Here is a 984,585-nt window from a genome sequence, read left to right as displayed (position 1 = left end):
GCTGACAGATATAAGGCCCTATCATGTCCAAAACAAGTTGCAGTATGGAGACTGATCGCGTTCTCTGTATGGATGTCATATCTCAGAATCTAATGTATTCTTCCATGTAACCGCAAATGAACAATAATTAAGTATTGGGTAAAATCCTAGACTGTTTCGGAGCGGAGGTCCGTTGACCCAACCCAATGCTTCAGTTCATCCCAAAGATAATCAATAGGGTTGGGATCAAGGATCTGTGGAGGCCAGTCAATTTTAGTGACATTCATATCCAAGGGTCGTAATTATGCACAGGCGCACGAGGCTCTAACTGGGCCACCGAAAATTTATCGCAATTTAAGGACTCTAAATAATGAGATTTAAAATTGAAGAATTAAAAGGATAAATAATTAAAACTGAACATAAAACATTATGATTGTTTTCTATTAAATTTCCTATATCAGTATAATAGAGCACAGAATAAGGATGTTGTTGCTTCAACTCAATATCTAAATAGATGATATGCCTTTTTTAAAAAAAAAAAACAAGCATGCAAATACCATTTATTTTAATATATTTTTGTGTTCATGATCTGTTTATGGCATGGCTGCAAAAAGGTAACTTATAATTTCTGTACTTAAAAGAATGAAAAATTATTTACGAAACTCTTTGCATTGAAAATGATATTGTGAATAATTTGACTTATGATGATATTATTAATATATCTGAGAAAGAGAAATCTAGGAAAAAACATCTGTAGTGTCTTTATTTAGCGCTACTTTAACATTTATGTTTGATATGTATTGTCTTTGCTTAGCATAAGTTATTTTTAATAAATTAAATAACATTTTTTTTGTATATATTGATAACTTTTATTTGCCTTTATTCATTATAAAATGGGGGGTTTCGGAGCAATCTAGCAATTAGGGGCCTTTCCCGCATCGTGAAAAGTATATGCATGGCCCTGCATGTCCACAAATCACGGAGTTAGCAGTAACATTATGCCATGGTGTATTGTTTTGCTGAAAGAAACAATGGTTAGTCAGTAGAAACACCACAAAGGGGAAGGCAGTACATTGTCCAGAATGTTCAGATACCTCTCGGAGTTCAATGTTCGTGGCACTATAAACAGAGGTCCGAGGCCAAAACAGAACTCCACATTCAATGTGTCGACCGATGAATGACCGTTGGTGTATATTATTCTTCCTAGCACCCGGCCACCACATTCGGTGAGTGTGTGTCCAATTTGTCAACAATTTGCCAAATAGATAGGCCTGAAACATGGCATCATATCACAACGCCTCTTTCAAAGTTCGTCAGTTCCCTTTTTTCGGCCATTTCACCCTGACACAGTTACACTGTTTTGGGACCATCATATTTCTCCTGACTTACTTTCCAACTTGACTAACTTGTTTGTTTGCTTACATGGGAAAAAGGTTTAAAACAAAGTTTATAAAATTGCTTGGTATCTTTAACGTGAGAACAATTTTGTCCATAAGGCCTAATGCTATGGGTGCAAAATTCATTTTCGACTCCTGGTGATTCTACGAGCATAAGTTCTCCATTTAGATCTTTCCCTTGCCATATCTTTCAGAATTTCCAGTTGTTTCTTTAACTCCATCCACCCATCTAATTTTTGGTCTTCTTTTTCTCCCTTCCATCAACTTTAGCAAGTATCATCATCTTCTCCAGACTGTCTTTGCTCGCATAATATGTCCGAAGAATGATAATTTTTGCTTGATGATAATAGCTTCGAGGAAGCAATCTGGCTTTATTCTGTCTGTCACTGATTTATTGGTTTGCTTTTGCAGTCCATGGTATTCTTAGTAATCGTCTCTAAACCCATATTTCAAATGCATCTATCTTCCTTCTTTCATTCTTTCTCAGGGTCAGTTTTTCACATCCATACAGTACCACAGGGAACCATTGCTTTCGTGATTCTGGGTTTTGTTGTGAGACTGATATCTTTAAAGATCTTGCTTAAATTTGTCATTGCTTTCCTTCTGAGTAATAATATTCTTCTAACTTATTCAGTACAATGCTCACCTTTATCAATTCGAGATCCTAGGAGCACAAAATTGTTAGCTGCTTCAATTTTCTCCCCATCTACTTCAAAATCATCAATGTACACATGTTGCCATAACTCTTGTCCTTTTGAAGTTAAGTTTAAGTCCATATATTACGCTTTCTTCTAGAACTTTCATAATAAGTTCTTCCAAATCTGCTTTGCATTCTGCTGAGGTGGTATCATCTGCACACCTCAAATTATTAATATTTCTTCCACCAATTTTAATTCCAACTGAAGACTCCTCCAGCCCTGCCATTCTGAAAATGTATTCGCTGCAAGTTAAACAGGTACGGAGAAATACATCCTCGTCGCAATCCTTTACCATTTGCGAAATACTCAGTTTCTCCAAGATCTGTTTCAGAACAGTAGCTTCTTGTTCACAATAAAGATTCCTCAGAAGGATAATGAAATGGACTGGTACTCCCATTGTTCTTAACACATTCCACAGATTCACATGATCTACAGAGTCAAAAGCCTTCCTATATAGTCAAGGAAACAAAGGTAGATATTCTTTTGATATTCCTGTGTTCTTTCTATGATCCATCTCGCATTGGAATTCTTATCGCTTGTTCCTCTGCCTTTTCGAAATCCTGCCTGTTCATCTAGCATTTCTTCCTTCATGAATGTTTCCAATCTTCTCTGACTTTTACTTGCAAGAAATCAGTAAAATACTTCAGTAATTTTTGCAATCTCTTGGATCGCCTTTCTTCAATAAAGATATATAAACTGATTTTTCCATTCCCTGGGCCAGGGGTAGGGAACGCTTGGCACTCCAATGACTATTTTCAGGCACGCAACCCATGACTCATCTTAAAAAATAATTAAATAAATAAATACATATCCAACATCTTAACTTAAAGGAACCTGAAGAAGTGATGCAAACAGTAACCAAGTTTGTTAATTAGCACATGCTTTGAATAAAAGACAATTTCAAAATCTATTGTATGAGTGGATTCGGTATACAAAGGACTAATAATATAAAACAATGTTCAGTGCCTCAGTCGAGGTCTGTTGAAAGCCTGGATGAGATTACTATTATTATTATTATTATTATTATTATTATTATTATTATTATTATTATTATTATTATTATTCAAGAGTCAAGAATCTCATTGTGGGAGGACCTTCCTAGGAAACACAAAGTCTATCATACCACTCCTTGAAGTCATTGACCATTCTTGCTCTCACACTATCAGGCATCACATTGCCACTGCATCAGCAATGCATTCCAAGGTTCAACCACCCTTCATGCAAAGAAATCACTCCTTACCCTCTTGCTCACAGCTTCCTTTTGTAACTTCCAAGGATGGTCCCTTGTCACTGATCCTTCCCGGTATCCCACCAAGTGAAAGAACGCCCAAGTATCAACCCTGTAACTGCCTTCCAGCAGTTTAACATTCGCGATCATGTCACCTCTACTTCTATCAACCAAACTCAGCAGTCCACATTCCCTCAGCTGATCCTCATAACTAACATTGCACAGTCCTCCTACTCCTCTGGGTTACCTTCACCTCCTTTGCAATATTCTGATTGAATTTCAGTTCTCTATCAATCATCACCCCCAAATCTCTTGTTTCCCCTACTTCCTCCAGTATAGCTCCTTCAACTGAGTATGCGGCCTCCCATCGATTTATCCAAAATTCAAGACTTTACATTTTGCTGCATTAAACTGAGACTGCCATTCATTTTCCCATCTGTCCAGTTTATTCAAATCCTCTTGAAGGGCTGCGACATCTGCACTATTACTAATAACCCTGCCCAGCTTACCATCATCTGCAAGCAACTGAATATCCTTTTGCAATCCATTGACATAAAAGTTGAACAATACAGGTCCCAGTACTGAGCACAATGGAATCCTACTTGTAACCTTCTGCCTCCTTGATATTGCCCCACCATACACAACTCTCTGATACCTATCAGAGAGTTGTATATGGTGGGGCAATATCAGTCCACTAACACGACATCTAAACCCATGTGCTGCAACTTAAGTATCAGCTTATCATATGGTACCCTATCAAATGCCTTTGCAGAATCCAAAAAAATGACAGTATATGCCTTTCCCTCATCAACTGCTCTTGTCACCTTATTTTTAAAGCAATTATATTATTAAAGCAAGACCGTCCCTTAACCAATCCATGTTGATTCTCACAGATAACATAATGCTCATCGGTGTATATGGTCCCTTACTAATTTCTAAAAGACCTTAACAACTACTGATGACACATAGACTGCCTTATAATTAGACACTTCCTGTCTGCTACCGCCTTTATGCAATAGCTTTATGCACTATCTTACCTGCTTTCCATTCCTTGGGTACCTTTCCCATAGTCAGACTTTCATTGAAAAGCCAAGTCAGTAGAGCTGTCAATTCTTTAGTACATTCTCTCAAAACGCATGGTGAAATACCATCCAGCTCCCCCCCCAGCTTTACTGACATCCAGAGTATTCAGTATTTGGAACACACTCTCCTCTTGCACCTCTGAACCACGAAACTGCCCTATCACTCTAGTATTAAAATTTACTACTCCAGGATTAAATATTCCAATAAAGTGTTCATTGAACAATTCCACTATGTCCTCTACATCAGCCATTTTATTCCCATTATTATCCCACAATCATTTCTCCTCCTATTAGCTACATAGCTGAAAAATTCCCTCGGATTTTCTTTGGATCTTAATGCCAATGCACCTCATCTCGTATTCCAGTTTTGCCTTCCTCACCATACTAGTCACTCTCCTGGCCTGAGTCTTATATTCTTCATGCATCTGCTCTCCACCCCTCTCCTTATATCTCTTCCACAATCTCTTTTTCACCTGTAGTTCCTGTTTGATATTGTTTGTCATCTACTTTTTCCAAATTATGTCCACTTCTTCACTTGAGGAATAGTTTACTATTGCTGCTAACAAAATATTCCTTCACAATTTCCCAAGCACTAATGATATCCCAGCCTTTCAATTCCTCCTTCAATGAAACTTCGCCAAGTTGATGTCTAAAACTATTATAATCCCCTGCCTTATAATTCCACATACGTTCCAGTCTCTTTGATACTGCTACATGTCTATTCATCTTCCAAGTCAAAACCATATGGTCACTCTCTCCAACTGGTGGAAGAGATGTCATTTCAGTTATTATCAGCGCTTCTGATGCTATGATCAAATCCAAAACTCTTGTTACCTCTATTATATTTTGGCTAAGGCATTTGTGCCTCAAGAATTCTAGAAATTCAATTCCGTTATTTCTACAATGATTCTTCCCTTTCCAGCTTATATACCGCTGTGGTTAAAATCTCCAAAAAAAAATGACATAGTTTGGTTTTGTAAACTGATGTTTTTTGCAAATTTTTGCAAAACAATTACACGCAAGACATGTAGAATGCGGATAGGCCCATAGTCTTATATGGGCCTATCTGGCCCATAATAGGCATAATTTCAATCAACTTTCCACAAGGTAGTGCCATTGCATAAGGGCAGTAGCAGACAGGAAGTGTCTAATTATAGGCTAATTTTGTGTCATCAGTAGTTGTTAAGGTCTTTTAGAAATTAGTGAGAGGCCATATACACCGATGAGCAGATGAGGATAATGTTATCTGCGAGAATCAACATGGATTGGTTAAGCGGCGCTCTTGCTTTAATAATATGATTGCTTTTAAAATAAAGTGACAAGAGCAGTTGATGAGGGAAAAGCATATACTGCCATTTTTTCTTTTAGAATGATATTTATCTCTTCTACTCGCAATGTTCCCTATAAGTGATTTGATCGTTTTTTTTTATTTTTATTTTTTTGTGATATAATAAAATATTCTTACCAAACCAGTGCAAAGTTATCATGTTCTGTTGAGATGTCTTTAGAATATCTGAAAAGATTAAGTTCATGGATCTACATGATTTTCAGAATTTTTTTATTTTTTATTTTTGACCACGATTATTCCACTGATGGACGAAGGTTTCACCGAAATTTCTCCATTCCATTTTCTTTTCATCCCTTCTCTAATAGAATAGGCATCTCTTTAATACGATGAGTTTTATTTAGTAGCGCATTTAAGAATCTTATTAGAATGTCTTAGTGGTGTAATAATTAAAACTTCGTATCGTCAAGTTTCCTATTTTCCTTATATTCCTATTTTGAGAGTGTGTTTACGATTCGATATGACCTGCGAGAGTACTACCTTGCAATAATAATAATAATAATAATAATAAACCGTGGTATTCACAGTTCCTTAGGTTCGCAATCTGCCTTTTGTAACAATTTTTTTTTCGAGTAAAAGGTGGTTAGAGTTATATCTCAATAGACAGTATATTATTGTGTGGAAATTGTATAGCATCAGGTCGAATAATTGACGCCACTCGTATTATTGTGTCTAAACAGCACAAGTTTAAAGTCGATTTTTGCGAGAAGGGGTTAAAACCAGAGTTTCGGAAGAAAGAACACACTTGTCTGCTCCATAGATCAACTAACTAGGAAAATGGTCTAGGAAAACAAAAATTACTTCTATAAATTGAATATGGAAAGAAATAATATTCCTTGTTCAATCCATTATCCAAATGTAAGCAAAAAAGTGAAGTATTTTCGCGACTGGGCTATATATATATATATAAAATCAGCTAACGCCTTTTTATTCCCGTATACGGGGAGTAGGCAAGGCCATTTAGCCCTATCTAACTTTTGAAGACTGAGTGGGCAATTCAATCTCCACTGGTACCAATCAGAGATAGATGGCCCAAGGCTATCACTAATTAAGCGGTACTCAGTGAAGAGAGACGGCTCAAATGTGCCGCCATCTCGTGGTCCCTAACCCTAACACAATATATTTAATGTCTGAAATAATGTGGGTTCTACGGTCGATTTTCTTGAGTTTACAGGACGAAAAACCCGAGTTTCCGGGAGGAAAATGCTTGCCCGTGCCAGAGATCAACTAACTCGGGAACCGGTCGAAAAAAGGCTTAGAAAAATTTCCTCTAGTCGCCGACTAGACTCGAAACCAAGTCTTCCTTCGTGCGGCCAAGCGCCGTGGTTGGCAAACGCCACATCCACTGAGCTACACAGTATCAAGCTATTTTAAACCTTGTTCTACTCCATTTCCCAAGTAAGCAAACAGACAAATATAAGTCAAGTTTGCACCTGCATGTAGTGTGAGTCTAACTGACCCAACAGGTAGTGCAAGTCTAGGCAACTCGTGGTAAAGATGGAATAAGCTCTGATCACTATTCTTAAGATTTACCCTTAATGCAAAGCCCATCTCCTTGAGATGTATGATGATATATATATATATATATATATATATATATAGAGAGAGAGAGAGAGAGAGAGAGAGAGAGAGGCTAAGGACTTCACTTCAATTGCCTTAGTATCCCATAATGCGAAGCATATCACCCTTCGGATATGTATAATGCTAGGCATTATGAGAAGGGCCACTACCCAGACCGGTTTCGACTTTTATTGAGGTCTAATCAGTGAGAGCTAGACAGAGAAGAGATACCAAGGTTGAAGTAATGCAGAAGTCATATATTTCTCATATACAAATAGTGATCCAGAAATGGATTGATAATAACAGCATTCTCAATGGTGGCCAGCAAGGTTGGTTAACATGGGATCGTGTTTTAACAATAGATTTATTTTAATAAGTTGACATATTGCCTGTATATTGGGTTGTATACAAGGGAGCAGATGACAATCACTAGCGATGTATTTCAGGGATGCTTTGGGACCATTGTTGTTTAACTTGTATGCAAATGATACTGGTAGAGGTTTAAATAAAATGCTGATAAATGAAGATGTTTTCAGATAATATACCACTACTTTCTTTGTTTCTTTACTGACTCAGTGAGGAGAACAGACCCTCAGCGTCCACAATTCTAGCCCTAAGCGCCGGATCTCTGTTGCCTGGTGTGATCCGGTCTCAGGCGAAGAGTGTGAATGGGGAAATACATCTGTCAAAAGGTAATGCAGGTGTTCTAAGGTGAGCTCAGTGAGGACAGGAGCCTCGCATAGAGCAAAAGCTAAGCACCTCCTTAGTGCAACTGGAAGAATGACGGGTACGTTGCGCCCTTTGATTGGAGAAGTGCCAAGTTCGATTCTCGTAGCGACAAGGAGGCTCTTTATATGGGATTTTTCAATTGAAGATGAGTTAGCCAATCTCATAAGGGTTGAGTAGTTCTCTCTCCCAGAAACTCGGATTTTTCATTCTGCATACAGACAAATTGGCCTGGAGTACACACGCAATTTACAGATAAAGTACTAGTGGTAGGCAGTAGATGGCATGATGTAGATGATGGTAGTGGCAGTTTGCTGTACTTGGTGGATTAAGTGGGGAACACGGAGATTGTAGCTCAGTGGAAGTGACGCTTTCATCCTCTGTGCTTGGTCGTTCGAAGTTAAGTTCAAGTCTAATCACCGACTGGAGGAACTTTTCTAAGCCTATCTTAGGCCAGTTCCTGAGTTAGTCGATCATTGGCATGGGCAAGTGGGTTTTTCATCCGGTAAACTCAAGAAAATCGACCGTAGTACCCACATTATTTCAGACAGTGACATATCTTGTTAGGGACCAAGAGATGGCAGCACTTGTTTGCCAGCCTCTTCATCGGCATCTGCTATAATTAGTGACAGACATGGGCCTGCTATCTCTGATTGGCTACCGGTGGAGATTGAACTGCCTACTCAGTCTCCAAAAGCTAGATCGGATATAAAGGCCTCAGCTACTCCCCATAAGGGAATAAAAGGCATTAAGTGATTTATATTTATAACACGGAGATTTGGAGGATAGGTGCACCCCCTCGATTTGTCTTTGGAGGTGTCATGTAATAATAATAATGAAACTAAAGATGGAGAGAAATAGGAGGAACAGCGGAAATGTGACTTTGAAGGTATCGTCTGAATAAATTGTTTGAGTGGGCCAGAGATCAGTTCATTGTTGGCAGAACCACCGCAGCGCAATTACAACAGAACATTGTGCCCTTCAACTGGAAAAGACATAGGTACGATCATCATTGTGACGAGAGGAACCTTTATATGTTCTTTTTCAAATGATGGCGAGTTAGCCGGCCGATCTCACGCCAGGCAGTAGATTTTATTTTCTCTCAAGGAAATGCAGGTTTTTCATCCTGGTACAGGCAAATCGGCAATGAGAACAAACACACTTTTACAGAGAAAAAATACTGTTGTTGATGATAGTAGTAAGAGATGTATGTAGCAAAATAGAGTGCACTCCTGCAATGAGTCCCTGGACTCCAAAGAGGTGTCACATAATAAAAATGAGAACAGAACAAATTATAATGATTCAAACAGGCAATAAATGAGTACATTACGTGTAGAGGAAATTTTTATTTTCTCTCTTGCTGGCCTGGTAGGCCGAGTGGTTAGTGTATCCACTCGCCATCCAAAAGGCTGCGGGTTCGAATCCCGCCTTGGATGTTTGTGACTGTCTGTGAAAGTACTAGTGGTGGTAGTCGGCAGTAGATGGCGTTGGTGTTAGATGATGAAGGTTGGTGGAGTAGTGATGTAATAATAATAATAATAATAATAAGGCTGTGGTGAGGTCACATATCGATTACTGTGCACAGATCTTGTTCAGCTGATGAGAATATACTGGAAAGGATCCAGAGACTAGAATCACATTAGTCGGATGGTTTTTAGTCTCTGGAATGATGGATAGGAAGAAAATCAAGGAAGTTAAATTTTCAGTCTTATGGATCGGTAGAGGGAGGGGACAAAATGACAGAAATGTATAAATTGGTTAGGGATTATCAGATTAGTGTAGAAGAGATTTTTCATAGGTTATTATCCTAAAACCTCATGGAGTTAAACTCATCTAAGAGGTCCGTTTGTCATACACACACACACACACCTAATCATAAGGCACCTTAAACACATTCAAATTCTCTGCACACACTACCACCACTCTCAGGAAAGGCATTTCAATAATTCATAACTCAGCATTTGCAAAAAAATCTGCTTCTCACTCCCTTGTTTACACCCTCCTTATACACCTTCCAGGGATGACTTCTTGTTCTCCCACCATTTTATGAAAAATCTCTTTAACATTGATCCTATAACAACCCCTTACCAACTTGTACATATCTATCATATAACCCCCTTTCTCCTATCCACTAGACTGTAAATTGCATCTCCTCGACTTTTCCTCATATTCAACATTCCAGAGATCAGAAACTTACTGTCAGTTGCCTCTGGACCCTTTCCAACATCCCTTCATCCTTTTGAAAACCAGGTGATCAAATCCATGCACAGAAGTCCATGTGGCCTAATCAGAGCCTTATACAATGGAACGAGCATCTCTTTACTTCTACAAGTCAGTGTCTTCGGCATCATTTCCAGAATCTGTTGTGTTATCTTCGCAATTTTGGCAATGCATCCTCTAAATTTTAGATCATCATCCACCATCACCCAAAGATCTATTTCCTCCACCTCCAACAATATATCCCCACCAATCATAAATTCTACATCCCATCTTTGTTTCCCAAATTTTAAAATCTTACATTTTGCAACATTGAACTGGCATCCCCACTCCCATGCTAATTCATTCAATCTATTCAAGTCTTCTTATAAGGCCAGAACATCTGCTCTACTCCTCATAGTTTGTCCCAACTTTACATCACCTGAAAACAACTGAATATCTGCATCCATCTTCTTCAATTCATTAACATACAAGTTAAACAGCAAGGGCCTAAAATAGATCCCTGAGGCACATTACTAGTGACCTTCCTCTTCCAGACAGGGATGTCAGCAGATGTCAGGTAGAGGCAGAATAAGAGGTTATGCCTGGAAGCTGTATAAGTAAAATGCAAGCAGAAGAATGAGGAACAGCTTGTTTTGTATGGAAACTGGAATGCCTTGGCTAAAAGTGAGGCGAGTGCAGAAAAATCAAATGGGTTTAAGGCATAGATGAACTATGTGCATGATAGTAGGCCCTCTTATAATTTTTTGACTATTTTTGTTATCTCCTGTAAGACTACCATACTATATGTTGGCATAAAGGAAACTGATATTGAGTACAAGTTTTCAGGGTTACCAATACAAAATGTATGATAGGCTTACCGTTTGTGGATAGGATTCACATGAAAAAAACATTTCTTTAATTGGAATTTGAATTATTACTTATAATTCAAAATTTATATTATATGATCATATTAGGTTAGTTAAGTTTAAATTACAGCTGAAGCAAGCAAGGTGAGTATATTTTCTCTGTTAATCCCCCCTCCCCCCATATCAGCATGAATGTGTTTGTAAACTCCAGCTAGGTTGCCTATTTATTATTATTATTATTAAACAAGACCTCATGGAGTCAAAGACTCATCTAGGAGGTCCTTTTATCTCACACACATCTCATCATACCGGGTCTTAAACACATTCAAACTCCTTGCAGACACCACACTCTCAGGCAAGGCATTCCAATCATTCACAACTCTGCACGAAAAAAACCTGCCTCTCACTCCCCTACTCACACCCTCTTTATACAGTTTCCAGGGATGACCTCTGGTTCTCCCCTGATCTCCCACTATTCGCTGTAGAACTTCTCCACCATTGATCCTATAGCAACCCCTTACCAACTTGTAGGTCTCTATCATATCTCCCCTCTTCCTTCTCTCCACTAGTCTCTGCAAATTACATCTTTTCAATCTTTCCTCATACTCGACATTCCAGAGGTCAGAAACTACCTTAGTCAGTCGCCTTTGGACCCTTTCCAACATCTCTTCATCCTTCTGAAAACCAGGTGACCAAATCTGGGTACAATAGTCCATGTGTGGCCTAATCAAAGCCTTATACAATGGAACAAGAATCTCCCTACTTCTACACGTCAGTGTCCTCCTCATCATTCCCAGAAGTCTTTGTGTTGTCTTCACAATTTTGGCGATGTGACCCCTAAATTTTAGATCCTTATCCACTATCACTCCCAGATCTCTTATTTCCTCTACTTCCAACAATATATTCTTACCAAGCATAAATTCTGCATCCCATCTTTGTTTTCCAAATTTTAAAACCTTACATTTTGCAACATTGAACTCACACCCCCATTTGCTTGCCCAATCACTCAATTTATTCAAGTCTTCTTGCAAGGCCACAACATCTTCACTACTCTTTATGGTTCGTCCCAACTTTGCATCATCTGCAAACAACTGAATATCTCCATCCAAATCTTCGCCAATATCATTAATATACAAGTTAAATAGTAATGGCCCTAAAACAGATCCCTGAGGCACTCCACTAGTGACTTTCCTTTTCCTGGATATTGCACCCCCATACACAACTTGTTGATACCTATCAGATAGCCAGTCTCCAATCCAATGCACTAATCTAATATCCAACCCCATCTGCTCTAGTTTGACTGTCAACTTATCATGAGGCACTCTATCAAAAGCTTTTGCGAAATCCAAGTATATTACTGTGTATCCTTCTCCTCTGTCCAAGGAAGCAGTCACTTTATTGTAATAAGTAAGTAGATTACTAAAACACGACCTCCCTTTAGCAAATCCATGCTGTCCATCAAAGATTATACCATTGTTGTCAACCCAACTCTGGATTCTAGTTCTCACAAGCTTCTCCAACAACTTAACCACAACACCCGACACACAGATAGGCCTATAGTTTGATGCTTGAGTTCGATCACCTCCTTTATGAAGTGGCACAATCTTGCCCTCCTTCCACTCTTTAGGGACTTGACCAAGTGCAAGACTCGTATTAAAAAAATATGTCAAGGCAGGTGTCAACTCTCTGGCACATTCCTTCAGAATACGCGGTGATATATTATCAAGTCCCACAGCCTTATTTACATCTAGTTTACTCAACTCCCCAAACACCTCTTGCTCACTTACAGTCAGTCTCTCCTCCCCATCATCAACAGCTCTTAATCTCTCCATGAAGTCACATTCACAAGATTGAAAGATCTTTATGAACTGCTCATTAAGTATCTCCACCACACATTCTGCAACAGCTGTCTTTATACCATTTCCTCCAATCAATGTCATCCTTCCATAATCATTCTTTCTTTTGCTGGCTACATATCGAAAGAACTCCCTAGGATTCTGTAGGATTAAACTTGAGCTTCCAGGAAGGAAACTTTTACACCTCTGAATGAGTAGACTGGCTAATTCATTTTCAGTTGGAAACCCTAATAAAGGTTCTTCACATCATAAATGAGATCGGAATGCATGCGTTTCCAGCTAGTATCAAGTAACTGTGAAATGTTGAGACTCAGGATGGGCAGGCAGAAGAGAAGGGTGTGTGTGTATGTCACATTAGGAGAAGTAGAAAAGAGGGGTGAATGGAGTAAGTAATGTATTAGATATGTTACAGGTATGCTTGTGAAGTAGATTGATATGTTGTGTGTGCTCTAGGCTAAAAAGGTGAATTCAATAATTTATTAGTAGTTGAGCTAAGAATAAGATAATCTGGGAACTCCTCTAAGAATAAACATAGTACTTTTCAACTAAAATTTTTTCTAACATTTTCAGTTTTTTTTATTTTATTTTAAAGAAGTGTTCTTCATATGACTGACAAGATCTTATCAGCTCAAGGTTTTTATTATCCATTCTTCCAATTCTGCTAAAGAGGCAATGAAAATAATCAAATGCATTTGTGTGTGTGTAAATGCATCATACAACATGCGTATTGAATACCAGGTTTTTCACCTTCTGGTATTCAATATAAAATAATTTTTTTTTTTAAATGTTCATTACTGCACTGGTGTTTGGCATTTTTAATGAATACAAGAAGAGCATATCCTCTTGAGAGCATATGCATCTTTACAGATATGCTGATTTTTTCATTAAATAAATGTTTCTGATAATAATAACTTCTAAATGTTCATAATTATATTGGCCTTTATTAATGTACTGTGTTCAATTTTCAAAGAAAATCATTAGGAAAAAAAACAGAGTTTTTTCGAAATAAAAATCATTTTCTAGAGCAGTTCAAAATCTATAATAATAATAAAGCAGTGAATACTACTATTACTACTTGTAATATTGTGAGGATGATAAAAGTTGAAGTGCCACAAAATCGAGTTATTGCAGCAGGATTCATTTCCCAAGTTATTCATATATAGTTATTATTATTATTATTATTATTATTCAGGCCTCCAAGGAGTCAAAAGACTCATCGAGGGAGGTCCTTCCTAAGACATAAAGTCTGTCAAGACTCATCGAGGGGAGGTCCCCCCCTGAGAAACACAAAGTTTACCATACCACTCTTTAAAGTCACTGACCGTTCTCGCTCCCACCACTCCATCAGGCAATGCATTCCACGGCTCAACCACCCTCCACACAAAGAAACCACTCCTTACCCTCTTGCTCACAGTTTCCTTTCGTAACTTCCAGGGATGGCCTCTTGTCATCACTCCTTCCCGCTGATCAACCAAGCGAAAGAACTCCCCAGTGTCAACCCTGTAACCACCTCTCAACAGTTTAAAAGTCTCAATCATATCACCTCTCCTTCTTCTATCCACCAAACTCTGCAGTCCACATTCTCTCAGCCAATCCTCATAACTATCCTTGTACAGTCCTGAAACCATCTTTGTCATCCGTCTTTGTATCCTTTCCACAGTTAATTTATCCCCTTCAAATCCTGGGGACCAAATCTGAGAACAATAGTCCAAGTGTGTTCTGATCAGAGACTTATACAACGGAATGATAACCCTCTTATCTCTGCAGGTCAGTGTCCTTCTCATAATAGCAGCAATCCTCTGTGTTACCTTCACCACCTTTGCAATATGTCCCCTAAACTTCAGGTTTCTATCAATCATCAACCCCAGATCTCTTGTCTCCCCTACTTCCTCCAGTATAACTCCTCCCATAGAGTATGCAGCATCCCATCGATGTTTCCCAAACCTCAAGACCTTACATTTTGCTGCATTAAACTGACACCCCCATTCATTTGCCCATCTATCTAGCTTATTTAAATCCTCTTGCAGGGCTACCACATCTGCGCTATTACTAATAATCCTTCCCAGCTTCACATCATCCGCAAACAACTGAATATCCCCCTGCAATCCACTGGCTATGTCATTGATATAAAGGTTAAACAATATAGGTCCTAGTACTGAGCCCTGTGGGACCCCACTTGTAACCCTCTGCCTCTTGGAAACTGCTCCACCATACACAACTCTCTGATACCTATCAGACAGCCAATCCTGAATCCAGTTGACCAATCTGACATCCAGACCCATGTGCTGCAACTTAAATATCAGCTTATCATGTGGCACCCTGTCAAATGCCTTCGCCAAGTCTAAGAAAATTGCAGTATATGCCTTTCCCTCATCTAATGCTCTTGTAACTTTATTATAAAAGGCTAGCATATTGCTAAAACAAGAGCGTCCTTTCACAAATCCATGTTGATTCTCACAGATAACATTACCCTCATCTGCCCAATGCTGTACACGGTCCCTCACTACTTTCTCCAAGATCTTAACAACTACTGATGACACACAGACTGGCCTATAATTAGACACTTCCAGTCTGTTACCACCCTTATGCAATGGCACTATCTTACCTTCCTTCCATTCCCTGGGCACCTTTGCCAAAGCCAGACTTTCATTGTAAAGCCACGTTAAAGGCACTGTCAGTTCCCTAGCACATTCTCTCAAAACTCGTGGCGAAATACCATCCAGTCCCACAGCTTTACTGACATCCAGAGTACTCAGTATCTGAAACACACTCTCCTCCTGTACCTCCAGACCTCGTACCAGTCCTATCCCTCTAGCATTAAAACTGACTCCTCTAGGATGAAATACTCCAATAAAGTGTTCATTGAACAATATATTCATTTACATATATTCTCATTATATGCACACATTATTCTTTGTAAAATGGAGTTTAACATTGCACAGAAATAAAGAAGTAAACTGTTGATATTCAAAATGTTAATGACAAGAACTTTTAATGATATTAAAATCTTTTAAATCTGTTAGATATAAAGCTTATTAATTACAGGAAGGAAAGAAATATATTACTATTATTATTATTATTAACATGTGACCTCCATAGACTCATCATAGGAGTTAAACACTATTGCCTACAATACTCATCCAATTGTGCCTTAAACTGATTCAATGTGTCAACATTTACAACACACTCAGTCAATGCATTCCACTCACCAACCACTCTCCATGCAAAGAACCTACTCCTCACTCCTCTGCTCACACCCTTTTTATACAGTTTCCAGCGATGGCCTTCTGTTCTACCCACCTTCCCAAACTATCATAAATCTATTCCATGTCAACCTGATAACAACTCCTGACTTGCTTATATGTCTCAATCATATTCCCTCCCCCTTTCTTTTATTCATGAGGCTCTGCAATTTACATTCTATCAGTCTGTCCTTGTACTCCATATCACAAAGATCACTGATCACCTTTCTGAATCTTTTTTGGACCTTGCTGGCATATCCTTGTCACCATAAAAATGCAGTGAACAAATCTGTGCACAATAATCAGTACGAGGCCTAATGAAGGCCTTATAGAACAGCATCATAACCTGTGCAAGGTATTTGTCACTTTATTATAGTACATAAGTAAGTTAGTGAAACATGATCTCCCCATAACAAACCCATGCTGATAACCACAGAGAATACTGCTGTTATCAACCCATTTCTGTGTCCTACTTCTCACCAATCTATCTTCACTGCAACTAAAGATATATAAATTTGGCCTATAATTTGTATTCACAACTTTATTACCACCTTTATGCAGTGGAACAATTTTATCTTCTTTCCACTCCCTTGAAACCTGTGCTATTATAAGACTTATTAAAAAGACATGCCAATTCCTGGTAACATTACCTTAAGATGCATGGTGATATGTCATCATTCGCATCGCCTTATTGACATCAAGGTTATTTCCTCAAATACCTCTTGCTCACTCACCATTAAGCAATCCTCTTCTATGTCCTCTACACTTAAATTCCTTATGATTCCACCCTGATAATGATAAACACCCTTATAAATTGATCATGAATACCTCAACAAATCTTCTGCAACAGTTAACATTCTATTAGTTTTATTAATTAACATCATCCTACCATGATCATTCTTCCTTCCACTTGCCACATATTTAAAAAACTCTCTAAAGTTTTTCTTTGCCTGATTTGCCAATTTCTTCTCATACTGCACATTTGTTGTCCTTACTAAGGAGCACTCTCTTGGCCAGTTCTTTGTACTCTTAATGCAACTGATTATTCCCATTATTCATCTTGTACTGCTTCCAAAGTACCTTCTTCTCCCAGTTTCATGCTTAAGTGCCCTGATTCTTCTTAATTACACTTACTTCATTCAGCCTTTTGGCCTTCGGAATACATTCACAGATTGATTCTATTATGTATTTCTTCGTCTGTTTGCATGCAGCATTTATTTCTTTACTGTTCAACTCCTTGTTCAATGATACAGTTCCAAGCCATCTTCTAAACTTGTTATAATCACCAACCTTATAATTCCACATATATATCCTTTGCTCACAAAAGTTTGCATATGATTAGCCACTATAAGGTGATTATTTCATCGATCACTTTCACCAAATGGAGGAAAGTGCAAAACCTCACTCACAATTATATCGTCTGATGAAATGAACAAATCTAAAACTGTAAAACCTTTCATGTCTTCCTTTAGATGCTGCCTGAGATTGTTATCTTTCAAGATGCGTGAAATTAATTTTCCTTATTCCCCAAGGCTATATCTTCATTCCAAACTATACCTCCATAATTAAAATCACCAATAATAATTACCCTTTCTTTGTTCACTAAACCAAGTTGTTTGTATATTTCTTCATCACCTCGCTCCACATTTCCTGGCCTATAACAACATCCAACTAAATATGTCATCCTCCTTGTTACACCACACTGCCTCATGACCATTACCATTATTTCCCATTTCATGTCTACCTTAAGTAGACTTAATTCTCCTGCTATCATCAACAGCACTCCCCCTCCCTTCTTGCCCTTTCTATCCTCGCAAAAAATACTGTATCCTTCCATTTCTATTCCCGTTACAACATCATCTTCATTCAACCATGTTTCACTTATTCCAATGATTTTCAAGAGAACAAATTCAATCACTCAAACCATTTCATTCCCCTTAATTCCGATACTTCTGGCATTTGTAAACAAACACAACAGTTCATTTTCAGGTCCTAGCCAGTCCTAGCCATGTGTTGGTTGTGATTTTCCCACCACACCTGCTTAACCTTTACCACCACTTACCACACATATATGCTCAGTCTCAACTTCCCCACCCACACATTCACTGCCACTTTCAAATGCACTTTCCCTATGCCATGTGTGCCTGTCCAACTGGGTTCACCCCACTCTCTGTGTAAAAAATATATATATACTTTCTTCTTCATCACACCATTATATATCTTCTAGAAATGACTTTTGTTCTCCCATATTATTAATATTATATTATTATGCCATGACAGTTCTAAATTCAACATTCAATGTTTGCTTGGATTCTCAGATATTTATATAGGCACTATTACAAATTTGATGCAATTATGTAACTGATTACTCAAGCAATATACAAAGATTTATCCATGCAGAAATATGATTTTTAAAGATGACTGAAATGTATTCTTTTTAGGTGCATTTTTTAAAAAAAATCAATTTTGTAATATGTCTGAAGTTTCATGAGGTTAGAATCTGCTTAGTTATGAGTAAAGTATAATTATTATTATTATTATTATTATTATGGGCGACTCCAGGGAGTCCTTAGACTCATCGAGGGAGGCCCTAAACATCATGTCCACACAACTATTCAACATTCTCACAGTATCTAACATGCTTTGCCTTGAACTCACTCACCATCATAGCACCCACAACAGACTCTGGCAGCTTATTCCACTCATTTACCACTCTAAAAGTAAAGAACCCAGCTCTAACACCCCAGCTAACCACACTCTTGTCCAGCTTCCATAGGTGCCCTAGTTCTCCCACCACCAGTCCTGATCTCAAAAATATCCTCTGAATTAATCCTATTGAAACCCTTCAGCAATTTGAATGTCTCAATCATATCTCCCTTCTTCCATCCATCCACCAATTCCTGCAACCCACAAATCTTCAACCTGTTCTCGTATGGTTCATTCCATAGACCCGCTATCATCTTCGTCACTCGCCTCTGGATCCTCTCCACCTCCTCCCCATCAAGAAGAAACCTAGGTGACCAAATCTCGACACAGTAGTCGAGATAAGGTCTTATCAAAGCTCGGTACAGAGGTACAATAACTTGCTTGTCTCTGCTCGTCAAGGTATTTTTCAACAACCAAGTGAGTTGATGAGCTGATTTAGCTACTTTTGCAATGTGTCCCCCAAAACTTCATCTCCCTTCCCACCAACACTCCCAAGTCCCTGGCCTCACCAATCTCCTGGAGTACAGTTCCACCAATGCAGTATACTGCTGCTAATCAATGCTGGACAACGACTCCTGATATGCTGATCGGTCGGTAATTTGCAACCGTAGTCTTTGATCCTCCTTTATGCAGTGAAACTACTTTCCCCCTCTTTCCACACCTTCAGGACTAAACCAGACCCCGAGATTCAGATTAAACAACATGGTCAAGGGCACTGATAATTCCTTAGCCACTTCACGTAAGACTCATGCCGGTATACCATCCAATCCCACAGATGTATTCACATTAAGGTTCTGTAATAGACTATTCACCTCCACTTCATTCATCACAATTCCCGTATAAACTAATGGTTCCTTTATTTTTTTGATGTCACCACCTGGATAGTGCTTGCTCAGTAACTCCACTATATCGACTGTTTCAGTGACCTCCTTACCATCGTCATTCCTTAAAATCATTTTGCTGTGTACTGTTTTTTTCTTGCTTGCAGCATATTGAAAGAACTGTTTGGGATTCTCTTTCACTTGCATAGCTAGTTTCCTTTCATAATCTGCTTTTGCTTTTTTTTACCACACTCGTTACCCTTCTGGCCTGCACTTTATACCGTTTGTGTGCCTACAGGTCACCCCTTTCTTTAAATTCCCTCCACAGTTGTTTCTTTTTTTGCAGTTCAAGCTTAATGGTGTTATTCATCCATTTAACTCCTACTTGTTGTACTATTCGGACTCTAGGTATACAATCAGCCATAATCTCCTGTAAATGCTCCTTGATCACTTCTCATGCTCTATTGACATCCAGCCATTGCAGTTGTACATGGCATGGCACTGATCCAAGCAATTTCCTAAGCTTGTCATACTTTCCAGCATGGTAATTCCACATATACCCTGTCTTAATCGAAAATTCCACACCTTTAGCCCAATAGGTGGCCACATGGTCATATTCATTACAGTCAAATTCTGAGATGCTATTACCAGGTCAAGCACTCTCACATCCCTAGTATTTTCAATTACATGCTGTCTCAGATAGTTATCCCTTAATAATTGAATAAAATCCATTTCCTTCCTCACATGTGTCCTCTCCTCCTTCCAATCAATGTTACCATAGTTAAAATCCCCATAATAATTACCCTCCTTCCACTCATTTCATCAATTTGTTTATGCCTACTATCTCCACCATCTATTCCATCACCTGGTCTATAGCAACACCCAACTGTATATTTTATTCTGCCAATCTCAATCTCACACCAAATAGCCTCAAATGAGCTCTTTTCACTATCCTGCAATACAACTTCAATTATCCTTTTCATCTTGGCTGCAGTTCATCAGCCATCATCAATAACACCCCCCCCTCCATTTTATTCTCTCTGTCCCTCCTAAACACTATAACCTTCACATTCTATCCTATTAACTATATCATCTTCCGTCAGCCATGTTTCACTAATGCCAATAACCTGTGGCCAGGAAGAGCCAATCAAGGCCAAAAATTCTTCCATCTTGTTCCTAATACTCCTGGCATTAGTATACATGAAATGCAGTGATCCCTTTGTCCCACCCCTATCTTGATGCATTATTCTAAATATCCCATTCCCATTTTTTGTCCTTAGTACTGGCTCAGGTACACTATATACATTCTTACACTCAACTGTCTCACTGATGTCTGCATATCCACTCCTCCCCCTCCTTGGTAGTTCTAGTTTCCCTAGTTCTGCACATCCATTTTCATTTCATTCAGCAACACTTTTTCCAGTCTCCACACACCAAATCCATTGAAATACAGGCCATCCATCTTGTATAAATCATTTCGCCCATCAAACTTATTGCACACAATTATATTATATTATTCCACACAATTATCTGTAGTAGTTTTTAGTATAACATTATATTATACTAAATATATTATACTCCTAAGAAGACTCCACCAGGGAACCGAGGACTTGTTGAAGGAGGGGAGGGAGGGCCTTCTTTCATTCAAAATGCTAAATATCTATCATATCTTTCTTTAAAAATATTTGCAGTAGATGTACTCACACCATCCACTGGAAGCCAATTCCACACTGTATATATACACACACAATGAGAAGAACCAGGATCTAACTTTCTTTTAAGTACACCCTTACTCTGTTTCTGGGGATGACCCCAAGTTTTCTTCACACTTGTGATGAGCTGAAAAATCTCACTTGTGTTTATATTGTAAGATTCTATTTTACCAATTTATGTTTCTATCATATATTCTAGTACTCAAACTTTGAAAATGACATTCCCTAAGTATTATTATTATTATTATGCAAGATCCCATGGAGTCAAAGACTCATCTAGGAGGTCCTTTTATTACACACACAGTGCTTTAAACACACTCAAACTCTCTGCAGACACTACACTCTCAGGCAAGGCATTCCAATCATTCACAACTCTGCATGAAAAAAACCTGCTTCTCAATCCCCTACTCACACCCTTTTTATACAGCTACCAGGGATGACCTCTGGTTCTCATCTGATCTCCACTATTTTCTGTAGAACCTCTCCACCATTGATCCTATAACAACCCCTTAATAACTTGTAGGTCTCTATCATATCTCCTCTCTATCTCCTGTCCACAAGACTCTGCAAGTTGCATCTTGTCAATCTTTCCTCATATTCAACATTCCAGAAGTTAGAAACTACCTTAGTCAGTTGCCTCTGGACCCTCTCCAGCATCTCTTCATCCTTCTGAAAACCAGGTGACCAAATCTAGGCACAATTATCCATGTGTGGCCTAATCAGAGTATTATGCAGTGGAACAAGAATCTCCCTACTTCTACAAGTCAGTGTCCTCTGCATCATTTACAGAAGCTTTTCTATTGTCTTCACAATTTTGGTTATGTGTCCCCTAAATTTCAGATCCTTATCCATTATCACTCCCAGAGATCTCTTATTTCCTCCACTTCCAATAACATATCCTCACTAAGCATAAATTCTGCATCCCATTTTTGTTTTCCAAATTTTAAAACCTTACATTTTGCAACATTGAACTCGCATCCCCATTCCCATGCCCAATCACTCAATTTATTCAAGTCTTCTTGTAAGGCCACAACATCTTCTCTACTCTTCATGGTTCATCCCAACTTTGCATCATCTGCAAACAACTGAATATCTCCATCCAAATCTTCACCAATATCATTAATATACAAGTTAAACAGCAATGGCCCTAAAACAGACCCCTGAGGCAAACACCACTAGTAACTTTCTTTTCCTGGATATCGTTCTCCCATACACAACTTGCTGATACCTATCAGATAGCCTGTCTCCAATCTAATGCACCAATCTAATATCCAACCCCATCTACTCCAGTTTGACTATCAACTTATGCGGTAATCTATCAAAAGCCTTTGCAAAATCTAAGTATATTACTGTGTATCCTTCTTCTCTGTCCATGGAAGCAGTCACCTTATTGTAATAAGTAAGTAGATTACTAAAACATGACCTCCCTTTAGAAATCCATGCTGTCCGTGAAAGGTAATACTTGTCAACCCAATTCTGAATCCTAGTTCTCACAAGCTACTCCAACAACTTAACTACAATATCTGTAGTTAAGTTGTCTCAAGTGTCTCTTCATCTTATCAGAAAGTAGGTGACCAATATGAGCACAATTGGTCAACATGAGGTGTTATCAAAGCTTTCTACAGGAAGAATAACTTCCTTCTTTCTACAAGCATTATCTTCTGTGTTGTCTGATGTGATGACTTAATCACATCAGCTGTATGCTACTCTTTGTTTATCATTACCACCATTTCTCTAGCTTCATATATATAATAAATGGATTAAGTCCAAAACACACATAAACTTGCATTTATCAACAGTGAAATGATATTCATTTGACTGTACAACCATTTTGTCAAGAGCTGCTGCAAGCATTCTTATCTAATTCTTATTCAGTTTGTGCAACAAAAGAGGTAGCAGTGAGATCAATGTCACATACACCAGGTTGATGGCTTTTAACAAAATGGGAACTCATTAGTTGAACAACCTCTTCTGCATCTACAATCCTGACTGCATCTGCATTTAGAAGAGTTATTCTTTCATATTCATTCTTTCTTTTACTTGCAGAATATTGATAGAATTCTTGTGGGTTGTTTTTAGCAAGCTGAGCCAGTTTCTTTTCATATTCAGACTTTGCTTTCCATACAACAGTTGTGACCATTCTAGCCTGCTGCTTATAATATTCATAATTCACATCATCCTTATGCACATGGCATTCCTTACACATCATCCTTTTCTTATGAATCTCTTGCTTAATAAGATTACACATCCATTTGACTCCTATCCTATTTATTCTTCAAACTCTTGGGACACACTCAGATATCACATCATTTAAGCATTGTTTAAATGTTTGCCATGCGCTGTCAATATTCTTCCTATCCATCAACCAATCCCATTCCACTGAACTCAGTATACTCCTCAGTTGATCATAATTTCCTGCTTTGTAGTTCAGCACGTAACCTTTTCTGAATGGAACCTACATAAACTTAGTCACTTCCCAAGTGAGTATCTCATGATCACTGTCACAACTGGAGGCAGAATAGTTATGTCTTTAACTGAAATGCCCTCTGACACTATAATGAAATCTAACACTCTTTGACCTCGAGTTCTTTCTATCACATGCTGCTTGAGGAAGTTGTTGATCTTTGGTAGAATCCCTTATCCGCTCTACCAAAGACCAACCACTTCCCCTAGACCTATCTGGTGTATATCAGGTCCCTTGCAGCTGCAAATTGTCCTACTTTGGCCAAACAGGCAGGACAGCAAATATCAGGATTTTAGAACATAAAGACTACATCCGGTTTCACCAGTATAGCCACTCTGGGCTGGTAGACCATGCCTTAGATACCCACCATAGAATTTGTTGGAAGAAAACTAAAATAATACACCGCAGCAAGTTTAAGTATGAAAGATTATTCAAGGAATCATCAACAGCTCTAAAAAACGTTCCAAACCTCAACAAATTTGGGTGCATGAAACTACCCCAAATTTGGGAGACTTACATTATGAGAACTTCAGCCCAACGGCAAAGACAACAAAATTAGCCTGCCAGAGGGCACTATTAGGACTTTAGGAACAATATTAGTTTCTTGCCTTCTTCCTCATTTGCCTTTGTTAGTGCTGCATACACATACCATATTTTTATGTTCCTGAAGATGGCAACATGATGTTGCCGAAATACAGAAGTTATTCATTAAAGTTGCCTTTAATTAATATCCTTCATATGTGTTAATTCCGTAAGCTAATTACCAGTTATATAAAAACACTAGTTCATAGAGCCCACTCCTTTTGTTCTTCAGAAGAACTTTTACAAAAAGAATTACAGTATATTAATTCCTCCTTCATATCCAATGGCTATAAGAAAAGTCCTTCATAAAAAGAACTTTAAGTAGTCATGCTCCAGCATCCTCTTCAAGTACAGAAGAACCTACACGTATACCCATCCCCCTATGTACAATGGGTTAGTGAACACATAGCTAAGGTGCTAAAACCACTAAATATCTGTGTGGCTTTTTGACCTAATGTCTCCAAAGGACAAGCTCCCACATCTCAGCTATCCAGGTGTCTACCAGATTTCCTGCTCATGTGGATTATCATATTTTGGACAAACAGGAAGATCTGCTCAGGTCCGGTTAGAAGAACACCAGTCGTACATCCAATACCTTAAACCCAAACAGTCTGGAATTGCAGAACCATCAACACCAGACATAGAGTTAAGTGGAACAAGACAAAAGTCATTCACAAAAGTTGGTTCCTAATGGAACGGCTATCCAAAGAAACATGTGAAACATTACTTCACTCCCCTAATCTAAACAGATCCGATGGGTTACGTCTTTCCCCCTTGTGGGAGATAGTACTGTATAAAGCAGCAAATCTTCCTAACATATAATTGTATACACCTACATATATATATATATATATAAAAATTTTTTTTATGATAATTGAATAATTAAATAATTATTATTTAATAATTAAATAACTAAATAATTAAATTTAAATAATTAAAAAAATAAAGAAATAATAATAATAATTAAATAAATTTAGGAAATTTAACCTTAGCTACTTAGGTGGCACTTTGTGAATATAACAATTATTGTTTAATTAGCCTTGTACCTGTACTGATGATGCCTGTGATACTCAGGTGAAAATTCTATGAATAAAGAATAATTGACGTGAGTTAATTCCGTTATTATAATAGTTAGTAATAATAATAATAATTATGCTTTTCATAAAAAAAGTTCTGTAGGTTTCTTCCATCAGCTTTTCCAGCATTATAGGGAACTGGAGAGAGAGAGGAGGAATGACTAAGAGTATGAATAAAGTTCATATAATTCTGATTGATTTAATTTAAAGGTAATATTTGGACAGTGGACATCACATACTTTTTTTTTTAAAAAATAACATTCACTCCCATCTTAAAAACATCCTTTAGTGAAAGTCTTAAAATACAATCACTATACAGTATTATGCCAATGGTGTGCATTTTGATTATGCAATTATGGTATATTTTAAAGTATATGAAATGCTGACTCAAAAAAATTCAGGTTTATTTTAATAAGTCTTTAAGTCAGTATCCTTTTAACTGGAATATCACTTCTGGTTTCAGATCTATGCAAGGCTTCACTAGAAACACGAACTTGTTTGGACTGTTTCTTGCGAATGAAGAAAAACACAACCATGACAAAGATGAAAATACCCATCAAGGCTGCTACAACAATTCCTACAATGGTTGCAGTTGTCATTCCTGTATATATAAAAAAAAAAAAAAGAGAGAGAAAAGAAAAGGGAATAAACCATTACTAGCTAAATTTGAACTCATCTTTGAACTATATTAACACATTTTAACGTTGATCATTATGTGTTTAAGATATATGAATTCTGTTATTCAGATTATTCTATGAAAGTCATTAAAACATCCTTACCTTTCTAGTGAAGCTTACAATAAAATTTAAAAAAACAAACAAAAAAAAAAAGAAAAAGAGAACAAAAGGAAGGTGAGAGAAGGGTGATCAAACTAAAGCATCTTCTTTTAGTAGATTTTAAATTATGTAATTTAAATTATAATGGCTCCAGCTGCTAATTTTCCATGGCTACAAATACAGAAGCTATTACCTAATTGATTATCATTCCAACCCATGATGTTTTAATTTGAAGAATCCTCATTTATGAAATTTTGAAATATTTCAATGACAGACATGCATTACATTTGTAATTATAGCACATACATTAATAAAAGAAAGAGCTAAAAAGCTTCATATTAGTCATATTAAGTCATATTATCAAAATGCTTCATATTAAATGAATATATTTATATCAAAACTGGGAAAACATCCTTTACTTTTAAAAAGACAATAGACTGTTGTATTTATTTAAAAGTAAATAAAAATTTAAATTAAAATAATAAAATAATTTTAAATTTTATTTAAAGTTAAATAACAAAAATTAATACAGCTAGTGCTTATTGGCCAGATTTTGGCTATGTGATGGAGTCAAATTTTTATGTTTGGAGAATGTGCTGTGTGGCTTCCAGAGAGTCTCTGATTTAAATCTGTTTATTATTATTATTATTACTAGCATCTGACCTCCATGAATTCAGAGACTCATCATGGGAGGTAACACATTACTGCACATAATGCTCATCCAACTGTGCTTTTAACTAATTCAATGTGTCTACATTCACAACACACTCAGGCGATGCATTCTGCTCACCGACTGTCCATGCAAAGAACCTACTCCTCACACCCTCCTTATACAGTTTCCAGCAATGGCCTCTTGTTCTATTCCCCCTCTCCCATTTTATAAAAAAATTCTCTTCTATGTCAACCTGATAACAACCCCTAACTAGCTTATGTCTCAATCATATTTCACCCCCCCCCCCTTCTATTCATGAAGCTTTGCAATCTACATTCCCTCAATCTGTCATTATGTTCCACATTCCAAAGACCACTGACAACGTTTGTAAATCTCCTCTAGTCCCTTCCGAACATATTCTCATCACCATGAAACATGGCAACTAAATCTGTGCACAATACTCCACATGAGGACTGTTCAAGGCATCACACAATGGCATCATAACCTCTTTATTTCTACATGTCAAGATCTTCTGCATCATTGCCATTAACGGATGTGACGTCTTCACAATTTTTGTTGTGAGTAGTGTTTGTGGAGCTCCTGAACAGATGTGTCGTTTTGAGTAATAATTGGTGAATTTGCAGAGTATTTACATAGTATTGTTTACTTTTCGTATTTATCACTGGGTGATTTTTGGGTGTTTTCTGAGTATTTTAAATAGTAAATTGATAGATATGATTATCGTGCACATGGCCCCCATAAAGAAGAATACAACAAACATGGCATCCACTTCGCCATCTTTGTCTAAAAATTTTAATTTAAAGGATTTGATTCCGTGTACCGTTTGCGAAATGTATGCATTGAGGAGAGCGGTCGGAGTCTGGTTAAACAACGATAGTGGAGTGAATGTGTGCAGAAAATGTAAAGAATGTGAGGATTTAAAGAGTGTTTCTGGTCGTGAGAGTGATATCGTTGTTGAAAGTGAGAATCTAGAAAATAGTGATATTTGCGAAGTAGTACCAGATAGCTGTGAGGGTGGCGTTGAAAGTGACTATGAAGGTAAACATACAGAACGAATGAATGAATTATTGGAGAATAAAAATGATGAGATTGATGCAATGAGTGAGATAGCTCGGTTACGCGGAGCGATACACAGCATAAAATCGGCAGCTGGATTTGCCCTGTGTATTTGCCCAATGTTTACTATGCTCAGTAAACATTGGCAAAAATGTTTTTGTCAATTAGAATGCAAAAGCAGCGGGTGAAGGAATTGATAGTGGTAGCAGGTACAAATGATTTGAAAGGAGACAAAATGGCTGAGTGAGGATGTGAAGGAAGTGCTTGAGATAGCAAAAGAAACGAGTGAGAGAGTTAGTATGGTGAGTCTTTTTCCACGGTATGACAGTGAAGAGTATAGAAGGTCCACATTGCAAACGACTTTATGCGTGAATTATGCAGAACGAGTGGTGTGGAATTTGTGGAGTGAGTTCGATGGGCGAAAGGATTTATATAAGATGGATGGTTTGCATTTGAATGGATTTGGTGTACAGAGACTTGAAAAAGTGTTGTCGAATGTAGTGGAAGTGGATGTGCAGAATCAGGGAAACTAGAGTTATTAAGGGGGGGAGATATACAGACATTAGGGAGACAGTTGAGTGTATGAATGTGTGTAATATGCCCGAGCGAGTACGAAAGACTACGAATCAGAATGGGATAGTTAGTATAAGGCATCAAAATAGGGATGGGACAAATGAGCTTCTGCAATTCATGTATACTAATGCCAGAGGTATTAGGAACAAGAAGGAAAAATTTTTGGCCTTGGTTGGCACTTCCAGGCCACAGGTTATTGGCATTAGTGAAATATGGCTGACAGAAGATGATATATCTAGTGGGATTGAATGTGAAGGGTATGGTGTGTTCAGGAGTGACAGGGAGAATAAAATGAGGGGTGGAGTAATATTGATGATAGCTGATGAGCTACAGCCAAGGACAATAGAAGTTGAACTGCAGGATAGAGAAAAGAGCACATTTGAGGATATTTGGTGAGATTGAAACTAGCAGAACAAAATATATAGTTGGGTGCTGCTATAGAGCAGGTGATGGAATAGATGGTGGAGAAAGTATGCATAAGCAAATAGAATGAGTGGAAGGAGGGTAATTATTATGGGTGATTTCAACTATAGTAACATTGATTGGAAGGAGAGGACACGTGGGAGGAAGGAATTGGATTTTATGCAATTATTAAGGGATAACTATCTACGACAGCATGTAACGGGAAATACTAGGGGTCAGAGAGTGCTTGACCTAGTAATTGCATCAGATAATTTGGCTGTAACGAATGTGACCACGTTGCCACCAATTGGTGAGAGTGATCATAGGGTCTTGACTTGGGAGGTGGCTAAAGGTGTGGAATTTACAATTAAGACAGGGTACATGTGGAATAATCGGGCTGGTAAGTATGGCAAGCTTAGGAGTTTGATTGGTTCAGTGGCATGGTATGTAAAACTGCAAGGGCTAGATGTTGATAATGCATGGGAGGCGGTTAGGAAGTGTTTGCACGAGGCAATGGCTGACTGTATACCTAGAGTTCGAATAATAAATCAAGTAGGGGTTAAATGGATGAATAACATCATTAAGTTTGAGCTGCAAAAAAGAAACAACTGTGGAGGGAATTTAAGGAGAAAGATGACCAGCAGGTATATGAACGGTATAAAGCACAGGCCAGAAGGGTGACGAGTGTGGTAAGAAAAGCAAAACCGGATTATGAAAGAACATTAGCCATGCAGGCTAAAGAGAATCCCAAACAGTTTTTTCAATATGTTGCAAGTAAAAGAAAAAATGTATATGGCAGAATGATTTTAAAGAATGGCGATGGTAGGGAGCTAACCGAATCAGTTAATATTGTTGAATTCTGAGCGAGCACTTTACAAGAATATATCATCCAGGTGGTGACATTGCAGGAATCAATGAACCAATAGATTATACGGGAATTGTGGTGAATGAAGTGGAAGTGAGTAGTCTATTGCATAACCTCAATGTCAATACATCTGTGGGATTGGATGGTATACCAGCTGATGTCGTACGAGAAGCGGCTAAAGAATTGTGAGTACCCTTGACCATTTTGTTTAATTTGAGTCTCGGGTCTAGGTTAGTCCCGAGGGTGTGGAAAGAAGGGAAAATAGTTCCACTGCATAAAGGAGGTTCCAAGACTACTGTTTTAAATTACAGACCAATTAGCATAACAGGAATCGTTGTCATGGTCTTGGAGAAATTAGTTAAGAGAAAAATACAGGATTGGATAGACGAAAATGGGACACTGTATCAGGGACAACATGGCTTTGTGAAGGGTAGATCGTGCCTCAGTAACTTGCTCACGTATTATAACACAGTGACGGCTGAACTGGATAAGGGTAATGGATTTACAGTGATTCTACTGGACCTTGCTAAGGCCTTTGACAGCATATCATATGGAATTCTAATCAGTAAACTGCAGCATATGGAGATGGATATAGGGTTGGTGAGATGGATAGGAGGGTGGTTGATGGAGAGATATCAGAGAGTGGTTTATTCAAGAGTAGAGTCCAAAAGGCTTGTGACTAGTGGTGTGCCGCAGGGTTCTGTTCTTGGACAACTACTTTTCAATTTGTTCATTAACGATATAGGAAAGGATCTGAGAGGAAGTGTTCACTTGTTTGCCGATGATGCAAAGTTGGGTAGAGCAATAGTGAGTGCAGAGGATATCAAAATTTTGCAACATGATTTGGATAGTTTGGAGGACTAGGCTAAGGAAAATGGATGTCGATTTAATGTGGCAAAGTATAAGGCTATGCATTTTGGGGTGAAAAGATTAGCAGCAGTATATCACATTGGTGGAACCGTACTCCAGGAGATTGATGAGGCCAGGGATTTGGGAGTGTTGGTGGATAGTGCGTTGAAGTTTAGGGGACACATCGCAAAAGTGGCTAAATCAGCTCATCAAATCATTTGTTTGCTGAAAAATACTTTAACAAGCAGAGACAAGCAAGTTATTGTTCCTCTGTATCGAGCGTTGATAAGACCCCATCTAGACTACTGTGCCCAGATATGGGTGCCAGGGTTTCTTCTTGATGGGGAGGAGGTGGAGAGGATCCAGAAGCGAGTGACCAAGATAATAGCAGGTCTATGGAATGAACCTTATGAGAACAGGTTGAAGATTTGTGGGTTGCAGAAATTGGTTGATAGGTGGAAGAGGGGAGATATGATTGAGACATTCAAATTACTGAAGGATTTCTATAAGATTAATTCAGAAGATATTTTTGAGAATAGGACTGGTGGTGGGAGGACTAGGGGGCCATAGATGGAAGCTGGGCAAGAATGTGGTTAGCAACAGTGTTAGAGCTAGGTTTTTTACTTGGAGAGTAGTGAATGAGTGGAATATGCTGCCAGAGTCTGTTGTGGGTGCTATGACTGTGAATGAGTTCAAGGCGAGGTATGATAGATACTGTGTGAATGTCGAATAGTTGTTCTTGACATGATGTCAGGGCCTCCCTCGATGAGTCTGTCGACTCCTTGGATTTGGCCGAAATAATAATAATAACAATAATAATAACTTGTGCAATGTGACCCATGAATATCAGATCCTTTTCCACCATCATTCCTAGATCTTTCATCTCCTCTACTTCCTTTAAAGTTTCCCCACGAAGTGTATACTTTGCACCCCATCGCTGCTTACCAAATCTCAAAACCATACACTTTCAAACACTGAGCTAACAGTTCCACTTACCTGCCCATTCGTGCAATCTATTCAAGTCCTCCTGTATAGCTATAACATCTGCTTGACTCTACATTGGTCTCCCCAGTTTTGCATCATCTGCAAACAGGTGCACATCACTAGTTAAATCCATCCCAATATCATAAACATTAAAATTGAAGCACAATGGCTTCAAGTCTGATCCCTGCGGCACACTACTCGTGACCTTTCTCTTTCAGGATACTGCACCACCACATACAACTTTCTGATACCTATCTGACAACCAGTCACTTATCCAGATCAGAAGTCTATTATCCAGTCCCATCTGTTTAAATTTATTTAAGAGCTTGTCGTGTGACAGTCTATCAAAAGCTTTTGCCAAATCCAAGTACATCACTGTATATGCATCCCCCCTGTGCAAGGTATTTGTCAATTTATTATTGTACATAAGTAAGTTAGTAAAACATGAGTATTTCATCCTGGGGAAGTAGATTTTAATACTAGAGGGATAGGGCAGGTTTCAGGTTTAGAGGTGCAAGAGGAGAGTGTGTTTTAAATACTGAGTACAGGTTATCCCTTGCTTAACACAGGATTTGATTAATGCAGTGAAATTAATTGCAACAATCTCTTTATGTACGCAGCAAGAGTTTTAATGAATGCACCTTTAAATTTACCACGCAAAAACATGAAAGCCTCGAGGAGTGTTTCTTGCCTGAGAGAAAGAAAGTGGTGAGCATTATGTCATTCCCCCCCATTAAGAAATAAGAGTGGATGTATTACCAGCTCCAGTTGTTCTGCTGTATTTAAAAATTATGTTCTTCATAAATTTTTTCATCCAAATTCTCTTAATGATGTGAAGTTTTATTTTTTTCACCAAATATGGCATCATTGTTACAATCCATGGACATGGACGTCATTGCAATTTTAAAAGCCTGTTTTCTTAAAAGACATTCTCAAAGTTAGTAGAAACAACAACGGTAGAAAATGTGATTATGCTCCAAGAATTTTGGAAGAATTTTAACATCCAACACACAATTGAAAACATTCATGACTCGTGGGAGCAAGTGTCTTCCAGCTGCATGAGATCTGTTTGGAAAAACCTTTTGAAAGAATGCGCTAATTACTTAGGTGGTTTTCAAAATCCTATGAACAACGTGGCTGAAGAAATCATTCCAATTGGTGAAGACCTTGGTTTTGATGGTGTTGATGCAGAAGATGTTAAATGATTATTGGATTCAAATTCAAAAGATTTCAGTGACAACGATCTTTTTGAAATTGAACAATGTGTATATGAAGACAATGAACAAATGGAATATGAAGATAAGATTCCAAAGGAGATAACAATCAAAGAACTGGATGGAATATCCAGTTTAGAATCACTTAAACATATTGCAAGTAATGGATATGGATCCAGATGTTAATTGAAGAATGCTTGTTTGCCAAGGCCTAGAGATTCATTTTGCTTGTTATAATTGAATTTATACTGATAAGAAAACGACTCTTGATAACTTTTTTCATAAAAAATTGCAGTAACTAATGTTGGTACAAGCATTTATTAAACATTTACTTTGCGTTCATTTGTTATCTTTCCTAAAAGAGTACCATATAAAACGAATTATTAATACATTAATCAATCATGGACGAATTATAATTTTTACCATTGATTATTATATTTTATTAACGCAATTTTGATATATGCAGTAACATTGAGGGATTAATTAATTGCGTTAATCAAGGGATACCTATACTCTGGATGTTAATAAAGCAGTGGGACTGGGTGGAATTTCACCGCCAGTTTTGAGAGAATGTGCTAAAGAACTGACAGCTCCATCGACCTGGCTTATCAATGAAAGTCTGGTCATGGGAACGGTACCCAAGGAATGGAAGGGGGGGGGTAAGATAGTGCCACTGCATAAGAGCGGTAGTAGACTGGAAATGTCAAATTATACACCAGTTTGTGTTTCATCAACAGTTGTTAAGATCTTGGAGTAGTTTGTAAGGGACTATATACAGTATTGGGCAGATCAGGAGTAATGTTATATGTGAGAGTCAGCATAGATTTGTAAAGGGGAGCTCCTGCTTTAGTAATATTATTGCCTTTTATAATAACATGACAAGAGCAGTTGATGAGGGAAAGGCATATTCTGCCGTTTTTTTTTTTTTTTTTTTGATTTTGCAAAGGCATTTGACAGGGTGCGACATGATAAGCTGATATTCAAGTTGCAGCATGTGGGTTTAGTTGTCGGGTTAGTCAACTGGATTTGGTATTGGCTATCTGATAGGTATCAGAGAGTTGTGTATGGTGGGGCAATATCAAGAAGGCAGAAGGTTAAAAGTGGGGTCCCACAAGGCTCAGTACTGAGACCTGTATTGTTTAACCTTTATATCAATGACATTGTCAATGGATTGCAGGGCATATTCAGCTGTTTGTAGATGATGTGAAGCTAGGAAGGGTTATCAGTAATAGTGCAGATGTGGCAGCCCTGCAAGACAATTTGAATAAACTCGACAAATAGGCAAATGAATGGGGGGGGATCAGTTTAATACAGCAAAATGTAAAGTCTTGAAGTTTGGGATACATCAATGGAAGGCTGCATACTCTGTAGGAGGAGCAGAACTGGAGGTAGTAGGGGAGGCAAGAGATCTGAGGGGTGATGACTGATAGAAACCTGAAATTCAGGGAACATATTGCAAAGGTGGCGAAGGTAACCCAGAGGATTGCTGCAATACTGAGAAGCATTGGTGTACCTTCTTTTTTTTTTCCCCTTTTAAAAGTGACACCTTTTGGCAACTCGTATGGAAAAGAATGTCTTCTGCATCACTTCAACCTGGGTATTTTACATCTGGGTCTGGCTCCCACTGAAGAGACCCTCGACAAAGGTCTCTTCAGTGGGAGCTGAAGAAAAAGGGGAAAAAAAAAGACTAGAAAATTTTCCAAAAATATTTTCTTAATGAAATTTATTATTATTATTATTTCTGTTGTGCCGTGTCTTCTATTTCTATACTACTTACTTATGAATTAGCAGTCGCATAAGGTGGGAATACCCTCTGGCTCTTGGAAATCACAGTCGTTTTGAATGCAAAGCAAACGAAGTAGTGCACGGGCAATACTTTGTTTGCCTGAGCAGGGCCAGAGATCATGGGTATCATGTATTGGCGATCACTGCAGATGCTTAGTCATAGGTCGTATGCAATACGTAGTGTGTATTCTCAAATCGTCTACTCATCCTCCCCCCCCTCCACAAGATTAAGTTATGAGTACTCGGCCCCCTCCAAGATTAAATCCTGAGTGCGCTACTGCTGAGAAGGACACTGAGATGCAAAGATAAAAGAGTTATTGCTCTGTTGTATAAGACCCTGATCAGACCACACTTAGACTACTGTTTTCAAATTTGGTCCCCACGATTTGACGGGGGAAGATTACAAGAAGCAGATTACAAAGATAGTTTCAGGACTGTACAATGTTAGTTATGAGGATAGACTGAGAGAATGCAGAGTTTGGTATATAGATGAAGGAGAGGTGATATGATCGAGACTTTTAAACTGTCGAGTGGCAGTTACAGGGTTGACATTGGGGAGTTTTTCGCTTGGTGAAACATGGGGAGGGAGCAATGACAAGGGGCCATCCCTGGAAGTTGCAAAAGGAAGCTGTGAGTAAGAGGGTGTGGAGTGGTTTCCTTGCATGGAAGGTGGTTGAACCATGGAATACATTGCCTATAGTGGTGGGAACACAAACAGTTAATGAATTTCAAGGAATGGTATGATAGACTTACTGAAATAAAGAGCCAAGAGGCTTCACTTTGGCAATGCAAAATTATACAAATTAAGTGGATATTGAATCCAACATTATTTCAAAGCCGAATATATAGAAACTACAAGAGTTTCATGCTGAATATAGAATCTATAAAAGTTTCGGAGGATCCAAGCATAAGCAACCTTTTAAGAAAGGGGAAACTCATGGCAAAGGTTGAGTAAGTTCTGATCACTTTCCTTAGTATTCTCCATAATGCAAAGCACATCTCCTTGCGGACATGTATGATAATATGCATTATGGGAAGGGGTCACTACCCAGACCGGTTTGACCTTTGTCGAGGGTCTCTTCAGTGGGAGCCAGACCCAGATGTAAAATACCCAGGTTCAAGTGATGCAGAAGACATTCTTTTCCATACGAGTTGCCAAAAGGTGCCACTTTTAAAAGGTACCAAGAAAAAAGTATCTTCTGCATCACTTCAACCTGGGTATTTTACATCTGGGTCTGGCTCCCACTGACGAGACCTCAACAAAAGTCGAAACTGGTCTGGGTAGTGACCTCTTCCCATAATGCATAGCACCATACATGTCTGCAAGGAGATGTGCTTTGCATTATGGAGAATACTAAGGAAAGAGATCAGAAATTACTCCACCTTTGCCATGAGTTTCCCCTGTTCTGAAAGGTTGCTTACGCTTGGATCTGCTGAAACTTTTATCATTTCTATACTCGGCATGAAACTCTTGTAGTTTCTATATATTCAGCTTTGAAATAATGTTGGATTCAATATACACTTAATTTGTATAAGGTATGATAGACTTTATTTTTCCCAGGAGGGGGCCTCCCATGATGAGTCTTTTGACTCCATGGAGGCCTGGATCATAATAATAATAAAAAATACAAAAATAAAAATACAATAAATTAATAGGGGAAAATGTGTGTGGTGGTGGTAGTGGGAAAGGGAATGTAGCTTGCAATTTCTCCCAAATTTTTGGTATGGCTAAACAGTTGTTCTGATTTAATTTGTTCAGCATAATTACTTCTGTATTCTCTTTGAACAACAACTTAAACTTAAAATGATATCAATGTAACAGGCATATATTGGACCTGAGGATATTGCGATCAGTATGCAATCCATACTGTGCCAGCCCAGATTTTTCAAGATTATTGTGGATGATTCAAGACTGCTGTTCCTGAAGTTATTTTTTTGACAGAAAGTCATGAGTGTCCAAAGTAAGAGCTGAGACAATCACACTGAGTAGTAAACATCAAGGAGGAAGAGGGGGAGGGGAATAAGAATGTTAGAACTAAATTGTATCTTTTAACAATCACTGATTCAGAGATTCCCATGATGTATGGAATTAGGACTTGCCATACATGGTTTGGGTTTCTAGGGACAGGCTTATAAATATCACAGATGCATTTAATATTATTTTTGATGACACCATTCTGTAGCATGATGTTTGGTTGGAGTCAAGAGCAGACAAAATGTGCTCTATTAAGTAAAAATTTGATGGCATCCTTTTTTTTTTTTTGAGATGGATGGAAAGCTGAAACTTATATGTAATGACCCATGAAGGTAGATTTCTGAAGAACAGGTTGTAAGTATTCCAGATGGTGTTCTGGAAAGGAGGATGTCCAAGAAGGCTAATTTTCCATCCTCTTTTTTTTTTTTTCTTTTTCCCATAGTGAAGTTGATGCATGTGTGCAGGCTTTTCATTTTGCTAAGGAAGGTAGGTAAAGCTGTTTCAGATTCAGCCAAATGGTGGAAACATCATTCACATAGCATACCTGAAAGGAAAGTTGCAGTTTTGTATTGAGGAGGATAAGGAGGCTTCAAGATGCTTCAACTAGAAACTGGCTAAGGCAGAAGAAAGGGAACTCTCACTAGCAGTATTTTTTTCTACAGCTGAAGTAGCTGGGGCACATGACAAAATCAAGCAGTTATGACTATGTCTGGAGGGAACTTCTGGAATAATAAGTGGAGAGTGTAAGCAAGAGGTAGATTAGTAAATAAGGACTGCAATCTCAAAACTAACCATGATACTGTGATGTGAGCAGGTTGTAAGGATATATTTTTTTTTCAGGAATTCTGATTAATTTTTCATAAACAGTGAGTAGCCTGTATGAGCAAGGTGGCAGGAGCATCAATATAGTTAACTATGAGTCTGAGAGAAATTTCTTCCTTGTTGGTTTTTGGAAGGCCATAGAAACAAGTGGTTCTTCCAAAATGGCTCTTCAATTTGTTGAAAGTGTGCTTGTCTCAGATGATCACTATGTTCAGTAGAGAATTCAGAGAAGTTATTTTTGTATTTTTGTTTACATAGGTTTAAACATATTTATTTTATTTTATTATTTTAGTTTATTTTCATTTACTTGGCATATGTTCTATAGTGTCACTCCAGCACATAGCTCATATCTGTGAAAGGGAATAACAATCCAATGTTAATGTTCTATCTTGTAAATTAGCTTGTGTACTAACAATGGCCTGTTAGATTCAGTCTGAAATATGTGCATTAATAAATTATCATTAGCAATTCTTTTGCCTGTTTGTTTCTAATAATTTTTTGCTATATCCAGGGCCAATTAAATATCGCCCCTGACAGATTATAAGACAAAAATATAAGAAAATCTCCAATTGATATTTTGTTTTTATTACAAGAGCAATATTAATGCAAAACGATTACATAATAATATTAATTAAATGTTTGCTCTACGGGGGTATTGCGCAATAAAACTGTTTATAAGCTTTTCTAAATTTAAATTATAAACTATGTCTGCCTCTATCGATATAGTTGCTAGACCAACCAATCTTTGTTGGGTCATTGCTGTTTGCAAATAATTTTTAATCAGTTTACGCTTGGAAAAACTTCTTTCCACACTTGCAACGCTAACAGGGATTGTTAGCGTAGTGACAGCACCTACCACAAAATGGCTGAATGATGTGAGGCAGGCTGCCTCTATGCTCCACCCTGTCAACGGTACTGGCTATATCCTAAGTGCCTTTAAGAATGCAAAATGACAAGGTGTCATCCATGGACAGTGCAAAAGGAAGAAGTAAGTAAGAGAGTAAGAAATAAGTTTTTTACATGGAGAGTGGGAGGAGCATAGATTGCACTCCCTGAGAGAGCTGGGGACGAGAGTGCAAACAGTGGATGAGTTTAAGGAGCGATATGACAGATGTATAAAATCCAAGTAGAGATAAAGCTTTGATAAGGAAACATCTGGGCTACCATGCACAGATTTGGAAACTTTTCTTTGGAACAGGGAAGTGGTAAAGAGGATATGGAGGGAATCCAAAAGCTAATAAGAGATCACAAATGCTGATGACAGGGCTGTGGAATGCTTCCCCTATGAGGAGAGATTGAAGATTTGTGGGTTACAAAAATTGAGTGTCAGGCAAAGAACATGGGAGATGTGAGAATAACATATAAATTACTCAAGGGGTTTTATAAGATTAATACTGAAGAAAACTTTTTTTTGTTACATGCCAAGTTGGGAAACAAGTGTGTGTGATGGGTAAGTGCTTTGCTCGGAGAGTATTGAATAAGTGGAATTTGTTTCAGAAGCAGTCAAGTGTACTCGGTTAGTGAACAACTTTAAGAAGATATAATATATGCCAGGTAATTTGTGAATAATGGTTAGTATGGGCCTCTTGTAACAAATCATCATACAACATGGGGATGACCATATAATAATAATAATAATAATTGGTATTTTCTCATCCCAGTGATTGATAAAGATTATCAAGAAAAACACAGTGTCCAGAAAAACGGAACAGTACTCCTCATTTTTATGCTGTCAATGTATTTGGGTACCTCAACACCCATTTCCCAAGTCAATGAATTAGTTCAGATGGTGTGATTCTGTGGGCCACTTGTTCTCCCAGACTTAACTCTACTAGCCTTTTTTTTTCTGTGAGAATTTGTTAAACATAAAGTGTATATGTGATACTTTTATTTGCAGATGTTAATGGCCTGTAGACAAATATTGCAGATGAAGTTGCAGGAGTTATACCAGGCATGCTATGTGTTGTCCGGCATTATTTGCAGATCAGTAGGGCCATATGTTACATTACAAAAAGCAGCCACAGAGAACTTTTGTAATTCAGAAAATTACAGTGAAAAGTTTTACATCAAACTTTGTATTTTTTAACACCTTTATGTATTTAATTTTTAAGTAACTTCTATCAACAGATGTGTATTATCTCTTCTTTAGAGGTTGCAGAGACTTTGTAACCACACTATATAAAAGTACACATTATCTTAAATATCGTGTATAGTAAGTAATGAAGAAATGATTCCTAATTAAATTCACAAAGAGTATACTGATAAGAATTTAAAATGCATCATCAATGTAGATATTCATTACCATCTTTAACTTCAAACACAGTAAATGTAGTGAAGTGATTTGATGAACATATGAAGGTTTTTCCAGAAATACCCATTGAGCTTACACCTTCAATAAGCCATTCATTCACAGATTCATCCCAATAATGACACTTGAAAGCTGTATACTTGTTTTTGGTGTAGTCAGATGTTACAGTAAGACCCATTCTGATGCTGTTTAATGCATTATTAACTGAAATGATATCTCCTGAAATGATAAAAAAAATATCATTGTCATAAATCTCAAAAGAAATAATCACAATATTAACAAATACAGTACTGTGTACAATATTGTGTATACATGATGCTTGACAGACAAAAAAAAACTACAAAATAACATAAATTATATCTATTTTGAAACATTACAGTAATAATTAATCTCAGTAATAAATTTATTACTGGAAATAAATAAATACTTGTCAGCCTGGTTGGCTGAGTGGGTAGCATATCTGCTCTCCAGCCAAAGGAGGAAGGGTGCTAGAGTCGCCGGAGAACGTGGTGGGGAATTTGAGCTGTGCTGAAAAAAATTGCTTTTTTAATTGGTGAATAGTGTGACTTCTGTCGAGATTTGTGCTAAGTTGTTTTTCTGTAATACAAGTTAGTTAGCTGTTGTCGCTATATTGTGTATTTTAGTTACCAAGAAGACCGGGTCGGAATTGGATGCATAACGGTGGAAGTGAAGATGAAGATAACATAAGTTTTCATTATTTAGTTTTATCTTATTTATATTTAGTATACTTAAAGGTTTTGTTTGTATTTTGTTTGTACTTTTATTTATATAGTTATACTCCTTATACTTATTTAGCATTTAGTTTTAATAGTTCCTTGACACTATTTTGAATAATGGCAGCAGGGCAGCTAAAATGGCAAATGGCGTATCACCAAGTCCTCCTCCATTTAAGGTCTCCATTTTGTGTGATATAATATGGGATTTTGTAGCATGAGGGACTTGTACAAAATGCATGAGGGGTTAAGTATTTATGACTGTAGATCTGTGTGTGTTTACGGGGCCGGTTTGCCTGGTTGCGGGCAAACCAGCCCCGTTTTGCCCACAAAACTGGCTGAAAAAACCCTGCGGTCCATGCTCAAGACCAGCTAACTTGGCTATGGCTGAGAAAGAGCCTAAAGCTCCTCACGTCGCCGACATGAATCAAACCCAGGACACTCCTTCCCCATGCATATGGTTGCGAAGCATATAGCCACTAGGCTAACCACGCGGACAACAGAAGGATGAGGGAGAGTTATGGGAATGATAGAAGAGGAGAGAATAGGAACAGTAGAAGAGAGGGAATGAGAGAGAGAGAGAGAGAGAGAGAGAGAGAGAGAAAATAGGAACAGTAGAAGAGAGGGAATGAGAGAGAGTTATGTGAATGATAGAAGAGGAGAGAATAGGATAAGAGGAAGAGAGGGAATGAGAGAGAGATATGAGAATGATAGAAGAGAAGAGAATAGGAACAATGGAAAAGAGGAGAGAATGGAAACAGTAGGAAAGAAGGAATGAGAAGAATGCGAGGGGGCACTGGAACCAGGGATAGAGTGATGTCAGGAAGGCAGGGAACACAGAGAGAATATGTTAGAGGAGAGAGAGTGAGGGATGCATGTGAGCAATTGAGGAACAGGGTGGTAAGAGGTGTAATGTATGGGGACTCAATGATCCACGTTGTGCAAGATAGGATGCCTGAGGAGTGTTTGCCTGCAGGAATGATAGAAAGTGTGGCAATTAAGAGGGGTGAATGAGATGACTGTGATGATAGGAACAAATGACTTGAGAGGTAATGTAAATTGGGTAACGAGAGATATGAGAATCTTACTGTGCATGTTGCCTAGGTATGATAGTGACGACCTGAGCAGAAATATTAAATAATATAATAGCTAGAATGCATCAGAAGAGAGAATTAGAATATGTGGATGCTTGGAGAACATCGTTAATCATTAACGATGTAGCCAAAGTGGATGCAGATACAATTAGTTTCTTTGCAATTATTCAAGAAATATACAATTTCTTTTCATTCTCTTGGGCAATCCTTTTAAAGTTCGTAAAAAAATTAACATTGAAACAGCCATCAGAAACATGATGTGAATCCGCCTCTACGATATATCAGTTACAAGAAATTTACGATGCACTTTTTGAAATTTTAAATAATGAAAATTTTAATAAAGAAACTCAGCAAACATTATGTGCTAAAATAAAGGATTACAAATTTATTTGCTCTCTTATAACTGGGCATGATTTACTTAACAGAATAAACCCTGTAAGTAAAATGCTTCAAGACAAAAATATGAACATTACACTTGCTTTAGAATCTATCAAAAACTTAAAAATATTCTTACAAGAGTATCATTCGGATACAAATTTTAAATAAGTTCTAAAACAGCAAAAGAACTAAGTGAAGAAGTGGACGGATAACAAGAATTTAAAACTGATACGGAAGTCCGACAATGAAAGAAGACACACAACAATTGGACTACGAGCATCATGACGAAACACCACAATCGCCAGAAGATAAATTTAGAGTGAATGTGTTTTATACACTTCTAGACATTGCAATGTGTTCGTTAATAGAACGTTTTGAACAACTAAAAACATATGATAATTTCAATTTCTTGTATAGATTACTACAAATTAATAACGAAGATTTACAAAAAAATTGTGACGATTTAGAGATTCTCTTGAAGGACGGTGACAATAAACACATAAATGCAATAGAACTATATGATGAGTTATGTACTTTCCGGGGTATTTTTCGGAAGGATAATTTAAATATTCAAAACCCTTTCGATATTCTTAATTTTATTGTGTCCAATAATTTATCTTTCCCTAACTTTTCAATTGCTTTAAGAATATTATTAACCTTACCTGTTAGTGTAGCGAGCGGTGAACATTCCTTTTCCAAGTTGAAATTGATTAAAGCCTACTTAAGAACGAGTATGTCACAAAAAAGGCTTGTTAGTTTGGCGTTAATAGATATTGAAAACGATATACGTGCGGAATTAGATGTTAAGACCATTATTTCTAATTTTGTGAATATGAAATCAAAAACCCTAAAATTTTAATTAAAAAAAATTCAAGTATATTTATGTAATTTAATTTATTTTCTGTTATTCTATAAAGATGTTATTTTTTTGAATACTTATATTAAATGTTCTAATTATTTCTGAATTCTTTTCTTATTTTCTCATCTATCTTGAGTTTCTTTTATATTCCTAAAAGATAGTTCCACTTATAAAAAAAATTATTAAAAATTTTTTACAAGTTACTAAGAATTTAGTAACTTGTAAAATGCAAGAATTTTTTAAACTTTAGTTCAAATAAATTTTAACTTTAATTAAAATTAATTTTAATTTTGTTAGCGATTCGGGTCGGTGAGAAGACTATTATCCCTGTATTATTATATTCAACAATTAAAGTGAAGTGGCTTTATCAAAATTTGCTTTAACTTTTGAGAATTTTTTGAATATTCGGGTTTTTAACGCTTATCCTGCCTAGTCAACACCCCTGGTTCGTTACATTTAGTGAACCAACATGTGGCTGTTCTGTCAAAATTTATTTAAGAAATTTCAAATAATTTAAATTTTTATTACCGTAAAAGAACCAACACGCCAGATCTGTACAGGGGCGCTTAGATAGACATTGCATGCGGGCGACAAAGACCCTAGCGCTGGCTCTGTTTGTGAAACTACATTCTTGTACAGACATATTGTTTTTAAATTTTCTGTAAATGCTAATGTTGTAACCTTTAGTATGGTACAGTATGACCTTTGTAATTTTTGTGCCAAATAAACTATAAACCAAACCAAACCAAATCAAACCTGTGTATGGCTCAACATAAAAAAAACAAAAAAAACTCTCTCTCTCAAGGGAGATGCTTATGTACAGTTGATATACTTAGCTTACAATTACATTTTAAAAAATCATCTGTTGCATTTTTAGCTAAAAATGTGAAAGGCTGAAATTCTACTGAAATATTACTGTATATAAATTATGTGATATTTAAGTCTCAAATCAGAAAGCAAGTAATGCAAGCTAGTATTATTTGTTCGTCATGAAAACCAAAGAACTGTTCAAGTGTTTGAAAACAGCATAAAAATAATTTCCACAGTATTTTAATGAAAATGAAAAAACTTTAATAAAATATTGTTCCACTTTCTGATCTGAAGAATAAAAGGTTGCATGTATTATTATTATTATGTGACACCTCGAGGGAGTCCAGAGACTCAACGAGGGAGAGCACCTAGTCTGCAACTCCCTGTCTCCACCACTCAATCCACCAACTACAACTAACAGTTGTAGTTGGTGGATCTACATCAATGCTATCTATTGCCCACCACCATTAGTATTTCCAGAAACAATCACAAACATCCACGTCCACAGCGGATTCGAACCGGCAATCTTTTTCATTATCATTATTATTATTTAGGCCTCCACGGAGCCAAAAGACTCATCACGGGAAGTCCTTCCTAGGAAAAACAAAGTATATCAAGACTCATCACAGGAAGTCCTTCCTAGGAAAAACAAAGTATATCAAGACTCATCACGGGAAGTCCTTCCTAGGAAAAACAAAGTATATCAAGACTCATCACGGGAAGTCCTTCCTAAGAAAAACAAAGTATATCAAGACTCATCGTGGGAGATCCCTCCTAGGAAACACAAAATCTATCGTACCACTCCTTAAACTCATTAACCGTTCTCACTCTCACCACTCTATCAGGAAATGCATTCCATGGTTCAACCATCCTCCAGGCAAAGAAACCACTCCTCACCCTCTTGCAAACAGTTTCTTTTCGTAACTTCCAGGGATAGCCTCTTGTCATCGCTCCTTCCCGCTGTTCAACCAAGCGAAAGAACTCCCCAGTATCAACCCTGTAATAACCACCTCCCAACAGTTTAAAAGTCTCAATCATATAACCTCTCCTTCTTCTATCCACCAAACTCTGCAGTCCATATTCCATCAGCAGATCCTTATAACTAACATTGTACACTCCTGAAACCATCTTCGTTATCTGCCTTTGTACTCTTTCCACAGTTAATTTATCTCCTTCAAATCCTGGGGACCAAATCTGAGAACAATAGTCTAAGTGTGGTCTGATCAGGGTCTTATACAAAGGAATGATAATTCTTTCATCTCTGCAGGTTAGCATCCTTCTCCTTATTGCAGCAATCCAATGTGTTACCTTCACCACCTTTGCAATATGTCCCCTGAATTTCAGGTTTCTATCAGTCATCAACCTCAAATCTCTTGTCTTCCCTACCTCCTCTAGTATAGCTCCTCCAATAGAACATGCAGCATCCCATCGATGCGTCCCAAACCCTCAAGACCTTACATTTTGCTGCACTAAACTGAGACCCTCATTCATTTGCCCATCTATCTAGCTTATTCAAATCCTCTTGCAGGGCTACCATATCTGCACTGTCACTGATAACCCTTCCCAGCTTTACATCATCTACAAACAACTGAATATCCCCTTGCAATCCATTGACAATGTCACTGATATAAAGGTTAAACAATATAGGTCCCAGTACTGAGCCCTGTTGGACCCCACTTGTAACCCTCTGCTTCCTTGAAACTGCTCTACTATACACAACTCTGATACCTATCGTACAACCAATCCTGAATCCAGTTGACCAACCTGACATCCCAACCCATGTGCTGCAACTTAAATATCAGCTTATCATGAGGCACCCTGTCAAACACCTTTGCAAAATAAAAAAAAATGGCACTATATGCCTTTTCCTCATCAACTGCTCTTGTCACTTTATTATACAAGGCAATCAACTAAAGCAAGAGTGCCCCTTAACAAAGCCATGTTGCTTCTCACAGATAACATTATCCTCATCTGCCGAATGCTGAATAGAGTCCCTCACTAATTTCTCCAAGACCTTAACAACTTCAAATTCAAATCACCAGATTCATATCCATCTCCATTTACTTTAATTTATGCAACTGAGTTCCATGTGGAAACTTATCAAATAATACTTTTGCAAAGTTTAGCAATATCATTGAGTAGCCATTTCCTTTATCCAACTCCATTATCACTTTATTACAAAAAGTAAACAAATTACTAACACAAGACTTACCCTTCACAAAACCGTGTTGCCCTTACAGAGTATCATATTCCTATCGACCCAGTCCTGAATTCTGTCTTTTCACCAATTTCTCCAATACCTTAGTCCAGTCAGTATCTCAGGAGTACTGATTGGCCTATCATTGCTATTTCTGTCTTGGAGCCTTCTTTATGCAATGGGACTATTTTGCCCTCTTTCCACTCCATTTTCACCTTCCCAATACTGAGGCTTAAATTAAACAGCTTGGTCAGAGGAGTTTATAATTCCCTTGCACATTGTCACAATATGCAGGCCATATAATCTCCATGGTTGTGTTCTTATTCAGGTTCTGCAATATTTTAAGCGCCTCCATTTCTTTAACTCTATTCTCCTATCTATTCTCCTTCCACAGCTATCTCTGGATTAGAGATAGCTGTGGAAGTTTTTCCACTTGGTTATACTATAAATTAAAGATACCAAGAAATTATACACTTGGTTTATTATGGGAGGACTCACTACCCAGACCAGTTTCTACCTTTATTGAGGTCTCATCATAGGGTAGTGATCCTTCCAATAATGCATAGCATTATACATACCTGGAAGGATATGTACTTTGCATTATGGAATACTAAGGCAAGTGATGTGAAGTCATCAGCTTCTATATTGTGAAGACAACACAAAGACTTCTGGGAATGATGAGGAGGACACTAACGTGTAGAAGTAGGGAGATTCTTGTTCCATTGTATAAGGCTTTGATTAGGCCACACATGGACTATTGTGCCCAGATTTGGTCACCTGGTTTTCAGAAGGATGAAGAGATGTTGGAAAGGGTCCAAAGGCGATTGACTAAGGTAGTTTCTGACCTCTGGAATGTCGAGTATGAGGAAAGATTGAAAAGATGTAATTTGCAGAGTCTAGTGGAGAGAAGGAATAGGGGAGATATGATAGAGACCTACAAGTTGGTAAGGGGTTGTTATAGGATCAATGGTGGAGAAGTTCTACAGAGAATAGTGGGAGATCAGGGGAGAACCAGAGGTCATCCCTGGAAACTGTATAAAGAGGGTGTGAGTAGGGGAGTGAGAGGCAGGTTTTTTTCGTGCAGAGTTGTGAATGATTGGAATGCCTTGCCTGAGAGTGTGGTGTCTGCAAGGAGTTTGAATGTGTTTAAGACCTGGTATGATGAGATGTGTGTGAGATAAAAGGACCTCCTAGATGAGTCTTTGACTCCATGAGGTCTTGTTTAATAATAATAATAATAATAATAATAATAATATATACTAGTTTCCCCAGTCCAGAAAATATTTCAGGCACAAGCTTTGTTTGCTTACACTTGGATAAAGGATTAAACTAAGAATATAATTTCTTGGTATCTTTAATTTATAGTCAATATCACATCTGGCATTGCAATGTGACTACCTAGATGGCACCACTGCAAAATGCTCACTCAGTAATTCAACTATTTGGTTTAGTTCTGTTACCTCCTCACCATCCAGCACTTTTTAAAGTTATCCTTGAATAGTCATTCCTCCTTTTACTTGCTATAGTGAAAGAACACTTTAGGATTTCTTTTGGCTTCATCAGCTAGCTTTCTCTCATAATTAATTAGTTTTGGCCTTTCTTACCATAATGTTCACCCTTCTTGCATGTGCCTTATGCTGCTCATGGGCATGCCGATCACTTTTTTTTTTTTAATCCTGCCAAAACCTTTTCTTTATGTACAACTGCTTAATGAAGCTATTCATCCACCTAATCCTTCTGACTCTAGGTATGCATTCAGATATTGCTTTCATCAAACATCTCTTGAGTACCTCCCATGCACCATCAATATCTCTCCCCCTCCAAATTCTTATGCCATGACTCTGCTGAAAGCTGGTTCCTCAGTTTGTCATAATCACCTGCTTTGTAATTCCACATATATCCTTTCTTAACAGAAAATTTTGCATGTCTGGCAATCTCCCAGGTCAAGACTACAGATTTCCAGACATGCAAAAGTGCTCCTGAACCTCGTGTCCCTGTCTCCTCTATTATATGCTGCCTCAAGTAATTATCTCTCAGCAGTTGTATAAATTCCATTTCCTTCTCTGCCTGTGACCATTCCCTCCCCCCCAATCTATGTCCCCATAGTTGAAATTACCTAAAAAACTTGACCTGTACTCACCATGAAAATTTGCAAGTGTATGTTATCTACATTCTCCTGTATACCTCCTGGATTATAGCAGCAACTATTCATGCAGTTAGTCCTATTGGCCTCTATCTCATCAGATAGCCTCAAATGGGGGTTATTACTCAAATGCTTATGGCATTAATATACATAAACTACAATATCCCTTCATCCTACTTCCCTTACACTTTGTGTTATATAGCCTCACCTCACTAAAGTTAAGAACCTGGGTGCTACATTTCGTATCATGATCACTCTCTTCCACTTAATAACCACTAGGTTAGTACTTTTAAACTTTCACTGAACAATACTTTCTTAAGACTCCTGACACACAAATTCCTTTTTAGATGCAAGCCATCCACCTTATATAAATCCTTCCTTCCATCAAACTCACTCCACAAATCCACAAACTTCACAAAATTCCTTTTGCACAATCTGCACACTGACTTATTCTCAAGCACAGTAATCTGTCTCAGCTCGCCTCTATCATACTGCAGCAACAGACTCAAAAGTGTTAATTTCTCACTCTTCTTTTTCACATGCACTAACAACTATTTCATGTCTTCTCACATACCACACCTGCCACCTATTAAATCATTAATATTACCCAAAATAAAAACCACTTTTACCTTAATTCTTTGCATCTGTATAGCATTACTGACATCTTTAATCTTAGTTCTAGTAAAACACAATTGCATCATACTCTCCTCAAAGACTTCTCGTGTCAATGAATTGCCATACAAAATCCAATAATTATTTTCACAATTTCATACTCTGGTTTTTCTCTCCCCCTTTCATTTGTTTCTGTGTCATACCAACTTCCAGGTATTTCTCCAACCACTCAATCTCGCATTTCATTCTGTGAAGAAATCTATGTAAATGAGCTATATTTTCCATTACTATTGGTCATTTTGTTCATTTTCCACTGCATTATTAATACAATCACTCATACCACTTGCAACACTAACTATGCCAATCACATAATCAATCATTTTGTCTTTCAGCTCACTGTAATCAATCTTCTCTTTCTCTCTCTCTCTCTCCACACTTCTGGCATTCACTTACGAAACACTTTTGACAAACGTATTCTCCAGTTTCAGTCTCCTTATGTAAATCTCTTGGTCTGCAAAGATCATACGTGTTGCACGTGCTGCAGCGAACATAATTATGCATGTTAAAATTGTCTATCATTGTTTTGCACATCAACACCAAGACCCACAATACAGTGCACAAAGAAAACAAATATTAATTCTTTACAAAGCAGAACATCAAGCACACTACCCTTACAGTTAGTCAAACAAACACTCATAAATATAATGATGTAAAGAGTTGTTGCTAAATACTTCCAGAAAAGATCTTTCAGCACCAAAATTCACCGCTTGCTCTATCTTCCATCCTCTTATGGTCAATTGATTATATAGAGGTCATTACTTGTTGGAAAGATTATTTTTAGAGTTAGCCATGTCTACAAAGCATTCTCCTAATCTGAACAAGTATTATTATTATTATTATTACGGGTATCTCCATGGAGTCAGTAGACTCATCTCGGGAGACCGAAACTAGCAAAACAATATCTGTAATATCTCTTTTTGAATTCATTTACAGAAGAAGAGCTCACAACTAAGTCAGGCAATGAATTCCACTCATTCACCACCCTCCAGGGAAAAAACCTTGTTCTCACACCCTTGTTGACCACACTCTTGTTTTTCCATCGCTATCACACAGCTGAAACATTTCCCCTGCATCAATCCCATAAAAACCTTTCAGTAATTTAAATGTTTTGATCATATCCCCTCTTCTCTGCCTATCAACCAACCTCTGCAATCCACAAGCTCTCAATCTATCAATGTAGGGAGCATTTTTTACATCACTCACCAACTTAGTCACTCTTCTCTGAACCCTCTCCACAGCCTCCTCATCTCCAAGGAATCCAGGTAATCAGACCTGAGCACAGTAATCCAAATGTGGAAGTATCAACGCTTTATAAAGGGGAATAATAACCTCTTTATCTCTGGATGCCAGTGTGTTCCTCAACATCCAAGTAATCCTATGTGCAATCTTGCACACCTTAGCAATGTGTCCCCTGAACTTCATTTCCCTATCTACCAAAACCCCTAAGTCCATAGCCTCATCAATCTCTTGGAGTACTGTTCCATCAATGTAGTACAAAGCTGGTAATCTTTTAATCCCAAAATGCATGACCTTACACTTTTCCACATTGAACTGACATCCATTACCTTTTGCCCATTCTACCAGTTTATTTAAATCATCCTGCAAACTTTCACCATCAGCTTGATTTTTTATTGCGCTACCCAACTTTGCATCATCAGCAAACAACTGAATATCTCCCTTTAAGCCATTTCCTATATCATTTATATACAAATTAAACAACAATGGCCCAAGCACAGAGCCCTGATGCACACCACTGGTCACCTGCTTCATCCTGGACTCGGCTCCTCCATACACTACCTTCTGGTATCTCTCCCTGAGCCATTCTCCTATCCATATCGCCAATTTAGTATCCATTCCCATCTGCTCCAATTTGCGTAACAGTGTTCCATGGGGTATCCTGTCAAAAGCCTTAGCAAAATCCAGAAGTACCACTGTGTAGCCAGTTCCTTTGTCCAACTTAGATGTCATTTTATTATGAAAAGTTAATAGATTGCTAAGGCAGGATCTACCTTTAACAAAACCATGTTGGCCTCTATAGAGTATCATATCTTTATTCACCCATTCTTGAATTTTGTCTTTAACCACCTTTTCCAATACTTTTACCACTACTCCTCAGATGGTGATTGGTTCTGTAATTAACTACCACAGTTTTAGAGGCACCCTTATGCAAAGGAACCACTCTGCCTAACTTCCACTTCCTAGGGACCATACCAGAGTTCAAACTTAAGTTAAATATCCAAGTAAGAGGGGTTGACAATTCCTTTGCACATTCACGCAACACCCGAGCTGATATTCCATCTAAACCTACAGCAGTGTTTGCATTTAAATTTTGCAATATATTAAATACCTCTGATTTCTTAGCTTCAATTTTCACATTAGTTGTTGCTACAGGTACAGAGATATCCTCACTTGGGTGATAGACTTTTGAAAAGTGATCACTCAGTAACTCGACTATTACATCTGATTTTGTCACCTCAATACCATCAGCACACACTAAAGTTATCCTTCTGAAGTCATTCTTCCTTTTACTTGCCACATAGCAGAAGAACTCTTTGGGATTATCCTTGATCTGATTGGCTAGGTCTTCTCATACTCAGATTTAGCTTTACTTAGATTAACCTTCCTAGCTTGAGCCTTTGTACTGCTCATGCATTTCTCCTTGTACATTCTCCATAACATTTTCTTTTTTTGCGGATCAAGCTTGATACTACTGCTCATCCATCACGCCTGCCTTGTTTGTCTTCCTGACCATGGGGACACAATCCGATATTGCTTTCCTCAGATACCTGCTGATTTTATTCCATGCACTGCTAACATCTTTCCCCTGCAATATGTTCTGCCATGGGATGGCTGCAAGCTCACTCCGAAGCTTATTATAATTGCCTAACTTGTAGTTTCATATATACCCCTTCTTAACAGAAAAATCCACAGATTTTGCAACCTTCCAAGTCAATTCCAAATGATCGCTTTCACCAATTGGAGGTAACGAGGACACCTTACTTATGCATATATCCTCTGAACCAATAACCAGGTCCAACACTCTCACACCACATGTCCCTTCAGTTATGTGCTGTTTCAAGTAATTATCTCGTAGAAGATGTATGAACTCCATTTCCTTTTTGCTACAAGATATTTCCTCCTTCCAATTGATATCACCATAATTAAAATCCCCCGTAATAATCACTAAACTTGTACTCATTGCACTAATTTGCTGATGCATGAATTCAATATCTCCGCCTGTACCCCCTGGCCTATAGCGGCATCCAACTGTATATTTGGTTGCATTGGTCACTATTTCACACCAGACCATTTGTATGGTTGCATTAATTTGCAGAAAAATTTGGGGGATTTTTCTATTGGCACCAATAACTGAATTATAAATAACTACTTCTTGTCTAATTTCCTAATGTCCTGAGATTGTTCTTAGGGATTATTTTATGTTTCAGTATCTGAAATTTCAATTTTATCATTTCACAAAACAAATTAATAGAGTAATACAGCTATGTCTGATGAAGTAAATGGTTTCAAAATTGGAACCATTTTGTTGAACATCTTTCCACTTTGAACATTCCAGCCACCACGTTCTTTTCCTTCTATGCCTGCCTTGTTTTAGAGCAGTTTCCAATATGTAGTATGGACACTGATAGAGGTATGCAAAAATCATTGGTGGAAGGGGGGGAGGTATGTACTTTTCTTAAATTTTAATTACACTTATATATATATCTTTTTCAGCATACTGTCACAGAGAAGTGGTCTACACAATAATTATTCTTTCAATAACTAAAAAAGTCTGAAGGAAGTTTTAAATTAAATGTGTCTCTTGGCACGTATTGAAATGAAACCATATTATCACAGATAAGATCTGTTTCATTTGTGTTTTTCCCTTAGAAAATTAATGTTTTATACTATATTAGTATATATTTTAGTGTTTTTAGCATATTTTATCTTTTATAACATACTTTTGTTAATATATTGCAATATTAAATATAGTTTTAAATGGTACTAAAAAGACACAAGAAATGTCACACTAAGAAGAGCAAGGAAGTTGGGAATAAAAAGGCTTGTAAATAAGAAGGAGGAGGTTATTGAAAACAAATTAACCTCCAGAATAGTGTAAAAATATTTATGTAGCTCCAAAAAAAAAAGTCTAAATTTTTTTATATAAATTTTTCCAAGGTCAAGCCCAGTAAGAATTGTAACTTGTACATAGATGTTGTTTACATGTAAATAATCCCAATGAGAATTGTATATGCTCTCTGCCAAATAAGGGAATATTCTAGAAGGTGTAATATTAAGGCAATACCTTGCCACTAGTAAACAGTATATTTTTAGCTCTTTGTAAAGATGTCAAATTTTGTGTGTGTTCTACATGGAAACACTCAAGGTCAGTGCTAGGTGGACCGACAAAAGCTTCAAATAAATGTCCGCTGCCAGAACGAATAGGATTTAGGGAATGTTGGAGAAAAACAAAGGAAGGGTCAGTCTGAGAAAAGGATCAAGGGATTTCACCGAAATGTTCGGGGGTCACATATCTCCGTGCAAGGATTTGCAAGTGACCGAATAAAAGGCGTTGGTGAAAAGATCGCATCATCGGTTCCAGGAGTTCCTCATCGGTTGTCCAGAGGTCGTGATCGAGAAGTCGCCAATGGTTGTCCATCAGATGTAAGCCGTTGAGGACGCGACTTCAGGAGAAATCATGCCAGTGATCTAAAAGAAAGATGACGAAGAGCCAATCCACCAGGCAAAGCAGATATTTGATGACGAATTGATGAGTCTTCGCCGGGAGCTGTTAACCAAAGGGAAGAAATTGCTCCGTTAGTCCAATGCGCATGCAAGCATTCCACAAGCCGATAATCTTTGTCCGAAGTGCGGCGAGTACAGCGTCCCAGAAGCGTCAGTAAATCTATCGCCACTGTAAAGAGGGAGAGAAAAACCTGACACAGAAGAAAAGGGAACAGAAGTCCAGTTCGAAGCCAAGTGCACAGTAGGTAGCAGCTATAAAGTGAGTTGACCCGTTTGTTCAATTTCTTGAGCTTTTAAGAGAACTTTTATTAGTGGACTGTAAGTTCCACTAATAAATTAAATATGCCTATCTAAATAGGCATATTTAATAGTTGAAGATTATAAAGTAATTAATTGTCAGGAATTTGTGGTTAAATTAGTCATAGTGTAACTGTTTGCTGAATTGGTGCAACTTACCTATAGAATATTCCAAGCATAGAAAGGAAGGAAGGAGCAATTGTGTGTAGAAGATATTGTCTATGTGTTCAATGAATAATAGTTAACAATTAAGTAATAAGTACCACTGCTCAGTATAAATGATTTATGTTATATTAAGAAAATTAGTTAAATATGTGATATGATTTGTGTGAGTAAAATGCAGGAACTTAACTAATTTATTTACGCAGATTTGAATTGAGATGTTTTTTTTTTTCTATTACTGCAAATGCAGTGTAAAGTTGTCTTATGTGAATTAAATTTTGTTGTTTAAATATTAAATAAGTGTCGCCTGATTCTTAATTATTTGATGCACTGTTCCAAAAAAATATTAGAGCCTATTAGCGGGAGCCCAGGAGAAAGGATAGTAAAGGGTAGATAGTAGACCACGACTGCAGATACTAATTAAATTAGGGATATTCTGAGAAAAAATGGAAAACTACTGGACGCATTTTACACTTCTTGTTAATAGAAAACGAACATCAGTGGCACAGCTTTTAATCAAATAAATTTTCTGGTGTTCGAAGAATAAGAAGGCAAGTGTGGAAGGCAGTTTAGCGTAAGGCGATATTAAAGATATACCAAAGAGTGATAAGAAAGAATAGTTAGAAGTACATAACAAAAGTTGCATTAAACATATAAATATATACGAGATTAAAGATAGATACGGAAAGCGAATTAATGTATAAGAAAAAAGAGAGAGATATAAAAGATATATACTGTAATAAGAACCATATATAGCATACATATAGAGAAATTAAAGAGATATATAAATAAATAATACACCCCACTCCCCCACCCCCATATACAATAGCAAAGTTAAAGCAGATTATTAGAGATGTGATATGGGAATTACTGAAAATTGAGTAGTATTTGAATGAATAGGGAGGAAAAGATAATTAAGCAGCAGAGTAAGAAACAGCAAAGCATCAGGTAAGTTAGTAAGTAATGAAAATCAGGTAATGCTGATTGTAAAAAGAAAGATATTGTTTGGTATGGTGTCTCTATAATAAAACATGCTGTTGTGAGTGGGTTATAACTTCAAGGTTTCCCAGAGCAAAAATTAAAAATATAGCACATGCAACTGAAAAACAGAAAAGAAAAGTAAATGAGACTGTAATTGTAGTAGATACTAATGACTTAACTAGCAATAAGTTTAGTATGAGAGAGGATATGAAAGGGTTATTGGAAGAAGTGAGAGTGAAGAGTGAGAAACTGAAATCATAAGTATATTAATAACCTTGATATGACAAAAATTAATTTATTAAGCATAGGCTGTAAAGAAGAAATGGATGCAAATTTTTGGATGTGTGGTGAGTATGAGGAAAGATTAGATTTATATAAGAGGGACAGCCTACTTTTGATGAATTTGGTATCAGGAGTCTTGAAAAGCTAATAACTGGTATGAGATCTAACAAAAGAGAGTCAGTGAAACTAAATTATAATGGGAGGAATGGCGAGAATATAAGTGCAAGAGCGGCAATGTTATGTAACCGTGTTAATGATGGAATGGGCATCATCATGGAAATGATTAAAGGAGACAACGATTTCGACTTGGTGTTTGTCTGGTTCAGGCCCATCAAACATGTGCAAAGATACTAAAGTACTAAAGGAGAACAGAGATCTGCAAGTTGTCCAACTGTATCATACAGACTACAGACAAGAGTATACAAAACAACATGTAGGTAGCTTATTATGTCTGTACACAAATGATAGGAATATTGAAAACAAAGAGGTAGAGTTTGTTGCCTTGATCAATATATTGGGACCTTATACACTATAATAATCGACAGTATGTGGGAAGTATTTAAATGATACTTAAATGATGTGATATCAGAATATGTCCCTAGAGTTCAAAGAATAAATAGGGTAGGAGTCAAATGGATGTGTAATCTTATCAAGAAAGAGATTCCTAAGAAAAGGATAATGTGGAAGGAATACCGTGTGCATAAGGATGATGTCCACTATGAAAGTTTATAAGCAGCAGGAGCCAAAAGAGTTGCAACTGTTGTACGGAAATCTAGGTCTGAGTATGAAAAGAAACTGGCTCTTCAAGCTAAAGATAACCCAAAGAATTCTAGTGATATGCTGCAAATAAAAGAAAGAATGATTATGAAAGAATAACTCAAATGAATGCAAATGGTGTGAGAGAGAGACTGATACAGAAGCGGTTGTTCAACTAATGAGTGTCCATTTTGCTAAATGCTATTAATCTAGTGTATGCAACACTGAGCTCACTGTTACCTCTTTACCGGATGAAGAAACTCAGGTGCATGAAGAGGAGGTGTTACACAAATTGAATAACAATTCAGGACCTTAGGCTGGGATATCAGTATGGGTGCCAAAAGAATAATTTGAGAACAGGGAAGATTCTGCAGGAGTGGAAAGAATACATGGTAATCCCATTGCAGAGGGAGGGGGACAAAGACCGATGTGTCCAAATATCAACTAATCAGTATCTCAGGATTGGTGGTGAAGATTTTCACCACCAATCCTGAGTCATCAACTCATTTCTTCAAGTTCTCATCATGCTTGTTCTGGCAGTCAAGGAGTTCCAAATCTCAGGCACTTCATGTGTCAGGTCTGCAATTGTGCATTCTCCACTGCATTTGGCCTTGGCATGCATCGCACCTCGAAACATCCAGCCGAAGCCAATGCTGCAATAAGAAATGAACATGTCAAAGCACGTTGGACTGCCGAAGAAGAAAAGATCCTCACCACTCATGAGATCGATTTGACAGCTTGAGGGATAAAGAAAATCAATGAGGCTTTATTTAAGGTGTTGCCATTAAGGTCTTTGGATGCCATCAAGTGTCATAGATGGAAAGCCAGTTACAAAGCCTTAGTTCAAGAATTGGCAGCCCATCTGCCACAGGTAGAGACAGGTAATATCTCCGTATCTCCTGTCCCTGCCTCTCCATCTTCCAGCCACCATCTTGCTGTTGAAGAAGACGCTTTGATTCTCAAACTGACATCATCTCTAGTCGATGTCAGTCTGAGTCAAATCCTCCTCTTCCAGAATATAACCATCAAATTCTTAAATCTCTCATCCAGACTCACCTTCTGGGAATGGATATCAGAGATCAGTTAAATGACCACCTGCATGCTGAATTATCTGAATACTTGATGCCTTGTCAACATCAGCCTACGTCTCATTTTACAATGACTGTGTCAAATAGGGAAAAGAGGAAGAGGCCTATGCAGCTATGCAGGCCCTCTATAAAAAGAATAGAGGGCAGTGTGCCAAAACCATCCTTGACAGTGCTTCCCCTCTACCTCTATCAGACTTACATGATGATTTTGTTAGATTCTGGAGTACAGTCTTTTCTGCTCCACTTCCACACTTCCCTGATGATGACCATCCTATGATATTGAGGTCTATTCCTGCCCTTCAAATATACCAACCTGTCTCCATCCAGGAGATCAAAGCAGCTCTTCCATCCAATTTTTCTGCCTCCAGACCTGATGGCTTTCCTGCATCTAGGCTTTGGAAGGCGCCACTGAAGATTCTTCAAGACTTATTGGACATTCTCTTTTCGAGTAAAGTAATACCACCATACCTATGCACTTCAAGAACTATCTTCATTCCAAAGAAAGAAACTTCAAGCTGCGCATCAGACTTCAGGCCTATTACCATCTCCCCTGTGATACTTAGAATCTATCATTAAATCTTAGTTAAACGACTTCAGGAACATATACAGCATGATTATAGATAGAAAGCTTTTGTCCCTTCACACAGCTGTGCCGAGATTATATATCTTCTTTCTTCTCTTCTCTCTGATTCCTGCCACCGCCTTAAGCCTCTATATATGGCGTCGTGGGATAACCAAAAGGCCTTTGATAGTGTCTCCCTTTCTTTCTTATGTTATGGAGTTATACTTAGGAAGCTCCATCACTATCACTACAGGATCCTGCAACGTCTATTCCCACAGAGAGGGGTGTTCACCAGGGTGATCCTCTATCTCCCCTTTTCTTTAACTGCATCACAGATGAGTTTCTTCACTCACTTTCTAGTCATATAGGCGCTTCTTCCTTTAATGCTATGGCCTTTGTTTGCAGATGATCTTATTCTCGTAGCCTCTACTAAGGTAGGCTTGCAGGAACTCCTTGACCGGGCAGTTGACTTTTTCTCTATTCGAGGCCTTTCTATTAATGTAGAGAAGTCCTGCTCTGTAGCTCTTGTCCCCTCTGGTTGTGACAAGAAGCTTAAGGTCAAGACTATAGAGTTTCCCTGCACGGGAGGCTGTAGCATGCTATGACCATCCTGGAAGAGTAGAGATACCAGAAGACCAAAGGGAAGGTCTTCTGTCCCTTCTATCCTAGAAGCTGGGATTGCTTCTTTGAGGAAAGTTCCTCTCAAGCCCCAGCAAAGACTGTTTCTCCTTTTCCACTATCTCCTACCTCGCTTTTACCACAAGTTGGTGCTTGGTAGGACATATATCTCAGTACTGTCCCAAACAGACAGGGCTATCCATTCAGTTGTGAGATCATGGCTCCAACTGCCGCCTGACATCCCTACTGCATATTTCCACGTGAGGGTGAAGGACAGCAGGCTCGGGGTTCCATCACTTGGATGGGTGATCCCACGCCTGCGGCTGTCCAGAATCGCAAAATTAGAACTATCTTCTTCCCCTATCTACAGAGAGGCTTTCTGTAGCCCATTAATACAAGAAGACTTTAGGTGGGCTAAAGGCTAGTCCCATTATCAAGGTACCTTAATTGAGTGAGCACCCGCAGAACATAACAGATGGGCATCTCTGCTGCACTATTCTGTAGATGGTGATCCTTAAAAGAGTCATATCTGGTGCCTCCCCTGGATGACTGGGTAAGGGATGGCACCAGACTTCTCCCTGGGTTCGAGTATATTGACCTTATCAGAACGAGGATCAATGCCCTGCCCACTCAAGCCCGCACAGCTTAATGGGATAGTGATGACTCAAACTATAGGGCTGGCTGCCACTACAGTGAGACATTGTCTCATATAGCCCAGTGTTGTTTCCGCACCCATGGGGCCCGCATGTGGAGGCATGACGCGGTGGTTTCCATTCTGAACAACTGCTTTAAGAACAAAGGCTGGGAGACCATGGTGGAACCACATTATAGGGCCTCCTCGGGTTTACGTAAGCCAGACTTAGTGATTAAAAGAGATAGTGATGTCTGGGTAGTTGATGCCCAGGTGGTGGGAACAGGGCGCCCACTAGCCTATAGCCATATTAATAAGGTAAACTATTATAAGAATAACCAAGATCTAGTTAGTAAGATACGGGAGGAGCATGGGGCAACTCCGAGGTTTACCTGCGCCACCATCTCTTTACATGGCGTATGGAGCACAGATAGTTATAAAGACTTAAAACAGCTTGCGATATAAAAGTTCTTTCCTTGAGGGCCCTACAGGGCACACTAGTGGCATGCCATTGCCACCAGAGAATGACTACAATGATAACTAGAACAGGCATAGGGTAAAACACTTGTAAAGGCTTAGGCCTATATCAAGTCTGGACGAGATGTCTGGACACGACGTAAGGGTAGTACTGCCCATAACCAGTACAAAGATTAATATATATAAAGAAAAAAAATTGCCAGTGGTGTACCATAAGGATCATTCCTCGGTCAACTATTATTCAATCTGTACATTAATTATTATTATTATTATTACACCCTCAGTGGAGTCAGCAGACTCATCTTGGGAGGTTCATTCAACTGACAACGTTTATCATATAGAATCTTAAAATCCTTAACACTCCTTGCATTAACAATACATTCTGGTAAGGCTTTCCATTCACTGACAATTTCCATGTAAAAAATCTACTCCTCACATCCCTCTTAACCACACTTTTACATAACTTCCAGGGATGACCTCTAGTTCTTCCCCCTCTCACCTTCTACTCTTTTTGTAATCCCCTCTGAATTAATCTGATAAAATCCTCTCACTAACTTAAACGTCTCTATCATATCACCCCTCTTCCTCCTATCCACCAAACTCTGCAATCACATTTCTTCAACCTCTCTCCATAGCCACCATTCCAAAACCTGGATATTGTCTTAGTCACTCAGCTCTGTCCTCTCTCTCTCTCTCCAATGTCTCCATAAGACATTGAAAACCAGGTAACCAGATCTGAGCACAATAGTCGAAGTGTAGTCTGACTAGTGCCTTATACAGTGGAACAACCACTTCCTTATCCCTACATGTTAGAGTGCTTCTTATCATAGCAACACTAAGATGTTCATCTTTTGCAACAATAGCAATATGCCCTCTAAACTTCACTCTACTATCAACCATCACTCCGATAGTTCTAATCTCATCCACTTTTTGCTGTAGAACACTATTGATATAGTGCACAGCCTTATATTTCTGCACTCTAAAATACAACACCTTACTTCTGTCTTAGAACTATGCATGTGGAGTGGAACTATTTTGCCTTCTTTCCATTCCTTAGGAAACTTACCCACTTCAAGGCTTTCATTAAATAACCAAGTCAAGGGCATAGCCAACTGTGCACATTCCTTAAGAATATGTGGTGATATGTCATCCATTCCCACAGTCTTATTCGCATCTAACCCAACCAACATCTGATACACCTCAATTTCTTTCACTTAAGATTTTCCTAATACTTGACTCTCCTCTATATATTGCACGGTATCATTTACACCAGTATGATATATGCTGATAACGTGCTCATTCAGTAATTCCACTACATCCTTTTAAGTTATTAGTTCCAAGTTCCAAGTATCCTTAATGACATTGGGAAGGATTTGATAGGCAATATACAACTATTTGTTGATAATACAAAGATAGGTAGGGTAATCAGGAATGCTACTGATATGCAGTACTCGCAGAATGATTTGAATAGGCTGGAACTGTTGACATGAAAGAATGGATGTCAGTTCAATGTTGGTAAATGCAAAATCATGCACTCTGGCACAATTAGATATCTAATGTCATATTATATTTGTGGTATGATGCTAGAAGAATTTGATCAATCTTGGAATGTTAATAGATAGGCATTTAAAGTTCAGGGACCATGTAGCAAAAATTGCAAATACAACTCAAAAGATAACTGCACTGTTGAAACAAACTTTGACATGTAAAGATAAGGATGCCATTTTGCCTCTTTATAAGGCCCTGATAAGACCTCACTTGGACTATTAAGTACAAGTCTGATCTCCTGGTTTCTGTTGTGATTCTGATGCAGTGGAGAGAGAGAGAGAGAGAGAGAGAGTGCAAAGGACAGTGTTAAAAATGATGTCAGGACTGTGGAATACTGATTGAGAATTTGCAGACTGTAGACACTAGCAAACAGGAGAAAGAGGAGAGTGATATGAAACTTGTGAAAGGGTCATACATGATTTTTTTATTTGGATGAAATTTTTTATTTTATGGAGAGTGGGGATAGGACAAGAGGGTATCCTTGGAAGAAGAGAATAAATAGCACTAAGAAAGGGTTGAGATCAGTGGCGGCTTGCAAGAATTTGTGGATGTGGGGCTGCAATGCTACCAACCCAAATTGCACGTAAATCACGTGTTTATCCCCACTAAGTAGCAGTTTGATGCGGTCTGCATTAAATGCAGCTCCTGATTGAGTATACTAGCCTGTACAGCAACTGACTATTGCAAAATACAACTATTGCTACAAAATGAATTATATAAAATACTATCAAGCAGTATTGCATTACAAACAAGAAAATAACGGTTTTTAGATAAATATGTAAAACTTTAAGAACAGTAATAATAAAACAGGAACTTTCATTTTATACTGGAGGAGTTGCAGCCCTGTAGCCCTTATGGATGAGCTGCCACTGGGTGAGATCTAGATTTTTATCTCACAGAGTGGTGCATGATTGGAATGGACTGCCATTTTATGTTGTATGTGGAAGCAGTGTGAATGCATTCAAGAACAAGTATGATAGCTGGAGAGTGTAGATTGTGGCTTCCTGTAATGAGTCCTTGACTCTCTGGAGGTGTCTCTTGATAATAATGTTATCAAGATGTTATCTTAATAATAATGTTAGTTAATAAAACAACTTTTTTATAATTTAGTTTATATGATGATTAATTAAAACTTTATGTATTTGGGTTTTCTAATAACATCCCTCCTCCTATTGGTACCAATAACTGAATTATAAATAACTACTTGTCTAATTTCCTAACGTCTTGAGATTGTTTATAGGATTGTTTATTTTTCTCTCATATATGTTTCAATATCTGAAATTTCAATTTTATCATTTCACAAAAAGAATTAACAGAGTAATATAAGCTATGTCTGATGAAGTAAATGCTTCCAAAATTGGACTACGTCTTTTGCAATTTGAACATTTCAGCTACTAATCTTCTTTTCATCTATGCCTAGCATCATTTTTAGAGCAGAGCTTTCCAATATGTAGTATGCACACCCACAGAGGCATGCAAACATCACTGGGGGGGGGGTATATACTTTTTTTAAATTTTAATTACACTTATATATATATATATATATAGATAGATATAATTTTTGCCATATTGTTACAGATAAGTGGTCTACTGTATAATTGCTTTTACAATAACTAAAAAATCTGAAGAAAGTTTTAAATCAAATGTGTCTTTGGAAGTATTGAATGATTTCTGATAGAGAAACAGTGGCTTGATGGCATGATCATGTTTCAACCACATGATTCAAACTGTTTGCATTAAAAGTTTAAATGTGAATAGTTTGAAGTATGAAGGAAGTAAATTTCAGAATCATTTGTATCGTAAATAGTAATGGTCCTCAGCGATCTTTTCATCACCTGTGCATACATTTATACATGTTTAATTGTTTTTATGTTAGAAGTTGTGATGAATGTACGGGTTATACTTTAGCATTTGGGTTGTTTGATACTAACAAATCTTGAAGCATAGGCTAATAATGTCTCTTTGCATTTCTTAAACACCTTAATATGGATTACTCATTAAAAATGGGATGTTTGAAATGCATAACAGAAAACACTGAAAGAAATGAAAATAATTGGAGTAACCATGAGAGAGAACAAGTTGATAAATCGGGATCAAATTAAAATAATTTATTTATTAAAATGAATTTATTATTATGAAAATTTTAATAATTATAAATACCTTTATAATTATTTGTGTTTGAATCAAATAGTATAACTTCTCCCAAATTGCCTTTGCCTGAGAGGAGGGGAAGGGTACACAGATGTTATTAAATTATTATTATTATTCAGACCTCCATGGAGTCAAAAGACTCATCCCTAGGAAACACAAAGTCTACCATACCACTCCCTGAATGAAAAATAATTAATTCCAGCAGCACCCAGGGTTCTCAGGTGGTCGTCCTCCCAAGTACTAACTGGGCTTAGGTTTGCTTAACTTCAGCAATCAGATGAGAACTGTGCTTTTAAACCAATCTGGCTGCTGACAAAATATGTAATTTTAATAAACATGTCCACATCGAGGCATGTGAGTACTGAAAGTTTGGGAAAGACCGGTTTAGATCTAGATCAAAATTATTTTCATTTTTATAACAGAATTCCTATTATATTTCAAATATATAAGAATCATTTGTGTGATAAGAAGTTAGTTCTGAGTGTTGCTGTTTTTTTTTTTTTTGTTTCTCCCCAAATTTTTGTTTCCACCCAATTTTGTTTCCCATCTTAAATATACTTGAGGTCTATTTAAGGTAGCCATTAGTGTGCCTGCTCAGAAAGAACACTAAAGTTGAAAGTTTTTCCACTTGGTTACTATAAATTAAAGATGCCAAGAAATTATATTCTTGGTTTAATCGTGTAAGCAAACAAAGTTTGCACCTGAAGTATTTTCAGGACAGGGCAAATAGTAAATAGAAGCCAATGACTTCACATCACTTGAATTAGTATCCCATAATACAAAGCACATATCCTTATGGACATGTGTAATGCTATGCATTATGGGAAGGATGGTCACTACCCAGACCGGTTTCAGCCATTAGTGAGGTCTCATCAGTGGGTCTGACTCCCACTGATGAGAAGATATATAAAAGTGGTCCAGTCGTGAAGTGACTTCATGTGCAAACTTTGCTTGCTTACAGTTGGATAAAGGATGAAACCAAGAATATAATTTCTTGGCATCTTTAAAGAAGATGTTTAGTATGTCAGTTTCAGGTCTATGGAATGTCCCATGAGGAGAGACTGAGGAATGTAAGTTGCACAATCTTGTGAATAGAAGAAGGAGACAGGATTTGATTGAGACATAAATTGGTTAGGGATTGTTACCAGATTAATATGGAGAAGATATAGTAGATGTAGAACAAGCAGCCATCCCTGGAAGTTGAATAACAAGAGTGTGAGCAAGGGAGTAAGAAACAGGTTCTTTGCATGGAGAGAGAGAGAGAGAGAGAGAGAGAGAGAGAGAGAGAGATTGCTTAGTGGAATGCACTGTCTGAGACTGTGGTGACTGCAGAAACTGTGAATATGTTTAATATATGGTTTGATGATCTTTCTGCATGAGAGAGCATGGATCTCCAGCGATGAGTCATTGAACTGCATGGAGGTCAGTTGTTAATAATAATAAAAGCAGTTGATGAGGGAATGGCAAATGCCTTTTTTTTTTTTTTTTTTTACAAAGGCATTTGACAGTATGCCACATTATAAGTGTGATCCCACAGGCTCTGTATTGTTTAACCGTTATATCAATGCCATTGTCCATGCATTGCAGAGAAATATTCAGTTGTTTGCAGATTATATGAAGTTGGGAAGATTATCAGTAATAGTGTACATCTGGTGATCCTTCAGAAGTATTTGAATAAGCTGGAGTGATGGAAAAATGAATAGACGTGTCACTTTAATTCAACTAAATGTAGTCTTGAAGTTTGGGATACATTGATGAGAGGCTGCATACTCTGTTGGTGGAAATGTACAGGAGGAAGTGGAGGAGGCAAGCAAGGGTCTTGGGGGAGTAAAGATTGATAGAAACTTTAATTTCAGGGTAAATATTGCAAAAGTGGTGATGGTAGTAAAGAGGATTGCTGCAATACTGAGAAGGATGCTGACCAGCAGAGATAAAAGAGTTGTCATTCTATTGTATAAAGCTCTGATCAGACACTTCTGATCAGGGCTTTATCTTTATTCTGATCAAGACTGTTGTGCTTAGATTTGATTGCCAGGATTTGTAGGGGATAAATTTACCTTGGAAAGAGTATAGAGGCAGATAATAAAAATGATATTAGCACTGTACAATGTTAGTTATGAAAATAAACTGAGGGAATGTGGACTGCAAAGTCTGGAGAGAAGGGGGGGGGGGGAAGAGATGATATGATATGATTTTGACATTTAAACTGTTGAGAGTAGTTACAGGATTGACACTGCGGGAGCTGGCAGAACAAGGAGAAGGAGTGAAGCCAAGGGCTATTCGCTGGAGTTGCAAAAAGAAGTGGTGAGCAAGAGAGTAAGGAGTGGTTTCTTAGTATGGGAGGTGGTTGAGCTGCGGAATGTTTTGCCTGATAGGGTGGTGAGGCATGAGTGGTGAATAAGTTCAAGAAGTGGTATGATAGACACTGTGTGTCTAGGAAGGCCTCCAACAATGAATGCTGCGACTTCATGGAGGTCTTGATTGATGATAATATTATTGTTGGAAAGAAGCTGCATTGTAATTCTTAAAACATGGAAAGAAAGTGACCCCCCCCCTCGAAACAGGCATTCTTTGGTTATGGTATGTAGAAATAGATATGCAGTGTTAACTATCCACAATATATCATATAAAGATAGCATGTAAAGTGGTCGGGTGTAATAGAATAATTAATTTAATATCCAATTATAACATTGGTTATAAATTATAATGAAAAGCAATGGCTTAAAAAATCCATAGCAAGTAAATTTGAGAGATGCCTCCTTGTTTATTAGATATAAATGGTTAGAAAATTATTTCCATCTAAAGTAAATCCTGTATTTATTAATATCTGTATGGGCTTACCTGTATCTGGGTTCCTTAGGGAAATGTCAAAAACAGGTGTTATTCTTTTCATCTCTCTATTTTCAGGGTGAGGATTACTGTCTGGGTATAATGTCATGCACATTACTACAGTCTGTGGTGGAGGATTTTTGATACCTTCTGATAATTTCTGAGATTTACTACAACACCTAATATGATAAAAGAGAATAGCAAAAATTTTCATATTGAAATTATTTATTATTATTATTATTATTACTTGACACTTCCAGGGAGTCCAAAGACTCATCAAGGGAGGGCATCTACTCTACAACTCTATCTCAACCACCCACAATCCACCAACTACAATGAACCACATCTACACCAATGCCATCTACTGCTGACCACTAGTATTTTCACAGACAATCACAAACATCCAAGCCCACAGTGGGATTTGAACCTGCAGCCTTTTGGCTGGAGAGCGGATATGCTAACCACTCGGCCAACCAAGCTGGCATTATTATTCATGAAAATGCTACGTAAAGCTCAGTAAAAGATTTAGGTAGACTTTTAACTTGGAGAGATGAATGGCATTCCCATTTTAAAGTATTGTACCCAGCCTTATACTTTTATTATTATTATTACACCATCAATGGAGTTGGCATGCTCATCATTGGAAGTTCATTCAACTGACAACATATTAATCATACTGAATTTTGATATCCTTAACACTCCATGCACTAACAACATATTCTGGTAATGCATTCCATTCACTCATAATTCTGCATGTGAAAAATCTACTCCTCACATCCCTCTTCACCACACTCTTACATCATTTCCAAGATTCTCCCCTCTTGTCTTGTACTATTTTGATAATTCCCTCAGGATTAATCTGATAAAATCCTATCACTAACTTAAACATCTCTACCATATCATGCCTTTTCCTCCTATCCACCAAATCTGCAATTCTTCAATATCTTGCCATAGACAGCATTCCAGAGTCCTGATATCGTCTTAGTCACTTTTCTCTATACCCTTTCCAATATTTCCACATTACAATGAAAACCTGGTGACCAAAGATGAGCATAACAGTCCAAGTGTGGTCTGACCAATGCTTTATATACATGCACCACCTCCTTATTTATCCCTAAATGTCAGTGTACTTTTTATTAGCAGCAATATAATGTGTAATCTTTTCAACACTTGTGATGTGCCCTCAGAACTTCAGTTCACTGTCTACTCCTAGATCCCAAATTTCATCAACATCCTGAAGTACAGCTACTCAAAGCATAACACCTCACAGCTATTACTATTAAACTATAACCCCATTCCTTTGTCCAATCAAAAGTTTCTGAATGGAATTAACATCAGCAGTGCTACTTATAATTCTCCCTAGCTTTGCATCACTAACAAAGAAGTGAAGATGCCCAGTTTATTCACATGATATATCATTTACAAACAAGTTAAACAGCAGAGCCCTGGGGGATGCCACTGGTTACCCTCCTTTTTTTGAGACACTGCTTCATCATACACAGCTTGCTAGTATCATTCGGAGAGCCAATCACCAACCCTAACCAATACCCTATCTATTCCCATTATCTGCAGCTTGTACACCAACTTATTATGATGGTGTAAGCTGCAGATAATGTGATAATCTATCACAGGGTTTCCCAAAATTTTCCTATGACGGAACATTTCACAAATCCTAAAATTTTAACGGAACACCTTGGTTAGAGTCAAGCATCATTGATCTCATATTCAATGTAAAGTTAAGAGCGCACTATTGCAGCAAAGGGCTGTATTGCATTGCAAAAATGCAACAGCACACACTATAGGCATGCCAGGCCACAACGCATTGCACTGACCTTGCTCGTGACTGCATGTTTCCTAGAATAGATACCTCCATACTTCACTCATGCTTGGAGGTGTCGACAACTGCAGATGGCTGAGTCAAAGCCAGCACATGCTGGCCTTAATAACACAATCCACACGCAAAGTGGCACCTGATTTTCAAACATGTTTGAACTTGTCGCTGCATTTAAAACCATTCCAGGCTCATGTTAATTTTGATAATTTTTCAACGAACACTTATTCACTTTCTGTAGAACGCTGATGTTCGGTGGAACATAGTTTGAGAAACGCTGATCTATGAAATGGTTTTGCAAAGTCTAAGAATATCACTGTATATGATTCTCCTTTATCTAACATGCTCGTCACCTTATCATAAAATGCAAATAAATTACTAAAACAGGACCTACCATTTATAAATCCATGCTAATCATCATAAAGAATACTATGTCCATCAATCCAGTCTTGTATTCTATTTTTAACCAATTCCCTCCAATACCTTGATTACAATTGCAGTTATACAGACTGGTGTACTATTTTGCCTTCTATCTCCTTAGGAATCTTACCCACTGCAAAACTTTCATTACCAAGTCAAGGGCATAGCTGACTGTTGTCCACATTCCTTAATAATACGTGGTGAATTTCATCCACATGGAATTCTAATCAATAAATTACATCACATATGGTGATGTAATTTATATCCATCACCATGATGGATATAAAGTTGCTGAAGTGGATAAGAGGGTGGTTGATGGTGAAAGAGATATCAGAGAGTAGTTTATTCAGGACTAGAGTCCAGAAGAAAGCCTGTGCCCAGTGGCTTGCCACAAGGGTTATGTTCTTGGGCTGCTACTATTTTATTTGTACATTAATGATATAGGAAAGTATGGTAAGGAAGACAAAACTGGAATATGAAAAGATATTGTCCTTGAGATCCAAAGAAAATCCTTGGATTTTCTCAAAAAAATCTTGGATTTTCTGTAATCATTTCTCCTCCAGCAAGAGGAGAAATGATTACAGAAGAATGACATTGTTGGATAAAAATTGGAATGGAGTGACTAATGCAAACCACATAGTAGAATTGTTCAATGAACACATTATTGGGGTATTTCATCATGGAGAAGTAGGTTTTAACACTAGAGGGATAGGGCAGTGTTAAATTGTGAATGAAACTATGTTGTGTAATTAATTTTTTTTCATTCACATTTAACATTGCTTATTATGTATTAATCATGATTTGTATAAAAATTATTTATTATTCCTTAATTTAGGATTACTATTTAAATATTTATTCTAAATTTAACCTACTATTAATTTATTAAGCAATAATATGTGCAGAATTTATAATAGCTAAAATATATATATGATGTAACGAAAAGTATTATTATAATTAATTCTATACGTAATGAAAAAGCTGATTAAGTAGCTTAAATATTCTGTTTATTCTTATTTGTGAAAATTTAACGTTATGTAATCACTCATGTAGTAGTAGAGCATTGTATTACATTAGCGAAATGTTTGCGTTCATTTGTTGTCATGGAGACGCATGAAATAAACAAGCACGAGTCGAATAGAGCGTGACCTTCGGACTGAAAGGAGAGAAAAGATATAATATAAGATTTTTAATTAGAGAGGAGAGAGGGAGTTTTTGTGGAGCGGGAAGGAAGGTAGGATACAAGCAAAGGAAGTGGAAGAAAATTATAAGTTCTCTAGGGCAGAAATTCATGAGAATAGTGTTTAGAAGTGAGCTAAAACATAGTGAATCATATACTTAGCTGTAAGTGAAATCAGCTGTGTTGTAAAGGAAGATTAATGCCGTAACCGGATGAATAAAGAATGGACATTCAATGCAAAAATTCTGATTAGTTCCAGTTAGTCTAGGATTACGTCTTAATTCTATGTTGCCCTGAGAAGAATTATATTCAAATTAACTAGTTTGAGAAAAGTAAACAAGGAAAGATATCAGTGCCTTATTGATGTATATTTTTTTGAGTAGTGAAGCGCAATTAACAATAGTTCAGTTAAATCGTTGGAGAATTTTTATTAATGTGCTCCGCTAACATAAATAAGTTAATTCATAAGTGTGCTCACAATTAATTGATGTATTGAAGATTGTATCTGGTAAGAGTAGTCATACTTGTTTGTTTATTCTAACATTAACATATCTTCGAAGTTCAAAGTCCGAAATAAGATTGCTTGGAATATTGTCTACCTTGATTAGTGCTTCCTGTGAATTTAAACATTAAGTACAGCTGATAGATATGTGGAGACTGATTCAATAAGAAGTTTCGTTTTATTAACTTGAGTTAAGAAAGCTTGTGATTCTGAAGCTGTGAATTGTATGTGAAAGTTTAGAACATTGAATTGGCATGAGTGACTTAGCAAGATGTATTAAGTTGATTGTATTGTTTCATTTTAAAGCAGTATTCTTGTATTTGTTATATATTATCATATATTAAATGTTTTATTTTGTTAAATCTAAATATTGTGTTTGCCTGAATTCCTTTTTATTGCACCGTTCATAAATATTCGAATCTTGCAGGAACCCCAAGTGGAATAGTAAATAATTCGGCCTAAATAAATGAGGAGACTGCTAACTTAATTAAGAATTGATCCTACTATTTTCTATAGACTAATCTAAAAATAGGGTGGCGCAGTATAATTATAAATTTCCCTACTTTTGGATCGGTGATCAATTTGCAATTAGTTGTTATATTGATAAGAGTGACTTGAATCAAGATGGCGGATTTAGAACATAACATGAAAATAGAACGTCACGACAGCAGGTTCGAGGTTTAGAAATGCAAAAAAGAGAGTGTGTTTTAAATACTGAGTACTGTGGATGTCAATACAGCAATGGGACTGGATGGAATTTTGCCATGGGTTTTGAGAGAATGTGCTAAAGAACTGACAGCTCTGTTGATCTGGCTTTTCAATCAAAGTGTGGCCATGGGAAAGGTACCCAAGGAGTGGAAGGAAAGCAATATGCTCATTGCATAAGGGCAGTAGCAGACTGCAGGTGTCTAATTATAGGCCAGTTTGTGTTTCATCAGTAGTTGTTAAGATCTTGGAGAAACAGGTGAGGGATCATTTACAGCCACTGTCAGTGCCAGGTTATTTTGAGCCCTAGGCAAAGTTTACAAGTGCACCTCTTATTTCACAAGTGTGCCCCTTATTTCATAAACTAAAATGTTTCTAATTGACATTAAACAAAATAAAATTGTCTTTCAGGTTAAATTAATAGGATTTTTTTTATTTTCTTTTTTAATTAATTTGAAAATTCTCTGTTATAATTTATTTACAAAAAAAAGTTATAAAATACTGAAATTTAATATTTTAAAATGTTAACGTTTTAAAATATTTATCTTAACTGAATTTTAAATAGCGGTAAATTCAAATAATTTCGGTAAGGAACAATAAAAGAACCAAGAGTTAAATAATAAAATAGTGTGATGTGTGAGGGATAAGGAAAAAGAATCGATACCTAAATCATATATCACTATTTAATTTTGATATTTTAGTAAAGTATGAATAAAGCATAGCTTGAAGTTTTGCGACCCTTCATGGCTTACGCCCTAGGCGGTTGCCTAGTTTACCTAAATGGTAGCACTGGCCCTGTTTTACAGCATTGGGCAGATGAGAGTATTGTTATCTGTGAGAGTCAGCATGGATTTGTTAAGGGGTGCTCTTGTTTTAGCAATATAATATTGCCAGACTGGTTGGCCGAGTGATTAGCGTATCTGCTCTCCAGCAAAAGGATGTGGGTTCGAATCCCACAATGGGGATGGATGTTTGTGATTGTCTGTGAAAATTCTAGAGGTGGCGGTGGTCGGCGGTAGTACCATTGGTGTAGATGAAGGTAGTTGTAGTTGGCGGACTGAGGTGGAAGACGGAGGGTTGTAGAGTAGGTGCCCTCCCTCTATGAATCTTTGAACTGCCTGGAGGTGTCACGTAATAATAATAATAATAATAATAATATAATTGCCTTTTATAATAAAGTGACAAGAGCGGTTGAGAGGGAAAGGCATATTCTGCTTTTTTTTGGATTTTACAAAGGCATTTGACAGGGTACTGCATGATAAGCTGATATTTAAGGTGCAGCACATGGGTGTAGATGTGAGGTTAGTGAACTGGATTTGGGATTGCCAATCTGTTAGATATCAGAGAATTGTGTATGGTGGAGCAGTATCAAGGAGGCAGAAAGTTACAAGTGGAGGTCCACAGTGCTCAGTACTGGGACTTGTATTGTTTAACCTTTATATCAATGGCATTGTCAATGGATTCTAGGGGGATATTCAGTTGTTTGAATATCCCCCTGGACAAATGAATGGGTCAGTTTAATACAGCTAAATGTAGTTAGTTTGGGATACATTAATGGGAGGCTACGTACTCTGTTGGAGGAAGTGGGGAAGGCAAGGAATCCGAGGGTGGTGATTGATAGAAACCTGAAATTCAGGGAACATCTTGCAAAGGTGATGAAGGTAACCCAGGGAATTGCTGCAATACTGATAAGGACGCTGACCTGCAGAGATAAAAGATTTATCATTCCATTGTATAAAGCCCTGATCAAACTACATCTAAACTCAAATTGGTGCCCAAGATTTGAAGGGGATAAATTAACCGTGGAAAGAGTGCAGAGGTGGATAACAAAAATGGTATCAGGGCTGTACAATGTTAGTTATAAAAATAGGCTGAGAGAATGTGGACTACAGAGTTTCTTAGAAGAAGGAGAGGTGATATGATCAAGACTCTTAAACTGTTGAGTTGCAGTTAGGGTTGACACTGGGGAGCTCTTTCATTTAGTGGAACAGGGGGGAGGAATGAGGATAAGGGACAATCTCTGGATTATAAAGGAAGTTGTGTGCAAGAGGGTAAGGAGTGGTTTCTTTGCATGGATATTGGTTGAACTTTGGAATGCATTGCAAGAAAGAGTGGTAAGAGCACAATGGTCAAGGAGTGGTATGATAGACTTTTGTGTTTTTTAAGGTGGGCCTGTCACGATGAGTCCAGTGACCCCATGGAGGCCTGAATCATAATCATAATAATAATACAGAGAGAGAGAGAGAGTAGGGCTGGTAACATGCAATATATACCCTCTTCTTCAGCCAAGTCAACAAAAGTTTTTCTTGGTGTGGCGTGTTTCCACAAAAGGTTACTGGCATTCTGAGCATTGCTACCTTATAGGCAAGCAATATCATCCCTAGCTGGAGAAAATACCAGCTCATAGGCTCCAGGTGCTGAAGACTTTCACAGCTGAGTGAAAAATTACTACTCTACTTACTGGTGGTGTAAAATGGCTGTTACCATTCTTGATCTTAATCATTAGTTTCTGCTGTCACCCTCTCCCCGTTCTTCACACATGCTGTACAAGTGATGGCCTTGTTGAGCATGCTATCCACACCATATATAATTATGCAAGGGAACTAGTACCTATGTCACTTAAGAGTACAGCAACAAAATAGTTTCTGTAGGCCAATCACTGGATAATACACAGGACTAAATCTGTTGGTAATGCTTCAATAGGCTTTCTTATCAGATGACAAATAATTCTGCTGCTGTTTACTCTACCATCTTATATCTGGAAAGTAGGTTCACTCTCAAGGCTGTGTTTGGAGTCTGGGTACACAGGCTACATGCCTCTACTCTACAGATTTTCCCAATATTCAACTACCATGAAATGAAATTAGAATAACAAATTATAGTTACTGTGGTTAAAATAAATTCACAAACGGGATCCACCAGAAATTTTCAGAAAAACTTCAAACTCAACCTCTGAAATCTAATAAGACAAAATTCTGTGTAAAAAAAATTTCCCCACAGACTTTATTAACATCTCTGATCTCAACACTAACTTCAATGATATGTACCACCACTTACAGTCATCCAAATGCAATCTATTGTTCATCATTGAACCTCAATTGGCATCCTTAATGACTACATCTTACCGCTGCTTTCCACATTTTGCTATTCTCTCACAAACATTCAGCATAAATGGAGGACCATCAATTAGTAAGTAATGACCAGTCAGAATTTTGCCATTCTTGTTCCACAGCAGACCTTTTCAATAACCTTATTCCCCTCTGGACACAGACAGTGGAAGGATCTGACCAAGCTCCATCTTGTGGTCTTCCTACTATCCATTGTGATTAAATTGTGGTTTCCTCTCTTGTCATGGTGTGATGTTGTGGATGGCTTCCTATAATCAGATCTGCTGCTTTGCCAAAGCTGGAATATCCTTTTCTTCATTCAAGAAATTTCAGTGTTTAAGTGATTCAAATTTCAAGATAATCCATAACTGATGCATTGGACACTAATCACTTGGCTATTCTTAGGTGGGGTAAAGATAGTCTAGTGAATTTCAGTGCTATCAAAATACAATCTTCTTATTACCTGGAAGAAAGATCATATCTTATTCCTTCTTGATAATGTTCAGATTTAAAGTTGGGATCCGTTTTTTTTTTTTTTTTTTTTTTTTGGACAAACGTTCATATCTACCTTGTCTTGTCAAAAAACATATCACCTTCGTGACCTCCTCAACCTCCAAGGAACTTTGCATTCTTTTTTTGTTCAAAAAACTACCTGTCTTCTGCTCAACTCCTAACACTTTATAACTCTCAAGTCCAACCCCTGGCCCCTCCCTGTGGAGCACCTCTTTGTGGTGAAGGGAACCTCCCCGTGATTGTACTGGCCCTTTTCATTCTCCCTCTTTTTCTTTGCTCTATTTCTCCCGAGTCTTTTTCATTAGCCTTTCTTCAAGACCACCATCACTGGAATCCAACACCTACAGCCATATTTGCTGTGTGGTACAAACTGTGGACATCCAGAAAGGAGGATTCTGATAGTCTTAACTATTTTGGCTTCTGCTTCAGCCAGGATCAATGAGCTAGTGGGCTTGCCTGCAAGAGTCAATGATGCTGCAGTAAGTTTCTCATCACATGGTCCAGAGTCGTGATCCAAGGCTTGCTGTGGTGCTGGTCTAGCATCCGAGGTAGCCCTGGTGTTCCACTTCCAAGTGTAGTCATTGCTTGCTGGTGAGTGGTAATCTATGTGTGGCTCTGTGAGCTCTGGTGCTGAAACAAAAATCCCATTGGCATGAATTTTTCATTCTCAAATGTTTCAGGGGTTCTAACAAAGTCCTGATACCTTAGATACAGCATTTGGTAACAGAAGTAAGAAATAAAAGACATACGATAATAGTATAAATATATCAGTATTTCTGATCATCCATACAACAAGTGAAAAGCCAATAGGGAAAATGTCACCTTTCTTTATTCAAAAGGGTTTTGAAAGACTGGTAGGATCTCCAAAAACTGTTAAGAAATTACATTCTGGTGATACCCTCAGGGAAACATTGTGTCAGTAACATTCTGAGAAAGTACTGAGAACAACATCAATGGGTGAAATAAATCATAGTAACACCTCATAAAACACTCAATTCTCACATATTAGAATGGGACTTCCTAGATGTTCCTGATGAGGAGATATGTTCAAAGCTTAAAGATCAGGGAGTGACAAGTATGAGGCACGTCCTCATACTTGTCACTCCCTGAAATCAGGGGTTGGAACCAGGTGACCATCCCTACATAGGGATGGTCACCTGGTTCCAACCAGGAACATCATCCTTATTTTTGATATACCTAAGCCTCCAATATCTTTAAGAGTAGAGTATCTTAACTATCCTGTTAGAGCATACATCACAAATCTACTAAGATGCTTTAAATATCAGAAATATGGGCATGTCCAAACTGCCTGTTGTGACTCTACCACTTGTGCCTGATGTGGTAGTAAAGAGCATGATAAAATATCTTGCTCTGCAAAAAAAAAAAAAAAAAAAAAAAAAAAAAAAAAAAGCTAAATGTGTCAGCTGTCAGGGAGATCATCCAGATTATTCCCATATGCATATCAGGAGTGAAAAGATGAAAAAGAAATGTAAAAGATTAAAACAGAACAAAATATATCAAGATGCAAAAAGGAATTAGCCACTACCACATCACCTGAGATCCTCAGATGATGTAATAGTGGTAAGTGAGAAGGTAGCATCTAAGAAAATGTCAACAGCAACTCAAACAATCATGTCTATTCTACCATCTAATAATTTCACCATATCTGAACTTTATGACTGCAAGCACTTCTCTGTTGAGTGTATCAATTGCATGACCTATGGTCTTATTCCAGAGACAATTCCAAAAATTTGGTTCCATCTGAACACTTGTCAAAAAATTTATGGCCCCTTAAAGATAAACCACAGACACTCCCACAAAAAAAATGGATACATCAGTATCAACTGAAAGTAAATTAAACTTGTCAACAGACTCTGACACATCAAATGTAGTGAATATTTTACCAAGGGTAGAGCTGGACACTGGCCATCCATACTTCCCCAAAACAACTGATAAATATAAACTTGACAAAAGTAAGTCCTCAATCTCCTGAAACCAGACAAGTCTATAAAGCCGAAACAATAGGAAAATTTTTACAATGGAACTCTCATGGGTTTTGCCAGAATATCGATGGTATCAGGATTTTTCTGTTTCTGTCTACAAGAAGCATGCTTAAGACACAATGAAGACCCTACCTCAAGGAATGACACGTGCAAAAATTGTAAGAAATGAAGATAGATATAGAAAACACCATTTGTTTACCTTAGACCATAATGGATGAGTTACTGCTGATCCCAAAGCTACTGTACACACTTTTTGGAAAAATTTTATGAGAATCTCATCAACAGCTTCATATCCTTCTGAATTTATAATATTGAAAGAGCAAGAGAAACCAAGGCTAATTTTTTCTACCAATGGACTTGAACCATGTTATCAGCCATTTGTTATCTAAAAAAAAGCTCCTTTACTATCTCACCCTAGTGCAATAGCCTGATGACATTTATTATGAAATGATAAAACATCTACCATCATCTTCTATGGATCTCCTTCCTCTTAATATACAACAAAATACTTACAGAGGAAAAGTTTCTGCATTCTTGGCATGCTGTCATTGCTATCCCAAAACCAATAAAGGATCCAATACAAGCAATTAATTAATGACCTATTGCTCTGACCAGTGATCTTTGTAAGATATTAGAGAAAATGGTTAATGCCAGACTCCTCTGGTATTTATAAAACTATGATCTTCTCTCCAATACACAATGTGGCTTTTGTAGACATTGTTCAACTTTAGACCATTTGGTTCATTTAGAAACTTGTATAAGATATGCATTACTGAATCAAGAACATCTGTTTTCAGTTTTCTTTGACATGGAAAAAGATTATCACATGGTCTGGAGATATGGCATATTAAAAGATCTCTATAACCTAGGTCTAAGGGGCCACCTTCCTGTATTTATTAAAAACTTTCTGTCCAGGTGAGTTTTTGAAGTCAGAATGGGAAGTTCGCTATCTTGGCCATATTATCAAGAACAGGTGGTATTTCTGAAGGATCTGTCTTCTTAAGTGTAACACTTTTTGCTATCAAAGTTGACTCACTGCAGACAATGCTTTATACGTCAATGACTTCAAAAACGAATTCAGAAATTAATTCTGGTAACATGAGGGTAACTGAAACACAACTTCAGCAAGCAATCGATCATGTTTCTCTATGGGTTCAGGTTTTCAGTAGAAAAAAGTGTCCATGTACACTTCTGTCAAAAAACACACTCTTCACCCAGATCCAGAATTAAGAGTGGGATGAACTGTTATTTCAGGAGTAACAGAAGCCAATTTCTCGGAACTCATCTTTGAGCAAACTTACATTCCTTGCACATGTTCATCAACTAGGAGAAAAGTGCAGGAGAGCAATGAATCTCCTTCACACTGTATCCTCTACTGAATGGAGTGCAGATTGATCTTCATTGCTTCGTCTTTATCATGTACTTATTAAGTTCCAAGCTGGATTATGGGTCTCAATCCATCATCAGGATATATGGATAGCTACTGGTGCCTTTCATACATTGCCCACTCAAAGTCTGTGTATTGATATTGATAAAAGTATTGATAAATGAATTGTCTCTTTCACTTAGACAATAACAGTTGTCTCTTATTATGTTCTAAAGATAAAGTCTCATCCAGATCATCCTACATTTACTAGTCTATTTTCTCTGTTTTGGGAAGCTCAATATCATACTCATCAGACTGTCATCATCATTTAATAGGCATGTTAGAGACTATGCAAGCTGTTGGTATGAATGTTGACAACAATCTCCATCATCTGTCTACCAGCAATTGTTTAAAGCACACAGAACAGCCTATTCAGATATTTTGCCCATCTATATTGATGGTTCAAGATCAGAGATCTCTGTTGGCTATGCTGCTGTGTTTCCAGACATTACTATCTCCAACCAGATTCCACCTGATTGTAGTAATTATACAGCAGAGTTGCATGCCATTCAGCATACCCTTGTGCATATAAAAATGAAAACTGCTACCCGTGTGTATAATTTATACAGACTCACTGAATTATATACAGACCCTTTGCTAAGTAAAATCCACATTCAGTGCTATAATAAATTTAGTTTAATCCTTTATCCAAGTGTGAGCAAACAAAGTTTGCACCTGAATCTTTGTATGTTATGCAGGAAGAGTGGTGTGGAGTTTGTGGATGTGTGGAGTGCGTTTGATGGGTGAAAGGACTTATACAAGAAGGATGGTTTGCATCTGAATGGATTTGGTGTTCGGAGACTGGAAAAATTGTTGCTGAATGAAGTAAAAGTGGATGTGTAGAATCAGAGAAACTAGAGCTTTTTTTGGGGGGGGGGGACTGTTGAGTGGATATGCAGGCATCAGTGAGGCAGTTGAGTGTAAGAATGTGTATAATATGCCTTAGTTAGTACCAATGGCAACAAACCAGAATGGGATAGTTAGTATAAAGCATCCAGATAGGGGTGGGACTAGAGGGCTTTTGCACTTTATGTCAACTAATGCCAGGAGTATTAGGAACAAGAAGGAGAAATATTTGGCCTTGGTTGGTTCTTCCTGGCCACAGGTTATTGGCATTAGTGAGACATGGCAAACTGAAGTTGATATAGTTAGTGGGATTGAATGTGAAGGGCATAGTGTGTTCAGGAAAGACAGAGAGAAAAGAATAGGGGGGGAGTGTTATTGATGACAGCCGATGAGTTGCAGCCAAATATAACAGAAGTTCAACTGCAGGATAGTGAAAATAGCACATTTGAAGCTATCTCGTATGAGACTGAGGCCAGCAGAACAAAATCTACAGTTGGATGCTGCTATAGACCAGGCAATGGAATAGATGATGGAGACAGCATGCATAGACAAATAGACTCATTGAGTGGAGGACAAGTAATTATTATGGAGGATTTCAACTATAGTAACATTGATTGGAAGGAGGAGAGGACACATGGGAGAAAAGAAATGGATTTTATGCAGTTACTAAGAGATAACTACCTGAGGCAGCATGTAATGGAATATACTAGGGGTTCGAGAGTGTTTGATCTAGTAATTGCATCTGAGAATTTGGCTATAACGAATATGACCATGTTGCCACCAATTGGTGAGAGTGATCATAAGGTCTTGACCTGGTGAGGTGGCTAAATCTGTGAAATTTTCAATTAAGACAGGACATATGTGAAATTACCAGGCTGGTAAGTATGACAAGCTTATGAGATTGCTTGGATCAGTGCCATGGCATGCATGGGATACTTATGATGGCTTATATGGGAATTGAGGTGAATGAAATGGAGGCGAATAGTATATTACAAAACCTTAATGTGAATACATCTGTGGGATTGGATGGTATACCAGCTTGGGTCTTACGTGAAGCGGCTAAAGAATTGTCAGTGCCTTTTGACCATTTTGTTTAATTTGAGTCTTGGGTCTGGGTCTGTCCCGAGGGGGTGGAAAGGGGGGGAAATAGTTCCACTGCATAAAGGAGGTTCCAAGACTGCTGTTGCAAATTACCAACTGATCAGCATATCAAGAGTCGTTCTCAAGGTTTTGGAGAAAGTAGTCAAGAGAAAAATACAGGAATGGATAGATGAAAATGGGATACTTATGATGGGCAGCATGGTTTTGTGAAGGGTAGATCATGCCTCAGTAACTTGCTCATGATTTATAATACAGTGATGGCTGAACTGGATAAGGGTAATGGGTTTAGCCAAGTTCAGCGTGGTACTGCTGAACTTGGCTAAGGCCTTTGACAGGATACCACATGGAATTCTAATCAGTAAACTGCAGCATATGGGGATGGATATAAAGTTGGTGAGATGGATAGGAGGTTGGTTGATGGATAGGAGGTTGGTTGATGGAGAGATATCAGAGAGTAGTTTATTCAGGAGTAGAATCCAAAAGAAGGCCTGTGACTAACGGTATGCTGCAGGGTTCTGTTCTTGGACCGTTGCTATTTAATTTGCTCGGTAATGATATAGGAAAAGATCTGAGAGGAACTGTTCATTTATTTGCCGATGTTGCAAAGTTGAGTAGAGCAATACTGAATACACACGATGTCTAAATTTTGCAGGATGATTTGGGTAGACTGGCAGACTGGAATAAGTAGAATGGATGGATGTCAGTTTAATGTGGAAAAGTGTAAGGTTATGCAATTTGGGGTGAAAAGATTACAGCAGTATACCACATTGGTGGAACTGTACTCTAGGAAATTGATGAAGCCAGAGGATTTGGGTGTGTTGGTGGATAGGGAGTTGAAGTTTAGGGAGCACATATCAAAAGTGGCTAAATCAGCTCATCAGATCACTTGGTTACTGAAGAATACTTTGACAAGCAGAGACAAGCAGGTTATAGTTCCTCTTTATTATTATTATTTGACACCTCCAGGGAGTCCAAGACTCATAGGGAGGGCACCTACTCTACAACTCTCTCTCTCTCCACTCAACTTCATCCACCTACCACATCATCTGCACCAATGCCATCTACTGTCCACCACCACTATTTTCACAGACAATCACAAACATCTATTCCCATGGTGAGATTCAAACCTGCAGCCTTTTGGCTGGAGAGTGGTAACGCTAACCACTAGGACAACCAGGCCAGCATCTTTAATATATACATCCATTACTCAAGTCTGAGCAAACAAAAGTGTGCATGCAAAGTCATCTACCCCAATATACAAATAGCCTAGCTAGGAAGATATTTCAAGTGCAAACGTTTGGTTGCTTACACTTGAGTAAAAGGAGAAAACCAATTTTTCATCAAGTATACTTTAAACTGATACTAATAGAATCCATATTGGCAACAGATAATTAAGCAAGATGCTTTTGTTTAGTGAGTAAGCTTATTATTAACAGATTTTATTATTTTTTTATCATTCTTGAAATGAAATGAGAGCACTAGTATGATCATTTCATAAGGATTTATTTCCCTTTGTGAGAAACACATTAGATTTAGAGTGATTTCCTAATCAATGGATATGCACAGAGAACATAATATTGAGAACAGAGAGAACCCTATTATGACAATGGGACTTTAGTTTCCAGAATTATCTTTCTGATAAGAGATCAGAGGAGGCAATAAATATCTTTAATTTAATATGATAGGTGATAGTAGAGATTTATCTAAATAAATCTCTACTACTGGAATTAGGGAAACAAGATGAAGAAGAAGAGGTTTTTATTTAAGCAGTGTTCCAGAGAACAAATCTCTAAAATAAAAGTAGAGAAGCAGATTGGACAGAAGAGATGTGGTCTCTTCTGGCTTTGGTTAGGGATCAAAAATATGGTGTACTGAACACAACTTGGTTCACATAACTTCACTTAGTATTCTTGGTTTGAAAAAGGTGTACACAAAATATCTTCAATGCTGTGCTGTTTCTCATGGTTGAGAAGTATAAAAATAAATGTCAACCCCCTTTTTTTTTTAAATATATAGTACATAGTTATCTAACAGGAAACCACTAGGAATAACAAACTACACTTCACTTCTTGGCTGTAGATAATCTACTGAATAGTAGAAATAAGCTACTGTGCTTTTGGCATGCTGCCCGACTTTAATTCCAGGGAAATGTTGCATTATTTCTGCTCAATTTATTATTATTATTTGTCACCTCCAAGGAGTACAAAGACTCATCAAGGGAGGGCATCTACTCTACAGCTCTGCTTCCACCACTCACAATCTACCAATCGACAGCAACTACACCAACGCCATCTACCACCTACCACCACCACTGGTATTTCCACAGACAATCACAAACAGCCATGCCCATGGCGGGATTCGAACCCGCAGCCTCTTGACTGGAGAGCAGACATGCTAACCATTCGGCCAGCCAGGTTGGCATTGTTCAGAGATTTAGTCGTTAAAAACGCACGTAGATACCTCATTGCAAACTTCACAGAAAGAATAACATTACTTTTTCTCTCCATGTATGACTAGTTAATGATGTGTGCATCAATGGCAATGTTCACCTTGTGTGATTTACAGTTACACTGTGAATGTCTTGATAACAGTTCATGACTATTTATTTAAAATTAAAATACATAACTTATAAATAATAAATAAATAAATTTATTTAAAAAAATCACTGCTTATTTCTTCATAAATTTTTCCAGGTGTGCAGCACACACCTAGCACACTAAGATTATATGCCCAGCCTACATTGCTCACTTGTGAACCTGTCTCATGGAAAAGCTTGAAGAAGCCTGTGCTGTTACACTTAACATTTCTGCGGCATTTAAGGCTTCTCAGCACATCATCTTATGGTCTACCATCTACCCGTTATAACTGGGTTGCCGGTTTGCTCTCACATTGTTTGCTGCATATAATAATGGATATATTTTCTCTCTCTCTCTCTCTCTCTCTCTCTTCAGATTTCCCTAATAATTCAGACATTCCTCAGGGCTCTGTTACATCACTCATACTCTTGCTCATATAGATTAATGGCCTTCTCTCACTGACTCCAAATCTTTAGCTATAATTTTTCCAGTATTAGCACTCTACATTTCTTGCAGACAACAACCTTGCAGCTCAAACATTCAACATTCTAAGCTTTAAAATCTTTTACAACCTAAATACTGATATCTATACCATCCTTCAATGGAATGATGACAACCTGATGACATTCAATACTTCTAAAACAAAATTTTCTCTTTTTTAACTCACAAAAATACTTAGCACTTCTCTTTCTTTTGATAACACTCAGCATAACAGTCAAGACAACCAGATTTTACTTCTTGGACAGACACTTACCTCTAATCTTCCCTGATGCAAACACCATTTCATAGTGTCTCCAGTATTCAAAGAAAACTGTGCTTCTTTTTTTTCATTCAAGACATTACTTTTTTTTTTTTCATCTGTTCAGCTACTCTGTACAATTTCTAAATCCATCGAACCTTGGCATTATGCTCTCACATTTGGGATGATGCACCAAATACCTCTGAAAATTCTTGATGCTGTCCAACATCCATATGTAGTTCAACTGCTAAACCACTGAACCTGCAAGTGCCATTCATCTTTCATTTCATTGTTTTCTGTTTTCTCTAGACTAGCCTTCCCCATGAAGTATTTCTCCAGAACTGCAACCTCCAGCTCTTTAAAAAGAACATTACCAGATTCTTTTTTTTCCTTACCTACACAGGGTGTCAATTTGCTATAGGTTCTCTAATGTCTTAGATCAGATACAACATAGAAAGAGGAGATTTCACTTCAAGATAGAATAACACTTACCCCCTTTTATCCCAAGTAATCATGATAGATGAGTATGGAGTAATGCAGACTGTTGAGCAAAGGATGTAATAATCTTATACCAACTGTTTTTTTTTCTCTCTCTCTCTCTCTCTTTTTTTTTTAAACAAGTGTATGTGAATCAATAAACTGATTGTAGAGAGGATAAGTGACATCTTCCCTAGTGACTCATAATCAGTATCCTTTGGATAGGAAGAAAATCAATTAAAAATAAAATCACCAATAGCATACTTAGCAGATTAAATTAAACTAATTTTCTACTGATTTATAGCCAAGTCAAGCTTGCTAAAAAGGTATGATGTTAAGATTTTACCACAAACATTTGGCAAATACCTTCAAGAATGGTACAGGATGCTATCTTTGATCAGTACAATTAAGATTTCAATATTTTCTATTAACAATTTTCTTCTCTTGCTTTTGTTAAGACTAATGTAGTGGAAATGTTCCTGCCCAAAACAGTCCTAACTGCATCAATCCATTTATATCTTGGTTTTATTCTGAGTATTTCTTATTTCAAACTAGGTTTTGCTACACTTCCCATTCTGTTTCAGTGATGATAGCACTTTAGGCCCTTTCATGTTTTTTTTTTCTTAGATCTTCAAATTTAATGTACTTATATTATTGATGTCATCTGTTTGCTTCTCTAATTTTCTCCAATAGCATCTCTTGTATCTGCTGAACTGTTTTATTTCTAATTCAACTCTCAGATCAATATATATTAAAACTGATTTGAATACTGTCTTGTATACTAACAGCTTGGTGTTTTGGCTTATATCTCTCTTATTCCATATTAATTTATTCCAATGGGTCCCCCAACCATACCAGCCTTGGTATTTCCAGCTTTAATTTGCTATATTTGTTAAATATGGCAAAAAAAAAAATTAAGCAACAAGAGTGTTACTTGTTTCATAGGATTACTGTGGATTGAGAATGGAGTTAAGTTTCTGTTTTCCTACCTATTTTCACAATTGTAAGTTAAAACTTACTTATTATTTAAAAAAATAACAATAATTTGCATCACTATCTTCTGTTTGTGCACTTCAGCATTTTATTAAAAAAAGACAATTTAATCACAAAAGCCAAATGAGGAAATCTGAAATATCTACCTTTTGAACAAACAAAGAGCAGAATCATCTAACATGTTTACACCAATACCAATGGAAAAATTGAATATTTCAAAAACAAAACTGGTTGTGACATTTGAAATATAAGGACTTTTTTTTTTCCTTTCAGATGAAAAGCATTTGGAGACAAAGATCATTTTGTTCACCAACCTTCTGTTTTGAAGTAGCCATAATACAAAATTAACTTCTTAAACTTAACCAAAGAAAATTAATTGCACACTCCAACACAATCAATACTGTTATTACATTTAAAAACAGTTAGTAAGCAAAGCTAAAAACTGTAAAATATAAAATATTCTGACCTAAAATATTATCAAAGATAAACTGGCTCATAAAATATTTAAGGCATATTAAGATAATTAATTTTTTTTTTTCAAATCTCAATAGAATATATATTCTAATGATTACACATTCCATATTCTTATTTCTTGTAGATGTTCCCTAATTTATGAACTTCCAAAATTTTTAAGATGTAAATAGAATTTTTGTAGCACACACAACCATATCACAATCACTAAATCTGAAACAAAATTTTCACAGAAAAATTAGTAAAGGCATTAAAGAATTAAAATGAAGTTAGAAAGGATGCATTTTCTTTAAGAATGATGAGATGATTTTTTTTTTTAAAAACTGATATGTTCACAATTTAAATGTGTCATGGGAGAGTGGTCAAAAACAGTCTGAAAAATATGATTAATACTTTGCTGCAAAATTCAAAAACTGTACAATATACAGAGGTTCTTTTTGAAACAGTCTTGTGAAACCTCTCAGTCAAATAAATGGCAAATGATGTCACATTTAATAAATAGTCAAAATATACATATGTGATCAAATAATTATGTTTATCCTCTCAGGTATTTACAGAACTTTGTGAAACTTCAACTTTTTATTGAAGGGAGACTTCTTTTTAGAGGTTCTTTTGGTATTTGCAAGATTCCACCAAATGTATTGGTAGTTTTCCACCTTGTGCCATCAGTGCGACTGGCATCAAATTGTCCATCTCCTTGTAAACACTGAATCATTCATTCCAAGACTGTTTAAGCTAACTGTACTATTAGAAAAACATAGGATTTGGCTCCATAGCTTCCTGTAATAATACAGCCTGTGCTGCAATATCAGCTAAACTTGAAGATATACTTGGATTTGGGCTATGAGGCATACTTTTCACCTTGGTAACTGCTTGTGGTATATCTTCCATACTATGATGCCGACTAGATGGTAAACTACTGCACTGATTAGCTGTGGCATTTTCTCTTTCTGAGCTTGTGTATGCTTTTCAATGAGATCACATGCTTTACCAAGAAGCAGGATATTATTTAAAATTTTAGCAGTGCTCGTGAGGCAACATTAGCAGCAGTGTGTAAGAAGTGCTCTGGATTCAGTTAAGTTATTCTTGAAATAATTAATTGTATATGAGTGATTGTTTGAGTAAGAGCTGTTATAAAAGTTGTGCACTACTAGTATTATTACTAGTAGTGCACAACCTCTGAGTGTGTGGGATATTTTGCTTAAACTTGATTACAAATTCCTTGTTTTTGGCCCTTAGAGTAGTAACTGGCAGAGGAAAGATGGCGACAGCTTTGTAAGTGCATGATTTTAACTTAGATCTCAGTCGTTTCGTGAAGTGCAAGGTGTGCTATATGTATTCTTTTGATTACATAGATGGTTTGTGGATGTTTGCGGCTGATGGAAGGAGGGTGTGTGCAAAGTGTGGGCTGAATGAGGAATTGATGAGTGCTAATATGAATTTGATGACAGAAAGTGTTAGTAGCAGGAGTGTCGCAGGAAGAATGAGTGCTTGTTCAAAATAGAAGCATGGTGTTAAAGAAAGGCAAAAAATTGTTAAGAAAGCATTGAAAAAGAAAAAGTGATTTGAAAACTGAAATGGATGGTAAAAAGAACGAAAGCGAGGCAAATGTGGCAAAAGGAAACAAAATTGAGAGAACGAAAGAAACTGGAAATAGTGTGACGAAAGGTTCAAAAGTGTGAAAAATGGAAAGAATGAATGAAAGCGAAAGTTGGACGGATGGATCGAAAGTACAGAAACTCAAAAGGTTGAATGAGTGTAAAAGTGTGATGAGGGAGTCGAGAGTTCGAAAATTAGAAAGACTGAATGATAGAGAGAATACGATGCGAGATTTGAAAGATGAATTGGGCTGGATGAGGCAAGAGATGAAATGGATGTGGAGTGAAATTAAGAAAATTTGGGTGAAAACGATTAAAACAAATCAAGTAGGTATGAAAGAGTTAACAAAAGATGAGTGAGTGGCATTGTATGGTGACTCCATTATTCAAGGTTTGTTGGATGAGAGGATGCACAAGGTATGTTTTCCAGGTGGTAAAATGAGTAGAGTGATTGAGCCATTGGATATGAGGAGGGAGCAAGCAAAGGAGTTGATGATATTAATAGGTATGAATGACTTGACATAGGACAAAGGGCACGTAAGAATGAATATCAGGAGGCTGCTTAGAGACGGATAAAAGAGAATAGTGTGACAGGAAGGGTAGTAAGTGTGTTGCCTAAGTATGATTGTGGTGAGATGAGGTGGAGAGCAAGGATTATGAATGGTATGTTGGCTGAAATGTATGATGAGAGGTGAGTACAATTTGTTAATATGCGGAATGAGTTTGAAGGATGAAGTGAAGTTTATGGGAGTGATGAACTGCATTTGAGTGGTTATGGTGTAAATCATTTGGAGAGACTGCTGTTGGAAGGTAGAGAAGTGAGTACAGAGAATGAATCAGATCTAGTGAGAAGTGATGTGGAAGAGCAGGAGAGTATGACAGGAGAGACTGAAGAGGTGGTTATTAATGAGGAAGTAAGTGGCATACTTCCTCATTAATAACAGTATGGAAAATGAGAGAATGGGTGTGCAAGATGAACAGGGAAATGGGGAAGCTCAAGATGGACAAGGGTACACAGCGTGAGAAAGGTGGCTGCTCCAAGAGGATGTGAGAGCATGTGTAGAGAGAAAAGGAATGGGTTGACCTGGGATCAAGAAGAAACAGTTGGAACTGAAAAGGGTTCTAAAATGAATAAGCAGAAAGGGAAATGGTCACAGTCGAGAATGGAGAGATCACATCGAATGAATGGTATCAGTGGAACTAGCTGTAGATCCAGGAATGAGCTGTTGTGTTTATATACAAATGCTAGAAGTGTAAGAAACAAGGCAGATGAAATGGTTACACTAATTGAGTCTGCTCACCCAAAAATTATTGGAATAAGTGAGACATGGTTAGATGAGGACGACATCCTGACAGGAATAGAGATGGAAGGATATGGTGTGTTTCGTGAGGATAAAAGGGGTAAAAAGGGAGGGGGAGTGCTATTGATGATAGAGAAAGAGAGTTAGGTCCATACAAAGTAGAGATGCAAGAGGGAAATAGTGCCAGTGGTTTTGAGGCACTATGGTGTGAGACAGAGGTAAATGGAATGAAATACTTGGTTGGATGTTGTTATAGACCAGGAAATGTGGATAGTAGTGACTATGAAATGTATAATCAAATTAGCCAAGCAAATAAGAAAAGAGTGATCATTAAGGACGATTTTAATTATGGCAATACAGACTGGAATGATGAGATAGCAACTGGAAGTAAAGAAAACGAGTTTCTTGAGTTTCTGAGGGATAACTACCTCAGACAGTATATAACAGAGGGCACACGAGGATTGGGGGTCTTGGATTTGGTCATCTTATCAGAGGATGTACCATATTTGCTGGCATATAAGACGCACCTCCTTGTTTGAACACATTTTTTAGGAAAAAAATTTTATCACTGAATATTATAATAAATTTACAGTATTTCAATTATAAAGTAATAGGTAGGTCTGCTTTCAACAAATACCTAATCTAACTAGGAAAGAGTACCCACCTTTTAATCTTCTTTGTCAAAACCCAGAAATTCATCTCCAGAGCTAAATGAAGAGACACTTGAAACCTCTTCTAAATCAGAATTTGAGTCCTCATAGGATGGTACAGAGGCAAATTGTCCTCTGTACCATCCAGTGCATTACTAATGCCACACTTCTTAAATGATTTAACCACTGTCTCAGTTTTCACAGCATCCCATGAAGCTTTGACCCACTGACAAACTTGCAAAATGCTAGGTCTCTTCCTTCTTCCTGATGGCATAACCTAAAAATTTGAAGACTGCATCTAGCTGTTCCACTTCTTCATAAATCTCTTAAATGGTTTATTAATACAGACATCTAAAGATTGAAGCTAACTAGTTAGACCTCTTGGAATTACAGCTAAATGAGTTTTCAATTCCTTGAGTTTATTTTTAACATCTAATGTTTTGTGAGAACAAAACTGATCCCAAACTAGCAGCGCAGGCTTCTTCAACACGGTGCCTAGACCAAATTTTACTATCCATAACTTCATTCTTCCTCCATCTATCCAGCCCTTTTGCATGAACATGTACAAACACTCCTTTAAGCAGTTTTTCTTTGGGTAGCGTCTTCCTTTTAAAAATCAATAGTAGCGGCAATTTTATCCCATCAGCATAGCAGGATAAAACAACCGTGGAGTGAGTTTTTTCGTACCCCAAAGTTTTAAAAGTAACATCTTTTGTACCCTTGGAATCTACAGTTTTGTTTGAGGACACATCAAAAGTCAGCAGAACCTCGTCCATGTTTCCTATTTGCGCATGTTCAAAATTTTCTCGTTTCCTTGCGTTAATGACGAATCGATGAAATTCGATAAATTTTTCTTCATATTCAGCTGGCATCTTTTGTGATATTTTTGTTTTAGTCTACCTACATAGCTGGTTTCTCTTCAGGAATCTTGAATACCATGATGTTGATCCATTAAAGTTGGCGATCACTCTGTTAGTGGCTATTGCTTTCGCTTGATGAATAATCAGTTTTGTAGACACTGAAAGTCCCGCTTTTCTGTGGTCTAAAATCCAAGTATTCAGTTCTGCCTCAAGTTCTGGCCATTTTGCAGTTCCGCTTCGTAGGTTATGTTTACTGTGAGTTGCTTTTTTAAAATTCTCTTCCTGATACCACCAAGTTCTTATCATTTTCTCAGTTGGGGGTGGCCCGAAATGCCTCTCTGCAGTCCTGTTTCCATGTTCTTTAGCATACGCAATCACACGTAGCTTGTATGCAATACTGTAGCACTGCCAACGTTTTTCAGCCTTAATTTGCCAAGAAATTTTGAGAAAATTTAAATACAGAAATTTATTGCCATTTACAACAACCGCGACAACATTCGCATCCACTGAATTCTACGTAACTGGAATGCACTCCCACATGGCAAGGAAGCAAGAAAGAAATCATGTAACTCGGAACAGAGAAAATGTCCAGAAATGAAAGTAACAAAAAACTGAGTATCGGCATATAAGACACACCCTGTTTTTCAGACCTATTATCAAAGAAAAAAATTGCGTCTTATATGCCAGCAAATAAGGTAATTATAAATGAGATGTCAAATCATCCACCAATTGGTGAGTGTGACCATGAGGTCATTACCTGGGTGGTTCCCAGCAGTGTGAGGACCCTTTTAATGAAGAGCTCAGGCGACAGTTTGCAGGTGTAGCATGGAATGAGAAGTACAGATGGAAAAGAGATCGATGCAGCTTAGAGGATTTTCAAAAACTATCTAGCAGATGCAATGTCTAAATGTATTCAAGGGTGAGAAGAGGTTAAATAAGGTAGCTGTGAAATGGATGAATAAAGAGATTAAGCATGCAATATAGAGAAAAAGGGCATTATGGAGGCAGAATAAGAGAAGTGGAAATAACCAATTCCATAAGGACTACAAAGACCAGGCAAGGCAGGTGACTTGGTTGGTGAGGGTAGCTAAAGAGAGGTATGAACAGCAGTTAGCTAACGAAGCCAAAAAGAATCCTAATGAGTTCTTTCAATATGTAGCCAGCAAAAGAAAGAATGATCATGGAAAGATGACACTGATTGGAGAAAATGGTATAAAGACAGCTGTTGCAGAAGGTGTGGTGGAGATACTTAATGAGCAGTTCATAAAGGTCTTTAAATCTTGAAAATGTGACTGCATGGGGAGATTGAGAGCAATTGATGATGGGGAAGAGAGACTGATTGTAAGTGAGCAAGAGATGTATGGGGAATTGAGTAAACTAGATGTAAATAAGGCTGTGGGACTTGATAATATATCACCAAGTATTCTGAAGGAATGTGCCAGGGAGTTGACGCTAGCCTTGACATATTTTTTTAATACGAGTCTTGCACTCGGTCAAGTTCCTAAGGAGTGGAAGGAGGGCAAGATTGTGCCACTTCATAAAGGAGGTGATAGAACTCAAGCATCAAACTATAGGGCTATCCGTGTGGCTGGTGTTGTAGTTAGGTTGCTGGAGAAGCTTGTGAGAACTAGGATCCAGAATTGGGTTGACAACAATGATATTATCTTTGATGGGCAGCATGGATTTTCTAAAGGGAGATCATGTTTTAGTAATCTATTTACTTATTACAATAAGGTGGCTGTTTCCATGGACAGAGGAGAAGGATACAAAGTAATATACTTAGATTTTGCAAAGGTTTTTGATAGATTACCGCATGATAAGTTGATAGTCAAACTGGAGTGGATGGGGTTGGATATTAGATTAGTGCATTGGATTGGTGACTGGCTATCTGATAGGTATCAACAAGTTGGTTATGGGATAGCGATATCCAGGAAAAGGAAATTTACTAGTGGTGTGACTCAGGGGTCTGTTTCAGGGCCATTGCTGTTTAACTTGTATATTAATGATATTGGTGAAGATTTGGATGGAGATATTCAATTGTTTGCAGATGATGCAAAGTTGGAACGAACCATGAAAAGTAGCGAGGATGTTGTGGCTTTACAAGAAGACTTTAATAAATTGAGTAATTGGGCACAGGAATGGGGATGTGAGTTCAATGTTGCAAAATGTAAGGTTTTAAAATTTGGAAAACAAAAATGGGATGAAGAATTTATGCTTGGTGAGGATATATATTGTCAGAGGTGGTGGAAATAAAAGATTGGGGGTGATAGTGGATAAGGATCTGAAATTTAGGGGCCACATAGCCAAAATTGTGAAGACAACAAAAAGGCTTCTGGGAATGATGTGGAGGACACTGACTTGTAGAAGTAGGGAGATTCTTCTTCCATTGTATAAGGCTTTGATTAGGCCACACATGGACTATTGTACCCAGATTTGGTCACCTGGTTTTCAGAAGGATGAAGATATGTTGGAGAGGGTAAAGAGGTGACTGACTAAGGTAATTTCTGACCTCTGGAATGTTGAGTATGAGGAAAGAATGAGAAGATGCAACTTGCAGAGTCTGATGGACAGGAGGAGGATGAGGGGAGATATGATAGAGACCTACAAGTTATTAAGGGGTTGTTATAGGATCAATGCTGGAGAGGTTCTACAGAAAATAGTGGGAGATCAGGGGAGAACTAGAGGTCGTCCCTGGAAGCTGTATAAAGAGGGTGTGAGCAGGGGAGTGAGAAGCAGGTTTTTTTCATGCAGAGTTGTGAATGATTGGAATGCCTTGCCTGAGAGTGTGGTGTCTGCAGAGAATGTGAGTGTGTTTAAAGCACCGTATGATGACCTGTGTGTTTGATAAAAGGATCTCCCAAATGAGTCTTTGACTCCATGGAGTCTTGGGTAATAATAATAATAATAATAATAATAATAATAATAATAATAATAATAATAAAACACAAGTATAAAAGAAATAGGAAAAGGATGCTAACGTTTCTTGATGCAGTTATAGAACTACTTATAGACCTGAACACTAATGCTCCTAATGGTAGTGGAATAAATCCCATTCTTCTGGATATTAAATCTGAGTGATCAGAATATGTATTCTTCAGTTTACTGCTGGCAAGTTCATATGCTAAACTCACTGTATAATCTTTGTAAATCTCACAAGAAATTTCATTAAATCTTGTGATAAAGGCATGCTTTACCCAATCAACTTAAACTTCAGCAACCAATACCATTATACAATCAGGCATAAGAACCTAAAAGTGTTCTTCACTCCAGTTATATTCTTTAATTGTTTGAATGATGACAATCAAAAGAAGGACTAGGTAATGGAATCTCTCTCTAACATCACTCTAAGACATTTGGAGTAAGTCGTTCTTTTCAAATTTCTTAAATACCACACTCTTCAATTCCACAAAATTATTTAACATCATAATAATAAGCAGAGCTTTATTTTGAGAATTGGTAGCAACATTCAAAGTAGCAGTTTGGAAAAGGACCAAAACAGAGTGTAAAACTGGTATAAATAGACCACAGATAAAAGAAAGTGAGGTAAGAGACCAATATGCTCTCTCTTTTCCTCTAGTTTCAGTTGCTGTCCAAAATTAGGCATCAAGAATATTTTGTCCAAATGAGGAAAAGAGTTTATCAGCAACTTCTAGCATATTAAAGAAAATATACAGCTTGATTGCAGACTGGCTTTTTACATTGTGATACAGCATTGAAGTGTCAACATATATCATCATAAATCCAACAGTGATAAGAATAATTCCTTTTAAGAGATCACAAATTTCTGCAGGTTGCAGAAGACGAGAATTTGGACCTGTAGGAAGGGAACTAAAAATAGAACTGAACCATCCTCAATGATCTGGTGATCAAAAACCAAAATGATAATGTGAAGCAAAGTGGAAGGAGTGTAAATATGTAAAAATAAGCATCAACACATTGGAAGCATCTATACAAAATAAACTTTTCTAACTCTCTTAGAATTTTCCAGAAGATATAAAACTTTTCTCACCTTTCAGTGTAAAGCTACTCATCATTTTCCAGAGGGTAACCATGACGTAATTCTCCATGAAGATAATCAAAGAGAGAGACACTTTTAGTCATATTTTCTGAATTTTTTTCGAAATTATCTACATCTTTATTCTCGAGATTTTCCAGCTTCACTTCTGCAAGATAACGTTCTCTATTTAATGTGGCTATCACAGCAGCAATCACTTCGTCATCTTTTACAGTTTTCTTTTTGCTTTCCTCGGTAACTATACCTCCTTTCTCAGCTGAAACCCTGCTCTCTTATCGATCCTTGATAAGACCCCCATCTTGACTACTGTGCCCACATCTGGCTGCCAGGGTTTTTCCTTCTTGATGGGGAGTAGGAGGTAGAGAGGATCCAGAGGCAAATTTAAGGAGAACGATGATTAGCAGGCACATGGAAAGTATAAGGCACAGGCTAGAAGGGTAACTAGTGTGGCAAGAAAGGCAAAAGCAGAGTATAAAAAAGATGTTAGCAATGAAGGCTAAAGATAATTCCAAACAATTCTTTCATTATGCTGTAAGTAAAAGAAAGAATGTGCATGGCAGAATGATTTTAAGGAATGACAATGGTAGGGAGGTAACTGAATCAATCAGTTGAAATAGTAGAATTACTAAGTGAACACTTTGCAAGAGTATATCATCCAGATGGTGATATTGATGGAATGAGAGAGCCAAAGGCCTATATGGGAACTGAGGTAAATGAAACGGAGGTGCATAACATATTACAGAACTTAATCCCGAGGGGTGGAGAGAAGGGAAAATAGTTTCATTGCAAAAACATGGCTCTGAGAATGATGTAGCAAATTACTGAGTAATCAGAATATCAGGAGTTGTTATCAAATTGTTCATGAGCAAAATACCGGAATGGGCAGATGGATTACTCATTAATAATAATAATAATAATATAATCAAATCCAGTTTCTTAAGCAGCATTATTGCCTGAGAGCAAAAGACAAAGTGCAAAATAGCAACTGCAAGTTAACCAAGATTTGTTGATGGGGAGGAGAGACTGACTATAAGTGAGAGAGAGGTGTTTGGGGAGTTGAGTAAACTAGATGTAAATAAGGGTGTGGGACTTGATAATATATCACCACGTATTCTGAAGGAAAGTGCCAGAGAGTTGACACCTGCCTTGACATATTTTTTTAATACGAGTCTTGCACTTGGTCAAGTTCCTAAGGAGTGGAAGGAGGGTAAGATTGTGCCACTTCATAAAGGAGATGATCGAACTCAAGCATCAAACTATAGGCCTATCTGTGTGTCAGGTGTTGTGGTTAAGTTGTTGGAGAAGCTTGTGAGAACTAGGATCCAGAGTTGGGTAGACAACAATGGTATAATCTTTGATGGGCAGCATGGATTTTCTAAAGGGAGATCATGTTTTAGTAATCTACTTACTTATTACAATAAACTGACTGCTTCCTTGGACAGAGGAGAAGGATACACAGTAATAAACTTGGATTTCGCAAAAGCTTTTGATAGCATACCTTATGATAAGTTGAGTCAAACTGGAGTGGATGGCGTTGGATATTAGATTAGTGCATTGGATTGGTGACTGGCTATCTGATAGGTATCAACAAGTTGTGTATGGGGGGGGGTGCGATATCCAGGAAAAGGAAAGTCACTAATGGAGTGCCTCAGGGGTCTGTTTTGGGGGCCATTACTGTTTAACTTGTATATTAATGATATTGGCGAGGATTTGGATGGAGATATTCAGTTGTTTGCAGATGATGCCAAGTTGGGACAAACCATAAAGAGTAGTGAAGATGTTGTGGCCTTGCAAGAAGACTTGAATAAATTGAGTGATTAGGCACGAAAATGGGGATGTGAGTTCAATGTTGCAAAATGTAAGGTTTTAAAATTTGGAAAACAAAGATGGGGTGCAGAATTTATGCTTGGTGAGAATATATTGTTGGAGGTAGAGGAAATAAGAGATCTGGGGGTGATAGTGGATAAGGATCTGAAGTTTAGGGGACACATTGCCAAAATTGTGAAGACAATGCAAAGGCTTCTGGGAATGATGTGGAGGACACTGACATGTAGAAGTAGAGAGATTCTGGTTCTGTTGTATAAGGCTTTGATTAGGCCACACATGGACTATTGTTCCCAGATTTGGTCACCGGGTTTTCAGAAGGATGAAGAGATGTTGGAAAGGGTCCAAAGGTGACTGACTAAGGTAGTTTCTGACCTCTGGAATGTTGAGTATGAGAAAAGATTGAGAAGATGTAATTTGCAGAGTCTGGTGGAGAGGAGGAAGAGGGGAGATATGATAGAGACCTACAAATTGGTAAGGGGTTGTTATAAAATCAATGGTGGAGAAGTTCTACAGAGAATAGTGGGAGATCAGGGGAGAACCAGAGGTCATCCCTGGAAACTGTATAAAGAGGGTGCGAGTACGGGGAGTGAGAGGCAGGTTTTTTTCATGCAGAGTTGTGAATGATTGGAATGCCTTGCCTGAGTTTGAATGCCTTGCCTGAGTGGTGTCTGCAAGGAGTTTGAATGTGTTTAAGGTTTAGTATGATGAGATGTGTGTGTGATTAAAGGACCTCTCAGATGAGTTTTTGACTCCATGAGGTCTTGGGGTAATAATAATAATAATAATAAAAAAAAGATTCCATCTTCCAAAATAGGACCCCCCCCCACCCAGAAATTAGTATCAAAAATCATGCTGATTGTACTCTTCAATCACAAAGAGATAATCCACATGGAATTCATTCCAGATGAAAGGATTGTTAAAGATGATTACTCTTTAGAACTAATGAAACATTATTGATGAGAACAAATGTGTACAATCAGATTCAAAATAGATTTGGTTGGTGACAATGCAGCTTGAAATGAAAGATCTGGCTCAGAAGCAGGTTGCAGTACTCAACTGCACTTCTTACTCCCCCTTTTAGCCACACTGTAATTATCCTAGTGGATTGTTGGACCATTGGTAAATTAATGATATTGGGATAACCATAACTGGAGATATTATTATTATTATTATTCAGCACATCCATCGAGTCATAAGACTTATCCTGGAAGGTCCACCCTAGAAAACACAAAGTGTATCATACTATTCCTTGAAATCATTCACCATTTGTGTTCCCACCACCCTATCAGGCAATGCCTTCCATGGTTCAACCATCTGCTATGCAAAGAAACTACTCCTCACCCTGTTACAGATGACTTCCTTTCACAAATTCCAGCAATGGCCCTTTGTTCTCGTGCCTTCTCCATGTTCCACCACACGAATCAAATGTTTTCAATCCTGTAACTACCTCTCAACAGTTAAATGTCTCAATCATATCACCACTTGTTCTTTCATCTACCAAGCTTTGCTGATCACGTTCCCTCAGTCTGTCCTCATAATTAACATTGTACAGTCCTAATATCATTTCTCTTATCTGCCTCTGTACTCATTCCAAGGTTAATTTATCCTCTACACATCCTAGTGAACAAATATATGCACAGTAGTCCAGATGTAATCTAATCAGGGCTTTATACAATGGAATGACAACTCTGTTAGTCAGTATACTTCTCAGTATTGCAGCAATCCTCTGTACTATCATCACCACTTTTGCAATATGTCCCCTGAACTTAAATTTTCTATCAATCTTAATCCTATAGTCTCCAGCCCCTTTCATCTACTCCAGTACAGTTCCTCTCACAGAGTATGCAGCCTCTCACAGATGTATTGTGGGCCTGCTAGGCTGAGTGGCTAGCATATTTGATTGCCAGCTAAAAGGCTGCAGGTTCGAATCCTGCCATGGGCATGGATCTTTGTGATTGTCTGTGAAAATACTAGTGGTGGTGGTGTGGGGGGGGGGGGGGTAGATGGCATAGGTGTAGATAATGATTGTAGTTGGTGAATTGAGTTGTGGAGACAGAGTATAGAGTAGGTGCCCCTCCCTCAATGAGTCTTTGGACTCCCTGGAGGTGTTATATAATAATAATAGTAATATATCAAACTTCAAAATTTTGCATTTAATTAAATTAAAGTGACACCCCCATTAACTTCCCATCTGTCCAGTTTATTCAAACCCTCTTGAAGGGCAGCCATGTCTGAACTGTTAATAATAACACGTCCTAGTTTCACATAATCTGCAAACAACTGAATATCCCTCTGCAATCCATTGACAATTTCATTGATATAAAAAACAGCATGGGTCCCGATACTGAGCAGTGTGGGACCTCGCTTTAACCTTCCTTCCTTGATACCACTTCCATACATATAGCTCTCTGATGTCTATCAGACATCAGAGAGCTGTATGTGAGGTTATTTCCAGGATGAAATAACCAATAAAGTGTTCATTATACAACTTCACTATGTCCTCTGCATCAGTAACTCAATCCCTGCCTTTGTAAAACAATGTCATTCTTCTGTAGTCATTCCTCCTCCTACTGACCACATAACAAAGGAATTCCTTAGGATTTTCTTTGGATCTTAGGGTAAATATCTTCTCAGATTCAAGTGTTGCCTTTCTCACCATTTGTTCATTCATCTACTATCTGCCCTTCTCCTTATATCTCTTCTATAACCTCTTTTGCACTTACAGCTCCTGTTATTAGAAGTTTTTCCACTTGGTTATACTATAAATTAAAGATAGGAAGAAATTATATAAGAGGGTGGCCTGAAAAGTTCTTGGCCTCCTCCTCCTCCTCATCATCATCATCATACGTATTAAGGATTTAGGCCTAGCATGGCCTGTTCCGGCCTTAGAAGTCATCGTTGAATCATTTAAGAGGATGTCCTGGTTTTCTTTTTCCTAATGGCTTGTACTTTAAGGCTTGTTTTGGTAATCTTTCTGTTTTCATTCTTTGAACGTGTTCCATCCATTTATGTTTATATTTTTTAATTTTTTCTATTACTGGTTCTTGGTTTAATTCTTTCATAATAACTTCGTTTCTTTTGTGATCAAATAGGGTATACTTTGCAGTTTTTCTCATAAACTTCATTTCTGCTGTTGTTAATCTTTAATAAATTTAGTTTAATCCATTTATCCAAGTGTGAGCAAACAAAGTTTGCGCCTGAAAGTATCTTCAGGACTAGGGCAAGGTGACACAACACCAGGTCAACTCGTTGCAAAGGTGTAGCAAGCTACCAACACTCCTGTCTCAGTATCTCCCTTAATGCAAAACACATCTCCTTGCGGATATGTCTAATGTTATGCATTAAGGGAAGGGCCACTACCCAGACTAGTTTCGACCTTTATTGAGGTCTCTTCAGTGGGAGCCAGGCCCAAGCTGAGATACTAGGCAGAAGCATTCGCAGGTCATCTCTACCTATAGGAGTTGCCAAATGGTGTGCCACCCTTTTTTTAATAAATTACTCTGGATTTAGAGAAAGATGTTGAAAGTTTATTTTTCACTTGGTTAGAGTATAATAAATTTAGTTTAATCCATTTATCCAAGTGTGAGCAAACAAAGTTTGCGCCTGAAAGTATGTTGGTAGCTTGCTACACCTTTGCAACGAGTTGACCTGGTGTTGTGTCACCTTGCCCTAGTCCTGAAGATACTTTCAGGCGCAAACTTTGTTTGCTCACACTTGGATAAATGGATTAAACTAAATTTATTATACTCTAACCAAGTGAAAAATAAACTTTCAACGTTGTTAATCTTTGTTTGTCTTTTTGTTTTATTGTCCAGATTTCGCTTCCATACATTAAGACCGGTAAAGCTAATGTATTGTATACTTTTAGCCTGGTTTGTTTTTGAACTAGGTTTGATTTAAATATAGAGTTAATTACACCTGTTATTTTTAAATATTTTGCAATTTTTATGTTTATATCTTTTTCATTTTCATATGTGATCATACATCCTAGGTAGTTAAATGAATTCACCTGTTCTAAGATCTTGTTATCTATTACTATTTTAGTTCTTGCCGGATCTTGTCCTTTAAAGGCCATAGTTTTTGATTTTTCCATTGATATTATCATACCATAATCTTTGGATATCTCATTTAGATTTAAAATAGCTTTCTGTAAGTTATCTTCAGAATTTGTAATTATTATTTGGTCGTCTGCAAAGAGGAGAGTGTTTAAGTTAACTGTAGGTGAAAGTTTAATTCCTTGATGTAAATTTTTACTCCATTTTATTATTATTTCATTTCAGTAGATATTAAAAAGAGTTGCTGAGAGGGGACATCCCTGTCGGACACCTTGGTTTATCTCTCTTGTATATGATAGCTCGTGATTTAATCTTATTTGTATTTGATTATTTTCATATATACTTGTGATAGCTTTTAGGATATTATTTGATATTTGTCTTTCTTTTAATATGTTAAATAATATGTTTCTTTTAATATGTTAAATAATATGTTTCTTTTAACTTTGTCAAATGCTTTTTCAAAGTCAATAAATGCAATATGTGTTTCTAAATTATATTCTCTTCTTTTCTCTATTATTAATTTTAGGCAAAAGGCTGGGTCTATACATGATCGTCCTTTTCTAAATCTATTCTGTACCTCTAGAATAAAGTTTTCAGAATATTTCATTAGTTTGTTATTTAAGATTCTGCTATATATTTTGTAACAGGAATTTAGTATACTGATAACTCTATAGTTTTTAGGGTCATCTCTATTACCTTTCTTAAAGATAGGAATCACAATGCCTTTTTCCATTCTATTGTGGGGGATACCAGTTGAGTAAATTTTATTTAAAAATAATAAGAGTCTTTCTTTGAATCTTGTTCCTGCGTATTTATATAGTTCTGAACTTAGCTTATCTTCTCCAGGTGATTTTCCGTTTCTTGTTTCTTTCAGGCTGATTTCTAATTCTTCTTCAGTTATTTCCTTTTCATTTTCGTTAATTGTTTGCCAGTTGTCTTTTTTAAAATATTTGTCTGTCCACAGTTCTGTGTAGTAATTTAGAAATTCTTCTAATTTCAATTCAGTGTTTAATTTTATGTTTTCTTTGGTATCTGCATTTAGGTGTTTCAAAATCTCATATACATAGGTCTTATTTTATATAAATCATGTTCTACATTAGAAACAAATTTATTCCATGATTCTCTATGTCTTTTTCTGACTTCTCTTTTAGCTATGGCTCTTATTCTTTTATATTCTATTTCATCTTCTAATATTTTACTGCTTAACCATTTGTGATAGGCTTCTTTTTTCTTGTTGATTATTTCTTTGATTGTATCATCCCAGATCTTCAGATTTTTCTTTTATTGAATTTTTTGATCTTTCCTAAGCTGTCATTTGCTGCTGCATTTAGTATTGTTCTTATATTAAGCCATTCTATTTCTATTTCTTCATTTTGTTTTATTTTATCTAGATATTGGTTAATTCTTTGTTCATATAGCCATTGTACATTTGTGTCATTCAATAGTCTAGTTTTATAAACAAATGTTTCAATTTTTCTTTCTGTTCTTGTTACTTGTAGCCATTTAGGTGGTAATCTTAATTTTATTTTAACAAGGAAGTGGTCACTGCTTATTTCATATCCTCTGTGAACTCTAACATCTAGTGAAAATTTTGATGTCTTTTCGTTTAATATGAAGTAATCTAATATTGATTTCCATCCTCTTGCTGCCCAAGTATATTTATGTATGTCTTTATGTTTATATAAGGAATTCATTATTTTTAGGTTATTATAAACTACAAACTCAATCAATTTTTTACCATTTCTGTTTAGAGTGTGTTCTCCATGTATTCCTATATTATTATTAATTTTCGTGTTTCCAATTCTTGCATTTAAGTCTCCTGCTAAAATTATGTAATCATTTTTATTTTTTATTATATATGTTTTGTAGCTGATTATAAAAATCAATATTATCCTAATCTCTTCCTTCTTCTGGGGCATATAAACCAATTATTGTTAAATAGCCTCTATCTATTTTTATTCTAAGTTCTTGGCCTAACAATGAAAAAAAAAAAACGAATTTAAAATTTCAAAATTATTTTTATTTTTCAACATCATCTCCCTTAAGACTAATACATTTATTAGTCTTAGACTAATAAATTTGCACATCTTATTAGACTAATAAGATCTGCAAAATACCCCTGTACAGCTGCAATCACCTAATTATAGTTTTACACTTTTCACGATAATTAATAAAGAAAATGCCTTTAGCATCCCAAAACACCGATGATATGACCTTTCCTGCTGATGGAACCGATTTTATCTTCTTTGGGGCTGAACAACAGACTTCTGTCCACTGTTTTGACTTCTGTTTGGATTCTGGTGTGTAATGGTGAATCCAAGCCTCACACACACACACAGTAAAAAACCATGCACAAAATCGGTTTTATTCTTGTTAAAATGCTCCAAGCACTGTTCAGAGATTTTCACGTGAGTGCATTTTTGATTTGCTGTGAGCAAGTGCAGCACCCATCTTACATAAAGCTTTTTCATTTGCAATTCTTCATGCAAAATATATCCTACACATTCCTTTGAAATGCCCATAGTCTCAGCAATTGCATGTCTTTGACTTGCCGGTCATCCAATACTATATTGTGCACTTGATCAATGATTTCTGGTGTTGTTACACTTTTTGGATACTTCACGTGGATCATCTTGAAGGCTGGTACGGCCACGTTTAAACTCAGCAGCCCATTTCTTAATTGTCAAAACAAAGGAGAAGAGTGTTGAAAGTTTATTTTTCACTTGGTTAGACTATAATAAATTTAGTTGAATCCTTTATCCAAGTGTGAGCAAACAAAGTTTGCACCTGAAAGTATCTCCAGGACAGGGGTAAGATGGTAGAAACACCAGGGCAACTCCTTGCAAAGGTGGAGCAAGCTAACATTACTCCTATCTCAGTATCTCCCATAATGCAAAACACATCTCCTTGCAGATATGTCTAATGTTATGCATTAAGGGAAGGGCCACTACCCAGACTAGTTTCGACCTTTATTGAGGTCTCTTCAGTGGGAGCCAGGCCCAAGTGGAGATACCAGGCAGAAGCATTAGCAAGGTCATCTCTACCTACAGGAGTTGCCAAACAGTGTGCCACCTTTTTATTAATTACTCTGGATTTAGAGAAGGATGTTGAAAGTTTATTTTTCACTTGGTTAGACTATAACAAATTTAGTTGAATCCTTTATCCAAGTTTGAGCAAACAAAGTTTGCGCCTGAAAGTATCTCCAGGACAGAGGTAAGGTGGTACAACACGAGGGCAACTCCTTTCAAAGGTGGAGCAAGCTAATACTTTCAGGCACAAACTTTGTTTGCTCACACTTGGATAAAGGATTAAACTAAATTTATTATAGTCTAACCAAGTGAAAAATAAACTTTCAACATCTTTCTCTAAATCCAGAGTAATTTAATAAAAAGGTGGCACACTGTTTGGCAACTCCTATGGGTAGAGATGACCTTGCTAATGCTTCTGGGTGGTATCTCCACTTGGGCCTGGCTTCTACTGAAGAGACCTCAATAAAGGTTGAAACTAGTCTGGGTAGTGGCCCTTCCCTTAATGCATAACATTAGACATATCTGCAAGGAGATGTGTTTTGCATTATGGGAGATACTGAGATAGGAGTGATGTTAGCTTGCTCCACCTTTGCAAGGAGTTGCCCTGGTGTTGTACCATCTTACCCCTGTTCTGGAGATACTTTCAGGCACAAACTTTGTTTGCTCACAGTTGGATAAAGGATTAAACTAAATTTATTAAAGGAGAAGAGTGCCTAAAAACTTTTATGAACTTCGAGTGAATTTCTTTTGGCATTAAACCTTCTTAAACAAAGCATTTTATAACCGCATGATACTCAATTTTATCCATTTCAAGGGTTACTGAGGTCTAGTCAGTGGGAGTCAGAGCCAGAGGTGACATCAAGGTTGAAGTAATGCTAAAGTCATAATGTCTTAAACAAGTAGTCAAAAGGTGTCACACCTTATTATTTAAAATACTCTGGATTAGAGATAGATGTTGGAAGTTTTTCCACTTGGTTATACTATAAATTAAAGATGCCAATAAATTATATACTTGGTTTAATCCTTTACCCAAGTGTAAGAAATATTTTTAGGACTGGGTCTGACTCCCACTGACGAGTCAGACCCAGTAATAAATGATTGAAAGCAATAAAGGTTGAAACCGGTCTATTTAGTGACCCTTCTCATAATGCATAGCATTATACTTAACCATAAGGATATGTGCTTTGCATTATGGGATACTAAGGCAAGTGGTGAAGGTATCAGCTTCTATATACGATTTGCCCAGTCACAAAAATATTTCAGGCACAAACTTTATTTGCTTACACTTGGATAAAGGATTAAACCAAGTATATAATTTCTTGGTATGTTTAATTTAAAGTATAACCAAGTGGAAAAACTTCCAATGTCTATCTCTAATCCAGAGTATTTTAAATAATACGGTGTGACACCTTTTAGCTACTCGCATAAGAAATTATGACTTTGGCATTACTTCAACCTTGGTATCACCTCTTTGATATGGCTCACAGTAACGAGATCTCAATAAAGGTCTCATTATTCGAAACCAGCGTGGGTAGTGACCCTTCTCATAATGCATAACATTATACACATCTGTGTTTTGCATTATGAGATACTAAGGCCAGTAATGTGAAGTCATTGCCTTCTATATATGAGTTGCCCAGTCCTGAAAATATTTCAGGTGCAAACTTTGTGTACTTACACTTGGATAAAGGATTAAACCAAGTATATAATTTCTTGGTATCTTAAATTTATACCTGTTTGATATTGTTTGTCATCTACTTTACACAAAATTGTGTTTACTTTTTCACTTGGAGTATACAACTTGCCATTGTTTGTAATAAATATTTATTCAGCAATTTCCAAGCACTGATATGTCACAATTTCCATTCCTCCTTCATTGGAACTGTTCCCAAGTTGATTTTTATTATTATCATAATTATTATTATTATTATTATTATTAAACAAGACCCCATGGAGTCAGACTCATCTAGGAGGTCCTTTTATCTTACACACACATCTCATCATACCGTGTCTTAAACACATTCAAACTACTTGCAGACACCACGCTCTCAGGCAAGGCATTCCAATCACTCACAACTCTGCACGAAAAAAACCTGCCTCTCACTCCCTTACTCACACCCTCCTTATACAGTTTCCAGGGATGACCTCTGGTTCTCCCCTGATCTCCCACTATTCTCTGTAGAACTTCTCTACCATTGATCCTATAACAACCCCTTACCAACTTGTAGGTCTCTATCATATCTCCCCTCTTCCTTCTCTCCACGAGACTCTGCAAATTACATCTTTTCAATCTTTCCTCATACTCAACATTCCAGAGGTCAGAAACTACCTTAGTCAGTCGCCTTTGGACCCTTTCCAACATCTCTTCATCCTTCTGAAAACCTGGTGACCAAATCTGGGCACAATAGTCCAAGTGTGGCCTAATCAAAGCCTTATACATTGGAACAAGTATCTCCCTACTTCTACATGTCAGTGTCCTCCGCATCATTCCCAGAAGTCTTTGTGTTGTCTTCACAATTTTGGCGATGTATCCCCTAAATTTTAGATCCTTATCCACTATCACCCCCAGATCCCTTATTTCCTCTACTTCCAACAATATATTCTCACCAAGCATAAATTCTGCATCCCATCTTTGTTTTCCAAATTTTAAAACTTTACATTTTGCAACATTGAACTCACATCCCCATTTTCGTGCCTAATCACTCAATTTATTCAAGTCTTCTTGCAAGGCCACAACATCTTCACTACTCTTTATGGTTCGTCCCAACTTTGCATCATCTGCAAACAACTGAATATCTCCATCCAAATCTTCACCAATATCATTAATATATAAGTTAAATAGTAATGGCCCTAAAACAGACCCCTGAGGCACTCCACTAGTGACTTTCCTTTTCCTGGATATTGCACCCCCATACACAACTTGTTGATATCTATCAGATAGCCAGTCTCCAATCCAATGCACTAATCTAATATCCAACCCCATCTGCTCTAGCTTGACTGTCAACTTATCATGAGGTACTCTATCAAAAGCCTTTGCGAAATCCAAGTATATTACTGTGTATCCTTCTCCTCTGTCCAAGGAAGCAGTCACTTTATTGTAATAAGTAAGTAGATTACTAAAACATGACCTCCCTTTAGCAAATCCATGCTGTCCATCAAAGATTATACCATTGTTGTCAACCCAACTCTGGATCCTAGTTCTCACAAGCTTCTCCAACAACTTAACCACAACACCTGACACACAGATAGGCCTATAGTTTGATGCTTGAGTTCGATCACCTCCTTTATGAAGTGGCACAATCTTGCCCTCCTTCCACTCTTTAGGAACTTGACCAAGTGCAAGACTTGTATTAAAAAAATATGTCAAGGCAGGTGTCAACTCTCTGGCACACTCCTTCAGAATACGTGGTGATATATTATCAAGTCCCACAGCCTTATTTACATCTAGTTTACTCAACTCCCCAAACACCTCTTGCTCACTTACAGTCAGTCTCTCCTCCCCATCATCAACTGCTCTTAATCTCTCCATGAAGTCACATTCACAAGATTGAAAGATCTTTATGAATTGCTCATTAAGTATCTCCACAACACATTCTGCAACAGCTGTCTTTATACCATTTCCTCCAATCAATGTCATCCTTCCATAATCATTCTTTCTTTTGCTGGCTACATATCGAAAGAACTCCCTAGGATTCTTTTTGGCTTCATTAGCTAACTGCTGTTCATACCTCTCTTTAGCTACTCTCACCAACCAAGTCACCCTCCTTGCCTGGTCTTTGTAGACCTCATGAAATTGGTTACTTCCACTTCTCTTATGCTGTCTCCACAATGCTTTTTTTTTCTGTATTGCATGCTTAATCTCTTTATTCATCCATCTCACACCTACCTTATTTAACCTTCTCACCCGTGGTATACATTTAGACATTGCATCTACTAAATAGTTTTTGAATATCCCCCAAGCTGCATTGATCTCTTTTCCAGCTAACTCCTCATTCCATGCTACATCTGCAAGCTGTCTCCTGAGCTCTTCATAATCACCCCCCTTGTAGTTCCACATATACCCTTTTTTCACAGGGGTCCTTGCACTGCTGGCAACCACCCAGGTAATCACCTCATGGTCACTTTCACCAATTGGTGGATGATTTGACACCTCATTTATAATTACATCCTCCGATGAGATGACCAAATCCAACACCCTTAATCCTCGTGTGCCCTCTGTTACATACTGCCTGAGGTAGTTATCCCTCAAAAACTCAAGAAACTCATTTTCTTTACTTCCAGTCGGTATCTCTTCAATCCAGTCTATATTGCCATAATTAAAATCACCCATAATGATCACCCTTTTCTTATTTGCTTGGCTTATTTGACTATACATTTCACTATCACCACCATCCACATTACCGGGTCTATAACAACATCCCACCAAGTATTTGATTCTATTCACCTCTATCTCACACCATACTGCCTCAAAACCACTGGCCCTATTTCCCTCTTGCATCTCTACCTTGTATGGACATAACTCTTTCTCTATCATCAATAGCACTCCCCCTCCCTTTTTATCCCTTCTTTCCTCACGAAACACATCATACCTTTCCATCTCTATTCCTGTCAGGATGTCGTCCTCATCTAACCATGTCTCACTTATTCCGACAATCTTTGGGTGCACAGTGCATTTAGTGCAACCATTTCATCCGCCTTGTTTCTTATGCTTCTAGCATTGGTATACAAACACAACAACTCATTTCTGGATCTACAGCTAGTTCCACTGATACCATTCACTCGATGTGCTCTCTCCATGCTGGACTGGGGCCATTTCTCTCTCTGCTTCTTCATTTTAGAACCCTTTGCAACAACATCTGTTTCCTCTTGATCCCTGGTCATCCCATTACTTTCCTGCCTACACATGCTCTCACCTCCTCTTGGAGCATCCACCTTTCTCACGCTGTGTATCCCTGTCCACCCTGGGCCTCCCCGTTTCCCTGCTCCTATTGCACACCCATTCTCTCATTTTCTATACTCATACCACTCACCTCTCCATTCATTTCCACTTCTTCAATCTCTCCTGCTCTTCCACATCACTCCCCTCTCGATCTGATTCATTTTCTCTATTCACTTCTCTACCTTCCAGCAGCAGTCTCTCCAAGCGACTCACACCATAACCACTCAAATGCAGTCCATCGCTCCCATACAGCTCACTTCGTCCCTCAAACTCATTCCACACATTAACAAACTGTACACCCATCTCCTCACACATTTCAGTCAGAATACCATTCATAATCCTTGCTCTCCGCCTCATTTCACCACAATCATACCTAGGCAACACACTGACCACCCTTCCTGTCACACTATTCTCTTTTATCTTTCCAAGCAGTCTCTTGACATTCATTTTGACATGCTCTTTGTTCTCTCTCAAATCATTTGTACCAATTAATACAATTAACTCTTTTGCTCGCTCCCGCCTCATATCCAATGCCTCAATCACTCTACTTATTTTACCGCCTGGAAAACATACCTTGTGCATTTTATCCTCTAGCACACCTTTAATAATGGAGTCGCCATACAACGCCACTCGCTCATCTTTCGTTAACTCTTTCATGCCATCATGATTTATTTTAATAGTTTTGACCTGAATTCTCTTAATTTCATTCCGCATCCATTTCATTTCTTGCCTCATCCAATCTAATTCACTTTCCGAACCTCACGACACATTCTCTCTATCATTAAATCTTTCTAACTTTCTAACTCTCGACCCCCTCTTCTCACATTCCCTCTCATTCATCCTTCTTTGTTTCCGTACTTTCGGACTAACATGCATCCAACTTTCGCTATCATTCTTCTCACTTTTACTGTCATTCATCTTTCTTGTTTCAGTACTTTCGGTCCAACATGCGTCGAACTTTCGCCATCATTTATTCTTTCGATTTTTTTCACTTGCGATTTCTGCATTACGCAAGTTCTACTTTCATTCGTTCTCTCAATTTTGTTTCTTTTCACCTCACTTTCGTCCCTTTTAACATCCGTTACGGTTGTCAAATCGCTCTTTTTCTTTTTTCCTGATTTTTTAACATTTTTTCGCTTCTCTTGCTCACCATCCATTTCTTTCAAACGTGCAATCGCGACACAATCAGTACTAGCACTTTCTGTCATCAATTTCATATTCGCATTCATTAGTTCTTCGTTCAGGTCACACTTCGCACACACCCTTCTTCCATCCGCACTAAACATCCACAAATCATTTATGTAATCGAAGGAATACATATAACAGACCTCACACTTAACGAAACGACTGAAATCTACATTCAAATCATGGAATGACAATGCCGCCGCCATTTTTTTTTTTTTTTTTTCTCTCTGCCGGTTACTAGGTCTAATAATAACTATTTCGTAATTTAGTTTAGACAAGGAAAAAAAACCCACACTAATAATACCGGTAGCGTACAACGTTTACAGCCACTCTTACTCAAACAATTACGCATATATACTTAATTATTCCTAGTAAAAACTTATCTGAATCAGGAGCTCTTCAAAACACGTCCGCAGTACTTGGCCCACTAGCGCCCCTATATAGATGTATAATTTTTTTTTTTTTTTTTTTTCACCAGAGGTCAGGCCAACAATTGTGGTAGCGGTTAGTCAGTGTCTTTAACGAACCAGTATGATTGTAGTATAGCTTGTTTCCTGTGTATATTTGTACGCTCCAGAAGATGACCTTGACATAAAGGTCGAAACGTCGAATTGTAAAATTTTAGTAATAGTAAACTAAAGTTTTTATTTAAACACGGTAGTTGTCTCCATAATTTCCAAAAATGCATTAACAATTACCAAACCTACAACTTATCTAGACCAAACAAAAGAGGAGGTGGCATCGTGGCATTTATCAAAGAAAAATACAGTGTTACTGAAAAATAAAACTCATTTCGAACATGCAGAAACACTAATTTTGGAAATCACAAATAGTGATAAACATAGTATCGAATACACAATAAACATAATATACAAACCCCAGATAATAATCCACTCAGTTTTCTGCATGAGTTAGAAGCATGGCTAAGCAGCAGCATTGAACCCCATACAACACATAGGCTCATCCTAATAGGAGACATTAATATAAATACTCTTGACCATGATTCTTCAACCACTAACACATACCTTGATATACTAAGTCAGTACAACATAAACCCTACCATTAACAAGAGAAGAGATATTCAATAATTCACTAACACAATCATGTATTGATCATATCAACATACGGGCTCCTATCCATACATATACATTATCAGCAATTAACGTCAAAATTGCTGATCACTACTTTGTCTTAAAAACTACCGACCAATACGTTATTGGTCGGTAGTTCTACAGACTAATAGCTACCCTACCAGTCATCTAAAAAATTCTAGAAAAAATAACACACACCAGACTACAGAACTATTTACAGAAGTACAACATCATCTCACAAAACCAATACGACTTTCAGAAAACAAAAAGCACCATCACTTTATTGGAAGACATCGCCGACACAATAAACAAAGCTCTCGACAAAAACAAGTACGCTGTTCTCATACTGCTGGACCTAACCAAAGCATTTGACACACTTGAACATGACATACTACTCACCAAACAATACTCAATAGGTATAAGAGGAACACTGCATACATGGTTCAAGAACTACCTCTCAAAGAAAACATAAATAACAAAAATAGATACGTCACAGTCGGCGTATACAAATAAAACACGGTGTACCTCAAGGTGCCATGTTATCACCCACTGTATTCAACATATACATTAACGATGTTCATAACATATCCATAAGAAGTCAAATATTTCAGTACGCAGATGACACTGCACTACTAGCAATCCACACAGACATCAATACGACTCTCTGCAAAGCACAACAAGACCTAAATGAAATCGCAACATACTTCTACCAAAACGCAGATGTTGATAATACACAACTGAAGAATCATATGCACCGCATCACTATCGATACACTGTCATGCATACCGCTGCATTAACAACAAAAATACCTGCCAATGTTCTGAAATCAAAGCTGTAACACATAAAAAATACCTCAGTCTCTATATAGATTCCCACCTTAAATGGACAAAACATATAAAATACTTACACACATCAAACTTCGGATGATCGCAGCAAAACTCTTCCAAGTTAAAGACATTATTCCATCCAACATAAAAAAACTCCTATATCATGGTACGGTATCTGCGAATCCCTACTCAGATACGGAATAACAGTCTATGCAAACACATCAAACAGCCACCTAACAAAATTAGAAACATTACACAAGAAAATCGTGTCAACAGTGATCTGGACACCTCACACACAACAACAACCAATATCCGACAAACACATGGTGACACAGAATTCTGAGCATTAAAAACCTGAAACACTACATGACATTAACAAGGAATTACTTCAACATCACCTATCAAAACAACAGAGACACACATCATATAACACGACCCACAACAACTCTCTACATCCCTACACCCTTCAACAATTCATACGCTTCTTTTGTGTGATCACATCAGATACCCACGCAACTCAACAACCTACCAAGAAATTTAATACACATAGATAACTACAGAACATTAAAACACGAACTCTGGAAAATATACCAACAAAGTTAATATACCATTAACCACATCACAAATCACCAGTATCCAATGCCTACATTCCATCCATAAACAGTAATAACAACATAAATAGTGAAGGCTAATCCAACTCTCTTCAATAAAAGCTAGCCCAAGCTTCGAAGTAGATTGGATTTATTCACCTCATTCATCTACGTAATCCTCATAATCAAAGACTGCAAATTATGTAACAAAACAGTTAGTATGGTGTATAATAATAATGAAGATACAGATATATATATATATATATATATATATAAAGTATATGAATTTGTATCCAAAGAAAAAAATATTGAAAAGAAATAACATGCCTTAAACTACATACAGTATAATGTACAGAGCATCAAGTGTAATATGCATTAATTGTAAATATGTAAATACTCTGTATGATGAAAATAGAAGAATTGTTATTTTATACATAATGTATAAACATGCAAAAAAAAGTCTGTAATAATCATTTATAATAATCATATGTATGTAATTTATCTGAGACATTATCATATTATTATTATTATTATTATTATTATTATTATTATTATTATTATTATCCATTTATTTAAAAATTCCATGTAATCTTCATTGTTAATATTAGAAGAACAGGTGTTGTAAATATAGATGCAAAAAAGTATTATTATCAAAATTTTAAAAATGCAATGTAGAAAATGAATCACATATGCAGCACTTAGTGCTGAATTCTGTAAAAATTACAAGCTGGAATGTCACTAAAGACGATTATTGTAATTGTGTAAATATTTTAGAAATAAAAAAAAAACAAAAAAATTATTATTATTATTGTCTTTTTTTAATAACACTAATTCTTGTTCAACATAACTTTTTTTTAGTGCATGCACTAAACTGTAAAAGCGTATATGTTTTTTTAATTTCCTTTTGGTATATATGCAGTGATCTTTCAAATGTCTGACCTCAGATAATGAAATGCTCATGAAACTAATCCTTAAATGGTTTAGCATATCACCAGGAACAATTCTTCATAACTTTAAAATCAGTTAACTCAGTCAACTAATCTGCATATCTCAAGGTTTTTGAGAGATAACCACAGTATGATAATTTTATAACAACTAGTTCTTATAAAATTCTTAATCAATTAAATATTTAGTACTATACAAAAAAGAAAATAATTAAGATATTACTCAGTCCTTTACTTTTCTCTTACGCTTTTTCCTAAATGTATACTAGCTTCTACATTTCCAATCAAGGATGACTTGGTCTTGAGAGAGAGACGACGTTGATCAACACATTTATGAAATAAAAAAACAGATGGATGGCCTGGTTTTGCTGCAGCAATTTTTAGTCTGTGACCTACTGGTAATTTAGAGGCTACCAATTTCATTAGAGCTTCACGAGCTTTCCAGACAGATTTAAGAATTTTGGGGTTTGGATCTTCCTTCACTGAGTCAATAGCAGATATAACAGTAAACATATATTTAATCAGGGAAGCATGCAAACATTGCTGAAAAAAAATGACATCAATATTATTGAAAAGGGCATAATATTTATATTATGGATTATAAAAATATGATATATTTATTTTAAAAAATTAAAGGAACTAAGAAGAGTTTATTAGAGAACACTTAGACCCTACATTTCCAAGAATTATTCTCAGAATATGTCCTTCATTCTAGAATTATCTTGTATCATCTAAACTCTTCTATTTTACCATCTATTGTATATTTCTCAAAATTTAATCCATATCCAGTTCATTTCAAAATACAAAAATAATAAATAAATAAAACAAAAGAAATAAAGTATAATGTTGCTTTCATTTTCATACTCTGAAAATGAATCTATCAATACCCTATTTCTTTGCTACACAAATACAAAAACATAAATCAATATTTACCAGTATGAATTCTGCTATCAAAAGATTTTTTTGCTTACATTACCCACTTCAGTATATGCATAAATGAAAGTACTCAAATAAACCAAAACAATAGTCGTAAACATTTCAACAGAATTCATTCTGATTTTGTAGCTCTCTCAGTAACTTCTATTTTATGTCTTCTGTGGACTTTCCCATTAAGCACCAGTTTTATCTCCTGCTCCGCTCTCTCTATGATAGTGCATGTTCATTTCATTCTCTCCGTCTCCTGTACACCAGTAATGATGTAACTTCACTGACCTGCATTTCTACCAACACTTGTGCTAGCAGCAGCTCTCTGTTCCTTTTCTGGCTAAACATCGTTAGAAAGATGTCAATTATTATTAATCATCGAGGGAGAGTATGTCAACAGCATCGAGTGATTGATCCCTTTCCAACTACTAACCGCGCTCAAACTTGCTTAACTTTTTACGAGCCATTAGTAGCAGAGGCTCTACCAATCGACCAACCTTTGCTGGCAATGTCAAGAAATTATATTCTTGGTTTCATCGTTTATCCAAATGTAGGCAAACAAAGTTTGCTAGAAATATGAATTCTGCATTACTTCAACCTTGGTGTCACTTCTGGGTCTGGCTCCCACTGATGAGATCTTAATAAAGGTCAAAACCGGTCTGGGTAGTGGCCCTTCCCATAATGCATAGCATTATACATTTCCATAAGGATGTGTGTGTGTTGCATTATAGATTACTAAGACAAGTGATGTGAAGTCATTAGCCTCTATATAAAGATGCCAAGAATATAATTTCTTGGCATCTTTAATTTATAATATAACCAAGTGAAAAAACTTTTAACATCTATCTCTAATCCAAAGTATTTTTAATAATAAGGTATGATGGCTTTTGGCTACTTATATATGAAAATATGACTTCCACATTACTTCAACCTTGGTATCACACTTCTGGATCTGACTCCCACTGATGAAACTCAGGACCAGATTGTCTAGAAACTTTATTGTGAGGCCTGAGATTTTATTCTTCTCATTCTAGTTATGCTGTTTAATTCTTTCTCTTGCCAGGACACATACCAAGTGAATTTGTAGCAAGCGATACCATCTTCATTCCAAAACCTAACAAAGATCACATCTTAATCAGCAGTAGAAACCTATTTCTCTATCTAATACTGACTATAAGATATTTTTCTGCATTATCAATAAGGCTCAAAGTGAGAATGAGATATATAATTAAAAGTACACAGGTGTATGGAGTTCCAGGATGAGCAGTAGAATTTAATCTGTTTCTGCTACTTGATATCCTCTGCTTAGTTAATACAAAAAAGCAGCCAATGGCAGTGCTATCAGTAGACCTTATTCAAGCATTTGATAATGTTCGACATCCCTTTCTGTTCCACATCCTCCAGAAAATTGGTGTGGGTAAAAAGCTGCTATCCATAATCAAAGGAGCTTATGCCAATTCAACTACCTGCCTGGGTTCCTGTCAAAATTCAAAAAGGAGTCAAGCAAGTTGCCCACTTAGTCCATTGCTCTTTACATTGGTTCTTGAACTTTTCATTTTAGACAAATCATGGACTCTACAACTGTGTTATAAATAACTATTTTAATTTCCCGACATTTCGACACTTCATATTAAGGTCATCATCTGGAGTATATACATATATACAGAGACAAGCTGAATTACATTTCACACAGTATGCTAAAGAGACAATGATTTGATCAATGGTTATTCTACTGGCATAACTTCCAGTGAAAATAAAACAAAAAAAACAAATAAAAATAAATAATTAATTAAAAAAAAACTACATCAAAGCTATATTCTATTTAAGATAACATCAGAGAAACATTCTTTCATATAGATAGTTTTATTACAGTAACAATGATGTCCTAATTTAACATGACAATTTTTATATTAGATTTAAGATCCTAAAATACCTATGGTCCTATTTATAGTTAACTCTTAGGGAGAAAGATTAAGTGGGTAGAAGTTGTGCCTTCTATATTCTTGGGATTTTTAGACCATGATTATTGTTAGGATTAGGGTGGTTGATAAGAATCTCGCAGGCTTCCTTAAATTTATTCACACCATGTTTTGGTGTAATGTAAACAACAGGTGCTTTTCCAGTCAATTCTATGTAAAAGTGTTCAGGGCATGATCAGAAAGACCAGCTTGACCATAGTTATTATATTTAATGTGTTGTTCATATTCCTTTTCTCTGATAGGAATTGTGCATCCTGTTTCCCCTATATAGGATAGATTACAGGTGCAATAAATATGGTATACTCCAGGGTGGGCCAACAGAGGGAGTGGTTCTTTGGATGAGTTGAGTAAGCTCCATTTTGCTGGAGGCTTAAAGTTGTACTTCTGTAGTATTCTGTTTATTTTATCTGATGTCCCTTTAATGTATGGAGTGGTTACAGTTTTATTGTAGTCTAGTTTATCTTTGCTTTTAAGTGAGGTCCTGTAGAAAATTTTGTTGATAGTATTTTGGCTATAACCATTAGGAAAGTACTGATAAACTTAAATTCATCTTTAAGCACTTGTTCATTGGAGAAAATCTTCAAAGCCCAGTTTTTTTGAGTATTAATGACACCTAGTTTTTGTGTTGGGGGGGTGGTAGGAGTTTATTGTATATATTGGCCAGTATGTGTTGGTTTCCGATAAACAGCAAAGGAAAGACTACCAGAAGGAAGATGTGTGACAAGTGTATCTAGAAATGGAAGTGTGTTCTACTTTTCAATCTCAATTGTAAACTGTATGTGTTTGTGTTGCTTGTTTAGGTGGCTGAGGAAAGTGTCTAATATCTGGCGGCCATGGGGCCAGATAGCGAAAAAGTCATCAAAGTATCTAAGCCAGACTTTGGGTTTTAAAGGAGAGGAATCTAGAGCACGTTGCTCAAAACATTCCATGTAAAAGTTAGCAATGGGGGGGGGGGGGTAATGGTGAGCCCATGGCTGTGCCATGGGCTCACCATTGGCCACTTTCCTTTTCTTCTAAAGTGATAGTGCTCAAAACCATAATCTTTCCTGCTCAGTTGTACATAATAATTATCACAGAAGCTGAAAAAAAGCAATTATATAGTAAGTGTGTGCAATTTTTTTTTGGTCCAGCTGATACCAAGACGTCAAAAAGGCATTTCTTCAACTATCAAAGAAGCATGGAGGATTTGAGCTTCAAATCTTAAAATTCTGCTATTTAAGCAATACAGCTTCAAAAATCCATAAAATATTGTAGATCTTCTCCAGTACTACCTGGTTTTTCATCTTCCCCTGTTTAGCGTAAATAATTATAAAAGTCCAAAAGCTGAGATTGTTCCTGAATACTACAACATCATATGCTTAACTCTAAGACTACTACAACATTCTAGCATTGACATTCTTTCCATTAAAAGAAGTAAAATTTGATAAAAAGAAATCTTTAATCTCTTTCGCCGTAAACTTCTGCAGTTGGGTACTGACAACAACACTATGTTTCACAACTTATTGACGTTCCAAGGATACCCTAACAAGAGGGATCTTGCTTGGAGAACTGCATATGGTCACTTTACAGTCAATACTATCAAATGGATGGTACTTCAAAACAATGGAGCATCAGAACATCGGAAATCCAATCTGTGACATCTGTTACCAACTGGAAACAGTAGAACATGCATTCTACAGCAGCCCTTTTGCTTTGCATATTTGGAAGAGATTATGTAATGTGTTGGACATTCCATTACTTACAACAGAACAGGTTCTTTTTTTAGCAATATCCACCACTTGTCAGCAATGGGAAGAGAATTTTGATTTTTATAATTAATAAATTAAAATAACATTTATGGAAGCTTAGTAAGAAACATGGATTTGAAAACTAGCAATACAACATACACATGCTTTACAATATTGTATTGTGAAAATTTTATTGTTCAGTCTTTTGTATTTAGAAAGAAGCATTCTAGGAGAAATCAACTTTTTGGCTTGGTGGTAGACCACCAACATTATGCAATATTCACCGGGGGGGGGGGGTGTCTTATGATCAATCACAGGGATGACTGGAGATCCATCCCAGGCAGAAAAAGCCAACTCAAGGTGGTTAACTCAGATAAGGCTAACCACCTGGGTATTCATTTTTGCGTTTTAGTTTCAATTGGTCTTTTGATTGTTCATCTGCATGAGATTGGTGAAAAACAAAAACTGATAGACTTTGGCTATATAATGATATAAAAGAGCTAAGGACATTTTTCTATTTCTCATATTCTTGTTGAGAGGCTTATACGCTGGTTAAACATGATAACTAATATTTAAGGAATTGACAGCGTATACTAGAAATATAAATTAAATAAACTTTAATATATACTTTCCGATATTTCAGCAAACGTCACGTTGCCATCTTCTTGGGAACTTACTACAAAGACACGTGCTCTGCAAGCCTAGAGTGGCGTGGCTTTCTTCCATCTTATTCTGTGGCGAGTATCCAGAGCGTGGTCTGCAAGCCACTCTACAGCCACTCTGGGCTTGCAGACCACGCTCTGGATACTCGCCACAGTAATACACCGCAGCAAGTTCAAGTATGAAAGACTATTCATGGAATCAGCCTCGGCCCTTAGGAACATGCCAAACCCCAACTGGTTACTTAGAGAAAAACTAGTCCTGTTTTTTTTTTTTTTTTAATTAATTTATTTTTAACAAGCTCCACGGAATTATAAAACTCACTGTGGAGCACATTCTAGCAATCACAGATGTTATCACTAATTTAAAAGCTCTGTGATTATTAGAAGTAAGTATGCATGTTACACAGCTTCCAAGGCAATGATCCTCATTTCTGCACCACATTTCACCCTACCAAATATCTCATCTATATCAATATGATGTATCTCTGCCAATTTGTTTTCTCACTCAACAAAAAGGAATTTTGACTCATTTCAAATAAAATATTATTATATAGTTATTGCCATGGAGTCAGAAGACTCAACATGGAAGATCCACACTAACAATATATACAAAATATTTATCATACTTTTCTTTACTATCATTCACTGTCAGGGTGCTCACAACTACCTGTGGCAATCTAGCAATCTATTCCAGTCATTTGCCAATTCCACACAATTTTCAGGACTGACCCCTAGTTTTCTCCATACAAATTATTATTATTATTATTATCCTAAGACTCCATGGAATCTATGACTCATCTAGGAGGTCCCTTTGTCATACACACAGCCCATCATATCTTACCTTAAACACATTCAAATTCTCTGCACTCAGGCAAGGCATCCAATCATTCACAACTTTCTCATGTAAAAAACCTGCTTCTCGCTGCCATGTTCACATCCTCCTCATACAGCTTCCATGGATGACCTCTTGTTCTTATCTGATCTACCACCATTTTAAGAAAAACCTCTTCAACATGGATCCTATAATCACCCTTTATCAACTTATACATCTCTATAATATCACCCCTCTTCCTCTTATCCACTAGACTCTGTAAATTGCACCTATTCAACCTTTCCTCATTATCAGCATTCCAGAAATCAAACACTACCTTAATCAATTGCCTCTGGACCCTTTCCAACATGTCTTCTTACTTTTGAAAACCAGGTGACCAAATATGTGCACAGTAGCCCATGTGTGATCTAATCAGAGCATTATACAATGGAACAACAATCTTCTTACTTCTACAAGTCAGTGTCCTCTGCATCATTCCCAGAATTCTTAGTGTTGTCCTCACAATTTTAGCAATGTACCCTCTAAATTTTAGATCCTTATCCACCATAACCCCAAGATCTCTAATTTACTCCACTTCAAACAATATATCCCCACCAAGTGTAAATTTTATATCTTATCTTTGTTTCCCAAATTTTAAAACCTTACATTTTGCAATATTGAACTGGCATCCTCACTTATATGACCATTCATTCAATCTATTCAAGTCCTTGTAAGGGCAGAACATCTACTCCACTTTACTCCTCATAGTTTGTCACGACTTTTTTTATCATCTGTAAACAACTGAAGATCCCCATTCAAATCTTCCCCAATATCATTAGCACACAGTTAAACAGATATGTCCTTAAAACAGGCCCTCCAAGGCACACTAGTGACTTTCCTCTTACAGGATATTGCTTCCCCATACACAAGTTGCTGATACCTAACAGATAGCAAATCTCCAATCCAATGCACTAGTCTAATATCCAACCCCATCTGCTCTAGTTTGACTATCAACTTATCATGTGGAAATCTATCAAAAGCTTTTGAAAATCAAAGTATAGTACTGTGTATTCCTCTTCTTTGTCCAATGAAGTCGTCACCTTATTGTAGTAAGTAAGTAGATTACTAAAACATGTCCTCGTTTTAGCAAATCCAGTTCATCAAAGATAATACCACTGTTAGTTGTCAACCCAATTCTGGATCCTGGTTCTCACCAGACTTTCCAACACTTTAACCATGATAAGTGATGCAGAGACAGGCCCATAATATGATGATTGAGGTCTATCACCTCTATTATGAAGTGGCACAATCTTGCCTTCCTTCCACTCTTTGGGAACTTCACCCAGTGCAAGACTCATATTAAACAAATATGTGGTGATATATTATCAAGTTCCATAGACTTATTAACATCTAGTTTGCTGAATTCCCCCATATACCTCTTGTTCACTTGCAGTCAATCTCTCCTTCTCATCATTAACTGCTCTCAATGATGTCACATTCACAAGAATGAAAGACCTTTATGAATTGCTTATTAAATATCAACTATATCCTCTGCAGTAGTTGTTCTTCTACCATTTTATCCAATCAATTTCATCATATTATTATTAACGTTTGACTTCCATGCAGTCAGAGACTCATCGTGGGAGGTACACACTATTGCACACAATACTTATCCAACTGTACTTTAAACTGATTCAATGTGTCTACACCTATAACAGATTCAGGTAATGCATTCCACTCACCAATCACTCTCTGTGCAAAGAACATACTCCTCATTCCTCTGCTCATCACACCCTCCTTATAGAATTTCCAGCAGTTGTGGATCTTCTCTGCATTATTGGGTCGGCATAGAAGGCATTTTTCTATGAAAAATGTCTTCTATGCCGACCCAATATCAACTCCTGACTAGCTTACATGTCTCAATCATATCACACCCTCTACCTCCTATTTACAAGGCTCTGCAACTTACATTCTCTGTCCTCGTACTCCACATTCCAAAGACCACCTTTGTGGATCTTCTCTGGACTCTTTTCAACATATCCTGGTCACTATGAAAACCTGGCGACCAAATCTATGCACAATAATTCATACAAGGCCTGATGAAGGCCTTATACAATGGCATCAAAATCTCTCTATTTCTGTGTCAGGGTCCTCTGCATTATTGCCATTATCCGATGTGACATCTTCACAACTTGTGGAATGTGGCCCCTGAATTTCCGGTACTTGTCCACCATCACTCTTAGATCTCTCATCTACTATACTTCCTATACTCACTCTTAGATCTCTCATCTACTATACTTCTGTTAAAGTTTCTCCACCAAGTGTATACTTTGCACCCTATCGTTGCTAACCAAATCTCAAACCTTACACTTTGCAACTTATCTGTCCATTCATGCAATCTATTTAAGTCCTCTTGTATAGCCATAACTTCCGCTTGGCTATCCCTAGTCCATGATCATTCTTTTTTTTTTTTTTGCTGGCTACATATTGAAAAAACTCCTTAGGATTCTTTCTGACTTCACCTAATATCACCCAGGCAGCATTGATTTCCTCACCAGCCCATTGCTCATTCCATGCTACACCTGCAAGCTGTCTCCCTGAGCTTCTCATAATCACCAGCCTTCCACAGTAGTTCCACACATATCCTTTCCTAACAGAGGACCTCACACTGCTGGCAACCATCCAGGTTATTATTTCATGGTCACTCTCACCAACTAAAGGGTGATTTGACACCTCATTTAGAATAATATCCTCTGATGAGATGATTAAATCCGAGACCCTAATCCTCGTGTGCCCTCTGTTACATACTGCCTGAGGTAGTTGTTAATTTTTATATATTTTTATATATTCCCTCTTTTTTATATATATATAGTATATTAACTATTTACTTAAGTATAAAGAGCTAATAAGCTTCATTTCGGCAATGAAAACATTACTTAAATTAAGGGGATATTAAATCCCACATAGTTTTAAAACCGAATAAGAAACTCAAAGATTGAAATCAGAGAGTTTCTTGCCGAATATAGTAAACTATAAAGTATCGGCGACACTAGAGTTAGCCAATGCAAGTGATCCTAGTACGTAGTACAATACCGGGCAACTCGTTGCAAAGGTGGGGGAAGTTCAGATCGCTATTCTTAGGTATTTTCCATAATGTAAAAACACATTTCCTAGGAAATGTATGCTGTTATTACATTATGGAGGGAGGTCACTACCCAGACCGGTTTCAGCCTTTTTTGAGGCTTCATCAGTGAGATGAAGTATGAGAAGTATCTTCACCATCCTCCATGCAAAAAAACCCACTTCTTATCCTATTACTCACCACCTTGTTATACAACTTTAGGGATGGCCTCTGGTCCTTTTTCTTCCTCTTGTTCTACTGTATAAAATAAATCTCTTCTCTCAGTTGTATTGCCTTCCAACAGTTTAATCATATTATCATTGTTAGATATACTAATACTGCAGAGTCCTGATGCCGTTTTGGTTATCTGTCTCTGTATCCTCCTCTCCAAGGTTAATTAATCCTCTTCAAATCTCAATGACTAGATCTGCATACAGTAATTCAGATATGGCCTAATCATAACTTTATACAATGGAATCACCAATCTTTTATCCCTACTGGTTAAAATTCTTCATATTGCAGCAGTCCTCTGAGTTACTATCACTACCTTAACAACATATGCCATAAACTTCAAATTTTTATCGGCTATCATCCCAAGATCTCTTACCTCATCCATTTTCTCTAGTATAGGTCTATCAACATAGTACACAGCCTCCCATCAGTGAATCCAACATTTCAAGACCTTACATTTAGTTGCATTAAACTAAATCCCCATTCGTTTGCCCATAACTCCAGCTTATTTAAATCCTCCTGAGGGGCTACATTAGCAATGTTAACTCTTCCAAGCATCATATCATTTTGCTAATAAATGAACATACCACTGAACTCAGTGAAAATATCAGAGATATAAAGGTTATAAAGTATAGATCCCAGTACTGACTTCTATAGAACCTGATCTGATCTATAACTTTCTCTTCCTTGATACTTCTTCTCTCAGACATCCAATATACAATCAAATTTACTAACATGCTAACTATATGTGTTGCAACTTATATATATCAACTTATCATGCTATCTAAAGCCTTAAATCTATCAAATGCTTCAAAAATTCAAAAAATGGCAGTATATGCTTTTCCTCATCAACTGTTCTTGTCAATTTATTATAAAAAGCAAGCAAATTATTGAAACAAGGGCACCCTTTTAACAAATCCATGTTGAACTAAACAGATATTACCTTGTCTTCCAATTTTGTATATGATCACTCACTATTAAACTGGTATACAGTTTCATGCCTGCATTCTACCACTACCACTTTTGTGTAATGCCACTATCTTACCTTCCTTCCACTAACTGGGCACTTTTTCCAGTAGCTACTCTCAGTGAAAAGCCAAATCAATGGATTTGTCAGTTCCTCAGCACACTCTCTTAAAAAATTTAAGTGGATCATTCTGTCATTAAAATAACATATAGTTCCGCCACCGATTAGAGATCCTTCGACACGTCTGCGCATGTCAGAAAAAGGAGAATCCATTCTGATATTGTGGGATGAGCTGTTTATTATTACAGGTTGGTAAATTAACTTCTCTTTTATGATTATTGTAGTTAATTATGTTGCATGTATAACAGTTGGAAAATTTTACCTATAAAGCATGTGATTTTGCGTGTTGGCGACCAATTCGTATGTCCTTCATTTCTTTCTCCCCTTCAGCTTGAATCGACTATTCTTGGCAAGACGCCAAGCAGAGACCTACAAACGGTGGGCGAACTATATCATATAATATATAAATTATACTGAATAATACTAATTTAACATTAACCTTCATTTATTTGCTTTTTACCTTTAAACTGTGAGATTTAACTGTTCCTTTTTCGATAGCTGCTAGAGCTTTAAGTTTTATATCATCATTCTCATGTTGTAGAACAGGTTGCAGAGTGCTGTACAGCAGAATCAACTTGGCTGGTGTTAGTAAAGATGCGGCTGTTAACTCAGAAAGTGCACTTGATAGCATGCTATTAATTTCTTCTTCTGTGAAATTTGTAGTAACAGTTGTAAGTATCAAATATAAGGAGAGAGCGAGGAAATTGTCACCTATAAAAAGATGCCCACTTTCATTATTAATACAAAATTGTATACAGCAGACATTATTAAAGCTAACATAACATAACAAGTAATTGAGAGAAAGAGAAGATATCTATATAGGTGAGAAAACTTCAACTTGCAAACATAATGAATTCTTGATTACATACTTGTAAGACGAATTTATTTTTTCCATAACATATATTATTAAATTTTGAATGTATTTCTGAAATAAATTTGAAATGTACAAAAAATACATTTCTTTGACATTTCAAGTTCCTTAGTACTGAACAAGAGTTTTTGCTCTCTTAAGATTTCTGCTTGGTCTCTGAAGAGAACCAACCAGTTCAAACATCTGTCAAGCCAGTAAAACCTTATCAAAATGAACTAATAAAAGGCAAATATATAGATACTTGGGCAGTGCCTATGTCTTTTAAATGGTCTGCACTAAGGCAACTCGTGAATGCCAGGGAGTGTATTCCCATAAGCTTTCTGGTCAATTTATCTTATGAAATTTTCATAGTTTCTACATTCAGGTTTGAAATAATGCTGGATCTGATATCCACTTCTTCTTCTTCTGCAGCTTGTCCTACTTAAATGGGGTCACTGTTAATGATGAGTCTCTTCCATCTCCTCCTGCCTTGGGCTGTCACCACATCCAAGTTCTTCATCCTCAAGTCCTCTTCTACTAGCTCCCTCCATCTCTTCTTTGGCTGCCCACGCTTCCTCCTTTCCTTGCACATCCACCTGCATGACCTTTCTTCCCACACATTCGTCCTCCCACCTCATCACATGACCAAGCCATCTCACCTTGCCTCCTGTATCTTCACTCCTAAGTTCATAACTTTCACTGCTCCCCTCACATAGTCATTTCTCAGACGATCCTTTCTGGTCACACCGCACATCCACCTAAGCATTCTCATCTCTGCTACCTCCATCCTGCTGATGTTATTTTCCCTCAGGGCCACAGTTTGCATAGCATATGTCATAGCTGGCCTCACTACTGTCCTATAGATTTTGCCTTTCAGATTGATCGGCACCCTCTTATCGCATAGCACTCCAGCCATCTCTCTCTCTCTCTCTCCAATTCCTCCAATCCATTTGTATCCTGCATCCCACTTCCTTCTCAACCCCTCCATCTTCTTCTTCTACTGTTGAACCTAAGTATCTAAAGTCCCTAACCTTCCTAACCTATACTTATATAATTTTGCATCTATGTATTTTTACAATAAAAGTTATTGTAAAAGAAATTAAAGAAGAAAGACTTACATTTTTTCACTTTCTCCCCCTCCCCCATTTCTTCATACATTTGTGTGTAGCAGGCCAACTCTCAAATTAATGCATTTACAATGTAATAAGCGTTTTTTTTCCTACTTGGATTCCTAATCCAAATTGTTAAACAATGTTCCTCTGAGACAACAACATTTCCTTTTTACTAATTAACTATTGGATGTACAGAACTTGTGCGGCAAGCATAATCAAATTTGTGTTTGTCTTTTAAAATGGTGAGAATGTAACAACAATGAGTGATTGTGTGATAATGAAGAAAATCAAAAAATAGTGATTGAGCAGTAAGAAAGTTATGAAAGTGCCTCCCTAGTACAATTGGAAGAATGATGGCATGGTGCACCCTTTGACTGGAAAGGCTTAAGTTCGATTCTTATCATGACACGAGGAATTTTTATAATGGATTTTTTTTTAATTGTGAAGGTGAGTTAGTCGATCTCGTATGGAGATAGCAAGGATTTTTCTCCTGGAAACTTGGGTTTTTCCTCCCACATACAGAAAAATTGGCCTTAAGAAACCATGCAATTTACAGACAAAAAATACTAGTGGTGGTGGGGGTGGGCAGTAGATGGCACTGGTGTAGATGATGATGGTAGTAGTGGTTTGCTTTGGTTGGAGGATTAAATGGTGCAAATGGAGACTGGAGCATAGGTGCCCTCCCTTGATGAGTCTTTGGACTCTTTGGAGGTGTCACATAATGATAATAATAATAAAATTGTTCCAACTATTAAAAGGTTTACAAGACAAACCGAAGCAAGTGATTCATACGTTTTTATTATTATTATGATTACTATTATTACCCAAGACCCCATGGCGTCAAAGACTCATCTGGGATGTCCTTTTATCAAACACACAGGTTATAATATGCTTTAAACAAACTCAAATTTTCTGCAGACACCACACTCTCAGGCAAGGCATTCCAATTATTCACAACTCTGCATGAAAAAAACCTGCTTCTCACTCCCCTACTCACACCCTCTTTATACAGTTTCCTCGGATGACCTCTGGTTCTCCGCTGATCTCTCGCAATTTTCTGTAGAACCTCTCCAGCATTGATCCTATAACAACCCATTAATAACTTGTAGTTCTCTATAATATCTCCCCCTCTTCCTCCTGTCTGCCAGACTCTGCAAGTTGCATCTTCTCAATCTTTTCTCATACTCAACATTCCAGAGGTTGGAAACTACCTTTCAGTTGCCTCTGGACCCTTTCCAACATCTCTTCATCAGTCTGAAAACCAGTTGACCAAATCTGGGCACAATGGAGGCAGCATAACAGAAGTGGAAATAACCAATTCCATGAGGACTACAAAGACCAGGCAAGGCAGGTGACTTGGTTGGTGAGGGCAGCTAAAGAGAGGTATGAACAGAAGTTAGAACTAGAATCTCCCTACTTCTACAAGTAAGTGTCCTCCGCATCATTCCCAGATCCCTTTGTGTTGTCTTCACAATTGTGGCTGCATCCCCTAAATTTCAGATCCTTATCCACTATCACCAACAGATCTCTTATTTCCTCCACCTCAGACAATATATCCTCATCAAGCATAAATTCTGCATCCCATTTTTGTTTTCCAAATTTTAAAACCCTACATTTTGCAACATTGAACTCGCATCTCCATTCTCGTGCCCAATCACTCAACTCAATCAAGTCTTCTTGTAAGGCCACAACCTCCTCTCTACTTTTCATGGTTCATCCCAACTTTGCATCATCTGCAAACAACTGAATATCTCCATCCAAATCTTCACTAATAAACAAATTAAACATTATTATACATTGTTTAATAATCATTAATATACAAGTTAAACATTATTATACATTGTTTAATAATCATTAATATACAAGTTAAACATTAATATATATTAATATATCATTAATATACAAGTTTAACAGTAATGGCACTAAAACAGACAACTTGTTGATACCTATCAGATAGCCAGTCTCCAATCCAATGCACCAATCTAATATCCAACCCCATCCACTCCAGTTTGACTATCAACTTATCATGCGGTAATCTATCAAACGCTTTTGCAAAATCTAAGTATATTACTTTGTATCCTTCTCCTCTGTCCATGGAAACAGCCACCTTATTGTAATAAGTAAATAGATTACTAAAACATGACCTCCCTTTAGCAAATCCATGCTGTCCATCAAAGATAATACCATTGTTGTCAACCCAATTCTGGATCCTAGTTCTCACAAGCTTCTCCAACAACCTGACTACAACACCTGCCACACAGATAGGCCTATAGTTTGATGCTTGAGTTCTATCACCTCCTTTATGAAGTAGCCCAATCTTGCCCTCCTTCCACTGCTTAGGAACTTGACCGAGTGCAAGACTCGTATTAAAAAAATATGTCAAGGCTGGTGTCAACTCCCTGGCATATTCCTTCAGAATATGTGGTGATATATTATCAAGTCCCATGGTCTTATTTACATCTAGTTTGCTCAACTCCCTATACACCTCTTGATCACTTACAGTCAGTCTCTCTCTCTCTTCCCGATCAGCAAAGGCTCTCAATCTCTCCACGAAGTCACATTCACAACATTGAAAGACTTTTATGAACTGCTCATTAAGTATCTCGACCACGCCCTCTGCAAGAGCTATCTTTATACCATTTTATCCAATCAATGTCATCCTTCCATAATCATTCTTTCTTTTGCTAGCTACATATCGAAAGAACTCCTTAGGATTCTTTTTGGCTTCATTAGCTTACTGCTGTTCATACCTCTCTTTAGCTACCCTCACAAACCAAGTCACCCGCTTTGCTTGGTCTTTGTAGTCCTCATGGAATTGGTTATTTCCACTTCTCTTATTCTGCCTGTATAATGCCCTTTTTCTCTGTATCACATGCTTAATCTCTTTATTCATCTATTTCACACCTAACTTATTTAACCATCTCACCCTTGGAATACATTTAGACATTGCATCTGCTAGATAGTTTTTGAAAATTCCCCAAGCTGCATTGATCTCTTTTCCAGCTAACTCCTCATTCCATGCTACACCTGCAAGCTGTCTCCTGAGCTCTTCATAATCATCCCCCTTGTCTCACCCTTTTCTTACAGAGGTCCTCACACTGCTGGCAACCACACAAGTAATTATCTCATGGTCACTCTCATCAATTGGTGGGTGATTTGACACTTCATTTATAATTAAATCCTCTGATGAGATGACCAAATCCAAGACCCTCAAATCCTCGTGTGACCTCTGTTACATATTGTCTGAGGTAGTTAAAAAAACTCAAGAAACATATTTTCTTTACTTCCAGTTGCTAATCTCATCATTCCAGTCTATATTGCCATAATTAAAATTGCCCATAATGATCTCTTTTCTTATTTGCTCGGCTAATTTGATTGTACATTTCATAGTCACTACCATCCACATTTCCTGGTCTATAACAACATCCAAACAAGTATTTCATTCTATTCACCTCTATCTCACACCATACTGCCTCAAAATCACTGGCACTATTTCCCTCTTGCATCTCTACTTTGTATGGACATAGCTCTCTTTCTCTATCATCAATAGCACTCTCCCTCCCTTTTTACCCCTTCTATCCTCACGAAACACATCATATCCTTCCATCTCTATTCCTGTCAGGATGTCGTCCTCATCTAACCATGTCTCACTTATTCCAATAATTTTTGAGTGAAGACTCAATTAGTGGAACCATTTCATCTGCCTTGTTTCTTACACTTCTAGCATTTGTATAAAAACACAATAGTTCATTCCTGGATCTACAGCTAGTTCCACTGATAACACTCATTCGATGTGATCTCTCCATGCTCGACTGTGGCCATTTCTCTTTCTGCTTATTCATTTTAGAACCCTTTTCAATTCCAACTGTTTCCTCTTGATCCCAGGTCATCCCATTCCTTTTCTGTCTACACATGCTCCCACATCCTCTTGGAGCATCCACCTTCCTCACACTGTGTACCCCTATCCATCTTGAGCTTCCCCGTTTCCCTGTTCATCTTGCACACCCATTCTCTCATTTTCCATACAAATGCCACTTACTTCCTCATTAATAACCACCTCTTCAGTCTTTCCTGTCATACTCTCCTGCTCTTCCACATCACTTCCCACTTGATCTGATTCATTCTCTGTACTCACTTCTCTACCTTCTAGCAACAGTCTCTCCAAGCGGCTCACATCATAACCACTCAAATGCAGTCCATCGCTCCCATACAGTTCACTTCATCCTTCAAACTAATTCCACACATTAACAAATTGTACTCACCTCTCCTCACACATTTCAGCCAACATACCATTCATAATTCTTGCTCTCTGCCTCATCTCACCGCAATCATACCTAGGCAACATGCTTACAACCCTTGCTGTCACACTATTCTCTTTTATCCATCTAAGCAGCCTCCTGATATCCATTCTGACGTGCTCTTTATCCTCTGTCTGTTTTATTTCGTTTCCCCCTGTAGTTTTGATTCACAGTCTTTTGATCACATATATTATATCGAGTTTAGTCTATTGAAATTATTCTTCCTCCCCACCCCACCCCACCTTTAGCTCTTTCATGATCACCATGTCTCCATCTGTTTTTCATGTTTCAAGAGGGTAATATAAAAGAATGGCATATTTACATGCACACTATTAACTTGTAGAATACTTTCTGCATGAGGGATATTCAATAATACTAAAGATTTTCTATTGCGCATCATAAAATATCAGTGAACTTCATAAACAATGAAAATGTTCATAAACATGGGATTCTGTATTTGTTAGATTAATTTGGGGATACAATTTATTAGTCTGTGCAATACTCTCTCTCTCTCCCCCCCCTCCCCCACACAAAGAGAGAGAGAGAGAGAGAGAGATCAAAGAGAAAAATCAAATGCGATAAGTAAAGAGAGTGCTTTGGATGAAGTAGTGTTTAATAAGGGGCTTGACAGTTTAGATAAGTATTTTCATTTAATAATTGTAGGTTTTGTGTGTATGGTAGTGTTTGTATGTGCATTTGCTTATTTCAGTTTTCTTCCTAAATGTATAAAAGTAGAGCCATGTATACTAAACAGTCACTGAAAGAAGAGTGACTGAGACTGTGGAGCAAGAAAGCAGAAAAGGAACAGTCACTGAAAGCAAGGTGACAGCTGTTTTGTCCATTAATGAATTAAATTTTGGTTTTTGTCATTTTGTAAAATATGCTACATGTATTTTTTGGATTATGTGGATAAGGTGTGAATTTTTAAAGAGAATGGAGGGAGAAGGCATGCAAAGTGTAACTTGGATGCTAAGTTAATGGACAATAATGTACTAGTGAAGGAAGATGATAAAAGTAAGAATGTAACAAGAATGAGTGATCATCTGATAATGAAGAAGATCAAAAAATAGTTAATGTATAGTAAGAAGGTCATGAAAAAGGAGGTGAGCGATCTCATGAAAAATGATCATCAATGGCAGCATGAATGACATAAGTGATACAGGCATAGCAAAAAATGGGATAGAGCAAATGTGATATAATAGCAGTAGATGACACAGTAGAGAGTATTAAACAAAGGAAGAAGCAAAAAACAATGGAACCAAAGAAAAAATGAAGGTAGAATGGTAAGGAAACTAGTATGAAAGATATGAACATGAGTCAGGATATTAAAAAAGAGGCAATGATGAGGAATGAATTGAGGCAGATGGAGAGTGAGATAAGATAATTAGAAAAGGAAGAGGAAAGGCACCATTGATAATAGAGTCAAAGATGAATGTATGCTGGGAAATGGTGGAAAGTAGCATAGTGTATGGGACTCTGTGTGAATGATGTGGTGAAAATGGAGCAAGTGTCAAAGTCATATGAAAACAAGGGTGACTGAGACTATGGAGAGGAAAGTAGGTGCATAAGAGATGACTCCAATGATAGGAACATTTTTTTCTTTCAAGGTTACATGGTGATCAGCATTCATATTTCTGAATTTAGGGACACAAAACACATGTGTTGAAATGATTATTTTACTTATTATTAATAAAATAACAATTTGATGTTTCGACTCCTGTATTGAGGTCATCATCAGAAGGATACATGTGTATAGGGAAAACCAAGCTACATGCTCTTGCACTCTGTACTGGTAAATTAAATCTACGCTATTAATTAATCTTTTTCTTAGCCTGACCTCTTGCGATAATTAAATAAAATAAAATAAAAGTTGAGAAAAATAAAATAAAAATAAAAATAAATAAATAATTAAAATATATATACAGTCATATCCCGACTTATGCTACCTCAACTTACACGAATCCTGAGTTATGTGGTTTCATATATGTATGTATTCCCATCCCACTAGTCATATCTTTCCGGCGCCGGCTGCATTCGTCAGTGTCGCACATGCTGTGAACAAGCACTGACGTGTTTCGCGCGGTCTCCATTCATACACGATTTTTATAGTCTACAAACCTTGCGATTGTTTAATGTTATGTTCTTGATAAAAATTTTATCACATAAAAAATAATAATGTCATCCAAAAGAAGCAAGTCCAATTCTTCTACAGCTAGCAAGAAAAGAAAAACATTGACTTTGGAGACAAAACTCAACATTATTAAGGATTTTTGAAGACGGAATGAAAATTTGTGAGCTAGCAAAGAAGTTTGATCGACAGGAATCCACAGTAAGAACAATCATAAAAGAAAGGTTTACAGATTTTGGAGGACATAGATTCTAACGAGGAACGAATTGTAGGCACAAGGCAAGGAATAAAAAAATCATTAGCTTGCTATGAAGAAATTTTGCATGACAAGAAAAAGACATTATGTCGTCAGACGAATCTATTAGATTTTATGAAACCATTGACATCGAAATGACTTTCTTCTTTTTATGTACGAAAAACTACAATTATGATTATATTTCTTAAAAAATATGGGTATTTTTGTAAACCTTTGGTCCCAATTAACTAATATTTTGTATGTTTGTATGCATAATTATACTCGTGTTACGCGAGTTCGACTTACGCGCTTTTTGTTGGTCTCACCTACTGCGTAACTTCGGGGGTAGGACTGTATATATATATAAAAAAAATTCTAATTAATAAATAAAATAAATAAAAACCTACAATAAAATCTGCTAAAGTGCTCATGTACAAAGATTCTTCTGGATTTGTACAGTTCCGAATGTTATACTATGATTTTCTTCAAGCCTTGTACAGTTCAAATACAGTTCAGTTTATTAATTTTTTTTTTCTCAACTTTTATTTTATTTTATTTAATTATCGCTAGAGGTCAGGCTAAGAAAAAGATTAATTAACAGAGCAGATTTAATTTACCAGTACAGAGTGCAAGAGCATATAGCTTGGTTCCCTATACACATGTATCCTTCTCATGATGACCTCAATACAGGGGTCAAAATGTCAAATTGTTATTTTATTAATAATATGTAAAATAATCATTTCAACATGTGTGTTTTGTGTCCCTAAATTCGGAAACATGATAGGAACATATGATTGTGAGGAAGTGTGAATGAGTTGGTGCAGGATTTGTCAATGTTGCTACAGGCAATGAAGCAGAAGAGTGTGAGCAGGAAATATATGAGTATGATGCCAAGGTATGGCAAAATACTCATAGTAGGGAGTTGAGGAAAAGAATAATGATTATGCATGGAATGATAGGTACAATCAGCAGAAAGAGAGGATTTGAATATGTGGACATATGGGAGAAATTTGAAGGTTGGAAAGATCTGTATGCTGCAAAGGTTTGAATTTCAGTGAGAATGGTAGTATGAAGCTGGATAGATTGTTTGTGATAGGAGAAGAGTGGGCAGCTAGTCAGAGAAATGAAAATTAGACTGTGTAAGCTACCAGGATTGATGTCAGATAAATGATGAGAGAATGCAAGATAACAATGTGGGATGACCATAATGGGAGCAACAGAGTAAGGAACTGTGAGAAGGAAAGGGGAGATGGGATGAGCGACTATGCTTATGCATCAATGCAAGGAATAGCAGTAATAAGGATCGAAGTTTGCGGCTTGAATAAAATTAGTTAGTCCTCGAATCATATGTGTTAACAGAGGATGATGATTAACGGAATATGATAGTTATAGTATTTGAAAAGACAGCATAAAAGAGAAGGTGAGGTATTACTAATGATCACAAAAGAGTTGTGTTTCTCTCCTTGTGGAACTTGAAAATAGTAGCAGTGATAAGGGCTTAGAAGCCATTTGATATGAAGCTGAGAGGAGCAAGAATTTTAGATATTTAGGGAGGAGTTGCTACAGGATAAGAAATATACAGGGAGATTATTCTGAAATATTTAGGCAGACAAAATTAGTGAGTGACAGGGTACCAATGATGATGGGTGATTTTAACTATTATTATTATTATTATTCAGGCCTTCATGGAGTCAAAAGACTCTTCGTGGGAGGTCCTTCCTAAGAACATAAAGTCTGTCAAGACTCATTGAGGGGAGGTCCCCCGCCCCTAAGAAACACAAAGTCTATCATACCACTCCTTAAATTCATTGACCGTTCTCGCTCTCACCACTCCATCAGGCAATGCATTCCATGGCTCAACCACCCTCCACGCAAAGAAACCAGTCCTCACCCTCTTCCTCACATTTTCCTTTCGTAACTTCCAGGGATGGCCCACTGTTCAACCAAGCGAAAGAACTCCCCAGTGTCAATCCTGTAACCACCTCTCAACAGTTTAAACTTCTCAATCATATCACCTCTCCTCCTACTATTCACCAAACTCTGCAGTCCACATTCCCTCAGCTGATCCTCATAACTATCATTGTACAGTCCTGAAACTATCTTTGTTATCCTCCTTTGTACCTTTCCACAGTTAATTTATCCCCTTCAAATCCTGGGGACCAAATCTGAGAACAATAGTCTAAGTGTGGTCTGATCAGAGACGTATACAATGGAATGATAACCCTTATATCACTGCAGGTCAGTGTCCTTCTCATAATTGCAGCAATCCTCTGTGTTACCTTCACCACCTTTTGTCCCCTAAATTTCAGGTTTCTATCAATCATCAACCCCAGATCTCTTGTCCCCCCAACTTACTCCAGTATAACTCCTCCCATAGAGTATGCAGCATCCCATCGATGTTTCCCAAACCTCAAGACCTTACATTTTGCTGCATTAAACTGACACCCCCATTCATTTGCCCATCTATCTAGCTTATTCAAATCCTCTTGCAGGGCTACCACATCTGCACTATTACTAATAATCCTTCCCAGCTTCGCATCATCCGCAAACAACTGAATATCCCCTTGCAATCCACTGGCAATGTCATTGATATGAAGGTTAAACAATACAGGTCCTAGTACTGAGCCCTGTGGGAGCCCACTTGTAACCCTCTGCCTCCTTGAAACTGCTCCACCATACACAACTCTCTGATACCTATCAGACAGCCAATCCTGAATCTAGTTGACCAATCTGACATCCAGACCCATGTGCTCCAACTTACGTATCAGCTTATCATGTGGCACCCTGTCAAATGGCTTCGCTAAGTCTAAGAAAATTGCAGTACATGCCTTTCCCTCATCTAATGTTCTTGTAACTTTATTATAAAAGGCTAGCATATTGCTAAAACAAGAGCACCCTTTCACAAATCCATGTTGACTCTCACAGATAACATTACCCTTATCTGCCTAATGCTGAATATGGTCCCTCACTAATTTCTCCAAGATTTTAACAACTACTGATGACACATAAACTAGCCTATAATTAGACACTTCCAGTCTGTTATCGCTCTTATGCAATGGCACTACCTTACCTTCCTTCCATTATCTTCCTCACCACTCTATCAGGCAATGCATTCCATGGTTCAACCACCCTCCATGCAAAGAAACCACTTCTCACCCTCTTGTTAACAGTTTTCTTTTGTACCTTCCAGGGATGGCCCTTGTCATCACTCCTTCCCAATTTTCAACCAAGCAAAAGAACTCCCCAGTGTCAACCCTGTAACCACCTCTCAACAGTTTAAAAGTCTCAATCATATCACCTCTCCTCCTACTATTCACCAAACTCTGCAGTCCACATTCCCTCAGCCGATACTCATAACTATCATTGTAGAGTCCTGAAACTATCTTTGTTATCCGCTTTGTATCTTTCCACAGTTAATTTATCCCCTTCAAATCCTGGGGACCAAATCTGAGAACAATACCTAAGTGTGGTCTGATCAGAGTCTTATACAATGGAATGATAACTCTTTTATCTCTGCAGGTCAGTGCCCTTCTCATTATATCAGCAATCCTCTGAGTTACCTTCACCACCTTTGAAATATGTCCCCTAAATTTCAGGTTTCTATCAATCATCAACTGCCAGACCTCTTGTCTCCTCTACTTCATGAGAGGTCCCAGTATAGCTCCTCCAATCAAATACGCATCCTCCCATCGATGGATCCCAAACCTCAAAACCTTACATTTTGCTGCATTAAACCGACACTTCCATTAATTTGCCCATCTGTCTAGCTTATTCAAATATTCTTGCAGGGCTACCACATCTGCACTATTACTAATAACCCTTCCCAGCACAAATCCATCATCCGCAAACAACTGAATATCCCCCTGCAATCCACTGACAATGTCATTGATATAAAAGTTAAAAAATATAGGTCCCAGTACTGAGACCTGTGGGACGCCACTTGTAACCCTCTGCCTCCTTGAAATTGCCCCACCATACACAAATCTCTGATACCTATCGGACAGCCAATCCTGAATCCATTTGACCAACCTGACATCCAGACCCATATGCTGGAACTTAAATATCAGCTTATTATGTGGCACCCTGTCAAATGCCTTCACTAAGTCCAAGAAAATGGCAGTATATGCCTTTCCCTCATCTACTGCTCTTGTAACTTTATTATAAAAGGCTAGCATATTACTAAAACAAGGCACCCCTTCACAAATCCATGTTGTCTCTCACAGATAACATTACCCTTATCTGCCTAATGCTGAATATGGTCCCTCACTAATTTCTCCAAGATTTTAACAACTACTGATGACACATAAACTAGCCTATAATTAGACACTTCCAGTCTGTTATCGCTCTTATGCAATGGCACTACCTTACCTTCCTTCCATTCCATGGGCACCTTTCCCGTTGCCAGACTATCATTGAAAAGCCAGGTCAAAGGAGTTGTCAGTTATTTAGCAAATTCTCCCAAAACTCATGGTGAAATACCATCCAGTCACACAGCTTTACTGACATCCAGAGTACTCAGTATTTGGAACACACTCTCCTCCTGCACCTCTAAACCTCGAACCTGCCCTATCCCTCTAGTATTAAAATTTACTCTTCCAGGATGAAATACTCCAATAAATTTTGTTTCAATATTGGCTGGTGTGAGATCACAGTCCCACTTATAGCCTGAAGTGAAAAAGTTCATGTTTGGTCTGTAGAGTAGGGTTTCTGGACTATGTAAAAAATAAATAAAAAATACTGAAATATATATAAAATAAATGATAAGAGAAAAAAATCCTTAGCTCATCCACAGTACAAATGTACAATACGTTTTAAGAAAAACTTTCATGGAAGCTACATTACAGAGAAAAGAAAAAGTCAGTAAATTTGAAGTCCCTAATTGTGAGTGTACTATTATTATTGTTATTATTATCCAGGCCTCCATGGAGTCTAAAGTCTCATCATGTGAGGTCGTTTTTAGGAAGCACAAATTTATCATACCACTCTTTGAACCCATTGACCACCTCCACTCCAACCACTCTCTCAGACAATGCATTCCAAGGTTCAACCACCCTCCACGCAAAGAAACCACTCCTCATCCTCTTGCACACCTCCTCCTTTCGTAACTTCCAGGGATGGCCCCTTGTTATCGCTCCTTCCTGCCGTTCCACCAAGTGAAAGAACTCTCCAATATCTACCCTGTAACTGCCTCTCAACAGTTTAAAAGTTCCAATCATATCATCTCTCCTTCTTCTATTCACCAAACTCTGTAGTCCACAGTCCCTCAGTTGATCCTCATAACTCATATTGTACAGTCCTGAAACCATCTTTGTTATCTGCCTCTGTACCCTTTCCACAGTCAATTTATCCCCTTCAAATCCTGGGGACCAAATCTGTGAACAATAGTCTAAGTGTGGTCTGATCAGGGTGTCATACAACAGAATGATAACACTTTTATCTCAGCAGGTCAGCATCCTTCTCGGTATTGCAGCAATCCTCTGAGTTATCCTCACTACCTTAGCAATATGCTCCCTGAATTTCAGTTTTCTATCAATCATCACCCCCAGATCTCGTCTCCCCTACCTCCTCCAGTACAGCTCCTCCAATCAAGTATGCATCCTCCCATCGATGGATCCCAAACCTCAAGACTTTACATTTTGCTGCATTGAATGGACCCCCATTCATTTGCCCATCTGTCTAGTTTATTCAAATCCTCTTGCAGGGCTGCCACATCTGCACTATTACTGATAACCCTTCCAAGCTTCACATCATCTGCAAACAACTGAATGTCCCCTTGAAATCCATTGACAATATCATTGATATAAAGGTTGAACAATACAGGTCCGAGTACTGAGACCTGTGGAACCCCACTTGTAAATATCTGCTTCCTTGATATTGCCCTACCATACACAATTCTCTGATACCTATCGGAAAGCCAATCCTGAATCCAGTTGACCAATCTAACATTCAGACCCATGTGCTGCAACTTAAATATCAGCTTATCATGTGGCACCCTGTCAAATGCCTTTGCAAAATCCAAAAAAATGGCAGTATATGCCTTTCCCTCATCAACTGCTCTTGTCACTTTATTATAAAAGGCAATCATATTACTAAAGCAAGCGCACTCCTTACCAAATTCATCTTGATTCTCACAGATACGATTACCCTCATCTTCCCAACGCTGTATATAGTCCCTCACTAATTTCTCTAAGACCTTAACAACTACTGATGACACACAAACAGGCCTATAATTAGACGCTTCCAGTCTGCTACTGCCCTTATGCTGCTGCATAAGGGCAGTAGCAGACTGGAAGTGTCTTTCATCCATTCCCTAGGTACCTTTCCCACAGCCAGATTTTTATTGAAAAGCCGTCAACAGCTGTCAGTTCTTTAGCACATTCTCTCAAAACCCATGGTGAAATACCATCCGGTCCAACAGCTTTACTGGTATCCAGAGTACTCAGTATTTGGAACACACTCTCCTCTTGCACCTCTAAATCCTGAACCTGCCCTATCCCTCTAGTATTAAAACCTCCTCCAGAATGAAATACTCCAATAAGGTGCTCATCGAACAACTCCACTATGTCCTCTGCATCAGTCACTCTATTCCCACTTTTTCCCGCAATGTCATTCTTCCACAATTGTTTCTCTGCCTACTAGCCACATAGCTAAAAAATTCCCTAGGATTTTCTTTAGATCTTAGTGCCAATCGCTTCTCATATTCCAGTTTAGCCTTCCTCAACATTCTGGTCACTCTCCTGGCCTGCGTCTTATGTTCTTCATGCATCTGTCCTCCACCCATCTCCTTCTATCTCTTCCATAATTTCTTTTTCAACTGCAGTTCCTGTTTGATATCGTTTGTCATCCACTTTACACCAAATTGTGTCAGCTTTTTCACCCGTTGAATACAAAGCTTATTATTGCTGCTAACAAATATTCTTTCACAATTTTCCAAGCACAAATGATATCCTGGCCTTCCAATTCTGCCCTCCATGGAACTGCCCCTAGTTGATACCTAAATCTATTATAATTTCCCGCCTTATAAGTCCACATAAAAGCGTATTTATTTTGTTATTCCGGGAAATTTCTATACCTTGATTGTTTAAGGTGTTCCACTGTATTAATATTTCATTAATGTAAATACTGAAAAGTGTTGGAGACAGAGGGCATCCCTGTCTTACTCCTTGGTTTATAGATTGTTTTTCAGACAACTTTTCATTTATTTTTATTGCATTATCTTTATATATATTCAATATTGCATGTAGTAAAATATTAGGTATATTTATTCTTTGTAATATATCAAACAGTATATATCTTTTTACTTTGTGAAACGCTTTTTCGTAATCTATAAACAAAAGATGAGTTTCCAAATTAAATTTTACATACAATACATATATAAACACGCATGCACGCACGCACACGCACACACACACACACACAAATATATATAGTGCTTTTTTTGTAAAACAATAGGTGATGGTACTCATCCTTTACTTTACTAGTAGCAAAAATTGAAAATCAAAAGGATATGAAAAGAAAACTAAAAAATATTTACTGATACTTTTACTTCTGAGTATAATAACATTTTTTGGGATAAGAACAGAAAATTTAGTAGATACCAAACAGTTTGTAAAACATAAATTTATTGTACCAGTATATAAAAATAAGTAACATGTATACAATAATTTTTTATAACAATTTATATAGCCAATTAAAAAAAAAAGTTTTGCAGAGCAAATATCTTAACAATAGATGTAATGAGAAATTTCAGAAAATAAGTAAATAAGCTTATTTGCATACCAGGTAAATGTGAAAAAGATTACTGAATATTATAAATTTCTAAATGTACTGCATCTGTATGCATATTGCTGTTCATGAATGTGCCAGTATACCATACCATTTAGTACCATTTCAAAAAAAAAAAAAGCACTGTATAAATATATGATATATATATATATCATTGTTTATTTCTCATTTATATAGCGCAATATATGCATGTGATATCATACATATATATGATGCAAGACTATTAAGGAAACAGACTAGTAATCACCTATGGCTTGATCAACTGAAGGGGAGAGACATTAGTAGTGCATGGCATTTAGTCTGGAATCAGTTGCCTATGGCAAAGTCAACTGTATTGCTAAGGTTAAGAAAACATAAAGTAGGGTTGAAATGGATGAATCATGGAATTATGTAGGAGCTTCTAAGAAAGTGGATGTTATGAAGGAGCTATGCATAGCAGGGTACCCTCTACTACATCACGCGTATAAGGCACAGACTAGGAAGGTGACTAGTGTAGTGAGGAAGGAGACTGGCAGATATAGCTAAACAAATTCTACACCTATGTTGCTAACAGAAGATAGGGTGAATATGATCTTGATACTGACTTTAGATGCTGGAGATAGAACATGGGGCGCATTCACTCACAGAATTTGTAGTGGAAATGTTTAATGAATAATTTGTTAGTGTATTAATATTGATGGTAGTGGACTGCAAGAAATTAATGAGGCTAGGAACTTGCGGATAATGGCTGACAGAGAATTGAAGCTCAGAGGGCATATTGCAAAAGTTGGTTAAAGGGTTGAAAGGATTATTGGATGTTGAAAAACAAGCTCACAAGTAAAGATAGGGAAGTTATTATCTCTCTTTATAAGATTATGATTCGACTACATCTTGACTACTGTGCCCAGATTTGGTCATCTGAATTTCTGAGGGCAAGGTGGCGGTAGAGAAGATTCAGAGACGAGTGACTAAGCTGGTGACATATCTGCGGAATGCTCCCTATGAGAACAGGTTGAAGGTTTGTGGGTTACATAGTTTTGTTGATAAGCAGAAAAGAGGGGAGATAATAGAAACTTAATATATTAAAGGACATTTATAAAATTGATGCACAAAAAATGTTTCAATATATCACAAGTAATACCAGGGGCCTGTGGAGGGGGGAAGAGGAGTTAGAAGATGGATTGAATAACAAATGGAAGGAGGACAATTCAAACAGGAAATGTTTAGAATATCAAGGACCCCTGATGTTAATAAGTGGGACTGGATGAGATATCACTACATGTATTAGGGAAGCATGCAAAAAAGTTGGCAGTGACTTTGACTTGGTTCTAGAATAAGGGTCTGGGAACCAAAACAATTCAAAAGTGGAAAAAAGGAACAATAATGCTATTGCATAAGGGAGAATCTAGCTCAATAGTGTAAAACAATATACCAGTGTGTATATCTGATGTAGTTGCAAAAGTGTTAGAGAAGCTGGTTAGAGACAGAATACAAAGCTGGACTGATGAGAATAGTAATCTTTTGAGAGCAGCATGGGTTTGTTAAGACAAGATCTTTCTTCGATAACTTGGTTACATTTCATAAGAGAGTAACTAGTATATATACTGGACAAAGGAATGTTATACTGTGACTTTTTCTGAAATTTTCTAGTGTTTGATATAGTACCAAATGATAATGTACCATTAAAACTGAGTAGGATGGGGATGGATAGTCAGATGGTAGCTTACAAAAATTAACTAATAGGAGCTAGCAAGTGGTGTATGGGGTGCAATGATCCCCAAAAAGAAAGTAACAAGAGGAGTACGACAGTTTTTTTTTTTTTTTAATTTTAGAACCATTGTTATTTAACTTATATTTCAATGATAAAGTTAAAGGGTTTGAGAGAAGATATTCAGTTATTTACTGATGATGCAAAATTCAAAGCTTGCAACAGAAGACTGGCATAAAGCTATTGCAGGATTTGAATAAGTTGATTAGGTTAGTGCTTTGGGCTGAAAATGGAGATATCATTTTATTGTTGCTAAATATAAAGTCATGCACTTTGGCCAGAGAAGATGGAATCATCATCATAATCATCAACAACCATGGGTCCAGTGCCCGTAGGTGTCCGATGCCATCTTGACATGATTCCTCCACTGCATTCTATTCTGTGCAAGATGACTCAGTCCGTGCATAGAGCCTCCGCACCATTTGACAATGTCATTACCCCATTCTCTGTTTGGTCTTCCTTTTTTGTTCTTTCCTTCAATCATCCCAAACAGCAGCATTTTTTTATTTTCCTCTCATCGTTCATTCTGCATATATGGCCAAAGAGACATAGTTTCCTTTTGATTATTTTCTGGATCAGATTTTCTTTTGGTTGTATTCGTCTGCAGATTTCCTCATTGTTCACTTTCTGGATCCAGCTTATTCTCAAGATCTTTCTATAGCACTTCCTCTCAAATGCTAATATCCTCCTTTCAGATTCTCTCAGGAGTACCAAGGCCTCACATCCATAGAGCATGCTGCTCAAGATATAGGTTTCCACAATGTGCAGGTTAGTTTGCATCTTTATACTCGGCTCTTCCATATTTTGTCCATGGCTTTTAAAATAGTTGTTGCTCTGGCTATTCTAATTTTTATCTCTTTTTTGGGGTCCAAGTCATGCATCATGTGGCATCCAAGATATGTGAAGTGTTCCAGTTGAAATCTGGAAAATGTGGAATAATAAACCTTATTCCAATAGTTCTGTAATTGGAATAAGGTTTATTATATTGGAGGAACTTTGGTGCAAGATGTGTTGAAGGGATGTAGAGATTTATCCTGGTAGATAGAGAAATGGAGTTCAGGAAACAAATCACAAAGTTGTAGATTATCCAGAAAACTGCTGCTATAATGCGAAGAACCTGAGAATTATAGCAGCAGGTATTGTGTAAGGTGATAATTCTACTGTATGGGGCACTAATATGGCTATATTAAAACATCTACACACAGATCTGGCCACCTGGTAATATGAGCAATAAGGAAACATAAGAGAGTGCAGATTCAGGGAATATGGTCTGCAGAGCAGGCAGACAGAAGAAGAAGAAGAGGTGATATGATCAACACATATAAGTTGAGGGGAGGAGTCTATCAGGCACACAGATAAACTGATAAATAAGTTGAGATATATTAGGAGGTGAAAGATAATTTGCTCATGAAAATAATTAGTCATAATTGATTCATTTTTTCTGAATTATTATTTATATAAGTATTTATTTGTTTGTTGTTCGCTTGTAAGGATTATTTCTTGTTCATGTGGTTCTAAACGCTGTTATTTTTTTGTTAAAAGTATGTGATAACATACGTTATGACACTAATGCAGGGTTACCTCTCCAAAAACTCATGCGATCAGTGTGTGAAAATTATTCACTTTGTAGACTGAAAGACTGCAGAAAGAGTGAAACTAGTGAGCATGTTTCAGAAGTGTTTTGAGAGTGAGAAGAAGAAATGTGCAGAGTAAGAAGAATAACAATCGTGATTGTTATTATTCTTACTCTTATGGAGAGTTCTTCACAGAACAAAATGTGAAATACAATGACTAGAGAAACATCTAGCAGGTGGCATGGAAGAGAAGAGAAAGAAGAGGGAGATGAGAGGTGAGAGAGAAAGCAGAGTAAGAAAGAGCAAAAAGAGGGACAAAAAGAATCATATTTTATATAGTGATTCAATGAAAAGAGGAGAGCTGGAGAAGGGTATGATAAAATCAGGTTTCATTAGAGCCAAGATTAAGAACATGAGTGATATTGTAAAGATGCAGAAAGAGAAAATGAAAAATATTATTATTATTATTCAGTACTTCTATGGAGTCACAAGACTTATCGTGGGAAGCCCATCCTAGACAACACAAAGTCTGTTAAAAGTTTTTCCACTTGGTTATATTATAAATTAAAGATAGCAAGAAATTATATACTTGATTAACTTTATCCAAGTGTGAGCAAACAAGCTTGCACCTGAACTATTTTCAGGACTGGGGGAACTCATGGTAAAGGTGGTATAATTTCAAGTCACTTGCCTTAGTATCCCATAATGCAAAGCACATATCCTTGCAGACATGTATAATGCTATGCATTATGAGAAGGGTCACTGCCCAGACTGGTTTCCCTGTTTAAGTGCAGGGTTACCTTTCCAAAAACTCGTGCGATCACTCAGGTCACTCATTGTTCAGTGATCTGAGTGATCATTTAACTCAGCAGTAGCTCTGCTCAGTGACAGGCTCCCCTACCACCAAGTAGAACTGCTCATATTCCAGGAAAAGCATCAGCCAAGGAAGCCCTAATACAGGCCACCCCAACAGATCCAAATCCCTGGATGCTCAAAAGCTCCCTAAGGCAAAAACTCTGCTCCTCTGGAATCAAACTAACAACCATCGACCTTTATTGAGGTCTCATCAGTGGGAGCCAGACCTAGAGGTGATACCAAGGTTGAAGTAATGCAGAAGTCATATTTTTATATACGAGTTGCCAATAGGTGTCACACCTTATTATTAAAATACTCTGGATTAGAGATAGATAGTTGTTGAAAGTTTTTCCACTTGGTTATGCTATAAATTAAAGATACCAAGAAATTATATACTTGATTTAATCCTTTATTCAAGTGTAAGCAAACAAGTTTGTGCCTGAACTATTTTCAGGACTGGGGCAACCCGTGGTAAAGGTGGATACTAAGGCAAGTGATGTGAAGTCACCACCTTTACTACAAGTTGCCCCAGTCCTGAAAATAGTTCAGGTGCAAACTTGTTTGCTTACACTTGGATAAAGGATTAAATCAAGTATATAATTTCTTGGTATCTTTAATTTATAGTATAACCAAGTGGAAAAACTTTCAGTAACTATTTATCTCTAATCCAGAGTATTTTAATAATAAGGTGTGACACCTTTTGGCAACTCGTATATGAAAATATGATTTCTGCATTACTTCAACACTGGTATCACCTCTGGGTCTGGCTCTCACTGTTGAGACCTCAATAAAGGTCAAAACCAGTCTGGACAGTGACCTTACCCATAATGCATAGCAGTGCATTTCATGATTAAACCATCAAACATTTAAAAAAAAAAAAAAAATGAACCACTCCTTACCATCTTGCATACTACTTCCATTCACAAACTCCAGGGATGACCCTTTTCCCATCCCTTTCCTTTGTTCTACCATATGAAAAACTCTACAGTGTCAATCTCGTAACTGTCTCTGAACAGTTTAAATATCTCGGTTATATTACCTTTCCTTTTTCTATCTACCAAACTTTGCTATCCACATGCCCTTAACCTATCCTCATAACCAATATTGTACAATCCTGATATCATTTTCATTATTCACCTCTGTACCCTTTCCGAGGTTAATTTATCCCATTTAAATTCTGATGACAAATCTTACACAATAGTCCAGGTGTTGTCTGATCAAGACTTTGTGCAATGGAATCACAACTCTTCTATCTCCGCTAGCCAACATCCTTCTTAGTATTGAAGCAATCCTCTGGATTACTTTCACCACATTTGCAATACATTCTCTAAACTTCAAGTTTCTATCCATCACCACCCCAAGGTCCCTTTGTCTCCTCCACTTCCTGTGCTACAGTTAAACAGAGTATGCAGCCTTCCACTGATGAATCCCAAACTTCAAGACCTTATATAGTTAAATTAAACAGATATCCCTGTTCATTTACCAATCTGTTCAGTTTATTCAAATCCTACTGAAGGGATACCACATCTGTGTTATTACTAATAGCCCTAACCAACTTCATATCACTGCAAACAACTGAATGTTCCCAAACAGTCCAGTGATAATGTCATTGATATACAAGCTAAACAATGCAAGTCCCAGTACTGAGCACTGTGGAACATCGCTTGTAACCATCTACTTCCTTGATACCACTCTCTCATACACAACTTTCATATCTATTAAATCAATCCCCAATCCAATTCACTTTAATGGCATCTAAAACTATATACCATAACTTAAATATCAGCTTATCATTTGGCACTCTTTCAAATGCTTTTGTTAAAAAAAAAAAAAGGGGAGGGGACAGTATAAGCCTTTTCCTCGTCAATGACTCTTACTACTTTATTATTAAAAGGCAATCAAATTACTAAAACAAGAGCATCTCTTAAAATTCCATGCTGATCCTAACAGATAAACATTACTTTCATCAGCCCAATGCTGTATATGATCTTTTTCCAAAATCTTAACCAATATAGAAGAAAAACAAAATAGTCTACAGTCTGACTTTTCCATTCTACCACCATCTTTATGAAATGGCATGTCAGTTCTTCTCAAAACATGTGGCATAATCCTATCTAGTCCCATTGCTTTAGTGACATCTAGAGTATTTAGTATTTGAAACACACTCTTCTCATGTACTTCTAAACCTTAAACACTCTCCATCTGTCTGGTAACAAATTACATTTTCAGGATGAAATGCCAGCCTGGTTGGCTGAGTGGTTATATCCGCTCTCCAGCCAAAAGGCTTCAGGTTCGAATCCCGATGTGGACATGGATGTTTCTGCTTGTCTGTGGAAATATTGGTGGTGGTAGATGGCGTTGGTGTAGTTGCGGTCAGTTGGCGGATTGAGTGGTTGAGACAGAGCCTGTAGTGCAGGTGCCCTCTCTCAATGAGTCTCTGGACTCCCTGGAGGTGTCAAATAATAATAATAATAATAATAATAATAATAATAAATACTTAAACAAAGTGATCATTAAACAATGTGACTATCTCTTCTGTATCAATGGCGCTATTCCCATTTTTGTCTAACACTGTCACTGTTCCATAATCATTTCTCCTCCTATTGGCCAGATAAAAAAAATTCCTTTGGATCTTCCTTGAATCTCAGAGCCTAATTTATTCTTATATTAAAGTTTTACTTTCTGTACCATGCTAGTCACTTTCCTGACCTTAGTCTTATATTCCTCCTACAACTACTCTACGTCCCCTATCATTATAGAGGTATAATGTCATTATATCTCTTCTTCATCTGCAGTTCAGGTTTGATATGTCTTGTTATCCAATTTACAACAAACTGTGTTCTCTTTTTCACTTGAGGTATACAACTTGTCATTGCTGATAATAAATATTTCTTCATTAGTTCCTATGCACTGATGATATCTCACCCTTTCAACTCCTTCATCCATGGAACTGCCCATAGGTGATTTCTAAGATTATTATAATCACCTGCCTTACAATTCCACATAGATTCCTTTCTCCTAAATATCTCTGAATACCTGAATTATTTACATGAAACAGAAGGCAAAGGTAATATTTATTACCTTTGTCTTGTGTTTTTGTGTAAATAATTCATATAACCATGGCAAAAGTTTCTCTAAAAAAAAAGAACTTCTGAATGTCTGTTCATCTCCCCCCTCTCCTAGTTCAGACTACATGGTCACTCTCTCCAACCATGGATAGGGATGTTAATTCTGTTATGATTAGATCTTCCAATGCCATGACAAAATCCCAAACTCTTGAACCTTATGTTTCTTTCTATTACATGCAGCCTGAGAGTATGTTCCTTGAGAATTCAAAAAATTCCATTCCCTTACTACTACATGCTGCTTCCCCTTCTCAATTTATACTGAGATAGTTAAAATCTCATCAGTTAACATCAGCAATACTCCAGCACTGCGTCTGCCATTCCCATTCTGCTGAAATAAGCTAGATTCTTCTACTTCTATTCCTGTTAGTAAATCATCTTCTGTATCATTACCTTTACCACAACTTCAGTTATACAGACTGACCTATAGTTGGAGACTTCTGTCTTAGAAACATGCTTGTGGAGTGGTACTATTTTGCCTTCTTTCCACTCCTTAGGAACCCTACCCACTGCAAGACCTTCATTAAATAACCAGGTCAAGGGATAACCAACTGTGGTTCACATTCCTTAAGAATATGTGGTGATATATCATCCATTCCCACAGCCTTATTCACATCTAATCCGACCAACATCTGATACACCTCTGTTTTTTCCACTTCCAATTCTCCTAATACTTGCTTCTCTTCAATAAGTTGTACAAAATCATTTATACCAGCATGATATATGCTGATAAAGTGCTCGTTCAATAATTCCACTATATCCCTTGCAGCTGTTAGTCTGCTGCCATGACTATACACAAATGTTAGTCTGCCATAATTATTCTTCCTATTGCTTGCCATGTAGAGGAAAAATTCCTTTGAATTAACCTTGTCCAGCCAATCTCCTCTCATACTTCACCTTTTTTTTTCTTTACCAGGCTCATCACCTTTCTAGCCTGCGAGCATCACCAACTGTCTTATACCTCCTCCAAAACATGTTATTTTCCAGCACAGTTTGCTTGATTTCACTGTTCATCCATTCACTCCCATTCTGTTTACTTGCTTAACCCTCAGTATGCAGTCATACACCGCTTTTGTCAGGTACTGTCTTGCGAGTTTCCATGTATTGTCAACATCTTTTCTGCTCAGCTCATCTAAGTAACGTACTGATGCTAACTGACTTCAGAGCATCCTATAATCACTTGCTATGTACTTCGATATGTAATCATTTTTGGCAGTGACCTTTTCTTGTTTCATCACTTCCCAAACAAGTACCTCATGATCATCATGTTGGAGGCTTAATGGATTTTTTTACAACACTCAGAAAGGATTAAAACACAATCAAAAAAATCTTAATAAATACGGTTGCATTAAGCTTCCTAAGATTTGGGAAACACTTATCACCAGAGGTCCCACCCTACATTCCAGGCCATCTACAATGCCTTTAGAGGGTGCTCCACCTAGTTAGGACTTTAGTGTCACCCACGTGGTTGAGCTTAGTATTGTTTGTTATTTGTGTTTATGTTACATTAGTTTTTTTGTAATCCCTGAAGATGTCTCAGTGACTGAGACAAAATATAGGAAGTATTAAATTCTGTTTTAATCCTTTCTGAGTGTTGTAAAAAATCCATTAACACGTTCGCTGCCAACTACGAGTATACTTGTAGTTGGTAAACCAGCCACACAAGCCAGCTACGAGTATACTCATATGACGCTTATCGCCAGCAACTAGATTACTGTACTGACCTTGAAGAAGTGAAAATGCTTGGCTTGTGGAGCTAGCATCAAAACTGTGTATTCTCATAGATGGTATATGTGCTGCACAAGCCAACTACGAGTATACTCGTATGATGCTTACCGCCGGCAACGAGATTACCGTACTGACCTTGAAGAAGTGAAATTGCTTGCCGTACGGGAACAGACTATGCCGAAGTAGCATGGCAGCAAACGTGTTAAGCCACCAACATGATGTCCTCACAGCACTTAAGCCTCTACACATGGATACCTTATGATCACTCTCACCAACTGGCTGCAGTGTCAACACTTCATTAACAAGTGTTGATAACATGCCAAAAAATTTGCCAAAATATCTCACAATTGGTATTCTCTGCATTCCCTGGCCTATAGCAGCATCCTATCAGATATACTAACCTGTTTATTTCAACTTCACACCATACAGATTCAAAATCTGTGCATGCACCATAAAATTCCACACTTTGCAGACACAATTCCTCCGCAATCATTAACAGCACTCCCCCTCCTCTTTTCACATCTCTATCCTTCTGGAAAATTATATATCCTTCTATTTCTATTCTCGACATCATATCCTCCTCAGACAACCAGTTTCACCTATTCCAATTACTTTTGGGTATACCTTCTCAATCAATGCAACAAACTCAGCTCTCTTGTTTTGAATAATCCTTACATTTGTGTATAAACAACAATTATTGTGTGTTTGAGGCCATTCTACCAGCATCAATATTCTCTATTCTAGCTGCAATACTACACCTCTCTCCTCAGTTTGACCACTCCCATTTCTCTGATCCTGACTGCGATTTCCATTCTTTGATGAAAATCAAAGAATGGAAATTGAATGGAAAAATGATTCAAAAAAAAAAAAAAAAAAAAGAATGGAAAAATGATTCCATCACCTTGTGTTGCTGCAACCACATCTTCAACCTCATATCCATCTTCCTTCTGCTGTACAATCTGTTGATTTGTGCTATCCTTTTTCACAGGTAGACTCTCATCATTTACTACATTAACTTCTTGACTCTGCCTACTCAGAAAACAATAGTGTTTCTAAACACCCAACCAAACCCATTCAAATGTAATCCATCAACTTTAAACCATTCCAACTTCCCTTCAACAAATTGAACCCCCTTTGCCTCACACAACTCAGCCATCTTACTAATCATTATCTCTGCACTCCTTCTCAATTCACTGTTGTCATATCTGGGCAACAACTTTTATGACTTCCCAACAACACTATTCTTCGTTACTTGCTGCAACAGCTTCCGCAAGTCCCTATCAACATTCTTTTTTTTCCCAACTAAGTCATTTGTGGCCATTACTACCACTAATTTTAATACCTGGTGTTTCCTTTTCTGCAATGCATCAGTTATTTGCTTTATTGTTCCACCAGGAAAGCATGTTTTGTGCACTTTATTAGTAATCACACCTCTAATGATCGATTCCTCATACACTGATATACAACTATCCTGTTTCTTTCTTTATAAGATTAACTTCCTCCTTCTTATCATCAGCCAATCACTCCTTTAGCTGTTTAATATTCCCTTCCAGATGTTTCATTTCACTTTTTATTTTCAATAACTCCTGCCGAAGATCTACTATGGTTATGACATTTGCTTCCATTTCTAATCACTCTAATAATCTATCCAGATACTTTTCGCATATGCTAAAGGTTTCTTCTTCTCGTTTACCCAAACAGTCGACAGATCTTTCATGCTTTTCAGTGTATACATACAGCAGTTTTCACAACACATCCACTGCAAAAAATCCAAGGCAAAGCAAGACTTTCATACAGAAGCCTTCCGTGCCGCTGACATACGTTTCTTTATGGACGCCATCTTTAGAAGCTGAAGTAGTACAAAAAACATGTATCAAAACACAATATAAACATACAAAAATTTAAAAAAAAAACACAACTGAAGGACACTTGTATCCAAACTGAAAAAAATGTATCATAATTTGGGACAAAAAGCCACACTATACACCAGGGGTGTTCAACCCGTTGATCGCGGAGCGATTTTTGGTCGATCTCTGGTGTATTCCTCCTTACTTACAAATTTAATTAAAACTGAAAACATAATATTTTATTTATCATTATTTTGTATTATTTTTAATTCGCTTTAAGTGTATTGCTATTGTTTATTTATTTTTCGTTAAAATTGTCAAATCAGTAATTTTCTTATAAGTCCAGTTAAATGAATTAATTTGGATCAGTGGAAGTCAAACAGCGAGCCGAATGAATATAATTATAAGCAAAGTGTAAAAATTCGATTGTAGCTTAAATATTCCAAAGCACGTCACATTGATTTTTACTTAGGTTAAGTCCCATGTTTTTGTAAATAACTCTTTTGAAGCTAACTGTATATACTGCTTTAATAAGAATATGTTAGAGTGTTAAAAACAAAGGCAATATTTTTGTCACCAAAGCTGTACATGGCGGCATTAGAAAGATTGTTATTGAAACTTGTATGCACGAGAAAGGCTTGCAGGCTCTAAGTGTAAACATCTCCGAAGTCAGTCAGAAAGAGTTCAAACAACTTTCTGATGGCAAGCAACTTACAATCAAAAGAAAGCGGAGGAGAACCAAAGGCATGCCGAACTTGAAACGTAAGATGAAAGACTCATACTGATTCTTTAGGAGTTGCCAAACTTCATGCGAGGTCTCAGAGGAGGCCTAATAAAAAGGGACTGAAGCAAGCAGAAGGGAAACGGTTCCAGAATTGCTGTCAGAGAGGAGGCTGCCCAGTTCAGAGTCGCCGTCAGAGAGAGAGAGAGAGAGAGACTGCCCGGATCCACGTTGCTTGAGAGAGGAGCTTCCAGAAAGGGGCTTCTCGGTTCGAGATGTCACTAGAGAGTGTGTTGCGTTTTCATTACAATTTGATGAATCAAACGACTTCACTGATATTGCTCAGTTAATGGTATTTATTCGCATGGTATTTCAACATTATTCAAGCAAAGAACAACTTTTAAAAATTATACCATTATTGGGAAGGACTAGTGGAGAAGACATTTTTTTCGGCATTTGATGAATTTGTGAAACAACACAAACTTCCACTTTTTAGACTTGTGTCTATTATTACCCTCCTGCAATGATAGGTAATAAATTAGGCTTCATTTCATTATGTAAAAATGACGACAACTAACCAGATTTTTTAATGTATCACTGTATTATTCACCAACAAGTACTGTGTAGTAAAAGATTAAACACAAAATATCTTTTGGATATTACATTTAAAATTGTAAATTCTGTTCGAGGAAAAGCCCTGCAATGGTGGTTATTTAAATTACAGACAGATGATGATAGGGAACCTCTGTTGTACAATAATGTTCCCTGGCTCAGCAGAAGTCAATTTTTAGAAAGATTTCTTGTATTAATTAACGATATAAAATTTTTTCTTCATGAAAAAGGAGATATTTATCCACAGTCAAGTGATAAAAGATGGTTGTTACACTTATCATTTTTAGTAGATTTCTGTATGAAATTAAGCAAATTAAATTTAGAGTTACATGGTAGAGATAATTCAGGAGTGGAGTCCAAAAGACGGCCTGTGACTAGTGGGGTGCCGCAGGGTTCTGTTCTTGGACCACTGCTGTTTAATCTGTTCATTAACAATATAGGGAAGGATCTAAGTGGAACAGTTCATTTGTTCGCTGATGATGCAAAGTTGGGGAGAGCGATAGTGAATGCAGAAGATGTCAAAGTCTTGCAAGATGACTTAGATAGATTGGAGTTCTGGGCTAAGGAGAATGGATGTCAATTTAATGTGACAAAATGTAAGGTTATGCATTTTGGGGTGAAAAGATTAGCAGCAGTATACCACATGGGTGGAACTGTACTCCAAGAGATTGATGAGTCCAGGGACTTGGGAGTGTTGGTGGATAGGGAGATGAAATTTAGGGGGCACATTGCGAAAGTAGCTAAATCAGCTCATCAACTCACTTGGTTGTTGAAAAATACCTTAACGAGCAGAGACAAGCAAGTTATTGTACCTCTGTACCGAGCCTTGATAAGACCTCATCTTGACTACTGTGCCCAGATTTGGTCACCTCGGTTACTTCTTGATGGGGAGGAGGTGGAGAGGATCCAGAGGCGAGTGACTAAGATGATAGCAGGTCTATGGAATGAACCATATGAGAACAGATTGAAGATTTGTGGGTTGCAGAAACTGGCTGATAGGCGGAAAAGGGGAGATATGATTGAGACATTCAAATTGCTAAAAGGATTCTATAAGATTAATTCAGAGGATATTTTTGAGATCAGGACTGGTGGTGGGAGAACTAGGGGACACCTATGGAAGCTGGACAAGAGTGTAGTTAGCAGTGGTGTTAGAGATGAGTCTAAGGACTCCCTGGAGTAGCCCGAAAATAATAATAATAATAATAAAAATTGAATTGACATGTTAAGTTCAATACTTTCCAACAATACTTACTTTTATTAAACAAAAATATAAATGACCGTGAATTTAGACAGCTCCCATATATTATTTTTATTATTGTGTGACACTTCCAAGGAGTCCAAAGACTCATCGAGGGACAATGTGCCAACACCATCGAACAATTGGTCCCTTTCTAACTACTAACCTTATTAAAATTTTTTGAACAAAATCAAGAAATGCTTCACTATGATTTAAAAGAATTTATTTCTGAAATAGAATTAGTTTAGGAAGAAATAAATTCAAGATTTAAAGATTTTAATAAAACTGACATGATTGTATCTTTTATCAACAATCCATTTCAAGAAAACTTGAACATAACAGAAATTTCAAATAAAATTAGTGGGCTCTTTGTTATAAACCAAGCTGAAGTAGAACTTGAGATAATAAACATTCAGAATAGTTTATATTTAAAATCAATAAACAATGAAGTCGTTTGGAAATATTCACATGAAAAATTCCCAATATTAACTGATACTTGTCAGAATCTGCTTTTTCAAATATGACTGTCATAAAAAATCAATTAAGAAACCAAATTACAAATGATCATTTGGATGATTGTCTGCGATTGGTCACTTCTTCATATCAACTTGACTATGAAAATATTGCGAGGTCCAAACAATGACAAATTTCACATTAATTTTTTTTTTTTTTAATCAACCAGCATTTCCTGTAACTTGTGAGTTTGTAATCAATCTGTTGTTTTTTCTAACTTTGGTTTTCCAAAATAGAGAAATAAATATTTTATTGCAATATATTTGTTTGTTTTTTTTTGTTGTATTAAAATAATTAAAAGTGATAAATAAATTTTTAAATACACAAATAAAGTTTTTAGTTGTGTATTTTTTTTAGTTGTTTATTTGTGCGTAATCAGATATCAGGTTGGGGGAACGTGATCTATTTAAGACAGCAGATTGCTGAATAACTTATATATAAGAGAGTAGATCGCCGAATAACTTTTTATAGAAAAGTAGCTCGCATAGTAAAAAAAGGTTGAACACCACTGCTATATACTAATTAAACAGAATTTTTTTTAGCACCGCTCAAAAACTACTACTACCACTGAGCAAGTCTGGTACAAGTGAATAAGAAGAGTGAGAAAGTAAAAATTGTGATTCTAGTGCTGCAGTATGATAGAGGCAAGCTGAGAAGAAGAGCTATGACCAAGAATGAGTTAGGTGTGCAGGAAACCTTTATGCAGATGTACATAAACATCACTTATGCAGTGTATATGCAAAGTATTTGGTCATGCGCATCCCCACGTATTTTAAGCAACATTTAAGAATGCCACTGGTTGGTAATCATCAACAGTGTTGATCACACTACGAAAAACAAAGGTGTTTTTCCCATTGTGATACAAATTCTTTCAGAATTTGATAAAGGACTTATTGTGGGTGTCTGGATGGCTGGAGCCACAATTTTGAAAACAGGAGAGCTGACTGGTTTCTCATAAAGTGAGATATACTGGGTATTTAATCAGTGGAAAAATAACTGACATTTGCTTGTCTAAGAGATGTAACTGTAGTCCTAAGACAGTCTGTCAGGAACAAGATTGCCATCATCTGACAAAGCTTGTATGAACAAACTGAACTTCCTATATGCAGCTATTGACTGAATCATTTAATGCAGGCTGTTCCTGACTCATATCTCACCAGACTATGTGCAGGGAAGAGAAGAAATTGGTACTGGTAGTCACATGTCTATCTAATTCAGTGGCTAGCATGTGTATAAAGGTCAATGGTTTATGTTTGAAATGGATTCAGAGTATGACATCATGACAAAGTCATGTTCAGTGAAAGTACAGAAGTTCAGAGCCAGGTAAACTAGAGTACTTAGGAAGAATGCAGATGAGTGTAACTGCAGGAAACTTAGAGCTGAGTGAATGAGTGATCAAATTATGCTGGATCAAATAATATAGGTCTGGAGGTTCTTAACTCAGAAAGTCAACATAAGGTGTAAGAGAGATTGTGGGATGAAGCAGATATTGGAGTTTATGTATACTAATCTCAGAAGTATTTGAAACAAGGGACAGGAATTTTTGGCATTGGTTTGGTCAACTTGGATGAAAGTTATAGACATTAGTAAGACCTGGTTGACAGAGGATGATACAGTCACAGAGATAGAATGCAAGGATTATAGTATTTTCAGAGGACAAATGAAAGAGAGTGGGAGAAAGGGGGTTTCAGTAATGATAGCAGAAGAATTAAAACCAACAAAGTAGGTATACATCACGTAATTCAGAAATCATTCATCAAAATCCAGCTTAGAGCAGCATTATGACATAAGAATTTAGAATCAGAGAGATGTTAGCAGTGGTTGAGTCCTGGATGGGATTTGAACTTGTGTTTTCAACATAGGACATTATGAATACTAACTAGCTAAATGTATAGGTGCACATATTAATAATTAAGAATCATTTCTTGAAGAAGCCAATTTGACTTTGGCAGAACATAAAAATAATAAATAAACCATGTTAGTTGTTATATCATCTACGACGGTGGACTGAAAAGTTCTCGATCTCAACCACAGATGGCAACACTGCCGCAAGATTTTTTTTCTAAGTTGGTACATTTGTCATAAGCATCCATATGAAACTGCACGTCATTCTATCAGGTAGTTTGTTTTATACAGTTGTCGGAAGCAAAAATGTTGTCTGTATCCCTTGAAATGGATAAAATTGAGTATTGTGCGGTTATAAAATATTTTGTAAAAGAAGGTTTAAAGCCAAAAGAAATTCATTCAAAGTTCATAAAAGTTTATGGGCACTCTTCTCCTTTGTTTTCGACAATTAAGAAATGGGCTGCCAAGTTTAAACGTGGTACGTGGCCGTACCAGCCTTGAAGATGATCCACATGAAGGATGTCTAAAAAGTGTAACAACACCAGAAATCATTGATCAAGTGCACAATATGGTATTGGATGACCAGTGAGTCAAAGTGCGTGAAATTGCATTTAATGCAATTAGTATAGGATATATTTTGCACGAAGAATTGCAAATGAAAAAGCTTAGTGCAAGATGGGTGCCGTTTTTGATCTGCTGTGAGCAAGAGCAAAATCTCTGAACAGTGCTTGGAGTGTTTTAACAAGAATAAAACTGATTTTATGTGTCAATGTTTTATGAATGAGACTCGGATACACCATTACACACCAGAATCCAAACAGTAGTCAAAACAGTGGACAGAAGCTGGTCGTTCAGTGCTAAAGAAGACGAAATTGGTATCATCAGCAGGAAAGGTCATGGCATTGGTGTTTTGGAATGCTAAAGGCATTTTGTTTATTAATTATCTTGAAAAGGGTAAAACAATAACTGAGGAATATTATTCTGATCTCTGAACCAGACTACAGGAAAAAATTTGTAAGAAAAGATCCGGTTTGCAGAAGAAAAAAAATCATCTTTCATCAGGACAATGCATCTGCCCACAAAGGTGTTTTGCAATGGGAAAATTAAAGGATCTGCACTATGAATTGTTGGAACATCCACCATATTCCCCAGATTTGGGTCCCTATGACTTCTATCTCTTCCCAAAACTAAAACTCTTCCTCGCTGGTCAGCATTTTTCTTCAAATCAAGAGGTGATTGCTGCTGTAGAGGGGTATTTTGCAGATCTTACTGAGAACCAACCACTACAGGGACGGGATAGTGGCACTGGAGCATCCTGGAATAAATGTATTAGTCTTAAGGGAGATTATGTTGAAAAATAAAAATAATTTTTAAATTATAAATTTGTTTTTTCATTAGGACGAGAACTTTTCAGACCGTCCTCGTATATTTTTTTTATGATATCACCTGCATCTCAGTTTTAAAAATATTAATATAAATTGTTTCACTATTCCTTAAGGGAAATAAATATCTAATTCTTTAGAATATTGTAGACATACCAACATTCTGAGCCCTTTCAGCCATCTCAGTGACTTTTCTTCTGTCTTCTGTGATATTACTGGACTGAGACACCTCAACAATATTGGAGGAAAAATTGTAGCATAAACATAAACTATCACAAACCTAAACCAAAAAGGAATACAAGAAGTAGAATAATGTTTTCTGCATTTTTAAAAAAATTTCATAAATTTTCAACTATAATTAAAAAGATCCCTGCAAACTAATAACTAATCTAACTATTCCACTCTAAATAAAAGTGTATCCACTGTATCCTACCACATGCAAACAATTTTACTGATTCCTTAATTTTTTAGCTAACTAATTTCACTGCATCTACTAGCTAACTTATTTAGTAAACAGTTTGAAAAGCATATGTAAGTTAAAAGTTAGTAAGGGATTTTGTAACTTGAGTGCTTTTTTTTTTTTTAACAGATGAGAGGAGAAACAGTGGGAATGAGGTCAACTTTGAAAGTTGAGTAAATGATGTTCATCAAGTGTATTGAGGGCTAATTTGTTTTCATGAGGTGAGGTGAAATTGATTTTTAAAGGGAGTGACAAATGCAGCAATGTTAGTGAATTTCAGTAAAGGTATAATAACAGTGGTGGCCCGTGAAGCTTTAAGTGGGGGTGCTGCCTATACAAAATAATTTTTAAAAAAATTCTTCTATTAATAAATCCAATTTATATATTAATAAATTGGTTACTGGTTAGGAAAAAAAAATTTTTTTTAAATTTATTTTGTATAGGCAGCACCCCACTTAAAGCTTCACGGGCCGCCACTGTATAATAAACACTGTCCTACTTAGACTGGGCTTCCTGCCATAAATCACTGCACTCGATATTGCATGGCTTATAGTGATATGGCATTTTGGAGTCCATTTCAAGAGATTTGACAACAGTGTATTGCTGGCATGCTAAAACAATGTTGGCTAACCAGAAATAAGGAGCTAGCAGTACTCTGTTCAGGACCTCAATCAAACCACAACAAATCTGATCCCCTGGTTTCTATGGAGATAAATAAACTCTAGACAGAATCTACATAGGAATCTTCAATGTACAAGAGCTTATGAGAGTTCCATAATGAAAGGAAATACAGCAATCCCTAGATTAATGTGTTCTTTAAAACAGGCGCATTAATCGAAAATGCACTAATCGAATATAATAACCTATGGGGAAAAGTATAACTCATTCCTCAAATTTCTTTTTTGACACTTAATTTTTTTATAAATGAATTAGGATATGTCTCAGGGCCTAGTTAAAGAAAACCATGAAGCTGAAAGACAACAAAACATATTCAGAATATAAATTTATTATTCTGCTTCTTAACAAAGAATTCAGCTAACGTAGTTTGGTGGGTATTCTGTTTCTTTTTTTCATACGAGGCAAAAGAGGCAATAGGGTCATACTGACGGTATGACCCTATTGCCTCTTTTGCAAATTTTACTACTTCTCTCTTTATCAAGATAAGCCTCTAAGCATTGCTGTTTAAGAACTTCAGTTGCACGAAAAATATTTCAATTTGTTTCTGTGAAATCTCTTTGGGCCTGTTGGTGAATAAATTTTCTTCATATTCTTTGGGATCTTCCCTCTGTGCATCTAAATTTAGCAGGTAGGAATTTCTCAATTTCTCAGAATGAGATTTAATTGACTTAGATTCATTTGCATAATGTGGAAGAATGTGCTTCCAAATGGCTTGCATATTGCTCAGTCATTTCATTCGACTTTGCGACTTTATAACCAGGCTGAGATTTCTCTGATTTGACCAAAAAAGTCTTGGAAGGCATTCACTTCCAAAAAGGCCAGTTTCATTGACATTAAATATTTATTGGTCAAAATAGCCCCCTTCGTCCACAATTTTCTTCAAAATCTCTGGATAATCTGCGGCCACTTCCTTATCTGCACATGCAGCTTCACCTGTGATTACAACACTATGTAGACTATTTCTCTTTATGAAATGTTCAAACCACCCAGCACTAGCATGAAATTCTTCTTTTCCATCATTGAATCATTGATAGCCCTTTCTTTCAAGGATGCAAAGAGACATAATACTTTTGATTTAATAAGGTCAGTGGATCCATTTTTGGTTACAATCTTCGATCCATGTAGAAAGATGTCTCTAATTCAATGATTATGATACTTTGATTTCGGGTGCATGCATGATGAACTGGAAGTAACCATACCTTTCTCTATGTATTCAGCAGTTTTGCTTAAAATTGCTCTTATAATTGATTCACCCATTTTTGTGTTCTTCTATCTTTGCTCTGGACTCGCCTTGTTCATTTTCTTTATTCTTTCAAGTTTTTCTTCCAAATGAGATTACTTTTCGAATCATTTTCACACTGCCACATTTTTCCTCACTAATTCTTTTACTCATGATGAAAGATTGGGAAAATACTTTAAAATAAAAAAAAAGCAAGGAAAACAATTGCAATGGAGGCATGAGATATGATCATCAAAATGCTATGTAATTAGTAGAACGACATTAATTTAAATGTTAAATTTGGAACATAGTGTAGATGGAAATAATGTAGTATTTCATTAAAAAATAACTTTGTAAAATGTTTTAAATCGGTAGCTAAACTATTTCATCTTGGTGATTGATTTTTTAAAATAGTTAGCCATAAAAAATGTATAGATAGAAAATTTTTAAAATCAGTAACATTTATTTTTGAGATGTATCTAGGTGCACTAATCGAATTTGGGTATAGAAAAAAATTACGCACTAATCGAAAACGCAATAATCGAGGGATTGCTGCATATAACCACAGTGAAAATGATAAACTATTTAATTACTTGAGCCCATGGCACAGCCATGAGCTCACCATTATCCCCCTTTTGCTAACTTTTACATGGAATATTTTGAGCAAAGTGCTCTAGATTCCTCTCCTTTAAAACCCAAAGTCTGGCTTAGATATGTTGACGATTTTTTGCTATCTGATCCCATGGCCACCAGACATTAGACACTTTCCTCAGCCATCTAAACAAACAACAACAACTAATTTGCAGAGTCTAGTGGACAGGAGGAAGAGGGGAGATATGACAGAAACCTACAAGTTGGTAAGGGGTCGTTATAGGATCAATGCTGGAGAAGTTTTACAGAGAATAGTGGGAGATCAGGGGGAGAACCAGAGGTCATCCCTGGAAACTGTATAAAGAGGGTGTGAGTAGGGGAGTGAGAGGCAGGTTTTTTTCGTGCAGAGTTGTGAATGATTGGAATGCCTTGCCTGAGAATGTGGTGACTGCAAAGAGTTTGAATGTGTTTAAAACACGGCATGATGAGCTGTGTGTGTGATAAAAGGACCTCCCAGATGAGCCTTTGACTCCATGAGGTCTTGGGTGGTAATAATAATAATAATAAACACAAAGAATTCACAATTGAGATTGAAAAGCAGAACACAGTTTCATTTCGAGATACACTAGTCACATCTTCCCTCTGGCAGTCTTTCCTTCACTGTTTACCAGAAACCGACACATACTGGCCAATATATACACATAAACTACTACCACCAACCAACAAAAAAAGTAGGGATCATTAATGCACTAAAAAACATGGCTTTGAAGATTTGCTCCAATGAACAAGTACTTATAGATGAATTAAAAGTTATTAGCAATGCCTTCCTAAAAAATAGTTAGAGCCAAAATACTATCAACAAAATTCTGTACAAGACTTCACTTAAAAACAAAGATAAACTAGACTACAATAAAACTGTAGCCATTCCATACATTAAAGGGACATCAGATAAAATAAACATAATACTACAGAAATACAACCATAAAGCCACCTTTAAACCTCCTGCAAAATTAAAGAACTAACTCAGCTCATCCAAGGATCCACTCCCGCTGGCCCACCCTGGAGTATACTGTATTCATTGCACCTGTAATTTGTCCTATTATGGGGAAACAGGATGCACAATTCCTATCAGAAAAAAAAGGAACATAAACGACACATTAAATATAATAACTATGGTCAAGCTGGTCTTTCTAATCATGTCCTGAACACTTTACACAGAATTGAGTGGAAAAGCATCCACTGTTTACATCACACCAAAACATTGTATGAACGTAAATTTAAGGAGGCCTATGAGATTCTTATCAACCACCCTAATCTTAACAATAATGATTATTATTATTATTATTATTTTTATTATTATTATTACGTGACACCTCCAGTGAGTCCAAAGACTCATCGAGAGAGGGCACCTACTCTACAACTCTCCGTCTCCACCACTCAAATCCAACAACAATAATGAACTGCAACTAACATCATCATCATCTACACCAATGCTAACGCAACAATAGAACATGAAAAATCATAACAAGTGAATCAAGATTTTTCAGAAAAGTTCTGTATGCTTATATGAGGAACAATCAAATCAACTTGATAATTAGCTGGTCTGGTTGGCCCAGTGATTAATATATCTGCTTTCCAACCAACAGGCTACAGATTCAAATCTAGCCATGGATGTTCTGCGATGGCTTTCAGTCTGGAGATTTCATTGCCTAATATGATACAGTTTTCCTGCTTACAGGAGACCTGAAATGGCTCAAAAATTCTGTTTGATCTCTAGAACAGAGTTTCTAGGTCATGTAAAAAATAAATACAAAATATATATATATATATAAAGAATAATTAAAATTCTTAGTCCACCTAAAGCATAAAAATCTACCCACCAAGGGTACATTCCAAATGCAGACAGGCAATCAATGTGATATTTACCTCATGATACAGTTTTTGCACCCCCCCCCCCTCAGTAATTTCATGAATGATATTTAAACCCTGAAAACTGCCTTTTAAAGTGAGTAACATCTCATCTAAATAGCTCACCCATGCTTTACAACTTTTTGTGGGTGGGAGTCACATTAAAAAATAAATAAATAAAATTTGAAAATAAAAACTTTTTACCAGGATCTATTATATCCATACAAAGTAAGATGACTTTTGTTAGTTCTTTTTGCACATTTTGCTAAGATATCCTCTTCATATATTTACAAAAAATCATTCTCAAGTGATATATAAAATTTATACTTTTCGAATGATCAGTAATTATTTGGATTTTCCATCCCAAGTCTCTGTTTGGATTATGTACTATATTAGCACACGCACATACATATCGGTTAATTTGTTTTTTTGATTGTTGTTTGTTTTCTTCTGTCATGCATGAGCTTTCATTAGAGCAGATGCATTGATCTTATCAACACATTTGTGCTTTATTTCACACCAACTTTTTCTTCATCCCCTTGCCCTCAATTCACTTGTATTCAACTTGTGCTCGGCACACTCACTCTGCTCACCATCCATCAGGTCCTTTACAATGATTGTAATTAAGATATTTCCAATTTGTAAGGACATAAACATGCTGCACCTCTCGATGTAGTAGGGACAAAAACTTCAATTTCCTGATTATTTTTCAGGATTGTTGTCAAATTCCAATCAGCATCTTGTTCAGCCCAACTTTAACAATCAAGCAGTTCACGTGTCCAACTAAGATCATAAAAGTTGTCCATCTGACCTGTGTACACTGTAACACATACAACACGCTGACTAACCAAACACGATCTGACATGCCTCTCGTAATGCAAATTATAGCAAAGTAGTAGCTGCTTGTCCAGCGCAGTGTAAGAGTTTTGTATCAGTGTGCATCCCAACCCTGTTGCTTGTCAAGGACGTTTTAGAAACTGTCAAAATGATAGTCTAAAAATCCCAAGAATATGGAAGGCACATATTCTACCCACTCAACTTTTCTCTCTAAGAGTTAATTATAAACAGGACTGCAGATAATCCAGAATTTCAATTCTAATATAACAATTGTCATGTTAAATAAGGACATCATTTTTACTGTAACAAAACTATCTATATGAAAGAATGTTTCTCTGATGTTGTCTTAAATAGAATATAGCTTTAATGTAGTTATTTTATTTAATTTAATTTATTTATTGCAATTTTATTTTATTTTTACTAGAGATCAGGCCAGTAAAATAACCATAAATTAAATCAGCGTCTCTTTAGCATACTATGCGAAATATAATTTAGCATGTTTCTGTATATGTATATATATATATGTGTACACTCCAGATGATGACCTTAATATGAAGGTCGAAATGTCAGGAAATTAAAATAATTATTTATAACATGGTTGTATAGTCCATAATTTATGTAAAATGAACCACGAGTGAAGAAGAGGGCGCAATTTGGAGTAAAGTGGATGACAAACAATATTAAACAGGAATTGCATGCGAAAAAGAGGCTATGGAAGAGATATAAGGAGACAGGTGAAGAGATGCATGAGGAATATAAGACACAGGCCAGAAGAGTGACTCGTGTGGTAAGGAAAGCGAAACTGGAATATGAGAGGAGATTGGCCCTAAGATCCAAAGAAAATCCTAGGGAATTTTTTAGCTATGTGGCCAGTAGGAGGAGAAATGACTGTGGAAGAATGATATTGTGGGATAAAAATGGGAATAGAGTGACTGATGCAGAGGACATAGTGGAATTGTTCAATGAACACTTTATTGGAGTATTTCATTCTAGAGGAGTCAGTTTTAATGCTAGAGGGATAGGACTGGTACGAGGTCTGGAGGTACAGGAGGAGAGTGTGTTTCAGATACTGAGTACTCTGGATGTCAGTAAAGCTGTGGGACTGGATGGTATTTCGCCACGAGTTTTGAGAGAATGTGCTAGGGAATTGACAATACCTTTAACGTGGCTTTTCAATGAAAGTCTGGCTTTGGAAAAGGTGCCCAGGGAATGGAAGGAAGGTAAGATAGTGCCATTGCATAAGGGTGGTAACAGACTGGAAGTGTCTAATTATAGGCCAGTCTGTGTGTCATCAGTAGTTGTTAAGATCTTGGAGAAAGTAGTGAGGGACCGTGTACAGCATTGGGCAGATGAGGGTAATGTTATCTGTGAGAATCAACATGGATTTGTGAAAGGACGCTCTTGTTTTAGCAATATGCTAGCCTTTTATAATAAAGTTACAAGAGCATTAGATGAGGGAAAGGCATATACTGCAATTTTCTTAGACTTGGCGAAGGCATTTGACAGGGTGCCACATGATAAGCTGATATTTAAGTTGCAGCACATGGGTCTGGATGTCAGATTGGTCAACTGGATTCAGGATTGGCTGTCTGATAGGTATCAGAGAGTTGTGTATGGTGGAGCAGTTTCCAGGAGGCAGAGGGTTACAAGTGGGGTCCCACAGGGCTCAGTACTAGGACCTATATTGTTTAACCTTTATATCAATGACATAGCCAGTGGATTGCAGGGGGATATTCAGTTGTTTGCGGATGATGCGAAGCTTGGAAGGATTATTAGTAATAGTGCAGATGTGGTAGCCCTGCAAGAGGATTTAAATAAGCTAGATAGATGGGCAAATGAATGGGGGTTTCAGTTTAATGCAGCAAAATGTAAGGTCTTGAGGTTTGGGAAACATCGATGGGATGCTGCATACTCTATGGGAGGAGTTATACTGGAGGAAGTAGGGGAGACAAGAGATCTGGGGTTGATGATTGATAGAAACCTGAAGTTTAGGGGACATATTGCAAAGGTGGTGAAGGTAACACAGAGGATTGCTGCTATTATGAGAAGGACACTGACCTGCAGAGATAAGAGGGTTATCATTCCGTTGTATAAGTCTCTGATCAGACCACACTTGGACTATTGTTCTCAGATTTGGTCCCCAGGATTTGAAGGGGATAAATTAACTGTGGAAAGGATACAAAGACGGATGACAAAGATGGTTTCAGGACTGTACAAGGATAGTTATGAGGATCGGCTGAGAGAATGTGGACTGCAGAGTTTGGTGGATAGAAGAAGGAGAGGTGATATGATTGAGACTTTTAAACTGTTGAGAGGTGGTTACAGGGTTGACACTGGGGAGTTCTTTCGCTTGGTTGATCAGCGGGAAGGAGTGATGACAAAAGGCCATCCTTGGAAGTTACGAAAGGAAACTGTGAGCAAGAGGGTAAGGAGTGGTTTCTTTGTGTGGAGGGTGGTTGAGCCGTGGAATGCATTGCCTGATGGAGTGGTGGGAGCGAGAACAGTCAGTGGGTTTAAGGAGTGGTATGATAAACTTTGTGTTTCTCAGGGGGGGGACCTCCCCTCGATGAGTCTTGACAGACTTTATGTCTTAGAAAGGACCTCCCTCGATGAGTCTTTTGACTCCTTGGAGGCCTGAATAATAATAATAATAATAATAATAATAATAATAATAATAATAATGAATGCTGATCACCATGTAACACTAAAGGAAAGGATTTTTAGTAATCTCCTTACTTATTACAATAAGGTGACAGCTTCCTTGGACAGAGGAGAAGGATACACAGTAATACACTTAGATTTTTCAAAAGCTTTTGATAGACTACTGCATAAGTTGATAGTCAAACTGGAGTAGAAGGGGTTGGATATTAGATTGGTGCATTGGATTGGAGACTGCTATCTGATAGGTATCAACAAGTTGTGTATGGGGGAGCGATATCCAGGAAAAGGAAAGTTACTAGTGGTGTGCCTATATCATTACCACCAGTATGAAAAACATTAAGAAAATGACCATTGAATACATCCACAATAACTTCTTCTTCTTTGGTCACTCTTACGCCATCTCAATAAAGCAGAGTTATCCTCTCATAATCATTCTTTCTCTTGCTAGCTGCATAATGAAAAAACTTCCTAAGATTTTTCTTAGCTCGTTTCACTAGTCTCTTCTCGTAATCTATTACCATTCATATTATGCTATTCACCCTTCTTGCCTGCACTTTATAGATTTCACGTAACTTTTCACTTCTTCCAAGTTTATATTTTCTCTATAATTTTCTCTTCTTCTTCTTCTGAAATTCCTGCTTAATTATCCTAATCATCCATTTAACACCTATTTTTTGTTAATCCTTTTTGATTTAGGTACATTGTCTGTTATTGTCATCATCAAACATTTCTTAACTATCATGCATGCCATATCAATCTCTTTTCCTTCAAATTCCTTTTCCTATATAACCCCTTTGAGTTGTTTTATGAGCTTCCATAATCTCCTGCCTTATAGTTCCACATGTATCCTCTTATTCTGGACACCTTTGCATGCCTGTAAAATACCCATATTAGGACTATATGATCACAACCACCAATTGGTGGTAATGTTGATATGTTCTTTACAATTACATTAATATATTAATTAATTAACAGATATTTCACTGTGTATATCACAAAACATTGTCAGTGCAATAAAACTAACAAAACAATGGAAAAGTAAATGCAACAAATTATTAACAGTGGTGTAACAACAGTTTATATATACTGTATTTACGCGGGTAGTCTGAAAAGTTCTTGATGTTGACCATAGATGGCAACACCATCAGCAAGATTCTTTTTTATAAGTTGGTACATCTGTCATAAGCATCCATGTGAAATTGCAAGTCATTCTATCAAGTAGTTTGCTTTATACAACTGTCTGAAGCAAAACTGTTGTCTGTATCCCTTGAAATGGATAAAATTGAGTATCGGTTATAAAATTCTTTGTAAAAGAAGGTTTAAAGCCAAAAGAAATTCATTCGAAGTTCATAAAAGTTTATGGGCACTCTTCTTCATTTTCGATGTTTAAACGTGGCTGTACCAGCCTTGAAGATGATCCACATGAAGGACAACCAAAATGTGTAACAACACCAGAAATCATTGATCAAGTGCACAATGTGGTATTGGATGACTGGCGAGTTAAAGTGCATAAAATTGCTGAGACTATAGGCATTTCAAAACAATGTGTAGGATATATTTTGCATTTATTTATTTATTTATTCATATGGAGTTTCCTACCTTTTCTCCCCCTTCGCTATTGGGGCGAGTTGAGAACCTCATGCGGAGTTAAGTATTTATGACTGTAGATCCGTGTGTGTTCACGGGGCCAGTTTGCCTGCTTGCGGGATGAAAAACCCCAGATAAACTGGGGGGGAAACCCTGCTGTCCATGCCCAAGACTGGCTAACTTGGCTATGGCTGAGGAAGATCCTTAAACTCCTCACGTCAGCGATGGGAATTGAACCCAGGACACTCCTTCCCCAGACATACGGTTGCGAAGCGCAAAGCCACTAGGCTAACCATGGACATATATTTTGCATGAAGAATTGCAAATGAAAAAGCTTAGTGCAAGATGGGTGCCACACTTGCTCACAGCAGATCAAAAATGTACTAGCATGAAAATCTCTGAACAGTGCTTGGAGTGTTTTAACAAAAATAAAACTGATTTTATGCATCGATTTTTTACTACGGATGAGACTTGGATTCCCATTACACACCAGAATCCAAACAGCAGTCAAAACAGTGGACAGAATCTGGTTTTCACCACCAAAGAAGACAAAGTTGGTTCCATCAGCAGGAAAGGTCATGTCATGGTTGTTTTGGGATGCTAAAGGCATTTTGTTTATTAATTATCTTGAAAAGAGTAAAACAATAACCAAGGAATATTATTCCAATCTTTTAACCAAACTAGACGAAAAAATTCGTAAGAAAAGACATAGTTTGCAGAAGAAAAAAAATCATCTTTCATCAGGACAATGCATCTGCCCACAAAGGTGTTTTGGCCATGGGAAAATTAAGGGATCTGCACTATGAATTGCTGGAACATCCACCCTATTCCCTAGATCTCCAGACAACTGAATCTTCCATTCATGAAGACTGAATTAGTATGGAAGATAGGATCATGCTTTTGCCTCCAAGTGCAAGCATTTGTATATGAGGATGAAGAAATACTGGCTGGATTATAGATGAGGTGAGTATATTATGTCTGTTAACTGCATCTGTTCTCCACCTTATTTGACTACTAAAGGATGCAAATCTTGGTGCCTCCATATGAAACCAGACTACTTTCAGCTGAAAGCCCAGCAGCAATCTCTTCCATCAAAAGCAGGACTCAAACCCAGGTCTTTTCAAATGAAGAAAAAAAATATTGCATTGGTTTTGTCACTTTACTCCTGAAGTTCTGGTATATCAAGGTATAATACTGTGTATGATGCTAGTGTACATACTGTCATTCATCCACAAGGGATTATAGGTTGATGACCATTTGTGGATTCTGATTTTTAGTGGAATTTATGATCATTTGTGGATTGGATTTGTATTAAGAAAAAAAAACAAGTAGGTAAGGATTACACAATAAATCTGGAACATTTGCTAGGAGAAGCTTGAGGAGAAATGATATGGCAGAGACATTAATGGGTGTTTGGTTAGTTGTTGTTTATTGCCAAAAGGATAGCGAAGTAATGTTGTGCCATTACAAAGGTTACAGAGGTATACAAGGAAATAAAAAATAAATAGCTAAATAAGTAAATAACCATGTTATGTATAAGGAAACAAATTTTAAATCACATTATATAAAATTGAATTTATGATCAAATGCATCTGTATAATTAATTCTTTAAAAAGTTAAAAACTTGAGGTAATTTGAGTCTGACAAGATCTGTTTGAGTGCATACGTCTCAGCCAGATTAGTGAAAACTGCATTCTTTTGAATGAAGTGCTAGAACTCTAACCAGAACATGAAATATAGTGACACAAGTGTTACATTGTTCCCACATAGGTGGGTCATCAGCCCACCAAGGTAAGATAGTGTCATTGCATAAGGGCGGTAGCAGACTGGAAGTGCCTAATTATAGGCCGGTTGTGTGTCATCAGTAGTTAAGATCTTGGATAAATTAGTGAGGGCCCGTATACAGCATTGGACAGATGAGGGTAACGTTATTTGTGAGAGTCAACATGGATTTGTGAAGGGGCTCTTGTTTTAGCAATATGCTTGCTGCCTTTTATAATAAAGTTACAAGAGCAGTAGATGAGGGAAATGCATATAATGCCATTTTCTTGGACTTAGCAAAGGCATTTGACAAGGTTCCACATGATAAACTGATATTTAAGTTGCAGCACACGGGTCTGGATGTCAGGTTGGCCAACTGGATTGAGGATTGGCTGTCCGACAGGTATCAGAGAGTTGTGTATGGTTGGGACAGTTTCAAGGAGACAGAGGGTTAAAAGTGGGGTCCCACAGGACTCAGTACTGGGACCTATATTTTTTAACCTTTATATTAATGACATTGTCAGTGGATTGCAGGGGGATATTCAGTTGTTTGTGGATGATGGATTTGTGCTGGGAAGGGTTATTAGTAATAGTGCAGATGTGGTAGCCCTGTAAGAAGATTTGAATAAGCTAGACATATGGGCAAATGATTAGGGGTATGGGTTTAATGCAGCAAAATGTATGGTCTTGGGGTTTGGGACAAATCGATGGGATGCTGCATACTCTATTAGAGGAGCTATACTGGAGGAAGTAGGGGAGACAAGAGATCTTGGGTTGATGATCGATAGAAACCTGAAATTGAGGGGAACATGTTGCAAAGGTGGTGAAGGTAACACAGAGGATTGCTGCAATAATGAGAAGGACGCTGACTTGCAGAGATAAAAGAGTTATCATTCCATTTTATAAGAACCTGATCAGACCATACATAGACTATGGTTCTCAGATTTGGTCCCCAGGATTTGAAGGGGGTAAATTCACTGTGGAAAGGGTACAGAGGTGGATAATAAAGATGGTTTCAGGACTATACAATGCTAGTTATGAGGATCAGCTGATGGAGTATAGATTGCAGAATTTGGTGGATAGAAGAAGCAGAGGTGATATGATTGAGACTTTTAAACTGTTGAGAGGTGGTTACAGGGTTGACACCGGGGAGTTCTTTCACTTGGTTGAACAGCAGGAAGGAGTGATGACAAGGGGCCATCCCGAGAAGTTACGAAAGGAAACTGTGAGCCAGAGGGTGAGGAGTGGGTTCTTTGCATGAAAGGTGGTCAAACCATGGAATGCATTGCTTGATAGAGTGGTGAGAGCGAGAATGGTCAATGAGTTTAAAGAGTGGTATGATAGACTTTGTGTTTCCAAGGAGGGACCTCCCACGATGAGTCTTCATAGACTTTGTGTTTCCTAGGAAGGACCTCCAGCGACGAGTCTTTTGACTCCATGGAGGCGTGAATAATAATAATGTCTTATAGATGGAGATAGACAGACCAAATGGTCCAATGGCAATTGGTGTCAAACCACATGGTGTGTTTGAGAAAACAGTACTGCTCTATATAAATAGCACTGGTCTGGTATTAACCATTTTCTCCAATATCTTAAAAAGATTACTGATTATAGCAGTGAAAGGTCAGTAATTGCTTGCTTGTGTTAGTTTGGAGAAGGCAATGACAAAATGACTTATACCATAAATCCAGAAGCTTCTCCTCAGTTAGTATCTGTTGTAATGTAACAGAATGAGATCAATTGATGTTGGTGAAGATGTTTTATCATCTCATAATGAACATCATCAGGAACATGGTGCTGATGCGAAATTAAAAGTGTTCTTTTAGGTTCCTCCTTAACAAATGACTGTTTTATGGCTGTAGTCCATTCAAAGAAAAGCCACTGTTTCTCTTGTTATGTCAATACCAAAAATTCATGAGGAAAGAAAAAATTTGCTGAGATTCTGGTGAAGCTTTTCCCTAATGTGTTTGGGTTTTGCAACTACAAATCAATTATGTTTCAGGATAGATGAATGGTATGTTATATATCTACTCTTCATTTTCCCAAATTTTATTCCACAGAACTTTTGCAGTGGTTGCATAATTGAAAGAGGAAGCAAACTGGATTGATTATTTTTGATTCAGATGTCCAACATAATGTATTTTTGCAAGAGCATGTTTAAAAGCCATGAGGTATGATGCAGTAAGGTATCTCCAAAATATACCCTGTGCTCTATCTTGATCTTTTATGGCAGCTTGGATTCTAAGGATTCTGCCATTGGTTTGGATATTGTGAATATTGAGATGATATTTTTAGAAATGGAGATCCACAAAATTAACCAGGTGGACTGGAATACATTTTCCACACGAGAGTGTGTTGGAGAGCATGGCTCCTGCAAAGATTTATGCATAGCACAGAGAAATGATTTCCATGTATGTACTCTTCAATATCCTACATGAACAACAGAAGAATGGCAGAAAAGCAGATATCATTAAGGAGAGAGAGAGAGAGAGAGAGGGGGGGGGGGTAGAGAGGGTGTTTTTTGTCAAGCATTTGCAAAAGACGATTATCAGGATGCATTTTATCTTTTGCAAGGTGTACATTTGTCAGGTCTGATATCTCATGCCAAAGGTTATTAAACATGAAACCTGTTTGTTGTTGTTATTATTATTATTATTAACATCAGACCTCCATGGAGTCAAAAGACTCATTGCAGAGATTCATACTCTGTCAGGCAATGCATTCCACTCACCAATCACTCTCCATGAAAAGAACTTGCTTCTCATTCCCCTGCTCACACCTTCCAGGGATGGTCTATTGTTCTCCCCTTCCTTCCTTCTACTCTATGAAAAATCTCTTCCACATTAATCTGGTAACAGCCCCTCGCCATCATATCTATATATACAGGGTGTTCAGGATAAATTTGACATATTTATAATTAATTATATTTTTCCGTAAGTTACATGTATTAACACACACTTCTCTTCATTTAAAAGTTTGGACCCTTCTTCATTCATATACAAGATGTCAGAAAGGATGGATAGCTGGAACCCACCTGAATCATGGAAGAGAATAACTTGTATCATGATGATTCGTGCCCGCCATCAAAATAAGGATATTACGACTGCTGCCCAATGCTCCCTGAATACAGTAAAAACAATCAGGCATGAACTAGAGACTTGCAATGGTGACTACGAGGATGTAGCAAGAAGAAAGATCCCTAGCAGACGATCTGATTGCGTTCGTACAGCAGAATTCCTCGCAAATCTGCAGGAACAGGTGTTGAAGAACCCTGGCATTGGAATTCGGGCTTTGTTCGTGGAGTTGCTAACTGTAGTCAAGCCCTGGATAACAAGGGTAGCCAATGGTAGGCCGTATGTATGGCAGCAGGATTCGGCCCCTTGCCACACCTCTGGGAAAAGTCAAAAATGGTTGTCTGAAAATTTCTACGACTTCACCAGTCCAAATGTTTGGCCTCCAAACTCCCCAGACCTTAACCCCATGGATTATTTTGTATGGGGCGCAGTTGAAAAAGACACCAATCGCACTTCCAGTAATACAAAAGCCCAGTTAATGGATAAAATTAAAACAGTTTTTGCGGCCCTTCCCAGGGAGACTGTAGCATCAGCTTGTTCGAGGTTCCGAAGCAGAATTGAAGCTGTGATCGATGCTAATGGTGGTTATTTTGAGTAAATCTTGTTGATAGTATTGTAATTAACTCTGCCTGTAATGTTTTTTTGTCAATTCATTAAATTTAATAGATACAAAGAAGATTTTCTTTTTCCTTACGAAACTGTCAAATTTATCCCGAACACCCTGTATATATCAGTCATATCCCTTCTTCTATTCACAAGGCTCTGCATGTTGCATTCTCTCAATATGTCCTCATATACCATTCCATATGCGACTTGATCAAGGCTTTATACAAAGGAACCATAATCACTTGCTTGCATATCAAGGTCCTCATCATTGTCATAATCCGCTCCATTGTGATATTTTTACAATTTTAGCAACGTAATCCCTAAACTTCATCTCTGTCCACCATCACTCCCAGATCATTCATGTCTTCCACCTCAAAGTTTCTCTCTGCATCCTAACCTTGCCTACTAAATTTCAATACCTTGCACTTTGCAACATTAAACTAATAGCTCCAATCACTTGCCCATAGTTTATTGATATCCTCCTGCAAAGTCACAATATCTGCAGTAACCAGTTAAGTCTGTTTCAATATCATTTACATACAAGTTAAACAATAATGGCCCCAAGACAGTCCCCCTTCAGTACTCTGCTAGTGACCTTCCTTTTTTGGGATATCACCCTCTCCCCCTACACAACCCATTGATACCGATTTGACAGCCAATTACCTATCAATCAAACTCAATAGTCTATTATCCAATTCCATTCGTTTCAATCTAGTTACCAGTTTATCATGTGGCAAGTTCTCAAAGGCCTTTGAAAAATCCAAGCATACCAGAGTACATGCATTTACTTTATCCAATGAAATTGAATTTATTCATTCCTCCCATTTATAAATTTGAACAATTTTCCCCACTTTTCACTTTTCCGGGATTTGCCCTGTTACAAGACTCATGTTAAACAGATGTACCGAGTGTGTTGTAAATTCCATACAGCATTCTTTCCAAACCAGTTGTGATATACTCTGAAGGCCCACTGTCTTATTAATATCAAGCTCACCTTCTGCTCACTCATCACCTGCCCACTCACCACCACCACCGCCTGCCCAGTATGGTCCAGATCCTGCCATGCTGAAAAACTTGATCCAGCATTGAATGAAAGCTGCCGTTTAATTACAGGATGCCTGAAACCAACACCACTAAAAGACCTGTATACTTTGGCTGGTATTGCACCCCCTTCAATTCAAAGATCTGCATTCTCAGCTGATGAAAGAAGCAGACAAATGAATGATGAACACCACCCACTGTTCGGCCAGACCGCAGTGCCCCAAAGACTAAGATCCCGACATAGCCTCCTGGCAACTGTTGAACCACCTAAAAACCTCCCAGAGACAAGACTTCAACAATGGCTTGCACTGTATCCTGAAAATAATACTGGTATTCCAATAGTCGAATATCTTAGACGTGGTGCCCACTTGGACTGGAATACTTGGAAAAGCCTCAACAGACTGCAAACGACAGGATGCTGCAAACAAAACCTCATCAGATGGGGCTACCTCACTGGCCCAGACAATTGTGAGTGTGGGACAACCCAGTCCATGGAACACTTTCTTGCTTGTCCCCTTCTTTCATCACCTTGCACAAAAGAGGACCTTATATCCTGCACAGAAAGAGCAGTTGATTGTGCAAGATACTGGAGGAACATCTGACCATATCTATTGTATATAAGTTATGTATAGTTTCCTTTTTTCATATTTAATTATTATTACCACTTACTTACTATTGTACTACTTGTGTTTGAATACGAAATAAAAAAAAATAAATAATAACTCACCACCAATTCCTCCTTCCCATACCCTCTACACTATTTATGTGATGTGCTTTGGTTCAAGACTTTCTTATCTTACTTTGTTGTATTAATGTAAATCTGATGATTTTAGTGACCTATTTTATTTATTTATCTCTGAAAGTCAGTCACATATAGGTTCTAAGGGCGGTTCACCTAGGACCTCCCTAAAAAACCTGACTGTTTTTGGAAGACAGCTATTCACTTAATCTCTTAAGCCATTTATTTAACTCCTTTAATAGAATTAAATGGTTATAACCCACATCAAATCCAAATGATAACTGACACCTTCCAACAGCTAAGGATTCTTTAACAGATCACAAGATTCTAATCCCTTATATTTCTGGTATCGCTAAACCTATTCGTAGGATTTTTGAAAAAGTTTCATCTCATTCCTACATATTTTCCTATTAACAAAATTTCTCATCTGTTGCCGTCTACAAAAGATAAACTGTCACCTCTATCTTTAGCTCGTATTTACTAGATCCCTTGTGAATGTAATTTGACATACTTTAGGCAGGAAGGACATTCTGTAGAAAAAAGAATTAATGAACATCAATACAAACTGATGCAATAATAATGTTTGAAACCTCAAAAGTCTGGTCTGATACAGCACAGTAATGATATTAAACAAAGTATCCTTTGGAATGAAGCTTGCCTTCTCCATAGAAATAGTTTTAAATATGGATACCTTTTCAAAGAAAATTGTGAAGCCTTTTTACAATGGCCCAAACTAAATCAAAATTGTTGCCCCCTCCCCCCTCACAAATGTTTGGGAGATTCTCATCTTATGTAAGTATCAAAAATAGTTTTAACATTACTTACTTTAATATTTTAATTAATTTATTTATTTGATAATCATTTCTAGCACACAGTAATCATTTTTAAATTGTAAACCAAATCGACTTTAGAGCCTCTATAGCTCAGTCAGCATAGACGAAGTCCTCTGGTCGGAAAGACTTGGGTTTGATTCCTGTCAGTGATGTGAAGAACCTTTATCTGGTCTCTTTAGACAAAAGGTAAGTTAGCCAGTCTCAATATGGCACTAAGGTTTTTTTTTTTTTTCACTTGGAAACTGGGAGTTTTTCATCCCCAGAACAGGCAAACCAGCCCCGTGAACATACATGGATTACAGTCATGAATACGTCCCAGCCATATGCCAGTCTCGAGCCGAGATAAAATTGGGGAGTTGGGGAAAGCAATGGTGAACTACCCTGTAAAATTCTTACCAGGAATACTTTGTGGGCATTGCCTACAAAGTCACTTACAGTCGGAAATGACTGAAAGGGAAAAACTAGGAACCAACTTTGTGTGTATCTTGTATTCCTGTCCTTGATTTGCTTGTGGTTTCTATATACACTGACCTGACAATATACTGTTATATTCAATTCAAAATAAAGTTTCATTAAAGTTCATTATTGAGGTTATCACATAATTTTGTTGTTCTATAGTTATGTCACAGATACCTTTAAAGATCAGGATTCACCCCTCTCTCACTGACCCTTTCCATTCATTTTCCCATAGCCACTCTGTTGCTGCATTATGTTTTTTGTGTAAGTATTTTCAACAATGTTGCTCTACTCAACTCGGTATGGCAATTCTCTTACTTTCTTAAGCAGCTACTAGTCGACAACCATATAGCATCTACCTCCAAAATTTATTGAATCAAGTTCTCATACTCCTCTGTCATTCCCTACACCTCTGTTCTTTGAAACAGTCTTTACCAGTGATTACAATCCTTAATCAATTCAAGAACATATCAACAAATTCCATTCTTCTCTTTAACACCTTCTTGCCCACACATGGCATCATCATGCTATAGGTCTCAGGACTTCTATACATACATATATAAGTCTCCATGTAAAAAAATCTACTCCTAACATCCCTCTTCATGACATCTTTATACAACTTCTAGGGATGGCCTCTTGTTCTTCCATCTTAATCCACTCTTTTTATAATTTCTTCTGTATTAATCTGATAAAATCCCTTAACTAACTTGAAGGTCTCTATCATATCTCCTCTTTTCCTCCTATCCACCAACCTCTGTAATCCAAAGTCTCTCAAACACTTTTCGCAACCAACACTCCAGAGTCCTGATATCACTTTGGTTATTCATCTTTGGATCCTCTCTAGTGTTTTCACATCACAATGAATACTAGGTAACTAAATCTGAGCACTAAGGTCCATATGTTGTCCGACCAATGCCTTACATAGAGGCACCATTACTTCTTTATCCCTACATGTCAATGTACTTTTTTATCATAGCAGCAATACGATGGGCAGTCTTTGCAACATGTGGTGTGCCCATGAAACTTCAGTCCACTGTTTACAATCACTCCAAGATTCCAAATCTCATCCACTTCCAGAAGCACAGCTCCACCAATACAGTACATGGTCCTATATCTGTGTATCCCAAAGTGTAACACCTTGCATTTATTAATATTATAACTGCAACCCTACTCATTTGTCCAAGCTAAAAAGTATATACACCCAATTCTCCATTTACACGGTAGATCGGTTCCAGAAAAAATCATGTAAATAAAAACCGTGTAAAAAAGAATACAGTGCATATGAAAAAATAGAAGAAAGGTTCCAGATGTGAAAATCTGATATGAACAATAAGTTATTTTCAAACAAAACATTTATATATTTAAGTTGCATCACATGGGTTAGGATGTCAGGTTGGTCAACTGGATTCAGGATTGGCTGTCTGATAGGTATCAGAGAGTTGGTATGGTGGGTCAGTTTCAAGGAGGCAGAGGGTTCAAGTGGGGTCCCACAGGGCTCAGTACTGGGACCAATATTGTTTAACCTTCATATCGATGATATTATCAGTGTATTACAGGGATATTCAGTTGAATATCCCTGTAATACAACTGAATATCAACGATGAATATCAGCAAACAACTGAATATCAACGATGATATTCAGTTGTTTGCTGATGATGTGAACTGGGAAGGGTTATTAGTAATAGTGTAGATGTCGTAGCCCTGCAAGGGGATTTGAATAAACTAGACAGATGGGCGAATGAATGGGGGATCTCATTTTAATACAGCAAAAAGTAAAGTCTTGAAGTTTGGGATACATCAATGGGAAGTTGCATATTCGATTGGAGGAGCTGTTCTGGAGGAAGTAGGGGACACAAGAGATCGGGAGCTGATGATCGATAGAAAACTAAAATTCAGGGAACATGTTGCAAAGGTGGTGAAGGTAACTCAGAGGATTGCTGCAATATTGAGAAGGACCTAACCTGCAGAGATAAAAGAGTTATCATTCCGTTGTATAAGACCCAAATCAGACCATACTTAGACTACTGTTCACAAATTTGGTCCCAAATGTGGTCTCAAATTTGATCAGATTAGTACAGAGGTGGATAACAAAGATGGTTTCAGGACTGTACAATGTTAGTTATGAGGATTGACCAAGGGAATGTGGACTGCAGATTTTGGTGGATAGAATAAGGAGAGGGGAATATGACTGATACTTAAACTGTTGAGAGCTAGTTACAGGGTTGACACTGGGGAATTCTTTCGTTTGGTGGAACAGCAGGAAGGAGTGATGACAAGGGGCCTTCCCTGGAAGCTAAAAAAGGAAGCTGTGAGCAAGAGGGTGAAGAGTGGTTTCTTTGCATGAAGGGTGGTTGAACTGTGGAATGCATCACCTGATAGAGTGGTGAAAGCAAGAACAGTCAATGAGTTCAAGGTGTGGTATGACAGACTTTGTGTTTCTTCAGAAGGACCTCTCATGATGAGTCTTTTGACTGTATGAAGGTCTCAATAATAATAATAATAACAATAATAAAGAAATCCATGCATAATGATTCCTCTCTCTCTCTCTCTCCCTCCCACACACACACACACGTCAGTCCTGCAGCTACTGAAATATATGCTATTTCTATGTCTACTCAAAACCACTCAGAAAAATTTGGAATATTCTAATATTTTGAACGACATAGATAATTATTCTAATTTTGTGAATGTTTTCAAATAACAGTTTTCTTATAATTTATGTTATATTTTTATGTGTTTAAATGGTCATATAATCTACAAAGTATGAATATTTAGATTATGGTAATTCATATTTTTCATTAATGAAAAAACTGAAGACACAACTATTGCTAAGGAGCTCACATCAACGGTTGACAAAAACAAAAAGGAAAGATGGATCTAACCATCCATGAAGTGACTTCACCAAATGTAGCTGGAAAAGCTGGTCACTTCTGAGAAAATTAGGGAGTGCAGAACCGACAACATACAAACCACCAGAGGTAATTCCTGTAGAAATGGCTAATCATTTACTGAAAACCTCCAAGATAAGACCAGCTCTACCAGGAAAATAACTGTGCAATCTTCCATCAGAAAAAATCTGAAGATGGTCTTCGAGTTAACTGAACTTATACAGCCAGTTTCTCTTGAAGAGGTGCAGGAAGCCTTAAAACTCACCAAGAATGGCAAGGCTGCAGCAGTGGTTGGTAACTTCCTCCGACTTTCTAAAACATCTCAGCCAACGAGGTCAAACATGGTTAGCTGCCCTTTTCTCAAATATTATAACAACTGGAAAACTTACAAAACTACAGTGGGAAGCCAAAATAATTGCTGTGTCCAAACCAGGGAAAGATCCAAATAATGTCAAAAATTTATTATTTATCTCCTTGCTGTGCTCCACCTTTAAGCTCTTTGAATGAATTCTCCTTAAGAGAATTTAACCACTCATTGAAAGAGCACCACCCATTAAACAAGCTGGCTTCAGGCCAGGAAGAAGTTGCTGTGACCAGGTCCTGGCCATGACAACACAGATTGAAGCAGGCTTCCAGAAGAAACTTAACTCCGGAGTCACTTTCATCGACCTAATATCAGCTTATGACACAGTCTGAATCAGGGGCCTCCTGCTAAAGTTAAGCAATATCATAAGGTGCAAAACAACTTTCCAGCATTTTGAATCCATTCTCTCCAACAGAAAGATCCGTGTCCATATTGGTGGAAAAAAGAGCAGACCCAGATTTCTCCACAAAGGTCTTCCACAGGGCTCTGTGTTATCCCCTTTACTATTTAACATCTACATGTCTGACTTACCACATACCAGTTCATGCATCCGCTAATGATCTCGCTATCCCACCAGTCTACCTCCTTTGCCAACCCGGGAACAACCTTAAACACAGACCTGAACATTCTGGAGGTGTACTGCAAGCAGTGGTACCTGAAGCCAAACCCAACAAAAACTGTGTCCACAGCATTCCACCTGAACAATGCAGAGGTGAATCGACACGTCAACCCCTCTCTCTCTCTCTTTCTGTGAGAAAATGGTAGAACATGAGCCTCACCCAAAATATCTTGGCATGAGCCTGGACAGAAGCCTAACCTATGAAAGGCACATCACCAACCTGTCCAACAAAGTTAAAACGAGAAATAATATCATTTCAAGGCTTGCTGGAACAACCTGTGGTTATGGTGCTGATGTCTTAAGGTCATCTGCACCAGCCCTTGCATTCTCTGTAGCAGAATACTGTACCCCCTGTCTGGGAAAGAAGTGCACACACTAACATTATAGATACCCAGCTAAATTTGACCATGGGCACAATTAGTGGGACACTGAGAAGCACCCCTCTCCTCTGGCTGCCTGTCCTATCTAACATTGCTCCACCAAATATATAGAAAAGACAAGCCTCGATTAAAGTATTTAATAAAGTAATGAGCAACCCGCTCCTGCCCCTGCACCAGACTCATAAATCCACCTGGTATTTGCCTAAAATCATGAAAAATCCTTTCTGGTCCATGGACGAACTCTCTTCTGCCTTACCATCAACACCTGACATGTGGAGAGAACGCTGGTCCAACAATCTTCCAACAAATGGTTTCCTGGTTGAAGATCCCTGTGCTCTGCAGTATGGTTCTGCCCTTCCTACGAAGATTTGGTCATCTATCAATCCGAACTAACCAGGGCAGATGTGGCTACCTACTGCATAAATGGAAACTATAAGACCACCCTTATTGTGACTGTTCCCCTGTGGCCCAGATGATCACCCATACTGTGAATGACTGGTCAAGGCTCCAATTTCATGGTGGTGGACATCCATGAGGTGACAGATGAGGCCTTGGATTGGCTTTCTGGTCTGGACATTGACCTGTAGCTGCTTTTGCCATAAGAATAAATAAAGAAGTAATTATTTCGATATAATAAATTAGAATTGCAAATCATTCAACACATTTGTTTGATTATTCTAATTTTTGGATTCGGAGGTGTAGTAGATCACCGTGCATGACTGATGTTGTCACTGGAAAGGATTCATATATTTCTGTTTTAAAGATTACTGTAATCTTTATAAGGTGCTGTGCTTGCTTGTATCATTTTTGAGGATAGACCAAAGAGTATTTTAAACACTGCTTCTCTATTAAAGGGGGCAAAGACTTTTTTGAAGTCTATAAAGGTTAAAATGGGTGGTAGGTTTTTATCACATGAACCTTCTATGATTCTTCTGATGCAATGCATCTGTTCTATTGTACGTTGTTTTTTTTTGGAAATCCACCTTTTTTTTTTTTTTTTTTTTTTAAAGTGGTGTTAAGTAAGTTCTCTTCTATTGAGTATCATCCTATTGCATATTTTAATTGTGGTTGATAACAAAGTAATACCTCTGTAGTTATCCATTCTATTAAGATTGCCTTTCTTGGATATAGGGACAATAAGGCTTTATTTCGATTGTTGAGGTATTCTTCTTTATTTATTCTTATGAATAAATAAAGAAGTAATTATTTCGATATAATAAATTAGAATTGCAAATCATTCAACACATTTGTTTGATTATTCTAATTTTTGGATTCGGAGGTGTAGTACATCACCGTGCAGGACTGATGTTGTCACTGGAAAGGATTCATATGTTTCAGTTTTAAAGATTACTGTAATCTTTATAAGGTGCTGTGCTTGATTGTATCATTTTTGAGGATAGACCACAGAGTATTTTAAACACTGCTTCTCTATTAAAGGGGACAAAGACTTTTTTGAAGTCTATAAAGGTTAAAATGGGTGGTAGGTTTTTATCACATGAACCTTCTATGATTCTTCTGATGCAATGCATCTGTTCTATTGTACGTTGTTGTTTTTTTTGGAAATCCAGCTTTTTTTTTTTTTTTTAAAGTGGTGTTAAGTAAGTTCTCTTCTATTGAGTATCATCCTATTGTATATTTTAATTGTGGTTGATAACAAAGTAATACCTCTGTAGTTATCCATTCTATTAAGATTGCCTTTCTTGGATATAGAGACAATAAGGCTTTATTTCGATTGTTGAGGTATTATTCCAGAGTTTAGTGCTTGATTCATTATGGTAAAGAGATTGGAATATGTGTTATGCCCAGCATTTTTGAAAGCATCTTTTCTGATTCCATCAATCCTGATTTTGTTTGTTCTATTGCTGTTTTTAATTCCTTTTCAGTGAAAGGGAATGTTATATATTATATGAAAAGTACTTTATATGTTGAGAAGATGAGATTAGATTTCCATACTTTAATTTGATCACATCTTCTTTACCTTTATTTAACAAGAACTTCCTGGAAGGCTTTGATCTTTTCTTCATAATAACTGTATCAGCAGATGAGGCACAGGTCTGTGTGGTAGTAACTCATATTGTCTCATTTCCCTTCATAATCATTTAAAATCCACATATTAGGTTGGTCCTACTTTGTTTTACCAGTCATGTTAGCCTGCTGGGAATTTACCCAGTGTTTCCGGAAGTGCACCAAGAGAAGGTGTCACTTGGAATTATAAAAACTGTGTATAAGAAAGCAAACTTGATTTGTTCTGATAATAATAATGCCCTCACTGATGAAATTGAACACGTTCATAACACCTTGTTTTTCAATGACTAGAATCCCCACCAAAAATGAAAAAATATTAAAACTGCAAAACCAGACATTCCTTCTCCCCCCCTCTAAAAACATAGACCAAATCTACTGTCATCCCTTTATTATTATATGAGTATCTTCATGAAGTTAAAGAAGCATTGTGGGGAATCCATTTTTCACACACTACCCATTATTCATGTAATACTTCTTATACCTTTCCTTTAACCCATTCAGGGATGAAGCACTCCCAACCACCTCTGACACCCATTCCAACCACTGAGCTGGAGATGTGTCATTTTGAGTATGTGTTTAGATGGGGGGAAAGAAATGGTATTTGCTACTATCAACTGAGAGTAATTTAGTAATCACACTAAATCATCTTGATTTCTCAATGTTTCTATTTCAGTCAGCTTATAAAATAGCAGATGAAGTTAGCTGTCTTGCAGTTTACATTCTACTTCATATTATATTGCTGCATTGACTTGTTCTTTATAAAACACATATTCATAGATGAACTGTACACTTTTGCTTGAATTCTGAATCTTAAAATTTTCTGAACATTTCATTTATATTGCTTGTTCTCATTGAAAAATAATATTGTGTTATGAATAAAGTTTTTCAAATAGTCTGCACCATTTACCTAAGTCCGTAGTTGGTTTCAGTTGTGTTAGCATCTAATTTGTAGTAAGAGTAAGCAGTATACAAAGAAATGTCTATGTGATATGCTGCATTATTTTCTTTACAGCCCACATATCACAATATTAAAGAACCTTGAGGTACAAGAATTATTAATAATAATTTATTATTGCAAATATTTCAGCCTGAAACTAATAGACCATCAGGAAACAAGCATATTCACAAGGTGGAGCACAAACAGTGGAATGTTATTCCCTTCCACAGATATATGCTATGTACTAGAGTGTAACAAAAAAATATTTAAAAAAAAGAAAAGTAAAATAAAATAATAATAAAAGGAAAAAAAAGAGAGAAAAATACATAAATAATTAAGATACAATTAAAATGACCTGAAGGGAAAAAAGGGCAGGGTTGCTACTTGCAATTCATCAGGATGAGACTTTTTGCTAAGGAGAGACTGTCATTCCGATTTTTAAGCTATGACAGTTAGCAGCATAGTAGCACTTCAGCATTCTCTTTGAACAATGACTCAAACTGAAAATAAGGATGTAAGAGGATATTGTGGTCAGCATCCACTCTGTGCTATGGCAGCCCAGATTTTTCAGGCTTATTCTGAGTGATGTAAGAATGGTATTCCTACAGTTGCTTTTTGATGAGGCATGATGTTTGTTCAAAGTAAAAGTGGAGGCAATCATAAACCTGATAATTTTTTTTTATTATCTCAAGACCCCATGGAGTCAAAGATACACACAGCTCACTGTGCCTTAAAAACACTCAAATTCTCTGCAGACACCACACTCTCAGGCAAGGCATTATAATCATTCACAACTCTGCATGCAAAAAACCTGTTTCTCACTCCCCTGTTCACCCACCCCCTCTTATACAGCTTCCAGGGATGACCTCTGATTCTCCCCTAATCTCCCACCATTTTCTGTAAAAACCTCTCCAACACTGATCCTATAACAACCCCCTTAAGAACTTGTAGGTTTCTATCATATTACTTCTCTCCTCCTATCCACTAGACTCTGTAAATTGCATTTGCTCAACCTTTCTCATATTCAACATTCCAGAGATCAGAAACTACAAGTCAGATGCCTCTGGACCCTTTCCAACATCTCTTCATCCTTTTGAAAAGCAGGTGACCAAATCTGTACACAGTAGTCTATTTCTGGCCTAATGAAAGCTCTATACAATGGAACAAGAATTTCCTTACTTCTAAAAGTCAGTGTCCACCATATCGTTCCCAGAATTCTTTGTGTTGTCCTCACAACTTTGGCAATGTGTCCCCTAAATATCAGATCCTTATCCACTATCACTCCAAGATCTCTTTTCTCTACCTCCAACAATATATACCCATCAAACATAAATTCTACATCCCATATTTTGTTTCTAAAATTTTAAAACATTACATTTGCAACACTGAACTCACACTTCCATTCACTCAATTTATTCAAGTCTTCCTGTATGGCCACAACATCTTCTCTACTCTTCATAGTTCATCCCAACTTTGTATCATCTGCAAACAACTGAATATCCCGATCCAAATCTTTGCAAAATATCATTAACATACAGATTGAACAGCAATGGCCCTAAAACAGACCCATAAGGCACACCATTATTGACTTTCCTCTTCTAGGATGTTGCTCCCCCATACACAACTTGTTGACACCTATCACATAGCCAGTCTCCAATCCAATACACTAATCTAATATCCAACCACATCCGCTCTAGTTTGTCTATCAACTAATCATGCGGTAATCTATCAAAAGCCTTTGCAAAAACTAAGTATATTACTGTGTATCCCTCTACCCTGTCCAAGATAGCAGTCACCTTATTGTAATAAGTAGATTATTAAAAGCTGACCTTCCTTTAACAAATCCATGCTGTCCATCAAAGATAATACCATTGTCGTGAACCCAATTCTGGATCCTAATTCTCATCAGCTTCTCCAACAACTTAACCATAACACCTGACAGATAGCCTTATAATTTGGTGCCTGAGTTCTATCACCTCCCTTATGAAGTGGCACAATCCTGCCCTCCTTCCACTCCTTTGGAACTCGACCCAGTGCAAGACTCATATGAAATATGTCAAGGCAGATGTCAACTCCTGGAAGAGCCTGTTTATAACCATGAGAACATTTTGTTAACAGGAAAGAATGTGGAAACTAAATTGCATCTTTTAAGGATCTCTGAAATTGATACAGAGATTCTGCAATCTATGGAATTAGGACTCACCACACAGGATCAGGGTTCCTAGGGACAGACTTGTAAGTGTCACAGATGTGTTTACTCTTCTTGGTGAAGACATTTTATAGAATGATACCTTAATGATAAAAAGTTATTTCTGACCAAAAGAACTATGGGAGAACCAAAAAAAAAAAAATCCTGAGGTGCTCTGATTAGACTTTTACACCAACCAAGGCATCATTCTATTATGGGAGAGATTGACTTTTAAGCTATACTGTCATCAGGTTTCTCTAATACGTTTTTAATGGCACTTGCGACATGGATATACTATATTGCTGATGTTTTAGCCATTTGGCGTGAAGATTGTCTATATAACAGCCTGCACCCACGCATCAACTTAATGTTGAAAAACAAGAACAATAGAAAAGTGGGCATCATCCAATCCTTACTTAACACGTTCGCTGCCAACTACGAGTATACTCGTAGTGGCTAAACCTGCTTCACAAGCCAGCTACGAGTATACTCGTAGGATGCTTACCGCCGGGAACGAGATTATTGTAGTGACCTTGAAGAAGTGAAAATCCTTGGCTTGTGGGGCTAGCATCAACACTGTGTATACTCATAGACCGTATATGCTCTGTACAAGCCAACTACGAGTATACTCGTAGGACGTTTACCTCCGGTAACGAGATTATCGTACTGATCTTGAAGAAGTAAAACTGCTCGGCGTAGGGGAACAGACCATGCCAAAGTAGCGTGGCAGCGAACGTGTTAATAGAACACATTGTGCTCCAATCCTGAGGTGCTCTTATTAGACTTTTACATCAACCAAGGTATCATTCTATGGGAGAGATTGACTTCAATTTGGGTTTATATAGGTCAAATTTATTTGAAACTAAGTAAGAAAATACCGATAAGTTTTGCCAACTTAGCTGTTTGGCTTCTTCAGGGTAAAAATAGATGTAAAACAATGTAAAACTTACAGTCTATCGCAAACCAACAAAATGGTTGGTTTGCGATAGATTGCAAGGCTGATGAGCTCCAACAATTTAGACCAAAACCTATGGTTACTTTTAGACATGATGATAAATAATAGTTTACACAAGGCCTTTTCAATCAACAAACAAAGCCAAATTAAAAAATTTAACGTGCTTTATGAAAAAAGTCTTCAGTCAAAACCTAATCTGCTGGATAACACAGTAATCTTCAATTTCTCCGATCACATTTTAACATAACCAGAAATTAGTTTGCTTAAGAAAGGGTTCAACTTTGCAATTATCCCTAACCAAATTCCTAAAGATGACATCATATGCAACATAGAAAAGGCAGTTTCGTCGTTACTGAAACCCACAGCTAATGATCTCAGACTATAAAGCACTATCATTCTCCTTCTTCAAGAGCTCCAAACAAAAATATCACTCCTCTAGAGAAAAGAGCTATGTTTAGGTTGAAGAAAAATAAAGAAATCATCTTAAAAGCTGATAAAGGGAACTCCACAGTGGTCTTAAACACCAGAGATTACAAAGAAAAGATCACAGACTTACTCTCTGAGCCAGCAAAGGTTGGTCGATTGGTAGGGCCTCTGCTGCTAATAGCTCAGTTAAGTACGTATGAGCACGGTTAGTAGTTGGAAGGGAACCAATTGTTCGATGCTGTTGGCACACACTCTCCCTCGATGAGTCTTTGGACTCCCTGGAGGTGTCTAATAATAATAATAATAATAATAATAATAATAATAATAATAATAATAAAATACATCTACCTACTGTGTTTTAGATTCAGACCCCACAGGAAAAAAGTCATAATGTTACAAACAACTTGTTGTGTAATATGGACAGCTGGCCAACAGACTTAAAACGAAGATTGAAGTCGTTGCATCCACTAACGCTGAGACTATATGGCTCTCCCAAATTTCATAAAAATGCACCCTATAGTTGATGGAATTAATTCTCCTACATACGTATTATTGAAACATCTCACAGGTCTCCTTAAGGCACACATTCATAATTCAGATACCTACATAAAAAACTTATAACATTTCGTTGAAAAATTAAGTAACATCTCGATCTCCAATACAGACCTTCTTGCAAGCCTGGATGTTACATCATTATTTACAAATATTCCAGTAGATGAAGTAATCAGCATTTTGAGAAACCTCTTCCCTCAAGACATTACTTCTCTTTTCCATCATCTAATTATAATCTAATTTCTTCTTATAGAATAAAATGATTTACCAACAATTAACAGGCCTTGCAATGGGCAGCCCTCTTTTACCCCCTTGTGCAGATCCTTTTATGGAGAAACTTGAAAGTGAAATTTTATCTCAACTACACCCTAAACCCACAGTGTGGTCAAGATATGTGGATGACATTTTCATTGTATGGAAAAACACAGAAAAGGATATGTTTGATTTTCTTACCAAGATCAACAACTCCTTCCATCACAAAATTACCATTTCTGGACACTTTAATTAAGAAAGAAATAGATGGACACATCAGCCTTACAGTCTATCGCAAACCAACCAACACAGGTTGATACTTGCACTTCACTTCTTCACACCACATTTCTCAGAAACTAAGCATTATACACATGCTAAAAAATCGAGCCTCTCTCATCACTACAGAAGATAAAGACCTCAAAGATGAACTATCCCTGATATCAAAAAAACTTATAAACAATGGTTACCCAAGAAATTTGATCCACAAGATACTTTTCTATGATCCCCCACAACAACAGCCTGAAGAAATACATTATAATTCCACTATTGTGATTCTGTATACGGGGACAGTTTCCAATAAGATTGCTACACTCCTCAAGTCACATGGAATACGAGTGGCTTTTAAACCTTCAAAGACAATACGCCAATTCTTGAGATCTCCAAAAGACCGTCATTCTTTCTTCAAATATGCCGGAGTCTACAATATTTCCTGTTTGTGCAGATTAAACTATATTGGTCAGACCTCTAGAAGCTTTGAAATCAGAAAAAAGGAACACATAGGAGACATAAACAATAACAGAGAAGACAACTTGGGGTTAGCATTTCATTTCTCAAGGACAAACCATACCATAGAATGGGACAAAAGCTCCATGCCCAACTTAGAGGAAGATTTCCGTCCCGAATCATAAAAGAAGCCATAACAGTGATCCGTTCTAAACATAACTTAAATAGAAACCAAGGATTAATTCTGCCTGATATTTGGAAGACCCTCATAAGATCTTTAAGCATGCCAGAACTGAATCTTGCTGCTAATTACTGAACGTTCCTACATAACAACAAGTGAGATCATACATGCTCTATGCGTGTGATGTACACGTTCTTCTTTTTTTTTTTTTGTAAAAAATACAACTGTATTCAGTTCTTCTTTCATTAATAGTTTTAGTGAACAGTTTTAGCGTTTAAGTTGTTTTACATCTATTTTTACCCTGAAGAAGCCAAACAACTAAGTTGGCAAAACTTGTCAGTATTTTCTTACTTAGTTTCAAATAAATTTGACCTATATAAACCCAAATTGAAGTCAATCTCTCCCATAGAATGATACCTTGGTCTAAATGAGAACACCTCAGGATTGGAGCACAATGTGTTCTATTAAGTAAGGATTGGATGATGCCCACTTTCTGAGATGGATGATGGGTTCTGAATCCTATTAGCTTGTGAAGGTGAATTTATGTTGAACAGAAGTTGTAAGTACTCCAGACAGAGTACACGAAAGGAAAATTTTGAAGTAGGCTAATTTTCCATGTCACAAGTGCCATTAAAAACTTATTAGAGAAACATGATGACAGTATAGCTTAAAATTCAGGGAGCTTTGTCTATTGTGTGAATAAACAAGATGGGGAAGAGGAAAAGATGTCATAGTGAGTTTTTGGCTAAACTAGTATCAGGTTGTGCTAATTTCTTTCACTGCATATAAAGGTGTCTGAGTCCACAGTAAATTACTGCAACGAGAAATCAATTCTGTAAGTGAATTTTCCACTTCTCAAATCAGTATAAAAAATGTTCATTTGTGAACATTTTTTATACTGATTTGATTTTTTATACCAAAGAAAGTAGTGAATAGATTACAAATTTCATTAAAGAAAACTAAAACTATGGCATTCTTAGTAAACACCATTTCAATATTTAGGATGTGATATAACATTTGATGGGGAAGAGGAAAAGATGTCATAGTGAGTTTTTGGCTAAACTAGTATCAGGTTGTGCTAATTTCTTTCACTGCATATAAAGTGTCTGAGTCCACAGTAATTTTATAATCTATGGTTATAAAATAGACAAAAAAAACAAAAGGAGGCAAAACAAGAAGAGAAACAGTTAAAATTTTATAAAGTGGTGGTTATAGCAACAATATTTTATGGTTCAGAAAGTCAGACAGAGGGGGGGGAATGAAAAACAGAATACAAGCAGCCAAAATAAAATATCTCATCAATAATTACAAGAGTGGATATAATACAAAAGAAGATAAATGAATAGATCATTAAATGAATGAAAGCATGCAACTTCTCCCCCCACCCCCCAAAGCACACAAAGGCCTTTTTCATAGCCAGAGAAAATGCATTTCTCAAGATAAATAAATAAAGGTATAGAACGAAACACACAACTGCTGTAGGGGTATATGCAACCCCTAGACCTATTTTGCTGTCCCTAAATCAGTGGCGGCCCGTGAAGTTTTAAGTGGGGGTGCTGCCTATACAAAATTTTAAAAAAATCATTCTTTTTTTCCTAATTAGTAACCAATTTATTAATAAATGAATCTGTAGATTTATTTACTAATAAATTGGTTACTGATTAGGAAAAAAAGAATTTTTTTAAAAATTACTTTGTATAGGCAGCACCCCCACTTAAAACTTTACGGGCTGCCACTGCCCTAAACTCAAGAAAATATGCAAACTGTGTTTTTAGGGTTGAGGTCCAATTTTGTTGGTTTTGACCCTCCCTCAAAACTTTCCACTCCTAGCTACTGCCTTATCTGCTTAGTTGGCTACGACACCCCTGGTGAAACAAGATGTATGATATATAAAAATATGTGTCCATTTCACCAAAAAAACTTAAAAAAAACTTCACTCTAAATTTCTAAAATAAAAAGGGGGGGGGTCTGGAAAGTTTTTTGATAAATAGAACAAAAATTATATTAAAGCAATTGATAAGATCATAAGAAAGAACATATCATACAACCCTTTAAATTTATATTTCATCAAATTGTGATAATTCGTTCTGTTTCTTTTAGGATATATTATTATTATTACACCCTCCATGGAGTCAGCAGGCTCATCGGTGGGAGGTTCATTCAACTGACAACATTTACCATATAGAATCTTATAATCCTTAACACTTCTTGCATTAAACAACACATAACAACACATTCTGGTAATGCATTATATGCACTGACAATTCTCCACGTAAAAAATCTACTAATCACACACCCTTCTCACCACACTTTTACAACTTCCAGGGATGACCTCTGGTTCCTACTCTCTCACCTTCTACTCTCTTAATAATCCCCTCTCAATTAATCTGATAAAATCCTCTCACTAACTTAAATGACTCTAACATATCACCTCTTGTCATCCTATCCACCAAACTCTTAATCCACATTTCTTCAACATCTCTCCATAGCCAGCATTCCAAAGTCCTGACACTTAGTCACTGGCCTCTGAACTTTCTCCAATGTCTCCATATCACATCGAAAATCAGGTGACCAGATCTGAGCACAATAGTCCAAGCGTGGTCTGACCAGAGCTGTATACAGTAGCTGAACCACTTCCCTATCACAACACGTTACAGTACTTCTTAATTTTTTTTTTTCACTTCCAATTCTTCTAATACTTGCCTCTCTTCTATATATTGTATGGCATTATTTACACCAGTATGTACATGCTGTTAAAATGCTCATTCAATAAATCCACTATAACCTTTGCAGCTGTTAATCTGCTGCCATAATTATCCACAAGTGTTAATCTGCAATAATTATTCTTCCACTTGCTTGTCATAGAGTGGAAAATTTCCCTTGAGTTAACCTTGGCCTGACAAGCCCATCTCATCTCATACTGCACCTTTTCTTTCTTTACCATGCTCATTATCTTTCTAGCCTGCACTTTATACTTGTCGTAGGTCTGATCACCACCAACTGCCTTGAGCCTCCTCCATAACATTTTCTTTTCCAGCATAGCTTTCTTAATTTCACTGTTCATCAATTTCACTCCACCTCTATTTACTCACTTAGCAATTGGTATGTAGTCATACATCGCTTTTGTCAGATACTACCTTGTGAGTTTTCATGCATTTTCAACATCTTTTCTGCTCATCTCATCTACCCAATATATATACTGATGCTAACTAAGTCCAGAGCTTCCTATAAGAAGATATCAAATTAACTTTTGTTTTGGTGTTTAACAGAACTTTCCAGACACCCCCCCCCCCCTTGTAGGTAAGGAGTAATGCAAAAATAGAAAAGAAAAAGTTTTTTGAAAAGACTGGAAGTTTTTGAAACCATTCTTTTGAAGAAAAAAAAAATGTCCTAAAGGTAAAGAATATTTATTTTTTATAACTCTACTATATAGACAAAATCTTGATGAAATTAGTTATTCTTATGAATATTAATTCTGTTATTACTGGTTTTTTTAATGGAAAGTTTCATATCATACCTTACGTATTATTCCTGTGTTAAAGAAATTTTAGCATAGGTTGAGAGAACAACATAATAAACAAAATTATAAATATAATAATCTTAGAAATCTATCAGTAGCGCACAGGACACAGTGAAGAAATAATTATCAAGCAATATGCAATGGCAAGTTGCTTACCTTAATTTAAAATGATACTACATTTAGATTTAAAGTGGTTGACTAACAATATCAAACAGGAACTGCAGATGAAATAGAGGTTATGACAAGTACAAAGAGGGAGGTGGAGGAGGGTTGCATGAGGAACATAAGACTAAAGAAAGGATAGTAACTAGTATAGTAAGCAAGACAAAATGTGAATATCAGGAGAGGTTAGCCCAGTGATACAAGGAAAATTCTAAAAACTTTTTCTGTTATGTGGCTAGGATGAAAAAAGGCTATGGAAGAATGACCCAGTTAGATGGAAGTGACATAGAGTGACTAATGCAGATGGAGTTGTTTAATGATCATTTTATGATATTTCATCCTAGAAAAGTAAGTTGTATTACTAGAGGAATGGGGAGGATTCAAGTTTTGGAAGTGCATGAGAAGTGTTTTGAGTACAAATTAACTTGGAAGTCAATATGACAGCCAGAGAGGATTTGGTCATATTTTAAGAGAATGTACTAAAAACCCCACAGCTCTATTTACCAGACTGTACAATGAAAGTCCAGCTATATTATTATTATTATTATTATTATTATTATTATTATTATTAACAATAGAATTCCATGGAGTCTAAAGACTCATCACCAAAGACAAACACTGTTGTACACAAAGACCATCAAGCCATGATTTATCAGTGTATCTGCATTCATCACTATGTCAGACAAAGCATTCCACTGACCCAACTACTTTCATGCAAAGAAATCTACTCCTCATGACCCTGCTCACACCCTCCTTATACAACTTCCAGGTATATCCCCTTGTTCCATCTCCTTTCCCCATTCTATGAAAAATTTCTTTCACATTAATCTGGTGACAACCCTTTACCAACTTAAATTTTCAATCAGATACACTCTCTTCCTCCAATTAAAAAGACTTTGTAAACTGCATTCCCTCAATCTGTGCTCATATCCCACACCCCAAAGACCAGATTAGTGGAACTGCACTAGAGGAATATGTTATTAAGATTTTGGAGAAATTAGTGAGAGATTATATAAAAAATCGCCAAAGAAGGGAGATATCATCTATGAGGATCAGCAATGATATGTTAAGAGGTTTCTTGTTTTAGTAATCTGAACGCCTTTCATAATAAAGTAACAACAGCAGCTGATATATATTACTTTTAAAAAAAAAAAAGTAGAGCGCTATACGATAAGTTGACATTAAAGTTGAAGCATGTGGATTTAGAAAACAGGTCAGTGAATTAGACTGGGTGTCTGAGAGATATCAGAGTTGTGTATAAGGAAGGAAAATCAAGAAAGATGAAGTTCACATGCTGGGTTCTTCTACAGTGAAGACGACTGAGACCCCTGCTGTTTATATTATATTAATGAAACTGGCACTGCATTTTAGAGGGATATTCAGTTTTTTGCAGATGATGTGAAGCTACAGACAGTTATTAGTTTATTATCAGGACTGGTCAGCAAACGAATGGGGATCATCTACAGCCAAAAGGCTGCGGATTCGAATCACCGTGGGCATGGATGTTTGTGATTGTTTGTGAAAAGCTAGTGTTGGTAATGGTGGGCAGATGCCCACCATTACCAACCGTAGATACCCACCATGAGTGGTGGAGACATAGAGTTGTAGAGTAGGTGCCCTCCCTCGATGAGTCTTTAGACTCCTTGGAGGTGTCACGTAATAATAATAATGAAATGAACAAATATCTGAAATTTGTGATCCATCAATGGAAATCTGTATACTATATTGGTGGAATTGCACTAGAAAAGTAGAAAAGGCAACGGATCTTAGGATTATTGTTTGATAGAAATTAGAAGATTAGGGGAAGCAAAGGATGCTGACCAGAAACCAGAAGAGATAAAAGTGTAGTGAATTCACTGTATATAGTCCTGATCAGAAAACAGGCTGGATTACTGTGCTCAGATCTGGTCACTATAATTTGAAGAGAAATTAATCTTGGAGAAGGTACAGAGGTAGCAAAAATGATATCTAGACAGTGTAATGTTCATTATGAGGACAGACTGATGGCATGCAAAATTCAGAGTCTAGTGGATGATCAAGAACTGATATTATTAAGTAATTTAACTCATTGAGATGTAGTTATAGGATTGAAAATGGGAAACTTTCTTATGGTAAAATACAAGGAAGTAACAGAGATATGGGACCATTCTTGAAAGTCATAAATTGAAGTGGGAAGTAAAAGTTCAAGAAGTAGCAGTTTTGAATGGAGGGAAGAGAGTAAAAATGGTGTTTAAGTTTAAGAAATGGTATGATAGATACTTCTCTCTAAGATGAGCCTCCACAATCAGTCTTGTGAATCTTTGGAGGTGTTGAATTATAATAATAATAACAGGCATGATTGTTGCTAATAATAAATGGATTAATTGTGTGCTGGTCAGTAAACATGAACAGTATATTAACAAGTATATAACTCTGCAGTATTCAAACAATATCACAAACATTGTTTGAATCTCAACTATGATGCTTCTCAAACGTGATATTACTACTTTTTTTTACATAATTCTAACTTCCACTTCATATGCAAATTTATATAAAATTTGAAAATATTTATATTTGAATGATGTTTTTTAGTTTCTTCATCTCTATTATTTTTATCATTATAATACAGACACAGAAGGCACTGTGAAGGCAGATGGATGCATGCATGCTGTTATCACTGCTCCCGTTTTTAACATTTAAAGTGATTTTTACTCATGTTTTTAATTTGAAAGTGCTGCTATTTAATTCTACTAGTCACACTGAAGACAGGGACATTTAAATCATCAAACTCAGCTAAGTAATATCCAATTTTTGTGTGCTGAAAGTAATAGAGTAAACTGTTGTCACCAACCCACAAAGATCAAAGGACGCCACCATTTTAAAAGTCACACTACAGTTGCTAAAGGGAAGAAAGTCCAAAGGTCACCGAGACAGCAAAGGTCAAGCACAATGAGCTGTAACAAGTGCAATTAGCCATTAAGCGACGAAGGGGTGGGCCAGATTGTTCTGGATGTGGGAGAAGACAACGCTATCAATGCCCTGGGATCTCAGAAAGCACATGGAAAGCAAAAGGAGCAGCGAAACAGACCGAATGGCACTGCCCACAATGCCATGAGAAAATAAAGAACAAAGAACAGATGCCAAAGAAATGCAACAACACACATCAAAGTCGCTTCCTGATCCTAAAATTACAGACAACTTAGATTCATTCAAACTTATGGTTAAAGATTTGCTAAATACACACATGGAACAAATTAACAAAAAATTCGAGTATGAACATTACATACAGTACAATAACATTAGTTGAAGAAATGTTAGGAACTGTGCGAGAAATAAAGACAAAATTAACGGTAATGATAGAAACACAAGAAACACTCAAGCGCGAAAATGAAGAATTGCGGAAAGAGGTAAACACACTCAAGTGTCAAATGGAGCACATGCCAAAAAGAAAGAAAAAAAGAACTTCAAATCAAGGGAATACCAAAAGAAAAGACAGAAGATTTAAGCAACATAGTGCAACTGATCAGCAGCAAAATTGGCATTCAAGTCGCAACCACAGACATCGCCTCTATTAACCAAGACCCACAAAAAAAACAAAAAGAGACCACCACCAATCATCGCTCGTTTTGCCAGCAGAAGTCTGAAAGACTCCATTCTTGCAGCAAGCAAGAAAACAAGGATGACAACATCGATTCTAACTGACAAGAAACATCATCATCATCATCAAATTCCTGCCATGTACCCTCAAGGGGTGTACAGGATATGACAGCACTACATGAAAAAATTACATCATTACTAACTTCCTATCTACAATTTTCCTCCAAATCAATCTGTTACTTGTCAAGACTCCAACATTATCAGATCTTATATTTCTATCGTCTAAGGCACTTTGTACCGTATCAATCCACCTATATCTTGGTCTTCCTCTGGGTCGTTTTCCTGCTAACCTGGCAGAGAACACTTGTTTTGCTAATCTTTCCTCTCCCATTCTATTTAAGTGACCATACCATCTGAGATTAGCTCTGCTAACTCATTCCTGGATGCTGACAATGTCAAGTTCTTTTCTAATATCCTCATTTTTAATATGATATTGCCATTGATGCCATCAGTTCACGCCTCTAATCTTTCTCAGGACTCTCATATCTGCGGTCTCTAGTCTTTGGTCAAGTGTTTTACTTTTGACCCAGCTCTCAGATCCATAAGTTAAAACTGGTTTGAACACTGTCTTGTATACAGCTAATTTAGTGTTCCGACTAATTTCTCTCTTATTCCATATGAATTTCTTCAATTGACTTCCCACCATACCAGCTTTGCTGATTCTGTTGTCTATTTCTATATTTAATTTACCATCTTCAGTAAAAATTGTGCCTAAGTAGCTGAAATGTTTAACTTGTTCCACAGGTTCCCTGTTCACAACACAGTTGGCATTTTCAACAATTCTGCTATTTTCATTGTCTTTGTCTTTTTATTGCTGATCTTCATACCATATCTATTACAACAGCTATTCAATTTAGTCAAGAATCTTGTAGACTTGTAGCAGATTTATTTAGAAGTATAACATCATCGCATAAAGCAAAGAGCTGACATTAACATCTACAATTTTGATATCAGGTTTAATACCACTTTCCTTCATAATGTGATCCATATAGATAATGAATAACAGAGGGGATAATGTACATCCTTGCCTCACACCAGATTTAACATTAAACCATATTCCTGTACTTCCTTCAATTCTAACTGCTGACTTACAACTCAAATAAAGACTAAGTATTGCTTGATATAATGCCCCATTGACACCATATAACTGTAGCGTATTGAATAGCTTCTCTCTTGGCACCTTGTCATATGCCTTTTCCAAATCGACAAAACTTAAATACGGATCTTTGTTATATTCCCATGCTTTCTCGACTATTTGTCGTAAAGTGAAGATCTGATCGTGACAGCCTCTATTTGGCCTGAATCCAGCTTTTCTTCACCAAGCTTTTCTTCCACAATTCTTCTCAACCGTTTCTCAAGTATACTTGCATAGATCTTGCCAGGAACACTCAGTAGGGAAATACCTCTGTAATTCTCACATTCAGTTTTATTTCCCTTTTTATATATGGGTACTATGAGAGCTCTACTCCCATCATCGGGAATTCGTCCCTCTGTCCAGGCTTTATGAACTATGCAGTGCAGCCACTGTAAGACTTTCATCCCACCATACTTCAGCATTTCTGGTCGAATATCATCTACTCCTGCTGCCTTTCCACATTTCAAGCCTTTGATAGCTTTTTCAACTTCAAGTATGGATATGTATTCTTGACTGCATGCCTGCTCAGTGTTTTTTATCACTGTGTTGTCATCACTGCTTGTTTCATTTAGCAGTTTTTCAAAGTATTTACTCCATACTTCAAGGATATCTTTTTCTCCCATTTTCATGTATTTCACTTATCATCTCTAACTCCTTTTACAGCACTCTTTCCTCCAATCCTAAGCTTCTTCAACAACCTCCAGAATATTTTCCCACCTTCTTGATATTTATTTTCTATATTCTTGCAAAAGTCCTCCCATGACTTTTGTTTAGCTAGTTTTACACACTGTTTAGCTTTCTTACATTTGTCTCTGTATTCTGTAAGAGTAAAAGCTGACTTATTTGCCAGGATCTTTTGATATGCTTTCTTCTTTTCCTTCACTGCCTCTTTAACTTCCTGTGTCCACCAGGGAGTTCTGATTTTTTTATCCTTGCACACAACCTCACCACATGCCTCTCTGGAAGAATCAATCAATGTTTTCTTCAGAGTTTGCCACTGAATCTCCAAGGTTTGATTCCTGTTCTCACACTCTTTCATTTTCTTTTCAATAATCTTTCTGTATTTTAGTCTACAGTTCACATCTGAGAGCTTCTCAACTTTAATTCGCTTTAAAACTTTCTTACATGTTATTCTTTTCAATATGAAATTCAATTTTATCCTGTTCAAGACTAAATAGTGATCACTTCCAATTTCAAATTCTCTGTACACTCTGGTGTCCTGCACCAGAGAAAAAACATCCCTATCAACAATAACATAGTCAATGAGACTTTTCTTATTCCTAGCCTCTTCTCTCCATGTGAATTTGTGCACATTTTTATGTTGGAACATGGTGTTAGTAATAACCAGTCCATGTCCTGAGCAGAAATTCAACAGATATTTGCCATTATTATCAGCTTTGCTCTTTTCTCCAAATTTTCCAAAAATATTTTTGTATGTCTCACAATCATTTCCTACTCTGCTATTTAGATCCCCAACAAGGACCAACTTTTCCATTTTCATTGTGTCAGTTGCTTTTTCTAAAGCCTCAAAAAATTCCTCCACTTCTACCTTAGTAGAACCTTCTGTGGGACCATAGGCACAAATAAGTCTCAATGTCCATTTCCCCATTCTCATATTTGCCCACATTACTCTATTTGAGACTGACTGCCATTCAAGAAGATTAGCCTCATATTTTGTGTTGAATACTATGGCTACTCCTTGATTGTCATTACCTGAATATAACATTTTGTATTTATTGCTCAGAAAGATCTCACCAGTTTTGGTCTTTTTCGTTTGTCACCCCTATTATGTCGATCTGGTACTTATCTAATTCCTCAGCTAGCTCCATTTCTTTGCCATTCAGGCTTCTTACGTTGATAGTACCGATCTTTAACTCTGGTGATGTTGAGTTGGGATTTGTTTTCAGATTTGTTCCAGTAGATGACTTTTCGCTGTTCGCCCTGGTTCCCTGGCGAAAACAACGGGGGCCTTGTTTAACCGGGTGACGCCCCAGCTGGCATGAAATTTTGTCATGTTGTACCATCATTTTTTATTTTGGTTTAACCAATAAGAATACAATTTGGTAGGCTAAATCCCAAATTGCCAGCCCATCCTCGTTCGTTCAGTATCAAAGTAGATACCCAACAGGGTGCACCACGAGAAGGCAAGGATTGGACATTAGGTCAGAAACCCTGGTCGGTTCTCTGCATTCCTTTAAAGGCTATGTGGAGGTCTCCTCTCAGTTATACAGCTTTGACCCTTAAGCACCCCTTAATCAAATACAAATAAGATTAAATCATAAGAGAGATAAACCAAGGAGTCCAACAGGGATGTGCCCTCTCAGCAACTCTTTTTAATATCTACCTACATGAAATAATAATAAAATGGAATAAATCTTTCCATCAAGGTATTAAACTTTCTCCTACTGTGAACTTAAACACTTTGTTTTTTGCCAATGACCAAATAATAATTACAAATTCTGAAGATAACTTACAGAAAGCTATTTTAAATCTAAATGAGATAGCCAAAGATTATGGAATGATAATATCAACAGAAAAATCAAAAACTATGGCCTTTAAAGGACAAGATCCAGTAAGAACCAAAATAGTAATAGATAACAAGATTTTAGAACAGGTGAATTCATTTAACTACCTAGGTTAAATGAATTCACCTGTTCATATATCTGTTTATATCTGGTTTATATCTGTTTCATTTTCATATGATTACATATGAAAATGAAAAACATATAAACCTAAAAATTGCAAAATATTTAAAAATAACAGGTGTAATTTAAATATTTAAACCAAACCTAGTTCAAAAACAAACCAGACTAAAAGTATAAAATACATTAGTCCTACCAGTCTTATTGTATGGAAGTGAAATCTGGACAATAAAACAAAAAGACAAACAAAGATTAATAACAGCTGAAATGAAGTTCATGAGAATAACTGCAAAGTATACTCTATTTGATCACAGAAGAAACAAAGAAATTATGAAAGAATTAAACCAAGCATCAGTAATAGAAAAAATTAAAAAAATATAAACATAAATGGATAGAACACGTTCAAAGAATGAAAACAGAAAGATCACCAAAACAAGCCTTAAACTACAAGCCATTAGGAAAACGAAAACCAGGACATCCTCTTAAAAGATTCAACGATGACTTCTAAGTTGTAGAAAGTATTTTATTTTACCTTGGGTATAATAAATGTTAAAGATACCAAGCTATTTTAATCCTCCTTTTCCCAAGTAAGCAAACAGGCAAGTAAGTCAAGTTTGCACCTGCAAGTATTGCAAGTCTAGGTGATGACCCCACATGTAGTGCAAGTCAAGGCAACTCGTGGTAAAGGTGGATAAGCTCTGATCACTATTCTTAATATTTACCCTTAATGCAAAGCACATCTTCTGGAGGAGATGTATGATGCTATGTATTAAGTGCAAGGGGCCACTACCCAGACCGGTTTTGACCTTTATTGAGGTCTCATCAGTGGGAGCCAGGCTAGAAATACCAAGATTTTAGTAATACAGAGCTTATAAGTATTTCCAGAACAAGTTACCATAAGGTGTTTTAACCTTATTAAATAAAAATCTCATGGTGAGAGATAGATGTAGAAAGTATTTTACCTTGGGTATAATAAATGTTAAAGATACCAAGCTATTTTAAACCTGGTTAAGCTCTGTATTACTAAAATCTTGGTATTTCTAGCCTGGCTCCCACTGATGAGACCTAAATAAAGGCCGAAACCGGTCTGAGTAGTGGCCCCTTGCCTTTAATACATAGCATCATACATCTCCTCCAGAAGATGTGCTTTGCATTAAGGGTAAAAATTAAGAATAGTGATCAGCGCTTATCCACCTTTACCATGAGTTGCCTTGACTTGCACTACGTGTGGGGTCACCTAGACTTGCAATACTTGCAGGCACAAACTTGACTTACTTGCCTGTTTGCTTACTTGGGAAATGGAGTAAAACCAGGTTTAAAATAGCTTGGTATCTTTAACATTTATTATACCCAAAGTAAAATACTTTCTACATCCATCTCTCATCCTGAGATTTTTATTTAATAAGGTTAAAACACCTTATGCTAACTTGTTCAAATAAAATACTTATAAGCTCTGTATTACTAAAATCTTGGTATTTCTAGCCTGGCTCCCATTGATGAGACCTCGATAGAGGTCGTAACTGGCTGGCTTTGAGAGGTTCTGCTTGGGGATAGGTTTTTGCCTGTCTCTGAGTAGGGCCACTGCTGAGATTATGGCTCTGGCTAGTGGTGGGGTGAGCCTGCCACTGGGTAGAGCCAACGCTGAGAAGTTCTTCTCGGTGACGGAGTGAGCCTGTCACTGAGTGGAACAACGCTGAGTTGGACGGTCTTTCGGACACTATGGAGTGGTCTAGGGATTGTCCTAATTTTTAGAGAGGTCTTTACTTAAATACACCTCAATAAAGGTCGAAACCGGTCTGGGTAGTGGCCCCTTGCCTTTAATACATAGCATCATACATCTCCTCCAGAAGATGTGCTTTGCATTAAGCGTAAATATTAAGAATAGTGATCAGAGCTTATCCACCTTTAGCATGAGTTGCCTTGACTTGCACTACGTGCAGGGTCATCTAGACTTGCAATACTTGCAGGTGCAAACTTGACTTACTTGCCTGTTTGCTTAATTGGGAAATGGAGTAAAACCAGGTTTAAAATAGCTCGATGATTTCTAAGGTTGGAACAGGCCACTCTAGGCCTAAATCCTTGATAGGCATGATGATGATTATTATTATTTTTATTACATGACACCGCCAAGGAGTCCAAAGACTAATCGAGGGAAGGCACCTACTCTATAACTCTCTGTCTCCACCACTCGCATCAATGGCATTTAATGCCCACCAGCACTAGTATTTTCACAGACAATCCCAAACATTAGAATCCCGCTGCGGGTTCGAACCCCACAGCTGGATTCGAACCCGCAGCCTTTTCGCTGGAGAGCAGATACACAAACCACTCGGCCAACCAGGCTGGCATCCAGTTATGTATATAAACCTGTACATTTATACATGAACCATTATTAGGAGCACAAATTATAATAATCAAATGCTAACCTATCACATTCCATTCAAAAATACGATTCTTCAATTTACACAATTTCCAAAAATGGCACCCTTACTTATTCTTTCCTCTTAGTTTTTGATGAAAGTCTTCTTCATAGTCATATTCATGGATTTCTTCAGTATTCTTTATAGTCAGTAAGTGCCTCTCCATAATGTATGTTTCAAGTTTTTCAGATTATACTCTTTTGAGTAGCATGAACAACAAGAGAACAGGAACGCAAGAGAGAGAGAGCATCTGAGTGGTCAGGGGAGACAGCATGAGATAGGTTGGTGGTCAACGAGGTAGTGAATGTGTGAGTACACAAATAAGGAATGGGATGAAACAGGATGTATGGTGAGTATTAGAGTGGAAGAGGATTCTGGATTGAGTAATATAAGAGAGGAATGGCTGGAGGAATGCATGCAGAAGTTGAATCTTCCATAGTATGACTGGAAGAATAATGGGACATTGCACCCTTCAACTGGAAAGACCCAAGTTCAATTGTTGTTGTTACAAAAGGAATGTTTATGTGGGCTTTTTTCAGTTGAATATGACTTAGCTGACCTCACATGGAGTAGCAGCATTTTTTCCTTTCAGAAACTTGTTTTTTTTTCATTCTACATAGAGGCAAATAGGCATGATAATACATGCAGTTTACAGACAAAAACATGTCTAGAAAATTCATCTAGAGAAAATTCATTGCATGGAAAATTTGAAATTTTATTTCATCATTCCTATATATGGAAAAATAAATATTTTATGTATAATTTATTATTTTGATAAATAATATTTAGCATTCTGAAATTTTTTATTCTGTATACAGTTATTAATATTTTTTTTACTTGGATACTACAGGCTCTGTAGATGGAATATTAATTTTTACAAAACTGGGATAGGGTGGTTAGGGAGAAAGGACACCATATTTAAGAATATTTAAGGATAATAGTTATTTCCAACTAATATTAATAGTTAACTATTTACATATTCCTATTAACTATTCTGTTAATAGTTAGAATAGTTAGGGAGAAAGGGCACAATATTTAAGAATATTTATTCTTCTAACTGATCACTATTTTTCTGTTCTTAGCATTTAGACATCCATCCAGGTGTGATAAATTTTTTATCTGAACAAATTCAGAAGGTGAGATGTTTGAGTTATTGAATACATGCATATTTTGAAAACCACTGCACTTTTCCTGCAGAGTAAAGACATCTTGTATGCTGCTATCATTTGCGAGCTAGTTTAAGATCATAGGTGCAATTTCGAGTAATTATATTGAAGAAAATGATAATAAAATTACATAAATGCTGTCATAATGATGTAAATCAGTATAAACTAAATTGTCATCTGTGGCTCCAATACTAGTATTTTATAACACTCAGAAATTTTAAATTTTATATTTAGTCTTCTTTACTAAATAATCTATCTATCTATTTCTTCGTGACACGGAAGGGTGTGGACGTGTCCAAGGTCGCTCCTACCTAAAGTTGAATATTGTGCAGTCGAATACTTCGATCAACTTCAAGTTTTATACTTACAAAATTGTAAGCACCTGATCTATCGCGTTATAAAATTTTTTAAATTTGCAAAGCTAGGAAAAGTTATTTAAAATTTTTAAAATCTTCATTGTTCGTTTACTAATTGATACAACGGTATGCCTTCGAGTGCCGGGAAATTGTGATAGCCAATGTTTCCACGGATTCGTCAAAAGCAATGGCCAGTAAAATCCCCAGCATATCATTACCAGCAGCCAATCCACGCCTGAGCTCAGCAGGAATCGGTCCAAGGTCACATGATTCCGAAAATCAAAAGGAAAATACGACAACAACGGCTCCAAAGATAGAAAACACATCAGTCACAGTACCCAGACAACAACGGACAAAGGTCAGCTCTCTCTCTCTCTCTTATGCCAACATAGTAGCTAATACCTCCACACGAATTAATACTGGGATGACGACCACCATGCATGCAAATGTACAGCAAGCCAACCGTGTTTCACGAGATAACGGAATAGTAATTTTAGTAATCGAAAATACCCCACCAGAAAAGTACCTAGAAGCAGTAGTGCAACATGTTCCAGCAAAAAATATAACTCACATTTCAAGAGTTGTCAGAACCATACAAATGTACTTTGACAATGTATCTTGGTCTGAGACATTAATTGAGAAGGGAATAAACATTGGAGCATGCCATGATAATGTCACACCAATCACGCTAGCTCCCACAAAAGTAACAGTGTCAAATATCCCACTGGAAATAAGCAATCAAATGCTTCGTGAATTACTGCAAAATACAGAGCAGCAACAGACAAAATCGGAATGCTACGTGCCTCTACAACTAGGCCCAAATTCGCTCACATCAAGAGCTTTAGAAGACAGGTTCTAATGCACTTTGGCGACAACACAATCGGCACCACACCTAAAATAATCAACACAGATATAGAGGGAGTACCCTACACCTTTTATATAACTGTTGCAGCTCAGTGCATTACTGCCATGAAGAAGACCATGTAAGGAAGTTATGCCCGTATATACCAAAAAATGAGAAATACTACCAAATTTTACAATACTACCAAACCCAGCGGATCAGAGAATCAGAAGCAGCAAACCCCAAAAAACAGAGCATCCCTAACAAACAACAAAAGTCTCATGGAAACAACTCTCAGTCGCACACCGAAGAGACAAAATCAAGTGGTGGCACTAATGAAAACCCAACTTTCAGAAGAACCTCTACCAACATCAATTAAAAGTAATTCTAGAGAAAAGCACACATAAAACAGACAACTAACTAACTCTGATAAAGATAAAAATAATGAAGAGGAGTAAGAAATAAAAACGGAAATACAGCCAAAGACAAACCAGCGCAGCTGCAACAGGGAATCTTTGTCCCCAAACATTCCAGAACCCTCCCAACCTCTAGAGGGGGATGAAGATATCGAGCTTCTTGAGTCCTCAGATGATGAAGAGGAAACTGGAAATGCAGATCTTCCTCACACTGCAGGCAAAGTTACAAATGAGCAGCTCCAGAGCTTTCTTAAAAAAGTTCGAGGCTCTTCACAAAAACTGCTGATAGTATATGACTACACCGCCAACATCAGTGGCCTTATTAGGAAAAAGAGGAAGAAAAACCACCAATCTCAGGAAAAGAATATATTACCTGATCCGTGGGCTTGATTCTTAGCAACAGTGTAACTATCCGTAAAGAAAGTGAGGATTACTGCACCAAGAAAAAAAAAAAAAAAACTAAACCATAAAATAATGAGCACCTCAATAAACCTTCCCTCACTAGACACTAGAGGATGTGCCACATCACAGCGAAACAGGCTGGTCCTGTAGCATATCCTTGCCCACCAACCAGAAATAGTTTTGCTGCAGGAAACTGACCTCCATTGCAACAGCAAAGCTTCAGACAACACTGGAGGAAATGGTCATATACCATGCACCACTGTCCTGCCATACAACTTCATGGATCAGGAGTCAGCAATGGAATTCACCAAAACAGCGACTTAAATTAGAAATAATCTATACCTTTCCTGGGTGTGCAATAAATGCACTCATTACAACTCACACAGGAAAGAAAATACATATTATTAATATATACATGCCACAAAGCAAACAGCTTGCAGTCCAGGTACTAGAGTTCGTCCAAAACCACCTCAACAAGGTCAGTGACCACCTCATACTGGCAGGGGATTTCAACTGCACTCTGGATCCTGCAATGAACAGACAACAATGCCAAGAACATTGACGCTCACTAGCTCAGCTTCTCCAGGATGTAATAAATGACTACGAGCTGACTGACATCATCAGACACTTACACCCACATGAGAAAATATTCTCCTGGAGGGCCAAGGGTGGTCCTACCAGTGTCATATACCAGGCACAACTCAATAGATACTACACATTTATGCACACAATACCCTATGTAAGGAGAGTCACATACCATCCATCTCATGCATCAGACCATTATTCCATCCTTATGAGCATTTGCATTCCTGGACACACCAGACACAAAGGAGGAGCATGCTGGATATTCAATAACAGCCTACTACAGGATACAGAAGATCTCAGAATCTCCAAAAACTATATTGAAACTCTCATCAGAGATATACCTACTTCACAATCAATTTCCGAGTGGTGGTCACTCTTTAAATCCAAAGTTAGGGTATTTACCCAAAAATATAGTCACCAGAGGAATTTGAATAAGCATTCAGTCCTTAAAAATCTACAACAACAACAGCAATTACATCATCCAGAATCTGAGGGATACCAGTCCTTAGAAGTCGCCATATGATCACATCGAGAGCACTCTGCAAGAGGAGCACTAAAAAGAGCATGATGCAAACACATTAACTTCACAGATGCACCCACAAAGTATTTCTTCTCACTGGAAAAGCGCCAACAAGAGCATACACTAAATCTGCTATAATAACAGATAGTGGAAACATCATAGAAAATCATGACGAAATCCTCTTATATACCTTGCAGTACTACAAAAATTTATACCAAGCAAACTCAACATCTATGGTTGACATGAATATAATTCTCTCCGATGTGAAAAGACTCTCACCAGCAATTAGGCGTGACACAGAACTCCCCATCATGCTACACAATTTGACAACTGCCTGCACCTCCTTACCTAAAGATAAATCTCCTGGCATAGATGGGCTCACCACTGAATTTTACAAGTCCTGGGTACAGCTTGGACCTATCCTCTACAGAGTATATGTCGACGTGAATACCAATGGCTTCCCACTCAATATGACAACATCTGTTATTAAACTCATTCCAAAGAAAGGAGACCAGACGAAATTAGGAAACTGAAGACCCATCTCTATCATAAACACCGACTGTAAAATTATATCAAAAGCCAATTGCCAACAAACTTAAACCCGCTCTGAACGAAATAATAAATAGGCATCAGAGCTATTCCATCCCTGGACAATCAATTCAGGAAAACTTACACCACATAAGGGATCTCTTAAGCATAGCCAACAGCAACAATGAAACAATGGGTCTTGTAACACTAGACCATAGGTTCCCAAAGTGCATGGTACCCCCCCCCCCCCAGTGGGCGCTGAAGCCTTCGGGGGGGGGGGGCTATAGTGGGATCAGAAGCATTTGGAGGCGTTCAGGTGGTCTAAGGGTTGGTGGTTCTTTATAGAAGAAATTAATAATATATATTTAAAAATTAATTATTTTTGTGATTTTGCAAGATAATGAATTAAAATTTAAATATTGAATTTTAATTCATCTTATGCCTGTCTTACGTGATCAATTTTTTTTATCAATTTTCTATTTCAATTATTTAATCATTTTAAAATTTAGCATGTCAGATAGAAATAGATGTCAATTTTCTATGTCAATGAGAAAATAGAGCATGTATATACAGGGTGTTCGGGATAAATTTGACATATTTATAATTAATTATATTTTTCCGTAAGTTACATGTATTAACACACACTTCTCTTCATTTAAAAGTTTGGACCCTTCTTCATTCATATACAAGATGTCAGAAAGGATGGATAGCTGGAACCCACCTGAATCATGGAAGAGAATAACTTGTATCATGATGATTCGTGCCCGCCATCAAAATAAGGATATTACGACTGCTGCCCAATGCTCCCTGAATACAGTAAAAACAATCAGGCATGAACTAGAGACTTGCAATGGTGACTACGAGGATGTAGCAAGAAGAAAGATCCCTAGCAGACGATCTGATTGCGTTCGTACAGCAGAATTCCTCGCAAATCTGCAGGAACAGGTGTTGAAGAACCCTGGCATTGGAATTCGGGCTTTGTTCGTGGAGTTGCTAACTGTAGTCAAGCCCTGGATAACAAGGGTAGCCAATGGTAGGCCGTATGTATGGCAGCAGGATTCGGCCCCTTGCCACACCTCTGGGAAAAGTCAAAAATGGTTGTCTGAAAATTTCTACGACTTCACCAGTCCAAATGTTTGGCCTCCAAACTCCCCAGACCTTAACCCCATGGATTATTTTGTATGGGGCGCAGTTGAAAAAGACACCAATCGCACTTCCAGTAATACAAAAGCCCAGTTAATGGATAAAATTAAAACAGTTTTTGCGGCCCTTCCCAGGGAGACTGTAGCATCAGCTTGTTCGAGGTTCTGAAGCAGAATTGAAGCTGTGATCGATGCTAATGGTGGTTATTTTGAGTAAATCTTGTTGATAGTATTGTAATTAACTCTGCCTGTAATGTTTTTTTGTCAATTCATTAAATTTAATAGATACAAAGAAGATTTTCTTTTTCCTTACGAAACTGTCAAATTTATCCCGAACACCCTGTATGTGTGTATAATAGGTCATGTTTACAGTAGCAAATATATTTGTTATATTTCATTTCAAAATATATATAAAATATATAAAACCACTTTACTAATTGATTTGTACAAAATAAACCCAATTTTATATAATTTAATATTACGAGTAAAAATAATAATGGCAAGAAAGAAATAAAATCGTAAATTTTAGTTAGTCTGGTTAGTACTAACTTATATTGCTAACTAGAGGGAAAAACAAAGCAAAAAAATATTATTCTAAACTTATTATACTGTTTTATTTATTTCTTCATTATGTCTGAATATAAGAAGAAATGTCGACAGTACAGTATTGAGTATATGAAATATGGTTTTATTCAGTCTCAAATATTTGAAATATGATTCTATTCAAACTGTAATAATAGGAGGCATTACAAAATTTATGTCTTGCAAAGTGGGTGGTGGCCCAAAAAAGTTTGGCAACCTATGCACTAGACCAAGAAAACTTTGGACCACATCAAACACCTATACCTATTCAGCTGCTTGAAAGCCTTAGGCATTGGCTAATGCATCATTCATTATATCAAGATGTTGTATGTCAAAGCACACTTTTGCATGAAGATACATAACAGACTTACCATAACTGTACCATACAGCAGAGGTATTAAACAAGGCTGTCCACTTTCCGGTCTTCTCTACACAATTGCCATTGAGCCTTTTATCTGTAGATTAAGCATGCTGCTTAGGGCACAATCCATCCCAAATTTTCCTACCAAACCATAATCCTTACAGCATATGCTGACGATGTTACAGTTATAGCCCGCAAAGAAGAGGATTTCCATAACATACAAACAGCATACCAACAATATCAAGCAGCCTCAGAAGCCAAAATAACACACATAAAACCACAGGACTGTGGTGTGGCAAAAGGAAAAACCGAACCGATTCCCCAATGTCTGTTCACTAGTCCACAGAGGGAAACAAATACCTAGGAAACTCGCCCTCTTATGTGGATAAGAACTGGGAAATACTAAATAAACGGTTCAAGCAGGTACTAGGAAAGTGGGCTGCAAAATGAGCCTCTGCCTCCACAAGAGGGAGACAATAATTGTCAACCAAATAGCCACCAGTGTCCTTTGGCATACACTAAAGATTCTCATGCCACCAGTGAAATTCATCAAACAAATAAAGTCAACCATCTATCGATTCATATGGAATAAAACAAACTGGCTTTCCTACTCCAAGCTATGTATTTCTCTCAAAGATGGAGGACAAAACTTGACCTCCATTGACAACAGGATAACAACGTTCCGCACTTGATTTCTCCTTAATGCCCTACAACAGGAAATAGCACACAAATGCACCACTGAATATATTTTCACCTCTGCCACTAGAGGTCTCTCTCTCTCCACAACTTTAACAATGACAATAGCACACATGCCAGTGCATTTAACAAACTTCTACAAAGATGTCCTTCGAAGATGGAAGAAGCTAAACCTCCAGCACACAGTGAAGACAGCATCCCTCTCCTGAAATCCTCAAGGAACCTAACTTCCACAGCAAGATGGTAAGAAACCCAACCACTCAGAAAGAGATTTTCTTTCCTCCATGGAGCTGGCGAGGCGTGAGGATCTTGGGTGACATTCTTTCTCCGAGCCTCACCTGGGGCTTTCCAAAATCGCTCGAAAAAATGGAATACAGGAATCAGACTGAGTAGATACACACTATAAAGGCCGCTTTTCAAGCTACTATGCCTGATAGCATAAAAGAAGATGGGCTTAACCCTTTAAACTCAGAGGATCAGATGCCTATCTTTCTGATAAAAACTAACAATTCATTGGAGAAACTTACACCCAGCAACACCAACAAAATCTACAGCACTCTAATACAACAGTCGAACCAAAGCACTTTATTGGAAAATCCTGCATCATCCCACCAAACACCATTTCAATGGGACCTACTGTATCGCAGATATTCAGTGGAGAATGTGGCACAATGTATTACCCACTCCAACTATATTATGAAAATTTAACTCAGATGTCTTGGATAACTGCCTGTTCTGCTACTGATTAAGAACAGTCTGGCATATCTACTTGGAATGCCCAGTCAACACCCAATTAATCAGTTTGTCTCGGGAAATGGCAGCTCTCACTTGTGGTAGTCTTCATACAGAAGAGAAGTATTTCAATCTTGTCCATGAAGAGGCAAATAATCATTCATTCTGCAATTAACTCTTCATGACTGCTAAAGTGGTAATATATAGCTTCTATCTCAGACATACAAGACCAGAGAGCTCAGCAACTTTACAGAGAGAGGCAGCTGACCAACTCCTTGCAGCCTTCACACAAAAGGTGAGAAGTCGGATCCTACATGAGCATCACCACCATAGGCATAACAACACCTTAGATCTTTTCCACCAAGACTGGAATCCACGGATTCAACTCCTGGCTGAGAAGGAGACTGCATCATAGGCTACTTTCCGCCATAGAAATGACATCATCCCCACCCAAAGAAAGGGGGAAGAAAGATTTTTGTGCTTAACAGTGCGAATATTAATCAGCTGTCACTCTCATGTTCTTCCACATGCATGTCAGATCTTATGTTCTTATACAGTATCATGTCAAAATAACTGTTAATGGCTTTTATTTCAAAAAAAATGTAATTCACTTTATAACTGTTATTTTGATGTAACATACCTCAACAAGAGTATTAGCATGTAACCTATCTGCTGACTGCAGAGAACCAAATACCAGTTAATCCTGTACATAAGATTGTTATGTTTACAATAAAAAAAAATATATATATATCTATCTCAGTCGCAATGCGGAAGGGTGCAGATGTGTCCAAAGTCACTCCTGCATAAAGTTGAATATTGTACTGTCGAATACTACAATCAACTTCAAGTTTTTTACCTGCATAATCATATAAGCACCTGATCTATCGTGTTATAAAATGAGTTTTTTAAATTTAAAAAGCTAGGAAAAGTTATTTAAAATTTTTAAAATCTTCATTATTCGTTTGCTTATTGATACAATGGTATGCTCTAGAGTGCCGGGAAACTGCGATAGCTTACGTTTCCCCGGATTCGCGTAAAATCCCGAGCATATCACCACCAGCAGCGGGTCCATGCCTGAGCTCAGCAGGAATTGGTCCAAGGTCACAGAATTTCGAAAACCAAGTTAAAGATGACAGCCACTGCTCCAGAGAAAGAAAAGATGTCAGTCTCAGCCCCCCCCCCGGACAACAACGGACAAAGATCAGTACTCTCTCTTTCTCTTATGCCAACATTGCAGCTAATACCTTCACATGAATTAATACTGGGAAGACGATCACCGCGTGTGCAAATGTACAGCTAGCCAACCGCGTTTTCCGAGACAATGAAATAGTAATTTTCGCGATAAAAAATACCCCAACTTCAAAAGTTGCCAGAACTATACAAATGTACTTTAAAAATGTATCTTGGTCTGAGACATTAAATGAAAATGGAATAAACATCGGAGTATGCCATGTGAATTTCTCACCAATCGCGCTAGCGAGCACAAAAGCAACAGTATCAAACGTCCGACCGGAAATAAGCCATAAATGCATCGTGGATTACTGTCAAAATACGCAGAGTGACAGATAAAATCCAAACACTATGAGCCTCTACAATTAGGCCTGAATTCGCTCATATCAAGAACTTTAGAAGACAGGCGCTAATGCCCTTGGTGACAACACAATCGGCTGCATACCTAAAATAAATCAACACAGAAATAGAGGTAGTACCCTACACCTTTTATATTACTGTTGCTGCTCAGTGCTTTTACTGCCATGAAGAAGGTCATAAGGAAGTTATGCCCGTATATACCAAAAAACGAGAAACTGGTTAACAATACTACCAAATCTAGTGGATCAGAGAATCAGAAGCAGCAAGCAGCCAACCACAAAAAACAGAAAATCCCTAACAAACGACAAAAGTCTCATGGAAACAACTCTCAGTCGAATACCGAAGAGACAATTTCAAGTGGTGGCACTAATGAAACCCAACTTCCGGAAGAACCTCCACCAACATCAATTAAAAGCAATCTTAGAGAAAAGGAAAGAGAAAACAGACAACTAACTAACTCTGATAAAGATAAAAATAATGAAGTGGAGTAAGAAATAAAAACGGAAAAACAGTCAAAGAAGAACCAGAGCAGCTGTAGGGAATGTTTGCCCCAAAACATTCCAGAACCCCCCACCCAACAGCCAAGTAGAGGGGAGATGAAGACATCGAGCTTCTTGAGCCATCAGTTGATGAAGAGGAAACTGGAAATGCAGGTCTTCCTCACACTGCAGGCCCCTTACAAATGAGCAGATTCAGAGCTTTCTTAAAAAAGTTCGAAGTTCTTCACAAAAACTACTGACAGCATATGACTACACTGCCGATATCAATGGCCTTATCACCCAGCTGGAAGAATTAAGAACCGTTCTGGCAGGAAAAAGAGAAAGAAAAACCATCAATCTCAGGAAAAGAATATATTATCTGATCAACGGGCTTGAATCCCAGTGGCAGTGTAACTATCCATAAAGGAAGTGAGGATTACCGCACAAAAAAAAAAAAAAAAACTAAACCATAAAATAATGAGCACCTCAATAAACCTTCCCTCATTAAACGCTAGAGGGTGTGCCATACCACTGCGAAACAAGCTGGTTCTGCAGCATATCCTTGCCCACCGGCCAGAAATAGTTATGCTGCACGAAACTAACTTCCATCAACAGCAAAGCTTCAGATCAACACTGGAGGAACTGGCCATATACCATGCACCACTGTCCTGCCATACAATTTCCTGGATCAGGAGTCAGCAATGGAATTCACCAAAACAGCACCCTAAAATTAGAAATAATCTATACCTTTCCTGGGTGTGCAATATATGCACTCATTACAACTCACACAGGAAAGAAAATACATATTATTAATATATACATGCCACAAAGCGAACAGCTTGCAATCCAGGTACTAGAGTTTGTCCAAAACCACATCAACAAGGTGAATGACAACCTCATACTGGCAGGGGACTTCAACTGTGCTCTGGATCCTGCAACAGACAGAAAACAATGCCAAGAACATCGACACTCACTAGCTCAGCTTCTCCAGGATGTAATAAATGACTACAAGCTGGACACCTTCAGACACTTGCACACACATGAGAAAGTATTCTCCTGGAGGGCCAAAGGGGGTCCTACCAGTGTCATATACCAGGCACAACTCAATAGATACTACACATTTATGCACACAATACCCTATGTAAGGAGAGTCACATACCATCCATCTCATGCATCAGACCATTATTCCATCCTTATGAGCATTCTCATTCCTGGACACACCAGACACAAAGGAGGAGCATGCTGGATATTCAATAACAGCCTACTACAGGATACAGAAGATCTCAGAATCTCCAAAAACTATATTGAAACTCTCATCAGAGATATACCTACTTCACAATCAATTTCCGAGTGGTGGTCACTCTTTAAATCCAAAGTTAGGGTATTTACCCAAAAATATAGTCACCAGAGGAATTTGAATAAGCATTCAGTCCTTAAAAATCTACAACAACAACAGCAATTACATCATCCAGAATCTGAGGGATACCAGTCCTTAGAAGTCGCCATATGATCACATCGAGAGCACTCTGCAAGAGGAGCACTAAAAAGAGCATGATGCAAACACATTAACTTCACAGATGCACCCACAAAGTATTTCTTCTCACTGGAAAAGTGCCAACAAGAGCATACACTAAATCTGCTATAACAACAGATAGTGAAACATCATAGAAATTCATGACGAACTCCTCTTATATACCTTGCAGTACGACAAAAATTTATACTAAGCAAACTCAACATCTACGGATGCCACGAATATATTTCTCTCCGATGTGAAATGACTCTCACCAGCAACTAGGTGTGACACAGATCTCCCCATCACACTACATGATGTGATAACTGACTGCACCTCCTTACCTAAAGATAAATCTCCTGCCATACATGGGCCCACCACTGAATTTTACAAGTCCTTCTGGGAACAGCTTGGATCTATTCTCTACAGAGTATATGTCGACGTGAATACCAATGACTTCTCACTCAATATGACAACATCTGTTATTAGACTCATTCCAAAGAAAGGAAACAAGATGAAATTAAGAAACTGGAGACCCATCTCTATCAAAAACATCGACTGTAAAATTATATCAAAAGCCATTGCGAACAAACTTAAACCTGTTCTGAACGAAATAATATATAGGCATCAGAACTATTCCATCCCTGGATGATCTATTCATAAAAACCTTCACCTTGTAAGCATAGCCAACAGCAACAATAGGTCTTGTAACACTAGACCAAGAAAAAGCTTTCAACCCCATTGAACACCTATACCTATTGAGCTGCTTGAAAGCCTTCAGCTTTGGTTCAGGCATCATTCATTCAATTAAGATGTTGTATGCTAAAGCACACTTTTCTATGAAAATAAACAACAGACTTACCATAATGGTACCATACAGCAGAAGTATTAAACAAGGCTGTCCACTTTCTGGTCTTCTTTACCCAATTGCCATTGAGTTTTTTTTGTGTAGACTAAGCATGCTGCTTAGGGCATCCCATCCTAAACTTTCCTACCAAATCATAGCCTTAACAGTATATGCTGATGATGTTACAATTATAGCCCGCAAAGAAGAGGATTTTCATAACATACAAACAGCATACTAACAATATCAAGCAGCCTCAGGAGCCGAAGTAAACGCACATAAAAGCACAGGACTGTGGTGTGGGAAATGGAAAAACCGAACCAACTGCCCGATGTCTGGTCACTGGTTCGCAGAGGGAAACAAATACCCAGGTATTTACCTAGGAAACAAGCCCCCCTTATGTGCATAAAAACTGGAAAACATTAAATAAATGGTTCAAGCAGGTACTAGGAAAGTGGGCTGCAAAATGAGCCTCTGCCTCCACAAGAGGGAGACAATAATTGTCAACCAAATAGCCACCAGTGTCCTTTGGCATACACTAAAGATTCTCACGCCACCAGTGAAATTCATCTCAACCATCTATCGATTCATATGGAATAAAACAAACTGGCTTTCCTACTCCAAGCTATGTATTTCTCTCAAAGATGGAGGACAAAACTTGACCTCCATTGACAACAGGATAACAACGTTCCGCACTTGATTTCTCCTTAATGCCCTACAACAGGAAATAGCACACAAATGCACCACTGAATATATTTTCACCTCTGCCACTAGAGGTCTCTCTCTCTCCACAACCTTAAGAATGATAACAGCACACATGCCAGTGCATTTAACAAACTTCTACAAAGATGCCCTTCGAAGATGGAAGAAGCTAAACCTCCAGCACACAGTAAAGACCGCATCTCTCCCTGAAATCCTCAAGAAATCCATCTTCCACAACAAGATGGTAAGAAACCCGACCACTCAGAAAGAGATTTTCTTTCCTCCATGGAGCTGGCGAGGCGTGAGGATCTTGGGTGACATTCTTTCTCTGAGCTTCACCTGGCACTCCAAAATTGATTGAAAACCTGGAATACAGGAATCAGACTGAGCAGATACACACTATAAAGGCCACTTTTCAAGCTGTTATGCCTGATAGCATAAAGGAAGATGGGCTTAATCCTCTAAACTCAGAGGATCAGATGCCTATCTTTCTGATAAAAACTAACAATTCATTGGAGAAACTTACACCCAGCAACACCAACAAAATCTACAGCACTCTAATACAACAGTCGAACCAAAGCACTTTATTGGAAAATCCTGCATCATCCCACCAAACACCATTTCAATGGGACCTACTGTATCGCAGATATTCAGTGGAGAATGTGGCACAATGTATTACCCACTCCAACCTATATTATGAAAATTTAACTCAGATGTCTTGGATAACTGCCTGTTCTGCTACTGATCAGGAACAGTCCGGCATATATACTTGGAATGCCAGGTGAAGCATTCCAAGTATATATTCACCGAATTAATCAGTTTGTCTCGGGAAACGGCAGCTCTCATGGTAGTCTTCATACAGAAGAGGAAAATTTCAATCTCGTCCATGCAGAGTCAAATAATCATTCATTCTGCAATTACCTCTTCATCACTGCTAAAGCGGTAATTATACATGTTCTACCTCATACATACAAGACTGGACAGCTCAGCAGCTTCACAGAGAAAGTCAACTCACCCATTCCTTGCAGCCTTCACACAAAAGGTGAGAAGTCGAATCCTACATGAGCATCACCACCACAGGCAAAACAACATCTTAGATCTTTTCACCAAGACTGGAATCCACGGATTCAACTCCTGGCTGAGAAGGAGACTGCATCATAGGCTACTTTCCACCATAGAAATGACATCATCCCCACCCAAAGAAAGGGGGAAGAAAGATTTTTGTGCTTAACAATGCGAATATTAATCAGCTGTCACTCTCATGTTTTTCCAAATGCATGTCAGATCTTATGTTCTTATACAGTATCATGTCAAAATAACTGTTAATGTCTTTTATTTAAAAAAACAAATGTAATTCATCTTATAACTGATATTTCGATGTAACATACCTCAACAAGAGAATGACCACGTAACCTCTCTGCCTGACTGCAGAGAACCGATTATTCCTGTACATAGGATTATGTTTACAATAAAAAAAAAATATATATATATATATATATACATATATATGGCATAATGAATTTACTCATCTGCGAGACATATTTCTTTAAAAAAAGATTAAATGACTAAAAGCGAGAGATAAAAAGTAAAAAATAATGTTTCTTGATCTTTTCAATGCACTTCCATGCTTAAGATACAACAGTGAAAAAGGCCACATTTCCCTACTATATATCAGCACTGTTTTGCCAAAATTGGCCAAAGTTCTTAAGAAATACAACATCCAGACTTCATTCACTCCTCTTCTGAAACTTCATTCCTCGTTAAGTAGGCCCGAACAAAGACATAACAACAATCCCAGCATTTACCGAATCTGGTACAACTGCGATAAATTTTATTTTAATGTGATGGAAAAATCCATCAAATTACAACTTGAAGAACATAAAAGAGACATCATATACTGCAGAACAGAGCTAGTGCTCTGTCAAACCATGTTCTGAATTCTAACACTCATGAGGAAAACCTTGTTCATCCAGTTTTAGTGGACAAATCTGAAAATATCTTTTGCTGCTATGATGAACTAGAAAGAAGAATTGTGTAATCTAAAGAAATTATCCTTAATCAAATACATCTTAACAACAACCTCGGTTATGATCTCTCAGACTAATCATAATCTAACACTTTAATGTTTAGACTTTTTACGTTAACGCTTTGATGTTCAGACTTTTTTATTCTTTCACAATTTTTTTGGTTGTTGTCTCTTATTGTGCACCTGAAGTCTTCTTGAAGACAAAACTAGTCATGATAACTAAAACAATATTTTTTACTTTTTATCTCTTGGCTTTAAGTCATTTAATATTTTTAATATATATACTGTATATAGATGGATGCTCACAAAGTGAAATATGTAATTAATTACTTCTCTTGTGAGCCATTCAAAAATAAAATGTAATCAGAAATATAATGTCATGAACAACCAACATGATAGCATACCCTCTCCCACCAATGAGCCATGGATTCAAAACTTGAAATAGGCATGGATGTTTTTTTTTAACAATTATTAGGTAAGAGATGAAGTTCTTCATCTGAAAATATTAGCTTTAGAGAAAAAGGTAAAAACTAATATTGCAGCCACAGATAGCAATTTAGCTTATGCTGATTTACATCATCATTATGATGACATCAAAGCCCTTAGAGTAGTAGCCAGCAAAGGAAAGATGAAGGTGGCTTTGTCATTGAAGGATTTTTAACTTAGACTTCAGTCGATTTGTGAAGTACGAAGTGTGCTACATGTACATTTTTGATTATATTGATGAATTGTGGATATTAGGGCAGATGGAAGAAGGGTGTGTGTGAAGTGTGAGCTGATGAAGATTTGACGAGTGCTAATATGTTGATGACAGAAAGTGTTAATAGCGAGAATGCCACGATTAAAATGAGTGCTTGTCTTAAAGAAAAACATGGTGTGAAAGAACAGCGAAAAATTGTTAAAAAATCATTGAAAAAGAAAACGAGTGATTTGAAAATCTTAATGGATGGTAAAAAGGACGAAAGTGAAGTGAATGTGGCGGAAGGCAACAAAATTGACAGAATCAATGAAACCAGAAATAGTGTGTCACAAGGTTCGAAAGCTGGGAAAATTGAAAGAATGAATGACAGCGAAAGTCTGATGCAAGGATTGAAAGTACGAAAACTCGAAAGAACGAATGAGAGCAAAAACGTGAAGCATGGTTAAAGAGTTTGAAAATAAGAAAAATTGAATGACAGAGAGAGAGAATGTGATACAAGATTCAAAAGTTGAGTTGGTTAGGATGAGGGCAAGAGATGAAATGGATGTGGAATGAAGTTAAGAAAATTCAGAAAATGTATGGGAGAGTGAAAATGATTAAAACAAATCAGGTTGGTATAAAAGAGGTAATGAAAGACTAGCAAGTGGAGTTGTATGGCGATTCAATTATTAAAGGTGTGCTGGATGAGAGGATGCACAACACATGTTTTCCAGGTGGTAAAATGAGTAGAGTGATTGAGGCACTGGATATGAGAAGTGAGCGAGCAACAGAATTGATAGTTTTAATAGGTAAAAATGACTTGACTGAGAACAAAGAGCACATCAGAATGGATATCACGAGGTTGCTTAGACAGATAAAAGTGAATAGTGTGATAGGAAAGATAGCAAGCATGTTGCCTGGGTATGACAGTGGTGAGATGAGGAGGAGAGCAAGGATTATGAATGATGTGTTAGCTGAAATGTGTGAGGAGAAAGGAGTACAGTTTTTTAATGTGTGGAATGAGTTTGAAGGACGAAGTGAATTATATAAGAATGATGGACTACATTTGAGTGGTTTAGGTGTGAGTCACTTGGGGAGATTGCTGCTGGAAGGTAGAGAAGTGAGTACAGAGAATGAATCTGATCAAGTGGGAAGTGATGTGGAAGAGCGGGAGAGTAAGACAGGAGACGAGGTGGTTACGAATGAGGAAGTGAGTGGCATAAGTATAGAGAATGAGAGAATGGGTGTGCAAGAGGAACAGGTAAATGGGAAGGCTCATGGTGGACAGGATAACACTGCATGAGAAAGGTGGATACTACAAGAGGATATAAATGCATGTGTAGACACGAAAGGAATGGGATGACCTGGGATCAAGAGGAAATGGTTGGAATTGAAGAGGGTTCTAAAATGAATAAACAGAAAGGGAAATGGCCCCAGTTGAGCATGGAGAGATCACATCGAGTGAGTGGTATCAGTGGAACTAGCTGTAGATCCAGGAATGAGCTGTTGTGTTTACATACAAATGCTAGAAGTGAAAGAAACAAGGCAGATGAAATGGTTTGCATTAATTGGGTCTGCTATTGATTAGTGGTTTTGAGGCAGTATGGTGTGAGATAGAGGTGAATAGAATGAAATACTAGGTTGGATGTTGTTATAGACCTGGTAATGTGGATAGTAGTGACTATGAAATGTATAATCAAATTAGCCAAGCAAAAAAGAAAAGGGTGATCATTATGGACGATTTTAATTACGGCAATATAGACTGGAAGGATGAGATAGCGACTGGAAGTAAAGAAAATGACTTTCTTGAGTCATTTTCTTTGTGAGGGAAACCCACCTCAGAGAGTATGTAAAACAGAGGGCACACGAGGATTGAGGATCTCGGATTTGATCATCTCATCACCAAGCAATTGGTGAGAGTGACCATGAGGTGATTACCTGGATGGTTGCTAGCAGTGTAAGAACCTCTGTAAGAAAAGGGTATATAAAACTACAAGGGGGGGGGGTGATTATGAAGAGCTAATGAGACAGCTTACGGGTGAAGCATGGAAGTAGGAATTAGCTGGAAAAGAGATCGAAGCAGCTTGGGGTGATTTTCAAGAAATGTCTAATAGAAGCAATGTCTAAATGTATTCCATGGGTCAGAAGGTTAAATAAGGTAGGTGTGAAATGGATGAATAGAGAGATAAAGCATGCAATACACAAAAAAGGGCATTATGGAGGCAGCATAAGAGAAGTCGTGATAACCAATTCCATGCGGATTACAAAGACCAGGCAAGGTGGGTGACTTGGTTGGTAAGGGTAGCAAAAGTGAGGGTCTAAGGAGTTCTTTCAATATGTAGCCAGCAAAATAAGAATGATTATGGAAGGATGACATTGACTGGAGAAAATGGTATGAAGACAGCTGTTGCGAAAGATGTAATGGAGATACTTAACGAGCAGTTCATAAAGGTCTTTCAATCTTGTGATTTTGACTTCATGGAGAGATTGAGGACAGTTGATGATGGGGAGGAGACTGACTGTAAGTGACCAAGAGGTGTATGGGGAGTTGAGCACACTAGATAAAATTAGGCTGTGGGAGTTGATAATATATCACCATATATTGTGAAGGAATGTGCCAGGAAGTTGACACCTGTGCTGACATATTTTTTTCATATGAGTCTTGCATTGGGTCAAGTTCCTAAGGAGTGGAAGGAGAGCAAGATTGTGCTTCTTCATAAGGGAGATGATAGAACTCAAGCATCAAATTATAGGCCTATCTATGTGTCAGGTGTTGTTGTTAAGTTGTTGGAGAAGCTTGTAAGAACTAGGATCCAGAATTGGGTTGACAACAATGGTATTTATCATTGATGGATAGCATGGATTTGTTAAAGGAAGGTTATGCTAAAGGGAGGAGAAGGATACACAGTAATATATTTAGATTTTGCAAAGGCTTTTGACAGATTACCGCATAATAAGTTGGATAATCTAATATCCAACCCCATCTTTTCTAGTTTGATTAAACTAGAAAAGATGGGGTTGGATATTAGATTAGTGCATTGGTTTGGAGACTGGCTATCTGATAGGTATCAGCAAGTCATATATGGGGGACACAATATCCAGGAAAAGGAAAGTCACTAGCGGTGTGCCTCAGGGATCTGTTTTAGGGACATTACTGTTTAACATGAATATTAATGATATTGGCAAAGATTTGGAAGGAGATATTCAGTTGTTGTGTGCAGATGATGCAAAGTTGAAATGAACCATGAAGAGTAGAAAAGATGTGATCTTACAAGAAGACTTGAATAAATTGAGTGATTGGGCATGAGAATGGGAATGCAAGTTCAATGTTGCAAAATGTAAGGTTTTAAAATTTGGGAAACAAAGATGGAATGCAGAATTTATGCTTAGTGAGGATGCAGTCGGAGGTGCAGGAAATAAGAAATCTTGGGGTAATAGTGGATAAGGATATGAAATTTAGGGGACACATTGCCAAAATTGTGAAGACAGCACAAAGACTTCTGGGAATGATGCATAGAACACTGATTTGCAGAAGTAGGGCAATTCATATTCTAGTGTTTAATGCTTTGATTAGGCGACACATGGAGTACTGTGCCGAGATTTGGTCACATGGTTTTCAGAAGGATGAATAGATGTTGGAAAGGGGTCTAGAGCCTACTGACTAAGTTAGTTTTTGGCCTCTGGAATGTTGAATATGATTAAAGATTGTGAAGATGCAATTGACAGAGTCTGGTGGATAGGAGGAAGAGTGGAGATATGATAGAGACCTACACGTAGTAAGGGATTGTTATTGTTTTAGGATCAATGTTGGAGAGGTTCTGCAGAATACAGTGGGAGATCAGGGAAGAACCAGAGTTCATCCCCAGAAACTGTATAAGGATAAGGATTTTTTTCCATTCAGAAACTCTGGGTTTTTTTTGCCCCCCCCCCCCCTATAATAGTCAAACCGGCCTAGGAAGACATGCATCTTCAGACACAGGACACACCGGGAGGCAAGGGCTAACCACCTTATCCTTGAGTTATGGTTGCTAAGTCGAAGAATACTTGAAAAGGTATTGGGCGCTTAAATGTCTGTTAGGACCACTGATAGGATGGGATATATATATATATATATATATATATGTGTGTATGTGTGTGTGTGTGTGTGTGTGAGAAAGAATTTTTTTAAAAGAACTGAATGACTAGAACCGAGATTTAAGTAAAAAGATTTTAATATAAAAACACGACTAGTTTCGGCTTGTAACAGCCTTCATCAGGTGACATTATAAAAGAAAGAAAAAAGAAAAACACTAAAACACTGAAGCTTAAATAAACTATGAACATCATAGAGAGTCTCTATGCATAACTGACATTAAATCGTTGTGGTTGTATTAAAAGCTGTTCTTTTGTTTGTTGTATTGTTGGGAAAGTATGTGTTGGTAGCATCTTGTGAACGCCAGTACATGATTACAGCTGAATGACTATCTGGGAGGTTGTAGCTCAAGTTATTATTTAGATGAACAGGATTAAGATTATTTCCCTAGATTCTATGATTTTTCTCTCTAGTTCATCATTGCAATGGAAGATGTTAGTAGATTTTTCCCAGCAGACTTTGTGACTTTGGCTTTCATCATTAGGATTAGCTGAGAAATCGATATGACTTGATAATGCACTGGCTCGCTGTCTCTTGTAAGTAATGTCCCTCATGTGTTCTTCCATATGCAATTCAACAGATTTGTCTGTCTGCCCAAAATAAGGAATATCACAATCACACAATATTTTATATACACCAGGGTATTTGAGATGATGACGACAAGGTTTTGGGTGGATTATTAAGAAATGGATCTTTGGAAGTGGAGTGAACAAGGTTCTGATATCGTATTTTCTTAGAACTTTTGCTAATTTATGTGAGACTGTACTTATGTAAGGAATAGATATATTGCCTTTGAATCTATTTGTTTCTTCTGAACGATGTCTAGGAGGATTAAGAAGGAATCTTTCAATGATTCTCTTGGAATATCCATTAACTTTGAAAGAAGTTTTGAAATGGTTTATTTCTGTAAGAAGTTCATTTGGTAGCAGAAGTTCATTCTGGTCATCCAGAAGAGAACAGGCTCTATGTCGCAAGGTGGAAATTATTCCAAGCTTATGAGGAGGGAAGTGATGGGACTGACTATGCAGATATCTGTTGGTATGTGTGGGCTTTCTATATATCGATATTTTGAGTTTACCAGAAGAGTGGGTCAGTTTGACATCAAGAAAAGGCACGGAATTATCCGTTTCAAACTCGGCAGTAAACTTAATACTATGATGTCGGCTAGTGAGATGTTCGAGGAAAACCATAAGGGAATCATGTCTATGGCTCCAAATAATGAAGACATCATCTACATAGCGTTTCCAAACTTTAGGTGTTAAAATAAAGGAAGAGATAGCCTTGGTTTCAAAATCCTCTAAGTAAATATTTGGGAGTACATGGGATAAAGGATTACCTATAGCCAGTCCATGATTTTGCTGGTATGTAGTATCTTGAAATCTGAAGTAACCGGACTTGATGCAATGTGTAAGCAAGACTAACATTTTTTTGGATAACTTGTCCTTGAGTAATGTTAGGACTTCATCTGTTCGGACATTAGTGAATAAAGAAGTTATGTCCAAGCTAGCCATGATTAAACCTTTTGAGGTATTTGGCAAGATATTTTGAAAGGTTGTATGTCGGAAAATTTATATTTTTATATATATATATATATAAATATATATATATATATATATATATATATATATACGAGGGTTAAATAAGCACCTATGGGCTGCGACCAGTCGTCGAAATGGAAGCGTCCTTGGAACAGCTTTATGCGATTAAATTTTGTGTGCATTTGCAAAAATCGGCATCGGACACTTTTAACATGATACACGAAGCTTTCCACGATGAAGCTTGGTTGTATCACTCTGACCCTACAATGAAATAACAAAGCAGTGAATGGAAGCATCCGTCTTCGCCTTCCCCCAAGAAAGCAAAAACTGTAAAATCGGCTGGTAAAGTTATGACCAATAATGTTTTTTTGACTACGAAGGCATTGCTTACCAACACGCTGTAGAACCCAGGAATACTGTAAACAGCTCATACTATGCGGATGTTTTATAGACAATGGTACAGCATGTCAAAAGGAGGCGTCCATTGCTGAAGAATGGCTTCTTATTGCACCACGATAATGCAAGGCCACATATTGCTGGTTGTGTAGTGGACGCTTTGCAAGAACAACATAGATATCCTACCACACCCTCCATACAGTCCTGATCTCACACTGTGCGATTTCTGGCTGTTTCCTCAGCTCAAGAAACCACTAAGAGGCCACCATTTCGAAAGCAACAAAGCATGTGTAAAAGCTGCGGAGGCGGTTTTGAAAGAACTCTCAAAAAACAGACTTTCACAAGTGTTTAAGAAGTGGACACAATGTTGGGACAAATGTAGCGCGTCTCACGGTAGTTACTTTGAAAAAGACCAGGTAAATGATGACGATTAAAGGTAATCTGTTTTCTGTATAAATATAGTCTTATAACTTATTGAACAGCCTACGTATATGTATATATATACATCTCACACATATAACAGAGCTGGATGGGTGTCTAAATGTGCAGAAAAATAGTGAACGGTTCACAGAATAAATACCCTTAAATATGGTGCCCTTTCTCCCTAAACCACACTATTCCAGTTTTGTAAATATTAATATTCATCAGCAGAACCTGTGGTAAGAAAGCAGAAACAGAAATTAGGAAATTCACCGATCAATAAAATATTGCTTTCACTGTATAAGAATAAAATTCTAATTAAAATCTAAATAAATAATACATAAAAAAAATATATTTTGTGAAATTTATCTTGCACCGTATTTACTTTTCATATACTGGATCAATGCAGTATTATTTCAATTTTCTAGCGAATGACATTTTCAGCGAATTTTTTCTGCAATGAATTTTCCCCATGATGAATTTTCCTCATGATAATTTTCCCCCACGATGAATTGCGAACCAACAAAAATATTATTGCTGGTGGTGGTAGTGAGTGTATAAGGTGTGGATTGATGGTAGTAGTGTCACTGTATGTAGTTGGAGGATTAAACAGTAGGAGATGATGAGATGTGTGTAGTGGAGTAGTGTAGTGTAGAGTGTCCTCCCATGATGAGTCCTTTGATTCCTTGTAGGTGTCATGTAATAATAGTAATAGTAATAATAATAATAATAAGTGGTAACAGTGGAACTTTTAATAAGCCCAGAAATGAACTGCTATTGTATACAAATGTTGAAGTATGAGAAATAAGGAGAATGAAACTGCTGAGGTGGAGAGCTGTAGATGATAAAAAAAAAAAAAAAAGCAGTTGCACCCATGCAAGGGAGAAATAGTGGATGTGGTTTTGAGGCAGACTGATGGAAGATGGAGGTGAATAGAATAAAAAAAATGGATGATATGGAGGGCAGGGATAATGACACACATAACCAAATTAGCCAACAAGCAGATAGGAAAAGGATAATCATCATTATGAGTGAATTTAATTATGGTAATATAGACTGGGATGACAAATTCACATGATGAAAACTGGCTGGAGCGAGTTACCATGAAGTCATTATCTGGGTAGTTGACAACTATTTGAAGACTTCTGTGAGTAAAGGATATATGTGGAACTAAAAGGCTGGTGACTATGAAAACCTAAGGAGACAGCTTGGAGCTATAGTACAAAATGAGAAGTTAAGCAGGAAGGAGATGAATGCTTCTTGGGTGCTATTACAGAAACAATGTTTAAATGTATTCCAAGGGTCAGAAGGTTAAATAAAGGTACTTGCAAAATGGATGAATAAAGAGATTAAGCATGCCATCTGGAGGAAGAAAGCATTATGGAGGTAGCATAATATGAATGGTAATAATCGGCACCATGAAGAGTATAAACAACAGACAGCAACGATGTCCAGGTCGGGAAGAGTAGTAAACATGCAGAATGAATAATAGTTAGTTAATGAAGCCAAAATAAAACCCTAGGGAGTTCTTTTGACATGTAGACAGAAAAAAGAAAGAATGATTTTGGATGGATAAGAGTGGTTTGGTGAAATGGTAAAAGGATAACCACTGCAGAGGATATAGGTGAGATATGAAATGAGCAGTTTAAAGTATTTCATCGTTGTGAATGTGACGTCATGCAGAGTTTGGCCACAGTCAAAAGAGAGGAGTGATTGACTGTGAGTGAGCAGGAGGTATACAGGTAATTGAGTAAACCTGATAATAAGGCTGTGGGACTTGATGTATCACCACAGGTTTTGAAGGAATGTGCCAGGGAAATAACATCTGCCTTGATATATTAACATTTCTGATACTTCAGAAATGTTAATATATCAAAAATTTAGGAGTGTTACATTGGGACAAGTTCCTAAAGGATGGCAGGAGCACAAAACACTGTATTACTTCATAAGGGAGGTGACAAAACTCAAACTTCACATTTTAGGCCAATCTCTGTGTATCAGGTGTTGTAGTTAAAGTGTTGGAGAAGTGAGTAAGGGCACAGACATAGAATTGGATTAACAACAGTGGAATTTTGTGTGATGTGCAGCATTGATTTGCTAAAGGAATATCATGTTTTTGTAATCTCCTTACTTAGGAGTGGGGAAATCATAACCAACAAAAGGCTTGGATAAAACTGGTTACAGACCTAAAAATGAATTACTGTGTTTGTTTACAAATGCCAGAAGTATCAGAAATAAGGGAGGCAAAATGGTTTCATTGATTGAATTTATTCAACCCAAATTCATTGGAATAAGTGAAACATGGTTGAATGAAGATGATATTCTAACAGGAATAGAAATGGAAGGATAAGTATTTTTTGTGAGGATAGAAAGGACAAGAAGAGAGATGGGGGAGTACTGCTGATGATAGCAGGGGGAATTATGTCCACATAAGGTAGATTTAAAAGAGGGAAATAGTGGCAATTGTTGAGGCAGAGAGGTGTAACGTAAAGGTTGACAGGAAGACATATTTAGTTGGATGCTGCTACAAGCCCAGGATTGTGGAACGGAGTTGATGAAGAAATGTATAAACAACTTGGATTAGTGAACAAAGGATGGGTAATTATTATGGGTGATTTTAATTAGATTGGAATGAAGGGATAACATTTGGGAATAAGGAAAATGAATTTCTTGAGTTCTTGAGAGGTAAATATCTCAGGCAGCACATAAAGGAGGGCACACGAGAAACAAGAGTTTTAGATCTGATAATTTCATCAAAGGATGTAATTGTGAGTCAGGTTTCCCATTTTCCTCCAGTTGGTGAAAGTGATCATGAAGTGATCACCTGGGTTGTGGTTAGCCATGTGCAGACTTTTGTGAGGAAAGAGGTATATGTGGAATTATAAGGCTGGTGATTATGACAAGCTTAGGAGACAGCTTGGAGCAATAACAATTGAATGGGGAGTTGACTCATAAGAAAATAAATTCTGCATGGGAAATGACAAAGAAATACATAACAGCATCAATGTGTGAATATCTTCTGAAGGCCAAAAGGCTGAATGAGGTAGGTGTAAAATGGATGAATGAAGAGCTTAAGCATGAAATCTTGAAGAAGAAACCACTTTGGAGACACTACAAGATGAATAATGGCAATAATAAGTTGCATGAAGAGTATAAAGAACAAGCTGGGAGAGAAACTCAGTTAATAAGGAAAACAAAAGTACAGTATGGGCAGAAATTAGCAAATCTTGTGAAGAAAAACTCGAGAGTTTTTTATGGCAAGTAGAAGGAAGAAAGATTGTGATAAGATGAAGTGAATGGATGAAAGGGGTAGAATGGTAACTGCTGCAGAAGACATTGTTCAGGTATACAGTGATAACTTTATAAGGATGTTTCATCCTGATCAGGGTGGAATCATAAGGAACTCAAGTGTACAGTACATAGGAGAGGATGGCTTAACTGTGAGTGAGCAGGAGGTATTTAAGAAATAAATAAACTTCATGTCAATAAGGCGATAGAATTTGCTGACATATTACCACTCATCTTAAGGGAATGTTCTACAGAATTGGCAGTAGCATGTTTCCACAGAATTGGCAGTAGCATGTTTAATAAGTCATGCAACATTACAGGTTACAAGGGAATGGAAGAAGGATCAAATAGTTCCACTGCATAAACGTGGTGATAAGGCTGTGGCTTCAAATTATAGGCCAATCTCTATATCTGGAGTTGTTGTGAAGGTACTGGAGAGAGATTGGTGAGAAGTTGTATACAGAAATCAGTTGATTACAGCAGTATTCTCAGTGGTTATCAGCATGGGTTTGTTAAAGGGAGATCACGTTTCACTAAGTTACTTATTTACTATAAAGCTGACAAATACCTTCGCCAGAGAAGATGCATATACAGTGGTGTACTTGGATTTTGCAAAAGCTTTAGACAGATTGCCACACGTCAAGCTGGTAAATAAACTGAACCAGATGGGATTGGATAACAGACTTCTGACTTGGATCAGTGACTTGCTGTCAGATAGGTATCAGAAAGTTGTATATAGGGGTGCAGTGTCCTTGAAGAGGAAGATCACTAGTGGTGTGCTGCCGGCTTCAGTTTTGGGATCATTGTTGTTTAATTAGTATGTTAATGATATTGGGATTGGTTTACCTAGTGATATGTAGATGTTTGCAGATGACGCAAAACTAGTGACAGCAATGCAGAGACAATCGAATGTTATGGCCTTACAAGAGGACTTGAATAGATTGCATTAATGGAAAGGTAAGTGGAACTGCCAGTTCAATGTAGCAAAGTGTAAGGTTTTGAGATTTGGCAAGTAACTATGGGATGCAAAGTTTCTTTCTTCCTTTTTCTTTTCTAGGAGTGGTGGTGGACAATGACTTGAACTTCAGGGGCCACATTGCACAAGTTGTGAATATGACACATCAGATAATAGTAAAGATGTGGAGGACCTTGACATGCAGAAAAAGGGAGGCTATGATGCCATTGTATATGGCGTTGATGAGGCATCATATGGATTATTGTATACAGATTTGGTCCATGGGTTTTCATGGCAATGAGGATATGTTGGAATGAGTTCAGAGAAGATTCACAAAGGTGGTTAGGGAATGTGAAGTACGAGGACAGATTGAGAGAATGTAAGTTCCAAAGCCTCGTGAACAGGAGGAAGGGGGGGGGGGATGATTGAGACATAAAAGTTAGTCAGGATTTGTTATCAGGTTGACATGGAAGAGATTTTTTATAGCATGTGTGTGGGGTGGGGAGAACAAGATGCCTTTGCTGGAAACTGTATAAGGAGGGTGTGAGGAGAAGGTTGTTTGAATGGAGAGTGGTTGGTGAGCGGAATGCATTGGCTGAGCATGTTGTGAATGCAGACAGATTGAATCAACTTAAAGCATAGATGGATTAGCATTGTGTGCAATAGAGTGTACCTCCCATGATGAGTCTCTGACTCCATGGAGATCAGATTTTTTATTTATTTATTTATTTATTTTTTATTGCCCTTTCAAATATTTACATATGTACAATGATCATCTATTCAGTAAATTATTTTACAAGGTTCAGCATTTTATGCTACATATAATGAGATTTAAATAGTAATGATGATAACAGGTTTTTATATATATATATATATATATATATATATATATATATATATATATAACAATCATAATAATAATTTACAATTATATTGTTCAGAGTTACATAAGTTGTATAATATTACATGTTGTGGTTTACTATTTTTTTTTTTTCAAGTTTGAAAAGGTGTGATTATACAACAGTATTTACACATATGCAATCTAAATATTATGTTTCTTTATTTCCACAAACATATGGTGTAAACTCATGATTTACTTTTAAAATATTTTTTTTTTTTTTTACATTGCATACATTTGTTACAATTATTATATACATTACATTCATTTGTTTTACGTATGATACATTACTTACATTTATTTACATGTGATATTTACATTACGTACATTGGTTTACATATAATACATACATTACATACATTGGTTTTCGTGTGATACGTACATTACATGCATTTGGTTACATATGATACATCTTGGATGAGAACTAATTTCTTTGCTTTCATCCTCGAAGCTTATATGTAAGCTTATCTGAGGATGACACTATTTGGTTATTATGTATTGTTTTTTTTTTTTTTTTTGCTGTGTTGGGAAGCTACGAAATCTATGATTGAGAAATTCGCACGCACGCACGCGCGCGCGTGCACACACACACACACACACACACACACACACACACACACACACACACACACACACACACACACACACACACACACACACACACACACACACACACACACACACACACACACACACACACAATAACTTGGAATGTATTGATGCGGCGCTGAACTGGAAGCCTGAACGAATATATTGTGTTTCATTAAGTTTGTATGGTATATTTTGGGTGCGTGTTTCTTGTTCATAGTATGTCCTTAGTGCTCTTTTCAGGCTATAGTAGTTTGTAAGGTTTCTGTATTCAAAAGATAATTTGTTTAACATGTCTGGGATGTAGAAGTTTTGCGTGGCCTTTCCGTAGTGATTATTGTATTTATATGTGATATAATTAGTAGTCTGAGGCCTTGTTATACGGTATGTATTTCTAACTGTCCTGTAGTTGGCATCGAAATAATGTTTTAGCATGGCTGCATAGTGGCATAAATATTTTCTGTTAGTATTTTGTGTTCTGACATTGCAATGTTTATAAGATCGTGATTTTCTCTTTGTTCCCAAAAGATCAGTTTTGTCATTTTGTACTGTAGCGACATTAATCTATTTAATTTGTAGGGAGCACAGAAAGCATACGTTGTTATAGCGTATCTCAGTATATTTTGGCATAGTGTATTGTATATTAGTGTTTTTAGGCGTATGGGAACTATGTCTTTTAACCTGTAGAGTTTACCACTTATTGTTCGGAGTTTGTTGTGCAGATGGTTTATGTGGCTATTCCAGTTCATATCTGCATCAAAATAAATGCCAAGGTATCGTATTGTTTCAACCTGAGTGATTGTAGCGGTTTTGCTGTTCTGTGTGTTTTTTATGTTGGAAAGTGGATGTTGGATGGTTATATATTTGTTATCAACTGGTTGAGTCAGTGGATTTCTGAATATCATCGATTTTGTCTTTTCTGAGTTTAGGTGTATGGAGTTTTTCGTGAGCCAGCCTATGATCAGATTTATGTCATGTTGCATATTCGTTTGGGCTATGCTTGCGTTATTATGGATGGATATTATTGCTGTATCGTCTGCGTATTGGAATATCTTACCTTTGAGTGGTAACTGATTAATATCGTGCGTGTAAATGTTGAATAGAGTTGGGGAGAGTACTGCTCCCTGTGGCACTCCACAGGTTACTGGTAGCTCTCTGCTTCGGTTTGACCCAATACGTGTGATATGCTTTCTATGTTGGAGGTAGTTTGTAAACCACCTGTGAAGAGGCCCGTCTATTCCTACATGCCTCAGCTTTTCTAACAAGGTTTGATGTGTAAGTGTATCGAATGCTTTGGTTAGATCTATAAAGACTACCATGGCTATTTTGTTTTTGCCTAGGGCGGTATTAATTACGTCTGTAAAGTCTTCCAAGAGAGATGTTGTTCCCTTACTTTTCTGAAAGCCATATTGTGTTTTGGGGATAATATGAAAGGTCTCTGTGTATGCTCTGACTTTCTTCAGTATGATCCGCTCCATAATTTGATTGATAATTGGTAATGTTGCTATGGGTCTGTAATTGCTGATTAAATTTCTTTTTCCTTGTTTGTATACGGGTGTAATTATGGCGGTCTTTAGCACACTTGGTATCTGTCCTGTTTTAAATATTTTATTTATTAGTTTTAGTAGGACAGGACTTAAACTAGTTGCATGTTGCTTTATATCTTTAAGTCTGATACCATCTATTCCTGGGCCTTTGTTTGGTTTGATTTGATATATTGCTGAGAGGAGTTCTGCTTCTTTTATGGTTGGGAACCATAATGTCTGTTTTGATTGCAGTCCAAGTGGAGGGTCTCGTTTTGTGAATGGGGGAATATTTCTGTGAAGTTTTTGGATGGAGTCTGCAAAGTATTGGTTAAAGTCATGTGCTAGTTGTTGGATAGGTTTTGCGTCTTTCATGAAGCTGTGTTTTATGGTTTCGGAGGCGGCGGTGTTGGGAACAAAATCTAGCATCTCATTGATCAGATGCCAGGTTTGTTTCATGTTGTTTTGTATGGAGGAATATTAATATTTAATAATAATAATAATAATAATTACAATAAGGTAATATGTCGATTGGACAGGGGAGATGGATACAAAGTAGTATATTTAGATTTTACAAATGATTTTGATAAATTTCCAAGATAAGTTGATAGTTATACTAAAATAGATGGGATTAGCTATTAGAATAGTGCAATGGATTTCAGATTGGCTCTTTTCAGTATCAGCAAGTTGTTTATGGGAGAGCAACAGAGGCAGACTGGTCCAGTGGGGGCTACCAGGAATATCCATGTTGCAATTGTGCGAATGGGATGAAATATCTGCCATAGGGATTACTGTTTCTTTCTTTATTTATTTTAAACTCATTTAAATGATATTTTTATTTACAAAAGATCATTAATAAAAATGCTTCTGAAATGTGTTGCAAATGTTATGAACCAAGTACAACAGTGTAATTATTACTGATTTTAATTGGTTTAATAAAAAATTGCATATTTTAGTGAATTTTTTTGGGCTGCTTAAGTAACTTCTTGCCTATTGTGGTCAACTGTCTGCCACAGGGGACTGGTGAGAGGAACATCATTAGTAATGTGTGCTTCAAGGGTTTGTTTTATAGTTATTGCTGCTTAACTTGTATGATAATGATAATGGAGACAGTTTGAAGGGAGATATTCAATTCTTTGCACAGTATGAAATGATGGGAAGAGAATGAGGAGTAGAGTATTTATTGTGGCCTTACAGGAGGACTTGAATAGACTGAGTGAAAGGGCACAGAGTAAGATTTTAAAATTTAGAAAACAAAGATGGGGTGCAGAATATACATTGAAAGAGGTGGAGCAAATAAGTGATCTGATGTTAAGGGAGGAGACCTAAAATTTAGAGGGAACATCACTAAAATTGCAAGGATGATATAATGAACTCTGGCAGTGATGCAGAGGACAATGATGTGTAAAAGTAAGGAGAGTATGGCTTCTATGTTCCTTAATTAAGCTGAATATATACTAAAGTGCATAGATTTGGTCACCTGGTTTACAAACAGATGAATTGCCTTTAGTAATTGGACAATTGCTGAATGCAAATGGACATGGTCCAGAGGTAATTGACTAAAGTTCTTCCTGGTTTCTGTGCTGCTGGGTATGAAAAAAAGATTGAGAAAATGCAAACTGCCAATCCAGTGGATAGGAGGAAGAGAGGGAGGGGGGGATATGACATATGACAGTGGTGTTCAACCTTTTTTACTACGTGAGCTACTTTTCTATAAAAAGTTATTTGGTGATCTACTCTCTTATATAGATCACGTTACCCCAACCTGATATTTGATTACGCACAAATAAACAACTAAAAACTTTATCTGTGTATTTAAAAATTTATTTATCACTTTTAATTATTTTAATACAAAAAGATATATATATATGGAATAAAATATTTATTTCTCTATTTTGGAAAACCAATGTTAGAAAAAACAACAGATTGATTACAAACTCACAAGTTACAGGAAATGCTGGTTGATTAAAAAAAAAAAAGTTAATGTGAAATTTGGCATTGTTTGGACCTCGCAATATTTTCATAGTGAATAATATAATAAATTTAGTTTAATCCTTTATCCAAGTGTGAGCAAACAAAGTTTGCGCCTGAAAGTATCTTCAGGACTGGAGTAAGGTGGTAGAACACCAGGGCACTCCTTGCAAAGGTGGAGCAAGCTACCAACACACCTATCTCAGTATCTCCCATAATGCAAAACACATCTCCTTGCATATGTCTAATGTTAATGCATTAAGGGGAGGGCCACAACCGAGACCTTTAGTTCCGACCTTTATTGAGGTCTCTTCAGTGGGAGCCAGGCCCAAGTCGAGATACCAGGCAGAAGCATTAGCAGGTCATCTCTACCTATAGGAGTTGCCAAATGGTGTGCCACCCTTTTTTAATAAATTACTCTGGATTTAGAGAAAGATGTTGAAAGTTTAAGGTCGAAACTAGTCTGGGTTGTGGCCCTTCCCTTAATGCATTAACATTAGACATATGCAAGGAGATGTGTTTTGCATTATGGGAGATACTGAGATAGGAGTGTTGGTATCTTGCTCCACCTTTGCAAGGAGTGCCCTGGTGTTCTACCACCTTACCCCAGTCCTGAAGATACTTTCAGGCGCAAACTTTGTTTGCTCACACTTGGATAAAGGATTAAACTAAATTTATTATACTCTAACCAAGTGAAAAATAAACTTTCAATATCTTTCATAGTCAAGTTGATATGAAGAAGTGGCCAATCGCAGACAATCATCCAAATGATCATTTGTAATTTAGTTTCTTAATTGATTTTTTATGACAGTCATATTTGAAAAAGCTGATTCTGACAAGTATGTTGATCCGAAACACAAGAATTTTTCGCACAATATCAGTTAATATTGGGAATTTTTCATGTGTATATTTCCAAATGACTTTATTGTTTATTGATTTTAAATGTAAACTATTCTGAATGTTTTTTATCTGAAGTTCTACTTCAGCTTGGTTAATATCAAACAGCCCACTAATTTTATTTGAAATTTCTGTGATGTTCAAGTTTTCTTTAAATGGATTATTGATAAAAGATACAATCATTTCAGTTTTATTAAAATCTTTAAATCTTGAATTTATTTCTTCCTAAACTAATTCTATTTCATGAATAAATTCTTTTAAATCATAGCAAAGCATTTCTTGATTTTGTTCAAAAATTTTAATAAATATGAGAGATGTCTAAATTCGCAGTCATTTATATATTTTTTTAATAAAAGTAAGTATTGTTGGAAAGTATTGAACTTAACATGTCAATTAAATTTTTATCTCTACCTTGTAACACTAAATTTAAATTGCTTCATTTCGTACAGAAATCTGCTAAAAATAATAAATGTAACAACCATCTTTTATCACTCAATTGTGGAGAAATATCTCTTTTTTCATCAAGAAAAATTTTTATATCGTTAATTAATACAAGAAATCTTTCTAAAAATTGACTTCTGCTGAGCCACTGAACATTATTGTACAACAGAAGTTCTCTATCATCATCTGCCTGTAATTTAAATAACCACCATTGCAGGGCTTTTCCTCGAACAGAATTTACAATTTTAAATGTAATATCCAAAAGATATTTTGTGTTTAATCTTTTACTACACAGTACTTGTTGGTGAATAATACAGTGATACATTAAAAAATCTGGATAGTTGTCGTCGTTTTTACATAATGAAATGAAGCCTAATTTATTACCTATCATTGCAGGAGGGTAGTAATAGACACAAGTCTAAAAAGCGGAAGTTTGTGTTGTTTCACAAATTCATCAAATGCTGAAAAAAATGTCTTCTCCACTAGTCCTTCCCAATAATGGTATAATTTTTAAAAGTTGTTCTTTGCTTGAATAATCTTGAAATACCATGCAAATAAATACCATTAACTGAGCAATATCAGTGAAATCGTTTGATTCATCAAATTGTAATGAAAATGCAACACACTGGTAAATGTCTGACATTAACCTGGCCTGGAAACTTTTCTCCAGCAATTGGAACTCTTCATTTCGGCAATTTGAAACCTTGTCTGCAGTCTAGAAGTAGTCTCTCTCTAGCGACATCTCGAACCGAGTAGCTTCTTTCTGGAAGCAGGAAACTCCTCTCTCAAGCAATGTGGATCCAGGCAGTCTCTCTGATGGAGACTCTGGACTGGGCAGCCTCCTCTCTGAGAGCAATTCTGGAACTGGGACTCCTTCTGCTTGCTTCAGTCCCTTTTTATTAGGCCTCCTCTGAGACCTCACATGAAGTTTGGTAACCCCCAAAGAATCGGTATGAGTCTTTCATCTTAAGTTTCAAGTTCGACATGCCTTTTGTTCTCCTCCACTTTCTTTTGATTATAAGTTGCTTGCCATCGAAAAGTTGTTTGAACTCTTTCTTACTGACTTCGGAGATGTTTACACTTAGAGCCTGCAAGCCTTTCTCGTGCATACAAGTTTCAATAACAATCTTTCTAATGTCGCCATGTACAGCTTCGGTGACAAAAACATTGCCTTTGTTTTTAACACTCTAACATATTCTTATTAAAGTGGTATATACAGTTTGCTTCAAAAGAGTTATTTACAAAAACATCTAATACAAACTATACCGAGACAAACAAAGTTTCTTTTTTTACAATATTCACATGGGACTTAACCTAAGTAAAAAATCAATGTAATGTGCTTTGGAATATTTAATATTTAAGCTACAATCGTGTTTTTACACTTTGCTTATAATCGTATTCACTCGGCTCACTGTTTGACTTCCACTGATCCAAATTAATTCATTTACCCAGACTTATAAGAAAATTACTGATTTGACAATTTTAACAAAAAATAAATAAACAATAGCAATACACTTAAAGCGAATTAAAAATAATACAAAATAATGATAAATAAAACATTCTGTTTTCAGTTTTAATTAAATTTGTAAGTAAGGAGGAATACACAAGAGATCGACCAAAAATCGCTTTGCGATCGACAGGTCAATCGCAACTGACTGGTTGAACACCCCTGACATATGATATGTTAATGTTGAAGAGGATTATCATAGAATGGCACAAGTATAGAAGAACAAGAGATCATAACTGGAAACTGTAAAAGGAGGATTGAACAGTAGAAGTGAAACAGGTTTTTTGAATGGAGAGTAGTGAATGATTGAATGCATTACCTGAGAGTGTGGCTACTGAAAAGATTGTGAATGTATTTAATGCACAACACAGATCTGTGTGTGACATAGGAACCTCCCATGATGAGTCTTTGACTCCATGTAGAGCTAAAGACAATTTATAAGAATAATAATATTAGCAATAATGATCACTATTATCATGAAGCTCTGATATTATGTTTCTGAATAATCCTCTCCAGCATTTCATCAACATTCAAGTGACTAAATTAGCAAATAATTAACTAGATCATTTTCTTTTTCAACGTAGAATATCTCTGACAATAGCCATAATCAAAATGTTCTAAACAAGTCTAAAGATTAACAATATTGATCTTTATCAAAGAAAAGCATGGCTTACCTGAACACTAAAGGAAAGGCTGTCATTTAAAGATGAAGCAGGACCAATGAAACGAAAGAAACTGGAAATCTGTGGCAGACTGAGTGGAATAATTTGGCTGCCAGAATTTAGAAAAAGTTGGTAAGTCAAAGGTTGGTGACCTGCAGGTACTGAGCAATCACTTACAAATGCTTCAGCCTATTTAATAAAGTCATAATAATAATAACACAAGTAAATAAACACAGTTCCTGGCTTAATTTGTAGCTTTTATATATTTCTTAATTAATATTAATAGAAAATGCCACATCATAGTAGACTATTTCAAATTCTACTTAAAATTATATTTGTAATGCATATAGTAGTCAGAATAACATATGAAATATAAATATGATACTGAGAGAATATCATTACTGTGAAACTTCTAATGTTTTCCATTTAATTCTGAATGAAGAAGGCAACAAACCTTTGTATAATAATTGACTTATCCAGTAATAATATGGATCAGTCAAACAGTCAATTGAAACATGTTATAGAGGGGGGAACAGAGCTTTGAGAGTATTGGATCTGGTAATAGCATCAGAAGATATATCCATAACCAAGGTAAATAAACTCTTCTCCAATTATGAAGTGTGACTATGAAGTCTTCTTCCAGGAAGTTGCTCAACATGTGGAATTCTTTGTCAAGAAAGGGTTTATAGTTATAAACCCTTTCTTGACTGAACTATAAACTGGTAATTATTAGTGACTTAGGAGGCATCTGGGATTGGTACCATGGCTAAAGAAGTGGTCAGGAATTGTTTGAGAGTAGCAGTATCAGACTGCATATCCAATATCAGGACAATAAACCAAGTAGGGATTAAGTAGATTAGTATAGATATAAAGCAAGAGTTACAAAAAAAGAAAACACTGTGGGAGTAATATAAAGAAAATCATGATCACATTACTCATGAACAGTACAAAGTGCAAGCAAGAAAGGTGACTGGTTTGGTAAGAAAGGCCAAATCAGATGAGAGAAAATTAGATAAGCAGGCTAAAGAAAATCCAAAAGATTTTCTCCTAATGCAGCAGTAAGAGGAAAAATGACTATGGTAGAATGACTTTAAACAATACTGATGGAAGGATGGCAAAAGAAATCATTCTGAAAGAGGGTAAGATAGTTCCTTTGCATAAAACTGGCTTCAAGACAGAAGTAGCAAACTACAGACCAATTAATATATCAAAAGTGATTGTTAAAGTATTGGAAAAGTTGGTTAAAGGTAAAAATCAACAGCAGATGAATAATGATATGATTCTCTATATACTAGGCAACACAGCTTTGTAAGTTGTAGGTAATGTCTTAGTAACTTATTCACATTTTATAATAAAGTGGCAGCATCACTGGATAAAGGAATGGTTACTCCATGATACTGCAGGACATTGTCAATGCATTCGACAGAATATCATGTGGAAAATGTTACAAAAGTTGAAGCAAATTGAAATGGATATGTAGCTGGTAACATTGAAATGGGGAGAATGGCAGAAAGACAGACACTGGATAGTATATGGTGGAGTGGAATCTAGTAGAATGAAGAGGATTATAGAGTGGCTCCAGATTCTGTACTAGTGTCACTGCTTTTTATTTGTATATTAATGATATCAGAAAAATTTAAGGGGAAATATTCAGGTATTATTATTAACACTAGACCTCCATGGGGTCAGAAGACTCATTGTGGGAGTCAAACAATGTCAAACTCAAAGCCCATCAAACTGTGCTTTAAACTCATTTGATGTATCTGCATTCACCCAATGTCAGGGAAAGCATTCCACTGACCAAACATCCCCCATGCAAAGAGCCTGCTCCTTAATCCCCAGCTGACACCTTCCTTATGCAACTTAGAGGTTTGTCCCCTTGTTCTATCCCCTTCAAACATTTTATGAAAAATTTCTTCCACATTAACCTGGTAACAACCCTTTACAAACTTAAATATCAATCATATCTCCACACTTCCTCCTATTCACAAGGCTTTGCAAACTGCATTTACTCAATCTGTCCTGATATTACATATCCCCAAGGCCTGTTATGACCTTAGGCAGTCTTCTCTGAACCCTTTCCAACATATCCTCATCATCATGAACAGTGGGGAACCAAATCTATGCACAATAATCCATACAAGGCCCCGATCAAGGCCATATACAAATGGAATCAGAACCACTTTATCTCTATACATTAAGGTTCTCCACATCACTGTCATAATCTGATGTGATGTGTTCACAACTTGTGCAGTATGACCTCTGAACTTCAGATCCTTATCAACCATAACTTCAAGGTCTCTCAATCCTCAACTTCCTCCAAAATTTCACCATCAAGTGTATACTTTGCATCCCACTGTTGTCTACCAAATTACAGAACCTTAAACTGAATTAACAATTCCATACTTCTGCCCATCATACAATCTATCCAAGTCCTGTAAGGCCACAGCATCTGTTTGATTCCTCATCCCTCTCTCAGTTTTGCATCATTTGAAAACAGCTGTATCTCACCGATTAAACCTATCCCAATAGCATTAATATACAAATTAAATAACAATGGTAACAAAACTGACCCTTTTGGCACACCAATAGTCACTTTCCTCTTACGAGATAGTGTCCACCATACACAACTTGCTGATAACTATCTGATAGCTATTCATTCGCCCATTCAACTTACTAGTCTATCATCCAATGCAATCCCCTTCAATTTAGTCAAAAACTTGTGCAATCACTCAAAAGCCTTTGCAAAATCTATATATACAACTGTATAGTCATCTCCCATGTCCAAGCATTCATCATCTGTTAGAGTACACAATCAAGGTTTTAAAACATGACCTTCCTTCTCCCATTCTGACAAGAACAAAGACTACCACTGTTATCATCATGCTGGAGGTTTAATGGAGCATTAACATCACTAAAAAAAAAGGATTAAAAACTAATTTTTATGCTTTCAATATTTTGTCTCCATCACTAAGACATCTTCAGGGAGTACAAATACTTTCAGGAGACAACAACTGGAAGAGGATATTGGCAATGTCGGGTCTGATATTGTTGGCTATATCTAAAACTAAGCAACAGAAGCAGGACAGAGGTAACTGCTTTGGGTCCACCCTCCCACCCACTTGCCAATTTTGAAAAAATTTTGAAAAATGAGCCATAGACTCAGCACCTCTCAAACCTTTTATGAGGGTGGTCTGAAAGGTCCTAAGTACCTAACAATGAAAAAACGAATTTATAATTTCAAAATTATTTTTTATTTTTCAACATAATCTCCCTTAAGACTAATCCCGTCCCTGTAGTGGTTCTCAGTAAGATCTACAAAATACCCCTCTACAGCTGCAATTACCTCTTGATTTGAAGGAAAAACGTCGGCCAGCGAGGAAGAGTTTTAGTTTTGGGAAGAGATAGAAGTCGGAGGAGCCAAATCTGGGGAATAGGGTGGATGTTCCAGCAATTCATAGTGCAGATCCCTTAATTTTCCCATTGCCAAAACACCTTTGTGGGCAGGTGCATTGTCCTGATGAAAGATGATTTTTTTCTTCTGCAAACTGGGTCTTTTTTCGTGAATTTTTTTGTCTAGTCTGGTTAAAAGATCAGAATAATATTCCCCAGAATAATAAAATTTACCCTTTTCAATATAATTAATAAACAAAATGCCTTTAGCATCCCAAAAAACCAATGCCATGATCTTTCCTGCTGATAGAACCGACTTTGTCTTCTTTGGCGCTGAACAACTAGCTTCTGTCCACTGTTTTGACTGTTATTTGGATTCTGGTGTGTAATGGTGAATCCAAGTCTCATTCATAGTAATAAATCGATGCACAAAATCAATTTTATTCTTGTGAAAATGCTCCAAGCACTGTTCAGAGATTTTCATGCAAGTGTGTTTTTGAACTGGTGTGAGCAAGCACGGCACTCATCTTGAGCAAAGTTTTTTCATTTGCAATTCTTCATGCAAAATAAATCCTACACGTTCTTCTGAAAAGCCTATAGTCTCAGCAATTTCCCACATTTTGACTCACCGATCATCCAATACCATATCGTGCACTTGATCAATGATTTCTGCTGTTGTTACACTTTTTGGACATCATTCACATGGATCATCTTCAAGGATGGTACGGCAAAGTTTAAACTCGGCAGCCCATTTCTTAATTATCAAAAACGAAGGAGAATAGTGTCCATAAACTTTTATGAACTTCGAATGAATTTCTTTTGGCGTTAAACCTTCTTTTACAAAGAATTTTATAACCACACTATACTCAATTTTATCCACTTCAAGGGATACAGACAAACATTTGCTTCAGACAGCTGTATAAAACAAACTACAGATAGAATGACTTGCAATTTCACATGGATACTTATAACAGATGTACCAACTTAGAGAAAAAAAATCTTGCCAATAGTGTTGCCATCGTGTTGAGGCCGAGAACTTCTCAGACCACCATCGTATTTGGCTAAGATAAGTAGATTATGTATTCTTTATATGGCATCATATCCCTGACACACAGGATTCCTTCCTCAGTCAAGAATCCAGTTTACGATGGAAAAATAAAATAACAATAGTTTACTGTACCTAGACACCTTAGTAACATGCCCTTGAATGGTACCCTCTCATTCACTGCATATAGAAAACCTACTCACAGAGGCAGACACATTCACAAAAGTTCCCACCACCACCACCCCTCTCAATAATATGGCATCATTAAAACTCTAACTAATAGAGCCTACAATTTTTGTTCCAGCAGAACCTCTCTTTTAACTGAACTCAATCATATACACAACACCTTCCTATCCAATGGCTACAGTGATTACAGAATTTAAAAAATAATCAGTTCCTCCCCCATTCCACAGCCATCGCTTCAGAAGGATTTCAGAAATCCCATCAGAAAAAATAGCCAAGTCTTTAGCTCCCTCCTTTCTCAGTGCATGGAGTTTATAAAGTACCCTGTTCCTGTAATTTGGTTTACTTCAGACTGACAGGTAGATCAGCTACTATCAATTTAGATGAACAAAAATCGTACATCTGCAATCATGACCATGGTCAATCTGGTCTTGCAGACCATGTATTGAATACAACTCACAGGATCCTCTGGAATAAAACTACCATGCTCCACCATAGTAAATTTGAAAAAAAAAAAGACCGTTTTCTGGAATGTGCAGTGGCGCTTAGAAATCAACCTAATTTAAACCAATATGAATGCATAAAATTTCCCAAAATTTGGGAAACAATAATCATCAAAAGCCCCCGTTTACATCCTAGACCACCTACAAATGTTCACAGAGAGCACATCACGTAGATATAGGACTTTAGAGTCACACATGTGTTTCATTAAGCACTGTGTTCTTTTTGTGTGTGTGTTACAAGTGTTATTTCTACTTCCTGAAGATATCTCAGTGACAGATAAAATAATGAAAGCACTAAAATTAGTTTTTAATCCTTTCCTAGTGCTGTTAATACTCCATTAAACCTCTAACATGATGTCCTCCCAGCACTTACGCCTTAGCACACGGATACTACTGTTATCAACCCACTTTTGTATCCTATATCTCACAAACCTCTTCAATACCTTAACTACAAACCAGATATATATAGATCATGCTAGGATTTGATGTCTTAGCCTTATCGTCACCTTTATGAATTGGAACAATTTGGCCTGCCTTCTATTCCTATGGGACTTGTGATATTGTAAAACTCTTGTTAAAAGATAGGCCAAGGCTGATGCTAAATACTTGGAACATTCCTTTAAGGCAAGTTGATATGTCCTCAAGTCAATATTGCCTTATTGACATCTAGTTTAGGTAACTCTTCACATACCTCATACTTGCTGGCCATTCAATCTTCTCTCATTTCATTCTTTACACTTCAGCTTCTGATTTCAGAATGAAGATGATGCACCCTGATAAACTGCTCACTGAACAACTTGATTATGTCCTCTGTAACAGAAACCAATCTCCCACTTTCATCCATTAACAGCCTATTATCATAATCATTCTTCCTTCTACTAGTCACATATTGAAAAAAAAAAAAAAAAAAAAAATCCTGATTTCATCATTTTTCCTTGTACTATACTTTTCCTGTCCTTACCAAGTGACTCACTTTCCTGGTCCGCTCTTTATACTCTTTGTGTAACTGATTATTATTATTATTATTATTACAACATGACACCTCCAGGGAGTCCAAGGACTCAATGTGGGAAGGCACACTACTCTACTTCACTAAATACATCTCATCCTCTACACTACTACTTAATTCTCCAACTATGCTACTACCATCAATGCCATCTATTGCCCATCATCACTACCAACAACAGTATTTTTTGTCTGTAAATTGCATGTGTTCTGAAGGCTGATTTGTCTGTACGCAGGATGAAAAACACAAGTTTCTGGGAGAAACAACCCTGCTACCACCGAATGAGATTGGCTAACTCACCTTCAACTGAAAAAGCCCATATAAGGATTTCCCTTGTCATGACAAGAATCGAACGCAGGTCTTTTCCAATCGAAGAGCGCATTGTTCCGTTGTTCTCCCAATTGCGCTACGGCAGCTTAACTATTACCATTATTCATCATGTGCTGCTTCCATAGTGCCTTCTTCCAGATTTCATGCTTAATCCCCTCATTCATTTTATCAATTTATTTATTTATTCTTATGGCAAAAGCAGCTGCAGGTCAATGTCCAGACCAGAAAGCCAATCCAGGGCGTCATCTGTCACCTCATGGATGTGCTGGAAGCCACCACTATGAAATTGGAGCCTTGAGCAGTCATTCACAACATGAGTGATCATCTGGGCCACAGGGGGAAGCAGTCACAATAAGGGTGGTCTGATAGTCTCCATTTATGCAGTAGGTAGCCACATCTGTGCTGGTTAGTTCTGATCCTGTTGATAGATGGCCAAATCTTCCTAGGAAGGGCAAAACCAGGCTGCAGAGCACAGGGATCTTCAACCAGGAAACCATCTGTTGGAAGATTGTTGGACCAGCTTTCTCTCCATATGTAAGGTGTTGATGGTAAGGCAGCTGAAGAGAGTTCGTCCATGGACCAGAAAGGATTTTTCATGATTTTAGGCAAATACTAGGTGGATTTATGAGTCTGGTACAGGGGCAGGTTGCTCATTACTTTATTAAATACTTTAATCGAGGCTTATCTTCTCTATATATTTGGTGGAGCAATGTTAGATAGGACAGATAGCCAGGGGAGAGGAGGTGCTTCTCAGTGTCCCAGCAATTGTACGCGTGGTAGCGCATAATCAGGACTACAACCCCAGGTTGTTCCAGCAAGCCGTGAAATGATATCATATCTCGTTTTAACTTTGTTTGACAGGTTGGTGATGTGCCTTTTATAGGTTAGGCTTCTGTCCAGGCTCACTCCAAGGTATTTTGGGTGAGGCTCATGTTCTACCATTTTGTCACAGAAAGAGAGGTTGAGGTGTCGATTCGCCTCTGCATTGTTCAGGTGGAATGCTGCAGACACAGTTTTTGTTGGATTTTGTTTCAGGTACCACTGCTTGAGGTACACCTCCAGGATGTTCAGATCTGTGTTCAAGGTTGTTTCCAGGTTGGCAAAGGAGTGGACTGGTGTAGGCGGACGAGATCATCAGTGTATACATATTTGCTTGAGATGGTATGTGGTAAGTGAGACATGTAGATGTTAAATAGTAAAGGGGATAACTTAGAGCCATGTGGAAGACCATTGTGGAGGAATATGGGCATGCTCTTTTTTTCACCAATATAGACCTGGATCTTTCTGTTGGAGAGAATGGATTCAAAAAGCTGGAAAGTTGTTTTGTACCTTATGATATTGCTTAGCTTTAGGAGGAGGCCCTGATCCAGACTGTGTCATAAGTTGATGTTAGGTAGATGAAAGTGACTCTGGATTTAAGTTTTTTCTGAAAGTCTGCTTTAATCTGTGTTTCAGGGCCAGGACCTAGTCACAGCAACTTCTTTCCGGCCTGAAGCCAGCTTGTTGAATTGGTAGTGCTCTTTCGATGAGTGGTGAAATTCTCTTAAGGAGAATTCATTCAAAAAACTTAAAGTGGAGCAAAGCAAGGAGATAAGTCATAGATTTTTGACATTATTTGGATCTTTCCCTGGTTTGGGAACAGCAATTATTTTGACTTCCAACAGCAATTTTGGGAGTTTTCCAGTTGTTATAATATTTGAGAAAATGGCAGCCAGCCATGTTTGACCTCGTTGTGCAGGAAGCATAAGGCTTTCTGCACCTCTTCAAGAGAAACTGGCTGTACAAGTTCAGAAAGCTCGGAGGAAATCTTTAGATTTTTTCTGATAGACGATTGCACAGTTATTTTCCTGGTAGAGCTGGGACTTATCTTGGAGGTTTTCAGTAAACGATTAGCCATTTGATCAGGAGTTATCTCTGTGGTTTGTACGTTGACGGTTCTGCTTCCCCTAATTTTCTCAGAAGTGACCAGTTTTTCTGGCTAGATTTGGTGAAGTTCAAGTTCATGGATGGTTGAGATCCATCCCTCATTCATTGATTTTACACCTACCTTATTCAGCCTTTTGGCCTTCGAAGACATTCACACATTATTGTTGCTATGTATATCTTTGTCAGTTCTCAAGCAGCATTTATTTCCTACTGCTCAACTCCTTATTCCATGCTATAGCTCTAAGCTGTCACCTAAGCCTATTATAATCACCAGCCTTTTACTTCTACACTTATCCTTTTCTCAGAGAAATCTTCATATGGCTAGCCACAACCCACGTGATCACTTCATGATCACTCTCAAGAATTGGAAGGAAGTATGAAACCCCACTCACAATTACATCCTCTCATAAAATGATCAGATCTAAAACTCTCGATCCCTGCATGCCCTCCTTTACATACTGCCTGAGATAGCTGACTCTCAAAAACTCAAGAAATTAGTTTGCTATATTCCCAGATGTTATCTCTTCATTCTAATCCAATCCGGAGAGGCGCTAGCGTCGCCTTAGCATGTGGCGGTCAATTTGAGCTGTGCAGAAGAAAGTGATTTTTAATCGGTGAATAGTCTGTTTTTCCCCCCATTTTTCTACGTTTTTGAGTGCTAAATTGTTTCTCTGAATACGAGTGTAATTCAGTGGTTGTTTTCTGGAAGTTAGTTGCTGTCATGATATAATATATTTTGGTTACCGTTGGAATCGAATGCATAACGGTGGAAGACAAAACGAAGCTAAGTTTTCATTACTGTATTTAGTTATATTTCATTTTATTTAATTATATTTAGTGTACTTAAATGTTTTGTTTTGCTTGTAATTGTTTGTCCTTTTTTTTTTCTTATTTACTTAACAGGATTTATTAATTGAATAATTATTAAAGATTGCGCTACTAGGCATAAGGAATGATGGCGGATTCAGCTGCAGTCGCAAGTTGCGTATCGCCAAGTCCTCTGCCATTTAAGAACTCTATTAGAAGTAATATGTCCGTGCGGTTAGCCTAGTGGCTTTGCGCTTTGCAACCATATGCCTGGGGAAGGAGTGTCCTAGGTTCGATTCCCGTCGAAGACGTGAGGAGCTGAAGGATCTTCCTCAGCCATAGCCAAGTTAGCTGGTCTTGGGCTAGGGCAGTAGGGTTTTTCCACCAGTTTATCTGGTGTTTTTCATCCCGCAAGCAGGCAAACTGGCCCCGTGAACACACAGGGATACAGCCAAGAATACCTTGAGGCATAGGAGTGACCATTCTATCCTCAAATTTCGGTTACGAAATCCAAGCATGCTTGAAAGGTTGTGGGCCTTAAAGGCCTGTTAAAGCCATTGGGATAGATTATAAGTAATATCATAAGGGACTTTGTGGCATGCAGTACTTGCGGCACGTATGCATCTCGGGAATTGGATATGTGGCCTGTGAAAGAGAGCGGAGAGCGTATGTGCGAAAAATGCAGACACTTGGAGGAAATAAGTGCATTAGAAATATCAATATCCGACCTTGTTGCTCCAGGAATGGGGAAATGAATGTAGGAAGACAAGTAGTGTGATAGGAGAGAATGAAAAAAATATATATATGACTGAGAAAATAATAGTTGATAGTGTGGAAAGTGTGGGTGACTGTGAAAGTTTAGGAGATGGTTTTGTTTGGGAGAGTGAATTTAGATTAAGAGTGACTGACCTACAGAGGGAGATATATGAGCTGAAAGAGGAGGTGGAATGTCTTGTGAATGAGAGCACAAGTATGAAAGATAAGATTAGGAGAATGGAAGAGATAAATGCAAGGCGAATCAGAGTAGGGGAGAGAGAAAATTTTGGGAGTGTTAAAAGAGGAGAGAAAGGAAACAGTAGAAGAGAGGGAAGGAGTGAGAGGTATGGGGGTGCTAGTAGAAGAGAGGGAATGAGAGAGAGGTAAGGGAATGCTAGAAGACGAGAGGATGGAAACAGTAGGAGAGACAGAATGAAAGAGGAATATGGAAGTGCTAGAAGTGCAGAAAATGGAAACAGTAGGAGAGAGGGAATGAGAGATGTATGGGAGTGCTAAAAGAGGAGAGAATGGAAACAGTAGGAGAGACAGAATGAGAGAGGGATATGAAAGTGCTAGAAGTGCAGAAAATGGAAACAGTAGGAGAGAGGGAATGAGAGAGATGTATGGGAGTGCTAGAAGAGGAGAGAATAGAAACAGTAGTAGGAGAGAGAGGTATGGGAATGCCAGAAGAGAGAATAGCAGTAGAGGAGAGGGACCTATGGGAATGAAAGAAGAGGAGGGAATGGAAACAATAGGAGAGAGGGAATGGTAAGAGGTATAATGTATGGCGACTCAATGATCTCTGGTGTTCAAGATAGGATGCATGAGGAGTGTTTGCCAGGAGGAACAATAGAAAGGGTGGCTATGGCAATTAAGAGAGGTGAAAGGGTGGATGAAATGATTGTGATGGTAGGAACAAATGACTTGAGTGGTAATGTAAGTCGGGCAGCGAGAGATATGAGATTTTTGCTTGAGGCTGTACGAAAGAAGACAGAGAGGGGAAAAATAGTGTGCGTGTTGCTAGGTATGATAATGACGAACTGAGCAGAAGAGCAATAATATTGAATGACATAATAGCTAGAATGTGTGACAAGAGAGGACTAGTATATCTGGATGCTTGGAGTGTGTTTGAGGAAAGAGAGAAATTGTATGCAAGAGACCGCTTACATTTGAATGAGGAAGGACGTAGGCATCTGGAGAGATAGCTGTTCTGAATGAGTCAGGGTGTCCCAGGGAGGATGATAGCAGGGGTGGCCTCTTGTGGGAATGGATACTTGGGAGAAGGGAGACGACATCAGGTAACGCTGAACCCAGTGGAGTCTAGAGGGGATAATGCTGGGTATAGAAACAATGGCATTTATATGCTTTATACAAATGCCAGGAGTATCCAGAATAAGGGAGAGGAATTGGTGGCACAGATAGCATTATCCTGGCCAAACATTATTGGGATCACTGAGACGTGGTTGACAGAAGAGGATATAATAACAGGAATAGAAGTCGCTGGGTACAGCATTTTTCGGCTGGATAGGAGGGGAAAGCGTGGTGGTAGGGTACTGCTTATGATAAGTGATGATCTATGTCCTCTAAGAGTGGAGGCTTTGGAAGGCAGCGAGACAAATGTTGAAAGCGTATGGTGTGAGGTAGAGGTGGGCAAGACAGGATATTTAGTGGGGTGTTGCTACAGACCCAGGAGCACAGAGGATGGGGACCAGGAGATGTTTAGACAATTAAGTTTGGCAAATGCAAGAAGAATGATGGCAGTATATGCCTTTCCCCTCATCTAATGCTCTTGTAACTTTATCATAAAAGACTAGCATATTGCTAAAACAAGAGTGCCTCACAAATCCATGTTGACTCTGACAGATAACATTACCCTCATCTGCCCAATGCTGTATATGGTCTTCACTACTTTCTCCAAGATCTTACTAACTACTGATGACACACAAACTGGTCTATAATTAGACCCTTCCCGTCTGCTACAGCCCTTATGCAATGGCACTATCTAACCTTCCTTCCATTCCATGGGCACCTTTCCCGCAACCAGCCTTTCATTGAAAAGCCAGGTCAAAGGCACTGTCAGTTCCCTAGCACATTCTCTCAAAACTCGTGGTGAAATACCATCCAGTCCCACAACTTTACTGACATCCAGAGTACTCAGTATCTGAAACACATTCTCCTCCTGTACCTCTAAACCTCGAACATGCCCTATTCCTCTAGCATTAAAACTGACTCCTCTAGGATGAAATACCCCAATAAAGTGTTCATTGAACAATTCCTCTGCATCAGTCACTCTATTCCCATATTTATCCCACAATATCATTCTTCCACAGTCCTTTCTCCTCCTACTGGCCACATATCTAAAAAATTCTCTAGGATTTTCTTTGGATCTTAGAGCTAATCTCCTCTCATATTCCAGTTTCGTCTTCCTTACCATACTAGTCACTCTTCTGGCCTGTGTCTTATACTCTTCATGCATCTTCTCTTCACCTGTCTCCTTATATCTCTTCCACAGACTCTTTTTCACATGCAATTATTCCTGTTTAATATTGTTTGTCATCCACTTTACTCCAAATTGTGTCCTCTTGTTCACTTGTGGTATACAACTTACCATTGCTGCTAACAAATATTCTTTCATAATTTTCCATGCACTAATGATATCCCAGCCTTCCAATTCCTCCCTCCTAGAAACTTCCCCAAGTTGACGTCTTAGACTATTATAATCAACTGCCTTATAATTCCACATACATTCTTGTCTCTTTGATACTCCTGCATGTCTATTCATTTTCCAAGTCAAAACCATATGGTCACTCTCTCCAACTGGTGACAGAGATGTCATCTCAGTTATTATCAACTCTTCTGATGCTATAACCAAATCCAAAACTCTTGAACCTCTTCTTTCCTCTATTACATGTTGCCTAAGACATTTATCTCTCAAGAATTCTAGAAATTCCATTCCCTTATTGCTACATGCATCTTCCTCTCCCCAGTTTGTACCACTGTAGTTAAAATCTCCCATAACAATAATTGTTCTTGCATTTGCCAAACTCAACTGTCTAAACATTTCCTGGTCCCCACCCTCTGTACTGCCGGGTCTGTAGCAACACCCCACTAAATATCCTATCTTGCCCACCTCTATTTCATTTAAGTAAATATCAAAAAGATTTGCTGAGAGGGGACATCCCTGTCGGACCCCTTGATTTATCTCTCTCGTATATGATAGTTCATGATTTAATCTTATTTGTATTTGATTATTTTAATATATAGCTTTTAGGATATTATTTGGTATTTGTCTTTCTTTTAATATGTTAAATAATATGTTTCTTTTAACTTTGTCAAATGCTTTTTCAAAGATAAATGCAATATGTGTTTCTAAGTTGTATTCTCTTCTTTTCTCTATTATTAATTTTAGGCAAAAGGCTGGGTCTATACATGATCGTCCTTTTCTAAATCCATTCTGTGCTTCTAAAATAAAGTTTTCAGAATATTTCATTAGTTTGTTACTTAAGATTCTGCTATATATTTTGTAACAGGAATTTAGTATACTGATACCTCTATAGTTTTTATGGTCATCTCTATTACCTTTTTTAAAGATAGGAATCACAATTGCTTTTTTTCCATTCTATTGGGGGGATACCAGTCAAATAAATTTTATTTAAAAATAATCAGAGTCTTTCTTTGAATCTTGTTCCAGCATATTTATATAGTTCTGAACCTAGCTTATCTTCTCCAGGTGATTTTCCATTTCTTGTTTCTTTCAGGCTGATTTCTAATTCTTCTTTAGTTATTTCCTTTTCATTTTCGTTAATCATTTGCCAGCTGTCTTTTTAAAAATATTTGTCTGTCCACAATTCTGTGTAGTTATTTAGAAATTCTTCTAATTTCAACTCAGTGTTTAATTTTATGTTTCTTTAGTATCTGCATTGAAGTGTTTCAACATCTTATATAGATTGGGTTTTATTTTATATAAATCATGTTCTAAATTAGAAACAAATTTATTCCATGATTCTCTATGTCTTTTTCTGACTTCTCTTTTAGCTATGGCTCTTATTCTTTTATATTCTATTTCATCTTCTAATATTTTACTGCTTAACCATTTGTGATAGGCTTCTTTTTTCTTGTTGATTATTTCTTTGATTGTATCATCCCAGATCGTCAGTTTTTCCTTTCATTGAATTTTTTGGTCTTTCCTAAGCTTTCATTTGCTGCTGCATTTAGTATCATTTTTATATTAAGCCATTCTATTTCTATTTCTTCATTTTGTTTTATTTTATCTAGATATTGGTTAATTCTTTGTTCATATGTTTCATTCAGTAGTCTAATTTCATAAACAAATGTTTCAAATTTTCTGTCTGTTCTTGTTACTTGTAGCCATTTAGGTGGCAATCTTAATTTTATTTTAACAAGGAAGTGGTCACTGCTTATTTCATATCCTCTGTGAACTGTAACATCTAGTGAAAATTTTGATGTCTTTTCATTTAATATAAAATAATCAAATATTGATTTCCATCCTCTTGCTGCCCAAGCATATTTCTGTATGTCTTTATGTTTATAGAAGGAATTCATTATTTTTAGGTTATTATAAACTACAAAGTCAATCAATTTTTTACCATTCCTGTTTAGAGTATGTTTTCCATGTATTCCTATATTATTATTAATTTTCGTGTTTCCAATTCTTGCATTTAAGTCTCCTGCTAAAATTACGCAATCATTTTTATTTATTTTATTATATATGTTTTGTAGGTTGATTATAAAAATCAATATTATCCTGTTCTCTTCCTTTTTCTGCGGCATATAAACCAATTATTGTTAAATAGCCACTATCTATTTTTATTCTAGCTTCTATTGTTCTTTCATTCCATAATTTATAATGTTTTAACTGTTTTGAAAGGGAGTTATGAATCCAAATCATGACTCTTGCTTGTGGTCTCTGTCGACTCCACCGTATATCACATTAAAATTTTTGGTTCTCATAGTTCCTTTTAATTTCTTTTTTTGTTTCAGTGATTACTGCTATTTTAAAATTTCTTTCATTTAATAGTTGATTTAATACTATTTCTTTAAAAGCTATTCCTCTGACACTCCAGTTTGCTATGTATATTATATTTTGTCGTTTCCATTTTTGTTTTACCTTTTTCATTCCAGGGTTGTTTTCCATAGATTCAATCCGATTATCTTTTTCTGTCAGCTTAAAAGTAGAATTATGTTCTCCATGTCCACTTTTTTTTCTTTTCTTTTTAGTTAATAGCTGCTCCTGTTGCACTTTTGCTATGCTTATCAAGCAAGTCAAGGTTGTGATTGGTACAGTCTCTGCTACTAATGGCTCAGCAAAATGCTAAGCAAGTTTTGAGCGCAGTTAGTAGTTGGAACAGGACTGTTTGTTCAATGATGTTGGCACACTCTCCTTCAATGAGTCTTTGGACTCCTTGGAGGTGTCACATAATAATAATAATAATAATAATAAGTCATCTTCCTTGCTTGCTCTTTGTATTACTTATTTGAATGGTTTTGAATTTGAAGGAGTGAGTTGTTTGAAGAAAGTTTCATCGAGAGGTTGGAAGTGCAAATTCAGGAAAACTAGAAATAATAGGGGTGATACAATCAAGCATGTTTAGCCACTCCTGAGCATACTTATGCAACTGTTTATTATGACTCATGCTTGTATACTAGATCTCTTCATTCAAGCATTTTACACCTTCCTTATTTAACTGTCTTCCCATTGCAATACATTATTATTATTATTATATGGGCAACTCCATGGAAACTTTAGACTCATCGAGAAAGGTCGTAAACAATATGCCAAGCAATATCAAACATTTGTGCAATATTTATCATACTTTGCTTTGAAGTTATTCGTAGTCATTGCTCTCATTGGAATAGGTTGCCAGAGTCTCTTGACTCAGGCAACCTATTCCACTCATTCACCAATCTCCAAGCAAAAAATCCAGTCCTCAAACCCCTGTTAACTTCACTGTTGTTCAGTTTCCAAGATGGCCCCTAGTTTTCCCATTGCCAGATCTGTTCTGAAAAATTTCCTCTCTATTAATCTTGTGAAAACCCTTCAGTAATTTGTATGTCTCAATCATATCACTCCTTTTCTGCCTGTCAACCAATTTCTGTAAGCCACAAATCTTTAATCTGTCCTCATAAGGATCATTCCATAGACCTGCTATCATCTGGGTCACTTGCCTCTGGATCCTCTCCACCTCCTCCTCCTCAACTGCAAGAAACAGGTGAATAGATATGCATGGAGTAGTCAAATGGAGTCTTACCAAAGCTCTATAAAGAGGTATAATAACCTGCTCATTAGGATATTCTTCAGTAACCAAGTAATAAGTACAATTCCATCAATGTAGTATACAGCTGGTAATCTTTTTGTGCCAAATTGCATAATCTTACACTCTGTCACATTAAACTGATATCCATTCCCATTTTCCCAGATTGCCAGTCTATCCAAACCATACAGCAAAATTTTAACATCATTTTGTATTAACTATTGCTCTACCCAATTTTGCATTACTGGCAAACAATTGAATAGTTCCTCTCAGATACTTTCCTATATCCTTAACAGAAAAATTAAATAGTAGCGGCCCAAGAACAGAGCCCCAATGAACGCCACTAATCACAGACCTTCTTATGGACTCGACTCCTGAATAAACTACTCGATGAGTACTCTCGATCAACCATCCTCCTATCCACTTCACGAACTTTATATCCATCCACATTGGCTGCAATTAACGATTACAATTCCATGCAGAATCCTGTCACAAGCTTTTGCAAAATCTAACAGATTCACTGTAAAACTTCATCAAATTCAGTTGTAACTGTATTATAAAACATGACCAAGTTATTGGGGCATAACCTACTCTTCACAAAACCAAGTCCCCCCCCACATATAGTATCCCATATCTATCTATCTATCCATTCCTGTATTTTGCTCTTGACCACCTTTTCTAGCAATTGATAATTTGCTACATCAATCTTGGAGCCTCCTTTACACAAAGGAACTCTTTTCTCCTCTTTCATCCTCTTGGTACTAACCCAGAACTGAGACTTAGATTAATGAATGTGATGGAAGGTACTGCCAATTCTCTAGTACCTTCTTCTAAAACTCGAGCTGGTACACCATCTAGTTTCATAGCTGTATTCACATTAAGATTCTGTATTATTATTATTATTATTATTATGAGCAACTACAAGGAGTCCTTAGACTCACCAAGGGAGGCCCTAAACATCATATCAAGAACTATTCGGCATTCACACAGTATCTATCATACTTTGCTTTGAATTAATTCACAGTCATGGTACCCATAACAGACTCTGGCAACTTATTCCACTCATTTACTACTCTCCAAGAAAAAAACCTAATTCTGACACCTTGTTGGCTACACTCTTACTTAGTTTCCATCAATGGACACAAGTAGTTCTCCCACCAACATACGTGTTCTGAAAAATTTCCTCTGTATTAATCTTGTAAAAATCCTTCAGTAATTTGTATGTCTCAATCATATCATCCCTTTTCAGTCTATCAACTAGTTTTTGTAACCCACATATCTTCAAACTGTTCTTGCAAGGTTCATTCCATAGACATGCTATCATCTCATTCACTTGTCCCTGGATCTATTCCACCTCCTTCTCCTCATCACCAAGAAACCCTGGTGCCTAGATCTGTGCACAATAGTCAACATGCCATTTTATCAAAGCTCAATAACCTGCTTGTCTCTGCTCGTCAAAGTATTCTTCAGTAACCAAGTAAGCTGATGAACTACTTTAGCTAGTTTTGATAGTGCCCCTAAACTTCAACACTCCATCCACTAACACTTCCAAGTTTCTGGCTTCGTCAATTTCCTGAAGAACATTTCCACCAATGTGGTATACAGTTGGTAATCTTTTCACCCGAAAATGCATAGCCTTACACTTTGCCAAATTAAACTGACATCCATTCTCCTTTTCCCAGTCAGCCAACCTATTCAAATCATCCTGCAAAATTTTGACATCATGTGTATTCACTATTGTTCTACCCAATTTTGCATCATTGGCAAATAACTGAACAGTTCCTCTCAGATCCTTTCCTATATCATTAATGAACAAATTAAATAGCAGTGGTCCAAGAACAGAACCATGTGGCACACCACTAGTCACAGGCCTACTTTTGTATTCTACTCCAGAATAAACTACAAACTACTCTCTAATATCTCTCCATCAACTACCCTCTTATCCATCCCTAAGTGCTGCAGTTTACTCATTACAATTCCATGTGATATCCTGTCAAAGGCCTTTGCAAATCTAGCAGTATCACAGTAAACCCATTACTCTTATTCAATTCAGCCACCACTGTATTATAAAATGTGAGCAAGTTACTAATGCATGATCTACCATTCACAAAATCATGCTGCCCCCCCCCCCCCCCCATACAGCATTCCATTTCCATTCCTGTATTTTGCTCTTGACCAACTTCTCCAATACTTTGACAATGTCTCCTGATATGCTGTTCAGTCGGTAATTTGCAACAGCAATCATGGATCCTCCTTTATGCAATGGAACTATTTTTTCCTCTTTCCACCCCCTCGGGACTAACCCAGAGTTGAGACTTAGATTAAATAATATGGTCAAGAGACTGAGAATTTCTTTGCCATTTCATGTAACACTCGAGCTAGTATACCATTCAATCCCACAGATCTGTTCACATTAAAGTTCTCTAATATGCTATTCACCTCCACGTCATTTATCTTAATTCCCATATAAGCCATCAGGTAATATCACTGCCTGGATGATACACTCGTGCAAAGTGTTCACTTCATAATTCTACTATTTTGACTGATTCAGTTGCCTTCCTATCATCGGCATTACTTAAAATCATTCTGCCGTATACATTTTTTGATTTGCTTGCAGCATATTGAAAGAACTGTTTGGAATTCTCTTTAGTCTGCTTTGCTATCTTCCTTTCATAATCTGCTTTTGCTTTTTTACCACAATAGTTACCATTCTGGCCTGTGCCTTGTACTATTCATGTGCCTGTAGGTCTCCTTTCTCCTTAAATTCCCTCACCAATTGTTTCTTTTTTTGCAGCTCAAGCTTAATGGTGTTATTCATTCATTTAACTCTCACTTGATTTACTCTCCTGACTCTAGGTATGCAGTCAGCCATTACTGTGCTTCTCTCAAACACTCCTTTACCACTTCCCATGCACTATCAACATCCAGCTCTTGAAGTTTTTCATGCCATGGCACTGATCCAAGCAATCTCTAAGCTTGTCACACTTACCAGTCCCATAATTCCCCATATAACCATGTCTTAAGTGATAACCCCACATATTCCACCTCCCAAGTCAAGACCATATGATCATTCTCACCAATTGGTGGAAATGTAGCCATATTTGTTATAGACAAATTCTCATATGGAATTACTAGTTCGAGCACTCTCAAACCCCCTAGTATATTCCATTACATGCTGTCTCAGGTAATTATCCCTTTCTAACTACATAAAATCCATTTCCTTCCTCCCATGTGTCCTCTCCTCCTTCCAATCAATGTTACTATAGTTGAAATCCCCCATAATAATTGTCTGTCCTCCACTCATTGAGTCTATTTGCCGAAGCATACTATTTCCATCAGCTATTCCATCCCATGGTCTATAGCAGCACCCAACTGCATATTTTGTATTGCTGGTTTCAATCTCACACAGATAGCCTCAAATGTGCTATTTCCACTATCCTGCAGTCAAACTTCTATTCTCTTTGGCTGCAGTTCATTGGCTATCATCAATAACATTCCTCCCACATTCTTTTTTCTCTCTCTCTCTCTGTCTTTCCTGAACACAGTATACCCTTTACATTCTATCCCACTGACTATATCATCTTTGTTAGCCATGTCTCACTAATGCCAATAACCTTTGGCTGGGATGAGCCAACCAAGGCCAAAAATTCTTCCTTCTTGTTCCTAATGCTCCTGGCATTAGTGTATATAAAGTGCAAAAGTCCCCCTAGTCCCATCCCTATCTTGATGCCTTATACTAACTATCCCATTCTGGTTTGTTGCCATTGGTACTAACTCAGGCACATTCTTACACTCAATTGCCTCCCTGATGTCTGCATATCCTCCAAGGAAAAAATTAAATTTTGTTCATGTTTATAAATAATAACAATGCTTACAGCATTATATAAATGCATTACAACATGTTAAAGGTTACAGTTTATGTTTTGACACTGATTGAATAGTTAATAATTGGAATTATTTGATTAACACTTTAGATTACGAAACAAATGCACTGCGATCTGATGCCAATATTCGTTTGCGCTTGTCATTGCACATTATGTCATTAGATATGCTGTTGTCTGGGCAGTGTATCTTATTATTGCATGCCTTATTTCTGTAAGATATGAAATGTTTATTATTGGTGCGTGTGCATGGTGAACTATTTTTTGTAAATCTTATTTTATTTTGTTAAAATAACATATAATTATTTATTTATTATAGATACAAGGCTGAATTATGACGAATGTCACTGTTGAAAATATGAAAAGAATTATATTTTTTCAATTATCGTTTACACGAAACAAATGCACTGCAATCTAACGCCGATATTCGTTTGCGCTTGTCATTGCTATTGATACGAAACTTTTATTAATGGTGTTTGTTCGTGGTGAGGATGAAATATTTTTAATAAAGCAATTTTTTAATGTGTAAATTTATTTATTAATAAATTTGTTACTGATTAGGAAAAAAAGGTTTATATATATATATCTATATATGCAGCACCCCCACTTAAAATTTTCACTGGCTGCCACTGCCACTCACCCTAAAAGCTCTGGTTTCTCTAATTCTGCACATCCACTTTCAGTTCATTCAACAACAATTTTTCCAGTCTCCGAACACAAAATCCATTCAGATGCGAACCATCCTTCTTGTGTAAGTCCTTTTGCCTGTCAAACTCACTGTACACATCCACAAACTCCACACCACTCCTCCTGCATAACCTATGCATTGAGTCATTTGTAATAATGGCCCTCATTCTCAACTCTACTCTGTCATACTGCAGTAACAGACTCATTATCTTAATTCTCTCTCACTCTTTTCTTTTGCTACTTCCAGTAATTCTTTCAAGTCCTCTCTCATGCCATGCTTTTCTCCTTTTAACTAATTTGTTCCAGTCACTAAATCATTTCTTTCACCCTATGCTTTTGGGCTCTAATAGCCTCACTTACATCATTAATTTTCACACCAGGAAAGCACAATTTTGTCAAACTCTCATTGATCACTTTCTACAATTGAATCTCTGTATAACACTCACTCCTTAATTTTTCTTTCACTCCCAATCGTGCCCTCATTTTTCTTATCCTGAGCTTGCTTCTTTTTGTTATTAGCTGATCCACTCAGTAGAGTTATATGCTTTGCACCTCCAGTTCATTTACCTCAGTTTCCATATAAGCCTTTGTCTCTCTTGTTATTGTAAAGTCTACACCTGGATGATATATTTTTGCAAAGTGTTCAGTTAGTAATTCTACTATTTCCCCTGATTCTGTTACCTGTCTGCCATTGGCATTTATTAAAAGCATTCTGCCATAAACATTATTCCTTTTTCTTGCAACATACCAAAAGAACTCGTTGGGATTATCTTTGGCCTGCACTGATAATTTCCTTTCTTATCACAGTGGTTACCCTTCTCTTGTGCTTTGCACTGTTCATGTACCTGCTGGTCACCTTTCTCCTCAAATTCCCTTCACAATTTTTTTTTTTTTGTAGCTCCAGCTTAATGATGGTATTCGTCCATTTAACTCCCACTTGATTTATTCTCCTGACTCTAGGTATGCAGTCTGCTATTACTTTCTTCAAACACTCCTTGACCTTCCAATTCCCTTGAAGTTTCACATGCCAGGGCACTAATCCAAGCAATCTCCTGAGCTTGTCATACTTACCAGCCTTGTAATTCCACATATACCCTCTCTTAACTGAAAATTCCACACATTTGTTCAACTTCTAGGTCAAGACAATATTGACCACTCCCCCTCAACTGGTGGAAATATTGTGATATTGGTTATAGATAAATTTCTGATGCACTTACTAAATTATTATTATTATTATTATTATTATTATTATTATTATTATTATTATTATTATTATTATCATCATCATCATCATCAATCATCTGATACCTCCAGGGTTTCAAGGACTAATTGAAGGAGGCTAGAAACCACCCAAACCAGTTATCATAATTTCCCTTAAATTCATTCACATTAGATGTACTCATTGCCCTTAGGGGGTAGTAGCACTCTGAAACACTAATAGCACATTGCATGCTGCCTCAGCTAATTATTGCTTAGTAACTGCATAAATTACTTAGTAACTTCATTTTCCTCCTCCCAAGTATCTTCTCATCATTCCAATCTGTGTTCCCATAGTTGAAGTCTCTCAGAATAACTACATTCAACATTGGCTCTGCCAGACAGTTCTTGAGTAAAGCCCAAGCTGCACTGATCTCCTTTCTATCTAATTCCTCATTCCATGATATAGCTGCAAACTTTCACTCCTGAGTTTTTCAATAATCACCAGTCTTAATAGTTCCATATATATCCTTTATTCACATAAGTTGTCATCACCTAGGTTACCACTTTAAGGTTACTCTGACTAACTGGAGGAAGATTGGACACTCCACTTATAATAACATGATGAGATGATGAAATTCAAGACCCACAATCCTCATATGTTCTCTGTTACTTACTATATAAAGTATGTTGTTTCTCAAAAATTCAAGAAATTCATTCTCTTTGCCTCTACTCCAATTGCAATCTCTTCATTACAATCTGCATTACAATAATGAAAATCCTCCATATCACTGTTTTCTTAATATGCCAGCTAATCCTCCTGCAGATTTTTTCTCAATGCCTTCTACATTAACAGGACCATAGTAACTCATTGTTAGGTTTAATGGAATAAATAAGCAGAGAGAAACAATTGAACAAAAGTTTCATGGATCCTATATATTATTTCTATCACAGAGACATACTCTTAAAATTGTAAAAGCACTCAAAAACACTTAAAACAATAACTTCAAAAAGTTACAATAAAAACCTTAAGACCTATCAGTGCTGTTAGCTGTCAACAGCACCCATATATTAAATTAAAGATACCAAGAAATTATATACTTGGTTTAATCCTTTATCCAAGTGTAAGCAAACAAAGTTGCACCTGAAGTATTTTCAGTACTGGGACAACTCATATAAAGCTATGCATTATGGGAAGGGTCACTACCCAGACCATTTTTGCCTTTTATTGAGGACTCATCAATGCTGACATTGTTCCATCATGAATTGGTAACATGCTAACAATATTGAATTAAAACAAAAATACAAAGTTTACTTAAAAACTAAATAACTTAGTCAATCATACCCCATATACAACAAAAACTACAATGAATTAAGCTATCATTATTGACCAAATTATGAAATAATGACTTATCTTTCAGCAGTACTAATAACAATAATTCATATAATGTGCCACTTTGTGATGAAGCCCATATCCATACATCCATTTTTGAATTTCACATTTGACTAATTCATGCAATACATTATCCACCACTCTTAGATATTGACTGATCTATAATTTTGATCCTATATCTTAAAGCTCTGAAGTCGTGAAGATTAGTTTGTCACTCTCACATCTGCAGATAATGATGCAGTAGAATCAATCAATGTAAAAGATGTGGAAACAGGGTTGGACAGGGAAAGCTATTTGCAAGTTATGCAAATAGCTTTTTCAACAGAAAAGAATGCTTGACTGCCATTGTGCCATGATGCAATGATCATTGAAATCAGTTTGAATATGCAGATATGCAGATGAAGTGGAGGTACTTAGGATACTGCAGAATCTTAATGCAAATACAGATAGAGTATTACATGGTATATTGGTCTATGCATTATAAAAACATGCAAGAAATGTCTGAGCTCTGCTAAGTTTCCACGGGAAAGAGGACAGAATAATCCAAATGCATAAGGAGGTTTCAAGACAGAGATATCAAAATTATAGAATAATTAATATCATGGAAGGTGGATAAATGTAGCGCAGAAATTTTTATGAATCTTCTCTCTGTAAATAAAATGAATGTCATCTAACTGGGATAAAGAAAATGGTTACATAACCATGCTGCTCACCTTTGCAACAGCCCTGGAACTCTGTTATATATAGTGGAGCAAGTGGATATAGATATGAAGCTTGTGACATACATAAGAAGGTGGTTGATGGACAGATATCATTGTATTATACATATCATTATATCATCATCATAACACTAAATATGGGTATAGACCATATTGGTCTGTTCCAGTCTCATTATCCATTCAATATCCTTTTCTGAGGTCTATCATTATATCTATAATAATATAATGATAGAATGGAATAAAGGAGAACTAAAGTGAATGGCAGCTTTTTGGAGCACTATAAAAATTGTGATGCTAGTATTTAATTCTTACATTAATACGTAATTACGTTACATCAATAGAGAAATGATTTGAGGAGAAATATCCAGTCATTTCCAGATGGTAACATGAAACAGGGGCGAATGCTGGTTTTGAAATTCACGCTTGCTCGTGTTATCATTCAGGGAGTGAGAGGTGTGATTGAAGTCTGATTAGCGGAATAATGAATTAATGACCATTTAAAACTATATATTTAGAAATTTATGTACATTTACTCATACAAATACAATATTTATTTTACAAACGATATTCTCTCTTTTTCAATTTAGCTACTTGAATACAAATTCTACTCTATGGTTCTTCTTTATGAACTCGTCAATAATATCATTATAAAAAGATGGTTGTAACTTAATTTTCCCAAGCAACACGCACACTTGTAAAGGCTGGCTGAAAATCACTGGCTAGAGCTACGTTGACAGCACGTAGCCTGTGTTTAAGCAACAGAGTGAGAGGACGTGAAATGGCTATGCACGCACATGAAATCACAGTGCTGATGCAAGGACCTAGAAGTTTCTACAACCAAGCAAACCAAGGTAGCTTTGACTAGACGAGCAAGCATCAGCCTTCGATACACAACCCAAAGCTCAATTATTGCCACGCAAGCTTAAGACATCTTCTGTCTACAAAAATAAAAGCCTAAATGGAATGCTTATAAATGCATGCATTTATTAACAAATAAATATTATTTCTTTCTCAATTAATGAGCTTGTGCAGCAAGCATGGAGAATTCGCCCCTGACATGAAACTAGAAAGGGCAGCAGTTAATGAAAATCCTGTAGAATGATTTAAATGGATTGATAATATCAACAAAGGATAACAATTGCTAGCTTAACATGACAAAGTGTAAGTGTGGGGCGAGTGATAACATGCTGATAAGGAAGTTAAGTTCAGGTGGCATATTGTTAGTTGAAGAACACAGTGACAAGAAGAGATAAAGATATCATCATTCCTCTTTATATGGCTACAATTGAACTAGGGTATGCAGATTTGGTTGTTGGCAATGAAGAAGAGTTGAAGAAGCCAAAAAATTATATTATCGGTTTCATCCTTTATCCAATAAAGGATGAAAAATATAAAGATAATGCAAAGCACATATCTTTATGGACATGCATAATGTTATGCATTATGGGGAGGGGCCACAACCCAGACTAGTTTCAACCTTCATTGAGGTTTCATTAGTGGGAGCCAAACCTAGAAGTGCTACCAAGGGTGAAGTAATGCAGAAGTCATATTTCCATATACAAGTAGCCAAAAGATAGCCCACTGGGTACACCTCTGTGTCTGGCTCCCACTGATGAGACCTCAATAAAGGTCGAATCTGGTCTGGGTAGTGGCCCTTCCCATAATGCACAGTATTATACATGTCTGTAAGGATATGTGCTTTGCATTTTGGGATGCTAAGGCAATTGATGCGAAGTCATTAGCCTCTACATACAAGCATATACAGGCTTTCACCCATTTGTGAAATGACTTCACACGCAAACTTTGTTTACTTACACGTGGATAAAGGATAAAACCGAGAATAAAATTTCTTGGCATCTTTAATTTATAGCATAACCAAGTGAAGAAATGTTCAACAAGAGTTGAAGAAGGAGTAGTGAGGATTAAGGCAAGTGACTGGGATGATGCCAAGTCAGCAGAATGATGCTCCCTACTTTTATCTAAAGAAATATTTCAATACATGACAAGAAGGGAGAAAACAAGTGCCTACTTCTGGAAGCTATGTAAGAGTGTGTTTAGCAAGAGCATGAAGAGTGGATGTTGTGCTTGCTGAGTGGTGTATGAATGGAATGGCTTGCAAGGTGTGGCATGAGTACTTGGTAAAGAATTAAAGGACAGCTGTAAAACCTGGTTAGAGTAGACTTTTTTGTGATAAGTCTCTGGACTCCATGGTGATGGCTCTATAATAACAACAACAACAACAATAATAATAATGAAAGTTCCTATTAGATGGGTTCTATGAGTTCCAGAACTTTCACTGAAAATTCTGGAACTCATACAACAATGGTACAATGAGTGGACTAAGGGCTAAAACATCCTGCTCTGAAGAATAAATTTGTTTTTTAATTCATCTGAAGTAATAAAAAAATGAAAGCTTAAAGCATACAAAATAAAGTCTCAGACTTCACTGAAGGCATGGCCTTTCATAAGTAAGTTGGTGGTATCACCATTTGCCATTAAAACAGCAATAATGATCCCCACAACCATAGGGAAAACTCAAATCACTAATATTTCAATTGGCAGAAAATTAATAGCATTATATACAGGGGCGGCTCATGCATAGGAACTGTGGAACTGCAGCACCCCCAATTTTTCTTGATATATAAATATATTTATTAATTTATTTATATTTGCTTGTAATATTTAATTTTATCATCAACAATCCTATACAACTCTCTTATTTTCTATAAAAAATAATAAAAATCCATCTTGTAGCACTTAGGAGGGTGAAGGACGCTAGCAGCACTGTGTTTACCACAGTGTCATATTTTTTATGACAATGTTTAACTGTTGTAAACAATGGAGCTGTTTACAACAGTTCTACTGTTGTTTATATGCAGTTTGTGCCAGTAGTAGAGTGTTCGTAGTGCTCTTTGAATATTTGGACATTACAATTAAAGACATAACATTTGTTATAGTTTTTATTTTAGAACATTATTAGGGTTATGATAATGGATTTTATTTTTAAGTAATTTTGAATTATACTAAACTGTATAATTTTATTGATAATCTTCTTCCTCTACAATTTTTACCATAATTTTGATATTTTATCCAAACACGTATACGCTGTACTTACAGTGTGTATGTATATTTCGAAAGTTGCAGCACCCCCACAATTTCAAGCCACGAGCCACCACTGGTTATATAGATTGAATATATAATCATATTCAATTTATAATAGCTTACCCAATTAAGTTCAGTAAATGGAGATACAATAAGATTACACATGGCAACTCCAGGCATGGCAAAAAGTGATAGATTGGCTATTCCACAAGCATTATCATCACAAGCACTTAATCCAATAAGGTATACCCCATATTCTACAAGGAAATCTAAAATAAAATAGTTAAAAAAAAACATACATTAAACTGCAACTTATTCTCTTTCATAAAATAAGAACTCAGATGCATATTAGAGAGCTATGTATTCAGAACTTCTACACAGTTGTCCAGCTTACAAGATATTTTATGTCATAAGACACAAGTTAATTGGGATTATTTTTATGACAGTCTACAAGTTACTGAGAAGTAAGTTTTGAGTAACTGTGGAATGGGTGGAGTCCTTATCTACAACTATCTCTAATACAGAGTGTTTTAATAACATGGTGATACATAATTTTAGCCAACTGCTAATGGGAAGGTCATATTTCAAGCTGTAACACTCACAAATGAACAAAATTGATATCTGAATGTCATCAAAGAGATGGAAAGAGAGCTACTAGGAAACCAAAAAGACAGTGGGAAATGAAGATTAAAGAGATGACTGGAAATCAGTGGCATACAAAAGCTCAAGTTAGGCCTGTATAGAGAGGCCTTCCTCCAGCAGTGGGAGGAACATGGCTGATGATGATGACACCATTTTGCTACTTATATGGGAAAATATATGATTTAATCATATGAACCTTTAAATCATCTAATCATCCATTTGACTTCATATTATTTTATCTTCTCTCTTCTTTACTCAAGGTATACGATCTACCACTGCCATCAACAATTTTTTCTTAAGTATCGCTCAAGCATTACTGATCTTTCTTCCTTCAAATTCTTTCATCCACTATACTGCTCCAAGCTGGTTTTGAAATCTATTATAGTTACTTCTCTATAATTTACCACCACCATGATACTTCTACATACCTATTCATCCTTCAAGTTAGGACTATATCTTCACTCTCACCAACAAGGGCAGGTATGATATCTCAGTCACAATCGGATCTGTCCTCTGATGCTATGACCAAGTCCATAACTCTTGATCTTTGTGTTCCCTCCACCACACATTCTACTTAAGACAATTATTTTACAAAAATTCAGTTCTCTTAGTATATATGCTGCTTACTCTGCCTAGTTTATATTCATATAGTTGAAATCCCCATAATGTTCACTTACTTTGCACTTGGAAAACTAATCTGCGTAAACATTTCTTGCTCATGCAGACACTCATGCCATATACTCTCAAAGCTCTTAATGCCATTTCTGCTCTGATTTTCTACTGTGAGAGGGTGCAATTCATCTCTTACATGAATAATATTCCACCACTCCACATATCTTCCTTATCCTGCTGACACATGCTATACCTTTATATTTCTATCCCTGTCAGAACATCATCTACAATTAACTAATGTTTAATGATACCAATAGTTCTTCAGAAAGACTCAGTCAAACAACACCACACACTCATTTCCTTTATTCCTAATGCTCCTGGCATTTTTATTCAGAAAAACTAATGAAGGAATGAAATAAGCAGGGGAAACAGTGACATGTGTGTAGTGCAGAAGAGGACTTTCCCATCATAATTGTTAGACTCTTGGAGCTGTCCTGTAACAACAGTAATAATTTATGTAGCAATTATTACTCCTTGCACACCCCATTTGGCCGCGATTATAGTACACACCCTCTTATTTCTCAAGCCACTATCTCCACATGAGGCCATCCCTGTTATGTTCCACATCTGCAATTCTAGTTTCCCTGCCATTAACCAACTCACTGGCCATTATGGATCAAATATGCATCCTCATATGCTTCGCATCCATCATATATTTCAAAGTAATAACAAAGTATTACAATTTTAATATGCACTTTGCATCCATGATAAACTTGACATCTATAGACATCTTGGCCGGTAGTGTGGTTAACACATGCTACCTGAAAACTTGGGGTCTCAGGAGACCAAAGCATATCACATAATTGAGCCATTCAATGATCACTTCCATTAACCTGAGGAGGGTAGTGGTTAAGATTTGGTAAAAACTGGTAAGAATACATAGTGCAATATTGGGCAGCTGAGGTAAATATTTATGCGGACCAGCATGGATTTGTTAAGGGATGTTCTTGTTTTAGTAATCTGGTTGCCTTTTATAATAAAGTAACAAGAGAAGTCAATAAAGGTAAGGGGCATACACTGTCTTTTTTCTGGATTTGCAAAGCCATTTGACAGGGTGCAGAAGCAGATAACGAAAATTATATCAGGACTGTACAATGTTGGTTATGAAGCCAGACTGAAGACTTGCAAACTATAGTGTTGTGGACAGAAGACAAAAGGGGAGAGATAAATAAAGACTGGCTTGATTTTGGTTTTAGTGGTGCAAGGACAGCTAAGTCCTTGTACCACTAAAACCATTTTGATAGCACCTCATATTAAGGATACTGCCTTAATATGAGGTGCTATCAAAAAGAAAGCAATCCCACCACTTTAGCCATGCTACAAATACTTCCTGGAATTGTTGAAATGCATCAAACACCACTTGCAATTTATCTTGGTTCTCTTTAACAATGTCGAACCATTGCCACTTCAGCTTCAATTTAATTTTTGTAAAAAAAAAAGAAGTCACAAGGGGGCTAAATCTGGCGAGTAAGGAGGACGTGGGACAACTGTGCCATGCTGTTGGCCACCAAAAACTCTTGCATTTTTAGGGAACTGTGGGAGGGGGTGTTGTAATATTGGAGGAGCCAATTACAGCTTCACCAAGTTCTGGTCTTTTGCGACAAATGTCTACTCTCAACCATTTAAAACATTGCAGTAGTGTTCTGCATCGACTGTCTGACCAGGTGGGACAAATTCTCGGTGCACAATTCCTTAATGTTGAAAAAGACGATGAACACACTCCTCGTCTTATTCCTGACTTGCCTTGCCTTCTTCAGTTCTGGGGAATGTGGACTCTTCCAGTGTGATGATAGCTATTTTGTCTCCAGGTCGTGGCCATAAATCCAAGTCTCATTCCCTGTGATGATTCTTGAGAGATGAAGTTGGGTTTTTTGACAAAGATCTTGTCTGAAGTTCACACAGTGCATCTTCTGGTCAGAAGGTCAAGAGATGGGGAACAAACTTGGCAGCAACGCAATGCATATTCAAATTTCTTGTGATGATCACTTGAGCTGATCCATATGAAAAACCCAACTCTGTCAGCATTATCCTGAATGGTGATGGATCAACCTGCACAGATGATTAGTCAAATTTGTTTGACATTTTTGTGTTGTGCTGGTGGACAGTTGCCCTGGGTTCTCAATGGCCTCCAAGGTGGTTCTGCCATTCTTAAAATGTGAGTGTCACTCAGAAACCTGATTTAATTTTTCATCCATGGCGAAATCACAGAATGGCACAAACAGGTGATAAGAATAATAAATGTTATGAGTTCTGCTGCACGCAGCTCAAGTCCACATGGGAGACTGATTCAACAAAGTCTACACCACTGACACCTGCCGGACTGAGACTGTAACTCAATCTGTCGCAAAAAGAAACCTGCTGAATCCAGCACAGTCTGGTTTCTTTTTGATAGTACCTTGTACGTGTCTTGATGGTACACAAGTTAATAAATAAATATAAGAAATATATAAATTATATATAATAATTTATAATAATAATAATAATAATTAATAAGAAATATATAAGAAATATAAAAAACAATGTAGTGGGAAAGGTTGTCAGTGTGTTGCTGAAATAAAACAACGATGAGTTGAGATGGAGAACTGGATTCATGAATGGTATGCTAGAAGAGCTGTGTGAGAAGAATGGAGTACAATTTGTGGATATATGAACATGTGTTTGAGAGAAGAATGGAAGTACACAGGGTGACGGGCTGCATTTTAATGGCTTTGGAGTGAGTGGTACTGGAGAAAGTGTTGATAAATGGAACTACAGTGAGTACTGCATGAAAGAGATCAAAAGTAAGATATGAAGTGAAAGAGCAGCAGATTGGTACTGAAAAGGCAGAAATGCTTGGCAGTGAAAACAGTAGTAATGAGAGGAACGAAGAGAGAACAGGAATATAAAAGAAACAGGGAAATCGGAGGTGGACAGGAAGACATGCTGTAGGGGGAAGTGATGTTGAAAGTAGCTGTGAATGTGTGTGTGTATGGAGATGGAATATATTGTAATGTGGTGATAAAGGTGATTGGACAAAGGAAGGTGTGGCAGGAAAATGACAACCAACCAGTAGTTTGCGTAGGACTGGTTATAGACTTAAATATGAACTATATTAGAAATAAGGGATGTTGAAACGGTTTTTCAGCAACTGAGTTTATTTGCCCCAAAATCATTGGAACAAGTGAAACATGTTTGAATGAAGATGATATAGTAACAGGAATAGAAATTGAAGGATACAGTATTTTTTGCGATAGCAAGGGCAAGAAGCAAGAAGGAGTGCTGCTGATGATAGCAGTGGAATTAAGTCCACATAAGGTAGACATGAAAGAGGGAAATAGTGGCAGTGGTTATGAGGCGGTGTCGTGTAATGTGGAAGTTGAGAGGAAGACATAATTAAGCTGGATGTTGCTAAAGGCAAGGAAAGGTAGAGGGTGGTGAAGAAATGTATTAACAACCTGGATTAGTGAACAAAGAACAGGTAATTACTATGGGTGATTTTAATTTAAGGAAAATTAATTTCTTGAGTTCTTGAGAAATAACTATCTCAGGCAGCATGTAAAGGAGGGCTTGCAAGGATCGAGAGTTTTAGACCTGATCCTTTCATCAAAGGATGTAATTGTGAGTGGAGTTTCACACTTCCCTCAAGTTCACGAGAGTGATCATGAAGTGATCACATAGGTTGTGGCTAGCCATATGAAGACTTCTATGAGGAAAGGATATATGTGGAGGTACAAGGCTGGTGATTATAACAAGCTTAGGAGACAGCTTGGTGCTGTAGCATGGAATGAGGAGTTGAGCAGTAAGGAAATAAATACTGCTTGAAAACTAACAAAGAAACATACATAACAGCATCAATGTGTGCATGTATTCTGAAGGTCAGAAGGCTGAATAAGGTAGCTGTAAAACTGATGAATCAGGGATTAAGCACGAAATCTGGAAGAAGAAAAAGAAGGCACCATGGAAGCAGCAGAAGATGAATAATGATAATAATCAGTTGCACAAAGAGTATAAAGAGCAGACCAGGACAGCAAAAGTACAGTATAAGGAGATATGATCAAATCAGGAGTTCCCCCCCCAATTCGTGGCTAGTAGAAGGAAGAATTATCATAGTAACATGATGTTAATGGATAAAAATGGTAGAATGGTAACTGCTGTCAAAGACATTGTTGAGGTATTCGATGATCAATTTATAAGGGTGTTTCATTCTGATCAGGGTGGAATCATAAGTGTAGGGGACATAGGAGATGATGGCTTAATTATGAGTGAGCAATAGGTATTTGAGGAAATAAATAACCTTGATATCAGTAATCAGTGATAGGATTTGATGACATATCTTAAGGGAATGTTCCATGAAATTGTTAGCAGTATTGGCATTCTTGTTTTATAAAAGTCTTACAACAGCACAGGTTCCAAGGAAGTGGAAAGATGGTAAAACTGTTCCACTGCATATAGGAGCTGATAAGGCTACAAATTATAGGACAATCTGTATATCTCGAGTTGTGGTGAAGGTTCTGGAGAAATTGGCGAGAAGTGGGATACGGAATTGAGTTAAAACAGCAGTATTCTTTGTGGGTTTGTTAAGGGGAAATCATAATGATGAAATGGTTATTTTTGACCACAAGAACTATAGGAAAGATTGACTTCTATTTGGGTTTATAGGTTCAGATTTATTTTCAAACTAAGTTATACCAACTAGTTTTGCCAACTATAGCTGTTGGGTTCATCAGAGCAAAAGATATATAGATGTAAGACCACTTAAATGCTAAAACTGTTACACTAAAGCTGTAAATGGACCAAATACAATTGCATTTTTACAAAAACAGAACGTGTACATCACACGCATAGAGTGTGTATGATCTCACTTGTTGTTATGTAGGAACGTTCTATAATTTGTAACAAAATTTAATTCTGGCAAGTTTACAGATCTAATGAGGGTCTTCCAGATCTCAGGCAGAATTAATCCTTGGATTCTATTTAGATTTTGTTTTGAACGAATAACTGTTGTGGCTTCTTTTATCATTCGGGAGCAGAAATCCTCCTCTAAGTAGGGCATGGAGCTTTTGTCCCATTCTATGGTAGGGTTTGTCCAATTCTTAAGATCTCCAAAAGACAGTCATCCTTTTTACAAATATGCCAGAGTATACAACATCCCCTGCTCATGTGGCTTGAACCATATTGGCCAGACTTCTAGAAGTTTTGAAATCAGGAAAAAGGAACACATAGGGGACATAAACAATAATAGAGAAGACAAATCAGGGTTAGCCTTTCAAGGACAAACCATACCATAGAATGGGACAAAAGCTCCATGCTCTACTTAGAGGAGGATTTCTGCTCCCGAATGATAAAAGAAGCCACAACAGTTATTCATTCAAAACAAAACCTAAATAGAAACAAGGATTAATTCTGCCTGAGATCTGGAAGACCCTCATTAGATCTTTAAACTTGCCAGAATTAAATTTTGCTACAAATTATTGAACGTTCCTACATAACAAGTGACACCATACACGCTCTATGCATGTGATGTACGTGTTTTGTTTTTGTAAAAATGCAATTGTTATGTAAATACAATCCATTTACAGTTTTAGCATTTACATGGTCTTACATCTATATATCTTTTACCCTGACGAAGCCAACAGCTATAGTTGGCAAAACTAGTTGGTATGACTTAGTTTGAAAATAAATCTGACCTATAAACCCAAATAGAAGTCAATCTTTCCAAGGGGAAATCATGTTTTACTAACTTTCTTATGTACTATAACAAGGTGAAAAATATCTTGGACAGGGGAGATGCATGTATTTGGATTTTGCAAAGGCTTTTGATAGGTTCCCACACGTAAAACTATTAAATAAATTGAACCAAATGGGATTGGATAAAAGACTTCTGAATTGGATCAGTGACTGGCTGTCAGATAGGTATCAGAAAGTTGTGTATGTGGGGTTTGCAGTATCCCGAAAGAGGATGGTCACTAGTGGTGTAACGCAGGGGTCAGTTTAAGGAACACTGTTGATCAATTTGTATATTAATGATAATGGGATGGTTTAACTAGTGATATGCAGCTGTTTGCAAATTATGCAAAATTGGGGAGAGCAATGCAGTTAAGCAGATGTTATGACTTTGCAGGAGGACTTGAATAGATTGCATGAATGGGTAGGTAAGTGGAACTATCAGTTCAATGTTGCAAAGTGTAAGGTTTTGAAATTTGGTAAGCAACGATGGGATGCAAAGCATACACTTGGTGGGAAAACTTTAAAGGAGGTACAGGAAATATGAGATCTGAGACTGGTGGTCAAGGACTTGAAATTCAGGGACCACATTGTACAAGTTATGAATATGTCACATCAGACAATGGCAAAGATGTGGAGGACCCTGACATTCAGAAATAACGCGGTAATGATGCCATTGTATAAAGCCTTGATATAGCCCCATATGAATTATTGTGCACAGATCTGCTTGTTGGGATTTATGGTGATGAGGATATGTTGGAAAGGGTCCAGAGAAGATTCACTGTCAATGGTCTTTGGAATATGGAGTATGAGGAAAGATCAAGAGAACATAAATTGCAAAGCCTCGTGAATAGGAGGAAGGGTGGGGGTGAATATGATTGAGACATATAAGCTAGTCAGGGGTTATCAGGTTGACATGGATGAGATTTTTCATAAAATGGGAGATGTGGGGGTAGAAGAGGCCATCGCTGGAAACAATGTAAGGAGGGTGTGAGAAGAAGAGTTAGGAGTAGATTCTTTGAATGGAGAGTGGTTGGTCAGTGGAATGTATCGTATGAGTGTGTTGTGAATGTAGACACATTGAATCATTTTAAGGGATGGTTGGATGAGTATTGTGTGCAGTACTGTGTACCTCCCATGATGACTCTCTAACTCCATGGAGGTAAAATCTTAATAATAATAATAATAAAATTAATATAAAAATATACATGTGAAAAAGTTATATATACTAAGTTGAAAAAATAAAATTAAATACAGCATGTACATAATTTATATAAAATAATAAAGATTAATGCCATGTAAAAATTTAAAAGTGGAAATAATATTTAATGAACCAAAAAATCTGCCTGATATTAAAGGGATCACGACAGATTATGAATATGACTAGAAAATGTTATGGAGGAGGTACAAGACAGTTGGTGGTGATCAAATCCATGAAGAGTAATAAAGTGCAGGCTAGAAAGGTGACGAGCATGGTAAAGAAAGAAAAGGTGCAGTATGATAGGAGATTGGCTGGTAAGGCCAAGGTTAACCCAAAGGAATTTTTCCACTAAATGGCAAGCAAGAGGAAGAATAATTATGGCAGACTAACATTGGTGGATAGCCATGGCAGCAGACTAAACAGTTGTAAAGGATATAGTAGAATTAATGAACAATCACTTTATCAGTGTATATCATACTGGTATAAATGATGGGGTACAATATATAGAAGAGAAGCAAGTATTAGATGAATTGGAAGTGAAAGAAACAGAGGCATATCAGATGTTGGTTGGGTTAGATGACATATCTAATGTCATCGTAATTCCTTAAGAATATCTAATGTCATCGTAATTCCTTAAGAATACGTGTCATCTTACGATGACACGTATTCTTAAGGAATGTGCACCACAGTAGGTCATGCCCTTTCCCTGGTTATTTAATGAAATTCTTGCAGTGGGTAGAGTTTCTAAGGAGTGGAAAGAAGGCAAAATAGCATCACACCACAAGCATAGTTCTAAGACAGAAGTCTCCAACTATAGGCCAGTCAGTATAACTGCAGTTGTGGTCAAGGTGTTGGAGAGAATGGTAAGGAAGAGAATACAGAATTGGGTTGATGGACATAGTATTCTTTATAATGGTCAGCATGGTTTTGTAAAGGGCAGTCAGTATAACTGCAGTTGTGGTCAAGGTGTTGGAGAGAATGGTAAGGAAGAGAATACAGAATTGGGTTGATGGACATAGTATTCTTTATAATGGTCAGCATGGTTTTGTAAAGGGTAGGTCCGATTTTAGTAATTTATTGCACGAGCTGAAGAGGATGGGAATAGATAGTATATTGGTTAGATGGATCAGAGATTGTCTCTCTGCAGAATACCAGCAGGTTGTGTATCATGGAGCAGTGTCTCAAAAAAGAAGGTTAACCAGTGGCGTGCCCCAAGGTACTGTTCTTGGGCCCTGCTGTTTAACTTGTTTGTAAATGATATATCATGTGGACTGACTGGGGATCTTGAGTTATTTGCTGATGATCCAAAGTTGGGACGAATTATAAGTAGCACTGCTGATGTTAAATCCCTTCAGGAAGATTTGAATAGACTTTTTACTTAGACAAAAGAGTGGTGTTGTAGTTTTAATATCAATAAGTGCAAGGTGCTGCATTTTGGAGTGCATAAATATAATGTTGTGTACTATGTCAATGGTGCTATATGAGGATGGTCTGAAAAGTTCCGGTCTAACAATGAAAAACAAATTTTAATATCAAATTTATTTTTATTTTTCAACATAATCTCCCTTAAGACTAATATATTTATTCCAGCAATGCTCCAAAGCCATTTTCCCATGCCTGTAGTGGTTCTCAGTAACATATGCAAAATACCCCCCTCTACAGCTGTTCATCACCTCTTCATTCGAAGAAAAACACTGACCAATGAGAAAGAATTTTAATTTTGGGAAGAGACGGAAGTCAGCAGGAGCCAAATCTGGGGAATAGGGTGGATGTTCCAACAATTCATAGTGCAGATCCCTTAATTTTCCCATTGCCAAAACACCTTTGTGGGCAGGTGCATTGTCCAGATGAAAGATGATTTTTTTCTTCTGCAAACCCGGTCTTTTCTCACAAATTTTTTTGTCTAGTCTGGTTAGAAGATCGGAATAATATTCTCTGGTTATTGTTTTACCCTTTTCAAGATAATTAATACACAAAATGCATTTAGCATCCCAAAACACCGATGCCATGACCTTTCCTGCTGATGGAACTGACTTTATCTTCTTTGGCGCTGAACAACCAGCTTCTGTCCACTGTTTTGATTGCTTTTTGGATTCTGTTGTGTAATGGTGAATCCAAGTAGCATCCAAAGTAATAAATCGATGCACAAAATCAGTTTTATTCCTGTTAAAATGCTCAAGTACTGTTCAGAGATTTTCATGAGAGTGCGTTTTTGATCTGCTGTGAGCAAGAGTGGCACCCATCTTGCGCAAAGCTTTTTCGTTTGCAATTCTTCATGCAAAATATATCCTACATGTTCTTTTGAAATGCCTGTCTTCTCAGCAATTTCACGCACTTTGACTCGCCAGTCATCCAATATGGTATCGTGCAAATGATCAATGATTTCTGGTGTTGTTAAACTTTTTGGATGTCCTTCATGTGGATCATCTTCAAGGCAAATTATAAATGACATGTCCAATCACCCTCAAATTGGTGAGAGTGACCATGAAGTGATTACCTGGGTGGTTACTAGCAGTGTGAGGACCTCTGTGAGAAAAGGGTATAAGTAGAACTACAACGGTGATGATTATGAAGAGGTCAGGAGACAGCTTGCGGGTGAAGCATGAACTGAGGAGTTAGCTACAAAAGAGATCAATGCAGCTAGGGAGGTATTCAAGAACTATCTAGTAGAAGCAATGTCTAAATGTATTCCAAGGGTCAGAAGATTAAATAAAGTAGGAGTGAAAAGGATGAATGAAGAGATTAAGCATGCAATATAAAAAAAAAAGGCATTATGGAGGCAGCATAAGAGAAGCAGTAATAACCAATTCCATCAGGATGATTACAAAGACCAGGCAAGGAGGGTGATTACTTGGTAAAAGTAGCAAAAGCAAAGTATGAGCAGGAGTTAACTAATGAAGCCAAAAAGAATCCTACAGAGTTCTTTTGCTATGTAGCCATCAAAAAAAAAAAAAAAAGAATGATCATGGAAAGATGACAATGATTGAGAAAATGGTACAAGAGCAACTACTGCTGAAGATATACAGAAGATAACTAACGAGCAGTTCATAAAGGCCTTTCATTTTTGTGAATGTGACTTCATGGAGAGATTAAGAGCAGATGATGATGGGGAGGGGAGACTGACTGTAAGTGAACAAGAGGTGTATGAGGAGTTGAGCAAACTAGACGTAAATAAGGCTGTTGGACTTGATAATATATCACCACGTATCCTGAAGGAATGTGCGAGGGAGTTTATGGTGGCCTTGACATATTTTTTGTCAAGGTTTTTTGTTTGGCAAATTTTTTGTCTGGGTTGAGTTCCTAAGAAGGAGTGGAAGGAAGGCAAGATTGTGCGGCTTCATAAGGAAAGTGATAGAACTCAGGAATCAAATTATAGGCCTATCTGTGTGTCAGGTGTTGTGTTTAAGTTGTTGGAGAAGCTGATGAGAACTAGGATCCAGAAGTGCATTGACAACAATGGTATTATCTTTGATGGACAGCAGGGATTTGCTAAAGGGAGGTCATGCTTTAGTAATCTACTTACTCATTACAATAAGGTGACAGCTTCCTTGGACAGAGAAGAGGAATATACAGTAGTATACTTAGATTTCACAGAGGCTTTTTCTTGATTACCACACTAGAATGTAATAGTCAAACTAGAGTGGGTGGGATTGGATATTTAGATTAATGCATTGGATCAGAGACTGGCTGTCTAATAGGTATCAGCAAGTTGTGTATGGGAGAGCAATATCCAGTAAGAGGAGATTCACTAGTTGTGTACCTCAGGGATCTGTTTTAGGGCCATTTCTGTTTAACTTGTATGTTAATGATATTGGGAAAGATTTGGATGAGGATATTCAGTTGTTTGCTGATGATGCAAAGTTGGGATGAACTATGACGAGTAGAGAAGATGCTGTGACCATACAAGAAGACTTGAATAAATTTGGTGAATGAGCATGGAAATGGCGATGAGAGTTCAATGTTGCAAAATGTAAGGTTTTAAAATTTGGGAAACAAATGGGATGTAGAATTTATGCTTGTGGGGATATATTGTTGGAGGTGGAGGAAATAAGAGATCTTGGGGTAGATAGTAGATAATGATCTGAAATTTAAAGGACACGTTGCCAAAATTGTGAGGACAATACAAACATTTTTGGGAATGATGTGGAGGACACTGACTTGTAGAAGTAAGGAGATTCTTGTTCCATTGTATAGGCTTTGGCTAGGCCACACATATACTTCTTTGCACAGATTTTTTCAGCTGGTTTTCAAAAGGACGAAAACATGTTGGAAAGGGTCCAGAGACGAATTACTAAGGTAGATCTCTGAAATGTCAAATATGAGGAAAGATTGAGAAGATGCAAATTACAGAATCCAGTGGATAGAAGGAAGAAGGGTGAAATGATAGAAACCTACAAGTTAGTAAATGGTTGTTATAGGATTAATGTTGGTAGGTGTTTACAGCCCTCCAGCCATTTGGCTGGAGGGCAGATATGCTAACCACTTGGCCAATCAGGCCAGCATATAAATCCTTATACATATTTGTATATGAAATTTGATATAAGAAATGATTTGACAGGAAATATTCAGTTGTTTACTGATGATGGTGCTAAACTTGGAAGAGCAATGGTAACTAAAGGTGATGTAGAAATCCAGCAGAAAGATTTAAATAAGCATTATAGGGAAAGGTAAATGACTGTAGTTTAATGTGGCCAAGTGTGAGGTGATGTATTATGGGAAAAGATTACAAGCTGTGTTTCATTATTGATGGAAGTGAACTGCATGAAAGTGATGATGCCAGGGACTTGAGGGTGATTGTGGATAGGAAATTGAAGTTTAGAGGGTATATTGAGAAGGCAACCAAAACTGCACATCAGATTATCTGGCTGTTGAAGAACACACTAACAATCAGGGATAGAGAAGTTATTGTTATCCTATACATTGCTTTAATAAAGCCCAATCTTGACTTGTGTTCACAGATGTACACCCAGATTTCATGGGATGATGAAGTGATGGAGAGGATCCAGAGGCAACTGACAAAGCCCTCAGATTGTCAGTCTGTGGACTTAAAAAACTAGCTGATAGGCACAGCCCTCTACCAAACTCCAAATTAGAGGATAACTCTGTAGTATAACAAATAACATAAGTAGCGTCACTTCTTTTTAAAGATCACATATATATAGTGATATAAATGCATAATTTTAAATTAAACAGATGATCTAAGATCATCTGAAAGTTTTATGGTGATGTCATTTATTATTACAGCAAACTGAAATTATAGTAACATTTGATTAACATACTGTACTATATATTTTTGAAATTTGTGACATATAATTTTTTGAATATTTTTAAATAGATTGAGTGAATAACCATGGGAATAGGGATGCCAGTTCAGTGTTGCAAAACGTAAGGTTATAAAATGTGGGAAACAAAGATGGGATGTAAAATGGAAAATGCAGTTTAGACAATGCAAATAATTCTGGGAATGATGCAGAGGATCCTGACTTGTAGAAGTAAGAGGATTCTTGTTCAATTGTATAAGGCTCTGATTAGGCCACACACATAGACTACTGTGCAAAGATTTGGTCATCTGGTTTTCAAAAGGATGAAGAGATGTTGGAAAGAGTACAGAGGCAACTGACTAAGGTAGTTTCTGATCTCTGGAATTCAAATATGAGGAAAGGTTGAGAAGATGCAATTTAAAGAGTTGAAGAGATTATCACACTGGAAGAATTAGATTAGGTAGATAACAATTTTATATAATCAAAGTATATTGTTATACATAAGCAAAATCAGAAGCATTGTATAAAACAGCTGTAAACAGGCTTCTTAAATTGAACAGCAAATGCCAAAAGAAATCAAAATGAATTGACATGCAGTATAGAAGAAGAATTTTACATACCTGGTGACAAAGGTTGATACTGAAAGTGAAACTCACAGAGTTATTATGCAAAGTTTGAGAAAAGAAAATACTGCTTTCAGAAAAGTGAACACTATATGGACTATACTATACATTGAAGCATTCATCCAAGTATATCATAAAACCAAAATAGAAATCTTTAATAACAATATTAATTACAATATTATGTATCTTATCCATATTATTATATAGATAAGATACATGGAAATTGATCAAAAAAGGGCAAAAATAATAGTTTTCAAACAAAATGTTTACATAACCATCATTTTTTTTTTTTTAATTTTGGTTTAACCAATAAGAATACAATTTGGTCAGCTAAATCCCAAATTGTCAGCCCATCCTCGTTCGTTCAATATCCAGGTAGATGCCCAACAGAGTGCACCACGAGAAGCTGAGGATTGGACATTAGGTCAGAAGCCCTGATCGGTTCTCCGCATTCCTTTAAAGGCTATGTGGAGGTCTCCTCTCAGCTTTGACCCTTAATAGGGTAGCAAAACAAGTGTTCTCTGCCAGGTTAGCAGGAAAACGACCCAGAGGAAGACCAAGATATAGGTGGATTGATACAGTACAATGTGCCTTACACGATAGAAATATAAGATCTGATAATGATAATATTGGATTTTTGACAAGTAATAGACTGATTTGGAGGAAAATTGTAGATAGGAAGTTAGTAATGATGTAAATTTTTCATGTAGTACTATCATATCCTGTACACCCCTTGAGGGTACATGTCAGGAATTTGATGATGATGATGATGATGATGTTTGCATAAAACATTAAAAATATTTTGACCCCAACATATAACAAATAATGATTTATATAGACAGATTGGGCAAAAAATATCACAACTGAAATAAAAAAAAAATGCAGATGAAAATGCATTAGTCATGTGGTAAGAATGGGCAGTAGAGAGATTCCAAGAGTAGCTTTGACATTGATTCCAGAAGGAAAAGGGGAAGGTCTAAATTAACTTGGCAGATAATGACAGAAAATGAAAGAAAATAAGCAAGTTAGGAGTGATGGAGAGAAGTACAATTATTAGCACAACAGGTATCTGGAAGAAACAAATCTCAGCGTTTTGTGTCATGGGTAGGGTGACCAATCATCCCAGATTCTAATACATTGTCCTGCATTAGTAACAGTCCTTGAAAGGAGTGCCAGTAACAATCTCAGATTTTTAAAATAGTCCTGTTTTTCAAATGCTAGTGTTTTTATTTTTATTTTTTTCTTATATGATAATTGCAACACTGTTTATATGTTTGTCAGTTCACCAGCATGTGCAGAAAGCAAAGTTCATGATTACAGTGTTTTTCATACAAATATAATTCACCCTTTGAATTAAGTCATGATCACCTATTGGCAGTGATATTATTTTAAGACAAATAGTCTTGCATTGTTAATAGAACAGTTAATCAACTAATCAAAGATTTGATCTTTACTTTGAAGGAAAGAATTTCTTGAGAATTTGTTGAACTAACTGTAACATATTTACACACCAACATTAACTGTTGAACAATTCGCAAATTTCTACACTAGCTATAAATTATAGATACTAAGAAATTATATACTTGGTTTTATCCTTTATCCATGTGTAAGCAAACAAAGTTTGTGCCTGAAGTATTTTCAGGACTGGGGCAACTCATGGTAAAGGTGGTATGACTTTACATTACTTGCCTCAGTATTCCATAATGCAAAGCACATCTCCTTGTGGACATGTATAATAATATGCATTATGGGAAATGTCACTACCCATACTGATTTCCCTGTTTAAGTGAGGGCGGGGGTTACCTCTCCAAAAACTCATGCGATCACTCAGATCACCCAATGAGCGACCTGAGTGATCATTTAACTCAGCAGTGGCTCTTCTCAGTGACAAGCTCCCCTACCACCAAGTAGAACCGTTCATATTCCAGGAAAAGCATCAGCCAAGGAAGCCCTAATACAGGCCACCCCAACAGATCCAAATCCAAATCCTAAGGCAAAAACCTTAAAGGAGCAAAAACTTTGCTCCCCCGGAATCAAACCACTAACCAGTTTCCCTATTTAAGTGCGAGGTTACCTCTCTAAAAACTCGTATAATCACTCAGATCACCTACAATGAGCAACCTGAGTGATCATTTAACTCAGCGGTGGCTCTGCTCAGTGACAGGCTCCCCTAACGCCAAGCAGAATTGCTCATATTCCAGGAAAAGCATTAGCTAAGGAAGCCCTAATACAGGTCACTCCAACGAATCCTAATCCCAGGACATTCAAAAGCTCCCTAAGGCAAAAACCTTAAGGGAGCAAAAACTCTGCTCTCCCCAGAATCAAACCACCAACCAGTTTCAACCTTTATTGAGGTCTCATCAGTGGGAGCCAGACCCAGAGGTGATATCAAGGTTGAAGTAATGCAGAAATCATATTTTCATATATGAGTTGCCAAAAGGTGTCACACCTTATTATTGAAATACTGTACTCTGGATTAGAGATAGGTAGTTGTTGAAAGTTTTCCCCTTGGTTATAGTGTAAATTAAAGATACCAAGAAATTATATACTTGGTTTATTCCTTTATCCAAGTGTAAGCAAACAAAGTTTGCGCCTGAAGTATTTTCAGGAGTGGGGCAACTCGTGGTAAAGGTGATATCACTTCACATCACTTGCCTTAGTATCCCATAATGCAAAGCACATCTCCTTGCTGGATGTCATGTTTGTAAGTATGGACAAGGCAATTTGATGAGCTGAAGCATTTCAAATGGATTAGATTAAAAAGTTCAGTTGAATGAAAAGATGCAGAGGAGGCATCAACATTTGCAAGAAAATATTTTCATGAAAGACAGTTGTTAGACCATAATTCAGTTGATGAAATTTCCTACATTTGAAAAGCTATGTGAATATTTTTATGTCCCAGATTGGCATGAGTAAAAACTGGGGCACAAAGAAAATAATAAGTAAGTAGAAACTTTTTTTTCTGTTTTGATAGTTTATGTATGTGTTTTATGAATTGCACACACGCACACGCACACTACTTTATGTATAGTTTTAAACTCCATTATTCCAGAAAATGATGATCATTTAATAATTTAAAAGTTTTGTAATATATTCTTTAACATTCATAGAGTTATTATTATTACATCACACCTCCAGGGAGTCCACAGACTCATTGAGGGAGGGCATCTATTCTACATCTCTCTCGTCTCCACCACTCAATCCACCAACTACAACTACACCAAATGCCATCTCCCATCCATCATCACTAGTATTTCCAAAGACAATCACAAACATCCATGCCCACAGCAGGATTCGAACTTGCAGCCTTTTGGCTGAAGAGCGGATATACTAACCACTGGGTCAACCAGGTCATTTTCCTTTTTTGAGATGTGTTCTTTTTTCTGTGTGAATCAAGTTTATATATGTTATATGTGTATAGTAGTAAAAACTGAATTATGAATATTTTATAAATTCCAAGGAAGTAAAATGGTAAGATGTGGGAGACATGAATGATTTAACTTTGCTATATATAATGATACACAAAAGAATGGTCATTCACACTGTTTGACCCATTTTCCCTTAATTTCTTATACTTTTGAAATACAGCAAAATCTTAATTATCTAATCTTCAAATTAATGAAACTTCAAATAAGTGATCCTTGAATGGGTAAATGTGCCAACTAACTTATAATACAGCACCAAGAAATTATACATTCAGTTATCCAACCCTTCAGTTATCTGACAATCAAAATGCTTTCTCACTGTGAGTGGGAAAATTGAGGGATTATTGTATAAATAATTTGAAAAGTGATGTTTCTATGATTTTTAAAAAATTTAGCTTTATGGTAAATTTAGCTTTTAGCTTTATTTAGCTTTTATCTTATTTATATATCTTATTATCTTTTTTTTCTTCTTTTATTTGTCTTTTAGCAATATGCTAGCCTTTTATAATAAAGTTACAAGAGCATTAGATGAGGGAAAGGCATATACTGCCATTTTCTTAGACTTAGCGAAAGCATTTGACAGGATGCCACATGATAAGCTGATATTTAAGTTGCAGCACATGGTTCTGGATGTCAGATTGGTCAACTGAATTCAGAATAGGTATCAGAGAATTGTGTATGGCAGGACAGTTTCAAGGAGGCAGAGGGTTACAAGTGGGTCCAACAGGGCTCGGTACTGGGCACCTATATTGTTTAACCTTTATATCAATGACATTGTCAGTGGATTGCAAGGGGATATATTCAGTTGTTTGTGGTTGATGCGAAGCTGATGATGTTGAAAGTTTATTTTTCACTTGGTTAGACTATAATAAATTTAGTTTAATCCTTTATCCAAGTGTGAGCAAACAAAGTTTGCGCCTGAAAGTATCTTCAGGACTGGGGTAAGGTGGTACAACACCGGCAACTCGTTGCAAAGGTGGAGCAAGCTAACATCACTCCTATCTCAGTATCTCCCATGATGCAAAACACATCTCCTTGTGGACATGTATAATGTTATTCATTAAGGAAAGGACCACTACCCAGACTAGTTTCGACCTTTACTGAGGTCTCTTTGGTGGGAGCCAGTCCCAAGTGGAGATACCAAGCAGAAGCATTAGCAAGGTCGTCTCTACCTATGTCACATCTCTACAGATGTGGTAGCCATGCAAGAGGATTTGAATAAGCTAGATAGATGGGCAAATGAATGAGGATATCAGTTTAATGCAGCAAAATGTAAGGTCTTGAGGTATGGGAAACATCGATGGTACACCGCATATTCTACGGGAGAAGTTAAACTGGAGGAAGTAGGAGAGACAAGAGATCAGAGGTTGATGATTGAAAGAAACCTGAAATATAGGGGACATATTGCATAGGTGATGAAGGTAACACAGAGGATTGCTGCAATAATGAGAAGGACACTGACCTACAGAGATAAAAGGGTTATCATTCTGTTGTATAAGTCTCTGATCAGACCACACTGAGATTATTGTTCTCAGATTTGGTCCCCTGGATTTGAAGGGGATAAATTAACTGTGGAAAGGGTACAAAGGCAGATAACAGAGATGGTTTCAGGAGTGTACCATGTTAGTTATGAGGATCGGCTGAGAGAATGTGGACTGCAGAGTTTGGTGGAGAGAAGAAGGAGAGATGATATGATTGAGACTTTTAAACTGTTGAGAGGTGGTTACAAGGTTGACACCGGGGAGTTCTTTCACCTGGTTGAACAGCAGGAAGGAGTGATGACAAGAGGCCATCCCTGGAAGTTATGAAAGGAAACTGTTTGCAAGAGGGTGAGGAGTGGTTTCTTTGCATGGAGGGTGGTTGAACCATGGAATGCATTGCCTGATGGAGTGGTGAGAGCAAGAACGATCAATGAGTTTAAGGAGTGGTATGATAGACTTTGTGTTTCTCGGGGGGGGGGAGGACCTTCCCTCGATGAGTCTTGATAGACTTAAGAAGGACATCCCACAATGTGTCTTTTGACTCCATGGAGGTCTGAATAATAATAATAATAATAATAATAATAATAATAATAATAATAATAATAATAATAATAATAATTTATTTGCTTATTCTCTTCTTCTTCTGACATATTTAAACTGTGAGATTAAGTTCAGTTTTCACAAAAAATTACATCTTACCTTCTTCAAGAGATAAATAAGTATTTCCTTCTACTGTACTATATGAAAAGGACTTGGTGCTATCTGAAAATAGAATAAAATAAATTATTTTATATAATAATTTTCAGAAACACAGCTTCTGAAAAGGAAAATGAACTCTTTATGACACTCGAAGTTTTAAGTTTGTAAAAACTATGAATTAAAGCTGAACAACAACAACAACAACAAATCCATAATTTCCTTTCCTTTCCAATTTTATTATATTATGTAATTAAGGGAATTACAGAAAGCCAGAATATGAAAGTAAACAGTCCTTTTGGATAGCAGATGTTTAATTTTTCAGGCAAAAAAGTATTTAATGCCAGATGGCTGCCTGGATTAATCATCAACAGTTTTTGAATACAAGTTGAAGTTGAATGATTTGTTCATTCCACCATGGTGATGCTTATTGAAAAAGTGCAATGTTTTTTGTGATTTCATGAAATTAAATCAGCAGTAATAGGGAAATGTACTTTTTACTAAGAGTTTCAGAAAGAGGTACCCTCCTTAGTTAGATAAGGAAGCGATACAATGATTTTTAGAGCATAAGTTGTCAGTGCATTGCTAAATACCAGGTAGAGTGCAGAAAGAATGTTTAGTGCATAAGAGTAATGTTGTACCACAAAAACATGAGTGCAAGTGAAGAGTAAGGAATGTTAAAATGAAGCTAGAGATTTGTACGGCATATAAGCCATACAAATTCTAACTTTTGCAGACATATATGATAGTGACAAATGTATCTGAAATATGCTTCATTTGTCAGGTACCACAGCACCTACAACCTGAGAATTTGGGACAGACACCAAACATCCCTGCAGCATTGTTGCAAATATGCATGATAGTCCTAAGGTAGGGTTTTCTGTTACCATATAAAAGAAATAAGGTAGCCGAGAAGAAAACGTTAATTATTCAGAATATGCAACATATTCTCTCTCTCTCTCTCTCTGTCACCCACACACGTACATCCCATATAATATAATACATATTCTGACTGAGGTATTAAGAATATATGGAGCATGTGGAATATATGCTCTATGTTTTTAAATGCCTCCATAAGATGATTTTCTTGAAAAATAATACTCCATTCTAATGGGGTTTAACTGTTCCGGTTCATGTTACTGATATCCTAAGAGGCAGGATAATAAAAAGAGCAGGAAAAATTCCACCATCTACATGGTGAAGTGATGGGACATTACCTTTCTGCTGAGGATATATGAAAAACAGTGCTATATACTTCATCCTACAGTATAAAGATTAGCAGGCTAGACTCTGAATCCAGCTATCCAAGTTCAAGTTTCAGTGGCACACATGAAGTATCCTTTTCAGGACCACACACAGCACTGATGTGCTATAGGTTTTCCAATGTTTCCTGTGTAAGTTAATAAATATATAAGTACTAAACTACAGCAAACCCTATAACAACTTGAGGGCTCAAAGGATAGATGTGTACAGCCACTGAAGTGGAGAAAGTTGTTAATGATTTGGACAATCAATCTGATGTCTGTAGGTGATAGAGTTTATTTTATTATTATTATGTGACACCTCCATGGAGTCTAAAGACTCATCGAGGGAGGGCACCTACTCTCCACCACTCTCTGTCTCCACCCACCACAACGAACTGCAACTACCTTCATCATCTACACCAATGCCATCTACCACCACCACCACCACTAGTATTTTCACAGACAATCGCTGACATCCATGTCGATGGTGAGATTCGAATCCGCAGCCTTTTGGCTGGAGAGTGGATATGGCAACCACTCGGCCAGCCAGGCTGGCATTTTCTTATCAAAAATTTCTTATCAAAAAATTTTTTATCAAAATTTTATTTTCTTATCAAACATTGGTGGTCAAAACTTAAATGTGTGCCGTTATCTGTTATTATTTTTTTCTCTACCTTCCTACATAATGCAGTTTTTCGATATTACATAATACGGAAATATGGAGATGGAGGAAATAAGAGATCTGGGTGTGAATAGTGAAGAAGGATCTGAAATTTAGGGGACATGTAGCGAAAATTGTGAAGACAACACAAAGGCTTCTGGGAATGATGAGGAGGACACTGACTTGTAGAAGTAGGGAGATTCTTGTTCCATTGTATAAGGCTTTGATTAGGCCACACATGGACTATTGTGCTCAGATTTGGTCACCTGGTTTTCAGAAGGATGAAGAGATGTTGGAAAGGGTCCAGAGGCAACTGATTAAGGTAGTTTCTAACCTCTGTATGAGGTTAGAAACTATCTCAATCTTTCCTCATACTTGAGGAAAGATTGAGAAGATGCAACTTGCAGAGTCTTGTGGAAACAGGAGGAAGAGGAGAGAGATATGATAGAGACCTACAAGTTAGTAAGGGGTTGTTATAGGATCAATGCTGGAGAGGTTCTATAGAAAATAGTGGGAGATCAGGGGAGAACCAGAGGTCATCACTGGAAACTGTATAAAGAAGATGTGAGTAGGGGAGTGAGAAGCAGGTTTTTTTTCATGCAGAGTTGTGAATGATTGGAATGCCTTGCCTGAGAGTGTGGTGTCTGCAGAATATTTGAGTGTGTTTAAAGCACAGTATGATGAGCTGTGTGTATGATAAAAGGACCTCCCAGATGAGTCTTTGATTCCATAGGGTCTTGAGTAATAATAATAATAATAATGAAACTGGAAAGTGACCAATAAAAACCCTTTATTTTACATGTCACAATACCAGGAAGTGATTTACCGAGTATTTGTTGGTAACAAAGAATAAAAAGAATCAACTCCCATATGAACCACAGGCTCCAATGCATGAGTATTGGAGAAAATGCAAATGAGTCTGAACACAACAATCAAATCTTACAGACTATGGCAAAATTGAAAGAAAATGCAGTTTTACACAGTCAGGAAAGTGTGTGGTCAAGGTAATTATAGTTATCGTGGACACAGAGTTAATGAATAATCACAAAAAGAGGATAGCACATGTGATCATAATTTTTATGTGAATCTCACTCATGAAAGTAATAAATTCCATAATATAGATCAGTATTAATACCATGAGTAGGATAAGTATATGTACACCCTCTGTCCAAAAAGAAACCGAACATTTCGAAAATAGAAGAAACTAGTGGTGCCACCTGTTGTATCTTTTTTGTTGAAAGCAGCAACTGTCATAAGTGTTGTGTCAACTGTTTATGACATTTGTTTCGTTAGAAGACGAGTTATAGCACCAAGAGTGAAAGTGTGTTTTGACGAACAATCGGAAAAGGAGTTTCAAACAGAGCTGGGATTGACTTTTGTGTTAAAGTTGGTAAAAGTTTTACTGAAATGCATCAAATTCCTCAAAAAGCATACAGTGATGAATGCTTATCCAGTACTAAACTTTATGAGGGGTTTAAGCGATTTCAAAGTGGTGGTGAGACGCTGGAGGACGATGAAGAGCCAGGTCATCCAAAAACTGGACTGAGCGAAGTTAACATCCAGAAAGTGCATGATTTCATCAAAGAAAACCCGAAATCATCCATGAGATTGATTAAAGATGATTTGGGGATTCCAAAATCAACTGTGCACAACATTTTGACTGAGAGTTTGGTCTTCATAAATTGAATTTGTGATTTGTTCCACAAGTTGACTGATGACCATAAAATGTATTGAATTGAACACTGCAAGGACCTCATTAAAACAGCTTGTAAGGACTCAAACTTCCTTGAAACGATCATTATTGGTGACGAAACGATCATTATTGGTGTTTTGAGTATGAGCCTGAAACAAAGTGGCAGAGTGCTGATGGAGACCACCAGAAGAGGGGCATCCAAATAAAAGTCGCTTGGAGAAGTCAAAAGTAAAACAATGCTGATTTGTTTCTACAATTCCAAAGGCATTATCTATAAAGAATTCGTTTTGCCTGGCCAAACGGTCAATGGTGAGTTTTATTTGGAAGTTTTGAAGCAATTGATAGCGAGAATTTGTCGCATACGGCATGAATATCGTGATGCAGGCAGCTGGTCACTTTTGCACGATAATGCACCATTTCATCGTTAGAACATTGTGAGACATTTTTTTGAACAAAATCCAAGTTTTTGTGTTGTATCAGTCACCGTATACACCTGATTTAGCACCCTGTGACTTCCTTCTCTTCCCCGACTTCATTTACTGATGAAAGGAAAGCGATATGACGCCAATGAAAACGTTCAAGTGGCAGTAACCACGACCCTCAACAGTATCCCAAAAAACAATATAAAAACTCATTTAATGAATTAATTGACCTGCCAAATGCTGTATTGAAGCTGAGGGAGATTGAAATAAATAATTTGAATAATTATAATTGGCCTGTGTTTTATTTTCTATCAAAAGTTCAGTTTCTTTTTGGACAGAGGGTATATAATCCAGAATCGAAAACCCCACTCTAGAACAAACATGGAAAATTTTCAAGCCACCTCAGACCTCCAAAAGGCAAGGTAGTGCTTCATCCATCCCAGTGGGTGAAGCACTTCATCTACTGCCTTTCTACTTTCATAAAACATCCAGGTCCATGGTAGGATTTGAATCCACAGTCTGGTGGCTGGGATATGGATATGCTAACACTGCTTGGCACAACCAGGTTGGCAACTGAATATAAACAATGGAATATTTAAAAACAACTGTTAATGATGTGAACCCTAACAATGGTTATCTTTTAAAATGTTCAACGTATGAACCAAGTTCAAACTATAACACCATTAGGAACCTAATATGTGCATGTGTGGGGTGGGGGATTTTAGCTATTTGTAGTTGGAATATCCTGACCTTTAGGAACAGCAATCACATCAGATGAATATAGCAATGATTTGTTTCTCAGCTGAATAGTCTGTTTGACTGAAGTAAAATAACATAATATTCACTGGGCTCAATAAACAGCTAGTAGTGAAGAGACTAAGGGACAAACTTACTCCAACTGAAAAGAACTCATAAAGGTTCTTCATCTCCTGGATGCAATGGAAGCCAGCTCTTTCTATCTAAAAGGTATCATCATTATGCACTGACTAACAAAGGCTGATATCTATTCTCCTACTTCTCTTTCTCAAACTTTGAAGAACACATTACTTCACTTTGAATTCAGATACATAATCCCAAAGGCTACATAGCATACTTTTTGGGTATCCTTTCTTTCACAGTTAAACAGTGAGCACCATTCATTATAATAAATTATGGAGACAAATACTGTATTAGAGTAATAACTTCAATTTAATATAAACCAAAAAATAATCACCACATGATGACCTTGATATGAAGATTGAAACATTTAGAAGAATGAGATTGCCTTAGGACTCTGTGCTAGGGCCATTGCTGTTTAATGTTTATGTTAATGATACCAGGAATGATTTGAGGGAAGAATATTCAGTGGTTTCTTGATCATGCAAAACTGGGGAAGATAATGATTAAAATAATGTGTGTATATCCCCAGAATGATTTCAATAAACTAGCAGGGGCAAAGGATAATTGTTATTAGTTTAATGGAACAAAGCATAAGGCTATACAACATTGGGAGGAAATGATAAAGAGTGTGTATTACATTGATGTGCTGGATTGAAGTAAATTGATGAGGACAGGGATCTCGGGGTGATGGTAGAGAGAGAGAGAGAGAGAGAGAGAGTTGAAGTTCAGAGGGCATACTGCAAAAAGTGGGCAACAAAGCTCAAAGTATTACTTGACAGCCTGTTTGGCCAAGTGGCTATCATATCTGCTCTACAGCCAAAAGGCTGCAGGTTCGAATCCTGCCATGGGCATGGATGTTTGTGATTGTCTGTGAAGATACTAGTAGTGGTGGTAGGCAGTTGATGGCATTGGTGTAGTTGCAGTTCATTATAGTTGGTGCCCTGAGTGGTGGAGACAGAGTTGTAGAGCAGGTTTCCTCCCTCAATGAGTCCTTGGACTCCCTGGAGGTGTCATGTAATAATAATATTAAATCTGAACAAACTGACAGGTGTTGCTTGAGAGACTAAAATGGCAATCTTATGAAGGTGAACGAAAAGTGAATCATGAGCAAGTTTATAATAAAAAACTAAATGTATTCATTGGTTTCTTTCCGTTGGTTATTATTCCATGTAAATTTACTCAGTATACATCGATCGACTGTGAACTTTATTTGGCTGGCCTGGTTGGCCCAGGTAGTTAGCATATCCACACTCCAGTCAAAAGGCTGCAGGTTCAAATCCCGGTGGATTGTGGGTAGTGTAGATAGAGTTGTAGAATAAATGCTCTCCCTCGATTAGTCTTTGGACTCCCTGGAGGTGTCAAGTAATAACAATAAGGATGATGTTAAGAACAAACTGATTAGTAGAGATAAAGAGGTTATTATCAGTCTTCATAAGGTTATGATATGGCTGCAAAATGACTATTCTGCACATACTAGTCATATGGTTTTCTTGAAAATGAGGAGATGGTAGAGAGTATCCAGAAACGAGTAACCAAGATGACAACAACTCTGTGGACTGCTCCTTTTAAGGATAGATACAACGTGTGTAGATTGTGAAGTAGCTGACAGGCAGAAAAAGAGATGACATTGGGATATGAGAGAAAATTATTATTACATAGGTTCTATGAGACTGACATGAAAAAAAAAGTTTCAAAATGTGATGAGCAGGAGGAGAAAAAGGAGGCACCCCTTGAGGTTATGTGTAAGAGTGTGATTAGTAGGGATGTGTGAGGACTAGATTTGAGTGCTCTCTCAGAGTGAATAACTTTAAGGAGAAGCGTTGTGTGAATAACTTTAAGGAGAAGTGTTGTGTGAATAACAGTTAGTGTGGGTCTCCTTTGATGAGTCTCCTGACTCCATTGAGCTGCCTGTAAACCAATAATAACATTCAATCCATTCTAATCAATACACACAAAAATATCAATAGTTTAAGAAAATTAACTAATCTTTTTCTTAAACTTCAAAAGGCCAGCCTGGTTGTCTGAGTGGTTAGCATATCTGCTCTCCAGCCAAAAGGCTGCATGGATGTTTGTGACTGTCTGTGGTGGTGATTAGTGGTAGATGGTGTTGGTGTAGTTGTGATTAGTTATAGTTGGTGGATTTGAGCGGTGGAGACAGAGAGTTATAGAGTAGGTGCCCTCCCTCGACGAGTCGTTAGACTCCTTGGAGGTGTCACGTAATAATAATAATAATAATAATAATAATAAAATATACACATTCCAGGGCAAATCATGAACAATTTGATTCAGTGGAAAATTCCAAAGAGAAACAGAAAAGGGCAGCAAGTGTTCATCTACATCCTGTCCTGTCAGGTGTCTTCTCCCTCCAGGAGATTGACTACCATGTGTCTCCACCATGTCCTATTCTGTGCCTCTCTGCTGCATTCCTCATATGAGGGATAGGTCCAGTCTTCTATATTTTTCATCCACTCCAATCTTTGTCTTCCTCTTTCCCTCAACAGTTCCTCCGAGAAGTATCCTTGTGTAGGCAGTTATATCTGAGAATATGTCCAAAATAGCTGACTTTTCTCTTTTTAATTTCTTTCATCAGGTTTCTGTTTACTTTCCATGATATCCTCATAATTCTTCACAGCATCCACATTTCAAAGGCCTCTAGTGTTTTTCATACTTAGATTGGAGAGTATCCATGTCTCTGCTCTGTATAACAACGTGGACCATATGTAACAGTTGGAGATTCTTAGTCTTGTTTTCAGATTTAATTCTCTAGATGTCAGTAGATTTTTCATATTCTTGAAAGTTGACCTTGCGGTTTCAATCCTTTTTCTAATTTCATCTTCTGTCCTGCCATTCTCTGTGATTGAGTGTCCAGGGTATATGTATGTTTGCACCTGTTCTAATTTATTTCCTTTTATATTGATGCATATTTTTGGTATTTCCTATTCTCTTTAAAAAGACAAAAATCATTATCATGATTTTTGTCTTTTTAAAGTTGAAACTGAGGCCATACTGTTCGCTATACTTTAGGGTTTCATCTATAAGAATTTTAAGGTCATATTTATTTTCAGCTAGAAGAACCGTGTCATCTGCATATCTTAGGTTATTAATATTTCTGCCCTCTACAGTGATTCCTTTGAGGTTACTAATTTTATTAAATATTTCTTCTGTGTACAAGTTAAAGAGAATCAGAGAAAAGACACAGCCTTGTCTCACACCTTTCTGAACTGTTAATTCTTCTGAGGTCTCTCTATTTATTCTCAAAAATGCAGTCTGTTCCCAGTAAAGAATAGTTAATAACCTAATGTCTTTTCCATCCATGCCTATTTTTGAAAGGATTTCAAAAATAGTTGGAGATTTTCAAATGCCTTTTTGTAATCTATGAAGCAGAGATACACATCTTTTTGTTTTTCTAGATATCTTTTTATGATGGTTCTGACGTTGAAAATACCTTCCCTTGTACCTACATTTTCCTTGAAGCCACTTTGTGTATCATTTATTTCTATGTTTATTTTTCTTTTATTACTTTCGAGAATAACATATAGAATAACGTTCTTCTACATAGTCACTCATAAAGACCAATAACAATCCATATCTGTATCTCCAACTGAACCTTATTGCAAATATATTTAATCTTTGTTTAAGCAGAAACAAGTTCATTAAGGTTTATTCTCATAAGCTTTAACTGTCTAGTAATGAATGAGAAGAACATAATGATTTCTGAACATTTCTATGTTAAAAAAAAAGTCCAACATTCTGATAACAGAAATGTATATCCCTAGAAATATCTATGGAATCTATACTAAAGTATACATATATAATATACTATAGTATCTATAAATATGTAAAATTTATCGAGGGGGGGACCCTGTAACCCCTAGAGAGCGTGTCCCCTGGGTGGTGGATAGGGGAGCCCATTATGTGTGTGTGCGCGTGCGTGTGTGTGTGTGGGGGGTGGTCCGAATATACTGAATAAGGACTCGTGGACCAACAGGGCCATAAGGGCAATCATCTTGATTGTAAGGGAAGCGGCACTCCCATGGACTACTAGCTGGATCTATCCTCTCCTTCTTCTACTTTGAGGAAGATCCACTTACTTTAATCTTTCCTATAAGGCCTTATCAGCTAACTCTTCTTATTTTATGACCTTTATGCTATTAGAGTAATCGAGGGCCATGGGGTCTTTTCATTTCTGGCCTTACAACTATGCCCTCTCTATAAACCTCACTATAATTCTTCTATAATCTACTCCTTTCCTCCTTCAATATACACTATTCCTCCTATGGGTTTAAATTTGGAAGAAGGCTAGTTCAGAAGCCTTAAGGTAGCAGTGCTACCACTGAACTATTCCATCATCAGGCTAGTCCCCTGACATGGAGAACATAATTCTACTTGTAAGCTGACAGAAAAAGATATCGGATTGAATCTATGGGAAACGACCCTGGAATGGAAAAGGTAAAACAAAAATGGAAATGACAAAATATAATACACATAGCAAACTGGAATGTAAGAGGAATAGCTTATAAAGAAATAGAATTAAATCAACTATTAAATGAAAGAAATTTTAAAATAGCAGTAATCACTGAAACAAAAAAAAAAAATTAAAAGGAACTATGAGAACCGAAAATTTTAATGAGATATACAGTGGAGTCGACAGAGACCACAAGCAGGAGGCATGATTTCAATTCATAACTCCCTTTCAAAACAGTTAAAACATTATAAATAATGGAATGAAAGAATAATGCAAGCTAGAATAAAAATAGATAGAGGCTATTTAACAATAATTGGTTTATATGTCCCAGAAGAAGGAAGAGAACAGGATAATATTGATTTTTATAATCAGCTACAAAACATATATAATAAAATAAATAAAAATGATTGCGTAATTTTAGCAGGAGACTTAAATGCAAGAATTGGAAACACGAAAATTAATAATAATATAGGAATACATGGAGAACATACTCTAAACAGGAATTGTAAAAAATTGATTGACTTTGTAGTTTATAATAACCTAAAAATAATGAATTCCTTCTATAAACATAACGACATACATAAATATAATTGGGCAGCAAGAGGATGGAAATCGATATTAGATTACTTTATTGAAAGTTTATTTTTCACTTGGTCAGACTATAATAAATTTAGTTTAATCCTTTATCCAAGTGTGTGCAAACAAAGTTTGCACCTGAAAGTATTTTCAGGACTGGGGCAAACTGGTACAACATCGGGTGACTCCTTGCAAAGGTGGAGCAAGCTACCAGCACTACTATCTCAGTATCTTCCACAATGCAAAACACATCTCCTTGTGGATATGTATAATGTTATGCATTAAGGAAAGGGCCACTACCCAGACTAGTTTCAACCTTTATTGAGGTCTCTTCAGTGGGAGCCAGGCCCAAGTGGAGATACCAAGGCATTAGCAAGGTCATCTCCTCCTCTCAGAGTTGCCAAACGGTGTGCCACCTTGGCCTGGCTCCCACTGAAGAGACTTCAATAAAGGTTGAAACTAGTCTGGGTAGTGGCCCTTCCCTTAATGGATAACATTATACATATCCACAAGGAGATGTGTTTTGCATTGTGGGAGATACTGAGATATCTCCACTTGGGCCTGGCTCCCGCTAGAGACCTCAATAAAGGTTGAAACTAGTCTGGGTAGATCTGGGATGATACAATCATAGAAATAATCAAAAAGAAAAAAGAAGCCTATCACAAATGGTTAAGCAGTGAAAGATTAGAAGATGAAATAGAATATAAAAGAATAAGAGCCATAGCTAAAAGAGAAGTCAGAAAAAGACATAGAGAATCATGGAAGAAATTTGTTTGTAATTTAGAACATGATTTATATAAAATAAGATGCAATGTATATAAGATTTTGAAACACTTAAATGTAGATACCAAAGAAAACATAAATTTAAACACCGAATTGAAATTAGATGAATTTCTAAATTACACACAGAATTGTGGACAGACAAATATTTTAAAAAAGACAGCTGGCAAACAATTAACGAAAATGAAAAGGAAATAACTAAAGAAGAACTAGAAATCAGCCTGAAGGAAACAAGAAATGGAAAATTACCCGGGGAAGATAAGCTAGGTTCAGAACTATACAAATACGCAGGAACAAGATTCAAAGAAAGAATCTTATTATTTTTAAATAAAATTTATTCAACTGGTATCCCCCCCCCCCCCACCCTAATAGTATGGAAAAAAGCAATTGTGATTCCTATCTTTAAACAAGGTAATAGAGATGACCCTAAAAACTATAGAGGTATCACTATACTAAATTCCTGTTACAAAATATATAGCAGAATCTTAAATAGCAAACTAATGAAATATTCTGAAAACTTTATTTTTGATGTTATTTTATTTTATTTTATTTTAGAAGGAGAATTCGAAAGGCTGCGGGTTCAAATCCCGCCATGGGCATGGATGTTTGTGAGTGTCTGTGGAAATACTAGTGGTGGTGGTGGTGGTGGTGGTGGTGGTCGGCGGTAGATGGCATTGGTGTAGTTGTGGTCAGTTGGTGGATTGAGTAGTGGAGACAGAGTTGTAGAACAGGTGCCCTCCCTCAATGAGTCCTTGGACTCCCTGGAGGTGTCAAATAATAATAATAATAAGTACAGAATGGATTTAGAAAAGGACAATCATGTATAGACCTGGCCTTTTGACTAAAATTAATAATAGAGAAAAGCAGAGAATACTATTCAGAAACACATATTGCATTTATTGACTTTGAAAAAGCATTTGACAAAGGTAAAAGAAACATATTAAAAGAAAGACAAATACTAAATAATATCATAAAAGCTATCACAAGTATATATGAAAATAATCAAATACAAATAAGATTAAATCACGAGCTATCATATATGAGAGAGATAAACCAATAATAAAATAATAATAAAATAATAATAATAATAATAATATGGTGGAGCCCCTTGCAAGAATGTAAATGATTAGTGGAATACCTCAAGGCTCTGTAATATGTAAGGACCACTATACTGTTCAATTAGAATAATAACATAAGGAAAATTTTAAGCAGAGATATCCAGTTATTTGTTTATGATGCAAAACAAGGAAGGGATAATCATAATGGTTGTTTAATAACACATTTTGCACCTATAGTATTAAAAAAAATGCTTCATTTTATAAAATGGTGATTATAATCAGTGAATCGATCTACTATTATTCAATCCATTCTTCAAGTAACTGACTAAAGGATAATTGGTCAAATACTTTTATCTAATGTTGTGAGTGAAGGTAGTAGTAGATTTGAGATATGCTAAAAAAAAGTGTTTTTAATTAGTGTATAGTGTGGTATTTTATTACAAATTGTGCTGCATTTTTTCTTTTGTTTATATTGTGTTTTGCTCAGGGCTGTCACCAGATTACATTGCGCCCCGAGGCAAACAATTAAATATAGCCCCTGATGGATTATAAGACAAAGATATAAGAAAATCTCCAATTGCTATTTTGTTTTTATTACAAGAGAAACATTAATGCGAAATGATTACATAATAATATTAATTAAACGTTTGCTTTATGGGGATATCACACAATAAAATGTTTATAAGCTCTTCTAACTTTATATTATAAGCTATGTCCTCTTTATCGATATAGTTGCTAGACCAACCAATCTTTCTGGTCATTGCTGTTCACAAATAATTTTTAATCAGTTTAAGCTTGAAAAAACTTCTTTCTGCACTTGCTACACTAACAGGAATTGTTAACATAGTGACAGTGCCTACTGCAATATGGCTGAATGAGCGTCCTTATTAAGCAGCGGCATGATGCAGCCTTAATAAGGACACTCTATACACCCTGTTAATGATACTGATTTGGCTACTTGTTTGTTCGTATTACTTCTGCTTCTGAAAAAGAAATGTACGTCAGTGGCATGGAAAGCTTCTGTATGAAAGACTGGCTCTGCTTGGATTTTTCACAGTGGATGCACTGCAAAAATTTTTATATGTGTGCACCAAAAAATGTGAAGGATTTGTGTTTGGTTAAATGAGAAGAAGGAAAGCATTGACATATGTGAAAAATGTCTTGATAGATTAGAGCAAATTAGAGCCCATAATGCAAAGCACATCTCCTTGCGGACATGTATACTGCTATGCATTAAGGGAAGGGCCACTACCCAGACCGATTTCGACCTTTATTGAGGTCTTGTCAGTGGGAGGCAGACCTATGCGAGATACTGAGACAAGGAGTGATGAGAGCTTAGTCCACCTTTGCTTGGAGTTGCACCACCTTACCTCACTCCTGAAGATATTTTCAGGTGCAAACTTTGTTTGCTTACACTTGGATAAAGGATTAAACTAAATTTATTATAGTCAACCAAGTGCAAAATAAACTTCCAACATCTTTCTCTAAATCCAGAGTAATTCAATAATAAGGTGGTACACCTGATGGCAACTCCTATAGGTAAATATGACTTCTCCTATTACTTCTGCCTTAGTATCTCCACGTTTTGGATCTGCCTCCCACTGACCTCAATAAAGGTCGAAACTGGTCTGGATAGTGGCCCTTCCCTTAATGCATAGCAGTATACATGTCTGCAAGGAGATGTGCTTTAAAACAGCTAAAGATATGTATTAAAATTCTAAGCTGATAAAAATGATGGTAGCTTACTTTGAATATCCCAGATAACAGACTTGATTCTCGTTTTGGATGATACTGTAGCATGGATAACTACTGCAGATCTAGCTGGAACATTATATGCCCCATTAATTTGATTACGTTCTTTTATTATTTTACCTTGTGCTTCTACTGACTGCAATACTACCTGTATAATGTAAATATATATATATATATATATATATATATATATATACATTAGTTAATAAAAAAAACAAAACAAAGATTACAATAGTTTCTCATAAAATAAGTAATATATATTTTATTATTTCCTATTGTTTATTTTATGGTTAGTCACTGGACATTGTTCAATGCTCATGGAAATTAACAAACCTATAAGTGGATAGGGGTAAAGAAACGATGCAAGAATTATGACCAGCTACAGGTGTGATGGTTTTATTAACTAATTTTGATGTTCTTGGTAATTATAAATTTTGTTTTCTGAATATATAAACTTAAATGAAACATCAAACTTATGATTAATTTATTACACACTTTTTCCAAGTATGTAAAAAAAAAAAGGAAACTTTCTACATCCTGCAAAAGTTGTGGTTTTGGAAAAGCATTCGCGCGCACGCGTGCGTGCGTGTGTGTGTGTGTTGAAATCAGTCTGGGTAGTGATTATTTCTATAATACACTATTTATATTTGACCTATATCATTGCTGTCAGTGCTATTCACACTTAATAAAATGAATTTCAAACTTTAAAACTGGTGCAAAACAACAAAAGTCGCCATGCAGATTACTTAAAAATAACTAAAATTATGAATGTCATATACTTAAATGAAAGGAAATATATATATAAGCTTAATTAAAAGTAAACAAAATTACTAAGAGGAAATAAAACAACAGATAAAATACCCTGGAAGAATCCTATATACCGATTTAGGGGAAAGATATATCAGATAGCTGAGACATGTCGGGTTAGAAGCTAGTTTAAGAGATGAAGGATAAGTTGTTTTTAAAAGTAAATTGCAATAATTGATTTAATTTCTGGATTCTGACTCATTAATGTCGAAATCCTTATTTGTGTCTGCCTTTATGACTTTAAATTACTTTATGACACCAATGTGAAAACCAGTTGGTGATATCAGTGTGTGTGGTTTTGTTTAATGTAGCATGTGCAAATGTATTTGCTTCACAGGGTGAAAGATTTGCAAAAAAGAGAGAGAAACTCACAAGCACATATTAAAAAATATTTCGAGAGAGCAATTGCCAGAAGTGTAGGGAAGAGTACAAAGAATGATAGCTATGTGTTGAATGACAAGAGACAAGAAATGCATGTACAAATGTCACTTAGATTACTGTTGTAATTATTATTATTATCCTAAGATCCCATGAAGTCACAGATTCATCTAGGAGGTCCCTTTTGTGATACATACAACTCACCATATCACGCCTTAAGCACATTCAAATTCTCTGCAGATACCATGCTCTCAGGCAATGCATTCCAATCATTCACAACTCTCCATGCAAAAAAATCTGCTTCTTATTATCTTAGTCGCACTCTTCTTATACAGCTTCCAGAGATGACCTCTTGTTCTCCACCAATTTCTCACCCTGTAATGAAAAAGCTCTTCAACATATCAGTGCCAGATTAAGGGGTGGAATGACCGGGTGCCCACCTGGGGCACCAAAACTAAGACCAACACTAGGGTCTTAGAGTCTGCTCTCTTTCCAAAAATAATTACCTGGCAATGGAAGCATTGCTAAACTTTCTTCAGCTTTGAGAAGATGCAAATATTGAAAGAACATTGAGGTTTTCTCTTTAATTTAACTAAAATAGGCAATTTAAATGAATTAAGAAAACGTATGGATTTGTATTCAATTCTTAATGATGAAAATAGTAGTCACATTGACAGGAACAAACTCTTTGAAGAAATTAAATCTCTAAACAGTTCACTTCTGGAAAACATCAGTTTGCCATTAGAAACTTTACAGTTTTTAAAAGCAAGCAATTTGCAGAATATAAATAAATATGTGTGTCACATTAATAATTTTGCTGACAATTCCTATAACAGTAGCAACAGATGAAAGAAGTTTTAGCAAATTAAAACTTATCAAAACATATTTGCAATCGACAATGGGGAGTGAGAGATTAAATTCTTTAGCCTTGTTATGTATTGAAAATGCTGTTGCTCAGAAAATTGACATTAGTGAAAGAATAAAAGCTTTCATAGATTTAAAATCAAGAAAAAAAATCTAAATTATAATTGATTAAATTAAAATTACACTGTAAAATCAATAATTTTTGCTTGTAATAATTTTTATTTGTTTCTTTTTTATACAGCATATCTCCTATCCTATCTTATCCTTCTCATCTGTCTTAGGATAGGTTGAGTCCTTTACTAATGAGAGGTTACTGGCATATTAATGCAGCCAGTTCACCACTCCTCTGCTGCATCCCCTAAGGGCGATATTAATGACTGTAATTTGTGAGTGTTCGCGGGGCCGATTTGCCTGCTTGTGGGATGAAAAACCCCAGATAAACCCCGCTATCTATGCCCAAGACCGGCTAATTTGTCTATGACTGAGGAAGATCCTTAAGCTCCTCACGTCGTTGATGGGAATCGAACCTAGTACACGCCTTCCCCAGGCATATGGTTGCAAAGCACATAGCCACTAGGCTAACCATGCAGACTGCAGTATATCTGAGTAAATAAAAATGATAAGTAGAAATATTGAAGTTATGATATTATTAATAATTTGAAAAAATACTTATACTTACAATTAGAAAGCACTTAAGTATTTAAAAAAAAAACTTAGGGGCATCACACACGGAGTCTGCCTGGGGCACGAATTTATCTTGGTCCATCACTGAGTGTAGGGAAGAGTACAAAAAATGATAGCTATGTGTTGAATGAGAGACAAGAAATGCATCTGCAAATATCAGTGAGATTATTGTTGCAATTATTATTATTATCCTAAGCCTAAGATCCCACGAAGTCACAGATTCATCTAGGAGGTCCTTTTTGTGATACACACAACTCATTATATCATGCCTTAAACAACACATTCAAATTCTCTGCAGACACCATGCTCTCAGGCAATGCATTCCAATCATTCACAACTCTCCATGCAAAAAAATCCGCTTCTCATTATCTTGCTCACACCCTCCTTATACAGCTTCCAGAGATGACCTCTTGTTCTCCACCAATCTCCCACCATTTAATTAAAAACCTCTTCAACAGGAAGAGGTTTTAAACGAACTTTGTTGCATAATCATAGTGAATCTAAAATTCTCTGTTTCTTTGCAATATTAATTCTAAAATCCCTTTGATCAAGCAGCTGATGATGTTCTGAAATGAACATCATTAATCCTATGACAAACCCTTATTAACTTATACGTCTCTCATATTCTCCCTCTTCCTCCTATCCACTAGACTCTGCAAACTGCACTGTCTCAACCTTTCTTCATATTCAACATTCCAGACACAAACGATTTTGGTCAATTGTCTCTGGATCCTCTCCAACAGTTTCATCCCTTTTGAAAACCAGATGGTCAAATCTATGCACAGTAGTTCATATATGGTCTAATCAGAGCCTTATACAATGGAACCAGAATCTTCTTACTGCTACAAGCCAGTGTCCACTAAATCATGACCATTCATTGTGCTATCCTCACAATTTTGAGAATGTGTCCTCTAAATTATAGATCCTTATCACACTATCACACCAAGATCTCTTGTTTCCTCACCTCCAACAATATATAATCACCAAGAGCAAATTCTAAATCAATCTTTGTTTTCCAAAATTTAAAACCTTCTCCTCTGTTCTATACATATCTCCAGTTCTCTTAATTTCACTCCACAACTACCTCATTTTCACCAACTCAGCTTTCAAATCTTGCATCCTTTTCTTGCTATCATTCACTCTCGCTATTTTATCCCCCCCCCCCACATTGTTCACCATCACCCCATTTGCCAAATTACCATTGCAATTTGTTTTTCAACATCATTATTGCCCACTTTATTGTCAACTGAACTTTTTTTACTCACTATCACTTACAACACTACTTTCTCTACTCATATTTAAACTATCTAAACTTTATACTTGTGTATGATGTGTATACTTAAACTTATGTATGATGGAGCAGTGTCTCAAAAAAGGAGTGTGACCCATGGTTCTGTTCTTGGGGCCCTGATGTTTAACTTCTTTGTAAACAATATATCATGTGGACTGACTTGCGATCTTCAGTTGTTTGCTGATGATGTAAAGTTGGGAAGAATTATAACTAGATGTTAATTCCCTTCAGGAAGACTTGAATAGACTTTTTGCATGGACAAAGGAGTGGGGTTATAGTTTTAATATCAATAAGTGAAAGGTGTTGCATTTTGGAGTGCAGAAATATAAGGCTGTTTACTATATCAATGGCTCTGTACTACTGGAAGTGGATGAGATTAGAGATCTGGGAGTGATGTAGTTTAGAGGGCATTTTGTTAGTATTGCAAAGGTTGCACATCGTAGTGCTGCTATGATAAGAAGTATTCTAACATGTAGGGAGAAGAAAGTGGTTGTGCCACTGTATAAAGCACTAGTCAGACCACACTTGGACTAACTATTGAGCTCAGATCTGGTCACCTGGTTTTCAATGTGATGTGAAGACATTGAAGAGGGTCCCGAGTTAAGAGACATTGTCGGGACTTTGGAGTGCTGGCTGTGGAGAGAGGTTGAAGAAATGTGGATTGCAGAGTTTGGTGGACAGGAGGAAAAGAAGTGATATGATAGAGACATTTAAGTTAGTGAGAGGATTTTAGCAGGTTAATCCAGAGAGGATTATAAAAATAGTAGAAGGGAGAAGGGACGAACCAGAGGTCATCTCTAGAAATTATGTAAAAGTGTGGTGAAGAGGGGTGCGAGCAGTAGATTTTTTCAGGGAGAATTATCAGCGAATCGATCACATTATCAGAATGTTTTCTTGATGCATGGAATGTTAAGGATTTTAAGGTTCTATATGATAAATATGTTGTCAGTTGAACGAATCTCCCACGATGAGTCTGCCAACTTCATGGTGGGGGTAGTACTAGTAGATAATAATAATAATAATATTTAAGCAAGCCTCAAGGTCCATGAGAATATTGCATTTCCTACATATCCACATTCTTCATTTCTCTTATTCAGCTTCTCTACATAAGTATCCATGACATCCTCTCTCTCACACACACTATTATCATGACAACATACCATTTTTGAGAAATGTCCGCTGTTTATTTGTCTTCCATGTAGATCTATCAATAATTTGCCTTTCAATGCCATGCTGTATCAGCATGCTAACAAAAACAATGAATTTGTGATAATATCGGATATAATAAATTTAGTTTGATCTTTTATCCAAATATGAACAAACATGGTTTGCGCCTGAAAATATCTTCAGGACTGAATATGGTGTTGTACTACCTTACCGGGGTAGATAGTACAACACTGGGCAACTCGTAGCAAAGGTGGAGCAAGCTATCAACAATCCTATCCCAGTATCTCCCATAATGCAAAACACATCTCCTTGTGGATATGTATAATGTTATGCATTAAGGGATTGGCCACTGCCCAGATTAGTTTCGACCTTTATTGAGGTCTCTTCAGTGGGAGCCAGGCCCAGAGTAGGAGATACCAGACAGAAGTAATAGCGAGGTCCACCGAAGAGACCTCAATAAAGGTCGAAACTAGTCTGGGTAGTGGCCAATCCCTTAATGCATAACATTACACATATCTGCAAGGAGATGTGTTTTACATTATGGCAGATACTGGGATAGGAGTGTTGGTAGCTTGCTCCACCTTTGCTGTGAGTTGCCTGGTGTTGTACTACCTACCCAGGTAAGGTAGTACAACACCATATTCAGTCCTGAAGATATTTTCAAGTGCAAACCATGTTTGCTCACACTTGGATAAAGGATTAAACTAAATTTATTATAGTCTAACCAAGTGAAAAATAAACTTTCAATAATATCGCATAAGAAATTTATTCAAAAACTGCATCTGCATTCCACACTCAAATATATGACAGCAATATTTAATCTAAAATTTAAACAATATCGGCACACATTTAAATATAAGAATTATTTTTATTGCTGCAGCCCCCACAAACACTGATGTTTAACTCATGCCACCTAGCACTGATTTTATCTCATTTCAACACATGAAGGATGTTAATAATGCTGAAGAGATGCAGATAAGGATGGTGAAAGAGATTACTATTTGGCAGATACTAATGCTCCATCTGGTGATAAGTGTGATATGCAAGAAGATATGAAAGAATTGCTGGTGCAAGCAAATAAGAAGACTGAGAAAGTAAAAACCATGAGTCTACTGCCATATTAGGATAGAGGTGCACTGTGACAAAGAAATATGATAACAAATGAGTCTCCGAGCAGTTTATGAATGTGTGTAGTGAGGTTGATGGACAGGTATATTATTTTCTGACTGCAAGAGATACAGTATTTTTAGGGAGGACAGATGGAACAGAATAGGAGAAGGGATTTTTACTAATGATTGCTGATGAACTGAAGCCGAAAAGAGTAGAAGTACATTATAGGAGAAAAATTATGTGATTAAGATAGGGAAACCAGATGTTCCATTTTAAATGGAATGTACCCTTTTTTGGGATAGTGGGATCAGCCACTGATCCCACTGTCCCGAGAAAATGCAAACAGGGTGCCAAATGTCGCATTTTTTAAAAAAATAAATCCCATTTTTTCTTATTTTTTCTCTTTTTCATAAACCCTAACTTAACTGTGCAATTTGTATTGCAAATGAGTAAAGTGTTTACCCTATTTCTAATAGATGCCACTTAAAGAAGGCTTCAGGGGTTCAGATAAGTTTTTTTTTTTGACTAATTAATTGTAAATTGTAAATAAGTGTGTTTATGCATAAGAGGTGTAGTAGAGATTGTGAGCTTGCAGTGTTTATAGTGTGTGGGCTAGTTAATTGTTTTTCACAAAACTGTTAAATTTGGTACACTGATACAAGAAATCATTTCGTAGGTCAATGCAAAACACAAAAGTAGACAGCATAGATTTCTCAAAAATGGTATGGTGCCATGAATAGAACATCTGTGTGATGGAGGGAGATGTCACAGACTATGTAGAGTGGCTGAATAGGAGAAAAGAATGAGTGTCGGTTTGTAGGAAATGTGATATTGTGATGGATCACGAGGCTTCCTTAATATAGCTTAAATAGTTTAAATATGCATAGGGAACAAGGCAGTTGAAGATTGGATGAATGTTCAGAGCGTACGTGGTAATGATAGCACAGAAAAAAGTTCAATCGATAATAACACAGAGAATGTAAAGAATGTGATCATTTTTACAATGTTAAAAAATAGAGTGAAATTAATGATAAAGTGGCAATAATGATGCTGAAAAACAGAGTGCAGTTAAATGTAAGGTGACAAATGGGGTTGATGGTGAACAAGTGTGTGCGTGTGCGCGCGTGCGTGCGTGCGTGCGTGCATGTGTGCGTGGACTAGTGATAAAAATAGAAAGAAAGAATGATAGCAAAAAAAAAGGATGCAAGATTTGAAAGCTGAGTTGGTGCAGATGAGGCAAAAAATTAGGCAGATGCAGAGTGAAATGAAGAGAAGTATCAATATGTATGGAAGAGTAAAGAAAATGAAAACAAATGATGTTGGTATGAAAATGGCAATAAAAGACTCATGAGCATTATATGGCAATTTGATTATTAGAGGTGTGGTAAACAAGAAGATGCACCAAGTTTGTTTTTCCACAAATAAAACAAATAGAGGGATTGAAGCATTGGATATGAGGAGTAAATGAGCGAAGGAGTTGCTAGTGATGGTAGTGGGATGAATGACTTGGCTGGGAACAAGGAGAATGTAAGCTTGGATATCAGCAGATTGTTGAGAAGGATAAAATATAACAGTTTGATAAGAAAGATAGTTAGTGTGCTGCCAAGGTATGCCACTGGCATACCTTGGCAGCACAGGATGAGGCAGACAGCATGACTTATGAATGACATGTTAGCAGAAATGTTTGAAAAGAAAGGAGTGCAGTTTGGTCATGTGTTATAAATTTGATGGAAGAAATGAACTGTATAAGAGTGATGGACTGCATTTGAATGGTTCTGGTGTGAGTTATTTGGAGAGACTGCTACTGGAAGAGAGTAATGAGTGCAAAGAATGAATCTGAGCAAGCAAGAAGCAATGTAAAACAGATGGAGAATAAGGAAGGAGAGATTGAAGTGGTGCTTATGAATGAAGAAGTGGGTAGCATCGGTGTAGAGAATGATAGAACAAGTATGCAAAAAAGGAAAAAAAAGGGAGACTCAGGGTGGACAGGGAAACACAGGGTGAGAAAAGTTGATGCTCCAAGAGGAAGTGAATATTTTTGTAGACAAAAAAGGGAAGAGGGTGACTTAGAATGTAATGCAAACAGTTGGATTTGAAGATGGTTCTGAGACGAGCAAGAAGAAAAAGAAATGGCTTGAGGAAAGTGTGAAGTCGCATCTAATAAGTAATATCAGTGAAAATTGTTATAGATCCTGGAATAAGCTGTTATGTTTGCATACAAATGCTAGAAGTATCAGAAACAAGGGAAATGAAACAGTTGCATTGAATAAGTTCATTCACCCAAAATTGTTGGGATAAGTGAAACAGGGTTGGATGAGGACGACATCTACAAAAAGTGAAAAAATGGAGGTGGAGTGCTTTTTATGAGAGAAAGGAGCTGTTTGAACACAATAGAAATGCAAAGGGGAAAAAGCAACAGTGGTATGAGGGCAGCATGGTGTGAGACAGAGGTGGACATATGAAATACTTACTGAGATGATAATATAGAATTGGTAAAGTGCAGGGTAGTGACCATGAAATGTATAAGCACATTAGTCAAGCAAATAGGAAAAGGATTATCATTATGGGTGATTTTAATTATGGGGATGCCAGTTCAATGTTGCAATATGTTATATTTTAAAATTTGGAAAAAAAAATGATGGGATGTTGAATTTACTGTTGGTGGGGATATATTGTTGGAGGTCAAGGAAACAGATCGAGAGAAACAAAGGGAGCTACATCTGGTATTTATTGATCTGGAGAAAGCATACGATAGAGTGCCAAGGCAAGAAGTCTGGAGGTGTCTGAGGGAGAAGAAGGTGCCGGAGAAATATGTCAGGTTGGTGCAGGAAATGTACAGAAATGTGAAGACAAGTGTTCGGACCTGTTTGGGACAGACAGAAAGTTTTCAAGTAACAGTTGGCTTGCATCAAGGGTCAGCATTAAGTCCGTTTCTGTTTAATATTGTGATGGAGGTGGTAACAGAGGAGGTGAGAGAAGATGCACCTTGGACAATGTTGTATGCAGATGACATCTTGCTGTGTGTAGATTCAAGAGAAGAAGCGGAAACTAAACTGGAAAGATGGAGAAAAGTACTGGAAGAGAGAGGTATGAGACTGAGCAGAAGTAAGACAGAGTATATGTGTTGCGCAGTGGGCGGTGGCCAGGAGTCAGACCTGGAGCTGGAAGGAAATGTCATCAGGAAGGTGAGAGACTTTAGATACTTAGGTTCGACAGTGGAAGAAGATGGAGGAGGTGAGAAGGAAGTGGGATGCAGGATACAAGCAGGTTGGAGGAACTGGAGGGAGATGGCTGGAGTGTTATGTGATAAGAGGGTGCCGATCAATCTGAAAGGCAAAATTTATAGGACAGTAGTGAGGCCAGCTATGACATATGCTATAGAAACTGTGGCCCTGAGGAAAAATAACATTAGCAGGATGGAAGTAGCAGAGATGAGAATGCTTAGGTGGATGTGCGGTGTGACCAGAAAGGATCATCTGAGAAATGACTATGTCAGGGGAACAGTGAAAGTTACGAACTTAGGAGCGAAAATACAGGAGGCAAGGTTGAGATGGTTTGGTCATGTGATGAGGAGGGAGGACGAATATGTGGGAAGAAGGGTCATGCAGATGGATGTGCAAGGAAGGCGGAAGCGTGGGCGGCCAAAGAAGAGATGGAGGGAGCTGGTAGAAGAGGACTTGAAGATGAAGAACTTGGATGTGGTGACAGCCCAAGACAGGAAGGTGTGGAGGAGACACATAAGAAACAGTGACCCCACTTAAGTGGGAGAAGCTGCAGAAGAAGAAGTCAAGGAAACAGATCCTGGGGTGATGGTGGATAAGGATCTAAAACTTAGAGGACATATTGTTGAGGACAACACAACAAATTCTGGGAATGATGTGGAAGACACTGACTTGTAGAAGTAAGGAGATTCTGCTTCCATTATATAAGCTCTGATTTAGGCCACATATGGACTACTGTGCACAATTTGGTCACCTGTTTTTCAAAAGGACGACGAGATGTTGGAGATGGTTCAGAGGCTATTGACCAAAATAGTTTCTGTTCTCGAATGTTGAATATGAAGAAAGTTTGAGACAATGCAATTTGAAGAGTCTAGTGGATAGGAGGAAGACGTGAGACATACACTTTAGTAAGGAGATGTAATAGGATTAATGTTGATGAGGCTTTTCATAAAATGATGGGAGATTGGGGGAGAACAAGAGGTAATCCATAGAAGCTATATAGGGAAGACAGTTTTTGCATAGAGAGATATGAATGATTGGAAAGCATGGTGTCTGAAGAGAATTTAAATGTGTTTAAAGTACAAATGATCTGTGTGTATGACAAAAGGCAACTCCTTGATGAGGCTGTGACTCCATGGAGTCTTGGGATAATAATAATATTGCATTTAGATATGACTGAAATGGCTTTCATGTAGTTTCTATATAGTGGCATTGTGATTACGAGAATTGACAAATGTCGATTCTCGTAATCACAGTGCACATGAGAACTGTCATTACGAGAATTGACATTTGTGTGTAGCATGGCCAATGCAATAGACAAATGTGAGTGAATTCTAGTACTTTCTTTGGTTTTTTTCAATGTATTGATGTGTTGGTGGTGATTATACTCTGTAACATTATTTAAAGGATTTAGTAGCTAATTATAATTTTGCATAAGATGCTGAAACAAAAGTGTAGTTTCACCCTTACATTGAAACAAGAATTCCCTGTCATAGCCGAAAGTTATATTGTTAATAATAAAGTTTTATGCACTGTTTAAAGAGCTGGCTTTTCTGTTGAACATGGCAGTCATTCAAATATTTCAAAGCACACTGTTAAAAAGAAGCACAAAGAAGTAGTTCTGCTTCAAAGGCAACAATAATGTCTTTCATAAGTTAAGTAAGAACGTGAAATTGAAAATCTTGGGAGTAGGATGTTTAGCATGCATATCATGCATAACTTTTTTGCAAACAATACAGATATGTTGCCAATTAATGGGGAATCAATTATTAATGAAGCGATTCAACATTTTCATGTTTTCACTATTAGAGTTGAGTCACTAAAATCCTTCTGTATCTGTGTTGAAGTGGAATACAAGCATGTTTTAGAAAGTGTTAAGACAACAAGGCTTTCCATGCTATCTACTGTGGAATGAATGATCAAAATGATTGATGGTCTCAAGTCATATTTTCTATCACAAAATAAAAAGCCTTAAATTCTTAAGGGATTTTTTTTTATAATAAACAGTCACTTCTCTAGTTCAAGTTCATTCACAGTCAACTTAAAATGTGTAATACATTATCAAAAAGACTGACTGAGAGAACCTTTGTGGCAGTGAAGAGGCACAACGACTGCGTGCCCTAATAGAAATGCTGATTAGAAAGGAGCAACATTTTTTACATCTGCTGTCTCAAAAACCAATTGATAGATGATGATGTTGTCACAGACGTAGAATTTAATTTCTATGACACTTTCCTCAAAACACATGGAAAACTGGACCAATCGTTTTTATTATTATTATGGGTATCTCCATGGAGTCAGTAGACTCATCGTGGGAGACCCAAACTAGCAAAACAATATCTGTCACATCTCTTCTTGAATTCATTTACAGATGAAGAGCTCACAACTAAGTCAGGCAATGAATTCCACTCATTCACCACCCTCCAGGCAAAAAATCTTGTTCTCACATTGTTCTTTAATTTCCAGGGATGACCTCTTGTTCTTCCATCACTATCACACAGCTGAAACATTTCCCCTGCATCACTCCTATAAAAACCTTTCAGTAATTTAAATGTTTTGATCATATCCCCTCTTTTCCATCTATCAACCAACCTCTGCAATCTACAAGCTCTCAATCTATCAATGTAGGGAGCATATTTTACATCACTCACCAACTTAGTCACTCTTCTCTGAACCCTCTCCACAGCCTCCTCATCTCCAAGGAATCCAGGTGACCAGACCTGAGCACAGTAATCCAAATGTGGAAGTATCAACGCTTTATAAAAGGAAATAATAACTTCTTTATCTCTGGAGGTCAGTGTGTTCCTCAACATCCAAGTAATCCTATGTGCAATCTTGCACACCTTAGCAATGTGTCTCCTGAACTTCATCTCCCTATCTACCGAACACCTCTAAGTCCCTAGCCTCATCAATCTCTTGGAGTACTGTTCCATCAATGTAGTACACAGCTGGTAATCTTTTAATCCCAAAATGCATGACTTTACACTTTTCCACATTGAACTGACATCCATTACCTTTTGCCCATTCTACCAGCTTATTTAAATCATCCTGCAAACTTTCAACATCAGCTTGATTTTCTATTGCGCTACCCAACTTTGCATCATCAGCAAACAACTGAATATCTCCCTTTAAGCCATTTCCTATATCATTTATATACAAATTAAACAACAATGGCCCAAGCACAGAGCCCTGTGCTTGGGCCATTGTTGGACTCGGCTCCTCCATACACCACCTTCTGGTATCTCTTCCTGAGCCATTCTCCTATCTATATCACTAATTTAGTATCCATTCCCATCTGCTCCTATTTGTGTAACAGTGTTCCATGGGGTATCCTGTCAAAAGCCTTAGCAAAATCCAGAAGTACCACTGTGTAGCCAGTTCCTTTGTCCAACTCAGATGTCATTCTATTATGAAAAGTTAATAGATTGCTAAGGCAGGATCTACCTTTAACAAAACCATGTTGGCCTCTATAGAGTATCATATTCTGATCCCCCATTCTTGAATTTTGTCTTTAACCAATTTTTCCAATACTTTTACCACTACTCCTGAGATGCTGATTGGTCTGTAATTAACTACCACAGTTTTAGAGCCACCCTTATGCAAAGGAACTATTTTGCCTAACTTCCACTTCCTAGGGACCATACCAGAGTTCAAACTTAAGTTAAATATCCAAGTAAGAGGGTTTGACAATTCCTTTGCACATTCACGCAACACCTGAGCTGATATTCCATCTAAACCTACAGCAGTGCTTGCATTTAAATTTTGCAATATATTAAATACCTCTGATTTCTTAGCTTCAATTTTCACATTAGTTGTTGCTACAGGTACAGATATATTCTCACTTGATAGACTTTTGAAAAGTGATCACTCAGTAACTTGACTATTACATCTGATTTTGTCACCTCAATACCATCAGCACACACTAAAGTTATCCTTCCAAAGTCATTCTTCCTTTTACTTGCCATATAGCGGAAGAACTCTTTGTGATTAATCTTGATTTCATTGGCTAAGGTCTTCTCATACTCAGATTTAGCTTTTCTTACTATGCTGATAACCTAGCTTGAACCTTGTATTGCTCAAGGGTGTACTGATCACATATCTCCTTGTACATTCTACATAACATTTTCTTTTTTTGCAGATCAAGCTTGATACTACTACTCATCCATCTAACGCCTGCCTTGTTTGTATTCTTGACCATGGGGACACAATCTGATATTGCTTTGCTCAGATACCCGCTGATTTTATCTCATGCACTGCTAACATCTTTCCCCTGCAATATGTTCTACCATGGGATGGCTGCAAGCTCACTCCGAAGCTTGTTGTATATGCCTAACCTATAGTTCCGTATATACCCCTTCTTAACAGAAAAATACACAGATTTTGCAACCTCCCAAGTCAATACCACATGATTGCTTTCACCAATTGGAGGTAATGAGGACACCTTACTTATGCATTTATCCTCTGAACCAATAACCAGGTCCAACACTCTCACACCACATGTCCCTTCAGTTATGTGCTGTTTCAAGTAATAATCTCGTAGAAGATGTATGAACCCCATTTCCTTTTTGCTATGAGATATTTCCTCTTTCCAATTGATACCACCATAATTAAAATCCCCCATAATAATCACTAAACCTGCAGTCATTGCACTAATTTGCTGATGCATGAATTCAATATCTCTCCCCTGTACCCTCTGGCCTATAGCAGCATCCAACTGTATATTTGGTTGCATTGGTCACTAGTTCACACCGGACTGCCTCAAATGAACTCTCATTCACATGTCTATCATCTTGATATACTACTTTCTTTGGCTGCAACACATCAGCTATCATCAGCAGTACTCCCCCCCCATTCTATCTTCTCTATCCTCCCTGAAAATACTGTACCCATCACATTCAATTCCAGTGACCACATCTTCTGCTGACAGCCAAGTTTCACTAATGCCTACAACTTTTGGTGAGATTGCACTGACTAATGCCAAAAATTCTTCTCTCTTATTTCGAATGCTTCTTGCATTGGTATACAAAAATTGCAGATTCCCTCTAGCTCTTGTACCAGTTACTGATATACAAGTTACTAATTTCAGTAGTCCCATGCCGATTTTTATCCCCTCTCTTCTGCAATTTATTCTGCGAATAAAGATCAATAAATATACAATCACTGCTACTAAAGTTTCTCTCTTTTACACTCAACCTTTTCAATATTAGTTTCCCAGCCCAATTATTATTATTATTATTATTATTATTATTCAGGCCTCCATGGAGTCAAAAGACTCTCGTGGGAGGTCCTTCCTAAGAAACAAAGTCTATCAAGACTCATCGAGGGGAGGCCCCCCCCCCCAAGAAACAGAAAGTCTATCATACCACTCCTTGAACTCATTGACCGTTCTTGCTCTCACCACTCCATCAGGCAATGCATTCCATGGTTCAACCAGCCTCCATGCAAAGAAACCACTCCTCACCCTCTTTCTCACAGTTTCCTTTCGTAACTCTTGTCATCACTCCGTTCCCGCTTTTCAACCAAGTGAAAAAACTTCCCAGCATCAACCCTCAACAGTTTAAAAGTCTCAATCATATCCCCTCTCCTTCTTCTATCAACCAAACTGTGCAATCCACATTCCCTCAGCCGATCCTCATAACTATCATTGTACAGTCCTGAAACCATCTTTGTTATCCGCCTTTGTATCCTTTCCACAGTTAATTTATCCCCTTCAAATCCTGGGGACCAAATCTGAGAACAATAGTCCAAGTGTGGTCTGATCAGGGTCTTATACAACAGAATGATAACTGTTTTATCTCTGCAGGTCAGTGTCCATCTCATTATTGCAGCAATCCTCTGTGTTACCTTCGCCAGCTTTGCAATATGTCCCCTAAATTTCAGGTTTCTATCAATCATCAACCCCAGATCTCTTGTCTCCCTTACTTCCTCCAGTATAACTCCTCCCATAGAGTATGTTCAGAAAACAGTAACTTCTTCAATCGCTTATGTTCTTGCATGTTCAGATGCAGCCCATCTCTAGCATACAACTGTCTTTTTCCTTCAAACACACTCCAGACATCAACAAATTCAGACCTCTTTTTTTGCACATCCTTGCAATCATATCATTAGTTATCATCGATCATCTACTTAACTCGTAATTGTCAAAACGAGGCAGCACACACATTATCCTCCCATTGACACTTTTCCTCTTCACGATATCTAACAATGTTCTTAAATTTTTTGTCACCCGATTTATACCACCACTCAGGTCATTTGTACCCACCATAACTATCATCTTGTCTGCATCATGCCCTCTCTTTATTGCTAAAGCCACTCTTTCTATTGTCCTCCCAGTCAAGCACTCCTCAGGCATACCACTCTCCATATCCTTAATCATAGAATCACTAGACCAGAATCACCATATATCTTACCACTCTTAACTTCATTCAAGTCCACACAAGCGTCACTCACTCATTTTCTACGCTATTCAGCATGACTCTCCCAGTTTCATTACACAACGCTCTTTTACTTACCCCCCCCCCCACTCTCATGACATCTCATTTCTTCTAGACCTCTTATGGTTTTATTTTGTTGACTCCCATATTATTTATTACTGCATCATTCACCAAAGACTCACCCATATGTAATCCTGTTCTAGTTACTCTATAGTCCTAGTTTCTCTGTTTAACACATTAAACTCAGTTTTAACTTGTTGAGCACTTCCAATTCCTCATGCAGAAGATGGTCATTTTTCATTTTCATGAACTCCTGCTGAAGTTCTTCCGCTACAGTCACGATGTCAGCTTCCATTCTTAAATGCTCCACCCTATCCCGACACTTCTCACATACATCAACATTTTCGTTCTTCTCATTTATCCAGGCCGACCACAGATCCTTTACGTTCTTTGGCGCATACATGTAGCAGTTTCTGCAATGCATCCATTGCAAAAAATCTAATGCTGAGCCAGCCTTTCGTGTAGAAGTAGAAGTCCTGTGTGCCGTTGACGTACGTTTCTTGTTGGACGGCATCTTTACATGTTGAAGTAGTGAAACAAACAGCAGCGAAAACACAATATATACAACACAGTTCCAAACAATAACACCACTGCAGGACACACTTGTATCTAGCCGATGCACCACTGCAGCACAATTTGAGAAAAAAAGCCACACTATATTTAAATTTAAAAACATGTTTTCTAGCCTAACTAAACACGACCGCCACATTCAACAAGGACACTATAACATGACTCTAAATGGATTTCATTGATATCCCCCTTTATCTTGGTGTTTTGCTCAACAGCATATTCAAAACTTATCCAAAATGGACACGAACATATTAAATGTAATATGTGAAGAACTATTCAATGAAGTAAATCATGTCAGTCTAATATTGATCATTGGAAGAGATATAATGTGATTACTAGCAATGTATGAGCTACCTTATTTAGCCCATTCATTTGGGGGGGTATGAAAATAAGGGGGGGTATGAAAAGCCAAACGGCTATTTTTTTCTGGCGAGGTTGATAAGTTAAGGGGATAAAAATCCCTCATTGTTTTTCAGCCAGTAAGTGAAACTAAGATCGAAAACTACGATCTGTAACGTTTCATGCCGACGAACTGTCAGCGTATCCAAGCGTAAGTGACCACTTGGTAGTGCCACAGCACGGCAACTCGTTGCAAAGGTGGAGCAAGCTCCCTCACTGTTCTTGATATTTTCTCATAATGTAAAACACACAGCTCTTAGGAGATGTAGTACTGTTTTACATTATGAGGAGAGGTCACTACCCAGACCGGTTTCAACCTTTTTCGAGGTCTCATCAGTGAGTAGCTAGACCTGGAATATCAGAGTTTAAGTGAAAAGAACTTACAAATACTACCAAGTGGTCACTTATGCTTGGATACGCCGACAGTTCGTCGGCATGAAACGTTACAGATCGTAGTTTTCGATCTTAGTTTCACTTACTGGCTGAAAAACAATGAGGGATTTTTATCCCCTTAACTTAAGGGGGGGGGTATGTTTGGAATCTGCTAAAGTATTACAATAAGGTGACAAATTCACTGGATAAGGGATAAGAATATGCAGTGGGTACTTCGACTTTTCAAAGGTGTTTGATAGAATGCCACATAACATCATCATCATTATCATGAACCATATGCTCAACGCCCGTTGGTGTCTGATACCTCCTTCATTATCTTCTTCCACCTTTCTTTGTTGAGTGCACAGTGTCGCAGTTTCTGTAAACCCATTCCACACCAGTCCTTTATGTTGTCTATCTTCTCTGTATGGTCTACTTCGTCTGTTTACACCATCCACAATACCAAAAATCTTCCGGTCTTCACTTATTCTGTAGATGAGTCCAAATAACTGCAACTTCCGTTTTATAATCTTCTGCATTAGATTCTTCTCTGGTTGTATCCACTGATAGAGCTCTTCATTTATGATTTTTTCTGTGCCCATCCTATTCTTTCAAATGCCAAAATTTTTTTTCTTGATTCCTTATTACCCATGTTTCAGATCCATACAGCACACTGCTAATGATGCATATTTCCAGTACTCTTAGTTTTGTTTGCAGGCTGATCACTTTACTTTTCCAGATGTTATCCATGGCCTTCAGATTTTTTCTTCCCTTTAAAATCCTGATCTTTATTTCTTTTTTACAGTCCAAATCATGTCATTTTATTTCCCAAATATGTGAATCGTTCTACATTCTCTATATCTATTCCATCCACTTATATCTTTCGTTTCGTGTTCTTCTCAACAAAGACCATTGTCTTTGTTTTTTCTAAGTTCATAACAAGTCCAAATCTCTTCCCTTCCTCATTTAACAGTTTCAATGTTTTTTCTGGTTCTCTTTGGTCTTCTTTAATAATAACAATGTCATTTGTAAATCTCAGATTGTTAATTTTCATCCCATGTACTGATATTCCTTTTGCATCTTCCTTCATTTTATCCATTGCTATCCATTTCTAAATGTGTGATAAAAATGCTTGGTGATATCGGGTTCCCCTGTCTGGTACCTCTGCTTGTTTTAAACCATTTCCTCAAATCATCACCTATTCTAATTGCTGCAACTGCATTCTTATAAACATCTTTTAATACAGCTATTAGTTTTCTGTCAATTGCAAAGGATTCTAGCACTGCTAATGCCATTTTCTCTGTCAAATGCCTTTCTGAAATCAACAAAGCAAGTATATATGTTTTGGATTTTTCTCCTAGCTTTCTCTGCTGTTAACTGCATTGTCAAAATCTGTTGAACTGTAGTCTGTCTTTCCTAAATCCTGCTTGCTCGCCTGCAAGGTATGCTTCCAATTGTGTTCTCAATCTTTCTGTCAATATCATCATCATCACTATACCAAGGTGACTTATCAAAGCAATTGTTCTATAATTTTTAGATTGTAGCTTATTTACTTTCTTGTATAATGTTACCAATATCGATTTCACCCACTCCTCTGGCATTTCCCCTTCTTTGCATACCATATTACATAGTTGGTGCATTCTGTAACCATACTTTAGCCACCATATTTAATCATTTCTTCAGTGATGTTATCATTACGAGGACTCTTGTTGTGCTTTAGCCATCCTATTGCTGTCCTCTTAAAATGTCCATATCATGCTGATTTCCTGGTGGTGATATCTGCTTCAATTCTTCAATCAGTTTCCCAATGCTATCTAAATTTTTCTTCATATTTCTTCACTACAGTATCTTGTCCACTGCTGTACAATTTTATCTTTACTCATCAATACTTTGTGTTTTTCATATTTAATTGTGGTCTGTTTTAGGTGCTACCTTCTATTAATGGTTCTGATCATTTTTTACACCTACCTAGGTTTATGCTCTCCATAGTGCTGTTGTATGTTATTGCACTGGGCTTCTAACCATTTCATCTTATCCATTCTGACTGCTATTTTCACCTCATTACACTTTCTTCAATATCGCTCCTCTATTTGTTCTGATGTATCCCTTCTTATCTTCAATATGCGCTTCTCCTGTACTAACTTCAGCGTTTCTTTTCTAATCCACTTCATCTTGATCTTCTATCACCTTCATTACTCCTTTCACTCTTGGATTCAAATTTTTTTCTTTCTCAACACTTTTAAGTTTCTCTTCTAGCACTGTTCTGTACCTTCTTCCTATTTCTGCTTTATTCTTGCTGTATTTCTTCATTTCTGATAATGGGATTTACATTTTTTTTTAAATTTCAACTTGATGTTTGCAATCACTAAACTATGATTCAAATCTATATTCACTCCTTGAAAAGTTCAACACTGCTGTACTGATGTTATCCATTTTCTTTAATTGTAATCATATTGGTCATGTTCTTGGTTTTCCCATCATTAGATTACAACATCCATTTTCTACACTCCTTTTGCTGGAATCTTTTGTTACAGCTCTTGGTCCACAGCAAATTCTAACATTTTTTCACCTCGTTCATTTTTCTTCACCAAAACCATATTTTACCATGACACTTTCCCAACCATCATTATCTATTCAGACTTCGGCATTCCAATCTCCTTCAATAAATAGCACATCTTGCTTTGGTATTGTTTCTATTGTCTCTGTCAGATCTTCATAAAATAAATCAATATCCTCATCTGTACATCAGATGTGGGTGCATATATCTTGACTATTGATATATTAAATGGTTTTGCTTGAAATCTTGCTACTATGATTCGTTTATTGACTGCTTTGTAGCCTAACAGTGCCTTTCTAGCTTTTTTTTTGTTAAGAAGGAAACCAACTCTTGCTTTGTGCTTGATGTCATGCCCTGGCCATACGACTTTGCATCCATTTATCTCTCCTGATGATGTCCATCACATCTCCGCCACTCCACATATCATGCTGGTAGCTAAATTGAAACAGATAAAATTAGATAACAGACTAGCGAGCTGTATAGCTGACTGGCTGTTGGATAGATTTCAGCAGGTTGTGTATGGAAGAGCGGTTTCCCAAAGGAGGAAAATCACTAGTGGAGTACCACAAGGATCTGTTATGGAACATTATGGTTTAGCTTGTACCATAAGGTTCCCCAAGCTGAGTTGGGGAACCAGCTCAGCTGGAGATATCGAACTGTTTGCCTATGATGTAATGTTGGAAAGAACTATGACAAGTAGAGGAGTTGTGGCCTTACAGGGGATCTGACTGGACTATATGTGAGCAAGTGAGTTATTATCATTATATGTGCATTTCTATGAAGTCCGAACACTCATTGCGGGAGACCCAATCTCTCCACACTTTGACCTATCAGACTTGACTTCTCCTTGAACCCATTAACAGACAAAGCATTCACAACTCTCCAAGCAAAAAATTTAGTCCTCAAAGCCTTAGTAACCACACCTTTATTCAACTTCCAGAGATGACCCCCTTGTACTGGTCCCTCTAGCCAAGTGCTGAAATAATTGGTTGATAGGCTTAGGAGGAGAGATATGATTGAAACATTCAAATTATTGAAGGGGTTCTATAAAATTAATTCAGAAGATATTTTTGAGAACAGGGCTGGTTGTGGGAGGACTAGGTGACATCCATGGAAACTGGGCAAAAGTGTGGTTAGTAAAGGTGTTAGAGCTGGGTTCTTTACTTTTAGAGTAGTGAATGAGTGGAATGCGCTCCCTGAGTCTGTGGTGGATGCTGTGACAGTGAATGAGTTTAAGGCGAGGTATGATAGATACTGTATGAATGTCGAATAGTTGTGATGAATATGATTTGGGGCCTCCCTCGATGAGTCTAATGACTCCCTGGAGTTGCCCGTAATAATAGTAATAATCAAATACATAAATCCTACAAAACCATTAAAGCAGCTTAAATGTTTTATCATATTCATTCTTTTCCTCATATCCACCAACTTTTGTAATCTACCCTCACCATCTTTGTCACAGGGCTCTGAATCATCTCCACCATTTCCTCATCACCTAGAAACCTAGGGGAACAGACCATTAATTGCATACTCTGCATCCCAACCTTACCTACCAAATTTCAGGACCTTGCACTCTGCAGCAATAAACTGATAGCTCCACTCACTTTCCTATTCACATAGTCTATTAAGATCCTCCTGCAAAGCCAAGCATATCTAGTTAAGGTTCAAAAAAGTTATTGATTTATCTTTCTCATATTCAACTAAGAACTGGAATCTATGGCTAAAGTTGTTTAGAAAATTCTTTGTTTGTTGCCAAAAGGACATTACTGACATGTCCACCATTGTAGTAGATAACAATGGGAAAGGAGAGGAATGGAAACTATGATTCTATGTGTGTGTGTGTGATATAGTTTATTCAATTAGTTGAGGATGTGGCCCATATCTGTTCTTAAATGCTATCATTATATTTAAAGAAACTTGCTGGGATTACTGTGTTAATTACAGTAAGAATATCTGAAGGAGATAACTTTCTGCATTATGTAATGATGTAATCATATTATAAGCACTGTTTAGAGGATTTTCAAAGTTTTCAGAATGTCATCTAGGTAAGGATAATATGCCAAAGTAAGAAAGTATATAGTCTGGTGATATGGGGATTTCTTTAAAGTGTTTGAAAAGATTGTCGGAAATTTGTATTCATAAATTTAGTTTTTTAACAATGCTTTAATTAATTCTGACACAAATTTCGTTAATGCATGTGTTGTGGTATATTGATATGAAATAATGAAGAGTATGTATGTATGTATGTATGGTAAAGCCTGTTTTATGTGTCTTTAGTTGTCCAAAAATAGTGGGAATGATTTTTTAAAAGAAACCTTTAACTATTTTATCTTGCTTGTTGAGGGTGATATAAAGGTTTATCAATTTGTTTCATAATATTAGTAGTGGGATTTAAATAATAGTTTTATAGGTATTGGAATCATTAACAAATAAAAACAATTTATATTTTTATTGTAATCAGCTTTGCCAAGGACTGGATGGAAATTCAGCATATGTTTTGAGAGAATGTGCTAAAGAACTGACAGCTCCTTTGACCTGGCTTTTCAATGAAAGTCTGGCAATGGGAAAGGTGCCTGGAAATGGAAGAAAGGTAACATAGTACCATTGCATAAGGGCGGTAGCAAATTGGAAGTTCTAATTACAGTCAGTTTGTGTGTCATCATTAGTTGTTAAGATCTTGGAGAAATTAGTGAGAAATTAGAGACTGTTTACAGCACTGGGCAGATGAGGGTACTGTTATCTATGCAAGTCAACATGGACTTGTGAAGGGGCACTCTTGTTTTAGTAACATGCTAGCCTTTCATAATAAAGTTACAAGAGCAGTAGATGAAGCAAAGACATATACTGCCATTTTTCTTGGATTTAATGAAGGCATTTGACAGGGTGCCACATGATAAGCTGATATTTAAGTTGCAGCACATGGGTATGGATGTCATGTTGGTCAACTGGATTCAGGATTGGCTGTCCTATAGGTATCAGAGAGTTGTGTATGGTGGGGCAGTTTCAAGGAGACAGAGAATTACAAGTGGGGTCCCACAGGTCTCAGTACTGAGAACTATATTCTTTAATCTTTATATCAATGACATTGTCAGTGGATTTCAGAGGATATTCAGTTGTTTGCAGATGATGTGAAGCTGGGAAGGATTATTATTAATAGTGCAGACGTGGTAGCCCTGCAAGTGGATTTGAATAAGCTTCAAATCAGTTTAATGCAACAAAATGTGAGGTCTTGAGGTTTGGGACACATCGGTGGGACACTGGAGGAGGTAGGGAGACAAGAGATCTGGGGTTGATGATTGATAGAAACCTGAAATTCAGGGGATATATTGCAAAGGTGGTGAAGGCAACACACAGATGATTACTGCAAAAAAGAGAAGGACACTGAACTGCACAGATAAAAGAGTTATCATTCCGTTTCATAAGACTGTGATCAGAACACACTTACACTAATGTTCTCAGATTTGGTCTCCAGGATTTGAAGGGGATAAATTAACTGTGTTAAATGGTACAAAGGTGGATAACAAAGATTGTTTCAGGACTGCACAATGTTAGTTATGAGGATCAGCTGAGAGAATGTGGACAGCAGAGTTTGGTGAATAGAAGAACCAGAGGTGATATAACTTTTATTATTATTATTGCTATTATTATTATTATTATTATTATTACTAACCCAAGACCTCATGGAGTCAAAGACTCATCTGGGAGGTCTTTTTATCACACACACAGCTCATCAGACACAACACTCTCAAGCAAGGTATTCTAATCATTTACAACTCTCCATGAAAAAAACCTGCCTCTCACTCCACTACTCACACCCTTTTTATACAGTTTCCAGGAATAACCTCTGGTTCTTCCCTGATCTCCCACTATTTTCTGCAGAACCTCGCCAGCATTAATCCTACAACAATCCCTTAATAACTTGTAGGTCTCTATCATATCTGTCATCTTCCTTCTGTCTGCCATTCTCTGCAAACTACATCTTCTCAATCTTTCATACTCAACATTCCAGAGGTCAGAAACCACCTTAGTCAGTCACCTTTGGACCCTCTACAACATCTCTTCATCCTTCTGAAAACCAGGTGACCAAATCTGGGCACAATAGTCCACGTGTGGCCTAATCAAAGCGTTATACAACGGAACAAGAATCTCCCTACTTCAACATGTCAGTGTCCTCCGCATCATTCCCAGAAGCCTTTGTATTATCACCCCCAGATCTCTTATTTCCTCCACCTACAACAATATATCCTCACCAAGCATAAATTCTGCATCCCATCTTTGTTTTTCAATTTTAAAACCTTATATTTTGCAAAATCGAACTCACATCCCTATTTCCGTGCTCAATCACTCAATTTATTCAAGTCTTCTTGTAAGGCCACAACATCTTCACTACTCTTTATGGTTTGTCCCAACTTTGCATCATCTGCAAACAATTGAATATCTCCATCCAAATCTTCACCAATATCATTAATATACAAGTTAAACAGTAATGGCCCCCAAAACAGACCCCTGAAGCACTACACTAGTGACTTTCCTTTTCCTGGATATTGCTCCCCCATACACAACTTGTTGATACCTATCAGATAGCCAGTCTCCAATCCAATGCACCAATCTAATATCCAATGCCATCTGCTCTAGTTTGACTGTCAACCTATCATCAGGTACTCTATCAAAAGCCTTCGCGAAATCCAAGTATATTACTAAGTGTGCTTCTCCTCTGTCCAAGGAAGCAGTCACTTTATTGTAATAAGTAAGTAGATTACTAAAACATGACTTCCCTTTCGCAAATCCATGCTGTTCATCAAAGATAATACCATTATTGTCAACCCAACTCTGGATCCTAGTTTTCACAAGCTTCTCCAACAACTTAACCACAACACCTGACAGACAGATAGGCCTACAGTTTGATGCTTGAGCTCGATCACCCCCTTTATGAAGTGGCACAATCTTGCCCTCCTTCCACTCCTTAGGAACTTGACCGAGTGCAAGACTCGAATTAAAAAAATATGTCAGGCAGGCATCAACTCCCAGGCACATTCCTTCTGAATATGTGGTGATATATTATCTAGTCCCACAGACTTATTAACATCTAGTTTACTCAACTTCCCATACACCTCTTGCTCACTTACAGTCAGTCTCTCCTCCTCATCATCAACTGCTCTCAATCTCTCCATGAAGTAACATTCACAAGATTGAAATACCGCTATGAACTGCTCATTAAGTATCTCCACCACACATCAACAGCTGTCTTTATACCATTTTCTCCAATCAATGTCATCCTTCGATAATCGTTCTTTCTTTTGCTGGTTACATATCGAAATACTCCTTTGGATTATTTTTGGCTTCATTAGCTAACTGCTGTTCATACCTCTCTTTAGCTACCCTCACCAACCAAGTCACCCTTCTTTGCCTGGTCTTAGTAGACCTCATTGAATTGGTTATTTCCACTGCTGTTATGCTGCCTCCACAATGCCCTTTTTTTCTGTATTGTATGCTTAATCTCTTTATTCATCCATCTCACACCTACCTTATTTAACATTCTCACCCTTGGAATACATTTAGACATTGCATCTACCAGATAGTTTTGGAAAAACCCCCAAACTGCATTGATCTCTTTTTCAGCTAACTCCTCATTCCATGCTACACCTGCGAGCTGTCTCCTGAGCTCCTCATAATCACCCTCTTGCAGTTCTTGCAGTTCCACATAACCCTTTTCTCACAGAGGTCCTCACACTGCTGGCAACCACCCAGGTAATCATCTCATTGTCACTCTCACCAACTGGTGAATTATTTGACACCTCATTTATAATTACAACCTCTGATGAGATGACCAAATCCAAGACACTCAATCCTCGTTTGCCCTCTGTTACTTACTGTTTGAGGTAGTTATTCCTGAAAAACTCAAGAAACCAATTTTCTTTACTTCCAGTTCCTATCTCATCATTCCAGTCTATATTGCCGTAATTAAAATCACCCATTATTATTATTATTATTATTATTCAAGGCTCCATGGAGTCAAAGGACTCATCGAGGGGAAGTCCTCCCCGAAGAAACACAAAGTCTATCATACCACTCCTTGAACTCATTGACCGTTCTCGCTCTCACCACTCCATCAGGCAATGCATTCCATGGTTCAACCACCTTCCATGCAAAGAAACACTCCTCACCCTCCTGCTCAGTTTCCTTTCGTAACTCTTGTCATCACTTCTTTACACTGTTCAACCAAGCAAAAGAACTCTCCAGTGTCAACCCTGTAACCACCTCTCAATAGTTTAAAAGTCTCAATCATATCACCTCTCCTTCTTCTATCCACCAAACTCTGCAGTCCACATTCCCTCAGCCAATCCTCGTAACCAAAATTGTACAGTCCTGAAACCATCTTATCCACCTTTGTACCCTTTCCACAGTTAATTTATCCCCTTCAAATCCTGGGGACCAAATCTGAGAACAATAGTCCAAGTGTGGTCTGATCAGAGACTTATACAACAGAATGATAACTGTTTTATCTCTGCAGGTCAGTATCCTTCTCATTATTGCAGCAATCCTCTGTGTTACCTTCGCCACCTTTGCAATCTTCTTCTTTCACTATGCCTTATCTCATGTTAAACGGGGTCAGCGCACCGATTTTTAACCTTCCTCTTCCAAGTTCTCCGGTCCAGGGCATCCTTCGAACTCCATCCTTTCTCTCTAAGATCCCCTCCACCTGAGCTTGGGCCTGCCTCTTTTTCTCCTTCCCTCCAACTCCATATACTCCACTCGTTTACCAACATACTCCTCACCCTTCCTCTCTACGTGTCCAAACCACCTCAGCCTACTTTCTTGTATCTTCTTGCCAATTTGTCCCACCTTAACCATCCCTCTGATGTAATCATTCCTTATCCTATTCTTCTTTGTCACACCACTCATCCATCTCAACATCCGCATCTCTGCTACCTCCATCTTCCTCTCCTGTGCCTTGGTTATAGGCCACGTCTCTGCACTATGAAGCATCGCCAGCCTCACCACCACCGTCTTATACAGCTTTCCTTTCCTCTTACAACTCACTCTCTTGTCGCACAGGACCCCGCTCATCTTCCTCCAATTCATCCAACCGCATATTATTCGGTGCTGTATTTCCTCATCCAAGTCACCATTCCTCTCGACAACGGACCAAAGGTATTTGAATTTCTTCCCTGAAATTAGCCTTTCACCCTGGAGTCATATGGCCATATCCTTGTCATTCCCCATTGACATATATTCAGTCTTCACCCGGTTAATCTTCATGCCTCTCTCCTCCAATGCCTTTCTCCACTCTTCCAGGGTATTTTCAAGCTTCTCTCGGGATGATTTGCATAGAACAATGTCGTCGGCAAACAGCATGCTCCATGGTGCCTCCTTCTTGACATCCTACATCCATGACCAGGTCAAAGAGGTAGGGGCTCAGAGCTGACCCTTGGTGTAGCCCTACGACAATGGGGAACCATTGCACCACATGATAAACTGATATTTAAGTTGCAGCACGTGGGTCTGAATGTCAGGTTAGTCAACTGGATTGAGGATTGGCTGTCCGATAGGTATCAGAGATTTGTGTATGGTTGGGACAGTTTCAAGGAGGCAGAGGGTTAAAAGTGGGGTTACACAGGGCTCAGTACTGGGACCTGTATTGTTTAACATTTATATCAATGACATTGTCAATGGATTGAAGGGGGATATTCAGTTGTTTGCAGATGATGTGAAGCTTGGAATGGTTATTAGTAATAGTACAGATATGCAATATCAAACAGGAACCTGCAGTTCCTGTTTGATATTGTTTGGGACCTGCAAGAGGATTTGAATAAACTAGACAGAGTGACAAATGAATGGGGTTTTTTCATGCAGCAAAATGTAAAGTCTTGAAGTTTGGGATACATCAATGGGAGGCTGCATTGGCAGAAGTAAGGGAGACAAGAGATCTGGGGGATGATGACTGATAGAAAACTGAAATTCACGGAGCATATTGCAAAGGTGGTGAAGGTAACACAGAGAAATGCTGCAATACTGAGAAGTACTCTGACCCACAGAGATAAAAGAGTTATCATTCCATTGTATAAGACTCTGATCACACCACACTCAGACTGCTGTTCTCAAAGTTGGTGCCCAGGATTTGAAGGGGATAAATTAACTATGGACAAAATACAGAGGCAGATAACAAAGATGGTTTCAGAACTGTACAATGTTAGTTATGACGATCGGCTGAGGGAATGATGACCGCAGAGTTTGGTAGATAGAAGAAGGAGAGGTGATATGATTGAGACTTTTAAACTGTTGAGAGGTAGTTACAGGGTTGATACTGGGGAGTTCTTTCACTTCATGGAACAGCGAGAAGGAGTGATGACAAGGGGCCATCCCTGGAAGTTGCAAAAGGAAGCTGTGAGCAAGAGGGTGAGGAGTGGTTTCTTTGCATGGAGGGTGGGTGAACCATTGAGTGCAATACCTAATAGAGTGGTGATAGCAAGAACAGCCAGTGAGTTCAAGGAATGGTATGATAGACTTTGTGTTTCCTAGGAAGGACCTCCTACAATTAGTCTTTGGACTCTATGGAGGCCTGAATAAAAATAATAACAAAATAATAATTATTATTCTATAATCTTTGGCTCTTTCATTTAAAATGAAAATATCTTTTTTAAGTTATCTTCAGAATTTGTAATTATTATTTGATCATCAGCAAAAAGGAGAGTGTTTAAGTTTACAGTAGGAGAAAGTTTAATCTTTTGATGGGAATTTTTATTCCATTTTATTTCCTTTAAATAATTATTAAAAAATGTTGTTGAAATGGGAAACTGGAAATTACACCAAAGCTACATTCTATTTAAAACATCATCAGAGAACAAATTATTATTATTATTATTTCATGACACCTCCAAGGAGTCCAAAGACACCTCCAAGGAGTCCTATTAAAGGTGTCCTCCCCCTCATTGGGGGAGGACACCTACTCTAGAACTCACCTTCTCCATCATCTACACCAACGCCATCTACTTCTGACCACAACGACCATTAGTATTTTTTATCTGTAAAGTGTGTGTGTCTTATAAAGGGTGATTTGTAAGACAAATCACCCTTTATAAGCATGATGAAAAACCTGAGTTTCTGGGAGAAAAACTCTGCTTTCCCATATGCGAATAGCTAACTCACTTTCCATTGAAAAAAAACATAGAAAGATTCTTCCCATCATCATGAGAATCGAAATTAGGCCTTTTCCAATCAAAGGGCACAAAGTAACATCGTTCTTCCAATTTGCGCTACAGAGGTGCTTATTCATACAGATAGTTTTAACACAGTAAAAGTGGTTGACTAATCCATATATTTATATGAGTTAAGATCCTAGGTTACTTAAAGTATGAATTATAAGTAACTCTTAGACCAAAAGATTATGTGGACAGAATATGTGCCATTCATATTCTTGGGATTTTTAGATCACCATTATTGTTAAGATTAGGGTGGTTGATAAGAATTTCTCAGGCCTCCTTAAACTTGTGCTCATACCATGTTTTGGTGTGTGATGTAAACAACAGATATAATTCCAGTCAAATCTAAGTAATACAATGCTATGTAGAATTGCCTGGAAAGGCACCTAATGTTTACATTACACCAAAACTTGGTATGAGCACAAGTTTAAGGAGACCTGTGAATTTCTTATCAACCACCCTAATCTTAACGATAATGGTGGTCTAAAAATCTCAAGAATATGGATGGCACATATTCTACCTACATAACCTTTTGGTCTAAGAGTTAATTATAATTCACAGTGTAAGAAATCTAGGATCTGAACTCTAATATAATGGTGGCATAATCAATAATACTCGTAAAATTATGGATTATGCCACTGCTTTGCTGTATTAAAACTAACCATATGAATTTGTTCTCTGATGATGTTATAAAAGCTTTGATGTAGTTTTTTTTTTCCCACCACTCAAGGGGCAGGACAGTAGAATAACGGCTGATCAAATTATTGTCACTTTGACATACTGTTTGAAATGTAATATAGTTTGTCTTTGTATATACATATATGTATTTACTCCAGATGATGATCTTAATATGAAGGTCAAAACATCAGGAAATTAAAGTAATTATTCCTAACACAGTTGTAGTCTCCATAATTTGACTGAAATAAAAGTAAGATGTGTTTCTAAATAGTATTCTCTTATTTTCTCTATTATCAATTTTAGGCAAAAGGCTGGGTCTATTACATGATCATCCTTTTTTAAATCATTTTTTTCTTACAAAATAAAGCCTTCGGAATATTTTATTCATTTGTTATTTAAAATTCTACTATATATTTTATAACATGAATTTAAAATACTTATGCTTCTATAGTTTTTCGAGTCATCTCTATTACCTCTTTTAAAAATAGGGATCACAATCACTTTTTTCCATTCTACTGGTTACTTGTTGAATAGATTTATTTAAAAATAATAAATCTTTCTTTAAACCTCGTCAATGTCTTCCTATCCAGGTTCTAGGCCATGTGGTCTGTTCGGGACTCAGTCCATCTTCTTCTTGGTCGTCCCCTATTCCTTGTTACTATAGGATTATATGTTAAGATCTTTTTTTTTTGGTAACCTTTCTCTCTGCATTCTTCCTATATGGTCTAGCCAGTTTTTCCTATATATAATCATTGAGTCTGTTATGATATTAATGTTGAGATTTTTAATTATTTCACTATTTTCTTTTTATCTAATAGAGTAAGTTTTTCTGTTTTCCTAAGGAATTTCATTTCTGCTGCCTGAATTCTCTACATATCTCTTTCTCCGAAGGTCCATTATTCCTTGTTCCTATAGGATTATATGTTAAGATCTTTTTTTTTTGGTAACCTTTCTCACTGCATTCTTCCTATATGGTCTAGCCAGTTTTTCCTATATTTAATCATTGAGTCTGTTATGGTATTAATGTTGAGATTTTTAATTATTTCACTATTTCTTTTTATCTAATAGAGTAAGTTTTTCTGTTTTCCTAAGGAATTTCATTTCTGCTGCCTGAATTCTCTATATCTCTCTTTCTCCGAAGGTCTAAATATCACTTCCATATACTAATGTAGATTTGGCTATTGTTTTATAGACTTTGAGTCTTATGTGTTTCTGTATGTAGTTAGGTTTAAAGGTTCTGTTAATTACTCCAGTGACTTTTCTCAAATGCTTCAATATAATGGATGAAAGCTATGTGTGTGTTTCAATATTGTATTTTTTCTTATTATTATTACCACCCCAAGTCCTCATGGAGTCAAAGACTCATCTGGGAGGTATTTTTATCACACACACAGCTCATCATACCGTGTTTTAAACACATTCAAACTCTTTGCAGACATCACATTCTCAGGCAAGGCATTCCAATCATTCACAACTCTGCACGAAAAAAACCTGCCATTCACTCTCCTACTCACACCCGCTTCATACAGTTTCCAGGAATGACCTCTGGTTCTCCCCTGATCTCCCACTATTCTCTGTAAAACTTCTCCAGCATTGATCCTATAACAACCCCTTACCAACTTGTAGGTCTCAATCACATCTCACCTCTTCCTCCTGTCCACAAGACTCTGTAAATTATATCTTCTCAATCTTTCCACATACTCGACATTCCAGAGGTCAGAAACTACCTTAGTCAGTCGCCTTTGGACCCTTTCCAACATCTCTTCATCCTTCTGAAAACCAGGTGACCAAATCAGAGCACAATAGTCCATGTGTGGCCTAATCAAAGCCTTATACAATGGAACAAGAATCTCCCTACTACTACACGTCAGTGTCCTCCGCATCATTCCCAGAAGCTTTGTGTTGTCTTCACAATTTTGGTAATGTGTCCCCTAAATTTTAGATCCTTATCCACTATCACCCCCAGATCTCTTATGTCCTCTACTTCCAACAATATATTCTCACCAAGCATAAATTCTGCATCCCATCTTTGTTTTCCAAATTTTAAAACCTTAAATTTTGCAACATTCAATACACATTCCCATTTCCGTACCCAATCACTCAATCTATTCAAGTCTTCCTGTAAGGCCACAACATCTTCACTATACTTCATGGTTCGTCCCAAATTTGTATCAACTGCAAACAACTGAATATCTCTATCCAAATCTTCACCAATATCATTAATATACAAGTTAAACAGTAATGGGCCTAAAACAGACCCTTGAGGCACTCCACTAGTGACTTTCCTTTTCCTGGATATTGCTCCCCCATACACAACTTGTTGATACCTATCAGATAGCCAGTCTCCAATCCAATGCCCCAATCTAATATCAAACCCTATCTGCTCTAGTTTGACTGTCAACCTATCATGAGGTACTCTATCAAAAGCCTTTGCGAAATCCAAGTATATTACTGTGTATCCTTTTCCTCTGTCCAAGGAAGCAGTCACTTTATTGTAATAAGTAAGTAGATTATGTAGATTACTAAAAAATGACCTCCCTTTAGCAAATCCATGCTGTCCATCAAAGATAATACCATTGTTTTCAACCCAACTCTAGATCCTAGTTCTCGCAAGCTTCTCCAACAACTTAACCACAACACCAGACACACAGATAGCCCTATAGTTTGATGCTTGAGTTTGATCACTTCCTTTATGAAGTGGCACAATCTTGCCTTCCTTCCACTCTTTAGGAACTTGACTGAGTGCAAGACTGACATTAAAACAATATGTCAAGGCAGGTGTCAACTCCCTGGCACATTCTTTAGCAATACGTGGTGATATATTATCAAGTCCCACAGCCTTATTAACATCTATTTTGCTCAACTCCCCATACACCTCTTGCTCACCTGCAGTGAGTCTCTCCTCCCCATCATCAACTGCTCTCAATCCCATGAAGTCATGAAGTCACATTCACAAGATTGAAAGATCTTTATGAACTGTTCATTAAGTATCTCCACCACACATTCCGTAACAGCTGTCTTTATATTATTTTCACCAATCAATGTCATCCTTCCATATTTATTCTTTCTTTTGCTGGCTACATATCAAAAGAATTCCTTAGGATTCTTTTTGGCTTCATTAGCCAACTGCTGTTCATAACTCTCTTTAGCTACCCTCACTAACCAAGTCACCCTCCTTGCTTGGTCTTTGTAGACCTCATAGAATTAGTTATTTCCACTTCTCTTATGCTGCCTCCACAATGCCCTTTTTCTCTGTATCACATGCTTAATCTCTTTATTCATCCATCTCACACCTACCTTATTTAACCTTCTCACCCTTGGAATACATTTAGACATTGCATCTACTAAACAGTTTATGAAAATCCCCCATGTTGCACTGATCTCTCTTCCGGCTAACTCCTCATTACACGCTACACCCACAAGCTGTCTCCTGAGCTCTTCATAATCACCCCCCCCCCCTTTGTAGTTTCACATACACCGTTTTCTCACAGGGGTCCTTGAACGGCTGGCAACCACCCAGGTAATCACCTCATGGTCACTCTCACCAATTGGTGGATGATTTGACACCTCATTTATAATTACATCCTCTGATGAGATGACCAAATCCAAGACCCTCAATCCTCGTGTGCCCTCTATTACATACTGTCTGAGGTAGTTATCCCTGAAAAACTCAAGAAACTCATTTTCTTTACTTCCAGTTGCTATCTCATCATTCCAGTCTATATTGCCATAATTAAAATCACCCATAATGATCACCACTTTTCTTATTTACTTGGCTAATTTGTTTGTACATTTCATTATCATCACCATCCTCATTACTTGGATTACAACAACATCCCACCAAGTATTTGATTCCATTCCCCTCTATCTCACGCCATACTGCCTCAAAACCACTGGCACTATTTCCCTCTTGCATCTCTACTTTATATGGACATGGAGGCAAATACTGATCTGGGAGGTCCTTTTGTCATACATATAGCTCATCATACCATGCTTTAAACACATTCAGATTCTCTGCAGACACCACACTCTCAAGCAAGGCATTCCAATCATTCACAACTCTGCATGAAAAACATCTTCAACATTGATGCTATAACAATCCCTTACTAACTTGTAGGTCGTTATCACATTACCCCTCTCCCTCATATCCAACACATTCTGCAAATTGCATCTCCTCAACCTTTCCTCATATTTGACATTCCAGAGAACAGAAACTACCTTAGTCAGTCGCCTCTGGACCATTTTAAACATCTCTACGTCCTTTTGAAAAACAGGTGATAAAATCTGTGCAAAGTAGTCCATGTATGTCATAATCAGAGTTTTAAACAATGGAACAAGAATCTCCTTACATCTATAAATTAGTGTCCTCTGCATCATTCCCAAAATTCTTTGCCTTGACCTCACAATTTTTGTAACGTGTCCCTTAAATTTCAGATCCTTATCCACTATCATCCCAAGATCTCTTATTTCCTCCAATTTCAACAATATATCCCCACCAAGTATAAATTCTACATCCCATCTTTGTTTCTCAAATTTTACAACCTTCCATTTTGCAACACTGAACTCACATCCCCATTTCCATGACCATTCACTCAATTTATTCAATTCTGCTTGTAAGGCCACAACATCTTCTCTACTCTTCATAGTTCGTCCCAACTATGCATCATCTGCAAACAACTGAATATCCCCATCCAAATCTTTGCCCATATCATTAACATACAGGGTAAACAGTAATGGTCCTAAAACAGATCCCTGTGGTGCACAACTAATGACTTTCCTCTTCCGGGATATTGCTCCTGTATACACAATTTGCTGATCTCTATCAGATAGCCAGTATCCAATTCAATGCACTAATCTAATATCCATCCCATCTGCTCTAGTTTGACTATTAAATTCTAGTGTAGTAATCAAGAAAAAGTCTTTGCGAAATCTAAGTATACTACTGTGCATCCCTCTCCTCTGTCCAATAAAGCTGTCACCTTATTATAATAAGTAAGCAGATTATTAAAACATGACCTCCCTTTAGCAAATCCATGCTGTCCATTAAAGATAATACCATTGTTGACCTAATTCTGGATCCTAGTTCTCACCAGCTTCTCCAATACTTTAACGGCAACACCTGACACACAGATAAGCCTATAATTTGATGCCTGAGTTCTATCACCTCCCTTAGGAAGTGGCACTATCTTCTCCTCCTTCCACTCCTTTGGAACTCAACCCAGTGCAAGACTCATGTAAAAAAAATATGTAAAGGCAGATGCCACCTCTCTGGCGTGTTCCTTTAGAATACGTGGTGATATATTATCAAGTCCCACAGACATATTTCAACATATTTTAGCATATTTCAACAGGATAGGGAAGATAAATGTGGTGGTGGTGGTGGAGTGTTACTCATAATAAGAGATGAATTGTGTGCTTTCAGTTTGTGAATCTCAATTAAAATAACACTAATGTGTTATTTTCTTGCTCATCACTAAGGTGATGAGTAAGAAATATTAGTAGACAAATTAAGTTGACAAAGTGGAAAGTGAGCAATCGTTATTGGAACTTCAACTATAGTGATATAAACTGGGCAGAGGAAACAGAATGCAGTAATAAGGGAACTGAATTTTCGGATTTCTTGAAGGTCAACTGCCTTAGGCAGCATGTGGTGGAGGGAATACGAGAATCAAGAATTTTGGATTTGATCATGAAATCAGAGGATCCGATTGTAACTAAGAAGACATACTTTTCTCCCACTGGTGAGAATGACCAGTACTATCACTTACTTATACTCCTGTTCACCTCACATCAGGTAGCCGTCCTAGTCTCCTAATCTCTTTCTTCATGCTTCTCAACTCATTTTACATACCTTCTACTTTTGGTACTGCATCTCTTATTCTCTCTCTCTCCAAGCATTATATTATCACTTGACATTCACCCACAATCAACATTGTCCTCCAAATTTGCTACATTTTGTAACATTATATCCATCTCACATCATGCCCAAATTCCACACCCTCGACCAACTTATTTATGTTTTTGCTGGTACTCACTTGTTTCTGATGTATCACTCCTGCAATTAAAATCATTTAAATTCATAACTAAATCACCCACTTTTGCCCATTTTGTACATTTTATGCAGACATACATTCTCCAGTCTCTTTCCTGCCACATTTTTAATTGTTTGGATGTAAAAATCCCACTGGCATGGCTGGCCGAGTGGTTAGCGTATCTGCTCTCCAGCCAAAAGGCTGTGGGTTCGAATCCCGCCATGGGCAAGGATATTTGTGATTGTCTGTGGAAAAATTAGTGGTGGTGGTTGGCCATAGATGGCATTGGTGTAGTAGCAGTCAATTGGTGGATTGAGTGGTGGAGACAGAGTTGTAGAGTAGGCGCCCTCCCTCGATGAGTCTCGGGACTCCCTGGAGGCGTCAAATAATAATAATAATAATAAAAAATGCAATAGCACATATATGAGAATGAAACTTTACTTGCAAAGGACAATTAAAAAAAAGGGGGGAGGGATTAAATATTACCAAGAATTTCAACATAATAAGATAATCTCAGTAGCTCAATTCTGATTAGTTAACATGAATACTAAAACTAAAGTATAAAAAGTATAAAGTAATATCATAACTATTTATTACTTTCCATGTCTGAATGATAATTATCAGATTGCAAATTTATCCAAGTTGGGTAACACACAAATAGCAGGCCACTACTTGGGTAATACATTAATCATATACTATTATTGTTTAGTACTATAGAGTATTTTAAAGTTATGTATTGTTGCATTTACTCCTTTTCCAAGTTCTGAATTCAAGCAAGAAATTTCAAAAATTATACAATCTTCCTTTTACTAAAAATCAATAGAAAGGTTATAAAAATCATTGTTTCTTATCAAAACAAATAAAACAAACCTAAGCAAATTGAATGTACTGTTAATATTATTACAACACCTCCACTACTGGTGTGAACTAACTACCAAATACCAAGAGGGTCAAGGAATTATCCATCATTAAGCTATGCATTTTATCTTTATGACAGATTTTTTTTTTTTCAAAAAAAAACAACAACAATTGTTCAAGTAAAATGCTTAATAACAACAAATATTACATACACAGGAAGCGTTTACCAGTTAAAATTAAAATTTACCAGTTAATCCTAGGAGCTGTGTTTTACATTATGAGAGAATATCAAGAATAGTGAGGGATCTTGCTCCACCTTTGCTTCGAATTGCCTTTGCTGATAGTTCTTCGGCATTGAAACTCATAGATCGTAGTTCTCGATCTTGGGTTTCACTTACTGCCTATATAACAACATAGGATTTTTATCCCTTTAATATCAGTTAAAATTATTATTATTATTATCATTCAGGACCTCCATGGAGTCACAAGACTCATCATGTGAGGCCCATTCTAGACAACAGTCTGTCATACCACTTTTGGAAATCATTAACTCTTCATATTCTCACCACACTATCAAATAATGCATTCCATGATTCAACCACCCTCCATTCAAAGAAACCATACCCCCCCCCCCCTTGCTCACAACTTCCAGGAATAGCCCCTTGTCCTTGCTCCTTACTCATGTTCTACCATTATTATTATTATTATCCAGGCCTCCATGGAGTCAAAAGATTCACTGAGGGGGGGGGGGGTCCTTCCTATGAAACACAAAGTATATCAAGACTCATCGAGGAAAGGTTCCACCCCCCTAAGAATCACAAAGTCTATTGTACCACTCCTTAAACTCATTGATTGTTCTTGCTCTCACCACTCCATCAGGCAATGCATTCCATGTTTCAACTACTCCTCACACTCTTGCTCACGGTTTCCTTTCGTAACTTCCAGGAATGGTCTCTTGTCATCACTCCTTCCCACTGTTCAACCAAGCGAAAAAACTCCCCAGTGTCAACCCTGTAACCACCTTTCAACAGTTTAAAAGTCTCAATCATATCACCTCTCCTTCTTCTATCACCAAACTCTGCAGTCCACATTCCCTCAGCCGATCCTCATAACTAACATTGTACATCTTTGTTATCCACCTTTGTACCCTTTCCACAGTTAATTTATCCTATTTAAATACTGGGGACCAAATCTGAGAACAATAGTCTGAGTGTAGTCTGATCAGAGTCTTATACAACGGAATGATAATCCTTTTATCTCTGCAGGTCAGTGTCCTTCTCATTATTGCAGCAATCCTCTGTGTTACCTTCACCACCTTTGTAACATGTCCCCTAAATTTCAGGTTTCTATCAATCATCAACCCCAGATCGCTTGTCTCCCCTATTTCCTCCAGTATATAAATCCTCCCATAGAGTATGCAGCATCCCACTGATGTTTCCCAAACCTCAAGACCTTACATTTTGCTGCATTAAACTGATACCCCCATTCATTTGCCCATCTATCTATATCTATGAATAAGCTAGATAGCTTATTCAAATCCTCTTGCAGGGCTCCTCAGTGTCAACAGTTTAAATGTTTCAATCATATCAACGCTTCTTCTTATTCTATCTACCAAAGTTTGCAGTCTACATTCCCTCAGTCTATCCTCATAACTAACAATGTATAGTTGTGATATCATTTTTGTTATCTGCCTCTGTACTCTCTCTCCAAGATTAATTTATTGACTTCAAATCCTTGAGACCAAATCTGAGCAGAATAGTCTAAGTGTGGTCTGATCAGAGCTTTACACACTGGAGTCACAACTCTTCTATTGATGTTGTTCATCATTCTTCTCAGTACTGTAGTAATCTTCTGGGTTACCTTCATCACCTTTACGATACGTCCCCTGAAATTCAGGTTTCTATCAATCATCACCACAAGATATCTCATGCCTCTCGCACTTAATCCAGTACAGTTCTTCTAACAGAGTATGCAACATCCCATCAATATATCCCAAACTTCAAACTTCACATTTAGTTGAATTAAAGTGAGACCACATTCATTTGCCCATCTGTCCAGGTTATTCAGATTCTCCTGAAGGGCTATCATATCACTCCTTATCTTGTTCTACTCCTAGGACATCTTTCCCATAAGAACTGCATACCACAAAATCCTGCAGTACGCTATGTAAAATGAGGTTCTTAAATGATGGTGGACGGGGTGATAATGTATTGGTAAACAGAACCGAGGCAGCCACCATTATTGAAACACTGCACAAAGAACACTAACAAACTATAATGAAATATTAAATTAAAGTGCAAATTACAAGCACAAAACATTCAGAGACTCCCCGTAAATTTAAAGCAAAAACCCTAATAAATTATACTTTTTTTCACTGCTATCTTGTAACATATCTGACTGTAACTTCATTCTCTAACAGATTCCACCAGAGGACAATAAAATGAATAAGATTAAATAATATAAATGTAGTACATGTATGACAATTTACAACTTGCAGATGAAGATAAAAAAAAGGAAAGAAATATTTACAAGTAAGATTGAAAATTCAAAACTAGTATCTTAGCTACACTTGGCTTAATTGCATTTTAAATATTTTCACCAATTCTTTATAGTAAAGTACAAGCCATTAGGAAAAAGAAAACCAGGATGTCCTCTAAAACGATTCAATGATGACTTCTAAGGCCGGAACAGAACATGCTAGGCCTAAATAAACTGAAAAAATAAACTGAAAAGGGCCGTTTTTCTAAAGACGTTCTTCAACCACTGAAACCATAAAGCGTCTTTCCCTGACGTTTTAGAGCATATACGACATCCATAGCAGTTACAGTCTTCCTTTCAGCAATCTCAGTGTAGGTAACTGCATCTCTGATGACGTTTTCCAAGAATACTTTTAAGACGCCTCGAGTTTCCTCGTAGATTAGACCCGAAATACGCTTGACACCACCACGATGAGCAAGAGGACAAATAGCAGGTTTCAAAGCAAAATTCAAAAGCTCAGCACTTCAAAACACCTTGAAACTGCTGCCTGAAGAAAACACTAACTAGGCCCTATATTGTTTAACCTTTATATCAATGACATTGCCAGTGGATTGCAAAGGGATATTCAGTTGTTTGCAGATGATGCGAAGCTAGGAAGGACTATTAGTAATAGTGCAGATGTGGTAGCCGTGCAAGAGGATTTAAATAAGCTAGATAGATGGGCAAATGAATGGGGGTTTCAGTTTAATGCAGCAAAATGTAAGGTCTTGAAGTTTGGGAAACATCGATGGGATGCTGCATACTCTATGGGAGGAGTTATACTGGAGGAAGTAGGAGAGACAAGAGATCTGGGGTTGATGCTTGATAGAAACCTGAAGTTTAGGGGACATAGTGCAAAGGTTGTGAGGGTAACACAGAGGATTGCTGCAATTATGAGAAGGACACTGACCTGCAGAGATAAGAGGGTTATCATTCCGTTGTATAAGTCTATGATCAGACCACACTTGGACTATTGTTCTCAGATTTGGTCCCCAGGATTTGAAGAGGATAAATTAACTGTGGAAAGGATACAAAGACGGATGACAAAGATGGTTTCAGGACTGTACAAGCATAGTTATGAGGATCGACTGAGGGAATGTGGACTGCAGAGTTTGGTGGATAGCAGAAGGAGAGGTGATATGATTGTTGAGACTTTTAAACTGTTGAGAGGTGGTTACAGGGTTGACACTGGGGAGTTCTTTCGCTTGGTTGAACAGCGGGAAGGAGTGATGACAACACGCCTGGAAGTTACGAAAGGAAACTGTGAGCAAGAGGGTAAGGAGTGGTTTCTTTGCGTGGAGGGTGGTTGAACCATGGAATGCATTGCCTGATGGAGTGGTGGGAGCGAGAATGGTCAATGAGTTTAAAGAGTGGTATGATAGACTTTGTGTTTCTTAGGGGGGGGGGGCCTCCCATCGATGAGTCTTGACAGACTTTATGTTCTTAGGAAGGACCTCCCACGATGAGTCTTTTGACTCCATGGAGGCCTGAATAATAATAATAATAATAATAATAATAATAATAATAAATCCTTGATATGCATGATGATGATGATGATGATGACCAATTCTTTAATGCCATTTGTACTCATTAATCAACCAGTCCATGAGTAATTTGGAAAACGTCTATCTGCTGTTTCCCATCCTCTCCTCCTTAAAAAAAAAAAAAAAAAAAAAAAAAAAGAAAGGTAGAACACCATTTAGAAGTGTGACAAAATAATAGAAGCTTAACTTACCAAGGGTATACTTCCTTTGACCACTGTGACTTTTGTAGAGGAGACAGTGCTATCCTGGTAATGGCCATTGGCATGAAATACCTGAAGTTCAAATAAAAATTCATGTCCTGCTTGCAAACTGCTTGATTGAATATGTAGAACAGGTTTTTTCTGCTGTTCTCTTGTTATTAGAAGAGAATCCTCAGCATTTTCAGAGAAGTCATAACATGGCTGCAAGTCCTGTAAAACATAAAAGGCTTCTTTATTATGCTAACTAAATACTAAATCACAGTTAATTTAACACAGGATCTATATACTGAAAAATACTTCATGATATCAAATATTGTCTATAAATAACAGTTAAGACTTGTAATAAAGAAAAACTAAGAAAATAACCAACCAATTTCTCCACCTTGATGCCATTCAGCTTCATCACAGTTAATGGTTAATATGAGAGATGCAGTTAAACCTGACTTCTTGTTTATGCTATGATGTCTCTAGAATGTTCTGCTTCATCAATTCAGTTTAATGCAGCAAAATGTAAGGTCTTGAGGTTTGAGAAACATCAATGGGATGCTGCATACTCTATGGGAGGAGTTATACTGGAGGAAGTAGGGAAAACAAGAGATCTGGGGTTGATGATTGATAGAAACCTGAAATTTAGGGGACATATTGCAAAGGTGGTGAAGGTAACACAGAGGATTGCTGCAATTATGAGAAGGACACTGACCTGCAGAAATAAAAGGGTTATCATTCAATTGTATAAGTCTCTGATCAGACCACACTTACACTATTGTTCTCAGATTTGGCCCCCAGGATTTGAAGGGGATAAATTAACTGCGGAAAGGGTACAAAGGCAGATAACAGAGATGGTTTCAGACTGTACAATTTTGGTTATGAGGATCGGCTGAGGTAATGTGGACTGCAGAGTTTGGTGGATAGAAGAAGGAGAGGTGATATGATTGAGACTTTTAAACTGTTGAGAGGTGGTTACAGGGTTGACATTGGGGAGCGCTTTCGCTTGGTTGAACAGCAGGACGGAGTGATGACAAGAGGCCATCCCTGGAAGTTACAAAAGGAAACTGTGAGCAAGAGAGTGAGGAGTGGTTTCTTTGCATGGAGGGTGGTTGAACCATGAAATGTATTGCCTGATGGAGTGGTGAGAGCGAGAACGGTCAATGAGTTTAAGGAGTGGTATGATAGACTTTGTGTTTCTTAGGGGGGGACCTCCCCTCGATGAGTCTTTTGACTCCATGGAGGCCTGAATAATAATAATGATAATAATAATAATAATCAATCTCATAGCTTCCCCACTCTTACTAATTTGTCTTTCAGCTGGAACAGACTTTGATTTTCCCAGCAAAGATTGCTATCTTTTGGAAATCTCAAGAGGTCACATAGGTTTTATAAAGACTTATGACCAACTTTCATACTCAAATCTTTAAGTAATGATAAGATATAAAAAGAAATTCTAGCAAACTATCTGTAATGAAGAGAGAGAGAGAGAGAGAGAGTTTCTGTATTTAAATATGATGTTACTCTGCATACAATGGTATGAGAACAACTTTTTCAGGATAACTATTAAAGATAATATCAGATAGGTATCACAAAGTTGTATATAGGGATGTGCTATCCCATAAGAAAATGGACGCTGTGATCAAATGATGGGAAAACCAAGAACATGATTGATATGATTACGATTAAAAGAAGATGGATACCATCAGTACAGCAGTGTTGAACTTTTCAAGGAGTGGATATAGACTTAGACCATAGTTTAGTGATTGCAAACATCAAGTTGAAATTAAAAAAGAAATATAAACCCCAACATCAGAATAGAAGAGATACAGCAAGAATAAGTGAAGCAGAAATAGGAAGAAGTACAGAACAGTCTTAGAAGAGAAAGTTAAAAGTGTGGAGAAAGAAAAAAACTCATATCTAAGAATGAAAAGAGCAATGAAGGCGATAGAGATGCAGTTGAAGAAACAGGTACCAGAAGAAGTGAAGATCAAGAAGAAATGGATTAGACAAGAAACACTGAAGCTAGTGCAGGAGAAAATAAGGTTGAAAATAAGAAGGAATACATCAAAACAAATAGAGGAGCACTATAGAAAGAAATGTAACAATATAGAACAGTACTATGGAGAACATAAAACAAGGTTGGTATACAAAATGATCAGAACCATTAATAGAAAGTGGCAACCAAAACAGACCACAATTAAAGATGGAAAAGACAAAGTATTGATGAATAAAGAAAAAACTGTACAGCAGTGGGCAAGATACTGTAGTGAGTTATATGAAGAAAAACTAGATTCAGATAGCATTGGGAAACTGACTGAAGAATTGAAGCAGATATCACCACCAAGTAATGAGCATGATATGGACATTTTAAGAGGAGAGGTAGAAAACACAATACGATGGCTAAAACACAACAAGAGTCCTGGTAACGATAACATTACTGGAGAAATGATTAAATATGGTGGTGAAAATATGGTTACAGAAATGCACCAACTATGTAATATGGTATGGAAAGAAGGGAAAATGCCAGAGGAGTGGGTGAAATCAATATTAGTGATATTATACAAGAAAGGAAATAAGCTAGGATGTAAAAATTATAGAACAATTGCTTTGACAAGTTACCTTGGTAAAGTGATGATGATGATATTGACAGAAAGATTGAGAACACAATTGGAAGCATACCTTGTATTTTTTCAGGATTTAGGAAGGATAGAATTTAACAGATTTTGACAATGAAGTTAATAGCAGAGAAAGCTAGGAGAAAAAACAAAAACATATATACAAGCAGCCCTCAGTTTACACCGCAGTTCCATTCCTGAAAAAATGGCCGTAAACTGAATCGGCGTAAAACGAACCCAATTTTAATGGGAGGTATGAAGTTAGGTTCCGCGCAGTCAAAAAAATATGCACATCCAGTATGTGTAACATTATTATATTTAAAGCTTTGATAATACATACATATATATTTGTTAAAATAAAATTATTAATAACGAAAACAAAACAAAATTATATACAAAAAATATGAAACTTCGAAAAGATATTACATATTTTTATGTTGAAGTTCCTGGTTTCGGATCACCTGCATTTTTTTTAAAAAAGGTATCCAGTGTTAACTGCCTAGATTTTCTTTTTCTTTCTTTAAGGAATTCAGTGTAAGGTCGAATAGATGTGATTACATTCCTTTTTACGTTCGCACTCCATTCCCAATCATGGTCCATTTCGCAGAGTTCATCAGTTCAATGTCTCTATGCTTGCTAGGATACGCTGTAAATCAGCCGTTTTCATATCTCTCTGAGGACCTTCTTCGTTTTCTTGCTCCTCCTCTGGATGTTGACTTAATTGTTCGGTTAATTCTTTTAAGTCTTCATTGGAAAGTGGTTTATCATGGCTCTCTAATACTTCTGTCACCTCTTCAGCTGTAATATTGTACAATCCCACCTCTCGCGCAAGCTTGGTAACATCTTCAATAACATTCTCCTCTTGCTCTAATTCCTCAAAGTCATGCATAAATGCTGGAAGAAGTTTTCGCCATACTCCTTTTAAACACTTTGCTGACACATCATTCCAAGCTGCCTCGATGTTGTTAATGATCTTCAAAATATCAAATGACAGCCAATAGTCTTTAATAGTTTTTCCTGAAGTGTCCAAGACTCTTACCATTTCCATAAATGTTATACGGAGGTAATAGGCTTTGAAGATTGATATAATCCCCTGATCCATCAGTTGCAAAAGTGATGTTGTGTTTGGGGGCATGTGAACAACCTTGACATCTAATGGTGTTCTTACTTCAGCAAGCTTTTGAGGATGTCCAGGGGCATTATCCAAGAGAAGCAATACCTTGGCTGGCAAATCATTTTCTTTACAGAAGCAAAGCACGGTAGGACAAAAATAATTTGTCTACCAATCTATAAAAACATCTTGTGTAACCCAAGCTTTCTTGTTCCATTTCCAATAGACTGGCAGCATGGATTTTAGACCCTTGAAGGCACGTGGTGTCTGTGAATGGTACACCAACATTGGTTTAAGCTTCAAAGTTCTGGAGACATATGCACCCAACAAAAGCATGTCTATCTTTTGCAGCTTTAAAACCTGGAGTGGAATGTTCTTCGCAGGAAAGGAAGATGTGTGATGGCAATTTTTTCCAGTAAAGCCCAGGCTCATCAACATTAAAAATTCAGGAGGATAACTTCCTTGTTCTACACAGTCTTGAAATTCTTTAGGAAAAGCAGCCGTTGCCGCAACATCTGCATTTGCTGCCTCACCACATAATTTGACACTGTGGCACTTACTTCGAGACTTAAATCTCATGAAGCAACCTTTGCTTCCTAAAAATGGCAATTTTTTCCAGTAAAGCCAAGGCTCATCAACATTAAAAATTCAGGAGGATAACTTCCTTGTTCTACACTGTCTTGAAATTCTTTAGGAAAAGCAGCCGTTGCCGAAACATCTGCATTTGCTGCCTCACCATATAATTTGACACTGTGGCACTTACTTCGAGACTTAAATCTCATGAAGCAACCTTTGCTTCCTAAAAATGTTTCTTTGCCTCCATCTGTCTTTTTAAGATCCTCAAAAATTGTTTTTGCTTTCTCAGTTATAACAGCCTGCGTCAGAGGAATGTTTTTCTGATTCAAGTCATCCACCCATAATGATAATAATTTTTAAATTTTTTCATGAAGTTTACCCCTGCTATTATTTAGTGCTGCCATTTAGTGCTATCATTTAGTGCTGCCACAGATTGTTGCACAGACTGTTTTATTCTATCTGCATTTTTCATAATTGTTGTAACAGTTGATGGAGGTAAGTTCATACTTCTACAGACATTAGCACGTGTCTGCCCATCTTCCATTTTTCAAATCACCTCCATCTTCTTTTCAAGTGTGATTGATTTCCGAGCCTTCTTAATACCAAGTTCTGATAATTTTTCTGCACTTTTATTATCAGACATGGTATGTAATTACGTACTTTATCAATTTAAATACGGATGTACGTAAAAAAAATTAAATAGAACAATTAGGTAGATTCAACATTAAAACTAGGTTTGATAGATATATGTCGTAGTAGCTTGGTAAACACTCAAACATTAGAGTGCCTGCTAGCGTCGTTTCTCAGTCAACCACACTACAGTAAGAAAGCACAGCAATCGACAACAGGCAATCGGTGTAAATTGAACCAATGTAAACTAAGGGCTGCCTGTACTTGCTTAGTTGATTTTCAGAAAGCATTTAACAGTATTAACCAGAAAGTGACATTAGCAGTTCTGGAATCCTATGGAATTGATAAAAAACTAATAGCTATATTAAAAGATGTTTATCAGAATGCAATTGCAGCAGTTAGAATAGGCAATGATTTGGGGAAATGGTTTAGAAACAAGCAGAGATACCAGACAGGGGAACCCAATATCACTAAGCATTTTCATCACACATTTAGAAAGAGCAATGGACAAACTGAAGTAAGATGCAAAAGGAATATCAGTACATGGAATGAGAACTAACAATCTCAGATTTTCAGATGACATTGTTATTATTGAAGAAGACGAAAGAGAACTACATAAAACACTGAAACTGTTAAATAAGGAAGGGAAGAGATTTGGACTTGTTATGAACTTGAAAAAAACAAAGAGAATGGTATTTGGTGAGAAGAACATGAAACAAAAGATACAAGTGGATGGAATTGATATAGAAAATGTAGAACAATTCACATATTTGGGAAGTAAAACGATGCATGATTTGGACTGTAAAAAAGAAATAAAGATCAGGATTGCAAAGGGAAGAAAAAAATCTGAAGGCCATGGATAACATCTGGAAAAGTAAAGTGATCAGCCTGCAAACAAAAGTAAAAGTACTGGAAACATGCATCTTTAGCGGTGTGCTGTATGGATCTGAAACATGGGTAATAAGGAATCAAGAAAAAGAATTTTGGCATTTGAAAGAACTTGTTACGGGAAGATTCTAAGAATAGGATGGGTACAAAGAAAATCACAAATGAAGGGCTCTATTGGAAGATACAACTAAAAGAGAATCTAATGCAGAAGATTATAAAACAGAGGCTGCAATTATTGGGACATATCTGCAGAATGAGTGAGGACTGGAAGATAAAGACATTTATGTTTGGTATTTTGGATGGTTTAAACAGAAGAGGTAGACCATACAGAGAATGGATAGATGATATAAAGGATTGGTGTGGAATGCCTGTACAGCAACTGCGACACTGTGCAATGGACAAAGGTGGAAGAAGATAGTGAAGGAGGCATCGGCCACCAACGGGCAGTAAGCCCTTGGTTCGTGATGATGATGATGATCCCATAAGAAGAAGGTCACTAGTGGTGTACTGCAGGGATCAGTTTTGGAATGACTGCTGTTAAATGTATATATTAATATTGGGATGGGTTTAACTAGTGATATGCAGATATTCACAGACAATGAAAAATTCAGGAGAGCAATGCAGAGTCAAACAGATGTTGTGGCCATGCAGGAGGACTTGAATAGATTGCATAAATGGGTAGGTAAGTTGAACTTTCAGTTCAATGTTGCAAAGTGTGCGTGCAGTTTTGAAATTTGGTAAGCAACTGTGGGATGCAAAGTACACACTTGGTGGGGAAACTTTAAAGGAGTAAAAGAAAATTAGTGATCTGGGAGTGATGGTGGACAAGGACCTGAAATTCAGAGGTCACACTGCACAAGTTGTGAAGGCATCTCATCAGATAATGGCAATGATGCAGAGGATTCTAACATACAGAAATAAAGAGGTTATGATGGCATTGTATGAGGCCTTGATCAGGCCTCATATGGAGTATTGTGCACAGAACAGGTTGCTGTGTTTTCATGGTGATGAGAATAAGTTGGAAAGGATCCAGAGAAGATTCACAAAGGTTGTCGATAGTTTTTGGAATGTGGAATATGAGGACAGATTGAGAAAATTTAAACTACAAAGTCTCATGAATAGGAGAAATATGAGTGAGACATAAGCTATTCAGGGGTTGACATGGAAGAGATTTTCATGGAATGAGAGTGGAGGTGGGTAGAATAAGAGGCTATCGCTGGAAACTGTATAAAGAGGGTATGAATGGAGCAGTGAGGAGAAGGTCCTTTGCAAGGAGAGTGGTTGATGAGTGGAATGCATTGCCTGAATATGTTGTGAATGTAGACACATTGAATCATTGTAAGGCATGCTGGATGAGCATTGAATGCAATAGTGTTTACCTCCCACAATGAGTCTCTCACTCCATGGAGGTCAAATGTTAAAATTCAATAAATCAATTCTTATTTTCTCTTAGTGTGTTGTTAATACTCTGAAGCACTAATGGATAACAACGTCTGTATGTGCATTAGCCTCTCAATAGGGCATGACGTGTTTTCATGTCCACCAAAATTTGGATGTGAAACATATGATATAGTTAAAGAAACATAGTAAAGAAGTGCAAAACATCAGTTATCTCCATGTTGAGGTGTGATAACCATTTACACTTAGTAGAACCTTTAACTGGATTAACTTGTATTCATAGCCAAGTTTCAGATCTAGTGCAAATGAAAGCCAGAAATGCATAATTCTTAACAGTGTGCAAAATAGCTCTAAATTTTAAAAGGAGATATAAGATAATCTAAGATGTGTACAATATATTTTTATATTTCTAGTCATTTTATCATATACATTACATGATAAAATTTATCATATGATAAATGGATATGATAAATATATAATTTTTATCATATCAATTTATCAATGTACTATCATATAATGTATTATTATGCATGATATGATAGTACATTATCTCATCAGAAATATTGGACACTCCCTTCCAAGAAGCAGATATGCTTATATACATAATATCATGACTGATACAGGTACGAAAGAGAGAATATGATCTTACAATCTTGATAGAAAAACATTAATAGTAGAATCAGTGGTATTAAGAGCCCAGTGACATCTGACTAATGCAACTGATGTGAAGTCATCAGCATCTACATGAGGTTGTTGGAACCTAAAGGTATGCTGAAATTTCGATATAGTAATGGCAGAAATAGCAGGAACAAGAATGGCAAATTTATGGCATTGGTTGGTGCAACCTTGCAAATTAACACCAGATGATGTAGTCACAGGAACAGAATGCGAAGGGTTTAGTATTTTCAGAGAATATAGAGATGTTTTCATATTTTTCATATTTTTCATATTTTTCATTTCATATTTCAGCATTCATATTTAAGAATTTAGGGACACAAAACACATGCTGAAATGATTATTTCACTTTATTTTATTAATAATAAGTAAAATAATCATTCAACAAGTGTGTTTTGTGTCAATAAATTCGTAAATATGAATAGAGAAGATGAGAAGAGGTAAGGGATATGGAGGGAGGTCACTACCCAGACCGGTTTCAGCCTTTTTTGAGGCTTCATCAGTGAGTAGCTAGACCTAATACCGAAGTGTATAGCGAAAAGAACTTATGTACTCTAGCATTCGCAGAGTACATAAGTTCTTTTCGGTCTGGGTAGTGACCTCCCTCCATAATGTAATAACAGCATACATTTCCTAGGAAATGCGTTTTTACATTATGGAAAATACCTAAGAATAGCGATCAGAACTTTACCACCTTTGCAACGAGCTGCCCGGTATTGTACTACGTACTAGGATCACTTGCATTGGCTAACGCTAGTGTCGCTGATACTTTATAGTTTACTATATTCGGCAAGAAACTCTCTGATTCTGATCTTTGAGTTTCTTATTCGGTTTTAAAACTATGCGGGATTTAATATCCCCTTAATTTAAGTAATGTTTTCATTGCCGAAATGAAGCTTATTAGCTCTTTATTCTTAAGTAAGCCTTATTTACATCTGGGTTGCTCAACTCCCCATACACGTCTTGCTCACTTACAGTCAGTCCCTCCTCCCCATCATCATCTGCTGTCAATCTCTCCATGAAGTCGCATTCACAAGATTGAAAGACCTTTATGAACTGCTCATTAAGTATCTCCACCACACCTTCTGCAACAGCTGTCTTTATACCATTTTCTCCAATCAGTACCATCCCTCCATAATCATTCTTTCTTTTGCTGGCTACATTTCGAAAGAACTCCTTAGGATTTTTTTAGCTTAGCTAACTGCTGTTCATACCTCACTTTAGCTACCCTCAACAACCAAGTCACCTGCCTTGCCTGATCTTTGTAGTTCTCATGGATTTGATTATTTCCACTTCTCTTATACTGCCTGCATAATGCCCCTTTTCTCTGTATCGCATCCTTAATCTCTTTATTCATCCATACCTTATTTAACCTTCTAACCCTTGGAATTCATTTAGACATTGCATTTACTAGATAGTTTTTGAAAATCTTCCAAACTGCATTGATCGCTTTTCAAGCTAACTCCTCATTCCATGCTACACCCTCAAGCAGTCTCCTGAGCTCTTCATAATCCCCCCCCCCCCCACACACACACAAACACACTTATAGTTCCACATATACCCTTTTCTTACAGAGGTCTTCAAACTGCTGACAACCACTCAGGTAATCACCTGATGGTCACACTCACCAATGGGAGAGTGATTTGACACCTCATTTATAATCACATCCTCTGATGAGATGACCAAATCTAAGACTTTCAAACCTCATTTGCCCACTGTTACATACTGTCTGAGGTAGTTATCCCTCAAAAACTCAAGAAACTCACATTTTCTTTACTTCCAGTTGCTATCTCATTATTCCAGTCTATATTGCCATAATTAAAATTGCCCATAACGATCACTCTTTTCTTATTTGATACTAATTTGATTATACATTTCATAGTCACTACCATCAACATTACTTGGTCTATAACAACATCGAACCAACTATTTCATTCCATTCACCTCTATCTCACACCATACTGCCTCAAAACCACTGGCCCTATTTCCCTCTTGCATCTCTACCTTGTATGGACATGTCTCTTTCTCTATCATCAATAGCACCCCCCTCTCTCTTTACCCCTTCTATCCTCATGAAACACATCATATCCTTCCATTACTATTCCTGTAAGGATGTCATCCCTTTTTAACCATGTCTCATTTCTTCCAACACTTTTTGGGTGAACAGACTCAATTAGTGCAACCATTTCATCTGCCTTGTTTCTTACACTTCTAGCATTTGTATATAAACACAACAGCTCATTCCTGGATCTATAGCTAGTTCCACAGATACCACTCATTCGATGTGATCTCTCCATGCTCGACTGCGACCATTTCCCTTTCTGCTAATTCATTTTATAATCCTCTTCAATTCCAACTGTTTCTTCTTAATCCCTTGTCATTCCATTCCTTTCCTGTCTACACATGCTCTTACATCCTCTTGGAGCATCAACCTTTCTCATGCTGTGTACCTCCTGTCCACACTGAGCCTCCCCATTTCCTTGTTCATCTTGCACACCCATTCTCTCATTTTCCATACTCATGCCACTCACTTCCTCATTCATAACCACCTCTTCAATCTCTCCTGTCTCACTCTTCCACATCACTTCCCACTTGATCTGATTCATTCTCTGTACTCACTTCTCTACCTTCCAGCAGCAGTCTCTTCAAGTGACTCAACCATAACCACTAAAATGCAGTCCATCTCTCTTATATGTTCACTTTGTCCTTCAAACTGATTCCACACATTAACAAACTACTCCCCTCGCCTCAGACATTTCAGCCAACATATCATTCATAATCTTTGCTCTCTGCCTCATCTCACCACAGTCATAGTTAGGCAACATGCATACTACCCTTCCTGTCACACTAGTCTCTTTTATCCATCTAAGCAGCCTCCTGATATCCATTCTGATGTGCTCTTTGTCCTCTGTCAAGTCATTCGTACCTATTAAAACCATCAACTGCTTTGCTAGCTCCCTCCTCATATCCAATGCCTCAATCACTCTACTCATTTTACCCTGGTAAACATACATCATGCATCCTCTCATCCAGCAGCACACCTTTAATAATGGAGTCGCCATAAAACGCCACTCGCTCGTCTTTCATTAACTCTTTCGTACTTACTTGATTTGTTTTAATCGTTTTCATTAAGAAATTAAGAAATTTAAGAATTTTCTTAATTTCACTTTGCATCCATTTCATCTCTTGCCGCATCCAATCAAATTCAACTTTAGAATCTCACGTCATGTTTGCTCTATCATTCAATCTTTCTCATTTTCGAACTCTCGACCCCCGCTTCATACTTTCACTCGTCACCTTTCGTCACCCTATTTCCAGTTTCTTTTGTTCTCTCAATTTCATTGCCTTCTGCCACATTTGCCTCGCTTTTTACCATCCCTTGAGGTTTTCAAATCCCTCGTTTTCTTTTTCATGATTTTTTAACAATTTTTCGCCTTTCTTTCATGCCTTCCTTCTCTCCTGAATGAGCACTCATTCTTCCCGTGACATTCTCACTACTAACACTTTCTGTCATCAAATTCATATTAGCATCATCAAATCGTCGATTAGCTCACATTTCGCACACACACATCCTCCTTCCTTCCGCCCTGTGTCCACAAATCATCTATGTAATCAAAAGAATACATGTAGCACACCTTCACTTCACGAAACGACTGAAGTCTAAGTTAAAGTCATGCAATGACAAAGCCGCCGCCATCTTTCCTCTGTCGGTTACTACTATAAGGTCTAATAACAACGAATTTGTAATTAAGTTTAGGCAAAATATCCCACACACTAATAATACTAGTAGCGCACAACTTTTATAGCAGTTCTTACTCAAACAATAACTCATATACAAATAATTATTTCAAGAATAACTTATCTGAATCTGGAGCTCTTCTTACACACCGCCACTTCCATTATAATTAGTACAATGAGTTCAGGTAAAGTGATTATTATGGCAGCTTCAACTATGCAGATATAGACTGGAAGGAAGACTGGAAGAATCATCAGGAAGGATATGGAAATTCTACACGTACTGAGAGATAATTCTTTGATGCAACATGCTTATGAGAGACTCGGGTTCTTATAAAAGGTAACCACCTTGGTTACTATCTGTGACCAAGGTAGTCACATGCCCCCCCAATTGGAGAAAGTAACAGTGTTCTTGGCTTGGGAGACTGTGAAATATGAGGAATATTCTATCAAGAAAGGGTATATGTGGAACTGCAAGGCAGGTGATTATGACAAGCTTAGGAGACAGCTTGGAACTATAACATGGAACAAAGAACTGAGAGGTAAGCAAATAAATGCTGCATGAGAACTGACAAAAGAAATACATATCAGCATCAATATGTAATTTATTCCAAAGGCCAGAATGCTGAATAAAGTAGGTGTAAAATAGATGAATGTGGAGTTTAAGCATGAAATCTGGAAAAAGAATGTACTTTTTAGGAACTACAAGATGAATAGCAGTAATAATCAGTTACATGAAGAGTATAAAGAAAAAGTCAGGAGAATGGCTCAGTTAGTAAGGAAAACAAAACTGCAGAAATTAGCAAACCAGGTAAAGAAAAACTCTACAGAGTTTTTGAGATACGTGGCAAGTAGAAAGAAGAATGATCATGGTAAGATGATGTTAATGGATGAAAGTGGTAGAATGGTAACTGCAGCATAAAACATTGTTGAGGTATTCAGTGATCAATTTATAAGGCTGCATCATCATCATGAGGGACTTAAGTGTAGAGGACATAGGAGAGGATAGCTTAATTGTGAGTTAGTAGGAGATATTTGAGGAAATAAATTTGATGTCAATAAGGCATGGTGATTTGATCACATATCACCACGCATCTTAGGTGAATTTTCTATGGAATTGGCAGTAGAATAGGTATACCTGTTTAATAAGTCTTGCAACAGCATATGCTCCAAAAGGGTGGATGGAGGATAAAACTGCTCCACAGCATGAAAGTGGTGATAAGGCTGTAGCTTCAATTATAGGCTAATTTGTATACCTGGAGTTGTGGTGAAGGTACTACTGGAGAGATTGGTGAGAAGTAGGGTACAGAATTTGTTTGATAACAGCAGAATTATCTGCAGTTATCAGCATGGGTTTGTTAAAGGGAGATCATGTTTCACTAACTTAGTTGTGTACTATAACAAGATGACAAATACCTTGGACAGGAGAGTTGCATATACAGTGGTGAACTTGGATTTTGGAAACGCTTTTGATAGGCTTCCACATGACAAGGTGTTAAATACATTGAAATGGATAGTATTAGATAACAGATTTTCTGAGCTGGATCAGTGACAGGCTGTCAGATAGGTATCAGAAAGTTGTATATGGGGGTGCAGTATTCCGAAAGAGGAAGGTGACTAGTGGTGTGCTATTGTCATTTGGGACCAATATTGCTCGACTTGTATTAATGATACTGAGATAGATTTAACTGGAGATAAGAAATGAAGTAGATGCTATGGTCTTACAGCAGGACTCAAATATATTGAATGAATGGGCAGATAAGTGGAACTGTGAACTTATAGTTCACAATTCCATTTGCTTGCTCATTCAAAACTTTACAACAAAAGTGTAAAGTTTTGAAATCTGGTAAGCAACAATGGGATGCAAAATATACACTTGGTGGGAAATTTTTCAAGGAGGTAGAGGAGATTAGATATCTGGCAATGGTGCTGGACAAGGACCTGAAATACAAGAGACACATTAACAAGTTGTGAAGCCATAACATTGGATAAGGCAATGGTGCCTTGATGTGCATAAATAAAGAAGGGATTTTATAATTCTTATTATTTTATTATTATCAACATCTGACCTCCATGTAGTCAGAGACTCATCATGGGAGGTGCACACTATGGCACAAAGATCATACAACCATGCTTTAAATTGATTCAGTGTGTGTTTATATTCACAATACACTCAGGCAAGGCATTCAACTGACCAACTACTCTCCATGCAAACAACCTACTACTACTACTACTCACCCTTCTGCTCAAATCCTCCTTATACAGCAATGGCCTCTTGTTCTACCCCCCCCCCCTCACATTCTACGAAAAAAGCTCTTCCATGTTCACCTGATAACTACCGCTAAGTAGCTTATTTGTCTCAATCGTATTCCCCCCCATCTTTCTCCTATTTACAAGGCTCTGCAAATTATATTCTCTCGATATGTCCTTGTACTCCACATTCCAAAGACGACTAATCACCTTTGTGAATCTTCTCTGGAACCTTTCTAACACGTCCTCATCACACTCAAAACCTGGTGACCAAATTCTGTGCACAATAATCCACATCAGGCTTGATCAAGGCCTTATACAATGGGATCATAACAGCCTCTATTTCTGCATGTCACGGTCCTCTGCATCATTACCATTATTTGATGTGACATTTTCACAATTTGTGCAATGTGGTCCCTGAATTTCAAGACCTTGTCCTTCATCACCCCTAGATCTCATATCTCCTCTACTTCCCTTTAAAGTTTCCCCAACAAGGGTATACTTTGCATCCCATAGTTGTTTACCAAATCTCAAACTTTACACTTTGCAACACTGAACTGATAGTTCCACTTACCTGCCCATTCATGTAATCTATTTAAGTCTTCTTTTAAGGTTATAACATCTGCTTCACTCTGCACTGCTCTCCCCAATTTTGTACCATGTGCAAACAGCTGCATATCACTAGTTAAACCCTTTCCAATAACATTTATATACAAATTGAACAACAATGGTTCCAAAACTGACTCCTGCAGTAAACCAATACTGACTTTTCTCTTTGGGGATTTCTGATACCTATCTGACAGATAGTCACTAATCCAAGTCAAAGTCTATTATCCAATACCAACTGCTTCAATTTATTTACTAGCTTTTCATGTAACAGTCTATCAAAAGCTTTTGCAAAATCCAAGTACATCACTATATATGCATCACCCCTGTCCAAGATATTTGTTACCTTGTTATAGTATATAAGTAAGTTCGTGAATCATGATCTCCCTTTAACAAACCCATGTTGATAACCACAGAGAATGCTGCTGTTATCAACCCAATTCTGTATTCTACCTTTCACCAATCTCTCCAGTACCTTAACAAGTCCAGATAAATAAATTGGCCTATAATTTGAAGCTGCAGCCTTATCACCACCCATATGCAGTGGAACAATTTTATCCTCCTTCTACTCCCTTGGAACATGTGCTGTTGCAAGACTCTTATTAAACAGTCATACCAATGTTACTGCCAATTCCCTGGAACATTCTCTTGAGATGCATAGTGATATGTGATCAAATCCTATCACCTTATTGATATCAAGTTTATTTGTTTCCTCAAATACCTCCTGCTCACTAACAATTAAGCCATCCTCTCCTATGTCCTCTACACTTAAGTTCCTCATGATTTTGCCCTGATCAAGATGGAACACCCTTATAAATTGATCACTGAATACCTAAACAATGTCTTCTGCAGCAATTACGTTCCACCACATTCATCCATTAACATTATCTTACCATGATCATTATTCCTTCTATTTCACACATATCTAAAAAAACTCTCTAGGGTTTGTCTTCACCTAGTTTGCCAATTTGTGCTCATACTTTACTTTTGTTTTCTTTACTATCTGAATCACTTGCCTGGCTTGTTCTTTATATTCTTTATATAACTGATTATTATGATTATTCATCTTGTACTTCTTCCAAAGTATCTTCTTTTTCCAGATTTCATGCTTATACTCCACATTGATCCATTTTACACTTACCTTCTTCAGTCTTTTGGCCTTCAGAGTATATTCACACATTGATGCTGTTATGTATTTCTTGATCAGTTCTCAAGCAGCTTTTTTATTTCCTTACCTCTCACTTCCTTGTTCCATATTATAGCTCCAAGCTGTCTCCTAAGCTTGTCATAATCACCAGCCTTATAATTCCACATATATCCTTTCCTCACAAAAGTTTGCATAATACTAGCTGCAACTCAGGTTATCACCAACTGGATGAACGTGTGAAACCCCTCTCACAATTACATCCTCTGATGAAATGAGATCTAGAACTCTCAATCCTCATGTGCCCTCCTTCACATGCTGCCTGAGATAGTTATCTCTCAACAATTCAAGAAATTACTTTTTCTTATTCCCAAATGCTATCTTTTGATTCCAATCTATTCCACCTAACTAAAATCCCCCATGATAATTACCCTTCCTTTTTTTCACTAATCCAAGGTATTTATACATGTCTTCATTATCACCCTCCACATTCCCAGGCCTATAGCAACATCCAGCTAAACGTGTCTTCCTCTCAGCCTCCACATTACACTACACTGCCACTATTTCTCTTATGACTACCTTATGTGGAATTAATTCCCCTGCTATCATTAGCAGCACTCCCACTCCCTTCTTGTTCTTTCTATCCACGAGAAAAATATCGTCCCCTTCCATTTCCATTCCCACTGCAATATCATTTTCATTCAACCATGTTTCACTAATTCCAATGATTCTGGGGTGAACAAACTCAATCAGTGAAACCATTTCATCCATTTTATTTCTGATACTTCTGGCATTTGTAAACAATCACAGCAGTTCATTTTTAGGTGTGTAACAAGTCCTATCCAAGCCACTTGTTGGATGTGATTTCCCCACCACATGTGCCCAACCACCTTTATCACCACTTACCGCATATATCTGCTCAGCCTCAGCTTCTCCATGCACATCACAATATATTCCATATTCATGAATACATCCACTGCCACTTTCAACATCCACTCTTCCTATGTCATATCTTCCTGTCCACTCAGGCTTCTCCCCTCCCTGTTTCCCTGTTCCTCTTCCATTGCCCTTCTCTCTTCATCCCTCAAACTACTACTGTTTCCACTGCCAGGCACTGGATACCACTCTCCTAATTTTTCTCTTCATCTCTTTCTTCTGATCTCTTGCATGCATCACACACTGTACCTCCCTCTGTCAACGGTTTCTCCAGTACATTCACTCCAAAGCCATTAAAATGCAACCCATCACACCTGTATAATTTCATTCTTCCCTCAAACACATGCCACATATCCACAATCTGTACTCCCTTCTCTTCACACAGATCCACTAGCATATTATCCATCATTATAGCTATCCATTGCAACTCATCATCATCATCATATCTCGACAATACACTGACATTTTCTACTACACTGCTATCTTTCACTCTTATCAATAGCCTCCTGATATTCATCTTCCTTATGTCCACTAAGATCATGTTTCCCCACAATCACGACTAACTCTCTTCTTCATTTCTTTCTCCTGTCCAAAGCCTTAATTATCCTACTGATTCTCCCTCCTGGATAGAAGACCTTATGGGCTCTGTCAGTAACTAGTCCTCTAACTATGGAACTCCACATACTGCTATCCTGGTAAAAGTAGTCACCTCTTTTATTCTTTTTTTCTTTCATTCTATTCTGTTTCACACTTTCATTAGCCCACTAGACATCCAACATCACTCCACATATTCCTTATTTCATTTTTATTTTCAACAACTGTTTCATTAAATCTTGCACAACAATTTCACTCTCTATCATTCCAACAGTCTCGTTACCTCTCGTTCTGCCACACTTCTGGCAGAACGAGAGGTAACTCAACCTTTCTTTCACTCCCTTATCACTAACTTTCACTTCTACTTTCTTGCATTCTTTCACTTCTTTAGTTTCTCTAGCTTTTGTTTCATTTCCATTTCTTTCATGTACACTCTTGTATCTTTTCAGTCAGTTTTGCATTCTTTGCCTCGTAGCCTAATAATATATCGCATTTCCAACAAATCCACATTTTCTCTCATTCAGTCTCTCTCCCTCTCCACAAGCACATCTCTTACACTCTTCCATATATACATATTGCACTCACAACATCCAATCATTTTTGAAAAGTCTATGTCATTAATGCCACTCAATTTTCTCGGCACTCGCCTTGTCGCACCAGTCAATGCTTGCATTGTTGACATTCATGACCACCATTGTGTTATACTTAAAAAAGGCAATTTCAACTAATAAATCACACAGAAATCACCCCAAGCATCACACAGACACACTTTGTTATCAAAAATAAATAGTACAACCCTAACATTCATGAAATATTGTCAGCAATTATTCAAAATAGCACTTATCTTTCCAGAGCTCTTTCTAACACCATGTGTTCTAACACTTGTATATGGTCTTGATCAGGCCTCATATGAACTGTGCACAGATTTGGTCACTAGATGAGGATATGTTAGAAAGGGTTCAGTTAACTTTCACCAAGCAAAACTGGGCTTTGGAATGTAGAGTATGAAGACAGATTAAAAAAATGTAATTTACAAAGCCTTGTGAATAGGAGGAGAAGGGGGATATGACTGCTTCATAAGTTGGTCACTAGTTGTTACCAGGTTAACATGAAAATATTATTCATAGAATAGGAAGCAGGAAACAGAACAATAGGCAACCTAGGAAACTCTATAAAGAGGTAGTGAGCAATGGAGTGAGGAACAGGTTGTTTGCATGGAAAGTAGTTAGTGAGTGGAATGCAATGCTTGAGTGTGTTGAGAATGCAGACTCACTGAATCACTTTAAGATATGGTTGGATGAGCTTCATGTATGATAGTTTGTATTTCCCTCGATGAGTCTGACTCAATGGAGGTCAGATGTTAATAATAATAATAATAATGTTTTGACAACTCATAAACATCCTCTGATGAGATTATTAAATCCAAAACCATTCTCAATTCTTGAGTATTCCCTGTTATGAACTGTGTAATTTTTATTGCTCAAAACCTAAGAAATTCATTCTTTTTTGTCCCTATATGCTATTGCCTTATTCGTGTCCACATTACCATCATTAGAATTAACCACATTGACTATCATTTTCCTATATGCTAGCCCATTTGTCTACACTTTTTCTTGTTGCAATCCATCACATTCCTATGATTATAGAACCATTCAAATAAATATTTCATCATATCTTTGCCCATGATGCTGCCTCAAACTCACTAGCATTATTTCCCCAATGTGTGGGCACACTCCTCTTTCATCATCAACTTCTCCCTCTTTCTTGCCCTTCCTATTCTCATGAAAAGCAACATCATAACACACCATATCTGTTCTCATCAGGATCATATCCTGATGAGAACAGATTATTTCTAATGATTCTTGCATTCATATACTTCTTGCATTCAGAATATGTTATTTCTGCACTTACAGCCAGTCCTACCCTGTAACCTCTCAGATGTGGCTTTTCCACACCTGCCATTGGCTGTCCTTTTCTTCCCAGAATTTCATACAAATTCAGATGCTTACCTCATATCCACAGCTATTCCATTTTACTGTTGCATGCCTACATACATTTATTATGGCTTCCATCATCTGTCCCCTCATGTTGTATTATATTGTTCACCCATGTTTCCCAGTTTCCTTGTCTGTCTTGTGTTCATTCCTATTCTCTCATTCTATCCAGCTTTCCATTTATAAGCTTTTCCACATCACTTCTTACTTCCTTAGGTCTCTTTACTCACCTCTGTTGTCATTATTCCTACTTCCAGCAATAGCCTTTTGTCAATTTAAATATTATAGAAATACTCATATTCAGTACCTGTTTATATATAAAGTGATGGGTGACTATGAAATGTATAATCAAATTAACTTAGTGAATACAAGCTAATTAGTATGGGTGATTTTAACTGTAGGGAAAGAAAGAAGGAGGAAGAAATGAACATGATGGGGGTAAAAAAAAGAATTCAAAGAAAAAAGCAGAACAAAGCATAAGCACATAAAAAATGAATTCACTGCTAACAGACAAACAATATTCAGATAGCATATAACAGAGAATACTTGAAGTCAGATGATATAAGATCAGCTATACTATCAGAGGATGTTTTCATAAATGAAATGCACATTTATATTCAAAGAGATTGCCAGGATTATAGAGGTCTCTCTTAGGAACAGGTATATGGAAATACAAGGCAGGGAGGGAATTAGGTGAAATGTCATGGTACCCATATTTCAAGTGGAATAGCCAGATATTGCAAGGAACAGAAGTTGGTAGTGCATGATTTGAAAGGCGAGGAGTATTCTATGAGGGTGGATGTAAAGGAGTTGTTAGAAGAGGCAAAACTGAAGAGCAAGAAGGTGAAGATTGTAAATCTCCTACCATGCTATGATAGAGTCAAACTCAGGATGAGAGTGTTGGTGGTCAATGAGTCTATATGTAGATTGTGCAGAAGGAATGATGTCAGATTTGTTGATCTGTGATCTGTGTTTAAAGGAAAGAAGGATTTGTACAATGCTGATGGACTGCATATAAATGGTTTTGATGTTAGGTGTCTGGAGAGAGCTTTGTTCACTGAGCATGCTGAAGTACAAATTTAGAAAAACTTAAGAAATTAGGGTAGAAGCAAGTGAGTTTGTCTGAAGGCACCCATGAGGCAAGTGAGTGTTCATTTATGAAAGAATGACCAAGTGTGGAATCTAGTCTCTCAAGCAAAAATTTTGAATAAGATAGTTGATTCAGGAAGTAAAGGTGGGTGGAGGACTAAAGGGATGCTTCAGTTTCTATATACTAATGCCAGATGTATCAGGAACAAAAGGATTGAGTTTTTGGTGGTTAGTGCAACCTCGCCAAAGTTATAGGCATTAGTGAGACTTGGCAACAGCAGATGATGTGGTTACAGAGATTGAGTGTGAAGGGTTTGGTATTTTCAGGGAAGATAGAGATAATAGGATGGGGGAGGAGTACTGCTGATGATAGCAGATGAATTGCAGCCAAAAAGAATAGGAGATAGGTGGAGGGTGGCTATTCATTTGAAACAATCTGGTGTTAAATTAAAGCCAGTAAGAAAAAATATATAGTTGGTTGTTGCTATAGGTTAGGGAGTTCCACAGATGATCTGGAACACGTGCATCATCAAATTAGTACAATGGGTATGGGTCAAGTAATTATTATGGGGAGCTTAAACAATGGAAATATTGAATGGAAGGAAGAAAAATCACATGGCAGGAAGGAAATAGAATTTATACACCCACTATGAGACAATTACTTAAGGCAGCATGTGATGAGGGGACTAGGGGTGGGAAGGTATTGGACCTCATCATAGGATCAGAAGAGCTATCTATAACCTGAAAGTGACTATGCAGTTGACTTGGGAGATTATGATAAGCTTAGGATGAAGCTTAAATCTGTGCCATGGCATAAAACACTGCAGGGTAAGGATGTTAGTAGAGCATGGAATATAGTTAAGGGTCATCTAGAGGAAGCAGTATTAAATTGTATACCTAGGGTAAGGAGGGTTAATCAGGTAGGAGTAAGATGGATGAGTAATATCATTAAGCACAAGCTGCAGAAGAAGAAAATGATGTGCAGGGTATATAAAGAGAAAGGTGATGATCAAACTCATGAACAGTACAAGGCTTAGGCAACAAAGGTGTCCAGCATGGCAAGCAAAGCAAAATCAGATTATGAGAAGAATCTAGTCAAGCAGACCAAAAGAAATCCCAAAGAGTTCTTTCATTTTTGGAATTTCATTTGGAATTTCAGCATCTGAGGAATTAGTAATTGGTGATGTATTGATCTAACTGACTGAATCTCAATATAGCAGGATTACAAAGAAATAGAAAGAAGGCAAGCATAAAAATGGTGTTAAATAAATGCAACAAATTATAGGCCAATCAGTGTTTCTGGAAGTGGATAAGGTCTGAAATCAGAAATGAGAAGACAACATGTTGGTATTTTGAAAAGAATCACGGCTTTGTTAAAGGAAAGCAACACTTTAGTAATTTGTTCTCATTTTACAAAGAAAGTTATGAATGAGTTGGATGTTGTTGTCGTCTGAGTTGGAGCTCAGTTATGTGACAAGAAGTTATATATAGATAGTTACTATAAAACAAAGTGGATAGAAATGGAAAATAAACCATTGGCATAGATAAAAAAAGATGTGTTAACAAGGATCTATAAGATAGTAAGAAGACAGTGATTCTAAGAGCTGTAGTAATATAAATAAAATTTTTATATTTACTGTGTGGCCACATTAAAAGTTTTTAATTGAATTTTGTTGTGTGATAGCTGAGATTTCTGCAGAGTGTTTGATTGAATTTTAGATTGTGTAGGGATTAATTTCAATATTTTTTTTTGTTTTTGTACATTAAACCAAGATGAATATGCAGGAAGCGTGGCATGCTCATGAACTATGAGGCTTTCTTTGAATGTGAGCATTAGCAGGGAAAAGGGGAAACAACAGACCATGAATGTAGGGTAGTTAGATTGTGTAGGGATTAATTTCAATATTTTTTTTTTGTTTGTGTACATTAAATCAAGATGAATATGCAGGAAGCATGGCATGCTCATGAACTATGAGGCTTTCTTTGAATGTGAGCATTAGCAGGGAAAAGGGAAAACAACAGACCATGAATGTAGAGTAGTTATGGAAGTCAGTGAGAATGGTGGCAAGAAAGTAAGTGAAACTGATGGCAAGACAATATGAGACTGATGGTGACAAAGTAAGAAAGAAAGCATGACTGATGTCAAGATAGTCAGCATGAACAGCACCAAGAAAGTGACTCAAGACGTCAACATTTAGTTAGTGAAGATAAGGTAAATATGAATCATATGCAGAGTAAAATGAGAATTGCAGCTATCCATGAAAGAATAATAATTGGCTGTGTGAATGAGATAAGGGATGATTTGAGAGCAGTTCTGTATAGAGAAATAATTATTAGAGATGTGGTGAATGAAAAGGTGTATAAGGTGTATTTTGCTGCAAGCAGAATAAGCTGAGTGATAGACATGTTGGATATGAGGAGAAAGTGAGCAAAACAGTTGGTATTTTGAGTAGAAATCAGGAATTATTTAATTGGGAACTAGGAGAATGTGAGGATGAATAGCAAGAGCTTGTTGAGGAAAGTAAAAGATAACAGTGTGGTAGAAATGGTGGCCAGTGGGTTGTCCAGGTATGAACAGTGATGAGTTAAAATGTCAAGCAAAGATTATGAAAGATTATCGTTATTATTGTTGTTATTATTATTATTACACCCTCCATGGAGTCGGCGGACTCATCGTGGGAGGTTCATTCAATTGACAACATATAGAATCTTAAAATCCTTAACAGTCCTTGCATTAACAACACATTCTGGTAATGCATTCCATTCACTGACAATTCTCTGTAAAAAATCTACTCCTCACACCCCTCTTCACCACACTCTTATATAATTTCCATGGATGACTTCTGGTTTTCCCCCTCTCGCATTCTACTCTTTTTATAATCTCATCTGGATTAATCCAATAAAATCCTCGAATAGCATATATAGCTGAGTTTTCTGAGGAGGAAGGTATGCAGTTTGTGAATACATGTAATAATTTTGAGGGATGAATAGAACTGTACAAGACAGATAGAATAAATGGTTTTGATGTGAGTCAGTTGAATAAGTTGTTGCTGAACGAGAGAGTAATAATTGCTGAGGAAGTAAGTGGTGATATGGAGGATTATGAAAGTATGGTAGAGGCATGTGAGTGGATAAGTGAGCAGAGATACAAGATATAAGTAGCCATTCCAGACACAGATTCAACTGTGTGAGTGGAAAAGAAAGGACTAAGTGGCTGGGGAGAATTGTGAGATCAGCAGTAATAGAGAAGAATGGCCAGGGAGAAGATGAAAAGTCACTTCTGAGAAGTAGTGGTTGCAGAACTTCTTACAGATCTAGAAATGAGCTATATATCTGTTCATTTACACTGAAAGTATCCAAAATAAAGGGAATGAAAGTATTGGTATTGTATCAACAGAGTTAATCTGTTGATACAATACTTTCTCAAAATTCTCAAAATAAGAGAGATATGGACGGATGAAGATGAAAGCCCATCAGGAATTGAGATGGAAGGGTATAATGTTTTTCATGAAGAGAGATTACACCAAACCAAAGTGGGAAATGCAAGGTACAAATAGTGACAGTGGTTTTGAGGCAGGAATGGGGAGTTATATGTGGATATGATGAAATATTTAGTTGGATGTTTTGCTATATACCAAATAATTTGAAAAGAACTGATATGGAAATGTATAGGCAAATTAACCTACCTAATAAGAAAACATTTTGAAAGTTTATTTTTCACTTGGTTAGAGTATAATAAATTTAGTTTAATCCTTTATCCAAGAGTTGCCAAATGGTGTGCCAAAAGGGTGGCACACCATTTGGCAATTCCTATAGGTAGAGATGACCTGCTAATGCTTCAGCCTGGTATCTCCACTTTGGGCCTGGCTCCCACTGAAGAGACCTCAATAAAGGTCGAAACTAGTCTGGGTTGTGGCCCTTCCCTTAATGCATAACATTAGACATATCCGCAAGGAGATGTGTTTTGCATTATGGGAGATACTGAGATATGAGTGTTGATAGCTTGCTCCACCTTTGCAAGGAGTGCCCTGGTGTTGTACCACCTTACCCCAGTCCTGAAGATACTTTCAGGCGCAAACTTTGTTTGCTCACACTTGGATAAAGGATTAAACTAAATTTATTATAGTATAATAAGAAAACAGTTTTTCTTATTAGGCAGGCAGTTTATATTATGGAATGAAAAACATCAGAGAGAGCATGAAGATCAAGTGTGATGGATTTGATATTTCATTAAACAATGTCCTTATAAATGAGTTGTCAAACCTTCCTCCAGATAATGATGATAGTGACAATGAAGTGAACACCACAGTGGTGTCAGCCATATGAATTCTATGAAAAACAAATGGATATATGTGGAACTACAAGGCTGGTGACCATGGAAAACTCAGGAGATGGCTTGCAGTTTATATTATGGAATGAAAAACTAGATGGAAATGGAAAGAATGCTGCTTGGGCCCTACGTAAGCATTATCTAGGAGAAGCAAAGTTGGGATGTATTCCAAGAGTCAGAAAATTACAAGGGAAATGGATACATGACAGAATTAGGCATGCAATCTGGAAGAAGACATTGTGAAGGCAGTTGGGTGCTAATAATTAGATGCATGAGAAGTGCAAACAGCAGGCAAGGAAGGTAACTCAAAAGTAAAGATAGCAAAACTGTAGTATGAGCAGCATTTAGCTAATGAAACCAAAAAATATCCCAGCACTCTCTTTCAATAAGTAACCAACAGAAGACAGAACCTTATGGAAGGATGATACTGGTTGGAGAAAATAGCAGCAATAGCAGTATGAAAGGTATTGATGAGATATTAAATGAGCAATTCATAAAGATATTTCATCCTCATGAATGCGGCATCATGCAGAACTTGAGTACTGAGAGAGAGGAGGCACCGATGGCAGAAGTTATATAAAAAGCTGACTAAGTCTGATGTCAATAAAGCTGTAAGGCTTAATAGCATAGCACTACGTATTTAGAGGGAATTAACAACAGATCTGATAACCCATTTCTTTATCATGAGGTCTTAAAATGGGCCAAATTCAAAAGTGGAAAGATAGTAAAAACTGTTCTTCTTAACAAAGGAGGTGAGAAGACAAAGGCTTCAAATTATACTAATATGTACATCAGGAGTTTTTTAAAGTGTTTGAGAGGTTAGTGAGGACCAAGATTCAGAATTAGATTAACAACAGAATTTGATGGGCAGTATGATTTAGTTGAGGGCAGAATGTGTTTTTAGAAATCTATTGTAACAAAGTGAGAAATATAGTGGACAAGAGAGATGAGATGCATATGAAGTAGTTTATTTATTTATTTATTTTTTTAGGTAATTCACTACAAATAGTTTACATTCAATTAACAGAAGTTTTTTCATTAACACTAAATGTTTCTTCAATATATTTTGCTGTCTATATGGCGGACAGCAGCTTCAGAAAAAGTTATTTTTTTAAAAGACAGTAAAGACTCCAGAAGACTTTATGAACAATCTATCAAAGTAATTGTCTTCTAAGTACAGTATAGAGGAGGCTGGTCAATTTACCGTGATTTGTTTTTGGTAAACAAAATTCCAAAAATCAAGTACCATTAACGACGTGAAGATTTCAAAAATGGCTTGATGTCATGAATGTAACATGTATACATGGTGAAATGTGAGGGATGTGTTTGTGGAGAGATTGAACAGGAGACGACAGAAAGTATGGATTTGTAGAAAGTCCAATATTTTATAAGAATACAAGTGAATGAATGTGAAATAGACTGAAGAAATGAAAGAAACTGAATTGGAATGAACGCTAGTAAGACTGAGGGAGTGAAAGAATGCAAAAATGTAGAAGCAAAACTAACTGATAAGGAAGTGAAACAAAGTATAAATTAGGAAATGGAATTTAGGTGCAGTAAAATGAGAAGAAGCTGGACTACAGGAGTGACAGAGAGTGAAATTGTTGGAATGCAAGATTTGATGAAACATTATTCAAAATGAAAAATGAAATGAGGAAAATGTGAAGTGATATTAGACATTTAGTGGAAACAAATGAAAGTGTGAATACAATGAAAGAAACAAACAAGGGAAAAAAAGGTGACAACTGATTCAATAATGGCAGAGTATGGAAATTCCATTTTTAGAGGATTGCTTAATGAAAGAGTTCATAAGTCTGCAAACCAGGAAGGAAAATGAGCAAGGAATTTCATGCTCTGTATATGATAAGGAAATGAGCAAGAGAATTAGTGTTGGTTGTGGGGACAAATGATTTAAGTGGACATAAGGAGAATGTAAGGACAAATATAAGAAGTTTATTGAAAAAAGGAAAGATACCAGCATATTGGGAAAGTTGTCAGGGTGTCAGTCAGTCTCCACCAGCAGAGAACTTTGAAAATGACATCTTGGAAGAGGAGATGAATAAGGCTATAAAACATCTCAAGAACAACAAGAGTCCTGGAAATGACAACATAATAGGCAAGATTCTAAAATATGGGGGAGAATCATTTGTAAAAGAAATACATAAACTATGCAATGAAATATGGAGATCAGGGTATGCCCCCGAAGAATGGAAACAATCGGTCTTGGTTGTTCTTCGTAAGAAAGGCAGTGCTTTAGAATGCACCAATTACAGAACTATTGCATTATTGAGTCATCTTGGCAAAGTGCTGATGAAAATACTAACAGAATGCCTGAAGGGTCATATGGAGGCACATCTTCCTGATGAGCAAGTTGGATTTTGAAAAGATCGAAGTACAGTGCAACAAATACTTGCACTAAGACTAATAGCAGAGAAAGCTCGAAGAAAGAACAAAACGATATACTGCTGTTTCGTGGACTTCCAAAAAGCATTTGATAATATTGACCAAAATATAATATGGGCTGTCTTGGAATCCTATGGTGTGGACAATAAATTGATCCACCTGCTGAAAGATAAAAACAGCCAAGCACAAGCAAAAATCAGGATAGCAGGTGAGACTGGAGATTGGTTTGCCACTAATCAAGGCACAAGACAAGGGGACCCAATATCACCAATCACCTTCATCATGCATCTGGGAAGAACACTAGATAAGAATAAAGAAGAAGGTGGAGGCATTTCAATAAATGGCGTGAGAATAAACTACCTCTGCTTTGCAGATGACATCGCCCTGATTGAAGAAGATGCAGCAAGGGTGAAACAGATATTGCAAACACTATACACAGAAGGAAAAAGATATGGACTAAATGTCAACTTTGAAAAAACTAAAACAATGATATTTGGACAACAGGAGTTACTGAACAGAGTTACGATAGACAGATTTCAACTGGAAAATGCGTGGAACATATCACATATCTTGGATGCCACATGACGCATGACTTGGACCCCAAAAAAGAGATAAAAATTAGAATAGCCAGAGCAACAACTATTTTAAAAGCCATGGACAAAATATGGAAGAGACCAGCTATAAAGATGCAAACTAAACTGTGCATTGTAGAAACCTGTATCTTCAGCAGCATGCTCTATGGATGTGAGGCCTGAGTACTCCTTAGAGAATCTGAAAGGAGGATATTAGCATTTGAGAGAAAGTGCTACAGAAAGATCTTGAGAATAAGCTGGATCCAGAAAGTGTACAATGAGGAAATCTACAGACGAATACAACCAAAAGAAAACCTGATCCAGAAAATAATCAAAAGGAAACTATGTCTCTTTGGCCATATATGTAGAATGAATGATGAGAGGAAAATAAAAATGTTGCTGTTTGGGATGATTGAAGGAAAGAACAAAAAAGGAAGACCAAACAGAGAATGGGGAGATGACATTTCAAATGGTGCGGAAACTCTATACACAAACTGAGTCATCTTGCACAAAATAGAATGCAATGGAAGAATCATATCAAGATAGCATCAGACACCTACGGGCATTGAATCCATGGTTGTTGATGATGATGATGATGATGTCAGTGTGTTGCCGAGATATGACAATGATGAGTTGAGATGGAGATCCAGAATCGTGAATGGTATGCTAGAAGAGTGTGTGAGAAGAAGAAGTAAGTACAGTTTCTGGATGTATGGCATGTATTTGAGAAAATGAAATTAAAAAGATGTGATGGATTGCATTTGAATGGCTTTGGAGTGAGTGCACTGGAGAAACTGTTGCTAAATAGAAATATAGTGTGTGATGCATGCTAGAGATCAGAAGTATGAGATGAATTGAAAGATCAGGAGAATGGTATTGAAGAGACAGAAGTACTTGAAAATGGAAACGGTAGAAATGTGAAAGATGAAGAGAGAACAAGAATGAAAGAGGAACAGAAAAATGGTGGAGCCCATGTAGACATGAGATAGAAAGAGTGTGGATCTTGAAATGTATGTATGGGGGATGATCAGCATACAAATAAAATAGATGGTGATGTGAATGGGGAAGTTGAGACTGAGCAGATATATGTGGTAAGCAGTAATAAAGGTGATAGGGCAAAGGAAGGTGTGGTGGGGAAATCACAACCAACAACTGGCTTGGATAGGACTGGTTATAGACCTAAAAATCACTAATGTGTTTTTTGCAAATGCTGGAAGTATCAGAAATAAGTGAGATGAAATGGTTTCATCTCCCTTATGTAGTTTATATGCCCAAAAATCTTTTGAATAAGTGAAACATGGATGAAGATGATATTGTTATGGGAATAAAAATGGATGGGTACAGTGATTTTTGTGAGGATAGAAAGGACAAGAAGGGGGGGGAGGGAGAGCAGCTGATAATAGCAGAGAAATTATGCCCATAAAGTAGACATGAAAGAGGAAAATAGTGGCAAAGGTTACAAGGCAGTATGTGTGAGGCTGACGTTCTCAGAAAGACTTATTTAGTTGGATGCTGCTATAGGCCAGTGAATGTGGTAATGAGGAAATGTATAAACAACTTGGGTTAGTGAACAAAGGAAGGGTGATTATCATGGGCAATTTTAATTATGCAGCCATAGATTTAAACGAAGAGATCAAAATTGGGAAGAAGATAAATAAATTGGGTTTCTTCAGACACAACTATCTCAGACAGCATGTAAACGAGGACGCACGAAAATCGAGAGTTTTACATCTTATCATTTCATTAAAGGATGTAATTGTGATTGGCGTTTTGCACTTTCCTCCAGTTGGTGAGAGTGATCAGAAAGTAATTACCTGGGTTGTGGCTAGCCATATGCAAACTTCTGTGATGAAAGGATAAGGCTGGTGATTATGACAAAGTTAGCAGACAGCTTGGAGCTATAGCATGGAATGAGGAGTTGAGAGGTAAGGAAATAAATGCTGCTTGGGAACTGACAAAGAAATACATAACAGCATCAATGGGTAAATGTATTCTGAAAGTCAAAAGGCTGAATAGGTAGGTGTAAAATGAATGAATGAGTATCTTAAGCATGAAATATGGAAGAAGTAGGTACTTGGAGGCAGTACAAGATAAATAATGGTAATAATTAGTTACATAAAGAGTATAAAGAACAATCCAGGGGATTGACTCCGGAAGGACAACAAAAATGCAGTATGAGCAAAGATTAGCAAATCAGGTGAAGAAAAACTTAGAGAGGTTTTTAGATATGTGGCAAGTAGAAGGAAGAATGATGATTATTATTATTATTATTATTATTCAGGCCTCCATGGAGTCAAAAGACTCATCGTGGGAGGTCCTTTCCAAGAAACACAAGGCTATCAAGACTGATTGAGGGAGGTCCCTCCTAGGAAACACAAAGTCTATCAACCACTCCTTAAATGCATTGACCGTTCTCGCTCTCACCACTCCATCAGGCAGTGCATTCTATGGTTCAACCACCCTCCATGCAAAGAAACCACTCCTCACCCTCTTGCTCACAGTTTCCTTTCGTAACTTCCAGGGATGGCTCCTTGTCATCACTCCTTCCCGCTGTTCAAAAGCGAAAGAACTCCCCAGTGTCAACCCTGTAACCACCTCTCAACAGCTTAAAAGTCTCAATCATATCACCTCTCTGGGCCATAGGGGGCTCATTAATAGTGACTTTTGAATAAATGAACAACAATGGTCAATTTTGGGACCATTGTTGTTCAATTTGTATATTAATAACATACAAACTGAACAACATTAATGATTTAACTGGTGATATGCATCTGTTCATAGATGATGCAAAATTGGGAGAGCAATGCAGAGTCAAACAGATGTTATGACCTTGCAGGAGGACTTAAATAGATTGCATATAAATGGGCAGGTAAGTGGAACTATCATTTCAATGTTGCAAAGCGTAAGGTTCTGAAATTTGGCGTTAACAATGCTGGAATACAAAGTATACACTTGGTGAAGAAACTCTGAAGGTGAAAGAGGAGATGAGAGATCTGTGAGTGGTGGTGGATAAGGACCTGAATTTAAGGGGTCAAACTGCACAAGTTGTGAAGACATCATATCAGATAATTATATGCCTAATTATCAGAGATAATAAGATTATGATGTCATTATATAAGGTCTTGATAGATTCACATATGGATTCCTGTGCACAGATTTGGTCACTGGACTTTCATTGTGACATGGATGTGTTATAAAGTCTCCAGAGAAGATTCATAAAGGTGATCAGTGGTCTTTCGAATGTGGAGTATGAAGACAGATTGAAAGAATTTAAATTGGAAAGCCTCATGAATAGGAGGAGTAGTGATATGATTAAAACATATAAGTTAATCAGTGGTTGTTATCAGGTTGACATTGATGAGAATTTTCATAGAATGGGAGTGGGGTAGAACAAGAGACCATCCCTGGAAACTGTACAAGGAAGGGTGTGAGCAGAAGAGTGAGGATTAGGTTGTTTACATGGTGAGTGCAATGCATTGCCTGAGTACATTGTGAATGTAGACACGTTGAATTAGTTTAAAGTATGGTTGGATGAGCTTCATGTGTGACAGTATGTACCTCCCATGAAAGGTCTCTGACTCCATGGATGTCAAATGATGATGATGATGATGATGATAATGATAATGATAATAATAATAACAATAATAATAATAATAAACAACTTCTAATTATAATCCTACAGTGATGTTTTTGTTGATCTCTAGGAATGGTAATATTCCCTACTTCATTACTTCTAATGTGAATTTGATTTTTAGATGGCAGTTATTTTATTCAAGAAATGCACAAAATCTTCAAGGTCTTTTTGGGTATGTCGACAAATAACAATGATATCATTTACATATCTCCACCAAATAAGTGGATTTAAAGGTCAGCTGTTGTATAGCTCCTTCCTCAAATTTTTCCATGTATAAGGTCATCCTTAGAAGTAGTTGTGCCATGGTGTTCAGATAAGTTGTTATTTTTAGTTAATATTAGTTAAAAATAGTTCATTAGTTAATATTCTTAATTTTTGACTGTGTTTTGTAACTCTGATGATTATTATGCAATATTCTCACAACAGCATTTTGTTTATGGCACATATGCATAAGAGAAAAATGGTAGCAAAGACTTCAATTTTGATTATTAATATCTAGGATTTGGTGCGACGTAGTGTGGAATATATTAATTGCTGAATGTGAATGGTTTGTGGTATGAGAACATAGAGAATGTTTCAGAAATGTTTCATGAGCAAGTGCAAGAAATGCATGTTGTGATGACACCGGAAAAATAAAGTGATTGATATTAAAGACGTAAGGCAGGACTGTTTGTCTGATAATGAAGCGGAAGCAATGAATGGCAGTGTATGAAAAATGAATGAGACTTTGAAGGAAGTGGATGATGATGATGGGTCAGTGCAAAGAGAAATAGCATACTTATGCAGACTCATTCACTGGACAAAACATGAGCTCAGACGATTGGAGAAATGAGTAGTGTGTGGTACATCAGGAGGGAGAATGAAAGAAAGAGTAAATGTGGAAAGTATAAAAATGTGAGAAACTGGGAATAAAGAGAAAGTATTCTATGGAGATTCAATGCTAAGGGTGTAATTAATTTGAAAGTGAAGAATGCATTTTTTCCAAGCGTGAAGATAAAGGAGAATAAAAGTCTCCTTTATCTTCACACTTGGAAGTCTCCTTCTGCAGACTAAAAGTCAGGCTTTTAGTCTGCAGAAGGATGAAAGGAAAGAGTTGATAGTTTTGGCAGGCACAAATGATTTTAAGGAAGGAGAGATATGCAATGAGAGAGAATATGAAAAAGTTGTCAAAAGAAGTAAAAACATGAAGAGTAAAAAATAAAGATTGTGAGTCTGCAGCCTCAGTATGAGAGGACGGAACTGAGAAGGGCCATGATTGCTAATGAGCCAATGAGGAGATTGTGTAGGAGAAATGGTGTTTATAGATGTGGAGTGAATTTGTCAGACAAAAGGACCTGTATATGTTTGATGGACTGCATTTTATGGTGCTGAAGTTAGATGTTTGTAGAAAGCATTGTTCAATGAGAGTTTGGAAGTGCAAAATCAGGGTATCTAGAGATATTAGAGAGGAAAGCAAAAAAGTATGTGTCTAGAGTGCAGAACTGAACTGAACTGAACTGAACTGAACTGATCATGCAGTGGAAATTACAAGGCGGCAACACCATATCACCCAAATTATTTACAGCTGCACAAGAGGAAGTCTTTACAAGCCTTGATTGGGAAACAAAAGGAATAAGCATAAATGGAGAAAGGCTGTATCAGCTGAAATTTGCAGATGATGTTGTCTGCGAATTTCAGATGATGCAGATAATCGTGCTTAAAAATAAATAGAGAAAAAACAAAAATAATGATGAATAAATACATAAACCATAGAACTGTCCAAGTTAAAAAACATGAAATAGAACAAGTTACTTCATATGTATATTTGGGCGAGTTGTTATCCTTTGAGGATTGCCAAAGAAAAGAGATTGAACAAAGAATTCACCTTGGAATGGCTTATGGGAAAATGAGAGACATATTCAGAAGTGACATCCTTATGGGTCTAAAAAGGAAAGCTTTCGACCAGTGCATACTTCCTGTCCTAACATATGGAGGAGAAACATGGACTTTAACAGAAGCCCCAAACAAAAAGCTAAGAACAACACAACATCGAATGGAGAAAAGAATGCTAAAAATAACATTAAGAGATAAGAAGACAAATACATGGATAAGATCTCAAACAGGTGTAATGGATATTGTAAAATACATTAAACAGGCTAAGTGGAGATGGGCTAGCCATATTGCCAGATGCAGTGACGGAAGATGGACTAGAAAAACAACAGAGTGGAGAGCAATGGATGGAGCAAGACAAAGAGGAAGACCGAGAAGAAGGTGGAGGGATGAACTGGAACAAATTACAGGAGTGAGATGGATGGGAGAGGCAGAAAACCGAGTGGTCTGGAAAACCATGGGGGAGGCCTTCATCCAGCATTGGACAGAACCAAAAGGTTGAAGAAGACTATACAGAAATAGCCATGTCTGGGATAGATCAGTATGATGAGTGCAGGAATGACTGCAAAGAGTGCTCAGTGCAGTTTCCCAAGTTTTGAATCTGAATAGGTAGGTAATGACATGATGCAATGGTAACTATAGGCCCAAGGGGGGGATGTGGAAATACATGTACACAAATGCTCGAAGTATCACAAATAAAGGAGAGGAGTTTTTGGCACTGGTCAGCTCACTTGGCCAAAAATTACTGGCATCAGTTAGGCCTGGTTGACAGAGAATGATGTAGTTACAGGGATAGAATATAATGGATATCATATTTTATTTTCAGAAGATAGAGGAAGAATAGGGCAGAAGGAGAAGGAGTATTATTAATGATAGCTGAATAACTTTAACAAACAAAAATAGAAGTCAAGGAGGATTGTAGATCTAATAGAAATGGTTTGTTTCAGGAGTATGGTGTCAGATGGAGACAAATAGAACAAAATACATTGTTGGTTGCTGCTATAAACCTGGGAGGACAACTGAAGTTGTTGATGATATGCATCAGAAGATTAGCAAAATAAGTGCAGGCCGAGCACATATCATGGGGTGTATCAACTATGGGACATAAGGGCATATGGCCCCCATAGTTGATATTAGAATTTATACAGTTAGTTAGGGATAATTACCTGAAACAGCATGTAATTGAGGAGACGAAGGGTTTGAGAGTTCTGAATCTAGTAATAGGATCAGAAGATCCATCTCTAACTAGTAGCAACTCAACCGCTGATTAGGGAACGTGACCATGCAAGTCTTATTCTGCTAGGTTGCTCAACATGTTGAATTTTCAGTCAAGAGAGGGTTTATATGGGACTACAAAGCAAGTAATTATGACAATAGTAATGCTATTGCATAAGAAACAATCTCTGACCACTTCCCATTCACTGATGACACTCATTCGTGAATGGGTTGGCAAAATAGTGCAGAGGATTACTTGGATGTTCAAGAACATATTGGCAAGTAAAGGTAGTGAGATTATTATCCGTCTTAATAAGGCTATGATTTGGCTACACATTGACTATTGTGCACAGATTTGGTCACCTGGGTATTCTGGAGATCAAGAAGTGGTGGTGAGGATTCAGAGACAAGTGACCAAGCCAGTGAGAGACTTGTGGAATGCTCCTATGATGATAGATTGAAGGTGTGTGGGTTGCAGAGTTTAGCTAACAGGCAGTCGAGAGAGAATATGATAGAAACTTATCATATTTGGGTCAATCCATAAGATTGACAAAAGAGAAATTTTTTCAATACATGAGTTGTTGGGGGAGAATAAGGATTACCCCTGGAAGTTGTGATTAGTAAGGATGTGTAAATTATGTTCTTTACTTGGAAATTGAGAAATGATTGAAATGGATTACCAGAGATGGTTGTGAGTACACCAATGGTGAATAAGTTTAAGAAGAGGTATGATGGATATTGTGTTAACAATGGTACATGTGGGTCTCCTGCAATGAGTCTTTTCACTAGATGGAGATACTCATGTAAATAATAATAATATTAATAAAGATTGAGGAAATGTAATTACTGTAGTCAAGTGGGTAGTAGTAGTAGTAGGAAGGAGACATGATTGAGACTTACACCTCTGATTCAAAAAATTAGGATAATCAAAGAAAATGTGTTGAATGATTTGCAAATTTTATTTATTGCGCAGAAAATATTTATTATCAAATATGAATTAGCATAATCTAAATCTACGTACTTTGTAAATTAAATAACTATGCAAACACATAAAAAAGTAATATAAATTATAAGAAATTTTGTAAGAAATGTAAGAAATTTTGCAAATTTTATAAGAAATTTGCCGGCCTGGTTGGCCGAGTGGTTAGCGTATCCGCTCTCCAGCCAGAGGCTGAAGGTTTAAATCCCATCATAGGCACGGATGTCTGTGATTGTCTGTGAAAGCACTAGTGGTGGTAGTCGGTGGTAGATGGCATTGGTGTTAGATGATGAAGGTTGGTGGAGTAGAGAAACGAAGAGTTGTAGAGTTGATGCCCTCCCTCAATGAGTCTTTGGACTCCCTGGAGATGTGATACAATAATAATAATAATAAAGAAAACTGTTATTTGAAAACATTCACAAAATTATAATAAATTTTAACATGGTTCAAAATATTAGAATAATGCAAAAATAAATGCACAAAAATTACAGACAAAGGGAAACAACATGATAATTAGTACTTTGCTCCATATCCCTTAGATTTTATGATCGTTTGTAAATGGTTGGCATATTATTTACTAGCAGTTCACAGTCTTTTTTTGTCAAAACATGCCCATATGGTCTGCAGACTAGAAACAAATTCATTTTTGTCTCTTGGGGCAACTTCTTGAAGACGTTTCTTCATAATTCTCCATAAATTCTCAATGAGGTTTAAATCTGGTGAGTTTGCTGACCAAAGATTTACACTGATTTCCCTTTCTTTGAGCGATCTAGTAGTGGTCATGGAAGTGTGACAAGAAGCTGAATCTTGCTAAAAAAGGAAATCACCACAACATTAATCTTCTGATGCGAGTAACATAAAGTACTCAAGAATTTCTTGGTACACTTTGTGATTGATTCTTTCGTACACAATACACAGCTTACCTGGACCCTTTGTGGTCATACAAGTCCATACCATGACAGAGATTACAAATTTCACAATATGTTTCATGCATGCTTTATCAAATACTTCTTGCATAAGATGCCAAACATATATCTCTTGTTAAGAAGAGACACACAAAGCATACTTTCATTGCTAAAAATACTCCCCCCCCCCCCCCCAGTCCTCTTCACCTCACAATAGTCTTTGCTTAAACCATCACACTCTAAGTTGCCTTTTGCTTGGAAGTCATAAGTGGCTTCGTCTTAAGCACATGTGATTTAAAACCCAATTTGTGAAGTCGTCTTAATATTGTAGATTTAGACATATTCACACCTAGTTCATTCCGTCTCCTCTAAAATTACCTTACACTTTGGAAGTGGTTTTTCTTCACAATATTCTTCAATCTCCTCTTCTCTCATCTCTTGATATAGTTATTATCTTTTGACTGCATTTGCAGAGATTATTTTGAAAAATCTTTTTATTACAATACTGTCTCAATACTCTACTCATACTTGCTTGAGAACATTTCAATTTCTTAGGTATTAACCACAGAGTTTGGCCTTTCTTTGTGTAAAAACACCATACAGAAGTTCTTATAGCTGTCAATATGTCACTTGTTTGACCAACATTTAGCAAATTATTAACTGAACTCAATGCGCAAACAATTCCTCACACATGAATCAGTCCCACACCCGCTGAAATATATGCTGTTTCTATGCTCTCCTCAAAACCAATAGGAAAAATTTGGAATATTCTAATATTTTGAACCACATTAAAAATTATTCTAATTTTGTGAATGTTTTCAAATAGTAGTTTTCTTATAATTTATGTTACATTTTTATGTGTTTAAATGGTTATATAATCTACAAAAGATTATGCTAATTCATATTTGGTAATGATTATTTTCTATTCAATGAATTATAATTGCAAATCACTCAACACATTTTCTTTGATTATTTTAATTTTTTGAGGTGTATAAGTTGTTGAGAGGTTCTGGATTAATGTGGAAGAGATTTTTTATAGAATAGGGGAGGAGAATAAGAAACCATCACTGGAAGTTGTATAAGGAGGACGTGGACAATGGAATGAGTAGTTTTATATAAGGAAGATGTGGACAATGGAATGAGTAGTTTTATATATATAAAACTCATCATCATCATCATCAAATTCCTGACATGTACCCTCAAGGGGGTGTACAGGATATGATAGTACTACATGAAAAAAAGTACATCATTACTAACTTCCTATCTACAATTTTCCTCCAAATCAGTCTGTTACTTGTCAAGACTCCAACATTATCAGATCTTATATTTCTATCATCTAAGGCACTTTGTACTGTATCAATCCACCTATATCTTGGTCTTCCTCTGGGTCATTTTGCTGCCAACCTGGCAGAGAACACTTGTTTTGCTAACCTTTCTTCGTCCATTCTGTTTAAGAGACCATACCACCTGAGATTAGCTCTGCTAATGCATTACTGGATGCTGACTATGTCAAGTTCTTTCCTAATATCCTCGTTTTTAATATGATGTTGCCATAGATGCCATCTGTTCACGCCTCTAATCTTTCTCAAGGCTCTCATATCTGCGGTTTCTAGTCTTTGGTAAAGTGTTTTGCTTCTGGCCCAGCTCTCAGATCCATAAGTTCAAACTGGTTTGAACACTGTCTTGTATACACTAATTTAGTGTTCCGACTAATTTCTCTCTTATTCCATATGAATTTATTCAGTTGACTTCCAACCATACCAGCTTTGCTGATTCTGTTGTCTATTTCTATATTGAATTTACCATCTTCACTAAAAATCGTGCCTAAGTAGCTGAAATGTTTTACTTGTTCTACAGGTTCTCCATTCACAACACAGTTGACATTTTCAATGATTTTGCCTATTTTCATTGTCTTTGTCTTTTTATTGCTGACCATCATACCATATCTATTACAACAGTTATTCAATTTAGTCAGAGAATCTTGCAGACTTGTAGCGGATTTATTTAGAAGTATAAGTACTTGCAGTACTTGCGGCATGTATGCATCTCGGGAATTACATATGTGGCTTGTTAAAGAGAGTGGAGAGCGTATGTGCGCAAAATGCAGGCAGTTGGAGGAAATAAGTACATTAGATATATCGATATCCGACTTTGTTGCTCCAGGAATGGGGAATGAATGTAGGAAGACAAGTAGTGTGATAGGAGAGAATGAGAAAATAATAGTTGACAGTGTGGAAGGTGTGAGTGACTGTGAAAGTTTAGGAGATGGTTTTGTTTGGGAGAGTGAATTTAGATTAAGAGTGACTGACTTGCAGAGGGAGATAGATGAGTTGAAAGAGGAGGTGGAATGTCTTGTGAATGAGAGCAGAAGTATGAAAGATAAGATTAGGAGAATGGAAGAGATAAATGCAAGGCGAATCAGAGTAGGAGAGAGAGAGAGAATTTAGGGAGTATGAGTGAGAGTAATGGGGGTGCTAGAAGAGGAGAGAATGGAAACAGTAGAAGAGAGGGAATGAGAGAGAGGTATGGGAATGCTAGCAGACGAGAGGATGGAAACAGTAGGAGAGACGGAATGAGAGAGAGAGATATGGAAGTGCTAGAAGAGGAGAGAATGGAAACGGTAGTAGGAGAGACAGAATGAGAGAGGGATATAGAAGTGCTAGAAGTGGAGAAAATGGAAACAGTAGGAAAGAGGGAATGAGAGAGATGTATAGGAGTGCTAGAAGAGGAGAGAATGGAAACAGTAGAAGAGAGAGGTATGGGAATGAAAGAAGGGGAGAGAATGGAAACAACAGGAGCGAGGGAATGGTAAGAGGTATAATGTATGGCGACTCAATGATCCGTGGTGTTCAAGATAGGATGCGTGAGGAGTGTTTGCCAGGAGGAACAATAGAAAGGGTGGCTATGGCAATTAAGAGAGGTGAAAGGGTGGATGAGATGATTGTGATGGTAGGAACGAATGACTTGAGTGGTAATGTAAGTCGGCAGCGAGAGATATGAGATTTTTGCTTGAGACTGTACGGAAGAAGACAGAGAGAGGAAAAATAGTGTGCGTGTTGCCTAGGTATGATGATGATGAGCTGAGCAGAAGAGCGGTGATATTGAATGGCATAATAGCGAGAATGTGTGACAAGAGAGGACTGGTATACGTGGATGCTTGGAGTGCGTTTGAGGAAAGAGAGGAATTGTATGCGAGACACCATTTACATTTGAATGAGGAAGGACGTAGGCATCTGGAGAGATTGCTGTTCTGAACGTGTCAGTGTGTCCCAGGGAGGATGATAGCAGGAGCGGCCTCTTGTGGGAATGGATACTTGAGAGAAGGGAGACAATGTCAGGTAACACTGAGCCCAGTGGAGTCTAGAAGGGATAATGCTGGGTATAGAAACAATGGCATTTATATGCTTTATACTAATGCCAGGAGTATCCGGAATAAGGGAGAGGAATTGGTGGCGCAGATAGCATCTGCGCCACCAATTCCTACAGCCTGGCCAAAAATTATTGTGATCACTGAGATGTGGTTGACAGAAGGGAATATAACAACAGGAATAGAAGTCCCTGGATATAGCATTTTTCATCAGGATAGGAGGGGAAAGCGTGGTGATGGGGTACTGCTTATGATAAGTGATGACCTATGTTCTCTAAGAGTGGAGAATTTGGAAGGAAGTGAGACAAATGATTTTGAGAGCATATATTGTGAGGTAGATGTAGGCAAGATAGGATATTTAGTGGGGTGTTGCTACAGACCCAGGAGCATGGAGGATGGGGACCAGGAAATGTTTAGACAGCTAAGTTTGGCAAGTGCAAGAAGAATGATTGTTATGGGAGATTTTAACTTCAGTAGTATAAACTGGAGAGAGGAAGATGCATGTAGCAATAGGGGAATGGAATTTCTAGAATTCTTGAGGGACAAATGTCTTAGGCAACATGTAACAGAGGGAACAAGAGGTTCAAAAGTTTTGGATTTGGTTATAGCATCAGAAGAGTTGATAATAACTGAGTTGACGTCTCTCCCACCAGTTGGAGAGAGTGACCGTATGGTGTTGACTTGGAAAATGAATAGACATGCAGGAGTATCAAAGAGACGGGAACTTATGTGGAATTATAAGGCAGGTGATTATAATAGTCTTAGACGTCAACTTCAGGAAGTTTCATGGAGGGAGGAATTGGAAGGCCGGGATATCACTAGTGCGTGGGAAATTGTGAAAGAATATTTGTTATCAGCAATGGTAAGTTGTATACCACGAGCGAAGAAGAAGACGCAATTTGGAGTAAAGTGGATGACAAACAATACTAAACAGGAATTGCATGCGAAAAAGAGGCTATGGAAGAGATATAAGGAGACAGGTGAAGAGATGCATGAGGAATATAAGACACAGGCCACAAGAGTGACTAGTGTGGTAAGGAAAGCGAAACTGTAATATGAAAGGAGATTGGCCCTAAGATCCAAAGAAAATCCTAGGGAATTTTTTAGCTATGTGGCCAGTAGGAGGAGAAATGACTGTGGAAGAATGATATTGTGGGATAAAAATGGGAATAGAGTGACTGATGCAGAGGACATAGTGGAATTGTTCAATGAACACTTTATTGGATTATTTCATCCTAGAGGAGTCAGTTTTAATGCTAGAGGGATAGGACTGGTTCGAGGTCTGGAGGTACAGGAGGAGAGTGTGTTTCAGATACTGAGTACTCTGGATGTCAGTAAAGCTGTGGGACTGGATGGTATTTCACCACGAGTTTTGAGAGAATGTGCTAGGGAATTGACAGTGCCTTTAACGTGGCTTTTCAATGAAAGTCTGGCTTTGGCAAAGGTGCCCAGGGAATGGAAGGAAGGTAAGATAGTGCCATTGCATAAGGGTGGTAATAGACTGGAAGTGTCTAATTATAGGCCAGTCTGTGTGTCATCAGTAGTTGTTAAGATCTTGTAGAAAGTAGTGAGGGACCGTATACAGCATTGGGCAGATGAGGGTAATGTTATCTGTGAGAATCAACATGGATTTGTGAAAGGACGCTCTTGTTTTAGCAATATGCTAGCCTTTTATAATAAAGTTACAAGAACATTAGATGAGGGAAAGGCATATACTGCAATTTTCGTAGACTTGGCGAAGGCATATGACAGGGTGCCACATGATAAGCTGATATTTAAGTTGCAGCACATGGGTCTGGATGTCAGATTGGTCAACTAGATTCAGGATTGGCTGTCTGATAGGTATCAGAGAGTTGTGTATGGTGGAGCAGTTTCCAGCAGGCAGAGGGTTACAAGTGGGGTCCTGTGGGACCCCACTTGTAACCCTCTGCCTCGTGGTTAAACAATATTGGTTAAACAATATTGGTCAGTATTAGGACCAATATTGTTTAACCTTTATATCAATGACATAGCCAGTGGATTGCAGGGGGATATTCAGTTGTTTGCAGATGATTTGAAGCTGGGAAGGATTATTAGTAATAGTGCAGATGTGGAAGCCTGCAAGAGGATTTAAATAAGCTAGATAGATGGGCAAATGAATGGGGTTTTCAGTTTAATGCAGCAAAATGTAAGGTCTTGAAGTTTGGGAAACATCGATGGGATGCTGCATACTCTATGGGAGGAGTTATACTGGAGGAAGTAGGGGAGACACGAGATTTGGGGTTGATGATTGATAGAAACCTGAAGTTTAGGGGACATATTGCAAAGGTGGTGAAGGTAACACAGAGGATTGCTGCTATTATGAGAAGGACACTGACCTGCAGAGATAAGAGGGTTATCATTCCGTTGTATAAGTCTCTGATCAGACCACGCTTGGACTATTGTTATCAGATTTGGTCCCCAGGATTTGAAGGGGATAAATTAACTGTGGAACGGATACAAAGATGGTTTCAGGACTGTACAAGGATAGTTATGAGGATCGGCTGAGAGAATGTGGACTGCAGAGTTTGGTGGATAGAAGAAGGAGAGGTGATATGATTGAGACTTTTAAACTGTTGAGAGGTAGTTACAGGGTTGACACTGGGGAGTTCTTTCGCTTGGTTGAACAGCGGGAAGGAGTGATGACAAGAGGCCATCCCTGGAAGTTACGAAAGGAAACTGTGAGCAAGAGGGTAAGGAGTAGTTTCTTTGTGTGGAGGGTGGTTGAGCCGTGGAATGCATTGCCTGATGGAGTGGTGGGAGCGAGAACGGTCAGTGAGTTTAAAGAGTGGTATGATAGACTTTGTGTTTCTCGGGGGTGGGGACCTCCCATCGATGAGTCATGACAGACTTTATGTCTTAGGAAGGACTTCCCTCGAAGAGTCTTTTGACTCCTTGGAGGCCTGAATAATAATAATAATAATAATAATAATAATAATAATAATAATAACATCATCTGCATAAAGCAAAGAGCTGAAATTAACATCTCCAATTTTGATATCATGTTTAATACCACTTTCATTCATAACGTGATCTATATAGATAATGAATAACAGAGGGGATAACGTACATCCTTGTCTCACACCAGATTTAACATTAAACCATCTTCCTATACTTCCTTCAATTCTAACTGCTGACTTACAACTCAAATAAAGACAACGTATTGTTTGATATAATGCCCCATTGACACTATATAACTGTAGCATATTGAATAGCTTCTCTCTCTCTCTTGGCAGCTTGTCATATGCCTTTTCCAAATCGACAAAATTTAAATACAGATCTTGGTTATATATGCTTTCTCGACTATTTGTCGTAAAGTGAAGATCTGATCGTGACAGCCTCTATTTGGCCTGAATCCAGCTTGTTCTTCACCCAGCTTTTCTTCCACAATTCTTCTCAATCGTTTCTCGAGTATACTTGCATAGATCTTGCCAGGAACACTTAGTAGGAAAATACCTCTGTAATTCTCAGATTCAGTTTTGTTTCCCTTTTTATATATGGGTACTATGAGAGCTCGACTCGAATCATCGGGAATTCATCCCTCTGTCCAGGCCTCTTTAACTATGCAGTGCAGCCACTGTAAGACTTTTATACCTCTATATTTCAACATTTCTGGTTGAATATTAACTTTTAATGGCTTTTTCTACTTCAAGTATGGATATGTATTCCTGACTGCATGCCTGGTCAGTGTTTTTTACCACTGTGCTGTCATCACTGCTTGTTTCGTTTAGCAGTTTTTCAAAGTAATTACTCCATACTTCAAGGATATCTTTTTCTTCCATTTTCATGTCACCTTTATCATCTCTAACTCCTTTTACTGCACTCTTTCCTCCATTCCTAAGCTTCTTCAACAACCTCCAGAATATTTTGCCACCTTCTTGATATTTATTTTCTATATTCTTGCGAAAGTCCTCCCATGACTTTTGTTTAGCTAGTTTTACACAGTGTTTAGCATTCTTGCATTTGTCTCTGTATTCTCTAAGAGCACAATCTGACTTATTTGCCAGGAACTTTTGATATGCTTTCTTCTTTTCCTTCACTGCCTCATTAACTTCCTGTGTCCACCATGGAGTTCTAATTTTTCTATCCTTGCAGACAACTTCACACTTGCCTCTCTAGCTGAATCAATCAGGGCTTTCTTCAAGGCTTGCCACTGAATCTCCAAGGTTTGGTTCCTTTTCTCAAACTCTTCTATTTTTTTTTCAATAAACTTTGTGTATTTTAGTCTACAGTTCACATCTCGGAGCTGGTCAACTTTTATTTGCTTTAAAACTTTCTTAGATGTTATTCTTTTCAATATGAAATTCAATTTTATCCTGCTCAAGACTAAATAGTGATCACTTCCAATTTCAAATTCTCTGTACACTCTGGTGTCCTGCACCAGGGAGAAAACATCACTATCAACAATAACATAGTCAATGAGACTTTTCTTATTCCTAGCGTCTTTTCTCGGTGTTAGTAATAACGTCCATATTTGCCATTATTATTAGCTTTGCTCTTTTCTTCAAATTTTCCCAATATATTTTTGTATGTCTCACAATCATTTCCTACTCTGCTATTTAGATCCCCAACAAGGACCAACTTTTCCTTTTTCATTGTGTCAGTTGCTTTTTCTAAAGCATCAAAAAATTCCTCCTCTTCTACCTTAGTAGAACCTTCTGTGGGACCATAGGCACAAATAAGTCTCATTGTCCAGTTCCCCATTCTCATATTTGCCCACATTACTCTACTTGAGACTGACTGCCATTCAAGAAGATTAGCCTCGTATTTTGTGTTGAATACTATGGCTATTCCTTCTTTTCCTTGATTGTCATTGCCTGAATATAACATTTTGTGTTTATTGCTCAGAAAGATCTCACCAGTTTTTGTCTTTTTGGTTTCAGTCACCCCTATTATATCGGTCTGGTACTTATCTAATTCCTCAGCTAGCTCCATTTCTTTGCCATTCAGGCTTCTTATGTTGATAGTACCGATCTTTAACTCTGGTGATGTTGAGTTGGGGTGTGTTTTCAGATATATATATATATATACATAAAACTATATATATATATGTTAAAGATACCAAGTTATTTTATATATATAAACTTATTTCTAATCCTATTTCCCGAGTAAGTCATGTCTGCAAGTAGTTCAAGTCTGGGCGACTCCGTGCATAGTGCAAGTCTGAGGCAACTCGTGGTAAAGGTGGAATAAGCTCTGATCACTATTTTAGTATTTACCCCTAATGCAAAGCATATGTATGATGCTATGCATTAAAGGCAGGGGTCACTACCCAGAATGGTTTCGACCTTTATTGAGGTCTCATTAGTGGGAGCCAGGCTTAGAAATACCAAGGTTTAAGAAATACAGAGATTATAAATTTTACCAAAACAAGTTGCAGTAAGGTGCTTTGACCTTATTAAATAAAAATCTCAGGATGAGAGATAGATGTAGATAGTTTTTTACCTTGGGTATAATATACATTAAAGATACCAAGCTATTTTATATATATAAACTTGGTTTTAATCTATTTCTCAAGCAAACAGGCAAGTAAGTCAAGTTTGTGCCTGCAAGTAGTGCAAGTGTGGGAGACTCTGCGCATAGTACAAGTCTGAGGCAACTCGTGGTAAACATGGAATAAGCTCAGATCGCTATTCTTAGTATTTACCCCTAATGCAAAGCACATCTCCTTGTGGAGATGTATGATGCTATACATTAAAGGCAGAGGCCACTACCCAGACCAGTTTCGACCTTTATTGAGGTCTCATCAGTGGGAGCCAGGCTTAGAAATACCAAGGTTTAAGTAATACAGAGCTTATAAATTTTACCCAAACAAGTTGCCGTAAGGTGCTTTGACCTTATTAAATAAAAATCTCAGGATGAGTGATAGATGTAGATACTTTTTTTTACCTTGGATATAATATACGTTGAAGATACCAAGCTATTTTATGTATATAAACTTAGTTTTATATATATATATCATATTATATTATATAAATATATTATATTTGTATATATAAACTTGGTAAATACTAAGAACAGTGATCAGAGTTTATTCCACCTTTACCACGAGTTGCCTCAGACTTGCAGGCCAAACTTGATTGACTTGTCTGTTTGCTTACTTGGGAAATAGGATTAAAACCAAGTTTATATATATAAAATAGCTTGATATCTTTAACGTATATTATACCCAAGGTAAAAAAGCTATCTTTTTTTTTTATAATTTCTAAGCTCTGTATTACGTAAACCTTGGTATTTCTAAGCCTGGCTCCCACTGATGAGACCTCAATAAAGGTCGAAACTGGTCTGCCTTTAATGCATAGCATCATACATCTCTGCAAGATGTGGTGTGTATTTGGGATAAATACTAAGAATAGTGATCAGAGCTTATTCCACCTTTACCACAAGTTGCCTCAGACTTGCAGTACGCACGGAGTCGCCCAGACTTGCACTACTTGCAGGCGCAAACTTGACTGACTTGTCTGTTTGCTTACTTGGGAAATAGGATTAAAACCAAGTTTATATATATAAAATAGCTTCGTATCTTTAACATATATTATACCCAAGGTAAAAAAACTATCTACATATATATATATATATATATATATATATATATATATATATATATATATATATATATTAATTAGTTTAAATGACTGATAACGAGAGATAAAGAAGTAACATGGTTTATTTAAAAAGATACTACTAGTTTACCAGTTTCGTTGAATGGATCAACTTCTTCAGGTATCACAAGCAAAGAAATATACATAAAATAACAGAAACTTAAAAACTGCATTAACAGTACTAGTACAAAAGACAGTAGTACATTTTGAAAACAGTAATGCGAGCTTGAGTTCCAAATAAAAGTTGACTATAAAGGTCGAAACCGGTCTGGGTAGTGGCCCCTTGCCTTTAATACAAAACATTATACATCCCCTTCCTGGAGATGTGTTTTGGCATTAAGGGTAAATATTAAGATTAGTGATCGGAGCTTGTTCCACCTTTGCCACGAGTTGCCCTGGTCCTGCACTACCTGTGGGATCAGTTAGACTTGCATCAATTGCAGGCGCAAACTTGACTTTTAGTCTGTTTGCTTACTTGGGAAATGGAGTAAAACCAGGTTTAAAATTACTTGGTATCTTTAACATATTTATACCCAAGGTAAAAATACTTTCTACATATATATATATATATATATATATAGTTTCTGATTGCATCTATATATATATATATATATATAGATGCAATCAGAATGCACTGCCTGAGGATGTGGTGAGTGTAGTGATGGTGAATATGATTAAGCCATCCTATGATGATGATGTGTATGTGTTACAGTGGTATTATCTGTGATGAGTCTTTTGATTAGGAGGTCTGATAATAAGAACTACAGGAATTGATGGAGTACCACATGTTCTTTTTCCATTACTTTTACTAAATGTAAAAATTCTTTCCTTGTCTACCAAGGACAAAAAAAGTAAAATTAGAATCAAAGAAAAATAAATAAATAAATAAAATAAAATAAAATAAAATAAAATAAATACCAGTTCCTACAGGTAAGAGGTGCTAATCTATATTTCCAAAAGACACAAGATATAAAGCCAATTCCAATCTTTAAAAGATCTGAAAATGGTTGATGCATTAAAAAAGAACATTATTAGCTGCATCATAAAGAAGGAAACAACCCATCCCAATGAACATAGACCTAATCACTTCGGAATACAACTGTGATATTATGAACTTGATAACTGCATGGAAACAGCAGATTGACCAAAGGAAATGCTGACAATTCTCCATGACAATATGAGGAGATTGGGAAATACAGACTTCTCCTCCAAGCTTACCTGAGGGATGATACAGATATTTTAACTATTAAATGCAGAAAGTAAATGTATAAAATGTAAAAATGTACAAGCAGTGTAAGCAAACTATATAATGAGATGGTATTATAATATTCGGCAAGCAAGAATTAGCAGTTAAAGAAATAAACCAAAAATCAGAACATGCTGAAAACATATGCATTGAAGTGAATGATTCCAAACAAGAGAAATTAAACTCTATCTATAGCCTACTCAATTTCTTGATGAATGAAATAAGTAGATGCTTCAGGAGCAGGAGCAGAATAACTAATAATAATAACAATGCAGCAGAGCACCAAGATTTACAATCAGCATACAATCTACCACCATCTGTACAGTCATACACAAGGGAACAATAAAACACTCTCACCTCATCTTGTATTAACCACATATATAGGCACATCTGAACTACAGCCATTATGACATACAAACTAATAGACCATTATGTTGCACACTAAACTAGAACCTTGAGAGCATACCATATCAACAAGAGAGCACTATAGCTTCACATATAAAAATATCGTAAATGATGAAATCAGAAAAATTGACCGGATGCAGATGGCAACATCAAACTCTGTCGATACCCCACACACTAACCTTAAACTGACATTTAGTGAAATATATAACAAAACAATAATGAAAATAAAACTACACACTCAAATCAGAGAATCCAACAGATAAGAAAAACCATATTGATAGATATGTGAAGAAAAGATTCTATATAGATATAGCTTGACCTAAAAATAGTAACCACACACAAAAGAAAACAGAATTATCTGACAACTCAGATTAGAAATGCAAAGAGAAACTATTACAGAAATAAACTAACTGTAGTTTATTTCAGAGTAACATAAAGGAAATCTGACATTTGATCAATAAGATGATACACAACCACTGCTTTAGAAACAATAAAATATAGATGTGCATACATGCCCAAATTCCTCAAACAGTTGGCAAATAGCTTGAACTATGACTTTGCAAACTCTGTCTCAGAACTACCAGAAACGAACTCTTTCCACACAAAGCAATATACTCCACTAGGAACACATGCAAGCAAGAGAATGTGGCTACCAACATTAACGAAGGAAGACCTCTTCATTGTAATCCATCAAATTCTAACAAAGGACCAGGTATAGATGGAATCAGGCCCAAAGACATCAAAAGACACTCAACTAGCTTAGGGCTGATTATTCTAAAACTGTTAAATTAAATCTTTGAATCAGCATACATACTTGACACAGTAAAAATTACTTTAATAACTCCCATAAACATGAAAAAAGAAACATGTGGGGGTGATTAACCAAATTATGGAGGGTATCAAACTTTCTGCACATACAGAAAAATTCCACATCATTCTGAAAACAAAGTATAGTTTTCAAAAAGAATAAAAGAATAATTTCACTTCTCCAGAAAGATTTCACTGACCTATAAATGTTGCATTAGATAAAAACAGAATAGTATTATTTTTTTTATTGACCTAAGAAAAGCTAACTAATGTACAAAACCCTACTAGATAAGCCGACACACATTAGAATAATGAACCTATGCTCTTATGATTATTTAAAACATACCTGGAAAGTGAGTACATTAAATACATAGGTTCAACCCACAGTAGAGAGCCACACTAACCTATCAAGCCCCACATGGAGTTGTACTTTCTTCAATTCTGTTTAATGTATACATGTATGACATTAACCAACTCTCATTAAAATGTAAGCTCTTTCAATATGCAAGTGACATGGCTATGGTGTCCATCCATACTGATGCAAACATAGCCTACACTAACATGTAGCACAACATTAACCTAATCATCAGCTGGATAACCGAAACATCATATATAAACTGAAAAAACAAATTGTATGATATTCAAAAACCATTTATGTTTATTTCATTTTTCACATATCTTTATGCAGACTTACTAACTTACATTCCTTTGTTCAGTTTCACATTCACTGATAACTCAGTCTAACAAAATATCACATTTCTACAAATCCATACCTTCTCTCATCTCCTGTTCAGTCTCTCCATAAACACATCTTTCACATTTCAGCAAGCATACATGTTGCATTCATGAAATTGAATGATTTTTGAAAAGTCTATATCATTAACAGCATTTGATCTTCATGGTGCATGGCATCTAGACCTTGTGTATACTGTCATTGTGTTCTGTTCAAGGTAGGATACAAAATTTAATTTAAAAAAAAAAGTCAGTAACAAATCCAATAATCATGCAGGTATACACTAAGCTATCAAATGCATGTAAAATGTGAGCAATATCACCATTACTACACAAAATAGCACTTATCTTTTCTGGAACTCTTTACCAATGACAACTACATAACGTCCCTTTAGTACATAATGGCACAATGCCTTGACAAATCTAATGAACATGTTATGTATGTGTGCACATTATTAGAAATTTTTAATTTGTGAAATTGTGTTTATTATAATTATTATTACATGGAGTCTTAAGACTCATTGGCAGTAGATCCATACTAACAATTATTCACACCATACCAATCTAACTTTTGTTACATTCATTCACTATCATATCACTCATAGCTACCTGTTATTATTAACAAGGAAAATTTAATTGATGTTATTTTTATTTTACCTTAATTTTTTGAATTTATTATTATTATTATTATCATTATTATTATTATTACGGGTATCTCCATGGAGTCAGTAGACTCATCACGGGAGACCCAAACTAGCAAAACAATATCTGTCATATCTCTTCTTGAATTCATTTACAGATGAACAGCTCACAACTAAGTCAGGCAATGAATTCCACTCATTCACCACCCTCCAGGCAAAAAACCTTGTTCTGACACCCTTGTTAACCACACTCTTCTTTAATTTCCAGGGATGACCTCTTGTTCTTCCATCACTATCAGACAGCTGAAACATTTCCCCTGCATCAATCCTATAAAAACCTTTCAGTAATGTAAATGTTTCTATCATATCCCCTCTTCTCTGCCTAACAAATGATAATTTGTTTATCATTTCCAGTATAATTTACACACTTCAATTCTGAATTCATTTGATTGTTCCTTAATGATTTTAAATGCCAGGGTGCTTACTCTAAAGATGCTAACAGTACACAATTACACTAATGGAATATCAGCTTAATAAATTTATATTGTACTGAATTTATATTTAAATCAAGAAAACTACAATAAGGAGCCAATCATTCAAGTTGGTAGAAAGATGTTATAAGAAAGTGTGTGAAATGATGGCATTGGTGTAGGTGATGATAGAAGTGGCAGTTCACTGTAGTTGGTGGATTAAGTGGTGGAGATGGAGAGTTGTAGAGTAGGTGCCCTCCTTCGATGAGTCTCAGGACTCCTTGGGGGTGTCATATAACGATAATAATAATAAATTATTCAGTAAATATGGGGGGGGGGAACCACAGTTTATTGTTGAAAGCTGAGTAAGAAAGCATTAGTAAGAGTGTGCAAAGATTTTTGTTTTTGGTAACAAACAGTAATTGAGTGAGATGTATCCCCTTTGAATCCCTTCATGGGGTGGTGGTGTGTAAACTGAGTGGATCTCCAACAACAGGTTTGAGATTCACTCAGTTTACATGCCATCACAATGTCAATGTCAATATACACTGATAATCCTATTAGGCCATTATACATTAGAAAACATTACTTACACATTAAACATGTTTAAATAATAAGGGCTGTTTATAAATATAAATGTAGGTAGTAATTAGTCTTAGAATTTCTGCATCAACAGAATGAAAAATATAACAGTTGTTATATAAACTTATAAACTACATCTATGGAAAAGAATACTTACCTCATCAGTGCAACGCCACTGGTAAACAATAGGAAGTCTGCCTTTTGTTGAATGTTCACTCTCAAATGTTATCATTCCACTTTCATTTCCTACCATTCTTCTTAAGCCACCTAAAAAAATTCATTTCTAGATTATCAGTGATTATATGCATTATCACAGAAAGACAAGGTATGGTATAGAACTGGTCTTTCTTTGAGTGCACAAAATAAGCTCATTTGTAAAATAAAGAGAAGGTTAGGAATGAATGATAAACAGCTAAAATAGTAATAACAGATTGCTCATAAGAATCAGACAGTAGAGGACAGGTAAGACACATTATAACATGGCTTGACAGAGCAGTTGTTCTGGTTCTTTTATAAGCAATGTCTTGCTGGTGCTCTTCGAGACATAGTAAGATAGATTTCTCTGTCTGCCCATAGTAAGGCTTTCCGCATTCACAAGTCCTGTTTTCAATAAACACAAACAACGAAAGCCACCAACATGAAATAAACTGGACATCAACTTCAAACCTACACATCTGCCATAATGAAGTAGAGCGCTGCATTGTCGAGTCAAAAGAAATCACCTTGGACCCTTTTCACATGAATAACAATCTTAGCTATAATTTGCCTGACTCTTTCAACTCTACTATTAGATACTGGAGATCGCATGATTCCACACACGCACAGGTGTACAACAATAGAACTTTAACTCAGACTGTAGTTCAAGCTCATAATAACTGTAATTTACAATCGAATATTATGGCTTTATAATTGTATAGCTTTAGAGTGTGTCAATGTTAATTTCGTGTCTTTTAATATCTTTCTATGTTCTTATTGCCTGATGAAGTCATTCTTGACGAAACATGTTGCGTTTTTTCCAAATAAATGTCATTGTGTTATAATTCTCGGGTTTTAAGTCAGTTAATTTAGAAAAATGAATATATATAATATATATAAGTTATATAAAAAAAATTTTTTAAAAAACCATCCCACTTCATGGAGTCAAATGACTCATCGCTGGAGGTCCGTACTCTCTCATGACAAAAGATTATCAAGCCATGCCTTGAATCCATCCACAGATTCGAAACTCACCACACTTTCAGGGCAGTGCATTCCACTCATCAATCATTCTCCAGGCAAAGAACCTTTTGATCACTCCCATCTCATACCCTCCTTATATAGCTACCATGGGGTAGCCTCTAATTCTAACCTTATCTTCCTCTACTCTATGAAATATCTTCTCCACATAATCTGGTAACAACCCCTCACCAATTTATATGTTTCAATTATATATCCTCTTCATCTTCTATTCAAAAGGATCTGTAGGGTGCATTCCTTCAATCTCTACTTGTACCTGACTTGACATTAACTTAGTAAACCTTCTCTGAAACTTCTCCAATACATCCCCTCATCCCAACGAAAACCAGGTGACCAAGTCAGTGCACAGTAGTCCATATGTGACCTGATGTCTCAATTGTATCTCCCATAGAAGGGAACCATAACCTTTTTGCTTCTGAATGTCAATGTCATCCTCATTATTGCCATAGTCCATTGGGATGTTTTCTTAAAATTTTAACAATGTGACCCCTAAACTTCAAGTTTCAGTCCACAATCAATCCCAAATCTCTCTGATCTCCTCCAACTCCCCAAATTTCTATATTAATTGTATATGCTGTATAAACACTACCTGTTGTCAGAACATAGAATAGAAATGCAATCTGGCTGTCATACCACAGAAGATGTGATAATCATTAACGATGACGAGAACTCCTAACCAGATTACCTTGCATACACAGCAAAGTTCAGTTACCTATAGCAAAAAACACAGTTACTTGACATTGACTTGGTCTAGAAAGTATTTTACCTTAGGTATAATAAATGTTAAAGATACCAAGCTATTTTAAACCTGGTTTTTACTCCATTTCCCAAGTAAGCAAACAGACAAACAAGTCAGTTTGCATCTGCAAGTGATGCAAGTCTAGCTGACCCTGCACGTAGTGCAAGACTAAGGCAACTCATGGTAAAAGTAGAATAAGCTCCGATCACTAATCTTAATATTTACCCTTAATGCAAAGCACATCTCCTGGAGGAGATGTATGATGCTTTGTATTAAAGGCAAGGGACCACTACCCAGACCAGTTTCGACCTTAATTGAGGGCTCATCAGTGGGAGCCAGGCTAGAAATACCAAGATTTTAGTAATACAGAGCTTATAAGTATTTTACCAGAACAAGTTACCATAAGGTGTTTTAACCTTATTAAATAAAAATCTCAGGAGGAGGATGCCTTTAATACAAAGCATCATACATCTCCTCCAGGAGATGTGCTTTGCATTAAGGGTAAATATTAAGATTAGTGATCGGAGCTTATTCTACTTTTACCATCAGTTGCCTTGGTCTTGCATTACATGCAGGGTCAGCTAGACTTGCATCACTTGCAGGTGCAAACTTGACTTGTTTGTCTGTTTGCTCACTTGGGAAATGGAGTAAAACCAGGTTTAAAATAGCTTGGTATCTTTAACATTCACTTGGTCACTGGAATCTTAGTGATATTAGACTAAATACCTACAAGTTACATTTATTTTGTATAATTCTTTTATCATATAATTATAATTTCAATGCCAGTGCAAAATAAAAGATACTCTCATACGTTCTTCACTTAAATATTGTATTACTTTGAGAGATCAATGTCAATATAAATTTTTTTGCTAATTATCTTAGTAGCCAATACATTTTATTCTCTCAGAACTTGATTCAAGATAATATTTTTGTCAAATAATTATTTTATAAATCAATGAAAATCCACATCTTAAAAAAATAGTCCACATCTGTTCCAAATAAGTTTTCTTTATTTTTTGTTCATAATTTCAGTTTGAATATTATTTCATAGCGATACAAAATTAATAACGGAAAAAAACTCACGTACAAAGATTATTTAATAGTATAATTTTTGCCTGCGTGTCACAGGCATCTTCAGTACATTAAGCTCAAATTAAACAATAACTGACAATTCCAAAAAGCACCACCTAAGTAGCTGGTGTAAGATAACTAAAAAGATCAATAACTTTCCTAAAAATAAAAAAAATTAAATTAAATTAAAAAAATAAAAATAAATAAATAAAAAAATTAAATAAATTAAAATAAAATAAAATCAATACAATAAAAAGTTAGGAAAGATTAGCTGATTTGTAAAGTACTATCTCCCATAAAGGGGATAGACGTAAGCTGTCGGATCTGTTTAAGTTAGGAGAATGAAGTAGAGTTTCACATATTTCTTTATAAAGGTGTTCCAAGAGGAACTGACTTTTGTAAGGAACTCTTGTCTTTCTCCAATGAACTCTGTCTAGTGAAGATGGCATGTTCTGCAAGCCCAGACTTTTCAGGTTTAAAGTATTCAATATAAGATTGGTGCTCTTCTAGCCAAATAGAAGCAGATCTTCCAGTTTGTCCGAAATAAGATAATCCACAAGAGCACGGAATCTGGTAGACACCTGGATGATTAAGATGTGGAAGCTTGTCCTTAGGAGAAGTGAGAAAGGTGGAGATTTTTCTAAATGGTCGAAAGGCAACGAAAATATTCAGTGGTTTTAAAACTTTTGCTATGTTCACTGATGCCTTGTACATAAGGGATAGTAATGCACGTTATTTCTTCTGTGTTTGAAGAGGAAGACATATTAAAACTACTCAAAGTTCTTTTAATGAAGCAATTCTAAAACAGTAGTTTTAAAACCATTGAATATTTTTGTTGCCTTTCGACCGTTTAGAAAAATCTCCACCTTTCTCACTTCTCCTAAGGACAAGCTTCCACATCTTAATCATCCAGGTGTCTACCAGATTCCGTGCTCTTGTGGATTATCTTATTTCGGACAAACGGGAAGATCTGCCTCTATTCGGCTAGAAGAACACCAATCTTATATTGAATACTTTAAACCTGAAAAGTCTGGACTTGCAGAACATGCCATCTTCACTAGACACAGAGTTCACTGGAGAAAGACAAGAGTTCTTCACAAAAGTCAGTTTCTCATGGAACGGCTTTATAAAGAAACGTGAAACTTTACTTCATTTTCCTAACGTAAACAGATCCGATGGTTTACGTCTATCCCCTTTATGGGAGATAGTACTTTACAAATCAGCTAATCTTTCCTAACTTTTTATTGTATTGATTTTTTTTATTTTTTATTATTTTTTTTATTTTTATTTTATTTTTATTTTTTTTTTATTTATTTATTTTTTTTTTTAAATTTAATTTAATTTTTTTTGTTTTTAGGAAAGTTATTGACCTTTTTAGTTATCTTACACCAGCTGCTTAGGTGGCGCTTTTTGGAATTGTCAGTTATTGTTTAATTTGAGCTTAATGTACTGAAGATGCCTGTGACATGCAGGCAAAAATTATACTATTAAATAATCTTTGTACGTGAGTTTTTTCCGTTATTAATTTTGTATCGATATGTCTACTCACGGTATACCTCTTTTAAAACTTAAAAAAAATTATTTCACAGATTGTGTGAAGGCTCAAACTTTTATGATTTCACTTTATAGAAAACTATCCATATACATAAATCTTGAATAATATCACAACATGTATAATCTTTATAATGTAATCTGTGGCACTATATTGCACTTCAATTTCATGGTTTCCATGAATCGCTCATTACAAATTAAAATAAACAGCTCTCTTGAAGTAAACTATATGTACATATTTTTCTGCTAATTTAGATATTTATGTGGCAGTTGTGAAGTAGCGATACTTTCCCTATAGTTGATCGTTCAAAACATCATTAGATACATGTGTCAAAAGTTAAATTTCATTTCCAAAATATTCATAATATAATTAAAATTGTATTTTGCCTTTAATAGCTAACCTTACCCTGCTAAAACTATCACACAGATACAATTATAAATGAACAAATTTCGTATATTTTCTCATTTCTCATTTATATTATTTTCTGACTGGAAAATTAAAAAACAGTGTCCGTACAAAAGCAATGGCAGAATAATTTTTTTTTAATCAATTAGAAAAATGAAAAACAAAACAACAAATTTCTGCTTGCATTTGGCTATTGTCTGGGACTTTTTAGTGTATCTGTTAAAACATGTTCTTACCTCTCATTCTCAATAATCTTCATTAGCGTACAGCCTATTACTTGAGCAGGAAAGAACATTAGCAAGTATATCTATGACACGATTCATTTCTGAGATGGCAAATAGCAGAAACAGTAGCAGTAATATTAGGGGCAAAAAAGAAAAGTTTGGAAGATGCAGAAAAGTTAGAGCCTTCACTGTTCAAATAGCTCTTACTCTACTGATGATGATGAGGGAAGTTTTTCTGGCTCTGAAGATAGCGATTTTTTCTGCAGTTTACGTCTTTATGCAGAAGATCGGTGACAGTCACTGAAAGCGCACCTGCTTGTCCACAGTTTCCATTCAGAGTGTGATGTGGAGACATTGGAAAAGATCCAGAGGTAAGTGACTAATACAATATAAGGACTTTGGAATGCTGGATATGGAAAGAAGTTCAAGAAATGTGGATTGCATGCTTTGATGGATAGGAGAAAAACAGGTGATACGAGAGAGACATTTAAGTTAGTGAGAGGATTTTATCAGATTAATCCAGATGAGACTATGAAAAGAATAGAAGGTGAGAGGGGAAACATCAGAGGCCATTCCTGGAATTTATTTAAGAGTGTGGTGACGAGGGATGTGAGAAGTAGGTTTTTTATATTGAGAATTATCAGTGAATTGGAATGCATTACCAGAATGTATTGTTAATGCCAAGATGTTAAGGATTTTAAGATTCAATATGATAAATATGTTGTCATTTGAATGAATCTCCCACAATGAGTCTGCCAACTTCATGGAGGGTGTAATAATAATAATAATAATAATAATAATAATAAATAATCATGTTGCACTTTCTTTTCAAAACACAAAGGAAAAATAATTCCTCTATATCCTTTACAGCTGTTGGTCTGCTGCCATGACTATCCCCCAATGTTAGTCTGTCATAATTATTTTTCCTCTTGCTTGCCATGTAGTGGAAAAATTCCCTTGAATTAACCCTGGCCTGATCAGCGAATCTCCTCCCATACTGCACCTTTTCTTTCTTTACCATGCTCGTCACCTTCCCGGCCTGCATGTTATACACTTCGTGGATCTGTACCCCCCCCCTCCGTAACATTTTCTTTTCTAGCACAGCTTGCTTGATTTTGCTGTTCATCCATTTCACTCCCATTCTATTTACTCACTTAACCATAGGTATGCAGTCATAGAGTGCTTTTTATCAGATATTGCCTTATGAGTTTCCATGCATTTTCAACATCTTTTCCGCTCAGCTCATTGACCAAACGTACTGATGCTAACTGACTACAGAGCTTCCTATAATCACCTGCTTTATACTTCCACACATATCCATTTTTGGCAGTGACCTTTTCTTGTTTCATCACTTCCCAAACAAGTACCTCATGATCACTCTCACCAGCTGGCAGCAGTGTCAATACTTCATTAACAATTACATCTTGTGAAGTTATCACCAAATCCAAAACTTAAAAGCCTCTAGTTGCTTCAATCACATGTTGCATAAGATACTTATATTATTATTATTAACCAAAGACCTCATGGAGTCAAAGACTCATCTTTTATCACACACACAGCTCATCATACCATGCCTTAAACACACTCAAACTCCTTGCAGACACTACACTCTCAGGCAAGGCATTCCAATCATTTACAACTCTGCACGAAAAAAACCTGCCTCTCCCTCCCCTACTCACACCCTCTTTATACAGTTTCCAGGGATGACCTCTGGTTCTCCCCCGATCTCCAACTGTTTTTCTGTAGATCTTCTCTAGGATTGATCCTATAACAATGCCTTACCAACTTGTAGGTCTCTATCATATCTCCCCTCTTCTTCCTCTCCACCAGACTCTGCAAATTACATCTTCTCAATCTTTCCTCATACTCAACATTCCAGAGGTCAGAAACTACCTTAGTCAGTTGCCTTTGGACCCTTTCCAGCATCTCTTCATCTTTCTGAAAACCAGGTGACCAAATCTGGGCACAATAGTCAATGTGTGGCTTAATCATAGCCTTATACAACGGAACAAGAATCTCTCTCTACTTCTACACGTCAGTGTCCTCCGCATCATTCCCAGAAGCCTTTGTGTTGTCTTCACAATTTTGTCTGTGTGTCCCCTAAATTTCAGATCATTATCCACTATCACCCCCAGATCTCTATAAATGCATAAATTCTACATCCCATCTTTGTGTTCCAAAATTTAAAACCTTATATTTTACAACATTGAACTCATATCCCCATTTCCATGCCCACTCACTCAATTTGTTCAAGTTTTCTTATAAGGTCACAATGTCTTCACTACTCTTCAGGGTTCGTCCCAACTTTGCATCATCTGCAAACAACTGAATATCTCCATCCAAATCTTCGCTAATATCATTAATACACAAGTTAAACAGCAATGGCCGTAAAACAGACCCCTGAGGCACTCCACTAGTAACTTTTCTTTTATTGGATATCGCTCCCCCATACACAACTTGTTGATACCTATCAGATACCCAGTCTCCAATCCAATGCACTAATCTAATATCCAACCCCATCTGCTCTAGCTTGACTATCAACTTACTTTTGCGAAATCCAAGTATATTACTATGTATCCTTCTCCTCTGTCCAAGGAAGCACTCACTTTATTGTAATAAGTAAGTAGATTACAAAAACACGATCTCCCTTTAGCAATTCCATGCTGTCCATCACTGATAATACCATTGTTATCAACCCAACTCTGGATCGTAGTTCTCAAAACTTCTCCAACTTAACCACAACACCTGACACACAGATAGGCCTATAGTGTGATGATTGAGTTTTATCACCTCCTTTATGAAGTGGCACAATCTTGTCCTCCTTTCACTCCTTAGGAAGTTGATGCAGTGCAAGACTCATACGAAAAAATTATGTCAAGGCAGGCTTCAACTCCCTGGCACATTCCTTCAGGATACGTGGTGATATATTATCAAATCCCACAGCCTTATTTACATCTAGTTTGCTGAACTCTCCATTCACTTCTTGCTCACTTACAGTCAGTCTCTCCTCTCCATCATCATCTGCTCTCAATCTCTCCATGAGGTTACATTCACAAAATTGAAAGACCTTTATGAACTGCTCATTAAGTATCTCCACCACACATTCTATAACAGCTGTCTTTATACCATTTTCTCCAATCAATGTCATCCTTCCATAATTATTCTTTCATTTGCTGGATACATATTGAAAGAATTCCTTAGGATTCTTTTTGACTTCATTAGCCAACTGCTGTTCACACCTCTCTTTAGCTACCCTCACCAACGAAGTCATCCTCCTTGCTTGGTCTTTGTAGACCTCATATAATTGGTTATTTCCACTTCTCTTATGCTACCTCCACAATGCCCTTTTTCTCTGTATCGCATGCTTAATCTCTTTATTCATCCATCTCACACCTACCTTATTTAACCTTCTCACCCTTGGAATACATTTAGACATTGCATCTACTAAACAGTTTATGAAAATCCCCCAAGTTGCACTGATCTCTTTTCCGGCTAACTCCACATTCCATGCTACACCTGCAAGCTGTCTCCTGAGCTCTTCATAATCACCCTTTATAGTTCCACATATACACTTTTCTCACAGAGGTCCTCACACTGCTGGCAACCACCCAGGTAATCATCTCATTGTCACTCTCACCAATTGGTGGGTGATTTGACACCTCATTTATAATTACATCCTCTGATGAGATGACCAAATGCAAGACCTTCAATCCTCGTGTGTCTTCTGTTACATACTGTTTGAGGTAGTTATCCCTCAAAAACTCAAGAAATTCATTTTCTTTACTTCCAGTTGCAATCTAATCATTCCAGTCTATATTGCCATAATTAAAATCGCCCATAATGATCACTCTTTTCTTATTTGCTTGGCTAATCTGATTATACATTTCATTATCACCACCATCCAACCAAGTATTTCCTTCCGTTCACCTCTATCTCACACCATACTGCCTCAAAACCACTGGTACTATTTCCCTCTTGCATCTCTACTTTGTATCGACACAACTCTTTCTCTATCATCAATAGTACTCCCCCCCCCCCCTTTTTACTCCATCTATCCTCATGAAACACATCGTACCCTTCCATCTCTATTCCTGTCAGGATGTCATCCCTTTCTAACCATGTCTCATTTATTCCAACACTCTTTGGGTGAACAGACTCAATTAGTTCAACCATTTCATCTGCCTTGTTTCTTATACTTCTAGCATTTGTATACAAACACAACAGCTCATTTCTGGATCTACAGAGAGTTCCACCGATACAACTCACTCGATGTGATCTCTCCATGCTCGACTGGGGCCATTTCCCTTTCTGCTTATTCATTTTAGAACCCTTTTCAATTCCAATTGTTTTCTCTTGATCCCAGGTCATACCATTTCTTTCCTGTCTACACATGCTCTAACCTCCTCTTGGAGCATCCACATTTCTCATGCTGAATACCCCTGTCCACCCCGAGCCTCCCCGTTTCCCTCCTCCTCTTGCACACCCATTCTCTCATTTTCTATAATCATACCACTCGCTTCCCCATTCATAACCACCTCTTCTCAGAAATTCCACAAGCTCACTCTCTTGTTCCCATATACTATCTCTTTCTTCCAGTCTATATTCCTGTAATTAGTCTGCCATCAGGATCACCTTCTTTTTACATGCCCAATTAATTTGCCTAAACATTCTACAGTCAGTATTCTGTGCATTCTCTGGCCTATAACAGCATCCTATCAGATATACTAGCCTGTTTCTTTCAACTTTGCACCACAGAGATTCAAAATCTGTGCATGGACTATCAACTACCACACTTTGCAGTCACAATTCTTCTATAATCTTTAACAATACTTCCCCTCCTCTTTTCAGATCTCTATCCTTCCATAAAATTATATATTCTTCTAATTCTAATATCCTTGCAATTTTAACTCTATAACAATTGTCTGCGCACAATTTTGAAAATAAATTCTCTGAAATATCCGCAGAGTGCATAGGTCGATATCCCACCCAATCATTTTAACAATTATGTAACACATATGCACTTTTTTTAGAGAATTCAAATCCTTTTTTTTCCCAAGATAATTATATCAAATAATTTATAATTTTTTGATAATAAAAGGTGAAATTGCGATTATTATAAATTAAGAAATTATTTTGGCATAAATACTGTATCAGCCTGTAAAAGAATTATCAGTATTTCTCTTGAGGATATCTGGTAATCAACAATTTAAAAAAAAAAGATTGCTGATGTATGTTTCACTATAGCTTGAGGTACTTAAGCGTGACTTCTGGGGAAGCATCCTCTCTTGTCTTTCTCAGTGGCAGTGAGGGTAGTCTAAGCCTTTAATCTTTTCTTCCAACTGAGAGGATTATTATTGAGTATATATCTATGACAGATTATTTAAGAACTAGCAACCAGCAGCAGTAGAAGTAGTAACATTTAGAATTTTTTTAAGAAAAAGAAAAAAATAACATTATTGAACTCTCTTTTTGTGTCATAAATATAAAATGTTTTATATGGTATTTTAAAAAACATTTTAAGAACTAAATGACTGACATTTCTTTTTTTCCTATTACCAACCACCCTGGGAATTCTAGTTTCCCTGCATTGACATACCAACTCGTTTAGAAAATAGCAATCTCTCCAGATGCCTATGTCCCCTCCTCATTCAAATGCAAGTGGTCTCTCAAAAACAGTTCTTTTCTGTCCTCAAATGCCAACCAAACATCCACATATTCCAATCCTCTCTTCTGACACACTCTGGGTTTTATGTTATTCATTATTACTGCTCTTCTGCTCAGCTCGTCACTATCATGCCTGAGCAACACACACAAAATCTTTCCTTTCTGTGTTTTCTTTCATACAACCTCAAGCAAGAATTTCAGATCTCTCGCTACCCGATTTACATTGCCTCTCAAGTCATTCATGCACACCGTCACAATCATCTCATCAACCCTTTCACCCCCACTTAATTGCCATAGCCACACTCTCTATCGTTCCTCCAATCAAACACTCCTCTGGCATTCTATCTTGCACACACCATGGATCATAAAGTCTCCATACATTACAGCTCTTACCACTCTGTTCCTCGATTGCATCCCTCACTCTCTCTCTTCTCTAACTCTTTCACTCTGTCTTCCCCTACTTACCTGCTGTGCTGGCATCACTCCATCCCTGGCTTCAGCACTCCTTCGCATTCTTCTCATTCTCTCTCTCTCTGACTGTTTCCATTCTCTCCTCTTCTATCATTCCCATAACTCTCTCATTCCCTCCCTTCCACTGTTTCTATTCTCTCCTCTTCTATCATTCCCATACCTCTCTCATTCCCTCTCTTCTACTGCTCTTATTCTCTCCTCTTCCATCATTCCCATAACTCTCTGTCTCACTCTTACTCTGATTCGCCTTGCATTCATCTCTTCCATTTGCCTAATCTCATTTTTGATACTTCTCATCTCATTCCAAAGACATTCCACCATCTTTTTCAGCTCATCTATCTCTATCTCTCTCTCTCTCTCTCTACAGGTTAGCCACTCTTACTCATCATTCATTCTCCCAAACATAACCATCTCTGAAAACTTCACAATCGTTCAAGCCTTCACACTCCCCACTCTCATTTTTTCATTCATATTTCATTGCTTGTTATTCTCTCCTATCACACTACTTGTCTCTCAAAAATTTCCCACTCATGACGTAATGAGGTCAGATAACGTAACATCTAACTCGCTGTATTGCTCCCATTGCCTGCATTTTAAGTATATATATACACACTCCATCTTCTCTCACCCACCACATATCCAACTTCTGAGACCCATACATGAGACAAGTCCCTCCACATGCCATAAAATCCTTTATTATACATGGTTTTACAAGGCGAAAATATAGCATAGTGATTCTAAACTTTGAATTATTTCAGCAGACAGCTGAATAGCTGATTTTAGATTGCAAAGAAATACTCCAGAATTAAAAGTACTTGCTTCAATGAATACAACAATATTAATGCCTTATTTCATGTGAACTGACTGGGGAACTTCAGTTGTTTGCTGATGATGTTAATTCTCTTCAGAAAGATTTGAATAGACTTTTTACTTAGACAAAAAAAGTGGGATTATCGTTTTAATATCAATAAGTGCAAGTGTTGCATTTTGGAGTGCAGAAGTATAAGGCTGTGTACTATAACGACTGTGCAATACTAAAGGAAGTAGATGAGATTAGAGATATGGGAGTGACAGACACTAGACTGAAGTTTAGAGGGCATATTGCTAGTGTTGCAAAGGCTGCACATCATAGTGCTGCTATGATAAGAAGTACTCTGACATGTAGGAATAAGGAAGTGGTTGAGCCACTGTATAAAGCACTGGTCAGACCACACTTGGACTATTATGCTCAAATTTGGTCACATGGTTTTCAGCGTAATGTGGAGACAATGGATAGGGTCCAGAGACAAGTGACTAAGACAATATCAGGCCTTTGGACTGCCGACTATGGAGAGAGGTTGAAAAAATGTTGATAACAGGAAGAGAGGTAATATGGTAGAGACATTTAAGTTAGTGAGAGGATTTTATCAGATTAATCCAGTGGGACAAAACAAACACACCACTATGAATGATAGTTGAAGGAATTGACAGCTCTAATCATCACTTAACCAAGAAACTAGCAACCACACTCAAGGAGTTGGCAGGTCATTCCCACTCCTACATAAAAAATACATAACACTTCATCAGCAAAATTAAAAACATCACACAAACAATGAAGTTTATTTATTAGTCAGCTTTGCTGAACTAATAAATAAACCCATATTCTCTAATTTATGCAGCAGTATAAATAAATAAATAATGTGGGATCTAATATCCCCTTAATTTAATTAGTCAGCTTTGAGATAATTGCCATTTTCACTAATGTCCCAATCAATGATACTATTCTTCTCTTGCAGAATATATTTCCACCTGATATCATGGCCCTCTTTGCCAACGTACTCCACTCCGGGTATTTCTCATGGCAAAATAATTTTTGCTACAAAAAGAAAGTATGGCCATTGGCTCACCCCTTTCACCCCAGAATAGCTAAGTTTTACATGCAAGACTTAAAGCAATGAACTCCAGATTTGGCCAGCCTAAAGACCAAAGACTGGCTCAGATATGTTGATGATATTTAGTTGGCCTGGTTGGCTGAGTGGTTAGCATATCTATTCTCCAGCCAAATGGCTGCAGGTTCAAATCCCGCCATGGGCATGGATGTTTGTGATTGTCTGTTGCAGTTCATTGTAGTTGACAGATTGAGTGGGTGCCCTTCCTCAATGAGTCTTTGGACTCCCATGCCCACAATTCCAGCCTATTCAAATCATTCTGCAAGTTACTGCATATTAGCAGAATTCCTGATTTCCTTACCTTACCTATCTTTGATTATCAGCAAATAGCTGTATGGAGCTTGTCAAATCCTTCCATACAATATCCTTAATGTACAGATTGAATAACAGTGGACCAAGCACTGATCCTTTTAGTAAACCACTGACCTTAAATCTTGCACACTCACATCCCCAGTATATCACTTTTTGATATCTGTCTGTCTGTCAACCACCCTCTTTACCACACTAATATTCTATAATCCAAACCCATATTCTCCAATTTATGCAGCAGTCTACCAACATGCTGTATTCTGACAAAAACCTTCACAAAATCGATGAGTATCATGGTATATCCATTCCCCTTGTCTAGTCCAATGATAGCATTGTTATAGAATGTGAGCAAGCTGCTAAAACATGACCTCCCCTTAGTAAACCCATGTTGCTCATTGCAAAATAGAGATTCCTTTCAACCCATTTCTGAATGCGAGCTTTAACCAATTTTTCCAAAATCTTCGCCGCCACTCCTGAGATACTGATTGGTCAATACATCAGTCTTTGCACCACCCTTGTACAATGGAATTACCATACATTCTTTCCATTCCTGCAGAATCTTCACAGTTCTGAGACTCATATTAAACAGCCTGGTCAAAGGAATCGCCAGTTCAGCTGAACACTCTTTTAGCACCTGTGCTGATACCCAATCAGTCCCAATTGCTGAGTTCGTATTCAGTTTGTGCAACAAAGCAGTGAATTCAATAATGCATACACCAGAATGATAGCTTTTAACAAAATGGGCACTCATTAGTTGAGCACCCTCTTATGCATCTGTTACCCTCACGCCATCTGCATTTAGAAGAGTTTTCTTTCAAATTCATTCTTTCTTTTGCTTGCAGCATATCGATAGAATTCTTGTGGGTTGTCTTTAGCATGCAGAGCCACTTTATTTTCATACACAGACTTTACCTTCTGTACAACAGTTGTGACTATTCTAGCCTGTTGCTACAGACATCACATCCTTATGCATACGGTGGTATTCCTCCCATATTATCCTTTTCTTATGAATCTCTTGCTTAATGAGATTACAAATCCTTTTGACTTCTACCCATTTATTCTTCAAAGTCTCGGGACACATTCTGACATTGCATCATTTAAGTAATGATTAAGTGCTTCCCATGCACTGTTGATAATCTTCCCATCCAGCAACCGATCCCATTCCACTGAACTCAGTATACTCCTCAGTTGGTCATAATTTCGTGCTTTGTAGTTGAGCATGTAACTATTCCTGAATTGAACATTCACTTAGTCACTTCTGAAGTGAGTACCACAAGATCACTGTCACCAACTGGAGGCAGAATTGTTAAGCCTTTTTCTGAAATACCCCCTGACACTATAATGAAATCGAACACTCTGATCTTGAGTCCCTTCTGTCACATGCTGTCTGAGGAAGTTGTCCTGCAACAGCTCAATAAATTCATTTTAATTTTTCTCATGAGATCCTACTGCTACCCAATCAAGATTTGGATAATTAAAATCTCTCATTATGATTACTCTTTTTCTGCTTATCTTTTCTATTTGATGATGCATTTCTTCATCACTAGTAACCGATCCATCATGTCTGTAACAACTCACCATAGTGCAATTGATATTGTTAGATTCCACCTCACACCAGATGGCTTCAAACTCACTGCCACATGAAGTACTGTTAGTAATAGTACTAAAATCATAGGTCTAAACTCTAACTGGATTCAAGTCATTTGATATCATTAGCAGCACACACCCAATCCTCTCTATCCTACCTATAAATACTGTACCATTTATACTCGATACAAGTTAGCATGTTTGATTCTGATAGCCAGGTCTCACTAATGCCTACAATCTGAGGTCCCAACATATTGACCAAGGCAACAAACTCTACCCCTTTGTTTCTGATACTAGTAGAATTAGTGTACAGACTTAATATTCTACCTGCATGTTCTTTTGTATACTCTTATTATGCATGACACTGTTGGACAACTTGCAGATCTCTATTCTTCTCTAGTACCTTATACATGCAGACATCTTTGCACATGTTTGATGGAACCAAAGCAATTGAAACAAAGTGAAAATCTTTTCTCCTCGTCAACATTTCTGTGATAAAGCCTATTCCCATCATTATAACAGTTATATAATATTGTTATATAATTTAGTTTCCCCGATTCTTTGTGTTAGGTTTCATATACCAGTTATCTCATATACCACCAATTTTCTTTTGATACCAAACACATCCAGGTTTAGACCGTCTCTGTTATACTTATCAAAACTTCTCACAAACTCACACTACTTATGCAAAATCTTGTATCCTTTACTTCTACACAGCCTATGCATTGAATCATTTGCCATTATAGCCTTTCTTCTTAATTCATTTTTATCATTTAGAGGAAGCATACTGCCGATTTTTACTTTCTTCCTCTACACCAGGTTCTTCAATGCATGGCCCACCGGCCATTTTGAAAAAATAACTTTTGATACTTTAACATAAAATCCTATAAAAATAAATATTAAATAGACCACAGTCACAATAACTTTCATGACATTCTCAAGCCAATAGTTTTCGCACACAAATTCTCCTGGTGGATTAAACAGTGGTAATGGACTTAATCTTTTCCTTTTAGTTACGGTCTTTCCGTAGCAGTGCAACAAATTCTTCATTCTTTCCCACCATAGCAGGGCACCATCAGTTACACTTGGCACTGGTAGATGGCTTCTTCAACCATCTGCCAGCACCAAGCGGTACTTAAGTACTAGTAATAAAGTCGCAGGTAGATGGCTGAAGCAGTAGTTCATTTGAGTGTGCTGTCTAGTGCCTTCCAGATACATCTCGAAGATTCTCGATACTTAGTTATTTTCATATAAATACAAGAGGATCGCATCCACAGTCAGTTGTGAACAGTGTGATATTCGTGTATAAGCGTATGCTGGTTCACTGTGTCAGCCATAGCCTATTGTGGTTTTATATTGCCAGACTTTTTTCATTAGTGTGAGACATATTCAGTGGATGATAACCATTATATAGCCATTATGGATCATTTTTTGGGTTCACCTTCCATCACTATGGTGTCTATGAGTAAAAGCGTAAATCAAGTGATTCTTGTTGGGTTTTTAATGAAAAGAGAACTGATTTGTACTTTTTTTTTGTGCTGATCAACAATAAGCCACTGTGTTTATTTTGTCACGAGTCAGTGTCAGTATCAAAAGAATATAATATAAATCAACACTATGAGTGCATCCAGTTTCCATCACCTTCAAAGGCAGCTTCGTGTGGACAAAGTGAACCATCTCCAAATTGATTTAAAATGTCAGCAGGGTATGTTTAAAAGGCACAGGGAAGAGAGCAAAGCATGCATCAAAGTAAGTTATGTAAGCTGAAAAAAAATTGCTAAAAAATCAAAAGCCTTCTTGGACGGCGAGTTTGTGAAAGAGTGTTTCATTGTTGCTGGGGAAATTCTGTGCCCAAATAATAAGGAAGTGTTTAAAAAAATGAGTTTGCCTGGGGTAACTGTAGCATGGCATGTCGAAGAACATGCCAATGACATTGAAGGAACTTTAAAAACACCGTCGTCTGAATTTACGTCATATTCACTTGTTTTAGATGAGAGCACAGACGTGAAGGATAAGGCACAACTGGCTATCTGTTTGTGGCATTGATCAACAATTCACTGTGACAGAAGAACTGCTAGCGCTCGTACCCATGAAGGGAACGACGAAAGGCACTGATATTCTTGAAGCCGCCAAGAAAATGCTTCAGCATTTCAACCTCAGCTTAACCAACTCGAGGGTGTGGTAACTGATGGTGCCACTGCTAGAACTGGAACTAGAAGGAAAAGATTTCATCCATTACCACTGTTTAATCCACCAGGAGAATTTGTGTACGAAAACTATTGGATTTGAGAACATCATGAAAGTTATTGTGACTGTCGTCAACATTATTAGGGCAAGAGGATTGAATCGTCATCAATTCCAAGAGTTTTTGACAAAAGAGTGCGAAGCAGATAATGGCAATGTGGTTTATCATAATGATGTGTGTTGGTCGAGCAGAGGGAAGGTTCTTAAAAGAGTCTTTGACTTAAGGAGTGAAATACAGCAGTTCATGCAAACCAAGGGGAAGCCAATTGTGGAATTCAATGATCCGAAGTGTATGACAGACTTTGTCTGTGTGACGACATCTTGTTGCATATGAATGACCTAAATATGCGGCTACAATCCAAAGATCAACTGGTGCACACTGTTTGATCACATCAAAGCTTTTGTGACCAAGTTCAAACTTTGGGAGGCACAACTTGCAAAAAAAGACAACTCATTTTCAGCTTCTCGCTGAGTCCAACTGTTTGTCTCTTGATGAATACGCTACAAAATTAACCATGTTGTGAAGTGAGTTCGAAGAGAGATTTAGTGATTTTTGTAACCAACCGTCTTCTTTAGATTTATTTTCAATGCCATTCAGTATCAATGATGCCGAAATGCCAGGCTGCTTGAACTCCAAAACAACTCTTCTTTGAGAGAAAAATTGTTCAATGTGCCCTTGCTTGCATTTTACAAACACTACATTCCTAAGGACGTATTCCCTAATCTTTGCTGGCATGCTTTGAAGATGTGCACTTTGAAGATGTGCACTTTGTTCATACTTATGTGAGCAGTTCTTCTCCAGAATGAAGCATGTGAAGTCCAAGACAAGAACTCAGATTACGGACCAACATCTCGAGAATACTCTGTGCATAGTGACTGCCAACATTGACAAGCTGGTGAAGGAAAAGCATTGCCAAGTTTCCCATTGACATTGAAAAAAATGAATGTTTTCTTCATTAAATTATCTTTTTTCAAGTATTGATTGTATTTACTTATCATGAACCCAAATCCTACCTATGCTCTTAAAGCTGAGTTTGTTTATTTTTATAGGATTTTATGTAAAGTATCAAATGCACAGCATTCCTTGTGAATCTGGAAAGCATTTTACAATTCTAAATACCACAGTATAGCTTAGTGGCTCGCAGGCTTCATTGAAATTTTTAATGCGGCCTGCACTGTCTGAAAGGTTGAAAACTCCTGTTCTACTCTCGCATCTTCCAATTTGCTTCCTTCATATGATTAATTTTCACTCCAGGAAAACTTGAAGTTATAACTCGCTCATCAATAGCATGTTTTGTTATAGAGTCACCATACCAAATAACATCCTCCTTTTTACAAACAGCATCCCTTACCTGATTTCTGTTACTTCTTGACTTACCTGTATCTGTGCTTTGGTGTTTCTTATTTTGCTGCTTATGGCCAAGTGGCTAGTGTATCCACTCTCCAGCCCAAAGGCTGCAGGTTCAAATCCTGTCATAGGCATGGATGTTTGTCATTGTCTGTGAAAATAATAGTGGTGATGGGCTGTAGATCGCATTGGTGTAGTTGATAATGGTTCATTGCAGTTGGTGGATTCTGATTGGTGGAGACAGAGAGTGTAAAGCATGAGTCTTTGGACTCTCTGGAGGTGTCATGTAATAATAATAATAAAACAAACAATAATTACCAATTTTACTATATGGTATGAGATTGAGGCCAGCAAAACAAAATACAGGAAAACCTCGCGTAACGCGATTAATTAATCAATCAATTAATGCAAACTAAGTGAAATCGCATTAAACAAATACAATAAACAATAGGAATAATTATAATTCATCCATCGAGGAAATATACTGATGATTTTCACTTTCTTCCTCTACACTCTAGCCTCTTCCAACAACTCCTTCATGTCATCTCTGTCTCATAATGAACTTATTGCTAGTTAAGTCATCAGTACCTAATGACTTAACTGGTAACTAATCCATCAGTTAGCATAAATTTTTTTAAAAATTACAGTATAAGTTATATGGAACAAAGCTTTGAAGTCTGCCGATAGCTAGGAATAATAGGAATAATTATAATTCATCCATCGAGGAAATATACTGATGATTTTCACTTTCTTCCTCCCTTCTTTAGGGGGCACTTTTGCAATGTGCCCCCTAAACTTCATCTCCCTTCCTGATAGGGAGATGAAGTTTAGGGGGCACATTTCAAAAGTAGCTAAATCAGCTCATCAACTCACTTGGTTGTTGAAAAATACCTTGTCGAGCAGAGACAAGCAAGTTATTGTACCTCTGTACCAAGCCTTGATAAGACCTCATCTCGACTACTGTGCCCAGATTTAGTCACCTCGGTTCCTTCTTGATGGGGAGGAGGTGGAGAGGATCCAGAGGCGAGTGACTAAGACGATAACAGGTCTATGGAATGAACCATATGAGAACAGGTTGAAGATTTGTGGGTTACAGAAACTAGTTGATAGGCGGAGGAGGGGAGATAGGATTGAGACATTCAAATTGCTAAAGGGATTCTATAGGATTAATTCAGAGGATATTTTTGAGATCAGGACTGGTGGTGGGAGAACTAGGGGACACCTATGGAAGCTAGGCAAGAGTGTGGTTAGCAGGGGTGTTAGAGCTGGGTTCTTTACTTTTAGAGTGGTAAATGAGTGGAATAAGCTGCCAGAGTCTGTTGTGGGTGCTATGATGGTGAACGAGTTCAAGGCAAGGTATGATAGATAATGTGAGAATGTAATCGCATAGTTGTGTGGACATGATGTTTAGGGCCTCCCTCGATGAGTCTAAGGACTCCTGGAGTCACCTGAAATAATAATAATGATATTTAATAATAGCTGGCGATCGCTTTATCAAGATTTCAGCAGACTTTGAAGCTTCGTTCCCTATCAGGATCAGCAATAAACAAAATTTCTTTAGCATGCTCAATGTTATTGAAAACGAGCTCAAGTTCTTTTGCAATTGGCTTCTTAGTTGTAACATTCTTTTCTTGTTTGCACTCCTGATCTTCTTCTTCATATGCACAATGTTCTAGTTGAATGAGATCATTCTCGCTTAACTGTTCTAAATGGGAATCAAGCAAGTTTCTCACATCTTCATTATCCAGTTCATTAAATCTAAATTCTTTTCCAATTGTGCTAATTTCTTCAATAATGTTAGATCTTGGATTTTGAGCATGATAAACTAACAGAGGCTTGAGTTCAAAGTTGCCTTCTGCATTGTATCCTAATAAAAGCGTAAGACGATCTTCAGATACTTTGTATTCTGGCTGAGATGCTTCAGTGTTAGCTAGGAAAGTTTTTGTTGGTATACACTTCCAAAAGAGACCAGTTTTGTAGACGTTGAATATTTGCTGATTGTCATAATCACCCTCCTCAATTATCCTTTGCAATTCTTCAGGAAACTTGGCCACAGAATCTCGGTTTCTTGAAATTTCGTTTCTTTTAATGAGGTAAAAATATTAAGAGCTTTAGCCTGAATATTCTCTGTACTAAGAGATATTTTTTTTTGTATCTTATCCTCAATCCGGAGTAATAGAAAATGTTCCATCTCAATCATTAAATGGCTTCTATTTCGGGTGATCAGCATGCTTAAAGAAGCAGTAGCAACTTTTCCTTGTTCTTTGCCCTTATTTAATATAGTCCAAACTCTAGACTTGCTGTATCCCAGGTCTCACACAATCACTGTATTATTAGTGCCACTTTCATGTCTCTAAATGACTTTCAGCTTTTCTGCTCACTGCAGATTTGTGGCAAAAAATTTCACCTAACGTAAAAAAATTGCACTAACTGATTAATCACTTGCTTAAAGTGGGAAATAGCATCATTTCACTCAATCAGGCTAACTGATTATCGCGCATATTGAAATTGCATTAAGTGAGTTTTTCCTGTATACATTTGGATGCTGCTATAGACCAGGGGATGGAAAAGATAATGGAGATAGCATACATTGGCAAACAGACTTGATGAGTGGAGGGCAGGTAATTATTATGGGGATTTCTATGAGAACTATGAGAACATAGATTGAATCTATTATCCCTTCTATCTATTATCCTAATTATCCCTTACCTCCTCAGGTAAGGGATAATTACCTGAGACAGCATGTAATGGAATATACTAGGGCAGGGGTAGGAACTCTCGATATGTGTGCCAAATGTGGCACTGCAACAACTTTTTTCTGGCATGCACCCCAGGGCTAACCTTAAAAGATAATTAAAAAAATAAATACATATCCAATATCTTAATCTAAAGGAACTTCAAGAAGCGGTGCAAATAGTAACCAAGGTTGTTAATTACATTTCTGCATGTGCTTTGAATAAAAGACAATTTCAGAATCTATTGAATCAGGTGGATTTGGTGTACAAAGGACTAATAATGTACAACAATGTATTGGTTTAGCCCAAGCCTCATTTGGAAACTATTTGTTGAATGCCTGGATAAGATTATTATTATTATTACTATTATTACGGGCAACTCCAGGGAGTCATTAGACTCATCGAGGGAGGCCACAAATCATATTCATCACAACTATTTGACATTCATACAGTATCTATCATACCTCGCCTTAAACTCATTCACTGTCACAGCATCCACCACAGACTCAGGGAGCGCATTCCACTCATTCACTACTCTAAAAGTAAAGAACACAGCTCTAACACCTTTACTAACCACACTTTTGCCCAGTTTCCATGGATGTCCCCTAATCCTCCCACAACCAGCCCTGTTCTCAAAAATATCTTCTGAATTAATTTTATAGAAACCCTTCAGTAATTTGAATGTCTCAATCATATCTCCCCTCCTCCGCCTATCAACCAATTTTTGCAACCCACAAATCCTCAACCTGTTCTCATACGGTTCATTCCACAGACCTGCTATCATCTTGGTCACTCGCCTCTGGATCCTCTCCTCCTCCCCATCAAGAAGAAACCTAGGTGACCAAATCTGAGCACAGTAGTCTAGATGGGGTCTCATCAAGGCTCGATACAGAGGAACAATAACCTGCTTGTCTCTGCTTGTCAACGTATTCTTCAACAACCAAGTGATTTGATGAGCTGTTTTGGTCACTTTTGCAATGTGTCCCCTAAATTTCAATTCCTTATCTACCAACACTCCTAAATCTCGTGCCTCATCAATTTCCTGGAGCACGGTTCCACCAATGCAGTAAACTGCCGCCAATCTTTTCACCCCAAAATGCATAACCTTACATTTCGCCACATTAAACTGACATCCATTCTACTTAGCCCAGACCTCCAATCTATCCAAATCATCCTGCAAAATTTTGACGTCATCTGCATTCACTATTGCCCTACCCAACTTCGCATCATCCACAAACAAATGAACTGTTCCTCTCAGATCATTTCCTATATCATTTATGAACAAATTAAACAGCAGTGGTCCAAGAACAGATCCTTGTGGCACACCACTAGTCACAGGCCGTCTTGTGGACTCTACTCCCGAGTAAACCACTCTCTGATATCTCTCCGTCAACCACCCTCCTATCCATCTCACCAACCCTATGTCCATTCCCATATGCTGCAATTTACTGATTAGAATTCCATGTGGAATCCTGTCAAAGGCCTTGGCAAGGTCCAGTAGAATCACCGTAAACCCATTACCCTTATCCAGTTCAGCCGTCACTGTGTTATAATACGTGAGCAAGTTACTGAGGCATGACCTACCCTACACAAAACCATGCTGTCCCCGATACAGTATCCCATTTTCTTCTATCCAATCTTGTATTTTCCTCTTGACTATTTTCTCTAAGACCTTGACAATGATTCCTGATATGCTAATCGGTCGGTAATTCACAACAGCAGTCCTGGAACCACCTTTATGCAGTGGAACTATTTTCCCCTCTTTCCACCCACTCGGGACTAACCCAGACCCGAGACTCAAATTAAACAAAATGGTCAAGGGTACTGACAATTCTTTAGCTGCTTCCTGTACAACACGAGCTGGTATACCATCCAATCCCACAGATGTATTGACATTGAGGTTATGCAATTGACTACTCACCTCCACTTCATTAACCACAATTCCCGTATAATCTACTGGTTTATTCGTTTCTGCAATGTCACCACCTGGATGATATACTTTTGCAAAGTGCTCACTCAGTAACTCAACTATCTCAACTGATTCAGTTACCTCCCTACCATCGGCATTCTTTAAAATCAATCTGCCATGTACATTTTTCCTTTTACTTGCTACATATCTAAAAAACTGTTTAGGATTCTCTTTAGCCTGCATGGCCAATGTTCTTTCGTAATCCTTTTTTGCTTTTCTTACCACACTCGTCACCCTTCTGGCCTGCGCTTTATACCGTTCATGTGCCTGCCGGTCACCCTTCTCCTTAAATTCCCTCCATAGCTGTTTCTTTTTTTGCAACTCAAGCTTAATGGTGTTATTCATCCATTTAACCCCTACTTGATTTATTATTCGGACTCTAGGTATACAGTCAGCCATTGCTTCATGCAAGCACTTCTTAACTACCTCCCATGCACTATCAACTTCTAGTCCTTGCAGTTGTACATGCCATGGCACTGAACCAATCAAACTCCTAAGCTTCTCATACTTTCCAGCCTGATAATTCCACATGTACCCTGTCTTAATTGAAAATTCTACACCTTTAGCCACCTCCCAAGTTAAGACCCTATGATCACTCTCACCGATTGGTGGCAATGTGGTCATATTTGTTACAGCCAAATCCTCAGATGTAATTACTAGGTCAAGCACTCTCTGACCCCTAGTATTTTCCATTACATGCTGTCGCAGATAGTTATCCCTTAATAACCGCATAAAATCCAGTTCCTTCCTCCCGTGTGTCCTCTCCTCACTCCAATCAATGCGACCATAGTTGAAATCTCCCATAATAATCACCCTTCTTCCACCCATTTCTTCTATTTGCTTGTGTATACTGTCACCACCATCTTTTCCATCACCTGGTCTATAGCAGCACCCAATTGTATATTTAGTTCTGCTAGCCACAATCTCACACCAAATGGCCTCAAATGTGCTCTTTTCTCTATCCTGCAATTCAATTTCTATTCTCCTTGGCTGTAGCTCATCAGCTATCATCAACAATACTCCTCCCCCAATTTTATTCTCTCTGTCATTCCTGAACACATTATACCCATCACATTCAATCCCACTAGTTATATCATCTACAGTCAGCCATGTTTCACTAATACCTATAACCTGTGGTCTGGAAGTGCCAACCATGGCCAAAAACTCTTCCTTCTTGTTCCTAATACTCCTAGTATTAGTGTACATGAATTTAAGACCCCCATTAGCCCCAACCCTACCTTGATGCCTTATATTAACTATACCACTCAGATTTGTTGTGCTTATTTGCTCTGGCATATTATATTCATTCTTACATTCAACTGCCTCCATAAGGACTGTATCTCTACTCCCCCCCCCCCAACAAATCTAGTTTCCCTGAATTTGCACATCCACTACATTCAGCAACACTTTCTCAAGTCTTCTTACACCGTAACCATTCAAATGCAAGCCATCCATCTTATATAGATCCTTTCGCCCATCAAACTCACTCCACACATCCACAAATTCCACACCACTCGTCATACATAACCCACGCATAAAGTCATTTGCAATTATAGCCCTCCTTTTAAACATTTCACTGTCATACCGTGGCAAAAGACTAATCATTCTAACTCTCTCTCTCACTCTTTTCTTTTGCTACCTCAAACAATTCATTCAGGTCTTCTATCATTTCCATTTTATCTCCTTTCAAATCATTCGTACCTGCCACAACAATTATTTCTTTCACCCTTTCCTTTTGCTCTCTAGACGCAGTTACGTCCTTTATGGTCGCACCAGGTTGGTACGATTTTGTCAAATCCTCTACTAACACACCTCATACTAACGAATCTCCATACAGCACTCTATCCTTCATTTTGTTCATGTTCACATTCATACGTCTATTTTTCCTGTCATACCTTTTATTATTGGTTGGTTCATTCAGTCTACTATTGTTCATGCACTCTAGCTGCTGTTTTGCTCTTTCTAGCGCACTATTCAACAACGCGATCTCACTCAATGCATCTATCTCATCTTTTTTGTTCTCTGAGAAACCATTTATACTATCATTCACACTTTCTACATTCACACTCTCACAATTTTCATGTACAACCTTGCCGTTTCTTGTCATATCCCTATTTCCTTCATTCTGAAGGTTGACAAAAATATCACACTCACGATCCGAAATACACTTCAATTCCGCATTCTCCCTACATTTTCTACACACATTCAATCCTTTATTATCATCTAACCACACTCCGACCGCACTCCGCAAAGCGTACATTTCACAGCTAGTACACTGACTCATTTCTTTTATGCTGCTGTTCTTTGATAACGATGGCGAACCTTCATTACTGGTCGCCATTTTCCTTCGCACAGGTGCCATACTTATCTGTAACGTGTTTTGTCAAATTATACGTTATAACACACCAAAAATAGTCGCACTAAAATACGCAAGGCAAACAAAACAAAACTACACAATATTAAGTAATTTGTATCGATAACTGAAAATGATACTTATCTTATCTCATCTGGAGCTTGCACGAACACTACACATTACGAATTCATCTAGCGGCGACTTCCCGACATAGATTATGTTATAAAACACTTTAGTACACTAACCATGCTAATAAAGCTCCAATAATATACCAAAATTAAACACTTAAGTCCATTAAATTGAATCCAAAACACCAATAAATCAACAAAAAACACAAATCTCTCAGGAGCTCTCCGATAGCACGTCCGTTCACCAGCTAGCCTCGACACCAAAGAATAAGATAATTCTCTTTTTAGCTAATCAACAAATGTCTTATAAAGAAATGTATGACATCATGTGGGTTTGTAAACTAACGTGTTTTGCAGATTTTTGCAAACATTTAAATGACTTGAACCTTAAATTACATCACTCTGGTAAAATTCTTGATGTTATGTTTGATGACATAAAGGCATTTGAAATGAAACCAGGAGTTTTTAAGAGGATGTAGACAGTGAGAGACTTAGATATTTTCCAAACCTAAAGAAATACATCAATGATCTCCAAAAAGAATGACAAAACAAACTGCCAATGTCTTCAAAAGCTATTTTTAAACTTCATTGTGTTGTCAACTGTTGAGCAATTCTCTCTAAGATTTGTTAAGTTCAGAGAATTAGAAGAGATTGCAAAATTCATTAAGTTTCCCAGACACTATAAAACTGGATGAATTAAACTTGTAAATGTTTTCATGGATAAATATGGATGATTTTGAAATTGATTGATTTTCAAAGTAGCTCAATTTGGAGGCAGAAATCTGTTGACTTGGAAAATACTGAAAAGGAGCGATTAGAGAAGTGAGTAACAGAGAGAAGTGCAGAAAATGAGGTACTAAGGACTTGGAATACTATTCCATTAACTTTATTATTATCATCATTATTATTATTATGTAACACCTCCAGGGAGTCCAAAGATTCATTGAGGGAGGGCCCTACTCTACAACTCTCACCAACTACAACTAACCGCAACTACACTAACACCATCTACCTCCTACCACCCAACACCACCAGCACTAGTACTGCTACAGACAATCAGAAACATCCCACAGCAAATGCCCACAAAAATGCCCACAGCAGGATTCGAACCTGCAGTCTTTTGGCTGGAGAGTAGATATGCTAACCACTCAGCCAACCAGGCCCGCTTTAGAAAGATTATAAACCCTTGCAACAGAATTACTATCCATTTTTGCATCTACATATTCTTGTGAATCATTGTTCTCGGTGATAAACTTCGTTATGTCTTCTCATAAAAGAAGTAGGCCTTACAGATGAAACTAGTTGCACATGTGTATCTCTAAAGGTTACAAAATATAAACCTAATACAAATTATCCATCATCAGTGATGCAGCAGCAGCAGAAGTCTCAATGATGCTAAATAAATAAAACGTCCACTATTTTTGTTTATCTAGTTTTGATTTGATGTTTTCTATTAAAAATAGTAAAGATTAACTTCTGTTTAATAGATTATGTAGGTAAAATAACAGTTTATTTTATCTACTATAATTTTCATGTATCTACTATAATTTTCATGTATTACTCATAAGGGATTAAGAATTACTAAATGAACATCTTTAATTTTATTTTATTTTATCGTGCTTTAGTCAAGTAAAATGATTATGAGATTGTGCACTATAACATATTGGAAACACTTGAAAAAAACTTGTCTGATTGATCTTTATAAAAAAAAAAAAAAAAAAAAAAAATTCAGTATTATTGTTTACTCCTTTGCTGATCTTAAAAATTGGTCTTTAAATTGTGTGCTGTATATGGCAGATAGTAATACACTTAAAGGCAAATAAAAAATATCGACAGTATCAACAGGGAAGAAGGACTTTTAAGTAAAAATTCTGTCACTGATTTTTACATTCATTCAATCTTACATGACTTACAATAATCACTCTTACAATATTCTTTGATTTTATTATTCTAGTGTGATTTTGGATTATTTAAAAAAGGTTCTCCCAATACTTAAAAAAAATACCAATCAATAAGGTGAGTGGTGGCTTCCTTGGACAGAGGAAAGAGATACACAGTAATAAACTAAGCTTTCGCAAAGGCTTTTGATAGATTACCACATGATAAGTTGATAGTCAAACTATAGCAGATGGGGTTGGATATTAGATTAGTGCATTGGATCAGAATGGCTATCTGATAGGTATCAGCAAGTAGTGTATGGGGGGGAAGCAACATCCCAGAAGAGGAAAGTCACTAGTGGTGTACCTCAGCGGTCTGTTCTGGGGGTCATTACTGTTAACTTGTATGTTAATGATACTAACCAAGATTTGGAAGGAGATATTCAGTTGTTTGCAGATGATGCAAAGTTGGGAAGAACTATGAAGAGTAGAGAAGATGTTGTGGCCTTACAAGAAGACTTGAATAAATTGAGTGAATGGACATGGGAATGAGGATCCGAGATCAACGTTGCAAACTGTAAGGTTATAAAAGTTGGGAAACATAGATGGGATAGAGAATTTATGCTTGGTGATATATTGTTGGAGGTGTAGGAAATAAGAGATCTTGGGGTGATAGTGGATAAGGATCTGAAATTTAGAGGACACATTGCCAAAATTGTGAGGACAACACAAAGACTTCTGGGAGTGATGCAGAGGACACTGACTTGTAGAAATAAAGAGATACTGTTTCATTGTATAAGTGCACAGATATGGTCACCTGGTTTTCAAAAGAACGAAGAGATCTTGGAAAACGTCCAGAGGCGACTGACTAAAAGTAGTTTCTGACTTCTGGAATGTCGAATATGAGAAAGGTTGAGAAAATGCAATTTACATCTAGTGGATAGGAGGAAGAGGGAAGATTATAGCATCAATGTTGGAGAGGTTCTACAGAAAAGAGTGGGAGATCAGGGGAGAACTAAAGGTCATCCCTGGAAGAGGGTGTGAGCAGGAGAGTGAGAAGCAGCTTTTTTGCATGCAAAGTTGTGAATGATTGGAATGCCTTGCCTGAGAGTGTGGTGTCTGCAGAGAATTTGAATTTGTTCGAGGTATTGTATGATGAGCTGTGTGTATGATAAAAGGACCTCCTAGATGAGTCTTTGACTCCATGGGGTCTTGAGGTAATAATAATAATAATAATATCTTTCCAAAATTTCAGTTGCCACGTGAGAAAATTTTGCAATAAAGATTTTGCAATTTTGGCACACACACTTTAAAAGGTTGCCCACCCCCTGTACCAGGGGTTTGAAATTGCTCAATCTAGCAACTGCATCTGAGAATTTGTCTATAACGAATATAATCACGTTGCCAACAATTGGTAAGAGTGAACTTTTGGTGGTGACCAAATATGTGGAATTTTCAGTTAAGACGAGGTATATGTGGAATTACAGGACTGATAAGTATGAAAAGCTTAGATGATTGCTTGTATCAGCACCTAGCATGCAAAACTGCACGGGCTGGATGTTGATAGTGAATGGGAAGTGGTTCAGGAAGATAATGGCAGACTGCATATCTAAAGCCAGCAGAGTAAATCAAGTGGGAGTTAAATGCAAAAATATCATCATCACACTGGAGCTGAAAAAAAAAAGAAAATTGTGGAGATAATTTAAGGAGAAAGGTGGCCTGCCGGCACATGAACAGTGCAAACCACAGGCCAGAAGGGTGACTAGTGTGGTGAGAAAGGCAGAAGCAAATTATGTTGCAAGTAAAAGAAAAATACATATAGCAGAATAATTTTAAGGAATGATGATAGGAAGGGAACTGAATCAGTCAAAATAGTAGAATTATTAAGTGAACACTTTGCATGAGTAAATCATCCAAGTGGTGATATTGCACAAATGAAACAGCCAAAGGCTTATATTGAAACTGAGGTATCTGTAATGGAGGTGCATAGCATATTACAGAACCTTAATGTGAATACAGCTGTGGGATTGGATGGTATACCAGTTGGGGTTTTACATCAAGTGGCGAGAGAATGGCCCACAATAGACTCTGGCAACTTCTCAGTCTGTCAACTAGTTTTTGCAACCCACAAATCTTTAAACTGTTCTTGGAAGATTCATTCCATAGACATGCTACCAACTTTTTCACTCACCCCTGGAACTTCTCCACCTTCTCCTCCTCATCATCACCAAGAAATCATGGTGCCAGATCTGTGTGCAGTAGTCAACATGTTATTTTATCAAGGTTCGTTATTGTTCTTCTTTATTGAGGACACAAAAGTTTCCCACTGCTTGTCTCTGCTCGTCAAAGTATTCTTCAGTAACCAAGTGATCTGATGAGCTGCTTTAGCTAGTTTTGCTAGTGCTCCTAAACTTTAACATCCTATCCACTAATACTGCCTAGTCTCTGGCTTCGTCAATTTCCTGAAGAATATTTCCACCAATATGGTATACAGCTGGTAATCTTTTCACCTGAAAATGCATAACCTTACACTTTGCCACATTAAACTGACATCCATTCTCCTTTGCCCAGTCAGCCAATCTATACAAATCATCCTGCCAAATTTTGACATCCTATGTATTAACTATTGCTCTACCCAACTTTGCATCATCAGCAAATAATTGAACAGTTTTTCTCAGATCCTTTCCTATATCGTTAATGAACAAATTAAATAGTAGTGGTCCAAGAACAGAACATTGGGACCTGCCACTACTCACGGGCCATTTTTTTGGACTACAATCCTGAATAAACTACCCTCTGATATCTCTCCATCAACCACCCTCCTATCCATCTCAACAAACCTATATTATTATTATTATTATTATTATTATCCAAGCCTCCATGGCGTCAAAAGACTTATCGTGGGAGGGAGGTCGTTTTTAGGAAACACAAAGTTCATCATACCACTCCTTGAACCCATTTACCGTTCCCGCTCCAACCATTGTCTCAGGCAATGCATTCCAAGTTCAACCACCCTCCATACAAAGAAACCACTCCTCACCCTCTTGCACACAGCTTCCTTTCATAACTTCCAGGGATGGCCTCTTGTCATCGCTCCTTCCCACTGTTCCACCAAGTGAAAGAACTCTCCAATGTCTACCCTGTAACTGACTCACAACAGTTTAAAAGTCTCGATCATATCACCTCTCCTTCTTCTATCTACCAAGCCCTGCAGTCTACATTCCCTCAGTCGATCCTCATAACTCATTTTGTACAGGCCTGAAACCATCTTTGTTATCTGCCTCTGTACAATTTATCCCCTTCAAATCCTGGGGACCAAATCTGAGAACAATAGTCTAAGTGTGGTCTGATCACGGCCTTATACAACGGAATGATAACTCTTTTATCTCTGCAGGTCAGCATCCTTCTCAGTATTGCAGTAATCCTCTGAATTACCCTCACCACCTTTGCAATATGCTCCCTGAATTTCAGTTTTCTATCAATCATCACCCCCAGATCTCTTGTCTCCCTTACGTCCTCCACTCGAGTATGCATCCTCCCATCGATGAATCCCAAATCTCAAGACTTTACATTTTGCTGCATCGAACAGACATCCCCATTCATTTGCCCATCTGTCTAGTTTATTCAAATCCTCTTGCAAGGCTGCCACATCTGCACTATTACTGATAACCTTTCCCAGCTTCACGTCATCTGCAAACTATTGAATGTCCCCTTGCAATCCATTGATAATATCATTGATAAAAAGGTTGAACAATACAGGTCCCAGTACTGATCCATGTGGAACCCCACTTGTACCTTTTGCTTCCTTAATATTGGCCCATCATACACAACTCTCTGATACCTATCAGTCAGCCAATCCTGAATCCATTTGACTAACCTGACATTTAAACCCATTTGCTGCAACTTAAATATCAGCTTATAATGAGGCACCCTGTCGAATGCCTTCGCAAAATCAAAAAAAAAAAAAAAAATGGCAGTATATGCCTTTCAGTTATCAACTGCTCTTGTCACTTTATTATAAAAGGTAATCATATTACTAAAGCAAGAGAGCCCCTTAACAATCCATGTTGATTCTCACAGATAACATTACCCTCATCTACCCAAGCTGTATATATAGTCCCTCACTAACTTCTCCAAGACCTTAACAACTAATGATGACACACAAACAGGCCTATAATTAGACACTTCCTGTCTGCTACCACCCTTATGCAGCAGCACTATCTTACCTTCCTTCCATTCCCTGGGTACCTTTCCCACAGTCAGACTTTTATTGAAAAGCCAGAGGATAAACGGAGCTGTCAGTTCTTTATCACTTTCTCTAAAAACCCGTGGTGAAATACCATCCAGTCCAACAGCTTTACTGGTATCCAGAGGGCTCAGTTTTGGAACACACTCTCCTCTTGCACCTCTAAACCCTGAACTTGCCCTATCCCTCTAGTATTAAAACCTCCTTCAGGATGAAATACTCCAATAAAGTGCTCATTGAACAACTCTAATATGTCCTCTGCATCAGTCACTCCATTCCCATTTTTATCCCGCAATATGTTTCTTCCACAATTGTTTCTCCGCCTACTGGCCATATAGCTAAAAAATCCCCTAGGATTTTCTTTGGATCTTAGTGCCAATCTCTTGTCATATTCCAGTTTTGCCTTCCTCACCATTCTGGTCATTCGCCTGGTCTGCATCTTATATTCTTCATGTATCTGTCCTCCATCCCTCTCCTTATATATCATTCATAATCTCTTTTTTCAACTGCAGTTCCTGTTTGATATCGTTTGTCATCCACTTTACACCAAATTGTGTCTGCTTCTTCACCCGTGGAATACAGCTTGCTATTGCTGCTAACAAATATTCTTTCACAATTTCCCAAGCACTAATGATATGCTGGCCTTCCAGTTCTGCCCTCCATGGAACTGCTCCTAGTTGTTACCTAACAATATTATAATCACTCGCCTTATAATTCCACATACGTACCCTTTTCTTTGATACACCTGCATGTCTGTTCATCTTCCAAGTCAAAACCACATGGTCACTCTCTTCAACTGGTGGGAGAGATGTAATCTCACTTATTATCAGCGCTTCTGATGCTATGACCAAATCCAAAACTCTTGAACCTCTTGTTACCGCTATTACATGCTGCCGAAGACATTTGTCCCTCAAGTATTCCAGAAATTATATCCCCTCCTTACTACTTGCATTTTCCTCTTCCCAGATTATACTGCTGTAGCTAAAATCTCCTGGTCTCCACCCTCTGTGCTTCCTAGTCTATAGCAACACCGCACTAAATACCCTGACTTGGCCACTTCTACCTCGCACCATATGCTTTCAAAACCACCTGTGTCACTGCCTTCCAAAGCCTCCACTCTTAGAGGACATAAGTCATCACTTATAATAAGCAGTACTCCACCACCACGTTTTCCTTTCCTATCCTTCCGAAAAATGATGTACCCTGCCACTTCAATTCTGGTTATTATATCATCCTCCATCAACCACATCTCAGAGATCCCAATAATCTTTGGCCAGGTTGATGCTATCAGCACCACTAATTCATCTCCTTTTTTCGGATACTCCTATATAGAGCATAAAAATGTCACTGCTTCTATACCTATCATTATCCCTTCACGAATCCCCTGGGCTCAATGTTACCTGATGTCGTTCCCCTTCCCCCAAGCACCCATTCTCACAAGAGTCCACCCCTGCTACTATCCATCCCCATGTGCTGCAATTTCCTGATTAGAATTCCATGTGGTATCCTGTCAAAGGCCTTTGCAAATTCCAGCAGTATCACTGCAAACCTATTACAGTGATCCAACTCAGCTGTCACTGTATCATAAAACACAAGGAAGTTACTGAGGCAATAACCACCCTTCACAAAACATGCTGTTCCCCTCCACCATACTTAATCCAATTTCCATCTATCAATTTCTGTATTTTCCCCTTGAACAATTTCTCCAATATTTGACAATGACTCCTGATATGCTGATTGGTCAGTAATTTGCTTCATCATTTAGTCTTGGATCCTCCTTTATGCAATGGAATTATTTCCCCCTCTTTCCACCTCCTCAGGACTAATCAAGAGCTGAGACTCATAGTCAAGTTCACCGAAAATTCCCTGGCTGCTTGTAGTAAAACTCAAGCTGGTATACCATCCAATCTCAGAGTTGTGTTAACATTAAAGTTCTGTAATATGCTTTGCACCTTCATTTCATTTTCCTCGGTTCCCATACATGCTGCAACATCACCCACCACTTGGATGATTTACTCTTGCAAAATGTTCACTTATTAATTCTAATATTTTGACTGATTCAGTTACCTCCCAACACTGGCATTCCTTATAATAATTCTGTCATATACATTTTTTTTTTCTTTTCCTTGCAACATATCAGAAGATCTGTTTGGGATTCTCTTTAGCCCGCATTGCTAACTTCCTTTCATAATCTGCTTTAGCTTTTCTTATCACACTAGTTATCCTTCCAGATCTCTTGTCGCCCCTACCTCCTCCACTACAGCTCCTCCAATCGAGTATGCATCCTCCCATCGATGGATCCCATACCTCAAGACTTTACATTCTGCTGCATCAAACAGACATCCCCATTCATTTGCCCATCTATCTAGCTTGTTCAAATCCTCTTGCAGGGCTACCACATCCGCACTATTACTAATAATCCTTCCCAGCTTCGCATCATCTGCAAACAACTGAATATCCCCTTGCAATCCACTGGCAATGTCATTGACCTATATTGTTTAACTTTTATATCAATGATACTGCCAGTGGATTGCAAGGGGATATTCAGTTGTTTGCAGATGATGCGAAGCTGGGAAGGAATTATTAGTAATAGTGCAGATGTGGTAGCCCTGCAAGAGGATTTGATCTGTGGGACCCCACTTGTATGCTCCACCATACATAACTCTCTGATACCTATCAGACAGCCAATCCTGAATCCAGTTGACCAATCTGACATTCAGACCCATGTGCTGCAACTTAAATATCAGCTTATCATGTGGCACCCTGTCAAATGCCTTCGCTAAGTCTAAGAAAATTGCAGTATATGCCTTTCCTTGATCTAATGTTCTTGTAACTTTATTATAAAAGGCTAGCATATTGCTAAAACAAGATTGCCCCCTTCACAAATCCATGTTGACTCTCACAGATAACATCAATGATTTCTATATTTTCTTAAATTCAGTACTGAAACAGAAAGGTGTAACAAACCTTCTACAAACTAGAATCCTATCTAGGCATATTATTTATTAAAGAAGCATGAAACAGCATATCATTCTATGTTTATAGAAAACCCTTATGCCAGCTCAATCCATCACCTTTGAAAGTCCAGCATTACCACCAAGCCAAAGAATAGAGCTATCCATATCTTAGAAAATGATAAGAAAAAAGATTTAAACCACTTATCTACCTAGAAACCATCTAGAAATTGTCTATATGTGGTTAACTATAATTTACAGTTGGATGATTTACGATTAATGATGCAGTTAGATTTAGCTCACTTTTGTGTAGTGCCATGAAGCTTGTGTCTTGTTCATATATATGTTTTCCCAATGAAGATGACCTCGATATAGCGGCTGAGACATCTAGTGATATTTCTTAATTATAAGTAAAGTATATGCTCTAACATGTGCTTTTGTCTCTATAGTTTTCCACAGTATACAGAAAATTAAACAACTGTACATTTTCAGAAAGTTTACCTTTAATGATGGCTGATAGCACAGGCTTCTCCACTTTTAGATGAAGTACAGACTGTGTCTTATTTTTATAATACCCAATATAAGCTGTAGCTGTGAAAGTCACAATGGTTCCTTCTGGAAATAAAATAATAATAATATTAAGCAAAATTTAAAAAATGCAATTTTAACTTTTACTTTAACTCAAGTGTTTTCCCTATGTGGAAAAATGCTTTGCAATTTTTTTCCCCCATTATTATCTTTTTTGTATATATTTTTCAAAATTTCTTATTTATTTTTACATAGTCCAGAAAAAACCCTGTATAGAGACCAAACACGGAATTTTTTCAAGAAGCCACTTCAGACCTCCGATACACAGGGTGGGATCTCAAATTAGGCAATGATTTTCATCTCCCACAATCACAAACATCTATGCCTGCTGCAGAATTCAAACTCTGGAACCTGAAAATTTCCTGAAACCTGAAAAGTTTGCAGAAAAAATAAAATGGCTAACTTTGAAGCTCAAAAAAATGTCATGTTGGAGACCAAATAAAACTGAACATTTTTATCAGAGATATTTTTGATAGGTTGCAATAAATTAAAATGAGGATAGGTTGAAGATGTGGGGTGCTTCAATTCATAGGTAAAAAAGAGGGAACAATAGAAACTTATAAGATATGAAAGGGGTTTTATAAAAGTGGTGCAAAGAAATGGAGATACTGAAAATGATAATTATCATCACCATTAATGTAAAACTAGTAATAAGCTTATGGAATTAACAACGCATATAAAGTATATTAATTAAAGGCAACTTTAATGAATAACTTCTATATTTCGGCAACATCACGTTGCCATCTTCAGGAACATAAAAATATGGTATGTGCACGCAGGCACTAACAAAAGCAAATGAGGAAGAAAGCAAGAAATTAATATTGCTCTTAAAGCTCTAATGGTGCCCTCTGATGGGCTAATTTGGTTGTCTTAGCAGTTGGGCTGAAGTTCTCATAATGTAAGTCTCCCAAATTTGGGGTAGTTTCATGCACACAAATTTGTTGAGGTTTCGAACGTTTTTTAGAGAAGCTGATGATTCCTTGAATAATCTTTCATACTTAAACTTGCTGCGGTGTATTATTTTAGTTTTCTTCCAACGAATTCTATGATGGGTATCTAAGGCATGGTCTGCCAGCCCAGAGTGGCTGTACTGGTGAAACCAGATGTAGTCTTTGTGTTCTGATATCCTGATATTTGCTGTCCTGCCTGTTTGGCCAAAGTAGGACAATTTGCAGCTGCAAGGGACCTGGTATACACCAGGTAGGTCTAGGGGAAGTGGTTGGTCTTTGGTAGAGGGGATAAGGGATGCCAACTTTTTATATGGTCTGTAACAAGAAGTAAGGTCATATTTTTTGAGGATATTTGTTATTTTCTCTGAGGTGCCTTGGATGTAGGGAATGGTGATAGATTTGGTGTAATCTTTATTGTGCAGGGAGATTGTGGTTTACTGGTTTTTATAATTTTTTTGGATTTTTTGGGGGGTTATTATTATTATTATTATGACCCCAAGACCTCATGGAGTCAAAGACTCACTTGGGAGGTATCACACACACACATCTCATCATACCGTGTCTCAAACACACTCAAACTCTTGCAGACACCACAATCTCAGGCAAGGCATTCCAATCATTCACAACTCTGCAAGAAAAACCCTTGCTCACACCCTCTTTATACAGTTTCCAGGGATGACCTCTGGTTTTCCCCTGATCTTCCACTATTCTCTGTAGAACCTCTCCACCATTGATCTTATAACAACCCCTTACCAACTTGTATGTCTCTCCTATCTCCCCCCTTCCTGCTCTCCACCAGACTCTGCTAATTACATCTTCACAATCTTTCCTCATATTCAACATTCCAGAGGTCAGAAACTACCTTAGTCAGTCGCCTTTGGACCTTTTCCAACATCTCTTCATCCTTCTGAAAACCTGTTTTCCAAATCTGGGCACAATAGTCAATGTGTGGCTTAATCAAAGCCTTATACAATGGAACAAGAATCTCCCTACTTCTACACATCAGTGTCCTCCTTTCCCAGAAGCCTTTGTGTTGTCTTCACAATTTTGGCGATGTGTCCCCTGAATTTTAGATCCTTATCCACTATCACCCCCAGATCTCTTATTTCCTCTACCTCCAACAATATATTCTCACCAAGCATAAATTTTGCATCTCATCTTTGTTTTCCAAATTTTAAAACCTTACATTTTGCAACATTGAACTCACATCCCCATTTGCTTTCCCAATAACTCAATTTATTCAAGTCTTCTTGCAAGGCTACAACCTCACTGCCCTTTATGGTTCGTATCAACTTTGCATCATCTACAAACAACTGAATATCTCCATCCAAATCTTTGCCAATATCAATAATATACAAGTTAAATAGTAATGGCCCTAAAACAGACCCCTGAGGCACTCCACTAGTGACTTTCCTTTTCCTAAATATCGCACCCCCCATACACAACTTGTTGATACCTATCAGAAAGCCCGTCTCCAATCCAATGCACTAATCTAATATTAAACCCCATCTGCTCTAGTTTGACTGTCAACTTATCACGAGGTACTCTATCAAAAGCTTTTGCGAAATCCAAGTATATTACTGTGTATCCTTCTCCTCTGTCCAAGGAAGCAGTCACTTTATTGTAATAAGTGAGTAGATTACTAAAACATGACCTCCCTTTAGCAAATCCATGCTGTTCATCAAAGATTATACCATTGTTGTCAACCCAACTCTGGATCCTAGTTCTCACAAGCTTCTCCAACAACTTAACCACAACACCTGACACACAGATAGGCCTATAGTTTGATGCTTGAGTTCGATCACCTCCTTTATGAAGTGGCACAATCTTGCCCTCTTTCCACTCTTTAGGAACTTGACAAAGTACAAGACTCGTATTAAAAAAATATGTCAAGGCAGGTGTCAACTCTCTGGCACATTCCTTCAGAATACGTGGTGATATATTATCAAATCCCACAGCCTTATTTACGTCTAGTTTACTCAAATCCCCAAACACCTCTTGCTCACTTACAGTCAGTCTCTCCTCCCCATCACCAACTGCTCTGAATCTCTCCATGAAGTCACATTCACAAGATTGAAAGTTCTTTATGAACTGTTCGTTAAGTATCTCTACCACATCTTCTGCAACAGTTGTCTTTATACCATTTTCTCCAATCAGTGTCATCCTTCTATTGGAATGTCCTCCGTGTTCCATGGTCCGCCATCTTGTTGTAATGTTGTTCTTAATAAAATCAATTAATTGCTGGTTGATTACTAATCAAAATATAGGGAGATTTATATTTATACTGTGCCACCCTATACTTAGATTAGTCTAGGTAAAATAGTAGAATCAATCTTCAATTAACTTAGCAGTCTCCTTATTCATACAGGCTGAATTTAATAATTTTCACTTAGGGCTTCCGCAAGGTTCGAACTTTTTATGAACGGTGCAATGAAAAAGAATCAGGCACACACAATATTGAAATCAATAAAACAAAACATTTAATACAAGGTTATATGACAAGTCCATAAATTTAACTCCGAAAATAAGATAATACAATCAACTTGGTTCTTCAAGTCAAAACATTCATATTAAATTAGACTTCAAATCTTCAGACACAAAATTCACAGTTCTCTCAGTTACAAAAATTGTTCATGCTGATCATTACTACAGAATTTCTTGCTAAATAACTTTTCTGGTATCACTCAGTTACACTTTATATTTAACACTTAGCAAGCACTTATAACATTATTAATCGCGGCAGTTATTGCTTCAAGGGGAGTTATTTTCAACTTCTAACTTCGCCGAAATTCAGTGAAACGCCATAGTAAATGTTAGGATATTCGAGACGGAACTATCACTTAAACTTTCACACTGAATTAAAGTAAAATAGGACTGTTCTTACCGGGATTAATCCTTAGCACATCAGATTCAATTTGAGCACATTACAAACTTATATTCACTTATTACTCCGATGGAACACTATTCAAAAGAATTCTTCAAGGAGATAACTAAATTATTATTTATCGCGCTACACAATTCTTGGCAGGCTTACTATAAGGCAGAATAATTATTCCTTGTTTACTACTGTATAACAAGTTGAGCTTTGTATAATCCTTCTTTAAAGCGATATAGGAATACGTAGTAATTCTAAAACTTAGTGGATTTATTCTGAATCTTCTATTAATCTTCCGGTCTTTTAGTTATCCTATTACGGCACTAAATTCCTATTACTGCCACTGCTGACTTCACTCTCAGCTATCTATAAGTTTTCTCCTTGTCTCCGCACACTTCTCAATGCTACTCCTTTGAATTCCCTGGCCTTCAGTCTCCTTGTTTACTTTTTCCTCTCGCTTCTATGCTGTCCTTCTTCCCGCTTCTAACTTGTTCCCTCCGTCTAACTTATTAATTTCTCCTGTCCCAATTATCAAAGACCACACTCTACGCTCGCGCGTTCTATTTTATTTATATCTCCATGGCAACGATCAAAACAGAACGTAAACATAAGCATTAGCATTACATAAGGTTATACTTTTACACTGAGTAATGAAAAATCATAATAAAAATATTATAGTTACTTAATTTGTCTTTCATTTCATTTACAAATAATAATAATAAAATATATGTTACAGTTTATATAAGGCACATAAAGGTTACATACATAGGAATCCCCAAAATATTATTGAAGGAATAAAGTAATAAGATAAATGTTATTTGCTACAGAGTTCTTTCAATAGTATAATATACATTAAATTTATATAATTAAATAATAACTGATAAAATTCAAGGATAATACATAAATAATAATTTTTAAGCAAGGGACTAACAAATAATATTTAAACAAGTCTTGCTTAGTATATGGTAGATTACGTTAAATGTGAATGAAGAATAAAAATATACAAAACAATTTCATTCACAGTTTAACACTTTCATAATCATTCTTAATTTTGCTGGCTATATATAGAAAGAACTCCCTAGGATTCTTTTTGGTTTCGTTAGCTAATTGCTGTTCATACCTCTCTTTAGCTACTCTCACCAACCAAGTCACACTCCTTGCCTGGTCTTTGTAGACCTCATGAAATTGGTTATTTCCACTTCTCTTATGCTGCCTCCACAATGCCCTTTTTTTCTGTATCGCATGCTTAATCTCTTTATTCATCCATCTCACACCTACCTTATTTAATCTTCTCACCCTTGGAATACATTTAGACATTGCATCTACTACATAGTTTTTGAAAATCCCCCAAGCTACATTGATTTCTTTTCCAGCTAACTCCTCATTCCATGCTAAACCTGTAAGCTGTGCCTTGAGCTGTTCATAATCACCTCCCTTGTAGTCCACATATCCTCTTTTCTCACAGGGGTCCTTGCACTGCTGGCAACCACCTCATGGTCACTCTCACCAATTGGTGGATGATTTGGCACCTCATTTATAATTACATTCTCTGATGAGATGACCAAATCCAAGATTCTTAATCCTCGTGTGCGTTCTGTTACATACTGTCTGAGGTAGTTATCCCTCAAAAACTCAAGAAACTCATTTTCTTTACTTCCAGTTGCAATCTCATCATTCCAGTCTACACTGCCATAATTAAAATCGCCCATAATGATCACCCTTTTCTTATTTGCTTGGCTAATTTGACTATACATTTCTCTATCACCACCATCCACATTACCAGGTCTATAACAACATCCCACCAAATATTTGATTTTATTCACCTCTATCTCACACCATACTGCCTCAAAACCACTGGCACTATTTCCCTCTTGCATCTCTACCTTGTATGGACATAATTCTTTCTCTAACATCAATAGCACTCCCCCTCCCTTTTTACCCCTTTTATCCTCACGAAACATATCATACCCTTCCATCTCTATTCCTGTCAGGATGTCGTCTTCATCCAACCATGTCTCACTTATTCCGACAATCTTTGGGTGAACAGACGCAATTAGTGCAGCCATTTCATCTGCCTTGTTCCTTATACTTCTAGCATTGGTATACAAACACAACATCTCATTTCTGGATGTACAGCTAGTTCCACTGATACCACTCACTCGATGTGATCTCTCTATGCTAGACTGGGATCATTTCCCTTTCTGCTTATTCATTTCAGAACCCTTTTAAATTCCAACTGTTTCCTCTTGATCCCTGGTCAACCCATTCCTTTCCTGCCTACACATGCTCTCACCTCCTCTTGGAGCATCCACCTTTCTCACGCTATGTACCCCTGTCCACCCTGTGCCTCCCCCGTTTCCCTGCTCCTCTTGCACACCCATTCTCTCATTTTCTATACTCATACCACTCACTTCCCCATTCATAACCACCTCTTCAATCTCTCTTTCCTGTCTTACTCTCCTGCTCTTCCACATCACTCCCTCTCTCGATCTGATTCATTCTCTCTATTCATTTCTCTACCTTCCAGCAGCAGTTTCTCCAAACGACTCACACCATAACCACTCAAATGCAGTCCATCGCTTCCATACAGCTCACTTCGTCCCTCAAACTCATTCCACACATTAACAAACTGTATTCCCATCTCCTCACACATTTCAGCCAGAATATCATTCATAATCCTTGCTCTCTGCCTCATTTCACCACAGTCATACCTAGGCAACACACTGACTACCATTCCTGTCACACTATTTTCTTTTATCCTTCCAAGCAGCCTCCTGATATACATTCTGACATGCTCTTTGTTCTCTCTCAAATCATTTGTACCAATTAATACTATTAACTCTTTTGCTCGCTCCCGCCTCATATCCAATGCTTCAATCACTCTATTCATTTTACCACCTGGAAAACATACCTTGTGCATTCTATCCTCTAGCACACCTTTAATAATGGAGTCACCATACAAGGCCACTTGCTCATCTTTCGTTAACTCTTTCATGCCATCATGATTTATTTTAATAGAGTTGACCTGAATTCTCTTAATGTCATTCTGCATCCATTTCATTTCTTGCCTCATCCAATCCAATTCAACTTCCAAATCCCACGACACATTCTCTCTATCATTAAATCTTTCGAACTTTCTGACTCTCGGCCCCCTCTTCTCACTTTCACTCTCATTCATCCTTCTTTGTTTCCGTACTTTCGGTCCAACATATATCCAACTTTCACTATCATTCTTCTCAATTTCACTCTCATTTATCTTTCTTTGTTTCCATACTTTCAGTCTAACATGCATCCAACTTTCGCCATCATTCATTCTTTTTTCGCTAGCATTCATTCTTTCGATTTTTTTCACTTTCAATTTCTGCGTCACGCCATTTCTAGTTTCATTAGTTCTCTCAATTTCGTTTCCTTCTGCCACTCTCGCCTCACTTTCGTCCCTTTTAACATCCGGTATGGTTTTCAAATCGCTCTTTTTCTTTTTTACTGATTTTTTTAACATTTTTTTCCTCTCTTTCACACATGAACCCATGTTCCCCGCAACATTCTCGTTACTAACACTTTCTGTCATCAATTTCATATTTGCATTTCATCAGTTCCTCGTTCAGGTCACACTTCACACATACCCTTCTTCCATCCGCACCAAACATCCACAAATCATTTATGTAATTGAAGGAATACATATAACAGACCTCACACTTAATGAAACGACTGAAATCTAAATTAAAATCATGGAATGACAATGCCGCCGCCATTTTTTTTTTTTTTTTCACTGCAGGTTACTAGGTCTAATAATAACAATTTCGTAATTAAGTTTAGGCAAGAAAAATCCCCCACACTAATAATACTGGTAGCGCACAACGTTTACAGCCACTCTTACTCAAACAATTACGCATATATACTTAATTATTCCTAGAATAACTTATCTCAATCAGGAGCTCTTCTCAGACACGTCCACAGCACTTGGCTCCTTTAGCCACTGGCTAAGAAAGTGTTGAGGATATGGTTTAGTCCAGTGGTTAGGGCCTTGTCATCTGAGCAGATTAATTTTGCCCTGTTATATAGTGTTTTTATAACCCCATATTGTTGTGTGTGTGGGGGGGGGGGGATTGCTGGTGAATGTATCTGCCTGTATGGGTGGATTTTGTGTAAACAGAGAAAACCAAAGATCCATCAAGCTGGCAAGTGAATAAAGTGTCTAGGAAGGGGAGGGTATTGTTTTCCTCTTTTTCTGAGGTGAACTGGACTCTGGGGTGTTGGTTGTTTAAGTGTGTTAGGAAGGAGTGGAGTGTATCTGAGCCATGGGGCCAAATAGCGAACACATCATCCACGTATCGAAGCCAAATAGTGGGTTTTTGTGGGGTGGAGTTTAAGGCTTTCTCTTCAAAGGTCTCCATAAAGAAATTGGCCAAGGGTGGGGAAAGTGGTGAACCCATGGATGTCCCCCTCTATCTGTTTGTAGAATTTTCCTTGCCAAACAAAATAGCAAGATTTCGCAAGATTAGCAAGAAAAACGTTCCAAACCTCAACAAATTTGGGTGCATGAAACTACCCCAGATTTGGGAGACTTACATTATGAGAACTTCAGCCCAACAGCCAAGACAACCAAATTAGCCTGCCAGAGGGCACCATTAGGACTTTAGGAACAATATTAGTTTCTTGCTTTCTTCCTCATTTGCTTTTGTTAGTGCCTGCATGCACATACCATATTTTTATGTTCCTGAAGATGGCAACGTGACATTGCCGAAATATAGAAGTTATTCATTAAAGTTGCCTTTAATTAATATACTTTATATGCGTTGTTAATTCCATAAGCTAATTACCAGTTATGTATGACCAACGTATAAGCCTTGCTACTAGAATCATTAATGTAAAAGTAGAACAAAAATATTTTTAAAAATACATTTTTCTATTTTTATATGAGTAACTTAGCTATGCAAGCAATGTAATTTCATATCACTGGGGTTTGCAGAGAACAAATCCAAAAAAAATTTTATAAGCAGTTTAAAGTGCTTATAAAATTTTGCTCTGTTTTAGCCAGTTTTACTTAGTTATGTAATAAAAATGACTGATACTCATCATTTAAATGAAATTTATTTTTTTAAGTACATATTATCATGTAAGTTTTTTAATATCAATTTGTTTTGGACAAGAGGACATACTGTTATTTTCTTGATTACATTATTACTGTGCATAATTTTTAAACCAGACAATGGTTAAAAAACTTCACTGACCATATTATTTTATCACTTTAGTTATCAAAATTCTGTTCTCTCTTGAGATTTAAAGGAATTGAATGGAATTGAATTCTAAGAAATGAAATTAAATTACAGTTTAAATTAGAGTCCTCTGATTAGACATTCAACACGTTCACATAAGGTAGACATGAAAGAGGAAAATAGTGGCAGTGGTTATGAGGCAGTGTGGTGTAATGTGAAGGTTGACAGGAAGACTCATTTAGTTAGATGTTGCTATAGGCCCAGGAATGTGGAGGGTGGTGATGAAGAAAATTATAAACAACTTGGTTTAGTAAACAAAGGAAGGGTAATTATTACGAGTGATTTTAACTATTTCCATATAGATTGGAATGAAGAGATAGCATTTGTGAATAACGAAAATGAATTTCTTGAGTACTCGAGAGGTAACTATCTCAGGCAGCACGTAAAGAAGGGCAGGCGAGGATCAAGAGTTCTAGATCTGATCATTTCATCAGAGTATGTAATTGTGAGTGGCATTTCACACTTGACTCCAGTTCATGAGAGTGATCAAAACAAATAAGGTATGTGTAAAATGAGTGAATGAAGGGCTTAAGCATGAAATCAGGAAAAAGAAGGTACTTTGGAGACAGAACAGGATTAATAATGGGAATAATCAGGTTACATGAAGAGTATAAAGAACAAACCAGGATAGGACTCAGTTAATAAAGAAAACAAAAGTGCAGTATCAGCAGAAATTGGCAAATCAGGTGAAGAAAAACCCTAGAGAGTTTTTTAGATGTGACAAGCAGAAGGAAGATCTATCATGGTAAGATAATGTTAATGGATGAAAATTGTAGAACGGTAACTGTTACAGAAAATGTTGTTGAGGTATTCAGTGATCAATTAATAAGAGTGTTTCATCCTGATCAGGATGAAATCATGAGGAATGTAAGTGTAAAGAACATACTCCAGGATGGCTTATTTGTGAGTGATCAGGATGTATTTAAGGAAATAAATAACCTTGCTGTCAATAAGGCGATAGGATTTGATAACATATCACCACACATCTTTAGGGAATACTCCAGGGATTTGGCAGTAGCATTGGCACACCTGTTTAATAAGACTTAGAACAGCACAGGTTCAAAGGGAGTGGAAAGAAGGTAAAATTATTCTGCAGCATAAAGGTGGTGATAAGGCTCTGGCTTCAAATTAACAGGAGAGCTTGAGTAGATTGCATGAATGGGCAGGTATATGGAACCATCAATTCAATGTTGCAAAGTTTTGAGGTTTTGAGATTTGTTAATCAACGATGTGATGTGATGTAAAATATACATTTGGTGGGGAAACCTCAGAGGAAGTAGAGGAGATGAGAGATCTGGGAATTTGTAGTGTACAAGGACCTGAAATTCAGGGGACCACATTGCACAAGTTGCGAAGACATTACATCAGATAATGGCAATGATGTGGAGGATCGTGACATGCAGAAATAAAGAGGTTATGATGTTATTGTATAAAGTCATGATCAGGCCTCATATGGATTACTGTGCACAGATTTGATCATTTCTCATGGTGACGAAGATATGTTGAAAAGGGTCCAGAGAAGATTTGCAAAGATAGTGGTCTTTGGAATGTGCAATATGAAGAAAGATTGAGAAAATATAAATTGCAAAACCTCTTGAATAGGAGGAAGATAGGGGCATATGATGGAGAGATATAAGATAGTCAGGGACAGGTTGACATGGAACAGATTTTTTCAGAGAATGGAAGAAGGGAATAGAACAAGAGGCTATCACTGGAAACTGTATAAGAATTGTGTCAGCAGAGGAGTGATGCCAGGGTCTTTGCATGGAGAAATTTAGTTTAATCCTTTATCCAAGTGTGAGCAAACAAAGTTTGTGCCTGAAAGTATCTTCAGGACTGGGTTAAGGTGGTATAACACCAGGGCAACTCGTTGCAAAGGTGGAGCAAGATACCAACACTCCTATCTCAGTATCTCCCATAATGCAAAACCCATCTCCTTGCAGATATGTCTAATGTTATGCATTAAGGGAAGGGCCACTACCCAGACTAGTTTCGACCTTTATTGAGGTCTCTTCAGTGGGAGTCAGGGTAGTGTCCCTTCCCTTAATGCATAACATTAGACATATCCGCAAAGAGATAAGTTTTGCATTATGGGAGATACTGAGATAGGAGTGTTAGTAGCTTGTCCCACCTTTGCAGGCGTCGTCCTGGTGTTGCACTCCTTTCCCCAGACCTGAAGGTACTTTCAGGTGCAAACTTTGTTTGCTCACACTTGGATAAAGGATTAAACTAAATTTATTATATTCTAACCAAGTGAAAAATAAACTTTCAATAGCTTAAAAGAAATGTATTTATCTTTTATTATTTATTATTTCTTTTTTGTTATTTTTTATATTTTAATGGAAAAATTCACACATTGGTGTTGGTTAACAAACTTTGCTTCCTGCGTATTTCGGTGCTTAATGAATATTAGTAAATATTGCTTATTCATATGTTTCATTTCAAAGCAGTGATTAATTGTATTTACTTCGAATACTCTCCAGGGAAGCTCCAAATCTTCCTGTCCCTTTCAACACGCATTCATAAAAAGGGACTGTTGATATTGACTTTATATACATATCAAAACTCGTTTTATATTATCACTGTCACCTGAGTAGTTTTCTGTTACCAATAAAAGTTTTGCATATACTTCACACATGAAATAAGGCTTAAACAAGTTCATGTGGGGAGATAGTAACTCGCTTGCAGTGGTAAACAACATACCCTCCCCACTCCCTAACAGCCACTATACTGCAGAGGCAATAAAAACAAGTACTTTTATTATGCCAGTGAATAAGGTATGAGGAGTCTGTGTAATATATTTCTCAACAAATAGTGAAATTAGAGACAACTGGGAAAAAAAACACACTAATTAATGAATCACGTGTCCCCTCATACAGAAACTATGCTGTATAGACTGAAACAAAACCATATGTTGCATGGGCAAACACAGTATCTAACTAAAAACTATTGTTATTAATTGGATGTGTGTGTGAGTTCGATTTCCCAAGGTAGCAATAAAATTCAACCGAACGTGTTAAAATTCGTAAAAGTGTTAAAAGTAAGTAATATATATAATGAATGTTATGCAGTTTCACATATGGAATTCGGTTGAAGAGAGTTAGCATTTCAACTCAATTGTCAGCTATGCGTTTATCTTTCAGTTGCGTGATCTTTTGTTAATACCGCACCAATCATATGCACTTTTAATAACCTGCCTTTGCTGTCTGTTTCACGTTAGGCTTAATTACCGTAAAGGGAGAAAAGTCACAAAAGAGAAAAATGTTCCTGGTCCGGGGATTCCCTTATTCAGGTACCATTCACTAATTTCATGTTATCAGTCTGTGGTGTGCCAGTATCGGTAAGTGGTGATATTATTTGATCTATTCTACATTAAAAAATTTAACCCTGAGATGGATAAGTGGCTGATAAAAAAAAAAAAAAAAATCCCATGAACAATCAGAAGAAGCAGAAACAGACTCAAAAAAAAAGGACAGTATTTCATATTTTACCAGAACAGCCTGCATCGTCTTCAGAGCCAAATGGTAAGAGGCAAAAAATGTAACATATGCATTTCATTTTTGCAATATTTGCTGTATGTTTTTTATTGAATATAAATACAATAAATATTATAATAATATATCTCTCTATTACGATTTTTTTCCGAGGGGAGCCGTGAAATATTTTCATTTTTGCAAAGGGGGCCCTGACATCCAGAAATTTGGGAAGGTTTAGAGGACATATTGCTAGTGTTGCAAAGGCTGCACATTGTAGTGCTGCTATGATAAGAAGTACTCTAACATGCAAGGATAAGGAAGTGGTTGTGCGAGCGTATAAAGTACTGGTCAGACCATACCTGGACTATTGTGCTGATCTGGTCACCTGGTTTTCAGTGTGATATGGAGACATTGGAGAGGGTCCAGAGATGAGTGATAAGACAATATCAGGAGTTTGGAATGCTGGCTATGGAGAGAGGTTGAAGAAATGTGGATTGAAGAGTTTGGTGGATAAGAGGAAATGAGGTGATATGATAGAGTCATTTAAGTTAGTAAGAGGATTTTACCAGATTAATCCAGAGGGGATTATAAAAAGAGTAGAATGCGAGAGGGGAAGAACCAGAGGTCATTCCTGGAAGTTATGTAAAAGTATGGTGAAGAAGAGTGTGAGGAGTAGATTTTTTACATGGAGAATTGTCAGTGAATGGAATGCATTATCAGAATGTGTTGTTAATGTAAGGAGTGTTAAGGACTTTAAGATTCTATATGATAAATATGTTATCAGTTGAATGAACCTCTCAAGATTAGTCTATGGACTCCATTGGGGATGTAATAATAATAATAGTGAAATTTAATAATAATATTATTATTAATAAATTTAATAATAGTGTATCCGGCTTTAAAGTAATGAGGGATTTATTATCCCCTTAACTTAAATAGTGAAATTTGCTAGAAATCGTTAATATCTAAAATTACTAAACGACTTAATCCATATATTATATTTCCACCCCATAACATCATTAAATGATCTTATAGTGCATATTAGTGCTGCAGTTGAATTAAAGGATCATAGGATCATCCAGAAACCTGTTCTAGATACTCTACATTCCAATAATCAAGGAAGTGTTCTCGTATTTAGTTGTGAAAATCATTTACCGCATAAAGACATTCACAAACATCTATGCCAGAGATATATTTTACACCACAGACTAGGAAATAAAGACGTTTAATTCACAAATCAGTTTGGCAATACGAAAATTATGTTATATTATTTGGCCAAGCATAGTCTAACAAAGAGAATAATACATGACATTATTATTATTACATGATACCTCCAAGGAGTCCAAGGACTCATCATGGGAGAATACCCTACTCCACTCTGCTACACAAATCTCACCATCTCCTCTACTACTTAATTCTCCAAATACACACAATGACACTACTACCATCGACACTATCTACTACCCATCACTACCATCAACAACAGTATTTTTAGTCCGTAATTTTTGTGTGTTCTCATAACCGATTTGCCTGTAGGCAGGATTTAAACCCTTGGGATTAAAAACATAACATAGCATAGCAAAACACTTTCTATATAACATTGCATACTCTACTAACTACTATGCATGCTATAAAACATTACATAACAAGTAGTGAAAATTTATGTTAGAGGCTAAATAGAGTGAAACAGCACAGAGAAAATATTAATAATAATATTTAATCCTCCAATGCTTCGTCTCAGTCACAGAGACATCTTGAGGGAGAGGGTATACACTATGTGACTTATAACACACAAAGGTAACACAAAACTAAGTGGAACATGTGGACAAAATCCTGAATAGGTGTTGCTTCCTCTTACACCCTACAAGGTAAACTGAGAACATTTATCGTAAAGCTAATTTTCGAGAGCAACTATTTTATTATAAAAAGTCTTTCACTTCTAAATTTCTTGTGATGGAGCATGGTGGACTTTTTCAAATTGATTCTACAAGCCATATCTGAAGCATGGTCTGCAAGCCCGATTGACCATAATCATGACTGCAGATGTGTTTTTTGTGTTTTTCCACATGGATGTTGGTAAATCTCCCGTCTGTCCATAGCAGGGCAACTTGTAGAAGCAGAGCACTTTATATACTCCAAGCACAGAGAGAGGAGGGAGCTATAGAAGAACATATAAGAGTACCAACATTTCAGCGAAGCTTCAAAGCCATGCAGAGATTGCATTTCTTTAAGACTCTCACTAGTTTTTCTGAAGTACCTCGGACATAAGGGATGATGATGATAAAATTACTAAAATTTTTCTGAAGAGGTTGAGGATTTGGGGAATAATTGATTATTTTTTTATACTGCAGAAACTGTAGCCATTAAATAAAAAGATATGATGTATATGATTGAGTTCTGCTGCAAGAGAGGCCTTATTGGAGCATTAAAACACACCATCAGTGTTTTAATGATACCGTATGGATGAAAGCAGAGATGATTAGAAAGATGTGAATGTATTTGTTTGTGTCAGATGTTTGCTGGGGCTTATCTCATTACAGTTTCACTCCGTTAAGCCTCTAACATGAGATTCTCCAAGCAGCACTTAAACCTTAACACATGGGTAGTGAAAATTCATGTCCTATAATTCTACATCATGAAAACATAAAATGTGAAAAAAGTAACAGATAGATTAAACTTTCTAACCTGGAAGAGTGTATGGCTTTAACTTATAGACTGGTGAATGGATATAATTAAAATCAAATTTAATACGTGGATTATCTGCACTCCACATCATACCAATGGGTTCACTTTTCAATATGCAGTTTGGTAAATTTACTTCAGCAAACAATATTACTCTAAAAAAGAAAAGAATTAACAGTTGTTATTAATAATAATAATAATAATAATATATATATATATATATATATAAACATTATTTCAATTAAATCAATTGCACAATTAGTTTCATCTTCTTAGAAGACTTCTTCAGGTGATCACATGAGAGAAATACCAGCAAACATTGCAATGAAAAAAAATCTATACATTCAAGTGTTAGCATATCAACATTTGAAGCTGTTCTGTGCATCTTTTCATTGTTGGGCGTGACATGCATTTGCAGTCTTGTGAATGCCAAAGTTGGATAGTCTGAGAGATTACAGCTGAGGTCATGTTGAGATATGATGGACTGAGTATGTCTTTAGATTCTGCAATTCTTCTTTCCAGTTTATCATAGCATCAAAAGATATTTTCTGATTTGTCTCATATGACTGGATGAATGATAGAGTTTTCATTCATTAGCATCAGCAGAATTCAGGACATGGTTCGGCTTATATGTTATATGTTATATGTTATATGTATTCCTTCGATTACATAAATGATTTGTGGATGTTTAGTGCGGATGGAAGAAGGGTGTGTGTAAAATGTGACCTGAACGAGGAATTGATGAATGCGAATATGAAGTTGATGACAGAAAGTGCTAGTACCGATTGTGTCGCGAGTGCATGTTTGAAAGAGTAGGATGGCGAGGAAGACAGGTGAAAAAATGTTAAAAAATCAGGAAAAAAGAAAAAGAGCGATTTGACAACTGTAATGGATTTTAAAAGGGACGAAAGTGAGGCGGAAAGAAACGAAATTGAGAGAATGAATGAAAGTAGAAATGGCGTGATGTAGAAATCGCAAGTAAAAAAAATCGAAAGAATGAATGATAGCGAAAAAAGAATGACTGATGGCGAAAGTAGGATGCATGTTGGAATGAAAGTACTGAACCAAAGAAAGATGAATGACAGTAAAAGTGAGAAGAATGATAGCAAAAGTTGGACGCATGTTAGTCTGAAAGTACGGAAACAAAGAAAGATATGTGAGAGTGAAAGTGAGAGGAATGATAGTGAAAGTTGGACGTATGTTGGACCGAAAGTACGGAAACAAAGAAGGATGAATGAGAGTGAAAGTGAGAAGAGGGGGTCGAGAGTTAGAAAGTTAGAAAGATTTAATGATAGAGTGAATGTGTCGCGAGGTTCGGAAGGTGAATTGGATTGGATGAAGCAAGAAATGAAATGGATGCGGAATGAAATTAAGAGAATTCGGGTCAAAACTATTAAAATAAATCATGATGGCATGAAAGAGTTAACAAAAGATGAGCGAGTGGCGTTGTATGGCGACTCCATTATTAAAGGTGTGCTAGAGGATAAAATGCACAAGGTATGTTTTCCAGGCGGTAAAATGAGTAGAGTGATTGAGGCATTGAATATGAGGCGTGAACGAGCAAAAGAGTTAATTGTATTAATTGGTACAAATGATTTGAGAGAGAACAAAGAGCATGTCAAAATGAATGTCAGGAGACTGCTTGGAAAGATAAAGGAGAATAGTGTAACAGGAAGGGTGGTCAGTGTGTTGCCTAGGTATGATTGTGGTGAAATGAGGCAGAGAGCAAGGATTATGAATGATATTCTGGCTGAAATGTGTGTGAGGAGATGGGAGTACAGTTTGTTAATGAGTGAAATGAGTTTGAGGGACGAAGTGAGCTGTATGGGAGCAATGGACTGCATTTGAGTGGTTATGGTGTGAGTCGCTTGGAGAGACTGCTGCTGGAAAGTGGAGAAGTGAATAGAGAGAATGAATCAGATCGAGAGGGGAGTGATGTGGAAGAGCAGCAGAGTAAGACAGGAGAGATTGAAGGAGTGGAAATGAATGGGGAAGTGAGTGGTATGAGTATAGAAAATGATAGAATGGGTGTGCAAGAGGAGCAGGGAAACGGGTAGGCTCAGGGTGGACAGGGATACACAGCGTGAGAAAGGTGGATGCTCCTAGAGGAGGTGAGAGCATGTGTAGGCAGGAAAGGAATGGGATGATCAGGGATCAAAAGGAAACAGATGGAATTGCAAAGGGTTCTAAAATGAAGAAGCAGAAAGGGAAATGGCCCCAGTCCAGCATGGAGAGATCACATCAAGTGAGTGGTATCATTGGAACTAGCTGTAGATCCAGAAATGAGTTGTTGTGTTTGTATACCAATGCTAGAAGTATAAGAAACAAGGCGGATGAAATGGTTGCACTAATTGCGTCTGTGCACCCAGAGATTGTCGGAATAAGTGAGACATGGTTAGATGAGGATGACATCCTGACAGGAATAGAGATGGAAAGGTATGATGTGTTTCGTGAGGATAGAAGGGGGTAAAAAGGGTGGGGAGTACTATTGATGATAGAGAAAGAGTTATGTCCATACAAGGTAGAGATGCAAGAGGGAAATGGGGCCAGTGGTTTTGAGGCAGTATGGTGTGAGATAGAGGTGAATAGAATCAAATACTTGGTGGGATGTTGTTATAGAACTGGTAATGTGGATGGTGGTGATAGTGAAATGTATAGTCAAATAAGCCAAGCAAATAAGAAAAGGATGAACATTATGGGTGATTTTAATTATGGCAATATAGACTGGAATGAAGAGATAGCAACTGGAAGTAAAGAAAATGAGTTTCTTGAGTTTTTGAGGGATAACTACCTCAGACAGTATGTAACAGAGGGCACAAGAGGATTAAGGGTCTTGGATTTGGTCATCTCATCAGAGGATGTAATTATCAATGAGGTATCAAATCATCCACCAATTGGTGAAAGTGACCATGAGGTGATTACTTGGGTGGTTGCCAACAGTGCAAGGACCCCTGTGAAAAAAGGGTATATGTGGAACTACAAGGGGGGTGATTATGAAGAGCTCAGGAGACAGCTTGCAGGTGTAGCATGGAATGAGGAGTTAGCTGGAAAAGAGATCAATGCAGCTTGGGGGATTTTCAAAAAATATTTAGTGGATGCAATGTCTAAATGTATACCACGGGTGAGAAGGTTAAATAAGGTAGGTGTGAGATGGATGAATAAAGAGATTAAGCATGCAATACAGAGAAAAAGGGCATTGTGGAGGCAGCATAAGAGAAGTGGAAGTAACCAATTTCATGAGGTCTACAAAGACCAGGCAAGGAGGGTTGACTTGGTTGGTGAGAGTAGCTAAAGAGAGGTATGAACAGCAGTTAGCTAATGAAGCTAAAAAGAATCCTAGGGAGTTCTTTCGATATGTAGCCAGCAAAAGAAAGAATGATTATGGAAGGATGACATTGATTGGAGGAAATGGTATAAAGACAGCAGAATGTGTGGTGGAGATACTTAATGAGCAGTTCATAAAGATCTTTCAATCTTGTGAATGTGACTTCATGGAGAGATTAAGAGCAGTTGATGATGGGGAGGAGAGACTGACTGTAAGTGAGCAAGAGGTGTTTGGGGAGTTGAGTAAACTAGATGTAAATAAGGCTGTGGGACTTGATAATATATCACCGCGTATTCTGAAGGAATGTGCCAGAGAGTTGACACCTGCCTTGACATATTTTTTTAATACGAGTCTTGCGCTTGGTCAAGTCCCTAAAGAGTGGAAGGAGGGCAAGATTGTGCCACTTCATAAAGGAGGTGATCGAACTCAAGCATCAAACTATAGGCCTATCTGTGTGTCAGGTGTTGTGGTTAAGTTGTTGGAGAAGCTTATGAGAACTAGGATCCAGAGTTGGGTTGACAACAATGGTATAATCTTTGATGGACAGCATGGATTTGCTAAAGGGAGGTCGTGTTTTAGTAATCTACTTACTTATTACAATAAAGTGACTGCTTCCTTGGACAGAGGAGAAGGATACACAGTAATATACTTGGATTTCGCAAAAGCTTTTGATAGAGTACCTCGTGATAAGTTGACAGTCAAACTAGAGCAGATGGGATTGGATATTAGATTAGTGCATTGGATTGGAGACTGGCTATCATAGGTATCAACAAGTTGTGTATGGGGGTGCAATATCCAGGAAAAGGAAAGTCACTAGTGGAGTGCCTCAGGGATCTGTTTTAGGGCCATTACTATTTAACTTGTATATTAATGATATTGGCTAAGATTTGGATGGAGATATTCAGTTGTTTGCAGATGATGCAAAGTTGGGACGAACCATAAAGAGTAGTGAAGATGTTGTGGCCTTGCAAGAAGACTTGAATGAATTGAGTGATTGGGCAAGCAAATGGGGATGTGAGTTCAATGTTGTAAAATGTAAGGTTTTAAAATTTGGAAAACAAAGATGGGATGCAGAATTTATGCTTGGTGAGAATATATTGTTGAAAGTAGAGGAAATAAGAGATCTGGGAGTGATAGTGGATAAGGATCTAAAATTTAGGGGACACATCGCCAAAATTGTGAAGACAACACAAAGACTTCTGGGAATGATGAGGAGGACACACATGTAGAAGTAGGAAGATTCTTGTTCCATTGTATAAGGCTTTGATTAGGCCACACATGGACTGAAGAGATGTTGGAAAGGGTCCAAAGGCGACTGACTAAGGTAGTTTCTGACCTCTGGAATGTCGAGTATGAGGAGAGATTGAAAAGATGTAATTTGCAGAGTCTAGTGGAGAGAAGGAAGAGGGGAGATATGATAGAGACCTACAAGTTGGTAAGGGGTTGTTATAGGATCAATGGTGGAGAAGTTCTACAGAGAATAGTGGGAGATCAGGGGAGAACCAGAGGTCATCCCTGGAAACTGTATAAAGAGGGTGTGAGTAGGGGAGTGAGAGGCAGGTTTTTTTTCATGCAGAGTTGTGAATGATTGGAATGCCTTGCCTGAGAGTGGTCTGCAAGGAGTTTGAATGTGTTTAAGACCCGGTATGATGAGATGTGTGTGAGATAAAAGGACCTCCTAGATGAGTCTTTGACTGCATGAGGTCTTGTTTAATAATAATAATAATAAAATAATAATAGTCATTTAATCTATTTCAAAAATTATTATTATTATTATTAACATTTGATCTCCATTGAGTCAGAGACTCATCATGGGAGGTACTCACTATTGCATACAATGCTCATCCAACTGCGTCTTAAACTGATTCAATGTGTCCACATCCACAACACACTCAGGTAGTGCATTACACTCACCAACCACCCTCAATACAAAGAACTTGCATCTCACTCCTTTGCTCACACCCTCCTTATACAGTTTCCAGCAATGGCCTCTTCGTCTATTCCCCTCTCCCATTCTATGAAAAATCTCTTCCATGTCTACCTAATAACAACCCCTGACCAGATTATATGTCTCAATCATACCCCCCTCCCTCTTCCTCCTATACTCGAGTCTCTCCAACTGACATTCTCTCAATCTGTCCTCATACTCCGCATTACAAAGACCACTGACTACCTTGGTGAATCTTCTCTGGACTCATTTCAACATATCCTCATCACAATGAAAATACCATTAACCAAATATGAGCACAATAATCCATATGAGGCCTGATAACTTCTCTATTTCTGCATGTCAGGGTCCTCCGCATTATTGCCATTATCCGATGTGATGTCTTCACAACTTGTGCAATGTGGCCCCTGAATTTCAGGTACTTGTCCACTATCACTACTAGATCTCTCATCTCCTTTGCTTTTGTTAAAATTTCCTCACCAAGTGTATACTTTGCATCCCATCGTTGCTTACCAAATCTCAAAACCTTGCACTTTGCAACATTGAACTGACAGTTCCACTTACCTGCCCAATCATGCAATCTATTCAAGTCCTCTTGTAAGGCAATAACATCCGCTTGACTTTGCTCTCTCCAGTTTTGCATCATCCGCAAACAGCTGGATGTCACTAGTTAAACCCAACCCAATATCATTAACATACAAACTGAACAACAATGGCCCCAAAACTGACCCCTGCAGCACACCACTGGTGACCTTTCTCTTTTGAGATACTGCACCCCCATATACAACTCTTTCTGATACCTATCTGACAGCCAGTCACTGATCCAACACAGAAGTCTGTTATCCAATCCCATCTGTTTCAATTATATTGCTTTTTTTGAAGAACAGCTTTCGTGCACTTTAAATCACGAGCTTTGGTCAATTTTACACGACATCTCGTGTACCACTGCAAACAAAGAATTTGAAAAAATACGAGGTCAACAGATGAAAAAATTCGAAAAATGAAAAAAGAACTTGACCGTCACACCAAAACTTCCTACCAACACTGTAATCAATCTTTCTTCAGTCACCCTGAAGCCTGAACACACTTTCACATGGCCACAACTTCGCCTTTGCTCCCAGAAAAATACCTAGTGAGGATATTATGATCCAGATCAAATGCGGAATCTGCCATCTTCCAAATCAAATAGCCAACAGTGTAAGACTGGATGAAGCTTGTGTCCTCTCCAAAGCAAGAAGACTAAAAACCAACATATCCAACAATGAATATAAAGCTCTGCAGGAAATGAGGAATAATAAAGAAATAGTTATCACCAAAGTGGATAAGGGAAATGCAACTGTAGTACTTAATCAAAAGGACTACACAGGTAAGCTTAATACTCTTCTATTAGATCGGGCTACTTACCTCCCTATCGAATACAATCTCACCAACTCACAAATCAGAAAACTTCACAGGCTCCTTAACAAAGTCACTTCTTGGCCTGTAGAAGTTACAATCAGATTAAAGTTGTTTAACTCTATTCCCCCCCCCCATATTTATGGACTCCCAAAAATACATAAAGAAAATGTGCCATTACATCCCATAGTGGATGGCATTGATTCCCCCACATACAAATTAGCTAAACATTTGGCCAAAGCGCTTGCACACTATACTGGCAACACACCATCACACATAAAAACTCAGCCCACTTCAAAGCCAGCACAGAAAACCTTACACTCCAACATACTGCCATAATGGTCAGCTTTGACGTCTCCTCCTTATTCACAAATGTCCCACTCAAGGAAACTTTAGAGCTAATCCAAGCTAAATTTTCTCCTTATATCTCAGCCCTATTTCGGTTCACAATGAACTCAGGCTATTTCGTTTGGCAGAGAAAATTCTACAAACAAATAGAGGGGACAGCCATGGGTTCACCACTCTCCCCACCCTTGGCCAATTTCTTTATGGAGACTTTTGAAGAAAAAGCCTTAGCCTCTGCCCCACAAAAACCAATCATGGCTTCGCTACGTAGATGATGTGTTCGCTATTTGGCCACGTGGCTCTGATACACTCCTCTCCTTCATAACACACTTAAACAACCGACACTCCAGAATCAAATTCACCCTGGAAAAAGAGGAAAACAATAGCCTCCCTTTCCTAGACACACTAGTACCCGCCAGCCTGATGGAACCTTGGCTTTCTCAGTTTACAGAAAACCCACCCATACAGGCAGATACATTCACCAACAATCCCTCCCCCCAACAACAATAATATGGAGTGGTGAAAACACTATACAACAGGGCTAAACTAATCCGTTCTAACGACATGGGCCCTAAATACTGAACTAAATCACATCCTCAACACTTTCTCAGTCAATGGCTATCCCCCCCCCAAAAAAAATCCAAAAAATATTGAAACCTACAAACCACAACACCCCCCCTCCACAATAAGGATTACTCTAAATCCATCAATTCATCACTATTTCCTACAGAAAAAATTACCAAAATCTAAAAAATGCATGACTTGACCTCCTGTTATAGACCATACTGAAAATTGGCATCCCTTATCCACTCCACTAAAGACCAACCACTTCCCTTAGACCTACCTGGTGTATACCAGGTCCCTTGCAGCTGTAAACTGTCTTACTTTGGCCAAACAGGCAGGATAGCGAATATCAGAATTTCGGAACACAAGAACTACATCCGTTTTCACAAGTACAGCCATTCTGGTCTTGCAGACCATGCTCTAGATACATGCCACAGAATACGGTGGAAAAAAGCTACAGTAATACTCCATAGCAAATACAAATTAGAAAGACTATTTATGGAATTAGCATCAGCCCTAAGAAACTCTCCAAACCTCAACAAATTTGGTTGTATGAGACTGCCCCAAATTTGGGAGGCTTACATCAGCAGACCTTCAGCCCAATGGCTAAGAACACCTACTTAACCCGCTACGGAGCACCATCAGGACTTTTAGGAGAACAATAGCTTCATCACTTCATTCTCAGTTAGTGTGTTGTAGTGCCTACGTGCATATGCCATTTTTGTAAGTTCCTTTTCAAGATGGCGAAGTGACGTTGCCGAAATATCGGAAATATTTAGTAAAGTGTCATTTAATTTATATTCGTATCTACGTTGTCAATTCCTTAAGTGATTTAATAAAGTAGTTAAAAGTTTATGTACTTACCGGATTTGAATAGTTGTGTTACTTTAAATAATTTTATTGTAGTTTAAAATATTAAGTTGTGTTTTATGAAGAAGACATTCTCTTGTTGCTAACAGAGACAACGTGTCAGCCATTATACCTAGCTTCTTGCTTGCCAGTTTCATGGAATGTGCATGCTCACTGAGAAGTTTGATGTGTGATTGACAGCTGACAAGGAGAGCATTCTGTATCGAAGTAATGGAGAGTAAACAAGGGAGCATTCGGGAGGAAATTAAAACACAGGCAGACAGATTTTTAGATTCAGGAAGAAATTGAGTTTTTTTTATGTGATAGACGGAGGAAAATTAATACCATATTCCGAAAAAGGAATCATGGAACTATGAAGTTTCAAAGTGGAATAAGTACTGATAAATAAAAGAAAATATTGCTTAAATATAAAGAGCTAATAAGCTTCATTTCAGCGATATAAACAATATTTTAAATTAAGGGGATATAAAATCCACATTGTTCCAAAACCGAATAAGAAACTCAAAGATTGGAATCAGAGAGTTTCATGCCGAATATAGTAAATTATAAAGTATCGGCGAACACTAGCGTGAGCCAATGCAAGTGACCCTAGTACATAGTACAATACCAGACAACTCGTTGCAAAGGTGGGGAACGAGTTGTCCGGTATTGTACTATGTACTAGGGTCACTTGCATTGGCTTACGCTAGTGTTCGCCGATACTTTATAGTTTACTATATTCGGCATGAAACTCTCTGATTCCAATCTTTGAGTTTCTTATTCGGTTTTGAAACAATGTGGATTTTATATCCCCTTAATTTAAAATATTGTTTATATCGCCGAAATAAAGCTTATTAGCTCTTTATATTTAAGAAACTTAATGGTTGCACCAATTTGGAAACTCGTATAGCAGAGTATATAAGTTCTTTTCGCTATACACTTTGGTATTATGGTCTAGCTACTCACTGATGAAGCCTCAAAAAAGGCTGAAACCGGTCTGGGTAGTGACCTCCCTCCATAATGTAATAACAACATACATTTCCTAGGAAATGTGGTTTTACATTATGGAAAATACCTAAGAATAGCGATCTGAACTTTCCCCACCTTTGCAACGAGTTGTCCGGTATTGTACTACGTACTAGGGTCACTTGCATTGGTTCACGCTAGTGTTCGCCGATACTTTATAGAAAATATTGCTAAACATGTTTTATAAGGAATATTTGAGGAAACGCCAATTGGAAGATTAGTAGTAGATTCCGAAAAGGGAATCATAGAGCTGTAAGTTTTTTAAAGTGGAAGAGTTAAGACTGTCAATAAGCATTAGTGAATAAAAGAGTTGCTATTTACGTTCTAAAGGAATGTTCAAGAAAACTCTGATTAGGAAGTTTCATCTGTATTAAGGACACCAGATCTAATTATTAATTCTACTAAAAAGAGACAGAATTGAGTTAGGAAGAATTAATGTGTGCTACATGAGTGATGAGAAAGGATCCTATGAAAATGAAGAATAAAGTCATATATCTTCGGAAAAGGACTTTGACAGAGAGAGAAACTGGCTATGACCATTTTGCATTGTGAAAACAAAGTGTTTAGTCTAGTCTTAAGTGTAAATATATATTTTTAAAAGGCCTTGGATCCAATTAATTCGGTAGTTAGTTATAGTTGTTTGAAGTGTATATGTATATATATATATATATATATATATATATATTGTTTTTGTTATTAAATGTGTTTATTTTATATTTTGGTCTTGAGTAAGTGATTTTTGGATTCTGAAAAAAATAGTAAAAAGGTGGTCATTGTACCAATCGGAGGGAACCCTTGTGCAATAAATATACAGGTACACTCGGTAATAAATTTTGTATTATTATTTTGTATTTTGTATTTATTTGTATGATTTTGTATTTTGGTCTTGAGTCAGTGAATTTTGGATTCTGAAAGAAATAGTAAAAAGGAGGTCATTGCACCATCGGAGTGAACCCTTGTGCAATAAATATATAGGTACACTCAATAATAAAAAAAATTGTTGAACAGAGATCATCTCTATATAAAGGATTAAATAATACATAATAATGGAATCTAATTGACAATGGCACAGTCGACAGGATAATGTTAAATAAAATAATCTCTCTTATTTTAATTAACAGTGAGTTAGTTTTCCATGTCCCATTAGTAGCATGCTTAAACCTGAAAAAGTGGAGTGTTTTTTCAGACAGAGTCTGTTTCTGATGCTAGGAAAGAATTCATTTGTTGTGATATTTTTTTTGATATTTTACATTCTTCTTCCCAAGTCTAGGCTTCATTCTTCTGCAAGTGTTTTTTATAGCAGATTTCGAGTACTTTTGGTAACTTGTTTCTAGTCGTTCATTTCTAGCCACTGCTTTAGCCAACTGAGCTGCCCTCTCGTTTCCTGCAACCCCAATATGTGTGATCACCCAGCAGAACTTGATTTTCCATCCCGATAGAGTGAGATTCCAAACCAGATTTCTTTTCTGTTTTATTAATGCTATATGGTTGTTCTGGTTTTTTATGCCGTATAGTGCATCTAATGTCACCGTAAATTGTTGCTGTCTTTTGATTAGAGGTGTTGACTTCTAATTCCTTAAGAAATATCAATGAATGAACTATAGCACGTTGTTCTGCTTGGTTGCTGCAACAGAGAGGATGCAGTCTAGAGCAGCGTTCTTGTATAATGGACTGCCTGTTATATGCAACAAAAGAACAGCCTACATTCCCTCCAATTTTACTCCTGTCAGTGTATATATGGAATTCATCACTTTCAGAGCTTTCCTTCTCCTTAATATTTGTTTTCTTTGCTGGGTGAGGCCACTTACTCTAGTGAAGTGGACGTTCGAAGCAATTTGGATCAACGTTAGAATTTTTGTTATATCTTCCATAAGTGATTTCGTATATTAGAGATAATTCTTGTATTTTTAGGCAGATCAGTGTTAGAGTTGCAATAATGCAAGCTGCCTTGAAAGATATTATCCTGTATCCTTTAATTATATGTATGGCTATAAGGCGTTGAACTGTATTTAGCTTTTGCCTATTTTTCTTTGATTTTAGTGAATGTTTCCAGGCAGGTGCAACATAAGATATTAATGGTAGTATAACTCCCATATATATATTGTTTTCAGTGCTCATTGGCCTAATCCCTACTTAATCCTTGCCGACTTTGCTAGAAGGTTTACAATTTGTAAGCTTTTTTCGGCAACATACAAGATGTGCTTGTTGAAGGTAAATCTTTCATCTATTATTATCCCCTAGGTATTTTAGCTCACTGGCTAATTCGAGAACTTCTCTGTTTAGGAAAACTGTAACAGGTTGTTTTGATTTTTTATGTGTGATGTGAAGCATTTTACTTTCTGTTATTGAATGTAACTTTCTTCTAAGTGCCCCCACTCTGCAATTTTAAAGAGTTCATCGTTGGCCGTTACTTCTAGTTATAAGCCGTTGTGTCCCCGAATCATTATCATCACATCATCAGTGAAAGCTATGATTTTGTTTCAGTAGTGAATGGAAGTCTTAATAGCAAGTCGTACTGGATGTTCCAGAAGCTGAGACCATAGTAGTAGTCTTGAGGGAGCCTCGTTTGACTTTTTTCGTTACAGCTGTGGTTTTTAATATCATGGTTGGTCTTCTGTCTGTAAAATAATTTTTTGTAAGATCGAGTAAGTATTTTGGACATTTTTAAATCTCTTAATTGATTGATTATGGCTGGCCACCATGCAGCATCAAAAGCTCCGTATACGTCAATAGAGATTAGTAGTATGTCTTTTTTTTTTTGCTATATCAAGAAATATCTGCTATATTTGCTATATACCTACTGCATTTACTATATGTCTACTCAAGAAACCTACAATAGGTTTCTTGAGTAGACATAGTGCATTATTCGGTTTATCAGAAGTTTTTCTAGCACCTTATCAGCAACGTTTATGAAACTGATTGGCCTATATTTGCTAATTTACTTGGAAGTTTCTTTTCCTGATTTTATTATGGTTTAATTTTAGAACCTTTCCATTTTAAAGGAAATCGCCTTCTTTTTAGGCATTCGTTGTAAACTGTTGTTATGAATTCGAGGAATTCGACAAACGTTCTCAGTAGTTTATCACTGGTTATTCCGTCCTCTCCAGGAGTTTTACTTGGATCCATTGATCTTAATACTGACTCGATTTCCTTAGTTGTAAATAAGTCATATTAGGAGTATCAATGTCTGTTGGTTTTGTGGATTTCTTTGCCTGTTGATTCGTCATCGGGAATAAACTTGTTGATCAAAATAGCTGCAGTTTCTGCTAAGTTTTTAGTGAAGGTGGCATCTGTTTTCTTGATGGTTGATAATATAGGTATTGATTTATTCTTGTTTACTGCTAGTTTATATATGCAATTCCAAGATTTCGATACGTTTGAAACAGCACAGGATATTCTGTTTTCGCGTTTGTAGTTTTGGACTGATAGCTATATTTGGATTTATAGTAGTTCTGTCTTCTGCTCTCTCTCTTAAATCTTGGTTATTGTATGTCCTTTGATATAGTCATCTGAGTGCATTAACATGTTTCTTTAGGACTGTTAATTCGGCGTTCCACCAAGGTACTAATTTTCTTCCTTCAATGTTTAGCTTCTTGGTTGTTCTGAGTGTTTTGTCGCTGGATTTTTTCAGACCTAATGAAAGCACATAAGCAAGGATGTCTATAACAGCTTTTCTGATGCCCAGATGGTTAGTAAGTACTAATCTCTAGATTAGTAAGTTGTCTCTGGATCCTTTCCAACATCTCTTCATCCTTTTGAAAACCAGGTGACCAAATCTATGCACAGTAGTCCATCTGTGGCCCAATCATAGATCTCTTATTTCCTCCACCTCCGGCAATATATCCCGGCCAAGCATAAATTCTACATCCCAACTTTATATCCCAAATTATAAACTTTACATTTTGCAACACTGAACTCCCATCATCATTCCCATTCAATCAATTTATTCAAAATCTTCTCTACTCTTCATAGTTTGTCCCAACTTTGCATCATCTGCAAACTGAATATCTCCATCCAAACCTTTGCCAATATCATTAACATACAATTTAGACAGTAATGGTCCTAAAACAGACCCCCTGATGTGCAGAACTAGTGACTTTCCTCTTCCAGGATATTGCTCCCCCCATACACAACTTGCTGATACCTATCAGATAGCCAGTCTCAGATCCAATGCACTAATCTAACATGCAACCCCCACCTGCTCTAGTTTGACTATCAACTTATCATGTGGTAATCTATCAAAAGCCTTTGCAAAATCTAAGTATACTACTGTGTATTCATCTCCTCTGTCCTAGGAAGAAGTCACCTTATTGTAATAAGTAAGTAGATTACTAAAACATAACCTCCCATTTAGCAAATCCATACTGTCCATCAAAGATAATGCCATTGTTGTCAACCCAATTCTGGATACTAGTTCTCACAAGCTTCTCCAACAACTTAATTACAAAACCTGACACACAGATAGGCCTATAATTTGATGCTTGAGTTCTATCACCTCCTTCATGAAGTGGCACAATATTGTCCTCCTTCTACTCCTTAGGAACTTGAACCAGTACAAGACTAGTATGAAAAAAATATGTCAAGGCTGGCGTCAACTCCCATTCCTTTAGGATACGTGGTGATATATTACTAAGTCCCACAGCCTTATTTACATCTAGTTTGCTCAACTCCTCATACACATCTTACTCACTTATATTCAGTCTCTCTTCCCCATCATCATCTGTTCTCAATCTCCATAAAGACACATTCATAAGAATTAAACACATTTATGAACTGCTCATTAAGTATCTAGACTATATCTTCTGCAACAGTTGTCGTTATACAATTTTCTCCGATCAATGTCATCCTTCCTTAATCATTCTTTTTTTTTTTCCCCTGGTTATATATTGAAAGAACTCACTACAATTCTTTTTGGCATCATTAGCTAACTGCTGCTCATACTACCTCACATTTTGTACCCTGATCAATCAAGTCACCTGCCTTGCCCAGTCTTTGTAATCCAAATGGTATTGGTTATTATCACTTCTCTTATTCTACCTTCATAATGACCTTTTTCTCTGTATCACATGCTTAACTCTTCATTCATCCATTTCACACCTATCTTATTTAACCTTCTGACCCTTGGAGTACATTTGGTCATTGCTTCTACTAGATAGTTCTTGAATATTCCTCAAACTGCATTGATCACTTTTCCAACAAACTCGTCATTCCATGCTGCACCAGCAATCTGTCTCCTGAGCTCTTCATAATCAGCACCGTTGTAGTTCTACATATACCCTTTTCTCACAGAGGTCCTCGCATTGCTGGAAACCATCCAGGTAATTACTTTATTGTCACTTTCACCAATTGGAGGGTGACTGGACACCTCATTTATAATTACATCCTCTAATGAGATGATCAAATCCACGACCCTCAATCCTCATGTGCCCTCTGTTACATACTGTCTGAGGTAGTTATCCCTCAAAAACTCATTTTCTTTACTTCCAGTTGCTATCTCATCATCCTAATCTATATTGCCATAGTTTAATAATCACCCTTTTCTTCTTTGCTTTGCTAATTTGATTATACTTTTCATAGTAACTATCATCCACATTACCAGGTTTCTTAACAACATCCAGCAAAGTATTGCATTCTATTCACCTCTATCTCATATCATAATGCCTCATAACCACTGGCACTATTTCCCTCTTGCATCTCTACTTCGTATGGACATAAATCTTTCTCTATCATCAACAGCACTACCCCTCCCTTTTTACTCTTTATATCCTCATGAAACACACGACACCCTTCCATCTCTATTCCTGTCAGGATGTCATCCTAATCCAACCATGGCTCACTTATTCTAACAATTTTTGGATGAACAGACTCAATTAATGCCACCATTTCATTTGCCTTGTTTCTTACACTTCTAGTATTTGAATGCAAATATAACAGCTCATTCCTGGATGTATAGCTAGTTTCACTGATACCACTTATTTGATGTGATTTCTCCATGCTCAACTCAAGCCATTTCCCTTTATCATTATTCATCTTAGAACCCACTTCAAATCCTACTGTTATTTTTGATCTCAGATCATCCCCTTCCTTTCCTGGCTACACATGCATTCACATTTTCTTGGAGAATCCACCTTTCTCATGCTGTGTTGCCCTGTCCACCCTGAGGCCCCCCCATTTCCCTGTTCATCTTGCACACCCATTCTCCCACTGAAGAGACCTCAATGGGGGTCGAAACTAGTCTGGGTATCGGCCCTTCCCTTAATGCATAACATTATAATATGTATAATGTCATACATATCCGCAAGGAGATGTGTTTTGCATTATGGGAGATACTGAGATAGGAGTGATGTTAGCTTGTGTCACCATTGCAATGAGTTGTCCGGTGTTGTACCACCTCACCCCAGTCCTGAAGATACTGTCAGGCACAAACTTTGTTTGCTCACACTAGGATAAAGGATTAAACTAAATTTATTATAGTCTAACCAAGTGAAAAATAAACTGTCAATACCAACTCATTTGTTCACTTACTTCTCATATCCAATACCACGATCACTCTACTCATTCTAACTCCAGTAAAACATACTACGTGCATCCTCTTGTACAGCACACCTTTAATAATTGAATCGCCATAAAATGCCACTCACGGGTCTTTTGTTACCTCTTTTATACAAACATAATTTTTTTTCATCATTTTCACCCTGCCATATATATCGCAAATTTTCTTAACTTCATTCCGCATCCATTTCATCTCTTGCCTCATTCTAACCAATTCAACTTTTGGATCTTGCATCATTTTATCACTTTCATTCATTCTTTTGATTTTTTGAACATTCAAACCTTGCATCACACTTTTGTTTTCTTTCATTCTCTCAATTTCATTGCCTTCCACCACAATCGCATCACTTTCATCTTTCTTACCATTGGTTAAGTTTCTCAGATTGCTCGTTCTCTTTTTCAAAACTTTTTAACATTTTTTGGTTGCTCTGTGAAAAAAATGAATTAAGATGAATGGCTATTTGGCAAATGCTTTCATGCATAGTCTGTGTAAAAGCAATTGATGCAAGTTTTTGGATGGGTGGCGTAAGTTAGAGGGAAGACTGGATTTGTATAAAATTTGCGACAGCTGACACCTGAATGCATTTGGTATCAGGAGTCTTTTCCCCAAGTTTCCCCAAGCACCAATTCCCACAAGAGGCCACACCCTACTACCATCCACCCTGGGAATTCCAGTTTCCCTGCATTGACACACTGACTCATTCAGAAAACAGCAATCTTTTCAGATGCCTTCGTCCTTCCTCATTCAAATGCAAGCACTCTAGCATACAGTTCCCCTCTGTCCTCAACCACCCTCCAAGCATTCATGTATTCCAATCCTCTCTTCTCACATATTCTGGCTATTATGCGATTCAGTATTGCTGCTCTTCTACTCAGCTCGTCACTATCATACCTGGGCAACACACATACACACAATCTTTCCTCTCTGCATTTTCTTTTGCACAACTTCGAGCAAGAATCTCAAATCTCTTGCCGCCTGATTTACACTGCCTCTCAAGTCATTTGTGCCCACCATCACAATCATTTCATTCATCCTTTCACCCCTCTTAATTACCATCATCCCTCCAGGCAAACACATGTCTGCCATCCTATTTTGCACACCAGAGATCATCAAGTCTCCATACATCACACCTCTAACCACTCTATTCCTTGATTACTCACCTGCATCTCTCACTCTCTCTCTCCTCTAACCCTTTCTCTCTGTGTTCCCCTACTTACCTCAATCCTTGCATCACTTTGTCCCTGGTTCCAGCACTCCCTTGCATTCTTCTCATTTCCTCTCTCGGACTATTTCCATTCTCTCTTCCTCTATCATTCCCATCTCTCTCTCTTCTACTGTTTCCATTCTCTCCTCTTCTACTGTTACCCTTCTAGCATTCCCATACCTCTCTCTCTTACTGTTTCCATTCTCTCCTCTTCTAGCATTCCCATACCTCTCTCTCATTACCTCTCTCCTACTTTTTCCATTCTCTCCTCTTTTATCATTCCCAAAATTCTCTCCTCTTCTATCATTCCCAAAACTCTCTCTCTCTCCCCTACTCTGATTCGCCGTGCATTTATCTCTTCCATTCTCCTAATCTCATCTTTCATACTTCTCATCTCATTCACAAGACATTCCACCTCCTCTTTCAGCTCATCTATCTCTCTCTCTGCAAGCCAGTCACTCTTAATTGAAATTCATTCTCCCAAACAAAACTATCTCCTAAACTTTCAGTCACTCATGCCTTCCACACTATCGACTATTATTTTCTCATTCATATACAGGGTGTTCGGGATAAATTTGACAGTTTCGTAAGGAAAAAGAAAATCTTCTTTGTATCTATTAAATTTAATGAATTGACAAAAAAACATTACAGGCAGAGTTAATTACAATACTATCAACAAGATTTACTCAAAATAACCACCATTAGCATCGATCACAGCTTCAATTCTGCTTCGGAACCTCGAACAAGCTGATGCTACAGTCTCCCTGGGAAGGGCCGCAAAAACTGTTTTAATTTTATCCATTAACTGGGCTTTTGTATTACTGGAAGTGCGATTGGTGTCTTTTTCAACTGCGCCCCATACAAAATAATCCATGGGGTTAAGGTCTGGGGAGTTTGGAGGCCAAACATTTGGACTGGTGAAGTCGTAGAAATTTTCAGACAACCATTTTTGACTTTTCCCAGAGGTGTGGCAAGGGGCCGAATCCTGCTGCCATACATACGGCCTACCATTGGCTACCCTTGTTATCCAGGGCTTGACTACAGTTAGCAACTCCACGAACAAAGCCCGAATTCCAATGCCAGGGTTCTTCAACACCTGTTCCTGCAGATTTGCGAGGAATTCTGCTGTACGAACGCAATCAGATCGTCTGCTAGGGATCTTTCTTCTTGCTACATCCTCGTAGTCACCATTGCAAGTCTCTAGTTCATGCCTGATTGTTTTTACTGTATTCAGGGAGCATTGGGCAGCAGTCGTAATATCCTTATTTTGATGGCGGGCACGAATCATCATGATACAAGTTATTCTCTTCCATGATTCAGGTGGGTTCCAGCTATCCATCCTTTCTGACATCTTGTATATGAATGAAGAAGGGTCCAAACTTTTAAATGAAGAGAAGTGTGTGTTAATACATGTAACTTACGGAAAAATATAATTAATTATAAATATGTCAAATTTATCCCGAACACCCTGTATATATTTTTCTTCATTCTCTCCTATCACACTACTTGTCTTCCGATATTCATTGCTCATTCCTGGAGCAACTACATCAGTTATCGATATATCTAATTCATTTATTTCCTCCCACTGCCTGCATTTTGCACACATACGCACTCCCCCCAGCCACATATCCAACTCCCGAGATGTATACATGCCGCAAGTACTGCATGCCACAAAGTCCCTTATTATATTACTTATAATAGAGTTCTTAAATGGCAGAGGACTTGGTGACATGCCATTTGCAATTGCAGCTGAATCTGCCATCATTCCTTACTGCCGAGGAACTACTAAAGTAATCGTTAATTATATATAAATGCTATATAAACACTATATTATATATATAATACAGTGTTTATATATATATATAAGCAGCACCGGCGGCTAGTCTTTTTCTTGTGTGTACGAAGGCGTCGAACATTAATTGCACACACAAGAAAAAGACTAGGCGGTGGTGCTGGCAGTGGGAGGAAATAAATGAATTAGATATATTGATAACTGACCTGGTTGCTACAGGAATGGGAAATGAATATCGGAAGACAAGTAGTGTGATAGGAAAGAATGAAGAAAAAAATATGAATGAAGAAAATAATAGTCAATAGTGTGGAAGGTGTGAGTGACTGAAAGTTTCGGAGATGGTTATATATATATAAACAGTGCCGGTGCCTAGTCTTTTTCTTGTGTGTGTGATTAATGTTCGGTGCCTTTCCAAAAAAGTTTTTTTTAAATAAAGTGTGAATAAAACGAACAGGAAATGAAAACCAAATGAAAACTACTTTACAGTGTAATGTTACCTACAGATCAGTCCTGCTAACAATTTTTTTTTACACGGAACTCAACAATTAATCATAAGTTGATTTATGATACATCAAAAAATAGAGAACTATTTAGGTATATTTTCGTAAATTTTAATAAAAAATTACAGTGATATAATCGGGTCTAGGATACAATTTCAGAATTTATTTGTTCGTTCCCAGTAAAATCTGAAGGGGGCCCGAATGGAAGACGATGTAATTCATAATTATATGCACCATTTTATACCATTAGTTGTTCGTCTAAACTATTATCTCATATTTTTTGACATCTTTTAGGCGCCTTTTCTTCTGCGGCACCTGTGTATATTGCACACTTTGCACAAGCCACCAGCCGGCCCTGTATATAAACACTAAATGTATATATACATATATATAAATGCTATATTCATTTATACCAAATAGTGAATAACTTAACTTTTCTTCTGCCGCCAATACTCCTCACTGCTGACCTCGCGTTCTCAGTAACTCAAAAATAACACGATATGTAATAATGAAACGCTAAAGCAGAACCACTAAACAACACTTGTGTTACTGAGAAAAAAATGGGCACAATTCACACTATACACCTTTTATAAAACATTTTTTTTAACAACAGCTCAAATCCACAACCGCGTGCTTCAGTGACCCTAGCGCCCCATATTTTACATTTCTAAAATATATAACAAAGCAATAACAAAAATACGCCCCAAAACCAGGCAAAATCCATGGATAACAGACAGCATATTAACAGACATTCAAAGAAAAGATGTCCTATGGAAACAACTTAAGAGGTCACCAAACAATACCGTTTTACAAGCTGAATACAAAAGAAAACTGAATCTCTTAACAACACAGTTATAGAACTGAAAAAAAAAAAAAAAACATTATAGAAACAAATTAACAACAGCTCAGAATGACAAAGGAAACCTGGCACCTGATCAATGAAATGCTGGACAATACACACAAAATCATTGCCTCAGAAACAATTAAACACAACTTTGCTTGTGAGCCCAAATCCCTCAAACAGTTGGCAAACTTTAATCAGCACTTCCTGGACTCTGTCCAAAAACTGCAAGAAACATCCTCCCCCTCACACAAAGGAATATTCTCCACTAGACCATGAGCAACCCAGTCAAAGTGGTTCCCCACAGTAACAAAAGAATTGTCACTTGCAATCCAACAAATTAACCCTAACAAAGGATCAGGAGTCTGTGCAGTTAGCTGTGTGGTTATGCGCTTCACAACCACACAGCACCTGGGAAAAGAGTGTCTTAGGTTCAATTCCCATCACTGACGTGAGGAGCTTAGGATCCTTCTCAGACATTGCCAAGTTTTCAGAATTGGACTGCAGGGTTTTCCTCCACAGTTTATCTGGGGTTTTTCATCCCACAAGCTGGCAAACCAGCCTTGAGAACTCAACGCTTCTACAGACATAGGATACACCAGGAGGCGTAGGGCGAACCACCTTATCCTTGTGTACAAAATGAATAGAAAACTTTCAACACTGCAAGGTAAAAGAAAGACAAAGGAAGAAGAAAAAAAAGGACAAGAAATAGATGGAATCAGACCAAAAGACATCAAAAATCTCTGAAGCAACCTATGTCCAATTATACTAAAACTGTTAAATAAAATCTTCAAAATGGGTCACATACCTGAAACAATAAAGACTGCATTAATCATTCCCATACATAAACATGGAAAAAGAAACAATATTACTAATTACAGACCATCCCCACATTGTCTGTAATCAACCAAATTATGGAGCACATTGTGTATTGCAAACTCTCCACATACATTGAAAAATTCCAAATCATTCCAAAAACACAATATGGCTTTCAAAAAAATAAAGGAACAGCAACACACCTGGAAGATTGATTTTACAGACCTAATAAACGTGCATTAGATAAAAACAGAATGGTATTAGTCATTTTTATTGACCTAACAAAAGCATTTGATACACTAACGCACAAAACTGTTGAAAGTTTTTCCACTTGGTTATACTATAAATTAAAGATACCAAGAAATTATATACTTGGTTTAATTCTTTATCCAAGTGTAAGCAAACAACTTTGCACCTAAATTATTTTCAGGACTGGGGCAAAACAACATGTACGACGAACACTTATGTGTTCGTCGTACATGTTGTTTATTTTTTTTAACGGTATATATTAGAACACAGAATAATAAGTAAATAATTATTTATTAACTTATTGCTGATATTTCGCTGGTGTTATAACCAGCATCTTCAGAGCACAAAAACACAGTTTGTCACAATAGGCGAGACTATAACAACATGGTGTAATCAACAGACTAGTTAAACAAAATTGTAGCAGCAACACAAAGACTAAAGTCCTGATTTTGGCGCACTCTATATGAAAAAAAAAAGTAGCTATTGTTGCGTTGTGCCCCTTTCTCATAAATTCTTATATCTTTTGATTTCTTTAAAGTCTGGCCAATGTGAGGCACGTGGTATCTCTGAGTCACAAAGGAATAGCCCAAGGGTCGAGCCACAACCTATGCGGCAGATACTTCATTACCAACCTCTCGTTTAGTCCTAAGAAAATTTATTTATTCAAGCTGTGCCACTTAGGACTATTAGATTAATTAGAATGTTAATCAAGAAGTTGGTAAGAAGTGAACAAAGATAACACGAGATATGCAATCATGACCGTGAATTATTTTCTATATATCTCCCGCTCAGATCCGTAACTAATTTTACTAGTGGGGCATCGAATTCCATAAAGAGACCAAATTGGTTAAAGAAGAAATGAACAAAGATAACACGAGATATGCAATCATGACCGTGAATTATTTTCTATATATCTCCCGCTCAGATCCGTAACTAATTTTACTAGTGGGGCATCGAATTCCATAAAGAGACCAAATTGGTTAAAGAAAAACAAGGTTTATTTATCATAATGTACATACTGTTAACAATACAAACTTAGAAAGGATCCATTCAAATTCTAGCTAAGGAATAATTCATACCTAATAACTCTTATACCTTTCATATAAAAACCCCATCAAAATTCAATCTATGTAAGTTATTCTACACATAACACATTTCTTACACTCTAATCTATATCTTTATAATCCCAGACAACTTTTACTCTATAAATAAAATTCTGGTTAAACATTCTTAAATACACACAATATTTCGATTCATACAGTGTCTGTCCTTTCATAATATTCTACAACAAACAAGTCATTTCTCATGCAGTCTCTCTCTTAATTATGTATCTCTGAGTCTCTTTTCATTAAAGTTCTACACAATATTAATTTCTGGACTCTCACACATATCAAATAACAAACTGTCTACTTATCTATACTCTTTTGTTCTTTTCTTTCCGATCGCCAATGTCTGAACGCGATCATCTCTTTGTCTTCCATTATCCCAGCACTTTGGACGTGTACATTCCTCGACTTTCCACGTGGCATAGACTGCTGCAGTATCTCAGGATTAGATTTCCCTGAAAACCCCTCCAATCGCACACCAGCGATCGACCTACACCAAGAGCTCCAAATGACTACTAGGCAAACACAGGACACCAGAGAAAAGAGAGTGGTGGTGGTGGGGGGGGGGGGGGGGGTTCTAACCCTTTTATACTTCCTCCCTAACGGCCATCACCATAACTTGGGCTGTTCACACGGCACGTAGAATATGCCATCATGTGTGCCTGACGTCATACTGTCCGATTTTCTCCTGCCGCTTCTAAGCACATTCCACGAGCACAAGATCACTTGGGACAACCATCTGCTTTGCCCCCCCCGAACGTCGAGTTTACGTTTACCAAGATTATGTTGGTCTGGTTCTCACACATATATTCACAATAAGGGTTAATTCACACTAAAGATAATGACGACCTTAATTGAGTATTTTCAGTATTAAATTATACACATAATTTGTTTAAGTTAAGGGATATTACATCCCATATAGTTTCTCAGCCGAATAAGAAACTCAAAGAGTTTCGTGCCGAATATAGTAAACACTATATATAAAGTTCGGCGATTCCAAGCGTAAGCAAATACCTGGATACTGCAGCAACTGACCCTAAAGGTAGTGCAAGCTGAGGCAACTCGAAGGTGGAGCAAGCTCCGATCACTATTCTTGATATTTACCCATAATGTGAACTTAGCTCCTAGGAGCTGTATTATTGTTCGACATTATGAGAGAAGGTCACTACCCAGACCGGTTTCAACCTTTATTGAGGTCTCATCAGTGAGTAGGCAGATCTAGTTAATATCAAGTTTGTAGCGAACAGAACTTACAACCATTCTACGAGTTTTGCCATGAGGTGTCCTAATAAATTATTAGATATATGAAGAGCCAAAGGCTTCAATTCGGCGACATATAACTTGTTTAAGTTAAGGGATATTACATCCCATATAGTTTCTCAGCCGAATAAGAAACTCAAAGAGTTTCGTGCCGAATATAGTAAACACTATATATAAAGTTCGGCGATTCCAAGCGTAAGCAAATACCTGGATACTGCAGCAACTGACCCTAAAGGTAGTGCAAGCTTAACTTATCCCTTAACTTAATCCCTTAACTTAAACAAGTTATATGTCGCCGAATTGAAGCCTTTGGCTCTTCATATATCTAATAATTTATTAGGACACCTCATGGCAAAACTCGTAGAAAGGTTGTAAGTTCTGTTCGCTACAAACTTGATATTAACTAGGTCTGCCTACTCACTGATGAGACCTCAATAAAGGTTGAAACCGGTCTGGGTAGTGACCTTCTCTCATAATGTCGAACAATAATACAGCTCCTAGGAGCTAAGTTCACATTATGGGTAAATATCAAGAATAGTGATCGGAGCTTGCTCCACCTTTGACACGAGTTGCCTCAGCTTGCACTACCTTTAGGGTCAGTTGCTGCAGTATCCAGGTATTTGCTTACGCTTGGAATCGCCGAACTTTATATATAGTGTTTACTATATTCGGCACGAAACTCTTTGAGTTTCTTATTCGGCTGAGAAACTATATGGGATGTAATATCCCTTAACTTAAACAAGTTATATGTCGCCGAATTGAAGCCTTTGGCTCTTCATATATCTAATAATTTATTAGGACACCTCATGGCAAAACTCATAGAAAGGTTGTAAGTTCTGTTCGCTACAAACTTGATATTAACTAGGTCTGCCTACTCACTGATGAGACCTCAATAAAGGTTGAAACCGGTCTGGGTAGTGACCTTCTCTCATAATGTCGAACAATAATACAGCTCCTAGGAGCTAAGTTCACATTATGGGTAAATATCAAGAATAGTGATCGGAGCTTGCTCCACCTTTGACACGAGTTGCCTCAGCTTGCACTACCTTTAGGGTCAGTTGCTGCAGTATCCAGGTATTTGCTTACGCTTGGAATCGCCGAACTTTATATATAGTGTTTACTATATTCGGCACGAAACTCTTTGAGTTTCTTATTCGGCTGAGAAACTATATGGGATGTAATATCCCTTAACTTAAACAAGTTATATGTCGCCGAATTGAAGCCTTTGGCTCTTCATATATCTAATAATTTATTAGGACACCTCATGGCAAAACTCATAGAAAGGTTGTAAGTTCTGTTCGCTACAAACTTGATATTAACTAGGTCTGCCTACTCACTGATGAGACCTCAATAAAGGTTGAAACCGGTCTGGGTAGTGACCTTCTCTCATAATGTCGAACAATAATACAGCTCCTAGGAGCTAAGTTCACATTATGGGTAAATATCAAGAATAGTGATCGGAGCTTGCTCCACCTTTGACACGAGTTGCCTCAGCTTGCACTACCTTTAGGGTCAGTTGCTGCAGTATCCAGGTATTTGCTTACGCTTGGAATCGCCGAACTTTATATATAGTGTTTACTATATTCGGCACGAAACTCTTTGAGTTTCTTATTCGGCTGAGAAACTATATGGGATGTAATATCCCTTAACTTAAACAAGTTATATGTCGCCGAATTGAAGCCTTTGGCTCTTCATATATCTAATAAAATAATATACACATAATATTTGCACACTTTTTCTACATATTCTTTTCTTTTATACAAATAAACAACATCTCATTACTTTACAATTCTTTCTTTTCTTTTGTTATTAATGTATTCAAACTTACTCATACCTAGATACCAAGCATATTTTAATGTTTTTATTGGGTATTTGCTCTGTTATACAATGATAAGATGAAACTTTAATATTCCAACTTATCAGGGTATAACACTATCACACAAGACTAGGGTCCTATTGAAAAAAAAAACGGTACTAGTTTTTACTTAAGATGACTTGACTGTCTCCCAGATTTTAGGCAAATTTATACAGCCATATTTGTTGAGATTTGGAGTGTGTTTCCGGATTTCTGTTGCCTCTAAGAACAATCTCTCCGACTTGTAAGAGCTTCTGTGCAGTATTTTTCTGTTCTTCCAGTTGATCTAGTGTGCCGGGATATCAAGAGCATGGTCTGCTAGGCCCGACTTGCCATAGTGATAACGCTAGATGTATCTTTTATGTTCACTGATGTGGATGTTCACAGTTATTTCTGTTTGACTGTAGTAGGCTTGATTACATGAGCAGGGTACTTTGTAGACTCCTGGATGTGATAAAGGAGGAATGCTGTCCTTGGGTGAATGGATAAGAGTTACTAATTTGACACACGGTCTGAATATGATGCGTAGTTCATGTTTATTAAGAATTCTAGAAATCTTTTCGGATGTACCTTTAATGTATGGGATGGTGACTGTTTTGTTGTAGTTCTCTCTAGTGGATAGTGGGAGGGATTTCTTAGGAGCGTTTAGTATTTTGTTTATCTTATGGTGGGGATTATGGCCATTGGCCAAGAAGGTGTGGCGTAAGTGAGTCAGTTCATGATAGCTGCATTTTTTTTTTTTTTTTTTTGGAGATAGAGGGTGCCAAAATCACGACTTTAGTCTTTGTGTTGCTGCTACAATTTTGTTTAACTAGTCTGTTGATTACCATGTTGTTTTATAGTCTCGCATATTGTGACAAACTATGTTTTTGTGCTCTGAAGATGCTGGTTATAACACCAGCGAAATATCAGCAATAAGTTAATAAATAATTATTTACTTATTATTCTATGTTCTAATATATACCGTTAAAAAAAAAAATTAACAGCACATATCCTTATTGTATGTATAACGCTATGCTATGCATTATGGGTAGTGACCTTTCCCATAATGCATAGCATTATACATACCCGTGAGGATATGTGCTTTGCATTATGGGATACTAAGGCAAGTGATGTAAAGAAGTCATATCACCTTTACTATGAATTGCCCCAGTCCTGAAAATAATTGAGGCACAAACTTGTTTGCTTACACTTGGATAAAGGTTAAACCAAGTATATAATGTCTTGGTATCTTAAATTTATAACACATAAAACCTTGTTGAACAAGCTAACACATATCGGAATTGGAGGTCGTCTACTCTAGTGGTTCAAAGCATACATCAAAAACAGCATTGAAAATGGCATATATATATAAACCCTGAAAAAACAAAGCTAATAATATTCAAAAACATAGAAAATAAATATCTCACTATCCGACATCCAACCTCTTCCACACAAAGTGCTGATCCTAAAACCACAACCATCACACAGGTGAAAACAACACGTTATCTCGAACTTCACTTCGATGCTGATCAAAGTTGAAGAGCCATACAAATTATTTACAACAAACTCAGGATAATAGCAAGCAAACTATATCGATTAAAAGACAGCTTTGACACACACACAAAAATACTAATCTACAAAGCATTATGTGAAAACATTTTAAGATACACAATTACATCAAACACATTCTGCACAGACTACAAACTTAACAGATTACAATCACTGCAGAATAAAATGGTAAAAATGATATTCTGGGAACAAAGAGAACAGCACACACACTTATATGGGCAGCAAGGATGGAACACAAAATATGTAAGGTGAAACACTTATAACATTGCACAGTCATGCTAAAACATTACTTCAGTCAAACCTACAGAGTAACCAGAACAATGTATCAGATAACAAGATCAGTCAACAAACTACATAACATACAAGTATAATAATCACTACAGAAAAGCCACCCAAAACTTCTACATACCCAACATGATAAACAAACTGCCATTCGACGACAGAAACCTATGGATCTACTGAGAGCTGAAACAGGCACTATACAGATATTATAGCGAAACTGAGAATTAGAGAGAAATTAGTCTCTCTCACACACAAACACAAGACTATAACAAATCCCTCTCAAACACAATTACAAGGACACTAACAAAGCCATATCCAAATCCAATCTGACCTAACCTACCCTTTAGGTAGGTTAGGTTAGATTAGGTTAAGTCTCCACCTTTACCATGAGTTGCCTCAGACTTGCACTACATGCAGGTGCAAACTTGACTTATTTGTCTGTTTGCTTACTTGGGAAAAAAAGGATTAAAACCTAGCTTATAAAATTGCTTGGTATCTTTAACATAGCATACCCAAGTTAAAAAATTTTCTACATCTTACTCTAATCTGGAGATTTTTATTTAATAAGGTCAAAGCATCTTGTTTAGGTAAAATTTATAAGCTCTGCATTACTTCACCCTTGGCATTTTTTTGGTCTGGCTCCCACTGACAAGACCTCAATAAAGGTTCGAAACCGGTCTGGGTAGTGGCCCTTGCCTTTAATGCATAGCATCATACATCTCTGCAAGAGGATGTGCTTTGCATAGGGGAAAATACTAATATTATATAATATTATATATATATATATATATATATATATAATATTATATTAATTATTCATTATTATTATTATTATTACTCAGGCCTCCATGGAGTCAAAAGACTCATCGTGGGAGGTACTCATTGACCGTTCTCACTCTCATACACTCCATCAGGCAATGCATTCAATATATATATATATATATATATATATATATATATATATATATATATATATATATATATATATATATCCATCAGGCAATGCATTCAATATATATATATATATATATATATATATATATATATATATATATATATATATAATATTATATTAATTATTCATTATTATTATTATTATTACTCAGGCCTCCATGGAGTCAAAAGACTCATCGTGGGAGGTTCTCACTCTCATACACTCCATCACTCATACACTCATTGACCGTTCTCACTCTCATACACTCCATCAGGCAATGCATTCCATGGTTCAACCACCCTCCATGCAAAGAAACCGCTCCTCACCCACTTGCTCACAGTTTCCTTTCGTAACTTCCAGGGATGGCCTCTTGTCATCACTCCTTCCTGCTGTTCAACCAAGCATAAGAGCTCCCCAGTGTCAACCCTGTAACCACCTCTCAACAGTTTAAAAGTCTCAATCATATCACTTCTCCTTCTTCTATCCACAAACTCTGCAGTCCACATTCCCTCAGCCAATCCTCATAACTATCATTGTACAGTCCTGAAACCAACTTTGTTTTCCACCTTTATACTCTTTCCGCAGTTAATTTATCCCCTTCAAATCATGGGGAACAAATCTGAGAAAATAGTCCAGGTGCGGTCTGATCAGGGTCTTATACAATGGAATGATAACTGTTTTATCCCTGCAGGTCAGGGTCTTTCTCATTATTGCAGCAATCCTCTGTGTTACCATCACCACCTTTGCAATATGTCCCCTAAATTTCAGGTTTCTATCAATCATCAACCGCAGATCTCTTGTCTCCCCTACTTCCTCCAGTATAACTCCTCCCATAGAGTATGCAGTGTCCCATCGATGTTTCCCAAATCTCAAGATCTTACATTTTGCTGCATTAAACTGAAATCCTCATTCATTTACCCATCTATCTAGCTTATTGAAATTCTCTTGCAGGACTGCTGCATCTGCACTATTACTAATAATCCTTCCCAGCTTCGCATCATCTACAAACAACTGAATATCCCCTTGCAATCCACCGACAATGTCATTGATATAAAGGTTAAACAATATAGGTCCCAGTACTGAGCCCTGTGGACCCTACTTGTAACCCTCTGCTTCCTTGAAATTGCCCCACCACAATTACTCATCATACAAAAAATTCTGTATAATCTTCATTGTTAATATTAGAAGAACATGTGTTGTAAATACATAATATTTACATAATAAATATATAAATATTTATTATGTAAATATTTACATATTTACATAATAAATATTATGTAAATATGTAAATAAAGCAAAAAAGTATTATTAAAATTTTTAATTGAAATCCAATGTGGAAAATGAATCCAATATGCAGCACTTACTGCTGAATTTTGAAAAATTATAAGTTGGAATGTCACTCAAGATGATTATTGTATATGTGTGAATAATTTAGAAATCATTAAAAAAAATTGAATAATAAAAAAATATTATTATTATTATTATCATTATTATACAGGCACCCCCATGGAATCTGAAGGCTCATCGTGGGAGACCCAATCCATCCGTCCATGTAGTCATACCTCTCCCTTAACCCATTAATAGATTAAACACTTACACTTACAAAATGACTGGCAACCCATTCCACTCATTCACAACTCTCTAAGCTAAAAATCAAATGTTTCCCAATGTCATTAACATAAAAGTAAAACAGGAACAGCCCCAAATAAAAACAACTGGAGATATAAAGCTATTGATACCCTACATGCAATTTGATAATACCTATCAGGCAGACAACCTTCAATCCAGCACACTAATCTACTATCCCACCTGACCCATTCCAATTTAGTTACCAGCTAGTTGTGAGGAAATCTATTAAAGGCTTTTAAAAAAATCCATCTAGAATACTATGTATGAATTTCCCTTGTTCAATGTGCTTGTTACTGTATTATAATAAGTAAGCAGACTGCTAAACAGGATCTTCTGATAGCAAACCAGTGTTGTTCATCAAAGCATACTATGCTGCTGTCGTCAATCCAATCCTGAAGCTTTGTTCTCAGAAGGTCTTGATAGCATGGATTAACACTTAAAGTGTTCAGGGAGGTGGTCTGGATGACAACCTCTTTTAACACTTTAGCTGTAACTGCAAACACACAGAATGATCTTTGATTCAAAGCCTTAGTCCTCTCCTTTGGCTTACGAAGCAGAACAATTTTGCCTTCATTCCACTGCTTTCTTTGGAACTTGGCCCAATGTAAGAATCATGTTAAAAAGGAACATGAACACAGAATATTCTTGCAGTGGCATGTCGCAAAGCACTACAGCCTTAACATCAAGTTCAGTCGATTTACACATTCACTCACTCACTATCAGTGCCTTCTCCTCCTTGCTCACTACAGTGAAGTTCTCTTTGACATCGCATTCCCGAATGCAATTGGCATCAACTATATCCTCAGTGTTGTCCTTTCACAATAATTTTTCTTCATTCTTCTGCTGACTATGTATCAAAAGAACACCCTGAGATTTTTTTTTTGTTTTGAGACCTCATTAACTGACTGATGCACTTTTTTTTTTATGTTGCGCCCACCCACAAAAGATTATTTACAAACCTACAGTACATTTTGTACTGTGGATTAGGCAACAATTTTTTTTACTATTTTTATTGATTTTATATATATATATATACTGTATTTTTAATTTATTTTTTATATAGTCTGGAAACTGTATTTCTAAAAACCAAACATTGAACTTTTTCAAGATACTTCAGGCCTCCCATAAGCAGGACAGTGGTTTCATAATGGGCACTGAATTTCATCTCTTACTGTACTGTATGTATACTCTTAATATCCTTACGTGGTGATTCACCTTCCTTTCCTGCTCTTCATACTCCTTATACAACTGATTATTATCTCTCATCTTGAACTGCTACCATAATGCTTTCATTTTGCAAACTGCATGACACATTTTCATTCATCCATTTCACCTATACGTTGTTTAACCTCCTGACTCTTGAAATACATTCAGACATTTACCTAGGCCAGATAGTTCTTCAGTAGAGTGCAAGCAGTGCTGATCTCCTTTCCATACAGTTCTCATTCATTTTGTGATACAGAATCAAGCTGTTCTCCTGAGTTTTTCATAAATACAAACCTTAAATTTCCACATATATCCCTTTCTCACAAAGACCTCATATGGCTATTCACTACCTAAGCAATTCATGTTCACTCTCATTAAATGGAGGAAAATTTGACATCTTGTTTCTAATAACATCCTCTGTTGATGAAATCCAAGAACCATGTACCCTCTGACTAACTCGATTAACTCGTTTTTCTCCATTTTTATGAAAAATGCAAACATGGTCATTTTAAATGTTTGCCAAACGAGAAGTACGCGTCGCACGTGGCTAAAATTTTGCCAGAGGTCATGAAAAAGATGATATATGCCGACACTGGTATGAATGAACAAATTGCGTCACCATCTGTTGGAAATTTACCACACTTTTCAAACAACCCTTGTATTGAAATCGATGAACATGGGTAAATATGGTGATCTTAGCGACTTTTTATCATGAACATATTATCAGTGCAAGATGGATGGGTCATTCTATTGCCTAAGTGGTAAGAACACTAGGGTTCTCTAGCACAACCATATCAAGGGTCTACAGTGAGCATATCATTAACAGACATACCAATACCCAGCAAGCAAGTGGTGGATGACCACATGCCATTGATGACCGGGGTTGGTGTAGATTGTCCAGGATTGTACACACCAACTGCAGGGAAACTGCAGCACAAATCACATCTAGTTTCAATGTCAGAGGTACAAACAATGTCAGCAAGCAAATGGTATGCTGTACCCTGCATACCATGAGCTACAGGAGCATTAATCATGTGCCACTGTTTATAGCTTGTCATCATACATTGTGCCTTGCCTGGTATCAGGACAATCAAAACTGGACTTCTGCAGAGTGGACAAGAGTTGTGTGGTCTGATGAATCATATACAGGGTGTTCGGGATAAATTTGACATATTTATAATTAATTATATTTTTCCGTAAGTTACATGTATTAACACACACTTCTCTTCATTTAAAAGTTTGGACCCTTCTTCATTCATATACAAGATGTCAGAAAGGATGGATAGCTGGAACCCACCTGAATCATGGAAGAGAATAACTTGTATCATGATGATTCGTGCCCGCCATCAAAATAAGGATATTACGACTGCTGCCCAATGCTCCCTGAATACAGTAAAAACAATCAGGCATGAACTAGAGACTTGCAATGGTGACTACGAGGATGTAGCAAGAAGAAAGATCCCTAGCAGACGATCTGATTGCGTTCGTACAGCAGAATTCCTCGCAAATCTGCAGGAACAGGTGTTGAAGAACCCTGGCATTGGAATTCGGGCTTTGTTCGTGGAGTTGCTAACTGTAGTCAAGCCCTGGATAACAAGGGTAGCCAATGGTAGGCCGTATGTATTGCAGCAGGATTCGGCCCCTTGCCACACCTCTGGGAAAAGTCAAAAATGGTTGTCTGAAAATTTCTACGACTTCACCAGTCCAAATGTTTGGCCTCCAAACTCCCCAGACCTTAACCCCATGGATTATTTTGTATGGGGCGCAGTTGAAAAAGACACCAATTGCACTTCCAGTAATACAAAAGCCCAGTTAATGGATAAAATTAAAACAGTTTTTGCGGCCCTTCCCAGGGAGACTGTAGCATCAGCTTGTTCGAGGTTCCGAAGCAGAATTGAAGCTGTGATCGATGCTAATGGTGGTTATTTTGAGTAAATCTTGTTGATAGTATTGTAATTAACTCTGCCTGTAATGTTTTTTTGTCAATTCATTAAATTTAATAGATACAAAGAAGATTTTCTTTTTCCTTACGAAACTGTCAAATTTATCCCGAACACCCTGTACATTCATCCCTCGACTTACGTCCGTTCGAGTTACGTCCTTTCGAAGATATGTCCGTGATCCCATAAGGGAATAAATAATTTTCGGCTATTCTTTCGAACAAGGCGCAAGCAAAACGTAAGGAAAAGCATGCACAGTGGCAACAGCGCTTTCAGCAACAACTTCCCTCGGCAGTCGGCAGGTGTCTTCAACAGTTCCTCTATTGATTTTATGTTTGAGAAATGGGTTATTTGTGTATTTATCGTTTAGTTATTTCACGATATTTTGTGCAACATGTGCCCCTACATGCACAATTAAAAAAATAGTGAAGAATCACAGAAAAACAGGCGAGCAATTGATCTTGAAACGAAGTTGCAAGTTATAAAGCAACATGAAGATGGTAAGCCAGTCAGTGCGATCGCACATGACTTCGGATGGTCTCATTCAGCAGTGACGACCATTTTGAAAAATAAGCATAAAATCGTAGAGGCTGTGAAAGGATCTGCTTCCATTAAATCGACGATAGTGACGAAGCAACGACAAGGTCCTATCGGTGATATGGAAAAGCTACTTGCATCATGGATAGAGGATTGAACCAAAAGAGCATATCCCTTAGCACTGCGACGTAACCGCTAAGGCACTAAGCCTCTTCAGCATGTTGAAGGAGAAAGCAGAATTCGATTATGACTACGAATTCAACGCTTCTTCCGGTTGGTTCATGAGATTCAAGCAGCGTTTTGCACTGCATACTATGAAAATGTATGGGAATCTGCAAGTGCTGAGAAGGCTGCCAAGTAGTTTGTGGGAAAATTGGATAAAATTATTACGGAGGAAAATTATTTGCCACAGCAAATATTTAATATGGACTAGACGTCCTTGTTTCGGAGAAAAATGCCCAAGGCGGACTTTCATCCACAAAAAGCTAAAATCTATACCTAGTTTCAAAGCTCTTAATGTCCGTATTACGATTCTGTTACTGGAATGTGGCTGGATATAAACTGAAACCATTTGTGATATGGCACAGTGAGAATCCACGAATCTTCAAAAACATTAGGAAGCATACTCTCAATTCATTTTCGGAGCAACAAGAAGTCGTGGATGACTCTCAAAAATTGTTTGATGATACCTTAATAAACTGTTATGCGAGTGAAATAAAAAGCTATTGTGTGAAAGAAAATGTAGAATTTAAAATTTTATTAATTCTAAATAATGCACCAGGTCATCCGTCTTATACGTCTTATAGCGGTGATCCTCACCAAGTTCAAGGTCATGTTTCTCCCTCTAAACACTACTTCACTGATCCAATCGATGGATCCGGAAGTTCTTGCAGTGTTTAAGGTCTATTATGGTTAAGCCATTTCTGCTACTGAAGGAAATGACCAGACTCTCATGCAATTCTGGAAAACATTCACTATTTATCATGCTATTAAAAACATTGCTGTGGCTTGGGACGAAGTCACCTCTCAATGTATGAGTGGCATTTGGAAAAAGACATTAAAGAGGTCTGTGCATGATTTTGGAAGTTTGTAATAGTGGGCCTAGCAAACAATCTGAATCTCGAAGTGAATGATGACGACATAATTCAACTCATAGAAAGTTCCCTTGAAGAGTTGACCAACGAAGAATTGGTCGAACTGGAGGAACAACGTGTTGCAAAAGAGAAAGAAAGTGAAAAGGAAGAGGGGGGAAATAGAAACAGGAAGTTAAACAATTTATAGTGAAGGGTCATGCAGAAATGTTCTTTGCAGTTGGCGATGTTCTCAAAATGGCTGAAGACATGGACCCCAATGTTGAAAGCTAATTAATAATAGAAACGAAAGTACATGATTCGTTTGCTTACTATGAACAAATTTATGATAAAAAAGAAGAACAGGAATAAGCAAAGCATTTGGACATTTTCATCAAAAAAAAAAAAAAGGTTATACCAGAAGAGCCACAGCCTGATCGTTCACAGAGGGAAGGAAATGAAGATGTGATTGTGGAGTAAGATTTGGGTGAGTATTTTCCTGTTTTATAGTATAGTAACACACAGTACAGTTTAATAATAAGGTTTAAACATTAAAATGACAGTATACTTATAACAGTTAAGTCTGTTGATTTAATGTATCGACTTACGTCCTGCCGGATGGAACGGAACCTGGACGTAAGTCGCGGGATGACTGTATATAAAGTTCTTTGTTGATTCTTAACCGACCCTGAAGTGTAGGGTTCGTAGCAATGATACGCTATTAGCTTTATGCCTAGAAGTATAATTTGCATATACGGTTTGCTGTACGCGGGATAAAAAAAAAAAAAAAAAAAAGAGAGTTTTTAGGAAGAAGAACCTAGCCACCACCAATAAGACCAGCTAACTTGCCTTCACTTCTTAAGCTCTGATTAAATATAATACTAATAATAACATCTTTCAATCCCCCCCCCTCGTAGCTGGTGATGTTCATCAGAATGTTTCCTGCTTGAAGACGTACTATGCAGATTAGAAGATGTCTTGGTACAATGGTGGAGCAAATTCACAAACATCGATGACATGCATAAAAATGATGTGCAACCACGTCGACTTCATTCACGTGCATGTATGGTGGAACGACGCTTTTCCCATAAGAGTAGTTCAAACCTTATTTTTTTCCAAAATGCACTTGTAATTCGCACTACAAAATATATTACAAGCAGATCGTTGTACGATCCTTTGAACATCTTCATACAATACAATAATTATACATCACGTAATTCCTATCTCATAGATTTCTACCTAATCCTATAATTTGCTACGCTTCTCCACAACCTTAACTACCTCCAGAAAAGTGAACTGGTCTGTAATATAAGATGTTTCCGCTGTGACTCTACACTTTCGCTGTAGTACAATCGAAGCAGGTCTCCTCTTTCCGGACTTTGTGACGCGAGACTGAATTAAAAGCGCATCTAAAAACCCTTATATTCTCTCAAATCAAGTCGTAACTCATTGGTTCAGTCTTCTTATTAACATATCAGTTATTTGATATTACAAACGCCTCCAGTTATTAAACTTTCTCTTGAATTCACCATTTAGAATTCAAAAAACAAAACATAAAACAGGCAATATTATGAAGTTTAAAGAAATTTGAAATGATCAGAACAATCATGAAAAGACGAGTTTGGTAATAACATTCCCATACAGGGACATCACTTCATTATCGCAACAGTTGACTTACCTATTTGTAAAATAGTTTTATATCGCTTCGAAACGTTTTGTTTAATATTTAGAATCGGTCTGCTTGAAATCAAAACTGGAACGAATTCAAATTTAAAAAAAGATCAAAATTTCAATAAATTCCGTCAGCCCAGATCGGAGTTATATATTTACAGATGGGCCAAACAAAACGTTTCGAAGCAATATTAAACTATTTTTTTTAAATCTAACTGGTGCTTATATATTTAATTTAATTAACGAGCAGCGGTAACTACCAGCATCTTCCGACTAGGCAACAATTCAGATAACTGAGAAAGTCATCGAAAGTCATTACTTCCAGGTCGTGCAAATTCAAATTGGCAAATAAAACTTAAATTCATGTCACTTTTTTAAAACATATTCGTAGGAGTACTAATATGAAATATCAGCAATCTCTCAATTTATTTTTTTATTTATTTTATGTTTTGATGCCTTAAAACGATACGATGTTCTTTTTATTTAAAAAAAAAAAACTAATTAGAATATAGAAGAAATGGAAGGTAAGAATTTACAGTTCTCACAAAGGAAGAACATTCTGTCAAAGGTTCAAATATTACCGTAAAAAAACACAAAAACCCTCCATGTAGATGTTGTTTGCTCGTTATTATAGACTGCAATGAAAACCACTCTGCAATTCGCTACAACAGAATGATTCAGCACAAAGCGAAATCATGACTGGAAGGGAAGTTTGTCGAATGAAATTTATTGTAGTCTTCTTTCCAAAAATAACGATGCGACAGAAACTCAAAGCGAAACACGTTTTGTCTGCGATAAAGAAAACACCGAGGAATATGTCATTTCGCACCGAAATTGTGAGATTCCCACACAGAACGCTTTCTGAATGTTAATAAATGCACTCTCGGAATCATTTCATCTCATTCGCCGAAATGATCCCGCTCCCACTTTTCAACTCAGCCCGATCTTCTGTCAGGTCCATACTAGGTCGTACGCTGTAGCCACTGAAGTCGAGACCTCGGCCCTCTAAACCAGTTTCTCCCAGACCACGTGATTACTCGGCGTATTTCTCAGAGACCAAGTTGGATTTCGTCAACCGTAACGACGACTTAAGTGCAGACGTCATGTCTGGAAGTGGCAAGCCGTCGCACATCGTGGGCAACAAGACGAATTCTTCGCAGGCTTATAAAGGTAGCGTACCGATGCAGTCCGATCACCTCGAGACCATCTGTTCTCTGCAGGTCAGTTCACTATACGAAGTACAACCGTCCTCTCATCTAAATTTCACTCACGCGTACGTAACTTGGGAAAATATTTTTATCCACTTTTTTGGACACAATTTCATTGCCGCAGAATCCAAATCTTATGTTCATTAAATAACAGGCAGATTTTTTTCCTTTTGTTAATGTTATGTTTTGTTTAAAAAAAAAAGGTAATTTGACATGTTCCTGTGACACTTTATGAAGGAAGAGTAAAAAAAAAAAAAAAAAAAAAAAAAAAAAAAAAAAAAATCCTGATAGGAAAGTGACATCTTTTAAGAATGATTCCCTTCCTCCCTTCTTTATTTGTATGATTAGTCTAACGTATATTTTTATTATATATATAAAATATTCACTTATATAATGTATAATATCAATATATAATTTTCATTTGTATGAAAATGAAAAAAATATTCCTGCATATTTTAACGACAATGCAGGATTAGTTACATAAATTTATAAGGATGATAGTTATGAGAACCACATCAAAGAACGCAGTTTATTTTGTCTTGTTAAATCCTTCTGTATAGGAAAGGAAAAATTGGAATAGTTAGGTGAGGAGAAAACTTGGAAAGGAAAGAAAGAAAACAAACAAAAACACCCCCATTAATGCACTCATTTCCTTTGGAAATCGTAAAATGTGTCACAAAGAAGATTAATAATAAATAATTAATTATCAAAGGATTATCGAACTTTAATTAGAACCCACTGACGGAGAAGGAAGTGTTAGAGGGGATTCCAAGCGATCGCAGCTGCTGATTCAGACTATACATTTCACTGGTCTTCGAGAGCACCCAGATATTGAAACCCAGCGTGAGGGATAAACAAATAATACCTAAGAACACAAGTGTGAAACATGCTTTAGAGAACTTTTAATAATTAATTTTTATCAAAATTATTATATTTAATTTTACAATACGTTGTTGAGTGCATATATCAATTATCTAATGTCATTTAGTATTGTCGTTTTAAAATATTTAATTTTTATTAAACTTTATCTGCGTATGAGTACCTTCAGTTCAGAAATTCGGAGCCCCCTAAATACAGCATTGTTTATGGTTATTTAATAGTATTTAATAGTATAGAATTTATTTAAAAAAATAAAACGAAATGTTTTAATAACTTTTAAAGCAAATGCAAAATTCAATAAATCAGTGATGTTTACAAATATTTGCTCCCCAAAATTTCGGGAACCGGATGCTTCGCATCGGTTGCACCTCCCCGCCTCCCATCTGGTTGAGTTTTAAGGGAGCCATGGTTCTCTATCTTTTTATGCCGATCTTACCAACAGGAAGGTGCCAGTGTTAAGATGACATCCTGTTGCTTTATAAGGAAACTAATGAGCAAATCGTGTTCTGAAAGAGATTCATTAAGACAGGTTACATATCACCAGTGAACTCGGCTTGGTCATTCCATGAAGAAGAGTTTGTTTTTTAGAAGACGCTTAGATCTTTTGAACAGCAGGAAATTGAACATAAAATTGCACATGACCCTGCAATGGTGAATATAATTAGTTTCAATATCTTATTGCAGAAGCGAAAATTTCACACAATTGTCGTAAATTTTCAAATCAGTTTTGAAATGAGCATTTTTTTTATTCCTAAAGTGTAGTTTCAAACATTTCTGAAAGATTTCAAATCCAAAATTGAAGATGCCCTTCAAAGTACCGCCGAAATATTTATCACTTTTCTGATTTCTCGGTTAATAAAAATATTTTCTTTTGATTTTTCTTCACTGATATGAGACGATTCAAGCTTGAAAATATTTCCATTCTTATCCAGTGTTTTAACTATTTTTTTTTTCATTACAGTTAATTTCATATTTCAAACTATCGAGTACTAATATGCAATTGGTTTGTTTCTTTGATTTCTGAATATTTATGATAGGAATGCTTGGTTTCTTTCTGTGTTCCATTCTCAGAGAGATGAGCAACCTCTTTATGCACATCCATGTTACAAAATTATGAACAGCCAATATAAAACTATTTTCATGCGATTTCTTCATGTGAGCAGCAAAGTCAGATGGCATGAAAGGATATATATTTCCAATATTTGGTAATCAAACACCGGAAGAATCAACGAACAGCTTCCATTTTCAGCTCTTTTATCTTAACAGTTCTCCTCAACATCGTTACAATTAGAAAGGATACCGCTCATCTGAAAGAAAGAAACAAACAAAAACTTCCTGTTTGGATCCTAATTCTGTTTCGGTTTTTGACGAATTTAAATCATGACATGACATTTACCTTCAGAAATATAAACATGTGCCAAATCTGAATCTGATATGGCCTTTGTTTCAGTTTGTTCACTGTCATCTTCATCATCAAAGGATCGGTGGTTTAGGTGTAAGTTAACATTGTAACACATTTTTCCCTTCACATAAATTTATTAAGAAAGTTAGATACACTCTGCTGTGGTTCAGCCATATGATATCGAACACAAGAAGCAGAAGATATTGTAGAACCCATCTTACATGAAATATATTCCTTTAAAAAAAAAAATTCATGGAAACGCTTGAAGATAGTATATTCGGCTGCAAGAACTCCACAAAAACTGTCTCAAACTATTATATTGGCTAAATTGGTAATCTGCAACTTATTGCAAAACATGAAGTTTACATTCGTTCCTAGATTCCAGTTACGTGACTAGTAGATCATGAAGAAAGTCAACAGCTGACATTGACCACGAACGATAACCTGTCTCTTAGTAATGGAATGATGAGTTGGTTGCTTGGCATCCCCAAGTATGTAAAAATAAAAAAGCTGTATTCTATATTCGCATTTCGACTGCTTTTTTTTTATTTCCAAATGTATAGGACATGTTTTCGCAGTAGTTATTAGACAGGGCAGTTCTAAGTATTGTACTAAGTTCTTGTACTAAGTATCCATCTTCCTCATACAATGCAGCTGTCACCTTATTATAATAACTAAAACATGACCTCTCTTTAGCAAATCTGTGCTACCCATCTAAGATAATTCTGCTACTGCAAACCAAATTCTGGATCCTAGTTCTCACTAATCTCTCCAACATTTGAATCATAACACTTTGACACAGAGACTGGTCTATAATTTGATACAAAGTGGCACAATCTTTCCTTTCATCCATTCCTTTGGAACTTGACCCAACATATGACTGAAATTAAACAAATATGCCAAGGTAGATGTCAACTGCCTTGCACATTCCTTCAAAATATGTGGTAATACATCATTAAATCCCACAAATGAGTTAACTCAATTTTACATGTTCCTCTTGTGCAGACACAGTCAGTATCTCTTCTCCTCATCCTTTTCTCTTAAACTCTCCACGATGTCACATTCACAAGGATGGAAGATCTTCATGAACTGCTCATTAAAAATCTCAACTATATCCTATGCAGCAGTTATTCTTGTAACATTTTCTCCGGTCAATACCACCCTAACACACTCGTTCTTTTTTTTTTTTTCTCTGGCTTCATTTTGAAAGAACTCCCATTTTTTTTTCTCTTTTTGATGAATTAGCTAACTGCCTCTCATGTTGCTCTATTGATACCCTTACAATTGAGCCACCCTTCTTGTCTGTTTGTTCTTTGTACTCCTCATGGAACTGATTATTACCACTTATCTTATGTTGCTTGCATAATGCCTTTCTTTCTCTGTATTCCATGCTTAATCTTTTAGTCATCCATTTCACACCTAACTTTTTAACCTTCTGACCCTTAGAATACTTAGAATACATTTAGACATTGCTTATACTAGATAGTTCTTCAATATCACTGAAGCAGCACTGATCTACTTTCCATCTAACTTCTCATCTGACTAGATGATCAAAGACCCCCCCCCCACATGCCCCTTATGCAGGCCATCTGAGGTAGTTATTAAAAGTCTGTCACAAAACAGACTTTTGTGACAATCTGCTAATGACCTCCCTCTTTTGGGATACCACATCTACATACATAACACACTTATATCTATCTGATAGCTATCCAACTCAATATTCTCGTATCCAGTCCTATCCATTTCAATTTAGTTACCAGCTTCTCATGTGGCAATCTAAAAAAGGTCTTTGAAAAAATCAAGTATACCACTGTACATGCACTCCTTTATCCAGTGCATTCATCAACTTGTCATAATGAATAAACAGGCTGTTAAATATGATTTCGCATTAAAAAAATCCATATACTGATTATCTTAAAGTATACTACTATTATCTACCTGGTCTGAATCCTTCAAATGCAAACACACAGACTACCCAGTTCTGATCCTTCAAATGCAAATAGTATTTAGTTTGTAGAGTCTTCATTCTCCCTTGTGAGGTGAATCAACTTTACATCTTTCCACTCCTTTGGGATTTGCCCTTTTGCAACACACGTGTCAGAGGGGGTCAAGGGAGCTGTTAATTCTAAGAAGTATTCCTTCAGGATGTGGTGAATTCCTACTGCCTTATTAACATCATCATCGAATTCCTGCCATATCCTCAATTCCTTAATATCCTGTACTACCCTCAATGGGTGTACAGGATATTAAGATTGAACTATATGAAAAACTTACATCATTACTAACTTCCTATCAACAATTTTCCTCCAAATCAATCTGTTATCAGTCAAGACTCCAAATTATCAGATCTTATATTTCTATCTTCGAAGGCACTTTTTTACTGTATCAATCCACCTATAGATGATCTGGTAATATCTTAGTCTTCCTCTGGGTCTTTTTTCTGCCAACCTGGCAGAGAACACCTGATTTGCTAATCTTTCTTCTCTCATCTTGTTAGCAAAAAAAAAAAAAAAAAAATACATACCATATTTAATATGATATTGCCACTGATGCCATCTGTTCACACCTCTACTCTTTCTCAGGACTCTCATATCTGTGATCTCTAGTCTTTGGTCAAGTGTTTTACCTCTAACCCAGCTCTCAGATTCATAAGTTAAAACTGGCTTGAACACTGTGTTTTATACAGCTAATTTAGTGTGTTAACTAATTTCTCTTTTATTCCACATAAATTTATTCAATTCACTTCCCACCATACCAACTTTGTCGATTCTGTTGTCTATTTCCATACTTATTTTACTCTTCACTAAAACTCATGCCTAAGTAGCTGAAATGTTTTACTTGTTCTACAGGCTCTCCATTCACAATGCAGTTGATATTTCAATGCTTTTGCCTATTTCTGCATCAGTTATTCAATTTAGTCAGGGAATCTTGCAGACTTGTACTGGATTTCTTTAAAAGTACAGCAATCCCTCGATTAATGCGTCCCCGATTAGTGCGTCATTCTTTTTCGATAACCAAATTCGATTAGTAGCCTCTAAAATTTGATTAGTGCACCTATATATATCTTAAAAATAAATGTTACAGATTTAAAAAATTTTTGATCTATACATTTTTTATGGCTAACTATTTTAAAAAATCACTCACCAGGATGAAATAATTTAGTTACCGATTTGAAACATTTTACAAAGTCATTTTTTAATGGCATACTACACTATTTCCATGTACACTGTTCCAAATTTACGGTCAAATTTATGTCATCTGCTTTACATAGCATTTTGCTGATCATATCTTGTACAATTGTTTTCCTTACTTTTTTATTTTAAATTATTTTCTTAACCTTTAATCATGAGTAAAAGAATGAGTAAGCAAAAAATATTATTATTGTTATTATTATTACCCCAAGACCTCATGGAGTCAAAGACTCATCTGGGAGGGCTTTTTATCACACACTCATCTCACCATAGCGTGTCTTAAACAAACTCAAACTCCTTGCAGACACCACACTCTCAGGCGAGGAATTCCAATTATCCACAACTCTGCACGAAAAAACCTGTCTCTCACTCCCCTACTCACACCCTCTTTATACAGTTTCCAGAGATGACCTCTGGTTCTCCCCTGATCTCCCACTATTCTCTGCAGAACTTCTCCACCATTAATCCTAAAACAACCTCTTACCAACTTGTAGGTCTCTCCTATCTCCCCTCTTCTTGCTCTCCACCAGACTCTGCAAATTACATCTCAATCTTTCCTCATACTCGACATTCCAGAGGTCAGAAACTACTTTAGTCAGTTGCCATTGGACCCTTTCCAACATCTCTTCATCCTTCTGAAAACCCGGTGACCAAATCTGGGCGCAACAGTCCATGTGTGGCCTAATCAAAGCCTTATACAATGGAACAAGAATCTCCCTACTTCTACACGTCAGTGTCCTCCGCATCATTCCCAGAAGCCTTTGTGTTGTCTTCGTAATTTTTGCAATGTGTCCCCTAAATATTAGATCCTTATCCACTATCACCCCCAGATTTCTTATTTCCACTATCTCCAACAATATATTCTTACCAAGCATAAATTCTGCATCCCATCTTTGTTTTCCAAATTTTAAAATCTTAAATTTTGCAACATTCCCATTTCCGTGTCCAATCACTCAATTTATTCAAGTCTTCTTGTAAGGTCACAACATCTTCAGTACTCTTTATGGTTCGTCCCAACTTTGCATCATCTGCAAACAACTGAATATCTCCATACATATCTTTGTCAATATCATTAATATACAAGGTAAACAGTAATGGCCCTATCACACCCCCATGTTGTTGATACCTATCTGATAGGTATCGTCAACACAACTTGTTGATACCTATCAGATAGCCAGTCTCGAATCCAATGCACTAATCTAATATCCAACCCCATCTGCTCTAGTTTGACTGGCAACTTATCATGAGGTACTCTATCAAAAGCCTTTGCGAAATCTGTGAAACATGAGAGGAGAAGGATACTGTGTATCCTTCTCCTCTGTCCAAGGAAGCAGTCACTTTATTGTAATAATAAGTAGATTACTAAAACATGACCTCCCTTTAGCAAATCCATGTTGTCCATCAAAGATAATACCATTGTTGTCAACCCAACTCTGGATTCTAGTTCTCACAAGCTTCTCCAACAACTTAACCACAACACCTGATGACACACAGGTTTGATGCTTGAGTTTGATCACCTCCTTTATGAAGTGGCACAATCTTACCCTCCTTCCACTCCTTAGGAACTTGACCAAGTGCAAGACTCGTATTAAGAAAAATATGTCAAGGCAGGTGTCAACTCCGTGGCACATTCCTTCAGAAAACACGGTGATACATTATCAAGTCCCACAGCCTTATTAACATCTAGTTTACTCAACTCCCCATACACCTCTTGCTCACTTAGTCAGTCTCTCCTCCCCATCATCAACTGCTCTCAATCTCTCCATGATGTCACATTCACAAGATTGAAAGATCTTTATGAACTGCTCATTAAGTATTTCCATCACACATTCTGCAACAGCTGTCTTTATACCATTTTCTACAATCAATGTCATCCTTCTATAATTATTCTTTCTTTTGCTGGCTACATATCGAAAGAACTCCCTATGATTCTTTTTGGCTTCATTAGCTAACTGCTGTTCATACCTCTCTTTAGCTACTCTCACCAGCCAAGGTCACCCTCCTTGCCTAATTTTTGTAGACCACATGAAATTGGTTACTTCCACTTCTCTTATGCTGCCTCCACAATGCCCTTTTTCTCTGTATTGCATACGTAATCTCTTTATTCATCCATCACACACCTACCTTATTTAACCTTCTCACCCTTGGAATATATTGGAATAAATAGAAGTGTGAAAATGATTCGAAAAGTAATCTGATTGGAAGAAAAACTTGAAATTATAATGAAAAATGAACAAGGAGAGTCCACTGCAAAGATAGGACAAGAACACAAACATGGGTGAATCAACTGCTGAATACAAAGAGAAAGATAAGACTGCTTCAAGTTCAGGCATGCACTCGAAATCAAAGTATTATAATGATTGAATTAGAGACACTTCTTTTTACATGGATCGAAGATTGTAACCAAAAGCGGATCCCGCTAAACACTGGCTTATTAAATCAAAAGCATTAAACCTCCTTGCAACCTTAAAAGAAAGAGCTATCAATGATGGAAAAGCAAAAGAATTCCATGCTAGTGCTGGGTGATTTGAGCGTTTCAAAAAGAGAAATGGCCTACATAATGTTCTAATCACAGGCGAAGCTGCAAGTGCAGATAAGGAGATATCCAGAGATTTTGAAGGAAATTGTGTAAGAAGGGGACTATTGTGATCAGCAAATATTTTATGTCGATGAAAAAAACCGGCCTTTTTTTGGAATTGAATGCCTTTCAAGACTTCTAGCTAAATCAAGAAATCTCAGCCTGGTTATAAAGTCGAAAAGTCGGATGAAATTACTGCTAGCAATATGTGAGCCGTTTGGAAGCATATTCTTCCACATTGTACAAATGATTTTAGAGGCTTTTCAAATGAATCTAAGTTAATTAAATCTCATTCTGAAAAGTTGAGTAATTCCGACCTGCTAAATTTAGATGCACAGCGAGAAGATCCTGAAAAATGTGAAGAAAATGTAATCACTGATAAGCCCAAAGAGGTTTCATAGAAACAATTTGAAAATAGTTTTCGTACAATCGAAGTTTTTAAGCAGCAATGCTTAGAGACTAGTGAAGAGAGAACCAGTAAAATTTGCAGATGAGGCAATAGGGCCATACCTTCAGTTGTATGAAAAAAAAAGAATCAGAATGCACACCAAACTATGTTAGCTCAATTCTTTGTTAAGAAGCAGAATAATAAATTTATATTCTGAATATGTTTTATTGTCTTTCAACTTCATGGTTTTCCTTTAACTAGGCCCTGAGACATACCTTAATTCTTTTATAAAAAAAATTAAGGGTCAAAAAGGAAATCTGAGGAACGAATTATACTTTTTCCCATAGGTTATTATATTTGATTAGTGTGTTTTCAATTAATGCGCCCGTTTTAAAGAACGCCTTAGGCGCATTAATAGAGGGATTGCTTATAACATCATATGCATAAAGTAAAGAGCTGAGATCAACATCTCCAATTTTGGTATCAGGTTTAATACCACTTTCCTTCATAATGTGATCCATATAGATGATTAATAACAGAGGGGATAATGTACATCCTTGTGTGACACCAAAGTTAACATTAAAAAATCTACCTGTACTTCCTTCAATTCTAACTGCTGACTTACAACTCAAATAAAGACTAAGCATTGCTTGATATAATGCCCCATTGACACCATATAACTGTAGCATTTTGAATAGCTTTCCTCTTGGCACCTTTTCATGTGCCTTTGCAGGTCTACAAAACTTAAATATAGATATCTTTGTTGTATTTCCACGATTTCTCAACTATCTGTTGTGAAGTGAAAATCTATCCTGACACCCTCTATTTGGCCTGAATCCAGCTTGTTCTTCACCAAGCTTCCCTTCCATAATCCTTCTCAACTGTATCTCAAGTATACTTGCATAAATCTTACAGGAACACTCAGTAGGGAAATACCTCTGTAATTCTCACATTCAATTTTATTTCCCTTTTTATATATGGGTACTATGAGCTCTACTCCAATCATCTGAATTCATCCCTCTGTCCAGGCCTTTTGAACTAAGACTTTTCTACCTTCATACATGAGCATTTCTGGTCGAATATCATCTACTCCTCTGCCTTTCTAAATTTCAGGCTTTTGATGACTTTTTCTACTTCAAGTATGTATTCCTGATTGCATGCCTGTTGAGTGTTTTTTTTTTTATCACTGCTTGTTTCATTTAGCAAATTTTCAAAGTAGTTACTCGATACATCAAGGATATCTTTTTCTCCAGTTTTCATGTCACCTTTAATGTCATCACTGTAATTACTTTTACAGCATTATTTTCTCTATTTCTGAGCTTGTTGAACAGCCTCCAGAATATCTGCCACCTTCCTGATAATTATTTTCTATGTTCTTACCAAAGTCTTCCCATGACTTTTGATTAGCTAGTTTTGCACAGTATTTAGCTTTTTTCCATTTGTTTCTGTATTCTTTAAGAGCACAAGTTATCAACTAACATCATCTTCCTGTGGACATTCTTTCTTCTATTTTTTTCAAGGCTTTTTTCAGGATTTTTCATGGCTAATTTATGTTCATACCGTACCTCTGATGTCTTTACCAAATGACTTATCTTCCTGGCCTGCTCACTGTATTCTTCAGGACAGCAAATATTACTAACATCATCTTGCATTGCCTATATAAAGCCTTGTTCTTCCAGATTGCATGTTTAATCCTTTCATTCCATTTTAATCCTTAATCCATTTTACTCCTATCTTATTTAGCCTTTTCACTTTGGAAAACACTTAGACATTGCTAATTTTATAATATCTCTTGATGTATAAGTCTTGCAAAAGAGCAAGTCCTAAATGACTGGAAAGAGGATAAAGTTGATTCACTTCACATTTTTTTTTTGTATTCACCCTTAATCCATTTTACTCCTATCTTATTTAGCCTTTTCACTTTGGAAAACACTTACACATTGCTAATTTTATAATATCTCTTGATGTATAAGTCTTGCAAAAGAGCAAGTCCTAAATGACTGGAAAGAGGATAAAGTTGATTCACTTCACAAAGTGGGATGAAGATTGTGCAAATTATAATTACAACTCCATGTGTCTGCAGCTGTGATTAGTGTTAGAGAGGATGGCAAACAAGGATTCAGAACTGGGTAGATAATAGTATTCTTTATGATAGTCAACATGGATTGCTGCAGGATGAAATTCATTGCCTGATGTGAGATCACTGCTCTGCTTATTGGAAGTCTGAAGTGACTTGAAAAAGTTCCACGTTTAGTCTCTAGAGCAGGATTTCCAAACTCCCTGATGATGTGATGAGTATTTCATCATGTCATCAGGGAGTATACAAAAGAGAAAAAAGAAATTTAATGTTAAATAAAGTAAGAAGGGAATACACAGAGGCAGAGGTTATAGAGTGTTTCCATTCTGACACTCTCCAGCCAATCATGCAATACTGTTATGGGTTTGCGATAATATCACAAGATTGACCTACAGTCCTTTTTTTCTTCTTTTTTTTTTTTTTGTATTCACCCTGATAATATAATGGGATATCACAAAATATTAGTGGGTTATGTTAAATTCCTTATTTCCTTAGATAATCTATTCTGTAGTCCCACTTAACCATGTCTATGAATTACATTAGTATTAACAATTTAATACTTCACAAATATATATCACAAAATCCTTACTCTTCATCAATAGTCACCGACTCCTGGAATAGGGTACTTGCATAAGCTGTTATTATTGGTCCATTATAAGGTTTCTTGATAAGCGTGTGCCTGACTTGAATTCTATCTTGAGAAAATACAGCTGTCAAACTGAATGTATAATTCACATCAGAAACAAGCATGCTACTGTCTGCAGTAAAGAATAAGCTTCCACTCCCTGTTAGAAGAAGAGAATATATTTTTACTCAACTTTATAAAACAGATATTAAAATAGATATTATATTAACAGATATTAGAAGTCATGTGACAGTTAAATAAAGAATTAAGTATATTAAAATTATGGTTTTTGCTGCTTGTTTCATGAACAGTGCAATTGAATGTGTTTGTTTGTTGTTTTGAAAGTCATCTTATGAGTACATTGTATAAAAAGTATTTTTACATGGCAGCATTACAAACAAGAACAATGGCAACTAAGGTGTTCTTGATCCAAGGTGTTCTTTGTGATATGGAAGAATATGATGTTTTTAGTGAGGATAAAAAAGGCAAAACGGGAGGGGAAGTGCAGATGATGATAATAGAGAATTATGTCTGCACAAAGTGGAGATGCAAGTGAGAAATATTGCAGTTGTTTTGACACAGTATTGTGTGAGGTGCAGACTGACAGGAAGCAGTACTTACTCAGGTGCTGCTATATGCCAGGGAAGGACGAGGGTCATAATGAAGAAATGCATAAGCAACTTGGATTAGTGAACAAGGGGAGGATAGTCATTTTGGGTGCTTTTAATTATAGTCATATACATTGGAAGGAAGCAATAGCTTTTGGGTATAAAAAAAATGAATTTCTTCAGTTCATGAGAGACAATTATCTTAGTCAATAAAGGAGGACAGTCAAGGATTTAAGGTCTTAGATCTCATAATTTCATTGAGTGAGGTGTCACATTCACCCCAGTTGGTGAAAGTGACCATGAACCACTTGGGGGGGGGGGGTCCAGCTATACAGAGAATTCTCTGATGAAAGGATATATATATATGATAGCAATCAATGGGAATTTTGAGCCATTTTTCCTGTAGACATGTAATGAGGTCCTGGACTGTTGTAGGGGAGAATCCATTGACCTCACCCGATGCTCCAGTTCATTCCACAGTTGTTCAATAGCATTGAGATCAAAGATGCTCACAAACCACACATTTAAATCAGCAGCATTATGAAATGGTGCAGTCTTGCTGAAAGAGACAATGGTGAGTTCTGTAGAAATGCCACAAAGTAGGAGCATTGTCCAGAATGTTCATATACTTCTCAGAGTTCAATGTTTGTGGTCATAAACAGAGGCCCAAGGCTAAACCAGGAAAAACTGAACCATACCATCAAACCGATACCTCAGAATTTCATAGTTGGGGTTAAGCACTCTAATAAGAGATGTTCACCAGGCATCAGCTGCACCCACACTCATCCATCTGCTCAGTGGAGGGCAAGATTTGTTGCCTATAACACAGTTTCCATGCTTCCATGTCCCACTGTACATGCTCTTTGCAACAATGAATGACGCTGGGTGTTGGGGCTTGCATATGGCAGTCCTACCATGGAAACTCATTTTGAATGTTTTTGTGCAGATTTGTGTTCTAGTCAATGCTCAAAACTGTGCATATTCAACGTGGTTTCATATTATTCTTCATAACTCCGTGGTCATGTCCAGTGAGCGTGGTGGTCGTCCACTGCAGATAGCACTTCCATGACTACCTGCGCTTCCATCTTAGTATGGTATCACTGATTGTTGACATGGGATGGCCCAATTGTCAATAATTTGCTGAACAGATAGTAGACCTCCAACACACATCCCATTATTATGCCTCTTTCAAACTCCATCAGTTCCCACACCTATTTGACCTGCACACATTTGCACTGACTTGGGCACATCATATTCCTCCAATTTATACTTGCTAGAAATGGTCTGCTACATTTTAGTTCTACTACTATTATAATTACATTTATAGTAGAACTATAAACAAGTTAGCATTTCTTGTGTAGCAGTTAAGATTTTGGAGAAATTTGTTAGAGAACTGTATGTATACAGCATTGGGCAGATGACAGTAGTGTAATCTCTGAGGGTCAGCATGGATTTGTTAAGGGGGCACTCTTGTTTTAGTAATCATTCTTTCATAATAAAGTAACAGTAGCAGCTGAAGAGGGAAAGGTATATACTGGCATTTTTTTATTTTATTTTACAGAGCATTTGATGGGGTGCCACATGATAAACTATATTTAAATTATAGAATATGGGTTCTGATATCAGTTTAGTGAATTGGATTAAGGATTAACTGCCTCATAGAAATCAGAGAGTTGTGTACAAAGGAGCTGTATCAAGGAAGTAGAAGGTTATAAGTAAGGATCCTCAGGACTATGTATTGATTCTGTATTTTTTAATCTATCTATCTATCTATATATATACACACACATATATATCAGAAACATTATCAATGGATTACAGGGAGATATTCAGTTGCTTTCAGATGATGTGAAGCTGGGAAGGGTTATTAGTAGTAATGATGATGTGGTCATTGTTTGGGAGGATTTCAATAAGCTATAAAAAGGGAGAAATGAACAGGGATATACATTTAAAGCAATTAAATGTAAGGTTTTAAAGTTTGGTATGTATCAATGGGCAGTTGCACATTCTGTTTGAGGAACTGTACTATAAGAATTGGAGGATAAAAGAGACCTTTGAGTTATGTTTGATAGAAATTTAAAGTTTAGGATACATATCACAAAGGTGGTGAAGGAAGACTGCTGCAATACAGAGAAGGATACTGAACAGCAGAGACAGAAGAGTGGTGATTCCATTGTATAAATCCCTGATTAGACCACATCTGGATTACTGTGATCAGATTTGGTCACCAGGATTTGAAGAGGATTAGCCCTCTCCAAGATTTTAACCCTCACAAAAGTGATTAAAAATAATTACATCAGGACTGTATGATCTTAGTTATGAGGATAGACTGAGGGCATAAAGACAGCAGAGTTTCCCAGACAGAAGAAGAAGAAGAAGAAAGAGGTGATATGATGGAGACATAGCTTCCTCTGCAATATGTAAAAACTCTAAGAGTTTTTACATATGGTAGAGGGAGGTGCAAGGACAAGAAACTATCCCTGGAAGTTATAATTATTTCAATAGTGGATGGTTGTATCGTGGGATGCACCGCCTGATAAGAACACAAAAAGTGAATGAGTTTAAGGAATGGTATGACTGTGTTCTTTAAGATTAGGTTAGGTCTACATAGTGAGTGTCATAATTCTGTGGAAGATATAAATAATAATAATACCGTAATACTCTGCCTTATGACACTTTGCTTTATGATGATCAGCTCATATGACATTCCCATGAATGTCATATGAGCTGATCATCATTAATGCACAGTATTAATGAATTGTTTTTTATGATTCATTACTCCTGCATCTATCTGCATTTAGATGTTTCATTGTGAATTATAAAATGTTTATAAACTCTTTTTTTAATTTTATTGTTGTTAATAATACTAGACAGAATTCAAAGTAAGGGGAACAGTTGCTTTCAGCGAAAAGAAGAAACCTATTACATTTGATGCTGAAATGAAAATGATTAAATTTAGTGATGATGGTGTTTTGAACACTGAGATAGACCACAGCCTAAAATTACCTCAGAACTATTGTTGTTATTACAACTGTTAAAAACAAAGATAAGTTCTTAGTGAGTATGAGTACTAAATTAGTTAATACTGCAGTTATCCATTATCGTGATGATCTTATTGCCAAAATGGCAAAACTTTTAATTGTGGCCTGATGACCAAACTGGCTGTGTGTTCTCTTATTTCAAGCTACTCTGAATAACTTTTTGGTTTGCAACAATTATTCTAAATTTTTCATTTGCATATATGACATAAATAAAAGCTTTATTTATTTGATTTATGATTCCTTAAAAATGTCATGTATCTGCAAGTGAGGAAAAAAAAGGCACTGATTTGCTATATAACAAAATTTGCTGTACAACAGTGATCAGGAATCTACTATTGTTTCTTATGACTGGCCTGCGCTACTTTTAACAATAAAAAAAGGTACTAAGGATGAAGTACAAGATGATTAATGGCAAACGTGAGTTGCATGAAGAGCACAAAGAGCACACCAAGAGTGGTCTATGAACGTAATGTGTTCTATGAACAGGGTAGGCCTGTACTACTAATAGCAATAATATACTACAGATGGAGCACAAGATGAATAACGCTAATCATGAGTTAAACGAAGAGACCAGGAAGGTGAGTAGATAAATTAGCAATTGCAGCAAAGAACATAGTTGAGCTATTCCGCAAACAGTTCATCAGGGTATTTCACAATCTGTAAATAGGATGCGATGACATACTACCAAGTGTCTTATGTTAATGTTCCACGAATTTGGAAATAACCTTAGCATACCTGTCCAATGAGAGTCTTGCAACAACACAGTTCCCAGGGTAGAGGACAGATGGTAAAATTGTTCCATTTTACAAAGGTAATGATTAGATTGTGGCTAGAAAATATAAGCAAATCTGCATATTTGGGGTTGAGTTTGGGGCACTACAGAGATTAGTAAAAGCTAGGATAGAAAAATAGGTTCATAACAGTAGCATTCTCTTGGACTGTCAGAATGAGTTTGTGAAAGAGAAGTAATAGTTTACAAATTTGCTTCTGTGCTATAATAAGGTGACAAATGCATTATACATGGAATATTATTATTATTATTCAGGCCTCCATGGAGTCAAAAGACTCATCGTGGGAGGTCCTTCCTAAGAAACACAAAGTCTATCAAGACTCATAGAGGGGAGGTCCCCCCCCCCCAAGAAACACAAAGTCTATCATACCACTCCTTGAACTCATTGACCGTTCTCGCTCTCACCACTCCATCAGGCAATGCATTCCATGGTTCAACCACCCTCCATGCAAAGAAACCACTCCTCACCCTCTTGCTCACAGTGTCCTTTTGTAACTTCCAGGGATGGCCTCTTGTCATCACTCCTTCCCACTATTCAACCAAGCGAAAGAACTCCCCAGGGTAACCACCTCTCAACAGTTTAAAAATCTCAATCATATCACCTCTCCTTCTTCTATCCACCAAACTCTGCAGTCCACATTCCCTCAGCCAATCCTCATAACTATCATTGTACAGTCCTGAAACCATCTTTGTTATCTGCCTTTGTACCCTTTCCACAGTTAATTTATCCCCTTCAAATCCTGGGGACCAAATCTGAGAACAATAGCCCAAGTGTGGTCTGATCAGGATCTTATATGCATATACAGTGTTATACTCAGATTTTGCAAAGGCTTTTGATAATTATTAATATTAAGAGAGACCTTCAGGGAGTCAGGGACTCATCGAGGGAACCAACACACCACACACGTCAGCTATCATACTTATTCTTGAATTCATTCATACTGCATGCACTCACAACATCCAATGGCAATCGATTCCAAACATGCAACACCCTATGAGAGAAAAATCTAGCCCTCAATCCCTTCTTAGCAGCATTCATTCTCAACTTCCAAGGATGCCCTATTGTCCTTTCTCCCACCCTCCATAAATTGACAACTTCCATCAGTTGAAATACTGTATGACCCTTTCAGAGGTTTGTAAGTTTCAATCATATTACTCCTCTTTCTCCAGCTTACTACACTGCAGCCCACAAATTCACAATCTGTTTTCATGATCAGTATTCCACAATCCTGATATCATTTTTAACACTCTCTCTCTCCTTTGCCCTGTCTTCAACATATCAGAAACAACTTAAACCAGGAGACCAGACCTATGCACAATAGTCCACATGAGATCTTATCAAGGCCTTGCAAAGAGACAAAATGACATCATTATCTTCATGTGAACATTCGTTTCAGCATTGCAATTATCTTTTGAGTTGTAATTACAATCTTTGCTACATGGCCACTGAAATTCAACTTCATATCTTAGTAACCCCAAGATCCTTAGCCTCAACATATTTCTTCTACCATAATCCCACAAATATAATACGACATTCGATATCTACACTGAAGTGAAGATAATCACACTGAAGTGAATGACTTTAAATTTACTGACATACATTTTTCCATGTCCACAATTCCAGCCTATTCAAATCATTCTGCAGGTACTGCATATCAACAGCATTCCTGATCACCCCACCAATCTTTCATCAGCAAATAGCTGTATGACACTTGTCAAATCCTTCCCAATATCATTAATGTACAGATTGAATAACAGTGGACCAAACAGTGATCCTTGTAGAACACCATGGTTACCTGAAATCTCGCAGACACTATCCCCCGTATACCACTTTTTGTTATATGGGCATGGATGTTTGTGATTGTAGGTGAAAATACTACTGTGGTGGCAGTAGGCAGTATATAGCATTGGTGTAGATGATAATGATAGCTGGAAATTGTTGTAGTTGGTGGATTGAGAGGTGGAGAAGGAGAGTTGTAGAGTAGATGCCCTCCCTCGATGAGTCTTTGGAGGTGTCACTCAATAACAATAATAATAATATATCTGTCCATTAGCCATTCCTCATATCCACACTAATATTCTATAATCCAAACCCATATTCTCCAATTCATTGTAGAAATTATGGACTTCACAACTGCGTTAAAAATAACTCTCTTAATATCCCAATGTTTCGATCTTCATATCAAGATCATCATCTGGAGAATATACAAATACACAAGTACAAGCTGAGTTACATTACATACAGTGAGTAAAGAAACAATGAATTTGATCCTAGGTTATTCTACTAGCATGACCTCTAAGTGAAAAAAATAATAATAATAATAATTATTTAGAAATGACATCAAGCTAAATTCTGTTTATGATAACATGAATAAACATTCTTTCTTACAGATAGTTTTGTTTTAGTAAAAATGATGTCCTATTTTTAGCATTACAATTGTTATTTTTCATTTAGGATCCTGGATTTTCTATAGTCCTGTTTATAGTTGCTCTTAGAGAGGAAGGTTCCGTGGGTTGAATATGTGCCTTCCATATGTTTGGGATTTTTAGACCATCATTATTGTTCAGATTGGGATGGTTGATAATAATTTCACATGCTTCCTTAAATTTGCGTTCATACCATGTATTGGTGTGATGTATGCAACTAGTGGTTTTCCAGTCAATTTTATGTAAGGTGTTCAGGGCATGATCAGAAAGGCCATCTTCACCATAATTATTATATTTAATGTGTCATTTATGTTCTTTTTGTCTGATAGGAATTGTTCATTCTGTTTCTGCTATATATGGTATGTTACAAGTGCAATAAATACGGTATACTCCAGGGTGGGCCAGAGGAGGGAGTGGGTCTTTGGATGAGTTGAGTAAGCTTATTAATTTTGCAGAAGGTTGCTGATGTCCCTTTAATGTAAGGAATGATTATAGTTTTATTGTAGTATTTGTTTTTGTTTTTAATTGAGGTCTTGTAGAGAATTTGTTAATAGTGTTTTGGCTGTACTCATGTTTTTGAAAAGTATTACTAATAACTTTAAATTTGTCTTTCAGTGCATGTTCACTGGAGCAGATCTTCAGAGCCCTGTTTTTTAGAGTATTAATGACACCTAGTTTTTGTGTTGGGTGGTGGTAGGAGTTTATGTGTATATATTGGCCAGTATGAGTCAGTTTCTGGAAGACAGTGAAGGAAAGATTGCCAGAAGGAAGATGTGTGACAAGTGTATCTAGGAACGGAAGTGTGCTCTGTTTTTCAATCTCAATTGTGAACTGTATGCGTTTGTGTTGTTTGTTCAGGTGGCTAAGGAATGTCTAGTGTCTGGTGGGCATAATGAAGTGATTATGAAGAGCTCAGGAGACAGCTTGCAGGTGTAGCATGGAATGAGGAGTTAGCTGGAAAAGAGATCAATGCAGCTTGGAGGATTTTCAAAAAATATTTAGTAGATGCAATGTCTGAATGTATACCATGGGTGAGAAGTTTAAATAAGGTAGGTGTGAGATGGATGAATAAAGAGATTAAGCATGCAATACAGAGAAAAAGGGCATTGTGGAGGCAGCATAAGAGAAGTGGAAGTAACCAATTTCATGAGGTCTACAAAGACCAGGCAAGGAGGGTAACTTGGTTGGTGAGAGTAGCTAAAGAGAGGTATGAACAGCAGTTAGCTAATGAAGCTAAAAAGAATCCTAGGGAGTTCTTTCGATATGTAGCCAGCAAAAGAAAGAATGATTATGGAAGGATGACATTGATTGGAGGAAATGGTATAAAGACAGCTGTCGCAGAATGTGTGGTGGAGATACTTAATGAGCAGTTCATAAAGATCTTTCAATCTTGTAATGTGACTTCATGGAGAGATTGAGAGCAGTTGATGATGGGGAGGAGAGACTGACTGTAAGTGAGCAAGAGGTGTTTGGGGAGTTCAGTAAACTAGATGTAAATAAGGCTGTGGGACTTGATAATATATCATCGTGTATTTTGAAGAAATGTGCCAGAGAGTTGACACTTGCATTGACATATTTTTTTAATACGAGTCTTGCACTTGGTCAAGTTCCTAAAGAGTGGAAGGAGAGCAAGATTGTGCCACTTCATAAATCTCTGTGTCAGGTGTTGTGGTTAAGTTGTTGGAGAAGCTTGTGAGAACTAGGATCCAGAGTTTGGTTGACAACAATGGTATAATCTTTGATGGACAGCATGGATTTGCCAAAGGGAGGTCATGTTTTAGTAATCTACTTACTTATAACAATAAAGTGACTGCTTTCTTGGACAGAGGAGAAGGATACACAGTAATATACTTGGATTTCGCAAAAGCTTTTGATAGAGTACCTCATGATAAGTTGCCAGTCAAACTAGAGCAGATGGGGTTGGATATTAGATTAGTGCATTGGATTGGAGACTGGCTATCTGATAGGTATCAACAAGTTGTGTATAGGGGTGCAATATCTAGGAAAAGGAAAGTCACTAGTGGAGTGCTTTTGGGATCTGTTTTAGGGCAATTACTATTTAACTTGTGTATTAATGATATTGGCGAAGATTTGGATGGAGATATTCAGTTGTTTGCAGATGATGCAAAGTTGGGACAAACCATAAAGAGTAGTGAAGATGTTGTGGCCTTGCAAGAAGACTTGAATAAATTGAGTTATTGGGAAAGCAAATGGGGATGTGAGTTCAATGTTGCAAAATGTAAGGGTTTAAAATTTGGAAAACAAAGATGGGATGCAGAATTTATGCTTGGTGAGAATATATTGTTGGAAGTAGAGGAAATAAGAGATCTGGGGGTGATAGTGGATAAGGATCTAAAATTTAGGGGACACATCGCCAAAATTGTGAAGACAACACAAAGACTTCTGGGAATGATGCGGAGGACACTGACGTGTAGAAGTAGGGAGATTCTTGTTCCATTGTATAAGGCTTTGATTAGGCCACACATGGACTATTGTGCCCAGATTTGGTCACCTGGTTTTCAGAAGGATGAAGAGATGTTGGAAAGGGTCCAATGGCGACTGACTAAGTTAGTTTCTGACCTCTGGAATGTCGAGTATGAGTCAAGATTGAAAAGATGTAATTTGCAGAGTCTAGTGGAGAGAAGGAAGAGGGGAGATATGATAGAGACCTACAAGTTGGTAAGGGGTTGTTATAGGATCAATGGTGGAGAAGTTCTACAGAGAATAGTGGGAGATCAGGGGAGAACCAAAGGTCATCCCTGGAAACTGTATAAAGAGGGTGTGAGTAGGGGAGTGAGAGGCAGATTTTTTTCGTGCAGAGTTGTGAGTGATTGGAATTCCTCGCCTGAGAGTGTGGTGTCTGCAAGGAGTTTGAATGTGTTTAAGACGCGGTATGATAAGATGTGTGTGTGAGATAAAAGACCTCTAAGATGAGTCTTTGACTCCATGAGGTCTTGTTTAATAATAATAATAATAATAGTAATAAGACCAGATCATGAAAACATCGTCAACGTATCTAAGCCACACTTTGGGTTTTAAAGGAGAGGAATCTAGAGCATGTTGCTCAAAATGTTTCACATAAAAGTTAGTGATGGGGGGGGGGGGGATAATGGCGAGCCCATGGCTGTGCCTTCTTTTTGTAGGTAGAAAGCATTTTGCCATACAAAATAATCAGAACATAATACATGCACAAAGTGCACCGTGATGTCTGGAGGGAATTTGTTCTGTAAAAGAAGGATTGTGTCATCGATTGGGACATTCGTAAAGAGGGCAGAGATGTCAAAACTGACTAATAAGTCATCTTTTTCCAATGTAATGTCTTTGATGATGTTTATGAAGTGTTGTGTGTTTTTGATATACGAGGGGAGAATGACCTACCAACTCCTTGAGTGTTGCCGCTAATTTCTTGGCTACATGATAATTCAGGCTATCTATCACTTCGACAATTGGCCGGAGTGGTGTGTTTTCTTTGTGAATTTTCGGTAGCCCATAAATTCTTGGGGAATGGGCATAGTGTGGAAATAGTTTTTTGACCGTATCTTCGGGCCATGTGGTAATTGACCTAAGTAGTTCTCTGTTTTTTTTTTATTCTATTGGTTGGGTTGTAGTTAACGAGTTGGTATGTATTATTTTCCAAAACTAGCAGATTCATTTTTTCCAAATAAGTGGTACGGTTTAAAATAACAGTGGCACTTCCTTTATCGGCTCTAGTTATTACGATGTCCATATTTGATTTTAATGATTTCACCGCTGTTAATTTGTTGTTTGTTAATTGCTTGTTATTGTTTAGTTATGATTTAAAACGTTGGCGGTTTCTAAACGTATTTTGTCTGCAATGTTCTTTGGGATGAATCTTAAGCCTTTTTCAATATTACAAATAAATTCAAGTTTGTTAACCGATTTGGGTGCTATGGCAAAATTTAGGCCTTTGTTAAGTAATGATAGTTCATCTTTGTTTAAAGTGTGGTTAGATAGGTTGACTACGTTACTGTTACCTGCAGGCGATTGCCAGAAAGGGTTTATGCCTCCTGTTGTGTCTTGCTTCTGGTTGGTTGTTAATGCCTCTACGCTTTCTTTAAATAAATGTTCAGATTTATAGCAGGATCTATGTAAGAGGCGAGTTTTTGACCAAAGGATGCTGTGGTTAGTTTCAATCCCGTGCTGAGCCAATCCAGATTTTTCAGGCTTGTTGTGATGAATGGAGGACTGCTGTTCTTGGATTCTTTTTTTCAAGAGAGCGTTCAGTTTGTCCAAAATAGGAGAGATCACAGTTGAAGGGAATTTGATAAACTCCAGAAAGAGACATAGTTGAGCATTTGTCTTTAGGAGAAGGAAAATGGGAAGATAATTTGTTAATAGGTGAATGAATACGTAGCTGTTAACTCATATTTCTTCAGAATTCTTGAGATAGGTTCTGAAATCTCGGAGATGTATGGAATTGGAAATGGCTGTTGATTCTGTTGATCTTTTAGTCCATGAAATTTGGAAATTAGGTTTTCTTTCTTCATTTAAAAGATATGGTTCGCCATGTTGTCCATAACCTTTTCCAGGATCATCCAGATATCTGGGTTTAAGTAGTTTGAAAGTTCCAATTTTTCATTTTGTAGCTCGTTTTGAGTAGCGCTTAGTTCTTTCTGGTAGCCTGCATCTGTTCTCTGAGTAGTGCTTTCTCCATGTGGTGGTATATTCGTTGCGCCTTTGTTGAGGTGAATTTTCTCTTCAGTTTGATGCAATTCAGAATTATATCGCTGTCCCTACATCATTTTAAAAAAGCCAGTCGATTGATCAAACTAGAAACATGAATCTTCAACTTACTGTACTGATTGAATCGCTTGTGGGTCGGATCTCTGTGAATTATCATAATCCTTTCTTTTAGTGTTGCGCGGTGATCAGCATTCATTTCAGAAATTATGGACTTCACAACTGCATTAAAAATAACTCTTTTAATATCCAGACGTTTCAATCTTCATATTAAGATCATCATCTGGAGTATATACAAATACACAAGCACAAGCTGAGTTACATTACATACAGTGAGTAAAGAAACAATGAATCTCATCATAGGTTATTTTACTGGCATGACCTCTAGTGAAAAAAAAAAAAAAAAATTATTTAGAAATTACATCAAGCTAAATGCTATTTATGATAACATGAATAAACATTCTTTCTTACAGCCACCTTTAGCCCTTTAACTGCTGATTTTATATTCTACTGACATTGTCCCATGTGCTGAATTAATTTTGCAAAAAATTTATAAATAAAATCAATTAAAATTCTTACAAGTAAGAAGTCCAGACAACATCATACATTCTTGATATACACTTGTTCACTCACAAAAATGGCAATAATAGTGTTTTATAAAATTTTCATAATCTGCAAGGGGTGTCCACTTGAGGGAGTCAATTTTTTTCTGCTTGAGTTAACTCGACAATAGCAGTTAAAGGGTTAAACCTCCTGCAAAATTAAAAAGCTTACTCAACTCATCCAAAGACCCACTCCCTCCTCTGGCCCACCCTGGAGTATACCGTATTTATTGCACTTGTAACATACCATATATAGCAGAAACAGAATGAACAATTCCTATCAGACAAAAAGAACATAAATGACACATTAAATATAATAATTATGGTGAAGATGGCCTTTCTGATCATGCCCTGAACACCTTACATAAAATTGACTGGAAAACCACTAGTTGCATACATCACACCAATACATGGTATGAACGCAAATTTAAGGAAGCATGTGAAATTATTATCAACCATCCCAATCTGAACAATAATGATGGTCTAAAAATCCCAAACATATGGAAGGCACATATTCAACCCACGGAACCTTCCTCTCTAAGAGCAACTATAAACAGGACTATAGAAAATCCAGGATCCTAAATGAAAAATAACAATTGTAATGCTAAAAATAGGACATCATTTTTACTAAAACAAAACTATCTGTAAGAAAGAATGTTTATTCATGTTATCATAAACAGAATTTAGCTTGATGTCATTTCTAAATAATTATTATTATTATTATTTTTTTCACTTAGAGGTCATGCTAGTAGAATAACCTAGGATCAAATTCATTGTTTCTTTACTCACTGTATGTAATGTAACTCAGCTTGTGCTTGTGTATTTGTATATACTCCAGATGATGATCTTAATATGAGGATTGAAATGTAAATGTTGGGATATGAAAATAGTTATTTTTAACACAGTTGTAAAGTCCATAATTTCTAAAATGAATGCTGATCACTGCGCAACACTAAAAGAAAGTACCATATTCTCCAATTTATGCAACAGTCTACCATGCTGTATTCTGTGAAAAGCCTTAGCAAAATCCATAAGTATCATGATGAATTAATTTCCCTTGTCAAGTTCAATGGCAACATTGTTACAGAATGTGAGCAAGTTTGCTAAAACATAACCTTACCTTAGTAAACCCATTCTGTTCATTGCAAAGTAGAGATTCTCTGTGAATACATTTCTGAATGCGAGCCCTAACCAACTTTTCCAAAATCTTAACCACCACTCCTGGGATGCTGATTGGTCAGTAGTTGGATATGTTAATCATTGTGCAATGAGATTACCATGCATTCTTTCCATTACTGCAGAATCTTCTCTGTTCTGACTGAAATTATATAGCCTGGTGAAAGGAATAGCAGTTCAGCTGAACACTCTTTTAGCACTCCTGCTGATATCCCATCAGTTCCTATTGCTGAATTCATATTCAGTTTGTGCAACAGCTCTAATATCTCATTCTCATACACCCGATTTTCTTCATCCAGTGAAAACGTAGCAGTGAGCTCAATGTCCCATACACCAGGTTGATAGCTCTTTAAAAAATGGGAAAGCATTAGTTGAATAAACTAATGCTTTCCCATATGTAACCTCACACCATCTGCACATTTTCTGCATATGTAACCCTCACACCATCTGCATTTAGAATAGTTATTCTTTCATATTCATCCTTTCTTTTACTTGCAGCATATCAACAGAATTCTTGTGGGTTCCACAAGAATTCTGTGGAATTTTTTAGCACTCAGAGCCAGTTTCTTTTCATTCTTAATCTTTGATTTCCATATAACAGTTGTGATTATTCTAGGTTGCTGCTTATAATGTTCATAATGGACGTCATCCTTATGCAAATGGTATTCCTTCCACATCATCCTTTTCTTATGAACCTCTTGTTTAATAAGATTACACATCCATTTGACTCCTACCCTATTTGTTTTTTGAAATCTCGAGACACATTCTGATATTGCATCATTTGAGTATTGTTTAAAGGCTTCCAATCCAGCAATGTCCTCTGACACTATAATCAAATCTAACACTCTTTGACCTTGAGTTCCTTCTGTCACATGCTGCTTGAGGAACGTGTCCCACAACAGCTCAATAAATGCATTTTTATTCTTCTCATGAGATTCTTCTGCAACCCAATCAATATTTGGATAATTAAAGTCCCCCACTATGATTATTTTTTTCCATTTATTTTTTCTATCTGGGGATGCATTTCTTCATTACTAGGAAATCCTATGTCTCACACCAGGTGGCTTTACAATGTCTCACATCAGATGGCTTCAAACTCACTGCCACATGAAATACTGTTAGTAGTAGTACTACAATCATAGGTCTCAACTCTAACTGGATTCAAGTCATCTGATATCATTAGCAGCATGTCCCTTCCTCTCCTATCATCTCTATTCTTCCTAAAAATACTGTACCCTTTACACTTAATACCAATTAGTGACTGGTTCTGATAGCCAGGTCTTACTAATGCCTGCAATCTGTGGTCCCAACATATAGATTTGGTCACCTGGTTTTCAGAAGGATGAAGAGGTGTTGGAAAGGGTCCAAAGGCGACTGACTAGGGTAGTTTCTGACCTCTGGAATGTCGAGTATGAGGAGAGATTGAAAAGATGTAATTTGCAGAGTCTAGTGGAGAGAAGGAAGAGGGGAGATATGATAGAGACCTACAAGTTGGTAAGGGGTTGTTATAGGATCAATGGTGGAGAAGTTCTACAGAGAATAGTGGGAGATCAGGGGAGAACCAGAGGTCATCCCTGGAAACTGTATAAAGAGGGTGTGAGTAGGGGAGTGAGAGGCAGGTTTTTTTCGTGCAGAGTTGTGAATGATTGGAATGCCTTGCCTGAGAGTGTGGTGTCTGCAAGGAGTTTGAATGTGTTTAAGACGCGGTATGATGAGATGTGTGTGGGAAAAAGGACCTCCTAGATGAGTCTTTGACTCCATGAGGTCTTGTTTAATAATAATAATAATAATAATAATAATAATAATAATATTGACTAAGACAACAAACTCTACCCCTTTGTTTCTGATACTCCTAGCATTCATGTACAGATATCATAATCTACTGCATGTTCTTTTGTATACTCTTGTTTGCTGTCTGCATGACACAGTTGGACAACTTGCAGATCATCTCTATTCTTCTCTAGTGTCTTATACATGTAGACATCTTTGCACACGTTTTTTGTGTCTGAACCAGACAAATCCAAATCCGAAATCACTTCTCCTCATAAACATTTCTATGATAAAGCCCATTCTCATCATTAACACAGTTATATAACATCGTCACTCTTACACTCACATTCTCACTTTCCTCTCTCTATAATTTAGTTTTCCTGACTCTCTGTGTTAGGTCTCATACCAGTTATTAGTTTTTCTAGACTCCTGATACCAAATGTATTCAGGTGTAGGCCATCCCTCTTATACAAATCCAGTCTTCCCTCAAAAACTCACTCCACACATCCAAAAACTTGCATCCATTCCTTCTACACAGCCTGCACATCAAATCGTTTGCCATCGCAGCCCTTTTTCTTAATTAATTTTTATCATATCGAGGTAAAATACTGATGATTTTCACTTACTCACACTTCACTCTCTTGCCCTTCTTCCAACAACCCTTTCATGTCATCTCTCATACTGAACTTATTGTAAGTTAGGTCGTTAGTACCTACTACAACTACGATCTCATTTACTTTTCTTTTCTGTTTTTGAATTGCTTCCTTTATATTCTTAATTTTCACTCCAGGAAAACTTGAAGTTATAACTCGCTCATTAATAGCATGTTTTATTATAGAGTCACCATACCAAATAACATCTTTCTTTTTACAAACAATATCACCTACCTGATTTCTGACTTACCTGTTTCCATGCTCCGTTGTTTCTTATTCTGCTGCTTAATTTTCTTTTTCTCCCTATGCTCATTTAAATGCCTCTCAACTTTTTGTGATTCCCATGTCATCTCTCTGATGATCTGCTTTAATTTTGCTATTTTGGAGGTTAATTCATTTTCATTAACCTCCTCCACATCTTCAATAATCTCAATAGTGAGGCTAGCCTTCTTGTTCTCGCCTGCACAAGAAACGTACAAGAAACGTAATGCTCTTCTGAGCATTACGTTTTTTGTCCATTTTAAACTTATACCACTTACTGAAATTTCTTAATAAAAATATGTCACCTACCTGATGTCCGTTACTTTCTGACTTAAATCACTAAAATCTACACAAATACTATAAAACACTAATTTTCTCAGGGAAAAACAGAATAAAACAGACAAAAATCACCAATTTTACATGAGCGCCAAATTCATCGATCAACTACAATGTATCCTCAAACACCAATATAATGACTACCATGCGACAACTTGGTAACTAAATTCAAACAGATGGGACTGGTTAAGAAATTAATCATTTGGATATTGGATTGGTCAGATACATATCAGCAAGTTGTATATGGTGATATGGTATCTTGAAACAGGAACATCACTAGATGGTGTCCACAGTAATCTGTTTTTTAACTTATATATTAATGATACTAGGTTTAATTGGAGATTATTATTATTATTATTAATATTTGACCTCCATGGAGTCGGACACTATTGCACACAATGCTCCTCCGACCGTGCCTTAAAATGATTCAATGTGTCCACATTCACAACACACACACATACATGCAATGCATTCACTCACCAACCACTCTCCATGCAAAGAACCTGCTCCTCACTCCTCTGCTTACACCCTCCTTATATGGTTTCCAGTGATGGCCTCTTGTTCTACCTCCCACTTCTATTCTATGAAAAATTTCTTGCATGTCAACCTGATAACAACCCCTGACTAGCTTATATGTTTCAATCATATCCCCCCCCCTCTTCCTCCTATTCACAAGGTTTTGTGACTGAGTGCAAAAAATGCTAGAAGTGTCAAACGTGGAAGGATGAAATAATGAATATTAATGATGTAAAGAGTGAAACTGAGAGTGATGTAAAGAATATTGGAAGGTAAAGTGAATAATAAGGCAGCAGTGAGGAGAGCAACATTGTGCTTATGCAAAGTACTTTAAGAAAAAAGAAAAAAAAAAGAGCTCAAGTTCATCTGAGAAATATTTGGTATGAGGTGTTTCTCTAACTGGTAATGTTCCTCACCTCCCATACTCCAACACACCACCACCACCAACAGAACATAGTGTTTAACTGTTCTGGAAGATCCTTCAATTCTTATAAATCCTTTCAAATAAGAAGGATAATATTTTCCTTATCATCATCCATGGCTACATGGATGATGAGAACAATGGTATATTTATGTGTGACAAGTGGCTTTTGTTTCCTATTTCTGTTATCAGATGATGCATCTATGGTATTTGCACTTGGCTGCAGCCTTCTGAGGGCCCTAAAAATTTGAGGATGATGGTGTCATATTCAAAGAGATTTCTTGGTTTCATGCAGAGTCCCTACCCATTACAAAGCCACAGATAAATGCAAATTATCATGTAAGCCCACAAGCTGACCGATCTGAGCAAAAATAGACAGTTCTGGCCATCCAGGACTGCCCATTTTGCCAATATCAGAGTAATGCAAAATATCAGGATTCCACTTTCTAGATGTACATGGGTAGCAACAAATGGTAAACATAGTGACAGATGAGACTGGTTCCCAGTGATGGTGGTTTGGAAAATAGGAGAGCAAAAAATACTTATATCTTATCCCATGGCTGTATTTGCATTAAGATTTTGCAATATCCTAAGTACCTCCCATTCATCAATCTCCCCCTCTCACATCAGTCAGTGTCATATCTGGCAATGCAGTGTTTCTACATGGATGATTACCCATTCAGAATGATCACTCAGTAACTTAACTATTTAATTTGCTTTATCTCCCTATAGTCAGCATCATTAAAGTTATCTTTCCATAGTTGTTTTTCCTTTTACTTGCTACACAATGAAAGATCTCTGAGATTTTCTTGGGCATGATTAGCTAACATCATCTCATAATCTGCTTTTAATAGTTCATATTATTCTTTTAGAAAAATCAAGAGAAGAAAATTAACAATTTGTAATTAAATTATTACAAACAAGTGTTTTATTACTTAATAAGAATAATAAATAACAGCTGATTAATAATAAAAGAGCTTACTTCTGAGAAGGCTATCCAGGTCACCTAAAGACTGACCATCACTACGCTCAGCACTCCAAGATAATGAATCAGGATTTCCTTTTGCATATGTGTAGTGTCCAACAATAGAAAATATTCCACACTGTGGTACTATGCTTGGTCCACTAATGGCTAATTTGAAATTTCTTGGAGTTTTCTGTTTATAGCTAACAACATACTGATAAAAATAATTAAGAAATGACAAATGACTTTAAACCATTTCTTATTAATATAAAAAGAAAAAAAATTAAAACAGTCATACAAGTATAAAAATTACTATAGTATATAAAGGCTTTACTAAAAAACTTTGAGATATTACTGTATGAGTCTTTGTTCACATTTTACAAATATAAGAAAGGCATAATTCAATAAATTGTATTTACTGATCACATGTAATTAAACTGTATACAGTTACATCCTAAAGAAATACTAAAATATAAGCTAATTGGAAAGAGAAGGCAAGGTAGACCTCAAAAAAGGACATTGGATGGATAATGAGACTGGAACAGACCAATATGGTCTATACCCGTATTTACTGTTATGATGATGATGATGATAGTTAATGTTTTCTGAATTCTGAAATTTTATCTCTGAGAAAAAAATAAATGGCACAAAATGAATCTAGGAAAGAACCTAGAGAAAAAGAAAGAAGCAATGCTTACCAGTCAGACAGCAACCAGGTTGGCAATTGTGCCAATCTGGTTGACCGAGTAGTAAATGTATCGACAATCCAACCAACAGGATTCACTGCACATTCGCATCCTACTACTGGCATGGATGTTTATTTTTAAGCGGAAGGTGAATTTAATCAATCAATGAGACCACTGCCAAGCTCAGAGGAGGCTTGAAATCGCTTCAAAAAAGTCCAACAGTTTGTCTTTAGAGCAGGGTTTCCTGATTATGCAAAAATTAAAAATAAAAATCCTCAAGCTCATGTTACTAATCTACTGTAGGTTTACAACCTTCTGTTGGTGTGAGTCACATACATAAAATTACAAGAAATACTACAGGTGAGACAGGTGAATCAGTTAGGGATGAATGTTCGACGAGAAGAAAAGTGCGCAAAGATGTCTGCATATATAAGACACTAGAGAAGAACAGAGATCTGCAAGTTGCCCAACTGTGCCATGCAGACTACGGACAACAGTGTAAACATACATAGAGGTAGCTTATTAGGTCTGTACACGATTGCTAGCAGAGTATCAGAAACAAAGGGGTAAAGTTTGTTGACTTGGTCAATATGTTGGGACCACAGATTGTAGGCATTAATGAGATCTGGCTATCAGACATACTAATTGGCATTGAGTGTAAAGGATTCGGTATTTTTAGGAAGGATAGACAGATTATGATAGGAGGACATGCTGCTAATGATATCAAATGACTTGAATCCAGTCAATGTTGAAACCTATGATTGTAATATTGCTAACAGTTTGTTCATGTGGCAGTGAGTTTGAACATCTGGAATTAGGTGAAATCTAACAAGATCAAATACATACGAGGGTGGTCTGAAAAGTTCTCAGCCTCGACCATAGATGGCAACACTATCAGCAATATGTTTTTTTTTCTAAGTTGGTACATCTGTCATAAGCATTTATGTGAAATTACAAGTCATTCTATCAAATACACCTAAACCTCTTTTTATGCAAATTTTTTATGCGAATTCGGAGTTAGGCGAATTGGGATATCAAAAATAATTTTTTTTACGCAATTTTTATTCACTTTTAGGCGACCAAAATAAAGTCTAAGTTAGAAAAAAATCCGTAAATCAAGAAAATTCTGAGAATTTTGTAGAACTGCATTTTCGTTTCAATTAAGAAAATTCTATATTCTTACAAATTTCATTTATTGGGAATTCCCCGAATTACATAACTGACTGTGCATAAAAAAGCAGTTCTTAGCAGTTTGAATTTGATGTTTGAGTAGACAACACAGCTACCGCATTTTTTGCATTTACATTTTTTAAGTCTCTCGGGGGACCCTGTAACCCCTAGAGAGCGAGTCCCTTGGGTGGTGGATAGGGGAGCTCACCATGTGTGTATGTGTGCGCATGCGTGCATGTGTGTGTGTGTGTGTGTGCGTGCATGTGTGTATATATATAGTTGGGTGGTCTGAATATACTGAATAAGGACTCGTGGACCAACAGGGCCATAAGGGGCAATCATTTCCCTTACAATCAATACTGATTGTAAGGGAAGGCACTCCCATGGACCCCTAGCTGGATCTGTCCTCTCCTTCTTCTACTTTGAGGAAGATCCACTTACTTTAATCTTTCCTATAAGGCTTTATCAGCCAATGTTTCTTATTTTTTAACCCTTATGCTATTAGAGTACTCAAGGGCCATGGGGTCTTTTCATTTCTGGCATTACAACTATGTCCTCTCTATAAACCTTGCTATATTTCTTCTATAATCTACTCTTTCCCCTTCAATATACCCTATTCCTCCTATTGGTTTAAATTCGGAAGAAGGCTAGTTCAGAAGCCTTAAGGTAGCAGCCCTACCACTGAACTATTCCATCATCAGGCTAGTTCCCTGATATGGAGAACATAATCCTACTTGTAAGCTGACAGAAAAGATAATCAGATTGAATCTATGGGAAACAACCCGGGAATGGAAAAGGTAAAACAAAAATGGAAATGACAAAATCTAATACACATAGCAAACTGGAATGTAAGAGGAATAGCATATAAAGAAATAGAATTAGACTAATTATTAAATGAAAGAAATTTTAAAATAGCAGTAATCACTGAAACAAAAAAGGAACTATGAGAACTGGAAATTTTCATGTGATATACAGTGGAGTCGACAGAGACCAAAGAGCACAAGCAGGAGTCAAGATTTGGATTCATAACTCCCTTTCAAAACAGTTAAAACATTATAAATTATGGAATGAAAGAATAATACAAGCTAGAATAAAAATAGATACAGGCTATTTAACAATAATTGGTTTATTTATATGTCCCAGAAGAAGGAAGAGAACAGGATAACTGTTGAAAGTTTATTTTTCACTTGGTCAGACTATAATAAATTTAGTTTAATCCTTTATCCAAGTGTATGCAAACAAAGTTTGTCCCTGAAAGTATCTTCAGGACTGGGGTAAAGTGGTACAACACCTCTTTGCAAAGGTGGGGGCAAGCTACCAGCACTCCTATCTCAGTATCACCCATAATGCAAAACACATCTCCTTGCGGATATGTATAATGTTATGCATTAAGGGAAGGGCCACTACCCAGACTAGTTTCGACCTTTATTGAGGTCTCTTCAGTGGGAGCCAGGCCCAAATAGAGATACCAAGCAGAAGCATTAGCAACGTCATCTCCTCCTATAGGAGCTGCCAAATGGTGTGCCACCTTTTTATTAAATTACTCTAGATTTAGAGAAAGATGTTGAAAGTTAATTTTTCACTTGGTCAGACTATAATAAATTTAGTTTAATCCTTTATCCAAGTGTGTGCAAACAAAGTTTGTGCCTGAAAGTATCTTCAGGACTGGGGTAAAGTGGTACAACACCTATAGGAGGAGATGACCTTGCTAATGCTTCTGCTTGGTATCTCCACTTGGGCCTGGCTCCCACCGAAGAGACCTCAATAAAGGTCGAAACTAGTCTGGGTAGTGGCCCTTCCCTTAATGCATAACATTATACATATCTGCAAGGAGATGTGTTTTGCATTATGGGAGATACTGAGATAGGAGTGTTGGTAGCTTGCTACACCTTTGCAAGGAGTTGCCCGGTGTTGTACCACTTTACCCCAGTCCTGAAGATACTTTCAGGCGCAAACTTTGTTTGCACACACTTGGATAAAGGATTAAACTAAATTTATTATAGTCTGACCAAGTGAAAAATAAACTTTCAACATTTTTCTCTAAATCCAGAGTAATTTAATAAAAAGGTGGCACACCGTTTGGCAGCTCCTATAGGAGGAGATGACCTTGCTAATGCTTCTGCTTGGTATCTCCATTTGGGCCTAGCTCCCACTGAAGAGACCTCAATAAAGGTCGAAACTAGTCTGGGTGGCCCTTCCCTTAATGCATTATACATATCCGCAAGGAGATGTGTTTTGCATTATGGGAGATACTGAGATAGGAGTGTTGGTAGCTTGCTACACGTTTGCAAGGAGTTGCCTGGTGCTGTACCACTTTACCCCAGTCCTGAAGATACTTTCAGGTGCAAAATTTGTTTGCACACACTTAGATAAAGGATTAAACTAAATTTATTATAGGATAATATTGATTTTTATAATCAGCTACAAAACTTATGTAATAAAATAAATAAAAATGATTACGTAATTTTAGCAGGAGACTTAAATGCAAGAATTGGAAACACGAAAATTAATAATAATATAAGAATACATGGAGAACATACTCTAAACAGGAATGGTAAAAAATTGATTGACTTTATAGTTTATAATAACCTAAAAATAACGAATTCCTTCTCTAAACATAAAGACATACATAAATATACTCGGGCAGCAAGAGAATGGAAATCAATATTAGATTACTTTACATTAAATGAAAAGACATCAAAATTTTCACTTGATGTTAGAGTTCACAGAGGATTTGAAATAAGCAGTGACCACTTCCTTGTTAAAATAAAATTAAGATTACCACCTAAATGACTACAAGTAACAAGAACAGAAAGAAAAATTGAAACATTTGTTTATAAAACTAGACTATTGAATGGCACAAATGTACAATGGCTATATGAACAAAGAATTAACCAATATCTAGATAAAATAAAACAAAATGAAGAAATAGAAATAGAATGGCTTAATATAAAAATGATTCTAAATGCAGCAGCAAATTAAAGCTTAGGAAAGACCACACAATTCAATAAAAGGAAAAAACTGAAGATCTGGGATGACACAATCAAAGAAATAATCAAAAAGAAAAAAGAAGCCTATCACAAATGGTTAAACAGTAAAAGATTAGAAGATGAAATAGAATATAAAAGAATAAGAGCCATAGCTAAAAGAGAAGTCAGATTGGGTCTTATTTTATTTATATAAAATAAGACCCAATGTATATAAGATTTTGAAACACTTAAATGCAGATACCAAAGAAAACATAAAAGGAAACACTGAATTAAAATTAGAAGAATTTCTGAATTACTACACAGAACTGTGGACAGGCAAATATTTAAAAAAAAGACAACTGGCAAACAATTAATGAAAATGAAAAGGAAATAACTAAAGAAGAATTAGAAATCAGCCTGAAAGAAACAAGAAATGGAAAATCACCTGGAGAAGATAAGCTAGGTTCAGAACTATATTAATACTCAGGAACAAGATTCAAAGAAAGACTCTTATTATTTTTAAATAAAATTTACTCAACTAGTATCCCCCCCAATAGAATGGAAAAAGCAATTGTGATTCCTATCTTTAAAAAAGGTAATACACATGACCCTAAAAACTATAGAGGTATCAGCATAATAAATTCCTGTTACAAAATATATAGCAGAATCTTAAATAGCAAACCAACGATATATTTCGAAAACTTTATTTTAGAAGTACAGAATGGATTTATGAAAAGGATGATTATGTATAGATCCGACCTTTTGCCTAAAAATAATAGAAAAAAGAAGAGAATACAATTTAGAAACACATATTGCATTTATTGACTTTGAAAAATTATTTGACAAAGTTAAAAGAAATATATCATTTAACATATTAAAAGAAAGACAAATACTAAATAATATCCTAAAAGCTATCACAAGTATATATGAAAATAATCAAATACAAATACGATTAAATCACGAGCTATCATATACGAGAGAGATAAACCAAGGGGTCCGACAGAGATGTCCCCTCTCAGCAACTCTTTTTAATATCTACTTAAATGAAATAATAATAAAATGGAATAAAAATTTACATCAAGGAATTAAACGTTCTTCTACAGTAAACTTAAACACTCTCCTCTTTGCCGACGACCAAACAATAACTACAAATTCTGAAGATAATTTACAGAAAGCTATTTTAGATCTAAATGAGATATCCAAAGATTATGGTATGATAATATCAACAGAAAAATCAAAAACTATGGTGTTTAAAGGACAAGATCCAGCAAGAACTAAAATAGTAATAGATAACAAGATCTTAGAACAGGTGAATTCATTTAACTACCTAGGATGTATGATCACATATGAAAATGAAAAAGATATAAACGTAAAAATTGCAAAATATTTAAAAATAACAGGTGTAATTAACTCTATATTTAAACCAAACCTAGTTCAAAAACAAACTAGACTAAAAGTATACAATACATTAGCTCTACCGTCTTAACGTATGGAAGTGAAATCTAGACAATAAAACAAAAAGACAAACGAAGTTTAACAACAGCAGAAATGAAGTTTATGAGAAAAACTGCAAAGTATACCCTATTTGATCACAAAAGAAATGAAGAAATTATGAAAGAATTAAACCAAAAACCGGTAATAGAAAAAAATTAAAAAATATAAACATAAATGGATGGAACATGTTCAAAAAATGAAAACAGAAAGATTACCAAAACAAGCCTTAAAGTATAAGCCATTAGGAAAAAGAAAACCAGGACATCCTCTTAAAAGATTCAATGATGACTTCTAAGGCCAGAACAGGCCATGCTAGGACTAAATCCTTGATACGCACGATGATGATGATGATGATGACATTTTTTAAGTGAAATCAAAATAAAAATCGCATTACAAAATTAATAATTTCACCAAGAAATAATAAATGGTAAGCTATATGTAATTTTCAAACTTTCATTTCATTAACCGAAGATTTTAATCCAGTCCTCACATGATGTTGCAGATAACTAAAAAAAAAAAAAAAAAAGGAAAGCCGTTTTCTTGGATAGAAAAATTCAAATTTCAGATCATCTTTAAACTGGGGAAGGTGCGATGGCTGTGGATAAGCATTTTGGAGTCCGTGAATCAACTGTCAGATCTATAAAGAAAAATGAAGAGGCTATTAGAAAAGCAGTATGTTGTGGTACAAAATCGAGTGCGAAATAATCATCCTACACAAGAGATGTTGTTCTAGAGTTCAGTGCAATGGTATCAGTTCTTGATGGGAAGAATATTGACTGTGCATGGGATGCATTTAAAAAATACTTAAATGATGCAATATCAGAATGTGTCCCAAGAGTTCAAAGAATAAATAGAGTAGGAGTGAAATGAATGTGTAATGTTATCAAGCAAGAGTTTCATAAGAAAAGGATTATGTGGAAGGAATACCATGTGCATGAGGATGGTGTCCATTATGAAAATTATAAGCAGCAGGCCAGAAGAGTCATAACTATTGTATGGAAAACTAATTCTGAGTATGAAAAAAAAAAACTGGCTCTGAGCTAAAGACAACCCAGAAGAATTCTAACGATATGCTGCAAGTAAAAGAAAGAGTGCATATGAAATAATTACCCTACTGAATCCAGATGGTGTATCAACAGGTGTAAGCAACATTCTGTTCACTGCTACCACTTCTGAAGTTACTCAGGTCTATGAAGAGGAGGTATTAGAGCTGTTGCACAGATTGAATAAGGATTCAGCAATAGGGATTGATGGGATATCAGCATGGATGCTAAAAGTGTTCAGTTGAACTGGCTGTTCCTTTGGCCAGGCTATATAATTTGAGTCTCAGAACAGGGAGGATCCTGCAGGAATGGAAAGAATGTATGGTAATCCCATTGCACAAGGGTGGTGCAAAGATCAACATATGCAACTACCGATGAATCAGTATCACAGGAGTGGTGGTGAAGATTTTGGAAAAGTTGGTAAGGGCTTGCATCCAGAAATATATTGACAGAGAATCTCTACTTTGCAATGGACAGAATGGGTTTACTAAGTGAAGTTCATGTTTTAGCAATTTGCTAACATTCTATAATAATGTTACCATTGAACTAGATATGGATACACAATAATACTGTTGGATTTAGCTAAGGCTTTTGACAGAATATAGCATGGAGGGCTGTTGCCTAAATTGGAGAACCTGTGTTTGGATTATAAAATATTAGTGTAGATAAGAAGATGGCTGACTGACAAATATCATTGTCAAATGTAATTGTCTGTGAAAATACTAGTGGTGGTGGTTGGTGGTATATGGCGTTGGTATAGATGATGAAAGTAGTAGGTGGTGTGGTGGAAACGGAGAATTGTGGTGTAGGTGCCCTTCCTCGATGAGTCTTTGGACTCTCTGTAGGTGTAATAATAATAATAATAATCAGTGCTTTTTTTCTGGAAAAAAAGGTGCCAGTACTCACCATGAAGATGTTATTATAGCAACTTCCACACGTCTAACATATCCTCCGATATACTCTCGTCGGCTCTAGATCGCTTCTTGCTTTTGGTATCAACTGCAGAATGACAACCTCAGAGCAGCAATGAGTCCACATATTTGCTAGGGTTGAACTGAATGAGAGGATGTCCTACTATCCTGATGAACATCAGTGCAGAAGTTGTGATGACCAGCAGAGATGAAATAGATGAAGTTACTATAAGATTCATCTGAGAGAAATCCCTTTCACATTCACTGGAAGATATTGCAATTGTGTCCAAAGTGTGCTTTAGAGGAAGTAGTATGTCCAGGACTTTATTTTCCTGAAGATATTCACAGAAACCACAAACTGCTTCTCTTTCATTTAAGTGAAATTTGCATGCTAACTTTTTAATTTCAGTTCACCAAATGTTAGATGCTTCCCAGAATTTTCTGGCCAATACTTGGAATATAAAATCTTAACACATTCAGGCAAATCAGCATCATCTCCTTCAAGCAGACTCTTTCCAAGAGCTTCTTTCAGACTTTTATAGAAAGCACATGAACTTATTGCAGGACTGTGTCTTTCATTTTTGTGGAGTTCAATCGCTTTGAACTTCATGTTCTTCTGACTTTGAAGAGAAATACTGTAGTACGGACCAGGATTTTCAATTCTTTCTTCAAAAAGTTGAACTGTATTCTTTATCTTCCTGTCTGCTTTGTACAAGTCAATATTTCTCTCTTGTAAATCTAGACTTAGTTCACTAAGTTCTTGGAGAGCATCACATATAAGGCCCAAATCAAGAACAAACTTGCATGATGTTATTTTTTTTAAAAGGCCCTCATAAAGAAAGCGATCTGTTTTTCTTCTTCTGCTGTCTTCTTTTGTCTCCAGAAAGTGAGACGAGGGCTTCAAAGTCTTGCCACACTGCAGAAACAGTGCGAAAACTAGATGCAATCCAGCGAGTGCTTAAAATTCTGTAAATTTTAAGAAGTTGAAGTTCTAGAGTCGCTGCACATTCCTGTAGTTCCCTAGCATTCTTAGGTGAAGCATGATAAGTCACATAAAGTTTATCCATGAAAGTGATTCACTCCTGCCACATTGTTCACTGTGTCACTAACAGACAATTCAAGGTGATGGCTAGCACAATGCCAGAAAATAATACTAGGAAACTTCTCTTGCATTAACCTCCTTATACCATTATGCACACCAAACAACACGGCTGCACCATCACAAGTTATAGACAATAAATACTCCTTTAAGTAATCTTCAGATAGTCCTAAACACTCAATAGACTAATTAAAGAGTTTAGAATTCCTCTAGCAGTTACATCTGATAATTAGATCAAATCTAGGAAAAGACTCACAGGAGCCGAAAGTTAGGAAGAACTACACGAACAATAATAACTAATCTTACTGTGTTACTCACAGTTGTCGATTCATCAATAAGTAACAATATTTTGTTCTTGGAGTTCACAATATTGTCTATTAATGTTTTTCTCATTTTATTTATGATATGGCTCACAATGTTAATGCAAGCATTTGCAGAATAAAGAATATATCCCATGTCTAGGCCATTAAGTTCCTGTAAATTTATTTCGTCTTCAAAGTTGTTAAATGATTGATTTCTCCTCACAACTTTGTAAGCCATTCGAAAGCCGTTTGTAAGCAGGGCTATGGTCACACACCGAGTGATAAAATTCCTTGTTTAACTAAAGACATTCACAAATATACATATTCACTGCAGATCTGCATGCAATCTGGTGGCTGGAGAGCAGAAACGACAGTAATTTGGCCAACTAAACAAATATCTGTTTGAGACCTTGTGAGTTTCAAGAAGTCAGTTTTGTTTAAAATACTTGACATTAATTTCATCAATACCATCACAGATGCCTTAGGGACATAATGGAATAAATGAAAAAACATCATTTGGACCATGGAAAGCAGTGGCGCACTCAGGATTTAATCTTGGAGGGGCCGAGCACTCAGGATTTAACCTTTTTTTTTGGGGGGGGGGGCGAGTTGAGTATGTTTTGCGAATACACACTAAACATCGCATATGACCTATAACTGAGCATCTGCAGTGATCGCTAATTCATAAGTAGCACACAACATAAATAAAAAAAATGAATTTTAATTAGGAAAAGATTTTGAGAAATTTTTCTAGTGTTTTTTCCTTTTCTTTGGGGGGTGCCTGGGCCCCTTAACCCCCCATCTGGGTGCGCCACTGATGGAAAGTGATACTGTGCCAAATGATGCCATTTTGTATACATTTAGTACACCAAATCCTAGTCTTCTCTTTCTCTCTTGCTTCTCCTCCTCCTCCCTGTCTTTTCAAAGATTCTATATCTTTCCATTTCTATCTACATATCATCCTCAGTTAACAGTTTCATTTTTTCCAATAATCTTTGGGCACACACCAACCTGATCAACAGCACACTCTCAGAACCCCATTCCTTGCATTGATATAAAAATATACAGCCCACATAAGGCCTCATATCATTACCCCTTATTCTTTGCACTGACTCTTCCCATCACTGTAATAATTACATAGTTCCCAAGATATGATCAATGTTACCTAATTTCAAAAAATCTTGCTATGATATTTGTCAGTCAGCCATCTTCTTATCTACACTAATATTTTATAATCCAAACATGGGTTCTCCAATTTAGGCAACAGCCTTCCATGCTATATTCTGTCAAAAGCCCCTTAGCTAAATCCAACAGTATTATTGTGTATCCATTCCCATTATTTAGTTCAATGGCAACATTATTATAGAATTAGCAAATTGCTAAAACATGAACTTCACTTAGTAAACCCGTTCTGTTCATTGCAAAGAAGTAGAGATTCTGTCGATATATTTCTGGATGCAAGCCCTTACCAACGTTTCCAAAATCTCCACCACCACCACTTTTGTGATATTGATTGTCGGTAGTTGCATATGTTGATCTTTGCACCACTCTTGTGCAATGGGATTACCATACATTCTTTCCATTCCTGCAGGATCCTCCCTGTTCTGAAACTCAAATTATATAGCCTGGTCAAAGGGACAGCCAGAATAGCCCATTGCCAAAACACTTTTGTGGGCAGGCACATCGTCCTGATGAAAGATGATTTTTTTTTTCTGCAAACTGGGTCTTTTCTCACAATTTTTTTCGTCTAGCCTGGTTAAAAGATCAGAATAATATTCCCCAGTTATTATTTTACCCTTTTCAAGATAATTAATAAATAAAATGCCTTTAGTATCCCAAAACACCGATGGCATGACCTTCCCTGCTGTTGGAACCGACTTTGTCTTCTTTGGCATTGAACAACGCCAACTGTCCATGTTTTGCCTGCTGTTTGGATTCTGGTGTGTAATGGTGAATCCAAGTCTCATCCATAGTAATAAACCGATGCACAAACTCAGTTTTATTCTTGTTAAACCGCTCCAATCACTGTTCAGAAATTTTCATGCAAGTGCATTTTTGATCTGCCGTGAGCAAGCGCAGCACCCATCTTGCGCAAAGCTTTTTCATTTGCAATTCTTCATTCAAAATATATCCTACACATTCTTTTGAAATGCCTATAGTCTCAGAAATTTCATGCAATTTGACTAGCCAGTCATCCAATACCATATCATGCACATGATCAATGGTTTCTGGTGTTGTTACATTTTTTGGATGTCCTTCATGTGGATCATCCTCAAGACTGGTACAGCCACGTTTAAACTCGGCAACCCATTTCCTAATTGTTGATAATGAAGGAGAAGAGGGACCTTAAACCTTAATGAACTTTGAATGAATATCTTTTGCCATTAAACCTTCTTTTACAACCGCATGATACTCAATTTTATCCATTTCAAGGGATACAGACAACACTTTTGCTTCAGACAGCTGTATAAACTACTGATAGAATGACTTGCAATTTCACATGGTTGCATATGATAGATGTACCAAATATAAAAAAAAAATTTTTGCCGATAGTGTTGCCATTTATGGTCGAGACTGAGAACTTTCAGACTACCCTCGTACACACTATCGCACACAAAACTCATCCAACACTTTAAACTGATTCAATGTGTATACATTCAAAACACACTCAGGTAATGCATTCCACTTACCATGAAAAGAACCTACTCCTCACACCTTTGCTCACATCCTCCTTATACAACTATCAGGAATAGCCACTTCTTCTATTATCCCTCTCCCATTTTATGAAAAATTCCTTCATTTAACTTGGTAACAACTCCTGACTAACTTATATATTCATAATATTACCTCTACTCCATTCTATTCACAGGTTTTTCAATTTACATTCCTTCAATCTGTCTTCATATTCCACATTCCAAAGACCACTTACCGCATTTGTGAATATTCTCTGGACCCTTTTGAACATATCCTCGTCACAATGAAAACCTGGTGACAAAATCTGAGCACAGTAATTCATATGAGGCCTGATCAATGCCTCATGTGCTGGATGCTGAATTTCAGGTTGTTGTTGCCCACCAAAATTCCGAGATCTCTCATCTCTCTTTCACCTCCTTTAAAGTTTTCTCACAATTGGTATCCTATTGTTCGTTGCCAAATTTCGAAACCTTAAATTTTGCAACAGTGAACTGAAAGTTCCAATTACCTGCCAATTTAAACAATCTGCTTGACTCTGCATTGCTTCTCAAATTTTACATCAACTGCAAACAGTTGCATATCATCAGTAAAAACAACCCCATATTATTAATATACAAACTGAACAATAATGGTGCTATACTGAGGCCATTGTAATATCCCAAAAAAGGAAAGGCCATTGAAGCCTTTCCTTTTTTGGGATATTGCAAACCAGATATACAACTTTCTGACCACCTATCTGACAGCCAGTCTCCAATCCAACTCACTACTCTCTTATGCAGTCCCATTCATTTCAGTTTATTTAAGAACTTGTCGTGTGGAATCATATGTAAAGCTTTTGCAAAATCTAAGCATACCATCCTATAAGCATCTCCCATGTCCAAGATCAAACTATTTCTAGTACTTTCTAGCACAGGGATGGGGATCCTTGGCATGCGAGCCAACGACTTTTTTCTGGCATGCAACCGAGGCCACCTTAAAAATAATTAAATAAATAAATAAATACATATCCAACATCTTCACATGTTCACATACTCACATGTTCTTTATATCCAACCAAGTCATTTGTTCTAACAACCACCACTAACTTGATTGCTCGTCTTCTCTTATCTAATGCATCAATTATCTTGCTAATTTTGCTTCCTGGAAAGCATACCTAATGGAATGTCTCATTTATCAAACCTCTAATAATGGAATCTCCATACATCGCTATTCTCGAGTCATTTGTCACCTCCTTTTCTCTGCTTTCCTTCATTCTAACCTTTTGTACTCATCCATTCTTCTTGTCCTGCTCAACACATTTTTCAAGTCTTACCTCCTGGCAATTACACTTTCTTTCATACATTAGTCAATCATTTGTTATTTCTGCTCATTTTAAATCCAAATTACTACTTTACTATAGAAATAAAATTTACCTTTTTGCCCTCATACTACTTCCAAAACACAATCAATGAAAACAGGCTCCAATGCAACCAAACTCACACACAGTTGAGTACACAGAATTGAATGCACATTTACCAAATGCACACAATGGGATGAATCTCAAATTCCCATGATTTCTAACCACACCTATAACTTCCAGGGAATTTTCTCCCCCCCCCCCCCCCCCACATCCCATGACTTTCAAATTCTTACTTGTATTGATAATGTAAGATTCTCTTACTGACCTGTATGTTTCAAACATATTTCTTCTCCTCTACTCTTTATCTCAAATTTTGAAGATCACATTCCCTCAATCTCTTCTCATGTGCACAATTCCACACCACCATACTGGCTAGCTGCTGCCGGATTTTTTCACATATCTCCACAGAACCTAGGTGACCGTATTTGAGCATAACAGTCTGGGCATGATCTAATCAAATCCTTCTAATGTAGCAGGAAATAGTCCTGATTCCAACAAGTTAGTGTTCCCATTAACATTGCAGATAGCTAATGATTTAACTGCTTGGCAACATGACCTTAACTTCTTTCTCTCTCTCTCCCCTCCCCTCGTCATCACCCACAAGTCTCTAGCTTCTAATCACTTGCAGCAAATTTCCATTGATATAATATCCTACAATCTGCAATAATCTCAATCTAGAATGCATAAAGTTAATTTGATCTGATACTCATTATCATCTATCCACAAAATCAATCTATTCAAATCAGTCTGTAGAATGCTGTATGACTGTACTTTATCATACATCACCATCATCAGCAAATAACTAAATATTGCTATCCAGACCATCCTCAATATGTTTAACCAGGGCCGGCAGAAGCGGTGCATGCGCGCGCCACTACGATGGGGCGCAGCCAACAAACGGTTCTTCTGAACGCCAGGGAACAGTTCATAAGTTAATTTTTAAGAAACAAAATTTTTATCATAAAAAAAAAAAACAATTCTTAGAATGATCAACATTAAAATAAATGAGGCCGTATACACTGAATAAAAATTTTAAAAAATTGTATATTGCCACCTCTTTAATCAGCCAGCTGTTTACAATTTTGCAGCTAGAGCAGGCTAAATGCTTGCCTGCAGAATGGTGTGTCTGCTGCAGTCTATCTAAAGTGAAACGGTGAACAGTTTTTATGCGCAGAAATTTGTTGCTAGTTAACCAGTCATATGGTATGCATCTCAGTAGGCTACTGACAGTAGCGCAGTGTGGACTATTATTTCGTCTCTGTGTCGTGTTGTGTAATAATTTCTTGTGGGTATAAAATAGAAATGGAATCAAAAATTTTAAAAAAAGTTATCCGGTGCACAAAATCATAAGCATCACGCTGCGAAAGAAGCAAATATTAAGAAACAAACTGGGGCTCTAAATAAATTTGTTAAAATATTCTGATGCAGATTGTAACCAACTCGATACATCAGAAATCAGAGATGAAAAACCATGCATGTCATCCAGTTTGCATGAAGGTACTATTACAACTACTGAATATGATAACTGAACATGATTTAAGTGAAAAATAGTTAGGATTTAGTCAACTACAACAAGATTTAGTTGTAGTTGACCACGAAACTAACACATTGTTAGTCTCTGTGAATTTAGAAGATCTAGGTGAATGGGGAAATGTTGATGAAAAATTACGAGTTGTTTTAATTGAAATGGGGCCTGTTCAAAATAAAAATATAATATGTCCCAGAGATACATATGGTCGTAAATTAGGCGACACATATTATAATAGAAAAATGAAAAAACAGGAGCTCATGCCAAGAACATGGCTTGTTTATTCCGAAACTTTAAATTCTGTTTTTGGCTTTTGTTGCAAACCTGTCGCACCTACTGGATCAAAGGAATCACCCACTGAGTCTTGTAGAAGGTTATAACGATTGGAGAAATGTAAGTACAACTTTACATACACATGAGACTAGTATAACTCAAATGAAAAAATTTCTTAAAATGGAAGAAACTTGATAAAAATTTAAAAAAACAAAACTATTGTTCTGTATTTTTAAATTTTAGGATCGAGGGTGCGCTAGTGGGTCAAGCACTACGAACGTGTTTTGAAGAGCTCCTGATTCAGATAAGTTTTACTAGGAATAATTAAGTATATATGCGTAATTGTTTAAGTAAGAGCGGCTGTAAACGTTATACGCTACCGATATTATTAGTGTGGGTTTTTTTTTCTTGCTTAAACTAAATACGAAAACGTTAATATTAGACCTAGTAACCTGCAGAGAAAAAAAAAAATGGCGGCGGCATTGTCATTCCATGATTTTAATTTGGATTTCAGTCGGTTCGTTAAGTGTGAGGTCTGTTTTATGTATTCCTTCGACTACATAAATGATTTGTGGATGTTTAGTGCGGATGGAAGAAGGGTGTGTGCGAAATGTGACCTGAACGAGGAATTGATGAATGCGAATATGAAGTTGATGACAGAAAGTGCTAGTACCGATTGTGTCGTCAGTGCACGTTTGAAAGAGGAGGATGGCGAGGAAGACAGGCGAAAAAATGTTAAAAAATCAGGAAAAAAGAAAAAGAGCGATTTGACAACCGTAACGGATGTTAAAAGGGACGAAAGTGAGGCGGAAAGAAACGAAATTGAGAGAACGAATGAAAGTAGAAATGGCGTGGTGCAGAAATCGCAAGTAAAAAAAATCGAAAGAATGAATGATAGCGAAAAAAGAATGACTGATGGCGAAAGTTGGACGCATGTTGGAACGAAAGTATTGAACCAAAGAAAGATGAATGACAGTAAAACTGAGAAGAATGATAGCGAAAGTTGGACGCATGTTAGGCCGAAAGTACGGAAACAAAGAAAGATATGTGAGAGTGAAAGTGAGAAGAATGATAGTGAAAGTTGGACGTATGTTGGACCGAAAGTACGGAAACAAAGAAGGATGAATGAGAGGGAAAGTGAGAAGAGGGGGTCGAGAGTTAGAAAGTTAGAAAGATTTAATGATAGAGTGAATGTGTCGCGAGGTTCAGAAGGTGAATTGGATTGGATGAAGCAAGAAATGAAATGGATGCGGAATGAAATTAAGAGAATTCAGGTCAAAACTATTAAAATAAATCATGATGGCATGAAAGAGATAACAAAAGATGAGCGAGTGGCTTTGTATGGCGACTCCATTATTAAAGGTGTGCTAGAGGATAAATTGCACAAGGTATGTTTTCCAGGCGGTAAAATGAGTAGAGTGATTGAGGCTTTGAATATGAGGCGGGAACGAGCAAAAGAGTTAATTGTATTAATTGGTACGAATGATTTGAGAGAAAACAAAGAGCATGTCAAAATGAATGTCAGGAGATTGCTTGGAAAGATAAAGGAGAATAGTGTGACAGGAAGGGTGGTCAGTGTGTTGCCTAGGTATGATTGTGGTGAAATGAGGCAGAGAGCAAGGATTATGAATGATATTCTGGCTGAAATGTGTGAGGAGATGGGAGTACAGTTTGTTAATGTGTGGAATGAGTTTGAGGGACGAAGTGAGCTGTATGGGAGCGATGGACTGCATTTGAGTGGTTATGGTGTGAGTCGCTTGGAGAGACTGCTGCTGGAAGGTAGAGAAGTGAATAGAGAGAATGAATCAGATCGAGAGGGGAGTGATGTGGAAGAGCAGCAGAGTAAGACAGGAGAGATTGAAAAAGTGGATATGAATGTGAAAGTGAGTGGTATGAGTATAGAAAATGAGAGAATGGGTGTGCAAGAGGAGCAGGGAAACGGCGAGGCTCAGGGTGGACAGGGATACACAGCGTGAGAAAGGTGGATGCTCCAAGAGGAGTTGAGAGAATGTGTAGGCAGGAAAGTAATGGGATGATCAGGGATCAAAAGGAAACAGATGGAATTGCAAAGGGTTCTAAAATGAAGAAGCAGAAAGGGAAATGGCCCCAGTCCAGCATGGAGAGATGACATCGAGTGAGTGGTATCAGTGGAACTAGCTGTAGATCCAGAAATGAGTTGTTGTGTTTTTATACCAATGCTAGAAGTATAAGAAACAAGGCGGATGAAATGGTTGCACTAATTGAGTCTGTACACCCAGAGATTGTCGGAATAAGTGAGACATGGTTAGATGAGGATGACATCCTGACAGGAATAGAGATGGAAAGGTATGATGTGTTTCGTGAGGATAGAAGGGGTAAAAAGGGAGGGGGAGTGCTATTGATGATAGAGAAAGAGTTATGTCCATACAAGGTAGAGATGCAAGAGGGAAATGGGGCCAGTGGTTTTGAGGCAGTATGGTGTGAGATAGAGGTGAATAGAATCAAATACTTGGTGGGATGTTGTTATAGACCTGGTAATGTGGATGGTGGTGATAGTGAAATGTATAGTCAAATAAGCCAAGCAAATAAGAAAAGGGTGATTATTATGGGTGATTTTAATTATGGCAATATAGACTGGAATGAAGAGATAGCAACTGGAAGTAAAGAAAATGAGTTTCTTGAGTTTTTGAGGGATAACTACCTCAGACAGTATGTAACAGAGGGCACAAGAGGATTAAGGGTCTTGGATTTGGTCATCTCATCGGAGGATGTAATTATCAATGAGGTATCAAATCATCCACCAATTGGTGAAAGTGACCATGAGGTGATTACTTGGGTGGTTGCCAGCAGTGCAAGGACCCCTGTGAAAAAAGGGTATATGTGGAACTACAAGGGGGGTGATTATGAAGAGCTCAGGAGACAGCTTGCAGGTGTAGCATGGAATGAGGAGTTAGCTGGAAAAGAGATCAATGCAGCTTGGGGGATTTTCAAAAAATATTTAGTGGATGCAATGTCTAAATGTATACCAGGGGTGAGAAGGTTAAATAAGTTAGGTGTGAGATGGATGAATAAAGAGATTAAGCATGCAATACAGAGAAAAAGAGCATTGTGGAGGCAGCATAAAAGAAGTGGAAGTAACCAATTTCATGAGTTCTACAAAGACCAGGCAAGGAGAGTGACTTGGTTGGTGAGAGTAGCTAAAGAGAGGTATGAACAGCAGTTAGCTAATGAAGCTAAAAAGAATCCTAGGGAGTTCTTTCGATATGTAGCCAGCAAAAGAAAGAATGATTATGGAAGGATGACATTGATTGGAGGAAATGGTATAAAGACAGCTGTTGCAGAATGTGTGGTGGAGATACTTAATGAGCAGTTCATAAAGATCTTTCAATCTTGTGAATGTGACTTCATGGAGAGATTAAGAGCAGTTGATGATGGGGAGGAGAGACTGACTGTAAGTGAGCAAGAGGTGTTTGGGGAGTTGAGTAAACTAGATGTAAATAAGGCTGTGGGACTTGATAATATATCACCGCGTATTCTGAAGGAATGTGCCAGAGAGTTGACACCTGCCTTGACATATTTTTTTAATACGAGTCTTGCGCTTGGTCAAGTCCCTAAAGAGTGGAAGGAGGGCAAGATTGTGCCACTTCATAAAGGAGGTGATCGAACTCAAGCATCAAACTATAGGCCTATCTGTGTGTCAGGTGTTGTGGTTAAGTTGTTGGAGAAGCTTGTGAGAACTAGGATCCAGAGTTGGGTTGACAACAATGGTATAATCTTTGATGGACAGCATGGATTTGCTAAAGGAAGGTCGTGTTTTAGTAATCTACTTACTTATTACAATAAAGTGACTGCTTCCTTGGACAGAGGAGAAGGATACACAGTAATATACTTGGATTTTGCAAAAGCTTTTGATAGAGTACCTCATGATAAGTTGACAGTCAAACTAGAGCAGATGGGGTTGGATATTAGATTAGTGCACTGGATTGGAGACTGGCTATCTGATAGGTATCAACAAGTTGTGTATGGGGGTGCAATATCCAGGAAATGGAAAGTCACTAGTGGAGTGCCTCAGGGATCTGTTTTAGGGCCATTACTATTTAACTTGTATATTAATGATATTGGTGAAGATTTGGATGGAGATATTCAGTTGTTTGCAGATGATGCAAAGTTGGGACGAATCATAAAGAGTAGTGAAGATATTGTGGCCTTGCAAGAAGACTTGAATAAATTGAGTGATTGGGCAAGCAAATGGGGATGTGAGTTCAATGTTGCAAAATGTAAGGTTTTAAAATTTGGAAAACAAAGATGGGATGCAGAATTTATGCTTGGTGAGAATATATTGTTGGAAGTAGAGGAAATAAGAGATCTGGGAGTGATAGTGGATAAGGATCTAAAATTTAGGGGACACATCGCCAAAATTGTGAAGACAACACAAAGACTTCTGGGAATGATGAGGAGGACACTGACGTGTAGAAGCAGGGAGATTCTTGTTCCATTGTATAAGGCTTTGATTAGGCCACACATGGACTATTGTGCCCAGATTTGGTCACCTGGTTTTCAGAAGGATGAAGAGATGTTGGAAAGGGTCCAAAGGCGACTGACTAAGGTAGTCTCTGACCTCTGGAATGTCGAGTATGAGGAAAGATTGAAAAGATGTAATTTGCAGAGTCTAGTGGAGAGAAGGAAGAGGGGAGATATGATAGAGACCTACAAGTTGGTAAGGGGTTGTTATAGGATCAATGGTGGAGAAGTTCTACAGAGAATAGTGGGAGATCAGGGGAGAACCAGAGGTCATACCTGGAAACTGTATAAAGAGGGTGTGAGTAGGGGAGTGAGAGGCAGGTTTTTTTCGTGCAGAGTTGTGAATGATTGGAATGCCTTGCCTGAGAGTGTGGTGTCTGCAGGGAGTTTGAATGTGTTTAAGACCCGGTATGATGAGATGTGTGTGAGATAAAAGGACCTCCTCGATGAGTCTTTGACTCCATGAGGTCTTGTTTAATAATAATAATAATAATAATAATTTTTTTAATTATTGATTTCCAGACTCAAAGCATGTATGAAATGGAAAAGAAACATTGGACGAATGGTTTAGAATGCTTGATTGAAATTATAAAATTCCTTGGTAGCCGAAATTTAGCTTTTTGTGGATCATCTAATAAATAATATGAAAGAAATAACGACAATTTTTTAAAATTAGTCAAACTGTTTGGGAAGTTTGATCCCGTTAAAGGAAAATCATGTTGAAAGGGCCCTATAACAAAACAATAGAATTCAGTATTTGAGTAAAGACAGTCAAAATTAAATACTGGAAACTTTAAGTAACGCAATCAGGAATATAATTTTATTATCAATTTGCAAATCTAAATATTATTCCATAATTTTAGACTGCACACCTGATGCAAGTAAAACAGAACAAATGACCATTACTATTTGCTTTGTTTCCTGTGACAATGGAATTGCCAAGATCAGGGAAAACGTTTTAGGTTTTGCAGATATATCAGATTCCACAGGACGTGGTTTATGTGCAACAATAATGGAACAACTGGAAAAATGGAACATTCCCATTGAAGACATGCGAGGTTAAGTATGACAATGGGGCAAATATGGGCTTCAAATTTGCTTTTGAACAAAAATCCTCTAACTTTTCACGTGCGATGTGCTGCTCATACACTAAATTTAATCATTAATGATGCAGCCAAAGTGAATGCAGATGCAAATAGTTTCTTTGCAATTATTCAAGAAATATACAATTCTTTTCATTCTCTTACAAACATTGGGCAATCCTTTTAAAGTTCGTAAAAAAAATTAACATTGAAACTGCCATCAGAAACGCGATGGGATAGTAAAATTAATGTAATCCACGCTCTACGATATCACTTAGGAGAAATTTATGATGCACTTTTTGAAATTTTAAATAACGAAAATTTTAATAAAAAAACTCAGCATGAAGCACAAACATTATGTGCTAAAATAAAGGACTACAAATTTATTTGCTCTCTTATAACTTGGTAATTTTATAATTTTATAATTTTATTGTGGCCAATAATTTATCTTTCCCTAACTTTTCAATTGCTTTAAGAATGCTATTAACCTTAACTGTTAGTGTAGCAAGCGGTGAATGTTCCTTTTCCAAGTTGAAATTGATTAAAACCTACTTAAGAACAAGTATGTCACAAAAAAGGCTTGTTAGTTTGGCATTAATAGCTATTGAAAATGATATATGTGCGGAATTAGACGTTACGACCATTATTTCTAATTTTGTGAATATGAAATCCTTAAAAACCTTAAAATTTTAATAAAAAAATTTCAACTATATTTATGTAATTTAATTTATTTTCTGTTATTCTGTAAAGATATTATTTTTTTAATACTTATATTAAATGTTCTAATTATTTCTGAATTCTTTTCTTATTTTCTAATCTATCTTGAGTTTCTTTTAATTTCCTAAAAGATAGTTCCACTTATAAAAATTATTACAAGTTACTAAGAATTTAGTCACTTGTAAAATGCAAGAATTTTTTAAACTTTAGTTCAAATAAATTTTAACTTTAATTAAAATTCATTTTAATTTTGTTAGCGATTCGGTCAGTGAGAAGGCTATAATTCCTAAATCATTATGTTCAACGATTAAAGTGAAGTGGCTTTATCAAAATTTGCTTTAACTTTTGAGAATTTTTTGAATATACGGATTTTTAATGATTATCCTGCCTAGTCAACACTTCCGGTTCGTTACATTTAGCGAACAAATGTGGCTGTTCTGTCAAAATTTATTTAAGAAATTTCAAATAATTTAAATTTTTATTATCGTAAAAGAACTACACACTTCTGGATTGTTACAGGGGCGCTTAGATAGAAATTGCATGCGGGCGTCAAAGGCCCTAGCGCCGGCTTTGTGTTTAACATGCACATTCAACAAAGTGGCTAGAGCACAAAGGTGCTCCAGTCACCCTTCTTCTCTAAAGCCTATCCAACAGCCTATTTTGCATACCCATTCCTTTAAGTTTCTGTAACAACTGCTAATTTGGAAACCTGTCAAATGCCGTGGAAAAATATATTATTGTTGTATATATCAGAAAGTCGGAAAGTGAATTGGATTGGATAAGGCAAGAAATGAAATGGATGGGAATGAAATTAAGAGAATTCAGTTCAAAACTATTAAAATAAATCATGATGGCATGAAAGAGTTAACGAAAGATGAGAGAGTGGCATTGTATGGTGACTCCATTATTAAAGGTGTGCTAGAGGATAAAATGCACAAGGTATGTTTTCCAGGCAGTAAAATGAGTAGAGTGATTGAGGCATTGGATATAAGGCGGGAGCGAGCAAACGAGTTAATATTATTAATTCGTACAAATGATTTGAGAATGAATATCAGGAGGCTGCTTGGAAAGATAAAAGAGAATACTGTGACAAGAAGGGTAGTCAGTATGTTGCCTAGGTATGACTGTGGTGAAATGAGGCAGAGAGCAAGGATTATGAATGATATTCTGGTTGAAATGTGTGAGCAGACAGGAGTAAAGTTTGTTAATGTGGGGAATGAGTTTGAGGGATGAGTGAGCTGTATGGAAGCGATGGACTGCATTTGAGTGGTTATGGTGTGAGTCGCTTGGAGAGACTGCTGCTGGAAGGTACAGAAGTGAATAGAGAGAATGAATCAGATCGAGAGGGGAGTGATGTGGAAGAGCAGCAGAGTAAGACAGGAGAGATTGAAGAAGTGGATATGAATGGGGAAGTGAGTGGTATGAGTATAGAAAATGAGAGAATGGGTGTGCAAGAAAAACAGGAAAACGGGGTGGCTCAAGGTGGACAGGTGTACACAGCGTGGGAAAGGTGGATGCTCCAAGAGGAGGTGAGAGCATGTGTAGGCAGGAAAGAAATGTGATGATCAGGGATCAAGAGGAAACAGATGGAATTGAAAAGGGTTCTAAAATGAAGAAGCAGAAAGGGAAATGGCCCCAGTCCAGCATGGAGAGATCACATATGGGATGACCAGGGATCAAGAGGAAACAGATGGAATTGAAAAGGGTTCTAAAATGAAGAAGCAGAAAGGGAAATGGCCCCAATCCAGCATGGAGAGATCATATCGAGTGAGTGGTATCAGTGGAACTAGCTGTAGATCCAGAAATGAGCTGTTGTGTTTGTATAGCAATGCTAGAAGTATAAGAAACAAGGCGGATGAAATGGTTGCACTAATTGCGTCTGTTCGCCCAAAGATTGTCGGAATAAGTGAGACATGGTTAGACATATAGACTGGAATGAAGAGATAGCAACTGGAAGTAAAGAAAATTAGTTTCTTGAGTTTTTCAGGGATAACTACCTCAGACAGTAAGTAACAAAAGGCAAACGAGGATTGAGGGTCTTGGATTTGGTCATCTCATCAGAGGTTGTAAATATAAATGAGGTGTCAAATAATCCACCAGTGAGAGTGACAATGAGATGATTACCTGAGTGGCTGCCAGCAGTGTGAGAACCTCTGTGAGAAAAGGGTTAAGTGGAACTGCAAGAGGGTGATTATGAAGAGCTCAGGAGACAGCTTGCAGGTGTAGCATGGAATGAGGAGTTAGCTGAAAAAGAGATCAATGCAGTTTGAGGGTTTTTCCTAAACTATCTGGTAGATGCAATGTCTAAATGTATTACAAGGGTGAGAAGGTTAAATAAGGTAGGTGTGAGATGGGTGAATAAAGAGAGATTAAGCATGCAATAAAGAGAAAAAGGGCATTGTGATTGTGGAGGCAGCATAAGAGCAGTGGAAGTAACCAATTTCATGAGGTCTACAAAAACCAGGCAAGGAGGGTGACTTGGTTGGTGAGAGTAGCTAAAGAGAGGTATGAATAGCAATTAGCTAATGAAGCCAAAAAGAATCCTAGGGAGTTCTTTCGATATGTAGCCAGCAAAAGAAAGAATGATAATATAGTGATGATATTGATTGGAGGAAATGGTATAAAGACAGCTGTTGCAGAATGTGTGGTGGAGATACTTAATGAGCAGTTCATAAAGATCTTTCAATCTTGTAATGTGACTTCATGGAGAGATTGAGAGCAGTTGATGATGGGGAGGAGAGATAGACTGTAAGTGAGCAAGAGGTGTTTGGGGAGTTCAGTAAACTAGATGTAAATAAGGCTGTGGGACTTGATAATATATCACCGTGTATTTTGAAGAAATGTGCCAGAGAGTTGACACTTGCATTGACATATTTTTTTAATACGAGTCTTGCACTTGGTCAAGTTCCTAAAGAGTGAAAGGAGAGCAAGATTGTGCCACTTCATAAAGGAGGTGATTGAACTCAAGCATCAAACTATATTCCTATCTCTGTGTCAGGTGTTGTGATTAAGTTGTTGGAGAAGCTTGTGAGAACTAGGATCCAGAGTTTGGTTGACAACAATGGTATAATCTTTGATGGACAGCATGGATTTGCCAAAGGGAGGTCATGTTTTAGTAATCTACTTACTTATTACAATAAAGTGACTGCTTCCTATAATATTCCTATAATATACACAGTAATATACTTGGATTTCGCAAAAGCTTTTGATAGAATACCTCATGATAAGTTGACAGTCTAGAGCAGAGCAGATGGGGTTGGATATTAGATTAGTGCATTGGATTGGAGACTGGCTGTCTGATAGGTATCAACAAGTTGTGTATGGGGGTGCGATATCCAAGAAAAGGAAAGTCACTAGCAGAGTGCCTCGGGGGTCTGTTTTAGGGCCATTACTATTTAATTTGTATATTAATGATATTGGCGAAGTTTTGGATGGAGATATTCAGTTGTTTGCAGATGATGCAAAGTTAGGACGAACCATAAAGAGTAGTGAAGATGTTGTGGCCTTGCAAGAAGACTTGAATAAATTGAGTGATACTGGGCAAGCAAATGTAGATGTGAGTTCAATGTTGCAAAATGTAAGGTTTTAATTAATTATAGTTTCTGGGAAATTCCCATGTTACTCCTCTTAAACACTATTAATATAATTAATGGCTATTGTAGCCTGTTTTTGTTTAGGAGTGTCCCTTATTTTAAAACACTGGCTAACATAACTCAAAAAAGGGGTGTGTATATATATATATATATATAAAAATATATTTTAGGGCATTATGGGCGAGTATAGAAGGCAATTATGGCAGAAGTAAAAAATGTGGAAAAAATTTTGTACATACCTTGTTTTTGGTTTAATGATGCCTTCTAAATCCAAGCTCCTGCTGAAGGTTGTTTATAAACTGGGAGGGGGGGAAGAACATCGGGGTGCACTTTAGACAAGGAAATAAGTTAGGAAACCCAGGTTGCTATTAATAATATATATATAAATATATATATATATATATATATATATATATTATTTTGTTGTGGGGAGGGAGAGGGGGGAAACGAAGGGGAAGGGTAACCTTATGTGGAAACTGGGACAAGGGTTAACGGCGTGTGGACTGTTTCAGTCATCATCGGAACTTTGTAGGAATGACTGCAGGGCTATGTCAAGGCTGCAATTTGCATCTGCCAAATTAGGGCATTCGTTGTCGCTAAATGGCCGGAGGCGTGGCTTAATTTGTAAGTTTTGGAATGTCCAACATTCGGAAATTAGGTAGGGGCAGTGGAAGTTGATAGAATTTTCATTGCATTTTATGGCAATAGTTTTGGATATTCTAAGCATTGTTTCATTGTCTTGTTTGTCTGTGATTATGGCTTTGTCGATTTGGGGGATATGTTTTAATTCAAGGGCGTGAGCTGCAATTTCTGTCTTCCCTGTATTCTGTGTTTTGTTTTTCTTTTTGATGTTGCGATGTTTTTTTTGTGTTCAGATATTCCGGAATGGGAATATTGCAATCCCTGAAGTGCTCTTGTTGTCTAGTCCATAACGACCTAATTGCAGAGCCTGTGTAGGTGACGTCACAGTCTTTTTGACAAGGAAATTTGTAGACTAAGTTGTGGTGTTCGAATATTTCTTTGTGAGTGAGAGATTTAGTAGGCTTTAGGAGAGTTGCTAATTTTTGGTTTGTGGTGAATATTAGCTTATAGTCCGTGTTTCTGAAAATGTATTTGTAAGCTTTGTATGTGTTTTGGATGTATGGTAATTTGATGACCATACATGTCGGGAAGTCTGCTTTTGTTATATTATTGTTAAGACGGGATTTTGCCGTTTAGTTCGCGTAATTTATTAGATGTGTGGGGTAGTTGCGATTTTTAAAATCTGTGTTAAATACTTCAGTTCTGTGTTAAGAAAATTGCTGTTGGTTGAGAATTTGTAAGCATTGATAAATTGTGATAGGATGACTGATTTTTTAACGGAATATGGGTGGTATGAATTGAAATGGAGGTAGTTTCCGACATGTGTGGGTTTGTGGAATATCTTCGTAGCTATTCTGTTATGGTTTCTGATTAATGTCAGATTTAAGAAATTGATGGATTTGTTCTGTTCTGTTTCCATGGTGAATTGTAGTCTGTTGCTAAAATCGTTGAGTGATGCTTGTAAGGCAGAGCTGTGTGAGGGTTTGCCAATGCATAGAATATTGTCTACATATCTGGCCATAGAAGGTGATGCCATGGGGGGGGTGGGGGGTGGAGTAGAAGTGATTCAATGTGTGCCAGGAATAATTCCGCTAATTGTCCACTGATGTTTTGGCCCATTGGGAGACCGAAAATTTGAACATATAAGGAGTTGTTGAATTTAAAGAAGTTGGCGGATATTGCGAGTTTGATCAAACTAATGATGTCATTTGGTGTTAATTTTGTGCGTGTGTGTGTAGGGTGTGGTCCTCAGTGAGTAGTGTGTGTACGATGTCTAATGTTTTGGGAACATCCACATTGGTGTATAATGAAGTTGCATCTAGTGAGGTTAGGATGTCATCCTGGGATGGAGTAATGTTATTTAATTTCCAGAATAGGTCGTATGTATTTTTGATCATACAGACAGACGTTGCTAATAGTGGTTTGATGAGTTTGGCAACAAATTTTGATAAAGGAGCTGTGGTGGCGTTCTTGTAGGAAACTATGGTTCAGATTGGATAACCGTCTTTGTGGGTTTTGATGTTCCCAAACATATAGGGGGTGCGTGTAGTGCGGGGGTTGTGTGTCTCATTGTGGTTTTATCTATTTTGTTTTGACTTTTTAAGGTGTGTAAGGTGCTGTTTATTTGTTTTATGAGGTCAGGGGTAGGATCATTGTGGATTATTTGGTAGGTGTGTTGGCCGTTTAAGACTGCCATCATTTTGTTGTGGTAATCCATTTTGTTGATGATGACAACAGTGTCTCCTTTGTCAGTTTTTGTGATCATGATATCAGTGTTCTTTTTTAAGGATAAAAGGGCACTTTGTAAGTTGAGAGTGATGTTGAGTTTTACTATTATTTTGCTATTTATAATGTTGTTTATTTTTTGGAATATTGTGTCTCTGTTTGGGTCATTTTCAAGTTTCGCTTGGATTTCGATGATGATGTCTTTTTTCGGTATGTATTTAGGGGATATCGCGAAGTTAAGACCTTTGTTTAGGATGATGATCTCGTCGGGTGTGAGGATGTGGTGTGACAGATTTTTGATGGAGTTGTCAAGTGTGGGTCATGAGGCGATTGTGTCAGAAAGATTGGGAACAGTATATGTTATGTATTTTGTGCCTGCTAAGGCATACCATTTTTTTGTGTGTCGAGCTTCAGTTAACAGCGCGTAGTCGTTGATGTGTGTCTGGATACTTTCAGAGAAAACTGCCCAATCTTTAGGTGACATTAAGGTTTTCAGTCTACGTTTTGTGTTGTGGATGTATGAATATGCTTGATTTTTCTTTCTGAATCTGTCATCTATGGCCTGCTTGATGAGTGCATGTCACAGTCTTGATGAGTGCACGCCATGGGCTCATACTTTTAACGAATGTATAACCTTCACAAAAGTAAATTACCAAAAAACCATCCTCACATACACCGCACAAAAAATGCACATAACATTCCTAAAGAACTGCCTACATCACGACGTCACGCCAAACTTTGCTACAGTACGTGGTAACTGCTCCATTTCCGGGAACAAAAAAATTTGCTACTGAGCTTCATGTGCAAGACAAACAAGACAACGAAACAATGCTTAGAATATCTGAAACTATTGCCATAAAATCGATGAAAATTCTATCAACGTCCACTGCCCCTACCTAATTTCCGAATGTTGGACATTCCAAAATTTACAAATTAAGCCACACCTCCGGCCATTTAGCGACAACAAATGCCCTAATTTGGCAGATGCAACTTGCAGCCTTGATATAGCCCTACAGTAATTCCCACAAAGTGCCGACGATGGTCAGATGATGACCGAAACGGTCCACATCCCGTTAACCCTTGTCCCAGTTTCCACTTAAGGTTACCCTTCCCCTTTGTTTCCCCCTCTCCCTCCCCACAACAAAATAATATATATATATATATATATATATATATTTATATATATATTATTAATAGTAACCTGGGTTTCCTAACTTATTTCCTTGTCTAAAGTGCACCCCCATGTTTCCCCCCCCCCCCAGGTTTATTAACAACCTTCAGCAGGAGCTTGGATTTAGAAGGCATCATTAAACCAAAAACAAGGCATGTACAAAATTTTTTCTACATTTTTTATTTCTGCCATAATTGCCTTCTATACTCACCCATAATGCCCTAAAAAAAAATATATATATATATATATATATATATATATATATATATATATATATATATATATATATATATGTGATGATCAGCTTTTACTCGGTTGTTATACATTTGAAAAAAATATAGATTTAATGACTATAAGACCGAGATAACATATAAAGATTTTAATGATAAATACTACTAGTTTCGGTATATAGCAGCCTTCTTCAGGTATTTATAAAGGAAAGGAATACTAATAAACATTGAATTATTTAAACAAACTGGAAATTACAGGTACAAATTGTCTCACATAATCGATACATAAAAACGTTGTATTTTTTCAAGGGCGTGCCATTGTTTGATGCAATTGTGCATGCAGGTTCACGTGAACGCCAATATTGAATAACTGTAGCATGGCTATCTGGGATTTAATTACATCCCAATTCTCACTGGAGGCATGAGGAACCTTTATCTGGTCTCTTTTGACGAAGAGTTAGCCATTCTTATACAGAGATAGGGTTTCTTTCATGGGTTTTTCGTCCCCCCCAGAACAAGCAAACTGACTTCATGAACACACATGGATTATAGTCATGAATATACACCAACCTTTCCCCAACCAGGGAAGGCAATGGTGAACTAACCTGTAAAAAAAATCTCGCCATAAACATTTTGTGGGCAATGCCTACAAAGTCACCTAGGGTCGGAAACCACCAGCACCACCTCACTACAGAGGATCCATGATTAGGATAGATAGCATCCACATCTAGACTAAACCCTACATAATGGAAATCATCTCACCTTCTTTACTCTCATTAGAAATCATGGCAAGGATAATTCCAATTCCCTTGCATGTGCCTTCAGCTCTTGTGCCAATATCAGTCAAATCTCCGATTTCAAATCAAGTTATCACAATATATTTGATTCTTTTAAATTATGAACCACTACTCTTTCATCCACTATCTCCTCACCATTAAGAAACAATAGGTCTGGCCTGGAATACATACCACACTAAAAGTGATCAGTAACAAATATGCTATGTCTAGTGCATGTGCATAGTGCATCCACTACGGTTATTCACTGTGATCAGTCTTCCTTTTGCTTGCCAAATATCAATACAAAAATAAATAAATAAATAAATAAATTATAGGAAATCTCTTGAATTTCCCTTGGACTGTTTGACTAAATTGTCCCACTGTGTGATTTCACCTTTCTCGTCATTTCCCTTCAGGAGAAAAGTGATGACCAGCCTGGTCATCTCTTTACCCTTCTCCTGATATTGGCTCTTGCTTTAATGTTTTCTTTATCCAATTAACTCCCATGTGATTTAACTCTGGGAATTCAGATGGATATAGCTGTCATTAGCATTTTCTTTCTAATGCCAAAGCAATGCTTAAAGTTGCCTTCTCAGTTTGGTATAATCATCCTTGTATAAACAAGGAGTTAATGTAAATCATCAACTCCTTGTTCCATGATATAGCTCAAAGCTGTCTCCTAATCTTGTCAAAATCACCAGCTTTATAATTCCATATATATCCTTTCCTCACAAAAGTCTGCATATCACTAGTCACAACCCAGGTGATCACTTCATGATCACTCTCCCCAACTGCAGGAAAGTGTGAAATCCCACTCATAATTACATCCTATGATGAAATAATCAGATATAAAACTACCAATCCTCATGTCTTTTAGTGCTGCCTGAGATAGTTATTTCTTAAGAACTCGAGAAATTTATTTTCCTTATTCCCAAACGCTCTTCATTCCAACCTACACTGCCATAATTAAAATCACCTATATTAAATGCCTTTTCCTTTGTTCACTAATCCAAGTTGTTTATACATTTCTTCATTACCACCCTCCACATGTCCATGCCTATGGCATTGCCAGATCCAGTTGTAAGTGCGTTACTGGTGGATGAATTGAATGAGAGATAGGTATGGTGTGAATAATGATTAGTTTGCCTCTCATTATGATCTTTGACTGCGTGACGATGCCCCAAAAATTAATAATAATGATAATATAAGTACATATTCCTACTCACCTCAGTATTATTTCTGAAATAGGCATAATTTTGATTATCTTGACGAAGAACTCCTGGCTTAAATGCAACCTGAACGGGATCTAAATTAAAAAAGGTCATGACATTACATAATGAAATGGTTTCATATTAGGAGCACAAGTATTTACAGAAAATACTGTTGCACCAAATACCCCTGCATGGAATTTTAACAAACTACCAAAGTCAATGCCAAACTACATACAAAAGCATCAATTCTATTCTAAAGAAAATTCACTATAACAAACATCTGACCATAACAAACTATTCCTTTGATTCCTCTGATTCTGCTAGTAAGAGCTGGTTAATTGAACACAATAACTAAATTACATTGTAAGGAATCTTGGAATATTCAAGTTTACAGTAGTTTCTAAATTCTGAATATGAAATAAAAAACAAATCCCAAATTTCATTTACCTAGAATTTTTAAAAACTTACTCAATATTGATCAATAAATAAACTTTCCTGGATAATTAAATCTCTGATTAATTTTAAAAAAAAAAAAAAATGGCACGAACAGTGGTTGTTTTTCATTTCAACAGTTTCATTTCATATCAGTGGCATGTGTTTCTAATAGCACTGTGTGAATGATGTATTGTTCATTAGCCTAATGAACTTTTTCTATTAATTCATAGTTTGTTCACTGACATTAGATCCTCTCATTAAAGCTGACAATTCCAATCCCTTTTCATCTTTTTTAGGAGCTTTCAAGCTTATTCTGAATTGAGAATATTTTTCTCTTTTAAAAATGAGCCAGTCTTGTTGGCAAAGTGGTTAGTGTATCTGCTTTACAGCCAAGAGGCTGTGGGTTTGAATCTCGCCATGGTCATCGACGTTTGTGATTGTCTTGTGGAAAGGGCATCTGCAACCCTACCACTTCTTCTAGCAGAAGGCATCACTCCCAAAACCCGTTAAGGCAAGGGAATGACCATAAGGTTTCTAAGGACATCAAATGTGAATTTTTTTTTAAATTTTAAAAATGATGGATAAAAGATTTAAATGAATTTTGCACTACACAGTCTGAAACTAATGAACAATGCGAGCGTGCGTGCATGCATGCACGCGTACACACACACACACACATACACATGCACACTCAAAAATTATCATTCTACTGCACCAAATATGACAAGACTGCATGTTCTCTCAACACATCACAACACAACAAATGTAGCTATATCCGAGGTTTTATTAGAGAGCTGTTGTGACTTGTGTGAAAATCTTCATCCATTAGAGAATACCCAATTCACTTTGCATCATCATCTTCTAGCATGAGGAGGAGTTCTGCTGATACTTCGACAAGGACTATGAGAGCGACTACGAGAATAACGTCTTCATGGTGAAACGGGACCTTGATCTTCTGTTTCCTCCATAACCAATGCCACCACCATACAAACTACAGGTCAATGTCCAGTCTGAAAAGTCAACCCAAGGCCTCAACCGTCACCTTGTGGATGTCCTGTAGGCCACCACCGTGAAATTGGTGCCTTGGGCAGTCGTACACAATATGAGTAATCGTCTGAGCCATGGGAGAACAATCACAATAAGGGTGGTCTAACAGTCCCCATTTATAGTTAAGATAAAAAGCCAAATGGCTAGTTTTCTGGCACCTTAATATATAGAAAATAAGGGGATAAACCTCCTATGTTGTTTTATAGCCAGTAAGCGAAACTAAAGATCTAAACATAAGGGTTTATCCCCTTATTTTCTATATTGATCTTTAGTTTCGCTTACTGGCTATAAAACAACATAGGCGGTTTATCCCCTTAGCCCCCATTTATGTTGTAGGTAGCCACATCTGCCCTGGTTAGTTCTGATCCTGTTGATTGATGACCAAATCTTCCTAGGAAGAGCAAAACCAGGCTGCAGAGCACAGGGATCTTCTACCAGAAAGCCATTTGTTGGGAGATTGTTGGGCCAGTATTCTCTCCAGATGTCAGGTGTTGATGGTAGGGCAGCTGAAGAGAGTTCATTCATGGACCAGAGAGGCTTTCTAGATTTTTGGTGAAGACTAGGTGGATTTATGAGAGTCTGGTGCTGGGGAAGGAGTGGGTTGTTCATTGCTTTATTAAATTCTTTAATTGAGATGTGTCTTTTCCATATGTTTGGTGGAGCAATGTTAGATAAGGCAGGCAGCCAGGAGTGCTTCTCACTGTCCCACTAATTGTGAGCATGGTAGAGTTTAGCTCGGTGTCTATAATGTTAGTGTGTGCACTACTTTCCCAGACAGGGGCACAATATTCTGCTGTAGAGAATGCGAGAGCTAATGAAGATGATCTTAGGACCTGCACCACAACCCTAGGTGGTTCCAGCAGGCTTTGAAATGATATTGTTTCTTGTTTTAATTTTGTTGGACAGGTTGGTGATGTGCCTTTTATAGGTTAGGCTTCTGTCCAGGCTCACTCCAATGTATTTCGGGTGAGGTTCATGTTCTACCATTTTTCCACAGAAAGAAAGGTTGAGGTGTCGATTCGCCTCTGCATTGTTCAGGTGATATACTGTGGACACAGTTTTTGTTGGATTTGGCTTCAAGTACCACTGCTTGAAGTATTCTTCCAGGATGTTCAGGTCTGTGTTCAACGTTGATTCCAGATTGGCAAAGGAGGTAGATTGATGCAGGATTGCTAGGTAATCAGCGTACATATACTTGCTTGAGCTGGTATGTGCTAAGTCGTACACATAGATATTAAAGAGTAAAGGGATTAACACAGAGCGGTGTGGAAGACCGTTGTGAAGGAATCTGAGCCTGCTCTTTTTTCTGCCAATATGGACTCGGATCTTTTTGTTGGAGAGAATTTGAAAGCTGGAAAGGAAACTTTCCAGCTTTCAAAAAGCTGGAAAGTTTTTTTGCACCTTATAATATTTCCTAGCTTTAGGAGGAGGCCCCTTATCCAGACTGTGTAATAAGCTGATGTTAGGTCAATGAAAGTGGCTCCAGATTTAAGTTTCTTTTGGAAGCCTTCTTTAATCTGTGCTGTCAGCGCCAGGACGTGGTCACAGCAACTTCTACTTCTTCTTGGCCTGAAACCAGTTTGTTCAATCTGGAGTGCTCTTTCGATGAGTGGTGAAATTCTTTTAAGGAGAATTCTTTCAAAGAGCTTAAAGGTGGAGCAAAGCAAGAAGATAGGTCCTAGATTTTTCACATTCATTTAAAAATTTGATGGAATTTACAACCGTGTTAAAAAACATTTTTATTATCCCGACGTTTCAATCTTCATATCAAGATCATCATCTGGAGCATAAATAAATATACAAGACAATCTGAGTTACATTATTAACTGTAAGCTAGAGAAACAATGATTTGATCACATGTTATTCTACTGGCATGATAAATTATATGAAGCTATTTATGATGACAGGATTAAACATTCTTTCTTACAGATGGTTTTCTTTCAGAAACAATGATGTCCTATTTTTAGTATTACATTTTGTTTTCCCCACTAGAGGTCATGCCAGTAGAATAACATGTAATCAAATCATTGTTTCTCTAGCTTACAGTTAATAATGTAACTCAGCTTGTCTTGTATATTTATGTATGCTCCGGATGATGATCTTGATATAAAGATCGAAACGTCGGGTTAATAAAAAAGTTTTATCTACTCCTGCAGCTTTACCATTCTTGGTGAGTTTTAAGGCTACCTGTACCTCTTCCCGAGATACTGGGTGTACAAGTTCAGAAAGCTCGGGTCCTGTCTTCAGGATTTGTCTGATGGAAGACTGCACAGCAATTTTCCTGATAGAGCTGGGATGTATCTTGGAGGTTTTCAATAAATGATTAGGCATTTGATCAGGAGTTATCTCTGTTGTTTTGTGTGTTGTTGGTTCTGCTCCACCTAATTTTCTCAGAAGTGACCAACTTTTCTGGCTAGATGTGATGAAATCGAGTTCATGGATGGTTGTGATCCCTCTTTCCTTTCTGTTTTTATCCAAGGTTGCTATGAGCTCCTTAGCAACAGTTGGGTCTTCAGTTTCCTCATATTTGGCTAAAAGTTCCTCAGTTTCTCTACTCCAGCATGGGATATAGTGTTTTCTGTAGCCTCTAGGAATAGAGGTGTTGGCTGTAGTTTTGATTAATTTAACAAATCTAGAATAGCAATTAGGAGTGGGTGGAATTGCTCTAATGGTTTGATAGATTTATTTCTGAAATGCATTCCAGTTGCACCTACGAAGGTTCCATCTAACGATTGGTGTTCCGCTGATGACTGGGATTGATGTGCCTATCTCTATTAATGTAGGACAATGCTGACTATTAGAGAATCTGATGAGGATGGTTCTGGTTGTTGGCAGAGGCTGGTCTTCAGAGTCTTTAGTGAGTATGCACAGATCTGGGTGTAGGTTCTGTTCCATCTGGCTGAGTGGAGAGTGCACTCCTGCTTGGCATTGTAAATCAAATACAGGTTATATGTATCCATCCAGTTAACTAGATTATTACCGTTCCAGTTGTTAGAGGAATAGCCTTACATGGTGTGATGACAGTTAAAGTCACCAACATGGATAGCAGGGTGAGGTGGTAGCCAGTCCATCATCAGGCCAGGATTGCAATGGTGGTTTGGGGATATTATAAATGGTGGTATTTTGAACTTTAATACCTATGGAGTATTCTGTATCAGGTACACATTGGGTTATGTCCTTGAGGCCAGGCCGGATGTAGGTTGCCATGCCATGCTTGAAATGGCAGTTATAAGACACGAGAATTAGGCCTGGGATATTTAGTCTATTGAGGGCTGTGTCAGGCATGTTGGTTTTCTGGAGAGCCAAGACGTCAATTGCTTTGTATCTGGCTATTTTGCCAGATACAAAGCAATTGAGTTGTTGTAAGTGGTCCAGGAGGCTTGATACCTTTGGATGCCTTGTTTGAGACATTAGCTTCATGTTACCTGTGATTCATCTCTGGGACTTCTTTTGTCTGAAGCACGCACCAACAAATCATAAGTCTAAGATTCTAATTAACACTAAAATTCTCTTCAAAGCTAACTGTTTATTACTACTACCATTACCACACCACTGCTACTTCTACTGTCACTACGTGGGCATCATTCAATGGAGTCCAAAAACTCATTACAGATAATGTTCACATCACAGAAGATGTGAACATTATTCACATCTTTTTCTTCTTCTTCTTCTCTTCAAGGATTAGGCAATTGTCTATTCCAGCTTCACTGACCTTTCCATCTTGCTAGTCTTCCTCTCTCTCTCTCTCCCCCCCCCCTCCATTTGGTCTATATCTATCCACTTCTTTTAGTATCCGATATCTTTCCATCCTAGACAGATGTTCTTTCCATTTATCTCTGTTCCTTGATCTTTTCATTTATGTTATAAATGTCTAGCTCTTTTTCTTTTCTTCTAGTTCTTTTCTCATTATTCAAACCAATATTCACATAATATTTATTAAACTTTACTTTGACCTCATTCACTGAAGTAGCACTGATGACCTCTCTGGCAATCCATTCTTCTCAGTGTGATCTTCATGTCTTCACCAAGCACACTTACATAATTTTCAAGAGTATTACTCCCTTCTTGTCATGTATTGAAAACTTTCTTCTACACCAGTCTTATAAAACTATTTAGAGAGCTTTCATATATTTCCATCATATCTCCTCTTTTCTGCCTATTACTTAAGTTTTGTAACCAGTAAAAAAAGTGATTATAGAGAACTATCACATTTGGAATTAGATCAACAAAAAAATCTCATGGAGGCAGAGACCAATTTTTGCTGCCCCTATTATAAAGGTTTCAAGATTTATTTTTTTAAAAGCACACATATTTGGGCCAAAGACAAAATGCATAAGAAATAATGTAACTTTTTTTTTCTATTTCACAAAAATCTAAAAGTACAGATTTAGCAAAAATATACAGACATCTCTTCAAAATTTTACTTTGCAGAATTTCTGCTAACAATGAATCTATGGTTTGATCATAGTGTATTTTAATTTATGTGTGTTTTATACATTTTCATGGTGTGTGTGTGTGTGTGTGTGTGTGTGTGTGTGTGTGTGTGCACGCGCGCGTGTGTTTATAACCAGTAAAAAAAGTGATTATAGAGAACTATACATTTGGAGTCAGATCAACAAAAAATCGTATGGAGGAAGAGACCAATTTTTGCTGATAAGTGATATCAGCAAATGATAAGTGACAACCAGTGTCACTTATCATAAGCATGTTAAGAGTGGAGGCTTTGGAAGGCAGTGACAATAATGATTTTGAAAGCATATCGTGTGAGGTAGAAGTTGGCAACACAGGATATTTAGTGGGGTGTTGTTACAAACCAAGGAGCACAGAGGGTGGAGACCAGGAGATGTTTAGACAGTTGAGCTTGACAAGTGCAAGAAGAATGATTGTTATGGGAGATTTTAACTACAGCAGTATAAATTGGGGAGAGGAAGATGCATGTAACAATACGGAATGAAATTTCTAGAATTCTTGAGGGACCAATGTCTTAGGCAACATGTAATAGAGGGAACAAGAGGTTCAAGAGTTTGGGATTTGATCATAGTATCAGAGGAGTTGATAATAACTGAGATGACATCTCTCCCACCAGTTGGAGAGTGTGACCATGTGGTTTTGACTTGGAAGATGAATAGACATGCAGGAGTATCAAAGAAAAGGGAATGTATGTGGAATTATAAGGCAGGTGATTATAATAGTCTTAGACATCAACTTGGAGAAGTCTCATGGAGGGAGGAATTGGAAGGCTGAGATATCAGTAGCGCTTGGGAAATTATGAAGGAATATTTGTTAGCAGCAATAGTAAACTGTATTCCAAAAGTGAAGAAGAAGACACAATTTAGAGTAAAGTGGATGACAAGCAATATCAAACAGGAACTGCAGGCGAAAAAGAAGCTTTGTGAGAGATATAAGGAGACAGGTGAAGAGCAGATGCATGAAGAATATAAGACACAGGCCAGGAGAGTGACTAGTATGGTAAGGAAGGCAAAACTGGAATATGAGAAGAGATTGGCCCGAAGATCCAAAGAAAATCCTAGGGAATTTTTTAGTTATGTGGCCAGTATGAGGAAAAATGATGGTGGAAGAATGAAATTGTGGGATAAAAATGGAAATAGTGTGACTGATGCAGAGGACATAGTGGAGTTGTTCAATGAACACTTTATTGGAGTATTTCATCCTGGAGAAATAGGTTTTAATACTAGAGGGACAGGGCAGATTCGAGGTTTAGAGGTGCAAGAGGAGAGTGTGTTCCAAATACTGAGTATACTCTGGATGTCATAAAGCTGTGGGACTGTATGTTGTTTCACCATGGGTTTTGAGAGAATGTGCTGAAGAACTGACAGCTCCGTTTACCTGGCTTTTCAATGAAAGTCTGGCTATAGGAAAGGTACCCTGGGAATGGAAGGAAGGAAGGTAAGATAGTGCAATTGCATAAGGGCAGTAGCAGACTGGAAGTGTCTAATCATAGGCCCGTTTGTGTGTCATTAGTAGTTGTTAAGATCTTGAAGAAGTTAGTGAGGGGCCGTATACAGTATTGGGCAGATGATGGTAATGTTATCTGTGAGAGTTAACATGGATTTGTTAAGGGCACTCTTGTTTTAGTAATATGCAATCCTTTTATAATAAAGTTACAAGAGCAGTAGATGAAGGAAAAGCATATACTGCCATTTTCTTGAACTTAGGAAAGGCATTTGACAGGGTGCCACATGATAAGCTGATATTTAAGTTGCAACACATGGGTCTGAATGTAAGATTGGTCATCTGGATTCAGGATTGGCTGCCTGATAGGTATCAGAGAGTTGGGTATGATGAAGCAGTTTCAAGGGGACAGAAGGTTACAAGTGGGGTCCCACATTCAGTACTAGACCTATATTGTTTAACCTTTATATCAATGACATTGTCAGTGGATTGTTGGGGGATATTCAGTTGTTTGAAGATGATGTGAAGCTGGGAAGGCTTATTAGTAATAGTGCAGATGTAATAGCCCTGCAAGAGGATTTGAATAAGCTAGACAGATGGATAAATGAATGGAGGTAATGGTTTAATGCAGCAAAATGTAAGGTCCTGAGGTTTGGGACTTATCGATGGGATGCTGCATACTCTATTGAAGGAGCTGTACTGGAGGAAGTCGTGGACACAAGAGATCTGAGGGTGATGATCGATTGAAAACTAAAATTCAGGGGACATATTGTAAAGGTGGTGTAGGTAACACAGTGGATTGCTGCAATAATGAGAAGGACACTGACCTGCAGAGATAAAACAGTTATCATTCCTTTGTATAAGACACTGATCAGATCACACTTAGACTATCATTCTCAGATTTGGTCAACAGGATTTGAAGGAGATAAATTAACTGTGGAAAGGATACAAAGGCGGATAACAAAGATGGTTTCAGGACTGTACAATGTTAATTATGAGGATAGGCTGAGGGAATGTGGACTGCAGAGTTTCGTGGATAGAAGAAGGAGAGGTGATATGATTGAGACTTTTAAACTATTGAGAGGTGGTTACAGGGTTGACACTGGGGAGTTCTTTTGCTTGGTTGAACAGTGGGAAGGAGTGATGACAAGGGGCCATCCCTGAAAGTTACAGAGGGAAACTGTGAGCAAGATGGTGAGGAGTGGTTTCTTTGCATGGAGGGTAGTTGAACCATGGAATGCATCACCTGATAGAGTGGTGAGAGCGAGAACGGTCAATGTGTTTAATGAGTGGTATGATAGAATGTGTTTCCTAGAAGGGACCTCCCACGATGAGTCTTGATAGACTTCATGTTTCCTAGGAAGGACCTCCCGCGATGAGTCTTTTGACTCCATGGAGGCCTGAATAATAATAATAATAATAATAATAATACAATAAACAAATAACATAAAATTTCTTTATACACTGTACTGTACTAGAATAAATAATTAAACAAGAGCATACAGTGTTTTTTTCCACTGAACAGTAAGATAATCAGCTGGAAACCTACAGACAAAAGTAATTCTTCAAAACTGCTTCTTTATTAATTGGACAATTCATTAGAGGAGATAGGGACGGTTAGCTTATCAACAATAAATTCTTCAAATTCAGGAAGTGCAACAAAGCATTCTAAGGATGGTTCACTAAATGCATACCTTGTGGAAGGTCTGGGCTCATCTACAAGGGATGAAGCAATAGTAGGAGAGAGAGAGAGAGAGAGAGTGTCTTTAAAAATTTGCATATTATGTCAAACTTAGTCTGCACAGCTTGTTATTCTGCAAAAAATTTCTCTGCAACAATCAACTGTAGCTTACATCAATCTGTCTACTTTGGTAAATCTCTTCATGTTTTTGCCTATTTCTTCAAAAAAAATTAACGATGCAAACTTCTGTCAATAAACAAATAACATAACTTGTTCTGATTTTTCCCCTATCTTCTTCTTCTACTTTGCCTGCAAATTTCTGTGTTTCTAGTCCTATAACCTCGTATTCATTTTGAGAGCTCTATTTTTAAAGTTTCCATTCACTGCTCTGCATTATCAACCTCAAAACTCAAACTCTTTAGGTAGTAGTAGTGTTATCTTGTTATCGATCTCCTTTAAGGCACTGGTTTGTTGAATTTAATGTATGAACATATATACCTGTATATGCTGGCCTGGTTGGCTGAGTGGTTAGCGTATTCACTCTCCATTCAAAAGACTGTGGGTTCGAATCCCGCTGTGGGCATGGATGTTTGTGATTGTCTGTGAAAATACTAGTGGTGGTGATGGATGGTAGATGATGTTGGTGCAGATGATCGTGGTAGCTGCAGTTAGTTGTAGATGGTGGATTGAGTGGTGGAGACAGACAATTGAAGAGCAGGTACTCTCCCTCGATGAGTCTTTGGACTCACTGGAGGTGTCACATAATAATAATAATAATAATAATATTTTAAGTAGCTTCTTCCAAACATCATGCATACATTCTAATGTTGCATCACTCCATGCTTTGTATAATGCAAGACATGATATTCCTTCCAAAAGTGTTCAGGGGGTTTTCCCACCTTCAGTAGCAGCAATAGCCTGGGCATAAGTATTTCTGAAATAAATATGCCTTTAAGGCAGCAATGACAACCAGGTCCATGGAATGCAGGAGGGAGGTGGTATTTGGTGAATGTTAATGGAATGGCCATCATAAGTATGAATGATCATAAGTCAAGGACTAACTATACTATCATATCTTGCTATAGCAAGCACCATCAGAGAACTTCTTTATGAAATAAGCTGTTGAGCAGTTCAAGCCTAAATTCCACAGCATTCTTGCTATAGGGCTTTAGGAAATTTAAGAAAATTCTTAAAACAAACTGTAATGATTTTCATTATTGTGAACAACACAAGTAACAGTGATGAGATATACAAATTTTTCATTTGACAACTCAATAACTCAATATCAAAAATAACTCAATTTGACAACTGCTTCTTGTTTATATTCAATAAACTCAAATCATGTGTTTATTGTTTAAACTAAAAGCATCTGTGGATTATTGATGCCTCATGAGATTACTCACTAATTTTTAAAAATGTTTGAAACATTTATTTTCCTGTAAATTTCTACCATGATAACCAAGTTGAAATTTAAAAGTTGATTCCATGCTAGCTTATAACAGGTGAGTGCTCTTTTAATTTTAAAGAAAAATAACATGTACTGATATTTAAAAGAATGATATAAAATGAATGGTTAAAAGAATGCATAAAAAAATCAATTATTATAAGCTATAATAGGTGAATGAGAGAGAATAAAATAAAAGTGAGTAATCCATAAAGGTTTTTATTTTATTTTTTTTGATAAATTCTTGAACTAAATACTGTACACATCAAGAATGAAAGCATTACACAATACCTGGCAAGGGCTTACTTGACACAATCATCAGCTGATTCTTGGTAGCCCATTTACAAGTAACATTTCCCAGTATGCTTAAAGTTTCAGAGGTGAGAAAATCATCACAAGATTGCAGTTTGCATATGTAAACCGGCTCTTTAAAAATAACGTTAACAGAACGCCCTAAAATAAAGCAACAATTTTATAAATTTATTTTTTCATTATAGCATAAAATTATTAAAATCAAAATTGAAATTTGTTATACTAAAACTTAAAAGTGATTTTGATATTGCGAATTTCTCTAATTTAAAAAGTGAAAAATAATATTTGCATATGCCACAGGCCAATAATGAAATACTTGTTATTCTTAAACCACTATGGAGTCATGAGATTCATGTGGGAAATCCTTCCATTCAACCCACTACATCTATCAATCCCAGATCCACTCACACATTACTCCTTATTCACGAATCTACCTCTCATTCCTTTGCTCACACCATTCTTATAATGCCATCACTCACTTTCTTGAACAGAGCTCCTTTCCAGCTTATATTATTATTATACAATAAGTAGCCACTTTATTAGGAACAGCATTTAATAATCAGTGGGATCCCTTTTATGCCTTAAGAACAATCTATATTCTATTCATATTTATGAATTTAGGGACACAAAACACACATGTTGAAATGATTATTTTACTTATTATTAAGAAAATAACACTTGACATTTCGACCCCAGTATTGAAGTCATCATCAGAAAAATACATGTGTATATATGAAGACATGCTACATGCTCTTGCACTCTACAAAGGTAAATTGAATCTACACTGTTAACTGATCTTTTACTTAGCCTGATCTCTAGTGGTAAAAAAAAAATAAAATAAAATAAAAATAAAAAATAAACCCTGCTAAAGGAATCCCATACTAAGCTTTTCATCAGGACTTGTACAGTTCAGGTTGTTACTGAATGTTAAAAAAAAAAAAAAAAAAAAAAAAAAAAAAAAAAACTTCACCAAGTCTTCTTGTATTGTGATTTTTCTTTGGCTTGTTCTAGTTGCTATAATGGTCGTAAATGGGTCCTCCATATTCTTCGAATAGTTAGACCATCGTTTTTGTTCAGATTAGGATTGTGTTTGAGCATTTCACACGCTTCTTTAAATTTCCTCTCGAACCAGGTTTTGGTGCAGTGTAGGAACTTGGTACCTTCCCAATCAATTCTGTAGTATGTCTGGAGTGAGTGGTCTGAAAGGCCGGTTTTTCCTAAATGAAGGTATTTAATGTGTCATTTGTATTCATCTTTCTTAATTGGGATGGTTCACCCTTTTTCCCCTATGTATGGTAAGTTACATGTGCATTGTATTTTATAAACCCCTGGGTGGGCTAGGTGTGGAAGAGGATCTTTGGACGAACTGAGTAGGTGTCTTAATTTTGCCAGGGGTTAAAAGGTGGTTTTGATATTGTATTTGTATGTTGTATTTGATGTTCTATATTCTATGTCACTGATTCAACTAAGTGTCTAAATGTTCCTCTGGGATGTTTGTCGACGCTGTTACAAAGGCATCATGTTTTGTTGAAGGCTGGATGGTGGCATGTTGCTACTGTGAACTTGCTACTCGTTTCACCTCATCCCAGAGATGCTCTATTAGGTTGAGGTCTGGGGACTGAGCTAGCTACTGAAGTAAAGGAAACTCGCTGTCATGTTCTTTTAACCACTCCAACATGCTACGTGCTTTGCGGCATGGTATATGTCAAATGGAAGTACCATTTAACAATGGGTAAACTGCAGGCATGAATAGGTGATTATGATCAGCGGCAATGTTAAGAGTGTGTGACATTCCAGCAGTGTTCAACTGGTATTAAGGGACCTAATGTGTGCCAAAAAAGCCTTCCCAAAACCATTACACTTCTGTCAACAGACTGAGCTGTCTGCTACTTGGTGGGAAGGGTCCATTGCCTTGTTACTGGTGTTGCCAATTTAGTTGTAGATGGTTACTTGTAGATGGTAGTTGTAGATGATAGTTGTAGTTGTAGATCTAGCTCTTTTTTTTCTTCCATAGCTCCAAAAATTTAATCTAGCACCTAGCTCCAAATCTAGCTCCTTCAAAACTAGTTTCAGCACTTTTTAGTTGTTTTTATAACTTACTGTTAAAGAAATTGTTTTAAAAGTTTTCTAGATGTTCGCATTCGATAAGGAATTGTATTGTACATTTGGTGTGAGTATTGTACATGTTTCAAATGCATTATGACATCAGTCAGTCATGTGGCCCAACAGTCTGCCATTTTATCGTTTTAAAGTTCATAGCACTGCTACAAGTTAGACTTTTCACAGTGTTCTGGTTGGTAGTTATGACAGCGAGTGGGAAGTTTTTAAAGACTGATCGTGATTCGTTGCAGTAAAGAATTGTATATCCTTTTTCAAAAATGAGCAAAGAGAAAAATAAAGCTTACAAGCAAAAATTTAGGAGGGAGTGGTTGCAAATGGGAATGTTTAGTAAATGGTTGTGTGAAGTTCCTGGTGATGATACAAAAGGCCACTGTAAGTTTTGCAAATGTGATATAGCTGCTAAATATTGTCAGCTTGTAAAGCATAGTGAAAGTAAGAAACATCTTGCTGCAGTTCCATATAAGGCTGTTCCTATTACAAATATGCTTGTGAAAAAGTCTGATGAGACCGCGAACTTTGAAGGTAGGTTAACATTATTTCTTTGTTGTCACTTATCATTCAACAGTTGTGATCATCTAGTAGATCTTTGCAAAAATATCATCCCAGACAGTCAATTATGCCAAAGATAAAAATGCACCGAACTAAGTGCTCTGCAATTGTAAAGAATATTCTAAGTGAGCATTTTGAAGAAGATCTAATTGCGAACATTGGAGATGAAAATTTCAGCTTGCTAATAGAAGAATCGAATGATATCAGAGTGAATAAGATTTTAGGAATGGCCATCATTTATTATAGCATGAAATTCAACAAAATTATGCATACATTTCTGAGCATGGTGGTTCTAGAAAAGTGTGACGCTAATATGTGACTGCACTGAAAAAGAGCTCTTGACCAAGAAACTAGACATTAAAAATCTCATCGCAATTGGTACAGACGATGCCAGTGTTATGGTTGGTGTCAATAATGGCTAATGACGTTTATGAACAACTGAAGGCATATATTCCCTCTTTAATTTTAATTGGATGTGTATGCTGTTCATTACAACTGGCAATGTCTCACACTTGTGCAGAATCTCTCCCAAGAAAATTAGAAGTTTTAGTTGCCGAAACGTATAAGTGGTTTTCACATTCTTCTTCAACACAAGCAGCATACAAAGAGCTGTATCAAACTATCAACGAAAATGATGCTCCTCTGAAAATTGTAAGCAATTGTGCAACAAGGTGGCTCTCCATTGAACCTGTAGTAGACAGAATTCTCAGTCAGTGGTTGGAATTAAAAACTTACTTCAAAGTCGTGAGTGTGACTGAGAAATGTTACAAAACTCAAATTTTGTGGAAGATGTACAAAGATGTCTTCAAATAATCTCATCTTATCTGCACTCTGTTACATGCAAATTTTGTATTTTTTTTATTTAATTTAATTTTATTTTTTTTAAGTTCAGCAAGATAACAAAATTTTTGCATCTAACAGTGTGCAGATAAGATGAGATTATTTGAAGACCTTTCTCGTTTGATTCACTCTATTGATAATATGTTAGTGTGACCATCATCCACAGTCGATCCTCTAGAGTCAGAGATTGATGACTATTTGGATCCCAGTCCAAATCTTGGTTACAGATTTGAAAGAAAAATTTCAGAGTTGATGATACAAAAGAAAATAATGCAAAATGATGAGCAAAATCTTAGAAGTAGAGCAAGACAGTTTCTTCTTGGTCTCTTCAAACAGCTTAAGCAAAGGTTGCCTGAAAATTTGAATATTTTAAGAATGATGTCTGTTTTTTTTGTTGACAATATCCTAAAACATATGAAAAAACCTGTTACTCCCATCTTAGAAATAATGCTGAAAACAGAAAAAGATGTTGCTGCTGCTGAATACCAGTACAATACTATCCACTTAAATAAATGGACAAATATAGAAAACACTGAGCTATTCTGGACTGAAGTATGAGAATATAGAGATGCGTATAACGTATAAGTGGTTTTCACATTCTTCTTCAACACAAGCAGCATACAAAGAGCTGTATCAAACTATCAACGAAAATGATAGTTTGATACAGCCTGGGAATGAATCCATTTAAAGAGATCGCTCAGTGTGCAATAAATTTATTAATACTGCCAAATTCTAATGCGGAAATTGAATGAATTTTTAGTTCCATGAATATAGTTAAAACTAAATTAAGAAACAAGATGGAATTGCCAATGCTGACAGCTATTTTGTCAGTCAAGTATGGCCTCGGGCATAACAAGTGCTGTACAGACTATCGTTTACCAGCATCTACACTGCGTAATATTGGAACGATGGTCACATATAATAAAGCTGAAAATCTAAGTGAAAACGTGGTTGAATTAAGAGCAGAAGACCACATGAAAGATGTATTTAGCCATTTATATGCAAGTATCACTTCAACTTGAATAAAGTAAATTAACTTTAAAGTATCAGCTACTACTTTTAAAATTTTAGCTTCAAAATTTTATTTTTAACTCCTTTTTAGCTCTTTTATTTTTTAAGATTTAGCTGTTTTTAGTAATTTTCATTTGGCAACACTACTTCTTACCCATATATTCCAGTTCTGCCACCAGCATGGCATAGTACAAATTGAGAATCTTCAAACCAGGTGACATTTTTTTCATCAACTGTCCAGTGTTGTAATCACATGCCTGCTGAAGCACATCTTCTTGTTCGTAGCTGACAGCACTAGAACCCGGGATGGTTGTCTGCTCCTGTGCCATATATGTGACAGTATCTGATAAACTTCGTACTCTGAGATGATGTCCTAATCACCACTGTTGAGCTGTGATTTGACTGGTGGTGACCCTGCTGTCATGTTTCACAATCGGTGTTTCTTCTCTGACTTCATGCATCAGTGAGCTGTGTCCATCAACAGAACTGCCATTGATTTGACACTGTCTGGTTATTATATCACTCCTGGTCAATTCTAAACACGGCTGTGTGTGTGTGAAAAGTCCAAAAGAGTAGATATTTGTGAGATACTGGCACTAGCATGTCTAGTACCAAAAATTACAGTCAAAGTCAGTTAACTCAAGTCCAAACATAAAAAAGAGAACCATCAAATGCCTGTCTACCTGTCTGATTTATATAGCAGACTGCAGTCACACGACTCCACATCATTAGGAATGCTCTGTAACACAATAGGCTCTTAAATTGCATCTTCTCAATCTTTCCTCATACTCGACATTCCAGAGGTCAGAAACTAACTTAGCCAGTCGCCTTTGGACCCTTTCCAACATCTCTTAATCCTTCTGAAATCCCGGTGACCAAATCTGAACACAATAGTCCATGTGTGGCCTAATCAAAGCCTTATACAATGGAACAAGAATCTCCCTACTTCTACACGTCAGTGTCCTCCGCATCATTCACAGAAGCCTTTGTGTTGTCTTCACAATTTGGCTATGTATCCCCTAAATTTCAGATCCTTATCCACTATCACCCCCAGATCTCTTATTTCCTCCACCTCCGACAATATATCCTCATTAAGCATAAATTCTGCATCCCATTTTTGTTTTCCAAATTTTAAAACCTTACATTTTGCAACATTGAACCCATATCCCCTTTCCTGTGCCCAATCACTCAATTTATTCAAGTCTTCTTGTAAGGCCACAATATCTTCTCTACTCTTCATGGTTCGTCCCAACTTTGCATCATCTGCAAATAACTGAATATCTCCATCCAAATCTTCACCAATGATAGAGACAGGTTGTACAGAAAATAGTGGGAGATCAGGGGAGAACCAGAGGTCATCCCTGAAAACTGTATAAAGAGGGTGTGAGTAGGGGAGTGAGAAGCAGGTTTTTTTCATGCAGAGTTGTGAATGATTGGATTGCCTTGCATGAGATTGTGGTATCTGCAGAGAATTTGAGCGTGTTTAAAGCACAGTATGATGAGCTGTGTGTGTGTGATAAAAGGGCCTCCTAGATGAGTCTTTGACTCCATGAGGTCTTGGGTGATGATAATGATGATAATAATAATAATACATTCACACATTGATGCTGTTATGTCAGTTCCCAAGCAGCATTTATTTCCTTACCACTCAACTCCTCATTCCATGCTACAGTTCCAATAATCACCAGCCTTATAATTCCTCATATATTCTTTTCTATTATTTTCTTCAGAAGTCTGCATATGACTAGCCAAAACTCAGGTGATCACTTCACGATCACTCTCACCAACTGGAGGAAAGTGTGAAACCCCACTCACAATTACATCCTCTAATGATATGATCAAATCTAAAACTCTTGATCTTGTGCCCTACTTTACATGCTGTCTGAGATAGTTAACTCTCAAAAACTCAAAAAATTCATTTTTCTTATCCTTAAATGCTACCTGTTTATTCCGATTTATACTACCATAATTGAATTCACCCATAATAATCACCCTTCATTTGTTAACTAACCCAAGTTATTTGCACATTACTTTATCAGCACCCTCCACATTCCCAGGCATATAACAACATCTGCACCTCATAACCATTGCCACTATTTCTCTGTTTCATATCTACCTTACATGGACATAATTCCACTGCTGTCATCAGCAGCACTCTTCTCCCTCCTTCTTGTTCATTCTATCATTGCAAAAAACACAGTACTCCTCCATTTCTATTCCTGCTAGGATATCATCTTCATCCAACCATATTTTACTTATGAATCCGTGAAACCATTTCATCTCCCTTATTTCTGATACTTCTGGCATTTGTAAATAAACACAGCAGTTCGCTTTTAGGTCTATAACCATTCCTACCCAACCCACTTTTTTGTTCCCCACAACACCTCCCCTTGTACAATCACCTTTATCGCTGCTTCTCACCCATATCTGCTCAGTCTCAATTTCCCCATTCACATCCCGATCTATTCCATTTCTATGCTGATCATCCTCATACAATATTCACTACTACTGCCAATATCCATGCTCCATATGCCATGTCTCTCTGTCCATCCAAGCTCACCCTATTTCCCTGTTCTACTTGCATTCCCATTCTTTCTATCTCTCACACTATTATCATTTCCACTGTCAAGCATTTGTGTCTATTCAGTACCACTATCCTGATCTTTCACTTCATCTCTTACTACTGATCGCTTGCTTGCATCACACAATGCACTTCCATCTATCCAGTCTACTTGACAAATCGGAGTTCAAATCAGAGACATTATTCCTTGAAGTGGCACAACTTTTACAAAATCCAATTAAATTTTAATTGGATTTTGTAAAAACAATTTTAAACAGATTTTGATGCACCCTATCTACCCACCAGCAACAACAGGAATCGCCATGAAAAGTGCCACTGTCACCCTCCATGCAAGTGATTGTCCTTGTTATCCAGGTCATTTTAGTTTGTCTTGACTGATCGTGTAGTGTTAAATTGCCTATGATAATGCTAGCTTAAGCTACCAAAATTTCAGCTGTAAATAATTAATTTAAGCTAATAAACTGTTTACTTTTCAGTATCCATGTAGCTTTATGTTCCAGACACTTTGACATGAATAACAGCAACAGGTACAGAAATTTAAACATGGAATTAAAATTGTTGATAGGAAGCCAGTAATATTAATTATTATTACTACTACCACCATAATCATTATTATCACTGCAGGATGGCCATATGAAATTTTTCTCACAATACTTATCATATTGTTTTATATACTCATTTACTGACAAAGCATTTGCAATCACATCTGGTAACACATTCTTAGTTGTTTATCACTCTTGCAGCAAAATATTTCTCTTACTAACCACACTCTCACATAATTTCGAAATATCTCACGAAATATCGAATTCCAATCATTTGCAGTATCAATAATGTACAAAATAAATAGTGCAGGTCAAGTACACAACTGTTACTTACTACTTTTCACTGCCTTCTTCTTGATTCCACCTTATCATTACAGCTGCTAATGTTATCTACGAGAAACCTTTTTTATCAATGTCACCAGATTCATGTCTCTCCATATGCTCAAATTGACATAAATGGTTACTATGCAATACCTTGTCAAATGTCTTGGCAAAGTCCAACAGTATCGCTGGGTAGCTCTTGTCTATCATTTGCTACATTCTTCCTTATGCAAAATAACTATCTTGTCCTCTTTCCAATCACTTATAGTAGAACCAGTACTAAAAGTCAGAGGCAATGATATCTCTCTAGCACTTTCTCATAACACAGAAGATGATATCGAATTCCAATCACAAGGTTACGTTAGTATTGACATTTTATAACATCCTAAATAATTCCAGTCTATCCAGCTTGTATCAGTTGTTATATCAGTCAGTGCATCAGCTTCACCCTCATACATAATCAAGAAGTACTTCAATATTTCTTTTAATATCGTTATCTGCCTATCATATGAATTAATTAAAATTATCCTTCCCAGAGTGCAAGGTTATTGTCAGACATGTTACAAGGTAGCAGAAGAAAAAGATAAGTTTTCATTATTATTAATTAGTGTTTTTACTTTAAATTGCGGGAAATCTAAGCTATATAAAGCATACAGTCTAAGGGTAATTCGCATTTGGGGAATTTGTGCTTAAACCAATATTTCATTATAGGTTGTAGTATTCTTTGTGCTGTGTTTAATAATGGCAGCAGCTGCAGCTCAGTTTGCCAAAGGCTTATCACAAACTCCACCACCATTTAAGGACTACATTTTACACAGCATACTATGGAATTTTGTGAAATGCAGTGCTTCCAGCATGCGTACATCCTGGGTTAGATATGTGGAAGGCGAAAGATCAGGGAGTACATGACTGCAGAAAATGGGAACAACTTTGTGATTTAGAAATTAGTATAATGGACCTTGGTAGAATTACATCAGAAACAGGTGAATGCCGACCAAGAGAGATGAGTATTGTGATCGGTGGCGAGGAAAACAAGTGAAATGTGAATGAAAAAATAAAAGTAGGGAGTGCAGTAGGTTTGAAACAGTGAAGTTTTTGAAGATGGTGGTAATTTGGAGGACGAATGTCAAGAAAGAGTATGTAGCTTCAGATATAGATTTTTTTTTTAAATTTCTTTATTTAACTTGATAAAATATTATTATTATTACGGGCGACTCCAGGGAGTCCTTAGACTCATCGAGAGAGGCCCTAAACATCATGTCCACACAACTATTCAACATTCTCACAGTATCTATCATACCTTGCTTTGAACTCATTCACTGTCATAGCACCCACAACAGACTCTGGCAGCTTATTCCACTCATTTACCACTCTAAAAGTAAAGAACCCAGCTCTAACACCCCTGCTAATCTTCCACAGATGTCCCCTAGTTCTCCCACCACCAGCCCTGATCTCAAAAATATCCTCTGAATTAATCCTATTGAAACCCTTTAGTAATTTGAATGTCTCAATCATATCTCCCCTTTTCCGCCTATCAACCAATTTCTGCAACACACAAATCCTCAACCTGTTCTCATAAGGTTCGTTCCAAAGACCTCCTATCATCTTGGTCGCTAGCCTCTGGATCCTCTCCACCTCCTCCCCATCAAGAAGAAACCTAGGTGACCAAATCTGGGCGCAGTAGACGAGATGAGGTCTTATCAAGGCTCGGTACAGAGGTACAATAACTTGCTTGTCTCTGCTCGTCAAAGTATTTTTCAACAACTAAGTGAGTTGATGAGCTGATTTAGCCACTTGTGCGATGTGCACCCCCAAACTTCATCTCCCTATCCACCAACACTCCCAAGTCCCTGGCCTCATCAATCTCGTGGAGTACAGTTCCACCAATGTGGCATACTGTTGCTAATCTTTTCACCCCAAAATCCATAACCTTACATTTTGTCACATTAAAATGACATCCATTCTCCTTAGCCCAGAATTCCAATCTATCCAAGTCTTCCCGCAAGATTTTGACATCTTCTGCATTCACTATTGCCCTACCTAACTTTGCATCATCAGCGAACAAATGAACTGTTCCTCTTAGATCCTTCCCCATATCGTTAATGAACAAATTGAACAGCAGTGGTCCAAGAACAGAACCCTGAGGCACATCACTAGTCACAGGCCATCTTTTGGACTCTGCTCCTGAATAAACTACTCTCTGATATCTCTCTATCAACCACCCTCCTATCCATCTCACCAACCCTATATCCATTCCCATATGTTGTAGTTTACGGATTAGAATTCCATGTGGTATCCTGTCAAATGCCTTAGCCAGGTCCAGCAGTATCACTGTAAACCCATTACCCTTATCCAGTTCATCCATCACTGTGTTATAATACGTGAGCAAGTTACTGAGGCATAATCTACCCTTCACAAAGCCATGCTGTCCCCTGTACAGTATTTCATTTTCATGAATCCATTCCTGTATTTTTCTCTTGACTACTTTCTCCAAGACCTTGACAACGACTCCTGATATGCTGATCAGTCAGTAATTTGCAACAGTAGTCTTGGATCCTCCTTTATGCAGTGGAACTATTTTCCCCCTCTTTCCACACCTTCAGGACTAAATGAGACCCAAGACTCAGATTAAACAACATGGTCAAGGGCACTAATAATTCTTTAGCTGCTTCACGTAAGACCCGTGCCAGTATACCATCCAATCCCACAGATGTATTCACATTAAGGTTCTGTAATAGACTATTCACCTCCACTTCATTCATCACAATTCCCATATAAACTAATGTTTCCTTCATTTTTTTAATGTCACCACCTGGATGATATAGTCTTGCAAAGTGCTCGCTCAGTAATTCCACCATATCGACTGATTCAGTGACCTCCTTACCATCGTCATTCCTTAAAATCATTCTGCCATGTATAGTTTTTTTTTGCTTGCAGCATATTGAAAGAACTGTTTGGGATTCTCTTTAGCTTGCATAGCTAGTTTCCTTTCATAATCCACTTTTGCCTTTTTTACCACACTTGTTATCCTTCTGGCCTGCGCTTTATAGCATTCGTGTGCCTGCAGGTCACCTTTCACTTTAAATTCCCTCCACATTTGTTTCTTTTTTTCCACCTCAAGCTTAATGGTGTTATTCATCCATTTAACCCCTACTTGTTTTACTATTCGGACCCTAGGTATACAATCAGCCATAACCTCCTGTAAATTCTTGTTGACCACTTCCCATGCTCTATCGACATCCAGCCCTTGCAGTTTTACATTGCTTGGATCAATGCCATGGCAATGATCCAAGCAATCTCCTAAGCTTGTCATACTTGCCAGCACAGTAATTCCATATATACCCTGTCTTAATCAAAAATTCCACACCTTTAGCCACCTCCCAGGTCAAGACCTTATAATTACTCTTACCAATAGGTGGCAACATGGTCATATTTATTACAGTCAAATTCTCAGATGCTATTACCCGGTCAAGCACTCTCAAACCCCTAGTATTTTCACTTACATGCTGTCTCAGATAGTTATCCCTTAATAATTGAATAAAATCCATTTCCTTCCTCACATGTGTCCTCTCCTCCTTCCAATCAATGTTATCATAGTTGAAATCCCCCATAATAATTACCCTCCTTCCACTCATTTCACCAATTTGTTTATGCATACTATCTCCACCATCTATTCCATCATCTGGACTATAGCAGCACCCAACTATATATTTTGTTCTGACAGTCTCAATCTCACACCAAATACAACTTCAATTCTCTTTGGCTGCAGTTCATCAGCTATCATCAATAACACTCCTCCCCCCATTTTATTATCCCTGTCCCTCTTAAACACATCTATCCCATCATCTGGTCTATAGCAGCACCCAACTATATATTTTGTTCTGCCAGTCTCAATCTCACACCAAATAGTCTCAAATGAGCTCTTTTCACTATCCTGCAATACAACTTCAATTCTCCTTGGCTGAAGATCATCAGCCATCATCATCAATAACACTCCTCCCCATTTTATTCTCTCTGTCCCTCCTAAACACACTATAACCTACACATTCTATCCCACTAACTATATCATCTTCTATCAGCAATGTTTCACTAATGCCAATAACCTGTGGCCTGGAAGAGCCAATCAAGGCCAAAAATTCTTCTTTCTTGTTTCTAATACTCCTGGCATTAGTATACATGAAATGTAGAGGTCCCTTTGTCCAACCCCTATCTTCATGCATTATTCTAACTATCCTTGTCCTTAGAACTGGCTCGGGTGCATTATATACATTCTTACACTCAACTGTCTCACTGATGTCTGCATATCCACTCCCCCCCCCCCTCTTGGTAGTTCTAGTTTCCCTGGTTCTGCACATCCATTTTCACTTCATTCAGCAAGTTTTTCCAGTCTCCACACACCAAATCCATTCAAATGTAGGCCATCCATCTGGTATAAATCCTTTCGCCCATCAAACTCATTTCAGACGTCCACAAATTCCACACCACACCATCTGCATAGCCTGCGCATAAAGTCATTTGCGATTATGGCCCTCCTTCTAAACTCCTCCCTGTCATACTGTGGCAACAGACTCACCATCCTAACTCTGTCACTCTTTTCTTTTGCTACCTTTAACAATACTTTAAAGTCCATTCTCATAAAATATTTATCTCGTTTCAATTCATTCGTACCTGCCACAACTATCAATTCTTTCACCCTCTGTTTTTGCGGTCTAATACTCTCACTTATATCCTTATTCGTTAAAATATACATTAGAAGATAGGTAACAAAGGACTATTTACATATTATAAGTATAGAAGTATATAGATTACAGAGAAAGGAAGATTTTCCTTTCGGATATACAATAGAAAGTGCAATATATGAATCAACATATTACAGTTCAGTTTCACTCTTAGTTTTCTTACAGATGAAGTGTATTGCCATCGTCAATCCAGAACAAGGTACCAGTTGGGTTCCACTCCTCTATGAATTTCGGGACAGTTCTTGTTTCTTTGTAGTAATTAAGTTCCAGCGAAAAGCCTGCTTTGTAGTTTCTGACAGAGGGTTTGTGCCGATTCAGTGATGAATGGGTGCTGGTTATTTCTTGTGTTTTAGGTAGAAGCTGTAGATGATGGCCTTAGTGCAGATGAAGAGGAAATTGCATATTCTATGTCTGTTTTCTTCTGTATGGACTAAATTCCAGTAGTCTTCTTGGCTGTGTGTGTGTGGTTACAGATGCTAGAGGCAGTATTCAGGACATAGGTTATCATCGGTTTGTTTGCTGGACAGGTTAAATATGTGTGTTCCAAGGTACCTGAAACTTTGCAGAATAGACACAGATCATTTCTTTGAGCTTAAATTTGTAGAGCTTAGAAGGAGTTGGCAGGATGTTATGCCATTGTCTCCACTGTATGTTGGAACCTGGTTTGGCATACTTCGATTTACATGGAAGATCCCACTGAAAACTGAATGGCATGTGCAGCCTTGTAGATGAGAGGGTTAAGGATTAATATACGAAGGGCAAAGTCAGAGGCACTGACATGAGGAAGTGGTATATTTTCTTGTAGTTGGGGGGGAGAATTGGAAGTGAGGCTTCAGATTGTACAAGATGAAATATCGGCTCTGAGCAGTTTCTAGAAGGAATACGGATTCTCTGAGGTGTAGCGATATCTGGATAGGCTTTTCTAATAGCAGCTTTCATCTGTTGATATTGCTTTTCAGTTTTTGGGTTCTTCATTGGTAGGCTTGTGAATGTTTTCCACTTTAGGGTCTGGGTCAGGAGGTCAGATAGATAGATATAGAGAGAGAGAAATGTGCTGAAAGAAGAAGTGGAATGTATCAGGAACAAGTTGAGAAGCGTGAAAGACAAGATTAGGTGACTAGAAACTGTAAAGTGAATCAAAGTAGGAGTGAGAGTGTTGTGAGAATGATAGAAGAGGAGAGAATAAGAGAATCAACAAAAGAGAGAGAATGTGAGAAAGGCAAGACAATGCTGGAACCAGGAATGGGGATGACAGGCAAGTAGGGGAAAAAAGAAAGAAAGTGGTAGAGGAGAGAGCGAGGGATGCAGGTGAACAAGGAAGAAACAGAGTTGTAAGGGGGGGGGTGAAGTATGGAGACTCAATGATCCGTTGTGTACAAGAAAGAATGAAAGAGGAGGGTTTGACTGGAGGAACTAAAGATAGTGGGACTATGGCAATTAAGCAAGGTGAAAGGGTAGATGAGATGATTGTGATGGTGGTCAGGAACAACTTAAGAGCCAGTGTGAATTAGGTGGCAGGACATCTGAGGTTCATGCTTGAGGTAATACAGAAGAAACCCGAGAGAGAGAGAGAGAGAGAGAGAGAGAGAGAGAAGGTAATGAGTGTGTTGGCCAGGTATGATAATTCACAGCTGTAGAGAAGAGCATCAATAATGAATAGCATAATATCTCTTGAATCCAGAAAGAAACTGTATGTGAGAGACAGCTTGCATCTGAATGAGGAAGGACACTGGCATTTGGAGAGAATGTTGCCCTCTGAACAAGTCAGGAAGAACATAGGCATTTGGAGAGAATGTTGTTCTCTGAACAAGTCAGTGTGTCAATACAGGGAAACAAGTATTATCAAAGTGAATGGTAGCAGGGGTGGCCTTTTGTAGGAAAAGGCTGTTGGGAGAAGGGGGAATACGTCAGATAAGGATGAATCTAGTGGAGTGTGAAGGGGATAATGATAGGTATATAAACAGTGTCAATGCCTTGATACTTTTTATTAATACACCACTGAGTCATTAATAAATTAATTTTATTAATGAATCAGTGGTGTCGATAGCACAGCCTGTCCAAAGACTGTTGGGATCTCTGAGAGGTGATTGATGAAATACTATATACTATCTGGAATAGCAGTAGCAAAGTATAGCAATTTTCAACAGGATAGAAAGGGGAAATGGGATATTGGAGTATTGCTTATGATAAGTGATAACTTATGTTCTCTCAGAGTGGAGAATTTGGAGGGCAATAGCACTAATGAGTTTGAAAACATATGGTGTGAGGTAGCAGCAGGCAGGACAGGATATCTAGTGTGTTCCTATAAGCCAGGAAGCATAAAGGGTAAGGAGCAGGAGATATTTAGGCAGTTGAGTCTGGTGAATGCAAAAAGAATGCAGTTTATGGGAGTTTTAACTAAAGCAGTATAAATTGGGAAGACGAAACTGCATGTAGTAGTAGTAAGGGAATGGAATTTCTGGAATTCATCAGAGACAAATGTTTTAGACAACATGTAGCAGAAGAAACATGAGGGTCAAGACTTTTAGATTTGGTAATAGTATAAGAAGATCAGATTATAACTGAGATCACATCTCTGCCCCCAGCTGGAGAGTGAGAGAGAGAGAGAACGAGCGTGATTGTGTGGCTTTGATGTGGAACATGCATAGACATGCAAGAGTATCAAAGGGAAAGGAATGAATGTGGAATTAAAAGGCAGGTGATTATAATAATCTTAGATATCAATCTGGGGCAGTTCCATGGAGGAAGGAATTGGAAGGGAGAGATATCATAAGTGCTTGGTAACTTGTGAAGGAATATTTATTTATTAGGGGCAACAGTAAGTTGTATACTGTGAGTGAAGAAGAAAACAGAAGAGAATTTGGTGTAAAGTGGATGACAAACAAAATCAAATGGTAACTGTAGGTAAAAAAGTTATTATTATTATGGGTATCTCCATGGAGTCAGTAGACTCATTGCGGAAGACCCAAACTATCAAAACAATATCTATCATATCTCTTCTTGAACTCGTTTACAGACAAAGAACTCACAACTGAGTCAGGCAATGCATTCCACTCAATCACCACCCTCCAGGAGAAAAAACCTCATTCTCACACCCTTGTTAACCACACTTTTTCTTTAATTTCCAGGGATGACCTCTTGTTTTTCCATCACTATCACAAAGCTGAAATATTTCCTGCATAAATCTTATAAAAACCATTTAGTAATTTAAATGTTTCCATCATAACATCATCACAAGCTCTCAGTCAATCAATGTAGGGAGCATTTTTTACAACACTCACTAACTTATTCACTCTCCTCTGAACCCTCTCCACAACCTCCTCATCTCTAAGGAATCCAGGTGACCAGACTTGAGCACAGTAATCCAAATGGGGAAGTATCAATGCCTTAAAAAGGAGAAAAATAACCTCTTCAATAACCAGCTAATCCTATGTGCAATCTTGGACACCTTAGCAATGTGCCCTCTGAACTTCATCTCCCTATCCACCAACATCCCCAAGTCCCTAGCCTCATCAATCTCTTGGAGTACCATTCCATAAATGTGGTAAACAGCTGGTAATCTTTCATTCCCAAAATTCATAACTTTACACTTTTCCACATTGAATTGACATCCATTACCTTTTCCCCATTTTGCCAACTTATTTAAATCATCCTGCAACTTCTCAACATCAGCTTGATTTTTTATTGTGCTACTCAACTTTGCTGATGATGCAAAGTTGAGTAGCACAATAAATATCTCCCTTCCAGCCATTTCCTATATCATTAATGTACAAATTAAACAATAACAGCCTAAGCACAGAGCCCTGAGGCACACCACTGGTCACCTGCCTCATCCTGGACTCTTCTCCTCCATACACTACTTTCTGGTTTTTCTTCATGAGCCATTCTCTTATTTATATTACCAGTTTAGTATCCATCCCCTTCTGCTCTAATTTGCGCAAGAGTATTCCATGGGTATCCTTTCAAAAGCCTTAGCAAAATCCAGCACTATCACTCTGTAACCATTCCCCCTGTCCAACTCAGATGTTATTCTATTATAAAAAGTTAATAAATTGCTAAGCAAGATTGACCTTTAACAAAACCATGTTGGTCCCTATAGAGTATTATATTCTGATCCACTCATTCTTGAATTCTCTCCTTAACCAACTTTTCCAATAGTTTTACCACCACTCAAGAGATAGTGATTGGTCTGTAATTATCTACTGCAGTTTTATATCCACCTTTATGGTTTTAAGGACCATACCAGAGTTCAAACTTAAGTTAAATAACCAAGTAAGAGGCGTTCACAATTCCTTGCACATTCCCGCAACACCCGAGCTGATATTCCATCTAAATCTACATCAGTGTTTGCATTTAAATTCTGCAATATACTAGGTACCTCTGATTTATTAACTTCATTTCTCACATTTTATTCTCACAGTTATTGCTACAGGTACAGAGATATCCTCACTTGGGTGATAGACTTTTGAAAAGTGATCACTCAATAACTCGACTATTACATCTGAATTTGTCACTTCAATACCGTCAGCACCCACTAAGTTTATCCTTCCAAAGTCATTCCTCCTTTAACTTGCCACATAGCAGATTGGGTTTACCCTTGATCTCCTTGGCTAGTCTTCTCATAATCTGATTTAGCTTTTCTTACTATGCTAGTAACCTTCCTAGCTTGAGCCTTATACTGCTCATGAGTGTACCAATCGCCTTTCTCCTTGTAAGTTCTCCATAACATTTTTTTGCAGATCAAGCCTGGTACTACTACTCATCCATCCATCTAACAACTACCTTGTTTGTCTTCCTGACCAATGGAATACATTCTGATATTGCCTTCCTCAGATACACACTGATTTTATCTCATGTACTGCTAACATTCGCCCCCCTCCTGCAATATGTGCTGCCATGGGATGGCTGTAAGCTCACTCTGAAGCTTGTTATAATTACCTAACCTGTAATCCATATATAGCCCTTCTTAAGAGAGAAATCCACAAATTTTGCAACCTCCCAAGTCAACACCATGATCACTCTCACCAATTGGAGGTAATGAAGACACCTTACTTATGCATATGTCCTCTGAACCAATGACCAGGTCCAAAACTCTCACACCACATGTCCCTTCAGTTATGTGCTGTTTCAAGTAATTATCTCTTAGAAGATGTATGAATTCCATTTCCTTTTTGCCACGTGATATTTCCTCCTTCCAATTGATATCACCTAATTAAAATCCACCATAATAATCACTAACCCTGCACTCATTGCACTAATTTGCTGATGCATGAATTCAATATCACCCCCTGTACCCCCTGGCCTATAGCAGCAACCAACTGTATATTTGGTTCTGTTAGTCACTATTTCACACAAGACCGCCTAAAATGAACTATCATTCACATGTCTATCCTCTTGATATACTACTTTCTTTGGCTGCAACTCATCAGCAGTATACCCCTCCCCTCATTCTATCTTCTCTATCCTCCCTGAAAATACTGTACCCATCACATTCAATTCCAGTAACCACATCTTCTGCTGACAGCCAAGTTTCACTAATGCCTACAACGTTTGGTGAGATTGCACTGACTAATGCCAAAAATTCTTCCCTCTTATTTCAAATGCTTCTTTCATCAGTATACAAAAATTGCAGAGTCCCATTAGTTCTTGTACCAGCTTTAGAACTGATATACATGCCACTAATTTCAGTAGTCCCATGCCAATTTTTATCCACTCTATTCTGCAATTTATTCTGTGAATAAGGATCGACAAATATACATTCACTGCATAAGTTTCTCCCTCTTACACTCAACATTTTCAATTTTAGTTTCCCTGCCCAATTACTTCACTTGTTCAGAAAACAATAACTTCTTCAATCGCTTATGACCCTCCATGTTCAGGTGCAAACCGTTTCTTGCATACAGCTGTCTTTTGTCTTCAAACACACTCTAGACATCAACAATTTCCAGACCTTTTTTTTTGAACCTTCTTGCAATCGTATCATTCATTATCGTCACTTGTCTACTTAACTCATAACTGTCAAAAAGGAGGCAGCACACACACATTATCCTCCCTTTGACACTTTTCTTCTTCTTTGCAGGCATACCGCTCTCCATACCCTTAATCATAGAATCACCATACATTGTACCACTCATAAATTCATTGAAATCCAAACAAGCATCTCTCATGGCCTCATTTGCTAGGCCATTCTGCGTGACTCTCCTAGTTTCATTACTTTCCCTCAATTCTCTTTTACTTACTCCCTCACTTTCACGACATCTCATTTCTTCTAGACCTCTTGTTCTTTCATTCTGTTGACTCCCAATCACTCCCGTACTATTTATTACTTCATTGTTCATCAAAGACTCTCCCTTACTTAATCCTGTTCTAGTTACTTCAGCTAAAGTAATCTCCATAGTCCTAATTTCTCTATTCAACACATTTAACTCAGTTTTAATTTCCATAACCTCCTGCCAAAGCTCTTCCGCTAAGGTACTGACGTCTGCTTCCATTACCACTGCCTCCAGTCTATCCCAACACTTCATTCTTCTCATTTAGCCAAACAGTCCACAGATCATTCACATTCTTCGGATCATACATATAGCAGTTTCTGCAATGCATCCACTGCAAAATATCCAAGGCAGAGCCAGACTTTCTCGCATAGATGTCCTCTGAGCAGCTGACATACATCTCTTTTTGGACGCCATCATTAGACGCTGAAGTAGTGCAACAAACAGCAGCGAAAATGCAATATTAGAACAAAGTTTCAACAATAACACAACTGAAGAACACTTGCATCCAACTGAAGCACAACTGCAGCACAATTTGAGACAAAAAGCCACACTATGGGTTTAATTTAAAAACGTTTTTTCTAGCATAGCTCAAGACAACCGCCACGTTCACCAATGAAACTAGCATCACCACGTTATGGGAGAGATATAAGCAGATGGGTGGAGGGAAGATGCATGAAGAATATAAGACTCAGGCCAGGAGAGTATTAGTATGGTAAGGAAGGCAAAACTGGAATATGAGAAGAGATTTGCCCTGTAATTAAAAAAAAAATCCTAAGGAATTCTTTCCTATGTGGCCAGTAATAGGAGAAATTATTGTGGGAAAATGATACTGATAAATAAAAATTGGAACAGAGTGACTGATTCAAAGGACATAGTGAAGTTGTTTAAAGAACAATTTATTAAGTATTTCATTCTGGAGAAGTAGGTTTTAATACTAGAGGGATAGGGCAGGATGAGGTTTAGAAGTGCAAGAAGAGACTGTTTCAAATACTGAGTACTATGGATTCCAATAAAGCCATGGGACTGGATGGGATTTTGCTATAGGTTTTGAGGAAATGTGCTAAAGAACTGACAGCTCCATAAGCAATTTTTCAATAAAAGTCTGGCCATGGGAAAAGTGCCTAAGAAATCGAAGGCAGGTAAGATAGTACCATTGCCTGCACTTCGACAGGGTGTAGCATAGAGGCAGTCTGCCTCAAGGTGCAGCTTAATAAGGGTGCTCATTCAGCTATATTGCGATAGGTGCCTTCGCAAGTGCTGAAAGATGTTTATCCAAGCTTAAACTGATTAAAAATTATTTGTGAACAGCAATGACCCAAGAAAGATTGGTTGGTCTAGCAACTATATCGATAGAGGTGCACATAGCTTATAATCCTGTAGATTATCCCTGTAGAGCAATCATTTAATTAACATAATTATGTAATCGGTTTGCATTAATGTTTCTCTTGTAATAAAAACAAAATAGCAATTGGAGGTTTTCTTATATTTTTGTCTCTTATGATCCATCAGGGTCGATATTTGATTGTTTGCCTCAGGGCACGATCTAATCTGGCAACTGCCCTGACCATTGCATAAGTGGTAAGCAGACTGGAAATGTCAAACTAGAGACCAGTATGTATTTCATCAGTAGTTGTTAAGATTTTGGAGAAATTATTGAGCGATCATTTTACAGCATTGGGCATATGAGAGTAATATCATCTGTGAGAGACAGCATGGACTTGTGAAGGAGTGCTCTGGTTTTAGTAATTGATTGCGTTTTATAATACAGTGACAAAAGCAGTTGATGAAGGAAAAGCATATTCTGACATTTTTTTACTAATGCATTTAAAAGAGTATCACATGATAAGCTGATATTTAAGTTGAAGAACATAGGTTTAGATATCATGTTAGTGAACTGGATTTGGGATTAACTATCTGATAGGTATCATAGAGTTGTGTATGAGTGAGCAGTATCAAAGAAGCAGAAGGTTACGAGTGCAGTCCCACAGGGCTCACTACTGGAACCTGTATAGTTTAACCTTACAATATTAATGAACAGGGGGATATTCAGTTGTTTGCAGATGATGTGAAAGTGGGTAGAGTTATTTGTAATACTACAGATGTGGTAACCCTGCATTTGAATAAACTGGACAGATAGACAAATTATTGGGGATGATGCAGTTTCATTCAGCCAAATGTAATAAAGCTCGAATTTTGGAATACATCGATGAAAGGCTGACAGGAATACATCGATGACAGCTCGAATATTTTGGAATACATCGATGACAGGGCTCACTACTGGAACATGTATAGTTTAACCTTACAATATCAATGAACAGGGGGATATTCAGTTGTTTGCAGATGATGTGAAAGTGGGTAGAGTTATTTGTAATACTACAGATGTGGTAACCCTGCATTTGAATAAACTGGACAGATAGACAAATTATTGGGGATGATGCAGTTTCATTCAACCAAACGAATAAAGCTCGAATTTTGGAATACATTGATGAGAGGCTGCATACTCTTTTGGAGGTACTCTACTGGAGGATGTGAGGGAGACAAGGGATCTTGAAATGATGATTGACAGAAACCTGAAATTCGGGGAATATGTTGCAAAGGTGGCAAAAGTAACCCAGAGGTTAGCTGCAATACTGAGAAGGATGCTGAACTGCAGATACAAAAAGAGTTGTCATTCTGTTATATAAAGCCCTGATCAGACCACACCTTAATTAATGTGTTCAAATTTGGTCCCCAAGATTTGAATGGGATAAACTGACCATGGAAAGACTGCAGATGTGGATAACAAAGATGATATCAGGACTGTACAATGGTAGTTATGAAGATAAGCTGAGTGAATGTGGAATGTAGTTTGGTAGATAAAAGAAGGAAATGTGATATGATTGAAACTTTTAAACTGTTGAGAGGCAGTTACAGGGTTTGACACTGGAGTTCTTTCATTGTGGAAAAGGGGAAAGAATCATGGAAAAGGGACCATCCCTGGAAGTTACATAAGGAAGTTGTGAGAAAGAGGATAAGGGATGGTTTCTTTGCGTGGAGGGTGGTTGAACCATAGAATTTATTGCCCTGATAAGAGTCATGAGAGCATAAACAGTCAATGGGTTCAGGATGTCATACGATACACTTTGTGCTTTCTAGGGAGTGCCTCTCATGATGTATCTGTTGATTCCATGGAGGCTTGAATCATAATCATCATCATCATAATAATAATCATCTTTTTTATTTGCCAAACAATAAAAGAACACTGCAGAATTTTGGTAAGTGAAATCTGAGTGGCTGCATAAATTTCCTCTCCATGTGAAATTCTCTCCTTACTATCTATGTCCTCACAGTTGAAGTCACCATAATAATTACTTAACCTAAACTAACTTGCCAATGTATTACAATTTATATTATTCTCTATGCTGCCCTGAACCTACAGTGGCAGCTGAATATATATTTTGTCCTATTGGTCTCTATCTCTCACCAAATATAACTTCAGATGATCTGCCTTTCGTAATCTGCTTTGCTCATGAATTTATGTTCTTGATGGTTGCAATTCTTTTGTTATCATCAGGAATACCCTATTATGTTTTCTCTCTCTCTCTCTCTCTCTTTCTTTCTTTCTCTCCCCCATTTTCTATATATATATTCCCCCAGAGAATACAATACTCTAATAGTCTATAACGGAAACTAAATCCACCTCCTTGTCTTCTGTCAGCCAAGTATCACTTAACCCTACAATTTTTTTGGTTAACTTAAACAAAACCTCCTTACCCTTTCCCTATATACATGAATCGCAATAAACTCCTTAGTTTTACAAGTTACATTTGCATCTTTTGTTACTCTAATCAAATCAGATCTCAGAAATTGCAGGCCTGGTTGGCCGAGTGGTTAGGATATTTGCTCTCCAGCCAAAAGGCTATGGGTTCGAATCGCACTGTGAGCATGGATTTTTGTGATTGTCTGTGAAAATACTAGTGGTGATGGTGAACAGTAGATGGCATTGGTGTAGATGATGGTAGTTGCGGTTCGCTGTAGTTGGTGAAGTGAATGGTGAAGACAGAGAATTGTAGAGTGGGTGCCCTCTCTCAATGAGTCTTTGGACTCCTGGGAGAAGCTAATAATAATAATAATAATAATAAAATAAATAAATAAAAAATCGAATTCAGAATATTTATAATCTACATTCTCACTCATCCAGCATCCCTGTTTCCTATCTAAAAGCTCTAATAAATTGTTTCAATGAATGACACTTTCTCCATAATATTAACACCAAATCTATTTAAGTGCACGCCATCAGTCATAATAATCTTTTTAAAACTATCAAATTCACTTCAAATCTAAAAACTGCACACTATTTCTCTAGTATAACTTCTGCACTGACTCATTCATAATCATAAGCCCTTCTTCTCATGTCTTTTCTATAACCTCATAGGAACATATGCAAAATTTTGACTCTCTCACTCATCATATATGCTTTTCCAGTGATTCTTTCATACTCTTATTTCATATTCTCTCTTTCTCTCATCCCATACAAATCACCTGTCAAATTATTCACATCTGTCAAAAAACTGGTCTGGTTTTGATATAAACATACATTTTATACAGCAAAACAAAACTATATAAGTACATCCCGTACATCAAGTACAGGATGTACTTACATAGTTTAATTATACTTATATGTACTTAATATGATTAATCATACCATCTTCAGCTGTATAATGTTCAGCAACTGTAGGAGCAGGAGCAAAGAAAATAAAATCAAATGACTTTCCAAGTCTGTGAATGCCATTTAGAGTTGGAGTAATTGTCACCTTTTGTGATGTGGCAGGAAAAGGAATTCCACAAACATGAAGATGACTGGTCTTCATAGAGTGATGTTTGTGTTTCCAGTCTAAGAAAAAGATATGCAATATTTCAATAAATAACAAAAACTGTTAGTTTTTTTTCCCATGTAATACAGTCAAATATTGTTTAGTATAGCAAAGAAATAAGCAGATTTTAAATGAAGTATTAGCTTTTACTTGAATAAAGAATAGTGAGTGCATTATTATTATTATTACAGTGCAGTAGAAATGCCAAATAATGATACTGAAAACCCCCTTAATGTTATCAGTAAGCCCTTAATCTATTATTATTATTATTCGTGACACCTCCAAGGAGTCCGAAGACTCATCACTGGAGGACACCTATTATGCAACTCTCCGTCTCCACCACCACACCGAACCTCTACCACTAATCAACAACATCAGCACCATCTACTGCCCACCACCACAGCTGGTATTTTTTGTCTGTAAATTGCATGTGTTCTTAAAGGCCGATTTGTCTGTATGCGGGATGAAAAACCCGAGTTTCTGGGAGGTAAAACCCTGCTACCTGTGTATGAGATCGGCTAACTCACCTTCGATTGAAAAAGTCCATATAAAGATTCCTCCTGTCATGACGAAAATCGAACTTAGTCCTTTTCCAATCGAAGGGCACAACGGCGTCGTTCTTCCAATTGTGCTACGGAGGCAACTGGTATTAATCTAGTATTTTTTAATACTACATGTAGATGATGGAAAAAAGAAAACAGAATCTCATTGTTGCATATACATATACATATTTAACTAAAATGTTCATTAATTCCTGTTGTATGTTGATATGCTGGGGAGAAAATAATATTTAATAATCAAAACTAGTGTTGGCATCATAACACAAGTGCAGGAAAGTATAAAACTTGATTCACAACATTCACGAATGAACCAGCCAATGCAAACATGCAATAATGCTATGCATTAAGGGAAGGGCCACTACCCAGACCGGTTTTGACCTTTATTGAGGTCTCGTCAGTGGGAGCCAGACCCAGACGTGGTAATACCAAGGTGGAAGCAATGAAGAAGTCACATTTACCTCTACGAGTTACGAAAAGGTGTCTCACCTTATTATTAAATTACTCTGGATTTAGAGGAAGATGTTGGAAGTTTTTTTCCCACTTGGTTAGACTATAATAAATTTAGTTTAATCCTTTATCCAAGTGTAAGCAAACAAAGTGTGTCGCTGAAGTATCTTCAGGACTGAGGCAACTCGTGGTAAAGGTGGGCCAAGCTCTCATCACTTCTTATCTTAGTATCTCCCATAATGCGAAGCACATCACCTTGCAGACATGTATAATGCTACGCATTAAGAGAAGGGCCACTAACCAGACCACGTTTCGACCATTATTGAGGTCTCATGAGTGGTAGTCAGACCCAGTTTAATCCTTTATCCAAGCTTACACTTGGATAAAGGATTAAACTAAATTTATTATAGTCTAACCAAGTGGGAAAAAAAAACTTTCGACATCTTCCTCTAAATCCAGAGTAATTTAATAATAAGGTGAGACACCTTTTGGCAACTCGTATAGGTAAACATGACTTCTCCATTGCTTCCGCCTTGGTATCACCACCTCTGGGTCTGGCTCCCGCTGATGAGACCTCAATAAAGGTCAAAATCTGTCTGGGTAGTACCCTTCCCTTAATGCATAGCATTATACATGTCTGCAAAGAGATGTGCTTTGCATTAGATACTAAGATAAGGAGTGATGACAGCTTGGTCCACCTTTACCACGAGCTGCGTTAGTCCTGAAGACACTTCAGGTGCAAACTTTGTTTGCTTACACTTGGATAAAGGATTAAACTAAATTTATTATAATCTAACCAAGTGGAAAAAAAAACTTTCAATGTCTTCCTCTAAATCCAGACTAATTTAATAATAAAGTGAGACACTTTTGGCAACTCGTATAGGTAAATATGACTTCTCCATTGCTTCCACCTTGGTATTTCACCACCTCTGGTGAAATACCAAGGTCTGGCTGCTATTGATGCTTTTGGATTGCGAGAGGGTTTTTGCATTTGATTTACTAATTTACTTGTTATATTTGTGATTTTGCTTAATAATATTTATTAACGTTGTTATATTGTGTTTGTTTTTTGCTTGTTATTACTAACTACTAACTTGCTGGTAACGCTTTATACCTCTAAGGGATTAGAGTCTCTAGACTCTTAATTTCTTTTTATTCTATTTTCAGAGTGCAGAGTTCAGTAACACGAGTAAGACGATCCCCCCCCCCCCTGGACCTTTGGAGTGGAGATCCCAAGTATGAGGATCCCAGAGTGCTTTTGAAAACACCCAAGGAGCTAATAGGGGTTAATAATATCTACTCCTTCAACCCCTACAGAGGAGGACAATATTTAATTGTAGGCAAGAACGTCGCATCAAGAGATAAACTTTTAGAGGGTTTCCATGTCCAGGGGAAGCAGATAACCCCCACCATGGTAAGTTCACAATTGAGGATAGAACGCTTCCACATGGAGTACTTAGAAGCTGGAGATGACATTCATCCAGACATTCAGCAAATGGAGGAAAGTGAGCAATATTAAAAAGAGTGTCTCCAAACCCTGCTTGGTACTCCAGAGAAGAAACTTTTACTATGGACGTGCAACAACCAGTGCTCAACATCAGCACATCGCGTGTCATGGTAAGTTACCCTGGAGTGCAGAGACAGTGTTTGCGGTGCAGCTCGGTGGAACATCTGGGCATTGATTGCCCCTGAGCAAAGTGTTTCAACTGCGTTGGTGTGGGTTACATTTCCATCCAGTGCCCATACCCCCTGCCGAAAGTGCTTCAGCACGGAACATAAAATAACATCATGTACTCTGCACACATTTGCAGAGCGTGGCAGGGGTGCCTATTGAACCACTTAGCCCACAACCTGCAACAGACACCACAGAATTTCCAGAACTTGCTAACACTAGCAGGGAGAAAACATTTGCCCAGAGAGTCTTCAGTAAAAAAAAGCATCCTGCAGCAACAACAGCAGAAGAAACCGTTTCCCCCCAGCAACAACATCCGCTGAGGAAACAGTATCCCCCTCAGCTACTCCCACTTTACCACCACCAACAACTGAGGGTACAGATGAAGACAAGGTTAGCATTCCACCAGCTACCACCACCTCAACAACATCAGAGGAGGCTTCATCTGTCTATGCTCCCAAGACCTCCCCTGCAGTAGCCAGCATTCCCCTGCACAAGAAATGAAGATGGAGGAGGGAGGCAACAACAACTTCCAACCCCAAAGGAACCGCCTAAGAAAAGGAAGGAGGAGGAGGCTTCTCCAAAAAAAGAAAAAATGCACAGAAGCCACTCTAGGAGAAGCACAGACACAATATCCGAGTCCAAAATGGAGGTGGAAGCCCCTCCCCAACAAAAAGAAAGTGTTAACTCTAAAATAAACAAATACATTGACTTCCAGTTTAATGGATATGACCACAAAACATCTGGCAATAAGATCATGAGCTTCATAACAAAAACTAGTCGACACGAGTTCGAGGTCCTCTCGAGCTCGTGTACAAAACTGGAAGTCAGTTTGCAGGGGGCTGGATATTCCGCCTCTCCTGAACAGATCCAATCCTTAATTCGGCTGCAAATTAAGGACTTAGGCCGAGTATAACATTGTGAAGCCTCATAATGCTGCCATCCCTCTTCTGTGTTGCCTCACTCAACATCAGAAGGCTCCATTCACCATCTAAACAGGAGGTGATGTGGAAACCAATGCTAGCTTTTAAAATCTGGCTCTTGTTCCTGCAAGAAACACACTTTTTCCACTACAGGGATATGCAGGAACTGAGCCAAAAGTACCACTTAACATCGTTCTGAAGCTTCAGCGATAAACACAGTGCTGGGGTAGGGTTACTTATGCTAGCCCCCCCCCCCTTCCTTGGAGCCTTCCATAACATCCAGAGGGATGCAGCAGATGGCGAGAGTTCTCGCCATCGACTGGAAGTACCGGGGCTGTACCACAAGGTTCATCAACATCTACACCCCAGTAGATCCACCATCAAGATCAACATTCTTCCAGACTACTTTATACCTATTTGTATGGCACCCATCATGTCGTCCTGATGGGGGACTTTAACTGCGTGGCGGTCCCAGCCTATGAAGAAATAGGGGGAAGTTCCAACTTAGGCACTACTGGCTACATGCAACTGGAAATTCACCTCAGAAATCTTCAGCTTACAGACATCTGGAGGGCTCACAACCCCTACTGTCAGGATTACACGTGGACAAGCCGAGGAATCAGCACAAGGCTCGACTGCTTCTATCTGTCACCATCCCTTATTTCCAAAGTCGAGGCAATAAGGCATGTTAACATCCGTTCTTCCATCTTGAACCATAAATTAGTTGTGCTCATGCACCAACATCTAGAAACAATAGAAACTGGTCTGGGTCCCTGGAAGTTACCACCAGACTTCCCATCCCTGTTCTCGGCCAAGGTTCATCAACTGTGCTCCATCTGGAGCATTGTTGGCTGGGACTGGGACACATGGGCACAACTTAAAAAAAAACTCCATTGAAGAGCATATGACCAAATGGGGCCAAAAACGTGCCTTCCATCGAAGATCTCAGCTCCATGATCTCTACAAGGAGCGAAGCTGGTTCGTGGCCAGCCAAGGCTTTCCATGTCACAATGTCATCCATGACATTAATATCGACATCGAAATGGAGAGACAGAAACAGGTAAAAGAACATGCAGATCAGACTCCACCCTGTACTCGGAAGACAAGCAATCAGCTGCTTTCTACAACAGGCACTACGTCAATTTTCGACAGGAGCGAACCATCACCACCATCAGTGAAGGCAGGTGACATCCTGACATCCTGAACGCCTTCTGCAGGTACTACAGTCAACTCTATCGAGACAACAGGAGTAATCCTCCCTAGGATTACTCCTGTTGGAACATTGACCCCTTCCCCATGCACATCCAAGCAGGGTTGGATGCACCAATTAGACCGGCCAAAGTAATATCAGCCCTCAAACAATGCCAGACGAAGAAAACGGTGGGGTCAGAAGGACTAGGCAAAGAACTCTATCGTGAAGCCTGGGATTTCATCCTTCCAATTCTCGTGGCACTCTACAACAACTTCCTTAACACCGGAAACATGCCGCGAGAATTCCTGGAATGCTATACCGTCTTCAACCAAAACTCCAACAGGGAACCAGCCAGCATCAAAAATTGGAGACCCATCAGTCTGTCAAACACAGATTACAAGATCCTTGCCCGCGTTCTAATTGACAGACTGAAGATCGGGATGAAGTATGTCATCAAAAGCACACAGGTGTATGGTGTTCAATTGAACACCCTCTTTATACAGTCTCCAAGGATGACCTCTGGTTCTCTCCCTGATCTCCCACTATACTCTGTGGAACTTCTCCACCACTGATCCTATAATAACCCCTTCCCAACTTGTAGGTCTCTATCATATCTTCCCTCTTCCTCCTGTCCACCAGACTCTGCAAATTTCATCTTCTCAATCTTTCCTCATACTCGACATTCCAGAGGTCAGAAACTACCTTCGTCAGTCGCCTTTGGACCCTTTCCAACATCTCTTAATCCTTCTGAAAACCCGGTAACCAAATCTGGGCACATTTGTCCACGTGTGGCCTAATCAAAGCCTTATACAATGGAACAAGAACCTATCTACTTCTACACGTCAGTGTCCACCGCATTATTCCCAGAAGCCTTTGTGTTGTCTTCACAAATTTGGCGATATGTCCCCTAAATTTTAGATCCTTATTCACCATCACCCACAGATCTCTTATTTCCTCTACCTCCAACAATATATTTTCACCAAGTATAAATTCTGCATCCCATCTTTGTTTTCCAAATTTTAAAACCTTGCATTTTGCAACATTGAACTTACATCCCCATTTCCATGCCCAATCACTCAAATTATTCAAGTCTTCTTGCAAGACAACAACATCTTCACTACTCTTTACGGTTCATCCAACTTCGCATCATCTGCAAACAACTGAATATCTCCATGCAAATCTTTACCAATATTATTAAGATACAAGTTAAACAGTAATGGCCCTAAAACAGACCCCTGATACACTCCACTAGTGACTTTCCTTTTCCTGGATATCGCACCTCATACACAACTTGTTGATACCTATCAGATAGCCAGCCTCCAATCCAATGCACTAATCTAATATCCACCCCATCAACTCTAGTTTGACTGTCAACTTATCATGAGATACACTATCAAAAGCCTTTGCGAAATATAAGTATATTACTGTGTATCCTTCTCCTCTGTCTAAGGAAGCAGTCACTTTATTGTAATAAGTAAGTAGATTGCTAAAACATGACCTCCCTTTAGTAAATCCATGCTGTCCATCAAAGATAATACCATTGTTGTCAACCCAACTCTGGATTTTAGTTCTCACAAGCTTCTCCAACAACATAACCACAACACTTGACACACAGATAGGTCTATAGTTTGATGCTTGAGTTTGATCACATCCTTTAGAAGTGGTACAATCTTGCCCTCCTTCCACTCTTTAGGGACTTGACCGAGTGCAAGACTTGTATTAAAAAAATATGTCAAGGCAGGTGTCAACTCTTTGGCACATTCCTTCAGAATACACAGTGATATATTATCAAGTCCCACAGCCTTATTTACATCTAGTTTAGTCAACTTCCCAAACACCTCTTGCTCACTTACAGTCAGTCTCTCCTCCCCATCATCAACTGCTCTTAATCTCTCCATGATGTCACATTCACAAGATTGAAAGATCTTTATGAACTGCTCATTAAGTATCTCCACCACACATCCTGCAACAGCTGTCTTTATACCATTTTCTCCAAATAATGTCATTCTTCCATAATCATTCTTTCTTTTGCTGGCTATATATTGAAAGAACTCCTTAGGAATATTTTTGGCTTCATTTGCTAACTGACGCCCATACCTCTCTTTAGCTACCCTCACCAACCAAGTCACCTGCCTTACCTGGTCTTTGTAGTCCTCATGGAATTGGTTATTCCCAATGCTATTAAGCTGCCTCCATAATGGCCTTTTTCTCGGTATTGCATGCTTAATCTCTTTATTCAACCATTTCACAACTACCTTATTTAACCTTCTCACCCTTGGAATACATTTAGACATGAAGCATCGAATGAGGAGTTAGCTGAAAATCTCCCAAGCTGCATTGATCTCTTTTCCAGCTAACTCCTCATTCGATGCTACACCCGCAAGTTTTTTTCTCAACTCTTCATAATCACCCCCCCCCCTTGTAGTTCCACATATACCCTTTTCTCACAGTTGTCCTCACACTGCTGGCAACCACCCAGGTAATCACCTCATGGTCACTCTCACCAATTGGTGGATGATTTGATACCTCATTTATAATTACATCCTCTGAGGAGATGACCAAATCCAAGACCCTTAATCCTCGTATTCCCTCTGTTACATACTGTCTGAGGTAGTTATCCCTCAAAAACTCAATAAACTCATTTTCTTTACTTCCAGTTGCTATCTCCTATATTCCCATGATTTCTCAAATATCTGTCGTAAAGTGAAAATCTGATCCTGACAGCCTCTATTTGGCCTGAATCCAGCTTGTTCTTCACCAAGCTGCTCTTCCACAATCCTTCTCAACCGTTTCTCAAGTATACTGGCATATATCTTACCAGGAACACTCAGTAATGAAATACCTCTATAATTCTCACATGCAGTTTTATTTCCCTTTTTATATATTGGTACTATGAGAGCTCTATTCCAATCATCTGGAATTCAATCTTCTAACCAAGCTTTCTGAACTATGCAGTGCAGCCACTGTAAGACTTTTATACCTCCATATTTGAGAATTTCTGGTTGAATATCACCTATTCCTGCTGCCTTTTCACATTTCAGGCTTTTGATGGTGGCTTTTTCTACTTCAAGTATGGATATGTATTCCTGGCTGCATGCCTGGTCAGTGTTTTTTTAGCACTGTGCTGTCATCACTGCTTGTTTCATTTAGAAATTTTTCAATGTAATTAACTCCATACTTCAAGGATATCTTTTTCTCCTGTTTCCATGTCACCTTTATCATCGCTAATTCCTTTAACAGCGCTCTTTCCTCCATTTTTCAGCTTCTTCAACAACCTCCAGAATATCTTGCCATCTTCTTGATATTTATTTTCTATGTTCTTGTCAAAGTCCTCCCATGACTTTTATTTAGACAGTTTTACACAGTGTTTAACTTTCTTACATTTGTCTCTGTATTCTCTAAGAACACAACCTGACTTATTTGCCAGGAGCTTTTGATATGCTTTCTTCTTTTCCTTCACGGCTTCTTTAACTTCCTGTGTCCACCATGGAGTTCTGAGTTTTCTATCCTTGCAGGCAACCTCACCACATGACTCTCTGGCTGAATCAATCAGTGTTTTCTTAAGGGCTTGTCACTGAATCTCTAAGGTTTGGTTCCTGTTCTCAAACTCTTTTATTTTTTCTTGAATAATATTTGTGTATTTTAGTCTACAGTTCACATCTGAGAGGTGCTCAACTTTTATTCACTTTAAAACTTTTTTACCTGTTCTTCTTTTCAATATGAAATTCAATTTTATCCAGCTCAAGACTAAATGGTGATCACTTCCAATTTCAAATCCCCTGTACACTCTGGTGTCTTGCACCAGTGGGAACACATCACTGTCAACAATAACATAGTCAATGAAACTTTTCTTATTCATTGCCTCTTCTCTCCATGTGAATTTGTGCACATTTTTATGTTGGAACATGTGTTAGTAATAACCAGTCCATGTCCTGAGCAGAAATCCAACAGGTATTTGCCATTATTATCAGCTTTGCTCTTTTCTCCAAATTTTCCCATAATATTTTTGTATGTCTCACAATCATTTCCTACTCTCTGCTATTTAGATCCCCAACAAGGACCAACTTTTCCTTTTTCATTGTGGCAGTTGCTTTCTCTAAAGCCTCAAAAAATTCCCCCACTTCTACCTTAGTAGAACCTTCTGTGGGACAATAGGCACAAATAAGTCTCATTGTCCAGCTCCCCATTCTTATATTTATGCATATCACTCTACTTGTTTAGCCTCATATTTAGTGAATCTTATGGCTACTCCTTCTTTTCCTTGATTGTCATTACTTGAATATAACATTTTCTATTTATTGCACAGAAAGATCTCACCAGTTTTTGCCTTTTTTGTTTCAGCCACTCCTATTATGTCGATCTGGTACTTATCCAATTCCTCAGCTAGCTCCATTTCTTTGCTATTCAGGCTTCTTATGCTGATAGTACCAATCTTGAACACTGATGATGATGAGTTGGGATGGGTTTTAGGATTTGTTCCAGTATCTGACTTTTTGCTGTTTGCCCTGGTTCCCTGGTAAAAACAACGGGGGCCTTGTTTAACTTATCGACGTCACAGCTGGCATGAAATTTTGTCATGTCGTACCATCATTTGAAATTTTTGTTTAAGCCAATAAGAATACAATTTGATCGGCTAAATCCCAAATTGCCAGCCCATCCTCGTTCGTTCAGTATCCAGGTAGATACCTAGCAGGGTACACCCCGAGAAGGTGAGGACTGGACATTAGGTCAGAAGCCCTGATCGGTTCTCCACATTCCTTTGACGCTATGTAGAGGCCTCCTCTCAGGGGTGAATTCTTTACCTTCGTCAGTTTCACTGTCTTTCGTTTTATTTCTGTTTCTTTCAAGTACACCATCTATCTTTTCAGTCAATTTTGCATTCTTTGTATCGTGGTCAAACAACTGTTTCATTAAATCTTGCATTCTGACGATTTCACTCTCTGTCTCGCTACCTCTCCTTTGGCTGCACTTCACTTTCTTTTCCTCATTCATACTTCCTTTCACTCCCTTATCACTAACTTTCGCTTGTTGCAGTTTTAATATTAATAAGTGTAAGGTGCTGTATTTTGGAATGCAGAAATATAAGGCTCTGTACTGTATCAACAGTGAGGTACTGTAGAAAGTGATAACAAATTGTTGACAGTAGACAGAATTTTAGAGGGCATATTGCAAATGTTGCAAAGACTGTACATTGTAGTGCTGCTGTGATAAGAAGTACTCTAACATATAGGGATAAGGAAGTAGTTGTGCCACTGTAAAGCACTGGTCAGATTTGGATTACTGTGGTCAGATTTGATCACCTGGTTTTCAATGTGATATGGAAACATTGGGCAGGGTCCAGAGATGAGTGACTAAGACAATATCAGAACTTTGAAATGCTAGTTATGGAGAGAGAGGTTGAAGAAATGTGGATTACAGAGTTTAGTGGATAGGATGAAAAGAGGTGATATATTAGAGACATTTACATTAGTGCGAGGATTTTAGCGGATTAATACTGAGGGAATTATAAAAAGAGTAGAAGCCGAGAGAGGGAGAACCAGAGGTCATCCTTGGAAGTTATGTAAGAGTGTGGTGAAGAGAGATATGAATGGAGCGCATTACCAGAATATTATTATTATTACGTGACACCTCCAGGGAGTCCAAGGACTCATCGAGGGAGTGAGCCTATTCTACAACTCTGTCTCCACCACTCAATCCACCAACACCATCTACCATCCACCACTAATATTTCCACTGACAATCGCAAACATGCATGCTCACAGTGGGATTCGAACCCACAGCCTTTTGGCTGGAGAGCGGATACCTTAGCCACTCTGCCAACCAGGCGAAGTTAGTTAATGCAATGAGTGTTAAGGATTTCAAGATTCAGTATGATAAATATGTTGTCAGTTGAATGATCCTCCACACAATGAGTGGGAGGGAGGGCATAATAATAACAATGTCTTTTTTTTTTTTTTTTTTTTTTATTGTTCTTTCAAATATTTACATATGTACAATGATCATCTATTCAGTATATTATTTTACAAGGTTCAGTACTTTGTGCTACATATAATGAGATTTAAATAGTAATGATGATAACAGTTTTTTTTTTATATAGCAATCATAATAATAATTTACACTTATATTGTTCAGAGTTACATAAGTTGTATAATATTACATGTTGTGGTTTACTATTTTTTTTTTTTTCAAGTTTGAAAAGGTGTGATTATACAACAGTTTTTACACATATGCAATCTGAATATTATGTGTCCTTATTTTCACAAACATACGGTGTAAACTCATGATTTACTTTTAAAATAATTTTTTTTTTTTTACATTGCATACATTTGTTACAGTTATTATATACATTACATACATTTGTTACAATTATTATATACATTACATTCATTTGTTTACATATGATACATTACTTACATTTGTTTACATGTGATATTTACATTACGTACATTGGTTTACATATAATACATACATTGGTTTTCTTGTGATACGTACATTACATGCATTTGGTTACATATGATACATCTTGGATGAGAACTAATTTTTTTTTCCTTTCATCCTCGAAGCTTAAATGTAAGCTTATCTGAGGATGACATCAGTTGGTTATTATGTATTGTTTTTTTTTTTTTTTTTGCTGTGTTAGGATGCTACGGAATCTATGATTGAGAAATTCGCCACGCACGCACACACACACAATAAATTGGAATGTACTGATGCGTCGCTGAACTGGAAGCCTGAGCGAATATATTGTGTTTCATTAGGTTTGTATGGCATTTTGGGTGCGTGTTACTTGTTCACCTTAGAGCTGTTTTCAAGCTATTGTAGTTTGTAAGGTTTCTGTATTCAAAAGGTAATTTGTTTATCATGTCTGGGATGCAGAAGTTTCGCGTGGCCTTTCCGTAGTGATTATTGTATTTATATGTGATATAATTAGTAGTCTGAGGTCTTGTTATACGGTATGTATTTCTAACTGTCCTGTAGTTGGCATCAAAATAATGTTTTAGCAAGGCTGCACAGTGACATAAATGTTTTGCTGTCAGTATTTTGTGTTCTGCCATTGCAATGTTTATAAGGTCGTGATTTTCTCTTTGTTCCCAAAAGATCAGTTTTGTCATTTTGTACTGTAGCGACATTACTCTATTTAATTTGTAGGGTGCACAGAAAGCATACGTTGTTATCGCGTATCTTAGTATATTTTGGCATAGTGCTTTGTATATTAGTGTTTTTAGGCGTATGGGAACTATGTCTTTTAATCTGTAGAGTTTGCCACTAATTGTTCGGAGTTTGTTGTGTAGATGTTTTATATGGCTATTCCAGTTCATATCTACATCGAGGTAAATTCCAAGGTATCGTATTGTTTCAACCTGAGTGATTGTAGTGGTTTTGCTTTACTGTGTGTTTTTTGTGTTGGAAAGTGGATGTTGGATGGTTATATATTTGTTATCAACTGGTCGAGTCAGTGGATTTCTGAATATCATTAATTTTGTCTTTTCCGAGTTTAAGTGTATGGAGTTTTTCGTGAGCCAGTCTGTGATCAGATTTATATCATGTTGCATATTTGTTTGGGCTATGCTTGCGTTATTATGGATGGATATTATTGCTGAATCGTCTGCGTACTGGAATATCTTACCTTTGAGTGGTAAATGATTAATATCGTGCGTGTAAATGTTGAATAGAGTTGGGGAGAGTACAGTTCCCTGTGGCACTCCACAGGTTACTGGTAGCTCTCTGCTTCGGTTTGATCCGATACGTGTGATATGTTTTCTATTTTGGAGGTAGTTTGTAAACCACCTGTGAAGAGGCCCGTCTATTCCAACATGCCTCAGCTTTTCTAACAAGGTTTGATGTGTAAGTGTATCGAATGCTTTGGTTAGATCTATAAAGACTACCATGGCTATTTTGTTTTTGTCTAAGGCGGTATTAATTACGTCTGTAAAGTCTTCCAAGAGAGATGTTGTTCCCTTATTTTTCTGAAAACCATATTGTGTTTTGGGGATAATATTAAAGATCTCAGTGTATGCTGTGAGTTTCTTCAGTATGATCCGCTCCATAATTTGATTGATAATTGGTAATGTTGCTATGGGTCTGTAATTGCTGATTAAATTTCTTTTTCCTTGTTTGTATATGGGTGTAATTATGGCGGTCTTTAGCATACTTGGTATCTGTCCTGTTTTAAATATTTTATTTATTAGTTTTAGTAGGATAGGACTTAAACTAGTTGCATGTTGCTTTATATCTTTAGGTCTGATACCATCTATTCCTGGGCCTTTGTTTGGTTTGATTTGATATATTGCTGAGAGGAGTTCTGCTTCTTTTATGGTTGGGAACCACAATGTCTGTTTTGATCGCGGTCCAAGTGGAGGGTCTCGTTTTGTGAATGGGGGAATATTTCTGTGAAGTTCTTGGATAGAGTCTGCAAAGTATTGGTTAAAGTCATGTGCTAGTTGTTGGATAGGTTTTGTGTCTTTCATGAAGCTGTGTTTTATGGTTTCGGAGGCAGTGGTGTTGGGAACAGAATCTAGCATCTCATTAATCAGATGCCAGGTTTGTTTCATGTTGTTTTGTGCGGAGGTTAGTTTGTCTCTGTAGTAGCTTCTTTTTGCATTTCTGATTTGTGTTGTAAGGCGATTCCTTGTTATCTTATATTCAGTTTTTAAAGTTGTGTTATTTGGATATCGCTTTAATTCTTTCCATAAAGCGTCCTTTCTGTGTATTTCTAGGATTAAGTTTTGTGTTATCCAAGGATTTTGTGTTGTTTTTGATCGAATTCGGACTTTCTTTGTAGCTTTCTTATATATTTCCTCCAGTGTGAGTTTAATGTTGTTGTATAAGATATCTGCTGAATCTGATGCCAGGTGTTCCCAGTCTGTTTTTCTTATTTCGTGGTTGACTATTTCTTCGTCTATTATTGTTTTCTGTCGTTTTTCTTCTGTGGGACCTTGCATGGGTATTGTCTTGGTGTGCAGGTTTAGAGCGGTGAAGTAATGGTCTGCTACTTTGCACTTTATGACTGATGCAGTGTAACTTTTTGGTGATGCTCAGATGTTTATATGGTCTAGACAGGAGGCAGTGATAATATTTCCGAATATTTCTTCTCTAGTACACAATGTTATTGTTGGTATTAGATTGTACATGGATAGTGTGTCTAGGTATTGTACAGTGTTGTTCTGGTTTTCATTTGCAATATTTATGTTTATGTCGCCAATTATCATTAGGTGTTCGGTTGAGCATATTTCTTGGCTTGAAAGCCAGCAATTGAGTTCGTGTAAGAATTTTATCATGTTTAGGTTTGGTGGCCTGTAAATAACATTTAGTATTATGGGATGCTGTGTATTCGTGGTATTAATGATTTCGAGGCAAAGGGTTTCAGCATGCTCAAACTGATAGGCCATTTCTTTTGCTATTAATTTTTGTTTCATAAATATTAGTATTCCACCCCTCTTCTTGTTTGGCGGCATGATCTATGTTGTTGGAAGCCTGGAATTTGGAAAGCAGTCCCTTCGTCATTAGTTATGGATACTTCTGTAAGAATCAATATATCAATAATATCAGTGTAATTCCTCAGATAAGCCTGTAATAATAATCAATGTTTTCGGATGCTTCTGATGTTAATATGCAAGATTGAGAGACCTCTTGCTTGTACTGTGTTTTGTTTCCATGCATCAAGAGATTTGAAAGTGCAATTACTGATGTATTCTGGTGTAATTACATCTATCTGATGGTTCACAATCATTTTTGTTGTGTTGAGATCTTCTTATTGAACTAAGTTAGAGTCTTTTGTTTCACTCTGGCAACCTGTCTATATCTTCCGAGCTTTTTATTTGTATAGACTTTGAAGTCTGTGACTTTCTCAAGAATATTTTGCCGTCTTTGATCCATAAAAATTGATACTTTTTTTCTGTTTTTTCCTTTCTTGCTTGGTACAAAAGATTCTGATTGAAAGGTGTTAAATACTCAGATAGAAAGATTGCCGTATTGTCTTGCAATGCATTTAAATCCTTGACTACTGGTTTTTTCAGTCTGCTGGCTTTTATGAGATTGTCTCTTGTAGCCTTGCTTGTCAGACGAACTATTACTGGTGCAGGTCGTGGCGAACCTTGTTTTCTGTTCTTCCTGGGAAACCGATTTATGGTCTGAATATCATTATGCTATAAGGGGATGTCAATTGCATGGCCTAACTTTAGAACTACGTCTCAGAGATTTTCTGTGGATTCGGTTTCTGGAAGACCGTTTATGACAAGGTCTTCATTATGTTGTTGTTGGTTTAAAACTTCGTATTGTTGTTTCAGGGAATTAAATTCTTGACGGAGTTCCGATGTGTCTTTTATCAATTTGTGCTGCCTCTCAGTTAATGCGTTAATGCTGGTTTTAATGTCTTTTACCATTTGTAAGACTTCTTCGACTTTTGAATTATTAAATTTAACAAACTCTTCATATTCGCTAATTTTTTTTGTTATTTCTTTATTCTGTTTATCAAATAGTTCTTGGATAAGATCTACCAAGCTGGCTTTTATATTTTCTAAACCTTTTTCTATTAATAAATTAACGGAACTCAAATTATAAGACTCACCGGTGTTTTGTTGTGTGTGCAGTTCATCGTCCGATTCTGCCTCCGGCATAATCAGTTGCGTCGTGGGTGGTGGTGTTTCTTTGTTCTCTCTACAGTTTAGGCACTTCCATTCTTCTCGTTTGGCATTGGATTTGCGTTGCCAGGTTGTTTCAGAAAGTCCGGAACATGTAAAGTGAAGATTCCTATGGCATTTCCTGCAGGTTATGTAACATCCGTCGGACGGCAATTCCTTCTGACACTTGTTGCACTTCATGACTCTCCTTTCATCCTCTGGACAGCTGCAAAGATGGCAACGTCCTTTGTTCTGTACTCGTTAGCAACCGCAGTGTACGCTTCGATTTTTTTAGCACACTCAGATTTTGGATTCCACTTGGCCGATTTCGATGAATTATAAGTCACTGTCTTCAGTGTGACAAGCAGAGTTTCTTTATGACACTTTTAAATTAAAAACAGGAGTTAGAACCACGTTAAAACTATAAAAACAGGACGAGCAATATGACCATGCAACCGTTCGTAATCCTACACAGCGCCATCTCCAATAATAATAATAATAATAATAATAATAATAATAATAATAATAATTCATATAACACTTCAAAGTAATAAGCAAAATTCCCAAGGGCATACTATCAACAGACGTCGCAAGGTATATACATTTAGTGAACTCATACCGTGTGTAAACCTTTATGTTGTGTTGTAATGAATTACAGTCAGCACTTTCGAATTCAGTTGGCAGTGTATAAAGAAATAGAATGAACATGAGGTTAGCATTTAAACCTGAGACTATACATCGCTGCAGTGACACTGGTGGAGATGACAAAAATAAAGACTTTCATGCAACTTAACCGTTAGTATTATTCATTTTAAATCTATGCACTCCAAAATTTTTAAAATGGAAAAAACATATGGAGAAATTAATAGCATTATTCGAAATTTCCTCTAAAACATGAAAAATTATACTTTTCCTTTTCTCTTCTTAGGTGCATCAATCCAAAGATGGGTTAGTGGTAGCAAGATGTCAGAACATCCTACCCTATGTCTTCCTTTTTATTTCTTCATAGCTCTTAACTCCAGTTATTATTTTATGTTATTATTTTCCTATTATTAGCCATAATAAAATATGCAAAATAATGCTTTTTACCTTTTCCTTTTATGAGACACATTAAAGGATAAGATGCCATTCTGCTTCCTTTAAAATTCAGTGTGACAGTTTTTTGATTGGATGGATCAGTATAAAGTGCAGATGTAGGCTCCAGGAGCTCGTAACTCACTATTTAGAAAAGATAATAGGACATTTGAATATTTTATAAACATTTCTGACATTCAGAATTTAATTTATTTTTAATTTATTTGAATTAACCCTTAACAGATAGTAATTTCAAAAAAATAAGAATATATGGTATACTGTGTAATATCAGAATAAAGTTAGGAAGTAGAATTCAGGAGTATCGCTGTGATAGTTTCAATTCATAAGTTAGTTGAATTAATGTTTAATTACTCAAACAGATCAATTTATGTGTGAAAAATAGTATTTTTGGTATGGTCTCATGGCCACTTTCAGTGCACCACACAGGGAAAAAAACAGTTCAAGTGAATCTACACAGAAAGCCAGGAGGCTTTTCTGCTCAGACCAAATCTTAAACAGAATGATGGCTTTTGATTACTTCAAATCTGAGAATTGTTCTACTGGGCTATTAACATTAATTAAAATATCATCATTCTCTAGGAATTTTTTAGATATGTGGCCAGTAGGAGGAGAAATGACCATAGTGGAATTGTTGAATGAACACTTTAATAAGACTGGAAGGGCTAATGTATTGTATACTTTTAGTCTGGTTTGTTTTTGAAATAGGTTTGGTTTAAATATAGAGTTAATTACACCTGTTATTTTTAAATATTTTGCAATTTTTATGTTTATATCTTTTTCATAGTTAATAATAATAAAAATAATAAAAAATAATAAATAATAAATAATAAAGCTTCCATATACATTGTATTATTTTTCCAATTCATGATGAAATACGGAAAATTAATACACTGAAATTAAATAATTTCAGAATTAATATTATCATAAGGTATGTGTGAAAGTGAAAAATGTAACATATAATGGAATGTAACATATAACATATAATACAATATAAAAAAAATGCAACATGCAACAAACAAAACTTATAAAGTTACTAAATTTTAAATTTTATTAAAATAAAATACAGTCATCCCTCAACTTACATCAGGGCACCATTCCATAAGGCAGGACGTAAGTCGGTTCGGAGTTGAGACATTAAATCAACATAGTTATAGGGGTTAGGAACTTAACAGTAATAAGTATACTGTCATTTTAATGTTTAAACCTTATAAAACTGTACTGTGCATTACTGTCACAATAAAACAGGAGAATAATCACCCAAATCTTCCTCCACAATCACATCTTCATTACCTTCCCTATGTGAAGGACCGGGATGCAGCTCTTCTGGTGAAACTGTTGAGAGATGGTTACAGGGTACTGGGGAGTTCTTTCGCTTGGTTGAACAGCAGGAAGGAGCGATGACAAGAGGCCATCCCTGGAAGTTACGAAAGGAAACTGTGAGCAAGACGGTGAGGAGTGGTTTCTTTGCATGAAGGGTGGTTGAACCATGGAATGCATTGCCTGATGGAGTGGTGAGAGAGCGAGAATGGTCAATGAGTTCAAGGAGTGGTATGATAGACTTTGTGTTTCTTGGGGGGGGGGGGAGACCTCCCCTCGATGAGTCTGGATAGACTTTGTGTTTCTTAGGAAGGACCTCCCACGATGAGTCTTCTGACTCCATGGAGGCCTGAATAATAATAATAATGAAAATGTCCAATATGCTTTGCTTATTCCTCTTCTTCTTTTCATCATAAATTTTTTATGGCAAACAAAAGCATCATGCTTTCCTTTCTACTAATAAATAGTGTTCAACATTGAGGTCCTTGTCTTCAACCATTTTGAGAACATTTCTGCAAGATCTTTCACTGTAAATTGTTTAACTACCTCTCCTTGTTTCTCTTTTTCCTCTTCCTTTTCTCATTCCTCCTCTTCTGCAATATGTTGTTTGTCCAGTTCAACCAATTCTTCGTGTTCAACTCTTCAGGGGCACTTCCTATGAGTTGAACTATGTCATCATCATTCACTTCAAGATTCAGGTTGCTTGCTAGGTCCACTGTTTCTTCACTCAATTTACAAAAATCTTCATTTTTTTTTCAAAACTTTCATGCACAAACCTTTTTAATGTCTTTTTACATATGCCACTCATAGATTGAGAGATCACTTCGTTCCAAACCACAGCAATATTTTTAATACCATGATAAATATTGAATGCTTTCTAGAATTGCATGACTAGTCATTTCCTTCATTAGCAGAAATGGCTTGTGAAAAAGTTCTCCATAGATTATAAATGTTAAACACTACTAGAACACCCTGATCCATTGGTTGGATCAATGAAGTAGTGTTTGGAGGGAGAAACATGACCTTGAACTTGATGAAGATCACCAATATAAGATGGATGACCTGGAGCATTATCTAGAATTAATAAAATTTTAAATTCTACATTTTATTTCAAACAACAGCTTTCCATTTCAGCCATATAATAGTTGATTAAGGCATCCGCAAACAATTTTTGAGTTATCCACGACTTCTTATATCTCTGCTAATGAACTGGAAGAGAGTATGCTTCCTAATGTTTTTGAGGGCTTGTGGATTCTCACTGCGCCATATCACAAATGGTTTCAGTTTATATCCAGCCACATTACCCCCCCCCCCCAAAAAAAAAGAATCGTAATACGGTCTTTAAGAGCTTTGAAACCAGGCATAGATTTTAACTTTTTGTGGATGATTTGTCCGCTCAGGAATTTTTTTCTGAAACAAGGAGGTCTCGTCCATATTAAATATTTGCCGTGGCAAATAATTTTCCTCTGTAATAATTTTATCCAATTTCTCCACAAACTCATTGGCAGCCTTCTCATTGGAACTTGCGGATCCACCATAAATTTTCATATTATGCAGTGCAAAATGCTGCTTGAATCTCATGAACCAATGGGAAGAAGCACTGAATTCGTAGTTGTAATCTGGTCCTGCTTTCTCCTTCGACATGTTGAAGAGACTTAGTGCCTTAGAGGATTTCTTCCTTCAGAACAGACAAACTGGCCAGTGAACACATACAGATCTACAGTCATAAAATACGTACTTTAATTTTCCTCATTAGGAAGACTTAACAGTCCTAAGAGATGGTTGAGGAAAGGGGGAGAACCCCCCATACAAATGAATAAATAAATAAATAAATAAAATGAAATTCTATGAAGAACATCAGAGAATAAGTAGATTTCTGAAATTCATAGAATAAGTAGATTCACAGAATTGGAAGAAATGGAGAGATCAAGAGGCCATCCTTGAAAGTTGTAATGTCAAAAGTGGAAAATACTTAATCCCCATCAACAACATCTCTCTCTCTCTCAACATGCAGGTCACAGCAATACACTTACCATTCTTTACATCTGGGACACCTCAGAAAGAATGGCTAGAGCTTTAAAGAAGTACTGTCTTTGTACAACTTTTAAACCTGATACTGATTGATCCCCACATCCGCTCACCTAACCACTTAACCACTTTCCCACCACTTTCTTAGTTTCAGGTGAACACAATGCTTCTTGCACCTGCAGGCTGGCCTATTATGTACAGAGTACCAATATTCATTGACCAGAACATAAAATAATGCACCAGCAGTAGCAGTTATGTATAGTCAGATCTAACAAAGTGCCATGGATACTATCTACAGAATCAAATGAAATCAAAAACTATTATTATTACTCTTATTTAGGACCTCCATGGAGTCAGATGGAAGGTCATCACCCCAAGGTTCACTGCCTCCTCCACTTCCTGTACTATGGTTCCTGCAATGGAATATGTAGCTTCCCATCTATGGATCCTAAAGTTCAAGACCTTATATGCAGTTGCATTAAACATTTTCTCATCTATCCAGCTTATTGAAATTCTCCCCAAGGGCTATCACATCAACTCTATTACTAATAACCCTTCCCAGATTCACATCACCAAGACACAAAGGCTATCATACCATTACTTAAACTCATTTACTGTTAGTACTCTCGCTATCCAATCTGGTAATGAATTCCAAGGCTGAACCACAATCCATGCAAAAAAAAAAGTAACTCCTCACCCTCTTACTCACTACTTCCTATTTTAACTTCCAGGAGTACAAGGAATGTCCAAAGTACAATGAATGGCCCTTGTACTTTCTCCTTCCTTTGGTTTTACCATACAAAAGAACTCTCTAGTATCAATCCAGTAACTACCTTTCAACAGTTTAAATTAAACAGTTTAATTCTCTCCTTCTTCTATTGACCAAATTCTACAGTCCACATCCTCAGTCTATTCTCATAGCTAACAATGTACAGATCATTTTTTTTATCCACCTTTGTACCATCTACAAGGTTAATTCATCCTCTTCAAATCCTGATGAACAAATCTGAGAACAATAATGCATATATGGTCTGACAGGGTTTCATACAATAGAACTATAACTCTACTATCTCTATTAGTCAGTGTCATTCTCACTATTATTATTATTATTATTATTATTATTATTATTATTACGTGACACCTCCAGGGAGTCCAAAGACATCAAAGTAAGTAGATTACTAAAACATGACCTCCCTATATCAAATCCATGCAGTCCATCAAAGATAATACCATTGTTGTCAACCCAACTCTAGATCCTAGTTCTCACAAGCTTCTCCAAAAACTTAACCACAACACCAGACACACAGATAGGCCTATAGTTTGATGCTTGAGTTTGATCACTTCCTTTATGAAGTGGCACAATCTTGCCCTCCTTCCACTCCTTCAGAACTTGACCGAGTGAAAGACTCGTATTAAAAAAATATGTCAAGGCAGGTGTCAACTCCCTGGCACATTCCTTCAGAATATGTGGTGATATATTATCTAGTCCCACAGTCTTATTAACATCTAGTTTACTCATCTCTCCATACACCTCTTGCTCACTTACAGTCAGTCTTTCCTCGCCATCATCAACTGCTCTCAATCTCTCCATGAAGTCACATTCACAAGATTGAAAGACCGTTATGAACTGCTCATTAAGTATCTCCACCACACATTCTGCAACAGCTGTCTTTATACCATTTTCTCTAATCAATGTCATTCTTCCATAATCATTCTTTCTTTTGCTGGCTAACAACAACAACACCCTTTAAGAAATCCAATCTAACCCTCACAGATAGCATTACTCTCATTTGCACAGTATACAATCTCTCACTAATTTCTCCAAAATATTTTAACAACTATAGAAAAAATACAAACTGACCTATAGTTTAACACTTCCATTCTACCATCACCCTTATGAAATGGAACAATTTTATCTCCCTTCCATTCCTTGGGTGGCTTACCCATAGCCAGATTCTGAATAGTCAAGTCAATGGAGCTATTAGTTCCTCAGCACATTCTCTTAAAAACATGTGGTGAAATCCTATCCAGTCTCAATTGAAATCCAGAGAACTTAGTGTGAGTAACAAACTCTCCTCTTGCACATCCAAACCTTGAACCTTTCCCATCCCTCTAGCAATAGAACCCTTTTCTCCAGGATGAAATACCATAATAAAGTAATCATTAAGCAACTCGAAGTTTGTCATCTGCATCAGTCACTCTTCTCCCATTTTCACCTAACAAAGTCATTCTTTCACAATTATTTCTCCTCCTGGCTAGATAACAAAAGAATTCCTTCAGATTTTTCTTGGATCTCTGGACAAATCTCTTCTCATATTCAAGTTGTGCTTTCCTTACCATGCTAGTCACTTTCCTAGCCTGAGTCTTATATTCCTCATGCAACTACTCTTTACTCTCTCCTTATAATTTTTGCATAGCCTTCATTTCATATGCAGTTCCCATTTAATATCATCAGTAATCAACATTACACCAAATCTTCTTCTATTTTGCACTCAAGGTATACAGTTTGCCATTGTTGCTAATATATATTTCTTCACTAGTTCAGTTCCCATGCACTGGTGATATTGCTCCCTTTCAATTCTTCCAACCATGGAATTTCCCCAAACTGACTTCTAAGATTATTATATCATCTGTCTTATAATTCCAGATAAATTCTTTTCTTCTCAACATCTCCATATGTCATCTCATCTCCCAATTCAAGAACTCATGGTCACTCTCTCTCCAACTGAAGGAAAGGATGAGATTTCAGTTACAATAAGGTCCTCTGCTGCCAGGACCTAATCCAAAACTCTTGATCCTCTTGTTTCTTCTATTACAAGTTGAATGAGGCACTTTTCCCTTAAGAATTCTAAACATTTCCTTACTACATACTGTTCCTCTTCCCAGTTTATACCACTTCAGTTAAAATCTCCCATAATGATCACTCATTTTGCACTTACCAAAATCAACTTTCTAAACATTTCCTGCTACTCTAACTCTGTATTTCCTGGTCTATAGCAAAATATCCCACTAAATATCTTGTTCTGTCCACAACTGCTTCACACCATAAGTGCCATTTCCCTCCAACTCCTCCACTGAGAGGACACAACTCATTACTTACCATAAGCAATACTCTACTATCATGTTTCCCTGCCTATCTTAAAGAAATACACAATACCCTGCTATTTCTATTCATGTCAGTATATTTTCTCATGTCAGCCATCCATCACTACTCTCGATAAACTTTGGATCGGTTGAAGCTATGAGTGCCACTAATTCATCTCCTTTATTTCTGGCATTTGTATAAAGAAACATCAATGAATTGGCAGTAGTTCTATACCTAAATTATTATTCCCTTGACTCCATTTGTCTTTGCATAACAAATGGTGTAAGGAAAATGGCGAAGGAAAATGGTGGCCAGTAATGATGGTTCGCCATCGTTATCAAAGAACAGTAGCATAAAAGAAATGAGTCGGTGTACTAGCTGTGAAATGTACGCTTTGCGGAGTGCGGTCGGAGTGTGGTTAGATGATAATAAAGGATTGAATGTGTGTAGAAAATGTAGGGAGAATGAGGAATTGAAGTGTATTTCGGATCGTGAGTGTGATATTTTTGTCAACCTTCAGAATGAAGGAAATAGGGATATGACAAGAAACGGCAAGGTTGTATATGAAAATTGTGAGAGTGTGAATGTAGAAAGTGTGAATGATAGTATAAATGGTTTCTCAGAGAATAAAAAAGATGAGATAGATGCATTGAGTGAGATTGCGTTGTTGAATAGTGCGATAGAAAGAGCAAAACAGCAGCTAGAGTGCATGAACAAAAGTAGACAGAATGAACCAACCAATAATAAAAGGTATGACAGGAAAAATAGACGTATGAATGTGAACATGAACAAAATGAAGGATAGAGTGCTGTATGGAGACTCATTAGTACGAGGTGTGTTAGTAGAGGATTTGACAAAAATCGTACCAACCTGGTGTGACCATAAAGGACGTAACTGAGTCTATTAGAGAGCAAAAGGAAAGGGTGAAAGAAATGACTGTTGTGGCAGGTACGAATGATTTGAAAGGAGATAAAATAAAAATGATAGAAGACCTGACTGAATTGTTTGAGGCAGCAAAAGAAAAGAGTGAGAGAGTTAGAATGATTAGTCTTTTGCCACGGTATGACAGTGAAATGTTTAAAAGGAGGGCCATAATTGCGAATGACTTTATGCGTGGGTTATGTATGATGAGTGGTGTGGAATTTGTGGATGTGTGGAGTGAGTTTGATGGGCGAAAGGATCTATATAAGATGGATGGCTTGCATTTGAATGGTTACGGTGTAAGAAGACTTGAGAAAGTGTTGCTGAATGTAGTGGATGTGAAAATTCAGGGAAACTAGATTTGTTAAGGGGGGGGGAGTAGATATACAGTCCTTATGGAGGCAGTTGAATGTAAGAATGAATATAATATGCCAGAGCAAATAAGGACAACAAATCTGAGTGGTATAGTTAATATAAGGCATCAAGGTATGGTTGGGGCTAATGGGGGTCTTAAATTCATGTACACTAATACTAGGAGTATTAGGCACAAGAAGGAAGAGTTTTTGGCCATGGTTGGCACTTCCAGACCACAGGTTATAGGTATTAGTGAAACATGGCTGACTGTAGATGATATAACTAGTGGGATTGAATGTGATGGGTATAGTGTGTTCAGGAATGACAGAGAGAATAAAATGGGGGAAGGAGTATTGTTGATGATAGCTGATGAGCTCCAGCCAAGGAGAATAGAAGTTGAATTCCAGGATAGAGAAAAGAGCACATTTGAGGCCATTTGGTGTGAGATCGTGGCTAGCAGAACTAAATATACAATTGGGTTCTGCTATAGACCAGGTGATGGAAAAGATGGTGGTGACAGTATGCACAAGCAAATAGAAGAAATGGGTGGAAGAAGGGTGATTATTATGGGAGATTTCAACTATGGTCACATTGATTGGAGTGAGGAGAGGACACATGGGAGGAAGGAACTGGATTTTATGCGGTTATTAAGGGATAACTATCTGCGACAGCATGTAATGGAAAATACTAGGGGTCAGAGAGTGCTTGACCTAGTAATTACATCTGAGGATTTGGCTGTAACAAATATGACCACATTGCCACCAATCGGTGAGAGTGATCATAGGGTCTTAACTTGGGAGGTGGCTAAAGGTGTAGAATTTTCAATTAAGACAGGGTACATGTGGAATTATCGGGCTGGAAAGTATGACAAGCTTAGGAGTTTGATTGGTTCACTGCCATGGCATGTACAACTGCAAGGACTAGAAGTTGATAGTGCATGGGAGGTAGTTAAGAAGTGCTTGCATGAAGCAATGGCTGACTGTATTCCTAGAGTCCGAATAATAAATCAAGTAGGGGTTAAATGGATGAATAACACCATTAAGCTTGAGCTGCAAAAAAAGAAACAACTATGGAGGGAATTTAAGGAGAAGGGTGACCGGCAGGCACATGAACGGTATAAAGCGCAGGCCAGAAGGGTGACGAGTGTGGTAAGAAAAGCAAAAAAGGATTACGAAAGAACATTGGCCATGCAGGCTAAAGAGAATCCTAAACAGTTTTTTAGATATGTAGCAAGTAAAAGGAAAAATGTACATGGCAGATTGATTTTAAAGAATGCCGATGGTAGGGAGGTAACTGAGTCAGTTGAGATAGTTGAGTTACTGAGTGAGCACTTTGCAAAAGTATATCATCCAGGTGGTGACATTGCAGAAACGAATAAACCAGTAGATTATACGGGAATTGTGGTTAATGAAGTGGAGGTGAGTAGTCTATTGCATAACCTCAATGTCAATACATCTGTGGGACTGGATGGTATACCAGCTCGTGTTGTACGAGAAGCAGCTAAAGAATTGTCAGTACCCTTGACCATTTTGTTTAATTTGAGTCTCGGGTCTGGGTTAGTCCCGAGCGGGTGGAAAGAGGGGAAAATAGTTCCACTGCATAAAGGTGGTTCCAAGACTGCTGTTGTAAATTACCGACCAATTAGCATATCAGGAATCATTGTGAAGGTCTTAGAGAAATTAGTCAAGAAAAGAATACAGGATTGGATAGATGAAAATGGGATATTGTATGGGGGACAACATGGTTTTGTGAAGGGTAGATCATGCCTCAGTAACTTGCTCACGTTTTATAACACAGTGACGGCTGAACTGGATAGGGGTAATGGGTTTACAGTGATACTACTGGAAATTGCCAAGGCCTTTGATAGGATACCACATGGAACCCTAATCAGTAAACCGGAGCAGATGGGTATAGATATAGGGTTGGTGAGATGGATAGGAGGGTGGTTGAAGGAGAGATATCAAAGAGTGGTTTATTCAGGAGTGGAGTCTAAAAGACGTCTTATGACTAGTGGAGTGCCACAGGGCTCTGTTCTTGGACCACTGCTTTTCAATTTGTTCATCAATGATATTGGAAAGGATCTGAGAGGAAGTGTTCACTTGTTTGCTGATGATGCAAAGTTGGGTAGAGCAATTGTGAGTGCACAGGATGTCAAAATTTTACAGGATGATTTGCATAGTTTGGAGGACTGGGCTAGGAAAAATGGATGTGAATTTAATGTGGCAAAGTGTAAGGTTATGCACTTTGGGGTGAAAAGAATAGCAGCAGCATATCGCATTGGTGGAACCATACTCCAGGAGATTGATGAGGCCAGGGATTTGGGAGTGTTGGTGGATAGGGAGTTGAAGTTTAGGGGGCACATTGCAAAAGTAACTAAAACAGCTCACCAAATCACTTGGCGTCTGAAAAATACTTTAACATGCAGAGACGTACAAGTTGTTGTTCCTCTGTATTGAGCCTTGATAGGACCCCATCTGGACTTCTGTGCCCAGCTATGGGCACCAGGGTTTCTTCGTGATGGGGAGGAAGTGGAGAGGGTCCAGAGACGAGTGACCAAGATGATAGCAGGCCTGTGGAATGAACCTTATGAGAATAGGTTGAAGATTTGTGGGTTGCAGAAATTGGACGATACGCGAAGGAGGGGTGATATGATTGAGACATTCAAATTACTGAAGGGTTTTTATAAGATTGATCCAGAAGATATTTTTGAAAATATGACTGGTGGTGGGAGGACTAGGGGCCATGCATGGAAGCTGAGCAAGAGCATGGTTGACAAGGGTGTTAGAGCTAGGTTCTTTACTTGGAGAGTGGTAAATGAGTGGAATAAGCTTCCAGAGTCTGTTGTGGGTGCTACGACCGTGAATGAGCTCAAGGCAAGGTATGATAGATACTGTGTGAATGTTGAATAGTTGTTCTTGACATGATGTTAGGGCCTCCCTCGATGAGTCTGTCGACTCCTTGGAGTTTCCCAGAACAATAATAATAATAATAATAACACCATATGTCCCCCCCATCTTCTGAATCTATCCCGACAAGAAGCTACCCCAGATTTCATCCACCTTGGCAAACTATTTTCCCTACACTAATACTGTTACTTGCCCTGAGAAGAACTTTCTCTCCAGATGTCTACTTCCTTCCCCACTCAAATGTAGTCAGCCTTTCCTGAGTCCTAACATCCTCTTTCATGGTTCTGAACTTATTCTTCATATGTTTCATCTGCTCTCTCAGTGTCTCTCCACTCTCTCTCTCTCTCTAAGCAACCTACTCTCTCATTCAACATTTACTCAACCAATTGTCATCATCCACTAAATCTAATACATTCATTTTAACATGATGCTCATCCCCCTCACCCTTGATTGTGCTACTCATTATAATATTGTTTTGACACACTGCTACTGTAACCATTTAAATCTAAGCTGATTTCATTATTATTATTATCATCACTGTTATTAAATTATTATTATTATTTCACACCTCCAGGAAGTCCAAAAACTCATCAAGGGAGGACTCATCTACAACTCTGTCTCCACCACTCAATCCACCAGCTGACCTCAACTACACCAATGCAATCTACTGCCGACCACCACCACTAGTATTTCCACAGACAATCACAAACATCCATGCCCACAGTCTTTTGGCAGGAGAGTGGTTAGCATATTATTATTTCATTACTGTTATTTATGTCCATGCGGTTAGCCTAGTGGCTGTGCGCTTCGCAACCATATGCCTGGGGAAGGAGTGTCGTAGGTTCAATTCCCGTTGGAGACATGAAGAGCTGAAGGATCTTCCTCAGTCATAGCCAAGTTAGCCAGTCTGGGATTTTTCATCCTGCAAGCAGGCAAACTGGCCTTGAGAACTCAACACGACTGTGGATATAGGATACACCGGGGCGTAGGGCTGACCACCTTATCCTGTGAATGGTTTAAGTCCGATAATTAATAAAACCCTCGACACCACAAGGTAAAAGAGGGAACAGGAAAATGAAATGAGGGATTATTATTTACTTATTTATTTATTTTAATTTGCACCTTCTACTAAACATCATCCTAATTTGAATACATGTGAAATGCAGGAAACTATTTGATTCTCCTCCTGCCAAGAGGAGAATAAAACAGTTCCATACATTTTGTAGAGTTTCACACATCAAAAATATATTTATCGGTATATTTACTAGGACTTTAGGTAGTAAGCCTTATCATCTTCATTTCCTTTGTGGAAATTTAGATCAGTGGTTCTTCACCTTATTTTGCCTGGTGTCCCCTGCTCAGATTTAAACTTACTCAATGAGATAATTATAATAGATTATTAGGGAAATCTAAATTACCATCAACATATTTGAACTAATATTTAATAAAAAATTAATGACTTGATACAAATTAATTTTTACTCAAAAAAGATGTAAACTTACCATATTTAATACGTCAATCATTAATGGCTACCCTGAGCCTGAAGAGATCCTACTTATTTTTTAATATCAGGTTCAATGTCCTACAAACAAAGTCTCAAGTCTCCTCTATCACTTATTTCCATTCTTTTTTGCTGCTTAGCTAACAATTGCAACATAATGCTGAATCCTTTCTCGACAAAGTATGAAGAAGGAAAAGCAATGAGCAGTAATTTTATTTCTTGTCAAAGTTGAGGATACTTGTGCTGCATTGTTTGGCCAGAATCTTTCATGCCCGTGCTGTTAAAATTCTACTTGAGCTTAAAATCACTTTTGAAGTCAATAAATTCTTCACACAAATTTGTATGAACAGATATGGCATCAGAAGGAAATGGATTTATGACCCAATCGAGTATTTTAAGCTCATCAAAGTCTTTGAATCTGATCATCAAGTCTTCTTTCAATGTCAGAAGATAGGAACAATAACAATTCAAACCTGTATCTTGTTGAATGTTAATTTGCTGATAAAAGCATTTATAATTCCCTTTGCTTTAATAAGATTCCTGTTGCTTCCCTGCAATTTGATGTCAACATCATTTAATTTGGTGAAAATATTGGAAAGATATGCAAAGTCAACCTTTTCCTTCTTTAGAACATTACACATGTTCTCATCATATGAATTAAAAAATTCCAAAACAGTATTAGAGATCATTAAAGCATCACAGACAGTTTCTATCTGAGAGCCTTCTAACTTCAGTGTGAAGCAAAAGGCTCTCAAAGTCTTATTCGTTTTCATGGCAAGGTTCCCAAAAAATAGGGGTATTCAATGACTAGATTTTATTTTATTCACTGTTTTAATCACATCATCCAAAGTCTTATGTAGACTACCATTAAGATGTTTTGCAGCTAAGTGCTGTCTATGAAGAATGCAGTGAATTGTAAAGATATTTGGAACTGCTTCTTTTAAATGTGCTATAAATCCACAGCGATGGCCAATCATAGCTGCTGCTCCATCAGTTGCACACACAATAATATTTGTGAGAGGAATATTTTTAGTATTAAAAAAGCCTTTAACAATCGTAAAAATTGTAGAACCTTTTGGGTCAATTTTCAGTTGTTCAGCAAATAGAAAAAACTTTTCAATAATTTCTTCATTAGTATTTAGATAATGCACATAGGCCATTATCAAGGTTTTGTCATGTAAAGTTGTCTCATTGAGTTGAAAAGAAAATTCTATGGATTGTAAATCATCACAGAGTTGTTGTTTTTTTCAATGTCCTTTGCCATTTCTTCAATTCTTGTTGATACTGAACTATTGCAGAGAGGAACTGATGACATCATATTACTTTAACCTAGATCAATCATTATCTAAAAATATGGGTATTCATTTATAACTGGAAAGATGATGTTTTTGCCAATAGTATGTGCCTTCCAACATTTGGCAATTAATTTTGAAAGTTTGTAAGACACAACAAGTCCATTCTCTTGTTAGTTAACTTGTTTTTTAACCAACATTTTAAGTCCAAGACGATTTGTAAATTTAGTCTTTAATCCACAAAAGTACTCCATATCCTTTTTTGCTTTATTTGGATGTTTTTTTTTTTCTTAAATGCTCACTCATTCTTGAAGGCTTCATTCCTTTGTTCGAGAAAATTTTTTCACATATTAAGCATACTGGTAACTGCTCATTATTTATATACAGAATAACTCATTATTTTAAATATTCACTTGAATATTGAAAACACTTTCTTTTTTCACTCATTTTAATGGGCTACAGTGCTACACAATACAATGAAGTGTGCCACATGATACCATGGGCTAGATGTAAATTGCAAACCAGGATTGTCAGATAGGCGTTAGGACAAATAGCAAAGCTCATAAAAGTAGTGGAGTCTGCTAAAAATAGCCCAAATGAATTATTTCAATGTAGAAAATTCAGACCAAAAAGTAGCCCAATTACATAACTTTCAATGTAAAAATTCTAAAAAATAAGTAGCAATAAATTTGAAAACAGTATTGCCAGACATACAATAGTCAACAGTGTTGTCAAACATACAATATAAATAGGGATTCTAAATTAAATATACAGAATTTTTTGCTTTTATTATACTGGTATTGTCTGACTACAGATGTCAGAACTCTGCTGGCACAGTGCCTAAAAGAGTCAATTCATGTTGAAGGAGAGAAAGGAATCAGGCAATGTATGAATTCGTAACCAACACATGAAATCACATGCTTTATATGTAAAACTTTCCAAATGTTGTACAAGCAAAATAGTTACCACTTTAAAAATTAGAATTTTCATAAAAGAAAAAGCTAATTTTACGACGTATAATAATAAATACTCATCCCACAAAATGCACTGATTATCCTATTATTAGAATGGTTGGATGAGGGAGGAGGAGCTACCAAACAGGTTAAGAACCACTGATTCAGATGATGCGTGAACACTAATGTGACATGTTTCATTTCATTATAGTGTCAAAATTTCTCTATAGATTATATATATAGATAGATTTTTTTTTATTGTAAACATAGATAGATAGGCAAACAGACAGTATATGCAATAATTTATATATAGTCTGTACATATGTATACTAGATATACAGACTGCATATCGGGCACTAGTGTCCTTGGTGAATGTGGTGGTCATGTTTAGTTAGGCTAGATAACGTGTTTTTAAATTTAAATATAGTGTGGCTTTTTGTCTCAAATTGTACTGCAGTTGTGAATCGGTTAGATACAAGTGTCCTTCAGTAGTGTTATTGTTTGGAACTGTGTTGTATATATTGTGTTTTCACTGCTGTTTGTTTCACTACTTCAATGTGTGAAGATGGCATCCAACAAGAAACGTACGTCAACGGCACACAGGACTTCTACTTCTACACGAAAGGCTGGCTCAGCATTAGATTTTTTGCAGTGGATGCATTGCGGAAACTGCTACATGTATGTGCCGAAGGATCTGTGGTCGGTCTGGCTAAATGAGAAGAACAAAAATGGTGATGTATGTGAGAAGTGTTGGGATAGGCTGGAGTGTTTAGGAATGGAAGCCGACATCGTGACCGTAGCGGAAGAACCTTGGCGGGAGTTCATGAAAATGAAAAATGACCTTCATCTTCTGCATGAGGAATTGGAAGTGCTCAGTAAGGAGATACTGGAAGTTAAAACTGAGTTTAATGTGTTAAACAGAGAAATTAGGACTATAGAGATTACTTTAGCTGAAGTAACTAGAACAGGATTACGTATGTGTGAGTCTTTGGTGACCGATGCAGTAATAAATAGTATGGGAGTGATTGGGAATCAAGAAAATAAAACCACAAGAGGTCTAGAAGAAACGAGATATCATGAGAGTGGGGGGAGGAGTAAGTAAAAGAGCGTTGAGTAATGAAACTGGGAGAGGCATGCTGAATAGCATAGAAAATTAGTCCATTAGTGATGCTTGTGTAGACTTGAATGAAGTCAAGAGTAGTAAGATATATGGTGATTCTATGATTAAGGATATGGACAGTGGTATGCCTGAGGAGTGCTTGGCTGGTGGGACAATAGAAAGACTGGCTTTAGCAATAAAGAGAGGGCATGATGCAGACAAGATGATAGTTATGGTGGGTACAAATGAAATGAGTGGTGGTATAAATTGGGTGGCAAAAGATATAAGAACATTGTTAGAGATTGCGAAGAAGAAAAGTGCCAATGGGAGGATGGTGTGTGTGTGTGTGTGTGTGTGCTGCCTCGTTTTGACAATTACGAGTTAAGTAGACGAGCAATGATAATGAATGATATGATTGCAAGAATAGTGCAAAAAAAGAGATCTGGAATTTGTTGATGACTGGAGTGTATTTGAAGGAAAAAGACAGTTGTATTAGAAATGGGCTGCATCTGAGCATGGAAGGACATAAGCGATTGAAGAAGTTACTGTTTTCTGAACAAGTTGAAGTAATTGGGCAGGGAAACTGATATTGAAAAGGCTGAGTGTAAGAGAGAGAAACCTTAATAGCGATTGTATATTTATTGATCCTTATTCGCAGAATAAATTGCGGAAGAGAGGGGATAAAAATCCGCATGGGACTACTGAAATTAGTGACTTGTATATCAGTTCTAAAGCCAGTACAAGAACTAGAGGGAATCTGCAATTTTTGTATACCAATGCAAGAAGCATTCAAAATAAGAGAGAAGTTCTAGCATTAGTCAGTGCAATTTCACCAAAAGTTGTAGGCATTAGTGAAACTTGGCTGTCAGCAGAAGATGTGGTCACTGGAATTGAATGTGATGGGTACAGTATTTTCAGGGAGGATAGAGAAGATAGAACAGGGGGAGGAGTACTGTTGATGATAGCTGATGTGTTGCAGCCAAAGAAAGTAGTATATCAAGATGATAGACATGTGAATGAGAGTTCATTTGAGGCGGTCTTGTGTGAAATAGTGACCAATGCAACCAAAGATACAGTTGGATGCTGCTATAGGCCGGGGGGTAAAGGGAGATATATTGAATTCATGCATCAGCAAATTAGTGCAATGAGTGCAGGTTTAGTGATTATTATGAGGGATTTTAATTATGGTGATATCAATTGGAAGGAGGAAATATCTCGTAGCAAAAAGGAAATGGAGTTCATACATCTTCTACGAGATAATTACTTGAAACAGCACATAACTGAAGGGACACATGGTGTGAGAGTGTTGGACATGGTTCAGAGGATATATGCATAAGTAAGGTGTCCTCGTTACCTCCAATTGGTGAAAGCAATCATGTGGTATTGACTTGGGAGGTTTCAAAATCTGCTGATTTTTCTGTTAAGAAGGGGTATATATGGAACTACAGGTTAGGCAATCATAACAAGCTTCGGAGTGAGCTTGCAGCCATCCCATGGCAGAACATATTGCAGGGGAAAGATGTTAGCAGTGCATGGGATAAAATCAGTGGGTATCTGAGGAAAGCAATATCAGATTATGTCCCCGTGGTCAGGAAGATAAACATGGCAGGCGTTAGATGGATGAGCAATAGTATCAAGCTTGATCTGCAATTCTCCTTGTTATGGAGAATGTACAAGGAGAAATGCGATCAGTACACCCATGAGCAGTACAAGGCTCAAGCTAGGAAGGTTACCAGCATAGTAAGAAAAGCTAAATCTGAGTATGAGAAGACCTTAGCCAATGAAATCAAGATTAATCACAAAGAGTTCTTCCGCTATATGGCAAGTAAAAGGAAGAATGACTTTGGAAGGATAACTTTAGTGTGTGCTGATGGTATTGAGGTGACGAAATCAGATGTAATAGTCGAGTTATTGAGTGATCACTTTTCAAAAGTCTATCACCCATGTGGGGATATCTCTGCACCTGTAGCAACAACTAATGTGAAAATTGAAGCTAAGAAATCAGAGGTATTTAATATATTGCAAAATTTAAATGCAAACACTGCTGTAGGTTTAGATGGAATATCAGCTCGGGTGTTGCGTGAACGTGCAAAGGAATTGTCAAACCCTCTTACCTGGATATTTAACTTAAGTTTGAACTCCTGTGTGGTCCCTAGGGAGTGGAAATTAGGCAAAGGTGGTTCCTTTGCATAAGGGTGGTTCTAAAACTGCGGTAGTTAATTACAGACCAATCACCATCTCAGGAGTAGTGATAAAAGTATTGGAAAAGTTGGTTAAAGACAAAATTCAAGAATGGGTGGATCAGGATATGGTACTCTATAGAGGCCAACATGGTTTTGTTAAAGGTAGATCCTTCCTTAGCAATCTATTAACTTTTCATAATAGAATGACATCCGAGTTGGACAAAGGAACTGGCTACACAGTGGTACTTCTGGATTTTGCTAAGGCTTTTGACAGGATACCCCATGGAACACTGTTAAGCAAATTGGAGCAGATTGGAATGGATACTAAATTGGTGATATAGATAGGAGAATAGCTCAGGGAGAGATACCAGAAGGTGGTGTATGGAGAAGCCGAGTCCAGGATGAGACAGGTGATCAGTGTTGTGCCTCAGGGCTCTGTGCTTGGGCCATTGTTGTTTAATTTGCATATAAATGATACAGGAAATGGCTTAAAGGGAGATATTCAGTTGTTTGCTGATGAAGCAAAGTTGGGTAGCGCAATAAAAAATCGAGCTGATGTTGAAAGTTTGCAGGATGATTTAAATAAGCTGGTAGAATGGGCAAAAGGTAATGGATGTCAGTTCAATGTGGAAAAATGTAAAGTCATGCATTTTTGGATTAGAAGATTACCAACTGTGTACTACATTGATGGAACAGTACTCCAAGAGATTGATGAGGCTAGAGACTTATCGGTGTTGGTAGACAGGGAGATGAAGTTCAGGGGACACATTGCTAAGATGTCCAAGATTGCACATAGGATTACTTGGTTGAGGAACACACTGACATCCAGAGATAAAGAGGTTATTATTCCCCTTTATAAAGTGTTGATACATCCACATTTCGATTACTGTGCTCAGGTCTGGTCACTTGAATTCCTTGGAGATGAGGAGGTTGTGGAGTGGTTTCAGAGGAGTGGGATGTAAAAAATGCTCCCTACATTGATAGATTGAGAGCTTGTAGATTGCAGAGGTTGGTTGATAGATGGAGAAGAGGGGATGTGATCAAAACATTTAAATAACTGAAAGGTTTTTATAGGATTGATGCAGGGGAAATGTTTTAGCTGTGTGATAGTGATGGAAGAACAAGAGGTCATCCCTGGAAATTAAAGAAGAGTGTGGTCAACAAGGGTGTGAGAACAAGGTTTTTTGCCTGGAGGGTGGTGAATATGTGGAATTCATTGCCTAACATAGTTGTGAGCTCTTCGTCTGTAAATGAATTCAAGAAGAGATATGACAGATATTGTTTTGCTAGTTTGGGTCTCCTGCGACGGGTCTACTGATTCCATGGACATACCCGTAATAGTAATAATATTATGCTTAGATGAATATAAAACAAGAGGTTACACACAAAATGTCTAATATTTTGAATGCCAAGGTAAAATAAAATTTACACAATATATAAAAGGCACAAACCATTATCTCCGTAGACTATTAAAGTTGTTCCATCAATCTTCTGCACTTCAGTCAGTCCATTTTTTGTAAGACTTATTCCTAAGGAATAATATCCTAGAACAGTTTAGAAAGTATTACTATTACAAAACAGGAATGTTTGGTTTAAAAAGAAAACAAAAAAATAGTTCATGAAAATAGTACAGTGATGTTTAAAAAGAACTTTAATAGTTTATTAATGGATCACATCATATCGTCAGAGAATCTAATTGTGAGTGGGGTGTCACACTTTCCTCCAGTTGGTGAAAGTAATCATGAAGTGATCACTTGGGTTTTGGCTAGCCATATGTATTATTATTATTATTATTATTATTATTATTATTATTATTACCTAAGACCCCATGGAGTCAAAGAGGAGGTCCTCTAGGACCTTGTTCTTCAACCTGTAGCCCGGCAGTGGTCTGCAGAAATTTCCTGGTGATCCGCCAAAAATTTCTTCGTCTGTCAGAAACAATGCTCTAGCCATGTATATCAAATTTTCTAACCTCTAAGCAGCAGCAGATGTCACACTAGCTAAAAATTGTAATTTTATAACATTGGATTTAATAAATAAAATACTATCTACATTGGTTTAAGTTTCTGTCTTAGCCGTCAGATGGTCTGCAAAATATTTCTCCTATTTTCCCCGGTCCGCAGATGTAAAAAGGTTGAAGAATGCTGCTCTAGGAGGTCCTTTTATCAAACACACAGCTCATCATACCATGCTTTAAACACCCTCAAATTATTTGCAGATACCACATTCTCAGGTAAGGCATTACAATCATTCATAACTCTGTGTGAAAAAAACTTGCTTCTCACTCCCCTACTCACACCATCCTTATACAGCTTCCAGGGATGGTTCTCCCCTGATCTCCCACTGTTTTCTGTAGAATCTCTCCAGCCCTTAGCAACCCCCTTAATAACTTGTAGGTCTCTATCATATCTCCCCTCCTCCTGTCCACCAGACTCTGCAAATTGCATCTTCTCAATCTTTCCTCATACTCGACATTCCAGAGGTCAGAATCTACCTTAGCCAGTGGCCTCAGGACCATCTCCAACATCTCTTCATCTTTCTGAAACCCAGGTGACCAAAAACCTCCCCCTGCCTGTGGCAGATGGGCTGCCAATTCTTGAACTAAGGCTATGACACTTGATGACATCCAAAGATCTTAATGGGAACACTTGAAATAAAGCCTCATTGATGTTCTTTATTCCTCACACCATCAACTTGATCTCATGAGTGGTGAGGATCTTTTCTTCTTTGGCAGTCCAATGTGCTTTGATGCACTCGGTTCTTACTGCAGTGTTGGCTTCGGCTGGATGTTTTGAGGTGCGATGCATGCCAAGGTCGACTGTAGTGGAGAATGCACGATTGCAGACCTGACACATGAAGTGTCTGAGGATTTGGAACTCCTTGACCACCAGAACAAGCATGATGAGAATTTGAAGAAATGGGTTGATGACAGTCCTTGCAGAACTTTCTTTTAACTTTCTTCCTGAGGAGGCTGCTGGACAGGTGGCAGGATCACCTCCAAACAAGAAACAGACATCTGGAATCACACTCGACGAGTTTCCTGGCTCCGGCCTATAAGAGTCGGAGCCTTCATCTGATGAGTTATTGCAAGTGAGGAAACTTAACCCTACCAGGGCTGCTAACCCTGGAAGGGAGGAATAGCGTCAGTAAGTCACCCGAAGCCTTAAACCTTGCAGACTCAGACCCCCTGTATACCACTTTTTAATATCTGTCAGTCAGGCATCCTCTTATCCATGCTAATATTATATAATCCAAACTCATTTTCTCCAATTTATGCAACAGTCTACCATGCTGTATTCAGTCAAAAGCCTTAGCAAAATCCAAAAGTATCATGGTGTATCCATTCCCACCTTGTCTAGTTCAATGGTAACATTGTTATAGAATGTGAGCAATTTCCTAAAATATAACCCTCCCATAGTAAACCCATCCATGTTGTTCACTGCAAAATACAGATTCACTGTCAACCCATTTCTGAATGCAAGCCATAACCAATTTTTCCAAAATCATCACCACCACTTCTGAGATACTAATTGGTCGATAGTTTGATACATCGGTCTTTGAACCACCCTTGTGCAATGGAATTACCATACATTCCTTCCAGGAATGGAAGGAATGTATGGCAATTCAGAATCTTTCCTGTTCTGAGACTCATATTAAACAGCCTGATCAAAGGAAGAACCAGTTCATCTGAACACTCTTTTAGCACATGTGCTGATATTCCATTAGTCCCAATTACTGAATTCTTATTCAATTTGTGCAACAACTCTAATATTTCGGCCTCACACACCTGCATTTCTTCATCTAGTGAAGAGGTAACAGTGAGCTCACTGTTGCGGTCACCAGGTTGATAGCTTTTAACAAATTGGGCACTCGTTAACTGAACAACCTCTTCTGCATCTGTAACCCTCATGCCATCTGGATTTAGAAGAGTTATATTTTCATATTCATTCTTTCTCCAACTTGCAGCATATCGATAAAATTCTTGTGGTTTGTCTTTAGCACGCAGAGCCAGTTTCTTTTCATACTCACACTTTTCTTTCCATACAACAGTTGTGACTATTCTAGCCTGCTGCTTATAACGTTCATAACAGATGTCATCCTTATGCAAATGGTATTCCTTCCACATCGTTCTTTTCTTATGAATCTCTTGCTTAATCCTTTAACTGCTGATTTCATATTCTACTGACATTGCCCCATGTGCTGAATTAATTTTGCAAAAAATTTATAAATAAAATCAATTAAAATTCTTACTGAAGTAAGAAGTCCAGACAGCATCATACATTCTTGATATACGCTTGTTCCACAAAAATGACAATAATAGTGTTTTATAAAATTTACATAATCAAGGGGGTGTCCACTTGATTATGCAAATTACACACATTCATTTATGTAGAAATTAATCAAAATATATAAAGAGCACTATTATTTACAACACAGTTATTACTAAGCCTACCAAGTGCCAGGGTAAGAAAATCCTAAAAATTTAGTATGGAATGATATTTTTCAAAACATGGCTGTACACAGAGTCCAATGTCACATTTGGTGCACATATACCGGCTCTCACGATGCTTCTTCTACTCAAGAGTGGTATTGGAACAGATGTAACAAACTTGAGCTGCATTCTTCTTCTCCTCAGTAGAAGGTACAAGAGAAGGGAAATGCCTTTCTTTGAGATGCAGTGGTTGATTGGTTGAGTGGTTGATCTAGGTGATGGACATCCTTTCACCCTCCCTGTTGTTCTGGGGGATATAGTACTTTTGAATTATTTCCCTGATAAGCATGAGTTGGTAGTCTGCTAAGTTTGTGTTTTTTCCAAATTTTACATTATAGAGACAGTGGGAATTTAGAGTATGGTCATATCCAGAAGGTGGAAAAATAGTTTTTTGTAATAACTAGAAAAATGTAAAGTTCTTGAGGGGTGGGGTTTTTCCACTGCTTTAGTCATGAAGATGGTATAGATGGTCTATTATTTGTGGTGAAGGTATGAAACTTGTTTGTTTCGTCAGCTATTGTTGTAATTAGTTCTATAGCAAAAAATTGTTCAAAAATATCTAAACCTGAAGAATCATCAGTGATATTACCTATGATTATTCCTGAATTACTGCTATCAAATTCGTGTACACTTGGAGTAAATGTATCATCATGCCACTTGAGCAATATATCTTCGGTATGCATTCGCTTACGCACGTTCGTATCAAGACTTTTGTCACTATCTTCTTTACTTGTCACAATTCACTTAACTCGGACAATTCTTCTCCCGACTCATTTGTTGTTAACAATTCATGAATTGAATCATCAGTAAGATAAAGTGGATATTTACTGGTAGACATTATATTGTGACATCCCTAAAATCCCCGCAGTCGGTTAATGCATCGTGCTGCATATGATTAGTTGTACCAGTTCAAATTTTTCTCTTTAGATGTCATGCAAGGACAGAAACCCAAGTCAAATAAATTTCAACTGGTTGGCAATAAATGGAAGAACCTACCTGCGAAGTTGGAATATCTTACGACGATTCTTTCCATACTAAAAAATTGTCTGAATATGGGAGGCATGCCAACTGAACACATACAAGCTCAGCAAAGCAGGCGTGTATTTCCGAGCCCATAATAATACATTCTCTCTGTAATCTTATTAAAGGGTTAATAAGATTGGACATCCATTTGACTCTTACTTTATACTAATACTGACCGAAGTTGCCATAAACAACACAGAAACTTATGCATACAACATTAATAATTACCAGACCTACTACTTATGTAGATCAAACAAATGAGGGGATGGCATCGTAGCATTTATCAAAGAAATATGCAGTGTGACTGAAAAACAAACTCAATTCGAATACACAGAAATCACAGCATCAAATACACAATAAACATAATATACAGACCCTCAGATAATAATCCACTCAGCTTGCTGTATGAATTAGAATCATGGCTAAGGCATTGAAACCACATGCAACACAATGGCTCATCCTAATAGGAGACATTAACATAAATACTCTTGAAAATGCTTCTTCAACCACTAACACATACCTTGATATACTAAGCCAGTACAACATAAACTCTACCATAAACTCCCCAACAACAGAAGAAATATTCAGCAATTCACTATCACAATCATGTATTGACCATATCAACATACGGGCTCCCATCCATACATATACATCATCATTAATTAACATAAAAATTGATGATCAGTAGTTTGTCTAAACTCGTTTCATTATGTCACCTCCCCCTTCCTCCAAACACTGCAAAACTTGACAAAACTCAATTGTAATAAAGGGCATTGTCAACAACAACATATTGACTGGAGTTGCCTACTTAAAATAAATGATCCTGTAACTTTATGTGAGAAATTTCAAGTAATGTTCACAGAAATATACAAAAAAGCAACAATGCCTACACAAAGGAGGCGACAAACAGACAATTGATCCATTAATCCATGGATAAATGGCAACATTATAAATAGTATTATATTATTCTTCTTCCTTTCCAGGCTTATAGGCTAAGTGGTCTGTTCCAGACTCAATTCCATCTTTTTAAGGGTCTTCCTCTGCATCAGGTACCTTTTGGGTGGTAATTTAGAATGTATTTAGGTATTCTGCTTCTATTCATTCTCAGTATAGGTTCTTTCCATTTTTCTATATATATATTTGCTATAGGTTGTACCCTATAGCCATTAACTGTTTCATTTAGGGAGGTTGTAATTTCAAGTTTTTTTCTGATTTCGCTGCGTTTCATTTTGTCCATTATTGTGACTCCTTCAGTTCTGCACAGAAATTTCATTTCAGATGATTCAATTCTTCTTTCATCTGCTTTTTTTGTTGTCCATATCTCATTGCCATAAAGTAAGGTAAGTTTAGCTTTTGCATTGTACATTCTTATTCGTGTGTGTTTTTGTACATAACTGGGTTTAAAAATTTTATTTAATAGTGCCCTGTTACTTTTAAAAAGGTTGATATCTTTGGTTCTAAATCAGCTTTAATTTCGTATGACATTGTGCATCCTAAATATCTGAATGTATTGGATTAGCACCTTTGAAGGCCATGACTTTTGTTTTGTCTGTTGATATTTCCATACCATATGTTTTTATCCAATTATTTAGACTGCATAATGATTTTGTAGTTCATCTTTATTGTTTCCAAGAATTATTTGGTCATCAGCAAAAAGAAGAGTAGCTAATCTGGTGTTATGGTTTATCTTGAATCCTCCTTCATTAGTGATCTGCCATTCTTTTATGATTTTATCTATGTATATATTAAATAAAACCGATGAGGGAGGGAAAACCTGACATACTCCTCTATTTATTGGTTTCCAGCTTGATGTTGAATTATTGTACTTCACAGATATTTTATTATCTTGATATATATTATATAAGACTAAAGGGGGTGCTTAAGGGTCAAAGCTATATAACTAAGAGAAGACCTCCACATAGCCTTTAAAGGAATGCGGAGAACCAACCAAAGCTTCTGACCTAATGTCCAATCCTCACCTTCTCGTGGTGCACATGTTGGGTATCTACCAAGATACTGAACAAACAAGGATGAGCTGCCAATTTGGGATTTAGCTGACCAAATTGTATTCTTATTGGCTTAAACCAAAATACAAAATGATGGTACAACATGACAAAATTTCATGCCAGCTGGGGCATCGCCCAGTTAAACAAGGCCCCATTGCTTTCACCAAGGAACCAGGGTGAACAGCGAAAAGTCAGCTACTGGAACAAATCTGAAAACACACCTCAACTCAACATCACCAGAGTTAAAGATCGGTACTATCAACATAAGAAGCCTGAATGGCAAAGAAATGGAGCTAGCTGAGGAATAAGTACCAGATCAACATTATAGGGGTGACTGAAACAAAAAAGACAAAAACTGGTGAGAACTTTCTGAGCAATAGATACAAAATGTTATATTCAGGCAATGAAAATCAAGGAAAAGAAAGAGCAGCCATGGTATTCAACACTAAATACGAGGCTAATCTTCTTGAATGGCAGGCAGTCTCAAGTAGAGTGATGTGGTCAAATATGAGAATGGGGAACAGGACAATGAGACTTATTTGTGCCTATGGTCCCACAGAAGGTTCTACTGAGGTAAAAGTGGAAGAATTTTTTGATGCTTTAGAGAAAGCAACTGACACAATGAAAAAGGAAAAGTTGGTCCTTGTTGGGGATCTAAATAGCAGAGTAGGAAATGATTGTCAGACATACGAAAATATTTCGGGAAAATTTGGAGAAAAGAGCAAAGCTAATAATAATGCCAAATACCTGTTGGATTTCTGCTCAGGACATGGACTGGTTATTACTAACACCATGTTCCAACATAAAAACGTGCACAAATTCACATGGTGAGAAGAGGCAAGGAATAAGAAAAGTCTCATTGACTATGTTATTGCTGATAGTGATGTTTTCTTCCTGGTGCAGCACACCAGAGTGTACAGAGGATTTGAAATTGGAAGTGATCACTATTTAGTCGTGAGCAGGATAAAATTGAATTTCAAATTGAAAAGAATAACATGTAAGAAAGTTTTAAAGCGAATAAAAGGCGAGCAGCTCTCAGATGTGAACTGTAGATTAAAATACACAAAAATTATTGAAGAAAAAATGAAAGAGTTTGAGAACAGGAACCAAACCTTGGAGATTCGGTGGCAAGCCTTGAAGAAAACACTGATTGATTCAGCCAGAGAGTCATGTGGTGAGGTTGTCTGCAAGGACAGAAAAATCAGAACTCCATGGTGGACACAGAAAGTTAAAGAGACAGTGAAGAAAAAGAAGAAAGTATAGCAAAAGTTCCTGGCAAATAAGTCAACTTTTGCTCTTAGAGAATACACAGACAAATGTAAGAAAGCTAAACAAAAGTCATCGGAGGATTTTGGCAAGAACATAGAAAATAAATATCAAGAAGGTGGCAAGATATTCTGGAGATTGTTGAAGCTGAGAAATGGAGGAAAGAGTGCTGTTAAAGGAATTAGAGATGATAAAGGTGACATGAAAATGGGAGAAAAAGATATGCTTGAAGTATGGAGTAATTACTTCGAGAAATTGCTAAATGAAACAAGCAGTGATAGCACAGTGGTAAAAAAAAACACACAATAGGCATACAGTCAGGAATACATATTCATACTTGAAGTAGAAAAAGGCATCAAGGGCCTGAAATGTGGAAAGGCAGCAGGAGTAGATGATATTCAACCAGAAATGCTCAAATATGGAGGTATAAAAACCTGCCAGATCATTTGTATCTGCCAAAATAATCATATCTTTCACTTTATATAAATTAAAGATGCCACATTCTTGGTTTCGTCTTACAGTGGCTGCACTGCATAGTTCAGAAAGCTTGGAACAGAGGATTGAAATTCCAGATGACTGGAGTAGAGCTCTTATAGGACCCATATATAAAAAGGGAAATAAAACTGAATGGAGAATTACAGAGGCATTTCGTTACTGAGTATTCCTGGTAAGATATATGCAAGTATACTTGAGAAACAGTTGAGAAGAATCGTGGAGGAAAAGCTGGGTCAAGCTGGATTCAGGCCAAATAGAGGCTGTCAGGATCAGATCTTCACTTTACGACAAATAGTTGTGAAAGCATGGGAATATAACAAAGATCTATGCTTAAGTTTTGTCGATCTGGAAAAATCATATGACAAGGTGCCTATAGAGAAGCTATTCAATACGCTACAGTTATATGGTGTTAATGGGGCATTATATCAAGCAATACTTAGTTTTTATTTGAGTTGTAAGTCAGCAGTTAGAATTGAAGGAAGTACAAGAAGATGGTTTAATGTTAAATCTGGTGTGAGACAAGGATGTACCTTATCCCCTCTGTTATTCATTATCTATATGGATCATATTATGAAGGAAAGTGGTATTAAACATGATATCAAAATTGGAGATGTTGATGTCAGCTCTTTGCTTTATGCAGACGATGTTATACTTCTAAATAAATCCACTACAGGTCTGCAAGGTTCCATGACTAAATTGAATAACTGTTGTAATAGATATGGTATGAAGGTCAGCAATAAAAGGACAACAACAATGAAAATAGGTAGAATTGTTGAAAACGTCAACTGCGTTGTGAATGGAGAACCTGTGGAACAAATAAAACATTTCAGCTACTTAGGCACGAATTTTACTGTAGATGATAAATTAAATATGGAAATAGAAAAACAGAATCAACAAATCTGGTATGGTAGGAAGTCAATTGAATAAATTCATATGGAATAAAAGAGAAATTAGTCGGAACACTAAATTAGCTGTATACAGGACAGTGTTCAAACCAGTCTTAACTCATGGATCTGAGAGGCGGGTCAGAAATAAAACACTTAACCAAAGACTAGAGACCGCAGATATGAGAGTCCTGAGAAAGATAAGAGACATGAAAACAGATGGCATCAATGGCAATATCATATTAAAAACGAGGATATTAGGAAAGAACTTGACATTGTCAGCATACAGGAATGCATTAGCACAGCTAATCTCATGTGGTATGATCACTTAAATAGAATGGGCGAAGAAAGATTAACAAAACAAGTGTTCTTTGCAAGGTTGACAGGAAAACGACCCAGAAGAAGACCAAGATATAGGTGGATTGATACTGTACAAAGTGCCTTAGATGATAGAAATATAAGATCTGATAATGTTGGAGTCTTGGCAAGTAACAGATTGATTTGGAGGAAAATTCTAGATAGGAAGTTAGTAATGATGTAAATTTTTCATGTAGTACTATCATATCCTGTACATATCCTTGAGGGTGCATGGCAAGATGATGATGATGACTATAAAGAGTTGGTTTGGTATTTCATATTCTACTAGGATTTTCCATAGTTTTTCTCTGATAATTTTATCAAATGCTTTGTAATCTATAAAAGCTATTTGTGTTTCTATGTTCATTTCTCTGTGTTTTTCGATTAGTAATTTTAACGTAAATGCAAAGTTTATGCAAGACCTACCTTTTCTGAATACGTTTTTTCTCGAATCCTTATTCTAAGCTGGTTTGTTACCAAAAAAGTTTGTCTGTTGACTATCTTCATGAGTCTTTTTAGTGGATTAAAATTTCGACTGAAAGGGTTAATATCCATCTGCAGTCTAGCTTGGTGATGGGGCTGCCATCTTGAGGCCTTCCAGCTTGCCTTAAAGTGGTAGGAGGGAATTGTAAAGTGAATACATAGAGACAGAAACATAATGACCCATAGCCCTCGATTACTCTAACAGCATTAGGGTCGTGAGTTACAAGAGATGGCTGAGGAATGCTATATAGGAAAAATTAAAGAGCAAAGGGACCATGGGAAAACCACTTCCCTTGCTATTAAGATGATAGCCCCTGTGACCCTGTTGGTCCATGAGTCCTTATTCAACATATATGGACCTCCCCCACCATATCTGGTGGGCTCCCCTATCCGCCACCCAGGGGACATGCGCTCTCTAGAGGTTACAGGATCTTCCAAGAGAAATATTATTATTGTAAAGGAAAATCTTGAAATTTTCACTCAGTTACACTCATCCACAAATATTATATCAAAACACAAAAAATCAACTAACGAAAAAAAGTTGTACAGCAAAAAAGGCACTACTACTATCAAAAATTTATGGAATATAATGAAAACATAAAGAAAACATGGGCTACACTTAACGAATTACTAACTATAAAAAAGAAGACTTCACCACAAGATTTTATCTCAAAAAGCTTTGGTCAGGATATGAACCAAAAGGAACTAGCAGACCTATGCACTCTTTCACAAACAATATCACACAACTCAAAAAAATAACCTACCAACAATTAACAAAAAATTACCAGCACAAAGTCAACAGCAAACCATATATTTTCCACCAGTAACAAAAGAGGAACTGGAGGAAGAACTCTTTCAGCTAAAAACAAAGACCACTCCAGGAACAGACAAATTAAAAAATTCAAAATTAAAAAATTAAAAAAAATTCAAAAGAAACAATACACAGAACTACAGACCAATAGCTAACCTACCAGTCATCTGCAAAATTCTTGAAAAAATAACACACATTAGACTACAGAACTATTTACAAAAGTACAACATTATCTCTCAAACCCAATACGGCTTCCAGGGAACAAAAAGCACCATAACCTTATTAGAAGATATTGTCGACGCATAAACATAGCTCTCAATAAAAACAAGTTTGCTGTTCCCTATACTTATTGACTTAACTAAAGCTTTTGGTACACTTGAACACATTGGTGCATCCAGGGAGGGGGGCCAAGGGGCCCTGGTTCCCTCAAAAAAGAAAAAGGAAAAAAGACTAGAAAATTTTCCAAAAATCTTTTCCTTGTTAAATTCTTTTTTTTTATTATTTATGTTGTGTCTGTCTTCTATTTCTATGCTACTTATGAATTAGCATTCACATAAGGTAGGAATACCCTCTGACTCTTGGGAATCACGGCCGTTATGAACGCAAGGCGAAAGAAGTAGTGCTCGGGCGATACTTTGTTTGCCCGAGCCGGGCCAGAGATCACTGGTATCATGTATTGGCGATCACTGCAGATGCTCAGTCATAGGTCGTATGCAATGCATTGTGTGTATTCTCGAATCGTCTACTCAACTCGCCACCCCCAAGATTAAATCCTGAGTGCACCACTGCTTGAACATTACATAATATTGACCAAACTGTATTCGTTTCCCATTAAAGGAACACTGCATACTGACTTCACGAACAATCTCTCAAATAAAACGCAAGTAACAAACATAGGCACATATTAAATCCAGGCTACACAGATAAAACATGGAGTCCCACAAGGCACTATATTATCACCTACCCTGTTCATCATATACGTTAACAATGTTCACAACTTGACCACACAAAGTCAAATATATCAATACACAGATGACACCATGCTACTAGCAGTCCACACAGACATCAACAGCGCTCTTTCCAAAGCACAAGATCTAAATGAAATCAACTTACTTCTACCAAAACTGAATTGTAACCAACGCACCAAAACATAGATGTTAATTATACATAATCCGAGAATAATGCACCCCAAATCACTATCACTACACTTTCACACATACCATTGCATTAACAAAAAAAATAACTGCCAATGTACTGAAATCACACTTGTAACACATACAAAATACCTTGGCCTTTACATAGATTGCCACTCCACTGCATATGGACAAAACATAAAAAATACTTACATACTAAACTCCACATCATTGCAGCAAAACTCTTCCAAGTAAAAGACATGATTCCACATAACATAAAAAAAACTCCTATATTACAGTATCTGCAAATTGCTACTCAGGTACGGCATAACAGTTTACACAAACACATCAAACAGCCATTTAGCAAAAATAGAAATATTACACTGGAAAATTATTTCAAGTGATTTGGAGGCCTCACATACAACAGCCAATAACCAAACCCTTTATCCTGAGCATAAAAAATCTGAAACACTACTTAATGTTACTAAGGAATTACTTCAACAACACCTATTGTAACAACAGACACATATCGCATAAAACGACGCACCACAACTCTTTACACACCGAGATCCTTCAACAACTCATATGGTTCTGCAGTGAGATCACATCTCATACCCATGCTACTCAATAACCTACTACAAAATTTAAAACAGAGACAATTACAGAACATTTAAAACACAAACTGTGGAAGCTATAACACAATTAATACAGCACTCACGCCTATTTTCACTTCACAAATCACCAGAATCCAACATCTGCTTTCCACCCATAAAAAATACCAAACATAAATAGGGTATGCTAATCCCACTTTCTTCATAAAAGTTAACCTTAGCTTCGAAGTAGGTGGGATTAGCATGGCTTAATCAAATAATCCTCATTAGCCAATCACTACAATTAACTTCCAAGTCACAATACCTTAACCGATGATAATAATAAGGATGATAATTATTATTATTGTTATTATTTATATTATTCAGGCAGCCATGGAGTCAAAAGACTCATCATTATTATTATTATTATATAACATTCTGTACTAAACTGAAGATATTGTATGCCATTCTCTGAGAGGTAATGAAAAGTGAAAGCAAAGTGATGTACCAAATTGTACACATGGTTAGTACAGAACTGTAAAGTTGTAAAATTGTAAAGGTTCATTGTTCATTATTGCTGTTGATTTTTTTAAATTTAATTATTATTATTAAAAATTAAATGAATGCATTTAGTATTATCTATTGCATGTTAAAAAAGTAATTGTTAATGTGAATTGTGATTAAAAATAAATTGTAAAATTAAAATGTAAATGATAAAATGCAAAAATAGCTGTTTAACTGCTTTAATGTAAAACTGTAACTGTAAATTGTTTTTGTTAGCATTACTATTAATATTAATTATAGTATTACACTGTCCTAATCACAATAATTTTAATAACATGTAACAAAATGTACCCTACACTCAAGTAATTTCTTTGAAAGATAATAAACTGTTAAAAAAAAATTATTTATTTATTTATTTTTTATATGAGCACTCACTCCATGGAGTCAAAAGACTCGTTGCAAGAGACCCATTCTATCCATTAACGCAATACCTGTCATATATCTCCTTAAAGCTATTCACTGTTGGAGTGCTCACAACGACCTCTGGCACTCCATTTTGCTCATTCACCACTCTCCAAGAAAAGAACCTAGTCCACGCAAACTTTAACCACACTCTTAGAAAACTTCAAAGTGTCACCCCTTATTTCCCCCTTACTCAGCATGTATTGAAACATTTCTTCTGTGTCAATCTCATAAAATCTCTTTAGTAACTTATAAGTTTCTATTATATTCCCTCTTCTCTGCCTATGAGCTAAACTCTGCGACACACACACACACAGACTCATCCTCAATCTGTCCTCATATAGAACATTCCACAGATCTGTCACCAGTTTGGTCACTTGTCTCTGTATCCTCTACACCAAGAAACAACCCCAAGAAAAGCAGGTGACCAAATCTGAGCAGAGTAGTCAACATGTGGCCAAATATCATGCTGATATTTGGCCACATTTTGCATCATGGCCTTATAAAGAGAGATTATAACCTCCCAATCTTTACTTATCAATGTCTTCTTCAGCATCCAAGGTTATTAATTCAATTCAAAATTGAATTGATAACTATTGTCCTTTATCCACACTTCCAATTTATTAAAATTATCCTATAACATATCTACATCACATTTAGCAACTATTGCCCTTCCTAGTTTTGCATCATCAGCAAACAACTGAATATGATGTGGAGGAGACACTTACTGTAAGTGAACAAGAGGTATATGAGGAACTGACTAAACTTGATGTTAATAAGGCTATGGGATTTGATAATATATCACAAGTATTATGGAATATGCAAGGAAGTTGACATCTGACTTGACATATTTGTTTAACATGAGTCTTACACTGGGTCAAGTTCTAAAGAAGTGGAAGGATAGCAAGATCGGGTCACTTTGTAAGGGAGGTGACAGAACTCAAGCATCAAATTATATGCCTATATGTGTGTCCGTTGTTGTAGTTAAAGTGTTGGAGATGCTGGTGAGAACTAGGATCCAGAACTTGGTTGACAACAGCAGTATACAGCATAGATTTGCTAAAGAGACGTCATGTTTTATTATTATTGTTATTATTAAGCGAGACCTCCAGGGAGTCAGGGACTCATCAAGGGAGGTGGCTACATTGCACAAGTTGTGAAGACATCACATCAGATAATGGCAATGATTCAGAGGACCCTGATATGCAGAAATAAAGAGGTTATGATGCCATTGTATAAGGCATTGTTCAGGCTTCATGTGAATCATTGTGCGCAGATCTGGTCTCCAGATTTCATAGAGACGAGGATATGTTGGAAAGAGGTTAGAGAAGATTCCCAAAGGCTGTCAGTAGTCTTTAGAATGTGGAGTACGAGGACATATTGAGAGAATGTAAATTGCAATCCTTGTGAATAGAAGGAAGAGGAGGAGAGGGGATATGATTGAGATATATAAGCTAGTCAGGTTGTTATCAGGTTGACATGGAAGAGATTTTTCATAGAGCGAGAGAGAGGGAATAGAACAAGAGGCAGTGCTGGAAACTCCATAAATAAGATGTGAACAGAGGAGTGAGGAGCAGGTTCTTTGCATGCAGAGTGGCAGGTGAGTGGAATACATTGCCTGAGAGTGTTGTGAATGTAGACACATTGAATCAGTTTAAGGCACAGTTGGATAAGCATTGTGTGCAACTGTGTGTACCTCCCATGATGAGTCTCTGACTCCATGGAAGTCAAATGTTAATAACAATAATAATAATGATATGGACATGTCAAGGCTACCCAACCTCGCTCTGTATGCAAGATTAGAAGAAAAAAGGAAAACAGGGAAGATCAAGAACTAAATGTATGACATCAATAAAGGTTAACTCTGAACTACAAACCTATAGACAGCTCACCAGCCACGCAAGAAACCAAGCCTCCTGGAGGTTGTTGTTGTGGAAACATGGAAAATTCAACCCATGCCCGATGGAAGAGAACATTAAATAAGTAAGCATTTCTCTCCTTATAACTAGTATTGTATAGTCCTGATATGATCAATATTATCTGCCTCATTATGCTCTTCAAGGTTAATTTGTTCCTTTCTAATCCTATTAAGCAGATTTAAGCATAATAAACTAAATTTACTCTTATCAGGCCTTTAAGTAGTGGAATCAACCACCTCTGCTGGTCAGCATCCTGCATTATTGATGCAATCATCGAGATTACCTTCACTAACTTTGCAATACATACACTAAAGAACTTTAGCAAATTATAGGCTGATCAGTATCTCCCGAGTGGGGGTTAAGGTATTTGAGAAATTGGTAAAAGACAGAATTCAGGACTGGGCAGATAGGAATTATGATAAAGGTCAACATGGTTTTGTGAAGGGTAGGTCATTACTTAGTAATTTGCTTTACTTTTTTATAATAAAGTGACAATGATTCGGATAAGACAAATGGCTTCACAGTTATACTGCTGGGCTTTGCAAAGGCATTTTACAGGATTTCACACAAAACAATGCATAAGTCGGAGCAAATGGGAATGGATATGAATCTTGATTAGGATTAGAGGACGGCTGATGGACAGATACCAAAGAGTGGTTTATGGAGAAGTTGAGTCCAGGAGAAGGCAGGTGACCAGTGGTGCACCATAGGGCTCTGTGCATGGTTTGCTGTTGTTTAATTTGCACATGAAATGATCCAGGATGATTTGATGGAAAATATTTAGTTGTTTATTGATGTTGCAAAATGAGAAAGAGCAATAGTAAATGAAGGTGATGTAGAGATACTGCATGATGACTTAAACAGATTAGCAGTATGTAGAAAGGTAAATGGCTGTCACTTTAATGTGGCCAAGTAGAGAAGAAAAGATCACAAGCCTGAGTACTATATTGATGGAAATCAACTGCAGGAAACTGATAAGGCCTAGGACTTGGAAATGATTGTGGACAGGGAGGTGAAATTTAAATGGCATATTGTAAAGGTAGCCAAAACAGCACATCAGATTACATGGTTGTTGAAGAACATACTAACAAGCAAGGATAGAAAAGTTAATTTTTTCCATTTATAAGGTTTTAATATGGCAACATCTGGACTACTGCATGAAGAACTGGTCAATCAGATTATGTAGGGATAAAGATATGGTGGTGAGGATACAGAAGTGAGAGAGATTGTGGCAGGCCTATGTAATGCTCCCTATGAGAATAGATTGCTAGGCTTAAAAACTTGCTGACAGAGTTTTGCTTTTTGCAGTACATGGCAGGGAATGAGAGAGAGAGAGAGAATGAGGAGTCACCCATGGAAATTGTGTAGGAATGTGGTTAGAAAGGGTTTTAGGACAATATCTCTTGAAGGCTGGTGAATGAGTGGAATGGGGTGACAGAGGTAGTTGTGAGTGCTTCCTCAGTGAATGTGTTTAAGGAGAGGTATGAAAAGTATTTGTGAATAATGGCTAGTGTATTAATAATGGATCTCCTGCAATGAGAACTATTAACTCCATGCAGATATTTGTAGAATAATAATAATGAACTTCAAATTTCTATCAAACATCACCTAAGATCTCTTGCCTCCTCCAGTATAATTCCATCAATAGAATATGTAACTTTCCATCCATGGATCCCAAATTTCAAGACCTTACATTTAGTTGCATTAAAATGATTTTCATTCATTCACCTGTTGAGCTTATTCAAATCCTTCTGAAGGGTCACAACAGTAATAACTCTTCCCTGCTTTATATCATCTGCAAACAACTGAATATCTTGCTAAAATCCAGTGATAATGCCAACTGACGTAAGGGACAAATGGTAGGAGTCCCAGTGCTGAGACTTGTAGAACATCACTTGTCCTCTTCTATCTCTTGGATGGAATGCCCTTATACACTCCGATACCTGTCAGAAAACCAATCTCTAAACCAATTTTCATTAGCCTGATATTTAAACCTGTATGCTGCAATTTACATATTAGTTTATCACATAACATCCCATCAAATGCTTTTGCTCTCATCAACCACTCATGTTACTTTATTATAAAATGCAATCACATTACTGAAACAAGAATATCAGTCAATAAATCCATGCTAACACAGATAACATTACCTTCGTCTGTCCAGTTTTGGACCTCTCAGTAATTTCTTTAAAATCTTAAGGCATTATCTTACCCTCCTTGGCATCTTTCCTGTAACCAGACTCTTTCATTGAAAAGCTAGGTTACTGGAGCTGCAAGTTCTTTGCCACATTCTCTTAAATTTAATGTGATGAAACCCCATCCAGTCCTACTGACTTATTGACTCCAGAGTACTTGGTTGAAGCAGATTTTGCTCATGCCCTTTAAAGCATTGAACCCTCCATATCTTTACAGTAATAAAATGTACTTTTGCAGGATGAAATGCACTATAAACTGAACATTAAACAACTCCACTAAGTCATCTGCATTGATCACTTGACTCACATTTTCATCTAACAATATCATTCTTCTAAAATCATGTTTCCTCATACTGATATATAACAAAATAATTCCTCAGTATTTTCCTGGTTCATAGGGCTAATCTCTCCTCATATTCCAGTTTTATCTTCCTTACTAGGTTAGTCACTTTCCTGAGCTGAGTCTTATATTTCTCATGCAAAAGCTCTCCATCCATCTCTTTATACTTTTCAATAACCTCTTTTCAACTGCAGTTCCTGTTTTCATTAGTCACCCACTTTATACCAAAATGTGTTATCTTTTTCACTAATAACTTGCTATTGCTGATGAGAGTTATTTCTCCACTATCTCCCATAAACTGGTGATAGTTCACCCTTCCAATTCTTCCGTGCAGGGAATTGCTCCACACTGATTTATAAGATTATTATAATCACCAGTCTTCTAATTCTACAAAAATTCATTTCTCCTTGATACTCTATGCATGTCCATTCATCCTCCATTTCAAGACTACATGGTCACTCTCACCAGCTGAGGGCAAGGATGATATCTCAGTTACAATCAGATCCTCTAATGCTAGCATAAAATCCAAAACTTTTTAAGTTGTGTTTCTTCTGCTGCACAATGCCTATGATTTGTTGCTCAAAAATTCCAGAAAATCAGTTTACTTATTACTGCACTGTTTCTTCTTCTTCTTCAATACCTCTGCCTGTATTTGTTTTATGCAACTTCATCTTAGATGGGCATAATTCCTCTGCTAATGAGGTAGACGTGAACAGGATGGAATATTTTACTGAGTATTGCTATAGATGTAGAAATGGAGGGCAGTTAGAAGGGAATATGTAGGTCAGTTAGCCTGGCAAATATAACAAAACAGTGATCATTATAAGAACTTTAATTATGATAGCATAGATTGAAATAAAGAGCTTCTTGGAGCAAATAGAATGAATTTTTCAAGTTTCTGAGAGACAATCTATATCATGGAATAATGAACTGGATGGAAAGGAGATCAATGGTATGCTGCTTGAGAAGTATTCAGAAACTATCTGGTAGAGGCAATCACTGAATGTATTCCACGGATCAGGAGATTAAATAACGTAGGTACAAATGGATGAATGAAGAGATGAGGTATTCAATTTGGAAGAAGGCACTGGAGGTAGAACAGGATAAATGGTAATAATCAGCTGCATGAGGAGTACCAAATGCAGACAATAAAAGATGACTCGCTTGGTAAGAACAGAAATTCCAGAGAATTTTTTCAATACATTGAAAAACTGATCACAGAAGGATGATATTGGTTGATGAAAATGGAAAATGATAGCCACTGAGGTTATACTTGTAATATTAAAGGAGTAATTCATAAAGGCATTTTTCATCCTTGTGAAGGTGACATCATGCTGAACTAGAGAGTTCAGTGGAAAGGGAGGAATAAGCACTGATGATGAGTGAACAGGATGTATATGAGGAAATTTGATGTTAATAAGCCTGTAGGACTTGATGATAATAATATATATAATTGTGTATTTTCTAGAGAGCAACAATTCTAATATCCTTGTGCAATATGAATCTTACGCTTGGCCAACTTCCAACGGAGTGGATAGAAGGCAATATTTTTCAGCTTCATAAGGGAGATTTAACAATAATAGTAGCTTTCTCTTTGATAGAAAACATGGGTTTGCTATTGTGGGAGATCATTTTTTTAGTAATCTGTTTATATTTTTTTATATCTGACCACACATGAAAGATCACAATACCTATAGCATATCAGCTGTGAGTGAGCAAAAGAACAAAAAGAATGAAGGAATCTGTTTACATTTTTTTGAGTAACTGAAAATTGTATTCTTTGGAGAAGGCAGAGTAGAGGAAGCTGTTCCAAAGAACAGAAGTAGATGGAATGAAAGAAGTGGCAGAGAAGTTGGTTCGGGGAATTTCAAACTAGACTGTGAAAAGAGTGTTGGTTAGCAGTACTCCTTATTCTTATGATTTTGGAGAAAGTAGAAGAATAATAGTGGCTAATTCAGCAGAGCGCTCTCCATGAAAGTATCTGTAAAAGTAGGGCCCAAGTTTTAAATACAATAGGTGGGATACCATCAGAAGCAGATGCCTTGTTTGTATTCAGGTTATACTGTGAAAAGAGTGTTGGTTAGCAGTAGCCTTTATTCTTATGATTTTGGAGAAAGTAGAAGAATAATAGTGGCTAATTCAGCAGAGCACACTCTCCATGAAAGTATCTGTAAAAGTAGGGCCCAAGTTTTAAATACAATAGGTGGGATACCATCAGAAGCAGATGCCTTGTTTATATTCAGATTATTCAGGATTCTTCTAATTTCTTTCTGCAGAAGACTATGGAAGACTCTGACAGAAGGGTGATATGGAAGAACAGTTCTTTGTAGAGGGAGAGAATTTTGTCCACATCATCAGCATAAAAATTTGAAGAAAATAGTAGAGGTTACTACAGTACCATCCAGATGTGAGAGTGGTGGAAACCTCAGTAGAAAAATGTTGTGCCCAATGGCCTTGGCAAGGGATCAGAAGGCTCAACTGCAAATTGGACAGGAGGTGAATTTGCAGCAAGCTGCAGTATAAGCAAAGTGAGCTGCTGGAGTTTTTGTATATTTTCTTTTTGTTTATTTGTATATTTTCTATTCTTTTGTGAGAGAATTTTTTTGATCCACAGTAAAGCAATATTCTTTGAGTTATGATATTATATATGTAGAGAGTAAGAGATAAAAAGAAAATATGCATGCATAAAAGGTGACACACTTGCAAACATACTGCCCACACAGAGGGGTATCCCAGTCTCCTGCCCATATGTAGCCTCGACAGTTCCCCCAGCAATTACATGAACTAGCAAAGTAACTTTGCAGCAGGATTTGATGGTAGTTTATTGGGAAGCCTCCAGATTCATTATTAACTGGTTCAGTCCTGTGCCCTAACAGCCTGCAGAATCATTTTACTACTACACCCTTGAATGGGGAAGGGTCTGGACTCCCTATAATGTAACTGACATCATTCTCACTGCATGTGGGGAAAGGGAGGTGGAAAAGAAACCATAACCCTTGCTCTAGTGATCAAACATGACTGCAGCCACTTCAGATTTCGAATAAGCAAGGTGGTGGTATTTCACTGGGCGATGAAAGTTTGTAGTGGCAATGATCGCCAGAGCCTCGTTTGTGGAAACAGGCTATTCCGAAGGAAAGTGGGGATGACTTGATTACAAGAAGCGATACATTGTGTATCAACCTTTAGTAGCCAAAACTTATTATAACCAAGTGACAAAAGCATTGAAAGAGTGAGAAGCATACACAATGGTATATTTAGATCGTGTAAAGGCAACCTAGTCTTTTTCTTGTGTGTGCGATTAATGTTCGGTGCCTTTCCAAAAAAGTTTGAATAAAGTGTAAATAAAACAAACAGGAAATGAAAAACAAATGAAAACTGCTTTACAGTATAATGTTACCTACGGATTAGTCCTGCTTATACAAATTTTTTTTACACGAAACTCAACAATTAATCATAAGTTGATTTATGATACATCAAAAAATAAAGAAGAACTATTTTAGGTATATTTTTGTAAATTTTAATCAAAAATTACAGTGATATAATCGGGTCTAGGATACAATTTCAGAATTTATTTGTTTGTTCTGGGAAGATCTGAAGGGGCCCGAACGGAAGACGACGTACATTCATAATTATATGAACCATTCGTTGTTCGTTTAAACTCTTATCTCATATTTCTTGACATCTTTTAGGTATATTGCGCACTTCGCACATGCCACCAGCCAGCCCTGTGTGAAGGTATGACTGTATGAAAGATTGCCACATGCTAACTGGTAATTAAACTGGAAAAGAGAGAGTTAAATAGTAGTTAATTCAATGGATTGAAAACTGGCTTTCTGATAGGTATTAGAAAATTTTGTATGGAGAAAGCAATATTTCGGAGTAGGAAAGTCGCATAATGGTGTCCCCAAGGGTATGTTTTGGAATCTTTGCTGTTTAACTTTATGTTAATGATACCTTTACCGATATCATTAACATAACTGAAGAAGATGTGAAGTTGGGAAGAACTATGAGGAATAGAGTAGAAGTTATGGCTCTTTATGAATAGAAGTTATGAATAGAGTGAGTGAATGGATGAGTGTATTGGACTGCCAGTTCAATGTTGTAATTGATAAGCAAAGATGACATGCGGGTTATACAGTTAGTAGGGTTGTCTTAGAGGAGTTGGAGGATAAGAACCTGAAATTTTGTGAACACACTGCTAAAACTGTGAAGACAGCAGAGTAGATTAAGGCAATGATGTGAAAGATATCAATGTGTATAATAAGGATATTATGGTTCCACTAGGTAAGGATTTGATCTGGACACCTATGGTTTACTGTGCATGGATATGTTCACCTAATTTTCAAATGGATGAACGGATATTGAAAAGTGTTCTAGTGATAAGTGACTAAGGTTGCTTCTAGTCAAGAAGCTGGAGTATGAAAAGATTGAGGAAATACAATTTGCAAGGTCTTGTGGATAGGAGGAGGAGAAAGAGGAAGGGTGGATATGATTGAGGACATATGATGCTTGTCTATGAAATTCCCAAACATTTTAAATAAAAAATTTTTCCTGTCTAATTTAGAAATAATTTGGCCTTCATGCCTTGAAATACTTTCCTCCACTTTGTATACGCCGCTGCCAATGTTTCTTCCATCCTTTGAAACATTTCTGGAATGCTCCTTTTGGGATACTGCAGAGTTCCACTAGCAATTTTTTCTTTATTGAGTCAATTCAAAACATCAGCCTTTCAATGTAAATTTCAATTTGGGGAATTAAAAAAGAAATCTGCTTGAGCAAGGTCGGGTAAGTAAACAGGCTGTGGAACAACTGCTGTTTCTTGTTTTGCCAAAAATTGATGGATTAGTAATGATATGTGTGAGGGGGCATTATAATGATTAAGCATCCATCATTTTTTTCCCAAGCATCAGACCCCTTTTTTTTTCTGCTAGCCTCATGATTACATTGACATTACCTCAAGATAATATTCCTTGTTCATTGTCATGCCTTGCGAAAGAAATTCATGGTGAACAATGCTCACAGAATCTAAAAAATCTGTCATCATCACTTTCACATTTGAATGAACTTTTTATTTGGGTCGTGGTGACCCTTTTGACACCCACTGTGATGACTGAGCTTTTGTTTCAGTCATAGCTGTAAACCCATGTCTCATCCCCAGTAATGATACTTTTAAAAAGTTTGCATCCTTGTAAGCTCAAATGAAAAGCTCTTGGTTAACATCAACTCAAATTTGTTTTTGTCGTCAGTTCAAAAGGTGAGGCATAAATTTGGCTGCAATGCAATGTGTGCTAAATTTTGCATAAGAATCTCATGACAGACAGTTTTTAAGCATCCAGCTGAAGAAGTAAGCATTGATGCTTACTTCTTCAGCTACCTCACGAACAGTTAAATGACAGTTCGAATGAATGACTTCATAAATTTTTGCAACATTTTCATCAATTTTTGACGTTGATGATCATCCTGAATAGGGATCATTGTCGACCGAAGTTCGGCCATCTTTGAAATGTTTACACAACTCCTATGTTTGAGTCTAGCCTAAAACTTCATTCCCAAATGCTGTTTCTAACATTTCAAATGTCTCCATGAAAGATCCAATTTGATGCAAAACTTCACACATATTCATTGATCATGAAAATTGCTCATTTTAAACAAAATAAAAAAAAAATTGCCAGATGCACCAAACGTGTGTTGACACAAACAGACGTAGTACAATAACTAAGCAAAATATCACATTGCAGTTTTTGCTAGGGTATTTCCCAATGTTATGCTTGCTGGCATGATAATTCAAAAGTTCAGGAATTTCCCAGACAGACCTCATATATATGTGGTTAAGGAGTTATTACCATGTGGATGAGGTTGCTCACAGAATGGGGAGAGACTCAGGAAAAACAAGAGACCATCCCTAGAAGCTATATAAAGAGGGCAATTGAGGAGTAAGTTTTTTTGCATGGTGAGTGATAGGCAATCATAGCACACTGCCTGAAAGTGTGGTGAGTGCAGAGATGATGAATACATTTGATGCACAATATGATGAGCTATGTGTGTCACAGATAGACCTGCCGTGATGAGTCATTTGACACTCTATGGAGGTCTGATGATAATAATAAAATATTATAACACAACATTACAAAAACTATTTTTGTAAGTTCACTAATTAAGTGTGATTTCAAGATGTAAATATAAAAATAAATATTTTAATAAACTGTGTAATGTGTTTAATGACATTTTTAACATTCTCTATGACATAATTTGGCATTTTTCTTTATGTAAATTAAAAATTGTATTTAATATGCTTACCTACCAGTTGGTAATGTTACTTGACAAGACACGCATGTACTATTAATCAAGTGTGTAACTGCATCTTTCAATTTCTGAATTCCATTTTGTTGCTTTGATTCAACGGTACAATTTACATCTTCTCGTGAGTCGTAAAAGGCTCCAAATATATATATCTTAAAAAGAAATTTAAAAAAGCAAATAAAATTTTAAGAAACAATGAGATACTAATTTCATTTAAAAATAGCAGCTTCATTCCTATTTTAGTTTCTTTAATTTTTTTCCAAGTTACCACTCCACCTATTCATCTATCTAAATAAAATACGGGCAGTGGCACACTTATTCAGAATTAAAAACAAAGGGGATAACAAATCTGCATACAATCTAAATATGGAAAGACATAAGCTGTAATCTTATAATTCTAGAAGAAAACGGAGTCGATGGAAGAACTCACCAAGTATTGTTAGAAAGTATTGTGATATTGCAAAGTCCTTTGCAATATCTCAAACCCAAGTATCTATATATATATATAAAATCTTTCATTACAGAGGCCTGAAACTTAGAATTCAGTGATTTTTTTTTTTTTTTTACTTTTCTTTTTTGTTCCTGGTAATGCATATATATAATGTTTATCCACTGACAAACTTTTCTTTTATTAAAGATATTTTTATTTTTTGTTTAAACCAAATTTACTTCGATGCTCAATGATTTATTCACATGTAAAACTTAAAAATTATAAAACCAAAACATTTATTATTATAAATCAGGTTCCTTGAATATATTTAGAAAAAATGCTGCACTTACACTGCTCAAAGCGGCTCATTCTGCACACTCACCATACGTCATGAAAAGAGTGTTGACCTAACATAATTCCTAACATCACCCTGCTATTACTCAGCTTCCAGGAATTACCCTGAATTCACTTCTTCACTTCTACCCCCCTCCTCCCACACACACACACACATGCGCCTGTCACGAACAGCAAAATTTCACTTGTATCTATACTGTAAGATCTTGTCAACCTTTTATATTTCCATCATATTTCATCTCCTCCATCTATTTCTAAAACTTTGAAGACTACATTGCCTCAATATGTCCCGTATGAACAATTATATAGGCTAGATACCGCATTGGTTAACCACCAATGGATCTTTTTTACACTGTATCCTAATCTCCATAGAATCAAAGTGATCACATTTTCTCTGTGATCACTCCTAACACACTCTCATACAGTCAGAAGACAACCTCTTCAAATACATACATTCTTCTATCCTCAAATGTATTTTTATATTCAATTTTGCCTTCCTTGCACCAGGTCTCCATGCCCCATTCCCTCATCAACTCACTATGCTTGCCTCTCTCCATACAACCTGTTTTTTCCCAACATTCACCTACACAATTCACCATCCATTAGAATATTATTATTATTATTACATAACACCTCCAGGGAGTCCAAAGAATCATCGAGGGAGGGCACCTACTCTACAACTCTCCATCTCCAACAACTGCAACTACCTTCATCATATACACCAACGCCATCTACCACCAACAATCTACTAGTATTTTTTACAGACAATTACAAACATCCATGCTCACGGCAGGATTCGAACCCACAGCCTTTTGGCTGGAGAGCAGATACGCTGACCACTCGGCCAACCAAGCTGGCTACATATCCTTCCACATTTCTTCTTCTTTAGCTGCTTTCCATCCACTGCTGGATACAGGTCTTCCCCTTAACTTTCCAGTTCTTTCTGTCTTTAGCCAGTATCCACCATCTTATGTCAATCCAACCTTTGCAAATCATCCCTGCATCTTGTTCTTTGGAGACCTTTCCTTCTGTTGTTTTGCTTTATATTATTATTATTATCCCAAGACCTCCATGGAGTCACTCATTGCAGGAGGTCCCTTTGTCATACACACAGCTCATCATACCAGCCTTAAATACATTCGAATTCTATGCAGACACCATGTTCTTAGGCAATGCATTCCAATAATTTACAACTCTTCATGCAAAAATCCTTCCCACTTGCTTGTTCGCACCCTCCTTATACAGCTTTCAGGAATAATGTCTGGTTCTCCCCTGATTTCCCACCATTTTCTGTAAAACCTCTCCAACATTAATCCTATAACAACCCCTTACCAAGTTGTATGTCTCTATCATATTGCCCCTCTTCCTCCTATCTACTAGACTCTATAAATTGTATCTTCTCAACCTTTCCTCATATTTAATATTCCAGAGATCAGAAACTGCCTTAGTCAGTCACCTCTGGACCCTTTCCAACATCTCTTCATCCTTTTGAAACCAGGTGACAAAATCTGTGCACAGTAGTCAGTGTGTGGCCTAATCAGAGCCTTATACAATGGAACAAGAATCTCCTTACTTCTACAAGTGAGTGCCCTCTGCATCATTGACAGAATTCATTGTGTATCCTCACAATTCTGGTATGTTATGTGAAGTATTCTTCTCTCCAAGGCTCTTTGGGCTACATGCAATCTGTCTTCCTGTCTTTTTAGTTGTTGCCTATGTCCCTTTCCATAGGTAAACACTGGAATAATGCACTATTAAATAGCTTTCTTTTTAAACCTACAAGTATATCTACTAACAAATAATCTTTATTTTCTAATTTTTTAGGAATGACAATGTAAACTTGATAATGTATAAGATTATCAACAAGAAATAATCTTTAATAACCAAAATGCTACGTTTTGTTGTGTGATTCTTCTGTTCTTCTTTAAAACTAATTGTCTGAAGTAAATAGAGTAATTGATAATTTCAATAAAAGCATCTGCTAATTTTAGTTCAATTTGATCAGAATTTGTCATCAATTTTGTTGTAGTTATGTTAATTTTAAACTTTTCTTTTGCTGCTTTCTATGTCAAGTCAATGTCATTTAGTATTTCCTGAGCTTCTTTATTTTTTGCTAACAGAACCATGTCATCTGCAAAAAAGTAAATTAGGAAGATTTATTCCATTCATGTCAATTCCACAGTTTCCCATGAGACATTATCATTATTATTATTATTATTATATGACACCTCCAAGGAGTCTACGGACTCAATGAAGGAGGACACTCTACTCCACAACTCCCCATCTCCAACACTTAACCACCAACTTCACAGAACACCACTATCATCTACATAGTATGCCATCTGCCTGGCAACAGCAGCAGCATCACCACAACCACTAGTATTTTTTATCTGTATATTATACATGTTCTCCTGACCAGTTTGTCTGTATGCGAGATGAAAAACTTGAGTTTCTGGGATAAAAAAAACCCTGCCACCAACATTCCTAAAGATTTCTTCTAATGTAGCAGGAAACAATGATAGTTTTAATATCCTGCCACACAAAGATCAAATCTAATTACAACTCTTACACATTCTCCTCACTCTACTTGTTCCTCATCTCTGTTATATCTCAATACTAGCATTCATGCATTTCTAATTAACAACTTATGCTGCTACTAAAGCCTGAGATGATGATAGTTAAATTACTAAGCACTTTCCTCGTACTACATTTCATGCACACAGGCAAGCTCCCATTTCTCACAGCTACAATTTTAATTCACAGGCAGCATACATTACACAAGTGTAGCATGATTCAAAATTCTCAGTTATGCTATATGCAATGTAGTCTTCAAATGGTGATAGGCTTGGTGATAATGTGTTAGTAAACCTACCTTTAGCACCACCATAGTAGAAACAAAGACATCATCAAGAAACAACAGACAAAAACTCATCAAAAATAGCTGCATAAATCATATAAAGTCCTAACTGAGTGAAACTAACTTAAAGGTAGAAACTGTATGCATACACAAAATGCTCTACTTGAAATACCAAAATACTTCATCTTCCTTTTTTTCCCTGTGCCTTCCTTCAAACAGCTTCTTCTGACTTGCCTCTTAAATTTGGAAAAGAAAGATGAAAAGAGGGAAAAGACAAATTGAAGCAATTCAGCACTGATGTGATAAAAGAAAATGTTTATAGATTTTTTTTTCCATTTTGTCTTTCAATTTATTGCAGTTAAGCCTATCAACTATCACAGGTAGTGCTATTATTGTTATTATTACATTAACCTCCTTGGAATCAATAGTCTCATCAGAGGAGACCCACTCAATCAGAAACATGTCTATCATATTGAACTTTAAAATTATCCATACTCCATGCATTCACAATTCACAACAATGCATTCCACTCACTCACCTTTCTTTGCCACATCTTTATATCACTTCCAGGGATGGTCTCTTGTTCTTCTCATCTTAACTTCCACTCTTTTTATTATACCTTCTGTAGAATCCCTTAACTAACTTGAAAGTCTCTATCACATTTCCTCTTTCCTCCTATCTATCACCCTAAGTAATTCACATTCTCTCAAATGCTCTTCATAACCAACACTCTAGAATCCAGATATCATTTTATTTGTCTTTGGATCCTTTCTGGTGTTTCCACATCACGATAAAAAGTAGGTGATCAAATCTGAGCAGAATAGTCCATGTGTTTGGCTGACCAATGCCTTATATATAGACACCACCACCTCCTCCTTATTCCTACATGTCAATGTACTTTTTAATTTATTAATTTACTTATTTGTGATAAGTAACATTTTTATTATTATTATTATTATTATTATTATTCATGACACCTCCAAGGAGTCCAAAGACTCATCGGAGGACACCTATATGTACAACTCTCCGTCTCCACTACTACACAGAACTTATACTACCAATCACCCCTACATCAATGCCATCTACTGCCCACAACCACCACCACTAGTATTTTTTGTCTGTAAATTGCGTGTGTTCTGAAGGGCCGATTTGTCTTTATTGCCCAGATAAATTACCATAGTTAAGTGACTTTACTGGCATTTGATATGTTATTATTATATTAAATGAGAATTACCATAGGGTCTGAAGATGTCTTGCAGGATGCTTGTACTAACTGTTAATCACATAAAACTTATCACAATTCTCCTTACACTCATTCACTCACAAATCACTTTCTAATGTCCCTGATAATTCATTCCACTTATTTGCCACTCTTCTTTCAAAAAATCGAGACTAATGTTGAAAAACCAAACCTGATTATTATTATTATTATTATTATTAACATCTGATCCCCACTCATGGCAGGAGACACACACTATTGCACACAATGATCATCCAACCGTGCCTTAATTCAATGATTCAACAACTGTGATACAATGTGTCTACATTCACAACACACTCAGGCAATGCATTCCACTCTCCATGCAAAGGCAAAGAACTTTCTCCTCACTCCTCTGCTCACACCCTCCTTTATAGTTTCCAGTGATAGCCTCTTGATTCTCCGCCCCTTTCCCATTCTATGAAAAATCTCTTCCATGTCAACCTGCTGTTAAAGAAATTTTCATTTCCTGGTCAGTCTTATAAAATCCTCTTAATAACCTATATATTTCTATCACATCTCATGTTTTCCAATTTTTAACAAAACTTTATAATCCATATATCTTTAATCTTTCCTCAAATGGAGCATTCCACAGACTTGTTATCTGCAACATTGTTCCTATGTCACCGATCTTATTTTTTTCATCCTCAAGAAATCCCAGCAATGAAACCTGTATATTGCAGTCAACACTGACTGTATCAAAGTCTTATAAAGAGGGATAATAATCTTCTATATCTACTTGTCAGTGTATATATTTTAATATATAAATCAGCATTTTCCACTGTGAGGTACTCATACCACAAGTAAAACATAAACGGTTATAAGTGGTATGTAGATAAATTACTAAAATTCAGAAGATGCAATTTTTTTTCAAAGCAGTTAAACAGCTGCACAAATTGTAACTAAAAGCCAGCTTCTGCTTTTAGAATGACACATAATACAAATATCCTGATTTTCCCTTTCAATCGTTTTCGACCATAGGTAATTTTGTAGGCATTGCCCACAAAGCATTCCTGGTGAGATTTTTACAGGGTAGTTCACCACTGCTTCCCCCTCCCCCTCCAATTTTATCCGGTCTCAGGACCGGCATATGGCTGGGACGTATTCATGACTGTAATCCATATGTGTTGACGGGGCTGGTTTGCCTGTTCTGGGGGATGAAAAACCTGAGTTTCTGAGTGGAAAAAAAAAAAAAAAAAACCTAACACCATATGAGACCAGCTAACTCACCTGTAGTCTAAAGAGACCAGATAAAAGTTCCTTACATCAGTGATGAGAATTGAACCCAGGTCTTTCCAACCACAGGGCTTTGTCTATACTGACTGAGCTACAGAGGCTCTGATATATAATATAATTATAATAGCTTACTAATGAATAAACTGCTGAAAAGAAAGCAAAAATTTTGCCCAAAAGAAAGAATAAATCTTACTCAAGAGAAAGCAAATCTCACTTGCTTATTTTAAATAAAATATCATGGTTGGGTAAATTAAATATAAAGATAAAAAGATAGTCATCTTTTTATCTTTATATTTAGATAAATCAAAAAGACAGTCATCACCTTGCAAGGAAACTTTATATCCATTTTTCAAGTTCAAGTTCAAGATAAAATAGGTGATTATTAAAAAATTACAGCTATGGCATATAGATGCCATAATCATAGTGAATTTGATTCCTTTTTATCCCTTCATGAGTTAATATTAAACTTTACTCATGAAAGCAATTTGGATGCATAACAGAATATGAAATAACAACTGAAAAGTTGGCAAAACAGTCTCCATAAATACTTCCTTCAGCCAGACACTAGACTTGAGCAGACCAAAATCTCTTCTGTTATTGCTTTCAAGCATTAAAACTGTATTTTCTGAGGAAATTATAACACAGATTAATATATTAACTAAAATAAATTTAATTAATACTTCCAATATTTTGGCAAAATCCAGCTGCCATTATCAGGGAACAAAATATAATTAAGGTATGTGCACACAGTCACTACACTAAATGAAGGTGAAGCTTATCAATGGAGAGTAGGCCTAAAGTCATAAACAGTCCCCTAATGGGCTAAATTGGACATTGTAGGCAGCTGGGCTGAAGTATGGAGAACTGAGAGCTTCCCAAATTATGGGCAGTTTTGTGCAACCACATTTGTTGAGGTTAGGGTAGTTTCTTAAGGCAAAAGTAGATTCAAGGAAAAGTCTCTATTTATTTATTATTTATTTATATTTGTTGCACAGCCAAACAAAATAGCCAGAGTTCATAGTGAACTTAAATAGGGCTGAAATATCAGAAGAAAATTCGGTTTGAATAAAATCTAAAATGTTTTTAAGTGAGATGCTGGTGAACAGAAAGGAGAAATCTAAACTGACTATAATGAGAGTGTGTTGAAGTGTGAGGTTTTCTATTTGGCTTTAAAGTGGGCTGAGTTTTTCATATATGAGAAGTGTTGCCAGTATATTGGGGAAGCATTTTCTAAATATTTGACTAATTTGTATGTGAGTGAATAAATAGTATCTACAATTGGGCATAATGGCACATTCTGTTTATGAATTTTAAGTAGTCCATATATATTCAAGAGGATGTAAAATTATATGGTTTTAATTTATTAGTAACTTCAACAGGCCAGGAGGTGACTGTTTTCAAGGAGTCTGCAAAGTGATCTGATGTGTGTATTGGTAGAGTCATAGTTTAAGGGAAGGTAGGTTGAACAATCTTTTAAGTAAAAAAAAGCAAGTTTTAACGTGTAACTGTTTAAAACTATTGTTGCAATTCCCTTATCAGAATTAGTAATTATTATTTTTCCAGCTTGGTTGGCGAGTAGTTAGCACATCCACTCTCCAGCCACGAGGCTGCAGGTTCGAATCCTGCCTAGGGCATGGTTATTCGATTGTCTTTCACCCTCACATGTACATTCATACTAGTATATATACATTCCCCTAAGCTGGACTGGGTCACCATGGGAGAAGAAATAGATCCGATTCTCCCACAATGGGAGAAGCCTTCATTCTGAAGTGGGTGAAAATACAGGCTGATTATCATCATCATCATCAATTACTATTTTATTATTCATCTTGATTTACAATACTGCTTCATATTCTTTAAAAGAGAGGTTAATTTTTGGCGGTTTGGCTTGAATTAGTACAGCAACATGCAGTTTGATACTGTTGGCAATATGAATAGGTAAGCTGGGCATCCCACATTCAATGTGAATCATAATTTCTTCTGTAGGAATTTTTACAGGTGCAAAAGGGTAGTTATAATCAAGGAATAGTGGACCAACTGATTACGGTTTGATGGTGAAGGAAGATGAGTTTATTACAGAGTTTGCTTGATGTTGTTAAGGCATGACAGCAGAGTTTTTTCAGAAGATTAGCAAATTCTCATACGACTGGACACAACCTAGGTGATCACTTCATGGTCACTCTTGCCAAGTGAGGGAAGATTAGACACTCAAATCTCAATCACATCCTCATGACGATGTGATCAGATAGCTGCCTTAATATAGGTATCTAAGTTAACATATACTTAGAAAAATTAAATGTAGAAACTTGAACTTATGTGAAATTATTTTATTAGCTGCAAACTTTTTGCCTATAGATTTCACAGTCATTCTCAATACATTGATAATGGAACAGAAGATAAAATTACAATTAAAGAATAATTTTTAAAAATTCCACTATAGTGTTAATAGAATATCAAAAGGTCAGTAAAATTTCCAATTATTCATAAAAAATTACAATAATATAATATTCAGGAATTTGCATAAAAATTATGTAATAATATTTCCCATAAAGGGAGATAACCAAATACAATCAGATCTGTTTAAGTTTGGTTGGTGTGAAAAGGTCTCACGACTCTCTTATAAATAAGCATTCTATAAGGACTCTACTTACATGTGAAATTTCGTTTTATTATTATTATTATTATTATCACCCAAGACTCCATGGAGTCAAAGAGTCATCTAGGAGGTCCTTTTATCATACACACAGCTAATCATACCCCCACTATAAACACACTCAAATTCTCTGCAGACACCACTCTCAGGAAGGCATTCCAATCATTCACAACTCTGCATGCAAAAAACCTGCTTCTCACTCCCCTGCTCACACCCTCTTTATACAGTTTCCAGGGATGACCTCTGGTTCTCCCCTGATCTCTCACTGTTTTCTGTAGAACCTCTCCAACACTGATCCTATAACAACCCCTTACTAACTTGTAGGTCTCTATCATATCTCCCCTCTTCCTCCTATTCAGAGGTCAGAAACTACCTTAGCCAGTTGCCTCTGGATCCTTTCCAACATCTCTTCATCCTTTTGAAAACCAGGTAACCAAATCTGGCCACAGTAGTCCATGTGTGGCCTAATCAAAGCCTTATACAATGGAACAAGAATCTTCCTACTTCTACAAGTCAATGTCCTCTGCATCATTCCCAGAAGTCTTTGTGTTGTCTTCACAATTTTGGCAATGTGTCCCCTAAATTTCAGATCCTTATCCACTGTCACCCCAAGATCTTGTATTTTCTCCACCTCCGACAATATATCTTCACCAAGCATAAATTCTGCATCCCATCTTTATTTCCCAAATTTTAAAACCTTAAATTTGCAACATTGAATTTGTATCCCCATTCTTGTGCCCAATCACTCAATTTTCTTCCAAAAAATTAAATTTTTAGTCTAGATAGCATGTTTTGTTAGGTCAGTATTCCAGTTCATGGTACTAGATTTAAGATTTATATTCATCATGGCAGATGGCTGCAGATCTGCCAGACTGTCCAAAGTAAGACAAACCACAGGAGCATGGATCTGACAGACACCTGGAAAGTTGAGTGGAGAAAGCTTGTTTTTAGGTGAAGAAATGAAGGCAGATATCTTCCTGACAGGAAGAAATGATACTACAACATTAAGAGATTTTAGAACTTTAGCTATATGTTTTTGGTTCAGCAATATGCTGGCCTGGTTGGCCGAGTGGTTAGCATGTCCACACTCCAGTCAACAGGCTGCAGGTTCGAATCCTGCCGTAGGCATGAATATTTGTGATTGTCTGTGAAAATATTAGTGGTGTTGGTGGGCAGTAGATGTCGTTGGTGTAGATGATGATTGTAGTTGCAGTTCGTTGTAGTTGGTGAATTGAGTGATGGAGACAGAGTTGTAGAGTAGGTACCTTCCCTCGATGAGTCTTTGGACTCCCTGGAGGTGTCATGTAATAATAATAATATATGTTCTGAAATCCCTAATATAAGGGAGTGGAATCCAAGTGATATCTTTAGGAGATCTAGAGAGTAAAAGATTCATTAAAGCCATTTTTCATGAACACAGGTTTAATATAATTCAATTCTTGTAAAAAGTCTTCAGTGGAACAAATATTATGGACATGATGAAATATTGTTTTAATTAGATGTCAACAAATAGAACATTACCAGAATGTGTTGTTGATGCAAGGAGTGTTAAGTAGCTTAAGATTCAATATGATAAGCATGTTGTCAGTTGAATGAACTTCGAAGTCTGCTGACTCTATGAAGGGTGCAATAATAATAATAATAATAATATAGATCCATTCTAGGATGATGATGAGAAATAATATGGATATAACGATCAGTATGAGTTTCTTTTCTAAAAGCAGAAAACTGTAAACCACCATCTGGTTGATGAAAAATTAAAATTTTTATAACTATTTTTTCCAGTAAAAACCACAAAAAAGGATGTCAAATAGAAACTGTTTATTTCGACTAGTTTCGTCAAATAGTTTGTTTTGCTTCATCAGGAAATAACATGAATAAACTAAAAACTAGAAAGCAAGTAATAATCTTTATTAATCTTATAAAACCACAAACAAATAATCTATGCTTGTGGTTTTATACTTGAAAAAATAGTTCTAAAAATCTCCTATCCCTAAAGAAGCTTATGCATCAAGAAGGATTAAAATATCTACCAAAGCTAGTTGATTGTTTTCTTTTTTTTTCCTTCTTCTAAAATAAACTGCATTCTCAGAAGAGTCATATTTATTTTTGAAACTAATAATGTCAAATCTGATGATGAACCTTTCCATTTTATGTTTATACAAAAATGTAAGGAGTATTCGAAACAAGTGAGCAGAGTTTGTGCCACTGATTGAGATAGTTTACCCAAAAGTAATTGGATTAAGTGAAACTTGGTTGTATGAGGAGGATGTGATATCAGGAATAGAATTAGAAGGATATATAATTTTCTGGAAGGATAGAGATGTGAAAAGTGGAGGAGGAATGCTGTTAAAGATTGCAGAGGAATTGTGTTCGCAAAGTGTGGTAGTTGATAGTGCATGCACAGATTTTGAATCTGTGGGGTGCAAAGTTGAAAGAAACAGGTTAGTATATCTGATAGGATGCTGTTATAGGCCGGGGAATGCAGAGAATGTTTAGACTGACTGAGAAATGTTTAGGCAAATTAGTTGGGCATGTAAAAAGAAGGTGATCCTGATGGGAGACTTTAATTACAGGAATATAGACTGGAAGGAGGAGATAGTGTATGGGAAAAAGGAGAGCAAGTTTGTGGAATTTCTGAGAGATAAGTATCTTAAGCAACTAGAGGCTTTAAAGTTTTGGATTTGGTGATAACTTCACAAGATGTAATTGTTAATGAAGAACTGACACTGCTGCCAGTTGGTGAGAGTGATCATGAGGTATACTTGTTTGGGAAGTGATGAAACAAGAAAAGGTCACTACCAAAAATGGATACATTTGGAAGTATAAAGCAGGTGATTATAGGAAGCTCTGTAGTCAGCATCAGTACGTTGGGTAGATGAGCTGAGCAGAAAAGATGTTGACAATGCACGGGAACTCATAAGGCAGTATCTGACAAAACAATTGCATACCAAGGGTTAAGTGAGTTAATAGAGTGGGAGTGAAATGGATGAACAGCAAAATCAAGCAAGCTGTGCTGGAAAAGAAAATGTTACGGAGGAGGTAAAAGAAAGTTGGTGGTGATCAGATCCATAAAGAGTATAAGGTGCAGGCTAGAAAGGTGATGAGCATGGTAAAGAAAGAAAAGGTGCAGTATGAGAGGAGATTGGCTGGTCAGGCCAGGGGAACTCAAGGGAATTTTTTCACTACATGGCAAGCAAAAGGAAGGATAATTATGACTAACATTGGTGGATAGTCATGGCAGCAGACTAACAGCTGTAAAGGAAATAGTGGAATTATTGAATGAGCACTTTATCAGCGTATATCATACTGGTATAAATTATCCGATACAATATATAGAAGAGAGGTAATTATTAGGAGAACTGGAAGTGAAAGAAACAGAGATGTATCAGATGTTAGTTGGGTTAGATATGAATAAGGCTATAAGGCTGTGGGGGGATGGATGACATATCACCAGGTATTCTTAAGGAATGTGCACCACAGTAGGTTATGCCATTGACTCGGTTATTTAATGAAAGTCTTACATTGGGTAGGGTTCCTAAGGAGTGGAAAGAAGGCAAAATGGTACCACTCCACAAGCATGGTTCTAAGACAGATGTCTGTATAACTGCAGTTGTGGTCAAGGTGTTGGAGAGACTGGTAAGAAATAGAATACAGAATTGGGTTGATGGACATGGCATTCTTTATGATGGTCAGCATGCATTTGTAAAGGGTAGGTCCTGTTTTAGTAATTTACTTGCATTTTATGATAAGGTGACGAGCATGTTAGATAAGGGAGAATCATATACAGTGATATTCTTAGACTTTGCAAAAGTATTTGATAGATTACCACATGATAAGTTGGTGTAAAAGCTGCAGAGGATGGGAATAGACAGTATATTGGTTAGATGAATCAGAGATTGGCTCTCTGAATGATACCAGCAGGATGTGTATGATGAAGCAGTGTCTCTCAAAAAAGAAGGGTAACCAGTGGCATGCCCCGGGGTTATTTTCTTGGCCCCCCTGTGTTTAACTTGCTTGTAAATGATATATCATGTGGACTGATTGTGGATCTTCAGTTATTTGCTGATGATGCAAATAACTAAGGAAATAAGAGATCTGGGGGTGATAGATAAGGATCAGAAATTTAGGGGACACACAGCCAAAATTGTAAAGACAACACAAAGGCGTCTGGGAATGATGCAGAGAACACGTAGAAGTAGGGAGATGCTTGTTCCATTGTATAAGGCTTTGGACACATGGACTATTGTGCCCAGATTTGGTCACTTGGTTTTTAGAAGGATGAAGAGATGTTAAAGATACCAAGCTATTTTAAACCTGGTTTTACTACATTTCCCAAGTAAGCACACAGAATCACAATAAGCAAACACATCATACATCTCCTGGAGGAGATGTATGATGCTTTGTATTAAAGGCAAGGGGGCCACTACCCAGACTGGTTTCGACCTTTATTGAGGTCTCATCAGTGGGAGCCAGGCTAGAAATACCAAGATTTTAGTAATACAGAGCTTATAAGTATTTTACCAAAACAAGTTACCATAAGGTGTTTTAACCTTATTAAATAAAAATCTCAGGAGGAGATATAAATGTAGAAAGTATTTTACCTTGGGTATGATAAATGTTAAAGATACCAAGCTATTTTAAACCTGGTAATACAAAGCATCATACACCTCCTCCAGGAGATGTGCTTTGCATTAAGGGTAAATATTAAGATTAGTGATCAGAGTTATTCTACTTTTACCATGAGTTAGTTGCCTTGGTCTTGAACTACGTGCGGGGTCAGCTTGACTTGCAAAACTTGCAGGCGCAAACTTGACTTGTTTATCTGTTTGCTTACTTGAGAAATGGAGTAATACCAGGTTTAAAATAGCTTGGTATCTTTAACATTTATCATACCCAAGGTAAAATACTTTCTACAGGATGAAGAGATGTTGGACATGGTCCAGAGCCGACTGACTAATGTAGTTTCTAACCTCTGGAATGTCGAGTATGAGGAAAGATCGAGAAGATGCAACTTGTAGAGTCTGGTGGACAGGAGGAGGAGGAGGGGAGATATGATAGAGTCCTACAAGTTATTAAGGGGTTGTTATAGGATCAATGGTGGAGAGGTTCTACAGAAAATAGTGGAGATCAGATGAGAACCAGAGGTCATCCCTGGTAGCTGTATAAAAAGGGTGTGAGTAGGGGATTGAGAAGCAGGTTTTTTTCATGCAGAGTTGCGAATGATTGGAATGCCTTGCCTGAGAGTGTGGTGTCTGTAGAGAAATTGAGTGTGTTTAAAGCATGGTATGATGAACTGTGTGTTTGATAAAAGGCTCTCCTAGATGAGTCTTTGACTCCATGGGGTCTTGGGTAATAATAATAATAATAAGCAAGCTGCAAGTAGAGTTGAAATTCTCCAATAGGAATCTAAAGAAATGCATAGAATGATGTTTAAAAATTCAGTGGATAACAGCTCAGAAATGAAGTTTTGTTTAACAAGGCCAAAGATTTCTTTGGCCTTGTTAACAATGTGCTTTCAATGCTGAAAAACTTCTCTGATTCTGCAGCAGGTAGGATCACCTGTGTTGGTTTACATCTTTTTAGAAATATGATTCTATTAGTGTATTTAGCTTCCTTCACTAAAAGTTTGGTGCATAAATTACATTGCTTAGCTTTTTCTACATATTTTAATTTTTTATCAATCAGATAGTAGTTTACAATTTTCTGTTTTTAGAAAAGAAACTCATACTGATATCATTGTATCATTGGGTGGGACTAATGGGCTTCTGCACTTTATGTATGCTAATGCCAGGAGTATTAGGAACAAGAAGGAGGAATTTTTGGCCTTGGTTGGCTCTTCCTGGCAACAGGTTATTGGCATTAGTGAGACATTTCTGACAGAAGATGATATAGCTTGTGGGATAGAATGTGAAAGGTATAGTGTGTTCAGGAGGGACAGAGAGAAAAGAATTGGGGGTGGAGTGTTACTGATGATAGCTGATGAACTGCAGGATAGTGTAAAGAGCACATTTGAAGCTATTTGGTGTGAGATCAAGACTAGCAGAACAAAATATACAGTTGGGTGCTGCTATAGACCAGGTAATGGAATAAATGATGGAGATAGTATGCATAGGCAAACAGAATCAAGGAGTGGAAGACAGGTAATTATTATGGGGGGATTTCAACTATGGTGACATTGATTGGAAGGAGGAGAGGACACATGGGAGGAAGGAAATGGATTTTATGCAGTTACTAAGGGATAATTCCATCTCTACCTATAGGAATTGGCAATTCCTATAGGTAGAGATGACCTGCTAATGCTTCTGCCTGATATCTTCACTTGGGCCTGGCTCCCACTAAAGAGACCTCAATAAAGGTCGAAACTAGTCTGGGTAGTGGCCCTTCCCTTAATGCATAACATTAGACATATCCGCAAGGAGATGTGTTATGCATTATAGGAGATACTGAGAAAGGAGTGTTGATAGCTTGCTCCACCTTTGCAACGAGTTGCCCTGGTGTTGTACCACCTTAACCCAGTCCTGAAGATACTTTCAGGCGCAAACTTTGTTTGCTCACACTTGGATAAAGGATTAAACTAAATTTATTATACTCTAACCAAGTGAAAATTAAACTTTCATCGACTTATAAAGTATAAGAACATGTAAGAATATATCAATGTTTGTTTCAGTACTGAATTATCCTTTAATTTGTATCTGCAGTCTCTGCTATATGGCTCCTGAACTTGAACCCCCTACTCCAAGATCTGTAGTCTGATCATTTTTTTTTTTTTTTTTTTTGAAGAGAAACAAGCTCATCACATCTAAACAAGATGAATTTTCATCAAGTTTTTGGGTTTGGTTTTTGTTTCAGCTCACAATAATTTTGGTTTTAGTTCACTATTTTGGTTAAGTGCTGCATGTTTTAACTATTTTAGCTGTCTCTACAATGTTTATTAATAGTGTTTTGCATTTTTTAAGAGTGTAAACAAGTTGACATTCATTTGTATGTAGCTATAAAATGGATACATCTCCAAGAAAGTGTTCAAAAATATGTACTCTTTCTCAGGACACATCCATGACTCAAAAACAAATTCCCAATGAGTGTGCTGTTGGTTTGGGTACTGTTAATGCCATTTTAAAGAGGTTTAGGGAGACAGGTACCTTTCCTTGCTATCCAGTTTGTCAAAGCATGAGTAAAAGTAATAATGACAGACTACCAAGATCCCCTTTTCCAGTTGTCCACAGGTTGCGCCATATGGGAAACAACATAGCAGAACATGGAATCCCAGGGGTGGTGGTATGAAGACAGGATAGTAAAAAAAAAAAAAAAAAAAAAAAAGGAGAGAGAGAGAGAGAGACTCAGAAGAAGAAGTAGATCAAAGAATGATGCAGGAAGAAAAACAGAGAGAAAGAGGAAGAATGAAGTGGGCCAGCACCAAACAGGTACCCCAAATGTAGGGCTGTATCTGACTGCACATGAAAGCAGCTGAGTAGTATAAATGAATAAATATTTATTATATTAATGTTTCTCATAAACATTATATTATCGAAATGTGCAATGAATGAATGAATGTTTAGTCAGTGTATTTCAAGGATTTTTTTAGGGGGGGGGTAGTGTTGAATTAAGTTAAGGAAAGAAGTAAAGAGTGTGGCAGTTCAGAAATGCAAAGTGCTTGAAATTTTAAATAAGCCTGATGTTAATAAGACTGTGTGAAGAGATAGGATACTACTATGTACATCAAAAGAGAAACACAAAGAAGGTAACACGAGCTGTAGGTGCTTCTTGTCCTCCAGGAATTTGGCGACAGAACCAGCTCAAGTGCGGTGGAAGAAGGGAAAATAGTGCCACTGCATAAGGGAGAACTGAATTGAATGATGTAGAACCTACAAGCTAGCTTGAGTATGATAAATTGTTATAAAATCATGATAAAATTGTTAGAGAGACTAGAGATTAGTCGTGTAAGAACAGGAATCGTTACAGAGAGAAGTAAGGATTTACTAAGGGTAAGTCTTTTCAATAGCTTACTTAATATTACAATAGGACGACAATTGTGGTGCACAGAGGAAATGCTTACACAAGGATATTTTTTACATTTTTGTGAACCTACTGTTGATATCGAGGAGATGGGGAAGAATAGCCATTTGGTAGCCTACTTGGAGGAATGGTTGGTTGACAGAAGCCAATGAATTCTGTAGAGAGGGTGTGATGAAGAAAAGTGCCAGACCAAGCCCACAGGATTCTGTTTTAGGATGTTGTCATATAATTTATATAATGACAATATAGTTCAAGGTTTGAGAGAACATCTATCCAGGTGATATGGAAAGGTTTTTCAATTGGTTCAACATCATTATTATTATTATTATAATTATTATTCTTATCCCAAGACCCATGGAGTCAAAGACTCATCTAGAAGGTCCTTTTGTCATACATACAGCTCATCATACCATGCCTTAAACACACTAAAATTCTCTGCAGAAACCACACTCTCAAACAAGGCATTTCAATCATTCACAACTCTGAATGCAAAAAACCTGTTTCTCAATTGCTAGTTCAAACCCTCCTTATACAGCTTCCAGGGATGGCCTCTAGTTCTCCCCAGATCTCCCACTGTTTGCTGTAAAACCTCTCCAACACTAATCCTATAACAATCCTCTTAGAACTTGTGGGTCTCTATCATATCACCCCCTTCCTCCTATCCACTAGACTATGTAAATTGCATATTCTCAACCATTCCTCATATTTGACATTCCAAAAATCAGAAACTACCTTAGTAAGTTGCCTCTGGATCCTTTCCGACATCTCTTTGTCCTTTTGAAAACCAGGTGACCAAATCTGTGCACAAAAGAACATGTGTGGCCTAATAAAAGCCTTATACAATGGAACAAGAATCTCCTTACTTCTACAAGTCAGTGTCCTCTGCATGATTCCCAGAATTCTTTGTATTGTCCTCACAATTTCGGCAATGTGTCCCCTAAATTTCAGATCCTTATCCACTATCACCCCAAGATCTCTTATTTCCTCCACCTCCAACAATATATCCCCACCAAGCATAAATTCTACATCCCATCTTTGTTTCCCAAATTTTAAAACCTTATATTTTGCAACATTGATCTCACAATCCCCATTATGTTTGCAACATTACTCATATCCTTGTAAGGCCACAACATCTTATCTACTCTTCATAATTCATCCCAACTTTGCACCATTTGCAAACAACTGAAATATCCTCACCCAAATCTTTGCCAACGTCATTAACGTACAGGTTAAATAGCAATAGCCCTAAAACAAACCCCTGAGGCAAACCACTAGTGACTTTCCTCTTCTTGGATATTGCTCCCCCATACACAAGTTGCTGATACCTATGATAGCCAGCCTCCTATCCAATGCACTAATCTAATATCCAACCCCATCCACTCTAGTTGACTATCAACTTATCATGCGGTAATCTATCAAAAGCCTTTGTGAAATCAAAGTATACTACTGTGTATCTCTCTCTCCTCTGTCCAAGGAAGCCATCACCTTATTGTAATAAGTAAGCAGATTACTAAAACATGACCTCCCTTTAGCAACCTATGCTGTCCATCAAAGATAATTCCATTTTTGTCAACCCAATTCTGGATCCTAGTTCTCACCAGCCTCTCCAAAAACTTGACCAACACCTGACATACATAGACCTATAATCTGAGACTTGAGTTCTATCACCTCCCTTATGAAGCAGCACAATCTTGCTCTCCTTCCACTCCTTTGGAACTCGACCCAATGCAAAACTCATATTAAAAATATATGTTGTAAGAAGTCAATTCCAACATCTATCTCTAATTCAGAGTATTTCAATAATAAACTGTGACACCTTTCCACTACTTGTATATTTGAAACATATAGCTTCATTATTTATAACATTATTTTAGCCTTGGTATATCTTCTGGGTCTGGCTTCCATTAATGAGACCAATAAAGGTTGAAACCGGTCTGTGTAGTGGCCCTTCCCACAATGCATAGCATTACATGTCCAAAAGGAGGGGGGGTGCTTTGCATTATGGGATACTAAGTCAACTGATGGGAAGTCATTAGCCTCTATATAGAAGTAGCCCAGTTGTGAAGATATTTCATGCACAAACTATGTTTGCTTACATGTGGATAAAGGATTAAATCAAGAATATTTCTTGGCATCCTGAATTTATAGCCTAACCAAGTGAAAAAACTTGCAACATCTATCTTAGAAACTTTGTCTGTTAATTCTTGGCTAAGTTTATTATATATTCCAAATATACAGTAGGTTAAAAAGCATCAGTGAAAGTTGCAGCCTTGATGCACACCTCTTCCCATATTGAATGGCTTGCTATACTTGCTACTGATTTCTATTAACATCTCTAAGAAATGAAAAGCATTTTAATTAGGCATACTATTTTCTTATCTATTCCCTATTCTATACTGGTTCAGTATTCTCCACAATGCCTCATGCCACGCTGAATAGAAGACCTTCTGTATATCTATAAAACTGTGACATAGTAGTTTATTATGTTAAATACATTTTTATCCAATGAGATTTATTGTAAACAAGTGATCTATTGCACTCTTGTTTTTATATAATCCTGCTTGGTTCTCTACAAGTATACTTTCTATTTTCCTCTCCATCCTAGAGTAAGATTTTTAGGAAAATTTTGTTGGATCACTTATCTAACTAATAGTTCTACTGTATAATTGCTACAGTTTGTACTATTCCCTTTTTTTTAGGAATAAAAATCAGAACAGAGGTGCACCAATCTCTAGGATATCGTTCATTTTTCTACATATCTTGACAAATTATGAGCAGGGTATCTATGATAGGTTCTCCCTTTGCTTTCAGTAAAGGGAGAACCTATTTAATTCTTCTACTTCTCTTAAAATAGGGAATAAAAACAGTCATTTATTGATGAAGCTAAATTGGGGAGAGCAATTTCAGAAAGCTCTGGTATGATTATTTGTCATAAGAGAATTTGAAGAGGCCAGTGCTTTAGTCAGATTAATGTTACTTTGGCATTATCACTGTCCACACTTTGGGCAGAGATAATGTATGAGATGTACTGTATTGGAAGAACTCCTCAAGTAAGTAAGAGATCTGTGGGATGTTAGTGAATACAAGTAGAGTTCAGGAAGGGGGGGGGGGGGGCAAGTAAAAGAAGTTGTAAAGGTTAAAGAGAACATTGCTGAAGTAATGCAAATAACAGTGACAAGTAGGGATAAGAAGGTGATAATTCAAGGCGCTGATACATTCATCCTAGCTTTGCTGGGCAGATCTGGATACAACAAACTGTGTAGAGTACAGAGACAAATATTAACATCTCAGGGTTTTAGAATGTTGAGTATGAGGACAGGTTAAGGGAATATACAGAGAGTGGAATACAGAAAAGGAAGTGATATCATTAAGATATATAAATTGATGAGGAGCATAGTAGACAGAAGATATAGCAGAAGTACTCCACAGGATAAAAGGAGATTAAAAAAAAAACAGGAAATCAATTTGAAAATTGTATAAGGATCATGTGAGAAAGAAACTGAAAAGCAGATTTTTACATGGTAAGTAGAATGAGCAAAATATGTTGCTAGAATGGATGGTTCATGTATCCGACATGTAGTGAAGATGGTCTCCTGTGAAATGATATTAATAGTATCCTGGGTATTCTTCTGCTATTATTAACTGTGTTGTTTCTCTTTTGTTCTTCCTATCCTCTTGAAAGATTCCATTTTGACTTAAGCCTGAATAACATCCTTAATTCAGCAAGTTCTGCATATGCCAATAATTCTTGGACAAACCAACTTAACTAATTCCACAAATTCTGCACCCTCATGTCAGATACTTCTTGAATTAGTACACAGAAAATAGAGACCATGTGAAGTGCATAAGTTACACAGTATCATTACTCCCTGTGTTGCATCACAAGTCATGAACTTGCCAACATTCTCTTTCCATCTGCATTCTTCCATATACCTTCACTCAAATATTACAGATCCCACAATAAATGGGATGATCATTCTTTCAGTATAGCTGCTAAACTCTCTATGCTACACTTGATAAAAATGATAATCTGTTAAATATAATATGAATTTTAAATAAAATGCTGAAGTAAAATATGCTAAAATTGTAAGCATTGTCTAAAATCAAGTAATAACAGTTGGTTATCTTAATTATCGATTAATTTTTTGAAATATGTTTAACTATAATCAACTGCAATATTATAATAAGTTCTTAAAATAAAACAGCTTGATCAAATTAAGTGAAATCTACTGTACTGCAATGAATTAGTATTATAGAAGACTGTAGTACCTCTGTTTCTGAATTTTCAGGAATAATATAAGGAACAAAATGAGTAATTTTCATGCATGATTTTCCTTCTCCATTACAAACACCACATACATCTGGCTCTCCAGTTCTAAAATAAACATAAAAAATAAACAGCCTGAAAAGTAAAGTACTTAAAAACATATTCTGGACAGTAATATCAAATAATAAGATTTGGTCATGCTTCAAATGCTAAAAAAATGTATAAGTAATCTTGCATGAAATTTGCTTTAATGCAGTTTCACATAATTGTTGATAAAAATACGCAGATGAGTAGAACAGTTCTTCCCTTCTGAAAATGTTTAGAAATGAATTATTTATTAGTGAGACTAATAAATAACACAAAAATATAGAGTTCATAAACTGTCAAAAGAAGTGGTATCAATTTAGTTCCATATTTTAATGAAGTTTAAAGAAACCAAAGAAGATCAAAAATAAAGTACATGAAATTTTAAATCAAAAGATCTATCATTATTATCATCATCACCGGGGCATCTTTGTGAAGTCCGAAATATCACTGTAGGAAGTCCCCAGTAATGGTATCCACACATACCTCCCCTAGAACTCAATCATTGACAAAGCACTCACAAGAGACTCTGCTAATCCATTCCACAAATTCTCTAAACTAATCAAAAATCCTACTCCAGATGTCCCTGCTAACCATACTCCCATCCATGAATGACCAGTAATATCAAATTACTGGTCAAATATGTCCTCGTTCTGCCACCAATCCTATAAAACCCATTTAGTAACTTAAATATATTTCTGTTGTATCCCTTCTTATGTGCATTAATATTAACTGATTTCTGAAACTCAAACTCTTGGTATATCCTTTTAAGCAGCACCCTTACAAGAATATATCTAGTACTGGGCTGGTTAATCTTGTTCACTAAACTCTCAACCCTCCCCACCATTTCCTAATCAGATATTTCGTCATAATCCACATATTGCCATATCAAACCTTCTAAAAGGGAATAATAACTTCCTTATCTCTGCAGCAAAATAGAGGATTAGGGAAATATGGCATGAATTGCAGATGAAAAAGAGTTTATGGAAAACATATAAAGAGAGAGGTGGAGAACAAATGAATGAATATCAGATTCAAGATAAAGAAGGTGACTGGTATATTAGGGAGACATTAGAATAGCAATGCTAGCCTCCTCTCATTAGAATATGAATCCATTGTAATCAAAGGAGAATCACAACAGTTCTTTTCAATATTATTATTGTTATCATTACACCTTCCATGGAGTTGACAGACTCATCATGGGAGGTTTGTTCAACTTACAACATATTTATCATATAGAATCTTAAAATCCATAACACTTCTTGCATTAACATTACATTCTGGTAATGCATTCCATTCACTGACAATTCTCCATGTAAAAAAATCTAATCCTACACCCTTCTTCACCACACTTTTACATAACTTCCACAAATGACCTCTGGATCTTCCCCTCTCACCTTCTACTTTTTTTATAATCCCCTCTGGATTAATCCAATAAAATCCTCTCACTAACTTAAACATCTCTACCACATCACCCCTCTTCCTCCTATCCACCAACCTCTGCAATCCACATTTCTTCAACCTCTCTCCACAGCCAGCATTCCAAACTCCTGATATTGTCTTAGTCACTCATCTCTCGACCCTCTCCAATGTCTCCACATCACAATGAAAACCAGGTGACCAGATCTCAGCACAATAGTCCAAGTGCGGTCTGACCAGTGCCTGATACAAAGGCACAACCACTTTCTTATCCTTGCATGTTAGAGTACTCCTTATCATAGCAGCACTAAGATGTACAATCTTTGCAACACTAGCAATATGCTCTCTAAACTTCAGTCTACTGCCAACCATCACTCCCAAATTTCTAATCTCATCCACCTCCTGCAGTACGGCGCCATCGATATAGTATACAGCCTTATATTTCTGCATTCCAAAATGCAACACTTTGCACTTATTGATAATAAAACTACAAACATGCTCTTTTGTCCAAGTAAAAAGCGTATTCAAATCTTCCCGAAGGGATTCAGCATCAGCAGTGCAACATATAATTCTTCCCAACTTTGCATCATCAGCAAATAACTGAAGATCCACAGTCGGTCCACATGATATATCGTTTACAAACAAGTTAAACAGCAGGGGGAAAGAACAGAACCCTGAGGCATGCCACTGGTTACCCTTCTTTCTTTGAGACACTGCTCCATCATAACACAACCTGCTGATATTGTTAAGAGAGCCAATCACTTATCCATCTAACCAATATACTATTTATTCCCATCCTCTGCAGCTCTTACACCAACTTATCATGTGGTAATCTGCAGTTGGCCACTAGAGGGATTCGTGGTCTGTAGTGTTTGTTGAGAGCTTCTGATAAGATAAGTGTTATTTTAAGTTATCATTGACAATTTTGCTTGAATATTATGTAGTTTGTGTATTACGTACTTGTGTGTTTTTGGTGTTTCAATTATTAATTTGATAAAATATGATAGAAGCGAGTACATGGCTCCCATAAGAAGGAAAATGGCAGCTAATAATAATGGTTCACCATCTTTGTTCAATAACTGTAATATAAAGGTGATTATACAGTGTACTATCTGCAAAATGTATGCTTTGCGGAGAGCGGTTGGAGTATGGTTAGATGATGATAATGAAGTGAATGTGTGTAGAAAATGTAAGGAAAATGAGGAATTAAAGTGTATTTCAGGTCGTGAGTGTGATATTTTTGTAAAATATCAGAATGAAGAAAATAGCGACATGACAAGAAATTGCGAGGTTGTACCAGAGAACTGTGAGGGCGTGAATGTAGAAAGTGTGAATGATGGTATTAATACAGAACAAATTAATGGCTTAACAGATAATATAAAAGATGAGATAGATGAAATGAGTGAGATCGCATTGTTGAGTGGAGCGATACATAGAGCAAAGCGGCAGCTAGAGCGTATGCACAAATGTCTACCGAGTGTACCAGCCAATAATAAAAATTATGATAGGAAAAATAAGAGTATGATTGTGAACGTAAACAAAATGAAGGAGCGAGTGCTATATGGAGATTCATTAGTATGAAGTGTGTCAGTAGAGGATTTGACAAAATCGTACCAACCTGGTGCGACCATCAAGGACGTAAGTGAGTCTATTAGAGAGAAAAGAAAAGGGTGAAAGAAATGATAGTTGTGGCAGGTACGAATGATTTGATAGGAGATAAAATGGAAATGATAGAGGACCCGAATGAATTGTTTGAGGTAGCAAAAGAAAAGAGTGAGAGAGTTAGGATGATTAGTCTTTTGCCACAGTATGACAGTGAAGTGTTCAGAAGGAGGGCCATAATTGCAAATAACTTTATGCGTGGGTTATGCATGACGAGTGCTGTTGGATTTTGTGGACGTGTGGAGTGAGTTAGATGGGTGAAAGGATCTATATAAGATGGATGGTTTGCATTTGAATGGATTCAGTGTAAGGAGACTTGAAAAAGTGTTGTTGAATGAAGTGGATGTGCAGAATCAGGGAAACTAGATTTATTAAGGCGGGGGAGTACACATGCAGACCTTAGGGAGGCAGTTGAGTGTATGAATGAGTATAATATGCCCAAGCGAATAAGGACAACAAATCAGAATGGGATAGTTAGTATAAGGCATCAAGGCAGGGATGGGGCTAATGGGGGTCTGCAATTCATGTACACTAATGCTAGGAGTATTAGGAACAAGAAGGAAGAATTTTTGGCCTTGGCACTTCCAGACCACAGGTTATTGGCATTAGTGAAACATGGCTGACTGTAGATGATATAGCTAGTGGGATTGAATGTGGTGGTTACAGTGTGTTCAGGAATGACAGGGAGAATAAAATGGGGAGAGGAGTATTGTTGATGATAGATGATGAGCTGCAGCCAAGGAGAATAGAAGCTGAACTGCAGGATAGAGAAAAGAGCACATTTGAGGCCATTTGGTGTGAGATTGTGGCTAGCAGAACAAAATATACAATTGGGTGATGCTATAGACCAGGTGATGGAAAAGATGGTGGAGATAGTATGCACCAGCAAATAGAAGAATGAGTGGAAGGAGGGTAATTATTATGGGAGATTTCAACTATGGTAGCATTGATTGGAGTGAGGAGAGAACACACGGGAGGAAGGAATTGGATTTTATGCAGTTATTAAGGGATAACTATCTGCAACAGCATGTAATGGAAAATACTAGGGGTCAGAGAGTGCTTTACCTAGTAACTGCATCTGAGGATTTGGCTGTAACTAATACGACCACATTGCCACCAATTAGTGAGAGTGATCATAGGGTCTTGACTTGGGAGGTGGCTAAAGGTGTGGAATTTACAATTAAGACAGGGTACATGTGGAATTATTGGGCTGGTAAGTATGACAAGCTTAGGAGTTTGATTGGTTCAGTGCCATGGCATGTACAACTGCAAGGGCTAGAAGTTGATAGTGCATTGGAGGCAATTAAGAAGTATGCATGAAGCAATGGTTGACTGTATACCTAGAGTCCGAATAATAAATCAAGTAGGGGTTAAATGGATGAATAACACCATTAAGCTTGAGCTGCAAAAAAAGAAACAACTATGGAGGGAATAAAGAATTGTCAGTACCCTTGACCATTTTGTTTAATTTGAGTCTCGGGTCTGGGTTAATCCCGAGGGGGTGGAAAGAAGGGAAAATAGTTCCACTGCATAAAGGAGTTTCCAAGACTGCTTTTGAAAATTACCGACCGATTAGCATATCAGGAATCTTTGTCAAGGTCTTGGAGAAATTAGTCAAGAAAAGAATACAGGTTTGGATAGATGAAATGGGATATTGTATGGGGGACAACATGATTTTGCGAAGGGTAGATCGTGCCTCAGTAACTTGCTCATGTTTTATAACACAGTGAAGGCTGAACTGGATAAGGGTAATGGGTTTACAGTGATTCTACTCGACCTTGCCAAGGCCTTTGACAGGATACCACATGGAACTCTAATCAGTAAACTGGAGCAGATGGGGATGGATATAGGGTTGGTGAGATGGATAGGAGGGTGGTTGATGGAGAGATAAGATACCAGAGAGTGGTTTATTCAGGAGTTGAGTCCAAAAGACAGCTTGTGACTAGTGGTGTGCCGCAGGGCTCTGTTTTTGGACCACGACTTTTCAATTTGTTCATCAATGATATAGGAAAGGATCTGAGAGGAAGTGTTCACTTGTTTGCTGATGATGCAAAGTTGGGTAGAGCAATTGTGAGTGCACAGGATGTCAAAATTTTGCAGGATGATTTGGATAGTTTGGAGGACTGGGCTAGGAAAAATGGATGTCAATTTAATGTGGCAAAGTGTAAGGTTATGCACTTTGGGGTGAAAAGAATAGCAGCAGTATATCGCATTGGTGGAACCATACTCCAGGAGATTGATGAGGCCAGGGATTTGGGATTGATGGTAGATAGGGAATTGAAGTTTAGGGGGCACATTGCAAAAGTGCTAAATCAGCTCATTAAATCACTTGGCTTCTGAAAAATACTTTAACAAGCAGAGACAAAGAAGTTATTGTTCCTCTGTATCGAGCCTTGATAAGACCCCATCTAGACTACTGTGCCCAGATATGGGTGCCAGGGTTTCTTCTTGATGGGGAGGAGGTGGAGAGGATTCAGAAATGAGTGACCAAGATGATAGTAGGTCTGTGGAACGAACCTTATGAGAACAGGTTGAAGATTTGTGGGTTGCAAAAATTAAGGGGTTATATGATTGAGACATTCAAATTACTGAAGGGTTTCTATAAGATTAATCCAGAAGATATTTTTGAGAATAGGACTGGTGGTGGGAGGACTGGGGGCCATACATGGAAGCTGGGCAAGAATGTGCTTAGCAGGGGTGTTAGAGCTAGGTTTTTACTTGGAGAGTGGTGAATGAGTGGAATAAGCTGACAGAGTCTGTTGTGGGTGCCATGACCATGAACGAGTTCAAGGTGAGGTATGATAGATACTGTGTGAATGTCGAATAGTTGTTCTTGACATGATGTTAGGGTCTCCCTCGATGAGTCTGTCAACTCCTTGGAGTTTCCCAGAATAATAAAAATAATAATAATAATCTATCAAATGCTTTTGCAAAGTCTAAGAATATCACTGTATATGATTCTCCCTTATCTAACACACTCATCACCTTTTCATAAAATGCAAGTAAATTACTAAAACAGGACCTACCCTTTATAAATGCATGCTGACCATCATAAAGAATGCCATGGCCATCAACCCAATTTTTGATTCTATTCCTTACCAATCTCACCACAACTGCATTTTACAGACTAGCCTATAGTTGGAGACTTCTGTCTTAGCCAGTAGACATAGAAATTATTGTGTACAAATGACCCTCTTAGATGGAAATGGAAGTCAAGTGACCTATGACAAATTTTATTTTTTTGATGACAGTTATTTGATTATCACTTTATAGGGTATTTCATTCTGAAAAAGCAAGATTTATTCATTAAAAGAAAGCCTAAAAAGCTTCATGCAGATTTGATTTTTGAAGAGATGAAGAAGGATAAATGTTTAGAATTGCATGAGGAAAAAGTATTTCAAACACTAAGCAATCTAGAAGTCAATAAGATAATGGGACTGGGTGGAGTGAGTTTTGCCATGTATTTTATGAGAACATGCTAAGGAGTTGATAATTTTATTGACTGTCAGTTCAGTGAAAGTCTACTGGAAAATTGACAAACTGGTAAAAAGAGGGTAAGATAATGTCATTGCATTTTTTAATTAGTGTGGGATTCCCCCCCCCCATTCCTTGCCTGTCCCTTAGGATTGGTTAAGCTCTCCTAATGGGAGATGTAGCAGTGTGTGTTCATGGGGACTGGTTTGCCTGTTCTGAGGGATGAAAAACCTGAGTTTCTGGGAGAAAAAACCCTCTATCTCTATATGAGAGTGGCTAACTCACCTTTAATTGAAAATGACCAGATGAAGGTTCCTCACGTCATGAACGGGAATTGAACCAAGGTCTTTCAGACTAAAGGGCTTCGTCTATACTGACTGAGCTATGGAGGCTCTCATGTCATTGCATAAGAGTGATAGTGAATGGAGGCATCAAACTATAGATTAGGGACAGAATATTGGCAATTGAGAGAATGATACATCAGATGTTATGTCTGGAGAGAGTTCTGGATTTGGTAATGCAAGAGAGGAATGGCTGAAGGAAGGCATGGAGAAGTCACATCTAACACATGGTATCAATGGAACTTGTTATAGTATAGACCCAAAAATGAACTCGCTATTGCCCTCTCCGAGTTTTGCATTGCCAGCAAAATAGTTATGACAGACTTTGTGCTTCTTTAGGGCAGATCCTCAATGATGAGTCTTATAACTCCATGGAAGAAATAATAATAATAATGACAGTGTATTTAAATCATTCTGCAGCACCTTGATTAACTATCAGATGAGTTTTAGGCTTATTACTATTACTTAACCCAGTTTTGCATCATTAGCAAATTGAATATTTCTCTATAAATCATTTCCTGTATCATTCACATGCAAACTAAATAGAAACAGCCTGAGTGAGTCACCTGCCTTGTCCTAGACTTCATATGCTTGTATCTCCACACTTGTATCTATATCATCAGCATTATCCCACTATTTTCTCCAATTTGTGTAATAAGAATTCAAGGTTTCTCTAATGAGTCTAAAGAATCCAATCTTTCAGTATAAAATGCAAAATAATACTTAGCAAGATCATTGCAACCCATCCATCCTACTCTTTAAATCCTCTTGAAGTAAACATTAAAATGTTATTTCTACATATCAAAATTTTCCTTCATTTGCCAAAAAGTAAATTCTCCCTTCAAACCATTGATATCATCAAAATATAATTTCCTTTCAAACGATTCATATCATCAAAATATAAATCATATAGAATCAAAGCCTTGTGGCACCCAATTTGCCAGTTTTCTTACTGCTGCTCTATATTCAGTAGTTCACTGATATAGCATTCTCTTTAATCTATTATTCCTTCAAAATCTATTTGATATGCATGATAACTGGTTATGATTTTGGTATTTAAAGTCTGTTTACTGGATGTATTGGTTTATATTTCTATGCTAGATGTTAGAAAATCAAAAAGTTTTGTTACTTCCATTGCTGAGTTCTTTCTCAAGGCATGTATATTCTCCATTGAGAGATCACCACTTTTCTGCAAGGCTCTAGAACAGGATTCTACGAAGAGGAAAGTCATACTGGTTTGACTCAGGGGTTTGTTTTAATAATGAGGTGTGACACCTTTTGGCTACATGTACATGGAATGACTTCTGCACTACTTCAACTTTGGTATCAACTCTGGTTCTGGCTCCAACTGATGATATCTCAATAAAAGTTGAAACCAGTCTGGGTAGTGACTCTTTCCATAATGCATACATTATAAATGTCTATAAGGACATGTATAATCATTAGCCTCTATTTGCAAGTTTCCCAGTCCTGAAAATACTTCAGACACAAATTTTGTTTGCTTACACTTGCATAAAGGATTAAACCAAGAATATAATTTCTTGGTATCTTTAATTTAACCACAAAGTTAATTTAGGGGGGTCAGGCTATTAGGTTTTAAAATGACAGTCTCCTAGATCTTTGGTAATTTAATGCAATCATATTTGTTGAGATTAGTAGAATGCTTCATAGCTGATACTGATTCTAAAAATACTCTCTCAGATCTCTAATAATTTCTAGGTAATAAAAATTTTCCTCCATCTGATCCTATGTGATGGAGTATCCAGAGCATGGCCTGCTTCTCCTACAGATGATCACAGATGTATTTTTTGTGTTCTTCAAGGCAGACATTAATTGATCTGTCAGTCTATTCAAAGTTGGCCAAACTGATGATCTGATAAGGCAATCGACTGCATATGGGATGTTCAAGTGGATGCAGTTGATCTTTAAGAGAACTTATGAAGTCAGCTAACTGAACGAAAAGTTTGAAAGTGGCAAGGGATCACATTTGCAGAGAACTCTTTGGCTATTTTTTCTGATGTACCCTTAATATATGGAATAGGTTTAGAATAGGTTAGCTGTGATTCTTCTGTGTATTGGAAAGATAGGGATGCATGTAGCATTTTATCGATTTTATATGGGTTCTAGCCATTGTCTAAAAAAAATTATATCTAAAAAACTAATTATATCACATATAAATATAATAACCACTATGGAAAGGCCACTCGAAGCTTCTACATCCCAGATATGCTCAATAAATTACCTTTTGAATACAGGAACGTTACAAACTACAACAGCCTGAAAAGGGCCTTAAGGACATACTATGAACGAGGAATATGCACCCTACACACCTTGCATACTTAATGAAACACAACATATTAGTTCAGGCTTTCCAGTTCACTGACACGTCATGGCATTCCAAATTATCGTGTGTGTGTGCATGCATGTACATGTGTGAATGAATTTCGCATCCTACAACTGTGGTGAATATCAGACCTATCAAACATCAGCCTATTTCCGACATAGCAACCAAACCAATAAACAATAACTAACTGATGCTATCCTCAGATAAGCTTAATAAAAAGGATGCAAGTTGAGCCATTACACCTGAACTGGGATCGACATGAAGAAAACAAAAAAAAATCCATTTACTAGAACTACAGCATTTAAATACATTAAAGCAAAAATTGTAAATTTTAAATATGTATAATTTATTGTTATTATATAAATACTGTCAAAAACTTTTAAAACATCATTGTGAAAAAGTGAAATGAATTCCTATTGTTAATACCCACAATTCCTATTGTGGGTATTAACAGAAAAGAAACTGATAATGTAAATTGTAAATCAAAATAAACTGTAAATTGAATAAAAAACTAACCTTTCAGACCCCCTACAATTCACAAACCTGATACCCACCCCTTTCGTTCTATAGTAGACAGCATAGGCAGCACTACCTACAAATTGGCCAAAGATTTATCCAAATCGCTTTTCTCCCTTATAGGTAACTCTCCCTCATCTATTAAAAACTCTCTATACTTTAACACATTAATAGAAAATCTAACTTTGACAGATTCTGATATCATGGGCAGTTTCGATATCACTTCACTCTTCACTAATGTGCCTGTGTCAGAAACCCTTAACCTTTCTCTCCTGACATAATTGAATCAGTCAGAATCAGTATATAGGTATCCCTTGCTTCACGTGCTTTTGCTTAACGTGGGATTTGATTAACGCAGTGAAAGTAATTGTGGCAATTCTTTGATATACGTGGCAAGAGTTTTGATTAATGCACCTTTAAATTTACCAAAATTTTATCAAATATAACATCACTGATACAACTCATGGACATGGCAACTTTCAAAGACTATTTTCTTAAAAAGACATTCTCAAAGGCAGTAGAAACAACAATGGGAGAAAATGCGATTATGCTCCAAGAATTTTTGAAAAATGTTAACATTAAACACGCAGTCGAAAACATTCATGGCTCGTGGGAGTAAGTGTCTTCTAGCTGCATGAGAGCTGTTTGAAAAAACCTTTTGCAGAATGCGCTAATGATTTAGGTGATTTTCAAAATCCTGTGAACAATGTGGTTGAAGAAATCATTGCAGTTGGTGAAGACCTTGGTTTTGATGGTGTTGATGCAAAAGATGTTAAAGAATTATTGGATTCAAATTCAAAAGATTTCAGTGACGACGCTCTTCTTGTAATTGAACAACAACGCACATATGAAGACAACGAAGAAATGGAATGTGAAGATGAGGTTCCAAAGGAGATAACAATCAAAGAAACGGATGGAATATTTTGCAGTTTAGAATCATTTAAGCAGCAAGTAATGGATATGGATCCAGATGTTAATCAAAGAATGCTTGTTTGCCGAGGTCTAGAGTCATTTTGCTTGTTATCGTAGAATTTATGCCGATAAGAAAAAAAAACTGTTCAAATGACTATAACTTTTTTGATAAAGTGCAGTAACTAATGTAAAGTACCATATAAAATGAATTATTAATACAGTAATTGTTCATGGACGAATTGTAATTTTAACCACTGATTATTATATTTGATTAAGCGATTCTGATATAAGCAGTAACATCGAGAGATTAATTAATCATGTTAGTCAAGGACTGTATATGCAGATTTTTCCCTATGAAAAGGAAAAATATACAAACAGCTGAATGGGACTGCTATGGGACCCTTCTTTCCCCCCCAATCTAGCCAACTTCTATATGGAACATTTCGAAAACCAATAGTTTAGCTGAGCTATGTTGATGATGTGTTTGCTGTTTGTTCCCATAGTGAAGATACATTTTTGGCATATCTTAACAGCTAACACCCTAAAATAAACTTCACCATAGAAAAGGAAAGCAACAGTTGTTTCCCCCTTTTTAGATACACTAGTGATGTTCTTAATATATGGGATGGGAATAGTTTGCAGAAAAACCTTCTTTGTTTACAGAAAAACCATTTATACAGGAAGGTATTTATATAAACAATTACACCACTGCTCTTACCAATAGTATGGCATCCTCAAAACACTTACACATAGCCAAGACTATTTTTTCAAATGACACCATCTTTGAAACTCAGCTCAGGAACCTTCAGAATACTTTTTTTTAAGACAATGCCTAGAGCCCATATAAAATGGATAAAATGATACATACACCCCTATCTTTCCAACACACGGAATCACAGCAAACCTATTCCATATATTAAGGGTACATCAGAAAAAATAACCAAAGTTCTCTGCAAATATAGAGGGCGCTTGTGAGTCAAGCGTGGCGGACATGTGTAAGAAGACCTCTGATTGAGATAAGTTATTCTTGGAATAATTAAGTATATATGAGTATTTGTTTGAGTAAGAGCTGCTGTAAAAGTTGTGCACCACTGGTATTATTAGTGTGGGGGATTTTTTTGCCTAAACTAATAATACCAGTAGTGCACAACTACTGGTATTATTCCACTGCCAGTTACTACGAATTCGTAGTAACTGGCAGTGGAAACATGGCAGTGGCTTTGTCATTCCATGACTTTAATTTAAATTTCAGTCATTCCGTTAAGTGTGAGGTGTATTATATATATTCTTTAGATTACATAAATGATTTGTGGATGTTTAGGGTGGATGGAAGGAAGGTGTGTGCGAAGTGTGATCTGAATGAGGAATTTATGAATGCAAATATGAAATTGATGACAGAAAGTGTTCGTAGCGAGAATGTCGCAAGGTAAACGAGTGCACGTTCGAAAGAGAAGGATGGTGAGAAAGGGAGGTGAAAAAACGTTAAAATAAATCAGTAAAAAAAGAAAAAGAGTGATTTGAAAACCGTAATGGATGTTAAAAAGGACGAAAGTGAGTCGAGAGTGGCAGAAAGAAACGAAATCGAGAGAACGAATGAAACTGGAAATGGCATGATGCAGGAATCGAAAGTAAAAAAAATCGAAAGAATGAATGATAGCTAAAGTTGAATGCATATTGGATCAAAAGTATGGAAACAAAGAAGGATGAATGAGAGTGAAAGTGAGAAGAGGGGGATTAGAAAGTTAGAGTTATAGTTCGAGAGTTAGAAAGATTGAATTATTTCAGGTAAAAACTATTAAAACTAATCATGATGGCATGAAAGAGTTAACGAAAGATGAGCGAGTGGCGTTGTATGGTGACTCCATTATTAAAGGTGTGCTGGATGATAGGATGCACAAGGAATGTTTTCCAGGTGGTAAAATGAGTAGAGTGATTGAGGCATTGGATATGAGGTGGGAGCAAGCAAAAGAGTTAATAGTTTTAATAGGTACAAATGATATGACAGAGGACAAAGAGCATGTCAGAATGGATATCAGGAGGCTGCTTAGAAGGATAAAAGAGAATAGTGTGACAGGAAGAGGTAGTCAGCATATTGCCTAGGTATGACTGTGGTGAAATGAGGCAGAGAGCAAGGATTATGAATGATATGTTGGCTGAAATATGTGAGGAGACAGGAGTACAGTTTGTTAATGTGTGGAATGAGTTTGAGGGATGAAGTGAGCTGTATGAGAGCAATGGACTGCATTTGAGTGGTTATGGTGTGAGTCGCTTGGAGAGACTGCTGCTGGAAGGTACAGAAGTGAGTAGAGAGAATGAATCAGATCAAGCAGGAAGTGATGTGGAAGAGCAGGAGAGTAAGACAGGAGAGATTGAAGAGGTGGTTATGAATGGGGAAGTGAGTGGTATGAGTATAGAAAATGAGAGATTGGGTGTGCAAGAGGAGCAGGGAAACGGGAAGGCTCAGGGTGGACAGGGGGTACAAAGCATGAGAAAGGTGGATGCTCCAAGAGGAGGTGAGAGCATATGTAGACAGGAAAGGAATGGGATTACCAGGTATCAGGGGAAAACTGTTGGAATTGAAGTGGGTTCTAAAATGAATAAGCAGAAAGGGAAATGGCTCCAGTCGAGCATGGAGAGATCACATCGAGTGAGTGGAATCAGTGGAACTAGCTGTAGATCCAGAAATGAGCTGTTGTGTTTGTATACAAATGATAGAAGTATAAGAAACAAGGCAGATGAAATGGTTGCACTAATTGCATATGTTCACCCAAAGATTGTCGGAATAAGTGAGACATGGTTGGAAGACGATGACATCCTGATAGGAATAGAAATGGAAGGGTATGATGTGTTTCGTGAAGATAGAAGAGGTAAAAAGGGAGGGGGGGAGTGCTATTGATGATAGAGAAAGAGTTATGTCCATACAGGGTAGAGATTCAGGAGGGAAATAGTGCCAGTGGTTTTGAGGCAGTATGGTGTGAGACAGAGGTGAATGGAATCAAATACTTGATGGAATGTTGTGATAGACCAGGTAATGTGGATGGTGGTGATAATGAAATGTATAATCAAATTGGACAAGCAAATAAGAAAAGGATGATCATTATGGGTGATTTTAATTATGCTAATATAGACTGGAAAGACGAGATAGTTGAAAGTAAAGAAAATTAGTTTCTTGAGTTTTTGATTGATAACAGCCTCAGTCTATAACAAGCTCAGGAGACAGCTTGTGGGTGTAGCATGGAATGAGGAGTTAGCTGGAAAAGAGATCAATGGAGCTTGAGGGATTTTCAAAAACTGTCTAGTAGATGCAATGTCTATATGTATTACAAGGGGGAGAATGTTAAATAAGGTAGGTGTGCAATGGATGAATAAAGAGAATAAGCATACAATACAGAGAAAAAGGGCATTGTGGTGGCAGCATAAGAGAAGTGGGAATAACCAATTCCATGAGAACTACAAAGGCCAGGCAAGGCAGGTGACTTGTTTGGTGAGGGTAGCTAAAGAGAGGTATGGACATCAGTTAGCAAAAGAAGCCAAAAAGATTCCTAAGGAGTCCTTTCGATATGTAGCTAACAAAAGAAAGAATGATTATGGAAGAATGACATTGATTGGAGAAAATGGTATAAAGACAGCTGTTGTAGAATGTGTGGTTGAGATACTTAATGAGCAGTTCATAAAGGTTTTTCAATATTGTGAATGTGACTTCATGGAGAGATTGAGAGCAGTTGATGATGGGGAAGAAAGACTGACTGTAAGTGAACAAGAGGTGTATGGGGAGTTGAGCAAACTAGATGTAAATAAAGCTGTGGGACTTGACAATATATCACCACGTATTCTGAAGGAATGTGCCAGGGAGTTGACACCTGCCGAGACATATTTTTTAAATACGAGTCTTTCACTCAGTCAAGTTCCTATAGCTTTTGATAGAGTACTTCATGATAAGTTGACAGTCAAACTAGAGCAGATGGGGGTTGGATATTAGATTAGTGCATTGGATTGGAGACTGGCTATCTGATAGGTATCAACAAGTTGTGTATGGGGGAGTGATATCCAGGAAAAAGAAAGTCACTAGGCAAGTGCCTCAGTGATCTGTGTTATGACCACTACTGTTTAAATTGTATATTAATGATATTGGTGAAGATTTGGATAGACATATTCAGTTGTTTGCAGATGATGCAAAGTTGGGACGAACCATGAAGAGTAATGAAGATGTTGTGGCCTTACAAGAAGACTTGAATAAATTAAGTGATTGGGCATGAAATGGGGATGTGAGTTCAATGTTGTAAAATGTAAGGTTTTAAAATTTGGAAAACAAAGATGGGGTGTAGAATTTTGCTTGGTGAGGATATATTGTTGGAGGTGGAGGAAATAAGAGATCTGGGGGTGATAGTGGATAAGGATCTAAAATTTAGAGGATACATAGCCAAAATTGTAAAGACAACACAAAGGCTTCTGGGAATAATGCAGAGGACACTGACTTGTAGAAGTAGGGAGATTCTTGTTCCATTGTATACGACTTTGCTTGGGCCACACATGGACTATTGTGCCCAGATTTGGTCACCTGGTTTTCAGAAGGATGAAGAGATGTTGTAAAGGGTCCAAAGGCGACTGACTAAGGCAGTAGTGCACCCAAAGAGGGGGCCAAGGGGGCCCTGGCCCCTCCCAAAAGAAAAAGTTAAAAAACACTAGAAAATTTTCCAAAATACTTTTCCTAATTAAAATTCATTTTTTATTTATGTTGGGTCAGGTCTTCTATTTCTACACTACTTATGAATTAGGGGTCACATAAGGTGAGAGAACCCTATAGCAGTGTTTCTTAACCTATTGTCTGCAACGATGGGACAGGTGGTCCAGAGGCCTAAATTAACCAAATAAATCTATATATTTTAATTATCCAAACAAAACAAATTAAAATTGAATAAGTAAGTAAAAATTATTAAAATAAAATGAAATAAGAATAAAAAAAAATAGTGGCAGAATGTTCATGGAATGAACATTCTGCCACTATTTTAATTTGTAGCGGCAGAATGAGGCAGAATAAAAGAGGGGTGAAGTGAAAAACAATAAGATTTTATTGCTTCCACCTTCCCTTGCTGTTTTGGCAGATCTGAAGTGAACATTTGTTGTCCACATGACCACATTTCAACCAATTGCTTGTTGATTTTTATTGTTGTAGGTTTTCCTCCTTCAACGAAGACTCAATATATCTTCAGAAGTGCTAAGTAATACTTAGACAAAATGTGTTGTGAGTTAACTCCAGTATTTATATTTTTTGGGGGGAAATCGTGTGAAAAGCAAGCTGACAATTGAGTTGAAATGCTAACTCTCTTCAACTGAATTCCAATAATATGTGAAACTGCCATAACAGCATTCACTATATATATATATATATCTTAGTTTTAACACGTTTACAAATTTTAACACTTTCGGTTCAATTTTATTGCTGCCGAGCAAATTCACACAATCTAATTAATAACAATTAATTAGATTGTGTGAATTAACTAAATTAACTAAATTAATTTTAGTTAGATACAGTGTTTTTCGGTGCAAACAGTGTATCTAACTATGGTTTGGCTTCAGTCTATATATACAGCATCGTTTCTGTATGAGGGGACATGTGATTTATTAATTAGTGTCGTTGTTATCCCAATTGTCTCTAATTGCACTATTTGTTGAGAAATATATTAAACAAACTGCTTATACCTTATTCACTGACATAATAAAAGTACTTGTTTTTCTTGCCTCTGCAATATAGTGGCTATTGGTGGGGGGGTGGCATTGTTTACTGCGGGAGCAAGTTACTATCGCCCTGCTCTGAACGTGTTTCAGCTTTTTTCATTTGCGAGGTATATGCGAAACTTTTTCATTTTTTTTTTGAAAAGTAAAATCACGGGTGAGAGTTATATGCGCGGTATTTTAATTATGGATAAGTACAATGGTACCTTCTTTAAATGGAAACATATCTCAGATGACAGTGATAATACAAAATGAGTTTGTAATTAGAACTCGTGTGTAGTTTCTGAAGAGAAAGAGGTCTGTAATGAATTCACAGAAACACAGAATTCCCATCAGTTGGAATGTGATAATATTAATACGCTTAATGAAAGGAAAGATTTGCTGACTTGCTGGACACTCGACAAGTGGATCACATTCAAAGGTAAATAAAATTGGTTAGTTTGTAGGAACATTTTTCTGTTTTGTGACTTTCCTCTCTTTACAGTAATTATGCCTACATTATTGTGTTATTATTCAACAATTGTTTACAGTTTTGAATGTGTATATAAAGTCAATAGTATTCAAAAGGTAAATACAATTGGTTATTTTGTATAGGGCCCCGAAACTTATTAGTTTAGAATTTAATCACTGGAAAAGGGTTTGTGTCCACCTCAAAACTCTGAAACAGAATTTGGAAACATTTTCCGAATAACTTTTTATAAGAAATTTCTGTGATTTCACGATCCATTTCAGGCTTACAGTCATGAGAACGACCTTTCGTTATCGAAAAAAGAGCAGCTAATTGAGCTTTCAAGTGAGTGACACTGGGCTTAAAATGCAATTCCGTGATCGTGGTTTGGCTCGATTCTCGATCTCGCCTTCAGTGAGAAGTGAATTTCCCGAATTATTTGAAGAAGTCAAAAATCGTCATGCAGTTTTCTACAACCTATCTTTGCGAGAAACAATTTGCATCACTCCTTGAAATAAAAAAAAATACAGAATTCGTCTTAGTGTGTGTGTGCCGATCTTCAACTGAAATTGACCGATATTGAGCCAGATATCCAGCAACTCTGCAAGGTTGAGAAGCTCATCCATCTCATTAAAAGTAAATAGTAACATAATTATATCATTTTATTTATTTGTTTAATAAAAATTAAAACTTTGTTTTAATTTTTATCCACAAAATTTAATTTTTTATCTATATATCCAGCCTGGTTGGCCATGTCTCCAGTCAAAAGGCTGCGAGTTAAAATCCCACCGTGGGCATGGATGTTTGTGATTGACTGTGCAAATACTAGTGGTAGTGGTCGGCGGCAGACAGCGTTGGTGTAGATGATGATTGTAGTTGTGGTTGGTGAAGACGGAGTTGTAGAGTAGGTGCCCTTCCTCGATATGTCTTTGGATTACCTGGAGATGTTATGTAATAATAATATCGACAAGCTTCATATGTTCATTGTGCATCACATAGTTTGAATTTGGCACTTGGAAATGCTATATCTGTGACAAATAAGAAATTGCATTGGCATAACTGAAAAGGTACACAATTTCTTCAATACCCCTAAAAGACAGAACGTCCTTGATCTTTATAATATTATAATATTAATATCTTTTAAGATTTATAATATCTTTATTTAGCTTGCAAAAAATATTTGCGTGCACCTTACCATTGTCTAAAATAATGCAAAAATCTGACAGTGACCTCTTATTTGCCCTAAATTTTGTTGATGATGATGTGGCTCAATTAAATACCATTCATGAAACACCAGATTTTTCATTTAAAGATATTTACGATGAAGCATGTATAAAAGCCAATAATTTTAATATTGACATTAAAAAGCCAAGGACTTCATCAAAACAAACATTAAGGTCCAACATTCCAGCCGATTCTGTAGAAGAGAATTTCAGGAGAACTATTTCATTCCATTTATTGACCAAATATTGACTCGACTTCATGAACATTTCACTCGGCACCGCAACATTTTGAAATATATTTTTTTCTCTTCTACCAAATGGAAAAGATGCTCCAACAGCAAGTGCAATTGAAGATTTTCGTCAATTGTGTGAATTTCATGCCGGTGATTTGCCTTATACAAATCCAGCAATTTTGAATGCCGAATTCAAGTTGTGGTATAAGAAATTTGAAAAACCGTTTGCAATAGCTCCATGCAAAAATGCCATTGATGCAGTTTCAAAGTGTGACAAAATGATATATCCTAAAATCTATAACTTATTAAAAATATTTGCAACGCTTCTGGTAACAACATGCATCAGTGAAAGGTCATTTTCTAACTTACACCTTTTAAAAACCTATTTAAGATCTACCATGACACAATCACGATTGAACGGACTGGCTTTGCTATATATATACACAGAGTGAGATTAATGTAACCACAACTGAAATAATTCAAGAGCTTTGTAAAAAGAAAAGAAAACTGGATTTTATTATTTAAATAAATTTTTATAATTACCTAATGAATTTTATTGAATGAATGAAATTTAACGAATTTTAGCTGAACGGATAAAAATATTTTTAATGCAAATTCATTGTATTAAAAATATTTTTATCCGTTCAACTTGTCCCCCCCCCCCCCAGACTAAATCCTGGGTGCGCCACTGGACTAAGGAAGTTTCTGACCTCTGGAATGTTGAGTATGAGGACAGATTGAGAAGATGTAATTTGCAGAGTCTGGTGGAGAGGAAGAAGAGGGGAGATATGATAGAGACCTACAAGTTGGTAAGGGGTTGTTATAAGATCAATGGTGGAGAAGTTCTACAGAGAATAGTGGGAGATGAGGGGAGAACCAGAGGTCATCCCTGGAAACTGTATAAAGAGGGTGTGAGTAGGGGAGTGAGAGGCAGGTTTTTTTTTGTGTAGAGTTGTAAATGATTGGAATACCTTGCCTGAGAGTGTGGTGTCTGCAAGGAGTTTGTGTGTGTGTGTGATAAAAGGACCTCCTAGAGGAGTCTTTGACTCCATGAGGTCTTGGGGTAGTAATAATAATAATAATAATATGATCCCCATGCCACTTTCCAACTTTTCATTCAGTTATCTGACTTTATAAGTTCTCTTAAAGATCAACTGAACATCACTTGAACATCCCTTATCAAATCATCGGTTCGGCCTACTTTGGCAAATGATGATTCTAGATCAATTAATATCTGCCTTGAAGAACACAAAAATTAAATCTGTGATAATCTGTAGGACAAGCAGACCATGCTCTGGATACTCCATCACATAGGATCAGATGGAGGAAAACATTTTTATTATCTAGAAATTATCAGAGATCTGAGAGAGTATTTTTAGAATCAGTATCAGCATGAAGCATTCTCCTAACCTAAGCAAATATGGTTGCGTTAATTTACCAAAGATCTAGGAGACTCATTTTAAAACCTGATAGCCTGACCTCTCTAAATTAACTTTGTGGTTAAATTAAAGATGCCATGAAATTATATTCTTGGTTTAATCCTTTATGCAAGTGTAAGCAAACAAAGTTTGTGTCTGAAGTACTTTCAGGACTGGGCAACTTGCAAACAGAGGTTAATTACTTCACATAATGCAAAGCACATATCCTTTTGGACATGTATAATGCTATGCATTAAAGGAAGGGTCACTACCGAGACAGGTTTCGACCTTTATCAAGGTCTGATCAGTGGGAGCCAGACCCAGAGGTCATACCAAGGTTGAAGTAATGCAGAAGTCAGTTGTTGTCAACCTAATATTAAATTACATGTGTTGAGGCTTAAGTGCTGTGAAGAATTCATGTTAGAGGTTTAATGGAATATTAACAGCACTGAGAAAGGATTAAAAATAATTTTAATACTTCCAATATTTCATCTCCGTCACAGAGACATCTTCAGGGATTACAAAAACTTTTTGTAACAACACACACAAGTGGTGTGCCCTCTATGGGCATTTGCAGTAAGCCTGGGATGTAAAGATGGATCTCTGATAATTAAAGTTTCCCAAATTTTGGGAAGTTTAATGCAACTGTATTTGTTTTAAATTAGGTTGATTCCTGAGTGCATTTTCCTTTGCCATCAACTCTGGTTATTTCTCTTGGAAGAACAAAATCTACAGACAGATAGAGGGAACTGCCATAGGTCCCCCCTCCTCACCCCCTCTTGCCAATTATTACATGGAAAATTTTGAAAAACGAGCCATTGACTCTTCCCCTTTAAAACCTTCTATGTGGCTAAGATATGTAGATGATGTGTTAAAGATACCAAGCAATTTTAAACCTGGTTTTACTCCATTTTTTCCAAGTAAGCAAACAGACAAAATGTCATGTTTGCGCCTGCAATTTATGCAAGACTAGCTGATCCCACAGGTAGTGCAAGACCAAGGCAACTCGTGGTAAAGGTGGGGCAAGCTCTGATCACTAATCTTACTTGGAAAAAATGGAGTAAAACCAGGTTTAAAATTGCTTGGTATCTTTAACATAACTATACCCAAGTTAAAAATACTTCATACATCTATATCTCCTCCTGAGATTTTTATTTAATAAGGTTATAACACCTTATGGTAACTTGTTTTGGTAAAATACTTACAAGCTCTGCATTACTAAATCTTGGTATTTCTAGCCTGGCTCCCACTGATGAGCCCTCAATAAAGGTCGAAACCGGTCTGGGTAGTGGCCCCTTGCCTTTAATACAAAACATCATACATCCCCTTTCTTGGAGATGTGTTTTGGCATTAAGAGTAAATATTAAGATTAGTGATCAGAGCTTGCCCCACCTTTACCACGAGTTGCCTTGGTCTTGCACTACCTGTGGGATCAGCTAGGCTTGCATAAATTGCAGGCGCAAACTTGACATTTTGTCTGTTTGCTTACTTGGAAAAAATGGAATAAAACCAGGTTTAAAATTGCTTGGTATCTTTAACATAACTATACCCAAGTTAAAAATACTTTCTACATGTAGATGATGTGTTCTCTATTTAACCTCATGGCCCAGACACAGACTCCTTCCTCAGTCACCTCAATAATCTACATCCAAGAATCCAGTTTATGCTTCTTGGATGTAGTTTATGATAGTTTATCCTTCCTAGACACCTTAATAACATGCCTTCTTAATGGTAACCTTTCTTTCTCCGAATATAGAAAACCTACTCATACAGACATTATTAAAACTCTGACCACTAGGGCCAACAATCTTTGTTCCAGTAAAACTGCCCTTTCAACCGAACTCAAATACATACACAACACCTTCCTTTCCAATGGCTATAATGACTACAGAATTAAAAAAATAATCAAGTTCTTCCCCATTCCCAGACCATCTCTTCAGAAGGACTGCAGAAATGCCATCATCATTCCTTACATTCATGGTACTTCAGAAAAAATAGCTAGATCATTAAAAAAGTACAATCTCCATGCAGCTTTTAAGCCTCACCGTAAACTTGCTACCCTTATCCGCTCCACTAAAGACCAGCTCCCTCCTCTTTCAGTGCCTGGTGTATATAGAGTACCTTGTTCCTGTAAACTTGCCTATTTCAGACAAACAGGCAGGTCAGCATCCATCCGGTTAGAAGAACACAGTTCTTACATCTGCAAACATGATTATGGTCAGTCTGGCCTTGCAGACCATGTTTTGGATACATTCCACAGGATCTCCTGGAAAAAAGCTACCATGCTCCACCGTAGTAAATTCAAAAAAGAAAGACTATTCTTTGAATCTGCATCTGCACTCAGGAATCAACCTAATTTAAACAAATATGGTTGCATTAAACTTCCCAAAATTTGGGAAACTTTAATTATCAGAGATCCATCTTTACATCCCAGGCTTACTGCAAATGCCCATAGAGGGCGCACCTAGAAAGGACTTTAGTTTCACTTTGTATTGCATTTGTGTGTGTGTTGTTAAAAACGTGTTTGTAATTCCCAAAAATGTCTCTGTGACGGAGACAAAATATTGGAAGTATTAAAATTAGTTTTAATCCTTTCTCAGTGCTGTTAATATTCCATTAAACCTCTAACTAATATTAAACTCTAGTCCAACAATATTTAGAACACATTAATCACATTGCCAGATAACAGAGAGGGCTATAATTTGTAGCCTGTATAATTTGTACCCCCCACTTTGTGAAATGGAATAATTTTACCCTCTTTCCAAGTCCAGAAGAAGTTGGTCTGTTGCGAAACTCATGTAAAACAGGTGTGCCAAGCATGTGTTAATTCTCAGAAACATTCAATCAAGACAGGCAGTGATATGTGTAGCTTTTTCAGAGTTTATAATAAGCACAAAAAACTTAAATAGATAATAAGAAAGATGTTCAAAGCCTGAAAAATCATACCAATAACGTAATTCATTCATGTTAGCTATCATCAGATAAAGACTAGAGGTGACTGTTGGTAAAATTGAAATCCAAGATGTTGAAAGATTTAATGATAGATTTCCATATGTCAACCATGCTGCCTCCACAGTGCCTTCCTTTTCCTGATTTTGTTTTCATGATTAATTCCTTCATTCATCCATTTACTCCTACCTTATTTAGTTCTTTTTCATCTCTGGAATACCCTCTTGCCAACTGGAGGAAGAGAAGACACTCCATTTTCAAACACACCCTCTGATAACAGGGCCAGACCTAAGACTCTCAACCCTAATGTGCCCCTCATTACATACAGTATAAGACAGTTGCTCATACTATTGCTCACTATGCCAATTTGCATATTTCTTTCTTTGTTGCCATTCTCTGGCTAAAGAAACATCTAATTCTTCATTCTATCAAACTCTGTCTAACTTCAAACCAGTGGCAATTTATTAATGAATAAATCTAGAGATTTATTCATTAATAAATTGGTTACTGATTAGGAAAAAAAAAATTTTTTTTAATTATTTTGTATATGCAGCACCCCCATTTAAAGCTTCACAGGCCGCCACTGCTCCATACTGCTTCATAACCAGTGCCACTATTTTCCCATTGAATCATAACTTGTGTGGAAAGGTGACACTAGCACATCAAGACAAAGCCACATGGTTGACATGAGCTGTTAAAAAAAAAGATAAGTATTAGTAATAGGGAAAGATATTATTGTTTTTATTTCATTACCAATACTGATTTTTAAGATGATTTTTGATGATTTTTTGATGATTTTTTTTATGACTGTGTGGTATTTTCTTAGGATTTTATTGTCACAATATTTATTCAATTGTATCAGTCATATTTTACATGGTAACTGTTATTTCGAATATACTGTCACCCAGCCCATCACCATTTAAAGATAAAGATTACATTATTCATAGCATGGTTGATGATATCGAAGTTTGCTATGCATGTAGCATGTACACATCCCGTTCTTTAAAAATGTATCACATGTAGGACAGGAATGTGTATGTGTGCATGAAATGTAGGTCAGTGGGAAGCACTGTGAAACATAAGTCTCTCAATCTCAATAGTCAATTTGTGATTGCCAGTAGTGTTTTGGAGGGTGAAAGACATTCATGTGGATTTTTCTGTGAGTGTGTGTGTGTGAGAGAGAGAGATTGTGTTTTGCGTTTTCCTCCCAATAGTAACCCTACTAGGAGGTAATTTATTCCTACATGCTCCATTGCATTACAATGCTTATATTACATGTAGCTTACAAGTACTGATTAACATTTCTATTTATATTTTTGTATCAATTTTCATATTTACATTTATATTTTTATATATACATATATTAACACTATACAGTATAATTCACATAATATCAGTATTTATGTTAGATCACAAGGACTGGAAGTTGACTTTATTAGCAAATTTAATTAATTCTAGGTAATACTTTTCGATAAGTCTCTGTCTTGACACTGGCCACTTGTCTCCGGAAGTGATAACATGTTGTATTAGGGGCACCTGGATGGAGTCCAATAGCTTACATTCATAAAGTATGTGGTCCACAGTCTGTTGAGGGTGTAAACTGCAAATGCACGATGGTGATTCCAGGATATGGAATCTGTGTAAGTAGTCTTAGTTTTCCGTGTCCAGTTAGTAGCATGGTTAAACCTGGAGAAATGGCATGTTTTTTCAGCCAGAGTCTGCTTCTGATGCTAGGAAAGAATTTTTTTGTTGTTGATCCATTTTTTGATGTTTTCCATTCTTCTTCCCACATGTCTAGGCTTTTCTCATCTGCAAGTTTTTATAGCAGATTTCGAGAATTTCTGGTAACTTGTTTCTAGCCGTTCGTTTCAAGCTGCTTTTTTAGCCAACTGATACGCTCTCTCGTTTTCTGCTATGCCAGTATGTGCTTCACCCAGCAGAACTTGATTTCCCATCCCTCTAGAGTGAGATTTCGAACCAGATTTCTTGTCTGTTCTATCAATCCAATATGGTTGTTCTGGTTTTTTATGCCATCTATAGTGCCTCTACTATCACTATTAATTCTTGCTGTCTTTTGCTGAGAGGTGTTCAGTTCTAATTCCTGGAGATATGTAAGTGACTGAACTATAGCAAGTTGTTCTGCTTGACAGGATGCAATCTAGAGCAGCGTTCTTGTATAATGGACTATTTGTTGTATGCAGTGAAAGAACAACCGACGTTTCTTTCGGTATTGCTTCCATCAGTGTATATTTGGAATTTGTCACTTTCAGAGCTTTCCTTCTCCTTAATATTTGGTTTCTTTACTGGGTGAGGCCACTTACTGTAATGAAGCAGACGTTCGTACAATTTGGATCAATGTTGTAACTTTCAATATATCTTCGGAAAGTGACTTCATATATAAGAGATAATTCTCGTATTTTCAGATAGATCATTGTTAGAGCTGCAATAACGCAAGCTGCCTCAAAAGATATTGTCCAGTATCCTTTAATTAGGCATTGAACTCTGTTCAGTTTTGTTGGTTTATCTTTGATTTTAGTGTATGTTTCCAGGCAGGTGCAGCATAAGATACCAGTGGTAGTATAGCACCAGTATATATCATTTTCAGTGCTCGTTGGCCTAATCCCCACTAAATCCTTGTCGACTTAGCTAGGAGGTTTACTATTTGTAAGCTTTTTTCGGCAACATATGAGATGTGCTTATTGAAGGTGAATTTTTCATGTATTGTAGCTCACTGGCTACCTTGAGAACATCTCCATTTAGGAAGACTGTTACAGTCTGTTTTGATTTTTTTGTGAGATGTGGAGCACTTTAGACTTGGTACTACTGAAGGTCACTTTCTTCTCAAGTGCCCACTCCGCAATTTTAAAGAGTTCTTCGTTGGCATTTACTTCTAACCGTAAGCCGTCGGATCCCCGAATCATTATCATCACATCATCGGTGAAGGCTATGTTTTCAGTAGTTATGTTTTTGTTTAGCTATACTTTTGTTTCAGTAGTGACAGGAAGTCTTAAAAGCGAGTCGTACTGGATGTTCCAGAAACCTGGCCCACAGCAGGAACCTTGCAGACAGCCTCGTTGACTTTTTCCGTTGCAGTTGTCGTTTTTAGTGTCATAGTTGCTCTTCTGTCTGAAAAATAATTTTTTGTAAGGTAGAGTAAGTTTTTAGTAGGGCATTTTAAATCTATTAATTGATTGATTATGGCTGGCCACCATGCAGCATCGAAGGCTCCTTGTACATCAAGTGAGATCAGCAGTATGTCTTTTTTTTTGCTGTAGATTGTGTTCTGCGAACTCTTTTACCTCCATAATTGCGTCTACTGTGCTGGACTGAGGTCTGAATGTGTATTGATTGCTGCTTAATAAGTTTCTTGAGTAGACGTAGTGCATTATTCGGTTTATTAGAAGTTTTTCTAGTACCTTACCAGCAACGTTTATGAGGCTGATTGGTCTGTATTTGTTAATTTCGTTGGATATTTCTTTTCCTGGTGTGATTATAGGTATGATTTTTGTGAGTTTCCATATTGAAGGAAATTGCCCTCTTTTTAGGCATTTGTTGTAAACTGTTATGAATTCTTCGGGGAATTCGAGAAATGCTGTTAAGAGTATGTCGCTGCTTATTCCGTCTTCTCCAGGAGTTTTCTTTGGATCCATTGTTCTTAATATTTACTCGATTTCATTAGTTGCAAAGGAGTCGTCGTCAGGTAAGTCTATATTTGTTTCCATTCTTTGTAAGTTTTGTGGATTTCGTCATCTGTTGATTCATCGTCATCTGGAATAAACTTCTCTATCATAATAGCTGCAGTTTCTGCTAAGATTTTAGTGTAGTGCCATCTGTTGTTGTCTTGTTCTTGCTTACTACTAATTTATATATGCAATTCCAAGGATTCGATACGTTTGAAACCGTATAAAATTTTTTCCATGATTCTGTTTTTGCGTTTGTAATTTTGGACTATTTTTGGGCTGTATTTGGATTTATAGTAGTTCTGTCTTCTGCTCTCTCTTAAATCTTGGTTATTGTATGTTCTTTGGTATAGTCGTCTGAGTGCGTACTCAGACGACAAGCTAACAGTCCTAAGAAACCTTGACAGGTTTTTTTAGGACTGTTAGCTTGTCGTTCCACCACGGTACTGAGTTTCTTCCATCGATGTTTAGCTTCTTGGATGTTCTGAGTGTTTGATCACTGGATTTTTTCAGACCTCGTGAAAGTTCAGAAGCTATCAAAAATGTATCAAGGTATATATCGGTTTGTGCTGATGTCCAGATGGCTAAGTTTTTGTCTAAGCTGAGCTGTTTTTTGCTGTTTGCATTAAAGTGATGTTCTGAGATTAAGCGTGAAAATTCTCTTTTTAATGCTTTTATAAATTTCTCTAGATTGGGTTTATTGGTGAAGTATTTGATGTTAATGCGGTGGTTTCTGTTGTCTATTCTGTTTAAATTTTTGTTACTCATGATGAAACGTATTATGCGATGGTCAGAACAGCTTTCCTCTTCTTGGTATTTCCATTCAGAAACGCAGGATAAAATAGAGTTTTCTGCCATTGTTAGATTGACGAAGCTGCTTCCTCTGGTATTTTCGAATGATGGAGTGTTACAGTCGTCGTTTAGTATGTAAGGAATTTGATGCTATGAACTCTTCCAAATTTTTTCCTCTATTGTTTGTGTTTTCGTTAAACCGTAATACCGAATGTGCATTGCTATCTATTTCTAGAATTAGGCTGTGGTTGATGGTAAAATCCACGATGTTGCCTGTTTTTTCTAGGTCGTATTTTATGTCAGCATGATAGTTTAGATACATACTTGCAGCAAAAGTTTTAATTCCTCTGTATGTAATTTCGATAAGTATCGAGTCCTCGTTGCTATGCTGAGAAATTAATATTGCCTCGAATTCACGGTTCATCACTAGTATTGCAGCTCTCTTTCTTTCTGATCCCTTTGAAAATATTTTATAAGTACTTGGACAGCCACATATTTTGTTGTTGATGTTGTAGGGTTCTTGTATTAATGCTATTCAAATATTTTTATATTTATGAGTTTTGTTAAGTTATTTACAACCTTTATAGAGCATTGAAGATTTATTTGAAGGCATGCCAGGAAAGTAGTGATGTTTCTGCTAGCTTTGTTATTGCTTTCCATAATCTGTGTTTTGAATTTTGAGCTCTCTGTAGTAGTTTTTGCTTAGTGCCATGTGTTTGCAGTCGCCTTTGGTTTTGGCATGCTTGTTGTGATTTTGGCAATTTATGCAGTTCATCGCGGACTTATTTCGTGGGCACTCGCTGAACTTATGTTCTCTAGAACAGAATGGACAGGTGGTTTTTCCCCTGCAGTCTCATGTATGATGGTAAAATTTATTGCAGTTAAAGTATCTCAGAACGCTTACATAGTCTGCACAATGGTAAATTCTCCATAGGATTTTGACATCGGTTTTCAGTAGTTTGGTCCTCACCATTGGATTGACTTCTATAATCAAGTTTCTTTTGTTAATTTTTTTATTGGTCATGATAAATTTCCATCATCTTTGTGTCGCTGATGAAGAGTTCTTCGTTCTGCATGCGGATTGAGTCTGTTGCATTGTTCGTATCTATTTCACTGGGAATATCATATATTATCAGCCTTGGAAGATGTTTCTTACTGGGATTTGCTATTAATGTGTCTTTGCATTCCTTAGATATTTCGTTATGTAACAAGTCTATATCGGTCTTCTCTTTGGATTCAATTAACACTCCTTTATTAATACTTTTCATTTGCATGATTCCGATTTTTATTTTTCTTGGATCTATTTTTTCTTTTATAACATTTTTGGTTTCTTCGCTGTTTAGTTGAGCTATTGGTTTGACTATTAATTTATTTAATAGTTATTTAATTATTTATTAATTTATTTAATAATTAATTAATTGCTTTTAGCGTTGTTTTTAACTACTTGCGAGTACAGCTGAGTAGGCTGAGCTAAGTTAGGCAGTCCCTGGTTGTTTGTAGTAGTCTGTTGTTCTATCGATACTTTAGTTCCATTTTTCATTTTATTAAATACCTTTGTTAGTTTGCTCACTGCTGTTAATATGTCCTTTTTTTAAATCATTTCTTAGATTGCCGCTTACTTCGGCAACATTATGCAGCAAATCTAGTGCTTTTTCGAACTCTAATTCATCCCATGCTGCCATCTTAATGTTACTTAAAGTTGTGTGAGTTATTGCTTTCCTTTTGAACTGCTACGCTTTCTAAGATACAAAGTTTAAGAAAGTGTACTTACAGTTTTTCTGCTTGTTCCTAGAAGTGATGCTTCCATTGAATTAGGCTTCAGAGGGTTGTTTCTTGTGTCCTTTGCACCTCCCGGCGGCAGCAGTTGGGGGGGGGGGGAGGTACCTGTTAGCCCTTGCTGTAGCAGCTAATCCTATTATGACCGGTTTGGGATAGCTGAACAATAGTCTGACCACAGCAGTATTCAGTTCAAAAGATGGAATAAAATTTCAGTCATATGCACTTAGAGTAAATTTTACTCTAGGAAACTATAGAGTATTAATTAAATTAAGGGGATATTAGATCCCACATTGTTTTAAAACCGAATAAGAAACTCAAAGATTGGAATCAGACAGTTTCATGCCGAATATAGTATAAAAAACTATAAAAGTATCGGCAAATACTAGAACGTAGTATTTGCAAAGGTGGGGAAAGTTCTGATCACTATTCTTTGGTATTTACCACAATGTAAAAACACATTTCCTAGGAAATGTATGTAACTACCCAGACTGGTTTTAGCCTTTTTTGAGGCTTCATCAGTGAATAGCTAGACCAAATTATTAATACCAAAGGGTATAGCGAAAAGAACTTATATACTCTGCTATACAAGTTGTCCAAAAAGGTGCACCCATTAAGTTACTTAAATATAAAGAGCCAACAGGCTTCATTAATGAAGCCTGTTGGCTCTTTATATTTAAGTAACTATAGAGTAAATTATTCACTGTTAGATAGAGCACTGTACAAGCTATCAGTTGATACTAGATACTTCCAGTTATTCTGTTCGATACCTCACAAAATCAAGGTAAAAGCAGGAGCTATTTCAGGCACGACCGTTCTGTCTGTGTGTGTGTATGTGTGTGTGTGTAAATGTCAATTGAAAGCACAATATGTGAAGATAGAAAGAGAACTGATGAAAAAGAAGATGGAATTGAGGAGGATGAATGAAGATATTAGGAAGCTGGAGGTTGGCTACTGCGAGAAGAATAAGAGTAGGTGAGAGAGAAGGGTGTCATAGGGCAAGAGAGAGAGAGAGAGAAAGAGGCGAGAGAGAAGTGTGTCAGAGGGCAAGAGAGAGAGAGAGAGAGGGAGGGAGGAAGATGAGAGAAAGGGAGAGCCAAGAGAAGAGAGGAAATTGCTAAAATTCAAGAGAGTGTGAAAGTAAGGGATAGAGAGATATGAGAGGGAGGAGGGAAAGTGGGAGAAAAAAGAGAGAGAGAGAGAGAGAAGATTGAAGAGAGAAGATTGGAAGCATTAAGTCAAGGATGCCAGTGAGAGAAGAATGAATGACTCTGTTCGAAGTGTCATGTATAGATTCAATAGTTCGGAATTGTCAGAGCAAAGTGCCAGAGGAATGCTTGCCTGACAGAATGATAGAGAGTGTGGCAATGGCAGTGAAGAGGAGTGAAAGCATGGAGGAGATGATAGTATTGGTTGGTACAAATGACTGGAGAGGTAAAGTGAATTGTGTAGCATGAGATTTGAGGTCAATGTTAGAGACAGTGCAGCAGAAATGTGTCTGGGGAAAGATATTAAGAGTGTTACCACAGTATGATAATGGAGAGTGAGGGGAAAAACAGTGATAACAAATGAGATGATAGCGAGAACAGAAGTGAGGAGAATAGAACTGAGGATAAAAGACAGCTACATGCAAGAGATGAAATTACATTTGAATGCAGAAGAGTGCAGGCATTTGGAGAGACTGTTGTTTTTTGGGCAACTGAATGTGTCAGGGCAGGGAACCTAGAAATGCATGGGTGGAACATAGCGGGGATGGTCTCATGTAGGGATAGTGGCGTGAGAAATAAGAGGTTGTACACTATATTACAGAGCCAAGTGAAGTATCAGGGGAGTGAGTAATAATGACTATAAGAATACTGGCAATCCACTGTTTTTTCTGTATGCAAATGATAGGAGCATCAGGTACAAAGGGAATGTGTTTCTAGCATTGATTGACTCAGTCTCTCCAATATTCTAGCTATAGTGACTTGTACTGTTCACAATGAAACTTTGTGAACTGAGAAAGATATTCTAACAGAGGATAGAAATCAAAAGTTAAAGCATATTTCGGCAGCACAGAGAAGGTAAATGTTGTGGTAAGGTGTTACTGATGATAAGAGAATCACATTGGAAATAACATTAATGCTTTTGAGAGTATATCTTGTAATATACAGATGTTTATAAGACAATATATTTAGTGGGATGTTTCTATTGACCAGGGAATACAGATGGTGAGCAGGAAATGTTTAGACAAATTAGTTTGGCAAGGGCAAAAGGAATGATCACTATAGGAAACTTCAACTATAGATATAAACTAGGCAGAGGAGACAGTATGCAATAATAAGAGAATTTTTTGATTTTGTGAGGGACAACTGCATTAGGCAGTATGTCATGAAGGGAACTTGAGGATCAAGAGTTTGGGATTTGGCTAAAGCATCCAAGGATCTGATTGTGACTGGGATGCCATACTTGCCTCCAGCTGATGTGAGTGACCATGTGGTCCTCAGTTGGAAGATGAATAAGCATGTGGAGATATCAATGCAGAAGGAATTTATGTGGAATTAAAAGGGAGACAACCATCAGACTTAGAAACCAGCTTGAAGCAGTATGATTGATGAAAAATATGAAGGGAGTCAATAGTGCAAAGGAGATGGTTAAGAAAAAATTGCTGACAGTAATGGAAGATTGCATACCGCGAGTGAATAAGATAAAGCAATTTGGAGTCAAATGGATGATAAGAGAAATTGTAGATAAACAAGACATTATGGAAACTTATAAAGAGAGAGTAAAGAACAGTTACATGAGGGAGTATAAGGCTCAGGCTAGAAAAGTGACTTGTATTGTAAGGAGAGGAAAATTAGAATGTAAGGGGAGACTCACATTGCAATCCAAATAGTTTTTTTTTTCTATGTGGCAAGCAGGAAAAAAAATGATAGTGGATGGATTGCCTTTGTTGGATGGAGATGGATGACCATTGTGGATGAAATATTAAAGCTATTTAATGATCACTTTATTAAAGTATTAAGTCCTGGTACAGTACGCTTTATTCCTAGAGCGCTAAGACGTAGTGGAGTGTTCAAGTGAATGGAGAGGATGTATTGCAAATACTGAGTATGCTAAATGTCAGTAAGACAAGGGAACTACAAGGAATCTTGCCACATTTTAAGAGAATGTGCTATGAAACTGACCTTGCCATTAACTTGACTGTTATTATTATTATTATTAAACAAGACCTCATGGAGTCAAAGACTCATCTAGGAGGTCCTTTTATCTCACACACATCTCATCATACCGGGTCTTAAACACATTCAAACTCCTTGCAGACACCACACTCTCAGGCAAGGCATTCCAATCATTCACAACTCTGCACGAAAAAACCTGCCTCTCACTCCCCTACTCACACCCTCTTTATACAGTTTCCAGGTATGACCTCTGGTTCTCCCCTGATCTCCCACTATTCTCTGTAGAACTTCTCCACCATTGATCCTATAACAACCCTTTACCAACTTGTAGGTCTCTATCATATCTCCCCTCTTCCTTCTCTCCACTAGACTCTGCAAATTACATCTTTTCAATCTTTCCTCATACTCGACATTCCAGAGGTCAGAAACTACCTTAGTCAGTCGCCTTCGGAGCCTTTCCAACATCTCTTCATCCTTCTGAAAACCAGGTGGCCAAATCTGGGCACAATAGTCCATGTGTGGCCTAATCAAAGCCTTATACAATGGAACAAGAATCTCCCTACTTCTACACGTCAGTGTCCTCCTCATCATTCCCAGAAGTCTTTGTGTTGTCTTCACAATTTTGGCGATGTGTCCCCTAAATTTTAGATCCTTATCCACTATCACTCCCAGATCTCTTATTTCCTCTACTTCCAACAATATATTCTCACCAAGCATAAATTGTGATAACCCTCTTTGTTTTCCAAATTTTAAACGCTTACATTTTGCAACATTGAACTCGCATCCCCATTTGCTTGCCCAATCACTCAATTTATTCAAGTCTTCTTGCAAGGCCACAACATCTTCACTACTCTTTATGGTTCGTCCCAACTTTGCATCATCTGCAAACAACTGAATATCTCCATTCAAATCTTCGCCAATATCATTAATATACAAGTTAAATAGTAATGGCCCTAAAACAGATCCCTGAGGCACTCCAATAGTGACTTTCCTTTTCCTGGATATTGCACCCCCATACACAACTTGTTGATACCTATCAGATAGCCAGTCTCCAATCCAATGTACCAATCTAATATCCAAACCCATCTGCTCCAGTTTGACTGTCAACTTATCATGAGGTACTCTATCAAAAGCTTTTGCAAAATCCAAGTATATTACTGTGTATCCTTCTCCTCTGTCCAAGGAAGCAGTCACTTTATTGTAATAAGTAAGAAGATTACTAAAACACGACCTCCCTTTAGCAAATCCATGCTGTCCATCAAAGATTATACCATTGTTGTCAACCCAACTCTGGATCCTAGTTCTCACAAGCTTCTCCAACAACTTAACCACAACACCTGACACACAGATAGGTCTATAGTTTGATGCTTGAGTTCGATCACCTCCTTTATGAAGTGGCACAATCTTGCCCTCCTTCCACTCTTTAGGGACTTGACCAAGTGCAAGACTCGTATTAAAAAAATACGTCAAGGCAGGTGTCAACTCTCTGGCACATTCCTTCAGAATACGCGGTGATATATTATCAAGTCCCACAGCCTTATTTACATCTAGTTTACTCAACTCCCCAAACACCTCTTGCTCACTTACAGTCAGTCTCTCATCCCCATCATCAACTGCTCTTAATCTCTCCATGAAGTCACATTCACAAGATTGAAAGATCTTTATGAACTGCTCATTAAGTATCTCCACCACACATTCTGCAACAGCTGTCTTTATACCATTTCCTCCAATCAATGTCATCCTTCCATAATCATTCTTTCTTTTGCTGGCTACATATCGAAAGAACTCCCTAGGATTCTTTTTAGCTTCATTAGCTAACTGCTGTTCATACCTCTCTTTAGCTACTCTCACCAACCAAGTCACTCTCCTTGCCTGGTCTTTGTAGAACTCATGAAATTGGTTACTTCCACTTCTCTTATGCTGCCTCCACAATGCGCTTTTTCTCTGTATTGCATGCTTAATCTCTTTATTCATCCATCTCACACCTAACTTATTTAACCTTCTCACCCGTGGTATACATTTAGACATTGCATCCACTAAATATTTTTTGAAAATCCCCCAAGCTGCATTGATCTCTTTTCCTGCTAACTCCTCATTCCATGCTACACCTGCAAGCTGTCTCCTGAGCTCTTCATAATTACCCCCCTTGTAGTTCCACATATACCCTTTTTTCACAGGGGTACTTGCACTGCTGGCAACCACCCAAGTAATCACCTCATGGTCACTTTCACCAATTGGTGGATGATTTGATACCTCATTGATAATTACATCCTCCGATGAGATGACCAAATCCAAGACCCTTAATCCTCTTGTGCCCTCTGTTACATACTGTCTGAGGTAGTTATCCCTCAAAAACTCAAGAAACTCATTTTCTTTACTTCCAGTTGCTATCTCTTCATTCCAGTCTTTATTGCCATAATTAAAATCACCCATAATGATCACCCTTTTCTTATTTGCTTGGCTTATTTGACTATACATTTCACTATCACCACCATCCACATTACCAGGTCTATAACAACATCCCACCAAGTATTTGATTCTATTCACCTCTATCTCACACCATACTGCCTCAAAACCACTGGCCCCATTTCCCTCTTGCATCTCTACCTTGTATTGACATAACTCTTTCTCTATCATCAATAGCACTCCCCCTCCCTTTTTACCCCTTCTATCCTCACGAAACACATCATACCTTTCCATCTCTATTCCTGTCAGGATGTCATCCTCATCTAACCATGTCTCACTTATTCCGACAATCTCTGGGTGCACAGACGCAATTAGTGCAACCATTTCATCTGCCTTGTTTCTTAAACTTCTAGCATTGGTATACAAACACAACAACTCATTTCTGGATCTACAGCTCGTTCCACTGATACCACTCACTCGATGTGATCTCTCCATGCTGGACTGGGGCCATTTCCCTTTCTGCTTCTTCATTTTAGAACCCTTTGCAATTCCATCTGTTTCCTTTTGATCCCTGATCATCCCATTACCTTCCTGCCTACACATTCTCTCACCTCCTCTTGGAGCATCCACCTTTCTCACGCTGTGTATCCCTGTCCACCCTGAGCCTACCCGTTTCCCTGCTCCTCTTGCACACCCAATCTCTCATTTTCTATACTCATACCACTCACTTCCACATTCATTTCCACTCCTTCAATCTCTCCTGTCTTACTCTCCTGCTCTTCCACATCACTCCCCTCTCAATCTGATTCATTCTCTTTATTCACTTCTCTACCTTCCAGCAGCAGTCTCTCCAAGCGACTCACACCATAACCACTCAAATGCAGTCCATCGCTCCCATACAGCTCACTTCGTCCCTCAAACTCATTCCACACATTAACAAACTGTACTCCCATCTCCTCACACATTTCAGCCAGAATATCATTCATAATCCTTGCTCTCCGCCTCATTTCACCACAATTATACCTAGGCAACACACTGACCACCCTTCCTGTCACACTATTCTCCTTTATCTTTCCAAGCAGTCTCCTGACATTCATTTTGACATGCACTTTGTTCTCTCTCAAATCATTCGTACCAATTAATACAATTAACTCTTTTGCTCGTTCCCGCCTCATATTCAATGCCTCAATCACTCTACTCATTTTACCGCCTGGAAAACATATCTTGTGCATTTTATCCTCTAGCACACCTTTAATAATGGAGTCGCCATACAACGCCACTCGCTCATCTTTTGTTATCTCTTTCATGCCATCATGATTTATTTTAATAGTTTTGACCTGAATTCTCTTAATTTCATTCCGCATCCATTTCATTTCTTGCTTCATCCAATCCAATTCACCTTCTGAACCTCGCGACACATTCACTCTATCATTAAATCTTTCTAACTTTCTAACTCTCGACCCCCTTTTCTCACTTTCCCTCTCATTCAACCTTCTTTGTTTCCGTACTTTCGGTCTAACATACGTCCAACTTTCACTATCATTCCTCTGACTTTCACTCTCACATATCTTTCTTTGTTTCTGTACTTTCGGACTAACATGCGTCCAACTTTCGCTATCATTCTTCTCACTTTTACTGTCATTCATCTTTCTTTGGTTCAGTACTTTCGTTCCAACATGCGTCCAACTTTCGCCATCAGTCATTCTTTTTTCACTATCATTCATTCTTTCGATTTTTTTTACTTGCGATTTCTGCACCATGCCATTTCTACTTTCATTCGTTCTCTCAATTTCGTTTCTTTCTGCCTCACTTTCGTCCCTTTTAACATCCGTTACGGTTGTCAAATCGCTCTTTTTCTTTTTTCCTGATTTTTTAACATTTTTTCGCCTGTCTTTCTCGCCATCCTCTTTCAAACGTGCACTCGCGACACAATCTGTACTAGCACCTTCATATTCGCATTCATCAATTCCTCGTTCAGGTCACATTTCGCACACACCCTTCTTCCATCCGCACTAAACATCCACAAATCATTTATGTAGTCGAAGGAATACATATAACAGACCTCACACTTAACGAACCGACTGAAATCCAAATTAAAATCATGGAATGACAATGCCGCCGCCATTTTTTTTTTTTTTTTCTCTGCAGGTTACTAGGTCTAATATTAACGTTTTCGTATTTAGTTTAAGCAAGAAAAAAAAAAACCCACACTAATAATATCGGTAGTGTACAATGTTTACAGCCGCTCTTACTTAAACAATTACGCATATATACTTAATTATTCCTAGTAAAACTTATCTGAATCAGGAGCTCTTCAAAACACGTTCGTAGCGCTTGACCCACTAGAATGTGAACATATTATCATTATTATTACGTGACCCCTCCAGGGAGTCCAAAGACTCATCGAGGGAGGGCACCTACTCTACAACTTACTACTTTCCACCAACTACAATGAACCACAACTACCAACCACCATCTACACCAACACCATCTACCGCCCACCACCATTAGTATTTTCACAGATTATCACAAACATCCACGCCCACGGCGGGATTCGAACCCGCAACCTTTTGGCTGGAGAGCAGGTACGCTAACCACTCGGCCAACCAATGAGACAAGTTCCTGGAGGATGGAATGAGGGTAAGACAGTTGCTTTGCATAAAGGTGGTGGCAGAATAGAGATATCAAAGTACTGACCTGTTTATATTTCTTCTGTAGTTGCAAAGAGTTGGGGGAAATTGGCAAGAACTCATATACAGAATTCGGCAGATGAGTGCAATATTATTTATACAGGCCAGCATGGATTTCTTTAAGGTCTCTCTTGTTTTAGTAATGCAGTTACCTGTTAAAAAGAGCAATGGATGAGGGTAAGGCATATACTACTTTTTTTTTTTTTCGATTTTCAAAGGCATCAGACAGGGTGCTGCATGAGAAGTTGTTTTTGTTTTAAGTTCCAACATATGCATTTGGATATCAGGTCAGTGGAATGGACTGGTAACTGGCTTTCGGGTGGATATCAGAGAGTTGTATATGTGGAAGCAGTGCTAGAGAGTATGAAGGTTACAAATGGATACTGTCACAAGCTACATGGAGATGTTTAGTTAATTTCAGATGATGAGAAGCTTGGGAAGGGTTATTAGTGATAGTGCTGATAAAACATAAAACTATTCTTCAAAACTATTCAAAAGGATATGAATAAGCTGGAAAGGTAGGCAAATTAACGAAGATTTCAGTTTAATGCAACTAAATGTAACGTTATATAAATCGAGTGAATATTAAATCCAGTGAATATTATTTCAAAGTCAAATGCAGAAACTATAAAAGTTTCATATGAAATCTGACCAGAGAGCTTACTGGAATACACCTGCCAGCATTTACAAGTTGTCCTAGTGCAGACCTTATAGGATACATGATCGCTGCCCAAGCGTCCATATATTTGCCTTCTATTGGTCCATATTGATAAGGTTTCACTAGCCTCACAGCAGTTTTGAACTGGCTGGTTCTCCTCAGAGACCAGGTAAAAACCTTAAGAGAGCAAAAACTCTCAATCAGCACTAAGAAACTAGAAGTGCCAGAGAGCTATATTTTTTGTAAGCCAACTCTCAGTTGGTGCATAAAGTATTTATTAAAATAAAGAGCCAAAAGGCTTCATTTCGGCAATGCAAAATTATATAAATCAAGTGGATACTGTCCAATACTGAAGCCACTAAAATTTTTTTTTAAATAGCCAAAATAATCTATGATGCCAAACCTTTGGACTTGAATATCCCATCATCAGAATTGAAAGCTCTTAACTCCTTAAAACGAAATAAAAACATAGTCATCACCAGAGCCAACAAGAGAAATACCACTGTTGTCTTAGATACCAATTCATATGACCATAAAACGAATTCATTACTTTGAGATCAAAATACATACACCCAACTTGATCGTGATCCTACAAAACGGCAGCTCAAGAAACTCAACAAGTTACAGGATGCAACCACTTCTTTAGATCAAGAAACCTTAAAAATACTCAGAACATACCATGCTAAGCCTCCTAGAATGGTTTACCTAAACTTCACAAGAACAACATTCCACTCAGACCCATTGTGAATTCTATTAGCAGCCTGACATACAAATTATCAACATTTTTGTCTAACCTTCCCATCCTCTCATGGGCCACTCTGCCTCATCAATTAAAAATTCCACAGAGTTTCACACAAAAATAAAAGACATTCAGTTGTCAGAAACAGACATGCTAATTAGCTTCGACATTGTCTCCCTATTCACTAATATTCCCCACAAAGAAACAATAGACTTGTTAATTCAATAATTTCCATCCGATATTGTGGAATTATTCAAATTTGGATACTTTACATAGAAAGAAAAAATTGACAACCAAGAGGAAGGAATAGCAATGGGCTCTCCCTTATCACCAAACTTAGCCAACCTTTTTCTGGAACACCTTGAAGAAAAAATTTTTGCTTTTGAACCTAAACCAAAAATTTGACTACGATATGTTGATGACGTTTTTGCCATCTGGAGTCATTCTGAACAAGAACTATACCTGTTTCTTGATAAAATCAACATTCTTCATCCTCGCATCAAATTCACACTAGAAAAAGAATCTTCACAAAATATCTCCTTTCTGAATTTACACATCCAACGAAAAGAAGATGGTTCCATCTCCACCTCTGTCTATTGTAAGCCAATAATTTTCAGGTTGTTACATTCACAATTCATGTGCTCATCATCCATCTCAAATATATGGCATCATTAAATCATTAGTAGCCAGAGCACACAGATTTTGCTCCTCCAACAAATCTTTAAACCAAGAATTGGAAATCATTAAAAATACAGCCATATTAAATGGATACAAACCAAAAACAACTCGAAAAATCATCAGTCACTTCCCCACACATCAACCTGGACAAGAACAAGTCCATAGGATTCCCATACTGTATGTCAAAGGCATCTCCAAACATCTGTCAAATATTATGAAGAAATACAAACTTGCTGCTACCTACAAACCAATCAACCAGATGTATAATTTGTTACGTTCTCCTAAAGACAAACTCTCACCTTTGATGCTACCTGGCATTTACGAAGTTCCATGTTCCTGTAAGATGTCTTACTATGGACAAACAGGAAGATCTATTAGATCTTCCTATTTGTCTCTGAATATCATCTCTGAATATCAAGACCATATCTGTCTTAACAAACTGCACAAATCTGGCATTGCACATGGAGTTGAAAACCCAAACCATAGCATCAAATGGAAAAACACCAAACTTCTACATAGATCCTTATATAAACATGAGCATTTATATAAAGAAAGTGCTGAAGCCTTGTCTCACAGAACCAACTTAAACCATAATGACGTTCTTACTATCCCTAAAGTCTGGGAAATTGTCATCCTTAATTGTGTAAAATAAATTTATGAATGTTAATTTTTTAAATTTAATCTAATTTATTTTTTATCAGATATATTAATTTAATTTAATTCTATAACACGCCACTGCATGCATAATGGGATTCCATTGTAAGCATGCACAATAACTGTATGTTAATCCTAGTATTGTTTGAAATAATAGTATTGATGAAGTCCTAAGATACTTAGAACGAAATATTTACTTATTAAAATTAATTTAATTACTGTGGTTATGTGTGTATGTTTACTTAGTTAAAATATTACTTAGATGCCAACTACAGGACAGAGAAAAATACTTGTATAAACAGCTATAGAAATGGAGGGAAATACAATACTTCCAAACAAGAGAAAAGGAGAAAAGAGAAGCGATGTACAGTTAATGAGAACAAAGAAATTATACATTCTTGAATAAAAAACTGAAAAAGTACAGTGCACATGATGAGTTTGAAGTTATCTGATACAATGTTGAGAAACAGAATAGAATGTTGCTAAAGCCTGGAAATTTAGAGGACAATGATCAAGATATATTTCAAACAAACTGACTGGGCAATTAAATCAGTGGGAGATTTTAATTATAGAATATGGGCTAAAATAGATATAAGCAAATCATGTTTCAATCATTTCTACAAAATATTTACCTTAGGCAGCATGAGAATGGAGTAAAATGAGGTTTTAAATCTAGATTTCATTACAGCTTCAGAGGATGTAGGTGTAAATTAAATATCGATGCTAATGAACAAATGAACAGCCTTACAAATTCTATATACAATCTTGACTGAATAAAAATTCTGTCATTATACATCCTATGTCCAAAAAAAAACTGAACTTTTCGAAAATAGAAGAAACTAGTGGCAGCACCTGTTGTATATTTTTGATGTCGAAAGCGGCAACCTTCATTAGTGTTGTGTTAACTGTTTACGACATTTGTTTCATTAGAAGCCGAGGTATAGTGCCAAGAGGGACAGTGTCTTTTGATGAACGGTCGGAAAATGAGTTTCAAACAGAGAGCTGCAATTGACTTTTGTGTTAAACTTGGTAAAAGTTTTACCGAAACTCATCAAATGCTTCAAAAAGCATACAGTGATGAATTGCTTATCCCATACTCAAGTTTACGAGTGGTTTAAGCAATTTCAAAGTGGTTGTGAGACGCTTGAGGATGACGAAATGCCAGGCCGTCCAAAAACTGGATTGAGCGAAGATAACATCCAAAAAGTGTGTGATTTCATCAAAAAAACCCGAAATCATCCATGAGATTGATAGAAGATGAATTGGAAATTATTCCAAAATCAACTGTGCACAACATTTTGACAGAGAGTCTGGGCCTTCGTAAATTGAATTCGCGATATGTTCCCCATAAGTGGACTGACAACCAAAAAATGTATCGAATTGAACATTGCAAGGACTTCATTAAAACCACTTGTAAGGACTCAAACTTCTTGAAATGATCATTACTGGTGAAGAAACGTGGTATTTTGAGTATGAGCCGCGAAACAAAGCCTCAGAGTGCTGAGTGGAGACCACCAGAAGAGTGTCATCCGAAAAAAAGTCGCTTGGAGAAGTCAAAAGTAAAGACAATGCTGATTTGTTTCTATGATTCCAAGGGTATTATTATCCACAAAGAATTTATTCTGCCTGGCCAAATGGTTAATGGTGAGTTTTATCTCGAAGTTTTGAAGCGAGTGATAGTGAGAATCGTCCCGTACAGCATGAATATCATGAAGACTGACTGTTCATCAAAACACACTGTCACTCTTGGCACTATAACTCTGCTTCTAATGAAACAAATGTCATAAACAGTTGACACAACACTAATGAAGGTTGCCGCGCTCGACAACAAAAAGATACAACAGGTGACGCCACTAGTTTCTTCTATTTTTGAAAAGTTCGGGTTCTTTTTGAACGGAGGGTGTATTATTATGACATATTATTATTATTAATATCTGATCTCCAAGGAGTCAGCAACTCATCATGGGTGGTATAGACCAGTGCTTCCCAAACTGTGGGCCGCGGCCCCCTTGGGGGCCGTAGGTTTTGTTGAGGGGGGCCGTGAAATAATGAAAACAAATTTAAAATGTTTTAAGACTAAGTAGATTTTTTTTATTTTAAAAGAAACGTATTTAACTTTTATTATTTCTTTTTTGTTATTTTTTATATTTTAATGGAAAAATTCTCACATTGGTTCACAAACTTTGCTTCCTGCGTATTTCGGCACTTAATGAATATTAGTAAATATTGTTTATTCATATGTTTCATTTCAAAGCAGTGGTTAATTGTATTTACTTCGAATGCTCTCCAGGGAAGCTCCAAACCTTCCTGTCCCTTTCATCACGTGTCCGTAATCAAGGACTGTTGATATTGACTTTATATACATATCAAAACTCATTTTATATTATCACTGTCATCCGAGCTAGTTTTCTGTTACCAATAAAAGTTTCGCATATACTTCACATATGAAAAAAAGCTTAAACAAGTTCATGTGGAGAGATAGTAACTTGCTTGCATTGGTAAACAACACCCCTCCCTAATAGCCACTATACTGCAGAGGCAATAAAAACAAGTACTTTTATTATGCCAGTGAATAAGGTATGAGGAGTCTGTGTAATATATTTCTCAACAAATAGTGCAATTAGAGACAACTGGGATAAAAACACACTAATTAATGAATCACATGTCCCGTCATACAAAAACTATGCTGTATAGACTGAAACAAAACCATATGTTTAATGGGCAAAACACAGCATCTAACTAAAAACTATTGTTATTAATTAGATGTATGTGAGTTCGGTTTCCCAAGGCAGCAGTAAAATTCAACCGAACGTGTTAAAATTCGTAAAAGTGTTAAGACTAAGTAATATATATATATATAATGAATGTTATGGCAGTTTCACATATGGAATTCGGTTGAAGAGAGTTAGCATTTCAACTCAATTGTCAGCTATGCTTTTATCTTTCGGTTTTTTGTTAATACCGCACCAATCATATGCATGTTTTAATAACCTGCCTTTGCTGTCTGTTTCGCGTTAGGCTTAATTACTGTAAAGGGAGAAAAGTCAATAAAGAGAAAAATGTTCCTGGTCAAGGGATTCCCTTATTCAGGTAATATTCACTAATTTCATGTTATCAGTCTGTGGTGTGCCAGTATCGGTAAGTGGTGATATTATTTGATCTATTCTACATTAAAAAATTTAACCCTGAGATGGATAAGTGGCTCATAAAAAATTTAAAAAAATTCCCGCGAACAATCAGAAGCATAAACAGAAAAAAAAAGGACAGTATTTCATATTTTACCAGAACAGCCCGCATCGTCTTCAGAACCAAACGTAAGAGGCAAAAAACGTAATATTTGCACTTGATTTTTTCAATATTTGCTGTGTATGTTTTGTATCGAATATAAATACAATAAATATTATAATAATATATCTCTCTATTACGATTTTTTTTCGAGGGGGGCCATGAAATATTTTAATTTTTGCTAAGGGGCCCTGACATCCAGAAGTTTGGGAAGCAATGGTATAGACTATCACATAAAATGCTCATCCAACTTTTCCTTAAACTGATTTAATGTGTCTACATTCAAAACACATTCAAGCAATTTATTTATTTATTCTTATGGCAAAAGCAACTACAGGTCAATATCCAGACAAGAAAGCCAATCCAGAGCCTCATCTATCACCTCGTGGATGTCCTGGAGGCCACCACCATGCAATAGGCACCGTTCACAATATGAGTGATCGTCTCGGCCACAGGGGAACAGTCACAATAAGCATGGTCTAATAGTCTCCATTTATGCAGTAGGTAGCCACACTTGCCCTTGTTTGTTCTGATCCTGTTGACAGATGACCAAATCTTCCTAGGAAGAGCAAAACCAGGCTGTGGATCACAGGGATCTTCAAACAGGAAACCATTTGTTGAAAGATTGTTGGACCATTGTTCTCTCCACACGTCAAGTGTTGATGGTAAGGCAGCTGAAGAGAGTTTGTCCATGGACCAGGAAGGGTTTAGTGATTTTAGGCGAATACTACTTGGATTTATGAGAGTCTGGGGCAGGAGTGGGTTGCTCATTACTTTATTAAATACTTTAATCGAGGCATGTCTTCTCCGTATATTTGGCGGAACAATGTTAGATAGGACAGGCAACCAGGGGAGAGGGGTGCCTCTCGGTGTCCCACTAATTGTGTGCATGATAGAGTTTAGCTGAGTGTCTATAATGTTAGTGTGTGCACTTCTTTCCCAGACAGGGGCACAGTATTCTGCTCAGAGAATATGAAGGCTAGTGCAAACAACCTTAAGACATCAGCACCATAACTTCAGGTTGTTCAAGCAAGCCGTCAAATGATATTATTTCTTGTTTTAACTTTGTTGGACAAGTTGGTGATGTGCCTTTTATAGGTTAGGTTTCTGTCCAGGCTCACTCCAAGGTATTTCAGGTGAGGTTCATGTTCTACCATTTTGTCACAGAAAGAGGTTGAGGTGTCAATTTGCCTCTGCATTGTTCAGGTGGAATGCTCTGGAAGGAGTGTTCTTCAGGTAAAGAAGAACTGCTTGAAGTTCTTGAAGGCTGTTTCCAGGTTGGCAAAGGAGGTGGACTGGTGTAGGATAGCGAGATGATCAGTGTATACATATTTGCGTGAGCTGGTATGTGGTAAGTCAGACATGTAGATGTTAAATAGTAAAATAGATAACACAGAGCCCTGTGGAAGACCATTGTGGAGGAATCTGACCTGCTCTTTTTTCCACCAATATGGACCTGGATCTTTCTGTTGGAGAGAATGGATTCAAAAATCTGGAAAGTTGTTTTGCACCTTATGATATTGCTTAGCTTTAGGAGGAGGCCCCTGATCCAGACTGTGTCATAAGATGAGGTTAGGTCGATGAAAGTGACTCTGGATTTAAGTTTCTTCTGGAAGTCTGCTTCAATCTGTGTTGTCAAGCCAGGACCTGGTCACAGCAACTTCTTCCTGGCCTGAAGCCAGCTTGTCCAATCGGGAGTGCTCTTTCAATGAGTGAAATTCTCTTAAGGAGAATTCGTTCAAAGAAATTTAAAGGTGGAGCAAGGCAAGGAGATAGGTCGTAGATTTTGACATTATTTGGATCTTTTCCTGGTTTGGGCACAGCAATTATTTTGGCTTCCTGCCAGAGTTTTCCAGTTGTTATAATATTTGAGAAAATGGTGGCCAACCATGTTTGACCTCGTTGGCCGAGATGTTTTAGAAACCCAGGGAGGATACCATCGACTCCAGCAGCCTTGCCATTCTTGGTGAGTTTTAAGGCTTCCTGCACCTCTTCAAGAGAAACTGGCTGTACAAGTTCAGGAAGCTTTGAAGGCCATCTTCAGATTTTTTCTGATGGAAGACGGCACAGTTATTTTCCTGGTAGAGCTGGGACTTATCTTGGAGGTTTTCGGTAAATGATTAGCCATTTGATCAGGAGTTATCTCTGATGGTTTGTATGTTGTCGGTTCTGCCCCCCCTTCTCCCAATTTTCTCAGAAGTGACCAGCTTTACTGGCTAAATTTGGAGAAGTCAAGGTCATGGATGGTTGAGATCCATTTTTCCTTTCTGTTTTTGTCAAGTATTGCTATGAGCTCCTTAGCAATAGTTGGACCTTCAGATTTTTCCTATTTGGTTAAAAGTTCCTCGGTATCCCTACTCCAGCATGGGATGTATTGTTTTCTGTAGCCTCTAGTAACAGAGGCTTTGGTTGCAGTTTTGATTAGTTTAGCAAATCTGGGATAGCGATTAGGGGGTGGGTTTCATTACTGTAATGATTTTCTCGATTTGCTTTTCAAATACATTCCAGTTGAATCTGTGAAGTTTCCATCTAACAATTGGCATTCCACTGATGATTGGGATTGATGTACCTGTCTCTATTAGTGTAGGACAATGCTGGCTGTTAGGGAATCTGTTGAGAATGGTTCTGGTTGTTGGCAAAGGGTAGTCTTCAGAGTCTTTAGAGACTATCACAGATCGGGGGGGTGTAGGCCAAGCAAGAATGCACTCTTCAATCAAATACAGGTTATATATATATATATATATCCATCCATTTAACTAGATTATCATCATCCTGGTTGTTAGAGGAATAGCCCCACATGGTGTGATGAGATGAAGTCACCAACATAGATAGCAGGTTAAGGTGGCAGCCAGTCCATCTAGTCAGGCCAGGATTGCAATGATGGTTTGTAGACGTTGTAGATGGTGGTATTTTGAATGTATCGGGTTACATCCTTGAGACCAGGCTGGATGTAGGTTGCCAGGCCATGCTTGGGATGGCAGTTATAAGACACAAGAATTAAGCCTGGGATCTTTAGTCAATTGAGAGATGTGTCAGGCACATGGATTTCCTAGAGAGCAGGATATCAATCATTTTGTCTTTGGCAATTTTTCAGATGACTTCGGCTTTGGATTTAGATAATCCTTCTATGTTTAAGGAACAAATCATGAAAGAGGGTTTTGTTTATGGGAGACTGTAACTTATTTTTTGAAGCTTGCCCTCCCAAACAAGCAATGCAACATTATCAACCTGATAACAACCTCTGGTTGGATTATATGACTCAATCATATCCCCCTCTTTCACCTATTTATGAAGCTTCGCGATTTATAATTTCTCAATCTGTCCTGGTACTCCACATTCCAAAGACCATCGACCACCTTTGTGAAGCTTCTCAAGGCCCTATACAATAGCATCATCATAGCCTCTTTATTTCTACATGTCAGGGTCCTCTGCATCATAGCCATTATCTGATTTGATGTCTTTACAATTTATGCAATGTGGCCCCTGAATTTCAGGTACTTGTTCACCATCATTCCTAGATCTATCATTTCCTCTACCTCCTATAAAGTTTCCCCACCAAGGGTATAATTTGCATCCCATTGTTGCTTATCAAATCTCAAAACCTTATACTCAGCAACATTGAACTGATAGTTCCACTTACCTACCCATTCGTGTGATCTATTCAAGTCCTCCTGCAAGGCTATAACATCTGCTTGACTCTGCATTGCTATCTCCAATTTTGCATTACCTGCAAACAGCTGTATATCATTAGTTAAACCAATTCCAATATCATTAATATACAAATTGAACACCCAAAACGGAGCATTGCATTACATCACTAGTGACCTTCTGCTTTTGGGATACTGCACCCCTATATACAACATTCTGATACCTATCTGAAAACCAGTCACTGATCCAACTCAGATATCTATTATCCAATCCCATCTGTTTCAATTTATTTAATAGTTTATTATGTGGGAGCAGGACTGGTGAATAGTATTTTTCTTGTGTGTGCGCTTAATGTTCGATGCCTATCCAAAAAAGTTTTTTTTTTAATAAAGTGTGAATAAAATGAACAGGAAGTGAAAAACAAATGAAAAAAACCGCTTTACAATATAATGTTACCTATGGATTAGTCCTGCTTATACAAATTTTTTCAAGTTATATAAATTTTCAAAATAATATAAAATAGTAATGTAAAGTTAAGAGATATATTCAAATATTCTTTACATTAATTTTGCTAAAAGGGACTTGTCTGGCTTTCATTTTAGCAAAATCCTGTCGCAGTACATCAATGCTGATAGACTGAGCAATATTATTTTCTATTGAAATTAGTGGCAAACCATTTAATTTTTCTTGACTCATGCTTGATCGCAGGTAGTTCTTTATTAATTGTAATTTAGAAAATGTTCTATCTCCCTTAGCAACTGAAACGGACAAAGTCAATTGTATTCTCAATGCAATCAGTGAATTTGCATAGAGTTCTTCAAGGTTGTTGTTATAAATCCACTTCAAAACCATTTCTGGTGTACTGTTTTCTTCAATTTTTCTAGATAATAATTTCAGCTCTATTTTCAGTTCTTCTACTTCAGTGTCCTTATTTTCTTTGTCACTTAATGCTTTTTCTAATGAACTACATTTTTCTTCCAATTGTTGGTCTTCCATGTTATCACATTCTGTAATGTTGTACAAAAATTCAAAGGGCTCCAAAACGCTACTAAATTAATCAAAACACTCCTTCATTGAAGTAATTGCTGTTGTGAACAAAATGTCAAAAAATTTGGTTTTGAATTTCCTTTTCGCATCAATGGGCTCCAGGGTATCTGGTTCCTGGTCAAAGAATTTCTTTCTATTTCAGATCCGATTATCTAACTCAGGACTAAAATCATCTGTTAAATCTGCATCTATTGCGATGCATTTTGCTTGGGAAATATAATTCTCGAAGGAATCTTCAGAGTTATGGGAAATGAGAAATTCAGTTGTCCTTTCAACGCAGTTGCTGCTGATTTAACATTCATGCTTTGTGATTGTAACAACTTGCTTGCACAATTGATTTCTGTAAGTACGTCGTGCCAGATCATTAATCCACAAATGAATTCAAAACTATCTAATTTTGATGCAATTGATTCTGCTGTTATATGTGTAAGTGAATCTTTTTCCAATTGAATGACTTTTTTTAACACAGAATAAATACCTTTCAATCTGGTCTTCAAAGCACCAACGGCATTAACATGGCTTTCTCATCTAATATGGCTTAACAATTTCACATGGACTGAAAAATATGGCAATGCTTTGTCGATCCTGAGAAAAACTTGTAAATTATTTGAATGGTTGAAAAAAAATTAACAATTTCAATAGCTTCATTTATTGCATCAACAACGACTAAATTTAAGGAATGGCAGACACATGGAATGAAAAAGGCTCTTGGATTGATATTTGCAATTTGAGACTGCACACCGTTTCTTTTACCTCACATGTTGGCTCCATTGTCGTAGCCTTGACCACGAAGATTCATAATAGATAAATTTACTTTGTTTCAAAGAATTAAAAATTTCTACAAATCTTTTTTAGCATAGTTACATAGGTATATTTCTTCTAAAGCAAGTGAAATATCTTACCTTTATGTCTTTTATACAAAACAATATTTCTTTTATACCAACAATTGTTCAATATAACTTGTTGGAAATGTTACAGAATACTAGCCTACTTAGTTCTCTCAGGAAGATTCAACGAAAATAGATAAGAGAATTTTACAAGAATGTTTTGCATTGGACTCGAGAGTTCACCGATTATTTTGTGTCACTGACACTGCCCTAACAGCCCACTAATGTAACAGGCTCGAATGAGTTATCAGTAGTAAGCCGACTTTTAGGGCCGGACCACATGCATCCGATTTGATTAAAATTCGGATACTAGACAATATGATGGATTGATGTTTGACAAAATTCACCATTATATTGTGTTTTATGAACGTGGATGTTTGGCAAAATTCAAAATTGGTTTTTTCGATTCTGTATTTTGCCAAACATCCATCCATCATATTGTTTTATCAATGCAACTCTATAGGCGACAGCACATGGAGGCTGTTTTTTTGTCTAGTATCCAGATTTTAATCGGATCAGATGCATGTGGAACAGCCCTTACATGGAACTCAACAATTAATCATAAGTTGATTTATGATACATCAAAAAATAAAGAACTATTTAAGGTATATTTTCATAAATTTTAATCAAAAATTACAATGATATATCGAGTCCAAGATACAATTTCAGAATTTATATGTTCGTTTCCGGAAAGATCTGAACAGGCCTGAATGGAAGACAACGTACATTCATAATTATATGTGCCATTCTGTACCATTCATTGTTCGTTTAAACTCTTATCTCATATTTTTTTGACATCTTTTAGGTGCCTTTTCTTCTGCAGTGCCTGTGTATATCGCATACTTCACACATAGCACAGCTGGGCCTGTGTGGGAGCCTATCAAAAGCTTTTGCAAAATCCAAGTACACCACTGTATATGCATTTCATCTTTCCAAGGTATTTGTCTGTCAACTTGTTATAGTACATAAGTTAATAAAACATGATCTCCCCTTAACAAACCCATGCTGATAACCACAGAGAATACTGCTGTTATCAACTCATTTCTGTATCCTACTGCTAGCCAATATCTCTCTCTCTCTCTCTCTCTCTCTCTCTCTCTCTCTCTCTAGTATCTTCATCACAACTTCAGATATACAAATTGACCTATAATTTAAAGCCACAGCCTTGTGGCTTTAAATTAAAATATCATCACCTTTATACAGTGGAACAATTTTAACCTCCTTCCATGTCCTTTGTAACCTGTGCTGTGATAAGACTCTTAATAAACACATTCTAAAACTCCAGATCTAAAACTCTCGATCCTTGCATCCTCTCCTTTGCATGCTGCTTGTTATGCCATCAAATCCTATCACCTTATTGACCTCAAGGTTATTTATTTCCTCAAATACCTCCTGCTCACTCACAATTAGGTCATCCTCTCCTATGTCCTCTCCACTTACGTTCCTCATGATTCCATCCTGATCAGGTTGAAACACCTCATAAATTGATCATCGAATATCTCACAAATTTCTTCTGCAGCAGTTAACTTCTACCATTTTCATCTATTATCATTTTACCATGATTATTCTTCCTTCTACTTGCCATTCATTTATAAGTAGCTCACTCTCCTGCCGTGCTCTTTATACTCTTCACATAACTGATTATTACCATTATATTCATCTTGTACTGCCTCCAAAGTACCTTCTTCTTCTTCTGGATTTCACACTTAAGCTCCTCATTCAACCATTTTACATCTACATTATTCAGCCTGTTGGAATGCATTCACACGTTGATGCCGTTATGAATTTCTTTGTCAGTTCCCAAGCAACATTTATTTCCTTTGCTCAACTCCTTGTTCCATGCTATAACTCCAAGCTGTCTCCTAAGCTTGTAATAACCGCAAGCCTTATAATTCCACATATATCTTTTCCTCACAAAAAGTCTGCATATGGCTAGCCACAGCCCAGGTCATCACTTCATGATCACTCTCACTAACTGGAGGAAAGTGTAAAACCCCACTCATATTCACATCCTCTGATGTAATGATCAAATCTAAAACTCTCGATCCTCACATGCCCTCCTTTACTTGCTGCCTGAGATAGTTATCTCTCCAGAACTCGAGAACTTCATTTTCCTTATTCCTGCTATTTCTTCATTCCAATCTATAATGCTATAATTTAAAATCACCTATAATAATTACTATTCCTTTGTTCATTAATCCAAGTTGTTTATACATTTCTTCATCACCACCCTCAACATTTCTGGGCCTATATAGCACCTAAATATATCTTCCTGTCAACCTCCACTTTACAGCACACTGCCTCATAACCATTGCCACTATTTCCCTCTTTCATGTATACCTTATGTGGACTTAATTCGCCTGCTATCATCCGCAGCACCCTCCCCTCCCTTCTTCTCCTTTCTATCCTTATGAAAAATACTGTATCCTTCCATTTCTATTTGAGTTAGAATATCATCTTTATTCAACTGCATTCAATGATTTTATTGGGAAGCATGGGGGTGTATGGGGGAGCAACATTCCAGAAGAGGAAAGTCACTATTGGTGTACCTCAGGGGTCAGTTTTAGGGTCATTACTGTTTAACTTGTATGTTAATGATATTGACGAAGATTTGAATGGAGATATTCAGTTGTTTGCAGATGATGCAAAGTTGGGAAGAACTATGAAGAGTAGAGAAGATTATTATTATTATTATTATTAAACTTATGAATATTAAATAAAATGAATCAGATAGGATTGGATAACAGACTTCTGAGTTGGATCAGCGACTGGTTGTCAGATAGGTATCAGATTTGGTACCTAATTGAGATTTGGTAAGCAACGATGGAATGTAAAGTATACACTTGGTAAGGAAACTTTAATGGAAGTAAAGGAGATGATTACTTGTCCACCATCTAGGAGTGATGGTGGATAAGTACCTGAAATTCAGGGGCCACATTGCACAAGTTGTGAACAGGGGCACGCCGGCCATATGTGCAATGTGTGCGATGCACATAGGCGCCAGGATAGTAAAGGTACCAAAGAAGAGGAAATACTTTAAAAAAAAACTTTTTAAAGTGATTTTTTTATTGGAAGGGGAGATAGGGGGTGCCAACTAAAGTTTTGCACACAGGCACCGGACACTACTGGCACACCCTTGGTTGTGAAAACATCACATCGGATAATGGCAATAATGCAGAGACCCTGACATGCAGAAATAGAAAGGTTATGATGATTCCATTGTATAAGGCCTCGATCAGGTCTCATATGGATTATTGTGCTCAGATTTGGTCACCGGGTTTTCATTGTGATGAGGATATGTTGAAAAGGGTCCAGAGAAGATTCACCAAGGTAGTCAGTGGTCTTTGGAATGTGGAGTATGAGGACAGATTGAGAGAATGTAAGTTGCAGAGCCTCGTGAATAGGAGGAAGAGGAGGGATATGATTGAGACATACAAGCTAGTCAGGGATTGTTATCAGGTCGACATGGAAGAAATTTTTCATAGAATGGGAGAAGTGAGTAGAACAAGGGGCCATCACTGGAAACTGTATAAGGAGGGTGTGAACAGAAGAGTAGGTTCTTTGCATGGAGGGTGGTTGGTGAATGGAATGCATTGCCTGAGTGTGTTGTGGGGAGACACATTGAATCAGTTTAAGGCACGGTTGAATGAGCACTTTGTGCAATAGTGTGTGTTGGATGAGCATTGTGCAATAGTGTGGCCTTCCAAGATGAGTCTCTGACTCCAATGAGGTCAAATGTTAATAATAATAATAATGATGATAATGATTTTGGAGTGAATAAACTCAATCAGTGAAACCATTTCTTCTCCCTTATTTCTGATACGTCTGGCATTTATAGACAAACAGAATAATTTATTTTTAGGTATATAACCTGTCCTATCCAAGTCACCCTGTTGATTGTAATTTCTCCACCACACCTGCCTTATCACCACTTACCACACATATCTGCTCAGTCTCAACTTTCATCCCACATTGCAATATACTCCATCTTCATACACACACATTCACTGCCACTTTCAACATCCACTCTCCCTATGCCATATCTCCCTGTCCATCCAGGCTCCTCGTCCCATTTCCCTTTTCCACTTGCATTACCATTCTGTCTTCATCTCTCACACTACTACTGTTTCTACTGCTGGCTGGTTCAACTTTTGGTGCAGATATTGAAGCCTTATATCTATCAGCTTTGGCCTTGGTTTATTCAACTATGGAGTACTGCTCCCAGTATAGTATGCTCATGCTTTATAGAGATCTCCACTTGGAAACTTGCCAAGAATAGTCGATTCATGCTGAAGAGAAGAAAAAAATGAAGGACGCACGAAGTGGTTGCCAACACGCGAAATCATGTGCTTTATAGATAAAATTTTCCAACTGTTATACAAGCAACATAGTTAACTACAATGATCATAAAACAGAAGTTAATTTTCTGACATGTAATAATAAACAACTCATCCCACAATATGGATTGATTACCCAATTATCGGTACAGATTCTCCTTTTTGTGACATGTGCAGAAGTGTCGCAGGGTCTCTAATCTGTGGGCAAACTATATGGCTCAACACTGTTCATACTTCTAAGGTGGACATCCAACTTAATCAAACAATGAGAATAATAACAGGAACTATAATATCTACACCAAATTATTTGCTCCCTGTCATCTGTAACATCACAACTCCTAACTGACGCAAAAAAACAGCTCTTGCTAAATTATGGTCAAATTTAACCAACAATGTTAACCTACCTAACCATGAAGACATACAAAATCTCCCCCCCCACACACACACACAAGGAGACTGAAATCAAGAAATCCTATTTGGAGAACAGCAAAGGAAATAATAGGTGAATCTTTCAACTTGACTAATAGATGGAAAGACAAATGGCTCCAACACTATAATAATCCCAGATTAGCTATATCAGTCACTACATCTAAACTACCTGGATTTCGACTACCACGTGATCTTTGGACAATCTTAAACCATATTAGAACTGGTCATGGCATATGTAAACACTATCTACATAAATGGAAATGAACCGATGCTCCTGCTTGTGACTGTAGTTATCACTTTCAAACTACTGACCATATTTTACTGGACTTCCCAATACATGCTCTTGAGGGCACTATACAAGATATACATAATGTTACAATGGAAGCAATAAACTGGTTTGAAAAATTTAAAATTGCTTTGTAAAACTTTCTTTTATGTGGCTCTTAGTTGTCACACATCTGTTATATTGGTGTGTTATGTCATCATTGTAATTTACTGTCGTACATTATATAATAATAATAAATAAATACCACTCTCCTGATTTTTCACTTCATCTCTTGTTTCTGATTTCTTGCATGCATCACACACACTATACTTCCACTCAGAGATGCATGAGGACTATAAAGAGCAGGAAAAAAAGAGGATGACTTGCATCTCTGAGTGGAAAGTGGCAAGTAAAAGAAAGAATGATGATGATGGGAGATAATGCTATAATTACATATTGTTCATTGTTCCTTGATAATAGCAGTTTGACTTAGCCAAAATATTGGAAATATTTCCAGAGTTAGTCAATCTCTGGAATGGGCAAGTAGATGTTTTCTCCTGGAATCTCAGGTTTTTCATACTATGAACTTAAGAAAATCAATCATAGAACCCACACTATTTAAGACAAGAACATTCGACTGCAAAAACAGAGGGTGAAAGAGATGATAATCGTGGCAGGAACGAATGATTTGAAAGAGGACAAAATGGAAATGATAGAGGATGTGAGGGAGTTGTTTGAGGTAGCAAAAGAGAAGAGTGAGAGAGTTAGGATGGTGAGTATCTTACCGCGGTATGACAGCGAAGTGCTTAGAAGGAGGGCCAAAATTGCCAATGACTTTATGTGTGGGTTATGCATGGAGAGTGGTGTGGAATTTGTGGATGTGTGGAAAGAGTTCGATGGGCGAAAGGACTTATATAAGATGGATGGGTTACATTTGAATGGAGTTGGTGTACGGAGACTTGAAAGAGTGTTGATGAATGATGTGGAAGTGGATGTACAGACTCAGGGAAACTAGATTTATTAAGAGGGGGGGAGTAGATATGCAGACTTTAGGGGGGGCAGTTAAGTGTATGAATGAGTATATTATGCCCGGGCGAGTACAACGGACAACAAATCAGAATGGGATAGTTAGTATAAGGCATCAAAGTAGGGATGGGACAAATGGGCTTCTGCGATTCATGTACACTAATGCCAGGAGTATTAGGAACAAGAAGGAAGAGTTTTTGGCCATGGTTGGCACTTCCAGGCCACAGGTTGTCGGTATTAGTGAAACATGGCTGACAGAAGATGCTAAAGCTAGTGGGATTGAATGCGACGGGTATAGCGTGTTCAGGAGTGACAGGGTGAATAAAAAGGGGGGAGGAGTGTTATTGATGATAGCTGATGAGCTTCAGCCAAGGAGTATAGAAGTTGAACTGCAGGATGGGGAAAAAAGCACATTTGAGGCTGTTTGGTGTGAGATAGAATCTAGCAGAAAAAAATATACAATTGGGTGCTGCTATAGGCCAGGTGATGGAGTGGACGGTGGGGATAGTATGCATAAGCAAATAGAAGAAATGAGTGGAAGGAGGGTAATTATTATGGGTGATTTCAATTATGGTAACATTGACTGGAAAGAGGAGAGGGCAAATGGGAGGAAGTTATTGGATTTTATGCAGTTATTAAGGGACAACTATCTACGGCAACATGTATTGGAAAATACCAGGGGGCAAAGAGTGCTGGACCTAGTAATTGCAACTGAGAATGTAGCTGTAACGAACATGACCATGTTGCCACCAATTGGTGAGAGTGACCATAAGGTCATGACTTGGGAGGTGGCTAAAGGAGTCGAATTTACAATTAAGACAGGGTACATGTGGAATTACCGGGCTGCTAAGTATGACAAGCTTAGGTGTGTGCTTGGCTCAATGCCATGGCATGTAAAACTGCAAGGGCTGGATGTTGATAGTGCATGGGAGGTGGTTAAGAACTGTTTGCAGGAGGCAATGGTTGACTGTATACCAAGAGTCCGAATAATAAATCAGGTAGGGGTTAAATGGATGAATAACACTATTAAGCTTGAGCTGCAAAAAAAGAAACAATTGTGGAGGGAATTTAAGGAGAAGGGTGATCATCAGGTGCATGAACAGTATAAAGCTCAAGCCAGGATGGTAACAAGGGTGGTAAGAAAAGCAAAAGCAGATTACGAAAGGAAATTGGCCATGCAGGCTAAAGAGAATCCCAAACAGTTTTTTCAATATGTTGCAAGTAAAAGGAAAAATGCTCATGGTAGAATGATCTTAAAAAATGCTGAGGGTAGGGAGGTAACCGAATCAGTCGATGTTGTGGAATTACTGAGCGAGCACTTTGCAAGAGTATATCATCCAGGTGGTGAATTTGCGGAAATGGAAGAACCAACAGCTTATACTGGAATTGTGATGAATGAAGTAGAGGTAACTAGTCTATTACAGAACCTCAATGTCAATACATCTGTGGGATTGGATGGTATACCAGCTCGTGTCGTACGTGAAGCGGCCAAAGAATTGTCAGTGCCCTTGACCATTTTGTTTAATTTGAGCCTCAGGACTGGGTCAGTCCCAAGGGGGTGGAAAGAGGGGAAAATAGTTCCACTGCACAAAGGTGGTTCCAAGGCTGCTGTTGAAAATTACCGGCCAATCAGCATAACAGGAATCATTATCAAGGTCTTAGAGAAAATAGTCAAGAGGAAAATACAAGATTGGATAGAAGAAAATGGGATACTGTATCGGGGACAGCATGGTTTTGTGAAGGGTAGGTCATGCCTCAGTAACTTGCTCACATAATATAACACAGTGACGGCTGAACTGGATAAGGGTAATGGGTTTACAGTGATTCTACTGGACCTTGCTAAGGCCTTTGACAGAATACCACATGGAATTCTAATCAGTAAATTGCAGCATATGGGAATGGACATAGGGTTGGTGAGATGGATAGGAGGGTGGTTGACGGAGAGATATCAGAGAGTGGTTTACTCAGGAGTAGAGTCCATAAGACGGCCTGTGACTAGTGGTGTACCACAAGGATCTGTTCTTGGACCACTGCTGTTTAATTTGTTCATAAATGATATAGGAAAGGATCTGAGAGGAACAGTTCAATTGTTTGCAGATGATGCGAAGTTGGGTAGGGCAATAGTGAATGCAGATGATGTCAAAATTTTGCAGGATGATTTGGATAGATTGGAGGTCTGGGCTAGGGATAATGGATGTCAATTTAATGTGGCAAAATGTAAGGTTATGCATTTTGGTGTGAAAAGATTGGAGGCAGTTTACTGCATTGGTGGAACCGTGCTCCAGGAAATTGATGAGGCACGAAATTTAGGAGTGTTGGTGGATAAGGAATTGAAATTTAGGGGACACATTGCAAAAGTGGCCAAATCAGCTCATCAAATCACTTGGTTGCTGAAGAATATGTTGACAAGCAGAGACAAGCAGGTTATTGTTCCTCTGTATCGAGCCTTGATAAGACCTCATCTCGACTACTGTGCCCAGATTTGGTCACCTAGGTTACTTCTTGATGTGGAGGAGGTGAAGAGGATCCAGAGGCGAGTGACCAAGATGATAGCAGGTCTGTGGAATGAACCGTATGAGAACAGGTTGAGGATTTGTGGGTTGCAAAAATTGGTTGATAGGCGGAGGAGGGGAGATATGATTGAGACATTCAAATTACTGAAGGGTTTCTATAAAATTAATTCAGAAGATATTTTTGAGAACAGGGCTGGTTGTGGGAGGACTAGGGGACATCCATGGAAACTGGGCAAAAGTGTGGTTAGTAAAGGTGTTAGAGCTGGGTTCTTTACTTTTAGAGTAGTGAATGAGTGGAATGCGCTCTCTGAGTCTGTGGTGGATGCTGTGACAGTGAATGAGTTTAAGGCGAGGTATGATAGATACTGTATGAATGTCGAATAGTTGTGATGAAAATGATTTGGGGCCTCCCTCGATGAGTCTAATGACTCCCCGGAGTTGCCCGTAATAATAATAATAATAATAATATCCTGTTAAGAGAAGGTACCAAGAAATGGCGGCACTTGTTTGACAGAGTGTTCATCAGTTGCCGCTTATAATTAGTGATAGTCTTGGGGTTCCAAAAAGGCTCCAAAAGTTACAAAGGGTTAAAAAATAGGCCTCACCTACTCACTATACTGGAATAAAAGGCATTAGCTGATTAATTAAAAGTCATTCTAATTAATATGCAATTGTACGTTGTAACTTCATTAAGTAATATAATAATTATGAACAACCAACATATAAGCCTTACTACCAGAATTATGGAAGAACAAGGTTAGCAGATGAAAATGGAAGACTGAAACCCTTAAGTGGATATAGTTGGAAAATTCAATGAGCAATCAATCAATGTTTCATTCCTCATGGAGAGCATATGTGTAGAGCAGAGTTCCCAACCTTTTTGTTTCCTAGAGCACATTATAAAATACCGATAGGGTGACGGGCACCATCTATTTTTTCAAGCAAATTTTTTGAATTCATTTGTTAAATGAATACATAAAGTTTACATTATAATCAAATGTTTTATTACTTAAAAAGTTTACATTATATAAAAATTTAAATATATATATGTAAGTTAGTGTGATCTTTGGCATTGCATTGCATTTCATTGGCCAGTGCTTCATAATTAGGAGAATATGATGATAGTCCAGTTCTTAAACTGGAATGAACAACTTCGAATGCGCATTGTATGTGTTTAATACTCGTCATGCGTCATTAACTTTACATTGCTACTTTACATTGTATGTGTTTAATACTCGTCATGCGTCATGAACGCATGCATCATATAGCATGCCATGAATTGTTGTGTGATTATTTCAAACTATACGGCACATGGTTGAACAGCAGCGGGCACAAACATTGGTTGACGAGCGCCATGGTGCCCGTGGGCATAGGGTTGGAAACCCCTGGTGTGGAGAGTATGATGATGGAGGAACCCAATGGTGAGTGAATAGGCATTATATGAGGAATTAAATAAACATAATGCTAATAAGGTCATAGGAATTAATGAAATATTATGTCTTAAGGGAATATTCCAGTGGTATGAATAAAACTTACTGCTGAAGAGTATGGTGAATGCAGAAACAGGGAATGATTTTAATAGCAGTTTCATAAGTCCATGAGTATCTTGACTTCATGAAGTTCTAATGTTAGTAATAATAATAAAGCCATCTAGTGAGCATGACTAGGTTCTCTTGCCTCAGGAGCACCCAGTCAACCATAGAGTGCCCCCTTGGTTTTCCAATGTAAGGTAATTTCAAGCATTCACATTTATTTATGTCAGAATATAGGCAGAGAGATTCAAGGAAGAATTTTTTTGAACTTAAATTTACTTCAGTGAAATAAGGTGGTGTTTTTCCAGTGGATTCTGGACAGGTATCAAAACCATAGGAAACAAACCCTGAATAGATGGCTTCGGTGGTGGTAAACAAGAAGAAACTAGCTAATAAGAATGATCATGATGTGTTGATTAAGGAGATGAATCAAGTCATGTTATAGTTTTTGTCAAAAAAAGGGACATAGGCAGAACTATAAGCTGAGTGATTATGGAGTACTCGATCACTGACTGACCTCAATATAGAGGGTTGATGAGCCAAGAGGGAATGAGGTTACTAAAACATGAAAAAAATACTCCTGATCTGCTGAAGCACACATCAGATAAATCTTCAACTTCAAATGTAAAATAGTAGTACTGATGGACTGTGATGATGGAAAAGTTGTAATTGAAAATAACTTAGTGGAATTATTTAATAAGTACTGTCCTCTGCTAGTGTATTTCATGGAAAGTAAACAATACTATGCAAATTTCCCAGAACGGATGAACACTAAAGGGATAGAAGTGAATGAACTAGGTGTAGTGACATTGAGCAGACTAGATATTAATATAATCTACTCAGTGTGTATGTGTGTGTGTGTGTGTGTGTGTAACTTTGAGCTCAGCAAGATCTGTAATCTCACATGCAAAAGATTGCAGAACCAACTACAGCACATTTGTGTCACATATAGGGAAGGTTTAAAGGAGAAGCAACTTATTTTTTTCATAAAAAGCTGGAGTCTGTAGTTGTGGGAACAAAACATGAAGAATGTCCTAGAGAATAGAAGCTGGGTGGAAAGCAGAAGAAATAAAAGGTTGGTGGGTTCAGTTCAACCATAAAAGGATATTGTTCAGATATCGTTAATGTCTGAACAAGCAAAGTGGAAAGTGAAGGAAAAATTAGTAATGCCAATTTAGTGGGCATTACTAATTTAAGGCAATGCCTATACAAAAGACATAAAGCTGAAACAGACTGACTGTGAGATAGTGGTTGAAGCAAGTCAGTGAGAGTGGAATCACGGATCAGTCTAAGCATTTACTCTGGAAAGCCTCAAGAATTTTTGGAAAGTTTTTTGGTGCCACTCTGAACAAAGAATACCATACTAAGGTTGGGTGGATTTGGAATTTTTAAATAGTTAATAGATTAATGAAAGGAAAAGGATATCATGTTTTTTAGAGGCTGAGGAAGCCACAAATACAATATGTTTATGCTAGTAAAGCAAGTGTGTACTTGCATGTGTCAGTACAAAAAGAGAGGTATAATCCAGTCTGGAGAGCTGTGTATCAAAGCTAAGAGAAAATAAATTCTGATCTTTCTTTTTTGTAAGTAAAAATGACAGGATTAGTAGTACTTTAGTAGTACTGAAGGTGACTAGGTTATGCTTGCCTTAATGAAAAATGGCATGAAGGTCTAAGTTTAAGGCACTCCACACATGATGCATAGAGATTCTCTAGGATGATTTAAACTGGAAACAATTATCCTTTGCCCATAATTTAAATCATCCTTTATTCTAAACTAAAAAGAGTTTAATGATAAATTTAGTTTAATCCTCTATCCAAGTGTAAGCAAACAAAGTTGGCCCCTGAAAATATCTTCAGGAATGAGGTAAGGTGGTACATCCCTTGCAACTTGTAGCAAAAGTGGACTAAGCTCTTATCACTCCTTGTCTCAGTATCTATCATAATGTAAAGTAGTACATCTCCTTGCGGACATGTATACTGCTATGCATTAAGGGAAGGGCCACTACCCAAACCGGTTTTGACCTTTATTGAGGTCTTATCAGTGGGAGGCAGACCCAGAGAGGTGATACTCAGGCAGAAGCAATTGAGAGGTCATATTTACCTATATGAGTTGCCAACCGGTGTACCACCTTATCATTAAATTACTCTGGATTTAGAGAAAGATGTTGGAAGTTTATTTTGCACTTGGTAAGACTATGATAAATTTAGTTTAAACCTTTATCCAAGTGTAAGCAAACAAAGTTTGTGCCTGAAAATATCTTCAGGACTGAGGTAAGGTGGGACATCCCTTGGCAACTCGTAGCAAAGGTGGACCAAGCTCTCATCACTCCTTGTCTCAGTATCTCCCATAATGCAAAGCACATTCTAAAAAGAGTTTAGAGTCATCGTTGTATATTTCTCCTTAATTTATTTTATATATCCCTGATTCATAAATTAAATAGTGAATGAATGAATGAAGAGACTTAGTATGCAAGCTGTAAAAAATAAACACTTTATGAATGCAACACAGGATAAAGATAAAATGAGTGCATGAGGGGTACAAAAAGCAGGCCAGGACAATGGCTCAGTTCATAAGGAGAGCAAACATGCAATATGAGCAGAAATTGGCCAATCAGGTGAAGAAAAAACCTAGAGAGTTCTTTCAATATATAGTAAGTAGGACTGAGAATGATTGAGAAGGAGATAATTATTATTACTGTAACACTTTCAAAGAGTCCAAGACCTCATTGCGAGAGGACACTCTGTTCTAATACACTACATACATCTCACCATCTCTCCTGCTATTTAATATTCCAATTACCCACAATGACACACCGTGTCAGAACAATAAAATTTCACTGATGATTAGACAATGTTACGTAACTGTACACTGGACAGTGTAATGAGCACAGCCTTGATCAAACTGGAAAATGTTACATGCGAAAGGGATACCTGAGTCTCTGCTCAATTGTTTTCAGTAGTATGGTGGAAAGCTATTTAAATCTTACTTAGTTTGTGTCACATGTAATGGTGCAGCTGCCATGATGGGCTCTAAAAGTGGTGTTACCAAACTAATGAAAAAAATAATAATAATAAAAATCCCTTAATGAATTATGTAGCATTGCTGTTGGGAGTTTATCCACTTGGTTATATTATAAATTAAAGATACCAAGAAATTATATATTTGGTTTAAACCTTCATCCAAGTGTAAGTAAACAAAGTTTGCTCCTTAAGTATTTTCAGGACTGGGGCAACTCGTATACAGAAGCTAATGACTTCACATCACTTGCATTAGTATCCCATAATGCAATGCACATATCCTTGCTGACATGTATACTGCTATGCATTGTGGGAAGGGTCACTACCCAGACCGGTTCCGACCTTTATTGTGGTCTCATCAGTGGGAACCAGACCAGAGGTGATACCAAGCTTCAAGTAATGCAGAAATCATAATTTCATAAGCAAGTAGCCAAAAGGTATCACACCTTATTATTAAAATACTCTGGATTAGAGATACTTGTTGGAAGTTTTTCCACTTGGTTATAATATAAATTAAAAAACTTATTAAACTAAAATACTTCCAACAACTATCTCTAATCCAGAGTATCTTAATAATAAGGTGTGACACCTTTTGGCTACTTGTATATGAAATTATGACCTTTGAATTACTTCAACCTTGGTATCACCTCTGGGTCTAGCTCCCACTGATGAGGCCTCAATAAAGGTCGAAACTGCTCTGGGTAGTGACCCTTCCCACAATGCATAGCATTAAACATGTCAGCAAGGATATGTGGCTTGCATTATGGGATACTAAAGCAAGTGATGTGAAGTCATTAGCTTCTATATACGAGTTGCCCAAGTCCTGAAAATACTTCAGGCGCAAACTTTGTTTACTTACACTTGGATCAAGGATTAAATCAAGTATATAATTTCTTGGTATCTTTATTTTATGTAGCATTGCACAAATCACTCATTACAAGTTAGTGATAATGTGAAATTCATTGCAGGTATTGATAGATATATGAAGAATCATGTAAACTTGATATTAATAAGAATAGAATTAAAAGTTATACAGAGAATTTGAAACAGGAGGTGATCACCATTTAGTGTTGAGCAGAATAAAATAGAACTTCATACTGAAAAGAAGGGTGCATAAGAAAGTTTTGAAATGAATCAAAGTTGAATAGATATTAGATGTGAACTGCAGACTCAAATACACAAACATTATTCAAAAAAAAAACTTAAAAAGAGTTTGAAAACAAGAACCAAACCTTGGAGATTCAGTGGCAAACTCAAAAGACTTTGATTGATTCATACAGAGAGGCATGTGGTGAGGTTGTGTGCAAGGATAGAAAAATTAGAACTTCATGGTGGACTGAGAATGTTAAAGAGGCAGTCAAGGAAGAGAAGAAGGCACACCGAAAGTTCCTGGCAAGCAAGTCAGCTTGTACTATTATGGAATACAGAGTAAAACATAAGAAAAGCATTGTGTAAAATTAGCTAAACAAAAGTCATGAAAAGACTTTGGTAAGAACATAGAAAATAAATATTGGAAAGGTCATAAAATATTCTGGAGGCTACTGAAAAAAAAAAAGCTCAGAAATGGAGGAAAGAGTGCTGTAAAAGGAATTAGATGTGATAAAGGGGATATGAAAACTCAGGATGAAGATATCCTAGATGTATGGAGTAATTACTTTGAAAGATTAAGATCACTAAATGAAACAAACAGTGAACAGAATGGTGGTAGAAAACACTCAACAAGAATGCCATCTGGAATATATACCTGTACTTGAAGAATAAAAAAGCTATCACAAACCTGAAATGTGGAAAGGCAGCTGGAGTATATGATATTTGACCAGAAATGCTAAAACATGGAGGTATAAAAGTTTTACAGTTGCTACACTGCATAATTCCGAAAGCCTATTCAGAGGGTCAATTCCAGGATTATTGAAGTAGAGCACTCATAGTAGCCAACTATATATGAAAGGGAATAAAGCTGAACGTGAGAATTACAAAGGAATTTCTCTACTGAGTTTTCATGGTAAGATTTATGCAAGTATTCTTGAAAAACAGCTAAGAAAAATTGCAAAGGGAAGCTTGGAGAAGAACAAGCTGAGTTCAAGCCAACTAGAGGTTGTCTAGATCAGATTATCACTTTAAGACAAATAGTTGAGAAATCATGGGAATATAATATTGATCCATACTTGGTAAGTTTTGTAGATCTGGAAAAGGCATATGTCAAAGAGCCAAGAGGAAAGCTTTTCAAAAAAAGCTCCAGTTATATGCTGGAAATGGGACATTATATCAAACAATACATAGTGGCTATTTGAGTTGTAAATCAGCAGTTAGAATTGAAGGAGGTACAGAAAGATGGTTTGATGTTAAGTCAAGTTGAATGTCAAGAGAAGGGTGTATATTATCTCTACTGTTATTCATCATCTATATGGATCATATTATAAAGGAAAGGGGTATTAAACCTGATATCAAAATAGGATATATTACTCTCAACTCTTTACTTTATGCAGATGAAGTTATAGATGAAGTCCTAAATAAATCCAGGACAAGTCTGCAGGATTCCCTGACCAAATTGAATCACTGTTTTAATAAATTTTGTGTGAAAACCAGCAATAAAAAGATAGTGAAAATAGGCAGACACATAAAATCTCAGATCAATTTTAACTTATTGATCTGAGAGCTGGGTTAGAAACAAAACTCTTCATCAAAGACTAGAGATCAGAGATATGAGAGTTCTAAGAAAGATTAGGGAACTGAACAGATGACATCAATGGCAGTATCATATTAAAATGAGGATAATAGGAAAGAACTGGACATTGTTAGCATTCAGGAACGTGTTAGCAGAGCTATTCTCAGGTGATATGAGGATATTATGGCCACTTAAACAGAATGGGAAAGGAAAGATTAGCAAAAGAAATGTTCTCTGTTAGGATGGCAGAAAAAAGACCCAGAGGAAGACCAAGATGTAGGTGGATTGATACAATAAAAAGTGCCTTAGAAGAAAGAAATATAAGATCTGATGATATTTGAATGTTGGCAGATAACAGGCTAATTTGGAGGAAAATGTTGATAGTAAATAAATAATGATGTAACTTTTCATGTAGTACTATCATAACATGCTGTACCCCCCCCCCCCCCGAGGGTATATGTCAGGAATTTGATGATGGTGATATTAACAGCGCTACACATTATAGGCTGATTCTGTGTCTGGAGTGGTGGCTACAGTGTTAGAGAGAGAGAGTGGCGAGTGCTAAGATTCAAAAGTGGGTTGATAATAGCAATATTTTCTTTGATGGTCAGCATTAGCTTCTTAAAGGGATGTTTTAGCAATCTGCTTCTGTACTGTAACAAGGTGACAAATTCATTGGATAAAGGAGATGCATATACAAAGTCATACATGGATTTTGTGAATTCCCATGATAGACTTCCACAACACAAACTGGTAAATAAAGTGAAATGAATGGAGTTGGATAACAGATCAGTGAGTTCGTTCAATTTGCAGGTTGTATATGGGGGAGTGGTATCCCCAAATAGAATGGTCACTAGTGTTGTGTCACAGGGGATCTGTTTGATATCATTACTGTTTAAGTTATATGTTAATGATGTTGAGACTACACATCATAGGCCGAACTTTCTGTCTGGAGTTGTGCTTAAAGAAATGGTTGATATTGCATAACTGGAGATATGTAAATGTGTTCACAGATGATGCAAAGTTGGGGGAAAACTATGAGTAGAGCAGATATTGTGGCCCTACAGGACGAAATGAAAAGATTGTGTGAGTAGGCAAGTGATGGAACTATTCTTTTACTATTGCAAAGTGCAAGGTCTTGAAATTTGATAGGCAAGTGTGGGATTCAGAGTGTACAGTTAATGGGGAAATTCTGAAGGAGGCAGAGGAGATAAGAGATCTGGGAGGGGTAATGGTGGATAGAGACTCAAAATATAGTGATTACACTGCTAAACTGGAAGGACATCATTATGGATTATGGCAATGATGAAAAGGAGTTTAACATGTAGAAGCAAAGATGTTACGGTTCTCTTATATAAGGCCTTCATCAGAATACATATTAGAATATTATGAGCAGATCTGGTCACCTGGTTTTTAAGAGAAGGAGGATATCTTAGAGCGAGAGAGAAAGTCCAGAAAAGTCAGTTGAGTCTTTGGAATCTGGGATATGAAGACATCAAGGAAATGCAATTTGCAAAGCCTTGGGAATAAAACATGGATATAGGATATGACTAAAAGATGTAAAGTGGTGAGAGGTTATTAATAGATTAATCTAGAGATTTTTCATAGAGTAGATGGAGAAAAAGGAGAAGAGGTCAAGCCCTGCAAGCAGTCCAGTGGGAATTAGTTAGTCCATTCTTTGCATGGAGAATAACTGGTGACTGGACTTCAGTGTGATGAATATGGGAAATGTGGATGGGTTAAAGCCATGGTTTGATGATCTTTTTGTATTCGAATGTTGACCTCTGGCAATTGGTCTTGGACTCCTTGGAAACCTTATGTTAATAATAATATAGTACTCTGAAGTGTGTTAGCCACTCTTTCTCTCTCTCTCTCTTCTGTATCTCCAAAATTCAGAAGTATCATCATCATGTAACCATTTCCTTTATTACAGATAATGAACAAATTACTAAGATTCTACTCTTAACAAAACCACATTGACCCTATTGAGTATAGTGATCCTGTCCACCAATTCCTGAATTCTGCCTTTATTCAACTTTATCAATACCTTAATTACCACTTCTGAGATGTGGATAAGTTTATAGCTCACAACTCTGTATTGGAACTCATTTAGGCTATGGAACTATTTTTCCTCTTTCCATCTCCTAAGTCCTGACCAGAGCTGATACTTATTAATCAGAGGTACTGTCAATTCCACTGCACTATCTTACAAAACATGGACCACAATTTCATTAAATCCCAATGGAAATATTCACATTAAAATTCTGCATTATCCTATGTACCTCCAATTCATCTAATTTTATTGACAAGCTATAAGAAATTTATTTAATCCTTTATCCAAGATACTAAGGTGGAAGTAATGGAGAAGTCATATTTACCAATACGAGTTGCTAAAAGGTGTCTCACCTTATTATTAAGTTACTCTGGATTTAGGGAAAGATGTTGGAAGTTTTTTCCCATTTGGTTAGACTATAATAAATTTAGTTTATTAAATTTAGTTTCAGTCCTGAAGATATTTCAGGTGCAAACTTTGTTTGCTTACACTAGGATGAAGGATTAAACTAAATTTATTATAGTCTAACTAAGTGGAAAAAAACTTCCAACATCTTTCTCTAAATTCAGAATAAGATGAGTCACCTTTTGGCAATTGGTATAGGTAAATATGACACTCCATTTATCACCACCTCTGGGTCTGGCTCCCAGTGATGAGACCGGTCTGGGTACTGACCTTAATGCATAGAATTATACATGTCCACAAGGAGATGTGTTTTGCATTATGGGAGATACTAAGACAAGGAGTGATGAGAACTTGGTCCACCTTTACCACGAGTTGTCTCAGTCCTGAAGATACTTTAGGCACACACACTTTGTTTGCATACACTTGGATAAAGGATTAAATTAAATTTATTATAATCTAACCAAGTGAGAAAAAACTTCCAACATCTTTATTCTCAAGCAGTATCTGTCACATATGGCACTATAACATCTCCACCTGGATGGTACATTATCATAAAATTATCCTTCCGTAAGTGAACTATTTTATCTGCTTCTGTCACCTCTCCACCATCAGCATTTATGCTTCCATAGTTGTTCTTTTAAGTATCACAAGTGAAGAAACATTTTCTGGGATTTGGATATGTTTGATGGTTGTTGTGTTGTCTGTTTCAATGAAGGCTGAGAACGTGTCTTGTCTGAAGCTACTTGCAATATTTTGAAATTTTGTCTTGAACTAGCTTGTTGTTAAATCATGATTTAGAGAGTAGGCAGCAATTCAAAATGAATTAATAATCAAGACCTTCATTCCAGCAAAACTAGCATAAATTAACTGTTTAGATCAGGAGAGTAGATGCACAGTCTAACCTTATGAAAGGAAGAGCAGAATCCCTGTAAATCATCTCATATTATGTTGTTGATGCAACAATATTGGTAATGGCTAAGAGATAACGATGAATAAAGGAGATGTTTTCAATTACAAATTAGATATATATCTAGATTTGGTTAAGGTACTGTAAAGGAATTAGGATTAGAATATAAAATACGGCTGATAAATATAGGACTGCTTATATGGTTAGTGTGGGTGTTTAGATGTTGGAATTGCTTTAGTACTCTACTTGCATTTTATGTAATGAATGTGTTACATAAGAAATACTCAGATATGGAAATATTTTTAGACTTCATGAAGGAATCTGATAGAAGCTCAGCCACTGGGGTGGGCAAGTTAGCCCATCTCGGTGCCAGTCCCAAGCCCGGATAAATGGGGAGGGTTGGCGTCAGGAAGGGCATTCGACCATAAAAAACATGCCAAAACCAGTGATGAAATGTCGAATAATGGAGAAAGGACAACGGCCAGGGCGTCCCCTGTAAGCGATGCACAGTTCTGTCACCCAAGGACTGTGAGAAGTGGGCTTGGGCTACGGAACCAAGGATGCGTTCGGCTAAAGAAGCGAGTCCAACAGAAAGAGAGAGTGTGTAAAATAAGAATCAGGTCGCTGAATGTGGGTACAATGAATGAGAAGAGTAGGGAGATAGCAGGCATGATAAGAAGAAGGAAGCTGAAGATCTTGTGCATGCAGGAGACAAGGTGGAAGGACAATAAAGCAAAGGAGCTGGTGGAAGGATATAAACTGTTTTACAGCGGGGTGAATGAGAATGGAAGAAACGGAGTTGGAATCATCATCGACAAGGAGCTGAAGGGTAGAGTCTGTGAGGTGTGCCAGAAGAACAATTGGATTATGAGTGTTAAGCTTGAGATTGATGGAAGCATGGCTGTGATAGTGTGTGGCTACGCTCCACAAGTAGGTTGTGATGAGGAGGAGAAAGAGGCATTCTGGAGAGAACTAGACCAGGTAGTAATGGGAATCCCTGACAGTGAGAGAGAGTGATCATCAGAGCAGACCTGATTGGGCATGTAGGTAGGTGACGAAGTGGTGAAGAAAGGGTGCACGGGGGTTGAAGTAGTGGTGAAAGAAATGAAGAAGGTAAAAGAATCATAGAGCATGTTGTGGTCTTCGACCTGGCTATAGCTAACACGTGGTTTAAGAAGAGAGTTGGACACCTGATAACTTATAAGAGCGGGGACAGAATGAGTCAGATTGACTATATTATATGCAGAAGGAAACATATGAAGGATGTGAAAAAACTGTAAAGTGATTAACAGAGAAAGTGTAGTGGCACAGCACAGGTTAGTTGTGGAAGACTGTGATATAAAAGGGGAAAAGAGGAATAGACGGAAGTGGCAGAAAGATAGGAAAATAAAGTGGTGGAAATTGGAAGAGGAAGGCCCAAGGAATAAGTTTAAAGAAAAGGTATTGAAAGAAATGAAGTTACCAGAGGATGTGGAAGAATGGTGGGACGTTAATAGTCAGAATATTAGAAAAATTGGAGAAGAGGTGCTTGGTATAACATCAGGAAAGGGTCCATCTGAGGATAAGCAGGCATGGTGGTGGAATGAGGAGGTGCAGTTGGAGATCAAGGAAAAGAAAGAGGCAAAGAAAAAATGGGAAATGACTGGAACTAGAGCTGACAAGTAGGCATATAGATTAGTGAAGAAAAATGCAAAGAGAGCTGTGGCAAGGGTGAAAGAGAGGGCAGTTGATGAGGTTTATGAAGAACTGGAGAGAAACGGTGGTGAAGCTCAGTTGTTGAGAATAGCGAAAGCTAGAGATAAGGCCTCAAATGACAATCAGTCAAGCAGATAAAGGACAGCACAGGAGTAGTACTACAAGAGGAGGACAAAATCAAAGGAAGATGGGAAGAATATTTTCGTAATCTACTAAATGAGGAGAATCCAAGAGAGAGGTGTGAGGATGGAGAGGCAAACGAGGGATTGGTGCAGGACATAAGCAGAGAGGAAGTGTATTGGGCACTGAGAAAAACGAAGAATGGAAAGGCTGTGGGGCGGACCAGATACCTGGAGAAGTATGGAGAAGCTTGGGCAGCAAGGGCATAGACATGTTATGGGATCTGATGAGGAAAATAGCCCAACAGGAAAAGATACCAGAGGAATGAAGGAAAAGCATTCTCAACCCAATCTACAATGGAAAAGGAGATGTTCAAGATTGTGGCAATTACAGAGGGATCAAATTGATGTCACACACGTTGAAGAAAGAGTAATTGAAGGAAGGATACGGCGGGAAACAAAAATTGGTGAGGAGCAGTTTGGATTTATTCCAGGAAGAGGAACAATGGATGCAATATTTGCGCTAAGGCGATTGATGGAGAAATATAGGGAGATGCAGGCAGAACTACATATGGTGTTTATAGGCCTGGAAAAGGCATACGATAGAGTGACCACACAGGAGGTATGGAGGTGTATGAGAAAGAATGGGGGTGACAGAAAAGTACGTGAGGTTGGTGAACATGTATGAGGGAGCAAAAACTCAGTTCAGGTCTAGTGTTGGCATGACAGAGGGGTTCCCCATTGTTGTAGGGCTCCATCAGGGATCAGCTCTGAGCCCTACCTCTTTAATCTGGCCATGGATGTACTAGTGGAAAACATTAAGGCACCATATGTGAGTCATGAGGGAGTCACGAGGATATGATCATATGACTCCAGGGTGAAAGGCTAACTTCAGGGAAGAAATTCAAGTACCTCGGGCCAGTCATCGAGAGGAATGGTGACCCGGATGAGGAAATACAGCACCGAATAACATGCAGCTGGATGAACTGGAGGAAGATGAGTGGGGTCCTGTGCGACAAGAGAGTATGTTGTAAGATGAAAGGAAAGCTGTATAAGATGGTGGTAAGGCTGGCGATGCTCCAATGCGCGGAGACGTGGCCTATAACAAAGGCACAGGAGAGGAAGATGGAAGTGGAGGAGATGCAGATGTTGAGATGGATGAGTGGTGTAACAAAGAACGACAGGATAAGGAATGACTGCATCAAGGTGGGGCCGATCGGTAAGAAGGTACAAGAAAGCAAGCTGAGGTGGTTCGGTCATATAGAAAGAAGGAGTGAGGAGTATGTTGGTAAACGAGTGGAGCATATGGAGGTGGAGGGAAGGAGGAAAAGCGGCAGGTCCAAACTCAGATGGAGGGATAAGGTGGCAGAGGATCTTAGGGAGAAAGGATGGAGTCAGGACGATGCCCTGGACCGGAGAATCTGGAAGAAGATTAAAGATGGGAACGCCGACCCCGTTTAATACGGGATAAGGCATAGCGAAAGAAGAAGAAGGAATCTGATAGACATCCACATGGCAATTTGAGGGAGATAAAACAGATAACAGATTTCCAAGATAAACAGGAATTTAGCTGCTAGAAAGATATAAGTAGGACATGGTGAAAAATTTCCCAGTGAACTCTATTCCTCTCCCCACCTTTCTATACATAACAGTTGAGCAGTATTGGTTCTCTGTGAACCAATACTGCTCAACTTATTTCTTAATATTAACACATGTGCATTAACCACCCTAATGGCTACAACATGTCAATGAAAACACAGATGTAAAGTAACAGTCAGAAACCAGTGAAACAACATGGATGCAGATCATCACACAATTGAGTACATTTCATCCACATGGCAAGTTAAATGGCTAATAGGGTGTGATCAGTTTGTTACTGATTAGGAAAATCTGGGAAGAGTTATAAGGAAGGATACTGATGTTAATTATTATTATTTTATTATTATTAACACTTGATCTCCATGGAATCAAAGACTCGTCATGGGAGGTACACACTATTGCATACAATGTTCATCCAACTGTGCCTTAAACAGATTTAATGTGTCTACATCCACAACACACCCAGGCAATGCATTCCAATCACCAACCACCCTACATGCAAAGAACCTACTCCTCACTCCTCTGTTCACACCCTCCTTATACAGTTTCCAGCAATGGCCTTATAAGTTTCCATTGTTCTACTTCCCTCTCCCATTCTATGAAAAATCTCTTCCATGTCTACCCGATAACAACCGCTGACCAGCTTATATGTCTCAATCATATCCCCTCTCATCCTCCTATTAACAAGGCTCTGCAACTTACATTCTCTCAATCTGTCCTCGTACTTCACATGCCAAAGACCACTGACTACCTTTGTAAATCTTCTCTGGATCCTTTCCAACATATCCTCATCGCCATGAAAACCCAGCAACCAAATCTGTGCACAATAATCCATGAGGCCTGATCAAGGCCTTATACAATGGAATCATAGCCTCTCTATTTCTCCATGTCAGGGTCCTCTGCATCATTGCCATTATTCAATGTGATGTCTTCCCAACTTGTGCAATGTGGCCCCTGAATTTCAGGTACTTGTCCACCATCATTCCTAGATCTCTCATCTCCTCTACTTCCATTAAAGTTTCCCTGCCAAGTGTATACTTTGCATCCCATCGTTGCTTACCAAATCTCAAAACCTTACACTTGGCAAAATTGAACTGTCAGTTCCACTTACCTGCCTATTCATGCAATCTATTCAAGTCCTCTTGTAAGGCATTAACAGCTTGACTATGCATTGCTCTCCCCAGTTTTGCATCATCTGCAAACAGCTAGATATCACTAGTTAAACCGAACCGAATATCATTACCATACAAACTGAACAACAATGGCAACAAAACTGACCCCTGCAGCACACTGCCGGTGACCTTTCTGTAAGCTTTTCAAAAATATTTAAAGAGATTTTTGGCTTGGTCAGATGAATAAAAATCCATTTTAATGATAATTGCTTTAATGTGAATACTGTCTACAGTTGATTGTAAACATATCATACATTTAAATACTTGGGGTAGGCTAAGACTTCGATAACTGGATTCCCCTTCTCTAGAGACTAAACACCATAGTTTCATCCTGTTACTTCATGCCTCCAATAAAAATAGCTCTGGTCTCACACTGGGAAATGATATTCATCTGTCATCTAAAGATATTCGCAAACATTCATTCCTACCATGGAGTTGAAATACACAGCCTGTTGGATGGAAAGCAGGTACACTATCTACTTGCCAACAAGGCTAGCTCCAACTTGCAAGGTGATGCACTGTGGAGTGCAAAGGTATAAAGCAATGCACTATACTGGTGAAACAAAATCTATGATCCAGGGGCAATGATCAAAAGAGATATGTAGTTCAAGGGCATGCAACAATGAAGACTACACCACAAATTATATGTTTATGTTTATGATATGGAGGAGTTTATATCCTGTAAATTTAAAGATAAGGTTGTATGATGTACAACCACCTCCTTATAAGGATCATACCACATCTGATCATTGTGCACAAATTTAATCACCTGGTTTCTGTTGCAAAACTGAATTACAAAGGGAGTTTCAGAGTTAAGATGTGGAAATTTTTTCAAGACTCTGGAATATAGGTTATAGGGAGAAGTGAATGAAATGTAAATGCAGAGTTTAAAGGATGGGCAAAGTAGTAGTGATATGATAGTCTCTTTTAAGTTAGTGATAAGACCTGAACTGATTAATGCAAATAGAATTATAAATGGGGGGGGGGGAACAAGAGTCCATCCCTAATCTCTGCAGGCAGTATAAGAGTGCAGATATGTGCTTACAGATATGTTGCTGATAGAGTAGAACTTCACAATGGGTCTGCTAACTCTGTTAACACTATGGAGGTTTGTTAATAATAAAACTATCAACTGATAATTGCATACATCTTGTTAAGAACAGAAATAAACCCTTAACATCTAATTAGGTGCTATCAAGATTACGATAAAGAATAAAAAAAACTCTGTAATAGATAAATTAAATATGATTTAAAGGATCACTGCTAACCTATATATAGCAGAATATAAATGTTTTGTTTTTTAAAGAATAAAAATAAAGCATACCCATTACACGGACATGGAATATTATGACTTTTACAATTACCACAGAAATCAAGTTCTTCAGTTTCTGAAATATTAGTGGGACCTCCAACACATTTTCCGCATTTTCCTATTTTTGCCATTTCAGCTTCTTTACCTAGCAATATAAACATAAATCCAGTTTATATCCTGTAACTTTTAAATACTAGAATGAAAGACTTTCACTTTCACAACCATCATTTAATGTTACTGCATTGATATTTATTTCTTGGTATTGTTGCTTTATATGAATGCAATGGTATTTCCATTAATAAATTTTAATGAGATGCAAACAAGTATAAAAAATGTATACATACATAATCCACCAAAAAATGTATACACACTTCAACAAAAGAAAAACCTGTTTAAACATTGTAATACTAAATTTATACAGACATCAAGGGAAGAACACAAGTTACCTTTGACTTCTACAATTACACAAAGTGCTCAAAGTGGTTACCATTAGCATCCAGACACTTATTCTTCTGGCAAACTACTGCTTGGGCAGCATTGGCCAAAGTGTCCAGTGGGACTGCAGTGCATGCCATTTCAATTTCTTTCTGAAGGGCCACCAGTGTAGCTGGTTTTCTAAGATACACTACATCCTTTAGAGTCCCCCATAGGTAAACGTCCAAGGGTGTTAAATCAGGAGAACATGGGGGTAACTCAACTGCACCTCTTCATCCTATCTGTTGTCCCTGTAAACTCTCATTGAGGTAAGCTCTCGTCTCGGTGGTAGTGTGATGGTGCACCATCTTGTTGGAAGAGAAACTGATCATTCCCATAAAGTGCATGAATGGCAGGTAAAATGGATGTGCACAGCATGTCTAGGTACACTTGACCAGCAACAGTACCTTCAAAGAAGAATGGTCCTATTAAACCCCTAGATGATAATCCACACCAGACATTGAGTCCCAGTAAATTGACTACCTTGTCCACATGAATGCCCAGATTTTCTTGAGCCCAGTAAACACAATTATGCCAATTCACTGTTTCATTAAACTTAAGGAAGGAGGTATCGGAAGGTCAGGATATCATTAGTGCATGGGAAATTATGAAAGAATATTTGTTAGCAGCAATGGTATGTTGCATACCACGAGTGAACAAGAGGACACAATTTGGAGTAAAGTGGATGACAAACAATATTAAACAGGAATTGCATGTGAAAAAGAGGCTGTGGAAGAGATATAAGGAGACAGGAGAAGAGAAGATGCATGAAGAGTATAAGACACAGGCCAGAAGAGTGACTAGTATGGTAAGGAAGACGAAACTGGAATATGAGAGGAGATTAGCCCTAAGATCCAAAGAAAATCCTAGGGAATTTTTTAGATATGTGGCCAGTAGGAGGAGAAATGACTGTGGAAGAATGATACTGTGGGATAAAAATAGGAATAGAGTGACTGATGAAGCAGACATAGTAGAATTGTTCAATGAACACTTTATTGGAGTATTTCATCCTGGAGGAGTCAGTTTTAATACCAGCGGGATAAGACAAGTTCAAGGTTTAGAGGTACAGGAGGAGAGTATGTTTCAAATACTGAGTACTCTGGATGTCAGTAAAGCTGTGGGATTGGATGGTATTTCACCCGAATTTTGAGAGAATGTGCTAGGGAACTGACAGTGCCTTTGACCTAGCTTTTCAATGAAAGTCTGGCTGCTGGAAAGGTGCCCATGGAATGGAAAGAAGGTAAGATAGTGCCATTGCATAAGGGCGGTAGTGGCATCTCTTGGGAGATGCAAGAGAAGGGAAAACGGAATTCATTGATAAGAGGAATGCTTGAGGAGAATGTGATGAAATATTTTCTTAGTGCCAAAATTAAGAACGTTAGTGATGGTGTAAGGATGCAGAGAGTGAAGATAAAAGAGATTTTTATTTTGGCTGGTAGAAATGATACAGTAGGTGACAAGTGTGATATATGGAGGGATATGAAAGAGTTGCCACTATATGCAATAAAGAAGAGTGAGAAAGTAAAAGTTGTGATCTGTTGCAACAATATGACATAGTGAGTTGAGATGGAGAGCCATGATCTCAAATGAATCAATGTACAGATTGTGCAGTAGAAAAGGCATGGAGTTTCTAGACGTGTGAAGTGAGTTTGATGACAGAAAGAATTTATATAAGGTAGATGACTTGCATCTCAATAGATCTGGAGACAAGAGTCTAGAGAAAGTGTTATTCAGTGGAGTTCGGAAGTGAGAAACTATTATTTTTAGGAATGCTGGTGAGCATGGGTCTAGGCAAACTAGAGATTAGTAAGTGGAAGGATGATCTCATGATTTTAAATGCAACACCCCGGGTTCTTAACTTTAGCAGGAAGATGTAAGGGAGGTTGCGGAATAAAAAAAAGTACAGCTAATTCTTTTTTTACACGGCCATTTTTACACGATTTCGAAATAATACAGTTTAGAAAACAAAAGCAATTCTATTTTTACACAGTATATTTTGATTCAACAAAATTCAGATGGCACTTATTTTATTTTTAAAATTTCTGTTTGAATTCAGTTCTGTTAAAAAAAAAAGGGTATTTCCATTATAATTATCATTTCCTAGAACAGTACATATGTACTTAAACTTGAAGTTTACGCCTGCAATTTTCAAATTGCAAGCATAAACTTCTGTGGCTAATTGGTTCAAAAGACATATTTCGGTGATTACACCACATTTTTTTGTTATTCAGTTCTATAAAACACTGAAATAATAGTTCACGACAAGTTTCGTAAATTGTAGGATTTACATCTTCAGGGGTAAATAGTATAACTTAAAGTTTAAACAAGATTTACGAAACTTGGTGGGAACTATTATTTCAGTGTTTTATAGAACTGAATAATAAAAAAATGTGGTGTAATCACCGAAATATGTCTTTTGAACAAAAAAATTAATTTTGTAATTACGATTCCTAGAAGTTAAGCCGACAGATGATCTACTATATTCACTTGCTGTTGGTTCCTGGAAGCAGAAGAGTGCTATGTTGATTCCTCAAAGTATAGTTCATCCATTACAGGAGGCCTGACTACATAAAGCTGCTTTGAAGGAGTTAAGCTGTTTGCTAGACAATCATTTCTTGTTTACAATTTGAAATGTTTAAAACCATTACTCATTAATCGATCCCTAAGACCACAGGCAATGAAAAGTGTGGGTTTTAACACTTTACCAGTGCACCTGAAGGCAAACAAAAAAAGTTGGGTTACAAAAGAAATTCTTAATCAATGGTTCTATCAATGTTTTGTTCCAGAAGTTAAATGCTATTTGATGGAAAAAAATCTGGACTTTAAAGTTTTATTGATTATAGACAATGCACCTAGCCATCCTGTTTTAGAACATCCAAATGTGGAATTTTGTTTTCTGCTACCTAATAACATCCTTAATACAACCACTAAACTAGAGTGTGATAGCTATCTTCAAAACTTATTACATAAGAAGAAAATTCCAATACATTTTGGATAAACAAGATAAGGATAGTTTACTGACAGTTATTGATGTGTGGAAGAAATTTTCTATTTTCGATTGCATCAAACTTGCTAAGTTGGCATTATCAGAATTGAAACCATCAACTTTAAATGCATGCTGGAAAGCTATTGGCCAGAATGTGTGAATAAGAAAAGCCCTGTGTGTGTGTGTGTGTGTGTGTGTGTGCGTGTGTGTGTGTGCGCGTGCGTGCGTGCGTGCGTGCGTGGGGGGGGGGTATTATCAGGGCTGGATTAACCATTAAGCAAAATAAGGACATGCTTAGGGCATCATGCAAAGGGGGGGTCACCACAGAATTTCTGCTTTAGTTAGATGATGAATTTAATTTAAATTAACTTTTAATTAGTTTTTATCTTTTCTTACTGTTATCTACTTTGTTGCAATAAATAAAGATGTGTAGAAGGCCTAATAAAACTCTTACCATGTGCATGACGGTTCGTTTACACTGTATTATCGCTCACGACACTTTCTAGCACTACCATTGCGTCACATGAGGTAATTTTTTATAATTAACATAACCATTTTATATTTTATAATAAATTTAGTTTAATCCTTTATCCAAGTGTGAGCAAACAAAGTTTGCGCCTGAAAATATCTTCAGGACTGAATATGGTGTTGTACTACCTTATCGGTGTAAGGTAGGTGTTGCACTGCCTTACCTCAGTAAGGCAGTGCAACAGTGGACAACTCGTAGCAAAGGTGGACCAAGCCAACAACACTCCTATCCCAGAATCTGGCATAATGCAAAACACATCTCCTTGTGGATATGTATAATGTTATGCATTAAGAGATTGGCCACTACCCAGACTAGTTTCGACCTTTATTGAGGTCTCTTCAGTGGGAGCCAGGCCCAGAGGTGGAGATACCAGGCAGAAGCAATAGCGAGGTCATCTTTACCCATAGGAGTTCCCAAAAGGTGTGCCACCTTTTTTATTAAATTACTCTGGATTTAGAGAAAGATGGTGAAAGTTTATTTTTCACCTGGTTAGACTATAATAAATTTAGTTTAATCCTTTATCCAAGTGTGAGCAAACAAAGTTTGTGCCTGAAAATATCTTCAGGACTGAATATGGTGTTGTACTATCTTACCGGGTAAGGCAGTATGAGTTGCCCGGTTTGGTAGTACAACATCATATTCAGTCCTGAAGATATTTTCAGGCACAAACTTTGTTTGCTCACACTTGGATAAAGGATTAAACTTAATTTATTATAGTCTAACCAGGTGAAAAATAAACTTTCAACATTTTATTTTTTATTTTCCTGTCTGTTTTAGGTCTTTTTTTTAATAAACTATGTCTTATAAAAGGCTCCAGAAGCAAATATAAAACAAATCATGGGGTTGTCTCAGAAACGCGCCTCTGGTAAAAGGCCTAGCTGTCGCAGAAGTGTGACTCTGGTAAAATAAGAGTTAATTAAAGCACAAAAGCACAGGATTCAGTTCTAAGCCAAAAATTAAATTGTTCATATGATTTTGCCTGTGATATGTGTAACTGTGTTGATTGCCACCTAATATTCAACAAAATAATCTTTTTATTTCTGTATTTAACAGGTCACAAGAACCAAGATGAAACATGTTCAGTTAAGTGGTGCACAAAAGCGAAAACTATCAAAAAAGAAACAAGAAGAGACTTTGGAATTAGATTCCAAAACTGCAAAGCTAACTGATTTCTTCACACAAGTTCCACAACATTATATACCAATTCCTGATCAGAGCTAATCTCTGTCATCAGAAGTGGACACAAATACCACTTTGATCACTTCAAAATCAAAATATGATGATGTTGGAATCATCAAGGTGTCACAAGCAGGTTCATCTAGCACATGTCTCACTACTGACCTCACTTTTGTCTGTAAATTCTCTTGATATCTCTACTGCAAATGTTGATGCAAGTTGCTTTAAAAAACATTCTGAGTTTGAAATAATTGCTGAAAATGAAAGTTTAGTGGGCCGTGGTGATGGTGGTGAAATGATTCAGCCTGCAAAAGATGAAGTAAATATAGCAAAAGGTTGTGGCTTGATTTCTCTGCTGATGATGTGGCTTATTTCTCTGCAGATGATGTGGCTTGTTGGACTGCTTGTGGACCCAGTGACTGTCAACACCACAATAGGCCATTTGACAAGTCTTACAACATTTCAGTAGTGGCAAACCAGTAAGATACTGTTCGCAGAAACTTTTTGTTGGGACAAAAGCCAATGGTGAGGAATACAAGAGAGAGAGGTTATTGTATTCACCATCAACAGGATCAGTTTATTGTTTTGTTTGTAACTGTTTGCTCCTAAAAATTTCTCACATTTTGTTACAAGAGAAGGGTTCAGTGACTGACAAAATACTATTGTAATTGATCAACATGAAAAAAGCACTACTCACCGAGTTAAATATGCTAACATACTTAACTCGCAGACAAGGTGTTGGGCTGGGACAACAGTTGGAAAAACAAATTCAGGAAGAGTGTAATTACTGGGAACATGTCCTGAGTGTCATAGCTGTTATTCTTACGTTAACTGAATGTGGCTTGGCTTTTCGAGGAACAGAAGAAAGATTTGGATCATTGAAAAATGGGAACTTTTTAGGGCTGCTTGAGTTAAGTCAATTTGATTCATTTTTAGCAGGTTACATTGTGAAATATGGAAATTTCACAATGTAACACTAATTTCTCAGCTGAGCTTCAGCAGTTTCATTCATGTGTGCCATAAGTTCAGTGCAACAAAAAATGTAAAAACAAGATTCAGTCATGTTGAACTTTATAAAATAATTGTAGAAGACAATATTGAGTGTGCCTTTCCAAATGTAGAGATTGCCTTTCGTATATTTTTAACATTAGTGGTCACAAATTGCTCAGCTGAGCGTTCATTTTCTCAGTTGAAGTATATTAAAAATCCCATCAGAACAACTATGCAACAAGGCAGGTTGAATGCCTTATCTCTACTAAGTATAGAAGCAGATGTGTTACGTAAGATTAATTTTGAGGATCTGAACAAAGCCTTTGCAATTAAAAAATGTAGGAGAAAACTTTTTAAATCTAAATAAAGTTGAAGTATACAAAAATAAACATTATTTTCCATCTTACTATAAGTTTTGTTTCATTTTGAAAAATAAAAATTTATTTTATGGTTTATTATTGTTTATATTTTGAATTGCATATATGTGGGGCATCAAAACCTTTTAAGTGCTTAGGGCCTCCATGAGTCTTAATCCGGAATAAGTATGTGGAATTATAAAGTGGGTGATTATCTGACTGTCTTAGGTATCAACTAGGGGAAGTTTCATGGAGGGCAGAATTGGAAGGCCAGGATATCATTAGTGCTTGGGAAATTGTAACAGAATATTTGTTAGCAGCAATAGTAAGCTGTATTCCACGGGTGAAGAAGCGGACACAATTTGGTGTAAAGTGGATGACAAACAATATCAAACAGGAACTGCATTTGAAAAAGAGATTATGGAAGATATATAAGCAGGGCTGCATTTATACTTTTGGAGGCCCGAGGCACAACATCGTTATGAGGCCCTCAAAAATAAGTATTTTTTTAGTTTATTGAAAATAAAAGTCAACATTTCCATAATATCTCATTTTAATAACACAAAACAACATTGGTATACATATATTTGTATTTTAAAAAAAGTATAAAAATAAATCAGTTCAAATTTCAATAAAAAAATTAATAACTAAAAGTTTTTTTTTCTGGCTTTGGTTTCAGCAAATATATCTATAATGTCATCATAATTGATTGAGTCCATTACATCTGATTCAATGCATAATAACAACAGGTCACTTGTTTTATTTTGGTGCAAGTCGCTTCTTAAATAATTTTTTATTCGTTCAACACTGAAAATGAGCGTTCAGCACTTGCATTTGAAATAGGAATCGTCAAAAATATTTTTTAAATTGTTTCTACGTTTGGAAAAGTAGACTTTAACCAATCATTTATAAATTTGTACATATTTTTAATTGAAGAATTTTCTTCCTTTATAATTATTAAAAATTGCTTAACTTCATCAGTAAATTTTTCCAGATCAATATCAGTCCCATAAGTTTGTAAAATTTTATCAATACTAGTCTTGTACTTGTCTTAATCTATATCTTCCTTCAAAAAAATGTCAAATATATCTAATATGTCGAAATAGCTTTTTGTTCTTTCATTAATTTCCAAAATTAGCTTATCACAAATGACATTAAACGTGTTCACAGCGAAATTTTCTTTCCCATGTAATATAATCTCATTGTTAGATTGTGAAACTTCGTCGCTCATTTTTTTTTGTTTTTTAACTCTTTCCTTTTCATCTTTAAATTTTGTCTCATCTATTAATAAATTCGCTTCTCATTTACAGCAGCAAAACTATTCTTATATCTAAAATAAAACCAACTAAAGAGTGTAACAAATTATTAGCTAAAAACAAATCCATATCGGAATCTTGTAGAGATTTACTAGTAGCATTTATTCGTTGTAAAATTTTGTCCCACATAACTGTTAAAATTGCTGTTTCTGGTGTCAAAATGTTCAGCCAATGATGAGCTCTCTAATTTAGAAATAGGTTTTTCATGAGGAGAAACAGATAGTTCAAGTAGTGCATCTTTAATTTGTTTATATCCACGTTTCAAAGCCAATATAACGTCAGCTCTTGCGAACCACCTCGTTTCACTTAGTCTTTTAACTGTTAAAGTTTTTTTTTTCTAAATGTTTAAGGAGTATACTCCATCTTGTTGAAGATGAAAAGTAATTACATACATTTTGAATAAAACAAAAATATTGCACTGCTTCTGCATAAGATTCCACAGCATGGTTGTCAATTAAATTTAAGGAATGACTATAGCACGGTATATAATGTGCAGAGGGACTACGTTTTTTCAGCCCAGCTTGTAAATCTGTATAGATACCTTTCATATTGGCAGTGTTATCATAGCTTTGCCCTCTGCACATTTTTATATCCAAAGATAATTCTTCTAATTTTTTTAATACTACCTCTTCTAAATATAAGGAATTATGTTGTGTAATTCTGATGAACCCAATAAATGTTTCTCTAATGTCAGAATTTGGGGCAACATATCTAAATATCATAGCTAGTTAGTCATTATGGGCAATGTCTGGAGTTAAATTGCGTATTATTGCAAAATAAGCAGCTTCCTTAATTTCTGATATTAATATTTCTCTTGTTTTTTTTAGCTATTAATGCTATGAATTCATCACAAGTATGGTAAGAAAGATAATTTGATCTGCCAGAACCACAGTTGGCATACATTTTCATGTGATGTTTTAAAAAATCATCAAATTCACTTATATAATGTAAACATGATAAATAATTTCTGCAAGAATCAGAAAAAATATCATTTGTATTTCCTCTAAATGCTAGCCCTAGTTTACTCAGTAACTTAATGGTAGCTATTATTCTTTTTAAAAACCTCTCTCCATAATTTTCTTCAGATTGTATTTGTTTAATCAATTCAGAATCAATTCGACTATCTACAGAATTTGATTTTCTTGATTTGCTGAGCATATACAAGCACATCGTTCGTATATGCTCAGCAGAATGCTCGTGATTACATAAGGTTCGTGTTATATTTCCCAAGTCATTAAATCCCTTCATTAAGCTATTATTTGACTTAAAAAAACAATTTACAAACAAAGCAGTAAATTGCTCTGCTGGTTTCTGAAAAAATTAGCCACTCTCGTTTCTCCTTTGTTCCATTCACCTTTTTACAGTAAAAAGGTAATATATTTACATTTCTGACATATATTCTATTGCGTTCTGTATATTCTTTTTTTAAATTTTCGATTTTACCAACATTCTGGGGCATATTTATTAACATATGCTAAACTAAACTGTTCATTAATAGTAAGTGGCCACACTGCTATATCGGTAGGATAAGAGATAGCTTGCTTGCTGGTAAGTACAGACTCCGATTGAAAATTTTCTTCAGAATCCTCTTGATTTGTTTCGTTTACTTCTTTCTCTCCTTCTATATTTTCCACATCATTTTGATGTTCTTCATTTTCACTTTCATCTCCTCCTGATAATGATACCAATGTTTCGTTTTCATTCCCAGAACTGTGAAGTATAAACTTCAGTTCTACGAAAGTCTTCATTTTCAGAACACAAGAAAGACAAAATTGCCTCCTTTTGACTATTTAGCTGTTTTTCATTTTCTCTAAGTCGTTTTCTTTTACTAGCTCCAGATTCAAATTTTCTTGGCATCATTATGTGTATTAATCTATCAAAAGCGAAATAAATATTTATTAAATCCAAAATAAACATATAAATAAAATAGACAATTACAATAAAAGCTTAAAAAATACAAAAATAGAAACAGTAGTATCTTGGTTTTGTTAACACGTTCGCTGCCAACTACGAGTATACTCGTAGTACATAAACCTGCTTCACAAGCCAGCTACGAGTATACTCGTATGACGCTTACCTCCGGGAACGAGATTATTGTAGTGACCTTGAAGAAGTGAAAATGCTTGGCTTGTGGGGCTAGCATCAAAACTGTGTATTCTCATAGACCGTACAAGCTCTGTACAAGCCAACTACGAGTATACTCGTAGGACGCTTACCTCCGGTAACGAGATTATCGTACTGACCTTGAAGAAGAGAAACTGCCCGGCGTAGGGGAACAGACCATGCCAAAGTAGCGTGGCAGCGAACGTGTTAAAATAAATGAGTAACAGTAAAATAAGAATAATAATTAATTGAATAATATAATCTTACCGACTGCGACAACTACTTTAACCATATAATTAGGTATATACACTTGTACAGTATACTGTACTGCTTTACAAGTACTAGCCAAATAACAGTAACTAAACTATCAGTTTAATTACCGTTTTTTTGGAATTTCCTTTACTGTTCTACGATATTTGACCCTTTTTGGTGCGCAATTTATTTATTGTGTCTCTTCCCAAAAATATAAATGAATTTCACATGTATACAATTAATATTAATATTAAAAAAATCTTGGTAATATTAAACTAGCAACCTTGTAAGTCATTTTATATAAATAAATGACTAACTTATATCGATGGATTATAAATTGAGGCATTGAATATGAGGCGGGAACGAGCAAAAGAGTTAATTGTATTAATTGGTACGAATGATTTGAGAGAGAACAAAGAGCATGTCAAAATGAATGTCAGGAGACTGCTTGGAAAGATAAAGGAGAATAGTGTGACAGGAAGGGTGGTCAGTGTGTTGCCTAGGTATGATTGTGGTGAAATGAGGCGGAGAGCAAGGATTATGAATGATATTCTGGCTGAAATGTGTGAGGAGATGGGAGTACAGTTTGTTAATGTGTGGAATGAGTTTGAGGGATGAAGTGAGCTGTATGGGAGCGATGGACTGCATTTGAGTGGTTATGGTGTGAGTCGCTTGGAGAGACTGCTGCTGGAAGGTAGAGAAGTGAATAGAGAGAATGAATCAGATCGAGAGGGGAGTGATGTGGAAGAGCAGGAGAGTAAGACAGGAGAGATTGAAGGAGTGGAAATGAATGTGGAAGTGAGTGGTATGAGTATAGATAATGAGAGAATGGGTGTGCAAGAGGAGCAGGGAAACGGGGAGGCTCAGGGTGGACAGGGATACACAGCGTGAGAAAGGTGGATGCTCTAAGAGGAGGTGAGAGAATGTGTGGGCAGGAAAGTAATGGGATGATCAGGGATCAAAAGGAAACAGATGGAATTGCAAAGGGTTCTAAAATGAAGAAGCAGAAAGGGAAATGGCCCCAGTCCAGCATGGAGAGATCACATCGAGTGAGTGGTATCAGTGGAACTAGCTGTAGATCCAGAAATGAGTTGTTGTGTTTGTATACCAATGCTAGAAGTATAAGAAACAAGGCGGATGAAATGGTTGCACTAATTGCGTCTGTGCACCCAGAGATTGTCGGAATAAGTGAGACATGGTTAGATGAGGATGACATCCTGACAGGAATAGAGATGGAAAGGTATGATGTGTTTCGTGAGGATAGAAGGGGTAAAAAGGGAGGGGGAGTGCTATTGATGATAGAGAAAGAGTTATGTCCATACAAGGTAGAGATGCAAGGGGGAAATGGGGCCAGTGATTTTGAGGCAGTATGGTGTGAGATAGAGATGAATAGAATCAAATACTTGGTGGGATGTTGTTATAGACCTGGTAATGTGGATGGTGGTGATAGTGAAATGTATGGTCAAATAAGCCAAGCAAATAAGAAAAGGGTGATCATTATGGGTGATTTTAATTATGGCAATATAGACTGGAATGAAGAGATAGCAACTGGAAGTAAAGAAAATGAGTTTCTTGAGTTTTTGAGGGATAACTACCTCAGACAGTATGTAACAGAGGGCACAAGAGGATTAAGGGTCTTGGATTTGGTCATCTCATCGGAGGATGTAATTATCAATGAGGTATCAAATCATCCACCAATTGGTGAAAGTGACCATGAGGTGATTACTTGGGTGGTTGCCAGCAGTGCAAGGACCCCTGTGAAAAAAGGGTATATGTGGAACTACAAGGGGGGTGATTATGAAGAGCTCAGGAGACAGCTTGCAGGTGTAGCATGGAATGAGGAGTTAGCTGGAAAAGAGATCAATGCAGCTTGGGGGATTTTCAAAAAATATTTAGTGGATGCAATGTCTAAATGTATACCACAGGTGAGAAGGTTAAATAAGTTAGGTGTGAGATGGATGAATAAAGAGATTAAGCATGCAATACAGAGAAAAAGGGCATTGTGGAGGCAGCATAAGAGAAGTGGAAGTAACCAATTTCATGAGTTCTACAAAGACCAGGCAAGGAGAGTGACTTGGTTGGTGAGAGTAGCTAAAGAGAGGTATGAACAGCAGTTAGCTAATGAAGCTAAAAAGAATCCTAGGGAGTTTTTTCGATATGTAGCCAGCAAAAGAAAGAATGATTATGGAAGGATGACATTGATTGGAGGAAATGGTATAAAGACAGCTGTTGCAGAATGTGTGGTGGAGATACTTAATGAGCAGTTCATAAAGATCTTTCAATCTTGTGAATGTGACTTCATGGAGAGATTAAGAGCAGTTGATGATGGGGAGGAGAGACTGACTGTAAGTGAGCAAGAGGTGTTTCGGGAGTTGAGTAAACTAGATGTAAATAAGGCTGTGGGACTTGATAATATATCACCGCGTATTCTGAAGGAATGTGCCAGAGAGTTGACACCTGCCTTGACATATTTTTTTAATACGAGTCTTGCACTTGGTCAAGTCCCTAAAGAGTGGAAGGAGGGCAAGATTGTGCCACTTCATAAAGGAGGTGATCGAACTCAAGCATCAAACTATAGGCCTATCTGTGTGTCAGGTGTTGTGGTTAAGTTGTTGGAGAAGCTTGTGAGAACTAGGATCCAGAGTTGGGTTGACAACAATGGTATAATCTTTGATGGACAGCATGGATTTGCTAAAGGGAGGTCGTGTTTTAGTAATCTACTTACTTATTACAATAAAGTGACTGCTTCCTTGGACAGAGGAGAAGGATACACAGTAATATACTTGGATTTCGCAAAAGCTTTTGATAGAGTACCTCATGATAAGTTGACAGTCAAACTAGAGCAGATGGGGTTGGATATTAGATTAGTGCATTGGATTGGAGACTGGCTATCTGATAGGTATCAACAAGTTGTGTATGGGGGTGCAATATCCAGGAAAAGGAAAGTCACTAGTGGAGTGCCTCAGGGATCTGTTTTAGGGCCATTACTATTTAACTTGTATATTAATGATATTGGCGAAGATTTGGATGGAGATATTCAGTTGTTTGCAGATGATGCAAAGTTGGGACGAACCATAAAGAGTAGTGAAGATGTTGTGGCCTTGCAAGAAGACTTGAATAAATTGAGTGATTGGGCAAGCAAATGGGGATGTGAGTTCAATGTTGCAAAATGTAAGGTTTTAAAATTTGGAAAACAAAGATGGGATGCAGAATTTATGCTTGGTGAGAATATATTGTTGGAAGTAGAGGAAATAAGAGATCTGGGAGTGATAGTGGATAAGGATCTAAAATTTAGGGGTCAAATCGCCAAAATTGTGAAGACAACACAAAGACTTCTGAGAATGATGAGGAGGACACTGACGTCTAGAAGTAGGGAGATTCTTGTTCCATTGTATAAGGCTTTGATTAGGCCACACATGGACTATTGTGCCCAGATTTGGTCACCTGGTTTTCAGAAGGATGAGGAGATGTTGGAAAGGGTCCAAAGGCGACTGACTAAGGTAGTTTCTGACCTCTGGAATGTCGAGTATGAGGAAAGATTGAAAAGATGTAATTTGCAGAGACTAGTGGAGAGAAGGAAGAGGGGAGATATGATAGAGACCTACAAGTTGGTAAGGGGTTGCTATAGGATCAATGGTGGAGAAGTTCTACAGCGAATAGTGGGAGATCAGGGGAGAACCAGAGGTCATCCCTGGAAACTGTATAAAGAGGGTGTGAGTAGGGGAGTGAGAGGCAGGTTTTTTTCGTGCAGAGTTGTGAATGATTGGAATGCCTTGCCTGAGAGTGTGGTGTCTGCAAGGAGTTTGAATGTGTTTAAGACCCGGTATGATGAGATGTGTGTGAGATAAAAGGACCTCCTAGATGAGTCTTTGACTCCATGAGGTCTTGTTTAATAATAATAATAATAATAATAAATAATTATGCAACTTCTATGATACTTTATATTTAATATTAAATTTTCTAAATAGTTTAAAATCTTTTAATGTAATTCTAAATATATATATTATTTACACTTTTAAATATTCCATGTAATTGAATCATAATTAATTTAAAGAAAGATGTAATTAAAATCTTTCTGTGAAAGATTTCAATTGCAGTGTTGATTACTGATTTTAAGAACATTGATTTTGTTTCACAAGCTTCGTTGACAAGCATCACAGTTGCTACAAAAATTCTGAATACCGAAAAAATATTAAAAGGTATGGTAATAATTTAGTACAGCGATAAAAGTTTTTTTTGTTTTTTTTAAAAAAATTAAGCTTGCTAATCAAGGTAAAAATTGGAACTTCATGAACGGTAAAGTTCAGATATTCTCACTAAAAATGAAAATTTTGAATTTACGGTAATAAAAATTATAGCAATAATCATCATATTTATGGAATTACAACATTTATTTATTACAAGATTTATTCAACTCCAGCTTTGATTTTTTTAAGTTGCAGTAATAAGCATAATAATCCAGCTTTTAGTTAAAACATAGAGGCAATAAATAGTAATGATAACTTGCTATGGTCGCTAACATCCACTTTTTTACTCGACATTTTACCCTAAAATGACTAAAATCTTAATGCACAAAAAAAAATTAACTGAAAAATCAATTTAATTTATAAATAATAATAAACTTCAAATTCAAATGCTCTATTTATGTGATATGGAAACTGCTCTTACCCAACTAATTAATACAAATAACAGCAGCACACAAAAAACCCCTGTTGTCTCAAACATGTTTCAAAATGATCGCAAAAACTTTCTTTAACTCAAAAACTTATTTACTCTGTTTACAATTTCCACTTATTAAACTTCTAGTATACTTGCAAAGAGGTTAGCTAACTCTCTATTAAGTTATTAAGGCAGAAAGTTATTCTCCCAAGGTGAAAAGAAAAACTTCCAAGCAAAGGCGCTTTGGGTAATTTGTCTCGCCTTTTCTCCTCTGCTTGGTCTCGTCAAAAATGCCTGGACGACTGCCTCCTTTTTCTGCCGCCTCCACTAACTCGAATTGCCGGCAACGGTCAACCATGATTCCTCTCTGGCCTGGAAGCTTTTCTCCGGCGATTGGAACATCTCCTTTTGGCAACTTGAAGACTGGAACCAGGAAGTTCCTCTCTGGCAATGTCTGGAAACAGGAAACCCTCTCTCTCTGGCAACTTCTGGATCCGGGAAGCCCTATATGCTTGGCTCTGTCCCCTTTTATTATCCTTCTCTGAGACCTCACACGAAGTTTGTAACCCCCGAAGAATTCGGCATGATTCTTTCATCTTAAATTTCAAGTTCGTCCTGCTCTTTGTTCTGTGCCTTCTTTTGATTGTAAGTTGCTGACCATCGGAAAGTTGTTTGAACCTTTCTGACTGACTTCAGAGGCGTTTGCGTGCAGAGCTTGTAAGCCTTTCTCATACACACAAAATTTAATAAACAACCTTTCTAATTCCGCCATGTAGATCTATTACATACAGCTCCGGCGAAAAACATTAATTTGTCACTCTAATTAATTTAACACTCTAACATATTCTTATTAAAGAAGTAGATACAGTTAATTTTCAAAGGGCTATTTACAAAAATATCTAATACAAAATATACAGAGACAAACAAGGTTATATTTTACAACATTCTTATGGGACTTGACCTAAGTAAAAAATTGGTGTAATGTGTTTTGGAATATTTAAGCTACAATCGAGTTTTTACAATATTGATAAAAACAATAGTCTAAAAGTCCAGTGAAAACCACCTGTGACAAAATGAAACTAGTTTATTTATTTTAAAACACAAAAATACAAATTTATGAAGTATATCTTTATAGAGTTCATAATTAAAAGGACTCTAATAATAATAATAATAATAATAATAATAATAATAATAATAATAATAATAGATTTCTAATGTGTCTCATCTTGTTTTGGTATTATCACAATTATCAAGTTATTCTAAAGCATTATGAATTTTGCTATTTTATCATTATGCCGCTAATATTTCTTCAAATGCGACACTTTTTACAACAAAACTGGCTAAGTTATGTTGAATATATCTGTTCGCACATATACTCAAAATCCCGTTGATCTAATAAAAAGGAAGAATGCTGATGAAACTTCATCAGCATTCTATCTGTTAAAATGCAATTACTTTCCCTCCCCTGCCTAATGGATTATTGTAGTTATGTGCACTGTATTTCTTGGACTGACCATTTTTTGCTGCACAATTTACTTATTGTGTCTCTTCCCAAATAAAAACAAATTTCACATGTGCGAAAATAAATAATCAAAATGTTTGTTTGCATTGGAAATATTATGTCAAATATTTATATTTTTTAAATAACATTTATTGAAATAAATATGACATTTTGCTTCCTTTCCTTGCAAAATAAGATTATATGGGTTGCACATTTCAATTTTAGGAACGATTTTTTTATTTTTTTATATGAACAACAAATGATGTTAAACTGCATTACTCGGGGTTTCCGATTGGGTCTTTTTAATTTATATCCAATGGTATTTTATCAGAGATTCTACAGCTTTGTCTTTTGCTTAAAACTGCAACAGTACAATTACTTTGGAAAAACAATGAATTCAAACGAAAAGAAAGTGCACACATGTTATCTAGCAGTATTTTGTATGTGTGTGTGTGTGTGTAATAAATAATAAATTTAGTTTAATCCTTTATCCAAGTGTGAGCAAACAAAGTTTGCACCTGAAAGTATCTTCAGGACTGGGTTAAGGTGGTACAACACCAGGACAACTCGTTGCAAAGGTGGAGCAAGCTACCAACATTCCTATCTCAGTATCTCCTATAATGCAAAACACATCTCCTTGCGGATATGTCTAATGTTATGCATTAAGGGAAGGGCCACAACCCAGACTAGTTTCGACCTTTATTGAGGTAGAATGGGAGTTCATGCCTTTCATCACTGGTCTCTTTAGATTTAAAAAAGTTGTGCTGAGAGTCAGCTTGATAGTGAGAGAGGAGAAGGAAGATGGAGTGGATAGTAATAGATAGTTAAAAGAGGCCTCAGTCGATCTACTTGGCCTGACTTAAATGCCAGCACCAAGCAGATCTCCGACATTATCTCCCTCCATCCGCCCTCCTCCGCGTTCTCCGGCCAGCCACCTCTTCAGATGTCTGGCCAATGAAAGAAGTGAAAAAACAAATGCAGGAAGACATACATAAACAGAAACAACAAAGGAGCTAGAACACGCATAAACAGAATAACAAAAGTCGGTGAATTAACAGAAAACTACTGCAAGAACGGGGGAAGAGCCTGGCCCGAGTGATGCAGCCCGCAAGGAGCTGCACCGCCTCGCTGTAAGCCTTCGCCGCTCGGGTTCTCAGGTCTGCCCCCTCCTATATGGATTAAGCGTGAACATACAGAAACAGAACCAAAAAACGTAGAAGGGGCTTTTTTTTTCCCCTCTCTGGCAGATCGATACTAGGAGTCGACTGACTTGTTAGGCGAGGCTTAAATCCTCCTGCTGTCTATTGTTGTGAGTTTTAATGATGAGATCTGCTAATTTGTCTCCACGGACGTGGTTTAGCATGTAGAGGCCTCTGTGCAGTGCTAGTCCCACGTCGTCCTCTGCATCGATAAGACCAATGATCTTTTCAGGAGTGATTTCATCTATATTATCGACAAACGTGTCGTTCCATTCTGCACTGACGACTCTTGGCCCGTTTTGTCCTGTGAGCATCAGTTGAATGTCTCCGAATGTTTCTATTGCTTTTCATAGTCTCGCCTCCTCCTCAGGGAAATCTTTTAAGAGATGCAATATAGGTGCATTGGCCTTTGCGTGAGGGAACTTTGTGGGTTCTGAAGTTGACTTTATTTTTCCAGCTTCAGCTGGTTTTGGTTTTTTTATATTTACTTCTCCAGGGCTGGCTGGCCTCTTTTGTGTGCTTTCTGCATTGTTGATTTTCATATCTACTGCCTCCGTGTCCTCGTCTATTGTGACTGCAGTGATAGTTCCTTTTTCTTGGTGCTGCTGGTTATTTTCGGTTGCTACATTTGTGGTGGCGGTTTGTTCGGTGGCTGGTTCTTTCTGCCTTTTGTCTTTCCTGGTTGTAGGTTTCTCTATTGGTGTATTCGGCAGTGTTTCAGACGTGGCAGCATGATTCTTTCTTGTTGTTCCCTCATGCGCGGCCTTCAGGGTAGGGAACTCATTCGGTTCTGCGCTAATGACATTTTTGGCTGTTGCTTCCGTGTTGGGCATAATACTGCCTCCCAATTTTTTGGCCAGGTTTCTGTCCGGACAGGTGTCCACCTTATGGCCGTTAGTGCCGCATTTTAGGCATGCTGACTGGCACTGTGCTACTGTATGGCCCGCTGTTAGGCAGTTCTTGCATATTAACTTCGGGCACTGGGCTCCTAGATGAGTGAGGGCGCCGCATCTAAAGCATTGCCTCATTACTCCCGGGTAACTCACTATTACCCTGGCCAATCCTATCTTGACGAAATTCGGAATTTCTGCCTTCATCATGATGGAAAAGGTGACTTCACCAGATTTCCATTGTGGGATCTCAGCGTCCATGCCAATTTCGATATCCCGAACAGCTCCACATTTCGAGAATACTTAAGTTATGATGTCATTGTCTTCTTCTAAGTATTCAAGCAGAAAACAATCTATTCTTACTCTTTTGACAAAGCTTCCTACCAAAAAAGGTTGAAAAATTTTTGCCTCGCACTCGACTCCTTTCAGAAGTTTTTCTCTAGTTGCAGCGTCTTTGCATACAACTTGAAACCTTCCCCCCCCCCCATAAGGGGTGAAACCGGAAATATTGTCTGCCCCGACGCAGCCCTCGCAAACGTCTTCTGGTGAATACCAGTATCTATTTCGAACCCGAGGGTTCTTACCCTCGGTAAAACCGAAGACATTATTTAACGAAAGAAAGGAAGAAGACTTTCCAAGGATAGTCTATTCCTATAAAATAGCGGAATGCCGTGTATAGGCCTAAAAAAAACCACAAAAAGAACAAAGGAATCTTACCAAGGCAGGACTTCAATCGGAGCTCTCTTTTCGGTTCTCCTAAACTGTTGCTGGAATCCGCTGGAACAGGTTTGAAGCAGGACTGGAACATGGAGCTTTCTCTCAGGGCCGCTGAAAAAAGGTCTCTTCAGTGGGAGCCATGCCCAAGTGGAGATATCAGGCAGAAGCATTAGCAGGTCATCTCTGCCTATAGGAATTGCCAATTGGTGTGCCACCCTTTTTTAATAATTTACTCTGGATTTAGAGAAAGGTGTTGAAAGTTTATTTTTCACTTGGTTAGAGTATAATAAATTTAGTATAATCCTTTATCCAAGTGTTAGCAAACAAAGTTTGCGCCTGAAAGTATCTTCAGGACTGGGTTAAGGTGGTACAACACCAGGGCAACTCATTGCAAAGGTGGAGCACCTTTTTGTACCTCCTTAACCCAGTCCTGAAGATACTTTCAGGCGCAAACTTTGTTTGCTCACACTTGGATAAAGGATTAAACTAAATTTATTATACTCTAACCAAGTGAAAAATAAACTTTCAACATCTTTTTGTAAATCCAGAGTAAATTATTAAAAAAGGGTGGCACACCAATTGGCAATTCCTACAGGTAGAGATGACCTGCTAATGCTTCTGCCTGATATCTCCACTTGGGCCTGGCTCCCACTGAAGAGACCTCAATAAAGGTCAAAACTAGTCTGGGTTGTGGCTCTTCCCTTAATGCATAACATTAGACATATCTGCAAGGAGATGTGTTTTGTATTATAGGAGATACTAAGATAGGAATGTTGGTGGCTTGCTCCACCTTTGCAACAAGTTGCCCTGGTGTTGTACCACCTTAACCCAGTCCTGAAGATACTTTCAGGCGCAAACTTTGTTTGCTCACGCTTGGATAAAGGATTAAACTAAATTTATTATACACTAACCAAGTGAAAAATAAACTTTCAACAGGTGTGTGTGTGTGTGGTGATAATTTTGGGAGGGGAGGAGTTAGCCATTAAAGGCGAATTAATTCTGTTATGAAAATTTTGGAAATAAAATTTCATTTTCCCTACACGTTTCTAAAGATAAACTGTAGGGAAAATATCGCTACTTCAAAACTGCCATATAATATCGAAATTAGCCGAAAATATGTACATAACAGTTGACTTCATAACTGCCATATATTTTGATTTGTAGTGAGTGATTAGGGGGGAAACCAAGAAAGTTGAAATGCAAAAACCTACAGATTACGTTATAAAAATTATGCATTACATGATATGATTCAAGATTTACGTATGATACCTAACCTTTGAACTAAGATTATGAATAAAATAGGAAATTCAATTTGGAACAGATGGAGGCTGTATTCATTTCTAGATTTGGATTTTCATGAATTTATAAAATAATTGTTTGACAAAAATAATTATCTTCACTCAAGTTCTTGGAGAATTTTAAAATGTATTGTGATTAAAATAATTTGCAAAAAAATTGATAGTGATCTTCCAAAATGATACAATATGAAGTGAAGAAAGTATGAAAGGATTTCTTATTTTACGCTGGCATTAAAATTTATAATTATATGATAAAAACAAGCAGCAAAATGAATATAACTCATAGGTATTTAGTCTGATATAACTTAGATTCCGGTTACCGAGCAAACGGCAAGTACACTGCATTTCTTGCTGTAGGCAACAGAACGTTGCTACTACATACGCCAGGTAATGCAGTTAAGTGTTCTTTTCAGCGTGAAGGATTATTGCACCTTCTAATGGACATGACAGTCAAACTACGCTTCTTATCCATGTTCTTTCAGCAGGTGGCCAGAATATTATCCAGGTTTGCTGGACGTATATACACGTCCAGCAAAGAAATGGTACGCTTACATACATGAATTTTATGGAATACAGAGTTCCTGTAAGTTTTATATTCTAAGGAAAGAACAATGTATTTCAAATGGAAGTGGGAAGCCTCACAAATTTTTCAGCAGCCTCTAGTTTTTATATTATGAATTTAATATTTAAAAATAAGTATTTTATTTTGCAACTATAACTACGCTGTTTTTTTATTGTTCTTTGTGAGGAGTAAGGTTTTAAAATGAGTCCCCCCCCCCCAGAGAGTGAGGCCCCATCTTGCACCTCATGCACCTAATGGTAAATGCAGCCCTGTATATAAGGAGAGGGGTGGAGGACAGCTACATGAAGAATATAAGATGCAGGCCAGGAGAGTGACCAGAATGGCGAGGAAAGCAAAACTGGAATATGAGAAGAGATTGGCAGTAAGATCCAAAGAAAATCCTAGGGAATTTTTTAGCTATCTGGCCAGTAGGCAGAGAAACGATTGTGGAAGAATGATACTGCGGAATAAAAATGGGAATAGAGTGACTGATGCAGAGGACATAGTGGAGTTGTTCAATGAGCATTTTATTGGAGTATTTCATCCTGGAGGAGGTTTTAATATTAGAGGGATAGGGCAGGTTCAGGATTTAGAGGAACAAGAGGAGAGTGTGTTCCAAATACTGAGTACTCTGGATACCAGTAAAACTGTTGGACTGGATGGTATTTCACCATGGGTTTTGAGAGAATGTGCTCCAATGACCTAGCTTTTCAATAAAAGTCTGGCTGTGGGAAAGGTATCCAGGGAATGGAAGGAAGGTAAGATAGTGCTGCTGCATAAGGGCGGTAATAGACTGGAAGTGTCTAATTATAGGCCTGTTTGTGTCATCAGTAGTTGTTAAGGTCTTGGAGAAATTAGTGAGGGACTATATACAGCGTTGGGCAGGTGAGGGTAATGTTATCTGTGAGGATCAACATGGATTTGTTAATAATAACTGAATAACTAAAGCGCTCTTGCTTTAGTAATACGATTGCCTTTTATAATAAAGTGACAAGAGCAGTTGATGAGGGAAAGGCATATACTGACATTTTTTTGGATTTTGCAAAGGCGTTTGACAGGATGCCACATGATAAGCTGATATTTAAGTTGCAGATCATGGGTTCAAATGTCAGGTTAGTCAAATGGATTCAGGATTGTCTGACTGATAGGTATCAGAGAGTTGTGTATGGTGGGGCAATATCAAGGAAGCAGAAGGTTACGAGTGGGGTTCCACAGGGACCAGTACTAGGACCTGTATTGTTCAACCTTTATATCAATGATATTGTCAATGGATTTCAAGGGGACATTCAGTTGTTTGTGGATGATGTGAAGCTGGGAAGGGTTATCAGTAATAGTGCACATGGCAGCCCTGCAAGAGGATTTGAATAAACTAGACAGATGGACAAATGAATGGGGATGTCTGTTCAATGCAGCAAAATGTAAAGTCGTGAGGTTTGGGATCCATCAATGGGAGGATGCATACTCGATTGGAGGAGCAATAGTGGAGGAGGTAGGGGAGACAAGAGATCTGGGGGTGATGATTGATAGAAAACTGAAATTCAGGGTGCATATTGCAAAGGTAGTGAGGGTAATTCAGAGGATTACTGCAATACTGAGAAGGATGCTGACCTGCAGAGATAAAAGAGTTATCATTCTTTTGTATAAGGCTCTGATCAGACCTTATACCACTTAGACTATTGTTCTCAGATTTGGTCCACAGGATTTGAAGGGGATAAATTGACTGTGGAAATTGTACAGAGGCAGATAACAAAGATGGTTTCAGGCCTGTACAAAATGAGTTATGAGGATCGACTGAGGGAATGTAGACTGCAGGGTTTGGTAGATAGAAGAAGGAGAGGTGATATGATCGAGACTTTTAAACTGTTGTGAGTCAGTTACAGGGTAGACATTGGAGAGTTCTTTCACTTGGTGGAACGGCGGGAAGGAGCGATGACAAGGGGCCATCCCTGGAAGTTACGAAAGAAGGCTGTGTGCAAGATGGTGAGGAGTGGTTTCTTTGTGTGGAGGGTGGTTGAACATTGGAATGCATTGCCTGAAAAAAGTGGTTGGAGCATAAACGGTGAATGGGATCAAGGAGTGGTATGATAAACTTTGTGTTTCCTAAAAACGACCTCCCATGATGAGTCTTTTGACTCCATGGAGGCCTGGATAATAATAACAATAATAATAATAATAACTGAATATTATTAGATTAGCACATGCAGTTGGCAGAGAAGGATTTGATGATTTTTTGTCTGCAGATATTAAAGAATTGATGGCTGTTACTGATGATGAAATAATAGAAGCTGTTCTTGAGAATCTCGATGAAAAAGAAAAAAAGTGATGATGATAATGATGAAGGGATTCCACTCACTATAGGATTAAATAAAGAAGGGCTTCAAATGGATAGTAAATTACAAAGTCATTTTCTTACACATGATCCAAATACTGAACGAGCTGAACAGTTTAAATAAATATGAACTGAAGTCATGTATGGTGTGATATGAAGAATTATACAACGTTCTGGTCAAAGCAGGATGTCAATGATTAATTACAGAATTTGTGGAAATTAATTACCACTATTAATTGCAGAGTTCAGAATTATTGGAAATTAGTGCTAATATAGTTTCTTTTACTGAAGAAAATGCTTTGGCATTGCAGTATGAACAGGACAGCCAAAGTGTTTCAAGTGATGGAATTGATTTAATTCCAGTCTCACACAAAAGAAAGTGGTTACTGTCAGAAAGCGGTAGTGAATAAAATTTAACTAATAATCATATACACAGGTGTATTCGGGCCTTTTTGAATTTCTGTTTTATTAGTGAAATACTATTTCTTTAAGAAAGATACATATGTGGCCGGCAAAGGTTAGTCGATTGGTAGAGCCTCTGCTACTAATGGTTCAGTTAAGTAAGTTTGAGCGCGGTTAGTAGTTGGAAGGGGTCCAATCGTATGATGCTGTTGGCACACTCTCCCTCGATGAGTCTTTGGACTCCCTGGAGGTGTCAAATAATAATAATAATCATAATAATAATATACTTAATAAGTATTTAAAATAAAAAATATTCCATTAAAATTAAATAGAGTTTTATTCAATGATTTTCATATGTTTTGAAATATGCACCATATTCTTTTTTACACGGTTTTCATTTACACATTTTTTTCTGGAACCAAACTACCATGTAAATGGACAATTGGGTATATTACAATTTATGCATGCTAATACCAGAAGTGTTCAGAATAAGGACAAGGAGTTTTTGGAATTAGCTTAACTTTACCAAAAGTGATAGCCATTACTGAGACTTGGCTGACTGAGGATGATATAGCATCTTCAGAGAGAACAGAAGAAACAGGATGGGGAATGTGTTTTCCTAATGACAGCAAATGAAATGAAACCAAAAAAAGTAGAAATACATCAGGAGGACAGGGATGCAGAACGTATAGGGAGAATGTAGATAACATACACTGGCAAATTAGAATGTGAGTGCAGGTTAAGTAATTATTATGTAATTTCAATTAGTGGGACATAGATGGGAGGAGGAATGGTCACAGGAAGGGAAGGAAATGGAATTTATACAGCTGCTGAGAGATAATTACCTGAGATAAAATGTAATGGAGGAAGCATGAGATTGGAGAGTACTGAATCTGATCATATCATCAAAAAACCTAACATTAACCAATCTAGCTATGCTGCCTCCAGGTTGGGGAAAATGATCATGTAATCTTGATCTGGGAAATTGCCAGACATGCAGAATTTTCTGTTAAGAAGGGATACATGTTAAATTAACCCCTTAAATTAAGTGCTGAGAATGTATTATTATGGGCTATATACACACCTGCTTTGCTGAGCCTGTATGTGTACGGTGTTGATGTGCCTCTCATATTCAGACAATTTTTTAATATGGAAAGAATCGTCGTATGATATTCAAACTTCACAAGTAGGTTCCTTCATCTATTACCAACCAATTAAAGTTTATTTGACTTGGATTTCTGTCCTTGTATGACATCTAAAGAGAAAAATTTGAACTGGTGCAACTAATCATATGCAGCATGATGCATAAACCACATGACTGCAGGGATTTCTGGTAGACACCATATAAATATCCGCATTATCTTACTGATGATCAAATTGATGAATTGTTAACAACGAATGAGTTGGGAGAAGAATTGTCTGAGTTAAGTGAATTGTGTACTTCAGGTGAAGAAGATCCTGGTGATGTAAGTGTTATAAGCGAGCAAGATAGTGACAAAAGTCTCGATACGAATGTGCGTAAACGAATGCATACCGAAGATGTATTGTTCAAGTGGCATGATGATGCATTTACTCCAAGTGTACATGAATTTGATAGCAGTAATTCAGGAATAATCACAGGTAATATCGCTGATGATTCTTCAGGTTTAGATATTTTTGAACAATTTTTTACCATAGAACTAATGACAACAATAGCTGATGAAACAAACAAGTTTCATACCTTCACCACAAATAATAGCCCATCTACACCATCTTCATGACTAAAGCAGTGGAAAAACACCATCCCCTCAAGAACTTTACATTTTTCTAGCTATTACAAAAAAATATTTTTCCACCTTCTGGATATGACCATACTCTAAATTCCCACTGTCTCTATAATGTAAAATTTGGAAAAAACACAAACTTAGCAGATACCAACTCATGCTTATCAGGGAAATAATTCAAAAGTATCATATCCCCAGAACAACAGGGAGGTTGAAAGGACATCCACTGCATCTCAAAGAAAGGCATTTACTTTCTCTTGTACCTTCTACTGAGAAAAAGAAGAATGCAGCTCGAGTTTATTATGCCTGTTCCAATACCACTCTTGAGCAGCAGAAGCGTCATGAGAGTCGATATATGTGCACCAAATGTGATGTTGGACTCTGTATACAGCCCTGTTTTGAAAAATATCATTCCATGCCAAATTTTTAGGATTTTCATACCCTGGCACTTGGTAGGCTTAGTAATAACTGTGTTGTAAATAATAGTGCTCTTTATATATTTTGATTAATTTCTACATAAATTAATGTGTGTAATTTGCATAATCAAGTGGACACCCTTTGATTATGCAAATTTTATAAAACACTATTACTGCCATTTTTGTGAGTGAACAAGTGTATATCAAGAATGTAAGATGCTGTCTGGACTTCTTACTTCAGTAAGAATTTTAATTGATTTTATTTATAAATTTTTTGCAAAATTAATTTAGCACATATGACAATGTTAGTAGAATATAAAATCAGCAGTTAAAGGGTTAAAAATCAGGTAATTATGACAAGCTGAAGAGTAAGGTTTCAGCAGTGGCATGGCATAAGAATTTAGAGTGGAGAGATATTGGTCATGTATGGGAGGTGGTCACAGTGTGTTTGAAGAAAGCAGTATCAGACTATATACACATAGTTAGAAGGATAAATCAGATAGGAGTCAAAGGGATGAATGACATTATTAAGTATAAGTTGCAGATAAGAAAAATTGTGGAGGGAATATAAAATAAAAGATAATTATCATGTCCATCAGCAATACAAGATAGGCAAGAAGGATGACCTGTATGGTAAGGAAAGCCAAAGCTAATTATGATAGAAATCTAGGCTGATGAGGGCAAAAGAAATTCTAAACAGTTCATTCACTATGCACCAAATAAAAGGAGAAATGACCAATGACCATAGAAGTATGACTCTTAAAAGTGCTGATGGTGAGGAGGTAACAGAACTAAACCAAACAGTTGAATCACTGAGTGAGCATTTTGCAAGGATGTGCCATCTAGGTGGTAACACTGTAATTAAAGAATTGAGGTGCTCTAAGAATATTGCAAAACCTGAATACAAACAGGGTTCTTAGATGGCATACTGGCCTGTGTATGATTAGAATGTGCAAGAGAATTATCAACTTCTCTGACCAAGCTAATTAATTTAAGCCTCAGTACTTAGTAAGGTGCCAGTGGTGAGGAAAAAGGGCAAAATAGTCATGAATTAAGGAGGCTCAGAGACAAATGTAGCAAGTCATATGCCAATCATCACTCCAGAGTGGATGTTAAGGTATTGGCGAAATTGGTAAAATACAGAATTCGGGACAAGGTGGAGAGGAATATGAAACTTTATAAGGGACAACTTGATTTTGTCCCTTATAAAGTTTTTGACAACCTGATAACCAGAAATGGTTATGCAGTGATACTGCTGGACTTTGCAAAGACATTTGATGGGATTTCACATAGAACTGTTTATATAAATTGGAGCAAATGGAAATGGATATGAATCTGGTGATTTGGATTACAGGGTGGCTGATGGACAGATCTCAAAGAGTAGTTTATGGAGGAGTTGAGTCCAGGAGAAGGCAGATGACTAATGCTGTTCTTTTTTGTTTAGTTTGTAAATAAATGATATAGGAAATGATTTGAGATCCTGCAGGATAACTTAAATAGACTAGCAGTATGGGCAAAGATAAATAGTTATTACTAGTTTAATGTGGCCAAATGACATGTGATACACTTTGGGAAGAAGAGACCACAGGATGTGTGATATACTGATGGAAGTGAACTGTAGGAAACTAATGAGGCCAGGGACTTGGAGATAACTGCAGACAGGGGGGGTTGAAGATTAGAAAGCATATTACAAAGTTACCAAATCAGCACAACAGATTATGTGGTTTGAAGAACACACTAACAAGCATTTTTGTACAGAAGTTATTATTCCTCTTCATAAGTTATAATAAATTTAGTTTAATCCTTTATCCAAGTGTAAGCAAACAAAGTTTGCGCCTGCATGGTAAAGGTGGACCACGCTCTCATCACTCCTTGTCTTGGTATCTCCCATAATGCAAAGCACATCTCTTTGCAGACATGTATAATGCTATGCATTAAGGGAAGGGCCAGCACCCAGACAGGTTTCGACCTTTACTGAGGTCTCGTCAGTTGGAGCCAGACCAAGAGGTGGTGATACCAAAGTGGAAGCAATGGAGAAGTCATATTTACCTATATGAGTTGCCAAAAGGTGTCTCACCTTATTATTAAATTACTCTAAAACACTACTCTAAAAAAAAAAAAAACTTCTATCATGCCCTTTATAAGGTTTTGATAAGACCACTTCCGGACTACTGTGTGAAGATCTGGTCACCTGGATTCCATGGTGGATGAAGAGAAGAAGTGGTGGAAGGATCCAGAGGCAAAGACTGTCACTTAGTGATGACAGCATATTGCTATCCTCACAATTTTAACAATGTGTCCTCTAAATTTAAGATCATTATCCACCATCACTCCCCAGATCTCTTTTTTATCTTCACTTCCTTCAACGTGGGAAGTGATCAAAGAGCATTTACAGGAGGTTATGGCTGATTGTATACCTAAGGTCCGAATAGTGAAACAAGGAGGGGTTAAATGGATGAATAACACCATTAAGCTTGAGCTGCAAAAAAAGAAACAACTATGGAGGGAATTTAAAGAAAGGGGTGACCTGCAGGCACACGAACGGTATAAAGTACAGGCCAGAAGGGTAACGAGTGTGGTAAAAAAAGCAAAAGCCAATTATGAAAGGAAACTAGCTATGCAAGCAAAAGAGAATCCCAAACAGTTCTTTCAATATGCTGCAAGCAAGAAAAAAACTGTACATGGCAAAATGATTTTAAGGAATGACGATGGTAAAGAGTTCACTGAACCAGTCGATATAGTGGAGTTACTGAGCGCGCACTTTGCAAAAGTATATCATCCAGGTGGTGACGTTGAAAAAATGAAGGAACCATTAGTTTATATGGGAATTGTGATGAATGAAGTGGAGGTGAATAGTCTATTACAGAACCTTAATGTGAATACATCTGTGGGATTGGATGGTATACCGGCACGGGTCTTGCATGAAGCGGCTAATGAATTATCAGTGCCCTTGACCATGTTGTTTAATCTGAGTCTCAGGTCTGGCTTAGTCCCGAAGGCGTGGAAAGAGGGGAAAATAGTTTCACTGCATAAAGGAGGATCCAAGACTATGGTTGCAAATTACCGACCGATCAGCATATCAGGAGTCTTTGTCAAGGTCTTGGAGAAAGTAGTCAAGGGAAAAATACAGGAATGGATTGATGAAAATGAGATACTATACAGAGGACAGCATGGCTTTGTGAAGGGTAGATCATGCCTCAGTAACTTGCTCAAGTTTTATAACAAGGTGACGGCTGAACTGGATAAGGGAAATAGGTTTACAGTGATACTGCTGGACCTGGCAAAGGCATTTGACAGGATACCACATGGAATTCTAATCCGTAAACTACAACATATGGGAATGGATATAGGGTTGGTGAGATGGATAGCTGGGTGGTTGATGGAGAGATATCAAAGAGTAGTTTATTCAGGAGTAGAGTCCAAAAAACGGCCTGTAACTAGCCACAGGTTTCTGTTGTTGTGCCACAGGTTTCTGTTCTTGGACCACTGCTGTTTAATCTGTTCATTAACGATATAGGGAAGGGTCTAAGTGGGACAGTTCATTTGTTCGCTGATGATGCAAAGTTGGGTAGGGCGATAGTGAATGCAGAAGATGTCAAAGTCTTGCAAGATGACTTAGATAGATTGGAGTTCTGGACTAAGGAGAATGGATGTCAATTTAATGTGACAAAATGTAAGGTTATGCATTTCGGAGTGAAAAGATTAGCAGCAGTATACCACATTGGCGGAACTGTACTCCAAGAGATTGATGAGGCCAGGGACTTGGGAGTGTTGGTGGATAGGGAGATGAAGTTTAGGGGGCACATTGCGAAAGTAGCTAAATCAGCTCATCAACTCACTTGGTTGTTGAAAAATACCTTGACGAGCAGAGAAAAACAAGTTATTGTACCTCTGTACCAAGCCCTGATAAGACCTCATCTCGACTACTGTGCCCAGATTTGGTCACCTCGGTTCCTTCTTGATGGGGAGGAGGTTGAGAGGATCCAGAGGCGAGTGACTAAGATGATAGCAGGTCTATGGAATGAACCATATGAGAACAGGTTGAAGATTTGTGGGTTGCAGAAACTAGTTGATAGGCGGAAAAGGGGAGACATGATTGAGACATTCAAATTGCTAAAAGGATTCTATAGGATTAATTCAGATGATATTTTTGAGATCAGGACTGGTGGTGGGAGAACTAGGGGACACCCATGGAAGCTGGGCAAGAGCGTGGTTAGCAGGGGTGTTAGAGCTGGGTTCTTTACTTTTAGAGTGGTAAATGAGTGGAATAAGCTGCCAGAGTCTGTTGTAGGTGCTATGACAGTGAGCGAGTTCAAGGCAAGGTATGATAGATACTGTGAGAATGTTGAACAGCTGCGTGAACATGATGTTTAGGGCCTCCCTCGATGAGTCTAAGGACTCCTGGAGTAGCCCGTGGTAGTACTAATAATAATATATCCCCACCAAGTGTATACTCTACATCAGTGGTGGCGAACCTTTTTATGTGCGCATGCCAAAAGTTTACAAACTAAGTTGCTGTCATGCCGGCACGTGCCAAAAATTTACAAATCAAGTTGCTGACGTGCCGGGAAGTTTTTAGTAGGGGAAAAATTGATAGAAAATTAATTAATTTATAATATTATATAATATTGTACAAATTATTCAGTTGATTTTAATGATGTTGATTTGAAAAAAAAAGAAAAGAAAAGAAAGAAAGAAAGAAAACGGTAGTGAGAAAAATATTTATGCATTGTAACTCACCATAGAAGTTAGCAGAGCAAGGGAAGCAGCAGAAGGATGTCAACTTTTCACAGAAATGCTTACCGTATTTACTCGATTATAACATGACCTCGCATATAACTTGCATACCTGATTTTACTTTACAAAAAAAGACATGAAAAAGTTTTACATATTACCTCACACACGAAAAATGTTTAAACATATTCATGTCGAGGAGATAGTAACTCGCATTCCGAGGTAACAACATGCCCTCCCCAACAGCCATTATACTGCAGATTTATACTTTGTATTCCTGAATAAGGTACAAAGGCTTTTGCAGTCTATGTAACATATTTCTCAACAAATAGTGTGATTCATAAGTTAGAGCAGTTTTTATTCCAGCTGTCTCTAATTGCACTATTATTATTATTATTATTATTATTATTTCGGGCAACTCCAAGGAGTCGACAGACTCATCGAGGGAGGCGCTACCATCATGTTAAGAACAACTGTTCGACATTCACACAGCATCTATCATACCTCGCCTTGAACTCATTCACAGTCCTAGCACCCACAAGAGACTCTGGCAGCTTATTCACTCATTCACCACTCTCCAAGTAAAAAACCTAGCTCTAACACCCTTGCTAACCACATTCTTGCCCAGCTTCCATGTATGGCCATTAGTCATCCCACCACCAGTCCTATTCTCAAAAATATCTTCTGAATTAATCTTATAGAAACCCTTCAGTAATTTGAATGTCTCAATCATATCACCCCTTTTCCGCCTATCAACCAATTTTTGTAACCCACAAATCTTCAACCTGTTCTCATAAGGTTCATTCCATAGACCTGCTATCATCTAGGTCACCTCTGGATCATCTCCACCTCCTCCCCATCAAGAAGAAACCTTGGCGCCCATATCTGGGCACAGTAATCTAGATGGGGTCTTATCAAGGCTCGATACAGAGGAACAATAACTTGTTTGTCTCTGCTTGTTAAAGTATTTTACAGCAACCAAGTGATTTGATGAGAGCTGATTTTGCCACTTTTGCAATGTGCCCCCCCCCCCCCTAAACTTCAACTTCCTATCCACCAACACTCCCAAATCCCTGGCCTCATCAATTTTCTGGAGTACGGTTCCACCAATGTGATATACTGCTGCTAATCTTTTCACCCCAAAATGCATAACCTTACACTTTGCCATATTAAATCGACATCCATTTTCCTTAGCCCAGTCCTCCAAACCATCCAAATCATCTTCCAAAATTTTGACATCCCATGCACCTCACTATTGCTCTACCCAACTTTGCATCATCAGCAAACAAGTGAACACTTCCTCTCAGATCCTTTCCTATATCGTTAATGAACAAATTGAAAAGTAGTGGTCCAAGAACAGAACCCTGCAGCACACCAACAGTCACAAGCCGTCTTTTGGACTCAACTCCTGAATAAACTACTCTCTGATAACTCTCCATCAACCAGCCGCCTCTCCATCTCACCAACCCTATATCCATCCCCATATGCTGCAGTTTACTGATTAGAATTCCATGTGGTATCCTGTCAAAGGCCTTAGCAAGATCCAGTAGAATCGCTGTAAACCCATTACCCTTATCCAGTGTTATCCTGTGTTATAAAACATGAGCAAGTTACTGAGGCATGATCTACCCTTCACAAAAACATGTTGTCCCCCATACACTATCCCATTTCATCTATCCAATCCTGTATTTTTTTCTTGACTAATTTCTCCAAGACCTTGACAACGATTCCTGATATGCTAATCGGGTGGTAATTTACAACAGCAGTCTTGAAACCTCCTTTATGCAGTGGAACTATTTTCCCCTCTTTCCACCCTCTCGGGACTAACCCAGACCCGAGACTAAAATTAAACAAAATGGTTAAGGGCACTGACAATTCGCTTCACGAACGACATGAGCTGGTATACCATCCAATCCCACAGATGTATTGACATTGAGGTTTGGTAATAGACTACTCACCTCCACTTCATTCACCACAATTCCCGTACAATCTATTGGTTAATTCATTCCAGCAATGTCACCACCTGGATGATATATTCTTGCAAAGTGCTCGCACAGTAATTCAACTAAATCAACTGATTCGGTTACCTCCCTACCATCGGCATTCTTTAAAATTATTATGCCATATACATTTTTTCTTTTACTTGCAACATATTCGAAAAACTGTTTGGAATTCTCTTTAGCTTGCATGGCTAATGTTCTTTTATAATCTGTTTTTGCTTTTGTTACCACACTCGTTATCCTTCTGACCTCCGCTTTATACCATTCAAGTGCCTGCTGGTCACCTTTCTCCTTAAATTCCCTCCATAGTTGTTTCTTTTTTTGCAGCTCAAGCTTAATGGTGTTATTCATCCATTTAACCCCTACTTCATTTATTATTTGGACTCTAGGTATACAGTCAGCCATTGCTTCATGCAAACACTTCCTAACTGCCTTCCATGCACTATCAACATCTAGCCCTTGTAGTTATACATGCCATGGCACTGCTCCAATCAAACTCCTAAGCTTGTCATACTTACCAGTCCGATAATTCCACATGTACCCTGTCTTAATTGTAAATTCCACACCTTTAGCCACCTCCCAAGTCAAGATCCTATGATCACTCTCACCAATTGGTGGCAACGTGATCATATGCAATTACTAGGTCAAGCACTCTCTGACCCCTAGTATTTTCCATTACATGCTGTCTCAGATAGTTATCCCTTAATAATCGCATAAAATCCAATTCCTTCCTCCCATGTGTCCTCTCCTCCTTCCAATCAATGTTACCATAGTTGAAATTACCCATAATAATTATCCTCCTTCCACTCATTTCTTCTATTTTCTTATGCATACTATCTCCACCATGTATTCAATCACCTGGTCTATAGCAGCATCCAACTGTATATTTTGTTCTGCTAGTTTCAATCTCACACCAAATAGCCTCAAATGTGCTCTTTTCTCTATCCTGCAGTTCCACTTCTATTCTCCGTGGCTGTAGCTCATCAGCTATCATCAATAACACTCCCCCCCCATTTTATTCTCCCTGTCACTCCTGAACACACCATACCCCTCACATTCAATCCCACTAGCTATATCATCTTCTGTCAGCCATATTTCACTAATGCCAATAACCTGTGGCCAGGAAGTGCCAACCAAGGCCAAAAATTCTTTCTTTTTGTTCCTAATACTTCTGGCATTAGTATACATGAATTGCAGAAGCCCATTTGTCCCCTCCTTATTTTGATGCCTTATATAACTATCCCATTCTGATTCGTAGTCTTTCATACTCGCTCGGGCATATTACACACATTCATACACTCAACTGTCTCCCTAAAGTCTGCATATATACTCCCCCCCCCTTAATAACTCTAGGTTTCCCTGATTCTGCACATCCACTTCCACTACATTCGACAACGCCTTTTCAAGTCTCTGTACACCAAATCCATTCAAATGTAAACCATCCATCTTATATAAATCCTTTCGCCCATCGAACTCACTCCACACATCCACAAATTCCACACCACTCATCCTGCGTAATTCACACATAAAGTCATTTGCAATTATGGCCCTCATTTTATACTCTTCACTATCATACCGCAGCAAGAGACTCATCATCCTCTCTCTCTCACGCTTCTCTTTTGCTCTCTCAAGCAATTCATTCACATCCTCACTCACAGCCATTTTGTCACCTTTCAAATCATTTGTACCTGCTACCACTATCAATTCTTTCACCCGCCAGATTATTGTTCCTTCCCATTTTCAATTTTGTCCCTTAAACTCAAGCAAAACGATATGTTGCTCTTAAACACAGTATCTAACTGTGTTTTTTTTTTTTTCTAAAATGCCCATTTTGTCCTTTATTTTGTGAATTGAAATAGTAAATTGAATATTGATGCCAACATATTTAAAGATTCAATTCATACATTTTATCAAACCTGCATTAATTATTTAAATAACTGGGATAGCTGTTTCGTGGAAATGGAAGTATTTGAATGGGTCCTACTAAGGGAAATCCCTCTGGGGGCGAAGATCGAGGAAAGTGTTTTGTTCACTTCCAGTCACTGAAACTTAAACATAAATTAAGGTGAACTATTTCATGAAGTTTCATGTATTAAAAGTTAAGTCACCAGTGAAAAGATTGAAGAATGGCAACAAAATGACGAGTCCTTCCGACTTAGATGGGTTGAAATTTTTAAATATTTTGCAGATAAACAGGTATCTTTTAAAAACATTTTAAAAATCATTGAATTTTGCTTATGTCTCCCTGGATCTGATACCCCCACTGAACGAGTATTACATTAGTGAAGAATATGTGAACCAGTGAAAAAACCCAATTAGAAATCGAAACATTGAAAGCACTTATTTATACCAAGTGGAACTTTGACATGAATTGTATAAGTTTTATGAATTTTTAAAACATGAACCTGATTTATTGAAAAAAGTTCATTCTTGTGAAAAGTATCAAAATTAAGTAATAATATGATTGTTTAAAATGCCATGTATATGCTTATATTTTACAATAAACGTTATAAAGCTTTTTAGTTTTAGTGGAACAAATAAACGCAATCGTTTTTTTTTTTATTTATTATGAAACAATTTCTGATTTGTCCTTTATTTTCTCCAAAAATATATGGTCACTTACATATAATGCATATGTGAGTAATGAGAAGTTCCGTCGGAACGATCACCAACACCCCGTCATGAATGTGTTAAAACTAAGAAATATATAGTGAACGTTGTTATGACAGTTTCAGATGTCATGGAATTCGGTTGAAGAGAATTAGCATTTAAACTCATCAATTGTTGGTTGTCTTTGGGTCGCGCAATCTTTTGTTAATACTGCACCAATCATATGTGCACGTCTTCATAGCTCTTCTCTCGTGTAAAACAAAATTTAACTTGTACGTATTGTAATAATTTAAAAAAAATTGAATTTATAAGTGTATAAAAGGATATCACCTGTAAATCGTTGACGTGCCAGCAAAATTCTAGGACGTGACACCTCTGGCACGTGTGCCATAGGTTCGCCATCTATGCTCTACATGCAATCTTTGTTTTCAAAATTTAAAACCTTACACTTTTAACACCAAACTGTAACCCCCCCCCACACACACACACTTCTGTGCCCATTCACTCAGTCTATTCAAGTCATCTTGTAAAGCCACAACATCTACTCCACTTTTCATAGTCCTTCCCAACTGTGCACCATTTGCAATCAATTGAATATTCTCATTCATACCTTCCCCAATATAATTAACACATAGTTTAAACAGCAATGCCCCTCAAACAGGCTTTTAATATATACCACTAGTGACTCTCCTCTTCTGGGAAATTGCTCTTGCAACTTACAGATACTTATCAGACACCCAATCTCTAATCCTATGCACTAATTTAATATTCAACTCCGTCTATTCTAGTTTAACTGTCAACTTATCATGTGGCAATTTATCAAAGGTCTTTATAAAATCTAAGTATACTACAACATATCCATCTTCCTTGAAAATGCACCTGTCAACTTATTGTAATAAGAAAGATTACTAAAACATGACCTTCCTTAGCAAATCCATGATGCCCATCAAAAAGGATACCCTGTTGCCAACCCAATTCTGGATTATGGTTTTCAGTAACCTCTGAAATACAATTAACCACAACACCTGACACATAGACTGGCCTATAATTTGAAGCTTAAGTTCTGTCACCTCCCTTATGAAACAGTACAATCTTACCTTCCTTCCTTCCTTCTACTTCTTTGGAACATGAGGCAATGTAAGAGTCATATTAAATAAATATGTGAAGGCAGATGTCAACTATCTGGCACATTCCCTCTAAACACATGATGATATATCATCAAGTCCAACATTCTTATTAACATCAAGTTTACTCAATTACCCATATGTATCTTTTGTTCACTCAGTCACTCTCTCCTCCTCTCCTTTATTTTTTCCTAGGATTTTTTTTTTTGGTTCATTAGCTAACTGCTGCTCATACTGAACTTTCACTACCCTTAAAAACTGGGTCACATTCCTTGCCTTTTCTTTGTACACCTCATGGAATTGATTATTACCACTCATCTTTGTTGCCTCCATAATGCCTTCTTCCTCTGCATGCTTAAACTCTTCATTTATCCATTTCACAACTACCTTATTTAACTTCTGATCCTCAGAATATATTTACACATTGCTTCTACTTCTCTTCATTCCCTGTTACAGCTTACAGCTGCAAGCTGTCCCCTGATCCTTTTATAATCACCAACCTTGTAGTTTAACATATATCCTTTCCTCACAGAAGTTCTCACATGGCTGACAATCACCCAGGTAATCACTTCATGGTCACTCTCACAAACTGGATAGGGATTTGTTACCTCATTTATAATGACATCCTTTGATGATATCATATCTGATGGTGATCATATCCAAGATCTATGCATTCAATCCTTGCATGCCTTCTGTTATATACTACCTGAGGTATTTGCCTCTCAAAAACTCAAGAAATTCATTTTCTTTACTTCCAGTTATCACATCATTCCAATCTATATGGCCATCATTAAAATCACCCATAACAATAACCCTTTTCTTATTTACTTGGCTAATTTGCTTATACATTTCATAGTCACCACCTCCACATCACCTGATCTATAGCAACATCAAAACTAAGTATTTCATTCTGTTTACCTCTGTTTCACACCACAGCTTCTAAACTATTGTCACTATTTCCCCCATCTACCCTGACTCCTCCCCCAATTTCTGTGTCTGTCTTATCCACTTGTCATCTCATTCTCTACACCTCTGCTGCCCACTTCAATCCCACCTTCCTTACTCTTCTGCTCTTCCACATTGTTTCTTATTTGCTCAGATCCTTTTCTGCACACTCATTACTCTCCCTTCCAGCAGCAGCAGCCTCTCCAGATGGCTCACACCAAAACCATTCAAATAGAGTCCAACACAGTTTGTCCTTTAAACTCAATCCACATGTTAACAAACTGCACTCCTTTCCCTTGACACATTTCTGCTAACATATCATTCACATTCCTGGCTCTCTACCACCACAACTCATCACTATCATACCTGGGCAACACACTGACAATTTTTCCTATCACAGTATTATCTTTTATTCTTCTCAATAACCTCCTGATATCCAGGCTTACATTCTCCATGTTTCCAATCAAGTCATTTGTTCCTACTGCCACTACACACACTTTTGCTTGCTTACTACTCATATCCAATGCCTCAATTACTCTATTCATTCTACTTCCCAGAAAATAAATCTTACATCTTCTTGTACACCACACCTCTAATAATCAAATTCCTGTAGAATGCCACTTGCATCTCTTTCATTACCTCTTTCATTTAGACAGTATTCATTTTAATCTTCTTAATTCTTCCATAGATATCTACAGTTCTCTTAATTTTACCTTCATCTTTTCCCTCATCTTTCCCAACCTGGCTTTCAATCTGGCATCATTTTTTCACTATCATTCACTCTTGCTATCATACCATCAGTCACACATGCATTTTTTGCCATAAGCTCTGCATCTTCCCATTAATTGCTCTGTTTTTCACTCATTCTCGAACTTTCTTGCCATCAGTGGCACTATTTTCTTTGCCATTAATTTCACACACTTTCTTAATATTTGCATAATCTTCTTCAACATCCATTTCATTTATGATGCCATGTTCACTACTTTGATTCAAACAAGCCTCATGGTCCATCAGCATATCATGCTTCCTGCATTTGCTCCTTTCTCATATTTGACCTCTCCACATAAGCATCTGCAATATCTCTCCATGCATATATGTTACTCACACTACCATACCATTTTGAAAAAATCGATGCCATTCACATTATTTGTCTCTTATGCTAACCTACACAACGATCTCCCTCTCACTGCCATTTTGTTATGGCCACTCCCCAAAAACGTACTGCAACTAATACTGAGGAAATCAACTATATTTTGACTGGACTTGAATCAGATTATAATATTTGGATTCAAAGGAAAGTAAACGAAGTTCAGATAATGATTCTTATGCAATAAATTATTTGAAAGTGTTAATAATTTTGACAGCAATGTTACAAAAGTTGCCAACAGCATTGTTGCCACTAACCATATGCTTGTCAACAAAAATTGGTAATGATAATGTTACCAATAACCATGCAATTTTCTACAAGTCAGATGATAGCGATTCACTGTGCTCTAGTAATGAAAGTCAAGGTGAAGTTTCTCAACCAAAAAACAAGAACATAACGACTGACTAAACTTGGAAAAAAATAGAGAACAAGATGCTGATTTTCGATGCAAGTAAATACCGCATCAGTGATTTGTAAAAAATACTTTTACAAGTACTTTTTACAAATACTTGTAAAAAATAATGCAACTGAGACTAATGATTATCATGATTTTGCCATGAAAACACAGATGTAAAAGAAAAATCCAAAATAGAGAAATGGGACACAATATTTCAATAAATGTATTTGTTTCTTAATTTGACGATATTGATGGCAGATGAAGGGAAAAAAAAAAACAGAATGAAACATTAATGGTCAACCATCTCATTACTGTTAATGGAAATATTTGGTAAAATTATGCAAATCGATCAATTTCAACTACGTTTGAAACTGCTGCATTTTTGTGATAACAATAAACAGCCTAAGAAAGAGAGATTATGCATGCTAAAAAGTGTTAATGATCATTTGAATAAATAAATAAATAAACTGCATTAGTGTTTTACCAATTTAAAAACCTTTGTATGAATGGAAGAAAGGCAGTTTGGAAGAAAGCCAGGTTTTAAGAGTCCCTTCCTTCCAAGAATTGTATTTATTTTATTCCATCATTACTTATTTTAGAATTTTGTTCCATCATTTTGAAATAAGTGTTTGTCCTTTGTGACAGTAAGACAAGTTATATATTAGACATTATTATTTATACTGGTTCTGTGATAAAAGTTGTAAAATATGGCTTTGGTGTATATGGTAATGCCATAATAATACTATTGGAGCTATATTTAGATAAAGAAAGTTATTATTTATTTGTTGATAACTGTGAACAAACATTTGGCTAAGGAAAAACAGGACAAATTGAAAATATTATGCCTTAATTTCATGGAAAACTGCAAAATTGTGAATATTAGTCAATGATCTGTGACACATCTGCTCTTTCATAATTGCACTGCTTTTTTGTAAAAAGCATGACAAACGTGATGTGCATATGTTGACTTCATTTTAAGGATATTATGGTCAATACAAATAACAGTAACAAAGACTGGACAAAAAAATTGTAAAATCTGTTTGTATGGCATCAGATTATAATGCAAATATCAGATCTTGTAGATAAAAGTGACATGCAAATGAGTTTCTCAGAAACTGAGAAAATCAGAGGAGTGGTATAAAAAACTTTTCTTTCAACTGTCTGACACATCTGTAATACACGAATACAACCTGTTTACAAAGGGTTTCAAGAAATTCACAAGCTAATTGAAAAGTATAGCAAACCCAGGAAGAGCCATCAATAAGTGAAAGAAGTTATAGCCCCTGATTCATTGCATTTAACTGAAAGACATATTGTTACTTGAAGGTTTATTTTTCACTTGGTTAGACTATAATAAATTTAGTTTAATCCTTTATCCAAGTGTGAGCAAATAAAGTTTGTGCCTGAAAATATCTTCAGGACTGAGGTAAGGTAGTACAACACCGGGAAACTCGCAGCAAGGTGGATCAAGCTCTCAACTCCTTGTCTCAGTATCTCCCATAATGCACAGCACATCTCCTTGCAGACATGTATACTGCTATGCATTAGGGGGGGGGGCACTATCCATACCGGTTGCGACCTTTATTGAGGTCTCATCAGTGGGAGCCAGACCCAGAGCAGAGATACTAAGGCAGAAGCAATAGGAGAGGTCATCCTTACCTATAGGAGTAGCCAAAAGGTGTGCCACCTTATTATTAAATTACTATGGATTTAGAAAAACATGTTGAAAGTTTATTTTTCACTTGGTCAGACTATAATAAATTTAGTTTAATCCTTTATCCAAGTGTGAGCAAACAAAGTTTGCACCTGAAAGTATCTTCAGGACTGAGGTAAGGTAGTACAACACTGGGAAACTCACAACAAAGGTGGATCAAGCGCTCAACTCCTTGTCTCAGTATCTCCCATAATGTCTGGTGTTGCACTACCTTACCTCAGTCCTGAAGATATTTTCAGGTGCAAACTTTGTTAGCTCACACTTGGATAAAGGATTAAACTAAATTTAACATATTGTTACTTATTGCCTGTATGTAGTACATACAGCTAATAAGTAACAGAGAAATGGTCATCATGAATAAGTCTTTGGCAACTCTGAGGGAGCCAGCAGAATAATAATAATAATGCAGTCATTCAAATGAGAGGAAGCTGCAGAGAACAAAGGAAGTTTATTATAGTGATTGCTAACTGCATTTCCTAATGAAAATTTGCCTAGGCTTTTCAGGAGTTTGTTATACTAAGTTCATTATGATGGTGCTTGCAAGAAAAGGAGCAGCCTGTACTGATAATAAACCTAAATTAGAGATGCAGCAAAAATGCCACTTAGAATGCAAAAAGGCTGCAGGTTCGAATCCCACCATGGACATGGATATTTGTGATTGTGAAAATACCAGTGGTCATGGTGGTCAGTAGATGGTGTTGGTATAGATGATGTTTGCCATAGTTGGTGGATTGAGTATCAGAGGCAGAGAGTTGTGGAGTGGGTCCCTTCCTCAATGAGTCTTTGGACTCCCTGGAAGTGTCACATAATAATAATAATAATAATAATAAACATTAAAGTAACTGTTATGAGTGTATCCATATGTGTGTGTATATGTGTGTGTGCACAACACATGCATGCATGCACACGCACACACGCACACACACACACACACACACACACACACACACACACATATATATATATATATATATATATATATATATATATATATATATATATATATATATATTTTTTTTTATTTTTCTAGATTAACTGACTTAAACCCGAGAATTATAACACAATGACATTTATTTGAAAAAACGCAACATGTTTCGTCAAGAATGACTTCTTCAGGCGATAAGAACATAGAAAGATAATAAAAGACACTTAAATTAACATTGACACACTCTAAAGCTATACAATTATAAAGCCATAATATTCGACTGTAAATTACAGTTATTATGAGCTTGAACTACAGTCCGAGTTAAAGTTCTATTGTTGTACACCTGTGCGTGTGTGGAATCACGCGATCTCCAGTATCTAATAGTAGAGTTGAAAGAGTCTGCCAAATTATAGCTAAGATTATTATTCAAATGAAAAGGGTCTAAGGTGATTTCCCTTGACTCGACAATGCGGTGCTCTATTTCATCATGGCTGATGTGTAGGTTTGAAGTCAACGTCCAATTTATTTCATGTTGGTGGCCTTCATTGTTCGTGTTTATTGAAAGCAGGACATGGCCCGACAGAGCATTTGCTCTGGTTCTCTTGTAAGCAATGTCTCTCTGATGCTCTTCGAGACGTAGTAAGATAGATTTCTCTGTCTGCTCATAGTAAGGCTTTCCGCATTCACAAGTGACCTTGTATACACCTGGGAATTGTAGAAGGTTGTGAGGTTGTTTATAGTTGTTGAAGCGTGATATTATTTTTGGCAGAGTCGAGAAGCACGTTTTTATGTTAAACTTCTTTAAAATTCTGCTCAGCTTTTTGGATAGTGTGCTGATATATGGCAAGACGATATGACCTTTGGAGTCGTCCTGTGTCTCTACGTTGTTACGTTGACGGCGGGATAATTTGTTGTGAATACTTTTTATAGAGACACAGGACGACTCCAAAGGTCATATCGTCTTGCCATATATCAGCACACTATCCAAAAAGCTGAGCAGAATTTTAAAGAAGTTTAACATAAAAACGTGCTTCTCGACTCTGCCAAAAATAATATCACGCTTCAACAACTATAAACAACCTCACAACCTTCTACAATTCCCAGGTGTATACAAGGTCACTTGTGAATGCGGAAAGCCTTACTATGGGCAGACAGAGAAATCTATCTTACTACGTCTCGAAGAGCATCAGAGAGACATTGCTTATAAGAGAACCAGAGCAAATGCTCTGTCGGGCCATGTCCTGCTTTCAATAAACACGAACAACGAAGGCCACCAACATGAAATAAATTGGACGTTGACTTCAAACCTACACATCAGCCATGATGAAATAGAGCACCGCATTGTCGAGTCAAGGGAAATCACCTTAGACCCTTTTCATTTGAATAATAATCTTAGCTATAATTTGGCAGACTCTTTCAACTCTACTATTAGATACTGGAGATCGCGTGATTCCACACATGCACAGGTGTACAACAATAGAACTTTAACTCGGACTGTAGTTCAAGCTCATAATAACTGTAATTTACAGTCGAATATTATGGCTTTATAATTGTATAGCTTTAGAGTGTGCCAATGTTAATTTAAGTGTCTTTTATTATCTTTCTATGTTCTTATTGCCTGAAGAAGTCATTCTTGACGAAACATGTTGCGTTTTTTCAAATAAATGTCATTGTGTTATAATTCTCGGGTTTAAGTCAGTTAATTTAGAAAAATGAACGTATCCCAACCCCGAGTTAATAGTACGTTTCATGTATATATATGTATATATATATATACATATATATACATGTCGCACACATTCAACTCATGCCAACGGTAGCAAGTGGTCACCTATTCAAATATGACTGTTAGTATTCTACTTTTTATTAAGCTGGAAAGTTAGCACGCGGTCACCTATTCAAATATGACTGTTACTATTCTACTTTTTATTAAGCTGGAAAGTCCATGTTTTTTTACCTTGTTATTTTTATATCTTATGTTTTTTATTTCTCACCTGAAGAAGTTGGAGCACCGAAACTAGTCGTGATGTATTAAAGGTTTTTGTTATACTTTCTCGGGTTCTAGTCAGTTAAATTTATTTTTATAAATATATATATATATATATATATAAGATTTCACCTACTAGGAAGAAAGCATTTATTTGTACAATCTTGAAATGGTGAAGTTACTCCATTATATCGGCATATTTTACAAGTATCAAGAGCATAGGGTTTTCCAGCAACATTACAAATTCCTTGACAATTTCTTTGCCGTTCACCAACACTCAAATATTTTTCTTCCTTTCCTGCATTTCCACCTATAGGAGAGATAAAATACCAGTCCAATTTAAATAGTGTTTTCAGATGTCTTACTTTAGATCTAAAAATAATGTTTCTGAAATAAGAAACAAAATGGTAATAAATCATGATATAGTTTAATAAGAAACTTTCTCACATCACTGGCAACAATTAAACCTCAGTTTCTGTAAAATTATATACGACAAAAAAAAGAAAAAGAAAAAAAAAGCATAGTAGTTCTGTTATAATGGAATATTCTTTGTTTGAAGGTTGAGTGTTGGTCAACTTTATTCTTAAGGCTTATAGCAATTTACCACTTAGTTAAACAAATAACTATAACAAATTTAGTTTAATCCTTTATCCAAGTGTAAGCAAACAAAGTTTGCCCCTGAAGTATCTTCAGGACTTAGGTAACTCATGATAAAGGTGGACCAAGCTCTCATCACTCCTTCTCTCAGTATCTCCCATAATGCAAAGCACATCTCCTTACAGACATGTATAATGCTATGCATTAATGGAAGGGCCACTACCCAGAAAAAACTTCCAATAAACAAATAACTGCACCTCCATAGCACAAATACCTTCTAGCTGGAAAGACCCAGGTATGAATCCAGTCCAGGATGCACTTTTTCAATTAAAAGTGCATCCTGGGCTTTTTCAATTAAAAGTGAGTCAGGTGGTCTCATACAAAACCTATCAAACAGAAATTCAGGTTTTTCATTCCACAACTCAGGCAAACCAACCAAGAAAACACACAATTTATGCACAAAAATATAACTTTTGGCAAAAGACTAATCACCTTGTCATAAAATTATAGTTACAAAAGCCAAGAATACTTAGCAGCATTAGAGCCTCTAAGCACCAGGAATTTTTTTTTTATTGCTGAAATTAACAACCTATTCATTTCTTTTTTTGCAGGTAACTTCTACATCATCCATAAAAGGGAAAGATGATGTTTTCATCCCAAATAATGAATTTTGGTCCTTACTAACCTTTCCAACACTTTAACTCAACTCCAGACACACAGATTAGCCTTATCATCTCTCATAAGAAGTGCAATTTTAACCTCTTTTCACTCCTTTAGAACTTGGCCCAAAGTAAGACTCATGTTACACAAGTAAGTCAAAGCTGTTGTTAATTCCCCAGAATATTCTCACCAAACACAAGAGGATATGTCTGAATGAGTTTCATTCAGATACATATTTTTATGTTATTAGGTGAATTATATATTACTTAGTCTTAAAAAAAAAAAAAAAGAATTGGAAAGAAATAGGGTTAATGAAACATATATCCCCCCCCTTCAGTTTATAGTAATGTAATGTAATAATTTCTTTCAATACTGTGTCGAAGTTTAATTTAGTGTTATAATTAAATTCACTTATCTTTTTCTCCACAAAGAGAAATAAAGAACTAATGTTAAGTAATTTACTTTAGTATATTACTTAACATTAACGACAGTAAACAAAATACTGTTGTTAAAACAGATTGTAACCTAGATTATGTTGTAATATATTGTTAACTTCGGCAGCATTTCATAATGGAGATAAAGACAAACATGTGGACTAAAAAATATACACAGTTCAAGTACTGCACTTTCAACCAATACCAGTGAATGCTAGCACATGCATGCACAGAGAAGAGAGTAGCGAGAGAAAGAAACATGGATAAGCAATGTGTGATTACAAAGTAGCTATAGTTGAAGGGAGAAAAAATTATAAGAATGTATTTGGAGAGCTATAGAATTATCATAAAGTGGTTATTTCTTTCAATTGGTGTGTGACCACCAGAAGATAATTTAGAACAATGCCTTTTGTTATGGCTGGGTAACATGAGATTACAGATAGCCATTTTGAGAGAAGAAAGGATTATAGGAACATATCTGGAGAGTAATGGATTTATCTGAAACTATTCATTTCTTTCAAATGATCTATGATCACTAGAAGATAATCTATAAGAAGGCTTCGAATATAGTTTTTGTTATAAGGAATAACAGCAGCTCAAATTTGGAGAAGGCAAGTTCTGGCATGAGGTATGTTTACTGTTTGTTTATATAACCCTGCATTTGTTCCTGTCAACAGATGAAATGAAAAAAGAACATTTTAACTCTAGCAGAAAGTTGTGTTTTTCTTCTAAACAGTTGAAAGTTTTTTTCACTTGGTTATATTATAAATTAAAGATACCAAAAAATTATATTCTTGGTTTCATCCTTTATCCAGGTGTAAGCAAACAAAGTTTGCACATGAAGTAACTTCATGACAGGGCAACTTGCATAAAGGCTAATGACTTCACATCAATTGCTTTAGTATCCCACAATGCAAAGTACATATCGTTACGGACATGTATAATGCTATGCATTAGAGGATGGGCCACTGTCCAGACTGGTTTCACTAAATAAGTGAAGGGAAGTCTCCAAAAACTCAGGCGATTCCCCAGATCACTCTAAACTCAGCGACCCAAAGGATCATTTTACTCAGCAGTGGCTCTACCCAATGGCAGGCTCACCCAAACCACCAAGAAGAGGCATAATCTCAGTGGTGGCCTCACTCAGAGACTGGCAAAAACTAGCCCACAAACAGAACCACTCATATCTAATGCAGCAATCACTTCTGCACAAAAGCACATCAGTGGGATAAAGACTCAGAAATGATACCAAGATTGAAGCAATGCAGAAGTCATATTTCCATACACAAGTAGCCAAAAGGTGACACATCTTATTATTAAAGTACTTAGGATTAGAAAGAGAGAGATGGTGAAAGTTTCTTCACTTGGTTATATTATAAATTAAAGATACCAAGAAATTATATTCTTGGTTTCATCCTTTATCCAAGTGTATGCAAACAAAGTTTGCATATGAAGTAACTTCATGACAGGGCAACTCATTCATAGAGTTCAATGACTTCACATCAATTGCTTTAGTGTGAATGTGTCAATGACTGATGAGAGTCTAGATATAGAAGAAATAGAGGTGCTTAGTATATTATAGAACCTTAATGCTAACACTGCCATAGGGTTAGATGGTATTATCAGCCCACGTGTTAAGAGAATGTGAAGAGAATTAGCACCTCATCTAACCAGGCTGTTTAGTTTAACCCTCAATTCTGGTAAAGTTCCAATAGAGTGAAAAGAGGGGAAAATAATTCCTCTGCATAAGGGAGGCTCCAAGACAGAAGTAGCAAATTATAGGCCAATCAGTATATCTGCGTGGTGGTTAAGGTTTGGAGAAACAGATAAAAATTAGAATTCAGGACTGGATGGACAGCAATATGATAATTTATAAAGGGCAACATGTCTTGCCCTTTACAGGTCTTGCCTTAGTAACTTACTTACTTTTTATCATAAAGATATGGTAGAGTTGGATGAAGGAAATCCTTACTCAGTGATACCGCTAGACTTTGCAAAAGCATTTGACAGGATTCCACACGGAACTCTGTTGCATAAATTGGAGTATATGGGTATGGATCTGAAACTGGTGATTTGGATTAGAGGGCGACTGATGGAGAGATATCAAAGAGCGGTTTATGGAGGAGCTGGGTCCAGGAGAAGCCAGGTGATGTGGTGTATCTCAGGGCTCTGGTCCTCTGTTGTTTAATTTGTACATTAATGATATTCAAAATAATTTGAAAGGAAATATCCCCTTGTTTGTTGATGATGCAAAATTGGGAAGAGTAATTGTCAATTCCAATTATGTAGATATCTCGCAGGATAGGCTGGCAATATGAGCTAAGGTAAATGGCTGTCAGTTTAACATGGCAAAGTGTAAAGTGATGCACTTCGGGGGATGAGATCACATGCTATTTACTATATTAATGTAACTGAACTGCAAGAAGTTGACGAGGCAAGAAATTTGGGAGTTATTGTGGACAAAGAACTTAAGTTTAGAAGGCATATTGCAAAGGTTGCCAAAACATCACATCAAATTTCATGGTTGTTGAAGAACACACTAACAAGCAGGGATAAGGAAGTGATTGTTGCACTTTATAAAACATTAATAAGACTCCATTTGGACTATTGCACATAGACTTAGTCAGATGGATTTCTTGGTGATGAAGGAATGGTGGAGAGGGTCCAGAGGCGAGTTACAAAGATCGTTTCAGGTCTATGGAATGCTTTCAACGAGGAAAGATTGAAGGTCTGTGGGCTCCAAGGAGGTATGATAGAGACATATAAATTATTAAAGGGTTTTATAGGATTGATACAGATGACTTTTTTTCTGAACAGTGCAGGAAAGGAGAGAACAAGGGGTAATCCCTGGAGATTGTGTAATAGTGTGGTTAACAAGGGTGTTAGCCCTAGATTTTTTGCTTGAAAGGTGGTGAATGTGTAGAATGTGTTGCCAGAAGAGATTGTGTATGAATTTAAGGAGAAGTATGATAGGTATTGTGTGAATAATGGTTAGTGTGTCAATGTAGGGTTTCCCACGATGGGGTCTTCTGACTTCATGGAGACACCATAATAATAATAATATCACTTGATAAGACTGTGATCAGATCACACCTGAACTATATAGCGTGCAAACATGACCACTGACTTTCCAATGAGTTGAGGAAACCCAGGAAGAAGAGAGAGAGAGAGTAACTTTTTTTTAGTCATCCAAAAGCAGGTAACTAAGACAATATTAGAACTTTGAAAGGTTCATTATCAGAAAGCAATGAAGGAATGTAAATTAGATTTACAGACAGGCAGAAAAAAGACAATGAAATTTAAGTTTCTCAGGAGATTCTGCAGGATTAACCTCCATACTGGCGAACCTATATATACGTCCAGCAAAACGTGGATATGATTCATACTAACTATGGAAAGAACATTGATAAGAAGTGCAATTCGGCCATCGTGTTCATTACAAGTTGTAATAATCCTTCACACTAAGCAAAACCCTTAAGCAGATTATATTGCAATATTACTATTATTATTATAAGATCCTATGGAGAAATGGACATATCTTGGAGGTCCCATTTGTCACACATGCAGCTCGTCATACCATGCCTTACATTCAAATTCTCAGCAAACACACTACTCCCAGACAATGCATTGCATTGCATTGAATGCATTGCAATCATTCACGACTCTCCATGCAAAAAGCTCTGCATCTCACTCCCCTGCTTGCATCCTCCTTATACAATTTACAGGGATGAACTCTTCTTCTCCCCATAATCTCTCACTTTAATGCAAACGCTCTTTAATACTAATCTAATAACAACCCCTGACCTACTATTACATCTCAATCATATCACCCCTCTTCCTCCTATCCACTACACTCTGCAAATTGCGTCATCTCAACCTTTCTTCATTTTCAACATTCCAGAGATCAGAAATTTTTACGAGGTGACTGACTGGTCTGTCAATTACCTCAGCAAAAAAAAAAGCCTCAGGACCTCTCCAACATCTCTTCATCCTTCAGAAAATCAGGTGATCAAATCTGTGCACAGTAGAGCTACTCAGAGCCTAATGCAATGGAACCAGAATCCACTCACTGATACAAATCAGTGTCCTCATCATTCCCAAAATTCATTATGTTGTCCTCACAATTTTGGCAATAAGTCATTTAAATTTCAGATCCATATCCATCATCACTTCAAAATCTCTTATTTCCTCCACCTTCAGAAATATATCCCCACAAGCGTAAATTCTACATCCCATTTTTGTTTTCCAAATTTTAAAACCTTACATTTCACAGCCCTGAACTGGTATTCCCACACCAGAGCACATTCATTCAGCTATTCAAGAAGTCTATTCTTCTTGTAAGGACACAACATCTTCTCTATTCATCATAGATTGTCCCAGCTTTGCATCATTTGCAAACAACTGAAGATCCCCATTCAAATCATTCAAATCTTCCTCAATATCATTAACACACATATTAAACAGCAATGGTCCTAAAACACACCCCTGAGACACACCACTAGTGACTTTCCTCTTCAGAGATATTGCTCCCCCATACACAACTTGTCAATACCTATCAGACAGCCAATCTCCAATCCAATACAGTAGTATAATATTCAACCTATCCACTCCAGTCTGACTATCAGCTTATGCAGCAGTAATCTATAAAAAGTCTGTGAAAAGCCTAAGTAGACTACTGCGTACCATCTCCCAAGTCAAAGGTTACTGTTGCATTATTGCATTAATAAGTATATATTAATAAGTAATAAATATTAATATCACATTAATAAGTAAGTAATTACTAAAACATGACCTCCCTTTAGCAAATGCATACTGTCAATAAAAAGATAATAATTATTGTCAAAAAAATTCTGGATCATCTCTCTTCTCACCAGTCTCTCCAACACTGTAAGCACAACACCTGACAAAAGGATTGGCCTATAGTTTGATGTCTGAATTCTGTCACCTCCTTTATGAAGTAGTACAATCTTGAATATACCCTCACCAAGCATATATTCTGCATCCCATCTTTGTTTTCCAAATTTTAAAACCTTACATTTTGCAACATTGAACTCACATCCCATTTTCCGTCCCAATCACTCAATTTATTCAAGTCTTCTTCTAAGGCCACAACATCTTCACTACTCTTCATGGTTTGTCCCAACTTTGCATCATCTGCAAACACATATCTCCATCCAAATCTTCACCAATATCATTAATATACAAGTTAAACAGTAATGCCCTAAAACAGATACCCTGAGGCACTCCACTAGTGACTTTCCTTTTCCTGGATATCGCTCCACCATACACAACTTGTTGATACCTATCAGATAGCCAGTCTCAAATCCAATGCACTAATCTATATTCAACCAGATCTGCTCTAGTTTGACTATCAACTTATCATGTGGTAACTATCAAAAGCCTTTGCAAAATCTAAGTATATTACTGTGTATCCTTCTTCTCTGCCCATGGAAGCAGTGACCTTATTGCAATAAGTAAATAGATTACTAAAACATGATCTCCCTTTAGCAAATCCATGCTGTTCATCAAAGATAATACCATTTTTGTCACCCCAACTCTGGATCCTAGTTCTCACAAGCTTCTCCAACAACTTAACCACAACAACTGGCAAACAGATAGTTTGTGCTATAGTTTGATGTTTGAGTTCGATCACCTCCTTTATGAAGTGGCACAATCTTGCCCTCCTTCCACTCCTTAGGAACTTGACATGGTGCCTGTGTGCATCGCACACATTGCCCATATGTGCAATGTGTGCGATGCACACAGGCGCCAAAGATTTGGTATGATATTTTAAATGAAGTGAATTTTGTCAGCAAAATACTGCAGTCTTCATCTATGATCTCTAACTTGCTTTAGATGCATTGAATGATCTAAATCAATTTTTAAATGATTATAGGTCTGATGAAACTTTCAAAGAAATTGTAGAAAACTCAAAATTAATTGCAGCAAAATTTGATGCAGAATCTGTATTTTGTAAAAGTAGACTACTGAGGTGACGTAAACTGACAACACAATTTGATTACGAACATGAAAATGAAAATATAGTAGACCCTGAAAATTTAGAGTAATTTTTTTTCTCTGCATAATAGATCAAACATTACAATCTTTGCAGGAAAAATTTACTTTATTAAAAGAACATATGAATTCATTTCAGTTTTTGTATTTGTTAAGTATTTCACAAAATAAAGAATATTTATTATTATTATTACCCCAAGACCTCATGGAGTCAAAGACTCATGTCTTAAACACACTCAAACTCCTTGCAGGCACCACACTCTCAGGCAAGGCATTCCAATCATTCACAACTCTGCACGAAAAAAGCCTGCCTCTCACTCCCCTACTCACACCCTCTTTATACAGTTTCCAGGGATGACCTCTGGTTCTCCCCTGATCTCCCACTATTCTCTGTAGAACTTCTCCACCATTGATCCTATAACAACCCCTTACCAACTTGTAGGTCTCTATCATATCTCCCCTCTTCCTCCTGTCCACCAGACTCTGAAAATTACATCTTCTCAATCTTTCCTCATACTCGACATTCCAGAGGTCAGAAACTACCTTAGTCAGTCATCACCTTTGGACCCTTTCCAACATCTCTTCATCCTTCTGAAAACCCGGTGACCAAATCTGGGCACAATAGTCCATGTGTGGCTTAATCAAAGCCTTATACAACGGAACAAGAATCTCCCTACTTCTACACGTCAGTGTCCTCCGCATCATTCCAAGAAGTCTTTGTGTTGTCTTCACAATTTTGGCTATGTGTCCCCTAAATTTTAGATCCTTATCCACTATTACCCCCAGATCTCTTATTTCCTCTACCTCCAACAATATATTCTCACCAAGCATAAATTCTGCATCCCATCTTTGTTTTCCAAATTTTAAAACCTTACATTTTGCAACATTGAACTCACATCCCCATTTCCGTGCTCAATCACTCAATGTATTCAAGTCCTTGTATCTTGTTGTAAAAAGTTATGACAAAAATTAACACATGAAAATCATTCAGACATTGACACAGATGATTTATGGGAAGAAATTTTACACTGTCAACTATTTATTTCTAATTTTAAAAACATACCGTATTTTCCGGTGTATAAGACGCTCCTATGTATAAGATGCACCCAAGAAATTTAATACAATTTTCTGGAAAAAACCTAAAACCTAACACAAAATATCTCAACACATCAACTCAATACTGATAAACATCGGTAACTGATTACTCAGATAAGATATAATGAAACTTGAATAGGGACTCCCCGTTCTTAGCCAATGATGCGCTAGAAGTCACGTGAAGGTCACGCATCGATTTTATTGCACCATTAACCGCCTAAAGATCTTGGAACATAAAAGGGGAGTGAGTATGACTTTGAAAAGAGGAAACAATCTTCACCTTCATTATATAAGACACACCCCATTTTTAAGATGAATTTTTAAGGTAAAAATGTGCATCTTATACACCAGAAAATACCGGTATATATATCAGATAATTCAGTATAATTATTCAAATGACTTAATCATAGTTTATCCAAACTTTACAATTGCTCTTCAAATTCTTTTGTCATTACAGGTATCTGTAGCATCTGCGGAACAGTCCTTTTCTAAACTTAAAATTATTAAAAACTACTTGCGCTCCACAATGGTACAAGACAGACTTTCAAATCTTGCCATTATATCTATAGAGTCAGAGATTTTAGATCAACTTGATATACATGATATTATTCAAGAATTTTAATTAAATAAAAACTAGAAAAGTTCAATTCACAAAGTGATTTTTCTTTCTGTTTAAATATTTATTTAACTATTTCTTTACCCAATAATGTTTAATATGTTCCTATTTTATATACTTGTAAGTTACTATTATTTATTTATTTACTTTATTTTTTTCCAAATTATTTTTGTTTTTTGTACCCTTCTTGTATGTTTATTGTTTTTTATACTTCTTTTTTTGTAATTTCTGCTTTTTGTTCAATAAACTTATAATTAATATATGTCATATTTCATTTTTACTCACTGATACGTTTTTATAAAGTGATTTTTTATTGGGGGAGAGGATATAGGGTCGCCAACCAAAGTTTTGCACACAGGCGCTGGACACTACTGGCACATTCCTAAACTTGACCAAGTGTAAGACTCGTATTAAAAAATAAATATGTCAAGGCAAATGTCAACTCCCTGGCACATTCCTTCAGAATACGTGGTGATATATTATCAAGTCCAACAGCCTTATTAACATCTAGTTTGCTCAACTCCCCAAAAACCTCTTGCTCACTTAAAGTCCGTCTCTCCTCCCCATCATCAACTGCTCTCTATCTCTCCATGAAGTCACATTCACAAGATTAAAAGATCTTTATGAACTGCTCATTAAGTGTCTCCACCACATATTCTGCAACAGCTGTCTTTATACCATTTTCTCCAATTAATGTCATCCTTCCATAAACATTCTTTCTTTTGCTGGCTACATATCGAAAGAATTCCTTAGGATTCTATTTGGCTTCATTAGCTAACTGCTGTTTATACCTCTCTTTAGCTACCCTCACCAACCAAGTCACCCTCCTTGCTTGGTGTTTGTAGACTTCATGGAATTGGTTATTTCCACTTCTCTTATGCTGCCTCCACAATGCCCTTTTTCCCTATATTGCATGCTTAATCTCTTTATTCAACCATCTTATACCTATCTTATTTAACCTTCTCACCCTTGGAATACATTTAGACATTGCATCTACTAGACAGTTTTTGAAAATCCCACAAGCTGCACTGATCTCTTTTCCAGCTAACTCCTCATTCCATGCTACACCCGCAAGCTGTCTACTGAGTTCTTCATTATCACCCCCCTTATAGTTTCACATATACCCTTTTCTCACAGAGGTCCTCACACTGCTAGCAACCACCCAGGTAATCACCTCAATCCAAGACACAAACTTTGTAACTCTTCTTTATGCCCTTTCCATAGCTTCTTTATCCCCTTGGAATCTGGAGACTAAATTTGCATACAATAATCCAGGGGATGGTCTTATCAAAGCCTTATAAAGAGGCAAAATCACTTAATTATTCTTACATTTCAAGGTTTGCCTCAAAATCACAATTATTCTCTGGGTCGTACTTGCAAGTTTTGTTATATGACCTTTGAACACCAATATGCCAAGATCCCTTGCGTCCTCAGTTTCTTGTAGCATAACCCTACTAATATAATATGTCGCTGGAAATCTCATCATGTCAAAGTGCATAAATTACACTTACTAATATTAAACTGATTGCTATTTTTATTTGTCAAAATTTCCAGCCTATTCAAATCATTTTGTAAGTGCTGAATATCAGTAACATCTCTGATTGCATTGCCTATTTTCACATCATCGGCAAACAACTGCTAATCTTATGTTAGCCCTGCCTGATGTTTAATTTATAGATTGAATAATAATGGCTCAAGGACTAAACCCTGAGTTACACCATTGGTCACCCTAAATCTGGCAGATTCACACTCACTGTATACCACTTTTTCATATTTGTCAGTCAACCATACCCTGATCCAATCAAGAGTTTGAGTTTATATTTCAATCCCATATTCTGCAGTTTATTATTATTATTATTCAGGCCTCTATGGAGTCAAAAGACTCATCGCAGGAGGTCCTTCCTAAGAAACACAGAGTCTATCAAGACTCATCGAGAGGTCCTTCCTAGTAAACACAAGTCTATCAAGACTCAACGTGGAAAGTCCCTACCAGGAAACACAAAGTCTATCACACCACTCCTTAAACTCATTGACCGTTTTCCCTCTCACCACTCTATCAGGCAATGCATTCCATGGTTCAACCGCCCTCCACTCCTCACATGCTTGCTCACAGTTTCCTTCGAATTTCTAGGGATGGCCCCTTGTCATCACTCCTTCCCGCTGTTCGACCAAGCGAAAGAACTCCCCAGTGTCAACCCTGTAACCACCTCTCAACAGTTTAAAAGTCTCAATCATATCACCTCTCCTTCTTCTATTCACCAAACTCTGCAGTCCACATTCCCTCAGCTGATCCTCATAATTAACATTGTACAGTCCTGAAACTATCTTTGTTATCTGCCTTTGTACCCTTTCCACAGTTAATTTATCCCCTTCAAATCCTGGGGACCAAATCTGAGAACAATAATCTAAGTGTGGTCTGATCAGGGTCTTATACAACAGAATGATAACTCTTATGTTTTAATAAGGGAATAGCATGTGCAGACATATAAATACAAAATTAATAAAGGAAAAACTCATGTAAAAAGATTATTTAATAGTATAATTTTTGCCTGCATGTCACAGGCATCTTCAGTACATTTTAAGCTAAAATTAAACAATAACTGACAATTCCAAAACGCACCAACTAAGTAGCTAATGTAACATAACTAAAAAGGTCAATAAATTTCTTAACTTAAAAAAAAAAAAAATTATACTGTATTATACAATAAAAAGTTAGGAAAGATTAGTTGATTTATAAAGTACTATAAATCAACTAATCTTTGGGAGATAGACATAAACAATGGTTTATGTCTATCTCCCATAAAGGGGGGGATAGACATAAACCATCGGATCTGTTTAAGTTAGGAGAGTATAGTAAAGTTTCATATGTTTCTTTAAAAATAAGTTGTATCAACAAATTGAAGGAACAGCAATGGGCAATCCTCTTTCTTCTGCTGTCACCAATTTTGAACAACGCATCTTTGACAACATTACTTCCAGACCTACTCGTTGGTTCAGATATGTCAATGACATTTTTGCTATATGGAATGGCTCTTCTAATGAACTTCAACAGTTTCTCTCTAAGTTAAATGCACTTCATCCAAGAATCCAGTTTACCCTAGAAGTAGAATCAAATTAGCAGTTAGCCTTTTTAGATGTTTTAATTCTTTGCCAACCAGATGGTAACCTACATTTCTCAGTCTATAGAAAGAAGACTCATACAGCCATTATATCCATGCTGAATCTCATCACCATTCCAGTCAAAAGGCAGGAACTATTAAAACACTGGTTCATCAGACCCACTCCCATTCCTATCCCTTTTCTTCTTCAGACGATCTATTACAGAAAGAACTGCAATATACAGGGTGTTTCAAAAAGAATGACCCGATTTCAAATAATTATATTTAATAATCTGGTCATTGTCTTTGAAACACCCTCTATTATTTCTTCCTTTCTATCTAATGAATATAAGAATTCCTTCATCAAAAGAGCTTTGAGTATTTTTGATATGTCTTCCTCTTCAAATACAGAAAAAATAACGTGCATTCCTATCCCTTATGTACAAGGCATTAGTGAACATATAGCAAAAGTTTTAAAACCACTGAATATTTTTGTTGCCTTTTGACCATTCAGAAAATTCTCCACCTTTCTCACTAAAGACAAGCTTACATATCTTAATTATCCAGGTGTCTACCAGATTCCTTGCTCTTGTGGATTATCTTATTTCGGACAAACAGGAAGATTTGCCTCTATTCGGCTAGAAGAATACCAGTCTTATATTCAATACCTTGAACCTAAACAGTCTGGACTTGCAGAACCTGCCATCATCACGAGATATAGAGTTCATTGGAAAAAGACAAGATTCCTTTACAAAAGTCGGTTCCTCATGGAACAGCATTATAAAGAGACATGTGAAACTTTACATCACACTCTCCTAACTCAAACAGATCCAATGGTTTACATCTATCCCCTTTCTTAAAATGTACTGAAGATGCCTGTGACACGCAGGCAAAAATTATACTATTAAATAATCTATTTACATGAGTTTTTCTGTTATTAATTTTGTATATATAACTCTTATATCTCTGCAGGTCAGTGTCCTTCTCATTATTGCAGCAATCCTTGAGCATGTAGCATCCCATCGATGTGTCCCAAACCTCAAGACCTGACATTTCGCTGCATTAAACTGACACCCACAGTCATTAGCCCATCTGCCTAGCTTATTGAAATCCTCTTGTAGAGCTACCACATCTGCACTATTACTAATAGCCCTACCCAACTTCACATCATCTGCAAACAACTGAATGTCCCTCTGCAATCCACTGGCAATTTCATTGATATAAAGGTTAAACAATGATACCTATTGGACAGCCAATCCTGAATCCAGTTGACCAACCTGGCATCCAAACCCATGTGCTGCAACTTAAATATCAGTTTATCATGTGGCACCCTGTCAAATGCCTTCACTAAGTCTAAGAAAATTGCAGTATATGCCTTTCCCTCATCTAATGTTCTTGTAACTTTATTATAAAAGGCTAGCATATTGCTAAAACAAGAGCGCCCCTGAACAAATCCATGTTGATTCTCACAGATAACATTACCCTCATCTGCCCAATGCTGTATATGGTCCCTCACTAATTTCTCCAAGATCTTAACTACTGATGACACACAAACTGGCCTATAATTGCATAAGGGCATTTCCAGCATGCTACTGCCCTTATGCAATGGGCAGTATCTTACAGTACTATCTTACCTTCCTTGGGCAGTACTATCTTACCTTCCTTCCATCCCCTGGGCACTTTTCCTGTAGCTAGACTTTCATTGAAAAGCCAAAGGAACTGTCAGTTCTTTAGCACATTCTCTCAAAACTTGTGGTGAGATACCATCCAGTCCCACAGCTTTACTGACATCCAGAGTATTCAGTATTTGGAACATATTCTCCTCCTGCACCTCTAAACCTCGAACCTGCCCTATCCCTCTAGTATTAAAATTTTCTCTTCCAGGATGAAATACTCCAATAAAGTGTTCATTGAACAATTCCACTATGTCCTCTGGATCAGTCACACTATTCCAATTTTTATCCCACAATGTCATTCTTCCACAATCAATTCTCCTCCTACTGGCCACATAGCTAAAAAATTCCTTAGGATTTTCTTTGGATCTTAGGGTCAATCTCTTCTCATATTCCAGTTTCACCTTCCTTACATACTAGTCACTCTCCTGGACTGTGTCTTATATTCTTCATCCATCTGCTCTTCACTTGTCTCCTTATATCTCTTCCATAGCTTCTTCACATGTAGTTCTTGTTTAATATTGTTTGTCATCCACTTTACTCCAAATTGTGTCCTCTTCTTCACATCTCTAAATACAGTTTATTTTTTGATGGAATACAGTTTACTATTTTATGATGGAATACAGTTTACTATTGCTGCTAATAAATATTCCTTCACAATTTCCCAATCGCTAATGATATCCCAGTCTTCCAATTCCTCCCTCCGTGTAACTTCCCCAAGTTGATGTCTAAGACTATTATAATCACCTGCCTTATAATAATGGTGGGAGAGATATCATCTTAGTTATTATCAACTCTTCTGATGCTATGACCAACTCCAAAACTCTTGAACCTCTTGTTCCCTCTATTACATGTTGCCTAAGACCGTTTTCCTTCTAGAATTCTAGAAATTCCATTCCCTTATTGCTATATGCATCTTCCTTTCCCCAATTTATACTGCTGTAGTTAAAATCAGGACAAACAGGAGCGATCCCAGATGACTGGAGAACTGGAAAGATCATCCCAATATACAAGAAGGGAGACAAAAGAGACTGCAGAAATTACAGACCAATCAATTTACTCCCTCACACCTATAAAATATTCATAAGAATTATACAAAATAGATTAAAAAACACTTATGAAGAAATGATAGGCATAGAACAAGCTGGTTTCTGAGGAAACTATTCAACAATAGACCAAATTTTCACATTGCACCAACTAGCAGAGCTCAGTTGGGAAGACCATAAAGAACTATATTGTTGTTTTGTGGACTTTAAACAAGTCCACAAAACAACAATTTTGATAGCATCAACAGACAAATCCTTAAAATTCTACTAGAAAAAGCAATAGACAAATATATAATACAGTTTCTGATAAAATATTACTCTAAGACAAATGCAATAATTAAAAAGGACACACTCACAACAGAACCCATAGAGATCCAAAAAGGAGTAATGCAAGGATGCCCATTATCCCCATGCCTATTCAACATATATCTAGAAGAAGCTGTAAAGAAGGCAATAGACAATGAGCATGGAATCAATGTCAATGGTTTAAACATAAATAATATCAAATATGCCGATGATCTCATCCTTCTTGCAAGAACCCCAAATGAACTACAAAAGTTGATCATCTTTCTTCTTCTTTCACTATGCATTATTCTCGCTTCCTATGCAGGGTCCGCGTGTTACTTAGAACTACAAAAGTTGATAAACAAGCTAAACGAAACCTGTAAAACATATGACATGACAATATATATACAAAAGACAAAAGTGATGAAAATAGGGAGGAATGGAACTACCATTTCAGCCACCCTAAACAGAGAACAAATAGAACAAGTGGCAACTTCATATACCTTGGATCAAAACTAACAGAAACAATAGATGAACTCAAAACAATCAAACACAGAATAGCAATAGGATGGACCACCATGGGAAAATTACAGAAAATCTGGAAAACAAACAAGATATCTAAGCAAGCCAAAATCAAATTATATAAAGCAATAATTATACCAACAGTCATCTATGGAGCAAAAGCGTGGCCAGTTAAGAAAAGAAAAGAGAAAAAACTGCTGGCATTTGAAATGAAATGCTTAAGAAAAATAAATAGAACAAGTTGGATAGAAAAGAAAACAAACATCACAGTCAGACAAGAACTATCGTATAAAAAGACAATAATAGAAAAAATTACAAAACAACAACTGAGATGGTTTGGCCACACTATACACATGGATGCAGACAGACTTCCTAATGTCCTAATCAATACTTTTCCAACTGAAAAAAGAAGACCCGGAAGACCAAGAATTACCTGGCTGAAATGAATAAAGAACATCTCGGGATGCAGAACATATAAGGAACTTTTTCGAACAGCAAGGAATAGAGAAGACTGGAAGATCCTGCTCAAGAGAAGACTCAACCCGTCTTAGACGGAGGAGAAGAAGAAGAAGAAGAGTTAAAATCTCCCATGACAATCATTCTTCTTGCACTTGCCAAGCTCAACTGTCCAAACATCTCCTGGTCCCTACCCTCTGTGCTCCTTGGTTTGTAGCAACACCCCATTAAATATTCTGTCTTGCCCACTTTTCTACCTCACACCATATGCTTTCAAAATCATTATTGTCACTGCCTTTCAAAGCCTCCACTCTTAGAGGACATAAGTCGTCACTGATCATAAGCAGTACTCCACCACCACGCTTTGCCTTCTTATCCTGCAGAAAAATGCTGTACCATGCTACTTCTATTCCTGTTATTATATCCTCTTCTGTCAACCACGTCTCTGTGATCCCAATAATCTTTGGCCAGGCTGATGCTATCAGTGCCACCAATTCCTCTCTCCTTTATTCCAGATACTCCAGGCATTAGTGTAAAGCATAAAAATGCCACTGTTTCTAAATCCAACATTATCCTCTCTAGTCTCCACTGGGCTCAGCATTACCTGATGTCGTCCCCCTTCTCTCAAGTACCCATTCCCACAAGAGGCCACCCCTGCTACCATCCACCCTGGGCATTCTAGTTTCCCTGCATTGACACACCGACTCATTCAGAACAGCAATCTCTCCAGATGCCTACATCCTTTCTCATTCAAATGCAAGCAGTCTCTCACATACAAAATCTTTCTGTCCTCAAACACCCTCCAAGCATCCACATATTCCAATCCTCTCTTCTGACACATTCTAGAGATTATGTTATTCAATATTTCTGCTCTTCTGCTCAGCTCGTCACAATCATACCTAGGCAAGACGCACACTATCTTTCCTCTCTGCGTCTTCTTTCATACAACCTCAAGCAAGAATCTCATATCTCTCACTGCCCAATTTACATTACTTACCTCTCAAGTCATTTGTTCCTACCATCACAATCATCTCATACACCCTTTCACCCCTCTTAATTACCATAGCCACACTTTCTATCGTTCCTCCAGGCAAACACTGCAACAGCCCTTCTGGTGGTATCCTATCAGATGCCTTAGAAAAATCCAATATTATCTAGTGTATTCATTCCCTTTATCCAATTTTGCTATAACAATGTTACAAAATATGAACAAATTGCTAAAACATGACCTTTAGTGAACCCATGCTGCTCCTTGCAAGAGTATAGCTTGTTTGTCCACCCATTTCTGTATGCAAGTTCTTACCAATTTCTCTAACATCTTCACTACCATACCAGAGATACTGATAAGTCAGTAGTTTGACACATCAGTTTTTGCACCACCTTTGTAGAATGGAACTATCATACATTCCTTCCATTCCTGTTGTATCATTCTTGAGCTGAGGCTCAAGTTATACAAACATGTGAAAGGCCTAGCCAATTCAGATGAACATTCCTTTAGCAAATGGGCTGATATTCCATCTGTCCCTGTAGACAAATTCTTATCCAAGTTATGCACCTGGTTGATATATCTTAACAAAGTGAGCACTCATTAACTGAACAATCTCATTAGCTTCCGACACTCGAGTACTATCTGCATTCAATAAAGTTATTCTTTCACATTCATTCTTTCTTTTGCTTGCAGATAAAATTCTTTTGGGTTGCCTTCAGCTTGCATGGCCAATTTCTTTTCATACTCCGATTTAGTTTTCCTAGCTAAATCGGAGTATGAAACCACCTAACCTATACTTATAATTAGATATATAGTCTATTTGGTCTTGCTCTAGAACTTTCTCCTTTCCCCTCCCCATACATACTCGAGACATGCAAATCGAAAGCAAATTTTTCAACCCCTTTGCCACATACATAACAATGTTTGAAGACATTCATATTTTTATCATGTTTGCATACCATAGCTGAACTTTCACAGACGTTTATCCTATTCTTCCCATTTTACATCTCATGTGTAATAACATGATGATATGGTCAAATCCAACAACCTCCCATTCATAGCTGCTTTCAGTCGCCTATAGCAAAAAACGTAGTTCTTGACGTTGCTCAGTAGCTCCAATCTTAGTTATATTAGTCTAAATACCGACATTATATTTATTTTTTCCATTTCTTTTATTTTATAAATACAGTTTTTGCCATTTAATGCCAGTGTAAAATAAGAGCTCTTTTCTTACTTTCTTCACTTAAATATTTTATTACCTTCGAAAACCAATGTCATTATAATGCTAGCCTGGTTGGCCAAGTGGTTAGCATATCTGCTCTCCACCCAAAAGACTGCAGGTTCGAATCCCACCGTGGGCATGGATGTTTGTGATTGTCTGTGAAAATATTACTGGTTGTGGTGGTGGTGGGCAGTAGATGACACTGGTGTAGATGATGCGGTTCTCTGTAGTGGAGACGTAGCTTTCCAGAGTAAGTGACTTCCCTTGATGAGTCTGGGACTCCTTGGAGGTGTCAAGTAATAATAATATTAAATTTTTTGGCTAACAGTTGACAATAAATTGATATTCTCTAAGAACTTGATTCAAGGTAATTATTTTTGTCAAACAATTATTTTATAAATTAATAAAAATTAAAAAAAAAAATATATATATATATATATCTGTTCCACAAGTTTTCTTTATTTTTTATTCATAATCATAGTTCGAACATCACTTCAGACGATGCATGAATGTTCGCACTTTTACGATTTTGCTTTATAAAGAAGTATACATAAACCTTGAATCATATCACATAATCTTTATAACATAATGGTGGTGAAGAAGGCAAAGAGAGAGCTGTGTTTGTCAAATCACGGTGAAAAGATAAGTTTAAAATTTAAAACTGTGTGTGGCATTAGCGATAATTAGTTTTTAAAATATTGTTGTATGACACCTCTGATCGGTAAATAAGAAAGACAAATGCAAGTGGTATGGATTTTTCTAAATGGTAAGATTCTGTAAATAAGGTATGTATGAATGCGGAGAAATTACAAACATTTAATTTGGAGATGAAAAATAGGAGTGTTGAGAGAGTTTGGGTGTGTAAGAAGTGCAGCATACTTATGGATTATGAGATATTACTGAATGTAAGTGATAGCGAGCAAATTGTGAATGTAGCTATGGAAGTAAGTGGAGTTACTGACCGGTATAGCTGAGTGCTTGAGCAGTAGCAGTAAAACAGTAGGAGAAAGTGGCGATGAGTTAGCAATGTTGATTGGAAACACAGCATGCGTAGATGGTGGCGAGTTAGCTGCAGTAAGCAGTAAAAGAGTCGGCAACAAGTTAGCAGTGGTGAGAGGTAAGACAATGGATGTTCAAGAAAGCAAAAATACGATTTGTGTAAAGCAAAAATTATGTAGAGCACTAAAAATTATGAAGAGTACTGAAAAACTTATTGAAGATATGAACGTGGAGTTGGTAAAGATGAGGCAAGAGATTTAACCTATGAGGAATGAACTGAGGAAAAAGAATTATGGATTTGCATGGGTATGTGAGGAAGAATGGTAAGAAAAATTTGAATGATTTGAGAGTGGCAATGTACGGAGATTCAATGATAAGAGGTGTGGTGAATGAAAAGGTACACAAGGTCTGTTTTCTGGTAGGTAGAATGAACAGGGTGGTTGAAGCATTGGATAACAGCAATACACGAGCAAAAGAGTTGGTGGCTCTTTTAAAAGGGAGGGATGTCAAGAGGCTGTTAAGAAGAGTAAAAGATTGCAGTGTGGTGGTAGGTAAAGTAGTTAGTGTTTTGCCCTGGTATGATAATGATGAGTTGAGAAGGCAAGCAAAGATATTAAATGGTATGCTAGTACGGTTGTGTCAAGAGAAAGGAGTTCGTTTGGTGAATGTATGGGATGAGTTTGAGGGGTGGATAGAGCTGTATAAAAGAGAGGGGCTACATCTGAATGGATTTCGTGTGAGTGAGTTGGAAAACACTGTTCCTACAAGTGAGAATGACTAAAGTGAATATAAGACCTGACAAAGCAAGTGATACTGTGGAAGAGCAGGAGAGTAAGGCAGACAAGTTTTTGAACGGAGAGGTGAGTGGCATAAGTGAAGAGAATAAGAGAGAGAAGGAACACAGAATGGACAGGGAAAAGGGGGAAGTCAGGGTGAGGATGGAGAGAGTGCACTAAAAGCATAGATGATGGTTTCAGGAGTAGATGTGCGAGTCCACAAGAAAGGATTAAGACAGTCAAGAATGTGGGAGGTGATATTTTGGTCTGGGAAGGGATAATATCAGTGATGATAGACAAGGGAGAGTGTAGAAAAAAATGTATCCAAGAACTGAGGTTAGTGGGACTTTTTATAGAAACATAAATGAGCTAGTATATATGTTCACAAATACTAGAAGTACTCGAAACAAGGGGAATGAAACTGTAGCATTGATAGAGTTCATTCACCAAAAAAATTGTTGGTAAGTGATACATGTTTGAACGTCGATGACATTCTGACAGGAGCAGTTATTGATGATGGCAGAGGAGTTGTGCCCATCCAGGTTTGAGATGCCAAGAGGAAATACTGACAATGGTTTTGAAGCAGTATGGTATCAAGTGGAGGTGGACAGGATGAAATGTTTGGTAGGGTGTTGCTATAGACCTGGTAATGTGGAAAGCAGGGAGAAGGAAATGTTTAGACAAATTGGTCTGGCTAATAAGAGAAGGATGATCATTATGAGCAATTTCAATTATAGTAATGTAGACTGAAATGAAGAGACAGCATCAGGAACCAAAGAGAATGAATTTCTTGAGTTTTTAAGGGATAATAACCTTAAGCAATACATAACAGAGGCCACACGTGGATCGAAGGTCGTGGATTTGATTATCTCATCAAACGATATAGTTGAAAATGAAGTGCCACATCATCTTCCAGTTGGTGAAAGTGACTATGAAGTGATCACTTGGGTGGTGGCCAGGAATTTTGTGAAAAAGAGTTACATCTGGAACTATAAGGTTGGTGATTATGGCAAACTCAGGAGACAGCTTTCAGTGATATCATGGAATAAGGAATTGTGTGAGAAGGAAATCAATGCTGCTTGGACTCTACTCAGGAATTACCTGGCAGATGCAATGGCTGAATGTATTCCAAAGGTCAGGAGATAAAATAACGTAAGTGTAAAATGGACGACTGAAAAGGTGAAGTGTACAATCTGGAAGAAAAAGGAATTGTGGAGGTGGCACATGATGAGAAGATATAATCAGTTACATGAGGAGTACAATGAGCAAGTAAGAAAAGTGACACAGTAAGAGTAGCAAAAGTGTGGTATGAGCAGCAGTTAGCAAATAACACTAAAAGAAATCCTAGGGAGTTTTTTTGATATGTGGCCAGTAGAAGGAAAAATGATTATGGGTGGATGAGGGTGGTCAGTGATAATGAGAGAATAATAAACACTGAGGAGAATACACTAGCAACGTTAAGTGAGCAGTTCATTAAAGTATTCCATCCTTGTGATTGTGACATAATGCAGAACTTGAGAGCAGTGAGAATGGAGGAGGTGGAACCACTGATGGTGAGTGAGCAAGAGGTTATCAGGAACTGAACAAACTTAATGTCAACAAGGCCATGGGACTTGATGATATATCACTGCATGTCTTGAAGGAATGTTCCATAGAGTTAACAACAGGTGTAACATACATTTTCAACACGAGTCTTAGGTTACCTCAGTTCCCAAAGGAATGGAAAGATGCCAAAATTCTTTTACTTCATAAAGGGGATGATAACATTAAGGCTTTAATAGGCCAATCTGCTTGTCTGGAGATTTGGTCAAGCTGTTGGAGAAGCTAGTGGGACACAGGAATTAAGAACTAGGTGGACAACAATAGAAATCTCTTTAATGGACTGCATGGGTTTGCTAAAGGATGATTGTATGTTAGCAATCTGCTTAGTTATTATAACAAGGCGACAAATACATCAGACAGGGGGGGGGATGCACATAGATTTTGCAAAGACTTTCAATAGATTGCCACATGACAAACTAGTAGTTAAATTAAAACAGATGGGGCTTGATAACCCCATCTGTTCCAATTGCATTGGATTGGAGATTGGCTGTCTGATAGGTATCAACAGGTTGTGTATGGGGGGGGGAGTGATATCACAGAAGAGGAAAGTCACTAGTAGTGTGCCTCCAGGGGTATGTTTTGTAGCCATTGTTGGTAATTTGTATGTAAATGACACTGGAAAGGGCTTAAATTGTAATATACAGATGTTCGCAGATGATACAAACATCTGGAGAATTATGAGAAGTAGAGCAGATGTAGCTTTACTAAAGGACATAAACAAACTGAGACTCTGAATGGAGAAGTGTGTGTGGGGATGTCAGTTGAATGTTGCAAAGTGTAACGTTTTAAAATTTGGTAAGCAAAGATGGGATGCAGAGTATAGGATTGGTGGGGATATATTGAAGGAGGTTGAGGAGAAGAAGGATTTGGGTATTGGGTGGATAGAGACTTGAAATTTCAAGGACATTTTGCTAAAACTGTGAGGACAACACAGCAGATTATGGGAATGATGTAGAGAACACTGACATGTAGAAGTGAGGATGTAGATTCCATTGTATAAGGCTTTAATTAGGCTGCTTATGATATGACTACTGCACAGATTTGGTTGCCTGATTTTCAAAAGATGATGAGTTGTTGGAAAGAGTTTAGAGACAACTGACTAAGTCTGTTTCTGGTCTCTGGAATGTGGAGTATGAGGCCATATTGAGAGAAAGCAAACTGCAGAACCTAGTGGATAGAAGGATGAGGGGAGACGTGATCGAGACATATAATTTGGTAAAGGATTATTACCAGATTAACATGGATGAGATATTTCAGAGACTATTTGGAGAGAGAGAGAGAGAGAGAGAGAGGGCAGAACGAGAGGATATCCGTGGAAGCTGAATAAGGTGTGTGTGAGGAGTAGATTTTTTGATTGGAGAGTGGTGGGTGATTGGAATGCATTGCCTGAGAGTGTGATCAGCACAGGGACTGTGAATGCATTAAGTCGAGGTATGATGAGCCATGCATGCGAGAGTGGGCCTCCAGAAATGAGTCTCTTGAATCCATGGAGTACTGTTTATAATAATAATAATAATAATCTGCAATTCTATGCGCTTCAACTTCCTTAGTTTTCCAAATTGCTCATTACAAATTGAAATGAATGGTTATGAAGTAAATTGTTATGTACACATTTTCTGCTAGTTTAGATACTATGTGGTAGTTTTAAAGAAGAAATACTTTTGCTATAGTTTATCATTCAAAATATGTATATATGCATGAATCAAAAGTAAAATTTCATTTCCAATTTTTTTTTTCATAACAAAATTAAAATTCTATTTTTCCTTTGATGGCTAAACTCCTTCTCCCCCCTCCAAATAATATCACAAACATTTTTTTGAAATGTGCCTATTATAAGACTGTTTTTAATAAATAAGAATGCAGTCTGCCAATAGTGAAACATTGTATTTTAAATTTTTATAACACGGCTCCATAATGTAGAGAGTATAGACGAAGCCCTTTGGTCAGAAAAACCTGGGTTCAAATCCTGTCAGTGACATTAGGAACCTTTATCAGGTCTCTTTCGATGAAAGGTGAGTTAGCCCATCTCATACAGAGGTAGGGGTTTTTCTACCTGGAAAATTGGGTTTTTTTTGTTCGCCAGAACAGGCAAACCAGCACGTGAAAACATGCAGCTACAAATATAGGACACACCGGAAGGCATAGGGCTAACCACCTTATCCTTGATACAGTGACAGTTAAGTAAATAGAAAATCCTCGACACCACAAGGTAAAAGATAAGGGAAGGAATAATAATAATAAGAAGGAATTTGTGTGTGTGTGCACGCGCGTGCGTGTGTGTGTGTTGCCAAAGATGAGAAATTTTCAAAGTAGCATTAAGAATTTCTACTACAAAATAGCAAAGTAAAAAAATAAAATTCTCTATAAAATTGAAGAAAAATTATTTGTTTTTTAATGGCAGAAAATAGCATTAACCTTCATATCTAACTTTCATTACATAAAGATGACTTTTTAACTATGGACAATAAAAGAAAATCTATTTGTAAAAATTTAGCTCATTGCTATTCCCTAAAGAACTGAATACTGTGACCCACAAAAAAAAAAAAAAAAAAAAAAAAAGTAATGGTTGCAATAATAAAGTGTAAAGGAACAGTATGGATATAAATAGTATAGATAGTATGGATATATTATTATTATTATTATTATTATTATTATTATTATTCCGGGCAACTCCAGGGAGTCTACAGACTCATCGAAGGAGGCCCTAACATCATGTCAAGAACAACTATTCGACATTCACACAGTATCTATCCTACCTTGCCTTGAGCTCATTCATGGTTGTAGCACCCACAACAGACTCTGGCAGCTTATTCCACTCATTCACCACTCTCCTAGCTCTAACACCCCTGCTAACCACATTCTTGCCCAGCTTCCATGTATGGCTCCTAGTCCTCCCACCACCAGTCCTATTCTCAAAAATATCTTCTGGATTAATCTTATAGAAACCCTTCAGTAATTTGAATGTCTCAATCATATCACCCCTTCTCTGCCTATCAACCAATTTTTGCAACCCACAAATCTTCAAACTGTTCTCATAAGGTTCATTCCACAGACCTGCTATCATCTTGGTCATTCGTCTCTAGATCCTCTCCACCTCCTCCCCATCAAGAAGAAACCCTGGTGAAACCATCTAGACTACTGTGCCCATATCTGGGCACAGTAGTCTAGATGGGGTCTTATCAAGGCTCGATACAGAGGAACAATAACTTGTTTGTCTCAGCTTGTTAAAGTATTTTTCAGAAGCCAAGTGATTTGATGAGCTGATTTAGTCACTTTTGCAATGTGCCCCCTAAACTTCAATTCGAAATTACTTCCATATAAATAATATGGAAGGAACGTAAAATTGTTTCCCTGCATAAAGGTGGTGATAACGTAGTAGCTTCAAATTATAAGCCAATTTGTATATCTAGAGTTGGGGTGAAGGTACTAGAGAAATTGGTGTCAAGTAGGATACAGAAATGGGTTGATAAGAGCAGTATTCTCTGTGGTTTATCAGCATGGGTTTGTTAAAGAGAGATCATGTTTTATTAACTTACTTATGTATTTTAACAAGGTGACAAATACCTTGGATGGGTGATGCATATACAGTGGTGTAATTGAATTTTGCAAAAATCCAAGTACACCACTGTATGTGCATCTGTATATGCAGTTTTTGCAAAAACATTTGATAGACTGCTACATGACAAGCTGTTAAATAAATTGAAAGAAATGGGAATGGATAACAGACTTTTGACCTGGATCAGTGACTGGCTGTCAGATAAGTATCAGAAAGTTGTATATGGGGGTGCAGTATCCTGAAAGGGGAGGATCACTAGTGGTGTACTGCAGGGATCAGTTTTGGGACCACTATTGTTCAATTTGTATGTTAATGATATTGGGATGAGTTTAACTAATGATATGCAGCTGTTTGCAGATGATGCAAAATTGGGGAGAGCAATGCAGAGTCCAGTAGATGTTATGACCATATAAGAGGACTTGAATAGATTGCATGAATGGGCAGGTAAGTGGAAATATATCAGTTCAATGTTTCGAAGTGTAAGGTTTTGAGATTTGGTAAGCAACGATGGGTAGTGAGGTATATACTTGGTGGAGAAACTTTAAATGAAGTAGAGGAGATGAGAGATCTAGAGGTGATGGTGGACAAGGACCTGAAATTCAGTGGCCACACCGCACAAGTTGTGAAGACATCACATCAGATAATGGCAATGATGTGGAGGACCTGACATGCTATTATCTGATGTGATGTCTTATATACCATTGTATAAGGCACAGTAATCCACATGAGGCCACAGACCTCATGTGGATTACTGTGCACAGATTTGGTCACTGAGCTGTCATGGTATTGAGTATATGTCGGAAAGGGTCCACAGAAGATTCACAAAAGTGGTTAGTGGTCTTTGGAATGTGGAGTACAAGGACAGATTGAGAGAATGTAAGTTGCAAAGCCTCGTGAATAGGAGGAAGAGGGGTGGGAGGATATGATTGAGACATATAAGCTAATCAGGGGTTGTTATCAGGTTGACATGAAAGAGATTTTTCACATGTAAAGCTGGAAACTGCATAAAGTGGGTATGAGCAGGTTCTTTGCATGGAGAATGATTGGTGAGTGGAATGCATTGCCTGAGCGTGTTGTAAATGTAGACACATTGAATCAGTTTAACGCACAGTTGGATGAGCATTGTGTGCAATAGTGTGTACCTCCCACAGTGACTCTCTGACTCCATGGAGATCAGATATTAATAATAATAATTATTATAATAACAGATAAGAGAATAATTATATAATTTCATTTCTCAGTCTGTAAAATGAAGTTGAATATCGGATTCTGAAATGTGAAGTACATACTGAGAAAAGTATTAAATATGAAATTAGAAAGAAGTCAATATTTATAATTCAGTTATTGTGAGCAGCATGGTGATGGGGAAGAGGTTGTGATTTGGAATACTTCAAAACGAATGTAAAATTTAAAGTAATGTCTCAGATCATTTCACTGTATATTTTTGGATATTTTGTAATTTGTCTTTTTTTGTAAATTTGTATATTTCACTGTACACTAAGGTTTACTGGTGTTAGATTTGTTGATATCTTCAGAGGATGTGGTTGTGAATGAGGTATCAACACTGTCCACTCTTGGTTAAAGTGGTTATGAAGTATTGGAAGGTAGTCAAACAGTAAAAAGTAATCAAAAAAAAGTCTAAATGTGTAACTACAAGGTAGGTGATTATCAGACACTCCATAATTAACTAGCATCGATACACTGGGTTGATGAATTTTGCACAGGAAATGATAAGGTATGTAACACAAACACTGATCACTACATACCAAGAGAGTTAAGCGAATAAGTAGAGTAAAACTGAGATGGATGCATAGAAATCAAGCAAGAAGTATTACAAAACAAGTTCTTATGGAATTAGTACAAGACAGTCCACAATGAACAGATGCATAAAGAATATAAATTACAAGCCAGAAAAGTTACAAGAATGGTTAAAAAAGAAAAAGTAGACTATGAGAGGAGACTGGCCAGTCAGGTCAAATCTAATCCAAGGGAATTTTTCTGCTATGCAGCAAGTAAGAGGAAAAAGGATAATGGTGGGTTGATCCTGGTGGAACATTATGGTAGCAGAGTAACCATAGTAAATGATATAGTGGAATTATTCAACAAACACTTCATTGATGTATATCATAATTGTGTGAATGATGCTGTGCAACATGCAGAAGGGAGGTAAGATTTAGGAGAATTCTTGCCTCAGAGGTGTATGAAGTGTTGCTCGGATTACATGTTAATAAGGCTGTGCGAATTGATGACATATCAGCAGGTATTTATTATTATTATTATTATATGGGTACCTCCATGCAGTCCAAAGACGCACAGTGGGAGACCCAATCTATCCACACAATCTATCATACCTTTCCTTGAACCCATTAACAGACAATGCATTCACAACTGACTATGGCTACCCATTCCACTCATTCACAACTCTCCAAGCAAAAAATATGGTCCTCACACCACTAATAACCACACCTTTATTCAACTTCTAGGGATGATCCTCTTGTTCTGGTCCCTCTAGACAAGTGCTGAAACATTTTCCCTACATCTATCCTATAAAGCCCTTTAAGCAACTTAAATGTTTCAATCATATGTCCTTTTTTTTCTCCTATCAACCAACTTCTGCAATCCACATACCCTCAATCTATCCTCATAGGGAACATTCCATAGGAAATGATAACTTCCTCATCCCCAAGAAACCCAAGGGACCAGAATTGAGCACAGTAATCCAGATGTGGATGAATCAAAGCCTCATAAAGAGGAATAAAAACTTCCTTATCTCTACTTGTTAACATGTTCTTCAATACAAAAGTAATCTTATGGACTACATTAGTAACTTTAGCAGTACGTCCTCTAAACTTTAACTCTGTCTACCACCACCATCTCTGAATCTCTAGCTTCACCTATTTCCTGGAGTACAGTGTCATCAATGTGATCCACAGCTTGTAATCTATTTATCCCAAAATGCATAACTTTACATTTCTCGACATTAAACTGACACTCATTATCTTTTTTTCATACTGACAGCCTACTTAAATCATCCTGCAAGCTCTCCACATCTCCTTGATTAACTATTACTCTACCTAATTTTGCATCATCAGGAAACAACAGAATATTTCCTTTCAGGTTATTTCCTATATGATATATGTAAAAATTAAACAGTAACTATCCCACCTTGCGGTACACCGCTAGTCACTTTTTGCCTTGATTCTGCCCCTCCATATACCACTTTTTGATATCTGTACAGCAGCCACTTTCTCATCTGCTTAATCAGTGTCATATCCGTAACCCAATTCTTCTCATTTGTGTAACAGAATTCCATGTGGTATTCTGTTAAATGGCTTTGCAAAATTACCATGTAGCCATTTCCTTTATCCAACTCTATTGTAAAAAGTTAGTAAATTACTAAGGCATGATCAACCCTTCTCAGAGTCATGCTGATTTTCATACAGTATCATATTTTTATCTAACTATTCTTGAATTCTCTTTTATACCAATTTTTCTACTACTTTTACCATCATGCCCGAGAGTGTGATTGGTCTATAATTTGCCAGTGCAGTCTTAGAACTTCCCTTACGCAAAGGAATTATTTTGACCTCTTTCCACCCCCTGGCAACTCTACTAGAGCTAAGACTTAAATTAAAGAGCCAATCAAAGGCACTGGCAGCTCCCTTGCACATTCTTGCAAAATCCAAGCTGATATCCTACCTTATCTCACAGCTCTATTCACATTGGGATTCTGCAATATCATAAGAACTTCCAATTCATCCACCTCTGTTCCCACATTAGTGTCTGTCACATATGCTAAAGTAGTAACCTCACTAGGATGATATACCCTTGCAAAGTGGTCACTATGAAACTCAACTATTTTATTCAGTTCTGTGGCCTCTTCATCATCATTAATCATTAGGGTTAATCTTCCATAGTCATTCTTCCTTCTACTTGCCACATAATGAAAGAACCCTTTGGAATTTGTTTTGGCTTGCTTGGCTAGATTATTCTCATAGTCTGATTTTGCCTTCCTTGCCATGCTGGTCACCTTCCTTGTCTGAGCCTTTGTAGTGTTCATGAGTTTGCTAGTCACCTTTCTCTTTATATACCCTCTACAGCATTTTCTTCTTCTGAAGCTCATGCTTAATGATATTACTCATCCATCTTGCTCCTACCTGATTAACCCTCCTTACCCTAGGTATAGAATTTAATATTGTTTCCTCTAGATGGTCCTTATTTATATCCTATGCACTACTAAAATCTTTACCCTGCAGTGTTTTATGCCATGGTACAGATTTAAGCTTCTTCCTAAGCATGTCATAATCACCTGCCTTGTAATTCCACAAATACCCCTCTTGACATGAGGAATATTTTACAATCTCCCAAGTCAAGACCACATGGTCACTTTCACCAATTGGAGGCAATGTTGTCACCTTGGTTATGGATAGCTCCTTCTGATTCTATGACCATGTCCAATACTCTCCCACCCTTAGTCCCTTCCATTACATGCTGCCTAAAGTAATTATCTCTTAGCAGGTATATAAATTCTATTTCCTTCCTGCCATGTGATCTTTCTTCCTTACAGTTTATATCTCCATAGTCGAAGTCCCCCGATAGTAATCACTTGACCTATACTCTCATTGTACTAATTTGGCCATGCATGTCTTCCAGATCATTTGCGGAATTCCCTGGCCTATAGCAGCAACCAACCATATATTTTGTCTTACTGGTCTTAATCTCACGCCAGATTGCTTCAAATGAACAGCCATGCTCCATCCTGTTTTCTATTCTTTTTGGCTGTAATTCATCAGCAGTATTCCTCCCCCATCCTATCTTCTCTAAAAATACTAAACCATTTACATTATATTCATTCCTGTAACTATATATGAATATAGTTACAGGAATGAATATGAATGATAGTTCATTTGAAGAGGTCTGGTGTGAAATAGTGACCAACACAATCAAATATACAGTTGGTTGCTGCTACAGGCCAAGGGGATATAGGGGATGATATTGAATTCATGCATCAGCAAATTAGTGCAATGAGTGCAGGGTTAGTGATTATTATAGGGGATTTTAATTATGGTGATATCAATTGGAAGAAGAAAATATCACATGGCAAAAAGGAAATGGAATTGATACATCCTCTAAGAGATAATTACTTGAAACAGCACATAACTGAAGGGACAACTGGGGTGAGAGTTTTGGACCTGGTCATTGGTTCAGAGGACATATGCATAAGTAAGGTGTCCTCTTTACCTCCAATTGGTGAAAGCGATCATGTGGTATTGACTTGGGAGGTTGCAAAATTTGTGGATTTCTCTCTTAAGAAGGGGTATATATGGAACTACAGGTTAGGCAATTATAACAAGCTTCAGAATGAGCTTACAGTCGCCCCATGGCAGAACATATTGCAGGGGAAAGATGTTAGCAGTACATGGGATAAAATCAGCAGGTATCTGAGGAAGGCAATATCAGAATGTATCCCTATGGTCAGGAAGACAAACAAGGTAGGCATTAGATGGAGTAGTAGTATTAAGCTTGATCTGCAAAAAAAAAAGAAAATGTTATGGAGAATTTACAAGGAGAAAGGGAATCAGTACACCCATGAGCAGTACAAGGCTCAAGCTAGCTAAGAAGGTTACCAGCATAGTAAGAAAAGCAAAATCAGATTATGAGAATACCTTAGCCAAGGAGGTCAAGGATAATCCCAAAGAGTTCTTCCGCTATGTGGCAAGTAAAAGGAAGAATAACTTTAGTGGGCACTGATGGTATTGAGGTGACCAATTCAGATGTAATAGTAGAGTTACTGAGTGAACACTTTTCAAAAGTCTATCACCCAAGTGAGGATATCTCTGTACCTGTAGCAATAGATAATGTGAATATTGAAGTTAATAAATCAGAGGTACTTAGTATATCACAAAATTTAAATGCAAACACTGCTGTAGGTTTGGATGGAATATCACCTCGGGTGTTGTGTGAATGTGCAAATAAATTGTCAGTGCCTCATACTTGGTTATTTAACTTACGTTTGAACTCTGGTGTGGTCCCTAGGGAGTGGAAGGAAGGCAAAGTAGTTCCTTTGCATAAAGGTTGCTCTAAAACTGCAGTAGATATTACAGACCAATCACCATCTTGGAAGTAGTGGTAAAAGTATTGGAAAAGTTGGTTAAAGACAAAATTCAAGAATGGGTGGATCAGGATATGCTACTCTATAGGGACCAACATGGTTTGTTAAAGGTCAATCCTGCCTTAGCAATTTATTAACATTTTATAATAGAATGATATCTGAGTTGGACAAAGGAAATGGCTACACAGTGGCACTTCTGGATTTTGCTAAGGCTTTTGACAGGATACCCCTTGGAATATTGTTGTGCAAATTGGAGCAGCTGGGGGATGGATACTAAACTGGTGATACGGATAAGAGAATGGCTCAGGGAGAGATACCAGAAAGTGGTGTATGGAGGAGAAGAGTCCAGGATGAGACAGGTGACCAGCGGTGTGCCTCAGGGCTCTGTGCTTGGGCCCTTATTGTTTGATTTGTACATAAATGATATAGGAAATGGCTTCAAGGGGGATATTCAGTTGTTTGCTGATGATGCAAAGTTGGGTAGCGCAATAAAAATCATGCTGATGATTGAGAGTTTGCAGGATGATTCAAATAAGCTGGCAAAATGGGGAAAAGGTAATGGATGTCAGTTCAATGCGAAAAAATGAAAAGTCATGCATTTTGGGATTAAAAGATTACCAGCTGTGTACTACATTGATGGAAAGGTACTCCAAGAGATTAATGAGACTAGGGACTTGGGGGGTGTTGGTGGATAGGGAAATGAAGTTCAGGGGACACATTGTAAGGTGTCCAAGATTGCATATAGGATTACTTGGTTACTGAGGAACACACTAACATTCAGAGATAAAGAGGTTATTATTCCCCTTTATAAGGTGTTGACTTCCACATTTGGATTACTGTGCTGAAGTCTGGTTACCTGGATTCCTTAGAAATGAGGAGGTCGTAGAGAGGGTTCAGAGGAGAGTGACGTAAAATATGCTCCCTACATTGACAGATTGAGAGCTTGTGGATTGCAGAGGTTGGTTGATAGGTGGAGAAGAGGGGATATGATAGAAACATTTAAATTACTAAAAGGTTTTTATAAGATTGATGCAGGGGAAATGCTTCAGCTGTGTGATAGTGATGGAAGAACAAAAGGTCATCCCTGGAAATTAAGGAAAAGTGTGGTTAACAAGTGTGTGAGAAAGAGGTTTTTCGCCTGGAGGGTGGTGAATGAGTGGAATGAATTGCTTGACTCAGTTGTGAGTTCTTTGTCTGTAAATGAATTCAAGAAGAGATATAATAGATACTGTTTTGATAGTTTGGGTCTCCCACGATGAGTCTACTGACTCCATGGAGACACCCGTAATAATAAAAAAATAATAATAATAATAAAAATAATAATAATAATATATCATCTGCTGTTAGCCAAGTCTCACTAATGTCTAGAACTTTTGCCAAGGTTGCACTTACCAATGGCAAAAATTTCTCCCTCTTGTTCCTGATACTTCTAGCATTAGTACATAGAAACTGCAGCATTCCTTTTGTCTCCCCCCCCCCTCCACACCTTTACTTTCTGAGTTGACTACCCTATTCAATATTTTTGCTTGAGAGACTGGATTCCTCACTTGGTCATTCTTACACGCAATTACTTCATGGGTGCCTTCAACAAACTCCACCAAATTGCTTAATTTTCCCTGAATTTGTGCTTCAGTATTCTCAGTGAACAAAGCACTCTCCAGACACCTAACACCAAAACCATTTATATGCAGTCCATGAGCATTGTACAAAACCTTCTTTCCATCAAACACAGACCACAGACCCACAAATTCCACATCATTCCTTTTGCACAATCTACATATAGACTCATTGGCTATCAACACCCTCCTCCTCCTCTCCACAAGTATGATTTGAGAACAGAAGTTTCCAATTATAGACCAGTCTATATATCTGAAGTTGTGATGAAAATGTTGGAAAAATTGGTTAGAAATAGGATACAGGATTGGGTTGATCGACATAAGATTCTCTATAATGGTCAGCATGAATTTGTGAAGAGCAGGTCTTGTATTAGCAATTTGTTTATGTTTTATGATAAGATGACGAATGTGTTCGATAAGGGAGAATCATATTAGTGATATTCTTGGACTATGCAAAAGAATTTGATAAATTACCACATGATAAGTTGATGTATAAGCTGCAGAGGATAGAGATAGATAGTATATTGGTTAGATAGATCAGAGATTGGCTCTCTGAATGATACCTGCATGTTGTGTATGATGGAGCCGTCGCTCAGAAAAGGAAGGTGACTAGTGGCCTGCCTCAGGGATCTGTTTTTGGGATCCTACCGTTTAACTTATTTGTTAATGGTATTTCATGTGGGTTGACTTGGGATCTTCAAATGTTTGCTGATGATGCAAAGTTAGATAGAATTATGAGGAGTAGTGCTGATTAATTCTCTAGAAGAAGATTTGAATAGACTTTTATCTTGGACAAATGAGTGAGGTTAAAACTTTAATATTAATAAATGCAAGGTGTCACAATTTGGGATACAGAGATATAAGGCTATGTATTGTATTGGTGAAGCTGTACTTCAGGAAGTGGATGAGATTGAAGTGATGATAGACAGTGGACTGAAGTTCCAAGGACACATCGCATGTGTTGCAAAGACTGCAGATCATATTATTATTATTATTATTATTATTATTATTATTATTATTCGTGACACCTCCAAGGAGTCCGAAGACTCATCGCAGGAGGACACCCACAACTGTCTCAACTACTACACCGAACCTATACTACGAATCAACGCCATCTACTGCCCACCTCCACCACTACCACAACTAGTATTTTTTGTCTGTAAATTGCGTGTGTTCTGAAGGGCCGATTTGTCTGTATGCGGGATGAAAAACCCAAGTTTCCAGGAGAAAAAACCCTGCTACCTCCGTATGAAAAAAAAAATTCCTTACTGCCGAGTAGCATAATCTTTAATAATTATTCAATTAATAAATTCCATCAAATAAATAAGAAAAAAAGTACAAACAATTACAAGCAAAAAAACATTTAAGTACACTAAATATAATTAAATAAAATGAAATAACTAAATACAGTAATGAAAACTTAGCTTCGTTTTGTCTTCCACCATTATGCATTCATTGCTGCTATGATCAAGTGCACTGATGTGTACTATGAATTATTGTGTTCATATTTGGTCACCTAGTTTTCAATGTGATGTGAAAACACTAGAGAGGGCCCAAAAATGAATAATCAAAGTGATATCAGGACTCTGGAGTGTTGGTTATGAAGAGGGTTTGAGAGAATGTGAATTACAAAGGTTGGTGGATAGCAGGAAAAGGGGAGATATGATAAAGACTTTCGAGTTAGTTAAGGGATTCTATCAGATTAATACAGTAGAAATTATAAAAAAAGAGTGGATGTTAAAATTAGACGAACTAGAGGTTATCCCTGGAAGTTGCATAAAGATGTGGTGAAGAAGGGTGTGAGAAGTAGATTTTTTATGTGAAGAGTTGTTAATAAGTAGAATGCATTGCCTGAATATGTTGTGAATGTAGGTGGTGTAAATAACTTCAAAACTCATTATTATAGACATGTTTTTCATTAGTAGTATTTCAATTTCATTTGAAATACTACTAAATATAAATTTGTGATATCTTAAAAATTAGCCTCTAAATAAGAATGCCATGCAATTTAACATAATTTCTTGTTCATAAAAGCAGAAAGAGTTACTGGCAAACAACAAAGTATATTCATTAGTGGTATTTCGATTTCATTTGAAATACTACTAAATATAAATTTGTGATATCTTAAAAATTAGCCTCTAAATAAGAATGCCATGCAATTTAACATAATTTCTTGTTCATAAAAGCAGAAAGAGTTACTGGCAAAAAAAAAAGTATATCTGAATCTGTAAGCATAATGATATAACATTTTCATAAATCCAAACAGTGGAAGAAAAAAAAAAGTAATATGGAAACCATATTTAATTCAATAAATGTTGCTTCTTTTTTTTTGAGGGGGGGGGGATATTTAAAACACAAGTTGTTTAATTTTTTAACAGTATATATTAGAACACAGAAACTAAGTAAATAATTAATTTATTAACTTATTGCTGATATTGCTACTGTTATAATCTCAACAAATATGGCTGTATTAATAATGAAGGGGATACAAATCCTTTGATGTTTATCTGCCAGTAAGCGAAACTCTAAGAACTAGGACTAAGATTTATGAGTTTCATACACGCAATTTACAGACAAAACATACTAGCTGTGGTAGTGGTGGAGATGGGCGGTAGATGCCGTTGATTCGTAGTAGTGGTTCAGTGTAGTGGTTGAGACAGTTGTAGGTGTCCTCCCGTGATGAGTCTTCGGACTCCTTGGAGGTGTCAGGAATAATAATAAAAAAAAAAATACCGAAAAAAAAAATTTTTTTGGTATGAAAATCATAGATCTTAGTCCTAGTTCTTAGAGTTTCGCTTACTGACAGATAAACATCAAAGGATTTGTAGAAAAATACCCTTTTGGCTTTTATTCTATGTTATGGCTGTATTAACTTGCCTAAGAAAAAACTAGTTTTATTTTTTTCAGATAGAGGGCGCCAAAAATCAGGACTCTAGTCTTTGTGTTGCTGCTACAATTTTGTTTAACTAGTCCGTTGATTACACCATGTTGTTATAGTCTTGTGTATTGTGACAAACTGTGTTTTTGTGTTCTGAAGATGCTGGTTATAACACCAGCGAAATATCAGCAATAAGTTAATAAATTAATTGTTTACTTAGTTTCTGTGTTCTAATATATACCATTAAAAAATTAAACAACATGTTCGACAAACACATAAGTCTGTCCACACATTTAAAACACAAGCTTTGGAAAGCAATGTGAAAATAATTTCTGCAATATTTTCATTAGAAAATCTTCCAAAGTGTTGTTTACTAAAATAAAAAGCCAAAAGGCTTCACTTCGGTGATACAAAATTATCTAAATTAAGTGGATATTAAATCCAACATCATTTCAAAGCCGAATACAGAAACTATAAAAGTTTTGTGCGGAGATTGACCAGAGAGCTAACGGGAATACACCGTCGCCATACTACGAGTTACCCTCGCTGAACCTAATAGGAAATCACGACTGCTAAAAGTGCCCGTATATTGCCTTCTATTGGTTCATTATAAGGTTGCAATAGTCTGACAGCTGTTTCAAACTCATTGGTCTTCATCAGAGACTAGGCAGAAACCTAGAACAAAAACTCTCTGTGCTAAGGAACTCGAAGCATTGGAGAAGTGTATTTTCCATAAGCAAACTTTCAGTCAGTGCATAAAGTATTTACTAAAATAAAGAGCCAAAAGGCTTCACTTCGGCAAAGCAAAATTATCTAAATTAAGTGGATATTAAATCCAACATTATTTCAAAGCCGAATACAGAAACTATAAAAGTTTCATCCAGAAACTATAAAAGTTTCGTGCGGAGATTGACCAGATAGCTAACAGGAACACACCATCACCATACTATGAGTTATCCTCGCCGAACCTAATATTCTAAAATATATACACATTTACACAAGAATATTATTTAATTTGCCAAATATTTCAGTCTGAATGTTACAGACAATCTTCAGTGGCTACATAGGAATAGTTTTAAAAAAACAAGGTGGAATACGAACAACTGATGCATTCACAAATAGAACGAGCCGTACAATGTCATATCGCTAAGTATTAAAAGAGTAAACATTTTTTATCAGAGTCATGATTAAATTAAAGATATTAATTCAGAACGTTTGAACATTCTGAATTAATTTGAATGTTTTCTAAATTTGAATGTTTATTTAAAGAAAGTGTGGAGGCCTTACTTCAACGTATCAAAAATTTGGGAAAGTTTAATCAGGATAACACATTATTATTATATTTATTTATTTTTATTTATTTTTAATTTCCTATATTAGTCTAATGTTATTTAAGATTATTACATAAATTTCTGAATTAATGTCTTTAATTTAATCATGAATCTGATAAAAAATGTTTACTCTTTTAATACGTAGCGATATGACATCATGCAGCTCGTTCTATTTGTGAATGATCAATTGTTCATATTCCACCTTGTTTTTTAAAACTATTCCTATGTAGCCCTGATGATGGTCTGTAATATTCAGACTGAAATATTTCGCAAATTAAATAATATTCTTGTGTAAACGTGTATATATTTTATAATCCTAATGTATATTATAATCAAGTATCTTTAAAGAATCGAACCTAATATTCGGCATTGAAATGATGTTGGATTTAATATCCACTTAATTTAGATAATTTTGCATTGCCAAAGTGAAGCCTTTTGGCTCTTTGTTTTAGTAAATACTTTATGCACCAACCAAGAGTTCGCTTATGGAAAATACATCTCTCCAACACTTCGAGTTCCTTAGCACAGAGAGTTTTTGCTCTCTAGGTTTCTGCCTAGTCTCTGATGAAAACTAATGAGTTTGAAACAGCTGTCAACTAATGAAACCTTATAATGAACCAATAAAAGGCAATATACAGGAGCTTTTAGCAGCTGTGCTTTCCTATTAGGTTCGGCGAGGGTAACCCATAGTATGGTGATGGAGTGTTCCCGTTAGCTCTCCGGTCAATCTCTGCACGAAACTTTTATAGTTTCTGTATTCGGCTTTGAAATGATGTTCGATTTAATATCCACTTAATTTAGATAATCTTCCAAAGTGAATATATATCTTGAAAACAACCAACAACCTTGAAATTTCTACAGAGAGGAAATTACAAGTAACACAGTTCACCCTTCTAAGTCAAGAGATCATAAAGGTTGCAATTGTGCTACAGTTAATTTCCTGTCATTCTTATAATTATTTCAGATGATCCGTTGGTAAAAGTTGCATGAAAATAATAATGTACACTAACTATTCAGAAAACAAAGAAAGAATGTGATAAATTCACTCAATATAAAAGAAAATACTCCATATTTTTCTTCTTTTTATTATTGTTATTTTTTGTAGCAAAAAGAAGAAATCACTGCACATTTGAAAATTAGATTTACTGCTAGTTTAGATTGGCAGTTTTGAATTAGTTATATATTTACTACTATTTTATACTAAAATGTATGAGCATGTTCCCCAAGTGATTTATGTTTGTAACAATCGTCTTGTAAATGATTTTGAAAATAAATTATCTGAAATAGTTGCTGTTAAACAGGTGGTTAACCCCCCCCCTCACCCCCCAAAAAGTTGAACAATTATGTAATGCACATTCATCTTTGTTTTTTAATTGAAATCCTTCTTTTTTTTAATATAACTATATCAAATAATTTATAATTTTTCAAAAATAAAAGTGAAACTGTGATTATTATAAATTAAGCAATTATTTTTACATAAATATTGTATCAGCCTATAAAAGAAATATCAGTATTTCTCAAATTAAGTGGATATTGAATCAAAAATTATTTCATAGCCGAATATAGAGACTATAAAAGTTTCAGCAGATACAAGCGTACGCCAACCTTTCATGACGGGCAACTCATAGTAAAGGTGGAGCAAGCTTCAATCACTGTCCTTAGTATTTTCCCATAATGTAAAACATATCTCCTAGAAGATGTATGATGTCATACATTATGGGGGAGAGGTCACTACCCAGACCAGTTTCAACCTTTTTTGAGGTCTCTTCAGTGGGAGCTAGACCAAGAATATTCAGGATGAAGTGATACAGAACTTGTACTTTATGATACGAGTTGCTAAAAAAGGTATCATATTACAAAAGGCACCAAAAATTACTGAAAAAGAGAGCCAAAAGGCTTCACGTCGGCAATGCAAAATTATTCAAATTAAGTGGATATTAAATCCAACATTATTTCATAGCTGAATACAGGAACTACAAGAGTTTCAGAGAAACTACAAGAGTTTCATGCTGAATATAGAGACTATAAAAGTTTTGGACTATATCCACTTTTAGATTCGATCCACTTAATTTGAATAATTTTGCATTGCCGAAGTGAAACCTTTTGGCTCTCTTTTTCAGTAATCAGTATTTTTGTTTAGGTTGTCTGCTAATCAACAACTGAAAACGAAATGAAACATCTTGATTATTCCTGATCAGGAAATATCCTGATCAAAAAAAATCATGCTCTTATCCTGATGGATGAATGGTAAACAAGACAGACCTATTGCCATTAGTCTTCTACTCCAATTCTTGTTACAACCAAGACAAATCTTCCCCAGCTACTCTAATAAACACCCTCAGTATGCCTGTTGTCTTTCAACAGAAGGACATCAGAAAAATATTTAATAATACTTAATACCCAGAAGGTATGTTATGCTCCAGAATTAATATTCATCCAGTGTAGCCTTTTCAAGATGTCCTGCTCATATGACATCTATTGCAACAGCATGAAAGTAAGTTTTAAACCAGCATGTTTTATTTAAAAAAAAGAAGATAAGTCAGCCATCAAAAATTGTTCCATTGCTCTCACCTCAGTATTCTTGACAGTGATGGAGAGGGTCATCAATAGCCAGCTTCTTTATTACCTGGCGACACATGAGTTAATTAGTGAGTGATCACCAATATGGACTCCACCATTCTCATTCTACAGCAGATCTCTTCCTTAACCTTACCCATTTTTCGATACAGGATATGGAAAGATTTGGAGAATCTCGTGTGGGTGCCCATTTTCAAAACATTTCATTGAGTTTGGCTGCTGATTAATTTTGACGGTATATATTAGAACACAGAATGATAAGTAAATAATTATTTATTGACTTATTGCTGATATTTTGCAGGTGTTATAACCAGCATCTTCAGAGCACAAAACACAGTTTGTCGCAGTAAGCGAGACTACAACAACATGGTGTAACAGTGGGACTAGTTTGAACAATTGTAGCAACAACACAAAGACTAAAGTCCTAATTAGGTGCCCTCTATGTTGAAAAAAAAAACATAGAGAGAAAGCAGGTACTGGTTATGTCTTAAGATGACTGTCTCCCAAATCTTAGGCAAATTTATACAGCCATATTTGTTGAGATTCGGAGTATGTTTCAAGGCTTCTGTTGCTTCTAAGAACAATCTCCCAGACTTGTAAAAGCTTCTGTGCAGTACTTTCGTTTCCTCCAGTTGATCCTGTGTGCAGGGGTATCCAAAGCATGGTCTGCCAGGCCCGACTTGCCATAGCGATAGTGCCGGATGTATTTCTTATGTTCACTGATGCGGATGTCCACAGTTCTTCCTGTTTGACCATAGTAGGGTACTTTGTAGACTCCTGGATGTGATAAAGGAGAGATGCTGTCCTTGGGTGAACAAATGAGAGTTGCTAATTTGACACACGGTCTGAATACAGTGCATAGCTGATGTTTATTGAGAACTCTAGATACCTTTTCGGATGTGCTTTTAATGTATGGGATGGTGATTGTTTTGTTGTAGTTTTCTGTGGTGAATAGTGGGAGGGGTGGTTTCTTGGAAGTATTTAGTATTTGTCTATCTTGTGTGGATTATAACCATTGGCTAAGAAGGTGTGGTGTAAGTGAGCCAGTTCAGCAACTCAAGAGCATTGTCAATGGAACAGATTGCTCTCACTTGATAGGTTAGAGTTTTTAGGATACCATACTGTTGAGAAAGGTGATGGTGTGATTGTTTGTGTAAATATCTCCTTGCATATGTGGGTTTTCTAAATACTGAGAATGATAAGGAACCATCTGGAAGACATGTGATTAGTGTATCCAGGAAGGGCAGACAGTTATCAGCTTCCAGTTCTATTGTAAAGTAGATTTTTGGGTGTTGGCTATTTAAATGCGCTAAGAATGTATCCAATGTGCCTGGGCCATGTGGCCAAATAGCAAGCATATCATCAATATGGCGTAGACAGAGCTTTGGTTTGAAAGTGGTTGTATTGATAGCTAGTTTTTCCAGGTGTTCTATGTAGAAGTTGGCTGGGGGGGAGGGGCGGAAGCCCATAACTATCCCATCTAATTGTTTGTATATTTTCCCTTTCCATGTGAAATATTCTGCATGTATTGTGAATTTAAATAGTTCAAATATATCGGGGAGAAAGTGTGACTTTAGCAGATCAAATGTTTCAATTAGTGGTACATTTGTGAATAGTGAGGTAATATCAAAACTTACCATTATGTCTGAACTGTTTAAGGTATGGTGTTATAAAATACTTTTTAGGTGGGCAGAATTTTTGACAAAGGAGGGAGAATTGTTTGTGAGAGTGGCTAGTAGCTTAGCTAAATGTCTAGCCAGTTTGTATGTGGGTCTATCCACAATAGGGTGTAACGGTGTACCTTGTTTGTGAATTTTTGGTGCTCCACATATCCTGGGTGTTTTAACGTGGAAGGGTTGAGTTTATTTACTGTTAAGCAGGGAAGTGACTTTTTTTTTCAGTAATTTATGCACCTTATTCTTTTGTGTGTGTTGGTGGGATTGCGATCTATAATTTTGTATGTTGATTGGTCTTGTAGAAGTGTGTTTGCATTTTGTTTTAAATGCAAACACACTTCTACAAGTGTGTTTCAACATATTCTGTTGCATTCATCACCACGGTTGCATTCCCTTTGTCTGCTTTTGTTATGATAATGTGGTTATTATTATGTAGCTCTTTTAGAGCAATGATTTCCTTATGTGGGGTATTATTTTTGGAAGGCTTAGACTGGATGTTGGCCACATCTAAACATATGTTATTGCCTATTGCTGAAGGCAGGTCATATATTCCCCATTCGACGGACACCTTTATTTTGGCTTTTGGAACTTGTCTGGGTTGAGTTTGGCATCACAACCTTTCTTTCAAAGCTACCATTTTCTCTCTCCTACCAATTGAATGAACTTCCAGCCTCCTCTATGGGCATTCACTTCACATCATGGTGGATGGTTTCTGCCTATCTCATTTTTCCATCAATGCCAAAGTACCCAAAAGGCTCCGTGCTTTCGTTAGCATTCTTTCTCTTATATATATCAATGATATTCTCTCATTAACATCCAATTCCATTCATAGCTTTGCTAATGGCAATAGGGATTCAATATTCTCTATGGCAAAAGCCTTAAACACCAGTCATCTAGCCATTCTCAAGTTGAGTCAGAATAATATGGCAAATTTTAATGCAACCAAAACACAATCCTGCCTTATTTTCTCAGAAGAACAATCACCTCACTTTCACTCACTTTTGACAACTCACCACTCAAGATCAGTTTGATCAGAATGACATTTAGTTTACCCTAGCATAAACACATCACATCTATAGTTTCTTCACTTCAAAAAAAAAAAGTGTGATAACATTTTTTTCCCTAAACACCATTTCTTTTCTACCAAACTCCTAATGCTTTATAAATCTCAAATCTGCACAATCACAGAATATTACTCTCACATTTGGGAGCACCCAAATAAAATCTTCATAATTCATATCTAAATAAAAGGGCTATATACTAAACACATGACCATTCTTCTCCTCCATTCACTTTTTCATAGGTATATCAATAGGTGCTGCCACACTAAACTAGATGCTACTATTCTTATTAACAACAGACCTCCAAGAAATCAAAATGATTCATCATGAGAGATACATTATGTCAAACGGAGATCTCACTGAACTATATTTTAAACTCATTCATTATGTTCATTTTCACCACAAATGTCAGGCAATGCATTACACTCACCAGCCACTCTCCATGCAAAGAACCTGCTACTCACTCTCTTATACAATTTGCTACAGATGGCATCTTGTTCTGCCCTCTCCCCATTGTATGAAAAATTTCTTCCCCATTAACAGCCCCTTACCAACTTCAATGTCTCAATCTTATCCCCTCTCCTCCTCCTATTCACGAGGCTTTGCAAACCGCATTCCCACAAATCTGTCTGTCATCACGTCCCACTAGCCTGTGGAATGTGGGATGTGATGACAGACATAATCCACCTTAGTGAATTCTTTCTGACCCTTTTTTATATATATCCTCCTCTTTATCATCATCATAATAACCAGGTGACCACCTGTGCACACTAACCCATATGAGGCTTGACTAAGGCCTTATCAAATGGAGCCATAATCTCCTTATTTCTGCAGGTTAAGGTCCTCTACGTCATTGCCATAATCTGATATGATGACTTCACAACTTGTGCAATGTGATCTCTGAATTTCAGATCTTTGTCCATCACCACTTCAAGATCTCTTGTCTCCTCATCCTCCTTAAAAATTTCCCCATCATGTATTTGTTTTGCATTCTATTGTTGCCTAAAAATTTTCAGAACCTCACACTTTGCAATAATGAACTGATAGTTCCACTCACTTTCCCACACATACAATCTATTCAAATCCTCCTGTTAGATCACAACACCTTAACTAATCATTGCTCTTCCTAATTTGCATAATCTGCAAACAGCTGCACATCACCAGTTAAACTTGCCCCAATATTATTAGATCATACAGGTTAAACAACAATGGCACCCAGGAATACCATGCCTCCATGTATCGAGCCTTGATAAGACCCCATCTAGACTACTGTGCCCAGATATGGGTGCCAGAGTTTCTTCTTGATGGGGAGGAGGTGGAGAGGATCCAGAGACGAGTGACCAAGATGATAGCAGGACTATGGAATGAACCTTATGAGAATAGGTTAAAGATTTGTGGGCTGCAGAAATTGGTTGATAGGTGGAAAAGGGGTGATATGATTGAGACATTCAAATTACTGAAGGGTTTCTATAAGATTAATTCAGAAGATATTTTTGAGAATAGGAATGGTAGTGGGAGGACTAGGGGCCATCCATGTAAGCTTGGTAAGAGTGTGGTTAGTAAGGGTGTTAGAGCTAGGTTTTTTACTTGGAGAGTGGTAAATGAGTGGAATAAGTTGCCAGTGTCTGTTGTGGGTCATGACTGTAAATGAGTTCAAGGTGAAGTATGATAGATACTGTGTGAATGTTGAATAGTTGTTGTTGACATGATGTTGGGCCTCCCTCGATGAGTCCGAGGACTCTTTGGAGCTGCCCGTAATAATAATAATAATAAACAACTTCCTGATACCTGTCTGATAGCAGTCACCATATCCATCTCACTAATATAACAAATTTATTAAATTTGTTTAATAACAAATTTAACAAATGCCTGCTGAAAATTACAGAGAATACTGCTGTTGTCAACCCACTTTTGTATACTGCCAACTTCTCCATCAATTTAACTACAACTCCAGATATACAGACTGGCCTATAATTTGCAGCTTCATCCTTATCACCATCTATGTAGAGTGGAAACATTTTACTTCCTTCCACTTCTTTGGGACTTGTGCTGTTGAAAGATTTGTTAATTAACTTCCTGGAACATTCCCTTATGACGCATGGTGATATACCATCAAGTTCACCAGCCTTATCGACATCAGGATTCTCAAGACATCAAACCTTATATACCTCTTGCTAGTTCACAAGCAAGCTCCCATTTCCTCTACTTTGGAGCTCTCGTGATTTCACATGGATGAGTATGAAATACCCTGATGAACTACAGGCTGAACAGCTTGACTATGTTCTCTGCAGCAGTTACCAATCTACCATTTTCAGCAATTATATTTCCAAACTGATTCTTCCTTCAAATTGCAGAATATCAAAACTATGATTTTTGATTTTTTTTTTCTTGGCCTGATTGGCCAATTTCTGATCATACAGAATTTTGACTGTTCTTATAAATTGAATCACCTTCCTGTCCTGCTCTTCATAATTTTTGTGCAGCTGAATATTACCATTATTGATCACATTCTTCTACAACAATCCCATCTTGCAGATTTCATGTTTAATTCCTTTATTCAACAATTTGATATTTACTATATTCTGCATGTTGACCTTTGGAATATATTCACACAGTGATGTTGTTAAATATCTCTTGATTAGTCACAAGCAGCATTTATCACCTTCCTGCTTAACTCCTCATTCCATTCTATAGCTCCAACCTGATAACCTGATAACCTGATATGGCTTGATGGATTACAGTCCCTTGGACTTCGATCCCTTAATCGGTATGGAATAGTCTTGTATTAAGTGTTAGCGAGCACCTGGCTCACCCTATTTAGGGTTGTACGGAGGTACCAGAATCGATAAGCAAAGCAGCTTTCGGGCGCTTATGTTTCCACCTATCGTGTTCGTCATAATTAGATGACTCTTGAATGAGTTGATTTGGATGAACAGCTGCTTTGGCAAAATAAGCAGCAGCACTGTTATGGAGGAAAGTGGGAATATCTGGAATATCGGCATCTCGATGTAAGAGAGTATTTCTTACAAACCACGGAGCGTTGAAGATCATACGGAGGCACTTGTTTTGTATAACTTGTAGCTTTTTGATGTTAGTGGCGGAAGTGTGACTCCAGGCCGGCGATCCGTAAGTTAACGATGGTCTGATAATTGTTTTGTAGATCTGTAGTTTGTTATCAGTACTGACTTGGCTTCTTCTATTGAGCAGAGAATAGAGTTGTACTATTGCAGAGTTTGCTTTTTTGCATGCATAAACTATGTGGGAGTTAAAGTTTAAACGGTTATCAAGTTGAATGCCTAGATATTTGGTGCTAGATCTCCATGGGATGGCTGTGTTAAAAAGTTTAACTTCTCCAACATGAGATGCTTGTCTTCTTGTGAAAAGAATGGCAGTGCTTTTATCGGCATTTACAGATATTCTCCATTTTTTGAACCAGTCTTCTAAATTTGTTGCTGCAGTTTGTAATCGCTGAGTAGCTATATTAGGCCTGAGAGATCTGCTGAGAATAGCCATATCATCCGCATAACTAGCTATAGTGGTTAGTGATGTGCTAGGAACATCAGAAACAAAGATGTTAAAAAGAAGCGGTGAGAGCAGCGAACCTTGAGGTACACCAGCAGTGATTTTTTTCAGTGAGGATCTAATTCCACGCAACTTAACCTGAATTTTACGGTCCTGTAGAAAGGAGTTAATAATTTTGGTAAGATAAAGAGGGATGTTGGCTGCAATTAATTTGTAGATGAGACCTTTGTGCCATACAGTATCGAAAGCTTTTGCAACATCAAGAAAGATAGCTCCTGTGTGCTGTTTCCAGTTAAAGCCTGTAGTGATGAACTCAGTCAGTCTGTGAATTTGCTGTGTAGTGCTATGTCCAGTACGGAAGCCAAATTGTTCTTTCGGAATTATGTGAATTTTATTCACCTCCTCATTAAGTCGGTTGAGAATGACTCTTTCTGCTATTTTTCCTAGGCATGATAGAAGACTGATGGGTCTATAGCTCTGTGGCATCTGAGGCGCTTTACCAGGCTTGAGAATAAGGAAAATATCGGCTTGTTTCCATCTTGAGGGGAAATAATGAATTCTCAGAATTGCATTGATAATCGCTACTAAATGCATGACAGCTTTGTGTGGGAGGGCTTTAATTGTTTTGTTGGTAATTTCGTCCAGGCCAGGGGCTTTTTTGTTTTTAAGCTTCCTAATAATTGAATAGACCTCTTTAGGTGAGGTGGGGCAGATATTTTCACAGCTACAAGATCGCCGAAGTACAGAACGTACCCTACGATGTATCTTTTCTATGAAGACTAGATCCGCGTGTGTATAATTAGGACGGCACTGAAGTTGTAGGGCGTGAACGAGAGCTTGTGCTTTTTCTTTATCTCTGTAAACAAGGCCTCTTTCTCCGTGAATGGGCTGGATGTTAGAGCGATCTGTACGGAGAGCTTTAGTCACCTTCCACAGAGAATTATCTTCAGTTTTGAGAGAACAGAGTTTTCTTTCCCATTGCTGGTTTCTGTGATCTTTTAAAGCGTAACGGACTAGGTTGGACGCTCTGTTTAGTTCTCGACGGTCTTGCGGAGATAGCGTGTTGTGATAGCGGCGTCTGAGCCTGTTTTTGTTCCTTATCAGAGCAAGGATTTCTGCAGGAAGTAGGTTGACTTGAGCTGGGGTAGAAGTAGAGCAAGCTGCGGATAAGCCAGCCTGTATTTTAGATTCAAGATTGTTGACTGCCGCGTCAATTTCTTCACGGGTGGAAATAGTCGGTACTGAGTCTATGATAGTGTTCATTTTAGTCTTGAATTTTGCAAAGTTTGTGTGGGAATGGCTGGGAATGAGCTCAGGCTCCTCCCCTAAACTTAAGAGTACTGGATTGTGATCTGAGCTTAGCTCGTCAATCACTTGAAGTCGGAAATGATGAGAAATATTGTTAAAAATAGCAATATCTAAAACATCAGGTCTGCCGATCGCTCCGTAGTGTGTTGGCTCAATCGGGCCTGCAATAACGATATTTCTCTTCAAGGAAAAGTTATAGAGGATCATTCCGTTGTTATTAAAGCTTTTGCTGTTCCATAAAGGATGCTTGGAATTGAGGTCTCCAGCTACAATTACTGCTTCATTTGTATCTAGTAGCTGAGAGAGATCAGAGGGGAGTAGAGGTTTGCCAGGGGGTTGTATACAGAAAAAATCTTTAAGCTGCCTGCATTGTTGGTAAGAATTTCTATGCCCGTCTCCTCGAGGTTAGATGTATTAATCTTCTTAGTCTCATTATAGCGAATGTTTCTTCTGACAAAGATGGCAGTGCCTCCACCTCTGGCATTAAGTCTGTCATTTCTAAGTAACGAGTAGTTTCTGAGTTTGGGATTATCGCAGGGACGTAGGTGTGTTTCGTTAATGAGGAGAATATCAATTTGTAAATGATCTGTAAGCTCCTGTAATTCCAAAATTTTGCTGTTGAGACCGTTTGCGTTCCAGAATATTATCTGCATAGAATTTGATGTTAAAGCCGGATTAGTCATTAATCATGGAGAAGATGACTTGAGTATTCCGAAGGAATTTGTTGGTGTCGGCCTGGCTTGGATTTGTTTTGCTGAAGGCCATTAGCATCTCCCCAAGTGAGGCAGCGAGTATTGCTGAAGAATTTGGACTGCTAGTTGTAGGGAGTACCTTAGTGTTACTCGAGGAAACCACAGAAGCATAGGATTTGTCTGGTGTAACTTTCCGCCCTTGGAATTCAGGCACGGATCTCCCAATATTTTTCTGAGTGGGCTGAGTTAATTCCTGTCTAGGCTTTTGAAGGTTGGATGGGTGGAGAGTGCAACCCCTGTAGTTTGCAGGGTGTGGGCCACTGCAGTTCGCACATTTAGCAGGTGTGGTCTTTGGCTTGACGCAAGTGTGCGAGGGATGGTTGCCACCGCACTTCACACATTTGTAGTCTGCTCTGCATAGCATTTGCGCATGCCCAAATTTTTGGCAGCGATGGCATTGACCAGCCGATGCCTTTCTTCGTAGTGGTTCGGTCTTGATGACCAAGTTGCAGACTATTTTAAGATCGTAAATTTCCCTCTGGTCTTTACTGATCTCTACTAAGACCAGAGGCATGGGACGCTTGTCTGCACGATACATTCGCGAAATCTTGACTGGCTCCAAGCCTTGTAATCTGAGGTCAGTAGCTATTTCGTCTGTTGTTATGTCTTCTACCAATCCTCTGATCACTACCTTGAGGTTCTTTTCACTCTTAAGTTGGTAAGTATGGTATGGAAATTTATGATCGTCCATAAGTCTGGTTAACTGGCGGTAGTCCGTTGTTCCTTCAGGCTGTATACGTACTCCGTCATCTGTGTTTTTGGCTGACGAGAACTTGATGTTGCTTTTCTTCATCGTCTCTGCAAGCAACAACCACTTTTCTTTAGATCGCAGTACTACTGGTGGGATCCTCTCTTTGGGCTGTATTGGTATAGTTGTCTCAGTGCTTGCACTAGATTGTGCTGATGTGTCCATTTGAGAGACAATTTCTTGTTCTGCAGCAAGAGACTCTTTCTTCCTCTTCTTTCTGCTGACTTCTTGGTAATCATTATCGTCTGTGTCAGTTGTAGCGGAGGAAATGATGCTGTCATGTGTAGGGCGAGGAGAAGGTTCGGAGGTTCGAGGGTCTTCATTCTCGACCTCCATAATCTGGTGAATTTCTACCTTTCCTGGCCATTTTGTGTGCAAGATGTTGCCAATTTGCCGAAAGATAGCGAGAAGTTCTTTGAAGGAGAGATCTTCATATGGTGAATCCATAATGTAGACTTGAAGTGGGGGAAAGGACCTGCCTTGTCCCTTCAACCACCGAGTGTTGTACTGGGCGAGGAACAGGAGAGAACCTGGAAAATATTTTTGAAGTTGAAAGGAAAAAGTCTTACCTGCTCTGATGTTCGAGCACGCTGGTGGCGCATCAAATAATCACTATTTAATTTCAGTGTTGAAATAACTCTGAATTAAACATTATTATTATTATTATTATTATTATTATTATTAAACAAGACCTCATGGAGTCAAAGACTCATCTAGGAGGTCCTTTTATCTCACACACATCTCATCATACCGGGTCTTAAACACATTCAAACTCCTTGCAGACACCACACTCTCAGGCAAGGCATTCCAATCATTCACAACTCTGCACGAAAAAAACCTGCCTCTCACTCCCCTACTCACACCCTCTTTATACAGTTTCCAGGGATGACCTCTGGTTCTCCCCTGATCTCCCACTATTCGCTGTAGAACTTCTCCACCATTGATCCTATAGCAACCCCTTACCAACTTGTAGGTCTCTATCATATCTCCCCTCTTCCTTCTCTCCACTAGTCTCTGCAAATTACATCTTTTCAATCTTTCCTCATACTCGACATTCCAGAGGTCAGAAACTACCTTAGTCAGTCGCCTTTGGACCCTTTCCAACATCTCCTCATCCTTCTGAAAACCAGGTGACCAAATCTGGGCACAATAGTCCATGTGTGGCCTAATCAAAGCCTTATACAATGGAACAAGAATCTCCCTACTTCTACACGTCAGTGTCCTCCTCATCATTCCCAGAAGTCTTTGTGTTGTCTTCACAATTTTGGAGATGTGACCCCTAAATTTTAGATCCTTATCCACTATCACTCCCAGATCTCTTATTTCCTCTACTTCCAACAATATATTCTTACCAAGCATAAATTCTGCATCCCATCTTTGTTTTCCAAATTTTAAAACCTTACATTTTGCAACATTGAACTCACACCCCCATTTGCTTGCCCAATCACTCAATTTATTCAAGTCTTCTTGCAAGGCCACAACATCTTCACTACTCTTTATGGTTCTTCCCAACTTTGCATCATCTGCAAACAACTGAATATCTCCATCCAAATCTTCGCCAATATCATTAATATACAAGTTAAATAGTAATGGCCCTAAAACAGATCCCTGAGGCACTCCACTAGTGACTTTCCTTTTCCTGGATATTGCACCCCCATACACAACTTGTTGATACCTATCAGATAGCCAGTCTCCAATCCAATGCACTAATCTAATATCCAACCCCATCTGCTCTAGTTTGACTGTCAACTTATCATGAGGCACTCTATCAAAAGCTTTTGCGAAATCCAAGTATATTACTGTGTATCCTTCTCCTCTGTCCAAGGAAGCAGTCACTTTATTGTAATAAGTAAGTAGATTACTAAAACACGACCTCCCTTTAGCAAATCCATGCTGTCCATCAAAGATTATACCATTGTTGTCAACCCAACTCTGGATTCTAGCTCTCACAAGCTTCTCCAACAACTTAACCACAACACCCGACACACAGATAGGCCTATAGTTTGATGCTTGAGTTCGATCACCTCCTTTATGAAGTGGCACAATCTTGCCCTCCTTCCACTCTTTAGGGACTTGACCAAGTGCAAGACTCGTATTAAAAAAATATGTCAAGGCAGGTGTCAACTCTCTGGCACATTCCTTCAGAATACGCGGTGATATATTATCAAGTCCCACAGCCTTATTTACATCTAGTTTACTCAACTCCCCAAACACCTCTTGCTCACTTACAGTCAGTCTCTCCTCCCCATCATCAACTGCTCTTAATCTCTCCATGAAGTCACATTCACAAGATTGAAAGATCTTTATGAACTGCTCATTAAGTATCTCCACCACACATTCTGCAACAGCTGTCTTTATACCATTTCCTCCAATCAATGTCATCCTTCCATAATCATTCTTTCTTTTGCTGGCTACATATCGAAAGAACTCCCTAGGATTCTTTTTAGCTTCATTAGCTAACTGCTGTTCATACCTCTCTTTAGCTACTCTCACCAACCAAGTCACTCTCCTTGCCTGGTCTTTGTAGAACTCATGAAATTGGTTACTTCCACTTCTCTTATGCTGCCTCCACAATGCCCTTTTTCTCTGTATTGCATGCTTAATCTCTTTATTCATCCATCTCACACCTAACTTATTTAACCTTCTCACCCGTGGTATACATTTAGACATTGCATCCACTAAATATTTTTTGAAAATCCCCCAAGCTGCATTGATCTCTTTTCCAGCTAACTCCTCATTCCATGCTACACCTGCAAGCTGTCTCCTGAGCTCTTCATAATCACCCCCCTTGTAGTTCCACATATACCCTTTTTTCACAGGGGTCCTTGCACTGCTGGCAACCACCCAAGTAATCACCTCATGGTCACTTTCACCAATTGGTGGATGATTTGATACCTCATTGATAATTACATCCTCCGATGAGATGACCAAATCCAAGACCCTTAATCCTCTTGTGCCCTCTGTTACATACTGTCTGAGGTAGTTATCCCTCAAAAACTCAAGAAACTCATTTTCTTTACTTCCAGTTGCTATCTCTTCATTCCAGTCTATATTGCCATAATTAAAATCACCCATAATGATCACCCTTTTCTTATTTGCTTGGCTTATTTGACTATGCATTTCACTATCACCACCATCCACATTACCAGGTCTATAACAACATCCCACCAAGTATTTGATTCTATTCACCTCTATCTCACACCATAAAAAACATTAAAAACAATTAAAAACAAAACTTAACTTCACGCTGTACTACTACAAGGAGCGCTGATAAACACGTCTGAACTCACTGAAAAACAACAACAACATTTGTCCTATAGCTCCAAGCTGTCTTCTATGCTTTTTATAATCATCAGAATTGTAGTTTCACTTATATATTTTCCTTGTAGCATGGCTGGACACCACCCAAGTGATTAACTCATGGACACTCTCATCTGCTGTGGGTAAATGTGACACTCCACTCAAAATCACATCCTCTGATATAATAATCAAATCTAAGACTTGACTCACATGAACTCCTTTACATACTGTCTGAGGTAGTTATCCCTCAAAAACTCAAGAAACTCATTTTCTTTACTTCCAGTTGCTATCTCTTCATTCCAGTCTATGGATACTCTGCAAGACAGATGCATACTCTGCAAGACAGACATCTCTCAAGGAATCATTTTCCTTATTCCCAGATGCTCTCTCTCTCTCTTCATTCCAATTAATATTACCATAATTAAAATCACCCTTTCCTTGTTCACTAACTCAGGTTGATTATATATTTCTTCATTAACCACCATCCACAGTCCCTAGCTGACAGCAACATCCAACTAAAAATCTCTTCTTGTCAACTTCACACCATACTGCCTCAAACTCATTGCTGAATTTTTCTGATCAACTCGTTCTTCAATTCTTGAATCTTAGCAATTGCACTCACTGTTGCTCCTGAAGTGTCACATCTTGTAGTTATTCCTTTCTTTCACTTCCACACTCTTGCTCACTTTCATTTCCTTATTCATACTTTCTTTTATTTCCACATTCTTGTTACTTTTGTTTTGTGATTGAGATAGTCTTTTGCACACACACAATTTTGTTAGCTTTCATTCCATCAGTCTGTTTCAAATTCATTTATAAGTCATAGCCCAACAAAATATTCCATTTTCAACAAACCTGCATCTTCTCTAATCTCCTGTTCAGTCTCTCTCTCTCTCTCTAGAAACAATTTCTCTATTCTTCCACTTCCCTCTAATAATGTACAAAAATGAGCAACTTCTGGTTAACATCCATATACCATTTGGATTCCATGTGAACTCTTTGAATTCACATGGTTTGAATTCCAAACCATGTGAACTCTTCAACAAACAGATTAAAATATTCCTTTATTCTCTCTAATTACTTGCACACTGCCATATGTGTGGGTGATATAAAAAAAATTATAATCAAAAATATCATTTATGCTTTTGGAAATATTTCTTTCATAATCAACATGAGAATGCATTGACATTTTAAAATACAATATAATCTTACCCAAGCACAATCCAGTGCATTCATCTCTATAGGCAACTCCTCCACATACATCATCACAGTCCATCACTGCTGTACCATCACAGTTGCCTTTACAATCTTCTCCAAAATTCTCTGGAAGCATAGTTTGCCCTCCAACACAATAACCACATTTATTTCTTGTTGCATTTGGGAATCCCAGCTTTTCACACTCTAAAAAAAAAATAATAATAAATAAGTAAAAAATATGTGAGGTATTTTTGTTATCACACATCACACAACAATTGATCAAATTCTATTAATGATAGAATTTGATCAATATTTTACTTTTTATATAAAACTGGCCAATATTGTATGTATTTCAGTGAAACTGTATTTGTGATGGCCAAGATGAATGGTTAGTGCTTGTTGAGGTTCTTAGTAGATTGGTCATAACTGTTGTGTAATTTGCCTTTCATAAATGAAAGCAAAAGGTAGTTGAGCAAGAACCACAAGAACCACATGAAAATCAAATGTAGTTAGTTGAAAATATTTTTCAAAGATGATCCACTGTTATGCCTGTAGTATGTATGCCAATTCAACATTCAAATAAAATTCAAAAATGCCAATTCTCTTGCAATTTCACATAGTGCATGAGTTGACATGCCATCCAGTTCCACTGCTGTGTTCTCATCGATATTTTTCTATATGCTGAATACCTCCTGTTCATCTACCTTAATTTTGGTGAAAGAAACAGCAGCAAATGCAAAATCTCTATCTGAATGATACACCTTTGCAAAAATGATCACTCAGCAACCCAACTATTTCTTTTGACGCTGTCTGTAACCTTCATACTTTCAAACAATCCCTGACCACTTCCTATGCACGAATGACCTTCTGTTCTTTAGCTTCTCAAGCCATTACACTGCTCCAAGATGCTTCCTAAGTGTGTCATAGAACCTCCGTAGCTCATCTCCCAGAATAAGCAAATCAGTCCTGTGAACACACGCTTAAGATCCAGCATTATGCCTGATTCATCAGCTATGCTAGTTCTGAGCCCAGATAAAATTAGAGAGGATTGAGATGGTGCCATACCTCCCTGTAAAAGGGGCTCACAGCCGTTGTATCATCATACAAAATAAAAAAAGTGTGTCATAATTACCAGCTTTATATTTCAACATAAAACTTTTCTTTACAGAGAATTCCACATTTAGAAACATCCCAGAACAAGACTGCATGGTCACTCTCTCCCAACTGGAGGCAGAGCATCCACTTGGTTATGGATATATCTTCTGATGCTATGATCACATTTAGCGTTCTCAAACGCTGGTCCTTTCTATAACATGTTGTTTCAGGTAATTATTCCTTAGTAACTATATAAATACCACTTCATCTTGCCATGCCCACATTCCTCCCCCCAATCTATGTCCCAATAATTGAAATATTCTATAATAATTGCTCACCTGCACTCGTTGTACTAAAATGCTGAACATGGTATCTTCATTGTCCTGTGGATCCCCTCTGGTCTATAGCAGCAACCAACAATATATTTTGTCCTGTTAGCCTATATCTCACACCAGAAAGATTAACATCAGCCATCTCTCTCAGACCTAAAATCCTTTATAACTTCTTTGTTGGTTGCAGTTCTTCAGCTATTATCAGCAATACCCCTCATCCTCTCCCATTTTCTCTATTCGCCATGAAAATACAATACCCTTTATTTAAAATTTTAAAAAAGGGTATTGTGATGACATGATAATATGACATAGAATTTAGCTGATGTAATTTATAATTTTTTTTTCACTAGAGGTCATGCCAGTAGAATAACATGTGATCAAATCATTGTTTCTCTAGCTTACAGTTAATAATGTAACTCAGCTTGTCTTGTATATTTATATATGCTCCAGATGATGATCTTGATATGAACATCGAAATGTTGGGATAATAAAAAAAGTTTTTTAACACGGTTGTAAATTCATAAAATTTTTAAATGAATGCTGATCGCCATGTAACACTAAAAGAAAAGAATACAATACCCTTTACATTCTATCAATTTTCCATCAACCAAGTTTTACTAATGCCTATAATTTTTGGCCAAGTCAAACTGACCAATGTCAAAAAACTCCTCTCCCACTTATTTCTAATTCATTTTGGCATTCATGAACATGCATTTCAACATCCCTTTGGACTCAGAATGTAATGTCATTACAAACTTATTCAAATATGAAACATGGGTAATTGCATTCAGTAGTCCATAATAATTTCTGTACAGATACTCATTTATTCCAGGGTGGGCAGTAGACATGTTTGATTGTACCCTGTCCAATATTCTCCCATTTCGCTGGTTTTGCACTTCCAAACTTTCACTAACAACACTTTCTCAAAACATCTAACTTGACAACCATTCAAATATAGTACATCAGGCATGTATGTCCTTCTGTCCATGAAATTCACTCCATACATCTATAAACTGCGCATCATTTCCCATCCTATTTCACAAGCCAAACCTTGGTTTATCTTGTAAGACCCTGATCAGACCACACTTGGACTACTGTTCTCAGATTTGGTCCCTAGGATTTGAAGGGGATAAATTAACTGTGGAAAGGGTACAAAGGCAGATAACAAAGATGGTTTCAGGACTGTATAATGATAGTTATGAGGATGGGCTGAGGGAATGCGGACTGCAGAGTTTGGTGGATAGAAGAAGGAGAGGCGATATGACTGAGACTTTTAAACTGTTGAGAGGTGGTTACAGGGTTGACACTGGGGAGTTCTTATGCTTGGTTGAATAGCGGGAAGGAGTGGTGACAAGAGGCCATCCCTGGAAGTTATGAAAGGAAACTGTGAGCAAGAGGGTGAGGAGTGGTTTCTTTGGATGGAGGGTGGTTGAACCATGGAATACATTGCCTGATGGAGTGGTGAGAGCAAGAACAGTCAATGAGTTCAAGGAGTGGAATGATAGACTTTGTATTTCTTAGGGGGGGGGGCCCTGCCCTCGATGAGTCTTGATAGACTTTGTGTTTCTTAAGAAGGACCTCCCACGATGAGTCTTTTGACTCCATGGAGGCCTGAATAATAATAATAATAAGTTCACCAAATGAAGAAGATGGAGGTCAAATGTTTTTGCACCTTAGTTTCCAATGTATGAACGTATCTGTTTGATGTGGTAAGTGTTCTGTTTTAATTTAAGAAACTAATATTTAAAATTGCAAATTATAGTTCACATATCTTTTTCCTTTTTCCATTCCATTCCCAGGACCCTCCATAGCTCAGTCAGTATAGACGAAGCCCTTTGGTTGGAAGGACCTGGGTTTGATTCCCGTCAGTGATGTGAGGAACCTTTATCTGGTCTCTTTTGACTAAAGATGAATTAGCCAGTCTCATATAGAGGAAGGGGTTTTTTCACCCGAAACTCAGGTTTTTCTTCCCCCAGAACAGGCAAACTGGCCCCAGGAACACACATGGATTACAGTCATGAATATGTCCCAGCCATATGCTGGTCCTGAGCCCTGACTCAGGACCAGCATATGGCTATAAAGTCACCGATGGTCAGAAATGACTGAAAGGGAAAACCAGGAATTCCTTTCCCTTCCCCCCCCCTTTTTTTTTACACCACTGCTATTTCAAATAGAGCCTCTGTAGGCTCTGTTTGAAATAAGGGCCAGTTGAAGTGCCATTTGCACTCCAAGGTACTTGGCCACTCAAAGAAAGACCTAGGTTCAATTCTAGTTACCGACTATAGGAACATTTTCTAAGCCTTTCTTCGACTGGTTTCAGAGTTAGTCTATTTCTGGCATGGGAAAATGGGTCTTTTCTCCCAGAAAGTAGGGTTTTTTTCATGTCGTAAACTCACAAAAATTGACCATAGAATCAACACTCTCTCAGACAATAAATATATAGTGTTAGAATTAGTGACCACGAAATGGCAGCACTTGTCAGCCATCCCTCTTCACCAGCTGCCAAATATAATTATTGATAGTGTTGGGCCAGCTGTCTCTGATTGGCTTCCCATGGAAATTGAACTCCCTCCTCAGTCTCCAAAAGTTAGATAGGGGCTAAAGGCCTTGCCTACTCCCTATAACAGAATTAAAGGCATTAGCAGATTTTTTTTTGTTGCATTTCAAATTTGTTTCAAAGAGAGTGCTGAAGTGCAACTATGCTGTGTTCCTTGACTTAAAATTTCAAACAGTCTTATCCTTATTTCTAATAAGTACAATTTTCATTGTTATTGTTGTTGATCTTATGACTACGCTAAACTACATTATTACATGGCTCATATCCTTTTAAACCCCATTGTCATTATTCTACCGTGTTGAATTGTCTGCTCACTAACAATGATCTGTTATATTCAGACTGAAATATTTTATTTAATAAACTGTTAATAAACTCTTGGTTATATGCATTTTATTATTTGTTTCATAATGTCATAAATGCCATTAAATACTTACTCCAAACAAGTGTTATTCAACCACAACATCCTTACCTGATATAATTTCTGTAGAGAGACTTAATGCAGTATTTATGAATGTCTGTGTCTGTGTACACAGAATAAAGGCAAAGGAAATCCAGGCACATATAAAATAGACATTGTCCTTTTGCATTTTTTGAGGGCTCTACTGTGTGATGTAATAACAGCTGATCCTTAAGTCATAATGCTCGAGGTAGCAGAATTTTAACTTTTCAATCCAAACAGTATGTAGTAAATTCCTACAAACATTACAAACTTGTTAGTAATGCAAACAACAAAAATTAATTTAAACACACACATACACGCACGCACGCATGCGCACACGCACACACACACACAATATATATACATACATACATATATATACGTCTCATTTGCTGTATTCAATGTATATAGCAAATGAAAAATACACAAAAAAATTTCAAAACAGGTTCAATGTCATGAGTGCAACATATATTATGAATTGAATCATGAATGGTATGCAAGAGGAGCTGAGTGAGGAGAAAGGAGTACAGTTTATGGAAGTATGGCATGTGTTTTAGAGAAGAATGAAATTATACCTGGGGAAAAATTTTTGGGAGAGGACGCTAGAGTCGCTGAAGAATGTGGAGGTGGATTTGAGCTGTGCTTAAAAAAGTGTTTTTACTCAGTGTATAGCGTGACTTCTGTCGCGAATTGTGCAACATTGTTTTCATTAATACAAGTGTCCTTCAGTGGTGCAGCTTTTGGAGTTTAGTTGTTGTTCATATTGTGTTATTTTGGGGTCACTGAGAAGGTGGGGGTAGAGTCTGATGCATCTGTGGTGGAAGAGAAGAAGAAGATAAGTTTTTATTTAGTAATTCAGTATAGTTATTTATAGTTTATACTTATAGTATTGCATAAGTAAATTACCTTGAGTAGAACGTATAACATAGTAACTATAGTAGAGCGTTTAGTATTTAGTGGTAGTAGTTCCTTGGCACTATCTGAATGATGGTGGTAGCTGCAGCTCCAATTACAAATGGCATATCACCAAGTCCTCCCCCATTTAAGGACTATATTTTGAATAACATACTACAGGATTTGGTGGCATGCAGTGCTTGTGGTATATATATGTCCTGCCAGTTGAATATGTGGTGGGTGAGAGAAAAGGAAGTACATAAATGCGCAAAAGGTAGGAAATGGGAAAAACTTGGTGAGTTAGAGATTACTATAACTGACCTCATTGCATCAGGGGTGGGAAAATCTCAACCAAGAGAGAGACGAGTAGTGTGATAGAGGGTGAGAATAACAAGCACGATATAAATGAAAATATAAGAGTGGGGAGTGTGGAAAGTTTGAATAATTGTGAAGTATTCAGAGATGGTCTTAATTGAGAGGATGAATGGCAAGCAAGAGTGGCTAACTTGCAGAAAGAGAGAGAGAGAGAGAGAGATGAGCTGAAAGAGGACACGGAATGTCTCAGGAATAAGATGAGAAGTGTGAAAGATGAGATTAGGCGAATGGAAGAGATGAATGCAAGGCAAATCAGAGTAGGAATAAGAGAGAGTTATGGGAATGATAGAAGCAGAGGAGAGAATAGAAACAGTAGAAGAGAGAGAGAGACGGGAATAATCGAAGAGGAGAGAATAGAAACAGTTGGAGAGAGAGAATGATAAGAATACAAGTGAGTGCTGGAACCAGGGATAGAGTGATGCCAGGACAGCAGGTAAGTAGGGAACACACACACACAGAGAGAGAGAGAGAGAGAGAGAGAGAGAGAGAGATGCAGGTGAGCAATCAACGAATAGAGAGGTAGGAGGTGTGATGTATGGAGACGTGATGATCTGTGTGCAAGACAGGATGCCAGAGGAGTGTTTGCCTGGAGGAATGATAGAAAGTACGGCCATGGTAATTAAGAAGGGTGAAAGGGTGGATGAGATGATTGTGATGGAGGGCATGAATGACTTGAGAGGTAGTGTAAATAGGGTGGCAAGAGATCTGAGATTCATGCTTGAGGTTGTACAAAAGAAAATGCAGACAGGAAAGAGAGTGTGTGTGTTGCCCAGGTATGATAATCACAAGTTGAGCAGCAGAGCACTAATAATGAATAGCATAATAGCCAGAATGTGTCAGAAGCGAGGATTCGAATATGTGGATGCTTGGAGGGCATTTGAGGATAGAAAGGAACTGTATGCAAGAGACCACTTGCATTTGAATGAGGAAGGATATAGGCATTGGGAGAGATTGCTGTTTTCAGAACGAGTCGGTGTGTCAATGCATGGAAACTAGAATTCCCAGGGTGGATGGTAGCAAGGAGTGGATTCTTGTGGGAATAGGACAACATCAGGTAATACTGACTCCAGTGGAGTCTGAAGGGAATAATAATAAGTATTGAAACAGTGACATTTTTAAGCTTTATATTAATGCCAGGAGTATCCAGAATAAAGGAGATGAATTGGTAGCGCTGATAGCATCAGCCTGGCCAAAGATTATTAGGATCTCTGAGATGTGGTTGATGGAAGATAATATAATAATAAGAACAGAAGTAGCTGGGAACAGCATTTTTTGTTAGGATAGGAAGAGAAAACGCAGTGGTGGAGTGCTTATGGTAAGTGATGACTTATGTCCTCTAAGAGGAGGCTTTGGAAAGTAGTGACACTAATTGTTTCGAAAGCATATGTTGTAGAGGTGGGCAAGACAGGAGATTTAGTGGGGTGTTGCCACAAGCCAAGGAATACAGAGGATGGGGAGCAGGAGATGCTTAGGTAGTTGAGCTTGGCAAGTGCAAGAAGAATGATTGTGATGGAGGATTTTACTACAGCAGTAAAAGTTGGGAAGAGGAAAATGCATGTAGTAATAAGGGAATGGAATTTCTAGAATTCTTCAGGGACAAATGTCTTAGGCAACATGTAATAGAGGGAACAAGAGGTTCGAGAGTTTTGGATTTGGTCATAGCATCAGAAGAGCTGATAATAAGTGAGATGACATCTCTCCCAGCAGTTGCAGAGAGTGACCATGTGGCTTTGACTTGGAAGATGAATAGACATGCAGATGTATCAAAGAAAACGGAACGTATGTAGAATTATAAGGTGGGTTATTACAACAGTCTTAGATATCAACTTGGGTGATATCTAAGACTATTATATATATGACTATTATTGGGGTCTTAGATATCAATTCCATGGAGGGTGGAATTTGAAGGCCGGGATATCATTAGTGCTTGGAAATTTGTGAAGGAATATTTGTTACCAGCAATAGTAAGTCTAAATCAGAGGTGGGGCACCCCTCGCCTGCGGGCAAACTTTCGCCAGCGAATCTATTTCAATTCGCCACTCTGCTGATGTAATCGTATGTACATGTAAATAAAATTTTATAATAATTTAAATTTATTATAATTAAATTTATTTAAATTTAAATAATTAAATATACAAAGCCAAAAATAACTATATTACATATAATATGATCGTCATGCATCTGGTAAGATATACGTAGGCTGTTCAATAAGTTATAAGACTATATTTATACAGAAAACAGATTACCTTTAATCGTCATCATTTACATGGTCTTTTTCGAAGTAACTACCGTGAGACGTGCTGCATTTGTCCCAACGTTGCGTCCACTTCTTAAACACATGTGAAAGTCCGTTTTTTGAGAGTTCTTTCAAAACCATCTCCGCAGCTTTTACACATGCTTTGTTGCTTTCGAAATGGCGGTGTCTCTTAGTGGTTTCTTGAGCTGAGGAAACAGCCAGAAATCGCACGGTGCGAGGTCAGGACTGTATGGAGGGTATGGTAGGATATCTATGTTGTTCTTCTGCAAAACATCCACTACACAATCAGCAATATGTGGCCTTGCATTATCGTCGTGCAATAAGAAGCCATTCTTCAGCAATGGATGCTTCCTTTTGACGTGCTGTACCATTGTCCGTAAAACATCTGCATAGTATGAGCCGTTTACAGTATTCCCGGGTTCTACAGCATGTTGGTAAACAATGCCTTCGTAGTCAAAAAACATTATAGTCATAACTTTACCAGCCGATTTTACAGTTTTTGCTTTCTTGGGGGTAGGCAAAGATGGATGCTTCCATTCACTGCTTTGTTGTTTCACTGTAGGGTCATAGTAATACAACCAAGCTTCATCTGCAATAATGATGCGTTTTAAGAAGTTGTCGTCTTCTTGTTCCAGTCTTTCTTTCCATTCTGTGCACACATCCACTCGATGCTGCATTTGCTCCGGTGTCAAGAGTTTGGGAATCCATCGGGTGCAAACATATTTCAGTCCCAAATGTTCAGCCATGATTGAGTGAACACTTCTCACAGAAATATTCAGGACAACATGCAGCTGGCATACTGTAATTCTGCAATCCTCCTTGATGATAATCGCTGCTGTCTTGATCATTGTCTCTGTGATGAACGTTGGAAGTCTTCCCTCACGTTCAAGATCTTCCACATTTTGCCTTCCTTCCTAAAAAGTTTTATGCCAGCAAAAAACACTAGCCCTTGACATTGCTTCATCGTGGAAAGCTTCACGTATCATGTTAAATGTGTCCGATGCCGATTTTTGCAAAGAACACAAAATTTAATCACATAACGCTGTTCCACGGGCACTTCCATTTCAACGACTAGTCACGGCTCATAGGTGTGCCGAAACAGGCTTGCGTCATTTAGTCACGTGACACTCTAGCACATCAGCCCGTATACGCCATCTATCAACCCCTTTTGTTAATACAGACAGCAACATTTCTTTATTCCACAGAAATTAATATTGTGATGAGTGGTTTCGCGACAGTAAAATTAGTCTTATTACTTACTGAACAGCCCTCGTATATCAAAAAAATACATACACTATATATGAGTTAAAATTTGCCAGTCGCCCGTGGAAGTTTTTAAATTAGCAATTTTCGCCCTTGATACTAAAAAGGTTTCACACCCCTGCTCTAAATTAACAATAGAATGGAAAAAGCAATTAATATCTTTAAAAAAAGGCAGTAGAGATGACCGTAAAAACTATAGAAGTAAAAGAATACTGAATTCCTTGTTACAAAATATATTGCAGAATTTTAAATAACAAACTAATAAAATATTCTGAAAACTTTATTTTAGAAGTAAAATAAAGGGTGAAAATACAGAATGGATTTAGAAAAGGAAAATCATGTATAGACCCGGCCTTTTGCCTAAAATGAATCATAGAGAAAAGAAGAGAATACAATTTAGAAACACATATTACATTTGTTGAATTTCAAAAAGCATTTGACAAAGTTAAAAGAAGCATTTTATTCAACATATATAAAGAAAGATAAATACCAAATAATATCCTGAAAGCTATTATTATTATTATTATTATTATTATTATTATTATTATTATTACTCAAGACCACATGGAGTCAAAGACTCATCTACAAGGTCCTTTTACTAAACACACAGCTCATCATATCGTGCCTTAAACACACTCAAATTCAATGCAGATACCACACTCTCAGGCAAGGCATTCCAATCATTCACAACTCAGCATGAAAAAAACCTGCTTCTCATTCCACTACTCACACCTGCCTTATACAGCGTCCAGGGATGACCTCTGGTTCTCCCCTGATCTCCCACTATTTTCTGTAGCTCCTCTCCAGCATTGATCCTACTACAACACCTTATCAATTTGAAAGTCTCTATCATATCTCCCCTCTTCCTCCTGTCCACCAGACTCTGAAAATTACATCTTCTCAATCTTTCCTCATACTCGACATTCCACAGATCAGAAACTATCTTAGTCAATCCCCTCTGGACCCTCTCCAATATCTCTTCATCCTTCTGAAAGCCAGGTGACCAAATCTGGGCACAATAATCCATGTGTGACCTAATCAAAGCTTTATACAATGGAATGAGAATCTCCCTAATTCTACAAGTCAGTGTCCTCTGCATCATTCCCCAAAGCCTTTGTTTTGGCTTCATAATTTTGGCTATGTGTCCCCTAAATTTCAGATCTCTTATTTCCTCCACTTCCAACAATATATCCTCACCAAGCATAAATTCTGCATCCCATCTTTGTTTTCCAAATTTTAAAACCTTACATTTTGCAACATTGAACTCACATCCCCATTTGCTTGCCCAATCACTCAATTTATTCAAGTCTTCTTGTAATGCCACAACATCTTCACTACTCTTCATGGTTCATCCCAACTTTGCATCATCTGCAAACAACTGAATATCTCCATCCAAATCTTCACCAATATCATTAATATACAAGTTAAACAGCAATGGCCCTAAAACAGACTGCTCAGCCACACCACTAGTAACTTGACTTTTCCTGGATATCACTCTCCCATACACAACTTGTTGATACCTATCAGATAGCCAGTCTCCAATCCAATGCACCAATGTAATATCCAATCACATCCACTCCAGTTTGACTATCAAACTTATCGTGCGGTAATCTATCAAAAGCCTTTGCAAAATCTAAGTATATTACTTTGTATCCTTCTCCTATGTCCATGGAAGCATTCACCTTATTGTAATAAGTAAGTAGATTACTAAAATATGACCTCCCTTTAGCAAATCGATGTTGCCCATCAAAGATAATACCATTGTGGTTAACCCAATTCTGGATCCTGGTTCTCACAAGCTTCTCTAACAACTTAACTACAACACCTGACACACAGATAGGCCCATAGTTTGATGCTTGAGTTCTATCACCTCCTTTATGAAGTGGTACAATCTTGCCCACCTTCCACTCCTTAGGAACTTGACCAAGTGCAAGACTTGTATTAAAAAAAATATGTCAAGGCAGGTGTCAACTCCCTGGCACATTCCTTCAGAATATGTGGTGATATATTATCAAGTCCCACAGCTTATTTACATCTAGTTTGCTGAACTCCACAAAACCTTTTGCTCACTTACAGTCAGTCTCTTCCCCATCATCGACTGCTCTCAATCTCTCCATAAAGTCACATTCACAAGATTGAAAGGCCTTTATGAACTGCTCATTACGTATCTCCACTACACCTTCTGCAACTTCTGATTTATACTATCTTCTTCAATCAATGTCATCCTTCCATAATCATTCTTTCTTTTGCTGGCGCTATGTATCGAAAGAATTCCTTAGGATTCTTTTATGCTTCATTAGCTAACTGCTGTTCATACCTCTCTTTAGCTATCCTCACCAACCAAATCACCTGCCTTGCCTGGTCTTTGTAGTCCTCGTGGAATTGGTTATTTCCACTTCTCTTATGCTGCCTCCACAATGCCCTTTTTCTCTGTATCGCATGCTTAATCTCTTTATTCATCCATTTTACACCTACCTTATTTAATCTTCTCACCCTTGGAATACATTTAGACATTGCATCTACTAGATATTTTTTGAAAATCCCCCAAGTTGCATTGATCTCTTTACCAGCTAACTCCTCATTCCATGTCACACCTGCAAGCTGTCTCCTGAGCTCTTCGTAATTGCCCCCCCCCCATTATAGTTCCGCATACACATTTTTCTTACAGAGGTCCTCACACTGCTAGCAAGCTGTCACAAGTATATATGAAAATAATCAAATACAACTAAGATTAAATCATGAGCTATCTTATATGAGAGAGATAAACCAAAGAACTCACAGGGATGTCCCCGCCTCTCAGTAACTCTTTTTAATATTTACCTAAATGAAATAATAATAAAATGGAATAAAAATTTCCATCAAGGTATTAAACTTTCTCCTACTGTGAACTTAAACAATCTCCATTATTTCTGATGACCAAATAATAATTACAAATTCTGAAGATAACTTACAGAAAACTATTTTAAATCTAAATTAGATAGCCAAAGATTATAGAATGATAATATCAAAAGAAAAATCAAAAACTATGATTTTTAAAGGACAAGATCCAGTAAGAACTAAAATAGTAATTGATAACAAGATTTTAGATCAGGTGAAATGATTTAACTACCTAGGTTGTATGAATACATATGAAAATGAAAAAGATATAAACCTAAAAACTGCAAAATATTTAAAAATAACAGATGTAATTAACTCTATATTTAAACCAAACCTAGTTCAAAAACAAACCAGACTAAAAGTAAACAATACATTAACTATACCCAGTGATGTATCTAGAGCTTTTGCCACCCGGGGCGGTCCCTGAGTTTGCTGCCCCTCTCAATACACCAAAAATACTACAAAAAGTCAAACCGACATATAGGGAAATAAATTAAAACACTATGTTTAAAGTTTAAAGTAAAACTTTAACTTCAACATTCTAAAATGTTATTTTTCTTGCTTTTCTGTTAGCAAAATCGTCTATGACAATGTAGAAGTCAATTTCATAATAATGTAGGTAATTCTTAATCTATTTTATTTAGAAAAACTCCTCTCACAACTAGCAACACTTATTATTATTTGTTGTTTTAAGGATACTTGCGACATAAGACTGAATGATATAATCACGTAATCACAAGAAAGATATTTATTTAACCAAATATTTCGGTCTGGAAATAGCAGACCATCGTCGGTGGTATTACAAGAACAGTTTAAAAAATATACAAGCTAGAATACTAACAATAGATCGTTGAAATTAGAACATGCCGCGTGATGTTATATCACTAAGTATGAAACGAAATATTTTGAAGTAGAAACATGATTGAATTTGCTATTAAAAAAAAAAAAAAAAAAAAAAAAAAAAAAAAAAAAAAAAAAATTAATGGGTAATCTTGATTAGGCTTTCCCAGATTTTTGATATAGATATGCAGTCATTACGATTCAGGTTGGGATGATGGAGCAAGGCCTCCACGCTTTCCTTGAACAAACGTTCGAACCTATAACGGGATCTATGTAAGAGGCGCGTTTTGGACCAAAGGATGCTGTGGTCAGTTTCAATCCCGTGTTGAGCCAAACCAGACTTTTCAGGTTTATTGTGAAGAATGGATGATTGATGTTCTTGGATTCTTTTTTCAAGAGAACGTCCAGTCTGTCCAAAGTAAGAGAGATCACAGTTGCAAGGAATTTGATAAACTCCAGGAAGAGATAAAGTTGAGCGTTTGTCTTTAGGAGAAGGAAATTGAGAAGACAATTTGTTAATAGGAGAATACGTAGCTGTTAAATCATATTTCTTCAAAATTCTTGCGATAGGTTCTGAAATACCGGAGATATAAGGAATAGGTACTCGACGTATTGAATCTTTGTTGTTTTGTGGAGGATTATAAGATGTAAGAAGACGTTGAATACTTTTTTCAGAAAAGCCATTGAGTTTCATGTGTTGCTGGATAGTAGAAAGTTCTTTCTGTAGATAATCTACAGAAAGAATTATCTACAGAAAGAACTTTCTACTATCCAGCAACACATGAAACTCAATGGCTTTTCTGAAAAAAGTATTCAACGTCTTCTTACATCTTATAATCCTCCACAAAACAACAAAGATTCAATACGTCGAGTACCTATTCCTTATATCTCCGGTATTTCAGAACCTATCGCAAGAATTTTGAAGAAATATGATTTAACAGCTACGTATTCTCCTATTAACAAATTGTCTTCTCAATTTCCTTCTCCTAAAGACAAACGCTCAACTTTATCTCTTCCTGGAGTTTATCAAATTCCTTGCAACTGTGATCTCTCTTACTTTGGACAGACTGGACGTTCTCTTGAAAAAAGAATCCAAGAACATCAATCATCCATTCTTCACAATAAACCTGAAAAGTCTGGTTTGGCTCAACACGGGATTGAAACTGACCACAGCATCCTTTGGTCCAAAACGCGCCTCTTACATAGATCCCGTTATAGGTTCGAACGTTTGTTCAAGGAAAGCGTGGAGGCCTTGCTCCATCATCCCAACCTGAATCGTAATGACTGCATATCTATATCAAAAATCTGGGAAAGCCTAATCAAGATTACCCATTAATTTTTTTTTTTTTTTTTTTTTTTTTTTTTTTTTTTTTTTTAATAGCAAATTCAATCATGTTTCTACTTCAAAATATTTCGTTTCATACTTAGTGATATAACATCACGCGGCATGTTCTAATTTCAACGATCTATTGTTAGTATTCTAGCTTGTATATTTTTTAAACTGTTCTTGTAATACCACCGACGATGGTCTGCTATTTCCAGACCGAAATATTTGGTTAAATAAATATCTTTCTTGTGATTACGTGATTATATCATTCACTTATTATTATTATTACCACCCCAAGACCTCATGGAGTCAAAGACTCACCTGGGAGGTCTTTTTATCACACACACAAAGCTCATAATACCGTGTTTTAAACATTCAAACTCTTTGCAGACACCACATTCTCAGGCAAGGTATTCCAATCATTCATAACTCTGCAGAAAAAAACTTGCCTCTCACTCCCCTACTCACACTATCTTTATACAATGTCCAGGAATGACTTCTGGTTCTCCCTTGATCTCCCACTATCCTCTGAAAAACTTCTCCAGCATTGATCCTATAACAACCCCTTACCAACTTGTAGGTCTCTATCAAATCTCCCCTATTCCTCCTGTCCACCAGACTGAAAATTACATCTCAATCTTTCCTCATACTCGACATTCCAGAGGTCAGAAACTACCTTAGTCAGTCACCTTTGGACCCTTTCCAACATCTCTTCATCCTTCTGAAAACCCGGTGACCAAATCTGGTCACAATAGTCCATGTGTGGCTTAATCAAAGCCTTATACAACGGAACAAGAATCTCCCTACTTCTGCACGTCAGTGTCCTCGGCATCATTCCCAGAAGCCTTTGTATTGTCTTCACAATTTTGGCAACGTGTCCCCTAAATTTTAGATCCTTATCTACTATCACCTCCAGATCTCTTATTTCCTCTACCTCTAACAATATATTCTCACCAAGCATAATCTTCCTGTAAGGCCACACCATCTTCACTACACTTCATGGTTCGTCCCAACTTTGCATCATCTGCAAACAACTGAATATCTCCATCCAAATCTTCACCTATATCATTAATATACAAGTTAAACAGCAATGGCTCTAAAACAGACCCCTGAGGCACTCCACTAGTGAATTTCCTTTTCCTGGAAATCACTCCCGAATACACAACTTGTTGATACCTATCAGATAGCCAGTCTCCAATCTGATGCACCAATCTAATATCCAACCCCATCTGTTCTAGTTTGACTGTCAACCTATCATGAGGTACTCTATCAAAAGCCTTTGTGAAATCCAAGTATATTACTGTGTATCCTTTTCCTCTGCCAAGGAAGCAGTCACTTTATTGTAATAAGTAAGTAGATTACTAACATATGACCTTCCTTTAGCAAATCCATGCTGTCCATCAAAGATAATACCATTGTTATCAACCCAACTCTGGATCCTAGTTCTCACAAGCTTCTCCAACGACTTAACCACAACACCTGACATGCAGATAGTGAGTCAGGTGTTGATGCTTGAGTTTGATGCTTGAGTTCGATCACCTCCTTTATGAAGGGGCACAATCTTGCCCTCCTTCCACTCCTTAGGAACGTGACCGATTGCAAGACTAATATTAAAAAAATATGTCAAGGCAGATGTCAACTCCCTGGCACATTCCTTCAGAATACTTCGTGATATATTATCAAGCCCTCAGCCTTATTAACATCTAGTTTACTCAACTCCCCATACACCTCTTGCTCGCTTACAGTCAGTCTCTCCTCCCCATCATCAACTGCTCTCAATCCCTCCATGAATTCACATTCACAAGATTGAAAGATCTTTACGAAGTGCTCATTAAGTATCTTCATCACACATTCTGCATCAGCTGTCTTTATACCATTTTCTCCCATCAATGTTATCTTTCCATAATTATTCTTTCTTTTGCTGGCTACATATCGAAAGAACTCCTTAGGATTATTTTTGGCTTCATTAGCCAACTGCTGTTCATACCTCTCTTTAGCTACCCTCACCAACCAAGTCACCCTCCTTGCTTGGTCTTTGTAGACCTCATGGAATTGGTTATTTCCACTTCTCTTATGCTGCTTCCACAATGTCCTTTTTCTCTGTATCACATGCTTAATCTCTTTATTCATACATCTCACACCCACCTTATTTAACCTTCTCACCCTTGGAATACATTTAGACATTGCATCTACTAAACAGTTTTTGATCCCCCAAGCTGCATTGATCTCTTTTCCAGCTAACTCCTCATTCCATGCTACACCCACAAGCTGTCTCCTGAGCTCTTCATAATCACCCCCCCCCCTTGTAGTTCCACATATATCCTTTTCTCACAGAGGTCCTCACACTGCTGGCACTACCACCCAGGTAATCACCTCATGGTCACTCTCACCAATTGGTGGATGATTTGACACCTCATTTACAATTACTTCCTCTGATGAGATGACCAAATTCAAGAACCTCAATCCTTGTGTGCCCACTGTTACATACTTTCTGAGGTAGTTATCCTTCAAAAACTCAAGAAACTCATTTTCTTTACTTCCAGTTGCTATCTCATCATTCCAGTCTATATTGCAATAATTAAAATCACCCATAATGATCACCCTTTTCTTATTTACCTTGCCTAATTTGATTGTACATTTCATTATCACCACCATCCACATTACCTGGTCTATAACAACATCCCACCATGTATTTGATTCCATCCACTTCTATCTCACACCCATACTGCCCCAAAACCACTGGCACTATTTCCCTCTTGAATCTGCACTTTATATGGCCATAACTCTTTCTCTATCATCAATAGCACTCCCCCTCCCTTTTTAGCCCCCTCTATCCTCATGAAATACATCATACCGTTCCATCTCTATTCCTGTCAGGATGTCATCCTCTTCCAATCATGTCTCACTTATTCCGACAATCTTTGGGTGAACAGACGCAAGTAGTGCAACCATTCATCTGCCTTGTTTCTTACACTTCTAGCATTTGCGTACAAACAGAACAGCTCATTTCTGGATCTACAGCTAGTTCACTTAAAGGAATTGTGAGGAAAATTTGCAGTAGTATTACAATATTTGGAAATGAGTTCTCGAAACTGTATTTTAGAATTAACTGCAAAAGTCCAAAAAAGTTCAAAGTGCCGCTCAGGGTGGACCGTCCCCTCTGCACCCCCCTCCCATTAGATACGCCACTGCCTAGTAGGACCAATTGATTCTGAGTATCAAGACTATTTTATTTAGGAGAAGCCTGACAGATCACGAGGTTTGGTGTGAAAGTTCATAAACTAAAGGGATACTCACCTGTGACTGGTGACTTTTTTTTTTCTTGGTGCAGGAGAGGAGACCTCATTGCTGAGGTCATTGTTAATCTTAAGGGTTGAGAAAGGAGAAATGAAAAGAGTGAAAGAAAAAGAAGATACAAAAAGAAGATAATGGTATTTCACTACTGGTTTTGAGAGAATGTGCTAAAGAACAGACAGCTCCATTAACCTGACCTCCATTGAGAGTCAACACGGATTTGTTAAGTGGCATTCTTGCTTTAGTAATACAATTGCCTTTTATAATCAAGCTGTATTGGAGGAAGTAGAAAGACAAGAGGGGGGGGGGGGTTATTGATAGAAAACTGAAATTCAGGGAACATATTGCAAAGGGAATGTAAACCCAGAAGATTGCTGCAATACTGAGAAGGATTCTGACCTTCTGAGATAAAAGAGTTATCGTTCCATTGTATTTGAAAGGGATAAATTAACTGTGGAAAGTGTACAGAGGTGGATAACAAAGATGGTTTCAGGACTGTACAATGTTAGTTATGAGGATAGGCTGAGGGAATGTGGACTGCAGAGTTTGGTAGATAGAAGAAGGAGAGGTGATATGATTGAGACTTTTAAATTGTTGAGAGGTAGTTACAGGGTTGACACTGGAGTTCTTTCGCTTGGTGGAACAGCGGGAAAGAGTGATGAGAAGGGGGTCATCCTTGGAAGTTATAAAGGAAGCTGTGAAAGGGTGCAGAGTGCTTTCTTTGCATGGAGGATGGTTGAACCGTGGAATGCATTGCCTGATAGAGTGGTTGGAGTGGGGATGGTTAATGGGTTCAAGGAGTGGTATGATAGACTTTGGTTTTCCTAAAAATGACTCCCACGATGAGTCTTTTGACTCCATGGAGGCCTGGATAATAATAATAATAATAATGTCATGAGTGTGATATGTATGCATAGCAGAGTGTAAGAGATGTGTTTGTGGAGAGAGAGAGAGAGAGAGAGAGAGAGAGAGAGAGAGAGAGAGAGAATGAGAGGCAGAGAGAAAGTATGGAATTGTAGGAAGTGCAATATATTATTAGACCACGAGACAATGAATGCAAAACAAACTGAAAAGATAGAAGATGGGGTGGATGAAAAAACGGAAATGAAACAAAAGGTACCAAAACTCAGAGTGAAAAGAATGCAAGAATGTGGAAGAGAAAGAAAGTATGAATGAGGAAACAGAAGTAAGTTGCAAGACTGTGGGAGTGGCAGAGAGTGAAACTATCAGAATGCAAGATTTGATGAAATAGTTATTGAAAATGAAAAATGAAACAAGGAATATGTGGAGTGATGTTAAACATTTAGTTTAAACTAATGAAAGGGTGCAGAGAATAGAATGAAAGAAAAAAGGATAAAAGAGGTGACGAGTGATTCCAGGATAGCAATATATGGAGATTCCATAGTTAGATGATGATGAGGGTGGTCTGAAAAGTTATCGGCCTCGACCACAGATAACAACACTATTAGCAAGAGATTTTTTTTTTATAAGTTGGTACATCTTTCGTAAGCAGCCATGCGAAATTGCAAGTCATTCTTTCAAGTAGTTTATTTTATACAGCTGTCTGAAGCAAAAGTGTTGTCTGTATCCCTTGAAATGGATAAAACTGAGTATCGTGCAGTTATAAAATTCTTTGTAAAAGAAGGTTTAACAGCAAAAGAAATTCATTCAAAATTCATACAATTTTACCAGCACTCGTCTCCTTCAATTCTGACAATTAAGAAATGGGCTGCCATGTTTAAACGTGGCCGTACCAGCCTTGAAGAAGATCCACGTGAAGCACCTCCAAAAAGTGTAACAACACCAGGAATCATTGATCAAGTGCACAATATGGTATTGGATGACCGGCGAATCAAAGTGCATGAAATTAATGAGACTATAGGCATTTCAAAAGAACGTGTAGGATATATTTTGCATGAAGAATTGAAAATAAAAAAGGTTTGTGTAAGATGGGTGTGCTTGCTCACAGCAGATCAAAAATGCACTTGCATGAAAATCTCTGAACAGTACTTGGAGCATTTTAACAAGAATAAAACTGATATTGTGCATCAATTTATTACTATGGATGAGACTTGGATTCACCATTACACAGCAGAATCCAAACAGCAGTCAAAACAGTGGACAGAAGCTGGTTGTTCAGTACCAAAGAAGACAAAGTCAGTTCCATCAGCAGGAAAGGTCATGGCATCGGTGTTTTGGGATGCTAAAGGCATTTTTTTTATTAATTATCTTGAAAAGGGTAAAACAATAGCCGGGGAATATTATTCTGATCTTTTAACCAGACTAGACAAAACAATTCATGAGAAAAGACCTGGTTTGCAGAAGAAAAAAATCATCTTTCATCAGGACAATGCACCCTCCCACAAATGTGTTCTGGCAACGGGAAAATTAGGGGATCTGCTATGAATTGTTGGAATATCCACCCTATTCCCCAGATTTGGCTCCTATCTCTTCCCAAAACTAAAACGCTTCCTCGCTGGTCAGCATTTTTCTTTGAATCAAGAGGTAATTGCAGCTGTAGAGGGGTATGCAGATCTTACTGAGAACCACTACAGTGATGGGATAATGGTGCTAGAACATCGCTGGAATAATTGTATTAGTCTTAAGGGAGATTATGTTGAAAAATAAAAATAATTTTGAAATTATAAATTCGTGTTTTCATTGTTAGGCCGAGAACTTTTCAGACCACCCTCATAGTTAATGAGAGAGTCCATAAGGTCTGCTGTCCAGAAGGGAGAATAAGTAGGATAATTCAGGCATTGGACATGAGGAAGAAATGAGCAAGAGAGTTAAGGGGAGAATGCCGGTCTTGAAATTCACGCTTGCTCTTGTTATCATTCAGGGAGTGAGAGGTGTGATTGAAATCTGATTATTGGAATAATGAATTACAGGTAACCCTCGTATAATGCGGATGTTAGGTTCCATAGAAATGCCGCATTATATAAAGCGCGTTATTCGAGACTCAGATCACATACAAAAAGTAGGGTTTTGTTCTGAAATGGATTTTTGTTTTTATTATTATATAAATTATATAACGACAATGACATATCTAACAAAAATATATTTTTATTTAATTCAGGTAATTCATGTAAGTTAAGAAAATATATAAACTATGACACAAATACATAGTATAAAATTATAAAAAGTACAAATTGTAATTAAGCTTCATTGCATGTAATGCATAAATTTTTTAGGCAAAATAAAATAAAGTGCATATTTTAATCTTTCATAGCACGAGGATTTGAGAATCGGTTAATAACATTAGTTTTGACATCTAATCACCTGATGCATTACTACAAAACAGTAAAGTAATTCTGTCTTTGGAAACTTTGAATCCAGGAGTGATCTTTCATTTTTTGAAATATAGGTGCGTTTTGGAATTTTTTCCCAATATAACCCGGATTCATCAGCATTGAACACCTGGTCTGCATTATAAATGTTTATAAACTTTGAGAGTTTTTTGTTTACTAAGATTTCCATCCAAAGGAATTTTCTTTTGAGTGCATCTTCATTCCAAATCATTAGAGATTTCTTCATTTTTCTCTTAGAAAAGTGCGTACACAAGCAACGAGCTTTGCACTTACTGTTGACCCAGTAATAAACTTTCTCGGATTTTATGTTCATTGTGTTTGATTGTTTGAATTGTTAATTCATTTAAATTCAAAGTCCTTACAACAACTGGTTTTTCTCCATTTTTCAACCAACCTATGATTTTAATTTTTTTTTCTTTGAGAGAAATTTTCTTTTCAATATTAATTTTTTCCCTTTCACTGCAATTTGTGGCCATTATTCTATAAAAATTATTTTTTTTACATAAAAAAGCATTACATATTAATTATGCATGTAACTCACCAGAAAATAAAGTGCTCAGCTTGAGATAACACACTTATGATTTTTAATGCGCTTTCCTGGCAGAAAACGAAGACATAAATTTAACGAAGATAAAATTTGATTTATTTGATTTGATTAGTCATGCGGTGAAAAATATATGAAAAGTTAAAGGGTTACTACAATTTCTAGACTGTGTTTTTGTCAAAACTGCATTGTATAAGAACGGCATTGAACAAGGGTTACTACAATTTTTACACCGCGTTATATTGAAACTGCGTTGTATAAGTACCGCATTATACGAAGATTACTTGTACTGACCATTTAAAACTATATAGAAATATATAGACCATTGAGAAATTTATGTACATTTAATCATACAAATACAACATTTATTTTACAAATGATATTCTATATTTTTCAATTTAGCTACTTGAATACAAATTCTACTCTACGGTTCTTCTTTATGAACTGGTCAATAACATCGTCATAAAAAGTTGGTTGTAACTTAATTTTCCCAAGCAATACGCACATTTGTAAAAGCTGCTGAAGCTCACTGGCTAGAGCAACGTTGACTGCATATGGCCTGTGGTTTAAGCAACAGAGTGAGACAACGTAAAATGGCTATGCGCATACATGAAATCACAGTGCTGCTGCAAGGACCTGTAAGCTCCTAGAACCGAGCAAGCCAAGGTAGCTTTGACTAGACGAGCAAGCATCAGTTTTGATACACAATGCAAAGCTCAATTATTGCCACACAAGCTTAAGACATCTTCTGTCTACAAAAATAAAAGCCTAAATGGAATGCTTATAAATGCATGCATTTATTAACAAATAAATATTACTTTTTTCTCAATTAACGAGCTTGTGCAGCAAGCATAGCGCATGGAGAGATTGATGGTGATTGTGGGGACAAATGATCCAAGTGGACATAAGGAACATGTGAGGGCAAATATCAGGTGGTTATTGAGAAGAGTGAGACAATAGTGAAGTGGGAAACATTGTCAGCGTGTTTCCTAGGTATGACAACGATCAGTTGTGACAGAGAGCCAAAATCATCAATGTATGCTACTGGTGCTGTATGAGGAGAAGGGAATACAGTTTGTGAATGCATGGCATGTATTTGAGGGAAAAATTAAATTATACAGGTATGATGGGTTTCATCTGAATGGCTTTGGAGTGATTGCACTGGAAAAAAAAGTGTTGCTGGATGAAAGCACAGTGTCTGTAGTTTGTGATACATGCAAGAGATGAGGTGAAAAATCAGGAGAATGGTAGTGATGAAACAGAAGTGCTTGGCAGTGAAAACAGTAGTGTAAAAGATGAAGAGAGAGAACAGGAATGCAAGAGGGACAGAGAAACAAGGGAAGTCAGGGTGGACAGGAGAAATGGTATGGAGAGTGGATGTTGAAAGAGGCAGTGAATGTGCGTATGAAGATGGAGTATATTGCAAAGTAGATGGGGAAGTTGAGACACAGCAGATATATATGGTAAGTTGCGATAAAGGTGATTTGGGCAAGTGTGGGGGAGAAATCACAACCAATGAGTGGCTTGGATAGGACTGGTTATAGATCTAAAAATGAACTGCTGTAGTTGTTTAAAAATTCCAGAAGGATCAGAAATAAGTGAGATGAAACTGTTACATTGATTGAGTTTATGAAATATGGTTGAACGAAGATGATATTCTTTAACAGGAAGAAAAATGGAATAAAGGACAAGAAGGAAGGTGCATGCTGATCATAGCAGGGAAATTATGTCCACATAAGGTAGACATGAAAAAGGGAAATAGTGGCACTGGTTATGAGGCTGTATGGTGTAACATGGAGGTTGACTGGAAGACATGTTTAGTTGGATGTTGCTATAGACCTGGAAATGTGTAGGATGGTGATGAAGAAATGTATAAACAAGTTGGATTAGTGAACAAAAGAAGAGCAATTACTATCAGTGATTTTAATTATGGTGGTATAGATTTCAATGAAGCTGTGAAACTTGGTCTCTAACAAAAAGCACTGGCAATTAAACTAGCAACAACTCAAAGAAAAATGGAGAGATTGATGCTAGGCATCACATTAAAAGACAAGAAGCAAAACACCTGGATAAGAAGGCAGACCATATCACTGACATCATTCTTCACCACAAAAGACTAAAATGGAAATGGGCTGGACATCTACCCAAAAGAGAAGATGAGCAATGGACCACTATACTAACAAACTGGATTCCAGAAGAAGGAAAACGAGGCCAAGGATGTCCTAAAAGAAAGTGGAGTGATGAATTGTCAAATTTTGTTGGGGAAAATTGGTCAACCATTGCCAAGAACAGAAAAAGGTGGAAAGAACTGGAGGAGGCCTTCATCCAACAGTGGACAGAAAATGGCTGAAAAGAAAGAAAGAAAGATTGGGAATAAGGAAAATGAATTTCTTGAGTTCTTGAGAGATAACTATCTCAGGAAGCACACCAGGAATCGAAAGCTTTAGATCTCTTCATTTCATCAAGGATGTAATTGTGAGAGGGGTTTCACACTTTACTCCAGTTGGTGAGAGTGATCATGAAGTGATCACTGGGGTTGTGGCTAGCAATATGCACACTTTTAGGAGGATAGGATATATGTGGAATTATAAGGCCAGTGGTTATGACAAACATAGGTGACAGCTTGGAGCTTTAGCATGGAACGAAGAGTTCCACTGCATAAAGGTGATGATAAGGCTGTAGCTTCAAATTATAGGCCAATCTGTATATCTGGAGTTGTGGTGACGGTACTGGAGAGAGAGAGAGGGATTGATGAGAAGTACGATAAAGAAATGAATTGATAACAGTGATATTCTTTGTGATTTATTACCGTAGGGTTTATTAAAGAGTGTTCATGCTTTACTAATTCACTCATGTACTTTAACAAGGTGACAAATGCCTTGGATGGGAGATGCATATACAGTGGTGTACTTGGATTTTGCAAAAGCATTTGGTAGACTGCCACATGACAAGCTGCTAAATAAAGTGAAACAGATGGGATTGGATAACAGACTTCTGACTTGGATCAGTGTCTGGCTGTCAGATATATATATCAGAAAGTTGTAAATGGGGATGCGGTAGAGGAAGGTGTATCACATGGGTCAGTTTTGGGACCACTGTTGTTCAGTTTGTATGTTAATGATATTAGGATGGGTTTAACTAGTGATATACAGCTATTTGCAGATGATGCAAAATTGGAGAAAGCAATGCAATGCAGACTCAAGTGGCTGTTATGGCTTTACTTGAACAAACTGCATGAATGGGCTGGTAAGTGGAACTGTTCAATGTTACAAAGTGTAAGGTTTGAGATTTGGTAAGCAACGATGAGTTGTAAGGTATACACTTGGTGGGGAAACTTTAAATGAAGTAGAGGAGATGAGAGATCTAGGAGTGATGGTGTATAAAATGGTGGAAGTGAAATTCAGGGGCCACACTGCACAAGTTGTGAAAACATCACATCAGATAATGGCAATGATCTGAAGGATCCTAACATGCAGAAATAGAGAGGTTATGATGCCATTGTATCAATCCTTGATCAGGCCTCATATAGATAATTGTGCACAGATTTGGTTGCCAGGCTTTTGATGTTGAGGATATGTTGGAAAGGGTCCACAGAAGATCACAAAGGTGATCAGTGGTTTTTAGAATGTGGAGTAAAAGGATAGATTGAGAGAATGTAAGTTGCAAAGCCTCGTGGATAGGAGGAGGGGGGGGGACATGATTGAGACATATAAGCTAGTCAGGAGTTGTTATCAGGTTGACATGAAAGAGATTTTTCATAGAACGGGAGAGCGGGGGATTGATCATTCCACTGACCAACCACTCTATGCATGGAGAGTGGTTGGTCAGTGGAATGCTTTGCCTGTCATTGTGGTGAATGTAGATACATTGAATGAATTCAAAGCACAGTTTGATGGGCTTTTTGTGTAACTGTGTTTGCTTCCCACAATGATTCTTCAGACTCCATGGAGGTCTGGCATTAATAATAATAATAATAATAATAATCATAATCAGATAGTAATGTCAACTAAAAGCAAACAAACAAAAAACCAGTTTACTTCTATTTTTTTATCCATTTGTAGTTTTTTTATTTTTTACTTCTGTTCAAACTTTTCTGAATTTAGTAGGACCATAATGAAATTGCATGTTAGTTTCAGAATCTCTCTCTCTCTTTCTCCACAACTCTTTCTATCATAAGAAAAGAAAGGCATTTGCTAATTATTTAATAATATGATTTAATAATGTCAGCAAAGGATGTCAAGTTTGTTATCTAATTCTAAAAAATAATAATTTTTTAAAAAAGCAAAACCTGCTGCAATTGAGATGAGCTGCTTAATGATTGGGGGGGGGGGGGGTTGAATTTCAAGATTTACGAAATGAAACTCATCTCAAGAGGAGTGTTTTTCAATTTCAAATTAAAGTCCTCTGTATATAACTAATGAAATATCACTTTTGGCTATTTAAAATGACAAATATTGCCTAAAAGCTAAAATAACTAGAATTTTTACCTTAATATATCCTTCCTAGGCTGTCCTCGTGTTTATTATTATTAAGCCAATAATCCTATGCTGGGCTTTGATTTAGTTGCTTCAGTGCATTGAGCTTCCAATAACAGGGGTGATTCTGAGCAAATGCTAGGGATATTTATCAAGTACATCTAAATTATAAAAAAAGCACTAATTGACAAAAATTATATTTTTAAACAACTTACAAATGTATTTTAAGTTTTGTTTATTTCAATTTTTATTATTTTTATTATTTATTTTATTTTATTTATTTATTTTATTTTATTTATTTATTTTATTTTATATTTTATTTTTTTTGCCACAAGCAACAGAAAACTTAGCACAATCCAAGTCTGGCTTTCATGATGATGGGATTTATTCATGAGTGCATAACCTAAAAAGTAAATTATAAAGTTATTCCCTGTCATGCATGAAAAGCAGTGATCAAACATTTTGAAGACACCTTAAATAAACACAATTCAAATTAAATTTAAGATAACTTTAAAAAAAAAAAAAAAGTGACTTTAGACCGTATTATCATCACTTCTCATGCAGAGTCAAAGACTCGTCATGATAACTCAAACTATCACTGTTCACATAACTGCCTATCACACCTCCTTGAACTCACTCACCACAATTTGTGATCTCTTCATTGAAAAGTGCTCAACTTTATGTATGACTACCTTAAACTAGCAGTCATTTACCCTTGCTCAAACTGCAAGTCTATTTAAGTTGTCTGTAGGATCATTACATGATCTTCATTGACTATCACTCTAGCTTTGCAGCAAACAACTGAATATTTTCCCTTGACTCACTTTCTACATCATTCATGTAAAAAATAAACAGCAGAGGTCCAAGTACTGAGTCTGCGAGTAAACAATTAGTCCATCGCTTTCTCCGAGACTCAACTCTCCCATAGATCAATTTCTGATATCTGTTCATTAGCCATCCTCTTATTGAAATCACAGCTTCATATCCCACACCATTTGCTCCAATTTATGCGGCAGAGATCCATGTAGTATCCTGTCAAATACTTTGCAAAGTCCAGCAGTATCACTATGTAGCCATTTCCTGTATCTAACTCAACTGTCACTTGATTATAAAAAGTAAGCAAGTTACTAAAGCAAGGTTATACTTTGCAAAACTATGTTGTCCCATATAAAGTATCATATTCCAGCCAACCAATCTCCTGTGTCCCTACAATTCCTCTAACTCTATTTATCCTCCTAACCTGGAAATATAGGCTGATACTGCTTTTTTCAAACACTCCTTTGACCATATACCATGCAATGCTAATATCTCTCTCCTGCAAATTCTTATGTCATGACACTCTCAAAGCTAACTGCTCACAATTATATATTTGGTTTAATCCATTATCCTATCATCAACTTCTCTGGATTAGAGATAGTTGATGGAAGTTTTTTCACTTGGCTATGCTACCAAAACTTCCATCAACTATCTCTAATCCACAGAATTTTAATAATAAGGTGTTGACACCTTTTGGCAACTGGTATATGCTTAATACTAATGCCAGGAGTATCCGGAATAAAGGAGAGGAATTGGTGGTGCAGATAGCATCAGCTTGGCCAAAAATTATTGGGATCACTGAGACATGGTTGACAGAAGAGGATATAATAACAGGAATAGAATTTGCTGGGTACAGCATTTTTCGGCAGGATAGGAGGGGAAAGTGTGGTGGTGGTGGTGGTAGGGTACTGCTTAAGATAAGTGACGACCTATGTCCTCTAAGAGTGGAGGCTTTGGAAGGCAGTGACCCGAATGGTTTTGAGAGCATATGGTGTGAGGCAGAGGTGGGCAAGACAGGATATTTAGTGGGGTGTTGCTACAGACCCAGGAGCACAGAGGATGGGGACCAGGAGATGTTTAGCAGTTAAGTTTGGCAAGTGCAAGAAGAATGATTGTTATAGGAGATTTTAACTACAGTAGTATGAATTGGAGAGAGGCAGATGCATGTAGCAATATGGGAATGGAATTTCTAGAATTCTTGAGGGACAAATGTCTTAGGCAACATGTAACAGAGGGAACAAGAGGTTCAAGAGTTTTGGATTTGGTTATAGCATCAGAAGAGTTGATAATAACTGAGATGACATCTCTCCCACCAGGAGATATGGAGATATGGTTTTGACTAGGAAAATGAATAGACATGCAGGAGTATCAAAGATATGGGAACTTATGTGGAATTATAAAGCAGGTGATTATAACAGTCTTAGACGTCAACTTCGGGAAGTTTCATGGAGGGAGGAATTGGAAGGCTGGGATATCATTACTATGTGGGAAATTGTGAAAGAATATTTGTTAGCAGCAATGGTGTGGCCAGTAAGAGGAGAAATGACTGTGGGATAGAAATGATATTGTGGGATAAAAATGGGAATAGAGTGACTGATGCAGAGGACATAGTAAAATTGTTCAATGAACACTTTATTGGAGTATTTCATCCTAGAGGAGTCAGTTTTAATGCTAGAGGGATAGGGCAGGTTTGAGGTTTAGAGGTACAGGAGGAGAATGTGTTTCAGATACTGAGTACTCTGGATGTCAGTAAAGCTTTGAGAATGGATGGTATTTCACCACGAGTTTTGAGAGAACGTGCTAGGGAACTGACAGTGCCTTTAACCTGGCTTTTCAATGAAAGTCTGGCTGTGGGAAAGGTGCCTAGGGAATGAAGGAAGGTAAGATAGTGCTATTGCATAAGGGTGGGAACAGACTGGAAGTGTCTAATTATGGATCAGTTCGTGTGTCATCAGTAGTTGATGACACACAAACTGACTTAACTTTCTCCAAGTTAAGATCTTGGAGAAAGTAATGAGGGACCGTACACAGCATTGGGCAGATGAGGATAATGTTATCTGTGAGAGTCAACATGGATTTGTGAAAGGGCACTCTTGTGATAGCAATATGCTAGCCTTTTATAATAAAGTTACAAGAACATTAGCTGAGGGAAAGGCATATACTGCAATTTTCTTAGACTTAGCAAAGGCATTTGACAGGGTGCCACATGATAAGCTGATATTTAAGTTGCAGCACATGGGTCTGGATGTCAGATTGGTCAACTGGATTGAGGATTGGCTGTCTGATAGGTATCAGAGAGTTGTGTATGGTGGAGCAGTTTTCAGGAGGCAGAGGGTTACAAGTGGGGTCCCATAGGGCTCAGTACTAGGACCTATATTGTTTAACCTTTATATCAATGACATTGTCTGTGGATTGCAAGGGGATATTCAGTTGTTTGCAGATGATGCGAAGCTGGGAAGGATTATTAGTAATAGTGTAGATGTGGTAGCCCTGCAAGAGGATTTGAATAAGCTAGATAGATGGACAAATGAATGGGGGGTGTCAGTTTAATGCAGCAAAATGTAAGGTCTTGAGGTTTGGTAAACATCAATGGGATGCTGCATACTCTATGGGAGGAGTTATACTGGAGGAAGTAGGGGAGACAAGAGATCTGGGGGTGATGATTGATAGAAACCTGAAATTTATGGGACATATTGCAAAGGTGGCGAAGGTAACACAGAGGATTGCTGCAATTATGAGAAGGACACTGACCTGCAGAGATAAAACATTTATCATTCCATTGTATAAGTCTCTGATCAGACCACACTTAGACTATTGTTCTCAGATTTGGTCCCCAGGATTTGAAGGGGATAAATTAACTGTGGAAAGGGTACAGAGACCGATGACAAAGATGGTTTTAGAACTGTACAATTTTGGTTATGAGGATCAGCTGAGGGAATGTGGACTGCAGAGTTTGGTGGATAGAAGAAGGAGAGGTGATATGACTGAGACTTTTAAACTGTTGAGAGGTGGTTACAGGGTTGACATTGGGGAGTTCTTTCATTTGGTTGAATAGCGGGAAGGAGTGATGACAAGAGGCCATCCCTGGAAGTTACGAAAGGAAACTGTGAGCAAGAGGGTGAGGAGTGGTTTCTTTGCATGGAGGGTGGTTGAACCGTGGAATGCATTGCCTGATGGAGTGGTGAGAGCGAGAACTGTCAATGAGTTTAAGGAGTGGTATGATAGATTTTGTGTTTCTTGGGGGGGAGACCTCCCCTCGATGAGTCTTGACAGACTTTATGTTCTTAGGAAGGACCTCCCACGATGAGTCTTTTGACTCCATGGAGGTCTGAATAATAATAATAATAATAATAATAATAATAATATGACTTCTGCATTACTTCCACCTCAGTATCACCACCTCTGGGTGTGGCTCCCACTGACGAGACATCAATAAAGGTTGAAACCGGTCTGGGTAGTGACCCTTTCCATAATGCATAGCATTATACATACCCATAAAGATATGGAGGAAGTAGGGGAGACAAGAGATCTGGGGATATGTGCTTTGCATTATGGGATACCAAGGCAAGTGATCAGAACTTATACCACCTTTACCACGAGTTGCCACAGTCCTGAAAATACTTCAGACGCAAACTTTGTTTGTTTACACTTGATAAAGGATTAAACCAAATATATAATTGGCAGCATAGCCACGTGAAAAAACTTCCATCAACTATCTCTAATCCAGAAAATTTTAATAATAAAGTGTTGACACCTTTTGGCAACTGGTATATATGGTGATATGACTTCTGCATTACTTCCACCTTTGTATCACCACCTAGTAGTGGTCACTTTCCTTGAGGTAGTTAGCAAAATAGGAAAGAGTGGTCTCTTTTCTATTTTGTGAAGAAGTGGTCCCTTTCCTTGAGGTATGAGAGGCTCTGCTTGGGGTAGGTTTTTCCTGTCTCTGAGTGGGGCCACTGCTGAGATTACAGCTCTGTCTGGTGGTGGGGTAAGCCTGCCACTGGGTAGAGCCAACGTGAGAAGTTCTTGGTGGCAGGGTGAACCTGTCACTGAGTGGAACAATGCTTATTTGGACTATTCTTTGGTCACTCATGGGGAGTGGTCTGGGGGATCGCCTAAGTTTTAGAGAGGTCATTACTTAAACGGCACCTCAATAAACGTTGAAACCGGTGTGGGTAGTGACCCTTTCCATAATGCATAGCATTATACATACCCATAAGGATAAGTGCTTTGCATTATGGGATACTAAGGCAAGTGATCAGAGCTTATACCACCTTTACCACGAGTTTCCCCAGTCCTGAAAATACTTCAGGTGCAAACTTTGTTTGCTTACACTGGATAAAGGATTAAACCAAATATATAATTGGTAGCATAGCCAAGTGAAAAAACTTCTATCAGCCAACTGCTCAGTTTATTGTAAACACCTGCTTTGAAATTCCACATATACTCTTCTTAAGAGAAAATTCTAGATGTTTGGCAATCTTCAAGGAACACGACTACATAATCACTTTCTCCAAGCAGAGACAGTGTGGCTAGATTGATTGCTGCTAAGTTTTCTGATGCTATGAACAAATCCAGAAATCTTGAACCTCATGTTTCCTCCATTACATATTGTTCTCATGCATTTATCTCTTAGCAGCTGTATAAATTCCATCCTTCACTCCTTGTTAGCATTCATCCTTCCAATCTATATTTCATAGTTCAAGACATCATAATGATTACTAAACCTAAAATCATTGTGCTAATTTGCCAATGTATGTCATCAACACTCTCCCATATGTCCCATGGCCTATAGCTCCAGCCAACAACATTTCATCTTGTTGACCTCTATCTCACATCAGTTAGCCTTAAATGGATTAGCTTCTCCATCCTTATCTCCATGATGTACTTCCAGTCTTTTTTTGGCTGCTTCAGTTCTGCTATCATTAGCAAAACCCATACACTCATTTTGTTCTCTCTCTTCTCTCTGAAAATAATATTCTTCTTTCATTCTCTTCCTATATCATCCTCTGTCAATCAAGTCTCTTTAATGCCAATAAGCAAAACATTGCTCACTCAATTTGTAAATGCAATCTAAACAGCCCTGCATGCCCATATTCCGGAAAGTTTTCTCATATTTTTCTCACTGATATTGTTCAAGTTAAAACCACAACCCAAAATAACAAGCAAGACCTTACTATATTCTCAGTTAAAAACTTCATGTAATAACAATTATTTCAAACCTGGAATAATAATATGCTGTGTGGCATGCCTAGGATAAGATAGCACCATTGTATAAGAATGGTGGTAGACTTGAAAGTGTCAAATTATAGGCTACTTTGTGTTTCATCAGTAGTTGTGAAGATTTTGGAGAAATTAGTGAGGACCAATATACAGCACTCAGCAGATGAGGATAATGTTATCTGTGAGGTCAACATGGATTTGTTAAGGTAATATGATTGTCTTTTATAATAATGTGACAAGAGCAGCTGATGAGGAAAAGGCATATTCTGCCTTTTTTTTTTTTTTTTGGTTTCTGCAAAGGCATTTGACAGGGTACCACATGATAAGCTGATATTTAAATTGCAAAACATGGGTCTAGATGTCTAGATGTCAGGTGAGTCAACTGGATTCAGGATTGGCTATCAGACAGTTGTGTATAGTGAGGCAATATCAAGGTGGCAGAAGGTTAAAAGTAGGGTTCCACAGGTTCCACAAGGCAAAGTAGTGGAACCAGTATTGTTTAACCTTTATATCAATCGCATTGTCAGTGGACTGCAGGGGGATATTCAGTTGTTTGCAGATGATGTGAAACTAGGAAGAGTTATTAGTAAAGTGCAAATGTGGCAGCCCTGCAAGAGAATTTGAATAAACTGGACAAATGGACAAATGAATGAGGGGGGGGGGGAGTCTCAGTTTAATGCAGCAATATATGAAGTCTTGGAGTTTGGGATACATTGATGGGAGGCTGCATACATACTCTGTTGGAGGAGCTGTACTGGAGGAAGCAGAGGAGGCAAGAGATCTGGGGATGATGATTGATAGAAACCTGAATTTCAGGGAACATATTGCAAAGGTGGTGAAGGTAACCCAGAGGACTGCTGCAATACTGAGAAGGTCGCTGACCTGTAGAGATAAAAGAGCTGTCATCCCATTGCATAAAGCCCTGATCAGAACACACTTGGACTATTGCTCTCAGATTTGGCCCCAGGATTTGAAGGGGATAAATTAACTGTGGAAAGGGTACAGAGGCAGATAACAAAGATGATTTCAGGAATATGTTAGTTCTGAGGGAATATGGACTGCAGAGTTTGGTAGATAGAAGGAGAGGTGATGTGATTGAGACTTTTAAACTGTTGAGAGATAGTTACAGAGTTGACACTGAGGAGTGGTGTTGTGTGTTGTTTGGAGTTGTTTCACTTGGTGGAACAAGGGGAAGGAGTGAGGACAAAGGGCCATCCCTGGAAGTTACAAAAGGAACTGTGAGCATGAGGTTCAGGAGTGGTTTCTTTGCATGGAGGGTGGCTGAACCATGGAATGCATTGCCTGATAGAGTTGTGAGAGCATGAGCAGTCAATGAGTTCAAGGAGTAGTATGACAGTCTTGTGTTTTCTAGGAAAGACCTTGGTTCAATTCCCATCAGTAACATGAGGAACCTTTATCTGGTCTTCTTTCGACTAAAGGTGAGTCCAGTCTTATATGGGACGTGGATGGTTTTTTCTCCCTGTACCTCGGGTTTTTCATCCCTCAGAACAAGCAAACTGGCTCATGAACACACATGGCTACAGTCATAAAATATTCTATGGCAAGGAAGGCAACAGGAAACCACCATGCTCATAAACATCTTCCTAGTATGGTAATGAACAGCTACCCCTACCAGCTATATGGCTGAGGGAATAGGATAGGATAGGATATTAACTCAGAAGTGGCATCCTCTCGAGCTTTAAACCAAACAGCAGTTTTGCTTAAAGAGAAGGAAAAGTAGGATATGCATCCTATTCATGAAGTGTTGTAAACCTATCATCCATCAGTACCAGGGCAAAGAATTTTATATGTAAATCCTGCTGTAGAGGTCAGATGAGACTTTCAAATTGTCTGGTTTCCAATTTTGGAGGCTGGCCATACATAAGGTAATGAAGTGATGAAAATCTGCTAGGATAAAAGTACAAATTGACTTAAGACCCTAAGATGACCTTAAGACACTTAAGATGGCCATGCAATAAAAATAATTATAGCATTCTCCTAGTGTCTCGGGAACTTAGAAGCCAGTTTTAATTAAGTCTTGTAAACCTACAAGTTTCACTTGCTTGCTTTTTCAGTTAAGCTAGCAATGGTTATGAGGCAGTGTGGTGTGAGGTAGAGGTTATTTAGAAGACATATTTAGTTGGATGTTGCTATAGGCCATGGAATGTAGGGGTGGTAATGAAAAAATTCATAAACAACTTTGGTTGATGAACAAAGGAAGGGTATTGATTGGAATGAAGAGATAGCATTTGGGAATAAGAAAAATGAATTTCTTGAGTTCTTGAGAGGCACCTATCTCAGGTGGCATTCTTTTAAAGGAAAGCACGTGAGGATCAGGAGTTTTAAATCTGATCATTTCATCATAGGATGTTGTGAGTGGGGTTCAGTGGCGCACTCAGGATTTAATCTTGGAGGGGGCCGAGCACTCAGGATTGAACTTGGGAGGGGGGAGTTGAGTAGACGATTTGTGAATACACACTATGGCATCGCATACGACCTATGACTGAGCATTTGCAGTGATCGCTAATTCATAAGTAGTATAGAAATAGAAGACATGACACAACATAAATAAAAAAAATAAATTTTAATTAGGAAAAGATTTTTGGAAAATTTTCTAAAGTTTTTTCCTTTTTGGGGGGGTGCCTGGGCCCCTTGCCCCCCCCTCCCCTCTGGGTGCGCCACTGGTGGGGTTTCACACTTTCCTCCAGTTGGTGAGAGTGATCATGATGTGATCACCTGGGTTGTGGCCAGCCATATGCATACTTCTTTGAGAAAAGGATATATGTGGAACTATAAGGCTGGTGATTATATCAAGCTTAGACAGCTTGAAGCTATAGTATGGAATGAGGAGTTGAGTGGCAAGGAAATAAATACTGCTTGGGAACTGACAGCGAAATACATAACAGAATCAATGTGTGAATGTATTAATGCAGCCAGTTTGCCACTCCTCTGCTGCATCCCCTAAGAGAAATATTCATGACTGTGAACACACACACTGATGTGTGTGTGTTCACAGGCCTGCTTGCAGTCTGAAAAATACCAGATGAACTGGGGGGGGGAACCCTGCTGTCCACACTGTTGGTGTGCGACGGTGGTATAGTGGTTAGCATAGTTGCCTTCCAAGCAGTTGAACTGGGTTCGATTCCTGGCCGTCGCAATGAAATTTTCTGCCGGTGATGTGAACTATTGTCTATGAAGCGCCTCCTGGTGGAGGTGTTGAATATGAAGACAGATTCTTCAAAGTTCCTAAGGTTCAGTGCCGGCCTGGTTGGCCGAGTGGTTAGCATATCCACTCTCCAGCCAAAAGGCTGCATGTACGAATCCTGGCGTGGGCATGGATGTCTGTGATTGTCTGTGGAAATGGTGGTGTTGGGCAGTAGATGGCATTGGTGTAGTCTCTGAACTCCCTGAAGATGTCATGTAATAATAATAATAATAATAATGTATTCTAAAGGTCAAAAGGCTGAATAAGGTAAGTGTAAAATGGATGAATGTGGAGCTTAAGCATGAAATCTGAAAAAAAAAGAAAGTACTTTGGAGGCAGTACAAGATGAATAATGGTAATAATCCTATCCTATCCTACTAGGATAGGTTGATCCCCCCCCCTAATGAAGGGGTCTTCTTCTTCTTCTCTCTTCCAGCCTCTATGTGGATGATGATGAGGCCGAGCCTTATCTTGAAGGGTTAATACCGTATTAATGCAGCCAGTTCGCCACTCCTCTTCTGCATCCCCTAAGGGAAATATTCATGACTGTATCAGTGTGTGTTCACGGGCCTGCTTGCAGGATGAAAAATACCAGATAAACTGGGGGGGGGGGGGGGGAACCTGCTGTCTAGGCCCAAGACCAGCTAACTTGGCTATGGCTGAAGAACATCCTTAAGCTCTTCACGTCGTTGACAGGAATCAAACCTAGGACACTTCTTCCCCAGGCATATGGTTGTGAAGAGCATAGCCACTAGGATAACTGCACAGACTGGTAATAATCAGTTAGATAAAAAGTATAAAGAACAAACCAAAAGAGTGACTTAGTAAACACAACATAAGTGTAGAATGGGCAAAAATTAGCTAATCAGGTGAAGATAAAACCTAGAGAGTTTTTTAGATATATGGCAAGTAGAATGAAGAATGAAGGAAGAAGAATTTGTAGGAAGTGTGATATATTATTAAATCACGAGGCAATAAATGTGAAGCACACTGAAAAGATAAAAGATGGCATCAATGAAAGAAATAGAAAAGAAATTAAAGCTAGTGAAACTGATGGAATGAAAGAATGCAGAAACAAAAGTTAGCAAAAGCAAAAATGCAAAAGCAAGATTGTAGAAGACAGACAGAGTAAAAGTGTTGAACAAAAGAATGGTATGACTGACGTGAAGAATGAAAAGTTGACTGCAATGAGGGAGATAGCTCGGTTGCACAAAGTGGTACATAGGGTGAAGCATGAGCTGGAGTGGATGCAAAATGTCTGGTGACTGGATCATCTCATAACAGAAAAAAAGAAAGAAATGCGAGATAAGAAAAATGAGGGCTTGACCAAGAGTGAAAGAAAAATCAAGGAGCGAGTGTTGTATGGTGATTCACTAATAAAAGTTGTGATCGATAAGAGTTTGACAAAATCGTGCTTTCCTTGTGTGAAAATTAATGATGTTAGTGATGCTATTAGAGCACAAAAGGGTAGAGTGAAAGAAATAATCGTAGTGGCTGGAAAATGATTTAAAAAGAGAAAAGTATGGTATGAGAGAGGATATGAAAGAATTGCTGGAAGTAGCAAAAGAAAAGAGTGTGAGATTTAAGATAGTGAGTCTGTTGCCAAGGTGTGACAGAGTAGAGCTGAGAAGGAGGGCTAAAATAGTAAATGACTCAATGAGTAGGTTATTCAGGAGGAGTGGTGTAGGGTATGTGGATGTGTGGAGTGAGTTCGATGGGCAGAAGGACATATACAAGAAGGGTGGTTTGCATCTGAATGGATTTGGTGTTCAGAGACTGTTGTTGAATGAAGTAAAAGTGGGTGTGCAGAATCAGGGAAACTAGAGCTTTTAAGGGGAGGGGTAAGCTGTTGAGTAGATATGTAGACATCAGTAAGGCAGTTGAGTGTACGAATGTGTATAATATGCCTAAGTTAGTACCATTGGTAACAAACCAGAATGGGATAGTTAGTATAAAGCATTAGGATAGTGGTGGGCCTAAGAGCTTTTTGTACTTTATATACACTAATACCAGGAGCATTCGGAACAAACAGGAGGAATTTTTGGAATTGGTTGGCTCATCCTGGCCAAAGGTTATTGGCATTAGTGAGATGTGGCTAACATGATATGGTTAATGGGATAGAATGTGAAGAGTATAGTGTGTTCAGGGAGGATAGAGAAAAAACAATGGAGGGAGGAGTGTTATTGATGAATGCCAATGAACTGAAACCAAAGAGAGCAGAGGTTCATCAGAATGTATCATACATTCAGCACAACAAATCCGATAATTCTGGATTGGCTCAGCACAGAATAGAGACATTGATGTTGAAAGTTTATTTTCCACTTGGTTAGAGTATAATAAATTTAGTTTAATCCTTTATCCAAGTGTGAGCAAACAAAGTTTGCGCCTGAAAGTATCTTCAGGACTGGGTTAAGGTGGTACACACCAGGGCAACTCGTTGCAAAGGTGGAGCAAGCTACCAACACTCCTATCCTAGTATCTCCTATAATGCAAAACACATCTCCTTGCGGATATGGCTATTGTTATGTATTAAGGGAAGGGCCACTACCCAGACCGGTTTCGACCTTTATTGAGGTCTCTTCAGTGGGAGCCAGGCCCAAGTCGAGATATCAGGCAGAAGCATTTGCAGGTCATCTCCACCTATAGGAATAGCCAATTGGTGTGCCACCCTTTTTTAATAAATTACTCTGGATTTAGAGAAAGATGTTGAAAGTTTATTTTCCACTTGGTTAGAGTATAATAAATTTAGTTTAATCCTTTATCCAAGTGTGAGCAAACAAAGTTTGCGCCTGAAAGTATCTTCAGGACTGGGTTAAGGTGGTACACACCAGGGCAACTCCGCAAGGAGATGTGTTTTGCATTATAGGAGATACTAGGATAGGAGTGTTGGTAGCTTGCTCCACCTTTGCAACGAGTTGCCCTGGTGTGTACCACCTTAACCCAGTCCTGAAGATACTTTCAGGCGCAAACTTTGTTTGCTCACACTTGGATAAAGGATTAAACTAAATTTATTATACTCTAACCAAGTGGAAAATAAACTTTCAACATCTTTCTCTAAATCCAGAGTAATTTATTAAAAAAGGGTGGCACACCAATTGGCTATTCCTATAGGTGGAGATGACCTGCAAATGCTTCTGCCTGATATTAAAAAAGGGTGGCACACCAATTGGCTATTCCTATAGGTGGAGATGACCTGCAAATGCTTCTGCCTGATATCTCGACTTGGGCCTGGCTCCCACTGAAGAGACCTCAATAAAGGTCGAAACCGGTCTGGGTAGTGGCCCTTCCCTTAATGCATAACAATAGCCATATCTGCAAGGAGATGTGTTTTGCATTATAGGAGATACTAGGATAGGAGTGTTGGTATCTTGCTCCACCTTTGCAACGAGTTGCCCTGGTGTGTACCACCTTAACCCAGTCCTGAAGATACTTTCAGGCGCAAACTTTGTTTGCTCACACTTGGATAAAGGATTAAACTAAATTTATTATAGAATAGAGACAAGCCATAACATCCTCTGGTCCAAGCTCGCCTACTACACAAATGTCACTATAAATTTGAATGTATATTTAAAGAAAGTGCCGAGGCCTTACTTCAACGCCATAACTTGAATCGAAATGACTGTATATCTTTATCAAAAATATGGGAAAGTTTAATCAGGATAACACATTAATATTTATATAATTCTTTTTTTTTTAATTAAGACTTTAATTCTTACATTAGTCTAATGTTATTTATGAATTAAGATTATTATATGAATTTGTGAACGAATATCTTTAATTTAACCATTACTCTGATAAAAAATGTTTTGCTCTCTTTAATACTTAGCGATATAGCATCACGCTGCTCGTTCTACTTTTGAATGATCAATTGTTGGTGTTCCACCTTGCTAAAAAAACTGTTCCTATATAACCACTGAAGATAGTCTGTTATTTTCAAACCGAAATATTTGGCAAATTAGAATATAATATTCTTGCGTAAATGTGTCTATATATTATAAAATAATTTTAACTTATGAATCTGAGAGATGGGTTAGAACAAAGAACAAAGACTAGAGACCGCAGATATGAAAGTCCTGAGAAAGATTAGGGATGTGAACAGATGGCAATATCATATTAAAAACGAGGATATTATAGATAAGTCTTTGACTCTATGGGGTCTTGAGTGATAATAATAATAATAATAATAATAATAATAATAATAATAATAATAGGATAGAATTTGATATTGTCAGCATCCAAGAATGCATTAGCAGAGCTAACCTCAGGTGGTATGGTAACTTAAATAGAATGGGAGAAGAAAAATTAGCAAAACAAGTGTTTGCCAGGTTCGCAGGAAAAAGAAGACCCAGAGGAAGACCCCAAGATATAGGTATAAGCAGATTGATACAGTACAAAGTGCCTTAGAAGATAGAAATATAAGATCTGATAATGTTGGAATCTTAACAGGTAACAGATTGATTTGGAAGAAAATTGTATATAGAAATTTAGTAATGATGTAAATTTTTCATGTAGTACTTCATATCCTGTACATCCTTTGAGGATACATGTCAGGAATTTGATGATGATGATGATGATGATGATTTGGATTGGGAGACTTGGCAAAGGAGAATGGATGTCATTTTAATGTGGTAAAGTGTAAGGTTATGCATTCTGGGGTGAAAGGATTATCAGCTGTATACAACATTGGTGCAACTGTACTCCAGGAAATTGACAAAGCCAGAAACTTGGTACTGTTAGTGAATAGTGAGTTAAAGTTTGGGGGGGGGGGGGGGAACACAGCAAAGTGACTAAAGCAGCTCATCAGATCACTTGATTACTGAAGAATACTTTGAAGAGCAGAGAAACAAGCAGGTCATTGTTCCTCTTTATCAAGCCTTGATAAGACCCCATTTTGACTACTGTGCACAGATTTCTTGTTAATGAGGAGAGGAGGGTGGGGGGAGGATCCAGAAGCAAGTGACCAAGATGGTAGTAGGTCTATGGAATGAACCTTATGAGAACAAGTTGAAGATTTGGAGGTTGCAGAAACTGGTTGATAGGCAAAAAAGGGGTGAAATGATTGACACATACAAATTTCTGAGGGGTTATTACAAGATTAATTCAGAGGAAATTTTTCAGAATGTGTTGGTGAGAGAACTAGGGGCCATCCATGGAAACTGAGTAAGAATGTAGTTAGCAAAGGTGTTAGAACTAGATGTTTTGCTTGGAGAGAAGTGCATGAGTAGAAGAGATTGCTAGAGAGAGTCTGTTGTGGATGCCATGACTGTGGATGAGTTCAAAGCAAAATATGATAGATACTGCGCAAATGTTGGATAGTTCTTGACATGATGTTTAGGGATTCCGTGAATGTGTTTAAGGACTCCTTCGAGTTGCCAGTAATAATAATAATAATTATTATTTTTTTTAAACATTTTATTGTCTCAGATAAATTACATACATAGATACAACAATAGTTTTATATACACGTATATATATATACAGGGTGTTCGGGATAAATTTGACAGTTTCGTAAGGGAAAAGAAAATCTTCTGTGTATCTATTAAATTTAATGAATTGACAAAAAACATTACAGGCAGAGTTAATTACAATACTATCAACAAGATTTACTCTAAATAACCACCATTAGCATCGATCACAGCTTCAAATCTGCTTCGGAACCTCGAACAAGCTGATGCTACAGTCTCCCTGGGAAGGGCCGCAAAAACTGTTTTAATTTTATCCATTAACTGGGCTTTTGTATTACTGGAAGTGCGATTGGTGTCTTTTTTAACTGCGCCCCATACAAAATAATCCATGGGGTTAAGGTCTGGGGAGTTTGGAGGCCAAACATTTGGACTGGTGAAGTCGTAGAAATATTCAGACAACCATTTTTGACTTTTCCCAGAGGTGTGGCAAGGGGCCGAATCCTGCTGCCATACATACGGCCTACCATTGCCTACCGTTGTTATCCAGGGCTTGACTACAGTTAGCAACTCCAGGAACAAAGCCAGAAATCCAATGCCAGGGTTCTTCAACACCTGTTCCTGCAGATTTGCGAGGAATTCTGCTGTACGAACGCAATCAGATCGTCTGCTAGGGATCTTTCTTCTTGCTACATCCTCGTAGTCACCATTGCAAGTTTCTAGTTCATGCAAGATTGTTTTTACTGTATTCAGGGAGCATTGGGCAGCAGTCGTAATATCCTTATTTTGATGGCGGGCACGAATCTTCATGATACAAGTTATTCTCTTCCATGATTCAGGTGGGTTCCAGCTATCCATCCTTTCTGACATCTTGTATGTGAATGAAGAAGGGTCCAAAGTTTTAAATGAAGAGAAGTGTGTGTTAATACATGTAACTTAAGGAAAAATATAATTAATTATAAATATATCAAATTTATCCCGAACACCCTGTATATACATAATATTTATAATACATTACAATTGTGAATAACACTGGTGAGTTATTAATATTTTTAAATTATAATAATTTTTTTTTAAATAAATAATATTTTGGTTCACTGCTAAAATATTTACACATACATATATACAATAGTTATCTTGAGTATAATAGTAATATTTTTTTTCTTTTTTTTTTTTTTTAAAATAAAAAAAAAAAATTATTATGTCTCAGTATAAGTTACATACAATAATAATATTTACAGTAATTACTATAAGGATTATACAGAATTTTTGATTTTAGAATATACGTAATAATAATAATAATAATAATAATAAAAAAAATAATAATAATGATAATAATTTATTTATTTTATTCATTCATTTATTATTATCATTTTTTTTTATGTCTCAGATGAATTGCATACATTGTTGCTGTAGTAATTATATATATATATAATATTTATAACGCATTACAAGTGTGTATAACAGATTCTTGCAAGTTAGTTAATTAGCTAGCAAATTTAAGTTAGTTAGCAAATTTTCTTCCTCGAAGCTTAGCAGAGCTTATCTGAGGAAGATAATAGATGACAGAGGGTGGTGGTTTCATGGTTGTGTTCCTATACTGGTCACAAGCCAGGTGTTGATTTTACTGTTTGTTGGTACGTGCTTGAAAGACTTCGACTGCTATTACAGTTCAACTTTTTTTTTTTTTTTTAATTTATTTATTTATTTTTTTGTGCAAATAGGGTTGGATTTAGACGTGGTGTGTTTGTTTCTTTGTGTTCTTGTAGTGATAGTTTTTGAGAGGGGGTGGGTGGGTTGTCATAGGGTTGTGTGTGTGTGTGTGCATGTGTGGTGGGGGAGAGAGAGAGACAGGAATTGCTCTAATTTTCATTCTCGCTATAATATTTATATAGTGCCTGTTTCAGCTCTCTATATGTTCCTAGGTTTCTGTTGTCAAACGACAGTTTGTTTATCATGTCAGGTATGTAGAAGTTTTGGGTGGCTTTGCCGTGGTGATTGTTGTACTTATATGTTATGTAGTTTGTTGACTTTGGTCTTGTTATTTGATATGTTGTTCTGGTTACTCTATATGTTGGGCTGTAGTAGTGTTTTAACATGACTGTGTAGTGGCGTAAGTGTTTCACCTTAAATATTTTGTGTTTTGTCCGTGCTTCCTGCATAAGAGTGGGTTGTTCCCAGAATATCAGTTTTATCATTTTATCTTGCAACCATTGTAGCCTGTTAAGTCTGTAGTCTGCGCAGAATGTGTATGATGTGATTGCATATCTTAAAATGTTTTCACATAATGCTTAATAGATTAGTATTTTTATGTGGGTTGGGGCAATGTCTTTTAATCTGTATAGTTTGCTTGCTATTATCCTAAGCTTGGTATGTAGGTAGTTTGTATGGCTATTCCAACTTTGATCAGCATCGAAGTGAAGTCCAAGATAGCGTGTTGTTTTCACCTGTGTGATGGTTGTGATTTTAGGTTCTGCACTTTGTGTATAGGAGGATGAATGTTTGATAGTGAGATGTTTAGTTTCTATGGGCAGGGTTTGGGGGTTTTTGAATATCATTAGCTTTGTTTTTCCAGGGTTTATATATATGCCGTTTTCGGTTAACCAGTTAGTGATTTGATTGATGTCGTGTTGCATATTTTTGTAAGCGATATTTGTATTGTTGTGAATGGATACTATGGCCGTGTCGTCTGCATACTGGAAGATTTTACTTTTTAGGGGGAGTTGGCTTATGTCATGTGTGTATATGTTAAATAGAATGGGAGATAGGACAGCTCCTTGCAGTACTCCACAGGTTCTCTTTGCTGTGTGCTGATCCTATACGTGTGATGTGCTTTCTGTTTTTCGTGTATGCTTTAAACTGGAGCAGACGACCTCCAATTCCGATATGGGTAAGTTTCGTTAACAAGGTTTTATGTGTTAGTGTGTCAAATGCTTTTGTTAGGTCAATGAAGACCACTAATGTTATTCTGTTTTTATCCAATGCAGCGTTTATTAGATCTGTGAAATCTTCCAGGAGTGTTGCTGTTCCTTTATTTTTTTGAAAGCCATATTGTGTTTTGGGTATGATTAGAAATTTTTCAACGTACGTGGAGAGTTTCTGATGTACAATGCGCTCCATGATTTGGTTGATTACAGGCAGCGTGGCGATAGGTCTGTAATTACTTATTATGTTTCTTTTTCCCTGTTTGTGTATGGGTGTGATTAATGCAGTCTTCAGTGTTTCAGGTATGTGTCCCGTTTTGAAGATTTTATTTAACAGTTTTTGTATAACTGGAAGTTGGTCGGTTGAGTGTTTCTTGATGTCTTTTGGTCTGATTCCGTCTATCCCCAGTCCTTTGTTTGGATTAATTTGTTGAATTGCCAGTGATAGTTCTTCTTTTGTTACTGTGGGGAAACACATCGACTGGGTTGCTCGTGGACCTAGTGGAGAATGTTCGTTTATGTGAGGAAAGGTTTTTTCTTGTAGCTTTTGGACAGAGTTCACGAAGTGCTGATTAAAGTTGTTTGCCAACTGTTTGAGGGATTTGGGGTCGCAGGCAAAGCTGTGTTTTATTGTTTCTGAGGCAGTGGTTCTGTGTATATTGTCAAGCATTTCATTAATCAGGTGCCAGGTTTCCTTTATGTCATTCTGCGCTGTTGTTAATTTGTTGCTGTAATAGTTTCTTTTTGCCGTTCTAATCTGGGTTGTTAGGAGATTCCGTTTTCTTTTGTATTCAGCTTTTAAAGCGATATTGTTTGGCGACTTCTTAAGTTGTTTCCATAGGGCATCTTTTCTTTGTATGTCTGTTAGTATGTTGTCTGTTATCCATGGATTTTGTTTCGTTTGGGGGCGTATTTTTATTTTTGTTAATGCTTTGTTATATATTTTGTTAATGCTTTGTTATATATTTTGTTAAATGCAAGTTTAAGATTATTATATACAGCTTCAGCAGAGTCTAGAGATGCTATCTGTATCCAGTCTGTTTTTCTGATTTCATCGTTCACTATTGCTTCGTTTACAATGCTATGATACTGTTTTGTAGTCTCAGTGATTTTTATGGGTTCTGGTTCAGTGTGTAACTGCAATGCTGTGAAATAATGGTCTGCTAGTTTACATGTTATGACGGCTGCTGTGTGGCTGTTTGGAGGGGCCCTTATATTTATATGATCAATGCAGGTTGAGGTTGTTGTAATAATAATAATAATAAGATGATATTAATTGATGAAAATCTGAGAATGGTAATTGCTGCAGAAGACATTGTTGAGGTATTCAGTGATCAATTTATAATGGTGTTTCATCCTCATCAGGGAGAAATCATGAGAAACTTAAATGGAGAGGACATAGAAGAGGATGGATTACTTGTGAATGAGCAGGAGATATTTGATGAAATAAATAAGCTTGATGTCTATAAGGTGATAATATGTGATGACATATCACAACACATCTTAAGGGCATGTGCCAGGGAATTGGCAGTAGCATTGGCATTCCTGTTTAATAAGAGTCTTACAACAGAACAGATTCCAAAGCAGTGGAAAGAAGATGAAATTGTTCCACAGCATAAAGGTGATATCAGGCTGCAACTTTAAATTTTAGGCCAATCTGTGTATCTGGAGTTGTGGTGAAAGTACTAGAGAGATTGGTGAGAAGTGGGACACAGAAATGGGTTGATAACAGCAGTATTCTCTGTGGTTGTCAGCATGGATTTGTAAAACAGAGATCATGTTTTACTAATTTACTTATGTACTATAACAAGATGACAAATCTCTTGGAGAAGGGAGATGCCTATACAGTGGTGTACTTAGATTTTGCAAAAGCTTTTGATAGACTTCCACACATTAAGCTGTTAAATAAACTGAAACAGGTTGAAATGGATAACAGACTTCTGAATTGGATCAGTGACTGGATGTCAGATAGGTATCAGAAAATTGTATATGGGGGTATAGTATCCCGAAAGAGGAAGGTCACTAATGGTGTGCTGCAAGAGTCAGTTTTGAGGCCATTGACCAATTCTTCGTTGGTCAACTTTTCAGAGGCACTTTCTATCAGGTGAATTATGCAATCATCATTCACTTCAAGATTCAGATTGTTTGCTGGTCCAATTATTTCTTCACTCAATTTACGAAGGTCTTCATTTTTTTCAAAACTTCCAAAATCATGCACAAACCTTTTTAATGTCTTTATCCATATGCTACTCATATATTGAGAGATCACTTTGTTCCAAACTACAGCAATATTTTTAATAGCATGATAAATATTGAATGCCTTCCAGAATTGCATGAGAGTCTGATTATTTCCTTCAGTGGCAGAAATGGCTTGAGAAAAAGTTCCACATAGATAATAAGCCTTAAACATTGCAAGAATTCCTTGATCCATCGATTGGATCAATGAAGTGTGTTTGGGGAGGGAAACATGACCTTGAACTCGATGAAGATCACCAACATAAGACAGATGACCTAGAGCATTATCTAGAATTAATAAAATTTTAAATTCTACATTCTCTTTCACACAATATCTTTCCATTTCACTCACATAACAGTTGATTAAGGCATTCACAAACAATTTTTGAGTCATCCACAATCTTATTGCTCCGATAATGAACTGGAAGAGTATGCTTCCTAATGTTTTTTGAAGGCTTGGGGATTCTCACTGTGCCATATCACAAATGGTTTCAGTTTATATCCAGCCACATTACCCCCTAACAGAATTGTAATACGGTCTTGAAGAGCTTTGAAACTAGGCATAGATTTTAGATTTTTGTGGATGAATGTCCACTCGGGCATTTTTTCCCAAAACAGGAAGGTCTCATCCATATTAAATATTTGCTGTGGCAAATAATTTTCCTCTGTAATAATTTTATCCAATTTCTCCACAAACTCCTTGGCAGCCTTCTCATCGGCACTTGGAGATTCACCATACATTTTCGCATTATGCAGTGCAAAATGCTGCTCAAATCTCATGAACCAACCAGAAGAAGCATTGTATTCGTAATTGTAATCGGGCCCAGCTTTCCTCCTTCAACATGTTGAAGAGACTTAGTGCCTTAGCAGTTATGGTCATAGTGCTAAGAGGTATGTGCTTTTGGTTCAGGTCCTCTATCCAGGATGCAAGTAGCTCTTCCATATCACCGATAGGATCTTGTCGTCGCTTCGTCACTATCATCGATTTAATGGAAGCATATCCTTTCACAACCACTATAATTTTATACTTATTTTTCAAAATGGTTGTCACTGTGGAATGAGACCTTCCAAAGTCATGTGCGATCACATTGATGGGCTTACCAGCTTCATGTTGGTTTATAACTTGCAACTTTGTTTCAAGATCAACTGGTTGCCTCTTTTTCTGTGATTCTTGACTAGGTTTTTTGATTGGGCGTGTAGGACCATGATGCACAAAATATCATGTAATATTTAACGATAAATATACAAATAACTTATTTCTCAAACACAAAATCAACAGAGGAACTGTTGAAGACATGTGCCGACAGATGAGGGAGGTTGCCTCTGAATGAGCTGTTGCCACTGCATGATGCATTGTTGCTACATAGAAATCTTTTTACTTTACGCTCGCTTGCGTCTTGTTCAAAAGTATAGCCAAAAATGTTTATTCTCTTATGGGATCACGGATGTATCTTTGAATGGATGTAACTCAAATGGACATAAATCAAGGGATGACTGTATATGCAACGAACAGCAGTGGCTACACTGCTTATTTTCCTCACATCTCCACTCACTACTTTGCTCCTCCATACAATAATTAATGTTACTGAATATCGAATATTGAATTGAATATTGAAAATTGAATTCCATGTGGGGTACTAAGGAGCCATTATATCATCCGAAGGCCAGTTAGCAAGTCTCTTATGGGTGTAGAAGGTTTTTTTCCTTCCCACCAACGTGAAATTTTTATTCCAAAAAATAGACATACTGAATGGAAAATACAAGAAGTTAACAGACATAGATATTGGCCTCATGGCATCAGTTGCCTCAGATGTAATTTTGATCAACCCTCCATAACATACTTTTAGCTGCATGGCAGATAGTTATGCTATTACCCCTGATTCCTCATATGCTTAAATGTATATATATATATTTTTTTTTTTTGAGCCAGATTCAGTCAAATACCATTGACTGAATCTGAATACAGTCAAATACACAGTCTGCCCATTTTTCCTTTTCTGAATTCATTTTTTTTACTTTATTAAAATATGGAGTAAATCCACTATTAGATAACATGAGAAGACAAGTCTTTCCATTCCCTCACCAACAGTAACCAATTCCTAATTGATGCTCTACTAATTTCGCTCATCATCTCAAATATAACTTCTGAACTTCAACCCTGTGCAAATCATAATTCTTTCCATGCATTTTGTTTCCTGTCATAGATGTGAATTAATTAGTAAGATCAAATCTTTGACAATTATCAGCATGCTCTGTTTAACCTGGAATTCCATATAATTCCAGGAAGCATCAAACACTAATCATTTCTTCCATATTATGCCAAATGAGACCATATATGTTGTTGAAGTATGCCTCTGTAGTATACTCGAAACCAGCTGAGCTATGGAGTAACACTTTTTAAAAAGATCTGGGTTTGAATCCCTTCTAGGATATGAAGGAATTTATTAATGAAAGAAGTTATTAAAACGTGCATATGATTGGTGCGGTATTAACAAAAGATCGCGTAACCGAAAGATAAAAACATAGCTGACAATTGAGTTGAAATGCTAACTCTCTTCAACCGAATTCCATATGTGAAACTGCCATAACATTCATTATATATATATATATATTACTTAGTCTTAACACTTTTACGAATTTTAACACGTTCGGTTGAATTTTATTGCTGCCTTGGGAAATCGAACTCACACACATCTAATTAATAACATTAGTTTTTAGTTATATACTGTGTTTGCCCATGTAACATATGGTTTTGTTTCAGTCTATACAGCATAATTTCTGTATGAGGGGACACGTGATTCATTAATTAGTATGTTTTTATCCCAGTTGTCTCTAATTGCACTATTTGTTGAGAAATATATTACACAGACTACTCATACCTTATTCACTGGCATAATAAAAGTACTTGTTTTTATTGCCTCTGCAGTATAGTGGCTGTTAGGGAGGGTGTGTTGTTTACCACTGCAAGCGAGTTACTATCTCTGCACATGAACTTGTTTAAGCTTTTTTTTCATGTGTGAAGTATATGCGAAACTTTTATTGGTAACAGAAAACTAGCTCGGATGACAGTGATAATATAAAACGAGTTTTGATATGTATATAAAGTCAATATCAACAGTCCCTGATTACGAATGCGTGATGAAAGGGACAGGAAGATTTGGAGCTTCCATGGAGAGCATTCGAAGTAAATACAATTAACCACTGCTTTGAAATGAAACATACGAATGTGTGAATTTTTCCATTAAAATATAAAAAATAACAAAAAAGAAATAATAAATAATAAAATTTAAATACGTTTCTTTTAAAATAAAAAAAATCTACTTAGTCTTAAAACATTTTAAATTTGTTTTCATTATTTCACGGCCCCCTCAACAAAACCTACGGCCCCCAAGGGAGCTGTGGCCCACAGTTTGGGAAGCGCTGCTATATACGGTCCCTCACTAATTTCTCCAAGATCTTAACTACTGCTGACACTCAAACTGGCCTATAATTAGGCACTTCCAGTCTGCTACTGCACTTATGCAAGGCACTGTCTTACCTTCCTTCCATTTCCTGGGTACCATTCCCGCAGCCAGACTTTCATTGAAAAGCCAGGTCAAAGGCTTTTCCTCCATTTATGTGCAGTGTATGTATGTATGTCATTCATGTAAATTTAATCAGAGAAGGAGAAAATGGCTCATGTGTGTCTGATAAAGTTGCTTGTGTTGCCTGCCTACTCCTGTTTATTGATTTCTTCAGAAGCAGTTATTGAAGCAATTAATTTATTTACATCAATTCCTACTGCTGTTAGTTTTCGATTTAGCTATACTGTTATCAAAAATCTTAGTTAAGCCCATAAGGGTGGGTATTACGTACTTTCTCTTGTCAAGAGAGTTATCTGCAAATTTGTCAAGTTAAACAGTTATTCTTTTACTTTCCTCGAAACAGTATGCTTGAGGTTTATTATTTGATTCTTTTGAAGGTCGTATTGAAGCCTGTTATTTAAGATCCCTTTCATTTTTTTCCAGAGTACAGAGAGTGGGAATGAGATGGTAGGTGTTCATGTCGTTCTTGCTTCCACCTTTATAAATTAAAGTAATGATAGTTTTTTAATGATAATAATAAAACCATTACATTTCATATATTTCTTAGTTATCACATACACACGTGAGCATACAAAGACATCATGAATAGCAAAAAACAAAAATATCCTTTGACAGGAAACCACATGAAATTCTGTTCTGTAAATTGCAGCACACAGGGATGGATATGGAGTTGTGAGGTGGATAACAGAGTGATTGATGGAGAGATATCAGAGAGATGGTGATTCACGAGTAGAATCCAAAAGAAGGCCTGTGACTAGTGGCATGCTACAGAGTTCTGTTCTTGGACTGCTGCTGTTTATTTTGTACATTAACGATATAGTAAAGGATCTGAAAGGAACTGTTCAGTCATTTGCCGATGATGCAAAGTTGGGTAGAGCAATAGTTAATACAGATCATGTCTTTATTAACATGTCATTTGTTGGTGTCAATAAGTGACGTAATTTGTTAGTTGTAAATAAATGACATCGTTTTGAATGGAAAAGGGAGATATATTAGTGGATAAGGAATCGTGTTGTGCTTGTTGGGACACTTCTGACTAGATCAAGATAAGATAAGGAATCGTGTCATGGATCTGTGTTGTTTTCAGATGTAGATAAGCGACGTCATTTGTTGTTGTCAATAAGTGACATAATTTGTTAGTTGTAAATAAGTGACGTTTATGTTTTGAATGGAAAAGGGAGATATAATAGTGGATAAGGAATCGTGACGTGCATGTGTTGTTATCAGATAAATATAAGTGATGTAATTTGTTGTTGTCAATAAGTGACGTAATTTGTTAGTTATAAATAAGTGATGTTTATGTTTTGAATGGAAAAGGGAGATATATTAGTGGATAAGGAATCACGCCGTGATTGGTGGGACACTTCTGACCAGATCAAGATAAGATAAGGAATCGTGACGTGCATGTGTTGTTATCAGATGAATATAAGTGATGTAATTTGTTAGTTGTAAATAAGTGGTGTAATTGTTAGTTGTAAATAAGTGACATTATTGTTTTGAATGGAAAAGGAAGATATTAGTGGATAAGCATTCGTGTCATGATCAGTGGGTTACTATGAACCAAATAGGGGTAGGGTGAACGGAGAAGAGATGTGGATGTCCTGGATGTGTGTTGTTATGAGTTGTTATGGTATGTCATAATACCATACACAAACCATTTACTTATGCTAGATAAATGGATACTTAGATAAATAGATAGTGATAAGATAAAGTTTAGAATTTTGCTGGAGGCCCTCCTCTGTCAGAGAATCACGTGGTATGTTTGGTTCATTTATAGCATGGTGTGTGATGTTTAGAGATAAGGAATCGTGACGTTTTATGTTCGGAAATTTCTGGGGAACATGTCTCTGTGATATGACATGGTGCTTTGGTTTGCCTATGGAATTGTGGGCGATGTTTTTGAGATAAGATATCTTGGAATTTTCCTAGGGTGACACACATCCGTCATTGTCATCATGTTTTGTCTTTGGTTGTCTATAGATGGCTGTACTAATTTTCCAATACATTTTGAGGTATTTCTTTCCCGTTAAAGGGTGGGAATTCTGAGATTGAGAGTCGTGATGGTGGCAGTGATTAGGCTTTTCTGAATAATTTAATTATATGCTGTGTCCCTCAAACACACACAAATTAGACATGAAAAGTCGCTAATGTATCCATGTTGATACTCTAATATGTACCCTATGATTATTCTTATGAAAAAAAAACTATTCAGTATTAGAATTACGCTTACCGAAACATATGAGCAGTGATTATTGAAATTACAATTATCAATTGTTATGTTTAATTTTAAAAAAAAATAATAACTTACATTTCTTTCCAGAATGGGAACATCTTGGTACCATCTAGGTTTTCTGAATATTCCAAATTGTTGATTTTTAACATATATTCACAGCACAAAAACACACAAAACATAGGAGTTGAGAGATATTTCTGTAAATAACCAGAAAAGCTAGTTGACTATTTAATTTAGATTACTATCTGATTGGTTCTCTGTATTAATTCTTTCCCACAGTTGCTCATGCTATGTTTTCCCAAGCTTGGTGGGAAAGTCTGTGTAGCGATTTGTTTAGGGTAAGTGTTATTTCCAGTTTTGAATTCTGATTGCTGTTAGAGTATGGAATTCTGAAAAGTGAAATGATTTTTTTTTTCAAATTGATTGGTTATTTTCTCTATTTTACTTTTAAAATTCAGTTTAACTACATATTCTAACAGAATAACTGAGCAAAATTGATAAATAAATAAAATGTATGTGAATTTATTTTCCAACACTGTAGATCTCTCATTAAGTCTTATCTTAAAGATATCTCTCTTATGTGGTCGCCAAATTGTTGTATGTAAGTGAAAAATTGTGTGTTTAGGTTGGAACGTTTTGTTCTCATGGGAAATTATTGCTGTTAGTAAATTAATGCTTACATTTATTTTTTTAAAACCATTATGACTTAATTTTACCTTCGATTCCTTGTGCTCATAACCTATGTCTGTAACTGGAATTTATTTATTTTTATTTATTTTTTTCTTTAGGATTGGTAATTTTAAGTAACGGATATAAGACAAACAATGTCTTGAACTCTTCGCAGTGTTTTTGTTTAGAAACTTCTTTTGCCACCACAACAAATAAATAGCTATTTCTTATTATTTCAAATGAATATTAGCTCTGTAATATATACTTTGTTAATTTCTATGTTACCTCTTATTTGACTGTAATATTATTGACAAATTGTATTTACTGACTCTAACACACAGAAATTAAATAAATTGAAAAAGACAGTATTTTTTTTCTTATTCTTCTGATTTAACATTTGCGCTGATGTTCATAGTGTATGATTTTCCACTCGTGCTTACGTGTAATTCATGTGTTTTTTCTCCATGTGACATTCAAAACAAGTTGAACTATGGTTTTTACATAGTTCAACTATGTAAAACTCATTTCCTTTATTCCCAATTGACCGTTGTCCTCTTAGCCCGACATTTATTTAACAGTAGGGATATTTATATATATATATTAACACATTATTATATTAGATATTCTTTCCAATAAAAATAAATAATTATTTATTCTTATTTCAAATGAAACTTAGCTCAGAAAGAAAGAAAGTAAGAAAGAAAAATTGTAAAGAAAAAAAAGTTTTACCCTCAAATAAATATTTATGATCACTGCAAACAAGAAATTCATTAGCTTTTCAAAGTTTTGAAATTCATGCACATATTGTTTTCATCATTTGGTATCATTTAAATGAAGATCGGTTCTAGCTATTAAGTTCGTTAATGTTTTTTGATTTTTCTCTTCCAATGGCGAGTATTTTTTGATATATGCATGTTGATTCACTTGTTATCTGCATGCTACGATACCTTTTTATTTTTTTTGTCACTTTGTGAAATATTCTCCACTAAAATTGTGTCTATTCATTTAATACCCATTTCCTTTTGTTTCCACGTGTTGACAGTTTCACTGAGTGAATTTTCCAAAAAAAAAAAAAAAAAAAGTCTCTGGTTAGTTTGTGACATGAAATTTCACAAGGGAAAAAAAATTTTATGGTCTTACTTAAATTTGTATAACACATCAATGATACCCAATTTGTTCATTTAAATTTACACATTTTATTTGAATAAAATATTACTTACAAATTGTATTTACTGAATCTAACATACAGAAAATAAACAGAGTGAAAAATACAATCTATTTTTTTATTCCTTAATCTTCTTATTGTTAAATTTGCACTGTTGTTCAAAGGTTCTTCCCATGCTTGTGGAATTGCCATCATGTGGTTTTTGACAATGCGACTCTCATCTGAAAGTTAATTTTCATTTGGTGATCGTTGGGTATTTATTACTGTAGTAAAATTAAGGGTTGCATATTTATTTTTTTGAAACCAATACATATATTTCTGACATTATTAAAAGCACAGAATCTTTCCTTATGTTTCCAAAAGCATTTAAAAGTACACATTATGTTTTCACGTTTTGGGCATCCAATTTTGTTTAAATCAAGAACAGGCCTCCCTATTAAACTCGTTAATGTTTTTGATTTTTCTCTTCCTTTGGCGAGTAATATTTGATATTTGCATGTTAATTCTATCATCCAATTTCTTAGTTTGTCCAGAGATAGTGAACCAATTTCCCACTTTAGCTGATGGTTATATTTTATTAATCAAGAATTCTGTTTTTTATCTCTTTCAGGTAATTCTTTCCAACTACAAGGTGATTTTGTCGATGAATATCTTACAATAATTCCATCAGAAATACAAATTTCTTTAGGAAATAAATTGGAAGGTCTTATTAAAAAGAAATTGACAATCAATTATTCCAATGATAACTGAAAAAATTTGTATTTTTCACCCACTGTCAATTTTTCATCTTTGTTTTCCTTCATTCTCCTTCTTTTTAGATTCTTCATACGGCACCACAAATAAATAATTATTTATTATTATTATTTCACTGATTATTAGCTCTGATCTTATATTTTATGTTAACTTTCTGTTACAAATTCTTAACAATTAGAGCTTTTCACAAAGAAACTTTCAAAGAATTTTGTGGCTCACCCATTATTTTTACATTACCAAACATAAAACAGAAGCTTTAGTGGATGAATAATTACCTTAAGTCTAAAGTCACTCGACTCTATGTTTTTTTCCTATAGTACTGTTTACCCTTACTATTCCCTACCATGACCGTTCCTTCAAAAATGAACCTTTTGTGCAGATGACTCAACGACATGTTTTCGCATGCTGTTGGATATACTGTTGGTGTGTTTTTATCTTACTTTGTGTGGGGGAAGGTAAAATTTGTATATGTGTTATCTGGAGAGTACAAACATTTTTTCTATACCAATCTTTGGGTTAATTATCTGCTGTCTCTCTGTAAAACCAAATTCTAACAATTCGGATTTTCGATTATGTGAACAAATTGTTTTCAGATAACTTAAACAATGTCAATAGGTAGCATTAGACAATTTCTAAAACAATCAATTACATGGATATCAGTTTTCAACACTTTTTCCCCCTGTTCCTGGCATTAATTTCACAGTAGTGATTTTTTTAAATAATTAAACAGAATTGCATTAAGGTATAAAGTTGTGGATTTAAATATCAATTTCCAATCAGAATAACTGAGTAAAAAATTCACTATGAAAAACACAACAACAAAAGCACACATCTTTGTTCATTTAAGTTTACAAATGCATATTTTATTTTGCTGAAATGTTATTTACAAGTATATTCACTGAGAAAAATTCGAAACATGTAATTACCGAAAAATATTTCACAATATTTAGTTTACACTCTTAACATTTTCCAAAGAGTTCAATGAATAAAATTTTTGTTTCTCACTGTTTCTTGTTACATTACATCAAAATAGCTGGTCATGCAAAAGAATTTTTAAATCAGATACCATGGTAAGCACAACTCCCAAAATAATGAATCTTTATCGAATTAGATAAAATCTTGATTTTAATTTTACCATTAATGAATTTAAAAGATTAGCGATAATTTTCCCCATGATATGAATAACTGGTAATTCAGTTTCCAAAAATAGTAAATGATTATCGATGTCGTACATTTTTGGTGAAAATCTCTCAGCTTCTTCACAACTAATAGAAAAAACTTAACTTCCATCAGCTCCTGTATCAAGTATTAGTTCCCCATCTTGGCATTTCATAATATAACACTCACCGAGGTCCATTTCATAGTCAACTCTTCTTTGCAAGTAGCCGAGGATATCAGACCACTTCCTGCGTAACTTTTCCCAAGTGGTCCTGGATAAATACGTCACAATGTACGTGTCTTCTAAAATAATAATAATTGGTTTCCATTCTTTTACAGCTAGGTGAAGAGTTTTGTCTCGTGCTATTTTCCTGAAGAATGAAATTTTTTTGACTTCTGTGGCTCACCCATTATTTTACTTTACTTTCCTGGATACAAAACACCACAACACAATACGATAGCTGCACTGGATGAACAAATTGTTGTAACTGCAAAGACACTTGACTCGTTTGTTTTTCCTTATAGAACCGTTTACCTAAACCTTAACCCTGGCCATTCCATCCAAAATGAAACTTTCACGCAGATGATTCACGGACATGTTTCTACATGCTGTTGGATATTATGTCGATGTGAGATTATCTTACTTTGAGACATCATAGGGCAAATCTTATCTCTGTGGCTCGAAGGGTATTCTATATTATTTGTCCTTATTATGTATTTATTATATATTTTGTCCTTATTAAGTATTTTATCCCCAAAAAGTGTTTTTGATGTTAGACCATGTGACTATTTCTCTCACTCATATGTCCGAAATTGTTGGGATGGGGGAACAAATACCAAAAATAACCCCCACCCGACCCCTTAATCCCATCATCCCCTATTCTCCCCTTCTCCTCCAGAAGATGTCTGCACAGGCTAGTGGAGATGAGTGAGCTCATCATTTGCAGATATCTTTTAGTGATGTCACCTCCAACTGATACTGATAACTTTGGAGGTCAATAAAACCCCTCCAACTGATACTGATAAATGCATAGCAGAAAAAAAGAAAGAAACGCTTCCCTGCAATGCACATCCACCACCCCACACTCTAACCCCTCACCCTCTCTCCTCCAGAAAATGTCTGCTCAGCCTAGTGGATATGAGCGAGCTCCTCGTTTGTTGATATCTTTTAGTGATGTCACTTCCAACTGATACTGATAATTTTCGAGAGAAAAAAAAGCATTTTTTTTTCTCCAAAAATATATCAAAAAATACTCGCCATTGGAAGAGAAAAATCAAAAAACATTAACGAATGGCTTAATAGCCAGACCCGTTCTTCATTTAAATGATACCAAATGATGAAAACAATATGTGCATGAATTTCAAAACTTTGAAAAAGCTGATGAGTTTCTTGTTTGCAGTGATCATAAATATTTATTTGAGGGTAAAATTTTTTTTTTCTTTACAATTTTTCTTTATTTCTTTCTTTCTATGTAAAAACTATGTAAAAACCATAGTTCAACTTGTTTTGATGTCACATGGAGAAAAAACACATGAATTACATGTAAGCACCAGTGAAAAATCGTACACAATGAACATCAGAGCAAATGTTAAATCAGAAGAATAAGAAAAAAAAATACAGTCTTTTTCAATTTATTTAATTTCTGTGTGTTAGATTCAGTAAATACAATTTGTCAATATTACAGTCAAATAAGAGGTAACATAGAAATTAACAAAGTATATATTACAGAGCTAATATTCATTTGAAATAATAAGAAATAACTATTTATTTGTTGTGCTGGCAAAAGAAGTTTCTAAACGAAAACACTGTGGAGAGTTCAAAACATTCTTTAAAAATCAACAATTTGGAATATTCAGAAAACCTAGATAGTACCAAGATAGTACCAAGATGTTCCCATTCTGGAAAGAAATGTAAGTTATTATTTTTTTTTAACTTAAACATAACAATTGATAATTGTAATTTCAATAATCACTGCTCGTATGTTTTGGTAAGCATAATTCTAATACTGAATAGTTTTTTTTTCATAAGAATAATCATACGGTACATATTAGAGTATCAACATGGATACATTAGCGACTTTTCGTGTCTAATTTGTGTGTGTGTTTGAGGGACACCAGCATATAATTAAATTATTCAGAAAAGCCTAATCACTGCCACCATCACGACTCTCACTCTCAGAATTCCCACCCTTTAACAGGAAAGAAATACCTCAAAATGTATTGGAAAATTAGTACAGCCATCTATAGACAACCAAAGACAAAACATGACGACAATGACGGATGTGTGTCACCCTGGGAAAATTCCAAGATATCTTATCTCAAAAGCATCGCCCACAATTCCATAGGCAAACCAAAACACCATGTCATATCACAGAGAGACATGTTCCCCAGAAATTTCCGAGCACAAAACGTCACGATTCCTTATCTCTAAACATCCCACATAATGCTATAAATGAACCAAACACACCACGTGATGTCCCTAACAGATGAGGGCCCCCAGCGTATTCCAAACTTTATCTTATCACTATCCATCACCCATAATACCATACACAAACCATTTACTTATCTAGCATAAGTAAATGGTTTGTGTATGGTATTATGACATATCATAACAACACACATCCAGGACACCCACATCTCTTCTCCTTTCACCCTACCCCTATTTGGTTCATAGTAACTCACTGATCACGACACGAATGCTTATCCACTAATATCTTCCTTTTCCATTCAAAACAATAATGTTACTTATTTACAACTAACAATTATGCCACTTATTTACAACTAACAAATTACATCACTTATATTCATCTGATAACAACACATGCACATCACGATTCCTTATCTTATCTTGATCTGGTCAGAAGTGTCCCACCAATCACGACGCGATTCCTTATCGACTAATATATCTCCCTTTTCCATTCAAAACATAAACGTCACTTATTGACAACAACAAATGACATCACTTATCTACATCTGAAAACAACACATACCCACGACACGATTCTTTATCTTATCTTGATCTGGTCACTAGTGCCCCACCAATCACAACACGAATCCTTATCTCAACGATCACCCATAATTCCATACGCGAACCAAAACACGATTCCTTATGTTATCTTGATCTTGATCTAGTCACTAGTGCCTACCCTACTACTTGTAACCTTTAACTTCTTGTATTACATTTATATAATGTTGAAAGCATTGTTATTATTTATAACCATAACCAAACAAAATTTAAATTTTTCATTTTTTCCTTGGGGGTGCTGCAGTGGCGCAGTGCTTATGTACGGGCCGCCACTGCATAAGACACACCTTTTTACACAGAAAAAGCGATTTAAAATTGGGGTGCGTCTTATAGTCCGGAGGTAACATTAAAATACGAATCTTTACACTGTACCGAAGCTGTTAGCGAAGTTCAATTACTGTCGCAATATGTTAATAAAATTAGTAAGTGCGCAACTGAAGGTTAGTTATCCTAATTTATCTCACTGCATATGGGTGAATCACCGATTTAGAGCGTCAATAGTCATTAATGTGTAAACATATGTGCTTTTGTACGGTTCATTTGAATTATTTTTTATAAGTCGTTAAAATTTTTATCTTAAAATTAGAAAAACTGAGTGTAAAACAAAAAAGACTTGCATATAACGTGAGTTATAAATTAAATGTGATAAATTATGCAAAACAAATGGAAAAACAGAGCAGCAGAAAGACATTTTGGTCCACCACCAAGAAAAAATGGTTCGTGAGTGGAGAAAACAAGAGGAACAATTAAAACTGCTATGTAAACACAAGAAAACATCCCGTTCGCACCTAGAAAAATGGCCAGAATTAGAAGTACAAATGAAAAATTGGGTAACAAATCATCGAAATATTGGAATATCTGTTTCTATGAAAATTATAATTTTTGAAGCGAAACAATGCTAATGGAATCAAAAATTCCATTAGCAACTGCTAATGGAATTTTACCATTAGCGGATCACCATCTTTGTGCTTTAAATTTATGAAAAGACACGGGTTAGGCATGCGTACAAAAACCACTCTAGCCCAAAAAATGCCAGTTGACTATGAAGCTAAAATTATAGAATTCCATAAATTTGTCATATCAGCGAGAAAGAAATTTAACTTTGAGCTTAATCAAATTGCGAACGTGGATGAAGTGCCTCTAACTTTTGATGTTCCTTAAAATCGGACAGTAGATTCAAAAGGCACCAAATTAATAGTGAGTTGGTGCCTGTTGAATGGTCACGAAAAAACTCACTACACTGTAGTTTTAGCTTGTTGCGCGGACGGAACAAAACTAACATCCCCCCCATGTTAATCTTCAAGAGAAAAACGTTACCGAGATATGAAATTCCTCCTGGCATTATTATCCACTTTCCAGATAAAGGCTGGATGGACGAAACAGGAATGACATTATGGATACAAAATATATGGGCAAAACGTCCAGGTGCGTTGTTTAAAAAGCCTGCGATGTTAGTGTGGGATCAATTCAGAATGCATAAAACAAAATCAACTAAGAAGCTTCTAAAAGAAATGAATACAGAATTAGCTGTCATTCCTGGAGGCCTTACAAGTCAATTACAACCCTTGGATGGATCTATTAATAAACCATTCAAAACTTTTATGCGGAAAGAGTAGAACAAATGGATGGTAAAGCCAAATCACGATGTTCCGGCAACATGAAGTATGAAACAGCCAACAATTTCAGAAGTATGTACCTGGGTGAAAAATTTATGGGAAGCTGTGAAAGAAGAGACGATTATAAAGTCGTTTAAGAAATGCGGGATAAGTAATATGATGGATGACGAAGTTTTTGAAGGGAGTGACAACAATAGTTCAGACGAAAGTAATACGAACGGTGACATTAACGAGACGAGTGATAGTACCGAGAGTGAAGATGAACTGAATATTGTTAATACAAATGATTGTAACAATAAATAAAAATTAAGTAAGAATTTGTAAATATCTTTATATAATAAAATATTTTTTTTCTAAAAATCATCTCATAAATTTGGGGTGCGTCTTATCGTCCGAAAAATGCGGTAATTGCAACATGGCAGATTAAAATAGATACGTAGTGGATTGCAATAATTAACTTATATCTTATTTATTAATGGAATATGCCGAATTTGACCGTTAATAGTGAATATAGAAACTTGGCAAGTTGAGGAAAAAAGTACTTGTTTTCCCAAAATATTTCATTATATTTATATAATAAATATATAATAAAATATTATATATATAATTAATATATAATATTATAATATATTATATAATAATATTATATATATATATATATAATTATATATAATACCTAAATGTTTTTCGATTGTTTTGTCAGTTGCCGCCATGCCATATGACATCACTTGTTCTGTCTCTCCGACTGTTTCAGTCATACAGAATTCAGAAACGCGCTAATTAATTATATGTGTAGACCTAAGGGTTTTATTTTTTATCGAGAATTTTTATGATACTGAATGATTTCAACGTTTGCATGAAATGGCAGAAAAGAATTTTTTTTTTTTTTTCATAAAAGCAACTCAGGACACGCTATAAGTATTCGAACCGAAAAAACCGATTAAAATAATTTTTCGGTTCCAATTAATGAAATTCGTCTGGCGAGTTCAGCTCAGAATAGAAAGAAAGAGGTGCGAGAAAGGGGAGAGTAATGTACAGTGATTCTGTTATAAGAAGTGTGCTTAACGAAAGAATAACGAAATCCTGATTCGCGGGTGCGAAGATTAACAATGTTTGCGAGGCCATTTAGAATGCAGAAGACCACGGTGAAAGAGTCGATTGTTTTCGCTTGATTGGCTTTGTGTGTTTTGGAAAGATTTGAAAGGAGAGAGATAAGTATGCATGAGGGAGAACATGAATGATGAAAGAGAGATAAGATAAGATAGTGAAACCTGGATGTGTGAAGTGACTTCAACAGACGAGACAGGACTTATACAAAGCAAACGGTTTGCATTTGAATGGATTTGGTGTTCGAAGTCTGGAAAAAAGTGCTGCTGAATGATGTAAGATTGGAGGGACAAAATCTGGGAAACTAGAGCTATGGGGGGGGGGGACTGTGAAGTGACCCCACGGTACTAATAAAACAACTTATTGTGAGAATGTGCAAATTACTGCTGGTAATAAACCAGAATGGAACAGTTAGTATAAAATGTACGGATAACGCGCGTGGGAATGAGGGACTATTGGCTTTACGTTGGAGCACCCAGGAAAGGGGCCAAGGGGCCCTGGCCCCCTCCAAAAGAAAAAGGGGGGAAAATAGAAAAATTTCCAAAAATCTTTTCCTAATTAAAATTCTTTTTTTTTAATTTATGTTGTGTCGTTCGCCTTGCGTTCACAGCGGCCAGGATTCCCGAGAGCTATAGGGTATTCCCACCTTATGTGACCGTTAATTCATAAGTAGCATAGAAATAGAAGACATGACACAGCATAAATTTAAAATCGTCAATTCAACTCGTCCCCCTCTCCCCCAAGATTAAATCTTACGTGTTCGGCCCCCTCCAAGATTAAATCCTGAGTGCGCCACTGGCGCTTTATGTACACTAATGCGATGAACATTTGGAACAAATGGAAGAAGTTATTGGCATTAGTTATTCTGCTTGGCCAAAGGTTATTGGCATAAGTGAGACATTGCTGACAGAAGATGATATAGTTAATGGAATAGAATGTGAAGGGTATAGTGTATTCAGGGAGAATAGAGAGAAAAGAATAGGGGGAAGTGGAATTGATGATAGCTGATGAACTGCAACAAAAGAAAGTAGAAGTTCAACTGGAGGTCAGTGAAAATCTGCATCTGAGGCCATCCAAAGTGAGATAGAAGCCAACAAAACAAAATTTACAATTGGTTGCTGCTACAGACCAGAGGTTGTGAAGAAAGTGAAATTCGGGTGGTATGGTTCGGCAAATAAGCTTAATGCGTGGAAGGCGAGTAATTATTATGGGGCGGGACTTCAATTATGGGAACACACGTTGAATTTATGCTGTTACTAAGAAATGATTACCTGAGGCAGCATATAATGGAATATACTAGGAGTTTGAGAGTGCTATATCTAGATTGATAATAACCAAGTTTTTAACTCGTATGCAATTGTTTATTTATACTAGATGCATTTCCTCTACATGTTTCGCTGTCTATATGACTAACAGCATCATCGGGAGGTTATTTAACATAAATAAAACACGGCAAAAATAAATAAATAAATAAATAAATAATAAATAAATAAACGTTTTCCAACAGCAGTTAATATCTATAGTTGAAAAGACTAGAATGATAGTCTAATCATGAGTATCTTCAGGCATGTTACGTGCAGTCTTTCCACTGTTGTGTAAACTGCATGTGATGGCTGGCATAGGAAAGGCCTTTAATTTTACACATGCTAATTTAACGATTCCCAGATATCCTGGAAGATCATTCTTTGATTTCTATTTAGTGTGTCTTGTGTGCGAATGACATCAGAGGATTCCTTGAACAACGTGCCCTACGAGTCCGCATTTTTCTACCCGTTTGTTTTCAACGTCGCCTACATGTTCTTTGTTGCGGATTTCGAAATTTCTCCCAGTCTGACCTAGTATATCTTTCAAGAAGAGTACGGAATCTTGTGTACTACCTGGATGTTTATAAAGTGAAACGTAGAAAGTTTCGTGAGGTGTTGACTGGTTTGAATGCCGTTCTGATGTTGGCTGCCTTTAATATTTCCGCTGTTTTTCTTGATACACTGCCAACCTATGGAACAGATTATACTAGAAGAAACTATAAAAGACTATTATAAAAGACAAGATCAGAATTATTCCCAACTGAACAAAATGAATATCATCTACGTTGTACTCTGGCTAATTCATTATCCCCCGATCAATGGAATGTCATAGACAGCATACATTCGAAGATCTCAAGAATAGACAAAGATTGCAAACATAAATTGTCAGAAAAATTCATGCATTTACACAACAGAGTTCGCAAAAACAGAAGAACCTTTCGGAATCCTAATAAATGTGTATTAAATTTTTCAAACTATAATCTTTCTAATATAAAAACTTCAGTTTTGAACAAAGACTTTAATCATCCCATCACTCCATGACATATACCTGTGTTGAAAAAGCTACTAAATTTCGGTTATCGCATGAAGAGGCATTATCCACAAGGTTACTTAGTGCATCAGTTCTATTAAACAATCGCACGCCAAGAAATAATTGTACAGCTTTAGAGAAAGAAGCTTTGAGAAGTTTACGTAATAATGATGAAATCGTTATACTACAGGCAGATAAAAGGAATTGAACAGTCGTGTTAAATAGTGCCGACTATGACATCAAGATTCACTCAATGTTATCGGACTCTTCCACATATTCGGAAATGGATTATGATACGACTTGGTCGTCACACTTACAAAAGAATGATCTAATCTCCAGTACTTTTGAATTTACAAAAAACACTTTAAAACAATCAAAATCCAGACACCCGATCCCTCCGAGATTATATGGCGTGCCCAAGTTCACAAGGTAGATATCCCTAAACGTCCAACATCTGATGGAAGAAGTTCTGCGGATATCACACGTATCTTTCGACATTGCCTAAAATCTTCATTCTTCACACGGAAAGAAAATTTTACTACCAAATGTATGATCTTGCAATACGCTCACCTCTATTGCCTCCGATCGCACGCCAACTTACACATGATAAAAATTGAAGAATCAGCTACAGAACAGGCAACTTTAAAACCATGTATGGTGGAGATGTGTGGATGACATATTTATCGTCTGGAAACACCCAAAAGACCTAGAAGATTTTTTTATATTTTCTGAATAATCGACATCGGAAAATAAAATTCACACTAGAAGTAAAAAGAACGGAAAAATTACCATTCCTAGACATCCTTGTCAACAAAAACATCGCGGGAGGATTATCATTAGAAGTCTATCTGAAAGAAACCCACACAGGCAGGTACTTACAAGCATGCTCTTTCCATTAATCAACAAAAATTAAATATAATCAAAAACTTGAAAAATAGAGCTTTAAACATGCTTAAAAAATTATGATATCAAACGAAAACAAGAACTTCAAATCCTATTTCAGCGGTTCCTCCAAAATGGATACTCAAAAAAAAAAAAAAAAAAAGATACTAAAGAAGCTTCTATTTTCTGACGAACCACTCCGTGATAACACACACAAAGGCACGGTATCTGTTCCATATGTTGGAAATGCATCAAGAAAAATAGCCAAAATATTAAAGGCACTCAACATAAGCATGTCATTCAAACCAGTCAACACCTTACGAAGCTTTCTATGCATCCCTAAAGACAAAGTTCCATTTTATAAATATCCGGGAGTATACAATATTCCGTATATCTTTCAAGAAGAGATACTCGGTCAGACTGGGAGAAATTTCGAAATCCGCAACAAAGAACATGTAGGCGACGTTGAAAACAAACGGGTAGAAAAATGCGGACTCGCATGCGGGCACATACTCAAAGAACATCACACGGTAAATTAGCTACACTTAGAAAAGAATTACTTCGACACGTTGTTGAAGAAATCCTCTGATGCCATTCGCACACTAAACAGAAATCAAGGAATGATCTTCCACGATATCTGGGAATCATTATTTAGCATGTGTAAAATTAAAGACCTTTCCTATGCTAGCCATCACATCACAATAATGAAGATACTGCACGTAACATGCCTGAACTATAGATATTAATTGCTGTTGTAAAACGTTTATTTATTTATTTATTTTTTGCCGTGTTTTATTTATGTTAAGTAACTTCCCGATGATGCTGTTAGTTATACTTAAAATAATTTTTTTCTTTTATCAAGCCGGGACATTTTGGAGAGTTTGCTCAAAACAGAAAGTAACGCCTTCTACGCTAAGTAATTATTATTATTATCTGAGACCTCCAGGGAGTCAAGGACTCATCGAAGGAGACTCTCTATCATATCACCCCTCTTTTTCCTGTTAACCAGAGTCTGTAATCCACATACTCGCAATCTGTCCTCATAATCTAAATCCCATAATCCGGATATAATCTTTGTAACTCTTCTTTGCACCCCTTCCACAGCTTCTTTATCCCCTTGGAACCCCGGAGACCAAATCTGCGCACAGTAATCCAAGTGTGGTCTTATCAAAGCCTTATAAAGAGGCAAAATTACTTCCTTATTCTTACAATGTCAAGGTTCGCTTCAGCATAGAAATTATCCTCTGAATTGTATTTATGATTCAAAAGGCTAAATAACGGAGTGGTTAACAAAAAACAACATTTCGTAGTAATAATTTTTAATTACTCTTAACTGAACATAACTTATTATTAAAAAGTTATTAATATTTATTTATCACTAGCGTGAACTTTCTTTAAAAATTCTTTGTTATTTTTAATCGCGTCGAAAAATTCACTACAATTTAGTTCACTATTAAGTTTGCAGCGCAATACAGCTTTTACTGTTGATTCAGCCATTCTACCTCTTTCTTCAGCCCATATGTTATTCATTATTGAGAATATCCTTTCAACAGGTGAAGATGTGCCTGGAAGGCTGAAAATGTATTCTATAATTTGGACAAGATTGGGCAATGAAATGTTCTTTTCTTTGAAATAACTGAATAGTTGTATCCATTTTTCTTCGCAACTTGTATTTTTCAAAATGTCATATAGTTTGCGACTTCATCAAACAGTTCATCCATGTTTATTGCATTATTTGCAAGAGTTTCATTAATTTTTTCGCCTGAAGCTTCATTTCCGACCAAGTTAATTCAATGTTGTTTATCCAAGTAAAAGATTCTGTTCCACCAGAACTGTTTTCCCAAAGCTCAATGTAAGAAAGACATCCGTCATAAAATTTTGTAAACTCTTGTAGTATTGTATTAATATTAATACTTCCATTATTTTCCAGTATTCTAAAAAGATTTTTTGCTTCTTGAGGTATCAATTTATTATCACGCCTTTCCTCAAGATTTGTTTTTTATTTTCTAAATTCAATGACAATATCTGTTGCACTCGCTTTTGTACTTTCCATAATCAAGATTTGTTAAACAATTTGAGTTGCCTGTGCACAAACCACAAATACATTTCACCACAATCATTATCAAAGAACTGTTTTATTATCACCGGACAGTGTTATTGTGAAATAAAATATGATTTCAGTCCCTCATAGATTTCAAGTATTCTGTCAATAGCTGGAAGTAGTGAAAGAAAACGAGTGTTGCCATGTTGAAGAACCTTTTTATACTCTACACCTACAAATTCACAGAACACTTTTAGTTGAGTGACTCGAACCGTATAAATGTGGAAATATTTATAAATTTTGACTACTAAAGCTTCTATTTCAATAGGTAGAACATCAATTGCAGTTTGAAGACAGTTGTGAACGATGTGAGCACCGCAACCAATGCCCACAATATTGCTTCCTAATTCCTTCTTCATTCGACTGTAAATATTTTCTCCTCTCCGTTTTACACCCCCAAAATTGGCATTGCAGTTATCTCCACAAAATCCAATATTTTTTTTTTGTTATATTATGAGTTTTCATAACTGACATTAAATGGTTTGTCAGTATTTCTGCAGTTTCACCGGGAACTGTTTGAAAGTCTAAAAGTTTAACTTTTACGCCACAATCTGGTGCAAAATACCGCACAACACATGGCACAGTTTAATGTCTTTCCTGTTGGAAGAATCAATTGATATTGTCACAAAATTTGTTTTGTTTAAATCTTCACAAAGTTGCTGAAACAACAGTGGCTCAACCACATTAACAATGACAGCTTCACATTTTGTTCTACCCAGTCTACCCAGTCTTTGATACCAAAGCTTTCTGAAACAAAGTTTCAGAAAGCTTTGGTATCAATTTAGATGAACAATTGGCAGACTTAAAGCTGAGATTGTGAATAGCAACATGAAATGCAAAAGTTGCTTCTTTAGCAGCTATTAAAAATTCTTTGTCACTTGGATCGGCACCTTTAAAATATGACAATATCTTTGAGGAAGTTCCTGCCGCTGCTAGACTAGCCTTATGTTTCGCACGTCAAGTGTTTTTTTATGTCCGAACACCCACCAGGAGCCACAGAAAATTCTGAAGAGCACTGTTCACATTTCATTTTGTCAATATGACCACAAACTTTTTTCAAAAACAGATACTCCTTTTTTAATTCATCCGTAAACACACTGTTTCTTTTTGGTATTTGGGGGTTAAATTAATTTAATGAAGTAAAAAAATCACAAACAACACGCCGAAAAGAAACACCGACTCGCAATCTAAACTCGACTAAGATTGCGCATGCTCAACAATGACTTGCGACGCAGCGCACAGGCCAGAGTCAAAGTGGGGTATTCGTGCTGCTTAATCGCCATTTTCCCAGGCTGCACTCTTTGTACTGCGTGTGTATTCTGTACTTTTAAATTTTTACCAAATAACCGGGAAAAAATGACAAACTGGCCGGGACGACACCTTCAAACCGGGAAGTCCCGGTCAAACCGGGACGTATGGTAAGCCTACTGTTAGTCATATTAGACAGCGAAACATGTAGAGGAAATACATCTAGTATAAATAAACAATTGCATACGAATTAAAAACCAGGTTATTCAAGCAAATCTGCTCGTAGTGAATCGCAAAAAGTGCTAAATCTAGTAACTGCATCAGAGGATTTGTCTGTAACCAAGGTGATGCATTGCATTGCATTGCCACCAAATAGTGATAGTGTTCACGTGGTCTTTACTTGGGAAGTGGCAACATGCGTGGAACTTTCACGCATGTTTCATGATAAGAAGAGGCATATGTGGAATTATAGGACTGGTAAGTGTGACAAAACTCAGCAGATTCTTGGGGCAGTGGCATGGTCATGGGAAACTACCAGGGTTGGATGATGATGATGATAGAGAATGGGAGGTGGTAAAGGAATGTTTGAGGGAAGTAACAAAACTATCTAGAGTCAGGAGGAAAAAGTGGGAGTTAAATGAATGAATAGCATTAAGGAGGACCTAAAAAATGTAGAGGGATTTCAAAGAGAAAAGTGACCAGCAAGCACACATGGGAAGTACAAAGCACGGGCCAGAAGGGTGGTCAGTATCGTAAGAAAAGCAAAATCAGAGTATGGAATTAGTAGCACAGGCCAAAGGTAACTCCAAAGAGTTCTTTCAATATGTGGCAAGTAAAAGAAAGAATCATTACGGAAGAATAATTTGGAAGAATGCCGATGGTAGGGATCTCACTGAAGCAGACCAAACATTTGAATTACTAAGTGAAAACTTTGAAAAAGTTATATCATCTAGGTGGAGATATTGAAGTAACAAAAAAGAGAAGAGCTTATAAGGAAATACAGGTAGATGAACTGGAGGTGCATAGAATATCAAAGAACCCTGATGTGGATACATCTATGGGATTAGACAGTATACCAGCTCGAGTGCGATGACAAACAATTGGCAGTGCCTTTGACCACATTGTTTAACATAAGTTTCAGCTCTGGGTTGGTCTGAAGATAGTGGAAAATAGTTCCACTGCATGAGCGAAACTTCAAGACTGATGAAGCAGCAAATAAATTACCAATCAGCATATCAGGAGTGGTGGTGGTCAAGAGAGATAGTAAACAGTAGCTTATTCGAGAGTAGGCTAGTAGAAAACCTAACTAGTGGTGTGTGCCACAAGGCTCTGTACTTGGGACACTACTATCTAATTTGTATATTAATGATATGAAATGATCTGAGGGGAAATATTCAGTTGTCTGCTGATGATGCAAAAACGGTAGAGGAATAGTCAATAAAGCTGATATTAGAATTTTGCAGGATGGTTTAAAGAGACTGGAACTATGGGACAAAAGAGAACAGATATCAGTCTAATGTGGCAAAGTGTAAGTTTATGCATTTTGGGGTGAAAAGATTCCCAGCTGCGTACCACAATGATGAAACTGTACTCCAGGAAAGAAGAACTGTCGGCAGCGAACAAGATAATTATTCTGTCCTCTAAGCATATCTAATGACAATAAACTAAAATCACTTGCCGTATAAAAGAAAAGCTAAAAGAATAGCACTAGACGCCGTACATTTCTCTCTCTTTTCCTATAAATAGTCATCGAGATAATCGATAGAAAAGAAGCGTAATTTCCTTCTTTCCGCTAGAACATTTACAAATTTAACAAAAACGCCATTATGAAACAAAGAATTGTTTTCTTGAAATTAGTATTGGGATAATCTTCATATGTAATAGATCTTAAAAGAGGTCTCTGTGTCTTTGATTATTTACCAGAACAACAGCAAATAAGACAACGGGGGGTCGTAGATTCCTTCTCCCCCTCTACGATGGTAACTATTCTTTAATTCGAATCCTTTGTTGCGAATCCTAATACCTGAATTCGAATTCCGCTTAAGACGCAAGGAACGTTTCAAATGAGGTGAGTTAACGGGCTTCATATCTCATACGACAGTTTTTCAAACTCTCATGATGATACCCGGCCCCCAAGCCTTTCTTATTGGCATAATCATAACAAATAATGTAATAGCAATATCCTTTCGTATGGAACTGCAGAAGTGCTCACCTATAAAAGAAGTATCTAGAAGAAATTCCGTATAGAATTACAAAAGTGAGGAGAAAAACACATTGGCATTATCAGAAATACTTCTATTTTCCTTCAAGAAATTATTAATTTATAAAGCAGAGGTTTTGAATTCTTAGAAATCATATTTGAAATCCAGGAAAGCTTTTTATGGCAATCAATTTGAGAAACAGGCCGTCACTATGTTGGCATATTTCTAACAGCAGCAGAATATTAATATTTTCCTGTGAACCGTATGTGTGAAGAAACGTTCCGATGAAAATATTGTCTCATAACGTTAGCAGTAACCATGGTAGCACCACACCACTCCTTTTATGTATTACAGAGAAATCTGGGGGCAATGACACGGCAGCTGTCCGACGTACAATCTTTTTCCATATTTACTCGCTACAGAAATTAGAAGACGTGATATTACAAAAGTTAAAAAATTGAAGCAGCGGTCACAATACAGGCTGGTATAACAAATTAATGCTTTTGTTTGTAAATACATGAACACGTTACTGAGTGAAGTCCTTAGTAATATCAGTTTTGTTTACAGTAGAATAAAAAGCAGGCTTGAGATGATGTGCATTTTCGTTATACTATTTCGTTATTATAATTATAATTTCGATATTATAATTTCGTTATATTCAAAATGTGTCGCATTTTATCTTGTTTGTCATAAGTAAAACAGCAAACTGATCAGAAAAACAGCATTTGGGGGGGGGGGGTAATGTTGTCTGCCCTTATCATTTAAGATAATCGCTAAGATAAACAAAATCTTTTAAATATACGAAAGTGAGAATCTTTCTGAGGTGTGACCTTACCGACGTTGTCCTTAGGGAGGTTTGTGAATGAAAATATTATTTAATGATATTACTATTTTCAAACTGTGTGCTCCAAAAATACCGAGAGAGATATTCTGAATATTTAATAAAATAAGTCATTTAATATTCTAAGGGTTTCAAATTATAATTTGAAATCGAAAATAGAAATAGATATACTAAAAAATGCTAGCATCCTTCCCCCTAACTGATTGTGATATAATATCACTTATGGTATCTGAGATGCTAATTTTTGATCGATAGTATTTCTTAATATGACATTCTCGGAAATGTGCAACATGATTACAACATTCACCTAATTCAAATTCACTACCCTACGCAAGCCTTGCTTAACGGATTAATAGCAGGACGATCTATTTTCGGCTGCAAGTACAATAATGGTAACGGAGGGTAGATATCACAAAAATCATCTAGCATACAAGAAATTATGTCTCTTAGTAGACAACCGAAGTGGGTTCACATGGACAATTTTTCATTGTTCTACATTACAAGAAACTCACAATACTAATAGTTCACCTAAGGAACAGTAACTCTTTTTTTTTTTTTTAAACCACGAGCGCAAAATTTAACAGATATTAGCAAAAATAATGTGATTTTATCAACGATGAATTTTTCATTATTTCGTAATATTTCGTTAGTGATTTTCAAAGTTCGACACACATTGTGATGACGACGCTACATGACACTACTTTCTTATTGGTAATAAGCAATGGAGGGAACGGTACGATATACTGACACCACTATTTAATGTGACATAACGGATGCGGCGCAGTTAGAAATTTGTAATATTTTCACGTTTGCTTAAAATTCATATAAATTTAGTTATCTGATGATTTTTGCATTTTTCATTACGGCCTGGATGGCCGAATGGTTAACGTAGCCGCTCTTCAGCCAAAAGGCTGCGGGTTCGAGACCCACTGAGCATGGATGTTTGTGATTGTCTGTGAAAATATCAGTGGTGGAGGACATTAGATGGTGTAGATGATGCGGTTCGTTGTAGTGGGTGAATTGAGTGTTGTAGAATAGATGGCCTCCTTCAATGAGTCTGTGGACTCCTATGAGGTGTCACATAATAATATTTGCTGTAACTATTTGCATTATTTTAGATTACTTACTTGTAATCTAAAAGACGGTTAGATGTGTGTGTAGCGGAGTGGAGTGCCCTCCTCTGATGAGTACTTGAAAATGTTATGTAGTAGTAATAATAATATTAACACGTTTTCAGGCCAAGTTGTGACTCAAGCAGCACTCTATTTTAGTAGTACAATAAATCTTACTTTCGTTTGCGACTAGGCAGTATGATATTCATTTGGGATGTTTCTAATACACTAAATGCTAATTTTTCGCTTTGTTTTGTTTGGACATCTGTGCACTTCTGTAGAGGAAGATGTTTTTCGCTACATAGTCAATTCATTCTGGTACTGAACTACCAATATATGTATCACATAAACAAACAGAAAGCACTTGACAAATTCTCGTATTCAGCCTCCAGGTCAAATATACCACGAGACAATGTGCCCTTAAAGGCATATTCCGGTAATTGGACCACATTTTTTATTAAGCTAAAAGCACAATAAAGAAATAAAACCCGACAAGTTTCGTAAGTCGTTTGACTTACATCTTCAGGGATAAAAGGTAACTTAAAGTTTAAAACAACAAAAAAAGAAAAATTATTCAAAAATAGTTCATACTATACAGTTGTAGCCGTCAGACTGTTCATAAAATTAAAAAATGAGAATGCAGATTCAAAGCAGTGCTAAGTTTAAACAAGGCTGGATGATGCCACGTTCTGTTGTTCACGTTCATAATGTTCGAGGTGTGACAGGTATATTTTTGATCAAAGCTGACCAAACTTGGTGTAGAATTAAGCCTTGGTTTTTATTGCATTGTGTTGGAATTCTAAGCATGTTTGCAGATTCTTTAAATTTCCTTATGTAACAGTTTTTTTCTATGTAAGACATGTTTGTTTTCTGCCAGAGTACATTGTGACCGGTGAAAGTGGTATGGAAAGCTAGACCTGATTTGTGTTCTCGTCTATTTTACACATTCTTTTGGTGTTCGTTCATGGTTATTTCCATGAACGAACGGTGATAGCGTTTTTGAAATCTTGTTTCTGTGAGATGCTTGTAGGAGGTGTGTGGAGGATTTTTTTGATAGTCTTGGGTTCATAACCATTTTTTTTTTGAGGATCTGTGTTAAATATTCCAATTCTTAATTTCTCTGTTTTTCTGTGCTAGAAATATTATACGCTCTGTCCCTCAGGGTTTTTATTAGACCTATTTTTTGCGAAGGGTGGTGGTGTGGGGCCGCATTAAGAAATATTCCTGTGTTAGTGGGTTTTCTATATATTGAGAAAGAAAGTTTATTATATTTTTCATTGACTTCTAATAGGATGTCGAGAAAAGGAAATTTTCTAAGATCTTCATGTTCTAAAGTAAATTTTATATTATGTAAATTATTCAGGTAATCTTTGAAAGCAATGAGTTCATCTGTTGTTCCTGGCCATATGATGTAAATATCGTCTAAATAGCGTAGCCACATCTTTGATTTTTTATGATAATTGATTAAAGCATTATTTTCAAAATTTTCCATAAATAGGTTAGCTAAAGCCGTAGAGAGGGAAGAGCACATAGCCAATCCTTCTTTTTGTTCCCGAAATTTGTCTTGATACATGAAAAAAAGTATTATTTATATAATGTTTATAAAGATCTACGATGTCCGGAGGAAATAGGTCTTCAAAGTGATTCACAGTTTCGTTTCTTGGAACATTTGTAAAAAGGCTGATAACATCCAAACTTGCTAAGATGTCTGAAAGTCTAATGTAAATATATTTTACCTTCTGAATAAAATGTACACTGTTCTTGATGAAAGATGTTTTTCCTGTGTGAGGTAAAATCACATTGGTGAGATCTTTTGCTAAATTAGAGGTCGGAGAGTCTCTTCCATCCACTATCGGTCTTAAGGGAATACCTATCTTATGTATTTTTGGTACACCATAAATTCTTGGAACTAATGGGTGTTTTGATTGTAGAGTTTTTAAGTTCCTCAGTCCAATTAGGCATCTTTTTAATTAGATCATTGGTTTTATTGTGAGCACGCCATGTGGGATCTCTGTCTAAAAGTCTATAGGTATTAGAATCTTCAAGAAAAGTTTTCATTTTATTTTATAATCTTCAGATTTCAAAACTACTCTTGCATTCCCTTTATCTGCTTCTTTTATAACGATAATGTTGTCTGATTTTAGTTCTTTGAGGGATGTGTATTCCGTGTAAGGAAGATTCCTTTGAGGTAATTTCTTTGCAAAAGTAATGCTGTGCTCTGTATGCGGATGAGATCTGATGTGTCACCAGGTGCATTTCTTATTCCTTTTTCTATTTGAGCGATTATATCAATTTTTGGTAGGAAACGTGGCGTTAAGGTAAAGTTGAAACCTTTCAGGAGTAGATGTTTTTCGGTTCTTGATAGGACTTCATAAACATTGTATAAATAATACTTTTTTCATGTATCAAGACAACTTTTGGGAACAAAAAGAAGGATTGGCTATGGGCTCTTCCCTCTCTCCGGCTTTAGCTAACCTATTTATGGAAAATTTTGAAAATAATGCTTTAATCAATTTTCATAAAAAAACCAAAACTTTGGCTACGCTATGTAGACGATATTTTCATCATATGGCCAGGAACAACAGATGAACTCATTGCTTTCAAAGATTACCTGAATAATTTACGTAAGAATATAAAATTTACTTTAGAACATGAAGATCTTAGAAAACTTCCTTTTCTTGACATCCTATTAGAAGTCAATGAAAAATATAATAAACTTTCTTTCTCAATACATAGAAAATCCACGAACACAGGAATATTTCTTAATTCGGCCGCACACCATCACCCTTCGCAAAAAATAGGTCTAATAAAAACCCTGAGGGACAGAGCTTATAATATTTCTAGCACAGAAAAAGAGAGAAATTAAGAATTAGAATATTTAACACAGATCCTCAAAAAAAAAAAAAATGGTTATGAACCCAAGACTATCAAAAAAATCCTCCACACACCTCCTACAAGCATCTCACAGAAACAAGATTTCAAAAACGCTATCACGCTTACATATATCAAGAATGTTACACACAAGATGGCTAAATTGCTAAACAAACATAACATCCAAGTAGCCTTTCTGCCGCTGGAAAAAATTTCAAGATTTCTATGTCCCCCGAAACCTCCAAATCATCCTTTAAAAAAGCCAGGTGTTTATAAAATGTATTGTCCTTGCGGCATCTGCCACGTAGGACAGACAAGAAGATCTGGGGAAATAACTATGAACGAACACCAAAAGAATGTGTAAAATAGAAGAGAACACAAATCAGGTCTAGCTTTCCATACCACTTTCACCGGCCACAATGTACTCTGGCAGAAAACAAACATGTCTTACATAGAAAAAAACTGTTACATAAGGAAATTTAAAGAATCTGCAACATGTTTAGAATTCCAACACAATGCAATAAAAACCAAGGCTTAATTCTACACCAAGTTTGGTCAGCTTTGATCAAAAATATACCTGTCACACCTCGGACATTATGAACGTGAACAACAGAACGTGGCATCATCCAGCATTGTTTAAACTTAGCACTGCTTTGAATCTGCATTCTCATTTTTTAATTTTATGAACAGTCAGATAGCTACAACCTGTATAGAATGAACTATTTTTGAATAATTTCTCTTTTTTGTTGTTTTAAACTTTAAGTTACCGCTGAAGATGTAAGTCAAACGACTTACCAAACTTGTCGGGTTTTATTTCTTTATTGTGCTTTTAGCTTAATTAAAAAATGTGGTCCAATTACCGAAATATGCCTTATGAACAGAAACCTCCACTTACAATGTGCCCCTTGCCCTCTCGAAATTGATAAAAAAATCATTTACTAGGTTTTATCCGACTTTCGCTGATGTTCTGTTTATCTAGCAAGTAATACAAAAGATGTCTTGAACCGTAAAGTTCAAAATGAAAAGATTACTAGTTTGTGTTCACCTTCCACATCTAAAGAAATCAAAAACGAGTGAGAAAATGAGGGAAGAGTTTACTATAGAGACTGTATAAAAGACTGCTTTTATATCTGATAGCGCAGGGTCCAGCAATAAGGAATGACAGAGAAATATGACTGATCAGATTGTTCTGCTGATTAAAAATAAATAAAAATAAATGACTTCACTGCGATGTATAACAGTCTAAATTATCGAAATAAGAGACTTGGGTGTGCATTATGTAAACGAACTGGAATTCTTGCAACGGAGAAGCAGATTGGTATGACGATGTCCAAGGAATGTGCAAAGAATGAATTTGCCTCTTTTGGCGATAGCTGACAGTGACGGTTACTATATTTAAGAAAGAAAATACGAAGATGAGGGATAACTTTACTACAGATAACTGGAAACAATCAAACGTGTTATTGGCTTAATGTTTATTGAAAGAAAAAAAAATCGTTTCTTGAAAGGGGAAAAAAAATAACAGACTTAAGGAATTAGTCTATAATATTCTTGATAGATCCTCCTATCAGAAAGATTCGTTATTTGAACAGGAAAGGATCGCAAGTCAGTATTATGCATTTTGATTCCTATAACTTTTTTAGTGCAATCATGTATTTGGTTCTTAGATTTCACAGAAAGATTTGTACGATGAGGGAAATTTTTCGAGTGGCTTTTTCCGAATAGATTTTGTGACAATTTATACCTGTGCTGAACGAAAAGTTTAAAGAGACCTCTCTGTGTTTAAAACGCTGAGTGAGCTGAATGTTTGAAGAAAGGACTAATTGATGATAGATCAGTTAGTCCTTTAGATAGATATCTCCGAACACAGATATTAATCTGCAGAAAAATCAAATTCTAATTTAAAAGATTTTAATTATCTGTGAGGCATTCAACTTAATGAAATTAATGACGTTTACTAATTGCATATTTGTGCGACCACTACTGTGTACTTCGAAAGAGACTCAGATTCACTACGTGTAATATCTTCATATCACCGACATACAAACCGTGGTAACGTGCTGGCAGTGAATTCTGTTTGTCGTAGATTTAGAAAAACACGGCTAAGGGCAGTGGCCAAACTACGAGTGTTCTTTCTCCTCTCCATCCCATTCAATGAGCTTTAGTTGAGCCCACAAGTGATTTCATTAAGTTTTTACGTTACAGTAATTCCACCACTGCTCTTCCTAAAATTTACTAGCGCTTAAATTCATATAGGCAATTTTTTCTAAATTTTCACATGACACTCTTTTTTAGAGGTGAACTATGGACTGAACTGGAATGAGACTGATCACAACTGGATATGAATCCCGTGAAGTGGAGGATTGTTCAGCAGGGACTTACGCACACGAAACAATAACAACAACAACAAAAAAGTATTTTCGTTCTTGAACCGAATGCGATAAGCAGGACTGCTCGGAGATCAAAGTTGTAAGACAACCAGAGAGAGAAATCTAATTTGCTTTCAACAAAAACAAATCACGGAATCTAATGGTGGTATCCACCACTTAACGTAAACTGCTCTGTAAGAAATGTGATGTCAATATGATCGAATGTCGTATCTAAAGAAACCTTTCAAATAACAAAAACAAATATATGCACGACACAGTGATTGTGTGTGGGGGGAGTATAATAGTTCCATGAAGCAATTCCTGAGGAGAAATTCGTTAGCGCTAGAAGTATTTATGGCTAAGCACAAAAGAGTAATATGCTGCCAGTCATGCGCATGCAACCAAGTATACATGAATACAATGATATGTACGTTGGTTCATGTCATGGCAACGAGGTCGCACACACATACCGTATAAGTCGACAGAGGTTTCCAATACATTGTATTGGAAACCTCTGTCTGTATATCAATCATTGGGAAAGCAGTACTAGCGCATCAGTGGCAGCGAATCCAACAATCAATCTAATTGGGTTAGCAAAATTTCGATCAATTTTGTGAATACTCATACGTCCAAGGGCCACAGTCCAGGTTTAAGATATGTGCTGTGAATGAGATGCATGGTTCCCGCAAGTGAAATAATAATTATTAATTAAGAAATAATTTTGGCATTTAAGCCAGTGCGAGGTGCTTTATGCCACCCTTCAATAGAGAAGTTTGTTCTACCGGCAGCACTTTCACAGCTGCTCTTTAACTATTTTCCGTAAAAAACAGTAAAAGTTAGCGGTATGGATGAATGAAAATGGTTAGCGATTTAGAAATACATCTACAAAAATGGAGAGCTAATCGTAACCTAACCCAAATACTCTTTGCTTTTTATGTAATTCCAATACGTCTTAGAATCGCATGAGAACCGTCTTCAAGACCCACAGCATTACTGTATAGACGAGGCTTTAAAAATTTTGGACTGGCTCACCGTCATGCAATATCTCAATAGTCAAGAGCTACCTGTATGGAGTTCCACGATAAATTAATCGAACGTGGATCCAATGAATTTGTAAGCTTGTTAGTTGTGGAGAATTTTTATTCTGTGTAACTATCAATATTGAAGCAATTTATTAACTTTTCGGTGGGAGATGAATTTCATTGTCGAGGGCATTCACACCGCGTATATATATATATATATATATATATATATATATATATACATACATATATATATATATATATATATATATACATACATATATATATATATATATATATATATATATATATACATACATATATATATATATATATATATATATATATATATATATATATATATATATATATATATATATATACATACATACATATATATATATATATATATATATATATATATATATATATATATATATATATATATATATATATATATATATACACAAATAAAATTAAAAATAATAATAAAAAAACTTAACACGCAACGCACAGTGCTAATGGACTGTACTTGTAAAACACAAACTACTTATACAGTATATTGTGTTTATCAGTCTCAAGGCATACAGGGGGGAGGGAGCTCAAACATTTTACAGTGATGAATGAATATTATTTACTTATTACTGATCATCAAGGCTCGACAGATACACTCACCCTTGGCGAGTAGCAGCAGACTGGAAAATTCCATTTAATAAAAGAAATATTTTTAAGAAAACACAGATGGCACCATTAATCGCATTTAATGGGAAATACATTAATGAATGAGAGAATCTTGGACAAGTATATTTTTTTCGTAATTTGTCGATCCCTTCTGATCATGATAATTTTCACATTTCAGTTCTAACACTTATACCTTGAATCACTCATTTTTGAAAAAAGTAAAGCAATTTCTTCTGTGTCATTATAAATTAATGTCGAGCGTTTATAAAAACATTAAAAATCATTACAACTCTCAACAAAATACCATAAGGACTGCACACGCATTCACTACATTAGTGAATTCAGAATGGTTCCAAAACAATGGCGCACGGATAGGACCAGTGATGATGTCGTGTGGAAAAAAAAAAAAAAACTGAGAAAACAGTCGAACTAAGAAGACAGTGACGTCAAATGTCGGCAGCTGAGAAAACAGTCGAAAAACATTTGTCACATTATACTATAAATCAGTATAAGGACTTTATATATTTGGGAAAATAAAGAAAATTCTGCAATAATTCTTTCTCAACTTTCCAATTGCCTGCATATTCCATCACTGAGTACGAAATAAATGTTAATTACTGCTGTTGTCCGCTGTGCATCAATGTTAGTTACCGTGTCACATTTAGTTAACTGGTTACATCGAGCACTTTTTTTTTTTTTTTTTTTGTCGTATTCTCTTAAAACAAATCACGGATAATCGACAAAACGAGCGTTGGTATTGACTAAGTTTCCCAACCCAGGCAATAAGTAATGTAAAAAAAAAAATAATAATAATAATAATAATAACAAATAAAAAAACGACTTACATTTATGTCGTAAATATTTTTGTATTGTTTACCCCATGTAATAGAATCGGAGGAATTACACAAAATATCGCCAAAATTCTTTTCTTTTTTTTCTTTTTTTTTTACTGGTCAATCAAAAATTTTCACTCGGCACGGAGGAGCGCATTTTTTTTTAAGCCCTCTGCATATTGGTAATTACTCATCATATTTTTACTTAAATTAATGCAACGTATCTTGAACTGCACTGATCATCAGTTGGTATCTTACGAAAATACCAGTCTGGCTATTTTTAATGCCTTTAAATTAGCAAGAATGACTATAATGAAAAAGTCGATTCCATTGAAAGTAACAAAGCATCATCATCGTCATCAAAAAGGTATTATATTTTTTTAAATGCCAAAAAATCATACGTTATTCTTGATCTCAATGAAAATATACTCAACTCTCCCCTTTTGTGCCAAATTTCATTTCATATTTCAGATCGGAATCGAATCAAATGGCATCGATTACCTAAAATATAATCTTCTCTGGTTTCGTTTCTCCTGTTAATCTGAGCCAGTAAGAAAGAAGCTTTGTAAATAGTTAAATTCATGTAAAACGAGTGTAATTTCATGTGAGCTCGATCTGATTTGCAATTGTCCAAAAGCCTTAAGATTGGGAAATTTCCTGTGTCGCCTTTTCCCTGCTCAAAATGAGAGGAAGCCAGGCTCCACATTTTGTTTCAGCGCCCATCTGGTGCATTTCTGTATTCTGCAACACCTCAAAAGACGAAAAGCGGTGGTCCTAATCCTAACCTAGTATTTACTGCTGTATCTACTTTGTGTACGTGTGGGCTTTTCAGTCGATTTTTCTGACTTATAAGATTAAAAACACAAGGGATGAGTAAAACTACTTACTGTGCGACCACAGATGCGAGACCCTTCGACGCTTTTGTGCATGGCAGAAGAAGGCGAATCCATTCCGATAATAGGATAATCAATGCGTTTCGTTAAATGAGTGTTTACCATTATACGTCGGAAAATTAGCTTTTCTTTTATGCAAATACTGGTGTTTAAAGTGGTAACTATTTTGCTTGTACAACAGTTGGAAAATTTTAGGTATAAAGCACGTGATTTCGCGTGTCAGTAACGAATTCGTACATCGCCTTATTTCTTTCTCCTCTTCAACACAAATTGACTCTTCTTGGCAAAGTGCCAGCCGAGGGTGTTGCATCTGTGGTCGGACAGTACCTGTACAAAATTTCGACAACTCTGGAAGAGAATGAAAAAATGCCCAGAAAATGCTTTCCTACAGTCAGTTAATGTAATAGAACTGGTAAGTCTTTCTTTTTCTAAGCCTTCCCAAGTTAGTCGACCTCTGGCACGGGTAAGTAGAGCTTTTCCTGAAAACTGGATTTTTACTCCCGCAACGCAAGAAAATCAACATTAGAACTCACGCTATTTGAGACAGTACAGTGCTGGGAACCCGATACGGCAGTGTCTGCTGTACTGTTCTCCAGGGATAGTCTTGGGTGAGCTATCTCTGATTGACTAAGAGTGGAGAGTGACTTCTTCTGCACTCTCCAAATATTATACAGGGTATAAAAAGCCTCGCCTACTCTCGTTGGGGAATATAACGTGTTAGCGGATTTAAGTACTCTACTATATAACTTCTATAGATCGAATGATGCTAAAGCAATTAAAGTCAGAAATGACTACCAATCTGAAATCCTTCCTACCTTCCAACTTATCTGAGCTTTTCCTTGTCAAAATCCTTCAACTAAACCCTTGATGCAGCCTTGCTAACAACAGTTCTATACAAACATTTCACATCTACAGAAGACACGTGGGAATTGCAATATCCCACGGTGATAATCATCAACGCTTCGTTTGGCACTATAACAATGATAGATTAGATGATCGCCAATAATTTCTGCTTTGTTAATTACCTTATCGCAATACTCTGAAACAGAGGCGTAAGAAAGCCTCGGAATTCAGGAAGTTGTGAAAGATGCAGAAGAGCACCAGTGGCAGGATATTATACCAATTATCGAAACTGTCACACTATAAAAGGCACTTAGCTACGAATTTGCCAAAGCACTAAAAACGTAGTTAAGCTTCTAAACGGGTTAGTAAAACAATTTCACCGAAATTATCACCCCTCACTACAATCTGCAGGTTCGGTTGGCCAAGTTGTTAACGTCTCTGCTCTCCAACCAATTAGTCACTGGTTCGAATCCCACTGCAGACATTAATATTCTTAGGAGTGAATTTCACCACTCGGTGTGATATCCCACAGGAAGCACAAAGTGGCGTGAAACAATTCCATGAGCAGGTTTTCCGGATTATGTAAACAATATAAAAATAATAATAAATAAAAAGACCATTAGTGCCCGTGGCACCAATGTTCTATATGTGGGAATCATCAGGTTAAAGTGTGTAGCTATAAATCGATAATCTGGTCTGTTCCACAAAACGAGAGGACAGAATTGAATCCCATACCATCCAAATTATCAATTCATTACTAATCTCGAACTCGACAATCAGCTTCTACACCACCTGGACGATTTCAACTTAATGATCACCAGATTCACAACCGACACAGATATCTCAAAGATGTCATTCATACAGTTTCTTTTGGATGTGTTCTACAGAAATATCTCGAGTATCGCTTTCCGAAAGAGTTAGTATTTTTTTTCTCATCCTGCATTTTGGGAAGTCTTTCCTCTATGGTCACTCAATAAGCAGCTTTCTTCTCTTGTACATCAATAATCTTTTCTTTCGGTGACTACAAAATCTCGTTAACAGTTTTCGTGAAGAAGGTACTCTGCATTCCTTATCCCCGTTTCAAAAAGCATTCAGTGTACAAACCAACAAGACTATAATTATTATGATTATCTGTAATTAGCTTCTATATCAACAAAGAGGACATACTTCACTCTATTAGTCTCCACTAACCGCCACACTATATTCATACCATTCAATTTAGCAGCCAGTAAAAGACGATTTACCGAACGAAAAAGCAAACCAAACATTTTCTTTGCCACGAAAATGCTTGCTAAGAGTTCTATAATTAACTTACGTTATGACTGGTTTAAAAGTTTAAGTAGCACCAACTCAAGGATTTTCGCAGACTACACCTAAGTACAACTTTTACGCCTCAGACTCAATATCAGAAAAATGACGAGCAACATTTTACTCCATTACTCTATGAGTGATCAACACTGAGATACTGAGAATGACTGCATTCAAACTGCACATCTGGGCGACCACTCAATGTAGCAGAGGATAAAATAAATAAGGGCTCAGTTATTCTCTAAACTTTTATTGGTAGCTCTGTGATCTTACGGTCAATATAGATTTTAAACCTGCAATAGATGACACTGAAAGGTATTCTGATCGGAGCGGACCTGAAATTAAACACACAATGCCTAACTTTCAACTATGAGGCTTTTGTCCTAACAGGAGTGCAATACATAGTACAGTTCAGCTTCTGATATGAAAAATATTATCTGTTTTGCAAGTGCAATATTTACTAAGTTCGTTTATATATTTGTTTAGTTTTTTTTTAATATATAAACGAATTATAAACAAAATGTTAATTTTTTTGTTTATAATTTTTATTTAATATGAGACAAAAATCATTTTAAGTTTGCTCGCCTAAACAAGGCTTCCCAAGTGACCGCATATTTCGCCTATATGATAGATTCGTCTCAGGGTTAAGTTACGAGTTTTGGAATTATTAAGTTAGGTTCATTCCATTCCGTCCTTACGGATGGTAGGGTCAGCTATGCTGCCATACTAGGGAAGTGATTTTGAGCAAGGTGGTTTCCCGTTGCCTTCCTTGCTGTGCTGTCCTATGGCTGTATCCTGTGTGTTCACGGATCCGGTTTGTCTGTTTGCGGGATGAAAAACCAGAGAATAAACTGGGGGAAAACCCTACTGTTCATGTCCAAGACCGGCTAACTCGACTATGGCTGAAGAAGATCCTTAAGCTCCTCACGTATCCGACGGGAATCGAACCTAGGACACTCCTTCCCCAGGCATATGGTTGCGAAGCGCACAGCCACTAGGCCAACTGCACGTGTCTGCGCGGTTTAAAGTTGTTTTAAGGTTACTGCAGAATCGTGGTTAGTTTAGTGTAGGAGTCCTGAGGGGATGTTATGCGCAACAGAACGGAGTCCTAAGTTCTACAAAAACGCATGATCCTGAGAACAAAGGAGGTCATTTCTATATAAATATTTTATTATTCCATGAAAAAATCTTTTGATGTTAGTATGTTTGTATGATAAGTTTTTCTTCTTTTCCACTAGTATCAAGGAAAAAAAAAAAAGTAATAAACGCAATATTATTATTGCTATTCTATGCGTTAGGTGCAGGTGTCCCTTAAAATGTGTGGTGTGCACGCTTCTTGCGACTATTAAGAAATCCACTATTGCCTCTTTCAATTTCTTGAAATTTTGAACTTCTGTAAGCCATCCATTATTAAATATAAGTGTTGTTACCATATTATACAGAATATATACTTTTTTTTTCTTACTATCACTAACTCATATCACGATGGAAAACACGATCAGTTATATAACTTGCTTAAAACGCAAAAGAAAATTATTCCGTAGCAGACTAAATTTTTTCGCCTATTGGTTGTTCCTTTTCGTTTCAAGTCCATACATATATAATATAAAGTTATAAGAAACAGTTGATTCATATTATATTAATACATTAAATATCTAAATTTACTCTCTTCACTTTAGTCTCTCTCTCCAGATTTTCCGAACTTACTTAACTTTTCAAACTGTTTTACTTCTCTAAAATATGAGGAAGTTACAGATTTACAAATAAAATCATTATTGCTATAATTTCTGTTATGTTTTCGGAGAATGAATAAAAAATAAAGCATTTACCTCAATAAATGCCGTCGTCACGTTTCATGCAGAGGCAGTTTTATTTTGTGCACTATTCAAAATCATCAGACAGAAGGTATGTCCGCATGCTTCACTATTAGAATAGGGGTTTATGAACACCTGCTCTCTTTGTCGGTTTGGTATGTGAGCTTCGATCGTAAGTCGTCCAAGCGCCTCCTGACGTCACCGTGTAAGGATCGTTAGTTATTGGACAAATCTGAAGAGAGATGACGAATGAAGTCTCAAGATTTCAAAACTTATGGAACATCCTGTATAGCTTTCTCCAAAAGAATTTAGCGTGAAACCAAATACACTATGGGTTAGCCTGGAGAGAAGAATCACAAGAAACATTATGAAAAGTAGTATTTCAGATTTGTACATCCCATGTTGTCACTGTTAAAGGAAGAAGCATTTCATATATTTATAAATAATCTATTTATTACTGCAGAATAAACGCTGAAGCAGATTATTAAAAATTTAATTTCCCCTACTCGAAGCTCTGGCAGTCATTCCAAGTAAGGAAACAACTAAAACGACACCCAATTAAATGCAACGTTAGTGGGTTGAACACAAAAGAACAAGAAACAACATTGTAATGCACTCATCATCATCATCATCATCATCATCTCATCCGCTTGATAACAGGTTGAGTCCACTAAGAAGAAAGGTTCTCCACTTATCGCAATCTTTAGCCATCTCGGTCATGATTCTATAGCTGGGCAGATGGGAATGTTCTTTCAGCAACTTTATCCAAGTACTTCTTGGTCTGCCTCTTCTAGGATATGGAAGTCTATGAGAGGGGTCAGTCTCTGGATGTAACCAAACCATCTCAGTTAATGCTTAATGATTTTATCTATTATGTCATCTGGGAAGTTTAAATCTATTCTGACTTGATCATTAGTCTTGTGTTGCATCCAGTGGGTGTTATTAATTTTTCTGAGGCATTTTATTTCAAATGCTTGAAGTTTCTTGATTGGTTGTTGAGTTAATCTCTAGGCTTCTTAAGCATAAGTAGCCGAGGGGATGATAATTGTTTTATATAATTTTTATTTTTCCATATTTTATTTAGTTTATTCATGCTGATCCATCTTAGGTTTAGCCTGTGTTTTACTGTTTCCATATTGCTGAGGTTACTAGAAATGAGACTACCAAGATAAACATATTTATTGACTTGTTTTCCAACGGGTGATTTTCGAGATTTATGGAAATATTTTCTTCTTCTCTACCTATCTTTATTATTTTTGTTTTATGAAGATTTATTTTCATACCATAAGTTTTACAGGAGTCATTTAGAATATTAATAGTTTTTTCTAACTGGGATTTAGAATCTTCCAGGATAATGATATCATCGGCGTATTTAATGTGATTAGTGTTGGTACCATTGATTTTTACACCTGGTTCATCAGCTATGATTTTACAGACTTCTTCTAGGAAGATGATAAAGAGTTGAGGTGAGAGAGGGCAATCCTCCATCACACCTTTCTAAACACTGAAATCCTCTGTTTTAATGTTGTTCGTTTTAACAAAAGCTTTGGTGTCTCCGTAATAATTTGTAATAAATTTTGAAATATCTGAATCCATTTTTACGTTTTTTAAGATAGTGATCGATTCGTTTCTATTAACTGAATCAAAGGCTTGCTTAAAATCTATAAAACAAAAGTATGTGGGCAGGTTGTATTCCCAATATTTTTCTGCTATATTATTAATGATGAAGATGTGGTCTATAGTGGATTTATGTGGCCTGAATCCTGCTTGGTTTTCCTTTGTTATGGGTCTTTAATTTTCACATATTCTTTTGTCTCCTTTTTTGTGAACTGGTATAATAACTCCTGTTTCAGTTATGTCAGTTGGAATTACTCCAGTATAAAGAATTTGATTAAATAATTTCATTAAGAAGTTAATGTCCTCCTTGCCACCATATTTCCATAGATATTTCATCTTTGCCCGTAGCTTTCGAAAGTTTAATTTGGTTTATTGCATTTATAATTTCTGCTGCAGTTATGGGTGGTGCCTTTTCATAGATCATGTCTTCTGTTATACTTTCCTCCTCATATTCTTTTTGAAATAATGTTTGATAATAGTCCTTCCAAATTGTTTTAATATTTTGTATTGATCCAGTATCTAGATTGTGTTTATCTTTCATTGTTAGTGGTTTATCTTTATAGATCTTAGTTAATTCTTTTATAATTTTATATACAATTTTATTGTCATTTCTTTTATTAGCTTCTTCGCACAATTTTGCTTTTTCCTCCAACCAATTATTTTTAGCAGATATGCACATTTTATTAATTTTGTTTTTAAAATTCTTATAATGTTGTTAATTTTCTTCTGTATTTTTTATATTTAATATATACTTTGCTGCTCTTTTTTCTTCTAAAGTATTTAAAATATCAGGGGCTATCCATTCATGATTTGACCTTGATGTTGTACCAAGTATGTTTCTTGCAATACTTGTAACAATTTTTTTACCTTGATTCCATGTATTTTCTATATTATCATAGGTTAATCGTCTAAGCTCATTTCCTATTAGTGTTTGATAGTTGTCTTGCATAAATTTCTCTTTCAGTTTTGACAGGTCCATTTTGTTGATAAGAGCTCGTGATTTACAGTATTTGAATTTTAGTTTAACTTCTACCGCAAGCAGTTCATGGTTAGTGTCGAAATCTGGAGTTTTTAAAGTTCTAACATTTTGCACTGATGATTTCCAATTGCGTTTGATTAAAATGTAATCAATACAGTTCTTTATTGCACCATCTGGTGAGGTCCATGTGTATTTGTGGGAAGGTCCATGGGAAAAAAAGTGTATTACAGATAAATAGATTATTTGCTTTACAAAATTCTAATAATCTCTCTCCTCTTTCATTTCTGTTATCAACTCCAAACCTGCCCAATCACATCCTCCATGCCTGGGGTGAACTTCCCAATTTTGGCATTAAAATCTCCCAACACGATTAATATATCTTTCTCATTAGTCTTGTCTATTAAATCTTGCAACTCGTCATAAAAGGTGTCAATTTCTTCATCTTCATGTGGCTGGTCAGGAGCGTAGATTTGAATTACTGTATTGTAAAGTGAACATTTTTCTCTTTACCTTTTAATCTAATAGCGATTATTCTTGGGCCATGTGGTTCTATGGCCATGACTGCATTTTGTAAAATGTTATTCACTAAAATGGCGACTCCTTCTCTATGTATATTATCCTCTCTGCCTGAGTAAAATAGTTTTTACTCAGGCAGAGTGGATAATATATATTTAATATATATAGTTAAACCTGAATTTAGGTTTAACTCCTTCTCCTGTCCAGTGGGTTTCAGCCAAGCTCACAATATCCCATTTAATACTAGCAAGTTCTTTTTCCATCAGATTCGTTTTCCTAGGTTTTAGCAGTGTCCTTATCTTTAAAGTTAAGAGATGAGAAACTCTATTGGCTGACCACATAACATCCTTCTCGACTGCTCCCTGTGATCTAGGAACAGTCGCGTCGGCTTCCTCGGACGCAGTAACGTTCTCTTGACACAGTGGAGATTCCTGATTCATTGGGTTTAATAGCAAAATAATGCAGTCAGCTTGCCACTAAGAATCGAAACAAAAAAAAAACTACTATAAGAAACATTATCTGCACAAAACGATGTTAAACATATCTGGCATTGATTAACGAGATGCCGGATCATACTCTGCCTTTGAAACCTTGAAACAACATCATGAAAACCCGTCCAGCAGCAAGCAAATAACATTAACCAGTAAGAAAAAAAAAAAAAAGACTATACTCCATTCTAGGATTACAGGAAACGATACCATCATTCACAAAGCACGATTCTTCACTTGGTCCAAAAACAAATCTGTCACTATGGCCGCCAAACAGAAAGAAACCAGAACTACGAGTTCTCTGCAGTTAATCAAATCAACCAACAATGGTCCAAAAATCAATAGCATCACACTCAAAAATATAAAACACGCAGCCCTAGGTCAAATAATATTAAAAACAGTAAATAAAATACAGTATTTGAAACTCCCAAATGGCTAAAGAACACCTTAATCATACTTAGATACAAAACGAGAAACGAAATTCAATAAGCAACCACAGATCCATAGCAATATTACCAGTTCTCAACCAAATAATGGAGCGGATCGTCTTAAACTTGCTACATATAAGGAAATGTTCATATAATTCGAAAAACACAATGAGGTTTCCAAAGGAATCTAGGAGTAACAACTCTCTCTTGGAGGATTTACTGACCTAATTAACCGCCTTAGATAAAAACAAAATCGTCATGCTTATTGACCTGTCTAAAGCATTTGATACACTGAAACAAGCAACTCTCTTGGAAAAGCTAAAACATGTTGGAATAAGTGGATCTCTCTACACATGGTTTAGAAATTACCTCATAAATAAAAAAATAACACGTATCGCATCATCCTGCAATGCAGAGTTACCAACAGCCTGTGGCGTTACACAGGGAGCTACTCTCTCTCTCTCTCTCTCTCTCTGCTCCTCTTCTCTTCAACATCTGTATGCTCTGACGATAATCAGCAAGATCTTGCCTCTAAGAGGTAGCAGATTATTGTCAACGAAAATGTGAATCCGACGAGTTGGATTTACATTATACACATATACACACATACAAAGCAATCCAGCACTTAACATCTGCTTTACAATCAGGGATCTAAAAAAATAGAGAATGCCGACTGGTTGAGCCTCCGCAGCTCAGTTGGTTTTGACGGAGTCCTTTGGTTGGTGAAACATGGGATTAAATCCCGTCTGTGACGCGAAGAACCTTTATCAGGACTTTTCATTCAAAAGGCGAATTAACTGGTCTCATAAGGTGGTGGAGGGTTGTTTCTTTCGGAAACACGTGTTTTTCGCCTCCCTCAAAACAGGTAAACCGGTCACGTTAACATAGACAAGAAGGCAACGGGGCACAGCTATGGGATCTATTCATACTGACGTAAGCACTGCCCAAGCAAACATGCGACGTGACATAAATCTGATCACAAACTAGATCGCCGTAAACAACATTCATTTAAACTCCGACAAAAATAAAATAGTGATATTCAGAAACTCACTGTGCCAGCCAGCTGACAATAAGTATATAACAATCCATCATCCACCCTTCTGTGAACACGGCACATCCATCAGTTAAACCAGCAATATAACACATGTCGAAACAATACGACAATACCTTGGAATATATCTTAATGAACATGAACTAGAAAAGCTGCATAAAACACCCACAAAGCAAAATCCGAAGCAAGCTGTATGGATTGAAAGACAGATCCTACACACATAAAAGCAAATGTACACGGGGTATTATATGAAAACATATTACGATACCCTATAACTTACTCATTCTGAGCAGACTATAAACTAAATAGATAAATATCACCGCAGTATAAAATGATAGAGTTAATCTTCTGGAAGCAAAGAGATCATGCCAACTTTATATGCACTACAATGATATCCCATAAAATATTAACGGCCAAACACCTATGCCACTATGTAGTTATGATAAAGCATTATTTTGATGCTAATTATAGAATGGCTAGAATCACGCTCAGACAACCATTATATCATTCATAAATACAACAGTCGTTATGGTAAAGCCCTACCCCCATCACTTTTATGTTCTAATAGATATGTTAAAAAAAAAAAAACATTTGATACCTTCCAAACTACAGTACTCTGAAAAGAACCTTAAGATTGATAATGTGAGAGGGAAACACGCACTCATAAAAACTTTATCAGGGCTTTTCAATCAAAGGAGAGTTTAACCGGTCTAAAACAGCTTCCGGAAACTCGGGTTTTTCGTCTCCTTCAAAACAGGCAAACCGGCCCTGTTATTAACACACATTTTTTTTTTTTTTTTTTTTTTTTTTAATGTTGAGCTCATACACGAGTGGTTGGTCGATCAACCTATAGTATATCAGTACCGTGTATCTACAGGCATAATGCTATTAAACACTAAAGGCAACAAGAAACCACCTTGTTCTATAATAATTCCCTAGTAAAGTAACATTGCTACATTCCGCGCGGTTAGTCTGGTGGCTTTGCGCTTCGCAACCATATGCGTGGGGAAGGAGTGTCCCAGGTTCGATTCCCATCGAAGACGTAAGGAACTTGAGGATCCTCCTCAGGCATAGCCAAGTTAGCCGGTCTTGGGCGCGGGCAGTAGGGTTTTTTCTCGCCAGTTTAGCTGGCCTTTTTCATCCCTCAAGCAGGCAAACCGGCCCTGTGAACATACGCTTCTACAGCCAAAAATATATCCCCCCCCACACACACACGCAGACTAGGCGACAGGTCGGTTGGGATTGGTAGTAACAAGAAGTCGCATCTAAGTAACACGCGGACCCTTCATAGAAGCGGGAATAACGCGTAGTGAAAGAAGAAAGTAACATCGCTAAACAACCAGCCATTAGGTTGAGCAAAAGACATACCAACTGGTTGTTTTATATTATGACCGAAGCAACCAGAGATATGAGCGCAGTGCTTCTTAATGGGTTGGGTTCTTTTTGCAGGTGGTGGCAAGGTTTTTCCTGCCACCACGGTATAAGACGGCTAACTGACATTCAGATAAAAAATAAAATAAAATAAAATAAAAATTATAAATGGTAACACTTAATATCTAATAATTAGTGCTAGCTTAATAGGATAACTGAACTGGGTTTATTGGTCGGAATTTGATACAACTGGTAACCAACTAGTTTCGCAACTTGACCAGTGGCTTCATCTTGGTTTTAATGAACATACAAATATATACTAAAAACAAAAAGCTTTGATTATGAATCAATACATAACTGTAAAAATACCGAATGCATAGGAACCGTTATACAATATAAAAACACGTGGAGCGTGGATGCTGGCACATGGTCAGTCATTGTTCAGCAGGTACGCTCTATAGTTTAGTCACGAAATTAAATTCTGATGTGTTGAGAAATCTTATAAGTGAATTCCTAATGTCACATAGGATCATCCCCTGGTTCCTGTTCAGGGTACCTTGCATAACAGACAAGCCAGCAAGAACATGCGCAATTAATAGACATAATATATATATATATATATATATATATATATATATATATATTATGGGAAATTTCTCTTCCCTCCCCCTTCCAATTCTTTGAATTCAGTAAAGGATTCTGTTTCATAAATAATAATATTTAATTCAAATTCTTTTTGCCAACAAAATAACTTAACTCTTTTAAAATTCATTTCGCTGACATGGTCGTTCCCGTGGTTAGAATATCCTTTTTAACTTAATAGTTGCGAGTTCCGTAGGCATGAATGTTTGTGAGTATCTTGTAACAGACTAGTATGTGTGTGTGTGTGTGTGTGTGTGTGTGTGTATACACAGTTTTATATATATATATACAGTTGACCTTTGAACAACGCTGGTTTGAACTGCGCGGATCCATTTAATAAATAAATATGCTGGATATTTTTTTTTTTTTTTGGAGATTTACAATTTGAAAAACTGGCAGATGAACCGCGTAGGCCAGAAATATCAAAAAGAAGAAGAAGAAGAAAGAGAAGAAGAAGAAGAAAGAAAGTATGCCATGAATTCATGAAATATATGTATATACTAGTTCTGTTTTATCATTTACTTCTATAAATATATATAGATCTATTATAAAAAGTTAAGATTTATCAAAACTTACGCACACAAATCATTCGCTGTCGAGAGAAATGTAAATAAACTTAAAGATGCAATATTAAATCACCATTACATAAAATTAACTGTTATTAATTAATTTGTTACATTTATTTAATTAATTAGAATAAAATAATTTATAACGATTCATTCATTACTGTATAGTCTTTGCTACCGTGAAACAATCGTATCGATCGCATTAGGCTACCATAAAGCAATCATATTGCTGCTGCTTCGTATTTTTACGAAGTTACGCTCTGATTCTTTTATATCCATTAAACATCTGAGTAAATAAAGCTAAGTTCATGAAATTGTAATATAATTATATGACTTCATTTTTTCTGAATGTTCTGAATTTTAGTAATTGCCTTAATAATACGATTCTTAAACTTAATTAGGTTCCCTATCAATCGCAATATCCAAATTCTTGTATTCATTAACTGTTTCTAAAACTTCCATTCAACTTGAAAAGACAGGTCTTGTGAACTCAAAGAGCTATACAAGCTCGTACAAAGCAAGTTTTTAAAAACTTCCATGCCCACAGTGAGATTCTAACCACTGTGGGCATGGAAGAGTGAGTATGCTATTCACTGGAGAGGAGGTATGCTATTCACTCTGCCAACCAGGTCGGCAATTGTTTGTTCCTTTAAAAGCTATATTCTTACCAATAGCACATGCTTACAGTTGTCCACGTTCAATTTGAATCCTACGTCGATGTCCACTGTTCCAATCTTTTTAAGCTGATCGTCTAAAGTTTCTGGTCATCCGAGCAGTGGATTATTCTACTCAGATTCATGTCATCAGTAAAGACAGAAATTTTAGTTTTAATTCATTAAAGTAATCGAATAACCACTGTTCAATTAATTTCGCCTACTTCCTTTCTTTTGTTGAGTGAAAATCCAGTCCATAGTTTTACTGATGAGAGTGCATTCACTCCACTTTTTCATTTAACAATCGACGTGAGATATAAATCAACAACCATTCTTTAGTGAGATCTAACAATCTTGTTATCTTGAATGCTTGCAAAAATTCAATCCCATTTCTTGCAAAAAGAATTTTCTTGCAATCTTAATGTGGAAAATCTTACTCAGATCTCTGGATAAGACGATTCTCTTCTTAGTATAACTCTAATCTCCAATCTTGCTTGTCATAAACAACAGTCATCTCATTAGCATTCCAGGAACTGTGAAACTATTCATTCCCTTTTGTTCATTGCCCAAAGGATACAATGTGCAAGTTTTCATAGCGCATGTCAACATGATTCTTCTTCTTTTCTTCAGCTTCCTGTCCATTTATACTAATGTACTATAGGTTAAATAATCTTTCATGTTTTGGGATTACTATTACCATAATGATAGCATTTTTATTTTTATAACAAAAGAACCGATAAAGTATACACTTAAACAGAACGACACAATTTGATTGCTTAAGTTGCTGTTTTTCAATTAATGTATTATCATTGATTTATTGCATTCAAGCAATCATTCTGCATCTGTATCCGGATCATCTCTTATTACAGTGATCCATATAAACCAAGAGGTTTATATGGATTGGCCTACAAAATTTACTTACATAGTAAATTGTGTAAGCCAATTTTTTTTGTTTTGTTTTTTGCTTTTCTCCGGTACTGTTTTTCAAAAATACAACATAAATATATAAATAATGAAAAAACTGTTCATTTTTGGTCTAAGATTAAAACTGAGAACTTTTATTGTTAAAAGACTATAAGATTTAATGATTACAAGATTTAACGATTATAATGATTATAAGATTATTACTATATTTAATGATTATAAGAGACTAACGCTCTTATCCGCAATATGACCGGTTGGTCGGATGAACTAAAAAAAAAACAACTTAAATCCTTACACCCTATTACTCCACGCCTTTATGGGGCACCGAAGATTCATAAAGAAAATGTACCACTTCGTCCAATAGTTGATGGAAGATCCTCACCTACGTACTTACTAGCAAAGCATTTGGCAAATTTAATGAAAGCAAAAATTAGACAAACAGAGACCTACATTAAAAACTCTCAACAATTTGTGGAAAAAATCAAAAGGATCAAAATATCACAAACTGACATTATGGCTAATTTAGATGTAGTGTCTTTATTCACTAATGTACCGGTCGTAGAGGGTCAAGATTCTAAAAGATCTCTTCCACAGGACATCACCCAGTTGTTTCATCATTGCCTGAAATCAAATTTCTTCAAAGTAAATAACATAGTATACAAACAATCGGAAGGTCTAGCCATGGGTAGCCCCCCCCCCCCCTTCTCACACCATGCGCAGACCTATTTATGGAAAAACTTGAAAAGGATATTTTTTCCACCATTTCACCTAAACCGTCGATTTGGTGGAGATATGTCGATGACATGTTCATCATCTGGAAGGATACCATGGAAAACCTTCTCGTGTTTCTTAATAAAATCAACTCACTACATAATAAGATCAAATTCACTATGGAACTAGAAAAGAACAGAGAACTACCCTTCCTTGACATACTAGTGAGGAATGAAGATAACAATGTCCAACTGTCCATTTACAAGAAACCCACAGATACAGGTAGATATCTACATTATTCGCCCAACCATCATAGATCACAAAAACACAGCATCATTCATATGCTCCGTAATAGAGCCTTAAGGTCTTCTTCGAAAGAAGGAGATGCACAGAGAGAACTTTTTAAACAAATTGCTTTTTAAAGACACACCCCAACAATGTGGAATGAAGTCCCAATATGTGTTCACAGCTATCATTCCATATATTAATTCAGTTTCCACAAAATTGGAGAGAATGTTAAAAGCTCATAACATCACAGTGGTTTTTAAACCAACTACCACGATCAGGCAAGTCTTAAGATCTCCCAAAGATGAGGTACCTTTCTTTAAATTTACTGGAGTATATGAAATTCCATGCACGTGTGGCCTTTCTTACATTGGACAGACCTCTAGAAGTTTTGTAATAAGACAGAAGGAACGCGGGGGGGTGTCAATCACAATAGAATCATCACATCTGGTTTAGCTCATCATTTCTCAACATCAAATCACGTTACAGATTGGAAAAACAGTTCTATGCTTTACATCGATAATGACTACAGACACAGAACTTTCAAAGAAGCAGCAGTTGTGCTACGCACAGGCAATAATTTAAATAGAAATTAAGGTGCTATTCTTAATGACATATGGAAATATCTCATCAATTCTCTCAGCTCAACAGAACTATAATATGCGAAAAACTACACAACACGTGGTCATGTACCGGATTCTGACTGAAGCCTTCGAACGCATGCACGCCATCAAACACGAATTATCAAATGTAACGGCCTAACAGTTAATAAAGTGTATGTTTTCATGTAACTTGATGCATTTGTTTTCACACCAATACAGCTTGAAAATGCTAGACAGTGGCTAGTGAAGCTTGTTGGCTCTTTGTATTTGTAATCATTAAATCTTATGGTCTTTTAACAATAAAAGTTCTCAGTTTTAATAATGAAAAAAATCATAAAAGAGGTATTTCGAGGGATATCCTCTGACTTATCTTCGGATTACCATGTCTCTTCAAATGAAAAAGTACAATCTGTTGATATATATGTATATTACCGGCCTCGTTGGCAGAGTGGCTAGAGTATCCACCCTCCAACCAACAGGCTGCGGGTTCAAATCCCGCTGTGGACATGGATGTTTGTGATTGCCTTTAGGTGGGAGTGAATGGCATCGCTCGGTGTGAGACCACTGCCCCGCTTATTGGAGGCCTGAAGTGGCTTGAAAAAGTTCCATGTTTGGTCTACAGAGCAGGACTTCCGGACTATGTAAAAAATAAATGAAAATACAATATATATATATATATATAATTGATAAAAATAGACAAAAAAAATCCTAGCCCGGCCATAGTACAAAATGTACTAGTATAGGTGTACAAATTTGTACATCTATACAAAATGTATAAGTGTACAAATAACCTTTTCGTGGGTAAGAGCAACATAATATATAACATATTACTAATATATATAGATATATATATATTATATTTTCCATAATTTTACATTGTGATTTAAGCCATTAGGTATACAATTTAGCTAAATACTAAATTGCCAGCCCATCCTTGTTCGTTCAGTATCAAGGTAGATATCTAACAGGGTGCACCACGATAAGGTGAGCATTGCACATTAGGACAAAATTCCCCAGTCAGTTCTCCGCATTCCTTAAAAGGCTACGAGGAGGTCTCATCTCAGTTATACAGCTTAGACCTTTAAGCAGGAAAACGAACCAGAGGAAGATCAAGATCTACATCATGGTCTTCCTCTGCTTTGGATTGATACAATAAAAAGCGCCTTAAAAGACAGAAATATAAGGTTTGATAATATTGGAGTCATCACGGATAACAGATTAATTTGGAGGAAAATTATTAATCGTAAGTTAGCACTGGCGTAACTTTTTCATGTAGTACTACTATAATTATTATCCTGTACACCCTCTGAGAATACATATCAGGGATGTGATGATGATGATATTTATATTTTTTACATGGGAAAGATACTTCTTTACATATACATATATGTTAACATCCTAACCACTCATTCTAACTCGGGTATTGTTTGACCAGGTATTGCCCTGCTTAATGACAATATGGCCCGATGGATCTGCACTCTTCCAGCAAGACAACACCAGGCGTCACAAGGCTGGCAGTGCACAAGCATGGTTAGAAAACCATAACGAGCATTCTGTCAGCTCCTCTGACTGTCTACTTCTCCTCATATGAACGATATCGAACATTTGTAGGAACATGTAGAGCGTAGCATCTGCTCGGTGGCTGACCTCGTTATTTTGTCTGGTTGGTCCAAAATATCTTTGGACACCTTCGATGATCTAGTCGGTTTAATGTCAAGACGAGTGCAAACAATTATCTCCAGAACACGACATCAGGATAATGGCGATGTGTTAAAACTCACCGTTTTGCTCCTTGAAAAATTCAAGTATTACTTAAGCATGATAAACAGTGGGCACTGTGATCAGGATTGTTCTTGTTCACTACAATGAAGTATAGGTGGCAAATATTTACACATAAGTAGATGTGAATACTTACATTTACTCGAATCTAACATAATGTTTAAAGGATTGCCGAACATTTTTCTGCTCTCCAGAAAGTCTCGAAAGGAACAAGAGAATCAGCACATGCAGGTATAGACTTTTTGATGGTGTTTTCTTCATATTTTGGTTCGCTATCATTATGGACTAGCATGATTTATCAACCCACACGTTCCCCTTCAATTTTTATTTGCGTAATTACTGCAAAATTATCATTATTCGGTAGTCGTTAACTGGCGTTAAAAATTTAAAGCACAAATATACTTTGAATCTTTCAACAAAAAATATTCAGATTAGTTTACTTTTTAATGACATTGATTGTTTTTCATTGTAGATTTTTGAATGGCCGTTTTTTTTTCATATATTTGGAAATGGTTATTAATATTATCCTCATATCAATATAACAGAAAATCTCTGAAAACAAAAATGAATAAAGTTAAACACCGAATATCACATAAGCTTCTTCTGCATACATTCCTTGATTTAATAAAAAGTTCCTTCACCTCCTTGTACATATCTATTCTTGCAATTCTGGCGCTTGCCATTGACCCGCAGGACGATGAGACATGAAACTTTTATGAACCTGCTTGAGAGAGAAGGAAAGAGACAAAGAAGAGGTAAACCCAACTTTCAACTTCTGACCAACCGGACTCTCCGAATTGGCCAACGGCTTTACATTACGTGCAATAGCAGGTCACTAAACGGCTGTTAGCAAACTTCGCTTTCACTGACAGTTAACTGTGCAGAAGTCACATGAATAAATAAGGCTTTGCAGCCTTCAACATACCCGATGCTGCTCGATTAACAGTTTCAGGTGGGTTATCATATCTTTAAGAATAATGACTTGATAAGACATTCTTTCGAATAATTTGTTCCATAATGAGTTCATGATTCTATATGAGAAATCGTGGCAATGACACTCATACAAGTCTCAAATTTTCAAGTGGGTAAGCGGACAGCAATTATTCCGTTTAGTTTAGCTTTCCATTTTTGCTTATTATTATGTATTGCCGGCAATGCATAATAATAAGCAAATATTTAATAATAATAATTAGTATGTCGCGAATACTAATTATAATAAATACATAATATTATGTATTTATTATAATTAGTACTTATAATTGCTACTATAATTATCGCGAATATACCCATTTTGTAAATATGGAAACAACAATAATTATGTTTATTTTAAGGTATCTTAACAGATTAATATCCAAGAGTGAGATGCAGCGAATTCTGTTTGAACGATTACTTATGAATGCTCTCTATGAAAAGCTACTTTGCTTTTTACAGAAGCACTTGTAAGGTTAATATGACACACATCAGTGGGTGCATGAGGGTAAGTAGGAACCAACCACAAATAGCCATTTTAGAAGAGAATCGAAGAATCGTTAATGATTAAGAGTTACATTTCTGGTAATACTTAATACACCTTGTTTCCTGCAGGTAGGTTTAGGAGCATTTCTAGTCTTTCTCCAGTGATATGAACAGTTGCTATCGATTATAGTTGTCAAAGAGAGCAGATGGTAGTTACATATCTTTTTACTTTCCTATGAAGACATGAAGACAGAACACAGTCATCTGTAAGAACAAATTATTATTTCCCCTATAATCAGTTTTAGGAAAACTTCCGCCACCTCACCCCGTCAAACCAATAGAACAATCTCAGCTATTTTGAAGAGATAACTACATATTATCATATAAGTTGAGGCTTTTCGAGAACTACATTAAAGTTCTAATCAGAAAGTACACCCCTTTATAAAGAAATGAATTCGTCTGTTCGAACAACCAACTGTCTGAAAGAGTAAACGGTATAACTGATAACGATCACGTATGAAATTTGGCAACATTAAATTCCTGAATATGTCATCATTACACGCCCTTTTCAGCCTGCTTTTCAGAAACTCGTTATCAAGTTTCTTCTTTCTTCTGAATTTTCTAGTTTTCCATGGTAGTAATATACTATATATATATATATATATATATATATAATACTGCACTGGAGAACTGGTAAAATCAAAGTTTCTTTCTATGTCCAGTGATATGTATGCATACACTGAATCATCATAATTTTACGTCCGGTTCATGTGCTCTTTTCCCCTTTTACCTTTTCGATGAAATTTTTACATTTGATTTTAAGTAATTTTTCTGCGCATACTCCGCGAAATCTTTTGTGTATGCACATCAGTAAATAAAGCTCGATATGAATTAAATTCATTAATTTCTCATCAATTTTCTGTCCATTTGCAGTAGTAATGTACTATAAGTTGAAAATCTACCATGTATGGGATTACTGTATAAAAAAAACGTCGACGAACAGGTCAAGGAAAAAATTCCATACGTAAACTAGTATAGAGGTTATCTGTAGAGTCATGAAACTCATTTTGTGTGGGGGTGCAGGAACAACTAGCATAATGGACAGACGAAAGGCCGGTCTTTTTCCTCCCAGAAAACTGACGCTGAATGCCCAGTGATAATTACTGGTTTCTAATTAACAGGCTTCGAGCCATAGTTGCAAATTCCAAGCAAACATTCTACATGTGTTTCGGTTATATTACAGAAGATGCAGTATATTAATCTTTGCTCCAAACATTATTTCATTTATAACAATCAAAAATAGAGCCAGTTAAAATTATATATGTAACTGCAAACTAACAGTGATTATAATACGAGCCTATGCTTTAAACATTCTGGCTGTTCGTCCATAAAAATGCAATATTTCTGTTGTTCAAAATTCATCAATTACATTATCAAATATGCACAGCCATACTCCGTTAAAATTTGTCATGCTTAAATTTTATAAATGATTGCCATGGATTATTTTTGAAACTTCTTTCTTAAGTAATATTAACGGGGACAGTCGGAAAATGCAGTGCATTTTGATGTTCAGATAACATCTCAAAAGATGCGGTCCCATGTCAGCAGGCAACGCACAAAGAATGTTTAACGACTTCATACGAAATATGCTACTCGCACGTAAAGATCTTGGTCAGTCTCCAAACAAATAACCAAACTCGTACGTTTGTATTTTAATACCCGGTTATAAGAACTCTTACCAATTCAGTTGAATCACAGAATAAATCCAGGACAGTACAGAAACCAAAATCGAATGAAATATCCTGTGTCAATTCAAGAATGATATGCCACTCCAAAATAGAACCGTTCTTCGTTTATCCTCATTGTTTGTTAGATAAACTTTTATTAGATAAATTATTAGAATAAGTGATATATATATTCTGTCCAGTGGTCAGAGCATCATCTTGCTTATTAGAGACCTGAAATAGCATAAAAACATTTTATCTCTAAAGCAGAATTCCCAATTGCCTAATCCTTAGGCAATTGGGAATTCTCCCAAGGCAACAGCGATGTACAAGTTTATAACCTTTCGTGAGTGAGATTATCATACGTATATTAGTTTAACTAGCATAACTAACGTGAATTGTTTCTCATTTATGGTGAAGAGAAGGCTTATACTTATGTCCATCTCATGGTGTGATCTAATCCCTCACCAATCCTCCATTACCACAAATCACTGTCAATGATAGTGTGCATCTTTATTTGATAGCTGTTGCTTGCTACTTCACGAAATATGTTCCACGTAGAGAGGAATTTTCTGATATTTAAATCATCAGAATTGACTTCACAGCTCAGCGAATATCTCGAAACCGTGTTCTTTTAAATATGTCTGTGTGCAAGACAAATATCTGTATCGCTACTAGGATAATACTCCAATGCAAGACCTAAGTTAGCATAATTACATTGCATCTAATAGCATTATAATACAAAAACACGTTAAATAACTAAAGAAATAAAAACGACAACGGTAATATATTACTAAAAAAGCCCTTTTACTAAATGGCTTTTTTTATTTACTTTAGAGCTGTATATGAAACCATCATGGCATTTTACTCTTAAAGATTCGTGATGTTGACGCTGAATAAGCGATGCGTCGGATTTCATGCTAATATAACATGGATAGGAATGGAGATTGGCTGAATGATGGATATCAACAAGTTGTACATGAAGGACGTTGCACAAATATGATACGTTACAGTTTATCTTATATACATACATGTACAGCATAAGATAATGATAACGTGGATGGTCTAATGCATAGGTTGCCAAACTTTTTCGGGCCACCGCCCACTTTGCAAGACATCAATTTTGTAACGCCCCCCATTTTTACAATAGCAAAAAATGAATATTTTTTTTTAAGTATATAAAAAATAGAAGTTAAAATATCCTGTATGACACGTTCAATTTTTTATTTTGCACGCAAGCGCATTTTGTTCGTCCGACCAAGACATTGTCCGAATAATTATAAATAATAATTAATAAATAAAATAATTACACAAGATATAAACAACAAACCTACAAAACATAACCACAGAAAACAGTATAATAAGTTTCGAATAATATTTGCTTTGTTTTTTCCCTCAAGTTAGTAATATAAGTTAGTACTAACTAGGCTAACTAAAATTTACGATTTCATTTCTTTCTTGCCATTATTATTTTTATTCGTAATATTAAATTATATAAAATTGGGTTTATTTTTGTACAAATCAATTAGAAAAGTGGTTTTATATATTTTATATATATTTTGAGATGAAATATAACGAATATATTTGCTACTGCAAACATAACCTATTATACACACATATATACATGCTCTATTTTCTCATTGACATAGAAAATTGACATCTATTTCTATCTGACATGGTAAATTTTCAAATGATTAAATAATTGAAATAGAAAATTGATAAAAAAATTGATAATTGTAAGACGGGCATAAGATGAATTAAAATGCAATATTTAAATTTTAAATGATTATCTAATCGCAAAATCACGAAAATAATTAATTTTTAAATATATATTATTCATTGATTCTATAAAGAGCCACCGACCCCTAGGCCTGAACGTCCCCAAATGCTTCTGATCCCACTATAGCCCCCCCCCCCCCAGAAGGCTTCAGTGCCCACTGGGGGCGGTACCGCCCACTTTGGGAACCTATGGTCTAATGCATTCCATTGTTTGCATGTGATAACAGAAAATGCAACTCTATGATAACACTGGTAAAGAACTTAAATTACGGATTACCCTGCAAAAGCAAAGAAGATAGCACAAAAAAAAACTGCAGTAACGAAAAGGATGGTTTATTCTTCTGCCGCATAAGGATTTAAACTTGTGAGGATATTCTGAAAAGTGTCCAAAGATATTAATAAAGTACATCAGAACTCTGAAAAGTAAGCTATTAGAAATGAATAGTGATATCAGCTGAAGAGCTTCGCAGATAGAGAGAAAATAAAAGAAAACAAAAATTATATGATAAAAATGTATAACTTGCTGAGAAGAGCTAAGAAGATTTAATACGGAAAATGAGGAGAGAAGAATGGAAAACAAAGCGGCATTCCTGATAATTTCCAAAACAGTTTTTTTTTTGAGGAATTTTTTAAAGTAAATTTTTGAAGTGCTGGGTGATGTAAACGTAGAGACACTGAAGTCGTCACGATAACAATGCATAAAATTATTGGAAAACAAAGACCAGTACATCGTGATGCTATATATAAACGGAAATGAATGACAAAAACTGATCATGTACACCATAACGTTATCGCACAATGGTGTGCTTCTCTCTTTTGTTATACTGTGGCGCCACCAGCAATCAATATTTTGAAAGCCGTTGCTTTTACCATTTACCATTCTGAAGACTAATCGGTGGTGCTTTTAGCAAATACTTTTTTTGGAACAGATCAATAAACACTGATTTTCATTTTGTAATAAAGATAAGGTTAACTTGATCTAGTAGCTGTTAATATTTTTTTTAATCTAACCAAAACAACGTTACTAATATCCGTTTAAGTTTCGAATATTTAATTTGGGAACTTTCAGTTCCTTAATTAAATATTCGAAACCTAAATCAGCAGATGATGATGTGAGTGGACAGATAGTAAGTTTTCATTCACAATACTAACTGGATTAATGCATTAATGTAAGCATTTTAATCAATAAATCAGTTTTAAACATCCTTTGTATGTGTGTGTGGGGGGGGGAATTCTAGAAAAAATGTAAATGTGAGAAAGACGCATCTAAAGCAGTATTGCATATCGTAGAAATGTTAATGTGTTAGAAAGAGAAACTCTCAGTTTTTAAAATTATCAACTTCTGTTCTGTTTAATTTGAACAGAAACGGAATTCAACTATTGATTTATCTAATGATTTCAAAATATGGTAGTGTGGAGGTTACCTCGATCAAAAATATTTTTTAAAAAAAAATGTCACCTAAGAATTCAGGGATAATCAAATGTGACCTCAAAATTCAAAATTGAAATACTTATTTTATATTTAGTGTTCAAATTATTGAACAAAGCTTGATTGTGGATGCAAAGGCTTTTGCGTCATATCCTACATTAAGTTACTCGTATTAATGTTAACAATTAATGCATTATTAATTTCTGCACCAAAATGCAGAGCATGTGATTTAATTTGTATTTTATTTCTTTGCAGGAGGTGTAAAACATGGGTCTCTCCGCTCCAATACTGTCAGTAGTAATAGTATGTGCAGTATATCCTCAAGGTCAGACATCTGAGTCACTTTATGAAGATTTGGTGGAGAGTAACCTAGAGTTTTCAATGGACATTTTTCGAGAATTATGCGTAAGCAATCCAAAGGTTAACCTCGTATTCGCACCATTTAGTATTTACTCAGCACTGCTATTCATCCACTTAGGAGCACACAATCGAACAGCTGAAGAAATATGCCAAACCCTTCATCTATGTCATCTTGAAATGCCTCGTGTACACGAAGCGTTTGGAGAACTTGTAAAAGGCCTTTTGAACGATAACCAGATAAAGGAATCCCTGCAAACTGCTAATGCCCTCTTTGTTCACGAAGATATTGAAGTAGATCATGAATACGAAAAAGGTATCGATACATTTTATTCTGGCACTATAAAAAGAGTAAACTTCAGCGACACTGAGTCTTCCATTCGGGTAATTAACAAATGGGTGGAACTCATCACACAAGAACACCTGAAGGATTTTTTGCCAACCGTCCCTGGAACGATGACTAAACTTATCATAGTGAATGCTCTTCACTTCTCCGGAGAATGGATGTGGCAGTTTAACCCCACCTTCACAGATCCGAAAGCACACTTTCATGTATCTCCTCTTTACGAAGTTACGGTACCAATGATGGTCGAGAAGATGACTTTGAATTATGGATATAATGTTGAGCTTGAATCAAGCATTATTGAGCTACCATACAAGGACGAACGTGTTAGTATGTTTGTTATACTGCCAGACAACTTAGAAACACGGGAAATCTTTGAACGTTCTTTAAATGCCAGTGTCTTCAGAGGTCTACTGTCCACGATGAAAAAGAGCATGGTGAACGTGAGATTTCCAAAGTTTACAATTAATTCTTCCCCTCCAATTACAAATACCCTGTGGCACCTAGGAATCAAAGAGCTCTTTTCTCCTTCTCGAGCTGATCTTACAGGAATATCTGCTTATGAACGCTTGAGCGTCAACGATGTAATTCATCAAGCGATTGTAGAAGTAGACGAAAGAGGAAGTTCAGCCTCAGCGTCTACAGCTTTTTCCGTTGAGAGAGTGGGCACGTTTGGTGGAAAATTTTTCGAGGCGGATCGACCTTTTGTTTTCTTTATTATAGATAAACATTCGGGGATAGTTCTTTTTGCGGGTAGACTTTTAAAACCATAGTGAACGAAATGATTTCAGAATTATTTAAAACTGGATGAGTGCAGTCTGAAAAAATGTTTCGTTCAAAGTTTTTGTTTTTCTCCCAGGTGGATCACTGTTTCGATATATATATATATATATATATAAATAATAATAATAATAATAAAAACAATTCCACGGATTTCATGATAGTTACTGGTAAGTCGCTAAATTACGTTGGTAAGTATTAAGAAATTTCTTCTTTCAATGTCACTTAAAATATTATATACTGAATATCATTCAGCATTTGGAATTAATTAAAAAAATAACCACTAAAACATTTTCTTTGTAAAAAATCGCTATGAGTTAAAGTGAGCTTTATACTTTTTTACTTATTGAAAGAATTAAAAATTATGTTAACGTTTTAGTAGTATTAATCAGAAAAAACGTCACCCATATTTGAAACGGTAATAAACATGCAGTAGTCCGTTATACGAACTAGACATCCCCAATATTCATGGATGTGTGCTGACAAAACACATACACCGATTGAAAGTTATAGTATATGACTTTCTGTTCAATTGTTCTTAGATTTATATTCCTTCAAAACATTTATTTTGCGATTTTCGGATTTGAACATTAAAAGATAGAGCTCTTCGCTCTTCTTAAACAAAAGTATATGCAAGCAGTGGAATTAGAAAACCATCTATCACCGCAGTCCAGGATGGTTATGGCTTCGATACATGGTATAATGAGAAATAATGAGAAAATTACTATGATAAAATTTGTTGAATGATTTCCTTAATGACTTATGGAAAATAATGAACATATAAGTTACAATAAATGTTTATTATTTTTGTAAGTATGCCTTTTAGATTAAAAAATGCCTTTCATTCAAATTTCAAGCTGTAATTTAAAATGTGGATATTGTCCGCGCTATACACATGTTTGCTGAAATAAATTGAAACCACCAGAAACCAACCTTTCTGGTTGTTGCACGAATCTGGCTTCTCTAATTATACAAAGAACATATTTTTTCACTTTTTAGAATGTCTCTAAAATATTTTCTGTCCACTGTATACAATTTACAAATATATTTGAAAGGATGGCTTGGGAAATCGAATAATTGAAATAATACTATTGAATAATAAGGAGCACTGGTTGAAGAAATTTCTTCAGTTTAATTTTTATTTCATTCTGCTTCACCTTTCCTAGGAATGTTAGATGTTATAATGAACTGGCCAAATAACAAACTGGAGCTAAAACTTAAGTTTTGCGGAGTTTAAATTTATGGAGAATGGCCTTATATTATGTTACTAAGCTATAATTATCAAAATACTTCATATTTATACCATGATCCATGATGTCAATAGTAAGGCTTTGGTTTTGGCAGGAATTAGGGACGAAACAACTAAGGCTAATGGAAGCCATATATGCTATTTTCCTGTCCGGTTTGACTGTTCTGATGAAAAACCTTCGTTTCTTTCCGATAGGGAAAATCCTTCTATCATCGTATGAGAGAGAGAGAGAGAGAGAGAGAGAGAGAGAGAGAGAGAGATGAACTACCTTCATATGAACAGAGATTTGTTCATATGAAGGTAGTTCATATGAAACCTTTATGTAGTCTTTTCAAGAAAAGGATTCGAATCCAAGTCTTTCCAAATGTCAAGTCATCCTTGTGACTCGCTACGAAGTTATAATCAAAGGGGTTATTCGTTGTATAGCTGGAAATATGGAAGATCGAGAACTTACAACACAAGGCTTGGTAGCGCTATGTCTATGAAATGCAGTAGATAAGGAAAGAGAGAGAGAAAGATGGCTTTTTCCAAAGTAAATTCTACATCAACACTGCAGCATAAGCAGAACTAATACTGAAGGATGATAAATTGGTTCTACTATTTTAGGTAACTGGAGAACAAATTATTGGATGGAAGTACAAAAAACTTGAAAACCTATTTTCTATAAGGTATATAATACACTTCATTTACCAAGTGAAATTTTCTAAACTTTTATAGGAGAGGAGGAAGATAGTCAACACTTTTCACTTTAAAAAAAAAAAAAAAAAAAGTGGTATTCCCAAATGTTCTGAGGGATGGTATTCCTATAACAGCAGCCATTCTGAATACTTGCGTGCTGAGTCAGGTAAGCAATCGCAGCGCCACTCACTGTGCAGGAACTAGAGACTATTACTGTTTCACCCAGTAATATGTAAAGATTTCATTTCTACCGGGCCCAAATCGAAAATAAATAAATAAACAAAGCATGTGAGGGATTACTTTCGTACAAACAAACAATAAAACTATTAAAGGCAAATAGCAAACATTAATACACTTGTCTATGGGATTATTAAAATAAATTATCATAATCATTATGTGAGGCTGGCACTGGAATCTAAATAGCTGTGTAGTGATCCATCAGACATTAATGATAACCTGTATACACGCCTAAGATAAGGATCAACTCATTTTACTTGTAACATAAAGTAGTTAAGATATCCCCTATTTAACTGCTATAAAGTAGTTTTTCAGGTAAAGCACACTACAGTAACTAAAAGCCTTTCATTTTCTTCTGGTTCATTTTTTATGGTTTCTTTATACTAAAATTATCATCTTCACTTTGTTTAGATAAGTAATGGTTTATCATAAATTCAAAATACTATCTTAGATTGTAGGCCATAAACAGACAAAAATTTGTAGAATCATGTTGTTCGTAAATTATAACGGAACAAAATATTAATGTCAGTCATACAATATTTTATTGCAGAATAAAGCAAAGATTTGAAAATAAATCCGTCAGTCAACATTTACTAAATACTCTACATAATTTTAAATGAAGCCACAATCCAGAAGCGATTTTAAAATAAATGTTTTACAGCAAACGCCCCTTCCAGACAAACGATCACATTTAAATTAAGCAAATGTATTACAATGGAAAGACCTGTGATTGATTGTAATGTTCTAGTGATCCGAGTATACAAAGTTGAGAAGTATCTTTAGGAAGAATGGATGTTTTGTGTTCTAGCAAGTTCTTATCGGAGTCGAAGTAGAAAAACATCGTAAAAGATAAGCAATTATTAATATTGTGATAGGTTTAACCAGTGAATGCACTATAGCTTAATTTCTTCAATGTGTCAAACAGTGTAGCAGAATAATAAACAATCACTTTCATCTATAGTTAAAATCCTCTCTGATAGAAAAATTCAACAATAATTTGCTTCCCAAGTGAGCACGTCACAGGTAATCCATGCAGCCATGGAAACAAAGTCATCAATATTGTTCATATCAGGAAATGATCACGTTTACGTCTTCCTGCATGCATTTGTGACTTCAAAACGGTCGCCGCTGATCGGTAAAAGTACACACGCTCGAACATATAAACATAAAGTCACTATGGCGACATTTACAGCACGTCATCAAATCATATGAGCTGGTACTAAGTCTCTCTCTCTCTCTCTCTCTCTCTCTCTCTCTCTCTCACACACACACACACACACACACACACACACACACACACACACACACACACACACACACACACACACACACACACACACACACACACACACACACACACACACACAGAGAGAGAGAGAGAGAGAGAGAGAGAGAGAGAGAGAGAGAGAGAGATAGTTAAAGGTAAACATGTACCTATCAACAATTTTTTTTTCTGTTTAATACTGGATTTCGAAATAAACCTATAAACGATAAAGGAATACTTCAAGGAGGTTTCTTGAGCGAACCAGTAATTTTAGAGACTACAACTGTACATCACAGAGAAATCACCAATTATATCGACATCATTCGTCTACTAGTAGCTCAGGGCACAAAATGTCACCAGTTTATACAGTTAATACCACTGAAATTCAAATGTTACCCTAAATGTTATTTTATCCGTAAAGAAATGAAGAGACTGCCAAGAAAATGATTAAAGTTTAATCGTCTATAAACCGTGTAGCGTATAGTATTAAGAAATACCAGATATAGGTCAGTCACTCGATTTTTATATTCGACGAGGTTCTAGTTCAATGTATAAATCTTCTCCAAATCTTTTAAGAAGTTTGCATTCTATGCAATGGTGCCAACCATTAACTGGAGGGTCTTATAGAGGTAGATAAATGTACAGTTTCCTATTCTTAACAAAAGATCCTATATCGGTCTGGAAGCCAAATCAGATTTTTTCTCTCCGAATATGTAAAATCGGAGGTTTCAAATGTAACACAGTAAATGTAGTAAATTTTATGTTCTTATCAACGTTTATCAGTTTTCAATTCGTTCTGTACTCCTTCACACCGTAAACAAAGAACAGCCTATACTGTACTGCGCGTAAGTAAATCAGGCTGGTAAGAAAAGTTGAGGTTAAACTAGCCAGGTTCAAATTCGTTCTAGATTCGTTGGGATTCCTGATCAACTTCTGCTGATGGAAGGGAAGGGATGCCTAACAAATGTAAAGAATCCGAAGTGACCATATACAGAATATACAATGGCGTTGCGCTGTTTCTCGAAGTAAGATTCCTTTAGTGAAAACTGATTTTCAACAAAATAAAAACAAATTTATATTAACAGAATAATGCCTTTTAACAGAATAATGCCTTCAAAATATTAACAAAATTGAGAAAAATAAAGTTCACATAATCAAGTGAAAGTATTCGATCATATTATATTAAACCGACTTAATACATTTACTAAAATCGATTGGTTATTATGTAAATAAACAGTGAAAATGAATAATTTCCTCGCAATCCGTCTACACATCAAATTTACCTGATATTATGACCTATTTATTACGCGTAGTATCTAATTTTACCGCTTACTAGTCATAATGAGATGAGTAATGATTAATAACATTTAATAAGTTAACGGTACCTCCGTTGCACAGTTGGAAGAGCGAGGAGACGGGCATTCGAATTGAAAGAAACCGAAGTTCGATTCTTGTCATGACGATAGGAAACTTCATATGGACTTTTTTCAACTGAAGTTGAGTTAGCTAGACCCCGATAAGAAGCAGTTTTTCTCCTCAGAGAGAGCAAGCAAATTGACCAGAAAACACACATAATTTAAAAACAAATACACTGTGTGGTATGTAGCAGATGGGTGCAGTGGCAATGGTAGATTGCATAGCATAGACGCTGGCTCATGTAGTTAGTGGTGTGGAGTGACCTCCGGTAATAATTTGGGGACCTGCATGAAGGTGTCATGTAATAAGAATGAGTAGGACGCAGGACATATGGAGCAGAGGGTGAAGCTTGACGCTTTTCATGTTCCCTGTTGTCTGTTTCTAGAGCAGTGATGGGAGAGATTTGTGAGCTATATTAGCTCGCCCTGAGAGGGCAGAAGTGGTTATTCGTCGTTGAGTGTTAGGATGGTTTTCGGTCTTTTATGTTTCCAGTGGTCATTATCGTCATAGTTTCCGGCTTGTTGTATTACTTAGTTTGGATGCATAGATATCTTCATAAAGAATTTTTCTGCTAAGGAGCGTAGTAGTGCAGAGATGTAGGGGATATTTATGTCCCGGTGGATCTGGGCGTTCCTGATGAACCACGGGGCGTCCAGTATCATTCGCAGGCACTTGTTCTGTAGTCTTTGTAACTTGAGGATATTTGTCTTGGAGGTATGGCTCCAGGCTGTGGAGGCGTATATAATTGTGGGAAGGATCACTGTCTTGTACAGTAGAATTTTGTTTCTTGAGCTTAGTTTGATGTGTCTGTTGATCAGGGGGTATAGCTGGGCGATAACTTTTGAAGCTTTAGTGCATGTGCTCTTGATGTGGCTGTTGAAGCATAATCGCTTATCGAGAAGTATTCCGAGGTATTTAGCTTCAGTTTTCCAGGGAATTTTAGAGTTGAACAGGGTGATGTCTCCTTTGGGGGATGCTCGTCTTCTTGTGAAGAGTATCGTTGTGCTCTTTTCTGGGGGTTTAATTGTAGTCGCCAGTCGGTAAACCATTTTTCTCGATTCAGGATGGTGTCTTGTAGTTTTTTGGTAACGAGATGTGGTTGGCGGGATCTGGCTAGTATAGCCGTGTCATCTGCATGAAGAGCGATGGTGATATGAGAGGATTTTGAGGAATGTCTGCCATATAGATGTTGAACAGGATCGGGGCTAGCAGTGATCCTTGAGGAACTCCAGCGAGGATTTTCCGTTGGGTTGAGACTGTTTCATTGATTTTGACTTGCATCCTCCTGTTTGAGAGGTATGATTTGATCAGGTGTATCATGTTTAGTGGAAGGTTAGCGATGATAAGTTTGTAGAGGAAGCCTTGGTGCCAGATCTTATCGAAGGCCTTTGAGATGTCTAGGAAGACGGCTCCAGTGTGTTGATTCCAATTAAATCCTGTGGTGATGTATTCTACCAGTCTGTGGATCTGTTGGGTGGTGCTGTGATTTTGACGGAAGCCAAATTGTTCTTGTGGAATGATATTTAGTTGGTTGACATGATTTTAGAGCCTGATGAGGTTGATTTTCTCTGCTATTTTCCCTAAGTTGGATAGCAGGCTGATGGGAAGGTAATTTTCAGGTAGGTGTGGGTCTTTGCCTGGTTTGTGAATTGGGATGATGTCAGCTATTTTCCATGACTGGGGAAATGCTGCCGTTTGAATAAGAATGAGTTCTACATGATAAAATGTATAATAGCTGGGTTACTTACGTAGTTTACGTGTAGAAAATTGCGTTCAATTATGAAAAGAGCAAAATCTGTTTTCTTTAAAAAAAAAAATAAAAATTAACTTAATATAATTTAATTGATATAATTTGAAACAGTTTGATCATGAATTAAATCATCATAAATAGTAAATTATAAAACAAATTTTATTGAATATTATGTCCAAGTAATATATAATTCTTATTTACATATGAGAAAAAGGCGTACCTCTCAATAATATCGGTGGGACCAACAACTTAAATCCAGTACTGAGTCAATACACACACACAAATATAAACAGAGGATGGTAATCCAAGACTGAAAAATTACGTCATTTTTCAAGAACTGCGCTGAACTCTGAAACTTTGCTGAAATAACTTTTTACCACCTAATTTAAAAGTGAACCCAAGTTACTGATTTCAAATGTAATAACGTTCCTTCCTCACATATCTTTACAAAATGCTTGTGGCTCGAATTCCTACACAATTACTGTGCAGAATATCCACCGAAGTACGGCCACATGCGGTGCGGCAAATATAAAACTCATGTAAATTTAACCATCCCTGTCTCCAGACTACTGGAGCGGATCAGATTTAAGTGCAGTGTGCGACAGCGCACTAATTATTTAATCTCTTTTATTCTTATTAATTCGTGTCTATTTCACACATCTTTACTATATATTACAAAAGACAATTAACTATATCTTAGCTCTCATCATTTTGCATGCAGACACACGTACGTCTCGCAAAAATTTTTAAGTGAAGTATATATATTCAATGCAGGATATGTAAAGAAGCTTAATCGATCTGGCGGTGTCATATTATCTCGTCATACGATAAGTCATGCACATTAAATACCCAGCAGGCACCTACTTTTATTTGGTACTTGAAGAATTGAGATGCGATGCAGGCTACTAATAAAGCTAAATTAAATTTATAGGGTTATCTTACTCTTTGCGCAAATATCGATCCTTATTATTTATGAAGAAAATGTTCGCCTAAAAAACTTCGGTTATGCTTTCAGTGCGAAGTACAAGGCAGAAATGCGATTTCTGGATACCGACTAACGGCTTTCAATCGACTAAACGATGTGACTTAACTTGTTTTGTCCCCTATTCTTCCACTCAATAAATGGAGAAACACAAAGATTCAGTGATATATCATACTGATATCTCCTCGAATAAAACTGAAGATAAGTTAGTCGGTCTCATATGGGATGGAAGGAATTTTCCTCCTGGAAACTCAGGTCTTTCATCCTGCAAAACGGACAATCAAAAAAACATATGGAATTTAAAGACATAATCCGATGGCCTCATAGTTTTAGTTGTTTCTCCGTAATTCCAAAATAGCAACAAATCTTCGAATAAATTTTATATGAAACATGAATTCTACAAATACTCTTAATATAAGTTCATATAATTTATCAACCATTAAACTAGACCAGGTTTACTGGGTTATCATTGCTGTTACTTCCCTACCTGCCATAATGTGCATATGGCTAGATTGAAACATGGAAGTGAAGCGCACGATACTATTGAAATATTAAGAATACGAAGCCAAGGCTAATCACTATTCATCAAGTCACATCTACCTGCTTTGCATGATGTCGATGTTGGTTCAGGAGCCTGCGCAGCACAGTCGATATCGACATGAGTTCCAATCCCTTCTAGGATGCAAAGATTTATTTACCACCGAAGATCAGTTAGCCGATTTTATACGAAGATAGCAGAATTTTCTTTCTGAAAACTCGACTTTTTCATCCAGCAAACATCCTCGTTTAGGTTAATGCAAGGTTCGTGGCATAGGTTTATTAGGTTTCTTTTCGTTAGTTTTGAGATGTAGAATACGTCTTTAAAGTTTATGACGAAGTGTGGAATCACATTATATTGATTACAGAGTGAAGTTGATAAATATCACTATATTTGTTTTCTGTTATTTAATCTGTATTATAACGAATAAGTAATAAATTTATTTGTGAAATAAATAATAAATTTCAATAAATTTATTTATTTCAATAAATTTATTTATTTCAATAAATTTATTTTGATTTTTACAGAATGTTTGAAAAACATGGGTTTTAAATCCCATCAACGAGGACGAATTTCTTACACTGAAAGAGAGGATTCCTTCATTAAGTCGTCTATTACCGCCCTTAAAGGCGAGAAAAGGGGGAGGCACCCCCCCCCGGGATCGCGTTTTAGAGGCCACCGCATCTCACGAACAGACAAAAAAATATTAAATAAGAAACATTAAAAATTAAATATTCAGAATAATTCTTATAGATAAATGAATATTATGGAATAAATATATACTATTTTATGAATTATTTGTCTTTATTTTATTATTCATCCAAACATCGCCGACCCATCAATAGAACACCCAGAAATGCGCAATAAAAATTAAATTCGGTCGTCTTTGATATTTTGCCATCTTCATATAAAAACTACAGTTTTACACATACGATTTTTCTTTATGAGGATATATTCATCAAGATAGGAGGGCAGAACTATTTATTATTATTATCATTATTATTATTATTACACGAGCACCCTCTATGGACTCAGACTCATTGTGTGAGAAACTATCAACACAATATCCATCGTACCTCTCCTTGAACCCATAAACAGACAAAGCACTCACAACTGACTCAGACAACCCATTCACATTCACCACTTTCCAAACGAAAAATCTAGTCCTCACTCCCTAGCTAAATCACACTCTTACCTAACTTCCAGGGATGACCACTTGTTCTGCCCCACTAGTCAACTGCTGAAACATTTCCTGTGCATCAATCCAAAGAAGCTGTTAATAACTTAAATGTTTTTATTCCCCCCGTCCCTTTTCGCCTATCAACCAACTTTTGCAACACACACAAACTCTCACATCTATCCTCATAGGAAGCATTCCACGGACCACTTACCATCTTGGTCACTTCCCTCTGGATCATCTCTAACACTTCCTCATCCCCCAAGAAACCTGGGCGGCCAGACCTGAGCACAGTAATCCAGATGTGGTCATATCAAGGCTTTATAAAGAGGAATAATAACTCTCTTTTATCTCTACTTGTTAGTGTTCCCCAATAACCAAATAATCCAGTGAGCTACCCTGGATTCATCAATTTCCTGGAGTACAGTTCCCTCAATGTGGTACACAGCTTGTAATCTTTGTATCCCGAAATGCATAACTTTGCACCTTTCCACATTAAATTGAGGAAAAGATGTCAATTTAATTGATATTAAATTGACATCTATTATGTTTTGCCTATACTAATAGCCATTTTAAATCATCCTGCAAGCTCTCTACATCACCTTGATTAACTATTACTCTATCCAATTTTGCATCATTAGCAAACAACTGAATATCTCCTTTGAAATTCTTTCCTATATCATTATATACAAAGTAAACAGCAGTGGTACAAGTTCAGAGTCCTGAGGCACACCACTAGTCATCTGCCTTCTCCTGAATTCAGTCATCCTTTTATCCATATCACCAGTTTCATATACAGTACATTCACATTTATTGAAGTTCTCCTGAATTCAGTCATCCTTTTATCCATATCACCAGTTTCATATACAGTACATTCACATTTATTGAAGTTTGTGTAACAGAGTTCAAAGTGGTGTCCTCTCAAACGCCTTTGAAAAACCCAACAGTATCATCTTGTAGCCATTCTTTTGATCCAACTCAGTCCAACTATTATAAAAAAGTTAATAGATTACTAAGGCATGACCGATCCATCACAAAGCCATGCTGTCCCTCATAGAATATCATATTATATTTTTGACGAACTTTTTCTGCCTACTTCTGAGATATCGATTGATATATAATTTACTACCAGAGACCTAGATCCTCCTTTATGCAAAGTAATTATTTTGCCCTCCTTCCACTCTCTTGGGACTGCCAGAGCTGAGAGTCAAATTAAATAGTCTAGTCAAAGGCATCGCCATTTCCCGTGCATATACTCCTAAAACACGAACCGATATCCTAACCAATCCCACAGCTATATTTTTATTCAGATTCTACAATATCCTAAGTATCTCAAATTCATTAACTTCTGTTCTCACGTTTATCCCTTCTGCCATGCTCAGTAGCTCAACGATTTCATCTGTTTGTGTGATCTCTCTCTCTCTCTACCGTCTGCACTCACTAAAGTTATCCTTCCATAGTCATTCTTCCTCCTACTTGCTACATAACAAAATTAATTTCGGGATTTCCTTTCACTGCTCGGCTAATTTCTTCTCATAATCTGATTTTGCTTTCCTTACTATGCCTTATTTAATACTTTGTTACATTTATTTAAAGCTTTTAAATATTCTGGCATACGATGCGGGCCTCCATTTGTACTCTTGCACCGGGTCCAACAGATGTTAGGGAAGGGCCTGGAGTCGTCTTCCCGTAAATACACATTCGAGGATTTTTGTTCATATCCGTGCGTTGAGAATACTTTCCCCCTTCAGACAACACAAGATGATGCAACTTCATCCTCCTTTCCAAATGAGAAATCCTGGACATGATCCCGATCATATCTGCATTTCAATTGTAAAAATAGCGAATGGCTAGTTGATAAGGAGCTATAGCATTTTAAATCGCTACTCATTAGCTATACTAGCGAATGAGGAGTTAATCGAATTATTAATAGAGAAAAGGTATTTCGAAATCCAACAGAAAAAAATATTATGGAAAATTGCTCTTAGCGTATTGGATGGAAAGTTATAAGAGATATAATTAAATATGTAAATATTGTACATATTTCCATATTATACACACACACACATAATTAATTTCCACATCATTTTGTACATATTTCCATATTATACACACACTAAAAACCAGTATAATCGAAAAGAAAATGGAATATTCATTTTAGAACAAACGAAACATTCGTTACTTTCATATGGTATAATTCATATTAAAATATTCATATGATAGAATATAACAGCAATCAACTACAGTGAATATCTATGGATGTGATTAGGTACTACTTTTAGAATATTCTGAAGCAGTGTGTCCCAAACTTTCAGTACCCACGTATCACTTTTAAAATTTAAGTAACACCGGTGTATCCCCTCTCAAGCAAAGACAGTTTGGGGGAAGTTATAGTAATTTAAAATTCAAACACAAATAATTTTAAAGATATATATTTTTTTAACATTTGTGTTATAATAAATTACAAAGGCGAAACTATGTTTACTTATTAAACAAATTTTTAGTTATTAGAATCCAATATACTTTCATTAGAAACAAAAATTATGAAATTTCAAGTTTCAATAATAATAATAATAATAATAATAATAAACGTTTGATGATACGAATGAGATTATTTCTCTTGGGAAGAATTAGGCTGGTGAAATCTGGTTCTATATTTGTTATTTTAAACAACAGACATCAAGAAGACAACTTGTGACACAAACACTATTAACAGTGCGCATATGCACGCACAGACGGTGAAACAATTGCTGAAACCAGTTATATTACAATTTAAGATACTAATTATTTCGAAATTTAGCGGAAAGTTTCGATCGTACGGTTCGAACTACTTCAATTTAAACTTTTAATGAAAATGAAATCGTGCCGTCGACTAGACGTAGCCTTAACGATCAGTCGATTCATGCCAAGAGATACATTTTGTTTAAAACTTGATTTAGATTTTTTAGTAATTGAAAAATTAATTACCGACAATCAATGTTTCGAAGACAAAAGTATAAAAATAATCAATTTAAAAAAACAAAATTGCCTTGCACCCCCCCCCCCCCATAAAGACCTCCCACGTACCTCCAGACTGGAAAACACCTTTAGAACGGATAAAACAGTTTATACATACTGTAAGAATTCAAAAAAATCAAGAAAAACACATTTCAAGAATAAGCAAACGCAAAAACCTCATATTAAAAACTGCTACACATTTGATATTTGATAACGCATATTTAGTACATAACTAGCACAGAAACCGTTTAACGTTATTTGAAAAATAAACAATTTTTTTCTTGTTTATAACAAAATTACGGAGATAAACACTGCGTGTGTGTGTGTGTGTGTGTGTGTGTGTGTGTGTGTGTGTGTGTGTGTGTGTGTGTGTGTGTTGGGGTAGGGGTAGGGGGGGGGGTAAAACCTCGTTTTATAAACCGCACAATGCTATCTTCAATATTTTATTTCTGCTGAAACAACATTCAATAAAAATTCACAACAAATGCCAAAACAAGTATTACTGGCTTTCATATTAAAAACTACTTAATTCTAACATTTTTATATATTATTTGTATAACTGATAAAATTAAGCTTATACACAAACTAAAAAGCGCTACTGAAAATCGGACTTCAATCGAAAACAAAACTAGATGCTAGAAAAACAAAGTCAACAAATTCCTTGGCAGCTCAAAGTTAAATCATTTTTCTCTCTCTAAAACTGTTTTTCTCTAAAATAGTTCTCTGAAAACGTAAATGTTTGCACCCTAAATATATGAAAGTATAAGAAAATAACCATTCAGTCCATCAGACATTAACAGATAACTGAAGTAAAATAAGCCTTATAATTCTAATAAAAATAAAATAAAAAACGGGTTTACTTATCACATTATTATAATACTCAAGACAATATTCATATTATTAAATGAAACCTCCATATCATACTTATAGCACGACTCATACTTCCCTAGCCTTAACTAATTATTATTGCTTAATGGCGTCATACTTTTCTCACTTACTCTGAAAGGAGAAAATTTATTATTTCAATGATATTCTCACTGAATTTATATTTAACTTGCAGTTTTGCAAAATACAGTATCGAAGTTCATCGCTTAAAATATTAGATATACTATCCCTATTAAAATAAGTTTCCTGAACTGCAATAACCATCATAATGTGCAAACTTCATTCTGGAAATAAACTTTCGCTCAACTTTGTGCAAACTAAACTTGCAAAAATACGAACTCCGCCATTTTGGGAATCAGCAGTTGTTTTCCCGCTCCTTTAATGCAGTGCACTATAATTATTCCTTCTTATCACCAAAAACCGAGATAAAATATAAAACAGTACTTACATAACCTTCGAGAAGAAATAATTGTAATATCCGAAGTGAAGAATTATATTTTTTATCCTTACAACTAGCAAAACACATCTGCGCGTTATCCACACTCACTTTCTACGTCGAGAAAATGTATTGTTTTTGTTCTCGTTTTCAGGTGGCGCAGTCAGAAGTCCAAATGTATTTTTCTTTTGCTGATACAGTTTATATATACTGGATTATTTTTATTCACATGATCTTTATATTTAAATAAAATATCAAGATTTTAGATTAATTAATTTTTCGTTTAGGGCACTGAAAACATAAAAAAAAAAAAAAGAAATTACATGATAGATCATTAAAGCAATAACTCTCAATAGATCGTTTGTTATTATTAAACAATGTCAATATTTGAATTCTGATTAAAACTGTTCTTTGTATAAACAGTGTTTCTAACAAATAAATGGTAAAACCAGCAGATTATAATCTGCTGGTTTTACCATTATAAGAATATAAGAGTATATAAGAATCCTTGTTTTATCTTAATAATAATTATTATTAAGGTAAAACAAGGATTCTTATATATGCACGTGCACACACACACACACACACACACACACGCGCGCGCGCGCGCGCACGCATTGGAGACTAGATTAAGCTTGATCTAGTCTCCAACAGCAGCCAAATAACTCTAAAATTATGTATGCCTGGCAACTCCTCATTATTATTATACAGGCATCTCCATGCAGTCAGGAGACTCATCGTGGGAGACCCAAACTATCCACACAGTATCTATCAGACCTCTTCTTAAACTCAGTGAGAGACAAAGCACTCACAACTGAGTCAGGTAACGCATTCCATTCATTCACCACTCTCCAAGTGAAAATTCTAGTCCTCACATCCTTGTACACAATCTTACTTAAATTCCAGGGATGATCTCTTGTTCCTCCACCACTATTCTACTACTGAAATATTTCCCATGCATCAGTCAAAACCCTTTTAGTCACTTAAATGTTTCTATCATATCCTCTCTTCTACGGCTATCAACCAACCTCTGTAATCCACAAACTCTTAATCTATCGATGTTGGGATCATTCCTTACTCCACTCATTAACTTGGTCCCTTGCCTCCGAATCTTTTCTACCACTTCCTTACCTCCAAGGAATCCAGGCGACCAGCCCTGAGCACAGTAATACCGATGTGGACGTACCAACGCCTTATAAAGAAGAATAATAACTTCGTAATATCTGCACGCTAACGTGTTCTTCAATAACAAAGTAATCCTATGAGTTATCTTGGACACCTTAGCAATATGCTCTCTCAACTTAATATCTCTATCCACTGATACCCTTAAGTCCTTAGCCTCATCAATCTCCTTTCAAGTCATTTTCTATATCATTTATGTACAAATTAAACAATAATGGTCCAAGCACAGAGCCTTGCGGCACAACACTGGTCACTTGATCCATCCTGGACTCTGTGACTATGAGTCAATCTCGTACCTGCATCGCCAGTTTAATATCCATCTCCATTTTTTCTAGTTTGCGTAACTGTGTTCCATGGGATATCCTATCAAAAGCCTTAGCAAAATCCAGAAGTATAACTGCGTAGCCATTTCCCCTTGTCCAACTCAGCTGTCACTCTATAAAAGTTAATACATTACTAAAGAAAGAGAGACCTTTATCAAACCATGTTGCTCTCCATTGAATATCATAGCTACTCATTCCTGAATTCTGTCTTTAACCAACTTTTCCAATACTTTTGCCACCACTCCAGAGATGACGATTGGTCTGTAACTTTATAACTGCAGTTTTAGAGTTATGCAAAGCAACTATTGTACCCTTCTTCAACTACCTAGGGATCTAACCAGAACTCAGATTTAAGTTAAATAGCCAACTAAGAGGCATTGATAGTAACTTTGATTATTTATGTAATACTCAAGCAGATATTCTAGAGTATTTCCATTTAAATTACGCAATATCCTAAGTACCTCTGATTCATTAACCTCAATTCTCATATCAGTTATTGCTACATAAGAGAGAGAGAGAGAGAGAGAGAGAGGAATAGCATTAATCGGGTGTTATACTTTTGAGAAATGGTCACTCAATAACCTTTCTATTACATCTGACTTGGTCACCTCGCTAACATCAGCATCCACTAAATTTATTCTTCAAAAGTCATTTTTTCTTTTACTTGCCATCTAGTGAAATTTGGAATTTCTTTTTGGAATTTTCTTTAGCATCCTAATGATTTCGTATTGAGATGCCCCTAATATTTGGGCCACCGGCCACACCAACCTTTCACTGGAGATAAAGGTATAAATTATGATATATACATTATTTAAGATCCAAAGAATGGAATGATTTGCATCTTCCATCCATTTCGGTTAAACTTTTTTTATGCTGTAATAAAACTGGAGTTACTTGAAACTTCCGATAAATGTGTATATGCAGGGTCAGTAGCACACTCAGGGTTTAATCTTGGGGAAGGGGAGTCGATTTGTAGATGATTTGAGAATGCATACGACCTATGACTGAGCATCTGCAAGGATCTCTAATTCATAAGTGGTATTGAAATAGAAAACCCGGCACAACATAAATTTTTTTTAAAAAAATCAGTTTTATTAATCAGAAAAAGAGTTTTGGAAATGTTTCTAGTGTTTCCTTTTTCTTTGGGGAGGGAGGGCCCCCTCTGGGTGCGCCGCTGTGCAGGATGTTTCAGGAAACATTTGCCAAATTTTAGATGGTAGGGTCGCTGGTTTGTTTTCAGTCAAAAAGTTTATAGGCTTAATAATTTCATCCGTTTCGTAGTTACGAATAGAAAAAGAAAAAAATTAATTTAAAGAAACACATAGAATAAATGGCATTATTTTAATTTGGAATAAAAATTATTCGCTTGCTTTGAAATGGTATTCTATTCAATGGCTACCCGCCAGTATTCAGACAATAGACTCGTCCTTGCCACGCGTACAGATCTACTGAGTAATAATTTGTGCTCAGACTTCGTAGATACAAGATTATTTGTTCTCTGTCTGGTTGTTCATGAGAATAAATGCCGTGACGTGACCGATGACAAATACATAATACTCGATGCAGACTATGCTGGCATTAATTTTATTGATGGATTCTGTAAGAAAAGTGCACAAGCAGCAATTGAAGAGCAGGCACAGATTTCTCCAAGTTTTCGTCTCTCCCAGGGAAAAAAAAAAAAAAAAAAAAAAATTATATACTTCTTTTAACTGAAGATTAATTAGCTAGTCTCGAACGGTCGTTGAAGGGTTTTCACCTAGCAAAACAGGTAAAGCTGGTCAGAAAAACGTATGCATAAAAATTGTTTTCGACGTGAAATAAATCCAAATGGAGTGCTTGCAAGAAACGTGATCAATTAACCACAACCACCAAGAAGTGTAACAGATGACATTCTGGAGCAAGACTATCAGTGTACTACCAAAGAAAAGAGGCTAATGAAGTTAGCAGCTCTTCAAGAAAAAGTGCTCACGAACTTGCTCGTGAAATTCGCGGAATTCAAATGCAGAAATGGCGGACGTTACAGCAGAAGGGTTCAAAAAGCATGCAAGCTTTCAAGCCAGGGATTATGCACTTCGAGTCCATTTTTGTTATTCTTCTGTGGAAATGTTTCGATATATGAAAAACTTATTTGCTGATAAATAAGTATATTTATCAGCAAACTTTATTTTCTTTCTGTTTTGCATTATTTATTTATTTATTTCGTATGGAGTTCCTCCCTTTCCTCCCCATCCCTTAGGACAGGTTGAGTCTTCCTAATGAGAGACTAGGTATATACGCGTATGTGTTATGACTGTCAATCCGTGTGTGTTTGCGGGTCCAATTTATGTTATGCCTGTTATGAGGGACGAAAAACCCGAGTTTACGGGATTTTCGTTCCTCTACCACCGTACGAGACCGGCTAACTCACCTTTCGTCGAAAGATAAAGACCAGATAAAGGTTTCTCACGTCACTAACAGGGACCGAACCCAAGGTCTTTCCAATCAGAGGGCTTCGTCTATACCGACTGACTATGGAGGCTCCAATTATTAAATATTATTATTAAGTGATACTCCCAACGAGTCAAGGACTTATTGTAGGAGGGCACTCTACTCTAGTAGATACAACTCACCGCCTCCACTACTTTTTTGTAATAAGTTATCAATTATTAATATTTTCATTACGGATTATTGCACTTTGTATTTAATAAGATCAACCAGTCAAAAAAATTTATTTATTTAATTAGCATATTTAACTGTAGGTGCGCTAATGTAATAATAATAATAATAATAATAATTTTTTTTCTTCGATCAATCAATCAAGTTTTATTATTTATATATAATATTTATAACATTACATGAACACAGTTGCTCGTATGCATAACAAATACTTGCACGTACATAATATTTTTAAATAATAACAATAATAAATCATAATAATAAATGTTTACAACATACATTATTATAATATTAACCATGATGATTATTACAGTCTTTTTTTTTTTGCATTTTTACACCACACACACACACAATAACAATAAGTATTATTTCTCTATATAATAATTTTTTCTATTATCATACAGATAATAATAATAAATTATTATGATTATTATATATTATTATGGGTTTACAAAACATATATATATATATATATATATATTTAACAGTGAAATTCATACCAATTTTTCTGGTTGAATGAGATTACAATTTTACAGTTTTACTTATATGATAACAATAAATTACATACATTTACAATTTTTGCTTTAACCACGCTACCGGCAGGACGCATATATACGTCCACATTTCCATGGATGCGAAGTGCACATTAAAATTGTAATACCGTTGATATTACATTGAAATTTATGATGGATACGAAGCTTTTGAGGGTGCATATTTGATCTTTAATGGATTTAAAGGGCTGTAACTACAGCACTTAAATCCATTGAACTGGAAAGCCTGAAATAATATATTGTGTTTCAAAACTCGGATCGAAATCATACCCTGCTGTAGAATAATACAGGATTTACCATCTCCCTTAAACTTAACTTATGTCGCCGGTAAAATAGTCTTTTGGCTTGTTATTATATTGTGTTTCATTAAGGTTGTAAGGTGTGTTGGGTACATATTTCTTGTTCACAGTATATGTCCTTAAGGCTCTTTTCAGGCTATTGGTTTGTAAGGTGTTCCTGTATTCAAAAGTTAGTTTATTTAACAAGTCTAGGATTAGAAGCTTCGAGTGGCCTTTCCGTAGTGATTGTTATATTTATGATATAATTAGTTGTCTCAGGTTTTGTTATACGGTATGTATTTCTGGATGTCCTGCAGTTGGCATCGAAATAATATTTTTGCATAGTGACATAAGTGCTTTGCTGTTAGTATTTTGTGATCTGACATTGCGGTGTATATAAATCCGGTACTATCTCTTTGTTCCCAAAAGATAAGTTTTATCATTTTGTACTATAATGATATTAATCTACAGTATTTAGTTTGTAGTATGCACAGAACGCATACGTTGTTATAGCGTATCTTAGTATATTTTGGCATAGTGTGCTTTTTAAATTAGTGTTTTTAGGCGTATGGGAACTGTCTTTTAACCAGTAGAGTTTGCCAGTTATTATTCGGAGTTGTTTTGTAGATGGTTTATGTGACTTTTCCAGTTCATATCTGCATCGAAGTAAATTCCAAGGTATCGTATTGTTTCAACCTGAGGGATGGTAGAGGTTTTACCGTTCTATCAACTGATTGAGTCAGTGGATTTCTGCATATCATTAATTTTGTCTTGTCAGAGTTTAGATGTATGGAATTTTTGTGAGCTAGTCAATGAGCAGATTTATGTCATGCTCCATATTTGTTTGGGCTATGCTTGCATTATTATGGATGGATATTATAGCTGTATCATCTGCGTATTGGAAGATCTTGCATTTGAGAGGTAGCTGGTTAATACCGTGCATATAAATGTCGAATAGAGTTGGGGAGAGAGAGAACAGCTCCCTGTGGCACTTCACAGGTTACTGGTAGCACTCTACTGCGGTTTGACCCGATACGTGTGATCTGTTTTCTATTTTGAGGGTAGTTTCTAAACCACCTGTGCTGAGGCTCATCTATTCCAACATGTCTCAGCTTTTCTAATAAAGTTTGATGTGTGAGTGTGTCAAATGCTTTAGTCAAATCGATAAAGACTACCATGACAATTTTGTTTTTATCTAAGGCGATATTAATTGCGTCCGTAAAATCTTCCAAGACAGATGTTGTGACCTTATTTTTCTGAAACGTATTATGCTTTGGGGATAATATGAAAGTTCTCTGTATATATTGCAAGTTTCCTTAGTACAATCCGCTCCATAATTTCGTTGATAATTAGTAGTATTGCTATGGGTCTGTATTGCTGATTAAATGTATTTTTCCATGTTTGTATATGGGTGTGATTATGGCACTCTTCAACATACTTGGTATTTGTCCGGTTTTAAATATTGTGTATTTATTAATTTTTGTAGGATAGGGCCTGGGCTAGTTGTGTATTGCTTTGATATCGTTAGTTCTTACACGAGTATCATCGATTCCTGGGCCTTTGGTTTAATTTGTTGTATTACAGAGAGAAGTTCTGCTTCTTTTCTCGTTGGGAACCATAATGTCTGGATGATCACGTTTTGTGATTGGAGAGACATTTCTCTGTAGTTCTTGGATGGAGTCTACAAAGTATTGGTTAAAGTTATTTGCTAGTTGTTGAATAGATTTATTGTCTTTCATGAGGCTGTGCTTTATGGTTTCAGAGACGGTTGTATTGGGAGCATAGTCTATCATCTCGTTTGATCAGATACCAGGTTTGTTTGATGTTAACTTTTGCGGAGGTTAATTTGTCTCTGTAGTAGTTTCTTTTTGCATTTCTTATTTGCGTTGTAAGGCGATTCCTTGTTATCTTATATTCAGTTGTTAAAGCTGTGTTATTTGGATATCGCTTTAATTGTTTCCATAGAATGTCCTTTCTGTATATATCTAGGATTATGTTTTGGGTTATCCAAGGATTTTGCCTTCCTTTTGAACGAATTCTGACTTTCTTATATATTTCATCCAGTGAGGGCTTAATATTGTTGTATAAGGTATCTATTGAATCTGGTGACGTGTGTTTTCAGTCGATTTTTCTTATTTCGTGGTTGACTATTTCTTCGTCTGTTATTGTTTTGTGTTGCTTTTCATATGTGGAGCATTGCATGGATATTGTCTTAGTGTGCAGGTTTAGAGCAGTGAAGTAATGGTCTGCTACTTTGCACTTTATGACTGCTCCATTGTAACTATTTGAGGGTACCCGAAATTTATATGATCTAAGCAAGAAGCAGTGATAGCATTTCCGACTGTTTCTTCTCTAGTACGTGATGTTATGGTTGGTATTAGATTATATATGGATAGCGTATCTAGGTATTCTACAATGTTGTTATGATTTTTGTTTGCAATATTTATGTTTATGTCGCCGATTATCATTATTCTTGGCGTGAAAGCCAGCAGAGTTAGTGCAAGATTTTTTTTCACGTTTAAGTTTGGTGGCCTGTGAATAACATTTAGAATTAAGGGGTGCTGTCGATTGGCGGTATTAATGATTTCGATGCAAAGGATTTCAGCATGCTCAAACTGATAAACGGTTTTTTTTTTTGCTATTAATTTATGTTCTGTATATATTAATATTCCACCCCCTTTTGGCTTGGCGGCAGGATCTATGTTGTTGAAAGGCTGTAATTTGGAAGGCAGTTGCTTCGTCACTAGTAACTGATAATTCTGTTATGGTATATCAATAACAACAGTAATCCTTCAGATAAACCTGTAGCATTAACCAATGTTTTCTAATGCTTCTAATATTAATATGTAGGATGGAGAGTCCTCTGTTTTCATGCATTGAGTGAGTCAAAAGTACAATTGCTGATGTATTTTGGTGTTATTACATCTGTCTGATGGTTCACATTCACTTTTGTTGTGTTGAGGTCTTCTTTTTGAACTAGTTAGGAGACGTTTTTTCACTATGGCAACCTTTCTATATCTTCCGAGCTTTTGATTTGTATCGTCTTTGAAATTTGTGACTTCCTCAAGAATATCTTGCTGTCTCTGATCCACAAAAATTGATGATTTTTTCTGTTTTTGCTTTTCTTGCTTGGTACAACAGATCCTGGTTGAATGGAGTTAAGTACTCAGATAGAAAGATTGGTGTATTGTCTTGCGATGCGTTCAAGTCCTTGGCAACTGGTTTTTACTTCTTCTGGCTTTTATGAGATTGTCTCTTGTTGACTTGCTTGTAAGTCAGACTATGACTGACGGGGATCGTTGGAAGCCTTGTTTTTTGTTCTTCCTGGGAATCCGATTTACGGTCTGAACGTCGTTATGCTGTAAAGGGATGTCAACTGCACGGCCTAACTTTAGAACTACGTCTCTGAGATTTTCTGTGGATGCACTTTCAGAAAGGTCGTTTATGACAAGATCCTCTTTATATTGTTGCTGATATAAAGGTTCGTTTTGTAGTGTTAGGGAATTATGTTCTTGACGGAGTTCGGATGTCTCTTCAATCAAATTATGTTGCCTGTCAGTTAATACATTAACACCATTTTTGATGTCTCTTACCGTTTATAGGACTTCTTCCACTGCTAATTATTATTTTAAACAAAATCTTCATATTCGCTATTTTTTTTTTGTTGTTATTTGTTCGTTCTGCTTATTAAATAATTCTTGGACAAAACTAAACTAGCTTTTATAGTCTCTAAAACGTTTTCTAGTAGTAGCCTATATTTAATGAATTTAAATTATAGGACTCACCTGTATTTGACTGCACAGTTGTTCGTCGTCTGTTTCTGCCTCCGGTATAATCGGCTGCTCCGTGTGTGGCAGTGTTTCTTTGTTCTCTCTGCAGTATAAGCACTACAGTTCCTTGTGTTTTGAAATGGATTTACGTTGCCAGATTGTTTCTGAAAGGCTGGAACAAGTAGAGTGAAGATTTCCAAGGCATTTCCTCTAAGTTATATGCATGATTTCCGTCGGACGATCTACCGTCCGACAGAAATCATACATTTGTTCATGCATTTGTTGCACTTCGTGACTGATCTTTCTACCCTTGAGCAACTGTAGCGTGCATGTAAAGATGGCGACGCCCTTTGTGCACGCTGTATTCAATTTTCAGCACTCAAAATTTGGATTCTACTTAGTGGATTTCGATGAATTATATATCACTGTCTTCAGCGTGACAAGTAGAATTATCTTGCAACACTTTCGAATTAAAAACAGGAGTTAGAACCACTTTAAAACTATAAAAACTGATATCACTGCTCTAAATAATATATGGAGCAGCGATATCATGTGCCCGTTCTTATGACTACATAGCGTTCTCTCTTGATGATGATAATAATAGCTGATGTTTATAATAATAATAATAATTTACTGTAGCGTTCAGAATGATACTGTTGTCTGAGATTGAGACAGAAAAAGTAGCTTAGATGATCTGAATTTGGAGATGCTTTTGGACACACACACACACACACACACACACACACACACACACACACACACACACACACACACACACACACACACACACACACACACACACACACACACACACACACACACACACACACACACACACACACACACATTTCATTTTAAAGTTATTTTCTGAGCGAAAAATTCGAAACTTCAATTATAGTTCTGCAGTGCCCGATGTGACTTTGAAGCATTTTAAAATAGTTATATATATCTGAGAGAAAAAAGAAATGAAACAGATTATGTGTCCGAGAGAAAGAAAATTTCGTTTACAGTCATTTGTTGATAGGCATAAGTTATTTATTTGTATTTCAAAATATATAAGAACTTGAAAAAAAAAGAGAAAAAGTTTTTTTCTTTAACCTTCAATTTCTGTTGTCAAACAGATGCACTGCTTGTGGTTGAAATGTATATATTTATTCGTACTGGGGTTTCTACCCATCCCTTTGGGGGGGGAGCCCTCCTAATGAGAGACTATATATATATATATATATATATATATATATATATATATATATTATATATATATATATATATATATATATATATATATATATATATATATATATATATATATATTATATATATATATATATATATATATATATATATATATATATATCCCATACTTCGGTCAAACTAACAAATCTATTGAACAACGCATAGAAGAGCATAAGAGAGACATCTCATACAAAAGATCACATGCAACTGCGTTATCCAGTCATGTTCTTTTTTTTTCAAATAATCCTAATGATGACCAACAATGCCACTCTGTATGCTGGAATAGATCAGAAAATATCTTTTGCTGTGAAGATGAGTTTGAAAGGAAAATCGTAGAATCAACGGAAATCCTACTGAACCAGGTCCACTTAAACAACAATTTAAGTTATAACATCCCAGATAGCCATGCTGCAGTTATTCAATATTGGCGTTCACGTGAACCTGCACGCACAATTGCAACAAACAATGGCACGCCAGTTGGAACAACTTGAAAAATACAACGTTTTTATGTATCGATTATGTGAGGCAATTTGTACCTGTAATTTCCAGTTTGTTTAAATAATTCAATGTTTATTAGTATTCCTTTCCTTTATAAATACCTGAAGAAGGCTGCTATACGCCGAAACTAGTAGTATTTATCATTAAAATCTTTATATGTTATCTCGGTCTTGGAGTCATTAAATCTATTTTTTTCAAATATATATATATATATATATATATATATATGCTATGACTGTAAACCCGGGGGTGTTCACGGAGCCCGTTTGCCTGTTGTGAAGAACGAAAAAACCCCTACTGCCGTACGAGAACGGCTAACTCACCTTTAGATGTGTCGAAAGATGCTAGATAAAGGTTCCTCACGTCACTTACGGGAATCGAATCCAGGTCTTTCCGACCAAAGGGCTTCGTCTATAGCATCAGTGTTTCTCAAACTTCAGATATCCGTGTACCCCTCTTACATTATCATTATTTCCAACGTATCAAAATAATAATAATAAATAAACATATTTCATTGTAAATGTCTATTTTATTTGAATTTAGATGTACATGTAAACAAAAATTATGATTTGTTTTTAATAGAACAAAATGACAAAATTTATAAAGATGCTATAAATTTTTACTTAATTTAAATAATTTATCATCAATGAGAGGGATATAATATTAACGTTTTCTTGTTGCTTATGTATCTGCTATATCGCTCTCTTTTGCGCATTTTATAAATTCAGTCTTTAACCAATAATGATCCGTACTTAAGAATTTGAAAGCTAAAAAAATTACCGTATTTACTCAAATATTACTCGCATTTTTTCCCACGAACTTAAAGCAAAAAAAAAAAAAAAGTCGTAGTGCAAGATATATGCGGGGATTTTCGGAAACTAAAGTTTTCAGAAAAATAACCGAAAATGTGTTTCAGTTTTTACCAAGAAGCTCCTATTCGAAATCACTACTTCCGACCTCTAGAGCAGTCTCCTTGTATGCAACATCAGAATCATCTACCCAAATAAACATCTTTCCCATTATTTCAAGCAAAAATTACCAGAAATTTACAAGACTTGAGATATGTAATGAACAGTCCTTCACAAATTACTAATGAGAAGGAAAGCACAGCACGAAACGGACAGCAATGGTCGGCCAGTAGAGATAGAGCAGCTATGAAAACGTGCATATGATTGGTGTGATATTAACAAAAGATCGCAAGACCCAAAGACAAAAGCAAACTGACAATTGAGTTGGCTCTCATTTCAACAATTGAGTTGAAATGCTAATTCTCTTCAACCGAATTTTGCTTGAGTCTGTTATACAGCAGTTTCTGTAGAAAGGGACATGTGATCATTAGTTAGTGCCGTTTTTATCCCAGTTGTCTCTAATGGCACTATTTGTTGAGAAATATATTACACATTCTGCAAATGTCTCTGTACCTTATTCAGGGACATAATAAAACTAATTGGTTTTCGTGCATCTGCAGTATAATAGCTGTTGTGGAGGGCGTGTTGTTTACCGCAGGGGAGCGAGTTACTATCGCCCGGATGTTAACGTCGGGGCGATAGTAACTCGCAATTTGAGTAGAAGAATTCATACGTAATATAATTTAATATATATATATATATATATTCCCCCCCCCTCAGTATATATAATTTATTAATGATGCATAGCCGAAAATTGCCACGTACCCCATGAAGACCTTTTACGCACTCCCGGGGGTACGCGTACCACAGTTTGAGAACACATTGGTCTTTAGCGACTGAGCTGCGGAAGTTCTTGTCGTTGAACTGATATTTCACCTTTCAGTCCATGGACATCATGAGGGAAGATATCTACTTATTATCATGAAGATGGTAGAACTCCCCTGATGATGTCCTTGGACAGAAACGTTATATAATTCAACAACGGAAACAACAGATTAAAATAAATAAATAATAAGTAAATAAATATAGCATGCTTGTCTCTGATACCACTAAAAAAGAAGCGAGATTCAATTTTGCTCGTTTGTTTACAGTGGACTGATGAATTATATCTTTTATTCATTTATTTTGAGGTCTGAAGGTGTTTGAAATTTTCGCTGAGATTTACATAGTCGATTTGAATATACTTTTATATATAGAATAGCAATTTATCATAAAACACTGAATTAGGCACTCTTGCGGTTGTTGGCCGAGAAGAGCTGTTTCTCCTTCGCTACTTGGGAAACAGTAAGCGGTCATCTTACTGGTTTTCTTGTATTTGTTCAAATCAAATTATCATGTTCTCCCTTTAGGAATATTTCTGCTGATTACAGCGTTGAATTCCACTGGTTCGTGAAAAAGAGGATAAAAAACTAATTTTTTTTGCACTTCTGCCAAGGAATGTTGTCAGTTTTGAAAACAAATTATTCAATGCGAAAAGGGAGAAGGGACACTGCAATACGCAAAATTGGGAAATCTAGATCTTATTAACACATTCAGATCTTTTTTTTTTTTTACACTGAAGTAAAAAATAACTTCACTAAATTAATTAAACTTTGCATTTAGGAATTCATACTCCATTTTGAGCTGCAATAATATATTTAACAGTGCGTAAATTATTGACTTGTATCTCAAGTTTCTTTTTTTCTTTCAAGATGCGCTTTGGAGATTTTATTTACCAAATACTAATATAGATTAAATTAATTAAATTAATTAAAACAGCTTGCTCATCCCTTGATAATCTTTGAATAAATATCTCGCTCCTAGTTGAAATGAAGCAGTGAACTTTTATTTATGTTTTACTTTGTCTTTGTACATCTCAAATACAAATGATGACCTATTTCAAACTGTGGTTCTAGAAATGACCAAGAAAAATGCAAAAAGATTTCCATAATCGTTATAACGAAATTGCTATAATATCCAGCATTCTTAATATATGATTTTAAAGTGATGATTTGCCTGACTTCGAAATTAGTGTGTGTTCGAGTAACACAGGAATCGATGCATGGAAATAAAAGTAAATATTTTAATTTTCTTATAATTTTGTATGCCTTAAGTGTCTAACATTAAAACTCTCATATTCTTTTCAATACAGACAAAATATATAACATAAATTTAGTGAAAGGTAAATACATACACAATAAAAGGCAATCGGTGTAGAACGTCCTTTGAATAATCTTGGGGAGTAAATTTATGACATTAGAAAGAGTTTATTTTCCGTCTCTCATCACACCTAACGGAAAATGTCTATGACATTCCAGTTATCGTGTGCTTCGAATCTCTTGTTCCACATAGGATTTAAAACGGCCTTTAAAGTGCAATAAACTTTCCACATAGCTGTGTTAAAGAAATCTTTCTTCCGAAGGGTATCTATAGAAGAAAAATGGGAAGAAATTATATAAAGTATTTAAGAAGCAAATAATGTTTTTTTTTTCGGAGTGGGGAGGGGGCTGTATATGGTGAACAGACGTTTTTATGAATCCCACCCGCTCATGGTTGCAAACCTCTCAAACATTAGTACTATGAGTGCGCTAAGATTAAATGCTCTGGAAGCTCTGCTCTAGAAACCACAGGCATTGAAATTCATTGATCTTCAGGTAGGCAAGAGAGAATGTTTATGAATACGTTGGGAATACAATGTATATCATGATCTGGGGTGGGGGAAACGAATTGAGATGCTCGATCAACATTGAGCAGAAAAAGCTAAATATATTAACTGATTTCTCGGTTTTACGATGGTGTATACATCGTGGTGTCTTTTCTTCTCTAAAATACCATTAAATGAGCGCTTGAAGATGAGAATATTTTATTGATATAATTTTTAAGTTTCGGAAACACAAGCCACTTTAATCATGCTGTAAAACCCAGCATTAGATTGAGACAGCGACATACCGTGACATTTCCATATGGACCTTTGTTGATGTGACACAAGTGTGTCCAATGACTCTATCAACATAACCATTATTCATTATTGCTTAATCCAAAGAGCATCCAACAACTGGAGCAAGAATATCACTAATTATAAGCGGCAGATGAAGAGAAGGGCAAACACAGCTTTTAATATTAATTAATTAATCATAAATTTTCCACCTAGGATTTCTCGGCAGAAGTCATTTTTCGATTAGGATATGATGAAGGATGTAATTCATTTAATTTTCGCATTATGAACTCTGAATTAAACATTTGTTAAATTTCAAGTTATATATTTGAAAGCGCAAGGTCATATCGTCAGGATATGATATATAAAAATAACCTGATTTGGGAAATCAGGTTATTTTTACAGTGTCACATACAGCCTCTCCCACTTCGTGGCAAGGCACAATTATGACGGAAGTCTTCCCTCCTAAAAGTGAGCAAAGGCCAGATCATTCGAAAGAATGATCCTATATTTAACATACCTTAAAACTTTCTATGATAAACCTAAACCTACAATAGATTAAGAAGCACTTCGTGAAACACGGTGAAAGCGCATAAAAAATTAAAATTATTTTTGACCTTTATCGATATATATAAAAATTTCATTCTTTAGCCGACCCCAAACCTTACATTTTGTGGGTATACGTTGATAATATATTTGTTATTTGGAAACATGATATATCAGATTTACATAACTTTTTTAATTCTCTCAACTCCTTCCACCCCAACAATTCGCATTAGAGTTAGAGAGTGGAGGTAAACTATATTTTCTTGATGTACTGATCTCAAAAATACCAGGAAAGTAAATTTCATTGGACATCTACCGAAAGTCTCTCCACACTGGACACTGCTTTATTCTCTTTACTATCCATAAAAAAGCATAATTCACAAAATAATAAACAAATAGTTCTCATTTTAAAATACGAAGATATAATTTTAAAAAAATAATAACTCCAGTTCGTTCTTAACGGGTATTCAAGAAGTACTGCCCTAGAAGATACTACATTGTGATTCTCCTGCACAACATTCATTATTTAGATTCCATTTCCGTCCATCCCATACATCGGAAATGTCTCCATCAAATGCGCCCTGCTACTCAAAAGTCACAATATCAGAGTTGCCTTTCAAACTCCATCCAAACCATACGTGCCTTCCTATATCTCCAAAAGACAGTTTTATAAACACCCGAGCGTTTACAAAATTCCATGTTCTTGCAGTCTCCTTTACACAGGCAGACACGCAAAAGGTCTGAAATAAGAAAGAAAGAGCATCTCAGTGACGTGGCATACAGAAAAGAAGAAACAGACTCGGTCATCATTCTTCTAAAACAAAGCCACGACATCGATTAAGATAAAGCTACGGTATCCCATCCTCAAGAAAAACTTCAAATCTAATAAATAAATAAAAATCACTGCCTTCATGCACACATATTGCTCCCTCATTTTAAGTGATGCTGGAAATCTTTAATCGTTTTCAAATAATCATCCCTGAATCATCCTAGAAGACGGGAGAGTGTCACACCTCATTGGCTTCTCGTTATTTGATTGATAATAATTAAACGGTTTATCTGCGATTTAAAATTTGAAATTCGTATTTACTCTACATACTGAAGAAGCTACTAGTCCTTAGAGCACGAAATCGGTACATATTGTATTGTTATATAAAATTAATGACTAGCAAAGATCTTGTGTCATCTCTTTACTCACTTTACTAAGGCTTTTAATGGAATTTACTGAGCACTAAAAGAAGGTTTTGAGATACTTGCTATGCAGAGTGAAATGGAAGGACAGTAACACGAAATAATGTTTCGACTCATCTGGATTAATAACATGCTTCTTAATATATGGTCAGCTCTATAATCAGATCCATCTCTCTGAAGTGTCTTTTCATTTTAACAACAGAGAAAGGATATGATCTCATAGATTAAAACCTGACTGAAAGATATCATCAAGCTATCTGAAAATAACGATTACAACCTTCCCGAAGACGTTGGCCGCTCCATAAACCGAAGTGTTTGACGTGTATCCATTTCCATGTCCTTGTCCTTAAGGATGCTTGGTTTCAACACAGAGCTGCATACATAACACAAACTGAGACCAACGACTGGAAGCGCATTACCCCAACTAGTAAATTTAATTAAATTAAATTTTATTTCGCACTCTGCTATGCAGTATTTTTTAACTTACAAAACTAACATGATTTGAGGACAAGTTAGTTTCTTAGTTAATCGCCTTCTGAAAAATTTCCACAAAATTATCTAAAGATTTTACTGGATATAATACTTACTGCCTTGTGAGCTGGATTAGCAGCTGTAACTTAAATATTGTAAATGATTATGTATGTTATCGTTTGTATGTATACATGTGATGATATCTGTATTTGTATATAATGACGATGTCTATATTTGCATATAAGGTGATGTGTATTAATATTTGTAACATTATATGCATTTCATATGACCTGGATGAACTGTTGGTCTTACGTTACACAAAAATTCTTCCAGAATTGTGTACTATGTGAAATTTAAAATAAATCGCTGGATTGATTGACTGATAGGCATGTGATTTCAAAACGTTGCTTTTCAGTAATATGTTTTTATGGTTTGTTAAATTTCTGGAGAACATTTAAGGTATTTTGTTCAATCTATAAATGTGCTTTAAAAATAAGGTTACATGCAGTAAATTTCCTGATTAAAACTTCTAATTGGAAATTTAAGGATTTCGTATACCACCATCACCAACTACCACCACCACCACCACCACCACCACCACCACTACTACTACTACTACTACTTATTATTATTATTAACTAAATTGCAAATAATTACATGAAATTCCAGTGAAAATCTTTAATTCCAAAAAAAGGTCATGAATGTCATCCTGATGTTTCTAAATTTACCTTTTATGGCAATTAGAGTTACGTCGTCATGCAAGGAGAGTTCATGCAAATCCTACAGAGAAAGAAATGTGATTGAATTCATTAGATATATTTTAATAACTTTCTGAATTTTATCTATTCATTGATACAATTAATTGATTTACGTCGCATCTAGATAATGATGTGGAGAATAGCGATAAAAAATTCACCTGCAGTCATTTTAGCATACAAAACTACTTCTACATGCAGAGTTACTAAATACTGGTAGGTTATCTAATTAAAGAAGGATTACAAGATTCCTATTTGCATTATTTTATTTAAATTAAAAAAATGATATATTTATTAATTTTCATTTTATTGATTTATTATATTATTTTATACATTTTTAGATTCCCAACACACACACACACACACACACACACACACACACACACACACACACACACACACATTTTAACTAATCCATTTATACGCAGAATGATAAAATAGAAAACTATTTATTTCTGAAGGCACTACTAAATTCGTCTTTCTAAGACTTCATCGGATGCATCCCACAGAAGTGAAAAAATCATAAAAAACATTACTTTAGTACATCTACCATAGTTTTAAATTATTAACGGATTGCTAACATTTGAATCATTTCTTGGACTAGCTGCGTTGTTGTCCTCGTGAACGAGGACGTGGTCTCTCGAACGCCATAGCAGAGTTGTACAGGAGTATCAATCAGAAAGACTGTAGCTGAGGTTGACATAAGCCTCGGATACAACCTTGAAACTTTCCATTTTCCAGCAGTCACATTACACTACTGGAAACTTATACTTCAATTAGTACTATAGGTGGACAAGAGTATAAATCATGAAATCTGTTCTAAGACCGCAAACACGGTCATTTTCATTTCAGTTGACAAACCTCACATAAGTAAAGTGGGAGGAATCTCACACCGAGCGATGGAAGTTATCCGCCAATAAAAGACACAGAATTCCATGCCGCAGCGGAATTTGAATCCACACACTGTTATTGCTAGCAGCAAAACAAACGATATTCACAGCCTCTCCCAGCCTGATAATATATTCGTACTACAAATAGCTCATACATTTTTAAGCCTTAATAAAATACCATTATATGCTTATATGGACGTTAATTTTTGCATTTAGGCACAAAACAAAACGGTTTTTTATTTTTTATTTTTTTTTTACTTAGGAAAGGTGGTCTTCCTGTATTTGATTTACCATTTCAAAACATTTCAAACGTGCTAGTTAAACATATTAAGTATACAATATATATGTAGTGTTATTGAAGGGAAGTTCGATAGTTAAATTAAAAGAGTCAAGCAAACCCTCCATTTGCGAGCAGTGTTACACTAAGCAAGCAGAAAAAAAAAAAAAAAAGAAAAAGAAAAATGCATATCTTTAGTGGTGTATTTGCACATCACCCCTGGATTCACGTACATTGTGGTAGGAGCACGCACACTGCGCTGCATCAATAATATTTTATTTTTTAGTTATTTTCTTCAAGTATTTTATTTAAATTAAAAATGTTAAAGTACATCTAAATTCGCAATTAAAACCGAACTCATTCTTATGCACCTAGAATTTTTGGTGCTCTAGCAGGTAGTACGAACGAAAAATCGCTCGGTGAATTCATAAAATTGCAATTACTGTAACATACATTGATCTGTTTTGCCTGACGCTGCAATTCTAAACGGGAGTGTACGATTGCTACCTGTATGTGTTGTCGAATCAACAACAAACTGGTTGCCAGGTGCAAACAGGCACATTAGAAAGAGTTAACCTTTGAATGAAATATTATTCGTTGATATGCGTGTGTGCCATCTAGTGGCGAAAGTCGTTTCTATTTGTAAAGTTCAAAATGATGCAGCAATGTAACGATTTCTGCTTCCTCTCTTGCTCACCAAAATGCTGTCGATTAGCATTTTAAGATATTAAAAAATCTGTTTAACTCTTAAGATACTTTCTTGAGACTACCTAAAATATCAGGACCTTCACGCTGTCAAATTTCTAGGTATGGTTTAGCGCTGCCTCTGAATGACCGAAAATCTACATTTTCTGTCTAAACGGTTTTATTTTACTGCATAATTCAGCCATTCAAACGATTTCTTATTTGAAAGGAGAAGTTTATGATGTACAAAATTGTGTGCAACGGAAGAAAATTGCCAAATGTTTTAATTGTACTACAACATGGAAGTAGTGACCTATCATAAGACTTCTTTATAGCTTAGCTCTACTAATTATGCATTCATTTCATTAATAAGTAAATTAAAAATAAATAAACGAATTATTTCATTGCATTATCAATATCTGAAAATGTTATTCCTTAAATCTTTACTGGTCAAACTGCTTAATATATCATTTGATTCGAAAATAGCTCTTGTAATATAAGTAACTATTAAATAATAATAATAATTGATAATATTTACAGACCTTAAGGCTCACGACCTGATAAGTATCCTTGTTTTAGGATAAGGGTTATCTCTATTTAGGCATAGACTATGACAAGGATTTATACCTAAACAGAGATAATTTTGTGCCCAAATTGCGCGGAATTCTGCCGGTTTACGCGACTGCGAGATGAAATTCCCGAATTTCTGAAGAAATATTCCACCACCTCTGTATGAGATCGACTAACTCAGCTTCGTGTGAAAAACTTTGATGAAGTTTCTTCTCGTCCTAGACGGAATCCGAATCCAGGTCTTTCCCACCGAAGGGCATCGTCGAAATCGCTGCGCTGCTACGAAGATGTCTCCATTTCTTATTTGACAGAGTAGAAGAAAGTGTGAAATATATATATATATATATATATATATATATATATATATATATATATAGAGAGAGAGAGAGAGAGAGAGAGAGAGAGAGAGAGAGAGAACGTTTTTACATTGGGTATAATATACGTTAAAGATAACAAGAAATTTTATACTTGGCTTTAATCCTTTTCCCAAGTAAGCAAAACAAAGTTTTGCGTGTGAAATGTATTCACGTCTAAGCTATTTGTGTATAGAGGCTGATGACTTCATATCACTTGCCTTAGTATGTATCCCATAATGCAAAGCACACCCCTTTCATGCGTGTATAATGCAATGCATAATGGGAAGGGCCACTACCCAGACCGGTTGTTTCGACCTTTATTGAGGTCTCTTCGGTGGGAGCCAGACCCGGGAGAGATACCAAGGTTGAAGTAATGCAGAAGTCATATATATCTCATATACAAGTAGACAAAAGGTGCTTGCCATTCTTAATAAAAATCTGAACAAAACTTTTAAAACTACAAAGCAATATTCAGCAATGAATTAACAATATTATAGTAGTTTTCTGCATATTAGTGAATGGACTGAAAACTTCTGCAAATAACTGTTTAAGTTTTGAGAATTAATTTTTCTTTAAATTGAAAACACTTTTAATTTACATCTACAACAGCAAAGTAACAGATGCAAAATAGAGCATAATGTAATATGGTCAAAAGCTTCCAGATATTACTCACGAAGTAATCATCATTGGCTCCAGGGATCGTGTAGTAATTTTTTTCTAAATACGACTTAAGTCTTTCTCCTGAAAGCAGAGTTACTTTCGGTTGATCAGGCACACAGAAAGATGATGCTGTATTCTCAGAGACCTTCGGCGTGGTACTTTCAGAGGAAGTACTTGAAGCATTGACGTTCTGTACGCTGAAGTTTGAAGGAGTCCTTTGTGCAGGTTTAGGTATCTGTAAAGGAATTAGTAAGTTAAGAAAAATTGCAAGTCATCCTTCATTGGTGCTCTCTGTCAAAACGACATGCAACGAACGGGAGAGAGAGAGAAAAAAAAAAAAGAATGATAGAGATGTACATGTTGAGAAATAGACTTGCTTGATAAAATAAATATATTTAAAAAAAAACATTTTCCTCAGGGTTCCTTAGAGAAGCCATACCTTCATCTCTGAAGTTCTGATTTCGTAAATAAATAAATAAATACAATTTTAATACTTCATATAAAACTTCATATATATATATATATATATATATATATATATATATATATATATATATATATATATATATATATATATATATATATATATATATATGAAGTCATCAGCCTCTATACACAAGTAGCTCAGACGCGAATACATTTCACGCGCAAAACTTTGCAGAAAAAAACTTTATATATATATATATATGTAGAAAGTTTTTACCTTGGGTGTAATATTAACGTATATTACACCCAAGGGGAAAAACATTCTACATCTTTCTCTCATCCAGAGATTTTTATTAAGAAGGTCAAGCAACTTTTGTCTACTTGTATATGAGATATATATGACTTCTGCATTACTTCAACCTTGGTATCTCTCCCGGGTCTGGCTCCCACTGAAGAGACCTTAAGAAAGGTCGAAACAACCGGTCTGGGTAGTGGCCCTTCCCATTATGCATTGCATTATACACGCATGAAAGGGGTGTGCTTTGCATTATGGGATACATACTAAGGCAAGTGATATGAAGTCATCAGCCTCTATACACAAGTAGCTCAGACGTGAATACATTTCACGCGCAAAACAAACTTTGTTTTGCTTACTTAGGGAAAGATTAAAACCAAGTATAAATAAATAAATAAATATATATATATATATATATATATATATATATATATAGTTTTATGAAAAAAAATTGAATGACTAGAACCGAGATTTAATTAAAAAGGTTTTAATAGCTTCAAATACAACTACAACGTTTTCATGCTAATTATGTATAAAGACTGTCTATGTTGTTCATAGTCTTTTAACCCTCAATGTTTAGTGTTTTTTCTTTTATAATGTCACCTGAAGAAGGCTGTTACAGGCCGAAACTAGTAGTGTGTTTATATTAAAACTTTTTTAATTAAATCTCGGTTCTAGTCATTCAATTTTTTTTTCATAAAACTGTGTATGTTAACCGAGTCAATGATCATTCTATCATTCTGTCATATATATATATATATATATATACACGCATTATGTTACGTTTTTTGTCTCCGGCTTACCGGCTTACCAGCCCGGAACTCGGGGAGGGGGGTGGGAGGGAAGAGACCCCTAGTATATATATATATATATATATATATGTTGAAAGTTTTTTTTTTTTTTTACCTTGGGTATAATATACGTTAAAGATACCAAGTTACTTTAAACCTGATTTTAATCCATTTCCCAAGTAAGCAAACAGACGAGTAAGTCAAGTTTGCGCCTGCAAGTTGTACAAGTAACTTAGGCAACTTGTGGTAAAGGTGGAATAAACTCTGATCACTATTCTTAATATTTACCCTTAATGCAAAGTACATCTCCTTGAGGAAATGTATGATGCTATGCATTGAAGGCAAGAGGCCACTACCCAGACACCGGTTTCGACCTATATTGAGGTCTCATCAGTGGGAGCCAGGCTGAGAAATACCAAGGTTTAAGTAATACAGAGCTTATAAGTATTTTACCAAAACAAGTTACTGTAAGGTGTTTTGACCTTATTAAATAAAAATCTCAAGATGAGAAATATATATTATAGTTTGCTGGCTCGAATATCAAGATTTCTATAGAACATCAGTTTCTATATCTCCTCCAGAGATTCTTATTAAAAATAAAAACACCTTGTTGCAACTTCTATAGGTAAAGTTGATAAGGCTCTGTATTACTAAAACCTTGGTATTTAGGGTCTAGCTACTCACTGAGGAGACCTCAAATAAAGGTTGAAACCGGTCTGGATTGTGACCCCACTCATAATGTATTGCAGTATACATCTTTTAGTGAGATGCGCTTTACATTATGGGAAAATACTAAGAATAGTGATCAGAGCTTTACTCACCTTTACAATGAGTTGACCTGGTGTTGCACTATCCTTTAGACTTGAACTGTTTCAGGCGCAAACTTAATTGTTTGCATACTTGGGATTAGGAGTTAAATAACCAAGCTTATAAAGTTACTTGGCAACCCTAATATACATATATATATATATTTGGAAATGATGGAGTAATTGAGAACGAATGAACTCTAAGTATAGTAAACTGATTTTACAATCACAACAGTTTTGATCAGAAATTAAGATTTGTAAAAAATTAAAAGTCCTTCTCATACTATTCTGTTATCAATAGTCGTTTAATCGGGCGAAGAAATTCTTCTCTCCACCAAAAAATGAACCACAAACCTCTATATCCACAGACAGGATTCGAGCCAGCAAACTATTGATTAGAGAACAAACAAGGTAACCATTTAGCCGACCAATCCGGCGATCACAAACGCATCGAAGAATTACTATTAAAGAATGTTGTCTATTATTTTAGTAAATTACGTCTCGTGTGTATGTGTCCCCTCGCCATTCTTTCGTGGAGTGAAAAATTATTATTATTATTACGGGCAACTCCAAGGAGTCCTTAGACTCATCGAGGGAGGCCCTAAACAACTACTCAACATCCACGCAGTATCTATCATGCTTTGCCTTGAACTCATTTACAGTCATGGCACCCACAACAGACTCTGGCAGCTTTTTCCACGTTTGTGGGAGAAACACTATCTGCCGCCGTATGAGACTAACTTATTTGTAGTTGAAAAGCCATTTTCATGATTGGTTTCGTTCTGAATAAGATTGGAACTTAAAACGTTTTAACCAAAGGACAAATATTACGTCGTGCTAATGACAATAAGTAGACGTTATGCGCGAGCCCACCCACCCACACACAGTATATATACAGGGTGATTATAATTAAAGTTCACATTTCGAAAGGCTTTAACTGAGTGACTATTCAGAGGAACGATTTAATATTTAACATGATGATGTGTGCGCAACGGAATTTTATTTTGCACAAAAAGCGATGTTAGTTCTAAAAGTTGCCACTAGGGAAATATACGGCACTCCAATACCGTAGTGGGTAATTCAAACCGTCACAAAACGTATGATACACATGGCGCGTTGTGTAACATGTTCGATATGCTGTCTTCCGTTGTCGACAACCTGCTGAAATCGCAAAATCGCATGATCAACCACAAAATGTACAGGTTCACTCGAAATGTTATGAATACCCTGGTCTTCAGGTCCACTGAGTTGCCTATGTGTCGACGATAGACAACGCCTTTGAGATGTCCCCACAGCCAAAAGTCGCAGGGGTTTAGATGATCCAGCGAGTGCGCTGGCCACGTTGTACGGAAATTGCGGACGATGATTCTGAACTTGATAAACTGTGTCTGAAGTAATCAGTTGACAGGGTGGCAATGTAATGAGGATCACCATCTCGCATAAAAACTGTTGAATCCAGCCACTGATGCTATTGACGTGTTGGAATCACCTCATTGGCTAAGAGAGATGCATATCGCTGGCCATTAATAGGGTAGGTAACGAGACCAGCAGAACCGAGCTCCTCGAAAAGAGAAAGGTCCGATAATGAATTCCACTATAAAAACCACCACAGCAAACGCTGATCTTCGGGGAATGAAATGGAATTTGTAGCACAACGTGTGGGTTTGTGATTTTCCAAATTCTGCATTTTTGCCTATTCACAGCACCGTCCAGATGAAGATGAGCTTCATCAGTCCAGGAAATGTTCCGTCGTTGTCCAGTTCAGTCCGAGCAAGAAACTGCAGGGCAAATGTTTCTCGTGCATCCTGGTCAGGATTAAGCAATTAATCCTGAACGTGGGAAATCTTGTAAGGATAACGCCGCAGAATTTGCCTTACGACTTCATGAACTGTTTTGTCTAAAGGTGCAATACGACGTGCGCTGCTGCTTCCTACGACGTTTGCTATCATTTCTTCCTCTAACGATGGGCTACTTCGCCCACTGTCTGCCATTCGATGAACTTCCGTCCTCTGCCAGGTTTGACACGTAAGGTACCTGTCTCTAAAAATTTCCGGAACTTTTTGCGTAAACCCTTTGCAGTCAGAGAACCCATTTTTAATCCCTTTAATGTTCTGAACTTTCGTAATGCTGTTAAGGCAGAGCTGTTATTTTGGTAAAACAACTTCGCGAGAAGTGCGCGATCCTTCGGTAATGGTGACAATGTGCTTTAAACATTGTCTACTCACAGGTAATGACCTGACGCATTCCGCAGCTACCAGCATTTTATAGAAGCTTCTTTTGAAGCAGACGTCATTGGAGACGTGCCATTTGCATAAGTGGTACAGTCGCAGCGTTTCGCTGCGTACCGGGTATGCAGTGAAACGTGACTATCATACGTAACTTCCATGTATGCAGCGCCATGTATTGCCTTAGTAGCAACTTTTAGAACCAACGCTGGTTTATCCGCAAAATAAAATTCCGTTGCGCACCCATCATCATGTTAAATATTAAATCGTTCCTCTGAATAGTCACTCAGTTAAAGTCTTTCGATATATATGTAAATAAGTTTTTTTTTTTTTTTTACCTTGGAGATAATGTATATTAGGGTTACCAAGTAATTTTATAAACTTGGTTATTTTACTCCTAATCTCAAGTAAGCAAACAGCTAAGTTTCCGCCTGAAACGGTAACCCTAATATACATTATTCCCAAGGTAAAAAAAAAAAAAACTTATTTACATCTATATCTTCTCCAGAGATTCTTATTCAAAGTAAAAATAGTTTGTAGCAACTTGTATAGGTAAAGTTGATTAGGCTCTGTATTACTAAAACCTTGGTATTTAGGGTCTAGCCACTCACTGAGGAGACCTCAAAAAAAAAAAAAAAAAAAAAAAAAAAAATATATATATATATATATATATATATATATTAAATCCTATCAGTATAATTTCTGGCCTGTATTGTTGTTTACGTAGTTCGTCAGTTTTTATACCATCTATGGGTTTCTGCAAATTTTTCGCCCACCCACTCGTCGTTCATATTTTTCATTCCTTTGCGATTTTGTAAACTTCCACTTTATTCACTGAAAGACAGCGATTCAACCACTTTTAATCATTAACACCGTGGTCACTGATATCGCTCTAATAAACATCATAAGTGTGTGGTTCGTCTTTCGTGATACCGACGTTGGTGCTCTCGGTGGTTTAATGACCGCTTATGGTTAATACTGAACAACACGGCGGGGCTGGCACACATATAATCTTCCAATCCATTATGAGCTTCTCAAGATTACAGGAATATCCATCCTTTCCACTGGGCAGTCCCACGAACCATCCGAGACATTACGAATCATCACGCCTCAAGGTTACACTCACTTTCCGGTCATTAGCCAAAGTCAGTTTTGTTTTTCGTTTTACAAAAATGTTTATAATGCAAAGACTTAAATTGAATAACGAACACATAAATTCCTTGGATAAATGCCAAACATCTTGTTGAAGTAAATTAATTTTTAAGAATAGCTCTATAAAATTATTACATTAACTATTAATATTCAACGATTCAAGAAGGACAAAATCGAGGATAAACGTTTACATCACCTGTCATCCGATTCTGGTGTGCTCATCTTTCAAACCAGGCATCTTAAAGAAAGAAACCGATATATCCTCTTATACACATTGCATTACAATCGATAAATCTTCTATCATCTAACATTCCTATTCCCAAAAGGGAGTTAACAGTGCTCTTTTACTCCTTAGATTTCTGGAAATAGGTATAGGCTGCCCTTTCCACTGCCGTTCCCAACTGGAAGTGCAATGTTTGTACCATCATGATCAGGGTCGGATTTAGACTTGCTGAGGCCCTAAGCTATACAAAACCCAGAGGCCCCCTACTGTTTTAAATTACATCAGCTGGTGTTTTTGTTTTTTTATTTGAGGCCCCAGCAGATTGCGAGGCCTAAGCTGTAGCTTTTTTAGCTTATAGGTAAATCCGGCACTGATCATGATGAAAGCCAACGGCATTGCAGTAGATGACTGGCATCATCATGTATTCCCAAATGAAATAAAACGCTGATAATCGAATGCATTCTAATGGTGATTTTATTGGGTTACAAGGTCGAAAATTCAAGTTTCTAGAAGGGGAAAAAAAAATTCACTTTCTATGACTGAGATCTACCAGTCACAATTCTGCTTTAAAAAACTTAAATAGGACGTTCTAGCGGGTAACAAGAATCGAAATTCTAAGTGCCTGTGGTAAACAGTTATGGAATTGTCCACCAGACGTGCAGATGATTTTACATTCGTTGGGCAAAATATCAGAAATGTCCTGTGCTAATCACAGGTAAATAAAATACAAAATTTCCTCAGGTTTGATGTAGATTGTTTAATGATAGCAGAATCTTTGGTCTCGTTACAAGGCCATATTGTGCGTACAGTTACAACAACATATGATAAGATAACAACTGAAAATTATAGCGCGTGTATACTTTGACATTAAATATAAGAGGAAGGCGTATATTGTGACAATTAGAATTCAAGAAAAAGTCTCTGAAATTATCATCAAATAATAAATGATTTAACAGTCACGAAGGGCATTAAGTAGGACATTGGCGCACCTAGGGAGGGGGACAAGGGACCCTGGTACCCCCCCCCCCCCCAAAAAAAAAGAAAAAGGAAAAAAAGACTAGAAAATTTTACAAAACTCTTTTCCTAATTAAAATTCTTTTTTTTTTAAAAAATTTGTGTTGTGTCATATTGTGTCTTCTATTTCTATACCACCTGTGAATTAGCGGTCACAAAAGGTGGGAATATCCTCTGGCTCTCGGGAATCACGGCCGTTGTGAACGCAAGGCGAACGAAGTAGGCTCGAGCGATACTTTGTTTGCCGAGCCGGGCCAGAGATCACGGTATCATGTATTGACGATCACTGCAGATGCTCAGTCATAGGTCGTATGCAATGCGTAATGTGTATTCTCAAATCGTCTACTCAACTCCCCCCCCACCACCACCACCAGGATTAAATCTTGAGTACTCGGCCCCTTCCAAGATTAAATCCTGAGTGCGCCACTGAAGTAGGATAACTTCTCAAAATTGGATAAGTTTAGGGCAAAGGTTTATTTAATTTCATATTTAGTTCGAATTTGCGAACTGGACTGAAGAAGATCTGAAGGTTAATCTAGCTGTTTTATGGATATTTTACGATGCGTAGCGGAGAATGTTAAGTCCAGGAATTCCCTCCATCTGTGCCAGTATATTGAATATTCTTCATTTGTCGAATATGTTCCACACCTTAATGGTGCATATATTTGCATATAACGTTCTATTTTTAACACCATTGAAATATGGAAAACAACCGTCATTGTGAAAGTGCCAGTAGCGCACTTTGGATTTAATCTTGATGGGGGGGGGGGGAAGAGTTTAGAAGACACGACACAACATAAATAAAAATTTTAAAAATTAATTTAATTAGGAAAAGATTTTTGGAAAATTTTCTATTTTTTTTTTTTTTTCATTTTTCTTTGGGGGCCATCCCCCCCCCCCTCTGGGTGCGCCACTAGAAAGTGCTAAAAGTGGCAAGAAAGTCGACCGATTTCAACAGAAACCAAAATAGACACAGCGTTCTGAAAGAAGTGAATCGCTTACTTTAACTGGTTGTGTTATAACGTCAATCGTTTTAACAGTTGCAGCAACTTTAAAAGACAAACAAAAAATGTGTGATTATTGATACCTAATAGATACTTGTAAAAAGGAAATATCGTCTTAGAGAAATGGAACACTGTTATTACAGAAATGGATTCAGGATTAGAACACAACATCCGCAATGCTCGGTTTTTCTACACTGTAAAGGCATTAAATAGAGAATTTACCTGTTAAAAACAAATGTACTAACAAAACCAAAAAAAAAAAAATCGTTTATTTTATTTTATTTCTTCGTACTGTTAAGATATTTTATTAAAGGCGTTAACGAATTTAACATCATATGTTATGAAAACGTAAATTCAACTATGAACACCTATCAATAAGATATTTCCATTTGGGAATTGTCAAGTGTACATTTACAATATATTACAATTTCTGTTCATTAGTGCTGTAAAACTAACGCCAGGTGGAGTGTGTCGGTAGTATTTTTATTTTGGCAGACGACGTGTTTGGTTGCGCTTGTTTAAATGTTTAGAAAAGCGGAGTTTTTGAAAAACAGCAAGCTTTTAACGAATAAAGATGGTATGTGGAAAGTTTTAGATACTTACTTATGAATTTTAAATGCTGTTATTGGAGAATTATTGGATTCTTATGTATCATAATAGCGAAACGGTATTGTGTGTTACGAGTTAGTGCTAATAAAAAAATTCCTATGGTGCTGCTATGCCAGTGCTTCCCAAAGTTATGGATGTCAAGACCCCTTTGGAAAAATTAAAATATTTCATGGCCTCCATCGGAAAAAAAAATTGTAATACAGACATATATTATTATAATATTATTCTATTTATATTCAGTACGAAACATACACAGCGAATATTGCAAAAAGCAAATGTAAATATTACATTTTTAGCATCTTACATGCACATTTGACATGAAACACTTAGTCTTAAAACGTTTTAATTTGTTTTCATTATTTCACGGCTCCCTCAACAAAAATAACGGCTCCCAAGGGGGGGGGGGGGTTGGCCCACAGTTTGGGAAGCGCTGTGCTATACTATTAGAGTTCAACAAGAACAACTGTATTTCCTTTAACTCTGGCTCTTAAAATAAGTGATTTATGGTATGATTAGTTTCTCGTGTTCCTAGATATTCTATTTGCAAACTCGCTAGCACTCAGTTGTTAATACACTGGCTCACGTAAGTGTTTTTGATTATTTAAGCTACGAGGTGCCGGCTTAATAGACGTTCAATTTATTGAAAGCACGTTATTTACTTTTAAGTTGGGCGTCATGTAGAGAGAGAGAGAATGGAGGGACTGTAACTGGTAGGCGCTTGCAACGTGTTTCATTTTCTAAGGAAGCATAAAATACAGTTCTACTTGTTTTGAATAATAAATCCAAAAGTTCTATAAAATTGTTTAAGTTGAATATCGTAGAATTATTCGAAACCAAGATGAGGCCTGCCTTTAAACCGGGGAATTCTCAGAAATGTCATGAACGACAACGGGAAAAATAAATAAATAAGCAATAAATTATTATTATTACTACTATTATTATTTTAATAATAATAAATAAATAAAATAAAGTAAAAAATAAATAAAAAATGATGAAACCACTTAAGCATACAAAGAGCTATGAATTCTTGTGTTGTTGAACTACAAGCTTACAAAATCGGCAGTTTTTCCATTTAAGCTGACGCAATAATTTGAGAGTAACCTTGGAGATCAATGTTTGTAGCCTTTGCGTTGTTTCTTTGTTAAAAGTTCTGTTACTTACCATTTCTTGGAAGTTTTGTAACTGCTTTTCATTTCTATGATATATGCTTGCTTTAAAAATGCCACTTCATTTATTAGATATCTTTACCAGAAAATATATTTTTTATGTGATTTCCGCCCATGAAATATTGTAAATCTATAGTACAATAGTACTTTTTTCTTTTTCTTTCTTTCTTTCTTTTCTTTCTTTTTTTTTTTTTTTTTTTTTTTGCTTGAAAAAATTCGAATCATCGAATACGAAGATTTTTTTTCTAGGTCCTTTTTACTTGGTTCTAGTTATCCTTCAGATAATGAGTGTTATGATTTTCTCAAAAAAAATAATTAAAAAAAATAATAATAATTGAGTTTATATTGCATAAGTAGACTAATTATATTATCACTTATACGAATTAACTAATCACGTAAAGGCATGTATTTCCTACAAGATCAAGACACGAAATGAATATTCTCATTCATTGGAAAATTACATTTTATTTATTACTTTTTTTTTCTTCTCTCTCTCCACTTCTATGATCACCACAAATTATCCTCTCTTAAATGGAAATTACTCTTAAAACGGTGTCAAATGCTTTCATTTATAAACTCAAAGGAAAGTTTAAAAAAATGGGAATTTTTCTGCCATTTCATTAATTTGGTAAAACAGAACACCATATATAAGATAAACGGAGGTTATATTTAACTTAAGATTATTGAAGAAAAGCGCGAAAACAAAATAATGTCACTTGTTCTTTGGTGCTCAGCATGTACGCCAATTAACAAAACTGTTAACCTAAACCGTCGTTACGAGTGTTGTGGAAGCTGTCAACCGTACGCCCATCTCACCACCCTTTCCACTTATCTCTCAGATGTTTTGATCGCGTGCTGCCAAATTGAAACACGAAAGCATTAAGCATCATCGGCTTGCAGTTGGTCAAATAAACAGATCATCTCTTACCTCAATAATTGTATTTGAAATATTATTATTACGTCCAAGGACTCATCGTGGGAGGGTACTCCACTCTACTTCGCTAAATACATCTAATCCTCTTCCCTACTACTTAATTATCTTACTACGACACTACTACTACTACTACTACTACCATCAACGCCATCTACCGCCCATCATCACTAACAACAGTATTTTTTGTCTGTAAATTGCGTGTGTTCTGAAGGCCGGGTTGTCTGTAGGCGGGATGAAAAACCCGAGTTTTCGAGAGGAAAAACCCTGCTACCAACGTATGAGATCGGCTAACTCACCTTCATTTGAAAAAGCCTATATAAGGATTTCCCTCGTGACGACGAGAATCGAACCCAGATCTTTTCCAATCGAAAGGCGCAATGTTCCGCTATTCTTCAAATTGCGCTACGGAGGCAATATTATTATTTATTTTTATTAATTAATTTATTTATAAGCTATCATTTATGAGCTATTACTAATTTAGACTGACATCAAAATCTTACCGTATTCTTAATATTGTTGAAGAATCCTAGAATGTTTACAAGTGATAACTTTGAGGGTGCTTCCATCGCATCTGCAACATAAAGGGTTAGATATCAATACATACCAACATACTTGGTCGCAAAATGTACACATGACTGCTGCTATATGAATATGGAAAGTTATTAACTAGGATCGGCACATTCCACTCCAAAATATACGTTAAGATTCTTTATAATTTTCTTATAATTGGACATATAATCACAATAATTTATTTCGCGGTGTTTACTTTCAAAGAGCACGGGCTGTTTATGACAGCCCAACACAATCCCAGAACACTAAATCGTTTTCTCTTTCAAGTCTTTATTTATTTATTTATTGAAACTCCTATTAATAATAGAAATAAATCTTTTATATAAATAAATTAAACCTTACGATCTGCCCAGATTGGTTTTCGTAACCATGAATTTAACATAAAGTGGTTAGTTCTTCTTCTTCTCTTTAAAGATTAGGCATTTACCTGTTCCAGCTTCAATGGTCTTTTCTTCTTGTCGCTGGTCTTCCTCTTTCCCTTTGGTCTATATCTATCCACCTCTTTTGTGTGTGCTACGATGAACTCGAAAGAAAGATTGTTGAATCTAGGGAAATTTCTCTAGATTCCTCTCATATCAACAACAGCCTGAGTTACAATCTCTCTGACGCACACGTTGCTTCTGTTCAGTACTGGCGCACTCGCGACAGCGCGTAGTATTCGTTTGTTTGGAACTCATACTTGCATTTTTTTCAAACACGCTACTGTTTTTTATACTTGTTCTGTTAGCACAATTTTAAGTCTGTAATTTTTTGTATACTTCTTTGATTGTGATACCTGAGGATGTTCATTTCATGTAACGAAACTAGTAAACTAGTAGTATCTTTTTAAATATCACTTGTCATCTTTTCTCTCGGTAATAGTCATTAAACCTTTTTTTATAATATTCCAACCGAGTAAAAATGAATTTTGAAAAAAAAAAAAAAAAAAATATATACATATATATATATATATATATATATATATTCATTTTTCTAAATTAACTGACTTAAACCCGAGAATTATAACACAATGACATTTATTTGAAAAAACGCAACATGTTTCGTCAAGAATGACTTCTTCAGGCGATAAGAACATAGAAAGATAATAAAAGACACTTAAATTAACATTGACACACTCTAAAGCTATACAATTATAAAGCCATAATATTCGACTGTAAATTACAGTTATTATGAGCTTGAACTACAGTCCGAGTTAAAGTTCTATTGTTGTACACCTGTGCGTGTGTGGAATCACGCGATCTCCAGTATCTAATAGTAGAGTTGAAAGAGTCAGCTAAATTATAGCTAAGATTATTATTCAAATGAAAAGGGTCTAAGGTGATTTCCTTTGACTCGACAATGCGGCGCTCTATTTCATCATGGCAGATGTGTAGGTTTGAAGTCAATGTCCAATTTATTTCATGTTGGTGGCCTTCGTTGTTCGTGTTTATTGAAAGCAGGACATGGCCCGACAGAGCAGTTGATCTGGTTCTCTTATAAGCAATGTCTCTCTGATGCTCTTCGAGACGTAGTAAGATAGATTTCTCTGTCTGCCCATAGTAAGGCTTTCCGCATTCACAAGTGACCTTGTATACACCTGGGAATTGTAGAAGGTTGTGAGGTTGTTTATAGTTGTTGAAGCGTGATATTATTTTTGGCAGAGTCGAGAAGCACGTTTTTATGTTAAACTTCTTTAGAATTCTGCTCAGCTTTTTGGATAGTGTGCTGATATATGGCAAGACGATATGACCTTTGGAGTCGTTCTGTGTCTCTACGTTGTTACGTTGACGGCGGGATAATTGGTTGTTAATACTTTTTAGAGAGTAGCCATTGTTTTTAAAGGTCCATTTAAGATGTTGTAATTCCTTTTTCAGTTCTTCTTCATCTGACAGTACAGATCTTGCACGATTCGCTAGAGTTGATATAATACCCAACTTTTGCGCTGGATGGTGATGGGAGGATGCATGCAAATATCTGTCTGTGTGTGTTGGCTTTCTAAAAATAGAGACTTTAATTGATTCAGGCGTCTTGGTGAGTTTAACATCTAGGAAGCAGATGGAACTATTTTCTTCAATCTCCATAGTCTCTACTGAAAAGAATGATAGAAGGGAAAATTGAAGGAATAAAGTACGGTAATTTCATAGAGTTAATAGTACGTTTCATATATATATATATATATATATATATATATATATATATGCTGTGACTGTATTTTTGCATCTTTATGTAAACTTTGTATCATCATCATCATTAGTGTTCTGTCTCTTGACGGGTCCAGCAGTATCTCAGCAGATTCTCTTCCTCCAATTTCCTCTGTCTTTTGCTTCCTCTTTCATTTCTTGATATTCTCTAGTGCCCATTATAGTATATCATCAACATCATTAGTCATCTCCTTCTTCTTGGTCGCATTCCTTCAATTTTCCCTTCTATCATTCTTTTCAGTAGGCTGTCTCTCTTAATACATGTCATATCCAGTTATGCTTTCATTTTCTTGTGGTATTTAGTAAATTCCTTTTTTCTTCAACTCTTTGTAATACTTCACTGGTGATTTTTTCAGTCCACTTTATTTTCTCCATTCTCCATAACCACATTTCAAATATCTCCAACATTTTAGCTTCTTTTTTCCTAATTGTCCATGTTTCTGACCCATATAAGGTCACACTCCAAATATAACACTTAATAAGACTTTTCTTTAAATTTTTATTCATTTTATTAATAAACAAATTTTTCTTGCTATAAATGCATATTTTCCTTTGTTAATTCTTTCTTTTATTTCCGTCACATTTTCCATTTTCTTGTATTATACTACCAAGGTATTTGTATTGTCTCACTTGCTCTACACATTCTCCATTCATAATCACCTTGACACTTCCTGGTTTCCTGGACACTCTCATCTTTTGTTTTCTTTGTGTTGATTTTCATACCATATTTCTTGCATATATTTTCAAATTTTTGCATTAGGTACTGTAGTTCATCTTCAGTATTAGCTAATATTGCTTGATCATCTGTGAATCTAATATTTTGTATTGTTCTTCCTCCAATAGTGATTCCTCTTTTCTCTTCATCAAATGCTTCTTTTATTATTTCTTCTACAAATATATTGAAGGGCGTCGGTGACAAGCAGTATCCCTGTCTTACACCTCTGCCAATCACACATTTTTTTTTTTTTTTTTTAGTTTTTCCTACTTTTGTCTTTATTATGGCAGTCTGGTTCATATATAATTCAGTATATATTAACCTTCGGTCTCTCTCTCTAACTCTCTAACTAAACCTGTTTTGCTTAAAATTTCCATCAGATTTTCCTATTTCATCATGTCAAACGCTTTTTCAAGGCCGACGAAACATATATAAACTTCTTATTCACTTCTATATTCCTTTCGCATATGGTCCTCATTACTCCAATTGCATCTCTAGTTCCTCTGTCTTTTCTAAATCCAATTTCTAAACTTTGTATAGCTTGTACCAAATGTAATGGATATCCTTGTTTTTTTTCCCCCCCATTATATTCCATAGTTTTTCTCTGTGTATTTTATCAAAAGCTTTCTCGTAATCTATAAAGGCCATATGAGTCTCTAAATTAAATTCTCGTATTTTTTCAATAATTTGTTTTAGCACACAGCATTGTTGAGGAAAATTGGAGATAGGAAGTTAGTAATGATGTAATTTTTCATGTAGTACTATCATATCCTGTACACCCCTTGAAGGTATATTTAATGATAATGATGATGATTATTGTTTTAGCACATAAATATTGTCTTTACATGATCTTCCATGTCTGAAGCCATTTTGTCCTTCTTAGAGGAGATTGTTTGCAATATATATGTCTTTGACTCCGGATTTTACTGTAAATTTTGTAGCCTGGATTCAGTGGTGTAGTCCTAAAAGAAATACTGCAAGAGAAACACTAAACTAAGGGAAACTCTACCTTGGAAACAAAAATCCAGACCACGAAGTGTGGCATTATTATTATTGCGAAGGCTATATGGCAGAGAGAGAGATTGCCTTGTTTTCTGAAACGAAAATGACAAGAGCAGCAAGCTGCTATTTTTTGACCGAAAGCTGGAAATGCATTATAAGTCTCATTATTATAATTCTTATAATTTATTATAATGAATTTAAAAATTTTGATAGTTTTAAAAAATTACCAGGGCGTCGCCGTGCCGCGCCCTGGCCCGACAACACTCCTGCCTGGATTTAATAAACTTATTCCTCTGTAAATTCCATAATCATCTCTGTCTCCTTTCTTAAATACAGATTATAACCTTAGCTTGTAACCAATCTGATGGAACGTCACATTTCCTCCAATAGTTATTTATTAATTTTAAGAATCTGTGATGTGAATATTCTCTGCCATATTTCCAACGCTTTATATTGATGTCATCTAATCTGGTTGATTTTCTGTTTTTTTTTAAATACTTTTATTGCTTCTTTTAGTTTTTCTGATCCGATTGGTTCTATATCAGTACTGATTTCTTCGTTATTGTTTTCTGTTATTAAATTTGGGTCCTACTATAAACAGGGGTGTAGTCGGGGCAGGGCGACGCCCTGGTACTTTTTTAAAACAATCAAAATTTTAAAATTCATTATAATAAATTATAAGATATATAATAATGAGACTTATAATGCATTTCCAGCCCGCTCTTGTCATTTTCGTTTCAGAAAACAAGGCAATCTCTCTGCCATATGGCCGTCGCAATAATAATAATAATAATAATAATAATAATAATGTCGCACTTCGTGCTCTGGATTTTTGTTTCCAAGCCCTGGCACTATTTCTTTTAGGACTACACCCCTTGACTACACCTCTGACCATAAATTATTATAAATGTTCTATCCGTTGTTTCTCTTGTCTTATGTTGATTTGTGCTGTATCTCTTTCTTGATTGTTTAATTTCCTTAATATTTTGTAGGCTATGTTTTGTCATCCACGTTTTGTCCCAAGCGTTTTGGTGAGCTTTATATACTATGGTTTTAGCTATATTTCTTTTGTTTTTGTGTATTTCTTCTGTTTCCTTTGTATGTTTTTGAAGGAAATTTGTATGCCATTTGTTTTTCTTTTATTGCATTTTCTATATCTGTTCCAGATTTTAATGTTTTTTTTAATATTTTATTTTATTTTCCAAGTACTTCAGAGGCTGCTTTATGGATTATCTTTATTAAAGTTTTCCATTCTTCTTCTATATCTTCACTGATTTGGGCTTCTTTTAGGTAATCTGTTAATCGTGATTGCTATAGCATTCTAATAATTTCCTTTTGTAATAGATATATTTTGTATACTTGTTCTATTACTTGTTTTTTCTTATTTACTTCCTGTCTTCAGTTTGCTAGTATTTCTATTTTAGACTACTAAATAATGAACTGAAAAAATTTTCACTTCCTCTGTAAACGTGTACATCCCTCACACGCACTGTTGATGCCAGGTTATTTTGCGCCCTAGGCAAAGTTTACAAGTGCGCCCCTTATTTCACTAGTTGGATATTTTTTTAAATGAAATTTTAAATATAAAAAATAAAAATTATTTTGGCTTGCTTTATTAATACTATACAAAGTAATATACAATATGTATAATATATGAAAATCAAATTTTAATTTTTCTTGCTTTCGATTTTGCAAAATTTTGAAAGTTTTGCTCCCCTTCATGGCTTACATCCTAGGCGGTTGCCTAGGTTACCTAAATGGTAACGTCGGCCCTGCTCACACGTGGTGGTTAGTTTTATGCCTTAATATATATATTCCCTGGTGAAAAGTGTGTGTGTGTGTGTGTGTGTGTGTGTGTGTGTGTGTGTGTGTGTGTGTGTGTGTGTGTGTTCTCCTGGCTAGTTTCCTTGTTTTGCGGATAAAAAACCCGAGTTGGAGCTCAGGAAAACTCTGCGACCTCCATATAAGACCGAGTAACTGAACTTCACCCGATAAACTCCGTTCCTGGAGTCCTAGACGGAATTCGACCGAGAGCTTTCCAACAAAAATGGCTTCGTTGAAACCGATTGAACGTTTTAGTTGAAATTCGCGTACTATCAAATAGACCTTGGATAATTTATAATAATCATTTTGTTATCAAGTGCTTTGCGAGGGTTATTAAAATATTGGGATTATAGAATTTACGAGAGATCTCCACCACGGTATGAGTTTTAATATTGTCAGTTTTTCCTTCTCATCGAAAAGATTCGTCATATTAGTGCTCAATGAGCACTTCTCAAGATCGTAAAACACATTATTTCATCCAGACGTTTGACCAGAAAAGTATGCCAGCCGGTGGTATCCCAATGGTATGGTGGCATTCAATAGCTTCGTAATGTCACCATCTTATGTGTGCAGAAAATACTGCGAATTTATTGGCAAATACTAAAATAAAGAAATAAAATTACTAATTGATTTTTATAAGACTTATCTGAAATTTAAAATAATAATAATAATAAGAAGAAGAAATGGATAATTTCAGTGGTAAGATATAAAATCTTTTCGTAATAATTTTGACGAATGTTTTCCACTATGGTTCTACATACATGAAGTAACTGTATTAGAATTTGATACCCCCCCCCCCCCCACCTGATACGTCTTTCACAAATCACACAGTGGACAGCACGTGGCTGTCATCGTTTTTCGTTTTTAAATCTTGACTTGAACTAAAAATAATACATTCAAAATTATTTAAAAATTTTATGATTTTTTCACATACATGTACTGTATATTGTTTTCAGTTGTAACATATCATTTCTTTGGTTTTCAGCATACATCACATTAGTGTTCTCTAGCGTTAAACTATCAAAATAAATAAATAATAAAGAAATAAATACATTTGAAAGTTGAAAAATTAGATCGTATAATATTATAACTATTTCTGGAATCTTCTGGATATGCATATATTTATTTTCGACATTTCGTTATTTCAAACCAACTCTTTTATTTATTTAAAGATACAAAAGAAGAAAAAAAACATTATATATCAACAAACAGAAAAAGAACACACCGTATACATATTACTTTTAAAAATAATCATCTCTTACAGAATTGCAATAACATATGAATATCTTCTGCCTTGAAAGTACAGTATCTAATATGAAATGGAAAAAAATGCAACCTACCTGCACTGGTCGGGGTTAGATTTTGCGTTGCACAGAAGAATTACTTTTACTTCGTTCAAAACACGTTCTCGTTTGAATAATTAAAAACAATACCGTACCATAGGTACTCTAATCTTATGCGCGAGCATTCCGTGAAGTGGATTATTGTGCAATTTAGTATGCCTTTGAATATACCATCTCGTGAAGTTATAGCAGAGCAACAAATAGAAGCTAAATGTTCACACGAGCTGGCTGTAAAATGATAAGTTTTAAGTGAATAGTTGAAAATGACAGAGAATAAATAACATCACTTTTAAGTAATACAGTTAAAATCCCACTTTTTCAATTAAAAAATAATAATTTTTATAATATGATAATAATAATAATAAATTTGCCACAGCTGGATCCGAACATATATGTGTATAAACAAAACTTACTGCTCGCATAGTGTGTTTTCAAGGTAAAAATATTTATGCTTCAAATTAAATAAATAAAAGAAGATAAATTCTCTAACGGCTTTTATTCCCGAAAGGGAGTAATCGGTGCTCCTTGGGCTAAGCAAATAATTAAAATTTTTCATTTTAAAAATGCAACACATAAAGAATAGATGGATTATAATTTCATTATACTGATTATATCTTTGGTTTTCAGCCTTTTTAATTTTTCCAAAGGAATTTATTAAGAAATACTTAAGATGAATTAATTGGCATAAATGTTCGCTATAAATTTCAGCTGCATCAGCTTTATGTCAGTGATAAATTTATCGTACGTAAATAAACCGGAAATGACAGCCGATTTGATGATTCAGATATAGATAAACGAGACGACTGCAGATATTTGTTAACTGGGTTAGATTCACCTACAATAATTGAACGCGTTTGTTATGAAACATTTAAACGCATAAGATTTACTAATTAGGGCAGAAGGTAAGAATGTTTTGGGTAGAAGTGCTAGGTAAAGAATGAAATAGAAAATCCTATGCAAAATTCCTTCAGAGGATAGGGACCGCCAGATTTATCAATAGATAAACCAAGCGAAATAGCATCTGAATTAAATCAATAATTTGTATTCGTGTTCAGGCACGAATATATTGTTTATAAATGAATTGGGTATCGATTGTAAAGGAAGAGTGAACTTCAAAATATTTTAAAGCTGAAAGCAAAAGAATGCCGAAAGGTGAAATGGGAAATATGGACGAGTTAACATATGTGGTAGAAAACTAATAGTGTCCATGCTACTGAGACATTTAGATGTCAATAAAATTATATAAACTCATCAGAAATGTGTTATTCAAGTATTTAGAAGCAAGTTATGAAGAAAAGCACAGTGGGTTATAAACGGCGATATACCCAGTTGAGTTCCTGTAACTTTTTTTTTTAACTCCCTCCCCTTAAACGTTATATATCTACAGTACAACTAGAATTGGTATTGTGCACTGTCTAAAAGTTGATAATCCGGAAACCTTGTTCTAGAGACCAAACATTCAACTTTTTCAAGCCATTTCAGTATCAGTAAGCAAGATAGTGGTTATGGTGTCATGTTAGTTGGCGACGAAGTGCCTCCCCCATCTGAAGACATTCGCAAACATCTTTGCATACAAGGGAATTTGAACCCAAAGCATGTTGGTTGGAGAACATTTGCTACAAGATCTTGCAGAGAGAAAGTTTTAATGAACGTGCATTGTACCTTTTCTTAAATGTAGCCAAAATGTTTCTCTGAACTGTTATTGCAATTAAAAAAGTCTCTCTCTCAGGTAGTATTGGATGTCTCGCCCCATCACTTTCTTCTGAAGTGGAAAATCTCAGCTGTCCCATCTGATTTCGAGCAGGAAAGGGACCACTGCATTAGGCTGACAAATATAATTCGAAAGACCTAGTCTAAATTCCGTGGACGCAGAAAAGCTTCATTCACATAAGCTTTTCAACTGCAGGTTATTACTTAGGCCATGGTCATAAAGTAGCTGTGGAATTTCCTAATCGCATTATGGTTTCGGCAGGTTTTTAGCATTTTCTGAGTGCGATAATTTTTTTTCTTTTCAGTATTCGAAAAATAGTTTCTGAAATTCTTTATTTTATTTGTTATCGTTTATTATATTCCACAGACACCCCGATAGCATATTAGGAAAAGCCAACGTACTAAAAGAGTTGTATAAATCTAGGTTCGAATTCAATCTAAGATGCAAGAAATATTTATAAGGACTTTAAAGTGAATTAGCTGGTTTAACCCACCTTCAGCTCAGAAAGTGTTGTTAGGTTTCGAGCTTTGAAGGTTGTAAATCTATGCATATTTTCGTCCTTGTGTGAGCGTTTAGGTTGCTCTACTTTAGACGGCAAATGCGAATGAATTCTTTTGGCTTTTGAGAAGCAGATGAACTTACACCTGACGATGAAAAATCATCTACCACTTAAAAACTTTCACAAACATCCATGAGACAGAAGAATTCGAACCCACTATCTGTCAGCTGAGACTATCTAGTCGGTCGTCATGTGATAATTTCCGTGTTTTCACGTTTATTTTATATTTTTCTACGACGGCATGTTAAAAAATATATTATTATTATTACGTTACTCCTCCAGGGAGTCCAAAGACTATAGAGGAAGGGCACCTACTCTACAACTCTCCGTGTCCACCACTCAGTTCACCAACTGCGAACCTTACTGTACCAACTGTAATCTACACCATCGCCATCTACTGACCACTACGATCACTAAAATAAACATATCAATCAATCAATAAAAATAAGATAAAAATAATTGTCTTAGATTGAATCTATAATGGTTTATAGGTCGTACTGACTGATGGCAGAATAGAGATTGAAGAAATGGAGGTGCTTAGAATATTGCAGAACCTCAATGCGAATACGACCATGGGATTAGATGGCGTATCAGCCCATATATTAAGAGAATATACAAGAGAACTATCATCTCCTCTGACTCTAAGAATAAATAAATAATAAAAAGTAGCGTTTTTTTTTTCGAATATATTTGATTTTATTCGGAATCTTTACAATTGTTGAAGCTACGTCGATTTTTGTCGTAGTTGGACGCTTCCATGCCAAAATATTTTAACGCCCGAAAAAATCCAATCATTAATTCCATTTGGCTGCATAGAATTGAATAAAATTTGGTATTTAGGGGATGTATAGTAGAATACGGTTGCGTAATTTACTTTTAATTTCAGTCGAATTGTCTAATAATTCCTTTCTGGTATGATGGAATTTAATAAAATTGTTATTTAGCGATGCATTTCAAATCATTTCGATTTTGGCTTCACTCAGGCCGTTTTATGTAAAACAAAAACTAGATTAGAATTATGAACAATTTATATCAAAATGTCCTCAGAACAAAAACTACTCAAGTGCTTATGCCAAAAATAGCGATAAAAATGTTGTATCGCTACACCATTCATAGTTACCACAAATGAACACTGCGTGTTCATTTGTGGTAACTATGAATGGTGTAGCGATACAACAAATAGATTTTCGAAACGCATATTTGTATATTTTCCCGATCATTTTTTTGTTTTTCTTACTAGGCTCTTTATGGCATTTATATGCATTATGAAATAATCAAAAATTACTGTGTTCTGGTGTTGTCCTAAGTTTTTTTTTTATTTTTTTTATTTATTTTAAATCTAGGAATTTGGACATCCTATTAATTATGTATTCGAATTATCATATATCGGAATGACGACACGTACTACAAATACATTCATTGGCCACTTAATTTAGTTCACAAATACTTGTGAAGAAATGAAGAGTAATACTGTGCGAAATACTACTCCCCTACTGAATAACATGTCAAATAAGAATGCCATCATAGTCATAAGC

General features: G+C 36.9%; 3 protein-coding genes and 2 pseudogenes across 6 annotated transcripts; 1 reads left to right on the top strand and 4 right to left on the bottom strand.

Annotated features, from left to right (window-relative positions):
- Window positions 1-25,811: 25,811 nt before the first annotated feature.
- On the bottom strand, window positions 25,812-941,893 carry LOC150101147 (uncharacterized). Of its 4 annotated transcripts, XM_090401640.1 has the most exons (30): window positions 940,535-940,556; window positions 934,992-935,081; window positions 849,240-849,388; window positions 827,801-828,024; window positions 823,363-823,551; window positions 769,766-769,939; window positions 726,141-726,273; window positions 652,225-652,330; window positions 631,153-631,303; window positions 607,343-607,435; window positions 588,247-588,375; window positions 571,576-571,764; window positions 547,895-548,056; window positions 537,099-537,178; window positions 505,947-506,142; window positions 487,627-487,822; window positions 438,870-439,021; window positions 423,521-423,634; window positions 388,137-388,246; window positions 336,965-337,183; window positions 296,025-296,178; window positions 282,504-282,566; window positions 262,920-263,065; window positions 235,609-235,785; window positions 155,924-156,047; window positions 122,634-122,884; window positions 111,867-112,174; window positions 65,846-66,012; window positions 39,816-40,040; window positions 25,812-26,140 (listed from the first exon to the last, which is right to left on the bottom strand). In XM_090401640.1, exons 4-30 carry the CDS (start codon window positions 827,916-827,918, stop codon window positions 25,959-25,961), a joined length of 4,308 nt encoding a protein of 1,435 aa, XP_090257766.1. In that variant the 5' UTR covers window positions 827,919-828,024; window positions 849,240-849,388; window positions 934,992-935,081; window positions 940,535-940,556; the 3' UTR covers window positions 25,812-25,958. The 4 variants fall into 4 exon arrangements, with proteins under 4 accessions (XP_090257766.1, XP_090257765.1, XP_090257767.1 ...); XM_090401639.1 differs by lacking the exons at window positions 934,992-935,081; window positions 940,535-940,556 and adding an exon at window positions 941,799-941,893; XM_090401641.1 differs by lacking the exon at window positions 934,992-935,081 and having other exon boundaries at window positions 940,535-940,612.
- On the bottom strand, window positions 63,201-63,318 carry LOC150101150 (5S ribosomal RNA; annotated as a pseudogene).
- On the bottom strand, window positions 85,401-93,230 carry LOC150101149 (transmembrane anterior posterior transformation protein 1 homolog; annotated as a pseudogene).
- On the top strand, window positions 926,965-928,170 carry LOC150101148 (ipis-1-like). The gene has a single exon (XM_090402175.1). It carries the CDS (start codon window positions 926,965-926,967, stop codon window positions 928,168-928,170), a length of 1,206 nt encoding a protein of 401 aa, XP_090258301.1.
- Window positions 941,894-955,229: 13,336 nt separating the features above from the next.
- On the bottom strand, window positions 955,230-980,854 carry LOC150101146 (uncharacterized). Its single transcript, XM_090401970.1, has 6 exons — window positions 980,778-980,854; window positions 980,372-980,454; window positions 973,647-973,717; window positions 962,515-962,736; window positions 959,038-959,089; window positions 955,230-955,593 (listed from the first exon to the last, which is right to left on the bottom strand). Exons 2-6 carry the CDS (start codon window positions 980,427-980,429, stop codon window positions 955,457-955,459), a joined length of 540 nt encoding a protein of 179 aa, XP_090258096.1. The 5' UTR covers window positions 980,430-980,454; window positions 980,778-980,854; the 3' UTR covers window positions 955,230-955,456.
- Between the last annotated feature and the right edge of the window lie 3,731 nt (window positions 980,855-984,585).

Source organism: Typopeltis vanoorti, chromosome 12 (genome assembly GCF_054136105.1).
Source record: "Typopeltis vanoorti isolate ZY-2024b chromosome 12, IOZ_Tvanoo_1.0, whole genome shotgun sequence".
Lineage (NCBI taxonomy): Eukaryota > Metazoa > Arthropoda > Arachnida > Uropygi > Thelyphonidae > Typopeltis > Typopeltis vanoorti.
The sequence above is the reverse complement of the archived record's forward strand: the minus strand, read 5'-3'. Positions and strand labels throughout refer to the sequence as shown.

Coding starts and splice junctions, on each gene's coding strand:
- LOC150101148 (XM_090402175.1), top strand. CDS start 926,965: ATGGGTCTCTCCGCTCCAATACTGTCAGTAGTAATAGTATGTGCAGTA.
- LOC150101147 (XM_090401639.1), bottom strand. CDS start 827,918: ATGCAAAAGGACAATGTCTATTTTATATGTGCCTGGATTTCCTTTGCC. Junction 66,013..111,866: donor GGAAAAAGCGTAAGAGAAAA/GTAAAGGACTGA, acceptor TTATCATATTAG/GTGTTGTAGTAAATCTCAGA. Junction 26,141..39,815: donor TGTGTTTGAAGTTAAAGATG/GTAATGAATATC, acceptor TTATATATACAG/GAATGACAACTGCAACCATT.
- LOC150101146 (XM_090401970.1), bottom strand. CDS start 980,429: ATGTATGCTGAAAACCAAAGAAATGATATGTTACAACTGAAAACAATA. Junction 973,718..980,371: donor GAAAACAATATACAGTACAT/GTATGTGAAAAA, acceptor TTTATGTTGCAG/ATGCGATGGAAGCACCCTCA. Junction 959,090..962,514: donor GAGCCAATGATGATTACTTC/GTGAGTAATATC, acceptor CTTTCTCTGTAG/GATTTGCATGAACTCTCCTT.